Raw genomic sequence first — 1,130,111 nt, forward strand, 5'->3', positions numbered from 1 at the left:
GGAGAAGCTGGATGCTCACAGCTTGGATAAGTGCACTCTGTGCTGGGTTAAAAACCGGTTGGACGGCCGAGCCCAGAGAGTGGTGGTGAACGGAGTCAAATCCAGCTGGCGGTTGGTCACGAGTGGTGTTCCCCAGGGCTCAGTACTGGGGCTGGTCCTGTTCAACATCTTCACTGATGATCTGGATGAGGGGATTGAGTGCACCCCTCAGTAAGTTTGCAGATGACACCAAGTTGGGTGGAAGTGTCGACCTGCTGGAGGGTAGGAAGGCCCTGCAGAGGGACCTGGACAGGCTGGATCGTTGGGCCAGGGCCAACTGTATGAGGTTCACCAAGGCTAAGTGCTGGGTCCTGCACTTGGGTCACAACAACCCCATAAAACGCTACAGGCTTGGGGAGGAGTGGCTGGAGAGCTGCCTGGCAGAAAAGGACCTGGGGGTTGCTGGTTGACAGCTGCCTGAACATGAGCCAGCAGTGTGCTCAGGTGGCTAAGAGGGCCAATAGCATCCTGTATCAGGAATAGTGTGGCCAGCAGGACTAGGAAGGTGATAGTGCCCCTGTACTCGGCACTGGTGAGGCCGCACCTCACCAACTGTGTTCAGTTTTGGGCCCCTCGCTACAAGAAGGACATCGAAGTGCTGGAGCATGTCCAAAGAAGGGCAATGAAGCTGGTGAAGGGTCTGGAGCACAAGTCTTATGAGGAGTGGTTGAGGGAACTGGGGTTGTTTAGTCTGGAGAAGAGGAGGCTGAGGGCAGACCTTATTGCTCTGTACAACTACTTGGAAGGAGGTTGTAGCGAGGGGGTGGACGGTCTCTTCTCCCTAGTAACGAGTGATAGGACGAGAGGAAACGGCCTCAAGCTGCACCAGGGAAGGTTTAGTTTAGACATTAGGAAAAACTTCTTCACCGAAAGGGTGGTCAAGCATTGGAACAGTCTGCCCAGGGAAGTGGTTGAGTCCCCATCCCTGGAGGTATTTAAAGAATGGATAGATGTGGTGCTTGAGGACATGGTATAGATGGACTTGGCAGTGATAGGTTAACGGTTGGTCTCGATGATCTTAAGGGTCTTTTCCAACCTTGACGATTCGACGATTCTATGATTCTATAAGGTTCCATGGTAATTTGCCTCTCTTGTGTACACTTACCCACCAGGAAACAACTTTGATCCCTGGTGCAACCGTATCCATTCTAATGGAATTACACAAAGCATGAATTTGGCCCATGTTATTTAATCATGCAGTAAATGCTATGACTGTTCACCCATCAAATCAACCCAAGTATTATCCCGCAATCCATTCTCTCTTTTTTTAATCCCTTGTCATTTTTTAACGCAATAAAATAAAACTGATATAACACAAACGTGGATTGAATATATACACAACGAGGAAGCTCTTTCTTCTCCTTTATGTTGTTGAAAAATAAATTGCTAAAATTGCAATTTTGGTCATATCATAAATTGTTCTCATTTTCTGTCTTATTTCAAAGCTTGTAATGTTCTGTTCTCTTCTGTTGACTGACTCTAAGAATCCTTGTGCAAAATCCATTCAACTCTGCTGTGATTTTTTCCTGTCCAAAAAATTCAATAAATGAAGTCTGTAACATATTATTTGTTTCAGTGACATATGAAACAATATCGTTTAAACTTTTCATGCCACCTGCTGAACCTGTTTACATCATGCCTGTACTTTTAACACTTTTGTTAAAACTTATTCTTGATGCTTGCAATGCACAAACCAAAGCTCTTTGGTACAAGGAGGTTTAGCTAGTGATGGTGAATCTTAAGAGCTATAGGCTAGTTGCATTGTTTTATTAGATTTCACCATATAAAGTTTATTGCTTTTATTTACTGTTAAAGGTGTTTTGAAAATCAGAATGTCTGTACCACCCTATTTTAAATGGACTTTAGTTATAATAAAGCCCATTTTATGCTGGTAAGAAAGCACAGCTTATAATTTACTGTTTACAGGTTGTCCAGCTAATTTATAATGATGCAAAAAAGAAAGCTAGAAAAAGAGATCTTTTAACTTAGCTAAAACTACGGGTCACATGAAACTAAGTTTCTAATGCTGTCTCTTAATTTAAGGTTTAGCATTTAGTTTTCACATCTAAAAATTGGTTGCTTTTTGTGATGAGATTACACCATTATTAGTGGTGATGTTATAATTGATACAGTCATGTTGTTGTCCCAAAGCAGGGCTCTTCACCCAGTGTGCAAAGAGCCGATTAACACACAGAGTCAAGATATTTATTTATTTCATGTCTGCGCAGAGATGGGTGCTAGGTGGTAACTCCACAAAGTTAGCACACCTTGGCTAACACACAGTTAACATTTATACATTCCAAGCAACAGTTATCAGAACTTTTACAGTTACACTTAGTCACTCTCGTTCCCATTGGTTCTTGTGATGCCTCGTCTCCACTTAAAGTCACAGCGTCCTCCCTTTTTACTGTGCATGTTCCATGAGGAAGGGGCTTTGCTGGTAGGGGGCTTTCCTTACCTGAGGGCGGGTTTTTTTGCTATGTTCATTAGGATAGTTCACTCGTAGTTCAAGTGATTCTCCTTGGTCTTATCAGTGATTTTCTTCCCTTTGCACTTATCTCGGTATTTTCCAGTCTGGCTGTTCTATGGTTCCATCCTATTCCTTCTCCCGGGGCCATGTCTTGTTAACTATCTACAAAGGTTGAGTAAAATCTTTTGTTTTGTTTCCCACATGTCCCACAATGTCCTCGTTTCGACTGGGGTAGAGTTAATTTTCTTCCTAGTAGTTGGTACAATGCTGTGTTTTGGATTTAGGATGAGAATAATGTTGACAACACACTGATGTTTTAGTTGTTGCTAAGTAGTGCTTATACTAAGTCAAGGACTTTTCAGCTTCCTATGCTCTGCCAGGTTCACAAGAAGCTGGGAGGGAGCACAGGCAGGACAGCTGACCCAAACTGGCCAAACGGTTGGCTATTCCATACCATATGACATCATGCTCTGTATATAAATGGGGGGAGTTGGCCGAGGGGGCAGTGATCGCTGTCGGGGACTGGCTGGGTTTTGTTCTTCTCTCTCTTGTTGTTTTCCTTTTCATTACAGTTTATTATTATTATTTTATTTCAGTTATTAAACTGTTATCTCAACCCATGAGTTTTCTTACTTTTGCTCTTCAGATTCTCTCCCCCATCCCACCAGAGCCCTCTTTGGGTGAATAAGCAGCTGTGTGGTGATTAGTTGCCGACTGGGGTTAAACCACAACAAGTCAGTACTCAAAAGAATCTGAAATTAACATCCTTTGAATGCTAATTTCATCTTCCACGAGTTTAAAATTGGCTGAAGATTCCAGATTTTGTCATCAATTTTCTAAGTCTTCTCATAGGATTATAGTCAGCAAATATACAGTAATGATGCACCATTTTATCAAAACTGGCTTTAAGCTTACTGTTTATCAGCCTTGCGTAAATCTGCAACTTATGTTGTCTGGGCCATCAACCAGCATATATCATTCTGATGCTGTTAATTATAAGTGTCATCTGTTGAACAGTTTTAGTATTTAGGTTATTAAAAAATAAAATTAATTATATTTTTTTCATTTAGGGATTTTTATTTTCATTATTAAGTAAGACAATGTATGGGATAAATGGTTCTTAACCACTGGTGGCTGGTACGTGTCTGTGTTCACAAATTAAAAGTAGAAGGATAGTACATGAGTTAAGGAGCTGAAATGATGAACAGGAGTTTTGGTTTCATTGGTTAGTACTTCTAGTGACTGAGCAGCGGTTCATTTCCTTGGTAACTTTGATCACATAATCACGCCTTTGATCACATTATCATGCCTGGGAAAGTCTCTAACATAGGTTGTTGTAACTTTAAAAAAGCAGGGATAATCTACCCAATCCCTTTAAGACTAGAAAGAAAAAAAAGGATTTTTTTTTTCTGCAAACTTGATCAGACTGAGAAAGGAGCAACTTCCAGGAGCAAAGAGAAGTTCATAAGAACTTTAACAAAATTCTCAGAAATGTCCAGGAATGGTAAGGAAATTTAAGCTACAAGAAGTTATATGTGTGATTTTCTTTTAAAGAGAAATATTGTTTGCAGTAATATAACACAGTGTGTTATGCTCATCAGCTGCCACATGTGCCTGGGGAAAGAATTTTAAACTAGATTGGAACTTTATGGAAAATGTATTGAAATAGTTAGACTATTGTGGAAAGAGGAACTCTTGAATGGGCCATTTTTTAAATGAGTCACAGGCAGCATTTGTCTAAGAAATGCTTTAGATAAGCCATGGAAAATGCTGTCGAATTTTACTCAAGACAAGGGTGACTTAAATGCCTAAATCCTACACAGTGGTCCCTTAGAACCTTACTGGATGGTGAGTCTCTGATGTGTTTGCTTTGTGTTTATTGCCAGCTATTACAAAGTTTTGTATCTTTCATTAATGCATAGTTATCCATATTTGTTTGTAGTTTTGAAACTTAGAGGGACAATAAGGAATACATTTCTCTCTAAGAGAAATTCTGACAAGAGATACAGGGAAATATTGCTCTCTGGGATTATGTCGTGATGGTCAAGTAGTTACCTGAAGTTTCAGCAATATTCAGCAGTGTTTTGAGGATTTTTTTGTGGTGGAAGAGGTTGGCTGTTTTTTTCTTTTGCGGGTTTGGAAGCAAAGCTCAGAATTGAATATCAATTGTACTGTTTGCTTAGTGTTTGATCTAGTTCAGACTTAGCCTCACTTCATTCTGGAAAGGAGGTTTGCAGAGTCAGAAGATGAATATTTCTAAAGATATACATCACTCCAGTTCAATCTATTTTGAGGATGAGGTGGGAGAACCCACTCGCTTAATAATAATCTAATTATACATTTGGCTTGACTTGTAAAATGCAAGGACAAAAATACATTGTAAATAAATTTATGAACCTTTTAAAATCCTTGAAAGGCTTCAATGTTTATTTCGACTTATTCTTAAGGTAGTTGAGTCTGAAGCACTCCACCCACTTTCAGTTTTGCATCTTCCTTCCACTCAGATGCTTCCTAAATATAGAACTGCTGGCAGGAATCTGATGGCAAAATGTCCAGTATGTCTTTAAATAAAATGGAGATGTTCTTTGCTTTAACCCTGCCAAGTGGCTGATTGCTGGCAGCTGAAACAAGGGACAGATGGCCATCCAGCTCTATCTGCACCCTATTGAGATGAACAAGTGACAATCTGCAAAATACTGAAAACTAATTTAAACTGGTTTAACCTCAGGAAACCAAAGAGTCTCTTAGGTTTCTTTGGTGATATATAGGCAGATTTTGTGCTTTTTCATGCAGCACTCTTTGGCATAAAGATCTTGGTGCTCTCACAAAAGTGCAGCCATGCCCCAAGCACAAAGACACCAGAACTGACTGTGAAAAAGCTGCAAGGGCATTCTCGTTATTGACATGCAAGTGATACTGAGTGCTGTGCATTGTTTGAAAATTAATCCATCCAAGGGTTCTTCACCAAGCACAGCTTTTTAAAATAGCATGATGCTTTCTCAGCCAGCATATGAAACCAAACCCTGAAAGCTATTGGGCCTTTGTCCTAGGCACCTTAGCAGAAGAGATGGAAACGGAAGACCAAGGGATGACTGAAAGAAACCCCAGCAATATTGGTGAGGCTAGGTAGATCAAAGTTGAACTCAGAATGATTTAACAAACAGATTCTAACAATTATGTTACTCTACCCTTGTTCTGATGCAGGTGGCTCTGGAAAATGCTTGGCAGTAGATCAGGTTTTTTGTATTATTATTCTTTGCTTATTTTGTTGCATTGCAAATTTTTCCAATAGTCTTTTCTTCAAAATTAGACAGAAGATAGTTGAGGCAAAGCATCTTATATGTTCAGCAAGTTCTTTCTTATGTGCATCCTTTCAAGCTATGGTTCCACAGTTATTAATTGAAGGGAATGAGACACGGACTCCGCATATGAGTTCAGGCAAAGACAAGCGAAGACACTTTATTTTTACAATCTATCCCTTTTATAATACGATCTAGTGCTCACGAGCAAGCAAAACCCATTTCATTGGCTACTGTCTTTCGTCCACGCGTCTCTTCAGCGTTACTTATTGGTTCTTCAAGCTGGTGCACGCAAATTCCTCTTTCCTGTATCCAATCTCATCCTTATTTTTCTGCCTCGAAGTTTCACAAACTTGTTTGTAACAAGCCTCAAGGGCACAGCTGCATTCCTGCAAACCTCTAACAAGCCTCAAGGGCACAGCTGCATCTCGTCAAAGTAAAACACAATCTCACTTATTCTTACAATTAATACTAGTTTTCTACATGGTGTATTGCCCAGCAGGATCCATATCAGATGGAGAGATATGACTGTATTTATGTTTAAATAACCAAGGCACATAATAAGGATTTCCTACTGACTTTATGCTTTCAAACTAACTTTATGTTTACATGTAACACAAAATATGCTGGTTTTTTAACAAATCTGAATTAGCAAAGAAAACATACGCAAGTTCTGCACTGGTGACGGGAACATTCTTATTCTGGGGTTAGTACCCCTAAATTTGGAGTCACTGTATCTTTGAACCACGTTCTCAAACTTCCTTTGCCTTTTTGTTAGGAAGAGCAGAGGTCATCTTGACTGGGTAGTGCAGAACAAACTAGAGTGTTCATTTGTCCAACTTTGCCTGAAACTAATTTTGGAAACTTCTAATGAAAATTGAATCCTTAGTGTTTCATCAGCTGTGGTGAGTGGAAGAAAATAAAAGGTTTCCTGAAGGGTATCAAATTATACCCCCTTATGTTAGCGGACTATGTGATAGCTCAAATCTTATAGTACGTTAAGAAGGATCTTGATGAGGTCTCTCAAAAATCAAATGAAGCAACAAATCCCTTAAATTTGGAGACAGATGTAGGCTTACTGTGATTTGTAGCCCTTCATGTCCCCATAATGAGTGTGTCTGGTGGTATACTTTTGTGAAAATAAGAGTGGATGAAAAACAGGCAAAGGAGAAGGCACACGAACAAACTTTTGTTTTTTAACTCTGCAGGGGGACCGAAACCTGCTTGAGATATAGAACCAGAATCAAAAGTTTGGAAAAAAGTTTTAAATCACTGACAACCTCTATGTCAGAAATGAAATACTGATTCTACTTGGATCCATAAGCAATCTGATGCAGACTACATGTATATCAACATATCTAGAGGTTTTACCTTCTTATTAAATATAACTGCCACAGGCAAAAAACACCATTAGCCATACCACTGGTCTGTTTAAATGTGTATGGAGAATTTATCTATTTATACATTGGTTTATCAATAAGATATTAGTACAGAAAAATCTACTTAATACTTGTAGGTTGCACTATGAGAAGTCATTAGCATTGGGAATTTCAATTAGTACAGTTGAACATTTTATAAATACAGTTAAGAACAAGCCCAGTTCATAATCATTGCAGAAAACCGCTTGGAATAAAGATCACTTACGGTTTTCTGAATATAATTTTTCCTTGAACAAACTTGATCATGAGTTGAACTACAACCTGTTGCTGAAAATCATCATTAGCACAAATAAAAACACAGGAAAATACATCTGAATGCAAGAAAAAACATTTTTACTGTAAGGGTGGTTGAGCACTGGAAAAGGTTGTCCAGGGAGGTTCTGGAGTATCAGTCCCTGGAGATATTCAAAACTCGACTGAACACAGTCTTTTGCAACCTCCTGTAGCTGACCCTGCTTGAGCACGGGGCTGGAAAGTGAACTCAAGAGGTCCCTTCCAACCTCAACCATTCTGTGATTAGTAACAAGTAATGGCCTTTTCATTGTTAGTTGCACAACTGAAAAGGAATAATAATTCAGCAAAAGAAATCATATTGGCTGTGAACTCTGACTACCAGGCTTACCCCTTAGCACTACCTGTCCAAGAGAAGGGCAAAAACAAACCAATGGTGGGTATATTTGTGAGTATATGACCTAGGATCCCTTGATTTTCATGCATACATCTGAAACAGATTAATAAGTACAAAAATTTCAGGAAGGATTCCTGTTCCCCAGGCACAACTAGTCTAAAAGTTAAAGACCTTGTCTAAATGGGTCATTGAGACTCTCTAAAATCAGTGAGGAAATGTTTTTAAAGGCAAATTAATACCAATATAGATGGGGAGGAAAATACAGATAGCGTAAATAAGCCTCCAGAGACATTGATCTCTGCCTCCTGTGGAAACAGAAAAGACCAGCTTAAACTATATTATCTTAAAATTTTAATGCTTTTAGATGACAGATGGTATGTTTCTATTCTCTTCCTACCCACCTCTGAAATTCTTGGACTTAGCTGTTTTGTTGTTGTTTGGTTTGGTTTTTTACTGTCTTTTAACTATTAAAAAATCAGAACAGTCCTGTTCATATTCAGGATCTGTATAAATACCAAATTTTTATCAAACCCCTATGAGAGTGTTTTCTCCTTTATGACTTCTATTTTGTCCTAATGAGTTTCTCAATATGATTATATAGTCTACTATTTTTAATGTGCAAAATGCCTGGGTGTATATTAAGGCTGAACTGTTTGAGTACACAAATAGCAGTGGGACAATATTTTATAATCCTTCAGTACTGAAATCTCCCTTGGAAGTTGCTAGCAGAGTGAGTGTTCTAGAGTTTAATATTAGGGACAGGACTTCTAATGCTGCTCATATAAATCTTTTAGGTACACAGGTGGGTACAGGTAAGAAAAGTATTTTTAGTTAAATAATTCTGATAAAGAAAGAAATATCAAAATATTTCATGCCTTCAGTTTGTGTTCATCCAAGCATTAATGTGAAAAAGCAGAATGAAATTATAAAAGTCTTAAGTCTTTCAAGTGTGTCAAGTTAAAGGGTTAGATTTTGACTGGTGTTCAAATTACTTAAATATTGTTTTAAAACTTTCAAATTTGAATGACATGCTTTCTAATTAGAAAGTGTTGGGACTGTAAGTGAAAATCCTGTGAGATGTTTTTACGGTTTTTATTCTTGATACAAACATGTATTTTAGATTTCAAATAACAAATGATGCTTTAAATAGAAATTTCCCTGAAATATTGAGTTTGTGTAATCCAACTATCAGCAACTTTACCATAATTGTCAGCAAAGCTGAAATAGTCATTATTTACATAGCTTTAGGATACACTGGAACTTTATGGGTCCTCTGGCAAATGCTATGATGAGTTAATTGATGATTTGCAAGGAAATGATTCGTGTTAAGCTTTCATTTCACTTATAACAATAACGTAAGAGACTACATTACTATTGCTTCTAAACAATGGATAAATGCCATACCTAGCATTGTGTGCAAGCCTATTCAGAGTAATTAACAGGTGTGAATTGTTGTTTGCTGGGATAAGCCTCCCACTGTGCAGCCCTTTTTTTGGCTGCAGGCTTCTTTCCTGCTGTATTACTGCTTCTAAATGAGTCAATCTCCCTTTAATGTAGGATTTTACATTGTTAATTCTTTGTACACTTGTTTATTTTTAAAGTAGTTGAGGCAATAACAGTGAATCTCTTCAAAAAGCCTGTATTTGCAAGCTTCTGATTACCTTGCACCACTCCAACCTGTTTTGTGTTTCTCTTTTCAGCAGCATCTGATACAATTAAAAGGAACTACTGTAGTAACTTGTAGGAGCATCACTCTGACTCCTTAACTGTAAGACTAAAGCCGGTTCTGAGGCTCAGAGAATCATAAATCTGCTGCACTGGATTCTTTACCCAGAATTATATAAGAAAACTATACAGAGAGTACAGACAAGCTTATGGACTTCTGTATATGTATGTGGGCTCCGCCAGCTCTGAAAAGAAATTTTTAATTTTGGCTTTGAAATTCTCATACATCTTTGCAAATCCCAATTGGGGTCATCTGTAAAGACATAAAAGAAGTCCTGAGTTGTAAAAGTTTGGGGGTTTAGGAAGTCAAATAAAAAAAAAAAAAAAACACAACACAAACTTTTTGCAGCTTTGGCATGAATTACTATTTCTCTATCAATAGACTGTATCTGAATTCCATCCAAGGATTTCTTTATAGAAATCTGTCGTGGTTTAACCCCAGCCTGATACAAAAATTCACGGATGCTTCTCACAGTCCGAATCTCCCCGAGGGGGAAACGGACTATTCAGAGAGTCCCTGAAATAAAACTCAATAGCAACAAAGTTACTATTAAGCAGGTATTCTTTATTGCAGCGCTGGGCAGCACTGGGGATTCTCCACAATAAGTGCTCCACCGATTTGGTAGACTTTCAGAGATAATATACTATAAAGTCCTACATATTCACAGGATTTCCGAGAATTCATTTACATAAACATGAGGTTTCCTGGAACTTATCAATATGTGCAAATATCTGATCCGCATGCGCAGTCGTCTTCCTTGGTGGTCTTTGGGTGGTCGTCGGGGTCTTCAGATGAAGGCTTGTAGTCTTCACTGTGTTCGCTGACTAACCTTTGCTTCAGTTCTGGGACCCTGTCCTTCAAGGCTATTGTTGTCATCCCCTTGCAACTTTCTTATCTTCCGTGCATTTGTTCTCCCAAGGCCCAGTTGTCTGAGATGGGATTATCCTGGAGCCCCCTTATCTTACAACCATTCTAACTACTCTCTAAATCACAAAGGCCTCTCTTTTATTTAGTTAAGTGACTAAGATATTTAAAATATCCTCCTTGCCCTTAGGCTTTAATTCTTTCAGGAGGCATTTTGATGCAGTGGCTTTGTCTGTCTTGGCTTTAACCCTTTCAAGCCAGCAACTAAGTACCACACAGCTGCTCACTCACTGCCCACCCCTCCCACCCACCCCACCTCCCGCCCCGGTGGGGTGGGGGAGAGAATTGGAAGGTTGAAAGTGAGAAAACTCGTGGGTTGAGGTAAGAGCAGTTTAATAATTGAAGTAAAATAAAATAGAATAGTAGTAATAGTAATAGTAGTAGTAGTAGTAGTAGTAGTAGTTGTAGTAGTAATAATAATATAATACAATAATAATATACAAAGCAAGTGATACACTATACCATCACTTACCACCCACCGACCAATGCCCAGCTCATCCCCAAGCAGTGATCACTGTGCCCTGGCCAGCTCCTCCCATTTTATATACTGAGCATGACGTCATATGGTATGGAATACCCCTTTGGCCAGTCTTGGTCAGCTGTCGTGCCTGTGCCCCCTCCCAGCTTCTTGTGCACTTGGCAAAGCATGGGAAGCTGAAAAGTCCTTGACTAGTGTAAGCACTACTTAGCAACAACTAAAACAGCAGTGTATTATCATCAACATTATTCTCATCCTAAATCCAAAACACAGCACTATATCAGCTACTAGAAAGAAAATTAACTCTATCCCAGCTGAAACCAGGACAGTATCCACCCCTTATTCTATACCATATACATCATGCCCAGGTCTTACACTTTCCAAGGCACTTAGTCCTGTTGAACCTCATACAATCGTCCTCGGCCCATCAATCCAGCCTGTCCAGATCCCTCTGTAGAGCCTTCCTACCCTCCGGCAGATTAGCACTGCCAGCCAAGTTGGTGTTATCTGTGTCACAAATGGGTGATTTAGAATTCTTAAGGAATCACCAACAAAGGTATTAGCAAAAGTGGTTTTAATATGATGTTGTAAAATGCAACTTAACAAAGTTCAATGGCAAAGTTCACCCTATTAATTACTGCATGGAAGAATCATACAAAGGAAATGATTCACAGAGAGACTGGGGATGCAAAAAGTTCAGGAAGACCCTCCTATTGAGTCACAAGGTTCAGAGTAGACCCCCTTGCTTTCTAAGCTCCTGATGGAGCTTAGGTCTGGCTAGGTCCAATCTGAATCCCACCCCTTGTGACCAGCTGCCAACTGGATTTAACTCCATTCACCACCACTCTTTGGGCCTGGCCATCCAGCCAGTTTTTTACCCAGCAAAGAGTATGCCCATCCAAGCCATGAGGAACCAGTTTCTCAAGGAGAATGCTGTGGGAAATGGTGTCAAAGACTTTAGTAAAGTCCAGGTAGGCAACATCCATAGCCTTTCCATCATCCACTAAGTGGGTCACCTTGTCACAGAAGGAGTTCAGGTTAGTCAAGCAAGACCTGCCTTTCATAAACTCATGCTGACTGGGCCCGATCACCTGGTTGTCCTGTACGTGCCATGTGACGGCACTCAAGATGATCTGGTCCATAACCTTACCCAGCACCGAGGTCAGACTGACAGGCCTGTAGTTCCCTGGATCCTCCTTCCGACATTTCCTGTAGAAGGGTGTCACATTAGCTAACTTCCAGTCAACTGGGACCTCCCCAGTTGACCAGGACTGCTGATAAATGATGGAAAGTGGTTTGGTGAGCACTTCTGCCAGCTCCCTCAGTACCCTTGGGTAGATCCCATCCGGCCCCATGTGCATGTCTAAGTGGTGTAGCAGGTCACTAACCATTTCCCCTTGGATTATGGGGGCTTTCTTCTGCTCCCTGTCCCCATCTTCCAGCTCAGGGGGCTGGGTACCCCGAGAACAACTGGTCTGACTATTAAAGACTGAGGCAAAGAAGGCATTAAGTACCTCAGGTTTTTCCTCGTTCTTTGTCACTATGTTTCCCTCGACATCCAATAAAGGATGGAGATTCTCCTTCGCCTGCCTTTTGTGGCTAATATGTTTATAGAAACATTTTTTGTTGTCATTTATGGCAGTAGCCAGATTAAGTTCCAGTTGGGCTTTGGCCCTTCTAATTTTCATCCTGCATAACCTCATGACCTCCTTGTAGTCCTGGTGAGTTGCCTGCCCCTTCTTCCAAAGGTCATAAACTCTTCTCTTTTTTCCTGAGTTCCAGCCAAAGTTCTCTGTTCAGCCAGGCCAGTCTTCTCCCCTGCCAGCTCGTCTTTTGGCACATGGGAATGACCTGCTCCTTTGAGATTTCCTTCTGTCCTGGTTTTGGCTGTTGTAGAGTTTATTCTCTTCCTAGTAGCTGGTATAGTGCTGTGCTTTGGATTTAGGATGAGAATAATGTTGACAACACAATGATGGTTTAGTTGTTGCTAAGTAGTGCTTATACTAAGTCAAGGACTTTTCAGCTGCTTATGCTCTGCCAGGTTCACAAGAAGCTGGGAGGGAGCATAGGCAGGACAGCTGACCCAAACTGGCCAAAGGGCTGGCTATTCCATACTATATGACATCATGCTCAGTATATAAACTGGGGAGAGTTGGCCGGGGGGCAGTGATTGCTGCTCAGGGAGGGACTGGGCATCAGTCAGCAGGTGGTGAGCAATTGCATTGTGCATCACTTGTTTTGTATATTCTTTTATCATTATTACTGTTGTTTTTATTATTTTCTCTTCCTCTGCTGTCCTATTAAACTGTCTTTATCTCAACCCATGAGTTTTTCTTTTCTTTTCCAATTCTCTCCCCCATCCCACTTGGGGGTGTGGGGTGGGTGAGGGAGTGGCTGTGTGGTGCTTAGCTGCTGACTAGGGTTAAACCACAACACCTTCTTGAAGAATGTCCAGCCTTCCTGGACTCCTTTGCCCATCAGGACTTCCTCCCAAGGGACTCTGTCAACCAGGCTCCTAAACAGGCCAAAGCCTGCTCTCCAGAAGTCCAAAGCAGCAGTTCTGCTGACCCCCCTCCTTACTTCTCCAAGAATCGAAAACTCTATCATTTCGTGACCGCTGTGCCCAAGATAGCCTCCCACCTTCACATCACCCACCAGGCCTTCTCTGTTCGCAAACAACGGGTCCAGCAGGGCGCCTTCCCTAGTTGGCTCCCTCACCAGCTGCGTCAGGAAGTTATCTTCCACACACTCCAGGAACCTCCTAGACTGTTTCCTCTCTGCTGTATTGTATTTCCAGCAGGCATCTGGTAAGTTGAAGTCCCCCATGAGAACAAGGGTTAGCAATAGTGAGACTTCTCCCAGCTGCTTACAGAATACTGTGTCCACCTCTTCACCCTGGTTGGGTGGTCTATAACAGACACCTACCATGATATCTGCCTTGTGGGCCTTTCCCCTGATTCTTCCCCGTAAACACTCAACCCTATCGTCACCATAGTTAAGCTCTAGACAATCAAAACATTCCCTTACATACAGGCCTATCCCACCGCCTCTCCTTCCTTGTCTCTCCCTTCTGAAGAGCCGTTCATTGCAGCACTGCATTTGTGCGAGTCATCCCACCATGTTTCCATGACAGCAACTAAGTTATAGATTTCCTACTGCATAATGGCTTCCAGATCCTCCTGTTTGTTGCCCATGCTGCATGCACTGGTGTAGATGCACTTCAGTTGGGGTATTGATCCTGCCACCTTTTTGGGGCGAGAAGCCCTAATTCCTATGTGACCATTCTCAGGCACTTCCGTGGTTTCTAACATGTCCATAGCCCTTGCATCTTTGCTGCTGCATGGATCTCCATCCCCTACCTCCACTGAGATGGCAGACCGAAGGACCTCACTAGCACACCATCCCTCAAATATTTTTCTGCCACCCTCAGGCTCAGGCTTATCTCTAGCAAGCCTGGTTTTATCCCTTCCCCCCTTCCAATCTAGTTTAAAGCTCTTTCAGTGACCCCTGCTAACTCCTGTGCAAAGATCCTTTCCCCCTTTGAGACAGGTGTACCCCATCTGTTGCCTGCAGGCCTGGTGTGATGTAAACTGACCCATGATCAAAATACCCAAAATCCTGTGGTTAACACCAGGCTCAGAGCCAGGTATTGATCTGCTGGCTCTTCCTGTGTCTTCCCTCATCAGATGAACCAGTATCTTTCATCAGGTGAACCAGTATCTTTCATCAGGTGAACTAGTATCAGTTCATCAGGTCAACTAGTACCTTTTCCCATGTCTCTCTTTCACATAATTGCTACGTTACAGAATTGTTTAAAATAGTTTTACATTTTCTAATGACATCATAAGAAAACTTAAGATGTCATCTACTTGATTCTGTTTTTTCAGTTAATACAACCAAGATGGCAATTGACTTCAGTTATTATAAAAAGAAGTGCTTTACCATGTTTTATATCTTTTGCCTTCCTTGTTAATATAGGTCTGAGCACTTCTAGAGGTTATATTTCATACATTTATAGACAGAGAAACAGTTAGATAGTCTGATCTCTTGTATAGTGTCAAAAATTTCAACCACAGAGCTGAAAAGCTGGCTTAACTAGGAGAAAATGTTCTGTGTTGTCTTCAAACTTCTTTTCTTCTTTTAATGAGGCCTTGGGACAAGCACTTATCCTTGCACTTTCTGACTGTCTCATTGTGCTGATGACTTTTTCTGCCACCTTAGAAAATCCAGTTTGAAACTTACAAGCACAGATAAGTGATATAGTTTGGGTTTTTCTCCCCTTCAAGCTACTTTAACACCAGTAATTTAATGCGGCTGGAAGCCTGATGTTTTTGCTGATGTGTGGGCAGATCCCAGAGCATCTGCTTTCCAGTGGTACCTCTGGCATTCATGAAATATTGTCTTCTTGATTTTAAAGTGTATGTGGACTTTCTGTACTCTAGTATAGTTAAAAGGCTTATTTCTTTCTCCTTTCTCCACACAAGAACCTATACCACACAAAGAATTAAATTGTTCAGTCATTCTCTGAAAAATGAAAAATGTTGAAGCAAATTAAATGCACTGTACTTTCTCATATATTAAGTATTTTATTTTAGATGTTATTATTTGCCAAGCTATGGAAAACTATAGTCTTTTTATATGGAGAAAGAGCAACTCTGAGTTACTACCACCTTCAGGTTTCCCTTTCTGGAGAGAAAAGTATATTTATGACACATTGTCTTCTTTCATTTTTAATGGAGTACCAAGTATCAGTGGTCATCATACAGTTCAGACATAAATTTACTAGAAGACTATAGTCTGGAGAAAGCACTCAAAGCTCCTTGGCAAGACAGTTAAAATGTTAAGCTAAATGAGGCCAAAAATATTCAATTAGGGTGTTGAATTCCTCTTAAAAGAGAAAATTCTGCCTGCCTAGAAAGAAGCTTTTAGTTTGTTTAGTCAGACTGAAGTGTAATTGTGTTTTTGGACTGTTTAAATATTTGATAATATGGAATCTAATTAAAAAATACGTATGGTATCTCTTTCCTTGCCTCCTCGAGCCCAGAGTTCAGTTTAGTAACTAGCATTATTCTTTAGTTTATTCCTAACTAGATCTCACAGAAATTCATCAATACTTGTCTGAATTCTACAGGGAATTATTTCTTGTATTGTGTTTCAATGCTTAGAAGATTAACACACTGTCTCAACAATTCCACACTTGCATTGGAACAGTTGCATTATGAAGAGAAAAGAGCTGCTTGTTAATTTACACAGTTGAGATCTGTAGCAATCCACTAAGCCTGGAAAACAGAATACAAAAATTCTATCTGCAGAAGTTACCAAAACTTCTACAGCTATTGGGTGCCAATACCTAAACTGCTAGGCTTATCCCTGGCCTTGTGTCTCCTGTTTGGTCATATCCCTGCTCTATAATGCTGCCCCAGAAGTGGGGCCATGCTCTATGGCTGGCTTCTTCTCAGGGGACTGGAGACAGAGATGGATGTTCTCCATCCCTCCTCTCCTGCTGGCAGTGATCCCGCACCTTTCTCCTCTCTTACACGTGACTCTGGTCTGTCTGCTTAAGTTTCCCCTCAGTAGACTAAAAGATAGGCTAATATCATTAATTAAAAGTAGCAAATCTTAATCAATCTATCTCCTACATTCTTGTTCCCTGCAATCTTCAAGCCATCAACCAGTGCTGGAGGCAGAAACTGAAGGGATACTCATCTGACTTAAGGATTTTTGTCATTTCTGGCTTCTGTGTTTTTTAACATAGCTATCAGGTATCATGATGATGAGTTCATTAAAGAAAAAAGGAGAAGAGAAACTATTATCCATTCTACTAAAATCCTTTGACATAAGATAAAAATCTCTACTTTTCATCAAACAGATTTACTAATATTATTGGGCACTGTGATATAAAGTCCTTAGTCATAATACTATAAAGAGCTCAGTGTGTGGCTGATGTTACATATGCATTCCTCACCTTTTTAAATTGATCCTGGTTACTTGTTCTAAATAAGAATACCCAATGCAATGTAGTCACTGTTCCTCTGTGACTTCTGCACGCTCATATCATTTTTGGAGGAAAAGGCCCTCCTTGATATCCACTGAACTGCCTTCATTATAAGTTTAAGAACATACCTTATGCCTTTTGCCATCTTGCTGTAAAGGAAAAGAAAACTTAAATGCATTTTGTGTCTCTTCTTGAATACATATACTCCATAATCAGCTACCCATACTTTCTTCAAGGCCAAATGTTTTGAACTCCTGAAGAGCTTTCATACTGAATAGATTTTCTAATCCCTTGATAAGTTCTGCCTTTTGAAGAATTCGAATATATATATAGAGAGAGACTGACACTGGACAAAGCTTTTGTAGATATGCTTTTACTCAACATAGAGATTATGTACATAGATTTATTACTATATCTCCTTTATTTAGATTTAATTAGCCTCACACTTAATAACAGTTCATATATTTTTCAGACAAAGTTCATGTGTTGATAATTTACAAAAGCTGTATTTTCTGGCTACAAAAAACAGGAAAGAAAGCTGTCAGAAGTATGTTCCCCCCCTTCTTTTCCACTTACTTTACTCTCTCAGCCCCTTACTTTGCCTGTTTATGAATACATATATTATATTCCAAGTACTGCAGAAGAGATTTATCAATAATGGCTGGTATGTTAAAATGATTTAGTCTGGCTTTATCCATGTATTGGTTGGGTTTACCATGAGGAAATATTTTATGAAATTATTTCACTGGCTGAAATTATTTCAGAACAGGTCATCTGTAGTCAAAGCCATACTGAATATTCCAAAATGTTTAGGTAATCAATAATCTACTCAGAATTTTTTTCCAATCTCATGATCTCTTTTCGGTAATTAACATCATTAAGAAAAAATTGCCATGAGAAATACAGAATAGATAGATTTGTTTTCAACAGAACAGAATGCTTTTGTATTTATTTGTGTATTGATAGTAGAGCTGAAAAACATTTTGCTGGTTTTGTGGATTTTGAAAAGGAATATGTTTGTGTGTGTGTGTGTGTGTGTGTGTGTGTTGGGAGAGGGATCCTCTTTGTTACATGTGTAAAAAATATATCCTGCATAACAAAAATACTGCCATAAGGCAAAACTATCCTGCATTTCACTGTCATCATATTACATTATTAACATATACTACTTAATTTTAAATCTCATTCTCAATTTTTTTTTCTCATTTCCTCATCCTGTTTAAATCCCACTACACTCTGGAAGACGGGATAAAAGTTGCTGCCAAATACAGTCATGAAAAGTGAAAAGGGGGAGAGCAATTTTATCTTTCATAAAGAGTCTTTTCCCAATATTTGGTAATGTCCTTTATATCCATCAAGTACTTAACTATTGAGACTCAACACATCTATTGGTGAGTGGTTCATAGCTGAATTTAGAATATGATATTCAGGGAGAGTGGAAATATGCTGGCTGGAATGCATCTCTGTGAAGACTGAAAATCCTTTGGAGAATCTCAGTAAGTTACCATCTTGTTGTCATATTTGTAAATAAACAGAATTATTTTTATAATAATTCAGCAGTGTGTGACATTTATTTTAGCTGGAGATCTAAAGAACAGCTTTAGGGCTGAGCAGTGACTATATAAATATAAACACTGAGACAAACAAGCAGATTTCCTCTCTGTATCATAAGAGCATATGTTGTACCACTGCCAAACTAGCAAGCTTTATATACAAGAGAATGTATTTTTTCTTTTCTTTTCTTTTTTTTTTAAAATAAAGGCACTGACCTTATGAGCCTTTGGCATTCTCTTTTCTTTGATGAAGAGATGTTTCCTATCTGGACTGCACAAAAAAAATAAATAATTGTTTGGCACACCCATTCGTTAGAGTTGTCATGTTGTACTGGGGTAATCAAGTGTCCCATTCCAAGTCAGTTCGATTTATTGGGACAAGCAGAATTATTGATTATAGGAAGAAAAATATAATATTTTCCAGTACTTTGAATGTAAATCACTTTAATTTTAGATGTGTTTCGAATGAAATTTTGGGCTGGAGGAGTTGTTTTTCTGTACTATGGCAGAGATGTGTTCCCCAACAAATTTATACTTCAAACATTGAGTCCTGTAAGCATTACTACTGAATGCTGTGGAAAAACTTTGATGTCAGTTCTGCTGCTGGATCAGTGTATTTTTTAGACCCTGGCAGAGCCAAACTGAGCTTGAGCAAATTCTGACTGAGGCATGACCTATTTCTGCTGTTGGATTGATTTTATGATTACTGTTTATTAAAATATTAATGTAAGTTTTCAGAAGCACAGTTGGCTTTTACTGCAATCCATAGCCATACCAGTGTCTTGAAAAGTGGGTAGAGGAGTGTATGTGTTTGACATAAAGTGAGTGGTGATAAGAAAGAGGGGAAGGTAGTCTAGGTGCCGAGTCTCTCATGAATCAGTACAGAGTATACGTCCTGCAGAGTGGAGGCACTTAGCAAGTTCTTAAAACTCCTAGTCTGGAACACCCCATATGTGTCTCTTATTTAGCTGTAGAATTGCTCCAGGCACATTAGCTTCCCAAGCTTACAGCTACAAATACCTTGTCAAGGCATGTAGATACCTTTATACATTATAATGTCACAAAATGCTAGTCCTATAGGAGAACCCTGAGGGCAACAAAGCTTGACAATAAAATAAAAATGGAAAGACAGCTCTAGAATTGGAAGATCAAAATCAACAGTAATGGACCTGTAGAGCTCAGAATAGAATTGTTTTACTGCTCTTCCTCAATTTTCTCTTTTTCTTCTGAATGCTTACTGGTATATGTCTAATGAAAAACTGTAATACTCAGACATAGTCAATGATGGGAGTCTATATGTGATAGGATGGGCCACTTTCTTAGGCAAGTTTATTGGTTTATTGACTCAGGACTTACTTGGCTTCTTGCATGTGGGCAGTTGATTTTTAGAAAGGCTGAAGAACTATCCTTTAGTCAGATCTAGACGTGTTCTCTAACAAACAGGCTGTCAGATATGAAACAAGATGTTTATCCCAGGCCTACAGACATACATTTCTAAGCAGTATCCTGCAGCCAATCATCTGCTCCATTCCTACATAGATCCTAAGGACAACCCTAAGAGGAATGACTGAGTTGTGATACCAAATAGAAAGATTTAACACATGACCAAATTTCTGTCAGTACCATTTGCTAGAAAGGAGCCAATAACCTGAGAATTTGCAGCAGTCTCCAACCTGTGGTTCAGGAAACTGCTTTTCTGTAGGATTTAGTGAGCTGAGCTCAGAACAGTGAAGCAGTATCTGTACAAAAAATCAATTACAGTGCAACCTTGCTTGCCATGCAGACCATAATTCCTACATACTTATTGGAATAAAAAAATAACAGAAGATTGATTCTCGTGATGTATGACTGAAATTGCTACCATTGTATTTTTTTTGTGATTATAGCACTGATCAAGAATGTAGGACTGCTAGTGTAAGGCAATGAAACTGCATTTTTACATTTACCACATCCAGGTGGCAGCTAAGCTACAGGGCAAAAATATCATCAGCATTAAATCTTCAGAATTTATCGTAGTGACTGGTAAACCAAGTCCTTGCTGCTACCAGAAAATACAGTTTTGAGGAGTCAACTGAACTGCTGTTGTACCTCAAAAATTTGGGGGTTTTATTTGCACTGTTTAAATTGCAGTGTAGCCAAAGCAGAGGCCTGTGACATCTATCAATTATAAGTTCACTAAGCAGGGTATAATTAATATTCATGTGCCTTAAACCTAAATATAAGCATACTAAAGTAGTGTTACTAACAACGGTATATAAGTACTTCATAAGACTGTCATGACATAGCCAGACACAATGGATAAATGTTTTCAGTAAGCATATGAACAACGTGACCACCGTCAAGTGTGAATCATCAAGGACCACATATCAGGTCATATAGTATTCTATACTCCAAATTAATTTAGCATATAACTGTTTTGTAATGAATTAATTTAGTAAATTTTGTTTTAAAATATAATACTCATGTGATGTATCAGTCCTCTACACTTCCATCACAGTGTTATCTAATTCCCTGATACATACATTACCTAACTTATATTTGCTTGCAACAAAAATGTCAAGAGGCATTTTGTTCTCTGCTTCCTGTTTGAGCCACTTAACTACATTAATCAGTTATCCGTATTTTCACACTGGGCCATCAATGTGAACATAACCTAGAGTTGTGCTTTTTGGACTGGCCTTCCCATTTCATTATTAGTGGCATTCATCTTCAGGAATGGCAAATGAATATTTCCTTCCCTTGCAGTAACACAGTTAACTAAAATAATAGGTTCTACCACAGGCAGAAAAGTGCAACAAAAATTGTAGTCTCTTTTCTATCCTGCAGTGTGATGATGATAATAGGAAAGAGAGAAAAAATTGTTAACTAGTAACTCTTCAGTCACAGATTGTCTAGGTCAGGATAGTATTGCTGCCAGATTTCTTTAAGAAAGGCTACCTTTGAGGAAATGAAGAGCTTTTATTCCTGCTAGTGACAACTGAACATGGTAAGGAAGATTACTGTTTCTTGCCTGTTTTTGTTAGCAGCCATGAATGATGACAAAGCATGAAGGCCAATAAATAGGAAAGTGGCTATTTTGTAAACACTAGGGATGTGGAATGCTCTCCCTCTACAGCTGCAACTGTTTGAAAAATGTGTTTAATAAAGCCTCACACATTTTTAAACTGTTTAGTATTTTAAGGCACAACTCAACAGCAAAGGTCCAAATTACTGAGCATAGTGGGAGGTTGTGTGTTCAGCTTCTTAACTAAGTCATCAATCGCTTTAGAAGAGTTGTTGGAAGGCTGTATAAAACTAGAACACACTATGTTTTGTGCCTCTTTGTCTTCATATACAATATATATATGCCTTTGTGTATCTCATTACCTGCTACTGAACAGAATGACCGTCCTGTCAAACATATTTACCATATGCTTCCTTATGACTACAGTTTATTGACACTTTAAACTTAGACTCTGCTAAGTAAGTTTGTTATGCAACATGCAGTAATCTATGTTTTGGAAATGTTGCTTTCCAAGTTCCCAATGTTAAAAAAAACAACCAAACAAAAAAAAATCCCAAACCAACCACCTAATTAGAATAGTGGCAGGCAATTTATTCTTTCTCCTTTGATGTTCCTTACTTATGTCTGACTTTTTAATGCTATGGGCTCTCTGCTCCCAAAACACAGGGTCTCCTCTTCTCCCCATACTGCTTATTATCCTTCTTGTTTCTTCAGGTCGATGTCCCACCAACTTGCAGTCCATTGTCATTATCTTTTCCTTTGTCTGGCAGCTTTTGTCACTTGTATGCCTTCTGTGTGCAAATACACCTGTCTGTCTTTGCCTTTTTGGTGGTCACATTGCTCACAGTTACGTAAAATGCTTATAGATTGCAGCTGGCTGTGCCATCACAGTGTTGTAAAATACCTATATAGGGTTATTAACAACATACACTTATATTTGGGTTCAAGGCTTACTAATACCAATTGCATCTTATGTAATGCACTTAAATGTTATAGGTGTCACAAATCTCAGCTTTGGATGCATTCCTGATGCCTTTTCATTTCAAAAGGTATTTAGATGTCTAATATCTGCTGACATATCTATTTTAAAAACATGTCTCTTGTGTTCAGATTTTCCAATATGATTTATTTTTTTAAGCACTAAATGATGCTACATATTTAGCTAGCTATCCTAGGATTCCTCTGACCTAACTTTAGCTTAGATTAGATGTCTTATTTTCAGATGACTACTCCCTTATGCTTCATCCATAGTCAACAGAAAGAGAGGCACAACAAGAAGTGATTCATCTCTTTCTAAAATAGATGTCTCAAGTAGGTGGGCTTCATCACACCACTTCAACTGAAAAAAAAAGTCTAAATTTGATAAAAAAGGACAGAACCATCCATAAAAGGGAATTTATAAGGTTTTCTACCCTTTCCAGAGAAAACCAAAGTATATATAAAATTAGACTATGTGTTATATCATCCTCTATCATTTGACGTGTGTTAATGCTTGATTTTCATTTTTGCACTGAATAAATCACGTGCTATACTATTGCAAGAAGAAGATGAATCATACTGCTTTTTTAGGACCTATAAAATGGATCCATAATTAACCCTTATGGAAGGTACAGACAACTAGTTTGGTAAAAAGGGAATTACTATTGAACTGATTTGAATTTTACACTAAGGCAGAGACTGAAAAAATTTCATTCATTTGTTGTCTTGCCAGTACCACTGTTACTACTGTTACTGGTATCTTTGATAAACCAAAACATTTATAAAAGGTTCTCACTAAATGAGTATCATGAAATGTCACTAACTTTGCATAGTGGGTGACAGAAAAAGAATATGTTAATTAATATCCAATGTAGCCTAGGACAGATGATTCAGGATGTATCAGGGTGAAAGTATTTATGCTATTACTGTCTTTTAAAACTTGAATAAGAAAAACCTGTAGGTTCTATTATCCTATAATGCAGTTCTGTAGTTTAGCTACTGCATTATGAAACCTGAAGAATTCTAGATTATAGCACATTTCATATTGCATTCAGCTATCAGCATATTTTATCAGAAAGAAAAGCGAGTATCTTCTAATTTTGCTCTCCTGGGGCGATGGTAAAACTTTAGTTATTTAAACAGTTTCTCTTTTCTTTCTCTGTTGTAGAACCTGCTGATTCCAATCCAGGTTCCTGCCTTAAACAGGCTGAGATATCATCTTGAGATACCATCTTTTGAAGCTTATTTCAAGAAAACTGTTACTGTAATTTGAAAGTGCTGTGGTTTTGTTTGTGATACTCTTTTTCAGTTTTCATCTGTAAATCTTGATACTAGGTATAATCCTGTTAGTAATTTTTAATATAATTGACAAATATATTTAATAACTATTTGGTTTTCATAGTATCAGATCTCTTCTGGCATACAAAGGGGATATCAAGTAATGAAAAAATCAGTGTTAACCATGTATTAATCACAAGAATAGGTGTTTTGTTTTTTCCCTTTCATTTTTTTAAGAAAAAAATGTAGTCAGTCCATCAAAAAGTATATTTTAGTAAATCTGAAACTTCATTTGTTTTTACCAGAACTTTTGACAAGAAATCTGACAAATCCTGTCCTTCAGTATTTCTATAGTAACAAATATCTGTCCTATCAGGCTGAGCAACTGAAATATCACACAATTATATTCAGTCTAGGAAAATTTGATATGTTGCCTCAGTTTATCTAAGCCACTGCAGTTTTGGAAACTGAGAAGATTATGATTTGGTTTATTTCTTGCAATGAACAGTTACAATACAGATAAATTTCAGATATGTATGCTAAGTGCCAAGATTAGAAATATTCATGAAATGACAGGTATCACAGATGAAGATTTGGTTACATGACAGATCATGCATTTGAGGAAAAGGGAAAGGAAGAAAGGAAATACTGCCTTCCACCATCAAAGCATAGGTAATGTTGTCGTTCATATGTTACACTGCCTATCTGTCAAGAGGTAGAAATATGAACCAAACTAGACGATCTACTAAAGTTTCTTGCAAACTCATTTTTGATGACTGATCTACTTTAAAATTTTCTTTCTGATCTGTTTATATAATACTTCTCTGTAACTGTTCTACATATCTTCTTTTTTATTCCCTCAGACACTCTAAAGAAGAAAAATTAGTCTATTCAAATAGCAAGTAAAATTACCATCCATTCAAGTTAGAGTGGATTTGAACTTAAGCTAAGCAACAGGATTTTGCCCTTCTTCAGCTGAGAACAAGACACAGTTCAAAAGTTCATTATGAATTTGTTGTATTGATGATGTCCTTGTTCCATGTGTATTTTAAAAGCCAGAAAGACAAAACCTCTGCCAACATAATTCCATCAGAAAATCACTTAAAAGACTTTTTATCCTCCGCCTACACCTCTAAGAGAATTAATCTTTCTTTACCAAAGAGTGCTTGTTCTACTCAGTAATATTATCTTGTCCCCAGGGTAGTCTCTGTCTTTCAGAGCCTGACAGCTTCATCAAAGTTTTCAAACTGGATTTTTTCTCTGTTTCAAAGCAGAATATTTTTGCTAACCTCTAACTGGAATCAGGTCACCAGCAGTTCTCAGCCACTGAGCCCTGGTGCTGATGAAGTTTTCATGCTGATCCTTTCACACCAGTATTTTGTATTGTCCTCATTTTTAAACCATATCCATTACAATAGATGTAGGTGTTTGAGTCAGAATGATCACGTAGGCTTGGGCGGGATAAAAATGACAGTCATTTCATTAAATAATGGTATCTGGAGAATTCACTGTTGCAAATAATGTGCTAATACACAGAAAGATGCTACTGCTACTTTAAGGACCATGTGTGTGTGTGCATATGGAAATCACAACAATATGACTAAGCCTTTCAGTGAACTTTAGCTGCTTATGTTCTATTGCATAGACAAAATATTAAAAGATATAACTGAAGTAAAACTGCAGTTTTTCAAAATCACAGAAATTAGACTCACTTACACACTGTGACTGTTTTGCCTTGCCCAGGTACACTAAGAGAGATCTGGTGCAATTCAAGAAATGTGGTGGGGTTTTTTTATGACTAAAAATCATGCAGGACACCCATGACAGAAATTAACTTGATTCAAACCAGAACCCATAGTCCGGAACTTAGAACTGTTCTTGTCTTGGAGCTTAACTTTACTGGGGTAAAACAGGACAAGAGCAGAAACACCATGTCAGACCATCTACAAGACTGTTCACAATTCCAGACCACATACATGACAGGTGATTTGTGCTAATCAAGCTACACATCATTAAAGAGGCTCAAAACAAACTACTACAGTACAAATCAGACAGTCTTTCATTCACAAAGAGTGTAGTTCTTTGTATTTTTTTTTTACTTCAAACCTCTCCCTTCACAAGTGTTTAAAATCTATTGTTTTCCGTGACATCTGCATGCAATTTAAGTAACATTGACTACACAAATCTGATCACTTTTCATATGACCTTTTTCCATATTGGGCATCATTCTAACAACTTGCATGTGAAAAATACTGAAAAGAAAGTACACACATTTGAAATACAAAACTGTATGCTCAAAATAGGAGGCAAATACTTGAAAATAAATCTTCTGTTCTTGGCATTTGTAATAATGTTCTTCACCTATCAGTCATAATCTATAAATTCAGTCTTGTAATTCCTTTCTTCATTTCCTTCTTTGCCATCATATTAAAGTTCTCATTCTCACCTCCAAAGCTCTGCAGAACATTATGTGGCCTTATATCTCAGGCCTCACTACATCCCTCCTCATTTGTTTGTGCTGCTGTAGTTACTGGTGTAACTACTTCTTAATTTTATTCTCTTATTCTCATTTTCAGGAATTCTGCCATGCAGTCCCATGTATAGAAAACAATTCATAAAATTCAGTCTTCCCACAGAGAAGAACTCTATGTCAAACAGAAGTTTTCTACATATGGAAATATTATAAGAGAAATAAGAAAGAGTATTCTTAATTTTCAACTCCAAGTTGACAAATGTCTCAGGATGTTCACATTTTTTTTATTTTTGTCTTTTAGGCTGAAAATTTTCTTGGCAAAGCCTAGTAATACATACTTTAGAGCACATATGTGCCCATAAGAAGTCAAATTTCCACAGGTGAAAAATAAGGTGTTTTCAGCAAAACGTGAAAGCCAATAATTTTCTGTGTTTTATTAATACAGCATCTGGTGTGCTTGGGTTTTCACCCCAGGGAGAACAGTTATTACACATCAATGACTCATTCTCTGAGGTGACCAACTGTGAAATATAGTTTTAAAAGCAGAGAGCTTTACATTGCATTTTAATGTGGGAAAATATGACCATGTCAGACTGGATGGCTAACGAAGTGTAGAATGGTCACACTTAGGTCATCAGTTCTAATGTAAGACAGCTACTGGTAACTAAGCATAGGTGTTACCAAATGACCACCTGATGGACTGTATAAAACTATTTGCATTTCAACCTAGATGTTAACTGACAGGCGTCTGCTTCACAAAAAAACCTGCCTCTGAGTTTGCCAACAGCTTGCAATTTGTAGTCTCAGAAGAGAGACCAAGGCTGAAAAGAAAAGCCCAGAAAGCATCACAATTTTCTCATCAGCAATGCAGTGCTTCAGTCAGGACTGAAATACAGTTTAGGACTCCAGTGCCCCTTACACACATATTTGATGCAGACACATATTATTTTTGTCTCCGGATCTATAGGTTGGTCCTGATTGCATAACTGATCTTGGTTTTGTAGTGTGGTTACAGGTACAAATCACATGCTGTGGAGTATTCTTATGTTAAACATATCATTTAGGTACCTAAATTAGGAGATTAATCTGCATAGGTAATCTTTGTAGTGAGTAAAAGGGAGAAACTCTTCTGAACTAAAATTCAGAGTAATCAAATCAGTTTCTGGCAGGAACTGACTCTCTTGGCTGCAGAGGGAACCTACCCAGCTTAACAGGCTAATATAGGTTCACTAAATTAAGAGCTTAAAATTAGAGCCTCCTATTTTACATCAGAGCGACTTTTAATTAATAAAGTTTATAGCTAATTTATTTTCATATTTCCTTAGAGCCAGATCCCATTGAATATAAGGACATTCAGTCTGATCACTGTGTGTCAGAAAGACTTTACATTGGTAGCTCTAGACTGTGAGCAGTAGCTTGTATAAAATTGGTACAACTGTCCCTCATGAATGTTTCAGGATTATAGGGGAGTGGAACAGTTGGGATTAAATTGGGTTAAGACTCAACAGGAGGTATCAATTATATTTGCCAACAGTTTCTATTTGTAAGCTGAATAAAGTTGACCAGTTTATTTGAGTTGTGTGCTGTTTAGCTGGCCACAAGTAAGAACTGTCCTTCTCCTCATTCGCAGAGATAATAACCGCTACTTCCCCATAACTGATGTTTGATAATATGCATCACAATACAAAATGCCAATAAATAATAAAACAATTGCTAAGTCACTTTACTTCCTTATTCCTCATCCTTTCCAGCAGATCTCAAGCACCAATCCATCATCTGAATCACCAGGTGGCTTTTTGCTTTGTAACACTAATTCAATAACATGAAATGGGCTCAGTGATCTGTAGCAGTACTTATACTACTCATCTGCAAATACAAATTACCTCATTAGTAACAATGAAATCAAGACTAAACTCAAGTTTTGTATATATTCTGCACCCAGTGCTTTATAATATAGTAGGTTGGTTGATTTTAGTAATTACAAGTAATTTAAACTGACCCTGTGGAAGTTTATATACTTTGGAAAGCTTGTGGAAGTTTACCTACTTTGACAAGTCATTGGTGTATTAGACTCCAGTTTATACCTGACCAAGTTAGCATCATACTAGAGAGCATTAGACTATCAGATCAGACTCAGAAGTAAAAGAAGGGCAGTGCTGCATCCTGCTGGTTCCTGCTTCTCTAAGTCCAGTAGAAAGTGGAGGGCACAGGCACAGGAGGAAGTTATGAGGATGATGTCTGCATGTCATGGATGAGTGGTTGGGTCGCTTAAAGAATCACTGTCAAAGATATTTGCAAATAGTGTGCAATAATGTGCAAATAGTGCAAATAAAAGTGTGATTCAAGAGAGTTCGATGGCAAGGTTCACTCTATTACTTATTAAATGAATGGAATATAAAGAGAAAGAAAGAGGAAATTGAATTAGAAGAAAATACAAGGAAGAAAAGGGGAGCCTTCCTGTTGAGTCATGAGATTCAGAATGGACTCCCTTGCTTTCTAAACTCCTTCTCAGAGAGGAGCCTGGGTGTGGCTGGATCCAATCCTAGTCTCAGACTTGGTCAGCGGTTTATGTCTAACGATTATATATGTCTAGCAGCAGTTTAAGGTTTGTTCACAGTTAAGAGGGAATCACAGGAATTTAGCAATAACTAATCATTGGTTAATTTATCATCTACAAGGTGATTAAATAGGGTTTACTACAATATTTGTATCGATATACACACACACACAAAGCCTAGTCATTTGTCGCGACTTTAGTGAAATACTCACAATATACATATATAAAGGTACCTAGTTAAAATTCCCCTTGAGTTCAGTGAAATACTCACATCAGGTGATTAACTCAGTGGGCGAAGGTTGAGTCTTGAGGGGTGAAACATGCCGGAGATCAGCTCAGGTCCTGTTGTCAGGCCTCTGTATGTAAACTTAAGAGTTTGCAGCTCTGAGAGGCATCCTGCTCAGAGGGAAATTCTCGTGCAGCCCGCTGCAGTCCAGGAAAGCTCAAAGGGTCTCACTTGATACGACTGTTTATAGGGTTGTGAGGTGACTGACTTTAGGCATCAGTAAATTTCTGTTCTATTTTCACAGCCCATGTTGGAAATTACTGAAGTTCTCAAAAATATCAGTGATGCTGGTACAGGTCCTCCCAAGTTACAGCCCAGATAAGATAGGCCCCAAGGCTATCAGGAGGTGATTGATATAGACGAAACATATGTTCCAAGGTTGTCAGGGGTGCGTCCCTGGTTCAGACAGTGCTGCTCCCACCTTAGCCATGTAAGAGTTTCTGATACGGTCAAGGGATGCTTAACTGCCTATCTGGTTACACAAAGGCCAAGTTTTGATGGGAGTTACTGAGATTGTAAAGCAGCTTTGCTTCCTGTGTTCTGCCAGGTGCACAAGAGAAAAGGCGGGGGGGGGGGGGGGGAACGCACCACCACACTGCATGATGATAGGATCTGTTTCTGGTGAAAACTTCTGGACTGCTAGGTACAAACCCTATGTAAAACTTATAGTTTCTTATACATACCGTCCTCTCTGGTAACTCTCTGGAGTTACTCCCTGCAAAAAGACATTGGAAAGAATTAATGTCTTCTCTACTGCTCTTTTATGAACCAGTTTAGCTATCTGTTTCATGAGGAGACCATTTTCAGTACATCTCACCTCTCACAGTCTTCGCACAGTCCTGGGAACCAACAAAGAAAGGGAAGCCCAAACTTTGTGGCTGTACTTAGCTGTGCACACGGTTGCAAGAGGCAAGGTTTGTGTTCATATAGAATTGTTCTCAGAGTTTTATTGACTTTGAGGAAAAAAGAGAGAAATCGCCTGAAGAAACTATGTCAATTGTGTGATCATACAAACACAGCTGATACAGAAGCCTCCTTCAGTAAGGATTAAGATCTTTTCTGCAAGGATATTAGGGTCTTTTTGTGGTTGTACATAACACTCCCTTGGGTATGGAATACAAAGAAAGAGGAATGACCGCAATGAAATAGCCTCTGCATAGAAAAGCACTGTGGGGTGGAAAAAAAATCCTCTTTCCACACAAACTTTTGTGTTGAAATCATATTTTGACTGCTTCATTCATTACATGTTGCACTGTTTCAAGGTTGCTAGGGAAAAATGTACCACCAGAGGATTCTAGTATATCCTTAATATCCCAAGGCAATCTCACATGGTATCATTCATGTTTTTCCTGCAGATGGCATCTGCTGCTGTGGTGTTTTTAATAATTCCCTGAGATGAAATTGGATGACACAATCATACATTCAAACTGTCAGAAGGAGAAAATTCAACACATTTATGATAAGTGGATGAGAACTTTCTTGTGTGTTTTGCTGTCGACATTTGGTTTATTTGATAAAATACATATAGCCATCAGTGGGATTAACTCATGGCATTATTTGCATTGTCCTCCTGTGCCTAAAGCTGTGTCCAATTAAGGAGTTTTGATTTACAGGGCTTTTTACAGGACATTTTATTCCAGTTTCTCAGTCTTCATGTTATTGAAAGTTCAGTTTCAGATTCATTGGAAATATACCTTTAATGCTCTAATACTCTGGAGCTAAGAAATCTGGCAATTTTTGAAGTCAAAGCTCTGGATTTCAGGATTGCTAGCCTACTACAATCATGAGTGTTGGTGAGAGATGAGATTAGATTAGGCTAGGTGGAATAATAGATTCACTGAATTCAGATTAGGTTTATGTTGTAAAAATTTTACATGTCTGTAGTATAAGGATCTCATATTTTTTAATTATAAATAGTGCCATCATTCATCTTACATTGCTATTATGTTATTTGCTTTGCTTTTTTTCCTCTCTTTTCCCCCTGCATTCTGTTGAACAAAGATCTGATCAGTCAACTTGCTTTTATTTATTTTGTGATTATTGTTACAGCTGATACTAAAAGACTCAGTTGTTATTACTGAAGTCGACTCCTTCCTATTCCTAGTTTTATTTTATCCATGACTTATGTCCCAGTTTGGGGAATGGACTATTGTTCTCAACCAATTTGTACATAGCCTTATACAACAGGCCTAGAATTGATTGTGACCCTTAGTATTACTGTGATAGGAATATTAGTATATTTAACATTCGTAGAGCTGTAGAAAAAGCTGATTTTTTTTTCTGGCTTGCTGGCTGAACAAGCCAAACAAACAAAACAAAAAAGGGGGGGAGAGGTTTCAGGTCAAACAATGCAACCTGAGACTGAATGCTTCTTGTTTAACTTTAACCTTCTAAAAAGTGAAATTCTTAGACTAAGCAACATTTGCTCCATCTATAATCAGTGTAAACAGGTTTATTAAGAAGATGATTCATCCAGCTTTTATGAAGACCTATATAAAGATGAAAAATATTTAGAGATAAGTCTCTCACTCTTGCTTCTTATTCAGTAGCTTCAGGGCTAGTGTTAAAAATAAGTGTTCTAGAGATGTAAATAGACCAGATACTGTTTATCTAAACCATATTATTTATTTGGCCAAAGTTAAATGCAATTAATACCACTTTAAATGCCTACCTTAGAGGGTGTGGTCATAATTTAAAAATGTAAATTTCTAAATAAAATACTGTTTAATTTAAAAAACTGAAGTTGAAAAACAGCTTTATTTTCTGGTGAAGCTAATTTGATAAAAAACCTGAATTTATATTATATATGAACTTGATAAAAATTTCACATGAAATTTTGATCCAACTCTAGTGCTTATTATAGTTATTGTGTTATTGCAAGTCTTCATTTTGTTATAGCTGATTAATTGATTCTTTAAAAATGAAATTCTATTGCTCATATATCATTATCCTCACGACACTTGCATAATTGGGTCCAAGTATTTTTATATGTGTGTCAGGCTACTGTAGAAACAAGGATGGTATTTGGAATGAACAATGCATATGTCTAGTATTGTGTTGAATTTTCAAGACAATTTTATCCAGCACTGCTCACAAGTATGTCAGCTATGTGTTGCTGAACAACAAAGCTCTTATTTATGTCTATCTTCTAGCATTATTGACCAGGGAGGACAGAGAGCTTATATGTCTTCAAAAGCATCTGGAGGAAAGTAGTGCTGGTGTCCATCTATGGGCACTTTGAGTTATCAAAGCACTGCATTCTTATTTGAAAGTCCATTTCTACCTATAACAGTAGTTGGACCAGAGGGATTTACGTACAGATCGCTAGCATGGCAATACTTCCAATGTAAGGGCTTTTCAAGCTCTAAGTACAAGATCCAACAGAGCAGACATGGCTTGCCCAAGATCACTAGCACCTCAAATACAAAGTCTTCTGCAAGACTGCTGATACAGGGATGCCCAAAGTAAAAAGGAGAAAGTAAAATCAGCTTTCAAGTGCACAGCCCTATCCTCTGCCATACCCAAGGACGGAAAGAGGTGGCATCATTGCTTTTTTAGTGACATCTACCTCTGCCCCCAAAATAGTAGCATAAAGTCTGGAAGTAAAACATGAAGAGATCAGAAGCAGTACAAATGATAGTGAACAGATGACCACATGGTACTTATGCAATTTTCTCTGTACTTTGTAGTTGTAACCAGTAGCAGCTACCATAATTTGGAGTTCAGCTTGGCCAATCATCTAGACCAGACACAGCAACTTCAAGGCCAACTTAATGTTTTTGGTATTGAAATACAGTAGAGGAAACAGATGGTTTTCTTTAAAGTACTGAATGAACTAGTGCCTGAGCACTTTAAAGATTCCTTTTGCATAAGAACATACTACAATAATAGAGATGGCAAAACTGACAGTACTTAAGGGAAACCTTTAGGATTTGGAAAAAGGCATTTTCCCTTAAGGACATGTGCTTACACATCTAACATTAGTCTTTGAAGGAGAAACAAATCAATGATTACAGTGCTCTGGACTAGTTTCTCATGGAGGCACCAACATAGTTTCTGAGCTTTAGGCACTAGTCTTTCTAGAAAATTACCTCCGTTTTAGTATTTAGGTGGTTAGGACTATCATGAGAGGTGGCTAAGCACTAAGGAACATAACAGCTTAAGCAAATGAGCTTATGACAGCTTCCTCCTCATTACTTTTCTCCTTCCGTGTTGTCAGAGCACAATGTAAACTGCATGAATACAGATAATCGTCCTCTTTCTGCTCCCTGAGGTTACTGGTAGCCAGGGGAACATGAGGACTTTACCACACAAGCACAAAAAAAGAGCAGACAAGTGTCTTGAGAAAATTCTGCGTTAAATGATTCATACCTTGTGAACAGTGGCATTCCTAGTTCACAACAGAAACAGCACACTAATGATATTTTTTATTTTCTTAAAGGTTTGGGATATATACTGAACAGTGACACTATCAGTAGAATCCCGGGAAGGTCATTTGCGTTGGAGCCAATTTAACTGGCTTTCTTAAAGGTGGCTCACTAAAGGTAGGAGGATGTCTGAAGGGGAGGGTTCTCTCATGAGGCCTGAATCACACTGCCAGCAGAATTGCTCTCAGCAGTACCAGGGCTTATGATACAAACCTAAATGTTTATTTAATTTTTATTTTTGTTAACTATGAAAAAAATGCTAAAATAATATTTTTCTAAAGGAAACAAAAATATCACAACATATGAAGTATCTAACTCATAAGATAGAAATTATCATAGTGATAAGGAATAGAGAAGCTAGAAAAACAATATGATAGCAATAATTACATAAGTGTGTATGCACTACAGCAAAGGCATTTGGAGAAATAGTTACTGAATCATAAACATGTGTGATCAGATGTTTCTATAACACATGGTGATCAGCAGTGCATACAGATTTCTTCACAAATTTACTTCTAATAACAGAGGTTGGCTCTAAAGATTGCAGAAGCAAGCAGCTGAGCATTTTATACCATGATAGAGAGAAATTCAGGTAAATGATATAAGGATAAACTGGCCTTGTTATGACCAAAAGTATTTTGGCCAGCTGGTTACTGCCCCATTGGTTAAAAGAACCTCTTATGACATGCTATATCCTGTATGCATTAGGACAAGTTAAATTATCAAAGCATAAATATTTGCTTGGTTTACAGTTCCAAGGTAGCCCTTAAACAAATAAATAGATAAAAATAGTTACAAGCAAAATAAAATGAAAAATAGAGGTTCCTTATGTATGGAAATTGTCATCAACTGTTCTTTAATTTTCATTATTTGGGGTGGTTTGAAGGAAGCAAATGGGAAAAATCTTATGAGCTGTAATTTAAGCACAAAAAGCCATTTTTATATCTGCCTGCATAGTTTGAAAGGAGAAGCTGAAGTATACACTGCTGACCCATACAGGAGCCATAGCAGTAATTTAAAGGAAAGGCAGCATCCTGAATCATGTGGCTATAAATCATGCAAGCCAGTTCAATGTCACTGCATTTTGAGTCTGTCATTGCTCAGGTACATGCTAGAGCAGAATAAAACTGGCAAATTAAACTCACAAGGTCTTCAAAGACTCTCAAAAGCAAATTTGAACAGTTGTTTGGTGCATTTTCTCTTTTTCTTGCCAAGGATGTCTCCTTCCAATTTCTTTAGCTGTACAGCCAGATCCCAGAACACACAATCCAACTTGGTTCCAAAGTAAATGTTGTATTTTCAAAGAAAGAGGTTGATTTCATAGCCTGCAGAAAACTAGTTAAGGAACTGACACTCTTCCTATTATATGTAAGATTCACTATACAGCAAACTTAAAGCCGATTTCAGCTTTCTCTCCAGTACAGGTCAACATCCCATCTTGGTTACTTTGGTGTGATGTTGAAGACAATTACAGTTAAGTTACATTTTATTTAAATTGGTATTTCCAAGATCAGAATTTGATCCTAATGTCTTCTGTGTAGGAATTGTTTGAACAGAAAGACTTCATAAGATGAATGAAAATTCCTACATGAATAAGGACTTCATCGTGTAAATAAGAAGTTTAAGACACAGTCCTCAAACTGTAAACACCCAAACTGGCCTTCCAGAAAAATACATATTTTATAATTAATGACCTTCTTAAATTTAGAGGACTTTTTTCTATCTTTTAATAAAGTAATCTCCAATGCTCTAATGAGTAAAGTATAACAAATGACATTTTGGTTGCCATAGTGACATATTTTTCCTTATATGTTCCCAAGCTGAATGCCTTTTTTTTTTCCACTTGCTTTGTTTTAGCAGGATAAAGGCCACAGCTATAATAAATGCAACTTCACTTTTCTTTATTATAAATAAATGTAAGAAAAAGGATATATGCCCCAATAATAGAATATGTTCTTACTTAATTACTGGTGCCATTATTTTGAAGGCGTAATGTTGCTGACAAACATAGTGGCTCCCTGCTCCACAGAGTAATTAATAGTGTTGTTTATTGTACTATAAGTTTTTCTTTTTTGTCAGACACAATTTGTTAAGTAAATTAGATACTGAAATGCATATGGGCTTAAAAGATAGTGAATAATAAAGTATTAGCAAGGATTTAATGATACTGAAATAGCTGGAGAGAAAAGCAGTATTCTGATGCAAACAGTTTCCATGGTAATGATTTAAAGCTTTCAATACTGAAGAGAAAAAAAATCATAATTTAAAACCTGTATGCTTGTATATATATATATATATATTTAAAACACGGATGCGTCAGGCATACCAGTACTCCATTTCAGACAAAATCTTCCATTTTAGAATTCACTGCAGTCCAAAGCACCATCAGTGGACAGGCATTTCTGTCACAGAAGAGCTGTCACCTCTGCAAGAACCAACGTGCTTTTGCTCCTCAGCAGAGCTGAGATTGTTTTACTAAAGTATTTTATATTTTAAAAAATCCACTGTAAGGATTCATTCTGTCTATATTAAGCCTAACTGCATGTAATCATGTAGCTATAAACAGGTGAATCTTTTCTTCACATGTTTGCTGTCTAAATTTATTAGCCCATCAAACCATGACTGTGAGTCATGTGAAATACTTCTTCATCACTGAAATTTGGTCCTCTTGAGGTACTTCTCAATACAAAACAGATAGAGAACAACTAATAATAAAAAAGGCAAAAATTATATACTTCAGATTCCCAAATTAGGTCTTAAAATTTCTCTTTCAAATAATAGAAAATGAACACTTGCATTGTTATTGTTTTTGAGAATAAGCACCCTCTTGACAAATTTTCTTTCTCATGTATGACAAATTAATTTAAAAGTTTAAAAACAAAGTTTCACTTTATAAATGGTTCTTTCAGTTTATAAGGATTGTAAACAAAATCTTTACACCTTCTCTATCCCCAGTATTGCTTTAATTTTCATGTAAAAAAAAAATTGTTATTTCAGCATTTGGGTAAAAGGAAGTACAGCATGTTAATTTAGAAGATATTGACTATAAAGACTAGTGACCAGGAATATTCTGGCTGAAATTTTGTTTCCCAAAGGCTATATGAAGATATACACTGTTCTTTCAACTAGAGACAGAAAATTCCACCTGATGGCTTCAAAAAAGCACACGTGTTCTCTTGGCTTTTTACAAGTCCCTCTGTTCCTCACACGAAGGGGATGGCAACACTTTATTCCATTACTTTGTGGCTTATCTTTGAAGAAGAAAGCCATCCATAATATTAAGTTTCTCTGGGGAATCTCTAATTATACAGCTGAAAAAGTGGTAATGCTCATTATAATTATATGCTCATACAAATAAGAGAAAGCATCTAAAATCCTTAATTATCTATTTTCTTTTATTGGTAAATTTATTTTTAATCTTTTCTATTAAAAAAAAAAATTATATTGATGAAGTTGTTCTAAGGCTGCCTCAAGACCAACTACCCACGACCACAATAGAATCCTCACAATGGAATAGAAACATCACAAATGAAAAATTAAATTGCTGTTTATAGACCTGGATTAGAATGGGGTTTACATTATGATCTGACCTGAAATCAAATATCTTTATTGAGGTTCTATAGACTGGAGATCAAGGAAAACTATTTTTCCTAAATGATATTTTTCAAATACTTTAAAATGGTAGAAACAGGCAGAACTATGAATACAATTTTGAACAAGTCAATTGTTCATTCATTTTAGTTGATGATAGCTGTATTAGAAATAGGACTAAAAATATAGAAGTGTAGATTTAGGGGTGGGCAGGGGTCCTAACTAATCTCCAAATCAAAAACAGGAGTTCAAATTTGTATTGAAATTATATTTCAGGTTATTGCCAGAGAGATCAGGAGTCAGAAAGACTTAGACTGAGACTCTGTAATTAAAATTTGTCATTGATACAATTATATGATGTTCTTCAGTGTAAATTATCTAGTACCTATATATTACAGAAATGTTATTTTCATATGAAGAATCACCTTTGAGAAAATGAATTATTTAATTAATGTATGACAGCATGAAATCATCTCTTACGCCTTTTTTAAATGGATGAAATGGGTCACGGGGCTTTCTTTTTCATGCAGTTGAATTCCTGAAAGGGACCTTATTGATCAGAGGTTAAAAATCAGAGAGAGAAAAGGACTCTAACATGTTCATCATTTTGTTATGGCAACCTTCCTGCTCTAACCCCACCTGTAATGTCCAGTTTTACTGTTTTTTTGAGTCCTGGCTTAATGAACAAAAGTACATAACAGAAAGAGAGTAAAAAGCATCTGTATTACCTTTTACAGAGATCTCTTGATGATTCTCTAGGATGACTTCTAAGCTTTGTTTGCAAGTATTTACTGCAAGTGCTATCTTGCCACAGTACAGAAATGCTCCATTGTAGATCTGTGTCTTTCATGTATGCTATAAGGTAGTCTCACCCACACAGAATTCAGCCATATAGCCAGATTTGTACAGAAATAATGAAAATAATCAAAAATTGCAGACAAACTCTCTCATAATTGCCAAGGACAAAAGGATACAGCTGTTTTGATGCCTATTTCACATGTAAATGTATGAAGGCATAATCAAAGTACAGGCTTCTTTTTTTAAAATGCCCTTTTTATGTTACAATTTAGAGTGGGACTAGAGAGGTTGTTGGGGAATGAGCTGATTTCTGCCATGAAATTCAGAAGAGAAGATTTGAGCATCTAGATTATTAACAACAAAGTTTCCTTTTGTCTTTCACATATTCTTGTAATTCTGTTCATCTATACCACATACATCTTTTTTGCAATAATGAAATACCTGCAACTGACTGAACCCATCAAATGTCAGGTGTTGCTTTATATTTCAGTCACTCAACTAGGAGGAACGGAAGCAAGCGTGCACGTGTGCTGACTTTATGCAACCACCGTAGCACACTGAGTTAAGTGTGTAAAGCTGGGTTGGGTGACTGTTCCTACCTGATGATCCTTCAAGGCAGCTTAGTGGTAATAAAATGTACCAGAAGCAGATAATTCTGTCTTGGCTCATATAGAAGAAAATCTTTCTCTTTAGGACAGGTTTTTAAGTTTGCCAGCATGAAATGAGACACAATTTTAGTGGAATAAGGATTGAAAAAAGGAAGAAAATGGAGCTGAAAAGTTTGATAAACAAATCAAGATATAAACTTCTTGATGGTATAACTAGACAAGGTATTCTGAATTCAGATAGCAGAGAAACAAAGACCTTAGATGCTTAAAGAATAAGTCTCAAATCTGACACGTCTTTATCAGCCAGACCCTGTCCTGTGTGGAAAGGGAAATGAGCTGTTCTTTCCTCATTCAAGCAGCATATTCAATCCTGCATTGAGATGTGCTCTAGGTCAGGAGGAACCATTAGATCACTTAGTTTCACCATTAGTGATCACTCACTGTACATAATGCAATTTATTAAGTCTAAAATTTTTAATTAAGCCAGATTCTCACTAGACAAAATTTGAAGTAAGCACCCACCTGGAACAGCTGTGACATCATTTCCTGTCTATGTTTGGTTAGTGTTATGTTAAGGAACATACATAGCTATCATCAAAAAGACATGCCAACATGCTATTTTTTCCATTTACCACAATGTTGGCTGTATTTTTTATGACTCGGAGGCTCGTGCTTTTGTATTCTTACTAGACTTTGAGGGAAAAATCAGCAGAAAGAAGCCTGAGGTGTTATCAAGAGGTGATATCCATATGATCGTAAGAAGTTTACTATATTCTATATTTTAGAGAAAGGTTAGAAACTGAAAGCAAAAGCAGCATCAGAATTTTATCAGTCTAATCAAGGGGGAAACTCCTGTCTGACTCTAAGTGAACAATATAATCCTGAGTATACAAGCAAGACAAATCAACTAGACACTCTAGAGAGATTTTCACACCACATCCAAAAACTCATCTACCATGATATTTGATTTCCTTCTCTGATTTGCTGAAGCCAGTGTCTGATGCTTCACACCATGATACAACAATATCATAAATACAACTTTATTTATTTCATCATAGTTGCTATCTCATAGCTCATAGCTACACGGCTCATAGCCACCACTCACAGCTCTCCGATGCAAATCACTATTTCAGTATATACTTGTTCTGCTTGTTCAGGTTTGCTAAAAAAAACAAAAAAAAGACAAAAAAGAAAAGTTAATGTTGAACAACAGAACTTTATGGCAGAGTTTTTATTTTTATTCTGAACCCATTCTGTGTTTATGGTAAATCAAGACATAACCTATCATCTTGTTCCTTTGAACAAGATAAAGTCTGCAAAAAAACCATAAAAAAAAACACCTTATCTTGTATTCCAATTTTAAACTCCACAGAAATGTCATTGTATTCCTGTACTACTGGTGAACTGTGTTTTGATAATAATGACATTATGCCCTAAAAGTTGTTTGAAAAAAAAAATCTAAAAGGACAATGTGTACAAACATCTCAATAGAGTCATGAATTACCTATCCAACTACTTTTCCAGGCTAACCAGCCTGAAGCTGCCCATTTTTTTTAACTGTTAATGGAATGGAAATTAAAGTCCTCTAGTTCTTTTTAACTTCTCCAGTTTTCCAATACTTACTAAATATTAACATTAAAGTTTCATAGAGCTTTTCAGCTAGTTAATTCTAGCTCTTCAGTTACTTATTATTCATGCCTGCAGATTTGAAATTCTTTAAATTTAGTATATGTTGCCAGCTCTTTTGCTATAGATAATTTTCCATGCCCACTTCCTTCCTGTAGGATAGTATCCAATATCCATTTCAGGTATAAAACAGGGATGTATTTGACATTTCTGATTTTCTCAAATTACTGTCCATGGGGTTTTTTAGCCTCAAGTAGCAAAGGCACTGTAACTGTTACAGGACTTTTTCTTAAAATGTTTAAAGATGTAGCCTTACTGTTTCTAATTCCACTGGCATTGAGATTGCACTGAGGCTTTCTCATCATTAAATTATATGCCTTTCCTTTGCCATTTGCCAATCTTTATGCACACACAGAGAAATGGAAAAAAAACTAAGAGGTAAATAGCAAAGACAAATCGTATACATAACCATCCAAGTGATGTACATTTAAATCACTTTCCAGATATCTAATTAGCTAGTAGGGCTCTTTCTCTGGCATAATTTCTGTACATGTTTGCTACACCTGTCACAAGGCAGGTGTACATTTACTTTCCAAATTAAACTGAAATTTTAGAAAGTTAACAGACTGAGCACAGGGCAGAGTTTTCAACTGTAAGTTTGCCAGCCATTTTAAAGATGACAAGAAGGGAATGTAATCAAGGAGACAAACAGAAAGAAAAAGACTGAATCTTAAAAACAATCATTTCTTGAAATGTTTAACACAGGCTGGTGCACACCACCACTATTGATTTAACTATTTTTCTGCTTATTTCAGAAAAAAACTGTTGCTGATTGTAGTTTGTTTTTCTCTTTCACACACACTAGACACACACACACACACACATACATCCATAGGGAGCATACATAGGTCCAATGTGACCTGTATACATATCCATGTACCTTACATGTATATAGGTTATATAATGGAAATGGCTAAAATAAATTTCATAATAATTTTTTTTTCAGTGCTCCAAACTTGAAGGCATCACTAATAAAAATCAAAAGCTATACATTTGTGGGTTTTGGATATTTGTTTTATCTTCCTTAGAGCATACAAAACTGGCCAGAGACTAACTGAAATGCACTGAAAGACAGACTTAAATCTTAACTTTGTATTCTTTTGCTACTTACTAATTTTTCAAGCAATTTCCATCTTCTCTGTTTTATTTCTCTAGTTTCTGCACTGTCTTTGATTACCTAAAAGGAACAGGAGGTAAAAAATGCCTGATGTGAGTAGACACTTGTTGATGTAGCAATTTTTCCATGATTAATCATTGTTTTAATAACATTTAAATGATTGTTCTTTCTATTATTACAATTATTTTTCCATTTTCTTTAATACACTGGTTCTAAAACTGAGATGGCTCTAGGATCACGTTATCATTCTCCCACATACAGTATATTGTTGTAATGATAAATGATCATTCCTTTGGCTTCAGCAGTCGCTCATTATGTTGATTCATTCAACAGGAAAGGACAATTGTCAATGGATTATTTGGTGACAAGCAGTCGTTAAATCACCTTTGGTTAGATATATTGGCTTTAAATATTTATTCCTGTTAAATAATGCATTTCAGGTCAAATTATTCAAACTGCTCTCAATGAATAATGTTATGAATTTAACATCCCTGTTTTGATGAATGAATTATTTGGAAACCAGCCTTGTTTTGCCTATATTTCTTAGATATCTGTAAGTAATCAATAAGTTGACTGGAAGTTGTTCATCAAAACCTCTGAAATACTTCCCTGAATACACATTAAGCAATGTAGTATTCACTGTTTCAGATGTGTTTGGTTACTTAGGTTATGCATCTTTATTTTGGATACTTGGAACAGGTAAATACTGAATGATGAACCTCAAGTATTACATTTCAGGGAGAAATTCTCAGATGAAAGGAGTCATCAAAAAAATCAAAGCTTATAGTTTCACTGTATGTATTTTTCTAGACCTTATCTAAACACTTGTCAGTAACAATTATTATCAAATGAAAGAGAATATCACTGAATTTGGTAGTTTTACTCACAAGTATTCACTCAGCAGTTATTTCCCTACATTGCAACTCAGGGTTTGTTCCTCTAATATTAAAATAAAACTGATTAAGTATGAAGTGTAGGTTTATCTCAAACTTATCCATACTTAGTATTTCTACCAAACCCAAGAGTTTAATTTCTCAATGTTGGAACTTACCCAGGGTCTTTTATAGACACAGGCTTTTAAACATTTTTCTTCTCCTCGTCATAAAGTATACTGGAAGTATATGCTCGTACATTACCACTGGTACATTTGAACTACATGAACATGCTATAAATCCAGATTACTCTGCGCCAAAGTAACTGATTTCAATACTGAAGGTTGCTTCTTATTACAGTTGATTTATTTTAGTATTTCTTCTTTCTTTTCTTGATCATCACTCTGAAATACTCTGTATTTCTTTTCAAAATCTTCTCTTCAAATCTCTTCAAAAGGCCAAGCCTTCACGGGTCAAGAATCTGATTTGAAGGAGCAAAGTTTTATTCTTATGGATCTGAGGACTGATAAAATTTGTCTTCAGGATACACTGTGTTATGTATGTACTAGTAGGTTGCCTGAATTTCTATATATTGGGAAAGCATGAATGGACACTACAGCTATCTAAAAAATTGCAAGATTCAGCAAGACAAAAAGATGGGGATATATAAGTTCTCCATGGCAACTCAAGGACAGAAAATCAAACAGGTTTGGATATGAGATGTTACTGCTACAAAATGGGCATCCTGTCCATTGAAGTTGTACGTGAAACTTCTCAATAGCATCGCAACAGAAGAAGTCACTTATTTTAAAGTCAGTAAGAAAGATTGCTAGGTGCTAAATCACGTAACTTAGAAATTTTTATCAAGTAGTTGTCATACTACTACAGTTGTTTTTCCATGCCTCAGTCCTGCCCTGACAGTGCTGGAGGGCAGGTGTTGAAGTTGAACAGGCGTGGGTGGGAGATATGAACTTAGAATAAGGATAATCTACAATTTTATTGCTTCTTTTTCAGCCTTTAGAAGTTTAGTTCCTTGAAATAAGATTAAAGGTGATAAGAGATTAAAGTGATGCATTGGTGTATCTAAACTCTGGACAAGAAAATATTCTTGTAATTCTTTCTTAGGATATGGATAGCTTTAACAATCTAGGAGAAGAGAGAAAGAAAGATAGATTGTTGTTATCATCTAATTTATATCAGAAATAAGGAGATGAAACTGAAGAGGGAAAACAAATAACAGAAAGGCTAAACGGACAGTATTAAAGACAGGCAAAGTCAGTGGTTCAAAGCATGTTTTCCTAGAACACAGTGATACATATATACAACCTCATTAAAGATGATTTCAGAATCAGATTATGGCTTTCAATGTTGTTGGGGAGACAATTATTGTTAAAAGAACGAATTAGTATCTTACGTTCCCACTTCTGCCTTGTACTGAGTACACCAGGAAAGATCAATATGCTTCTACTTTTCCTGCTAAAAACTGGATCCATTAGAAATAGAGTGTGATAAAGAACTTATTTGCACATTTTAAACAGTGAATAGGTCCTGTGCAAGGTCTTAGGCTGAACAGAAGACCTATATTTTAAATGCAAAACTCATATTTTTTAGCCTGTGCTTGTGCCATGTTGATAATAGTAAGTCCTCTTAGTTTCAGCCAGTGAACATAAAAAATAGCACCTCAGAATGCTTTTTATTAAAATATACATCGGTCTCTTCAGTGTATTTTCCCTAGAACTAGGTTAAGCTGATTTGACTCTCATCCTGCAGGAATCACCTTAATCAATATTCACAATGTCCAAAAAAGGCATTTTGTCAAACAAATTAATCCTCCTTTGATATATAATATCAAAAAACCCAAGAGTAGAGTACGTTGCCAAAGATTCATTTTTTTCAACACCACTATCTTCTTGATCAATTAAGTAAAACAAATCCACAAAAAAGTTTTATTCAAGCATCAGATTTCAAGTAATTTAAAGATGCAAAATAAACTGTATTAAAAAAAATCTTAACTGATTTTCTGCCAATAACATTAGCTGAAGTCATATGTCAAGGAATATTTCTGCCTTTCACAGGCACAAGGTTTATGCGTAATGAAACAAATATAATTGAAGTATATGCAGTACTTTAATTACATGTATCTCAAACACTCAAGGAAGAGCTGTTTTTTGGAAACACACTTAATTCAGTCTAGTCTGCAGCTCTGCCACTTCTACTTCCAACTAGTTCATAAGGCCATCAGCAGTAGAGACTAAGAGTTAATGTGATCCAGCAAAGTATTTTGTGTTATAAACATTACTCTGACATTCTGAAATGGCCTTGATCCAATAACCTAACCTTGTTGTCCAAATTTTCCTTTGGTATTAATGGGACTAATAATATTTGGCTACTTATCTGACAGAATTAATTAGCTAATGTTGCAATTAGTATACCATTATCTTACTGTCAACAGGAGCATGTGGGCTAAAGCACAGCTTGCTTCCATGCTTCCTGAGTTAGTACTGCCAGCAGAGGATGCTTGGCTGTCTACAGAGTCAACTCTGCATACCTCCATACCACACCAGACCATGGCCAATGGAGCCCATATGTATCCCTGAGCTACTTTCAACTGAACAGGCAAATTTATATGATACAGTATACATTTAAACAGGAAGAACTTTCTCTAACTCAATTAAAATAGCATAATCTTCGTAAGTAAAACTATTTCAGCCTGTGGCTACACTACTGGTTCCAGGGTGAGTCTGCTTGAAGTACCCCGCACAGTGCTCTGCTGAATAACACAAAACTCCCCTCTGTCACCTGAAATTTCTTGGGTTTATGCTTTACTGTGGCTGAAACCCATGCAAGTCCTGAGAGAGCCAGAACAATGTATCAGAATCTTCGATACAGGGCTGGAAATGTGTCTAGATCGCAGCTGAAATCAGTGAAAGGAGTCGTTAGTATAATTGTTAGGAAAGGGAGAGTAGATATGGTTTCTATGCACTGGTGGCATCAACTAAAATACCTCCACCCAATGCATCTTACCTTTCTCTTAAGGAATTTCAGATACATAATACAGAAGAAAACACCCATTGTTTAAATTCTCTGTCCCTTTAACCCTTTTTTCCCCATGCCTATCTGTCAGATCTTTCCATACATAACTGAATAACAATATTGCATATTTAATCTAGAAGTCTAGTTGATGGGAATAAAACTCACCCCAAGAAGGGTTTACTTCACCAAATCCCTGTAAACTATTAAATCTTCCAGTTCTCTGAAGCCCTTCAGAACAATAATCAAAGGGAAGCGGGCAGAGACAGGGTATGGGGATGGAAGATCATTTTTTGTTTGTTTGTCTTGTCTTGTTTTTCCTTTACAGTGAGAGATTACTGAGCTGGAAAAAGCTATTAGGACCCAAACAGGTCTGATGCCTCCTACTTACTTTGTGGGGCCATGACTGTATCTCATTCATATTCTAGTGGATTGGCCTTTTGTGGCCTGCTGAAAAGCCATAAAGGCAATGACAGCAAGAATGACTGCATCACAAGTGCACCCTTTCTCATTTCCATCTCTGCTATCCTCTGAGACTGACATTATTAGAAAGTCAAATGCAATGGCTGCAGGGGTTCTTGCTTTTTTTTTTTCTTTCTTTTTTTCCCTTTATTTTTTTTTTTCCTTTTAGATTTTACTTCTTTATTTCATGCCACAATCCAGGCTCACTGCATTCCAGTTCACAGTCCCGCCACTTCCCAGTGGGCCCACATCAATGAAGTCTGCCTCTCTTGTTCTCTGTTTTTTGTTTGAATTCATTTCCTCAAAAGTCAGATGTTTTTGTAATATGGAATTGAAACTTGAGAGATATTTCTCTAATGATTTCATTTACAAAAAGCCATAAGTTAAAAAAAGAAAGTTAAACAAAGAAAACCAGTGAAAAAAAAATCCCTCACTACCCATACATTGAAGTAACCATGATGATGGTTTTTTAAATCTATTTACACCTTAATGCCTTCCTTGAAGTTGGGGCTTAATAGAATTATAACCTTATTAAAGGGCATCACTTGACTCAGGAATATTACTTGACTTTAATGATAACATGCAACTGAAGAGTGTAATTGTGAATAAGTGGACAAAACATGCAAGACAGATTTAACACTAATAGAAACATATGATTAAATGAACAGCTATGATTTGAAGATTTTGAGACAAATCTTATTTTGAACATATGAATATGAAATATTGACCTAGCTCTTTAAGCACCAGACAAGTGTTTGCTAACTTGCTTTCAATAATAGGTATCATAGTAGAAATAGGGAAGAAAAAAGAACAAAGGTAGTGAACAGGCTACTTAGTGACCTTTGCTGACCGACTGGACATAAGCATCTTTTATAAGAAAAGAGTTAAAAAAATTCTAAAGGTATATGTGAAAGAAACAGGCAAAAGACTGATGTGGGCAATTAACATGCAGACAAAAAAAAAAAAGAATCTCTGCACCAGAATGGTAAATGAAGAGCGCTACTGGAAGGATTGTGTTTTATGGGAAGAATTTAAACAGTATATAAAGAGCAAATAAATGGAATGCCATGACATTTACTACACATTGGTCTTTCTGTGCTGCATGGACATTAAAGAGCCTACGGCAATTTCACTGTCAGCAGGATTTGTCCCTGAGTCCTTGACCAAAATTTGTCTTCCTCTCTCTTGCTGTGCTGCATGCTGATTTTTCCTGGTCTGTTTGTTTGCCAACATGTATCACAGAGGTAAATTTCAGTGATGACTGCAGATACACAGCTGTAGGAAAAAATGTTATACAGAAGTTATGAATGAAAAATATTATTATTACTATTATTATGTCATAAACACAGAACTTGGAATTCCAGCTAGCATCACTCAAGTTCTAAGATCCAGTGTTTGCGATTCAGTGTTCTTGTTCTGTTTCTTAAAGTTACAAGCCTAAACCACCCTATTGGGAAACAGCTTCAAACCTTTTCTATTTCTAGGTGCATGGTCAAATTTTCATTGTGCAACAGTTCTGATTTTTCTCCTCTTTAGAAGGTATAACATTAAAAAGAAAAAAAGACATTATTAATTAAAGCTAATAGAACAGCATTGATATATGGCTAATTATATAACTGTTTAGCTAACATAACATAATTGGTAATATATCACCACTGAGCAAAAATTTACTGTGTAAGAGGAATATCTAGCACAAAAATTCTTGACCTACATCAGGTACACATTTGTGCTCAGCGTTATTAAAAAATATAGAACACAATGGATTTCTTTCTTTATGTATCTTCTATGAAGGACTTCAACCATGATCTTTTGATAAATGTGGGACTTATCGCTAGGCTTCCACTTCCCAACTCAGACAGGTGCTTACTAGCAGATAGTAAGAAGAGTTCTCATCAGCTTCCACTCCACACCTCCTCCGCATGTGTTTAGCTCCTTCCTCTTCTGTCAAAAGCATAAAGTGGGCAAGATTCTGGCTTACCCCCTGTACGTTTGACTTTCACAGTGCCCCAGAGTTGACTTTTGTATCTTTGGGGATTTGTGCTAGTGTAGTAAGTAGTATGACTACAGCCTGGAGACACTGAAAAATACAACATCTTCAGTCGGAATTTACCTCTTCTCAAAATTTCAAAAACAGAGCACTCCTGTTTCTAGGGACTCATTATACCATGCCTTTTTGTCCTGAGTTGGTAGCTCCCTGCACAAATACACCTGCATGCACTTAATCCCTCTGCCTAATGTACAAATGTTACAAAGCACTTTAGCACCTGTCAGCATAAAACCACCCACAGCCAAAAGAAATAGCAGCGCATGCAGGGTACTGCAGACAAGTGTGTCTAACTACTGGTGGCCCCTCACACACAGGGAGAGTCTCCAGCAAGTGGTGCTGCTGCATCCAAGCACAAGCAAGGCTGGGTGAGTGGTTCCCTGAGCAAAGGTAGCTTCCAAAACATGCAGCAGCAGCAAAATCCCGATGCTGTTGTTACCATGGAGACAGCCAGAGAGAGACCATGCGCACAAGTGTGTGTGTGTGAGGCAGTAGATCAAGGAAGGAATTGGGAGGAACTTCAGGAACAAGCATTTTCTAGCCTATTTTACATGCAGGGTGACCTCTTTATTCTCCTTCACCCAGTCTTGCTGCAATTCCCCGTCATACAGATGGGTACTGGCAACAGTTCCAACAGTAGCTCTGTACAAAAGGTCAGGCATCTTTTGACTATTATTATTAATGCCTTGTCTTGCAGAGGCACCTGAAAAAGCATGAGTCAAAAGACATGCTGATTGCAGCTGAATTGGACATTACTGTTTACCAAAAGCAATTTTCTGTCCTATTGTTTCACATTATATAATAAATATTTCCGTAACATTTATTTAGCAACTGTATGAGCTCTCAATGAAGCTAAGGATTCCGCAAAGGTCATTGTTACTGAAGGAGACTCAGTAGAAATTCCTTTCTGCACTGTCCTTTCACAGATCATTTCTGTTCTTTATGTGCTGTATTCTGTCCCTGTGACGTCTTTGCCATTACGTTAAATGGATGATCTTTGTATTCAGACCTTATAAAAGGTTAATGGTTATTACTGCTATATGGTACAGGAGGCAGAGGTCAGAATGATAATTCAGATTCATGCCCATACCTATTTATGTAGATATTTGTCTGAATATCAGCTGAGTATCAACTGCTTCCCTCTATCAACCCACCTCAGTCCTGATTTTCCACTCTTGTTCATACACAGGGCCACAATGCCACATGCCTCTTTTACCTGCTAAACCTCCCTTACTCTTGGCTTTATCGTCCTTGATGGAAAGCAGCCAGTATGTCTTCATGGCTGGGCATTGTCTCGCAAACATTTTCCTTCTTACGTTTGTTTAATAGGTCAGATTAAACCAGGATAAGCATGCAAATATCCAAAGGAAAAAAATATCATTCCCACCCCAGTTGTTGATATACTGTTTTCCAAATATGCTAACTTTGAAAGAACTTAAATGCATTTTATATTAGAGAAATACATGGAAAACAGGTATACTTGCTGACTTAGCATGGCATGGCTGTGAATGAAGTTATGCACTACCCAGTCGTGGTGGCTTACGAATTTCTTTTACAAGAATCCTGTTTTCAGTTACTGATACTTTTGCTGATTTTAATAATTTGGGCTGAGAATTTCCATTAAACATTCTGTTATCAGGTGAACTCATCTGGAAACTCATTTCAAATAAGACAATCTGGTGCCTTATGAGCACGTATCTTGTTTTGTCCAGGTAAAACATTATTCCACCTTCCCCACTTTGAACTTGTAGTGTCTTGCTGTAGGGTTGAGAAAGAAGTTTCGGTTTGGTTTTGTTGTTTGGTTGGTTTTTGGGTTTTTTGTTTGTTTGGTTGGTTTGTTTTTAATCAGGGAAGTCTTTTTACATTTAGAAAAATTACAACTACATCTGGAAAGAAAAGTTCTTAATAAAGTGTCAGTTTATCAGGAAAAGTAGTTCTGAAAAGAAACATCAAAGCATTTTAGGAACAATGTTAGCCAGGAGGGAAAAGGAAAGTGAAGGGGAGGGAGAAACAAAAAAGGTAGTGAAGGAAATTCAGAAAGCTGAGACATTTTCCTCTGCTGAGAACACTGACCAACAACTTGAAATGGACTCTCTAGTGTGGTTAAACAGGTAGATTCTGACCCAGTACGGTGCCTGAACATGCTCTAAACTTGGAAAGAACTATCCAGTTTTTAAAACTGTAGTTTGGTAAACTAGATATGTGAAAAGCTTTATATATCCCCAGAATAGATACTTTGTACACAGCCACTCCATCTTTCCAAATAAACTTTAGTCTAAAGCTGGAGGAATACTTTAATATTATTTAGTTGCTCAATCTGGTTGAAATCCCTACTATAATTCGCAGTGGAGAATATCATGTAGGTATTAGGAGGTCAAGGAAGTCCAGGATACCTCTGTGGAAAATACAGGACTGCTGTGTTACCTATAATACCTCAGAACATTTTACCGCTTAAAGAAAAACAAAGGGCTTTCTAATTATTATATAACCCTTATTTTCTATGTGTTATTCTTGATGAATCCTCCTATGATTATTGCTTGAAAAACCTTTAATGTATCTAAACAAACGCCTCTCAGAAATTTCTTCAATAGAAACAGAACTTTATGATGAAAAAAACCTATCCCTTAAAATAGAAAACAGACTGTGAGTCTCTCTGGATGTATTGTCCAGGGATGCATAAAGAATAAATTTGTCTTATATGATCACCTGTTTTTTGATAAGAATAATTTTCCCTTGCGCTGGGTACATGCAGATGCAGTAATTTAAGAACCTTTCCTTGATAGCAGAGATCAATGGATCTCTTTCATCTACCACTAGATGTCATGCACTGATATCTGTCCCAATGGTGTAGGCCAGGATTACAGGCTCGGATATAAAAATATATGAAAATTCTTCCCTTTAAGCTTTTTTCACTTTTTCTTGTCATTTAAAATGTCAATGGTTGCATTATTTCAATTTTGGAAAAGGAAATGCTATGTCAGTGACATTACAGGTAGCAATCACTGTTGGAATGCAAGACATCCAGAAATATCAGGCAAAGGTAATGAAACAGAAATGCACAAGTGTAGTGGGAAAACCTAAATAAAAGGTGAGAAATATGACATCTCCTGAACACTTGATTGCTTATTTTAGCAGACATTTTTGTCATGTTCTCAATGAGAGCCTTATTTAAGAGATATTTAATTGTGGACTTACATTTTTCTAATATTTGAAAATAGTTTGCCGAAAAGTAAACTAAGTATCTGAATTCTTATTACACAACGTCTACAAATGTTTGTTGGTTGTTTTCACACTTGTGTAAGCCAGACATAAATATTATTATTAAAATATTATAACAATTTTTAAAGTAAGTAGAGAGAATCTTAGAGATCAGCTGCGCCATTAACATTTTTCTTTCCCTAAGCAGTGAACTAAGGTATCAATAGCAGGCAAATTCACCTCTGGCATCATTTAGAAGGATGGTTTATCCCATACCCCACCTGCCCGCATTTTATTTTAGGCTGCCTATTTTGGGAAGATATCTCAGATATATAGTACTAGAACTGATAAAAAAATTTCCTTCAAAGCATTTTTTTCCCAGCAGAAAATGATTCATTCAATACATTCTTTTTTTTTTTCTAAAAGTGTCCTTTTTACTGGGAGAAAAACCAATTTTTTTTTCAGTTTCAAGGCAACTTTTTGGCATTAAAGGCCATTTGGATTTTGTTTTTACCAAACAAATGAAAAACAACTATTTTTAAAGAAGAGTTTCTAACAACAAAAAAAATCTGCATCAGAAATAGGCATGAAAAAATAGGTTTTTGCCTGTGTCTCTGCAGAAGCCTTTTGCAATAAATTTTTCTATGCCATTTTATAATGAGGTAAAGTGATTTGCCTCAGTTCATATAATGCATTGGTGACAGAAACATAAGTAGACTCCTAGCATCCAGATTCCCAGTTTTTTGTTTTAACTGACTGTTCCCACTTAAAGAGCTAGCAATATAATCTTAAGGTCCCAGCTCTCCAGTGTCTGTTTGTGATATTGCCTGATAATTCCTCCTCCCAAAGATATATATAACACACAATTTAAAAAACAGACTAGATATGTGGAGAACAACAGAAAACCATGGAAACAAGATGAGGTTAGTGGCAGAAGTCCATGCACTATATATATATTGAACGTTGCAGTTACTTCACTAAGCAACAGCTTAATATATGGTATAAAAATAAATGTTAGAACATTTTAAAATTCTAGATTAGACAAAAGTGACATATAAAAGTACAAAAGCCTAGTACAGTGGAAGTAACAGTACTATCTTCATAAGTCTTTCCTGCTGACACAATTGGGCCTGATGCTGTTTATTAGATTCTCAAGTGGCTCTAAAGGTCATGAAAGCTTCTCTATATAACATGATTATAGTATAATAGAAAAAAATAATTCACTCAATCCCCCAGTTACTGCTTGGTTTAATTGAATTTCAGTACTTATTTCTGCTTAATTAGAAACAAAGTTAAATTTATTTCAATGCCAGGTTGTCGTCGCTGTTTTTTTCAAAACACATTAACAAACAATATGAAGGTTTGCAGATAATATTTATATTTTGCAAGAAAATATGTCTGCCTGTTTTTTGTCACCTGAGAAAATGAAATAATTGTGATTGATGCCCCAGTCCACTCCTGGTGGGTAATGGTGAAAATGGAATGATGTACACTTAAGCTGAACAGAAGTATACTGTGAGTTAGAGAAGACTGTGATTTTAAATGCCATGTTACCGTCTCTCACTATAAAGGAACAGAATTCGTGTCAGTAAAATTGAAGTACTTCATGGCACCGAGTTGAGCCATATGTGTCAGAACTAGTAGGAGAGCTGCTGAAAGGTCAAACGTTCCAAGTATAGAAAAGTTTGACAAGAACCTGACAGAAATCCTTCAGCTGAAAAATCTTCTGTTGGAGAATGTAGATTCCTCAAAATCAAATATTTACGAGAGTTTTCAACATTACCAAAGTTCTGCCAGAGGGTCAGGAAGCCTCCGAAGAAATCTTGCCTGCCAAAATCCTGTCAATACCTGTCTGCTAAACACTCACCCATTTTCTTGGGAGCTGTTTTGGCCAGCTTCTGAGCCAGGTCTGAGGGGAGTGGGGCTGAAGGGCTGGCTATTACCCAAGCTTTAGGCTTAGGAACGCTTCTGTCAAAAATGTCCCTTTCCTTTGTCAAACTTGTGCACTCAAGAGGATCCAGGTCCCTGGCCTCTCTCACTGAAGCCTTCAGATTTGGGAATCAGTACTTACAGTACTTTTCACTGCTTTTAAGGTACTACCTCAGCTTGGGCTATTCTATTCTAGTCTAGTCTACTTTATGCTATGCTATTCCTAAAATGGTACAGGAAGAAGATGGCTTTTTCATGCAAGTGCACAAGTTGGCAAGCACTCAACTGGTTTCCTACAGAAAGTGCTGCCAAAATACTGCTGTCTTTGCTCAACTGTATTTGGCCTGGGCTCTCATATTGCTCTGGTGATACACCTTGATCTTAAGCAGAAACACTATGGTCATTCACTCGTTGATGATCTCATATAAGACAACACAGCTGTGACACATGATATGATATTTAACTTGTCACTATTGTCTTAAATATGCCTAACCAGTCACGTTGTATGGCAGATAGTGAAAGTCTTCCCAAGCAATGTAATTTAAAGATCCTATAGATAAGTTCTTTTGGAACTTTTGAAGAGGTTTACACAAACTGAGTTATATTTAAAAGATAACCAGTAGCTACTATCTGTAATTTAACATTAATCATCCTTGCACTTACCACAGTAGCTTCATTGTGTATGTAGAATAAAATATCTAAGCCTCTTTCTATAAAGAGAGAAAATATTTTTGTTCTTGATCTGTGACTATCTTGAAACTTTTTAATATTTCCCCCCCACTATTTCACTATTTATGATCACCTTTCTATCAGACTCCTTGTGGTCCTAAATGTCTCTCTCCCAAAACAAGAACAGTCTGACAGGCTGTAAGAACATCTGGTGTAGAAAGCAAGTAATAATTTAACATGAAATGACAGGGACGTTTTTCAGTCATGTTTCTGCAAAAAATATACTTCATGACAGTTAATATTTATAGCTACGCTCTTGTGATAATGGTAAAAGGAAATAAAAGTGCTGTAGGCTAGGCTTTCTGCTTATGCAAAAGAGCATGTCAATAGGTTCTCAATGTGCTATGGAGAATCAGAACTGGAGTGTCTTTAACATAATCCTCTCTGGTGAAGCCACAATGGTCTCTTATTAGCATTTAAAAATTGTATTAATCCAAAAATAATCTGTATATATTGAATTATGAACAATATGAATGCTGAAAATTAGTTTTGATCCTAATCATTTTAGGTAGTAACAAGGAATGTTATCCATCTCTCCTTTCATCAAATAAAACAGTTTATAAAGCCATTCTTTAAAAATTACTTTCAATCATTAAATGTTGTATGGTACTAAGGAAAGTCTTAAAAAGTTATGAAGTAGTGTGCTTAGGCCACTACCACTTTTCAGTGAGAAGCAGTTAGATAGTAAGCAAAACTGAAAATATCATGCTTGGAAAAATAACTTAATTTCTATTTTTATGCTAAAGCATTCCATCTGTCCCCTGAAGTGTTAAATATTACCGCAGAGAAAAGACATATTTATTGATTACTTTCTCAATATATGTGACTTTGTTCTTGTGACCTTTGTGAAAACACAGTTTCATTATGCCTTGTGGAAGAGATTTGCTAAAAGTTAACAGGATCATGTAAAATAGACTAAGTGAGCACAGAGAATTAAGGGAATAGGATATTCCAGTAAGCACTGGAGCCTTACTTAACGGGCCTGAGAGTTATTAAGGCTTTGGTCCAATTTCACATACAAAGGCTTCCTTGTTGATTGAATGGCATAATCTATAGGCACAGATAGTGCAATGGCCTCTGAACTGGGGGAAGGAGTAATGTCAACCAGCATGAGGAGCTTTCATGATGTTTTTAGAAGTCACAAAGAAGCAGTGATTGAATTCACACATTTCAAAATTACACAGGGATATGTACCTGATTGCTTGTCTTATCCTGCAGTAAATAGCAGGCGTACTGAATTATCTATGTCTTGTATAATTCAAGGAAGAGTCCTGACATCTACTTCCTTCCAGTCATTCTGTGGGTTGTTGCTTTTTTTCTTTTACCTTTCTAAGTTCCTTCCTTAAATGGATTGACAGCTTTGAACTACCTTCCCAAAGATCTAAAGCAGGCAAAAAGAATCCAAAAAACAGCAGTTTCTCTAATAAACAAAGTCACACACCCCAATCTGTTTAAAGTGCTGCAGAAAGCACCCACAGAGGGCAACTAGAATCAAAGTCACCTTGATAGCAACACTGTTAGAAAGTCGTTTTTTAACTGCCTAAGAGCATATGGTCTCTGAAAACACATGAAGAGACAAACAGTTAATAGCTCTATTCATTTCTCTAACTTCCCTTCCTCCTTAAAATTGTAGCAATGCATACTATAACTGTACACTTTAACCTAAATTTTCAGATGTTATTGCTGCTTTTCTTTACATTCAGCTCACATGGGGTGAAGTCACCTCTGATCTCCGTGCTTCACAGTCTGGCTGTGCTACCTGCCTAACATCTTAAGATGGTGATTAACCTACATGCTCTCCAGAATGCAAGAGAATTCAAAAACTTCCCTCTCATGCTGAGTTCTGACTCTGTCAATCTCTTTCTTGTAGGAACGGCTAGAGGAAACATTTTCCAGATGGAATGAATGCACCACAATCAGCTTGAACTCTGTTTACCTTCTGCTAGGAAACACCTCATGTGTAATGCCTATATTGTTTTGGCTATTTGAGTACAACCTTGAAAAAAAGAGGCCAGGCTATGAACAAAAATTATCATCATAGCTCCATAGAAAATGTCAATTTCCACTACTGAGGATATAACCTAAAAAATAGTCTTCCACGGTACAGAGACAGTACTTTGCATAGAAATATAACTTACTCTTTTTTTACCATAAAAAAACCCAACAACATGATGTGAGGAAAATTGATGGTGTGGATATATATGTTTTTTACTCATGTTGTGATGTGTTAGCTAAGTGACAAGAACTAGGAATTCGCCTGTATGCCCCTAAAAGACAAATATTGAACACTGCCTTCTGTCTGTGACTTTTCCTCACAGCTTCTTTATTTGAGATTAGTCTCTATGCTTGAGTAATTCCTATTGGCACAGTTGCAGGCAAAACACTACTCTCTGCCAAGCTTCTGAATTAATCATTGGTGAGCATAGTACCCCAGGAGTGAGAACCTGGAGGCTTAAAATTAACATGAATCTATTTTTATTTTTTGTAGCTCTGGCACTGAGCAAAGTGCTTTAGAGTATGATCTGTTGCATCAGCTCTGTTTTTAAAAAATAGACAAAATAAACCATTTCTGGTTTTCCTTTCTTTCCTACAGTGTGAGAGCTTTGTTTTTTGTTTGTGTCATTTAGTTGCACCAATTGTTATTTTGCACCATTTTGTATGAACTCTGCTACTTTATGTGACCATCATTGTCAATAGCTGTCTAAAAATAAACACTCCTAAACGAGTTCTGAAGTTTTCTCTCACTTTTATAGACAAATATAACAACAGAAGAAAATGTTGCAGATGAGCACTCAGTCATGCATACTTCTGGTGAAAGACATGGAGGCTAAATAAACCCAGAAGCACCTTTCTTCACTTGGATCTAGCGATTAGCAAGCAAAAAGTTGAGGCAGAAGTTTGATTTGTGCAAAACTTTAGGTTTCAGAAACTGATTATCTTAGAAAAAGAATAAACATCTTAGAATTGCTGATAACCTGGGCTGGAGGAAGGGAGGGTTTAGGGCATCTGCCAGGGATGATTTGAAACACAGACTGCAACTACTAGCTGAGTCAGGAAGAGGTGGGATGAGGCAAAGGATAGCTTTGAATGCAATTGAGTGCTATAATCACCAGTCCATTCTGGAGTAGATCTTGTTTCCAGCTCAATTCTACAAAACATTCCCATGAAAACTTTGGTTCCTTTGCTGAGCATATTCTTTTCCTAGAAAAAATATTCTGAAGACAAATTTCCAGTGAGCTTTATCCAGTATCTTTTTACATTAGGCACTGAGTTGTAAACAGATAACCTGAGTAGTTTAAGGGAAAAAAACCACCTTTCATCCTTTTCATGGATGGAAAATAGATTGAAACTTGTAGCAATAATAAACACCAATGTTGAGACACCTAGTATCTTATTTATATTATATTTTTAATTTGTAATTGGAATAAGAGGAATTGATATGTATAGTCAGGCTATACACCATCCGGCATACACTGCCTCTGAACTGCTGTCAGATGAAACCAGGTAGATTTTATTTCTCCAACTTCTCAATACCTCAGATTCTGTTGACTTTACTGTGTTCAGTATTGCTCCAGACTAATCAGCAACTTACAGAAAAAAAGTTTTATGTCTTTTTTAGTGTTTAAAGTAAGCTCCCTTGCACTTTCTCCGTAAGCTGTATTCTCCAATTATCAACTTATTCTAGTTGGCTTTGCTGGAATGCCCTCTAATTTTTCCAGTGTCATTTATGTGATGAGAGGATCATTATTTGTATAAGAATTACAATCATCTGTCTTATTAAAAGCTCATTCACTTACATATAGTCCATTTCCCATAGGTTTCCATGAAGCTATTAACTATCCCAGCCTTCACTGCTGAAAACAACGTTGTACATGAAAAATGTTCCAAATTTCCCTCCTTGTGTATTCTCAATTGTTCTTCTTTATTCTCTCTAACAGACTCCCTTAACAACTCTGTTGAACATTAGTGGTACCTTTTAAAAAGATTTTGGATACTTCTATCAGTTCTTGCACATAGGGAATGATCATGTTGCATGGACTTCCTAATTACTTCCAAAGATGAAATTGCTACTCCCACTTTCCGACACACGCAAAATAGTATGTCACCTATTACGACATGTGAAGACAATAACAAACTGGCCTGCCAAGGAGTTTTACTGAAGGTGATATTGCATCTGTAGTTCTAAGTCCCAAATTTTAAAAGTATACACTAGCATTGTAATTCATTTTTTCATGTTTCTGTGTACCTGTTGTCAGATAATTACCATATATAAGAACATCACTTATTTTAAAAAAGCATTGTTGGCATTTCATCATTATTAGTCAGAAATAACTTTTTGAAATATAAAGATTTTTGCTACCCTGTTATTCTGTTTTGGAACACTGATATAAAACTTTGTTTTAACATGACCTGCTTCAAAAGGCAGTCCTTACCCCACTGTTAATATAAGAGATAGGCAGACCATGTCCCTTCTGAAAATGTGTAGATGGCAAGATCTTCCTGTCACAAGGTAGGTATAAATATAAGACACAAATGTGAGAAAAGTTTTGTTTAAAATCATACAATAAGGTAGCAAATAAACAACAAGTAAGACACAGAGTATTTCAATAGCATGTTCTCACCATCAGGCACTTCTTGCTTTTGATCCCTTTGCCATATTTTGTTTATATTCTGTAGAAAGAAAACTTACCTTCATTCCATTAGCACCTTGCTCTTTCTTAATTTGTTTTAGTGCTCCTTGATTTTCCTTTTGAGAATTTATTTTCAGTGGAAAGAGCATTTGACCTTTAGGTCATTGGTTCAATTCTGGCCTCTTCTGGTAAAGTTAGGAAAGCACTCAGAAGATGAAAAGTGCTATGTATAACCACTAAGTACTACATTATTAGACAAAATTTGTTATCATCTAATAGTGTTTCAGTTGTTTATAAACTGGTGGCTTCATTTCAGTGGTAAGGAATGAGCCAGATAACAAGAACTATCATGTTAATAGTCCTGATATTGAATTCAACAGCTGAGCAAGCATTATACATTTGAGTACTCTCTTGCTCTTCGGTGTTGATCTTCTGGTGTGGATTGCAGGTGATCTGCACAGTTTCAGTGTGGACACTTTAAAAGAGCATAGTTTACAGCTCTAAGATCTTAATAATTTATATAAGAATGAAATTTACTGGGATTTTTGTGTATGTATGGGGTTTTGTGTTTTAAAAAAGCAAAAGGTAATACTGAAGTTTTTTCAACTTTCCCTCACATTGAAGGAAAGCTTAGCTCATTAAAATAAGGAAATTATTAATAACAAACAATGCAATTACTGTGTTAGAATTATACTCCAAAATCATGATGTCATGAGATTGAAGGTTGATTGGCTAAGGTCAATGGAAAATAATTCCTTACCATTTGGTCTCACCAAAGAAACATCTTTATGCACAATACTAATTTTTTTAACATTTTAAATTATTTGTTTGGTGGGGATGGATGTTATTAAGATCTTAATTCTTCACTAATAGGGGTTTACATAGGTGCTAAATTAAGCAAGATCTACTTGTCTTTTTTGTGCCCCAGTAAATCAAGGGAAATAAATAATACTTCTAATGTAACTCAGGTGATCTGAGGATAAATCCACTGCTGGTTATAAGAACTCAGACACTAATATGATGAACACTGCTCATAAGCTGTTAAATAAAGAAATTAATTTACAATTAATGAGTTGCCAGCTCACTCCCACAACAGTGATTGCTTCTCTTTCTTCAATTTCAGACCCTGCCACAAAACTCTCTCAACTACCCATGTAGCCTAAGCTTTAACTTAACATTTCTCAAAAATGTCAATGAAATTTGTTCTGTTATTGCCATTGCCTGCCATCTCCTATTTATATTAATGTACTATTACCACCAATAGACAAAGTAAACAGCAGTCACGGCTATCTGTTAGGCTGTCTGTGATAGGCATTATTACAGTTGCTCAGCAGCCAAGAAGGCAAGATAATACATAAGTTTCATACAAAGAATGAAAGAGAAAGCACAGTTAGGCAGTTAGAATATTAATAACCAGCTAAGACCCTGGTATGAAAAGTCTGAATCATGAATTGTCCCAAGAGATCAACATCAAAACTTTGGTTTCAAGTTTCAGGTTTGAAATATCTATATATCCTGTATGATTTTTTTTTTCCCTGAAAATTTGGCTTAATTTCACAAAGGGCTTTAGCATTACAACACTACGCTTTTAAGCTCTGTCCCTCCATGGCCTCCTAGGCTCCTTAACTAATCTACAGATGAGTAAACCTGATATCTTTACCATGTAAATTGGTAGAATGCTTTCTAAAAATGAAATTTAAGAGCCACTTGGCTTAAAAATCATATATTGGTGAAGAATCATCATGATTTGTTAAAGAGCAGGCACGTCACACAAATCTAGTGAAATTCATTGAAGGAGTTGATAGGCATACTGGCAAGAGACATCTAGTTGGTGTAGTCTGCTTTGATTTACAAAAAACATTTTGCAAAGTCTTTCACCAAAGCCTCTTAAAGAAATTAAGCTGTCATAGAATAAGAAGGAACATTTTCACATGGATAAAGAAATCTGTAACATAAAGGAAATATGGCATACAGTCAGCCTTTAAAGTGGATGTCTCACATGTGGTTCTGCATTAGTATCTGTGTTGCTTCACATAAGCACAAATGAATCAGAAAAGGAGATGAAATGAGGGAGGTAGCCAAGTTATTCATGGTAACAAATTATTAGAGGTAAGAAAGATGATGGTCTGCAGCAAAGGAGGAGTTCACAAAACTAAGTAACTTGATAATAAAAAGGCAGACAAAATTAAATATGAATAAATGTTGTGATGCATATAAAGAAAAAGATATTCTTACGTTAGTTATATAGAAAAGGGATCTAAACTGATTATTACTATTCATGATTGAGATTTGGATTTATAATAATGAATTCCAAGAAGTGTCAAGTTAATTATCAGTAGTTATTGAGAAAGCAAATAGAAGGCCAGGAACTATTTCAAAAGGAATAGAAATCAAAAGAGGAAGCCTTGTTGTGCCATAGTTAAATCCATGGTACATCTGAATCTTGTATACTTGTTCAGTTCTGGCCTTTCTATTTCAAAAAGAATATGAAAAATGGAAAAGATGCAGAGAAGGCTGGAAGTGGTGTTCAAAGATATGGTATGGCTTTTGTGTGATGAAAAGATAAGTAATTTAATATTTTTCAACCTGGAAAAGAGAAAGATGAGCAGGGAATATGATGAAGGTCTCTAAAATTGGAAGTGGCATGGAAAAAGCAAATAAGAGTCTCTTCCAAAAGAAAAAGTAGAAAGCAAATAAAACTAACATAGGGTTCAAAAAGAACGAACAGAAATACTTCTTAATATAGTACCTGTTTAATCGGTGAAATAGTTTACCAGTGAATGTTTTGAGTGCTGAAACTCTTCAGAGGTTTAAAACAAATAACTGTAAGAAAAAATATCCATCAAGAACTATTGAATACAAAAAATTATTAAATTCAGAAAGTCTCTGAACCTCAAATCGCTGAGGAACTGTTGAGTACTGCAGGAAAGCAGATGGTAACGTCCACTTCTCTAATGCTTACAGGCTGTCCTAGGCACCCATGAGCAGTCACAGCTGCAGACAGAGTGGTTAACCTCTAAATAAGGCAGAAGAATGAATGTTTAACTTCTTGCCCCAAAAATGGTGTAAGAATGGATTCATCCTTAGATGCTTAGTATGGTGCAGGCTAAGATGTTTCTGGGAGCATTCAGAAGCAGATTTTTAGGTGCTCATGGAATTTTACAGGAAAATGAGATGCTGTTGGATTATAGGCACTTCCCAGGGCCACATAGCAGCTAAACTGAGAATTGATCACTATCTCAGGTTTAGGTGCCTAAATCTTTTTGTGGGCATAGCTCAGAATATTGAATTCATAGATTATTTTAAGATATTAGATACCTTGAATAGGGAAGGTATCTATATCAAAGCAAACATTTTAATCCACTTATATTCAGCTTAAGCTCTACCATAGTAGAATGTGACTCTTCCCTCCCCACCCTCCCCACAAATTAGCTCATGTAAGAATTTCCAAAGCAAAGCAAGAATTAGGAAAAAAAGTATTTTTAATTTAAGTTGCTGAAATCCTTGCTATGTTTATGCATTCCTTTTTGGTAAATATGCAGAAAAACATGTAGTAACACAGCCATGAACAGCTTCATTGCTCCCTAGTCCCTTAATAAATGCCCACTATAAATCTTAGCAGCCGATTACGCACATGTGAAATCCATCTATATAGTGGCTTGAGTAGATTTAAAGTCCAAAGATACTACATTGATAGCATCGCTTTGTTGGTTATAAACAAAGATAAAGAAATGTGAGATTCATCATGAGCCATTTCTTATTTTCCAAGTCTCACAAAACAAAGTTCTGATTAGACTGTACTGTAAGCAGCATGTTATTAAAAGTTATCTTTCCATTTTTTTAGGTAAACAATTCATGGTCAATTTGATTTGCCAGTCCACATTTTTTCCCACCATTTCTGGTATTCTTTATTGTGATTTTAACATCAAAAAGTATGGGAAGATACAGCAGTATTCAATTCCAGAGCTTTTAAGCTCACAACATGAACATATCAACTTCCAAAAAATTTTTGCACTGCTGTAGCTCTCAGAGCACACTTTAGACCTTAAGGATTCACCCTTCCTACTCCTTCATTATTTAGATAACTACTACGACCACTGTTAGAAGCAGATGAAGACCTTAGAATTTAGAGGTTTAAGAGGCTTTTCCTCATCACAATTCAATGTTAAAATTTTTATTGATTTTAATGTGAGATGATTGTGCTGCAGACCTTTGAAGAAAAACTGTGTTGTTGTTGGGTTTTACTAGGAATAGCTCTGAGAAAGAAACCAAGCCATACAGCAGAACCCAAATTCGGCTTTCGTTCTTTATGTTTAGAGGCAATCTGTGCATAAAATGGAGTTACTTGGGAACTGGGCATTTGTGTGTGTGGTCTGAGACTCCTGGAAAGGCATATTGTTCAAGTGCTGCTTTTAAGTTCATTTGTTCCAGGGCTTGCTTACATACGTAAATAAAAAAAGTAGTACTAAGTGCTTATGTGAGGAAATTTACCATCATAATTAGACTGGTATCATTACACCACTATAATTCCCGGTGTAGATTTATTTTTAAACTTAATTAATTTGTATTTTTAACTACAGTAATAGTACATTAGTTATATAGTTTAGGGTTTAGATTAATAAATATCTCATGCATGTGGACCCTCAAAACATAGCCAGAATCTGTATTTGTTTTCTTTTGAACCAGGAAGCTGATGTTCAACATCTGAGATTCTGTCATGAGAAATGACAGACAAATGTGACAAATGCCACATTTATGTTAGAGTAAAAGGTTGGTCTTCAAAGAACAGATAGCTATATATTTCTATGTATTTCTGTGTATTATTTCTATGTAATTATACATCATCTGAAAAAGAGATCTTGCTGACATGTATAATTTGGATCTGATACTTGCACTTTGATCCTGTATTCCTAGCCTTCTTTTGTTGAGATTAGGGCAGAAATTGTGTCTTGGAGGAGAAGTGAAAGGCACTATATTAGCCTCCCAGCCAGAGGCCTTGTCCTTCTTTCTATTCCAGTATAATCTGCCAAATCAATGGAAATCACTGATGGTTTAGTTTAAAATTCTTGACTCCAAAGGGAAACAGAGGAGAAAAAGTTCTTATACAGATGGCTTTGGTATCATGATCTGCCAGCCAGGGCAACACATTTGTATGTGAACACTTTCCCACTACTCTTTACCCATAGTTTAACATGACCTATTTGACTTTATTCTGGAGAACAGAAAAGAAGAGCAAATGTCTGTCAACAGTCTTAACAGGGATGCATCAACACAGTACCACTTCAGTTCACTCCTGCAGACCAGAGCTATTACTCCTGCATCCATGTCCCAGCCTTTCACTGACCCAAGCACTACAGAGGTAAGAAGCGCAATCAGACAGGATTAGTGCTTTGGCTGTGCAAACAGGTAGTAAATCCAGGCACAAACCCAATCTCAAACCTGGTCTGAACAAGCAGACTAGTTATATACAGATACCATGTGCCAAATCATTCATCTTGCCCTGAGCTTTGGACAATCTAAAGAGACTTATCAGTCAGAATGAAAACTGCACAATTTTTGGTTTCTGCTTTGCAACACAGCAATTTCAAATGAATTCTACTTTGAGATCTTGCTTTAATTCCAATCTGAAATTCAAGTTAACAGTACAAGGAAGGAATTAACAGAGACAGAAACAAAAAAACTACTTCCTTGAATTATTTTCCCTGCCTAACTCCTTTCTACCAAGAGTATTATCTGGAGTGTCTTCTATGCTGCCTAATGGGAAACATGCTTAAGAATCTCTTGGTGGCCATGTAAAACAATAACTTAGGAAAAGGGAACTTCTACCATTAGTATCCATATGTCTCTTTTGGCACTAATATCATCAGATCTCAATGTTCTTTTATATCATCACAGATGCATCTTATTATTAGTTTTAATTGAACAAATAATGGATCACAGATCAGCAATTTGGTCCTCCAGAGCACTGATAAAAAACCTTTGGGGCTTGGTTGTTCTCTTCCAGCTTCAGCAGTGTGCCTGCTGTCCCTCCATTCCACATCTAACCTGTGTTTCCTTCCTCTATTTTACTTTTTCCACTCCCCTGCCCTAGACAACCATCGCTCTATCCAGCAATGTTGTCCTCTGCTAATCCCCCTGTTGTCTAAGTCCTAGTGCTTTCAGGAATCCCATTTTAAGAAAAATGAGCACAAACCTCATAGCAAAGCTTAAGGGATTTCCATGACTTCTGAAATAGCATTATTTTGAAATTTTGTTTCTGAATGTGATGATGTTCTGATGCAATGTAACAATTTGGCAGTTCTATTTCCCCATGGGTCTGGCTGGAGGAAAAACATGGCTGCAAAAATACGTATTTAAGAGTAACAATGTACTTAGTTTATTTATTAATTTAAAAGGGCAAACAATTATACAACTGTTTGCATTTCAGAGACACTGAAAGCTGTAATCAAATCAAGTCTTGGATTTTTAAAAATAGCATTAATCAGCTCAAAATTTATCTGCAGGTAGGGAAAATGAAACATCATCCTTTTTTGTTTTTTTTTGGTTTTTTTGTGGTTTTTGTTTGCTTCTTTGTTTGTTTTTTTCAGAACATGATGCATTCTTTTCAGTGATAATACACAAAAATTAACATTACAAGTGGCAGCCTGACACCTGATGGAACGTGAGTGGAAGACAGTGATATCCTTTCCAGTGACTTTGAAAGAGACTGCTGTATATTTACTCAATGCCTTTTTTGTAGCAAAGTAAGTCAACTTTATAAATTCCCAGTAATCTTACCCCCAGCTGTTCACTTCTATCCCAGTAGCACTTTATTGCTCCTTCAGCTGTTTTGATACAACAGTTTGCAGAGCCTTAGTATAAACCAGATGACTGAAATCGTGATCAGAATTAAACAAACAAACACACTTCTGGAGGACTTTTTTTAAACCTGGATCATTTCTTAAATCTGCTTTACAACACAATCCCACAAACAGCTATGCTGACACAACCGTATAGGCTGCAAATCATACTGGAGGACCAGAAATAATCAACCAGGCATAAGAACTTTGGTTCCCAAAGCACTTTTTTAAAACAAGCAATTAAATTCTGCATGAACTAAGACTCACAGAAATTAAGTTGGCCTCCCACTGGCAGATCTATCAATGAAACTCCGGAGTCCCCAAATTCCACTTCCCTACTTAACTAAATAATATGTCTGAAAAGAAATGTTGCAAAATTTTTGCTAAAGGGCTTTGCATTAGTACGGACAACAGAGCTCTCCTTTCTACCCTGAGGATTTAGATCTGAATTTAGGTACAGCTTGCAGTGGAACTCTGTACTAAATAAAGTCTGTAATAAATCCTTGTCACAGTATTTTCCCTTCCAAAGAATATATCAGGAAAGAAAAATCCATATTTATGTTTGTTTAAATATGTATCCCACAGCTCAGCACAAATATTGCTTGTTATTGCATTGTTGGCCCACATCACCATTATGAGCTCCAAACTTCAAGCTCAGGGACAGTTTAAATGTGATCTTACCATTTGCATGTTCTGATTGGCATTAACTACACTCAGCCTAAAATTTGCATTATTGTAGGGATGTTTGTTTCTATTTTCCGTAGCGTCTTCATTCTGATTTATGTTCACATTGACCTCATTTTAAATAATTTTTAATTTCCTCATTGATTCTAATTAAGCTGCTGCTAGGTCTTATGAGCTTCATTTAATTAAATTAATAAAGATAACCAAGTCACCAAGCTTGTTTTTCCAAACTCCTACAACTCTAATGGAAAGAAAATCAAAGGCACCTATTTTAAAGTTAAATGCCTGCAGCACATTAGCATTGTGATAAAAGTATCAGAAATCTGGCTAGCCAAATACTTCACAGGTATTTTTGGGGTTTTGACACTTTGCTACATCCCCTCAACATTTAGAATATGACTTTTGCAATGATGCTGTATTAGGAAGGTCATCTGCTCTAAAAGAAAATGTCTTAGCCACACAAGCTGGAGGAACCTTTTTTGTCACCTTCATGGTTTACAATTCATAAGTAAGCATTTCTGTTAGATTTATCTAAGTTTCATACAAGAAGAGAAATCACATAACACTTTAAGGGTTGTAGAAATAATTGCATTTTCTCATGTAATTACATGATTGCAAAGGAAGTGCTCAGGATACAATGATGTGAACTCTGATCCGTGATCCAAGTGCTTTGTTCAGTGAAAGATACCCAGTTTTACCACTGTGTAGTATCTCAGAGTTTGCAGGCATCAGTTCTATGACAAAACTGGAGAACTTTTATCTCATTGTGCTCTGCAGTTCTACTTCTTTGCAGTCAGGACATATTCTACTGGTTTGGAGACAAAAAGACGCTTGCTAAATATACCTTTCTTGGTTACAGAAATCCTACAGTTGGATCTGCATTAATCATTTCTATCAACACAGCAAAAAGTTATTAAATGTTTGCCGTACAAACAAGATTTAATTTCTCCAGCTGGATGCTGCCAACCTCTTTACAGCACACTGCTCTTGTCACAGTGGTTGGGCACAGTTTAAAAATACATTTACTTTAGCCTCAGACTAGCGTGAAGCCTGTTTGCTTGTTTGCTTTTCTTTCACCCTTTCTCTCTCCTAGTATTGTGAAAGGAAGATGCCAGTAGGGAAGACCTTGATGAACCATGTAAAGCCAGGATTGCTAAAAGAGAATTGATAAGACATGATTCATCTTTCCAATCAATTTATTTATGAGAAATAAGGTCCTTTTTTTTTTTTCTTTCCTCTTTTCTGCTTTGAAAGTCTCTTAGACAAATAAATTTTTTAACTGATTGGGCAAAAAATGCTCATTGCCTGCACTTACATCACGTACAGGAGATACTGGGCCATGAAAATAGCTGTGCAAACCAACCCTGGATTTCCACGCAACTTCCTCCCCAAAGCCTCCCCTGACCCCCTTCCAACAAAACTACTGCCTGCATTATAAAGTTGTTATAGACCTAATCATAGCTATCTATTGTGGACAATACCTGAATCTTAAATACAGGAAGACAATAATACCCAACTCTATCTAGTAACACATAGTGTTAACTGTGACAATGGTACTAAGTTTCAGACATTACATTAAATACATTTCTATGAAAACGGAAGACAGGGGAGTTATAGTAAAATTTCTGATGACTTAACAACAGGAAGGCTATCTCAAAATTATGCAGTATAGTAGTTTCTGATACATGTACCATAGTAGTTAGAACTGTTTCTGATATATGTTTTTCTACCATAGGTAGAATCTCATGGAAATCAGTAGGACTATTTTCAGAGTAAGGCAATAAATAAGAATTTTGGAATATTACCTTGTGCTGCAATTAAAAGCTGAGGTAAATTAGTCAGAAAATCAATTATAAGCCCAGAGAGCATGATGAGCAGCTGGAAGCTTTCTCTCACTTCAGAGAGTGACTAAAGACTGATCTATTCATTCTTCTTTTTCTGATCTAGTTCATCTGTACTTGCTTGTTTCCATTAAGTATAATTTTAATCACAAATCATGGTCCAGCTCAGCTGTTCACTGTGTATTCAGCCATACCACCCCAGGCAGTGTTTTCATGAGATATTAAAAATTAAGTAGGGTTGAATTAGGTCATCACGTAGGTGGAATGAAACCCCAAATGATAAAATGGTTATTTAAGAGATTGAGGTTTTTCTTCAGTTACTACGTGTCTGCTTGGAAAATGACACTTAATTTCAGCAGAATATTTGGACATAAATAATGGCATTTCTTTATTAAAAATGACAGAACATTATTTAATTTGAAGAAAAAAAGACAAAAAATTTACATAAATACATGGATTTATATGGCTTTTGTCTTGTCATAAAAATATATCTAGAAAATTAATGTTTTTAAAAAAATCAATTAAAATAGTTTTCGTAATGACTCTGACTCCATGCAACATGTAACTCATGGTTATCCTGGAAGTACCGTATTCGGCTGAGATGTAAAATTGACTGTATACATTATTTCCCTTAATAGACCATAATTTTCTATGGTTTTCATAAAAGAGCAAGTGATTTTTTTAAAGACCATACCAGAAACCAGATGGAGCATGCATGCTTTGTTCCTGAGGTAGCAGCTGTACATTCATTTGAAGAGTCTGTTTCCTATTTCTCTGCTATTCAGGGCAGCAAAACTTTAGTCCACAAGTGACTGCCTTTAAGTGTGGGATTAATAGTGTGGTATGTATACCTGAGAATATATCTCCAGTGACAAATAAAACGGGGCCAGGCACTGTTATCTGGCCCTAAGTCCAAGTGGCACAGACTGTATCTGTGCTTGACAGAAGTTGGTCTTGGGTCTTCTGTGGCTTTAAGTTATTGTTAGTCCTATTTTACTCTTCTAGTCTAGTAGGTGTAGCAATATAAGGGCACTGTTGCTGTGCATTAGAATATTTTTAATTGCAAGAACCTAAGGGTAAGCGCTGCTTGCTATGGGTTGTGGTATGAAGGCTTATAATGTTAGCTGGAGAAAAATTTCCAATAACATTGAATAAAAATGTAAGCAAATTAATAATTAAGGGAGCAAAACTTGCGGTAGTCCTGTTCATGCTATGTGTTCAGAATGCTTTGTCCTCTTAGCCATACAAACGTATTGCCTTGAAGAGCACCATTTCACACAGAGCAAAGCTAAACAGGGAAGACATTAATAAATAGTGAGGAGAATAGCTTGCTAATACTGTGCCCTAGCCTTACTTAAATTTTATGTATCTATCTATAGCTATATCTATATCTCCTGTTAGGTTACATAGGTATATTTCTGGAAAAATACAGTAATTATTTGAAATTAACTAGTTCCCATAAAGACCTTTTAAAATACGACTATCCTGAAGAATTTTAAGGACATACATGAATTTGCACAAAGTCTCACATGGCTCCTCTGAACAGCTGCATTTGAACTACCAAATATTTTTATGGAAGTATTTTTCATCTAGTTGTACATTTGGGCTTATGGCTACAAGCTTTTTTCTATCAAATGTCTCCTCAATACAAATACAAACAAATATCATTTACCATCTTTACAAAATCATTTTCATGCAAATAATTGCTCAGGTGAATAACAGTTGTTGATTTCCGTTAATAATTGCCATGTCTCTAAAGCAAGTTAATGTGCCTGCAACTAGATCGTAGTGCAATGTTTGAATATGAAGTGGAGACAGATCTCAAACCATTAGAATATTTTATGGAAATTAGCCAAAAGTATACTTCCGATCTTAATTATGCTTTTTTCCAGTTACAAAAACATAAATAATATTGGAACTTCTTTTCTGGATTTATAAATGCAATGGCTGTCATCCCAATCTGGCCTATAACCTGAAGGTGAGATTCTTTATTGCATAATGCAGAGTTGCAGAGCTGTAGTACTCAAAGATATTTCAAGGCTGTCTTAACTGGCAATAAGGAATCAACAGATGTCACAGGATCACAACAGTGGGTGTGGTGGCATCTCTTTCAAGATGGCATTATAGACAGTTGTCAGATAAAAGAAGATACGAACAGGAAGACCCTGCAATACTGATGATCCTTAAGTCTCCTGAAGCTATAAAACCTTAGGCTGTACTGTGCAAAATTGTAGGTATCCTGGGAATCAGATGGAAACTGAACCTAGGCTAGATGGGAACCAGTAAAGGTTCAGGATGAGACAACCTGAAGAAGCTTAAAGCCAGTCAGTGCAATTTTTCACCTCAAAGAATATTTTGATTACAGCCAGAGGTCTGAGCCTGTTGATGTCTCCCATCAATAAAAACAAGAATGGATGTTTAAACATCTGCCTGTATGATCTTCCACATGCAAAAGCCAGAAGCCTCTGTAACTACATGTTGACCTAACAAATTAGAAATCATGCATGTAGCTGCCTTTTGAGAAGTATATCTAACACCTGCTTCAGCAGTCATCACTACGCAGTCATAGTACACTGGCACAAACAATGCTGACTAAACCTCCTCAACAGCTATGAAAAGATAAGACACGGTGCGTATTCTAGTCTCTAGTCCTTAAGCTGCTAATGTAATAGTTACAGAACAAATACAAGACATTTTTCCAAAAAATTGTCAAGTTTCACAACAGCTATTTTATCTCTCTGAAATTAAAGCATTAAAAATAGTGATAGCAGTACATTTCCTCATAAGATGATTCAATTTCACTCATATAAACACACAATAAATGCTGTTCCTGCTCCATGGGGCTTAAAATTAAAGCATAAGTAAGTTCAAAGACAGAAGATGAATACCAACACCTAGATGAGAACTGAAGGGAAACATCATGGAAGTAAACAGCTGAAGATACAGCTGTAACATCTACATCTATCTACAACTCCATTTCTAGGACAACTCCATACAAGGTTTTTTGGCACAGTTCAGCAAGTTATGCAAGCATAAGTATCATTCAAAAACTGAAGTTTGTCCAAGAATAACTCAGGGAATATGTCCATACTACAGTCATAAGAGTAGTGCAACACAATAAAGACAGACCTGATTTAACTTTTAAAAGTGTTCTTCTACCTGGAGAGACTGTGACTTCACAGCTCTCACCATAAATCAGAATACCTCAAATACACAAAGGCGTGTTCACTAGCAGTTGCAAGCTGCCTGCTAAAGAAATCTTTGCGTATTTTAACCTACTTTTAGTTTTGTCTTTAGGATTCTAACTTTATTTGAACTCCATAGGGATTGACAGTTGCTACACATCCACTTTCAGTGCCATATTTTCCTGCAAAATAGTTGGAATGTGCTTTTCTTTTAGTTGTAAAACTAAAGTAATATCCTTTCCAGTGATCCCAAAAAAGTGATTTGAATGTGTTGTACACTGTGATAAATTTAGAGCATGTCAGCTTGGAGAGAAAAATAATAAAAGTGTCAAAGAAACACAAAAATCACGGCCTCCAGTCAGGGTGCTATAGGAAAGGATGGGACATCTTAATATCTGATCAACTTCATCGAAGTATTTACCAACCCCCAGTTTTGTACATCTTTAAAATAATTATGAAAACAAACACTAAAGTTATCATATCAGTACAGATATACAGTACTCAGGCAAAAGATACATTGACATCAGCCCAATGAAACCAGTAGCAGGGAAAGAACTGAAGAAAAAAATGTCAAACTCATGAAAAGCAAAGGAAATAGTGTCAGAAAGTTACAGATCAGAAATATATGTGATTCATACTCAAGTTGTCTCTTTTCAGCTTTATTAAAGGCATCAGTCCTTACAATAAGTGGTAAATCACTATTAATTACTTTGATAGCCATGGAAATCATGTTAAGCACAAACAAATGTTTTTGCATCTGGTAAAACTGTCATGCATAATTCCATAAGTATCATACACCAAATAGCATATGACCTGGCAGATGAGGAGAAGATCACAACTCACTGATCAACATGACTACCCTGATACCGTAACAGCAACTAAGCACTGTGTCTTCTCTTTTTAAAGTAAAGCTTTAGTTTTCCCCATTTAATATATATTTCTGTCTGCTAGGGCTTCTGCACTGGTAGGATGTACTTTAATGTGATTTTTTAAGTGAATGGTTTGTAACAGCAATTGTAAACTGACGTCTATAAACTAACTGCAATTTTATGTATGTTATTTTGAAAACAATTTACAAGTATTTATCAAGCTAATAGATAATTTTTATACCTAAATAATAGTGATTCTAAAATATTATTCCTAGTGCAGCCTTTCAAGGTTTTGTGTTAGGAAAAAATTGACCCACAGTTTATGCCTCACACAGATTTGCTAAGGCAGACTATACAGGATAGACCATGTAAGTGTCTGAACATGGTCTTGGCCACTGAAGTTAAAATGGGAGATGAAGATTCTCATGGAATTGGGGGTGGGGTGGGTTACTGCGTTCTCTGCAAACTGATCAGGACAACAGTTTTATCGTATTCAGTAACCCTGGCCACCACTGTGTCAATATTTACCTCTGGCAGGAAATTCTCCAATGGGAATGGCAAAGGTACTTCATTCTCTGTTTTTTTTCCATCCCTACACATCTTATTTAGGCCAGTAAAACCTCACACTGAAAATTTTATCATAGATATAAAAAGCTTACAAATCTTTTTCCACTTTTGCTTAAAGAGAAACTCTACAGTCTGTATGGTATTAACAAAGTACAGTTTGGGTTTTACATTAATTAGTGAACCCTTCAGTGATATTCTGCAATTATGCAATTGTCTGCAAAGGTAATGTTTGTGACTAATGTGCTGGAAAGAATTACAATGACCCTCTTGGAATAATGTGATCTTGATCCTCACCCTCTGTCTTGGGTGCCTGGTGGGGAAGGGACTGAGCTGATCACATCAGTAACACCCTAAAGGAAACAGACTGGAAATACTTTCCAACTCTTGCCACTGGTTTCTTAAAGGCACATTGTGAAATCTTTGAAAAGCCTTCTCAGTCCAGCTATTTCAAAATGAAACAAATAGATGTGGAAGATAGTATCTGGATTTCCCATTCCATTTCCTGTTCTATTATCACTTTCAGCTCTCAGAAAGTATAATCTGTATGTATTTTAGTTTCTGTTCTTTTTCCTGTCACCACAGACTAGAACAGAAGTCAGGACTGAGCCTCCTTCCCTGCCATGTGACTTGACAGAGAAATGCAGCAGCACTTGTGTACAAGGTGTGTGTGTGCTCCTGGGATCACTCAGTCCTGGGAATGCCCCTGATTCATCCTACATAGAGCTGTGGAGCTGGGGGTTGATGAACAACTCACACTGCTCCCCACCAGGTCTGCCTTCTGCCTTCCCAACTCCAATAAATCCTTGCCTTCTCTACTTGCGTGTTTGGTGAGTCTTCCTGATTTTCCTGCCATTACTTGTACAACTTATGTCTTTCTCTATTGCTAGTCCATTCATTGTCTTTCGCACATGTAGGTTTAGTACATTCGAGTGGGAATAGATTTATATATTAATCTGTAATATCATTTTACACCATTTCATTCTGACTAAGCTTTATTTTTATCACTGAAGTTTAGGGTAGTTTGTCACCGTTCTGTCATTATTTCTTTCCTCAAGCTTCTCTTACTGAAAGGAAAGAAAGATGAAAATTATTAATTTATTTAATTATGTCATACATTTTCATTCTTCACTTTGTATTTTACCATTATTTTTTCTGAGCAAGAGAGTGAGTATTTTGTTTGATAAATACTTTTTAGGGTAATTGCATTTTCCTGGATACTTCCCAGGGACTTTCACATCTTTCCTATAGGAAACATGACTGAAGACCTAATTTGTATTTCTTGCAATTAGACTTTTTTTCCCTCTAGATGTCTCATGATTTTAATTTCTTTCTCTTTTTTGAGATCTGTCAGCTAGTACAGCTACAGTAACTTCAGTAACGTAGATGAAGATCATGTAGAACTGGACCTTACCTGTGAAGGTTAAAAAGTGTCCTGGAAAAAATAAACCTGCAGTTTCTTTAGGAAAATATCTGAAAAATTCTAACAGACCTTTCCTTGTTTTTAATGCAATGAACTGCGCTCGTATTTGAGCTTGTTTTTATAAGGCATGAATGATCAGCAGTTCGGATGTTAAAAATCCTCTAAGTATGTAAAACTCCTGCTGGCAAACAAAAAAAGACAATGTGAAGGGCCTGTACTGCTGCCTATCCTGCTGTCATTGTTTTCTTAAGAATTTATTGATAGTCTTGCTTTACTTCTTACTCCTACTGTCAATGTTTCAGTAGCATCCTCCTGCTCATATTTCGCTTTAATACATTTACTTCTATAAGTCAGATAGATACACAGCACAATGGCTCTTTACAGTATTTGTTTTCATGTATGCCTTCATTATGGAGGTCATTTCAGCTGGACCATTAAATAACTTCTAAGCAGCAAGAAAGAGGCAGTATATCCATCACATAGTGAATATGAAGCATTTAATGCAGATCTCAAATTCATCCTTTTCTTCAAATACTAATTTTTATTTATTTCCCCTCCCCAGTGGGCTTAGCAAATAAAATATGATATTCATGCCAGTGTGGATTTATAACACCAGGACGGAGATGAAATAAGAGACCTGAGCATACTGTATTAGCTATTATTCACAAACTATTTCTACTTGCCAGATGTTTGCTGTGAGGCTGAGAATGTGGTACTTCCCCTCTCTCTCAATTTGACCAAAGCTGATAAGTTGCCTCAAGTTCACACATCACTGCAACTGACCAAATTCTGTGACTAAAGAGACTCATTCCTGTTTCCTGGCATACTCACTCTGTGCCTTCCTTCTAAAGAAAGTTTAGTTAATATTCCAAAGGCAGAAACCCAGACTATGTCTTCATAAGCATAGAAATTTTCAAAGGAAAAAAAATTACTCCCTCCTGGGATTTTGATCTTGGTTGTCTTTCTGACATCGTTGCTTTTGAGAATAAAGGAAGATTGGGCATAGGGAGACTTTAATCTCAGTTTAGATTTCTGAGATCCTTTCTTAAGTGAAGCCCTTTCATATTACCAAATTGATTTAATGTCAATATGCTGTCTAAAGTTCAAGTCAGGAAAAAATGATGTCATATTTTTAAACATTTTAGACCTGGTATACTTTCATCTTTACAAATAACAGATTTTTCTGCACCACTCTCTCTCTCTTATCTTCCTCCAAGCCCTCTTTCCCCATAAATCCCTATCAAAGAATTTGACTCATGATAGTTTTCAGCTTTTGCCCACAAATAAACCTACACATGGTCTTATGTGTTATTTTTTGCAGACATAATTGTTTTAAAATATCAAGACCTGATAGCTTTTGGCAAGCTCATATGCTTTTTCCTTTGTGCTACTCATTCTACATATTTAAGCAGCTAAAAAATATAAATAAAATTTACTTTACATATGATACAGTCAAAAGAAGGGAAAGAATTTTAAATTGTTTTAGAGTAATGATAAATAAAATGTGTGGATCATTTGATAATTTTCAATCTGTGAATATGTAAAAAGATGACATTTTGAGTTAAAAATGAAGAAAGATATGTTCATATGTTTTCATTACTCCTCTGTGGGGTTTATTAACATTTCCGGTAAATATTCATACCAGCTGAATCTTGAAAATATCTATCCAACAGCATCCAGAGATGTTCTAATTTTTTTTTTAAAAAGAAAATCCTTAACAGATGCCACAATTAAAGTGAGATATCAGGAAATTTGCCACTGGTAAGGATCCCTTAAGCAAATCGTTTGGCATGAAATGATACAGTTTAGAATTTCTTTTGTCAGTGGAAGCTGAATATCAACTAAGCAAGCTCCATAAAGTAAATCTGTGGATGGATTTTGACCCATCCATCTTCCACTTTCAGGATTTCCACAGAGCAGGGTATAAGTGACCTGAAGACAACATGTGATTTGGGGAAAAGTGTGTGCCAGAAGTGTACATCAATTATTAAACAATCAAAATCCAAAATATAGCTGCCTCGCTGTTTATTACTGTTCGTTCGTACACATGCTTTGGAATACCTCCCTTCAGCTTTAGAATTGCAGATACAGAGAGTAATATGTTGATCTGCTCTACTGATTTCACCTAATAGTTGCAGGAGAATATTCTACAAACCACTCCAAGACTCCTAATGGTAAATATAAGAGAGAGAAATATAAGAGAGCTAAATATAAGTGCAATCTGTTTTTAAATGTTATACATACTTAGATGTTTATAGATATATATCTAGCAAGACCAGAAAAACCTGTTGGGGATTACAGGTGAATAGCGCTGGGTCAGTGAAGAAGATCCTCCCGGCCCTTTATTGAAACTGGCCTGTCTGGGAAGGACAGCGGATAAAGTTGTGGATTAGGAGGGAAAAGCATACTTCCCACAAAAACAGCAGTCATGCTACTGAAAGCGTCAGACTGAATTCCTCTTGTCACCAGCAAATTTGTTGGCAATTGACAATCAGAAGTGGGTTCAGCCATCATGGTTTGCCACTTAACATTACTGTACAGCTCCCATAAGCCAGGATTGCACCATGAAGATAACATTTCCACTGAAAATTTCTTGATCACCTCAATTGTCCCTTGCTTCAGTTCTATTTACTTCCTTTCATGTTTCTGTTTGTGGCAGGAGACTCAGGCATAAAACTTTGAGCACATGCCTTTAGCAAAAATACTGACAACCCAGAAACCTGTCAGGAGAACTTTATTTGATCCCAGAGTCTCAAAAGCCCCTGAGGATATAAAATTCTATGCCTAGGTATTACTGTGTTTGTAACAGTATATACACCTCATGGAGGGGTCAATTTGCACTAGTTCTACTTCTTCCTACCTTGCTTCAGCTTTTTTCTCCTTTTTTACCCTAGAATATGTAGAGATTTAAATCTTACAGTATGGTGTTTAATAGAATATTCTGTTAGGATTGACCTGTTCTGGAGAATAGCTCAGGTTTTGTGGTTTTGTGTTTTAGGGTTTTGTTTGGTTTTTTTTTAAGTTTAATTTTCTGAAATTCACCATAGCTGATCATCATTGCCACTACTGCATTTAGTACTGGTTTACTAGCAGAAAATGTCTAAAACAATTTGTTTGGGGTTTTTTTGAGGGTGTTTTTATGCTCTCCTTCTTCACATTTTGCCTGAGGGAGATAAAGGAAGACACCGGATCTCTGTACTTTCTATGATACTGTTACTTCCACAATAAATCAGAAAAAAGCAGAAGTGCTTTGGATTGATATAGTTGAGGCTCTGTGAAGGACCTTTTTCTCAAGACCATATTCTGTACACAGTGGAATCCATCCTGACTTTGTAGTGGGAAAACTTATGCCTTGAGATTGAATAAGGACCCTAGCTTTTAACAAGGGACTCCCTGTTTCCTGTACTCGCAAGATGGAGGTTGGAGGGATGGGGTTTGGGAGGCTCAGTGAAATAGGCTCAATGAAACTTGTACAGTACCTTCTGGCTGAACATTTTGGAAAAAAAAAAATAAAAGCTCCACAATATCACTTGCAAGCCTTTGTAAGTTCTCGAAGTTTCTCTCACTTTCTGAATATGTCACCTCAGTGCCATGAAGGTGGCTTTCCCCGTCTATTCTGCAAAATAATCCTTCCCCTGAGGAGCTGGCAATCTCCCAGCAAAAACCTGAAGTTCTGTTACTTGGCACTGTGTGAAGACAGAAAGCGTGTCTCTATGATTGGTCCTATCACTGTAAGACAGGAACTATTAAGTGCTAGAATGGATGAAATGCCTGTATCTATCATGATTTTGACATCTTTCCTCATTTTTCCTTCCTATGTAAGAAAATTCTGCATTTTTATACTTGAAAAAAAGAAATGCCTTGAGAGAAAGAAATAACTTTCACTCTTTTTTTATGCCTGTGTTTGTTTTCTCTCAGTTTAGTGCCACACTACAACAATGTGGGGTTAATCAATTATATAGTTTCACTATTCTTAATGATAAAAGGTCTTTCTAGAATCCACCCCTTGGACACTGGGCAATCTGGTTCGTTCCTTTTTTTTTTTGACATTTCCAAACAAAATGCTGTATCATCCTAATAAACAGATTAATTAAGGAGGAGAAAATGGGTAGATTTACCCCAAATGATCTAGTTTTGCCTCTGTGTGTCACGGTTCATTGGCACTCCTCCTTCCTAGAGTGTTTGTACACAGCATTCAGTGGAAACATTGGCTGACAGGAGCACTGGCTGTTGCAACTTTTGTAAGACAATATTACTTTTTAAAATCAGAAATTATTTTAATACATAACAACTTTTGATAACAAAGATTTCATATTTGATGATCTGCATCTGAAAACTACTTCAAATCTTCATGCTTTCAGGCCTGGTCTCATATGATGAACTTCTAGGAAGCATGGGATTATACTATCTTCTGGGACAGTAACATCAAGAGGGTTGCCAGGGCCTAGATCATCTGTAACATCTGCTTGAGCATGGGCTAGTTCAGGGTAGTAGCCTTTCTGCGGGGAGACAACCGAGGAACATCGGTCTTAGTTTCTAGGAGCTTCCAGTATATGCATCTTTCTGCATGTGAGTGTCTGACCAGGTGCTTTCAAGGCTCCTAGTGCTCCTCCAACTCAGAAAGACAGTCTCAGAACTTCCAGAATTCCTCTCCTTCGTAGAAATTCAGCTGGCTTTCTAGGACTTCCTGATTGGGATTTCCAGAATCCTTACCTTATCTTGTCCTTCATCATTTTGGACATCCTAGAAGTATTCTGAAGATTTGTGCAGCACAGGAGGTTTGTGCAGCTCACTGTAAAGTAATGGGAGATTAGAAGTGATATCAGCTCTGATGGTGCTTGACCATTGACTTATTTTGTATTGAAAGAATCAAACACAAACAATATAGTTGTTTTCCTCTACAACACTAGATCATCTATAGTTGTAAACATAGGCGTCCATTGGTATTAGAGATGGAGAAAGAAGGAATATGAGAAAATCCGTATAACTATATTCATCTATTCACATAATACGGCCTCCCAATACTGAAAACTGATCCCAGTCTCTCAGTGCTAACACACATGTAAGTCCGCACTTTCCTTACTGTGTAAGGAAAGGATTAAAAAACTGGCCATGCCATTCAGCATGTTCTCTCTCAAGTTAACTCAAATGTTTACTCAGAGTTTGACTCTATTCCCAGACCAGTAATTTCAATCACTATAAATGCTTCACTCGCTTGATAGGAGGATTATAATCAAGGGATGAAATGAACTGAGGAGATAGACAGAAGTAGATGTGTGCATCTAAACGACAACTCTGCTAAATACAGTTGGTACAAGCCATTTCAAAAAGAAAGCAGGGTTAATGGATGACCTTGTAAGAGCCCTGGAAATATGGGAACACATGATCTGGCAGCAGTTTTACAACACCTAAATAGGTTATGCTCATCCAAGTACTATTTTTAGGTTGTTCTTCTCCTTATTCCAAATGCTTTTTTATGTATTTTTAGTGAAGCTTTCCATCTCCTCATGCTGGAAAATTGCTGATGTTTTCACTCTGCAGAAATTGAGGACATTTCTGCTTTCTATGTCATATGAATCAGCACATCTTCCTCTTAAAAAAAATTCAACACTTTCAGAACAAAGCAGGAATAAATAGTGAACTTGCAATTTTTTTTCTTCTGTTGCTACTTCTTGCTTAGAAAAGGAGAGGAGAAATTAGTCCAAGAATTGTATATAGATCTTCTTTCCAGAGCTCAGGTGGGATTTTTCTTTCTACAGCTTATTCTTCCTCAATTGTTTGCATGTTTGGATTTTGTCCTATTACCGTTTTTGAGATGAATGATCATTTATACAGGGGATCAGTACAGAAAACCCAATCTCGGCTTCTGGATAAAAAACATGAATTTCAGATCCAAAGTTTTTCTGTTAGAAAAGATTAGGAGTTTATTTTGAGCATGCTTTTTCACATGCTTTCAGCATGCTTATTTTCAGCTCACTTTTCTTCACAGCACACATTTTGATACTCTGCCCAGTTTGGTTTAGCATGTCATACATAAAAACGTTCCTTTTCATTTCTTGGTTTTATATATAACTACATAGAATGAAAATAACTATTATTTGCCTATTACTAGTGGAACTTTTGGCTGATTTGGCTTGCTTTGTGAAGCCAGTAACTATCAAAAAATGGGGTGATTTATATTTTTTTCACATATGTATGTCACTATTTATTTGCTAGTAATTACATAAAGCTCACCAATGCGTAATCTGTAAGCGAACAAGGTACTAAGAAGAGCAGAGAACAACTGCAACAAAAAAACTATTTGTGGCTTGCCTTCCTCAATGTTTGGGCAAGAGTCTTACAGGTGATGGACTTCTGGAGAGTTGATGATCAGTACTTTTCTCAAATGTTGCTCCTTTATTGTGTTTCTAACTGGTTATCCAAAACACGAGTCAACAAAATGTCATTATTTCATTTGAAAGGAAGGAATCCTGAGGTTTCAATAGTAAAACCAAGTAAATAAAAGTCTTGGAAAAAACTACAAACCAAATCTATGGAACTTCAGTGGAAAGTGGCATTCATACTTTGATTTTAAAACTTCAGTGACTTACAGAAGGGAACGTGGCAGCTGGGAACTGCACAAGGAGTAAGGCTATACAAGCGCATTGTTGCATCCTGAAACTTACAAAGCTTTAACCCAAAATTCACATCTCCATTGTGAATTCTCTGTTCTTTTTGTCCCATCTTCTGCTCACCAAAGCAGGAAGAGGTTAAGAAGTAGTATGTGTTTATATTTTCACATACATGCACTAATAATTCATGCTCAACCTAACACATTCTGCAGAATGGGGAATTTTTTTATTAAAAAAAGATGGTATGGTGATATGTAGCCACTCTACAATGGCTTCTGAGAGCAGACAAGTAATTTAGCAAGAAGTGTCAAAGAAATTTGTTTTGCCTTACGTGAGAACTTGTTTCAAGAATTCAGATTTCTGGGATTGGCGGCCTAATTTAGGAAAGTCACACAAGAAAAGAGGGAAGAATAGACCTAAAAAAATGCCAACTATATATGTGCTCTGGGTATGAGTTCTGTTCTTTGTCCACCTCAGTTTCCAATTCACAGCAAAAAAACTGTGAAGGCCCTGTAACTTCCATTGTTGTAAGTGTTGTAAGGTTAAATTTAGTGATTTACTGAATACCTCCAGTACCTCCTAGAGGTTTAGTACACCCATTTATATCAGAGATACCACCTGTGTTAGTTTAAGGATCAGCACAAGAACCAGGGCTTGTATTGTATCCAAAGATGGGGACGAGAACTATACCTTATTTGGAAAGTTAGATGCTAGATAATCTGTGGTCCTCCCTGATGGTGGATTGTGTTTCCTCCTGCCCTCCTTGAGCACATGCCAGCACAAAACACTAATGATGCCTGAAAGCAGCTAAGCAGATAACAGCCAGATAGAATTCTCACCAATAGCTCACCAGTCTCCTAATTCTTATAATTTCTCCAGATTTGACTCGTGCTTCATCTACACCATTTAAATCTACAATTAATTCTGTTGACAGTGGGACCATAGCACTGGTGCTCTATGTGCCTTTTTTCTCCCCTGCCAAAACAACATGGCAGAGAAGATATTAGGACTATATTTGATGGAATTGAAGAAAAAGTGAATCTTTGGAAAGAATTTCAATAATGAGAACAGGAACTAGATGTGAGAAATTGTTAAATACATTCCAGACAAAGAGGAATAACCAGTGAGAAGAGAGTGGGCAGAGGACAAGAAGCAGATATCAGACAGTATTCACAGGTGGTGATTAATGTGTATTCAATGTGCTTTTATATTTACAATGAATCTTTACTATAATAGGTACACTAACAAATGTTTTCAAGAGTTTGTGTTAGGGACGTATGAACTCAAGATGTTCATACCGTTAGTGTTACTCAGAACAGTTTGGAGCATGTAACATTCTGTCCAAAACCTTGTAATGGCGAGTACTTTGCATCCTTTATTTTCTAAAGGAAAAGTATTTGTAACACATAATTCACAACCAGTCTCTCAGCTGGTCTCTGATTCAACTCATGGGATCAGCACTCTGTTTTACTCAGGTTTTGCATTGGCATGTTACTTCGATTTTACTTTGTACTATTTAATCTACTGACTTCTCCTGTTTAGTTTAAGCATTTGAGGGCTTGATCCTTTTCTTTTTTTTCTCCGTCCTCCTACTGTAGAAGAAGATTTCAGCTCCTTTCTAGGTCTGTTCTCATTTAGCAGTCATCTTCCAGGAGCAAGGAATACTTTCACATGAATCTTTTGCTTCTTTCACTGTTAGTCACCCTGCACACACATTACCTTGCTGCTGCAAAGGGTCACACATGGTGGTTTATCACATTATATTTTCTCTTTGACCTTTTTCTACTATTCATAAGAATTTAGAGTATCCTTGTTTATATCTTCTGGTGGTTACAGTCAGGTAGTCTCCTTTTAAACTTCCTGTTGAACAGTATGTTTGCCAGTGACAATCCCAGGCTCAAGAGCATTGCTACATAAATTTGTTGTGCCAATTAGTCCCCAAATTTTTAATGGATTTTTTTAGTAGTTATGATACTATTTTCTATGAGGTCATTAGACTGTGGATACCCTGCACTTAGAGTTTTGTATTTAGATAGATACTCTTCTAAAAAACATATAAATGCACAAAACCAAATTATGATAGCTTGTCTACCATTACTATAGTTGGCTTCCCACAGTTCTTATATATGAGACATGTCCTGCAACTGTATTCTTTAATAACGCTATTTCTGTCTAGCGGGATAATAATACAGAGCGAACATACCTTCTTGAGTTTGCTTTTGTTGTTTTATTAACTTCTCTAGTTACTTCAAAAAATATATTTCATGGGCTCAAGCTCTTCATTATTATCTTTCTCTCAAAAAGGATACATCATCTGACATGCCAACTTTGGCTTCCATCCTCTATTTTCTAAAACAATAACAAAGTTTTTCAAGGTTATTTTACTTAAACACCCAGTTTGCATAATATAATAAAAAATTATTTACCCAGTACATAATCAGTTCTCTTTGTCTATGTTCTATTTTTATTTTTCCTCATTATTTTAACTAAGGTATTTAGTATGCTGTCTCATGCACTAGTGTCTTGCTCATATGTCCTGCTTAGTCAGAGGTCCAATTCCACTCGCCAGCTGCCTCTTCAACAATTCCTAGTAGTTACACATTCTTGACAATAATTCCTCTTGCTCTTCTCCTCATGTACTCTTCTTTTCTGGATTTTTTCTTTTCTCTATATATTGTAAAATGTTTTTCCTTCTAATAAGCATATCAGCTTTGTACAAAGGCAGAACATTGTTTAGGCTTCATGAAGAGACAAAAATCTTGTTTGAACATTTTTCTTTGCTCCCCACACTTCTAGGAAGTACAGCCTGTATTCAAGTACTATATTCTCCTCTTACAACCTTCCTTCATGTGTTGAATTTCAAAGGATGGGATTCATTTCACCCAGTCTTGATGTTTACAGTGTAAATCCTTCTATCCAAGACAGTTGCCCAGTCTCTCACTTTAGTCAATGCAGACCTAATAAAGTCAAGTAATCTAAAAAGCAGCTAATCTCATCCTAAGGGAGACACCAAAATTTTATTCAATTAACCTCCCTCTCAGCTATACTGACTGTTCTGCTTTTCTCAACTTTTGTAACATTTCAAAGTTTCTAAGGGAATTTCTTCATAAACAGGAAAAATTATTAATTTGCTAAATGATTGCTCTGTAAGATTGTTCAATACTCCATCCAAAGTGTTCCATCAGCTTGGAAAATTTTGATTGCTATTTTAAGTTTGAGACAGTAAATTCCATAAACCGTTATCTCAGTTGCAGACTTTCAATCACGATCTAGTCTTGAATCTAATAGGAGTCCTCCAGATTAATGGTCTCAAAATTATGAAAAACTTTTCAACAAATCTCCCTCTGTTTTATTCCTCATATGCAGCTGATATATTACAAAGGAGAATCTTTCTGGCAGTGCAGTGTTTCCCAAACTTCTGTGTATCAGTTATCAAACTGGCCTGTTCTTTCTCCTTGGCTATTAAAAAATACTAGTGTTTTCATCCCACAGATATTAACAAGACAGAATGATATACTTCATTTTTTCAGTAGTTTCACTTAACTTCATGAAGTGATACAATTCTTATTTGAATCTTTTCATCTCTTTGTTGTATTTTTAGCAACTTAAGCCTTATGAGCAATTGATGCACTTAATTCAGGAACTTTTATTTGTGTCTGACATGAAACTCTTCTAGTTTTATGCATTTCTCCTACATCTAAGCCTGTAGCTTTGGCTTCTTACTGGAACTGTTTTCCATATAGACAAGACAACACCAGGAAGAACAGAAATGAGAGCCCAAATCAACAGGAAGAACTAGTTTTCAGGATGGACAGAAAATAAGAGACAGCTTACTGCCAGGTTATATTGCAAGTTGCATACAAATAACTTTTCAGATCCAGGCACTGTAGCGTAACTGCCTCAAGAGAGTCTTATTTACTGGGATCCATTTTTACAGGAAATGTTTGGTGCCACAAGTATGATACGTGTTATTAACTTAGAGCTAAAGCATAGGAAGGTAGGTTTATATTTTCCTGCTGCTGATGCTTTCAGCTTGCAGCACAGGAAAAGCCAGATTCATAAAATTGATACTGTTTCTTCTCAAAAACTGATAACTGATGAGCTAGTCCACCTTATTACTTCTATGGAGATTTATGTAAAAAGTAACATAAACTGGTTATTTTAAAAGTTTGAGAAAGTCTCAGGAGAAACTAAGTGGGACCACAGCTAGTAATTTAGCCTATCTGTAGTCAGATCTAAAAAAGAAAATCTGTCCTTTGGGACTACAGAGCTATCGGGCACAGAGGGTCATTCTAGAATTATTTCCCTTTTTAATCTTTGAATGTTCAAAAGACTGCAGTCATTAAAGTTTGTTATTTTCTGCTTCTTTTTGCAAACAGAACTTGGGAGCAAGGTTTCCATTTCAGCTGTAGACCATAAAATCTCCCAACCATTTCTTCCCCTTGCAAGTATAAAACTACTCCCAGTATTAAAACAGAGTTATTTTAAACTTTAAACTATGACTTTAAAAAAGTCTTAAACCCAAATCACACTCTCTAGCAAACAGCCATAAGAATTCCATGGAAACTGCAGAGGAAGAAAAGCCAGAAATTGTTTTGGCTTTAAGTGGTTTGTTTTTAATCAAGCATTTTGTTGTTTTTCACTGGTCTAGAATTCTCTTGAGTCTAGAGCACAATAAATATAAAACATTGAACACTGGAGAATCTTTAAGTGCTCATAAACACAGTAGTTGCAATGTTTTATAAAAAAACCACCCTCAAAAGTATAGGTGTCCTCTCTACAGACCAATAACTAGATGCTAGAATATCTCTTTTGCAGCAATAATATCTTTGGATGGTACTAGACCATTTGCATGTTCAATGAATGAAAAAAAAATTATAAGTAGATAGACTTCAGTACATCTTTTTCACCTTTCAATTTTTATGCAGCAGTTTTTTGAGTGCTGTGTTATTGGTGCCAGTTCTGCAAACTTCGAAGACTGCAGGGGTCAAGTTTGTCATAAAATACAATGTATTCAGAAGCTGGAAACTCAAAGACGTTTCTAAAGTTGTTACATGTACAATGGGCACAGGTTAGCCCTGCTAGAATTTTGGTGTTGCTAGGAAAGCCCAGTGAAGCCTATGTGTAGGCATACAGATGGGCCATTAAATATTTTGCTTTTCTATATGGAACACCTCTGCCAGTAGGTACTCTTATATGTTTCCGTGCAAAATTTGAAATTGCAAAATCACATGTTGACTACTGCTCAGCAGTTTTACAGTAACATGAAAAGTAAATTAGCTTGAACTTATTTCATAAAAGATTGCGGTCTCATCAGATTTCATAAATTAAGTTATGCTAGGTCAGTACTTTGTTAGGAAGAATAGGCATATGCTTCAGGAAAAAAAAGACCTGAAAAAGAATTCAGTTCTCAGCATGACACAGATCTTTTTCATTTGGCCTTAGGCAAGATACAAAAAACTTAGAAAGGTAAAGGTAGATCCTGGTAGCTTTTGATAACTTCTCACTCCCACCCACATTACTCTCCTGTTTCCCTGAAGTGGAGCACAGAAAGCTATGTTAGGCATGTACTTCTCTCTACATTATGCAAGACATCTCAAAACAAAATAAAAAAGCAATAGAATACTGAAAGGAGACACATTTAGAGCTAGCTGAGTAAAAACTGAGAAATGGCCACTTTGGAAAATAAAAACCATCTGATATTCCTCCCCAAACCATTGCCTCCTAAAGCTAAAACCTTTCAAAGATACATGAAAATGATCCTTGATATTTCGAGCACATGCCATAGGCTGAGAGAAAAGCAGAGGAAAGACAATCAAGTACTGATTTTTAGCCCTCATTCCTAGGCTTGATTCTGTATGTCACATCCATGTAAAATTGATTTTTTGCAAAATTTTGCTGACTAATTATTAGAAGCAAAGTCTTCTCCATTTCTAGATAAATTTGTCAACCACATGAGTCCAACAACTTTTTGTTCATCCTCTCTGTTGAATTGTTTGCCCAACAGTGACACTGCTTCAGCAAGAGAGGAAACATTTGCATGCCTTAGATAACAGACTGCCATTGCTGAGCTGTCTTTGAGCATTACCTTGGTTTTGTTAGCACAACAGAGAGTGTAGAGTGACAAACCCCCAAGAAAGAAGAATAGCAGCAAGTTAACACTGCTATCTTTGGGAAAAATCTGTGGGTTTAAGAGAACCGACCAAATCACTGTCAGCACAGGCAAAGCCTCTTGCATTACTTGAATATAATATTCAGAAAACAAACAAACAAATAAAAACCCAACAAACACAGCTACAGGCACAGGCTACTTACCACAACAGTGTATTTCCTTAAGTTCCTCACTGTAAATTGGGCCCCACACAGGGTTATCAGCTGAATGAAGCTTATTACTGTAACTCTGAGGTAGCTAAGAAAGCCCAGTTATTTAAAGACTATGCATTGAATTGCTGAGAAAAATCAACTAAATGCTGAAGGTAATTTCTAAATGAGAAAGGAATAAGAAATGACAGTGATAAGCATATTGTCTTCATGACAGCATCTAATTGCTGACCCTATAATCCTATTGTGCCAAATGACAGCGGATCTTACTGATGAACTTCCTGATTCTGGGGAGCAGAAATGAAATTAAAACCTTGTATCAGACTGCTCTCGGATCAGTGTACTTACTGATCTTGATGGGCTTCATCCTGGAAGATGCTGAGTGCTGCTATGAAGCACGGATTGTGTGCATCTTCCAATGAAGAGCTGAAAGCCTCCAGCATCTTTTCATAGACCCCCAGAACCCTGCAGAATGGATGTTTCTATCCAGGGCTTAGACAACAGTTTTGGGACTAATTACTGTGTATTGTCTCCTTCCTCAGCTTTTAGCATTGATGTCAGCTGTCTATAAACCTTATCAGATCAATTTCAAGCCACACCTTAAAGTGATTTTTTTTTTTTTCTTTTGACTGCTACCTTAAGTTCCTCATGTATATACCACCTGTACATCATATGGCTTATATACCGTGTGATATAAATGCACATACAGGTTAAATCAGCCTTTGTTTATGTGCTCATATATGCTGCTTCTGAAATAGTATGTTATCACACTGTACAATACACTGTACAATAGCACTTAACTGCGTTAATATATATGAATTAGTTAAAAACAGAAAAAAATATCTACAGGGTTAGCAAGTCAACTCATTAAAGTTAAATCTCCCCGAACCTTAATTTAGCCAATGGAAATTAGTGATTCTCACATTCTTAGCCTAAAACTAACTAAAGGTATTAATTAGTGCGAGACGACAATGTCATCTATAGGTTAGTATAGCAGGAAGAAAACAGAAAAGTGAACACTGCTCTTGAGACTGTCTGATTTTATTCTCCAAAGGAGTGTGTTCCTGCGAATAGACAGAAGAACAATGACATCTGTAAGTGACCTGAGATTTTACTAATTATACATTAGCATACATTAGATTATTCAAACTGTCTTCTTTCTTGGCATTTTTGTCAGGACAAAACTCGGTATGTAATGCAACACAGTTCAGTGATTTGTTCATGTGCTTCAGTTTCCCTGGTACATGCATTCCTTTTGCATTTCTTTCCTTGATCTCAAATGGGACAATGAACTGAAATTTTGCAAATACTTGGGAACTAAACATTTGATCAATTCAAATCTCATCAATCTAAATTTTTCATTTTTATGCTTTTAAAATGCTTCACTTTTTTAAATTATTAATTATCATCCTAATGAAAAGCTATTTCAAAAATATGTGGAACTCTTGTTGAAATATGTGGGGTTTGTCTGCTTCAGAACTCTGTCAGAATGTTTTCAGAATAGAAAATTTATCAAAACAGATTCCTGGTTTTGATGAATCTGTGTGTTCCATAAAAAAGGTGATCAAAATATTCCTGAGTGGCTCCACTGTGAAGCTTTATTAATGTTTGATCAGCACTTTGAGAACCTAGCTATAGAAGTGTAAATCGCTCTGAATATGATCATTAAAATCTCACAGCACAACAAGGAGGCAGGAACAAAAGTTAAATAAAAGCAGTGAGGTGACAGTAAAGATGAAATTATGCTAAGTTACTCAAGATTCTTGAAATAGGTTTGTTCACGAGGTAGAAGTTTGACCCATCGTGCTCAGCAGGACAAAAAGAAAATACGGTCAGAATGACTCCAAATCTCAAAATTACAATTTTGACCCATCATACTTCTTCAAGAAACTCTGGTAAACACATGCAATGCAATTTAAAAAGATCAAGCAAGTGTTATAAAAAACATTGTTTCCAATATCAAATAAATGAATGTCTCAAAGAACAGTTAATTGCATATGTGGATTTCACACATAGTTCTCATTAAACTAGAACATGTCTAGTTACTTCATATATACCAGTCATTTGTTGCTCTAGAGAAATTCTTTGTGCCAGGCACTTAAGTAAAGGTTTCCTCATACCAAAGGCATGAAACTAAGCCACTACAGACAGAAAGCATAATACCAAAACTGTAAAACTCTCCCTCACACACAAAAAATCAGATCACAAAGATGTTGCACTTTAAAAACCATAAATACTATAATCCACCTAAGGTTGGCTGTAATTGCTGCTTTGTAGGTGTGCAAAACACTACTAGGATGAGAAACTAAGCACAGGTCCCTTTCATTAGTGGAGGCAGACTGCTGGTAAGAGCTACCAGCATTTCCAGACTAGCAGCCTAGTTCTCCAAGTACCAAAGTCAATTGACTTTTTGTATCTGACATCAGTAAAAAAAGGCTCAAGCTTTGGTCTTAGCTGCACTGAGTGTTTACCATCTCCATGTCAACTTTAATCCACAGCAGAGAGACAGTGCCTTCAAACAACCACAGCTCCTCTGAGGATTAAAATGTGCACTATCTAAATGAAGAGTAGGCAGTAATTTCACCAGTCAGAGGCATGCAGCTTCTTCAGGAATACAACGGTGTCTATTCTAACAGAAGTTATACAAGCAGTGTATTGTATTATATTATATTAGTATACAGACTATTAGGTGGTTTCATCTGGATTGTCAAGGAGATACTGCAGACTGATTTACCTTTCTGCTTGTCCAAATACTTGGAGGATTTGTAATGACCAGAGCAGCCTTTTTTGGCTACTATCTGCGATTTATCCAGCATTTTATTATATGTACAACAAACCACTGGCAAATCAGACTCCCTCTGAGCACTGGTATTCCACTAAATAATAGCACATTTAAAGCTAAATTGGAAACTCATCTCTTGAAAATAACTAGCTTAAAGAATTCCCAGTTCAGTTCATTTATTCTTCATTTTCTGTTTTGCCAAAGAAGAAACACAGCAGGCAAAACGCTAGAGCATTTACTAGCTGACTTTCCTGTAAGAATGACACAGTTTGTCCAGAAATGGCAAGTGCCCCAGTTTATACTGTAGCTGCCAACCCTCTTTAATATTCAGTCTAATGTCTGCATGGTTATCAAAGGCAGACACTTGTTTTTGTTCACTCAGATGAAGAAATATTCCAGCTAAAAGTACAGCCTCTTTCCCCTGTTTGTTTTTTTTTTTTTAAATTCTTCCAAATAAATACATGTTATTTAATAAATAAGTAAAAAGGAAAAAAGAATTAAAAAGCTTTTCTATTTCTTAGACAATGTTAGATTAATAAGCTGCTTCATGTTTTTGACACGACCAAAATGATCCAAACCCATCCTCCAACATTCATTTATTTTCTGTGAAAAATAGGTATCTGCTCCTGATCAAAGACCTGACATTTTGACTAGTGGAGAAAGAAATAAATGAAGATGCAAGTCCACAGGAAAGAACAAAATAGATATGTCATTATCCCCATGCACTAGTAGGATTGAAATTTCCATCTTTTATTCAAATAATATGAAGTCCAATTTTGCAAAAAGGCTATGTCCTGACCAAAAAAAGAAAAAAAGAAAAAAGATGTCTAAAAATCTGACCTCTCCTGAACTCCTTATGTGATTCCTTAACTTTAGTTTCTACACTGTAAAAGGCAAGATTGTTGTTGGCTTCAGTGTTTCAGCACATATTTACCCAGAGAATTCTGCAGTAGCTCTCTTAAAAATGTCTCCATGCAATAAGAATTTCTCAGCTGGTTCCCACTGCCTGTAGTTTTATGCTAGCAATGCACCATTGATTTTGATTGGATAGAAATGTAAATTTGAAAAATGCAGGTATTCCAGCACAACCTCTGTATAGATATTTTTTTAAAAACGGGTAAAATTAAATTATTTAAAATCTGAATATAAAACATTACTTTTGTTTCTGAGATAATTGAGGTAAAACAGTGCATTTTTATTTATTTGTTTAATAATTCATGAGATATTTAGTAAGAAAGAATAACAAAAAATTATTTTGATACTCTACTAAGACAGTACATTAGCTAGATTCTAAATTCTATCCTGAATACATTCTAAAATGTTCGACTTTAATGTTTTTACTGAATTGGAATACAGTGTCTTAATGAAACAAACCTATCTGTGTTCTCTGGAACTCAAAGGGGTTCAGGACCCCAAGAATCTGTAAGATCCAGATATGTTAATTAAAAATTATGAAAAATCAATGAAGTCCATTAATAATTGAAGAAAAGAATGAAACATGTAACAGTCCTGTGTGGTCTTGTCTTTATTGTTCAGGCACCTCCATGATGTGTTATGTTTCTTTCTAGAACTGGATAAATCCCTGTATTGATTTTACTGGTGTTTTAGTGCCTAAAGTTTATAGAAAAGCTAAGAATTAAGAATTATCAGGATCCATTATCTGTAGTCAGTCCTTTTTCCCCCTACTCACATTTTCCTGTGGGGAAACCACTAGGATTGAACTAGGCCTTACGTGTGGACAAATGCTATTCATTTTCAGTAAGAGTCTAGTCTCAATAAAAAGAGAATAACTGAAGATTTAGCCTGTAAAGCTGGTGCTTGTAATCTCTCAGGATTTGATCCAAATGATTAAGACCCTTTGAGGAGTAAATTTATTTTTTCCTGCAGATGATTTATAAAAAAAGAATACTAAGTAGTATTAAGCTGAGAAGAAGCCCCCAAGGTGTTTAAATAGAAACACACCCATCAACGATGATTCTCCATTAGCAAGTACATTTTGAGAACTATTAGACAATTACTTTTTAATTTGTTGAATATGAGCTATTCAGTGCATTTTTCCATCAGCCTTTTGAGTTGAGACTTTCCGTTACGCCAAGTGTTTCCTCTGGAATTGATTCATTTTTACAAAATTTTCATATAACAATGCAAGAGCGGGGGGCAGGCCATTTAGTCTCATTTTATGAGCCTAGTCCTTAATCTTAAATCAACAGCAAGATGAGTCGACTGCAACTAATATTCAGCCAGCCTTGAACCCAACAACACACAGCCCCACAGAGAACTCTTCTTTTACAACTTATTGTTCTTTCTCTCTCTCCCACCCAAATGAAGATGCTTGTCAAAGTTTCATTAATGTATGTCATAACTGAAAAAAAAAATGAAACTTTTATAGAATATTCACTATAACCATAAGCTGGAAAATCAGCTTGTGGTTACAGTGAGTATTCTATAAAACTTTGAAATTATATTGGTTTAATCCAAACCTTTATTCAGTTCTTTCCAGGAATAAGAGAGTTCTTGTCTAAGAGCTGTGTCCATACAGCATTGGACAGGAATGGAAGAGTGGCAAGACTTGTGAGGAAATTGCTTAGGAAATCTCTTGGGAAAATTTAGATGGAAATTAACAATTTACTGTGGATTTAAGAGATGGCAACACGAGAATGAAATTCCAGTGTATGAAGTTTTTCATGTTACAGCTATTCATACCTTCACTTTTTTAAGAGAAATAAGAGTAAGAAAGCAACTTCAAAGTCTGTGTCCCAGACATGGAACATAATTTGTCCTTCTTCAATGAGCCTTATAACAAAGCTGCATATACTACTTACTGTAATTGTGGAAGTGCAAATGGGAACTGGAACTCCTGCTAACTTAGGTTAGTGGAAATTTTATTGCTTGTGATACCCTTTACCGTAAGATAGGAAGCCATTGCTCTCAGTACTTTTGTTTGCTGAAAACTACTTTTGCATGCTCACGGAATTTCATTCAAACATTTGGAGAAGTAGGGCTCATATCATATCTTGAAGCTTGCAACATTCATATTATATAAGAATAACAAAGACAAAATGCAGAGAAATGGACATGTCTTACCAAATATTCAAGAATCCCCTAGAAGATAACAGCAAAAAGAAAAATCTCTGACAAGGCATAAAAAGGTAATCATTCTATTGGATATCTTAGTTTATTGACTGCTTGCTATATCTATCATACTTCAATTCAAGCTGGAAGTTACCAGATTTAAGAGAAACAGGCTTCTTGGGAAGTCTCCTCTATTTAAGAGATGAACTACTGAACCCTTTAGGTGTTTTTTCAGAGGCATCCACATAAGCAGTTGTTTCTTTGCAGAACTGCAGAAAACTAGGGATTGATTGGACCTATTCCAGTCCAAGCTGCAAATACCTGTAGTTGCCAGGAGACATTTTCTCAGCCCTTTCATACTTGGAAATAGCAAAATCAACTCTTTATGGGGATGCACTTATGCTTAAAAAGCACATGATAATCCTACTTCTCTTCCTTTTGAACTCAAACCTCAGGAATACACTGTCAGACAAAGTCAATCCAAACAGAGCAGTGTAAAACTGAGCAGAGTTGCATGGTGCATTGCACAGGCGTCACAAAAGCCATCATACTTTCCTGTGTGGCACACGAGCGGCTTTACCAAATGTTAATAACTGTAGGTTTTTCCTGTCTGATTTGAAGGATGGCTTTTGCTTTCCAGATATAGTCATCCTTCTGATGTTGGGAAAGAAAAAATGGATCCAATTCTGATATCAACTACATGCAAGTAAGAAAAAAATTCCACATAAGTTAAATAATTTTCTTCAGGTTTACACAGCTTTAAGTCATGGGACCCCTTGCAAGTTAGATTTGATCCTCCAAATATCTACACAGATAATTTGTACAAATAAGTTTTCCAGTTGCAAACATTTGAAGTCTTCTTGTTAAAAAAATTGTGTGAATAAGAATTTGTAGAAGGAGGCTATTAAACTACTCACAACTCACTAAGGACTAGACATTTTATAGGAGAGATCTAAGAAATGCTGTGTACTTTGTTTTGGCTGACATCATGACTCTAGGTTTGTATTACCTTTAAAAAAACCCTCTCAACCCAAAACACCAAACACAGAATCCACCTGTTTTTCCGTAACATTAAGACACCTCAATGGTACCCATTTCAGTTCCCCTCTGCTCCTTTTTAAAATTAAAAACACAAAACAAAAAAAGAAAAAAAAATGACAAAGCTGATTCAGAGTCAGCTCAGTGAATGTGTTTCCATTGAACTACATGAGATACTTGCATTGAATTGGTAACCTTTGAGAAAGGAGGGAAGGTAAATACTAATAAGGAATTACTGTACTTGATTTTATGACCTGTTTTGGGTTTCATGTCATGAATTTCTAGTGCTCAGTAAAAATTCCTGAAGAATTCTGTTGTTGTTCAGTTTATAAATCATTGGGTTTTGACCTTATGAGGCAGTTTCAGAGTCTCATCCTATTTTAAATTGACATAATACATTTCACCCTGAAAGATTCCTAAACATTCAATTTGCCCTCAGTGAAATAAAGGCTGATGTAAGGTGGAAAACAGTAATTTCTTTAACTGCTTTAAAGCACATTTTAGGACAAAACATGTAGAAACTCATGATAACCAGCCAAAGCTACAGAGTTTAACCATGTATAACATTGGGGCTAATTCTGTTACCTTTTAAAAATATATAAATAACCTTGTGGGAGAATTCTGATGCTTACTCAAACACCTCCACAATTCCTTCCATTAGCTACCTTTAAAGCATAAGAAAAATTCCCTATAAAAATTACTAACTCTTTGAAAAGCTTCCTCTGCTGTCAGACCCTCATTTCACTACTAGGTTGAAAAGGAGGAAAAAAAACGAAACCGACAAAAGATTGTTACTTCTGCTCACAAAACATACTTAATTGGTCTTGTTCCTCTGCTTGTCACAACCAGTCTGACACACAGATTGCAAGCTTTCTGAAGTAATGATTGTTTATATAACGTTTAACATTAAGAGGAGATGCAGGATGTGGAGGTTGTGCTTCGTTCCTACACCACAATAAACAGTACTACAACCTGGTCAACACCCTTTGTTTTTACAAGGATTTGGTCAGTAGCATTTAGAGTAGAACACAAAGTCTGAAGATTTTGAACTTTATGTCAGGCCATTAATTCAACAAACCCACCGACTAAATGGTTGATATTGTTTCCTGCCGTACCTTGATTTTTCTTGAGAGTGTTGTAGTGAGATACCAACAAAGTCCAGCCTTTGAGGTTCTGAGTGAATATTAGCCTTATGTAAATTGACTGATTATTCTACCAGAAGATTCCTGCTTTATACAGTTTAAATTTTCAAATTTTTGTTAAGGGTGAAAGTTGCAGAACTTCAGTAGTCCTTTCCATTATCCTTGCTAAAGGAAGTAAAAAAATTATTTAAGACCTTGAGAATTCTTATTATTTATGCTTAAAGTTTTGTTATATTTTTCAGTCTCAGACCAAGGCAAACATCTTGTTTGCCTTGGTACATTGCAGTAGTTTTCACTCTGAAAACATTGAACTTCTTTTGCAAATTTATGATTAAGCTTTTGTCATTTCAGTCGTGGTTCAGCTATAATATTGAGCTGACTGGAATTAAAAGTTATAAAAAAATATTTACTACAAAATCCTTCTGTTGCAGGCAATGCCATCTCTTTTCCATCCTTTTCTCCTACATTTACCAGACTAATTCAAAGTCTGCTGCAGTTTTTAAGTCTTCTGAGCTAGTGGTAAAACAATATGTGAATCTGGAAATACTAACAGGATGAAGTGAAAAAGCTAACAGTGGCAAAGAAAACTTTTTCTCTAATGGGGGAATCACAGATCAAAAAAGTAGGTTAAATGCTCTGTTTTCCAAGACAGAAGCAGGTAAGGACTGTACTTATCCTGTTTTAACTTATGTAACACATTGATGATGTGACCCTAAAAACTAACTTATGCCAATCAGCATAGCCATATTATGTACTAAAACTTCACAGCTGTCCAAACTGGAGACACAAAACATAGATTTTTACAGTAGCTACAGATACCTACACTTACTGAAGGTTCCACCAAATCTGTGAGGAGAAGATATGAATAATAATGAGAAGGATAATTTTACATTTTTCTGAGATCTTGGTTATTTCCATTTGATAATTTAATCTAGAGCTTGATGACTAAATTTTGCAGCATTTATGCTCATGAAAAGTAAAAGTAGTTGTATCTTAGATAGCTTCTAGTATTAAGATATCCACCTTACAAAAAAAACCCACTGCTTTATTAGTATACTACTAAGGCCTCTGCCACTGGCTGACAAAATAACATTTGGCAAGAAACTTGTCTCTGCTACACCATTTCTCCCTTTAAAATACATATGAATAATGCTCTTAAAAGAACAGGCTTGAAATGCCCAAATAGTACTTTAAAGGAAATATTTTTTTTTATTGTTTACCAACTCCACTGAAGAAATCCTGCTTTAATATCTAGCTGAACTGTCCCAGCACCTGGAATATCAAAGCTACAGTTTTCTACAAGCTGTATACTGACCCATCGCAGGGCTGGGACAGATGCAAAGTCCAGAATGACCAGCCCTAGGCCAGGCATGTGTGCTAGTTTTGGCTGGGATAGACTTAATTTTCTTCATAGTAGCTAGTATGGGGCTATGTTTTGCATTTGTGCTGAAAACAGTATTGATAATACAGGGATGTTTTCGTTATTGTTGAGCAGTGTTTACACAGAGTCAAGGCCTTTTCTGCTTCTCACACCACCCCACCAGCAAGGAGGCTGGAGGTGCACAAGAAGCTGGGAGGGGACACAGCTGGGACAGCTGACCCCAACTGACCAAAGGGATATTCCATACCATATGACATCATGCTCAGCATATAAAGCTGGGGGAAGAAGGAAAGGGAAGACGTTCAGAGTGATAGCATTTTGTCTTCCCAAGTAACTGTTACACATGATGGAGCCCTGCTTTCCTGGAGATGGCTGAACACCTGCCTGCTGATAGGAAGTAGTGAACGAATTCCTTGTTTTGCTTTGCTTGTGTGCGCAGTTTTTGCTTTACCTATTAAACTGTCTTTATCTCAACCCACAAGTTTCTCATTTTTACCCTTCTGATTCTCTCCCCCATCCCACCAGGGGGGAATGAGTGAGCAGCTGTGTGGTGCTTAGTTGCTGGCTGGGATTAAACCATGACAGCATGCATGGCGGTTCCACACTACAGCCGAGAAAACTGAGGGCCTGCTGAAGTTTTGAAATCAACTTTAGAGCTGCAAAGTGAACAGATTCAGTTGTGTTCTGAAAAATGTTAGTTTGAGTTCATATTGCTGTAACTGAAATCGTGTGTTTTCAGAGAGTTCTCATGAAGAATTTTTAATGCGTTTGGAAAAAAATGTGTAGATACAATTTTTTCATTTGCAAAAAAATACAAAATCTTGATATACTTGTACAATTTTTGACACAAGTCTTCTGGGTCAATGCCAATAAGCAATTCAATGTCCCTATAAAAATGATAATCAATTGACATGGCAAATAGAAAATTGTATTTCAAAAGCAAAATCTCATGACACTGAGCTTTCATGCAACAATTACTTACTGAAACTGAGATAATATTGAGACAGTCCATGTATCTCTCTGCAATCTTATCTCATATTGTAGGACATCTAAATAACAGAACTACCTTCCTTACTGTTCAGTGATGTCAGAAAATTGTTATTTAACAAAGCAAGCTAAGTAACACCTCTTTCTTTCCCAGCAGTCGGAGACTTCTGAATTGTTGATCTCTTCATGTATGCCTCTTGGAGATATATTGGTTATTAAGTTAAAAGATTATTGTATTTCCTCCATATGCAAGCTGGGTCTGATAAAGAGCCCTGTCATGTGAACTTAGTGACTCAAATCTTCACTAGCATTGGGATATCTGTACAGTATTCCTTTGCACAGTATAGCTGTTCCTCCATTTCCAGCATTAAATTCCTTAGTTGGCATTCTAGGCTGATGCAGAATAATTTTGGACCTGTTTTTAGGTAACCTTTTTCATGATTCCTCTTATTCTCCAGAGCTAGTTCTTACAGGCCTTTCCAGAGGCTCCAGTAATACTATCTGTGGAAGAAGCGTATACCTGCACACCATAGTTTCGAATTAAGTGGTGAAAACAAGTTGTATATACACTGTATAACTTCTCTGGATTTGGATTAAATTTTGGATTAAACACCTATTCTACACGTAGGGAAAGCACTCAAGTGTACATCAGCTCTTCTACTTCTGTTACCAAAGGAACTACCTATGTATCAGGGAGAATCTCAGCATTTATACCAATATGTAGACAGTGGGGACAGCTGAAGGACTAGAATACCAAAACAAAGGAACATAGCTCTATGACATATAGCTGCACTAAGGCGTAGCATCTACTAGACTGGGTATTTTTAAAATTTATTTATTAAATCTAGCACAGGAAAAGGATTTACTCAGGACACAGATCTACGTTCCATTGCTTTGGCTGCTTGAAGCCACCAATTCACAGCTCAGGTGGTTGCTCCAAATTTGTAAACTTCCAAGGTGCTCTGAGGCAGAGCATGTGTCCGCTGCTCTCCCAGTTAAAGACATTCATACTATTCATCAGCTCATTCAATATGAATAGCACAAGAAAAGGAGTCTGATTCTATATTTCACCAGATTCATGAGCTCTTGAAAAGAGAAATCCAAGTTTCAATATAATTGCTTGCTCTTTTATATTAATTATTTGGGAATTTGTACCTCTTATCCAAGGGTTCTTCCTGTTACAATAATACATAAATAATACATGCAGAGTGTGTCATCTTCAACAACATCTTCTGCTTCAGATTTCCTTACAACTTATAGTTACAGCTGACTATTGAAAGCTGGAAGACCAAATACTTTCAGAGAGAGAGCAGAATATGGGTTTCTTGGCCTACACATGACTATTCCATGCACACAGTTTCTGCTGTCCTCCATAAAATGATCTGAATAGAAAAGTTCATTACTGGAATTAGCAACTGACTTGCAAACCATAATTAAATCCTATATCCCAGAGAGAGAGAAGTATTTAAGAAATAAGGTTCCTCTTGGTATTTCCTTCTCTTAGTGACTACAATTTTTGCAATTCTTGTGCTTAGATTATCTACTGCAACACACGTGGCTTCATTATTATGACCGTGTACTGAAAAGTAGGTGATATAGTACTTAATGTTGTGAAATACCTTAATAGATCTAATTTTTGAGGTATCAGAGATTATTATTGTCTTCAGAAATACATATTTCTTGTTGTTCTTACTGTTTGAACATCTACATATACAATGTATTGCCAATATAACTCAAAGAATATCTGAACATTTATGCACTGACTATGCATGATTCAGATCAGACCCCAGTGAAACACTAATAATGAGCTACAGCTGCTATCAAAGATGCTATGTAAATGTTCTAATTTTCAATAATATAACATGAAGTATCTTATGCAACAGATATAACCAATAATCCAAAAAGTCCCTTCACAACCATTTTGATGTGGTCCCAGCATATATAGTCCTTATTTTCCAGTGAATTATCTATCTCAAATTGAAATTCATGTCTGTGTAGATAGGTAGCATAAGGCCTATGAACTACTTATTATAACTCATTTACACCCCTAAATTAAAATTTAATTGGAATGTAAATAGTGTATTGGTCTTCTGCTGGTTCCAAGAACAATGGTAAGTCTCACACTTTTAACTAATTAGTAAGTGTACAGGGAGATTTTTCAGGTAATTTGACTAACATTGTTCCCCATTTCTGTCTTCTCATCTGTTACATTTAGTGATCAACAGAAAAAGAAGATCACAAACTCCTGAAGACAGCAATTCAGAAGACAGAAATAAGTTTTTTGTTTAGTACCCTGCCAATGCTGCCATTGTGAACATTAGCAATCAAGAATCATCACTGCCAGAGTCTGCAATGGATTCAGTCCAGGGCTCCAGATCCCAAATCAGGCTGTCATTGATTCTTTGTTAATATATAAATAATTTACTGAAGCACAGCCAGTCAAAACAGAATACCGTTTGTGTGCATGTGAAGGTCTGGCTGTTCCTGCCAAGACTGACTCATGTTTAAGGGGCACAAGGAGAAAGAGGGCTCAAAATGGGTATTTAAGGTCTGATATTTTTGTTGCTTGTAGCTTGTACCAGCATTTCTACCTGTGCAAAATACTGCTCGATTGTTCAGAAAGTTTAACACTTGCTTATATTTACGTAAAAGACAGTACAAATTGTTAAGGAATGGAAGCTCAGGTTCACAGCATGTACCCTGTATATAAAAATAGACCATATAAAAATGATTAGGATACGTGGATGAGCTAAGATTGAGTATTTTTCATTACATTTTCTGTGTTTCATTGAGAAAAAAAATAGGTTTTATAAATTGACTTATACACATTGTTTTTCTTAGCTGCTGTACTAACAGAAATAGAAGAGAGCAGAACAGAACTGCTTTCTGTGATCATCACTTACACATTGGCAAATGCAACTGCTATGCTGTTTATTACATACAGTACTGTAGTGGGCAAAGATGTCTCTCAGGATTAGAGACATATCTGTGATAGCAGCTGTACAAGCATAACAAAGATATAGCCTCTCTCTGTCTGAAGGCTTACCATGTAATTCCTCATCACCATGGAAAAGTTCATCACCTACATTCCTTTATTATACACCCCTAGTGATTACCCTCTTCTTGGAATGCAAATGACTCAAGTTTAGCCAAAACTACTTCCCAGGCAACATAAAATAATCAGAAAAGGTATTTTAATTATTTTAATTATTTTTTTTATCAATAGTTTTTCAGTCTGTACCAAGCAGTGTAATGAAGCAACAATGCACTACTTAACATAGTATTTTCCAACACACATCTTTAACAGTTAACCTTATTGGATACACTGAAAATGGGCTGAAAGACATCGTTTTAAAGTCCTGTGTTATAACTCTACCAGCTTGATCGCAGTGTTTAAGTGCTTTCATAGAAAATTAATTCTCAAAGACACAATTGTACTGTGCAGGAACATTTCATTTTCAGTAGCGGGACAGACATATTTTCTCACTCAGTTGAGACTCAAAACAGAAGACATGAAAACTTTGTAGGTAGTGGAAAATAGGTGGAATTTTCACAATTTTGGATATAGAGGAACAAATCAACCAGTCAGCCATATTTCCAAGTATTTTTCAGTTTGGTGGGCAGAAAACACACTTTTCTTTCTTGATAAATAAAAGGACCACTGAGAAGTCTTTACTATACCTCTTTTAGTAGTTTTCAAACTCTAGTTCTGTAATGAAAACTTCAATTTTACTGTCATCAGATCAATGAAATTAACACTGATTTAATATAGGTATGCATCAAATATTTAAATTAAATGAGAACCCAACCTGAAGAAACCATAGCTGTAGTTAGCACCAGTGCTGCGTGATTTCTTTTCTGTATGAGGATTTTCTCCTTGTTTGCTGTTTTCTTGCTTTGCAATTGCCTTACAGAAATATATTCTTTTGCTTCACTGGCTGACAAAAATACATGTCGTCTTTGACATTTTTTTTCTTTTCCTTCTCTTCGTCCTCTTTTCTTTTAGTGAATTTCAGTTTCCTGGGGTTTAGATTGAAATCTTAATCTTAAAAAGACAACTTTTGATTTCTATATCCTTAGAGTATTTCACTGTACAGGACTTTCCATTAGGATGGCTTTAGGACCAAGGCACTATGTGTCATGTGAAGGATACTGAGGATATGGTCCAAAATGACAATTTTTTTTTTAATGCTTATTGTTGACATTCTTACTTGCAGAATGAGTATAGTTGTACATTGCAAACCACTGTCCCTAGAGGCAGATCGTTACAAACAACCCTTACGTGTGTTTGTAAATCATTAATACTACTGCAGCACTGAGAACATTCTGGATACTGAAGATGATTGTAAGGTTACTGTGAATACTTCAATGACATTAAAAGGTCACAAAGCAAAACTGCATGCTTTTCAGCCATGACCCTGTATGCTGAGAAAAATGCAATTCTGGTAGCAAAGGGGCAGTTGTGCTCCACTGCAGCCTCAGTGGCCTTTCATTAGGGCACAATAGCACAGATGACATACTAGAGACCCAGCAGAGAATGGTCAATAAAACCACTGCTGTATTTCAAGATGCCATCTGTAAATGCCATCAAGATGCCTTCTGTCTAGACTATGCTTTAGGTTAAGCCAGAGGAATTCTAGTTCTGAGTTGTAAAGTGCAAAATCACACATAAAACCTGACATGACTCCTTACGTTACACTGACACAAGTCTTCCTTGTCCCTGCCCTATCAAGTGACCATACTGCAGCTGTTCAGGAAACCTGAAATATGAATGGGATCTGCTTGTCTTGTCAACAAGTACATTGACTCATACTGACATTGATTCATAGCCTTTTCCAAGAACTAAAGAGGCAGAGCAGTTTTGCAATTAGGTGGCTGCAGTATTTACAGTATTGTCTTTATTTTTATCTTGAATCAAGCCCTATTTAATTGTAAATTCAAACTTGTGAAGCTTTCAACCAGCATTATGTATTTTTCTCTCAAGAAAGATGTAACTCTCACATTTAGAATCTCATGCAGGTTCTTCTTTTTAGGAAGAACAATTAATAAGATTATTATTCTTTATCCACCTAATCTTGAGCAAACATTTTATCACACCTCAGTAGTTCATAAAATGTTACAATAACATGGAGATACAAGCATTGATAGACGGGGATATAAGAAAAGAAAATTAATAAAGAATTAGTCGAAAAGTAGTAGGGTTTTACTTCAGTTTAGGCAGTGCACTGAGGATCATAACCAGTAGAAACCAGGAAGATATAGTAAAGGAATAGTATGAAAAGTGTTTTTGAAACTTAGTAGAGTCAAATCAAAGGGCAGAATCTATTAATCCAGAGTCTTTATTTTGAGACTAAAAAAACTGTCAAACCCAGAAGAGCAGATGATACTTTTAAAAGATGCTCTGAGAAAGGCAGACAACTGCTACCTTAGTCCAAAGATTCAGTTCTGCTTCTGTCCTCCGTCTTTAGAATTAAGACTCCCTATCTTGGATGCAGGTAGGGAATGACCTAATGAAAAAAAAGGTATCGTTTACTTTTAGATTTGTTGTAAAGAAACACCTCTTGACACCATATAATGATTTTTCCATCAAGTATCTTCAAACATTCAAATAGAATTCAATTTAATTTTATATGACTGATTATATACCAAGTGAATCCAAGTGTTTTATTAAAAAATGAGTTTTTTTCTGTTTATAACTGAAATGAACTTAATATGAAATTCAAGTGACTCAAAAACAAAACTTGCTAATTTTCTATAACTTGTCCAAATCTGATCACATACAAACAATATACATATTTGTAATGTTGCCATGGTTTTAAGGTAGAAAGTAATGTAATATATTTCATGACCTCTGAGAAACTGGGACAACCTGTATAGGATCGTAAAACATTGGACCTTAATGTAACACAGGGCTCCTGAAGAAGATTTACAGATTAGATTGACTCATTAAACAGTTCTTTATGCAAATAACTCACATTACTCAATCTTTATAAAAATTTAATCTCTGAATAAAACAGAATGTTCCTGAAAAAATACTTTTTTTTCTTTTTTCGCAGAAAAAAAATTTGAACTCCAACATTCAATTCAGGCATATAATGCTGAAAAAGATAGTTTTACTTTGTTTAGCATTACTATTTTAAAAAATAACTTAATAATAACGAATTTGCCATATACTGCTTTTTGAAATGTAACCTTCAATTAATGCATTCTATGATTAAGTGTAACTCATGTACAGTTAGATTGTTTTAGTTTAAAACTATATTAAAAGACATTTTTAGGACATTGTGAAATAACTTTTTGATAAATGAAAAGTGATTGAGAATGTTAGCTATGCAGCCATGAGAGTCAAGTCATAATTATATTTCTTGTGCTTTGCTCTGTTGTACAACATGTGAACTGGACAATTAGGGAGGTGAAAACATTCATTTTCCTTTCTCCTTGCTATATAAAAAGTGGTATTGCCTAAAGTTAGACGTGCCATTAACAGCTTCATATGGTGATTCACTGTCAGTTTTCAAACCATTTGACAGTAATTCATGTCTCTAATGCAGTTTCATTTCTGACTTGAAAATACATGAGCAGACAATAGGTTATTTCTCTTTCATGACTGGTAACAAGCAGCTGTTGAAAACATTTTGCTGTTTTCATGGCTTGAAGGAGGAGTGCTTGCACAGAAAATACATTCGTTTAAAATAAACAATTAAAAAAAAAAATACCAAAACCACACAATCCCTCCCCACCCCTAGCAAACTGTTAATTGCTTTCTTCACTGAAAGAAAGATTTCTATTGTATTGGAAATTCACATAGTTGTTGTAGTACCAAGTAGTACCAAAATGCTGGAAAAATGTAAATTAAGTGATCTAAATGGATGATGTCTGACAAAATTATAGTAACTTATTGTTACTTCTGCATTGGCCATCATATTTTCTAGATTTCTAAATTGTCTCATTTTTAATAACATTTTTGAAGAATTCTGTTCCTACAATCTACACCAGAATATTCTTAAGACCAAATGCAGTTTCAGCCTTCAGGCAAGTGACAACTCATAAAACTTCTTTAACCTGTTCCCACTTCTTTGACTTATTATGGTTCTCCAGGATTGTGTCAGTGGCAAGATGTAGTGGAAATACTACTCATATTTTATAAGAACAGTTTTAAAGTTTGTTTCTTTCCCCGAATTCCTCACCTAGGCCATAAGAAACTCACATCTCTTTTTCCAGCTCCACTGCAAATTCCAAGGCTACACTCTGAAATCTTGCTGGCAGCTGAAAACAGACCAGCAGTGCAATATAGCCAAATCCCCAGTAACTGTAATGCTTCTTCAGCACAAACTTCTCACCATGGGTAAATGTTTCCAGGTGCTTCTGGTAAGCCACTGAGATCGTATTAGAAGGCGCTGATTTCCATTATTCTTTGTAAAGTACTCATCACATAAAGCACTCCCTGTTGGTTTTTTTGCTTTTCTTTTTTTCCCCCAACTAAAAATATTATCTGTATGTTGAAGAAAGTGATAATTACCGTGGTTACTAATGGCCATCACTAGAAGCTTTCTTCCTCTGTTGTTTTCTTCCTTTTTTTTTGTATATGAAAATATAAAACTCTAAATTCCAGTATAATTATTTTAACAATTAAGTCAGTATAGATATAACTCTTTCAAAGCTCTGAGATTAACTTTGTTTGAATACTGTGTTTCTTCAAGCTTAATTTGACACTAAAACAAAGCTTACCACTTACAGAAGTCATACTACGCTCTCAGCAGTTTTACTACTGCTCTGCAAAGATGTACTCAGTGGATTCAGCCTTCCCTTTATTCATATAACAAATGAATTGAACAAATGAACAAATAAATTAAATACACCTTAAATAAGGGGGAGGTTATCAGCCTATTTGGAGTATAGTGAGGGTAGTTCATGTTCAATCCTGACCTATTATGAATGCAATTTGACACACATGGGATAGTCCTCTTGTCTTTCCCAGTCTCCATCCTGCTCTGTTTCCTCTTCTCTGTAAGTTAATTCCTTTCCTGAGGGGAGAATAACCACAGAATAAAAAGGACCTAAACAGGCCATGCAGAAGTCATTTCTAGAAAAAAAGCACTGAGCCTAAATTTAATTGGTTTTGCAGTTCAGAGCTTCTATCTAGGATTTATTAGTACATCATAAGATGGGGAATTCTGTTTTCCAGCTCATTTTGCTTGAAACCTTGACCTCATTTTCTGCATTGTACAGTAAGAGGATTGCATAAACATCTATGACCCTTTGGTCCAATTTAGTCCAATTAAATTTACATAGCACTAAAACATTAGCTTTTAGACTTCAGTTGTCTAGCTAAATTTAACAACTAACACACTTACCAGCTTTTATTATATGAACAGATATCTACCGCCTGCATGTTGATAATACTAATGTAGCAAATTGCACAATCATGATGTGATGCATCACCTTCTTCACATCTTCTGCCCTTTGCGAATACTCCATATGACTTCAAATATGTCTGCCATTTTTTTAAAGCATTTTAAAATCTCTTGCCTCTTTTGCCATACATTAGTCTCCAGATGACCATGGTTCATTACAAACATTAAATACATTACCAGTGACTGTCTAAAGTATGCAAATTTGATATATTATGACTCATCGAGAATAAAAACAGAAGTTTGTAATTCAGTGAAGTATGCAGAGCATTTTATGATTCAAAAGATTAAAAAGAGCCTATAAAAAATGGAAGATCATTATTATCATTTACGCTCACCTACAAGAAGGGCTGGAAGGAGAATCTGAGGAACTACAGGCCTGCCAGTCTGACCTTGGTGCCAAGGAACGTTATGGAGTAGATCACCCTGAGTGCCATCACAGGGCATGTACAGGACAACCAGGTGATCGGCATGGATTTATGAAAGGCATGCCCTGCTTGACTAATCTGATCTCCTTCTATGACAAGATGACCTGCTTAGTGGATGAGGGAAAATCTGTGGATGTTGTGGAGGTTGTAGCAAGGTGGGTGTTGGTCTCTTCTCCCAAGTAGCAAGTGATCGGACAAGAGGAAACAGACTCAAGTTACACTAGGGGATCTTTAGGTTAGATATTAGGAAAAATTTCTTCACCAAAAGGGCTGTCAAGCACTGGAACAGGCTCCTTAGGGAAGTGGTTGAGTCACCATCCCTGGAGGTACTTAAAAAATGTGTAGACGTGAAGCTTAGGGACACGGTTTAGTGGTGGACTTGACAGTGTTAAGTTTACAGTTGGACTTGATGATCTTAAGGGTCTTTTCTAACCTAAGTGATTCTATGATTCTATGATTTGCTCTTTCAATCAGAGAATCCATGCTGTGACTCTGTAGGACTTCAAGACCCAGAAACTAATGTTGTATTCACATAAACACAGAAGCACCTTGAAAAGGTCATTTCTTACCATAGGTTTCATTAGGTTTTGGACTGTAACAGTGAAATCCTGCATCAATGAAAGCTACAGGAAATGACAGTGCAAACCCTGTTACACAACCCTCGAAGGGCAAAACATTTCTTTTTCCATTCATAGGTCATGCACTATCCATGTTTTAGTCCACTAAAAATTAGTAATTAAAGTATATAGCATGTAAAGGTCTTCATATGAGTGTATAATATTTATGTTTCTCTTAATTTTTGCAGAACTAACATTTGGTAGATTGGAGTTTATTCTAAATAAATGCAAACCAAACAATTTCCTATCACCACTCAATGCACTTTAGCCAATTAATAGGAACATTTAATCATAGAAGAAAATTGTGCTGTTTCGTATTCCAAGGGAAGGTGGGGGGGCAGGAATGTAAACCTGTATGTACATCTTAATGCTAGATTTAATTACATTTTGCAGGATTTTAAGCTTTATCTCTATGGTTGAGCAGCATTTCTGGTAAAGATAAAACTCTGCAAATATATCTGTTTCTTAAAAAAGGTATTTATCTAACAACTCAGTGCAAATATCTGTGAAATGCTAAGTTGTCTCAGCTTCCTTCCATGAAAATGAAGGATACTCAGCACCTCCAAGAATCAAGTCTCAAGCTAGTACAATTGATCAGCCATTTCCACTTATATTTCAATGCAATTCTTTAGATAAAATAAAAACAAAATCTTTAAGAAAACATCGAGTTGATCTTCTTTTGCATATATGTATATTAAGTTTTTCAGGTATCCAAAGATACCTGAAAAGACCAGAGTTAATTCATGATATTGCATATAGCTTTCCAAAATACATTTATGCTTATGAAAACAAGAATTACATGGAAAAAGTGGGAAAGCCCAGCATCAGACTTAAGCCCTTTCATATTCAATAATGCATTCATCCAAGTGTCTTATTTTCCAGTGTCATTATAAAAAAACACGAACAACAAAAACAAATATAGGATATAATTACACAGAAAAGAAGACTTGGCAGCAATTTTTATAACCAATAGCCCAAATCTAGGGAGAGCAGAGATTAATATTTAAAATGATCTCAAAGTAGTCTCAGAGTTATTGATTTGATTCCACTACAGCACGTTTCCAGCACTGCTATTCTCTGTGAGTCTTATGGGTGTAACTATTCTGTCCTTCAGGAACTATACTGGTTAAGACAAAAATGACAAAACTGAATACATTTTGTCTTATATTTTTTTAGTATCTTATTGCCCTTTAATACTGCGTAGGAAGGATTTTTTTTTCTGTCATTTGTTACATACTTAAGAAAGAAGGAATGATTGAAAGTGGGTAGCTCTTGACAATTTTCAGGTAGGCTTATTCTTTCATAAGCTGTTCATCCAATATTCTTACATAAACCTGGAACACTTTCTGTTGTCAGGGCATCCCCAAAAATAAAGACAACAATGACTTCATTTTCTCCTGTCAGTTTTCCTACTTATAAGAGAGGATAAAAACTATATTTGCTAGCTAACAATCCTACCACACAAGATGTATGGGAGGATGAACTTGTTGACAAGCTACATTCTGGAAGCTTAGTAAAGATCAAACATCTATTTAAATGTGCAATGCATGTGGATTTCCATAAAACTGTATACATGTCAAAAGTCCTTCGTTAGGTTTTAGAAATAAATGCTCAAAGTTGAGGGTCTTAATCTTAGGTAAACACAAAGGTAGAGACTTATATTTCAGAGCTGCTGAACACCTGTGAAAATCAGGACACCATGAGAATGTGCAAGTCTGCTGCTCTGTGCAGTACTAGTGTACATTCACAAAATGCACAATAGCAGTCAGGACATCGCTGATTATACTGCTGATGGAGAAGATCCTGCTGGAAATCATTACCTTATGTGTCTGATACTTATCCAAAGAGTGGGAGAATGGGTTTAATTCTTTTCTTAGACTGAACATTATCCAGCTCACATATTTTATTTTGTTTGCAGATGCTCTAACCATGAAAGCTTATGCAAGATTCTGTCTTCCCGCTTTAGTTAATACGCTTTCTTATGAAGGATATAAGACTGATCAGGCTAGTTACAGAAAATGCAAGACACCTTATGACTATATTGTCTGTTAAAGACCTACACAAAAGCCCTAATTAGTATTTAAAAATGTTGCAGTGTTACTCAGTGTTTCCGATGGAGTTTTAGATTCCCTTGCCTACACGGTGTATCTAAGAAGTCATGGCCCATGCTCATGTAGAAACATGAAGCATATATACAGTGCAACATCATCAATTTTATGTATTGGAAGTTCTCTGGTTTTTAATGGTTTCTCTCTTATTGTACTCTCTGGTGCCATTTATGGAATTCTTTGCACTGTTTGATGTGTTGTGTGCTACATTTGTAAGTATTAAAGCACACAATACACTTCAGATCAAGGCAAAAACTTGAATATGTCCTTTTTGGAGTCTGGGCTAGGATCTAAGTGAATTGAAATCGTTATCTCCATGTGAAGCCATCTTTAAAAACCTTGATCAGAATTTTATTCAGCTTGTGCGAAAGAAATTGAAAAGGATTTTCAAAGCAATGTAGTGGAAATGCAGTATCCATTCTCCTTAAAAAAAAGGTGAATATCTTCAACAAAGTAGACTAGTCAAACATAAGTCACTATGTAAGGTTTTACAGAACTTTTACAGAAACAATTTCAGTATTTTTCTATGTATGTGCTAAGAAGACTGCATTCATAAACACATACATGTGTATATATTACAATACTTAAAAATCTCACAAAGATTATATGAAGTAGAATACCTTTAGACAGGAAACTAAAAGAGAAATTCTACATTTGAATTACATCCAATGACTATTTCATCCACATATAAATATATTCTAGTTTCCAGATTGTAATGTTTCTTATCAGCATGCCATGATTTTATATTCTTATCCATTATAAAAATTGGCTCAGTCTGTACAATGTTCTCAATGCATTTTATTTTCACATTTGTAATTATAAGTATATCACTGTAATAGTAAGACTGTTCAAGCTGGCTCTGCCAGTGGAGAGCATTTATGGCATACATCCCCACTATGCTAGTCCCCAATAATGAAAACATTTGCCTCTGATTTGCTATTTATATTTTCTACCAACAAAACTCATTCCTCCATCTTGGGAAATACTTCTATTTTAAATGTTCTCATTTGTTCAGAAGATCTACCAAGCAATATCATTTATTATGTTATCTTCCTATCATCACCACTGTCCAATCTCCATTCCACCTTAGCTTACTCAAGAATAATTAATCAATATTTCAAGCAGATTTTATTGAGCAACAGCTATCCACTGGAAAGCTCTAGTTTGTAAATGCTGCAAGCACCTATACAATTGTATCTCCTGATTAGGAAAGATCCCATTTCTGCTGTACCCCATAAGGACATATAAAATGATTCTACTAGCAGCTCAAATTGGTTTTAGTTTAATGACTCCAGAGACCTAGTTTCTCTTGTATGGTCTATACTACCATAAATCACAGGAATCAAATCCCCTTTCTCATTTACCCCACTAGATTATAAAGTTAGTAAATTGGAGTAGCCTGAAATGAGAATTTGACCTGGCTTTTTAAAAACGATTGAAAAGGGGGAAAAATCCAATTAGTTTAGACTCTAATGTAAGCTTTATGAATATCTAGAGAACATTAGAAGAAATAACAATATCTTACACAGCTCATACTCAATACTGAAATATTTTGGTAGTTCCAACTTTTGTTGGATGTGTATCTACTTGTGTCTTAGATGTAAGGGCTCAGATAAATTTTCTTGTTTGAATGCAGGATGAAAAAAAAATTGTTTGTAGGCACATCTTTTCAAAATTAATAGGAACATTATATTTAAAAAAAATTATTTGTATAATATGTGAAGGCTTGAAACCCAGTATCTTACATTCATATTGACTATATTCCCTTAACAAGTAGTCATACATCACAAAACTCTTTTATTACAAAATGCTTTAAAGTTTAGTATGCATATAAACTTTTATCAGACACTACATATCACTGTCAAAGAATTAAGGTTTTGATCTAACGTTCTGTGAAGCCAATGCAGTCTTTACACCCATAATGTACTTGTGGTGGCTATTTGAGTATAAAAGACTGAAAGAAACTCTCTTCCTAAATTGTTTTAAATTTGCTATAAATTAAACAGAAAGTAGCTAATGGAGATTCTTGTGAAAGAGAATGTAATTAACATGTTCTATCAAACTTCAGCTCTTTGAGCTGTTAAAGAAATGGATAAACAGATTTTATCTAAACTCAGTAACAATGTGTATGAGACAAAAAAGAACCATGTAGGCAACATTAAGGCACTTATAGTTCAGAACACGAAAATTAAACATTGAGAATTTGAGGTTTGATTTCATTGTAATAAAAAAAGTTCTTTTGCGTGTTTGTTCTAATATAAGCTTATGAACTGAACGTTTATGGTCTATAGCCTCCTCTGAGGCTGGAAGAAAATATTAGCATGCAAATATAGTTAAAATGACTGCATGTTTTAAGGTTTGCCTGTGCCTCTCCCTCTCTGTGCCTCTCCTTGTCTTTCTCATGTTTAGAAACAATAAAAACATCCACATAGGTGGCCCTATTTGCCTCTTCTCCTTACCACTAAAATAGTTGAATACATTCTTTACAATTTCCACCTAAGTAAATTTTGTCCTAGATTTTCTAGCTTCTTTAAATTGGACTCAACTAAAACTACCTGCATAAAGCCTTCTAGTTAAATTTCTGCGTACTCATTGCAGTAGGCTTGACCCCTGTCTAGTTCCCATTCTTTGTCCTTTCCTAATTCTGCCTGTTCCGTTCTCTTTACAGCTGCTGGATATTCTGCCCCGGCTGCTGTGTACTCTTCTCTGGCTTTCTCTCCGATTCTACTGGAATGCACTAATGTTCATCATCTCTTTTCTGCCTGTGCTGGGTCTTGCTGAGATGAAGTTATGAAGTCCACTTTCTTCACAGCAGCGTGTATGGTACTGTGCTCTGCATTTATGGCTAAAACATGGTTGATAACACACCACTACACTGCTGAGCAGTGCTGGTACGGCAGCAGTGCCTTCTGTTTCTCTCTTCACCACTCCTGCCTCACCAGAGCAAGCAGGCTGGGGGTGGGCATGAAGTTGGGAGAGGACACAGCTGGGAAAGCTGACCCCAACTGACCAAAGGGATATCCCATACCATATGACAATGTGCTCAGCAGTAAAAGCTGGGGGGAAGAAGAAGGAAGGGAGGGACATTCGTGGTTATGGCATTTGTCTTCCCAAGCAGCCATTAAGCATGCTGAGGCCCTGGTTCCCAGGAAGCAGCTGGACATCTGCCTGCTGATGGCAAGTACTGAATGAATTCCTTATTCTTCTTCACTTGCACACACAGCTTTTGCTTTTCTTATTAAACTGTCATTGTCTCAACCCACAAGTCTTTTTGCCTTCCTTCAATTTTCATTTCTTTCCATCTCCCAGGATAGAGGAATGAGCAAAAGGCAGGGTGGCAGTTTAGCTGTTGGCCGGGGTCAACCCACCACATGGTCTATTGTTTTTCCAGTCTGGATTTGTGTCATCTATTGACACAAATTTGTCTTCTGTTTCTATATGAGTTACTTCCAAATGTCTCAGTCTCATCTTTTCTGTCAAAAAAATCTCGACTGTAATTGTAATTTTTCCTCATGGATGTCTATTTGAATACAGCTAAAACAATTCTCTGACTCCTCCCTTCCATGAAACATTACTTATTACCATCTTCCTTGATAGCTGTGAATACCTGTGATATTCTGCCTGTCCCTCAGATACATAAGAACATCATCTTTGACTCTCTATGGTGCTTCATGGATAAGCTATGCCAAAATCCTGAAAATTGTTTTTCTGTAAGAGTAACAAAACATAACCCGTTTTATCCATTACAACATCCATCCAAGTTATTATTACACTTCAGCTACCATCACATCCTTTCTCCGGACAAATTCTGCCTTGACCCAGTTGTATCCATGTTGATGCAAGGACCATTTTCCAAGAAAATTTAGTGGCCACTGTTTAAACAACTACAGTCTAATCTATCCAAAATACATAATTAGACAGATTATCAGAACTATAATAGACGCGCAGTTAAGACCTTCATTCAGCAAAGTACATGTAGTCAAAAAAGTATTTAAGCATATGCTTAACCAGATGGCAAGATAGCATTTAATGAACTACTGAAGCATAAACAGGGCCTAATGAGAGACTATTTTCATGACATTTCTTCAGCTGCCTTTAACGCACATTTTCATAACTAATGAATCAGACAGCTATTATCAGTTATTGTGATTTTCTGGAAAGATTGCAAGATTTTAAAAAATGTCTTGCATCTTCTTCATGGTTTATTGTGGTATGGCAGCACCAAGTACAACTCTAGGCCCATTAAGTTACGTGTTACGTGCGGTGAGATAGATCAAGCAGCCTATTCAGCGTGATGAATACATGGGAGTGCAGCAGATAACTTTGACAGGGAAGCTGGTTTACATAAGATTACTAGAGCTGGTTGAACACTGCAAAACAGTGTCTATGAATATTTATTTAACACTGAATTGCTATTTGGTTCAACCACATTCCTTCTTGTTAAGACCTATTCATGTACATTTGTGCAGGGAAGCTTTAATTCTCATAAATCCTGATGATAGTTGTCCAGTCAGTATATCAGGTCTTATATTCATAGGTGACCAAAAGCATCTGCGTAAGAAAAATTCTCTTTATTAAAAATACTCCATTATCTGTACAACTATAGTATAGTCTATTAAAAATACTCCATTATCTGTACAACTATAGTATATCTAGAAGATGCAGGAAAGAGCCCACAATCTTTAACATTTAAATAGCATTTCTAGAAAAGCATATATGTCACATGTCTAAGTTCCAGATAACAGATGATCTGAATCTCCACTTACTTACAGTTTGACAATACTTCCAGACATGTAGAAGAGCTGTGAAACAGCTTACTATGGAAATAACTTATACCTTAAATTTGTCTTCCTTTTTTACAAGCATAAACTGCTACATCAGCTGAAACTAGTGAATAAGTATGTTCTCAAAGAAGAGCAAAAAAAGTGCTTAATTCATGTTGAATATTCACTATCACTATTTAGTTAGCTCCTATCTGTAAGATATTAGTCTAACCCCTTTTCAGTACCCACCACTTGGTCTTGTCTATTGCAAACCATTATGGAGACACAATACTAGCAATAATGGAAAAAAGCAAGCTCATATATAATGTGACACATGTAGTCTACACTAGGTATATTTCCTGACTACAGTGAATTTCCATTGCTGTTAAATACAATAAAAATTTAAATACAGAAGATACTCAGCACTTTTCTGAATCGAAGGAACAGAAAAGGGAAAGAAATGGATTACCTGTAAAAGTCCTACTTAATCTGATTGTCTCACATTATCTTTGCTTTTCTTTAGATATGTAAATGGGTTAAGACTTGAAAAATCATTTAGAATTAGCAGGAAATGCATCTGTGCCTTGAGAGAAGAATAGGGCCCTACTGTTTATAATTGATCCATTAACAATGCATACAATATTGTGGGCAGATCTTTAATTGCACTAGGTTTTGATGAGAGTCTGTGTCACCATTTCTCACAGTGTTTACGCTTTTTTCTTCAGATGACAATTTTATGGTGTGCTTAGGTGTGTATTATGCACTTGTGGAAGGACATTTCAGGCACAGAATGACATTCTCTTCTATCACATCTGTATTCTTTAAACTAGAATATAGAGGACTTCTACTTCCTATTCTTCCTATTTCTAGGAGCCTGCTCTGCCCTGTCAGGGTATTCACACTTCTGAGGTGGACCCTCAGGGTCCCCATATAATGCATGGAGTGACTTAATTGGGAAAAAAAAACAAACAAACAAACAAAAAAAAAGGATTTCTACAAGCCTGGAAGTCACAGGAACAGTTCCCTAGCACAAAATGCCAATGAGAAGGACAGTGCTTTGCCTCACTTTTTCAATCACTGAGGTACCTTCTGCCAGTTAGTACTCTTGGTCATGTCTTTTTACTGGAGCTAGAAATCTAAGTTATGCCTATATAAAGACTGCGATACTGCTGCTTCCTAAATGGTCAAGTAAGTCAGAGTATTAGCAGACTGAGGGATAAACCTTTACGCTTACTGAGATGTGTTCACTTCCATTGAAACTCTTCCACTTTCTAAAAAATATTTAAATATTCATTGAGCCAAGGAGAATGTAGAAATGACTGCATAGCCAATGAAGCAGCATACTTTGTTGGAAGACTGTCATTGTGCTCCCTGCATCAGTGAATATCTAAGTACAACATAATCCCTGTGCTGTTTGCCTTTTTTTTTTTTCACAGCTGAACTTTTATTACAATTAAAGAACTTTCTTTTTCTCATTTACAACCCAAATGGACCATCCCAGGACTTTTCCATTTATTCCTGGTAAGTACAAAACTCCTCAGGGTTAGTTGCACTACTCAGCAACTTTCCAGAATAAGAAACACAGAACAAGCTATTTCTAAGACAAAACCAATTTTTATTAGTTATTTTTACAGAATAATTTTCCAGATGTTATGAAGACCACAATCCTAGACTAAACACCTATTGCAGAACATCCAAAGGTTCATTCTGAGTCACAAATCAAATATTTATAGTTAAGGTACATTAATTTTCTAAATTGTGTCTGCTAATACAGGTCACATGCAGCTACCATGGCTCTCACATTCTGAAAGAGTAAATACACAGAGAGACAAAAGAGTCCACATTTTAATTTCAGGAAGTCAGCTGAACTAGCAATTAAAAATCAATACTTGAACAACTTTTACATAATTCTTCCTTAATACAAACACCCATTTTACTTAAGAAATAGTTTTGTGTGAGCAGAAATGAGGAAAAGACAGGAGTTTGGCCACATGTTTTCACCTACTGTGTAAGAAACAGAAACATTAACAAATAACCATATATGGGAGAATGTTACCTGCATGTGGTTACACACTGTTCCAGTGGCTGAAACAAGAAAGTAACCTATACTTTCTGAATCTAGTGACTCTTTTAACTTCATACCAGATAGTTAGTTTCTTCCTTAAAAGCCTTATCAAAGTAAGTCCCTTCCTAGCTTAAGAGTGTTAGATGTGGCTTTTCCCAGGATCTTTTAATAGGACAGTTGGTAATGGCAAAGAGGTCTAGCATTCAGCAATGGAGGTTTAATCTTTAATGTCAATATTAAATACGAAAGATAACACCAGATAATCAGATGAGTGACCCAGAACTAGTTGGTTCTACATTACTCTGGAAGATCTGGATGGCTTACAAAGAGCAAGGGTTGTTTCCTCAGGCTTGCAACTTGTATGGCTAGTGAATCTGCTCATGATCACAGTTTCAGGATGACATTTAGTATAAAGTATAAATACACCCATCAATAGTAGTTCCATCCTTTCAAAAATGGTTTATGTCTGAAATAAACCACTTGCTAGCTGTTCAGAACTGCACAGAGGGGAAATGGTCTCTTTTCTATTGTCGAGATGGCTTCAAACCTGAAAAATTACCTATCTCTTCCTGAATACATACTGTGTTCACATGATGAAAAATTTTCTTCCAATAATATCCATGCATGAATTACTCTGAACTTCAGCCATGGCATGCTGTATTTGAAAAGCACAAGGTTTTCTGTTATGCTAGGAAGAAGATCATCGTTGTACAAAGAACTAGCACAAAGCAAAGAACTGAATTCCACTCACAGGTAATAGTGATGATTTCAGGCAGACATCATTACTTATTATTCCCTGTGAAACTTCTGAATCACATTGATTCTAGTGCTTTCTCAGGGTGCACAGAATTATACTCTGCTCTTCTCTAGAGTTACAGACTGACTTCCTTTCCTTTGGTTATTTGCAGCAAAACTTTATTTTAAAAGATAATTTACCCTTTATTTTATCACCTGGAATGAGCATGTACATATTTTATGTGAGGAAAAAAAGAAAGTACAAATATCATCAATCAGTTTTCCAAAGTGATATTCTACTCTGCCCGAGCACAGTAGTAAGTGGCAAAATATTCATTGATTGCAGTGACGTCAGAATTCCCATCCTCTCCCTTCAATTTGTGTGAAGTGAGAATTTTTTCCTTGAAAACATTCAGAAATTCATTTTGTCTTGCTTCAGATAAAGAACCAAAACACATCACTAAAACTTGAGGCAGAGATACATTTTTTCTGGAAAAAAAGTAAAAGTAAAAGTGGAATGACCCTTATGTGACCAATGCTACAGTGATTTGATATTAAAATAGTTTGATCTCAGTGGCAGTTTTGCCTGCTTAAGGCAAGAAGTCTGTAAGATTGTGTTTTGTATCTATTAATCTCCGATCATATATTTTAATTTTGGGCTTAGATATTTTTCTTGTCTCTTTTATTATCTTTTTCTTTCTCAAAGGTTTCCATACATCTATAAAATGAAATACTTGTGTTTGTCATTTCACATAGCCATCAACAAACACCTGAAAGAAGCAGAAATTTTTGTGCATCTTATGTAGACATGTATGATAAAAGGGAAAAGGAGTACTGCCATGGCAATTCAGTGCCTTCAAAATCTACTGTTTGTCCTGTGTGAAGAAACTCATGATTGTTTGACTTCCTGTGAAAGATTTTACAGACTGAAGCAGCAATGATACAGCCTGCTACATTCTGGGCTCCAGACCCAAGAGGGTTATTGTTGGCTGAGATGAGGTTCGAAGATGTTCTTCTCTGCAAAATATTCCAAAGGGGATTATTGTTGGCTGAGATAAACCTGGAAATGCTGTCTACAAAAGACTTATCCAATATGACTTGACAAATGTCTTAAGGTTTCAAATGCTAATAGTCTAAAAACATTGAAATTAATTATTACTGAAGGATGAAATTTCAATTATTTGGGTCATTGATGGGTTTTTGTGACATCTAAGTCATTCAAGAGTAGTGATTCTACAGGAACAAAAATTTTATGACAGGAATATAAAATAATATTCCTGATGAGGAAATATAAAATAACCCTGATAGGAAGATGTATTTAATTCAATGGTGTGTATGACTGATGTTATTGCTTAACAGATGCAGTTTCTGAAACACAAATTGCTGGTAGAATATCAACAAACAAAAAGAATTAAACTGCTTCTCTGTTTCTGAAGAATAACTATGATGTAAAATATTATTAAAGCAGGCAGCTTTTAAGATTTTAATTGCTTTGAGTGGTGTAAGCAATAAATACAAAACACATAAAAAGATCATATACAATGTCTAGTCCACTTGCAGCAGTTATTCCCACAAGATACCAGTAAGCCCAAAATTCAGGCTTTAAGATAATATTAAAGGTTTATATTAGTTGGTAATAAAAATGTTAGAAGAAATGGGGGAGGGCAGGAGAGTGAGACATTGATTTTCAAGGGAACATGTAGAAGTTAAGTGTTTAATTCCCACTAAAATCCAAGCTCCAGGTTTATATATATTTTATACAGATAGACATTAAAACTATGAAAACCCTTAAAAAAATTGGAAATTAAACACCCTTGAAAACAAATGACATTTTGGCATGGTGTACAATGCATGAGTAATCTACAGCATAAGGCCACTTCAAGCATGTATGAAAAAAGAAAGAAGCTGAACCGGAGTTGCCACCTCTGAAACTCCAAGAAAACCAACTAGGGTGAAATAATTTTCATTATTTCTTTTTTTATTTCTTATCAGCTCTATTCACGATTAATAATTTGAGTTGATCTAGAGGGTAGTTTCATCTATTTCTACATTTGTAGATAAGATTTACAAAGATTCATAACTAGGAAAAAGATTCCTATGATTAGGCAGAGAAAATGGACTTGAATTTGTTGCTAAACTGCTCATACTTTGAAGTATAAATTTGTATCCATAATTACATTTTTAGTAATTCATTAACATTCAGATCTGAAACATGGAACCCATTGATATATGATACGAAGGGAGAGACGGAGGGAGGGGACAGGCTGGAAATAGAGTCATATGCAGTCTGGGAAATGTAGCTGGATGACCACTTTGTGACTGGGGGAAGCTTCCTGTATTTTTTTCTTTTTTTTTTTTTTAAACAAAAAGCTCCAGTTGATAGCTCTGCTTTACCTTTTTTTAAGAATCAGCAGATAAATCCCAGATTTTGTAATTATTCTGTTCTTCTTTTGTTGAATGGTATAACTCCTGATGTTGTCAACACAAAGAATAAGTTATGAATGCAGAAAGAATGTACATAAGTTTCGTATTCTGTGGAGAGAAAAAATTAATAAGAAATCTTCTCAACAGAGAGAGAAAAAGGTTAAAAGCTGTTAAAAATGAATCCCAGGAATCAAAACTAAATGAAAATTTTTGGCTCTTTGAAATATGAAGAGCAATTGTGTGGTACTGCTTCACTTGGAAATGAAGGTTTGTTACATCTAAGTGACTGTGGTTTGGGTCAAAATGCAAATGCATTTTAAGAAGACGGAGCAGAAGTTGGAAAACAGCATAAAATTATACATTCTGGGGATCTGAAAGAAAAACAAACAAACAAACATAAATGTAGACTGAGAACAGGCTATTTTGAAACACTTGGAAGCTAAAGAATTGTGTGGATCACTGCTTCACACAGAAGGCAGGTCCAAAAGTAGACTTTAACTAGTTTTGTTCTTGTTGTCACAATTAAGTCCTCAATAATGAAGTTGAAGACTAGGAAGAAATGAAAATCCTTGTGGTCATATTTGATCTAAGATTGAAAATTACTAACAGGTTTATACCTGGACCTTAATGTTGTATAGAAAAATTATGCCTGTAGAGAAGAATTGTGAGGTAAATACTAACATGCAGGAATACTTTTCTAGGAAATTTAGTTAACAAGTCATTCCAACATCATTTTTGCAGAACAGGTACCATTACCTGCTTTCATTTTTTTGCAGTGAAGTTAGCATCAGTGAATTGGTATCCAACAGCTTTAAGCTCTTTGAAAATCCAGTGTAAAAATAGGAATACTGTCCTATTCTCTTTCCCAAATTTATTCTTTGTTTCAGAGAAACAAGCCTTGCAATTAGAATTTTTCAGATGTTTTCTAAGATCACAAAAAAAAGGCAAATTCATGCTAATTTTCACGTTGCTCAATGTATATGTGTTTTTTATATCTGTTTATCAAGATTTGTGACCTCCATCCTGCATTTGTAGCCATTGTGAATATATGAAAATTCACCTGTTGACCCACTTAGAGGATTAGAGCCTATATGAGGATCATCAATGACATTTTCAAGAGGTCTAAAGAAGAGGTGTTCCGTACTAGTGACCTGGAAATGGGCATTTATCCAGTAACACTGTTAAGCACACAATAATGTTTAAGTACAGTAAGTACATTCCACTGCAGTTAATGTAACCATATATAACATAAATAAAATACATGCTTAAATTCCTTGCTGGATCATAAAGTTCAGCTGAAAAAGGATCAATTTCAATATCTTACACTGACCTCCTATCACCATTTCAGTTGCTTCATGGTAATTAGAAATGTTATGTGTTGTCATGAAAAACACGGTCTCTGCAGGCAAGTCTTTTAGGTTTGCCCTCAGTATAAGTAGTATTGTATTTGCATACACCCATTGCCATTTGAGAGAGAAAAATCACATTCTTATGACCCTGAAAAAGGCAAATAAAAAGGATGTAAAAGTTTAGTCGGGATCATCTCCAGTTATAGAGATTATGCTTTTCAACACTTTCAAATTAATTGGAACCATGCTTTAAATCATCCTGTCATCCCTGTAGTATTAATACAGGTTTAGCTACCCAGGGTGCCTTTTTTATTAATGCTTTCAATTTTCCCTTTGATTTGAGGAGCAACACAAATATTTCCTCATTATTCACTGTTCTTTCCATTCCTTAGAAGTTGGAAAATTTATTCCTGTCTTAAGTATCTTTGAAGAGAGATTGTCTTCAACATCAGAAATGAAGCAGCCTAGAAGCACAAGCAAGCTTTGACAAAGGAAATTTTCCTTTTTACTACCTATTTGATAAGCATTTCCTGCAACTTCTGTGTGTTTCACTTTTTTTGGCATACTGTGTGAAGATTATTCCCCCAGTTAAAAATAACATCATGTTCACGTGGCTCACAACTTCTCCTGTGTTATATGTGGTTTGTACTATCATTCATACAGAAAAATGAACAAGTCCTGTTGCCAGCTCAGGAAAGTGTGCTCACTGCTCTTGAGCAAAAACTGAGAGCGCTGTCTTGAAATTATAGAACACTTGAGCCTGAGGAAGAAAAATGCAGAACACTGAAGCCTTGGCTTTACACATATGAGTAGTCTAAATGACTTGTGAGGTTTTGGTGGATTGGTTAATTCTTCCCAGTTTCACTGCTTCTATAATCAGAAGGCTTAGATCTTCTGACATATCACATACCACAAAGCCAATGAGGCTCACCCAATAATTCCTACATGGAGCATAAAATATCAGGCCTTGAGTGAAGAATACAGGTTTACATGCTTTTACTGCAACAGTTAGAAAATATAGACCACACTTCCAGTCTAAACTTACATCACTTAGACTTCACCCTCTAGAGGTGCCATTTCTTGGTATGTTAGAGAGCCATGGATTATTAAATAATTCTTTCTGATCACTTTGACTTTTATTTGAGATAAATAGAAAAGAGCTTCTTAACACTTTCCAGAATGCAAAACTTCCTGTAACTGCTCATCTTGTGCACATCAAAACCAACGCTACATTTTAGTCACAGATACAGCAGTTCATGATGGAATCACAGAAGTGGGACTCCATACAAATAAGCATTTTGGCACATGCCTGAAAGGTTTTTAAAGAAGTATTGAACTAATAAACAAGGCCCGTAATATCTCAAAATGTGTTTTTCTCTCCTATGATAAATTGTACCATGATCTGGAAAGACTTATGAAAACGTAATCTTCAAGTCATTCAAATGTAAATACAAACTCACATGCATACTTGTAGAATGTTAAATTTGGCTTACAGAAATGACCATGGAATTAAAGAGAGGCAAAGTGAATTAATTGTTTAAGTGAGGATGAATGCTTTCAAATACTTCTCTGCTATGTTTGTCCAGCACTAGTCGTTACTACCCAATTTTGATTCAGCAGTAGATTGCACCTTAATGCAGTATTATCCTGTTCAACTCAAATCTTAGTTATGCAGTTTTGCTTCTTTGCTTTGTTACAAAGAAGTATTTGACTATGTCATATAACCTGAATAAAGAAATGCTTTGTTTTATTTTAAATATTGGAGAAGAATGTATAGTAACTCCTCAGTTACACTGTTGCAGATGTGTTGTGTTTTGTTTTGCTCCCCACTTCTACCTTTTAGTCAACAATGCTTCATTTGGAAAAAGCTTGTCTCCCTTTTATATGTGTCATTGCAGTGGAATGAGCCATCAAAACAACCTATATCAGGCTCACTTTTGGGATTTATTTTTATTTATCAAAGTATCTTGTTATTTTAATATACAGTTTACTGGTTTAAGCATCAGTCAGTTTCTGCATATATTCATAATGAAACAAAGATAGCTCAAAAATGCTGACAGGACTAAGGGCAAAATTTAATTTTCCAACAAGTTGAAAATTTTGGGGAAGTTGTGAAATTTCTTTTTGTGGTGAAGACAGAGTAGGAGGAGAGCTGGGGCAGGGGGGTTTGAGCAAAGTGTGAGGGAACAGGGAGGCTATAGGAAGAGCATATGGGAAGGTCTTTTCTCTCTTTTCATATCTTTGTTCTCTTCCCTTCCTTGGTTTTGCTTTCCTCTTGGCCAAGCAGCCCAGCTCCTCTTTTTCTGGCATCCCTTTCTCTTCTTGTACCACTCTGCACAGCACTGATGAAGGGCAGGCAGGAAAAAACTCAGTCAAACTTGCTCCAGCTGAGGGGAAGAGATGGAACAGGACCATAGAGGCAAGAGGTGGTGACCAGCTGCTAGCTCCAGGACACTCGCTCTGGAGCACAGCTCCCTACCACTGCTGGGGCAGGAAGAAGCGGGGACAGAAACTGCAGCTGATGTCAGGGATGGGTCCACCTTTCCTCCCTACTTCTGCTTTCTCTCCTGAGGCAAGAGCAGCACAGCCCCAAGTTTGAAGGCAGTCAGTGGACTAAGCATCCACACTGCTATTCTATTTCCTTACCTCACTTCACCTTACAGTTATACAACACTGGTAAGAAGTGACATTTCTTCCACATGTTCATGCTCTGCAAGGGATGAAGGAACTGTATCAATTTCAAATAATAGTGGATTATACTTTGCATTTGAATGGTACTTTTGGCTTACCAGTGCATATACTATATTGATTTTTATTTATCCCTAAGTAAAATCTGTTGTTGTCACTGTTGGAGGAAGAACATTGGGCTAGATTCACCTTTAGTCTCATCTAATTGAGCATTTATCATGTTCTTATTTTCTTCTCACTAGAATTTTAAAAAATGACAAATTTTCTTGTTAACATTGTAATCAGGGAGAAATGCATATCCTTCAAACATGCTTGTATTACTTAGACAAGTGTCGTGCTCAAAGGTAGGAGGAAACTACAATAAAAAAGAGTAAAATTAGCAATCACAACAAATGATTTATACAAATGCCAACCTATTCCCTCTACCACATTTTAACCATATGATCTGTGTTCCCATGACTAGTTGTAGTCATCTCTGGTCTCTGATGCAGGAACACAATGACTGAAAAAACAGACTAAGTTAAGTAAGAAAGAAGTCAATAGCAAATCTTAAGCTAGAATGAGCACACTTCAAGACATTAGTCCCTAAAAGAACATTTCCTAATCAGCAGTGGTATAACATAGAATCATAGAATCATAGAATCGTTAAGGTTGGAAAAGACACTTAAGATCATTGAGTCCAACCATTAACCTATCACTGCCAAGTCCACCACTAAACCATGGCCTCGAGCACCACATCTACCAACATATAGATTTTATCTGAACCTTTGCCATTTTTCATTATTATTCTCAGGTGTGAACATAAGAACTGGATAAAGTATTCCAATAGCAGTCACGGCAGCAACACACACGAATACAAACTTCTTATACTTACTTTATCTAAACATACGGTTATCACATTAGTCCTTCTGAGCACTGTTTTGGAGGAAAACCTAGGAGTCTCAGTTTAGTGTCTCCTGCCTGGAAAACGCTGTTCACATTCCTGTTCTTTATGAATTCCTTTCTATTCGGTAATAATAAAATGTTTCATTTAGTTATGCCAGCTAACCAAGGATCCAGATGGTTTCATAGCAGTGACCTGTCTTTCTTATTATTACTTCACAAACTTCTGTATCACTTTCAAACTTTATCAGCTATGATTTGGTGCACCTCTTCCAAGTCATGGGTATTAAATAGCATATAGGCCAAGGAGTAATTACTTTGTGTGCTCTCTAGAAATACAGCAACTCTGTGGTATTTTTTTCAGACCTATATCTTTTCTATTTAATGTGTGCTACATTGATTTTGCTTTACTCTTCTCTCTAAATCAAAATGTTGTGAGGCAAAAGATAATACCTTATGGAAATGTAACATTGATCCTGCTGTCTTCTTCAAGCAAACCCATAATCTTCCAAAACAGGATATCTATCTTCTCACTTCATAGTGGGTTAGTATGTATAGCAATCACAAATTTTTCACCCACAACTCTTTTCTATTAATCCTTATGGATTCTATACACTACCTTCCTTTAACTTTTCAATTACTATGTCCAGAAGCAGGCATCTAGTTTCTTCTAGGGTTGGTTCTGACATACTTTCCTCCCAAATACAAAATAGGTATAGTTATTGAATATTTTAGCTTTCTGTATGTTATTACTGACACTTTTCTGTTTCCATTCAGTTCTCTATTATAGTAGAATTATACTATACTAGTGAAAATTCTTTAGTCTTAATGCTTTTTTCAAAGATCTCTCTTTCAGGTTTCTTTTCCTTCCTTTATCCATTTTCTATGATCTAGTTCTTTTCTATTATAATCAATGCTATAAATTTCCTTTTTCTCTTGGTTTGTTATGAATTGTCTTCCATTTCTACTCTTAACCAATATATAGTTTAAAAAATATGAGTGTTGTCAACTTTTTCCTTTTATATAGTGAAGTGGTCTTAATGTGATTCCCAAAAGTCATTTACATTTTCCTCTTCAGTACTTTTTCTCTATATTGTTTAGCTCATAGTTCTTTTCCATAATGAAATCATACCTAATATAAAATTTTCCTATGCCTTGGGCAGCATCTTTTGACTGATGAAGATGTAATCTATAATTTTTAGAAATTCTAGCGATATTTAACTATTGATAAACTTTCTAGCAAGCCTCTCAGACTGAAGTCCCCTATGATAACATAGGTGTTTTATTTTGTTTTTTCTAAACATAACAAGTATGTCTTTAGGGAGCCAATCCTCTTCTTTCATACTCACTCAGAAAGAGGCCTTTTTTATAAAATGTCACCTGACTTTGTTCTCGTCCACTTACATAGACCATTACCACTGATGTTAGTATTCTGGTCATATGAATCACATCATCAAGCTTCATTAATATCAGATTTATCAAATATGTACTCATAAATGAGTAACTTCTCAGGCTTTGGATTACCAAGAATTCCACTGATGAATTATGGTTCCAGTTCATATAATCTCTCTGTACTGAAATTTTGAACTAAATCTTTCATCTTTCACTTTTGCATTTTGTTTCAGTGTCTTCTGTCTCAATAAAGCACTTCAATATGAAACCATAGCTGGTTAAAAAGAAGGCCCTGGGCAGTAATATTGTGCCACTCCTTTTTGACACAGTTTAGACAGTATTTTGCAGTCTTCCTATGTGATAATGGATTTCTCAATGGGCTTGCCCGGTACTCTGAGCCCAGGACTCCCCCTTTCTCTCTGTTGCCCTGAAGCCATATGTCATTATGTCATTTCAAGACTGCCAGTTATATTAATCTTTTTTTTTTTTTTTTTTTTTTTTGCTATGCTGCCTACACAACTCAATACTAAAAGCGTAAAAAGCATTGCTTCCAACTTCTGCACACCAGCATCAGAAACAGTGCTAAGGGGATGTAAGCAGACTCTTAAAACCATATTTTCTTCAGTCCATTTTGTCCAAAAGTATCTTTCCTTGCTTTCATATTTATTTTGAAGCCTAAAGTTTAACCTTTTCACACTGTATTCTATACATTCATACAGGCCAAATCTGCCTGTTAGCAACCTATTTTTACCATTCTGGATTGATTCAACCAAACAGACACTTGCTTAGCAGTTGCACTCTATCCTGTAAAGTTTGTGAAATCAGAATGACAGTTTTCAACCAGAGCAGAAGAGAATTCAATGAACCAATTAAATCATCCTGAGCACAGATATTCATTTTATAAGCTGTTGACTGTGACAATAAGTGGGCACAACGATCATTTTTTATGTACCTTGCCAGGCTAGCTTATGAACTTAATCATAAAGCCTCAAATAATGACACAGTATGTCCTCTTCTTTTTATCTATCCATTTATATATGGTATAATAGCTATCAATGTACTTATATGACAATTAAACCAAATACCTATTTGCCAACCCTATTAAACTTTTAACTAGTCATTTTCCACAGGATGATGGTGGAACCTCTACTGATTGCCTACTTGCTCAATGCTGAATTCTATCACTTCTTTTAGCTAAGTAATATTACAAGGGTTCTGTTCAAGCTCAAGGGATGGAAAATACTCCTGATGCAATAGCACTATTTAAAATGTCAGCTGCAAACGTCTTTGGTGATAATATAGTTCTAACATTCTGTCCTCTGTAGAGCAGTGATCCATGAAAGGGATGACTTGACATCATGACCTGCTTGGAAAAGTGGTGTCTAGATTACTAAGTCATCAACTTTTATTTTTCCTTTATCAGAATTTAGCAATCAATGTCTCCTCTAAATAAAAAATGCTGCCTCTTAAACATTCTTTACCAAATTATGGAAACAGTTTGAGGAGGAAACAAAAGCCTCCAAAGCTGTATAGGAAGAAAACTTACTGAATAGGTATTAAGATATAGACAACATGTACATTAGAGCCCAACATTGGAGTAACGTAGATCAGAATAGAAAATGGTTTCCAGGAGCACGGGACGCTGCTAGCCGTCATTGCCAGAGAAGATATGTACGTCTCATGATACCTGCAAAAAGAAACATGGATTTGGAACAACCCATAATAAATGAATCAAAAAACAAACAAACAAGCAAACAAACAGAAATCACTGCTTTTCTTACTGCCAAGCACAGCACCAACGGTCAAACTTTAACAAGCCAGGCCTTGATCCAGCAAGATCCTTTCAAATTTTGATTAGTTTAAATATGCCTTTTGTTTAACTGGTGTCACCTCTGACTACATTTTTTTTTTTTTATGTTGGAGGACATGATTGTGTGAGCTTAATTGGATTTCTGTGGCTAAAAAGAAATTTCATATAATGGTGAAAAATAGTTTACTTTTTCATATCAGGTCTGTCAACTGCTCTCATTTAGAGAGGATAAAAGGTGAAATAGAACAAGCTCTTCTCATCAGTAAATGACAGTCAGGTTAAGTGACAGGCTGTCAGAGATGACAGGATCCCACAATTCTTCATAACATAAAAATAGAGAATTGTCCATCTTCATCAAATTAGTAGGAAATTTCTCCTGTCCCATTCCTAATGGATTTGTACTTATTCTGCCAAGATAGGGGAATTTTAAAGCAACCCTGGAGAAGAAATTAGAGAAGCTTTCTATAAGTACCCATCGTCAATAAAGAACCACATTATTTTCACTTGCTCTCTCTCTTAAACAAAAACACACAAAAATAAGCACCAAATTACCAATCCATCTAGACAGCTGGATTGTAAGAACTGAAATTCACATCCAATCAATGCAAATATTATTAGGCCTGTGCTCCTTTTTGTCTGTTCCAGCTGACTGGATTGTTGAGTTAGTGCACAGAAAAGCAATGTTCTTTGGTTGGGTTTCAAGGACCATGGATTACCAAGCAACAGAGTCATTAAAACAATTCCTAAGGAGAAAAAATACAATTGACATTAACATTAATCTTGAAAAAAACCCATCAAATTAATTTAGCCAGAGGCACTGACTACCTGTATTTTTAAAAATCATTAGGACTAGTTCTTGGCCTATTTAAAAATCATCCAGAGAAGAAAGAAGACAAGAAAAGAAAATGTATGTGTGAATGATGGAATGCAGAAGAAGACACTCTGTATCTGGTAGAGAGTGAATCTACTATGGAACAGTAATGGGGGCCAAATACAGAGGGAAGGGAAGGGAAAGAATGGCAATTTCAACTCTTCTGCAGAGGGGGACAAAAGTTAAAGACATTTTATAGGACTGAAGGAGAAAACAATTCTACTGTGCATGAAGGAAGGAAATACTGGAGAGGTTTGTATCAGATTGACCATGATCCTATTTTACAGGGTTATCTTTATACAAAAGCCCAGCAACGCCCACAAATACATGTTCAAGAAATCATTTTAGATTTCAAATCTATCATTTGCCCACATATTTTGTTTGATCCTATGAAGGTCTATACAATTTCCTGTTGTCTGTGCTGATGAATTTACCATAGCCCCTTACTTAAGAGCATCACTACTAGGAGTATGTTTAGTGTCAGAAAAATAGAAACTATCCTTATGTCAACCCTTATGTGATCCTGATGGTACAGCCATCATAAGGAATAAGAAACAATTGCTATTTACAATTAAAATGAGAGACATAGACAATCACTGAAAAGAACATTGTTTAAATGGTACCTTTCTCTTCCAGTAAGTTAATAGCCAAGATCATACTGGGGATAATCCAAGGTTTGAAGACAATTTTCTCTTGAATAAAAAGGTAAGAATGCATGTGGCCAGATAGTAAAAACATCTGTGGAAACAAATTATCCACCAATAATCCAATTACTTGTTGCTTGCAGAACTTCAATCTGTTAATTATCTCCATTCATTCTGAGTCACTTCTCCATTACTGAGATTCATTAAAGGTCCATTCAGGTCTCTGAAACTATTTAACATCTTTTGTGTCCAAAAAAGTACAGCATCATCAAGCTTTCAGACCTCAAAGGTAGGGTTATGTCCTTGGATATATTTATGTATTTCACACTGTAGTCAAGTAAGTTGGAACACACTAACCGATCCACCATGTTTTTAACATTTTATCACTATTTAAAAGATTATTTATGTATTTTTATGTTTTCTAATATCAGCTGGGGATTAGCAGCTGTATGAAGCCTGTCTACCTAAATACCTGAAAAAATCAAATCTAGTACCCACATACAATCAGAGCTTTTTGCTTTTATTACATTGGCCCCTCATCATGGTTCAGTACCTATTGAGAACAGTTCCGTTTTCACAATAAATATTTTTTGAGAATGCATATCCACATAACTTTTTAAACGTTTAGATTTGAGTGGAGGCATTCTAACAGACACTTAGGTTGAAAAATGGACTCCTAAGGCTACAATCACCACCAGGACTTAAACACAATGTAAAATTTAGCCATCCTGATGTCCAGAGGAACAGTAGGGTCTTTAATACAACACAGCCATTAGGAGCAACAATTAGGCATAAAAGAAATAAAAAATTAATTCTCCCAAGATAGCAAACTGAGCAGATTTGTAGGAAATATTAAGGTCTGGGAGATGCCCACGTCTGTTGTGTCAAAGGTACTGAGAATCCTCAACTGAGACTAGAAGAAGATGCTATCTCTACTTGGGATTCGCAAGACCCGAAACAAAATTTGTCCTTCTGACTTTGATTAGAGAGACAGAAACAAATGCCCTTCCTTTGTTTAATGTTTAACACAGTCATCAGGAATGAGGAAAATCAGGGTATTTATATAGCTATATATATGTAGTAAATATGTGTATATCATATACGCATTTTATTATCAAAGTATGTATTAATCCTTTTTCTGGGTTTCTGAAGCATATGCAAATCAATGTATCCTTCAAGGTGGCTCTAGTTACTAAATACTGTGAATTATGTGTGGAAACTTGTCACCAATGAATGTATATTAACTCAAAATCGTTCATCTTAAACAGGCAAGCACTGAAAAGAGCCCCTCATCACCCAATTGTTGGCATGGTTTTCCGAGAAGTGTGATGTTATAATCAAATTTCTCTCAGTACAGAAAGACAGATCTGAAATTCATTTGTTCACAACCCACATGACTATTCTAACCACTTGGATGAATATTGCATGAAAAGTTGGGTATTGACTCTTTCATCTTCATCTGTATGTTCTGAAGATACTCTTTTGAGAAGGTAAACTCAGTAAAATCACTGTAATATCTTAGCTCCTCACTGAAGCCAGAAAAACTTCTGCCACATAGACAAGGAGAAACTTTATTCGCAAAGTACTCTGCAATCATGAAAATATCTCTATACATTTTAATAATTAACATCTTCATATACTCTACCATCTATACACCTGGAATTGTGTAGGCAATATAAACTACTCTGCAGTTAGACACTAAGAACAATAGTAATACTGACCTTTTCTAACAAAGTAACTTAGAAAACAATGGTGTAGGCAAAATAGACTTCTTCAGCACTGAATAATTCTGTTACATCAAAGTCTTTAAAAGCCCTGACCCTGATATTCCAGAGATGCTTGCATTTTTTTTTAGCTAACTTATTTCACCTACTCTAGGCTGTATTTGAAATAAAGCAAGCTGAATGGCCATGCTCTGTATCTTACTAAAACATATCACAGTGTGTTACAGGTTAAATGAAGCCAAAATTACTAAGACAAGTTTTGCTTTTAGGACACTGCAGAAATGTGGAATTTCTCTTTTTTGCCAGTTTGCCTGCTTTATCTTAACTGACACCAGGTAAGTGGCTCCGCTATGCCCTCTGTCCTTTGGTGTAATCTTTTACAGAAGGCCCTGTTTACAAATTGTTTTAATAGATTGCTAGATTGTTTTAACAGGTTAAAAGATGTGGAAACTCACTGAACTTCTACTACTTTCAGGAGCTCAGAAGAGAAACATTTCAGTATGAATTTTGACTTTATTAACAAAAAGACATTTAGAAGAAGGTTTCCAGCTATGCATTCAGTACTACATTGCCTGACTTTTCCAAGATCACTATTGAAGGTTTTAGAATTGGTACCTTAGATTCATCAAATATTCATTCTACTAGAGAAATACTATTTTCCCCCTGTTTTCATGTGAATTTAACTATCGAGAAAAGTATTTGTTTGACTGTTTGGAGATTATAGCCTTTTTTCCAATAGACAAGAAGAACGATATGAGTAATAGCAGTTGAAACACCCCGTTCTTAATACTCCTTGTCAGTATTACTGTAGCCAACACAGGACAACATTTGTGACTTCTCCCCACTTCCAGGAGAATAACCAGATTTGCACAGACATCATGGGAACAGAATTTGGCCACCAAATCTTTATGACCAATAAGAGTGGAAGACAAAACATTCAGTATGACTAGCAGACCACAAATTGCATTTGTAGCCTTAAGACTCAAGGGAAAAAACCAACTATAATTACTAAAGAACCAAACTAAAAGAACAACAGACCCCTTCTTCCCCAAATATTCTTCTACTTACAAGCTGAAGAAGTCATTTCATCTGCAACCTTTGGAACATATTTAAAAACCCCATATGCTTCCAGTAGCTGTTTTTACGTCTTCACAGAATTAATTGCTTTTAGTGCGCAAAGGTACTGATTACCTCTGACACTGATTTCCACTAGAACCTGAGAAAACATCCAACTAAATACAGACTCAGCCTTTCCTGTAACGATGTCACATAAAATGCTGGAGAGTTATAAAAAGAATTTAACTACCCTAGAGATACATTCACACTGCATTGACAGCCACAAAGATGCCTTTCTAGGACTCTCTTGTTACAATAAGTTAGAAGACCCAGCTTACGTTTTTCACTCACACTCTGGTTTGACAGATATGATAATGGATCCTATTCCAGTGTTTATGAAAAACCTGTAACATGCCAAGGGTGTCTTACAGCTTTGGTTGCATAACAGGCAGCTACGAGCTGTTAGTGTGAGCTATACAGAATAAACTCTTGTAGTTAGATGGCTTAGTTTAAAAATTAAACTCTACATGTAAGAAGTACTTCCTTAATATTGAGGAACTGCTAATACTAAGATGGAAAAATGTTTAGTGGGGCAAATGCATTATATTGATATGAGAACAATCTTCTAAACTTAGCTCCTTGAAAAGGATGTAATTTCCAATAGCTGATCAAATCAAATCTATTTCAAGATATATTAGTCAGCTTTCTTGGAAGCCTATAATTGTTGAGCCATTAGTTGGGTAATCATTTTCATATGCAAAATCTGATGCTAAATAGTTTGTATTTCTTACTTTTACTTTTTTTCTAAGTCATGCTAGGGTACATGAAATGAAATAAAGCAGTGTATGTGAAACAAAAGGCTTGCTAAAGTTTCAGCTCATTATCTTCAGTGCCAAGAGACCAAAACACAAAGGGTGTGATTTCCAAATGGACATGTGTATATCTATTTAGGAAGAAGGACATGAATTCACAAGGTGGCTGTGTCAGCAAGTAAAACATAGGAAGAAAATCCTATTTATACTTTTCCAGTTCCTCCACAGTGCCAAATTCTGTGAACCATCCACTTCAATGTGCACGGCTAATAGCTGCAGAACAGAGTTCTAATATCAAATTCACTGCAAGTTAAAGGGTGGTAATTAACTCTAAGGTGAGCATAAAAGAAGAGGGCAATACAAGGTGTGTAAGGAGAGTTACTGTCAATAAAAGGCCAATGTGAATTTGTTTAAACTCTATAACCTCAAAGAATGTCAGTTTGAACTTTCTTCATTTGTGTTGTTGTCTTTGATAAATACAGTGAGGAAGCCTGACAGCCTCATACCAAGTTACTGGACTAAAGGTATCCACTAAAGACAGAACAAATGAAAAAAAAAAAAAAAAGCAGAGTAAAAAAATCAGAATAAAGAATTAGGAGTTCCTCAACTTTATGTTAAAAAGTATCTCTGGGTATCAATCAAAAGCTGAATGTTCAGTGTTAAACCCCTGCCAGACCATATTATCCTTGTCAATTTATTACTAAGAACACAGCACCAAAGGCATGCACACATCTACTAGTAAATATTACAAAAGACAAAAGGACTCTGCTATTAACATTATAACTTGTAAACTTACAGGGAAATGGCATATTGGTTAGGCATTTCATAAACTGCTAGACCCATATCAGTGAAAATCATTCATATGTGTGTTCCTAACCTACCGTAGATCAGTAACCTCTGCCTATGTTCAGTTTCAAAGGTCCATGGTCCTTCAAGTTCCACTTCTGAGCATACAGAGAAAGGCTCCAAGCTAAGGAGTTCACACCTAATCCTAGAAAGGTCATTTTTACTTAACAGTTAGCAAATGCTCTATCCTGATCATGTCCAAGAAATGTTTGACTTCGCCAGCACAGGTCAAACTTCTCTCACAGAATGTGTTAAAGCCTGTTCCCAGTTAGCACTTTGCATGCAGAAACATAATTTTGGGAACAACAAAAAAGTTTAAGAATGTAGACAAGATGAGCCATGCCACTTGATACAGGGCCAGCAAACACTTTCTGGACTAAGTTGAAGAGTCTTCAAATATAGAACCTAGTGATTAAGATTTTCTTCTAGAAGACAGATTTTAGCCCCATTAGGCTAAGAGAGTAACTGAATTTTGACCTCTTTTTGTTTGACAATTGTGGCAATAACTATCCTACAATTGGTAAGAATAATTTGTTTCTGGCTATAAAAGGTTCCTGACTGTACACTAGAAGTGGAGTAGCATTTCCCTACAATTGCAAACTCCTCAGCTCTAGGGAGCAAGGAAAAGGGGAGGTAGGATCCTAGACACATCCACCTTTGAATAGTTTCAAAGGGTTATGAGGCATCTTGCTCTAAGTTGAGTTATTATCAGTATATAGAGGCAATTAATTCTCTCCATGTACTGTGCTGAGAGTAGGGACATATTTCTACCCTTGGACTCCAAAATATCCCTAGGAGATAGTAGGCCTGAGTGCCGCTTTACTAAGAGTCTAGTCCAAAGTATTGCAAATGCATTGAATCTTTACTAAATACTGAGTTAGCTTTTAATTTGATTGTGTAGGAATTCACTCATTCAAATTCACTTATTTTGCAGCCAGTATAATTATGCTGTAAAAAAAGGCGTAAAATCCAGTTCTGTTTAATATCTTTGTTGATGATCTGGATGAGGGGATTGAGCGCACCCTCAGTAAATTTGCAGATGACACCAAGCTGGGTGGAAGTGTTGATCTGCCTGAAGGTAGAAAGGTTCTACAGAGGGATCTAGACAGGCTGGATTGATGGCTGAGGCCAACTGTATGAGATTCAACAAGGCTAAGTGCCGGGTCCTGCACTTGGGTCACAATAACCCCAGGCAATGCTACAGCTTTGGGGAGGAGTGGCTGGAGAGCTGCCTGGCTGAAAAAGACCTGGGGGTGTTGACTGACAGCCACCTGAACATGAGCCAGCAGTGTGCTCAGGTGGCCAAGAAGGCCAATGGCATCCTGGCTTGTATCAGGAATAGTGTAGCCAGCAGGACTAGGCAGCTGATAGTGCCCCTGTACTTGGCACTGGTGAGGCTGCACCTCGAGTACTGTGTTCAGTTTTGGGCCCCTCACTACAAGAAAGACATCGAGGTGCTGGAGCATGTCCAGAGAAGGGCAATGAAGTTGGTGAAGGGTCTAGAGCACAAGTCTTATGAGGAGCGGCTGATGGAACTAGGGTTGTTTAGTCTGGAGAAGAGGAGGCTGAGGGGAGACCTTATTGCCCTCTACAACTATCTGAAAGGAGGTTGTAGCGAGGTGGGGGTTGGTCTCTTCTCCCAAGTGACAAGAGGAAATGGCCTCAAGTTGTGCCAGGGGAGATTTAGATTAGATATTAGGAAAAATTTCTTCAAGGAGAGTGGTTAGTCATTGGAACAGACTGCCCAGGGAAGTGGTGCAATCACAGTCCCTGGAAGTATTCAAAAAATGTGTGGATGTGGTGCTTAGGGACATGGTTTAGAGGTGGACCAGGCAGTTAGGTTAACAGGTTGGACTCGATGATCTCAGAGGTCCTTTCCAACCTTAACAATTCTATGATTCTATGATCTATAGATGTAACAGGGGAAAAAGAATAATATACTTTGAGGTTTCAATTAATATTAGTCTAATCTTGGAGAGTAGCAGATATGTATTCATTTTAGATTTATAAAAGGCACATTCTGGACACAGTGACATAATTTACTTAACTGAAAAACAAACTTATCATAAAGACCACCCTAAACCTTGTCCTCTCACTATGTTACCTCTGGTACAGGAAGAAGATGGAAATGATATATAAGATTTACACCATTTATTGAATGTGAGGATTAACATACTCGGGCTTCCTTGCACCAGTAGAAAAGCTAATTCCAGCATTAGTGACTCTAAAGCAGGATCCTTATCAATTTTCACATACTTTCTTGGGATTAACTCATAGATTTATTCTGTCACTATGTAAGAAAGAAGCAAATAAATTATGCTTCAGTGAAATTGGGCTGGCATAAGCAAAACATGAGCTACAGCCAGAACATTCCTTGTTTTCCGCTTACAATTCAAGATTACAGGGCCTCAAACTTTGAAGTCCATGGAATATCTTTCTGCATTATCTGTATCTCTGCATTAGCTGTCTCTAGAGATGCTTATAAATGTGATGTATGAGCTCATAAAGTGACTGTCTCAGATCCTGTGCAGTTTAGGATCAGTGGAAATGTTACATAAAACAGACATAGCAAGAATTCGGCAGTCACCCACCCGCATGTGAATAATTTTTAAAATGAGGTTCAGAGGTGTAAAGTAGAACAAAGTTATTATATCATAGTCTCCAACTTAGCGAGTTCTCTGTCCCTGTAACCTTCAGCTCTCAGACTGCTGAACTGCATGAAGAGCAGTGCTTCTATAAGGCAAAATAAAACCTTTTAATACAAATACAATACATGCAGGTTATTTTAGCGTAACTAAATTTAACACAACAAGGCGTTTTGGCAAACACAGAGCACCAGCTGTCAGCACTGAGAGCTAACATGATTATTCTTTGTTCGGTTAATTATCTAGGTTGGTTCATTGCTATATTGCAGTCTAATTATAGTAGAAGTTATATGATCACTTCTTTCACTGATCATTTGGCTCTATGGATCAAATCTTACTTTGAAAAGCAAAATTCTCTCATTTGTATAAATTTGGAACTTTAGGTTATAGAGATGAGCACTGGGACTAATCTCATTTTCATTCATAATTCTAATGGCAGAAGTTTTTTTTTTTTACTCTTAAGACTATCACTTAGTTTCAGGTAAACAATATTCCGTGTGGTAGAAGTGCAAATTACACCTTAGACTGCCTCTTAGAGCTCTGAATGCTCTGAAATACTTAGGTTCTCAGAAGAGAGAGATTTTTTAATTTCTTTTTTGAGTGAAGGATCTATTTAGCTCCACATACAGCAATCACAAAAGGGAGAGCTTCAAAACACTTGTCTAAGAGTTTGTTCACAACTGGCATCATATGTAACAGGCTCTTCATATTTGATAGGGATCAGAAAGTTTTTACTCAATAGGCTTAAATGTGTTTTTGTGTTATCAATAGGCAACTCAGCCCACACAGCCCGTTCTTCTGTTCCCACTGAGAAGCAACAGAAATTTCATGAGGCACTCTACCAATGAAGCAAGAAAATAGCAAGTGCTACTTCTGAATAAAAAACAAGTTCTCACAAAAGACAAATGTATCCATATACTTTGTGTGGAGAGTCCTGTCATACATGTTGATCACGTGGAACCATTAAACTGAAAGACACAGATTTTTCTTAGATTCTTTAAACTTTAAGTAATTACTTTGCAGCTTCAGATCTCTGCCATTTTTTGTGGATTTCATAACAGTACCAATTATGTTATTTAGTCTGGGAAATACTGGGAATTAAAATAAATGGGAATATACTGTGTTATCACTTTAAAGAAAAGTACTTACAGGGAATTTTCTAAAAGAATCATGAAAATCTGAATGTTCAACAGAAAGGTTACTGCTTGCATCTGTTTTGCACATGCAAAGAAATGCTACTGAGGCATTGTGAAAGCTTGTGTTTGTCCTTAATAATCTAAGAAAAGGCTTTACTCCGTACACTTGTACTGAACTTCTCTCTAATGTGGCACTGCACCACACATCAAGTTTTTATCTCTTCAATTCATAATATAGAAGTCCATTTATAGCACAGAATAATGGGCATATTTTATTTCCAATTAAGATTACTCATCTGTTCACACCCACAAAGATTTCTACTGTGCTTTTAATTTATCATTGCTTACTTTAATGCACTCAGTTTAATCACAGTAGCATCAGGAATCAGATCATTATAACCAGAGCTGTACTGAACTAATTTAATCTTCTTGGGGGAAAAAAAAAAAAGAGTGTGAGAGAACATTTTAGAGTCAAAGTACTTGGGATTTTCTTTTTACATTACTTACCATCTCCCATTTTATTTCAAAACTGCTTAAAATGATGAGGCTGACATACCAGTTTGACTACCCTGACTCCAAAAAAATGTTAAGTCTCCATCCAGAACTGTACAGCATTGAGATAGATATTACAAAGAGAAAGAGTTGATTTGATGTAGTACTAAACAACAACAACAACAAAAAGAATGTAAAGGCAGTGCCCTTTTAAATCTCAGCTCCGGTCTAAAGTTTGTTAAAATTCCTTAGAATGGTCATATTTCATTTCACGCTTTTGCACATTTCAAAAGCACCATAGAAATTTTCCAGTGTCTCTGTATTTCTGCGCAAGAGAGACCCAGATCCAAGGAATACGGAAGATCACAACTGAGGTGTTCTGACAAAGCTGCCTCAGGAGTATAGGAAAGTTATTTTAGAAACTGCTCCAAGCCAAGATCAAAATGCTAAGTTGAAATAGTAGAGAACTACAGATAAGAATTACTACTGCTTGTGAAATACAGGAGAGGGGAAGCAGTGTGAGTCCTGACATTGCAAAAACATCAAGGGTTAGGACTGCAGTGAATCACAGTAACAGCTGAAGGATCCTCTCTCACAAACTTCTGCTACAAAGGCATTTCCAGGACTGAAATGTCATGGTTGAAATATATCATTTTAGAAGTAAACACTATTTAGGGTTAAAACTTTGCTGCTCGTTCAATTAGCTCAAAATCTTTCACTCAAGGAAACAGAGGGCACAGGCTTGTTTTCTTTGTAAGAGTTATTTTGCACCATATAGTAGAGATTTATTCATACTGGCCGCAAATGCCAGAGGCACTTTCAGCTCTCCAATGCAGCTCATCAAAGTTTTTAAAGCTAGTAAATATATTTATTTTTGTCACTAGAAAAAACCATCGTCACTGTTGCATACAGGTAGTTGAACTTATTTTCAAACTGTGTACTTGTAAACTCTAAAAGTTGGCATCAGTATTGTAGTCACTTGGCAAGCTTCCTCATGAAGTAGTTAGTCAGGAAGAACTTCAATAAGCAGAGAAGGAAAAAGTCCTAAAGGTCATTTTCTAAAGTGAATGTTTTAGAATGTGAAAATCCACTAGCCTATGAGTTGCTCTAGTTATTGTCATGAAAAATATCTTAACTGTCTCGAATGTTTCAGGGAAGTCCCAGGCAAGGACCACAGAGCAAGGAAATGCTACTATACTGACACTTGACTCTACCTGTAGCCCCTTCAAACTGCAGCCAGCATAAACAAACACAACCTTCAGGATCTGAGACTAACCAAAGTAAAAATAGCCACTGAAGAACAGAAAGGTCATTGTAAACTGGGATGGGATGATATGTAGGTCTCCAGCAGCAGTAAAACTGTGAAACCTTAATACCAATACCAGCTTTACATATATGCATTTCTGTTAAAGAAAGTCCTAGCAAAGACAGAAAGAAGGTGAAGGACCAACGTGCATCAGCAACACGTCTCAAAGGCACAAAAATAAAATTTCAGGAAGTGTTTCAAGCCAGTAACAAAATCCAGTGTTAGAAGATGAGTTGAATACAGTAAAAGCTACGGTATGCCACAAGATGTAGAAATGTCTAGCTTTAAATACTTTCAGAAGCCAGTGATAAAACAACGTGCACAACACCGCAGCTCATGTCGGAAAATAAGATACAAGTGCACATAAACAATTTTCATTAGAAGGAACTGCACTGTCTTTTTCTTACAGGCTTTGTGGAACTAGTTGCTTGCTATACATAAGCTTGTTGCTGTACTGGCAATGAGGCTTTTCCTATCAAGCCTAGTCAGCCTTCAATACTTATGGTAATGAGTGACTTCGTTCTTTCACTTGTCTCTTCTTCATTTCAAATGCTACTGTATAGGAACTGATATGCTACTTTCTGTAAAGCAACTGTAATTTTCAGCCCAGCTTGAAATATTTTTTCTTGTTCATCTGAAATTGATGAAAATAATCTTATTTTTTTTCTTGCAGGTGCTCTACAAATAGAAATCTATTTACAGGTAAAAGGAATATTGACACACAAATCTGTCACGCCTACAAATATTTATCACCAGTGATATACAAAATACCTACATCAGTCCTCAGATTATTTGTGTACAGATTTTGGAAGATTCCAGGGAATCCTGCACCAGATATGCAAGTGAATGCACTTTCAGATATTTTGTAAAAATATGCCCACCTTTTTAGCAAATGCTTGTTAGAGATTTTTTAGCCTCCTTTCCTAAAAGGAAAGTAGAGCCATCGTGGTCTTTTTGTCTTATATACACTGCAAGGATTGAATAGTATCTTCCTGCACTCCAAGACCATTATTATTCTCACAAAGGAATTGAGACTTGAAGCATTCAGAGATACTGTGGAAAGGGACATCCTATACAAATATCACAGGAAAGACCTGTTCTAGAGAAAAAATAAATGGCATAGGGAAACAAAATATGGTTCACAAAGAGATACCCAAGACTGTAGAAATCAAAGGACTTTAGAAGGAAGAAAAAGAGCTAGAAAATAACAAGAATGTTAGTTGCATGAATTTGAATAATTAAATTTAAGACAATTCAGCACTCTACAGTAAGTAGATCCTTCTAAAATAATTCTGCTTGAGGTTGGAGCACACTGGTAAGCAGAAGGGAGTTATGGGAATCCGGAGGGGGGAAGTTCAATGCTGGATAGTGCTATGAATAAAGAGAACTTGATTCTGCAGAATTGTCAATCTGACCTTTTCACACAACATTAAATTAATTAAATAACAAGACCAAAGCATTTCTCTGCCTAAACTACTCCATTTCCCCCTGAATGTGATAGAATATAATCATGCTCACATATGTAAAAGGCTTCTGTAAAAAGCAAAATCTATTAATCAGTTAATCAGGCCACACTTCAATAAAGCCTTTAACGCTGGGCATCCAGGAGTGTTTCATCAAAAGGCAAATTAGAAACTCAATTAATTATGAATAATTTTAATAAATTATTTATAAACCTGGATTTAAAGGAGCTATACATTTGCCAACATAGCAAATTAACATGGGTATGGGAACACTAAAGCTAGGATGAACTGCTGCTGGAAACACAAATCACAAATAGATGAGACTAAAGATTGTTTTAATCTGTATCTAGAAAAAATTTGAAAGCTACTGAATTTTGAAGATCCTAATAGAAAGCTAGCCCTGCAAGTCAAAGAGGAGGAAGTAAGTATAACATACTAACCATGCAAACTTCCTAGTGGTTACCAGCATGCTAGATACTTTCTAAGTGCCAAAACTTACAATAAGATAAACAAAAATTGGGTTTAATGGATCTGAAAAAGAAAAACTTACGATGAGATTGAAGCTAAGTAGGTCACTTCATCTCTGCAGTGATATGAATACAGACTGAAGTCAGGTACAGGAGTGAAGATCAGAAAATCCCTGCATTTTCCATTCCAGGTACCTAATAACTGGCATATTGGCATACTCAAAATGTGAAGTTGCTGCAGTACCACATTACTGTTCAGGACCAATGCAGAGGTTTTAATGATGCCTACAGAATTAATAACAATTTGTTTTTATGTAAGCATACTGTATTGTCTTTATCGTCATTCAAATAATCAGTTTTAGTCTTTCTATTGCTTAAATAGTTACAGCTTACTAGGAACTTTTTTCAGCTTATATGAAGGCAAAAGAAAATTTGTAAACTGCAATCTCCCTAATTCCCTGAACTACTCAGAGATCTGTGCAATCAAGGCAATAAAATGTCGTACAATATCATTGCTTATATGAGAAAGGAAAGAATTTTATTATGCACAGTACTTGGGTATCATCAACTTTCTGGCTTTTGGTTATGTTGTCTCCCCCAGTAGCATACAGTTTCACTGCTGTCAGCCCTGCTTCTACCCCTAAATGACTCCTCACTCTTTCCAAGAGAGTGAGCACTTACAAACAGCTCTGACACCTTCCCATTGCTCTACTTTGTCTGATAAGCAGGTGAAAGCCTCCCTAGCCACCTGACCAGGCTTTCAGAAAACAGGAAAGGATGACTTAGGAGATGTAACACCATCTTTGTAGAATATAGAATATAGAATGCAGAAGCAAGGGAGGTGAGCAGACAACTTAATATTTAGCCGGATGACCAGGCATAGAGCCCTCTGTGAATACTTCTCATCTAAAAGGTTTTCAAGTGGAAAATTCTTACAACAGTTAATATGAAAATATCAGTCTGTAATCTTCTCTGTACACTGTAGACTCAAGTGAAAAATCATATATTGCCCCATAATTGTTTCATTGTTTCTGGAGAATATTTTCCCCAAATGGACTTTTTTTTTCTGTCTATGCAGTTTTATAGCATGGTATATTACTGTGCTCAACAGAAAGATTTCAAATAATTACCAAAGTAATTTTCTTATTGTAGTAAGTCTGCTACCCCTGGGTTGCATGTGAAACATACTTACCCTTTCAACTTCTATTAATCTGATATATTTTGGTTTTTATTGAGTGCCTTACTAAAGGTAATTAAACTCTACTTTCATCGTTCTTTAGATTTTTATCACCAAAAATTGCTCTTGGAATACAAAGTAAAAAATTGAGTGACTTATAACCACAAATCAGAAATGAGTAGCAAGCTTTGTTGAAACAAACAGCAGTTGTACAATTCATGGTATATTGATGCCAGCCTGTGAGAGAATTGTTGGACTGCTGGAACAATTCAAGGACTCCAGGGTAGGAAGAGAAAAGGCAAAATGCTATAGAGTGTAGAAAGAAAACAGATTTGGGGAAATCAGAAAGCAAGCTACATTTGGAATTTATCTACCAGCTGGAAGAGGCTAAGGAAGAACCTGTCTAAGAAGTCCTGAGGATTTCTATAGCCTCATTTACAGGGCCATTAAAGGTTCAATTTACCTCAGGCAATGCTTCTTTTACTTGGAAATTGGAAAAAGACACTGTTGTTTTAAATTTATCACATTGCTTTGCATTCATCAAAGGTGGTATTACAACTCCTGAGTCCTTTGCACGATACAAATGCCACCATTTTCACAGACTATTTTTCAGAAGCATACATATATTTCTGGTTTGCACCTGAAAGATATGAGGATGCATCATACGAAATGTAAATGCAAAGCTGAGTTTCGTGTAAATGTGAGTCTAGCCCCAAAATCTGTAGTGAGTGGTCATCCACCATTCTATACATTCAAACCTGTAGCTAATGCTCATTATAAGAACCAGACTTCATAACATATATATTATATCAAAACATGAAGACATTCAACAGTATTGCCCAAAACCAAGAGCTAGTCACGTTTGCTCTTTTGAAGGCCAGTTGTGCCAAAGTTTCAACACCTGATAAACTGTGATGAACTAAACATCTCTAATGGAAGATGTAAAAACTCTCTGACCTCTCATCAATCTACTGTGAATTATCTAATTTACTGTTCTTAGCCTGTTCTAGTTCATAAATGACATAATCAGCTGTTGCTAAACTGCAGTTCTAATAAGTCACCAGTGCTTGTGGCAAATTTTGTGCCAGGCTTTACATAATTTTGTGACATTCAGTAGTTTTATTATTTATCATTAGTATTAATTTATTAGTAGCAGTATTTATTCCACCTTAGTCATGTAGTCAGGAGATATTGTTTAAGTCAAAGACAATTACAGGAGCACAAAAGCAGTCCATAGTTTTATATACAGTTCTGTATATAAATGGATGCCTTTCCACCACAAGACTGATCTTAAAGGCCCGTGTTCAGCTGTTGTCTAGAAGCACCCACAATCCTTCGGCCTTTAACTTCCCATCACTGAGGTCCCCAGACACTGAGACCTATACCCATGATAGAACAGTCACCAGAGCCAGCACACTGGAACATGATCATCTGGCAAAATGTTTTCTGAGAATGTTTTCTCATGCACTTTTTAACCCGGCTAACACTCTCCTAAACAACAAGTGGTCGTCACGCTCTTTTGGTCCCTTGTACTGAAGCTGTTCCAAGGATGATTGGGGTAATTAAAATTTCACTGTCCAACTGAGACTCAACAAGTGAGAGCTGATGAATGTGTGGGCCTACACCTGAGGAACAAGGAACTCTCACGGGAGTGCAAAGCTCTGAACTTCTTACTTTGATCAATATTTATTATAAAATAATTTGATAGCTCTTTGAGAAAGGGCTGGAATTTGTCTGCTTTTGCGACCAATACGCTAACTAATAGGCCAGGGAAAACAGCAATACCAAAACACAGATTCACAAGTGCCATGTCTATTTTGTGGGTCTTGGAAGCATACAAACACTAATATCACTTCCCTATTGTTAACAGCTGAACAGATTTTTTTCGTATTGCCTTATGTCTCTGTTGAAGGTTGCCTATCTTCAGCTGAGTGTCTAGCACTCTGCAGTTTGTCTCTTTCAGAAAGTAATCTGCAGGTATTATCTCTATGCAGCAGTAAAGACATCTTTCTCCCATAGCAAATAGCAGTAATGTTGCAACATTACTATTTTCACTACAACAGAAAATAAAATATGACTTAGAAAAATTAAAAATTACATAAGAAAAATTAAAAATTACATATTTTCATTTTTTCATCCATTAGATAGCTGAAATTACTTTGAGGAAGTTTATAGTATTATTCTCTATTGACCCAAATCCATAGATTCATGTCACGAAAGTGATCACAGACTGAAAAATACCTAAAAAATGAGGTGATTCTGCCTGTTTGTTTCTGCTACGGTTTACATTTTTATCTCATACTATAATTGTTAATACCATAAATACATTTTCTTCACACTGAAAATGATAGATTTTAAAAAAAAGGCATTTGAGAATTAGGAGGTGTTAAAAATGTCCAGAAATTATACACAGTGATAATAATACTTCTAGATAGAGGAATAAACAAGCAGCTTGGTCCTGCAATGTATTTCTACTAAATCCAGTAATTTGAAGGATCCCTTTGTCACCCACTGAAATCAGTATTCATTGGTAAAGTTAGCACAATGAAAGAATACTCAAGTGGTCTAAGATCATACTTAATTTGCTTTTTACTTTACTGTAGTGTTAAAGGGAATATTTTTTGTTCACATATGCATATTTACCTGAGCAAACTGGAAAGTAGCTCTTTCCACCATTTACTATAGTGAAGTTTGGCAAATGGTCACATATCCTTATGTCTGCAGAAAATGGGAAATTAAAGTTGTAGAAATCTCTTGAAGTCTTCAAATAAGACTGTAGAAAATATGAACATTTCAAAATTTAAAAAAAAGGTTTTTCTTATTTCAATACTACAGGATTAAGCTGTGGTACTCATTGCCAATGGGAAGTTCTGAGGTCAAGAATATAAGAGGCTGAAGGTTTTTAAGAAAATCAGAGTTATCCTGAATTATAAGAATCAACTCTTAAAAATTTGGAAGGAATATTGAACTTCAGAATAATCTCTGATTTAGAAAATCTCCAACTACTAAAAACAAAGACAAGAATGGATGTGGATAACTTACAGCTTTATCTGAAACATTAGATATTGGACATTATTGGATTTTTTTGACATTACACACACACACACGCACTCACACGAATAGACCTTGGGTCTGGTTCAGCACAGGGAAAAAAAAATAATCTTTCTTTGTTTCTTTTAGCCTGAAATTAAAAAAATTTTTTTACATTCACTTTAAATAGTAGTGGAAGAGAATTTGAGACTATATACAAGCAAAATAGGAACAGAATGACTAGGGCTATTCTATAAAATATATTTTTTTCTTTTCTGTAGTTCAATTTTTTTATACTTTGTGAGACACATATGGTCGCTGCAAACAAGGAAATTGAAATTAGGTATATGTAAAATAATAGGCACTTAAAATAGCTTGTGGAAGGGAAAAAGATAAGAAAGTGATACCAGTTTACTAAAGCAAGAGAGGTGGATTCATGCTTGACTCTTCTTAATTAGTTTCTTTCTAATTCAGTGCAATCTACTTGGATTCTTTTCAAAGTTGTGACTAAAGATGTATCTTGTTATAGACTTGCTTACAAATAAGTCTTCTGATGAGAGGTACACTTTGTTATTGAACTTTTGGCTTAGCTGTCTATAATAAACAGTGATTATTGGTAGGTCAATTTCTGGATGCCTAATCTTTTGAAAGCACTTGAATTTAGAGTTCTGAAATGCCTGTTTATCTCTTCTATAACTTCTGAAACTGGAAACTGAAAAATGTTATTCACTTTAGAAAAGTGTCTGCCCTGAACAGAGACTTCCACATCAGTACTCCATTGTAAAGCTTGAAGATTTCTAATTTAAATTAATTACATTAAACAAGTTGTTTATCATCAGGTAATAATAAAATAAATTCATAACTCTTAACTTATGCAAAATGCTAAAAATATGATTTATAGATACAGAAACACATGTGCAAAATTGAAAGTGAAACTTTAGACATTTTTCTTAGATGCCTAGTAGTTTCTCTGACTTTTTTTAAGCAGAACATGAGAATAGAAGGGTGCTGCTGAAATAAATTGATTTTAGTGGGTTTTTTAAACATCTTGAAATCCAGAGAGAGAAGTTGATAAACAAAACAAGGGGATCATTTAGCCTTTTCATGTTCTATGATTTTTTTTTTTTAATGTGTAGGTGTTTCCTCTTTAGTTCTAGAGTTGCTGATGTCACTGTGAGGAACTGGAAAAAACTGCAAGAAGCAGGCAGTGGACAGACTGAGTCACCCTTGTGTGGCCAGCTGAGCTGCTATCTGTGAATGAAGGATGAGGTTTCTTGATAAAATATATGATCTACAATTTTAGGAAGAGTAACTTCAAAAACACATTTTCCTCCAAATTTCTAGTATGTTGTCATAATTATTTTAATATTAAAACCAGGTGATATTAGGTCTCTTGAAACCACTAATTTTACTCTCCCACATTTTTTTTTTTCAAATCAAGTATAATTAATAGTTCTAAAGCAAAACAGTGTTAAACTCTTGACTCGTATTAAGGTATTAAAGGTATCAAATAATTCATTAACGGTTTGATATTCTTTATTGCTTTATTTCTGAAAAGATTAAAGTAATTTTTTTCATTTTCTACTAGAGATATATTTTCCTTTTCTAGTGTCAGACAAAAAGCGGTGGTCTAACTTGTCATATATCAGCTTACAGATTGGTTTAACTCACATCCCTGCATGTGAGAGAGTTATTGGAATTTACATTCACACTGATATCCAACAGTGGCAATCAGCAGCTTTAACTTCAGATTTCCCTCTATGAATAATATTAGCCATCAACTAATGTCTCTGAACATTAAGCACATTTGCAATGAGTTAGAAACATGCACATACATGCACATACAGACCCACATGCTGAGACAGGGGAAAACATTGTTTAGATAGTTTTAGGAGGCTAAAGGAACAAATTGCAGTTTTCTCCCTTTACAGATTAAGTTGCAAACATCAGATAACTTCTACTGAGCAAGGAGAGCCTCAGAAGGTGCCTTTAAAATGACACATAGAATAGCACTGTGTAGTGGACACCAAAGGCGACAGAAATAATGAATAAACAAACATCCCCAAAAGTCACTCAAAAAAATTGCACTCTGCGCTGGGTTAAAAACTGGCTGGACGGCCGAGCCCAGAGAGTCGTGGTGAATGGAGTCAAATCCAGTTGGCGGCCGGTCACGAGTGGTGTTCCCCAGGGCTCAGTACTGGGGCCGGTCCTGTTCAACATCTTCATTGATGATCTGGATGAGTGAATCGAGTGCACCCTCAGTAAGTTTGCAGATGACACCAAGTTGGGTGGAAGTGTTGATCTGCTGGAGGGTAGGAAGGCTCTGCAGAGGGACCTGAACAGGCTGGACCATTGGGCCAGGGCCAACTGCATGAGATTCACCAAGGCTAAGCGCTGGGTCCTGCACTTGGGTCACAACAACCCCAGGCAACGCTACAGGCTTGGGGAGGAGTGGCTGGAGAGCTGCCTGGCTGAAAAGGACCTGGGGGTTGCTGGTTGACAGCCGCCTGAACATGAGCCAGCAGTGTGCTCAGGTGGCCAAGAGAGCCAATGGCATCCTGGCTTGTATCAGGAATAGTGTAGCCAGCAGGACCAGGGAGGTGATAGTGCCCTTGTACTCAGCACTGGTGAGGCCGCACCTCGAGTACTGTGTTCAGTTTTGGGCCCCTGACTTCAAGAAGGACATCGAGGTGCTGGAACTTGTCCAGAGAAGGGCAACGAAGTTGGTGAAGGGTCTAGAGCACAAGTCTTATGAGGAGTGGTTGAGGGAACTGGGGTTGTTTAGTCTGGAGAAGAGGAGGCTGAGGGGAGACCTTATTGCTCTGTACAACTATCTGAAAGGAGGTTGTAGCGAGGTGGGGGTTGGTCTCTTCTCCCTAGTAACAAGCGATAGGACGAGAGGAAATGGCCTCAATCTGCATCAAGGGAAGTTTAGGTTGGATATTACGAAAAACTTCTTCACCGAAAGGGTAGTCAGGCATTGGAACAGTCTACCCAGGGAAGTGGTTGAGTCTCCATCCCTGGGGGTATTTAAATGATGGATAGATGTGGTGCTCGAGGACATGATATAGTGATGGACTTGGCAGTGATAGGTTAACGGTTGGACTCGATGATCTTAAGGGTCTTTTCCAACCTTAACGATTCTATGATTCTATGATAAATAAATTCTAAGTGTAGGTAATATATGGTGAGCATTAGAATCACACTAGCTGCAATACCAAATTAATAGGTAGTGATGAATAGAAAATCATGCTTGAAGCAATGTACTATGCATTACCACACTCATTGTAAATTCATTGCTCTAGAAAATAATCAGGAAAAAAATTTTTTGGTCTCCAGAGTGGCAGCAAAATATAAGACATTTTGATTTTCTTACTTCTAAGGCACTACTTATAAGCAAAGCAAACAAAGATTAGTAAAACACAGTAGGTACCTCCTTACTCAGACACAACAGATAGCCTAAAGGGTAATGCTGTTGCATCATGTGCTTCAAGGATTTTATTTCCTTTCATTGAACTGTGGAAAGTGTTTATCTTGCTTCTCACAGAAATTCAGTGAGTTCAGTACTTGGCCTTAGAAAGTGCTAGGGACTACAAGGATTAATACAAATGGAAATTACAAGTATACTCTAGTAGTAATACCTGAAATACAGAAGCAGATTTCCTTGGTTCTGCTTTGTCCATGGTACCTTCAAACCAGAGACCTTTCCCTCAAGGCAAAAATTAATACTTGCAATGAATAGTGTCAATAATTCTGTGAAAAGAATAATTCTTTTTTATTCCACACACATTTTATGTGTATGAAAAAAAAATTCCTTCAGAAGGTCATAACTAGTATAAAAATCAATGAACTATACAGCTGGATTTGATTTTGTAGTTTATCACTGAATGTAAGAACACAGGTTCACAGTCTATTCTTTATTTTGCAGGCATAAAGTTCTTGACAATCAACAACAAATTATTGGAGATTGCTCAACTCTTTTAAGAAATATATCAGTTTGTAAGACTAAACTAACTTCAATATTCACTATATCTGAAAGGCAATTGTCTGATTTTTTAAAATTACTAAAAAACCAACTTTCTAATGGGAAATAATTCAATCATTGTACAAGACTCCATTACCATTTCAGGGTAAATCATATCTAATCCTCTGGCTAACTGATATTTTTTCAATTTTTAGTTAACTGAAGTTGACATTTCAATGTGTGTTCCGCCCCACTAGAAGCAAAATAATGAAATTTTCAAGTCATATTAATAGAATGGTAAAAATGAAAGGAGAAGGAAACAGTGGTAAACAGTGGTAAAAAAGTGAGGTAAAGGTGAGGAAGGATCTCTCCAACCAGGCCTATTACACAGCTTGTCTCTCAGGAATTTGATCTTATGGTGCAGATTTTCCAGAAGAAAAAAAAAAAAAAAAAAAAAAAGGAAATGCATATCCAAAAGAAGTGCTTTTGGCTAACAATAACGAAAATTTATGAAAACTAGAACTTTTTGAAATCAGTAGTAAAAAAATCAGCTGAGCTGAACTCCAATCTAGACCTGACTAGTTCAATCCTGATTACTTAATGCCATTTAATTCAAAGAACTTTTACATGATTAATTTTTCACTGATGTAAGGTGTATTGAAATTGAGTAAGTGACTCTGAAACACATTTTGCTCTTGACTATGCTGGTGTAAATCAAGATCAACTTTAGAGGAGTCAGCATCAAATTTATGAAGTTGTTATTGAGAACAGAATCCTTTACATTTGCTGCCATTATTCCCCACTTAATGTTTTGATGTCATTTACATGCAGAGATGAGATCCTAGGAAGATACTAATCACCATCTTTTTATTATTACATATTTAATTACCTTCTCTGAGAGTGCCAGATGAGTATTATGGACAGTATATGGTTAAATTATAATTCTTTATAATGAGACGGAAATGTTTAAGCCCCTAAAGCATTTAATGTCATCTATCATTTATTGTCAAAATACATGACACATTTAAGTTCAATCATATCATTTTCCAGTTTATACATAGCTTTCAGAATCTTTGTGAATTCTGAATTAATCCTTTACTGCTTTGTGAGGCTGCAAGCAATCTGGTACAAAAGTTTATGGAAAAAACATATTCACAAGGAAAGTTCTATAAAGTTCTGCGTAACTCAAGACTGTCCTTATCCTCTAAGGTATGAAGATGGAAAATTGAAGGTCTGTGTGGGGTCATTTAAACTTCGGCTCCTCCTTTGACAGATGACTTCCTTGTGGCTTCTTATTCATAAATAATTTAAGCTCTATCTTTAAATCAGCTACATTGTTTTCTCTGCTTCTCCTTTCCAAACGTGTGGAATCCTCATTCCAACTTCCTTATGGGCTAAATTCACTCCTAGCCAGTTTATCTCCATTTATTCTTGTGCTGAAATTGTCCTTAAGCTTAAACAGCTTCCTTCACCTCTGACGTTTATCTTCTCAGACATTCATAGTGAGCACTCATCTCCCCTCTCAGCCTTAGTTTTATTAGGTTAAACATCATGCTCTTCTAGTCCATAAAACAGGCTCTCTATTCTCTTGATCATTTATTTGTTCTTGTCTTTACCTGCTCTTCTTTGAATTTAGCAGTCATGGACACTTGCTCTGGATTTGTTCTTATTAGTGATTTGTACAGTGGTATCAATACTTCTCTGCTGGTTCTGAAACTACTTTGCCTCCTAAAGTCTGAAATCATATGTGATTTTTCGATACCCCTTCACCTCAACAGGTTACGGTCTTTTCTAACTGCATTCCCCCTTGTTGGAATACACTTTGTGGAACAATGTAATCTGACTATGATTGAAAAGTAATAGGTCTGAAGCTGTATTAGCATGTGTTTAAACAACTTACATAATATATGAAACCGTTAAGCAGCTTCTTTTCAGTACAACAATAATATACCTAAATCAAGTTGTTAAATTATCACTGAGAAAAAACAATGCATGCTCAGCAAATTTGGCACAGCATGCAATGTCCACCCTCAGACAAAACTTAGAGTGGATTTGCTTTATGATTTTTTTATAAAACATTTTATTATATTGCTTTTGTCAGTATTGTTTTAGCACTTCTGTTAGCTACAGTTCTTTGGATCAAAGTACTGCAACACTTTTTAATAATGAACTTATCTTTAAAGGAAGCTTGGGAAATTCATATTGATTTTCATTGCCTCAAGTATTGTTCATGTCAGAAGTTTTTTTATCACTCAAAAATCTATTTAAAACCTTGTGTTAATGTCCTACTGTTTGTGATCTTGTTAGGGCTCTCAGGCTATGCTGGCAAGAGGAGCAGAGTCTGTAGAGCAAAACAGTTGGTGCTGAGGACTCAGCATCCACAGTGACATAACAAATGGGTTTACTTTAGACTTACTAGGCTTACTAGACTTACTAGGCTTGTCCCAGGGATTGAGCATCCATGAGCAGCTGGAGTCACTAGTTTCCTCCTGGAGAACATCTTTTGATTGAATTTACTCTGAAATTGGGACTGACTGAGAGACTGTCTTCAAAATCACATTCATGATCCAAATTGCAATGACAGGGTACACACATACTTAAGCTAAGTCTGTATCGGAGATCTCCGTGTAACAAAGACACTACTTTTAGTTACAGGGTTAGATATACAGCAATGTCCAGATTGCATTGTGCAACAAAGTGATGGATAAGTTGTTATAGAGGAAGTGTAAAACAAGAGAGCTTGACACCTTGCAGCCATGACATTCTACCCTCTAAGAACATATTCTTATCAGTTATCTTCAGTATGGAATGATAAAATATATATCAAAAGCCAAAGAACGAGCACACAGAGTTTATTCACAATAGATTTGAAGCCAAAATTTAATCTGGAATTTTGCCTACCTTCCTAAGGTAAATGAAATTGCGACAGCTAAGGAGTTGGTCCTAACATCTGAGTCAATCATACCTGTAGTGGCTCAGGACTTAGATAACAAAATCCAAATCCTTCCTGAGCAGGAATTGTATGTATCTTTACAATGTCAAGCATGCTATTGGTTTTTAGTGATATAAATGCTTTAGTTTCCAATAAGAATTGTTCCCACCTTACCTGTAGTTTCAAAATATAATATATTAGGATACCTTAGAAAGACAAGCACATACTCCAAAAGAGCACGACATGCTGCAAAATACATTCTACTTTTGGGACAGCTTTAATATTATGCTGTCATACGGGTTAATGGGCAAACAAGAATGACCTCAATGAGCTGCATAGGAAAACCTGCTGTTTCTTCTCCAGAGCACAAGCCCCAGTGAAACCTTGATGATGAATAGTGATTGGCTCTAATAACTATTAGTTAAAGCATCTGCCATATGTACTGCAGAAACGCTTCTTTGACCTTCTTTGAATTGATTAAAGATACTACTGACTCAAACAGCCCAGGATCTATATCCTTTTGACTTACATTTGCAGAAGAAAACAGACATTCCTAGGGAGCTGTAAAGCAGGCAAGCCAGGAGACAGGCTTCCCCTTACAAAGCATTTACTTAATTTAAATTTGGGGTGAAAGTAAGGTTAATTATCACTATGCCAGCATTTTGTTTATGTGTAGCTACACAAACAGATTGTGGTGTTTAATTGCACTATACCCAACTTATTAAAAGATTATATAATAGAGGAACTTGGGAGTTTTCTAACTTTCATAGAATGGTTCTTATCTCAGGAGAGACTGCCTTATGTATAGATTTCATATATACATATTTGCGTGTCTGTATTCACAATGTAGAGGAACTCACCATAATCTTTTTTCACCTTATTTCAGCTTGAACTAAGAACATATGCTGTCTAGTCACTGACTTACTCTCCAGTTCATTTCACCTCCAAAACCTCAGTTTATCTGTCCGTAAACCTGCATTACAAATAGACATCACCTGTCCATAACAACTTAAGGAGCACTTGAAATCTATTTTAGAATCTATGTATTACTACCTATAAAACTCAGTATATACATTTGGGGACATGCTTTTGGGGCAGAAAAGATTTACAAAATTAGACTGATGCATCTACTGTGATAAAAACATAACTGAGTAGTGAAATACCAGTTTTTTACAGCCTATTACATAACTGAGTAGTGAAATACCTATTTTTTACAGCCTATTACAACCAGTTTTAATACCTATTAAGGACAACTGATGAATGTCAGAAAACACAGTGCAAAATATTAAGCAGTCTCCTGCCACATGAAGCCTGAGTACAGGAACAGTGATTATTGCTAGGCTCAAGCAGCTAAAGGCAAGGATATTTTTGATAGTGTTGGCAAAACCAAGTACTTTAAGCCACTGTGTTAATACAGAATCAGTTCACAGACTTCCAATTATACTGCAAATTTTCACTGTTGGTAACTCTCTGATAACTCTCAGGACTGATGGAAAAACGCCAGCTATAAAAGGTATTCCAGCATTTTGTCCAGGGCTTCTGTCCCTCCCAGAAAGACACGGAAATTATGGTAAAACCTTGGAGCTCAATTAACTTAACAGACTCTTACTTGGAGCATGTAAGCAGAATAAGCTGGCAGGGTTTGTTCAGAATATAGCTCTCCATCACATGTCTCCGGTGGTGGCCACTGCCATGTGGGTCCTTCCATGCTACACTGTGCCACCACCTCCTAACTCTGACCACCACAGTGAAACCTGCACATGTAAAAAGGGGCCAGTTCATTCATCACAAATCTGATGAAAACATTAACAAGAAAAAAAGTTTTGGTGCCACTTCTCAAAAGTATTAGACTGTGCCCATTTTATTCTACTTTTTCCCATCAATTATGAAGCAGTCATTATATAAAAAGTTTGGAATGAACTAACTCACCCTGCTTCCCATTTACCTGAGTGTGATACATTTACTTTGGGAGTGGTTGACAAAAAATACATAATTTTGAAGCTATAAAAGAAAATACTGCGGCTTTATTTTAAACACACATTTTACCTTTTCACATTCCTATATACCTGTTTCCTAATTATTTCCTCTCTTCCTGAGTATGAATTTCCTTAAACAATTTACAAGTGTACACTACATTTGATATAATAAACCCTATTAACCTAAGTGGTCTTGTTGAGTATAGATAATATGAAATCTATTGAAATAGAAAAGTCGTGAGAGAAAAGAGAGGAAAAGAGAATTTTTATCAATCAAAGATGCTGAAGATTAGAAGACAAGTCCAGTCCCTATACAGCAGGACCTCTGAATTCACCCAAAGGAGCCTTTGGGCTTTACAGAAACCATTCATAACAAAAAGATGACTGATCACCTGCGTAAGTGTTTGCAAGACTGAACTAATTGCTTGATCTGATCTTTACCATTTATCTTTAGTATCAGTTACCAGTCCTGATCTCATTCTCAGTTCCTACCTAAGTTACCAGTGAAACTTGCATCAACTTCCTCAAGAATGTTTACCATCTGCTTAGAATTTCAGCTCCGCTGACTTAAGGATGGCTGGCCAATAAGACCAAGTTAGTTGAGATATTTTGTGCTTTACTGAGATGTATGCTTGGTCCCTCCCAGCTTCAAGACTGGGCTGGAGGACAGTCATCCCAGGGCAGTGATTTCAGAAGCTTTGGGCTTAGTTACAGCAGCAGCCTGGGGCAATGGTTAGGTTTCTTGATATTTTCAACTGCTTCAGATTAATATTTGTGAAGTGGAAGAAGATAATACTTCTCTGCCACAGACACTATTTAAATGTTGTGATATGTTTGGTTACTATAATGATTAACACCAGGGAGGTAGATAATTTGAAATCAAGGTGCAGGCAGTAGAGTTATTTTTGTTACAGGGTGAACTCAGTACTCTAGAGAACGGTGTCTAGTGTAGACGGACTTCAAAATTCTGACATGAGTGCTTTAAAGGCAGATAAAGAAGGAGCAAATGCATAATGCATTTTAAGAGGTACTTACATGTTAAACAGTGGCAGTGTATTATTCTGAGACAGAGCTTTGAATTTATAAATTCTTTGGATTTATATATTTTTAAAGCTTTTTGATCTTACTTTTTATAATTAAAGCAATGCAGCCTAAATGTATGTAATAGAAAGTGGTAGAACATGCCAACATACCTTTGGGAACATGATTGTGTGCTACTTGCAGTTTTGTTTAGTCTCAGAAAATTAATGGTAACATTGATAAGCAACACTCATCATAAATTCAGGTCAGATAGTGCTTCTTTGCCTCATTCAGAAAGGAAAAATAATTTCAAAGACTTACGTCTCCTGTGCAGTGCTCAGAGGCTGAAATAACACCCAGGGCACCCAGACAGTTGCCAACAGGGTTTCGTCAATGGAACATCAAATTAAGCTTTATTTTAATGCTAATTTACATGTGTACATGAAGTTGTGGTAATAAATGAGTAGTTTCACTGATGCTTTGGTATCTGTAAATAACAAATGGGTTTGTTTCTTGACAGCAGGATTGGTGACATTTTTTTTTTTAATTTATCTTCCTTTAGAATTCGGGTGGAAAAAAATGTATAAATCTCTTATTTGTTTTCAGCTCTGTAAGAAGCAGAGCACATCTTTCAAGATAAATAAATTTTGAATCACAAATGGATTTGACTGGGTAAACTCCAAGGACTTGTAACAAGATACAGAGCATTTCACTCCTATGACATTGGTTTGAAATTAGCGCAGGTGAACAGAGAGCAGGAGTAATTTTCATCTAATGTCTGTTCAGCAGCCTACACAAAATGAGTTGTTGGGGTTTAATGCATGCTTCTCCATGGGGTCACACAGCTGCTTCATAGAAATCAACATTAATCAGTAGTCAGCCTGAATTATGAATATGCACAGACAAACTACAGTAGTATGAAAAGTAATCCACATCAGGAAGGAACTACTCTAATACACAGTAACAGACTCCAAAGGATCTGCTGCTATTCAGGAGAAAAATCTTGATGTCAGTGTTGGTAGTTCTTTGAAATCATCAGCTCAAAGCATGCAGCTCAACAGCAATTAGAAAGGCAAACAGATGTTCAAAGTTACTAGGAAATATACAGAGAAAACAGGAAGAACTGTTGTTTCACTGTATGAATCCATGTTAGATCCACACCTTCTTAAGAATACTGGAGATCTAGAACAGTTCCTAGAAAAGTTCCTGGAAAAGACAAGGGAGCAATGATGATCTGAAGTATGGCACTGATTGAAAACTGTGAAAGATTAATTAGACAATTCTTCAGTTTGGAGGAGGGTCAATGAAGAAGATATATGAAAAATGGTAGTGAAATCATGAATGGCATGAAGAGGGAGAATTGGCATGTTAATTCATTTTTTCCACATAAGAGAAAAACTAGGAGGCATTAAATGAAATTATTAGGCAGCAGGTATAAAATAAACAGATGTACTTTTTCATGCTATACATAGTTAAATTATGGAATACATTGCCACAGGATGTTACAAAATCCAAATGTGTTTAGAAAGTAGTTAGAGAGGTTCATGGAAGTAAGGCCCATCAAGGATAATTAACACAATGCAGTTGCAACCTCTGGTGCTGGAATGCCCAAGATGCTGATTACAAGTAGCTAAGAATATAAGCTTGGGGGAACCATTTTTCTATGCTACCACTATTTTTCTGTTTTCCAACAATATTTTTCTCCCAGGCATCTACTATTAGCTCCACCAAGAGAAGCTACTAGGTTACATAGTATGGCTGTTTCTACAATGGTCTAAAAAGTCCTACTTGCTTATTGGTTTTGTGAATATAATCAAAGCAAACAACCAATTGTTTATTGTGGCAAATGTATTTAAAAAGTATCAAGCATGTGATCAAAATGAGCACAGGAAGCAAGTTATTCTCCAAGGGCAAAATACCACTTAGAGGGTTTTTTTGTTGGTTGGGGGGTGGGCGCTAAATGCAGCTGCTTTTTTATCATTAATTCAAAAGGATTATAACAATTATATCTCTGAATATGGACGCTGAGAAATATTTGGTGAATTTATTAGAATAATAACATCAAATTCAGGGGAAAATCTGTTTAATACTTAAGAAAAAAAGAAAAATAATCTTCAGCATCTTTGTACTTTATACAAGAATTATTACCTTCAAATTTAATTTTCTGAATGCTGGTATTTTATAGAATCCTAAAGAATGTAAGGGCTCATTTCAAATTATGTCCTGTAGCATCCAGTATACTGTAATTTAGAGATGGATCTGAAGTTCTATTCACAGTGAGATTGTCCTGTTCTTGATATAAATTGGAATTGTGTATTACAGCTTTTTTTTCTTACACTACATTTTCAAAATGAGAGTTCTTTCCCATATTTGTTATAGAGGAAGTTGCCATTTTCTGGTTCTGTGGAACTAGCTGTGTACATACACCTTATATATTGCTTCTGTACTTACTTTCCCTGGACTTTTTAGTTTCTCAGTATAAAAAAAAAAAACACCAGTTAATTTTATTTCTTTGTGTGCTCTTGCATGTAAGTCTATCATATATAAGCATCTATCATTTTCTTCTTTTAAATTGACAGGCTGTGTTTTCAAATAGTTTTCAAGCATCTGACATAAAAGTGTCTGCATTTTGCTTGGAAGTAAGCAAATAGTCCACAAAAAGGACATCGTAATAAGGGTTAAGGCAATGGCTGCAGAAGCAACCAGGACCAGTTTTGTAATTCGATCAATTCTCCAGCATCTTCTGCATGAAAGCCATACACATTCATACATATCACCTGCATGTTTGCTCAAAATCTTAACAAATATAACAATTCAGATTGAACTGTCATATCCAGATGAATATTTAACTTTCTATATCCAGAATTTTCACAGGAAAAGAAGAATAAAATACAGCAGTTTTAGAGGAAGACACTAGTAAAAGCAATAGAACTTTCCATTATTGTAATAATCAAATTTGAATGTCTGGATCATTATCGCACATAATGGATGGAAGATATTTTAACTGTTATTTCTTTCTATTTAATTTGAAATACTGTTATGCATCATGAGAAATGATTTTTGAACCTGATCTCTGAACTCATCAGATACTGGGAGCTGTTCATCAAGGCTATTAAAATACTTTTTTTAATATGCGTTCCTGGTTAAATTCTAAGCTAACATGAAGCTTTTAATTCTCCTAGCTGTCAAGAAACAAGGGACCTTAACCGTATTTATGAAAGCCCAGAAAAAGTAGAAGATCAGTACCAAACTGGAGGTTTTTCCCATAACAATGGGAAGGCACTAACAACTGACAAAAACCAGTTTGAGGCTGTTCCCAAAGATCTCTTCCACACTGGTTATTGAAGTCCTAGCTCAAGGGAAGGAGGTAGAAACTTTATGCTGACCCCAAATAGCTTAATGAACAAATACTAACACATTAATGAATAGTTAAACAGTACTGTTCCTTCTAAATCATGTACATAGCTTCAATTAGCTTTCCAAACAGCTACTAAGATTAACTTGTTTCAGAAAATGATAAGCTATACTTTGAAATTTCACACAATCATAAAGGAAAAAGATCCAATCAGCTTGACTACAGTGTGAAACTTAACTTCTACAGAAATGTTCTCTTAAATTCCAGTCACCAGAGGCTGCAGATCTTAGAAAAGAGAATGCAGATATTAATGATGTGAAGATGACAGATAATCCAAACCAACAGATAGCGAGCACTGAGACTATGAAGATTGGACATGAAAGGGCCAAAAAAACCCACAAGGCTGAGTGGAAAGTTTTTTGACTAGGGAATATTCTACAATCATGACTTCCCCCTTTGTGGACATACTATCTATCTCCAGCAAATATATCTATATTTGGCAACAAATCCCATTCTGTAATTACTCGCATTCAATAAAATCATATTTTCACTTTTGATAGGATAAACTTTTCTGGGCCTTCTATTATGATTGTATCTATCTAGCAGACTAGCTGAATAATTCACATAAATAATGCACCTTCTTTTCGCTCTTTTCTTCTTTTAGTGAGACAAAAATCTCACCTCATAGATTTTAAGAAATTATGAAGATAGGAAAATGAAACAAATAAAGACATCAGAGTTCCCCTCAGTATATCCCTCCTTGCTGGGGTGCAAGGACAGTGCAGTTCTGGTTTGGGACCCACTTCTGAAAATGAACAATGCAGCTCAACACCTGCATGTGTGACTATGGAACAGGAAACCAGGTTGCATCAGTATGTAAGCTTTTCTGTATTTCCATGTGTTTTTGCCTTTGGTTAATTAACTTCTCTCTTGAACGTCTGACTAAAGCAAGATAATCGCTACTTTGCAAAGATTAACCCCATTAATTCCAATTAACACATAACAAAGAAGGCTTTTAATGTTTTACAGCAGTAGGAGGATGGCACTGAGGAGGATTAGAGGGGATCACTTGTATCTTTAGTTTATGACATCCCCTTAAATAATTTATAATAACTGTCAAACATTTTATATTGAAGAAGTTGTAAATGTTTAAGCAGTAGGATCCATTACTTGCAGTGGAGAAGAGAAATTTCTCTCATACTGTTTAATATGTGGGAAAAGAGGGAAAAGACAGATAGGGATGAGTTCCTAAGGAAAGCAAAGACTTAAAGATAGTACCTCCAGCATGTGGAGAAGCTGGTCATTCTCCCACTACTGTGAAAGTCAGTAATAACAAGTTATATCTTGTGTTTATAGTAAAGGAAAGCAAGTCAGGACCATATTCAGGCAGCAGCTACATCACCTGTGACAGGCACTGCCCTCAGCCATTATTTCAGGTGTTTTGCATGCACCTTCATCTTCCACTGATAACACTATCACACTACTGCCATACCAGCTCCCTGCTGGGTCAAACTGTCCTATGATAAAAAGATGCTTATAATACAGCTACTCTTATGAATAAAAGACTAAGTCATCCTGATACAACTTTGTAGACATCAGACTAAAGAATTTCCCTAGAAAGCCACACTTGTAATCAAAGGAGTTCATACTGAAATCTGCCTTTGGTTCCTTGTTTATAGAAAATAAACAAAAACCCCAAACAAACATAAAAACATCCCAACCCCCCTTTAAAGCATTCTGAGTTCAATGGAGAAATTATGTTTTTTCTGACTACGGATAATGACTATACTGGCTCAGTTTCTTCTTTGCATTTAACTCTAATTCTCCCAAAGAAAATCTCTGACTAGTGTCAGTGAATTAATAAGTTTTTTCAGAATTAGAACTTCAAGTATGTTATATTTTTCATTTACATTAACAAGTTTATATTTTTTAAATAAAATCAGGATTTTACTTTCAAATTGAAACAATTACATTCTTCCTAGAGCTCAAACCGATTCTTTCAAACTTTTACTTAACTGAGAATAAGGTCCTTCTGTGCTGGGGATCTCTACAACAATAAGGAAGAACCCCTGTCCTGAGGCCTTTGCAACGGACATGAGAAAAGCAGATGTTAAAAAGAAACATTAATATCCTACATTTACAGAATGAGTTTATGAACAGGAAAATTCAATATTTTTTTTTTTCCAAACAGTTCCATAACTGTTTCCCTTTCCCCTTTTTAATGTGTATGCTCAAACACTCATAGGAAAATAATTTTATTGGACATATTTACATCAGAATTTATTTTATATGCAACCACTGATTTACTAGTTTGGGTTTTTTTCCCTTTCAGACACAGAAGTCAGAAATGTTTGAATGGATGAAAGCATACTGAAGTCCTTGGTAAATATATTTAATATTTCTAGCACAGACATAAACTGTAAAAGGAATTTTCTTACTCTGTACAAGATGCTACCTTTAAAAGGCATGAAAAAAATAGATCCTTGCATATTTGATAAGACCCAATTAATCTCCAGTCAAATGCTCTGTTCTGTTCCTCTGCCTTGACACTGTCCCCTTCTGCTGATATTTTATTCTTCTTCTAAAGATCTGAGAATATACTGGGCATAGAAGCTGCCACTCTGGAGAGTTCATGTAAGGAGATGCTAGTGTCAGACCACGAAACACCCACAGTTATTGCATTTCAGTAACTATATTATATTTACAGAGCTACCTAGATAAATACAGCGACTTATATAAAGTCTGCTTTGCTGAACTGACACTGCTGCTGCCATGTATTGACTCAGAGTCCTCCTGCTCCCCCACATCCTTCCTGCTCATTGCTAGGGAACTGGAAGGATTTTGTAAGCTAGTCCAAAACTGGCTTTTGGGTTTGGGCATGAACTTCTGTAATTTGCTAACTAGCAAATACAGAAATCAAAATTCATTAGCTGATGGAAGAATTACATCTTGAGTGTGTTTGTATGTGTGTACACATGCGTTGCTGTCTATGGAAGCAGAGTCTTTTTGTCAGAACAAAGCCATCGTGCCTTTTCCATATATTCCACAGGGTTATCAGATGCAGCCATCTGCTAAAAAATTACATTATCTCCTATCCGAACATTATGTACGTTCTCAGAATTTCAAAAGGCCATTATGAACAATGTGCTATTCAATAGCTGATATGTCAAACATGCTTTAAAGCTTCAGATGTAGTAACAGAACACAGACAAGTACATGTTTCTGTATATATGTTCATCATACTTCATTTAAGAATACCTCAAAGTATTGTGAAAATACAGAATTAATGCATATGTATGTGATTTTTCACTTCTAGCAGAATTCAGCAGCACCTTTGAGAAAAGAAAAACAGAAAATATGTACATGTGTTTAAGGACATCAACCTCCTACAACAAATTTGGTCACAGCATATTTTTGCCTTCATGATAGAGCCACAAAGAGTTACAACGGCAACGTCAAAGTTTATTAATCTCTCTACCACCCTTTCTATAGTTATAGAAAGGGATATTTTACACTAATTCAATTACTCAATTGGAGAAGGTATACATGCATCATGTTCATCATCTTCTTCCTTTCCACATAATTACTCTCTTCAAAACTAATTTCTGACTTCCCTGCTACAGCACCTGCCATTGAACTTTCTAACTCACAACACCTGGGAGTCTGGAGACCGTTGTTCCTGTCCCAGTCTTTCATGCTCTATTTCAGGCTTTTCCTTAAAAAGATATGTTTTCCAAAAGACATATAGCCCAAGGTTACCCCCTTGCTCTCTCCCAGAGAAACATTAGGAAATCACATGACGGTGCAAATTAGACAGCTGCCTGCAAATCACAGAATTTCTAAGAGGTGTGATAGCATAACACTGTTCACTTAGTCACCTGGCTTTCATGACATCCCATCACTTCATCACTAAAACATTTCATAGAATCATAGAATCATAGAATCATAGAATCGCTAAGGTTGGAAAAGACCCTTAAGATTTCTTTATAAGATATTGCCTTTGACTCCATTAAACTTTTTTTCTCTGCTCACTGAGAAGACCAGCAGTGACAGAATTCTTCCAATTCACAAACCTGCACTCAACACGTGGCACAATCAGGAACCAGGAAAAAAAGAAAAAAAAGAATATGATGCTCCTCCTGAGTCCTCTATGTTGTTTGTACCATGCAAATAGTAGTGATGCTAAACAATACGTAAGTGCTATCTAAGTCCCTTGCTCAGGATTACACGTTTGCCTCCTAGCTGTTGAAGATACTATAAGCAGCTAAAATAACATCCCTGCGTAACTGACAACAGCAAACATTTTCAAACCCCAGAAATCTGATCACACATGATTTAACAGAAGAACCTAACATTCAACATATTGTGTTTTAAAAATGGCATGGCATGTATGATTTTATTGACCCTACCATCTTGCAGTCTTCAATGTCTTTAAATTAAAATCAGGAACAGAATTCTGTATTTACCTAAGGAAACAAACAAACAAACAAAAAAAAAACCCTCTGTATTTTCTGGTATTTTCCATCCTTGACTGTCATCTGAATTGTTTCTCTGTGCTTCAGATATGACCCTGAGTAGCCAGTTCTGGGCTGGGAATGATGTAAACTATGCACTGCCTAGATGTAGTTGCCAGGGGGATTGTGATGCAGAGTTCTCTTACCCTGGAGGTGTATAATTGCAGGTACTCAGAATAGACATGAATAGCCTATCCAGCTTTTGATGATGCTCCATGATCTGTTTATTATTTCATAGAAAAGGAGGAACAGAGCAAAATTTAAAATTAAAATGTACAATGGAGAAAGAGTGGATGACTTATCTAGCATCACATATGAGATATTTGGATTAGATCCTCAAGTAGTGCAGCTCCTGTGAGGTCAGTAGACATACTCAACTCAGACATTCTGAGAATCTGCACACAGAAATCTGCATCACTGGCAAAATATCAAATAGAGAGCAACAGCATAACATCTAGAAAGTTCTTGTGCCAAAATGTAAGTGCCTGCTGCTTCTTTGTGTGCAGAACAGCATCCTGGCTTGCATCAGAACTAGTGTGGCCAGCAGGACTAGGGAAGTGATTGTCCCCTTGTATTCAGCACTGGTGAGGCTGCACCTTGAATACTGTGTTCAGTTTTGGGTCCCTCACTACAAGGACATTGAGATGCTGGAGTGTGTCCAAAGAAGGGCAACAATGTTGGTGAAGGGTCTAGAGAACAAGTCATACAAGGAGAAGCTGAGGGAACTGGGGTTGTTTAGTCTGGAGAAGAGGAGGCTGTGGGGAGCCTTATCTCTCTACAACTACCTGAAAAGGTTGTAGCAAGGTGGGGGTCGGTCTTTTTTCCCAGGTAACAGGTGATAGGAGAAGAGGAAACGACCTCAAGTTGCACCAAGGCAGGTTTATGTTGGATATTAGGAAAAACTTCTTCAGTGAAAGGGTAGTCAGGCACTGGAACAGGCTGCCCAGGGAAGTGTTTGAGACCCTGTCCCTGAAGGTATTTAAAAGATGTGTAGATGTAGTGCTTAGGGACATGGTTTAGTGGTGGACTTGGCAGTGCTACGTTAACGATTGGACTTCATGGTCTTAAAGGTCTTTTCCAACGTAAATGATTCTATGATTCGCTGATCATCTGGTATTACCTGTCTGGCTTCAGCACAGACAAACCACGAAGTACGGACAAAACTTCAGCGATCTCCAGGGGAAGGTTTTGCTGAATTGGCAATGATGTGAAGAGCAATGTAAATATGGTGTGAAGAGCAATGTAAGTATGATTTATTTATGCAACACAGTGCTCTGGAGTTTGGGACTTATACCAGCACAGGTGTTTCTAACTCCAGCGCAGAAACTGCATAAACCTGTCAAGGTTTTGAGAAGCACTGTGTCAACAGGGTGATTTCACTTCATCGTAGTTTGAGTTTCCATTTAAAATTTTCCTTTAATCGAAGCAAAACTAATCCAAACAATGCATCACTAACTATTGTTTCCAGAAAATCCATGAAGTAATGTGAATGAATGTAAGCGCCAGCCCAGGTTCTTCCAAAACATATGACGAGAAAGACACTGAATATTATGCAGTTTCTCATTTGGAGCAGCTGAAAAAAAGCCTGCATCTCTTTGAGCACAATCCCTGTGTTACTCCCCTTAACAGATTTCTGGAGTGAAAGTACTAATCATTGTATTTAAACCATACATCATGTGTGATGCATGAACATTGCTACATCCATATACTTAGATGAATATATTCTGGAGGTGGAATTCACCATTATATACTGTAAGATAGCTAAGGGGTAAATTTCACATAAAATACTCTCAAAAGTCACTGGTCTTAAATGATAACATAATTCGTAAAGAACAGAAACTGCCTCCAAGAGTAAGTTTACTAAATCAAAAGAGAGCAGCACTTTATTTGCGTGGTAAAAATTGTAAAACCTACAAAATGGTCAAACCCTACTATAGTCAACAAAAACCTTCCAGCAAGTTCCAGAAAACCACCCACGGTAGCTGCCATAGCTAGGAGTCAAGACTGAAAAATACTGCATACTCAATTACATTTTCTGAAAATGAGAGACAATATTTTGCATTTCACATTAAGGGTTAAGTCTGAATAATATGCTCCTTTAAACTGAAGCCATTTCCTACTAGAATTGTGCAGAAGAAAATAATAGTGTTTGATTTAACAACTTCTGATAGGAAAATCTTGGAAACAGTTCAGTGGATTGTTCCAAGTTGGATACTTATTTGGAACTCATTGGAAGTGACTTTAAATAGTGGTAGAATTTGCCGTCAAAAGTAAATACCCTGGGAAGACAATTTCATATGCCTTTTTTTTACTCTTTTCTGATGTTGGCTCCACTGAAAAACTCTAAGAAAAATTAAATTCCATTGACAACAAAAAAATTAAACCAAAACAAATAAAAAATAAGTAAAACAAGCATGCCAGTAAAAATTCCTGATAAGCTTTAAAAGAGTCAACATGGGATGAATTTTACATGGGGCTTAATGTCTTCTTTTATGATATATGAAAGTGTTAACACATCCCTCAGCATAATTCAGGTCTCTCATCAAGCCATTAAGATATATAAATATTATATCTATTTTGTTGCTTCTCTAATGATATTTGAAGGTACTTGCTATCTCCCAAGAGTATGCTTTTAAAAAGAACAAATATATAAATAAGCCCAAGCTGGTTTTTTTCATTTACACTTAAAAGCTTGAGCTCACTTAGTGATAAAGGCCTACAGATTTGCCCCAAGGGCTTTAGAAGCTTATTAAATGGAAACTGTTGTCCAGTGCACACACAGTGTATGCGAGAGAAGGATGTTGATAAGACTGTATTCGGTTTCATTGAAGACATTTATGAATGCAATTTCTCACACACATCTACATACTCACACTCAGCCTCTTCCCAAAGAGGCTCAATCATCAACCTCAACTCAAATAAACATATATGACAATAAACTTAATCTGTATGAGTGCTCTTCATGGTAGTGCTCTTCATTAAAAGTCTCTAATATTAATAATTTTACTCACAAACTGACAACTGAGAACAAACACCTTATACTTTGAGAAAAGTTTGTAAAGCCCAGTATTCTGAGAGGCAAATTTACGTTGGCAATGAAAATCACCCGATAACTTACCTTCATTATGAAGCCAAACTTCCTAATGTTACCTAATACCTTAATTAAACCAGAAAGTAATATTTTTAGACCCGCTGTTCGAGTTTTAATGAGCTATATACAAGGTACCTCTCTCCTCTCAAGATCCTTGACTTTTGTGTGCCTTTATGCCTCTCCATCTTTCAGTTGCTTGCTTCTTGGAAGAAGTGGGACCACAGACATGATTTCATGCAGTTGGATCTCATCACCTTTGCTATGATTCTACCTGTCTTCTCCCATATCCTAACTTCATACTTCAGAGAATGAAGTTGCAAATTTCATACCATTTAGGAATTCAGTTTTTGCTTGAGTACTTTTTCACCCTAGCTTCTTTTCAAAGTTAGGTTAACAATCTGCCCATACGAACCATCCAAATGCAGCAGTCCTCACAGGGCTTTGTTCCATTTGGTTGTTACTTCCCAATGTTATGTTGTTTACCTGTTTAATGTGTCATAGCCTTATTTGTTCTCATGTACATATCAGAAACTGTACTCTGCAATGAACTTTCTAATTTGGGCAACTCTAATCATAAACGCTTCAAGCTATATTAGCTTCAGGAAACTAAAGATGTATGGGGCAAAAATAAATATATAACTATATATATATATATATATACACACATATATATATGTATAAACAGCCAAACAGGGATTTGAGAGTGGGATGCAGAAAAAAAAAAAGTTGATAACTGTAAGGAAACCAGAAGCTTAGTTGCAGATCAAAGGTGCATGCTGCATGGAACTACTCTCTTTCTCTTCTGTAATTCCTTATTAGTAGGGAATATTTTAAAATGAACAAATCAAAGTATTGGAGACCAAGGTGTAACCTATTTTCTGCAAAGGGTGGGAACTTTAATTTTTAGCTTTGAAAAATCCACCCCACACCTCCTAATAAAATTTATTATATGCCCTTAATACCAATTCTTTTAATTCTTTGCAGATAGCATCACCATGCCAAGTTGAACATTTGTAACCCTCCTATAGACTAAGCAACACCTGTGGAATCACACAACAGCCCTCATCACAGACCTGGTCTGGCACTACTCCCCTTCAAACTCCAGCTGCAAACTCCTTGCAGCACTGGGAGGAAAAGTAAATTGAACACTCTTACAAAGATTAGGGAGAACCCTTTCCAATATGCAAGGCATGCATAACTAATACAGTTCTTATATCTTGCTCTCTGGACTACAAAGTCACCCTAGCTTTATTACTGGAAGTCATTGTACATCCATTACAAAAGAGAAGGTATAACACGTTTATGTATTCAAATAAATGTACAGATTTAATTTACTGGATTTCAATCAGAGGTGAATGTGGCTCTTCACAGCACAATTCAGTTGCAGCATAATTCAACTCTTTTTGGTTACAGACATTCTCTGATGGGTGAGCTACACTCTTTCTTCTATATTGCAACTAGATTGATTCATTGGCAAATATGTGCAATTTAATCGCTTCTATATGGCCTACAGCACAAAAGAGGGTTAATAACCTTAGAAGCTTGAATGCATTCTAAGTGCTGACTATTTATTCAGAAGTGAGATTTCCAGTCTCTTGGGTACTGCCTCACAATTCCTGTTTGCATCCTCAAGTAATTACTATCCAAAATGTCCTTAAAACAAGCTCAATCTATTTCTTTATCTACTCTTTGTGACAGCCATTACATTGAGGAATGCAACATAATTGTGTTATTTCAGGCAATAAAATGGTCATCCCCCACAGAAAAATAATCAAGCAATTTAAAATGTAGTCATGGTTCCCTGAGCAGCCAGATTCTGATTTCAAAAGACCTAACTACATAATCCTGAGTAAATATTGCTTTTTAAGGAAAAATCATCTTGCAAAACAAATATCACTTGGGGGTGGGGGGTGAGGGGGGACGGTATACAGCGAGCATGTTTTTGCGAGCATCTTTTCTGCTCTCTGCGTATAACAGCATGAGAAATTAATAAAGGAAATTCTAGGAATTTTAGGAAACTTCAGAGTTTTGCTTCCCACACACACACACACTTTTCTGTCTCCTTTTCACATATACATACAAGTTTGGTTTGTTTTTGTTTTTTAAATCTAAGACCTCAAGCTGTGGACTTTTTTGTTAATTTACTATGATACCATGAGAAGTATGTGAAACAGTTAATAAACCCTACAGACAAGAAAGCAGTTGGAGAAGGCTGGAAGACAGATGATAGTTATATCAAGAAAATCATGTTCTTCCTAGCATAAAACTTATTTATATAGACTTCACAGCCAGGCCTGAGGCACTGAATCCAAATGAAATTGATTGACATCACATATACCAGCCATCATGTTAGAATCTGCAACTTTATCTACTTAGTATTTAAAGCTCTTTGGTTCAGACTTAACTTAGTCTTCTTAAAAGTGTTTAAGCCAGAGCCAGCTGTAGCAGTAACAGTGATAACACTCGAATCCAAACTATTTTAAATGAAGTATTACTATCATATCAGGTAGCACAATTCTACTGAGTTTTTTAGAACATAGGACCCATAAGAGAAAGGAGGAGGGTGCAGATGTCTTCCTTTGCCTTCACTAATTTCCTTTTGACCATCAAATCTGATTTCCTGTAGGCCTTCACTCTATGGAGAATCATATTTTCCAGCTTCCTAAGATGTGTGCCCCACTCCACTCCAGGACCTGCTCTTCCTCTCCTTCCTCCCTTAGCCACAGGATCTGCCATCTCAGTGTTTCCCACCTGGCACTGTTTCTGCCTCAGGACATGCAGAGCTTCATTTGACCGCATGAACAGCACCTGTGGCTCTAAGTGGAAAGAAAAGGAAAATCGGAACACCATCTATCTGTCTGTTCATCTGTCTGTCCATCTCCACAGAGACATCATTGCCAGAGCCAGCAGCCTTGGTCAAGGGACCCCAGTTCTGATGAGAGAAATGGGGCAGAAGGCAAAACCAGTGTGACCTAGCATCACTGGACCGGGCAACAACCAACGAAACAAAAAAATCAGGATCTCAAACAGTCACTGAACAGCTTTAGTATTGTTAGATATCATGTACCTCAAAACTGTGATTCTATTAAAGTACAAATACATTTTCCAGCACCAAACAATAAACCAGCATGAACAGCATGATTACATCAGATTGGTGCTTAATGAGATCACCTATCCCAGTATGCCGATTGCCTGCAGCACAGTGACAGCTCTCTCCTTTGCATCATACCAACTGTACAACTTGCTCTCAAACGTTTATAATCTATTCTCTGCAGCTGGCTCCAAGCTAAGGCTTTCTCCTCATATTTTACAGTTGTAATGAAGGCCCCTTTTCTCACAGTTCAGTAACAACAGACCTCTGACAACTGCTCAGCCTCCTTCAGGGACTGGGATGTTTTTTCATTAAAAGGCTTTGTTAAATAAAAAAAATAATTATATCAGAATATTCTAAGTCAGCAACCCCCCAAAATCCCCAGAATGCATAACTATAATGAAAATAAGGTTCCCTCAGATATTTCATAAAACTGCATTGAATTTTTCATTTCCCCTTAAAAAGAAATACTGGGAAAGTAAGTCCTTTTCCCCACAGAACTTTGATGTTGTCATTTCTGTCTTAACTTATGTGGTCAATGACAACAACTAAACCATACTTGTTTATATGTTATTTTTCTAGACTATTATTGGTGAAAAAAAAGGTATTTTTTAACCATACAATCCAATTCTCCTAATTTAAGAGTCAGAACACTGACACAAATACTTTGTTAGTGACTCTTAATCTATTCTAAAATTATTTTTCTATGATGAGATTGTGCTGAAATTTTATACTTTGCCTTGGAAAAATAATTTTGAGACCCAGACAAACTTGTGGCACCTCAGGGAACATCACTATTCCCCAGATTTTTCCCTGGATTTGTTGGGGGTTTTTTTGTTGTCTGTTTGTTTGTTTGTTTGTTTTTTTAAGTGAAACAAGGGGCTACAGAATATATGTTTTCTGCCCCCACCCCCAGGAAATTAACAACTGTGTCAATATTAGAAGACAAAAAGTCCAATTTTCCACTGGTATCCACATCAGATTTTTATCATAAGTTGGTCAGAGAGAATAAAGTATTTTACTGTTCTCATACATAAGTTAGCCTCATTATACTTCCTTGACTTTAGAACTATTTGCTAGTAGTAGCAATGTGACAAGGTTAAACATCAGGTAAAAAAATATATTTGAATGCTTAAGCTATGCTGGTTATGTGAGATTTACTCAGTGAGTCTACATCCTAATAATTATTTTTTATTAATTTAAACATTTTTTAAGATTTTAAATACATATACTCTTCATAATCACATATATTCTCCAGTGTTTATATTGCTCTTTTATCCTTAGCCTTTCTATTTTGAAAAAAAAGAAAACATACAGTTTCTTGTTAGCTTTGCTCTTTAGTTCTCATAAACTGGTAGAATGCAGGAATGTTTGGGTTGTTAACATTGGCAAAAGAGTACATCTTTGCATTTGAATGCTAGAGTTAGGAAATATTTGTTTTGCTTCAGTGTTCTTTATTAACTGACAGAACAGCACTGAATTTTAAAAATACTGATTCTACAGTGCTGCTGTTGTTATGTGCTATGTTATGAGACACTGTTGTGGAAGCAGGGTGCTTGAATAAATTTATTATAGAAATGTATTCAACATCGATTAAAGGAGTTGGACACTAGGCATTCAAAGAATTATGTTCAGCCTTGAAGAGTAAAATAGAATAATAAATAAACAATAAAAACAACTTTTTGATCACAAGATTTATCAATGATGACAGCTTAGAGATTTACTGCCAAGAATAAAGACAGAGGCTTGGATAGTAAGCCTTCCAATTGTTTCTTAGAAAAAACATTAATGTTAATGAAACAATAATCATACACTGTAGGACACTTACATATACTAAGGCCCAGAAGGAAGTAAATACAGCATTCACACAGTGAAAGGGAAAAGAAGAAAGATTACTTTCTACCTGTGACACAATGTAATTTAACCGATCTTTGTCCCAGATTGCTCCATTATAAAATACATATCATGTTTCACTAATGGGAACCAAAGGCAGTCTGAACTTTGAGACGAATATAACAAGATGACTCCCCACACTTAGACCAAAGCTAATAAAACTTATTTTAAACACAAAAGCCAGAGACTTTTAAATATATGTATATACACTAAAATTATTAGTTTTCTAAATAGATGAAACCAAACAGAATTGAAACTGGAATTATTTATAAATCAATTTCCCTCCCCTTGTTCACTGTGCACTTAACTCACTGCTAGCTGCAAACTCTGGGACACCTCTGAGTTCCTAGCAAATTTCTTTTTCCACCACAGAAGTGCAAAGCTCAGTGCTACATCCCTGCAGGGTCTCAGTAAGCTTGTTTCTCTTTCCATCCACGGTCTGCAAGAGCCTCCCCTCCCCGAATGTGCCCAGCTGCGTTCTGGGGAAAAGCTCTTCCCCTGGCCACAACTCCTGCCCCAGGTGCTCACTGCACTCACACATTGGAAAGAAACAACTCAGACACCTTTTATTGCAACTTCCCTCCTCTAACAGATGACGAGGAGGGGAATTGCGAATAAGTGTTTGTAAACTGCCTGAAAGACCCTAATGGAAAGATTTGGTGAAGCAGTAAACGATAGCAATTTCTCCTTACCCCTATCAGCATGAATATCCACTCTGTTTACACAGTTAAGTCCTGGTTCTTTAATGTGTTGTTTCATTTCCATAAGGGCTTTCTGCCCTTTAGTTGAATCAATCTTCCTGAAGATGGGACAATTTACAGTCCATATTTAAGATAAGGTTGAAACAGATAAAAGTTGAACGTGCTCCTAAAAGGAAAAAACCCACAATAATCTGCGAAAGCTTACTTACTCAAGAGAAGCCTTTCTCTGGGAGGAAGATGGGAAGCCATTTCCTACAGTTTTCCCCAGGTGAATTTTATCCCCCCCAACTCTGTGTCTCTTCTGATTGTTTCATGCATCTGTGCCTGTACCTTTCCTGCATCCCTTTACTTTCTTTCTAAAGGATGGAAAATCCTATTTGTTTTGCCCTTTCTCCTAAAGCTAAAGTTTGAGAAAGCTACAAGAGAAACAAGGGGTGTGTTGTATTATTTGGTCACATCTGACACCGTATGAATGTGCTGTCACTGGCCACAAACCTGGACAGTGCTGTCACAGATGCGCCACAGGCCCAAAATGTGATGTATCCATCAAGTAAGACCATAAAATCATGTATTTGTTTTACACAGAGATCATGACTTGTTGATCCTTCCATTTGAAATTCTCAAAGAGAAGTGCCAAATGCTTGAGAAACACAAATGAAAAAAAAGCCCAACCTCAGCAAAAAGAGCAACAGCAGTAATGACCAGCATTCATTCTTTTTGTGTTTGTGTTTCCCAACACACTCTGCAAATGGGGAAACTGCTTCAAAAAGTCACATAAAGAGTTTTTTACATAGTGATTACATAGACCAGTGGCAAAACCAGAATTACTACAGAAAGGGACATTCACTTTCTCCCGCTTTGAGATACCTAGAGTACTCTGAATTGCCTGGTGGAGAGCCTTACCTTTTTCCCTGTTTATAAATAAGGAAAGATAGTGTCCTGTTATATAGCAGATCCTCCATACTCACTGCATCGTATGCATGGGGTCAACTCCTACCTCAGGGATATCACGGCCCTGTCCACACCAGAACTTTTACCTTTGATGACCCTTGGTGAAAGCTTTTTGTGTCTTACTTTCCTCTGCCATGCATGTCAGTGGGCAGCTAGCCACCCAACGAGAAGTGTACTGCACCTCCACTGCATCTGCACTGCTTTCTAGAGCAGATCTGCTGAAAAGCATCAGAGCCACAAGACAGTGCATGTATATATCTATATATATCTACATGTGTGTGTGTATACAACAGAGAAAAGAATGGAATTTATATTTGTTTTTAATCTGTTGTGTCTTGATTCATCTATTTCTTCTAATAGTTATTTTCATGGGCTCTTTACACAAACATTATCTGTATTCATATATGTCCTGGAAGCAAAATCACCAGCTTCTTTCTTCTTGCCATTACTTGTGCCATTCCTTGGAAACACCCTGAGAAATGAAATGGAATAAAGAGAATTAATTTTATCAATTAGGATTGCAGAGAAACATGACTATGGGAAGTTTCTGTAAGGGATGGACAGAGAGCAGTTTGTATCTGAACAACAGACATATAGTGACAACTCATTTACTTTTGCATAACTTACCCTCCAAAGACAGACTCTTAGCCATCAAACACTTTGCAGCTGCAGTAAGATAGAGCACTTGATGGAAACTTGAATGAAGATATAGAAAGCTAACCACAAGGAGATGGTGGTATAGAAAGCTAAACCGAGGAGGAAGAGTTATTATATTTATTACCCCATGATGAATATACTGTGGTCTATTTGCAATGTGTCTGATAGAGTTTGTATCTTAGATTAAATGTTCTTATAGAGAACTGCATTTGTCACGGAAGACTGGTCACAAGAGAGCAGATAGGGAAACTGAACACTTCTCATACACTTCTGGTGCACCCTTAAAGTCAAAGCTGCAACAGTGTCGCAGTAAAGCAATGTGAAGGACTTGGTTCTCAGCCCAACAATTCTCTTAGAACTTAACATTTAAAAGAACAAAATAATTTCCCCTACTGAACCATTATAGCAGCACACGTCATATCACAACTTTAAAATTAAACCAGAGTTAATATATACACAAGAGATTAATTACCTCACACCAGTCAGGCTGTTCTGCTGATTTTCTGCAGCCAAACCCCAATTGTCACAGAAGCCTGAAAAGTTTGAGTTTACAGTGTTTTCGTGTTAAGCCTTGAAACAAGTGCTGGACAGTCATACTCTTCCACACTTCCATTTAATAGGAACACTTCATGTTTGTGTGGAGGAAAGACTTTACGGACTGACTCTCAATTAGACTACACAAAGAGTGATACAATCAAATAATGCTATGAAGGTAGTGAATGAGAGCAGATACTGCCATGAAGCTAGGCAGGATGCATAGTGGTGCAATGCAGATTTAAATCCTACAACCATGTATCATGAAGAAAATATATAATTAAAAAAGTCTCAGCTTTTGAGAAAATATGTTGAGTGAAAACTGAAGATACAGAAAAAAGCTGAAATTGTAAATAGAGACGAGAAAAGGTTTTTGATCGGAAACATAATAAAATTCATAGAAAATTTATTTGACCAGTGGAGGGAAAAAGCATATCCAAAACCTAAAAAATCGTGAAAAAAATTGTAAGGAGGACTTCCTTGAGCTTCCTACCCCTTTGTGACAGTAAAGTAGAAGGAAATTAAGAAAACAGTAAGGACATACAAATCTTGCACCTTCACAAACTTCATCATAGAGTCAAGTTTTCTATCTTACCATTTCATTTCCTTAACTTATATTTGTTTCTAGAGGCAAGAAAAAGCAACTTAAAACAAAATGCAAAAGCATACAACCAAATTATCAGGTGTTTCGCAAGGTATCTTTCTTTTTTCCCAAAATTCTAATACCAGTTGTATTAGCCAGCTAAAAATGTTATACTCATTTGAGGGGAGAAAGGGGGAGAACATGTACAAATAAACCTCTTCTTAGTTCCTAATTAAAAATACTGTTTTACTGAAAATAATCCCAGAGGACAGAAATGGAAAGTTCTACTAAATTAAAGATTTGACTACTACCATCCTTGTCCATTTTAATGCTTCTTCCAGATTCATTTTAAGGGACCAATTCTAAAATCAGCAGAGGTTAATGTTTAAATGATATTTACATGCAGAAATTGCCATTTGGGTGCTCCCAGAATGCAAATTTCTACTTTTTCTCTTGGGAAATTATTTTCTACTCAAAGTATGAATAGTTTTTTTCAGAATTCTGACTTAAATATCTTGCCACAGTAATCTCTTAGCGTCTTAGCACAATATCATAACATCCTAAATAGTCCTCTGAGACTGGTTTGACCCATACAAGTCTAAAGACTGTTGCTTTTATAACTTTTAAAATAATCCCTCAGACATTTTCCAATGTGATTTATTTAGAACACATTCATCAGTGTGTTCAAATATTACCCAGCTATACTTGGAAACAAAATGCATGAAATGAGAAGCAAAGGAGAGGAAGAAAGGAGAGAATAGCTTCTCACTCCTTTTCAACTTCCTTGTTCTTTGTGGTATTTTTTTTTTTCTCTCCCTGTAATGCTTAGTTATCTTCTCAGGACTCTTCTCTCCCCTCTATCACTGCATTTTATTTTATTCTTCCTTGCCTGATTCAGCCCTTTATTATTTCATTGTTGTATTAGGTGAGCCAAAGCTTCCCTTTCAGTACAGAATTGATTGCTTCCCCACAGGAGTATCAGAAATCAGCAGGGAGTTGAAAAGATAAACACGTGGAGCCAATGTTTCTCCAGGTAGAAAAAAGAGGTGACAATATTTCCAACAATAATTACTCATATCCATCCTGATGGAAACACATAGACAATAGAATTTATAAGAAAAAAAATTAGCAGAACAAAATAATCTCTGTCATGGAAGTCTTAGCAAAAGCCATGGAACTTGTCAGTTCCTCTGCTTTATTCAGTCTGATAAGGCCTTGATGACTTTGTTGAGTCAAATAGAGAAACTGTTGTTAACCAAATTAAAAAAAAAAAAAATAGCAGAAAACACTGTTTAGGCATTTGCTTTCTAGGAATCTGAGAATATTGTTATTTATTGTCTTTTTTTTTAAGTGTAGTTTTATACAATTTGGAATCCTTTTATACTCTGAATATCCAAAGACATTGATATTTTTTCTTCAGCTCTTTAGAATTTGATCAAATACTTCGTCACAAAGAAAGGTATGTTACAACAGGAAAAAAAAAAGACTATTTCAACCTGAAAGACAGTGAATTAACACATGGCAGGTGATCATCAACCCTAACCTTATATACAATATTTAAAAACATATAAGTGGTTTATGAAACTGCCTTGCAGTATCAAATGGGAACTAGCTGTTTAGGAGGTAATGGACTTAAACACCCAGTACCCAGATCTGTAGAGGCTCTACTTAGTAACACAACACTGACCTGTCTTCTGCCTCATTGACCACTGGAATTCAGTCCCAAGACAGGCCAGAGAGATGGGTGCCTCAGGAAGACAGTTTCAGAAAATGATAGTTGAATAGGACAGGGAAAAGGAAGACCTGCTTGATATCATGTGGGTACTGTCAAAAACTCAGATTTCCACATCCTCACTCAGACAACTGTCCTTTTGAGGAATTAAATGAGCAAATTAAATCAAATTGAATTACAAGTTACAGAATTAAATTAGTCATATGTGTTGGATTAATTCTGCGGTCCACTAACTCTGGTTCTGTTTTACTAGATTCTCTCTCAGGTCATTTATTCCATGTTTCTCTTTTTTATACATTTCTTCTTTTATTCCTTTAATCTCACTTGTAGAATCACTTTCTAAATAACACACATATACAGACACGTGTGCATGCATACCTTTCCAAGATGCAGATTCTTTTTTTTTTTTTTGTAATTTAGTTGTGTTTAACTGAGCTACTGTGAAAGGAACAGAAGTACTTTTCAAGTCAACAGAAATCAAAATTTTTTACTGAAATGAAATACAATTGGAATTTATATTTTAAATTTGATGAAAATATAATCCATGCAAAACCATCTTCTCCAAACTAGGATATGAATCATATATTGCTATTGTAGTAGAGGATCAAACAAATTAAGGAATCTTTCACTGCACAAGCCATTTCAAGTAGATTGAAAAAAGCCTCAGAGAGTATTAAACATGAACCTTCAATGGGTGGAGTTTGGATAACTTAGCAGAGAATTCCCTTGCATGCTCTGTCTGGGAAAATTCCAGAGCTGAAAGCCCAGATTACATCATACATGTACTGCAAAATTTAAGAATAAAACAGAAAACTATGAATGGAGCAGCCAGAATCCTTGCACAAGCCAAATGATACATAGAAAAGTAACTCTAATTTTTGAGTTTTCAAATTATGGTGTTAGAAAAAATGTAAAGATTAGCTGGGATATATGACTCCCACTTTTTACTTTAATCATTACATCTTACTGTTACTTTCAATTCCAATAATGTTCTAATTTCTTCTATTTTTTATTAATTTTTCCTATTTTCACATAACATTTGGTTTTCAAAATTCTCAAAAATGACAGACTTTATTTTCCTCTTTCTTTTTTTACAAAAGATAGACATAAAATCAGCTGATGATGCATCATTTCAGTGTCTCCTCCTCATTCCAAAATTCCATACTTCACTGGAGTTACAGTATAGGAAAGATTTCTCTCTTATGAAAGTCAGTCAGGGTTCTCTGATTCATCCCTTTAGACAGCACTCCTATTAACAGACAGTCTAAGTGTAAGTTATAAATGTATGAAAGCAAGGACTAAAACCAAGACAAATTAAACACAATATTTTGTTTAACAGCTCTCGCCTAAGAAAATCATGACTTATTGAAGTAAATAGTATGTAGCTATTGAAGTACAGATCTCATTTGTCTTAACAGAGTTCTTAATACTGAAAAAACTTTCCCAGACTCCTTCAAACAAGCACGAGCATTTTGTCAAAATATGACTTTGCCATTTCTGTAAAACTTACACTGTAGATCTGTAGATCTTTTTTTATTCAAGTTTCCAATTGCTTAGTGTGCACTAAGCCTTAAAACCTATTTGTGATTAAATGTGATAAACAAACAAACAAAAAATTCCCTCATTTCTAGTCATACACTGCATGTCTGAAGCTGAGCTATTACAGCCTAATTACTTCTGCATCTATGCTTTTAAGTGGGGAGCAGCCAATGAAGTTGTTCCCAACCCAAAGCTCTTCTGCCCTGCTGTGCTCTTACAGACACAAACTACACACAACCACAATGTTTCCATGGGGCACCACTACAGAGTGAGGCTGCAGGGCCAACAGAAATTGCAGATTTACTGAGTAGGTTTCCCAGAATCTCCCGAAGCTCATCCCCTGCTCATGAACCCTTGCCATTTCAGTAGTGATGGCTCTGGGTGTTAGTCTACTACAATACTAATATATAATACCACCTCCATAATAAAATGTCCACCACTACCTTCAGACTACCTGTAGATTGAATTTTAGATGCAAGTTTGAAATGAGATATTTTTTTTTTTGGCAACACCTGCACAAATGAGAAAAAGATGCATTAAATATTTCTGCTAACAAAAACAGAAACCCACATACCAAAGTCTAACTCTTCTTATTATATCTTGAAGAGAAGGATAAATTATTTCTTCATTTACTTTTGATATGAAATTGCAAGGTAGCTGCTAACATTTCCTAGACCTTCACCACCTGGACTTAGAAAAAAAGTGAAAATTTCAAAAATGCTTTACTTAGCTCATGTAAAAAATGGAATATAAACTTTAGAGAAGGGCAAATAAGTTGAAAAGACTTGCCATTCTCCTCACTGAAAAGACTACAGTAATGGTCATATTTGACATATAAAAGCTTAAAACCACTGTTATGAAATATTTTCCCAAGACTATGAAGCTAGTATAACTAAGTACAATGTTAATTTAGTTATCTTTTCTCTAATGCTGTGATCAACCTATAATGTCATCAGTGTTGACAGGGAAGCTTAAAATCATTACAGGTAATATTTAATGCATTAGAATATTTTAGCAAAAAATACAAATACTGTAATAATTTTCATACATTTAGCCCTTGTCAAAGTAAAATAAAATGTCCATTTTGTATGGTGAATTGAATGGAACTCACTTGCTTTGCTTTTCACATGTTATTTCTACATATGGCAGGATTTGTAAAACTTGATGACAATTCCAGAAAGAAAATGGTTTGCACTTTGTATTTGTACAGAACAGCAGGCAAACGTCTTCAAACTCTACCAAATGAATTGAAGAATAATTCATCTTTCTCACGGGCCGACTAGAAAGTGATAGCTCATAATCAAGATCACAATTTTTTTGCACAATTTTTTTACATCACACACAGTCTACAATATGGTCACCTGCAAGAGAAATTTCATTAGAGCTTTCTCTCAGTTGTGCTCTGCCATACAGGAGGCCCGGGCTTCATTCTTAACATTGTAGTCTCTGGAGTAGTAACAGGCTGCACTGGCCTGTGATTTGAGCACCAAAACAAGAGAGCACAGCACTCCTCTCACTTTATTGCAGAGCTCAGTTCATAATTTAAACTGTGATGTCCTTTAACTCTGGTTTTAATTAATCTGCAAAAGTACTGGGTGTTCTATAGAAGTAGGAAGGAGTAAGAAATAATCTCTGTGGTTCCAAGAAGGATAAGGAAGATGCTGGGAAAATCATAACTAATGTGGTTTCAATGTAACACATATATACTCACTCAACCAACCACACCAAAATGCTTTTTCCTTATGCTTATTACGAGCAAGCAGGAATATCTGATTTTTTCTGATTAGCCAGTAAAACTGGTTTAACACTCAGTAAGAATGTATATATTGTTTAAAACAGGCACTAATATTATTTGGTATTACTCCAAAGAGGAATAAAGATTGTCACTGACCCAGAGTGCCACTTGGCAATAGGTATAACTTTTTTTCTTAAAGGCCTTCTATGCATAACCTTTAGGAGTTAGTAAAAACTACCTGTTTATAAAACCATGGTGACCACAAGTGCTTTCACAAATACTGGTTAGAGAGTAGCCATAATTTTTTAACATAAACCTGTTGATTACAGATGGCCTAGATTTAGGTTTCCTGAAAAGAATTTCTTCAGTTTTCAGATACGCATTGGTCATGGACACAATGGTACTAGCCAGACGGGCAAAGTACAAATAGCAATGTGTAATTGCAGTGTTTCTGTACAGATTCTATCACAACACTTAAAAGAAATCACCAATGAAATGCCCTAATGCACTTTGAAGAAATAGGCAAAGCTAGGAATCACAACTGCAACATTTTACATTCAGGTCCGTCTTTGTCCTCTGTTAAAATTCCCTTAGAGTAGATATTATTTTTCATGTAGTACATCAAAGGATAATGTCTTGCCAAATGTTTCTTTGAGATTATTATAGAACTTTGAGTTTCATTCTGTATTATACTTATCAGACTCCTTGCACGGTGTGATTCATCATCACCTACCTCCACTGTGTCCTCTTTAAATCAGGCCTTCTTACTACAATATTCACTTGCAATATTGAGAACTGTGCATCCAACAAGAGAGATTCACTCCCTCAACCTGGCAGAAATTCCGTCTTAAATTTACACAATAGAATTATACTGTTCAGTAGGGCCTTCATCCTGCATGCTGTTGCGTACTAGAAATTTCCAAAGAGATTTTGATAACAACTAAGAACATTATTCACCTGGCACAGGACCCTAAAAACTCAGAATAAGGGTGGTAAAGGAAGAAAATAGGTGAAAAGACATTCAGAGATGTATATATTTTTCCCAGTTAAATAATCTTAAAATACTTCTATTCAGTTGCCAATGCATAAACAAGTTTAATTTGGCAGAACTTCTACTTGGAAGAACACAGTGTCCTGAAGCTGGTTTTCTTATGCAAAGCCTTCCTTTTAGCTTTCAGCGTGCAAGGTATACACCATTCCTATACCAATAAGCTAAATCCAGAGAATGTATATAAAGGAAAATGGTGTACATTTGTTATTGGTAAATGAGTCTGAGTTTAAATTAATGTAAACTGGTTACTCTACAGGGAGTCTCATTGTCACGCAAGTTACAGTAACCTATACTCTCCTCTGATTTGGCTGACTTTGTTCTTTCTACTTTTTTAAACCAAAATTCTTGGACTACTTCCTGCAAGTTACTCTGTTAACAATATTTTGATTTCCTTTTGCACATAGGGATACAGCTCTGATTATAGATATTATAGATAGCTAAGCATATTTCATAGTTATGTCTAGGAGTACCAGAACAACTGAACTGGAAACCACTAGCTTTGATATAAAGATTAATTTTCTCATTGACAGTTATAAATAACAAAAAACAGAACAAACTTTTCAGCTTTGTCTAATAAATTCAGTGATAGCTGAAACTCCTTGCAAAACTTTTCCTGGCATTGTGGAATACATCTTGCAATATAATAGCAACAATTAAAAACATCATTAGAAGGAATGGTCTTGATCTTGCATTAAAAGTCAAACACCCTTGTTTGCCAGTATGCTGCTTACATAAACTAAAATGAAAACTGTTGTTCTTCAGTAATGATCCAAAACGATTTAATTATTCTCTTTAAAGTGATTCTGTTTTGGACCATCACAGTAAAATATTGCAAGAATTTAAGACTTTTAACAAATTGTTGATGTTTAAAGCCACACTAAAAATGAGCTATATCCAAATACAGAAAAAAACCCCAATATTTTATTTATAATCTTAATTTAGCATTTGAACTACAAATTCTGGTTCTAGAATTGTTTAAAAGATCATGGGTTTTATAGGTTTTCACCAAGTAAATTAATTTCTTGGGTTTTGTTTTTTTTTTTTTACTTTTTCTTCCATTTTTTCACAGAATGGTGCTTTCAGTAAATACAGAGCAAATCATTACATGGAAAAAAAAAGTTTTGCTTGTTTGTTTTTTTCACTTGTAAAGTTGATGTTATTATTTCATTCTCTATTGAATAATTTCAAAAATGGCATGAGAAAACAAAAGAAAAAAGAGAAAAAGTGACAAAATAGACCGAATCTCACCACTAGAATTCACCATAAAAATTCCCAAAGTGTAACAGAATTCTTACAAAATTTCCTAGACCAGTTCTTTTAGGGAATCAACATCTCCTATGAAAAATATGGCAAATGGGAATTAGGGTAGGTTGGGGAGGAAAAAGGGAATGAGGAGGGTAAATAAGTGCAGCAAAAACAGGTTCTGAGGAATACACATAATTTTGTCTGCTTTAGATCACAATAGAATTTTTAATAAATAAATTTCTTTTTCTTTGTAAAGACACTTTTTTGAAACAGTAGATTTAGCCCAGTCATTTGTGTCATTTGTTTTATAAACCATCTTTTGTTGTCCCCACCCCCACCCCATAATGTCATAAATGTTTTAGATTTGAGTCTCTTGTACATTGTCTTTTGAGTTCATTCGGATCAATAACGGTTCATGCACTGAACTGTGTATTGAATTTATTGTGTTAACTGTTGTTGTGTGGTTGAAAGGAGACTTATAAGAGTTAAAGTGATTTAGGTGCTCATGCTCTATTGCTGGCATGGGCAAGTGACTCTCTATGGGTGTGTCACCTGTAAGCTCATCATCCACATTAATGATCTCTACAGTCCGTGTTGGAGCATGATGGTTCTGCCGGTGATGCTGTTTCCTCATTTTGTAGAAAATTACCAACATCACAGCAGCCATGAGAGTGATAGCCACAAAACAACCAATTATGATTTTGGTAGTCTTCATAACTTCATCTATTCCCGGGATCCCGTTGTTTGTGTCCGTCACAGGAATGGTGAACATTTTTTCTGTTGATCTTGTGCTCTGTGGAGTGAGTGAGGTTGTCATGTTAGTGGTCTCCCAGTTGGTAACTGGTGTGGGCCCAACCTGCTCTGTGGTCTGTGCCTCATCCTGAGAAGGTTCCACAGTCTCTACTGTGACAGTTGAAAAGTATGTGTAGCCAGGGTTATCCAGGGCAGTCACATTCAGTGTGGCAGAAGCTGTGGTATTCCCAACAGAGTTACTCACCATGCATGTATACAAACCCGTGTCTTGCACAGTTACTTTTGTAAAATTTAATGTGCCATCACTGAGCACAGCAATCCGAACTCTGTATGCCCCATGCGTCATAACAGATCCATTTGGAGTAATCCAGGATACAGAGGTCAGGGAGGTTGATGCCCGGCATTTCATCTCTGCAGCCATGCCTTCTGTGACGTTGAGGTCTGCTGGTGGCTCCACTATGACTGGAGCGTAACATGTGAAGTAATTCAGGTCCAGCTCACCAATGTACCTTCCTTTTAAACTGGGAGGTGTGTGGCAACGGGCGCAGCATGCAGTATTGGAGGGTGCCTTGTCTTTAATCCACCAGCTGAGCCAAAGGATATCACAGTTGCAGTTCCAAGGATTGTGATGCAAGTGGATCCTTTCTAGGCGGAGTGGTGTGAACAGGTCATGAGGCAGCAGTGTCAGATTGTTGTGTGCCAGATTGATCTCTACAAGTGACTGAAGGTTATCAAAAGCATTCCTTTCTATCACTTGAATCTGGGACTGTATCATCCACAATTTCTGAAGATGCATTAACCCTTGGAAAGAACCTGGCCGGATGGCAGTTAGGTGATTCCCAGAAAGATCTAACTCATCCAGTTTTACAAGTGGGGTGAGGTTAGGAATCTCTCGAAGATTGCACATGGCAAGGTTCAAATACCTCAAGTTGGACAGACCTTCAAAGGCACCTTCTGAGATGTATGAAAGCCTTTTCAATTCCCCCAAATCCAACCTCCGGAGAGAAGGGATTCTGTTAAAAGCATAAGAAGGGATGCTCTCAATGGGGTTGTTTCTCAACCACAGTTCCTTCAGTTTTGACAGGTATACAAAAGCCCCATTTGGGATAGTGGTCAAACGATTGTCAAAGAGTTCCAAAGTGTTGAGATTGGCCAGACCATTGAAAGCCCCTATTTCAATTGTTCTGATGTGATTTCTGCTGAGCTGCAGGATTTCTAGGTGCCTCAGATGCTTGAAGCTATTAACTTTAATGATTTGGATCTGATTCTCATGGAGATTGAGTAACCGGGTGTTGGTGGAGATGCCGTCTGGTACGTCTCTCAGATTTTTCCGTACACAAATGACTTTACTGAACTGGTTGCTGCAGGAGCAGACAGAAGGGCAAGTTTGAGCCCTCACTAGACCAGCCACCACAAGAAGCTGAAGAGCCAACAGCACCACAAGCAGGGGGTCAAATAGGGCCCTGTTAAACCTAGGACCTATCATTATCTGCTGTGGATGTAAGGTCATCTTGTTCAACATTCATAATTTATTTGGTGTTGGTCCTTCTGGAGTTTGAATAGCCTGAAAGAAAGAAAGAAGGGAGAAGGAAAACATTAAATTAATCTCAAATATTTAACTGTGCTCTCTAAACAAAGACTTCTCCTTTCAGTCAACTCTACAAAGTTCATGAAACTCTGTAGTGAGAATAGCTATAGAAATTCTAATGTATTGTTTCCTGTACAGCTATGCATGTGAGCTATAATTGGCAATGAGATAAGAAAAAGACAGACACCAACTTTTTCTGCTCATGCCAATGTATAATGCATGTAGCTGGATGGCAGATAAAAAGTTAAACCACAGTTGATACCTAAAAGAAATGTTCTAACTCAAGGGGGAGAGTTGAAAGAAGTGACAAGGGCCTCAAAAGGCAAAAATGAGTAAGGTAGGAATCATCAGAATATTCAAGGTGTTAATCTTCTTGACACATTATAAGACAAGACAACAGATAATATGAAAAGCAAGTGGAGACTCCTGTTTTGTATGGGTGAAAATCTTTGTCTATATAAATGTGATTCCTGCATCAGTTTAACTAGAAGTAAAGCCTTTAATACTGAATGTAGCAGGTCATGCAAATGTCAAGGCAAGATCTTGCCTATTTCAAATTAAAAAAATAAAATACGAAGGAAACATGCTGAGCATCAATTCTTCCCTACCATTAAAGAGCATCATCCAATTTCATGATATTTCCTCCTCAATTCTTTTGTTTGGCACCAGCAGCAGAGAAACACTCATTAGTAAATGTGTGCTGAACACAGAAATAAGAATAGCCATTTAAATGCTGAAAAATATCTCTGTAGCTTCAGCGTTGGCAGTTTCATTGGCACCTCTAAAAAAATCTTACAGATCTCACTGTAAGGGAAAAAAAGACTTTTACACTACAAATTATCATTACCATTGTAAGGATTTCAGTCCTGATTCATTTGTGGTAGTTCTTAAAGCCCCCAGCCCTCAGTTCATTTTCAATCTGCTGCTCAGTGCAAGGTCCCTCTGCTGTAGAGATTAATGAAATTTCCTATAAATCAGCCAAAAGTGAAGTCTTATAAATTACAGCAAGCTTAAAGCATATTTATAACCTAGAGCACCCAGATGCATAATACATATATTCAGTAAAAAAAAACACTGTAAGGCAATAGTTTTCCACTCCAGGCTCCAAATTGTTTCATTTTGTGTAAAAAAGCCATCTTTAAAAAAAAAAATACAGGAAAAAATATATTAACTTGCATATCACAGCAATTCATTTAATGAAATACTTTTTTTCTGATTATATATTCAGACAATGTGTTTTTGAGAATTCATTTCTGCTTTTTTAAAAAACTTGTTATAATGGTTCAGAGCTAGCAAGTGCTCTCACCTCACTTTTAATAATTTACTGCAGAGAAAGCCAATATAATGGTTAAAAACCTGTGAATGGGAATTGGAAAGTCTGGTCTGTATCTATTTGATCAGCTCTGTAAGTGTTATTTATAAAACATCATTTCTTGTTGTGAAAGATTCATGAAACTAATGTGTCTTGCAACCTTGAACAAGTCACTCAACCTCTCTTTCTGTGGCTTACACTTCTGTTGTATGACTCTGGAGAACCCTGTGACTGTAGTGTTAGATGTTACTGCTCGCACCTCTACATCCCTTCCCTCTGCCAACAACTGTACTTCTGAACATCAGCTTCATGGGCTTAGGATAATGTACTAGATTAGATAAGGGGTGGCTGCTGTACACATCTTCCTTACTGCAGGCTTACAAGGTCACTTATCTCTTCAGAGATGCTGAGCACAATATATGGAGAAACACTCTCAAACTAATCACTAAGATTCAAGATCCCTTACATCAAAAATCCAACTGTAGTAAAACTATCTGCAAAAAGCGGGTGAAAAGGACCTGGTTCCCATCTTTCTTACACTGTCATGAAGAAGAATCTGCCCATTGTGGTCAAAAAAATTACATCAATGAGTCTAATATCAATTTCAGGCTCCTTAGTTAAGATCTGTGATCTATGAATTTTGCTGTTGAATAGTAATTAACCACCTTCTGTGATATTTAATGTGATTGTATTAGCATTTTTGTTTGTCACTAGTTGTTTTTTTTTTATTCAATAGATTTGTCTTTTCTTTCCTTACTAATTTTTAAAATTCTTCTAAAACTTATCCCCTAAGGACTTGGACTGAATAATGAATTCCATTAACAAGTAATAAAACAGATACAGAAACACACCAAACCAATTATTTTACCCTTGCACTGGTGCAATGTTATTGTCTTCACTGGAACTGAGATGAGAACTCAGTCTACTACATCCAGCTTCAGAGCTGCCAGTTATCATTGTATAGCTGATGTGGCAGTGGGAGCACATGTGGCTTGTAGAGATACAAGGAATCTTTTCTGTTCTATCTCAGACCCATTCATTATTGAAGGCCAGCTTTGCAAGATGCCATATGGTTTCTCTACCTTTCTTTTTGCTACTTTCCACTCTCATTCCTGTATCCTGGATACCCCGAAGGACCAGGAAAACTATGGGATTTGTAGAACAAGAAAATATAGGGAAAAGAAGAAAGGTCACGAGAAAGCAAGTGCCCTCAACATCAGCCAATGTCTGCATAAACTCCCTTCAGTTGTTTCTTCGACAGCCTCCATAAAGCTGATGATGCCAAACCATGCTGCAAGCTCGCCAAGGCACTTCCCTCCTGTTCCAACTTCTTGCATCTGATGGTATATCTCCCACCATTCCCTTCACCTACTGCTTTATCCAGTAAATCTTCCCTTTCCGTCACTACACTTATGCTCCATGGGTAAAAAAAAAGATAAAAACTTTTTACTTGAATACAGTACTTCATTACAACAAATAAATTATCCAGTTTTGAGACTTATCAGCAAAAATTGTTCAACACAAAATGAAATATTTCCATGTCTCAGCTGCAAAAAGATTTTTAAAAGAAATGCTTTTGTTTTATATTCTTAAAATAAATTCCCTATATTCCTCCCATGTTTGGTTATTGACTTAAACAATGAATCAGTCACACAGAACAGCTCTTTCATTGTGCTGAAGGCCAAAATTGCCTGTGGCTTTTACATTTACCTTTTTCCCCAGTCCTGTGCTAGGGATGTCTCAATCAAACATATGCCTCTGAACTATGATCTATCAAAGACCATCAGGGAATTCTGCAACCCTCAGGTTTCTCAAAATTCAAATCTGTGTATACTTCAAGTACCAGCTTGGTCACTTATTAGCTGCTATGAGCATATAATTTTGAAGATAGGATCACCATTTTGTGAGATGTGGATGGAAAGCTCTAGATACGTTTTCATGTCTTGTTGTGTTTGATTTTTCTGTGTCTAAGCTGTATCTTGTTTAATATATAAATCTATATTGCATTCCTCTGGAACATTTTCTGGGAGGCAGTGAGAGCAAATCTTAGCTTTTGTAGCCACCATTTGATTTAACTTTGGATTTTTCCCTCTTCTTTGGTAATACAGGAAGCAATATGCAGTATTTAGCATAAGACCACACTAACTGGACTTGGTGCTGCTAAAGTACAGGGGAGCTGATGATTCAAAAAAGCCACCATGACCAGCAGAAAATATGCTAGGCAATGCCTTGCAAGTCGTCACTTCCAGCCGATGAGCTTTGCGTGAGCCTAACATACTGCAGTGAGATTCTTAGTGGCAGTAGGAATGTATTAAAAAGGTCCTTTCTTTTATATTGGTGGTTTTCCACAGCTCAGAGCTTAAGTATTTGGGAAGTTTTGGTGCAGTCGTTTCACATCAGGGCAATTTTAAATCATAAATACCCTGGAAATACCCTGGAAAAAATTAGCTGGCACAAAAACACAGTGGAAAATTCATTTAAAGCCTTGAAGAACATTATGGAAATATTTTAATGGGCTTTACATAAAGACCCATCTGGAACTCTGTACTAGAATGATTTGCTATTCAGTATCTGTCTGTTATGCTAGAGACACGTGAAGGTTTAGCTTTATAAATCCACACATGGAACACAGACCATCAACCAGCTTCTTTAGTCTTTGTTGACAACTCTTTGTCTTCTAAGCGATTTTTTTTCCTTTATTTTTCTAGTACCAAAATATCAACTCTATGGTCAATTCAATAACACTAGTGCCCTCTGCTGTATAGATTTAAAATTTAGTTTAAAATGCTAAGAATTTCCTTACTGCACAGTCAGTTCCCCAGACAATTATTAAATGTGTTTCCAAACATGACCTTAAGTTTGTCTGTGGCATTACACTCATTACCAAAGATTATATCATCTGTCATTTTAGTACAGTAATGTATATTCTTTTTATGGCCATGGAAACATACGTATACATATATGGAGAGTTATTTGTTTTGTTTTCTGTTTCCACAGAACTTAAAAAATCTTCTCTCAAATTGACATTTGATATGCATGTTCTCTTCTCTATAGCTTATCTGATACTTACTTAGTCTCGATGTACTACACATTTTGCTTTGAGCAAATAGCATTGCCCTCTTAAGATCTAATGCAGAAGACAAAGCAAGGAATGACAAAGCTAATCTACCTCTGCAGATATGCACAGTGCAGCCTTCCTTAGGGACAGCTTGAAGGATGCAGTAGTTATGTTATTGAAAGGTAACTTTGCCAAACATGTATGCAGAGATGTCTTCCTTATGGGCATTGTAATGGAACCTGCAATTCATTTTTCTATTTTTTTGTAATTAGGTCTTAGGCCTGATGTGCTTTGATCTCTCTTTGTTATTTTACCAGGAGAAACTGACGATAGTCACTCTGATCTCTGAAGGATTTTCCTGTAATGGTGGGCTTTGATTACAAAAGAGAACTTCTACACCATGCCCAAAGATCTGCCTAATGAGGTATGGCAGGTGGCAAAGATATTTTCCCAAGCTCCCGTGACCCTTAGATGGATCACTGGCAGTTTACTTGCTGTTGGCAACTCATGCTTAGCTTTCTGTCTAGTCTGTGGGTCTATAAATAACTGTCTCAGCAGCGGAGCGGTGCAGTGCAAAGGCCATGGCTTTATCCCAATATACGGTTCATGATACAGCATGATCTAACACACTTTGGCTGATGCTGTACATCTGCCATTAAAAAATGAGATGTGATGCTATATCTCACTGCACTGAAAATATAGACAGAATCTATCAGATATCAGGTGATTAAACTACCACAGTAAAATTAAATCATCACAAGTACATCACAGTTAAATCTCAACTAAAACACAGTTAAATCATCACAACTCTCCCTCAGCCATGTGCCAAAAATCTCAGGATGAGGAGCATTCAGATCACTTTTTATAACTTTTTTCAAGTTGACAAATATGTGAATGCATTCAGAAGATGCACCTTTGCTTCACTTTATATAGTGCAGTTATGTATGCTGTACACCACACCCTTTTAGAGAGGTTTTTGAGAGAAAAACCCTTTGGAAAGATATCTGCATTTTTCGTAAACAAGCCACTCTACAGTTGCAAATTAAATGGCAGATTTCCAAACATATGAAGAGGAGCTAGGTGCATCAAGCAGCTAATTATGCTGGGAAGTCTCTTCCAGTAGTATCAGCACCAGAGAACTGAAAATAGTTTCTGTATGGAACACAGCATGGAGTACAGCAATAAAAATAGGTCTAAATCCCAGGATGACCTTATGCAGAACTGAGTCTTTTGACTCTCTTTTCAGGAACTCTGAATGCTCTCAGGGCCTAAGACTGATCCTCTTTTGGCAGCAATGCCAGCAGATGAAGCCAAGGGAATTTCAGTGTAGATACCAGGAGACACACAATCTGTTTTAGCTCCACAAAATACTGAAACACATGAGGGTAAACCCTCATCCCAGAACAGAGACTGAACTGTGGGCAGGGAGCTCCACAGGGGTCAGAAATCCTCTACCAACATCTGCTCTGCAAATGCTCCTGCAGCCTCAGATGCATGTCCCCATATGGCTGTGAAGGGTTGGGCTGATGGAACCACATTGCTAGCAATTCACTCACCATTCCCTCCTGCTCCCCTCTGTGCCTTTTCTGTCCTGAAATTCCTTTCCACCTGGCTGAACCCCCGAGGACTAGAGCTTTCAGTTCAAACACTTTGCATGCCGTACAATGACACCATTCTTTTTCTCTATTGAATGTCTTTGCCACCAACAAAGGAACACATTATGTTCTTAATAGAGCATTACAATAATCATCATGCAAAATCAGTAAACTGGGTTACAGTAGATCTCATATCTTTCTTTTTCTAATCTTATTTTTTATTTTTCTTGTGGATTAGCTCCTGTCTGAGGTGTATGGTTTTTTTTTAAACAGACTGTTTTACAGTGAAAACCCATCACTGCAACTATATAGCAGTGTATCTTTTCCTCCATTCTTAAAAATCAGTTTTCCCTTTTCACTGCCGTAGGACTTTAAAAGTCTCAATAACAGTTCAGGGAACTATTGCAATAATGACTAAAAACCTTGGAGGTTTCAAAGCCCAGCAGCTTTTATCTATTTGGTTTTTATTTTATTTTTAGTTAAATACAGTGGAGGCCAAAGAGGGCTAGATAGGCAGCCCTGCAATGCAAACTGATTACTCATGAGACCAGATAAATCAAAACACTCACAATGCAAATTATTCTCTTTGCATGTTTCACTGTTTCACTCCGGGACATAGTCGGGATTTTCTATGGCCCCTTGAAGCATGTAAGTGTAGGAGGCAGAGTGGATATTGCTGTACCACAGATACTTCCCGGTTCTTTTCTGCAAGCCTTTTAAGACTCAGCTGACTCACTAAGACACTGACCTGAAAGACCTAAATGTGATTGGACACATTCAATCCTCCTGAATCACCACTGATTTCAGGGGAGTTCAATCAAGGATGAGTTTGATCCAGTCTGCCTTTTTCTTCTTTTCTTTCATTTTGTTACACAGAAAACAGCTTTATTTCACACCCCTCATTCTGCAGCATGATTTCATGTTTCCTCTGTCATGTCTTCCTTAAAATATTCTCTTTAACTTCAGGTAACAGAAATGAACATGAAATAGACATTTTAAAAATGAGAATTTTAGTGTGCATTGGTCCAGGCAAAAATATTTGCATTTTAGCTGCAAATTAAGACATTTCACAGTGTTTTACACAACATCAGTCTGGTATATCCCTTTATTTATTTATTGAGAAATAAATATTCTTTTATTCTCAAGAGTCATTTGCACTTTGTATCCTCAGTACAACTCATAACATTTGTTAATTTTATAGGAAAATCATAGGAAACATCAGACAATATGTAATGGATATTTCTTTAGGACATACTTATTTTTATTAAGAGGAATTATTTGGCTTTTTTATTGACCTTTCCCTGGATGTCACTCAAACGGTGAAGAGAACAAAACAGTCCTAATCTTTCTGTTCAGACTGCTCACAGTGGTATGAAAAGGAGCAATCTATGAACTATTCATGATGAACTAACTTAAATTCTTTCATAAAAGCCACCACAAAACAGCTTGGTAGTAGTCCACCCAGAAACATTCTAGAAATTTAATTGGAATTAACTTTTAAAGTGAGTTAATTATATTGCATTAAATCTTTGTGTGGACACTCTTATTTAGAATTTAATTTAAGCTAAATTGAATCAAGGCCACTGTAATTTCAATTAAGAGTGTCTGTAAAAGAATGTAATGTAGTTTAGCTAGTCTTTTTCAAAGTTAATTTGGATTCATTTTCTTGAGACCCCATGTAGACATTAGGAACTTTTGTTCTGTATTGACTTGGCCTCGATTCAAACCAATTACATAAAGGTAAAAAGGTTTTCTACCTCGTCACTTATCCCTTGGGTTATTCAAGTCCCATTTTGGTCTTCTCACTTCACTAGTTCAGTTGATAAAACAGAGTTTCTCTGAACCTTTTTCATTTGTTTCATCTGCTATATTTTTCTGGACAGATATTTATGTAAGGGGAAACAGGCAACTGTACAGAAAAAGTTTTACAATAGCCCTGATAACAAAATTCTCTTCATTACAACAACATGTCACTACATCTCATGTGCCAACCATGATATAAGGGGAAGTCATACAAGCGCCTTCAGGATTTCAGTATCTTATGCCAGAAATACCTCAGTGAGCAACAATTAAACCAAGGTATATCCATAACTACTGAAAGGATGCTTTCTTAATCCCTTTTTGGTTTATTATCAAAGCAAAATCACAGATCCCCATTTGGAAGGCATCTGTGAACCACAACAAAATTAATATAAGAACAACCCTTAATAAAAAATTATATGATGTTCTAAAGCACTGCTCCAAAACAATGCAATTTTCACTCCTGTCACACTGGGGTCATTATTTTGAAACACTATAGTATTTCTTTGTTTTTAGCAGACTAGTAGTAATTTAAGACAACATCTATTTAAAGGTACTAGAACGATACTTCATTTCAAACAAACTAGTTTTGGCCTGGTAGGATATTATCAATTTTTTTACATGGAAGCATTGAATTGTATAAATTAGCATCCTTTTCAATAACATACTACAGGATTTCAAACTAGCATGCAAAAATCTGCAGGTTAGGTATATGAAATATTAAAATGTGTCTTTTAAAAGTTGCAAAGCCAAAAAAGTGCAAGGCTGATGGAATCCAAGATGTTATTCCCAATTCCTTCCAAAATTTTCTCCTTACTAGCAAACTATAAAAACAGATGTAAGAAATATCAGATCAGAACACCACATAGTCTAAGAATGCATATACATATGTAGCCAATATAATGAAAAGCAACAAAAAAAAAATGGCAATTACAGTATATACTTGCCCTTAAGTAAATTTCATCTTAATCTTAGAAAACTGAATTCTAGCTTTTAAAGCCCAAAACATCCTTTCCTAAATTACAATATGTGCATTTGTCTACTGAATGTGCTAATACTGAATATTCTTGTTACCCATAAAAATCATTCTTTGAGCCTTGCTGAGCTCTTGACCTCAGATAATATAAACTAGAAGACAGAAATATTTTAGTCTGATGAACATACAATGAAGCTGTGGATCAATAGTAGTTTCTATACTTTGGCAACAGAGATGCTCTGGTAAAATTTGAAGTAATTTAGAAAGATTTTAAGATTATTCTGAGATTAGCAAATCAGAGGATTGTCCATTTCAGTGGCCTAAAAAAATCGAGTTTTTGCCATAACAAGTGCAGTTTTTCCAAATGAATTTTGTAATATGTAAAACAGAGCAGACTGAGGGATGAAAGGGAATTATATTAAAGCAGCCATGCAAAATCTGCACCAATGTTTTTTGGGGTATGAATTAAAATAATACTAAATACTTCTATGCCATAATGCTGTGTCAAGAAAGGTATTTTCCTTTTTTAAAGTCTGAATTATATGATGTTGAGTTGGAGAAGTGCTTGATAGGTATTTCATAACCTTGATAACTATAGCTGTATTGCTAGTATGCATTATTCTAAAATACCTTCTGGGAGAAACATACCCAGCTAATAACACACTAAAGCACTGAGTCCATTTTGCATCATTGCATTTGTAGTGGCTAACTGAGTCCAAATTACTCCCTCATTCTGTTAATAAACAAAGAGACAAAGAGAAAAAGAGACATGAGATAAAAAGTTAAGGCTGCAAATAGCCTCGAGACTGGTAAATGATGGTTGAACTTCTTGTCCTTGGTAACTATGGAAACCCCTTAAGGTAAGAGTGGAACACAGGCATTTTGTGGTCTGCAATTTACAAGCTGTTTATTTAATTATGAAGGAATATGAAACTGTTAGGGGCAATGCAATTATCATACTGTGATAGTGTTTTGAGAGAAAAAATAGGTACAGAGAAATGTAAGAAGTTAATTTTTTGGAAAATTACTTGTTTTAGGACTTCTGTGAAACTGCAGCACATTGTTTTTTACTGAGATTTGTGATTTTTTTTTTTGCAGAAGGGTGTGAGGAGCCAAAATTAGTAATATGACATTTTGCCATAATATCCCTCAGTAGATTCATAGTAATTATGTCCATTCTATGCCTCATGAACAAAACCAAGGTCAGGGTGTATTTCAATTAAACCCTAAGTGTTACCAAAGTGCAGCACAGCCAGAACAGCAAGCACATTATTACCAGATCTATCACTGCTGGGCTATGAATAGGTCACAGGTGCTCTTGCATACAGTATTTGTACACCTTTAAATATTACAAGTGGGAAAATGTTTTGATTCAATTTAGGATGCAGCTAGTGGAATAAAATCAAGAGTGAAACTATGCGATGATTCAGGGGGACTATAACAGCTACTTACAAGTATTTTCCTGGATCTGAACAACAAACTTTGACCTGATACTTCTGTTGTTGGGAGTTGCATGAATGTAGGGACCCTAGGGCCCTTTGCATACAGTGGGAGTTTTGGCAATAATGCATCCTTGATTGGATCGCCTTAATAAGACTTGAAACATAAACACATCCTTGCAAGGCCTCTGGAAAGGAGATAGGTAATATTGTTCTAGTTTATGGCTGAAGAAACTGAGGCAATAATGGATTAAATCAGTTGGCAAAATTTAGCATGTGTCTATATGATACCTTGCAAACATGAGCTTCACACTCCATGCTGACTAGATGCAATGCATGTTGCTCCAAATGATAGCCTTGTAGTAACAGTTAGCTTGTTGTTGACCCCAAGCTAAGGTGCCTCACAGCGTTCCTCCAGCCTGGCCCTAAAAGCACAAAGAAAGAGTCTGCATCTGAGCGGAGCATGGATGAATCTTGCTCACAGCAGTCCACAAGAGTCCAAGTGGATATGCTATAATGAAAGGTGTCAGCAGCAGAGGCAGGACAGGGACCCAGAACTCCTGAATCACATTTCCACCAGAATGTGGACTTTATGTACGTATTAAAAGGTGTGATCATCAAGTTTTAGAAGACCAACACACCATAGCATTTAAAACTATATTTGATTAAATATTAGAAATTGTTCTGTCCTATTCTACAGATTCCTGTATTACTCTTCTTATCATAGTATTTGTACACCTTCCAGAAATGCATTAAATATCCTAAATTTGTCATTTCATCTGCGTATTCTTTCTCTCATTCCTTCTCCTACAGGACTGTATTCAGATGCTGTTCTGGTTTGGTACATATTATCAAGTACCTGCCGCAAGCTGTTGATACTATAGATGGCAAGTTTGAAGAAATACATTGTGAGTTTGAAATTACAATTTATGATGGTTGCCATGTTATTCCTTCTTGAAACTCATTGGATATCTCATGAGAAGTGTTTGTCTCTTCTACCCAGAGAACCGGTCACAAACACCAATATGGATCACCTGGGACCCAGTCCAATCCTTCCTACAATGGGAATGGGCAGGGACTCCTGGGGACCTACTGTCACCTTTTCCCTGTGAACTGTTCTCAAAGCTTCCTCTTGGCAAGGGTCTCCAATATATGTGCTATGACCTTCTGATCCTTGGCCACAGGAAAGCTTTCATTTAAGCCTCATGTCAGACAGGGTCTTGGCAAGCCCTGAACTGATTTTTAAATATAAATGTTTAAAACAACCTGAAAGAAAATTCCTGCCATAGAACTGTACAAGTGGCAAAATGTGATGTTTCAAATTCATTATCATTTGGGGCTATCCAACTAGGAGGATGTAAATCACTTGAAAAAGAACAACAGTTCACATTCAGGGAACTACCCTCACTAGCTGAAGAAGGAAAGGGAAGAGGATAATAGTTAAGAGGTTCATAACTGTTTCACATGCAACTAGGCAAAGTATCTTCTGGCACCAAGATAACATGAACTTCACCTTTCCCATTTGCAATAACAATATCCTCTCAAGTGATGGTCCTTCTGCCATAAACATCTGTTTCTGATCTGGTAAGGGACTGATAATGTTTCATGGACCACAGTACTTTTGACAGATAGCATGGTCCAAAACCAGTTTCACTCTAAAGTGACTAATTACTAATGTTTTAATTACTAAATTCCAATAATAAGTGCATTTACCCCAAAATATGTTTATATAAAGCATAGTCATAGGGTCATACATGTATTTATAAGACTACATTTGAATTTTACCTTAACAGGTAAAAAGCATCATTTCCCTTGACAGCTTAGTCAAGCACTGGAAGCAAAACCAAAAAGACCTAACAAAGTCTAATTTTATAACTGTGTCATCTACTTTGAACACTGCAAACAAAAATAATTATGTATTTTTATTTTGAACTGTTTTAATTTTATTCAAATGTTAAATTAATTCTGAAGTAACTTGTTAATACTGGAGCATTCTCTTTCTACATGGGCTGAAATGAGGCACTAGCACAATCCCGTATCATCCACCCCAACGTGTTTTCCTGATGTATCCAAAACATAGTGCATATCTTCACAGAATATATGGACTAATTCAAGAATTGATAATTTAGATCTGCCTGGAAAAGTTATCATTAACAAAGAAAGGTTTGAATGAAGCTTGGTGAAAATGAACGGCTCCAAAGGAGTTTGCGAGAAACAGTGGTAAATTATGTGAGTCATTCTTTTTCTGTTCAGACCATCTATAAATCCAAGAATCATAAATTATGAAGATAGAGAAGTTGTTACCTCTCTGAAACTTTACATTGTGATAAGTCTTATAGAGAAAAAGAATAGATTACTTCATATTTTCATGCAGGCATGGTTTTTAATTTGATGAATATACACTTATGCAATGGAATATCTTCTCTATGTAGGCTGCTTACAGCCTGGTTATTGAAATCACTGGCCAAATTCAAAGTATTATTACATCAATATGAAATTCGTATCAGATCCAGGAAAGCTGGCATATACTTCTTTAGCAAATGATAATTTTCACTGAAGTGTTGTTTATCGGCTTCAAGTTAACCAACAGGATACAATGTCCAGTATCAGCAGTGCTGCCTGCTTGTTCAGCTGTTCAGACTCTGAGGTGCTGATACAGTATTCTATGTTCATGAGCCCACCACAGACTTTCATTTTTAACTAGATCCATGAGAGAAAATCATGGATAAAAATTGACTCCTACAGAAACTAATGGGAGTTTTGTCTTTTATTTCAGTGGAGTTAGGACTCCATCTCACATGTCAATAAGAATTTGCTATACAGAGCCAACCGCAGATTTCTTGCTGATGTAAGCACTAGGGGTTTGATGCCATTCTTTTAGAATAGTTTTCAGGGAGATGGAAATTTAATTTTCATTTAATTAAAACTGTCACATAACATAAAAGAAAAAGTAGTAACTGAGACTGCTAAAAAGACAGAGTTCATGTATATGAAAGCATGCTATGAAACAAAAGCAATGTAATATTTTAAAATGTCAAGATATTAACATATTGGATTCTTAAAAGATTCCAAGAAATTACTCTGCTACTTTAAAAATGTATAGCAAGAGAGCGAGGTTCAAAACAAATTTGAAAATTATCTGTCCAAATTAAAATAAGTTTGATAGCTGATGGTATAAATATCACCAAAGATCAAGGATATAAATATGCCTGTTTGCAGTAAAGCTTTCCATTACTATGCTGACTTGTATAGCAATACGAATATATTTATCACAGACAGCAGTGATACCATCTATTATTAAGGATGTTCAACATCTGCCATTGTGAAAGACTGTTTTCAGTTTCTTACAACTTTGTAAAATTTTAACCATTTACAGATGAAATGTTCCATGCCAGGGATAAACCTATAATATAGTCACTGAAAGTTGTACAGAGACACTCAACATAGCTTTAAAGCAGCTGTCATACTTTATGGTAACAAATAGTTACAAAAAAAGGAGAACGTTCCTGATATAAGCCTAAGTACTGAATTCAGGTTGTTTTTTTCATTCTGTACATTGAAAGACACAGGGTTACTATGGGAAAAATATGATCTGGTCATATAGTTAAAGGTAGTATTGAAACAAAGCAGCCAATGAAGCTTGCATGCAAATACATGTGTTTATGCATGCATAGGTATACCTAATGCACTTTGTAAAATATAGTTCAATGCTATTTCTAATAAAACTATTTGTTTCCTATCAGGAAAATATTTTCTGAATTTTTAAATTCTAACTATTTGTCCAACCCGAGTACATCAAAAATACAGTTGAATGACAAAAGTGCTAATGTGTCCAGACCTCTCTGGCTGAGAACTACTTCCTGGATTCTTATCTATACTCTCTACTGCAGAATGATGCATGAGGATAAGTACATTAAATATTTTCAGGCAGTCATTAGCAGGGAGCCATGTAAGCACTTCAAGTGCACAAATACATTGATAACGCAGCCCTCCCATGAAGCATGCCTCTGAAGACTTTTGGCATCATCAGGCACTCTCTTATCAGAATATTTCACGCCAGTTCCATGTGGCTGCTAAGAACAATGATAAATGTAAGTGTTAATGTTGCATTCAAATACCGACACTGTATAGTGTATATATCCTCAGCATTGCTCTGCCTTACAGACCTACATCACATAGTGGACCATTTAGTCTGGAAGATTACATAATTAGAGTAGATTTCGCTATTTGCTTGATATTTCTAGCTATATCCACTTGGTAATAGCTACCAAGCTATTACCAAGTAATTGGCTGTCAACTTCTGGCCTTGATCTGCAACAATGATTTTAAAACCTGGGTTTAAGCATCTTGGGAAAAACGCCTTCATTTCTTTACTCATACTGCTGTCCATATGTTCAACACTTGAGAAAGCTCAGGAAGTGACAAGATATAATAACAACAGCTAGAACTAGCAAAGACTACAGGGAGTTGTGTCTCACATTCTTCACACAGAAGCACAGAGATCTCCTTTACTAGACTTGATTTCTGGACAGGGATCTAAATCTCAGAAGGATTTGATAGAAGACAGGAGAGCTGCTGGGTATCAGAGATAAGGAGCATGCACAGATTTAAGAACTTCCTCTAATACTGCAGCCATAGATCTAAACCTAAGCTATCACTATCAGGGAAGGGATGATGGAAAAAAAAAATTTTATATGTGAGCTCCTCTATGGCTCTGAGGAGGGAAAAAAAAAAGTGATATACATAACACACTCCTGTGGCTTCTTTTCTTTATAATTATTTCCATTCCAGAAGTGTGAAGGCAATCTTTTTCTCTGTAATTCTACAGAAACTGTCTGAATTTAGTCTAGTTCTTAGGTGGGATAGACTGGCATTGCTCTACTCAAGTCAATGAAACCAGAATGATTTTTATTGCAGCTTAAGTTTGTGATCCTTGTTACCCTCTAAACTAGACTGATCCATTCTTGAGAAATATCAGAAGGTTCAGATAGCCAATTGCTATGAAAATGCAGCTTTTATAAAACAGGCTTGAAATGGTAAAGATAAGACAAATGTTTTTGTTTCCACTGTGTAATAAAGATCTCTCTGCTGATTGCTGAAATGTTGAAAGAATGGAATCATACATTAAGAACGGATTTAATTTTAGTTCTTAAAAAATCAACTTTCCTTTATCTAAATAATAAGTTGTCTCCTTTCTTTTTCTCTTTTTTCTTCCTTAGTACCATGAAATATAGGATTGCAATGGTAGCTATGAAATAAAAACAGTAGATGTACCCCACAATGAATGAAGAGAGGTCTTTATCCCCAACCTTTATTATGTGTTATGTCTGGTATACATGGGATTTAGGAGGTTTTACATTGACTAATAGATGGTAAAAGCTTACAGTTATATACTGACTTTTATCTAGAAATTTCCCTGTGAGCTTTAAATCCTACATTGACAAACAGCATATATATATATATATATATATATTTATCAGAATTACCTTATTCTCCACTGAAATCTAGCTATTTCTGGAGAGAAACATAGCAGGTTTTTTATAGTTTACCATGTTATATCAAGAAATACTGAAGACTGCTATCTTCAGCTGAACTCAAAGGCAAACTTGTGGGGTATATATCTATGCTCAAATTTGACGTACAACAACAATTAGGGTATATTTCCCTACTGGTTCAGAAAGTGCATTTTCGAAAGAAGGCTTGACTCCAGGTGGAGTGGTTTTCTCATTCACTTGTATCATGTTAGAGAACAGTATTTCTGTCAGAATAGCACTAGAGCACTGCTGTAGGGTTAACTTGGAAGAACAATCTGCTTTTATGGAATTGCTAAAATAGCTTCTTGTTCAGCAGATACAACAGATCTTTCTCAGGACAGACAGAAAGCTAGATATCCAATATGAGCAGACTAGTACTCCACATCCTTTAGTCAAGAGTAACATATGCATACTGATAATCTATCTATGAGTATTTGCAGAAGCATGTGCTAGATAGTCTCTCTTATGCCTGACATTTGTCTTGAGTGAGCCAGGGCATGAGAGATTATTTGGGAAAGAGAGCCATGAATTATCTTACCTCTTCTTAAAAGTGAATACGAATACTGCAAGAGAGTAGCCATGATTTGGTGGGATCTATAAACATTCAGTATCTGCTGTTTAGACTGCCTTCAGCAACTGCTGCTTCTTTTCTTACTTAAAACAGGTAACAAATTAATATTCAGTGGCAAATACTGGGATTTAAAGTCCCCTCTAGGTAATGACAAGAACAAGAGAGCAAAGCTGTATTAAAATCTTATCATAATTCTTTACAGACGTTTAAGGGGGGAGAGTTTGCTGCTGCTCCACAAAGCAGCCCAGCAATGTGACCTGCAAGACTGCAGTATACTGCAGTCAGCAAAACAGCCTTAATAGTTTCTCCTTAATGTATAAAAGTAGCATAGCAAGACACCTTTCAATTTAATTAAGGGTCTGCCAGGAACTTACAAACTTCATTTTTCCTTCTTAAAGAGTGCTAAATCCTCCTTTTAAAATTTCATTTACCTGCAGTCTAGTGTCCAAGTTGTCAGCAATTTTTTTTTTCCTTAAGTATAGTACAAAATGCTAAGTCATTTCAAAATTATACAGCAGCAGAAAGAACAGATCTTTCTTTTAATGGTTTGGGGTGCTTTTCTTCTCACTAGGATCCCTCACATTTATACTAAGTACTGCTTCATTTTTCAAAATGAAATTTAACAAGCAGTACTTAAGAGTAAGAAAGGCACTTAGTAGACCATATTCAATTGCTCTTCACTGCTATTCTTTATCTCCCAGTTTTTACTGAAAGGCAAAGTACGAACATACTATGGAGTGAGGAATAATTTCATTAGTGATTGCTGAACAGACAATGCAGACACAGCAGAGAGTACCTGACAGTTGATATAGGCCTACTACTGTCCTCTTCTTGAAATTCTGATTCTCAGACTATTGATTCAAGGATTTTGAACATGGGCTTGCTGCACCTTCCTTGCAGACTGCAAGGATTAATGGCTGATTCCATTTGCCACAAAAACACTTTCACTTAATTTCTCTCTATATATTGTGGATGCAAGGTCTATAGCTGGACACAAACTCCAGAGGGATCACTATTGATTAGTTTGGGCATTCAGTCTTTCCTTTCTCTCATACATTAATATGAACTAGCATATCTATCCCAGGGAGTGGCCTTGTGAAGACCTTCTGCCTTATGAAGGTTGTTGGCCATGCCATTCTGCCCATTACATGGTGGCACAATCATCAATAACATGAATAAAATTCAAAGATCCACACTTCATACTTCAACTAAAGTGACCTGATTCTTCAGTCCCCTGGGAATTTTTTTTTTTTTTTTTCAGAACACATGCTGAATTTTGCTATCTTGGAATGTTCTTTCAATGGGAAGTTTCCATTTCAATTCAGTACATGAAGATCAGGTCATTCAACACAAAATTACCGTTATGGGTGCTGAGCCAGTGCTCTATAGCATGAAGAACGCCTGTAGAAAGTCCTGACTATGCTGTAATAGTGTTTACTGTCAAAAATAAAATTCACAGGCCATATCCACAGCTTGTATAAATCAGTGTAGCTTCACTAGCACAGGATCTGGCTCACTGCATCCATTTAGATAGTTTCTCAAACTCCTGATCCCACAGTTTTATCCAAGTGCTGCTGACAGACAACTGAGGGCAAATGGACATACACTTAAGAAAAAAAACAACAACAAAAAAAGATACCACATCTCTTTGTTCATTGTTAATGAACAAGAACAAAGATTAGTCTTTTAATATCTATCTGGTAATTAGTTCATTATATTCTTATGAAAATTATATTTAGTGCAGTATTTCTCAAAAACGTTTGAATTTAATCAACAGCAGGGTCAAAACAATCCCTTACAACTTTTTGTGTCTCTGTTCTTTACAATGACTAATTGATTTCTGTCACAAGAAATAAGCAAAGGGAGGTTTCTAGGAGTTGTGGATGATGGTTATGAGGAATTAAGTGTTTGATACACATGACAGTCTTCTCTCTGGAATGAAGACATTAAAGGGAGCAGAATATAAGTATTTAAATTCCATTTTTTACTCCTCTCCTGATGAATTATGACTTGCCAAAACCATACAAACAAATTCAGGATCAGTACTCAAAGGTCCAAAGTTGAAGCTTGCTTTCTTGCTTTTGTCTAACCAATGTTGTCTTCTCGATAGTATTAAATCCACTTTAGGTTTACTTACATGATCAGGTACTAAATGATCAATTGTTTTGAACTGCATAAATCAAATGAATGTTGACTTTATCTCCCTTATTTGCCCAGTCAGCTCACTCAAGGACAACTCATGTGCCACTGACCAATGAAGTGATTAAGAGGATTTCAAAAGGGAAATTAGGATGATTGCTTCTACATGTTTCTATTACACTGCTGTTTGCCACTTGCCCCTTCAGGCAAATGCCATACCTCTTACCAGTATCACATTCTCTTATGCAATATGCAGAAATCTGGCCTTTTGGTTTAAAGTTACAGATCTATGTTAAACACAAGTTAACAACGTATATTGGAGAAGATCACAGCCTTCCATTATCTTGAAAGTTTGATCTTAATGAGGCCTGATAGCACTTCAATTGAGTTAGAACAAAGTGTATAAAACTATCAATCAGGACTGTATTAGAAAACAGTACCCATAATCTTTGACGGCTGATTTCTTTCTTAGTCACACAAAGACAAGTATGAGCTAATAGAACGTTTCTTGTTACTCAAAGCAGGTGGTTGCAAAATCTGGAAACTGCAGAAAGGCTTTGCCAAGAGATTGCACTTCAAAAATTATTTTATAGCTGATTGAAGACATGAAGTTTATTGTCCAAAATGCATTCAAAAATGCAGTTTTGATATAGTTTACAGTATAACTCAAAATGTCGGAGTAGGAAGAATGTATGAATACAGTATTCATACTTACTTAATAGGGTAGAACTCAAAGTTTTCTGGACCTGAAAATGGCATTTGTCCAAACAAGCCACTCTTTCAGGGATTTTTTTTTCCTATACTTGCCTACATGTAGTATCAGATACCTGTTGTACCTGAGCAATGCTAACGATCTATCTTCACAAGTTAAATATGTTATGGAAAAACAGAATTAAAACTCGGCTTTTGGAAGCAATTTAGGGATTATTTACCCTATCACTTGTTCACTCACAGCAAAGCTGAGTGGTGTGTGCAACATTTGCCATTAGCTGCAACTCTTAGGTGAAGAAAATAGTCCTGTGACACAGCTAATGGAGTTATTCCTGTAATATATGTAGCAGAACTTTTTTGCTGCGATACTGAAGATTATAAATTTACACCCTGCTGCTGAAGGATGCTGGGAGGGGTCATTACTTAGTCTGAGCCAAAGCTGATTTGATCTTGAAACTCAGCAGAGTAGCTTCCTGACTCAAGATCATAGAGTAATACAGTCTGTTTCAACAAACGGTCAGATAAAAAAAAAAAAAAAAAAAAGAGAGAGCTCATCTCAGTTAATTACTACAGCCCTATCTGGCTCATTAGTCCCATTGACTCATGTGGTGTGAAAAAACAACTGAAAAGGTTGCACCCCAGCAAACTAAACATGAAAAATGCTCTTATGTAATTATGAATGAAATAGAATTATTGATTTATGGTTAATTATTTCTTTGATCATCTGCCATATCTATAACTTAAGGGGTAAATAGGTACACAATGCAAAAAACATAGGGCTTGCCAGAAAAAAATAATTTTAAGCCATATTTACTTTTTAAGTTGCCTTCTTTTTATTCTTTTTTTATTATTATGATTTTGTCTTCATCTCCTCCCCCCTTCTAAAACCACTTCCAATAGAATTTACTGAACAATAGCCTGTTATGCAATACACTGAAATGTACACAGTGGTTTTGATGATAATAAACTATTCAGAAGCCTGAAAATGCTTTTTTGCAGAGCCTGGGGATAAAAATCTAAAGAATTTAATTTCTACAGACCTTACAAGAGAGTTTAATCCATCCTACAAGATAACCTCAAACCACTATCTAAAAGAAATCATTTTTAATTAGGTTCTGAGGAGGAAATGCTGGTCCCAGTAAAATCATTAGAAAAACACTTTCTTTCCAAAAGAGGTTCATTATACTGCACATGTTTTTAGAAGAAAAGAAATGCAGTCCTGTTCAATTTTTACAAGATCTCTATTCTTTTCTTCCCTGTTAAAAGCTACATCCTGATCCTCTCTCACTCATATGTATTTTCTTGTGGGTCAGTTACAGATAAGCATAGATACTTGGAGACTTAAAGGACTGAAGCCAGCATACTTCATGATAATCAAATCCTTAATTCCTGAAGCAGGAGTAAGGTATCTACCTAGCTTTGAGGATCTGAGCTAGAGCTACTCTTTGTGGCTTGTTATTGCATTGTTTATTGTCATTTTCCTGGAGTTTTTAAAGTCTTTTTGTATTGGGTTCAGTTGAGTAATATATCGATCACCTATTTCTAAGTTAGAAAGAGAACCATGTTGTGATGTCCTCTATCCCTAATTTAGTCTCATCCTTTTTTAAGTTCTTACTAGTGCTGCACTCCAGATAGAAATAAGAAAAATGATGGACCTGGGAAAGTACTGAATCATAGTGTGCAATCAATGTTTACGCAGAGGGTTTGAAACCATTACCAGTCCTTTGAGACAGTCCTGAGAGACTAGGATTCAACTACTTGAATATTGTGCCATGCAAATGAAACAAAATTGCTTCTGGGGAGAAGTAATGAAATGGGAAGATGAGTGTCTTTGTTACCATTTTCTGTTTCATAGAATAATCGTGCCTTAAAGCTGCTAAGACCAGTTCCTCAGATACTTGTTTGCAGTGTGAGGATCCAGACAAATAATGACATTTACAAATGCTATTTCATCCTGCTAAGGACGTTAGCCCAAATGACTATATATTCTGTTGTTAGTTGAAAGATGAATACATACATGTATAAACATACAAAGCATACATATTTCACAGACACACATGTTTAAAAAAGAGGTAGGGACTGGAATTAAGGTTTCAAAAGAGGAAATTAACTAACTCAGTTGCCTACTGACTCACCCTAACCTAGCCTTGTTTGAGGGTAGTCACATGATCCATTAATTTTAATTCTAATTATGCTCTACTACCAAGCACAAATGCAGGGAACTGTATGTACGTAAGGAGAAATTTCAAAGAGTTTTCCTCTGTGGAACGTCTGCAGTACCTGTTTTTAAATCAGGACCTAAGATTTTGCTTTCACTGAAATGAAGCTAATCTCTGCACAGTGAACCAAAAGAGCATTCTCCTAATTAGTGGTGTCTGTATTGGGCCAGACACAAACATGAGAGAATTCCATTCCAGTCCCCAGCATCAATCAAAATCTCCTTCAAAATATGTCTTGTGGAACTGGCAAATATATCTTCCTATGTGACTAAAAAGTTCACATTTAAAAAAAAAAAGAAGTTGCTAGCTCAATTTTTTAATTACAATAGCTGAAGAAATTTTTGAGTTCTAGTTCATCCTTTGGACTGAACAGCATTGGGAAACAAGTCTACCAACACAGGAACAAAGATCTGTATAGTATACCTAAAATTCACCCTGACTTTTCTAAGATTCAATCACTTGGAAAGTCTTTCTTTGTTGAAGACCTGTTCCTTTTTAAAAAAGAGTTCTTATGACATAATTGATATCCTTATATCCACAAAATGCTATAGGTTCTGGATTTAGTGTTTCATTTGAAAAGATATCCAGCAGTGTATCAAAGATGTACAGCTTACTGTGGCTGGGATTCAGCATGCACTAAGAAGACCTCCTGAAACTCCGCATCATCAAAGATTTCATCTAAAAATCTGGCACCCATGGTTTTGGTCCTTCTGAAACCTTGAAAATCAAATTACATTAAACACAGAACATTTTAGTCTTATTATCACCACCAGCATATACAATTCAATTAAAATTATCACAGCCAATAAAAACCAGCAAAGATCACCGTTTTTAAAATTACATAATCACTAAAACATAGAAATCACTATCGGTTTCTAAGAACACTTGTAGATGGACAGTGCTTTTATAACCCTTTAAAGATATCTTAATATGTACATGCTTATCAGGGTTCCACTATTTCAACAAACTGGCGCTTCAGAGGAGCTTTATCTGAACACACAGTGTTCCATACCAGTGGGCCTGCAATCAGCAATAAAATATAATGAAACAACATTAACAGCACAGTGTGCTAGCTTGAGCAGCATGTAATTCAATGAGTTTTGTCAGTTTGGCCAAGAAAATTCCAACCTGTCTGTAAATTCAGATGGAAAGATAGAAAAGACATTTTTCACCAAGTCTAAAAGTCGCACATCCTCTCTGACTCTCACCATGTTTTTTCCCCAGACCAATTAAAGACAGTCTGTCATTATTACTGAAGTGTTCCTAAGTCCAACTCCGGACACAGAAGGGACTCATGGCTCTATGGTCTATAATAGAAGTAGTTGTGCTTTCATTTCATAGGCACGCAGAGCCAGTAAAACAAACTCTTTTCTTCTGACACATACAATTCTCCAGTTACATTTTTAGATGCTTTCAGCTTCATTTGAAACATCAGGTATTGCTCATTGCTTAAAGCAAGATACTGGACTTCATGGTTGTGTGACCTGATCCAATATGGTAAAACCTCTCCTTGTAGGCATCCGACTGCTGTATCTCTCTATCTAACTTCAGCTGCTGCCTTAGTGATCATGCTGCACACAATAGCGTGTCTTCTGGGGGAAATTTATGGATATGCACTGCAGGCAAAGGAGGCTGGGCAGCTGGGGGCAGAGCAGCCAGGGTGCGGAAACATTGTGGATGGATGGCAGTCCCCGCTGGGCTGTACTGCAGAAAAAAATGAGAGAGCAAGGAAGCTGCTGACAGCCCACACACTGGATGACGGGTTTCTTTCTGAAATGAGGAAAGTAAAACAACACTCAGCAGTGATGAAAAGAAGTAAAAGAGCAGCCCTGAACTATCACTTCTCCCAGCGTTGCAGGGACTGGCTCTGTGCCCAAGGCAAAATTACATCTAAACTCTCACACACAGCTGAGCAGCTGAGAGAGAAATGCTGGAGTGTGCAGGGACTGAGTTAAGTTCCCATTTCTACTTGATCCTAAAAGCAGCTGAAGATTCCAACCTCAGGATTCAGCCTAAATGTTATAAATGTATATTTTTTGCAGTCTTGTGCAGCCAAATGTAGTGTTGTTAAGTGATGCAGGAGTGCCCGTACAGAAGACTTAAAACTCCTTATTCAGGAAAGCTGCAGCTCACAGAAACAGTTTCCCAGTGCTGTGCTCTCACATCTGTGCTCCACTAAAACCAAGGAACCTACATAAGCACTGGTGTCCTCCCCAAAAAGGCAGCTGGTCTCTGCTATTCACCACTAAGAGGTACCACCAGGGGTAGAGGCTTACCTAGATTTAAGTGTGGGCGTCAGGGGGGGTTTGTTGCTATTGTGAACATCTGAAGTGGCTTAAAACCACAACTTTACTGAACTGAATTAGAAGCTACAAAACCCTGCATTTCCAAGCAGGCATTGATATATATGTATAATTAGATGAATTTAAAAGAAAACTCCGTTACTCACAGGTTATTTTATAACTGCCGTCTGTGCAGGAATCATATACTTTCCACTGAAGCACTCTGTACTGCCCACTCTCAGGGATGGGAAAATGGATGAGAATAATCCCAAGGTTGAGCTAGTAAGGCAGTTCCTCAACTGTCTCCCTACATATGAGGGGATATAGGAGTGAAGCTACACATCAGTTAGCTCCCAGACAGATGAATATTTAATTTTTTAAGATTATGAACAATAGATAACATTGCTAGCCATCTAAAGCCATGTTGTTAGCTGTTCTTTATGCTGAGTTAGGGTCACTGTGAGATCAGCTTGTCTGAGAATAATCAACATATTGTACTCAATTCTTGCCAGGGAAAGGAAAGCTGGTTTTGTTTCCTCTCATTTCAAGTTTAATTTTCTCTTCTTAATCTGAGTTTTAAAGGGTCTCACAGAAGTGTCAACTCTGTATTGCTTGATGATAGAATTTCATTAGTTTAAGGTGACATTTTAGGTTTTGTTTTAATCATTTCTGGTGTTATTGCTTCCTGCAGGGAAGGATTCTTTTAAATTGCTAACACATTGCTGTGCACAGTAGAGACCTCCCTTGGCAGGATATGAGAGAGAAATCATGTACTGATAGCTATTCATACCCCAAAAGCGGGAAGAGAGTACAAGGAATAAAGCAGTCAGAGAAATTCTGAGCATGGCCATCCTTTGCAAAAAGAGTAATTAGAAGACAAGACATGTTCTAAAGTTGTTGAGGAAAACCTTTTGGCTTACAGAAGCAATTCCAACTCCTGTGACCGTAGTCCAAAAATAAATCTACGGCATTTCCTTCTGCACCAAACTTAAAAATAAGTATGTATATGCGCATACACAGTGAATACACTGCAACTTTAATTGCATCGGCAATATTCTTTAAATAGAACCAGAAATATTGAGCAAAATATGATACACAAGAATTGTAGAAAACTATAACAAAATTCTCTAGACCACAGCTGTCAAAGTCCGGCTCTATATTTTCTAAGTTACCTAGCATTTCTACAAATGTATACTTACCCTAGTCAGCTGATTTCATTAAAATCAATGCCCAGCTCCCAAATGCTATTCTATTAATTGTTCTAAAGAAAGTTAACCCTTAGAATGCAAGCTCAAGTGCCTGAACACAGCATGCTCAAAATTTATTTTAAAGTTGTGTTTTATTGATGGTGCATATCAATAGGATTTAAGCATTCAAAAATTTAGTAAGATATAGAAATGATTGACAAAATTATATTTGTATCTGCTAATTCCCTTTCTTTTGAGCTCAGACAAAGGCAAACCATTTTTTTTAATCACTTGTTTTCATAAATCACTCTAGAGCTTAAGATCTCAGTTTAAAAATATGGCTTTTTCCTACATAGAAACAAAAATTTATTTTTGTTTATTAGAAAGATCATGAAGAGCGATGTCAATCTTAATAATGAGATTATCAAAGCCATTGGACACGTATTTAAATTTTGCATTGTTTAGATATTTATATTTTCAATTAAAGAAAGGAATATTACAAGAATATACTGTCAACAGAAGATTTAATTTAAACCCAAGAGATTATTTGTCTGTTTTTCACATTTTCTTCTTTATATTTTAACAATTTCCTGCAATGCACAAATAACAGCATTGTGTTGGCACACGAATTGCAGAAACAAAACATGATTGGTGTTTATTCATTGTCCAAGCTGAAGAAATTGCAGAGTGCAAAGAGCACATGCATTAGCTATAAAAATTCTGTCAGCTTTAATAATTTACGTTATTATTAGTAACACTGTGTGAGCAGGCATGTTTCCCAGGATTCTCTATACACAATGCAGAGTCCAAAATTCAAGTCTTTCCTGTGATTAGGTTTTATTATTGCATGAAAAATAACAAAATAGCTTAACATTTAAAATTATGACTGTTTCTATATAGACGTCCTCAAACTTAGCTGCTGGTAGTTTTCCTCCCTCAGGATGCCTTAATCTTTCCTCTTCAACAGAGCTATTCCTACTTCCTTTATATTTAGGTCACGATAATGAGTTACCTGCCTCAGTGAGTCATTGTGCTGCTATTGACAATTCTTATGATTTTATAATGAGATATTATTTTTAAGTGTCAAATTGTATTACCGTCCTGCAGTCAGTCATGATGCTTTCTGTTCTTTGAAATGACTACTGGCCAGATTTCTGTACTGGGATTTGCTGCAGAAGCAGCTACAGTCCATGTGTAAATATCCACTGCTTTTTGCTGTTTTTAATAAAAGAAAGCCAGGCTTCACTGAGAGTTAATGGCCACCTCCTAGATTTGATTTTATGCTTAGTGGGCTGAATAATAAGGCCGGTCAGGAATTTTAAAAGACATTTTTTTTTTTTTTCCACAAAATCCTTGGCAATAAGACATATTTGTCAGGGTTTCCAGTGGAGTGGGAAGCCCAGAAAGCATGTCAGCCCTATTTGGAGACAATATCTAAGACCATCTTTCTGCCCATCTTTCTCAGTGAGGGACCTGGTGGCCCTGGAGCATGTTCCTTTGAAGCTCTGGAATTTTGGCTTAAGCTGGTTCTTCAAGAGTTTCTTATGGCCCATCTTTGCACCAAGGCTTATAAAAGAAGGAATGTTGGTTTCCTCAGCAGCTCAGGAATCTTAATATTTTTTTTCCTTATTTCAGTTTGCTTGAAACAATACCTCAGACTTCCTAGATCACACGGAATTTGTAAAGTTCATGCTGCGATTATTATGTTATTGCTCTTATTTTTTTTTTGTGCAGTACTGAGTTTCATCATCCAGACAGTTTTACTGCATAAAGGGATGGGCACATGTAGGAAGAATGGAACAGTCTGCAGGAAGTTGAGGATAATGCAGATAAATGCATTCCGTAATGCAGGGGAAAAGCTGCGCAGAGAAGGATTGTGAAGTTATAAGGGATAACTCTACAAAAACAATTTTATAGCAGTCAAAAAAGACATTAACATCAGGAATTATTAGGGAAAGAATAGAAAACAAAAACATTGCCATTCCCTTTTTAAATGCTTGACATTCCTACTTCTTGAGCACTGTGCCACATTTTAGAAAGGATATAGTGGAACTGAAGAAAGTTTACAGAACAGTAGCTGAGGTGAAGAAAGACATGGAACAGATTCTACATGGGACATGACAAAATGGACTAGAATTCTGCAAAAGAAATAAAGAAGGGCAAAATAATAGAAGTCTATAAAACAACACATGATATAGGAATTGACCAGTTTTTGCTGCTTCTCTCTGTACAAGCATTAGAAAGTATAAAGTGAATGTATCAGGACACAAAAGGAAATACTTTTTCAGAAAGCATGTAGTTAAACAAATGGATGCTGGACAAGTATTTGGAAGAGCAATCCAATAAGAGTTATTAAATATAAATCTACTTCAGGCTCAGAAATTCATCTGAGCTGAAAACAGTCAGAGACTGAAGAGTCTAGCTAGGGAAGAAGCATGAACAGTTGACCAGCTCTAGCTCTTTGGTGTGTTCATATAATTCCTTCTGGAAACAGAATACCAGTACACACAATCCTGTGGTGATACTGAACCAGCATGACCATCCTTATGTTAAGAGGCATTCATCATGATAAAAGCAGTTACCTGGGTGACCTTGCATCAAAAACTCAGCATTAGCTAACAGAATGAAGAACTATCAAGAATACCACAAAAATAACATCCCAAAGAAGCCTCAAGTTGAAAATACGGGAGAGTAAATCAATAAATTGTCATTATGTTTTTGTTGTTTTCCTATATTCCTTCCTACATATCTACTCTGTGCTACAGGAAAAAGATACTGAACTACATGGATCTATGGTCTGACTTGGAAAGACTATTTTTATCTTCCTTTTGTTAAGAAAGGATGTCAAAAGTGAAAATGTTGATTAGATCAGATAGATTGATCAGATCATGTTGATCAGATCTTCCAAAGGACTAATCTTCCTAAGAAAATACCTCCTAGTGAAATGAAAAAGGAGATAGCACAGTGATATGAGAAGAAAATAGAAAGAGCGAATGTAAAACTGACTTTGTTAGATATGAGGAGGATTACCTTTTTGATTTTGCATTTCTGCATGAATTTGGGACTTAAATCTGAAAACAAGTGCATGCTATAGCACAAAAAGAAAATGGAGAACACATCCCACAGAGTGTGAATAATGTTCAAGACAAAACTCTTAAATACTTAGCGTTAATGATGGTGGAGTCAAGAGAACATAATTAACCCTGTCCTAACTGGATTGGTATCTGCATACCGAGTGGGATGTTTGAATGTTGCTGGTACCAGCTAGTTAAATGAATAATTTCCTTTTAACAAATCCAGTATCTTTTTTTTTTTCAATAAACCCACACCTCAAGAAAACTCTCTTAATTCAAGCAGTGTAGAAAGATTTGTTGAGTCATTGGAGATGTTTTCCAATAACAGAGCAAAATAATATACAATTCTACAGGTTGTCTAGGAGCCTGAAAGAAAAATTCTATCAAGTATCTCCAGTGGAACTCTACCAGACAATACACCATTTACTACTGTAGTACAAACAAAATATCTAAGTAATAATAGGATTCCACATTATTTACCACTAGTGCAGACAGAAATAATTTATTTTCCTGTTGTTGAACAGCTTACGTCCTATCAATGCCACACAGTAAAATAAGAAGACAAATAGAAAACAGTGGATTTCTTTGTCCACAAAACATCTTTCAAAGTTAACCTTCATGACAAGAAAACACAATGAACAGAAATATTTGACATAAGAGTGGTATAGACAAATATATTTGAACACACGCACGCATATGCACCTCTGCATGGTGTGCACACATACAAATCCTGTTTCTCAATCCCACCCCTTCTGGACCAAGTTTTCACCTCTTAAATCACTTTAAACAGATGAAAAAATGTTTCCTTTGATCCTTGCTTATGTATTCGGCCAAAGTTTAGATGCCAGCAGGGGAATTATCTGTGTTTGTATCCTTGATTTAGTGACTGTCATTATTAAAAAATAGACATGTTAATTGCCACTGCAACTTATTTTGCATTAAATACTAATTCTTTACTTATACCCCAGGATTCAACATAGGCGAACATCCTCTAGATTGCCTAACAGTTGAAATTGCAGAACACACATACAGAAGCAAAGCAAAACCTAAAGGTAGGGAGATAAGCCAGCCTCTCAAAATAGCTTACATTTTCATTTTTCTAGTATTTATTTTTCTGGCATGATGTGGCCTTCTCATAATCTCACCAGCCAAGATGAACCTTGACCCATCCTTGTTCCCAGTTCCACTAATCCAACAAGGCTGGGGCAGTTTCTGATTGTCTGAAGGGGAACTTCCACTTATTTCCATCGCAATGTTTCAGAATTTTTCTAGTAAATGCTTTCTAGTAAGTGCTCATGGTTTTTTTTCTTGTTTTTGTTTTTTTTACCTATTCATTAGAGACTTAGGAGCATTTTATGTACCACATAGGCACTAGACAACATTAAATTTCCACTCAGCATTAGCCTAACTCCGGTGCTAGAGAAATCAATGAAGTGGGAGCAAAGACAATTCAACATCAAATGCTTTCAAATATCTCTCTCCTGTTCATTGTAGACCTAAATATAAACAAATGATAACTCAATTGAAAACCTGAGTTTACATCCACTGAACTCTGTGTCTTTATGTTTTAGCATTCAAAATATTTTTAGTTTTATGCCACAGAGTCACATAGGCATTTTTATGCACTTAATTTGTGCACAATCTTAATTACATTGGTTTCTCCTCTTTTCTTTCTAGAGGAGCTGTCACTAAGATTAAAATTGTTGTTCAAAGCACATCTAAGCAAGAAGGTGACTTTAGGGTTCATTATCTAATTGATCACACAACCTGCTAATTAAATGTATCTGGGCCTAATCAAAGTAGAGACATAATGCAGAAATACAGTGAAACTGTCAGCTAGGTGCATGAGACTCAAAAAATCAAGGCGACTGGAGTTCACTATGTTGCTTAATTACATTAGAGCTAAGATTTTCAAAGGAGCCTAAGCAGAGAGAATTGGCTGCGTATCTTATGTTGCCCTGGATATGTAAGACCATAGTTTGGGAGTGCCTGCACTTAGCGATAAGTTCTGTTTCACATGACTGCTCTTGCCAAGCTTGCTCGGCTCCTACAGTTTTGACTCAGCACATATGAGACTACTGTAAAATCTGGGCTGAATTATTTAAGTGAATGGTCTCCTTCATGGTTCCATGGTCAGTCAGACACATAAATCTGGTATATCTCTAGTGTTCAATAAACCCCCTCTTGATTTTATTGTTTAAAAGCAATGAGCTGCAACACGGTATATGCAAAGCTGCCTTATGCTTTCTCCTAACTCTACAACCAGTAGCATTTTCTTTTTCATTAAGGCCTATCCCCATTCTGAAAATACAAACAAGCAGCTGACTAATCTGTATGCATCTGCTGATATCGATGACTCATCTAAAAAGAAAAGAAGATAGGGGTGAAGCTACTGTATTCCCCACATGAATGAACTTTTTCCATACTCAAATGATAAGGCAAAGACAGTGACTGTATCATTTGAGAACAGATTTAACAGTCTATGATTGATAACATGAGTTGGAGCCAGAGGTAATATATGCTTAGGTCTATCTGAACAATAACAGGCTGGTATTACCAATTCAAGACTAATCTATTCAATCAAGGTTAATATATACTTTGCACTCAAATGTTTCTTATGCAAAGGTGAACTACATTATTTTTCATTACAGTTATTACATATATTGCAGTAACATCTGGAAGTCCAAACCATGATGGTAATGCTGAAAGAATCCTACCCCAAAATTGACCTTAAATGTGAGGACAGATGCAAGATGATTTGCTTAATGCCATGCAATAAATCAGGAGCACAACTATGACACAAAGGCACTGGCATCAGTCTTCTGCTCTAACTTGTGGGCAAAACTCCAGTTGTTTAATGATGTGGATAAAAACTCTAAGGCATGGCTCTGCCTGGTGTCATTCCTGGTTAGTGACCAACTGTACATTGCCGCAGTGTAGATTGCCCTGGAGCCCAGCACGGTTTCCCCCTTATTTTATAGAGTGGCATCTCCAAAATGGACGAAATTGGCTACTAATGCTGTTCACACACAGTTTGCCACATATCCACTAATTGGTTGAGTGTTTTCAAACTTCTGATTACTATGAAAGATATGTAGCAATAACCTCCAATAGAGGGAAATATCATCTCTCAGAGAGGTGATTTGCAACCATTTGTCTGGGTACAGTAGAGATCTCCAGTAATAATTCATATGGAAGTATTTCCATAAGTCAAAGTAGGATGGATCTCGCACTGTGCCTCTTAAACAGAAAATTGAAATAGATAATATGGTTTTATAAATTTGAACTAAATAAAAGCAGGTTCCAAAGTAAAGATCTAATGAAACTCACTTCAGTGCAAATAGAATAGGAGGTAAGAATAGGAAGGAAGAAAAAATAAAAGCCTATGTTTTTACACAGACTTTGCAGTCAAGCCAGACCTCAGAGACTCTACCTTTAATTATGTTCTCAGACATGGTAATTGTTCCTTATGGGAAGCATCAGCTGGTTTTAAACCAACTTCCTTCTGAGATTAGTTCAGTATATTTACTACCAGCTCCCCAAACATGACCAACATACTCTGATTTGAATCTCAACCATTGTGGGAATATCTAGCCACTGGATCTGAGTCTCCTGTCAAATTCAGTGGCATTTCATACGCTCCAAAGACTGTTACAGAAACAGAAATTACAACATAACACCTTTATTTGAAAACATTTCAGCATTCAACAAAAATATCCATGGAAAGTTCATGTGTACGTCAGGAAGAAAGTATGCATATATGTGTGCATATGTATATGAACTAAAATGTGAAATTCCAGTTATGTTATCAAAGAAATTTCGTATCTGACTTGCAGTTTCTAGAGGCAGCAGGCCATTAATCATCATTGCTACTCATTTCCCAGCAGTCCTTTCAGTTCTTTAGTTTTACTTTTGAGTTATTTTTATAAGGAAATGAACTGAATGACCTTCTCTAAAGTTAAAGAATAAAAATAAAATATATCTTAACAAGTATGTGTAAAAAAACTTTTAAAAAAATTCTTTCAGCCTTTCTCTAGGTAGTATAAGCTCAGCAAAAAGAAGCATTAGTTCAGAGACAGAAGTTGCCTGTTGTTCCAAAAGTTTAGCACAGCTAGCAATTTCAGAGTCTACTGGATGGAGTCAAGGACACAGATCTGGGGAAGGAGCTTCATCTGGTAAATCTATAAAGCTCCAATTTATTAAGACTGGGAGAAGCTGAGGGGCCTTACCCAGATACAGCCAAAAGACCCTGTGAGAATTTTTCTTTACTGCACAACTAGGGCAGTCAAGGCAAACTTAAGGAATTGGAAGGGCAGGTAAAATAGGCAACAGCAACAACATTAAGAGTCAAGCAATAGTCTTCATCCCATAGAGCCTGAACTACTTCTTTAGCAAGAACAATGGCTTCACTTTCTAATGTTTTCCTATATATAAACAAGACAGAGGAAGCATCGCTGTTTTTCTGTCTTCACCAGTGTGCTCCTTTAGGCAACTGCCAACTTTATTTGTTCCAGGATCCCCTTTTGCAATGTTGGAAATCTCAAGAGCTCATTAGAAAGAAGCCCGAGACAAAATATTTTTTCCTCATTTTGATGACAAGGGATTGCCACTTTGGGGTTTCCTTCTAAAAACCTCGAGGTTTTTAGAATTGCATTTTATATCTTTCTCTCCAGAGGTTTTGCAAGAGAAAGACATTTAAATCCTTGAGTACTCCGTTAATATGCTATTTCCATATTATCTTATGTAGAGTGACAAAGTTTAAAAAAAAAAGTTAGTATAGACACAAGGGTGGCAACTAGCAATGATGAAGGCTGAGCAGTTTTACTGAAGCCAACAGTTTACCAAAAAAAATCATTGCTCACAAAAATTAAAAAGGATTTTTGATTTTACTTTGTCTAGACTGTCCAAAACATGCAGGAAATCAAGGAGGCAGGAACAGAAGACTTATCTCTTGCTCCCACTCTATGCCTTTGCCAGAATGCTACCTTCCTTCCTGTCACAGAAAAAGACGTCCAGCCCCAAAATTCCTGTTTTCTTAGATTTTACAGCAATCAAGTGAGCGCAGGTATTTATTGCATCAACATGGCAGATGACTAGCAGCCTGTCCCTCTTTGTAAATACACAGAAAGAGTACAAATACAGGAGCAAAGCGATCTCCCTTATGCTCTTCTACTGAAATGCTAGCACTGCAGCAAAATATTAACAGTCATATTTTAAAAGATATTGGGGATGTTACAAAGGAAAAAACCAAGAGGAGTTCCTGTAGGGTGGAAATATAACTTGTAGGGTGGAAATATAACTTATAGGGTGGAAATATAACTTATAGGGTGGAAATAATACATCGTGTCTTGAAAATCAGGTACTTGGATGTTCTTTTGAAAGGAGTCATTGCCTCTCTTGTTTCTAGCCAAAGGGGAACTGAAGCAGGGAAAGGTGGGATGCCTTGGCACAGGCACATCAGTGGCAGAGCAGAGAGAAGAATTCAGATCTCTGACTTCCAGCTCACTTTATTTCCTCCACAGCAGATGCATTATCTGTTAAAGAGGGAGTGGATTCATCCAGATCAGTAATTGGTCTTGTCTTAAGCCAGCAACCTGCATTTTACATTTCTTCACAGTTCTAACAAACAGTGCAAGATGCCCAGCCAAATGAGAACACTGTTTTGTCTCATTTCAAAAAGAAAATGATCCTTGCATGATTTGCAGTTACAGTATTAATTATGAAAACATCTATTTACTTACAATTTTTCTAAACCACCCTAAAAGTAAAACCATTTAAATGTTGATTCAGTTTCAGTGCCCAAGTGAACTGCCCCCAAGGAATCCCAGCCAATGAATTGCTTGAAAATGCCCTTGTAAATTAGCAAGCATTGCACAAACACTGCTGCCAAATTCAATCATTTCTGTGTCGTGCTGCATTGTTATCTCCTGCTCACTTAAAGAGCTGAAGTTCATTCTTCTTTAATTCCGTGTAGGCCAGTGAGATGATATGAATGACTTTGTTTAAGTGGCACTGACTCTATTAATATTTAACTACAGAGAATAACAAAAACAGAGCAAAAAGGCTTAGGAATCAGACTACCACTTGCATGGCATTTCCTCATGCTGTCTATTTTTAAAACATCTATTGTATCTTCAATAGTATTTTTCCATTACAAAAAAAACATTTGTATAGTAATTGTGTTTAATGTAGAGCTATCAGAAGAAAGAAATGTAAAAGATCAAGGTTCAGGCTACAGTAAATCTAATGTCTCTCGATCCCCATGGGCAGAATTAACCAGGGCCCAGATTTTCAAAACAGATGCCTATGCCTAGGCCCAGTCATTGGCACCCATTACAGATGTTGCTATATCAGCCCTTTCAGAAGTCAGAGCCTTGACAGATCTTAAAAAAAAAAAAAATCAATCCATTATTTATTCTTTCATTGTTTGCTTCCGAAATTACAGGAAACTGAGAAAAATATTCAAAACTCTAATATCACATATATTCTTTCAACAACAAAGGTAAGAGCAGCATGAGAAACTATTGTGTGAACTTCATGTCAAAAACAGATAATTCTATTCCCACTATAAACCTGCATTACACCTGCAAGCAGCCATTTGTGAGTGCACACTATATAGCTAAAGGATAAAAAGTTAGATTTGAAAACTTATTCCCATCTTTTATAAAATGTTTCTTAAATTGTAGACTTCATGACTTCATAATTATTTTGATCACGATATAAACTTATCTCAGTGATTAATATGATTAAATAAATAAATATTTAAATGCTTGAGGTACTACTATAAGTTAAATATAAATATAGAAAAAAAGCTGTGTTCATATTTTTTTCCTTTTTCAAGATTAGGAGACAGTTTCTAATTCTATAAAAGATATACTACTACAGAGCTGCTCATTACAGCAGGGTTAAAAATGTTAAATCTCAGTGGATGAGTGAGGATTTAAATAAAGTTTGCAAATGCTGTAAAAGAGTGTGAAAGATATGCAGATTAATTCTTACCATCATATTACAAGTATTATTATGTGACAGTCTATTAATGTTTTCCCTATTTTATTCTCTAAACTCAAATAATTCTAATATTTTTCTCAGACATATTACAAACTTTCTGCCTCTTTTGTTCTTTTAGTTTCATAAACTCACAACAATTGGTGATGTCTATACTTATATAGATAAGTAAATGTTCTTTAATTCTGAGCAATCCTTTCTTGACTGATAAATAGAAATGATTAAGCAACAGTTGTGTAGAGAACTATAGTCTCAGTTGGCTGCCTCTCCTACAGCTAATATTTCAGCCTTAATGAACTTAGTCATCTTACATTAGATATAATGGTGCCAGGCAAATTGTGAATGATGCCAGTAACTTGTGCAATTTTCTGAAAAGCCACTTCAGCAGTTAAATTGTCCCACTTCTTTATTCTCGTGATCTTGCTAATGGAATAATTTGAAATTAAGGCAAGCTAAAAGTATAAATAAGATATAAATAAAATGCAGTATTTTGCTATAACACAGGAGGAGGATGCTGTTCCCGAGTTCTGATCTGAGAAGCACTTAATACAGCCATGTTTTTAATTATATATGATATTTACTTACATTGTGAGGCTAGATTCTTGTCACATACAAAACTGGAGTAGATTCTAGTATAGGAAGGAAATTTTGGATAATTTGGATAATTTGCTCAAGAGGTGAACCTCATGAAGTTCAATAAGGCCAAGTGCAAGGTCCTGAACCTGGGTCGGGGCAGCCCCCAGTATCAAAACAGGTCAAGGGAGGTGATTCTGCCCCTCTACTCTGCTCTGGTGAGACCACACCTGGAGTACTGCATCCAGCTCTGGAGTCCCCAGCACAGGAAGGACATGGACCTGTTGGAGCGGGTCCAGAGGAGGGCCACAAAAATGATCAGAGGGATGGAACACCTCTTCTATGAGGAAAGGATGAAAGAGCTGGGGTTATTCAGCCTGGAGAAGAGAAGGCTGCAGGGAGACCTTATTGCGGCCTTTCAATACTTAACGGGGGCTTATAAGAAAGATGGGGACAGATTTTTTAGCAGGGCCTGTTGCGATAGGACAAAGGGTAATGGCTTTAAACTAAAAGAGGGTAGATTTAGACTGGATATAAGGAAGAATTTTTTTATGGTGAGGGGGATGAAACACTGCAACAGGTTTCCCAGAGAGGTGGTAGATGCCCCATCCCTGGAAACATTTAAGGTCAGGTTGGACGGAGCTCTGAGCAACCTGATCTAGTTGAAGATGTCCCTGCTCATTGCAGGGAGGGTTGGACTAGATGACCTTTAAAGATCCCTTCCAACCCAAACTATTCTATGATTCTATGAATTCTTCACTTAAGACATTTAAGTAACCTGTAACATTCAGCAGAACATGAATGATGCCTTCAAATTCAGGAACCTGTTGAAAATCAGATTACATCAGTCTAAAACTACAATTACAATTGGATTTAAATGTTCTTCAGTAGTTCCTGTCACAATTTTGTGTTCTGCACTGTTATATGGTTTCCCTAGATTTAGTTGTTTCAGAGACAATGGCATGCATACAGCACTTGTATGGTATGTTTTTTTTCTCCCCACTAAAAAGCATGAAGCTAAGGTCAAAAAGTAAGTTGGGATTTTGGTACCCTCTTTGAAATATTTCACGGTACCAAAAAGTATTAATAATACTCCACATGTTTTGCCCCATTTAAGACTCTCACTCCAGGAAGGATGCCTTACATGTAAACAGCGTATTTTCACTGCATGCTTCAAAACTGCAGACAAGGTTGAAAGGAAAATAATCTACATTTTTCAAGAGGCTTATTTTATAATTAAGGACTCCAGTGGTTCATATGGAATATGAATAATGAATCTTTAAAGTTCTCTTTGATACATGTATGCAGAAGAAACAATCGTTACTTAGAGGTAGAACTGAGATGTGAAATAACTTAGTTATGACCCACAACATTAAGCAGTATGTGTGGGGAGAATAAAACAAAACAGAAGTCCCAAATCCATATGATATTGGGCTGAAACTCAGGAAATTAAATGAATCTTTTGTCATGAATATTACATATTTATAAAGCACCTTACAAATGAGAACTTCAAAGGATTTTTCAAAGGATTAATTAATTACATCACAATAATCCAATGCATTAAGTATTATGGTGTTCATTTTAAAGACCATTAAACTTAGGCATGGACAGCTTAAGTGACATACCCAAGAGCATACAATATAAAAAGGTGGTAAAAGAAAAACTTGGGCATCTTAGCTCTCTTGAAAACTAAGAGCTGAGACTTCAACTTTCTTTTACGAAGAATACAGTAAGGAAAGATGTATGTTCTATGCACGGAGGAGGGATTTTGACCATCACAGATTTAAATGAAAGTGCAGTAAAGAATCAAAACTCAGTGAGGAGCAATGAGCAGGCTGAGCCTGGAAAACATGGAGAGTAAATAACAAGTTTTATCTGTGAAGTGTGATTTAGTTATTAACTGAGAAAAGAGCCTATTGTGAACTGGAGGTGGCATAGAATCATTACAGGAAATTGCATGCAATATTGGGATTATTTTGACAGTAGACATTTGCTAGATACCCACCTGATCGGAAGAGTCAAAATGAGGTGGAGATGATAATTGAAATGCAGAACAGGCAAATGAAAAGATGACATAGGTTGCAATCAATGGGAGGTTTCAACTACCCAGGCAAGTGCTGGATTCCATTAAATTGGATTGGGAAATGTCACCAGTGCAGCAGCCAGTCAGATTCAGTTTATAGTAGTTTGGCACAGTGGAGAGGTCATGTTTCATTAGGATTAGTCCTGATTCCTTTTAACATAGTTCCTGGAATATCATGCAAGAAGTGATACAGTTCCAATTTTTCACAACTTGTCAGGTTTCTTGTATGCACCACTGTCATATTAAATACTTGTCTACAGCATATATTTTTGCTGTAGCTATGCTTGCAGCAATGTAATTGCATCTCCCACACTGCATATATCACTTAAGCAAGGAGCTAAAATTTTAAAATTCCAGATGTCTAAACCTAGATTATCACAGAGCTCTTTAAGAAACAGTATAGATGCTTATTTTCTTATGCTTGCAGTCTTTCCCGTTCTGTTCAATTCTGGATATTCACCATTGATCACTTGCTGCTTACTGTCCATATAAGCCTGGTCACCATCTGCATAGTTCCTCTTCAGAACCCTACGCTTTCTGAAGACATACATTAAAGCAGACTACCATTAAGCGACCAATACCAAATCAAGTAGTCTCCATACCAGGTTTTTTTCTTTCATCCAAAAGAAAAAAGGTAAAACATAGTGTTTTTAATATTACCTTTTATTTTCTCATCATTTTCCTTAGAAGCTCTAACTCCCTCATGGTCAGCTCTTTGCATGTGAGAATCATGAATAAAGCAGCACTACAGATAAACTTGTCACTTAAGTACACGTTCAGGTGCTTTATGAGCTCAGAGTGTAATAGGCATTATGACAAGAGAGAATGAAATGCATATGGTAGGATTATTTAAAAATAATTTTCTACAATCTTGGTTTCAAAATGCAGCCAATTTTTCCTCTTATATATATATTATGCCAAATATCTGAGCTTTCAGACACATAAAGTTATGGAATGCAGCACTAAGATAGAGGTCTGAATTTTGGAAAGCACTGATCACCCAAAAGCCTCATAACTTGAAACTGAACGTAAGAATACTTCGACCCTCACAGTATCAGATGTTCTTATTACTTGAAGTGGTACAATGAAACTTTTGTGAATGCTCTGGGGCTCGTAAAAATTAGCTAGTTAATGGAACAGCACCTCAAATACTGTGTTCAGTTTTTGGCCCCTCACTTCAAGAAGGACAGTGAGGTGCTGGAGTGTGTCCAAAGAAGGGCAACGAAGCTGGTGAAGGGTCTAGAGCACAAGTCTTATGAGGAGCGGCTGAGGGAACTGGGGTTGTTTAGTCTAGAGAAGAGGAGGCTCAGGGGAGACCTTATCTCTCTCTACAACTACCTGAAAGGAGGTTGTAGCAAGGTGGAAGTCAGTCTCTTCTGCCAAGTGGCAAGTGATAGGACAAGAGGAAATGGGCTCAAGTTGTGCCAGGGGAGATTTAGATTGGATATTAGGAAAAATTTCTTCACTGATAGGGTTGTCAAGCTTTGGAACAGGTCTCCCAGGGAAGCAGTTGAGTCGCCATCCCTGGAAGCATCTAAAAGACGTGTAGATGTGGTGCTCAGGGACACGGTTTAGCAGTGCACTTGGCAGTGCTAGGTTAACAGTTGGACTTGATGATCTTAAAGGTCTTTTCCAACTTAAACGATTCTGTGATTCTATGATTCTATGAACTGTTGTCCAAAGATGTGGGATGTGTTGGAGAGGTACAGTGCCCTGCAGGAGTTGACTTTGGTCTAAGGTTTAATCTTTCTGTCTGATTTTCTTGGGGTTTTCTCCTGTTCCTTCAAAGTTATATCTGAACACCTTCCACATCATATGGATTATAATAGCAGAAATCAATTGTCAAATTCATTTGTTATTTGAACATATTATGTGACTGAACACACTGACAGAAAAGAAATCAGGAAGTAAAACGTAAGAGAAGAAAAATCCCTCCTATTCTCTAGAAAGGTGAAGGCAAATACTGCATGACTGAACCAGCCATTTAACGGCTTATATCAAATCATTGTCATATCACATAAGCATCAAATTTTACCTTGCTACAAACTTGAAAAAAAAATCAGTGAATATACCTCATTTTATTTCATCATACCAACCCCACATTCTGATACTGAAGCTCTGGAAACAGCTTAGAATTTCTGGTGGGAATCATTTATGCAATAACAACAAGAACATTTAGGATGCAGCCAGTTTGAGATCAGCTCCAGAGAGATGCTGAGAAAGAATTTAAGCATGCATTTTAGGTCTATATCCCACAGTGGGTTTGACCCACTGTTCCCCAAATATGTGATGTCTCAGGAAATAAGATTATTTTAATGAGATGGAACAGCTATTTCCCAGGACAATAGTAGTCTAAGAATAACCTGTGTGTGAAGTAAATTTTCAGTGGTTGTTTACCAGTTAATAACTTATAGCACTATATTTAAGTACACTGATGTAAAAATGTATGGACAGCACAAGGCCATGCAGATCTCAAATACTCCAGCCAAATGTAATAATTAATGATTAATTTAGAAGTCTGAGATTAGCAAAATTAATCACACAGTGCAGAAAGAACTCATAAGTAGATAAGAAAAATTATATAGGGAAAGGGGATAAGCCTGCAGTGCCATTAGCTGCTCTCTATGATAGCTCATTAGGTTAGTTTTTACCAAAGGACTCAAACCTAAGTATGTGTGTGTAGTAGCTGAAACATAAAAAGCAAGCAGGAAGCTCCTGCTGGGAACACAGGGAGAAGAGCTCTCAGAATTCTCTGGATGAGGTTAGAGAAATGTTTGGGGATATATTCACCTGTGGAGTTCAATAGCAAAGTAACCATTAAAAAGCCAAAAGCATGGCACCAGCAAGGGAGAAAGACAAAAGGCAAAAATCCTCTACAGCACCAGATGTACTGTGCTAGCAAGAAAAACTACAGCACTGGATCTAATGGTCATTACTGGTATGTTGCTATTGCACTGAGATAGATTAGCAACGTATTAAAAGTGAACACAGGCCCAAAGTGAGGACCAGGGATATTCTGTTGATGACATGCAGAATTATTAAAATAAAGATAGAAAATTTGTCTGTCTATGTATGACTGTAAGGCCATAGAATCATAGAATCATAGAATCGTTAAGGTTGGAAAAGACATTTAAGATCATCGAGTCCAACCATTAACCTAGAACTGCCAAGGCCACCACTAAACCATGTCCTCAAGCACCACGTCTACCCATCTTTTAAGTACTCCAGGGATGGAGAATCAACCTCTTCCCTGGGTAGACTGTTCCAATGCCTGACTACCCTTTCGGTGAAGAAGTTTTTCCTAACATCCAACCTAAACTTCCCCTGGCGCAGACTGAGGCCATTTCCTCTCGTCCTATCGCTTGTTACTAGGGAGAAGAGACCGACCCCCACCTCACTACAACCTCCTGTCAGGTAGTTGTACAGAGCAATAAGGTCTCCCCTCAGCCTCCTCTTCTCCAGACTAAACAACCCCAGTTCCCTCAACCACTCCTCATAAGACTTGTGCTCTAGACCCTTTACCAACTTCGTTGCCCTTCTCTGGACAAGTTCCAGCACCTCGATGTCCTTCTTGAAGTCAGGGGCCCAAAACTGAACACAGTTGGTGAGGTGTGGCCTCACCAGTGCCAAGTACAGGGGCACTATCACTTCCCTAGTCCTGCTGGCCACACTATTCCTGATACAAGCCAGGATGCTGTTGGCCCTCTTGGCCACCTGAGCACACTGCTGGCTCATGTTCAGGTGGCTGTGAGTCAACACCCCCAGGTCCTTTTCAGCCAGGCAGCTCTCCAGCCACTCCTCCCCAAAGCTGTAGCATTGCCTGGGGTTGTTGTGACCCAAGTGCAGGACCCGGCACTTAGCCTTCTTGAATCTCATACAGCTGGCCCCAGCCCAACAAACCAGCCTGTCCAGGTCCCTCTGCAGGGCCTTCCTACCCTCCAGCAGATCAACACTTCCACCCAACGTGGTGTCATCTGCAGACTTACTGAGGGTGCACTCAGTCCCCTCATCCAGATCATTAATGAAGGTATTGAACAGGACCAGCTCCAATACTGAGCCCTGGGGAACACCACTCGTGACCGGCCGCCCACTGGATTTGACTCCATTCACCACCACTCTTTGGGCCTGGCCATCCAGCCAGTTTTTTACCCAGCAAAGAGTATGCCCATCCAAGCCATGAGGAACCAGTTTCTCAAGGAGAATGCTGTGGGTGACAGTGCCAAAGGCTTTACTAAAGTCCAAGTAGACAACATTCACAGCCTTCCCCTCATCCACTAAGGAGGTCACCTTGTCATCTATGACCAGGTTAGTCAAGCAGGACCTCCCTTTCATAAACCCATGCTGGCTGGGTCTGATCCCCAGGTTGTCCTGTACGTGCCATGTGACAGCACTCAAGATGATCTGCTCCATAACCTTCCCCGGCACTGAGGTCAGGCTGACAGGCCTGTAGTTCCCCGGATCCTCCTTCCGACCCTTCTTGTAGAGGCGCGTCACATTAGCTAACTTCCAGTCATCTGGGACCTCCCTGGTTGACCAGGACTGCTGATAAATAATGGAAAGTGGCTTGGCAAGCTCCTCTGACAGCTCCCTCAGTATCCTCGGGTGGATCCCATCTGGGCCCATGGACTTATGAGCATCCAGGTGGAGGAGCAGGTTGGTGACTGCCACCTCTTTGACAACTGGGGCTTCATTCTGCATCCTATCTCCATCTCCCAGCTCAGAGGCCTGAAAACCCCGAGGATGACCAGTCTGACTATTAAAGACTGAGGCAAAGAAGCCATTAAGTACCTCAGCCGCCTTCTCATCCTTCGTGGCAATGTTTCCCTCCACATCCAGCAAAGGAGGGAGATTCTCCCTGTCCCTCCTTTTGTCGCTGATATATTTGTAAAAACATTTTTTGTTATCTTTAACAGCAGTGGCCAGTTTAAGTTCTAGCTGGGCCTTCACCTTTCTAATCTTCTCCCTGCATAACCTCACAACATCCTTGTAGTCCTCCTGAGTTGCCTGCCCCTTCTTCTGAAGGTGGTAGGCTCTCCTTTTTTTCCCGAGTTCCAGCGAAAGCAGAAACTTTCCTGTTGCTGGCCAGTGTAAGTAATAAAGGAAAAAAAAAATGAGAAGAGGAGAAACTATGGTCTTGTTTGTCCACTGATGGGGAAGAATACCTGTGTGTCCTGTTTTTGGCTGAGATAGAGTTAATTTTCTTCTTAGTAGCTGGTATAGTGCTGTGTTTTGGATTTAGTATGAGAATAATGTTGACAACACACTGATGTTTTAGTAGGTGCTAAGTAGTGTTCAAACTAGTCAAGGACTTTTCATCTTCCCATGCTCTGCCACATGCACAAGAAGCTGGGAGGAAGCATAGCCAGGACAGGTTACCCAAGCTGGCCAAGGGGGTATTCCATACCATATGACATCATGCTCATGATATAAACTGGGGGGAGTTGGCCAGGGGGCAGTGATCACTGCTCGGGGACGGGCTGGGCATCAGTCAGCAGGTGGTGAGCAACTGCATTGTGTATCACTTGTTTTGTATATTCTTTTATCATCGTTGTTGTTGTTGTTGTTGTTATTATTATTATTATATCTTCTTCTGCTGTCCTATTAAACTCTCTTTATCTCAACCCACAGATTTTACTTTTTTTTCTCATTCTCTCCCCCATCCCACTGGGGGGTAGAAGGGAGGCTGAGCAAGTGGCTGTATGGTGCTTAGTTGCCAAATGGGGTTAAACTACTACACCATACCTTGTAAGTAACAGGATCACAAACTCTACATTAGAAAGCCAGCCCAACAACTTACTTTCTGCACCTCACATCATCTTCACCAAAAATAAAATCCCTGACAAGTCACAATGCTTACAGTGGAACAGGAGCCAGCTCCTCCTATAGCAACACTGGTTTGGCATAATTTTATAACACACATATCTCTGTCAGTAAAACAGACTGCGAAGATCAACTAGGTAAGAAAGTCCCATCTTTATGTCGTCCCTTGTCATCCCTTGGCCCTGAGGTTCTGTCCAATCTGATCTTACATCCTGGGCTTCCATCTACTGTTTTCTAGTGCCTAGTTAACTTGAACTGCTTAACAAGCTTTATACAGGGCTTCACATTCCTTCCATAAATCTAGTAATATCAATACTGCATGTTGCATTTCTCCTCAGAATGATGGTGTTCCAAAAGAGAAGAGTCATAAGAGAAAAGCATATGACACATTTTATTCACAGAAAGGTGGCATCTGAGACCAGGAAGGGCACTAGATTAGTACTGTTTTCTCTAACTGAGGGTCATAAATCCCCCGGAGGCCATACAAAGTTTAAAAAAGAGAGCTGTCAGTGAGCAACAGCTCAGTCACTGCGGGGCTGGGAAATAAGAGGGACTACTATTACTTACTCCAATTTTTACACTTCCCAGAAAACTCCAAATTACCTTTAATTGCTGGAAACAGTTCAGCTCCTTCAAAATGAAGAAGTCAATAAGCACAGTTGTTTTTCACTCTCCTGTTCTGGAGGGAGCGGTTAATACTGACTGGCGAAGATCACTCCAAAACAGATGAGCTGAAAGGGTCTTTAACTTTCAGAAAGCTGGCTAAATGTAATCATTAAAGTAAAAGATCTAGGGAGAGATGACAAGGAAAATAGACCATTGTTCCACAGCCATTTCTCTTGGCAACGGTGTCTTTCTCAGGAAGCCCTTGCCTCCTGTGTCCCCAGCCACGTGCTTCCAAACCCTGAACACATGTTCGGTTGTGCTGGTATAATTCCACTCACTGCACAGATCTCCAGGGAACCAGGTTATAACTCCCAGGTTAATAACAAGCGTCCCTGTAAAGGCAGAATATTTTTAAAATAGATCAGTAATCTATCTGTTTCATCATGGAACCCCATAAACAGTCGTAGGGGCAAAAAACGGGGAGAGAATCAACTTAAGCAGAATGAGTTACTGAATCACTGTCTCACGATAGTGTGGGAATAGAGCTAGGGGACACAAAGACAAGGACTCATTACTAACTAGAACACCAATCTGGAAAACAGAATAACAGAGGGTGTCAGGAAACCACTGTACATATCTGGGGTAGAGAAGGACAGGGTGACTCAGCAACAAGAGAAACAAAAAAATCACGATTTGATGCAAATGAAGTCAATGAGACATTGGCAGAATTGTTCCCAAGAAGAATGTTTTTCAGTGTTTTCCATGAGGTCTTTAGCAGAACCAAATATGATGAGGCTATTGAAGCTTGCAAGGACAGAACTACGAGACCAAGTGAATACAGAACCATTGATTAAATGCAGAGGGAGGAGAGTAAGAGTACATCAAAGGAGACCAAAAACATCTCTTCAGAGTTGAGGGAGGAAAAATTGGAAAGTTAATCAATTCTCCTTTTAATTTACATAAAAAATACCAAGTTAATACAAACCAAAATGAAAGCCATATTATAAATGCATACCTGTTTCTTTTTGAGAGAAACTGAAGGAGTGTAAAATATACAAATGGCAGCACAAGTCAGGGCATCTGGAGTATTTAGTCCTTAACATCCCTCCTCTTTACACTACCTACTGCCAGGGAAAAAAGGTCTAGGGAAGCACCCTCCCTTCTCAGGTGCACTGCTGAGCTCAACTTGATAGTCTGCTTCCGCTTCATATACAGATCTCCATCTGTTTTTACTGGGAGTTCTGAATACTCACTGACAGAATTTAAACTTCCTAATAATAGCAGGAAAAAAATTGTATATGTATTGCATCTTAAACACATTACTCTCAAAAAAAAGTAAGTTCTTTCAGTTGCAAAGGCAAGCATTCAAAAAATATCCCAGACTTTCTTTGTCTGCAGTTCCTTTTTTAACCCATCCTGTGCAATGAATGAGGCAAGGTATCGATGGACAGTGAATATAAGGGAAGGAATGACTAAAACATGACCATGAGCTTGAAGATAGCATCATAATATTTATGTAGATGTATACAGTACAATCATTCCATCCTTCCCACATTTTACTGGAAATAAAAAAGATTATCTACCATAGCCATTCTTACATACGAACTACATTCATTTTGAAGAGAGAAAAAGAAGGAGGTGAAGAAGTAAGGCAAATTCCTTTTTCAGTGAGGCTTGTCTAAGAAAATGAAGAAAGTAAAAAGTAGAGGTGTTAATGGATTGTGAGTGCACACTTTTATTACAATTGTCATAGCAGTAACACAGTAAAAATAATAAAAATATTCTTAAAATATGAATAAAATCATAAAGCTAAGAAGTTCCAAATTAATTTACTATTGATAAGTTTTACAGCCCTCACAAATTTAGTTTCATTTTAATACTCATTATAATCAATATAGGTATGTATAGAGAAGTATAAGGGTCAAAAGAGTTGTCTACATGTCCTGTTAAAATGTAGCTTCTTACATGCACTAAATTCACAGGCATGACTAGGGAATACGCAGCCTCTTCAAGTGGAGAACATAATATATAATAATGAGACTGAATTTGTCCTTTTCATCTGCAAGGCATTAGAGATAACTGTGGCATTTTTGGTATGACAGTTGTGGCAGGCATGATTCTGAGCACCATACGTCAACGGCTCTGTAACCTCCCTCTGAATTGAAGTGATTTAATTCTTATTTTCCAAATAAATCTTAACTATTACAGCCAACAAATAGGTCTTCTGCATTCTAAGTCAGTCCTTCTTCTCTTTCATTTCAGTTGTTTCCAACACTTCTGACATTTATATTTTATCTGTAGTAATGTGTAAATCATCAAAATACATACATACAATTTAATCAACACTAAAGAAGGTTCTGTCCAAGCTAGTATGAAAATAAAAGAAACAAAAATTTGAGTATATATATCTTCACATAGCTGAAGGACAGGCAACTTATTACTAAGGCAAAGCTCCAACACGCCTCTCAAAAGTCAGAGAGCACCTTTCCATCAGAATTAAGAGGTTTCAGATGAGGCATATTTACAAAAGTGCTTTCTTTTCAGAAAATGTTCATTTTTTTCCTATTTATTTTGTTTGTTCTATGATGACTCCAGAGATCAGGAGTAACAAATGGCTGAAAAACACACCAAAATCTGCTTCTGAGACTAAAAATGGAGGCTATATCCTTCATTATGAAGAAGGTAATAAAATTTTCTGATCTGGATGATCCCTAATTTAGTTTTTACATGTTTCTTGATTATAGCTACTTGTGTCAACATTTTTTTTTGGTGTGCCTAACTTGAAAATACAGGAATGAATAATGTGATACCCTATGAGAACCTAGAATACTGTATCTTTTTTCAGGAAGTCATTTCTAAGCATGATGGAATAAAAAGTCCCTGTTATTTCTTTCTGCAGACAGCATAGCTTACAGTTTTAATTCTGAAATTCTCACTGAATTCCACATTCGGCTCTCCTACAGCAAATTCTTTGTTCACACTTGGCTCAGGAAAATCTGAAACTTTGGCAAGTAAGGTAAGTAATGTCTAATATTCCTCCTTCACCACATCCATAAATTAAGGAAACTGAAGAAAACATTCAGTAAACTGGAATTGAAAATGCATGCCAGTAAGTTCAAGCAAAGCACTCCTAAATAGGAGATTAGGTTTACATTACCCACACATCAGATTAAATCCCATGAAAATCAGGTTTCACTTTTCAGCTTCTAAAACATTATTTATACTGTGTTTTTAATCAGAGAGAAATGGAAATAAAAAGAGAAAAAATACAACTGTTGTAAATGGCTGTACGTTTGGTTTATTCAGATTTTTCTAGCAATCTTCAGCTGTTATTTGAATCTCATCAGCCTGGTAACCGGGCCAGTGGAAAGGTCATTAGAAAAACATTTTTGGTGGCATTCTGTCTGAAACAGAACCACTAGAAGAAAAAAAGCCTAGGAATATTACAGAATAAAATAGTGAGAAAGACAGATTTCCCAAACATGAAGTTAAGGAAAGGTGCAAGCTATCATTTGATCTTGGATTAATATTTAAGAGGTTCTGTAGCTAGCACTGCCTGATCACCTGACTGTGACATAAGACTGTACGGCAGTTACAGCAATGATGTCATTACTTTGACACAAATTCCTAAACCTGGAATACACTTTCTATATTTTTGCTGCTAATCATGTTAATTAGAACTTTGATTTAAGCAAGTGAATAATCATTGTTTTCACTCTGCAGCCATGCAAAATGCATAAAGTTTATATGCAGCTTGAATTTGTTATTGGTAGAATCATGGAAACATAGAATCATAGAATGTCCTGAGTTGGAAGGGACCCACAAGGATCATCAAGGCCAGCTCCTGTCCCTGCATAGGACAACCCCAAAAATCATACCATATGTCTGAGGGCGTTGTCCAAATGCTTTGTGAATGTTGTCAGGCTTGGTGCCATGACTGCCTACTGGGGGAGCTTGTTCCAGTGCTCTATCACCCTTTGGGTGAAGAACCTTTTCCTAATGTCCAACCTAAACCTCCCCTGGCATATCTTCCTGCCGGTAACACAGATCAAACTAATTTGGTGTGTAAGCCTCATTTTTCACTTTTTTCTTTTTGGACCATGACACACTTTTCTTTTTGAAACTCCATTTTTAAACAACCACCTACTCAGTATCAAATTACAATTGCTACTAAAAGAACATTTCTTTTTCATGCTGGTAATTTTAAATTCAACTTTTAGCTGCAGTAAAGGAATGGATTACGGTGGCTCTCAGATCTGTCACTAGTGGATATTTGCCAACATTACCCATTATTGTGAAACTCAGCAACTAGTTGCAATGCTTAATATATACTTAGAAGAGCCCAGGACAGGAGAAATAGGAAGATCTGTTCTTTACAGCTCAAAACATACAGACTGTGCAGTGCCGAAACGTTAGTATTCCTAGCAAAACTAAATAGGGATACTTGTGCAACTGGACAATATTGTCTAGTTTAGCTATTAACCCCTTGCTATAAAAAGTGATACTTTATCTTTAAGAAAGTGTATAGGACTGAAGGCAGGACCATCACTACCTCTCTATATTTAACTCCCATGACTAAAGCAGCTGTTCTCTGTTTAGACATGTTAGGATGAATTTCAATTGTAGTATCTCAGATCCTCAAAGAGCTATAAAGATATGTGATAATGAATTTAAATAGATAATGTGGTGCTTTCTGTGGGGAAAAAGGCTCAGATTTCCAGATCAAAGACAGTAGGAAAGAGGTTCTAACTCCTAACTTTCTTAATGCTTCATCTCTGTGCCTCAGCTTCTTTGTAAAATTGGAGTAATGATCAAACAAGAGGAGCTGCAAAGCTAAACAAATGACCTACTCACCTTCAGTATCTACTGCTTCTAAACATGAAATCCATTTCTGAGTGCAATATTCAGAGAAGCTGAGCACTTTTCTGCTGCTTGGTTATTTAACACATTAGCCAGCGTGCTGCCATTTTCTTTATGACGTACTGTATTTTTAAGTATTGATCAGCAGCTCACTGTGTTCAGAGGCATCTCTTGTTACTTTATGCATCTAAAGGACTTAATGACTGTCAAGTGGTCAAATACTCTTGTAACCAGCCCAGTAAAAAAAAAAAAAAATCATAGCTATAAATCAAGAGGGTTAAATAAAGATATTGCTTCTCTCATTGCAGCATCTGAATGATGCAGAGCTCTCTTTTATTCGGTGCTCCTATAGCTCTTTTTGTAAACTATCATAGGCACTGCCATAATATAACAATGTTAGAAAACTATTGGAAATAATATTATGACAATATATAATAGCCTGCTTGGCCAATATAAAACAATGCTTTAATATATTAGAAATATATTCACAGTTTAGCTTTAGTTCACCTATGTTAGATACTATGTTTTATGTTGTATAAAATCAGCCTTGTTTGTACTGCTCACTTCCTTTATAGAAAAAATGTAGGGATTACCCCCAAAATAATTTTTATTTTACTTTAAGTTGGTTCAAATATCTGTATGACTGAAATGAACAACGACTTACTGGATTAAAGTAATCTTCATCCTGAAGAGGCACAGCATATCCAGGTCTGCCTGGTGATGTGGGCTGCCTCTTTGCCATCTGCTTCTAAGCAGGAAGAACAGAGGACTGCTCTGCCAGAGGGAATTCCCTCCCAAAGGCTGACATTTGGCAGCCACAGTCCCCGCACAGATGCTTAATAGAGCAGTAGGAAGCACTCTCAGCACCTGTGTCTCAAGGTGCAGCTCCTTTTCCACTACCTGCATACATAGTCTTCTGACTTTTTACCTCTAGCAATGAAGACAGCACTACTGTTTCACTGTGATGCATCTTGCTCCCCAACACAAGACAGGCTTAAAAATAAAAAAAAAAAAGCTATACCTATCAAAAATTGAGATTAAGGTTTTACGTAGTGCAAGCAAACAGAGCATTGCAAGCAAAAAATAAAAACCAAGCAAACCCCATAAAATATTGTTCTAATCTATGCTTACATGCAAATTTCTTTCAGTGTGCTTTTGCTCGAAGGCCACATAGTCATGAATTCCGCCCCTTCCCCCCACTTCATGAGGCTCCACAAGAATAACTTCCATCTCCAGCTACTTTGATATAGGTTTAAATGCCCTGGGGAGTTCTAGCTGCAGTCAGACACCTTGTGTATGTAAGCTGTTTTCACTCTGATTTTTTTAATAATCATATTGCCTAATCCAGGCTGTTCATTTGGTAATCTTCAGTTCTTGTTACAGATTTCAATATCGTCATGATAAATATTATATCAGACATTGGATATAAACAAAAGCTGCTATGCATCTGATCTCTGGTATACTAACAACTTCTCACAGAGACCTCACCTACTACAACATGTACAAATGTCACATCAATAAAAAGTGACCTGTTTGATGCATTTGAGAGTAAATTCTTTCCCTCCCCTTTACCCTCCTTTAATACGGTTTCTTTTGTCAGAAGAGGTTTAAAGTAGTTTAGAACTGAATTTTTGTTATCTATCAATTATATGTTGCCAAATCAACAGCTAATCCTTTGCAATTCCCCAAGACATCAAGGGAATTAAGGAAAGAAATGTTACTATTTGATATTCAGATCAGCTTTTCTACCACCAGTTTTATTCTACTGTAGTCAAAGCAAAATTTCCACTAAAGTAAGTGTTAAAAATCTCAGGACAGGATCATGGAACAGTACAGGAACCAGAACATTCAGAGGAAGGTGCCTAAACATTCAGTCTTACTAAGAGTAAATACCCCAAACTGTTCTCTTTCAGTATCAGATGACCAGTTTTCTGTAACCTATCATAACAGAACTTGAGGAATGAAATGGGAAATCAGAAAGAGAAGCATAATTGGTAAGAAATTAAGTAATAATGGAGAAATAACAATAGAAAAAAAAAGTGGCAGGTGAACAAAAACTAACCCTAGAGAGAGAAAGAAAAGAAAGGAGTAAATTGAGACACTGAATCATTGGCATCCTGATGCACTAAAGGGGCCAGCTTTTCTACCAGTTTTTAATGAAGGAGAAATTTCACACAGTAAGTTTAAACAAAAAGAATACAGCACTTTTACCCAGAAAACCTACCAAACATTATATATAGTGTTATCATCTGTGGAGAGAGCAATGTATATGGCATTGAGTAATGCAGGTGAAGGCTACCTGGTAACTCATCTCTTTTGTATTTGATTTTTCAGATCATTTCAGAGATCCAGTGGTCTCTTCTTGTCATGTCACAGTCTTTAGTCTTTTGTGAAACATTGAAGGAATCGCTGCTGAGTTCTCCTGTCTCCATTTGTCTCTTGAGGGTTATTGACTCTGGTTCTGTCTAAAGGTTCTTTCATTTAAGATAAAACCCTAGAGGTCTCTTGGTGAAAAGAAAAAACAAACAAAAAAAAAAAAAAAGAAAGAGACTGAACAGAAGCTTCCCAGTTTTCAGTTATAGATATAAAGAATATAAAAAATAACTTAGTTGAGCATTCCCTTTGCCTGCTACCAATGGGCACTGCCTACACAATTATGCATGCACATGCTTTGTGACTTCAGTCTTGTCAATCGTCAGCTGTGTAGAGCTAGTTGTGCACACTCAGGTCGGTATCTACAGCCACTCAAAATACAAACTTTGTTCTAAACAGGGCTATATGAATTGTTATTAGCTGAAAAGAACTTCTGGTTTGATATGAATATCTCATTTCTTCTGTTCCATTCCAAGATCTGGGACATGTTTCATTCTCAAATGGAGATTTTCATTATGTTTAAAAACATAATTCATTCTGAAGCTATATACCCTTCACTTAATTTGAAAGGTTTGAACTTTTTCATAAATCATGGAACACAACTGGTTTCTTAGTTGTTAGAAAAGGAAAAAACAAAAACAAAAACAAAAAACAAATGCAGCGTTGACTACTATGACTTTACTATAAATACCCTTGAAGGGGCACAGTAATTGCCACAAATATAAAATTTAGAACCTTTCACCTTAAAATAGATCAAAAAAAAGTATTTATCACGTAGAACAGCAAAATGTAGCCACTTGTAAACTAACCAGCCAAAGAAATGCACAGAAAGAGCTCCATTTGCTGAAACAATGTGAAACACTTGTGGTTCCTACCAGAAGCAGAATCTGGTCAGAATTCAAGAATATATACTTAGTACTGATATCAGATCAATATCATTAGACTCCAATGAAGATGAAAGACTCTTACTGAATATATAAGTTATCTTTTACCATCAAGATTTCAAGTTATATTAAAAAGGCATTCTTATCTTCCCCTTCTTTCAGTCAAAATGGCATTTCCAATATTTCACATGAAACACAATTTAAGCCATGAATCAGAGACTGAAACATCAATCTTCCTGCTTCTCATTAAGCGTAGGGCTGGGGAAGTTCAAACATTATTTAGTATGTTGCAGATGAAGATATCACAATGTCATCAGTTTCTTTCCATATTTTCCCTGAAGGGTTGTAACTTCTTTTCCAAGTGTAAAGCCTGGAATCCAAACTGTTCTCTATGGCACTGAGGTAAGATTCATAGAATGATAGAATCATAGAATATCTCAAGTTGGAAGGGATCCATAAGGATCATCAACTCTAACTCCCTGATTCTCACAGGACTACCTAAAACTAAACCATATGGTCTAAGACCATCATCCAGATGCTCCTTGAACTCTGACAGGCTTGGTGCCATAACCACCTGGGGAGTCTGATCCAGTGACCGACCACGCTCTCAGTGAAGAATCTTTTCCTAATGTCCAATCTGAACTTCCCCTGATGCAGCTTCATTCCTTTTCCTCATGTCCTGTCGCTGATCACCAGAGAGAGGAGATCAGCACCTCCCTCTCTGCTGGCCCCTTTCAGGAAGTTGTAGACTGTGATGAGGTCACCCCTCAGCCTTCTCTTCTCCAAGCTGAACAAACCAAGTGACCTCAGCCCCTCCTCTTAAGTCTTGCCTCAAGACCTTTCACCATCTTGGTCGTCCTCCTCTGGACACACTCTAATAGTTTGATGTCCTTCTTATATTGATGTGACCAAAACTTCACACAGTACTCGAGGTGGGGCCACACCAGTGCAGTGTAGAGTGGGACAATCACCTCCCTCGACCGGCTAGCTATGCTGTGCTTGATGCACCTCAGGACACGGCTGGCCCCGTTGGCTTCCAGGGCACACTGCTGACTCATATTCAATTTGCCATCAAATCAAACCCCCAGATCTCTTTTCACAGGGCTGCTCTCCAGCCTCTCATCCCCCAGTTTGTACATATAACCAGGATTACCCCATCCCAGGTGGAGAATATGGCACTTGCCCAGCTCTCTAGTCTATCCAGATCTCGCTGTAAGGCGAGGCTGTAAGGCGAGGCTGTAAGGCGAGGAGTCCGCAGCTCCTCCTAGTTTAGTATCATCAGCAAACTTAATGTACATTCAATTCCTGCATCCAGATCATTTATAAAAACATTAAAGAGCACTGGCCCTAAAACTGAGCCCTGGGGAACCCCACTGGTGACTGGCTGCTATCGTGATGTAACTCCATGTACTATAACTCTTTGAGCCCGACTCATCAGCCAGTCATTCAGTCAATGTATTATGGACTTGTCTAGCTGTGTGTTGGACATTTTATCCAGAAGGATACCGTGAGAGACAGTATCAAAAGCTTTGCTAAAATCTAAAACCACCACATCTACTGTCTTCCCTAGAGGGGTGACCTTGTCATGAAAGGAAATTAAGTGAGTTAAACAGGACTTTCCCCTTGTGAACCTGTGCTGGCTATGACTAATGACTACATTGTCTCTCAAGTGTTTTTCAATAACTCCCAGAATAAACTTCTCAATAATTTTACCAGGCACTGAAGTGAGACTAACAGGCCTGCGATTACCAGGTCCTTCTTTACCCTTCCTAAAAACTGGGACGTTTAGCAGCTTCCATTTGAGTGGGACCTCTCCAGCCTCCCAAGACCATTGAGAAATAATAGAGAGAGGTCCTGCGATAACATCGGCCAGCTCTTTCAGTGCCCTGGGATGAATCCCATTGGGCCCCATAGATTTATGCACATCCAGCTGGAGCAGCAAGTTTAGGGTCGGCTGGCAGTTTATCATCCTTTCAGTCGTGGTCTTCCAACACAGGGCTCCAGGGGTCCCAAGTCCCACCATCGTTGTTAAAGACAGATGCAAAGAAGGCATAAATGTCTCTGCTTTGTCTACATCCCTGTTTGTGAGGTGACCAAACTCATCAAGTAACGGAGCAATGTTATCTCTGATGCTCATTTTGCTGTTAACATATTTTTGTTGCCCTTCACAGCGCTAGCCTGCTTGAACTCTATTGAAGCTTTGGCTGCATGAATTTTCTCCCTACAGTGGCAAACAGCATCTCTGTAGTCCTCCCATGTCACTTGTCCTTGCTTCCAATGTCTATACACTTTCCTTTTCCACCTAAGTTCTAGAAGAAGATCCCGGCTCAGCCAAGCTGGCCTTCTGCCCCAGTTGCTTGACTTCCAACACTTTGGAATTGCCTGCTCTTGCACTCTTAAGAGATGGCTCTTAAAAAGTGACCAGCATTCATGGGCCCCAATACCTTCAAAAGCAGATTCCCAGGGGACCTTACCAACTAGCTCCTTCAGCAGCCCAAAGTCTGCTCTCCCCATATCCAGGGTTGAAGTTTTGCTGGCAGTTTTTCTCCTATCACCAGTGATTTGAAACTTCAGTACTTCATGGTCCCTGTGATCAAGACAGCCACCAATCACCACCTCACCCATGAATCCCTCTCTGTTTACAAACAACAAATCCAGGAGAGAACCTTTCCTAGTTGGCTCCCTTAGTATCTGCACCAAGAAGTTATCTTCAATATGTTTCAGAAATTTCCTGGACCTGTTTGTGTCCACTGTATGATATTCCTAGTTGACATCTGGGAAGTTAAAATCAACCATAAGGACAAGGGCAGTTGATCTAGAGATATCCCTTAATTCCTTGTAGAATAATTCATTGGTGTCGTCGTCATGGCTGGGTGGTTGGTAGTAGACTCCCACAACATCCACTTTATTTGCTTTCCCCTTCATCCTTACCCAGAGGCTCTCAACCATTTGTTGCTAACTGTAAGCACCATACAATTCAACTCCTCCCTTTACATACAGTGCCATCCCCCCACATCGCCTGCCCTGCCTATCCCTCCTGAAGAGCCTATAACCATCCATCACAGCACACCAGTCACAGGAATCATCCCACCAGGTTTTGCTTATGCCAATGATGTTGTAGCTCTGGGACTGGGCCAAAGCTTCTAGCTTCTCTTGTTTATTCCTCATGCTGTACACGTTACTATAAAGACACTTCAAATGTGCTCCAGTGTACTCAGTACATTGTGGAGCACACTGAAGAACCTTGCTAGCACACTGTCCCTCAAACATTGGCATGCCACCCCCAGGTTTATCTCTAGCAAGCTTGGTTTTATCCCTTTCCCTGTTCAAATCTAGTTTAAAGCTCTTTCAATGAGCCCTGCTAACTCTTGTGCAAAGATCCTTTTCCCCCTTTGAGAAAGGATTATTACAAAAGCATCAACAAAGAAACATTACAGAACTTCCATGACAGTCTACCCATTTTATATGTAGAAAAATGCACCCAAGAAGACACCTGAAACACAGCTAGGGACTGATGCCAGATCCTCTGGATCTCAGACCAGTTCCAATCATAAGCAAGCTATTCTTGTCTTTTGTTTACAGTAAATTACATAAAACCAATCGGTGCAATATTTTGTAAAGACTACTGGACCCTCATCAACAAAAAGCCATGTTAACTCATTTCTTCTACATAACAGAAAACCAAATTAGGTCTGGAGAACCTAGGCTGAAGTGATTAGCAACAACTTTGAGTGGAAGAGTCTTGAAAAGCAGATTATAAACTGAAAACTATCACCATTTGTATAAATGCAGGAGGTAAGACCTATGCTTACTCTCCTATATCAAACCTTTCTTCTGTCACAAATGTATTTATAACTTCTCCCAGGTAACAAAGTAGTTTCTATTCTTTCTGGATGGGAAGGCTTTAGACTCTTTACCATAGCTACAGGTTATATAAAGACATAACTCTCAGTAATGTTATATGAGTGCAGATTAGCCTGTTTTCTGGCAGCTGCCAAGCCTGGTGAAGCATGGAAGCAATTTACGGCAGTGGAATCTCTGAATGGTTTTAATTAATGAATGCCAGGGAGCTGGAGGGAGGTCAACAGCAACAAAAAGGAAGGTATTTCCCAGAGATATTTGAAAGCCTAACCTAGTACTCAACCAGCCAAAACATCTATATTCCTGAGCAAAGAAAAAAGCTTTCCTAATTAAATGATGTTTTGTGCTTTTTTGGTGTCTCATGAGATATGGGAATAGATCCTTATGAAAAATTTTGCATCAAAAATCCCATTTTGTTTTCCATCACTGTGATTTTCCATTGTTAATATTCTTACACTCTGAATATATTAAGGCATATTAATAAATGAAAGCAGCAAGTGAGCCTGTCAGATATTTCATAAAGTACCATAGGAAATGATTGGTTTAGGATGAGTGGACAAAATCTGTTTGCTCAGCAAACTTAATTTTAGCTTAGGACCAATAAATGTGTGCATAGCATGGACATACTGAAAGTTAACTGGGCTCAGAAATACACCATATAGCTGAGCTTTTGGGACAGCAGAGAAACTTAATGTTCTGGTACTTCATGGCTCAACTCTACCTCTTAACATAAGGAAGAAGCATTACAGTTATGCCAAGGGATGGCAGATATTTAGTTTTCACATTCTCTTCGTCTTCTGAAATGCTACCAACAAAAATATCCATAGTTAAGGCTTCAGGGGAGAAAGAGAGTCTCCACAAACACAATAGTTAAGCCTGGAAGGTGAGATTGAAATAAACCAACCAAACAAGTTTATGTATAGTTAAAAATAAAGCCATTAACACTCCCTGTGAAACAACATTTTATTATGCTAAATTGTTATATGGCTGATAAGCTGGCATTTGCATGAGTTTTAAGTCCTATAAGGAATTTCATGGAAAGTTACTGTAAACTTGTGATTTGTGTTCTCTAACAGGTCCACAGGAAGACAAGAAAAGCCCTGTAAGATATACCCTCCAAATTCTCCCTCACACAGGAAAGGGAATTGAAACTCAGTGCAATTTAAGAAGCTCTTGAAAGACTTTCAGGAGACTCTGTATGAACACTCAGACAGCATCAAAGATATGTGCTCCCATTCCTTACCAGTTTTCTGCCATGTATTCCAGCCATGATATCCCTGGAGCCTGAAAAGCTGACTGCATGACAATATCCTAGCATGAATTACCTTTTCGGTAGTTTTACCGTCTTGGGAGGTGATGCTTCTCCTCGTTTCCCAAACTAGCCCTGGACCTTCTCATCCTACTAGCCCATTGAAGATTGTTCCACAGAGCTGCCTGGACCCCCCCACAGAATCCACCCTGTGGAAGAAACAAATATTGAGAAACTATGATGCAGCAATTAAATTTTCTAGAGCCATAATTTGAAGACACTGGGAGAGAATAACTAAAGTAGATTAAAACATGCTATAGAGATGTCATTACATTATCTAAGAACGGAGGGGAGTTGTAGGATTATAGTATTCCCTCAATGTACTTGTATGTATAATACAGCTGCTGAAGGCACAGTTAATTTCAAGAAGACTTTAAGACACAAATATAAGGAGAGATTTCAAAGGCAGCAATTAATCAATAATGTGATCACCTAATCTTGCATATGAAAACCTTGCCTGTTGGAAATGCCTGTATTTTTGCATGCTTAGCAGCAATAGGGAGGTGGTGTGTGTTACTGCTATATTTCTGTAATGAGTAGCTTCATCATACACTATACAGGGTATGGTGGTAGAAATTAGGTCTTTCCCAGTCATTAGCAACAGTGAAATACAGACACCTCTTGAGGGCAAGGTATACCTTCCAGCATTGGGAACTTCCTTCATTTAGAGCCTTATATGTACATTGTGGTAAAAAAGAAAATTGGACAAAAGTTAAAAATTAATTATGCTGCTAAATCGTTTTCAAGTTACAGCCTGGATATAATGCACCAAGTTCCTGTTTCAGTCAATGAATAAATAAACATTAGAAATAATAATCATACAGATAATTTTGCACCTTGAAAACACTGATAGGAATGAGATATAAAACAGGCCTTTTATTTCAAATCTTTTAAAAACATTGCTCATTTACTAAAGAAAAACAAATTCTACTGTCTCTTGTTTATGACAAAAAACAATTGAGTAAATGGTGACATCAGATAACCCATAAGTCATTGATTCTGTTTTTCAAAAACCTGCCTGCTTTCTATTCCTTTGGCCTTGGCTGCCTAGCAACCTCCACAGAGCTTACTTAGTCTACACTAATTCTGGAGAGTTTTCATTTACATATTTATTTATGAGAATGTCTATAAGGAGGATACAGAAACAAAGAGCTGTTCATTCCTTCCTTCTAACACTGGACTCCAAACATGTCGCCTCAGTGTCTCAGTGAAGGATACGGTCCTTGGTTTTGCAAAGAGAGGTACCTATCTCCTTGAAATGGCTTGGGAACTGAGCAAATCCCACTTTCCATGAGACAAAAGCTGAGTCTCTGTAGGAAGCTCCTGATGTAAGACGCATAGGATATTTCTTCCCCTCCCAGTTGATTTGATTCTTTGATAAGCTTTTTCACCCTGAAATACTAGGTGTTTATGTAAGTCTCCTGTTTTCATGCCGCCTGGAGCTTTTACTTAAGATAAATCATAGAATCATTTAGGTTGGAAAAACCTTTAAGATCATCAAGTCCAACCGTTAACCTAGCACTGCCAAGGCCACCACTAAACCATGTCCTCAAGCACTACATCTACACGTCTTTTCAACAGCTCCAGGGGATGGCGACTCAACCACTTCCCTGGACAGACTGTTCCAGTGCCTGACTACCCTTTCGGTGAAGGAATTTTTCCTAGTATCCAAACTAAACCTCCCCTGGCACAACTTGAGGCCATTTCCTCTTGTCCTATCACTTGTTACTAGGGAGAAGAGACCGACCCCCACCTCACTACAACCTCCTGTCAGATAGTTGTACAGAGCAATAAGGTCTCCCCTCAGCCTCCTCTTCTCCAGACTAAACAACCCCAGCTCCCTCAGCCGCTCCTTGTAAGACTTGTGCTCTAGACCCTTTGCCAACTTCATTGCCCTCCTTTGGACGCGCTCCAGCACCTCGATGTCCTTCTTGTAGTGAGGGGCCCAAAACTGAACACAGTACTCAAGGCACGGCCTCACCAGTGCCAAGTACAGGGGCACTATCACTTCCCTAGTCCTGCTGGCCACACTATTCCTGATACAAGCCAGGATGCTGTTGGCCCTCTTGGCCACCTGGGCACACTGCTGGCTCATATTCAGGTGGCTATTGACTAACACTCCTAGGTCCTTTTCTGCCAGGCAGCTTTCTAGCCACTCTTCCCCAAGCCTGTAGCATTGCCTGGGGTTGTTGTGACCCAAGTGCAGGACCTGGCACTTAGCCTTGGTGAACCTCATACAGCTGGCCCCAGCCCATCAATCCAGCCTGTCCAGAGCCCTCTGTAGAGCCTTCCTACCCTTCAGCAGATCAACACTCCCGGCCAACGTGGTGTCATCTGCAAACTTACTGAGGGTGCACTCAATCCCCTCGTCCAGATCATTAACGAAGATACTAAACAGGACCGTCCCCAATACTGAGCCCTGGGGAACACCACTTGTGACCAGCTGCAAACTGGATTTAATTCCATTCACCACCACTCTTTGGGCCTGGCCATCCAGCCAGTTTTTTACCCAGCAAAGAGTATGCCCATCCAAGCCATGAGGAACCAGTTTCTCAAGGAGAATGCTGTGGGTGACAGTGCCAAAGGCTTTACTAAAGTCCAGGTAGACAACATTCACAGCCTTCCCCTCATCCACTAAGCAGGTCACCTTGTTATGGAAGGAGATCAGGTTAGTGAAGCAGGACCTGCCTTTCATAAACCCATGCTGACTGGGCCCAATCACCTGGTTGTCCTGTACGTGCCATGTGATGGCGCTCAGGATGATCTGCTCCGTAACCTTGCCCAGCGCCAAGGTCAGGCTGACAGGCCTGTAGTTCCCCAGATCCTCCTTCTGACCCTTCTTGTAGAGGCGCGTCACATTAGCTAACTTCCAGTCATCTGGGACCTCCCCGGTTGACCAGGACTGCTGATAAATGATGGAAAGTGGCTTGGTGAGCACTTCTGCCAGCTCCCTCAGTACCCTTGGGGTGGATCCCATCTGGCCTCATAGACTTGTGCACGTCTAAGTGGTGTAGCAGGTCGCTAACCATTTCCCCTTGGATTATGGGGGCTTTCTTCTGCTCCCTGTCCCCGTCTTCCAGCTCAGGGCGCTGGGTACCCCGAGAACAACTGGTCTGACTATTAAAGACTGAGGCAAAGAAGGCATTAAGTACCTCAGGCTTTTCCTCACCCTTTGTCACTATGTTTCCCCCTGCACACCCACCCCCCCAAGTCCATTTCCCCCCACCCATCCATGAAGACAGAATTTGTGCTACTGTACTTGGTCACCAGCAGTTCCTGCATCATCCAAGCACTGGAGGGAAATGGAGATTAAAACTGATCTCCTGCTGTGTCTGTGACTCAAAGCAGGACAGTTTGGAAGTTATGGATGGGACAACTTATTATAATGAGTAGTTTGAAACTGGATATGGACTGTCTCTCCCTGAACCAGCCATCAGCTTGTCGTGGAAGAGTCTATTTCCTCAGGGTCTTTTTTCTTTTACTATTACTGCAAAATTGAGGATGTCACGGAAAATATCCCTATGCTACATAAAAAAATAGTTGTTTTCTTGCCAATTCTATTCAAACAGCACTTTGCAAATACTTTATGCCGTGATCAACACAGCCTTCTCCTCCAATCAGAAAGCAAAAGAAAAAAAAAAAAAAAAGAGAGAGAAAGAGATAATCAAAGATGTGTCCTGAAGATCCTAACAGACTCTTCTAAATGATGTGGTAAAGGCATGCCAAGTGTTCATAGCTTGCAGTCACATGGCGGTGATATGGTTTTTGTGTCTCACTACTTCTGACTCCTGAACTTATATGGAAAAGTTTCCATTTACTTCTGGATCAAACTGAAGCCTGAAACATAACAAATGAATGTGTCTTGAGACATAGCAATATGCCTTGATCACTTCACTACATTTCTTTCTGATTAAGGTGATCTGTAGCTGTGTTTTGTCATTAAGGAACACACAGGGAATCTGTGACAGAACATGAACCTGAAACCAGATCTCCTAACTTCCACTTTCTGTTTCTTACCACCAGAGCTATATACATAAAGATAAGGTTGTTTTAAACATGACAAGAATTGTAGGATTATGGAAGCATTTGTAAATCTTGGTGTTTACATATACTTAGGCATCAATATTAACTTATCCCAAATTTAATAGTATGAAGTAAATACATTTTTAAAAACATCTCCTTAATATTGTAACAGGAAACAAAAAATATATTGGATGGTATATCGGTGTCCAATGAAATAAAATATAAGCAACAACATGAATGATAGAAAATTATTCAAAAATAGCCTGCTTGTTAAAAGAGCTTCATTTTTCAGGGGTACTTATGAGCAGTGAAATCATCCATGGAAACTGAAACACGCAAAATGATTCATTAAACAGGAGAAAGAAAGTTACTGGGAGTAAACAGAGATCTGGGATTTCTTTTTCTATTCATGGACTCACAATAAACAATTTTCTAAGTTGCTTTACCTCCGTCATTCTACACAATAACATAAGTTTGTAGTTCCCAGCAAATCTCCCAATTTGTACTCCTGAGAGTTATTGTGATACAAATAAATTCCAAGTATAATCCAAAAGTAAGTAGTTGCTTATTGAGAAGCAGTTTCCCCATACATATGTTCATTTTTCACAGAATATGATTATTAAAGCAAAAATTGAATGTGTGGTGTTTCTCTCCCTTGCAAAGTATGATCATGATTTCATACGCTCTTCAATGTTAAGCCAAAGTTTCTGAAAATAAACGTAATGAAGAGTGCCAGAAGCATAGACTCACATGTCTGTTTCTCACTTATTTTTGTGAGAAGTCTGTTTTTAATAACTTCAAGAACATGTAAATAGGCAACAGAAGAGAAAGAATTTTTTTCATGCATTTTTATAAAAAATTGTTTTAATAGGCTTTCCTACAGAAGGAATAAAATGGGAATTGTACCAAAGCAGCTACCAAAGGAAATCTTTTGGAAACAAGTGAAAACTAGAGAAAATGAAGTCTCTTCAGATATACTGAAAAATAAGTTCCAAGCAGTCTCACCCTAAATTTCAAAGACTATAATTAGGTACTAAATCTACTACATTTACACTGGAAAATCTCACCTGCCATGCTTTTATGCTTACAAAAGAAGAGGTATACCAAAAAGACTGATTTTAGTTTTCTGGATATGGACTATAACAAAATGAGATGTTAAAGAAGGTTTGGACAAAGGACGTTAAAAGGAAAATGAATTTTTAGTAAGAAAAAGATGAAAGGAATATTATTGTTAATATAAAAGTATAATCTTTACTTGAATATCTCACCAAGAATTGCAAGAAAACAATCAATAGTCCAATGCTTACCTCCTCATTTCAAGTGCACTGATTTTACTTCAGACTTATGCCAGTAACTGATCAAAATTTGGCCTAAAATCTTTAAATATTTTCTAAAAATTTATTATGGCAATAAGTAACACAAACTCATTGCAGTTATAATCAGGCTTTAGTAGTTGTTCTCACAGCAGTTATTTTGTATAGATTTCAAAGGGACGAAAAAAAGCAGTAAAAGGAAGACTTATTAAAGAAAAAATAAACACAGTAGCATGTGCTACCATGATAAATAGTAAATAAAATAAATAAGGAGAAGAGAATAGAGAGCTACACATTTCCTGCTATTTTTAAAAAATATCACTAACAGGGTAGTATTCAACTGCCAAAAGAAAGGAGGTTATTTTAGATACTCTGTGTTACTACGTATGGCCCTGATTTGCCATGTCAGAAGAGCATAGGTTTCTTGTAGATCCTATGTCTTATCTGCCTTCTCCTGTGGAAGTCTTGGACACCCTAGGACATATGAAATAGCTTTAGATGCTTTTATTTATGAATCCGAATCACTTGCAAGCTGTTAGTAAAAATGTGTGTGAGTCCTGGGTATTTACATGTTAGGTAACGAGTAACGGTAAAGTTAATAAAACAGGAAAATTGCAGTGTGTTATGTCCACATAAGACTTTCAACAGTCCCAGAAGGTACAGAGAGAAAGTGCTATTCCAGACAGCTTCTTAAACAAAGAAAGATATCTTTATACAAATTCTGTACTACCAGTAAATATGAAGAAGTTAAGTTAAATTTCACCTCTGAATAACTGCTGACTCACTGTGCAATAAAACTAACTACTGGTGTTTTCTTGGTGATTTGAAAAGGCGTTCTTGCCGGTTTTCATTCCCTTCAGTTGTTGACATGTTCTGCTATTTCAGAGCTCTATTTTATTTTATATGCTTATCAGAATAGAACTTTTTTACACTAAGGAATTGGCCAAACCTCCATAAACCTTGATTATTTATTGCAAGGTTATAACTACATTTTTTCTTGATCTTTTAGTTTACTAAAATTCTGAGTAAGGATTTCCTCCTCAGGGAAATTCTACATGAGACCTATAATTTCTGTGTATACTGCACTTCTCATTTGTCTTCTTTCAGGAATGCCAGATGGAAACAAAACAAAGAATAGTTGCATATCTGGTATGCTAATATTCTTATACTTCTGTATTTGAGTTAAGCAGGTGGAGATTAGGTAATTCTGCATAGCTATCTCTCCAAAACAAGTTGAGTTAAGGTATAAATATCAATTTCTAAAATCATATTCTCAGCTTTTCTGTGTGATCTGCTACAACAAAGAAATTCACTCATATACTTATATTATTGATTGGAAATGTTTTTGTACATCTAATCAATAAACAAGTTAATCCGTGTTGAACCAATCTTCTAGACTATTTGTCTTATTCAGCCTAACTAATACAAAGCTGTGAGTAATTAATTTGAGAGCAACAATACAGTGTGAAAAACAGGTCTAGTGTCTTTTTAATGTAAGTGTCTGTGTGTGCATTAATAAACACAAAATGTCATTAAAAATATGTTCCCCTGCCAATATTCTCCCCATTTTATGATGTTATATTGACTACTAATAATAGTCTCCAGATACTCACCTGACAAATGGCTGTTTAATTTATTTTTTAATATGAAAGATAAATACATATTTTTGTGCTGTAGACACAAATATAGAGATTGAAGTGAAGAACATTTGATAGTGTCACCTAGCATTTTAATTACAGCAAAAAAAAAAAATTAATGCCAACTTCATCAACGGCTAAATTTAGTGTGGCTGAAATGAAACAGAGAATGGGCCAGAGAGAAAAAAGTGAATCTTAGGTGAAAAACCAACTCATGTTGTCTACAATGCACTAGGACGAGTGCTACTGAATTCTACCAAACTCTAAGTTTTAGACTTAGATTTTCCCTCCCTACTAGGGTATCTGATATAGTTTCAGCTTAGCAATAATTTTAAGGAGTTTTGCCATACCATAATGTAGGATCGTCAGAGGAGTAGACAAGGATCATTATCTCTGCAAAAAAGGAAGATGACAGCCTTAAAAGACCAAGAGCCATAGAAAAATTCAGAAAGCAATTTTGAGTTCCAGAGCCCTGTTTTAATCATAGAAAGACACAAGTTCATTTTTTTTGAGAAGCATCTAAAAATGTTGGGTTTTCTTTTGAAAACTAAAACTAAAATTCTATTAATAATTATATTATTATTAATAATTATTAATTATTATCATAAAGTAAGTCAATTATTCCTACTTTCTATGAAATACTATTCCTCTGCTGGTTTATATGTTACTTATCTCATCATTTTAGGAATTTTTTATCTACTTAATGCCCAGTTCCTAGAGTTTTCGATCATTAATTCAAAGTGAATTTATGAAAATCAAAAACAAAGCACGGAAGCCAACAGCTTGACAGGAGCTACAGGATGACCCTACTCACTAGTTCATGTGGTCAATTCCTGGTCATAATGCATTTCCCAAGTCAGAGAGGTTCCAAATACAGAGCGTTTCAAATATATTAATAATGCAAAAGACCTACACCATTATTTAATCTGTTTTCTGCCCTTTGTACCCTCAAGGTATTGCAAAAAAAGGTAACATCACTTGCTAGTGTTACACATGGAGAGAAAAATCTTCCCTGATGTATCAAAAAGAAATATTTTCAAAGATGCCTGCTTTTCAGCTGATGGATTTCCTTCGGAAGGGTATTATTTGTCTTATGTTAATGAAGAAAATTATTTGTCTTATACTATATATGCATACCTACACATCATTGTTATACCTGGGAGAATAATTCCATGAAAGGGAAGTCTTCTCAGAAATTCACAAGATTGCATAGCAAAGGGATAGCAATGAACTACATTCAATAGGTACTGCAGAGAAATAACTAAATATTCATGCTTTTGCCAACTCAGAATAAACAGTGGAGCCCTATTTATCAAGAATAATACAACTTCAGTTGATAGCTAACTGTTTAACTTAATGAATCATTTGGACATCCAGGGATTATATGATAATAATTTTTCTGCACAAAAGACTCATTATGAAATTAACAGGAGAGGCAAACTAGAACTCAGATAGTTATACTCTGGAAGTAAATATGACTTCACTTATCTGGTGGAACTACTGTGTGGGACATCTGTGGAGTAATTCCAGTTCCACCCAACAGAGGGAGAGATGCTCATACCACAACTGTACATCTCATTATAAAACACACCTATGCAGTCATTATGATGATATGAATCCTTGCTAAATTGATCGAATGATTGCCATAGGGCAACACACAAAAATAGTTTACCTTTAAGACATTATACATATTGTCCAGCAGTCATGCATGAAGCATATTGTTTCCTGAATTTGTAAATTTGTGGCAAAATACACATTTTAAGAAGAATATTAATGAAGTGTTAAGCTGTATTTAGTAATATCAATCTCAGAGAGCAAAATCCTTAGATGTTGGTTTTCAATAAGATTTGTATTGGGTCTAGTAGAACTAAAATCTCATTTTCAACCTATAGTAATTTACTATACTATCAACACATCCTCATATATGATACAAAAAATGCTCTCCTTATGAAATGTTCACAATGTTGAATCCATAGATCATATGAAAGTATACACAACTTGGATTTCAAAGGGAGTTTTATATACTATTTGTTAAATGAGAGCTTGTTGCCTTTAATAAACAAGCAAGTAAGAAAATACAAGAGTGTGCGAAGTAAAAGCACTGATAAGAACATCAACAGTGTGACACTAGCTAGTTGCATGTATTACATCTAAACTAATTTCTAAGTTTATATGAAAAGACGTGAATATAAGGTGGAGACTGACAAGCAGGGATTGATGCATAACTGATACTCCCTGCAACATATTGAGCAGAAATCACTGAAGCTTTTGTTACTGGGAGGTGCAATGCACTGTTACCTGCAAAAGAACACGGAACAATCCTGAAATTGTTATTGAAAACTGAAAAGAAAAAAAAAAATCCACAAAACAATCAGTGTAAAGCCATTAGAGATTATAGATCAAAAGATTTTCATTGAGTGCTATTGCAACAGTGTAGTCTACTGGTATACAGAAAAGCAGTTAAAAATATCAGTTGCTTTCCTGTCCGTAAATTGTTCATAAAAGAATGACGTATATCTCTGCTAATAATGATGTTTTCAACATTTTTCCAAAATTAAATATAACTAAAAATAATGAAAAACTATACATTGACAGATTGATTATGTGTGATTGGTCATGTAGGTGACATAGTACAATGTTGGTGGTTCAGAATGGATGATCCAGCTTTAACAGATGGAAACAGGACAGAAAAGTCTCTGAACATTTTTGGGAAAAGAAACTGGGGCTTTAGACCTGAAAAGAACATCAAAATCCTTTTCTTTCCTCTAAAAAGGACATGATTTGGAAATGACCTCCAATTTAAAATTAGTTCTATTCCCTGAGAAGGGTAAGAAGGGAATAGTTACCACATCTCTACCCAGGATGTTTGCTTTCTTCCTGTTATACTGATTACCATGATGTGAAAAATGTTATCATTTCCAGCTCAACACCACAGTCTTCAAAAATTGCCAAAGGCAGATTCATGCAAAAGAAGTATGCACACAAGCATAATGAAACAAACTGATAGAAAATGGCACAAACATAATGAAAGGCAGAGCTGAAATTTTTGAAAATACTATCTTCACTATCTGCCTAGCTTTATGAGTTCTCATTAAGATATACAGACTCAACTTGTAAATTTTTATCTCTAGAAAATGCAATGCCCTAATATATAGGCATTTTCCGATTGTAAATTTGGAATCAAGTAAAGTTAGCATCTAGTAGGCCTTATAAAGTCTCATAGCAGACTTAAGACATTGCAAGCAGGTTATCTGGTTCAGCCTTTTAGAAACTTTGGAAGCAGAATTTTACCATCCAGAGTATTAATTTATATTTTCTGTGAATGACAGCTGTACCTGAATTTTCTATACATTAATGCCCGCTTTTTTGATTACAAATGAAGAACTGCGATACTTGCAGGAATGTCCTCATTTTTTTCTTCGTATTTTTATTCTACACTTATATTTAGTCTGTCTGCCTTTTTAGATCCAGTGCAATCCATGTGTAATAATCCATGAAAATTCTGATTAAGATAATTAAAAGTCTGCGCTACCAACACATCCTAGGGAACTAAGCTGGTTATTTAAAGGACCAGGAGTGCAAACATTCTTCTTTTGCATGTAGTCTAGTGGTTAAAGTATTTGCAAGGAAATAGGGAAACTCAGTTTGATTCCTGCTTCAGCTTAATGCGCTGAACTTCAGCTCTTCCAGAAAAGAAGTCTATTTGTTAGACTTCATAGGCCTGAAGCAGAGCCACGTTTGCTAGCTATGTAAAACTTCCAGGGCTAGAAGGAAAGAAAGGAGCACACAGGTTGGAGATTCAGCTTTGAAAAGGTAGTACTGGGTTCTGGTTCCTTTATTTATTAATTTATTAATACTTTTGTAACCAGACCATACAAAAGGTACAAGCCCTTCAAGACCAGTAACCCGAAGCTGGTCTGGAAATCAATTCTAGTCTTTACAGTCTACGTTAGATATTGTTCACAAGAGTATTTCAAAGACCTGAAAGTACCTATGGATACTAGATATAAGATATTGATTAGTATCCTGGAATACACCCCAGAAAACAACACTTATGTTCTACTTAAAAGCATACTCAAAGCATGAATACTTTTGAACAGAGTTCAAGAAGACTTTCAAGCTCAATTAAACCTACAGTAGACAAAAACCTTGCTTTTTATTCTTGGTTGCCTAGTCATACGAGAACGATGAAGAGAAGACCTCACTGAGCTCTACCATATCTTCAGTGTTTTTAACCTCCTAAAAAGACTGTTATAAATACTACCTAAATCATTATAGGCTATAAGCTTTATCACTTTTTCAATTCCTGTCTGAACTTTCATAACATTTCCTGTGAAAGGCTATTTTTATCCAAGATTAGGGAAAGTAAAAAAGAAAGAAAAAATAATCACACCTTGTGTGACTGCAGTTGTACAGGACTGTGCTGTACATGAACTCATGGGGCAATCTCTCCATTGAACAGGTAATTGTGCTGTAGACCTGCTTAACTTGTCTGGCAGTGATGAACACAGGACCAGTGGACAGAGTTCAGAACACACGGTATAAAATAAAATCTGGACCATATTTTACTCTTGTATTCAGTAACATAAGAAAATCCACAATAGCTGTACTGAAGTCCTGAGTGCAAAGAACAAGAATAAAATAATGCATCTAGGAACAAAAAGGTATGGAACTTTCCAAACCATTCAAACCACTAATTCAAATGACTATCTACATGCAGCAAAATTTCAGCAAGTTATGCAAGTATTAAAGAAGGAACCTGATTTTTGCTGTAAAAGTATCTCTATAAATGTGAAACTTAAAAACAAAAAACCCCATGATTTTTCCCCTTTCTTCAAATGCTCTCCAGAAATAAAATTTATTCCTTGGCTGAGATCTAGTATAATGAAGCCAAGTTTCAACTTGAGAAGCAGATTTTTGTACCCAAGCAATTAAAAACCCCTAAAAAACACAAACCCAACAAATTATGCTGCTATCAGACTTCAGAAATAGAAGTTCAGAGAAAATCACGTCTGTGACACATCTTTGTCTAAGACTGGTTTCAGTGGTTAAGAGAACATTCAAATTCTCTCAGGAAGAATTTCAGACCTCTTCTTTTCAGATCATTCTCCACATTTTCCCTGATACATTTCCACCAACCTGTGGCCCAGAACTCACAACTGTTGAGTTACAGCAACTCAGCTCCTGACACAATCACATGGAGAGAGGATTCCAACATATCCAGCTCTTCATCTGTTCTCTTGGCAGATGTTACATGTTATTATCTCCAAAGTCTGCATTTTCCTAAATCTATATCATGCAATCCAGTCATGAGGTGAAAACTTATATTCTGCTGACTTGCTAGTTGAGAGAGTAGCTGGAATACTTGAAACACATATCCCTAACCTATGACACAATCCCAATTTTAAATGACATTCAGGATTATTATTTTTTGTCACTGCCAAGAAGTTTAACACAATTTATGAAAGCTTGGAAATGTCAATGTTGTTGCCTTTTTATTCATATTTATTCATTAGAAAATCAACATTAAGCAAAGTAAAGAAAATGGACATCTACTTCTGGAAACCAGTTCTAGAATGAGATAGAGACTTGCAATCCCCTTGATTTCTATGCTGAAAGAATAACAAGTGCAGAGAAAGAATACTGCATTTACAAACATTCATTCAACTCTTCGCTTATCAGCTAAGGTAGTCAAGAGAAATGCCATTATACAAAATTGATGTTTGCTCCAGTAGCAAAGGGAATGAGAACAGAACATTTTATAAACTCCTCCAAGGAACTGATAAGGGATGACTGTAGTTATCTACATCAGAGCTATAGACAAGAAGCTTCTTGCTTCTTGCTAATGCCATAAGCTACCCAATCACTCCATCTCTAATGACACCCATAGGAAAATATTTTGTGGCTAAACCTTTTTCTTTTTTTTTTTTTTCCTTCCTCCTAAATATATGCTGTAAAATATTTTCTAAGGAACCACCAAATAAGTCCATATATTCCTAATTCAATTGATTCCTGACTGCTCACTTCTTTCAAAAGCTTAGAGTTGTTAGTATCTAGAAAATTTATTTTACTTTAGGCAAAAGAGTTCTCTGTTTTTGTAAAAGGAGAATGCAAGTTCTACATCGTATCTTCCTTATGTTCCAGATGATCACAGACAGCAGCACAGCAACAAATGTAACTTTCCTGAGTAGTCACAAATATGCTAAAAAATACAGCATACCTGGACTGTTACCTTGACTGACTTTTTCTACATGTGAATGACATTTTTGGAAATGAAATAATTATTGAGCTAGTCCACGGGCTTATTGCTTTTTTGTATCACACATAAAGGTAACGGTTCCTATTCCTATCCTAAGAAATATGCATAACACAGAAAGATTTTGCTGTACTGCAGACATGGCAGGGTTATTTAAGCAAATGAAAATGTCTCCTTAAAAGCTAGTTTCTTTCTGTGTTCATTTGTATCAGAGAGAAATAGAGTTAATGCTATGGTCTTATGAGTGCTTTGTGCATTCTGACAAACCAAACGAGGTTTGTCAGGAGAGGCGCTAGGCAGCATGGAACTGCTGCAATTTTACATCTCATTGATTACCACAATGGAAATTCCAAACAGTTCTCTGCTTTCCACATGATATCAAAAATACTGTTGCATACCTCAGAAAAATATGCAGGTCCTCCAGTAGAGAGAAAATGAGGAAAAACAACTTTGTTCAGCATTGTTTCCTCATGAATTTGAGTCAGGCCCATCTGACCTTTATGAAGGCTAATAACAAAGCAGTAAGGTGACACGCAATAAAGCATGTCATTCTGTGAGTAGTTCTGCAGTAGGTTACATGGAACAAAAGAGCAGTTCAATGCCCTGAGGCTTTGGGGATAGGCTTATTTTGTGGTAAGTGCATCCTGTATACTGCTGGCATTACACAGAGTATGTGTGAATGGACATGTCACAACAAACAATATTAAGAGAACAAGGACCTAACAAAGGTGGTAAGAAAATTAAGATTTATTATTACTGTCATACTGCCTCAGTCATTGACTGGTTTGATGTGCTGGAGAGGTTTTCTATTAAATGTTCAGGGGACTAATTATTTTTATTGCTATTATACAAAAATCTCAAGTCTTTCCTCTTCCCACATCTTCAGCGACTCGTTTTTGCTGGATCCAGCAGTCCCCATCCACAGAATGTTACCATGTTATAAGGGATGGACTCACATTCTAAGCACAGCAAAACAGCCCCAAAACCACACAGAATAATCTACAGTGACAGCAGTAGAAGTCTATTCTACAGAGATTGCAAGTGACATATGTAGTACCATGTGCTAAGCAAGCTGTGATAGTCACTAACCCTTTGAGGTGCCTAGCAACCTTCAGTAACATTCAGTGGGAAGAGAAGTTTTCAGCACTCTACAGAATTAAATTCCTAATAAAATTGATTACTCAGGATCAATCCTAGCAGCCCTCAATGCTCCCTAAAATCAGGTAGACCAAAGCACACTTAGCACAAAAAGAAGAGCAAGTCCTTAGGTACTTACTGCAATCACAGTGTCAAAACTACTTTAATTTAAAAAGGAAATCTCTGTATTAAAAATAATGTTGGTTTTATAGAAGTTCCACTGGACTGGTCACCAAACTGGGAATCAGAAGATCAAAGTTCTGAATTTCATCATGCCTTTCCGATATTTTAACTGTATTATATCCATATACAAAATACCTATGCCAATTCTATACATATATATACAATTCAAATACATTTTCAAAACATATACCATATAAGCAACTATTAGTGTAACGGGCAAACATAATCAATGGAGTTTGAAAAAATACAAAAATTGAAAACCAAGTTTCAGCAAGTTAATGACATCTGTGTTACTCCCACCAGGAGTATCGAGTCACAGGAAGTTGGATGCAAAAATTAAATTTGGATCACGTAAAACTAGGTCTGCATGACAAAGAAACATGCCAATCAAAAAAAGAAACAAAACTCAAATGACACTCAAATACAACCAAGGAGCCAATAAGAACTAAGCAATTGGATATGTGAAGGTAACTGCTAGTTTGATCAGTAGCAGAATAGAGAAATCTAGGAAAAGATCTCTCTCTGACCCCAAAGGCAGCTTTTGAGAATTTACAAGTGTCTGTTCCCTGCCTGAGAAGGGTATGACAAAAACAAGAGTTCACTTAGAAATGCAGTAAGTAATCTCATCCATCATCTTAAGGACACAAAAATACAAGAATAAATTTGCGTGAAAAATATCCTCTTGCATTTCTTGATCCTGTGATATAAAGCAAGACAAAGACAAAGCAAGTAAGTCTCAGAGAAATACAGTGATGTGCCAAGCCTCCTGATTCCAGTTGAAAAAACAATTTGTTAAAGTTAAGAACAAAAGTAATCTGCTAGCCAAAACCAGCAAGCATTTGCTTTTTCTGCAATAATAAGAATGTCATTCACAATAAACAGTGTGGTGTGCACAATGACATCTGTGACAACTGTTCTCACCTACTGGTTATTGGTCTGCTGAAGAGGCATTAATTCCAACAATAACACTAATGGAATCATTATCATCCTTTGGTTACATATGTATTATGATAGTAATCTATTACCTACTACTTCATGTGGTGATGCTGCTTTATAGAACATACAAAACATGCTTTTCTATTATTTCCTTTATTTTTGTACATGGCACATATATATATATATATAAATTAAACCTTATAATACCAACAGCAAGTTAAAGTTGTGAGACACAGAAGATTTAAAAGGAAAAAAAATATTAATTTTTAAATTTAAATTTATTATGACAGTTTCTAACATTAATAATGAGTTTTAGATTGGCTATTCTTCTCTGTAACTGGTCAAATATACTTATGGCTTCAACTGTTCCAGATGGTCAACAGCTGCCATGAAATATCTGACCTGATGATAATAGTCACTGTAAGTTCCATAAAGGAAACAGTGAAATTTGGGCCATCGTAATTTCATTAATATAGTGCTTACACAGAGCATTGTATTGGAATATCTCAGAATCACAGAATGGCTGAGGCTGGAAGGGACCTCTGGAAGTCATCTGATTCAAATCCCCTGCTCAGGCTCCCAGCTTGAGTGGCCTCTGGCCCTGCACTGATGCATGAGATTGTTCCTTCCCAGGTGCAGGACTTTGCACTTCTCCATGTTGAACTTCATGAAGTTCCTGTCAGCCCATTTCTCCAGCCTTTCAAGGTCGCTCTGGATGGCAGCACAACACTCTGAATATGCATAAGTAATATATTCTTGGGTCACTTGTTTGATACACTGCTAATTTTGTTTCTTCTCTTATTTTTCTGTGAAAGACGAAAAATATTAACACTTTGTCCTTCTTCTTTTGCAATTTACTGGATAGATAATATATATTATGCGATTTTTTTTAGCAGAAACTGAATTTGTTGTTTCTTTCTGGAAAGTATCTATCACATTACATATACTGCTACAAGAAAAAACACTGCAGCTTAGGCCAATTAGTCTCACAATTAATACTCTTCATCTGAACACATAAAATCATGATTATATGAAAAAATGTGATCTAATAAATGAAATATCTGTAATCTTACCTTGGTGCTATACTGCAAGTCCAGGGGTCTAAAGGGCTGAATTATAGTCAAAGGGTTTTTTTGTTTGTTTGTTTTGGTTGGTTGGTTGGGATTATTTTAAAAAGAAATTAACTAAGGTGCTTTTTTTAACTTCTGATTTTGGGTAGCCAGTGATGGAAACTTTATGGCCTGAACTTCAGAGTTACTGAACTCCTAGTGAGTTCAAAGTTATATATCTTCAGCATTTTGTAAATTCAGACTTTGCAGGAATTTAAACTTGATTACTCCTATAACAACACATCCAACACAGACCATTACAAAAATGTAGGGCAATCCACTCCTTTAAAAAAGGATTATATATTTTTAACCAACTTCTAAGAAGTTGCATGATCATAATTAGTGAATATCTATAAAGTATTTCATAAATGGAATACTACAGAACTGCTAAGTTTTATTATGCTGTTACCCATATTATTTTTTACTTAAATTAATCTAAATTAAATAAAGCAGGTACGAAACTTTAAATAACTTTAAAACTTTTAACTTTAAAATAAATATGCATTCCTAATACAGATACACTGAATCTCATGTTGCATTAATGGCAGTCTCACTAAGAAGAAAATATGTAGAAGAAAGTTTTAAAGCTAATTCACAAAAATACAAATTTCTCTCAAATTCAGCAACTTTTTGCCTTCAGGGCAGATGGGGACCAAATAACTGTCCCTTGCCCCTGTTCTTTTCCTCTGACAAGAAATGATTGTCTCTGAGGAGGAGACACCATCAGTCGCCACAGCCTTGATCATGTATGTTTCTTGCACCTGAAGGAATATTGAATTCAAAGCAGTATTGGATGACCAAGAAATTTTACCAGTATACTTCAGACTAACCTAGTCCCCCCATGTACACTACATGAGTCTGATGAATCATGGGTGCAAAATCACCCTAAGTCTAGCAATCTTGTAACCAAAATGATGATGACAAACAGGATATTCAGAGATGGAAGAGTGATAAGAAAAACTTATTTTAGGTGGACAGATTAGTCCAACATGGTGAAATAAAAAGAAGGGATTTTATGAATATCTGAAGATTACAGATCTTGAGGAAGAAAATCTTTATTTAGCATGGTACAGGGAGAATGAAAGTCCAAGAAAATAACAATAGTACAAAATGAAGGTAATAAGCTGAAGAGTAGCAAAACATTTAATGAGACTGAAAACTATCCAACAGGGACATAATTCTGTAAGGCAAGAACATTTGGAAATACAGTAGACAAAGCATGAGACAGCAAGAAACAATTGTATACTGATCACACGGAAGGCTAAATCATCTATATTTGCCTTTTTGGTCTTTGAGATTACTTCTTCTAGTCAATCATTCTGGAGCACCACTAGATTTTAACACCTCTTTCTTTTGTCTTCTTTCTCCCTTCCTCTTCCTTTTAAAAGAGCTATCAAAATAGATGTGACCTCATTTCCCTTCCTTTTCCTTCTGCTTTAAAGGAAGAACTTGTATAATCACTATGTTTACCCTAATGTTTTCATGTTTGATTCTTTATATCTGAAAACCTATTTTAAGCAACATCTGGACACAGTGTTCAACATTCCTCCTTTATAATGCACCTTTCTGTAGCCACATGATTTTTATAAGGTCACCTATCACAATAGTATCTCAGTGACCTTATTAAAAAACAGATGAATGGATGAAGAAAGATTTGGGCTGAAGAAAATGCTAAGTATCATGACTGTTTACCACATCCCTACATCCACATACAGAGTTCATTCACAAAGAGTAGACCAAGGCTCTTCCAAAGTGAGTGAAAAGCCTACAAGTCTGAGAGCATTTTATAGAAAAGATTTAATGCTAACACAGGTCTAAAAAGTAGGATTCAGAAGCTTTTGATGCCAGAAGAAAATAAATAATTACCTCTCCTTATTTAAAAAAAATCAAAACAATTTTGCCTTTACTGGGAAACTGTATTTTAAATACCAGAAATATCTGTTTGTAAATCTTTGTTGAAATGCTCTGTATCTTCTAAAGGGGAAATGTGGTGAATTTCTAGGATTTTTTTAGTCATATTCATATTTTTTTTTTAATACTTTTTTTCAAACACTCTCAAATGTCAAAGGCAAACAGAGGAAAATACAAAGATAGTCACTAGTATCCTAATACTGTATTTTTGTCAATAGCTGTTAATATTTAAATTCTCCCTCTTGAAACTCTTATGAATTGTTTATATTACCATTTTTTTCAATACAAAAATCATTATCTATTTTCAGAGTCTCTTGCAACAAGTGTCTGAAATATAAGATTTTTGTATCTCAGTCCCCTCAGCAATCTTATTATTAAACTCAACCTTAACAAATGGGAACTTCATGTCATTCAGCAAAATGCCAAAGATTTTGGTCCCAAGGAAATAAATGAAAAATCAAATAATATTAAAAATTATTTTCACATTTTATTCAGTTTGCCTAACTTGCATTTTACTTGTGGTCTGTAATAAAATAGTTAATTGGGGGCTACCCAAGAGTCTCTCCTGCCTTTTAGTGGGGCTCATGCAACAGAAACATTTATATATACATAGTCAGTTGTTTAACTGACTTGATGGTGTTTGGTGTGTAAAAGCAGGATCTTTTAAAGGATGTAAATCTGTCCATATTTGTTTCTGCACACACAATAAAATGTGAGGCATAATTTAAGCATTTTTTTTTTAAATTCTCAGGAGCTTTTATCCTCCCTCCCATTTCAACTCCAGGAAAATATTTTTTGATTGATAGTCTGAAAGTATGACTTAAACTTACCTATTTCACTCTCTCTCACACGCACACTTTACTAAATTCATCTTAATTGCTGCATAATCTGATGAAAATCAACAATTGGCAGACTGCACTCAAGACACACTTGAGAATGGAATAGCAGGGTTTTTGCATATTTGGGACTGAGCTGCATAGCATATATGTGGGAAAGAAGATGTGATAGAAAGGGTTTATGGTAATAAGAAAGTAAAAAATAAATGTGTAGTGCTACAAACTCATAGCCAACAGACACTGTGTATCATAGGAACCTGCATGAAGCAGGAACTCTGGAGGGAAGAACTTACAAAAAGTACTCGGAATCGAATCTGTGTATCCCTAAAAAGCTATCTGTACTGAACTAAGTTTGGGAAAAAAAAAATCACACAGAATACTACCAAAGTGTTGCTAGTCCCCACTAAACACCAATCTTGTTTGAATTCTAAGGAGATTTTAGAGTTTGGGTTTGCTTATTTGTAATATAATGAAAGGAAACTTTGAAATTAAAAGTCATTTCAAGCAGAAAAAAACAACTACAATATTTGTATTTCTTGTCGATAAATGTTAAGAAATGTTTCTTAAAAATTTAAACTAATCACAGAATTTGACATGAAATTAGTAAATGTTTTATTCTGCTCTGATCTGTACATTTTTTTCTGTTTGGGGAGGAAGGGAGGGGAAGAAACAGTCAAATAATACTGTCTAGCTGTAGCACTCACCTGATAATGACATTGCAACCAAAGCAGAAGCATTCACTTACTATTTCATTCTGACATACTAGGCTAGATGAGCTATTCTCTCATGTGATAAACTTTGCTGCTGTTTCTTCCAGTGCACCCAGCACATTTCTGAAAAAACTGTAAGTCAAAAGCTTGAAGAAAATACAGTAATCTTTAGAGATGGCAGTTATGTTTCCTAATACTTTCCACATCTAATACAACAACAAAACCTGATGCATCTACAAGACAGAATTTTGTGGAAAGTACACCAAGACAGAACTAATGTGAGAGTTCATATTGAGGGACAGAAACCATACTTTACCTGAAGATGCAAAGAATGGATAAGATAAGGCAGTCTACTGTAGTCAAGTAGAATTTGGTGGTTTTCTTGTCCTGGTAATTCACATAATCCTTACCACCTCTTGGGATATGTATTATGAGATAAGTGAATGATTGCCTCAGAAAACCAAAAGATTTAGCCTAACTTATCTCAAAGGCTTAGTCATTTGTCAGAGACAGTTAAATAAGAAATTATTCCTTTCACCTAGGCTCATGTTAGGGTAATTATAGGGAGCATAATGCACAGTGATATGCCTATTATGTATGGTTCAAGGAGGAATTTTTCTCAAAATGCCATATTTTATTCTAGGAAAAAGGTTTTTTGCTCTCCTTACAGAACATGGAGGACACTTCAAAAAGCTGTTTTGTAATTAACACCAAGTTGGTAGTCTTTTTTTTTTTTTTTTTTTTTTTTAATCAGGTGATCTCAGCATGTTCAGGCAGCCAAAAGCCGGTCCTCAGAGCAAAATACATGAGTGGCAAAACTGGAGTCACAATTCAAACCTAGCCCTGCTCTAGTAGACATAAGGAGCCAAACAAGAACCACAGCAGCAGGGCACCCTGCACTTGGATCCTTCTGCTGTCATGTCCTGGACCTAGGCACTCAACTCCTGCCAAGAGTTGAAGGTATCAATAATAATTGCCATTGATGGTATGCTTACTGTTAGAACAGTCAGTCATATAAAAATACTGAATACATTTATCATACATCCGCAAAACAGAGAAATTATGTGATTCTACTACGAAACATAGAGAAAATACTATATTAAAAAAATCACAGATTTTTTTCTTTAGTGAAAAAGGAAAGTGAACTCTAAACTATTGAATCTAGAAAGAAGCACTCTAAACCCAGAACCGTATCTTCAAATGCTACTACTTATTTCATCTCCTGGAAGAAGAGGATTCTGAGAAACTTAGGGAGTGAATCAACAGAAATATCTGAAAGTTCAGAAAGTGCCAATGTCTGCAACCACCATGGCTCAACACAGGCTGAGATCTGACAGGCTGAGTAGCAGCCCTGAGGGAAAGAACCTGGAGGTCATACTGGATGCCAGGTTGAATACAAGCACTTTCACTGAGCACTGCCCACTGTTACTGCAAGTTTGCCAAACCACATACTGGATCACTAGGAGCACAATGGCCAGCACATTAAGGGAAGTTATTAATTGTCCTTCTCTACCTGGCACCAGTGAGGCTGCACCTAAAATACTGGATAGAGTTTTGGGCCCCACATTTCAAGAAGGATGTGGAGAAACTGAAGAGGGCTCAGAGGAAGGCTACCAAGAGTGTCAGGGTCCAAAGCATGTTTCTAGGAGGAAAGGTTGATGTAGTAGGGCTGGTTTTGTCTGGCAGAGAGGAGGTTAAGGGATGCTCCCCTGCTGGCAGCCTACAGTCATTTAAGGGGATTTACAAAGATGACCACAGCAAGCTCTTTTTCAGGAGTGACAGATCAAAAAAGGGGTAACAGGATATTTTTTTGCAGGATAGTATTTAAGACTGGACATTAGAAGGGTGATGCAGCAGAGGAGCAAGAGGGGCTGTGGAACATCTGTTCTTGAAAGATTTTACAACTAAACTAGACAAAGCAAGGCCTAATTTGATGCAGTGCTGGTGATAGACCCACTTCAGGTGGACAAATTATCTTAACGAATTCCAGTGGTCCTTTCCAAACAATATTTTCCTGATTCTATGAAGTTATAACAATAGAAACACTTGCACAGGCTTATTCACAAATATTTTCTCTTAAATACACAATAAAATAAATTAATAACTGAAAATATGCAAAAAATAAAATAAGCAGAAATGTAACAATTTTAGGTAGTTTGAAGGGTCTTTTTAGGCACTCTGGTTTGAAAAGAAGGTCCAGATATCTTAAAACAAAAAAAAAAGGAGAAAAAAAAAGCTTTTTGTTATCTAAACTTCCAACTTACAGAAACAGAGACAGGGGAAAAAATAATGGGTTAATGCTTTTACATATGCACGGATCTACTTTTATAGGTGTCATAAACTAAATTTTATATGTGATATAATCCAGTATTATGCACAATAATTAGAAGTTAAAAAATAATAACCACTATTTGGAAAGAACAGAATGCTTAGTTCTAAAACCATTTTCATTTGTTTAATAATCTTTCCCAGGGGCCTAAAAGGTGCTGAACAACCACAGCCTCTAATGACTTTGTAATCCAATTTTGCACTTGGCTTATTATAGCAACTTGCATTTCTATTCTATGGCTCAATCCTGCATGGCAGAGAGATCTAGTCCTGATCCAGTAAAGTATCCTGACTCCTGCAGGTCACATCCAGATAACGGAGTCTCTAGGTATTTCCTTTTCAGTAAGGATGATAAAAGAAGTGAGTAGAAGGAAGAGTCTGAACACTGCTTCCTAACACAAAAGTAAGCTGAAAAAGTCTTATGTAAAGAAGGCAGTAAGATGAACAGATTGCAATAAATTGTTTTCCTTATGGATCAAGGCATCATCTGAGTTGGAACTGTAACTAAATCACAATTCCCTTCCTGGGATTCTTCTTGGATATTCCTTCCCCTACTGAAGGAGTTGAACAACTGTTCAGTCTAGCTTTTAATTTACTCCCATCTGTATTGTCAAGTCATGCACAAGAAAATAATTTGAATTTTCAAGCTAGGTTGTTCACATGGGTATGAGTTTTATGGTCATGAACTAATTATGCTTTTTAATACACTTTTTCCCTTATATAAATATATTTAACTTACCATTATCTTAAGTGTATTTTTTGTTTGTTACTCCATTTGTTATTAATTAACAATACGTTTCTAGCCAAATAATGATATATAATATTGACAATACATGTAACAGCAGTACTAGATTTTGCTGCTTTTATACTGCCCTACACAGAAGCAAGCATGAAATGTTTTCCTTTTAGGAAAAGGGCACCATTTAACATTAGTATCTCTGGGTTACTGCATCTTGGTGACTTTGGAACTCCTTCAGTCCATTTCATCTGTTCAACCACTCAGAGCAGTAGTAGAAGCTATGGAAAAAAAATTACAGAAAATGACAACTTTTTCTAAGAATTAACAGTGTATTTAATGCCTTTGGAGAATGAGGGAGGAAAGGGGGAAATGGTTCTTTTAATGTATGAACAATGAGAACAATTATTCAATGACTTTTGAGTTAACTTTCTTGGCCAGCTCTGGGACACAGCAAAAGAAACCCAGCTGTTTCTTGGTTGCATATTTGATATTAAATGGTGTTACATTTTGCTCAGTGCAAAGCAGGGAGTTACTAACACAGCAAGTCAGTTACTATGTATGTTCTCTGTAATACTCTGATCTTAGGAAAATTAAAGTAGATTTTATAAAAGAATCAGGTAAGGAATAAAGATAAAGCACACCATGGAAACACTGTGCATGTCACTTTAATATATTCTTATACTGCAGGACTGGACTTAGGGTACGTGTTGTTTATATATAGATTGGATCTAGCAATAAATGCAATTGCACAGTTAAGCTAAACTACATTTATCAGTTCTATTTAATATGTGTTTGCATAGCCTGTACCACAGGACTGCAAAGTGATCATTCATCTTCTAGTCTATTCAAGCACATTCACATATAATCTAGCAACATAATCCTTGAAAAGGCAAACGTAAATCCAAACTATACTAAATTCTTTTTCATTTGAAAGACAGGTCTGATTAAATACATGATTTACTTTATGTTAGGAGTCAACAGTTTTTATGGTGTTCCAGGAGCTGAAGTCTGTGAGAACTGCAGCTATTGAGATCCTTTGATAAAGGCAGACTATGTATGTAAATGTGTTCAAGTATAGGTTTAGTTGTTTTACCCAAAGAACTGAAGTTTGAGGGCTTCAGTTTATACCCTCTGCTATCACAGATAATGGTGGTAGCTAAGTCCCATGCCTTCTGGAATACTGGCAATAAAGAAACTCAAAAAATAAAGTCTGTAAAATTTAAATTGAGGATTCTTTGTCCCAAGGCATTAATACTGTGTATCTTTGTTCTTTGAAGAGAATTGAACCCAGACCATCACTTTTTGCTTTTAGTCATGGTGCATAACAGCTGTCTCTCATTTGCTCACATCTCATTCACATTTATTCAACAAGAATGAAACTAACTAGGAATAGCAACTTACACTGTTTGGGTAAGTTTATTGGTAGCATGAGGCAAAATACAATGATCTTGAAAAGGAAATTTACATTTTAAAAAATAATATTTTTTTTTAATTTTAGCTCTTTCAAAACATAGCAGATTAGGATTTTTAAAATATGTATATATTTCTACTTATATTTCTGGCACCAGCTTTCTGAGGGATGAGAAATGTTCAATTTAATTTATTTTCCATCTGGTAACAGGAGCTTGCTTCCTTCTAAAGAAGACTGATGTGCTGATCACATTTCAACACAAGAATATATCAATAATTAGGGACAGCATTTTCCATTCACTTCTGTTGTATTTAGGCAATATTTGTTCTGAAGAATGTTCTCGTTTTTCACCCATATTTAGAAAACGTATTGTGTACCATGGTGAGATAGTCTGATTCCTGCCAGATATGAACAAAAAGGCAACACAACGTTAGATAATTTTAGTTATAATGATAACATTCGGTGGAATCACAGTTATGCAATGCTATGTTTTCACAGCATTCTGGAGTTGTGGTAGGATACTAATTTATTGGAATTGCAGCACAACTATTTTCATTTATGGACTTAGAGAGTGAAGGGAAATCTGCCACGCTAAAATTCGAAGCAGTCTTTTAGCTTTCTACTTTCAGTCCACTGTTACACATACACTATTACCGTAATAGTGGAACAACTCTATTATTACGGAAGAGGCAAATCAGATGGATTTGAAAAATTGATGACCAATGTCAGTGATTTTTGGATGAAGAGTAAAGGAAGGGAGTATAGGGTGTAGGAAAGTCATGTCTGAAGCAGATCTGCTTTGTGGAATGCAAACCAAAGCAAAATGCAAAAGAGTACCATCTTGTTCTCTTCATTAACTGGAGTTTATGCAGACATCTCTTAACCTAACACCCACCACAAAAATAAAGAAAAATACAGTATGTTTGGGAGAGAGTGTCAATTATTTTCTTTAAATTCCTAGACAGTCATGGCTCTGATTCATCCAATTTACTGAGTTTAATAAAATATGACCCTGTGGGAGTAGCCTGTTGCAAAATTCACCATAACTATCTTCTGACTGCAATGTGAGAAATTAATTCTGAACATTCTCCTTTATTTGGTTCATTAACTGTTGAGGTATCTCTGTATAACTTCTATCCTTATCACTCCGGCAACATGGAATTTAAGCAATGCTCAAAACTTTGATAAGAAACTCTGAATTAATGTAAACTTTTTCGAGGACTTTTAAAAGAGGGTGAAGTAATGCTAAGGGGAAAAAAAAACAAAAGGAATAACAAACTGAATAATTATGAGATCAATAAACAATTAAGCAATCCACCAAAGCTATTCAAAGCACCTTTCAAAACAAAAAGACAAAGACTCTATGTTAAACACAATTCTTAAAAGATACTTAATGTGCCAAGCAAAGGCAAGCATGCTGGTGATATCAATTTAGGTGTCTTAATTGTGTTGTTACCTCCACAGACAGCTCTAAGGGAAAAAAAGAAACAAAAAAGGAAGGAACCTAGCACTATTTTTTTCCCCTTCCAGACATCCGACTGAATTTCATTTTACTGAATTTACGATTTATAAGCAGTGATTCATGCATGGGAACTAGAAACTCTGGTAGGAACCTTAAATTCAGCCAAAGATCTGCTCTTGATAAGCCTTTCTCAAATAAACAGTTTTCACTCATCAGAATATTTCTAATTCAGTAGGAGACATGCCTTCCTATGAAAACTCATGGCAACTGACAGTGTGGGAAATTGAGACATCACCAAGCCCTTTGGTTGTGCTGGGAGGTTCCTAGGGGCAGGTTGGTCACAGTAAATTCTCCTTAGCTGTGAATTTCACTTTCCTCGTCAGACTCTGAATCTCTTGACCTCTGAGTCACATTTCAAAGTCCACATACTCTCCCAGGCTCTCTGTCTGCTTATTTGCAGAGGAAGGAGCAGATGAGTGTTTGCATAAGTAGAGGGTAGGTTGAAAGGACATGACTGGATATCAAAGAATTCATTACCATTTCAAAAACTATACATAATGCCAGTTGCTGACTATACCTTTCCATATATGTTTGCTATGACTAGATAAGAAAATTCAACATAAGAGAAGCAAAGCAAGTATTGTCATGACTAAATACCTCACACAAAAGTTAAGGTTAGCTGCATCAGGTCCTAGCCCTTAACATAGCCAAAATTCTTACAGCCACTTGCAGATATATATTACACTTGGCAATTAGCTGTCTAGATCTTTGACACTGAATTGGTCCTAACCTTCCACTAAGACAAAGTAAAGAAATCAGTTCCCTGGGTTCAAGGAAAAAAGATATATTCATGGGGCACTATAGAAACCTTTCATCCAGCAGTGGGAAGTGGTTCACCTACTAAATGCACAACAAATTGACACATCAAGAAGTCAAATGGAAGCAACCAAAGTTGTGGATTATGACAAAAAGAACTTTATACCTTTAAAGCTTGTGAACTACTGCAACATTGACAGAGCAGGTAAAATTTCACAGTGTGCAGGGAAAAGAGAGTTCGGGCACTATGCTTTTCAACCATTCCAGTGTATAAATTGAAAATAAATGAATAATAATTTCAGTGTAAAATATGTAGAAAGCCTGAATAGGTTTTACTTGAATACTCCTTATTCACTTGGTTAGAGCTAGAATATCAAAGCAATATTTAAATAAGCTCATGTTTGCAAGTATTTACTCTTAAGAGTAAGAATTAGCAGGCTTGTGATCTTGCTTAACTTTAAGAAAGGTATTGTTTGTTTGTTCAATTCAATTTATGCCCGAGGTAAAATAAGTCAGGAGGAAAAAAATCACTAAGAGACTGAATACAAAATAGTTAGCAGTATCATGAAATTGCTGGCAAATCAGGAAAAAACTTTCTTAAGAATGGAAGGATCAGAAAGACGTTTTTGACCTATGTTTCCAGAATTGTTTCACTAAAGGAATATTTAAGGATAAAAGGTGTATGTGTTCTTTTGTTTTCCTCTCTTACTCTGCACTGAAACAGTTTTATGTAGGTGTTTTATGTATGGCGATACTGATTGCAATAAAAATTGTGCTTACATAATGCCTTTTATTCAAGGACCTTTCATGCAACTGAAAGCTTACATTCACAAAACCTCTTCTTAAATCCCACTCCCACTTCTTAAATTATATTAAACTGGTTTTGATGTCTGAACTCTTACAAATAGAGTCCTGGCTGCATAAATTGTGGAAGGATCTATCTTACAATATGCAAAAGTAATTTCTCTTAAGTTACGGAGAGGTAAAATGGAGCACATAAAGTCTGTGTGATTTGTTTCAGACAATGAGTCAGAGGCCACACAAAGATCAGAGTCAAGGAATCTCTAGTGGTGACCACTACAGTACACAAGACTGTCCAATCTATTATACTGAAGTGTCTCTCCTAATTGCATTTTCCCTTTAAAAGCTATCATTTGAAATGGTAGAGGGGGAAAGATGTGATACAAGATCTGATATTTTTTCTTGCTTTTGGGAGGTGGGGGCTATTTTCATTACCTGTTTTGAAAAAAACTTATTCATTCTTACACCTTTCTCAAACCAGTTACTTCTTTACCTAACTGCCATATAGTCAATGTTGTAATTCTTCTGAGATCTACATGACTAATGTGTGGAGATTTCTATCCCCCTCCTACACAGAGAGATATATGGAAGCAGGTGTTTTGCTAAGTATATACAAATACTATTTCCCTGCTATTTTTCTGTAATGCAACTACCTGTGCAAAGAATCATGTTTTTAATATGTCATAAGGCCAAATGCACTCCAAAACTTTCAAAGGCAATCTACCCTCTTAAACACACATACATACACTTATATGAATACATAGCTTTAGTAGTGTAGTTCGCTACACTTCTATTAGTAGAAGTAGTTCAACTTATTCCAGTGAAATTAATCTGACAGCTCCTCTAGTACATTTTTTCCTCAATATAGAATTTGCTTTAGTTTCAGCGAGGCTTCATTCTGGTCCACAGCTCCATCTGCATAGAAAAGCTGGCAAGAAGATCATTGTATCTTGCAAGCTTCTTAACTTTTCACTAAAAAGAGCTAGAGAAATGCTCAGAAACAGGCAACTGTTATCTTTCCTGCAGTCCTCAGACACCTCTCCCACTTGCCATGATCATCCAATGATAGTCCTAGTCTTCAAGGGACCTCTGGCACCAAAGGTCTCTTTGAAAGCTCTGCACGAGAAAAATTGCTTCTGAATTCTGCTGCCACTGGGAGGGGATGAGCTGTTGACAGACAACATCCATAAAGAACTCTGGTCAAGGAGAGAGGAGCGGTCAAGCCAAAGTTAGTTTTCCTAGTAAACAAACTGAATCCATGCTGGCCTCTGTAGTCATTTGGCTGGTCCCACGGTAGGTCAATAGTTTGAGAAGTGGTTACATGAACCTCTGACAAGGGAATTTGGGGAAGGGCCTGGGAGAGAGAAAAGAGAAAGGGACCATCCCAGACAGTGTCTGCTAGATTTAGGCCTTGTTTTTCCAACTCCCAAATGGTCACCTATTGTAATAACTTAATGGAATGATGATGCAAAATTTTAGTTACACTTAATTAATTTCTTATTTGATTTAAAATGTAAGGAATGAAACATTGCATAAAGTGTGCACAAGAAAATGAGGGATATGTAAGACAAGGGTGCCTCATTAAATTACAAAATGCTGGAGGAGCTGAGAGTACAAATAAAAACATTATAAAAATTATCCCAAATGATCAGTTTCGTAGGATTTCAACAGTAGGGGAAGTTACTGGCTTCTGTGGGAGCTGTAAGGGAGTACTAAGGGACATGTAACCTCCTTCCTTGAAAATCCATGACCACACTATATGGAACATACATACAGAATAATGAGTGAGAATTAAGGTAGGGTATGAATTTTCAAAATGCTGATTACTACACTGACTACCCAGACAGACATTCTTAGTCAGTATTAACAGTGCTTTTATATAATGTAACCTAACATTCAGTAGCTATGCCAGCACTTTCAGTGCAAGCTCAGTGCAGGTTAGCGTGTTATACTCGTGCCATCCACGTTGTTTTCTCCCATAAGCAAGCATGTGAGATCACTTAATTCATTTTTACCATCCCTGTAAAAGTAAGATTATCTATCCAAAGCCAGGGTACAGTAAAGGGTGCAAAAAGGAGCACAATATAGAATAGAATAGCAAGGTCAGAAGTATAACCTTGTCTCTAACCTCATCCTAAGCTTCCTAAAATTAGGAATATTTGAAAGGTCAGCAGGCATGTGGTCCCTGCAGTATTGAAAAGGGGTGACTCCCCTTGCAAAGGATTCAAGTTCCCACTATCCTGTATACAGCCATTTCCATCTATGTTAGGAGAGCATAAAATACTACACTTTTGATTTTGTACTGTCTGAATTCCAACATCACATCATAAATGACAATACAAGCCACAAGGAGAATCAGACCTAGTAAGTCTTAGTTTCCGTTTGGATACACTGACACAGTAACTCTGAACAGCATCTCATGAAGCCACATTACTAGAAGATGTTCTACTATCTTATTCAGTGACAGCCTAAACAGTAAGGAGGAGACAATTAAATTGAGTACCAAAGAATATACCACTGTTTTACATTTTCATTAGCTGCAGTTGATATATACAGCATGGGTGGAGAGCAGTAGGTACGGGAAGGAAGGTTAAAGATGAAAAAAAAAGTATGATTGTTAAAACCTGTCACTTCAAAATATGCCTCTTGCACATGAGTACTGCTGAAGCATCACAGATGGAGAACACACTCTGGAAGCACTAATTAGGTCAAGATCTCCTAAGACTTGCAATTTTGGTGAGTTTTTCAGAAAAAGTGAAAGAAATAAGGACTGGATATCTCAAGACATAGAATCTGTTAACAATTTATAATTGATAGCAATTGAATATAGTTACCTCTGGAGGAATGCCCTTTGCTACATCAGAGAACACTTTCTCACAGTCCATGACCTCTCAGGCTAACTACAGTCAGCTGTAACAATGAAATTGCCCACTACTCCAGGAAGGCTCTTGAATGCAGGAAACACAGTTTACACAAAACATTGACTTGGACTATGAAACACTCTATGAAACTCAAAACTAAACAGAGAAAGTGACCACCAGCCACACCTGTAGGTATGAAATATATATCTTTGTTTCAGATTTCTATCAGTAATTTTTTCAGAAGAGTTTAGAACAAACCATGTCCAAGAAATCAGGTGAAGAGTAACTAGAAATATGAGAAGACAGCCCACTGAGATTGCAACCTACACTACCAAAAGCTATTATGCAGAGATGTAGGGTCAAGCTTACTTCACTCTTTCCTCTTCTCTGTCTTCCCTAAGTCTCAAACTAAGTGCATGCATTAGCAAAAGAAGTAAACAAGAAAAATCAAGTCCACAAATGGAGTTCTTTTATGAAGACAGAAAAATACATTTCTAGTCTAAAATGCTTAACAACCATTCACAGCAAGAATAAATGTGGACAGAGCAATGTTTAGTGGCCTGTAAGCAGAGAGAAAGAGAGAGAAGGATATACCAACTTTGACACCTCTATATTTGGTCCATCTCAGACATGGAATGAAGCCTGGCACCAAGACCATCTATCACAGAAGTTCATACCCAGATTCATATCTGGAAGCCTAAGCTAGGAAAAAGCTCTGAGACAATACATCTTGGCTGGTTTTGATTTAGGTGTTGAACTCCTGTGTCAGCTTAAACAAATGGACTTTTTCAGGCTGGAGGCCCAGGCTGCTGATAAGCCAGTGTTTCAGAGGTACAACAACCCAAAGCTTGCAAATCTCTCCACTATGAAGAGAACTATGAAGGAGGTAGAAGCTTGATCCCACAAATAAGTTAGTGAATAGGCTACTGAGTGGACGGGTAAATATGCACGGTGAGTATTTGTTCACCCTCAGCACTTTTTAAAAATTAATCTCTATAAAACATTTCAGATTTGACAAATTAACAGATTTCAAAACACATTTTTCCAGCTAACCAGATAGAAGTCTGAGGTACTGAGATTGAGTCAGAGTACTGCCACAAAGAAGCAGATAATCCATAAAATTCTTGGGCCTTCTGCTAGCAATCTCCGCATTGAGGCAATGATGGACTGCATAGTGAAATCATTTGGGGTGTTCTGTGCACTGAAAGCTAGACATGTTTGTTGATGATGGGATTGGAAGCTTGGTTATGAATGCCCAGGCTACATTCCTACTACCTGCAGAATCACAGGCTGAGAGTACAAGGACCTCAGAACCATCTACTCTGCCCTTCTGAATATCAAAATATACAAAACACAATAATGCGTACTTCACTACAACAGTCTTCTGCACAGACAACCCACTTGTGTACATGGACTCCAAGACACAGAGAAAATACAGCTTCTCCAAGCAATTTTTTAAATGGTGAATCATTTTCACCAAAAAAATCTACCATTAATTTCTAATCTGAATTTATGAGACTCATGTTCCAGCTGTTGCTTCTTCTTAGAATTTTATTTGCTATATTAGAAACAATTAAACATCTATTTTTTCCCCCATATACTAATCATATCAGTTCTCAAGTTTCTTAATGAATAGACTAAAATTTGAGCATTGAATTTTTCCTTTTTTTCAGCACTGAGTATTTTTGTGTCTCTTTCCTTTCAACATAATTTTCAAGAAGTGGACAAATAGAAATGTAAACAGCATTCCAGTTTTCCCATTGATGTTGTTAAAATCAGTATTCTATTTCTCTGCTTATTTATCCAGTGGTACAACATAGCCTTTTTTAGCACTATCACTGTCGGAGCTCATGTGGAATTTCTTACCTGTTATGATCTCAAATCCTTTTCAGACTTGCTTTCACAGATGAATGTCCCTCATTCTGAAGGTATATCCTGTATCTGTCCTTCTTATACGTAACATTTTGCATCCAGTATCACTCTGCACGCCTGTCTTATTTACCATGCTGCCAATACTTAACTGTTGCAAGGAAAAACTTCTCAATTCATGTGATTTAAATCACATCACTATAACCAACAACATTTAATTAACTGGCACTCACTGTCAGCTCAGGATCAGCACTACAATAGATAAACCACAATACTAGATACTTACAAAATGACACTAAACACCTAAAAACTTCTAAACACCCCTATATGTAATTTATCCCCTAAAGTAATATCACTCAGATATCCTCACAGGCTATGTGCGTTACAAGCACATTCCCACTTCTGGGAGTGCAGGCTCCCCTGCTTGCTCACTCCTCTTCTTAAGACACGGGTGGTCCAGTTCTGGGTGGTCCCATGCTATCCCCTAATGCACAGGCTGGGAAGAAAGCACTCACAGTTCACGCATGCACTCACAAAGTGTGGGTCCCTGCTTGTTGCACCCTGTGCGGTCACTCCACTAGCTGGATCCTCGCTCCTCACAGTACCCAGTGCAGAGGCAGCTTGGTGAGACCAAGCCAAAGGTTGCAACGAAATGGGTCAATGTCTGGCAGTGTCAAGCAAGTTTTTTTTCCTCTGTTTCTCTCACCTGCCCAGCCACTCACACTTAAAAAGTTTCATGCTTCTTTTATCCTTTTTTTCAAGTTTTGTTTCCGAAGGTTTTGGTTTTGGTTTAGTTTTGGGGTTTTTTTTCTGTTTAAACTCTCCTCTTTAGCATTATCAGTTTGAGGAAATGCCCTCTCAGTTAGCTCAGTTACCTTATTCACACACTTTACCCTCACATTCCCATGCTAACAGCCGTTCTTATCCACATCATCTTGCCAACTGTGGGCCCTGCACTTATGTTAAGTGTAGCTTTCTGTCAATGATCTGTCTAGATCACTGATACAAATATTGTAAAAAGAGTTACAATATCTGTATAATACATTCAAACATATTTCCCCACAATACTTCGTTTTTAATATCTGACCAGTACTTCTAAGCTACTTAAGTATCCTATGTAGTTCAAAGTTTAAGTGCACTATATTTTCATGGTAACTTCTGTCTACCAACCTTGCAGTATCATCAGAGTCAAATTGTTTGCTTCATAGAAAATACTTCCCATAATACCATACTATTGCCATTAAACATTTCCCCTGCCTTAATTCTCTATCAGCTGAATCCTGTGTTGGATTTTCTGTTATTTTGCCTAAAATTTATGTCAGATTAAATGGTCAATGATTACAAAGTTCACTGCACTTGTACCATTGGAATGTTTTCTAGATATATGCTCTGGAGTACTCTTTGGAAAAGTATAACATGACTGTTGATTTAAAAATATTTATCCCTAATAGATGTTTTCCAATATCCTTTCACATGCTTTTTATTTTCATGATAAGAATTTTTAATCATGATTTTTCCAGATACAGAATAGAAATATTAATTGAATAATTCTGTCAGTTCTGCAGCAGTACTGCAAATAACCCTTCATAGGATGTCTCCAATAAAAGCAGCAATAAGAACAGCAATAGTCCCTCATTTCTGGTATGTTCTAAGCCCACCACCCAACCTCAACATTTCTCTCCTATCAGATCAATTGTATTCATTTTATACCTTATTTTTAGTAGGGGTTTTTATCTGTTTTCCTCTTTCTTTTACCTACAATATACTAGTTTGTTTTGATTTTGGTTTAATTATTAAATTTGGGCTTCATTTTCCCTTATGTCAAAGACAGACTCATAGTCAAATGTGAACTCTTTTATGATTTGGGTTTTTTTCTGGCAAAACAATATATTCCTAGAAATTGTCCAGTTTATATTCACAGCCTTCTGTTTATATGTTCTCCAATCAATTTTTCTCATAATTTTCCTCAGGTTTAGAAGGTAGGTCTTTCTGAAACAGCATCATTGGCTGCGTTTTATCTTTCATTTGCTATAGGCAATCATCAACTTCATCTTTCTTTGCCACAAAAAAAAAATCTTATCTAGATGATACTTTAATTCAGATGCAATACCTTTTGTGATAGGAAATTATTACCTATATTTCTCTGCAACTTTTAATGACTACTACTGCTGCATGAGATTTTCATACATATCCCCAAAACTGAAATTTCCCATAAAAAATACAATGATTTTTCCACATGTTATAGAAAGTTACTTAAGGACTAAGTCATCCTCTGCTATGGTTTGATTCAGTAGTCTTTAACAGATACCTCCAGGCCTTTACTTAATGTATATAACTCAGTCTTCAGGGCCAGACTATTCAGTGAAATGTACATTACAGAGAGAGGGATATCAACATGAACATTCACTGAAGGTGAGTTTTTTCAACCTCTTTCCAGTTCGAAAGAGAAATCCATTATGGTTTTAATTCCCTGCACTATATACAGTCAAAATTCACATGGGCGTTAAATGCAATAAAACTCTTATTGAAGTAGTAGACTGTGCACTGCATATGAACAACCTGAAAGGCTAATGGGGTGACCATCCTTCCCTTTTAGTAGCTGTGTCATCAACAACCCTAACAAAAATGAACCTCGGTTCTTTAAATGATGTAACAAATATAAAAGCTCGCCTCTGGAAAAACAATGTATAACCACTTGTAGAAGAACCTGCCTGTCCAATAACGGGTCATAAATAGAGAACTGGCAGAGAAAATTCTTGTAAAAACAAACAGCTAAGTAAAAAAACCTTAACATAACATGTATGCCCTTTGGCAAAGAAGCACATGGAATTTAATACATTTTTGCACACTTCATTTGAAACTTGCATGGATTGAGGGAGGGAAAACTATGGTTCCTCAACTTAACCCTTTTCTGTCCTTGTAGATCCTTTTCTGTAGCCTTTAACTATAACATTTTTTGTTAAACTAATCATAACATGTCACAATATTCAGTTATTGATGTAAATAGTCAATGCACAGAGATTACACCATCACTAAATTCTCCTAGCCATGACTGGGAATTCAGCCCTAAAATATGACATTTTACAAAATAGCTGGTTTTGTTAATATAGATCAAAGTTTTGCTGTGGCAGTTGCAAGGGCCAGATTACTTAATTAATCCATCAATTATTACATTACACAGTGATGAAAAAGAAGCATCGATACCTGGAATATCATCAGGGACTGCAAAGGGAATATGGAACATTTAGAAATTTAGAAGTTATTGCATATTAATTCAAAATGGTATGTGGATCACCTTTTTATGTCTGTAAATATAAATATTTACCCTATTTATTTCTGGAACTAAAATAGGTTTTGTACTTCATTTAAGAGAATGAAAAAATAAAACAAAAAAAACCACAGAGCAGGATCAATCCTGCTGAAGTAATTACTAAAGCTCCAATTGAGATTAGTTGGAGCAGAACTGGGTTTATCTTTGCACAACGACAGAAGAGAAAGAAATGTAAAAGGAATGAAACTAGTTGCATGGAAGAGTTACTACAGAACCAACTAGCTCATACATGTTGCAGTGCTGCATTATAACAGAAAAATGGGCTTTAGTAAATACAAATCAAAACAATCCTTTTAATTAATTCTCTGCAAGACACAATTCTCACTTATACCAGTTTACAGAGAGACTGTCATCTCATCCTCTTCCACCGGTCCACTCATAGTTGGGTTTAGAGATTAAAAAGAAAGTAAAATGCTGGTCTACAGCTGATGAAGACCCAATAATGATGAAACTTTATTCCCTAGCTCCCTACTTAAATTCCAGTCAAGACAATGGAATCTGATTGGCTTCAGTAATTTGATGAGTGGGCAGTAGCACAGAGAAGTGAGGCACATGAGAAGTGAGGCGAGTACCTCCCATCCCCATCACTGCTAGCCACCTTTTTTGCTATCTCAAAGATGCGGGGGAAAGTTCAAGATACATGAACAGAATTAGTGCCTGTTAAGGCCTTAAAGCAGTCTTTTGCTTAAGATCATGACTGAGGTACAATGATAAGCAGTGTGAGGAAACCTGCACTGTTATTACTCATGCTGCACTCCCCTCATCCATAAACAGGCTCTTTATATGCTTGGCTTTATTTCCCGTGTAACATGGCACATGAGTGAAGAGATTATTGACATGAAAGTGAAGAAACATTTGTAAGAAAAAAATAAAACTTGCTAGAGATCTGAACTACACTAATACTTTTTGAAAATTACTACCACTGGCTTTCAGGGTCAAGTCTGACCCTTAGAGCAATCATTCTTATATGTATAGTGAAGGAAAATCACCAGCTCCCAGGCCTTCTAGAAGTCAGTTCATACTATACTGTCCATACAAACATGAAAGGAAACCATATCCATATTTCTGAGGATTATTTTAATGCACAGGACTGTATGGAACCCCTAGCTGTCAAATAACTGAAAAGATATCCCTCAAACAGAAAGAGCGTTACTAAATGCTCCAAATTGCAGACAAAAACTCATTCACTGAACTTATCTTGCTATGATACTACTGAGTAAGCTTTATCTAGCTGCATGTGAAAGCACTGTTGCTGGAGTTTTTTGCTTTGTTTTGGGGTTGGTTGGTTTCCTTTTTCATCCTCCTGGTTTCCTGGTTATATTGCTCCCCCACAGTCCTGACATGACAAGTACAAGCTCTGCAGCAAATACTATGTGAGATTTTATTCAGTGGTCTGATGCTGCCTCTCTCCCTTTCACAAGCAGCAAGGGTAAATCTTGTCTCAGCACTGTGAAAACAGAATTTCAAGAGTTCTTACAGTGGTGTTAGTATTTAAATTTACAGAAGCTCCAGTATATACCTGAAATGCATTTTAATCTGCCCAAGGAATAGATTCAGTCCTGGGAAGTTCATTGTTGTTTCTAATTGTCAGTGACTGCTACACTTTGCTTGCCTGCAGCTATCCAATTAACATATCACCACTACACAAAATATTGTAATATGCTTGATGTCCTAACAACAAGAGCCTCACACTCCACTTCTGTACAACAATTTCCTCCTAATTGGGTTTCCAACATATTAGCAAAAGACAGGGAAGAACATGCAAACCAACATATCCGAACAGATAACACACCTTTCAAACACCTTTTCCTATTGCTGTGCAAAGTTCTGTGGAGATACCCCTGGTTGTTGTGTATATCGAGAGAGAGAAAAACAGTGAGAGAGGGAAGAAAAGCTCAACTCCAGAAGTGAAAAACATGTAACTTGTGCCCTGAGATATTGCTATGGCAACATTTAAACAATGAACAGAAAGCCCTGCAGGATTCTGCTCTCGCTTCCTTGGATACCAAATGTAAATCCCGATTCTCTTTCATTGTGTGCATGCACAAGCATCTGATTTTTGCCTTTTCCTCTAACAGATAGCAAAGTATCCAGGCCCCCTACCAGGAACTACACGTTAATTCACTTCCATGTATTGCAGCTTGTGAATATGCAATTAAAACATCACTAGCACACTCATCTCCCCTCGTGTCCCCATTTCTATCTCCCAAGAGAAAAAATGACTGTGATAGTACAGCTAAATAACAGGTACACTTATTTTCTGAATAACATCATTAAATAAACCACTTCAAAATGTCACAAGCCAAGCCCCAATGTCTTCTGCCACTACAGGAAGTGGAGGCAGGATCCTTTCTAAGGGCAGTCCTTGCCCATGCTGCTACACTTGAGCACGCTGCAAGGCTGCCTTCCAGACCACTGTGGCTCCTGCTATTACTAAATCCTTCTCATCTGGGTTGTCCTGTAGGGGCAGCACTTTATAACTGAAAAAGAGGTTTGTTTTACATTATGATTTCATAGAGCAGCTGGCAAGGGCATGGATAGGGATGCAGAATGAGGGCCCCTGCTAATAGTAGCCCAAAGTTCAGTCAGCTTGACTACTCTAGAAATGAGTCGGTGGGTGCTAATTGCATTTCTTCAGAGTAATTTTCCTCCCAGACTGCAAGTGGAACTAATTCCAGCACCCTTCTCTCTCTCCTCGTTCCCTCACTAGCAATCAGAAACAAAGAGATATCTCCAAGCAAAAGTGAAGGCACACTGGCAAGACTGAGATGGAAGCTCTCGCACACTGCTGCTGTGCACAGTGCACTCCTTCAGTGAATATATTGCAACTTCACTCTTGGACAGCTTGGCTTGTGAGTTTTCACCAGCACCAAGCTCTCTCAAAATGTCCTAAAATCCTGTTCTGAGCCCCACTCAAAATCTTCCTGTGTCATATTGCTACAGCAAGAATCTTCATGTCAAACGGGAGACAGTTTTTTAGGTCACAGGCAAATGATTTTAAAGCCTATATGTAGGAAGCTATGGCAGCACCTCAGGAATTCCTTTCTTCTCTTCCAGTCCCACACGATTGCTTGCATTGGCTCACATCTAGAGTATTTTTTTCTTGGGTCTCGCCCAATCTGAAAGTCCATTTTTCACTTGTCAGTGCTACCAGGCTGGGAGATACTGTGACACAAGATTTGCTGCTCCAGCAAACTGAACCTGCTCCTGTTCTAGATCAGTGCAAATAATTCCTGACATGTGAAAAGACATGGACTAGCTACCCCCTTGCATTACTAACCTACATTTTGCCAAGAATACCTGAAGTTTGAGATGCATGATCTCTGACCTTCTGGAGAACAACTAGAACAAATGGAGCAGGACCCTCCAATATAGCTTTCTCTTTCCTTCTGTACAAGCATTTGGTGCTTAAATATAAACATAATGGTTTCCTGTACAGTGCCAAAATCCCAGCTGCCTTGGGTCATTACCAAAAGGATTGTCCATGGTTTGAAGAGGAGACAGCCCGTAGGACCAGCATATGCTGCTGAATGATACACCTATGCTCAGACACATGAGAGGGAAGTAGTAGAGACAGTCAGCTCTTGCTTCTGCTTGAGGAGATTTGTTGCTCCTCATTTAGCTGGATGTTTGGATTGACGTTTTTGGCCATTTATTTTATGATCAGCCCTTTGGCCTGTGGATAAGCCCCAGCTCAAATGCTGAGAAATGCTATACTCATTCCCACTTTGAGATTGAATGAGAAAAACTCTGGGTTGTTCCATGTCTTTTGGCCACTGTATTAAGTGAATGATTCACTGAAGTGTGAAACTGTTGCCTCTTTAGAATCAGACATGCATCCCTAGCTTTTTAATGTTGACAAGGTTTGCCTATTTCAGCCCAAACTGGTGGCTAAATTTTCCCAGTGCTTCTTTATCTCATCAAGAAAATCCTCCTGCTAGTTATTGTACAAAATGAATGAGGCACCTATGGCAGCTTTCTGTTGTCAAAAAACAGAGTTGCTCTATCAAATTTTCTGTTTATGTGTTCACTTGACAGCAATCCAGGGAAAAGCTTGGAGATGACTTTTCCTTAGCCAGCTTCTTTTTCCTTCAGTAATTACTGAGCAGCAGCTTAACATAAATTTAGCTGCTCTATTACTGCAACTGCTGATCTAAGTGTAGCCCACAATAGGGCACAGACTTATAATGATACATGAAGGAATGGAGAATGGAGTTTTGCAGTTATTTTCAGATGCTGACAAACTTATTACCCATTTAGTGTCCCAGCAGGAACATGTGCCCAGAGAAATAAATGAGGCTAAAGCACTTCATACTAAACCGATTTAGCTATACTGAGAAAGATGAGAGTAATTGGAGCCTGCTTCCTTCTTTTTCTAAACACAGCAGTAAAATGGGTCTGATTTGTTCATGTGGCCAAACAAAAAATCCCAGAGATTTCCTTAGGAACAGAATTGCACCCTAAATCTTAATCCTTTACAAGTGGTCAATGTTTAAGAGATATGACCTCCAAACAGAAGCACATGGGACACATTTGAGAGGCAGAAGGTCTCATTTCCATTATGCCAAAAGATTCAGGATGTTTACATGAAGTAACAGTGGTGATATGAGTGAATGGAGAAAGAGGGAAAAAAGGAAGATGCTAATATTTATTTATGTATTTATCCAGGGAAGTTAGAGCTCTGTTTTTTGTTGTTTCACTCAGGAAGCTTGTGAAGAGGGAAACGGCACCAGGAAAAAACGTTAAAATCCGGCTCTACCAACACCTCTCCCATCCCTGCCTTCTCTCCCCTCCTCCAGAATATTGCAGCTAGAGAAAAGTAAAATGAGTGGCAAAGCTAGTTCTGCACCTTGCCTGCCAAAAAATATCCATATCTGTTCAATGGCTCATTTAATTAACTGTTTCTTTCTCTCCTTCTCCACTAGTTTTGGCCTAATACTTTCAGCTGAAGCCTCTACATGTGAAGGCCAAGGTTGAGGAGGGCAGAGGTGAGGGAGGAAGAAGGGGAGAAGGGGGAGAAAGAGAAATAAAACTCCCTATCTGTGAGCTAAGCAGTCATGACAGGAGAGGGGACCAAAGTGGCACTCTTCCCCACAGGAAAACAAGGACTTCTATTTTAAACACCATGTTATCCTCCCTTTATTCCTCACCCCCACACCACATTTCTTCAGGAAGGCAGAGACATTTACTCATCTGTTACACATCATTGCTAATCTGTGAACCCCACCATCTACAAGCCACTTTTTAATTATTTTCATTATCAGCATAATAACAAAAACTTCCTAACAACACAGTATCCTCTCACTGCTTGTCAATCAAAGTAAATCTCCTTCAACTGCCATGAAAATCCTAAGGGAGCCTGAAGGATTCACTACAAAATCACAAAGAATTTCCTAGGAGATCTGGAGGGCACGGGTGGCTAGTATAGCAGTTTCCTAAACTCCCCTTCAATAGAATGTCCTCTCTCTGCCTATTACTGCTTTTTCTTAGCAACAGAGTGCAAAACATGCCATTTCTCTCAGAGCTGCCTCCTCAAAATCCATTAAAACCCCTTGTCCTACACCCCCCGACTCCTGACAAAAGCCATCCTTCCCCTCCCTGCTTGATTATAAAATGTTACTCTTAATACAGCATATTGATCTGCAATGTCAGACTGGATGCCAGCATTGAAATCAGAGAATTTCTCTATTTTAAACACATACTAAATAAATAAATAACTAAACCTCCTCTGTGCATTCAATTCTATGCAATTTGCATCCGTTTGTACAGACTGGGCAATCAGGCAGCTCCCCCCACTCACTGCAGGGGCTTTCTCAAAATATTTCTTTGCTAGTGAACATTTACAAATGCTATAGAGCCATGCAGGCAGGTGTCTGCAACATCCTACCAAGGCTGGAGTTTTACTAACAGGAATATTTGAGCTACTGAGAGAATTCAGTTCTGTCCTCGTTCCTTCCCTTCTCCCTTCCCAACCACCCCCCTCCAGCCATTATCAAAATCCAGTCAGATTCTTCATTCAGGTGGGGGAAAAAGACCACAAAAAGAGGGATAAGGAAGAAAGAAGAGAGGCAATGGGGCATATTTCCTTTTCCGAAAATTAATAAAATGGAAAGTGTACTTACTGTATCCTCAAAGACTATCCAGCTGGAAATCCAAGTGGTTATGAAAAGCCAGGGTGGGGGAGGGGTTAGAAAACTATTTCATTTCAGCAACCAAACCAAAATTAAAAACAAGAAAGAAAATAAAAATAAAGGATATCCAATTGCAATTTCCCAGCAATTTCTGTCCATACAGATGCCAATCCAACCCAACAATGCTGAACTCTCCCCCTCCGGCAATTTTGCTTTCTTCTTCTCTGTCCTTTATTTTTTCTGTGGCTTTCAACTTTTCTGCTTAAAATTGCTGTAGTGGTAACATTGATGCTTGCCTTCACTGGAGAAGAGTGGTTTAAAATAACAGGAAAAAAAACAAAAATCCTTGCAGAGGATGAATGGTTCTTCTCCTTTCTGAAACTTTTCATTCCACTGTGGATCCTTTGCCTAGTTTCCTTTTTCTGAGGTTTTCTGCCTCTCTGGCTCCACTGCTCTCCATTGCTTGCTATTTGTTTTTTCTCTGGAGAGCAGAAAGGGCTGTATTTCTTTTTAAGCAACCCTCCATCTGTATTCTTTTAATGTAATTTTGTTGTGACTGTTAAGATCCAGGTCTTGCCAGGCAATTTTCTTCTTTCCCCTTCTTTGCTGCACTATCAATTATCCAATCCGTGTGTCTCCACATTAGAACAGGGATTCCCATTCTTCTTTTTCTCTATCCCCCACACTCCTTTAGAAAAGAATCGCCTTTTGCATTTAAATTTTTATTTTTGTCTTTCAAAACAATAAACTTTTAGTCTCTCTCCCCCCTCTCCAAAGATCTGATTAGATTTCCAATCACAACCCAGTGCGCAATTGGATTTTTGATTTCAGCAAGAAGCCAGCAATCCACAGCATCAGCACCCTCTCCTTGCTTCAAACTCCACGTTACATCCTTTTGCCTTCCCTCCAACTCCTCTGCATTTTCGTAATCTCACATTAAATGGAATGAAGGAGGGAGGAAGCAGAGAAAAATTCAAGGTTCCCACCAGCTGTCAAGAATAAATCCATCCCCTTGTTATTTTTTAAACACTTGGGACGGGCGTTTTTAACACCCACTCTCCCCTTTGCCCCCCGCACTTCTCAAAATCTTTCTGATGTTAAAACTCCCCCAACGGGGCACAAAAGAAGCCCAGGGAGACGTAATTTGTCCTCTTAGCTGTAAATTTCACAAGCACCCTTTGCTTTTCATTTCAGCTTCCTCTCCTTTTGTCCAGAAGCTATACTGATCCAGCAGCACCGAGACGGATAAACTTCTATTTCTTCTTTGAGGAGAGAGAGGGAAGGAGAGCGAGAGGAAGAAGGATAAAAGCTCTCCAGTCTCTGCCTCTCTTTTCCTCCCTTTCTCTGTTTCAATGCAGGTCTGATCTCATTTCCAACCTCAGCCTGGTGTATTTCAGATCTACGAGTTGGATTTCCCTTCTGCACAGCAGTGAGTTAGGCTCCCATCTTCTTCCACATGCCAGATAGCTTCCCCCTTTTCTTCATTCCTTCCTGCCTCCCTCCCTTCCAAGATGACACATTCCCAAGAGCGCAGCCGCTTCTTTCAGTTTTTAGTTTCATCCCTGAAATGCCTAGCCCTTTGCACAGCCAAAACCCTTCCTCCCTCCCATTAGCTTCAGCGTGAATTCTCCCTGTGTGTGCATGTACGTACGCATGTATGTATATATCCAGTTCCTGACAGCTGCTGTTGTTGCTGCTGGGAGTAGCTCCGCTTTTCTGTCGCTTTGTCTTTTACTCCCCACCTTTCAGTGGCACCCTAGGATTTACAAATGTCCCAGGGCCAGTCTTTCTGGCTACCCTCCTCCTTCTCCCCTTCCGTTCTCTCCCCTCTTTCTCTTTTTTTTCCTTCCTTCTCCCCCCCCCCCCCCCTTTTTTTTTCTCTGCTTGTGATCAGTAAAATACAATTACCCAATTACCTCCCATCATCTTAGCACTGATTGGTCAATTGCATTAACACTTGATGTCAGGGAAAGGGTATGGGAGCTGCTCCGACGTGGCACTGCTGCCACCTGGTTGACAGCCTGGGAACAAAGTCAGGGCTACCTTAAGAAATCTCCAAGTCAGAAAGCAGTAATTGAAAAACAAGGGATCATCTTAAGGAAAGGAATGTCAAAACTCATTTTCTTAAAAGCCTGCCTGATTCTGACGGTTCAACCAGTATTCACAGGTACCAGCCTAGCCGTTGAAGCAGAGGGAATGGCAGTAAAATGAAATGAGGTATAAAGTTGTCTTTGCAAAAGAAGTACAGAACAACCAGTATTCACAGGTACCATCTCTAGCCACAGATGCAGAGGAATGACAATAAAATGAAACGAGGTATAAAGTTATCTTTGCAAAAAATATAACAGTGGAAATAATTTGCATGGAAAGACAATTTGTTTTCTAATTACAAAAATAAATATTTGTTTAAAACTTGTATACACATAAAAGTTACCTAAAACTCCATTTTGGCAGATGTTCCAGGCCAAAAGCCCTATGAAGTGCTTCAAGTTTGCAGTGGGTTTAAGTGATGGCTCCAGTGAGCTGTAAAGTGACAACAATACAACAGTACAATGTCTAGGCTCACCTATCAAATATGCCGCAGTTTGATTAGAATGACTTCTGACTAGGATTTTTGAGGTTTCTAAACTGACTCCCTAATTTGGGCTAGTAAAGTACTGACAAGTTTGTTATGCACTTACCTACTTACCAAGGTATGTTAGAAGTACTTATGTATGTTACCTAAAATGCTCAAAATTGGCCTTATGTCTTGTTTTTTCAGGGACCTAAATTCAACAGAAATTTTACGGAAAAATTTGCATGTATAAAGTTAGATACACTACCCTCTCCAGGATCAAGGGAAACAGAATATGGATGATGTATGTGCCGGCACTTGTCTCTCTCAAAATCAGAAAGAAATTATTTATAGATTTAACTCCTCCACACAACCCCCCAAAAAAGAATGTCAGGCGCTTTCATGGTAATTATAGCAAACTTCTTATATTAAGCAGTAACTCTGAGTTATTCCATGCATGCAATAATATAGCTAGGTCTTTGCTCAGTCCTCTCTCAAATAACCAAGTTATGCTTGGTATCCTTACTTAGCTTTCAACTTCAGTGTGAAACTGGCATATTTGAAAATAAAAGAAAATAAATTTTTAAGTTACATGTCATATTGTAAGTTTTTCTGGAATTATAAAATCCATAAGCTAGCTGAGTTCAGTCAAATAACACTTACTGAATCATTAAAATTAACTTTCAGATTTATTCTACTGACTCAGTGGGCTTTCTGGTGAGAAAGTTCTACCAAATATAAGTTAAGTAACGGGAACCAGGTCCTTAATCACTGTTAGATCATTTAGCATCTGATCTTACTATCGCTGAAATCAACGGCAAACACAAATTACCTACAATGGGTGAAAGACTTAGTGCGTAGTAATAATGAATAACCCAAACATAATGGTCTTTCAAGAATGCTAAGAAAGACTTTGGGGATTTTTGGAGAAGGCTGCAAGTGTGGTAGGAGATGAAGTTGTTGACAAGTAACAATCTTTTTCTCAGTTGGTGAGTTTATTTTGTTACCGTCTGATTCATTGATGCTGCTGGTGTATTTTGGGCCTACAAACGTCTTATGAGAGTCTTTTTCTTTTTACTACTTAAAATCTGAAAAAGCACAAAGTTGTTCCTTTTCCCAGAAGGATAAAAACGTCACAGCCTAATATATGTTTGCTCCACCATTTCTTTAAAAAATGCTTGAACAATTTCCTGCTAATATTTCCTGCTAAGAGTCTGTGAGCAAAAGTGAAGGTTTCTATAACTGAATTAAACAAATATATGGGCATCAAAAACAGAAGACACACAGCTTCTGGGGATCTAATCAGAATCGAAGACACAAGCATCTGCAATAGCTACAGTATCTCTGTGGATACAAACTAATATTTTGCTTTTGATGGAAATTTGCATATTTTGTATTTTTTCATGTCATTCAAATTACATCAAAATACACATTTCTAACAGATGCCAGCACTTAAATAAATGTACATATATACAAGATAATATACTTGCTGGCATAGATGTGAATAAACACAAAATTAGTATCAAGACTGTAATATGCTGTAGGGTATGATATAATCTTCTCTCTTAAAGTTTGTTATTTTTAGTATACCAATTATGCTTTATCACCTAATAAACATACAAGATAGGGTGATTAGCTTCTTAGAACATAACTTTAAAGCAATCTGCTTTGCTATATTTATGAGATGACACTGCATGCTATATGAAAAGGTAAACGTCCTTTTACTAAACAAAATAAAAATTATAATTGTATTATCTGTTTTACAAGCGTGCATGCCACCTATGTGTGAAACCTATTTAAAACAAATATTTTAGTATTATCACAATGTCATTCACTAATCAAATGTTAAAAGGGTATCATTAGCAATGAACGGAATTGTTTGTGTGACGCTTTTCCTGTAGTACATTGTATGTTGTTGCTTCCAAACAATATTGTTTGTATATTTCCGTCAATCTTTTATTTTGCAGGTTTTTTGGGCAAGAAAAACAATTCCCTACGTATCAGTTCACAAGTATTCCACCATGGTAAGCAGATATTCAAAATGAAAACACCATGGAAAACATTGGATGATACACATTATGCAACGTTTTACAAGCAATGACAAGGTGAGACAGAGGAAATAACCTGGGGCCTTCTGTTGAGTTCCTAAACTAGGGAATTGCTATCCTTCAGGCCCATTCCTCACCACTGGGCACACTCAGGTGGACAGCAAGTGTTAAGAGCAGCTGTTACCTGGTCTTCTCCCTGCCTGGGAGCTGCCCTGGCAGTGCTACCATACTGCTTGCAGAATAGTCACTGCTGCTATGGTACAAAATCCCAAACACACAGCAGAGGTCACTGGGTCCTGGTTCCTCTCATGGACCAAGATCATCATGAGTCAAAAGGGTGAACTGTGAAGAAAACTAAACACAGACCGGCAAGGGAACTTTATTTTTCATATAATACGACAAGCTTGCCTTATCCTTGGTATGGGAGGATAACAAAACTCAAATGTATGTACTGGCGAATCTTCACATAACAAACATGGACAACAACAGATTATTATAACACACCTTTTCCTTCTTAACAGATGATGTGAGTTAAAGGACTGAAGTTCTGTGTGTGATTAACACTGGAAGAGACTAGCGGAAAAGACTAGATATTTACAATTGCCAGTCATTTGGTGGAAGAGAAACATGACTAAAGCCTAAGAAGAGAATTCTGACCTGTAGATAAAGGAGTAGAGGAACTTTAAAATTGAACAAGCATAACCAAAGTTTAAGGAAAAGAGTGAAACCAGACCATTTTGCTTATACTAAGTGAAGTGAAAAGCAGTTTCAAGTTGTTCTAAGTCAGTGACAGCTCGGCCTTCCTTTTAAATAATCATGAAGAAATCATAAAGGAAGCTGTGGAACATATTATTCTTTCTATTTTATTAAGCATTGCTGACAAGAAGCTGCTTGCATATGGAGACAGTACTTGAATCTTCTTATAGCTTACTGCTTTCAAAAGGGAACAAAAAAATGCTGACAAACATACTTTTGATTGCATGGATCTAGGATCAAGCTCACTAATCAATTTAGGGATTCAAGAGAGATCCTGAAAATCTCAGACTGTATAAAATGTGTCAAACATAATCTCACAGGGAGACTGTGTTTTTTGCAATGTAATCGAATCTGATGGTACATATTTTCCTGTATATGCGATTTCACTGATTATTGTTCAATTCTTTTAATACAATAAAACACTAAAATCAGGTGCATAACCATCAAAATTAGAAGCTGACTATAATACTGCCTCATTTATTAATATTCACATATTTTTGTTCTGATTTTTACAGTTCTAGTGAGAAATTTTATTTTGTAGATAATTTCTGTTGGGTCACAGAGGCTTGGAAGAAAGAAAATATATCCTCCTTTCAGGAAAATCTGGGTAAAACCACAGCACATGTGATTTTGGCACAGGGAAGTTTAAGTGACTGTTCAATAAACTCATCTCTCCATAATATCATAATATCTATTGTTTTTGGTAAAGGTGGAACTGAATGGTTTTTTCATTAAGTTGTTTACATTTGAAAGGAACCATATTCTCAGAACTTCTGTATGTTCATTGTCCAATCAGATTAACTGGACAAGTTTAGAATTGTTCTACAGTTGTTCTACAAATTTTCGTCTTCAATGTTAACAATCATAGAATCATTAAGGTTGGAAAGGACCTCTGAAATCATCGAGTCCAATCTGTTAACCTGACTGCCTGGTCCACCTCTAAACCATGTCCCTAAGCACCACAGCCACATGTTTTTTGAACACTTCCAGGGACTGTGATTGCACCACTTCCCTGGGCAGTCTGTTCCAATGCCTGAGCACTCTCTCCATGAAGAAACTTTTCCTAATATCTAATCTAAATCTCCCCTGGCACAACTTGAGGCCATTTCCTCTCATCCTGTTGAGAGGAAATGGCCTTTTCCTTCTACCTGGGAGAAGACCAACCCCCACCTTGCTACAACTTCCTTTCAGGTAGTTGTAGAGAGAGATAAGGTCTCCCCTCAGTCTCCTCTTCTTCAAACTAAACAACCCCAGCACCCTCAGCTGCTCCTCGTAAGACCTGTGCTTTAGACCCTTTACCAGCTTTGTTGCCCTGAACTGAACTGAAAAGCAACCTGCTGTCTAGAAAGACTTTCTAGAACTTCTGCTTATGGAACTGAATCCCATATTGTCAGTGTTTCCATTACAACAGAGACAACCAATTCACCAAGCTGAACATGAGCCAGCAACAGAAGGCTAATGGTATCCTGGACTGCACTGGGCAAAGCATTGCCAGGAGGTCGAGGGTGATGATCCTTCCCCTCTACTCAGCACTGGTGAGGCCACACATGGACTACTGTGTCCAGTTCTGGGCTCCACAGTACAAGGGAGACATGGGCACACTGGAGAGAGTCCAACAAAGGGCCATGAAGATGATGGACTGGACCATCTCTCCTATGGGGAAAGGCTGAGAAAACTGGGACTGTTGAGCCTGGAGATGAGAAGGCTCAGGGGGAATCTTAAGGTCTACAAATACATGTAGGGAGGGTGCGAAGAGGATGGAGGCAGGCGCTTCTCAGTGGTGCCCTGTAACAGGACCAGAGGCAATGGGCATAAACTGAAACACAGGAATTTCCCTCTGAATATCATGAAACACTTTTTTACTGTGAGAGTGACCAAGCACTGGCACAGGTTGCCCAGGGAGGCTGTGGAGTCTCCCCCCCGGGAGATATTCTGAAGCCATCTGGACACAGTCCTGGGCAATTGTCTCTAGGTGACCCTGCTTGAGCAGTGGGGTTGGACCAGATGACCTTCAGAAGTCCCTTCCACCCTCAGCCATTCTATGATTCTGTAATTTAATAGCTCATAAAAGTATTTACATAGAAGGAAAGTAAGAAGCCTTACACTGATTTGGTAAAGATATTTTTTCTAATCTGTTATCAGATTCTCATATTCACCTGTGTGCCTAGGAGAATTATGTGCCTAGCATTCAACTCAGAACTCGCAGAGGAGAGTTTTTTCTAAAACAAATGCTGTTTTGAGGAAAAAAAAAATATGGAAAAGACAAACCACTAACAAAAAAAGTTAAACTTGTCCTAACTGCACTCTTGGGACAGTTGTGTTACAATTCTGACTAGGGCCTCTCTATACATATGCACAGCTAGTGTTAGAACATTTATGAAATTATGTTCCTATCAAGAGCTTACTCTTTAGGGTTGGTAATCACTTTTAAATTTATTGCAGCATGACTTTAGGGTACCTAACATTTAATAGAGTTAGAGTGTTAAACCTTAAGAGTATACACATATTCACAAAAGTAACTACATATTAAAAAAAGCAAAAGCTTTCTTTGTACCCAGCAGAAGAATTCTGGTTCCACCTATGTCAATGACAAAATTTCTGCTGACTTAAATAAGAGTACAATTTTACAGAGCATCTTTTTTCTTGTGATTTTAAATTTTAACTTCCTTTCCTAACTCTGTGAGCTCAGCATCTTGAAGATCAACATTAATCTTCACTCTAACTTTTTTGCTACAGTTATTCCCAAAATAATGAAGGACAAGCTTTTTCAGTTTCTGAGTCACAAACAGCTCCTCACAACATGCACATACACAAATGCATTTGTTCAAAAACACTGTTAACTCACATTTGTTTGGTTAGAAATAGACTGTAGATATGTTCCCTGCAATACAGGGCATATTTAATCTCTGCTGTAACAGTAGCCATGTAGCCATTCAGTACTATTTTTTCACATCCTATTCCAATTTTTTTTTTAAACTAATTAGCCCAGATTAGGAAGAAGTGCATGTCAAAACCCCTATTCTATGACAAAATCAAATTGCAAAGTGTGATTTTCATGGGTAGTAACCTAGCAAAGACCAAAAGCAATACTATTATTATCATTAATTATTAATAATATATTAATAATTAATATTAATATATTAATATTAGCAACAATAATTAATAATAATAAAGAAGATTTTGTATTTTTTCTGTTCCAATTTCTAGTTCTTGGCAATGGTCATGTTTTTCAACTTCCTATAAAATGTGAACATTTTTGACTGAAATTAGCTACTGTATTCAACATTAAAAAATCTGACTTACAAAATGGCTTCGAACAAAACTTCAAGTGTTTTCACTCTAAAACAGTCCTGAGAAAAACGGCCCAAATCCTGCCATTTTCCTATGGCACTAATTTCAGGCCTAGAATTCGAATCTAGACAAATTCTCTCCTTTCCAGGACTGAGTGCCACTGACATTAAATTGTTGTAAATTCACTCTATAGGGAGGAATAACTCCTTTGATTTCAATGGAGTGTCTCCAGATTAATGCAGGTGTAGATGAGAATAGAGCACGGTCCTTCATTTTATATTCATGCCCCATCTAATATGTATTTGGTTTTGTAAATCATAGAATCATTTAGGTTGGAAAATGTCAGCAGAGTGAAAAGTAAGGACTGTTTCTTTTAAATTGCATTTTTAAGAATGTAAAATTTAAGAATATAGACAACTAGACTTGGACATGAATGATGCATCACTTTGGAAATAATATCTTTACACTGTCACGGCATTTTTTTTTTCTTCAGTGAATTTTAAATAGCAAGAGTATGATACTCTGACATAGAGATGAATGTATCAGACATCTTAATTTCTTCTCCTGTGGAGTTATTGTGACTGGAAAATACAATTTGCATTTATTGAGCATAAAATCTTAACTACATATGCTTCAAAACATTACTGAGAAACAACCGAGCAGACATATTGTTCTACCTTGTCTTCATGTTTAGCATACCTTTAAAGTGAAATTCTGGTATGGGGCAAAGACCTTCAGTTTAACCTCTGAGCCAAGGAAAGAGTAACATAACAGATTTCTAAATTTTCATAGCAAAAAGGATAATGGCTTTCTTTAGCCATGCAAGATCTCAAAGAAAGTCATAGCTTTCAATAAATTGGGGAGGAAAATAAATGTGTGCAAAGCAATCATTGACAGAGATAATTGCCAAAATGGAGAAAAAAAAAAAAAGTTCATGAAAAATAGCATTAGTCAAGGCAATAACTTTCATTTTCAAGATCTATTTTCAGGTACTTATAATTTTCTAAATAAATTACTTCAACTAAATATCTTCAGCATCTTCTGTACCCAAAATCTAGACATCATTTTTACATATCAGACAAATTTCCATTCAGCCCCTATTGGTCAATATGAAGAAAACTCATGTACTTTTTATAGTGAATTTTATCAGCTCTTTTTGTTTTGTTTTGTTTTGTTTTGTTTTTCTCATAAATCACTAATGGCTTATCATTGGCCACTGGAAAACAACAGATTTTTTTTTTTTTTTTTTAGATTTATCCAAATTCAAATGGATTGAAATACTATAATGCACAGAATAGACATAAGAACCTATTTTCTTACCGTCAGTGCTTGCAGGACTGTGGCCAGTGGTGAGGACATCAAAAGCATTATAGCCAGGACCCACTGGGATTTATTTCAAGTCTTTGCATGATCTCAAGATAGATTATTTGATTTCTCTGCATGCCTGTCACCCTACCTGTAAAATGGATATAATACTGAATGTGTTAAACAGGATGGACTCACCATTAATTGGACTAGGGAGAGTAAAGTTTCACAGCTGTGTTAGTGCACCATGTGACACCATAACCACCATATGATGTGGACTACACAAGGCAAGGCAAATAGGGAAAACATAAGGTAGCAGAAAGGGTAAAACTCCATCCCTCTAAATAATTATCATACTTTTTTGTACCCTAGCAGTCAATACCTGATATTAAATAATTTAAGATCTCTGAATGTGTTGTGATATAAATGTACTTTGACAGACCTTGACTCAAACTAGATGGATGAAAAAGTCAGGGAACAACTTAGGACCTAGCAATGAATGAAGGCAGGAGGCACCGTATTTATACTCACAAGTGCTCTGAAATATGGTATAAGTTAGTTAAAAGACCAGTCTTCACCTTGAGTTCTCTGGATTTTCTCACCCATTGTTCAGCTCTCCCTTCTATCTCCACATTCCCATTAAAATTGTATATCGTTTAAAGAGCATATGAAATGTGAGATGTCTAATCATCTTTCAGTATCATCTTAAAGAGGTAGATGAAAAACTTTAAGACTATAATGAGCCTCTTGAAATTCTTTTGGAATTTACTTGGCTACTGCTACTCCAGAACAGACCAATAGTCTGTCTAGTCCACTATGGTGTCACTTCTAAAGAGAATACAGGATTACTCCATAATAGGTAGTTCCACAACTTTCATTTCATAAAGCAGTATAAGTGGAAGAATAACCCAGATCCATTTGCATTGGATTTTCACTTAAGCCCTGGAAACGTTACAAGGGGAAAATGTAACCCTGTCTTTTGGAGATAATAGGAGGAAACAGGTTTAATACAAATAAACATCTTTGTCCCCATTAGGATAGGATCCTTTGAGAAGTTCTAAAAGGAACTTGTGGTTGAGAACATTTCTCATTCTTTATTGACAGCATGTTAGAAATCCTGATAAGAAGTTAAGAAATCCTGCCAGTCACAACTGGTGAAAATGATGGCAAGAATAATGATTATTTAGAGTGTATATTTATTTGGGTTTTTTTAATCAATGATACTTTAGACTCAGTTTTCCTCACATCTCTCCAAAATTCATTCCCAGTGGGTATGGTACAGTTTTAAATCAAAACTCACCTTACTGAATCAGATCTGATCTTCAAGATCTAAGGAAGAGTTTCTTGTTAAGGGGACTTTTTCCGGTGATGAAGAGGATACAAAACCTGCAAGGAACAAAACATTGTTTTAAGCAGCTGCACATCATGACTATAGGATTGTTTGGGAGCAGGAAAAAAAAAAAACCAACAAAAAACCCAAGAGGTGATACACAGGAGTCTGGATTTGGTCAACACTTGTACTAATTGCTTTTTTGGAGTTTTCAGACCTTCTATTTTCTCTCCTTGCACTTTTCCACTAGCTTAGATTGAAACTGCATTTCCTTACAACTGTATTTGCTTTACACTCCTTTGTGCATGTAGGTGGAAATTGTCATCTTCAACATACTAATAAAAATACCTATCATTTAAGAGATAAGAAGTAGTATTAGCATCAAAGTTTACAGTACTGATAGTATTTGGACAATAAGTAGGAGTAATATTAAGAAAACTTGAATACTAAGCTGAAGTTTTCAAATTTTCTAAAAATTGCTCACAAATACATTTGGTGAAAATCAGGAGGTCAAGGGGTATGGACTTTCATTTAAAATGTTTCAAGTAGGCCTTATTTTCAAAAGCTGGCACACCAATGTTTGTTAAATCCAGCCCCATTTAAAATGCGTTCTCCAAAGATGAGCCAACTAAAATGAATCATCAGTTTTGGAAAACACATTTAATAACTCCATATATGAAGGCATAGATACAGAAGCAGGAATTAACCATCTGTGGTCCTAAAGTACATACAGTACATTTTACTAGAATTCCTTTTCTGGAAGAGAAATTTAAAAGAGAAGAGATATTTAGTTTCAAAGTACAAATTTAATGCAATCTCTCCCAAGAGTAGGGTTACAAAGCTGTTTCAACTTCATATTAAAAACTTTCCCCTGAAATATGATATAGTTTTAAAACAAAAATACTGATAATATCTAACTACTCCTATTTTGATAATTTATTGGGTTTGTTTTGTTTGTTTGTTTGTTTTTTTAATTACTGCCCCTCCCCTCTGTTTTCTTAGGAAAATAAAACCAAAGAAAATATCAATATATCAATTGATATTTATTGATATAAAAAATCAACAAATAAATGGTTCCAAAGTGATTATTTTTACACAAGTATTTTCCCTTAGCATTCTCTTAAGAATTCAAATAATCATTAAAATTGCAGAATTACATTGAAATAGCTGTTTCTTTTCCTGCGTGATTACCACAGATATAAGGATCAAGAATTGGTTTGTTTCTGCCTTTTATACAGATACATATATGTATCTTTGTACATACATGTTTATCATGAGATATGGTAATGCTTAAATGTTGTCACTGGCACTTTTTTATGGTGAAAAACACTGTAAGAATTTTCATAAAAGATCTTTTTAAACATCTGTGACTCAAAATGTAGAGAAAATTTCTCATATTTATTCTAAAATACTGTAGCTTGTAGTTATCACAAACTATATGCTTGTTGAATCTACAGAAGAATACACTGGAATGAGAGGTAGATGCAGACTGGTCCTTGAACTCAACAATCTAGGATTTTCTGCTTGTTTGTAGGCAGAGTGGCATTGGCATTGTTCCCATTAAATTAATGTGTTTAAGATAAGAAGTTCTTATTGTTCACATAAGAACTTGAGCTTGCTGAAATTCTTCAATATAAACTTTTCTGAACATCAAAACATCACTAAACCTGACTTTATTCTACAAACAAAGCCTCTGTGATAGATTTTAAAAGGTATTCAGGTGCTTAAACATGTGGATTGGAACATTCTGTGATTTACAGATTTTGTCTAAGTGTATTAATCACCTAACTCCCATATGTCTCCATCTTTAAAAGCCTTTCAACCAAGAACACTGTTTGGTTACTAATATGACATAAAATAACACATGCTAAATGTTTAAGGTCCATGTGCAACCTTGCAGGGGTAAGGAGTATTTCTTACAGGTAGTCAGCACGATTCATGTCAGCTTAATCATACCAAGATACCGGTGGCTATCCCGTTTTTCAATAGACAATTTCTATTTCTTACTTCCTTTGAACAGAAGAAAATCAGCAGCTTGTCACTATGGTATTAGGTGGGAGGCAGTGTATGGCAGGATTATGAGTCAGTCTTTAAGCCTGCTGGTCAGTAAAAAAAACCAAATGCCAAAACAAACAAAAACTTGTCATAACAACTGGGGTGATTCTATGCAGAGAGAAAATGCATTAGACAATATACACATAGATTCAAATTTATTTCCAGAATATGCCAATATTAAGACAGAGAAAACTTGCTGCAGAAAACTTCAAACACCTGCATCTTATACATTTCTTCTTTAGAAAACTAATTGATGTTTACTCTGGGCTAGTTCTGTATTATACCCATGCCCACCTTTGATTCTGTAAGGTATTTAAGTGGGATATTTATAGGGCAACGATGCTGATGAAGACCTTGTATGCTAAGCTCTAGAATGGCAAGGATTTCTGCTTTGGTTAAATGAGAGCAAGTATATAAATACATCTCAGCCTTTTGACACAAAACTCTGTGGGAGTAGAGGAGTTTGTTAGGCAAGGTGCTAGAAGTGAGCGGGAAGCTCTAACTACTTGCAGCTATGACACATTATTATTCATTGCGTGGTTTGTCACTCAGACTGTCATAATGCACAGCAGAGAGCATGCACATTATCAGTGCTGAGCAACACTGAGAAGGATTGCAGAGGCACAGGTCATTTTGGGGAAATACCTCTGTCACAATCCAGGCACAGGTTTGCTGCTCTTTGTGGAACGGATCTGGCAGCACAAGCTAGGGGATCATCAACTGGTTACTAACAACCAACAAAATTCATTCATTACAAATCAAGCAATATTTGTAAAGGCTTCCTGAGAAGGATTCAGAATGCTGTATGTAAAGTACTCACTAAATATTATTCAACCACATCTATTAGTCTTGGAGAAAGTGATTGGAACAAAGAACAGGTCAAATGCACAAACAGTTGCATGGTTATGGGTGTCAGCACAACACTTTGCACTGAGGAAGAAGGTTAATAAGAGAAGATAGAATCTGCAGGGTCAGAGAAGGCATAAATATAAAAATTTTAAAACACCCAGGAAGAACATAAAGAAATAAGGCAGCAAAGTAAGGAGATCAGTTAGAGGCGTCAGGTTTAAACACATACACAAAACAGAAGAGGAGTCAATTAGACGAAGAAGGCAGTCTGAATTTCTTGAATAAGAAAATCTCAAGTTATGGCTATAAATAATTAAAACCAGGTTTTAAATCTTTGAAAATTAGCTTATATGAAAAAACCCATATATGCGTTATTTCCACTAACATTTGCTTCCTCAAGTATTTGCAGAAAATGAAATCACAATGAGCAAATTCATTTTCCACCCCCCCCCCCCCCATCTTTAAAATGATTGCAATGTTGAGATAACTTCTTCAATTTTTCTGCAATTTTTCTCTGTCTTCTTTCCCCATATACAACAGCATTCTCTGTTTCGGGTTTTTCGTTTGTGTTTTTTTTTATGATTTTATTTTTTTTAAATAAACTTCTGACAGGGAGCTAAGAATAAAAAAGCTCAAAGTCAGGCTTTAGCAGAAGTTCAGAGAAATAATTCTTAAACATAATTATCAGGTCAGGAAACATTATTATAGTGCCATTGCAACAAGCGCCGTGTGAGACCTTCTAGCAGCTGGTATCAGCACTTCCAAACCTTATCTAAACTTCACTCATGCTAATATGCTTCTTTTAGAATATAGTGGATAACAGGATACAAACCACACTGTAACATTCCTTGTTAGAGCAATAGTTTGAGCAATAACAATTGAAATGTATATCATTTCCTGGCAAACTACTAACAGATGAGCTAATGATCATGCCCCGCTATGAATAATATCAGTTTGTTAGTAATATTATAATTATTATAATATAAAAAACCCTGTAAGCTTATTACATTTAAATTAACAAAAAAAAAAAATCAAGATGCATTCATGCAAGTCTTTCCATCACAGTGTGTCTACAATCATCACATAGGAACCATTTTACAGACCACCAAAATGTACCCACCTCATAACTTCTGGTAAATGATTCACAGTAGTACCACACAGAATTTTCACGCCAAGAACAAGATTTGGCATTCCTGTTCAATTTATTTTAAAATTTTAGTAGGCAAAATACAATCATGTAAGTAGAATTCTACTACTGCACTGTCCTTTTTTTATTGTTATACAAAAGACAGTGATATCAAAGGACCTGAACTAAACTTTCTAATTTGATCAGGAATTTAATGGTCTATGTTCCTCATAGTGTGACCTTTTCTTACCTCACTGAATACTTTGAGAACAGTAAGCTAGCAATTTAGGACAATGTGGCTGCTGGCAAAGGTGGTATGGGAAGGTCGGGATGAATATCAAACTGAAAACTAGAAAGCATTTATATATTCATATCTTCATTAACAAATCCATTTCTTCCAACAAGCCCTCTACCATCTATAATTAATTTTTCATAACATTCAGAATTGTTATCCAATGACTTCTAGCAAAATTTGGTATTTAAAAAACCCCATCTTTACACTTTTTATGGAACAAACAAGCAAGATAAAGACAAATAAAGGAGAGAGAAAATATACTATTTGTATGTGATGCTCTGCCTACAGTATTCTGGTTTTGAGGGTTTTTTTTCATTAATGTTTACACGGGACAAATTAAATCACAGAGTCAAAATTTTGGTTGCAATGTAACTCCACAGGTCATCCAGTCCAGTCTCCTGCTCAAAACAGGTCTAATTAGAGCATGTAGCTCAGGAAACGTCCAGTGGAGGCTTGAACATCTACAAGAGCCCACAATCTCTCTGGCCAATCTGTTCTGGTATTTAACCACCCCCACAGTATTCTGTATTTTTTTCCCCTATTATTAATGCGAAGGCTGGGAGCTAACGGTGAGAGAGGAGTGGCTTAGGAACGCCGTCTTTGCTGTCCTTGGTGCTGAATTCGTCGTCGCGAAGATGGCATACAATGTCTATTGAGTGGGAACCTACTACAGGATGTCAGTGGAAAAACCAGCATCAGCTGTTCTAATCTATGCACTAGAAATGTTTCATGAGGAACGAAATATTATACTTTTAAATGTAGAATGAAAATACTGCAAAGGTAACTCTAAAAACAGAAAAGGAGGGATCAAGGAATTAAGAATGAACAGAGAACAGCTGTATCTCCAGTATCCCAGCAACATTAGCTAAGAGAAGTGATGATCATTACGCAAAATTATCAACTGGGCATTGTGGGACATCTAGTTACTTTCTGTGAGTTTTATTGATATTCTGTTGTTCTTTGTGATCCTTTGGTGTCCAGAACATATTCAATATTGAAAATTAAGTTAGAAGGAATAAAATTATCGAACATAGAAAAGTTCATCTCAAATTCCAGTTTTTAAAATACACATAAAGTATGACTCCTACAGTGTAACTATTATTTAAATCTGCCAGAAGCATCTGCATTTTCTATTTCAAACTACATTGGATCATTCCAGATGAAACTGGCTTAATCTGGCCTACATAAATTCACATTGCTATTAGATATGATACATGTTTCTGAATTATTAGAATTCAGGCTAAAAAGAAGTTTCATGAAAGACAAAGATGCAGCAACTTCTTTTTTTAATCAATAAAAATATGTAAATTTTTTTCTAATATACTGATATGTAAGCTAGAATAAGTTTCTTTTTCTTGAGAAAGCAAAAGATTTAATCCAAATAAAATGATAGAAACTATAAGATTTAGTCATAGGTAATTTTAGAATATGAATATACTAAGAAATAGATTTACTGAGGTTATCAAAATATTCTGCTTTCAAATGATACTTGAAAAAATGGAAAAAGTGTAAGATAGTCTGTGGCCAAGCATGGTGCATGTCTATTGAAATGAGAGGCCAAATGTGTCCTAAAGATTAATTCTCAGATATTTCTAGCTATTACTGACCAGTTCCTACTTCACTTGCTCAAGCAAGTATACACAATTACTTCATCAGATTACCTTCATTAGAAAAGCTGAATTATTTGTTCACCTATATAAAATGACTGTCAGCTATACTTCCACCTACTTGTTTTATACATACATACATATATTTGTATACACACACACTTACGTTGTCTGCTCCTTTGTCTGCAGAATAAGAATAATCTTCTGTGCAAATATGGCTTTAAATATTAACCTAGAGAAAACAACTTGGAGATACTGATAAAATTTAACAGGTTTCATATAAGGAAAGAGAAAATGAAATTATCAGAAAACATGAAAACTCTATTAGGGATCAGCATATAAATTGAGGTATTTCCTGACAACTGTCATTCTTGTGCCAAAGTTCAGGCAAGAAATAGAGATGTCTCACTCTGCCAAAGTCTTTCTATGCTGCCTGCCAGCACTATCATAACATTAAGGAAACTGAAACAGAACAAACTGATTAGAAAACTAGAACAAAAGGATACCCAATTGTTTCATTTCTTATTACCTGTTTACAAGAACAACTGTTTATTGTAAAGACCTCCAAAAGGATCTTTCATTTAATGTTGTTTCATATAGGAAATCTATCTGTACAGGATTCAATAAAGGTGACACTAACGGAAAATGCAGCAGAATATACTTTGGGCATGTATGCTTTTTTTTCCATGTATGTAAGACATGACCACAGACCCACGGAAGACTAGCTGTGAGATTGCAGAGCAGTGTTTTGACTTATGCCTACTGGACTGTACATGATTTATACTAAATGGCTTATTTAAAGTATTAGGATGTGTTGTCTTCAGCTCTCAACAGTTAATAAAAACCCTTAATAGAATCACAGTTTTCACGAGGTCTTAAAAAAGCAAGACTGATTACTAATTATTCCCAACAAAAAAAAAATAATTCATAACTCTAAAAGACAGTCCTGTACCTCCTCCAGAACATAGCTGGTAGGAGAAAATAGGCAAGACTAACTTGCATGCATATCATTATAAACTGACCTCTGTTAATCGTTCTTGGCACCTGCATGAGTTAAAGCAAAAAATCAGCTTAATTCACAGCAACAGAAGAAAACTGGGGGGGCGGGGAGGGGGTTGGGGAGAAAACTTTCAAGCTTTAAGAATATGTAACCACAAACTTCTACAAACTGCACAGTAACCTTGATTGTAATTCAATTACCAAAATGTTCAAATCACCTAAGAGAAATAAATGAACTTCCACATCCTCCATTCTAGGTAAACTCAGCAAATACATGAGGCAATTCTTGATTTTTCTTTATGCCCTCAGTAACCATTCTAATGACACTAGAATCTGTTGCTATGTAATGGCACTTTGCAGGAGAAAAAAGGTTGTACACAGACTTTTCCAAACATTTGTATTTGTATGACCTCAAATTGGAAAGTACACATTTTATGCATGCATTTCCTACATTTTCGAGCCTTATCTTAAATTCTGATACATGCAAAACAATTTATCCTTGAATAATTCTCAAATTACTAGAAAAGTACAAGACAAAATGAAGAAATACTAATGCCACGTGAATTTGCCACAAATTCAGAGACTGAAAACAAAACCATTTTATCAACGACACTGTTAAGAGCTATACAATTACTCTGCAACAAGGTCTTAGAGCCACATTGTATTAGAGGAAAATAAACTTCAGTCATTCTCTTTGTTAGTATCGAATCAAACCTTTTGAAGCCTACAGGTCCATGCTTAGTAGCCTTGCACACAGACTAGCCTGTCTACCAGATATGAGAATCCGCAATCTTTACCACATTAATATAAATGAAAGCTGCCCTGTAAAACTTTATGAGCTGAACTGTTGCCATCCCTGGGATGTATATACTTCCCCTGAAACATGTAGGTGAAGTCCTAACTGCTTCTTTACAGCTGTAAAACCAGCACAATTTTACTTGTGGAATCAATCCCAGGAAATCTGTGCTCTGCATGATACCAAAAAACTCTAGTCTACGTCAGATTCTCTTGCAATTTACTATAAGGGAAAGTCTGAAATGTCAATATAGGAAGCATGGCCTATAACAGTCATAAAGCTGTGGTAGCTATCTTAGTAACAAGATGGCTAGGCAGGGAAAAATATTTCCTTCCTTCCTAGGTTCCCCAGAATTTCCCAATGGGAAACTCAAATGTTTCACACACGTGAAAGTTACATGAATTTGCATAACATGAGCTCAAGGGGCTGTAAAAAGGAGCAGAGATAAACCTTCTGTGATCACACTTGCCTCTCCTGCTTTTACTCACATACAAAAGAAGTGTCAACATCCAGCTGTTCTAAATCATGCTTGGTGCCTTCATTGTCTTGGAAAGAACACTTAATTGCTTCATTTAGCCCTTCACTTAATTCAGTATATTACTCTGTACTTCAGCTGCCACTCAAATGAAAAAGATGTGGTGCTGGGGGGAAAACACATTTAAGAATATCTCATAAACGTGCAATTGTTTCCCTCTGTGCAAAACAATAACTTCCCTTTGAATTTAGAAATAGCCACCTTGCCACTAGAATTGGAGAAAAATCTCTGATTTGCACACATCTACTTGTTGGACTGGCCATGTTCTAATGATCTGCATGAAGTAAGTCCCAGGGGAAAAATCAATTCATTTCCCTTGGCAAAAATTTCAGAATATTTAGCTCAGAGTGATTTTGTGACATTCTTGCACTTCGTTCTCATGGACTGGCTCCCACATGACCATAAACAGTTTATTTGCCTCTTGAAAGTGATCGTCATTAGTTTAAGCCAACAGTTTAATTAATTTATCTTATTATAGCTACTGTTTAAGGAAAACAAGTCATTCTTGCAATCTATGGGAAAATCACTGCTGTTTTATATTGTTAGAGTCTGAAGAGAGGCTGTAAAAAGCAAAAATACATTATCATTATTTTCAAGTGAGAGAGGTAGCACAAACCAGTCTGTACACAATTTCAAAACTAAGAAAAGGTTTGTACTTTGAATACCAATACAAAAAGAAACACTAAAATTTAGAAATAAAGTAAGTTTATGAGGTTTGAGTGTAAAAATAGACTTTACCTTGGGTCTAGAACCCACCTATCCCATTTTGTATTTAGAAAATTAGGCCCTTTAGCAGGTAATTTTTTTCAGTATTCTACCTCTCTCACAAGGTAAACTGTCATCCTTATTGATAGGCACTCTAATTTATTCAGAAAGAATTCAGTAATAGTTATTCCACTGTCTTACAGTCCAATACTTCAGTGTCTTTATTAGAAAGTCATTCCCAATACTAAACATAGAAAAATTTGCTACAGTGTAAACCCACTACATACCCTGCCCACAGTCAGCATGGATTACTCTTGTTTCCAACAACTTTTCATGTGCTGAAAACTTTTATTGCTCCCCCATTTCCATCCCTCATTCTTTGTTTCTTTTCAATGTCAGTTGTTTCAGTTCTTTCTGAAATGCCAGTTTTCTACACCTTCTTTCTCCTCATTGCCATCATATCTAATAGGTCACTGAATTTAAAATTCCATTAAAAAACTCATAAATCCTGAACAAAATATAACATATATTTCAGATCAAACAAAATGTGCATTTTGGTCTGAAATTATTTTTTCAAGTTTGGTTTTGGTAGGAAGAGAAGAGAGAAAAATTTATTTTAATTTGACCACAGTATACTTTTCCTTTTTGATTTTGTAGTTAAAGGGATAAGTTGGAAGATAATAATTTTTGTATCTCTGCATTAAAAATGCATGCACTCATGTTTTGTGTCTTTCAAAATGAGGAAACTTTGCACAAACTCAAAGGTGAAAATGTAAACCCTTTCAATAACCTCAATATCTTAATTATTAACAGATACACAATCTGCACTTATAAAATAAGTTATTCATAAAAAATTGGTTTGCTAAGATTGCCATGTACACATTTAAAAACTACTTTTGAAAATGTCAATCAGTTTATAAATGTTTTGTCCACATCCTCAAGTACTTCATGGTTATTTCCTACATCATATTCTGCAATGCTTTGCCACATTCAGCGTTAAGTAACTGTCAAATTATTCCAGCAGCACAGCTATTAGTTTGTTATTCAGATGGTTCTGTCTGTACTTAACATTATGATTTTCCACCTAACTTTTCTTTGTTTGGTTTCCATTCCTTTTTCTCATTTGAAGCAACTGTATTAAACACAGTACTGGGTCTTACAAGGACGAAAGACCACATACCACCCCTTTAATCACACTTGCTTAAATTCATATCCTTGCTTGTATTAATCTTCTGAACAATGTATTCCAGATGTCTTAGTATTTGTAATTTGGATCAGCAATTTAGGAAGGAGAGAAACAAACATAATATATATTATAGCAAAAAGTGAAGATGGGAGAGAAAAATGCCACTGTAATGACTCAGACTGATGATTTTCAACTCTTCATGCTGTGTTTGAAAAGTGACAATGTTGATGCATGACAAGGTACAAATAACCATTACTTGCAACGATGTCTTTGTCATTCCCATAAAAATGCCTGTGTGGGTTTTATTAGGAGAAAAAAAAAAAAAAACCTGTTTGAAAATCTCTTAAAGTATATTGCTGGGTTTAATAAAAGCATTAGTGCTGTGTATCATCCTACACTGCAAGCTTTTTCAGCACTTACAATACATGAATCTTTTAATCCTAAATAGAATGAGGAGCACATACTTTCTAAAACTGAATTTTAATAACTAAAATGTCTGTGGAGAGAAAGTGGAAAATACAAATGGCCTTAACGCAACTAATTACATCATCATTGATCACAAAATATCTAGAAAACATGAACATACTGTTTAGGTCATACTATCTGAATGGGCATATATAGAAAAATGATATATCACATTCAATTGGCATCACATTTATGTTATGATGGTAGCAGTTGAGGAAGCTGCTTCTCTACCTGTACAGGACTGAAATCTAAACTGTTTTCTGTTTTCTGTTTCCATAGAATCATAGAATCATTTAGGTTGGAAAAGACCTTTAAGATCATCAAGTACAATCGTTAACCTAGCACTGCCAAGGCCACCAATAAACCATGTCCCTAAGCACTACATCTGCCTGTCTTTTAAATACCTCCAGGGATGGGGACTCAACCGCTTCCCTGGGCAGCCTGTTCCAATGCCTGACTACCCTTTCAGCAAAGAAATTTTTCCTAGTATCCAAACTAAACCTCCCCTGGAACAACTTGAGGCCATTTCCTCTTGTGCTATCACTTGTTACTTGGCAGAAGAGACCGACACCCACCTCACTACAACCTCCTTTTAGCTAGTTGTAGAGAGCAATAAGGTCTCCCCTCAGCCTCCTTTCCTCTAGGCTAAACAACCCCAGTTCCCTCAGCCGCTCCTCATAAGACTTGTGCTCTAGACACTTCACCAGCTTTGTTGCCCTTCTCTGGCCATGCTCCAGCACCTCAGTGTCTTTCTTGTAGTGAGGGGCCCAAAACTGAACACAGTATTGGAGGAGCAGCCTCACCAGCCTCACCTGTACTTGGCACTTCCCTAGTCCTGCTGGCCACACTATTTCTGATACAAGCCAGGATGCCATTGGCCTTCTTGGCCACCTGGACACACTGCTGGCTCATATTCAGTCAGCTGTTGACCAACAGCCCAAGGTCCTTTTCAGTCAGGCAGCTTTCCAGCCACTCCTCCCCTAGCCTGTAGCGTTGCATGGGCTTGTTGTGACCCAAGTGCAGGACCCAGCACTGAGCCTTGTTGAACCTCATACAGTTGGCCTCGGCCCATCAATCCAGCCTGTCCAGATCCCTCTGTAGGGCCTTCCTACCCTTCAGCAGATCAACACTCCCGGCCAACGTGGTGTCATCTGCAAACTTACTGAGGGTGCACTCAATCCCCTCATCCAGATCATTAACGAAGATACTAAACAGGACCGTCCCCAATACTGAGCCCTGGGGAACACCACTCGTGACCGGCCGCCCACTGGATTTGATTCCATTCACCACCACTCTCAGGGCCTGGCTGTCCAGCCAGTTTTTTACGCAGCACAGAGTATGCCCGTCCAAGCCATGAGCAACCAGTTTCTCAAGGAGAATGCTGTGGGAAATGGTGTCAAAGGCTTTAGTAAAGTCCAAGTAGACAACATGCACAGTCTTTCCATCATCCACTAAGTGGGTCACCTTGTCACAGAAGGAGTTCAGGTTAGTCAAGCAGGACCTGCCTTTCATAAACTCATGCTGACTGGGCCCAATCACCTGGTTGTCCTGTATGTGCCATGTGACGGCACTCAAGATGATCTGGTCCATAACCTTCCCCAGCACCGAGGTCAGGCTGACAGGCCTGTAGTTCCTCGGATCCTCCTTCTGACCCTTCTTGTAGATGGGCATCACGTTTGCTCACCTCCAGTCAACTGGGACCTCCCCGGTTAGCCAGGACTGCTGATAAATGATGGAAAGTGGCTTGGTGAGCACTTCTGCCAGCTCCCTCAGTACCCTTGGGTGGATCCCATCCGGCCTCATAGATGGTGTGTCTACGTGGTGTAGCAGGTCACTAACCATTTCCCCTTGGATTATGGGGGCTTCATTCTGCTCCCTGTCCCTGTCTTCTAGCTCAGGGGGCTCGGTACCCCGAGAACAACTGGTCTGACTATTAAAGACTGAGGCAAAGAAGGCATTAAGTACCTCAGCCTTTTCCTTGTTCTCTGTCAGTATGTTTCCCCCTACATCCAATAAAGGATGGAGACTCTCCTTAGCCTGTCTTTTGTTGCTAATGTATTTGTAGAAACATTTTTTATTGTCTTTTACGGCAGTAGACAGTTTAAGTTCCAGTTCTGCTTTGGCCCTTCTAATTTTCTCCCTGCATAACTTCACAACCTCCTTGTAGTCCTCCTGAGTTGCCTGCCCCTTCTTCCAAATGTTGTAAGCTCTTCTCTTTTTTCCTGAGTTCCAGCCAAAGTTCTCTGTTCAGCCAGGCCAGTCTTCCCTGCTGGCTCGTCTTTCGACACATGGGGACAGCCTGCTCCTGCGCCTTTAAGGTTTCCTTCCTGAAGAATGTCCAGCCTTCCTGGACTCCTTTGCCCTTCACTACTGCCTCCCAAGGGACTCTGTCAACCAAGCTCCTAAACAGGCCAAAGTCTGCTCTCTGAAATCCAGGGTAGCAGTTCTGCTGACTCCCCCCTCCTTACTTCTCCAAGAATCAAAACCTCTATCATTTCATGATCGCTATGCCCAAGATGGCCTCCAACCTTCACATCACCCACCATTCCTTCTCTGTTCACAAACAACAGGTCCTGCATGGCGCCTTTTTGTAGATTTCTTTAAAAAATGAATTAATGAAAACAAATATATCCTTGTAAACTCAGCCATTCTAGGCTGCTCTGGGCAGTTATGAAAAGCTTCTGATATTGGTACTGGCTGAGTGCTTGACACAAAAAGGAAGGAAGGACTATTTCCCAAAAAAGCACAGAGGAAAAGAATTCTGAATATCTTATGTTCTATGCAGTTTTCAAAAGCACTAGTATTTAAATCATTACTTTCAGTACCTGTAATCCTAAAGAATAAATTAACTGCAAAATCATCAAGTTTATCCCAATGACTCTTTTCGAATAATATTTTCAAAACAGAATTTAAAACTTTGGAAAAGCCAACTCATAAATCAAAGGTCAGTCAGGGTATTGAAAGCTGTGGTATTTAAAAAACATAACTTAGCATCCTAGACTTGCATTTGGAAATCCTTCAGTTACCTACTAAATCCCTGATTTCTTGAACTACTTGAATGAATCATTTAGACTTGTTAGGGTTCAGTCTCGTCTCCTGTCAGTGGGAGACTTTCAACTTCAAGTGCAGTTTTGTAAACATATGCTTTAAAGATTTCTGTTTGTTTGGTTAGTATGGTAATTTTAACACGACAGAAGCTTTATAACTAAGGAGGAAAGCTTTTTTTCTGCTATTAGAAAAGTTATTCTAAGTTTTACATTTTCTTGGGTTTTATATACAATTGAACTAATTCACTGCAGAGCTTCAATGCTCTGTGAGTCATAGCTAATTGCAAATGTACATTCACTTTTGGAAGATCTAGTCCAAATACAACCCTCACACAATGAGACACTTACTTATGTTCATAGCAGCTCTGTTTCATATTCAAAAAGATTTCTGTGGAAAATATTCACATTAGATGCACTTCTTCACACCAGAACAAACAAACAAATATCTAAGCAGGAGAATTAATAATCTCAGTGAAAATCACTGAGATTCCAAAGGACTAAAAACATTTGTATGAGAATTTGCTAATTCTCTAATTTTAGGATCCTCTGCTTTTTCTTTTATTTGAACACTAAAGGAATGAAGACAACTGTGTGCTGAATGCAGTATGTATTTCAGTAACTATATAATAAATTCAATCTGAACATGACTCCTACTATAAAAGTTCCTAATTTATCCCTTCAGTACAATACACAGTGTTGTAGAAACCCAACAGAAGGCCTCGCAACCACAAGCCACTTAAGTTCTACCCGAGGATTTAAATAGTCTATAGTTCTTGCATGAATCTTTTGTGCAGAGGACTATTTCATCTGCTGAGGTAAAGAAGACTTCCTATTGATAAATTAGTAGCAGGCTATATGTTGAATCACTCCTATACCCAAATGATGTGCATGTAAATTAAATTAGTATTCTAGTAATTAGTGACTACACCTAGAACATCTGATTAGGCAAGGAGTATTTATGTCTCACAATCAGCTTTCTGAAGCTCCACATCAGTTTTATATTTTCAGTTTTCTGTACAACTCAAGTCACAAAAAGTGTTATTCTCAAATTTTTTCCAATTTCTTAGCAAGACTAGGTAAATGCCTAAGCACCTAACTTTCGGGACATTTTTCTGATATTGCATGTACACTGCTCCTTACCAGAAGTATTGTGTTTCAATTTCACTGAAGTCTAGTGTGGCAAGAATAACCAGCAATAAACTGCAACTAAATCTTGCTATGAAACAATAATCTCCACATAGCATGCAACACTTCAACAACTAAGTCAGAAAGCCAAATTTACCATCTTAAGATGCAATAATCTCACTCTTCAAGCACTTGAAAACCACCCCTAAGTATATAAAATAAGAACAGATAAGTTTGGGGGCAGAAAGATCAAATAAAGAGTTACCGATAAAACTTTATTGTTGTTAACCTATTAACTGTGTAACTTGAGGCATTTTTATCTTCTTTTCTAGTCATAATTAATAAATACTATGTTCCATATCATGCAGTCATTAATATTCAAAGCAGTAGTGCTTATGAAAATAATAGGAGAATTGAAGATGATAATGCTGCATTATTTTAAGAGGAGTTTGAAGGATTTTCAGTATGAAATTGCTGAGATATTCCAGAGGATCTAAATACTGAATTGACAAACCCAGTTGCTTTCGTGGACAGCTATATGAAACATCTTATGTCCACTCCAGTTTTCTTTAGTGAAATATGTTGACATGCTTTCTGTTTTACTAACTAGCTAATAGATGGTAAGAAAAACAGCAAACAGCAATGAACAAGATTCAAGAAACTTCTACATTTACAAAGGAACAAAAGGCATCAAACTTTGGCAAATTTGTAATCAAATGCAGCATCAAGACACAAATTGAAAGATATTCTATTCAATACTCAAAGAAAAAATGAGTCAGCATTAAAATTCAATTCTTGTTTCTGCATCTGCATGCATAAGAATGGATATTAGTCATGCATCATTAAAAGTATAGATGGACAGACCATCATTAAGTAGTTTTGTTAAACTTTGCGAAATCTATCTCAGCAACCATTAATAATAACTAGAAGAAATATTTACTTGAGATCATCGGGTCACAAAGGGCTGAATAAATATGGTGACACGTTCTTGGCATGACTGAGAAATGAGTTTTGGCTTGGTTGAGGTCTCCCATATGTGTCCTGCAAGTCCAGCTAATAAGGCAGGACAATCATTAAACTTGGCCGAATTAATATGACATGAATAGGAGAATCTGCAGATGCAGTGACAGGGATGAAAGTAGGTCACATTCTCACAATTTAAATAGATACAGTTTAGACAGCATTAGTATGAGCCTCGTAAGTCTTATACTAAAACCACAACACAAATCTGTAACATCTATTATGACTGATAATAAATATAAGAATAGAAAAAACAACATAAAAACATCATAGAAATACATAAAAAGAGAAAAAAAATGCTTTCTTTATCTTTAGCTGGCATTCAGGGAATTAAAAACATTTACAGCATACCCCGTCAACAATATGTTTTCTAATATGATCAAGAATAACTGATTTAACAATCATTTTGAGGTCATACCTTTCACTTCAAATGCTGGTGACTGTAACAAAATGGATATCTCTCTCTGTTAGTATATAGAAAACAGTAAAAAATATTGCATCACAGTGAGAATAGAGTAACAATATTTTACAAGAGTATTCAAAAGGCTTATTTTCTTTAAAGCTTTTGGTAGAACACACAACTTAAAAAAAGCAACAAACAACCCACCAAAAAGCTGTTGGTGTAAAGGAGTAAGAGGTCCTTGTCCATTCTTTCCTTTCACCTTCATTCTTTTCTTTGGTCTTTTGAAAAAGACACAAACGTAATGGTGAGTGGACATGGGAAGCAGCAATGACATGATGAAGACAAACAACTGCAATATGAAATGCCTAATGTGAAATGCTGAAATATGAAAAATATTTGTGTTGTTTAAAAAAACATTTTTGTAATACAGAAATGTTCTCAATTTAAATACATGGAAAAACAATGTTTACACAAAATAAACAGCTGTATGTTGTGATTATCATTCAATACCTATATAATATGTGGTCTGACCAGTTCTCAGGTCAAGTTTCCCTTTGAAAGTTTTTGGTACCACAGAAACTGTCTTTTTCTGTGTGTTGTTGTTCACACACCCCCAACCCCAAAATGGAATGCTGTGACAACTAAATAATTTTCAAACTCACGATTATTATGTAGTGTGTTGCAATGAGAAGACATTATTGCAGTAATTAGCATGTTTTCTTTTTAGTGCTTGTTTGATCTGTGTCCTGATATCAGGAGCGCTTACTATTAAAAGGCAGTTTCTGAAACTGCAGTACCTTTTACAAGAAAAGATGTTAAGGTTCATTGTATGGTCACATTGCCATTTTGGGTAGTTACAGTCCACCAAGAACCTGTACTAGTAAAGGCTACCCCACCTTTCTTAGTTTTCTCTTTTTTTTTTTTTTTTTTTTACCCCAACGTCCTTTATAAAACAAATCAGATGATAAAATGTAATGGTGAATATTTGCATTCATTAGAATTTGGCTTTGTTTATTACATCTTCAAGAGACATGTCAGAGCTATCTGTGCACATTATGTGTAATAGGTGAGTAGAGAATTACCATAGGACTCAAATCTTTAGCATACGAGTAACAGAATGGGCTGGGACATACAGCACTGTCTAATTTAATCTAAAGCCACACATATTTCAAATGTCCCACTGTTTTGTTTTGCTTTATTTTTGCACCCATTGGTATTTACTTGCTACTGATTGTGTACACAGGAGCACTGTCAAGCAATGGTCAAAAATACATTAAGGACAGACATGGTAGTCTTGAGCTAGAGGTTCAGAGCTGTTACAAAGAACTTACTGTGGGATTCCAGATATAATTAATTATGTTTCTGAATTTCTCTTTCCTTGTTTGGATCATATAACTAATAGTGTCTAAACTATTTGTTTATTCAATGGATATTTGTTCATTTTTGCAGGGAAGAGGTTTCCTCTATAAGGGGAAAAACAGAATTTCAAATTTTAAAAAAAATCTGATTTTTTTGCAAAAAATGAAAAGCAATTTTGCAAAAGAAATGTTTTAGCAAAACTTTTTGTTTACTTTGGGGAAACGAAAAACAAGGCAGAGAACAACTAGGAGGTAAAATTTAAATCTACGTAATTTTAGAAATAAACATATTAAAAAATTAATTTAGTTATTTCAAAAAATAAAATTTAAATTGAAATTTTTAAATTAAATAAAAGAGATAATTAAAATTCAAACATTTTTAAATAAAAAACCCTTTTTTTATATAAAAAGTATTCATTTTCCCCCCTACTAAATTCTATAGTTGTTTTAAGGGTAGAATAGATTAATTCTCCTGGCATTCCCAAACAAATAGTTATGCTATTTCCAGTGAGGTAGAAGCCCCTTTGCAACACAGTTAGGAAAACAATAAAGATTATTCTTAAAAAGCAAAATGAAATTTTAGAATCTAGAAATAAGGAAAATGTTTCAGCTTTAATGACTATTTAAGAACTACCATTAGAAAGGTATTGAGTATTTTTTTCCTATGTTCATATAATTTCTCAGCAACTTAAAGTATTACTGATTTAGCCAAATACATGTATATATACTAGCTTTTTATAGTTGTTTTTAGCTATCCTTTCAAGACACATGTATAGTTTTGGTCTCCACAACCACAAGTGTTGAAGCAGCAAGACTCTCAAATGTGAAAGAACTGATGCCATAAATCTTGTGTCTTGAAGATCTTAAGATGAAACCACAGAAACAAGTAATATCTTCAAACTCTCCTAGAGGTCAAGAAGCCAACTAAATATTTTATATATTTAAACCACAAGCTTGTTTCCAGTTAAGTTTCAGGAAAAAAAAAAATTAAAACCTTTACTTGGAGAGTTCTGAGAAGTAGACTGACTACATTATACACCCCAATATCAAAAGCTACACAAGTTGAAAGGCATCTGTCTTGGTCATATTTTTATATGATTATTAGTCATGGATTTAAACCAACATCCTCACAGGGAGATTAAACAGCTTAACAACCAGATGCTGTAGAGCAGTATCTGGCATACGTAGAGTTGATAAGGTTACCAACTTTGAAGTGAACAGGAGAGACTGCAAATGTTCCCAATCATTACAATCAAAACAGCAGAATGTATAAGTAAAAAATTTTAGGTGAGTAGTGTGTGGCTTAAAGCAAAAGTAAATACCAGTTGGTACATGGACATTTAGACTATATGGGTTTTTCTGATATCCAGCTATTCTACTTCCAATTATTCAAAATTATACCAGTGTAGTCAGGAAAATAGACTTCTGCAGTCCACTTAGGAAGATTCGTTATTTCTTGTTCCAAAAATCTTGAGAGCTCTCTAGATGGGCCAATAACAAAGCTTTCCAATTTTACTGAGAAGTATTATAAGTATAGGAAGTTAATTCTTCTATTCTTATAGACTGGCTTGATTCAAACAGGGCCAAAAAGATGGCCCAAATTGTTACTGGTGTTAATAAATTTGTCAAAATTATAACATCTAATGGAAAACATTCAATTTTTATGAATTCTAATAAGATCTGCCTGATATAAGGCCTCAGAGATAAGGATCCCCCTAAATTTCCAAGGTCAGTGGTTGCAGGTCATGAACAGGCAAATTACTTCTCAGACACTGTTACATTAATTTTGCAGATAACATAAAAATATTTTCCTTTTCATTGCAAAGTAGCTCCCTGCATGTATCTTTGCTATGGATAAGTGACATGAATAATGTCCTTATCTCCTTCATCAAAATACCACATTTTGTACTCAGTAGTGCAGCCTGTAAAAATACATCCTTCCTCATTTTCAGGAGTAGAAAATTTCAGCAAAACAATGCCAGCTACATTTTGAAAATTTCCAAAGTCTGCTTTTGAAAAATTTCACAGATAGTATCTGGTAAATACTGCTGACTATTTTGTTCAGCTGTGCACAATTTAATTAAAAACAAATCCACAAAAAATATTCCTGGGAGAACATTCCCAATCCCTTTAACAAAATTTCAGGCAACCAAAAACTACCTGCAGGCAAAGACTTATCCATTATTCTATTATTTTCTTACAAGTCACCTGCAGCAATTAGGATGGCACTCATTCTTCCCCTTACAATTGCAACAACACTAGTGCTTTTCTCCCAAGCAATTTACAATATGGACTGGCAGGCCAACAATTATATTTTGACAGATGGAGGTATGTTATATGCATTGCTGCAGTGGTAACAGTACAGAAAAGCCTTTACTAGTAAGCCAGTGGGAGGAAATGCTCCATCTATGCCAGCAAAAAGACAGCATTCTTTATCACCTATATGAAATAGATTAGCATGTTTATCTTACCTCTCAAGGGAAAGATGCCAGTGTCATAGGCAACATCAAGCTTAGAGCACTGGCTAGCATTTTTTGCAGTGAGACAAAAACTGTGACGCCCACAGAGAAAAAGGTTGTAGTTCAACTCCTAGAAGCAGTGCCTCTGGAGACCTCTGACAGGGTTTACTGAATGTCAGATTTTGCTGTTTCTGTCTGCTAGACTTGTGCTGCAGATAGACAGCAGGATTTCAGCATACAGTTTGCCTCTTTCTATCAGCTCCTAAATTCAATTAAAAGTGCCTATGGCACTTCTCTGCTAGGAAACATTTAGCACTGCCACAGATGCTCATTCCGAGAAGAAGTCATTTCAAGGCACCAGAGCGCTTTTTAAAACCTTTGCTGTGTATGCACGAATGCCAGAGACCACAAGTACCTGCACACAGTCACTATCAGAAAAAAGTTACTAATGGCCTCCATACACTGACCTAGAGGAAACAACAGAAACAAAACAATGCCCATGGCTGCTTTTGATTACAATTCTGTTATTTTGACAGCACCTCTAGCCATGTTCACATTTTACATAAGACATGCTTTTCCTCCTAAGTTTTGTTTTTTCCCTATATATACTACAGCAGTGCAAAAGAGAACAGTGCAGCCATATGTTCCACTGTGGCCAGTGAGATCTCCCATGAGCATACAACTAAAACCTATCTGATATGCAATTTCAATTTCAAAGACCCACCTTGTCACTTCATCTACTGACATATAAGCAAATCCATGGTCACATCAACCTATATTTTTTGTGATACTGTAACGACCTCCAATCACTGGAGCATAACAGGGCCATTCGCCTTGCCCACATATCCGCTATGCCTCATTTACCCAGAAGAAAAACAGCATTTTAGGTCATCTACAGATTCCTCATACAAGTTAATTACAACAGCTTTCTGAGTCAGAGCAAGGCAATGAGAACAAAAGTTTGAAATTTAGTTGAAGCTCAAATCTTCACCTTGCGTGAATAATTAGTACATTTTTCAAACATAAATAATACGATTCCAAGGAAGTGCAAATTTTCTTTTGCTGAATATTGTTGTCATTGCCCCATATTATTCTTATGTGAAAACAGCGACTTCAGTTCCTCTCCTAAGTCAAGCACAAACAATATCTTTCTAGTAGGTTCAGTTTTTCTCAGAGCTCCATGTTGAGATGATAGTAGTAAAACTGCAATTCTGATGTATAAATGGAAGCTGTACAAGATTTATTGAAATTCTACCTTCATTTGCACTCAGAGAACTTCATAGGAACTTAATTGTTTTCATATTTCTCATCCTGAAATTATTTTAATTGGCAACAGAAGCTATAATTCAGTCTTTACTTAAAGACAAAGAAATAAAACCTACCGTAAACACTTCATCCCTCAAAACCTAATCAAGAAGTAAAGCCAGAGTAGGACTAGACAGTAGATGTGCAATATACAAACATTCATTTAGTTAACCCATTTGGAGGTGCTTTCCCAGTTACATTCATAACCATCAGTCAGGAAATTATGGAAGATAAAATACTATCGGCCTGTGGCCGTTCAGTAGCTCACATGAAAACAGGTGGTGATCTCAACTTCATGATTTTCAAACATTTTTAAGAGGTATGTGCTATTTAGCTGATTCAGTAAAGAAGCCAGTGACAGGTTGGATCGCAACTCACCCACTGAAGTGATTCCTTCTGACTCAGTTATTTCAGTAGAGAAGGAAGCTTTCTTCAGTTTCTAGTTTGCCAGTCCAATAGGTTTTAAAGTATCTCCTATGATTCATATAAAGAAAGAGGACACAGAGAACAACAAAAGATGCAGAATTGCTTGAAAACACTGAGATTATTGAAAGGCAAAATAGTAGTACATAAACCCCTTTTTTTTCCGTCTTTCTTTCGAGAAAAATGAGTTTATGGTTGGAATTGAATTTAATACAGTTCTAATAGAAAATTCTGACCAACTGTCATATTCAAATAGCATACTGAAAAATCTTACAGAATTTCCAACTATTTTTCTGTAATGGGTAACTGCATAATTCATATTTAAAGGCATGATTAAGAGGATTAAGAAGATAAATGCAATTTCAGACTATGAGACCATCCTAGTCAATAGGTTAATTTTACTTAGAAGACAAATTTGTCCCCAGGTGAAAAGCATTTACTTCTTGCAGTAGTTTTAAGTCAATTCCATTATATCTCTTGGAAAAAAACCACACTGGTAACAAAGTAAGGTTATCAAGTAGAGACAAGTCTTAAAAGATAACTGACTTGGCAGTCTTTCTAATTAGTCTATCCTTCTTCTTTAGGTACATATCTTAGAAGTAAGATGTTCAAGTAGATGAAAGCTACTGTATTTACAACAAGTTCAAGAAGAATCCCAGCAGTCCTCCATCATTTAGTGTGCAATCACCACTTGTGGAAACAACTATTGAAGGCTGTGGCTATACAGAAGGTACCTGGCTATGTTCCTGACTGCACTCAAATGAAACAAGGCAGGGATGTAAATTACTGAAAGTGAATCCACTACTATGTTCTTCCCAGGTGTTATTCTGGTTTCTGTCATAAATCAAAGCTAAAAAGCTTCTCTGATTTTCCAGTGGTTGCCAATAGAAACAATTAGCCACTCCTATCAAGGTGGGTGGCTGAGATGTAATAGGATACTACCAAGAACACTCTTCTTCCTAGAAATATGCTAGCATCAAGAGGAGAAGAAAGAAAGAATTACTTTCTGCTCTGAACACTCATTCTAATGTAAATGCATGACTTTATTTAAAAGAAGGGTGAGGGAAAACTTTTAGACCTGGGGCCTCAGACCTCCAGGTCTTCCTGCAGTTATGCAGGAGGCTCACATTAGAGCTCCAGTTGTTTGTAGTGACAGCACAGACACCTGCTCACACGCTGGGGAATATGGGCCTAAAGAAAAGAGGAATCAGTTAACTCATTTATATCAATGCCTTTCTGCTACCCACTCAGCTTCTGAACACCGCCAGCCACAGAGCTGAGAGGCAGTCTGCTGCTCAGGCTTCCACAACTGCCTGACCTTTCCTCTAAGCATATTAGCCTACAGCAGATCCAGCCTCAGCAGCCTTTTGGGGCCATGGACTTTGTTGAATTTTATCCGACCATCAGTGTTCTGAGCCTAAGGCAAATCCTTCAATGCTGCTCTTCTTATCACAAAGTAATTACCTGGCCTTTCTTCAGGCTGGTTTGAATTAATGGGTGGAACTCACCAAAAAGGTTAAGGAGTCAAAAAGTCAAATTAGAACTTGTTTTCAGTCAGTTTTCCTGACTTCATACCAGATGGAGTCAGCAACTTGAGAAGTCTGACAGGCAACTTGACTGAGTCTATCAATCAGATGGTCAACTGATACCTTTCATGTTTGCCAGAAAGTTTTGGGATAAAAATCAGAAGCATATTCTATTGACATTAAAATACATAGACTAGAGACAGATTTCTGAAATGACACAGTAAAACACTCTGGAGTGGGAGGATTTTTTGCATAAGAACTAGAGACTTTTCTCTCTAAGGAGAGTGGCTGGTGACTATGAACATTAAACAGTTTCATATGGAGCTTTAGTCAGGGGAAGCACTTTGTAAATCAGAAAAGAAGACATTTCTCTGAAGAGGTGATTTATACTCTCTCCAAAAGACAGTATTTGATTAATTAGCTAGAGAAGCATGGAATAAGAAGTCCTGGAATATCTGTATGCTATGCTCTGTCTTGTTCCAAGCACACTTTTGTTCAGATCAAGTTGGATAAACACTGAAATCTGTGACATTTGCAGGTAACAACTCGATTAATTTCTAATAGGTTCAAATTGCTGAGCTACCTGAATTTATTAATTTGAGATGCTGTCATTTGAGATGCTGTCACACGCAATGCAGATCCAATAGGATCCTTCAGCAGCCTTTCATTGAGGGCTGCCCTGCCCTTTCTCTTTACTACACAAGAGGCTTAGAAAGAAGATACACTAAGCCAAATATTGCCAATAATCTTTTTGTTAAATGTACTCCAACTTTCTAACCTTTCCAAATAAGACAATAAGAAACTACATAGTAAAGAATAAGGATGATAAATACTACATTGGATGCTTTGATATTTATCCCATTTCACATGAAATCGATTTAAACTTAAAAATCAGTGACAATCCCTCCTGCCTATCTGTTGATATCTCAAATTCTGAGATGCAGAAAAAGATTAAAATCTCATATTTATCTTCTTGGGGAAAAAAAAAAAACAACTATTCAGACTGTTTGTGTAGAACCTTCTCTGAGAACATTATTTTGGTTAAATTTATAGTAATTTTTGTTATCAGATGAAGACAATGTGAAAATAATTAAAGAAATACATAGCTATTTATTTCATCTCCACCTGTATCTTTTTTGTATCAAGAATTAGTCAAGGCTATTACTTATAATGTATTTTCATTTTTATTTTTCATAATGTGCTCTATGTCAGCTTGATACTCTGACTAAGATTTAAAATGGTATAACAATACTTATATTCGTGACTGAGGGAAGTAGATTCATTTCTGAAAGCAAAAGCCCTCCAGAACAAAACATTCAAACATATACAGTTGCTTTTTTTAATTCCTCCATTATTACATATAGCCCATATGTTGTAATTCACACACAGACTCTGTGTATGTGTGTGTATATATATTCACTACATGTTGTGATGCATATAGTTACCAGCATAATACATCAGTCTCCCATTTGTGCAAAAAGTAACAGATATGACTACTGATGTTAGTACACTAATATTACAGAGTTTACTATTCTCAGATATTCCCTCTTAAGCAGATTTTTTTTAAAATAAGCTATTTCAATGTCATGTTTTTATAAATTAAACCATAGTTCTCTTCCCCCTCCTCTGTAGCATGTACTTTATTGGACTAATTCATGTAGATTGAATAGTGTGTCTGTGCTATATAAGTAAATAATTTTAATTTGGCCATCTGCCCTAGAAAATACTTCAGTATAATATATTTCCAAGGCCATACTCAGGCTTGCACTCAGAGACATCAGGGAAGATATCTAATGGAAGTTTATGAGGGCAGCAGATGTTCATTCCTGCTGTTTGATGCTAGTGACATCTGAAACGTTATAACTAAGAAATCCAAGAATAGAAGAAGTCACAAGAGCAGCATGCAAACTTCCTGCAAGCATGCTACTATTCAGATCATTATTAAAAGAAACTGGTAGGAATTTATGTGCAGGCAATTCTAGGAGCTTCTTCAGTAGTTTACTCCTCTTTGGTATCCCTTCCCTTACTTTGAAGCAGAATTCAGAATTGACGTATTGGTCAGGCTCATTTTAGGAAAGCTAAACACCTGATGCTGTGTAAGGCTTTTGGGGCTGGGAAGTCTCTACATAATCAGAGAGTTCTTGTGATGAAGTGCCTTTAGCTAGAGCACAGGTATTTACTCACCTATTTACTCCTGTTGGACCTAAAATTTACTGAGTAGAATGATTGTTGTTTTCATTCATGTAAAGTTTATTTTTTTTAAATAGTTACACCTATATCTTTATCTCAGATTCAATAGCTGATAGCAGAAAATTTTATGCCTGTTTTGTAGCAAAAATGTAGCATAAAAATATTCAAGTATTTAAATTATTTATAAGCCTAAGTTCTGTTTTCCAAAGTGACAGTGGCACTTATAGACTTAAAACTAATTGATTGACAATGGGGCTCTGTTTTCTACTTATGTAATTAATTTATGATTATGAGACTTAGGCTCCTAAGTCACATAAGAACCAGTAGCAAGTTTCTACTAAAGATTCATGAATAATTAAATTCACAAAGATTAAGTGAACAATTACGTAACCGATACACCAAGGGATGAAAAGTTATTAGTAAGGACTGCTTGTAGTTGTCTCCTGATGCACCTCCATTCTGGTCTCTGGACTATCACTTCCATATAAAACATTCCCAAGTATTAAACTTTCTAGGAATAAATATGATTTTATCATACCAATGGAATTTAAGACTATCTACTATTGATCTTATCGATAGGGCTTTTCTTTGGAGGAGAGAAAGATGATACAGGAATGGCAGTTATCATGATGATTTCAATGAAGTGAAAGGAAGTTCCAGGTTTTGATGAAGGAAACTAGAGATTTAACATCTGCTAAGATCCATACAGATCAAAATATGCAGCCAGAACAGCTATCAACAGGTGAAATCTTTTAGTCACTAGATTTATACAACATACATAAAAAAATCTCACTCCCTTCCATTACTCAGGTGACTGTATATGTAACCTGGGAGGGAAGATGAAAGGGAAAAGACGCCTGCAGCTTTCCAGCTTTCTTTTTTTTGTTAATAGCCATTACTAAATTAAATTCTGCAGTAGTAGATCCTTTCAACTGCCACCACTGGCTTTAGATTAAGTTTTTAGTGACCAGTGGGTAAAAGAAAGAATATAAGGTATTATGTTAAGAATTCAGGCTCCTGCAACAATTAGTATGAAAACATATTCACACGGTATTTGCAAAACTTCCTTCCTTATAGTTCACTTCACAGTACATGTACATATGTACATTTTAAAGGTTACATTAACTCAAAACCAGAGACACAGAAAGAAAAATTTCTTGACTATATTGTTCTAAGGAAACACCAAACTCCCTCCACTGTCCACAGCATTCAATCGGAATATTGTTCTATGAAAAGAGCAAATGAAAAGCACAGCAGAAGCAATTTATTCATTACTTTACTAGAGGTGACAATAATAATTACAGAAGTCAAAATTCTTCTTCTTCTATGTATCCCCCCTTCTATGCATTTACATCTTATTTTCTAGCCAAATACTTTTGTTTTGGTATTTGCAAGTTTTCATTTTTGTTGTTGTTATGACTTATTGTGGGCAATGCAGCAGTAAAACAAAGTGAACAACCAACCTCCAGATAAATATGTGCAAAATCAACCTCATTTCCATGGAGTCAATTCTTTTTCCCTTAGAAATTTTCCACCTTATTTGAGCTCTTATGCTTAGTGTTTTGTACAGCGTGAGTGAATGGGCAAATCATTGCAGCCCAGAAATGTTCTTTCACATACTCCGTTCCTAACTAGATGCCTTAACCTGTATTTATTTTTTTTTTTCAATATGAGTATCAATAATGAGTAAAAACAGAATCTCTACAGAACATCATTCTATCTGTTGTAGCTGTCTATCAGCTCCCTTAACCCTTATTCAGTAATGCATTTTTTGAAAACTGTTTTGCTATATTCTGTAAAATAATGGGGCCACAGACACCGTTAACCAGACATGCCTCCTCATTTTTCTTGAGGAATTATATTCTGATTCCCTGCCCTGACTATTAGACTCCAAATACACACAAATAGCGTTAATGGCATAATAAAGTATCTATCAGCTAAATAAAAGCAGCACTGATAGCAAACAACTAACTTGGCCCAAGAAACTCACTGTCTTAATTCACACATTTGAGCCCTAGTCTTTTAATCTTCTAGGTAAATCCTTAGAGCTGGTTGGTACAATCTCCAAATCAACCCTTTTGAAATTTTATCTGAAAAATGCCATAATGCAACACAACTGCCTTTTGGCTAAACTTCTACTAAACTTCTAACTACAGCATAAGGAGGAACTTACCTCAAAATACCATCTTCCAGGATAAACTATGTGTCTGTGCTTTGGCAATTAGTGACTAAGAATGTAAGTCAAATGAATAGATGGATTAGATAAAACTGTATTAAGGATAAATTAAGTATTGATAAACTTGATAAATCGTGATATTACTCTGGTGTGCCACAACACAGAATGACATATGGCAGAACCAAATGTCATTTAGAATGCTGTAATGTGCTACAGACTCAAATCAGCCTAGTGATATGACAGGAATCCTAAATAACAAAATAAAAATCTGGAAGAGTGGTCTGTAGTAGTGAAAACTTCCAGCTTTTAGTTCTAGTTTAGCCAAATATAAGGCTACAGGAAAAAAAAAAAAACAAACAAAACAACAAACCACAAAAACAAATGCACATCCCAGTAAATCTTTCTTCTTTATACTTATACCAATAAAAAATACTTCGCAATTTAAATGATTGAACACTTGCTAGGAATGGGGCTCAGGACAAATTTCAAAGAAAGACTAGTAACTGACATTCAAATTGTTAATTTCTGCAATTAAGATCAATGTCATTGATTCAGGCAGGAAGACCAGTCATCATGCAATCTCATGTATGAACATACACATAAACAGTAAGAGAAGTTTTCTGCTTTGGATACTATACAGTAACAAGAACATATTACTGAGATTTTAAAATCCTGTACCCCTAAGTACTGTCTTCATCTATTTATAAATCCTATTTTCTAAAACACTGGGTATTTGTATATGAACAATTATCCTTTAAAGAGTTTTTTTCTATAAACAAGTCATAAACCTTTCTTAAATATTTTTCATCTCCAAACAGATATTTAGTCAAAACTGACTTCATACTTTCGAGTTATGTGTATAATTTCTCTACTTCTAGCAGAAAAATAAGTATCATCAGAAACATAGTAGAAGTGGATACAATGGTTCTAGATGTCATCATTAACTTAATAGAGTAACACAACCTTTTAATAAATCATATGCTGTAGTTGTCATACACATTTTCACTTTCATGAGATCAAGGCTATACCTTCTGTCCCAAAATCTACAATCTTCACAAGTTGTCAGGATTTGACAAGGGGCTGATCTAGGAAAGCATCACAAAACAAAAATTAATTATTTGCTCCATGTAAGCACTTGACATCTGGATCTCAGTTGAAACACAACCCTGAAAAATGAAGGAATCTGCATTACAGAGATAATATCAGTTTCCATTTCACACAGAGCAAAGAGTGAGTAGGTGAAAATGCATGTTTAAAAAGAAATAAAAATAAAATATTTTATAAGCTTGACTTCTAAAGCAAAACAGTGGTGGTTAGTGTATTTAATGCTATCTAAATTGGCAGCCCTGAAGACTGATATAATTTTCTTTAGCCAGAATGCAAGCAGAGTGTCTCACAAGCTTTCCAATGAACCATTTACAGAGATGACAGACATTAATTAATTCAAAAGGCCCTAAAAAGCCTGTTAAGAAGAACACTATATTAACAGAATTTGGATTGTATAAGCTATAACAGATCTTTTACATTAGTTCTCCTATTTACACAGTTCTCCCAACAATCGTTTGCAGTCATTTCACTGCATGACCCCAGAGAGTGGTCCAGGCTCTATACTACAGAATGTGACACAAAACCAACCAACCAGGTCCTTATCACTCTAACAGTGGGTAAAAATTCCTTTCTAACCTCAATCACTAACTAGTGATTGCTATAGAATCATAGAATGGTTTGGGTTGGAAGGGACCTTAAAGATCACCTAGTTCCAACTCCCCTGCCATGGGCAGGGACATCTTCCACTAGATCCGGTTTCTCAAAGCCCCATCCAGCCTGGCCTTGAACACTTCCAGGGAATGGGACATCCACAGCTTCTCTGGGCAACCTGTTCCAGTGCCTCACCACCCTCATAGTGAAGAATTTCTTCCTAATATCTAACCTAAATCTACCCTCTTTCAGTTTATAGCCATTACCCTTTTCCCTATCGCTACATGCCCTTGTATAAAGTCCCTCTCCAGCTTTCTTGCAGGCCCCCTTCAGGTACTGGAAGGCTGCTATAATGTCTCCCTGGAGCCTTCTCTTCTCCAGGCTGAACATCCCCAACTCTCTCAGCCTTTCTTCATAGGAGAGGTGCTCCAGCCCTCTGATCATCTTTGTGGCCCTCCTCTGGACTCATTCCAACAGGTCCATGTACTTCTTATGTTGGGGGTCCCATAGCTGAGTGCAGTACTCCAGGTTGGGTCTCATGAGAGCAGAGTAGAGGGGGAGAATTACCTCCCTCGAACTGCTGGTCATGCTTCTTTTGATGCAGCCCAAGATACAATTGGCTTTCTGGGCTGCAAGCACACATTACCGGGTCATTTTGAGTTTCTCATCAACCAACCCCCAAGTCCTCCTCAGGGCTGCTCAATCCATTTTCTGCCTAGCCTGTATTTGTGCTTGGGATCGCCTTGACCCATGTGCAGGACCTTGCACTTGGCCTTGTTGAACTTCATGAGGTTTGCACAGGCCCACCTCTCCAGCCTGTCAAGGTCCCTGTGGATGGCATCCCTTCCCTCCAGCACGTCAACCACACCACGCAGCTTGGTGTCATTGGCAAATTTGCTGAGGGTGGACTCAATCCCACTGTCCATGTCACCAACAAAGATGTTAAACAGCGCCATTCCCAATACCGACCCCTGAGGAACACCACTCATTAGTGCTGACACAACTATATAAATATAAAAAAAATATATAATATATTTTATAATATATAATATATCTATATCCCTGACAACATTGATCTCAGTTTTAACTATCACAAGTAATACTTTTTCCATACGTTTTATTCCAGACTGAGACACTTTTTTAAATTTCAAAGGAAGGAAAACACACTAGCCCCTGTGTTCCTCCCACCCAAGACATCAGGTTAAAAAGCATGTCTGTAGGGATATAATATATTTAATTTGTGCTTAGAACCAAATAAATATCATAAAAACACTGTGAATAGACAATGATCAAGTCTTCTTGAGGATATCAGCAGATCAAACTTTCATCAACTTAGTATGTCATTAGAACATAGGAAAAAATGAAAAAGCTACAACTGCAAAAACGCCCAAACGTGTTAAAAAAAGAGGTTATCAAAATCAGGCTCTGTGAGGTTTCATATGACCTACTTATTGGCCAAGGGATGCTGTGAAGTCTAGAAAGGTTTTTTTAAGAATGGGTTAGATAAATACATGTCAGGAATTAGTTATATTTCATCTTACTTTTGAAGACAGAGATAGCCTAGCTGACCTCTTTAAGTCTCTTTCAACAGAGCTCCACTCATCCTGGATGATTGTTATACCACTCGTAATGGGTTTCCTTGCTGTATAACACAGCAAAAACCTATTTAGTGAGTATCACTGTCTTTTAAAATATTAATTTAAGAAAAATGATGAAGTAGCTAAGGGAATATGTTATTCTAAATCAATGGAAATAAAAATTTTGGATAATCACCATCGAGTTCCATATTTTAGACAAGATTCACATTATATTCAGTCAGTATTTGGCTACTACACATGAAATGTAACATAAGGTTGGCCATTTCCTAGTATACCACTTGTAGTGATGCATAGTGATGCCACAGCAGAAAATAAAAAGTTTCACAGTGTATTTAGCTAACGAAGTAATATGCAACCCTCGTCCATAGCCTTGTTGTCAATTTACACTATTGGTTTTAGGGTAAATTGAATAAGATTCTGGCAAAAGAAGTACAATTTCTTCTGTCTTTTCCATGGGAGTCAACTTGAGATCCAATTGCCATACGTTAATGTGAATATTAAATTAACATTGCTATAGTCACAAAATATCTAATCCTCTTAAAAATATTTCTACAGTCTTTGATATGATACTAAAAATAATTGACCTAGACAAGAAGTGGCATGAGAGACACTATTATTTCCAGCTGAATAACAGACAAAGCTAGTGACAAGCAAATGTGACAACCTATCAGCTATGTATCTCTTTTCTTTTAAGTAGCAGTGCAAAAGAATGGAACAGTTAAAAATAGATATTGGGGAACTAGAATATAGAAAAACATGGAGATCTGCTACCATCCAGCTGGAATCAGTTTCTTCTTACTTGCCTGAGTAATGTGTTTTTAAGGATTCAAGCTGCAAACATGTTGAAGTAATCTGAGGATCATTTGACAATTTGACATATACAGAGAGAAAGAGCTGAAGCAAGAGCAATGTATGTGGCTCCCAGGAGGATAATCCACCTGAGTTATAACATTTTCAAATGCGCTGCATAATGTAAGTATTAACAGGACACAGGTGCCTTTGCTGTTGCATAGAAACAGGTGCACTGAGGCGAAACAAGTTACTTTTTAATAAAGTAATTTCCATTTTAGACAACATAAGGTGGAGATTCTAGAAACAGCTTCCAAATTCTGAAGTGCCTGATGCTGCCCACTAACACACATAAGTCTCCATGCTTTGTAAAAATACACTACCATGTTTGATTAAACATCACAACTGGAGATAGGATAAAACCTTGGTGCCAAAAATGAATCCAGGAAACACTACTATTCAAGCATATCTACTAGGCTAAAGGTCTAGGAAACAAAGAATTATGCCACTGAAAATATAACTGGCATGCAGATTAACCAAATTAAATCAATGTCATAAACAGCAACAGGAAAAAATAATTAGATATGCTATAATAGCATTTTAGCTTGCACTATGACTTAAAATCTAAGTAATTTTGTGAAAAAAATATACTATCTTTTCTGCAGACTGTTGTCATCACATTGCGATACAGTCTCAGGTTTTGATTGTAAAACAATGCTAGAGGAGGCTCAGCTGTACTTGGATAGAAACTTCACAAAAAACATTGAGTATTTCTGAATGCAGTATCAGCAACATACTAGCCAGGTTGGAGTCTTTTATTCAAAGAAACTGTCTAAGCCAGTGTCTAAGCTTGGCACTTAAGACCTCTGATGTACACAACCCTCTCATCTCAGGTTCATCACTAGCCATGTGTAGTTATTGAAATGGCGTGCTTTTTGAGAAAATATGTCTATTAGTAGCTCTAGAGTCTCCAGAACATTATAGTCTGAGGAAACTAACTACATTTTCATCAGGTTCTTCTCTATGTCCTCACTTAAACTATTTTGAAATATTCAGTGCTACGAAACAGTACTCCAACACAGAAATAGTTCATTTAACTGCTAAGCAAATGATAAATAGCTACAATTAGTTGCAGCCTGAGGGGGGCAATGTTTTATGCTGATTACAGATTTGGTACCTTAAATTCAAAAGTATTGGCCCTAATAGCATTTTGGCTGCAGAATATAACTACCTTCTTGTACTAGATTTGATCCATAAAATCCAGTTCTTGGGATATGCTTCTATATTTCTCTATGATCTAAAAGGATCCCCAGTATGTCTCCAGTCCATATGTGTGGAAAGCTTTGTGGGAGCCTCTGAAGGTAAAAGGCTCCATAAAAAAAACATATCCACAGTGTATCAAATAGCATGCCATAAAGGTAAAGGAGAAATGGAGATGACAATGAGGATACAGATGGGTTATTAAAATTGTAATTTTTCATCTGTTATTACAAATCAAGATCTGCATTAACCCCGACCATAAGGGAAAAATATAACAATGCTAAAAAGCACAAGAACCTTCCAGTAATAGCAAAATACCAGATGCAACCTACTTCATGGATTTAAATACCTAGTATGGCTAGCAGAACCATCATTAAGAGAGAGAGGACTTAGGGGACGGCAAATTTCAGGGTAATTTCTCAACATGATTGAAAAAAATCTCTGTATTTGTGAATAAAGAAATAAAGCTAAGTTTTTCTTTGTTAATAGAGTACTTCTTAAAAAAAATTGAAGAGGTAGCTTGAGGTATCTTCAAGACAACTTCAATGACCAAATCCTCAAGCAGGGAACCCTGATAATTATATGAGACCATACTTCATTTTTCCATGTATCAACAGCTTGTTATGATTTCTGAAAAGGTTAGGCAGAAGCTCCTTACTTCAGATAGTGCATCTTTGTTACAATGAATGGACAATTTTATATTAAAGAAACTGGGAGACTCATTTAAGTTTCTAAGTCTGCTATAGACTTCCTGTGTAATTTTGAATTTAATTTCACCATACTTCATCTCCCCATCTGTTTTGAGAATGCTAAGATACTATAATAACGAAGACCACACAAGAAACTAAACATATGTATTGCAACCTTCCTTAGCAACAGAAAACTCAGGGCTTTTTTCTCCTTAGGAAGATTGATAATAATTGATGTGCAATCTCAACATTTTGAGAAGAAATGTTTTTATCAGGCACTTAGTGTGTATCTTGATTAACTGCATATCTACAGTATAAATAATAAATGTCAGAGCCATTAGGTGAGAACTTGTAGCTTTTTTTAGTTCAAAACTCCTACTCCAAAATTGTTAGAGTATTATATATAAAAAAATTAATCTGTGTGTGTATATGGAGAGTCTACACAAATAATTCTCATACATGGAAGAGACTTTTGTAAGAAGTACACTCTCAAGTTACATCCGTCACACTCTTGTATGCCACCTGCAACTAGCAACTTGTTTTGAAAATGTATGTCCTGATGGGATGAAGTTGTTGAGACCACAGAGGTTAATTTGTTGATATTCTTAAAAAAGACTGTTTAATGTTAAGACATTTTAACCAAGATCAATTTGTGTAACTTCTTAATTCAGTCAGTTTTTATATTCTTTGTCCATCACTAGCCTTTTTCTTAATTTTATTCTACACTCATCAGCAAGACAAGGCACTATAAGCACTAACAACTGCCCAGAAAAGAGGACAAAAGAAGGGTGGAGGAGAATGAAGTGAAGGGACCAAGCCATGAAAAGAAATATGATTGTGTCTATCTCTAGTGTAAGTGCTGTAAACTCTGATGCAATGTGTTCATCAGCATGTATTGTTTCTGATACTGTGCAGGTGAATGTAATTTATGCCTACAATAATTTATAAGGTATTTCAACATGTTATACTTCTTCCACACACAGTAATAAATATGTGGAGTATGGTCCGTATTGCCGGCTGTTTATTTTGCAAAAGAGTATTGCTCCCCTTTTGAGAACCTTTGATAATTGGCAACATTTAGAGAAGCAGCCAACATTTTACATTAGAAGTTCCAGTGGGTGCATTATGTGCTGATTGCTTTCTCTGTCAATTCATCTTGTTTGCACAGTAATAGTATAGAAATGAAACTATCACAAATATTCAGCTCACAAAATCAGAAGGAAGATGGACAGCCTATTCTAATCACTGACCTGACAGTATTCAACTGTGATGAACCAGTTCAAAGACTCCCAATGTGACAAAATAATGAGTGGCCCTTTCATAACCATCCTGCTTTTCAGAAATATAATTAATAACACCACCAAAAATCCTAGGATGTGTTAATTGTTGACAGGTATGGTTGCATTTTTGCAACAACTAGTGGTGCAAAATTAGCAGTACACAGCTGTTCATCCTTCCCATGCAGAACAAGTTCCCCTAAGTAATATTGAGCTCCTATAACAAAGCATTCCTTTTATGAAGACCAATGATGTTTTAAGGTTCTAGTTCAGGGATGCAAAGAAAGAATATGCTACCTTAAACTGAAATTAATTTGGAAAACACAGAGACACCAGAATACTGGCACTGATCACACTAGAAGACTTTTGGACAGAAGGTGAAAAAAAAAATCAGTCTACTGAAACTGCAAAGCAAATGTAAATGGGCAGAATATAATTACTAGTTGGAATTTGGACAGCACACTGAGGTTCAGATTATACACTTGATGTGAAAGATGGTACAAGAAGCACAGCATCTTCTCTAGTACAAATGCCTTGGTTTCATAATGACTTGGAGAGAAGAGTTTGTCTACTGAAATACAAATGCAAGTTGCTACACCTTTTTAATTATTTTTATCTCTCGGCAAAAACCGTGGCCCTGCTTCTTGATTTTAGTTATTGCAAGCAACAGGAACAATTGTAGATTTTGACATTTCACAGCCACAGATCTTGCAGTAGTTACTAGCTGAGGGATACAAGCCAAAGATGTACAGCCCTGAAAAAAAAAAAATTACTTTCCACCCTAAAAACTCTAGTTGGAACCCTCTACCTCAAAAACTATTTCCCCAAATTCCTTAAAACCATTATTTTATTTCCTATAAACACATTCTGTATGAAGAAAGATATTTATACACTCTCTTGGGAAGAAATATAAAATGAAATAAACAGTATCACATGTTGGAAAGTGTGAACTGAGCCAAAAGACAACTTAAATATTCCCAGAGTTACCTACTTTTCCTTCCACTTCAGGAATTTACAATGGTCAGCTGCTTTACTACCCTCTCTCATAAATTGAATAATAGGCTCTCTAAAAGCAGGACAATCAATTGATCCAATTATTTATATAAAATATTGTCCTTCCCGCAAAAAGACCAAGACGAACGTGCCTTCTCAGTGTTTTGTATATTTTTTCCATTTGCTTAATTCAGTCTGAATGGAATGAAATCTTTTAGCACATTGCTTCAACAGATGTTACTTAAACCACTAAGAGTGCCTACATACTCAGAGATCTTGGTCTTAGAAAAAGCAGTTTTAAAGCAGGGCAAAGGACATTCATCTTGGTCATTATCATTCTCAGATTCAATCCTGTTGCTCAGTAGGATAGCATTCATGGAAACTACACTCAGCAAAGCCAGCTCTTTGACAGATGGCTCCCTCCCTTCAAGAAGGGCAGGCTTTTTGAGAAACACTTATCTCTTTATTTCTTCTGCATAAGACAGGAGTAGATGAAGGTAGCTCTCCATGGTCTAAACACAAGGGAGGACTTGAACCTTGGTCTTTGAAATAGTTTTATCCACTATATAGGAGACTGTGAACATTTCTGTAGCACAGTGAGCAAGACAAACTGTGTAGGTTTATACTGTGCTTTAGTACAGACAAAGGTATTTCAGGGGAAAAATTATATCCATGTGTTCACTTGGCAGATAATACAACATAATACCATTACTAATGTTAGGCAAATATTAATGCCTTAGGATTTATCAGTGTTCATCCCCAAAACTTTTTTTGTTTTTGTTTTTGTTTTTACCTCTAGGCTCATTTCTGTTTTTCTCTCTGGAAATAGTCTAGCAAATTGGTTTACTAGGAGATGTCTTTCTCAGAAATAACTGGTAGATTGTAAATATTTGCACTAGGAAATTTTCAATTCATCCTCTGTATTTATTAAGAGCAGAAGCTGAAGTCAGAGACTTATAAGGTAGGAGGAGTTCACCTCTCTGCTGTATCAGAAAAGACCAACCTCTTTTAATATTTTAACATTCAAAGACTCACAGTAAGTTGCTGCTTATTGAACTACAGAAGAATTATTACTGTAATTTAAACATCAAATAATAGCAAATAACCAATACATTGTAGAAGACACCAATCTGATTTCAGACCACAAGTGAAAACTTGTTGAAAATAAACTATTATTTACCCACTCAATGTAATCACAATCTACCTGTCTATTATAAGTGTGCAGAGAAAATCACTGAGGCAAAACATAAGTAAGTCCTTTATGAAGAGGTTTACTATTGGGGCTTGTGAAAAAAATATCAATGTTTATTCCAGCAGATTAGGCTGGGTCTTCCAATCATTAATTAATTTGGAGGAAAGTCTGAGTTATGCAGTGATACATGACCTGACTAATTCTTAATCTCCATAAATGTAAAATTCAACCCTTTTCTTCCAAAACTTTGGTAAATATTTAAGATGAAACTCAGTCCAGTTTTATACAGCACTAGAAGAAATCAATTTTTTGAACTAGATGAATCCTGCTATTTTTTTTTACCTTTTATTTTCCTATGTGGGTCTAGTACCCTGTCAGTAACTACATTTCAAAGAGAACAAAAGTACATAGACAAAAGGGAGATTTTTTCCAAGTCTCATGAGTCAAATGTATGATTTTTAAAGATTGTGAGGAAAATTTAAGTGAAGTCAATGTTTATTCCTTGGGATTAACAGTAATGGCATCTAAACCAATTTTCATTCTACTCTACTGTAATAGTGGTCCCAATCTGGCAAAGCATTTAGGTAGATGTGCAGTATCATTACATGAAAAAGACTGCTCATGTTCTTAAAGTTAAGCAAGGGCCCAAATGATTTGTTGGATCAAAGCCAATATCATAAGTATTCTGGTTAATACTTGAGACTAGAGCTGCAGAAAGGCAGAAACTCAAGGCTTTTTATGAGTCTTATGTATAAGCTACCACCTGGAGTTCTCAACCAGTTCATACAATCCCAGTTAAAGTATTCAATAACTATAAAAATATTAGTTCAGCCTATTCATTCAAACAAATACCATGGACAAATTAAGTCAACTAATCAATATTTTTTTTTTTAAAATCCTGAGTAAAGAAGAATAGGGGAAAGGAAGCTTTTTACTGTAGAAGTTATTCAGTCTAAAAACAACTACTTTCTAAATAAATAGGAATTACTCATGTTCTTGGATTACATGCTCTTGTGGGAAATGCATACAGAAGCTGACTGTAGAACGATGCAAGCTTTCTGTCATCAGCATCCTTAGACTTCAGACATTTGGGAAGAATGTGTCCACTTTTCCAGTGATAACAGGAAAGGAGATTATGAGACGAGATGAGACACAGTCTTCAAACTGATGTCTTAAACCAGCTTCCTATAACACCTATAATACTGAAAAATAGTTTAAATGCGTACAAGACTCCAATAGGATTACAACATGCAGGCTCATGTGGTTTATCAGATATTAGGGAAGCTCTGTGTGTAAGACTTTTCAAACCCAAAATATTTCACAAAGCACATGGAAAATAAAAAAAAATAATAATAAAAAAAAAATCTCTTTGTCCAGACAGTATTTTAAAGGACTTAATAAATTCCATTTTTTTCCTCCTATTTGGATGGGAACCATCACTATTACCTAGAAGATAACTATGTTGTATTAGTTAATCCAGATATTGTCCTTATGCTGGCAACATTGAGACATAAAATATTGCAAATGACAAATTTTAGAGTCCTGTCCCTAGACAGATGAAGGGATCAATATTAGTTGGTTCTTCCTTACTCCTGGCAAAGTATGCATGTGGAATAAGAGACACACTGAAGATGATGGATGTTGGGTTAGATTTGTCCTTTTGCTGCTTGTTTGCAAAGGGTTATTTAGACCACCAGCCATCTGAGTTAGTGTATGACTTAATGATTTCTGTATGTCTTTGATACAGAGACTTTCAAAACAGAAATGTCTACTATAGATACAAAGACAGACATCTTTGCAGATTTACCTGATGCTATGAAGATGCTGAGACCAACCATGTACTTCAATCAAGAGTAAACAAAACCAAAACCAAACCACAATCACCACGTAATCTGCACAATTAGATAATTACTGTGATTGCTAAAGACACTGCAACTTTAGTGGAGGCAAACCCCAAGCCTGTCATATTGAGTTTACTGTTTGTCAGCATTTGAAAACAGCCTATCTATTTTCATTTCAACTTACCCTTGAGGTATTTAAATTCCTTTGATTGATTGAGGTGTGCAGCATTCATTTCTGGATTTCTTACAGCTAAATTCATTCTTCAGGAATGAACCATTTCAATGTACTGGATCAAAGGAAGCCTCTACAACTCATCAATTTAAGGAAAACTGGTCATTTATTTTTATTAGATTGCTTCTATTTCTACCAAAATAAATAGCAGTACTAGAGATTCATTGCAAAAAGTATTTGTCCATACTTGCACTAGTCTGGAGGGAGATAGAAGAAAATGGGTGGAGGGCTCGAGGAGTGGGAGAAATTAATTCAATCTCTTGTTATCAGCTAAAAGTACATGCATTATTTACTTTAAGAATAAAATTAAAACAGAACTATTAGGGAGCACTACTTTTATAATTTTACTTTGACATAAGAAAACAATTCCAATGTGCAAACTCAATTAATATAGAGAATCCAGTAACAAAACAGACTAGTTAATTAGTGAGACAAAATAAGAATGATGGTTGTGTTACAGTTCAACAGGGTATTAAAAGATAGGACTGTTCAATTAATGTTTAGGTAGATATGCTGAAGTTTAACCAGTCCCTAGAATTAAAAAATAAAAATAAAAAAAATCATTTTAAGCAAAGGTCGCAATGGATTTATTGCAAACAGTGTTGTTCAGAGAAAAATTTATAGTGCAAAACATGACAACCATTATTCAGTTTAAGGGAGCCGAACTCCAAACAATCACAAAATACCTGAAGATGGAAGGGACCTCTGGAGATCATCTCATCTAACCTCCCTGCTCAAAGCAGGGTCAACCAGAGCAGGTTGCCCAGGACAGACACTCCAAACCTCTTTGGGCAACCTGTTCCACTGTTTGACCACCCTGTCAGTACATTTTTTTTTCTTATGTTTAAATGGTACTTTGCAGAGCTAGAAAGATGCTGTAGGGCAGAAAGAGGAAGAAAAGTGGCCTTGATGGCTTCAAAATCTTCAGAAAATGTAAAGAAATAAGGTTAATTGTTGAGTTTAAATAGTAATCAAATTTGGAATGGAAAACTGACTTTATTGGGGGGACATTTAGAGGAATGGTGTTCAAATAGTCTTATAGCAAGTATAGGAAGGGTTTTGAACCTGGAAGTTGACATAAAGCTTCTGCACAAAAAGTCTGGAGTGTTGAATCCAGATTTGGGCCTTAACTCATTTATGTCCAGTTCCAAAGGATCCAATAAATCAGTTCATCACAATCATGTTCCACTGTCAGGCTATTTGGCAGTCCTACTTACCTACGAGTTTCACTGTTAAACTCTTTTGATATTCGGGCCTGATTGTGCCTGCCTCATAATACAGAACAGCAGAATAGTTGTCTTTATTCAAGTTAGCCAGTGTGAAAGGTCTGACATTTGCTGTTTTCCATATCAACTTTTGATGTCAAGGTGAACAGACCTTGTATATCTTCTATTTCCTAAAAGACGGAATAACTTTTCTTTCTATGCTCTGAAATCTGAAAATAATTCTCTGCGCTATCCACATTGAGTCTGTGACTAACTAGCACATTTCAGGCATTGCAGTTTATATCCTTTAGAGATATTAAGATGGTTATATGCCTCTCCCTTTGATCCTTTTTCCCCAACTCAATTTATTCCACTAAGCTATACACTATATATTTAGCTCATTTAATCTTTACTTGTAAATTAATCCTCTGGCCTCTAATCATTCTTGTTGCTCTTATCCACATCTTAAAAATTTTTATTATCTGCTCCTACCACCTCTGAGATTTTAAGGTCAGATACTGATCAAGTTCAACATATGGGGAAATAGGTCACCAATGTGAAGAAGGACTCTAAAACATTTGCAGAAATGTAGGGGGAGGTTCCCCCTCACCACTAGAGCCATCTGCTTTGAAAATTACACCTAGTAATAAAGACAAAGAAAACCTAACAGAACAATAAGAAGGTAGCATAAAAAATGAACAAATTAGCCATTACCCCTTTATGAAGTCTTTAATTTGTTGTAGAAAATATGGATTGTCATTTGATTTTTATGGTTGCTATGAAAAAGCCACCTGACACATATCAATAAAATCCGCATGAGATTCCTCTCCTCTGTGATCTAGCTTATACTTGCATTCCATTTGCAATCTAGCTTGCATTTATATCTCTTACTGAGTAGAAGTTGCAGAATATCATGAAGAGGGACTGACAATCACAATACATGACCTTTCGAGATGCTTTAAAAACCATAGCAAATTAACATCTATTAGATTGTGAACTTCTCACAAGAGGTGATATATTTAAATACCTATCTAGTACAATTATTGTTAGTAGTTAAAATAATGTTCATATTAGAAGCAAAAAATAATGATCAGCATACCTTGTCATCATCTACTTTTTAAAAATAGATAAGCTGAGTCATAAAGTGCCAAGTGTATTTTTACAAGCCCAAAATGAAACAGATTTGTTCCAATGTACCATGCTGGTACTTTACACCCAAATCCTACACAAATGAGACTTACTACATAGATGAAGATTCATAAAGATATGACAGTCCCTACAAAAACTGTCCTCAGTGTCAGCTGGCTGTGTGCAGGCTGTGACTTCTTGTAAAGTAAAGCAACATCGTAAAGACAAAATAACTAATTTTTTAAAATATGTGAGCTATTAAGAAGCAATACAAGCTTGCCTAATGACATCTTTGAAGTAAGCCAAATTCCAGTAAACAGGCCATACGGCGTAGTTATTAAAGACCAACACTGTTAATTTAGTATAGTACAGACAGAAAGTGAACATTTCAAGGAAATTTTGCAAGACATCATTTACTGGAATATCTCCTCCCTTCAAAATATGCTGAAAGTCATTTTAAAGACTTTGTTAGCTCTTTTAAGGAAGGTTACTCATTATAAAAGACTTCGCAGGATTTTGAAATACTATCTGCTCTAGAAACTGAGAGCCTCTAGCCACAAGCAAGAATAAAGAAAGAATAGATAAATTTGTTCACTTTGACCTGACATTCCCTGGACAATTTCTGAATAAAGTAAATTCAGTTTGAAGCAGAGAGATTGAAAAAACTGCTCAGCTGCCAGTCATAACACTAGCTGAAAATCTTTTTTCCTGCCCATGAAAAATATTTGGTATGAAGATATTGGGTTACAAGGAACAGTCACACAAAGGAACAGAACAATTCTAAAACCAGACAAACTGTTAAGGACACAAAGAAACTCTTAAGAAATCAAGGATGAGAATAACATGGACTCAATTGTCTATTGCTCTGATTTGTACAAAACAATATAAATGAACATGCTTTTATTTGATAGTAATTATTTTTCTGTAATAAATGTGATGAACAAGCCCCAAAAATTTTGATGGGGCTTCCAGAAAATGAGAACTGTGAATTCTTATTGTATTTGAACTAACAAATTCAAAAGAAGAGGATGTTTCATGACACAGCATTTTGATAGGATATTTTAATTATATTTCAGTAATTTTACTTTTGAATCTTTTCCAACTTTCTTGCTGAAATCTTAAATTAATTTTTAAGGTACAGACTTTTACATAATAAATTTATACATTTCCACAATATCTTAAGAAAGAAGCCACAGAAAACTTCAGGGTTAATTTCGAACAGGAAAAAAAATGGCTTTTATAATAAAAAATCCTTTTAAAATAACTTTTAATTTATTAGCTGCTCTAATTTCAGGATAATGTTCCTTTCAATGCATAAAATACTCATCCATCGTCTGTATTTTCTCCCTCAAACATGGTTCTTCCTCACAAAAGAATGCAAGATTAGAAACTGTCTGTATTCCAATTAGTTACTTTTGATTGTTTGTTCAATCTTATACATATCTACCCCTAGTAACGAAAGGGCTGAAACCCAGCACAGGCAGCGAATCCATTTTCATAGTGTACAGAGATAATAATAAATCATCTTAAAGTCCAAGTTTATTAGAAATGACTGAAATACATTACAGGGCAGCAATAACTTCAATGGTTGGTTTGCCAACCAGTGGGGTGGAATTAAAAATGCATTAAAATTTATAGAAAGGAAAGTAAATAGCAGAGAGTTTAGATGGGTTTTGACATAGTTAAATGAAGCATTATCTCTCTTTGTGTGGCTAATAGAATAAAACTCTACAGAATGGGAGAAACATTCTCTTTTGGAAGCTGAAAGCTGAAAAAAATCCATTATTAATTAAATTTAATGCTTATTCCCTCCACTGCAAGTCAGTGATGCATTTCAGAAGAAAAGTGTGATGGAAGGTTCTTCTCTCTGCTTCTCCAGAGCATTAGCTACTTCTTTAGATTTTAACAAATGGATTCTGTTCAACCTTTATAGATACAAGTGTAAAACAAATACACACATTTGCACAGGGAAGATGAATTGACCTACCGCAATAATAACGACATCTCACAACTATATAGCTACCTGACTTGCACAAGTTTCCCAAAACTTGTCAGATTATTGGCCAAAATCTTCTCCACAGCTGTAGGTGCATGAAACAATAAGAATGGAGATGTAGGAAGTACCTGCTTGAGACACACTTCCTGTATAAGAAAAATTTTTAGGAAATTTTGGAGATGGTACTTAATTTTCTAAGGACTCAGTTGTCCCAGAAGGGCAGGGGCTGGCAGTGAAGCTTCACAGCCATGTGGCTGTGGACCTGAACACAGGATTATTAGAGTTCATAGAACCACACATCTTTCCGTTTCTACAGAAAAAGGTAAAAATGCAACCAGAAGGGTACTTTGTCCCTGTCAATGCTTTAGGAAGATACAAAACTCTCTTTCTCTACAGTAAGATGTGGCCTACATCCTAGAGGTGGCATGAGACAACACAACATGTGCCTCAGTTGTGGTAATAGGCATTGAAGAGAACAAGCTATCAAAAAGTACCCTTTTTCCAACTAAGGCTCTAGACATGGCAAAGGCACGTAAAACCCTTTAATTTTCAGGACTGCTCCAGCTATTTCTGGCTACAGTAGTTCTTCATTAGCTTCTAAACTACATAGACATTTCTATCAGAGCAAAATGAGGGAAAAACTACTGCTCTGATCTGGAAGTCTCTTTATACTCACTTTGCATTGGCCAAGCAGACTGCATAAGGAAGAAAGAGGCCACTCATTGTAACCAATGGAAAGAGCAGAATAAAATTACAGGGGCAAAATATAATTAACCAAGTTGACCATGACACAAATGTTACCAACCTGACATATACAGTGTCAGAGTCTTATTTTAGAGCTTTAATACAGAGCATGGCCAAGATCTTCTCTATCTGTATCTCTAGAAGCACAAAATAAAATGTCCTGGAAATATTCCAGGAATATCTTTAGAAATATTCCTAGAAATATCCTTGCCACTTCCAGAAGTCTGGGTCTCCCCGCCCTGTATCTCTTTCAACTATTGTCCAGGTTTTGCCTGCTCAGCTTCACATTCTCATTAGGCCCTTCTTGTTGGTAGAGAAATTATTGTAGCTGACACAGTAAAAGTCATATCAACTAAGATCAGCTTTTACTATTTTATAGACTGACCTCTATCCCAAGTCACGTAGGCCTATGTCATCTTTTGTTTGCCCAACATATAAGTGAGATTCTAGGAAATATCTCTGATTTCAAGCAAGACAACTCCTGAGCTCCCAATGAGAACATTTGTCAAGATCATACCAAATAGTAACTCATTAATTTCCTCACCCAGTTCCAATGCTTTCTTTCGGCAAATAAGTCATTCAGAAAACTCCAGCGTGGAACAAGTTCCTAACTGTATTCTCACTGAAATAAAGGAGATAATATTTGCAGGTACAATCAGTATTTGAATACTGGACTGAAAGACAAGTGCTTTCACCCAAAGAAAAGAAAATGAAAGCTTGTCCTCAATTAAACATTCATGCATGAATGAACAGACATAAGACACATCATTAGCATTAATATATAATGAGAACTGGTGCTATGTATCATTAGAATAAATCCATATTTAGTTTATGAAAATATAAACACAGTATGAAACTACCATCATAGCAGCACCAGAATCTTAAAGACCTGTTTAAGATTTGAAAATTCAAGTTTGGTTTTATTAATTTTACTGCATACACTGCACTACAGATACTATAAGAAAGAAGAAAATACTTAAATATGCCATGTGTAGTCAACCTATAGAACATAATTACTGAAGCTGATTTACAAAGCAGGGATGTTGTAGCCATGCCAGTTACAGTAGTGGTCTCTCATGCTTCAGGAATATAAACTGGTAATCTCTGCTGGTCATAAAGAAGCCTCTTCTTTAGAGCAGCAGTGGGGATTAGAAGTACACAGCTCACAGTGAATTATTTAGATGCTGGAATGTTTGAATCTTACCTTCATCTAAAAAAAAAAAACAAAACCCAAACCCAAACCAAAACCCCAAAACCAAGAAAATACCAAAATGCTCTAAGAATCTGAAACTTTAGTTTTTAAGACGTGATATTGGTATTTGATTGGACAGAAATCTGATGATGGAATATTGCAGGTTTAATAGTCGCACCACTAATTTCCATTCAGGAAAATTTCACGATCTTCTCTTATTTTGTCTTCATTTTTGTTACAGTATTTTATACGGTTAAAAGAATTATGGGTAGGCATCCATAACACAATGATGTTATGGATAATCACCACAAACAGAGCAGGACATATCCATCCTTATTTTTTTTAAAAGCCAAGGTGAAATTTGAGACATGCATATTTCCTGTAACAATATTCTGGTATCTCTAAGAAAGATCACATTCCCACCTACCTTTGCATTCTCTCAATTTCTGCAAGGTTTCCAATAAAAATGAACATTTACCCTTTGATATGAAATACAAGGTCAGACAGATTAAGTGATTGCAAACAGCCATTACTTTCCTGTCATCAGCCCAATTAAGATTTCCAGCTGTCAGTATCTAACGTTGCTGCACCATTAAAAATAAAGGGACATTCAGATGCATTGATCTGTGTCAAAAGAGCTTTATTGGGGGAAAAGAGGGCAGAAATTATAATTGTCTTAAAGTGTCAAATTATGAGATGAAAATGTTAGAAGGAAGAAAGGGAGAGAGAACTCCCCCAGAGTTGCCCAGATGTCAGTTGATGCAAATGGACTAATTGTTGCTGCACCCATTACTCTTCACCTTTGACCAGGCACCCTGTCTTTGATGAAAAAGGTAAGATTTTCCAGAATAACCAAAGAGCTTATATGCTCCACCGAACCTATTGACTACAGGGAGATTTAGAAGGTATCTAGCAGGGGTATATATATTTTTCCAGACAACTATGTTTTCATTTTTGCTTGACACTTTAAAAAAAAAAACATGACAGGTGTAAATTGAGGAATAAAAATGTGTAAATGTATTGGAAGCGTGGAGCATATTACAGAATCAAGCATCATGATGGTAAAATATCTGCATATAATGACATTTGATTAACTTTTTATTTTCTTCTATTTTGGAAGTTTTCCAATCAATTGTAACAAAAATATCTTTTTTTTTTTTTTTTTTTAAATCACATCTGGAAAAATGTATTATTTAGCAAGTACTAATACAATCAGTCTTAAATAAAATGTAGTTACCACTTTACTAACAAAATATTCTTGTCCTTTCTCCTTTACCAGTTTTGCCAGGTTTTTTTGTTTTGTTTCTTTTTTTTAAGTCTTTTAGAGTTTCTTTTTAAAATTTAACAGAGGGAAGAAATTAACTTTTTCTATATTAAGAAAATCTTCAACATAAAATTTTGACTTCAAAAAATAAGTAAATTGTGTTTGAAATGTAGTAACCACCATAAAAATTTAAACAATACCTTCTTGCACATGAAAAATAAATATAAAAAGAGAAAATAATGAACAATGTTCCAGGATCATATATTAGACACCACTGTAACAGCTAAAACAATATACATTATATGTTCCATATATTTTCCGTGTTCAATATATTCTTTGTAATCTGAATGTAACAATAACAAAAGCTCACTCTAGTTCAACTTCATGACAGGGGATCAGTAAAAATTTCAGATCTTCAGTACATAAGGATCATACTACCAAATGTATTTAGTCAGCTAAAACCAGAGAGGAAGCCAGTGAGGCTTATAAAAGATCCAAAACAACTAACACCTCTAAGACCTTGACAAGGTCAGTAGGATTAGTAATTTACTAATATTATTTCCCTGGAGCCCTAAATACCTTTGTATATCTGCCCTGTTGCTTCTGAAAATTTGAAACCTTTGAAAATTGAAATATTAGTTAATTTGTCACCTCCAAAGCGGCAGCTACACAAGAGGGAGAGTCTGCTTGCATAATGTAGTAAAGGTGTGTACACCCTTCATTTCAAGTTCACAGTAGAAGGATAATGCCTGCACTAAGTCATGCAAACGTAGCGAACAGCCATCCTTTTCACCTTCTCTGGGCTTCTCAACTACTAGATCAGATATTCAGCCTGATGACAAACAGTAAATATTTGACTTTCTTATTAAATGATAGATACAAAGGAAAATGGTGTCTGCTTTTATACCGCCACTGAAAGTTTATGTTGTGCTTCTTTCAAGGTCAGATGAGGGCAGTTGGGATAAAATCACTTTTAGATAACAGTAGAGTTTTTTAAATCATGTTGATGGTGTGTATATATATAAAAATATTATTTTATCAAAATACTTCAAGCAATATTGAATTCACTGTGATAAACCCTACATCCTGGATTAGTAGATTTTCTTCTATCAGTATTACATTTATGGTGGGACTTGATGATCTTAAAGGTATTTTCCAACCTAAATGATTCTATGATTCTATGATTATGCTATTATGACAATATATTCTACCCTGGATATATTTTGATTATTCATTTGGAGTAGACAATATGAGTGCTTCTCTCTGCGCCCCCTCAAAATGAGCCAAACAAGCCAAAATGACCTGTCTCAACCTACAGAGAACTTGTTGCAGAGACAGGAACTGAGCTTGAGCCATCCAAATCTCACAAAGCTCCTAGTTCTTACTTCCATTATTGTCCTATGGTTCCTGACCTCAGTAAGCATCCTTGGCCACAGTATGGACATTCACACTGATCATCTTAGGTCAGTGGTGCTACATGAATATAAATTACCATGCATATACAGCAGTAGTAAGCACTCTGCTGTGTAGCGGGTAAACCTGGTATTGTTGCTATTTGTTTTCTGTACTATATCCACTCAGAATTAAAGTTGGCTCATTGTTCTCTGGCCTTGCCTGTTGCCCAACATACTGAACATGCCATTTCAGTTCTCTTGTTTTCCAAGGTGTTATGGAAACAACAGGCAACTGTACTACTGTATTGTAATACATAGTATTCATTTTTTTCCCTTCTGTTAAAGATAAATTTCTATTTAAAACAGCTGAAGCGACACTGGCTGTCTCAGTAGCAGTCTCTCCCCACAATTTCACTCTGAAATAAATGCAAAGAATCAATTGCATGAGGTAGACATCTCCCTTTTATCCAACATACTAAGTATAACAAAAGCTTTCTCATTACCAAATGGAGGTGTATTGTCCTGTAGGTAGTAGAAGGAGTAGTGATACCTTTTAATTGGAAGGAAAAAGTACTCTCATTTTAACCATGAACAAGTTTTTCCTCATTTAATCACTGCTTTAAAGGAGGCAAGAAAAGGATGTTCCTAAAGTTATCTTTATAGATCATTTCAAAATAGCAACTTGGTGGCATAACAATGTTTCAATTTGATATATCTTGCACCGAGTACAAAATACATGCTGCTTTCACTATCTGCAGATAAAACTGTGGATACTCAGCAATTCTGAAAATAAAGCCAGAATTAGTTAAGTACAGACACATACAGTCAGTAAATACTTCTGAAACTTTAAACTTTGGTCTCCCTGGGGAGAAATTCACCCCTATTTGAGAGTGGGCACGGAACTACTGCCCACTTAAATCCTGACTGATTTCTTAGTTGGTGCACTGACTTTGTACTAATGCTCTGTTAAAGAATGACTGTCCATTTTTGTACCTCATTTTATCAATAAAGTAGGTATAATAATTGCTTTCAGGATTACTGTGAAATGTACTTTGTTAAGTCTGAATGACCTTGAGATTCATGTACAGTAGTATCTGTCTAAATGCCAAGTTTAACCCTTTAAAATGAAGACTTAGCTATGGGTGTCCCACAAGCCTTGATTTTGGGTACACTGTCCCACCAGGAAAGAGACTGTGATCTGGAGTCACAAAAAACACTCTTCCCTTTCCTCCTGGATTGGGAGAAAACCTCACTCCATCTGAGCAGCAAAGCCTACATTTCCAAAGCTCTATCCTAAAACATACAGCTGTGTGGTAAGGTAGCAAGGGGTGTTCGTAGTGACTGATAATTATCATGGTGTCCATTACACAGTTACTGATGGTGTAAGTGGGCAAAGCAGAGGAACAGAGCAAGTCTATGTGTATGTAGGGGTATGGCTGGGTAAAGAACAGAGTAAGCAGAGTTGAGCCACAAACTGTTGCTGATTTCTTCATTGTGTTATTATTTTCTATGAACACCCATCCTTCTATCATTGTGCAGTAATTGCATCTTTTCTGTTTTGCAAAAGAAAACCCTACATGCTCAAAACAACCACTTTGAACCCTTTAAGCTTTGAAGCTAGCAGGAGAGTCCATTCTTTGTATGATAGGCTGGCACTGGGTTATTAGTTCATGTTATTATTGCTTGACTAAGGGTCACTGAATTTTAACACCACTGTGGCCTTTTATGGCCTTTTAAAAATGTACAGGGAGATGAGCCTGAGAGCTCAGTGCAGCATTATCAGAGTCTGATTATCTTTTCTTTTTTCTTATAAAAAGCAAAGGTAGATACTCAAAGCAGGAAGCCCTGTTTGTTGTCATGATGAGAGAAGTTGATTAATGTAGTTGCTTATTTATCATGACTAAGATTTTCTACCAGCCTTTTCTTCTTTTTTTTTTTTTTTTTCCCTTTCTCCCCCACCCTCCAGCAGTAAACCATATTGCTCTGCAGTATTTTGGAACAAATTCAGATTTTAGAAGCAAAATAAGGGCTGCTCTGACATAGTCCCCACAACCAGTAACAGAGAATGCAGACAGATCACACATGCAATAAAAAGAGCTAAAGTTATGGAATCTGGCTTCTAGCTATGCCTTATGGATACCAGTTTGAAACTGTAGCATCCATAAAAATAATCCATAGTCTATTAAAAAGGCTAAGCATTGCTGGGCAGGCTAGTTTTATCCCTATCAGAGACTGAATGACCAGTCTTCCAGATGATCATTAATTTAAAAGAATTGACCATTAAGAGTTTCTAATCAGCATAAGCTCCAGGCAGTAGGACCAACTTTAGTTATAGCCAAGACATGAATTTTTACCCATTCAGATAACATTCTACAATTTAACTAAACAGCTTTTGTCACAGCTGACTGCATACTTGACCCTTATGCTCCTCCTGTCCCACACCTTTCTTGATTGTTGTGCACTGGCCCCCCATGATTTGTACAGTTCTGTAGACTGGTGAAGAAGAAGAGCTGAAAATCCATTTGCACTGTCACAGCCAGAACCTGTCAGGGTGCATATAGTGTCCTCCCTTCTCTGGGACCCCCACAATTTAAGTCTGCACTCAGAGTCAGCTAGAAAACTGAGTACTTCAAAATGAGACAGTACTATCATTCAACAATTATTCATGACATAATGAAAGTTAAATTATTCAAAGTAGATATAAAATACTATCAAATTATATTACTATAGATCACGTTGAGTTTTTTTTTTAAATAATGTTTTCATTTCAACTCACTGCAAAGGACTTCACAAAGTGCAGAGCAAGACTTCAATTATTGTTGTATTGGTCCTGAAATAAAGGCAAAAGTTTTGAAAAGTACTCATAGTAATATTGCAGAACAATTACAAGTCAAAAATGAAGAAGAATGTCTCTCATTTGGAAAAATATAGGGAGAAGTACTTAGGAAATAAGAATACAGACTTTAGCCAAATTGGAATTTGGACAGAATTCATACTATAATTTGTAACAACTGAAACACTACAAAAATTGTGTAAAAACATTAATGAACACAAGTGACTCCTACTCCTTACAAAGCCTTGGCTTTAAATCTCATTTAGAATTAATATAATATTTTATTATATATATTATATATTATTATATTATATTATATATAATATAATATTTTATTATATATATTATATATTATTATATTATATTATATATAATACAATATTTTATTATATATATTATATATTATTGTTATATATATTATATATTATTTTTAAAAGCAATTTCAGAAAAACACCAGATAGGTATTTTCTCAGTCATATGGTATCTCAGGTATCAACATGGTTTAACCCTCAAGAAGGTTATGAACCTTTCATAGCTTCTTCTAGGGTAACATGTTGAATTGAATCAGAACTAGATTACTTTTCTCAACTGTCCAAAAAAAAAAAAAAACCCAACCATCAAAATACCTGGAAATCCATAGCCATATGTTGTAAGAAACTGTCCAGCCTCATCAATCACCATGGAGCTTTATTTATGCACAGCTTTAATGAGCAAATCCACTGTAACCATGCATAGACTGGCAGCATATGCTACCCAACTGCTATCCCCTTCATGCCATTATAGAAAGCAGCATGCATACACACATGCAAGCTGTGTCTGATCTGTGGGCAATGTGGGCATCAAGTGATCCTCTATGAAAGCCACAGGATATCCTAAGGAACAAGTTAATCAGGTTTTCAGAAACTGAAACTAAACATTTGTTGCTACCTTTTTCCATCTTTTATGAGGAAGAAGAGGAGAAAGGGATGAAAATCCTAACCCTTAATTTACTCTTTAACCCTCAGTATATAAAGGAGTGTATAAGACACATTGCCTTTATGAAAAGAAAGTTCTTTTCCTTAAATAGATTGTCTTGTGATAAGACAACTTATAGTACTTAGGAAACTGGCTTTACAGTCAACTTACATCATTATTAACTAACCTCAAATTTTCTGACCACTGTTATTTATACGGAAATGTATTTTCCTGGCCAAATAATCCAGGTTCTGCTTCTCTGGCACTGTGAAAACATCTGATTCAAGGACAACACAGAATCAATAACAAGTTCAGCAGTAGCTTTGTCTTACATGTCACCAGATTAAAATGGAAAGATATGGGAAGTCTGCATTTTCAGATTTTGAAGTATAGATCTTCAGTGGAAATATAAATGAACAGAAACTTTCTGGCTAATCACCCATGCAAAAAGAACAAAACAGCAAGAGTGCCATAATTCTTGCTGAACATCTCCTTCACGGTATCTCTCCACACTCTACATCCACTACAGTGGATTAATCCAATTTTTAATTGACATGAAGTCTCCAGGTATGGAATAAGGATATCCAGTTGGGGATTTGATGTCAAATAGGCAGTTTAATTTTGTACTCACATGCTAGCTGTATCAGATACATTTTCCTATATTCCTCCAGCAAGAAATGCTTTCAAAGGTCATCACTATTTTCTTGAAAATGGCAGCACTGGCAGAATGAGCTGTTGACATACTGTGTCCCTCAAGCAGGGGGACAGCTAAGTTAAAACTGAAGCATTGCCTACAAAAACAATATCCCACAAACCAAATTCCAATCCTAGAAACAATCAATTTAATTTAATTCTTAATGTAATCCATTCTCTGGTGCAGGAATGGAAGGGGAAGGGAAAGGAGAAGGATGGAGTACCTTCATCTGAGTCACAGAATCTGGAGGCACTGGGTTTGGGCTCACTAGACTTCAGAAAAGCCGAAGTTGATACGTGTCTTCTGGTGAGGATCTCACTTCTTAGAAGGTGTTCAAAGTCTGATCATGGCTCCAAAGATTTACCAAGTAGCTAGGGAGCTTTGGGAGCAGTTGATAAGCAGGACATAACAATGGTCCTCCTGCTCTGTTACAAGATGTTGTTGGGTTGAACATATATTGGGATAACAAGGCAACAAGGTAATGTTAATTATCAGCCTCCTCTAGGTGTTTTGTTGGGTTTTTTTGCTGTAGCTGAAATTGCTCAAAAGCTGATTCTCACTCATGAACCCATAAGTGCATTATCCCCATGTAATAAGTGTCTTTGGTCTTCACAAGTTTCACAGGAAATCTTTTGGTCCCAGTCTGATGTCACCGGTAAATGGGAGGGTAAACTGTTGTCTAATCACTATTTCCTCACCATTCACGCAGGCAGTAAATTCTGTGTTTAAAAATTCATCAAAAATTTACTGGTTTTGGCTGGGATAGAGTTAATTTTCTTCCTAGTAGCTGGTGTAGTGCTGTGTTTTGGATTTTGGATGAGAATAATGTTGATAACACACTGCTGTTTTAGTTGTTGTTAAGTAGTGCTTAAACTAGTCGAGGACTTTTCAGCTTCTCATGCCCTGCCAGCAAGAAGCTGGGAGGGGGCACAGCCAGGACAGGTGACCCAAGCTGGCCAAGGGGATATTCCATACCATATGACATCATGCTCAGTATATAAAGTGGGGGGAGTTGGCCAGGGGGTAGTGACCACTGCTCGGGAACTGGCTGGGCATCGGTCAGCGGGTGGTGAGCAATTGCATTGTGCATCACTTATTTTGTATATTCTTTTATCATTATCATTATCATTATCATTATCATTATCATTATCATTATCATTATTATTTTCCCTTCCTTTTCTGTCCTATTAAACTGTCTTTATCTCAACCCACAAATTTTACTTTTTTATCCCCCAGTTCTCTCCCCCATCTCCTTGGGGTTGGAGTGAGTGAACAGCCGTGTGGTGTTTAGCTGCCTGCTGGGTTAAACCACAACAAGCTATACATACAACTTGCTTTCAAAAGCTCTTCTCTATGCAATGCCAGTTCTTTCTTCAGATCTGTAACTGAAATAAGAAGTGCACAACTGTACTTGGGGGGTGTTTTTGGTCTCTGCTGGCCAATTAATTTTATCTGCAAATTTAAAGCAATGCAGTGATGAATATTAATAGCACTGTTATTATGTAAAGGCAGTGCTGATATTGATGGATGGCTAAAAGCACGGAATAAAAAGGAGGGATATTCTTTTTCTTCAGTTAATGTAATTTTCCCACTCCCCAATCCCCTTCCCTCACACTGCCTTTCATAATGTGTGACTATTTTTATAAATTTCTCAAGAGGTAGGTACTTACTAAGTCTTTATAAAATTTTCCAGTAGTAGATCAGACGTTTATGCCCATATTCTGTCTTCTTTCACACTGCATGTAGAACTTAAGGAGGAAGATGAGCAATTAGGATTGTGTGTTGTTTTCTGTAGCAGATTTCAAGCATTACGTAAGAGTCTGTTATGAAGTAATGATTACAGATACATTACACTGTATTATTCAATGAACTTCCTAACAGGACATGTTAGATGCATTTTGGTAACAAGCACTTTAACTTTTACTTTAAAAGAAGCCATGATCTATACCTATCCTGATGATCGTGATTTTATATAATCATCAAAACTCCTGTGAACAATAAATTTAAATAAAAATGCATGATCACCTGCCATCCCCCATCTATCTGGGAAACTGTATCTTGTTTTGTTCTGTAGTGCTCTGCATCACAAGTTGTTCCCTCAGAAGCACAGCAAAAGATAAACACGTCAAGTTCTTATGGTTCCAGACATTCCAGGGTCATCTTTAATCCATATAACCCCTGAAGATGTGCTCTGGAATAATTTCAAGCAGATGCAGACCATAACTTTGTATTTCAACATCTCCAAAGAATCACTAACTGAATCTGCTTTGTTATTAGTCATAGGGTAAATGATCAAAATGAATGTGAAAAATGAATAGCAAGCACAGATAGACATCAACCTAAACTGTCATAAGTATTACGACTTTTTCAGCTACCAGGTAGCCTCTCTCCTGGGAAACATGGAAATGGATATAAAATCCAACAGGTACAGACCCTGGTGTCCCTTATCTGAACTATTTTAGCTATCCATCTGTACTTTAAAAGGTGCATTATTTTCTTCCATAGCCACATTTTGAAATAAAGGCAGCTGTAGCTGATCCACTGTGCATCCCCACCCTATAGATTAATATATTCAGAAAGTTTTATTAACCTGGCTTTAGCTTGACCATACTAGTTACAAAGCTTCTTTTTTACTGAGGCACAGGCAAAGCAAGCGTGACTCATCTGCAATATATGAAATAGATATAAAAAGACCCAAAGACAACAGTGAATTTTTACGGTCATCAAAGTCCACACTTTACAGTGGGAGATCAAATCCATACCAATCTTGAAAGATGTCTATCATTTCTAATAACTGAGTCTTCCCATGCACACATAACAGACAATGCAAAATTTCAGTTCTGATGTGTTCAGTAAGTTCAAAGTGATATCCAGGATCTGAATATTAGAAACACTTAGCATGTGAAGCCAGAAATGGCTACTCTATATTTATCTTTAAAAGAAAAAAAACAATAATTTGACCAAATTCTTTAGCCTGCAATTTAACATATATTTTTATTGCAAGCTAGTCTTCCACCCAAAAATGAGATGTTTTTCACATTAAAGAACTAGTTATGTCCCTTGGAATTTTATTTTAAATATATCTTGTTTTCATTGACATAAGTTTGCAGCATAATCATCTTCATTTACACAAATCACCACTGTCATTTCTCAGGGAGTTGTCAGCCTTGTTCAACTTCCCATACTCTGTCACCATGTGTCAAAAAGAAAGCATTATGCCTTATTAAATGACATAACAAATAGAACCTTCATCCCAAACCAAAAGTGGCTAATAACCTCCTGTGGCTTTTCAAAATCCTTTCTATTTTACAGAATCTAAATTTAATTATTTTTACAGCCACTCAGGGAGAAAGTAACTACATTTCTCAATTCTCAGACACAGCAGTATGGTTTAAAAGGATGTTAGTGTAAAAGTGACTCCATACAGGATGACATCTCTGCTTATATGTATCCTAATTAAATTAGTCAGATTTCTGCCAGATACAATGGTCGACTTGAGTGTTTGTTTTGTAATTGGGCTTTAAGTGAGCAAATATTTCAAGTAGTTGATAGCATACCAAGACAGAAGTTTATAAAAGGGAGCAGAAACTCATAAAAATATCTCAGGTAGCATATCTAGATTCCCATTAGAAAACACACGATAATAATTTTCTCCCCGACAGCAATGACCTTGCTAGAAAATTCCGACACATTAACATGACAGCTGAAGGAAAATATCCAAGTTTTGATACCCAGTTTTCTTGCCAGCTCCATAGAACAATCGACTGCAGATACAGTTAATCCACTCATTGCATTGACTCTTCACAAATCTGCCCTTCCCCACATGCACAATATTTATGAAAGGGATTATATGATTTGACTGCTTACAATTGCAGGTGCTGGATTTTGTGACCCACACACTCCAATGGGGAGTTATGCTTTTAAGTGCATAATCTAAATGCAAAAACTTTTGAGCAAGCTTTAAACAGCTGGTAAAATGGGATTTACAAGCAAATCCTTGGGACCCTCCCTGCCTTACATCTCAAAAGTATATAGACACTACTGTTGTGCCAATCAAGTGAGTAAAATCTCAGCTAGGAAAGTAAATTTAGATGCAAAACCATGCCCATGCAGCTACACATACTTAGCTTCTTGAACTAAGTCAGCATTAACTCAGGTTTTTCTGGGGCACTTTCATGCTCATTGAAGCTATGTCCTAAGGTACCAATAAGTTTTAGCAGAAGGAACTTCCTTTCCATTTTGTTCTTGTCCATTTTGTATATATTGCCCTATACATTAAAAAGCAAACAAACATCACATTAGTCTCCTCTGAGAAGTACAGGTACCTCACAAGTTGAAAGCAATAAATACAGCATTTCTTTTCTCTACCAGGTGGCAATCTGACACTTGTCTTTGCAAGGATAAATCCAGAAACTTACCTTTTAGAGTTGCTCGTTGACTTTTGTTTGTTAAGCAAAGTAAAATTTTAAACTGATTTCAGAAAACATATCTTACAGAATAAACTAGACTGGCAATATAATTGGGGCAGCTGGCAAAACTCTTTAATATAAATACATATGATTATTTTAAAAGAAGGGAAGAAGTTGATTTGCCCCCTCTCCAAGCTTTTTAATTTTTCCTCTTTGGCAAGGGTTGTGGGTTGGGTTTTTTTAATTACATCCCAGAGACAAATCCCTCCAGAGTTTGTGAAATTGTTATTGCATTTACATTTTTGCTAAAAGTGCTTTGGCCAACACTTTCCTGGTAACAGGCACTTCTTGTGTAACAATTCAGAAAACAAACTGTAGATCTGAAACCAGAAAGTTTTTCTAAACAAAAGTTTGGACTAGTCTTCATACTTACTCTCCAGTTAGGTGGAGCATGATTTTAAAACTATTTTTATGTCTGAAGAGGCAGACAGGCTTCTATTGGAATTTTGGAAGTCACCTACCTTCTATGCCATATGACAGGGTTACTTTATTTCTGCATAGAACATTTGTTGCTCTTCTCCCACTAACTTTCTTTGTATCTGTCTCATTTGCATTATAGCACTTTCAAGTCACAGCCCTGAAGGTGTCATGTTTAATTTACTTAATGAATATATGATAATTTATGGCTGTCCTGTTGCTTGATGGTGCATAAATGTTCAGCTAGATTCATCATCTTCAATTGGCTTTCAAGGAAAAGATACCCTAAGCTTGCAGATGTTGAGGTAAATGATAGCACTTTGAAGAGCAAAGCATGTCCAAAGGATGGAGACATATGACTTCTGCTTTGTGACCTAATTCTCTAGTTTACGTGAATAAATAGCTTCATAATAACAAAATATTCTGTCTTGTAACTACTAAATCATTTGTAGCATTTTAGTATTTTTGAAGGGAGAGGAGGTTGTTTGTAGTATCTCACAGGACAATGATGAAAAAAATAACTCATATTTAACACAAGACTGATTTTTCTTAATTATTTTGTGCACTGCATCTTTCAATTTCTAAGAAATTCTGCAAATAGTAACCATTTTAAATTTCTGTACTTGGTGATAGAGAAGGCATACCCACTGTGATCTGTATTATGGACATTTTGCTTTACTTCTTTATGTGTATGTATTAGATATAGTCATTAATGTATTTATTTTGATTGACCATAGACAGTTATTCTGGATAAGGTCAAAAAAGTGTAGATGTTTAGCTGAAGTGCTTGAGTCAAGTAGTATGAACCTGAAGTTGCACAAAAAGTCTTGCCAACAGAAACGTTAAGGTACTTCTTATAAACATTTCAACTACCCCATGAAAACATCCTATCCTGATGATTTGTTACTTCTAGTCTCCTGCTCCAGTAACCAAAAACCACAGAACAATATAATAAAAAATATTAAAGGGAAACACGTGAGGCCTTTCAGAGCATTTTTTTTTGAGTTACTATCGTACAAACAGACAAAATTTTTATCAAATACCTTAATCTTCACAGTAAGTGCAGTGCCTCCATTTAGGACTATCCTTATTTTCTCCTGTTTCTCTGCCTACTCCTTAAGCTGTTTGCTTTTGCTGTTGTTTTCTCTTCATTCCTTTGCCTTACTCTCAACTATTATATGCATTATCATAACTTCTGTCAGTATATGGTTCATGTTCTCTCTGCACAATTCTCTGAGGAAGCAAATCGACTGGAGCTTACTCTGGAGCTCAAAGTGTGAAAATAAATGATTTCTGATTCTGAAGTGTTTGGGGTTGTTTGGTTTGGTTTTCTGTGGTTGTTTCTTTGTTTGTTTGTTTTTAAAAAAGGGAAGTCCTACCTTCAGTTACACTGATAAGAACCTTACTATTTGGAACCAGCCTTTCTGCCTCCTTGGTGCCAAATACCCTACATCATCTCCCTCACTCTATATCTTTAACTAAACAGTCAAAGCCAGTAGACTTTTTCTGAAGTACCCTTCCTAAAGCAGAAAGCCACTGAAAGATGAGACATTAAGTACAGGACCACAAAACTCATCTCACTGGCAAAAATTATTTTTATAGAGGTGGTGTGCGATGCCTTATTTTGTTTAGCTGCATTTCACCATTTCACCCTTTGCTTCTTGCTTGTTACATTCACCTTGGTCACTTAAATGGCACTAGTGAACCAGAGGCAAAAATGAACACATAACTAATACTAACACTGTGGCTTGGTCTGGGAAGAATTAAGGACCAAGAGTGTACAGCTGAAGGGTTTTCTGGCATCTCATTTGCAGAAAGCTCCAGCTCTCTGAGCAGCTGGAAGAAATATCACAGCTGTTACAGCCCTGACAATCAGTATGCTCTGCTGAGGATGGCTGCTGTGCAAACGGTCCTTTGTGGCATCCACAAGATACTTCATTGGCCGTAAGTGGCAAACAAACTGCAGTTTGGGAATTCCTGATGCAAAGAGTTGTCCTGCTAATACTGGATAAAGTTGGTTCTAATCCCAGTTTTACAAGCCATACTTCATAATTAAAAATCAATGTAAAGTGCTGTGGGGAAGATCTTAATTTTTTATCCGGACTTGTTTACTTGTCTCCAAATGTGTTGTGAATGACAAAGAACTGTATAAAGTATAATTTTCTTTGCAAAGTTCTTCAATATCACTACTCAGAGAAAGTAAATCTGTAGTATTACTACATCAGCATATTGAAAAGCTGGTACCTTTTCAAACACATATCCCCAAAAAGGTAAGTCAGGAAGCAAAAACCAAAGTGTGTTCCCAATCATAGTGGCAGGTCCCATGATAAACAGGCATGCTGGACACACAGCAATCAGGAACACAATGCACAAATGATTCTTGTGGGTCAAGATATCTTCGCTTTCCAAAGTGATGACAAGTGGACCATAATGAACAGATTCCTCAAGTGGGAAAAACAGAAGCCAAAGGTCAACAAATGAACTACAGAATAAAAGACTTGGATGGTTTCAGAAGTTTAAGCTGGCGAAGGCCTAAAACTATATTTATACAGTTGTTTTCACCTTGAAGAATCAGAGCGCTTCATCATAAAGGTCCCACAGTTATGTGTGTAGAAGTCTTTTTATGGAAAGACAAAGTATAACTCTTTCAAAGACGGAACAATGCAGGGTTTGATGTTTTTGGGGGCTGTTTGGGTGGTGTTGCTTTTTTTTGGGGGGGGGGGGGGGGGAGAGGGCATGAAGGGAATTAGGTTTTTTGTTGTATTTTTTACCATTGCAGTACAACAACAGAAAGGTGCCAGACAAATTTAAGGAGGTAGAATACAATCATCAGGATTCAGAAGTAGGTTGAAATCTGAACTTGATACTAGATTTTGTGAAAAATCTGCTGGTCAAATTCAATCTGTAATGACCATAAACAGTCATTACTTTGTCAGCTGGTAAATCCTCAGAAAGACAAGTAACAGCTATTGAGTCTAAGTTTCTTGCAGTATCTGAAATCAAAGTTCCTTTTGAAATATCTTCAACGATAAAAAAGAACTGTCCCTCTCATATGACAGGACACGTTATAACATTGTTCTTACAACAGGGATTTTTTTTGGTAGAGATTTCTATTTATTTATTTGTTTGTTTGTTTGTTTATTTTAAAAAGTACTAAGACCTGAACATCAAAAATATTTTATTCAAGTGAGCTCTTTTCTGCTTCTGATTGATAGTATCACATTTCTAAGATGAAAAGCAAAAAGTTATGTTTCTTAAATGTTAGATTATAACAAAAGCAATTAATCTTCAACTGGTCCTTATTATTTCTCATTAAAACAGCATCTAAGTTCAATATTAGGTACAATGTATATTGTGGGAGCACAACGGGCATTGTTCAAATCTCCTATTCAGAAAGTGCATTCAAGTAATGAGCTTTTGTAGAATGTCAGTAATCTAAGAACACCCACGTAAATTCCCCAATATTATATGTTATTATATAGAATGTAGACAGAATTATCACACCTAATTAAACATCACAGGTAGAAGAGTTTTGTTAATACCTCATGACAGCCTTTGACTTTTGAAGCTCATTTTCAAACTAGCTATTTATATCAATGAATAAATAAGGTCTGATTCTTCACCTTCATAGCAATTTTATGCCTTTTTTTTTAACCTGTTATAATCACCAGAGTCAGAATGAATGAAATGTATGTGCAAGCCCAGTTACAAACACAAGGTAGTAAAGAATTTGATTTTGGCAGCATTGTATACTCAATTCACGTTCATTTTGCTTGGTATGCATTACAACACAAGATTCAGTGGAAAGCAAAGTTGGATTAAGTGTGACCTAAAACTTACTACTGAGTGAGAAATCCAGAGTCCAGCTCCCAAAGGTACCAGAACTTCTGAATTGCAAGATCAGAAATTTTTCTTGTAGGCAAGAATGAAATGAATAATAACAAGGTTTCAGTAATCATTCTGAAACAGATTAAAAACACCGACTGTGTATAACTTATTACTGTACTGTTCTCATTAGATCATTTAACTGGCACCCTACACTTCTCCGTATGACTTGTGATTTGCTGCTTGCTAGTTTCACCCTTGTGTTAGAGCTCAATACTACACTGATAGAACTCTTTTTTAATTCAAAACAATTGCCACAGACTCAAATACATAAAGGGGAGAGGTTTGGTGTTTTAACCATGTATGTGTAACTGTTACAGGTGACACTTATAGGTCATTCACAGAGGAGGTGTCATTCAATGCCTACTTGGTTTACTCCTGTGACTGGTTTTTGATGCAGTGACCAATAGTCAGACTACCTGTAGATACCCCACTGCATAGATACTTTTTGTTACCTATTAATTTCAAAGAGCTATATCTACTCTGGAAATCATTTCTGCAAGATTTTTCCTGCTAGATCTTTATTTCCTGAAAACTTTCTATTAATAAGTACCACAGGTATTTTATAAACATGTATTTCTAGGACAGCTACACACTGATATTTATATAATCTTACTAGATACACCAGATGGTTTAATTATAAAAGCAAAATTTGCCAGATAAACATTACTGCTAGTTTTATACATGCATTTTCCTGTCAATAACTTGTCTTTCCAAGCTAAACACTTTTGTGTAATAGCTAATTATATTCTGTGAAAAACAAATAATCCTTTAACCCTGCAGCATTTGGGCCATCATTATCTATCAACCACATATGCTAAAGCTGACATTACCAAATATCCTTTTAGACAGCCAAAAGAGAAAAACATACCTTTTTGCTACAGAATAGTGCACATACCATGCACATTATTTGTTATTTATGAAGACCCTCCATTTGTAGGTAACACACTGAAGCAACCAAAACCAGTAAATGATACACGCTCCACAATGCAGGCTACCAACCTAGCACCATTCATTCAGACAAAAGCAGCAGTTAATTTCTTATTAAGCTAGTTACTTCCCACAGTGTGTGGCTGCAGAATTTATCAATTTTGGTTTTGAATAGCCTTTAACTTCTTGATATCTTTTTCTAAGTATAACTTTAAAAGTGACTTGCAATGGATACACAGCACAAGATAAATGGGAAAAATACTATTCAGAAGTACTCGAGCAAGGCTTTTCACTTTGAAAAAGGACCTTACCCTGGAATGTTTACCGTACACAAAGCACGGATGTATTGCTCACATACAAAATGTAAAATCTCATGTGTTTTACTTGAAGGATTAAAAGCTGGCTATGACCTGGCTGGGATTTCAGCCAATGGATATATCTGTTTTGAGTATTTACTGATACTCACAATCTTGATCTCTTTACACACGTCTGACCTCTAACATTCACACATTAAGTGGAAATTAGTGGCTCTACAGGAATGAAAAGCATAATTTTTTTTTTTTAACTTCCCCACAAGCTCTGATATATGGAGCTTAAGTAAAATACAAAAGCAACACCACAGAAGACACAGGTGCTTTGCAAACCACAAAGCTAGTCCAGAGCTGGAGGTTCGTGAAACTTGCCTTAGTTCCTTTATTCCCTACAACCTTTAAGTCCTACTCCCAGAGCATCACAGGCTTTCACCTCTGATTTTATGTACCTGCAAAGCTCTGTCTTTTCCTTTTCCTTAAAAAAAAAAAAAAAAAAAAAAAAAAGAAAAAAAGACCAACACAAGTGGAATACTAGATGTCACAAGTTAACAATTTGAAGTTAAAAAACAGAGAAAAACAACCACTAATTAAAAAATACTTAATATATTTTTTTCAATTTATTGCTGTCAAAATTGAAGCTCAGAAGATTCAGACAGTGAGATATAATGTATCCAACATCACATTGCTTATAGGACTTCTAATAGGCAAGAAACAAATATATGGAGAAGTATCCAGCACAGAAGAGATGAGCACTTTCAAAGTATTTGGGGGAACATTGCTTTCTCAGACACTCTCCCCATGCCATACTTCTTATTGCATTCCCTAGAGCATAGAAGCTACCCAGAAGGTGTTTTTATCTAGTACAGCTGCTTCTAAATCACCCGCACATTCTTCTCAGTTTTCATCTGGCTATTACATGAACACAACCCTTTTTGCATCACCTGCTATAAATATTTATTTCATCCTAGGCACAAAGTAATCTTTAGAACTCCTGTACTGAGGCTTAGCTTGTGCCAAACAAATACCACAACAAAAGGCATGCAGTCTTCATCAGAATCATGATGTCTTTACGTCTGAAGGCAGCAAGTGGTGTGAGTTAATTACAGCTAGCTGAATTATTTGGGTGCCAAATACAGAGAGATTACCTAGCAGTTTTGTTCTGCTTGTGGAAAAAAAACCCCAAACACAAAACAACAACAAACACTGTTTACATTTTACTCCTCCCAACCCACCCCCACTTAAGTACTTTTAAAAGTCTGTTCTTCTCCCTGCCTCATATGCACACTTCAGATGGAATCAGGAACAGGAATGAGAAAGGAACGGAAGACAACCATAAAAGGCACAGAACAAATACACAATGCAAATTTTAAAAAGGCAAAATTTCTGAACTCCAAAAGTGACATCTTTGCAATTACAACACATGTCTGAATATGGTCTAATCATGATTTGGACACTTTGTAACAGTTTTGCTCATTCATGCATTCCAGCAAGGCACACAGGTGTGTTGCTGCAAGTCATTCTGCACAAGTGAGGTTTCACCTGGTAAACAGAATCAAGGAGTAATATCCTTGTTACTGTGCTCACCACACCTCTCTTCCTTTCAGCATGGTCTGCAGCAAAGCATTTCAGTGATGTGCGTCACAGAGTGGCACTGTGCTACAGCTCTGATCCAACATCATGCTTAAACATGTACTTCACTTTAAATACCAGAGACATCACAGAATGCATGAATGCATTGTGTAGGGCAGCCCAGAGTGCAGCCTGAAGGGCCAAGCAGTCACCTGCCAGCATTGCTCACTCAAGGAAAATCCACAGAGCTGATCTGGCATATACCTGTTCATATTTAAAAGAAGAAACAATGGGTATTCCCAATGCTCACCTCAGAGCCAATGCTGTGCATCCTCTAGCACTAAGTTCAGGCTGAAGAAAATGACTGGTTCTTCTCATCAAAGGCCTTCCTTATACTGATTTCTAAAGGAAGACCTATGTCCCCAAACACAAATAATGATCAGGTTTGCAGTAATCTAATTTCAGTCTTAAGTGCAGCCTGCCAGAAAGGACAGATTTTGGTGCTAGGAACTGTCTGGAGTTCAGATTATGCAGTGATGTTGATTTTAGTAGTGTTATTCCTGTATACAACATTATTTATGTTCACAAATTGTATTGTATAAAATGTGTGTTCCAGTCATGCTGCTGAGGTACTATAGGAAATATGCTGTTTTCTTTTTTTTTCCCCTCCAGAACACACTGAACTGAGTAGAATCAGTGTAGTGGTTCTTAGTCATGTAACTGTTTCTTGTGTGCACTGGGAGCAAACATATTGTGTGAATGACATCAGCGCTGCAGAAAGGTTGACAAAATATTACCAGAGACAGACATCTCTTCAAACCTCTCACAGATTCAGATAGACTTCCAATTAACTATTCATGTCTCTGACAAATTTGCACATTGGTAAAACATTCAGCCTACCCTAAATAATTCCTGCCCTTTCAGCTGGAGATAGGACTCTTCTGCCTTTTTTCTGTAAGCTTTGTAGTAACTTTCCACTAAACAACCCTCAGTTTCTCTCCCAGCCTCATCTGCCTTTCAACATTTTTGCACAGCTTTACTTAAAACAGCAAGACTATTTCACCTGCACATTTCTTAGCCAGTCTGTTTTCTTCTAAATGACCTCCTCCCAAACACATAAATTTTGCAGAACAAGGTACTGTTGAAACCAGAGCAAAGAAACAAAGAAAAAAAACCTCTAGAGCATGAATTAAGAATCCCCCTCAATCTACACAATTAGTTCATTAATTACTTTAGTCATCAACAGGGGAAAAAAAATAAAAAAGAAAGTCTTACTTGAGATCTTGTGAGCCCTTCACTGATAAGATCGACTTATGACAATGATTAAACATGCAGATGTGAAAGTGATGGCCATGTGAGCAAGGACTTTATGAGCAGGTGTTACTGTTATCATTATGTACCATGGCATCTTAGACGTAGTATCTTAGCATATCTCACCCAGTGTTTTTGCACCGCAGTCCTATTTCAGCTGCAGTTTATATTGCAATAAAATATCTTCATTTAAAGAAGTGATTGAGAATCACCACATCTGTAGGTACCTCCCAGCGTTGTTTACCAAAGCAGATAAAAAAGCTGTCCCACCTCTAGCTGGAATTCAGACTTTAACTAAATGTTCTGGTACCTACATGAATGTAGTCCGATTTTCAGAGCTGTTAAGCCTTGTTATTTATTGAAATGATGACAGTTCAGTATGGAGAACTTAAAATCTAAATCAAGACATCTGGGGATTCTTGGTCTCACTATAAAATGTGATGTAAATGACTGGAAGCTTGTGAAGAAGTCATGGAATCTTAGATCATTCTGTTTAGTGACTCAGCTGGGGGCTGACAAGGTGGTAGGTAAGCATCTCAGACTATATAAAACATGCTAGAAGAGTCAGTAGGATTCTCATTTTCCAGGGTGTTACAGTCAAAGAACAATGCCAACAATCACCATTTTAGGAAGAACTGCAAAACAAAGGTTGTACCCTCAGATATGAATGATTCACAGACATAGCTGTGGGCTAAAGAGGTTTTTTTCCCCTTTCTATCCAGAACATGAATTGGATCAGTGGGCAGCAATTGATCATAACGCTTTCGTCTTAAAAAAACAAAACAAAACAAAAACAAAAACAAAAACAAAAACAAAAAAAACCAAACCAAACCAACCAAACAAACAAAAACAAAAACGAAACAAAAATTGCTGTTCTGAGCATGAGCATGTGAACTTACTAAATGGCAAGACATTCCTTCTTTGTTCCTGAGGGAATTCTGGGGTAGGTTTGATCATGTGCTGCTGTCTGACCTGGAGTATCTTGCCTTCATACAGAGGCAATATCATCTCTGAGACATCAGACCCAAGAGCATAACACTGTGTTCACACTTCTGTCTTTCACTTCAACCCCCTTCCTCCCACTTACAGCCCTGTTCTAGGCATTGTTTTTCACACATGAATGTCAGCAGCATTTTAAAACTCTTTCTAGAAACACCAACGATTACAAAAATGTGTCTCATTCTTCCCACACAGGAGCTATGAAAATGGAATGAATGTAATACTGATTCTAATAGAGTAAGCCCTCCTGAGAGTCAAGGTACATTGCATCAGTTTGGGCTCAACATCATACTAAGTTCACGTGGTTTTCAATTAATACAAAAGCAATAAGCTTACTTTCGTCTGCCCACAATATGCCACATATACATGTTTGATTTTAAGTGTTTCAGTGGATTCAGAAATCAGAAGCTTGTTGCCATTACTTTCTGTCAACATTTCCAAAGTATTTTAGATTATTTTAGCTTAGGTTCAAAGCAGCAATAATAATATTTTCATTCTCAGTACTAATTCAATGCTTCATGTCAGAGGGTCCAATTCTGATGGCATTAACACTGACGTTCCACTGGTATAGATACATCATTTATAATTTCCAAGTAGAGGTGAGATGAAATGAAGAAACACAACCAAAATAAAACACTACTTAGAAGGAAACTCCAGATTTCACTAATGTATTTATTATTCAAATAATTATGGGTTTACTCCTGTTACATTAGCTCACTGCAAACTATTTTCACAATCCTTGAATAGCATACCATTGATTATGCAATTTTAAAATGTTTACTTGGAGAGAAGTGGTTTTCTTTGTTTGTTTACTTCTATTCTTGAGATACTCAGTTTCATTTAAGAGATCACAAGAGGGTTTTGTTTTTTGTCACCTACTGGGAAACATGAAGTGTCAAAAAATGACTGTTGCTAGAATATCTTTTTTTTATAAATGCAGAATCTTAAAAATTGCAGTTTTTTATAATTTTTATCATGCTTTCACTTGTCCACTTGTTCTCTTTTCTAATATAATTTGAAGCCATTAAATACAAAAATACTATTATGAATCAAAGAATATTATAAACAAAGCTTCTATTTTTTACCTGTCTCCAGTTTAAACACAGTCAGAAGTGCAAAAGATTTTCATGTGGAAAATATTTTTGTTTAAGCTCTTTCAGGCCTTTACATTTCAATAAAATATTGATCATTATTAAATGTTCTGCAAAACATATTGGAGACTACCTAAGTTCTTTTTTCTCTCACTAACATGACCCTTAAATCAAGATAAAAAGTTTTTGTTTTGTAAAATGTAGCTGTATTTACTAGATGCTTTTCTATTGAATTCTTAATAATGTACTTTGATTAGTGCAGTGTTTTTGCTTTTTAAAAAACTTGCTAATGCATTATACATTATGAAACTCTTACCATAGGTGGAAAATCAGAAAGTAAAATCAAGATCATGTACTGCTTTCAAAATACAAAAAGCTAATTAAATTTAAATAATTTACATTGCTGTGGAAACTGGTAGTTTATTGTCTCCTCAAACTCAAAGAACAGAATCACTTCTTCATAATTTGTGTTTGGTTACTTTTAATTTCATAGAATCATAGAATCATAATTTAAAGATTGGCTTAAGAAATTAAGTAAAAAAACTACCTAGTTTTAAAGTGTGAGTACCTTTACACAAAATTACTTGGTCTTATGCAAGTCAGATAAGGTATTTTGCCTTCTGACATAACTTAAATGCTCCAAATCAACTTCTGGATGCACTTCACTGATTCCACAGACTAGATTAGAACTTAAATTTTGATGCTTTGACTCACATTAGAGTCTATTAATTAGATGCCTGAGTAACCTAAAATTGATTGCAAGGATATCCCCCTGAATTTCAATTTCTCTCAATACTGAAGAAATGAAAATAACCGATTTTGTTACCTTTTTTTTTTAAATTTACTGAATAAAAGGGAAAAAAAAGTTAAAACTTTAAAACTTTTTTAAAAAGTCTGAAAAATTACTTTCCCACACATAAAAGCAATTAGCAGTGCATTACATAGGCATTAAGAAAAAATGCATATTAATGAAACAAGGACATTATACTAACAAAAGGAAGCAATAACATATTTAGCCAAGCTTAAAACTAACTCTCTAGACAAAAAATTTTAGTAATTCTGTAGGTAAAGGTATTCAGCATTTAGTGTCACAAAACATGCTTACCTGGCTGATATTGTTCCCCACTGAAGTCAGTATTACTGCTTCTCTACCTCACTGAGGCTAAAAAAATCACTCAAACTCCATTTCAGAAAAGCATTCTGATATTCAATACAAATTCAATATCAGACAAAACCTCCCACGAGTAAATATAAATCTTAATGAAATTCACATCTAATTCATCTGCTATTGGTGGAATAACACTATGATGTGATTAGTGTAAGGACGAGAACAGGTGTTGGGTAGATTGAATTAGAATGCTGAATAGTCCATCAAGTTTATTATATGGATCCATTAGAATTATGCAAGGAAAACCATGGTAGAATAATATGGAGAAAGTCTGCCTTAAGCGAGACGGATTTAGTTCCCAAACAAGAGGTTTTGTCAATTTTTTCCTGGAATTACTTTTTTTATAGACAATGTTCTTTAGACATGGGGGAAAATTACACATGTAGTTTCTCTCTGGCTGCGTGCATGCCTCTCCCTGGCTAAATTACTTGGGGATGTGGGAGGAGAGGGAAATGACATTTTGAATACTATCCTTTTCATTTACTCCAACTACTTCTGTGAATTTTTCTCTTTTTCTTCAGAAAGAAGGAAAGTGCTGAGAGATTTTGTTAGACAGACAGAAAGGAATCACAAATGGATTGTGGGGAAGGAAACCAAAGATTCTGACTCTTCAGCTACTTCACAGCCACCTGTCCAAGAGCGGGGTTGAGCGTGAACACTGAAAATGTGGCCCAGGCAGTGAGGTCCCTAAGGAGCACTGATACAGTCTCATTCAGAGTAAAAGTGAAAAAGCTTCCAAACAAGAGGCTGTTAAACCACAAACACAAAGCAATATGGAATACAATTTACCTGGAAATCCCACAGAAATTTTTGCACGTTGTATTTTTTTCTTTCTTGATTACATGACTTTAAAATAAAGGACAAGTCATATCTGGGAATGGATTTTTGTTTTGTATACAAGTTCCTCATTCCAAATCTTCCTTCTATGCTAAGAATTTCATAAAATGAAGTCAGTTGTCATTAATAATTTAATCACAAAGAATTTACAAAAGCATATAGTAATATTGGGCCTCAGCAGGTTAAAATTATTAAAGGTTAAACTTAATTTCTGCTGAGCTAAAGACACATTCATAGAATCATAGAATCATAGAATGCTTTCGGATGGAAGGGACCTTTAAAGGACATCTAGTGCATCCCCCCTGCAATGAGCAGGGACATCTACAACTAGATCAGGTTGCTCAGAGCCCCATCCAGCCTGTCCTTGAATGTTTCCAAGGATGGGGCATCTACCACCTCTCTGGACAACCTGTTCCAGGGTTTCACTACCCTCATTGTAAAAAAATTCTTCCTTATATCCAGTCTGAATCTACCCTCTTTTAGTTTAAAACCATTACCACTTGTCTTATCACTACTGGCCCTCCTAAAAAGTCTGTCCCCATCTTTCTTATAAGCCCCCTTTGAGTACTGAAAGGCTGCAATAAGGTCACCCTGCAGCTTTCTCTTCTCCAGGCTGAACAGCCCCAGCTCTTTCAGCCTTTCCTCATAAGAGCGGTGCTCCATCCCTCTGATCATTTTTGTGGCCCTTCTCTGGACCTGCTCCAACAGGTCTACGTCCTTCTTGTACTGAGGACCCCAGAGCTGGACGCAGTACTCCAGGTGGGGTCTCACCAGAGCAGAGTACAGGGGCAGAATCACCTCCCTCGACCTGCTGGACGCAATACTCCAGGTGGGGTCTCACCAGAGCAGAGTACAGGGGCAGAATCACCTCCCTCGACCTGCTGGCCGCACTTCTTTTGATGCAGCCCAGGATACGGTTGGCCTTCTGGGCTGCGAGAGCACATTGCTGGCTCATGTCCAGTGTTTTGTCTATCAGTACCCCCAAGTCCTTCTCCTCAGGGCTGCACACAATCCCTTCATCCACCAGCCTGTACTGATACTAGGGATTACCCCGACCCAAGTGCAGGATCCTGCACTTGGCCTTGTTGAACTTCATAAGGTTCACACAGGCCCATTTCTCCAGCCTGTCCAGATCCCTCTGGATGGCATCCCGTCCCTCAGGCGTGTCGACTGCACCACTCAGCTTGGTGTCATCTGCATGGAAGTCCTAGCAATGAGAGATGGCATTTGACAACTAAGGATGTAAAGAGAAAATGCATTTTTTAATCAATTTAGAAATTCATCATTTTTTGTTGTTGTTTCTGCCATTTTTCTTCTTAACCAGGTGCAGTTATTCTTTTTTTACATTTACGAGTTAATAATTTAAAACTGGAAACCTCATTATTTAAGAATGGGAACCAGGCAGGGAAGGTACAGAACAGAGACAGAAATTTTTAATATTTACAAATAAAAATCAAAGAAATTGCTGATGTAGGACTATAGGCTGGGCCTCACAACTTATGGCTTTCTGAGTAGGACTCAGGATTCTGTTTGTTTAATGACATCAAACATACTATTTTGTATTAGAAGTGTGCTTATAAGCATCTTTGATTTAAACAGATTTATTCTTTGCTCAAAGCTATGTCACAAAATTGGATCTTCTTTAATGAGGCATTAGAAGTGAAATTACAGATATTCTATTTACTGTAATTGGAGTTTACTGTTATTTATTCTCCTTCCATCAGTTGTACTTTCCTTCCAACAGGGCTAGGAGCCATATCCTTTACAGGAGACTAGTGTTCTTCTCGCGACAACAAGGTAAGCAATAAATCCCAGAGCTACAGTTTGGCAAGGGAACAAAGATTTTTAACTGATTGGTTTTGACAAACTGAAGAACCACAGTACCTGTTTCAAGCCTCTCCCACCTGGCTTAAATTACTACTGAATCTGAGCTATTCTTTTGAAGACTTTGTTAAACCCTGATTAGAACTCTATGGTAAAAAATTAATGTTTTCAGTTCTGGATGAGAATAATAGTTTGAACAAAAAGCTCTGTTCCCTGGAAAAACCTGTACAAAACCAGAACACCACCATGAAATAAGTTTTGTTCCCCAGTTGACACCATCACGTACAGGACAAGCTCACCATTCTATACCATATCATGCTATTCTGCAAATTATTTCAAGGTCATCTGCACTTTGAAGACTCTTCATTGTTAAAGTGAATTCTACTGAACTGTTGTTGTAGATGTGACAACCATAGTCTTCATTCCTGTATCACAGAGTGAAGAGCTGTGTAACTAACAGCATCCCATAAGTGCCTGCAAGGGCTCATCTCTGAGAGACCTTCCAGAAATTCCACTGATGAAGGTCACCTGCAGACATGTCATGACCATGTCTGTATGTATGCATCGCCATACTTCTGTTTTATGCATGTCTGTACAGGACTTATCAGAAGAAGAGGAAGACAGGGTCTTAGTGGGTGTTAGTTTTTCCATCCACTCTCCCTCAGTTTCCAGCTACCATGGAGGAATCACTCTTATCTCTAGTGCAACATGTCACAATGTCTTCTGTCCAGCCCTTAGAAAGTCTGAGTAACTTGGAGAGATGTGATGGTGCAGCATTGGAAAGGCAAATGGTAACCAGGCTCCAGCAGGCTAAGTAGGGAGCCATAATCTTTCTCTAGATGAAGTCACATTTTTAATTCCATGCTCATTACACAGCTCTTTAGTTAATGATGTATTTTCTACAGTGATCTGGTTCAAATCTAGTTTAATCAAATATATATTAATGAACTGTTATTAGCCAGGACTAAAACTGAACCACAACAGCTTCAGTCACAGATGAACTTGAACTGAAGAATTTTCTTGGTTTGATTCCCTAAAAATGAGTTATTTCATTGCCTGCCTCTAATTAGATCATAAAGCTCACATGGAGAATTTTGGGAGCAATCAGATGTGAATAAAGGATATAGGAATTTATCCATCATCTAGACTCATAATCTGGATGTTCTCTCTAACTCACCCTTCATAGCAGCAAACTGTAGAATGCTCTAATGCATTTCTGAGGAATGGAAGAGCTTTTAAAATGTTTCCACAGAAATGAAGAAAGTAGGTTATCAAGAATTTGTGGCCTCCTGATGAGAACACAGGCATGACATGTCAGGCATGACTATGGTCAAGTCCTGCTCCATCTGAATTGGGGCATAAATTTTCGCCCTAGGGTACTTCAAATCAGGCAGGACAGCATCTCTATCTCATCCCCACCTGAAATCTTTAATTTTGTACCATATATTCATGCTTTCTTGATGGAAGTTTCATTGAAACCAATTCCGTTCCACTGTAGAGTTCAGCTGCAGTGAAAGAGTATTTAGACAGAAATTCTATTGGACAAAAATGTGCTGATTGGCCAAAGCACTCAATCAGGAGTCAGTCATCTTTTTCCATTGCAGTTTACTGAAGATATGGTTGTTTGTACCTGTATAGAACAGTAATGCTCTTATTGAAGCTTTTTCGTTACACCTCTTGATCACTGAATTCTTCCATCCTGATCCCTGGATCTCATGGCAATTAAATATGAACATTCTTTCAAATCTTACTTTCATAACTTTTTGTCATGCTCACCTTTCCATTTTACCTTTATTCTCATCATTTACACAGCATCAAACAAATTCCTTTCTCACATTAGAGCACCTAAAGATCTTTCAACATCTGAAGTTTTCTTGCTATACTCCCCTGATTTCTTTCCCCCAATGATGCTTTGTACATTCATGTTTCCCATAAATAACTTCCAGAACATTTTATATTTATATACACACACATATACATAGTGCCATCTTATCTGTTTAAAAACCTTTTATAACCTGCCTTATCCATAGTCCTGACAGACCACTAACATCTGGCATCAGTTAGGTTAGTAGCACCTGTTGCCATAGAGACCACTGCTATGAGTAATCATGGATTCCCCACGTTACTACTGTAACCTCAACCTTTTGTCTCTTTCCTGTTTGCCTATTTAGTTTCTTCTCATGTTTTATCTAAAGCTCTGACTGGGATTTCTTTTGGGGAGGGAACATCTTTATTCTCTGCCAATCCGGTACCTAGTATAATGAACCCTTTTTTTGAATTTGATTCTTCAATCAATACTTCAGCAGAAATAGTAATAACGATGCTCCTAATTCCATGCTGGTGATGGATGATTGCCTATTTCTGAATCATACTCAGGCACTCATGAAGGTGCCTGCATAGCAATTACAGTCATGAGCACACAAGTCAATAACATGGTCTCAGGAGGGATGACATAACATGCAACAATTCTGCCTGACCACTAGCACCACAAACTTGAAAATGACTACTCAAGGCTGATCTTGGAAGAAGTTTCAGAATCCATTCACAGCTTACACTGCCACTTATTCACTATTTCAGTGGGAAACGGAGAGAAACAATGAGTTATCTTGCCTTAGCTTGTCATGAAAGTAGCTGAGCCCTGGCAGAGTGATCACTAACATCAAACCTAGGACCATATTGCAGACCTTCCTTTAGGGCCAGTCTACATCCCTTGTTTACAGAAATATTTTTCTATTTCCATTGCAAAATTTCTCCAAGAATAATTTAAGGATTTTTTTTGTGTTTGCCCAGGATTTCTACATGTCCAATTTTGTAGCAGAGACTCCTAAGAGACTTCTGGACATCCTGGAGACATCTGCTGTACATGTAGCTATCTAATCCACAATTCATTCATAAGGAATCCAATATTAAGTGGAAATATAGAGTACTATACTTATTTCTGTCTTGGACCTATTCAAGAAAAGAATACTTTTTTTTAACAATCTGGAGTGGCTAAAAGCCATAAGCCAACGAACAAAGATAACAGGTGTCAAATTACATGTTAGTGCAGTGGTTTTGCAGTGTTCAGTGATGCAGACCACACATAAATTCTGCTGAAACAGATACAGAAAGAATCTTTTGACTGTAAACCACAAATCAGAAGTTCTTTCCATATAACCATCAGACACAGAAATGAATGGTTATGCCATTCAATCCATTCCTGCCCCCCAACCCCCCACCAAATACAGTTCCTTATAGGCTATTTTCAAGTGTTTTGTTCAGTTGTAAACTTACATATTTCTGTTATAATAAGATACAGGCAAAGAGAGAGAAACTAAATTGAAGATTCACGTGGAAAAGCACAGCTTAATAACACAAAGTTGTAGATAAATTTTTCTCTGTTGCTTTTAGCAGTGTTTGGCCAAACTCCCATTGATCTCCCAGTTATTATTAGATAAAATATTCATCTGCCTTTTCACCACTCTTACAGCCACAGGCATCACCTTAAATAAGCTGCAATTGAACATGACATGTAATGTCAAGTTCAGCAGTGCTAATGCAATTGTGATTCTCTTTAGAACAACGTGTAGCATGACCCCCTTTCTGATGTATGTGAGCTGTATAACCCTCTTTCCATCCTATTCAATATTCCTGGCCCAGACATTCTCCATAGCTAATACTGAATATTTTTGTTTCCTCCATTTCATCTCCAAAGCAAGCTGTTAGTGCCATTTCCTCAACACTACTTTCTCTTCCTCTAGTGCTTGACAGAAATAGACCCACATCTGCAGTCTCACATGAGAAGCCAACAGTCAGTCAATTTGTTCTTGTGGTCAACGAGTGTTGGTTTGTTTGTTTGTTTGTTTTTTAAATTTATGAGGAGAAATAAAGAAGATTTATGCTCTTCCCCATGAATGCTTCAAAAATTATGAACACACTTTTGTCTGGCAATAGCAGAGAGGGTCCAGACAGTAATTGAGTTACATCAATGCAGGGAAGAGCAAGTAGAAGATTTCACTGAATTGCAACAGCTCTACAACTTCTGTTTCACAAGGACACACAAATAAAACTTTCTGAAAATGCATTTTGTGACAGAGTAAGATATATTTGTATCAAATTATGATCTTATAATCTACTGCACTGCAGGTGGTAACAAGGGGAAAGTGCAAAGCACACTGTAGAAAGACTGTCACAGAAAAGCTGCTTTTGGGTTACCTGGTTTACTCATAGTTCACCATCCTTGAATATCAGTGTCCTGGAACAATTTTTTTTACTATTTATATAATGATGGAGTTCAAAGAAACCCATTAGAGTTCATTAAAAATGAGACTGCCTCTGAGGAGAAAGAGTAGGATCCTATTATTCCCATTTCCAAGAAAGAATTGCAAGACAGAAAACAGGAAAGACAGCCTGAATTTTTTTACAAACTGTCCAAAGAAGGATGAGGTAGAGTCCAGGCAGGTAAGATACCTGTCAGTAATGCTGTTGTTTCATAGTTCAATAAAAGGTGAAAATCTCTCTAGACACACCAGGCTGGTTTGTTGTGACAAGGACAGTGTTCATCTTAATTGTACCTGTAATGGGGACATGATAATAGTTGGGGTGTCTGGTTGCCATTTCTTCATGTAAGGAATACTTCAGATGGTTCTGTTGAAATGAGTATAAAAACCTCAAGAAATTTGGATAGTCATTGTAAATAGTCCTTTGTATAATTTTCTGTTATTCTCGGGATGGATGTCTTGGTAAACATAGTACACAGACATGAGATACAGAAAATGAATTGCTAAAATTATCCACGTGCTCTGGCCAATAGCAACATACGCTCAGAAACCTAATGAAACAATTCTCACTTACAGATGGCAGGAAACGAGTAGCCAGAACTTTCTATAATAGCTTAGACCTTTACAGGGGGATGATTTTAACCCTATTGAAACACCATTTGGGGACTAATCTCTGATTTAGCACTGTGTTTGCCTTTGGAATTAAACAGATTTCACCCTATTCTCTCAGTTTCTGATGTCCCATGAAACAACATAAAGAAATTTGTTCATTCAGTATAATACATTAATTCCACCAGGGACAAAACCTTACTCTTTTGCAACTATTTTCGTGTTTTATATTGTCACCATTCACCACCAAGGACTTTAGACAGAAAAATCAATAGCTACAGAAAAATTCCAACATGGCTATGATGTTGTTTATCCTATTGTAGGTTAAAACTCAGTTTGAAGGGATAATGCAACGAAGTTGAGACAAAAATGGTGTGGGTTTTTTTTTTTTTTTTCCCTTGTCACTGTCAGCAATGCTAGATGGATAACTTAGAATAGAAAGAAAGAGAAACACCTTTTCCTGATTATAATGGCATACTGAATTTGCCTGGACTCCACTGGAAGCCAAATCTCTGACTGAGGATGCCTTCTGCATAGTGGTTCACAGGGGGACCACAGAGAAACCTACAGGGCCAAATGTAGTCTTTGATGAAATGAAGATTAATTACTTTTAGAAATAATGGACATGATGGATATATATGATACTGGGGTCTGAATCTTACCCTGGAGGAAAGGTTAAAACTTCTTAAAAGTCTGAAATAAAGCATAAAAGTTATCATAATTGATGGTGCACCAAAGCTTACATCAAAGCTTACCAGGGAATCAAGTAGGAAGCTTGAAATTCAATACTTTGATTAATGAGGACTCTGACTCTCATGAAAGCTAGGGACAACGACTTGTCCTCTTATTTGTGTTTTCTGTTTTTACCAGCATCTTCCTTGTTTCCTCAATTTAAGCCAACTGTTATTCTTCAAGAAGCTCACTTCTTGTAAACATTCTGTTTTGCCCTTAGTCACGACAAGTTATTGAATATATTCATTGGATAATTTGGTCTAGTTCAGTGAACTAGAGCATATTCCTGAAGGCCACTGGTTTGAAGTAGTTCTTTTCCCACTTTTCCCAATTCTTTGTTTATTCGGTATCTCACAAACTTTTTCTCAAGTCAGTCTGTTTTTAAAAGAACTTCCCCTTTTCTTAAATCTCTTAGCTACAATCTTTCTAACATCATTGCTAAACATACTACCAGTAATTGCATGAATTCTAAAGTTGGGGTTTTTTACAATGGCCTCAAAGTGCTTTATAATATTATTTTCTTTACAAGTTCAATAATAATTTGTGTGTGTGCGTGTACATACACACACAAAACAATGAAAGCTTTCTGTATGATATATGACATGATAGAACTGTTTAAGCAGAGAATTACTACATAATTACAGTAATGTATGTAGTAATCATTGAATAAAGTGTTACATACAACTTAAAAGTCATAGCATGTTTTTTGTAAGCTAATTAGAAACTATGCTGAGCAAAAAAACCAAATGATCTGATGAAGAAAATTATGTTAAAATCCAGGTATCCGTTTAATTGTAGCAAGGGGAGATAATTTTGAACAGGCAGAGCTGTTTTATAGTACAATACATATCTTTCATTTTTTTTTTTTTAAATAAAGCTAAAATAGTGAAATGAACTATTAAAAAATTCTCCCTGAGTGAAGTTATTGTACATCAGACTCTTGAAAATATAAACCTTGAAAATGGCAGGGTGGAGGAGCTTATAATGAAAATAGGGAAAGACTATCAACAATGGTAACTCTAGCAGGAGACTGCAGTTAGACTAGATTTTTTCCCCTCAGTCAATTATAGTCAGCACTGCATTCAGTCAAAAAGTCAAAGCAAATGTACAAGCGATGCCACCATACCATTGATTTCTGCATATTTCCTGGTAAAGGCCAGGAGTCACCACATTCTTTTTAATACCAGGGCAAGTGGGAGAAAGGAAGAGAGTAAATAAATATTTAATCCTTCAACGAGCCACCACCTAGCATTATCTTCACTAGACAACAGCTTTTAGCCACCGCCCCTGGACCCCACTCTCTCCAGCTAAGCGGGGCATCTACCTTCAAAAGTATAGATTTCCTATGTATACACAAAACTATAGTCAGATTCTCATCTAACCTAAACTACTATAGTTTCATATAAGTCAATAGCATTGACATGGTTCCACTAAGGGTAATGAATTTATGTTTCTTCAGACTTTATTTCATGAAATGTTTTCCAAACAAATATGATTTTTTTTCCCAGATAAATCTTGAGGAAAACGTAAGTGCTAAGGCACTACAAAGGTATATACAGGAAAAAAAAGAAGTCTGTTCCTAGTTTTTCACAAAAACAAAACAAAAAATACACCACCACCCCCCCCCAAAAAAAAAAAAAAAACCAAAACCACACCAGAAGAATATTTAAAACCTATGTTGCTGGTGTCAAAAACTTTTCTAGTGTAGGAAGTAATGGACTGCCTACTTTTTAGGATTATGAGATTAGTTATGGTTCCTTCAAATGAATACTTTCAAGTATCTGAGAAGTGAGGAGCATTTGCATTAAATAGTGAAAGAGAAATATTACTAGGTTGGTTTAGGCAGTAAATAAGTAAAGCAGCAGTGCATAACTGTGGTATATGTAATTTCTCTATGTTAGTGTATGAAACATCCAGTATTAGAATAAGTTGTAGCACTGGAACTTAGCAACAAGGAACCATGACACCTGCCCGAAAACTTAGGCTGCAAAATGATCATTCCAGAAGCTATTTTTAAGCAGGCTCAACACTCAAGACACCACCACTTCCCCTCCACCCCCTGAGAGATGGAGAAAATGAGATGTCAGCAATCAACTGAGCCAATACAGATTTGATGCATCATCTGACAGCATTTATGTTAATAACACTTTCTCATCTGACTGTCCAAAGAAATATTCTGTCAAAGCTCCTCATGCAACTGGGACATCTTACTATGGTTGTCTCATCTTCAGATAAGAATCTCCTGACGAAAATTCATACTACAGAAAATGTAGAGTTAAGCTTTCTTGTTTACCAGTGAATTCATTTCTTGAGGAACCTATGATCCAAACTTAAGTCAGAGCAGGATTATTTTTCTAGTATATTTTCAATAGACAGAAGGGAAGCAAATATTCCCAATAGTCACAATGTCAAAAGAGGCTAACATGAGAACAGAATTCCTCTACCCAAAATATTCTATTTTTGCCCAGTGGAGAAAGAAAAAGCAAGATTCCTCATTAAAGTGGTAGAGAAGAACCGGTTTGTTTCTACAGTTTTAAAAAAAAAAATTAAAATAAGTAAAATTGCAGATCAGAGCTACTTAGTATTCCTGCTTTTGGTCCCGTTGGCAAACTGAAAATCAAAATAAAAATGGCCTTCACAGACCTTTTTCACTTTACTTTCTGGAAGTTTCTCATCTTTTCAGAACTTAAATCTAGACAAATTTCTACAGAAAATAATTTCAAAATAGGAACTATTTATAATCTGAATGTGAAAAATACCTCTGGTTTTCAAACATATTTATTTTTTTCAAATAAAAATTAACAGCTGACTTCCATATGAATTCACCTCTTCTCCCAAATTAATATAGTGTCCAACTAAAAAAAAATTACCCAGGTCTTCTCATGTACATCCTCTTTCCTTCTCTTATCATGAATGTACTGCAATATTGAAATTTATTTGAAACAGAAGAAAGTTTTGTAAAGTAGAGTTTATTCATTGCTTAGCTGAAAAGCATATTGTATACAGAAATACCCATAAAGGAAGTTTCCGCTTGTAAATAAGCATCCTTACTCTTGAAGTACTTATTTCCAAAGATAGATTAGACATTTTAACACAGGTTTTAGACCCACTTGACACCTGCACTAAAGGGCACTGAACTTCTTTGTCTATGGAGCAAAGAATTGTGTTGTTAGTAGAGAGCTAGCAGCTACTTCTTGTTTCACTTCATTTTTAGTCTCTGCCTTTGTGTAATAATACTTTTGGGGTATGTACAAGAAAAGGAGACAGTTGGAATATTAATGCAATCTAGCATTTTACAAATAAAACCAATATAAAATGTGCTAAGCGTTAGTGCCCTTACTTAGTGAAAAACAATGCCTACGTTAGAAGTTTGGGCATCATTCAGGAAAGCTGGCATGCTGCATTGTATGAAGTACTCTGCATACATTGAGTACACAGAGTAATACTCAGTCAAGTTGAGCCTCTAGCTCAGTGTCTGAGGCCAAATCTGAAAAAAATTAGTTTTGTGGTTTTCCTGTTCTTTTGTGATCTGCTGCCTGGTATAGTTTCAGAACAACCTGTTAACCTGAAAATCTTTACTCTTCTTTTTGTGTTCAGGTTATATTCTATATAGCTTAGCATTTTGGCTTACCTGTCACTGAGGATTTGGAAGAATTTCTTCCTTATTTCTGACAGCAGAATGTCGAGTCAGTATTTAAACTCACTTGGCCCTAACAATGTGAAATTCCACTATTTAAAATAATGTGTCTATAAGGAACTATCCTCTGGTGGTCTGGAAATTATCTTGAGCAGGTAGCTCTGAGTCACAGTTAACTGTGTTACTCTGGTTCCTTCCCTGGAAACAGCCTTCAAGGAGTTATAGATCAAGTCCACGAGTGTTAATGGGCTCATTCACTGCAGCAGACACTACAGTTAACATGAATCCTGGCTTGCACAAAACTTGCGAAAAAATAAGCTTTCATGTGTTGGGATAAAAAGTGGAAACAAATACCCATAGCTTGTATGACAAAGTGAAAGAAAACAGCTTGCGTTAAAATATCAGATGACGATCACTGTTTGAAAACTGCATTCTTTATTACTATAAATTTCATTAAGTCTAATATGCCAAGTGACATGTACAGCAGCTGTGCCTTGGCCAAGAGCTGAGACCAAGGGAAACGGTGTGGTAAGCCATTGGAAACAGGGCAATGCAAACAGGACCTGAGGGTAATGAGCTGTGATCTGAGCTATGGATCAAAAACTGAGAGAAGAATACCTGAAACAGCTGGAAAGATGTAGCACAAGATCACTGTGGGTGGCTCGTATTGCCAGCCTGACCTAACCCTGGCTATATCCCTTCCTTATTCCACTTAATTCATTGAATGTAGTGTCTTGTTGCTTGATATTACTTTTGCCACCATGAAAGGGTCAAGTAAACTACTTAACAGTGCACAGTATGACTATTTATGCTTTTGTATATGCAAGAGGAGAGAATTATATTTAGACAGTAACTGAAATCATTTTATAATGCTGACAAAATCCATGACTGCCTAGTTGGTATCCATGTTGATAGTGTCAAACTGAAAAGGAAGAAGGTGAATCTAACAGGCTGTGGGAGAGTAAAAATTCAGGGGCATGAGAACCCTCCAAGTTTAGGTTGCTTAATTTCCTAGAAGAGTTCTTCAGTTATTCTTTTGAAAGTAAGAACTGTCAGGGCTATAGCAGTATGCTGAAATCTAATAAGTCTAGTGCTGGGAGAAATAATAATAAAAAAACCCTTTCAGTTCCTGTCCTTTTAATTTTGCATATGTTTGGTAATTTATTTTCATAAATTATTAGATTACAATGCAAAACTTGCAGCATATGAGGACATGCACTCACATGGTTATTGAACACGTAGTGAAGAGGAAAACTTTCAGCTATAATGTTTGGCTAGAGTATACAGCATGTTCCTAAGATGATTTCCTATATAAAAGACCGTGTGACAAATTACAGCTGCCATGTTTCTGAAACAAAGGCATAAATCTGAAAAAATTTATCTCAGGGAGTTTGGAGTGGAGAAGAAGAATAGTAGGGGTGGGAACAAAAGAGGAAAAGGAGAGAATAAACTCTGTGAATGCATAAAAGGATAAGTGATGGGCTTTCTCTGATCAAACGGAACTGATAGGGGATCTGTACCTTTTTTTATTAATTCATTATGTGAACTGAGGGTAAAACTCAATTTCAGCGGCTCGATTTCCCCAGCAGAAGTAATTTTCCTATCTGAAGGATTTTAAATATTCTTAAAAGAATAAAACATTATTTGTAAATTGGACCCAACAATTGCAGGTTGACTCCTGAGGTTGCCTCATGCATCCACATCTGTATATTAATTCATGTATGCTCTTATTAGCAAGTGAGAAGTTATTGATGGCTAGAGGTATCCTGGTCTTCAGTGATAGATTTTCCATTATCTATGATGGCTAGTTTCTTCCTGTGATCAGGGTAGATGGCAGCGTTGTTGCCTGATCTCTGTCTTTACCCAGCCTTTCACATCTGAGGTAAACACCCTTAACGGCTTTTTTGTCAAAGGTTTTTCTCAGTGATTCCCTCTGGAGATGTTTTACTCTGTTTCTGCTTTGATGAACAGTTATTTTTAGTGAGTCTCGGAATCCTGTGTCAGATCCGGATAGTATCCATGTTAATCTCTTTGTTCTAGAAAGTATTTACATAACTTGATGATTAAATCACAAGCATATTCTAGAAAACTCTTAGAATATATATTGAAGTGAGATACTTGGATCAACCAAGGTAGGAGAAAACACTGAATGAACTATTTCACGTGTATGTTATATGGATGTAATACTTTTAGACATTAGGTGTATAAATCAGGAAGAAGTCATGGTGGTAATCTAGTGCTTTTTGTAAGCAGTCAGGACTTTCCACCAAATGGCAAAAATTATTATTATTTTGTGTGTATGTTTGTTTTAGAATTTGCAACAAAAATCTTGTGTGATTGCAGTTGAATGCAATCTGGGAAGTCCAGAGCTGAATGAGATGTTTCTTCTAATGAAGTAACTGAAACTCTTTTCAAGGTAGTATAGTTTAGTCATACCACAATTTCCCTCCAAAGATCAACTTAAAAGGCTGTGAAGACTGACTTCATTAGTCTGGCTTTAACTCTGAATCCGAAGGACCTTTTACTTAGCACTTTAAGAAATACCAAAGGGACCTTTATATTTACAGTTTTTGACAATGCGGTAAGCCTCACAGGCCTTTCTTCCTAAATCAAATAAAATCTGCAGTGCAAACTATGCAAATGTGTTTTGTCATTCTCCTCCCTAAGTTGCCTCTTAGCATTTTATCACAGTGAGCATCATTAGGTTAGAATAGTGGTTTACCCACAAGCACCTGTTGTACATCTAAAATGAAAAGAAAGAAGAGGGGAAAAAACCCCAACCCATGGCCTTGTGCCAGGGAAAATTGTGTCTATTTTCTCCTCAGAGAATGACGTTAGCACTGAAAACTATAAATGTGAAATCACTTAAGATATGCGCCATTAAAAGAGTGTTTCTGCTAACTTCATGTGTGTGGTTTCTGTAGCATATCCTAAATTTTCTTTTTCCAGTTAGATATAAAAGTTAACATCATCAGTACTTGAATTGACTAGAACAGTAATTCATGTAGCTCAGATGGCACTTTTTCCAAATGGAATCTAGGGCTGAGGGGCAGAAATTTCAGAAATATCTTTCTTTGGACTTCATCATTCACTAGCATAGAAATTAGTTGTGGAAAAGGTAATGCCAGGTCCCATCAGTAGGGTCTGAATCTAATTAGCAAAGGAGTAGATGTTACAATCTGTGGATTTTTGATGAATAGATGAAGTGCAATAAGCAGGAAGAATGCGTTACATCCTTTACTGACAACAGATATGTACAGAGTGATTAGTGCCCTCGTCAAGTACCCGGGTAATGGTGTATCTCACTGCCACAGACGCATGATTTTCATCATGAAGAAATCATCTAATTTAAGTGCTTTCCATTTTCCACATTTTAAAAAAAAATTGTTTCGTTTTAACTTTAATCTGTCATCTATGAAGGTGTTAAATCTTTCCATATCGGGACTTGTGTTGCATTTTAAGTTTGTACATAGTTTAACACCGTGTAATTTTGGGGGGATCTAAATCTAACTCAGCTAGAGAAAATGAAGATAATAATGAAGTTACTGACACTACTGAAGCCTTTTTTCAGGTATCATTTTTTTTAATGAGGCCTCATCAGTCTGGCTTCTCCTCAACCAAGAACACTCAGCATTCCATCAGAATCATTACAATTAAGGCAAAATATTGATCCCCTTACCTAGCAGAAGCAATAATCTGTCATTTAGAGACTGTGTCATACCATAGCCAAACAAGCATTGCAGAAATAGGAAGTGGAATAATATAGCCATAGATTAGATTCAGCTCTGAAAATAATGAGAAATACCACCGTAGATGTTGTACAGACTTTCTGCAAAGATAAGCAATGTAAATGTGTATGAGTATCAGGAGAGTTTGCTTAATATATAATGATGTATTATTGAGAATGGAATCGTGTAAATTGAAATGCAAGGAAGGGAAGAAAAGGATAAACTTTAAAGCTGTTGCAGTGGCAGAAGTGGCTGGTGTCTGTAAAATATGTGAGATTAGGGCAGGAGAACAAAGATGGAATGGCGATACTATGGTCTAGAGAACAGCTGAGAGATGAAAAAGCAGTTATCTGTGAAAGAAGAGAAGGAAAAGCACTGGAAGTAAAGGCAAAGCTTATTTGCTCTAGACAGCTTTTGGAAATAGGTACAAAACAGCTACTGAGAGAATAGCATCTGAAAAAAAAAAACCAAACCCAAATACCAAAAAAACAAAACCCAAATCAAAACAAAAAAAAACCTAACCAAAATAAAAATCCCTCATAATTTTCAGGTTTTTATTTCCTCTAGTGAGCAGGGCCAGGCTCCTTCACTCAGCTAGAGAGCAGACAATTACTGTCCTCCAGGGTCCTAGCTTAGCTCTTCGTTGAAGAAAGTGCGCAAGCTGTATGTGTAGACTGTGACCTTGGGGTGGATACAGGTTGACTGCTTGTAAATATGGCTGTGTTTACTTTTCTGTTGGCAGGCAACACAGTAGGTGTTTTGTCTATTCATGTCCTACAAATATTTTTTTCCTACATTTTCTTTTAATTTCCACAGGTAGTTGCCCAAACAAGTCAACCATGAAAGGTGTACCAGTCCAGTGAACAAGCAAAAAGCTTGAGCTAGTAAATGCACAGCCTCAAGCAATGCTCCTGATGCCTTTTTCTTTAGTGGTCTTAGTAGCTTTATGAATCTATGATGGATGCTGTGATACAGGATACTGACAAAACTGTGGGTGTGAGATGCTCAGGCATCTCCAAGACTGCAAAAGAAGTGGTATGTGTTTGTGAGTACACTTGCACTAAAATTCATATTGCCTGCGGAGCATTTTAATGCTTTCATAAGGTGGAGCTGAAACAGTATGGGTCTAACTTTACTTATGATAAAGAGATTATATATATACATGGGTAAGACATGGGTCTCTGGTTGTTTTAATGCCTACAGTTCCGCTCTTGCATAGTGTTTTCTAAAAATCCTGGGGAAAACCTTCATCTATAACAAAAAATATCTATCAAGATTACTGAGAAACCTAAACTGAGAGATAAAAGAAGGAAAGATCATAAAAATAAAGATCTGTAGGTATCCATGCCTGCTTATCCTAGAGCTATTTCCATACTTTCTTTAAAAAACAAAACAAAACACAACAGAATATCACCTATTAAGAAATTGAGATGCTGAGTAAGCAATTACAATTAAAGAAATAATTTAACTATTCAGGATTTCAGAGGTATATGCTCAGTAGTTTATGGACAATTGCACAGATTTGCTGAGACTTTCTTGAAAAAAGGTGTGATTGTGTCCCCACCTTCCCCAAAACATCTTAAGGGAAAAGGAGTTTTGGAACTTATTCTCTACAGCCAGATGATGAGTGACACTTTCTCTGAGACACCCAGCTAGGAACTGTGGAAACTTTTATATGCATATATATATATATACACACACACGTATACAAACCTTCATGTGTGTATGTGTGTTTTTATATGTGTATATATATGTGTGTGTGTATATAGAGAGTCAAACACAGGCATGTTTGACTGGACATCTCTAGAGTCCCTTCCACTCTCAACAATTCTTTGACAGATACAGCTTGAAGATGTGAGAACATTTACTGAATATAGATAACACATTGGAGTATGGTGCTTCAAAAGATGGTGTAGTATTTAGATAATTCTGGAATTGTTGGCTTTTTTTTGTAAGCTCAGGTCATTACTTGGAATCCAACAGTCTCTCCATAGAAAAATGGCCTCATCTCCATGCAAAATATTACTGTACTTAAGCATTGGGACCTTATTCTGGTCTCACATGAAAGAAGTTAGAGTAGCTCCATTAAAATGCGTTGAGTTCCTCTATTGTACACTGACTATAGGACCTCACTGAGATGTGCTGTTTCTGCAAAACTTAGTTACTTTGAGGCACTGAGTACTCAGTTTACAGTGGTTGAGCATCCCTGAAAGTGATGTCAGTACAATTTTATATGCAAATAAATTCCTAAAAGATCTACATATATGTGTTCTTACACTATGCTCTGTTTAGTTTTCTTGTGTTCTCTAATTTTGTAGTAGCCAGTGGAAAATTTTTCATAAGGGTATTACAGGGAATCAGTGCCCAATTAGTTTTATGGGTGTGTGGGGTTTTTTTAAATGTCACCTTTCATTGATAAGAACAAATAACACATAAGAGGAAGGTTTTTTTAAGTGAGGGGAAAACAAGCAAACTAAAACTTTGCTATGTCATATTAATTCAGTCTTAGAAGGCAGGCCTGTGCACTGCAGAACTCAGATAAAAACCAAGTACCATGTGGAAATTAATGGTAGCTTTGCTTTCAAAATACAAAATAATAATATACTAAGAAGTTTATTCAAAAGTGTGGTGGACTCAATAAAAATTATCAACAAATTCATTTGAAGTACTGGCTACTCTGGGAGACTTATTTGCATGTGGTGGTCAGTGTTTTTGTTTTAGCTTCAATATTATTTGTTTACAAGAAGAAAAACAGGTTTTCCAGGATATCATTATTATCCTAGCAAGAAATTTATTTTGTAACTGTTAATTTTTTTCTCATCCAAAGGAAAACTAATATTTCTTATTCATTGTTTTTCTGAAGCACTTTTCTTATGTTTTCTTCTTCCTCATGTTTCTGACTTAGTTGAAATTAATATAGCTAGTTCTGTGTGACCCTACCTTTCAACACAAGGTTCATGCACCCAGAATCTTCTCTTATATCAAAAAGATTTAGCTTGTGCACCTGTTATTGATTTCATCAGTACTGAGGAAAAATATTGTGGTCTGATGCACTTGGAGTTTTTCAGAATTGCTATCAAAAAGATCTTTATTGACTGGCTTTATTCCCCAAATATTCACTAAGTCTAACACAAAGATCAGTGTGGCACTCAGATTGCAGTAGTTTACAAAGAAAGCATGTATCACCTAAGGAAAGTATAGAACACCTGTCATCATGCACTTCTGATGTGTCATCTAAACCATCTAAGTATCTAAACAATACTTGTATGGTTCATGCTGTCATGAAAGCTTTGTGCAACTTGGCTCAGTTCAGTAGTGGCTTGTCTGTGTGTTTCTGATCTATATGAATAGTAGCGTAAGTAGAAAATTCTTGCCATGGTTTTAGAATTAAAATATTCTTAAATATTCAGGTTGTACATGTTATACTTGAAGGCATACTTGCCAAAATGGATAAATGATTTCTGAAGAAGTTTACAAGGAAATTATGACTAAATCAATGATAAGGCTGATTGGGAAGACATGTGGGGATGGCAAAGCTGCTGTTCTTCCCTGGATCTGTCTTGTGCCTCTGGCACAGAGAAAATGAAATGTAAATAGTAAACAGTCTCCAAATGGACCCAGAAGATCTCTGGTATTTTTGTAATCCAGTCTCTGGATTTGGAAAGTTACTGCTCCCATAAACCATAATTTCAAACATTTTACTGAGTTTATGTAAGGACAGTTATTTGTACATGCCTGTCCTTTCGCTAATGAAATCTGAGTGCTCTGCTGAGACAATGGCCTTTTGTATCTGAGCTTTCCCCAAATAAAGCAGGGTAAACTCTCAGAGACCATTTCTGTGCCAGATTAGTGTTGGTTTGTAAATATACTGAGTTGAGAGGAAAAAACCAACAGAAATTAAACTGTTTCAATCTAGTTCAGGCAAATAAATATAGATGTGTTAGTTCCTTCTTTAATTGTCTTAAATGAGCTATCCTATTGGCTGCTCAAAGCCAACAGAATAAGCTAAAACCAAAACAATAGGACAGTTGATGTAACAGAGAAAATTGAGAAAAGTGTGTAAAGGGTTGATTTATAGTTCTGAGGCCTTTGTTTTTTTTCCCCTTCATTTCTTTCATGGGTTCAGCAGCCACGTAGTGAATTGATTTATAATGCAGAATTGTTTCACTTAGTTGTTCTTGGGGTTGCTAAGTTCATAACATGCATGCAGCCTTGGAATAGATATTGTCATTATACTAGGTACTGTGAGATTAAATAGTTTAGAGGTAAAATGGCTTAAAATTAGTGTCAATAGATAATCTGGTTAGATTTTTGAATCCTTTACTTTGAAAATAGGATACACCTGCCATATAAGCCTCATACTACTTTATTCAGAAAGTACACTTTTCTCTTGTCACTGTTCTTCACTGTCACTCGTATGTCATTCAGTCTAGCCATATCTATTTCAGCGACATTTCCATGTTAAGCTAATAAAATTGTTCCTAAATACATCCAGGTAGGCTTTGAATTGAAGAGGTGAAGAACATGGTGAAGAACACACAGCCACAGGTCTCTTAAGTCTGTGGAGCTGAAGTCAGGAACCTGTGTACCTCTGTGAGCTACGTGCTGAAATCCTGTTGGGCTCACTGCTAACATACGTACTCAGTTTCAAATCCACACCTGGCTTTTTTGTCTGTTTTAGAGAGGGAGTTTAGATAAAGCTGATAATCATGGTCCAGATATGACTTTGTTCTAGTTTCCTATATTTATGAAGCGAAACACAGGTCATAGTCTCTGAAGTTATATGTAAAAGGAGCTTAGTACTTCAGTAAGGACCTTGATATTATTGGGTGAAAACTATGTGAGAGAATCAGCTTTTACACAGTGGAAGGTTCTACACAGAAATAACCAGTTTAGAGCTTCTTATTGCCTAGCAAGATCCTTTTCTTGTTTGTATGAACTATTATACTGCCGTGGTTAAGATGCAAGACTTGCCAGATGCGAGTGATGAACTCTTTTCTATCATTGCCCTATTTTGTCTTCATCAGGTATAATGGATTCTGCATTTCAGACAGGATTTGAAACTCAAGCTCAGACTATGTGTTATACATGTTATAATGACTTTTTTCCCCTCAGCTTTACTTGGTTGGTGAGATATTTATCAACTTTCTATTGTATGATGTTGTTACACAGTCACTATGTTTTCATTTAGCGGTAGAAGAAGTCATTGTAACATATATCAAGTGTGAAAAGTATGCTGGATCTCTTTAAAGTGAGAAGAGGTATTAATGTCAAGAGATTATTATAGTCACATTTGTTAACTGGCTTGTAGAACTATGAAAGTTGATTTCAGACATTACTTGTAGCAGTTACATTTTTTTCTGCCTTCCTAGAGAATAAAAATGCTTATTCAACACTGGTATTTTTATCACGTTGACATGACAAGAGGAAGGTAAGCATTGTTTAGTTTCTAAAGTCATGGAGAGACTCAACTAGGTGTCCAACCTAACTAGTGAGATATCGGGACTGCACCTAAGTGTTGTCATTACTGGTTTAATTACATCTGCATGTCCTCAGGTTCACTTAGTCTCAAATTTAGCACCCTGATGATGTCCACTGTTTGTGGTGGAAACAGTTCATAGAATGAGGTTGTGTTCTTCAGCTAAGATCATTCAGCAGGTCTGATTTGGGTCCAGGCTCTACAATTCCCTTGCCCCTTGAATTATGACTATGATAGTCTATAATCAAATAATTTAATCAAGACAAACCTATATTTGTTTAATGCTAAAGTATTATGAAAAGAGTGTATCTTAAACAATTAACTCTTTTCCAAGTTCTTATTTGCCTATGGGTATCTGACCATTTATGTGAGAACCTTAGACTAACCTTCCATACAGACACTTCCAGGCTTCCCTCTCTCTCTGCTTCTCTTCCTGTCAGAGCTCACTGATATCATACCTTGCGGACCCTGGGAAACCTTACTTATTGGGAACGAAGTAACTTTTAAAGTATTTTCATGCTTTGCTCTGCTCTGGTAAAAGACAGCTTTTCCATTCTGTGAATTAATGATTTTAAAACTTAATAGCTTTCTCATTTTTTAAACAACTTCCAAGGTTGGGTGTTCTTGTACAGGAAATCATTCTGTGCCTCTTTTTTTCTCCAAACCCTAGTAAAACTAAGATACAAAGACATAAAAAACCAAATGTACATAATTTTATAATATCTTCTGCTCCCTAGTCCAACCATATATGGTGTTTATAAATTTATTGTATCATTGTATTTAGTATTACATACATACTATCCACTTAAGATACAGGTTCCACACTACTAACACATAGCATCTCTACTGCTCTGTTGCTATATAACAACCTATCATAGTTTGTAACTGTATGTAGTAGGAAGTCATTATTGTAAGAAAGGACATGGCATTTGTGAAAGACCTTTCCTCTTAGGATGAAGGAGTAAAACAGTAGTTAATGTTCCCATTGACCATTTGCCGCTGACTGCTGAAGCAGATAGTCTAGACTCAAGCAACTTGTTGCTCTAATTACTTATAGTTGTATTAATTACTGAGTGTTTCAGCAATCACTGGGAATTTACATGGATTGAAATGGGCTAATTCAGTAACCTTAGAGAAAATTCTTTAGCCTACCTCCTCCTCTCTTTTAAGGCAAAACTCAGATGAGAAGCAAACTGATACACAAAACCTTCATGCTTCCAGCAGCTTGATACTTTATGAAAAAAATGAATCTGGTAAGGGATCCTACTCTATGACTGAGCTAGAGGCTCAACTTGACTCAATATTACTCTGTGTACTCAATGTATGCAGAGTACTTCATACAATGCAGCATGCCAGCTTTCCTGAATGATGCCCAAACTTCTAACGTAGGCATTGTTTTTCACTAAGTAAGGGCACTAACGCTTAGCACATTTTATATTGGTTTTATTTGTAAAATGCTAGATTGCATTAATATTCCAACTGTCTCCTTTTCTTGTACATACCCCAAAAGTATTATTACACAAAGGCAGAGACTAAAAATGAAGTGAAACAAGAAGTAGCTGCTAGCTCTCTACTAACAACACAATTCTTTGCTCCATAGACAAAGAAGTTCAGTGCCCTTTAGTGCAGGTGTCAAGTGGGTCTAAAACCTGTGTTAAAATATCTAATCTATCTTTGGAAATAAGTACTTCAAGAGTAAGGATGCTTATTTACAAGCGGAAACTTCCTTTATGGGTATTTCTGTATACAATATGCTTTTCAGCTAAGCAATGAATAAACTCTACTTTACAAAACTTTCTTCTGTTTCAAATAAATTTCAAAAGCCTAGTCTAGATCTGTCCTTCATTCTGGCAACTCACTTTAATAGAATTTTTATTCTTACCAAAACATTTTGTTAAGAGCCCTTTTCCTCCAATGCTCATTTGAAGTAGGTTTTTGTGCTAACTGAAAATCCATTACTGTTTTTTCACTTGAGACTTGTAGAGGTTTCATTTTGGATGTGAGAGACAATGAAAAGCTGATGCTGATCTTTTTCTTTTTTTTTTTTTTTTAAATCTGTGAAGAACAGACATTAGATGCATTCTCTAATCTCCTTTATTTGGCAAAGGAGAAAAAAAAATGAAGGATTCATAACGTTCAAAAACATGTACTATAAGCCAGGAAGCTAAGTGGCTCTGCAGATCAGAAACTAGAGCTGCAAGTCCCAAAATGCGCTGCATCATTTTACAACTCATGTTCTAATCTTAACATTCTCATTTGTCTTCTGATGATATCGCCTAAGGGAACATTCCAGCTACTAAAAATAAATGTAATAAACTGAAGTGTAATAAACTGACAAAATTGCACCCTTGAGCTTTGGAATTTTATACTCTAGAACCATGCAGTCAACAATTTCAGCTAATATGTTGTGCAATATGCTTTGATCAGCTCAGAGTACCTGCTCTCTCAAACATAGCATAGGCATGATACCATCCTGATAAGCAAACCTAATACTTGAATGATGAACAAACAAATAACCCATTTTGGTTTGCATGTCCAAGCTACTTTCAGATGTGTAGTTTATTTTAATTATTTAAATATTTAACTATCTAATGAAGATCAGTATCTGCGATATTTAGCCTTTAATTTTCAACAAAATGTTTTGCTGATTGTGTCATTGAGTATGTTAAGATTGTCTCACTTAAGTATTGGCTGTATCAGAGGAGCTTCAAAAGCATTTTAGGACAAATAATTTGAAAGAGAAAAAGGAGGGAAAAGAATCATTGTCCTCCTCCCTCTAGAAACATTTTTAAAGCCAAAACATATTGAACTCACACATCATGCAGTCTGAAGAACACCATTATTGCCTCCTCTACAATGCTTTCAACTTCAGGAGACATTGTACCCTAGCATTTAGTGATATTGAAAACCTCCAAGCCATCCTTCCAAACTTATTATTGAACATAACAGAAAGTACAACTGTCTTCATTGTATCAAATTAGAAAGGATTCTCAATTATAATCTCGCCAGTAAGAGTCTTATCTCTTTTGTAAAGATAAGACTGTTAAAAAAACTCAGAATGTGAAAGCATTATAAACAGTTTTGAGATGTACTTGTCTGACCAAGTGGAGACGGCAGCTGTGCACCAGCCAGAACAGCTACTGGACAACTGAGGAATTTTATGCTCTTCTGTCATTTTAGGAAGGTATATACCTTTAACATATATCTTACCACAGATACTATACCATAAATTTATACCACAGATACATTTTTAATCAAAGCCTGCTTTTCTAGCACCAGAAAATTTGACAGTCATTGTAATGGTCAACAACTACAACAGCCATTAGCAAGAGCAATGCCCTTTACTCTTTAAGGCTATGCTATACTGTCTATTAGAAACCGTCTACTGGGAGCAAAGACGACTCAACTAAGTGGATAGTCATATACTGCACTTCCAATAGAAAGGAAGAACAAGATAAGTCCTGTCTGCAGAATACCCAAGGGCCTTACCACAAGAAACACTCTGACAAGAGCAGCAAAATCATATCAAATCCTTCCATCAACCAGGGACGACACTTTCAAGAACTCTTCCCCAAAAATTCACAATGCTTCTACCAGGAGGACAAGTAACCAAAATGTTAGCATTTCTATTACCCACAAGATTTCCCTTGTCCACCTTCCAGATCAGGATTTGGCACTAGCTAACACAGGCCTTATACATAGCAGTGATGATGATGGCAGTCTGTCCAATAACTAGATTCAGGAACTACTTCCTGATGACATTCTCCAATCCTGAATAAGGATTGACTAAACAGCTTGGATATACTTGTGCAAGACAGCAACTTGTGCAAATGGTATTTGGTCCCGGTTATTCTCATGTCTGGCATGGTAAGCCAAATCCTAGCTACATAGCAAAGCATTCCTTAAGATAGTCAGACTCAACACACAGAGAACAGATTCAACACAGAAAGCAGCCAAAAGCATGACAGTAAGCAATGATCTGCCTTTAGTCCATACTTCTCCCTTTGTCTAGTACCTGCAATTTGTCTCCTGCTGGTGACCCAGTGGTCACAAAACACTACATGAAAATTCAGTTCCACAAGAGGAGGTCACTATTTTTAACAAAACTGATATTTTAAAAGACTACTTGCAAGTCAGCTATCAGTTTTGATTTGCAGGCCAGTTTCAAAAGGTAGAATATCTGAGTTCTGTTTTGTTTTCAGTCAAATTCCAAGCTTGCTAATAGAGCCCCACTTAATTTCCGTGGCTATTTTAAGATCTGAAACTTGAGAGGCTTCTCCCACTCTTTCTTTTCTGCTTACATATCATGCAAGGAAGGACATCATTTAAATGTGAAGAATGGTTTCATAATATTCTAAGGAGGCCACAGAAAGATGTCTGTATTTTAAACTCTGTTTCCTTGCTCTCCATTTGACCATCAGGTCACAAAGCATGATGAGCTAGCTTTCAGAGACAGCAGTTCTCCTATCATTCTTCATCACATGCCTGCATCCAGAATAATCATCAGGGCCCAGCAAGGGTTAGCTGCTCCCTAAGTGATGAGAAGACAGGAACCAAGTGCAATAAAAAGGTCAGTGGGGCAAGGGCCCCCCACAGAGAGAGCAGGTCCAGGGACCATGACCAGGTTCAATCAAGAGTACAGATCAGCAGGAAAGTTCATAGCAATAAGGAAGGTCCAAGATGAAGTCAGGAAAACAATCCGCAGGTCAGGACCAGTTAAGGGTAGTCAGGGTGAGATACTGTCCAGAGATCACTGAGCAGGTTCAGAGGAACAAGACAGGTCAAGCCAGGAAGTCAGTCCATGGATTAGGGCCCAGATCAACAGGGTCCATGTCTAGGCACAGACGCAGCTGAGCTAACTAACACTCCTACAGCACAGCTCAGACAGAAACTGAAGACTCAGGGCTGAGCTTAAATGGAGCCCCTGGGCCTATGGGCAGGGATGGAGGCCCCAGGTGAGGCTGGTCAGGGCCATTTGAGCTATTAGTGCACTCAAGACCCTGATATGGATGTTCTTGGCCACCTGTTCATGACTTGGAGATAACCTAACGATCTGCCATAATTATACAGATATTCTGCCAATGCAAAAGAGAACTCCAGTCTAGGTAACCCTCACTGAGAGAGCTTCCCTGGAGTTTTTTGAAACTGCAGTGAAGATACAGATACACTTTTACTTATCTTTACCACTCACATAAGCACACAATCAGGGCAATATTCAATTAAATATAAATTAAGTAGTTTTTTTTAGAAAAGCTTTTTTTTTTTTAAATTTAAAACATAAAGCACCTTTAATTTATAGTGCTAGCTGTGCTAATATAGTACAGAAAACAGGAGCTTAGTAGAATACAGATAAGCATTAGACTTAATAGGCTTAATGAGAACACGTGAAATAGAAAAATTTTTGAGAGATCAAAATCCTCAAGCTCCAAGGCATACATCAACCAGGAAATGAGAGAAGCTAAAAAGTTCATTCTATTATGATCTACTTTACAGAATAGGCACGATCAGAAATGAGCACTTGATCACAGGTTTGATCCAGTGTGATGTCTTGTCTTTATTTATTTACTTTTATTATGGCTTTACTTACATATAAGCTATCAGGACAAATTCTGACCTAAAAATGTGTGTACAGCTCTTTTGATTTTCAACCTTAACCAGAAATTAGTTCATCTAATGCACCTACATACTTCCCTGCATTTGTGTGTATTAAAAGGAAATATTTTATAGAAAATACAAGAGTGCAGAAAAGTTTCTGCCTAAGTTTAGAAATCAAAAAGTATAACAGGGCACAGATAATTCTGTGCATACACAAAACGTTAATGCAATTAAAGATGAAGACTGAGCCTTGAAAATAGAAACAAGAATTCTTGGTTTCTTGTTGGAAGAGACACTTGTAGTATCCTGTAGAGGAAGATATTACAGAACCTTACTGGTCCTTACTGCTTATCCCAGGATTTCTCAAAACATTTTGTGAACCTAATGAAGCCTCACAGAACTTCCTCTGAAATGAAAAAGACATACTGCTCCTCACATGATGGGTAAACCGAGGCACTATGAAGGCACTTGCTTGTGAAAGACAATTGGCTAGAAAAGTTGTACAGTGGTAAGATTTTGCCTTGGATTTAGTATACCTGGATCCAAATTTCTCCTCAATATAGTTACTTAAGTAAAAAAGTGAAAGGTCAGTCAAAGTTCACAGAATCGTTTAGGTTGGAAAAGCCTTTTAAGATCAAGTACAACCATTAACCCAGCACTGCCAAGGCCACCACTAAACCATGTCCCCAAGCACTACATCTACACATCTTTGAAATACCTCCAGGGATGGGGACTCAACCACTGCCCTGGGCAGACTGTTCCAATGCCTGACTACCCTTTCACTGAAGAAGATTTTCCTAATATCCAACCTAAACCTGCCCTGGTGCAACTTGAGCCCAATTCCTCTTGTCCTATCACTTGCTACTTGGCAGAAGAGACCAACCCCCACCTCACTACAACCTTCTTTCAGGTAGTTGTAGAGGGCAATAAGGTCTCCCCTCAGCCTCTTCTTTTCCAGACTAAACAACCCCAGCTCCCTCAGACGCTCCTGGTATGACTTGTCACTAGACCCTTCACCAGCTTCGTTGCCCTTCTCTGGACACATTCCAGCACCTCGATGTCCTTCTTGAAGTCAGGGGCCCAAAACTGAACACAGTATTCGAGGTGCAGCCTCACCGGTGCCAAGCACAGGGGAATGATCACTTCCCTAGTCCTGCTGGCCACACTATTTCTGATACAAGCCAGGATGCTATTGCCCTTCTTGGCCACCTGGGCACACTGCCAGCTCATATTCAGTCAGCTGTTGACCAACAGCCCCAGGTCCTTTTCCACTGGGCAGCTTTCCAGCCACTCTTCCCCAAGCCTGTAGCATTGTATGGGGTTGTTGTGACCCAAGTGCAGGATCAGGCACTTCGCCTTGTTGAACCTCATACAGTTGTCCTCGGCCCATCGATCCAGCCTGTCCAGATCGCTCTGTAGAGCCTGGAGTTCCCATCACATGTGTGCCAGGCACTAGACTTTTCACCAATAAAGCCCAGTGGGCACTGCTGTTGTTTCTGAAAATGCTAAGTATTGTTTCTATCATGTCAGAACTGAGGCCACTCACATTTTTTTCATCACTAAACCTGAAATGCACAGATGAGGTATTTTCTTCAGTGTACCATCTATGAGGCCCAAAATAGTAAGCAAATCCTTACCTAAGAAATACCTACAGAATTAAGGTCAAAAGAAAATGCAGTTGTATTCACCTGTTTCATGCTAAAGTTTGTCCAGAAGAGGAGCTTTGCCTCCTTATTAACCTTTACTTGGCATGTAGAAGGTTTGGATTGGTGCTTCTTCTTCCTCTTGTCTTTTCAGAGAAACCAAAGAGCCCTCTTCAGTTTGTAAAAGGAACAACTTATTTCCAATATGAATTGTTCTCATACTGGATGGCTTTTATAGTTCTCCTCTCATACTTACTGTCATCATAACTATGGATACTCTCCAGATAGTGCATATATATAAACCCTACAGTTCAGATACCTAACTTCATTGCTAGTCTAAGAGTCAGGAATTTCCCTTTGTGCATCTAGCGTTCAGCTTTATTTCCTCATTTGTGCAATAGCATTAGTAACACCTTTCTAGCTCACAGTATAATGAATATGTTAAAGATGTAAAGGGATGCAGATGTTAGAGAAATTAGGGCAGACAATAAATCAGGGTTCGATTAGGATTCTGCAAAGCACATGTAGACTCCCAATGATCAACTTTCTGTAGTAAAGATGAGGGCTGGCGACCGGAAGATCACGTGCTGTACGGAAAGAGTTAAGGGTCGACCCTCCCTTGTCTCCGCCCCTTATAACATGACATGCCTACTGCTGGGGGTATAAAGCCCTGGTCAGCTGGAGATCTGGTGGGATAACTTTGATGTGTACTGTTTGCTACACAGTGGTGACCCTGATGTGATCAGGCAACAGCGATGGAGCTCGTGGAACTCATAAAGGTACTAAAGTCGGTAACGACAAGGGTGCTCAAGAGGGGGTTTGCGGCAAGGCAGTGCCGGCCTGCCGCATGTGGTGCGCTGATGGGGCATGAATCTCCTGGGAATGAAAAGCCAACAAGTTTAGTTTTGGAGGGGACACAGGCTGGCTGGGAAGGAGTGGCCTGTGGGACACAGATGGAACCGTTGTTACTGAGAGCTGAGCCAACGGAGGAAGGGGAGGTGCAGGGAGACTATGGTGCAGTGGGAACAAAGGAGTTGGGAAAGGTGTTCCCGATACAAGTGGGGAGTTTAGAGCGGCCGCCCACAGAACCTTCAGCACCTCCTGCACCGGCGGATCTGCCACTTCCTCAATACCCCTGGGGCGAGTTGCAACAATGTGTGGAAAGGGAGCTGACTGATAGGTTGCTGGATTGGGTCCCGGGGGCCGATGTGGGATCCCAGCAGTATCGCAAACTATGTGAAGGAAGATGGCGGGAAAGAGAAAAAGAAGGCAAAACACCTGAGGACGCCCTGTTGTATCCCAGTGATCGACAAGTGCTGGACACACAGAGAGCGGAGCACAGGACATCGGGGGGGGGGGGTGGTAGGGCTCCCCTAGGGTACCTGAGCCACCAGAGGGAACCCCCATCCCTGGGGCAATGGGAAATCAAACTGGTATTCCCTCACAGTGGAGGGAGCCTGTACATGATTACCCCATGAGCTCTGATACCAGTGAGGGCGAAGGGGGTGACGAGGGATCCTTGATTGTTGCTCATCCGCCCCCGCTTCCGAGACGGACTAACGAGGTTTCAAGGGAACTCGAGGCATTGATCAGCCGATTGAGAGGGGTGGTGGCAAATGCGGAAAGTCTTATGCCAGGGGGAATGCCGAAAGAGAGGGCAAACGGGACGGATTGGCGGATGATTGCAAAAAATTGTGTCTTGGAAGGAATGCGATTACAGGCCCCTCCGATTCAAGCATTTCCTATCCGAGCAGCCCCAGGTGGAGGATATGAGTGGCAACCGTTAGATGCGAAGTTGGTGAAAGAATTGGTCACAACAGTGAAAAGTCATGGATTAAATTCCCCAGAAACCCAAGTCCTACTAGACTGTGTTTTTGCAACGCCGCTTGCACCTTTTGATATCATTCAGTTGATGCGGGCCGTATTGACCCCCTCGATGATGGTATTGTTTAGGGAGGAGTGGAGGAATCGGTGCACCCAAGTTGTTATCGAGGCGCAACAGGCCAACCATCCCATGGCAGGAGTGACTTTAGAGCAGCTGATGGGTGAGGGGCAGTTCGCAACTCCTCAGGCACAGGCTCAGTAAATGCGGGGGCGCAATTTTGCTGCATCTTCGAAAGCTGCCCAGGAAGCGATATGCATCATCGCGGCTCTTGATAAAAGGGAGCCTCCATGGGTCCAAATACGGCAATCGTTAAGTGAGCCCTTCACAAAGTTTTTAGACCGGCTGCAAGTGGCGCTCCAGGTTGCTCGACTTCCTAAGCAGGCTAAGGAGGCGATATTGCTTGACTGTGCACGTACACAAGCAAACCCACAAACTGCAGTGTTGCTAAGACAGTTACCCATAGGGACCACACTTTCACAGATGATTTGTTATGTATGTGCTGGAACAGGAACAGGTGCAAAGTATGCAACTGGTAGTGGCTGCGGTCCATGCGGCCTGCCGCAGCGCACGACTTAGGTGCCATAAGTGTGGGGGGCAAGGACACATGGCGCGACAATGCCCTTCAAAAATAAACACCCCCGGGACAGGGGAAGGAGAGAGAGACCTACGATGCTGGTGCTGCGGGCGACTAGGCCACAGAGCTCGACAGTGCAAAGCGGGGAATCAGCAAAGGAGACCAGGCTGGGGAAACGAGAAGAGGGGATGGCTGAGGGCCATGCCATCCCCACCTGCCCCAGTGATCAGCTCAACAGGCCCGACAACAGCAGCGCAATATATGGCACAGGGAGTCTCTCCTTCCCCGGGACCAGCACAGTCGCCTGCGGTTCCAGTGATGCAATATCCAGCTCAGCTGCCTTGGGGAGATGGGAGCGCGCAATAGAGGAGACTGGGGATAGAGCCTCGCCATATGTGGCACTCACCCTAAACATGACCACACAACCAGAAGTAGATACTATAGTTACCCCATGGCTCCCAGAGTTGGGGGGAACACCACGCCTCGTATTAAGAGCCCTTTTGGATACAGGAGCGGATGTTACAGTAATCCCATCACATCTATGGCCAGATGATTGGCCACTCGAACCGAGAGGTACGCTGCAAGGCGTGGAAGGCATGCAGACCTCGCATCAAAGCAGGAACCCAATGCAAATTATGTTGAAGGGTCCGGAATCCGGACAAGCTAGGGTAGCATGGTGTAACCCCGTCATTGCTGAGTTACCCATTGTCATCTTGGGACGATGTTGCTTGCAGAAGATGAATATAGTGCTGCGTACAAATTTATCATAATGGCCACTGCCTGTGTCCGCCCATTAAAACTCACCTGGTTGACAGATAAACCAGTGTGGGTAGAGCAGTGGCCATTGACAGAGGAAAAGAGGGCAGCTGTTTGACAATTGGTACAACGAGAACTTGACGCAGGACACATCGAACCCTCTACAAGTCCCTGGAACACCCCTATTTTCGTGATAAAGAAAAAATCGGGAGCGTGGCGACTGCTACATGATCCACGCGCAGTTAATGCATGTATACAAGACATGGGTCCGCTACAAGCGGGCCTCCCTTCTCTGGCCATGATTCCACCTGACTATCAAATAGTGGTTATAGATATTAGAGATTGCTTTTTTAGTGTTCCCTTGCATGAAGAAGATAGAGTACGCTTTGCCTTTACTGTTCCTGAGCCTAACAATCAACACCCGTGCGCCAGATATCAATGGAAGGTGTTACCCCAGGGCATGAAAAACTCACCAGTCTTGTGTCAAATTGCTGTAGCTGCTGCGATACGCCCTATTCGAGAAAATTTCCCTACGGTCATCATTTTCCATTACATGGATGACGCGTCCAACCAAGAGGAGTTACTGGAAAAAGCACGCATGCAGCTGATAGTCAGTTTGGAGCGATATGGGTTACACATTGAGCCTCGGAAAACACAGGTAGGGCGTGCAGTAAAGTATTTAGGTACTCAACTGAGGCCACGAAGCGTGACAGCACAATCATTTGAAATTCGGACTACAGTGACAACACTCCATGAGGCGCAAAATTTAATTGGACAACTATTGTGGCTTAGAAACTTTGTTCCAATATCTGAGGCAGAAATGACTACCTTATATCAACTCCTGAAAGGAGGAGATTCCCCCCTAGCTCCAAGGACTCTTTCAAAAAACCATCAGGAGATTCTTAGGACAATTATGGAGAGGGCCCAGCATTGGGGTCTCACTCGATTTACACCTCAACAACCGGTCACTGCCCTGATTTACATGCCCGATACCGCTGGCCATGGTTTACTAATTCAAAATAATGGTGAAAAAGGCTGGCCTTTTGCTTGGTTGTATCAAGGCAAACCAAAGACGGCTTTAATTTCTTGGCCAACATTATTATCCCAGCTTATTCTCCGCTGTCGGAGGCAAACTCAACACTTAACAGGGAAGGACCCGGAGGTCATCGCATTGCCCTGTTCTTTGGCACAGTGGGAGTTGTACTTCCACAAGTGGGGCTCCTGCAAGCGCCGATAGCTGAATTTATGGGTCATATTGAAGGTCTAAGACCACACCCCTGTGGGGAGATAATCCAGGTACTCCATTTTTTGCCAGCTAGTGCCATAGTTGAACAACCCACCGGAGGCCGCACGGTTTTTACCGATGCGTCATCGATTACTGGGAAAGGTGTCGTTACATGGCAGGAGGATGGTCAGTGGACCCACATTAGTTATCAAGATCAAGGGCAATCTGTGCAGTATCTTGAGGCCAAAGCGGTATGGAAGGCTCTCACTCAATGGCCCGAAGAGGCCTTGGATCTAATCACAGACTCTTGCTATGTATATAAGTTACTGAAGAAGTGCCGATGGGCACTTGGGGCAACGTCGGAGATTGCCGGAATGTTGCTCACCGCACTGCAAATGAGAACCGCTCCTGTCTGTCCTATCCATGTTAATAGTCATAGTTCCATACCGAGTTTTCTTTCCGCTGGGAATGAAGTAGCGGACAGCTTAGCAAAGAGCGTACTGGCGGTTGAAGAAACTTCTAACCTAAGGCGAGCTTTCCGCCTGCATGAGCTCCTCCACTGTGGAGCTCGCGGTTTAGCTAGGCTCGCTGGCATTACGTTGCAAGATGCTTGCTCTGTGATTGCTGCTTGTCCTGTGTGTTCCAAAGGTCCCCTCTGGGAGGCAGGGGTAAACCCTCGAGGGTTGCAGCCCAACCAAATATGACAGTCTGATGTTATGATTTATGAACCCTTTAATCCACGTAAGTATCTGCATGTCACAGTTGATACCTGTAGTGGAGTTATTTTAGCAACTATGCATGCTAAACAAAATGCTCTCGCAGTTATTTTACATTGGCAGGACTGTATGGCACAACTTGGCATCCCACAAAAAATTAAAACAGATAATGGAGCGGCATATGTCAGCAAGAAGACAAAGGACTTCTGCGCGCGCTGGGATATTCAGTTGAGTCATGGCATTCCCTATAACAGTATGGGCCAAAGCATTGTAGAACGCACGCACCGCACATTAAGAGAGTTACTCGACCGACTTAGGGAGGGGGAAAAGATAAGCCCAGGAACAGGGGTTCCCCCTCCCCTTGACCCTCCCTTATTTCGGGCACAGGGTCTGTTGATGACGGCACTAATTACCTTAAATCATACCATTCGAGGGAACACCTATAAAACCCAGACTGCAACCCAGGCACATTTCCGGCTCGATGAGAATGAAGGGCCTTACCCTTTGGTTCAAGTACGGGACCTGCAAACCTGTGAATGGGGAGGGCTTTATTCCCTCCGTTGCCCGGGATGTGGGTATGCGTGTGTGCAAACCGAGAAAGGGATGCTAGAATGGGTACCAAGTCGAAATATTCGACCGTATAGACATTAATCAATCTATTGAGTCTTACCTTGACAGGTTACCATTTCCCTATGCATCCTGATGATGTGGGGGAGCAATGCGGGAGCCGCGACGAACTACTGGCTGGACTGGGCAAAATCCATGAACATAACGGATGCGTGTCTGTATAAGTCTTACCATATATCGATTATTTTACACACAGCTTCCCCAGCAAGATCCAGAACTACTGGAGCTAAGGGAGGGGGAAATGTAGTAAAGATAAGGGCTGGCGACCGGAAGATCACGTGCTGTACGGAAAGAGTTAAGGGTCGACCCTCCCTTGTCTCTGCCCCTTATAACATGACACGCCTACTGCTGGGGGTATAAAGCCCGGGTCGTCTGGAGATCTGGCGGGATAACCTTGATGTGTACTGTTTGCTACAACTTTCAACCACTATCTTACTCTCCCCTTTCCACCTACAAAACAGAAAAGCTTATAATTTTCAACTTATAATTTCAGCTTATAATTTCCTGTGTTGACTTCAGCAACAGCCTATATGGTCAGACTTTTAATCAGCTCCTTGACTCATTTCACAATCCAGACCCTTGCAGAAATACCTCATAGTTTCCTGGCACAACTCCCATAAACTGTTGAAATAGATAGTTCTGAAGAACTGGCATTAGATTTTATTTATGTTTCCATACTTGGAGTTAAGCTTTCTCAGAGCTGGCCTCTTAACTATAAGAAACAAGAAGTCTATGTTTCTGCAACGCATTTGCACAAAGCACACCTTAATGGCCTACCAGCCTCCACACTAAACTGACAGTCTTTTTTGCATAAGTAGAGAAGCAGGAAGTGCAAGGAGACAGATGGGTGAGTATTAATTAATGTTTATAAGGCTGGGGAAAAAAAGTAATTTGAAATTTCTAAACCCCACTTCCCAAACAACCTTGTCTTATTTACATTATCATGTAATGCTAGCAGACAGAATGTACTAAATGCATAAGGAGCTACAAGCTTTACATTAAGTATTTCTTGAAAGATAAGCACAGAGAGATGCACAGCTAAGACTATTCCAGTTCAGCTCCTCCAGACATTGGCAGTGGGCAAAAGTAATTTCTGACACAGTAGAAAGCAGTTATAATCAGAAAACTATGTTATTTAGTCTTGCTAGTAGGTGGAGATCCCAACCAAAACTCAACAAAAAATAAAACTGTAATGCTATTACTGAAAATCAGGTTTGATTCCTGATTAGATACCACAAATGTAGCTATGAATAGTAAAGGCTAGGTTGTCAATGAAAAGTCTTATTGTCCATGGTTTCTGAAATGCAAACCACATATCATATACTATTTTTACGGCAAACAGTTACTATTACCGTGAAGCTCTTTCTCACTGCCAGATTAAGCACAGCACAGCAGCTGTGATGCTGGATGTACTCCATACATTACCTCAGAACACAGCTGCTTCAAGATCAGGTACAACCAAATGTTACAACTAGTTCTGAAAACTGGAGTATGTCCCCTCTGAAAATGGCTAGCATGTTATTGCATATATAGTGCCAGAAATGTGGCTGCATTTTCTCTACCAAGTCAGTACATGTGCTGAATGACTACATTAATTATGTCCATATACAGCATCTACTGTGCTAGTATATGCACTAGATATTGGCACACTAATGTTTTGCTGTTATTACTGCATTCTGGTACAATTTTTTTGTAAGCCTTCATTAAATACATACTTATCATACTTCAGTATGAAAAGGGCAGTTTTTACATGATTTGAAGATGATGGCAGTGTAAGCCAGATGAAAGAACAGCCTTGACATGAGAATATATTTTTCACTATTTTCAGGCTTAATTTCCTTTATAGGTAGGAAGAATAGGACCTAAAACTGTATAACTGGATAAAAAAAGTTATGTCACTGATATGCAATAGGATGCTATTTCATTCACATGCAGTAGCAACTCAAGGGACCTGTTCACATGCAGGTGAGTAAAGTCTAAATTTCTATTAATTTTGCTGTGAATTCATTCACAGTGTGCCTGGTAGTAACTCTGAAAAGTTGAGAAAAATATATTAACAGCTGTAGAAACATTTGCTGATAATTTTTCAATTATAATTTTTTGAATATGAACAAAAAATGTTTTCTGTTAATTAGCATACACTAATGTAGCATCTTTCTTGTAGAAAGATCCCAAAATATATACAAATCAGTTCATAAACAGAAGAAAGGCAGCCTCATCTGGGACAAAACACACAAGATCATTAAGGGGCCACAGCACTTCCACTGAGCAGACCTGTCATTGCTTTTAATAAAGGTAGGATCAAGTCTTAAAAAAAAAAAAAAGTAAAAAAAAAGGTAAAAAAGGAAAAAAAGGAAAAAGGAAAAAGGGGAGAAAGAAGGAGAAAGAGAAGGAGGAGAAGAAAAGCTTACACAATATTTTACTTAGGTAGATCCTTAACCTCAGGGAAATTGATAGAATTTTTTTGCAGGTGCAGTAACCATTTAAAAAATTGGACATCTATCTGTATGTCATGATTTCTGCTCTTAACAAAAAATTGCTGAGCAAAAGATTTTAGAAATACCTTCTTAATTAACTTTCTTCCTTTCCTTTTCATTATAACTATCACTTTTTCATTACACTAAAATTGTAACCTCCCTTAAAAAAAGAATAGGGAATTGTTTTATCTTGCAAGAATGTGTAGAGAAATAAAAGTTTGTGTGTGTGTGCATGTATTCATGCCTGATAAATGCACATAACCTTTAGGCTTATACTCAGATTCAATTAGTAAAAAAACAAAAGAGGAAAAAATTTAGACATCAATTCTACTGTTGAAGCACAATAGATTTCCCTAAATCTCAGGAAAGTCTTTACTGAAGTGGAAACTTTATAAAACTTCATCCACCATTTTAGTCAAGGAGCAGATGAGGCAGAGCTCCTAGACAACTGCATGGCTTCCCATTCTAGTGCAACAGCATCTCTTCCCAACACACCTGAGAGAACAAGCTACCCAGAACTGTGCACTCAGGAAACATGGTCCCTGAGAAAACTCACAAAAAGGTTTGGATGTGATTTCTTGCAGGTTCATTGATCTGAAGGTGATTTCATAAAACAGTTTCAATTTCAGTCTACAGAGGTTCCCAACCACAAAATGATGACTGAAGTCTAAATGATGAACCAACAAATGCCACTAGTTTAAACACCCAGCTTTTCCTGAGTTCTAGGCCCATGGATGCTGGTTTACAGTATAAAATTTCAGATAGAAATGATAGTTTAAGGAAAGAGGAACAGATTTTGTAAACATTTTCTAACACTAAGCATCTTTAATCTTTAAAACACATAGGACTTTTACTCATCCAGATAAAATACTAACTTCTTATGTACTATCTCTTGCCTTAGAGATCTCTTACTGCCCTTTAGCTATCTACAGTATTATGGTAGCCATCCTTACTTCATTCACACATCCTCAGATCAAGAAAACTTCTCTAACCTTTGTAGTCTTCGGTTTTAGCTGTATTTAATCCTACTCTCAACACAACTCCTTCCCTCCCTTTTGTTTCTTCAGTTTTTTCTTTTAGCTAGCTCAGCAAACTTTCTCTGTTGGACTTTTAGATTCCTACATCAACAACTCCATCTCTCCATTTTTTGTAAGACTCTATTAACCCTTAAAACAGTAATTCTCTGTGCTTAGGCTGGATAAAAATAGTTGACATACAGCATGCCATTGTTCCATTTAGGCAACAGCTCTCTGGGTTTCAACAGTCTTCAATGGTCCTCCAATCTCCAGATGATTACATAGCCTGTTTTCTGTCTTCTGAATACAAGACATAAGGGGCAAGAATATAGAAAAATAGTAATAGTGGATTGAATACGTAGTCTCAGAGAGAATTCACAGACTGTTCGTGATTGATTCCCAAGTCTGTATCTCAATACAGAAAAAGGACGATGCAGAAAAAAACATTACTATATTTTTTGTACTTTTGCTTTATATACAGAAAAAAGCCAACACAATTAATTTCAGACCTTTGAAAGCTGTTGTACCTACTATAAAGGTTACATGGCAGGGCTCATTTATATTTTATTAAATTTCAAGCCCCTCAGAAGATAATAGCTGAGTTATGTAACCTCCCCGGATGAGCCATTTGGTGTTATAATGGAATCAAATATCACTCCAGGAGCACTAGCAGAGTCAGGTTTTCATGTGAACACTTTCTTCTAATACTATAGAGAAGATAGAGATTTTACACAGTGGGCAGAAAAACCAGGGAGAAGAGTGGAGGTGGTAAAGCAAAAGTGTTAGAGAGAGGAATAAATTCCAAATTGCCATCCATTCACTGGAGTACAAATGCAGCTGACCTAGTATCAGGAAGATACTAGGAAGTGTTTATCTGTCTCAAATAGTATAAATCACACATAAAAGAAGGTTTTGCATATTCCTTAGAAGACACTACAGCCAAATTGATCCCCTAGCAGCTGTAGCACCTGTGAGTATAAATCACAGGATGACCAGTGAGGCTGGGATTTGAAATTGAGCTGAAACAGTTCAGAAAAGAACAGTCTAGGCTGCTCTGAGCTGTATTAATCTGCATGAGTAGCATGGGGGAAGAGGAGGGAGAGAGAATAAAAAAAGATTAAGAATGAAAATAAAATCAAGGCAGAGTGTTACAGAGTTTAACCCCAAAATGCTGGAATTGGGGGTTAATCCAAACCACACAGAGAGGAGCTGCTTTTCCCTCTATATTCCCTGATAATAAACTTAGAAGAAGACTTTGTTTAACAGTAGTGTTACATCATTTATACCAATTGAAACTGGGTGCTTATTTTCAGCCTTCATTCAGATTGCTCGCTATATGATTAACAGAGAAGCTGGAGAATGTGAGCTCATCATTTGAGAAGACAGCGTGGAATGAGAACTCCTGGATCACGTTTCACCATTTATCAGAAGTGCTGGACAATCACATATGTAAATTTATAAAAGAGAACACAAGACATAATTTGAGAGTATCTAGAATTATCCTATAGCCACGTACAGTTTAAGGATTATGTCTGATATCTCTCAGATACATTTGTTAGACAAACACAGGTAAAGTCGAAAAATAAGAGCATACATTGCTAACAGGCTTTTGAAGCCAACTTTATTATCAGCTAGAAAATATTAGAAAGTCCTCAGCTGAAAGCTGCAACAAGAAACAAATAGTTATTTTCTATCAAATGCCCCAAGAGATGCTGAGCCTGCAGATTCCAGTATTGGCATAACTTGGGGGTGGCTTTTAGAACAGATTGCACCATTTGCTTTCTCATTACAAAGGCAATCTAAAGAACCACTGTCATCTAGAAAGAGCAGGAAATTTTGAGTCTTTAAACATTCCACTTTGTTCCAGCCGAGAGGTGAATGCATATTTGAAGGTAAAATAATAAATGTTGTACACACAGCCCTTAGGTACCCTCAAGGAATAAAAGGTTCTATACGAAAGTAAGGGATTATTTTGCTTGTCTGAAATGAGCTAAGATAATGACTGGTCCCATTTAGAAAATGAGATGCGAACAATTGAGAGAGGCTTTGGATCATGTAAGTTCTAATGCTTGTGCTATTATATCCTTTTATGATTGAAGCACTACTGTCTGACGAAGCATTTTCTTCTAAATGACACCACTGAAGGCATTAACGAAGCAGGAGACCTAGTGAGTTAAATGAACATTTTTAACTTTCAAAAGTTATCCTGATTAATATTAATTAGGACACAGAAAGTAGAATAGCTAACACTAAAGAATCTAAAATAACATAATATTTAGTGGTTGTTTATTTGACTGACTGTGAGGCAAAGAAACACCAGGAAAATATCTCTCTGTTTATGCTCAGTTAATTTGCATTATGGCAAATGTTAGTTACTCCTCCATTCCAAACATTGGCTGTCTCAGCCTGCTGTACAGCTAAAGGTGATATATTAACATTAAAATCCATTGTCCCTGCCCTCAGACAAAAAAACAAACAAACAAACAAACAAAAAATCCAAAACCACAACAACACCAAAACCACCACAGCCAAAAGAAAAAAAAAACACCAAAACAACCAAAAAAAGAAAATACTAAAGAAATATGCAAATAGTCTGAATTATTGAATTATGTGTAGATGATGGATCTAAATGTGATCCTCACACAGATATGCACAACCTCTGACAACTAAGCTAAACTGGGGAATTATTATGAAACACAGTTCTTGTGAAACAAAAGGATGTAAAAACATTATCAGAGACTTTGTCACTGGATCTTTCTTTTGCCAATGCCATCTCTGCAATAACTCCCATTTCAACCCTTAATGCAGTAGGATATTTCGTACACTAATATTCATGGCAGCTACAGCAGACTAAGACTTCCTCTCCAGAACCTGATATTTTGATCAGCAGCTTTTCTATAGGCCCTGAAAACCCAGCTGATTACAGCCCCATGTGTGCAGAATACCACAAGAGGATATCAGTAGGATTCTATTGGAGTTTCTTTCCCTTCTCTTCTCTTTGCATGACCATCTGCTACTGATCACTAAAAAGTCAAATTACTTTGGTCTTCTCCAAAGGGACACTTTGATAGATTACATACTTAAATTAGCTTCCCTTCACTCAATTCACTGTCATTCACATCAGCACCATGCTGCTTGTTTGAGGCAAAGGTGCTTTTCCGAATGTCTTTTAGACAGGAAAAACATAGGATTACATATGGTTTCTGTTCATTACTGTGCAACCGCTTTGCTGAAAAATAGGAGACATTATAAAGAAGGTTTTGAAATTGTGCTCAGGGAAGAATAAAAATGGTGTCTGTATGAGAGGAGAGAAACACATGAATGCAAAAAATACTGCTTGAGCTGAAGCTTTATAAGGCTTTTGTATACTTCTGTAAACTTCTCCATCTCAACTATATTAGGAACCAAATAGCTGGTGTGAGGAAACACCCATCTGTACTTAACTGAAACACAGTTGTGGAATTCTCTTAATGATTGTTAAGTGTTGACTCACTGAAACTATTGGTTGGGAGGGTTGGTCCTCAGCAAGCTCTTATTTATTTAAAATTTTTATTATGAAAGGTTTCTAAAGCCTCTGTTCACCAAAAAAAAATTGCTGTTAAGTTTAATTGTAAAAATAAACACAGGATTATTTTAAAATTCAAAATTGAAATAAATAGTTAAAACATGCTTCAGAAAACCTATTCTGAATTTTGTTTGGATTTACAGGTTACAAAAAATTTAGGAAATTTTATTTTTGTCCCAATTTAAAATAAGAAACTATGTTAAAATTTTGAAAATTTTTATAAAATGGAAGAAAAGCATTCTTTAAATGCATCTTGTTTGCCTGGCATTCTTATGAGCACCTGATTAAATTCCTACACAGATTCTTAATTATAATTAACTTTCACTCTCTTAATGGCCACTTGTTTATTTAATGCATTAAATAGAATTTTATCTCCTTGTTTACCAACACTTATTTTATACATATCCTGTGTTGTACGTCATCCAAAGTGCCTCTAAAAATTGAAAACACATATGAATTTGTTAAAGAGTTGACTGAAGTTAATGTGCTCACATTCTAAACCTAACCCAAACAAATTGTCACTTCAAAACTGTGAATGAAAATATTCACCAATAATAAATAACCGAAATCAGTATTTATTTGTCCAACTACCGTAACACCTAATTACCTTTAATAGTAGATGTTACAAAAATACAAACACCTAGGAAACCATAATGCCTGCTACATAGCATTAACAATTTAAGACCACAATAAAACAGAATGGGAGGACACATTCATATACACACATTTGCATATATAATTTTTACTCTTCTATGCACACACACATACATGCTATGTTTTAAATACATTGGATAGATCTGTTGCCATCACTATAAAACTTTTGTATCCCAGGAAAATTCAAATAATCTTATATTCAAATTTAGAGATTATGGTGAGCCAATCAATCACTGTGTCAATACACAGATATCCACCTTATCTTTGTTATATTTCAAAATGTTCTCCCATTATATTTTGAAGATAAAAACTAAACCAGGAATATATTATTTGACTGTTTCTAAATTTTGAGGAGCATCCAATGGAGAGTTCAAACTAAAACCGAAAAATTATTTTACCTATAAAAATTTCTAGACCAGTTCTATATAATAAATGTCAGACATATGAAATAGGGAAATTCTAGAAAATATCAGTATATTTGATTTGTTGTGTGATTAGAGGATAGTCTTTTTTATTTATCTGCTGTTTTCTGAACTTTAGGTTGCACTTAGTGTACATCTGCATATTTTTACTCTACAGTCCTAATTACTAGGTGTTGTTAGCAGATGGGAGACTTACATTCACCCCCATGACTGCGACACTAAGGAAAACCAATAAATACTTCAAGATTTTCAAGACAGAGAGATTTCAGAAGATACAGTATGACTGCCACAAAGCAAATCACTACCCTGACTAGACTAGATTTTTTGCAGCCTTATATCCCTGAAGTATTGAAAAGCAAGCAAAAGCAATACGAGGTCAAAAAAACCTGTACAGAAGACGCTACCGCGCTGTCACCCCCCCACTCCGCACCGCTCGGTATGCCGGTGTTACCCCGCGCTGCCACCTACTGGCCCATCGCGGTCTGTACACTTCAGTACATACACACCTGCTGCTCTTGACATCCTTTACAAACCTACAGTAACCTCCATTTTCGCATTAAACGGGATGGAGATAAACATTCTCCACATTCTAAGCGAGCAATGAAATTAATAAATTGATGGTAAAATCCAAAAGCACTGCAGCCAAAATGATCACTGTCCATTCAGACTGAAGCCCTCCACTCCCCCTACATCTACTCAGCTTGACAAATTGCTTTCTCTGCTTAAGTAACTTACAGATTTAATTTTGGTTGGAACATCCAGTTAACACTCAGGTCCTTCACTCACCTACCAATCTCTTCCTGATTACAACATTACCACTTTTAGTTTGAAGACCAACTTCTCATTTGAAGCTTCTCTGAGTATAAATGTTAGGTCCATTGTCCACTTAAGGCTACTGCAACTCTATCAAAAGCTAAGACATCTTCCAGTTGGGGTACAGTGCAAAGATCTCATACACAGCTTTTATCCCAGGCCATTCTTACTCCTTACATGACCCTACCAGAGCCCCTTGGAGACACATCTAAGTCAAACCAACTGCTGCCTCCCAGATTACAGAACCCTGAGAAATCACAGCCTAAGGTGGATTGTATTTCTTTTGTGAAATAACAATAACCTGCTGCTATGTTATTACCAGCATTTCTGAGTTGCCAGGCATGGGCTTTATCAAGAGCTTCATAATTTCCTACCTGCCTATTATATGGGTCTTTCCCCTTTGAGCAGGAAGAATTCTCAGGGGAAACTCAATTCTGATACACAAATCAGATTGAAAACTATGAACATCTAGACTATGCAATTATAGAAGCACAAGACTTTGCACATAGAAGCATCTGTTACTGTTTGCATATGCAAATTCTAAATAAGAGTCCCACAAGCACAATTATTATCTGCTTTGTCTACTGGGATGAGTGGGTCCTGGGAACACACATGAAGAGACACAGATGTTCTGAAAGTGCAATGTCTTCTCTGAAGCTTTGTCAGTTTTCACCTGGCTTTGTTTATGGTGCTTGAAAGTAAATTTCTTCCTTTCAAGTTGGCCCGTTATACCAGGCTCACACAATTACCATTTTAATTTGTACAAACAAAATGGAGAGAATGTATGTTTTTTTTATCCAGTTGTCTTTCTCCCAGTGAATAATTAATATTGTAGAAACTTTCTTCAGCAGCTTGTTAGTTCACATATACCGAGAAACCAATCCTACACTGGAAAAAGAGGACTTTTTTGACAAAACTGTTTCTCAGTGATTTCTCTAAATCTTTGCTAAGGTGGTTTGGCCATCCCTGTGACACATAGCAAGAGACAGAATTCCACAACTATGATGTGCCACAGAAGGAGAACAGAAGAGGTCAAAGATTACTGTAATACCATACATATTCAATATAAGAATTAAACAAAGGAATTCCTTAAATACAATTTCCATATCACCCTAGAAAATGGACCTATACCCCCCTGGTACAGGGAATGAAGAGAAGCAAAAAAATCCTGCCACAATTTTAAAAAGGAGAAAACAAAAAAAGACAGCCATACTAACTTGAACTGAGGAGACTAAATTTCCATCTTATCTTAAATATAGAGAGAAATTTAAATCTAAAAATATGAGTAAGGTACACAAATGAACTAGTCAGGAGAATTTAATTCCAGTGCACCTTGCTACCATATTGTCTCTCCTTGGGTTTTAGTTCTAGTCATTTAAAAACTGAATTCTGCAACTGCAGAAGACAAAGGAGAGGAGGAAAAAACCTCCCTGGCTTCAGCAAATGACCAGGAAAGCTTTGAAGTTTAACACAAATAAAAGTGGAAATCAGAGGTTGCCAAGACTTCTTTCAATACCCTTTAGATATACTGGAACATCAGATATCAATATGTTCATACTTCTTAGGCCAAGAATTCTTGGATATATTTATACAACCACTTTCAATGGCTTATTTCAAGCTTCACCTTAGAACTGTTTAGATTCTTTGACTCCACTCTACTGAGAAATCATTTTAGAACCTCACTTCACATCTCATTGCAGACCTCCTTCAAATCTACTCTCAATTTATTTATGACCAGTTAATAATAATTTATACGGGTTTAATCTTATCCTCTAACAAAAGTATTTTTCCCCTCCAATATGTTTATAAAATTCTCTTCATCTCCTCTCAATTTCAGCTGGACTACACTACATAGGCCATGTCTTCTCATGTTCTCTGAACTGCACTATAGCTCTCCCTACCCTGAGCATGTTCCAAATCACATTATTTCTTCTTAGAATGGTATCCGATACATCACAGTACATATTGTTTATTAAACAATGGCGCTAATATTCCTCTAAAGTTGGTAATAATACTCAGTACCTTCTAGAACCTCCTTTGGCATTTCCCTGCTACCTAGCACTGCCAGCAGATAGTCATTCTCTAACTGACCAATACATTCAGATTCCTTCCTTCTCCCACCACCTCCTACTGCAAAGTCCCCAGGTTATACCTAAGTTCCTAGCAGAGGTTCCTTCATGCCAGACTTTACTATTGGATTTCAATCTAGAGCAATTATTCAGAACAAGATCACCCCCTGGTTTTCACTGTTGAATGATACAATCAATCTGTGCCTAATGACAGCTCTCACACTTTTGAATACAGCCTTGTCTAAGAAATCATTTATCTTATTTAAAAATATATTGTCATATTTTTGCCTCCAGCTCTGAATCAGAAAAAAAGAAGTGCAAGTTTTATGTTATTACCATTATTTATGTGCTTTTATAACAAGTCATGACCTCTTTCTTATTAGGACTACTTGTGCACCCATATATATGTATTTACATATACTTACATACTTAAAAAGGGTCGACCCACCACATCAACAAACACAATCCTTACAACTTGAAGGTGGAACACAGTATCTTTTGAACAACTTCCCATGAAACTTAAACAGAGTGCCTCTAAATGTTATTTTACAATTGAAATTACTGATGAGGAAAACATGCTTTCTAGCATTAAAATGCATTAGAAATTTAAACAATCAAAAATAAAATTAATAAAATATTTTCTAAACATTATAAAATATAGTTTTCATGTTATTGTGTTTGTAAGCAATGTCTTCTTTGTCCTTTTAAGTATTCGGGGGATTTTTAGGAAGTCATCAAAATATTCTGTATCATTTAGTGAATATTATATCAGCCACAAATTAGAAATGCCAATAAATGTTGTCATAACATTTCCAATAAAAATTAATGCAAACAGTATATCTATGGAAAATGCTGAAACAAAAATAAAATGCCAAAAGCAAGTTCCTTTCAAAAGTGTTATTGAGATTAATGACCTTTTTCAATGAAAAAAATCATTTCAAAAGCATCAGCTCTACAAACTGTTTAACAGAAATACATTTAGAACAACTGTGAACTAATCAATCAGTCTGAGTGCACAGAAAAATTACATGCTACATGATTTTGACAAAGATGATGTCTCTTCATGAACAAAGTAACTCAATGTGCTTAATCCAGCAGATGAGAATGGGAGACTGGCTGCTCTTCAGTCTGGCAAATGTCCAAACAAGGACTATATTCCTATGACATTTATTGAAGAGTCACTGTTAGGAAGTTCTTCATTCAGAAGTACACATGCATAAGAACCAAATTTCCACAATTGTTACATGCATGATCTGAAAAACCTACAGTTATTTTGTACCAGACTTCCAGTGTGCCTCACATCCTCTCCTTACAAATCAGGTTCATAATACATAATTTTTTATTACTCTCAAGAGTCTTATCAAATGGGGTATGATGTTTGAATCAAAGTGGGGTGCTGAACATGTGCCAAGGAAGGCAGCAAAAGAATTACTTTATCATTTTAGGACTTCAGCATTCTATTATGATTGCATTGGCACCTTTCCTAATGTATAAGTGAGTTACATTTGCAGCAGTGCTATACGGAAGGTGTGCTGTACGAACCTTGAATTTTAATGTAAAACATTCTGGATAATTTTCCACACAGTACATGGAAATTAGTGAAATTGATGCACTTGGCTGCCTCTAAATCTGAAAATGCCACAGATCTGCATGAAGAGTTGAGCAATTCTGAAAATGAATGACCATCACAAGTGGACAGAAGACATTCCTAGTAAGTTAGTAACTTCAGGTATAGGAGATGTTTGAATCTGCAGCAAACCTGCAGCTTTTCTTTTCAAAGTCACCTAACACCCAAAGCTCAAGAGAAGAAATACAGGATAAATAAATACAAATACAAGATTTTTCCACCTTCCCTTACTTAATTCACTGTATTTCAACATACTAATCACTGGAATATCAAATCTTGTGGCCAATGGCTTATACTCTCCCTTGCCTCTGTGGGTCTCTGAATGACCTGTTTTAGCTTTGCCCTCTCTTCTTATGGAGACCAGGAGGGCCTGCAGGGGTAAGGGAAAATTAGCACTTCAAAAGTTGTAATACAATTACATGGTTGTAATCACTCTTATTTTACAATCTCCATACTTTTCTTTCTACCTCTCTGCCCTCATCACATTCTTCCTTACTTTGCCTACTAGACTGTCTCACTCCTCTCTATCATATGTTATCATCTATGTCACAAGATATATGATAGCCCTATGAGGCAGAAAATACCATAACACTTAAAATGCATATAGGACCAAACTTTCTATCCTACCACCCTAATTCAGATCACCCTAAAGTTAATAAGAGTTATTAACAGGGCAGTTGATGTAATAAAAGATAATTTGCAAAACCAGAAAGTTATGTAAAACTAAATCTTGTAGGGTTCTGTAATTAAATGATTGCACTGCATCCCAGATCAACAACTTTCCTATTGTTTCAGTCTCCAGTTGCTCTGCCAACACAGCCCCTCTGCCTACACCAGATAGTTCTGCTATGCACATTTCTTTCAAGCTGCCACACCAGCGGTTTTGCAAAACAGTTTATCTGAACAGTTTTCAATGGGCTGCAGCATTTAGGAAATCCATCTTGACAGTAGGCTACATGAAAGTATCACTGGTATTTCAGAGTACAGTTATATGTCCAGAAATGGAAGATCAGCGGAGTACCATGTTTCATCACCCTTAGTTCCCAAGGCAAGGATTTTGACTAGCCACCCCCAAAAACACAACTACATGCATAGCAGAGGTACATCCCTTCTGTAATTCTTTTCATCCTAAACTAAACTTATTCCCGAAAGGTGAATCAACTTGCATAGCTGTTAATGGGTGTGATGCTTGAGCTGCCTTATGGTCTGTTAAGATCCAGCCTGATGGAACAGTCTTATCATTTCACAAGCACATCTTTAAATATTTCATCAGCAAAGGAAAAAAAAATTTGTTGTTGTTTAGGGGTTTTTTTTCTTCTTCTACATGGAAGAACCAGCATTTTAACAAAAGAAGCCAGCAGGAAAAGGATGGTACTGAAATGTTTGTATATGTCTGCATTTAAAAAAAAGAAAATGATAGGTTATCAGCTTGGATATGCCACACTTCATCTGATCATTGCTAGATGTGAGCAATGAAAACAGAGTTAATGTTCCATAGTGAAAGCAGAAGTGACAGTAATGCCCAGGAATGGACTTTTACACAAAGAACTCACTGGAAAAACTCAAATGTCAAGTGTAACAGAAGTTTACATTACTTCAGGTTTTTGACTTTTGCCCCATGCTTCCTTTTTTTTCTATCCATACAAACATACACAGTAACACAATTAACAATATGGTTTTAGCATAGCACTTCACTTTTAGTGATAATCTGTACAGTGAGTCAGCAGGATTCCCAATGTGTGTGAAAACTCCTTGAAGTTGGACAAAATAATTGTTATACTGTCACCTTCATGTGACAGTGTGTGCCCCGAGGACGGACAGATCATAGCACAGGCAAAATTCAATTGGATCTGACAGTTGTTAATGCTACTTGCCTGAACGAGAAAGGGGGTAAGTTCCAAAATAGTTTTTTAGCATTTGCCTACTCCCTACTGGAAGGGAATTGGTATTTAAAGCTTCAGTGGATCCCTGTAGCAAAGATCTTACTCAATTTCCCCAAATGTTTCATAGGCATTACTGATCCCCTCCCATCTGCCCTAATGCATTGTGTTTCTTTACCAGACACATCAACATCTTTTTAAAAAAATGGAGATTGTAAACAACATGGTGGATCATAACACAGAAAATATATCTGGAAGCAAACATGTTTTCAGAATGAAACTAGAAAGAAAAAACAAACAAACAAACAAAAACAAAAAACAAAACCAGGATTCTCCATATGCTGAATTACACGTGTGTACCACACACAACCGTGTAACTGTGGCTAGGTTGCTGGGCTTGCAGACTGTAAGATATAGCAGAATTTAATCCTTTGTTTATAAATTCCTATGACCTATTAGAAATCACGGGCCTGATTTTCAGAGATACCGAGCCTGCTTCTTCCATTTACTTTACCTAGAGATGTGTGTGCTCTGTCAACTCTCCTGGACATCAAAACCCAGTAACTTTACATTATATTAATGGCCAGATTCTCAGCCTTCAAAGGAGCTACACTGATTTATATTGGCTGAGACTATGTCTCTCATGCTGTGTTTCTGAGTACTACAGCCTTTCTGCTTACACTAAAACAGTTAGAAGTAAGCTAAATAAGAAAGAAAGAGATAAGATAGATAAATGAGATAAATTAGACAATAAGAAAAAAATTATGTTATTTTCAAGCTCTGTCTTGATGCAAGACTTTATAAAGTTGGTGAAAAATAAAGTAAAGCAAACCCAGGGTATTACTATATTATAAAGTATCTTGTTCTGGCAAGGACTTCTTTGCAAAGCTCAAACTGTGAATGTGCAGCATGTGTAAATCTTTCTTTCATTTTACAGACAAGAACTAACGTAAAAGGGCTGCCTTCTGACAGATTTCAGGACCTATGACTGTGACATAACCATTAAGTCATTTGTTTATAATGGAACACAACATATAAAATCACTTTTCCTGAAAGATGACTATATTTATTATTGGGGGAAAAAGAAAAAAACAAAAACAAAAACACAATGTTTGATAAATAAATTATTCATCTCTAAATTCTTTTACCTATCAGAGCGTCCCTGTGATACACGGCACTAGCGGCATATTACTGACTTCAATTTGATATGCCTATCTATCTAAGTGCCATCCAAGGACTTGAACCCTTGTTCCTATAAGTATGAACATCCCTGAAGAGATCAGAGGTAGCTCCTTTCCCTGCTCCCATATGTAAGGAGTGGATGGGACTGGAAGCACCTCCCTTTCCAAGGAAAGGGAAAAGAAAAAGCATTGTTTTTGCTTCCAGCTTCCCCATTAACTCAGATATAATCAACTGGCTGATGCCACTGTCTGCACCACACAACCTGAGGGAAGGGATCATTTGGTAGGGATCATTTGGTAGCCACCTAGGAGCAATTCTAGGCAATATTATTTCCTATTATGTATATGTTTGTGAAGAGAGGGGAGGTGCTGTTGAGAATGACACTTTGAGGTCACGTGGGACTCGGGCTGCCTATCTGCAGGGGAGTGAGATTGGGAACCTCTGCCTTGTTCCATTCCAGTCCTTGCCACTCAGTACTCTGATGTGCATGGCACATGTCATGTCAAGATCATGAGGGCTGGCCACCATTGTAAATAAACTGCTGGAAAGTTCAGGGCTGCTGTCTATCACAGGGCTGCTCCCATAGACTCCTTTCCATACTCTCCTGAAGCTAGTGCTGCTGCTGCCTTCATTTGCCTTTGGCAGGCTGCCACTGCCAACTCCTTCTTACTTCCTGGTTTCCAAATGCAGCCTACCTGACCAGACACAAGCTGACTGCATGACATTCAAAGCTTTTGCACTGGACTCCTCTGTTCCTTGATCTAGACACACAGACATGCAGATTGGCAGTGAACAGAATCAGCTAAATCAGCTATACTGTGTCACATAATTTATTACTTGAGTTCATGATACTGAAATACAAGATTTTTGAAGGTTACTGTTCATGTAAATCTTTGTAATATTCAGCCAACGTAACTGAGAAGAATGCTTTCCTGTCTCACAAGGCTCGATTACACATAGCAATTTTTTGCCTTTTGAGTTACTAAGTATCTTTACTAAGATACTTTACCGAGTACTTAGTAGCTTCACTTTTTGGCCTATGAACATTTGTCTCCGAACAACATAGCATGATGTAGAAACAATGAAAATTGTCCTTTTGATATCTACAGAGGTTTTCTGGCATCTGATAACAAGGTGACATGATTGAATGATTGCAAGAGACTATTAGGACATGCAATTTTGATACAATGTACTTTGATCTTAAACTGATAGTTTGGAAAATTCCCCACAGTATCACAAGGGACACTATTCTGTACACATGACCATCTACAAAAGTCATTCCTCCATTTGTAAGAGTTTTAAAACTGCCAAAAAATAAGGCATTGAATTCTGGAAAAAAATAAGGCATAGAATTCTGGAAATACGAAGTTTCAGTTGTGTAGGTTGGAATTCTTAATCCCACTTCGGATTTATTGTTTTTGCTTCTGGAAATGAGATAGATGCAGACACAAAATCCTGTCAAAGCTATGTCAGGAAAAGCTGTTTCTCCTGCACCTCAGAATATGAGTGTGCTTGTGTATTGGTGTAAGATTTGTTTTCATTGGTCAGACATTCACTTATTCCACTAGATTGGTTCTGCACGGGCACAGAGGAGCTGTGTCGGGCGATGACACATGGAGCTCCTCTGTACAAAGAATGCTTTTAGACTGGGTATCTATGTTTCACTGAACAAGAAAGAGAGGATGTAGAGTTCTATGTTTTCCCTCACTTTATATTCCTTATCAGCAGAATAAATCTCACTTTGTTAAGTCTGTAGAACTCTTTCCCCTTAACTGTAAAGAAAGATGATACAGAATTAGAAGTATTCCATGTCTGACTAATCAACTCTGAATTCTCCATCTTTCCTCTGCTAGACCTATTTCTCTCTCTCATCTGTGAAGAGTGAATGAGAGTCTTCAGCCTTCAGAGAGGTACCTGCCTCAACTTGCTGACAGACACATTCTGTATTGCCCAGCTCCTCTAGAAAATGGCTGCTGGTTGTTACAGATTTTAGTTTCCAGTGGCCACTCTTCCCACTAGTTTCTAAAATTATCTTCAAATAGTACCAGTAACCAGTAGCTAGACATCAGAATCCTTTTCCTTTTTCACTATGCAGGTCCTATACTTGCTATTACCCACCACTAATATCTTTACATCACTTAACACCTAGCTTCTAGCCATGTCCAGTCTCTCTTCATTTTCCCATTTAATCTGATTTCACTCCCCTACAGTGCATGCTTATATTCATAAGCATTTAAACTGGCTGAATCAACTCGGCTAATTTCTATTGGGTACCACCTATCTAATTTACCTCACAGCCATAAAATGAAATGATTCTGAATTTTAACTACATAAACAAAAACAAAGCAAAAAAAATCCACAAGCATTAAAATATATTTTCAGTTCAGTAAAATATATTTTCAGTTCAGTAAAATATATTTTCAGTTCAGTTCCTTCAGTGTTCTATAAATAGAAACGTTGGGTTTTTTTCATATGCTATATGAAATTATAAAACTACTTGTTAAGGGGTTTAACAATCTTGTTTCCATGTTAAAGATTTAGAACTAAATTCATCTCAGAAATGACTTAACCATTTTTAGGTCTGCAAAGCTAGCAATTTTGACAACTTGAATCTACAGACTTGAGAGGATATCTATTCTCAGCACAGATATACATATAGCCATGTGAATCTTGCCAGTTGGTCTTTACTGCTGTTTTGGTTGATGATTCATTTATTCTGTAGGTAGAAATAAGTATAGCTAATGAGATCACAGAAACCTTCTGACAGCTTTGATGTGAATACAATCCCTATATTAAGAGCAGTGTGTGGAGGAGTAAAGGGGGGATGTTCTCACTTGTTATTTGAAATAAGTTTGGTGGATCTCAGCACAGTGCATAGCAGACTGATGTTCAGAAAAATCACTGTCAACAGTCAAACTAAAATTGGCACTATTCTTGGCAATAGTAGCAAAAAATAATGATTAAATGGGCACAGTAAGATCAGAAGAGGCCTACAATGCATTTGCTGAAGGGAAAGTGTCCTGGGAAACTTGACGTGAATCCCATCTTTGCAATGAAACCATGGTCAAGCCAATTTTTTTTAATTACAAATAATTTTAGTTTTTAAAATATATGGAGTAAATTTTCAGATGGCTTAAATCTGTGGTGCTCTATTGACTTCAGGAAAGCTATACTAATTTTCAGAAGCTGAAAATTCACCTCCAGTTTTTCAAAACTTCTCACGACATTCCTTAAAAAATACTTGTAGTTACCTACCACCTTAACTTTTTATTTGTTCCTGTATAGCTATGCCAATTGTATGGTGTTTTTCCCTCAGAGCAGGCAATAGGAAGGATTCCACTAAGCAAACTGAGATGGAATTGGGTACTGAATTTTGCTTGGGTCACCTGCAGTGGGATTTATTTCATCTGACTTTAGCTATCTAAAAGTCAGACAACTGGTCTAAACTACTTACCTCGGCAGCCTTTACACTTATTTGGCAAGCACAGGTACCTCTCCAGATGGCCATTAAATCCATCAAAGCCACTATTTCTCTTCTGTCCACAGAGAGTGCCCAGCTATTATGGTGCGGGGTGCTGCTGAGCAATACACATCTCTGTGGAAGGAGCTGTGAAGCTAATGTCATAGGGTTGCTCAGAAGTCCAGTTGCATCTCCAGGCTGAACCCCATCACTTAACAGGGAACTGAGACCCCCTAAGAACCTGTTATCATCTTCCACCTATGAACTACTCCGCTATTGCTAGTTTTCTGAGGTATGTAGTATACATCCTGCAGCTCTCAGCCATATGAAGATTTTGGCACTGTAGGTCACAGGATCAGAAAACTTGTGATCCTTGCTACAGAGTAAGTGAGTTTTTCAAAACATATGTTACGACTATCTTCCACCACAAAATAACACAGCCGCACTACTGCTGCATGGAAGCTCATCCTTATATCTAAAGGCAAAGGAGGCTAAAGGTAGAAAAAAGTGATACACAATTTTATTCTCCACACTCTTCAAAAAAAAAAAAAACAGTAACATCATGGAAATTTTAATGTGATGCAAACCTTTTGTAAATCAAGTAGCATTATAGCAATTTTCCTTCTCAAAGCTGATCACCCTTCCATCTTTTTACAGAGCAGCATTGGAGAAAGGGGAGAAATTACTTTTTCTTGTGTGCAGAATCTAGGAGTTTCTAAAATCATCGTTCATTTTTCTTTATTTGTACACAGGAACAATAAGTCAAAAATACTTTACATCAGCAGCATGACGCTGGGAGGAAGAAACCTTCTAAGCTCTCTCTGAAATGACAGAAATGGGAATATGACTGAAGAAACTTTGGGGAAATTAAACAGACAGACTGATCAGCCCCAGACAAGATGCTACTACACTTGTCTCCCCCTTCCTTACATTTGGATCCACTTTGACAGCATGACATCTAAAAGCCATTACCACAGTCTGCACCATGACAAAACATGCAGTTTTGTTCTCTTCCTCTCATGCTTTGGCTTTTCCTTTAGAACACCCTGATTCCCCACTATTCTAAACATAGGAACCTTTCTCTGTCAAAGAATTGCATAAAAATTCAGTGAAACTTGACTAAACTTGGCCTTGATAGATCTGACCTGCATTTGGGGGGGGGGGGGGGGGTAGGCAAAACTCATGGTTTTAGGGAAGTGTAATGGTCTTAAATCTTGCATTCATGTGACTTGCAAAGATGTGAAAGCATTTAGGAAGTACAGATTGTTTATTAAGCTAAATGTATGGGTTCCATAAAGCCAATCCTTAATTTACATCTCCACAATGTTTACATATCTAACATAAAAGAGCATGCAAATGCAAAAGCTGACAGAAACCATTCCTTTCTTCCTCATGATCGCACCTGCTTGGTACTCTGAAAGGAGCACTAACATTAAAAAACTGGTTCACGTGTACACAGCCCCCGCAGTAATTACACTCAGTTTTGCAGTCACTGAGTGCATTACACTCAGTTTTTTATTTCCTTGTATCACTGGCGGCTAGAGGACTGAAGGCATTCTAATTCAATGAGAGGGCAGTTCCTCAAAGCACTAAAAAGATAATAAAGAATACTGACTTGGCTCCACCTGGAGAATTGCCGTAAGATGCTTGCTTGTCTAATCTGCCTGAGTAATTCCTGAAGTGAAACTCTGCTGGAAGGAAGTATGCTGCTAATTCAACAAAATCCCTTTCAACAATGAATTAACATGCCTCTGGTCAAATCTTATTCTTCATTTTTCCTACTTTTCCCAGTTTAGCTCAAGCTGACTGTGCTTTAACCAGTCTCAAAAACTTCAAAGAATTCAGTGAAACAAGCTATGAGTAGTTGAAGATTACCTCCCTGCCCTGCCTCAGTCTCAGGCGTTTCATGGATTAATGAGGCTAAGCAGCAGAGCACAAAGAATGCTGCAAGGGTGTTCCTTGTAAATCAACAGACCTGGTTTGATTGGGCACAACCTGAAGATAGCACTGCTAGTAAGGTTCTTCCCCTAAAAACAAACAAACAAAAAATACAAATCTACGGATTCTTTGAGCTCACTGTGAATCTGCCAACAAATTTAGCATTACATACCACTTGGTATCAAATCACATTTTCAAAAACATCAGAGCATTTACTCTGAGCCTAACAATCGTTCTTCTCCTTACAAACTGAATTCAAGTTTTAGCTGTTAGAAGTTAGTAAGCTCTAGGTACAGACATTCCCACAAATTAATGTCTCCTAGCATAAAAATAATATTTTAAAGAGCAGAAGAACTAACAAACAAAAAACACCCCATCCCAATCACAAGTAAATAAGAAAATGGAGAAAATGTTAACAAGCCAGAATTATTTCTTCTAAATACACATTTAGAATCAATACCAAAAGAGGAAATATTTTCTTATGGAAAAGAGGAGTTTCACAAACGGCAGACTCCACCTGACCTGGGGAAGTGCCTGCACATCAGGAGTTGAACTAAGTTCACACACTCTCTTCATAAAGCACATACCTCTGGTGTGAAGGACAGATGACATGGAGAAAAAGCACCTGGATGTGGGCGAGTATAGTACTGTGTTTGACAAAACCACAGTTAAATGACTTCCTCTCATTCTTCTCTCCCCCTTGCTATTTTGCTTTTTTATTGTTTAGTTATATAAAGTATGCATTTCACTAGATCTATAGCCTTGTATAATTGCTGGAATAATCTCATGACTGATCTTCCCAGTTATACTGGCAGTATTCCAGAAAAAGCACTATAGTAAACATGGTTTTAGCTTCCCTATTTATTTTTACAAACCTGTTTACAAAGCTAAACTTCTTATGGACCAAATCTGTACAGCTGCAAACATCTGAGAATTTCCTGTTAATGCAATTGCTAAAGAATCATAGACTCATCTAAGGCTATCAACTATTGCTACTACAGTATCCTAATCATACTGAGTTAGAAGTAACTCTCATTTGCCAAGAAATAGAAGGAACCAGATTAATAGTAATACTAAAGTATAATATAGCACTGTATTTTGATAGTAGTGGGAAAGAGAAAATTATATTCTTAGGGTTTCTCAAGTAATCTGGTGACATTGTTTAGACATAACAAGTGTAGTGGATTAAAATCTTACATCTGGAAACAGGACATAGATTAGTGGATAATAAAATATTTCTATAAAGTTACAGTTCAGTATTTTTACAGACATAGAGAACTCACTGAATTTAATTCAGTAATTTGTTATTTTGTTGTTCAATTTGTTGTTGTTATCTATCTGTCTACTAAAAGAACCTGTAATTTTCATGTATACTGATTCCCATAATGCTGAAATTCATCATAAAGCCTGGTCTGAATGGATGGGTGTTATACTAGAATATCAGCAAACTATATAGACAGATTCTATTTTGAAAGGAAAGTATTGATAAGCTTATCTATCATGGAGTCATCAAATTCCCCAAATTAAGACAGTCTGCACAGTTTATGTAAAAATTAGAAATATGAAAATCTCCATCAGCAACAATGAATAATAATACTCATTCTAATTCTGATGACAGCCATGGTAGCAAGTTGTTCCCATAGTGCAGGTTCAGATGAGAGCTGCATCATGCTAGCTTTTTGCAAATACAGATTAACTGGATGGTAAATGCTGAGGAACAAGAACACAACAATATGACAGACAAAGAGCAAGAGGCTACTGATCTAGAGAAGTGTTGATCTTGGTAGAACAGCAGTTTGCACACAATAGAAAACTATTACAGGTACCATGAAAAGAAAAAGCTGTCAAGAGAGATTTTAAAGAAGTCAGTTCTGACGACATTTGTGAGGAACTCATTGCAAGCATAAAGTTTGGTCTGGGAGAAAAAAAATATCCAAGAAGCAACCTCATGCTAACAAAAAAGGTATATTTTCAGAAGTAGTGAATTATAATCGGTAAGGCAGCGGTAAATATTTTCAAGCACAGACAAGCTGATGTCTAACAGAGAGACAGAATACAGTAACTGAATTCCAAACAAAGTTGAGTATGGCAAAACAAAAATTTGCCAGCATTATTATCACATGCATTCTTCAAAATAATTTTTTTTTTTCTGGAAATCTCTGCGTACCACAAACATGAATAGGAGCATTCTTATATTTCTCTATGTAAATGCATGAGCTACACATCAATTAATATGTATATTTCCAAAATCAATTATAATAGAGAAGTAAATAAGCTAATAGGTCAATAAGTGTTAGATTGGCAAAGATGGTAATTGAAAATCTGTATTTATGCATGTAGCGAATAGTTAATGGTCATGTTAACTTCTGCTATACTTTCTTCTGCCTACGTGTCTTAACACTTATCCGGTTGCATCAACAACATGACTTTATTTCCATTCCTGCCTTCTGAACATACTCCTAAAAGCTAAGTGCATGCCAGTTGTAGTCAGAGATAACTTGTTCATAAAAATAACTTTTGCCATATGAACATCCATCATTCAGAACCTGGAGTGATCACCACTACCATTTTTAAAAAAAACAGAATTACTTTTCATAATTCTTTATATGAAATGAAAAGGATAATCTAGAAGGAAAAAGGTAAGCTTCTGGTTACTGGATAGTTCCATCAATCATTTGTTAACACAGAACATTCTTAAACATATGATCATTTAAAATATACATTTCCAGAAATATATTTTATTTATCCATACCACTATCCGTATATGAAAATATAGGAACTGATCTTCTGAAATTCTTAGTGCCTTAGCTTCTACTGACTTTGAATTTGCAGGAAGTCAACAGTGCTGGAAATCATGTCAATGGCTCAAAAGCATAACCTCCTAAAACCAATATATGCTCCTAAAAGAAGCAACCATTGGCTCAAGCTAGGAAGAAGTTCTTTCTCTACTTCACTCACAAGCCCTTATATTCCCTGATCCAAACTGAATCCTTTTTTACAGTTAAAGAAATACATGAGCCTACTGAGGTTTTACTGACCCAATAGGCTCTAAAAAAAAACCCTGATGATTTCTTGGCATTTGCTATCACTTGTGACCTTTATTTTCTGAGAAGGATTATTATTACCTCCTTGCACTGTACATTTCCCTACAGGATATCACCAGCCATATGTCAGCCTTGCTCAGGGGGTTCTCATATGCAGCTCGAACAATTCTTCACGTACATCTAGTGTTCACTGAAAATTATGCACTATTTATTTCTGTAGTAATTCCTACTTTTTTTCAATTAAATGTAGAGTTCTAACATGCAGTTAAGCACACACTAACTTATATAAAATACAGAGACTTGCTGCTATCAGGAATTTAAGAGTGCTTAATTTTCATTAAATCATACATATTAAGCCAGATATGTGAATCAAGACAGTAAAAGATAATATTTTTAAAGACCTTTCTAGCCTTGCAACTACCATTTTGTGTGATGTTCCTATGATAATGCACTTAACCATGAACCTTCGATTTTCACTCCTCCCCTGCACTTTGCTCATTAATTCATCTTCACAGTCTATACTTCTGTCTCGTGAGCTGCTACAGAGCCTCATATTCTTTATTTTATTTCAGTAATCTTCACCCTCTGTCCCATGATGTGGGAAATATTCACTCCGGAATCTCTGTTTTGATATCCTATAATTTTGCAGAGTTGGAAATATGAAGCTTTATGGGAAAAAAAGAGAGAAGAAATAAAAAAGATAAACAGACAAAAGAGAAAAAAGAAGTTATCCATTTCAAGTAAATGAAAGAAATGGGGTATTATTAAGAATTGTAGAAGTTCTTAACTTATATCAGTATATTCAGTAGCTTCAGCAGTACTGATCATTTTCCCAAGCAATGATGTTTGTTTCCGGGAAAATGCAAACTTGAAAGCATTCTTCTGTAACAACAGTGTCATATCCTTCCACAGGGAATTTAAAGTGTAGGAGATTTTCAGTGCAATGTTTGGTCAGCAACATAATGATGTAGCTTCAAGTGGAAACTACCTGTGGTGGCATCAGGAAGGGTGACAAGAAACAGTCATTTGAGTCACAGAGTTGTTTGCTTAGACAGCAAGGCAGTATAGTCCACACCTTGAACTGGAAGTAGAACTGTCCATAAACTCCCTGTGCCTCAGGGAAGACACAATACTCACAGATTTATGCTAAATACTTCAAAGACTCTGTGGAAAATGAGACCAATGGTTCTTATGTATTTCAACTGGATTTGTGCTCAAATTTTCACTTGTGAAAATTTCCTCTTTGAGCACACATTAAAAATAGAATCAGGGTTATATGGAAAATAAGATGGATGAAAAATATTGATACTTACAAAATCTCTGTCGCTATAATTATTTTCTTCCAAAATAATTAATTTTAGTATTTATATAACACCTTTTAATCCAACATATTTTTACATATTGAGAGACATTTCTGTCATCTTCTAGACACAATTCTTATAACTACATTTTTAATTTAAAAGTAATATGAAGTTCAAAATTCAAATACCCTGGAACACTATCAGAATTCCTCTGCTTTCAGGTTTCATTAAAATTCAAATGCAGGACAAGTTTGTAGAGATTTTCAAACCATATTGAGAAACATGGATTCAGTGGCAAATGACATCTCTGGAAAGGAAGAAAACCCATAGGGAAAATTTTAAACTATAAATATATGATGTCTTGTGGACCAGGGTAAAATATTACACTTCTGGCAACACTTCTATTTGCTTGGATCAAGCACTTCAAAGTGTTACTAAGAAAGTGCAAGTTCAAGAGAACATAATCCTGGAAACATTTCAGTGAAATGTGCAAGTAAAAGCAGTGACCTAGCCCCCAGTTAGAAAGCAGCTCCATCTTCTGCAGCTGAAGAGTAAGAAGCAGTTGTCATCAGCTACTGCCTACAAGAGTTTATATTATCTGCCAACTACCTTTACCTGTTGACAGCAGGTCAGTTCCTTGAGGACTAACTCTGAGCACTTCCAGCCAGTTCTTCATCATTCTGGAATAACAGCTTCGTCTTGAATGTCACATAAGGTCACATAAAAACTCCTTAATCCAAAAGGGTTTCAAATATTTTTAAATATATTTGCTCTAGCTTTTTGCTTTTGACATTTGGACTTCTGTGCTTTGCTTTTTTTGCCCTCCCCTATTAGTCTCACAGTAATTAGTCTCTTCCAGCTTCTAAGTCTGAGAAGTTAAAGAGTACTAATAGTCTAACATTGAAGGCTTTAACATTTCTCACCTAAGAACAGAAGCTGTTGCTAAAACAGTCTTTTAAATTTCATTGGTCAGTTAGAAAACCTTTTGCAGGAAGAACAGTTTTCCAAGAAGGACAGGATATATGGATTTATGGTTGCAAGGCCACCATTTCAAAGATTTTTCAAACATCAGTCTTTAAAGCGTAGTACATTTGTGATCAGTCTGATACTTCTGGGGCATGTGAAAGCTTATCTACCATATTTTTTCATTATTATATTGCAGTGGATTTTTTTTGGATTTGATAAAACACCTCTTAGCAGTCTCCAAAACACATGACATTCATCACTGCCCATTAATTTCTAATAGCATATCACAGAATACAGTAACATTCTACTATAAGGCATACTAAAACCTGCTCTTCAGTAAAATGATTTTCTATACATTTGAAAAGTACCAAAAAAACCCAAATTATTCTTTAGAAGAAAATAATGCTCTTCCTTGATTTATACAGATTGCTTTTCTTTGGGGGGAAAAAGATAATTTAGAAAAAAAACCCTGATGTTCTTATAATACCATTATTTCTATTTTTGTCAGTTTTTTGTCTGGAAAGATTTTGTTAAGACCTGGATGGTTGTGGAACTCAGAACTCAAAATAATTCTCACTTAATAGCATACTCACATGTAGGAAAAAAATCTCAGAAAACTCTAGCACAAGGAAAAATATAATTAGAACTGATTCTTCACCACCAAAAGTTTTCAAAATCCACTTAATTATTTGAAAAGTGAAAACGTAAAATGTCCATTCCAGTGCTAGTAGCCATCAGAATTCACTTTTCACAACCATGACTTTACACAGATGCAAAGAAGTGAAAAATCAGACCCACAGTACTGAAAGATCTTCTGTACCCTAAATTTCTCTCATGATTCAGTATTCCTCTGTACAAATACAAAATAAAAGACTGTGCTCACATCAACATACATTGATGTTCTAATAAAAGGCTCCATGCTAGCTTGCCCCCACATCCCTTGCACTGCATGCAGACTTTTCTGAATATTAATGAATAATACTTACGCTTCCTAGATACTATAACCAACTTAAGAATAAAAGGTCATCTATTGCTTTGACTATGTTTAATGTTAGTTGCTGTGATTCTGTTACCTCACATAATTTACAAACTCTGGTAGAGTGCCCTGTCTGCTACAGAGATGCCTGAGGTACTACTCTCCTGACATACTATATTTAGGAGTATATTTCTAATATTAACATGATAAAAAGAAAGGACACTGTGGCTTTTTAAAATTCATTCTATGTTGCTAAATGTTTTCTCTTTTTAGCTTAGAGCTCAACAGTATCCATCCTTGGCTTCATTTAATTGCTTTATGAAGCAGCAAAAGACAGAAAGAAGAAGAAAGCATACAAGAGTTTTCCAAATGCTTTCTTCATTATAGATGCAACAGGCATCTAGATCCAGAATATGCTTTAAGCACAAACATGACTACAAGGCTGACATAGACGAGTCCCAAGAAATCTATTCCCTATAATTTAGTTCTGCTACCAATGGAGAGCCTACAGTTACCAATTTAAAAGTCAGTTTGAGATCTGTCCTAAAAATTGATCACCAATCACCCCTTTAAACACTTTATTCTTATAGAACCATATGTGATTATGTGAAAAGGTACAGACGAACAGCCAAAAAATAAAGTTTGGAAAGAAGAGAACAGCAGACCTTAGTATACACACAATATTAATCAATGAAAGAATGGAAGGAAAGTGATTTTCAGTTTACCTGTCTTCAGTAATTCATGGTAAAATTAATTATCCTTCATGCTGAAGTGTAGTGTATTTATTTTCTCAAATGGTATGCCGTATCCTAGGATATTTCCATATTAACAATCTCCATTACACATTCCTTTTTTCTGGCAACCTGGATGTGTTGGGGGGGAAAAAGATAACATTTTATGGTGTGATGTGTCTCATGCTGACAGAGCACCAGATTATGAAGTGCTTTATAATGAACATATTTAGAAATCTTGTGATTAATTGTGAAATAGAAACACCTCTGAAGTACAAGTACTTAAAATTTCTTAGGCAGGCCATCTAAAACATACAATTTAGAAACACAGAAAATAAAAGAGAATTCATCTGGTTTAACTAGAGGTTATATTCTGTTCTGCTTATCTTCATCCACAATAATATTAATAATAATGTGGAACTTGTTCTTGAGACACCACAGAGTGGGTAGTCTATACTACAGCCATTATCCCATTTACCAGACAAAATATCCACATTCTGTAGTGCCAATTCACACCATGACTCAATGACACAGAAAAATCATCATGCTTTTCTGAACTGCATACATTGAAATGCAGCTCGTTATTTTGTTGTGGGTTAGGGGTTTTTTTCAATGTTTATAGCATTTTATAGCATTTGTCAGGAACTACACATTCACCAATGCCAAATGTACAATGCTAGAGAGCACCTGTGAACTCGGGTATTCTTTGTGCAGAAACTGTCTCTGACACAGTAGACCTACTTCCTGACATGAATTAAAAGTCAGGTATCCCCATGACATACATAAATCTTTCCTACTAACTGCAGATCTGAACAATATTTTCTTTTCTTATTCCCTAGGACAACCTTTTCATCAATCTGCTTCCATTGTGGTTTTATATATGTGTTGCAGTTGTTAACGGCTATTTATGTATTTTATTCATCTGAAACTACTTCATGTTATTCCACTGAAGAACACCAAAATTCTAAGGCAGGTTACTATGTTAACCTACGTTAATTTTGCACATGATGCAGCTGTTCAGATACCTGGAAATGCAATTTCTCTTTTGAAGTAAAAAACATCTGCTAGTAAATATAATGGTGATCCCTAATTAATTAACAGATCACAGATGTATGGTATCTGACAAGTTTATGCCAAAACCCACATACTTCCATAGAAAATATGGTTAATATATGTCACTTGAATTCTAGAAGGCTCATTTCTTCTATGCTTGAAGGCAATGTGTGGAGGAAAACTCAGAGAGAAAAATATGGTAACATTCCTTTATAACTAATACTGAGCTTAATTTGAGATACTGTAATATTTGCAGTTTCTCTGTGAATTTCAGAAATTACAACAGTGCACATCACTAGCCATTGTGTATAATATATCATCAGATAATGCTTCTGAACAACTGAAAATGATGTATCTAGTTAATATGCAGTATGGAAATACAAGGAATGTTTTGATCACATCAGTCATGTTTTCTCCAAACAGTGATTTTCTATCCTGAAGATATATTATCACTGGCTTTTATTAACTTATTGTGATCCAGTGGATTTATTAATTAACTGCAATTAAATTATTCTATTGCCAGCTTCTTGTCTCTGCTGACTGCTTTCTATGTAGAGAAGAAAAAATAGCTTCAGGATCTAGAAAACCAATAAACCGATATTTAACACAACTGGAGGGATCTAATAGTTTCTTACCATCAGAAATAATTTCCATTTGGGCACAGATATTAAAAAAAAACATATTCTTCATCAAATTTATAGAATATATAAATAGAAATATGTCGTGGTTTAGCCCCAGCTGGCAACTAAGCACCACACAGCCGCTTGCTCACTCCCCCCATGCCAGTGGGATGGGGGAGAGAATTGGAAGGGTGAAAATCAGAAAACTCGTGGGTTGAGATAAGAACAGTTTAATAATTGACGCAAAATGAAATAGAATAGTAGTAGTAGTAGTAGTAATAACAATAATAATAATATAATACAATAATAATATACAAAGCAAGTGATACATGATACAATAGCTCACCACCCACCAATTGATGCCCAGCCCCTTCCTGAGCAGCGATCACTGCCCCCCGGCCAACTCCTCCCAGCTTATATACTGAGCATGATGTCATATGGTATGGAATAACCCTTTGGCGAGTCTGCGTCAGCTGTGCTCCCTCCCAGCTTTTTGTGCACCTGGCAGAGCATGGGAAGCTGAAGAGTCCTTGACTGGTGTAAACGTTACTTAGCAACAACTAAAACATCAGTGTGTTATCAACATTATTCTCATCCTAAATCCAAAACACAGCACTATAGCAGCTACTAGGAAGAAAAAATCAACTCTATCCCAGCTGAAACCAGGACAAAATAGAAACATACTTAATCTTATAGAAAAATATATTAATGTAATATATAGGGAATAGAATATAAAAGTAAAAAAGTGTTATTCTTTAAAGCGGGAAAAAAAAACATTATACATACACCTACACCACTGATATATTATTCATCTTCCATCACAAATGAGAATAATCAGGGGACAAAAATAGACACAATAGACAAAAATGCATCAGACACATTCACAGTCACAGATTATACCACAGTTTAACTTACTATTTTATAAAGGAAAGCTACAGAGACTACTGCTGTTCTAAAACTTAATCACCGGGATCATTCCAAGAACACCTCTGTAGAAAGTGATTTTACTTATGTGCTGCATGAAGATTGGAATTTGGCCTAATGTTACCACTAAAATTATGAGAGCCACTCTGCCAAAGGAGAACCGGAGGTACATTTCATCTTACAATAATGCTTTACTAAATTTTAAATGAACCTCAAATTATTACCTGCCATCAGTATCTTATCCTTCACAAGGATGTTATGAACTACCTCTGGCAGCAGTATAGGAATGGATCAGATGGCATTCCAGTCTCCAAATCAGATCATGTACTTTCCCTCTTTGCACAAAGATAGTGAATATTATTCTATAATTACAGAAATAACTGCCACTTGGTATTAAAAGTGTTAAGGTATTGCTTTAATGAAAAACTTTCTTAATCTGTCCTGTCTTTTTGAATATATCACAGAATTAATTAGCACCTAATAATAATCCAGCTTTACCAGTACAATAATTCCTGAAAGTTAGTTGAGGTATTTCAACAACAACAACGAGTTCACGCTCACATATTCACTGTATATACTAGTAACTCCTATCATCGTTCAATTCCTGTTCTGCTTTCAAACACAGTTCAGGAAAAGGATGATGTAATGGTCACCAATGAGACTGGGACACTGACAACTGAGGTTCAGTTTCTAAGTCAGCCACACCTTTAAACTGGGTCACCAAGGGTGGTAATGGGCGTTATGCATAGAAAGGCATTGAGCATATGGATTTTATCTTTCAGCCTATGTTTTCCATCTGTAAAATGGCAATAGTAATTCAGCATATAATTTACTTTATCTTTTTACTTGTAAACAATAGACAGAACTGTTGTACAATGCATATAGCAGTGATAGCAATCTGACACTGATGTTTTCGTAATAAAAGTAATAACAGTAATCTTTTTATAGTTAAACAAGTATTACATTATAATTGCAATTGAGGAACTGCCTGGAGTATAAATACAATGATATATACGATTAATTACTAAACAGTTTTCATTCTATATTTATGAATCACTGACAGAATCTTTGAGGTTGGAAGGGACCTGTGAAGACCATCTAATGCAACCTCCCTGTTTGACCACCCAAACAGTAAAAGTTTGTTGGTTTTTTTTTAATGGAATTTTCTATATTTCAATTTGTGCACATTGCCTCTTGTCTCTCCTGAAGCTAGGTTTAAAAGACATCTATAATATTTTGAGGAAGTGATATTAAAGTGAACATTTAGTTTGCCTGTTTCTCGTACTTCCCCTAACATCACAGAATCCTATTGCCTGATCATGTTCCTACAATACAGCAGCCACTGAAGAGAAGACTGGTCTTTCGTCCACCAGCAGCACAGTATTTTCTTGTTAAAACACCTCCCATATTCTACTGTATTTCAACAACCTGTTGGTGTCTCAAAATTTTAAATTCATTTTTTGACCCTTTAATTTTGAAGTCTGATTGGGCTCTGCTTTCTGGTAGTTTGACAGGATGTATCACTACATTCTATTTTCTGCTTTATAAATGTTATGTCTCAATCTGATGAGCTCATCTTTCCACTGTTTCTACAGCAAAGACTACATGACTGAGTAAGGACAAATGCTCTCATCCATCACCATTTTGTATTTAAATAAAACCTTATTTTCACAGTCCTGATCATCCCTCACAGAAATAACAAGGTCAAATTATTTCACATTACAAATTTTTACAGACAAATTAGAAAAAATCCATGGTATTATTGTTCCCTGATGAGTGGTGACTGAGACTGAATTATTTGGATTTTCCTTCTCCTTGCATATGCATGTCTGTGTATTTGTGAAACAAAATGTATTCTGCAAGCTCAAATCCAGAATTTCCTAAATGACATAAATTTTCAGCACCTTGTGCAGGGCAATTTCCTTGTTTTATGATGCTTCTATGCTGAAAAGAATTGGACTCCTAGATAGATTGGGTCAAAGTACCGCATTGTAGGAGTCTTGGTTGGATTTATACTTGGGACATTTATGGAAATCACTCCATTGTTCCTACTAAGACAATAAATCATGCAACTTGTTGGCATAGTCACAGTTGCAGAATGTGGCATAAAACGTGCACATGTTTCTCTTGCTTATCACCTGGGGGAAAAAAGATTAAAATGTTTCCTATACTGTAATTCTGACATGGACATCTAGTACACTCATTGAAGTAAATTCACTCAGCATTCAACTATAAGATTTTTTTAAAATGTTTTAAATTAAGATTTTTTTTTCTTCCTTAAACAACATTCATGTATTCACACAAAAAAATGCCTTGCATGCATGAACCACTATATAATTTTTAGAGATATAGTTTCCAGCAATGTAAAACTGATTAATTAAAAACAGGTGGATAAACCATTTCTTTACCATGGCATAGGGTATAGGCCAAACTTTAGGCACTTTTTTCAAAGAAGTTTTCTTATTCTGCCATTGCTTTAAACTACCTGATTTCTTTTGAGGGGGTGAGGGTGTAGTTCTCCATTCTCAATGATAATTTCATTTCTCTCCTGTATAAAATCTTGACTACTACTCCATTCCTAACAAAATAAAAAGTAATGTCAGCACAATGGTAGCTAACTTTCACTGCTATGAACCACCCTCTTTCAATTCATTCTCTACTGTCTGGCATTTGGTGGAGTCATTAACACCTGTGCAGAATGAATACTATACAAGTGTACACTGCAGGCAAATCAGAATAGCAGCATTTTATACCTGTTTTACACAGATTACCTATGTTGCAAGGCAGAGTGAGAATTGCTATATTTAACTATGGGGATATCCATTTACAGCCTGGGATGCATTTACTTCCAAAGGACAACAGCAGCAGCAGAGCTGCCCCCTCATCCTTACAGGGGAAGCCACATGGTCCAGACAAATGGAAAGGAGCACCACCAGCTGATTCAGAGTGCCCTCTCCCAGGCAGAAAAGGCTTCCTTAGAGGAAATCCTTCTCACATCATGTTCAAATCTGTCCCTTCAGCTCCTAAATGTAACACAAACAGCTTGAGATGCTATGGCTTTGAGATAGACTGGGAAACAGGACTGTGCAGTGGAGCTTTTTCTGGTTGTAAAGCTTTTAAATGATGTTTTACATATACACTTTGCATGAAATTGCAATGTATAGACTAATCCTATTTTAAGTCTCTCTGTGAACATTCCTAACTTTAAAACTGCATTACATTGATTTAAGTCATTTTAAAGTCATTGTTTTAAGTAATTTTTAAACTAAATCAAAATATGACACTTATTCTGAAATATGAAATTTTACACTGGCGCTTACACTTAAAGAACTGAAGGTATGAGTCATTACTGGGTTTCAGTACAGATTTATACCTGGACCTAAGTCATCTTCATATACTCTGTGACAGATGCTATTCACTTAGGAAAGGCAATATAGATGAATTCCCTTACCACAAAGGGGGAAAGCAACTTCTGGACACAGTGAAAAGACACACCATAACTACACTTTATATACGCAGCAACAGACACTATTTTCCACACTGTGATTTACAAATTTAAATGATTTAATTTTTCAAGACAGGACAATATTTAGCTTTGAATGAAAGCTCAGAATTCATGAACGTAAAGGTGGCTAAACCAGAAAGATTTTATATTTATGTTGCTGAAAAAATAAGCTTTATATTTATTCATTAACAATTGAACAATCTAAGTCACAGAATTTATTTGCATACACGTAGAATTTACAAACATCTAAAAATCTTAGTCCATACCTAATTCATGTAAAAAAGAATTATCCTATTATCATACACAGACAGATATGGATAAATGCTATTTAAATAAGTAACATCCTACAATCAGATTATCCTGAGTTTATAGGAATTGCTATTATATTTTACAAATGTCTTGGAAACAGAATTTGAGCCTCGTAGTAGGATGATATTATAAAAAGTAGTGTATTATCCCTCCCTTAGAGCAATGTGTGCTCAGAATTAAAGACAAGCTGAAACACATTCTGCAATTTCTGAATATAAGACAAGTTCCTATCCCTGAGAAAGTCAAAAGAAATCATGCTATCATTATTACTTAGAAATGACTGAAATGAAAAAAAAAAACAACAAACAAACAACAAGCAAGCAAGCAAAACAAACAAACAAACAAAACCCCTGAAAACCTGTAACCTAAATCTTTAGAGAAGTATATTTTCCTAATTGTCATTTTCAGGTTCACAGATCTAGTATTTTATATTTCCTAGTAAAATCAATCCGTGTGTACTAGAAATAGCATACATCAAGCAAACATCAGTCTAAACCTGTTATGCTCAGTATGGTTGTATTTACTTCATAATATGCAGTTCAGAGTGTGATATCAAGACACTTCTTTCAAATACTACCTTAGGTCATTTCCCACCCTCCAGAAATTCATTTCAATTAAAAGACATTTCTCGTATCATAAAAAACTATTGAACACTTTTGGTGAAAGACCCAAGATATTTTCTTTATCAGTATGTCTTTATTTCAGCAATAGAGCATCCCTGTAGGCTACAGATTAGGTTAAATGGAATAGAAAAGCTTGTTTTTTTCCTGAGAACCTACTGGTTTACTTTTCCTTCCATCTTCTCTACCCAGACCCATCTATGAACAGCAACCCCCCCAAGAGGGTCAAAACACAAATATGAGCTCCTTTAATAAATTTTAAAATAACAAAAAAACAAAGTTACCAGACAAACAAAAATAAAGCAAAAAATAGCACACAGACCATAACAACTGTCACAACTACTACAGTAGTTTCATATAGGAGAGGTGAAAGACTTTATCACTCCTTTCTCCTTGAGTTTCCCCACAGGTGAATTATTATTTCAATGATTTGTCACCTCTTAATCATGATGTTTTCATGACACTGATGAATGGAGGATTACACATAACTGCCCTTGGAAAAATGAACCTGAGAAAAAGATCAGCATAGAGTGCATCGATCCCTGAAGCCGTTAGCAGAAAATGAACACACATTGACCAATGAGCGGAATAATGGCTTTGTTGACAATCTCAGTGAAGTTGAGCCTGTGCAACTAAGTGGACAGAGAGTTAAAAAGATGGAGATATGATGAAAACCATCTCTGCTTTACACAGTCATCCCCCTTCAGTCACATACATGGCCAGATGGCCACAGATCAAGGAATGTATGTCACTTGTGTTCACTTGTGATCACTTTGCCCTTCTGACCACAGCTGATATGAAAACACTTTGTTCATCAGAAAAATGTTTCTACCTTGTCAAATGGTACTATAGCTTATTGTAATAATTAATATTATTACACTCATCTTCACCTCTTAATTAAATTCAGATGAAGTCAGCAAATCCACAGTGGACTTACAGTCCCAATTTATCCTTGTAAATATTGTAAGGTCCCATGAGTATTATATAACTACCAATATGCCAGTTTCACATGACTCTTCTAAATAAATACATTGCATAAGAAGAAAAACAAAAGAAGAATAAATTACAGTCTGAGATAGATGCAAAGCAGCAAAGAGAGAAAGTATTACAAATATATCCAGAGATTAGATGGAATAAAAGACCAAGATTACTTTTTTTCTGTTTCAGTAAACTTAGAGTAGCCTTAAACTTAACCTTGGTAGGGCATCAGAAATTATATCAATTGTATTAAAACATAGCAACTCTGAAAGAAAATAAAAGCAGCCTCTTTTTTTTTTCAGTCATAATAATCAATACTGCAGTGACATGGTCTTTATATCACTGCACCAATGAAAAAACTTGTGTGGAGAGGTGTTCACAACAGTGGAAAGTAAGACAGCCCTGTAGAGGGATAAAAATTTTAACTATACATTGCTGCTTTGAATGGAGTCCATTAATCAGGAGTGCAGGAGATCATTCTACCCTCTTATTTCAGTCTTTATAGGAATTTAAGTAGATTCAGCTGGAAAACATGAACTTCCTTTTGTGATAATTATTATGATTTCTGACTTTGATATAGCAAAAGCCAAGCTCTCTGGAAAAAAAAAAAAAGGGAAAAAAAGGAAGGAAGATCAAAGATCTTTATATAATCTATTAGCACAGGCATATATGTATTTGATTATCGATGAATAACTATGAACGTTACTCAAAAGAAGTGGGAGCAATGCTCCCAAGAGCTGCAGATCTGGGAATTTTCAGAGAAAATTCTGAAGAAAAAAAAATCCAAGATGCAGATACATGAAAAACATAACACAATGCAATGTAGTTTGACTGAAGATACATTATCCATCCCTAAACTGACAGATATTTTTAATAAGAAAACACCTGGGTTTTTTTTTTTCCATGTGTATAAAGTCTGTTTATCTTATCTGTCTTCACTCAGCACCTGAAAAGGGAGAAAAGAAACAGTATGACATTTAATGGTACATCCAAGGTCTTTCACTCACTGACTAAAAAGGTTATATAAAGTTACATAGTTCAATCTTATAAACTGCATATGGAAGGACTAAGGTGAAAAGTTTAATGCTACTAGACAGTTATTGGATAACCAATACAACTTCGCCATAATGTATCAGGTAGTATTATTCCACTTTTAATGCATCTGTACAAAACTTCATTGGACTTCAGCAGATGACCATCCACATGCAAGGAATAATATTAATTCAAGCTGTAGAAGATAACAGGATCATCATCAAAAGAACAGAATCCAATCTTATAAGAGGAATTGGAAAGTGCTTAGCTCATTTACACTAGTAAAATGAAGGTTAAGAGAAGATATCATTAGAGCCTATAAATATATCGGCTGGTTAAAAGCAGAAAGATACAGGGAATTTTTAATATAAAGGACAGCATCATAAAATCAAATGTGCATACCCCAACACATTTAATCATAAAACCAGAAGAAAACTTCTGAACATTAAAATAGTGAATTTTCTGTAATAGCCCTACACTCCTAGAAGTGAGGACAACCATACTTTCTAATCTATATTCAACTAAATTAAGAGAGTTTTGTTTCTTAAGACAGGCTAAATTGATTTTAAGAAAGGGAATACATGATGTCTTACAGAAGGGGAAAACAGTGTCAATAAAGAGTATTACAACAACAACAAATTCATAGTTTTACTTGGTTTTAATCTCTGGTCAGCTGTATTCTCACACAAGGTAGGACTTATTTTGACAGGCCATGTTCAGACACTTATTCTCCATGATTAATTTCCAGAAATACACATTTCTTCAGTTTGAGAATCATTCAGTGACATAAGCCACTTCACAAAATTCTCTTCATGTTCTATTATGATGCTCACAGGATTACCCTTAAAGCACAGTATTCACTTTGGAAATCAAGAATCTTTCTGACACTCATTTCCCCTTCAGAAGGAAAACAATGTTTAGAGATAGTGGTACTTTAGGCACATTAAAATATAAATGGTCTCAAAACAGCCTGAAATACATGAAAAAATGGAGTTCTACAATTATTCCTACTTGTATTGTTATTTATTTCAGTGGCTCCTACTGCTAGTCATTCCTCATCACCCCCAGCTTTACTGATGGAGTTGTTATGGATGGATACAATGATATGCATGCACACTGAGTAGGTGTTGCAATACTCCAGGCATTTTCTTTTACTGATTACCTGACAGTGAAAGTTGAACATGGCAACATATTTTTACTAGATTTTATTCATTGAGGCTTTGTTTTCTCTTTATTTTCTTCTAAATGTTTCAAAATAGCAGTGCAGCTGAACTACATTAGCAATTCCAAGACACAGTAAAAAGGACACGAATATTAATGTTCTCCAGAACAGAAACTTGGTTTGGAAACATATTATTCAGATCTGCACTGAAAGTTCGGTGAACACTAAATACAGACATGCCACAGTGTCAACATTCAAAGACAGCACTTAATGATCTATCCAGCTAAATATTTCTGCTCAAATAAGATTATGAAGGTCATATTAGTAATTTCTCAGAGACAACATGCAGATAGAAACAAGGGTGTCATTTCCTTTCCTTGCAATAGAATTATTTTATGTTCCATCTCAGGGCTTCACTTTATTGACTTTGCAAAAATAAATACCTACCCCTGTCTGAATCCAGTACCCAAAGGAAACAGCACTGTTGATTTATATAATTGCATAATATTTTCAATATATTTCCTTATTCTTACGTGTACTAGCACTCTATTTACTTTCATTTCTCTGCTGCACATCAAGCCTTTTCCATATTTTCATTATCTGTCTACCACAATACCTAGGTGTCTTTCTCTTGACTGGTTCCAGTTAACTTGGAATCTGACAATGTGTATCAGCATATTCTGCTCCCTTTCATGATCAATGATATGAATGATAATTTTAATTAATGGAAATTAACATTTTAGTGATATGTAATTAATATATGTATCACTTTATTGGCCTTTCATTCAGACCATCACCTAGCTAGCCAAAAATCAAGTTTAAAAGAGCTGGATGGATGAATGCCCACCATCCATAACAAAGAGTCTGGAGAATTTATAGACACAGTTGAATTCTCCAGGCTGATAATTTGAACAATTTAACCAACACATTACCAAGTGTATTGAGGAACTGTTTACTAAATTATTTTCAGCTTATGTTTTCCTATCAGTTCAGTTACTGTATAGTATACATGGCAGGATGAACATGTAAACAAGGCAGTGAAGATTGGTCAGTTCTCCAAAGAAACAGGAACAGTTGGTCTGAGGAGTATGTACAGACCTTCCACCAGTTATCCCATTATCAGATACTATTAAGCATCCAATCTAAATCTAAAATCTAAGTACCTCTGCTGTTTGCATATGCTCAGATTTTAATTCATCTGTAGTTATCATATATTCCTGTATGCTGATATGCAATGGAGAATCACCTTTGAAACTGTTACAAAGGATGTGGAAGACTTGTATGTGATTTCAAGATTTGCACATGAAGAAGGTTTGAGAGGTACAATTTTCGGATGTCAAGACATACACACAAGGTACTAAACAGTAAGAGAGATGCATTGAATATATTTTATTCTCCCTTATTGCCCTTTAACACATTACAATGGGGGGGGGGGGGGGGGAAACAACCAACCAATAACAAACTTTTCCACACACTACATCTGTGTACACTCATCTGTGTTTAGCATTTTCAATGCTGACGATATCACTGAGTCAAATATTATGGCTAGATATCTAAACGCTGAATAACTGCATGCCTAAATACATCTGTGTTCATTAAGGCTAAATCAAGGACAATCAACATTCCTGTCTGTGCAGCAAACAAACTGCTACTAGAATTATGGAGAATTTTAGGTCTTCATAAGTTCTGTTTCCATACAGCATTATGGGTTATCAGTTCTTTTGCAGGGCTGGTTTTGAGATATCGGATCAGGTATGGCTTGTGGAACTGAATCAAGAGACTGAGACATGAGTGTGTGTGTCTGAAATTACAATCACACACTCTTGCTATATTTTTTTGTTTTTTGAAATATGAAAGTAATGAGCAGAATTTAAAGTGTTATTACCTAAGCTTGAATCATTACTTTTACATACCTAGAAATATCACTACAAAATGACAGAGAGATAAAAAAAACATAACAAGTGTATTTCCAGTATTACACTGAAACACTTTGGCTACATCTAACGCACTATCTATTTCTTGCACATATCCTTACGTATCACAGAATGACTCACAGAGTTAAAGTAATAATTGTAAAAATATCTGAATTTCATGCTGGATTGACAGCCCTGGAGACTTAAGTTTTCTCTTCATCCACAGAGCAGAAACAGTATAAGTATCTGTCCTACAAGCTCTTTCTCACCACCACCCACTTGGAGAGACTATTGTTAAAGGTAGAAGACTTCTCAATTTTACAGAATGATGCCTACAGTCTTGAGTCATCTATGGCCTCTTTTGCAGGGTTGATAAGCACCTGCATTTCAAACTGACTTTCAAGAAAATTAAGGGCAATTTGAACCTATGGAAAGAGGAGAGGCAGTTCCTTGTTTTACTGAAGTGAGACACCTCAGACTCTAGGAACCTAAATTAGCAATCGTCTTGTAAAAAAATATATCCTTTGTTTCTCAACTGAGATCACAAAACAAAGTCAGTCAAGTAATTGCTATTAGGTACTTAATACTCCAAAACCGGGAAAACATATTGCAAGATTTTGGAAAGCATATTGCAAGAAAAAGAAAATTATTATATTAATTTTGTAACCAAGGGGAAGAAGACTTAAATACCAGCATATATATTTTATCAGTGTTAGTTCAACTAACCAATTACCTATATTGATTATTTAACATGTGGACAATTTCTTACTCACTGTTAAATCAATATGACACTGTGGTACAAAACAGTACTGAGGATTTCAGAGAGATCTAAAGGAATGTAAGAAAATAATAGTAGTGAAAGCAAGTTCAAGCCCAACTTCACTTCAATCGGCTAATGTAACAAAGTCTCACAAATTTTCTGTAATTTTAACAATACAGACTGAAGCTTATCTTAAAGGTTTTTTTCAACCTAAATGATTCTATGATTCCTCTCTTTTGCAACGTGCTAAAATCAAAATATCGTTCAGTTAGGCAAATTATCTGTTATCACTCTGTTAAAATTGTGGACATAATGACATTTTGAAGAAAATATCTTTTCTTTACCTCAAAACCGGGAAGTGCATCACGACTAAAATTTCCCTAGAGAAAATGCTGCCATATTTATCTATTTCAAGATTTAACTTTGATTAATATAAGTATTTCAAAAGCATACATCTATATAGATGCAAAGATATATGGCATCACCTTTTTGTAAAAAGGTCTAATTAAGATTAAAGTTGCTCCTGTGGTAAATGTGAAATTATTTAATTATAATCCAAATAATCTGAATTGAATAGCTTCTATTTCAAAGACTCAGTTGCATGGTGCTAAGAAGCTCATTAAATTCAATTAGCCATAATGTACAGATGTCATGCTTCCTTTCTGAACCGCAGTATTGGAACAAAGTTCTTCAATTATTTCCTTGTAGGGCATTATTAATACCACATACCATACAAAAGAAAAGCTTAGAATAATCTTAAAGTTCTACTTACCTTTTCCCCTGGTTTTAGACATTTTGTCTCAAATAAAAGAAACATTAATGGAAACATGATAATGCCTTAAGTAGATTCGAAACAAAAGTACCTTATGATAAAAAGTAGAATCATGAAATAATTAGTAAAAATCAAAAACTGTCAACAGATATATGAATGCCACCAATACAGCAGAATGTCCCTAGACAACAAAAATTGAATCTAGCATGATTTGCTGGCAAGAGCTGACGTTTTTATGATGACCACTGTACACAAACAGGATTCATTTGATGTTAAAGCATTTTAGCAACCTATATTCACCGTGCCTTATTTAAATCAAACTTTAAATGAGACCCATATACCTCATACCAAACCCCTTTCAGTCTTCCTTTAACAATGATGTCCATATAAGCCTATTGTTACAATGTTCATATGCCTACAGGCAATATGGTTTTACATGTAAAAGTTTGCATTACACTGACAGACAAGCCTGTGACGTCTTGCTCACTTCTAGCTGCTGAACAGAAGCAGTTTCTCTCTTCACAATGGCAGAGACTCTGAAGCAGAAGTGAAAAAGACAGGAGAACGGAATATTAACTTACCTAATTCTGCCATATGTTTGTATTTAAAGTTACGCTTTGCCGCAGAAAAACTTGAGTCAACATTATATGTTGATGCATGGTTTGGTAAGGTCAAAAGAGATCTGACAATACTCAAGATTCTTGTAGATAGTTTACTCAATGGCACCTGTTTGGCACCTCCAAATTGGAAGTTGGCAGTGCACCATCATTCTTCTTGGGACTCCAGATGCCAAGCACAGCTGACTGGGTGTTCTCTGATTGTGCTCAAAAGAGGGTCAACAGGAATGCACAGACTCCCAGGTAGTTTTGCACTGCAGCTTGTCTTCTGGCATTATTGCTCTCTCTTCCCCAACTACATGAAACAGCCCATAGTGTCCTATGAGTTAGACCAAGGAAAAGTTGAGGTGTCTGAGAAAGGACTGATGGACAGAATATTTAATAGAATAGACCAGTATCTGGAATTAAAAAGAAATGCATTAATGGTATAGGAAGAGCTGAGACTCCAGCAGTGTCCTGCCTTCCTGTGCCCTGGGTTCTGAAGAGTATGTTGGAGGGGCTATTACTGGGAAAACATTTCAAGGAAGGTATAACTGAAGAGAAGGGTGACCACTTGAAAATACACAGAAGACTGTTTCGTTGGCACCATTCGTGATCCACAGCTGTGACAGTTGTGACAGTTTCTGGTTTTCCACCCTTTTTTTTTGGGGGGGGGGGGAGCGGGGGGAGTGGTGTTTATTAACTGTTAGGAAGAGAAAGGCTGATCCTCAGGTGAAGAAAATATAAGAATATTAAGAATATTTGCAGGGCAAATGAGACAGAAACTTGTCAACATAGTTCCTTGATTCAGAGGAACTTTTGGCCACAGGGCAAAAAGAATATTCAGTCTCCAGCCCATGATTACACTTCAGGGGAAGGAGAAAGAGGCAGGGATAGGGTGTGCACATAGGAAAAAGTAAGCTTTGGCTTCATCTGAAACATGCTCTTAATTTTTACTGTCATTACTGTTGTGACATTGTCTACTGAATAACTGAATAACCACAGATGTCTAGGCTCTTTAGTTGTATGAGGCAGTCTTCTATCACAGCCCCAATGGTTGATTCATAAATGATAAGCAGAGGGAAGAGCACCACTTGCTGAATCACATATGCCACTAACAGGGAAATTTTAGTTCTCTTTAAAGTGTCATCATCCAATGTCTAACCCTGGGTGTTTTTTGTACAAGCTAGAAAACAAGGCAATACACCATTTATTTCTTTCCAGTACACACATGAAAGTTGATCTTGTTCAGGTCAGGCAATTAAGTCTACAGTATTTTTTAATAACCCTTTTCTTCCTGTTTGTGCCCCAATTCTTCCTGTTAACTGTTTTTGCATGGATGAAAATTCAGATACCATGGATACCAGTATAATTTTTATTTTCTGTTTTAAAAACAGATTTGATGACTTTAAACTTCGTAGAAATACGCATCTGAGGCTTAAGTCTTGGAGTTGCACTTGTCCAACCATATGTTTATAACAGAGGAGTAAAGTTCAGAACTTGCAAACAGAGTTCTCAATATATTAAAAGGAAAGAAAAAAAAAACTGGAGACAGCATACTCCACTTCCACAAATGTTCAGTTGAATGAGCAGTGGAAATTAAGCCTAAAACAAAGACATTTTTGTTTTCACTCTTTCTTTGGCAGAAAGTACAGCAATGTCCCTGAAGACCTTGTTTCTTCTCTATATATCTTTGGATCAGTCCTCTGTGAAACTGTTGACCAAGCACATTATCAATGTAATGTTCATGAGGAGTACTCATTGCTGTACATTAAGGGACTCATGGAGTTCTGGCAGCTGTTTGTTACAAACTTAGGGGAAAATATTTATGGATGGACTCCAAAACCAGAGCTTAAAGCATTTTTTTCCTTTTTTTTTTTTTTTTCATACAGATACACTGGAGTCAGCACATTAGAAGAAAGGGCATTACACTGCGACAAGCAGTGGATGAGAGACTGAAAAAGTTTTGCATCCTCCTACAAACTCTGTTGTTAATCTCACAATCCTCTGTCTTCTTCAATCTCTTCTTTCAGTTCCTGGTACCATTTAAAAGTTGAGAAAGATAGGAAGGGTATCACAAGAAATTTTGAAGAAACACTCAATGGATGAAATGTGTAGAATTGAAAATGAAAGACAAGGAAAAGACTGATCCATTTGGCAACCCTACCACTGCACCTCTTATAGTGCTCTGAATATCAGAAGGGAAAGATGCAAAACAGAATCCTCATGCTTCATCCTAGTCAAAAGCTACTGCAAATCTCTGTTTATGAACATATCGGTCCATTTTCACTGTAACCTAAGTTTATGTCTATGCTACTTTCCTCTGACTCTTCAAGAACCTAAAATGTTCATGGAAACCTGCATCTATAAATTAGGTTAGTACTTGGAACAAAAAGGTCACCTTTTTTCTTGGTCAAATGAGTAACAAAATGTACATACTTTTTAAAAAGATACGCATCACATCTTCTTTGAAGAAGCAGCATTACATACTAAATACATATCAAAATAAAATCACTATTATTAATTAAAATGCAGTTAAGGTGAATAATTGCTAAAAGGTCTCAGGAATGAGCATCTAAAGACTTAAGAGGAAATTTTAGGCCTCCTTAGTTCAACAGTAACACTAGTACTGACGTAATGGAACCAAGACTACTTCAGGTTCAAGCTGTGGATCAGCCCCTAAATGCTTCAGCAAAAAAATCCTCCTCTATCTGTCTCTGGAGGGGTTCAGTTTTCTGTGACCCCACACTAGTTTTGACGCAGCACAGGTGCATAACATTGGCTAGGACTTTTTGGAAACCTGCTATGTTACAGGAAAGAGCTGTGACAAAGTACATAGCCTAAAGCCATGAAAGACGTGAAAGGTAAAACTGCAGACAGAGATAAAATAGAGGAGAAAAGTACTGTCAGCAGCTCAAGGATTCAAGAGAAAAACCAAGGATGTAAAAAAAATATAAAAAACTAAGGGGAAAACCAGAACTGGAACATGGCAATTCAGCAACATCATAGATCATCCCATTCCAAACAGCAGCAGCAGCTGACCCTTCCCTACCTGGTCAGCAAGGACTCACCAAGTGCCTCATCGAGGATGATGAAGCATATTAGTGGTTAGCCTAGTAGATTGCTAGTTCTAGCTACTTTTTCTGTGTCTCAGCCAATAAATTATTGCTTTGTAGTTTTAATTGGAGCATATCCTGCTTGCAGTCTCTTTGTATGTAGCAAAAGTCATCCAGAATGATCCAGAGAGTGTAACACTATTTCCAATGGACCTTTTCCTGTCTTCTTGACACAGATTATACCAGTCTTTCCATGGCACCTCTCAAGTGGTAAACATTTTAATCAGTCATGACATCATAATTTGATTGCAATTTTTTACAGTAACTGGACCATATTTGATGAAAATTTTACCGGAATTTTTGCAGATTAATTAAGTTGTTGCAGTATAAATACCTAAATAAAGTATGCATTTCACGATTTGAGCCAACATAATTGTGTAACACTAAATGTACCTGAATAACAATGTAAAAACTAAGACAACTACCTACTATTCCTTTGTTTATATTGTTTTGGGCTTGAATTACTAGAGAAACACTGTAGAGAAGGAAGAATAAAGATGGATGGTTGCTCTTACTCGAAAACATATAATTTAACAGCAATTTTTAAAAGTGTGAGTCTCCATATTTTGCATGCTGTTTTTCACTTTCACAAAAACTAACAAAAGACATTATGAAAACTCAAATATGAATCACTTATTTGGACAAAATAAATAAGCTATTTAAATGGTCAGTAATTCCCTTCAGCTGTCAGAAGACAAAGGCTTACAATTTTCTTCCATATAATACCTTTTAAATTGTGAGAATGTCATCATGCTCTTTAAAAGGCAGAAGAGAGGGCTGGGGAGAAGCACATAATTCCAGTGCTATATCCTAGTACTGAAATGGATTGCTGCCAACTGTAAACATACTTAATTCATGTCTTGTTATAAGAAAAGATGAAGGCCAGTTGTTAGATACATTATACAGTACCATACAAATGTTATCAGTATTTTATAGTGCTGTCATATTCAGAAAAGTGATAACAGAAAATATGACATTTAATGCAATTGCTCCCGTCCTATCTCCAGTGAACTATCTCAACCATTTTTAACAATAATTTTCTGCTTCTTTGAACTTTGCATAGCAAATATCACTACTGAAGAGTAAAGTATGTTGTACCAAACTTCCTCTCCTGAAATCATCTGCATTATTGTCAGCTAAGTTGTGAAAGCAGTTCTGAAAGCAGAATCTTGGGATGGGGGGTGGCAGAGAGCAGTGAACATTAGAAAAACATAATCTGATAACTCCTACTGAATGCAACTGGTGAAACAAGAATACTTTTACAATATCTAGAACAGAAAATAAGAACTAGATAGCAATTCCTGAATTTTGAACACTTATTTAAAATTTCATTCAAAATATATGAAAAGATCTAACAATATTTCACAGAGATTCCAGCTAACTATTAAGTATTTTCTTTTTTTTTTTTTCCCAGCTCGGAATTATAACCTAAATTAACAATATGTAGGAATCTTCACAGGAGTTTGACCAACTCTACAAATGACAGAAATGAACCCGATTCATCTATGTAGCTGTTGGTCACCATTTAAAACCAACACACAGAAAAAACAAACAAACAAACAAAAAACCCCAAACAACAAAAAGTCAAAGAAGCACTAATGAATTGCCATTGTCTGCTGCTAATGACTATTGACCACAACTACCATTCTTACTGACTTCTAAATGAATCTCCTGTTTAAGGAATGCATGCTTTTTGTGCTGGAGGCTTCAGGTTTTATTAAATATAACAACAGAAAAATCAGAAGCATCCTTGATTATATGATGGAATGTCATAGAAATCACAAGTAAAATAAATATTCTAAAGCATTTAGTACTTTCACAGACACACACACTGCAGGATGATCTGAAAATTCCCTAAAGGAATTTTTACTGAAACCAGTGATTCATTTTCTTAGCCTATATAAATCATTTGGCATGCATAATTTGGAAACTGCAAATCTACTTCCTTTCTGTCAGGATCCAACTATTTCCTGTAATTCTGCTCTAGGAACAATAATTATATTACCATATCTATATATAATGGGTGTCCCAGACTGTATTCTAACAGATATCCTCCCTTTAACATGGAAACCAAAATACTCCACCAGTCAACAAAAGAGGTAGTCTCTTACAAAAATGCTTCATAAGGAAATTTCTGTACTCCATAGGAATTTATTAATTTTTTATCTTGAGGGATTTAGATGTACATACTCTATGGAAAGGCCATTTCACCACCAAAAAATCTTAATCTTGTCATGAATTTAGATTATCAAAATCCAATAAAATAGTTGGGACTTTTTGGCAGATCAGCACTTTTCAGGATCAGGATATCCTGTTAAAGAATATAATATAATATAATATAATATAATATAATATAATATAATATAATATAATATAATATAATATAATATAATATAATACAATATAATATAATATAATATAATATAATATAATATAATATAATATAATATATAAAATTATTATATATTATAATAATATATTATATATAATAATATAATAAATATACTGTTAAAGAAGATTAGAAACTTATTCACGAGTGTGGACAAACACATTCTTTAAAGAGCATGACCATGTTTCTGTGAGCTAAAGCAACCTGATGCTTTTCCAATAACACAATTATTTAATTAAACCAGAATTAATTTTAATTTAATGTTTTTAACTTGAGAGTTGCAGTACTTTCTGTTGGCCACATAAACAATTCAAGTAAATTAGTGCCTATACAGGTTTGGTGTCTACTCTCCAAGACAGAAGTTTGTTCTATTTTTCACTTCTTGGGGTGGGCCTCCAAAATGGACTCTAATAGTAATCAGGAATTCAGAGGAGAGGAAACATATGTAAAATTAATTTAATGAGAACAAGGAGTTTTATACAAAAGAAGTAGTCACAGGAATAAACAAGCAGGAAAAAGTATTTAAGTTCTAGCTGGCATAATTAGCAGCAATGTAAGAGGAGAAAAACATAGATAGCATATTACACAAGGGTGGGGTGGAGAGGCAAAGTTTTCCTAAATGGAAGGAAGGAATACACTGAAAGATTTTATTTCTTTGCTGTTTTTTTATAGTTCTAAACAGGGACTTCCTTCCAAGGTAACAATGAATTTAATTGCAATAAGTGAGACCATACCACATGTTCAGAATTGTGCCATGTCTTTCATTAACTAATATTCTCAAGCAAATATGGTGATGGCAGGCTACTCCCTTCACTCTTTGAAATGTGGAGATTCATTTCAATGCAAACTTGCATCTCACATGAAATTTCTCATTAAGCATATATGATTCATGATTTTGATTATCATTTTAATAATCACCAGCTCTCTGTGTAAATTTGTGTGCCAACAGCACGATAAACTAGCAGTTAGCTATACTAACAATTTTTCTCATTATTTTGAAATCTGTTTCATCATCCTGCATGTGACTTGTGCATTTATACTGCCAGATGGTAATTCACTAACTTTAACAGATGTGAAGATCTTACAAGCTCTAGTTTTTCATTTGATCTTTTCCCTGTCCTTTCTATGAAATAACTTTGCATACATTGTATCCTCTTTTCCATTTATGTTCTCCTGTTTTTCTTGCCTTCATATTTGCCATAGCTCTCTTTTTCAATTTGAATGGAGTGACTTTTCTAGCCTTCTTTAGCAGAGCTCAAATCCAGTAACACTGGAGCATGAGTTCAGTATCTCTCACATCTTGGGGAAGCTGGCATCCTTACTTTGTATAAAGGCTATTGCCTCTTATCAAAACTGCCTTTCTTGCTTAATAATGTCTCAAAAAAAACCCATCCTTGTGAAGAAATAAGAAAATCAGTATGCATCAACAAAAGCTTTACCAGCAGCAAAGTGACTTTTCCTTAATGGACAATGTGTAACTAAAATACATCATTTTATTATAATTGAATGAAAGGGACTTTGTGACTTCCTCAATAGTTCTATTTTATCACATGCAACTCACCACAAAATACTTTCAGAAACCTGCTAAGCTTGATAAGTTGTCTTTTATATTATTTGCTTTAAAATCAATCAAATACCTTGCTAAAATCTTTTTTTGTTGAGTATAGGTAGGGGGGAGAGCAGGAAAAAAAAAAAAAGCAAACCACATACACGACACATACAAGTCAGCAGCAAATAGCATTCTTATTGTTGTCATCCTATGAAAAATACTCACTTGGAAGCAAGCACTGATAAAAGACTGCAGGAAGCCAACTATGCCAAAGTATTCATATATAGTATTTGAAAAGAAACTCACCAGTTTGACATAAGATTGGCAATAGGAAGGAAAAAGAAAAAAAGAAAAAGAAAGAAGGAAAGAAGGAGAGGAGAGGACAGGAGAGGAGACTAACTCCTTTTTAGGAAGGCTGAGTATTTTAATAAAAAGACATACAATGAAGATTAAGGATGGATTTTACAACTATACCAGAAAAGCCAGTGGAGAAATTTGGTTACTAAAGACTGTTTGCCATGCTAGTAGAAAAAGCAAAACCACAAATCCAATGTCTAACTTAAAAAATAATTATTAATTTTTTTCCAGTTAACCTCTGAGTTTCTCAGTTCTGATAAAATGCAAAGAAATATTGAGACTTAAGAAATTGAACCCTGGCTCCATTTCAACCCAAGGCAGAACTTCTACCAAGAAGAAAATTTCTGTCAAGTTTTAAACATTCTGGAGGATCTTAATAAAACTTTCCTCTGCCTCAGAGCATTCGCAATCTGTTTTTTAAATATATACTAAAAATTCTCTTCCAAAATCTCACTTGAAAAATACGATATAGCTACAGAGCATTAAAATGTTTCAATGTTTCTGTAAGTAGAAAGGAAGCCTTCTCAAGATCAAAATTTGTCAATCATTAAAAGTCTTATTTTGTGAGTAGAAACTTTAACTTCCACGTTAAATAATCTGCACAACGTGAACGTCCCCTCTATCTCATTATGTACCTAAGTTCATGAAAACATTAGAGTTATTGGGGATGAATCACTTCTGTTTAGTTGTGACATCAATTAAATAAGGCTGATTGGTGCAACAGCTTCTTTGCTTCAGGTTAAAATGGTTGCAAAACGTACATTCTAAATAAAATTGGCAACATACTCCCCAACAATATCCTTCTCTCTAAATTGGAAGGATATGGATTTGACGGATGGACTGTTCAGTGGATAAGGAATTGGCTGGATGGTCACATCCAGAGGGTAGCAGTCAATGGCTCGATGTCCAGATGGAGAACAGTGAGGAGTGGTGTCCCTCAGGGGTCCGTACTGGGGCCAGTGCTGTTTAATATCTTCATCAATGACATAGACAGCGGGATCGAGTGCACCCTCAGCAAGTTTGCAGATGACGCCAAGCTGAGTGGTGGAGTTGACACCCCTGAGGGACGGGATGCCATCCAGAGGGACCTGGACAAGCTGGAGAGGTGGGCCTGTGTGAAACTCATGAGGTTCAACAAGGACAAGTGCAAGGTCCTGCACTTGGGTTGGGGAAATCTCCAGTGATCAGTACAGGCTGGGGGGTGAAGGGATTGAGAGCAGCCCTGAGGCTATCTCAGGGCTATATCAGTACCCTTGGGCGTACTGATAGACAAAAAGCTGGACATGAGGTGGCAATGTGCGCTGGCAGCCCAGAAGGCCAACCATATCCTGGGCTGCATCAAAAGAAGCGTGGCCAGCAGGTCAAGGGAGGTGACTCTGCCCATCTACTCTGCTCTGGTGAGACCCCACCTGGAGTACTGCGTCCAGCTCTGGGGTCCTCAGCACAGGAAGGACATGGACCTGTTGGAGAGGGTCCAGAGGAGGGCCACAAAAAAGATCAGAGGGATGGAACACCTCTGCTATGAGGAAAGGCTGAGAGAGTTGGGGTTATTCAGCATGGAGAAGAGAAGGCTTCAGGGAGACCTTATTGCAGCCTTTCAGTACTTAAAGGGGGCTTATAAGAAAGATGGGGACAGACTTTTTAGCAGGTCCAATAGCGATAGGACAAGGAGTAATGGTTTTAAACTAAAAGAGGGTAGATTCAGACTGGATATAAGGAAGAAATTTTTTACAAAAGGGTAGTGAAACCCTGGATCAGGTTGCCCAGAGACGTGATAGATGCCCCATCCTTGGAAACATTCAAGGACAGGCTGGATGGGGCTCTGAGCAACCTGATCTAGTTGTAGATGTCCCTGCCAATTGCAGGGGGGACAGACTAGATGGCCTTTAAAGGTATTTTCCATCCCAAAGCATTCTAAGATTCCATGATTCTATGAATACAATTAGAGACATTCACATTAAAGTACTCCTTTTGTTTCAATGTGTAAAACCAATAAATGGAAAAGAAGAAACTGAAGTACTAAAGAAAAGCATATGGTATATTTGTTTGTGACAGAAGCAATGCTTAATTGTATTAGAGAATACGCCTTTCTCCTTTTACTCACTATTACTGCTTCAACACATGCGTAAAATGCCACTGGTTTTGATGAAGAAGCATACTCTCACAAGTGAAATAGTGTAATAATTAATCTAGATCGGAAAAAGACACTTCAGTCTGCAAATATCCACCTCAGGATCCAATCTTCACCATGCAGATTGTTTTCTAGATACCTAAACTTACAGATACAGTTATCTTAACACAGGTATGAACCTAGACTTTTAATTTTAAATCAAAAGAGTTTGAACTGCGGCTTTGGTCAAACAATTGCAAAAAGTCTCTATGGCTGTCTATGTTTCTATTTTCTACCCTAACAACCTCCTCATTACAGATTTCTGCCTCACAAGAGAAGTAATGTGTAGATAAAATTCCTCATCTGCTTCAATGCAAACTAGACACACTGCATGAATGCACTATAGCGTGCTTTAATGTAAAACCACACAAACTACACCAAACTGCTTCTGAGATTAACTGAACAATCTGTCCCATGGTCCAAGAGATGGCAGGACAGAGAGTTGTTAAAAATACAGCTTAAAGCAGGAACATCTTAAACATCCCTGTCAGTTTCTGCAGCAATTATTTGACGATCATCCACTTGTCCTTATAATCTAATAATTTTGGTTGACCATGATACACCATATGATAACCATATACACAGTAAACCAGTTAAAAATTGTATTTGATTTTACAATCAAATGTATTATTTATATATTCACTTTCATTATTATTTATATTATCAAAATAATGATATATAATCATTAATCATATAATTTTACATTATATAATTTAAAAGAATTAATATTAGTTAATAATTAATCTGATATTAATAGGTAATATTTATAGAAATTATATTTCTATATTCACATTCACTTACATCAGTAAACTCAAGTCTCTGAAACAATATTAAAAGATCAAAATAAGACTGCTCACTTTTCTCAAAATGTGAAGCAACTCTGCAAACAATAGGAGAGCATTAGCAAAAAAATGACCTATAAAACATTTAGAGGAAATAGGAACAAAACAAAGTGAAAATAATTTTGCAGATAATGCTTATTGAAACTTAATGATTTACATATGGTGGAGAGATCTGTGTTACCAGCCATTAAAGATGATCTCTGATACATAAGGCAAGAACATCAATCCGTTGATACCACATCCCCTATTGTTAATACTACTTTACATAGCTTTTTCCCTTCAAAACTCTTTTGGCATTACACAATATGTTTTATTACTAACTGAGGGATATAGCCATGCAAGCAAATGCTATGCAACAAACCCTGCTAGTATAATTTCTCTACTTCAGATACAATAATGGTAATATATTAGACATTGTGAGCAGTAAATAGGTTTCATCCTTCAAGGTGAAGCATTGTACTTGTCCTAATGTTTGATATGCAATAATGCAGTTACCAAAGCACATCCACATTATGATTTTCATACTGATACACTTCAACAAACTGCAGTAATGCCACATGACACAACACTGTGTTTGAGCTCCACTTAAAAATCAAGGAAATCAGGTTTTTATTAATTAATTATAATACTTCTTAAAAATAGGTAAAAATATAACATCAGTTAAGAGTAAAATCACTACAATCAATAAACAGGAATTATTTCCAGCAGCCATAAAAAAAATCTATTCTCTCATGAATACACAGTGCATATAGATATAAAATGCAGTATGGTTATATACCAATGTGATATATATCTTCAGTATATAGAGAAAATTATAATGCACAAGAGAGGTAGCCAGGAGTGAGTTATAAGTCTCTTGATAAATGAAGATTAATGTTACAGAGCTACGCTAACATGTATTATAATGATATAACAATAATAATAGTTCCTACTGCTATAGTGTCTTTTATCTGTGGAGCTCAGGGCACTTTACAAGGACTAATTGAAACTCACAACATCCCTGCAAGGTAGGTGCATTTTATTATCTGGGTTCTACAAACTGGAAAATGAAGGCACAAATAATTAAAACAGCTTGCCCTGGGTCACAGAACAAGCCACCAGTTAAACCAGAAATACAACTTTCAACTTTGTCTTTGAGTTCCCAGTTTTAATTCTCCTCCTTTAATCCTATATGCATAACAGTAATATTAATTAAAACTCCTAACAGAACACAGTACTTCTCTCATTGAAATCAATAGCAATACTGCTCATTTCATTGGTGAAAGTTCAACTGTATCACCACACAATTCCAAAACTATGCTAACATTTTAAAATGTAAGATGGCCAGCATGTGCATGTATGTGTACATGCATGGCCTCATGTGTGTGTATGTCGATCTCAAATTTGGATAAATTACTTCTCTGGGGACTCATCATCAGATGTTTGATGATCTCTACATCAAGAGAACAATATAAAATTACAGAATCACAGAATCTCAGAATGGCTGAGGTTGGAAAGAAGGTCTGGAGGTCACCTGGTCCAACCCCCCTGCTCAAGCAGGGCCACCTAGAGCAGGTTGCACAGGACAATCTCCAGATGGCTTCTGGATATCTCCAAGGAGGGAGACTCCACAATCTCCCTGGGCAACCTATTCCAGTGCTCAGTGACCCTCACAGGGAAAAAGTGTTTCCTGATGTTCAGAGAGAACCTCCTGTGTTTCAGTTTGTGCCCATTGCCTCTGGTCCTGTCACTGGGCACCACTGAGAAGAGCCTGGCTCCATCGTCTTTGCACCCTCCCTTCATGTATTTGTGGACATTAATAAGAACCCCCCTGAGCCTTCTCTTCTCTAAGCTAAACAGTCCCAGTTCTCTCAGCCTTTCCCCATAGGAGAGATGGTCCAGTCCCTTCATCATCTTCATGGCCCTTTGTTGAACTCTCTCCAGTCTGTCCATGTCTCTCATACTGGGGAGCCCAGAACTGGACACAGTAGTCCAGGTGTGGCCTCACCAGTGCTAAGTATAGGGCAAAGATGACCTCCGTCGACCTGCTGGCAATATTGTCTAATGGCAGCCCAGAATATCAGTAGCCTTCTTTGCGGCAAGAGCACATTGTTTGCTCATGTTCAACTTGGTGTCCACCTGGACCCCTAGGTCCATTTCTGCAAAGCTGTTTTCCAACTGGTTGGCTACCAGCATCGACTGATGCATTACATGTGCCTCAGATTTCTTCTGAGCAGATCAAGACACTTGCTATGGTGTCAAATTTTTCTTAAGAGACAAATGGATGCATGAAGAATCTAAAACTCAAAACTACAGCTAAAAATTTTTCCATTACTTGCAAAGCCAGAGGATTAGACCCCATATCCAAGGATGAAGGAATTAGGCATATAATACCTACCAATTTTAGCAATAATTAAATGTCCAAATAATTCCAACGATCTGAATGTAAGCTATTTAGACAATATCAAGACAACTCCCATTATTTCCACCAATCGTTAGATTATTCATTCCTCCAGTATTTTACATGATAACAAAACAGCTGTTTACCACATATTAAACAGAAGATTTATTCTGCTTGGTGTACAAAGTGGATTATTATTTTATAGACACTTTGGAAAAATGCTTATAGAAATATTTATTTCAAAGGCTTCTAATGTTTTTATAATACAAACTTGTTTTTGTCTTTTCACAACCATTTTTTCTCCCCATGTTTTCACTGCAAAAATGTTAGACGTTCTTGTTAAAAACTTAAATAAAATAAGAATATTTTCAATAATGTTAAAATACATCACTCATTTTCCAAGATGCAAAATTTATCACTTTGTCAATAAAGCTTCTAGTGCACAAACTAGCCAGGAGTAATACTCTCACAGTTAGCATCTCATATCTGAAATGCTATAATGGGAAGGTGACTGGTTTTGTTCTGTTTCAGTGCAAAGAAAAGCTTTAGCATTAAGAACTACAAGGATTTTAGTCTGTAGTAATGTAAACTAAGGTCACTCACAGAGAGACTTACAGTGTCTTCCCACAGAATATTGAAGTACATTGGAGGGAGAGCAATGGCACAGGTGAAAGAAGTAAGGTCTTAAACTGCAACTAGCTAAGGAAAAACGTATTTGTTTACTTCCCAAATTCTTTCACAGAAGAAAGCCTAAAAGATGGACATTAACAAATCTAAAAATCTTTGCTTCATACTTCAGAGTGTAACAAACTACATTTAAGTTTTCTTGTGAGCTGCTTTTAAAAGCAGGGCTTCAAAGGTTGCCACCACATACATTTTCCACCTACCTACTCTTCTAACAGCTGTCATTTTTTTTCTCTGAAGACACAGAAATGTTCTTCTGAAAAACTGATAGCAGGTTGGATATCTTTACATTTTATTTTTCAGCTAATTTGTTTACCAAAAAAAAAATCCAAAACCAAATTTTAATGAATTCACATTCACCTTCACTTAGTTCCAGATTTGATTAACTTCTTCAAACTTCTTCTTTACGACTGCTTGTAAACAGATATGCCCATTAAATCAGTTAGTCAGCAAGGTCCCTTTTGAAAGAGCAACATGGAAAACATCTTCCCAGGTTTTACTTAACTTTCTGTTCAAAGGGTGGATGCTGAGCCTCAGGGATCAGCTGGTGACATGAAAATCTATCTTCCAAATCATTTGGGTGTTTTTCAGTAATGAGTTCCCACTTCCCTACCCCTGAAAGGCATGGCAAATAGAGTCATAGATCAAAGCAGCTTGTAGCCGAGTGAGTACAGCTGTGGAAGCTAAAATGGCAGTGCTGCTGCATGGTAATGAAAAGGGCCATCACTAAGGGTTTACTCTGGAATTCAAAACTGTCACTTACAATTTGAAACAAGGGATTCATTAGCTTAGTGCACTTTTTATTGTTATTGATTTGCAATCCTTTACTTTCGTTTAATTTCAAACTGTCATTGAATGCTTAACTGTTTTTTACTTCACAGAATAAGCCTTGACGATTTTGCTTTCAAATAATTATTCTCAAACCACATTTTCTTCCTGCATCAGCTTCTGAATGAGTTTCATTAATATAGGCTTCCATTTACCTTAATTATGTTTTTGGCAGATTTGCTTTTAGCCACATCTCACCTTACCACAATAACATTTTGTCACATCCCATGGTTAAGTCAGTGTGGCCCGGAACAATTACTTCTTTCCCTGAAGTAGCGTGTGGGGGTAGGGGACTAAAGTGTGTGGACACATTTATTCATACTTAATTAAAAAAAAAAAAAACAAACAACCCTGCCATTCTCTCATCTAACTTAAGTAAGTTGCAAGGAAACCAGCTACTTTTCCCCTTGTCTGCTAACAGAGGAATTACTCAAAACAATACAATTAAAAGTTGTATTGTGGCAGAGGAATTCCAGAGCTGCAAGCCCAAGTATCAAAACTATACCAATAATCTGAGCCAAATATAAGACTGAATCATATTTACACAGGACCCTACCATAAAGCTGTAACACTGATACTTGCTTCACACCTTTCTTGCCTCAGTGCACTCAGTTCAGTGCGTCCAGTGACGCACTCACATATACACCTAAATTTCAGTATAAAACTAATATAAGGAGGTTATTTGTATAAATCAAATATATCCTTACACACTTCACTGGATCAGGATCAGAGTTCCCTGCAAGACCAAAGCCAATGTCACTAAACATTGGTTCAACAAGGCTAAGTGCCTTGGGTCACAACAAGCCCATGCAATGCTACAGGCTTGGGAAAGAGTGGCTGGAAAGCTGCCTGACAGAAAAGGACCTGGGAGTGTTAGTCAATAGCCACCTGAATATGAGCTGGTGGTGTGCCCAGATGGCCAAGGCCAACAGCATCCTGGCTGATATCAGAAACAGTGTGGCCAGCAGGACTAGGGAAGTGATCGTCCCCCTGTACTTGGCACTGGTGAGACCGCACCTCGAGTACTGTGTTCAGTTTTGGGCCCCTCACTACAAGAAGGACATCGAGGTGCTGGAGCGTGTCCAGAGGAGGGCAACGAAGCTAGTGCAGGGTCTAGAGAACGGGTCATAGGAGGAGTGGCTGAGGGAACTGGGGCTGTTTAGTCTGGAGAAGAGGAGGCTGAGGGAGACCTTATCGCTCTCTACAACTAGCTGAAAGGAGGTTGTAGCGAGGTGGGGGTTGATCTCTTCTCCCAAGTAACAAGCGACAGGATGAGAAGAAATGGCCTTAAATTGTGCCAGGGCAGGTTTAGGTTGGATATTAGGAAAATCTTCTTCAGTGAAAGTGTAGTCAAGCACTGGAACAGGCTGTCCAGGGAAGTGGTTAAGTCTCCATCCCTGGAGGTATTTGAAAGACGGGTAGGTGAGGTGCTTGAGGACATGGTTTAGTGGTGGCCTTGGCAGTGCTAGGTTAATGGTTGTACTTGATGATCTTAAAGGTCTTTTCCAACCTAAATGATTCTATGATTCTATGACTCTAAACCTTAATCTGAGAAATCAATTTAGCAATGCTGGAGATAAGAACTATGCAAAGTTTCATCTCTGCTTCTGAATGGAAATTTTAGGTTTCCCAGATACAAGCCCTGACCATGACACAAGCACATTTATATACATATGTATATAAATATTTATTTGTATGTCTATATATATACACACACCAAAAAAAGGCCTCACATTTCTCAACTAGTATTGCTTTTGCATCCTTTCCCTCCTGTCTGCACATTCTTTCTTTGGCTTTGGCTTTTGCAGCTTCACTAATTTCTTCTGCTCCCTCATGACACAGAGTAGAGAATTAGATGGTTACTTACTGACAAATAGGCACCATTTTAAAGTAAAAATCGCATGATTTTATGAGGCAATATGTGTTGTTTTTCACAGCTTGGTCAAATCAAGTTTAAGTAATTGCATTCTTCTTTTCTAACATTGCCTCACCTGTTGCAAATAGATATTACTCCTTTTCAAAGTTCAATCTGACAAACACTTTCTATTGTACATAAGAACTGTACTTATGAATCAATCTCACAGGTATTGAACATGGTAGAAGTTTATACTGAAGTTTATACACCTTCACTGAGCTATGACCTGTCATTTTAAACAGATACCATGATTCTGTCTTAAGGTTCTTGCATTTTTGCAATATATGAAATTATTCCATTTTTTAATTTTTAATTCATCATTGCCAAACATCCATAGTTAACCAGAACAGTCTGGTTTTGCTTCCTAAGTCCTCTTGTACTGGGTTTCCATAGCTGAAATTACTTGGCTACAGAAATTCCTGCCATAAAAGATGCAAAATGCTTTATCTGCAGCTAACTCAGTTGATCTCCAAATTCTGAAGTCCATGTACTTCCAAGACATCTCTTTATGTTGATAACATAGATGCAACCTGAGACCTGGAAGTATTCAAGGTCAGGTTGGACGGGGCTTTAAGCAACCTTATCTAGTTGAAGATGTCCCTGCTCATTGCAGGGGGTCGGACTAGATGACCTTTAAAGGTCCCTTTGAACGCAAACCATTCTATGATTATGTGATTCTATGAAACTCATTGCAATATCACCTTCAGACTTTAAACACTTCACTGTAGACTTATCCTTCGCCTTAGACACTTAACTGTGGCATGAAAGTTCAGGTTCACTTTATAATCAACAGAAGAGAGATACTCCACCAGAACATCTCAAAATGTGATTTTATAAAATTAATTCTCCCGAAGAAATAGATCATTAAATGTTTCCCTCAAAAAAAGGTAATAATTATTCTTCTGAAGACTACATGACTTTGTTAAAAATAATTCAAAAAAGAAAGTATCATAGAAGCATCTGTTTTTGTCAAATAAGTAGCATTTCTCTGCTGTAATATAACTCATCATTCTACAGTATACTTTTTACTTTCTAGTGGAAAGCAACTTTGAATGATTTTTAGGGCTCGGATGACTGCATTATTCCAATTTCTTTAGCAGCCATGAAAAATAACTCTGTATAAACTCTAGCCAATTTTAGATCTTCAGACCATTCCAAACTATCCCCTCATGTTTTCTTTCTCTGTGCTCTCTCTCACTTCATTGTAATCTGTATTATTACATGAGGAATTACATTTGGGTATAGATATTTTAATGACAGCAGATCAAATACAGTCAGCCATATAAGTTTTCTATTTATTTGTTCTATGGTAAACTAGAATAATCGAGGCAGACGATCTTTCAAGAAAATGTTCCAGTTAGGAGTTTAATCAAGAAAATGTTCCAGTTAGGAGTTAACTAGGAGGACTATTAAATTTTCCAACAGAGTTTTCTCATATGATTCATTTACTAAATTATTTTTTCTGTCTTTCATTTTCAGCATTTCCTTTAAACCTATCTAAACCCCAAACAAAAGGAATCCTAGATTAAAAACAATCACTAGGAATGCAAATTTTATAAACAACTGAGCCAATGAGGTGAAATGCATTATACAAAGAACTAGTTTACAAAAATATGCATATTACTCTCTGACTTACTAAAAAACAAGTGAAGAATAAAATAAAAAATCCTGTCTCAAAGTATATCCTGGTTTTCTTTAAAGTTGGAAATTGATTTCACCCACACCAAAAATGACAAGATAAAGGTACAGTAAAATAAGCAGGATGCCTCAAATCCTCCTGAATTAACTTTTTTCTTGCTTAAGTATCAGTTTAAAACCCCAGACATGGGAAATATTTGGGATCTCACTTTATTAGAAAACTGAAGACATATCAAATGACAAAGCTGGTAAAAATCTCAGGCCTCAATACTTCAGCTCTAATCCAATAGAGTTTTAAAAAATAAGCAAATATTAACTGAGTAATTTTAATATGCTTCTGCATATTAAGGGTGTTAAGGTACCTTTTTCTTTCGTATGGCAAAGATATTTTCATGCACATTCCAGAGCATAAGACCTAGTTTTAAGAAGTTACATGTTTATGTAAAATGGTACAGCTTGGCAATTCATTTGCATTAACTGCTTATCAAACATATCCCTGTTGATACCCTGTAATGGTTTCCAGTGCAGTTTCTTCTGAGTCTCCTCACACTGTCTGCCCTTAATATTGCAAACACATTTCCCAGACACACACTCTCTGCCAGTTACTAAATGGTATTCAGCAAATCTATTGACTGCCTTCCAACATACTCTAGTAAATTAAAAATATTCTTTCCAAAGCCTTAAATACTCAGGTAGTCTTGGGCTTACACAACAACAAGTTTAGCATGGATTGAGGACAGAATTTTTGCACTGGTTTTTAAAATATCATTACTTTCTTCAGTACAAAAATAATAACACCCCACATACATTTATCCTTCCCCCCCAAAATAAGAGAGACTCACATATCTGAACTTTTGATCCTACAGCCAGGGGAAAACTATGAAACACCTTCAAAGACATAGGCAAGAGACTAAAATTCATACCTCCACAAAACATGAAGATCATGGACTCATTAGAGCAGTTCATTTTATGACACAATATAGTTTCTACCCCTTAGCTCACCACTTTATGCGCCCCAGCCTTTTCTACTACACAGAAAAAACCCCCACATTTCCCTAGCAGATTGCCTAAAATCAAGTTAAACTCAGACCACTTGTTTTCAACTTGTATTTAACTTATTACTTGCTGTTAATGCCCAGGCTATTGTGCATTTCACTTCATTTAGACTTGATCCTGTGAAGAAGTTGACACCAGGTGCTCAAGAAGATACGTACAGAACAGAGTTTTAAAAAATATGTCAATAGTTGACATGCGTGCTTTCCATGAAAATTTTACAGATTCCTAAGTGCTGCTTTGGGTACCTAAACAGCTTTTATAATACAGCTATAGTCAACTACGCTATATTCCCTTTTGGTACATGATTTGTCCATATGCATAAGTGTGCCTTCATGGAGTGTATTTGATCATCATGAATCTAATTTCCACAGCTGCAATTATTTGCCTTCCCAAATTACATTAAAATTCATCCATGCAATCTATTTGAATTTGCTGGAATAGGCATTCCAATTATAAAAAAAAGCTTGTTTGTGGGGGAAAAGGGTGTAAAAAGAAGAATATGTTTAATGGGTATATATAGACAGTGAACTCTAGACACCACTGAAAAATATTCTTTTCATCATTCAGGAAATGTCCACTACAAGCATATTGTTTGCTGCAGAGAGGAATAACACAGAACTAACACAGACATACAAGACAACCATTTTGACAATTGCTTATGTTTTCTTGTCCTTACTGAAATGAAGAATTTCAGCATTAGCAAGAAACCAAGCAGCTTACATTTCCTTTGCCTTCCCTTTCTGGTGATAATTCTAGCATGGGAAGGGAAATTTCTCTACATGCCACTGTAACACTTGTGCTGACGAATACAAAGAAAGTAGCAATCACTGGTTTTAAGTCAAATTTACAGCTTGCATGCCTGCTTTACAAAAATATACTAGTTCAATCTGAACTGACCACTCCAGGAAAGACAGTGCATGTTAGGTATAAGAGGGGTACTGGTTTAATATGTTCAGGTTATTTTCTCACATCTGTTTTCAGTTACCTCAGTACTATACAATTTTGTTCCCTAGGTACAGATCTGATAAAGAAAAGAGTTATTTTAAAATGCAGCAATGTCAATGAGAAGGATTCTTAGCCCCTATTAGGGCCTGCTCTTAAGTGGTTTGCACATAAAACAAGCTGGAATGTATTTTAGGATCAGAAACCTCTGCTGTATATCTAATTACTGCTCCTTGCTTGGTCCAGATTGTCTTTATATTTTCTATAGCTACATCCAAAGCTTTTTTAACTAAACCAAGGGACTAGGCTTTGTCTACTTTCTTTAACACATATATCTGCAAATTAATTTGTTTTGAATTCAGGAAGCTGTTTAGAAGTCTCGTTAATTTTCCTAATTCAAAATGTATATAGGATGTGCATATGTTTCTGTCATTCAACAGCGTACAATTAAGTTATAAGTAAAATTATGAGACCTTCATGTTTAACCAAGAGTCATGCTTTCACTTCATCCTCTGCACTAGTGCTTCCAGCCTCCCAGATACATCCATCACCATTTTATGACACAAATACTTTATTTCAAACATTTAGAGAGGTATGCTGTATATATAAACATAAATGAGTAATAATTGGCTCTAGGTAAAAATATTCATATAAATCTCTGTTCAGTGATAGCCAAAAGTTTCACTTAAAAAATGATCTTGGTATTGGGAGAAGTTTTTAATGTTTAAAATATTTTTAAAAATAATACAAAAATATCCAGTCATATAACTTTTAAAACAAAACTAATTTCTTATCCTTGACGTGAAACTATTTTAAAGTATATTTAGTAATTGTTAATAATTTATTAAGTTTATTATTCCAAATTAGTGTGTAAAATTAATGTTGTGTAAAACATTATATTTAGAGTAATTAAGTTTTAGAGTAACTCAAACTATCCATCAGCTTGGGGAAATACAGCACATCATGCAAGAGAAAGAGTACTGTTTGCACAAGTAAGATACCGATCTAAAAACACTTTAAGAGGTGGAAGGCTGTCCTGGTTTTGGCTGGGATAGAGTTAATTTTCTTCCTAGTAGCTAGTATAGTGCTGTGTTTTGGATTTAGTATGAGAATAATGTTGATAACACACTGCTGTTTTAGTTGTTGCTAAGTAGTGTTTATACTAGTCAAGGATTTTCAGCTTCTCGTGCTCCACCAGGTGCACAAGAAGCTGGGAGGAGGCATAGCCAGGACAGCTGACCCAAACTGGCCAAAGGGCTATTCCACACCATATGACATCATGCTCAGTATATAAACTGGGGCAAGTAGGCCAGGGGGTAGCAATCACTGGTTGGGGACGGGTTGGGCATTGGTCAGCAGGTGGTGAGCAATTGCATTGTTCTTCACTTATTTTGTATATTCTTTTATCATTATTATTATTTTCTCTTCCTCTGCTGTCTATTAAGTTGTCATTATCTCAACCCACAGGTTTTACTTTTTTTTCCTGATTCTCTGCCCCATCCTACTGGAGTAAGGAGGGTGAGCAAGTGGCTGTGTGGTGTTCAGTTGCCGACTGGGGTTAAACCACAACAAAGGCTAAATCATATTATTTCACCTGTCAGCTGAGCTCTCTAAATACCATTTTCTGGGAGGGTGATAGATATGTCATCAGCACAACCATTACTTCTTGCTCTGTTTCAAGTCTTCATGCAATTGAGGCATTCGTGTCAAAAAAATCTACTGCTTTTGCAGAAAAAAAAGTCTGAAAGTAAGCATTTCTGATGGGTTAATTCAACCTGACATGACAAATGAAAAATTTTCATGTTCGGAAAACCTAAAATCATTTAGTTATGTTATTTTTCAGCTTGACTACTGAACAAAGAATTAAATTATGTGAATAAATTATCTGCATAGCTCGACATGTTATTAAGTCAAAATGTGACCAAATGTAAAGCATTTTTCAATTGGGTGCAATGAATACATGCGAACAGTTGAATACCATATCATAAAATACTATTTGGGGTCTTTCCACTTGAGCATGCTTCACCAGGAGTTTATTCTTCAAGTGAAGGAGATAGCTACCTGATAACAAATAATCAAATTTGATAGTAAGTAATCAGAATGAACAAACAGACTACTTGCTGCCAGACAGCAAACAAAGCAGGTTTCTATTCTATTATGGTTTCCCCTTTAGGATCTCAAAAGATTACAAGTGTTTTAAGTGTTTGGTGGAAAAGCCACTCCCCTTCAAATTTTGATTAATAAACTAATAGACTAACAAGTTAAAAGTTAGTTGCACTTGCTGCCTTTTGAAAGTAATCCCATGAGAACAAGAACTGAAAAAATAAAAAGACATTTTTGGTTGATTCTGGTCTAGTTTATCAGTCTTTGAAGTACTGAACCTGTAACTCAGGCACAGGAAGAAGTCAACAAACTATTGCTAGACCTCATGACTGTGAAAATAACTTTCCGTATGCAAACTTGATATAAGGGAGTGCTGCAAATAGACGGACTAAAAAAGTCTGTGAAGATACCTCAGAGAAAAGATGTTTTCTCTGTTCATCTCAATGGAGCTGTTCACATCAATGATCACCTCTAGAACATAACAGTCAGTTTTAATAAGTTACTTGAGAAATATGATGTGAAAGTCACAAGTTTATCTTCACACTTCACTGATACTACGAATAAGAACTTTGCAGAATTTCACAGAAGCTCGTTTGCACTTAAAGTATTGCATTATCTGCAACTTCAAATGGTGAAGGTTGTAAAGGCAGCTTTACTTGAGTTGAATAAATTTTCTATAGGAAAGCACCGAGGGAACATAACTGAGTTCAGCTCTATTTCCATAACTGCCTCAGAGTACTTCTGAGAGCAATGTTGCTGAAGATTAACTATCTTGAGAGACTTGCCTTGTCTAACTTACAAAACGACACTACTTCCACACAGAATCTGGCATACTGTCTAAAAACTTCTGTATGTTTCTGATGTGATAAGGGTATTGGCTGGCATTAAAATGCCAGACATTCCAATGTGACTTTCTCTTAATTGTTTTTGGCCACTCAGAGCCCCTAAAACATTCAATCGAATATCAGCAAAAAATGAAATACAAGCAGCATTACAGTTTATAAACTTGCTGTCAACTCAGGCCAATGCATGTATTTTAGCTCTTTTCGATTGAGCACATAGGTCTTCTTTATTAGTAGATGTTCAATATGTCAAATGGAAAAGTTTTATTTTGTTGTTTGGAATGATTGTTGATTTATACATTTGATAATCAACTAAACAATAAGATTAAATCAATAGGAAACTTCAAAAGTACATAGAAGTCTCTCAATTGATTGAGTTAACCAAGGTTTGTGCAGTGTTTTTTTGTGAACAGGACTGCGAAGAAGTAGTTGACGAATATTCATAATATGATCCTCCACAGAACCAGAGCTGCACAGAGCAGAAGAAATAAGGAGTCAGCTAAACCAAATAGGAACTTCTGAAGCTTATCTAAATGCTACACAAAGACAGCCTTGTTTCTTTACAATTATGTAAATTGACTTTACCAAACTGCAGAAATTGTGTTCCCCGTTTCATACTTGGTAAAAACAAAGCAAAACTCCACTTTTTTCTTTGTTAGTTTTCACTTTAACTCAGCTTGAATTACTGTGTTTTTTTTAAAGTTAACTAACAGCTGATCAAGGGGATCTTAAGAAGTGATTTATTAGGGCAATCAAGCAGGACCCTAACTCCTACGTACTCTTTAAATTCCTGAGCATTTAAACGATATAGTGGGTATGTTTCCATATAAGCTATTCAGGCCTGTTTGAAAGTCTAAGAAGAAAAAGAAGAAACATCTCAAGAAACAGGTAAACAAGGAAAGCTCTCTGAAAGCATAATTGGGGAGCATACTTGAAGATATCTAAGATTTCTAAAAGACTGTGTGACTGTTCTTTTTGGAAGTGAAATACTTGATTACACACAGAAAATAAGGCAGGGAAAAACCTCAAAATATCATCTAGTCTGTCTTCACAAGATATGTTTATTCTTAAAACATTCCTGATTGGTATTATTTAATATGCCCTAATAACCTCCAGGAAGTGAGGAACCTTAGTTCAACAACCTTTTCAGATCAACCTAGGTTTTAGACCTCTATCTCTTACTTTGTTTAAAATATTTAAAATTTACCAGTGTGTTTGAAATTCTGATGTTAGGAAGAGAACATGAGAATTAAAATACTTCTCTAATAAATGCAGGCCTTCCTGTAGGAAAATTAATCTTTTTTTCACATTCCCCCCACCCCAAAATATTTCCTTACTGCTAGCACATAAGACAGAAGTGACACTGCTTAGTCCTATCAACAGACTACAAGTTTGAGCATGCAAAACTTCAGTTGTTTAGGGAAGTGTCATGATCAAAACCAAAGCCACCCTGGGCAGGGGTTTCAAGAATCATTCTCTTGGATTTAGGATTCTGAATTTATCTGTGGGGATACTGGAGTCTTCCTTAATTTTGATCCCCCCATACATCTCTGAGGCCTATTGCGATCTGCCAAACCAGGGAGGCAGTCAGTTGTCCTGGCTGACACAATCAGAGCAGTGTGTGCAGATGGCACAGAATATGCTGCAACGAACCATTAACTGTAGTTTACCTCTATAGCTAAGCAATACAGATATTTTACTCTTCTTGTTTCATGCTCTTCTCTTGAAATTGAGATTTCCATGTTAAATTAGTACATTTACTAAGTAGTATAAAATAATCAGGCATTCGAAGAAAACATAGGGGAAAAGGTCTGCAAAGTTTATGGAAGTTTACTTTCTTCCAGTAAACATGTTGGTTTCCTGCCAAAGAATTAAAACTCAACTTTTCAGGAGAGTAAAGAAAAAAATATCATCCTCTAGGCTTTTTTCTGGTCAGAGGAAAGCTTGGAAATATACAGCTTCATAGCTCACTGATGTTAACATTGAAGTTATCATCTCTGAAACACCATCAACAGAAAGAGTAAGAGAGCAAAGACTGAACAAATAAATACGATAATATATCCTGGGTTTTCTTGATGGGTGCATACTTCTCTTAACAACAGGGCTTTTTATCTATGTGGACTTCTGTGTTGGTAGTCAGAAGAAAAGTCAAGACATTCTGATATATTGTTAAGTTGTAAAGTAAAACAGAACAGCAGTACAGAAAGGAAATATTCAGTTCTCTTTGGGAGGTCTGCAGCCTCTTAGCCCTGCCACCTTAAGAAACTGATTCATGCCATTACTGATGTGCTGTCTCTCTATACAAGTTCTATTAGAAAAATGCTTTGAGACTGCTTTCTTAAAATTCATACTGGTACAGAAAGACTCACACTTGCTATCTAATATATCGTTTGTCTTTCATTCAAATGACTATTAATTACATATAATGACCAAATTTACTAATCATTTTGTAGAAAGCAGACTGTTTGAAGAAAGCATGAGTCTTACATCATTAGTAATGCTGACAGCTCCTATTGTTTTAGCACACATTTTGTTATGCTGGGTTTATCTTCAAAGCACTACCCCAAGAATGAATTTATTTTGCAAAATCTTAATTTTCACACTTTTCTTAGTAACCAGATTCAAATGCTACATTTATAGAAGGGAGAAAAAACAAACAAACAAACAAACAAACAAAAACCCCAAACTTGAAAATACCATCCAGCTACTTAGGGATTCAGAAAGGGAAGAGAGGATTTTAGGATCTGATTCAGGGTTTTAAATGCTTGAAATGGTGGGAATGTTCAATTGTGTTAATCCAATTGAGGACAGATTGTCACCAGCTTCTGTATACTCAAATAGAATCTAAAAATTAAAATGTTATCTTATCTCAGGAACAACTTCTTCATTGAAACAGTTTAATATGGCTTTTTCTGACATGTTTAATTACTGAAATATTTTGCCACTATATCCCTAGAATCAGCAGTGGTTTTTGCATAAATTCTCCCAAAGAATATAGTTTATCATAGCTTAGTTTTTAGCAGTGATTTAATTCTTATTACTCTGAGTAAGCTTCATTAAATTAATTGACATAGCTGGAACTGCTCACAGTAGTTAATGTTTGCAGCACTGCAAGAATTAGCTGCACTGAAAGAGTTGAGAACACCACAACTATTTCTGCCTATAGTGAATAAACCTAGTGAGCTATTTGATTTATGATGAATCAATCCAATAAATTAGCTGAAAAGATATAATCAGCATAGCTTTTATAATGACAGTCTATAGACATAAAGCATATAAAGATTTATATTTTCTGAGCTTTGCTAAAGTATATCTATTGGTAACACTTCCATTTTCTTATCTACAAATTACAAGAACTACACAGATACGTTTCTACTCGGAGCCACTACTTAAAAGGAAAGAGGATGGTCTTATGCTTGCAGTACTGTCATGGAACTCCTTCACATCTGTACTCTGTTTCAGACTACTCATGCAACCTTAGGCAAGTGGCTTCATTACATTGGGTCTCAGTTTCCTGAAATCCTGTCCATGTGAAAACACAATTGGCTTCTGCAAGAATTTTGCTGGGTTTGTATGGCTTGAACATAACACAGCAACAGCAACATACCAAAGCTGCTCAATATACAATCATAGAATCATAGAATCATTAAGGTTGGAAAAGACCCGTAAGATCATTGAGTCCAACCATTAACCTTAGCACTGCCAAGGCCACCTCTAAACCATGTCCTCAAGCACCACGTCTACCAGTCTTTCAAATACCTCCAGGGATGGAGACTCAACCACTTCCCGGGACAGCCTGTTCCAATACCCGACCACCCTTTAACTGAAGAAGTTTTTCCTAATATCCAACCTAAACTTCCCCTGACACCACTTGAGGCCATTTCCTCTCATCCTATCCCTTGTTACTTGGGAGGAGATCAACCCCCACCTCACTACAACCTCCTCTCAGCTAGTTGTAGAGAGCAATAAGGTCTCCCCTCAGCCTCCTCTTCTCCAGACTAAACAACCCCAGCTCCCTCAGACACTCCTCATAAGACTTGTGCTCCAGACCCTTCACCAACTTCCTTGCCCTCCTCTGGACACGCTCCAGCACCTTGATGTCCTTCTTGTAGTGAGGGGCCCAAAACTCGAGGTGTGGCCTCACCAGTGCCAAGTACAAGGGCACTATCACCTCCCTGGTCCTGCTGGCCACACTATTCCTGATACAAGCCAGGATGCCATTGGCCCTCTTGTGGCCATTGGCCACACTGCTGGCTCATGTTCAGGCGGCTGTCAGCCAACACCCCCAGGTCCTTTTCAGCCAGGCAGCTCGCCAGTCACTCCTCCCCAAGCCTGTAGCGTTGCATGGGCTTGTTGTGACCCAAGTGCAGGACCTTGCACTGAGCCTTGTTGAGTCTCATACAGTTGGACTCTGCCCAACAATCCAGCCTGTCCAGATCCCTCTGTAGGGCCTTCCTACCTTCAGGCAGATCAACACTTCCACCCAACTTGGTGTCATCTGCAAACTTATTGAAGGTGCACTCAATCCCCTCAATCAGATCATTGATAAAGATATTGAACAGGACCGGCCCCAACACTGAGCCCTGGGGAACACCACTTGTGACCAGAGGCCAACTGGATTTGACTCCATTCACCACCACGCTCTGGGCTTGGCCGTCCAGCCAGTTTTTAACCCAGCACAGAGTGCACTTATCCAAGCTGTGAGCAGCCAGCTTCTCCAGGAGAATTCTGTGGGAGACAGTGTCAAAGGCCTTACCAAAGTCCAAGTAGACAACATTCACAGCCTTCCCCTCATCCACTAAGCGAGTCACCTTGTCATAGAAGGAGACCAGGTTAGCCAAGCAGGACCTGCCTTTCATAAACCCATGCTGGCCGAGCCTGATCCCCCGGTTGTCCTGCACGTGCTGCCTAATGGCACCATGACCTTTCCCGGCACCGAGGTCAGGCTGACAGGCCTGTAGTTCCCCGGATCCTCCTTCCGACCTTTCTTGTAGATGGGTGTCACATTTGCTAATTTCCAGTCATCTGGGACCTCCCCGGTTGACCAGGACTGCTGATAATCAATGGACAGTGGCTTGGCCAGCTCCTCTGCCAGCTCCCTCAGTATCGTTGGGTGGATCCTGTCTGGCCCCATAGACTTGTGGACATCTAGGTGGAGTAGCAGGTCGCTAACTGTTACCTCTTTGATTATTGGGGCTTCATTCTGCTTCCCATCTCTGTCTCACAGCTCTGGAGACTGAATACCCTGAGGATAACTGGTCTGACTACTAAAGACTGAGGCAAAGAAGGCATTAAGTACCTCAGCCTTCTCCTCATCCTCCGTGGCAATGTTTCCCTCCGCATTCTCCCTGGCCCTCCTTTTGTCGCTGATATATTTGTAAAAACATTTTTTGTTATCTTTAACGGCGGTGGCCAGTTTAAGTTCTAGCTGGGCCTTCACCTTTCTAATCTTCTCCCTGCATAACCTCACAACATCCTTGTAGTCCTCCTGAGTTGCCTGCCCCTTCTTCCAAAGGTGGTAGGCTCTCCTTTTTTTCCTGAGTTCCAACCAAAGCTCTCTGTTCAGCCAGGCCGGTCTTCTTCCCCGTCTGCTCGTCTTATGGCACATGGGGACGGCCTGCTCCTCTGCCTTTAAGACTTCCTTCTTGAATAACATCCAGCCTTCCTGGACTCCTTTGCCCTTCAGGACTGCCTCCCAAGGGACTCTGTTAACCAGACTCCTAAACAGGCCAAAGTCTGCCCTTCTAAATTTCAGGGTAGCGGTTTACTGACCCCCTCCTTACTTCTCCAAGAATTGAAAAATATCATTTCATGGTCACTGAGCCCAAGATGGCCTCCGACCACTACATCACCCACCAGGCTGCCTCTGTTTGTAAACAGCAGGTCCAGCGGGGCACTTCCCCTGGTTGGCTTGCTTACCAGCTGTGTCAGGAAGTTATCTTCCACACACTCCAGGAACCTCCTAGACTGTTTCCTCTCTGCTGTGTTGTATTTCCAGCAGAGATCTGGTAAGTTGAAGTCTCCCACAAGAACAAGGGCTAGAGATTGTGAGAATTCAGCCAGCCGCTTGTAGAATACTTCGTCTGTTTCCTCATCCTGGTTGGGTGGTCTATAACAGACTCCCACCAGGATATCTGCCTTGTTAGCCTTCCCTCTGATCTTTACCCATAAGCACTCAACCTTATCATTACCTTTGTTGAGCTCTAGACAATCAAAACACTCTCTAACGTACAAGGCTACCCCACCAGCTCTCCTTCCTTGCCTATCCCTTCTAAAGAGCTCGTAGCCATCCATTGCAGCACTCCAGTTGTGTGAGTCATCCCACCATGTTTCCGTGATGGCGACCACATCATAGTTTTCCTGCCGCGCAATGGCTTCCAGCTCCTCCTGCTTATTGCCCATGCTGTGTGCATTGGTGTAAATGCACTTCAGTTGGGCTATTGATCTCGTCTCCAACACAGGCATGCCACCCCTAGGCTCATCCCTAGCAAGCCTGGTTGTATCCCCTTCCCCCTTTGAATATATACACACTCGAAATATGCAACTGGGTTTTTAAGAGGTCTAAGAAGCTGGTAGTTAAAACATAATAAATGATAAATAATTATAAATAATATAATAAAAGAAATGTACAGGCACTAAGCCCTCTCTACGCAAGTTTTGTCTCAGCTATTTTTGGGAAAACATACTTAACAACATTTTCTTAAATTATCTTTTCATTATGAGGACAAATTTACTAACATTTGGGGCACACACATATGAAGTAGGAAAGAAAGCCACAGAAGTGTCAACCCCTTCACAGATAAGAAGCCAACTTCTCTAAAGAGATTTGCTTTCAGGGTTTAATTTTAATTACCATAAATCTAGGCTTCAGATTTTTCATTAAAATTCACAACTCTGACATATCATTTGTGCATATGGTTTTAAACACAATATGAATATTACTGCCATGGGGTGAGTCAAGCCATGATACGGTCCAAAGTGGTCTGTCTTCCATGAGAACAAATGGGACACAGTCAACCAAAATTCAGAAAATCCCATCTCTGATTTTTCATCAGAGAAATATCCTTGACAATAATCAGTTTCTAAAGAATTGTTGTCCCAACTTGGTGACAATACCCCTGCTATCTGCTACTTTCATTTCGAAGGACCTGTGAGTGACCTCAGCAGGAAATCATCTTTCTTTGTCTGCTAAAACTGTTTTATGTCCTCTGCATATCCCTTTATGTCTCCTTTTTCTTGTTTGACTAATTTATGATCTATCTCCTTCTTAGGCAGCACGAGGCTCATTAAAACTGACTCCTGTTGCCTTGGCTGAGTGTGGCTTCAATGGGAAAGCAACATCTGAGTGCACTGGTTGACCTGAAACTTACTCTTTAACTCCAGACCAATCAGCTATCAGATTACTATCAAAAAGGAGGCACATTGTAAGAAGGGAAAGCATTATCTACACTACTTAATTAGATATGTTTTAATAATGACATGACTTACTGTCTCTCTTTCCACCTGCAAGCACTATAATTAAAGATTCTCTATCAGAACAGTAAGCCGGTTTTGTTCTCTCACCATTTTTAAAAATTGAATACATTTCTGCAGGAATTTGAGACATAAAATATGAACATATGTCAACCTTAATACTTACTATGAAAAATCTGTATTTTTCTTGTCAATGCACAATTAAGCACTTAAATCAGTAAACAACCAACCAACCAAACAAAGGTAGCAACTATTCTAGAAGTTCAGGGTGGCACCTTGGTCTTTTTTACTCTAGTCAGTAGGAACATTTGTTGTGTAGAAGCACTGAAAAATCAACATACTTTTGTTTATTTACCCACATATGGGTACTCAAGGTTCTTAGCATAAAAACTATTTGGACTTCCACAAGTTCTAAATACCTAATGCTTCTTACTTATGTCAATACATATGTGAAAAAAAAAAATTACACACATGATTCAGCAATGGTTTTAGGAATGAATCTGTGTATATTGATTTGTTTGGTTTGATGTAGAACTTGCAAAACAACTAACATAAAAAAACCAACCCTCTAAGTGAATATTAATTTCACTGAAATGGAGGAAAACCCCACTTTTTCATTGTGGAGTGTTTCTATTCCTGAAAATAAATATCAGTGAATAAAAATAAAAAAAAAAAAGTGAAAAGTTGCAAAAATCAAAATGTTTCAATTTTGAAAATGATAAAAGAAATATATCTTCTCAAAATTGATTTAGTTTAACAAATTCAACACAGGTTTGATAAATCCCTAAAATGCCATGTTAGGAGAATAATCTATTCACAAACACACACAAAGCAAAGTGAATGAGCAACCTTATCCCAAAATTGAGAATCTCTGCTGCTATTTATTGTTGATATGCAGGGGACCTCAATTATGTATATGATAGTTTCCAACCAGAGGAAAAGCAGCTCTTTCCCCAAAGAACAGGAATATAAAGATGAAAAACGTAATCACAAGCATAAGCTAGTGAATTCCAATTGTGTATATATATATATATAGATTACACCTTGTGTTTCTTGCCTTCTCCACAGACTAGCTGACAGAGCTAAAACAAAAAACTGATGTCTCTAGTATAGATGGCCAATAACCTGAAGCTCTCATTCCAAACAGGCCTTAGTTTTATTCTTACAGCAGTGTTATTCGAGGAGACTGTCAGTGGGTTTTAAAGAAAAAGGGTTTGAACTTCTTCATATCCATTTACTGACATACTGCATGAATGACAATGATGAGATGAAGCCAACCACAAAAGACAAGATGTGTTACAAAAAGCCCGCAGGCAGGTTGGTACACTACCAGATACTCTCAGCCCATTCCAGGAAACACATACATAAGTCAGTGAGTGAAGTTATTTCAAATGAAGTGATGGAAGAGAGTGTGCCTTAGCAGGCTGCCTCTAAAGGGCTAAGCACAAAAACAGCATTCATAGCAGCAGTCAATGTGCCACTTTAAGTAAAACAGTTCCTGGTAACGGAAAGACTTAATGGATAGTAAGCTTCAACTCTTATATGCAGAATAATTGTTAAGTCTTTCATCACATTTCTGAGCATAAATCCTAATCTTATCAACCAACAGATAATGCAGAATATTCACTGTGGTTAAATAATTCAGACTAAACATAAATCTTCTCAGAAAGGACTGACCCATAAAGATCAGCAACAAAGGGAATATCATGGATCAGAAACTGAACCCAAGTCAAAATCAGTAGCCTCAATGAAAAAAGTAATTACGAAACCTCAATGTATAGACTAGAAATTGTCTGTGAGACAAAGGAAAATGTATTTTTACTCTACCTTGCCCTGTAAAGGCTTCAGCTCAGAATTATCTCTGTAATGGGAAGCCACGCTACTAGAAAGATGTCGATCAGTTTGAGAGAGTCAAGAGAAAAAAGCAAACATTGATCCAGAATCCATACTCTGTAGCAGTAAATGAAAGGAATAGCCATTGTTCAGTTTAGAGAAAACATGACTGAGGAATGTAAAAGACCATTAAAGAGATTAAACTATTCTCAGTAAGCATTCTGGATAGATCAAAAAGAAATATTATGTACTTACCACAAAGACTTCTTTGTGCCAGAGAATTTCTGCAAGTAAGCCCTGGAACACATAGCCTAGTCTGTACCACTAATTTTCTAAAATCTAGTTAGATGATCATGTTTCAGGAGTTACATAGTGCAGGTGTTCTCTTCTAAAGGAGAAGGATAGAGACATGTCCAGAGATGGGCTGGAGGATCTTCTGGTATCCTTTTGTACTTTTTTATGAGTGAGACAGCAATTTTTTCTGCTGTTTAAAATGTTATTTAAAAGGTAATTTTTGTTTGACTATATCTCATTTTCAGCAATCAGTCTCAGAAATCAGTCTCAGACAGAAAGTGAAATTTGGAAAGTTCAGCAGGGCAGATTTTCTCTTCTCATTCTCTGTTCCTCTACTTTGTTAAACAAGGCCCCTCATTTTAATGCAATCATACAACTAATTCTGAAATGTATACCTTTCTTTTAACAACCTATTCCCTTCAGAAAAATAGGGCTTTAAAGTAATGTCTTCACTTCTTCACTCTCTGAAAACAGTGTAAGAAATTCAGGGTTTCTTAATGCATTTCCCAGCTTTATTTCATCTCTGGATTTACTTAGTACAATGCAACAATCCACATTTATGACAAATGAGCAGAAGCATTAAATGCAGCTCTTGCATACAACATCCACTGAGATATACAGGAGATGTGACTGCTTGTATCCTTCCCTTCTAACCTTGCCATTCTCCATTTCTCAGGAAAAAATTCACTTGCATTATTGCACTAGTGCTATCGATTTATATTCGGTAAGATCCCTGCTAAGTATTTGATTGCATTACAAGAGGAAAGAAACGTAGTTTCTTCTACAAGTAATGAATACACTAATACCTGCATAGTAATGAAAAGCAGTAATACTACCTTTCAAAAGTAGTCAGGGTGAAACCCATCCCTATGACCAAACTGTCCCTGAGACAGTTCAGGTGCTGTGTAACAGCTGGATGTTCACATTCTTCTATCTCAGAATAATGTTTTACACAGGGTAAAATGTAGCATACAGCAAAACCAGCACCATTCCAAAGCGGTTCCCTCTCTGAGAGCAACATAACGCTGACCTGTGTACAGCAAAACACACAATAGGAAAGTCCACAGTCAATCCCTCAAGGGATAGCAGAAGCTGCTATGTTAAACAAAGATACCAGTTCAGACTCTGAATGATCCAATCAGTTTTAGAACAGGGAGGGGAAGGGTAATGTCAATTCATATTTGCATTTTGGGTTATTCTAGGGAAGTCCAGACCTCCAAATATATCCAGAAGACAACAGAGAATTGGATTTGCTGTAAAAATGAAAATCAAATCTGAATCTAAAGTCAACCTTCAGCAAAGCTAACAAATGTTGTGATACAGAGCTAGTATAGCCCTTTTTCTTGGTAAAATGTACGGTGTTACCAATACCGCAGGGCAAAGCAGGCACAGCTAAAGTTACATACAGAGTAGCTGGGAATCTCATTTTTTTTTACTGAGGTGCCTCCTGCACTAAAGTGACCCCTTGAAAAGAAAAAAACTGTGATCTTTCCAAATAACTGCAGTTAGGATTCTAAGTAAATGAAAACACCAAATGTCTTACTTACAATTATCTATCTTTTCATTCATCGTCTTTTTTGAACATTAGGTTGTCAGCTACAGGCCCCTGAAGAATATCAATTTCTGTTTAGAGTAGTGACTTGTGGAAACTCACATCTTAGTGTTTGGTCTAGCCTCCTAGCTATGATTTGTTATGAGGGGCCATCCTTCATCATCAAGGTTTCCTATAGTGTGATGAATTAGGATGCACTAGTGGAACAATTACAAAACAGTCACTATTTAGAGAAACCGTGAGAATTCACACACCAGTGTACCGTAACAGGAAAACATGGGTGAAAAGGTGGTCTCATCTTCTTTACCTGTTCGTAAACTCTAAATGATTGTGGTGGGTTGACCCTGGCTGGATGCCAGGTGCCCACCAAGCTGCTCTATCACCTTCCCTCCTCAACTGGACAGGAGAGAGAAAATATAACAGAAGGCTTGTGGGTTGAGATAAGGATGGGGAGATATCATTCACCAGTTACCGTCATGGGCAAAACAGACTCGACTTGGAGAACTTAGCTTAATTTATTGCCAAACAAATCAGAGTCGGATAATGAGAAATAAAAAAACAAATCTTAAAACACCATCCACCCACCCCTCCCTTCTTCCCGGGCTCAACTTCACTCCCAGTTTTCTCTGTGTCCTCCCCTCCAAGAGGTGCAGGGAGACAGGGAATGGGGGTTGTGGTCAGTTCATCACATGTTGTCTCTGCTGCACCTTCCTCCTCAGGGGGAGGGTTCCTCACACTCTTCTCCTGCTCCAGCATGGGGTCCCTCCCATGGAAGACAGTTCTCCACAAACTTATCCAACATGGGTCCTTCCCACGGGCTGCAGTTCTTCACAAACTGCTCCAGCATGGGTCCTTTCCACAGGGTGTAGTCCTTCAGGAACAGACTGCTCCAGTGTGGGTCCCCCAGAGGGTCTCAAGTCCTGCCAGCAAACCTGCTCCAGCCTGGGCTCCTCTCTCCACAGGTTCACAGGTCCTGCCAGGAGCCTACTCCAGCGCGGGCTTCCCACTGGGTCACAGCCTCCTTCAGGTGCATCCACCTACTCCGGCATGAGGTCCTCCATGGGCTGCAGGTAGATATTTGCTCCACCGTTAACCTCCATGGGCTGCAAGGGTCAGCCTGCCTCACCATGGTCTTCACCGTAGGCTGCAGGGGAATTTCTGCTTCGGTGCCTGCAGCATCTCCTCCCCCTCCTTCTTCACTGGCCTTGCTGTCTGCAGAGTTGTTTCTCCCACATATTGTCACTCCTCTCTCTCTGGCTGCTGTTCTGCAGCAGGTTGGGTTTGTTTTCCCCTTCTTAATTACGTTATCCTAGAGGTGCTACCACCATTGCTGATTGGCTCAGCTTTGGCCAGCAGCTCTATCAGACATAGGGGAAGCTTCTAGCAGCTGCTTACAGAAGCCACCCCTGTAGCCCCCCTGCTACCAAAACCTTGCCACACAAATCCAATACAATGATGCTCATCTTTAATCTCTACCAGATTAGCCATTGAGATCATGAAGGAGGTAGCATTTATTTTCCCTAGTGTACACTGTCATTGAGTATGTTCACTGAAAGAAAGAAGAGTAGCAAATAGTTTAACTTACGAAACTTTCAGGGAACCACAACCTTTCTTTGTACTATTATTAGTTCTTAAAACAGGCCTTAGGCCTAGTAGTGTATAATTACTAACATTGTTCAGTGTTGAGCAACATTAAAACCTTCCTACAGTGAATACAGTTCCAGCTAGAGGGCACAAAACGTACTGTATTGGTATGATTCTTTTATGACTATTTGCACTTTCTAAGCAGATATATGTACTATTTGAAGTAATAGGTTCATTTATGGGATACATTTGATTGGAAACTATTGACTTCTGTCACAGAATCCACGAAAATGTCTAACCATAGAATATTTTCATTATACTTAGAAACCACTCTTCCCTTAACACTCACATTACCACAGAGAAACATTAAAACAAGAGTGACAAATGTAGCATGTCAGACTGTGTCTTTCAGTATGCATGCCAACACACTGTCATTCATAACTGAAAGTCAAGCATTGCAAAGAGGGCCTCTTTAGCTGCCATGAAAAGTGCATGTGTCTGTGCCCAGTACAGTCATGTTCATGCTGATGGGCTGTTTCCTATGAAGGTATTCTCAGGGGAGTAAAAGTTGCTTTTATTTCACTGTAGTTAAATGAAGATTCAGTGAACACCTATTTTTAGCACATAAAAAGAAGAAAGTGTTGATTCTGTATGTTATTATTATTCTCTGTTTTGTCTTTGAAACTAAATACACTTGAAAATAGACAAGTTTCATAAAACAAGAAAAGCATATTTTACTACCTTTTCCATGCGTTGTTTTTTTTACCACAGCTTTTCCATGGCTCTGCATTTTTTATCTATGTCTTTCATTTTTAACTTCAAATAGTATTATTTACTGATTTTTGGTGAATAATAACATATACATATCATGGTGCCATTACTGGCAACATCTTAATGCATTTCAAAACATCAGTTCATAACTTCCTGCTGTCATGTTTCTAAGAAGAAAACTTTCTAAGAATAGCAGCAAAACCTTGAACATTTCTTTTCCATCTCTGAGCTAGTCTCCACAGAGCACATAATGCCTCTAAAAGAGACGGTGAAAACTACTAGCATTTCTTAACAATTTTCCCTTCTGATAAATACAAAAAAGATGAGATACTACATTGGACAGGGGTGTCAAAATTCTACTGCTAAGGATGGCATGCACTCGGATGAAAGGGAGATCAGAAACTATTACAAAGACACAAAAAGATGAGAGATATCTGAAAGGGTATTGCCAGCAATGTTAGAAAAGTTTATTAGATTAGAAATTATTATAGAGAAAAAGAACTGTAATGTAATCAAAACCAGGATTCTCAGCATTTTATTGTCACATTCCACACCACTAAAAAAAAAAAAAGAGCATTAAACATTTATTGGACACATGCATTTTTTTTAAAGGGAAGTGAGGATTAGGAAATATGTCAATCTATTTTTTATTTTAATATATGATTTAGTAAATATAGAATCATAGAATCGTTAAGGTTGGAAAAGACCCTTAAGATCATCGAGTCCAACCATTAACCTTAGCACTGCCAAGGCCACCACTAAACCATGTCCTCAAGCACCACATCTACCCTTCTTTTAAATACCTCCAGGGATGGAGACTCAACCACTTCCCGGGACAGCCTGTTCCAATACCCGACCACCCTTTAACTGAAGAAGTTTTTCCTAATATCCAACCTAAACTTCCCCTGGCGCAGCCTGAGGCCATTTCCTCTCATCCTATCCCTTGTTACTTGGGAGAAGAGATCAACCCCCACCTCACTACAACCTCCTCTCAGCTAGCTGTAGAGAGCAATAAGGTCTCCCCTCAGCCTCCTCTTCTCCAGACTAAACAACCCCAGCTCCCTCAGACACTCCTCATAAGACTTGTGCTCCAGACCCTTCACCAGCTTCATTGCCCTCCTCTGGACACGCTCCAGCACCTCGATGTCCTTCTTGTAGTGAGGGGCCCAAAACTGAACACAGTACTCGAGGTGCGGCCTCACCAGTGCCAAGTACAGGGGCACTATCACCTCCCTGGTCCTGCTGGCCACACTATTCCTGATACAAGCCAGGATGCCATTGGCCCTCTTGTGGCCATTGGCCACACTGCTGGCTCATGTTCAGGCGGCTGTCAGCCAACACCCCCAGGTCCTTTTCAGCCAGGCAGCTCGCCAGTCACTCCTCCCCAAGCCTGTAGCGTTGCATGGGCTTGTTGTGACCCAAGTGCAGGACCCAGCACTTAGCCTTGTTGAACCTCATACAGTTGGACTCTGCCCAACAGTCCAGCCTGTCCAGGTCCCTCTGTAGAGCTCTCCTACCCTCCAGCAGATCAACACTTCCACCCAACTTGGTGTCATCTGCAAACTTATTGAAGGTGCACTCAATCCCCTCATCCAGATCGTTGATAAAGATATTAAACAGGACCAGCCCCAACACTGAGCCCTGGGGAACACCACTCGTGACCAGAGGCCAACTGGATTTGACTCCATTCACCACCACGCTCTGGGCTTGGCCATCCAGCCAGTTTTTAACCCAGCACAGAGTGCACTTATCCAAGCTGTGAGCAGCCAGCTTCTCCAGGAGAATTCTGTGGGAGACAGTGTCAAAGGCCTTACCAAAGTCCAAGTAGACAACATCCACAGCCGCCTCCTCATCTACTAAACGGGTCACCTTGTCATAGAAGGAGATCAGGTTAGTCAAGCAGGACCTGCCTTTCATAAACCCATGCTGGCTGAACCTGATCCCCCGGTCGTCCCGCATATGCCGCTTAATGGCATTCAAGATGATCTGCTCCATGACCTTTCCCAGCACCAAGGTCAGGCTGACAGGCCTGTAGTTCCCCAGATCCTCCTTCTGACCCTTCCTGTAGATGGGTGTCACATTTGCTAACTTCCAGTTACATATAAAGGGGTTGAAGATAACAGCTCACAACTAGAGGATTCTTCATAGTTCAACAAAAGATCCATGGCATCTAAGCTGTATATTTTATACATCTTGTATAGAAGGGACTTTTTACTGCAAATTACCTGTTTCAAATGCTTACAGATATCAAAAATCAAAATCTTCTGGTGATATACTCATCAAGAATGCTGTACTCTTGCTTGAAATTCATGGCTTAAAACCCGTTATCTCTCTAAAATCTCCTCCTCCTCCAAGAAGTGGAACCATATCAGTTTCTCCATAAACCTCTCCCACATCTTAATTTTGAGGCAGGCTATGTACTGCTTGGGCTTCTAAACATGCTTTGGCAATTGAGAATATCAAGTTCATGAAGACATATTTTCATAAATACATTAAATCTGTGCTGACTAGTCACCTTTTAATTTTCTGCTTAACTGTATGTCAATATACACAAACTGTAAGTAGATAATTTCTCACATGCTTGTGTAATAATAGGTGGCCCCAGAAGTTAGGACTGTCAGTGATTGTCTGTATTAATGTATGAAAACTGAGATCCTTAAGCAGTGAGATAAATGGAAAAATGGAGGAAGTAGAAGGTTAAGTGATTTGACCAAGGCCAGGTATGATGAAGCAGTGAAGTGAGTTTGATTTATGGCAGAGTCAAAAATGGAAGCTTTGACTTTTCAACTCCCATTTCTGCAAGTTGCCAACCAGCCTAAACTTGCTATTCATCAAGGCTCTGGTGGAAGTTCAGTGTCTTCATTTATCTTTTTCCTAATCTTTCATTTGTTGGGTAAACTGGAGATAATAAGATCAGAAAAAAATTACTATACTACTATATACTATATTATATTATACTACTATAAATTATCTAAAATGAAATAATTACACCAAGTAAAGCCCTATCTTGAATTTTCTCATCAACATCATTCTCTCACATCACAATCTGCTTCATATTGTTATTTGTTTACATTTGCTTCAAATGTAAACAAAGTCCTAAAGTCACGATGTACTTCAGCTGCTGTCTCCACATCCAGTTTTGCAGATTCAGTAAAGCTAAAGAGATCAGTATGCATTTTGTTTCTATAGGATTTATGCAACAAAAACCCAACACTTTAGAGCTGTTTCAAGCTCTAGCTGTTTCTCCTCTCTTCCAGAGCAGAATAATCCCACATTGTTTTGCCAGGGAGAGTGAGGACAGGTAGATTATTGAAGCCACTTAAGGACATCACCAGCTTCTTACAAACAGGATAATTCAACAGAATGGCAGGCATGTACTCCATTGCATCTCTAGTGTGTCCTTTGAGAAACAAGCTGAGATTTCATTTTCTGTCAAAGATGCTTTATTGGAAGAGATAAGTGAGGGAGGTGTTAGGCCATTTGGAGGGTTCAGAAAGCAATATAGCATGTTCAGTCAAAGAAAGAAAACTTGACCCTGCAATGACCCTAATGCTTACTCCAGTCAATGCAATAATTTTTGCCACAATTCACTTGCTAAACTGTCAGGCAGAGCAAAAAAAAGAACAGATTTTCTTAATGTCACTTAGGTGATAGGTCTATCTTGTAATTCCTTTTGACACTAAATCCAACAGATTAAACAGTAGGAAATGACACAGCAGCCAAATTTCAAACACCTGCTGCCCATTTCAGCTGGGTTGCTGAACCCCTCCAGAATCATACATCTGCAACGTATGTAATGTCCAAAGAATCACTGCTAGAGTTTCTGTTTTACCTGATATGCTACAATGTTTGGGTTTTTTTCCCATAAAAGAAAAAAAAAATCTTTAGCAAAATAAGGAATACCAGATACACACTTAAGTGGGACTTTCAGGCGTAATGTGCAAATAGAGCTCAGATCCCTTGTCTCTAAAAAATGATCTTCAAGGTAAATCCCCCCTAGTTGCTAGCAGTATAAGATTTATGAGATGCAGCTAAGCAGTGCCAACTTAGCTTGACAAATTTATGACATATATACCATTCAAAAGAAAACAGTAAAAAAATACTCATATTGTTGCTATGTTTTGCACAGTAGTTAACTTATAGCTAAAATAATAATTTAACTCTCTGCAAAGATGTATTTATAAGTTTGTTAGAAAAATAACTTTCGGATAACAAATTCGAAGAGCTCCAAAGGGAACTAGAATTGAGTATAATGAAGGAAGACAAATAATCAGTACCAAGTTATGATAAGTCTGCAAATCCAGGGGAAAAAATAATTGGAATACTGTCTTTACAATGTTCTTTCATACATACTGCAAGATCTATGATAGAAATCGAATTTTTTGTAAACAATTATAACAGAATCATATCAGATAGATAAAGACTTTTAACAAAAACAGGTAGCCTATTTCTAGATTTTCTTTCCACTATCTGCTAAGTTTAAAATGCAGTTTTCATCTTTAAGTCATATTCTATAATGCATTCACATTCAGCATGCCTCTTGGCAGGTTGGCCAGACTTCTCCTTACACAGCATTTCCTACATTTCAGCTTGAAATCTCATGACCTGTATTTTACACCTTTTCCAATATATATTGCATGCTTTTTCTTTACCCCCAACCCTGTTTTTCAGTCTTCTCTAGTGGCTTAGAGCTCCAATCTGAATATTAGAAGAAACAGTAGTGACTAGAGTAGTGACAGCATAGGACGCAGTAAGATTTTCACTGCTTCAACCTCATATTCTATGTCCTATACTACAAGTATGAAGAAAATATGAGATAAAGCAATAGCTTGTGTGCAATTACATAGAGGAAATGAAAATTTAAAAGCAACACTAGAAAATGCAAAGTTCTATGTATTTTTCATAGAAAAGACAGGGTTTGAGTCTGAAATACAGGATATTTCTTATAATTTTCATTAAAAACCATAGAAAATAGGCTAAGAGAGAGGAAAGAATTGCATATTTTAGCATTTTTTATCTGTCAAGCTACCTCTTAGGAAAATTAACACTACCATAGAATACACAGAGGGAAGGCATAATAATATTTTAGTTTGGTGACTCTAAACTGCCTGATTCTACGTATATGCTCCTCTTTACCTTCTTAAGATGTTATTTTCTTTTTTGAGATGGACACAATGATTTTTTGATTCCATAACTCCATTCACAGGGCATTTCTACAGAATAAGATCACCTGGAAAAAGAAAATGTCATCTCTAAAAAAGTAGATGAAGCCTCTTTTTGGAGAACTGGAGAAAGTGTCATGATCACAAGCACTGATCCTTACTGTGGACTTGACTGGAAAGACACCATTACAGCCCAGGTCTCTGGTGAGCATCAAGGGCAACTTGACAGGCAATAAGGAAGCTGACCAGGGAGGACATTCTAGTAGACCAGCTAGTGCTGAATAAGGAAGAAGTGGTCAGGCTTGTGAAGTCTGATAGGAGCAGTAACCATGAAATTGCAGGTGTTAAGTTATGATAACTTTCAACAGGCTTGAATTGTGTGACAGTCAGACGTGGTGATACACTAAGAAAATGGATGTTAAAATGTTGTGGGTTACTACTAAGACTTTGCATTGGGAGTTTGATGATATTGTAGGTTGGTGTTGGAGATCTGTGTAGGTAGTGTGTGTTCTGCCAGAATCTAGATTACCACTAACATTTTGTTTGTTTACTAAAAGATATAAAAATACAAGATAAATGAGAACAGAGGTATTGTAGGAAGGCTAGCCCCAAATAACTAACCTTGGAATTTTCTCACAAATTCCTTTTGGAAACCCCCTTAGGTATTCAAAGGGGAGAAGAAAAAAACCACAAAACTCCTCACCCAGACCATTAAGGGAATATTCCAGGAAAAAAAATCCTGCACTTGCTGCAAGATGGATGATCAAGATGCACCTGTTACATTTTGCTAAATTTTCATGAACAAACAGAGGACAGAATTGTCAGGTTTTTAAATTTCTTTTTCAGACAAACCAATAGCAGAGTGGTGTGGTTTAACCCCAGCCAGCAACTAAGCTCCACACAGCCATTCGCTAACTCCTGCCTGGTGGGATGGGGGAAAGAATCGAAAGAGTAAAAGTGAAAAAACTTGTGGATTGAGATAAAGATAGTTTAATAGGTAAAGCAAAAGCCCCACATGCAAGTAAAGCAAAACAAGGAATTAATTCACTGCTTCCCATGGCAGACAGGTGTTCAGCCATCTCCAGGAAAACAGGGCTCCATCACGCGTGGTGGTTACTTGGGAAGACAAATGCCATCACTACGAACATCCCCCCCTTCCTTCTTCTTCCCCTAGCTTTATATGCTGAGCATGACATCATGTGATATGGAATACCCCTTTAGCCAGTCTGGGTCAGCTCTCGTAGCTGTGCTCCCTCCCAGCTTCTTGTGCACCTGGCAGAGCATGGGAAGCTGAAAAATCCTTGACTAATATAAACATTACTTAGCAACAACTAAAACATCAGTGTGTTCTCAACATTATTCTCATCTCAAATCCCAAACACAGCACTATAGTGCTAATAAGCAGAAAATTAGCACTTACTAGTGCTAGTAAGAAGAAAATTTACTCTGTCCCAGCTGAAACCAGAATATAGAGAGACAGAATAACAAATAGAAACAAATTACAGAGAGAATGATTCAAAAAATAGCATGTAAAAGATTTATTTTTGCGCAGTAGCAGTGACAGGGTATTTTCATTCCTTGGATTCTTACTTTATACTGAATATTTGGCAATTTTGAAATAAAACTTACTTCTTTACTCAATGATCTGAAAAACAATTGGCTAGGCAAAAGTAGACTGTTAAAATATTGTAGCGTGGACTTTACAATGCTGGAGTACTGGAAAAGGATCACAGATTATTTTCTATTGTAATGAAATGAAGGGCAAAGATGAATCACCAGATGATAAATGGATTAGTATTGCTTCTAATGATGTACATTATATTCAGCTCTATGCGGTTTGCAATTTTTATGGTATTTGGCTTTCAAACAATGATTTCATTCATGTGAAGAATCTACCATGAGCCCATTTAAAATATTTCTTTTGATGTTCAGATTCTAGCAGAGGGGATTTGTATGAGCTGCCAAAGTAAGTCTTGCATTAAGATGCACAGGGTTTTAAGTGCCTTCTGTCATGTAACTGTAGAAAAAAACCCTTCTTATTTCAGGGCTTATGGTTTCTTCTGCAAGTGCACTGATGAGGAAGTGTTTGGAGAAGAGTAAAACTAAACAGTAAGCAAAACAATAAAGATGCTCAGTGGTAATGAGAGTTTGGCTTCTGATACTGAAAGTCCCTCGTCCTTTTCACCATTGCTGGCATTTATGAAATGAATAAAAAAAAAATTAAAAATAAAAACAAAAGTCCTGTTCAAATTTGTATAGAAACTCCAGTAGAATGGCACTGGGAGTTCATGGTATCCATGAATTTTCAGTAATTTTCCACAATATTTGGTATGTAACATATTGGAAAAGAGGTAAACAGGCTTCTCTACAGCCCAGAAATTATGATTCATGGTAGTGGTAAGGCTAAGTTGTATTACAGGCTAAAAAGAGAGACAGCACCAGGTGTGTTTGAATAAATAGATTCCAGGTGGTATAATCTCCAAATATTGGATGCAACACAGAGGATAAATTTTTCATGAACTGCACCCCAGTATACAAGATAATCTAAGAGATGAAACATTTGCACCAAGGTTACAAATACTGAAAAATAAGTGAAATCTCAAGTACATTTTTAGCTGTTATTTCGATTAGCAAAAGCCATTTCAGAATCTCTTGACAAACATAAAGGAAAACATGTGTGCATGAATTCCAAACAGGTCCCCTCTTCCCTGATTCAATTTCTAAATTCTGAAAACTGCTGATTATGAATGGATTTGAATAGCACATAGAGTGTGGGTCACAGTTCAGCTGGAACCCTGAGATTAATGCAAGAAAACAAAGACATAGCTAGCTATAAAGCCCACAAGCATCTTCACTCATTTGTGATTACATATGCACATTTTTGATTACAAAATGCACATATCAGCACTCAGTATGCATTTTTATTGATTTTTTTCCCCCTGATCTCCTGGAAATGTCTAGGTACACAGCGTCTTTTCGAAGCAACAACTTGCAATAAATGAATAGTTTTGAATGCCTGAAAAGTCTTTTTTTCTGTAAATTTGGACTTAGATTCTGTTCTAAATTGGCAGTAACTCTACTGAGTGGAAACTAGCATGGGATCATATTCCATTCTCTCAAACTTCTTGCTAAGCCATATGGACTTTGGGTTCCCTATAGCTCTGAAAAGTGTCTTTCTGTCACCACTCTGGTTTTGCTTGTAGAAATCTATTTTGCACTTATTTCAGTAAATCCCACAACAATATGTTGAGATCTTTTTTTGCTGTTCTTCAGTGCAAAGCATCACAAGAAACTTGGACACAGTCATTCTACCAGTCTCATCACGCTGGGCAGGAACAGCCTTGAGGGACTGCAGCCCATGGGTGACCCATGCTGTGGCAGGGACGCTAGGAAGCAGAACTGCAGGAAAACCTGAAAGAACAAAGAGCATCTGAGAAAAGGGGAAAGAACAAAAGTGTGGGAGAGGAAACCAGGAAAAAGCAAAGAGCATTTGAGAAAAACCATTGTGCACATGATCTTGACATCCTGTGTTGCCTATCACGGTCTAGGAAATGGTCTAGGAGGTTCCTGGAGTGTGTGGAAGATAACTTCCTGACACAGCTGGTGAGTGAGCCAGCTAGGGAAGGCACCCTGCTGGACCTGTTGTTTGTGAAGAGAGAAGGCCTGGTGGGTGACGTGAAGGTTGAAGGCTATCTTGGGCATAGTGATCATGAAAGGACAGAGTTTTTGATTCTTGGAGAAGTAAGGAGAGGGGAGTCAGCAGAACTGCTACCTTGGACTTTCGGAGGGCAGACTTTGGCCTGTTTGGGAGTCTGGTTAACAGAGTCCCTTGGGAGGCAGTCCTGAAGGGCAAAGGAGTCCAGGAAGGCTAGACATTCTTCAAGAAGGAAATTTTACAGGCGCAGGAGCAGGCCATCCCCATGTGCTGAAAGATGAGCAGGCAAGGGAGAAGACTGGCCTGGCTGAACAGAGAGCTTCTGCTGGAACTCAGAAATAAAAGGAGAGTTTACGACCTTTGACAGGCAACTCAGGAGGACTACAAGGATGTCGTGAGGTTGTGCAGGGAGAGTATTAGAAGAGCCAAAGCCCAGCTGGAACTTAAATTGGCTACTGCTGTAAAAGACAATAAAAAAAGTTTCTACAAATATCACAAATTCTGTCTCCCACAGCATTCTCCTGGAGAAGCTGGATGCTCACGGCTTGGATAAGTGCACTCTGTGCTGGGTTAAAAACTGGTTGGACAGCCGGGCCCAGAGAGTGGTGGTAAATGGTGTCAAATCCAGTTGGTGGCCGGTCACGAGTGGTGTTCCCCAGAGCTCAGTATTGGGGACGGTCCTGTTTAGTATCTTCGTTAATGATCTGGATGAGGGGATTGAGTGCACCCTCAGTAAGTTTGCAGATGACACCAAGTTGGGTGGAAGTGTTGATCTGCTGGAGGGCAGGAAGGCCCTACAGAGGGATCTGGACAGGCTGGATTGTTGGGCAGAGTCCAACTGTATGAGGTTCAACAAGGCTAAGTGCCAGGTCCTGCACTTGGGTCACAACAAGCCCATGCAATGCTACAGGCTTGGGGAGGAGTGACTGGAGAGCTGCCTGGCGAGCTGCCTGGCTGAAAAGGACCTGGGGGTGTTGCTTGACAGCCGCCTGAACACGAGCCAGCAGTGTGCTCCGGTGGCCAAGAGGGCCAATGGCATCCTGGCTTGTATCAGGAATAGTGTGGCCAGCAGGACCAGGGAGGTGATAATGCCCCGGTACTCGGCACTGGTGAGGCCGCACCTCGAGTACTGTGTTCAGTTTTGGGCCCCTCACTACAAGAAGGACATCGAGGTGCTGGAGCGTGTCCAGAGGAGGGCAACAAAGCTGGTGAAGGGTCTGGAGCACAAGTCTTATGAGGAGCATGTGAGGGAGCTGGGGCTGTTTAGTCTGGAGAAGAGGAGGCTGAGGGGAGACCTTATTGCTCTCTACAACCAGCTGAAAGGAGGTTGTAGCGAGGTGGGGGTCAGTCTCTTCTCCCTAGTAACAAGGGATAGGACGAGAGGAAACGGCCTCAATCTGCGCCAGGGGAATTTTAGGTTGGATATTAGGACAAACTTCTTCAGTAAAAGGGTGGTCAAGCATTGGAACAGGCTACCCAGGGAAGTGATTGCATCTCCATCCCTAGAGGTATTTAAAGGACGGATAGATGTGGTGGTCGAGGACATGATATGGTGATGGACTTGGCAGTGATAGGTTAACAGTTGGACTCAATGATCTTAAGGGTCTTTTCCAACCTTAACAATTCCATGATTCTATGATTCTGTGATTAGCAACAAAAGGCAGGCTAAGGATAATCTCCATCCTTTATTGGATGTAGGGGGAAACATACTGACAGAGGACAAGGAAAAGGCTGAGGTACTTAATGCCTTCTTTGCCTCAGTCTTTAATAGTCAGACCAGTTGTTCTCGGGGTACTCAGCCCCCTGAGCTAGAAGACAGGGATGGGGAGCAGAATGAACCCCCCCATAATCCAAGAGGAAATGGTTAGTGACCTGCTACACCACGTAGACACACCATCTATGGGGTTGGATGAGATCCACCCAAGGGTACTGAGGGAGCCGGCAGAGGTGCTCACCAAGCCACTTTCCATCATCTGTCAGCAGTCCTGGCTAACTGGGGAGGTCCCAGTTGACTGGAAGTTAGCAAATGTGACACCCATCTACAGGAAGGGTCAGAAGGAGGATCTGGGGAACTACAGGCCTGTCAGCCTGACCTTGGTGCTGGGAAAGGTCATGGAGCAGATCATCTTGAATGCCATTAAGCGGCATATGCGGGACGACCGGGGGACCAGGTTCAGCCAGCATGGGTTTATGAAAGGCAGGTCCTGCTTGACTAACCTGATCTCCTTCTATGCCAAGGTGACCCGCTTAGCGGATAATGGAAAGGCTATGGATGTTGTCTACTTGGACTTTAGTAAGGCCTTTGACACTATTTCCCACAGCATTCTCCTGGACATACTGGCTGCTCATGGCTTGGATGAGTATACTCTATGCTGAGCAAAAAACTGGCTGGATGGCCGAGCCCACAGCGCAGTGGTAAATGGAGTCAAATTCAGTTGGTCTCTGGTCACAAGTGGTGTTCCCCAGGGCTCAGTGTTGGGGCTGGTCCTGTTTAATATCTTTATCAACGATCTGGATGAGGGGATTGAGTGCACCTTCAATAAGTTTGCAGATGACACCAAGTTGGGTGGAAGTGTTGATCTGCCTGAAGGTAGGATGGCTCTACAGAGCAATCTGCACAGGCTGGATCGATGGGCCAAGGCCAACTGTATGAGGTTCAACAAGGCTAAGTGCCCGATCCTGCACTTGGGTCACAACAAGCCCATGCAACGCTACAGGCTTGGGGAGGAGTGGCTGGAGAGCTGCCTCACAGAAAAGGACCTGGGGGTGTTGGTCAACAGCTGACTGAATATGAGCTGGCAGTGTGCCCAGGTGGCCAAGAAGGCTGATACCATCCTGGCTTGCATCAGAAATAATATGGCCAGCAGGACTAGGGAAGTGATCATCCTCCTCAGTACTCAGCACTGGTGAGGCTGCACCTCGAATACTGTGTTCGGTTTTGGGCCCCTCATTACAGGAAGGACATTGAGATGCTGGAATGTGTCCAGAGGAGGGCAATGAAGCTGGTGAAGGGTCTGGAGCACAAGTCTTATGAGGAGTGTCTGAGGGAACTGGGGTTGTTTAGTCTGGAAAAGAAGAGGCTGAGGGGAAGCCTTATTGCTCTCTACAACTAGCTGAAGGGAGGTTGTAGCGAGGTGGGTGTTGATCTCTTCTCCCAAGTAAAAAAAGATATGACAAGAAGAAATGGCCTCAGGCTGCACCAGGGGAAGTTTAGGTTGGATATTAGGAAAATTTTCTTCAGTGAAAGGGTAGTCAGGCATTGGAAGACGCTGTCCAGGGAAGTGGTTGAGTCCCCATCCGTGGAGGTATTTAAAAGACGTTTAGATGTAGTGCTTAGGGACATGGTTTAGTGGTGGTCTTGGCAGTTCTAGGTTAATGGTTGGACTCGATGATCTTAAGGGTCTTTTACAACCTTAATGATTCTGTGATTCTATGATTCTATGAAAGCCTGTACATAAATTATTATTGGATGCTAGGGGTCACTACTGAGGTCACTAAAACATGTCAGACAGAAACACTTTATTGTTTCTGCTTTGTAGTTTCATGAAAAGTGCTGAACTTCCTTCCCACAAAACAGTGAAAAAGACCCTCAAAATTCCAAATTTCCTGAAGTTCCTATGCAAAGTCATACAATGCCACATTAATTCCTCATCTGCCCAAACCTTAAAAAAGAAACAAAAATAGGAGTCAAACCCCCCCAAAATCCAAGTGAATACATTTCATTTCCTTGCTATTCAAACACCTATGTAGTTCTAAAAAAAGTGGCAAGATAATTCTCAGTGTACCACTTCTTCCTCAGGATTTCTGTTTCCTGTAAAGAGTTAAAAAGAAGTAATAATGCTAATAAAAATGCCAACACACATTTTAAGTTTTGTCTCTTTTTTTAGAGGGTAAAATGGTTGAGATATTTACCTATATGGTAAGCAGTCACAAAGTATTTTACATCCTGACAGACCTCAAAGCACTTTACAACTCTATAATAATAGAATCATTCCATTTACTACTGAACTGCAGCCAACTCTGAGACAGAACACAGCAGTGTTTTAACTGCACAGATGAACACTGTCAGCCCTTTAGAATAGTAGGTAGATGTAAATATCTTATCCACTTAAAAACCATAGGGTGCTTTGAGACAGAGTAAAATTAGCCAAAGTTCTAAATAGCAGAGAAACCAGAAATAATATCCCTGTTCTTTGGAGGTGTATTGCTTTTTGTTTTGTTTTGTTTGTTTGTTTTTTAACAATCACTAGGAAACATTACTAGGAAACATAAAAGCAGACGTATCTTTATTCCAAACGAATAGTGGATTTGATCTGAGTTTAAGCAAAATGAATTCCATCTATTGAACTCATACTAGGTTCTCCTTTGAAGACCTGCAGTGAAATCCTGATCCATATTGGACAAACCTAGTGAATTTTTTCTGGTCCCAGCTCAGAAATATTTTACTTTTCCACAGAGCTGCTTAATGCCCCTCAGTGAAGCTTAAGTGATGTATACTCTTGGTATTTAAACGTACAGGGCTCAATCTGTTGCTTAAATATAAACGTCTAATGCTGTTTGACATACTGCAGGATTATGTGAGACATTGTCAGGAGTCTGGCAGATATAACAGGATCTGTGGGAGACTCATGCCCATCTGAAAAGGCAGCTGGAGGCTAGATTTAGGCAACCAAATCAAGCTTCCACTGCAAACTCTTAAAAAGCAGCAAGCTGGTGCTACATACACCATTTCTTTTCTACAATTTCTGCCCATCTTATCTAGTGATACAAATAAATAGGAATTATTATGAACATACCAACATAAAAATTCCTTTTGTTTTTAGAGACTGGAAGGACTTCCTACAAGTGTATCTGTTAAAAGTTACAGATGTCACTGGCAAAGTTCTGGTTAAAAAACATGTACTTGACAAATTAAGTAATCAGAATATTAGTTTGCATTATAATTAGCCAGACATAGTTTTATAATTAGTAGGAATAGATTAATGTTGTACAGATATTTGTCATGTGGCAGATGTTACAAGTATCAGCTGGTAAACTAATCTGGTAAGTACCACTGTTCAAAACTGAGTACAGCAAAACTTAATATGTATTTGACTATAGCCACAAGGACTAATATTTCAATTTAATCATTCTGCAAAGACAGTTGAACATGGATTATAACTAATACAAGAAATACAATTAATATTCTCCTATTTTGTGACAGTTTAAGAGGTTTAAGAGTTAAACGTTGCTAATCTGAAGACAATAAATACTGGAAAAATACTAGCAGTCCATTGTTCAGCTATGCAACCTATGTTCTTAGATTAAATATGGTGAGAAGAATGAAAGACAAAGTAGTCTGGGTTTAATTTAGTTTGCTACATAAGAATCTTCTTTTTTTTTTTTTGTCTTGCTTTTCAATGTCTTAGAAGAGCTGGTTTGTCTGAGTCATTCAACACCTTTTTTCTCCTATTTCTGCCTCTATAAGAAAATAGAGTAACAGAAAGACCAGATGACACAATAAGAAGTTGTTCACACAGACTCACTATACTGTGCATCATATGTATTCTATCTGTAAAAACTTCTTTTACTATGTCACACTTAAGATGCAACATTTTTTAAACAGCTAGAGTGGGTATGAGATACTTTCATACTTCTTTACTGTGCTAGAATAATTCCTAAAATTTAAAATTAGAGATATGAAAAAATAGATTTAGCAATAATCTGTCTTACCTTTGAAATGGATAAATGGATTGGATAAAAGATGACAAAGATGTAGACATCTTCATTCAAAAAGTATGGTAAAATATGCACATAGACATCAATCTTTAGGCAATCAAACTACTTAACCTTAAAACTGTGGGGTTTTTTTTCATTTATGGAAAAGTCCCAGAACAACTGGTTTTCCTCCCATAGGCTGTGTTAATTCACTGTAGTTGTAAAAGAAACTTTTAAAAAGCCTATCTCTTTAAAAGTTATATATGTCTTTAATAAAATTATTGCCCACTATTTTTCTAGTAAGGGATGGAGATATCTTTGATGCAGTTCAATCTGAGCAAGCTACCTAAGATTTTGTGCTTGATTATTAACTTACTCTCAGGTGGACATACAAACAAACAAACAATTATGTATATTTTAAAGGACATGAATGGGTTTGGTCATTTTATACTAGGGTGTTAGCAGTCAAACATGATATTCATTCCCTGTGTAAACTCTTATCGGGTACCTCAGCATCACAGCACCTCAACTGCCCTATTTGAAAATGAAAAGACCAATGATGTTTAGCGACCTTATTATCTTTAGATAATATTTTAAATGCAAAATGTTGCAAATTGATCACAGAGGCAATGCAGTAACTGTGTACTGCTGAGTACAACCTATTATGTTGTTCAATATATCCTGTCCTTGGTTCTAGCAAAAATACGTATAACCAAGTAACCTGAGTACCTGGACTGCTTTTCGTAGAAGGCTGTCTTTAGGGAGAAACACATCACGAACTCAAAAACTCAGAGCAGTGATTTTCACTTTGAGGAATGAATGTTGTATCATGTCCTTTAATACTGAACACAGAAATTCAGGCTAACTTTGATGTGGTGCAGAGAATGAACAGCAGCTAAGCAAGCAAACCAAAACAACAACCTACCATCAAAGACAAGTTTCCTGGTTTGGAGAAAGTTTTAATTAGGAGATATCTCAGTGACATCTCAGTGCTGAAGAAGGAAACCAGCAGAGTGAACAACACAGAGCCCCGTAAAAGGTCCCCAATACCCTGAAAAGTTTTCCAGTGAAGACCTGCTGCTGGAGAGCAGCAGGAGAGATGATTCATCTGCCCATTGGTATCCTTCAGTGCAGCATGCACTGTTCAGTGGGGCCACAAAGCCTCTCTATCCCACTAGGAACTGCATCTGTGTCTGTGCTTTTATCTTCTGCACAAACACAGGCACACACACAATAACTGTTCCAATATTCTGACCCAATTCTAGAAGGACTTTCCTTGCGGATTAAACAGTTTCTAATTAAAACTTAGTGTTGCTTTTTTAATTGCTTATTGCAGTTTGTATTTGGGTTAACATGAGTTCCACTGAAAATATTTTTCCTTTAGAAACTTTTTCTTTTTCCCTAGAAATATTGTATGGCCTATTAGATTATTTGCTCTACAGACTATTTATGCTGTACTGTTGCTCTTTTTTATAAAGGAATTGAATGTTGTGGTTTTATTAATATTAATCGGCAAGGCCTTTCCCTCTCTCTCTACAAAATTAATGCAGGAAAGAAAGCACTACTCCATGTATAAACTGTTTTCAAGGTCTAAATGTGCATTCCAGAATTAGAATAATAAACTTGATTTTTTTACTTTTTTTTTTTTTCAATTTGAACATCTTAAAGCCACAGTAACTTAATAAATTATGCCAGAATTTATATAAAGAATTTAAGTCCAACTCAGCTCTTTTAGCAAAGGCTAAAAAAAAGCTGGCTAAAACATCTTCTAGCATAGTTCTTCTTTCTACACTGGACCATGACTGGCTTTGTAATCATTAACCTTGTTTATTTGATGAGCAATCAAATTAACTAAAAAATTAATTGAAATGCACCAGCCAGCTGCTATGAGTTACATCATAACAGCACTTTACCAGTGATCTTTTGATATCTGTAAATAACTGGCAACACTTACAATGCCAGAAACTGTGATTTTCCTGTTTGAACTCAGATAATGTAAGCTACAAATTCAAATACCAAATGCAAACCACTACAACAGATATATAAATATTGTATACAAACAAGAGACGTGTTTTTAATTTGAATTGGTTTCAAAATTTTGAATGGTTGTGCATAGCACAAATTTGCTAGAGGCAAGGACGTGTGTGTGTGTGTTGTTTAAATCAATAAATAAAGTCCACAACAAAGTCAGATTCAGTGAAAGCCCAAATGTGAAACTTAGTTAAAATTCAGCCCTCAGAAAAACAGTGCAAATTGTCCAACACAGTACAGTAGTATTAGAAGAATACAATCAACACTGAAGAGCTCTAGGCTATCAATCAACTGTTTACCTCTTGGTTTCCTCATTTATATGGAACGAGATATTATAACCATCTGGTGACTGCAGTGCCGCTTAAATAAGAGAAACAGAGGGATGAAGAATACTTCCTCTTAAAATGCAAATAAACTCTGCAGTAAATTGGTTGTGGAGAAGGAGCTAAATTTAGTTTATAAACAAGGTTTCAACGGGTGAAGTTTGAAGTGTGCTGACAGTTTCAAAAAACTTGGATTGCATTTGTATACTCTGCACCTGATCTGCAGATAGAGAAAGGATTATAGTCTTCAGGGTTGTTGATTGATAGCTTTCACCAGCACAAAAGTCATCATAAAAGAAAGGACAATTACAGAACTACTGAACATAAAGAAAGAGAGAAAATTGTAAAGCATACGCATCTGTGGCTGTGGCTGAATGAAACATCGCTTGTTCATGTTGTGAGCACAAGCATAGGCCACCTCCTTTCTCTGCTCCAAGCAGCCTGTTCTGCACACTCCAGTGTTTAAAGAACCTAAACAGTGGGGTTTCTTCTTTTTCAATCTCAGAAGAACTACTATGGAAAGACCTTTGTTTGATATATGACATATGGTAGGTCTATCTTTGATTCTGCCTTCCCAAATTAGCTAAAACCAGTAAAAATTTTAATTCTCAGGTACTGCTGAATTCAAGTACCTTTTCAGCAGATTTCAGATTAGCTGAAGTATGCTCAACATGAGAAAGGCAGAACATGAAATCTTGACCATATAGGATCCTGCTCTCCTACAAAGCCTCCAATATTCACACGGAAATACCAAGGAAGATAGCCATAATACACAGTGTTGGCACTTAAAAATGTCCTTTTCCTCTTTGAAAATTCCAACAATCCAATAGCCCTCAAAAGAGTTATCAATGAAGAACAAAATTAGCTGTAAAAGTTCACCCCATCTGAGGCCTTTTCAAGTGCACTCTGAAGTGAATTATTAACAGATGAAATCTGAATTTCAGCATTTGTAAAATAATTCAGCCGTGTGTAACAACAGGTTCTCTGAGGATTCCTTCAGTTCTGCTTATTAACCTCTGCAAGTAGAAGTAAAGAAAAACATTTCTAGCACTGAGCTGACACAGTTTTTCCCTTTTATATACCTACTTCAGTGGTGACCATATGGTTACAATCCTGTCCTTTTAACCACTTTTTACTCTCCAGTGTTTGTATGTGTTATTGAAAAGCTGCCATACATCACCCCAGAGGAATAGCTATGCTTCAGTTTTGGATAATGGACTTGCTGTAGCATAATAATTTTTTACAGTTATTTACAGTTATATACATATACATAGTTATATACATAGTTAACTTTTTTATATATACATAGTTATATATACAGTTATTTACAATTTTTTTAGAGTTATTTTACAGTTATTTACAGCAAAGTCCTTAAAGACTGACCCCTTCTGAAATACAAGACGTTTACATGGTATCAGCTTGTTACATCCATTTCTGCTATTAATCTCTTTAGTTTAATAATTTTATTTAATGTAAGTGACTTGGACATCAAGAATAAAAGAAAGCTAATAAAATGTGATGCTCCCAGGATGCTCCCTATATGGAATAGAGATTGCTCCACAGGATTCACCACATTCTCTTTTCAAACCATGCCCTGTTGGCTGAACCCACAGAGGACTGTAAGACCATTTATGTTTGCCTACAGTCTGTCTACCAAGAACTTCTCCTGAACTTTGAAAATCATCAACAGATATACTTTTAAGTTGATCCCAACTGTTCTGATATTTTCAATGAGAGCACTCAGCAGAACAACTGTTTTTACTCATGTTTGTAACCTTCCTTTTGCAGTTATCCTAGATAAGACCAGCTGACTGAAGGGAAAAATGAAGAAAAATTCTCTTTTTCTCAGAAAAGTAGACAGACAGCCAGAAGACAAGATTGTGCATATCAAGATGCCAGGGGTTAGAGGAAGAGAGGCAAGTAGACAACAGAAATATACCTGAGAATGCAGAGGACAGTGGATAAAGCTTTTTGCTGCCAAGCAACCACAGTCATAATTATCAGAGGCTGTCAAGCACTGTGTTAAGAATTATTAGATTTCTCCCTTTTTTCAGAAAGTTAGCTCTTTGCTAGCTAGAATATAGAATTCCTTTTTAAAATATTCCACCTAAATGTATTCATGCTTAACTTGTCCATTTATTTATCTGCCAGCACTGTTCTTTAATAGTTTTCTTCCTGCTCTGGCACTTGTGTTTTCATGCATTTAGAGAAAACAAGCACATTCCCCTCTCACTTCTCATTTTTCTACATTAAATATGTCATCATCTTCTAGATCTCCCTCTTAATGGAAGCCACTATTCCTCCTAGTATCGTTGATGTTACTGTTTACTCTAATTTGAAATCATCATGTGAATATGGAACAGATAGAAGAGACCTTAACAGTATAGACATACTACTGAATTTGTATTTTCCTACCTCCACTGGAAATTCCTCCTTCACTGCCCACAATATTTTAAGATTCAATTTGCCCTTGGTGATCCTGTAATCACCTAAGTGCCACTCAATGAAGTGAGAATTTTCAAAATTGCTGCCCTATATATACATCTTGAGATTAGCCAAGAAAACAGGAGTAAAAAAGAAAAGCAAAAAAAAATGTATTAATTCTCCATCAAATATTAAGTAAACAAAGCAGTAGAATTTCTAAACATTTATACCCTTATGAACAATACATGGCCATAAGTAAGTATATAACCTTAATACTGATTTCTTGACAAGGATGGCTGGACTTTGCTGTATATCATGCAATGTATTCATACTTCAGATTGTAATGTTATCTTTGCCTACCTCAACAATAAGTGAATAACAATCTTATAAATGAAAAAGAAATGTTGGATAACAATTACCTGGTATAGCTAATATTCAAAAGATGCCTCTGTAAGAATGGTGGAAACGAGTCCCTAAACCAGGATTCTTTTAAATTGCCCTATAAAAATTGTACAGTACTATGAAGTAAAAGTTTTATTCAGAAAAGATATGAAAGTTGGTCAGCTACTGTAATCTACAGGCAATTTAGGTTGCAAGAGAAAAAGTGCGTGATTCAGGAGTTAGGAAGAGCAATGGGAATCATGAGGTTGCTGCTCTTTGGGTCTATTTTCGCTAAGAGAAAGTATTTTTAAGGGTTTTTAGCTGTTTCCATGAAATGCATTTTAGGGTAGTAAGCACTTCCATAATGAGCAGACATTTGAGTAAGAAGACCACCCAAGCAGCATATCACAAATAGCACAAAGTTCATTTTGTGTCTGTAGAGACAACAAAAGCCAAAAACTGGAAATACATTTATGTAAAATTTCCTCTAATTACAAAACCTCAACCACAGTTAAATGCCTCTGACACAAAGTGGTTGGGAAAGCATGAAGCCATGCTATGCATGTCTCCAGGGCTCCTAATGCCACACCTTTTAAAAAAAAAAAAAAAGTATCCCTTTAAAGGACAAAAACACATCTATTCTCAGTTGAATAATGCAACCATGATGAAAGCAAAGAATACTTATCAGTTGTCATAGAAATTCCTTTCTCAAATTTATTAATAGTGTAGGGTTTTTTTGATCCCTCTAGTTCTTAATTTTATTCTTTTTTTCTTAATTTTATTCTTTTCTTAACAGCATTAAGTCACGTTTTGTATAGAACCATGTGAGTAGCATCAACAGATGAAACTGAAAACAGATTTAAATCCAACCTGACAAGCATTTAGATAGAACCTAAATCTAATCATGTCGAGGCCTGCCAGCATTCAAGTGCCTGATGTGTATCTGGTCTTTACACACATATTGCCATGACAGAGCAGTCACTCCCCTGTACTCCACATGGGAGACGGCAAGAAACAAGGTGTAGGAAACCACTGGGAAGCTGCCAGATCTCTGCCATTATATCAGCAATTTTCCTCTGAATCAACAGAAGGTTTTTAATATGTTCCAGTTTTGCTTGGAAAAGGGAACATGGCATGAGTATTTCTCTGATCAGGTCTTTCAAGTGAAAGACAAAGTGGGGTGATCAAAGAAGGGTGCTCGTGATCTGAAATCGAAAGCAGGGGGAATGCACTTCTTTGACCTGTAAAACAACACAAAACTGCCTTTTAGTGTGCTCCCATTAAAACTAATGGAGCTGAACTGCCAGTGGCTCCATATTGCCATCTTATGTGGGTGGCCACATGGTCTTTCAACTGTAGTATTTGTTTTCAGAGCCACAAAAAAGATGTGAAACATAACACTTCAGACATTACAAACCTTAAATACTAAACACAGCAACTGCTGCAAAAGATTTTTGGGGATTTCGTATACTGTTTTATTCCATGTAAGAAACGTCATTAATGATTAATTCAACTCTAAAAATGGAAAAAGTAATTTGTTACATAAACCTCTATCATTTAGCAGTCCTATATCTCTACAAGTGTTACTGTTTGTTCATATTTTACAAAATACAAAGAAGCACCTACTTAAAAAGAAATTAAAATTCTGGGTGGGCGAGTAACCTATCTACTATTCTGAAAATCAGCCTTAAGAATAAATTTCCTGAGAAACTGAATGATTCAAAGAGGGTAGGCCTCCATTACATGAAGCTGTTGACATGTAACTTTTTAGTATATTTTCTTATGAATGTTACAGTTTCTACAAAAGATACTCTCTTCCCTCTTTTCTGTTTCAAGATTATTATTTAACTAATGGCAACTTATAAAACAAATGCATTGGGTACCCCTAAGTCTCTTGATCTTGGTTGCATTGAAGATTTCTCTATTACTTTTAATAATTTAAACACAAGATCTGTTCATTTTACAGATGTGTTTTTTCCAGCTGGTACATTGAAATAGTGCTTCAAGAAATAGACACTTCTTCAAGCTACCTGGGGCTAACAGGTCTGCAAAAGGGGCATAATTTGCCAACAAATCAAGTTTCTGTTCTCTTACACCAAGCTCTCACTTTCTGAAACTGTTAATTCTGCCTAGACATTAGACATTGGAAAATCACTAGTCAATTTTAAAAACAGTATTTGCCATGGTATATTCTGAAAGGTTTTGTTCAGTTCCATTTTAAAAGAGCTCAGGACAGCAGTCCCATTATATTTCATCTTTCCTAGGGATATTAGTTTGATGGCACCAAAACAGTTTTCACCATCAGGACTTAGGTCTTATTTCCTTCATTCTCAACTCTTAGAATTACTATGATTAATATGAATAGAAACTAAAAGGAGCCCCTCCTCCCAAATAATTACCAAGTAGTTTTGCATTATCTGATTTTATTTAGTATTCTTTGTTTTCTATTCTATCTTGTTTTCCTCACTCTTTTTAGCATTTATTTACAGTTTGTCACAACCAGATGGGACAAATATTTGATGACAGTTTCAAAAGCAGTTAGTGTTAACCTACCTTCAGATGCAAAGGAGGATGCACATAAAGAAGTATCACATGCTCCTTCAGTCAAAAACTCTGCAGAAGGCAGTTTCTATTTTTGAGGATGGTTGTGGACCTAATCCTCCAGTAACAGCAATGGGTATCTTTTTTCCTATATTCAAAGAAGATACAACTGAGTGGCAATAATTTAATCTAAAGAGTCATTGTGGGACTTTTCCCTTTAAAAATTCAGCACTGCTATGGTTTGAACTTGTCTATTACTTTTCATTGACACTACAGAAAACTACTTCATTTCTAACAGTTTTCTGAGAATAGTATTGGTCTTCCTATGGAGTTTTAATCAGTATTCAAGGTTTTGGACCCTGCTCCTTTTAGACTTCATTCTCAATTGCATCATACTGCAAGATCTTTACAACATAACAAACAAAACACAACAGCTTTGAATAGTGCAGTTTATGCAAATTGGAAATTTAAGGTTTTCCAAGACTAACTAAACATCTAGAGCTGTACTGGGCAGTATGTGAATTAACTGAGACAACTGTAAATAGCAGACAAAAAAAAAAAACAAACAACAACAATCTTTGAGAGCTTTGAGAATTCTTAAAGAGATTCAAGACCTCTGACAGTTTGTCTCCAGATTGAAGACTTTTCTTTTCAGAAGAATGGCATGTGTATTGCTTTGTAGCCTTATTTTTCAATTATTTGTATTTAAAATAAGGGGGAAAATAATTTATTTTTCATACGCAGAGAAATTAAAACCATGAAAAAAAATGTTCTTTACTGATATGAACTTAATTAGCAAAGAATGAACAGGGTAGTTCAACAGAATAACATGAGACTGGAAGGGATCTCCTGTGCCATATGGTCCTGTTCTACCCTACCACAGCAAACACGTGTAATCTCTTACCAAAACTGCAAAGCAAGAGGTAAAATATTTACATGTCTTTTGGGTTTGGATTTTGTCATGTCAGTCTTTTTGAAAAGCTATTCCCTTTGGTCTGACAGTTAGAAATGTTCTTTGCTTTGACAGCCTAAACTTATTTAAAGCCAGGATATACTCATTTGTAATTGTGCCAGCATTATTTCTTATCTCTCATCTAGTAATTTACCTCCCATTATGGCTTAGTCCTCCTCGGTCTTTGCTAGAAAAAAAAGCCAAGTTCTTTTAGATTGCTACCATAAATAAGCTTTCCTTCCCTCTATTTACTGTCGTGACTTAACTTCAGGAATTTGACAACTATAGTTAGTTTTTATTGCTCATGATAACCACAGCTGTACAATATTCTAAATATGATCTCATCAATGTCCCATAAAAGTCTTCCTCATACTAGATGGTTCACACTGAGCCAGATCTTTCTCTGTCACAACTGACTAAAAGTTTTAGCAAAAAATATTTGCTGTGACCTTAGTGCAGGACTTGCATTTTATGCTAATGAATTCCATCCCATTTCTGTCTCTCCAGTTTGTAAAATCACTGAATTATTTTTGTATATTAAATCAGTCTTTTGCTGAATAGATGGACTTTTTTTTTAATTTTGTGTCATCATCATATCATTAGCACACTAGCATTTTTATGACAAAGCTATTAATAATGTTAAATATAATTACACTGAAAGACCAATTTTGAGGATCCCAAATAATGACTATTCTCCAGATTTATGCTTCCATTTAACAAAGTCCAGTCTTTGCCCTCCTTAAATTTGTTCTGTTCAATACAAGGTGAACCAAATAATTGCTATTCAGCTGAGGGGTTATATACTATGCCCACCTCTTTAAAAATTATGTTTGCAAAACACCAAAATGAATGACAGAACTGCATAATTTCTGATTTAGTGACTTTTGGAGAACACATCTGTTGATTCTCAGACCTTGGGCTTACCATTATTAGTAACTTTTTTTTCACCAGCCTCTATTTGTGAAGTTAAAGTCTTCTATAAGAACACAATTTCCACTCATACTTAGCTTTCTAATAACTTTCTACATATGCAAGGTAACCAACAATTAACTTTACTGACAATTGCTTTTTTGAGATTACCTTCTCTTCAGTAACATTCTGTTAGGCCTATATTTATACACTCATCATGTATATTAAAGCAAGACATAAAAATGCACAAATCTCTCTAAACTTCTGTGCCCTCTTTCCTTTTAATTTTAAAGCTCTTATAAGACATGCAGACCTCAATCTTAAAGGACTTATACCTAAGTTATATAATAAAGATATTTCAAAGAATATACAATTAATCATACTACTATATAATTTCTCACTTTCCCTTTACTTAGTCTCCTCCTCCAGTAAAAAGAAATATCAGCAAAGCAAGCAATTATTAAAACTGCAAATCATCATCAGATTATATATCACTGATATGTTCCTTTCACCTGATGTTTGATAAATTAAGCAGTGCTGTCTCCAGAAGGAAGCCTATTCTGAGGAATAACACTCAGGAGAATGATCTGGAACTACATTACCAGCTTCAACGGAGAGAAATATACTCCATGATACACTCCTGCTTGTCAGAAGCGATATCTCATTTAGATCTTGAAAATGAGGTGTACTGCTTTTCCTTTTGCAACTCATTTCCAGTTGTGTAATCAAGTACCTTCACAGCACTAAGAATGGTCTCAGTATGGTCCGACAGGCACAAAGAAGTTTCTTTCCCTCGGGGAGCTGCAAATCTACAGTAGAGCAGTATGCAGACACGTTTCCAGACTGCTTGCATCCAAGCCTGTTTTGGGGCTCTCAAGGGCTAACAGTATTTCCTCCCTGACCTTGAAACCACTCAGTTACTCCTGACTGAGAGGTGGTGATGGTAAATTTTGGGTGACAGAGGAACACCCTCCCCAGCAGTCATAGACCAGTGCCTCAGATCATTTGGAGAGTGATGACGACTCTGGAGATACCAATACAGTTCTAGCCTCATCTTTTTACTGCTGCTGTTCTACAATTTTGCCTTTGCCAGTCACTGACAGATAATTCCAAGGCAATATATTTCTCCCAGCTCTGCAAAGCTGTTTAATGAGTGATGAAAGTTGATAATAGAAATAATTGTTATGTATACTGCTCCAAAACTGACAGAAGAAACACCTACAAGCATTATAATCCTATACTGCTTTCCAGAAAATAAAAAGATATATAAGAACTTACAGGTTGTTCAACTGTGCATACCTATCATCTTCCTTTTAGCATAATAATGGTTGTGTATCCCTATAATTAAATATAATTAGGGACCATAAAATTTGCACAGTGATTAACCAAAAACAAGACGATACTCTGTGTTGCCAAGACAAAGACATCCATCACTGAAGTTTCTTCATCTCCTATTTAGAATTTTCCCTCATCTCCTATTTAGAATTTTCCCTCATTCTATTTCTGCTGCCTTCGCCATTACAGTCTATAACTCCAAAATACTAAAAAATCCAAGATTTTGAAAGTGACATGTTAAATCTGAGCTGATCCATTATTTTATCCTTAATATTACAGTGAAATAAGAGTATTTTACAATTATACTCTAACCAAAGAAGCACATCTATCCCTAATTCCTAGGATGTGTTTGATTTATGTCCTGAAATATTAAATGCTATAATTCTTACAGATCGGCTCTTAACTAATGCCATTGTAGACATTCTCAGTATTAACTTTACATGTCTAATCCCTTTCTGAATACCTGACTTCTGTAATTTCTATAATTATATAGATTATTCAGGTTAGCTATGCACAAAATATAATGGTATTTCCTTCTTAATGCTATTTTCTCCATTCAGTTTAACATCCATTACTAACATAGCGCATTTACTTCTTCTGATACACGAGTTTTTGGAGAAGGATGTTTTGGATACCTTGCTTTGAGGAAAAAAACAGACATCCTATCAAGGCTTCTCATATAATGAGAAGGACACTTCCAAATCAGCTTACTATTTAATAAGGAAGAACTAAAAACTCTAAATACCTGTGGAAAGAAATTAAGTAAAATATACTTTACATCTGTAAAGAGATAAAATATATAGCCCAAGGGATAAAAAGAATAGCAAGGGAGAGATTTCAGAAAGCAACAAAAGATGCAAGCACACTTAAATTGTATTGCCACGCTAATTTCTATGTATGTTTGCTGAATGAAACACAATGAAATTTGTAGTTCAATTTTTTTTAAATAACTCTAAAATGTGGATTTCATGTACCTTAAGTTGAAAAATAAAAATGGAATGTCATGAAGTGAGGCTACAAGATCAATAGTCATCATATTTTGTGTTTGTATTGGAGGTTAAAAACCACGACCTACAATCGGCATTCATGTAATCAAACAATAAACAATACTTCCGCTGTATAACATAACCAGAAATATGCAACTGTCCTCATAGGTTTTAATTTGGAAACATATTTGTTTTGTTTTGGCAGAAAGCATTAGGAATTTCTCATTTTCTCTAGAGCTGTTTGGCTTAAATTCAAAGGATTTTTTGGATGCACTGTCATCATGGAAGTGCTTTATTTATATTTTAATTTCCAGCCCCTCTGTGGACAATGCTGCTGGACATTTCATTTCATTCATTCCACTTTTCACTGGAAAAGTGCACACTGCCTGTTTTTCTCTCTATGACTGAGAAAGAACACTATTTAGTGATTTATCTATTATGTTTAAAAGTTTGTTGAACAACTTTCAACTGATGGGTCAGTCAGTATTTTCTATTCCTGGTATTTGTGAGTTTCTATCTACATGTCACTGGCTCCATGGGTCTCGTGGCACTGCACTCTCATTCAAATAGTAAGAGCAGAAAGAATTGTGGTTTCAGTTCAGGAATTATTCATTGACATCCCATGATTACTTTGTTAAAACAGACTTGTTTCTCCTTGGTTTCTAATTTTCATAACAGTACATACTTGAAGGGGTCAGAATCATAGAATCATAGAATCGTTAAGGTTGGAAAAGACCCTTAAGATCATTGAGTCCAACCGTCAGCCTATCACTGCCAAGTCCATCACTATACCATGTCCTTGAGCACCACATCTATCCGTCCTTTAAATACCTCTAGGGATGGAGACTCAACCACTTCCCTGGGCAGCCTGGTCCAATGCTTGACCACCCTTTCGGTGAAGAAGTTCTTCCTGATGTCTAACCTAAACCTCCCCTGGCGCAGATTGAGGCCGTTTCCTCTCGTCCTATCACTCGTTACTTGGGAGAAGAGGCCGACCCCCACCTCGCTACAACCTCCTTTCAGCTGGTTGTAGAGAGCAATAAGGTCTCCCCTCAGCCTCCTCTTCTCCAGACTAAACAACCCCAGTTCCCTCAGACACTCCTCATAAGACTTGTGCTCCAGACCCTTCACCAGCTTCATTGCCCTTCTCTGGACACGCTCCAGCACCTCGATGTCCTTCTTGTAGTGAGGGGCCCAAAACTGAACACAGTACTCGAGGTGCGGCCTCACCAGTGCTGAGTACCGGGGCACTATCACCTCCCTGGTCCTGCTGGCCACACTATTCTTGATACAGGCCAGGATGCCTTTGGCCCTCTTGGCCACCTGAGCACACTGCTGGCTCGTGTTCAGCCGGCTGTCAAGCAACACCCCCAGGTCCTTTTCAGCCAGGCAGCTCGCCAGGCAGCTCTCCAGCCACTCCTCCCCAAGCCTGTAGCGTTCCATGGGCTTGTTGTGACCGAAGTGCAGGACCTTGCACTGAGCCTTGTTGAACCTCATACAGTTGGCCCCAGCCCAACGAACCAGCCTGTCCAGGTCCCTCTGCAGGGCCTTCCTGTCCTCCAACAGATCGACACTAATAAATACCACTGAAAGAAATACCAGTGAAAGAAATTAGCAAGCTGCATTTGCACAAATGAGTACTTTTGGTGCCATGTTTGCCCATTCTGAGGACTGCAAAAAATCAGTGGATTAAGTTACTCAAAATATTTTTAATGGAATAACCCTTTCACTTTGTTCATCTGAAGAAAGGAAAAGAAAATGCTAAATTTATGCTGAAATGGAACAAGTTTGTCATTTTCATTCTTTTTTCAAGATGAAAGATGAAAAGGGTCACTCATTTCACATTGCCATCTCTTGAACTTCTCAAAAATAAAAACAAATGCAGCTGCAGTCCAAGAAGCATAAGCAGTCATCCAAGAAACTGACAGTCTTTTTGGGGAATGAAAAATGATTGTCAGCATGAGAGACAGTGGGTGAAGGGATAAATCCCTTGCTGTTCTTAGTTTGCCTGTCATTATTTACTTCTAAGGTCTGACTAGTTTGGGGATATGTCAAGGGAGCAGCTGTCAGACTGAAGGCAACAGGAAGGGGAAAACAACCTAAATTCCTGTTTGAATTATGACTGATCATAACCTGTACCATGCAATTAGATAAGTATAACAAGCAGACAAAGCAAAAAAGTAGTTGTGCTCTCTCAGTTAAAATATTAGCACTAGTATAAAATAATAATCTAATTTATAGTTGGTCAGAAATGTTCCGCTGCAATGAAGCCTCACTGGAGAATAATGATTTGTTGAATCTCAGGTCTCTTAAACTATGCAACAAACTATAAGAAAAACTTATTTATATTCCTAACGAGTTTGTAGTGGGGCCAAAGAGGAGAGAAGCTGGAGAATTACTTGAAACATACATATCAAGTCTTTGTGCTTCCCTACAATTCTTCATCTCAAAGTATCTAATAAAAAAGTATCAGTAATTACAATCTTCATTTTTAAAGCTGAAGGAAGTGAGGAACGATGAGGATAACAAACATCACAAAACCACTCATGAAATCCACCAGTGAGTTGGGAATGTATTATGCTTTTCTACTTCACAGTCTTAGAGTGGACCATGCCTTTTATTCAGAAATTATTTGTGCCGAAGCTGATCAATTAACGATGTATCTCCTCCTTTAAAGTGGAGCTGAATTCAGTCTATCAACTTATTTGATTTCTGCTGTCTAAAGCTGACCAATTGCTCTTGCATGTTTTTTGGCTCAGGCCTCTGTTATCTAGGATTTTAAACTGCTGGCTAATTCAAATAATGCACGGACCAAGAATTTTGTACTCTAAAATAAACCTGGCATATCAGAAATGTGTTATTTGCACATACATAAAATATATGCAGGCTTTTTAAAAGATAAAATCTTTGAAGCCATGATATATCTGTTGAACATTCTCTTGGTTTTCAGCACAATAATCTTGAAGGGTTTGTATTTCTGTACCACTGAAGAAATTTAAGTAAAGAAGAATTATTCATTTTCAAATATCACAATTTTTTTTTCATTATATTAGCAAAACGTGAACATTTCAAGGATGGAATGAAGACGACTTCTGAAATTAACTGTCAATACCTCATAGCTTTACATAAAAAGCTAAATTAAGAAATTTAAAAGAAATTATAAAAATGTACATAATTATTTACTTGTTCCTGTGTCTTACCACCTACCAGTATTCTAATAGCTATGTTTTGCTGCATCTACCCCTCTCTCTAGAAAGGAGTACACGTCTCTTTCTCTTTTTCTTGTCTCAGAACATTTTATGCAGACTATATTACCAGAATGTCAGACAATTTTTCACCTTTATGAATGCTTGATGTAAAAGTGGTGTAGCTTTGTTGATACACTGCAAAGTGAGTAGGTGCAAAGATAATAGTCTGATTATTCACATAATTTGTTACCAAATTGCTCTTGCATATCGTAAGTATAGCTTGTTATTACCAGAACCATTCTGAGCTTTCAAGGTTTCATTGCAATAAGCCAGTTTTTTTGGTTCCTCCAGGAATTAATTTTGAAAGCACGAATATTGTTGCACTCCTGCCTTGAACATTCAACCACCTTCCCTCAATTATTAACAATACGCAGCCTATAAGATACACTTAAGCAATTTGTTTCTGTTTAACAGATTTTTATATATAAATATTGAGCGTTTTATCCTATAAGTAAAAAAGCAGTATTGTTTTCACTTACTTTCAAGAGCAGTTTGTGGTGTAATTTCAAAGGTTGTCTTACAATTGACCTGCAACAGATTAACACTTGCTTAAAAGTACCAAACAAGGAAAAGAAATATTTAATGTTCAGGCAGTCTGTCAATGATACAACCAACAAACAGCAACTCTCAATACTGTTCTAACCATTAAATACTCTCTTCTCTATCATTTAGTGTTGGTAGCCTAATCAACGTTAAAATAAGTAATACATCAATCAAATGCATCAGGATAAATCACCTGGACTCAGAAAGCCCCCAAATGACAAATTATCTCAGAAAATCTAGCTGTATCTTCCCAGGAATTACAATTTATTAGAAAATGTCCTGAATCTTAGGCTATTATTGATGATGTTATACCTTCTGTGTGTTTCACGGTCCAGTTTAAAAAGTTATCAGGCCTAGTACTGTAAGTTTTCAGAAAGAAAAAGTAATAACAAGTGAGAATATATTTTAAAATATTACACATATTTCCTTGGGAAAACCTGGGAGTGCAAAGCTTTGCACATACACAGTTTGCCAGGAAGACTGGGAAAAGTCTTCTCCCCCAAAATCTGGAAACCACTCAAAAACCAGACAAAGTTAAAACTGTTCTCCTTGGAAATTTTTTTTTTTTTTTTGCTTATTTTTGTAATGAAACTACTCTGATTTGTAAATGGTATCTAGCTTTTACTTTTCTAGTTTGCACATTGTGTTCTCTAATTCTTTGTCATCTTTCAGTGAGACTTTTACTGGTATTACCCCTTTTCATTTTATTCTCCTTGACCTAAAAAGTAACATCAATGAAGTTTGCTGGAATGTTTGTATTCACTAAAAATAGTTGTTCTGATTTGCTCAGAAGCTACACACAAGGCAGCACAGAAGAAAACTCCTCAGGAGGGACAAATCAAGTTTTATAGCTTTTTCCTTACAGTAGCAGACAAGCCTTGCATCTGTCCTGTGAAAATCAAGCTCCCGTTCAATAGCTTCTGCCTGAAAAACAAAAGTTCTCCTATGGGGAGGGCTCTGGAGCCCAGCAAGCCTTACCAGGAAAGAAACACTCAGCTCTTCCTTCAATTTTTCATTTCAAAAGTAACGTTATCCCTCTTGGTAAAAACAAAACATAAGGAAAAACTGCAAAGCACTTGTCATACACTATTTCTTCAGAGCCAGATACTGTGTTCTACAAAAATTTTTTTCTACTATTTCTTTTGTTGCTTTGTTCATCAAGCTTTAATTTGGAGTTTTATTTCCTCTAAGATTTATTTCTGTAAGCTTATTTTTTGGTGAAGGTCCTCTGCACATATCCAGATCCAAAAATCCGAGATGGGACAATCTAATCTCTTAGTACATATAATGATCCTACTATTCCTGTAGCATTTTATGGATGAATTAGTGTGCCAGTTTGTCGATATATTGACAGACACCAATTCTTTCCCTTAAGTATATTCAATTGCTTCTACCATCCTATTTATCAGACTTCTTTGAACCCTTCTGTACCTATGACAGTTAAAGTTCTCCCGGATTCTCAGTCTTTTACAGTTTCAAAATACAATTTTAGACACCGATTCATTAACTTTGACTTTCTGCATATACTACTGCTTTTTTTTTTTTTTTTAATCTAGGAAAGAACCTCCATGTCTCACAGTCCATGAAGTTACCTTGATGCAGGATATTTAAACAGATATGAAGACTCTCTTTAAAAAGGGTTTTCAGCATCTGTTCACATGTTAAAGAATATTACACACATCATTGATGATGCATCTCTCTTCCTATGCTGTACAGAAGTAAATGTTTGGGACAGTTAATACCACTATGCTGCCAGTAGAAGTTAACACATTGGTGGGAGGGCACCCTCAACACAAAATCAGAGGCTCCCATCTGCAGTCCTTCGTGGCCTTAAACCGCCACCTGACTCTGTAAGAGAAATGCCTACAGTAAGCTGAACAAGCCACATTTAACCTCAACAAATGCTGGATATTATGGGGAAACACACATACAGTCGATCACATGTTCAAAAAGAACATGTGACTATTTTTAAAGGTGTGGTTTTTTGTTTTTTTTTTTATTCTATGTGAAGGAATCACCTTCTGTGCTTCAGCAGTGATAATAGGCATATGAAAGCATGCACAGAACCAAACATAGATAAAGATAAATCCTATAATGACATTGTGGCAAGAAGCATAAAGTCTTCTTTGGATAATATCAAGCAAACTGCTAGTGTTTGATAAATAATTATCATCTGGGAAGTATTACACAAACCAGGAACATAGACAAAATGTCAGTAAAAATAACGAGTTAACACTCTGTAAAGCATGTCTTATTTGTTCTGTAAATCTTAAATATTTTTCAGGAAAGTGTTTTTTCTAAAGAGAGTAAAAATATTAGTTCTAAACATCAATTACTCTGTTCAAACAGAGCAAAAGATTACCAAGGCCTTTCCAGTACTGAAATCACAACATATACTGCGAATGAGGAGTAAAGGAGGCGAGGGTAAACAGATTTCATTCTGGCTATGTTGTGTAATACATCTCCATCATCACTGTATCAACCAGAATTTTATCTTTCTGTCTGGTCGACTGCCACTTAATGTCACTGGATAGACTTTTTCTGTCCATTTTATATGTCTATGTACCTTTTGGCTGTATGTATTAGAAGGAGACACTTTTGCACTTTGTTGGCCATTCAGATATCTGTTTGTGAAAATGAAATAGAATTGAAAGAGTCATGTTCAGAATACCATGAGAGAATTTCTATGAGATGAAGGAGGAGTTAATGACATAGAAATTGAGTCAGTATGGTACCAAAGCTATTTTGTATTGTTCCTTAAAGTGCTTTAGGACTTACAAGGACACTAATGACAGGAAAATAGAAAGCATAACACAAGGATTACAAAAATATCACTCTGGCTCACCCAGAATGACATCTTTCTATATCTGTTCTCCTTTTTGCTGCTGATTCATAACATGCATTGAGGAGTAACAAATAAACATTTGCTCTGGCTTGGCAGAAAGTGCATAAAGAGTGCAGGAAGTCGGGGCTTGCTGCTCATACTTCTGATCCCTTTTCAACTTCTCTGGCTGAATGCTTCTATGGAAGTTTGAAAAGTGGCTCCAAATGGTACTAATACAGTGAATAGGAAACAAAATGCTTCTCTTTTACATTTTCTATTTTTTTATCTAGGGAATATAAATTAAGTAGCATTCACCATTTTTATACCACTATTTTTACCAAGTGTTTTACTAGGATATTAGCATTAAAAGATATGTACAGTAATTGGAGCATAAAACATGGGCATTTATCCAAGTTAACAGCTAGTGTCTGAAATAGAAAAAACATCTAAGTACTTTCTAATGGAGATGCATAGAATATGAAGCTTGTGTAAAATCCAATCTTTTGATAAGTGATAGCTTCTGTCTTATAGGACTGTGAAACAGGACTGTTCCCTTAGGAGGAATCACAGGATCCTCAAAAAGCTTTCTTCAACACCCATTTTTCTGAGGTTAGTTAAAATTTTTGACCTTTTTTTTTTTCCAAATCAAACAGACCAAAACTCACAGAAACACAGTCATTTTTATGAGACATTTTTTAAGATCTAAAATGGAATTGAAGGTGAGAAAAAACAAGACATGGATTTAAGAATATCTAATACCTATTGGCTAGCATTACACCTGCATTCAGATGTCCAGCTCCCAGAATTCAGATCAGGATGGTGGAATTCCTATTCTATTCTATTCTATTCTATTCTATTCTATTCTATTCTATTCTATTCTATTCTATTCTATTCTATTCTATCCTATCCTATCCTATCCTATCCTATCCTATCCTATCCTATATCTCTAGTAGTGTTATAATTCTGGGTTTGGTCAGCTCTGTTATTTTACTTAATTCAGCCCTATATGCACAAAAGGGTGCCCCTACCGACTGTGTCCTATGATATAAAAGTGCCTTCTGCCCCTGCGTTAGTATCTGCTCAAAGCTTGCACGCTGATTGAAAAGGACTGCTGCAGATCCATACAGAAAGTGCTACTGAGGTTTTCTGCTCCCGGCTCAGTCAAGGAGGTTTCCAAGAATTACACCTTTAGTGCCTTGAGACAGCTTGTGGCAGCTCTTTAATTCCCTTGTCAAGACCATTTTGATCGTGTTTTGGGGAGCAGAAGTGATCCATTGTCAAGTTCATGGTGTGCAATAGCACAGATATCTAAAGCTACACTGCTGCTCTGATTCATCTCAGATGTCTTTAGGATGACAATAGCTGTATTCTTCACACTGTTTGATAGCATTCACAGCTTACTCTAGTCACAGGTCCCACCATGACTTCAGAGCCATAGCATATGAAGTAGATACCAATGAAGAGTTTCATGCAATCTAAACTTACATAGGGCTGGCAACAGAACTGGACTGACTGTTTAATAAAATGCCTGTTTATTAAAACAATTTATAGCACTTAATTCTTTTGTGCTGAACTGAACATATCGTGAAATTTCAGATATTTCCTATTTTAATATAAATTTGCCTTTCTTTGTATATTTACACAGCATATTTATGGAGATAAATGCAAGAAGATAAGCTAGAGAAATATATGCTTTATTTATCAATCATATGCCTTATTCATTAGCCAACTGTTTGTGATTTACCATGTATTTTTAACTACATCACCTAGTAACGAACCTACTTCACCGGAATTTATTTTAATATTCCCAGTGAAGTTTTAAGCAGCTGCTATTTCTCATAACATGCATTTTTACTAGCTCTTATTTTCCTCTATACTATTCTCATTACAGTGGGAGTCAATGTAAGGAAAGCGTATGGCTTCTTCAGGCAGAAATATGTGGTCATGGCCATAACATGGTTAAAAGTATTGTTTTCTCAAGTTACAAGACATGTTGCCTTAAAAAATAAGAACAAATATATACACACATCTGGACACAGACCACCACAACTGAGAATAAATGAAGAGAGACAGATACTTTTGACTGCAGACAGTATCTATCCAGAGTTATACAAAAGCACAAAATATAATTGAGTGGAGAACAGGAGTGAGTGAGTATGTGTGTGATGGTGAGGATATTGGTAAATTAATATTTCAGAACTCTGAATAAATTTGGAATTCACTTTAGTGAAGAAAGAAATAGACTTAGTTTTATTTTAGCCAAACAGCATTACCCATGCTTAATTACTCTTTCCTTAGATTTTAAGTATTTCCATTTACAGAACTGACAGTTCTCTAACAAAACTGGCAATGAGTTCTAGAATTGAAGTGATACGTCTTCTCTATGACATCGATATTTAGATTATGTAAGACAGACATATAGATAAATCACAGCCCAATATCTTGTATTTGAGGGAAGCAGATCTGCTAGAAAAATAACTGTGCACAGCAAACGTCAAACTATACTATCATATGAAGCTCATATATTTGTCATAATGTTTATGAGAAAAACATTAAGAATAGTTACGATGGTCACAACATAAATGCAGAAAGTAGGCTGGAAATCATTCTCAGGCATAATGCAGTTTTGTAGAGAAGAAAACCATGGCTAAAAATCTTGGTATCCATTCCTCACACCATAGATACAACTTTATCATATCAATTCTGCCCCTTTGCTCAACTAACAAATGCAGGATATACCTCCTAAGAATCACAAGAGTATCTGGTTTTTGTTTTAACAAAGCAGTTTGGAACATTTACCAAGCAGAATTGTAACAGATTGAAACTTCAACAAACACAAGGACTGGCAGGATGTCAGTAAAACAGCAGCAACAACAAAGCACCAAGACAACAGTTGTTTTGATATCAATACTTCAAAACTGGGGAATTTCAAACACCACTTTTGGTACTGGTAAAAAGTGCAACTCTCTTATGCCTCTTTGTTGTACAACGTTCAAAGTATTATAATACTTTCTAGCAAAATTTTCCTTCAAAGCAAGATCATTTCATCACGTATATGGTCTTGGCATACACCTCACCTCCAAAACAAACTGCAGCCTCTCAGGGTAGCACACCATGCCCGGCCAGCTGCTACCTGCATTGAGGGCCAAGCTGGCAACTGCGTGGCAGCAGCCCCGCACCTCTGCCCCAGCCAGGGTGACAGCAACTCTGAAAACGAGTGAACGGCGGCAAGTTCTATAGTCTGCAAGCAAGGAAACTTCTCTCTGTTTAACAGAAAAAGAACCCATAACAAGTATATACAAAAACATAGTATTTTCTTAGTTTTCAGTCACCCGTTAGAGCTTTTAATTCTTTGGTCTAAGAGATCACAGGACAATATAAGAAAAAGAGTCCACAGCTAAATATTCCTTCAAGCTTGTCTGCAAAACCAAGGACACTCCGACTGGGGCAAATTCAAACCTAGAATTATTGTTCTGGTATTTTAACGGACAGTCATGGAGAGTAAAAGTGGATTGGATGTTTTTATTTTTCATCTTCAGAAGGTGGTTATAAGATCTATGTAAATATATCAAAGCTTTAAGGACATTATGAAAAAAGCGTGGCATTTGCCAACATTTAGCGTGTAACTTTAGTAGCTTCAGCTAATTGATCAGTATCAATCATGCCATATCTACCAGACACAACATTTTAAATTTACAGCCAGTGATGCACAGGATAGATTCTTATTTCTGCTCCAAAAGGACCTTCAGTTTGGTGACAAGACAACTTCCGCACTAACTTCACTGTCAGACAGATCTGCAGTCTGATAACTGAAAGCATCCAAATGAGTCAATAGACCTTTCATTTTTGTGAATAGGGTTGTGTTTAATATATAATACATAGTATACATAATACACAGTGTACTAGGTTGCTGAGGATGACAGCATCTAAGAAACATAAATATTTTCATTAATAGTATTAAAGTTAATGTAATTTAAACACATAAATAAATATTGCTGCATCTTCCACTGTGTTTAATATACATGTACGTTTATGACAGCCACACTGAACTGAATGTGGTCTTGATGTAATTTAATCAAAGACTTTTTTTTATTCTTTCACTTCCTGCCCTGGATATGTGGAAGGGGATCAGATATCAAATATTATTAGTTATATTTTGTTGGGAACAACATTAGTGCTTGAAACATTTAAAATTGATTTTTTATGAGCCCAGTACATCAACAGACACATCCAGGTCCTCTTGTAATCTGGCAACCATGTTTTCTTGTCAGGAAATTACAGATGTACCACTGACTAAGTTAACAGAATCATACAGAGAACATGCTTAAAATATCACATTTTTCCATCACATGAATGCTTTTCCTATACCCATACACATAACTAGATTAGATCATGGTGAAGGTACCAGAGCAACAAACTCTTGCGGCCATTAGGTTTCCTGTGTTAAGTTTAAAAGGATCTACTTTAATGGTGGATGAGGAAAAACAACCTGAAAAATTTTTAAGTTCCATCGACATGCTGCTGAAAAATATATATTTTAGGTGACCTACATAAAAGCTTGATAAAGTGGAGTATATTTTCTTTCTAAAACAATACCAGTAGAATACCTCCAAAAGCTTTACATTGTGCCACTGATAATTGCATGCTCCCAGACCAGAATTTGCTTGCAAACTCAGAGTATGAGAATCAGTGGACCAAGAGGCAAAGTATCAGGATCTTTAGTGCCACTCTGCAATAAAGTGAAAGATTTGGGGGGAAAAAAAAAACCACAGAAAAACTTCTTGATTGAAGCAACACAGAGATGATGTCACATGGCATTACAGGCACTTAACTGACAGCACACATTTGAAGAGGCAAGACTGGTTCAATTTTAAACTAGCTCTGCATAACTATTAGTGCCACTCTCTGGGAATAATTATCATGCCATAATAAAATGTGATGATTTTTTTCACAGTCTATACCTTGAAGCACAAAAGAAAAAGCATTTTTCTTCATTCACATACTGTACACAAGATGCCACAATAAATTACATCATGGGCAAAACTTGGAAAACTAAGTGTCCTGGTAGATCACAAGGTAAAAGAGGTTTCTTATCCTGACTTAAGTGTTATCAATCTGTCAAGGAAAATTTGCTTTCCACAAAGGATGGGGTTTCCTGTTTAAACTTAAATATCTGAAGTATGTTGCTTAAGTCTAAAATAGTCACTGTAGACTCTCCTTAAAATTAATGGGAAAAAAATACCCATTTCTATTGGAAAATTCATCATACCTGTCTTAAAAACTCATATAGGAAATACCTTCTAGAGAAGTCAGCTTCTGTCCTCTCATACAGAAGGATACTACATAGTTAAATCTTAGACAGTTTCAGACACCTAAATTAATTAAGATGAATTTAACCCTAAATGCCTTGGAAATCATTAGTCCTGTTGATTCTTTCACATCATAATAATTAGCCCACAATGGCTGTCTCAAGGGTCTAACTGGTAAACTCTCATGCAATAAATCAAGAAAGAGATGAAGGTTTCTTCAATGGGATATTTGCAACTAACAACGTAAATCTCATGTTCTCTTCAGTGATTCCTGACCAAGCTCAGAAGCAAACTACTGCTGTGACTACAGAAGCAAGTGAAGCTGTTCATTTGGCACCCTCCTTGGTAATGCATGATAATAAGCCAATTGGAGAGAAACATTTGTAGTTTTGGGGAAGAAAAAAGAAATTAAAAGTGTTTTATGTAACACATTTAAACATGTAGGAAGAAGCCAGGCTATCTTTGCAAGAAATAGAAAAGTTTCTGTTTGAAATCAAAATACATGAATAAACTTTTATCAGAAAAAACTACAGGGTCAGCAGACAGCAAAGACCTTGCAGCTCCTGCTGTGGTCTCCTCTGCTGAGGAGTCCAAGGTGAGCAGTTACAGTAGTGCAACAAAACCAAGATATTAATAGTGCTGACGAGGTGGAAAAGCTCCCCTTCTTCAGACAGCTTCCTTTAGGTATGTTCTTGAAAAAGAAATGGTAGCACTTCTTGAAAAATGAATTGTTTCTCTCTCAATACTCCACAAAGATCATCACCACATAAATGATTGCAATCTGTAGAATTTATTTTGTGATGAAAATCAAGAATGTTGCCTTGATTATCTTTGATGCGAAAAAACCCAAATCTGAGGGCCCTCTTCAATCTAAAAATATGATGCTATTCTTTTTGATGTTTTTATGAACTTCCTAGAATCCACTGACAGCAATAGATGTTGCCAGTATTCTATGAACATTTTTATTTCATTCTTGAGTGACATTTTAGTGGTTGTAGGTTTTGCTGGAGAATTGATTAGAATTTAGTATTATACAGATACAGCTGATAAAAGCATTAATCAAAGTAGGCCCCACAGAAGCTGTGAACAATAAATGAAGTGTCTACACAAGAATATGATGCAAGATAAACAGTATCAAAATAACAAAAAAAAAATCTCCAAAATAACAGAAAGAAAAGGACATAAAGCAGACATTTATTGAACATAAAGTGACTTAATAGTTTGTGATAGGGACGGAATATACATGTCCAAAAAAGTATGCATGTGTAGTCTGATAAGTTTTGATCACTGTATAAAAAGGGCTGTCAGAAACCATGCATGTTTTCTATTGGTCTCAGGAAGCCTGCATAAGACTGTACTAATGCTCTGTCAACACGCATCATGCACAAGCATCTTGTGTGTTAGATCATGAGAATGTTAGGGCCATACCTTGTAGACACTAAATATGGAGGAGCCATTGCCACCAAGCCCAACCTGTGCTCCTTTATGAAACAAGAACAGTGCTGAAGTTTCCAGACTACAAAGTAATGGATCTCTGACTATAATTCAACAAAATAAACTCATACAAAAGCAACAGGGTTGTTTTCTCTTTCCTCCCCTCTGAAAGGGTGATATTAAAAGGTGATATTAGGTAGCTAAAAATTGTCACAGCCAGACCAAAAGCAGCAGAAGAAACTAAGAAATGTTACTAAATTAGCAGTAATTTCTCAACATCATTGACAATAAAGTCTTTTGTTCTTTAAGCTGGCCATAGAGACCAAAAAGATAACCACAATAGCCGACCAAAAGCCCTCATATATAAGATCAGTGTCTTTCTGTGTATCACAAAAAGTGGCTACTAGAAAGAAGCTTCATAAAGATCTTCAATTGAGATTCTAATAGTACTCACCTATACAGAAGTTCTGCTATGCAGAACACACACAGAAGTGTTTGCCTGGGTACACACACTACAAATTCCTCAGCTTCAGAGAGTAATTGAAACTGATGAAACATCAAAGATTTAAAATTATTTAAGACACCACCCCTTTTGCCCCAAAGGAAAAAGTTTACCTTAGTACTTCAACCCTAGATATTAACAATCATCCCTTATAATTTAAAATCTTTATTAGGTCTTCAAACTCAATGTTCTTACTGTACCTCCCACAGTTTCCTCACAAATTTGCTTAAATAGGAAGAATAATTTCATTCATAACAATAAACTTGGACCAAAAATAGAAGTACAACACTGTGTACACTTACAAGGATGCACCAATACATAGTAGCAAGGGAACATATTATTATTATTATTATTACAAAATGCATGCCTGAAATTGCAAGGATTCAAAAGCATTTTTATTTCAAATCAGTTTTTAAAGAGTATGATTTGTCTATCATGTTATTAGGACCTCTTTAGATGAAAGGAGAAAAATGGATTAATAACAAAGAGCATACTGATTGAAATCTAATTTCTATTATCACAGCTAAATTATATTTTCGCATGCAAGCTGAAGCTGTGTATTTTGTGATACATAGTCCCCTAACATATTGTCAGTCATTTCTCTGCTCTTAGTTAAAGCCATTTTCTGTTGAATTGAAAATAACAGTGCCTCAAGTATCTACGCAGTATAAAATGCTTCCAGTTAGCAGCCAATTCTCTAAGAAGAGAAAGAAATAAATTAATCATTCCCAAACACTGTTTTCAGCCGAAGAATACTATCACATAAAACCCCTTTAATATATACCTGGATTATTACCAGCGCTACACAGATCATTAATTTTTTTTTCCCCCAAATTACACAGCAATAAGACTCCTAACACAGAATTTCTATTCCATGAAATAATGATATTTTGTAAAAACACTGAATTCTCTGAATCAGGAAGAAGCCTAGAAAATGAAACGCATTAAAGACAGTAAGGAAACAAAAAGAAAAAATATCAGGAGCTGCCTCAGGTTCGTGGATCCTCAATGCAGTGTCAGTAATCAAAAATCCCATATGCTGATCCAGAGGGTTGGGGTTGATCTACCCCCAGAAATGAAGCTCCCTGTACAGGATCAGCCTTCTCAAAGCACTCAGAGTTCCAGCTCCAACCCCACCTCCCAGGCCTTTGGGGTTCCTGTTGCAGAGCTACTCCAGGGCCTGCCAGTCCCCCTTAGACCTGGGTTTCCAGGGCTGCCAAACACTCATATTAGACTGCAGGGAATTGGTAATAGGGAACCATTAGTTCGAACAAGGACTACTAGGGTTTGGTATCTCTTCATACTGGAGGAGCCTAGCACCAAAAAAGCATGGCTAGGAGCACAGCCCAATTTCTACCTCCAGGCTTTGTGGCAGACAGCTTTCATTACAGAACTGTGTTTAATTGGCTTCTCACATATTGCAAAAGCACTGGTATAACTAAAAGTTATCAGGTGGGTTGTTGTGATTAAAGACTGAGGACACCTATTTTCATTTCTTCCAACTTGCATTTTCAGATGTGCAAAAAATTTTCTTGAAAAATGAAGACCAGTTCTCATCAGTAGCAGCATCACCCTGTTGCTGCCAGAATACCTTTGATTGCTGAATGTGCTGAAAATCAAACACCCACTGCACATATGCTTAGTTCTCGTTAAGTGCTATACTGAGGCACATATAACTATACTAGTACTCTGTGTAGGGCATTTTTTGCTACCCTTTTATGGAACCAGGGACTAGGAGTCAGTACCTTCCAGAAAGCAGGGAGAAGAACTGGGCATCATAAAATTACAAGGGCTGTAATAGCAGGAAATGTAAATGATGCAATGTCAGATACGGAAAGCTGAAGCTTCTTGCTCAGCTACAGCCAATAGCTACACAGGTAGCTACACAGGTACACCACACCTCCAATTTTTTGACCAGAGGACCACTTTTCCATCTTCTTCTTGTCAGTCTTTCAGCAGAGAACACAGACATGCTGCAGTCCACATTGCACAGCTTTTAGATCCCAGTTTGGGAACCTCTGCTCTACTCTACAATTGAACAGGCAGATTCAAACAACTCTTTCCTTCAATTGATAAGTTATTTACAGAAAGACCATCTTTTATTAAGTAATTTATTATTTAGAGTTGTTAGGAAAGTTCACATGAACAAAGACAAGCTGAATAGCTGTGTGGCAAACCTCACGTTTAGGCTCTCACTAGTCACTCTATATGACACTTCACCTCAGTCAGCTGATATCATTTCTACTCTTGGATTGGAGCTTTTCTAACAACAGTGACAGGAATCATGCTGAAAATACTGAATAATAGGATGCTCAAAATTCTGCTTCTGTGCAAGTGCATTACTATTTGAATGACAGCTATTCAATCCCCAAATACTGGAGCCAATAAAATCATCCCCACAAATGTTTGTGCACAGAAAAGATTGAAACAACATCATGAATAAAGTTGAATCAATTAGCCTTTCAAAAGTCAGATGAATATTCAGAGATTCAACATCAATCTAAAGAACTGGACCTTTATCAGGCAAGAAATGCTTATGGCAATGAAATCAAACATAAACAGAAGACAATTTAAGACTGTCATCCCACTAGCAATATCAGAAACAATATTGTTACTGAACAGCAACAATGCTCAGTACATATTGCTGTGAGAAAGAATAAATGACCTTTTTCACCTTCCCTTGTGTACTAGTGCATTAAGTGTGAGAAGGTCACTAATATTACTTAGTGTCTTCTCAAAACCGAAGATTTTAATCAGAATTTACATTTCTGTCAGCCATTGTGTAGTCTTGTTTTTGCAGTTCCTACTATAAAAGGTCACAATACTGCTATTTTTGGGGAGGCTAACAAATAAAGTAGTTTATCTAGTATCAGGTCATTTTGCTGACCAGGTAGGCCCTGTATAATTTTTCTTCAGAGCTTTGCTTATCAATTACCATTAATCTTGACTTGTGTCGCTATGGATTTTCCTGAGCAAAGGTTATGAATGTGTAGAAGAGTCTGATGGTGATTAATGTGCAGAGTAAAACAAGGGGACAAAAATACCTTCAGAAAGCTATGACCTCAGACACAATCTGTCATAGTATCTTACCTGCTGCTGCAATAACAATAAATCAAGAGACATCTCTAACCAGTGGTTTCTTTGTTAAAATCAAGTCATAATCACTAGCTAATTGAACATGTAATCAGTGTTACAGTAAATGTATTACACTTACACGTTGTTCAGAACACCCAGTAGAACATCAGCCCTTTTGCCTTCAGCATCAATGAATAATCATGATTTCTCGCAATAAAGAAATTCATTTCTGAAAAGACAAAAAAAAAACCCAAACAAAACAAAACATGAGGTTAAATGATTGGCAGGTTTTTTCAGTAGTTGTGCTGTGGTAGTATACAAAAACATAAAATCTCAGCTGGGAAATTTACAGGAACATGCTACCAATTCATCAAAAATCCTGCATAATTAAATCTTTATATGTGAGTGTGAACATGCTATTAACATTTTATAAGAGTCAAGAATATATTTCATATATAGGTAAAAAGTTGCTTGAGCTGCAGGGAGTTCCTTTATTATTTCTGTTTTATTTTGTTCTGCCAGGAACAAAGTTTTTGCTTTTCAGGAAGCATGCATTCCCAGTTTCAACCAAAAAGACCTTTCACAAATACTTGGAAAGAAAATGGAATCTCAGCCAAAAAAATATTGTTCTTATAAAAAAAAAAAATCACATTTTCCTTGAATATTAATGGTAGAAGGATTTGAAGGAAATCCTGTAGATTATATCCCAGAGTGCCTCCCTTTATCGCTTTTCAATATTTATTAATGAGATTACATAAAGAAAAGAAACAGGTAGGCTGAATAATAGACTCTTATAGTGAAATCAATTTAACAGTGGAGTAGACTCTCAAGAAAATGAAGAATCTCTATAGGTAGATATAGTAAAATTTAGGAGATCCAGTTCATTCCTACTGCTCTGACAGAAGCTTAAGAGAGCTTAACATTTCCTTTAGTAGGAAATAAGACTGATTTAAAAAATTTTTGCCTCTTGCACCTGTAAACAAATATCTTCTAGTTAGTGTGGTTAGTAAGTGTTATTTCTTTCTTATTCTAAAATATCAAAACATAGTAAGATTTCCAGTCAGTGTTGTGGAATGTTCCGTGCTCTCAACAGGGAATTTCAAACATTTTTGATAAGTGACTCTATTGCAGATTCCTGAATTATGAATTTAAACCTGGTGACTGTAGGCTTGGGTTTTTTACTTACTCTTTGTGACCCCCTGTGAACCAGGCCTCAAGCCATCCTACAGATGGGAATGCTAAATACTGAGAAAAAAACTACTTGGAAGCTTTTAATAATTTTAAACCTGTCAAGACTGAGAGAAAAATACTACTGGGGGTGAGCTGCAGTGAGAGAATCTGTTAGGTTGTCTAATACGTCTGCTCAGTATCTAAAGCCTCATCAAATACTTACAAAGAAACAAGTGATGGCACACAGGTGCTCACAGAATGAGTGCAGGTAACATGATAGAGCTCTCCAGTTTTGTCAGCCCTTCATGGAACAGTGATTCTGACATGTTGCATTTATCTAGCCATAAAGAAATACAGACTGGCTGTAAGCACATGTGGCCAGGTTTAGCTTGGCTTACAATATTACAAATACAGATATAGAAATGCAACAGTACAATGTAAATGATTAGAAACATCTGAAAAGAATAACCTCCTCCTGGTAATTTTCAGGCACGCATCAGTAATCTGGACTTTTAACAAATCTCACACTTCAAGAATTTTGGAGTTAAGCAAATGAGAACAAATGTTAGAAGCTTAAAAACGTAAAAAATACAGATGTACATCTACAGGCTGATAACAGGGTATGCAAATTATTTGTCATCAGTAGTTCAGTCCTGCCAGATACCTGGAAAACTATTTGCTCTACTCAGAAGGTGCTCAGTGACTCTTATTACTTAGCCAATTAAAAGGGGCTAATTTGTGCTCAGTTCCTTGACAATTGTGCACTGAAGACTAGAAATCGGTGTGATGACAAAGCAAAAGTTTGAAAGCAAAGGCATATATTTGAGAAGCAAATTATAAAGCCAATGTGCTATAGTGGAACTCTTTAATATATCTCATATGTGAAAAGTAAGGCTGGCCAGTTTGTGTTGCCAGAAAGCAATCAGAGTGCCTGCCTAAAAGGTGCAGTCTTAACAGAAGTCATCTTCAGGCCACGGGAAAGAAGACTGTTCTTCCAGAATCTGCTAAAGCAAATTGCCTTTTCTTCACTACCTTAGTCCTACAGAAATATGCATTCCTTTAAATGCGTGGAAAAAGCCAGGTGGCGAGGCAGTAGGTAAAACTTCTTAATATATAAGAAAAAAAAAAAAAAAAGATATAAATACTGCTTAATTCTTCTGTTTACGATATTCTCAATAACCTCGTGCCTGGTTTGATGACTCCCAGTTGTTCAAAAGTCATATATGGGTTCACAGGGAGTAGAGAAAAGCATCATATGAAACACAGTAAAATAATCCTTAAATTTCGAAGCTAGATAACTGTAGCCTTTCCCTCACCAAACTATGTCTCCTATGAAAAAAAAAATTCAAAGATTAATTCATATGCAGCTCACCTCCTCTGACTGTCATAGACATGTCTCCACAGGATCAGGTAAAAGATAATATTCCTGTCAGAATGCAGCAGTTTGATGCAGCCCTGGATGATATAATTAAGTTTTGTTTCATAGACGTATATGTGGCCATATAGTACTAGGACTGCCACCTAAGAGTAGAGGTGTGGTTGGGGCCTGCAGATGACTACACAGAAATCTCTAGCTGCTGGTATCATCTACATATTGTGAATATAGAGTATATGGAAGCATATAGAGTATATGGAAGCAAAGATGACTAGAATAAAAATATTACAAATACGAGACAGAAAAAAATGAGATGAAACCAGAGAAATGTAAAAATTAAAAAAAAAAAAATCCATTTACTGACATTTAAGAAGTCATCAGTATGGAGCATCATAGAATACAGCTCTGAGAAGAGGAAGAGTATAATGGGTTTAGGAAACAAATCTGCAGCAGAAAGATGAAGTCCTTCAAAATTGTCTCATGGCTCATTCTCAAACAGTGACCAAAATCATCACTACTGAACATAAAGAGCTGGAACTGATGTTCTTCGTATGTAAAAACATTTTAAGCCTTAATAAACATTTCTGCAAGTTTGGTACTATGAATTAAAGGTTTAACAGTGGCATTCATAATAGCAATAGTAGAAAAAGTAGTAAGAGAAGAGTGTAAATGAAGGTGAGATAATCTAAAGATTAAAACACATTTAATCAGCATGATGCATTATTGCTGTCATTATTAAATTTTTGTGCTGTTATTGTACCAATATATTTTACACAAACAGTCAAGGCTGTTATAATTGGTGATGTCTACACCACTGAGGGACATCCACTTGAAAAACTGCAGCTAAGAGAAGAACAATGATTGTATGTGGTAAGTCTAGAGACTTAGCAAAACATGTAAGATTTATCCAATAACCATACCCCCAGAGTAATGCCACTTACTTTTCTTTATTAATATCCTACAAATACGGGATTTCAGGAGAATTCAACTAATCATCTAGCACACACACTAATTTTCTGAAACAGAATCAAGGATCTTTAGACAGCCTTCTGCTCACTTGCCCTCTAGTTACTCCTAGAAACTATTAGCAAAAAGCATCCGTGACATTATTTTTCCAATGTTCTGTTATTCTTAATATCATTTTCCCAATGTCTAAGCACCAAATAAAACCAGTAACTTCTTGTCTCACCTACAGTGAGCATGCATACCAGTGATCACAGCCGTCAGTGCAACAACCAACACTAAAATCCTTCAGAGATTTGACCATTTTTTTTCTGCTACCAGAACTTTGATATTTGTCAAAACTTCTCCAGTACCCAGATGTAAACAAAATGCCCCATCCACTGTTAGGTGGAGTGGAAACAGTATGTCATGCATACATTTCTGTTATATTAATTCATTTTTTTATTTTTATTTGCCTCTTCACCAGCAGTATAATGTATCAAATGCATTTACTTTACAGTCCGCTATAAGGCCCAGCTAGGTGCAATGCTGACCCTTTTTGAGCCCTCTGCCCTGCAAGTTCTCCAACATTAACATTTCCTAGTTACTTAGCTATTTCCAGGATATCAGGATACCATAAATACAAAACTTACAGACATCTGTGTTAACTCATTTTCCATTATTCTTGCCTGTATTTATTTTCTTTGTTATTAACTATTAAAAATAGGCTTGTAATTCACTTTTTTGGTGAAGACTAATAGAATGAGGTCACTGAATACTTCATCTTCTCTTCAGACATTTGTTATATGCCCACTTACCCCAACAATATCATACAATATCTTTCATATTTTCTTACATCTAATATTTTTCTAAAGCCTTCCCTTACAAAGTTTTATAACTCTTTTGATAGTTATAATTCACATTTTGCCCCAGCCTTTCCAATTTCATCCTTATATAGACATTGTTTCTATATGTAGCTACAACTTCTTTCTGCTCTTAGTAGAATTTCTGTTTCGATGTTTAGATTCTTAACAACTGAGGCTACCACGTTGTTTATTTACCACACACTATTTTTTCTTTTTTGCCACAAAGGCAACCCATAGCACTACCATGCAAAGTAAATGAACTTTTCTGGATGGCAGAAAGAGCAACTGAGTTGGTGCAAGGCCAATGAATTAGCCCACAACAAAGCCTAAAACGTCATCTGGATTTACAGTGTTCAGTGCTAGTCAGTCCCTTTAAATTAACTTAGAGGAGCATAAAGTAATAGCGTACAGAGGACTAAAACAATGCTTATAATGAGCAAAATAGGAAGAAGATGCAACAACAGAGCTTTCTCTGCTGAAAAAAACAACTGAATTGTGCCTAATTTCAGCAGTGCTGGGGAAACTGAAGGGCCAATTAAGGACTCAGCTTCAGGTTCAATTTTCATCTTGAAAATGGATTAGTGTACCTGGATCTTATATAACATTGCTCTTACATTTAGAATTAATTCTTTACCTTAAAAAAAAATATTAGAATGCCAATACAGCAGTGGCATGGACAACTACTCAATCAAAATACCTCTGGGAATTCAGAACACAGCAACTGTCTAAGAGCAAACACAACAGCAGTACAAAACAATTCAAGCCAGCATTGGCTTTATTCAAACAGAAATTTCAGAAGTTATACAGCTCCACAGAATTAACTGTAAGAGCTCAGATTTTGGTCAATATTTCTACTGCTAAAAAGCCAAACAATAGATAATGTAATTACTACAGGAAATCTCAGCTTTAGTTTTATTTTCATCCAGAAGAGAAGGTGACAGCTTCAAATTCTTTTTCTAAAGGCACTGGTTCAATACAGAGTCATTAGGGAAGAGCAGTGCCCACAATTCACAAGCTTATCTCCTTACATGTTTTGCTTGTTTGTTTGTTTTACAACTGCAGCATAAGGAACAGTTACTGAAGGCTGCTCATAGGAAGTGAATTGAGTAGCACTCTAAGCTTCCAGGTGTGTTATAGAGCTCGTGAGAAATGACTCAAATTACTGCAAAAAGTGCTGCAGCTGCAGGGACAGTTACAACGTTGGGTGGTGTTGTTTGGGGCTTTAATGGTTGCGCTATATCTCACAACTAAATTACAAAGGCTTAGGAATTTTCCTCTCGCAACACCACTGGATAGACTTACACTTTCCTCGTACAACCTCACCCTCTCTTTTCTTCATGAAATAAATGCATTGAATGATGCCAAGTACTGCCCAGACAAGAAATTATTTTTAGTCCGATCAACCTATTTTCAGAACTTATCAACATCATGAAAGACTGCAGAATTTTTTCAGAGCCCAGAACAGTGCTGCTGCCTCCCAGTAAGAGCCATTTCAAGCTGGCACACTGTCTGTTGAGGGAATACTGCAAATAATGTAGGCATTAGCTAATGTTTTCCCCATTTTAGCCAAATGCTTTACAATTCTCTTTTGAACATTATTGCAGTATTTCCCATATTTCAAAAGTGAAGGATCAAAGCTCTGGAGAGAAAAAGAAGGCAAAAAAGAAAATTCTACTTCATTTCTGGCAGTCTGCATGTGCTACTGGGGAAAAAAAAAAATCACAGAAAAAGAGGCCAGGTATTTGTGAATCCTGGTCACACACAGAATTGTGAGCTATTTAAAATCAATGGACTTTAAGGTGCCCTGACAAAAAACACTCAAAATTTACAAGTTAATACACCCAAGATTCACTGCATTTTCCATATCTCCCTCATGAACTTTGTCATGTTACTTAATCTTCCAATTTAGTGACAGAGAAATAAAAGTTTCTGGCGATTACAGATGGTAAATAGGTACACAGCTCAGAAAGAATAAGGTCAGAGCATAAGTTTATATGGGCTTTATATGCTTTCAGGCCTGAAACTGAAGGTCTGCATGTAAAGAAACTAAAGCCAGTTTGGTGGCAATATTTCTACACTCTCAAAAGCAAGTAGAAAGGAGAGCTGCACTGTATCAGTTAAAACAGAATTGAGAAAACAATACATAAATGTTACATTTCATTTCTGAGACTGTCTCATAATTAAAATGTAAGATGTTACTTAATTTCTCTTTGTTGTGTTTGTAAACATGTAATCCAATCATTGGCAATTGCTTAAAATTTTGTGAATGCTGCAAAGTGCTTCTTTTCCAGCAGGTCTTTAAACATTGATTACCTCCTTAATATCAAAATACTTCCATGAAGTTACAAACAGCGTTAAAACAGCAGACAACTTTAAAGCAGTTCAGGCAATGCCACGGCTCAATATCATTCATGTACATTTGTTGGATGGAGTATTTAAAAAATAAGAAACATGACTGTAGGAACTGCAATAAAGTAACAATGTACTGTCAGTTATAATAAAACCAGGAGACAAATCTGAGGCAGCAAGCCATACATTGATTTGTTCTTCAGATCTCATAGGCTTATGGTTACCATGTGACTTACGTTAAACCAAAAGATAAAAACTACAGATTATTTTCAAAAGTTTCTGCCAGGTGCTGAGACAGATGCTTTTCATAATAGTATCTAATAGGCTGTAACATTCATAAAATCAATTATCAAATATCAATTCTAGTTCTGTTGTACAATATTTGCAACCATTTATCTTAATTATACTCATACCCGTGCATATAAGTGCCTGCACATGATGATTATATTCAGAACTTACACATTTGTTTAAGTTAAAATTTATCCTTAAATATAATTGAAATTTTGCTTTTAATTACTGCTTTTAAACTGAATTAAAATCTTAATGTTCAGAATAGAAATGGTCTTATGAATAGGCATAAGAACTTCCTATATCAGTTATGGAAAAAAGAGCCAGAGGAAAGGCGCAGTGTTGTACTGAAATACAGTGTTGTAGTGAAATCCTAAGTGGCTTGATATCAATGAAAGCAGAAAGGGGTTACATTTGAGAATAAATGTTTTCTGCAAACTGTCATAGTTATTTGTAGATGTTTATTTATCTCTATTTAAATATTAATTTAAATTTGTATTTAAATATTTGTGTGTTAGAGGTATTGGCCAAATTCTACCACACTTTTGAGGGTATTTTATATCAGTATTATCAGGAAAGAAACTATCTATCACAAATAAATCAAAAAGCAAATATTAGAATATACACTGAAGTAAATTGAAAATCACGTAGAAAATATCAAGAATTTAAATGACACCTACCACCCTCCTCCAATGAACACTTCAAAATTTTTAATTCCATTGATTAGTTATACAACCTTTCAATACAGAAATAAAACTATGGAGATAATTGAAACTAATCAAAATTTAACAAGTGTTAGCTATGAGCTTGAAAGTGAATTATCTACAGATGAACTGTTATGAAGATTAAATAAACAAATCCTTACTAGAATATTATTATTAAGAAATTATCAACTTGTTAATCAAAAATGAGTTCACATTTGTTGACTTACATATTCAAAAAGAACTAATTATTCATCTGTAGTTTCACAAAACCACACTGTATTATCAGCACATTCATTACAAAGCACTGCATGAAACCTTGTAGCAGCATGTAAGCAGAATCTTGACTAATCCGACAGTCAAACAAATAAAACAATTTGACAAAATGGAATAATATTTATCATTATATTTTTGTGTCATCTTCTTTTAATTTAGAGTTTAAACAGGAATCATTTTATTGCTAACTGATTTTTAGTCACAACAGCTGGAGAAAAACCCATTCTGGAAGCCTCTGCAAAGGAATATGTAAGGAAACTTTGAAAGATGATCAGAAGAAAGGAAACTTAACACAAGCAAGAGGCCATCCCAAGTACCAAAAGAAACAGGAGAGATGGCATGGAGCTGAAACTGAGAGAAACAAAGGAAGGAAATTACATGTGGAATTGAATGGAAGTTGTGGTTTAACCCCAGTAGGCAGCTAAGCACACACAGCTGCTCACTTACTTCTCCCCCTGCAGTGGGATGGGGGAGAGAATTGCAAGGGTAAAACTGAAAACTCATGGGTTGAGAAAAAGACAGCTTAATATGAAAAAAAGTGAAGAGGGGAAAAAAACTCAAACAAACAAGAAAAAAATGTTATGAAAAAACCCCAACCAAACCCAATTGCTCACCACCAGCTGACCAATGCCCAGCCAGTCCCTGAGTAACAGCAGTCCCTGCAAATTTTCTCACCCTCCCAGTTTTTATTGCTAAGCATGATTGTCATATGGTATGGAATATCCCTTTGGTCAGCTGGGGTCAGCTGTCCCAGCTGTGTCCCCTCCCAATGTCTTGTGCATCTCCAGCCTAATCGCTGGTGGGGTGGTGTGAGAAGCAGAAAAGGCCTTGACTCTGTGTAAGCACTGCTTGGCAATAATGAAAACATTCCTGTGTTATCAACACTGTTTTCAGTACAAATCCATACAAGCTACTACGAAGAAAATTAACGCCATCCCATCCGAAACCAGTACAATGGACTTCAGAGGGTAAGAACTAAAAGACCTGAGCACTGAAACAAAAAGGAAGTTAAGAATTGCAAAGAGCTCTGAAGGTGAACTTCAGGTTGTATAAGGCTAGAGACCAGATGGGATTTGAGACAGAAGATGTGAGGTGAATTTAGTCGAACAATAAGGGAAGTGATTTCAGCATATAACCCCTGAGAGACCTACTGGTCATACAGGGAATTAGCTAGCATTACATCAGCAGAATATCAATTGAGATTACTATTTTTACAGGATACAGCTAATCCATGGAGAAGACAACTTGCTGTTTGTTCTGAATTTCTGTCCATACTTCTTGCACATCAAACAGTCTTTCTGCAATTCAGATTCACTTATAAGTCCTCCCACTCTTCCCTCCTGCCCCACTACTACGGCACAATGGTCATTCAGGTTTTAGATTATCCTATCTAAGTCATGATCTTATCCTGAATAAACATAGTCCATTCTCCCATCCTCATTACAAGCTGTTAAAATGGCCTTAGGAATATAATATATATAAAAATATACAGATTTTTATATAAAACTACATTTTTTTCAGGTGCTCTAGTACAAGGGAAATAACTTTTGTACGTGTAGAGCATAAGAATACATTAACAGCACTTACAAACATGTAAATCCACTCTATTCCTAGAAAAATAATGGAGCAAAGAATAAGACTTAAGAAAAAAGCCCCACAACTTCAGTGATCAGCAAAACTACAAACAATGTGTATACTTATTATAAACAGATTCTAAGAGATGATCCTGACTGTTTTTAATGGCATTTAAAAATGAGTGGATGGAAAGAAAGCAAGGTTCTCAGATACCTAGATTTTAGAAAATCATTAACCAATAAAATCTTTATCTCAAAATGAATCAAAATTAGTTTGGATAGCATTAAAGAATAATAATGAAAGCACGGTTTTCAGTAAAGATTTGCTGTAGATTAGTATAATAGAAACTAGAAATAACTTCTTCCATACAGATTTTACTGTTAGGGACCAATCCAACATCCCCATCAAATAGGGATAAAGAACTTCACATGCTTTTTCCACCTGATTTTCATTTACAGGATGAAATAGCACAGACTTCTCTCTCAGTTTCTTTCCTAACAGTAGAAAGAACAAAATGGCCACAGATAAGTATTTTATGTTGGCAAATTCAAAGCCATTTCAGTGAAGAATCTAGGCTAATAATTGTAATATAATTATTGTTAATTGTACGTTCCATTCCTTTGAATTTTTGAGAAGAAAAAAACATTTTCAAGGAAAACTTTTATTTTGAAAAATTGCTCATGTTAAAGATAAATTCTCTGGTCAAAACCAGACAGGCAAATATTCAACATCCCAATTAATTTAAACATTTTTACCTGGGATCTGGGAACAAGTAAAGCAGGGCCTTGAACCTGAAACTCCCACATTAGAAATCAGCAGCATGCTAATGAACTACTGACTTTTCTGCATTTTCTTCCTTGGCTTTCTTTGATTAAGAATGGGGGAAAAAAATGTAAAAACTTTAAAAAAAAATCCACAATACCAAAAAGCATGACTTCGTAGCTGAGACTGACATCAGATGCAAAACTAAATGTGACACTAATAATATACTTTCATCAACCCACATACAGTCTCTCAATATCTGAGAAGAAAATAATGTCCAGAACTTGTAACATCTGTCTTTTTTACCCTCATAGTTCATTTCTGTATTTACAAACATACTCTGAGAACAGAACACAGAGAAAAAACTTTTTTCAAATCTGTTGATCTTCAGTTTCAGTGTCGTATTTTGACAAGTTTACTACAGTATATGTGAATAGAAAAATCAAAAGACCTTTGAATCTAAACAAACTGAACAACATGAATTTTCAGGAGTGTTAAAATATTTGAAAACACTTGGAAATTTAAATTTGGTGTAATTGATTTACTATGAAAATGCAATATTCTATCACGTTTGAAATCTTATTCTATTTGGAGCAGGTTGCTCTGGTTTCAGTTAACTTTACAGGAGAAAGAGAAATGTAGGACTTTATTGCAAGATCTAGTTACAGATATACTCATTTTTTCTGCATTTATACTTTCTAAAAAGGTAATAATCATGTCAAAGTAATTTAATGACCATCACTTTATCTATTTTTTCCCCATGACTAATACTGACAAATCCTGGCGAGCTTTATCTTTTCTGTTTAAACATGCTTATGAAAATATGTAACTCTGGTCCCTCAACCAGGATTATGAATTGTCAGACCAGCTTCTCCAGACATAGAAAACACCTGAAGTTTTATGAATAATGTATGCAAATGAGCAAGGTAAGAGTGGGAGATAGAAAGTTTATGTCATTAGTAAGGGAGAATCTTTCTCCTGGTTCTCACTTCCAAGGCAACATCCATCTCAAGCTGAGACCTTGAAGTGATAAAAATGATACAGACCCAGATAACTATTTCACATCAATCTCTAGGACTTCAATGTTTACTTATATTAAATTTTCCTCTATCCTTTGAGGGAGCTGAGAAAAACTTTCAGACAAAGAAAATACTTTTAAAATACATATAATAAGCATATTTAAAAAGGGGAAAATGAGATGTAGATTCCAGGATTATAATGATGATGAAGAAGGAAGAGCAACTGAAATTAAGGACTCAAATAATGCTGCTAGATTAAAGCAGGAAAGTAGAAATTAACAGGAAATATTTGGTAATTGTTTCAAAATTAAAGAAACATTGAAATCAGAACTGTTTATAATTATTAGTGTTGATTAATTTCTTATGGTGAGTGAAGAGGGGAACCCTGGAAATCAGATCAGTTTGACATACTGACAATTAAAGAAAAAAAGTAAATTAATGAAACAGAGCTCTGATCTCTTTATACCTACTGCATTCAATCCAGAATATCCAAAAGATGAGAAAGGCCTTAAGAATACTTTTAGGAATTTATTATATCTCCACAACAGATATCAGTTTCTCTACCGTGTTTCTTTCCCTTCTTACTGCCTCAAGGGGACAGACGGGAGAAATACTAGTACAAAGAATGGGAATTGCCAGTAAAGACTGTAGAATTAGTGGCAGTTCTGTTTTCTCTGAAGTCAGGCATTGAACCAGTGCAGTTTTGAATATTGGTTTCTTATGACAATAGTTGTTATGAGGAGAGCAGCAAATGTCAGGCCATGAATCCACTTATAATGCAATAATTGAAGCACAAGTAGTCAAACAGACAAATGTTCTAAACTCTGTACGGTTTTAAGGTTACAGTATGCCAGTAATTCTCAGTGCCAACACTGCAAGGGTATGAATTATCTGTTCTTAGGAACATTTTTACAGTGACTAACCTGTATTCCTGGCAGTAGCAACCCACAAGAGAAAACTGTGATTTCCCAAGACACGCTCAGTCAAACTCCTTGAGTAGAAGTAACCAGTGACAAGACCTGGACCTGGAGTTTCCTGGTTCAAAGCTCAGGTACCTCAGCACAAAGGCTTTAAACACATATGTGACTAACTTCCCATGAACACCAGAGCTCCAAATGTGCAGCAACCAGTTGGTAAATACAACACAGTCAACCCCAACACTTTCACTTCCTACCTCATCCTTCAAGATAAACTTTTAATAGCCTACTCAGAAGACCAACGCTCCACTCTTGTCTATCTGTCTCCTGCTCATTACAGAAGTACCATCTCCTCCTATATGAAAACTGAATGATACTGATTTAGATACTGAGAAGAACCAGAAATATGTGCATGAGTGACTTAGGTGCTGTTTGGTCCCAAGGAGGATGGCTGCACTCTTGCACCAACAGGAGAGTGCTGAGAGCCCTGCCTCAATTACTCTTACAACCTTCGCTGAGGCATAGCTGCAAACCTAACCAAGATCAAACCATCAGCTCCTGAATCTCTAGTTTGGGAAGGCTGGTCTTTTGCTAGTTTCTCTCTATTTATGTTTGACACCAACCTTACTGATACTTACTGCCACCCCATGCTGTTGGTTTCCTGTATCCACATTTATATCTATTTGTTGATTATAGAGAGAATATATGACTCACAAATAGCAAACACATTATATAACAACTACTTCAAGTTTCCAGCATTTTTCAATTTCTAATTTCCCATGTTACTCTAAATTTTAGGTCAGAAGACAGCATTGTAGTCAACTGATCTGACTGACCACAAAAATTATCAGAGGGATGGAACTCTCCTATGAAGAAAGTCTGAGAGAGTTGGTGTTGTTCAGCATGGAGAAGAGAAAGCTCTGGGGAGACATTGCAGCCTTTCAGTACTTAAAGGGGGCTTATAAGAAAGATGGGGACAGACTTTTTAGCAGGGCCTGTTGCAATAGGACAAGGGGTAATGGTTTTAAACTAAAAGACTAGAATTTAAGGAAGAAATTTTTTACAATGAGGGTGGTGAAACACTGGAACAGGTTGCCCAGAGAGGTGGTAGATGCCCCATCCCTGGAAACATTCAAGGACAGGTTGGATGGGGCTCTGAGCAACCTGACCCAGTTGGAAGATGTCTCTGCTCATTGCAGGGGGGGTTAGACTAGATGACCTTTAAAGGTCGCTTCCATCCCAAATCATTCTATGATTACATCACAGGGTGCCTCCATGGTCATCACACTTTTCTAAGAATACTTTGTAACAGAATGTATTTCTTTCAAAGGAAAACTCAAAAGTTCAGGATCTCATTTATTACTGCAAAGACACAAATCATAACTTTTATACTTACATACTTAGACCTGAAAACAGGTCTTTCCTAAAGACATATAATTTGAAATTTCAGACAAGCACACAGAAAATTGATGAATGCTTACTCAAATTCAAACTAGTAAAGACTGTATATTGAGCAGGCATTTAAATGTAGAAGTGATCAGGAGAGCAGAACACCCTTGCCTCCTCCTGTCAGACACATTACTTATTTCAGCAACAGAGAGCATAAAACATTGGGAAGGAAGAACTCTCCACAACAGCCAGTGGGACATGGTCACTAGATGCTTTGGAAGGAGATAAGAGCCAAAGAATGTGCCCACGCTTTCAATAGAAATGTGTTTATCTTCTCACACTAAGAATGAGAATACAAGAGAAACTTTTTATTTTTCTTATTTATAGAAATAACTCTTTACAAAGTTGTAATAGAAGCTTGTGGCAAGTATCAGAGACTTTAATAAGAGACCTAAACCCTCATGTTTCAAGACTGGATCTAATCTTTGATTTTTAAGAGCAAGGGAGACAGCCAAGATCTCCATGAAAGTGCACATCACTAACAGCATTTCTTGCATGTTATTTTCAAGAACCTTTACCTGACCACTTTCAAAGCTCTCATGGATGCTCTACTGAATAAACAACCAGGAAGTATTCTGAAGAATCAGGTTTGTGCATTGTAAGTATGCATTAGTCAAAATAAAATTTTTCTGTGATTTTCTACATAAATCTTAAAAATAACTGTATCTTTATATCAGAATATTTTCTTTACCAGGATTTTAAGTTCATTCATCATCATAAACTCCTTAATCAGAACCAGCTTTGGAGCACAAACACTCCATTCTCTTTAGTCAACAGAACTGGGTAGAGAAGCAGCAAATGGAGGTGTTTCATTTTGGGAGGGATTATTTATGAAGAAATCAAGGCAGTACAGCATGTGGCAAAATGGATGGGCTGTATAGCACAGTGTGGAGGTTATTACTCCTGCAAATTGACCAAACTTTTCCAGTATTCAGAGACCCCACATATCAGATGACGACACACTGCTGGCCTCAGCAGAGCAGCAACAAGTAATTCATGACAGAAGATTAAAACCTATATACACAACGTCAACAGACTAATTCAGCTCCTGTGCTACTATTTTTCTGGTCAATGCTGTCTCTAAGAATATGTTTTCTTGTCTGTTGACCAGTGCAGTGATGGGATAAATATAAAAGTTATGAGAAATTTCAGTGTCCTGCAACCTAATAACTCTCACCATTGCTAAGATTTTTCTTGAGTCTGCCTAAATTTATCATTTTTTAATTTGTTTCTATAAAAATACATTAACTGTGTTTTTACTGGAAGCAAGTAAGGCTAGCTTGTTTGAAGGTCAGGAAAAATATTCTTTCAGTTTAATTTTATATGCCCTAGTAACAGTTTGTTAACCAGCTACAGTTCTGATGGTAACTGACAATTCCCACAGAGATGAATTTTCACTTCTGTAGCTCTCTGTGAAACACCTTCTAATGTAAAGATTAATTGGAGCAGAAATAGCTCTGACTATACCATTTTAGTTTTTGTCAAAACTATTTTGTCGGAGTTTGAAAGAATCCCCCAAAAACGCATATGATTTCAAATGAACAGAGTGTTATGGGAACAGTATATATATTATTAAGAAAGTTTTAGAACATGCTATGTCTTTAAGGGAATAAAAAGGATTTCAATCAGAAAAAAGATGAGGACTTCTCTGAAAGTGTAAAGGGGGAAAAACCCATAGTACAAGAAGCAGGAGAAGCAGTGTTTCCAGGATGCTGGTAAATTCTGATGCTTTGAAGATGTCTTGAATAACAAAGACACAGTAGTCCTGGCATACAGAGAGCCACAGAGGGGATTATCTGGCTGAGGGCCAGAACTTGCTGTTGGGTCAGCAGAGAAGAGCAGACAGTCATTGCTGACAGCAAAAACAAAAAAAGAGAAAAACTCAAAGTAATCTGGAATCTGGATTTTGTCAAAGATGATGCAAAAGAAGCTTAATCCAACAAAGAGAGCAGTAGCTGCTGAAAGTAGTTCTGTTTGTTGTATACTGAAAAACGATTGTGTCACCTCCAGGATGCACATTAAACATTTAATCAGTACTGTCTGAAGCCATATTTTTCATTCCACAGCACAGGTCCAAACTACATAATTCAAGGCAACAAATATGTATAGAGAAAGTTTCTACTTATTTTCCTATAATTAACATAGATAAATAATATTTTTTTCTTAAAACCTTAGAGGTTAGATAAGAATTACTCATAAAATTACAGAGCAGAAGCAAGAGATTTTTTTCCTAATAAAAATGCATGACAGTTTCTGAATAGGGGAGAAAAAGCAGTTCAAGAAAGAAGTAGTGGAAGAAAACAGCACCCTGTATATCCTACATCTGTGGAACTCAGTAACACAGTCACTTTTCTGCAAATAGATAAATTTATTAAAAAATTATAGTTGTGGAACTCAACTGCTTTCTCACTCACTTGATAAAAGCTGCTCAGCAGCTCCACTCTGCATCCTACCTGTCTTCTAGATAATTACAACAGTGCAGTTATAAATGTACATTTCTGTTTCCTGTATCAGCCATTTTTCTGTGCAGATTTGAGACAGGGTGAGTCATTTCACTAACACAAACATACTATATAACTTCAAGTTAGTACTACCATGGGTAGGGAGGAGGGAAGTAAACTCTAGCAGAGGGTGTCACTCCAGCACAGGAGTGCCAGCCAATTTCCTTAAATGAGTGCAGACAACTATTTTAAAAAGCAGAATGATCTCACCAAAATGTGTAGATTCAAGGTTGACTTCACAATGTCAACCTACTGAAAATGGAACCAAACAGTATCCAAAAGCACAGCAGTAGCAATTAAATACCAGTACCAGAAAATTATGACTAAATTCTGTTTAAAGACTGTTTTTTTAACTACGGACACTGTTTAAAGGTGAAATACTGTGGCATGTCACAGTGCATAATGATTAAAAAGCAGAGATTTCAAAAAGCTTTATTCTCAACTCTACTATGTATTCACTGTGCACAGTAATTCTCTGTCCTCTAAAGTTAAAGAGAATACAAGAAAGGTTTATTTTTTTAAATCACCCAAGTGAATTAGGAACTTCAATGGTTTTTGAATACAAGAGTATGAAGTCATATAAGCAAACTATGAAATTTAAAAGAGGAAAAAAGAAAAATAAATAGAAAATTGTAACAATTCTCAGAAACTTCATTTTGATGCTTACAAAACTCTTTTTCGAGCAAAATTTAACAAAACTGACTCAGTTTTATTTGAACGTCACTTAGTATTCCAACAGGAAATTGCTCTGTCAAAGAAACATATGAATAAAGAGAAAGGTTTGATCTAGAGAAGGGGGAAAAAAAAAAAAGAAAAAACAACAGAAAAAAATTTCCTTCACAAGTTGCTCAATTCATATTACCTCAGTTTGACTGATTATGAAGTGATCATCTGTAAGGACTGGTCCATCAAGCTTGGTCCTTGAAATCACAGCAGCTAAAAGCATTTCATCTAAATGGATGCACCACTTTATTATTACCCAAACCACAACGTATTGCACAGCATTTTGTAGCAAATTTGTAACACATAGTAACACACAGTATAAACAGGCAAAAAACTCAACAAGCATGACAAGAGCATGAGAGATCAAATTCATGAAAAAGCAGTACTGTCTGTAATATCAAAATTACTCACATGGGGGAAAAATAAGTACCCTTCATTAATTTAACTAAACCTAAAATTAATAAATCATATCTGAGTAAATTGAATTAGAAGATCCAAAAGACTAGACACACCAGAATTATATGCAGCTGTCAAACAAGTTACTCTGAAAGTCAAAGGTGTAAGTCCTTGGCCATTTATCATTCATCTCAATTAAATAATTTTTCTTCTTTTAGAGTTTATGTGAAAATGTCCATCCATCATTATACATTTCTCAGTATTCCTCATATAGATAAGCAGTTGGTGGTTAAAACCAAAGAGGAAATCAAGTTATGTCCTGAAGCCACTGTATGTTTATTTTAAGCTAATTTAGGTTTTATGTTCCTATGTTCTTCAATGCGAAACAAAGGGTGAGTAGAAGAAATGACAAAGACTATTGAGGATATTTTTGTGTCTACCAATTCCAATTTAATAGCACAAATGTTTTCTTTATGTGTAATAGTTGAGTGACTGAAGTTGACATTTTCCAGAGACATGAACTTGCCTATAGCATGAAGAACTGGCAATGTAAAAACATTTTTACAAAAAAGATTAAAGAAAAAAAAAAAAAGCCATGCTCATAGTAAGTCTAAAAGGACAGACAGAGAAGGACAATTACATGACCAATTACAATTCACCAAACTGATGGAATCTGAGACTTATGTCTTTAACTTGCTTAACTTGTTCATTTTCCAATGAGATACAATATATTAATCTATCCAGTTTCAGTAAAGGCTAAACGCATTCTGGTTCCTTTCAGCACTACATCCTTACTGAGTTTTGATAGTTTTATTTATATGAATTGGCAATATAGTAAAGAAAGTTCATTATTAAAAGATTTAACAAATATAGTGAGAAAAAGGTAAAAATTCAGCAAAAACCTAGTATTAATCATATCTATTGTAAACAGACAAGCTTTTTTTTAATCTTCTGTGTTTTACCTTGATTTTCTTTCCTATATTACAAGTTATTCAAAAACTACACATCAAAACAACACAATTGAACTAGATCATGACATCAAGAACAAGAAATTGATATGAAATACAAGGCATACTGAATGGCATCTTACTCAATTCTTATGTTATGATTTTAAGTTAACAGAGTGACCCCAACAGAAAACCTGCAAGTGAAAATTGGATTTAGGGTGTTTTACTGCCTACTTAAAAGTAAAGAGAACCCCCCAAAAAAGAACTGTAATAGTACTGTAATAAAGGGTCAATACATAATTTTAAAAATTTTGGCTCATTTAAATTATGAAAGAAATTGCAACAAAAAGTTTAGGGGCATACATGTATATATATGTATACATAACATAAACATATCTGCCCTAAAGCTTTCCTAAATTATTTTCTGTATAATAATTCTATGCTGTTATCTCATTAGAGCTCTGAAATCCATATTGCACTCAATGGCAGTATGAAGCCATATAAAGTTCCCAAAGCAATCAGTGTCCACTTTGATGTCAATAAACATAACTCAAATGAAATATAACTGAAACTATGTTTGCAACAAAAGTGAAAATGCCTCCATCTTTACATTGCAAGATCACAAATACTAAGACAATTCTGAGAATGAAATTAAAGCAACTTTATTGTTCATTAAGGATTGTTTAGAAAAACCTAGGGTGAAAGAGAGGAAGGAAGGGGGTAGGAGAGAGAGTGGTCTCCACTGTACCATTGCAACAGGAAACCAGATTTACTGACTGATTTTCCATCTCTCCTGTTCCTAAACTAAAAATGTCATGTCAGAGAGGAGAGGGGAGTTTGTGCAGAGCTAGCATGTGCTCTCTCTCCCCTCAGCAGAGTGTGGTTATGCTCCCACAGAGCTGTTTGTTAGTTCAAGCTGCCACTGCAGCCCGAGTCCCACTGAGCACCACATTCACTCACTGTCTCAGTGGACCACCCAGTCCCTTCATAAAGGTGTTACTTGTGTGGTATCAGCATCTTACAGAATCCCACTGAAGCATGTAATACACGTGATACTACATATATGACAGTTACTATGCTAAGGTGCTTGTATAGAGTAAATAAAGAAAATATCAGTTGGAGACATCTGTCAAAGATGGCCATGATTGAAAAAATGAATGCCATAATTCTAATAATCACTCCAAAATCTTAACGGATTAAGACTGATCCTTTTTTTCTGAATAAGGATGCAAACACCTGGTTATGTTTGCAAGATACATCACACAACTCTTCATAATTTGCCCCTGTGCAACAGAATTTATCATGCATTAAGCCAATACATACAGCAGGAGGTTTTTTGTGGGCCTAAGCAACGATTTTCTGCGTAGCTGACAGGTGTGATGCAGAACCTAACAATGCAGTTTCTGGTGAGAAACAAGTCTACACAGCTATTAAGCTCAAACAACTTTCAGCAATTAGTTCTGAAACACTTTTTGTTTTTGGTTTTGGTTTTGGTTTTGGTTTTGGTTTTGGTTTTGGTTTTGGTTTTGGTTTTTTATTTTAACTACATGTTACCATAAAATAAATTATTCCTTTTTATCCCTAGCGCTATGGTTCATTATTTTAATGTTGCAGGTCTGAAATTATTGCTGATATACAGCCTTCAAGAATGCATGCCATGCCCCCACCATCTGCTCAGGGAAGCTTATATGGGCAGTAAGCTCACAGTTTTCCAGATTTACATGTGAGTATAACAAGAGCAATCACTCAGTCACTATTTATCTTCAGATACCTTAAGTGTCCATCCATGGAGATAAGATTTTAGAAGACGGTATTTTCAGATTCTGCTTTATCTAAAAATGCAGAAAGAGAAAATTTCTTGGATGCCAGAGCAGTCACAATGCTTATAGCTAGCAAATGTGAGAATCTGAGTCACTTATAAGGTGTATAAGGCAGATATGGCAGATTTATAAACCCTTTTATGAAGATCTAGCTTTCACATGAATACAGCAAAGGGAAATGTTTCTGATTGAAGACTGGTAGCCCCAATTACTGTGGACAGACATATGGCCCAATGTGGAATTAAAGGACTCTGTTCTTAAGTATTGATACAAGATTCACTGAAATTTAACATTCAAGTACTTGAAATTTTAAACTTGCTAGAGACTTTTACACATGAGCACAGGACAGTTCCAGATCAAATGTGCATTAATCTAAGTAGAAAAAACCAACACCTCTTTTGACATTTTGAGTCAGAGATGATTACTGATAAAACCTTTTTTTTTCTGTTTTTTTCTTTTTTAATATATTAGAAGACAGTATAACAAGGGCAAAGTAAAACTTGATTGCATTTGGGCATCTTAGCTCCAAATCTATAACTTCATTGATGATGATAAGTAGTGATAATATCTAAAGCCAAAAAACACAGCCAGATATCTAGATACTGGCTAGGTATCTGTAAGGCTAGTAAGATCTTTCATACTTAGGACACTAGATTTACAAGAGAAGCAAGATAAAAAAAAAAAATTACAATACGGACTGTGGGATTCATTTATGCCTCAAAAATATGTGGAGGCAACATCATATCAACTTTTTCCAAAATGTGGTATAAATTGATATTTTTATACATGAAATAATACAGCAACAGTCCTAACATCTGGGGTAATTACAGAGATTAAAAAGGGTTTTTTATGACTATCAAATGGTCTAGTCATAGATACAGACATACATGCTTTACTAAAAATCTAGCATAATATATTTATAGTTGTGTACAGGTATAAATCATCATGTTAATTAGCAAGCAGAATACACATGTGTTTTATGACATCTGTAGTGATTAAATAAAAAAAAAAAATTTGTAAATTTGTTGCTGATTGTACCATAGAAGGCCTTTGATGATGTAGGCACAGATATCTTGGTATATGTATGGATAGACATTAATTTTACTGTTTTTGCATTTACAGAGATCAGAGTTTCCCCCTTTTTCTTTTTTTCAACTACAATTCTCTTAAATTGCCACTCAACATGACATTGGAAACACAATCAGTGACCACAGACAGTTCTAAATATGCACATGAAATTTTAATAGTATGAAAGTCAAGAGGGAGTGGGAGAGCTAGTCTTGTGATCAAGTTAAATTTCCAAAACAGTCAATACTTGAACTGTCCCTCCCATCAGAAGAGATTGATAATTTCAAGATATCGAAAACAAAAGTGTGGCTTATTTAAAAGCAATGACTGTAATAATAATAATAATAATAATAATAATAATAATAATAATAATAATAATAATAATAATAATAATAATGTATTAGTCACTTTGACAATTGATATTCTTCAGTAGGAAACTAAATTAGTCCATTTTCTAGTCCTAACACACTACCAGCATTGACTTTTGTTAGGTTTTGCAAAAATTTCTCCCTCACCATACTATGCTTTCTGGAACAGAACAGACAAAAAATACAGTGGAATACAATGCACAGTAAGGATTTTCATTATGTTTTTCTGTACAAAACATTGCTAATTAAATTCAATTTCGAGAAAGTTCCAGTGGAAACCAAAAAGAGTTTTGTGATATCCCTGCATGAACATGCAGATTTCTTGGGGGTGAAGGTCTCAGTTTCATAAGCAAAAGTGCTTTTCTGTTCAATGAAGAATATCCCACAGCTAATGCTTCAGATCTAATTTCTTAACGGTATAGGAGGAGAGGAGAGAAAGTTGGTGTTTTTCACTGGGGCTGGGGGAAGAGTTTTATTGTTGCTATGGTAACAAAGGTATCTTTTTTGCTTTCTTTTGTCATACCCTACAGTTGGCAGGCTTTAAGCTTTCGGACTGGACAATCAAGCTTCCTCTCCTACGCATCAACAACTTGCCATAAAGAAGAGGAAAAAAGGGACTGCAATCACATCAAAATAAATTTGCTTGAAACTAAGTAGATTTTATACTTTTACAAGGCAAACCACAGTAGGTGATTGGTCACAGTAGGATGTGTTTCTGCAGTCTTGAGTAAATAAAAATTGTGATCCAAATAACTTTTAAAGAAAAATTTCTTTAACCTAAGGAAAAAAAAATTGTACCATATGGTAGGATTTCCAGTAGAGAGGAGAGTGAGGTCTTTTATATGTTGTCCCTTTTTATATTCCATTATGAGATCTCCCATGAAATTTGAAGAGAAGAGGCAAACTGCCAAGTCTGTTCTTTCCCCCAGGAAGTCATATGACTTTAGTGAGAAGCAGTGTGTGTCCCCAAAGAACTGGGGTCTGATTCAAAATATCTCCAAATATAGTTATAAGAGGACTTTTACACAAAAGCAGGATGTTAGTTTTTAGTTACTGAAAACACCACATTCTTTTCTTTCCCAATACAAAAAAGACAAGAATAAACTGGAGCAAGTCCAGTGAGAGGCCACCAAGATGGTCACAGCAGGGGTCACTTGCCTTATGAGGAGAAACTGAGGGAGCTGGGCTTGTTCAGCCTAGAGAATAAATGATTTGGGGGACTGGGGAATGGCAGGGGCAGTTCCTACAGGAGGATATCTTCACAGTGGTGCAAGGAAGGAAGTCAAGAAACAACAGAGATAAGCTGAAACAAGAGAGGTTCTGACTTCTCCACCATGAGAACAATCAAGCATCAGATCAGGTTGCCCACAGAAACTGCAGTCTTGGTGTCCTTGGAGGTTTTCAAGACTCAGCTAGGTAAAGCCAAGAGCAACCCCATAGCTGTCCTGGCTTTGAGCAGGAGGCTTGACCTCCACAGGTCCCTTCCAACCTCAACTACCCTATAATGTTTTATATACCTGGAATTATTTTTATATTACATACATTATATTAATATGTGTGTATATGTATGTAAGTTATACAAGATCCATCCCTTTAATGGTTTATCTGAAACAGTCTGAGAGCTTTCATTGTCCCTTTCTGTGATCAGAAGTGGGCACATCTTAAGCTGAGATGAAGGATTCTTTTTGGAGAAAAATTCTTTACGTTTTGGAGGGAGATTCATTACTTCTAGGTTACTGTTCTTCTCTCCTTAAAGAGTGAGTTCTGCGCTACGAATTTGTTCTGCAAAAATGTCATTACACGTTTAGCATGTGTGAGAACACATTCTATTTCAGACTTAAAGAACTGTTAGTTTTCTCTAAATGCAAGCACCACACCTTCAACTGACAGCTACAAGCAAACACAATTTCTTCTCTTCAAAAAATTCTTTTTTTTTTTTTAATAAAAACCTGAAGATCCTTTCTAGTAGATTCTACCAGTTCTTTCAAGCCTACCTTATTTCTGTGAAGTTGGAATCTTCCCACTTTGTATTAGTCCTACTTCAGTTGATTTAAGACAATTTTGAAAACACATTTTTTTTGTATTTACTTTTCTTTGTAGTTATTGGTAATAATTAGAATACCCTGTGTATTACACAGCAGTCTTAATGAGTTCTGCGATATTATCTTCTGAACACCTCTTAAACATTGTTTTAAACAAAAATTTAAGCTGTTGGCAAAAGACTGAAAGAAGAAGCACTCTTTCATGTGCATTGCAAATTAGCAGCTAAGAACACATGTCTACTTGGAAATAATGTAGCAGAGGTATGGAAATCTCACAAGCTTCAGGATGAAGTTATTCTTCCATAAAATCCATGAACCTGAGCCCTAAGCACAGCTTTGTTCCACATTAATATTCTCATTACTTTCACAGACTTACTGAATATTATATGACTTTAAAGGAACCTATTTCAATGTGTAAGTCTCTTTTCATGTTTGAAACTGTGTCCATTGCACTTTACAACTGCAAACTACTAGTGATAGGTTAAGGAAGATTTCAGTGATAAAATGGGCCTATGTAGGAAGGAGTTGTTTGTTAGAATTCACATGCAGAAACATGGGACCAAGTCTTATAATAGCCCAGAAACCACATTGGTTACTCCATAGATCATCTTGATTGCTTCTCTTTCAAGACTGAAAAAATGTGACAGCTCGTTTGAATCAGATGCTATGCAAAAAAAATCCTATTTTTGAATTAAGAATACATTTTTTAAATGTGCTTAAATTTGATTATGATAACTGCTTTTATTAAATACCATTCTGAAAATATCAAGAATATATTTAGATAAACATTGGCATCAGCACACATTATTACTATAAAGCAAAAAACTTCAAAAAAACCCATCCTAGGAGGAAAATCATTATTGCCCTACACTTAATGCTAGCTTGCCTAAATCAGTCATTAAACTGCCTAAACAAACCTACTCTTCTGTTCTAGCTGTTGAAATTACTTTGGCCCTTCTGTTGCATTGGGGTAATCAATGTGATGACAAACAACTATTTTTTCTGCTACCATATAGGATTCACAAAATACAATATAATCATATCTTTTATTGGTGGCTGTATGTGCCATGCTTCTAAATGTAATCAAGGTAAACCAGGCACCTACCTGGATATTGGCTTTTTTCATCTCCTCACAGCAGTAATAGTTGAACAGAGCAGTAAGACATTGCCAGCACCTCTCCATCTTATTTTATGTTTTATTTGTTAAAGGAGACTGGAGTTTCAAAATCTATCAAAACAAATCAGTTTGGTGGCTGCAATTCAGACCTCATTCAGGTAGCAACTGTGTCAATAAAACCACCCAAATTCAGAAATGTGGTATTTTCCTTAGGAGACTGCATTACAGTAAACAGAAGAAGCAGGTCTCTACTCTCCCGCTGAGGTTTCTTCACTTCACATCATTATAACACATCAATAAAACTGTCTGAGCACCTGCCTCTTGTTATGGGCTTATAAATCTCACAGTATTACCAACCACTCCAACTTCATTTTAGCAAAGGTCTGTTACTGATTAAACGTTCTGTGTTTCAAAGAGTTGCATCTTCAGTTGAAGATGTAAGGAAACAGCAAGGCTAACAAATCAGGTACTGAAAAGGATTAGACAGTTCTCAGTGCTCTTGAAAGTGCTACTTTCCACTCAGTTAGGTTACTGATATCCTCTAAATATATTAATTACCATAACTGGGAGGCTGGAATCAGTGGGTCTTACTGTCTCCCATGCAAACCCTTGAGAACTTCAAGTGTACACCACTAGTAAAGAAAGAAAAAACTCTACTGTGCCATGATATATTGCATGTGTCTTATTTCTAGCCTCAATTCATTTCATATTTGGATTGTGAGGCCACACTTGCAACTTTTTGATAAAGAACAATCTATGTGCAATCTCTTCCTTACAAACATACTTGAAAACTATTATTGATGATGTCTTAATCATCACTTTGATAAATTCAGCAGACTGAAGTCTTTCACTGGTAATGGTTCCCAGATTACAGGTCATTCTTGAAGTGCTTCTCTGAATTAATCTCAAAATGTTTTACATTCTCATAAAAGCATATCTAATCTGGACATTAATACATATAACAATTACACTTATTTTGTACAGAAAAGCAATATCACCTTCAGAATCTTATTTGATGTTTGCCTTCTAACCCAAAAATTTTCAATGCAATAAAAAGCTCATGAGAAACCAGCACGAGATCCCATGAGGTAAAACATGAAGCAAAATACCTTTAACTATTTAAATATTTCTTGCAAAAATCAAGAATTCAGATATCAAAATGTTTTATATTTCGTGCTTCATCTAATGTTGGAACATACAAAACTCATTTAACCATTCACTCCTCCAACAATTTGTGATTCTCTCTACCAAGGATTGTCTAATTCTACTTACACTGTCAATTAACAAAAGTACATGATGTACATTATTTTCTTCTCTATTAAGTTATCTTTTTGTTTAAATTTGGCAGACTTTAAAATGTCATGTCAGACATTTGCTATTAAAATTTCACTTGTACTTTACACAAGTACAGTGCTGTTGCCTGCCTGTTTTTCATATATTAAATATGAAGTGTGGAAGAAATGTAGAGATAGTCTCTCAAATAATGTTGTTAAATGGCTTGCATTAAATTCTAGTATTTCCTCAGCAATTACTGCATGTAATAATACACAGAGTTTTATCTTGACCCTATTTCATTGAAGGTATGAGCGTTTCTTTTCTTCAATTACCTTTGCTATTTGGGGTTTGTATTCAGCAATGAAGTTCCACTTAAATACCATTCACTAGACCGCTCCCCCCCCGGGTTAAATTTTTTGAATTTCATACAGAATATCAGACACATGTACTCTTAATTACCTCTGCCTTCACAGAATGTGTGTTGATGGCTTGATTACAATTGTTTCTCCCTTTAAAGCCTTTCTCTGATGAGGTCCCTTATGTAAAACTGTATGTAATTTACAAATGTCTCTGCAATACAAATATCTACTGAATTTCAATTCTGACCTAGCTTGACTTGCCACATTAACTGAATTAAAGTAGTTTCCTGGAAGGACAGTGTTTATTGTTGAGATGACCTAACCAAATGCTAGCTTGGCAGGTATCCATAGTCAATATGGAGCCATATAGAAATCTGGGGTGGAAAAGCAATCAGATTGAAATTTGCTTCCCAGTTCCTTTTGAAATTAGGCTACTTTGACTTTTAAAGCCCCATTTTGAAACATTCATAATACAACCCACACAAAGTTTTGGGAGATATTCTGTCATTTAGGAGCCTGTATCTGAAAATTTCCTCTAAAGGTACTGAATTCATCTGGTGAACGTAAAAAAAATCCTGCAGATATTGCCAGGGACTTCTCTAAGAAAATAAAATGTGCCTATAAAGCAAACAGTAGTGGTGTAAGGGGTGACACAATCAGCTTTGGGGTTTTTATTCCTCTCAGGAAAAGGTACAGGGCTTAGGTGAAAGCAGATGCATCCTTAAGACAATGTGTGCTTTTGCAGAGGAGGGTCCAGAAAGGGTCTGACTCCTTTGACCACAGGATAGTGTTTCATGAAAACATAATACAGCCCAGATAGATTAAAAAATATTTCGCTTACCAAATTACAAGCCTCCTCATGACTGAGGGGAGACAGTAACAGAAACCCATAGAGAGACAGAAAAATTATGACTGACCCTAAAAATTTAGGAAGAAGTGGAATTGTCACAGCAAGGAACAAAGGAAGGACAATGAGTCTGCATGCCAAGCAACTAAGCCAATTGCATACTAATCCAAATATTATAAAGGTGTTCAGATCTCTAGCAGGACCTAGTTGCCTAGTATAAATTACAAAACTAAAAAGATTAGGTGAACAGAGAGAACTGGGCCATGTGATAATTAAGAAATTTAATTAAACAGCTGGCTATTAGGAAAAGACTACTATGTGAGACTGCTAAGCAACATATACCGTGTCCTATGACAATTTTCTGATGCTTGACATCTTATTTTATGACAATATTTCTACCTAGCACTGGGGTGGAATCAGAGGAGGGCAAACATGGTTTCTACACTTAGGAACAAAAGAAAGCTGAGGAGTTTCAGATTTTTAACTAATTTCAGTTCTCAGAAAAATACTGAAAAAAAAAATAAAACAATGAAATGAGTAACAGCTAGTGATTTCTTTCTATGACAAGATAAAAGGTTTTATAGGTTTCATGTACTACCATTTGAGTTCAGGGTTTTGACACTGCCTCATCTGATATGCTCATAAACAGGGGAGAAAACACAGTCTAGATGAAAATAGATTAGCACAGAGGCAAAGCTGCTTAGAGAACAATTCTCAGAAAGTTATTACCAATGCCATTTCATCAAGATGAAACCATACATCTACTGAAGTTCCCTATTGATTCAGGCCTACTCAGTATTTTCATTAATGACGAGGAAGCTGAAAGATACAACGTGACAGCCAGTTGGAAGGACAAGCCTAGAACTGAAAGCTATCTTGACAATGTGGAATCATGCTTTGAAAAACCAAACTGAACCAAACCAAATTACCCTTAAGCATGGACAATATGCTGAATCTAGGATCAGTAACACGCTACACAAATACAGTGTGGAAAAAGGGTTTCACAGAAAAAGATTTGGAAGTTTTTATGGTTCAGGAGCTAAACATAATTTTATGCTGTTATAAAAGCAGCAAATTCTATTTGGAATGTATCTGTTAATACACAGCCCATAAAAGGTAGGAAATTATCCTCTCCTGTACTTACCAAGGATAAAGACTCACACAGAATATTGTGTCAAATTTCAGGCTTTTCAATAAAGATGAAGGTCAGCTGCAGATAGTCCAGAGGAGACAGGAAAAAATACAAATGGAATATGACTTGTGAAAAGGGGAGGAGGAGAGAAAACCAGAAAAGAGTAAGAGAAGGTTATGATAAGTTTCCAAATACCTAAAGAGCCGCTGCAAATGGGATAGCATGAATTGATTTTCCATGCCTAGGGATTACACGACCAATAGTAACAGATTTAAAGTGCATCAAAAGGAAGAACCAAGTTAGTCCTAAAGAAAAAAAAAACTAACTATGTGGAAAATAATACAGTAAAATATAATATGGAAATTGTGATGCCTCTGTCCCTGGAATTAGTCCCTTCAGAGGGACTTTGGCATGCCATTGACATGGGCTGACAGAGACTTAATGAAGTTTGACAAGGGTAAATGCAAAGTCCTGCTGCTGGGATGGAGTAACCCATGCCAACTGCACACGGGGCTGCATTACCGAAGTGACAGCCAGCAGATTGAGTAAAGTGATTATTTCCCTCTACAGCAGTTGTGAGACTCAACTGTCGTCTATGTGTACTTCTTGTATAAGACACAAAGTTCAAGACAGACATTGATGTACTGAAGTGAGACCAATATGATTTAAAGCCTGGAGCACACGGTGTGCAAGGAGAGGCTGAAAACTGGGGTTGTTCATTCTTCAGAAGAGAAAGCTCATGTGCCATCTTACCTGCACTGCCTAACAAGAAGATGTCAAGAACAGAGAGAGCACCAGACCCTCCTCAGCAGTGCAGGTGACAGGTGAAAGAAAATAACACAACCTGCAACAAGAGTAATCTGCTTAGGTGCAAGGGAGAAAAAATTCACCATGAGGGCTGTCAAATATTGCAGCTGGTTGCCCAGAGACATTACGGTATCTCCATTGCTGGAGGTATTAAAAACCTGGGTGAACAAAGCCCTCAACAACCTGATGCAAGCCAGCCGTACACTGAGTAGCAGCTACACTAAATGACCTCCGCAGGTTCCTGCCAGGTTATTCCATGGATTCTAGTCCTCCTGAGAAAGGATTTATCAGAAATGATATAAGCATACTTGATCGTATCCGATGTCACAAGGATGACTACGTTACCTTGAGCAATCCTGTCAGCTCTATAATTCTAGAATTTTCTACCTTGCAGGGGTATTTTGAGAATATATCTGTTGACAACAGAAGATATATCAGCAGACGATTTCACAGAATGGCAGAATAGTTGAAGCTGGAAGGGACCTCTGAAGATCATCCAAGTCCAGTCCCTATCTCAAAACACAGTCAACTAGAGCAGTTTACTCAGGACCATGTGTATCTGAGTCCTTAGTATCTGGAATATGTCCAAGGATGGAGATAATATCAAAAACAGAAGAGTGCTGGTAACCAGTTTAGCTTCCTGTTTTGCGAGTTTAGGTCTCACATGGTAAGTCAAGTTTGCACAACACATATTCCTACCAGATCCACAGACATTTGAAGATGCTGTGTAAAAGTGTCACTGGAATAATGAACCTACCTATAAACCAGGAAAACGCTTGCAACTGCCTTGACTCATTTTTATTTTCTTATTTTTACCATCATCATCATCATCATCACTTACAATAATAATGCAGGGAATTTGCTATCTTTCCTCAACACAGCTGGAAAATTTATCTCAATTTTGCCTTATACCACCCCTTTCCTATGTATTCTGCATGCAGTTATTTGTCATAAACAAATAAATTAGCCTTAACTGTTATGAGCACACAGACTGCTTTTAATTAGAGGTGGCACCTTCAGACCCTGTTCACTCAGCAGCAGGAGGACAGGAAAATATTTCTGTTATTGAACTCCTTGACACTGTCTTGCTTGGGGATATTTATTTTAATAAACACAAGGTCATTATGCTGGCGTGAGGACACCACAGGTTCTCCCTAAGTGTTACTCTCTGATTACATGTTATCCATCTTGCTATTGTATCTCTGGCTGAATTTTGTCAGCCTCAACTGAGCAGCTCCTGTTAAAATTAGAAAAAACCTCAAGGCAGGCAAGTCTCATAAACAGAAGACTGTGATTCTGGACAATTAGCAGACAGCTCCATATGCAGTAACAGCTCCAGATACCTTTGTGCTGCTTGCGCTATCAAGTACCCGTCACCTCACAGTAAGCTGCAAGAATTGCATCTATGTCTGCATACTAAGGACAAGGTTGCTGACATCTCACCTTTTTTATTTTGTGTGCAGAATAGAATGTAGTGATGGAAGTATTGGTCATTAAGAAGCTGTTTTAAAAGCTAGAAATGTTAGAAGAATATTCTGTCTGAATCTAGAATGAACAATTACATACTCTGTTAAACACTTCTCTTTTAGTAGACTAATTATACTGTCAGACCAGCCAATGCCACTCAGTTTTATGAATGTTTTGGTCCACTGCTGCTGCCACAAAGCACCAATTTGCCACAGTGCAGAACAACAAAAGCAATATGATGAAAACTTATGCACGGTCCTAAAAAAATCTTGTAAAAAAGGATCAGTATACCTCCAGTGAGAACAGTCTCATTGTTACTTCTTTTCTATGCCAATGAATGGAGAACTAAACGTTCTTAAAAATATCTGAGAGATGGTACATCCTCTGTAAGTGGTGAAACAACCAAATAGTCTTATTAAACATTTGGAATGAAAAAGGAAGAAAATAAAAAGATCACTGAGTGGGGAGGAGAAAACTCAGGTCTTCAATTCCATTAACACATCACTTACTAGAGATCGAGCTTTTCCTGAATTTAAATATAGAGACCACACATTATCATTCTGTATGTTGGAAAATATAAAGGAAACCTTGTTATCAGCTTGGTGGATTGAATTCTGCTGACCTAACAGATACAGGCAGTGACTGCCTTCATCTGTGTATTGTATGCCACAAAGCACAATATTGCTGATCGGTAAATAATAACGTGCAAGAAGAATACTGGGGATAGGGGGGTAATCGTTTTTTTATGGCTCTAACCTAAGGAAAGTTTGGAGAAGGAATTATTTCAAGCTGAAAAAAAACTATAATGCAACATATGTCTCACGTCTTGTTTTATTTTCACTTACTAACGTAGTGATTTAAAACAACTGATAGAAAAGAATGAATTGTTTTTCTATGAACTCTTTTTTTCTTCTTTTTTAAAGACTTCAATTATTAATCAGAGTATTTTTTCTAAAATCAGCATGAAGATTCTAATGTTCATACCGAAGACGTATACCTTAGAAACTTGCATCTATGACCTACTGTTGCATTTGGGAAATCATGTATACATTATGTGTCTGTCTTCTCAGGCTCAGAGAATGGTAAAAACCTTCTCAATAGTCATGGTAATTTATAAGAATGGAAATACATTTGTGCTTCCTTCAAAAATGGACAAAAATATGGCTGCTGCCAAAAGTGATTAATCTTCCTGCTAACTCTGCCATTTATAACAAAACCTGTAATTCAAGAAACATTTTTAATTATCATTCACTTTGAGACTCTCAACCACTATGGTAATACATTATATTTTCTTTGTTAGCAACGATCTCCAGAAACCTGTTTCTTAAACATTTTCTAGCTCTTTAGTTTCCTCAAGATAAATAACTTCCTCTGTACTTTTGGTGAAGACAGGCAGCCAAGCTCTCATTTTCAAATCCCATCATTTTTCCTATATACTCTATTCAAAAACTGAGGCCTTCTATACCTGAAAGATTTGATGAAAATGGACAATTCAGTCACAGAAAGAATTTCTCAGAGCTCCACGCTGAAAAGTTGCTTATACAAACAGGTTTCAATGCATTTCTTTCAATACTGAGCAAGACCATTTAACTATGCTTGCCAGAGTACTTTGCAGTGCCGAAAGCATCACCCAGAGCAAATGCAATCCTGTGTCATGTTTGCCATCAACTATTACTTCCACCTGGTATGTCTGGTACACTGATTTAGGTTCCTTTCTAAACATAAAGCACCTTAGGTACAAATGGTCCTCTCAGTAACCCCAACCACACAAATTGCTTCACAGTTTGCCTTTTAAAAATCTTATTTACCTGTGTTGCAAATTTTCCTCTTTCTGTTTCTGATAATATCCATTATTAAACATCTCTTCTGACTCACTCTTATACCACACATAAGGCACAATTGTGTTAGCTTTCTGTGTCTTTTTGTGCCAATTTTGCATGCGCTCTATTTCCACTACATGTTATTATGCACATCCAGATACATTCAATGCATTGTCTTTGCAGTTCCCACAGGTGATTCAACTGTTCTGTAAAACAGATGCTAGAAGACATAATAATAATAATAATACAAATAAGAATAAAGAGGAGGAAGTGTTGATGTTAAAGCTGAGTTTTTAGATGTAAACATATCTCTTCCTTGGTTTGCGATAGGCTTTACTACAGATCATTGCTACACACATGTTGAACCTGTCTGGATACAGATATCCTTCTTGCAGACATGCTGCTTGACATCTGAAATTTCCACAGATGTATTTGTCCTTCAGCAAGGAAGTGTCCTATTTTGAGTTCTGATTACTCTTTGTGGGGAGGGAAGTAGAGGAGGGAAGGAGGGAAGGAAAGCATTATTAACTCATAAGTTATAAGTTATAACTCAATATCTTCATAAGTGATCTGGATAACAGGATCAAGCGTAGCCTGATGAAGTTCGCAGACGACACCAAACTGAGTGGGGAAGTAGACACTCTGGAAGGAAGAGCCACCCTGCAGGAAGATCTGGATAAGCTGGAAGAGTGGGCTAACAGAAACCTTATGAAGTTTAACAAGAAAGACAAGTGTAAGGTCTTGCACCTGGGAAAACCTAATGCAGGAGTGCAGCTCAGACTGGGATCCACCTGGTTAGAGAGCAGCTCTGTGGAAAGGGACCTGGGGGTGCCGGTGAACAGGAAGCTCAATATGAGTGAACAGTGTGCTGCTGCGGCCAAGAAGGCCAATAGGATGCTGGGTTGCATCAAAAAGGGCATCACCAGCAGAGATAAAGAAGTCATTATCCCACTCTACTGAGCACTTGGCAGGCCACACCTGGAATACTGTGTACAGTTCTGGTCCCCACTATACAAAAAAGATGTGGACAGGCTGGAGGGGGTCCAGAGAAGGGCCACCAAGATGATCAAAGGTCTGGGAAGCCTGCCATATGAGGATAAGCTGAGAGAGTTGGGTTTGTTCAGCCTTGAGAAAAGGAGGCTTAGAGGTGATCTCATCACCATGTACCAGTACTTAAAGGGGAGCTACAAAGAAGATGGAGACTCCCTTTTTACAAGGAGTCACATGGTGAGGACAAGGGGTAACAGGTACAAGTTACTCCCAGGGAGATTCCGACTGGACACGAGAGGTAAATTTTTCACAATGAGAACAGTCAATCATTGGAATAATCTCCCCAGGGAAGTGGTTGACTCTGCGACAGTGAACATGTTTAAGACTCAGCTGGACAGGGTGCTGGGCCATCTCGTCTAGATTGTGCTAGAAAGGTTGGACCAGATGATCCTTGAGGTCCCTTCCAACCTGGTATTCTATGATGCTATGAACTCTTCATGAACTGCTGTACTACAAAAAGACAAATCAGAAACTTAAAATAATCAGAATTATAAATTAGAATGAAACATTAAACTCTTCAATGTCTGTTCTTATAAACTGTTCAGGAAAACACTGTAGAGTACATTTTTTCAATGTATTAATAACCTACTTAATATTTGCAAAACTACTTAATATTTGCAAAATAGAGAAAAAGAGCTTGCTTAATGTTTAGACCACAAGCTTCAACTGTAGGATTCAAATCTGACAATTCCATTGTTGAAGTGCATCTCCCTTTGCACTGAAAATCTCCATCTCAAAAAGAAGTGTAATACTGTCTTTTGTCCATCCTCCTCCTATTGTATAGTATCACTCAGTCGCGACTAATGTCCATGCTTAGTCACTGATATCATGCCTTTGCTTTGAGCAGATTTGCCACAGGGATTAATTTAAGTAAATTTGGAAAAGGCTTTACTATCATCAAGCACAAGGTGCTGCATAAAGGGTGGGAGGGGAGCACCTACTGTTTAATACAAGCTAGAGATTGAATAAAGAAATCCTCTGAGTAATCACATATTCCTGAATACTGCTGTGCATTTTCATGTAATAGCTCCAAAAGTAATTATTACGTAGCTAACTCAGTGATTTGGAAAACATAACATGCAGTTATTTTGTAATTGCATGTTATTTTTTCATATCAACCTTGTCACTTCAAGAGGCCTTAAAATATAATGAAAAGATCAGAAATCCTGTGATTAAGCTGAAGAGAGGCTTGTGCTTTCAAAATTCGGTATTCAGCTACATCATTTAATAGCTCTTGAGAAAATTTTAGCTTAAAAGACATTTAATAATAAGTATTTAATCAATCAGCAAAATGAACAGTTCCCATTTCTTTTATAAGGTATGTTATTACATTCAGGCATAAATAACCACCTCTTTTGGAGTTGCTCTATCAGCACACTGTAAAGGGCAATGCAATAAACAAAAAATCAACCTGGAGGTATTCTGCCAGTGGGGCAGCTGAAGTACCAATCCATTCATAAAATCAAGGAAGGAAGGCTTGAGCAAACTGCCTATTCTTTATGCCATTCATAGCTCTTCCACAGAAAAGATGAGCAGAAAATTATTTGCAGACACAATGCACACTGCAAAAAGTAGCTCAAAATTAGGACCTCACTGAAAAATCTGGATGATACATACATGCTCTTATAAACATAAAAGAGATTTATCTTGTGATTCTAATCCAGACACTTTTTCTAAGTTATGCCTAGCAATGTGCAATCATACTAAAGTCTACACTAATGAAGTAGAACAACTATGTTAATTTTGAATGACACTATCCAGGACATGAGAAACTCTAGCCAAAGAAATGTGGCATGGGGATGGAATTCACTTCCCTTGCTCCCAGACACACAACTTCCTCAGTAAGATCTACCCCCAGGCATCTCTACTGTAACCCAAAACCAAATCAGTAACCAAAAAATAGTGTTTTCAACCCATTGTGGTATTTTTCCATTAATTATCAGCAGTGTTGAAATGTAAGGCTTTCAGCACCGAAGTACAGACCTTTGGAAAACACTAAATAAATTTGAACCACAAGACACTAATGCATTAACACATAATCTAAGTACTATACAACATTGTTTAAATGTGTTTGCTTAATATTATCTGGAGAATTTTTTTTTTTTGTCTAAAATATGGACAGCAGAGGAACAGTGTGAATTTCATTTTATTTCTACTATTGCACTCTTTTCAACTCACAGGATAGGCAGGAGAGGCAAGGACCTCAGTATTGTTGCCATGTAAATGTTACAGAGCAATTCACCTGCTATCAGTGATCTACCATTCTTGGTCCTTCTAAGTCTCTTCCAGAGTGCTGTCATGTAGAAGTGACCTCTTCAGGCCCACAGAGCAGCTGTCAAAAGGTCTGTGGATTTCACACAGACAGGCTGTTATCTGTCTGAGACAGAGCAGAAAATGTACTTGGGTAGCAGTAATACCCTGGCTAGCATCCCCTGGAAAAACTCTCTTGATGACAGCAGAAACATCATGGTTTTTCAATGAACCAGACAGGCAAAGGGTGAACGCCACAAACATTTTGCAACTGCACTTAACATCCTGTGTCTTCTTGTGAATTACTAAGACAGTGAACCTTCAGACTGCTATAAAGGCACGTTTCTGTTCCTGTGAAGCATCCTGAAAGATGGAAATATACGTGCAGATGTGCTAGCATGTTTTCACTCACTATGTGAGGAAACTGACTCCTACATAGGACTGTAGATATTGGGATCTTTCAGCTTCCCTGGAATTAGCAGACTTGGCTCAAAATATAAATTGAATGTCACCTCCTCATTATGGGTAGAATAACTGCATTTTGTTACACAGGTAGAAATATGCTAAGACACTATTAGATTAGATGTTATTTACTTTACATGTGGTATGTGAAAGCTTCCTAATAGCTTATTAATTGTTTACGAAGTTAATGAACTATTTTGCTTTCCTTTGTTTCATATTTTCTCATAGAATTATTGAAACAAATTGAAGTAAACATCCTTATGCAGGTCTAAAAATAAGATTGATATAAAGATATTCTGTAAAGCCACCAAGTAAATCTGAACATAAATCCTTTATCTCTTTTGTCCTCAATACAGTTAGTTTCCCAGTGAACACAGCTAATTCTGAAATTATCTTCTCAAAGCTCAGAATTATACTACGTGTACAGTATGGGTTACAAAAATATATGGAATGGAATAAAAATATACTAATTGCATGTTAAAATTTAATAACGTATGCCATCATTACTTCTTTTAAAAATAAATAAGCCATTGAACCTGTGGAGTGGCAAGGAAAAATCTCTGTCAGTATTATGTCCTTAAGACTGGATCAATAAAGAAAAACTTGAGGTACTTCTACCCATGTAGCAGTTCCTCACACTGAGAATCTAGATCTTCACACCTACCACATAATTCCTTTTATTAACCTCTAACAGTCTAGTCTAAAGGCCTGGAAATCAATACAAATCTCTAGCAAAGAAAAGATAACTTGTTTTTTGGCACACTCTATTCATGAGTATTCATGCAACACCAGACCTTAGACACATAAACATATTAAAAAGACTAAACTTCCTTGAAACCACTGTGAATTTGGCTTTTATATATATTCAATTATTAACTCTAATTACATTCCTGTCTTAAAATGCTCTTTGGGGAGACCTTCCTCTGTTTATCAGCATTTGCGAAAGTAACTGAAAACACCATGTGGCTGTTTATTTGTAATGCATTTGAGGCAACAGGGCCTGTCTCTTTGATGAAGCATGCTTTTAACTGTTGCTAAACTTCACTTTTGCTTACACTTCACACCAAGCTGCATTCTACGTTTTAAAAGCATCTAGCTGACGTACTTTTTACAACAACCAGCTATTAAAATTAAACAAACAAACAAACAAAAAATCTTCATACTACATCTCCAAAGGAAGGTAGCAAAGAATATGTGACCCAAAAAGGAGACCAAGGCAAAAGAAACTTGCATTTCCAGGTTTTGACCTGTAGAGATCCAAGGCAGAACTGAAATAGCTTCTTATGATGGAGTGTGGACTATTCTTTTTGAAATGCTTTTCTTCACCTCATCACTTCTGCATCAAAATGTGGATGCCTAATATTCAAGCTAAGATGTTTACTGGAGCATCTGTACAAGCTATTAAATTTTTATAACCTTAAAATTCACTTGACAGGACAACAAGGAGTTCTTCAAGATTCAGATCAATAAAGACATCACTATCATCTAATAGCAGGTGACAATTGTGTGTAAATGTTATTAGAGAATCCCACAGAAAACTGTAAACACAGTCAGATTTTTAAAATTTTGAGAGTCCTGATAGCATCTTTTGTGTTGAATTCTAAGAATCTCAGCAAGAAAGAAGGAAGGCAATGATCTACTTTAAAGGCCAGAGAAGAGTGGGGGAAAACGCACATTTAATGACCTTAACTTTTATATTAATAACTCATTAATTCTATTTTAAACCTATGAATAAGCAGCATCTTCAATTTAAACAAGGTCTTATTTCAAAACTGTTTCCCCAAGATAATCTTGGTGCTCAAGATTCAAGCTGCTTGTAGGTTTAAAAAATAATAAATAATTTATTATACAGCTTTAGATTTATTGTGTTCTTTCCACAGCTGTTGGCCGAAAAAACTATCAAGGGCAGAAATAAGAAACTGAGTATTTACTGAGTACCAGGTAGCCTGTATCTATATGCCCATTCAATTTCCACTATTCAGCTTCTGAAGGTTAATTTACTAGCCATCATTTTTAAATTAATATCTGTAATAGAAAGTAAAAGCGCAAAGCAATTAGACCCTTTAAAAGATTTCAAATTCCTGTAGCTACTGCAGAAGGAGTAGAGGAATGTAAGAAAAGACTATAAACCAAGAGTCTCATTACTCCTACTGGGGACTGTAGATTGCTAATTTCTCTTAAAAGTCCAGCAGCTATATAAAATAACTAGCACCTAACATTCTCAGTTTGAAGATTCCGTCCAACTGAAGGTATGGAGAACTTCTGGCTATCTTGCTCAATGTATTTTTTCAGATCTAATGATTGCTAAAATGAACATTAATGCATGAACCAAGGTTCAAGTAGTAACATCTCCAGGTAGCCAGAAAAATAACTCTGTCAGGTCTGAATGTCACTGTTAAGGATACTAGCATGTTGACTCCCAAAATAAAACAGTGGATAAGAAGCCTTTTTAATCCTCTTTTTTTTTTTTTATTTTCTCTCTCTCTCTTTCTTTTTTTTTAAAAAAGCTTTCTGCTGAATGCATGGAAATGTGACTGTGGATTTCCACTTGCATACCACAGAATCCATGGCTCTCACAAGTCGGTTTGTGATTTCCCAATGTCCCATTCGATGCCCAGCACACCTCTGAGCTCCTTACACTGATAAGCAAGTGGGAAATAAGCCTGTATCCAGAGAAAGACTAAGTCAGAATTTAGATCTGCTAACCCTACTAGTGGGAATATTTCTATTTCCTTGGCATGACTGAGATTTACTAGTCCTGATTGATTTCAAAAATGCATAATTTATCTCAAATAGAGGGAAAAAATATTACAGATTTGTCTAATTCAGGCATTTAGAAGTTGAGTCAGACCTTAAAACACCTTGAAATTAAGTAGCTGAAGCAAAGGGAGAGGTAAGGTATAGTAACTCTTCAGTCAGCTTCACCTTCATCTTGTGAAATAAGAACCTCACACACATATGAAAGTTGAATGAGAGATCTGATCCTATTGGTATGAAATAACAAATCTACCACCCAAACCGAACGGCCATTAGTTAGAAGTGAGATGACAGTGCTCATAACCTTCTTGCCAGCCCCCCCTAACAGGAGCCAGCTAATGAACTCAAAGTTAAAATGCCATATAACAGTGGCAGAGGACACTTCACTGTGAATAAAAAACCCAGTGAATCAATGAGGACATGTGAAATGCACAATATAAAAACATAAAGACATTATCCATGGAGAAGCAGACAAGCCTGAGCTTCAACTCATGCTCTGTCAGTAACTGACCTTCACTATCTGAAATGTTACTGATACTAATTACCAAGGCTACAAAACAATCTTTATGGTGTAAGGAAATACCATTCTCAGTTTACAGTTGGAAAACTGAGGCACAACAGGTTAGACTCTGGCTATAGTAATATCAGTATGTATGTACTTGTCCTGGTTTCAGCTGGGTTAGAGTTAATTTTCTTAGTAGCTGGTATAGTGCTGTGTTTTGGATTTAGTATGAGAATAATGTTGATAACACACTGCTGTTTTAGTTGTTGCTAAGTAGTGCTCAAACTAGTCAAGGACTTTTCAGGTTCCCATGCTCTGCCAGTTGCACAAGAAGCTGGGAGGGAGAACAGCCAGGACAGCTGACCCAAACTGGCCAAAGGGCTATTCCATACCATATGACATCATGCTCAGTATATAAAATGGGAGGAGTTGGCCAGGGCACAGTGATCACTGCTCGGGGACGGGCTGGGCATCGGTCAGTGGGTGGTAAGCAATTGCATTGTGTATCACTTGTTTTGTATATTCTTTTATCATTATTATTATTTTCTCTTCCTTTGCTGTCCTATAAACTGTCTTTTTCTCAACCCATGGGTTTTACTTTTTTTTTTCTGATTCTCTTCCCCATCCCACCGGGGCGGTGGGGAGGCTGAGGGAGTGGCTGTGTGGTACTTAGTTGCCAACTGGGGTTAAACCATGACAGTTCTATAGAAATCAAATTAAATCATTAATACATGCTCTTAAACTTGAAATTAATAAAGCTACAGAGAAGAGTTCCTGCTGTCTGTGGAAGAGGAAAGTTCATACATTTAAAAGATGCCATGTAAAGAAGTGACCTATTTTATTTGACTTATTTACGAGGAGCAAGGTAAAGAGGAAAGAGGAAATATTCTGTAGCAAGAGGTATGAATCACTGCAAGGACAAAAGGACACCCACGGTGCTACGGACAACTTGAATGAAGGGAGCCCAGATGGATTTGAAGTAAATACAAGTTCATTTCTGGCTACCTAAGCTTACTTATTGATAGCAAGGCATACAGGAGTGAGCAAGCCTACTGCTCATCCATCATTCACCTTTCTCCATTTCATTATAGACAGAAAATATATTTACAATATGTCAAGCTGAAATAGCTCTTTGCATGAGTCAGAGAGGAAAAACCATAAAAGATCAGCCAGGAGGAAATGAAAAATCATGTAAGACTGGTGAAGTGTTTGTTTCTTCCAGTCTGGAAAAGGAAAATTCCTCATTTTGCAGAAAACCAAGTCAACAAAAAAGAATATAAAATTTCTTACTTCCTGATTATCGTTGAAAAGTAAGATAATTTTTCTAACTCTATCCCTCCCTATTAGCTGTCCAAGAGGATCGACATACAGACAAAATGGCTATGTTCTAGAATATATCTTTTCTTTTTTTCCTTCCTTGACTTTCATTTTCTCTAGTATTGTTATGGTCTACTTACACTGAAGACATTGAGGATGAGACATAGAGGAAGATGTTCCCATTTAACAAATCCAGTCTTAATACTGTTTAATACATTTACTTATATTTATTATATTTATATTTTAATATATTATTTATTATATTTTATATTTTAATATATTTACTTATATTTATTTACTTATATTTATTTTATATTTAGTGCAGGTCATCCTTTATTCTGTCTAGAGGCTGAGGCACGTAAAGGCTGTGTCTACACTGCCTGCTAAATGCACTCAAATATCCTGGTATCCTGGGGTGCATTAGGAAGAGTGTGGCCAGCAGGTTGAGGGAGGTTATTCTCCTCCTGTACTCTGCCCTGGTTAGGCTACATCTGGAGTACTAGCTGTTAAGGTTTGAATGCCATTGAAGTATCTTGCTGCTCTTTTCCTGCCCACACACTACTACCTCCTTCTTATGGAAAATCAACAGCACACTAGTCTCCTTTTGCAATCCAGATGTGGCCAGGATGGAGACAAATTCAGTCATCTCCCCATTGCTGAAGACATGTTCCACAGTCGTCAGATGATAAAATGAACCTGAAGAAATCTTGTCCTTACTTTATCACTCAATCTTCTGCTTCAATAAAAGGATTGTCAAACAAAAGGGAAAAACAAAGCATCAAGTATTTAATAACTCTGAAGTATTTAATAAATAGCATAAATTAAAAAAAACAGAAAAATACTCAAAATCAGGAAATTAACTGTTTTGAGGGTGATGAGAGAATGCAAGAAAGTTGAAGAGTAAAACTCTCTATGCAATACAACTACTTCACGGACAGCAGCAGCTCATACTTCCTCTAACATTGTTGCTCCCAGTAAGTGACCCTGCCTCGGAGACAGCTACTGTAATTACTCATATAACTTCACCAGGAATACCCCTACTGCTATATGTATCAACAGAGCAGACCAAATGATCACATAAGTGATCAACTAATGAAGGGTATATAAAGAAATTTAATTTTTAAAAAATATTCCCAACTCGACAGTTTTGTTATCTATTTAATTCTATTGCCATATTTTACACATACAAGGTATAATGTTCCACATACTTTCTTTAGGGGGTCATCCTTCGTTTTAAGGCACATAAAATAATTAGATCTCCCCATCAATACAAATGTTTTTGTTCCAATGCCTTAAACAACCTTAATCAAACACTAATTTTTACTACCTGTCAGGAGGGTGTCTGCACCCAGCCCTTCCCTATCCGTCCCATACTTAAAGGAAGGGAATATATATGGAAGCAAAGCATGTATAGTTGGTTTAAAGTACAGTCAGGTTGACTTAACAATCAAACCAATCCTTTTAATAGCTGAATACTGGAGCATTTGAGGTCTGGGTAAGCAGATCTACCTGTTTTCCCATCCTAAGAAACAGAAGATTTAAAAAACAAAAACAAAAACAAACCACCAAAAATCAGTCTCTGCTGATAATGTCATATTTTTTGGTTTTTCTGAAAGGAAAAAAGAGAGAATATTTACTCCAGAATAGGCAACAGTCCAGTGATTAGAGTACTAATTAAAGTATGAGTACCACAACAACGGTATCCTTTTCTTAAACTGTCCTCTCCATGTATTACTCATGTTAAAAAAAAAAAAAAAAATCCCCCAAATAAACCGTAAGTCTCTACCAACCTATATCCCAAAAAATTAGTGCAAAGTTCACATACTATGAAACATCCCAACTCATAGCTGTGTGCTGCCTTCTGCTTAGAAGAAAAACCAGAGAAGACAGTGGGGAAACACTGTACAAAAAAGAAAGGATTTTTCATGCTTTTCTGCCTGAGGAAGTGTGTGACAGATGCTAATCACTACTGCTTAAGGCACATGGATATTGCAGTGACATACATAGTGGAAGACTGCAGATTAGGACAGAATATTCTATCAGAGGGATAAGGTCAAGTTTCTGAATTGGTCATCAAAACCCCAAACTCTCAAATTAAATTCAGAAACAGTGAAAATACAATTGAACACAAAGATATCTTAGGAAACAAAAGAAATGTTTCTGCATGCTTTGGAATTTTACATTAAGATTTTACACAGAAATATCGTCTTTCTTCATCCTTTGCTTAAAGAAAAAAAATATAACTTTATTATTTGTATCCTAACATTGATATTTTCATTTCTTAGATGACAAGGTTTGTTATCGCTAAGATCTTGTAAGATTTTCCTTCCTATTTCCAGTGAGTGGATCAGAGGAAGACAATAGCAATACAACTGGAAAGAAGAGATTGCTGTATTTTTTTTTTAGACACACACAAACACACAGAGTATCAATCAAGAAAACTACATCTCTGAAGAATCTAAACCAAAGGAAGAAACAACATTATTTGCATGCAGAAAGACAGTTCCCCAAAATATTCTTCTTCCACAAGGACTTGATCCCATGCTCAGTAAAACTGAAAATGCAGAGCACACAACTGTTCTGAAGGGAAGGGATCCTGACTGATACTTGTAGTCACAAGAAGACGACCTAGAAGAGGAAGAATAAGTTAGGAAGATCAAGTACTAGACACCTATAAGCTGGTACTGACCATGTGGGACACAAGGACTCAGCCATCTGTCATTTTTTTTGAGGGAGGCTGAAAGGACTGGGAAGAACACACCAGTGAACCTGTGGCATACATGCCTACACATAAGCCAGGTTAAGACACAAGCCACAAGTTTTAGAAGTGTGTTGCAGTTCAGTAAATGACCCGCTCACAATCATTCTTATTACCATGAAAAGTAATTTTACTTAATGAGTGGAGCAATATTTTAATATTTCAGATTAATCTGAGGAAATAAGAGGAAGTCATCCAATTTTCCCTACTTCATTTTTTTTTCCTAACCTCAGCCACATTTGATCCAAGATGATTTTTATGCAAAGGGAAAAAAAATAAGATTGCATTAATTTTAATTTGCAATGCCTGATGTGTTCAGGGAAAAGTTATTTAGTACAAATTATATGCATGTCTGAGAACAGCACTTTCCTATAAGAACTGGTTAAAACTAACAAGACAGTTTTCCATCAGAAAATTCAGCATTTTGCAGGAATGCATTGTTGTGTGCAGAATTTCATACAGAGCAATGTCAACATTAATTACTACACATTCCCATTTAATTTCAATATTAATCCTTAATATCTCCTTTGTTTTGAACTACGACATTATAGATACTATTTGAACTGTACGCACTAACATCTTTTGGTATTACAAAAAAAAAATCTTTAAGAAACAAAAATTTCAGCTTTTCATCTCAACTTGTAAATGAAACAAAACAATGCCAATTTGTTGGGATTACCATTGGAAAGATAATTCAAAGTGGTTTGTAATTTTAAAGGGCTGTTTGTGGAAAAATATATTACACATTGAGAAACCTAAGAAAATTATGATTTTGAGCATATACCAATGTAAAATATGGGTGTCTCAGTACTTCTGTAGCCACTAATAAACCCTTTGCAGCTTCAGTGGTGGTCTGTATCAAAAAGAAGCAATGCCGAGATGTGATCACTAAGAAATGTTATGAACTGTACTGCAAGATGGCTTTGTTTTTACTTATGTTATTTATATATTCTTGGCATATATCGCTCATTATTTTCATATTTAAAAGTCATAGTCTTTTATGTATACAAGTGTTCATTGTTGAAGTTTTTTCTTATAAGAAACTTATACTTGGATTTTCAGGAAGACAGTTAGGAGAGCATATTTACATTGCCTAACATTAGATAGTGAAGTTAGGAGACTAGTCTCCCTTGGGTCCCTGTGTAGTCCACAGTGAGAAAGATTATTTTTCAGAGAACAACTCAGACCTCTTCCACCAGGTTTCTGTTCACAGTCACCTGCTGAAAGATTCTCTTTATCCTCTTTAGGTATAGGAGACTTCTCAGAGACTAGACTAACATACCTTTGAGAACGGAACATTCTCACCTAAACCAAAGAAGTGCAAATACCCTTTCCTTTCTCCCAGTTTAAATGATGTTCAAATTCCTACTCATAAAAGAAAAAGACGGGTACAAGAACTGGAAGCCAAGGCTCAGGAGACAGACATTTGTAATAGAGCTAAGAAACCCTCATCTAGTCTAAAAGGATCAGGAGGTCACTACCAAGTCATATTTCCAAATTTGTCATTGATTAGCTATCACATGGAAACAACTCTTTTAAACTCTCGGAACCTGATTTCAGACATGCCAAAAGAACTTATTTTGGTTTGTTTCTCCATCTGTAAATGGATAGCTTTGGGTTAAGGTTATATCCATCACTGCAACATACATATGAAAGGATAGAAGTACACCCAGGTGGCATTCACACTAATTGCTTAATAATTGTAAAGCACCTTCAGGATATGAAGTACGCATTAAGTATTGCAAGCTCTTACCTCTTTTTAAAGGAAAGTTACTAGTGTTTGCAAAAGCAAAAATAACTCTATGTAATTAAACGACCAAGACCCCTGCTAACTCTGCAGCATACAAGCCTGTACACCAGTCAGAATCCAGCACACTCAGGACCAATTCTGCTGAGCTGTCCTCATTACAACAGGGTAAAAAAAAAGATGTTTTCTTTATGTTCTCTCGATAATTACATTTGATCTGCCTCACTGAGGATCTCCTGCTAGCAATGAAAAGTATGAAGTGTTTCAATGGGTCAATCTCTAGCTGTTTTATTTTCATTTCAAACATAACAGAGACTTCCTTTTTAAACTTCCAAAGCAATAACCAGTGCAGTTACCCCTCTTAAGCCTGTTCAGTAACAATGAGCCAATTATGTATCAACTGCAAGATCAGCTACCAATTAATCCTAATTTACCAATGAGCACAAAGTAAAATATGCTTTTCCTAAGACTTCAGATGTTCTGTGACCATTATTATACCCAGAAGAGCTTTAAAGGTTCATCAAAGTTAGCACAACGATTCTGGTTTTTTTCCTCTTGCTCAATCTGCAGTATACCTCCACTTCAAAAACTGGTTGACTGAAAAGATTAAGGCCTATCTTTAAAAATAAATGTAAAAATAGATTCTTAACATGAGATATATGGGCTTAAAACAACATCCACTAACTTCAGCAAGCATTGTGACTGGTTCGTAGCTCTGAAAATCAGAATAAATTGTCACTGAAAGCACAATACTTTCAAATACACAATTTATCTAAGCAATTTTTCATACATTAAAAACTCTACATGTTAACAAACATCTTCAGTTAACAGTCCATCTTCAGCTCACACATTGGGACTGACTTGGAGGAAAGCAACCCGAGTTTGCGAAGACCTGGAATTTGTTCCACAGGTGATTTCTAATATTATTATGCAACTCTGCTATGCAACAAACCACAAATACTGCAAAAACAAAAAAAGTAGTATAAAAAATAAACCTAGAATACAACATAAATTTGAACAAAAATCTATTTCTGAAACAAAAAGCTTTTGTTCCATTTCATTCCATTTTAATCCCTCAGAGAAATTTTATGGGTATTAACACATTTCAAACCAAAACATTTTTAGTAAAAAATTAGAAAAAAATCCTACAAAACCATTGAGAAGACTTATGAATTGCATTTCCTCATACTGCATGAAGACATATAATAGAGTTTATAAAGACTGTGATGCCCAAATCCTCCTGACAAGGAATGAACAAAAGGGAACTTTTCCACCAGCTTCAACAGAGCACTGTCAAGTACTTACTATTAAAATCTGGGGAGATTAAGTGGAAAAGAGACATTCACAGAAGAGGATGGGTTCATCTCACATTTCTTACTTTTCAGGCACCAAGTTTTAGACCATAGAACAATAAGCATAGTTGCTTTTACACAAGTGGGATGGCAAAATAAGTCCCAAGACAGTACATGAATTATTTGAAACTACAAATTTAAAGTGAAAATAGATAAACCTAACATTTCAATATTCTGACTGAGCTCCCTGTTGAGAGACTGCTGGAATCCTCCCAGCAGGGATCTTGTAGCTGAAGACAGGCAAGTTCATTGCAAGGTAAAACATAAAACGTGAGCAGAGAAGACAATGAGCAAGATTTTCCACAGCACGTTCAAAGGAAGGTAAGACAAACTGATTAATAAGGTCATTTCATTACTTCCTGTAATAATTAGTGAGAGCTCAGACAGCCTATTTAAACAATATATAAACAATTATTTCATAGCCTTTTAATACAACTTCCAGCTTAATATGACCCAGCCTACTTGAATCCTTGCCTGTTCACTGTCTTCTCTAGACAGTTCCAGGAACTGAGACTTAGCTTAGATTCCAGTGATCATATATTAGCAGTTGGATGAGCGTCACTGAGTGCACACAGTATCCAAGAGCACTGACATAAATCAAAGCTTCTCTACCAGCATTCACCACTTAAGACTCATCTTGTATGCTTACAAGTGAAGCCTGGCTTTGATAAGTGGTAAGGTAATAAATCTTCCCAGAGCAAATTTTGCGTAAGTAGCTATGCACAGAATACTACTTCTTTGTTCCCCCACCACAGTCAGAGGCAGATTGCAAGGCATAGTAAAAACACCTCTACCCACCAAGTCTTTCGCATCACATCAGCAAAGAAAGTTCCCACTATCACAAGCACATATTTGCGCTTGGGAAAAGCTTAGTGTTGACTGGTACCAAAGGCATTAGTAAATGCACCATTTTTCCAACATGGTTTTCAATTACTCTGATGAGCAATTAAGATGCTAATTAAAAAAACAATCCAAAACTCAGTACTCAGAAGGTTATGAAATAATAAGCTCTTGTACACTCACTGCATTGGAAGCATTAAGAAGAAGGTCACAATGCAGCTGGAGCAGAAAGGTGTAAAAGAGAGGAACTGTATTATGCTTGGGGTTAGTTGTTTATTTATTAACGAGAAAAAGATACTTTAAATACATCTGGCAATGTGTTTCCTAAGTGCTGGGTTAGACCAAAAGTTTATATAAACAGTACCTTCGCAGATACTGGCTTCAGGCAGAATTAATTACTTACATAGGACAGGAAAAAAAGCACATTTACTCTGGTGTCAACTTGAGAAGTTCAGAGTTCACCAGTTAAGTTCTAAAATAATCAAGAAGTTGTTTTAGTAATCAGGAGATTTTTTTAAATGCCTAAAGTTTGGGCTTACTTGCTTTCAGCTATCAAGCTCATGTCTGCAACCAACAGAATTAGAAACTTGCTTTTATTTCAACTTCCTCTTGTGATTCTCATGCAACTGTAGAAATTTAGAACTTGGCATCTGAAGAAACGTCCTAAATATTGTGAGTCACAAAAAAAAGTAATGAGAGCTAGTAGCACTGCCTCCATCATTACATGCCAATTAAGTTCTGTTCTGGAAGATGAAGTGGCACATAGTACTGATGTAAAAGGAAACCAAAGCACTAAACAAAATTCACAAAAATTCTTTTCCTGTTATTCATGCTCAAAAGAACGATAACCCGTGCTTTGAGTTAAATTCTCTACAGGCTAGAGTACATCCAGCTGTACAAAAGAATCACTCCTTGCCCTCCCACCTGGGAAGGCCCCGGAGTAACCCTAGAATTCCCATGTACTGTACCGTCAGTGGTGAGAGAGAAGCCAATTCCTGCTTTCATGTAACTCATTCTCATATGAATAGGATTCAGCCTGTTCCTCCGAAGCTAGTTAGTGAGACCTTCTGCATTTACCAAGTCATGTTTTCCATCATAGGTATAAATATTTACTACCAAATTTTTAAAAAAATGCTGTCAAGTTGCATTTAATGCAGCACAGGAGACTAAAATCCTTGTTGCAATGAACTGACTCTATCATGGATGCTACAACAAAGTAATTTGCCCTTAAACAATCTCAGTGATACTCATAGAATGCATTATCATTAAAAGAAAAACCAAGCAGTAGTTGTTAGTACTTCCAAAAAGCCGCTGTGATTCACTAAAAACAAACAAAAATGTTTCTTAAAAAACACAGGTTCTTGTCATCCACTCAATAGCTGTCCTGCATTCTGTAGGAGGTCTTGATTTATGTGACTGGTATCTATATTTCTGAGGGTAAAGATGGAGATCTTTTGCATTGTTGGAAAGAACTGCATGGGTTCTCCTATGAAACAATATTAATTTGCTTTTCTGTCTTATAATACCATATATATGGAATCACTCAGAATAAACTGCCCATGTCTTACATCTCAGTTTAACCGACTGTAAAAAAAAAAAAAAAGAAAAAAGAAAAAAAGAGTAGCAAAGTTACTATCAGAGGAACCAAACAGCAGAAGACAGAAGAAAAACCTTCATGCCACAGAACATAACTCAGATTTTATCTCAGAAGTTAAATCCTTATTCTAGCAATATAGCTACTGAAACTGCACTGGGCTGTAGGGCTACACAGACCCAGATACAAGGCCAGAAAGATGAGTTCATAAGTAGTCTCACTGAAGTAAGCCATATACTAGCTTACAAAATCAGTGTCTAATCTAACTCCACTGTCTAGAGTATGTTAGTAAAAAAATACAGAAATTCTTTGCTATGCAGACTGAAAACCATAGTAAGTTATTACTGAACAGTCTATTTTTTCTATTAATAACATTAATCAAAAAAACCCCAAAATTAAAATTCAAATCCTTGAATTACGCTTTCCATTTCAGTATATTACTAAGACTTTTTCTGATTAATAGATCTCCAGGGCTATACATGACAGCTGTTAAGAAGACCTGTTAATGCTTCAGGAAAGAAATAAACCTATATTCTCCATTGAAAACTGCCAGGTGAAATTTGATCCACTATCTATAATTACCACAATTGGATTTTGGCCAAGATATTATGCACATTAACACTCCAAATTACGATATAGATCAAATTAACATTTAAAAGAAACATTACTATAACCATGCCGTTAATTTTATTTGGATACATCTTCTGAAAAAAAGATACTTTGTAATATTATTAAAAATATTTTATTTAGCACTGAAATGTTCAAATGAGTAGTATCAGCAAAAAAAAAAATGTGGCTGCACTCAGTTTTAGGGAAAAAAAGTCCCTAAGGTGTTAGCTTGCTTCTTTATTTCATTATAAATCCCCTTAAGTCTGCTAATCCCGCTTCATGTCTCCAGCATCATTTACATTTTGTATGCTAATTTCCCAGCAGGTTCTGGCTGTTCCAGGTATTTGCCTTAGCAGAGCGTCAGAGGATTCTTGCTTTCTTTCTATGCCACAAATCCCTGTAAAGCCACCTAAATAGTGTTGTGGTACCTCTAGTAAGTTAGACCACACTTCTTAGCTGACAAAGTGAAAGTAGTCTTACCCTAATACAAGAGAACCAAATAGAAAAGGTTATATTATTAGCATATTTAAGGAAAGTTGATGGTTTCACCAACTTTGACAGTGTGACTTCCTAATACTAATGCCATTAGTCAATAAAGAGCAGGGAACAAAGTCACTGAAGGAACTGATCAGCATTCAAATTTTTAATTTTCATTACACATATTCAGGAATGAGGGCCACAAAGATGATCAAAGCACTGGAGCACCTCCCCTATGAGCACAGGCTGAGAGAGTTGGGGTTGTTCAGCCCAGAGAAGAGAAGGCTCCAGGAAGAACTTACAGCGGCCTTCCAGTACTTAAAGGAAGCCTACAGGAAAGATGGCAAGGGACTATTTGTCAGGGAGTGTGGTGATAGGACAAGGGGTAATGGTTTTAAACTGAAAGAGGGTAGATTTAGATTAGATATTAGGAAGAAATTGTTTACTGTGAGGGTGGTGAGACACTGGAACAGGTTGCCCCGAGAAGTTGTGGATGTCCCATTCCCTGGAAGTGTTCAAGGCCAGGTTGGATGAGGCTTTGAGCAACCGGATCTAGTGGAAGGTATCCCTGCCCATGGCAGGGGGGTTAGAACTAGATGATCTTTAAGGTTCCTTTCAACCCAAACCCTTCTATGATTCTATGACATTTTACAAGACAACAATCATTTGTGACAGTGGCGAGAATACTGAATATGAACTGCTTAACAGTACTAAGAACTGAATTGACCCAACTCCTACTCAAGCCAAATTTCATATAGCCTGAGTTAAACAAGTAACTCTATCAATAGCTTTCAGCAGTATAAAACCTAAAAAACAGCCATGAGCAGTTTGTATTTCTATACAGTCAATGGCAGTTTCTCCCTGAATGCACAGTTGGTTAACTACAGTTTATTTAGGTTTCCATTAAATATGATAAAAATATTAAGCTACTTCTCCTGTGATCAACAGTTGGTTTAAGGGTACTGAAAATGCTTTCCTCCTTTCTCTAGTTTTCTCTAGCTTTTCTTTCTACTAATTTGTAGGAACAAGCAAGAGGAGCTAGATGCCTTGGCCCAGTCCCAGAGATATGACATCATAGGCATAAGCAAAACCTTGTGGGATGAGTCCTGTGACTAGTGTGCCATGATGGATGGTTACAAGCTCTTCAGGAGGGATAGGCAGGGCAGGTGAGGTGGAGGAGTGGCATTGTATGTAGTGGAGGGGCTGGACTGCATGGAGCTAGCAGTTGGCGATGGCACAGTTGAGAGCCTCTGGGTAAGGATTAAGGGACAGACAAATAAAGTGGATGTCGTTGTGGAAGTCTACTAGAGGCCACCCAGCCAGGATGACAACACGGATGAGTTATTCTTTAAGGAATTAAGGGATGTCATCTGCCCTTGTCCTTATGGAGGACTTCAACTTGCCAGATGTCAACTGGGAATACCACACAGCTAGTACAACCAGGTCCAGAAGATTCTTACAGCATCTGGATGATACCTTCTTGATACAAGTACTAAGAGAACTGACCAGGAAAGGTGCCTTCCTCGACTTGCTGCTTACTAACAGAGAGGGTCTTGTGGGTGAAGTGGCGATTGGTGGCTGCCTTGGCCACAGCAACCACGAAGCAGTCAAGTTTAAAATGTATGGTAACAGGAGGAAAACTGCCAGCAGGACCTCAACTCTGGATATGAGGAGAGCTGACTTCAGGCTGCCCAGGGAGCTACTTAGGTCCTCTGGGAAAAAGTTTTTGAAGGTGCTGGGGTCCATCATTGCTGGTCACTTTTTAAGTGACCACCTCCTAAGAGCACAGGACCAGGCAATTCCAGAATGTCAGAAGTCAAGCAGGCGAGGTAGAAGGCCGGCTTGGCTGAGTAGGGATCTTATGCTAGAACTAAGACAAAAAAAGAAAATGTATGACCAGTGGAATCAAGGTCAGGTGACATGGGAAGACTACAGGGATTCTGTTCGTCACTGTAGGGAGGAAATACGCGTGGCCAAAGCTCGACTGGAGCTGAAGCTGGCCAGTACTGTGAAGGACAATAAAAAGGGCTTTTTTAAATATACAAATACCAAAAGGCAGGCGAGAAATAACATTGGCCCATTACTTGACGAGCATGGTCACCTCACAAACAGGGATATAGACAAAGCAGAGACGTTTAATGCTTTCTTTGTCTCGGTCTTCAACACTGATGATGGGCTCTGGGACCCCCAGAGCCCTGGGCTAGAGAACCATGACTGCAAGAATGACAAACTCCCAACCAACTCCGAACTCGTGCGGGATTTGCTGCTCCAGATGGATCCCTATAAGTCAATGGGGCCCATCCGAGGGTACTGAAAGAACTGGCTGATGTCATAGCGAGACCTCTTTCTATGATTTCTATGATTTTTCAATGCTTCTGGGAATCTGAGGAGGTCCCAGTTGACTGGAAGCTGGCAAATGTTGTCCCAGTCTTCAAGAAGGGCAACAGGGATGACCCTGGTGACTATAGGCCTGTCACTCTCAACCCCGGTGCCTGGCAAAATCATGGAGAAGATTATTCTGGGAGGTACTGAAAAACACCTGAAAGACAATGTAGTCATTAGTCCAAGCAAGCACAGATTCACAAGGGTAAAGTCCTGCTTGACAAACTTGATTTCCTTCTATGACAAGATTACCCACCTAGATGACCAAGGGAAGCCAGTCAATGTAATCTTTTTGGACTTCAGTAAAGCTTTCAATACTGTCTCTCACAGTATCCTCCTGGACAAAATGTCCAGCATACAGCTGGATAAACACAAAATGCAATGGGTATGCAGTTGGCTGATGGGTCAGGCTCAAAGGGTTATAGTAAATGGAGTTACATTGGGCTGGCGACCAGTCACTAGCGGGGTTCCGCAGGGATCCATCTTGAGGCCAGTGCTCTTCAATATCTTCATAAACGACTTGGATGCAGGACTTGAAGGTTTGTTAGCAAAGTTTGCCAATGACACAAAACTGGGAGGAGCCGTTGACACTCTTGAGGGCAGAGAGGCCCTGCACAGAGATTTGGACAAATTAGAGAGCTGGGCGATCACCAACTGTATGAAATTTAACAAGGGCAAGTGCCAGATTTTGCACCTGGGACATGGCAACCCTGGATGGGGAACGAGAGGCTGCAGAGCAGCCCCGTGGAGTAGGATCCAGGGGTTCTGGCCAACGGCAAGTTGAACATGAGCCAACAGTGTGCCCTGGCAGCCAAGAGGGCCAACTGTGTCCTGGGGTGCATCAAGCACTGTATTACTAGGCGGTTGAGGGAGGTGATTGTTCCACTCTACTCTGCACTTGTGTGGCCTCATCTTGAGTACTGTGTCTAGTTTTGGGCTCCACATTACAAAAAGGATACAAAGCTACTAGAGAGTGTCCAGAGGAGAGCCACAAAGATGGTAAAGGGTTTAGAGGGGAAGCCGTACGAGGAGCGGCTGAAGACACTTGGTCTGTTCAGCCTGGAGAAGAGGAGACTGAGGGGAGACCTCATCACGGTCTATAGCTTCCTCACAAGGGAAGGAGGAGGGGCAGGCACTGATCTCTTCTCCCTGATGACCAATGATAAGACCCGAGGGAACAGCAGGAAGATATGCCAGGGGAGGTTTAGGTTGGATATTAGGAAAAGGTTCTTCACCCAAAGGGTAGTGGAGCACTGGAACAAGCTCTCCCGGGAGGTGGTCATGGTGCCAAGCCTGACAACATTCAAGAAGCATTTGGACAAAACCCTCAGACTTATGGTATTATTTTTGGCATTGTCCTATGCAAGGACAGGAGTTGGACTTGATGATCCTTGTGGGTCCCTTCCAACTCAGGATGTTCTATGATTCTATGATTAATTTGGCGTTAGTTGTCCCTCTTAATTATCATCACAATAGCAAATAAAACTGTTAATATGTAGATTCTGTGAAGTGCATCCCTCAATCTATGCCCACAGTTTCAAGAACACTTCGTCTGAAACAGGACAATATAATAAGAACAATTTGGGGAAAAAAAAGGCACAAATAGAAAGAGTAGTTATGGAATCCATAAATGTGAAAGAACTGAAAGGTTTTCAAAACAGACTATAAAAAAGCAGATCATATCGGAGAAGAGGAACAGACAGGGCTTTTTCCCCTTTCAACATGTTAAACTGAGTAACTGCTTTCTCATAAAGATAGGCTTAAATTGACTTTTCTGCAGTCTGCTACTAATATTTTTTGACTTGCTTTGTGTTACAGTAAAGAACGCATTTCTGATATAGCTGATAGTATTGAGTTTAGACATAGACCACTATCCACACTCCAAGCCATATCTATATGGTCTATATTGCTGAACTCCAGAGGTCTGATGCTCAGGTTTGAAGTCTACAGTTGTTATTTGGATGACTGCTACATTTTGGGTTTTCTTTGTTTTTCTTTTCTTTTCTTTTCTTTCCTTTCCTTTCCTTTCCTTTCCTTTCCTTTCCTTTCCTTTCCTTTCCTTTCCTTTCCTTTCCTTTCCTTTCCTTTCCTTTCCTTTCCTTTCCTTTCCTTTCCTTTCCTTTCCTTTCCTTTCCTTTCCTTTCCTTTCCTTTCCTTTCCTTTCCTTTCCTTTCCTTTCCTTTTCCTTTCCTTTTCCTTTCCTTTTCTTTTCTTTTTTCTTTCTTTTCTCTCTTCTTTTTTTTTTTTTCTCTTATTATCAACATCCCAAAAGTTCTGCTGAGATATCATGAACATAAAATGAGGGCTTGTGTATTTTTTTTTTTTTTAAAGTAGGAGAGGAGTCACTGCAGAGGAGTCATGACCCATCCACCTCCAGAGACAGAAAAAGAGAATAAACTAGTTGGAAGTGAAAAGCAAAAAAGAAGGAACCATGACAGCATGGTTTCAGTAAGTTAGCTTTCCTGCTTTCTTTTTGCTAGAGAAAAATAACTCCTGCAAATACAACACAGGCACCTCTATCTGCTGAGGCTTTAGATACTCCAGCTGATTGCTGTTCTTACTCAAAATTGCTTCATTCAAGGAACGTATAATTTGTGACTCCTTTTCTTCATGTGCCTTTTTTCTTCATTGTGTTCCTTTGTTTTTCTCTTCCACCCCTTCCCCAGCATTTTCTTTTCCATTCCCTCCTAACATTCTCTTCAATATTGTTCTGTTTCTTTTGTCGATATTGTTATACTGGATTCTGTGAGCCAGACTGCAGTTCTACAGCCAAAATATTTTGGTTAATAGTATAAAAGACAGATGGCAGAGTTTGAATTGTTCTAGTAGTGATGGTCTTTTACTAAGAGTCAGTACATGGAGGAAGGAAAAGGTTGCCAAAACCATCTCCCAAAAACTTTGAAGTATGTAGAAACACTAGGAAATCCCAGAAAGCATTAGGAAACTCCCTTGTAGAAACATTCAAAGATGCAGATAAAGTACTTGAAGTTGCGTGTGCATGAAAAGAAGGCAATAATTTAAGACCTGTCTCCATTAGAGTTGTTGTCAATAATTCCAGAATCCACTGTTCCTTTTCCATAAGAGAATGTTCTGGTAAAATCTATTCTTTGTTTACAGCTTGTAGGCCATTCCTACATGGTTTTACTTCTTTATTACCATTTTCTGATGAAGTGGACAAGGAAGGAATGCAAGACTAGCTGTGTTTTTCAGGACATAAATAAAAACATGCAAAGCTCAAGGGCAGAAAGATTTGAAAGTTAACCTTCTCCCCAAAATGTTTGCAGGAACAACAGCTTGTACAGGACAGCCTGACAAATTGCTTTTCTTCATATTTTTATTCTCTTAAATATTCCTTTTCTCCAAAGTTTGAAACTATGAAGGCAGACAAAAATGAGAAAAAGAACCACATGGTATCACCATAAGGAGAGTAGGTGGAAATATTAAAATGGAGACATTCATTTTATAATGTGTATTTCCTCACTGCACCTCCCAGATGCACCCTTCCATCTTTTCACTCTAATATTTCTGTGCAGTCACCCACCTAATTTGTTTTTGTGTTTTTCAGTGTATAAATGAAGCCTCCAGTTTGCTAATGGAGAATACAATGTACCAGAAATTGCATGCTGACACATATTTCATAATTTAATGTGAATCTGCACATAAAAAATAGTAAACTTTGCTGCCGCCTCTTTTAGAACTTCCCAAGCTTTAAAAAGAAACAAAAGGAAAAAAAAAATCAATCTTCTGCTAATTGGCATGGATTGGAAATTTTCTGTGAGCCATGACACAATTACTTATAAACTGCACGTAGTGGGGTTTGAACCTTTGCATTGCAATGAGCTTCTGCCACCTGTTTCAGACTCTTCTCTACAGAGCACATTGGAAGCCAGCAGCTCCAATGAAAACAGAAGGGAAAAAAAAAAAAAAAAAGGCGTACCAAGGGAATAAAGGGAAAGGATTAGCACCAAGTTTTCTGTTTGATCCAGTGCTTTTCTTCCCTCCTATTTTCCAGGGTGGGGTGGCATGCAAATATCCAGTTAAAGACATGATTGAGAGTTCATAGTCATTTTTGTGACTTAGCACATGGGTCTAGGTCTAACAGAAGAGGAAGGAACTCCCTCACTTTGCATTTTGGTAGCAAGGTGGAAGCTCACTTCTTGACTAATCCCAGATTCACAATTTCAACATGGAACATCTCAACAGAAGTAACAGAAGATCATGTCACATGTCTGCATATGGTTTCCTCTCCACAAGCCAATGGTCTGTACAGGTCTCCACAGAGGGCCGCTATGCACAAACTCATCTTGTTATCAGAAGTATTCTTTCTAAATTAAACCTATTTTAATTTTAACAGTAGACTTCTGCTACTCGATCACATTTGCCAGTTTCAGTTAACATCTGAAAATCTTATCTATTCACATTCCTCACCTTTAAAATGGTCTAATATCCCATTAGCTTTTGCACACATAAATTTAACATTTTTTAAAAACCAATTTCACTTAATTTTAGGCTGCCAGGATGCTAGTCTGAGACTCAGGAGACAAAAGTGCAAGACTGCTTCAAATGCAAGTGCAATCTCACTAAGACATTCACCTTTAACATTACTATCTATCAAAATAGTAGGAATATGGATAGAAGATGCAGATGAAAAGAACTTTTCAAAAGTGTCAATTAACATGGCTACCGCAGGACACCGTTTTTTATGCTTTTCCAGGCTGCCTATAAAATATGCATAGTTACTACCATAGTGGTGAGTTTGTTTAGATCCCATTTCCCTAGTTTGCCTCTGAAAGTCATGTGCTTTTGTTTCCATTTTTTGTGCAATTATTGATTTTTCTCAAAAGACAGCTGATGATACCATATTGATCTCTATTTCCTATCTTTACTCCATAGCAGAGGAGGAATAATTTATCATTTTGCCTTTAACAGCATGTCTCTGAAAACTGCCATATCACCAATCAGCCATTATACCTTAAGTTAGTTTTCCGAGAGGCCTATGGAAGCAGTGCTCTCTGTTATACATCTTAGTGCTGTCAGAAGAAGGTGGCAGGGGGGTGGAAATCTCTTCTCATTTCTAAATCCATCAGATATTCTACCAAATCTTGCATTTATCATATGCCAGATGAAGTAAATTAACAGATTTAGTAAACAATGAACTGATAAGTAAATATAACTCTCATTCTCTTAACAGATGTATATTAAATGAGAGCAGCAGGGAGAAGAAAAGGTAAGAGAGGGAAGGTAAGGTAAAAGGAGATCAAATGCAGTATTCTGTATGTTTATTCTTGGTATACCTTAGCACTACAGGGACTTGTGTAAATCCACTACATGTAAAATACAAACTCAGCTGTTAAAGTAAGTCTTAGTCCAAAACATGAGTTCTTGCATCTTGTCACTGTGTAGGACCCCCTCGGTGGAGGGACTGTCTTATACACACTTCTCCCATTCGTAACTCCATTGACTTTCTCCTCTCCTCCTCAGGAGTAATCTTCCCTACCACTTATCTACTTATCCACCACTGGTAAAAGAACTGTGCACCTCCAGTTTTTTTTTACTTTTACATTTAAACTGGAATACTTAAAGAATTTCATATGATAAGAACTTAAATAAGTGAAAAATATAACAGCTGGAAATCAGAACAAGAGTTAACTCTACATCACCACATTCATCATTCATGAGATAAAAAAGTTTTCAGTCATCTATTCAAAAATAGTAATAAATGATGTACAGACCATCCATACCTCAAGCAGCAAATAACAAATAACTGAAGCAAATAAATTGCTCATTTTCAATGGTTCATTTAATGTCATTGGTTGAAAATTGTTTGCTAAAAATAGCAGATATTTATGAATGAATATGAGAATCACAGAAATCAGGATGTATTAAAAAGTAAGGAAAAGAAGAGGCTGCATTTGTAATTAATACAAATTAATGGCTGGAGAGCTGTCTGGCGGAAAAGAACCTGGGGGTGTTGGTTGACAGCCGCCTGAACATGAGCCAGCAGTGTGCCCAGGTGGCCAAGAGGGCCAATGGCATCCTGGCCTGTATCAAGAATAGTGTGGCCAGCAGGACCAGGGAGGTGATAGTGCCCCTGTACTCGGCACTGGTGAGGCCGCACCTCGAGTACTGTGTTCAGTTTTGGGCCCCTCACTACAAGAAGGACATCGAGGTGCTGGAGCGTGTCCAGAGAAGGGCAACGAAGTTGGTGAAGGGTTTAGAGCACAAGTCTTATGAGGAGTGTCTGAGGGAACTGGGGTTGTTTAGTCTGGAGAAGAGGAGGCTGAGGGGAGACATTATTGCTCTGTACAACTACCTGAAAGGAGGTTCTAGTGAGGTGGAGGTCGGCCTCTTCTCCCTAGTAACAAGCGATAAGACAAGAGGAAACGGCCTCAAGCTGTGCCAGGGGAAGTTTAGGTTGGATATTAGGAAGAACTTCTTCACCGAAAGGGTGGTCAAGCATTGGACCAGGCTGCCCAGGGAAGTGGTTGAGTCTCCATCCCTGGAGGTATTTAAAGAACGGATAGATACGGTGCTTGAAGACATGGTATAGATGGACTTGGCAGTGATAGGCTGATGGCTGGACTCGATGATCTTAAGGGTCTTTTCCAACCTTGACGATTCTATGATTCTATGATTCTAATAGCATTGGTAATGAATAGTTTAACTAGTCTGACCTGTCATGCATTTTATTCCAAGCGACCAGACTTGCTGAGTCTGAAATTATCTGAAATGATGACTCCATGCCTTGCAGTACAAAAGGAAAACAGATCAGGAAGCAACAACAGCTTTTACACAGCATGCAGAAAGTTCTAGTGTTTTCAACCATCTAATATGAAAGGTATGCAGAGGCTGATGGGTCTCAGTCCTGTCATGGTCCATGTTACACTTTATTTTGTGCAAAGTGACTTTTCCATTCCTTAGTTCACACAGGAAGTATAGCTAAAGAAAAGTGGTGTTGCTCTAAACCTGATGTTAGTGCTGCATGTTGTTTTCTTGAGCTTTAAAAGCAAACCAACTGCACATTGGATCAAAAAATTCCTTCTGGAAAAGCCTCAATTTTTTGGTCAGTACTCCTCAGTTTCTAAACAGGCAGATCTCAGCAGACACCTGATGAAACTTCTGACGTTCTTCTCTCCTGTCCTGCTTTCAAAGTGCTGGGCACTTCAAAGAAAGTTTTCTCACAGTGTGATGGAGATACCAAAAGCATGATGCTAAACAAGAGACAAATAAAAAGAGGAAAATAAGGAAGAAAAATAGCTTTTTAAACAATCCACATGTGTATTTTCACAAACTAGAATCAAATACTTCTAGGTCTGAGGCAAAAAACTATAAGTAAAACGTGGTACTTTGTTAGACATGGCAATTTGTTAGAGGAGCTCCCAAATCCAAGATACTAAAGGCTATTGTGTGTGAACGTGAAGTGCTAAAGAATGGGCTCAGCACATATGCTGAAGAGAAACTAATTTTCTCATTTTAAGAATAAAATGTAACATTGTAGAAATAGAAGTAAGCTGACATTTTATTTATATTTTCTACCGTGCCATAAGAAAAGAATGTAAGATTTGTCATACTGGTTCAGCCCAAAGGCTCCAGCCCAGTTCAGACAGCAGACAAAAGCTGGTCTCATCAGAATGAATACAAGTCGTTAGCAATCACATGTCATACTTCCCCTACTGTCTCCCAACCTCTAGCCATTCGTAGCTCAGACACATTTGTAGATACTAAAGATTTAGTTGACTAGGGGAATATAAAATATCCAAGATATGGTCAAACTCTGGATTTATACAGTGACACAGTGAGTTGTCTGTTTTCTAATAATTCCTAACAGTTAGTTTGTTTTTCAGTTTCTTTTGATTTGCTACCAGGTACTGAACTTATACTATAGAAAGTCCCATAAAAGTATCACTTCACAAGTCTTGCCTCTGCCTACTAAAAATCATCTCAGCATTCATCATTTCATATACAACTTTAAAATGAACCTTTCCCATGTCAAAAATTTTACCTTTACCTATTTTATTATGCAGCTAACCAAGTTGCATAAGATCCTCCTCCAATTCTTCAAATTAACTTTAGTATTTCCATTTACAGCCATCAGCAAGCTTTCTTACCCCACTACTTGCACATTGGTACATATGCTGGATAGCCCAGGTCCCAGCAGAAATGTCTTTGGAACTCCACTGGTGACTTAGGGAACCGATCATTTGTTCCTGCCCCATGTTTCCCATGTTTAAATCACTGATATCCCCATTCAAGGACTTCCCTTCTTATTCCCCTGCTCCTTGCTTCCTTAAGGGCTTTCTCTCAAGCCTTTAGAAGATGGAGCTAATCAACCACACTGCTCTTCCTTCAGATGATTCCAATATGTCTGTACAGCGTGATTCACTTCACAGAAGTTATGCTGACCATTCCTCAGTGTATTTATCCACAAGGCCTTTTATTTTTGACACAGACTCTAGTAACTTGCTGTGTACAATTCTCCAGATCTTCCTGGAGCCCTCTTAGGAACTTATATTTTGCATCTCATAGCCTTCAAGTACCTAGGCAGCAGGAAGCAAGAGCACACAAACCACATTTATTGGTTATGTATAGTGTAGTTTGGCTATTTCATCCTTGCTTTCCTTCTGAGTTCTTTTCTAGCCCTGGCCTGTTCATTTCATCTCTTCATTGCACAGCCTCTACCGCTGACAATGTTTAGTCTCTGAAATGACATTTCAGAGCATTCATCCAGTTTAAGCCCTCAAAAGCTGTCATTAGCACGGGAAGACCAAGCAAGTAAATAAAGCATGTCTTGCAGTAACCCCATTTTTAGATTGCTTTATCCTAAGCATTTTGCACCAATCACTTCATGCCCTGAAACATGAACAAAAGCTTATCCACAAGGACCATGTTATCAGTAATTGGTGTTTCTCTTTTCAGCTTAACATGCCAAAGTTCTTCGATTATATTTTGTATAGACTATCACTGTTGCTAATGAAGCCAAAAACAGATCCTACAGACCATCAGTCTCAGCTAACTTTTATGGATGGGACCTTAAAAAAAAACAAAAAATGTTTTGGTCTGTATCACTTCCATAATACTTTAAGGTATTTATTTTAGTTTGAATAAAAGATTTTACTATTGAATATAATAATTTAGTTTTAATGTACTTTAGATTTAACATTTAATATATTTTCAAATGTATGACACAGGCTCACATATGCATTGTTCAGAACTGGAAAAAAAAACTAATCACAAGAGAGGTCTCAGACACCTGAGAAGGTATCTCAGCAGTCTGGATAGTTTTCTGAATAGGTGTTGTAACTCTATTCTATGGGAATTTTGGGCACAGAATATAAAAACTGATCTTCTTGAATTTAAATTCCTTTGAGTTGGATGCAGAAACGGTGTTCCAACATACACTGAATAGCCTGTTATTCTTCAAAGGACTGATAAATGCGCAGATTCATAATTATACCCGTTCTTTTTTAGAGCACATTTCCATAGCAGCAATAGAACAGACCTTACCAATAAGGAAGCTAATCTAAATCATTAGTAGAACTGGCAAAATAGCTTTGCAGACATGAAAAGTCAAGAATTTACATGGACAAAATAACTCATGGTAAGCCAGTTCTTTGTTACTACTCAGATTCCTTTAAGTCCATTGGATGTCAGCTGCATAATCCACATGCATTTTTTCCCCTCCTTACCCTGCTGATTTTCTGTTGTCTCTTGACATTCAAAGTACAGCACTGAATAAATGCAGTCTTACACATTATTAGCCTGGCACCTTCTTGTAAAAAACACATTTTGGCAAAAATAGTAGACTTTCCAGAATTCAACTCCTCCTACTCAGTAGCAGAATAAATACTTTATATTAATCCTTAATGTAATAGAATCTCTCCCTACATTTTTTTTTTAAGCCTTGGAGCCAGGACTTGTTTTTCACATTGAAAATAAAATGCTGACCCAAGAGAGGAGACCATAGATTTCTCATTGTGGGAAAGGAGGAAATCAAGGAACAGAAAGGAGCATAATTTAACAAGCTAGATGACTAAATCCATCCTTAAAATAGCTCTACTGAAAGCAAAGGGGCTATTTCCAGCAAGGATTAATTCAAGCCAGAAATATCAGTTATTGGATTGCATTAGCAAACAGAGCTTTACAGCAGGGAAAATTGTTTGGATCCATAGCAGTGAACAGAAATGAAGTAGATGTCTTTCAAGGCCATTGCCTCAGCCTTCTGTGATGAACTTGGGACATATTATGTCTGCAGTGTCCCTGCTGGAGTGACTCCCATCACCTGCCTGGATAAACAAAGCCAGGGAAAGGACTAAGTGTACTATAAAGAGATTAAGTGGTGGAATTAAGAGAGACAGCAGGGAAAAATTGAGGAGAACTAGCTAGACAATCTGAGAGCCAGAAGATCAGATAATAACTCAGGCAAATACATTGCTTTTCTCTCCAGTTACACAAGGATGTGGTGAGAAACAGATGAGTTGCAACATTCGAGGAAGAATAGGGAAAGTGTTCAAACACTTTTTCCATGGTAAAACCAAAATGGTTGGGATCGAAATAATGGAGCATGTAGGGAAAATCAATGCTTTTAAAAATGGTCCTGAGCTTGACTTACTAACTCTGTCACAAAAGATCTCCTTAAGGGAACTTCGTATTCTGCACCAGAAAGTGAGGGAATCAGCAGCTGTAAAATTGCAGGCACTACTAGTGCCAGTAAGTGCTGGAATGCTGCTGCTCTCAGAATACTCTCTGCTGCCATTAGGTTTATAAACATTGACAATTGGGGAGATTTTGATTATTTGTCTTCAGAAAGTATCGCTCAATTAGAAAAAAAGGGGCAATGTGTTCTTGTGTTCAGGATTCACCCCGGTACTGCCAACGCTCCCAATTTCCTCTTCCTAAAATAAAAAATAATATGGTTGCAGACTAAACAGCATTAAAGACTGGGGGAAAATATGATGAAACAAGATGTAAGGCATGATCTCTTTCTGGAAATTTTGTATAGTATAAGTGACAAGACAAAGGAACACTCAAATAAGTTATCCTCATTTTTTTTATCTGTAGGGAAGAAGATAAATCCTTAAAATAAGCTACACAGCTGTATTTGGAGAGAGAACTAAGGTGTGGGTACATTTATGACTTGATCATCAGGCTAAGTGTTTACTGTTGAAGTTTTGCCTTGTGAGGAAATGGCAATTCAGTCTGCTGGCTCAACTTCTCAGTATATAAGGAAGACAATTCAAAACTTTTCAAGGAGCATGAGAAAGCTTGTAGCCAAGGATCTACTCTTAAAGTAAGAATAATATATACTCGTGTAAAAACATAGCTTCAAAGCTACCTGGAAAAGAATATTCTTTAAAAAAAAATCACAAAAACTAAGTATGTGTTAAGTAGCTCTTCACTACAATGTCCAACAGTTATTACAACGCTTCTATGAGTATATAAAGTTCAACTACATAGTGGGGATATATATTGAATAAATCCCCTGGTAATACTACATTGAGAAAAATTATTTATCATTACCATTTTTAAGGACACAATAACGCTTGTTACACATAACAAAGATGTATACAGACTCTAAATTGTCAACCTTGTAAGCATATAGGCATTAGATAGTGATTTGAGCAGAACAAAATCTCAAAGAAATGTATACATAGAGGAAGGGTAACTCAATAGCCACAAAATCCTACCTATACTGAAATCAGAATAAGATCTAATTATTTTGGAAATCAACTCTTCAATTGAGAACGAGAGCTAATCAAAACAGACAATTACTGTTTGATATAAATCTAAAAACTCACAAATAAAAGAGACTTTGCATCACTAAAGGATAAAATCGTAGAAGATAGAAGAGAACTGTTTCTAATAACACTTAATCTATCTAGAAAAGGCAGGTGGGAAGAAGTCCTAAATAGCCTTGAAAGTATTCTACTTTTATTTAGTATTGAATGTTCCTTTCTATGTAGTTTTTGACCGCACCAGAAAAAATACTTTAAAAATAAAATAATTAGCATTTGAAACGGTTCCTGTTTTCTAGACCTGCACTGGTATCCGTGGCTTTATGCTGCGTATTGTCTGCCCAATTTGTAAACTCAGTATGAAATATACTACTAATATACCTATATAATGCTAATCATAACAGCTGCTTATAAAGTATTGACAAAATGCAGGTATTGAGCATAAAATTGCCTTTACATACAATTTGGTGTGCAACTATCATTCTCCAGTGCATGCAACATTTTTCTGTTTCATAGTTCTTGAATCAAACAATTGTAAAGACATGCATCTTGCTACAACTCTCAGTTCTGCTTTTACTGAAACCTTCTCTGGAAAGTATCTCTAAGAACGCTGTAATATTAAACCAGGTCAACCCCACTACATTCACACAAGGTGACACTTGCTGTAAATGAGGAAACAAAGGCACACAAAGACTTTTAAATTTAGGCTTATCAATTTACACACCACATTAAACATTTAGGCATCTTACAGGCTAAATCACCAGAAATGCAGCTATATGGCTTTATTTAAAAATCAGCTCTATGTTTGTACACTTACGTACATTATGTCATACCATGGCTCATAGTCTGCTGCTTTGAATCAGGCCAGGTTGCATGTTGTGACCTAATGAAGTGGTCAAGTAGAGGACTGAGGAGAAACTCATGAGAGTACCTGTATTTTCTGACCTCCCAGATCAGTTTTCTTACATAACCTCATTCAGATTTTGTACGGGCAGCCTCCAGTAATCATTCTTTTCTGTATATTTATTCTAAGCAGACCACTTAGCACAGGGATGGCAGTTCCCACCAAATACGTGAACCTAGTGAGGGCTTTCAGCTCTTACTGCAGGATGGTGTTTCCTGGTCACATACAGGGGATCAGGACATGAAAGTAGTCCTGTACGTAACTGGGAGTTACTCATAACTGGATTCAGCCACTTACAGCCACTGGGTAATTTAAGGTGCTCTGGTTCAGGAGGAGTAGGAAAATGAACTATTGCAGCTAGTATTCTGACTACACTGTAGGACTTTACCCTAAAAAAACATGCTGCTTATTTAGTGTCTAAAGCAGAGGAATAAGCCAACAATAATGGTTGTTACTAATTAGATTTTTAAAGAGGTCACTGGGAATTTCTAGCTAAAAATTACTGTGCCAAACTCCAAAGAACTGGCCATATTTTAACTGCTTGACTGTGTGGCTGAAGCAGATAGAAATAGAGTTAAAATGTGGCATAATTATTCGGCTGTGTTACTAGCTACTACTCAATGTTAATTATGCATTAAAAGCTAAGACTGTTATTTATGACTCTTCAGGGCAATATTTATTTATAATGTGTACTCAGGCTTTCTGACAGAAGGCTGCCTTATACATGCTCCATGATTCAGGGATAGGAAAGAGGTCCCCAGATTTAATTTTATATGTATACCAAACTTCTTCCTGTATGGTAAATATAAGCAGCCACTTAAACTCATTTTTGAATCTAAAAGATGATCAACCACCAATTAAAAGAGCAAGTTGACATGTAAATCTGCTACGCAACTGACACCAACTTTGAACACTCCTAAGAAAACAGTATGTATGAAATACCTCCAACACCTTCCCCCTCACTGAATTTCACAGAAAGTGACATGAAGCTCCGCAATGAAATCATGCAGCCATCAGTCAACACATCTTTTTGCAAGGTGATTTCACAAAAAGACAGGGCTTTAACAAAAACAGAACTGCCAAGTTTGATTTTTTTTTACCAAGAATTTATTCCAGATCACTGTGCGCCACAACTAACCAGTAGCTAAATTTCTTTATCCTGGATCTGGGAAACTCCCTTGAATGTAAAACCATAAGTTTTGCCACAGTGGCCACCTGTAAAGTGCATTCTGCAAAGATCTGCTTTCCAGCACACTGTGACACAGTAACAGACAGCAATACCAATTAACTAGCGTGAATTCTATATAATGCTTGTTCTTGTGTAGTAAGGTCAGAAAGAAGCATAATGGCATAGTACGAGGCAAGGTCTGTTGGCTATTGTTGAAATCATATTTAATACAATAGCATTCCAGGGGGCTCTTTGGGGGAAACAGCAGAGAAGGGGAGAATTTAAAGATTGCAAAGACTAACAGATGTGAACATTTGAGAGCATATATGTTCAATGCCATATTCAAGGGCACTGCATCAAAACTATTAATGCATAGTAATCCAGAAGCAGACAAATTTGGCACAGGAAATATGTGGGCAGGAATTAGTTATAATACAATTGTAAACTGACAAGAATTGTGTACATAACTAAATTACTATACATCCATTCAAGACAAGATAGGTCATAAGAAATTTAGAATAAATACAAATTATACCAGAAATAGCCCTTTAGATTTGTTCTGCACATGAAGGGAATAGGGTTAAACCACAATTCAAATGGTTTCAGACTTATGCAGGCCACTACTTTTGAACTTAACAAAACCAATAAATAGTCTGACAAAAGACAACAAGCCCCTGTTTCTTTTTTGCCATAAACCCATCCAACTTAGAACTGAAAGAGTCCTGATTTTCAACCAGTTCTCAGTTACAAGCGCTCCTGGTCACTTCTCCATTATTCAACCATGCTTATCTTTTTGCATATGTCTACTCCTACAAGACATATACATTTGAAGGAATAGCTACTGCTATTTGTGAAGTTCCTGACACAAAATTAGTAGAGAGAAGGACAGCACATACCTCCTTCCCTTTTCTTTAACACAAGACTTTGCACTTTAACTCTCCTAAAATCTGTTCTCATATCACACCTCTACCTCTGGCTGCCTTTCACAGTCAGGATGGGTTAATGACCTGTCAAAGGGCAATGCACTCCACTGTTCCAGTACTCCAGGCTTTACTGAAAGAGTACACAGATTTGGGTTTGCTAAGGTTATTCTGGAAGGACAGGGAGAAAATTATTCTTTTTCTTCTTTTTTTTCCCTCATGCTGCTGCTTGCGTGAGTAATATAACCCTTGCCACTATCTTATTGCGAAACCTTCTCAGCAGACCTCTCTTAACTTCTCTTTTTTACAAAGAGAGGCAAAATGACTGTGATGGGACAGCTGAGACAGGATTCTTCTGTTTCCTCATGCCAAAGTATAAATTGTAAGGACTCAAACTGAGCAGCTTGCAATACTGAGGGAAAGTATATTACTGCATCAAACCCCATCATAAAGTAAGCAGATTAGAAATGCTGGAGTATAAACTAACTTGAAATCGTTGCTGGTTATCGCGCTGCCCACAGGATTTTAGAGGCAGATCAAATGGAACTGCCATCCTTGCAGTCTCCAAAACCTCTACCTGTAATAATTTTCCTCTCATGAAGATTAGCAGGTTTTGGCTAATAACATTTTAAACATCCCTGCAGAATCACAGCCTCTCTATCACACTCCAACCTGCATTTACTGCATATATGTCCTCTTTTTCATGTTTAGATGAAAAACTCCATTTGCTTGGTTTTTTTTTTTCAATCACTCCATGCACAGATTTACAGGAAAGATTTCAATGTCATTTCCATACTACATACCATCTCCAAATGACATATTGTGAATTTGCAAAAGATAAGGAAATAAACAATTTGACTCTGAATATGAGCTGTTATGATAAATGCAACCTGCATATCCAATTAAGAGCCCAGTTTTGAAAAGGTGCTGCAAATGCAATTCTCATTAGGTGTGGCTGGAACTTTGAATGTTCAGCCTCATCAGCCAAACTCGAAGATGTTTAAAAGAAAGGTCACTAAAATGTCAATAGAAATGTGCTATCCAAGTTGCTGATCTTCACAGAGCTGGGTAACAGTCAGTACCACACACACCATTGACATCAGGTAATGTATGAATAAAAATGTCATTCCAAAAAGCCTTCAAAATTTAGCTTTTTTAAAGTAGGCTTCCAAACCCAAAGCATGTATCTTAAGGAACTGAATTATTTTTCCACTTTGGAAGATGTAAAACATGCAAAGCATTAAGATTAAAATACTTCTGCATTTGGATTGTGTCTCCCCACTCTTTTGGATGACAAATGTTTCCAAAAGGAACAAAATATTACCCTACCACTAGCCCTATAGAACTTTTATGGTAGCCATAATATATCAATCACTACATTAATATGACCACAGATCTATGCAATTTACAACTCTGCTTCACCAGACATTCAAATTCTAATTCACAAACATAGGTGAATTTAATCCCACCCCTTAGCTAATCACAGAATAATAGATCTCTTAGGTTGGAAAAGATCTTTAAGATCATCAAGTACAACCGTTAACCTAGCACTGTCAAGGCCACCACTAAACCATGTCCTCAAGGACTACATCTACATGTCTTTTAAATACCTCCAGGGATGGAGACTCAACCACTTCCCTGGACAGCCTGACTACCCTTTCAGTAAAGAAATTTTTCCTAATATCCAACCTAAACCTGCCCTGGAGCAACTTGAAGCCATTTCTTCTTGTCCTATCACTTGCTACTTGGGAGAAGAGACCAACACCCACCTCGCTACAACCTCCTTTCAGGTAGCTGTAGAGAGCGATAAGGTCTCCCCTCAGCCTCCTCTTCTCCAGACTAAACAACCCCAGCTCCCTCAGCCACTCCTCATAAGACTTGTTCTCTAGACCCTTCACCAGCTTTGTTGTCCTTCTCTGGACACACTCGAGCATCTCAATGTCCTTCTTGAAGTGAGGGGCTCAAAACTGAACACAGTATTCAAAGTGCGGTCTCACCAGTGCCAAGTACAGGGGGATGATCACCTTCCTAGTCCTGCTGGCCACACTATTTCTGATGCAAGCCAGGATGCTATTGGCCTTCTTGGCCACCTGGGCACACTGCTGGCTCATATTCAGACGGCTGTTGGCCAACACCGCCAGGTCCTTTTCTGCTGGGCAGCCTTCCAGCCACTCTTCCCCAAGCCTGTAGCGTTGCATGGGGTTGTTGTGACCCAAGCGCAGGACCCAGCCTGCCCAGATCCCTCCGTAGAGTCTTCCTACCCTCCAGCAGATCAACACTCCCAGCCAACTTGGTGCCACCTACAAACTTATTGAGGGTGCACTTGATAGCCTCGTCCAGATCATTGATAAATGAACAGAACTGGCCCCGATACTGAGCCCTGGGGAACACCACTCGTGACCGGCCGCCAACTGGATTTAACTCCATTCACCACAAGTCTTTGGGCCTGGCTATCCAGCCAGCTTCTTACCCAGCAAAGAGTACACTTGTCCAAGCCATGAGCTTTCTGAGCACAATAACAGTCCTCTCTTTTCTAATTCTTATTATTAGCTGTCAGGAAACTAAAACATTCAGCTGTCAAACAAGTTTTAGAGAATAAGCAGAAACAATTAAGGGGAATGTTGTAATGGTCAGCCAGAACTGAGTAGTTCCAACTGCAAGCAATTGCTCAGGTGCTTTAGCAGATATCTGCTATGATAACAGGAATGTAGTTTCTCTCCTATTTTCTCTGACTTAATTTTCTGGGTTTGTAGCTATTTTTAATTTTTGGATATGAAGAAAGACATTAAATTTTTAGCTTTCTGACATGAGGAAATATACTCAATGGTTAAAAGAATATGAAAACACCTGATAATGGTCTAGAAATCAATGCAGAATATTCCAGGAATGTAACAGAGGAAGACTGGGTAAAGTAACTTTCTGTGAAAGAGACAAAGGTTTACAATTATCTCCAAAAGACATGATAAAAATGAACATCAAGATGCTGAAGGAACCTGAAATGTTTCTCAAGGGATCATGGCTGGGGGCCTTAGACTGATTAAAACTGTGTTAACATAGCATATAACAAAGAATATTTCCAATATAAACAAGATCCTCAGAACCAAAGGGAAAAGATACAGTCCACTGACAAAAGGTATATTTCCTTTTCCTGAACAGAAGGAAACCAACTGTTTGTAAACACATTCTCTGTAAAGGAAAGTTAGTCAAGAGAGCAGCAACAGGAGGAAAAGGGAGTATCTTAATAGCAGAACAATACAGTTTACAGCACAGGGCTTACACCAACTTTTTTTTCTGTTGTAATTCAGAAACATATTAACACACACAGTATTTTAATGTTAACAGAGGTAGAAAAGCTTTTTAGAGCTGGCTTGCTTAATATTCTCTCCCAATGTCTCACTGTCAGCTGTCTTCCCTTGGTATCTTATTAAATTTATTCAGTTATTAAATTAATAGCAAAAACAGCAATACAGAAATATAAACTATTCTTAATTCTTTTTCATCTAATGCATGACTCACCTTAAACCCATTTCAACACACAGTAGCCCTCTCATTCATACTGTGATTCTGTTCCTCATTGCAACATATAGTTTCTCTACAAAACTCAAATATTAGCTTGCAAAATGCTGACTTCAATGCTGCAGAACCCTTCCAGGCCCCATCCCAGACCCCTTAAGCCCTAGATCCTGGTACTGACATACAGTATCTCCACCAAATCTGTCCTACAAAACTAGATTCTAGTACTGGCCTTGAAATGCTGTGAATTATGTCAAAGTATGAGGGTTTGGTTTGCTCATTAGTGTCCTTGAAATTCAGGTAAACTGATGAACTTAAGAAGGCAGTGCCAAAAGAAAACTTCATTTGAATTAAATTTCTATAGGGACAGTGAGAGAAGAGTGTATTAGGCCACTCAGCTAGTCAGGCCCATCCTTAATTTTTTTTCCTCCTGAATTGCCACACTTGTCTAAACAATGATATTTGTCTATAGCAGGATAATTTGTATTCTCTGAAGTCCTCCTGATGGTCTTTCTACTTTTTTTTTCTTTTTAAAGTACAAAGTTGGTAATTATCTCTTGACAAAGAACCAGTTTTCCAAAGCAGATGCACAGGTTAGATGGACTTCAGAAATACAAACAGGCAAGAATAGACTGAATTTCTGTCATAACAATGGTGGTTATGATTATAACAGGAACAGACTTTTTCCTAAACACAGTCATTACCATATTTAATGACTGGCTAGGTAGGTCACAAATGATTCTGCTTTGTCCTACCTAGTGCATTAACTAACAATCCAGTCATTAATTCCTGGTAATGACCATGTTTTTGAGGATTATTGCTGCAGAAATCTTCTCTCATAAAATATATGTAGCAGTTAGCCATATCTCTACACTTTTGATATGAAAAGATGTTTACACCGTGAAACTAATAACACCTCCCTTTTACCAAACCTTACAGAGGGAAAGAACATAGACCCCATGAGATACGATGCCATTAGCATCTCCTCACACACATGCTGCCTTTTTCATTCCATGCACGTACATAGATTCATCATCTCGGGTCAACAACAAATTTCAGCTGACGCAGGTAAGCATTTATGCTTAGGTATCTGAAAAACAAGTGAAAACCACTGATTTCTTCTTTTTTCATTATTATTTTTTAATAATAAAATAAGCTATCTTAGGTTGTTAACAGAGGGAGAACAAGAACGTTCAGGAATGTTTCTGGGCTCAGCGTGTGTCAAATAGTAGAAAATTAATCTCTCCAAGGGCATAAGGTAAACCACAGAGACTGAAATTCACACACCACATTCACTGCAGTTTTTCTGTCCTTGAACTTTGCTACTTGATAGTAAAAATGTTAACCACAGGCACTGTTTCTAGAGGAAGACTCATTACAAGAGCAATCAAAAGTACTTACAGGTCCTTTGTGACAGGATAGGATACTGAGCCACAGTTTTCATCAAGCTGCCTGGGTCAAAGAATCCAATAGTTTTGGATGGTCAGAAGAAGGTGTAATGTTCAGTTTTCTATGCTGTCTCGTCCCATGCCCTCAAAGGAATTAATGAGTGGTTTGTGGTTGGTTTTTTGTTTGGTTGGTTTTATAAAAAACTTATTGGGAAGTGGGCGGGGGAAAGAGACAGAGAGACCCTATAGGGTCTTGCATCAAAGTCTGACTTGCAACAATGAAGAAACTGAAGTCCTGAAAATTCTTCAGATAATAATGACAAGACAGAGCTTATTCTGAAGAACAATCCCTAAATGTAATCCAAATAAACAAAATGAAAACAACGGGCCGCATACTACAGACAAAATACAATCCAAAAGCAGATAGGCTGCATGAGATGTTTACCTCTCCATGAGAGTTAAAAAAGCTGTACATACCTTCTGGGTGAACAGCTAAGCAGTCAGATAGCTCATGTGTCCTGGCCAGCAAATAGGTGCTGACAGGGAAGCCAGATGGCATCCATCTAGTCCAAGCAGCTGGCTGCCTCTTAGCTGGCCACCCCATGGTGCTTCTATCCCTGCAGTTGTTATGTTGGCCTGCAAGTTAGTTGCACTATTGCATCTCTGAGCCTTGCCTTGTTTAGGGAGGTGTCAATGGCAGACAGCATGTTGAGGGAAAAGGAAAAAGAAATGGGAGTCTGGGGAGACACCACTTGACACAGGGAACAAGATAAGAAGAACGGAGAGGGGGATGTACTACAGGAGAAAGGTAAAGCCTGTAACCTAGATCAGCTAGAGTATGTAACAGCTCACCTCTTCATTTGGGTTGGAATCTTTGACAACAAAAGAAGCTATATTGATGTTACAGCTCTTAATGGCTGCACCAAGTACATTTAAAGTATGAGGACACTTGACAAGGGAACAGGTAATTCTCTCTCCTGTTCTTTCCCTGAAACTGCGAAAACTAAAGCTGTCATTCCTAAGCAGTCAAAAAACCAAGATTTTTAAAAGGTTTCCCAGTATCAGATCAGGACACAAACCCATTTTTTTTTCCCAGTTCACACAGTTGTAGTCTCAGTGGGGAACCAAATGATTAGATGATCTTGGAAACTAACTTAAGGCATTGTGACTGGTACAAAATGTACTCTGGTGGTTTGTGAGAAAAAATATGAGAAACAGATACTGGATAGGGAAATCTTATCCTGTCTACTGTTTCATCTCTGTAAGATCACAGGCAACTGTAGCCATGGCATTCACTTTTTGAACATTTGATCATGAAATCCTCAAAATAGTCTTTATGTTCATTTTTAGTATTTTTGATATTAACTATTATTTCTTATCTTAAAAAAAACTACCTCGTTTCCCGTGCACACAGTAAAAGCAAACTTGTAACACTGCTTGCTGGTCTCCCACAAGGGTAAGTCAACACAGATCACCACCTCTACCATTTGAGCTAATAATACACACCTGCAGTAGACAACTATCTTCTGTGAGGAAAGTCAGCCCTACTGCCTCTGAAAGAGGTTTTCTGGTTTAACTTAGAATATTCAATGCCATACAACACAGCCACATGAACAATCACTTCTGTCAACTCAGCTGAGAAACTACTGAGCAACCGCTAGAGAAAACATCACAAAACTACACTGAGAAATAACACTGGCATTTGCTTGCTTAAGTGACTATCACAAGAGCAAAGTAAGATCAAGAACATAGTACTTCCTTTTGACCCTCAAATGGTAATGTCAGGCACTTTTTGGAGTTGAGATCTAGCTAAACTATCACATAGATATAAACACAGTACCCTGACAATAATGGGTTTGAAAATGCCAGTTTCTGCCCTGAGTTCAGCAGACTCATATTTGTCCTGCAGCCTGGATACCTTTTCTTTTCCACTTGCTGGAAAGACACAGCCTGTGTTTCAACTGTTTTTCATGTGAAGAACTTGAAACTAGACTACAGTAAAATTTCTGTTCTTCATTATAACTGCTTTTCCAAATCAGTCATTTCATACTGCCTGAGCTATTCTCACTTAAAGACATCAAAAGTTTGGCAGTACTTTTAGCGTTTTACCCATTTCAGTTCGTACAGTAGGTATTGACTCAACAGTGATGTTATGCCTCATTGGTCTACGTTGCAGGAGTAATGGTTTTGATCATGGCAGACCTGCTTAGTTCTCCCATTAAGGATTTGCCTCAGCCCTACGTACTCTTGTGACTCAGTTTATTGTCTTCACATCTGAGTTGTTCTGGTTTAACCCTACTGGGCAAGAGTATTTCCACTGACCTGATGTAGCACCTCTTATATTCTTCTCTGCACATAACAGCTCTACAAATGCACAGCTTAATACTTCGGTTTACTTTTTTTCTTAAAGCTAGTCTTCCAAAGAATCTGTACCTTCTTATGCTGTGTGCACAAAGCACAAAGATTACAGATTTCATCAAGATTTAATCACTTGAACAGTAACACAAAAACCAGAAAAGACTTTCACAAACAGCAATATTAAATTTCACCCACGAATAATTATCTGAAACACTGTGATTCTGCTTTTAATAGCTTGCCTTTGTACTAAATTGCTCTCAAACCCTTTCACACTGGCAATGCTGCTATGATTTCAGTTTCATTAAAACTCCAGCCCAGCCAACCCTTTTTGGTTGTGGGAGGTTGTGTCAGGATGGGAAAAAAAAGGAGTGAAGTACTTTAGTGGCATATGTGACAACCACTTCAAAGCCATAAATCCTACGAAAGTACCTCAGAGAATTACGACCAGTCAAGACTTTAATCATCAGCAAAAGCTAGTTGAGAGAATAAGGAGGGTCCTAAGGGTAATAGCTGTAAAATGAAAGTGTCCACTGAGTGCATTTTTTTCATTACAAACAATTGAGCCATTTCTCAACCTTGTTTATCTTTAGCTTTTGCTGTTAGACCAGAGGGAGAGTAAGGGATATTATACCCATCTTCCTCCAGTGAAGTAGAAAGAAAAATGCCAGAAATGCTTTGAGACAAATAATGCTGCTTTCACAGATCTGGTTATGTGCCCTTTTTGGGGGCAGGCTCTCAGGCTGAGTTTCAACACTTGGTCCCTTGAACATCTAGCATCTGGCTGAAATCCAGGCTCTGTTCTTAGCCCAGGATACACAGCATACTTTGGATATCCTAGTACGCGTTTCTGAGTACTGAGATACGTCATCCCATTATTCACATTATCCCCAACAATCATATTGTCCCTTGAGCCTTGAGCTGATGCTTGATTCTGTCTTTTGGCTTAAATGCACCCCATCCCAGAAGACTAGGGAGATGTGACAGACACATAATGACAATTTCATCTGAAATAACTGAGCGGTATTTGGTTTCCTCTTTTTTTCCCTGCCAGTTTTTGGATAATAAATACCTTTATATTTATTCTCTAACTTATGCAAAAGTAAAACAGCTGATATTGTAAAATCTGCATCTTTAGCAAAATGATCAGAACCACAAATGCTAGTAGTTTTCATAAACCAAGAGACTAAATTTTTCATTTAACTTTGTTGACTATTAGTTTTCATTTATAACTTGTATTAATGTCTAGAAGACCAATTCAACACAACTCAATTCATTTAAACTCTGTCCATTTATTGATTATAAATATAAAAGACCAGAATTGATGAACAATCTGAAAGTGTGTATTACCAACATTTTGTGTGTTACAGTTTAACGGCAATTGAAAAGATCAGTATACAGCATATAGCCTACAGTTACACTGTAGCTGTATTTCTGGGTTGTTTTTAATCCCACCTACTTATCTTAGAAACATGAAATGCAAAGCATAAAACATAAAATAATATTATTATATTTGTGTGAAATTCTTACTCAAATTTAAAAAAAAAAATCAATACATGATAAACTCTTGCTGGCTGAAGATAAAACTCCTTTTTGTGTTTTAAGTAAATTGCAAAGTCAAAGGCCAGTATAAGTTTAAATTACTCTTTTGACAGAAGAACTCAAACATGACAAGTGATTCAAATATTAATAAAGAAGAAACGTTCATATGTACATTAAAATAGATACCTAAGTAAGCATCCCTGCTTAACATAAAATAGCCTATGAATATCTATAATTTTTCAACCATCTTGGCTCACTACTGTTGTGTGAAGTTGTTGGAAAGTGCACACTTACATCAGATTCCAGCTTAAGTTATTTTTCCACACTTCAGTGACTTAGGACACGAATGGAGTTGGTATTCAGCATCTTTAAGGAACTAAAATCATTGTAGAAACTACTGTCTATCAAATTTCACCAAAACAATCCAGCTGTCATTGGGAAAAATGTGGAATCTATTATTGTATCTTCCATTTCACCATAATTCAAGAAAAACCTATTTATATTTTTCCCCTTAGGAACCAATAGGGGACTCAATAAAATGAATTATGTCACTTTCATCTGTAAGGAAAGAATAAGGTAAAACTTTTCTATATGCTGAAATTCTTCAAGACAAAAGAAGTCCACCTTATTGGGGGGGGGGGGGGGGGGGGAATTAGATATTACTAATGAACCAAAAAGTCAGTTGGAAAATGGAAACAGACTGGTTCAACTTCAACATTTGGTTTTGATTTCTTTTCCCCAATTTTTAACTTTCTTCTAGTATAAATTTAATTGAACTATGGCATATAAGATCATGCATTTTTAAAAGTATGAAATAGTGAAAACAGGATGTTTGCATAACAAATCATTTCAGTATAATAAATTTTTTTATTTTATTGATTGAAAAATTCTTCATGAGAGCTGATTATAATCCTATGTCTTCTAAAAATATTGTTTGGAGTAATAGGAAGTGTTCATTTACTGCTATAAATACAGTTAGCAGTTACTTTTGGAGGAATGAAGGGGGTATGTACCTCATTCCCAGTGGAGGTATAAGCTTCTCAGCACCACTGAAGAATAAGACAGGAAGCAGAAAGAAAGATCACTTATACCGATTTTTTTTTTTTAACCAAAACTTTCTAGTCCATCAGCAACTGGTCACTGGAGGAAGCTCCTCCTTCCCTCACCATCCAGTTGCTCATTCCTATTCTCCCTCTGCAAAGCTTTCCATTTCTTCAGGTGTGGCAAGTGATCAGTTTACAGGATTACAAGCTATTAGGACATAGAAAACCATGTGGTGGAAACCTCACCTGCAGCAGGATACGAAAGAGTAGCTGAAAAAGGAGCAGGGGAGCTGTAGGAATACTTTAAATTATAATGAAAGATAAACCAGCTATATTTGGTTAAACTGGTGGTTCATAAGCCCCCTACCATTTAACAGCCCATTCAAAATTAGCCACTGAGCAATCATCTTGCACAGAGACAACCTTTTTCAGATTAAGAAAATCTGAAGAGTCACATCTCCCAAGAAGAAAGAAAATATCAGTAATTTTTTAAGAGCCTCAATTGTATTATGTCTCAGAGGCTCTCCACTTCCTTGTGCTCTCTTTCCAGCACAGGAAACACTATAAACACTATTAACCCTAAGGGTTAGGGTTAGGGGTTAGGGTTAGGTTAGTTAAACACTAAAGACAAACTAAAGATCATACTATTGCAGTCCATAGAATATTATGCAACATGCACCAGCAGCATAAATGCATACAAAGTAATTTAGATTTAGGAAATAATTTGGGAAGGGCTTGAGAAGTGGTTTTTCAGGTATGATGTTCTCAGTAAGAGAAACATCTCACAACCACCCTGGTTTTGACATGTGATAGAAATCTTCAGGGATCGTCCCTCTGAGATCATATTCTACCATCTAGCAAGACTTCAAAAGTATCTAGGTCCCATACAACACTCTAGCCACTCCCCATACACCTCAGTTGGCCCAACAACTGTAAATATTTTATCATAGGGCTTTATATCCTGGCCTATTTCTTCAGGTAATTTAGAACATTAAGAACATTTAAGAACATGGCAGTAAAAAACTTATAATAAACGTTTTTCCCTCACTCTAGCACTGTTGAAGTCTGACTGTTTCAGGGCAGAATACTGGATCTTCTTCCTGTCTCCCTGCCAAATAGAGGATTTCCTCATTTTAAAAGGTCTGTTTCTTTCCTGCTACTGGGCAAACTATCAAAAATTATTGACAAATCCCACAGGCTACCAAATCTTCCCTTGGTAGCACTAATTTGCTTGTTTCATTCCCTGTATATTTATCTTTGATTTCAAAGATTTAATTCCTGATTAGCATTCAGTGTAAAGTACCTACAACTGCTGGCCCATCAGGCTGCTCAGTTGGCCACATGTCCCATTAAAGAGCTCAGCCTCAAGCAGTGCACTTGCAGCTCCCTTTTATGTGCCAGTTAGGGAAGCCACATGTAACCCTGCCCATTGCAGAAACATGCAGGGAAATGTTACCATAAACTAGAGTGTGGCGGGGAAGAGTCCGAATCCAAACTTTGTCCTCCAGCAATTAGTCTCAGAAAGAGCAAATCAAACCTTCCGGGCTTATGTGTTCTCAAGAAATTTGGATATGATTTTTAGCCAATGATTCTTGTGGGCCTGAGAATTCATCTTTATGAGAGTAGGAAAAGCACTCAGCATGCTACAGGAGAGAGAATTCAATGGAAACATTCAAGATACACACCATTCACATGACAGAGGGAGGATTTCCTTTGAACAATGATGTGACCTTCATATTATTCATGTTATTATTCATATATAAATAGCAGCAGAAAATTTCCTTCCAAAACCAAAATGTTGATGTACACATAATGGCTATTTAAGGAACAGTATAAAACTGCTACGCAACTGTTTACATATCCAGCATGTTCCCTTGTGCCTCAACTGAAGGGTACACGTTAAACCAAGCTGATGGATTTATTTATTTCTGTAGTGCAAGGTACCTATCAAACATTCAGATGGCAAGATTCACAGGTCATTCCCTATGGGACAAAAAAAGTTACTGTAGTATAAAAGAAAGCTTATCATTATGAATGATGTTTTATTCCTTATTTCTTGTTTACTTTTTCGCTTCTCTCTCTATGTCCAAAATAGTGCCAGATGTTACTGCTGTAGCAAATTATGATCAAAAACAAGCTGCATAAAAAGAAATTTGAAAACAGACTTTTTTTTCCCTCCATTTCTTGATGACTGGGGTGATATTTTTAGGCAGGCTGAAGAATCCATAAGGTTGTGTGCAAAATGAAGAAATAAAATGTGATGCTGCTGTAACCAGAGGGTCATGTCACTGTCTTGTAGCAAGAAGAGACTGAAATGCTTGTCTCTGTCTACCGCTTGGTCATATAGACTAATAAGGATCTCAAGGGGCAATCATAGCAAGCAGCACCCTAGATATAGCCTGGCTGTCAGCTGATGGACATGCATGAAAGCAGGCAGAAGGCCCCTTTCTGGTGCCCCAGATTTATCTTGCCTGCAGGGCAAAACTAAGAGAAAACTCAGTCTTGTGATAATCACAGAATGAGCTCAGAAAAAGACCTTCAGTTTCTGTAACTGTTCACTTAACGTGAAGCAATAGCACAATATTACACAAAACCATCAAGAAATAGACCATTTTCTGTCAATAGGACTATATAATTGAGTTTTAAAGTAAAGGGAATCTGAACCTCAAAGGAAAAAGAAATTCATCTAAATGTTGAGGGCTTGCAAGAAGCCCCTCCTTAGAGTGCCCTCCTCTCTCACCACAAAGTTGCATCAGTGAAAACTGTGGAAACTTTGAAACTATAGATGAGGATCAAGCTAGTGCTCAAAAACGCTGAATACACTTCCCCACAGCCTTGAATGACTTTTTACAAGGAACTTCATTATCTGCATGGCTGCTATGATAATGCTTCCCTAACTCACAAACATCCATAGAACAAAAAAGCGTTAGAGGCTCAGAAATATTTATTCACTAAGTCTTTGAATGGAGTCCCAGTTTATAATCTAAAACAGACCAAATGGAAGGCAGGTTCACTCCTTTTTATAAAGTCAGATACAGGTGCACAAAACGATTATGGCATACATTTCATTCCTAACATCTATTTTCCAGAGGCTCTCCTCTACTCAAGATGGACAGTTTCGAAAGCAAACAAATTCCCCCCTAAAAGGAAAGAAAAAAGTGATGTTAAATTATTCACTAAATTACATATGATCTAGATTGAATTGGCTTTCCTTGGTGAGGCAAGGGAAACAAAACTAAATAAAAAAGAATCCATTAAAGGAAGAAAAGCCTCGATCAATGCAAAATCACTTGGCAGATGTGAATACAGGTTTTATTGCTATTGAAGGGGGTGGAAGGGAGAGAAGGGTATTTCTGTTTTCCTTTTTTTTTTTTTTTTTTTAAATCCGCTACCACTGCTCAAAGACATGACAGCCTAATAACATCTGCCTAGTATCGGATTGTAAGTTTACATTACACAGCATGTGTTCTGTCATTATTGCACTGTATGGTAGGATAATGGCTTTACTACACAGTGCCAGAGGTAGAAGATGCTTCTTAAAATCATTTAGGAATCAACATTGCAGAAGATAACATGATTTTTTTTTTTTTTTACTATTATTACTTACCAGGATGCAAATTCAAAATTATTATTATTTAATAAGAGAACCTACAGCTTGCATATTTCCCTGTTTCCCTGCCATGCCTCTCTAGCAGCATCCTGATCCAGGAACATTTGGTAATGGATCAGTGCAACAAGCTGCCTGCTTCAAAAATACAACATATCAGTGTCTTCAGAAGGCATTAAAGTTAAGGGAAATAAATACAGGTCGAAGCTCATATCCATTATCTAGAATTGGGTCACATATTACTCCTCAGGTTTCAAAGAGAAGCCATTTTCGGTTATGATGAGAAAACTGTGTGAAATAAATTCCAACTCAAAGACTAGAACAGAGTGAATAAAACCAGGACACATGTGAAGGATTAAAAAAAGTACCTGAAATAGGGAGAAAAAGACTCATTTGTTTTTAGGAAGAAAACTTGCCATTACAGTGCCAAACGTTTAGATTATGTGAGATACTACTGAAAATTCTGATTTAATATCTGATTTCTCCTAATGAAAAAACATAATATTGAGGAAGGAAGAAAATATGAATGCATTCCTACAAAATTATTATTTATCATCTATTCTCTAACCAAAAGCTGTACTGAGCACTGCAGAACTGAATGATGAAACACACATCTACTTTAAGTATTGATTACTTATAAGAAAAGAACATCATTGTCAATTCAGAAAGCATATCGATGCCATAGTTGCAACATGATTCTAAATTTAGGCAAGTCCAACAATTATTAGGCATTGATATGCCTCGGAACAGGAGAAATATACATCCTAACACCCCAAATTCTAAATGAGGGGGCAAGTACAAGAGAGAGGAGCACTGAAAGCATCCAGGTTTCGGCACAATCTTCATGCAGTTCTACCCATCCCCTGGGCTCTCATGAACACTTTCGGACACAGAATACTAGGCCAGATTGCCCATTGCTCTTCTGGCCCAGAGGAGCATTTGCTATCACTCCCCCGTAACTAACTTTTACCTTCTTGATAAGCAACTGCAAAAAAATATTGCAGCCACAGGATGGAGACAATATGTAACTGTTCTGGTTTGCACTAGGATAGAGTTAATTTTCTTCCTAGTAGCTAGTATAGTACTGTGGTTTGGATTTAGGATGAGAATAACACTGATAACACACACTGATGGCTTAGTTACTGCTGAGCAGGGCTTACACAGAGTCAAGGCCTTTTCTGCTTCTCACACCACCCCACCAGTGAGTAGGTTGGGAGTAAACAAGAACTTGGGAGGGGACACAGCCGGGACAGCTGACCCCAACTGACCAAAGGGACATTCCATACCATATGATGTCATGCTCAGTACATAAACTAGATGAAAAGCTGTTTTGTATATTCTTTTATCATTATTATTACTTTCCCTTTCTTTTCTGTCCTATTAAATTGTCTTTATCTCAACGCATAAGGTTTACCTTTTTTTTTTTTCCCCTGATTCCCTCCCACAACCGACTGGGGGGTAGTGAGAGAATTGCTGTATGGTGTTTAGCTGACTGCTGGGTTAAACCACAGCAGTACCTTTAAGAAAAAGTTGCCTGGCTTCCGTGATGCAATGGAACTTGTCTTGTCTGACCTGTTCATGGCTTTGAGCTAATAAGATGCCTTCTGTAGGTACTGTACTTCCCTCATGCACTTCCCCATCAGAAACACTGGTGCTTACAGAAGAGAGAAGGGAGAAACGATTCCTCATTTAGCCTTCCTCAGGTGTGCTGTAAATTTACTTTCAACTGCCTACCCATGCCATCTGCTTGAAATCCCAAGATGTGACCATTCTGTGCAGCTGGAAACTACTCGGTCACGAAGGAAGGTGACGACATTCACCTCTCTACAGTGGATTATCATAAAGTCTAGTATAAGATTTGTATCAAATCCCAGTCAAATCTTGAAAAACATCACCAAAATATGATTACATGTCTTCCTAACATTTAACCACAGTATGAGTTTTCAATACTGTATTTGATAGTACTTTTCATAAATTTCTTAGCTTAATGTCATTAAAAAAATCGAGTTCATTTGAATAGCTTACTTTCAGGAAAATGTAAAATAAAGATGACTAGCAAAATTATACTATTCGTTATTATACAGGGCTTTGTCACTAAGAACATGCTTTGGTATTCTCTTTTCTGAAATTATCACTATTAGCAAACCTCAGACAGCAGCTCTCGTTTAATTTGTAATATCCAGCTTGGTTCTAGACATCATATGGTTTAAAGGGCACATACTAGAAATTACATGTAGTTGATTAAGGCTGACTAAAATCAAGTTAATGTTTTGATAAAACCAAATATGTCATCGTTGTTCTGCACCAGGCTTGGCTCTGCATTTTCATCCCTGTAATATCAGAATAATAGAGAGCATTAATCATTCAGGAGAAAAAATGCCCAAAACTTCTGGAAGGGAAGAAACAGCTAGAAATATTGTGCTGAAGATGGAAACATTCAGGGTCTATTGGCTCCGGAATTTAGATCCCTTCAAAACAAGCAAGCATGTCAAGAAGTGTAATGCTTTTAATACTACATAGAATATGGTGTGTGCAAGGTATGATGAATTACTGTGAATTAATACTACTATTTTCAAGGTAAGAGCTAACTATATTAGGAATTTATCACAGAATGCAAAACGCAACACTGCTGTAACCCTCCCTACTTAATCTTTTGCCTGCTTTCCTGAGCCACCTGCCTTTTCCTTTTCATAGGTAGTAAAGCCAAAAGGAAGTATTTGAAGTTTCATTAGAAAAAACATGCAAAAAAGTGGCTGTATGGGGTTCAGTCCATTTGTCTTGTAAGAATGAAGGGTTAAGCTTATAAGGAGTTCAAGCTTATCTATCTAATACAAAAAGCCTCCAACTTCAGCCAACCATCCAATAAAAAACAATATGGATATGCTGATGCATGCCAGTGAATTACTAATAACTGAGAACTCAACGTATGTGGTTCAAGACTTCGGGATTTAGAGCATTAACCAATAACTGGAAAGTTTCCCATAACTTATCAAATGAACACGAACAAGCTCCTCTTGTCTAAGAAAAGTGGGTGGGTAGTGTGGGTATAGCATAACACTAAGCTCCTAGAAAGAGATAATGCACATTATGTTACTACCTCCCTTTCTTTTGATCCTGTTAGTTTCAGGGCTTCCAGAATCAGTAATTTCTGTTAATAGTCTATGTGCTCTCACTGAATTGAAATTAGTACTGCCATCAAATCAACTAGTATTATTCCAGCATAATGTTGTGTTCCCACACTCAGTGCTATTGATCTGCTATTTAGATTAGAAGCAACCAGAGAAGAAACCAGTTTTGTCCTGTTCACTCAACACGTGGTAGAGCTGGTTTGCAACTACTGCAATCTCACAGCTGACACATGCAGGTTAGGAAAGTTCAACTGAATTCCAGCCACTTACTGATATTTCTTAATATAGATTAGTAACCTCTTAAGCAAATATTCATAGGAATGTACTTTAAAAAGAATTTCTGAAATGATCTGATAGTAAAAAAAGTGCAAAAAGTTGAGGGAATGAGAGGCTGCATGAGAGCAGAATTGTACTGAATTTGCCAACAGAGAAACAAATAATTTCTGGGATTCTGGTGTGCTACCATTTTTCTAATAAAAATAAACTAGAAAAACTGTCAGTATAGTAGAACTCTCTGCCAGCAGAGATGAACAAATAATGCTAATTACAAACAAGTCTTCATTTTAATTTAAAACATCAACCCTCTGTTCACATTCCCTACATTTCTTTCCAGTTGGGTATTCTGCTGAATGAGTTTATTCCTGAAAACATTTGCCAAAATTATGTCTGAACACATTTAATTAAAGTTTGTAAAGTGCTCTAAGATCTATAAGCAGAGAGATGCTATGGAGGTAAAGTATTGTCTCAGATCTGCAAAAATAAGAACTCACCTATTCATCAACTGAATGAGATTTCTCTCATTGATTTCAATGGGCTTTGAATAAGGTCTAATTTCCCACAAGTGTTATATTTTGCTTAGAAGTCACATGCTGAAGTAAATACTACTCCACTATATATCTACCACTAGTTGAATTACAGTGTCAGCTGAGGAATGTCTCCTTTTGTACATGGATTTAAAGATCTCTGTTATTTTCATACGCAAATCAAAGTTCATCTTCGAAGTATTAATACTTCATTCAAGCTTAAGGCTTTTTCTGTTATCTTAACAGAGATAACTGATTTTCTTACTTCCTTTCACAGAAAGAATTCAGTACGATAATGAATTCCCAAAGAATGTCCCTGCCAAAGTTAGAATTATTGGAAAATCATTGCAGAGATGGCTTCTTTTTCTGAAATACATTGTTACAATTTAGAGTTCAGTGGGCCTTTCTAAATGCACGTAGAAAATGTGACATGGCCTAAATTGACAGCATCAAGGGCTAATAGAGAGAACTGCAGCCAAAAAAAGAGCATGCAATTTACACTCTTAAGCTGACTGGACTCACTTCTCTGGAATTACAAATCTCAACTGCTACTAAATTGTTAAGTGCTAAAGAAGCCATGTGCTGGGACTGATCTTCCCACTGTTCATTTTGATTTGAACTTCATGGTATTTGAAGAACATAATCTGCTTATAAATTAAGAAGGTATTATTTTTTTCTTTCCTCGTTTCTCAGGGGGCAAGGAGCCTTTCAGATAGCTGTGTTTATACCCCCTGGCAAGAATCCTCACAAAGACATCTGTACTTTTACCCTGAATTTCTGCCTCATACATGGCTTCCCTGACCTCCTATTTCAAACCTGCTGCCTTTGTTGTTCAGCCTTAATTATCAAACTGTCACCATGTCCCGTCCCTTCCCCCAAGCCCTCCATCTGTGACTGCACATAAAATTTTCATTTCCTTCTCATGTGCTTCCTAGTCATTCATCCTCCCATTTAACTCCCATTTATGAACTCTACCTCTGTATTGCCTTTAATACCATCCCATTTCTGTACTTGATTTGCTTACCTTCACATTTCATGAAGGACTAAATACATTATTAACTGTCTTGGTGACTATAAAAACTGTCTTTTGAAATAGTTTTTCAACAATGAGGTAAAAAAATTGCAAAATACTATACACAAGAAAAAGAAGAGAGGGACTGATTATAAAATAGAGCTACAGTGCTATAAGCTTTAAAAGTCTATGAATGTTTTGAGATTTTTAAACCACTTGCACTAATTCAACATGAAATTTTGATGAACATGAAAGGTGCTCAATGTCTTTTAAATGCATTACTACCTGTCCTCTGCGTACATTAAAATAATGTTCTGCCCTTCAGTCCTGAGTATATGTAAAATGTATATTCAGCTACAGAATTTCCTTCCTCTTTCACTGTGGTAGTTCAGAGAATCTGCTTTATAAACATATGTACTTAGTGTGCTGCCCCTCCCCTGCACACTGCATGGGCTCCTACTAGGTATGAAAAGATAACATAGATGCAAATGAGGGTGGTAATCAGTGACACAAAGTCTAGTTCAAGGCAAGTAACTATCAGTGTACCCCAGGGGTCAGCACTGGGTCCAATACTGTTCAACATCTTCATTAATGATCTGGATGATGGGACAACATGTAACCCCAGCAAGTCTGCTGATGACACAAAGCTGGGAGGAGTGATTGATACACCAGACGGTTGTGCTGCCATCCAGACGGACCTCAAAAGCCTGGAGAAAATGGCTGACAGGAATTCCATGCCGTTCAATGAAGGTAAGTGCAAAGTCCTGCATCTGTGGAGGAAAAGAACCCATGCACCAGTGCAGGACTGGGGGGCAACCAGCTGGAAAACAGCTTGGCAGAAATGGACCTAGGTGTCTGGGTGGACACCAAGTTGAACACAAGCCAGCAATGTGCCCCTTTCCACGAAGAAGGCTAATGCTGTCCTGGGCTGCATCAGGCAAAGTATTGTCAGCAGGTCAAGAGAGGTGGTCCTTCCCCTCTTCTCAGCACTGGTGAGGCCACACCTGGAGTACTGTGTCCTCAGTATAAGAGAGACATGGACACACTAGAGAGTCCAACAAATGGCCATGAAGATGATGAAGGGACTGGACCATCTCTCCTATGAGGAAAAGCTGAGAGAACTGGGACTGTTTAGCCCGGAGAAGAGAAGGCTCGGGGGGGGATCTTATCAAGGTACATAAATAGCTGAAGGGAGAACGCAAAGAGGACAGAGCCAGGCCTTTTATGGTGGTGCCCAGTAAGAGGACCAGAGGCAATGGGCACAAATTGAAATACAGGAGGTTCTGTCTGAACATCAGGAAACACTTTTTCACTGTGAGGGTGACCAAGCACTGGCACAGGTTTCCCAAGGAGGTGGTGGGAGTCTCACTTCTTGGAGATATTCAAAAAAGTTGTCTGGACACGGTCCTGGGCAACTGGCTATAGCTGGCCCTGCTTGAGCAGGGGAGTTGGACAAGATGATCTCCAGAGGTCACTTCCAACTTCAACCGTTCTGTGATTCTGTGAAATGTTATTATTTAGATCTGAAATTAAAAGGTGGTTTAAACCCCATATTTTACACAGAAAGCACCATTAAAAATTGATGCTATTTGCCTTCATACCAAATGATTTAATCCCCCATCACATACATAATGGTATAATCCTACATTTAAACCTAAATTAATTTGTTCATTTGTTTTGTGCTCTTAAACAGTCATCAGGGAGGTGCGAAATCATTGGAGGTTTAGTGCTCAGTAGGCAAGACCCTTTATCAGAAGGGTTTACCCTCTTAAGTGATTATAATTGGAAATTTTATTATAAGACTCAACACAGAATATTACCTTACAATGCATATCCTAAAGTCTCTGGGAACTGAGATCACATTTATACACCTGGATCAGAGAATAACTGTATTCTGTGTGTGGGAGAGGTCTGAATTAAAAAAAGTCCAATGTAATTCTTCACTGAAAAGAAAATAAAACATAGTAAATTACTTTTTTAATTGGAAATTGCACAAATAGAAAATTGCGTGGTGGTGGCATTTTGTTTGTTTTATTAAGTGAAGAAATATGAAGAGTACATTTGCTGGGATACAGAGACACGTTCATATTCTGTCTTTACCGAGGTAAAACCATTACTATGCAGACCGTGGCATTAAACAGACAAAATTGGTTCACCAACATGACCAGATTAGTAGATTACTTACTAGATTAGTAAATTGGCCACCACCAAAAAAAAAAAAAAAAAGTGAGGAAAACTTATTCCAGAAAAGTGGGGTAAACTCAAAACATTTCAGAAACAGGGTATTTCAACAAAATTTCATTTCTCCACCTAATATGTACCACACAATTTCTAATCTTGCACTGACATTCCAATCAAGATTTTGAATCTTTTTGTACAACCTTCAGCAATTCCATGATTTATTATATCAAAGACTGTTCATCTTAACCACTCAAATGAAAACAAAAATACAAAAGAGTTCAACTTTTTTTTTAGTATCTTGCAAAGTATTTTCCCCTGAAGAAAACCATAATTACATATTCACTTATCCACTTAATGATCCACAATGATTTTTCACTTGGTATATATAGTACTCATAAATCAAATCTCCACAGAAAATCCTCAAGTATAAGCATAATGTAGTGGGCAGATCACAAGATACATAGTTCTTAGGATAGTGCTGAATTGGGAGGCAGGAGGTCATCTGTGCCCTTAAGTACCTGTTTGCACATATTAATGTGAGAACATATTCTTTTTAATATGTAAATTGCACTGGGAACATAGCTTAGTAGACTCCTTTGAACACACATTTCAATGTCAAGAAACTGATAAAAGTGTTATACATTTTTGAAGCATCTCTGGCACTTGGCATAATGATATGGACTCCATTCATAAGATTTAATAAAGGTGTAACTTTACAGAAGTACAAAGAAGAACAAGGCACATAGCCAAGAACTGAATTTCTGTCTCAGATCCAAAAATAAAAATGTCCTTTCATTTTTTTAATTACATCTACATCTTTGTTGACAGGAGAACAGCATGACCTCACCTTTGAGAATAAGACCAGGAAAAGGGAGAAAAGGGAAATTAATTCCTATAAAAGAAAGGAAGGCCCATCTCACAATCTTAGCCAGTATCTCCTGAAAACTTGAATGTCTGTTGTGATTACCCTCTTACCTATCTTCCATGACAGACAAGAAAAGGAAAATACCCAATAACATCAGGGAAGTCTATTGCATTCTTCAAAGATCTTGTCCACATTCTGACAAGACAGTTGTGGTTTCCTCTTCAATTCAATGAAAACTGCCATGGTATTCACTCTGAACTGCTTTAATATTTACCTGGTCTTCACAGACCAGATTCTTCTGAAGGTTGAGGCTAAGTATCAAGTGATGATCTACATATTTACCATTCAAATTTTTGATCTGTACATAGCTTTCCAGAGCATAGATCATTAGGGAAGCACTAGAGTATTGGCTGCTTTGTTAAATGCTTCAGATTCAGTCTTCGTTAGCATTGTTGAGCCAAGGCTAAGAAGGGTATGTAGAGCACGGCAACTTGGCCAAACATAGGGACTAAAAGCTACTGAGCACAAGATGAACAGTTACTGACTGAACTGCTTCCAGTGGTGAATACGTATAAGATTTAACCATGAGGATGACTGACTTCTCGAACTGGTTCTGAAAATAGCACTATTTTATGTCCTAAAGTTCACAGTCATGTACACAGCACACCCACTGAAGCTCTGACTTTCCAGAGGAATAACAGATACTATTCAGTACAGAATATATACCAGTTACTGCAAGTGCTACCGAGTGAAAGAAATAATGAAGCAAAATTATAAAGTGTAGCTACTAATCTACCATTTATTACATTTTAATGGATGCAAAAATTCTGAAGACAGCAAAACGACTAGTAGCAACAATATATTTGTAACATACTACCCATCTACAGATGCACACAAACAAAAAGGGAAAAGCAGTCTTCTCCATTGCAGGCTATCAAGGGAATGCAAACTGCAAATATCCAGTTGTAACAGATGCCAGGCCTCATGAATATATAAATTTTCACTCCTGAACAGATATTTTGAACAGCCAGTGGCAGTGTGCACATTTCAATAAATATCTGCACGCTCCAAAACCAAGAACATTTCTTATTTGTAAGAGGACCACTACATTAGGAAGATTATTACAAGAAAATACTCAAGGGAGAATTCAAGCTTTCCTTTGTAATTAAATTTTATTTGAAACTGAAACAAAAGACTTCCTGAAAGAGAGACTTCTAAAGCTCTCAGAATAGTTTTCTCTCCTAATAGTCATACAAGATTTAGCAAACATTTATAACATTTGACTGTGCTCAAAAGCAGAGAACTAGCTTGGTTCTTCCTTTCCAGAAAAAAAAAAAAAAAGGGGGTTTTTTTTGAGTTTAATAGGACAAACAAAAGCAAAAACCACTCTCCATGTTAGAAATGGTGTGGACTTTTGCTCTCACTCACATGAACTACCATACTACCATTTTTCCTCCATTCAGCCACCTGCAAGAAGTTCTTAAAGAAAAGGTCAAATTTCTTCTTTGGGTATTATCAATATGAGGCTGAGAGCAAAATAACAGTGATATAATACGTCAAACTTCTCTTTATTCTACACAGCAGTTTTCATGAACCTGTTCTCAGAAGATATTCTTTCTAAGAATACTGTTTCCATGAACTCATAATTATTCATGTGTAACATGGAAATTCAGAAAATTCTCACAAAATCCTGACATTCCAAATTCTTTTCCCCAAATGTATCATACATCGCTCTGCATTTGTTTTTGAGGGGTGAAAAGTATTTCTAGAATTTCTGATTTTTTCCCATGATTTTCAATCCACAAATATTTGAAAGCTTGTTCCAAAGCAAGACTTAAAAATTCTTTTCATGCCTGCAATAACGCCGCACAAAGGAAAACCGACAGAGGAGGAACAATCAGATGAAAGAGATGAAAAGAAGAAAGCTCTGACCCAACGGGAAAGAGATAGAGGGACCTTTCTCAAACTTAAGGAGAAAATGTGAAAAAGTAGAAAGATTAATCTAATGGAGAGGAAGCAAACATGATTTAAGCCTCAGTACTTGAACTTGAGCCAGATGTGAGAGAGTAAACTGCTAAAAGACAGTAAAAAGAAAGAACTAGCTATAGTTACCATTTCACTTCTGAAGACTGCATCAGAGAATTACAAGTGGTTTAAATGAGAAATGATCAGATGGAGAATAATTTGTGAATCCTTCTGTCTGTTGTAATATGATGACCTAGTTAAGAAGAAATATGAAAAATGTGATACCAAGGACTTTTCTTCTAATCTTCTGTTAAGGTCTACCCAAAGTGAAAGATTTTTTTTTTTTATTCACACTATAAAGTCAGCAGAAAAAAAGTTATCTGAGAAACAAAGGAAAAGCAGTGAGAGACAAAATAATTTCTCATTAGCAGATGAAACCTCAATTAAACAAAATTAACATTACAAAGCAAGACAGTTAATCATATATCAATATTCTCAAGGAGAAAAGAGAAATTGCTTTAAAACAAATATTTTGGGTGCAAACAGTCTCAACGCAAGCACAAAACTTGGAACAAAAACGTCAATTGTGAAATTACATTCCAAGATGGCATATGAACAGCCGTCAGGAGACCTAGCTGGATAGATAACAAGGATTAGATTCACAGTCCAATCATGATATGAAAAAAAAAAAAAATCTGACACTCAGTGAAGCCACTATTCCAAGACCTTTCTGGATTCACCTGGCACCTTTGAAATTTTCACCCTAAAAGTTTCCATTCCCTGCTGAGAGAGAATGCATTAATCCCATCTGTGCAATATGTACATGCACATAAGTATGCACATGGGAATGCACAGATATGCACACGGGAAATCACACGCTAGAGCTACCCAGCTGCCATCCTAACCAATGCTCCCCAAAAACCACACAAATACCCAAGGCACTTTACATATTCCTGTGAGAGACTCTGAAGTTCAACAACTCCTGTAAAATAAAGCAGGCAGACAAATAATAAGTAAAGATAATTTCTACCATCGCTACCACAACAACAAGTGAAAAGAAACTTTTCAAAGTAAAAAATTAGAAAAAAATATTCACTGAAACCTAAATTTGAATGTGCAATTCAAACACTTAGAATTGACCATATACAATCTAGAAGAGTTCCTATAGGAGCCAAGACCTAATCTACATCCTTAAAAAACTTTAAGTTACTAAAGTTAAAGAGCAAACCTTTCCTTGTAAATCACCAGCTACTCCCAGATGGGGAATATGATTACTGTAACCAAAAGTATTTTATTATCAGTTTCCAGTGCAATTTGAAGTAAGCGTAAGATTTTCCTAAGAAGAAAAATTACCTCACACAGGAAAAATACTTAGGGAAATGAAGTTCACTGTAAAAAGGGACAGCATGCAAATGAAGAGAGACTAGTGAGTACTTTGGGATTTGACTTGAAATTGCTTGCAGCTAAAATAAATGAACAAGCCTGTTAGGAGACAAAATTCTTCTGAATCTGAAGAAACAACAGAGAATAGAAAATCAAGAAAGGAAGAATAAGGAGTTTAAAGACATATGGGAGCCTTTCTTTTCCTATTCCTCTCTCCTCCCAGCCACACACTGAAAGAACGCTCTTACCATTTCAGCAGAAGAAACCAAAGCAAGACAAAATTTTCGACACAGATTGCAGAAGCACTCAGGAAAATGGGCAGTTTCAGTACACCCTCCTTACTGTTTCTCTAGCTGCAAAAAGGAGTGGCAAAAGTGAAGAAACTGCTCTGAAAACAATGGCAAATTTTTGTTGTGATGGAGGAACACAGACATAAAAATACATCCTGACATCAAAGCTCAAAACCTAATTTAAGTAATAAATGTTTAATCTAAAATTTGCATTATTTTCCCCCAACCAAAAAAAGTTCTAGAGTTAGCATTTAAAATGAATCACTTGGATTTACTGCAAAGTACAGCAGACCTTTGACTTAATTAGTCCCCATAAACACACAACCCTTTTGAGTTCATGTGATTTTTGTCAACATAGATTCTAAACCGCATGAACGCAGAAAACAGCTTTAAATTTTAAGCCAATCTTGACTGATCCAGAAATATATGATAGAAGCTTGAAGCAAGTGTCTGAGAGGCATTACTGGCTACATGCATCTCACCATGTCAGACTACATCGGGATTTATTCCTTTCAGGGCCTTTTCAAAAAAAATCCTGGATTGCTTTTCTTTTTAAGTTTCCAATTTTAATTTCAGTATTTAGCTTTATTTTTGCTAATGCAATTCAATACTGATGCAACTGATATTAGTTACAGAAAAACAAGAGAAAAGCTAACTCTGCTCTAGTTATAGTCCTAAGCAGCGGAACACAGATGCATGTGCCATTTTTCTTACCAAGATGTGAATCTCTTTGCAGCAGCATTTTCTTATGCTGATATCTGAAGCCTGTTAATCAGAATGCATGAATGGCTGTTCAAGTGAAAATATTTTTTTGAATTGATATACCAACATACATATAACCAAATGGGCACAGACAGGCATGCACACATATATGCATTCAAACACATATTGAGAATCATTCTGCTCTTCAGAACAGCATTTCTTGCACAGAAGAAAAGAAATAGCATCTTTTCCACATATGGGGGAAGAAATGCAAAAATAAGAAGGAAACTCACTCGGTAGGCATAAAAGCAAAAGCCAGGATTAAAATGTAGGTATCTACAATCTCACAACAGTCCAACAGGTTAATTTACCAGTGTTGCTCCAACTTCTGAGCTTTTTTTTCTCCCTATAGCTTTAGGTTATATCATACACCTGTACAACAGATGGCAAAGCCTTGGGCCACTGCCTTAAAGCCTTAGTGCAGGGAGCTACAGCCTTCCCCAGACATCTATATAATTAGCAAGAGAATTTCCACCAAAAACCTAGGAACCAATTGTGCAATTGCCTGAAAAAGTGCATTTTTAGTATGTTTTCAGCAGAAGATGAAGGGAAAACTGTAGATTCACTGATCATTTTAGAAAAATTTGGGATACTTTATCAGTGACGCATTTTCCGTGGATACTTTGGCAAGAATAACTTCACAAGGAAAAACAATTAGCAGCAAATGATATGAGATGAACACAGGCAGCTCCAGGTCACACAACGGATAAGAAAAGAATCTAGTAAAGAAAAACAGGAAATCTTATATTGGTCTCAATCAATTTTAATTAGTCATCTTTTAATATATCTCTATTGATTTGGGATTTCAGCTCATTCATGTAATTTGTAATGATTCCAATTTACTTAGAAAGGAAACTAGATATTTATATATCACTTTCCATCTTCACAATGTTATCCACAGAATAGGCCTATCCTTTTACAGGGTTTCACTTGGCAAGGCAGCTACATTTAAGCAACAGCTCTATCCCAGCCTTCTACGGTGCTACCTATTAATTCTGGAGCACATTATGTCTAAAAGTCAAAAAATGCTTGCAGGTTGACAACGTTATGCTTCTACACTTATAACAAGGGAAAGGGTAGAACAATAAAAAGCTTTTCAAAAAGCAACATACGTAGACCGGGATTTGCTCACATATGGTATTTACCAGGAGATCACTCAGTGAAATGTAATAAAACCAACATGTCCATTTTTATTTGTATCTCTTGTGAGGTTAAAAGATTACTTACTCCATTACATCCTCAAAGACCTTTTCAAAGGATAAAGTATTTGTGGGAACACAGTTACGTTCTGAAAAGAATCTAACAGTGCTATTAAAAAGCCAGTATCTATGATATTGAGCATTTTAAATCAATGTTTTTTAGCATAAAAAATAAACTTTTATCCCAAAATTACACTGACTGTTTTTCATTGCAAAAACAACAATTTTGCTTATTCTATTTTCCTCTTCCTTCTTAAGTTTCTGCTTTCTTAGTTTATTGTTCTATATCACATGCAAAACAGGAAAAGAGAGGCCAGATGAAACAAAACTGCAGCAATGGAAAAAGGAGCAAACATACCAGAAAAGCTCTCTATTTTTTTACTTCCTTTCTCATTAAGAGAAAATTCATGGAAAACTGGAGCGAAACAAAGTTCAATTCATAATGCGTAGCTCAAAATACTACTTCTGTAAGCATTACTGTGGGCCATAGCAGCAAGTAAAATCAGTTCAAACTGTGCTGAGGAACCAGTTGGAATTAAACAAGGGTCAGAAAAGCTGTACTATGTTTTCCATTATTTTAATCCTTAATATTTAAAAGAATACTTATCTTTTTTCGTCAGTGTTGCTTACAACTAGAGACAGACCACCAGGCAAGACTTATCACATTATTAACAACTGAAATAGCTGAAATGGGAGCCTTTGAAATCAGTGATAGAGACCTCCTAAAAGGTCTATAAGAAAGAAACTTCAAATTAATTGATCAGCACATTCAATTATTTTTTTTAGAATGTCTCAGAATTCAGGACTTTGTATAACAACATGATAACACCCAGGCAAGGAGGAAGAAAAGCTCGAAGCAAACATACACAGAAGTTTCCTTTAAATCAGACATCGGATACAGGCAGAAAAAATTGTGTAGGGCAAAACGGAGTATAGAAAAGATACAGGCTTTCTCCTATGAACTGTGTTTTCTCACATAACCAGGCACGCTGAAGTCCCCAAAACTGATCACAAGTAAGGTTTTGCTTTATTATTTGCACAAATAATTACCCAATTACTATTCAACTTTACCTATGTCCTAGGAATACAGTATCCTGACATTGCCTTTGAAATAAAATGTTCTACGGGAATGTACCATCTACCTCACATATACAACCTGTATTGAATATAATCAAGGCTATCCAAATAAATTTGGTATTAAAAAACAATCTGCTGAATGACTCAACAAACTGGGGGAAGGTGAAGAGTTGTCTGAGTCACAGATAGAATTCAACATTGTGCAGGCAGATTTTCTGTTTTATTAACTAGAACTGTGTAGGAATTAATGATCTGAATGAACCCTGTCTTCATGAAATGAACTCAAATGTCTTCCTAAAGTGAGAACGTACACACATCTGTCAAAAGGTAATCATGACAGTATGTGTACTGCATATATGCATGTATGCGTAGGTTGCCTATATTCTGGCAATTAACAAAAAAAATTCAAAAGCTATAAACAAGGATTCATGGGGTGGAAGAACCAGCTGTGTATTCACATTTGCATGAGATACATTGAACCAGAAGAAATAACAGGAAGACAGTGTACAAAAAACCCCCTTATTTTTCTAAAAATTTAATTGAGGGGGGAGGGCATGTCCATAACAAGGTGCTTGCTATCACTTTGGCATCACTGGATTAAAGCAGGTAGAGAGGAAGAAAGATGTTTCGTTTCACTGAAAAGTTACAATTCAAGCTACATTTTTAAAATAGTAAATGCTATATTCTTCACTGATATGATTTCAATGACCTCAAGGGTTTAAGAAATCTTGTGGCTAAGTGCCGGAATTATTTTTCTGTGCTAATTGAGAAGACGTTAAGAATGAGCCTGCTTAATTCTGAAGTGAACAAATACGAAGTCTATACAGCTACATGTAGGGATCTCCACTCCCCCCCCTAAAATCTTTCTTTCAGAGAAAAGTCATAATAAAAATTATTTGATGGTTTTAATGATTTAAACAATTGTATCCCTTAAAAATTAGAGTTCTAAACCTGAAGTTGATGTCAAATCCATGATTTATTGATGATAGCATCTAGAGGACTGCTGCAGCTTCCTCATCAAATCCGAATGATAAACTGCCCTTCTTGCCCAAAACTACATTTCTAGTATAGCAGTTATCCATACTGCAACCATAGCAAGGATACTACAATTTGAAATGGAAAGCTGGAGGAGCAAGGTAAGAAGACCCATTGCCAGCAAGAAGAAAGTCTTCCAATTAAGATGCTGGACTGAGTCTCAGAAAGCTTACTTCATACATATGCCACAGGATTTCCCCTCCCCGCCCGCTGCCGCCATGTTCAGCACTTGCTCTGTGTCTGTTCCTGACCAGAAAAGTAGAACCAGTAATCTTTCTCTCATTAAAGCATAGATGTCTCTAGCTCCACAAGTAACACACTTCTTTTTGGAAAGAGTCAAAAATAAAATGGGATTCTTCAGTATAGTCATAACCTCCTCTAGTGGCTCAATGCATCAGAGAAATGGTACTTCTTTTAGCAAAATGTAGCCTAGTACCACCCAAAACAATCCTTCAGTTCTCCTCACAAGGAAAAGAAAACATAGGATTAAAACCTAACAATATTTCACACTTAATTGCACAGTAATTGCCGCAATGATTGACAGTAAGCAACCATAATAAAGGACACATCAGCTGGAACATGCAAAGCTACCTACATTTTTCCAGATTCCTTAACAGGTTAATTTTGACTCTGTTGACTTCAATTATATTACAGTCTATCAAAGTTTATTATTACTTGACATTTGCCTAAAATACCAGCAACGTTTGATATAAAACCTCTATCACCTCTGACAGACCTATGAGAAAGTAAACATCTTGTTTGACCTGTGTATGACAAAGGGTACAAGAAAAAAAATAAAAAAAAAAAAAAAAGTGATTATGTTAAAATATGTTACTAAATATTACTCACATTATCATAATGTCCTGTAACTTCTAATTTCAAAGGAAAATCAATATAAAATCAACAGAAATCAAGAGACAGGTAGAAAAAATTATTAAAGATACAAAAATACAATTTAAAAGTATGAATGAAAGAGAGATTCTTTCTTCCAAGTAGAAGATTAATAATGGGGAGTTGCAGTAGCATCCTTCCTCCTTCTCTTCTCCCCCTAAACAAATCACCCTTGCACTGGCAATAGATCTATTCCAAGTTGATTAGGAGATCCTTTAAATAGGATAAATACTACCCTGAACAGTCCTGCCATCCTGATGGGAGTTGTGCCAACAGTGGCCATTTTGGTAAATAAAGCAGCAGAGAAAGGGGGTAAGGAAGCATGTAAATGGTCCTGGTTTTGGCTGGGATAGAGGTTTTTTTTCTTTCCTAGTAGCTGGTATAGTGCTGTGTTTTGGATTTAGGTTGAGAATAATGCTGATAACACACTGATGTTTTAGTTGTTACTAAGCAGTGCTTACACTAGTCAAGACCTTTTCAGCTTCTCATGCCCTACCATTGAGAATCTGGGAGGGGGCGCAGAAAGAACAGCTGACCCCAGATGGTCAAAGGGCTATTCCATACCATACGACATCATGCTCAGTACATACACTGGGGGGAGTTGGCCGGGGGCAGCGACTGCTGCTCGGGAACTGTCTGGGCACCAGTCAGTGGGTGGTGAACAATTGCATTATGCATAACTTATTTTATATATTCTTTTATCATCATCATCACCATCGTTATTTTTTTTTCCCTTCCTCTTCTGTCCTATTAAACTGTCTTTATCTCAACCCATGAATTTTACTTCCCCACCCGCAGTTCTCTCCCTCATCACACTGCCTGCCAGGTTAAACCACAACAGCCCTTTGGTGCCCAATGTGGGGCATGAAGAGTTCAAGGTAATGAGAGATCTGACCAGAGCATATTAAAACAAATTTATCATAAGCATTCATTATATTAGTTTAATAGTTGCTGGTCACAATGTTGATTTATTTGCTCTCAGAATTGCTGTAATTGCTCTCAGAGTTGTGTTATGTAACACCTTACTTGCCATATGCACTCCTTGTTGTGCTGTTTATTACCTCTGGGAGATGGATTAAAGTTACCGCTTTGCTGTACTGTGTAACACTGGCTTACAGTATGATAAAATTATTGGTCATGACATTGTACTCAGCACTACCATCATCCCCGTACTTTGGGAGTCATCTCTCAGAAACTATTCATAATTACACTCTTCATCTCTTCTCCTTGGAGAACCAATCTGTGGGGGACACAGGGGGCGACACCTTCCCCCGCTCCTTCACCTTCCCTTTCTCCTTCAGGCTAGTTACAACAGGTCTTGAGAATTTTGAATATCCTTGGGATGTTCAAACCAGCATAGCCCTGTTGTTATGTCTCCTGAATGTGGTTCAGGTCTTGCTTAGGGTTAAACAACTATTTAAGAATACCATCCAGAGATCTGCCCTAAGACAGGCACTGCAGCTACTCCAACCCCTGTGACAGGCACTGTGGCTACTCCAACCCGCGCGACAGACTGCAGCTACTCCAACCCATGCAACAGGCACTGCTGCTGAACCAGTGAACCAACCTGTTCCGGTATCAGTTGCCTCTACACACAAGAAGAAATACAGAATAAAATCAACTTATTTAGTCAGGGATGAAGATGAACCAGGGCCATCATGAGAACAGGAGGAGGAAGAGGCAGAACTCATAAATGAGATGGTAACCACCCAACCCCTGTCCCTGAGTGAGCTGTGAGACATGCAAAAAGATTTCAGCTGTTGTCCAGGTGAGCACATTGTCACATGGTTGCTCTGATACTGGGATAACAGGGCCAGTAGCCTGGAATTAGCGGGTAGGGAAGCCAAGCAGCTGGGATCCCTTTCTAGGGAACAGGGCATTGACAAGGCGATTGGAAAAGGGGTAAAAGCCCTCAGCCTCTGGAGCTGACTCCTGTCAGGCGTGAAAGAAAGGTATCCCTTCAAGAAAGATGTTATATGTCACCCAGGCAAGTGGACCACCATGGAGAGAGGTGTCCAGTACCTGAGGGAATTAGCCATGCTGGAGGTGATTCATGATGACCTTGACAACAAGCAGTTATCCAAGGACCCAGATGAAGTCAAGTGCACATGACCCATGTGACAGAAATTTGTACAGACTACACCATCGTCACATGCAAACTCATTGGCAGTAATGACCTGGAAAGACAGAGAGGGACAAACGGTGGATTAATTGGCTTGCCAATTCTGGCAATAAGAAGAAAGTCTCTCTTCCTCCCTATGGGCCTGCGTCTCAGCTGTGGAAAAACTGTCTAAAAAACTGTCCCTGGAGTTCCAGCACTCAAAGAGGATATGTCCTACTCTCCACCTGTACGGACCAGTATCTCAGCCATTACGAGTAAGCGTTCCTCTGCTCAAGAGAGAGGATATAGGGGGTACACATCATGGGCCACCACATGATCTTACCTGCGTGACCACAGAGAGAATATGAGGAAGCAGGATGGAAAACCCACCCCCACCCTAGAGGCGTGAGTATGTGAGTTGCAAGGAAAAACAATCACAAAAGGCAGTTCTTCTAGGAAAATTGCTGCTCCAGTTTCGAGGGGACAATTCCCCAGAAAGAGCAGAAGAGCTGATTTTACTTCCAGTCTTAATAAATGGACTTCTGATTTGCATTTACAAGAAGGGGCCCTGCTGGACAACCGGGTTTACTGGACTGTGTGGATTCAATGGCCTGGCACATCAGACCCACAGAAGTATAAGGCTCTAGTGGACACCAGTGCACAGTGTACCCTAATGCCATCAAGCTATACTGGGGCAGAACCCATCTGTATTTCTGGAGTGACAGGGGGATCCCAACAGCTAATTGTTTTGGAGAGTGAAGTGAACCTAATTGGGAACGAATGGCAGAAGCACCCCATTGTGACTGGCCCAGAGGCTCCATGCGTCCTTGGCATAGATTACCTCAGGAGAGGGTATTTCAAGGACCCAAAAGGGTACTGGCTTTTGGTATAGCTGCCTTGGAGATGGAGGAAATTAAACAGCTGCCCACCTTGCCCGGTCTCTTGGAGGACCCTTCTGTTGTGGGGTGGCTGAGGGTCGAAGAACAACAGGTGCCAATTGCTACAATAATGGTGCACTGACAGCAATATCGCACCAACCAAGACTCACTGATTCCCATCCATAAGCTGATTCATCAACTGGACAGCCAAGGAGTGACCAGCAAGACTTGCTCACCCTTTAACAGTCCCATACGGCCAGTGCGATAGTCTAATGAAGGGTGGAGACTAACAGTAGACTATCGGGGCCTGAATGAAGTCACGCCGCCGCTAAGTGCTGCCATGCCAGACATGCTAGAACTTCCATACGAATTGCAGTCAAAGGCAGTCAAGTGGTGTGCCACAACTGATATTACTAATGCATTTTTCTCATTCCCCTTGGCAGCAGAGTGCAGGCCACAGTTTGCTGTCACTTGGAGGGGTGTTCAGTACACCTGGAATCCAGTATACCTGCCCCAGTGGTGGAAACACAGCCCTACCATTTACCATGGACTGAGCCAGACTGCACTGGAACAGGATGAAGCTCCAGAACACCTGCAATACATTGGTGACATCATTGTGTGGGGCAACACAGCAGAAGAAGTTTTTGAGGAAGGGAAGAAAATAGTTCAAATCCTTCTGAAGGTTAGTTTTGCCATAAAACAAAGGTCAAGGGACATGCACAGGAGATCCAGTTCTTAGGAATAAAATGGCAAGAGGGACGTCATCAGATCCCAATGCAGGTGATCAACAAAATAACACCTATGTCTCCACCAACCAGCAAAAAGGAAACACAAGCTTTCCTAGGCATTGTGGGCTTTTGGAGAATGCATATTCCAAATTACAGTCTGATTGTAAGCCCTGTCTATCAAGTGACCCAGAAGAAGAACAATTTCAAATGGGGCCCTGACCAACGACAAGCCTTTGAACAAATTAAATGGGAGACAGTTCATGCAGTAGCCCATGGGCCAGTCCAGGCAGGACAAGATATAAAAAATGTGCTCTACACTGCAGACGGAGAATGGCCCTACCTGGAGCCTCTGGTAGAAAGCATCAGGGGAGACTCAAGGTCGACCCCTAGGGTTTTGGAGTCAGGAATACAGAGGATCTGAGGCCTGCTATATTCCAAAGGAACAAGAGATATTGGCAGCATATGAAGGGGTCCAAGCTGCTTCGGAAGTGGTTGGTACTGAAGCACAGCTCCTCCTGGCACCCCAACTGATGGTGCTGGGTTGGATGCTCAAAGGTAGGATCCCCTGTACACATCACGTAACTGATGCTACACGGAGTAAGTGGGTCGCACTAATCACACAACAGGCTCAAATAGGAAACCCTAGTCACCCAGGAATCTTGGAAGTCATCATGGACTGGCCAGAAGGCAAAGATTTCAGAATATTGCCAGAGGAGGAAGTGACGCATGCTTAAGAGTCCCCACTGCCAGAAAATGAGAAACAATGTGCTCTGTTCCCAGATGGATCTCTGTTGTCTTATGGGAAAGCAACAGAGGTGGAAGGCTGCTGTATGGACTCCTACAAGACAAATTGCAGGAACTGCTGAAGGAGAAGGTGAATCAAGTCAGTTTGCAGAAGGCAAACAGCTAGCTTTAGACATTGCTAACCGAGAAAAGTGGCCAGTGCTCTATCTCTATACGGACTCATGGATGGAGGCAAATGCCCTGTGGGGCTGGTTACAGCAATGGAAGCAGAGCAACTGGCAGCACAGAGGCAAACCCGTCCGGGCTGCCACATTGTGGCAAGATATTGCTGCCCAGGTAGAGAACCTGGTTGTAAAAGTACATCACGGAGATGCTCACATACCCAAGAGTTGGGCCACTGAAGAACATCAAAACAACCAGCAGGTGCATCAGGCTGCTAAGTTTGAAGTGGCTCAGGTGGATCTGGACTGGCAACATAAGGGTGAATTATTTCTAGCTCAGTGGGCCCATGACACCTCAGGCCACCAAGGAAGATATGCAACATATAGACCAGCTTGTGATCGAGGGGTGGATTTAACCATGGACACTGCTGCACAGGTTATCCATGAATGTGAAACATGCGCTGCAATCAAGCAAGCTAGGCAGTTAAGGACTCTGGTATGGAGGATGATGGCTGAAATAGAATTATGGGGAGGCCTGGCAGATTAATATATCACACTCCCACAAACACACCAAGGCAAGCACCACATGTTTACAATGATGGAAGGAACCACTGGATGTCTGGAAACATATCCTGTGCCCCATGCCACTACCCAGAACACTATCCTGGGCCTTGAAAAACAAGTCCTGTGGCAACATGGCACCCCAGAAAGAATTGAGTCAGAAAACAGAACTCATTGCTGAAACAACCTCACAGATGCCTGGGCCAAACAGCACGGCATTGAGTGGGTATATCACATCCCCTATCATGCACCAGCCTCCAGGAAAGTCGACTGATACAATGGACTGTTAAAAACTACACTGAGAGCAATGGGTGCTGGGACATTCATACATTGAGATACACATTCAGAAAAAGCCACCTGATGAGTCAACACTAGGGTATCTGCCAATCGAGCTGGCCCTGCCCAATCAAAACTTTTACGTACTGCAGAAGGAGATAAAGTCCCTGTAGCGCATGTAAAAAATATACTGGGGAAGACAGTCTGGGTTACGCCTACTTCGGGTAAAGGCAAACCCAGCCATGGGATTGCTTTTGCTCAAGAACTTGGGTGCACTTGGTGAGTAATGCGGGAGGATGGGGAATTCCAATGTGTACCTCAAGGGGATTTGATTTGGGGTGAGAATAGCCAATGATTTGAATTGTATGATGTTAACTGGTGTATAATACTGTATTTCATCACTACTATGGTCGCTATATGCCATATCAAAGGTATTACAGTAAGAATCACCCAGATTAATAAAGAATGAAGTTTGATGAAACCGAGCAAAGTGCAGCGATGATAGAACCGGACAAGTGCAGCAGTGATGGAACCAGAACTGGCTTCAGCATGCAACAATCCAACACCACACACCATCTCTCCTGCCCTGAAGGACTGTTATGACAGATGGATCCCAAAGTCATGGACTAAATGAACTCAACGGACATTTTAGAGAGACAGCCCATACACTAAGGGAATGGTATATAGAGAGAAATATATCAAAATACAGGAAAAGTGGTGGTGATTAATGGGGATGTATTGGAAAGTGTGAGACCTGGGCACAACATAGATGGTATAGAATAAGGGGTGGATACTGTCCTGGTTTCGGCTGGGAAAGAGTTAATTTTCTGGTATATACTACTGGTATAGTACTGTGGTCCAAATTTAGGATGAGAATAACACTGATAACACACACTGATGGTTTAATTACTGCTGAGCAGTGTTTACACAGAGTCAAGGCCTTTTTCTGCTTCTCACACCACCCCACCAGTGAGTATGTTAGGAGTATGCAAGAACTTGGGAGGGGACATGGCTGGGACAGCTGACCCCAGCTGACTAAAGGGATATTCCATGTCATATGATGTCATGCTCAGTATATAAACTAGATGAAAAGCTGGCCAGGGGTCCGTTGCTTGGGAAGTGGCTGGGCATCAGTCAGCAGATGGTGAGCAATTGCATTGTGCGTCACCTGTTTTGTATATTCTTTTATCGTTATTATTATTTTCCCTTTCTTTTCTGTCCTATTAAATTGTCTTTATCTCAACCCATAAGTTTTAACTTTTTTTTTTTTTTTTCCCCTGATTCCCTCCCACAACTGACTGGGGGCTAGTGACAGAATGGCTGTGTGGTGCTTAGCTGCCTGCCAGTTAAACCACAACAATACTACCCTGAACAGTCCTGCCACCCCGACCAGAGTTGTGCCAACAGTGGCAATTTTGGTAAATAAATCAGCAGAGGAAGGCGGTAGGGAAGCATGTAAATGGGTACTACTTCTACTCCTTTATGGGTATAGCAATATGAGTGCGCGCACACACGTGCTGTAAGTTCATCAGATAGTATAATTTTCTTTCTTAGTACAGAAAGATGAGATGTCATATTAAACCATAGAAATCATTAGCATTTTGTAGTAGCATTTTTTAAAATTGTGAGCATTGAACAAGTAATATTAATAAAAATCAGGATAAAAAAATGTCACGTGAATATGCATCCATCTTTCTTTAGGGCAAAAGTTACTATTCCTGTGGGAGAAGTAAGCCAGTCCTATGGTTCTTTTACTCTTGCACCTCAAAGAAGGAGAAATGCATTGTAAGAAAAGCTTTGATGAAGCTTCATTGCAGAATGAACAAACCAATCCTTCATGCTCCACAGGTGGCATGTTAATCACCTGCTGCAAGCTAAGAGTAGCTCTGATATAGGTTCCTACAGGGAGCACACTACCAAGCAACGACAGCTCTATATGTTATGCTATGCTATAGCATCGCTCATGGGTTGCTCCAAGGCACATTTTCAACATGCAAAAATGCAACTATTTCTCTTGATGAGGCTGGTTTACAAAAAGTGAAACAGAAAAACAATAAAGGCAGAACAAAGGATGAATGAGAGCAATTATTACTGAGCAAAAAATGATGACTCAGATTAGCTTGTTGATAAATGACAAAAGCTTGATAGCTGAACTCACTGTGTCTTCACTTTGTTTAGTGAATTTGTAGTTGTTCAGGGGCTGTTCAGCTCAAATCAATTTGTTAGGAAATGAACTTTAATTATTTGTTTCAAATCAATGCAACTTTTAAGCTGATTCTAACAACTTTCCAGCATACTACAGAGAAAAAGGTGAAAATCTCTGTACTGCTAATACGCCTACTCACTCTCAAATCACAAATATACAGAGAGATTAAAAAACCCACATTTTTAAAAGTCACCAAATAATTTCACTCCATGTGAGACACTAGGATATGTGAGAGAAGTACACAGACATCAACAAATACAAGATATCATTAATAGGAACAAATACGTTTTCGAGTTCAGGACCAAGCATAAGTTGTCAAAGTCCATACCTGCCAACAACAGGGACCAGTTAGAAAGCTTTAGAGAAGCAGGCCTTAAAAGGGTAACTCCAACAGTTCCACCAAGATACAAGGTAGTATCCACTCCAAAAGATATCCCTGACCTCCTTAACACAAATTACTTGATAATAGGTGAGACCTGCAACAGATGCTGAGAGGAAGTTGTAAACACCAAAAGCACATCAAATCACATAATAGCATAGCATAAAATATGGATTATTTTTTTTTTTATCATCTGAGTACAAGGATTGAAAACTCGTGACAATTTATGTGCGCTAGCCCAGGAGGCTCTTAAGGCTCAATTTGTAAACCCAGCATTTTTCCGTTAATTCGTAAACCCATCATATTTCTGCTAGTTTCAGAAACTCTGGACCCACTTATATCCACCAAGGATGTGTCCTACAGAACATCTGTCTTTCACTTTGTCCTCTGTTTCACCAAAACCTCCTACTTGTAACAACTCTAAAACTTCATCTCTGAAGTAACACTTAACTGGCTGAAGAACAGCAACCTTGGCACTGAATACTGCAGTGGCTGCAAATAAGTTCAGTTGAAATATATAAAAGACTAAGCAAGTTTTTCCTGTGCTTCTTGGCACCAATGAAAAATTAGTTCATAGTTCTCTTCCTGAGAATATGAATAATCAAAGCTAAAGCACATAAGGACTGAAAATCGTAGAATCATAGAATCATAGAATCATTAAGGTTAATGACCCTTAAGATCATCAAGCACAACCGTTAACCTAGCACTGCCAAGGCCACCACTAAACCATGCCCTCAAGCACCACGTCTACCCTTCTTTTAAATACCTCCAGGGATGGAGACTCAACCACTTCCCTGGGCAGACTGTTCCAATGCTTGACCACCCTTTAACTGAAGAAGTTTTTCCTAATATCCAACCTAAACTTCCCCTGGTGCAGATTGAGGCCATTTCCCCTCATTCTATCGCTTGTTACTTGGGAGAAGAGACTGACCCCCACCTCGCTACAACCTCCTTTCAGGTAGTTGTAGAGAGCAATAAGGTCTCCCCTCAGCCTCCTCTTCTCCAGACTAAACAACCCCAGCTCCCTCAGCCGCTCCTCATAAGACTTGTGCTCTAAACCCTTCACCAACTTCGTTGCCCTTCTCTGGACACACTCCAGCACCTCGATGTCCTTCTTGTAGTGAGGGGCCCAAAACTGAACACAGTACTCGAGGTGCGGCCTCACCAGTGCCAAGTACAAGGGCACTATCACCTCCCTGGTCCTGCTGGCCACACTATTCCTGATACAAGCCAGGATGCCATTGGCCCTCTTGTGGCCATTGGCCACACTGCTGGCTCATGTTCAGGCGGCTGTCAGCCAACACCCCCAGGTCCTTTTCAGCCAGGCAGCTCTCCAGTCACTCCTCCCCAAGCCTGTAGCGTTGCATGGGCTTGTTGTGACCCAAGTGCAGGACCTTGCACTGAGCCTTGTTGAGTCTCATACAGTTGGACTCTGCCCAACAATCCAGCCTGTCCAGATCCCTCTGTAGGGCCTTCCTACCTTCAGGCAGATCAACACTTCCACCCAACTTGGTGTCATCTGCAAACTTATTGAAGGTGCACTCAATCCCCTCAATCAGATCATTGATAAAGATATTAAACAGGACCGGCCCCAACACTGAGCCCTGGGGAACACCACTTGTGACCAGAGGCCAACTGGATTTGACTCCATTCACCACCACGCTCTGGGCTTGGCCGTCCAGCCAGTTTTTAACCCAGCACAGAGTGCACTTATCCAAGCTGTGAGCAGCCAGCTTCTCCAGGAGAATGCTGTGGGAGACAGTGTCAAAGGCCTTACTAAAGTCCAAGTAGACAACATTCACAGCCTTCCCCTTATCCACTAAGCGAGTCACCTTGTCATAGAAGGAGACCAGGTTAGTCAAGCAGGACCTGCCTTTCATAAACCCATGCTGGCTGAGCCTGATCCCCCGGTTGTCCCGCACGTGCCACCTAATAGCACTCAAGATGATCTGTTCCATGATCTTTCCTGGCACCGAGGTCAGGCTGACAGGCCTGTAGTTCCCCAGATCCTCCTTCCGACCCTTCTTGTAGAGGGGCGTCACGTTTGCTAGCTTCCAGTCATCTGGGACCTCCCAGGTTGACCAGGACTGCTGATAAATAATGGAAAGTGGCTTGGCCAGCTCCTCTGCCAGCTCCCTCAGTATCCTCGGGTGGATCCCGTCTGGCCCCATGGACTTGTGAGCATCCAGGCGGAGAAGCAGGTCGGTACTGCCACCTCTTTGACAACTGGGGCTTCATTGTGCATCCTGTCTCCATCTCCCAGCTCAGGGGCCTGAAAACCCCGAGGATGACCAGTCTGACTATTAAAGACTGAGGCAAAGAAGGCATTAAGTACCTCAGCCTTCTCCTCATCCTTTCTGGCAATGTTTCCCTCCGCATCTAACAAAGGAGGGAGATTCTCCCTGGCCCTCCTTTTGTTGCTGATATATTTGTAAAAACATTTTTTGTTATCTTTAATGGCACCAAAATATCCCCTCAATTTAACCTCTCTTCAAGTTCTTAATATAAATAAGTTTGCATAAAGAATATACCACCGCACAGCTACTAGACTTTTCATGAGGCCTCCACACATCACAGTGAAGGAAAAAAAAAAAAGAAATCTAGCGTGAAGGAAGTAGCAATAATCCTTGCTTTACCTTTCTTTCACATTCAACTTCCAATAACAGTAACCTACCCACTACAAAACCTCTTCTAAATTCAATCTGAAAAATATCTCTCCTCATCTCCAATCCAGCCTCTGTCATTTCCTCCATCTCATAATACAGTTATTCTACATGATTCATAACTGTCCTGTGATTATTTCAACATCTATGGGAACCGAGCTGCACTGAGAAACAGTCCACAGAGGTCCTGTTTTCTGCTGCCTACTATTTACTTAGACATTTTGTCTTTCACAAAATTGGGATTGCCCAAACAAGTAGAATCTGAACCTTTAAGTAGTTTTGAAAAAAGCAGTCCATCTCTTGCCTCTATCCACGCAGAGTCGCTACTCTTTCTACCCTACTCCTTTCCCTGCACACACAAAGCAAAATGTGTTTTGAAAGATTTGTTCTTGTCAGATACCACTGTGTTGTCTTTGTCCACTGTTGAAAAAGAAAGCATACTAAGTTTTGGCTATAAGTCTCCTGCTCTGTCTGTTTTTACGAGATTAGTACATAGCACACAACACATATCAATGTGCAAGTGTTTTGTGCCTCAGAAACTAATAGTGCTTTAAAAGTATTCATTAGATTTTATGCTACCCTGGAGAAGAATTTCACATTTCACAGATGGAGGAATCAAGAATGAATGATCGAGTCACTTGTCTGAAGTAATTTAGTGGCAAATTCAAGAACAGAACCCAAGTCCCCTACTATATTTATTAGGCTATATGCTTCCGTATCAACAGTTAGTATCAACAGAAACTCCTTTTGCAACTTTTCCTGTTTAATGAATCTTTCTGATTAAGCCTGATACTAAGATGTCCCATTACAGAGAGAAAAAATTATTTCTTCTGTGCTAATGAACTGCAATCTTGACCTGAAATGACAGTAGTCCACTAACAGTCAGGGGTTTGGATTGCTTGCCATCTGTTCATTCATGTATAATTTCAAAGGGAAAATCATCCACTAAGCTAAATGAACAATTTTGTGATTTGAACTTTGTGGGTCATTTATCTCTGAAGGTTTAAGATAATTTGGCTATAGTAACTACCACATTTTTATTATCAAATGCACAGTACAAGGAAAATTTGTTTTGCATACAGAGTTTCAAATCCTGAGAACCACAAGGACTTTTCTAGATGCTAAATATCTGCAGCTCCCACTGATTTCATAGGAGCAGTGAGTGGGCAACATCTTTTGACTTTTTAGAAAGATAAAGATAATAGCCTCAAATCAAGTAACAGTCTGGTAAGCCAGTGATCTGCTCCTCAAATCATAATGAGGTCTCTACTATATATTTTTCAGAATTTTACTTGCCCACTTATTTATTCCTTTTATTACCTGATTCTGGGCCATTGTCTTTTTGCTATAGGCACTATTAAGAGAGGTTTAAAAACAAGAAAACAAACTATAAATATATTTTACTTGCTCTACTCTTTGGTATTCTGTTCTTCTATTCTTGCTCCCTGAGTTAACAGAAGTAACTTTTTTGAAGGTAAGAAATAAAAGGCCAACTATTTGAAGAAGTTTTCTGGAAAAGGACACTGCTTGTGAGTATTCAAATGGTATAGATTCTGACTTTATGCTTAATGGAGCTCCAAAACATAATTGGAATGGTTAGAGAGCAGTAGGATGTTATCATTCTCCTGGAACCTGCCATCATTCTCCTGGAACCTGCCATCATTAGCAGGTGATAGTATTACACATTTATTGATACTTTTTGGCTTATCAATACACTTTTGAATAAGAGATGCAGGAGTGGTACTTATTCAGTAACAACTACAATTTGAAAAGGAGTTACTGACAAAGGGAAATTTAGACACAGCCTAATCTTGGGAAAAAGTTTTTGTGGCATTCAGTTGTATTTCTCTAGAATTAAGTATTCTTTAGATTAAAAGGTCTGAAAAAAAGATAGTAACACCATAAGAGTAATTCTAACACTAATATTTTTATTTACCTGTAGGAAATTGAAATACAGGAGTCATAAACCAAGGATTCAATCTTGAACTGATCAACACAGAACCAGTTAAGATGCTTCATTTTGTTCCATTTCAAAATTTAGCTCCAGAAATTAAATGGCAGTCAAGAATTCAGCAGAGCCAGAGAAATCGAATTATTGTGTTGGAGGAAGATGTTAAGTAAAAGTATATGGAATTATAACTGGTCAAGGAATTCAGTGGAACTTCCAGGAATGGGGTAGGGGTAAAAGGGTAGGAATTTATACTTTTAATAGGTTTGACAATCAGTTTTTACAGTTGGGCTGGATGGCCCAGGGCATGCTGGATTTAGATCTTTTTCAGACTCACTTGTGTGAAGCTGTACTTTTAGTATCTGAATATCAGGACTCTGCTTAGTAACTTTAGATACCGAGCTAAGCTTAGCTATTTTGAGGAAGGTAACGACCTAAGCAACACCATGGAAACTGGTTCCATAGTTGGTATTTTAGTACAGTAACACTGAAGCATGTCACAGAGTAAACAACCTCTCTCTCATATCGCTTTTGGAAATAGCCCAGGCACAGAGTTCAATCATGCTGCCCATAGGATGAAATTCAGACATGCCTAGATTTGGTGGTTTAATTCAGAACCGACTCTGTTCACAAAATCAGATACTATATGGAAAAAAAAATTGGAAATCAATGGGCAATCAAGGTAAAATGGAAAGGGCATGCAGGCATCTTTATTTCACTGAGAGAATAAAGGGACATCTTGCTTAATAGTGTTTCTGTTTTCCCTTTACCTTAGGAGTTCAAGTCTAGAAGCTCGCTGCCCCAATTTATTTCCACGGTATTATTATAGCCTAACACCTTTGATCATTAAAAAGCATTTATCACTATAAATTGTGAAGTGATGCAAAATGAAGCAATGATCCATTTCCAACTTGATAACCAGAATGGCTGGAAGAAATAATGATGGTCAGACTGCTGTTCAAATGCTTATGAATCTCTAATGATCAAAGGAGTGTGTTATTCCCTTTAACTGGGCTACCCAGCCTTCTCTTTGGGTAGTTAGGGATGAACACCCAAGAGCATTTTGGATTCAGTTATAAAATGTAAAGCAGCAAAACCATGAAGTTGCTACTTAACCCCACTGTTCATAACCCGCTTCTGTTACCTCCCTGCTTTTCTTTGAGAAACAGAACAAAAGCACAAGTACATTTTTTCAGTGCTTCGTTACTTAAATTTATTTATAAAATTGAAATGTGGTTGTCAGAGTTCATACATCCAAATGGAGAAAAGCAGAGTAAGTTTCTTTATTCAGAGAAAGAAACGTGTTGAAATATAAATTCAAATTCTGACACACCTCCCTGAATTGAAAGTACTGTGGAGAAACTGCTCATTCCTTCACATACAGTGTTTCTTTTTACTGTGATACTGTAAATGTCCTTTACTCCTAAGGGTGACATTTAAGTTATGAGCTTTCCCTCATCCTCACCTATTTCCGCTTCCTTCTTTCACTCTGTCAAACCAGCAACCAGATCCATTTATAAATCAAATAAATGAACTGTTACACTGTTATATAACTATTTTCATTTTAATTAAAGTTTTTTTAAAAAAATTAAACACACTGGGTATATTATAAGGTACAACAAGGACAAACTGTGGGATAAGCGTGCACTTTCTGTACTTCTTATGTATGTACACAAGTGTAGGTTATTCTCCCTATACTTGTTCTAATTCTAATTAAGCCTTGTCATAATCACTGCTTCCTAATCATTCTTTTTCTGTCCAAGCTTTCTAAGCAGAACAGTTCATTCAAGTGATACCCATCTGATCCTCCTAGAAGCTATGCTAAGATACACGGAGGACAGGGAGGTGATTCGAGACAGCCAGCATGGCTTCACCAAGGGCAAGTCCTGCCTGACCAACCTAATGGCCTTCTATGATGGAGTGACTACATCAGTGGACAAGGGAAGAGCCATGCATGTCATCTATCTGGACTTCTGTAAGGCCTTTGACACGGTCCCCCACAACATCCTTTTCTCTAAATTGGAGAGATATGGATTTGATGGGCAGACTGCTCGGTGGATGAGGAATTGGTTGGATGGTCGCATCCAGAGGATAGTGGTCAACAGGTCAATGTCCAGATGGAGTTCAGTGACAAGTCATGTCCCTCAGGGGTCTGTTCTGGGGCCAGTACTGTTTAATATCTTCATCAACGATAGAAACAGGAGGATCGAGTGCACCGTCAGCAAGTTTGCAGATGACACCAAGCTGAGTGGTGTGGTTGACACGCTTGAGGGATGGGAGGCCATCCAGAGGGACCTGGACAAGCTTGAGAAGTGGGCCTGTGTGAACCTCATGAGGTTCAACAAGGCCAAGTGCAAGGTCCTGCACCTGGGTCCCAGCAATCCCTGGTATCAGTACAGGCTGGGGGAATGAACGGATTGAGAGCAGCCCTGAGGAGAAGGATTTGGGGGTACTGATAGATGAAAAGCTGGATGTGAGCCAGCAATGTGTGCTCGCAGCCCAGAAGGCCAACCATATCCTGGGCTGCATCAAAAGAAGCATGGCCAGCAGGTCGAGGGAGGTGACTCTGCCCCTCTACTCTGCTCTGGTGAGACCCCACCTGGAGTACTGTGTCCAGCTCTGGAGCCCTCAGCACAGGAAAGACATAGACAGATGTCCCTGCCAATTGCAGGGGGATTGGACTAGATGACCTTTAGAGGTCCCTTCCAACCCAAACTATTCTGTGATTCTATTCTATGATCTGTCTCAGGCCTGAATGAAGGTTTTTTTGTTTGGATTTCTTTTTAAAATGAGCCTTGCAGCTAACACCTGCCATTTGCAAAAATGCCCTCTCAAATCCAAAAGAATAGTAAGACTCTTCCTTTCACAGAAAGTCAATGTTTACTTGTCTTTTTGTTGCCCCACTCCCCCTTTTTTTTTTTTTTTTTAAACATGAGCAATACTGGATTCTAAATTTATAAAGCTACATGAAGGCATAGCCCATCATATTTCTGTCATTTGCATCTTTTATCTACATTTCATCTGAAGCTATGGAGCATTAACATCTACATTAATATGCAATTAATATAAAGCTATTGCCAAGTAAACAGGATTTCTGGCAACTCAACGGCACGTTTGCTGCTGCACATTCTTTTCTCAATATCCAAATAGTTTCCACTTATGGAAATATCTTTTGACTTCAGTATACTGGAGGTTTTTCCTCTCCGTTTTTCTTTTAAGTCCACACTGCACCCATTACCACCTGCGATGTGTTTCCTTAGAGCATGAAGCTCTACTGAAATCCAGGTGCTGTTGTAAAGAGTGAACAGAGAAACTTCAAAAGCACATTCAGGAAGCCTTACACTGGCATCTATCCAAAATACCTTTCTCAGGGTACCATCCTGCAGGAAGGCTGCCACTGGTAATTGTGCTAGCAAAATGAGAAACGTAATATCTGTAATTCCTAGAAAGGTATGTATATGCTTTTGTGTTTGTACTAACAGGCAATACACCAGGGAAGGGTGGGGGTTTTTTGTCAAGGACACACCACAACTCATCCTTTCTTTTCACAAAGCTCACACATTACATTCCATATCAGTTGATAGCATGTTCAGCCAGGTTAATGATATGAACTGCTTCCCAGAATGAGGCTCATAAAACTATCAGGCAATTAAAACAGAACTGCCTATCTTGACTAGGGACTACCACATGGTCAGTGTAGACAGTATTCTTCTTGGTACAAGAAATCGCTATACAATTCATTGGTCTCTGACAGGGGACTGCAACTGGGGTAAGCTAAAGGGCACCCTTCTGAAATAAGGGATTGAAGAAACTGGTGAAATCAGTTTTCACTCTGGATACAGTACTCTTATGAGGTCAAGGGCATCATACAGTAAGTTTTCACTAGTCTTAACTTGTGAAAAGAAGGTAAGAGAAAGATATCAAACCGGAAGACAGCATTCACATAAAATCGCTTCAGAAAACGCTTATTCCACCTACTGAGATACCAAGATGAGGAGACTGTAGCATTTTCTTGCTTGATTTTTAAGTTATTTCTAAGTTAAAGATGTTTTTCACATTGTCCCCTTCCCCCCCCCCTCAAAAAAAAAACCCATATTTTAATAACCATGCTCTCTGTCAAGGAACCTTATGGACATTCCACCTAATATGAATTTTCTGTCAAGTCATGGGTGCTCTTCAGGCCATATTATGAAGGCATTGGCAAAAAATCTTCCTGAAGCAGCAAATATTTAGCCATCTTCTAGCTTCTAATGTAGGATATTATGATAATATACTAATGCACATGAAACAGGAATATAATTTGCTTGACTGAAAGAACTCCAAAATAATTTTCAAAGTCAAGTTATTGAGGCAACTTGAAAATAAAAAGGTTAACCTGTTTCATTTAAGCTTCTGTATGTGATATTTGTGTCTTCCCCATTTACATCTCTAGGTTCCCTCATCCTATTTAAACCTAATTTTGGAAAGTGTCTATAGGGACTTCCTCTTGAGTGTCTGAGCCTCCTTATTCCCATGGATAAGTTTCACCCAATTTTGCATTGGGATAAATCTATATGATTTGTTGTATATTGAGATCGTATGCAGCTATGCATCTCCATAGCAATATTTGCAAACAGAAAGAAGATTCTTCTCAAATGGTACCAGTGATAGTTTTAGCAAATATTTGCCAAACTAAAGTATTAACCCTGATGGATGAAAACCAGAATGAATTAAGAGTAATTCATTAGCTGCCAGGCAGAGTTTAGATGGTCTTGCTTATCAGCACATCAATGTCTGTAAGCTTGCTGCAGGTCTAATCCAATTCTTTAAACAGTCTATTATCCCATCCATCCCAAAAAGACAATAAGAATTCCTCATCAGGTTGAAAAATTGGCCTGAGGCCTTCCTGTGTGAAGAACGAGATAGTTTTGAAAACAACCAGACAGTACTTCAATCAAAATTCTTCAAAAACCAGGCTAGTAGATATGGTGGACATGCCCACTACATTTCAATAGAAAAACAACTTTGTTATGAATATTTCAGGCAAAATGTGGCAATTATTCTTGCAGATGGTTTTGCACACACTTTACATTTACGAAAAAAAATAACTTTAAGGATTGTAAGCATTAGAAAATCAAAACTGTTTCACATGCACAGTTTTTATAGGATAATGTATTTCTACTACGCTTTATACTATATTTATCCTACTTTCTGTATGTACAGAAAAGTTTATACTGTTTTCTTTAAATACATTCTCTGTCAATGAAAAAGTGCTAGGAATGGAGAATGAATTTTTCATGAGAAAATGTGGCTGAGGCCATGACAGGGTCAAACTCTTCCCCGTGAGCTCTGCCAGAGTGCCTTAATGTTTTCCTCGAAGCTCTACCCGCTGGAGTCAAATTGTGGAGAAATATTCAAACTCTCTTCCTCAAATGTTCTTTCCTGATGAATATTGAGAAAGTTCTAGTTGTCTGTGCAGGAACAGAACCAAACATCTTTAAATGCTCTACAAAAGCTATCAAACAATCATTTCTATTGTTATTTTTTCAGTGGTAGATATGTTCTGAAAGCCTCAATTAAAAAAAGTTCCACTACCCTAACAAGTAGTTAATTTTGTTAAAAGCATCTGAAGGAAAAAATCGTAAAGCTTTTATCTAAATTGGCAGAGTTTTTTTTCAGTGCCAAAGATCCACAGCAGATATTTAGATATGTCAGAAGAAAAGAGATAAAAGTATTTTACTTCAGGCTAGAGGATAGCTTACATTTTTTTCCCCCTAATGTATGTTTTTGAAATAGATTTGAACTCAAGCCTGCCTTCTAGCTGGACCTATTCAAGATTTATCTTAGTTATTAAAGACACTGCAATTACTACAGACTATCTGATGACTTCTGAGATGAATGAGGGGCTTTAGACCTGATCATAACATGCAAATACATTCCCCACTAGTGATTTTAGCAGTGCACACAAGGACTCCATTTACTACTGACCTGGGGCACCAGTTCCTTCCCAGATCAGCACAAAACATCTCCGTGTGGCATAGATAGAGGGCACTTTCCAGCTATGCTTCTGAACAATCTTTTCCTGTTCCAAGCTTCGAATAAGGTTTCCACCCTCATCCTGCTTAGTTTGCTAGACGCTTAAAACTTTTTTGTCCAAAGTTTTGCATCCTTCTATTCTTTTAGCTCTTGTGATTCTGAATTCCTGTTCTCCTTTTGTATTCTTCTATTCTTTCCTTCAGCTAGCTGTCACTCACATCTCCAGTGTTCACTGGGATTTTTGTAGATGCTTTAACTGTAAGGAACAACAATTGTTATCTACCTCTCTATTTCAAATTTGACTTCTCTCCAAAATGAAGTCTTGGCCTGTCTGTTCAATGTGTGGAAGTATGACCCACCCATGAAGCTCAACACAACTAAAGCAGTGTTTCTAATTTATTTTCTTTCCTAACCATTATCCTAAGCCTCTACTCCCAGTCCTTCATATTACCAGACCTATCTCCAAAGGTAGAAGCAGACACTATGAAGATACGACTACTACGCAGATACGAGGCCAGCTATCTGTCACATAACCAGTAGCACATCCTACCACATGCTTAATATCCTTCGTCATCTTTCCTCTTACTGCCTCATGTTTCACGTGCTATGAAGAGGTTTGTTTCCCTACTTTATTTGACCAATTTTATCACATTTGCAACTGTGCCTATTGATCATTTTTGCCATGCTATCCTTCCCCCTTTTGGGGAGTACTCGTCAGAAACACTCCTAACATCGCTTCATTAGTGAGCTTAACATTCCTGTTTAAAAATCCACTCTGACATCTAGCAGTTTGTTTTGCATAAAGGAAATGCATTGATAGCAGGGCACTGTGTGCTTATAGCACACCTAATGGACAGAACAACAGCAATCCATACTTACTTTGCATTTCATCACAAGCATATATATTTGTACTATAAAATCTTGATATTAAGAACAAACTGATTTTGTCTGTAATTTCACAGAGTCTAGAGTAAAGGTCATGACTCATGAGATTCCTGAATTTGTTGGCAAAAATTATTCTAACAAAATAATAGTCCCAGAATGAAGATCTGCCATTTTTTAGGTGATTGCATTTGATAACTCTGAGTCTGTGCAAGATAGATATATCCAAAACAGAAAAATAAATTTAAAGCTATGATATAATAAAATAATTATATCCTTTCATTAGATTTGAATCAGGGTTTGAGCCTCATTATTCCTGTATTCACTGAATTCTCAAATCCTTAGTTTCTAAAAGTTAATTTCCAGCTATGTAATTGGCCCCTTTAGACATATACGGAAGACAGATTAGATATTTCATGGAATAATATATTTTGAGTTTACTATTTTAAAGGTTATTAAAAGATTTCCTGTACCTGATAAAAATAATTGTATGCTATTATTTTGTCTCTAATATAACAAGACGTTGGGTTTTACATAATCAAAATATTCAGTTTTAATTTATTAATTTCATTTTTCTTTAAACCCTTTGCAGATTACATTGCCCCTCACTTTACTCAAGTAAGCACTGAGCTGTAAGAGGTGGCACTGTTAAATTATTTCTGCCTGCTTACTGGCCTTCATAAGTACACTAACCTAGCCATGTATGCTACATATCACATGTACCTTCAGCTTTTGACCCTAATGGTCAAGTAGCTGAAACTCTGTTATAGTCTTTTCATTCTGGCATTTCCTTTATTCTTAAGGACATAAGATTCATGGTAAGTTTAGAAAATGAAGCTCTGATCCAGATCCAAAGAAATTTTTTGCTAAACTACATTTATAGGTAGTTGAAAAATCCAGTTGTAAGTAGGGTTTTATCAGTTTATGAAATATCAGTAACATTTGCCATCATCTGAAATCTGCATTTTCTGCCTCCTTCCCACAGCAGATGTTTTGCTCGTCTTCCTCATGATTTACACTCTAGAGATCCCACACCACATTTAAATTAGTGGCTTAGTGTCCTTCCCATCTCAAAACATTAAACTGCCTTTGCTTTCCTGCCAAAATGGGTGAAATTCAAGGATCACATCTAGGCTGTTACTTGTGTTGAGTGGTAGTTTTTTCCTCAAGTAGTTTCATTTATTAATCAAGAACAGCAGCATTATTATTTGCGAGTAACTTTTTCTTATTTGCAATTTAATTGTGAAATTCTTGAAGGATAAGGCAAAAGCAATGCAAAAATCACAAGACTCTAGGTGAAAGCAAATAGCACATGAACAAAGGCTCGGGAAAGACACTTAAAATATGTGATCCCATTTACAAGGAGGTTTAGACCCATTATAATCCTGTCCAGGTCTTGCAGCCCTGAGAGATTCTGCTCACCTTTCCCTGAGCGAAAGCAGCAATTCAGTCAATGAGACCAGTCTGCTTGACTGCAGCCCGCACTACATGTTCCACATGTCTTCTCAGCTCTGACGGCAGGTCCAAAACCTGTCCTGTGAAAGTCCATCCTGTGACTGACACAATGATGAAAGACTCCAGAACATAATTTTCAAAACCATGTCTTACTTTATCATTAACTGTGCATTACAAAGTGCACAGAAATTCTGACTTTTTTTTTTTCTACTTATCAGTGCTTGTGGAGCTGTTGCGAAGCACTTAACCATTCTGGCTCAGCACCATCCTTTCAGTATCTGTTTTCTCTCATGTTCATTTAGTATTCTTTTGCTTCTAGCTTCATCCTTAGAAAAGGTGAACTCATTTCAGACTGCCAGGAGCCAAGCGAAAGGCTCTTAGCTAAACAGCCTTCCAACCAGTAAAGACAAGTGACTCCTTTTAAACAATTAAGGGTAAAGTATCAGCTTAATGTGTCCATTCACAAAATATTACACCAGAAAACCTCTTCTATCACACACACACAATTTTACATTCAAAAAGTGGCATTGTCTTGCTTATCATGCATGTATTCAAATTTTGGAGTTATCAAATAATAATAATGCAAACCACAGAAAACACAGCAGGGGAACAGAGCAGAAAAAAAGAAAATGGAAAATTATTAATAGCTTTATTCCAGGTGCCAGCATGTTTCACAATTCCATTGATTTCAGAAGGACTTTTGAAAATTCAGCACTTCAAAAAAGGCAATAAAATACTTAGTGGTAATTGAAAACAAGTCTACCTCTGTCTGGACAACATAGACGGATTCCTAATCTGCTCCTAAACTCAATCTTTTTAAAGTAGAACATACACTTCCTGTAAATTTATGCAAGGAAAGGATGCCTTGTAGAAAGAAATGTAAGGACACATCAAATAATTTTGCTTATATTTCTGGCTGTGCTGTGGACTGAGTGCACAACCTTTTGTAAATTCTATAAACATCAATTTTCAAAGCTTTGACTTGAGGATACACAGCTCCAGTTGCACACGACAAAAGTTATGATGCTCAAAAATTCTGAATCCTTGACTCTCTTTTATTCTTAATAATATCTGACACAGCCCAGCAATAAACGATGTAGGAAAGCTTTAAGGTAAATAAATTCTGAATTGCACAGAAATATACAAAGCCCGGTGATGTTATATTACTACTAATTTAATCCCAAAACAAATTACCTCAGCAAGTGAAATAATCATCATCTCAGAACTATTGCAGGCAGAAGAAAGGAATGAAAGTATTAAACTAATCATTGTGCTTCAGTGTCTGTGCTTATACACTGCTTGGATACTATAAGAGGATCTTGGAAAAATATTGTTTACCCACTGTCATTCCACCACATTGCATTCTTCCAAGAATAACAAACATAGATCTGGCTACACTTAAACTGTATTGCTGGCATAGGGGTAAGGAGGAGCACTGACAGTAACTGCATTCAACTGAATTCTGAATTCAGCATCAGAAAAGCACATGCTGCTTATTTGACGTTGATATCAGTATCTAGAAGAGGGAAAGAGGAAGGGCAAAAATACTGGCTTTTTAGGAGACAATTCTCTGACATTGAAGTGTATATTCAGAGTCAATGGGAATAAAGTTAGTCATGAGCAATGATGAAGCAGAAAAGAGAAACAGAGGAGAGAAAATAAGGAGGAAGAGGACGACTTTTGGAAGTAAGCTAATTACAGAAGTTGTATAGATTAAAACTTCTGTCATTAATACACAAACGGTGCAGTATAGAAAAGTTAAGCCTGTTCAGCACAAGCTGCAGCAATTGTAAATGCCAACTGTAAATAAATATGCCTTGCTTTCATTTTTTTGTATAAGAGGTTTCCTATTTGTTGCATGATAATTATAGGTACTAGGTTGGCAGCATTAAGAAGTTTGTTAACCCATGGCAGGCACAGCCTGGATGATGGCATAACAATCTGGAATGTCAGAAGACAGTGTGCTACATACTCCTGCAATTTAAACCACTGTGAGGTATCTCATGTTCAATACTGTTACAACTGATTTCCATAAATAGATGCAATTCCTCTATCTTCAGTTTGATTTGTGAAGAAATTCTGACATGAAAATTTGAAATTTTTTTTTAATCCTCTCCGCAGCAGAAACATGGATTTCCTCCCTGTCCTCCTTTTTTAATTCTCATATCACCCTGCATGCTAGAGATTTTCTGATAAGCAGCACATCTATTAAAAGCAATTCTTGGAGAAAAAGTTAATCTTAATTAAATTTATAAATATTCAATTCAAAATTCAATTAAATTAAGATTTTGAGATAAAAAGGGAACATTTCAAATACTGATTATCGTCTTGTATATAAAAGAGGGTTTGAGACACCATAATATTTTGCATTAGGAGATTTTTTTTTTAAATCATATATTTCATTCATAACAGGACTTTTTTGAAAATTACCTAAATCAAAAGGAAAAATAGTTAAATTCGGTAGTTAAAAATATTTTTAGAAAATGAGTTGGCACTACAGGTCTCAATTCATGTGTGAGGGTGGAACTGTTTTGGCTGATCCTGAAACTGTCTTTTTCCTTCCATTATTTTTCAGTTCTGCCATCAAACTGAACGTATTTCTTTCTTCCTCTTCTATGATATTGTGCTGATCTTTTCCAAACTGCAGCAGGGTGAACTACCAAGAGAATATTTATTTGAGCAAGCTGTTAGGCAAAGAGAGGAAAGCAGCAAAAAGCAAATAAGCAATCACTCTCCTGACACCTGTGGTCCCCAAAATGAAATAATGGCACAGACACAACAGATTTACTTTCTGTTATCCCTGCCCAGGGACTTCTGATACTTAACATTTCAGATCAGTATTTTTTAAAGGTAGTAATTATCTCTCTCAGATATCGATGGGAATTCTACACCTAAACAAGTTTTAAAATCTGCCTCTGTTGTATCTAAATGTGGGTGCAGATGCCCTTTATTTCCGTTTCGGATTTCCTGGTCAGGAAGTGAGTGGTCCCACCACATTTTGTGTGCAGATCTCCTATTAGGAAGAGTTTTAACAGGCTTGATATATCTCCAATTAATTGAAATCACTGTGCACACATGGTAGAGTTGATTTGTATACATACACATTCAGAAATTATTTTCAGAAAGAGTAGCAGACTATTATAAATGAAACCTGGGTATCTGGTAGTGCTGCTTATAAGGAATCACACCTTTAGAAGGATTTGTTAAGAATCATCCAGAACGATTGTGGTAGACATGTTCTACAACACCAGTTAATTAGAACCAAAGTCATACCCTTTGGTTGTTCTCCTTACTGAGCCATCGTACCAAGAGCAAAATAAGTTAAAGGACTGCCTGAAAGAAGGGCTGGAGTAGTTACCGGTCCCGCCATACAATAAAGCTTCTGTATGATCAGGGCAGAACACGAAGCATTAGTGCTCGCTGTATCTGCAGGCACTGTGTGGCTGCAAGAAACCCATGTCTACTGTTTCACGATAAACAGTATTAAAGCCAGGTAAAAGGGACTGTGAAACCAAATTATCAGTTTTTCATGTAAAAAGGAGCAAAGGAAACATGGGGTTTATATGAGAGAACAAAAAAAAATGAAAAGTTTGTAAATGATCTAAGGCTGAGGACCAATCTTGCTGTTTTCAAAGGCTGAGATAAGCATAACATACTAGGTTGTAACTGCAATCTGAGAGTAAAAACTCAGAAAGAAACTGTGGAAAAATCCAGAATAAGCTATCAACAAAGCAATAGGAATCTTCTAAAGAGAGAAAGTCACTCAATTCCAACTGTAACTTACATGGGATAGATTACAATCTGTCATGACACAGAATTCAAAATGATGCAAGAAAAAGACCTAGACAGAAAATTTGTGAAGCCCAGAAGTCAAAGTCCATGCAAACAGCACATGGAACTACACATGCTGTGACAATGCCAACAAAAACAATGCTTTTCTGTACTGTGCAGGCAACCCACTCACCTTGTTCTTTATAAATATTATTCTCACCCCCATCACTTAGACATAAGAGCCCTAATCCAGCATGTGTCATCAACCCTCTTTTCATTGATCTTCCAAGAAATATCTACCTCCTCCTCTAAATCTGTTCTCTCATCTCTATCTCAGTGTTGTCAACAGTCATACACAAAAACATACCTTATCTACTTCATCACTCTCAATCATTTTATGGTAAATAAGCTGTGTTTAATTTTCTGTTGAATTGCATCTTTTCCAGTCATTTCTACTAACACAATTCCCCACAAATGGGAAATTTCTCATATCATGTTTGCCTTGGTAGTTGTAACTGCACAAGAACCAATAGCCTATTAGCCAAATGCACAAGTGAAAAATTCATTGTTTATTGTGTTTAAGGTTAAAACTATGCAACCAAGGTGTATTTTGTAATACGTCGTTATCATACCTGTCACCTTTATAACAACCCATTTCACAACTAAAGTGAGACCTATTTCAGAAGTGAGACCTCAGCTCCAGCGTACGCTCAAAAACATTGAGTGAAGTCATAGAAACTAATCAACTTGACAGAGCAGGCAGAAATTCACAATTTGAAAAATACTGTGCTACAGCTTGGAAACATGGAAACTCCAACTCGAGTAACTAACCATGTTTTTAAGAAAAAAAAAAAAAAAACAACCATATTGTGCATATCTTGGACAGAAAGGTGACCTAAAACCTGGGGGGTGGGAGGGTGGGATACAGATGGGAAGAGCTCCCCACCCCCAGCAAGGGTATAACACATCACTGAATGCTTCCTGGACATGAAAAATCCCTTTTCTGTAGCTCTGCACAAATGCCTTCTCCACTTCACTCCATGAGAGATGTAGATCTCAAAGTGAAGCATTTTTACTTAAAATTTTTTTATATAAAAACATTGTTTTAAAAAATTCTACCAGAGTGTGGTTTTTCAAGCTGTTTATCCCCATGATAAAATAACCTTGCAATCGCAGGGGACAGAGCAAGATGTCCTAAAAACCGTAATATTCTTCTACCCAACAATCTACTGAACAGGGCACACATTTTTGTGAAGTTTGTGAGCTTCTCTTAAGCATCCCTTGCCCCCATCCCCAAGAGAGCTTTAATTCATAAGAAGAATTAAGCTACTATGAAACACTTCCTTTCTCTCTTTATTTCAATTTATTTACTTAAAAAAAAAAAATGACTATGTTTTTTCCATCAGGCTTTTTATGCCACTATCAAAGTATTAAAACAAACAGTATCCTCCAAAAGCATTGCAAGATCATGAGTTGAAGAGAGGTAAGATTAGAGATGACAATCCCTCCCCTCAGCCCCCACTGCCACTTCTATTGCAATAGCCTGGTACAAGTACTATGTTCTACAGTGTTGCTTTAGTTTCTGAATATATACACTAAGGAAAATTGAAATAATAAAAGTCATAAATTTATATCAATCAGTCTAGGCATGTTAAAAAAATAGAACTCAACACATGAAATCATACAATAAGTTCATATAAATACAGTTCAAGTAAAGTCATCATCAGAACCCCTTTGTAATTAGAATTCTTCAAAACAGTCTAATGCCTTCTATGGTACACTTCTAATGAAAAATAAGAGGTATTGTATAAGAAAGTCTTTGAAACTAAGAGAGAGGGAAACATAAATAAGCCATACTTCCTACATGCCAGAATCAAAAATAAATGTATGTTTTCTCTGCTTGCATTCATTTTCATACCTTACCACTCCCAGGTGTCCTAAATTTTAAGTTACAGAAAACACTGTTTCTCCACTTTTCCTCCTGCTACTCAGTTGTTATTGCCCTACTCCAGCAGCTCTTATTTTAGTAAAAACAAATGAGATTGTCAGTTTCCAGGTTGAGATCTTTTACTCCTACTATTTCCTTGCCAAATTCCATATGAAAATCAGATACACTAACTCTGTTTGAAAGATTGACTTCTAAACCAAAACCGAGAAAAAAACAGCAAATTTTCTAGTATGTATTAAGATCTTAATAAGGAGCATGTTATTGTTGTTTTTCTAGACTTGGTGAAACAATTCAGTAAATCGCTAAAATCCCAACACTCTCAATGAGGGCCACGTGTCTACAGGGCAAGTCCGTGGACCACACAAAGCACAACAGGTTTAGCAGGGACAACACAAGACCCCTGGTTCTAAACATTATGTGATACACAAAAGCGTGTCATATAGGCAGCATGATATATATGTGACACCAGTCGTCACATCACACTAGAAACAATATTATGATCATTCAACCTATTCCAGATCAACCACACAAAGAGAGAAGCAAACTCCTAATAATTGGCTTTACATGCAATCATCCTTAGATGTTTGCAAAGCATAGCCTATGATGAAACTCATTAATTCCATTCAATGAAGACATGCTTTGTGAAACAAAACCACACCAATGTCAGAAAATCCCCAAGAAAGAGACCGTTACAATGCAGCTTCTAACACTCTTCTCTAAGTAAATAACTAGCAAAACATAAATCTCTGAAGGGATGAACACCGTGGCTCAGAGAAATATGAATGTCTTCTCAGACTTCATTCAGACTGTGCAAACCCCTTGTACTTAAATGGTTTGCTCCAGAGTGAACTGCAACACAGACAAGGTGTCTAGCAAAAAGTTTATGCTTTAGTAAAGCAAACAAGATCTTTCATTTTCTTTGTCTACTATTCATTAGATTTTAGTAGCAAGTAAATTACAGTGAACGCTTTCCAAATTCAGAGGACTTCCACCGATCATCGAGTCCTGAAAGACAGAAATGAAAGAAAAAGGAAATCCTCTCTCTTAAAAGATTTATGGGGTGGGGTTTTTTTCCAAACTGAAATCTAGTTTAGAGCACATGCCTAAAGGCAGTCGCATTGCTCAGTTGAATATAACAGCCTGTAGTAGTTAGTAAAGAGAATTAGCAGCTTGAGGCATGTCAGGATACTGCCCATCCCATATTACACATCAGTACCAGTAAATTAGAGTTAGCTAAAAATAACTTTTCTAACCAAAGATAGACTCTGTTAGCAATAAATTCTGCCTAACTCATTTCTGCCCACAGCTGGAGAGCCGCCCAAATCAGAGCAGCGAAATAATCTGTATTTTTATTTATTTTAATTTTTTTTTAATAAAGGATCATGCCAGTATTCTGAAGGTGAAGGGCAAATTATTGGCAGAGGGGAGTAGCTAGGAATGAGCAGGGAGTAGCTGGTTGGAGAAAGCAGCATCGAGTGAAGGTTTGATTGGTTGAAGAGGATCCATGCAAACATCAACCATCATCCAACATGTCTGAATAAACTGTAACAAGACACTGACAGTCACTGGGCCTGAACTGAATATATCAGGATTTCTTTACTACAAATGCAATGCTTGTTTTTTGTCCATTTTAGAAATATTACGGAATCATGGAATGGTTTGGGTTGGAAGGGACCTTTAAACATCATCTAGTCCAACCCCCCCTGAAACCCAGCAGCAAGAAAAGTCTGGTACTGCCTCTCTAAAGAGAGGACACCGTGGTCAACTCAACGACTTGAATCAGCATTATGTAAAACAAACCCAGGAAAATATAAATTATTTATTACACATTTTTCCATTTCCTGAGTTGTTTGTCTGTTTGTTTTTTTTTTTTTTAAACGGTTGAAACTGGATTTATATACATCATTTATCTTACTCTATAAAACTTGCTTCCAGCTTGTTAGGATAAACCACAAGCAGCCAGAATATGAGATAATGGGGACTTTCCAATGACTGACAGCTAAAAAATCAGTTAATAGAATATTAGTTAAGTGAACCATTGCTCAGTCTATCTGTTCATTCATTAAGCTAAGATAAAACATATTGGTAAGCAGCTTTCTTTCCTCCTATTAACTCATAGGATAGTGGTACAATATTTAACTCTTCATTAGCCCAATACTGTATTTTTGTCATAGAATCTACAGTATAAACTAAATTTTCCACTCTACATGCTTGTGTTTTTCTTCTTTAAAGAAAGTTAAATTCTGTGGTGGAAAAATTCTAGACAGCAGCCTTAATACTAGAAAAAAAATTAAGCTTAAATTAATTGTGGATTTCAGAGCTTAAGGTACCTAAAAAACATTTGAGGTTCATAATAATGAGGAGTATTAAATCTACTATAGTAGCAGCTACTAAGAAGTTTAAAATGCTAGGCCAAGTATTTACCTGTCCAAAAAGGGATGTTATTATTTTTAAAAATTCTTTTTAAAAATCTTTGTCACATTACAATACCATTAATTACCACCCACTTGTGCAGATATTCTTCATTACACTAGAAAATGGATTAACCATTCTTGTCCAACATTAGTAACCCGTTTAAAGGAAGATGAACACAAATCCCATGTTATCATCTTAATGGAGAACACAAACTATATGGATGTATGGTGAACTGTCAATACACATCTTTATTAAGAAGATACTCTCTTTATATGAGAAGGAACAAATAAATAACAGCTTAAGATGTTATCAACTGCAATCCCATACACTCCACATGCACCCCTGGCAGTGAGGGAGGGGGAATAAATGTTTTGCTCTAAGGTGAAATTTCAAAAAGGGAACAGCCCTTAACAACTATTAATCAGATGGTGTAAAAATAGCCTAAGTGAAGCAAACACTATTCACATTACCAACCTAAATTTCAAGTTACAGAATCATATCGAAGGGATATTTATTTTTATTAATGAGAATGCTCCAACAACAGGCAAGACTGACAGAAACCAAAGCCCAGGCTGGCAGACAGCCGGCGATCCAGACAGGCGCCCAGTCACCAAGCTACTCAAGGGGCTGTTCTTTTGTCTTAATATTTTGAGATATTGTTGGAACTAAAAGTAGCCTTAAATGGTGGTAATGGCCAATTTCTTGAGCATTTTTCTTTCATTATTAGATCTCGCGTTTCCATCCTACCAGAATTATAATGTACTATATGAGGCTGTTTCTGCAGCTACATACTTGTTCTATATCAAAAAAGTACTGTGCAGATCTTGTTTTTAAGGCGTTACCATTATTGGAATGAAAATATTTTAAAGCCTTGGCCTCTCCCATGTTTTCTTTTCCATCCAGATCTAACCCTTCTTTCCTTATCTCCAAGATATCATCAACATGCATTGCTATGTGTTTAGCACATTCCAAGCACGACCCTCTCCAAGCTGCCTGCATCTCTCTACTGCACTGCCAACAAGGGGATATACTACTCCATGAGGCCCCATCCTCATCACTGCAAGATGGAGTCAAACCACCTCATAATTCTTCCTTAAACACAAACAGATTTGACTATCCTGCAACAGCAAAATATTTCTCATTTATCTATAGTATCTTGTCTCCTGTAACTCCTAAGGTACTTCTCCTAAATGCTGCATTGCCTAATCACTTCTTACATATTTTGTACCTATGGATGTGTTTCCTTTACATGCAGCACTTACCACTTATCTTCCCACAATTTAGTATTTTTTCTTTTTAGGTCATTTCTCCCCATAAATGTTAAGAAAATGTTACATTCTAATCCTGTCTTTCCTAAGCATCCAATATTCCTCCCAAGATGATCTCACGTACAAGTATATTCATTATTACTTCACACACGTTATTAATGAAAATACTGAATCAAAGGAATGAGAAACTTTTCTGCTTCTTTAATTACCCATAATATATTTTTCACCACCATGTTGACTAGGCACAAAGAATACAGATTAGGGTCTCACTGTGCTAAACACTATGCAACAAACAGTGCCTGGAATAAAGCATTTAGTATAGGTATACACCAAGACAACAAATGGACACAGACCAACAGCCAAAAAAAAAGAAATCTTTGAAAGTGTATTTTAAATTTTTTGTATCTCAGCACATCACTGGTCTGAGATAACAAAATTCACACGTACAGAACAAACTCAAAAGAAGCTATTGTGTGAACTTGCAGCATATCTGTTACCACACTGCATTGGCCTACATGCGCTCATTTTTTTTGTGAAAAACTTCTAAGAAAATCTGCCTCACATTTGTAAATGGAGAATTCAGGTGAGAGACTGAGACCAGCAGTTATGTAACAGTTAGATAGCACACACTAAAATAAAAGCATATTTTGTGTGATGGAAGGCACAACTCTGCTAACATGGATACAGGTGAGTTTTTTGAGGCACAAACATCACACTGATTGACAAATACCGCATAACGTGCTATCCTGTAAGTGGGCTATATACTCCTTCATCTCTGGTCAATTCAAACTTGCCATAGTAAGGTTGTTGTTTATGATACCTGAAACATCTGACAAAAATTTGCACACATCATGATGATGATATTTATATATACACTCTAGTAATACTTCCATTTCCAGTACAGAAACTGCTAGTGTATGGAAGACTAGCATAAATCAGCTTCAGAACAGTGAGAAATGATTCACAGTACCTAAGTTATTTCAGCTATGTACAAGCCTGGGACAAAATTGGGTTTAATAGATTCAAAAGACAGAATCTACTTCATCACCTCTGAAGCATATAGTATAGGGTGCAAAGAAAGCTTTTTTCCTTTTGTAAAAACAAAAAAAATCCTATCAGTAGTTCATTGCTACTTGACAATTAAAGCCTATGGTCACAATGCTTAGCATTATGTGTTGGGGTTTTGTTTCTTGGTTTTTTGTTTTGTTTCTTGTTTTGTTTTTGTTTTAGTATTCCCAATGCTGGATCAATGTGAAGAATGAAAACACCCAGAACAACAGAATGGTTGAGGTTGGAAGTCACCTCTGGAGATCATCTGAATTCAACCCCCCTGCTCAAGCAGGGCCACTTAGAGCAGGTTGTCCAGAATCACGTCCAGGTGGTTTCCAGTAACTCCAAGCAGACTCTACAGTCTCTCTGGGAAGAGCATTCAGGGATCAATCACCTCGCAGTTCGAAGATTTTTCTTGTGCAAAATGAGAAATTGCAGTATTTCAAATTTGTGCCCATTTCCTCTTGCCCTTTCACTGGCACCACCTACAAGAGTCTGATTCATCTGCTTTGTTCCCTCCCATCAAGTATTGATACATATTGGTGAGATCCCCCTATTAAGGAACTGTTAAGAAATGTGACAATTTTGCGAGTGAGTGCAGGAGTGAAGTGCAGGAAGAACACTGTGCAGCAGGCTTAATAAAAAAATAAATAGTTGCCCTCATACTGATTTTGTATTCTCAATTCCCATAACGATTTCCATATTACAAAACTAATTGCAATAAACAGAAAGTTTATTATTTGACATTGTGTCCAGTGCTTATGAAACCAAATTCTTCTTGCAAGGGTCTTTCTGTATAAAAAGCTGCATTATGTTTAGGGTTTTTTTTGTTGTTGTTGTTTTTTAAATTTGCCTCATTTGAGCTTTATATGAAAGAAACATTGGAAGAGGATAAAAAAACATCATATGTTTTTTCCCTATATTAGCAAGCACGCCCACAAGAAGAAATTTAAAGACGTTTTCCTAAGCAGGTCCATGTGACTTGAGGATCTCTGAATCAGATCTCTATCATCTGAAATGAAAGAGGAAATGTTCGGCAACTGTGCTGTTTTAGGTTGTGTGGCACCAATCCCTTCTCACCCAGCAATGTGCACATCTGGCTTCTTGCGAAGGTTCCTGATACACTGGGCGGGCACATAGCAATTACAGCCTGCAAAATTAGGTACTAAAATACATAAAGGAGATTCCGTTCCTTCATTCAGAACCTTTGATAAGAGCTCATGCTTCAAGAGATGATCCCAGCATGACACCTAGTGGCAGCAGCATATTTAACCCCGTCAGTGCCTTTTAGGCAGATTACTGTTTCGAAGAGATTCACACCTATTTTTAAGTTTGTTCTAGCTTACCTGCAACATCTTGGATGCACTGAAGTAGTAAAAGCATGAGTATTCTCAAAACCAGGGAACTGCTTTGTTTTCTCCACTTTTAGCCAGAATTAGCTGAGACATATCAGGAGCCTATCTAAAACACTAATATCTGAGTGACAGTCGAATATCCCGTTACTATTTATTTCTTCATAACCTTTTTTTATTCCGTTTCTGATCACACTCTCAGGAACAGTAATTACTCAACTAAATGATCTTAATGAGGCTATAAATCTCTCTTCATGATGAGGATTAATAGTACATACAGACTTTCTAAATACTGCTTTGTTTCTATAACTTGAAATGAGATCTACAAAAATATTTAGGCATCTAATTCCCACTGTCTCACTAAGTCAGAAGATCCTGACATGCAGCCTGAAACATAGCACACTAATATATGTATATAAACTATAATTTATATAGACAGGTGTTATAGGTGTTACCTCTAGCATAATAGGTGTTAGAGAGAGTATTGATAACAGACAGATTATACACACACACATACACACACACTCAAGATTGTAACCTTCTAATCAACACTAATAATATTACCTTTTATGGCCCAACATCTGCTTTGTTTCCTCCTAACTGGTACTTTGATATCCATTTTTAATCCTCTCATAGAAAAATAACTTATAGAATTAACATGGTGGTGTTCATCTCTAAGATTAGTATAAATTCAGTATGTCCACTAATGATAAGAAGGCAAAGAAACTTCTTACCCCAAAATTGCAGGCCATTATTATTTGACATGCAGTAACAATTGTGTTGCCTGTAATAGAAGCAGTATTGTTCCCATCAGCTATATGGATCAGCAAAAGGCTATTGCAAACACATCATTTCTGTTTTCTTCAAATAAAATGAAAAAAGCAACAACAATCATAGCAGCACTAAAGCAAGACTCATTAATTTCATCAAATTTCCAGGTGAGAAAAGGATTTCATAATATCACACTCTCTACAGCAGGCCAGGACTCAACATAAAAAACAATTTCAAACTACACATTCTCAAATTTGGGGAAATACATTCTTAGATTGCAGTTATGTCCTTGAGGCTCAAGGTTCCTTATTAGTATATGCAAATATGATTACAAAGAAAAAAATAAACTAGAAATATTCCTTAAAAACAGCACTTTGCTATTTTCTTCTTCATTAGTCTATACCAACCCCCCAAACACTAAATCAACAAAATAGACCAAGTGACCTGTTTTTTTTTTTGTTTTGAAGGGTTTTTTTGTTTTCTTAGAACACTAGAATTGCAGATCCCTTAAAAATATCTGCTAGGCTTCACAATTGTTTGCATCAGCTTTATTTATCCTAATTTGTGGCTTTCCTGTGCAGCAGTAATAGCTTCAGAGGAACCCTGTGCCTCCCCAGACTGGTTGCATTCTGGAGTTAATATGGCTTCACTGCCTAAGAATTGAAGGAGAGAGTCCCCTTTCAGGGCTCCTCCTCCAAGGATGCACACCCTTCTATAATCTTCGAGAAAGGCTTAAAAAAAAGAAAAGCAGGAACACAGTCAATTTGCTAATAGTCTGGTGATGTACAAAACCAGAAAACATTTGATATTACAAAGCCTTTTCAGTCTGACAAAGAAAGGCATAAAAAAACCCTCAATAGCTGGAAGTAGTAGCAAAATTCAAACCTTAAGGAACAATGCAAATTGATGGTAGCAGTAAGTGAAACTACACTGAGATACATTACTGGGGAAATAACAAATCCTTCACAGCATCAAGTCTTTAAAGCAAAGTTGGCTCTCTTTCTAAATAAGATGCTGCAACTGTTAGGCTTACAAGACACAATCATGAAGAAATTCTATAAACTGGTAAGAGGATATATATTAAAAAGGTTTTTTCATCATGAGAGAAATGAGATTCTAGAACAGACTTCCAGCAGGAGTACTAAGGCGTTCTTTCTTTAAAAAAAAAAAAAAATTGATACATATATGAAAATTATTTTCAAGCAAGCTTATTATATAAGAGCACGAATTGATCTTTGTGACTCCAGAGGTCCCCTTCTTATCATATACCATTGGTTTTAAATTTACTCATCTCCATTTCTTGAGATATTACAAAACAGTAATTATTAGGAAGGAATAATTTTGCTATTGTTATGGATATTGAAAAAATTCCTTGAGGCTCAAACAAGTATCAAAACCCCCAGTGTGAAATACTTTGCCCAAGCAGCATCTGCTTTGAAAGCATACAGACTATCTAAAAAAAAAAAATTTGCAGGAAATAAGGGAAGACGGAAACATAAGCCAAGAGTAGCAATGAAAATCTTTTGCTTCAGGTCACATATTAAGAATATGAGAACAGCTTTGTGTATCCTATGCCCTATCTCTGAACAGTGGCCAAAGACTGATGTCTGAAGAAAAAAAAAAAAAAAACAAAAAAAAAAAAAACAAAAACTTGAGTGAGATCTTCCCCTGAACACTCTTTGCCTCCAATACAGAAAAGAGAAGTTAGGAACAGAACCCAAACCTTCTAATTTTTGATCCAATGCTTCAAAAACAAGATCTGCACAGTGCACAATATTTTTTCAATATAGAACAAGTACATATCTGTAGCAACAGTCTCATATAGAACATTTTAATTCTGGTAAGACAGAAATGCTGAAATGGGATAATTACTGAAAATATAACCTTCAAGAAATTGGTTATTACCATCATTTAAGACTATTTTTAGTTCATTATTTGAGCTGGTTAACTCTCTAATAAACTCACTTAATTTCCTTAATTGGCTATTTTTAAATTATAATTTTAGCAAACTACTGAGTTGGCAAAGAGAGATCTGTTCAGATCAATTCCTTTTATTTGAAGTTACTGCCAAGTGATTTTACCATCTGGACATTTACCTCTCTATCAAATGACTCACCACCACCAAAATACTTAATTAGTATCACATTAAGAGTTGCTTGAAAAAAAATAAATAAGAAAAAACAAGTCAATTTTTCACAAGTCCCTAAGCAAGATATGAGCTGTTAAGTCCCATTTTCAGAAGGCACTGTTCATCTAATTTACTTTAAGTGAAGCTTAAAAGTATAGGCACTTATCTTAAGTATGGTAGCTTAATGAACTACCACCTTCGAGATGTGCCACAGTAACTAATAAAACTCATGTTCTTAAAACAGACCAACAGATTTCTCTCCAACCTATCTGGACTCATAACAGACTTTTTGAAGACTCCATTAGTCTCCCTCACCCATCAGCCAGCAAGTAACCAGAACTTACCAGCTTCACAACTCAGCCAGTTAAACACAACAGGAAAATATTTTAACTGCTTCAGATACCTAATACACCATATTACTTGCTTATTTAAGCTAAAATGACTGACTTTCAGTTCAGTGCATAAAGAGCCGTCCTAAGTGATGTCCTGCTGACTGTGATTCTGGGGTGCAGCATCTACCAGAATTTCAGAAGAGACAGTGTGGGGCTCTAATATCACCTGCTCCAGCCGTGGAAAAGTGAACCTATACCTAGAACAACTGGCTTCCCCCAGCACTGGCAAAACTTCTTCAATTAAGTAACATATCAAAATGTATTCTAGGTGGCAAAGTATATTATCTTTCATTTCCAACCTAAAAACTGGGTAAGAAGAAAATTAATTTTATTTACAGTTACATACTTTACAGATACCATCTAAGGGCAAGAGTAAAAAATGGTTTAAGAAAGAACTGAATGAATTATTTCAGTATACAGAATAAATATAAGGATATAATGCAGTTCAGTTTTCATGCTTCAGAGCAGAAATTAAACATGGAGTTCAGAAAGAAATTTTCCCAAGATCATTAACTACCTAGTTTGAGGTAGTTTGTACATTTTGAAAAATACCAATTATTATAGTTGCCCCCAGACAAAATAGGTAGACGTGCTACTAGTCTGACAAGATATGGCAGCTCCTAGATATGCTCCTAGTTTAAGTCTAGCTGAGTGACGGTAAATCAAGGGGACTTGCCAGCTTTTTTTGTATGCCTTGCCTGGGGCAGGGAGGAAGCTGTTACTGATGAGGGTTTGTTGAGGGAAGCTTGTTGTTTCCATCAAATTTTGCTGTAACCACTGTTGCTACCTTAGTTAGAGCTTCAAGTAGATGGAAACTGCCAATCTCATTTACGAGTGACTTTTCCAGACCACAGAGAAGGACACTGTCAGTGCAGTGACAAAGGAAGATTGAATTGTTACAGCCACAGTAACACCAGCTTCAAGATAAAGGGGTCATCACTGAATCCCACTGAGGTACCTTTGTACAAGTACATGTTACCACACAGTAAATGCAGGTCTGGATCATCTGGATGTGACATTGTATAAGCCATCTATTCAAGTTCTGCATGATCTACACTGTCTAGCTGTTACCAGTAATAACCAAGCTTTGCAAATACTGTTAAAAGCCAGACTGGTATTTTCTGTATTTATAGACAATAACAGTGAAATTACTTTACCATTTTTTTTCAAACATTTTCATTACTCAGGTAAGGCACTGAGACAACATTAAAGACAAAAGCTTAATAAAAGTAATTATTAATAATGAGATATAAAAATTTTAAAGGCAGCCTTCTGATCCATGTAATATAGTAGTCATTAATAGATAGGGTTGCAATAATTATCTCAATTTATTATCATCTTTAATGAGATTATTTTTCTGACTTGAGATAACATAAATTAAAATACTCAAAATGTGAATGGTCTCTGTTTCACTATGGTCATCTGCTCAGAGCAGGAGGTTTACTAAGTTTGTATAGCATATACTGTGAAGATATGTTAGTGTAAAACCTTTGTTAAAAAGTTCAGATATGACAATGACAAATTAGAGAATTAGAGTGAGTGTGAATGAGACACTTTGGCTAGTTGTGAACTTTAATCTGAAATCTCATTATCTCTTTGTTTTTATTATCTATTTGAAATAGATAATATTATATATTTTAAACCCAGAACTGGAATGACCTCAGAGCTGTAGAGATTATAAACTCAGAGTTCAGGGACAATATGTTGAAATCACTGGCGTATCACACCCTTAGCAGTCCTCACTGAGGAGCTGACTGCCCAGACCTGAGATCCTGGGCTATGGTGAGTCTCTCCATGTTTCCAGTGCTGCTGGACACCTAGACCCTGAGGACCCAGAGCCAGGGCTGCCAGGCCTGCCAGGGGATGCGCCACACAGACAGGAGCCAGGATGCCTACTCATGGCCTAATTCTGAGGTCTCTGAGAGCACCCACCTGTGGGTCAGAGGGACAGGTCCCACATCACAAAAACTTTGATAACAAGGAATAAGAAAAAACACATCAGATTACATCAAGGGATCTCCTTTATGGTTTTCTCACCACTTTTCAATGTCCTAGTGTCAATCAGGAAGCTTAAAAGCCTTGAAAGACCATATTTGGATTTCCAGGCTAAATAGAGTCCTGGCTCCCCAACAAAATGAAGAATTTCTTTGTTTGGGATTGAGTGCTTCCCTTTGACCCAGAAACACTGAAGTCTGGAACATTCCAGAGTCCGAATCAGTCCAGGCAGCAAGGCTGTCTGCACCTTCTGACCCCACCGTTTACCAGGTGGGAAGCAAATCAATACAACTCTCATGGCATATTTTTAATCACAAATTCAACAAAATTATTGTATTTCTATGAAACATGAATACAAGAATCCATAACTTATTGCTAAAAACCTTAACAGTGGAAAATTCATAAACAACTCAATAGCTAACCCTATTAAAAACCAGCATTCAGAAAAGATGAACAGAATGACAATGAAAATTGGAGAGAAATTCCCAATTCAACTGAATAGGAACAAAAAGAATTTGGACAGGATACCCTTGCAGGAGAAGCAAAAGGACTCATCCAGTTCCTGTCACTGCCTCAGGAATAAAAAGCTCTGGGGCCAAGTTGCAGCAATCCTCAGAGCTGGCAAAGGAACTGAAAGTACCCCAGGCCTAACACGGGGGGACCTGGAAGCTACAGGGTTGAGTCTAGAAGCAAAACACAACCTCACAGCCTGTACACAGAAGCTACTTTGAGAGAAGGTGAACTAATTTTACTAGAAAGAAAAGGAAACTGAGAATCCAAGAAGAGAAATGTCTTGGTGTTTTGAAGACACAAAGGGACTCTACTGTGAAAATATTTAATTGCTATGGTCCCTGCACTTGGATAAGGGGAAATACTAGAGGGAAGACTAAATATTAAAAGTGTCACACCACCTGAAAATGTCAGCCAGGACTGTACTTTGAGTTTAATTTCAGCCTTCCTGCACCATGCCTCACTGAGTGCCCATACTTTCTGTGCTTAAAATCAGTCTGAAAGAACCATTTAACATCAGTGTCTAAACCAATAAGATCCAGATTAAAATTCAGATGATAATTTCATCCAAATAGATTTGGTTCACACCACCATTCAATATTATACTATTGAATTTATTCTCTTTCTCTGTTTTCTTTCCTGACAAGTATCTGCAAGTCTGGATTCCAGTCAGAACCGTGTGGGTTTTCATATAGGATTCATCACTATAGTAACTGAGCAGAAATCATCATGTGTGAGCGGTTTTCTGTTTCCCTTTTTTTTCTTTATTTTCCTTTTAAACTGACTGTGAAGTGGGACATAGAGAGATGGTTGAGATTCTCAGCAGCTTCCACAGAATTCCAGTGACATTTGGGTTTATAAACCCTCCAGAAACCATCAGAAATCCCTGCGTAAATAGAATCATACAGGAAGTCTCTACAGTGCTTTAAGCCCATGACTACAATAGGAGTAAATGCTGTTCCTAATAATTTTATTAATAGGAAGCACAGAGTAGATGAAGGGTTGTACTCAGGGGTTTTCTAGGCTCATGTTCCAGATGAAAATGTGGATGATTTTGAGGTAAGTCACAAAACATATCAAGGACCATGGATCATTGGTTAAACAGGTTATAAAAAGCCCGAGACCAACAATTTGAATAAAAGCCAGAGATAAACATTGCCTGTCCTTTGTAATTATTTTGAGAAAATATTTTAAGCAAAACAGTAGATTTTTAAATTTTTTTTCCCCTCACAAAAATATTCCTAAATGTCATGGTCCTCAAAGCATATACATAACTAAACCACTGAAAATAGTATTCAAGAAAAGGCATTAACTGAAAGATCATATTTCTATGTGCATATGTGTGTGTGTGCACATGTGTGTCTGTATGAGTATAAATTTATAATAAAAGATCCACAAAGGTCTCAGGCTGTTCTGCAAAGATCAGCTGAAAGCAATTGCCTAAGTTTGTCTTAAAATTACAACAGAAAACTTTTATTTAGTGTTTGTGTTTATCCCTCAAATCAGCAGTGTTCCTTATTTGGATTCTATTGTTCTTCAAACAACTATGGATGTAAAAATCCAATAAAATTATTGTGCAATATACAATATAACGAACATATCTCTCGCTTCGCTTGCTAATCTTCCTAATGACGTACATTGCACTGAAGCAGGTATCAGAAGCATGCTGCAGTCAGACACAGATTTCTAACTGCAGTATGCAGCTCTAAGAACATTTGACATAATGTGGTCCAAGAACTGAATGACCAAAACTACGTTTAGCAAACAAACTCCCCAAGTCTGAATCATTCAAATCTATTTTAAAATGAAAAATAGCATGAATGAAATGAGTGTCTGGTGATCAAAATTCAGTCAACAACTATATCAGCTAACATCATGCATACACAGGTGTAGAGAAATGGCATTTGAACAATCATAACAGGTAAGTTTCATCTTGAATCAAAATGAAATTGAATCTGCTCATATAGTCATTAAACACAAAGGTTTAAAATGCAAATGTCACAAATTGGTTAATCCCATTAATCCTATTATTTAGTTTCCACCCTTTACTAATTAGAATGCTTTCCTCCCACAACCTTATCAGCACAGAAAAAAATAGAGTAGAAAGACCTGTACATTTATTTATTCAGGCAAGTAAAACTGAAACAAGATGACTGCATTAGTAGAAAGAATCAGAAATACAGATAGAGCTGTTCAGGTTTGGTTAACCTAGTCCAGTCCTTTACCAAGCAACAAAATATTTTAAGAATCTCATTACTATTGGCTCATTTATAATGAAACTACTTTGCCAAATCTGGTTACTTCAAGTAAGCAGCTATCCACATCCTGAAAAAAATCCTCATACGCAACACTACATCCTGCTTACAGGAATGAAATCTCAACTGGGATGACAAGATACAGTAACAACAAGACATACACCAGTCTAACAAAGTGGAAGCATGGCAGTAAAGCTACAGTGCCATTTGTTCACAGCCTACAGATCTGCATTTAAGGAGTTGCTGTAGAAATGTAGAGATAGTGTCATTCTATGTTCTACTCAAGTACTTTTCTCTCAGTTCTCATGAATTTTTACAAACAGCATCAAATATTTTTAATACTCAAGCTAGCAACAAAAAATATTGTACCAAAATACTATTTATGGTCAGTTCCATCTTGTGAATTATAAAATAAATGAGAGGGAAATGAGGGAAAACTGCACTGTGATTGATTTAAGTTGAGGATGAAATGTGCATTCAGTCTAGTCCAACTTCCTGTCTGTCACCAATTTGCCTTTACACTAAGATCATTAATTTGCATTTAATGAAAGTTTAACTTGTATTTGGCTAAGGCATATTTTCTAAAAGTGATATAAATTACATCAAAAGATGAGAAAATACACCTTCCATGACAGTTTATTCCAGCAGTTAATCACGTTAAAAGAACCCATTTCTAATTTAAATTTGGCTGGCCTCAGCTTTCTAGGATAATTATCTCCTTTTATCTCCTTATAAAAGGAGAAAGCAGTTCCTCCCTTTCCCAGCTTGATTAGAAAGCCCTACAGTATTTTGTAACAAGACATTTCTAACTAGAGGGTAGTTCAGGAATAGTTTCTCCCCTCCCGATGAAAATTTCTGACAATCAACATACCAATTCCGATAACCAGAAAAAAATATACAAATGATGAAAAATGAATGAAATGATGAGAAGAATGAAGAATGATGAAAGACTGAAAATACACCAAAAATCACATAGGAAATACTTCTCCAGCTGGCCAAGATGAAAAATTACTAACTAAAAGAACTCTTCTTGGAATGAGCAGATGTAGGGGAAACTTATCATCTATAGGTTACATGAGATGAGCTCAGTCCTAAAAAATGCCCCTTAAGAGAGTATTTGGAAAGGAAAAAATAAGCAGCACATGAGTAAGTAGTTTCAGACCACATGAGGACAGGAAGACAGAGTAACCACCCCTTCCCTATGAAGAAAACCATATACTTGAAATGTCTTGCGAGGAACTGCTGAAAAACGCAGAATTAAGAGCCTGCATTCAGTTCCCCAAAGGCAGCAATTGGCTAAGATGACACTGGCTGATTAAAATGGATTCTCTATTTTATGCATAGAGGTGCTACAGGAAGAGTAGACTGGGGTATAAGACTAATGAGGCAGAACAGCTATGGCTATGAAACAACTGTAAGGCTGAATTATCACCCCAAGGACCAACCCATAAGGATGCAGAGTTCTGTCACACACAAAAAATCTGTGTTCTGTCAGATAAGTTTACCACCTTGTATTTGTGGAATATATACCACCATTATTTGTGGAATTAAAAACAAACAAAAAGCTTATTTTCTACAGTAGCATCTTGGGAAAACAAACTTTACTCAGCATCAGGATATATAACAAGAAGAAACTAATGAAAGCATTGACTCCATTAACCACCATACTCTTGTTGTAAATAAGAGAATTGCACAAGAAAATCTCTCTCTCAAATACAGAAAATGTCAGATTAACACCACCATCCCCCCAAAGACAACACATAACTAATGAGAATAGATCTAATTTATGTCCAGTGACAGCTGTCTTACAAGCAGATTTACTGATTCTCAATAACATTTTTCAAACTAGTTTCCGTAGCAACTGCCACCTCATACTCCTGTCCCTAAGGCACAAAACATCTAATAAAATAATAATAATAGCAACAATAACAACAACAATACCGTCTACTTCCACAACATCTATCAGAAGAGTAGGTTAGATTTCTGCTGGGAAACAAGGTTGATTCTTACAGTGGGGACTCAATCTATTGCAAACACATTATAATGTATTTTTTATTATTTATTTTGTTTTGTGAGATGCAAAACACAAGTACACAGTCCTCTAGAAAATTAAATCAGAGTGAACTGTCCTTTCATTCAAACCATTTACTGCCATGGCAGTAATGAATTGCAAGAAGGAAAGCAGAGAAATATATAAAAGAGAAAAAGGAAACACAGCAAGAACAATCAAATAAGCTATAATTTTCACTTGTTGGTCAGGTTCTGTCCATTAGGAATTGATTTAGGCAGTCCTCCTGACAGGTGTTGAAAGAACTGAGAAAACCTATTAACTTTTCAAGTAAGTGATGCCCACTATCAAGATCAGTGACATCTATTCTTTCTTTGGCAGCAGTGATAAAGGAGTGCAGTATTTTCTGGCTCTCAGAAAATTCCAGGAGAGTTGTAAAAACAGTTTCTTTGCTACAACTACTTCAACAGAGCATAAGATTTTAACCAAGTAGTACATCTGTTATAAAGCCTAGCTGAAACACCACTGTATGATACCATAATAGTACCTTATACTCATATAACCTCTCTCTGTTCCCTCATGGATTATGCATGACCCATATATGCTTCATGACAACTGTAAAACTGCTGAAAGCCTATGCAAGTCTTCTCTCACAGTACATGGATTAAACACAGATTAACGGATGTCTTATAATGTACCTATTAGTGGGCAGATATTCTGGAGTTATTCCAAATAGAGTCTGATATGGAATTATTCAGTGCAGTTCTATTTAATAATTGAAAATTGATAAGTGAACCAAAGACAAAAAAAAATATTTTCAGGTACAGTCTCAGGACAGCATACACACCAACAGGATAGTAATAATGAGAATAGGTACTTTTACACAGAGATTTGAATATCAAAATTCAGCAAACTCCCCCATGCACACACACTTTTTAATACAACCTAGCATAACACAATGGGTTCAAATATTTGATAAGAAGTATAGTTTGCCTTGAAGTTGCAGACTCAGAGACATTTAGGGCCAACACATACCTTTACCTACTACAAATTAAGCCAAGAAAAGTTACTAAGATTCTGGAGTATGTAAAAGGAGACTATTAAATGTGGAAGTGATCTTAGTAATACACTGTACTGGTGTTTCGACCAGTACTGCTGGTATTAAACCTCCCAGAAAAATGAATAAGTTCCGAATGTAAAACAACCACCAAAAAATTACTTGGTGACTGAAAAACAAGTCTTATAATGCAATGATAGAGCCCATTTGATCCAACAGCAAGCTGAGAAGTGGTTTCAGGTCTCTGTAGACAGACCTATGCATGAAAAACAGTCATATGGAGGTTTTCTGTTCTTACTAGCAAAGCACAACTGAAAAATTAAGTCTTGAAACAAAGCACAATTTCCTAGGAATAAGGAAGCTAACACTGAAATGGTCTGAGGTGAAGGAAGATACTTCCACCATTTTCTGTCCCCAGACTCTAGGGACTTAACTATCACGCTGTGAATATGCTTTCTGGGAACACTTCGCATTTGTTTTTGAGACATAAAAATGCTTAGGCAGAGTAGTAACTTCCATGACTGTGATCGATGAATCTATTAATTTCCTTGTTTATTTGTCTTTACAATTATGTGCATTGTCCTGGCCATGCTCACGACACCAGCTTTGTGTTCTGGTATCATTAGCTTTTCCACAATTCATTTGAGACTTGTATCTTCGAGTGCAACCCAGCTCTGAACTGAACGTAATCATTCAGTTACGTATCCCAATATTAAGTTTATCATCGGATTTTGTAAGATGACACCAGCAGGAATTTTTTTGTTGTTGTTCTTGGTTTTTTTCCCTTTGTCTCATTTTGGAATATGAATTGTCAGTTAATCAACATGCTGTCATGGCAAAGCCTTGCATAACGGTGATACCACGTTCTCTCCTGTTCTTTGCTTGTCTCACAAAACAGGTTAGTTATACTGTAACATGATAGTCCTCAGAAAACTAAAGCTATTGACTTCTGCATAGGATTATCTGGACAAAATTTAATAGCCTATAACAAAGTAAAATTAAAAGGCCAACTTATCCCTTCCTGCTTTAAACTATACAACTTCTTTGAAATACTGCACAGTTAAAATAGTACAGTGTGTGTGATGCAAATCCTTAACTTCTAACTTTCCACACATTTCTAAACACGCAGCTCAGACAACACTAAGACTAAAATATAGCATTGTAAATTCTCTGCAAAGAAAGCCTCGCTTCTTAATCAGGGGCAGAGAAGAAAACTAGAAAATCAAAGAGAGCAGTGGTGAAGGGTGGCAGCGAGGGAGGTGCAATCTGAGGGAGTAATCTGGCAAGCCCAGAGCAGCACCCCTCTATGTGATTCCCTGCACACTGTGCTCCTTTAAATATTCAAAGGATCAAATTTGCACATGCAGCCAAGGAAGCAACAATAACCAAGCACTACAGTGATCCTGTTCCTTGGGAAAGCGTGAGCATGTCTAAAGCATAACGCTTCAGATGGCAGACTGACTGCGTCAGCGTATTGCTTACTTTTAGGACACAGTTGCATTTTGTTTCAACAGGATGCAACTATCGGTTTCTGACACTTGGTGAGTGCCACCCCAGCAGGCTAAGTCTAGGTGACATCTCCAGCACAAGCACTTTCACAGAGCAGTAGATACTGTGCTGAGGTTCTGCATGTCCTATTCTTTCTCCATCCCTAACAACAATATATACAGATATTTACACACAGAGACACACAATACACACAGAGACCCACCATATATATGAACTGCACTTTAACATACGCTTTTGTGGGTATTAAGGATTCTCCTGATGTTGCAGATTTTACCTCACTGAGACTGCACTGGTTCCCCATGTTACATCTACGCAAGCTTAATACTGCCGTCGCTGCAGTCTGAGAAAGTTTTTAAGTTACTGATCTTTTCTTTTTCTCCCCAGTCTCTCTCCCCTAATTACTGTGTGGGAAAGAAAAGGACAAGGGTCAGAGATGATAAGAAACAGGTTGTTTAAAGATTGACTTTCCAGACATTCTCCAGTCTCTTTGTACAAGAGCACCAGCAGTGCCTGGATGCTTGTCTGTTCTTTCTCTACCACCGATATGTTACAAAACCTTGGGTAAGTCATTTACATCCCTGCAACTTCTGTTCTATCATCTCCAAAACTCAATACTAAAGTTTACATTAATGTTAATATTAAATGCTAATGCTAAATTCATGCTAACATTAGTGCTTATATTAAAGCTAATATTAACACATTCCTAATAAGCATTTGCAGGTCTATTGTGAAGATATTTTACTTAATAATGATTAAGGCACAACAAAACTTCTCTCTAACGTAAAGCCAGTTTGCAACAAGTGACAATATACCCCTTTTGTATATTTCTTCTGCTTGAACAGCTTATTTCCTTAGTAAGATAAACTTCACAGTGCTATTTTTTTATAGTTCAGATACAGTAAGAGGACAGTAAAATTCCAACAGGCAGTAGTGCCATTTTATTACATTTTAACACTAAAGCAGTAAACAGTTCCAAGATCACTGTTATTATTACTTCTTGAATAGATTAATTATCTCAGCTCTCCCATCAGCTATGGCAGAAGTTTATTGCTTTGTTGTTTCTTTTTTTAAAGGAAGAAAGTTAGAAAAACTGTTCTTATGCAGTCATGAGAGAGATGGATTTTATTTAAATCTCCTGCAGAAGGAAATCCAAGTAAGAGGGGAGACTAGTGGCAGTTCTGTGTGTCATTTCAGCTGGAAGAGATGCATAGCTGCTATGCGCAGCTACAGATCTTTGCAGTGCGTATTATCCTAATTGAACTAAGCGTCTATCCAAGCTAGCTGCGCCATGCTGCCTAGCCGTGTGTGAGGCTTGCTCCTGGCAGGAGAGAAAGTGCTCTCACTCTCCAGCTCAGCAGGCTGTGAGGGCACCACTGCTGCAGAGTGAGCTGGGGGAAAGCAGGGGGGAGAGGAGGAAGAGCAAAATTCCAGCTGCACTTGCTCACATAAGAGCTCCCTGTTCAACAGCCTTGGAAACAGCCACAGCACCAAGTTCAGAGGAAGCCTGCACAGTGCCAAGTTGGCACCTGCTGGGGAGGAAAGGAAGCTGCTGGGGAAAAAAACTAGAAAGAAATAAAGAGTGGAGAAGAGGCACTAGAAAGAAGTTAAATATTTAAAATAAGTATGGAAAATGGACATTAAGTGCTGCTTTTGCCCTAAGACTACAGTTTGGCAGGAAAACCTAGGTTAAAATAGCTGAGAGAAACACAGCCAATACTGTCTCAGGTATTGGTCTTGCTAAAGTATACAAGCTGGGTAAAACACAACTTAGTGAACTGCTACACAAGGCAGACGGAAGGTTAAATTAAATTACAGGAAGCCATGCCAAAGATGCAGAACATGGTGTTCTCCACCACATAAAAGAAAGTAATTTCACTGGCAGATTTATCTTTTGGTTATAGGTATACAACAGAATTAAAACTTTTCCTATTTATTAAAAAGTTCACAGAGTTTAAGATGTCTTCCCTAGTGCCCTAAACAAATTCAAGCACTGTAATTGCAATTTGCCTGCCAAAAATTCACCAGTGATTACATAGGTGTAGACTACTACTGCTCCTGCAGTCTCTGAGGTAGCTCATATTATGAGAACCCTATCACAATGCTTTTTACTCTGGTAGCCAAAAGCTTTATATTTATAATCATTAAAATTAAATGTGCATGAGCATTACAGCACTCGCATACCTCCACATACTCACACATATTTAAAAAAAGATGCTTTAACAACTACTTTTTTCAAAAATTACTTGAGCTAATTAAATGCCACACATTTCCTAAATAATGTAAATACCAAACCACAATTATCAAAATTAACCACCTGTAATGAAACAACTCTAGGACAGAATAGGAAAAAAGAGTATATTAACGGGGTCAGCAGAAAATCCTGGTGTCAAGGTATGCCTCTAAAAATGTTGGCAACCACTAACAAAGCAAATTTAAGAACATTTGAAGCTGTATTCTAAGCATTTGGCCATCATTATCATTTAGCCAGCATGATCATTTGCAGATTTTGCTAATTTGATCTACAGTTCTTTTGAGCACTAATCCCAACCTTGAAGCAAAAGAGAAACTTCTGATCTTTGGTGGGTACAGCCACAAAATACCATTTTTAAGTAGGAAATAAAATGTGTCCCTTTGGTCATTTTATTCTGTCCCACAAGATGTCTTTTCAATTATTTTGCTGGAATTTCCTAAATATTCTCTCTACTTGGAGGCTTATATCTGCTTGTTACCACTATGAACAAAAGAGCTAACAGAGATTAATGTAAAAAATCAACCTACGTAACAGAAAATTTCTCTGAGGAGTTATTTAAAGACAGTATGAATCCTGATATTACTTATTTTGAGATGAGACCATAACAGGCATTAAATGTCCCTGCAACAGAGATGCTTATGGTGACTGTGTACTTCCTACTGCCCCATTGGCACCTGCAGGTTAAGATGAAGAAAAACTGCATTTAGCTGGAGGTGGTGAAGGCCAGGTGGCACAATGTCCAGCGGCTGGTGTTAGCTACCAGAGAGCACAGTGACTCTAGATAGAGCAGTGCCATGTGAATGTACTACGTATATTCAGTGCAACATTTTAAGTGGAACATAAAGTAGATCTCTTCATAGAACTCCTTTATTTTTTTCATTTGATGACGACACTGGGGACAGGAAGATAAGGGACACTTGTGTCACACTTTTTTTTTTTTTTTTAATAAAATGAAACAAAAAAAGAGATTCACCTCAAAAGAAGAAAGCGAAAGGTCAGCATTTAACTCTTTGCTGAATTCGATCCAAATTCACTGTTTTGCTCACAGAAGTATTTTTCATCAAATTTTATACATTTTCCCCAGCATTAAAAGCAGTTAATTTCTAGACTTGTGCTGGAATGTATTGTTCTGTCCGTCTAGTTGGAGTCAGAGCTCTGCGTCATTATATCAATTACACGCTGTTAAGCCTATGTTCTGCAGACATTCTTGAACAGTACATGGGATAAGAAACAGCAAAAAGGAGAAAGATTTAGATAAGGTTTGCTTTATACAAGCTCAGGCAGTATCACTAATTGTAATTTTAAAAATAGCAAAAAATATTTTTATAGGTTTTATTGGCAATTTAACCTCAGACTGAATTTTTAAAACCTCAAAAAATACATTAAAAAAAAAGAACTAATATGCAGCTATGCCCGGTTTGAAGATAACAGCTGTTAAGGAATTTGAAGAAATAACATAGGAAATTTAGGGGAATAAGAAAGACAAGGATAATATTAAATATGAGAAAATAACTCAAAATTATATAAGACTATATTGAGTAAATACTATTGAGTAAATACCAATTTACTTAAAATGATCTGTTAGCTTACTTTAATTAAAATGTTTGGTAGTTGCTGCTCCTGCTGTAGCTTGTGTGCAAACAATTTGATACAAATTAATAACTGAAATGTGGCTTTTATTAATCTCAGACCATTCACTTAGGAGGCCCGTTTCTAATTTGTTGTTATAAACAAGATGATTGTTTCCCACCACCCACAAGACTATCTTGTCCTCCGAGGTTCTGAAGTTTCTCTCTCCAAAATTTTTTCCTGTAGCTGAGATCACTTATAGGAAAATTTAATGGAAATTAATACATGTCTTTGGAAGGCTATTATTTCAAACAAACTATATTTTTAATTGAATTATCTTTTATGGAAAAATTGCATAATAGTTTTAGTTTAATCACTTTTTAAACAGCTGAGTTGGGCTTCTTTTCAAATAGCTTATTCAATGAGCTCTAGAACTACACAAGTAAAATCATACTATCCCTAACTTCCTGATCATCATGTTAAAAAAAAATTAAATTATGGGTATATTTAGATTTACATTTGCAGAAATGGACAATTGTATGTACACATTTTGATTTTCAGGAAACTTGATTGAAGTTTGCTCTCATTAATTGGGGCATAACTGATTCTAAAATTTTAAAAAATTCTTCTGTCCATTTAAGAAACTGAGACTGTTGTACCCTGTGCAGATGCAGCCCTACCTATACGCTTTATCCACACCAATTCCGGATGCACTTTACTATTCACTGATCCACTTGGAAAATAATTTTTTTTTACCAAGTTATTTTTTTGTAACACATTAGTTCCCTGATCTAATTCACTATGTAGTCAAAACAAGCAATTACACTAGCATAAAAGGACAGTAAAGAGGAGTGAAAAACAGGGGATGGGGACTAGGAAAGGGATCATAGAAGCAGACAGCATCATCAAGTTGAACATAACTGTTGACTGAGTATGCAGAAATCAATCAACTGAAGTATTAGCTACTTTGAGCATTCAGCTTAATTTTCTCATCATGTGAGACACGTTATATCAGTGAAACAGGGTCACCATAGAAAAATCACCTAATGAATCATTAGCATAATCTAGTTTAGAAAAAACTTTTGCCCAGGTAAAAAAAAAAAAAAATCTACATGGCTTTTCATGAGAAAAGGGGCTATATCATAGCAAAAGATTAGGGAGTATAAATACAGTAGTGAAATGGCTGCTGCAGAGGTGGATGAACTAGTGGGAGAGGAGAAAGCAGAAGTGGAATTTGGTATTGTTCTCATCTCCCAAGCAATCCTGTAATTTCATAGCAACAGTGTAAACCAGTACTTTGAAATGGTGGGAGGAAAGGTCCCTTAGTTTTGTAGAAGGAAAGGAGGTGGGAGGAAGGGACACTCCCTTCATTCAGGATCCCAGAATTGCTTTGTAGGAAATGCACAATTCAAATTACTTGCATTTGAAGGTCAAACTTGGTGCCATCCATAAGCACAGGGAAACTCAGGTTGTTCATTAAAACCTTCCATTGCTTTCAACTACAAAAAAGTCAGAATTAATATATCTACTAAATTAAACCTGACATGGTTTAAAATGGGAGCCAATCTGTTTTCAGTTCTGAAATCATTCATTGCTCCTATTTTATTAAACCAAAAGACAGAACAAGCTTGAAATGCTTTAACTTAGTTAAAGCCTGATTTTATGATGCAAATGTCAATCTTCACAGTTCAGTAAGTTGTTTTAAATCATATACGACTTGTCTACATTACCTCAGCTGGCAGGCTTTTTTATAGTTCTTTTTTCGGTATGTATCAGGGTCTCTGCTTCCACCACCCACAGCCACACTGATCGAAACATTATCTGAAGTTATGCACATTTGCTTCACAAGAAGCTCCTACTCTGCAGGTTGACACCCAGTAACCATCGTATTTGGAGCAGCTCACAGGAGACATCCTGCACAACCCTCATGGAGAACATTTTACTCCACAAACATCAGAGATACATACATACATACCAGGTACAACCAAGTACCTACACTTTAAGTCATTATATGCCAACTGCTCCATGTGTTTGTTTCCCATCTGGGAACTAAGGCACCATGAATTACAGCACCTTCTTCCCCCTTCTCTTCATTGTATGAGGTTTTTTTCCTTCAGCTATAGATTAACTTGTCTGATTTTTCACTGGCTCAAAACAAGCAAGCTAATAAATTAGTCAAGGTTAGGAAAAAAAAAATCTTTTTAAATTACTAGGAGAATACATATAAACAAAGAAGAAATAAATTATTTGAAGGTAGCGAGTCATATAAACCAAATACTGCTTTTCAGCGACACTGTCACAGGAACCAAGAGTCACAAAAACTTTGGCCAGGCATACAACTCCAGGTATTGGTAAGGGAAATGAAAAAAACTTCCCCATTAAAATGTGGATAATCGCTGTGAGAATGTATTTAAAGTAACTCCTAATTAAGAGGAGCTTTCAGTTTCAGCCACACCAGAGCACTTTAACCCTTGCAACATACAGAGATACATTGTTCAGTAACAGAAGAGTTAAATTTAATTCATTCTTCTTTTGCTTGAAAGACAAGCAGAAGGATTTAACTTTGTTATAACACAAGTAGTAAAAGAGAAGACTATACTAAATAAGGTTAGCATGAAGCAGGACTCAATGCCTTAGCTATGCCATAACCCAGCATAAGTAAGCAGTGGATAGATTATTTTAAATCACACCACACAAATAAACAATTTCTTTAAAGAGGCAGTTTATAAAAACTAGAAATGTTTGCTGTCCATCTTGGATAGTTGTCAAGTATAATTAACTATCAGCCACATATAAAGCAAAAAGTAACATCTTTCTTGTGTTCAAGCTAAGCATTGAAGTGTAAGGTAAATGGCTGATACTGATACGTGCAGTTCTGAAACGGAAAAACATTTTCAAAATAGATGTGCATAAGCAACAGGAGAGAAAAGAAGTTCCCAGTGTTGCACTGCTGCAGAAAGATTCCCGTTTTCCTTTCCCACTTTAGGTGGTCACAAGTCTACTTTGTCTTGCCTGAGTCCCCTCAGAAAGACTGTGTAAATTATAAAGTACTGCTAACATACAAAAATAATCAGGATACACTACAGATTAGACTAAACTGTATGACTGCCACATGTGCACAGCTTTTCCATGAGAAATTGAAGGGAAACATGCAAGGAATTGTTTTCGTAGAACTCAGAGACTATTTTGGACAGAAAACTTTCAGATTGCAGTTCCCTCCTAGTCTATTTATTTATTGTGAGTTTGCAGGTTTGGAAAATTATCCATAACAATCACCTCCTCAAATACCCTGTGGAGTGGAGCTATCTGTCATTACATGCAACTAAAGATGGAGTACAGATGGGCAATAACTTTATTATAATGGAGAAAAAATATTAAATAAATTCTATAATAGCATTATTAAATAAATAACCTTACAAGTATTTTAAACATGAGTATTGCAAGAAAATAAAAATTATATGACTACCAAGAGAGCACAATTTTCCATTGTGTCTTCCCATTTGAATGGCCTTTTCTTGTATGCAGAGAGCACAGTTACTATCAACACCCATCATGAGACAATTCACTACAAACTATTAATAACCAGGGATGGTTGTTTCAGTAAGGACAGGTGGGTCTACTTCCATCAAAGCTTTTACTCCTTCAACTCTTTCTATCTTTTATTTCCCACCTGCACTGAGCATGCACAATACAGACATTAGCACCAAGCACAGCCCTGCAGTGATACCAGAGGAGGCGGCACAGGTGGGAGCTGAACATACACTGCATCTGTGCAGCAGCCCTTGCACAGGGGATCCCCACCAGCAAAACCGGATTACAGCTGCCACTGCCAACTATATCCAATTTCCATAAGGGTGCAGACTCAAACCTGTTAACAAAATTCTTCACCTGGGTGAACTTAACCCTAGTTTTACCAAGCATTTACATTTCAAACACATGATGCGGCCACATTTCCACACCTAAACAATTGCTCCAAACCCATTCTTTCTTTTTCTAACTTACAGCCATCCAACCATAAAAAGAAATGCAACTGAAGTGCTACATTTAATCTGAAAGTTTCTCACCTCAAAACATCAGCTAAGATTTCCAAATAACTGTAAAGCATGTTTATTACTTTTGAAGGTACCTTAAAAAGCCCACAGAAGTGATGTATAATCAGCATGGTGCCAGGATTACTTGTTACCGGTTTTTACATTCTGAGGATATTAATGCTCTAAAAATTATCCAGAAAGCCTAACAATTGACAAACAAGTAGGTAAAAAGGCATAATTCCTATCCTTTGAGAAAATCCAGCATTTCAAATTACATTTTCATTTTCCATCAAGATTACCATTTACTTACAAACGGAACATTTAAGAAGAATGCCACAAACGCCAAGACAAAGATCTTTGGATCATAAATGAGTTTAGCATTCCCAAGCAACACCACCTGTGTCAGCCTGATTTCAGACTATATGAAGTCTGCTTGAGTCACTGTAGTGCACCATGACTTATTCCCCTCTGCCGGCCATCCTGCCTTTGAGCTGTATCTCCTATTATATGACAAAGTGGTTCATCCAAAGGTTAAACTGGCACACACAGTTCTGGATGTAGTCCAGTCAGAGTCTAGTCCATGCGCATATTCCTTTAAGGCATCATAACAGTTTAGTGCAAACAAATCTGTGAACCAACCCAGCTGATTCAATTAAATTTGAATGTTATGATTCAGGTCTACTGTACCTATAATTGCTTTCACTTTTTCTCAATGGAGGGGAGAAAGAAGGGGAAAGCAAGTTTACTATGCTATTTCTAACGTATATGGAAACAGAACATATCAAATCATCTACTGAACCTTTCAGCTAGAAAAGCTAGTAAGCAATTCAACACCTCCATTCAATAATTTAACATTTTCATTCAATATTTGGGAAGCCATAGATATTCTAACAAGAAACCTGTGCAGCATCTGATGCCCAAGTATGCTGAGATCAAAGCTGGATCCCTTCTGAAACATGTATTTTAGTCAAAATACACGTGATCAGGCAAGTGGGTAAACTGAATAACATGCAGACATTCAAATTAGGTGAATTGCTGCCTAAGTTTTTGGACATCCTATTTTTTTGCTCCTGGAGAATATGATCAGTTTAGAGTTTCTAAAGTAGATCTTTTATCTTATGCATACAATTGAATATTTGTTTGGAAGTAGATCAGTGGAGGGTAGCTCAAATTGAACACCTCAGTAGTGTCATTGGAAAGCGTCCCCAACTTCAACAAGGAAAAAGTTGATCAATGATATTTAAATGCCAAGCAATATATATATATTGCCAAGCATATAATATAATGTTGTCATTAATCCTGAAATTTTTAAGCCACGGGTTTTAATTTCTCCAAATCCCTCTAAGCAGATAAAACAGCTTAAGCCTCATTTTTACCATGAAAGCAATAGATTAAATAATACATGCGAAATTTTATTCTAACAGCTATATAGTAGCTAAAAATCTCATCAAGGTGCAGAAAGTTACATCAATGATACCCTACTAGAAAAGCACTAGGATGGATAATACAATAAATGTTGGAGTGAAGCAAAAAGCACAGACTTTTTAGAGCTAAGTCTACTACTAAGCAGCCTGGTATGTTTAAAGTAGTCTTCTCTCTACCATGGCTAACTGAAATTACTGCTTTTCTTACACTGATGATGAAATAACAAATACAGCATTATAACAGGGGAAGATAATATGGAAGCCCATAGTGAACTGCATTTCTGCAGAACAGTCATAATTCATTTCAACATGGAGTTCTATAAAACAAGCACAGTAATAAGAGAAATGTAAAGTTTATCAGGATAGTTTGTGACAATTTTAACACTTCACATGTTTCCCTGCAAAGATTTTACTCTAGCTGTTCATCACGTAGCCCTAACAGACACTGCAAAGAAATTTTGGCCAACATTTGCACAGGAAAAACACATTGTGATTCTGAAGAACTTCCAACATTCCCTCTGGGATGTGCCCACCATGTGTACTCCATCACCAGCTTTCTGCTTTGACTGCTTTTTATCCCATTATGTTAACATACAGTACACTACTCTTTAGGGGCCCTTTTTAAACTGTTTGCTAATGATAAGTACTGGCTTCCCATAGCACAGGAAGTGGGAGACACCAAGGTCAGCCAGTTCTTGTTATGCCACTACCTAATGTGTACTAAACAGAGTTTGGCTGGAACAGAAAATTGCTAATCACTGCTATTGAGTTTGTAAACGTATTCATTACAGACAAAATCTAAGCTCTTGTGAACTCATTTGCTGTATATTCCCAGCTCCTCCTGATATACTGTTTCTTTCCTTCAATGGCATCTTTCATAAACAAAGTGTTGTATTTATATATATGCCACAGAGCTACGGGTCAACTGAAATATAGTTCCACCATCAATATCTGAAGCATAGGCTACAGAATTATATGTGGCAATGTTTCACTGCATTATGTCATAGCAAACATAAAAGGGACAATAGAGATATTTCTTAAAGAAGATTTTATCTCCCAAGAAAGCTCATGCCCAACCAGTGAAAAGGGAGCATTGGAAGAAAGCAATCTGACAGCCACTGAGTCTGCATAACAAACATGCCAGTGCACTTGAGACACTACTGTGAAAATCTTTATGACATTTATAAGGAAGGTTTTTAAATACACACCAAAAAACATCTAGCTGCTGTTTATTGGCAAATTTATTAGACGTGCTCATTGGTAGCAAGCGATAATTTAAAACATCCAAAATAGCTCACCCAAAAATAACTCCCACAATCCACTAAATATTCTGCATTAGTATCAACCCATGAAGGTAACGTTACAGACAAAATACCTATTCTGTCAAAAGGATGGTTTATGGTTGATAAAGACTACTGTAAGAGTTATCTGCTCTAAAGATTACAACCGATTTTCAAAGACATGCCAGATAGCATGATGTAACTACAGCATCATGGTTCAGATGTGTCTGTGAAGAGGTTGATAAAGGAGGAAGGAAGGGACTTAGGAGTCTGTAAAAACACAGAAAACAAAACAAGGCATAGGAGAACAAGAATATTCACTTGCAGGAGACATAAGCATCTTGGCAGTAGGCCAGCTAAAATATTTAAAACACCTTGGGCATAAACCTGAGCTGAACTTCTTTAGCCAGGCTAAAGGGAAGCTGAGAGGAAATTTAATACCAACCTACAACTATTTGAATAGGAGTTAGAACTGATGTCAGAGATGCTTCTCTCCATACTGCATGATGCTACAACAATAATCTGTTGTCACCGCTCACAGCTCAGAAGGTTCTGATTAGACATTAGTGAAAAGTTAATCAGGAGGGTGGGGTAGCCCAGGGACAGCTGCTGAAACCTCCATCCTCTGAAATTTTCAGGATTCAGCATGGCAATAGCACTGGCTTAGACTAGATTGTGAGACCCCTTTTAACAAAAGTTCTAAGATGCTACAAAAAAGCAGGAAGAGTTGGAATGGCAGAAAGCAAATAATATAGCTTATATATATATGTGCGATGGTATTAAAATATAAATATAAAATTATAAAGACATTTTCTGCAGATGTAGGTAAGGTAGACCAGTGACTTGGTATGACAAACTGTAGAAAGGTTTAGGATAAGTCTGTTTAATATATACTTGCTGTTTTCAGCAAAATCTAGTTAGACATTCTTAAAATTAATAAACTGAGTGCTCTTGAACTAGTCTCTAGTTTTAGTACTTGATTTACTGATACCAGAAAGAGAAATTAGTTTAAAGAAACAAAACCCTTCTTCGACTTTCTGCTTCACCACATATATGAAATTAAATAACTCTCCCATCCTATTTTCATAAATATCATTTTTTTCCCCCTGACACTAAGATGTCAGTCCACAAGCAGAACCTGCAAAGAAAATCTAAAGCATGAACTGAAAGAAAGCGTGGGGAGGAGTGGCTGGCGAGCTGCCTGGCTGAAAAGGACCTGGGGGTGTTGCTTGACAGCCACCTGAACATGAGCCAGCAGTGTGCTCAGGTGTATCAGGAATAGTGTATCAGGAATAGTGTGGCCAGCAGAACCAAGGAGGTGATAGTGGCCCTGTACTCGGCATTGGTGAGGCCGCACCTCGAGTACTGTGTTCAGTTTTGGGCCCCTCACTACAAGAAGGACATCAAGGTGCTGGAGCACGTCCAGAGAAGGGCAACAAAGTTGGTGAAGGGTCTAGAGAACAAGTCTTACGAGGAGCAGCTGAGGGAGCTGGGGTTGTTTAATCTGGAGAAGAGGAGGCCGAGGGGAGACCTTATTGCTCTCTACAACTACCTGAAAGGAGGTTGTAGCGAGGTGGGGGTCAGTCTCTTCTCCCTAGTAACAAGGGATAGGACGAGTGGAAATGGCCTCAAGCTGTGCCAGGGGAGGTTTAGGTTGGATATTGGGAAAATTTTTTTCAGTGAAAGGGTAGTCAGATACTGGAACAGTCTGCCCAGGGAAGTGGTTGAGTCTCCATCCCTGGAGGTATTTAAAAGACGTGTAGACATGGTGCTTAGGGACATGGTTTGGCAGTGCTAGGTTAACGGTTGGACTCAATGATCTTAAAGGTCTTTTCCAACCTTAACGACTCTATGATTCTATGAAAGCTGTGGAATAGTATTATGACAAACATGCTCCTGCTTATCAATAATGAAATGAAAGGGGGAAAATTACAGTGAAAGTGTTCTAATTTTGAAGGACACCATGAAATATCTGTTGTGATAATAATAATGACCTAACATCAGTATTGACCTAAGATAGTCAATTTCATTGAGTTTAATGACTCATTATGCATAGTTAATAGCCCAGAGCTTTGCTCTAAGCAATCAGATCTAATAGACAGAAGCATTCTACCTGTCAGTTAGTGTTCAGAACTTATTTGCTGCTGACTTTCTGAAGTTTATTTTTAAAATTCAGCTTTAATTGCTAAGTATCCTTCATCAGACACCCCAATCCCAAAATAAATGCCAACTGAACAGGACTCTGGAAGACCACTAAGCCCAAATAACTTATTTTGCAGAAACACTTCAAAACTATTCAGAGAGACTAGCTTTATCTTAGCAACTCTTATGAGGTATACAAAAAATAATTTAAAATTAGTGTCTTTTGCTATCAGTGACCAGCTTAAGTCAAATGTTAATTCCTAGATGCAGTCTTCAGAAGAAATAAAAACAGCCTTAAAGACTGTAAACTTAAATACTATAAACTACATCAATGAAATCCAATGAAATCCTCATTTTATTACTTTGCAATTTGCAAATGATATTTTTAATACTAGAAACACATCTGATTTTTATGAAATATCATTTACATTTCTTTTTTTTTTACTCAAACTGTTTATCCCCTGTTAAGGCATTCAATTTTTAAACCGGTTCTTTCAGAATGATGTTCACATTTAAACAATGGTTTCTAACCTACAAAGTATGCATTTGTAGCCCATGTAGAAATACCAAAGCTGTTTTATTGTAGCTAGTTTCGGTACCAGTGACAAAGTAGCCACAGAGCAGTTGGTTCAACACACACTGCTGTCTCACTAGGACCCCAGTCATACTTGGAGCTCTGTTCTGTGCCTGACTGTAACCCTCAGCCCTGGCCCAACTGTGTGATGCAAAGTCTATTTAGTGCATAACAAATGTGTGACCTTGGCTCAGTTTTGCTGAAAAAGTTATTTAAAGATGTGAGGAAGTGCATGAGCTAAGACCATGAAAGACTGAAAAAGTCAAAGCAAAGAAGTGTAATTTTTGATACAGGGATCCTTATCAGCTTAAAGATTTGATAGTAAAAATATTGACATAAAAAGCTAAGAATAAAAAAAAAAAAAAGATAATTGAAAGATGATGGAAGATCGGCCTGTTTCAAAGAAAAATAAAGGCTGATTTCCTCACCTCGAGGAGGACTGCTGGCCAGCAGAGGCTTATCAGCTGTCCCATCAGGGTCATCAAATCTAATAATGCTACCTATTTATTGTTCATATTAGCCAATACATATTTGCAGACATTTTATATATCCCTATCCATTTCCCAGTGGTAAAAAGTATCTAAACAAGACTGATATGAACAGGAAGGAGGTTACACCAGAATACACAGACATTTTAAAGGCCACATGGATGCACCTGTATGAGCTGCAATGGCTGGTTGTCCTCCACATGACATACATTAATACCATCCTCAGTACAAAATAGCTTTACAAAATTATTCTATTAGGCATCCAAACAAAAGATCGTAGTGAGAAAATATGAAAGATAAATATTATAGTAAGAAAATTATTTAAACTGAATCTTTTAAACTCTTCAACAGCTAAATACTGAAGTCCTTAAGTTTAAAGCATGACATTTCTCATTGTGCATTTTCTCATTTAAAGTGTGATTAACAAGATTTGAGCATTTGACCTCTGGAAGACCGTTGACATTTCCTCACTCTCAGTATTCATGCAATAAATAAAGGCCATGATACCAGGTGCATGTACACAAAATTAAAAAACTATCATGTGTAGAGTGAAATTCAAATACAATTCAGGCATAAAAGCAAGTAAGGTCTTAATATGAATAGCTTTATACTTGGAATTGTTAATATCTACTTCCAGATATATCTATTAATTCACATTTTATGCAGCAGTATTTGGAAGGATTCAGTTCAAAGAGAAAAGAAAGAGGCCATGGGTAAGGAGGCTGGAGTTCTGCTCGAGTGCTCCAGGTCTCTGCACGTTTGCTGGGAACAGCTGAGAACAACTTCTTCAGAAGGGTTTCAGAAGCTCCAGGGGCTTAAACCTTATCACAAGCAAACTACTTTGCAGGTCACATCTTCCCACCCTCTTCGAACTAGGCCACTCAGAAAACATCAGCATCCAACAGATCAGAGACCATTATGTTTTAACTATTTGTCCCACAAAATGGTAAAATTCTCCTTTTTGTACTCTTTTCACCTAATCCTAGATGTCAGTTCACAGGTACCCCATACCATTCTCTAATGCTGATTGTTAGTAAATATCATTACCTTTTTATCAAGTCTACATATACAATAATATTAGTTTAATGTTCTTGAAAACTCCTGAATAGGCAGAGTTCAGGCTTACTCTTCACGGAGTTGAGCTGAGTTACAGAAAGAACAGAACTGTAATCACAACCTGTTCATACAATAACATCTGGCCATTTTGTTGGTAGTCTTATTTACCTCTAGCACTTCAACAGTTCTTCCATATAATAAAAATTCATTACCATAGACTCTCTAATTCACAAATCTAAGAATAATTTAGGAATATCGATTAGATCTTAAAATATGAATACAATGCAATTGCTCCAAGTCATTACTCCATTCCGTAAGTTAATTCATGATGCAACAAATATGGATCTACCAGAAGTAACTAAGCACTTTATAAGCATATGACAAAGTCAACATTCACTGAATGCGTATGGTTTTCTGAGAACAAGCTGAGAGCAGTTAAGTATAGCTCTTTAAATTCATACAGTAAGTCAGGACAGCTGCTGCTTCTCAGCTGTGGTAATCATAGGCAACTGCTTTTTGTAAGCTTTTCAAAACCAAAAACTTTCTTTGTGTTCTGCTTCTTTAATGCCGGCATTCTCAATTTACAGATGCTAATTTTGCCTTTGACTTCTCAGCAAAAGTATGCCTTAGACAGGAAGGAGAAAAATATAAAGTGTCTGGCTGCTGGTAATGGAATAGTTTTGTATGTAAGCTGACTTACACTTTAGATAGCCTTAGACCAATTGCTAAGCAGGAGTCATAGAATCATAGAATGCTTTGGGATGGAAGGAACCTTTAAAGGTCATCTAGTCCATCCCCCTTGCAATTGGCAGGGACATCTACAACTAGATCAGGTTGCTCAGAGCCCCATCCAGCCTGTATACGTGAACGTTTCCAAGGATGGGGCATCTACCACCTCTCTGGGAAACCCATTCCAGGGTTTCACCACCCTCATCATGAAAAATTTCTTCCCTATATCTAGTCTAAATCTACCCTCTTTTAGTTTAAAACCATTACTCCTTGTCCTATCGCAACAGGCCCTGCTAAAAAGTCTGTCCCCATCTTTCTTATAAGCCCCCTTTAAGTACTGAAAGGCTGCAATAAGGTCTCCCCACAGCCTTCTCTTCTCCAGGCTCAACAACCCCAGCTCTTTCAGCCTTCCCTCATAAGAGAGGTGCTCCATCCCTCCGATCTTTTTTGTGGCCCTCCTCTGGACTCTCTCCAACAGGTCCATGTCCTTCCTGTACTGAGGACCCCAGAGCTGGACACAATACTCCAGGTGGGGTCTCACCAGAGCAGAGTAGAGGGGCAGAATCACCTCCCTTGACCTGCTGGCCACGCTTCTTTTGATGCAGTCCAGGATACGGTTGGCTTTCTGGGCCACAAGAGAACATTGCCAGCTCATGTCCAGCTTTTCATCTATCAGTACCCCCAAGTCCTTCTCCTCAGGGCTGCACACAATCCCTTCATCCCCCAGCCTGTATTGATACCAGGGATTGCTGGGACCCAGGTGCAGGACCTTGCACTTGTCCTTGTTGAACCTCATGAGGTTCACACAGGCCCACTTCTCAAGCTTGTCCAGGTCCCTCTGGATGGCCTCCCATCCCTCAGGTGTGTCAACCACACCACTCAGCTTGGTGTCATCTGCAAACGTGCTGAGGGTGCACTTGATCCCACTACATCATTGATGAAGATATTGAACAGCACTGGCCCCAGTACGGACCCCTGAGGGACACCACTCGTCACTGTTCTCCATCTGGACATCAAGCCATTTTCCACTAATGTCCAGGTACTGTGTCCTTGAAATTATACGTAGCAAACCATTCATCTGTGGAAATTAAAGGCTAGAGATAACAGTCATATCTAGAAAACGGGAGAAGCTAAATTCCCAAAAAGTACTTCTTAATGTACTATATTGCATATTTGGTGAATTAGGAACAGAAGAGAGAAAAATCCTCCATATTCTTCTGTTAAAAATAGGCAAATTCTTGCCTACCAAATATGAAACCTGCTCAAATACATCCCCTAAGCTCAAAATGAACATTTTGTTAAGTACCATCCACTGGGTTTATAAATAGTCTATAAACCTAAGCATGTATTTATCCCAGAATATTAAACCTGTAAAAACAACCACTGGAGATGAAAAAATAAAATGCTAGAAAGGAGGAACGGACATTTTGAAAGGCATTTTGAAAAGGCAGGACATCCTGCAAAGTCATTCCAGTCTTGCAGTTCTGCTATCAGGGCTCTCGACTTCAGACTCCCTTTAATTTTCATTCCTATTCTTCTTCCACAGAGAAACACTTTCCTTATTTACAGATTTATAGGTTCAGCCTATACAATTCTTCTGTGCAAAGTTATCTATATATTACAAAATGTTATATTAAGAGAAAAGTTGTTTGCTTTTATATCCAGTTACCAATACTAATCCCTGAAATTAGAGCCTATCTTTAAAATTCAGCAATATCATTAAGAACATATTTAATGGCTAAAGTTACAAACATAAACACGAAGTACAGAAACGCTGATACCTGGCACAGCAGGAGTATACCAATGATCTTTATCAATTTATGAAAAGTTCTGCCTATTTGTGAGAACAGGGATATTTACCTTTCTCATTGAAATTGAAAATTTATACATGGTTGACATCAGGGAGCCTTTTTTTCCTTGAGACATAAGCAACACATTAACTGAAAACAAATCTCATAGTCAGCTCATTCAAACCAATCACTTTTGTCAGTAACAGTAATGATGTTTACTCAATTACCTGGCCAACAGAGCAAAGAATCAGTGCTGAACATTAAATTGCAAAGACCACTGACAATGGGAATTTGAAAGGAGAAATGGGCATTTATTTCTGTGAAATGAAAGAGAAAACAGTCATTTCTGTCTGATGCAGGACCAGGGTGGAAGATGACACCAACTGTTGTGTTCAAACTACATAAAGAGAAACAGCAAAAGACGGATGATGTTCCACTCCAACCCCATGGCCCTGCCCAGCCATCCCATGGCTGTATCTGACTCCAGTTCCCCTCACCAAGCCTGATCTTGACCCCCACCTATGGGCCAACATCCCAGCCTGACTGTGGCCTGTCCCATGCAGGTGCCTGATGCCCCAGGACTGGGGCTGCCCCCAGCCAGCCCCTCAGCCCTGCTGCCTGGCAGGGACCCTACTCCCTGGACAGGCCCTGGCTGGCAAGACCCCCACCCCCAGGGAGCCCCCAGCCTTACTGTGCCCTGGCAGTAAGTTTCAAAGGAGAGGAAAAAAAAAAAAAAAAAAGTATCTCATAAAATATCTTCCAGTAAGCAATTTCCTCCTAAGATCAACTCAGATGATCTGACTGATATTCAGATACACTCAAAGCACTAGAAATCTCACAGCTAATTCTTGCACTGAGGATGTTAAACAAGTTCCCCCAACCTTCAACTCAAAAATAGGCTTTTTGCAAAAAGTTTCCTCAAGTGGAGAAGGGTCTTTTAGTAAGATTTTTCTCGGCTTATTCTAAACTAGCACCCTAAAAACATTCATCACCTATCACTCTGCTGAAAACAAAATAAATAGAAAAAAATAGCAGTCCATTAGCCTTAAGTAGCTTGTGACGATGTTTGTGTTTCACATGGATAAATTTAATTGGCGCTGTGGGTGGCAGAGCTCCATTACTCTCCGCCTTCATCCTTTGTAAAAATTACACAACTGCAATATGAACCATATCCTTTAAATGGTGTTCTACATTTCTGTTCACAAAACACGGTCATATGGTCTGAGGTGCTCATTCTAAAAAATGGGTAAAACCATAGAGAGTATAAGTAAAGTCAACCTATGTAGTTGTAACCTACACAAAGTCTGGAGCCAACTCTAGTACCCATCGGACATCTTGGGAATTTTATGCTGCTTGTTACTTCTTTAAATTTAAAGAGTTTCTGAAAGTTGAGAGCATTTGTAGAAAATAAAAATAGCCTTTTTTGGCACAATGCTTTGCATTTTATATCAGCATGAAAAGTCATTATTTTCTCTATTTGCTTTTCTCTAAGCAGCTACATTCACTGAAGAAGCATTAACCAAGCATATTCTATCCACAAAGGCAAAAAAAATCTGTCTACAGTAGGTACTGCTTACACTTGTAGTGACACTGTGTGTGGCACCTTTTATTCCTCCCATGAAAGAATTTCATACAGAACCTCCCTATCTGCTTTATATTGTTAGTGATTCTAATTATAGATACAAAACTTAGCTCTCTATCATAGGCCACAAGGAAAGAGAGTTCTGTTTCTCTGAAATTTCAGCCAGAACAAGTCTGGAGTTTTTTAACTGGATGTAACATGGGCTTAAACTTGCTCTCAAAAGCCACTGCATGTGCCTTCTGCTGGCTTGTATATAAAAGCTGACCTAGAGGTATATTCACACTCCTCTCAGATTGTGCTATATGAATGTGCAATTCAAACATGCTCAGAAAAGCTACAGTATCTTTTAAGGGGAAAGATATTTCTATAAAGCTTGAACAATAGCTGCATTCATGTGCATCTCCTACATTACATAAAAAAATAAACTAAGTAGAAAGTGGGCCTACTGCCCCCAGTCCTACTGATGAATCCTTGGCCAGTGAAGGAATAGAAACTCTTTAAGCAAGGGGGAAAAGCTCTACAGGACTTCAGCCAGAAAAAGGCTTTAACAGGAATGATCAATTGGCTATGGCACAGAACACAGAGAAACACATCATCATAAGACATTCCTCTAACGGGATATGGGTCTTTATTTATATTTTATCATCTCTTGAATAAGCAGTAGGGTTGTTTGTGGTTTGTTTGTTTTATATACATGCACACACCCACACCTATATATATATGTGTATTTATAAAGTAAGCGTAACAAATTGAGCCAAAGACCAAAGCCCATTGAAGAAACCACCAAATGCCACAAATTCAGTTCTATTTTCAACCTTAAACTTTCGTGTGTCTAACACACACATTTCTTGACTGTTACATGAAAACCAAGTTTGGTCTTCCTGAATTCACAATGGTAGGATTGACTACCTTTGATCAGAATTGAATTTGCCATTAAGTCTCCCTTTCTTTTTTCCCTACTAGTATACACATAAGAACATAAAAATAAATGACAAAAAGCCTTAAGCAAGACAAAAGGCCCTGCAACACCACTCATTAGTAAGTTAATTCTAGTTATTTTCAGAATAAATATTTTATCTAATATTTGATATTGCAGGGATTTCCAGTACTGTCCCACTGTCTGAGCAGTGCTGGAGCTAACTCCACAGTATTTGTCATTCTTAAACAACTTTAACAGATTGGTCAGCTCAGGAGTTTAAAATTTCAAGACACCCAAAAACATCTGCTCTGAAAGTTTACTTGGTTTGTAGGGGCTTACTCATACTTATCCTCAAATGCAACATGGATATTCCAGTTAATGAATTCAAACAGTGAAAGTTATCAAGACAATAACTGTAAGATCTCATTAAATTTATTTACTCAGTCTTAACAGTCATAATTTCACAGATCCTAGATTTCATTGGTTGAGATTTTTGTTTACTTGACTATCTTGAGAAACTACTCTCCCTCACCCCAGAAAATTGACTACAGTGATAGCATACTAAGTCAACAGGGTTTTACTCTACCGAACACAGCAATCTCCAGCAGTGGCTGCACACTTGCCCAAGGAAAAAACAAGTTCAGTGAATGCATAGATCATATTTCCAGCCAATACTCTCCCAACTTCCAACTGTTTTCACCTGAGACAGTTCCTGAAATGAATGTGATGCCAACATATTAAGTAGCCTTCATTTAAGTATCTTCCATGAACTCACCCAATCTACTACTAAATTTTATTATATTATTATGAGCTCATAAACCAGATGAGACTGACTAGAGACAAAGGAGACCAATGAGCTAATCTGACAGCAACCATGCAGAGTGTTTGCCTTGGAACGGAAATGCAGATGTTGGAAACTGATCTAATCCTAGTCATTTTTCAGTTTTTTTAAAGATGCCTCTTTTCATGAAGGTCAGAAGAGCTTTTTTGAACTATCCTTGGGCCTCTATCTTCCAGACTGAAAATAGCAACAGTATTGTTTCCCCATTACTGATCATTAGTTATCAGATGCGATAGTAGAAAACGCACAAGAAATGTCCACAGATAAACAAAACCTGACTCAACTCCCTGAAGATCTGGGTAGTAAGCGTCAGCATAACTTATTTGCCAGGTAAGTTATTAACATTTTGCAGCCTTTTTGCTTGCATACTAATAAATGCACCCTGCTAAATCCACAATATTTGGAAACTATAAAGCGGGACAATACAAAACAAGGAGAAAAGTTACACCTTTCAATAACATTTGAACACAGTCTGAAAACATTTTTTGAGAGACATCTTTTTAAATAATTACATCCTTCTCATAAAAATAAGGACTCCCCCAGGAGACAGCACACAAGCCTTATCTTTCACATGGAGTAAAGAACATATTCTATAACCTTACACTTTATTCCTGGTTTACCTGGATTCTGCAGTCCTTCCTCTGCTTTCTGCTCCCTGTCCGTAAAGTAGAACAGAAAATTCATTACATAGGTTTAAGATAATTTATTCAACCTCAAAAGAGGGATCCAGTATAAAAGGAAGCACTACTGACCAACTGCAGAATCCACTAGTCTAGTTGGCACTAAGTGGCTAGTGGCAATAATGTATACGAGTCCCAACCCCACTGCTGAAGACCTGTGCCTTCTCCTCACCATAATTCAGTTTGTTTGCCTTAAGGAGAAATCAGAAAAGGTACAAGAAATTTGTAAATATGCTTTCTGGGGGGAAAAAAAAAAAATCTTCAATTTGATACAGTGATTTGAATATACCATGGTTGTTCTTCAGTCTGTGCAAATAATAAAGGATTACATTAAGACCAAAGACATGTAAAAAAACTGTTCCTGAACATACTAGCTGGGCATAGCATATACTGCTCAATAAAGCAATATCCAAGGTAAATGTAATGCTCTAGTTGAGTGAATTAAACAGTTAAAAAAAATTCAGTCACAGGGATGGAGAGGAAGAAATCTATTCAATGCCCTTGTTTCTGACCCATTAATGGTTAGGTCATGGTTGAATTTACTTCTAAGGCTCAGTGTTTTTCATTCATGAGATCAACATAAATGACACAGAGCTGACCTAAATCAAGGTTTTTCTCATTCAGTACTTTAGTTGTGTATCTTCACATTGTCATTTCACAGCATGTGGAAATGCTGAATGCTGACCCTGTTTGCTTTTTACATGTAATATAATATTCAAAATGTTTTCTTTTGTTATATTTTAAATTTCGGTACCTATGATTCAGAGTTCAATTTCAACATTATCGGAGTAGCTTTCCTACAGCTATGGGATCTCTCTACATTTTTAATATAAGCTATTCATAAGCACTTTTATAATTAGGGAAAATGTTCCAAGAAGCTAATAAGAGCAAAGAAGACACATTATCACATATCTTGATCTGACATTACACAACAAAGCATCATTAAGAAAAGAGAACAAGACAGGAAAAGAAAGATCAAAGTGACAATAGCAAGATGATTCTCAAAGACAGCAATGCTCATGCAAACCTGTTCTCAACTGTTAACTTTTTTTCTTTAGCCTTCCTTCTATTGACAAACCATCAGAACCAAGTTTTTAGAAATGCATGATTGTAATAAATAAATTTAACATCAAGTTTTAAGCTTCAGGGTGCACTAGGCAGGACACAATGAGTCACAGCAGTAGAGCAAAAGCAGAGAAAACGTAAAATGGAATCAGAGCTAGACTAAGGGAAAGGAGAATAAGGATAAGAGTTTGAATTCATTCTAATGATAAAATTACTGAGCTAGACACATAACTTGGTCTTTATTGCACTATAGTCTACAAATTTCTACACAAAGCTGAACTGTACCAGACATATCTAAAAGAAAAATACTGGAAACAGTGCAATTTACTGCCAGAGGGGCACTATTGGAACAAATATTGGAACAAATTAGGCTCTAGAGAACAAGTCTTACAAGAAACGGCTGAAGGAGCTGGGGTTGTTTAGTCTGGACAAGAAGAGGCTGAAGGGAGACCTTATTGCTCTCTACAACTACCTGAAAGAAGGTTGTAGCGAGGTGGGGGTCGGTCTCTTCTCCCTAGTAACAAGTGATAGAACGAGACGAAACAGCTTCAAGTTGCACCAGGGCAGGTTTGGGTTGGATATTAGGAAAATCTTCTTCACCAAAAGGGTAGTCAGGCACTGGAACAGTCTGCCCAGGGAAGTGGTTGAGTCTCCATCCCTGGAGGTATTTAAAAGAAGGGTAGACGTGGTGCTTAGGGACATGGTTTAGTGGTGGACTTGGCAGTGCTAGGTTAATGGTTGCACTCGATGATCTTAAGGGTCTTTTCCAACCTTAATGATTCTATGAAAAGAAGTTAAAGATCAGAATTAGACAGTTGTATTTCTAAGTATTCTCATGGTTTTAATACACCAGTCTGGGAATAAACCAAAAGGCCCCCACAAAGTGGTAAAACTTAAATCTCCAATGTTGCAGAGCATTAACGGACGGACTGAAGTGCATGTAGACTGCCCCCTCCTTTAAGTCATCAGGTCTTAAGTAGAAATTGGATAGTAAACTTCTCCTAGCATTACACACACAGTCCTCTCTGATTCACTACTTCCATTCATCTCACTGGTCTCTAATTTATAAAGATGCAGACAAAGTATAAATATTCACATCAGATCTGGAAAAAGACCATGCGGCTTTCCTTCTTAGTTAGGAAAGGATCAAATGTGAAATACTGCCACAGTCAAGTTTTGAAAATTATACACTTGACATGTCAGAGAAGACTAAAATAAAGAATAGCGTGTTTAAATCCTGGAAATGAACTGCATGACTTCTACAGAAACACAGGAGGAGAAAACCACTTCAATATATACCCTTAAAAATCTTACGCTTAGTGGTCTCTTCTCCCACAGGAAAGGTAAATGTTATTACTAATCTTAACGGCTGCTAAACCCTTCACAGGATCAGTTCCTAGGAAGTTACAAATTCATATGTGGTAAGACAGTTGGAGATATATATATTGTTCATCATTATTCTACAGAAGAAGACAATGTCAATAAGTGTGGTTATTAAGCTTTGATAAACTGGATAGCTAATAAATATTTGACTTTAGAAAATGCTGTTAGAAGGCATCTAATGTTAGAGGGGAAGATGTCATCAAAAATCTTACAGATACATCTTGAGCTTTTCAATGGAGGTCCCATTTATGCAGATGCTTGAAATGTAAATATAGGGAAAATACAATGATCAGAATTCAGTGTTTTCACGCTAACCTGGATTTGATAGCATTAAAATTTTAAATACAAAGTCTTTCCTCTAGCCTGGCCTGAGAATTGGAAAAGAGCCTTATTCAAATCATAACTATAGTTATCGCCCACTCTAAACAAAATTAGATTGAGTTGCCTAAACTTAACTTTTCCTGAAAATTCTCTTTTGTCTGGACTCCAGAACTTCAGATTTTCAAGATCCTCTTTGGTTCTCTACCTCATACTAATGACCAGCATTCACACACAGTACTCAAATTCATGACTGGTGCAGTCAGTTTCACTGACTAGAAAAAAATATCGTTTGGGATTTCTTTGGTTGGTTGGTTGTGGGGTTTTGGTTGTTTTTTAAGTATAGCAAGAAACAATTTTAAAACTTGGTTAAAGAAAGCATTCTAGATATTTTCCATGAAGTTATTACACAGCTCTGGCAAATTTACCATCAAGCCTGTTGGATCAGGAATCAAACCCAAGGATTCACCCAAGAACATTGCATCACCTACACCAAATGAAAGAACCAGTAGGAAGACTTGATTAAACGCACTCACTCAACGTACAATCTTGAGAATCAACCACAATAACATCTAGAAACCAACTCATGTGAGAAGCAGCCTTGTGTCTGGCTTATCCAAATATCCTAAATCATTCTTGGCACCTTATCAAACAATCACTTTCATTGAGAAACGTATATAAAAACTCAAATCTCTCTATTGCAGAACAAATGCTTTCTTAAAGCCTTCCACAGTTAGAAGCAGTGTGCCTAATGAGGCACTATACATTAAACTAGCTCCCAGTAAAGAAGCGTTTGACAGAAATCAGGACTTTGGAAACAAAAACTCGGAAGAAATTTTCTGGCTTCCTTATGCTACCTCCCATCACTAAGACAGCAGGTAATGGCCACTCAGAAATCTTTCAGAAATAGATTTACACTCAAACATTTGTTTTCTTTCTGTAGTTTAAAGACATTGCAAAAATAAGTGCATAAAACAAATGGCAGGATTATGTTTCTGTTAATGATTTACTTTTGTTTCTTCATTAGATAAAAAACTTTCCCCCCTTCCCTTTCAGATCTATTGAGATATTTCACATTCTTGTTCCACTCCACTCAGTTTCATCACTCAAAAGATTGTTCTTTATTCAATTTACGTGATTTTCAGACTGCTTCCTTCTTGTGATTACTGTTCCAAGCCTTTAGCTGGTGGCTTACGAGAGCAACATGTCTTGTAACTGAAAAAACTCTATAGCAAGAAAGCTTTTTAGAATTAAACTCAAAAGCACAATGGATGATAAATTTATTGAAAGCAGGGTCTCTTATATTAGCATATTTTAGTCTGTATTACAAAAACAAGTGAAATCTGTGGGGTTTTTCCATTAGACTTTCCATTAGGCTCTTCAGAGGCTGAACAAGCCCAGTTCTCTCAGCTTATCCTCATATGGCAGGCTTCCCAGACCTTTGATCATCTTGGTGACCCTTCTCTGGACCCCCTCCAGCCTGTCCACATCTTTTTTGTATAGTGGGGACCAGAACTGTACACAGTATTCCAGGTGTGGCCTGCCAAGTGCTCAGTAGAGTGGGATAATGACTTCTTTATCTCTGCTGGTGATGCCCTTTTTGATGCAACCCAGCATCCTATTGGCCTTCTTGGCCGCAGCAGCACACTGTTCACTCATATTGAGCTTCCTGTTCACCGGCACCCCCAGGTCCCTTTCTACAGAGCTGCTCTCTAACCAGGTGGATCCCAGTCTGAGCTGCACTCCTGCATTAGGTTTTCCCAGGTGCAAGACCTTACACTTGTCTTTCTTGTTAAACTTCATAAGGTTTCTGTTAGCCCACTCTTCCAGCTTATCCAGATCTTCCTGCAGGGTGGCTCTTCCTTCCAGAGTGTCTACTTCCCCACTCAGTTTGGTGTCGTCTGCGAACTTCATCAGGCTACACTTGATCCTGTTACCCAGATCACTTATGAAGATATTGAATAGCGTTGGGCCCAATATCGATCTGTGGGGGACCCCACTTGTGACGGGTTGCCAGTTTGAAAAAGAGCTATTTAAAACCACCCTTTGCATGCGGCCTGTCAGCCAATTCTTCACCCACTGCACAGACCACTTGTCTAGGCCATAACGCATCAATTTCTCCAGCAGGCGGCCGTGGGGAACCGTATCAAAAGCCTTGGAGAAGTCCAGGTAGACAACGTCCACCGCTCGCCCCATGTCAACCGAGCAGGTCACTTTATCATAGAAGGCCACCAGATTTGTCAGGCATGATGTGCCATTAGGGAAGCCATGTTGGCTTTTCCCAATCACGTGCTTCATTTGACTTGTGATGGCCCCCAGGAGGATTCGTTCCATAACTTTCCCGGGGACTGAAGTAAGACTGATGGGCCTGTAGTTACCCAGATCCTCCCTTGAGCCCTTCTTGTAGATAGGGGTAACGCTCGCCTTCCTCCAGTCCTCTGGGACATCCCCCGATCTCCACGACTTCTCAAAGATTATGGAGAGTGGGCCTGCAATGACATCAGCCAGCTCTCGCAACAACCTCGGGTGGATTGCATCAGGGCTCATCGATTTGTAGGGGTCAAGCTCCTGTAATAATTCACATACTAACTCCTCCTTCACTGATGGTGGGTCTAGGTTTAGATCATCCTGGATTTTCATTCCCAATGCCTGGGACCCAACAGTGTTGGTAAAGACAGAGGTGAAGAAAGTGTTAAGAACCTCTGCCTTTTCAGCATTGTTGGTGACTGATTCACCTCTGCTGTTTAACAGCGGGCCTATGTTTTCCTTCTGTTTCTGCTTGCAACCGACATACCTGAAGAACCCTTTCTTGTGATTTTTGACATCCCTGGCCAGTTCCAATTCAAGGTGAGCTTTTGCTTTTCTAACTGCATCTCTGCACATTCTGGCAATGCCCTCGTAGTTCTCAGTGGATAATCTTCCACTTCTCCATCTCTGGTATGCATCTCTCTTGGTTTTAAGCAGACCCAGGAGCTCGTGGTTGAGCCAAGGGGGCCTCTTGCTCCACTTACTTCCCTTTCTTTTATAGGGGATAAACTGGTTTTGTGCTTCCAAGAGAGCATTCTTGAAGAACTCCCAGCAGTCACTAGCTCCTTTATCCTCCATGGAAGCTTCCCATGGAATCCCTCCCAGCTGAGCTCTAAGTAAGCTGAAGTTTGCTCTTCTAAAATCTAGAACCCTTGTCTTGGTGCTGACCTTCAGTACGCTGAGCTGGATCCCAAACTCCACGTAATTGTGATCACTGCAGCCAAGGTTATTACTGACCGAGATATTACAAAGCAGGTTTTCTTGGTTTGTGAATAGCAGGTCCAGCAGTGCCTCGTTCCTGGTTGGCACATCTAATATTTGTAAGAGGAAACAGTCCTCTACGCATTCCAGGAACTTGATGGATGACATGCGAGCTGCTGTATTGTTCTTCCAGCAAATGTCTGGGTAGTCAAAGTCACCCACGTGAACCAGGTTCTGTTGACCAGAAGCTTGCCTTAGTGTCCCAAATATTGCTTCATTTGCTTTATCGTCGTGGTCTGGAGGTTGGTAGCAGATGCTCACTGTAAGGTTCTGCTTGGAGACAGTCCCCCTGATTTTAACCCAGAGACATTCAATAGAGCACTCACAATCGCCATAGTTGACTTCAATACATGCGAGGTTTTCCTTAATATAGAGTGGGACTCCTCCACCTCTTTTTCCCTGCCTGTCTTTTTTGCAAAACAGCCTATAACCGTCCATTGTGATTCCACAGTCATGTGAGTTGTCCCACCATGTCTCAGTTACTCTTATGATATCATAACCTTCTGACTGGGCACAGAACTCCGGTTCCTCCTGTTTTTTTCCCAGACTGTGTGCATTTGTATACATACACTTGAGGTGGTTGCTCCTCTGGTACGCATCTTGGGAGACAGCTAAGGAACATTTTTTGCTGCTCTGGTTGTCCTTACTTACTCCCCAGTTGGATGTTATGGCATGAGCATTTCTGTTTTGGACCCCACCCCCCGAGTCCTTCAGTTTAAAGCCCGCATGAAGTCTACCTGTACCCTAAGGCAACAGGAAAATAATAATATGGGCTGTCACACAGGAACAGAACATCTGAGAAATCAGTGAGGTCTAACAACCTTTACTTGTGGTCCACACTGAAGTCCAACATTTGAATAATCCTGCAACCAGTGCTCAGTGAGTTTATATTTCTGAAATACAGTATCATACCATCCTCTCAGTAAAGCAAAAACAACTGAAAATGCAAAGTGTCTCAGAACTAGGTATTATCAGAATCAAATATACTTTTCAAGTAAAATCAATTGATAATAGCCACAGAATAAAAAGCTCTTTAAATCTTTATGACTTATCCTCCCATTCCTGGGGAGTTTAAAACCTGGTGAATCTTTTAGCTTTGTCATCATTTTATTTAGATTAATATCCAAGTTTATTTTATTCTTCATAGCAGATGTTATTCTGAGAATAAAAAAAACAAGGACAGTGACACGTACCCCAGGCATTTATCATTTGTGCCAAACAAGGAAAAACCCACAGCCTTCCTGCTCAGTTTTTGTTTTAACACATACTCTCCTCTCACGAATGCAGAGATACCTACAGCCACATAGTCTTGGATGAACTGCTAGCTGCCCAATTCAAACCTGCCTTGCCTTAGAGTCAGCAAGGAGGAAGCAGCAAAATGACAAAGTTATACTTGCTCTCGTAGCAGCCTGTTGCCCATCCAAAGCACACAAGATGTGCTTTAGGGAAGGTCAGATCTACTTCAGATGTGCAGATTCATTACATTTCACATCAGCAACAGCTCAGTCACAGGGGTCATCTTTCCCTTCCCTTAGAGTAATCTCAGTGGTCTGTGCAGAGAAAGAGATTGAATTCCAATACCAAGTTAAAGTTATAAGCCTAAGAGTGAGTATTTATGGCCCTATCACTGTAACCTGCTTTCCCACTTTGGCCAAGTCAGCACAAATTTATCTGTTCAGTCAATTAAATATTTGAGGCAGCTATTTCTCCTCCCACGCATGGTAGTATAATTCCTGTTGCAAAAAGCCCCTCATTTTTGTATATTACTCAAAATAGTTTAGTAACGCAAATTAGACTAGACAAAAACCCCATTCAACAAGCAGATCACTTGTTAATGAAAGTCACATGAGGCCTCCATTGGTCCAGTGCATGATTTTAAAAAAAAAAAAAAAAAAAAAAAAAATCACACCACAAAAAAACCCACACCAGCCACAAACAGAAGATATGTTCATATTGGAATGATTAAGTTTAGACTCAAAGAAAAATTAACATACTCTATTCACTTTTAGTATCAGTACTTTTTTCTGTTATATGTAATATATTTTGTAAAATGCTTCTGCTATTCATCACATGAATGTTATCACCTAACATACCTCTCCTCCACCTTTTTTAATACTAGAAGCTATACAGTGTTTCATTTTTCATTTGCTTGTGTGTGTGTCAAAGGCACACAAATAAAACACACAAAAGAACAACATGATTCATAGGTATTCATGGTGGTACGTGCTCTGTAATTTATCCTAATAAAATTATTACAGCACAGAATAGAATTAACAAGGTTGAGGGTAATTGAGCTGATATGTCATTGTATACTAATTTTAAAAGGGTTTTTAAAACAGTGAATAGCTGATTCAAAAGGTTCATATTTGAATCTTCTACAAGAGAGACAAATAACTGAACATCTTCAAGGGGTTTGTTTTGAAGTTGTTGCGCTTGAGAGAGATGGGGGTCTCCCTCTGTTTTTAAAGACAGGCAGTATCATCAGATAGGTTTAGTTTTCCGGTCACAGAAGCACAAACTACTGCTGGTTCCAAAACCAACTCTTTGGCTTAACCTCTTTGATTCAGTCTTCCTGTCTGTAAACCAAAGATGAAACTGAACATCAGCTTCTTATAAGTATTCTGTAATCAGCGCGTATTTGCAAAGCACTGTGAATATGAAAAGCATAATTATGTAATTACTATGTATTATGATGCTAAGAAATATTCCCAGTTGTATGCCACCTACAATATCCTGGCTTTTGGGATTTTAAGAACTATCAATAGGGAATGAGTTTTCAAACAGTTACATGGAACCCGATAACACAAGAGTAGCTTCTTTTTCTTCCCTCTTCTCCTCCTCCTTTCTAGAATATACAGTCTTACATTCTGCTTTTCCAGTCTGATTTCTCAGCACTTAGCCAGAGGAGCTACTGCCAGGATGAGTGGTTTGTGTCTAATGTTGGTCAGCAGGGACAAGAAAATTTTAAGTCTGGCAGCTGTTGCAAGACTACAAAGCAACTGTGTTTCAGCTCTTGTACGCTAGTAAATATTTGTACACTCACTAGCTCTTCATAGAAAGTTAGCTTACTTCTAGATTTATACACCAGGAATAGTAAGAACTTAATTTATTTTTATTTGGAAAAATGAGAAAGAATTTTACTTTTGTGGCATGTTCCATTATTGATTTGAGAGCATCCATCAAATCCAAAGCATCAGTTAAATATCTCTTTTAAAAATAATATTAAAACAGAATACCATTCAAAGTATTTTAATACTGTTTGTGGAAGGCTAATGTGCAAATGGATGCAGCAGCTTAAGTGAATATTATAGTGGAATCATTTGTGCAACACTAAGAATGGTGGTCAAACTTAAGACAAGAAATTTATGTTCTTGCTTCATAGAAGACTGTCACATAAAAGTCATCCCACTGCTACATTCAAAATCCTGGCCAGAAAACCCACAGAAAAGGAAGTCACTCTATTTCTCTATCAGGACTAATTTTGATAAAACTTTATCATAGTCTGTGCAAACCATATTGGTTCTATCCCTGGTCAGTTCCTCACAGCTTTCCAATAACTCTAATGTGGGTTTGTGAACTTAAACACAAAAACTCATTCATTTCTTTTACAACATCAATGCTACAACCACTGTCTTCAAATTCTGTACCAAATACCAAAAGCTGCCTAGAGAGTTCCATTATTTTATTACCATAACTTTGATTTTATCTTTCTGTGAGAAAATCCAGTAAACAAAAGAAAATGAAAGAGAATTAATTTAAGAATACATGTCCCAAGAACAAACTGCAATGCAGGCTGCTGAAACAGACTAAACGTGTTTGTCCTTTGGCTTTAACAAGAGTAACTACGCTCGTAATTTCCCAATAATTTGATGTTTAAACATGTTCAGAAAGAGCCAATCAAACAAGGGTTTATCCTCAAGGAGAACTGCTGCTCTGCTGAAGAAATTAAGCAAATCAAAGCTTTCAACGGCAGATGCATTTTTGAGGCTGCAAAGCAAGGGCAGCTCACACCCTCCCACCTCCTCACGCACAGGGAGAGGTGTGGGAGGTTGACATTGCAGAAAAATCCTGAGATTTAACTAAAAATTAAAGCCATCAGATTCTGTTTGCAAACTGAAAGTATCTTGTTAAAAAGCATGACACGTCCAAGGCTTTATGAAAACATTTTCTTGCATTTGCAGGGAGAAGTCAAGTTATCTCAGATTCCCCTCTACTGAATGAACCAAGTCATTAAACTGACATTTGCATTGAAAGGCTTTTCACAGGGCTTTCTGTCAGGCCTTTCAAACAGGAATTAAATGAATGAGGGCCAGCTTACAAATGATGCATTGTTGAATGTATGTGGGAGCAAACAGCCACCATTGTGAGTGCAGGTGGGAAAGAAAAATGAATAGACAAGGAAGCTCACGGAGATGAGGAATCTCATTATTGATGGACTATATTCATGTCTTTAATGAAGTTTACCCAATAAAAGACGGATTTTTCCCCTGATCCTCCTCTTTAAAAAATACATTGAAAAATATACAATGGTGAAACATCTCAAAAGATTATATATGCTTCTCTTTCGTCATTATACTACTAATTAAGATCTAGAAAGACTCTTCCTTCAAGTATCTCAAAACATTCAAGTATTTCACAACTCAACTCAATCTCTTACAGAAATACCCTCATGGCCTTTCATTCAGATGAGGAAACTGAGGCATAACTTACCAATAGCATGCAAGAAGAATGACTTAAAACCTAGTATTTAACTCCAGTCCTTTAACTACAGAATTACACATCAGTCTTCATTTTATCTTCTCTATGCAACAACGTGCCCTGATGCCAAACGTTTAAACAAACAAGAACAAAACCAGAAGCAACAGATGCTTCAATGACATGGAAAATATTATCTCCCTGTCACAGTCTTTTTCTCTGTAAATAGTCTTAGATAGTCTTCTGCCATATTCTTCACAGCTGCTTCATCAGTTTTCTCTTCTGTTGTCTGGTGGCAGCTTTTATCCACATTTTCCTCACTGAAAAGGCATTTCAAGTCTCATTGGAAAGCATTTCTTTGCCATTCTGTTGTCCTCCTCCTGCTTTTGTTTTGCAATGGAACACACTTAAGCAGTATTTTTGCACTGTTGTTTCTGTATCATCTACTATTACAGTCTCTCACCATTTAATTTTGCAAGCCTATGTGTGTTACTTTTTACAATGAAAATGTTTAATTCTACTAATTTTCAATTTACAAACTGTATCTCTCTTTCCTAAGAATATCATTACCTTCGCTTAATTCTTAAAAACTGTTTATTTTACTCTTTAACCTCCAAGTCACCAGAGCTCTTAACTACTTTATAGTTTTCCTCCAGGTTAATAACATTAAACAGTGTGAGATCAGGAACTGATCCCCAATCAGCTGTAGTAGAAATACATCCACAAAAAGCTTTTGAGATGATTGTGCCTTTCTAATGGAGTCAACAAGCACAGTGTTGGGTTCTTTTATTGTTCTATTTAAAAAGTAATAAAAGCAATACCCTAAAATGTCTTACAAAAGTCTAAGGACATGTTTCTGTCATGCAATACATGTAATACTAAGTCACCTGGGCTACTGCCATCTTAGCACCGAAAGCACCATCATTGCTGCATCAGCACACAAAGACAATAAACCTTGCAAGGAGAGCTGAACACTTTATAGAACTTTTACTTTCACAAGAAGAACAAACTAATCCTTGAAATCAAAGGTCTAACCCAAAACTGAAGTCAGGAAGGGAGCATAGGCTGTGAATCCAAGACTCACCCACCTAGGGTGTCCAAAGAACCAGGATTCAGACATATCTCTCCATACCTTGCACACCTTTTAACTTGGTGTTAATTATGAATCTCATTTGCTGCTAATCATCATGCATTCCAGAGAGATTATGCAAGTCTCATCTGGGACTAACGAGTGAATACAAGATTTTGAACCTAAAAATGTTCAAAGTTAAAGCACTATCAGATACACTTGGAATTTAGTTAAAAATAAAAAGCTAGCTTGACAATGCAGGTTTTGGGTTTTGTTTTTGTTTTTTTTTTTTAATTTTACTCATTAGAAATAATAATATTACTTTTTACACTTAACACAAAGTGTTAGGTTGGACATTCATCCACTCTTTGTTCTTTTTAAATATTGATACAACACTATCAACCTTCTTCTGGAATTTCCCTAATGCCCCAAGATTTATGATATACCAATGATGATTCACCCAGATAAGTTTTAAAATAGCTGCAAGAAGTTCAGTCCAAATATCTGGAACCCAAAGTTAAAAACATTTTGCTTCAACAAATACACTACCTACTAGGAAACTGGAAAATAATTCATTGTCAGTTAACTATATAAATCGGGACTTTTCCAAAACAAAAATAAGACATATTCATCTTCCTGAATTATTGGTAGTACCACTGGTTCCATGTTGTTAGATTTATACCTTCTTGTATTCCCTTTTGTCCCTAAGACATACAAACTTACTTACAAAAATATGTAATATATTTTATAATACATGTAATTTAAACACAATTTCTATACATCATCCTTCTGTTTATTACCCTGAGATACCTCTTTGTGTCATTTTATATCATCATCTGTAGTTCCTAAAAAAAAAGTACAAGTACTTTAAGACTTTTTTTTTTTTTTAAGTTTCATTTTCTCTTTAAACTATGTTTTGACCCACTGAGCATGCTTTTTAAGATCATAATTATAAAACATTCTGAAAAGAGTTCCCAAGCATCAGTTAGTCTTCTCTCCAAATACCCTCTCTTAGTTCAGGAATCTCATTGGTTTTCAACTGTACCTGGCTGCATTGAAAACCTAACATGGTTTCTATTGGATTGGAGTTTTCTTTTTGCGCCTAAGTCATAATCCTATTATATCATATACTTTTTAGTTCTGTCATATTTATGCCCAATATAAGACTCCCTACATTACATGTAAGGTTTCTGAACATGGAATTTGTACTCTATAGAAGTGCTGAAGTTGTTTGGGCTCAGGGGGCAGGGGACACCACACACCACTGGCAGCATTACATATCCAGCGTATACAATTCAAGCTGAAACCATCTATGCTAAAGCATTTTTCTCCCATCATTTTATAGATGGCAAAGAATTGAATATTCCATTTTCTTGTGTGATTTGGGAATTCATAGGAGAATAATATTGCATTTACATTTTATATCATGAACGTGCAAGTATTCTAGATCGTTTACTCCTAGTTACCAGAAATTTGGAAATAAATAACATTATTTTACATGAGTGCAACTTCATTTCTTTTTCACCCACTTAGTCATTCTTAATAAGGTCATAAATATTTATTGTAACATTTCAATTCCAGGGACTGAAAGAGCCATATTTTAGTTACCACTTTGTCAAGTTTAAATTTGGAAATGAGCAATTTCAATTAATCTTAAAAATAGTAAGAAGAATAATTAAGCTCCTAACGCTGAGTTTGGCTATTACATGATTTCTTTTCATATTCTGGCAGCCTGATCATTGCTTTTCTCCATTTTGACTCTGTGCTAAATAAAACATGTATCTGCCCCATTCCATACCTCCTCAGCACTTCAATCATGAGTTTAAAGAGATTCTGATATATCTAGAAGACTCATTTCTTTGAATACAATTTTCCTCTATGCTGGGCAAAAATCACAAGTTATACAGCACCGTCCTTTCATTGAAGATGAACAAACATACATTAGCGCCCTGTGTGCACTTGCTTAGTCACTGGTTCACATTAAGTATGATCCTCTATTCGCTGAACAGAAGAGAGATCCAGAATATTTGGGACAATTTTCTCCTGTTTCCTCTAGGGTCTCTGAAGTGACCCATTTCTCCAGAAACATTTTCTTTTAGTTTTGTATCACCATCCATTAAATCTCACCTACAAGTCATAGGGAGTCCCCATTCTTTGAGCAAGCTATGTTTCACATCCATCAGATAACAATTTTGCCTGTTGTCTTTCACTGTCTTGGAAAAGGTTTCTTTCATTCACCTGAATATAAAATTTCAGGTGAGGATTATCTGTCTTCTGGGCATATATACTCATATGATAGGTGTGAAATTGGAAGACTGTATACAATACTATTATATGGCACATTAATTATTAACCTGTATTCCTGAAAAAAAAAAAAAACCTGCCACCACCCACTACACCTCTTCCTCACAAAAATAACAAGAAATATGGCACAAATTGCAAATCAGAAGTCATGATCTTTATTTATGCTGCAACTGTACTGAGCACAGACCTGCACCTAAACAAGCCTCTCAAACTTTTCTTCCAAAAATCCTTCAGCCTGCTTCCCTGGAAATCCTGTTGGCTAGCTTCATTCATCCAGAAGCTGCTTGGTTGTTAAGCTTTGCACTCAGCCCTCCTCCATAGCGTCAGAACTTTTTTTTTTTTTTTCCTTTTAAAAACTGTTTAAAAACAACCACTTCAGTACCCCTAGTTTCAGCCAACACTGCTGGCATCAAGATGCAAACAGTACTGTTTTGTCTGTATTCTTCAAGGACAGTAAGTCTTCAGCAAGGTCCAACTTCAGAGTTAATACTTAACACTTTGTAAATCAGATGTAGTATTTTCATATCCAAATCAATATCTGATAAAAATTCACTGGAAAAATCATAAAACTAAGTTTCATGAAAACAAATCAGACCTTTAAAGCTCTTCAGTTCTAAGCTTATAAATAGCCCTGTTTTGCTTGCTATTGAAATAGTATGTATTTCAAACAGACATGACTCATGGATTGTATTATGCTCCTCCAGCTCATGCACACACACACACCCCCCACAGTTGACTATCACCTAACAAAGCCTGCATCTCAAAATAAATACAGGAGTGGGATGCAAGTTGTCTTTAAAAATGGGTTCATAATTACCTTAGGCCAACTAAACAGTAGGTTTAGTAGGTTAGTACTCATGTGCAGACTAAACACTTCGAATGCAGAGACATGCAAGTTCAGTTTGCTGCAAATGGTTCATGGGGTTACTCTGCTATTGGATTAGCAAATTAGTCTGATTATTTGTGCAGCCACATAAACTAAAAATAAAAACACACACACACCAAAATTTACACAAAAGCAACAGTAGAAACAGCTAGAAGGAAAAAGGAGAGCCCACTCTTCAGCTGCATGTCAGTCTTAAATGTGCAATCGCTGTAGTTTGTCACTTTAAGCCGACATAAAACCTGTCAAGTAGCCATCAACCTTTCACCATGTGCTTCTGCCCTACCAATTCCTGTGCATCTTTCAGACTCTGGAACAAATCCACCGGAGAGTTAACCAAGCAAAACAAACTGTTTTACCTGCCACGTCTGTTCCCTAATCTTGTTCAACAAGTGGACACACAGCTCCCCTTACTCGATAGCAGAAGGGCTCACAAAGATACATCCATTTACCACTTACTGATTCTCCTTCCCTTCTTCTTTACCGCATGAACACAGAAAAACTCCAAGACAGCACTGAAAAGCTCCAGCATCAAGCCATCCTGGTGATTCCTATGGGGAGCCACTACATTGGTAAGGATTATATTTGTCTTTTGAAACGGATGATTTTAGTGTTATAAACACTGTGGTTCATTATAGTTTCCATGACCCTTCCTTATAGTTAACCTTGGTTACATTTACACTATACAGGATCTATCATTGCTTTTGGTAGTAAAGCCTACTGTTACTCAGGGTAATAGAAGGCTACTTTGATAACTGAAAAACAGCAGTCACCATGTATAAAATTTTTCCATCACATTTTTTTTCCCATTTGTTTTAAACGTTGTTTCAGAATTTGCCTTTGTGAGTATACAAAGTGAGATAAGGATCATTCCAGCCAAAATAACAAGCCACTTCAGAGGACGAAAATAGAGCCAGACACCAGTATTGTGCATGAAAGCACAGAGTAAGTTGAGTTCTCCTAAATACTTTTTATCATCATTATTGAGTTAGACTTCAGAAAAAAATTATCCAGCCCTTTATTTTGTTGGGTTTTTTTTTTTTCTATTTTGAACCAAAGATCCACAGTCATAAGCAAATACAACATATCTCTTTATGCCTGATTGACAAAATTCAAAACATTTTAATAGCCAAACTAATAATTGAAAAAAATAACCCTTTTTAAATGAGCTATTTGCTCTGAACTTTGAATCACTGGCAAATAAGAATCAAAGCAACACAGCTGATCCTCTAAGTTCTTCAACACAGCATTTAACTTCACTACCACAAGCACACCACTTGATATCACTGGAACCAATCAATTGCAAATTCAGTCATAACAATTTTGTTGAGAATGAAGTTATCTGCAACATTAAACTGTTGTGCTAGAAGTGGTAAGTTTCTTGCTAATGGAAACAGCCACGTTACTAGCACTCGCAAACAACAGTAATGCTGAGACTTATTTGCATGTACTAAAAGATGGCAAAGCAGTCAACAGTTTTTGACCTGTTTAGTTTTTTCAAGTTTCTTAAACATGGAGCTTAAGTTGAGCCATTTGTGACTCATTCGGAAATATCAAAAAATCAGCATTATGCTCAAACTATTTCTTTTCTGCTTAAATTACTACATTTAAAAGGGCAAGTCCCTGTTGTAAGAAGAAATCTACATTAGAATACTTTAACACTTTACTATGATTCTCTGCAGTGCTTACTGTTGACTAAGCAGAGGAGACAATGTACAGAAGGACCTGGGAAATTACTACATTACACCATTTCACCGAGGGGAAGAGAAGGTAATTTCATCATACAGGGTCATCTGTCTCATTAACACTACTGTTTTTCTGGTTTTATTCCATCTGGAGCACAGTAATTCCTGTTCGTTTCCTATTCTGCAGCATATTACCAATGACTACATTATGTTGTTAGACATATGCAGGTGGCTCTCACTGGCACCAGTAGACACAAGCTTTCATCTGAGGGAAGCATCAATTCTGATGAACAGTAAATAAACAACATTCTTTGTTCTTAATTTAACAAACAGGTGTGGCTCCCATCAGCATTCAGGAAGACCTACCTTGCAAAACGTAAGTAGAATAGATTTCAAAAAAAGAATACAGACAAGCTTGCACTTCTTTACATACAGAAACAAGTAGGAAAGCAAAGCAATCACTAGGACTGATGCTTCCAGCCTCAGCAAGAGTCTCAACTGATGCAAACTGCAGTAAGTCCAACTAAGCCAAAGCAATTATTTGCCCAATGCAGCGACAAAAGCTTACTCCAGCTGTTAATATGACCAGTACTTCAAAAAAAAAAAAAAAAAAAAATTATCCAAAGCACACTTAAAGGAGTATTTTTGTAATTTTTTATCAATGGAGAAACAGATCACAGGATTAAACGATAAAGCTACACTGGCATTGGCAAAAACTCAGATCCACCAGCATGGCTGAGGAAGAAAGATGAACCAAAATGAAAAAGTAGTGTGTCAGGATTTGCATATCTATGAGTACATAGACATGGGGTGGTCAGGTGAGCTACAGGGTAACTGACTTGGTAGAGGCTGAAGTTCCTGCTGCCTTTAAGAAACCAATTGTTGATCTGCAAGCACTTTATTAGCTTTTTGATTAATCCCCCCCATGTATCTATCAAAAAAGCTTCCCATATCTAACCAATTACCGTATCACAGAGACATAGCCTAAACACAGAACGCAGCCTGACACACGGAAAAATTCCTTAAAAACTTTCAGTACATAACCAACTGGTGAGTTGCCCATCTGTTGAAGTTGGATGGGACAGGCACTGGACTACAGAAGAGCACTGCACTCTGTGCAGGAGAGATTAAGCAGGTTATCAAGGTGGAGGCATATTATAGCAAAGACTTTGAAAGAGGATGTTAACCTAGGTTTGGAACATTTGCCATCTTTAAGTGCTTGACACCTGGGAGAGGAACGCAGTTTGCCATTCGGATTTTTTTTTTCCAGCTCTGGTAAAAGCAAACTCTTCTTTACTTCCCAGGGTGGAGGCTTGCATTTCTTAACAGCAGAAGACCAGATTTCATTAGTGTCACTTGTGTTATTATGACTGTAACTGCACAAGGATTTGTAAATATGGGGTTTAAATGCTCCTGAAAAACAAAGACTTTCCTTTTGTATGTGCTGTTCAAGTTATTTACTAAATCTTGCTTAAGCTCTTATACAGATAACATTCAAGACTTGCAAAGGACAAACTGAAAATCTGACCAGCTTATATTTTGCATATCAATAGTCAGAAGCCTATACTCAAATTTCATAGATATCTACATACACACACAGTATGACATCACAACATACAGATTACACAGTCAATCATGATAGTTAGCAAGGGCAATAAATCCATTGCCTACAGCAGCCTTGTCAGTGTGCAGATCCCAAGGACTATTTATGACTCCAGAGGCCAAGAGCAGAAGGAGATAAAGTAGACTGAGCATTTAATCAGGTCAAAAACAACAGACCTCATTAAATTCCACACACATGACCACCTTTTCCTCTCCCAGCTCCTTGCTTATTCTTTTTCATGAAAGTGTATTATGGGTGAATACTGTATGTTCACTTCATTGTATATGCACCAATCATTTTATTTTTTAAAAGTTGAGCTAATCTTTACAAATTTTTCCAACAAAACAGCAGTTGCATTACAGAAGATGCTCGTCCCTGGCATGTCTCAAACCAAAACCCTACCAAACCACACCTTAACACCCCATATACGTTCCTATCCACCACTTGCTGGAAGAATGGCACTTGGATATACTCAGAAGTGATGGGTAGATGCACTCCATTACTATATCATGTGCAGATTAGAGAAGATAACCTCCTATTATTGCAAATTTATTGTCTAGACTGTGACAACAACAGCAGGATCCATCTCAACTTCCACATTGAAATTAAGAGAATCTCTGTCCTAATTTTTGGTCCTCCATAACAGCAGACCCAGCAAGTCCTGTCCATCCCAACTCTAGCATACAAATAAATTTTACTAAATGCAAAATGCAGCATGTACCTCATCCCTATTTAGTTATCTGTGCTCCATTTTTAGTAGCAGTTGCAAGCAAATGGATCCAGATGAAGAGTGATGTGTACCATTTCCCCTCCCCCTATTCACAAATTATTTCCCATTTTCCCAAGGAAAAGGAAATAGGGGGGGGGAGAGATGGGAGGTTACAATAACAGCCTATTAAATTAAAACACAGCTTCTGTATAACACTTGGTACCATCACCACAAACATGCAGGTTTCTCATTGATTCTAAGAAAAAGCGAGGAGGATGCTGAACATAAACTTGCAGCAAGCAAGCAATGCATCAGAGGAACAAGGTCATACTCCTTTTCATCAAAGCAGAAGATTTTCTTTCTGGACTATAGGTTTTCTGTCTTCTTTTAAATTACCTTTTTTGTTTTTCCCCCAACACTCTTCCCTGTCCCAATAAATACAAGCAGAAGAAATCCATTCTGCAAACCTTCCCTCACCCAAACTTCTCTACAGGACAGTTCCCTGCCCTTCTCTCCCTCTCCTAAACATTCATGCCATTGATTTGGCCTCTTCTATTTTAAGGTCTCTAGTAGAGACTGATACAGCAGTGGGTTTCTATTTTATATTAACCATCTAGAAAAAGAGAACAGTTAAGATTTTAAAATGACTGTTCCAATCACTTAACATTATCACCCTAAGAACTGCCATAGTAACTAACCAGCCTTCCAAATAGGTCAGCAATAGAAAAAAATATGTGAGAAACAGGGAAGAAAAGAGAAAGAAAAAATACTTTGATACAATTGAACACTCTCAGGAAGATTAACTTCTCTGTAGTATGAAGTAGGTCTAAAACACTAACATCTACCTTAGGGAGTTGGCTTAAACATACAGATCTGAATAGCAAACACCGAAGTCCTCTCCTGGTTTGACTGCCATATGCAGGAGCTATCCTTCTCCTACCCAGACTTTCGCTGGGTACCTTTTTTGTACTTACGCAAAATAGGGAAACCAGACCTTGCATCCTATTTATCAAGCTGCTGAGATAAATGAGAAAAGACAGTCAAGTGATGACCTGGAAGCAGTGTCAACAGCTACCTTTTGTCCTGTGCTATTTATGAAAGGAACAGATAGTAGCAATAAGAGTATTTTTCTGTCCTCACTGGAGGAACATAACTGATGAGAAGTCAACGAGCAACACGCAAGGGTTCATAATATGCTTTAAACAGTAAATCAAGCATTATCATTACAATCCATTCTTCCCATTAATTCAAAGGCCAATATAAAGTTTTAATAAAAAATAATTAAAAAAATATAAAAAAGGAATGTTCTTAGATGTCACAGTCTCCACTAATAAATTTGTTGATTAAAACCTCTGTTGGTTTCACTGCTATTAGTTCTGTAGTCCAGTGAGCCAGCTGGACTCTGCTCTGACTCATGCAGCTTCATATCTAATTAAGTTTCATATATAGAATCAAACTCTTCCAGTGGTTATAACCTTGCAGAAGACAGTCATTGACTTGTAAAAATCTTTTTACTGGTATGTGTGATAAAGAAAAATACCTACTTTTACTGTCACTTTTCAAAGCAAATATGCACTGCTAGGTCATTCAACACAGTCATTCTGTGATATGGAATTATTCCTTAATATTGCTATATAGCTTCCATTCTCTTTCCCAGATATTTCTTTTGGCAGCATAGTTGGCCTGTGCTTTATATATTCAGCAGCTATTATGCTGATAATTGAAGAGTTAATGCAAGCCATTAATGGAAAAGGTAAAAGTGCACTCATTTTCTGAAATGCTGTGAAAAGGTCCTAGTTCACCAGAAACAAAAAGGCAACAATTTATGTATGTTTGCACCATAATTTTTTTTTACAACTCAGCATTCACTTACATTCCTGAACCCAGTATTGGAAAACTAGTTTTAAATTCTAAATGGAAATTTTCATTGTCCACTTGTGACCACAAGCAAGCTATAAATATATTACTGGTGAAAAAAGTCTATTACTTTTTTTTCAAATAAGTGAGTGATAATGTTAACACTACCCATAATATCACGACCTTTGCTAACTTTTTAATCCTCATTCCTGAATTTCTTAAGTAGAAAGCAGTACAAAAATAATCGGTGGCTAACTGTGCACATTATTTTATGTAAAAAGAAATTAGTTCAAGTATACCGTACCATAGAAGGAGAAAGAAAAGGGGGAGGTGACAAGAAATTGTAAATAGCCAAATATATCTTATATTTTTTTACTAAATTTTCTTAATATATCCACAATCCCTGGTGTGCTGTTATTTTCAGTACTGCATGGGAAAAGCAAATTATGAAAAACTCCAGAGTTCTCAAGTTTCTAGAATTATCAATATTTTTTTAAAAAAGAGGCTCACCACAGCATGTAACTCAAAGCCAGTTCTAAAATCTATTTGTCCTCAAGGAGATTGTTAACTGAAGTCAACTATTAAAGAATTTGATTTTTAATAATCAGTTGCAGCAGTGTAAAAAAACTGGGAAGAGTAATTCCTAAATTTTGATCCTTCCAATGCCGTTGCTGATGTAGCTTTACACAAACAAAACATTTCACTTCTTTGAGTTTCACCATCTTCAAAACGAAGGTGCCTACACTAAAGCAGAACTGTTGTGAAGACAAATTAATCTACAAAGAGCTTCAGAGATCTTATGTTTGCATAGCTCTTGACATGTCTTGCCAGATTAATCTTATCATCCTTTCCTAAATATAAATAACTGTCAAATCAAAAAACTCTATGAATATTTGAAATCATTTTGATAAGGGATAGGTTGCCTTATTTTTTTTTTTTTTAATTCCCTCCAGAATATTAGCTGAACATCAAATATAATTTGTGGTAATAAAAGGACCTAATATCTCAAAATCATATACTTAACATATTAACAGCGTAATCCTTTTAGATCCCAGGCTATACATAGACGTTAAAGTCATCTGCTAATTAACCACAGATTAATGACAACACACAAATCTGACTGAGCTGAAAGACCAGCCAATATAGTCACACACTCCTTATCACCTTTCTGCAGTCAGTTCCAAGTGACACAGACTCTAAGATACAGAAAGGTTTAATGTAAAAGCTATATCTTATAAAACTGACACATATACAAGTGAAAATACTACATCCAAATGTATTTATAATTTATTTTTGAAAAGTTTTAGATTACCATGACATGATATATCTTCATGCAAGGAGTATGAACTGAATCAGGAAACAGCAATTCATATTCTGGGTTTTATGGATTTGGGGCTTTATTATTATTATTGCCATTATACATAATTTTCTCTGAAGGTAAGATGTCCCTTCTGTGGTCTTAATAAATTCCTACTGTTTGATGCAGACTAATGAGACACAGTACCCACTTTAATACTTCAAATAAGAAGCTACATCTTATGGTTTAAGTTGATAAGAAATAGCCAGAGGCACTAGAAATGTTCTTACAAGTACAACAGAGCTGTTTGTCAAGGACCAATTTACCTTGCTTCCCTCACGTCTCTGCAGAAGCCACTCTTGTTTCACTATTTTTCTGTTTTAGTTTTATTCCAGGGTCTTCATTCTCTACAAGGCAGGATATTAGAAAAATATCTTTTTTGTATGTTTATTTAAACTATGAATACTAGTAGCAATTTATTTTTTAAATTAAATACAATGTTGAACAAACCTCCTTATTTAAAAAAAATCATATACTATGACAGCAAATATTAAAAAGCATACCACAGTACAGGTATTAGGGAGAGAGATGTGTATACTGGGAAATATTAGTAATAGATTAGCTACAGAAATGAAGTGAGATGATCTAACTAGATGATAGTGACTACGAAGATCTATATTTAATGACGTAGCTGCTTTGAAGATAATTCAGCCATGTACTGATACAGTTTAAACTTTCAGAAATCACTTCTACGATAGAGTTGCTGGCATCAAGACTAGTCCAGAAATACTCTTGGCACACAGGGCTCTCGGGAGAGCACTGTGTACAGCCCAGCCTGCTCCAAGAGCTACACAGCTCCTTCTAAGCATCCAGGAACAAAACAGGTTGAAGTGTCCAACAGCTGGAGCTTGGGAAATTGGCTTAGCTAGATCAGAAGCTAGAAGTACAGGATGATTCTGCATTTGGAAGGAGACCTGGGCATTGTCAAGGGAAAAGGAGATGAGACTACTGTGTGTACACGTTTCAAGACACATGTGCGCCGAGAAGGTGGGAAGCATTACTCACGCTGCCAGAACAGGGTCCATCGGAAGCACCAGCCATGACATCCTCCAACCATGATGTCCTGGGAGTGAGGTCAGATTCCTCACCAGCTAGTGACATTACAACAGCCAGAAAACACTGACACTCAGTTTTAATCCAGTATAACAAAGTTTATTCCTACTTAACCAAGTGAACAAAGTAGCTGACAAGGTGAGGCTGAAGAAATTCCTCCAAAGCTGTTACAGGCCAATACAAGAATTACCAATAGTGGGTGTATTTCAAGAAGGGAGGAGCTGTTGAAGTTGCAGTCCTGTGGGGTTGAATCAAGTTTTATGCAGACATGCTGCATTAGCCATTGCTGTTGGGGAATCTCCATTTTAGAAACCATAGTATGATATTGTTCATATTTCATACCATTTTGGATGTTAACAGGTCAGTTACCCATATGATAGCAGCAGCGACCACTTACATAAGCTACTGGTGAGAGAAGAGATGGTAAGATTAGTTACTTGACTATGTCTTCATATATTGACATCCTTATTTCTAAATTAAAGAGAGAAGGATTTGAAGGGTGGACTATTCGATGGATAAGAAATTGGCCAGATGGACACATCCAGAGAGTTGCAGTCAATGGCTCTATGTCCAGGTGGAGACCGGTGATGAGTCATGTCCCTCAGGGCTCTGTCTTTGGACCAGTGTTTTTCAATATCTTTATCAATGACATAGTGCTATAGAGTGCACTCTCAGCAAGTTTGTGGATGACACGAAGCAGAGTGGTGCAGCTGACACACCTCAAGGACGGGATGCCATCCAGGGGGACCTGGACAAGCTTGAGAAGTGGGCCTATATGAACCAAATAAGGTTCAACAAGTCCAAGTGCAAGGTCCTGCACCTGGGTCGAGGCAATCCCCGACACGAGTACAGACTGGGAGAAGAATTCATTGAGAGCAACCACACAGAGGAGGACTTGGCAGTCCTGGTGGATGAAAAGCTGGATATGAGCCAGCAATGTGCACTAGCAGCCCAGAAAGCCAACTGTGTCCTGGGCTGCATCAGAAGAGGTGTGGCCAGCAGGTCAAGGGAGGTGATTCTCCCCCTCTACTCTGCCCTCATGAGACCCCACCTAGAGTACTGCATCCAGCTCTGGAGCCCTCAGCACAAGAAAGATGTGGACCTTTTAGAACAGATCCAGAGGAGGGCCACTAAGATGATCAGAGAGCTGGAGCATCTCTCCTATAAGACAGGCTGAAGGAGTTGGGGTTGTTCAGCCTGGAGAAGAGAAGGTTCTAGCAAAACCTTACAGCGACCTTCCAATACTTAAAGGGGGCTTATATAAGAGGGGGAGAGACTCTTTATAAGGGCAGATAGCAATAGGACAAGAGGGAACAGTTTCAAACTGAAAGAGGGGAAATTTAGATTAGATGTTAGGAAAAAATTCTTTACTCAGAGGGTGGTGAGGCACCAGTTGCCCAGACAGGCTGCGGACACCCTGTCCCCAGCAGTGTTCAAGGCCAGGTTGGACGGGGCCCTGAGTAACCTGGTCTAGTGGGTGACGTCCCTGCCCATGGCAGGGGGGCTGGAGTTAGGTCATCTTTAAGTTCCCTTCCAACCCAAGCCATTCTATGATTCTATTATATTAAAAATCATTTGATAAACTTTTTTTAAGAAGGTGACAGTATTCCCCTAATGAAGGCAATAGTATTCTCCTAATGAAGGCATCTTGAGAATTTCTGACAGTCAGGTCCTAAATATGAGTCAATATACCAAATGAGGAATCCCACAATGCTCTGTCAGATCTGTTTACACCACCAAGTGAGACAGAAGAATAAATAAGCAACTTTGACATCTGTGTGACAAAGAAACATAAGCACTTCAGAAGACTGTCTTCACCAGCAGAGAACCATTGGTGCTTCTGAAGCAGAGAGACCTGTTGCACTCAAAGTAAAATCATACTCAGCAAGACATAATTAATATTCACATGCCTTAAACACAGGCACAAGTAAACTAAAATAGCACAACCAGCAAAAGCAGATAAGTTCTGTGTGACATTGTTACACCACTAATCGCATAACCAGCAACAAGCATTTCTAACCCAGCTAAATATAAACAACATGAATTGCAAATAAGTAAATAGAAAATTATGATGGAGTTGCACAAATAGGACAGAGTAAGACGTGCAAGTAGTAAAATCTGCGTGGTAACAAAGGATGTCAAACAGATAGGAAAGACGTTCTGCTGGACTATTTTGGATTCATCATACAAACAGGAAAGATGCTTGATGAAACTAGCAAATAAAACCATACTCTTACTTTGGGAAGAGGAAGATAAGATACCAATAATGAACAAGAAAGGATGGGATGAAAGACAACATGACACTGGCTTCCATTCAACCCTCCCTCTTTCAAAAGAGCACCTATGCAAGATCATCTCCACCTTCAAATAAGACCATCAAGGACTTGCAGCTATCAGTGCCAGCAAAGTGGCATCACCTCTACTGCACTGTATTCTCGCAGCTGAATTAGGATAGATTGTTATGGACTAACTGTGTGAATATGTAGTGATAACAGTTAAGAGGTAGCCAGTGGCAATGTGTATCGTTAATGAACATCAATTAAAGGAAGTGCTGTTTCCAAGGTTGAAACTGATCTATTTGTTTTCCTAACCATTCCCACTGAACCACTATGACTCCATGACACACACATGTATATTCTCGGCACTAAAACTGTCTTAAAGCATAAATATTAGCTCCTGATAAAGTTTGAACTTCTTGATAAAGAAACTCAAACAGCAACAAAAAAAAGCATCAAACTGAATGACAAATAATCAAGTGAGCAAAAAGAGTCAAGAAATAACTTATTCTGCATGGAAAAATATTCGTCTTTATTTATGCTCCAAAATGCTCCAGCAGAAGGGAAAAGTACACACTCTATCGCCTGACAGATGTTAAAATCCACGGTCAGGCTGTGACATATCCAGATTGAAAGTGCTGCTTTGCCTCAATCAGAGCACAGATTGCTCGGATTCTCTCAGAAATCCAAGACAATAAACTACCCAATGGACTATGAAAATGAACTTTGTATTCCTCTCAAAGCTGCTGACAAAGATGAAAGTAAAAACAATAGGTCTCCATTAAAACTTTTTACTTAACCAAAAAGGTTTATAGATAAAGTTCATACAATCTCTAAATGAAAGCAGAAGCATTAGGTACTGACTACTAAAGAAAGTGGGAACTGATTCATAATGGTTTCTCAATGCTGTTGGATAGAGAGAAAAAGTTTCAGACCAGTTACAGGATGTTTTCCTAAACTGAAGCTTTCCTCATCTGAAGCCTGTGTAGTACATTTAGCATGCTTGATACTTAGTGTATATTCTATAAGTAGTTATATACTGAAAAAGTGATAGTTAGGTGGCCAGTTTACTCAACTTTTTTTTTTTTTTTTTTTTTAATTTAGGAGTTAGAATTTAACAATCCCTTATGACAATTTCAGAAATTAAGTAACTCAAATGTTACAAACCCTTTTTTATCCTTCCCACATACAATAATGAGTTTCCAAATAATAGTCCAAAAGAGAATTAGTATTGTAAAGGAATACAGTGATAATTACTGCTGAAAATAGAGCAAATTTTCTTGGAAAGGATGAAACTGCTTAGAAATGTACTGTTGCTGTTAAGAACTTTTTTTGCTATGAACTGCATTTTATGAACTGACCTGGCCTAATCCTGCTGAGCAGTAGGACGTGACAGAACAGCCCAAGCAGATTGCCAAACCACCTCTCACTGCAGTGAAGGAGCTGACCTGAATCCCAATATAAGGATAACTAAGGCAGAGGAGCTGCATCCACACACAAAGACAACTTATGACCCTAAACTTATTAACCCACATTAAACAGACTGGAAGACCGAGGGATTTTTTTTTTTCCTTTCTTCTATGAATTTTGCAAGGACAAGACACTTCTGGCCCCTTTTTAGTAAATATTTTTCCAAGGCCAAAACATCACTAACACAGTGAACACATCAAGCCACTGGGACTGTCAACATCCACACGCATCTATTACCAAGTACAATTTGGAGGGAAACCAATAGGCAGACATGGGTGAAGAAAGAAACCTTGTGCGCTTCAATGAATATTCATTACATCCTCTAATTTATTATCATGTTTACAGCCAAAACTGCAGAGCAAATTACATTCTACATAAGGTCCCGATGGGGTTTTCATTTCCACAGCTTGGACTGGTACCAAAATAAAGCACATTAGAGAGAAATTGCAATGAGAGTCATTAATGTTTAATGGACTGCTAAGAGCAGTGCTCCTCATGACAAAGAGGCAGGACAGGGGAGAGATGGGAAGGATAATTCAGAACTTTGCTCCACAAAATCCTTTTCATTAAGCAAACTGAGTCCAAACAAATATGTCAGATAGTTTTCTAAAACAAACAAACAAACAACAAACCACCCCACACAAAAAAAAACCCCACCCCACACAAAAAAAAAACCCACCCCACACAAAAAAAAAAACCCACCCCACACAAAAAAAAAAACCAAAACTCACACACAACAAAGAACAACAGAATAACCACCCAATATCAAGTAGAAATAAGCAGCTAAAATTGGTCCCAGGAAATAACAGACAGCGCAAAGGAGAAATTAACTTCTTACAGAAGCAGAGCAGAATTTGAAACTGCTCATGTATAGAGAAAAAGTATCATATGGAGAAAACCCAAAATAATCAGTGGTTGGCGAGCATAGACAAGTCAGTGAACATGATAATTCTGAAATTTCCGTTTCCTAGCACAGGAAAAGCTTCAAACTGCCACTACAAGGGGATGGAATTGAAACACAGGGAAAAACAAGCGTCCAGCAGCAGGCAGAACTTTTACAGCACTAACACAAATTGCATAAACTTATAACTTTTTTTTTTTACTGATTCAAGTAGGACGGCAAAAGCAGCACAGTCAGTGCTACAGGGATAACAATTAGGGATAGTCACACTGGCCTAGATTAATTTTCAAAACTGAAAGCAGATACAGTGGCTCACTTGCTTAAATCAGCATTTTGTACCCTTCCTGCTCACCGCGGCAGTGAGGAAATCCCCAACTACTATTCCTCCAACACTTGGTAAAGTGGTAAGTCATGTAAATACAGTTGCATTTTCAGATTGCAACTACAGCTCCAGCGTAGCCTCTGAGCACTGACCAAGGACTATTGACCATCACCTCCTGGACAACCTCCTTTTCTGTAGAAAAACTATGTGCCTTTTCCCCTATTCCATTACTCCTGTACTGGCATTTTAAACAACTTGATCATTCTGACTGCCTGACTGTCTGCCTGGGCAGACAGACTCAGGCACGTTGGTTTGATACCTTGATTAATTCAATCTTCCAATTAATGTTTCCATAGTTAATTCAAGTGACTTTTGAGATACCGTTGCCGGTTTTCATCCACAGTTTCTTATCTCTTCCCATCTACTTTGCACCTCTCTGTGGAAAGAATGAGATTGGAGCTGTAGGTCCTTATCTGCCTGCTGGACATACTTCTCTCCCACTCTGTCACCTTGTACAGGGGGAAGATTATTCCCAGTAGAGTAGGTGTACGGCTAGAAAAACTGAGGTTTCATCCTGCCATGAATATCACCTATTTTAGCCTATCTCAAACTTCCTGTCTGAAAGCCTTCACAAACCCAGCCCTGTTTCTCAGGGGATTGCATAGATCTCAGAGTTAAAGATTGGGAACAGAAGACATTCTAAATTGAGACAGTCTAAATGGCAATTAATGTGTTTCTTAAGCAAAAATATCTTCTAGCATGGCACAGATCAGAATTCACATCACATTTGTCTTATTTTTTTAATATCTTCTCTAGGATGTAGTTTTCCAAACTGTTAGGAAGCTTTCACAGCTGGTACAGCTACCAGTAGAACTAACAAAGATAGCTACAAAATAAATACACACAGGTCACTACAAATTAAGCAACGTAAGTCCCTGTCTTTTTTTGTCATACATTTTCCTGATCATACAATAAAACCCTAAGTTGTATGAAAGAATGTTAACCATTAAAAACAATTGTTCCATTAACCTTCGTATTGAATGTCCCAAAGCATCATTACTCTATTTTGTACTTGAAGTATTCTTCCAGAAGGGATTTCATCTCACAAATGTATTTAAAGTCCGACCTCTCTTCAGTAAAAATAACAAAATAAATCCAAAAACAACATGTTGGAGTTTTTTATTCACATGACAGAAGTGTGTTTTGCTTTTGAAAAGAATTACTTTTGCCAGAAAACAACAAATAGCAAAACAAATGTTGTAACATCACTTGAAGTAATTCAGTTTTAGATTTAGAAAAAACACTTGGTGGAATCAGGAGTAAAAGTCTTACTAACTCTCATCACAGAGGTACTAACAGAGACAACTTTATCAGGTCCCCAAATTGCTGGCTTTAGATTTTCATATTACTGTGGCCTTGCACTGAACCCCAGTCTTTATTATCAACTTAGGAGCCATAAGGACCCTTTACTGTGGCCACTGTTAATATGAAACTGTCTCTCAAGTCAACCTATCCTTTTTGACCCAAGTCCCAGAAGTCAAAATGATTCTTTGACCAGAGGAACTGATACAGACCAAAGTCTGAAAGGGCTGCTCTAACTCAGAAGTGGCAACAACAGAAAAATAAAATACCAGTTTCAAATGCTAAGAAAGGAGTTTCTCTCCAGAAGAACTGAAGGGGAAAAAAAAAAAAAAAAAAAAAAGAGTGATTTTGCCAACCAGGAATGCATTAGCATAAACAGGCAAGAGGTGACAGACAAAAATAGTTCCTTCCCAAGCAGAGGAAACTAAACTCCCCAGGTTCCCTGGGGTTTACAGACCCCAGACAATAGCACTACATGTGCTCATTCTGAGTCAGAAAACTTTTCTGCTTTACAAACTTTAAAAGGCACATAGTATGGAGACAATTAAAAGATACCAGAGACTCAAACCTGTGACTCCCCTAAATCATGAGCTGAAAAACAGGTACTCACTGGAGATATTCTCCTGGAGAGAAACAGGTGGCAGCAGACAGACAGCAGGCAGCATAGGCATCAGCATTCAGCTTGTGCTTCCCACACCCAATCAAAAAATATGAATAATTCAGGAAAATGAGAAAATTCAAGACAGCGGATTAGACCATTCATCTTCAACCTTGTAATTATCTGTCCTTCTGACTAATAATTTTTGGGAAGCGGAAAGAGATGGTGAATAAGTACACCCAGCTCCTCAGCCAGCCTCACATACTGAGACACAAAGTAACTAACTTAAATCCAGGGGAACATCTTTGTGTGAATGCAAAGTTGTGATGAAGATATGTTGGACTTGGCAGAAGAGGTGTCAGATGTAGTTATTGGATATGATTAGAATTGATTATTAGAGCAAGTTACACGGAACATGACCACTTTTAGAAATAAATTAGTTTCTCATTTTAAAAAATATCAATATGTCAAATTCTCAGATACTAATTGATCAGCAGTACCTTTAATAGACAGAAAAATAACCCTTCAGAGTGAGGGCCTCATTTTACATTCACTTGAGATAGGTTTAGTGCACACGAGGAATGTTTTGTGTATAAGATGTTGTTCCTGGATGAACAACAGATTCTTGGGAGAGCTAGACAAATCTAGGTCAAGGTTAAGATTTGGAAAAGTGTTTGAAAATGGGTATGGAATAGAGATTCTTTCCAGCTCCACACTTAACTGTGACTGAAGACAGTCTTATGTGGCCTGACTGCTGATATACAGGGGAACAAACTGTAACTAGGATTTGATATTGAATCACAGATAGCTACACAGGGAAGGCTAATGGTGTTTGACCCCAGATGAGTAGATGTGGAGGACAAACTGTGATTAACATCCAAAGTCAGACCTGACAGCAACTATTACAGAGTGGATTACACAGAAACATAACGTAATATTACCAGGCATCTCCCTCAATCAACCTCTCTCCCAAACAGAGTGATCAACACTAATCCCATTGCCATGCTATTATATTAGTAGACTCATAAACTTTCTATTCCCCCATGCCATTTAAACGTACAAAGCCGATGGCTCCTGGCCATTTAGAACATCAAAATGATAGGGACAGAGTTCAGACTTTCCTGAACATTGCTAAACATCCTAAACATTACATCTGTTGGAAAAATCTTAACTAACAGTATATCCCTCAACACATGCAGCTAAGAAACCACAGTCTTCTCCACAGATGGCAGCAACGGACACCCTGAGCTAGCACATCCTTTTGCATCAACATGACAATCTACATTATAATCACTATTTTTACACCACACATGCTTAAGCAAGCAAAATGATTACAGCCACATCACTCAATTGGCTAAATCCAAAGCAGAATTTATGCAAACAAGTGTTGTCTAAGAGAAAATTTAATCCAAATGGAAGTTTTATTATTTTGTCTGATCATATGCCAAAAGATGCTGCAAGATCTTTGTAAAGAATACGAAAAACGTTCTGTAGCTAATATTATCTAATAAGAACTTGAACGAAGTGTACCCAGTTTCTAAATGCAAAACATCCATAGCTCACAGACACTTCTTTTACTGTTTTTTTTCTCTTTTGTTTTGTTTTTAACCATAAGATTACCCTTTCAGTAATATTTAAGTATACTACAGAAGCAGCATTTACTGAGATCACTATTTTTTTCCTTGTTTTTGTTTAGTTGTCTAGGCCACAATTAAGAGTAAATAGACTTAGAGACTGGAATTCTTTTTTCAACTTTTCTGATTTGTTTTGGCTTTTGAAAACACCCAGTGAAAATCACCAAATTATTTTTAAAATTACTTTTGTAATGTATTTTTGAAAGAAAATAGGGGGGTTAACACCAAAACATTAGTGGGTGCCATACTAGACATTTATGTTTACATCTTTAAGAAACCAGTTGCAAGACACTGGTTGGTCTGCATATAAAAATCAGTTTAGAATCCAACTCGTTTAACTTCATTAGGCTAGACAAATTTTCAAAGGTACTTTAAGTAATCAATTTCTGGAAATATCTACTGCCAAAAATATGATTCACCATACCCTAAAATTAGTTGTGTAAAAAAATCTAGATAGTGTGAATCATTTGACAGAAGTAATCTTTTCCTATTCCTATAGAGTCAAGGTAGGGAAGAGGGATGGCATTACAGCTTAGGCCAAATGCTAAACTTTGAGGTAGATACATTTAGATGGCACAAGTCATGCCCCATACAGTAATGATTTCAGTACTGATTGGCAGTTTCCATCTTCAGGTCTTCTGTATCACAACTACCATGTTATAGATGTGTAATATTATACCTCTTCGCAGTGTTATAGTTAAGTCATATAACCAAGGCTCACTTCAAACCTGCTATTGGAACCTAACTGGAGTAAACAGCTTAAGCAACTGGCACTTGTTTCAAAAAGATTTATTCCTAACCACATTTAAGAAAAACGGTGAGAGGCATTAACACATTCTTTCCCATAAGTACTTTACAAAAACCACTGTGATGCAGTACCAGCTGTGCCGAATACACACGTAAATCAGTCCTTTACAGTGTAGTTGCTATATAACATCATCACCAGGAACAAGAACCTCTTTGTCACAGCAATTTATCAGCTTCATAGCAGGAGCTGGCAGACCCCTCCTTCCCAGAACAGTAAAGCCCAGAGCCCAAACTGCTGCAAGCGCACAAGCACCTGCCTCAGCTGGGCTCTCCAGGGCAGGCTCAGCCCTCGCTCAGGCTGAGTGTCAGTTTGCCAAATGGATCCTGACAGCTTGCCAGAGGGGAGGATGCTTACATGCTCACTTACATGCAGTCTCTTTTCCTGCATCTGCAAAACCTGCAGCTAGCCTAACATCTCCGGCTGCTCATACCTCTACTCCTCTCACCAGCGCTTGGGCACCCAGAGGGCATCTACCACATCTGAACAACACATTTAATCAGAGAAAACTCAGTTCAAATTACTTCAAACAGAAAGGCATCCAAAACTCATTGACTTCCAACAGATATTGGGTCCTTATTATGAAAAGGAAAAAGAGCTAGGAGTTACAGGAGTCCTCTACCCATATTTCCATGCAGTCACATCCTCAGAGCAAGCACCCTTGGGAACTTATACCACCTTTACTGTTATTTTTAGAGCCTACAATAATCAGATATCCTTAAATCCCTAAAAAAAGGCTAAATAACCTTCAAACAAAATCCTGCAAGTACTGTATGTTGTCCAAAACTAAGCTCCTCTCCTTAGTTTCCCTTTATTTATTATAAGGGAACTTCCATTCCTTTCTCACTGCTACAGTTCTGGATTTCACAGCCATTCACTATGTTCCCCAGAACAGAAAGCAAGTTTCCCCCCCACCCCCCGCCCCAATTACAGTTTCCATAAGCACTGCCATATTTTCTCACCAGCAGTATAACATAGGAAAGAAGTAGGAGATACTGTTTCACAGATGAAGAGGAGCGAGTACCATAAAGATCTGCTATTCTAATTTGTGATATTGGTACATCTTTACAGTTTTAAATCCTTAAAGATTCAACAAATGAATGGCAGGACACAGATCAGAGAAGATTTTTGTACTGTGAGCATTTAGTTCATTCAGACCATTGTGAATGTTGACCCACTTTCACTTCCCATGTGTATGGTTTAGCTAGGAGAGAGTTCATTTTCTTCATAGTAACTAGTATGGGGCTATGTGTTGCATTTGTGCTGAAAACAGTGTTGATAATACAGGGATGTTTTCATTATTGCTGAGCAGTGCTTACACAGAGTCAAAGCCTTTTCTGCTTCTCACACCATCCTGCTAATGAATAGGCTGGGGGTGCACAAGAAGTTGGGAGGGGACACAGCTGGAACAGCTGACCCCAGCTGACCAAAGGGATACCCCATACCATATGACATCATGCCCAGCATACAAAGCTGGGGGGAAGAAGAAGGAAGGGTGGGACATATGGAGTGATGGCATTTGTCTTCCCCAGTAACCATTATGTGTGATGGAGCCTTGCTTTCCTGGAGATGGCTGAACGTGCCTGGCCATGGGAAGTAGTGAATGAATTCCTTGCTTTGCTTTGCTTGTGTGCACAGCTTTTGCTTTAGCTATTAAACTGTCTTTTATCTCAACCTGTGAGTTTTCTCACTTTTGCCCTTCTGATGCTCTCCCTCATCCCACCAGGGGAGAGTGAGTGAGCAGCTGTGCAGTGCTTAGTTGCCAGCTGGGGTTAAACCACAACACCATGTCACAGGAGAGCGAGTTTGCTGCTGATGCAGGCAGCTAAGACTTGACCTCTGCAGCTGGCACTCTGGGAGTTTTCTCTGCCTTTAACACTACAGAAGATAATTTAATAAAAATCATAGAATCGTTAAGGTTGAAAGGACCTCTGACATCATCAAGTCCAACCGTTAACTTAACTGCCTGGTCCACCTCCAAACCATGTCCTCAAGCACTACATCCACACATTTTTTGAATACTTGCAGGGAGTGTGATTGTACCACTTCCCTGGGCAGTCTGTTCCAGTGCCTAACCACTCTCTCCACAAAGAAATTTTTCCTAATATCTAATCTAAATCTCCCCTGGCACAACTTGAAGCCATTTCCTCTTGTCCTATCCCTTGTTACTTGGGAGAAGAGACTGACCCCCACCTTGCTACAACCTCCTTTCAGGTACATGTAGAGAGCAATAAGGTCTCCCCTCAGCCTCCTCCAAACTGAACAAACCCAGTTCCCTCAGCCGCTACTCATAAGACTTGTGCTCTAGACTCTTCACCAGCTTTGTTGCCTTTCTTTGGACATGCTCCAGCACCTCAATTTCTATTAGGTTGCATTGATAAGGCCAAAAGGCTTGTGTGGAAAGACTTTTCTCAGCTGCTGAAGCATGGATGGGTATAAATATTTATGAGGGTAGAGAAGCATATCAAAATCTAGTGGAGCTGTGAGCATGTATGGCCTTTCAGACATCCTATGAGACAAGCTTAAACCATACTGTTTACAATAAATCAACATAGGTTGTGTTATGTTTCTCAACTCAATAGGTACAGAAAGGTACAAGAACTGGTATGATTTCACTTTTGTGCAATGAAAGTGTTAGAAAAAGTTAATATTACTTACATAAGCATGCACATCCTTACTGGAAGGTTTAAAATACAAGTAACTAGAGACCGTTGCCCCAAGGCATAAGTCATTTGTTTCAGTGGGGTTGAAAATTGTGCTGCAGTTATCTTTGTGTTCTTTATACAAAAGGTCCACCAGCTGGTGCTTGAAAACTATACAAAAGCAGTCCCAATTTAAGAATAACTGTGTTTAGGGGGGATTTTGTTATTTCATGGTATCCTGAATACCTCGCTAAGGAAGACACTATTAGCATAGTGGTTTTCAGCCAGAAATTCCCCGAGCTTGGCAAAATATTTAAACTGGAACACAAAGAGATTTCACCCATGCACTCAATATGACCACTTCTAAGAAGAAAACTTTAAAATATTTATGACGCACAAGTACTCAAGATTAAACGGAAATTAAAAAAAAAATCATTTAAAAGGTACTACATGGAAAAATTCAAAGTGAAAGAATGAAGTTATTCAAGATCAAAATTCAATCATTGACTTTCTAAAATAAAAAGGGGTGTCACGTACAATAAAGAACTCTTTTTAGTAATTAAAAAAAAAGAAAGAAAATAGTTTCAGATCAAATTAATTTTTTCTAAATATGAAATGAAACATAGTTTAACCTTTAAAAAGTTTAAGATCTTCCAGTGTTTCTAAGGAGAGTTAAAAAAAAATCCGGATGTTTCATATAAAAAAAGAACACTGAAATAAGATGTTGTGAAAAGTTCTTTTTTGTTTTAAAGTAACTATTTAACAAAACCAGCAGAAGCATTTATGTACTAAAATGGGATGTTCAACAGCAGCACATTTTTGTCATGTTTGCTCTACTTTCTGAAGTAGAAACCACATGCACTTAAGACTACTTTGAAGATGTTGGTCCAGTATTAGCTCAGAAGAAATGCTTTAGTACCATTAACCTCAAAACAGAGGTTCCCTATAAATAAATTCATTTAAATGTTCTACTTAAAGTTAGAACATGCTTTTGCAGACTCTGCTTGCACTGCCTCCAGCCTCATCCACAGGCACAATATCCTCTTTACTTCCCCATTTTCCCTTTTTACCTATTACCAGACTCTCACATGTACAGAAGAGTAATCTTAACATCTTGCCACCTCCTGTCCATATTAATTTTCCAGTATCTCTTTGATTCATCAATTCGCCTTCCCATTAGAAGAAAAAAATCTCCATCTGCAAGCCCCCTTCCTGCTGCACAATACCTTCTGCTTCCCTCAACCCCATCAGTTTAATAAAGTTTAGTACCAGAGTAACACCACATTGTTCAACCCTCTGAAGCATTCTGAGGAACAAGTCTTGTATGAAAAATACCTTATACGGTATTTTACACTAACTTTACCAGTTCCTGCTTAGCTTCCAAGAATTCATGGAAATAGTACACAGTACTGTGGCTGCTGAAGTCAAACTATTCTTTCAAAAAAGATTATTCCATTTGACTCCCTCCCCCTAAATGTTTTTGATTCACAAGCAGTATCACTTCCATGGGATTACTACATAGATGCAGAGTAGCTGCTTCCTTAACCTTGCTAGCTCAGCTGGTTTTATGAGTTTTTCTGGTGCTGATACCCTAACAGAATACAGCAACCACCAGTGATTATCCACCTCAAATTATATGTAAATCCAGCTCTACTTTCACGCAAAGATTAGAAGCAGATGGTCTTGGGGGATTATTCTACCCATTGACCAGAGTATTAGAGAGTATACCAGCAAACAATTGCTATCTTAAACTCACCTATGTAAGCTAGGCTGATATTAAGGTTCTCCACTATGGTTTAATAGCACTGTATCAATGTTTAAAAGATTCAAAACACATAGTTAGGGAGGGAAAATAATTGTCAGGATTTTTCCCTCAAAGTTACAGCCATATATCTAATTAAGAAGAAAGTAGTAAATTAAAATTGCACAAAAGAAACACTGAAAAACAGTAGGAAAAGTGTTGTGGGATAAAAGGAAACATACACTTCAATTCAGCAATTGGGAATTTAAAGTAAAAAGAAAACAGAAGTGAAAAATCAGATCATTGCCACTTAAAGAAAAATCCAAAGCATTACACAGCATGTAGAAAAACACCTTCCATTCACACATTACAAAAGCAGATGTGAAGTAATCATTAGATCAAGTACTCCAAGTCAGATAGAGACACTACTAAGGTTGTCTGTTCAAATCTAACTCACTCCTAGTGATCATCGTATTTGTTGCTACAGGAGTCAGTAACCTACAGCTTTGGTGCCAAAAGCTGCACCTGCACTGGCAGGTACTACTGCCAAGTAAGAGCTACAGCCCAGTAAGAGCAACTCAGCATTCGGATGGTACATGTGCCAAAGACGTACTTCTGACTAGCCCCAGTCTGATCCCATGAACTGAGAGCTCATTCAGGGCTAGAACACAGGAGATGTGCTCACCTCGGGTAGGCTCATCTAAAAGTCAGGTTTTGTGCTCCATGACCAATCTATGAGATAAGCCAAAGCAAGGCAGGTGATAACGACTCGGGCATCAATATCAAAAGCACACTCCTGGTGTACATCAGCTCACTAGCGTAAACAAATCCTTTGCAGAAGACATGTATACGTAGCCAGCTTATGCAGGGCTAAAAGTCAGAGCGCATCATGAAACGGATGCTTTCCGGAGCCACTGGCTTGCATATAAAAATTATTGGAAGTATTTCACATTCCTCATCCACTGTGGAATATCAAATTACACAGGTATGGCCTGCTTTAGGAATAAATGAATAACTAAAGCTGACTCAGCAGTGCCAATGAATGTAGTGACCATCTCCACTGTAAGACTGACTTTATAAGGTTAGTTTTCCATGTTTATTTTTTCCCATGGAAAAATTTCATCAAGTCAACAATATGACCAGGAAACTTTTTATCATCTAAGTATTTTTTTTCTAGAAGGCTATGTCCCAATTTTCTGTTCTTCGTTACACACCTTAAAGTCCATTATTCCATTTTCCAGAAGGTACTGCACTACTCAGTGCACACAGCCCCGTGGCTTATCAGTGAATGCCACAGATTACAGTCTTCCAAATTTTTCACTTATTGTCATGTCTCACAAAAGCTGGAATTTCACATTTATACAGAGCTGACCTTCAGAATTACTGGGGCCACTAACATCATCTCTGATTTTATAAGCATACAGTCTCTTTTTCCTCTCCCCTTCCCCCCATGCTTCCTTCATTGCTTCTTATTTTTCTTCATTCAGAAGGCAGTATCACACATGCTACAAAAAAAATTGAAATTCAAATGAAAAGCATAAGGAAAGAGGATCAATGAAAGGATCTTCAAAGCCTTCCAAAAAGAAGGGAGAAAATTCTCAGCATTTCTGTTGTTGATTATTAATGTTCAAAGAAGCAAATGAAAAATTATCTAGGTCAAAGAAAAAGGTTATATTGAAGAGGCAATAGAAAAGGTAAAAAAGAACATGAGCAATAACTTAGGTAACTGAATCTGAATTTGTTTTCTCTGGTTGCCCTGAACCCAGTGTTATTTAGGGAAACCAGGAACACAGCAGTTGCAATGCAATGACTAGAATAATGCCTGGCAATAATGATATTAAATCCATGTTGTTCTAATTATTCTCAGTGTGTAATCTGGTTCTCTCCTCAGTCTTGCTGTCTAAAGCAGCTGGGCTTCCTTCATTCCAGCAGAGTAGAGCATGAAGACAGAAGTTACCTTTCATTTCTCTTTCTCATTCACTGGGTCACTGAACAGGAGGATACCTTTGGGTACAAAGGGAGGAAAGTCGTCACAAGGCAAGTACTTTACCTCCTGTGAGTCTAAAAAACTCTTTTGAAGCATTATCTGCAGCATTGGGTCACAATGAACACAGCAATGATACACAGCAAAAGCTTAGCAAGGAAATAAGACAGCTTGACTAGTGAACAGAGAAGACTGAAGTCACCAAGGCAAGAAAACTGATGCATTAATGGATTTAACAAAATAGTCTGTGACAGAGCACTCTTACAGGTTCATATCAGTTCAATACACAGAAAACAAAAAACATTATATCCGGATGCCTGTCTCTAGTAACTCCCAAGCTTTGATCAAAGCTTCCCCTCCCAGAAATATAAAAATGGTTATACATTTTGTGATGGATGGTCTTCTGCCTAGCATGTTATACTTCCATCAATACTCAAGTTTTTCTTCAGATTTACTTGTATATTCATCCCACTCATTTTCATAAAAACTCTATTAACGAGTACCTTTGATCTCTCTAATCTTCTAAATTCAATTAATACCAGTGATGACCAACTGAAAGACTGAGAAGTAGAGACATGCAGACACGGGAAGGAAGTTCGTGTGCCTACCCAAGGAAACCAGGCTTAAGAAAAATTATAATGGATTTTATTTTAAAGAGTTCATTGAAATAAAGTTGAACCACATTATGTTTTAGCAATCCAAATCTGACTATAGCTTAGTGGCAGCAAAGGTCCATGAAAATACAAGGAGAAGACAGAGCAATCCATTCCTTGCTCCACTTTTCTCATAAAGAAAAACAACCTGAGGGAGGGGAACCACCAAAACCCACAAACAAGAAAGAAAAATGTTTGAGGAACTGTAATTCTTTCAGTGATTTTTTTTGGTGGGAATGGAACTCAGAAAAAGATACATGGAGAAAAAAAAATTCAGGGGAAGGTGATGGAAAAAAAGAGCTTCTGATGACTATTTTTGGCACACAAGTCAATGCTGTGCTTAGCATGTTGTTGATGGTGCAAGATACATCCGATTTTAACAAAGAAAGTATATGGAATTCCAATTAGCTATATCATGAATAGAAAGGGATTTGGTGAAAACGCTAAGGAAGTATAAAGGTCCATAAAGAGAACTCCTTACTTCAAAAAAAATGGCTTGCATATATTACAGCGTAAACCACCACCCCCAAGCCCATATGAAGGCTGCATTTGTTTTACCGTTACAACTTTCCTCCAAAAATGTACACAAGACTTTCCAATTCATACATTAGTTTGCATTACTTGCCCTCCCCCCTCCAAAGAATTAAAATAAAATCTATAGAAACTTTAAAATTAGAAGGGGCTAGAGCTCCTGAGCTGAGCACCTCAGCTGGACTTGCATGCTTTCCAACTTCCAGTAATTTTATTTTCTGAAGTTAACTTCTCCATTAATAAAAAAATGCATTTTGCTGCAAATATTTGTACTTAATTCAATATATATTCCCTATATCTACTACCAATAAATCCCCGGTTTATCACTTAAATCTACAATTTCACTTGGTTCTGCCTAAAGAATATTTAGGCTACATCCTCTCCCTGAACTAGAAAGCATATCCATACAGCCTCCCATGATTGCCCAATATAATAGTTTGTTCAAGACAATAACAACTGCTACAGCAGTATGGATCCATTTCTATTTCAGTTTGATACAATTATTTAAGTGGTCTAAGTATTTTTGAAGGTATTGCCTTCAGCTTCCAGGCTACTGCAGAGGCCCACACAGGTACTTATCCTCTTAGACATCTTTAAAAAAAAAGCAGGCAGTTTTTAATTCCTATAAAGCAGTGACGGCATTTCAAGAGAGGCAAGATAGTAAATGTATCCTCTTCATATAAACAGAATACATTTAGTAAGTAATTGCAGCTCCCCTGGCACAAGTTGCTCCCAGCTGGTTGTCCATGGAGCTCTTTCCTGCAAACTACCTCCAAGCATTACTCTAAAGAGAAAAAAAAAAAAAAATCTGAGGAACGAAGATTCCTCCACCATAAATCTATTTGGTAGTCTACAGTCTGTTCCACTGTTTCGTACATTGATCAGGTTCAGATCAGGGTTAGTACATTAGGGAAAGTATTTCAGACAGGATGTCTTAGCTATTTTTGTGTGCTGCTATCAAACCACACACCGTTAAACATACAATTCTAGCACCTGAGCTTAATATAAGCCTAATATTTTAAGCAAACAAATTGAACAAGGATGCCACTTCTTTGGCTGAACCCATCTTCCCCAAACAACAGCTGGAGCAGAGGTTGTCTGTGGGAGAGATGCCACTTACAAATCCAGCACTAATATCTATGCATATAATCTGGAACACCATATTAGTATTACTGACACTAAATAAGTACCATGACCAATCAAATTGCAGCTGCTTTGCTTTTTTTTTTTTGCAATTTGCTTTTTTGTCCCCCCACATTGGGTAGCTGCAGACACTTCCCATCGCATACTATCTCACGGTTTCCCCAAGTGAAGAGTGTGATTGGGGTTTTTGAAGTCTGACTGGGCAGGAAAGCTACTTCTCAGTACTTGTTACAACATCATCATCCTGACGGAAACATTGTAAACAGATTCCACTAAGAATTTTTCTGGCTAGGGTCATGGAGAAATTGTAATTTCATCCTACTCTTGTGTACATACTTGTGTACATACTTGCACTTTCCTTTCAGGTTAGATATCAGGATAATGCAGAGCAACAGAATAAGTCCACAAGAATTCTGATTCAATAAAGGCTATTGTCTAACACTAACCTCTCAACTAAATGATCATAACTAAAGAGATTCACACTGGCTTTCATCAAAGTTGATACAGAAAAATCACAGCATGCCAGATAAATCATTGTTCTAGAAGTTAAAAATAAATACCTTTTCAGTTTGGTTCAGAGTTAAACCAAGTATGATTAAGGAAAAGCACATACAGAGAACATGCCACCACTATGGGCTAATGAATCTTAAGTTTCATGTCCCAGCTCCAGGAAAGTTAAAGAAACATTTAAAAAAAACCCAGATAATTACAGTCCTATGTGATCTTTGCTTCTTAAGCTCTAGCATTGCCTTCGCAACTCATTTATGGACTGTAAGTTCAAATAATTTATTAAATGTAAATAGCATTTGCCTTCATCTGTGTTAATATCTATGCTAACTTTTTATTCATACAATCATATGCAGAATATATTCAACTACTCACTACAATGAGCAAATAAAATATTCTAAAATCTCAATTGACTGTATATATTACTGCATCTTTCATAATGATCAATACACAGCATTTGCTCATTAACAGACACAGCAAACAAGTTTCAGAACACAATCCTGTAATTGTGATTCTACAGAAGAGATCTAGATATAGGTAAAAAGATGTTAAAAGCTGACAGGATTTACAGACAGTTCCCTTTAATAAAGCATTCAGTAGAAAGAATGTGTGTTTTTCTGGCATGTTTAGGTACAGTAAACATAAATATTGGGTGGCTAAAGTGCCTTTGGACAGATGCTTTTATGAACGATGTTACCCACCTAACTTCACTGAGACTTTTACAAAGTAAAAGTACAAAGAATTACTATCTTAGTAGGAAAAAAAAAAATCAATAAAAATTTAGTGACAGATAACTGGAGCAGGGGAACAACAGTGAAACAATTAGCACACAAACACAGACTGAAAAGTTTACTTACTTTTCCCTAACAATTACCCATGTTGAAGTAATACTGTTCGGGATGTTGAACCCTGATCAGATGTGCTGTAATCATGTATGCAGAGGGACAATTAATTGAAAACTCTAATTTGCTACAGTACAACAGTTAACACTAAGTGTTATTGTTAACATCTCTAATTGTGCTAGCCACTGACATGAATACTTTAGTCAGCTAAAATATATTTTAAAAATTAGCATAAGTGTCATACATTATGTTCATAACCAGAAACACTTCAATGTAGGCCCATATACTACTTAGTTATGCAAATGTGCAGCAATAATAAGCAGTGAAGCTTGCTTGCTTTTCTGTGTGCCCAAGAACTGAAGCATTTTGAAACTGCATTTTCTAAACATGTTACTAGGGAGCTATACAGAATTTCCATTTTTAGATTCCTCAAGGCTGTACACCTAAGTTGCCTAATAATGATTTTCTTCACAGAGTAACATGTAGAAAAATCTCATCTTCCTATTCTGTCAGACCTCATTTAGTACTCTGATCTTTTGTGTTCTCTCTGAATTTCCCAGTCCTGCCCAGCTGTGAGTAAAATAGTGAAAATCCCTTCTAAATAGTCAGAGGTAATAGAAAACACTTGACAATTATGGCAGAAAAAGTAATATACCAGGAAAGAATGAGAAAAGGTTATAGTAATCCTGCATAGAATTCCTTGCTATTTAAGACAGTTTTGTTTTGCGCTGTACATTCGTGTTCTTCCCCAGGTTAGGGTTTTTTCTTTGGTTGCCGTATATGTGTGTAGTTTAAACCTATTTGCACAGTACTGAAGTACTGAGACTGGCAATATCCATGTACAAAAGCACCAAAGACACACTGCCATCCTTTATTTGTCTTGGATGTATTGTTAATCATTTCACAAAAAAAAAAAAAAAGATGAAAATACAGCACCCACGGGTATCAAAAAGTGACACTTGAGAACAAGGTGTAATCTGCCATTATAATGTTTGGCACGCAAATATCACCACATTCTAAAAAAAGCAAGATGTAAGTTACCAAAATATTTCAGAGGAATCTAACAATTAGCACATCTCTACTAAGAGTACTACATCGTCTTTACAATATTCCTTTGGACAAGAAATATTCTTCCATAAGCAGAGAAAAATAATTGGGGGAGAGAGGACAATCAAAGATATCAGTTATTCTAATGAAAGTGATAGTCTTCTTGCAAATATAAGCCATTCTGATGACTTTCTTACAACCGCCTAGTTTCTTCCCTCTATGTAATTTGTGCCCAGTGCTAAAAACCAAGTAAGACTAAATAAAACTTGTTCCTGCTCAAAGATCTACTATCACAATCAGCAGTCTTAACAGAGAAGTCTACCATATTTTTCCTTCCCAACACTGAACTAATTAATTCAGTCCCAGAGAGCCTTTCCAGAACAATTTGTAGATAAAGTGGGTGAATTCAGAAGCTTGAGCTACTATTGCTTTTGCAGATCAGGTTCTGCAAAAAGAGCAAAGAATTCAAGATTCAGAATTTTCAGCATTTCCAGCACAACTAACTTTTCGCCAAAGAGAAAAGAGGAAAAAATCCCAAGAGACAAATGAGAATACTTTCTCTAAAAAAATCCCAAAGAAACAAACAGATGTAACAGCCACCCTACTCATAAGCGAAACCAACTCTGCCACTGGCAGAAAAAAAACACAATATTAAATAACTAGCTGAAAGCATACTGCTAACTCTGGAAAGCAAATAAATAAGTATTCATACATTTCATATTCAAGAAAATGTTATCACAGATTTATACTGCTGACACAGTCCATTTTCAGTCATTTCAACACCTATAATGCACACGGCTGAAATTCATAGAATTCCTCAGTGCATACTTATCCAGTACCCTGGAGACTGCAGTCCTAGCAAACAACTAGTACACACTCCTGTTGTGTGCTAAATTCATTATAGGGAATAATGGAGCACAATATTGCTTTAATTCTGTCGCCTTAGGCCACTCATGTCATAAACCATAGGAGTTGTGTCACCAATGCCTGAAATGGAATTGAAGCCATGATTTATGCATATTTTAAGACTGCAAAAGTAACACATTTCAGGAGCCTTTCTTTTCACTTTATAATCTTTCAGAGAACACTGCAGTTCTAAGGTATCCCAGTATGTTCTCTAGTATGTTTTCTTCAGTATTTTTATGTTCAAGATGGTCCTTTTTGTCAGGTCATGACACAACAGTTAAAGAGATACAGATCAGCCAAATAACATTAGACAAAAATCTTGTACATAATACAGGCAATCACCACCAAAACTACTGATGTGCAAGACGTGGCTGTTGACCCAGGCTTCACCTGATCCGAGAGCAACAGGGCCTTTAGATTAAAGCAGAGACGGGCTGCAGAGCTGAAGGTGTCCCATGACTAAACAAGGAAAATAAGCCAGTGGTCTCACATTTCTTACCAAAAAGAGCACCCTGCCCAAAAGGCATTTCACGTAAAAGGTTAATGCCACACTTCCATGTCTTTGTAAGGAAATTATAACATTGCTTCCTTCATATACATTGCCTCCCTGAGGAATTTTAATGATAACTAAGTAATACTGGCTCTGTGAGGAAAATATCTTCCTAAACCAAGTGGTCAGCAGTTAGCACATATTTGAAAACAAAAAAATTGGTATATCACAGCTTGCTCATAGTTCTATCATCATTATAAAATCCGTGGACTTGGGGATAAAGTTATTCTTTAAGGAAATGTACTTTCTCCAATCAAATTCTGTTGCAGTTTCTTGTGTCTTAGTATCAAAGCTATTTCATCCTCTTGTACTGCTTTTAGAGATTGCCTTAAAAGCCCACAAAAACAAAGTCACAACACAATTAAAAAAAAAGTATAAATCTCAATTTTCTCTAGCTTTCCAATTTTGAGATGAATTGGCTTAGTTTCATTTATTCCATTTGGGGGGAGGGGGAAAGAAACAACATACTTCTTTCCTACCCATTTTCTTTATTTTCTTTTTGCTGTTGTTAGGAAAAGGTTCAGAGAGAAGAAAACATGAGATCAAACTTTTTACGTTTCAACAGGAAATAAAATTAATTTCTCCATAACAGTTGCTTGAAAATGCTATTTTTCCACTGTCCTCATTAAATAAGCATGTTACCCCTACTTGTCCAAAAGCAGAAATCAGTACATCCAGATGATATAGTCTATATTATTTGTTTTACTTTTCTTCATCTTGTAGTATCTTATGATCCCTTACGAGCTCAGTGCTCTCGTTACCTTTATTCTTCCCTATTTAAGAGGCTCATCACAATTCCCCCATAACAGCCTTGATGCTGCATCCCCGAAGAAGTCAATGGAAGCTTTTCCACTAAGACCGGAGAAAAATCCAGGGGTGTTTTTATTGCTTTCCAACCTTTTCTCCCTAGCCCCCTTCTCTGTTCTTTTATCTCGGAAATGAAGAAAGAAAAAGAACAAAAAAAACCCAAGCAAATATTGTACATATCCTCAGCTGACACAGCAACAGCATATTCTAGTATATTCTCAATTCCTTTCTTATTAAAAGGCTATTGTCAAGTGGCATTTTTTTTAAATAATTTTGACCACAGATGAGCACTAAGCAAATATTTGCACTAAGCCAATAACAACGAAGCCCAAGACTCTGTGTCACAGAATAGCAGCATTTAATTTAGAACCCATCAATGGGTTTGAGCATTTCAAACTGCTCTTTCTAAAGTTCATTAACTTGCACTTCTCTGTATTGGATTAGCTTTGTAACAAATTCATAAAGCTCTTTAAAAACCACTTTGAACTTAAAACTGTTAGGTTTGAGGCTTTTTTTGTTATTCTTCAAATCTTTGCCACTTCAGATGCCTTTTGTCACTTATGTTCTTTCTTCCATTTTCCTCATTCAGAATGATCTTAAAATAACAGGGAGTTTGGTTTTGCTTTCTTATTTTGGGGGGGGGGGGGGGGTTACTGAAAAAAAAAGTTTCAGTTATCAATTTTTTTCCTATTTGCAAAGATTTAGAAGTGAGAAAAATAATTAGAAATAACAACTCCTATTAAGCATATTCAACAGTGTGCCTCACTATATTATACAACTCTGAGACAAGATGCTGCCATCAGCTTTTTTTTTGTTTATGGAAAACTGATCATTTCCAAACATTATTCTGCCTCTCAACCAGCTTCTAATCAACAATCTTATCCTTCAATATGCAAGTAATTCACTTCCCCTAATAAGCCTTTATAGAAAGCATATTGTAAAGAAGTTTAGTCCAAAGTATAACCCCCAATTCTGTTTTCTTTAGCGTGTTGATTCTGATAGAAACATTATAATGGGCTTGCTAAAATATTTTTCTTGACACAAACCACATTGCATTAAATCAATGTGATCTAAATCAAGCAACAGCCTCTTTACATTCCCCAAAGGTTTACAAAAGTTGATGGTGGTAAGCAAATGTAACAGTGCTCTCTGAGCAACAAAGAAATCATGCTTTGTTTTTCCATTTTACTAAGGAAAACTTCTACAAACTTTGCTGACCTGAAGCACAGAAATGCAGCTGTACACAGAAGTCATCTTTTAACATTTAGAGATAAAGAATCACACTGACAAAAAAAAAAAAAAAGACTAAGAGACAGAAAACAGCAAGAACTGTGAAATCTTTACAAAGGTAAGAACAGAAGATAGTCTGAAATTGTCTACAGAAACTTTAACCAATACTTTCAACACTAACACCTCAGAGGCTTTATAAACCCATAGACTAAAACAACCTAGAGGTTCTAACACAGATCATATGAAGACCTGACAAAAACAATGAGCTGGTGTATGATGGACAAGACTGATGCCACAGCAGCTCTTGCTCCAAAATTTGATTTGACCAGCAAGCTACAAATTCTTCAGCATGCTGAAGGAATATACAGCAGTCTGATAAAGCAATGCCTTTGCAACATCTGGTTACGATATACAATGCCACAAACAGATGCTATTTTGAGGTTCATGTAGCTTTATCTAACTTGATTGAAACTTCTGTGCACTTCTGCACTTTGAATTTTATGTGCAATGAAACAGAATTGTATGGAGTGAGCCAGCATCAAGTCTACCTGAGGCTCACTTAGGTCTTGATCAGAAGACAGGCCTGCAAACATGTGCTCATATGTACACACACTTCATACTCAAGTGGAATTAAACTGACTATATACAAAAGTAAATTTCATTCTCAAAGTCTCAGAAGGGAAATAGCAGAAGTGAAGCTTTTAATATTAATCTTGTGATGCCTAGAAGCAGGAAAAGAAAAATTCAATGTGCGCTCTGACCTCCTGCAATTTCTGACACAATTACGTTTGAGAGATGTTAGATAAACTCTGGTAAGCAATTCTGATTGTTGGAGAAAGGAAAACACAAAGGTACAGCCATCTCAGCAAGAGGCCACCTGTGAGATTTGTGGCACCAGATTCAGATTAGGGTCCTTGTTTTGCCTAACTGAGGCCAGCAGCTTTTATCTGCCAAATCACTCTGCAGCAGGCAAAACACAGACCTGAATCTGAAGCTCCCACACTCTACAGCAATACCCTAATCCCACATGGAGAGCAAGAGAAAGACAAACATTTCATGGCAAGTTTGGGTTTTGTTCTAAATTGCTGTATCTTAGATTTTCTGTTGGTCAGCTCTATGCAATACCAGCATTCAGTTATCTACGCAAAAGCATAGATTTGATTCTTTGTTAAGGTACCAATGTTAATGTATGTAGGGATTTCCCTACATGCATGCTGCATATGGGGGTGTGTACTGGAACAAGCACATGAAAATTATAGTACATTGTAAATGAAAAAGAAAAATTGCCTTTAGGGTGACAGGCTATCCTTCAAGAAGAAAAGCCAAATAATTTATGGCTGCAGAGGTACTATAAGGCTCATATTTTAGCAGACAAAATTCCTCTAGATAATATAGCTGAGGCCCCGCAGGAAGGATCTATTAATCTTTTGTGTACTTCACTATTGTTTGTTGAGCCAAAAGAAGGTGACATAAAACTTCAATGCCATTTTCTCACTCAGTGTTTTTTTACTCAAAGATTTGAGGGGCTCCACTGATCAGATACAGCATTTAAAGACTGGAAGAACAGATGGCTGACATGTAGTGAACAATTTTTACATCAAGCAAATCTTCACTCTTTGATACAAACTATGCAGAACGATGCTCTTTTTAAAGCATCCCACAGGGCAGATAATAGTGAAGGATGAGAGACAAACAAATGAGCTCTCTATTGGCACCCAAAAAATTGTTGTCTACTCCACCACTAGCCATAAAGGCTGAGCTTGAAAGTGTGTATCACCAAATACAAAAGGCAGATTTCCATCTCCAAGTTGGGTCAAACAGAACAACACTGGCAGGCAGTAACTGGTGGAAACAGCACAATATCTCCTCTTCCTTGAAAAACTCACTTGTCTAGATGTGTTGATATCCTTACAGATGGAAAAGCTAAAGGAGGCCACACATCTTGCCCAAAACAAGGCAAGTCTCTATTCTCAAATTAAGTAATGATGTTTTTGTTCCAGGTCTTCACACAATTAAAAGGTCTGCAGAATGCTATGAGATTCACATTAGCCACAGAAGTTAGTGTTGTATTTGCATCAGCCTTCATGAATTGTGAGAAATCACTTAAGTATTGGAGCTTAAGACTAAAAATATTGTGCAAGATGAGTATTGTTAATTTTCCTCCTCCAAAAATTATCACTATGTCTTTCTCCAAAACTTCATGAAGACTTCACAGTGGCATCAGTCCTGCCCCTTTGTGTAGAAGAATAAACAGAGCAAAACAAGATTCTTCTTCTGCACAAAATGTCATCAGCTTTCATATCTGCAGCTATCAAAAAAAATAGAGAGACCCATAAAATCTTGTCTCTATATTGGTCTCTGTTTATTGCTTTTTGAAGTGTTTGAAAAAAGCCAGTATTCAAAAATGGCTTATTTTACTGAAAATAAACCAGCACTTTCTTAAAACAAAACACTTTGAGCTCCCTATCTGCTGCCTTCCAGACTCTAAATGCTGTGGGGCCTTTCTACTAGGACACTGATATGACACAGCCCATGGGAAACTGTTCTTCAGCAGTTTGAATCCAGATCTGTCTCCATCTCCAGATGTGAAGGTGGCTGCAAATTTTAGAAGCAACCAAGTGAGCCATTTTTGAATACTTTCCAATTTTCCAGAAAGTCACACTGCAGTAAGTGCATAGGAAGCACTGCACTAACAGCACAATTCATAATAAAGGTAACTCAAGATTTAAAAGCAGCTACGGCCAGAACAACCTCTCTCTACCACATGTAGAGGAAGACCTGCTGACACTTTTTGAGTGTTTAACTATGGAAACCATATTCTTAAAGTGAGGAGAAATGGATATGCTGACTACAGCCCTGGATGACTGGAAAGCAGTTTTCTTTGCCGAGATGAGAAATTCACTTCATAATCATTGTGCTGTACTGAGCGTCTGGCCTTATAGTAACTCTACAGTGCCCAGTGTACTAAATAGAGTTTTTAAAAATAAACATTATATATATAAATAAATAGAAGTTCTACAAGCTTTGCAGTCTCAAAACAACAACAACAAAAAAAAACCCAACCAAACACACCCCTACTCTTATTCCTAAAATTTAAAATCAGTTAGGCCTTAAAAAGAACAATTTATTCACAACGCAACAGTGGCTGAATATTTTTAAACAGAGGCTACTTCACATCAATTTTACATTCATTATGTTTCTGGTTGTTAAAGGACTAAGTATCATACAACTATTTGTGTTTCTTGGAGGAAGAAATTTGAGAATGTACCTACCCATTGGGAAGCAGCAAAAGAGAAAAATACAACAAGTGACCGGTCTATTTTACTTCCCACACAGACATATAGATTACTATGACAAAGCCAAGGAAACAGGTTTGAATGATTCACAAAGATTCTTTTTCTGCAAGGCAAATTTCACAGAGATTCTTTTCCTGCAAGGCAAATGTCTTCATGGTATTGCTGCGTCAACAAAAAATGGGAAGGAAACAAAAGACAAATAAATGTATAATAACCATTCAGGCAAAATATGCCAGGCAGTGACAAATAATTGATTAAATACAAACTGGATAGCTTTGGTTGTTGGCAGAAACTTGAAGGCATTTTTGTTTTTAAACAGGGAACCAGTGGCAGCATTGTGTGAATACAAGAGTTAACTAGCATAGGAGACTTTTAGGATTTGTCTGTCAGTATTTGGGTTTGCTACACTCACCACTTCCCTTGACCTCCAGTGTATTTATTTGACCTGTAAAAGAGGATCAAACAGTGCATTGCCAAAATGGAAACGACAACTGTCTGAGCTCTTAACCTATTGTAAAAACCTCTCCTTCGAAGCTAAACTATGAATACACATACAGCACTTCTGCAGCAGTGATAAAAGATTCCTGATGCATCATGAAGATGAAAAATGATTCTCAGTGAAGAGGGAAATTGCCAGAGGTGTCAGAAGACATGTTGCAGTGACGTAAACAGTGACACAGACATTAATTTCAATAATCTGACAGTGAAACAGTGCATACCTGAGCTATCTAATTTTTTATGATCTTCCTTCTTTCACAACAAGATTTTGTCCTTTGGGCTCTTCAAAAGCTGTATCTTCATCTTTCCGTAAGCTCCCCTCCTCCAAAGGAAAGCACCTAGACATTTCAGTCCAGCAGGGAGCTTTTCATTAATTATATTAAATAGTGTGATGATCTGGAAAGGTCATACCAGCCTTTCAGCATGCTCTCTCTCCCAGCTAAGTACTTTTCAGCCACAATTGATTACTTTGTCTTTTAGGTTTGCATGATTTGGTCAAGCAGCAGCGCATGTGACATCAATAACATTATAGATATTGTGATAAGCCACATCCCAACCTGGTGCAGCTTCCATCCCACATTCTGTGGTGCTAAATTGCAATAGAGGTTGAAGCCTTTAGAGTGACACCCTAGAAAAAAAAAAAAAAAAGATGGTACTGGGGAGAACTAGCACAATAGTTAGTATTCCCATGACCCGATGATGTCATGTAACATAAAGAGTGCCCCTCAGTGAGGGCCAACTGCTCTCTAAGTTCCTTTTATTAAGTGCTTTATAGCCTTGTTGCTGTATGCTGTGTTACATCCATTAAAATAAACCGAGTTACTAAAAGAGGTAGTCAAAAGAGTTTCTTGGAAGTGTGCTTTGCTCATCTGCTTCAAAAGGAAAGATTCCCACATGAAAGATATTCACATGCTGATTTGTGAAGAAAGCAACGTGCATGCTCTAGCATACATGCTCACCTCTTACAGTGCTATGCAAGAACAGTGAAATCTACTTTCAAATTACTGTAGCTATTCCAATGTATGCTCTATGCATTTTATCAGATCCACATCTACTAGAGACTGGTTCTCAATATATGCTACTCATACATTATTACTCGTGACAACAGCTCTGTACCTGGTACCACACCAAAAGTCTCCCTGTCATAAATTTGCCCACGACAATTGCCCATTTGCCCATGACATTTCCCCATATCAAAGACATAGTAAACTACTGACTTTGGGAAAAAAGGGTGCAGGGTTGTCTGCATACAGGGACAGTCAAAGGCTTAGCTTTCCTGCACTGTCAGTTCAGCAGGGGACACAGACAGATGGTCACCTTGTGCTGAGGCAGCTCAGAAAATGCTTTTTCAAGTAAAAATATAAATGAGTCGTTAAAGTCTGAAATATTCCACTGGCACCAGTTCAACTGCCTCTTAGTCAAGAGTTTTTTGTACAATAAATAAATTTGCAAAAGTGCTAAGATAAAAAAAACAAACCCAGTCAGCTCCTTCTGCCCCAATTTCTCTCATCATTACAATACACTCTTGGAACTTCCAACTTCATGGAAATGCAAGTTCTTCATCGATGAACTATGCAAGAGGAAGGAAATACATGTGGGTATTGATATAACAGAAAAATCTCTTGCAGCACATACGGGATGGCAAGGTACAGAGACAGTGCTCTTTACTCTTCCGCAGTTGAAGAGAGAATAGTTGAATTACACCTGTAGTGAGGTTTTATATACAGCCTTAATCAACTCTACATACAGCATCAACACCACAGAAAAGAACACGTGACTTCTGAGCCCTTGGTTACAGGATGACAATAAGCAACCTGGATACACGGATACAAATCCCACTTAAGGTTACATTTGTCCTTTGCTGCAGACTCTGCCAATCTGCTATGTCCTGCTTCAGGCTTGGTAAAACACAACACACTTATATCCTGCCTGTTTAATACCCGACATAAATCAAATCACTAATTGTCACTGGAGCTGTTTATTTCTACAAGGGCTTTGCACCACTGGCCTACACCAGATTGCAAAACTGTTCTTTGCTCTGCGTAGTGTAAAGCCACCAGCAAGGGGCAGGGGGTGGTGGGTATTGAACTAGCAGAATGTATTTCAGACCAAAACAATGATCAGACACCTCAGAACTGCAAGAGATTCCGTAAAAGCATCAGCATAAAGCAAGAAGCGAGTAAGAGACAAGGTACTTCAGCTGAAGCAGGGGGAAAACCACAGAGGAGATGTGGTAGCTGGCAACACCCCACAGTACTGCTGGCATTCGTGATTCACATCCTCATCTTTACCGTGAATATTCCAGCCTGGCCACAACAACATTTCACAAGCATTTACCCCAGAAGATACCCACTTTGAGAGTAACCAAGTCAGAAGTTTTACCATGGATCTCAGTAAGATTACAAAAATTAGCATAAAAAGTAAGTGCTCACAGATTGTCAGATTATAGAGGAAAACTTTCCGATTTTGCACTATTACAAACTTGACCTGAAGGCAAAAGGAAAACAAGCCTTGGGAAGCAACTTATTTACTCCCATTGTTCTTCAGTTGCACAAGTTCCCTCACGACGAAGACATTTCTTTACAATTATACAAGAAAACTGAGGGGGACAAGGGAAAAGCCCTGCTGAGGACTTACTGCAAGTGTGACACAAAACAGCAGCCACAAGTCTAAAGTGGTAAAGGCAGCATGCCAAAAAAAAAAAAAAGTCAGCGAACAGCATCAAGAAAAGCTCGCGATGCCGTACCAGCCGCCAGTTAGCATTCACCGTGGTGCAGCTGCTGGAGCTGCTCTGTCTGTCTCGTTCCTTGCTGGGTATAAAGAGGGAAGAAAGAGCTGTTTGTTTCCCCCACGTCACCACTAGGGACTCCAGAGCTCTTCTCAGGCTCCCAACAGCATCCTGACAGTTGACAGCCCTGGAAAGGGCCCTGCTGCGGAGGAGTGCCGTTGCACAGCCGGAGGAGCGCTGCCGCGGGGCACCCGCTTCGGCGGGAGCTGCGAGCAGCATCGAAAGGCAGACAGCACCGTTCTGCTTTTGCAAGCAGAATAGCAAGGCGGAAAAGGTTTTGTCTCGGTTAATTAGCACAATAAGGAGCCACTGCGGAACTTGCTCTTTCATAGACTCTCCATCCCTTTGCATTCAAAGAGCATCTTCCCAGGGAGCTGATTGCTAGATCACGTCAGGCGATGCAGTTTTAATGTGTCTCTTGGAAAGGTGTGCAAAGGACTATAAATAAAGAATCCGACTCCTAAAATAGATATTTTGCCTACATCATGTTTAATATACTAAGCACCCTTCACATGCTGTATTTTTTTATCCATGTGTCTGAACAATCTGGCTCCCATCTCAGACATGAAAGCACAGGATCTTGCAGGGAGAAATCGTCTTTGTCCTACATTTGCACAGCATATAGCACAATAGGATTACATTCTTTAGAGCCTAAGAACTAATGTAACAAAATAACAAGTAGAAAACCAGTAACACGTGATATATGAAACGGACAACTGAACAGCAACAGAACAAAAATAAGGATTCAGGAGAGGGAAAAGGAACACTTTCAATTATATTTTTAAAATTCAAACCAAAAAGTCTGGAGGAAACATTTCTATAAGCTAGGATTCACATCAGAAAAAAATCCACAGCTGTATGATAATCAGAAATAAAATTTTTTAAAAAAAGAGAAGTGGGACACGCAAAGTAGACACTATGACAAAATATTTTGTACTATAGTTGTGCACCAAGGTCTCTAAGCACTTCACAACAGCAAACGTTTCTCTAGACAGACAAAGACTGGTGAACGCTACATTCCCAGACCCAGCTTTACAGAAATAAGTTTGGGGTTGGTTTTTTGGTTGTTTTTTTCTTGGGGGGTGTTTTGTGGGTTTTTTTTTTTCTCTTGGGGGGAGGGGTTCTGACAAAAACCTACTCACAAGTCAGTGAGTAACACTCAGAAATTTCAGTTTCTAGCCCCAAGCCAAGACCATTGGACAGCATTTCTCCCCCCAGCCTAGATAAAAGGCTCAAAGTTTCAACACTGACTTGATTCATCTTATAGAGAGATCATCTAGCTGGTGTAACTGCCTAGGAAGGGAAGATGATCAAGATGCAACTACATTATGGAAACTTCATAAATCTAAGCAAGTAAGTGCTGCAAGCAGCTAAACACATATGGCAGATGAAACTGAATAGAGCGCTTGGAGAAATAATCAAGGATATTGCTTAGCTCCAGATGCTCGTGCAAGGCTTGAGGTTTTCAAGAACTGACATGACTCCCACCTTGTCCCATCTCTGTTCCCCAACTTGGTCACTCAGGACTCAGACTCTGACTCCAGCCACAGGAAAACATTTCTGTCCTACATCCTCCTGCCCAGTCACTTCCTAGGTCAACAGCTATACCATGGTTCTTGTCTACAGAGCAAAGAAGTAAGGGGTGCGGTGGGAGGACACACCTGTAGGTGAAAGCAGAGCAAAGCAGCATAAGGAGGTATCTGCTGAATCTAAAATGGTAAGTATGTAAAGATAGCTGAGAGCATGCTTATGCACAGTATTCTTTGATTCATTTCCCCCTCTCAAGCAACTTTAGCCGTTTTCTTCTGATAATGACAGTGCCATCTGCTCTTATCACTTATCTGGTATCCCTACCTTTTGGGTATGGGAACTTATCCCTACTCACATGAAGTATCATCAAATCCATTATGCTCTGTTTATGAAAACATACTTGGCGGCTGGAGGGAAGATCACATGATTATAAGGAAAATTACTTCAGATAGCAAACCACAAGATACTAGGAAGAAATTAAACCCTAAATTCTTCACATGAAGAACCCTAAGTTCTTCACATGATTGAGGAAAGAGGCAGCTGCAAAGGACAGTCAAGTTCCAGAAGCCTGCAATCTCCCCAGAAACAGCCCTAAGTGAAACCAAACCCCCAGGTTTCCCAGCAATAGTCTGGTAGAATACACAAAACTGCACTGGACCTGGGAGCATCAATCTCTGGCAGAATTTGCCATGCTCTAATTAAAGGACCATAATCTGTGAAATCATCAGGCACACGCTGATGGGAAAAAGGATGAGTGTGTTGGTGCATGGATGAGGGCACTGACAGCATTATCAGTTGTATTTACAATATTCAAGCTCTACAGGCAACTTCTCATTGACAGCTCACTAGCTTCATGTAAAGGACAAATTTGCTTAGGGAGTCTGTGTAGTCCTCATCATTGGAGGTCTTTAAAAAGAAATTAGACATCTGCCAAAAATGAAATGAGTATAGCTGATCTTTCTGTGGACAGACATATGGACAGACACCATTCTGACATCCTTCCAAACCCACAGCTATATGCGGCTGTCCTTTGATCGGCCTACTTTTTAGCCTCAAAGTAGGTTGGTCTCTCCCTCCATAAGCTCCATTTCACCAGAAATCATTCCCAAAATGAATATAAACCCTGATAATATGAGACATCGCTGAATAGGTAAGTAGACAGGAATCATTAAAAGCACACCCTGAAGCTTTGTGTATTTCATGTTTATGAATCATCCCCCTCCCCCAAACTGGATATCTTTATTTCAGAGACAGAAAGCCAACAATGGTATTCAGGGTCAGTTCACACAATTTCTTCAAAAGAGGAGCTGTGAAGTGGGAACTAAGGCCCACTGGAAGCTAGCAAGCTAACAGAAAGGTGGATGATCTTATCATTATCAGACATATGGTGTGATTTTTGGGGTTGTCCTATGCAGGGACAGGAGTTGGACTCGATGATCCTTGTGGGTCCCTTCCAACTCAGGACATTCTATTTCCCAGCTATGTCAGTGAACAACTGGAGTGTCTCATGATCACAAGCAATACTTTGTCGAAAACTATAGATATCTAAAGCAAGGAAGGGAAGGGTGTAAAGCTAAAATATGACAACTGAATTTAAACAATGCCAGAAGGAGCAAAGGCCTGAATTTTTAAAAGCTCAATTCTGTTTCATGTGTCCAAATAAAGGCCAGATTATGAAGTCAACTACTATGCATGCAAGCCTTTTGAAACAAATATAGCTATTAATGCCACAATAAGAATTAGTGAATGTGGAGAACTTTGAAAAGTGACTTCTGCTTGCTTATGCAAAAAGGGCACACAAGGTCTAAGAAAATCCAGCTTTGAGATATCTTGATAATTGCTTTCAAGTCTAAAAGGCTCAAATATGTCACACAGTTTCAAGCTCAGTACAGCTGTTCTGATCACACTTAACTAGCAATATTAATCAGCTAAACATTATTTCATAATTCTTGGCAATGATGTATATAAATGCCCAAACAGCAAATTACACAGTTATTGGTGCTTCTAAATTCATGTATTGAAACTCATTTGCAATCAGCTTCCTCTAAACTTCAAGAGAAATTTAAGGAAAGTAGATATTTCTCCCTATGCCACAAACTGAAAGGATGACCAGTGCAAAGACACTTCTACAAATGCAATGCTCTCTCAAAAACATAGGGAAGAGAGCTTTGCATTTGTAGTATCTATTTAGCTACATCACAATTTCTAGCTTTAGTGCCATCATACACATGAAATACATAGGTAAGACATATTGCCCCATTCTGTCGGGTACATTCAATACTGAGAGTCAGCTGGCCAAACGTGTGCTTTCTTTTCCTAACATATGGCCCAATTACCACTTCAGCTACTACGCAGCAATCTTTTTATCAATTAACACAAATAGTCACTAGAGCCTGGGCTCAAGTACCTATTTGATTACATATCTTCCCAGAGCTCTCTGCATAATAAAGTAAAAGATACTCAATCTAGCACAGGAATCTCGTTTCTTAAACATCCTATGCCTGGCTAACTAAAACATTAGAAAACACATGACAATTCTGTTATGCCCAGTAAGCTGCCTTTGCTTCCATTTTTCTTTGCAGAATAGCCATCACTAGGAACTCAACTGATGAAAGAGATCCTAGGTAAAAACTAAAGGACTATAAGATTCAGCAATGCAACTTGTGGGTCAGGTCGCTTGTATTACAAATACTGCACATTTGTAACTCCAAAACTCAATTTATTTTGCCTAGGCCCCTGGAACTTCTTACTCACTCTTAGCAGCTTCCAGTACCTTCAGTAAGGTGATACTGCTGCCTCAGCTTGTTTGCATAGCCACACCTGTGCTCTCTTTTCTTACCAAAGAAGAAAGGCTTTATAGTTACTGAATTTCCATAGAGTATACAGTAAAGTGAAACCAAGTCTGAAAGTCTTCAGCAAAACTTAAGAGTCATGCTTCAACTGCAAGGTTCCTGTCTCTATCTGTTGCTTGTCATTATGAACCTAAACACTCACAAATTGTACAATACAAATGAAGAGGCAGTTCTTTGCTGCCCCCCAACCAAAGGACCTACAGATAGCCTCTAATGCATTTAATTAGTCAATATCTGTAAGCACTTTGAAGATAACAAGCAACATAACGTGCCAAGTACTACACTGTGTAACCAGCAGCTCAAACTCATGTTGCCAAAGTACAGCAATAAGGTTGTCCTTTTAAACCTGTTCATAATAATTATGGCTGTTAACAACAGATATTGTTCAGCTGAATGAACATGATGAGCCTTCAGCAAACAGCTCTCATCAATCTGACATTCTTACAAACGTCCCTTGCTAAATGTCAAGTGAGATTTCTAGAGGGAAAGAAAAGTGCCTTCCCAGAAAAGTACAAAGTTTATGCAGATAAGAAAAGAAAGTGAGGCAGAAGTAGAAGCAAATAACCTTTCAAAAAACCTCTAAAATTACTGCCAACTACACAAACTATTAGTAAGGTCCCAGTTCTAAGCAGGAGAAAGGATGATTTACAGTGCTGCAAACTGCATCTTTTGGACACTGATATTATTCTCTTTACAGCTAAAGAAAAAACTGAGAAGATATTGTTCTAGTCCTAGAGTTATATGGAAGTAGCTTGCCATGTGATGACCTATTTCTTCATTCTTAAACATCCTAAACAAAACAAAACAAAAAAAAAGATAAATACCTGAACTTGTGGCATAAAGGTAAACCATGGCACAATTCATTATAAGTTTATTTTATATACACAATTTAAATATGCAGAAGGATTTTTCTGAAGGGGCATTTATAATATTCAGTTAATTGAAACACTCAGTGTTGCACTGGACTTCTAGCTCACAGAATAGCCCATATGTTCAAGATGCTTACCCTTATGAAAACATAATGAATGGTGAGCATTAGCTTAGTAGCAAGAAGCTCTTACAGCATTACCCCAAAACTAACATACCAGAATTGCCAATATCTCAATACTATTTTTTTTGTCTGGAAAGCGAACATTTACTGGTTTTTATTATGAGGATGCTGAAAGAAACATTCTTAAATGGTTACAAAAATGGTTACAAAGTGCTTTAAAGAGATAAATCTCTAGCATGCCTTACCATGAGCACCCATCTTCCCCCTTTCCCATGTGTTCATTAGAATTAAGATCATTTCCATTGTGTTAATGCATCTCATTACCAGTAACAGATGTATTACGGTCCTCAATGCATGCGGTTTTGATTTGCACCATGGCCTTTCATATACATATAAAGTCCTGGCATCAGCTGCTATTTAAGCAGCTGCCACAAGGAGTAATGTGTTTTCAGAAAAGCAAAGGCTGGTGGTTCTCAAAGAAATTTGAGAGAAGTTGAAAGAAATCCAGAAGAAAAATAGTCCTGTTTCTATAAGGCTTTTCAAGACAGTCCTGAAAGACTTCAAGGACTATTCTCTCTCTCTCTCAGTTTACAAAACTTCACGGACACTTCCATTGTACAGGTACTTTTTAAATGAGGGACAAGAAAGAGAACACATTGTATTTCCAGGTTGATTCAAAAATTAATCATGGTTACACTAAAATAAGTAGAATAGTGGGGTTTTTTTCATACTGCTAGATTCATAAGTATGAATGACTTAGAAAGTCACTTAGTCCATCTGTAAATCAAGCCACTTAATTTCCTACTGCAGGAGTAGTTCTATATGGCAGGCAAGAATAATAAAGGTATCATACTTCAAGAGCCAGGTTGATTAACAGAAAAAATTAAGATAATTATTCAAATTCAGTCACATACTCTGTTATACTGCTAGTGAGGTACACTATAGATATGTCATCGTTTTCCAAATCATTAGAGACTGGACATGATCGGATTCCTGATAGAGACTTACGCTTTGTTTTTATAGTCAAAACTTCAAAATTGAGGTAAAGACAACTTCAATATTTTACAGCTGTGGAACCTGCACAAAGTTTAGCCCTTTGCCATAGCACTTTGGTGAAGAGCTTTCATTTAGGATAGAACTGAAGATTTCAGGTCTTCCAACTTTAAGACCTTATGACTGAAGAACCACCTTAAAAACATGACCCAGGTAAAAGTAATGTGATTATACACACCGAAATCTACGTGAATCATGAAACAAGTGTTCTGAACACGTGATGTTTGTCTCAATGGGATTTTACTCTGATTCCTAAGGATAACTAACCCTACTAGCTATTCTAGCGTAAGCAGGCAGCTAGTTTCTCTCTCTCAAGGGGAAATATTAATTGTGCATCTATAAAGTAAACAAGACACTGTTTTGAAAAGCAGTTTGTAGATCTAAAGTACTGTCATTTACTTTCTGACACTCCACACTGGCCAAATCCATCCTGGCAAAAGAACTCTACGGTGGAGCAAACAGTTCAGAAAAAATTAGAGGGAAAAAAAAAGGGGGAGGGGGAGGATGTGGAGCATCTGCGTTCTTCCATCTAGGAAAGAGAAATTTTCATAATTTTAAAACATTTTCAGTGTCCTGAGGTGTGAATAACCATTATTCATTATAGTTGCAAGACTGTTTTAGTCTCCTTCATGGAACCAAGTACCTTAAACAGTGACCTCTGCACCCCTAACACAGATGGGGGCAGAGATGGCTTACTGACTATTCATGTTAGTCAGCCCAGTAACACACAAGATCAGAGGGAGTGATCAAAACTCATACACCACAAACAAAAGACTCCTGACTCTTTCTGTAAAGATTAAGGCCTTCTTTTTTGACTCATCAGTGTCTGAAATAAGCTTATTGTTCTGCTGCTCAATTTCTTCCCTACTCAGTGAACTGATTCAGCAAAGTCAAGTTACTTTCATCAACATCTCCTCCTAACGGAGTATTTAATACCCTGAACTTTAGCTAGCTTTTTAGGTCAAAAGTGGGTAACAACGAAATTAAAATGTCTTTATTAAAGAAGTTATTGTTATGAGAAAAAGGGAGGGGGGGATTAAGAGAGGTAATGAACACATTTTGCCCTATTTTTATTGGATTGATGTACTTGCCCGTAAGCATATTAAGCCACATCAATACACGCAGCTAATGAAATAATTAGTTGTTAGAACCACCAGCTTATGTTTGCTTAGAGGAACTCTGCTTTAATGAGGTAAGCAAGGCAGAGTTAGGAGGATCTCGGTAGGAGCCGAGTCCTGCCCGGCTGCGGGAAGGGCCTGCCCCGGCGCCCGCCAGGGCGTACAGCCCCACAGCAGCCCCTAGTGCCCAGCGGCGAGCACGGCACCTGCGCCGGCACCCACCTCCGCATCCCCCTCGGGCCTTCTTACCCACTCCATTCCCTTTTGAAGTTGCAATTAGGTGAGAGAAATCATGCTGAACAGGTGCTTCACGAGTCCTGCTGGGGACTTAGTGTTCCCAAGGCTTATGATGCACCATGATAAATTGAGTTTAGAAATCACGCTTCTTTAAGAGCTATGCATAAAGCAGTTCCAGGTCACCAGGAAAACAAACTGATTTTTAAACTGTCTACTTTCAATCATGATAAAACTCAGTAAGAGGTCCAGAAAAAACAGCAAAGGGAAAAGCTTGAAAGATTTAAAGCACTGAAATGCTGTCTTTTAATGCTTGGCTCCAGATACAATCTTGCAAAAAGACTGGCCAGAGGAAACACCACTCAAATCTGCTCCTATAGAAGTTGTTACTGTAGTTACATTTACGCAGAGGATGGTAGAGGCTATCTTGAAGGATTCAGTGCTTCCTCATTCTCATTTAGAAAAAAATTTTTATTTTAAAACTTTGTAGAGGAAGAATATATATATACTACTGAATGTATATACTCTGTTTCAGTTTTGTCTCTATCATGTCTGAGAATTGAAAACTTTAACCCCTCCCCATAGTTTTCTCACCTCCACGTTTAAGTTCTTAATGCATTAATTTCCAAACACAAAGTCAAAGCCACCATCTTTATGAACCTTCCCTCCCCATTTCACACACTCACAAACAACCTCTTCCGATTACACTGTTGCAATATTCATTTTACCTCATGTAGATGAAGCCTTAAATATAGAAATAATGTTAAGAGCAAGTTTACTTAACATTTTAAACCTATCCTCTGTACCACAACAGAAGTAATGGGGTAAAAAGTTATACTGTTGTTCTGTGCTTCAACTCTAGATAAAAATCCTAAATGTAAATACATTTGCTCTGTAAGGAATATGCATGGGGGGGGGGGAATCTACTTTTTAATCATAGTTTTCTATTTTTGGATCCTCACATCAAGTTCAATAGAAAACTACATCCCAAACATTAAATGCTATAGGATAGTTCAACAAGTCCTACAGGAAAGTGCTATGTTAATGTTTTCTTATATTCCATAAATTTAAGAGTAATCACCATGTAGTCCTATTACTTTTCAATGGAAGCCTACAATCTACATATCCATTAAATTCCATATGGATCTTCTTCAAGGGGCAGAGGTTCCTCTAAGCCTGTGACTGTAGATTCATGCACCATAGCCTTACCTTCTTTAAAACTCTTGCTACAGGGGTTATTTTACCAAATACTGCAAGTAGATCCTTTGCTGGGATCTGCTGGCTGGACTGCTGTAGGGTCTCTAAGCCCCAGTGCTGCTGCAAGGTCCGACTATTTTGAGTTTTACCTGTCAGTGTCCTCAGAGATCAGTGTCAGTACTCTGGTTTCCCTACGCAGCCACAGAGCAATCAAAGCAGCACAACACCTGCATGGGTTTTGTAACATTCATATATATTATTCAAACTGATCCCACAGTTCTGCTTTTGTTTCTACCCTTGAGGGAAACACAATCAACCTTGCAATTCCAAGCACGATTTGTAACATGATGTATCAGCATAAGCTGCGGTACAGACTACGGCTAGAGCTTCACACCCAGTGTGAACCAGGGGCTACGCAAAACAATGGAAAGCAAGACATCACCTCCAATACAGCAAGTCGGAACTTAATGGTTGATTTAGTGACTCAATTCTTGCTTAATGCTTCTCAAATTATTCTTGGACTAGCTGGTGTGGAAGAGAATGAGTCAGAAGTTGCTTGCATATTTCATCTCCATCCTTACCAGCATAGGGCAAGCAAGCAAAGAAAAAGAATGAATTAACTGTGGCAATGTTTAGAAACAAAACCAAAACTAACCTTGCTAATAGTCTAGTTCCTCCTTATACCCTAAAATGACACAACGACTGTCCACTATCTTGACATGGTGACCTACCTTTATTCCTTTATTGCTGCAACATGAATGGCAGTTGCATCAGTTCTAGCCAGGGCTTGGTGCAGGTAGTTCAGAGGCAGGCATCTCCAAAGTGACCTATTTCTCTGTCATCTCTGTCCTGCACTACTGAAGTATAATTTTAAACCTATTTGGCCACTGAAGATAACACAGAAGGCAGCAGCAAGGCAACACCAGCATTCTGATGCTCACTCCTGCCTGTGGAGGAGTAGCTCAATAGAATAATTTGGGCTTTAAAGGTCACAGGTAGCAAAAGATCATGTATCTGAACCACAGCCTTGACCCTCTACTGCGTTGCATTGATTGTGCATCCTGTTTTGTTCCAGTTCTGCCAAGTTAAATAGTATGATATCAGAAGGGAGGTATTGTCTCACGAAATGACTGAATTTTAACAGCCATTCAACAATAAATTAAAAAAAAAAATTATTACTGCTTGCCGAGTGCCTGCATGTAGAGATTGAAAGCCCAAGTAAGTAAAAGCATTTCTTCATCTTATGAAACTCAGGGCATTGTATGTATAATGAAATGCCATTAAAGATATTTGTTACTGTAATACGGAGAAAGCAAGTTAATCAGAAATAGCACAAGTGTCAGGAGTACACAAGGTGGTGGCAGGGAAGCTTCCCATTTCTGTCCTGAGGGGTAGTAGTCATGCACTGGGGGAGCAATTTACCAGCTTAATGCAATAGCTCAATAACAATTTTAGTAGACTATACAGTATATAAATCTATACATTCTTTACCCTACAGGAGAACAGGTCATAGAGAAAGCAAAAGCAAGACAGATCACAGTATCTGCGTATGGTTATAGTAGATCAAATATAAGACTTTTTCTAACCGCTGCTACCTGAAATTTCGTAATGTCAGCTGAAACAGAATAAGCACCCGCTCGCTCCAAAAGGGCCAGAGCACTACCCTTGATTTAAAGGAAGTGCATATTGCCTATTCTACTGTGGCTTAGTATGTCTAATGAGTAAGGTAACAAGAGTATTGATTAGGTGTATTATTTTCTTTCGTTGGAGACAAGTCTACATAAACAATGTAGAGTCAGCAAAGACTTCCCATCTGGGGCAAAAGCAAGGGCAACACACATTAGTGTCATTTCATATCACGCACACATCAACTCCTTCTCAATATTAACCTCAAGTCATAAAAATAAAATTGAAAACTCTGGGGGGAGAGGGAGGCAGGGAAAGGAAAACATTAGAGTTCAAGTAGCAGACCTTAAGATACGATGTTAAAAACAAACAAACAAACAAACAAACAAAACCAACCACACAACTCCACACCATAGTTTTACACTAAAAATGTTTTGGGCAGATCTACTCGTGTAGCTGTGATAGCTAATGCCATTGGAAAAAGCAAAAAGCTATTTAAGAGGTATTACCTCCTAACAAGGTATTTTCCATAAAAAGTAGGAGCATATTCATCATTTCTTTTAGAAACTGAAACAATTAAAGCATTTCCCTTCCTTTGTAATATTAAAAATTCAAACAAAGTATTACACTAACAGAGGGCAATTTCCAGTCACATTACTAACGATAGTACAAAGCCTGTGTAACCTTAAATTCTTAATGTTTTCTAGTGTCTGCTTTATCCTACTAAAATCAAATGCAACATCAGGGCCTTTTGTGGAAGACATGCTCTTCTTCCTTCAGTGACCTTTCCTCCACTGCTTCTTGTAGTGCTTACCACTAGGCTTAAATAATTAAACATGCCTAAGCCTGAAGTTATTGCAGAAATGCACCTACATTCGAAAAGTACTATTTAGACAATAATTTGTAGAACAACAACTGGAGGCCAGATGCTTATTCTCATAAACTGACATCCTTACTGGAACTACCTACTCACTTCCATTGCCTGAGGGCCTGGACAAGATCAGAAAAGCAGCCTTTAGTACACCAGTTACAGTTAAACAACATGAAAAGAAAGAGACAATTATCAGCAACATTCAGAAGTAGAAGAATTTAAGTGTTAAAAGCTCAGGCATGGTTTCTGACAAAAAAGGAGAGCACTCTCATTGTACAACAGACATTTAACCTGGACAAAATAACCTTAGGAAATAATAACTTCTGTTACATTTGGAAATATGTGGTATTTTCTCAAATATTCATAGATTTAGAAAAATCATGATTTTCCAAAATGCACTTTCACCTCCCTCCTGTTATATTTAACACAAAAAACTCACTTCCACTGGCAAAGTAAATGTTTACGAATATCATAGTAGCTTTATCCATTGTTACTTCCTCTGCATCCTCAAGACCATCACTTTAACATTTTGCTCCTGAAGTTTCCCTCCCCATACCCAAAAGCATAAAGAGAAAAGTGGTGGTGGGGAAGCATATTTTGTGCTGACGACACCAGAAAGACTTCAAATTGGCTCATCCCTAACCAGAGACAAGGAGGTAGGTTTATGTCAGACAGATAAGAGATGATGAAATAACTTAGGCTACTCCACTGCTAGACCTCAAAAGCTTTCATTAAATTCCAGATAGAATCATCACTGAAGAGTTCATGATTCACAGCAAAGCTTTGATTTCAAATGGGAAATTACATTACATGAAAATTAGTATTTTGGACAGACCTTTTACTAAGTTTCCCTTGTCTTTCTACATTCTGTAAACATGTCTAGTAGAACATACACATTCCATATGTTAAATGAGATGTTTCATAAATAGCCTTGAAGCTAATACTCTTGGAAAGTTTCACACAATTCTTCACAAGACGGAATCTTCTAACCTAACACATCCCATACAGGAAAACACTGTAATTAACACCACTTGCCTGTGGCAAATTATTCCCCGTGAGAGGAAAAAAGTTCACATGTAGGTAGAAACGCAGAGATGCATCTCTCTAAAAACAGGAGAAATCTAAAGCACTAATCCCCGACTTTTGACAATTCATGTATTAGAAAGTGTTATCCCAAGCCTGCATACTACAGAACGGAGTTGAGTTGATGTATCTGAAGACAGGTGTGGAACTTCTCTATTCATCTAAATGAAAAGAAAGATCTTGCATCTCCGCCTACTTCAGAAAAAGAATATAATAAGAATTAACGCAGATTAACAGACTCGTTTAGGCAGCTTAAGACCCTTAAGCACACATTCCCAAGCCAAGTATTTATAATAAGAAGTCTCCTAGTTACCTCTCTCAACTGTCACTGTTTTCGGTATTGCATAAAGCTGCTTAAACTATAAAGCTGATTGTCAAGGGAATCCCAGTGTGAAGGGATCTTTTGTGGTTTGAAAAGGTCGTGACTTCTGTAAGAGGAGGGCATCAGGTTACTGCAGCAAGCCCTGAATATCAATGACAAAGGAGGAAAAGGAAAACTAACAAGTCAGACTATACTGTCTCTCCCTTACTATTCAGCTATATCGCATGGTAGTTGCAGGGCACGACAGAGCCAAGAAAGACTATGGCAATCCTTGCTCCCCTGAGGCCACTTTGTTCTCCAGTAAATAGCACAGATACACTGCTGCAGGCCACAGGAAAACAAGAGGTGCCTCTGAGCAGCGCTGCTATGCGCAGCTTGCTCCACTGCAAGCATCCACTGAAATCTCAGAGGCAAAACACCCACGTGGATCAGGCATGATATGAAACGAAGCAGAGAAAGAAAATGCATGGTATTTACTGCCTGACAACCAGGTTACTTTAATCCAGCCATACATTAATTCAGCCAAATTCCTTTGCATATTCTAGAGCTGATAATATAAAGCCATTCACAATTTTTTTTAGTCATTAAAAATCTTCAAAGCTTACACAGTTTTGACTTACATTTTTCACAGGAAGACATGTGGGTGATTACATAAAAATTGCCACATAGTCAAATATTCTAAGGTCTATCTCACAAACTCCAGAAATCGTAATACTTGGTTTTTCAGAAATGAATTAAAATACCTACCCATTCAGTTAAATTACTTCATACTTCCTTTATGATACAAATTTTCAATGCATCAGTCATTTTATTTGAATGTTATCTCTGGATACTTAAGCTCTTGCATACCTACATATTAAGTTACCTCTTCTGCATGCTTCAGTTTGCTTCAGACTTCCTGAATTCAGTTGATCCAAATGTTAACTATTGTGAACCCATCACTCCCATAATTCTCCCAACAATCCCATCTAAACTCAAGTTTAGCACATACCCATATAAACTTCTAACCATACAAAGTGTCTTGTTTTCCTGGGCCTACACCCTTCTCCAGTTCACACACTCCTTTCGCCCAAACGTGGTCTAAACTATGTGTCTCATCCATTTGTTCTCAGAGTTAGATTGCACTTCCACCCGAGAAGAATGATTGCACAGTTGAACAGATAAACAACATGACTAATATTTACAACCCTGTTGCAATACAATAATTGAAGAGTCCGCAGTGATGCAGTATTCCCAGGAACATATCATAGAATCGTTAAGGTTGGAAAAGACCCTTAAGATCATCGAGTCCAACCGTTAACCTATCACTGCCAAGTCCATCACTATACCATGTCCTCGAGCACCACATCTATCCGTTCTTTAAATACCTCCAGGGATGGAGACTCAACCACTTCCCTGGGCAGCCTGTTCCAATGCTTGACCACCCTTTCAGTGAAGACGTTTTTCCTGATGTCTAACCTAAACCTCCCGTGGCGCAGATTGAGGCCACTTCCTCTCGTCCTATCACTTGTTACTAGTGAGAAGAGACTCACCCCCACCTCTCTGCAACCTCCTTTCAGATAGTTGTAGAGAGCAGCAAGGTCTCCCCTCAGCCTCCTCTTCTCCAGACTAAACAACCCCAGCTCCCTCAGCCTCTCCTCATAAGACTTGTGCTCCAGACCCTTCACCAACTTCATTGCCCTCCTCTGGGCACACATATATTCCTTTGCTTACGGAACTGTAGTCCAAATTGCCTAAAGTCCAAGGCTTAAGTTTTCAAAGCTTTTTCAAGAGAGATCCAAATCCCTTACGGAGTTTTGATAATGCCACTCCTGTTAATAGCCTTGCTGTATCTACCCTTGTTCAAAATAAAAATGCAGACTTTGGACTTGAGTAAGTGGCATTTCTGAAGCATATGCTTGAGATGCTTAAAAGAACATTCTACAACCTGGTTTTCCCCACCCAAACTGCTAAAATACACTTTCACTGCATGCAAAAGTAAAATTTGCTTCCATGTGCAGTCGGTACAATGCAATCCCTGCTTGTATCCTTACAAGAATATGAAACTACTTTTGTCTTCGGGGTAATCTCTGCACTATTTTTCCTTCCTACTTTGAGTTCACCCATTCCACTCTATTCTCTCAAGTTTTTACTATTGAATCTTCTGCTTTCCAGAAGGTGGCTGCTCTTGCAGGTTTTAAGTAAACTGTACGTAGATCATTTAGCTTCGAAGTGCCTCATTTTCTTCCTGAAATAAGTGAGGATATAGTGAAGATTTATAGGTTTACATGAAATGCACAGTTATTACAGTGTGTAGCTCCAGAGAAAAGCCTATAAATAAAACCAGTTTGAAACAAATGCAGCCTCAATATGAGAGCCTCTGTAGAAAGGCCTAATCTCAGAACATTCACCTTCTCTTTGTCCTTTCAACTAGAAGCTGCATGATGCTTTCAACAATGCTTAACTGATGAATAGTAAAGGGGTGGGGGGAAATCACACAGGCAAAGAAGTGCCATCCCTAGCTTTACCTAATAATACCTAAATGTCCTATTGGTTTAATAACTGGTGATCCACCATGTACATAATGCAGAAGTCTTGCTTTTCTTTCTCATTTGCCAATTTCTTTCTGGGACAGCAGAAAAGACAGTAAAGATTATATACTAGTAGACAAATTAAAAAAAGAAAGTGAAGATTATATGAAAAACATGCCCACTGCTCAGTAGCCCCATGTTACACTGGTAAAATTTTCTTCTACAACTAAGCAATAGGAAGGGGAGGACTCTTTTGCTCCCACAGGGAGTTAAATCAAATTAAGCAAACATTTGCAAAAAAAAAAAAAAGAAAAGTTACTGGCCTCCCACCTCACTTGTCTGTATCTTTACCTCATACCATATTTCAGAGGAGCTAAACAGAGAAGGATATAACCCTTTTCTTACTCTTGTAAACAGGATGAACAGGACTGGAACTGACAGTCTCAAATTACTCGTACGTGCTGGACTTCATGAGCACTTGACATAAATTTAACCTACCAAAACAACATCCTAAATTAATTGAAGGGGTTAAAATAATGGGCTTCATGGAAAACTCTCCCTGCCACAGGTTGCAAGCTCAAAGCTATGTCAAAAATGCAGCAACAGAAGCCCTTCATATTTTCAGTCATGAGCCTCATTTAAGTATGCTTTTGTTTTATGCTGATGTTTCTGCTAGCCTTTGCAATGCACAAAGTACACACAGAATACCTACCATTGATGGCCAGTTGAGTAAAGAAACTTTGGCAAGTTAAAAAATAGTTGTTGTCCATACAAAAAGTTTCTTCAGTACACACTGGGAAGACACCTAGATTCCTTGCTACCATTCTGCCTCTGCAGTATATGTTCTGAGAAAGAAAGCCTCCGGTTTCTGAAAAAATCTCTGCCCACTACCCTCCTCCAGGATCAATAGGATCCTACCTTACGTAACGACTCTAACTTTGGCAGCAAGAGCTGTTACATAGCAGCATCTTGCAGATTTTAAGAATACAGATATGGTAAGTTTCCTCCTCAGCAGTATGAAATAGCTGTAGAAAACTCAGCATACCACTTGGGCATTTGAATCAACTTTGAGAATGTCACCATCACTACCTTACCAACCTGAACAGTAACAGCCTCTAGAAGCAAATACCTGCATATGTATACCATGCTCTCAACACTCCTCTTTTGGACCACTCCTGAAAACTACAGTGTCTAAGTCAACATTTTCTCTTTTTTTTTTTTGTTGTTATAAAATGCAACAAAAATACATGATCTTTTGCATGAATTTCATCAAAACATAAGGAACTCTTACTACTAAAGGATGCCTTCTTGGCTACCTCAGTGTGTGAAAGGCCAAATAACAGATAGCACCACAAAGGCTGTCTTCCCTAAACAACTGGAATAACTGTCCTTTTGAAAAGCCAAGAAATTAAACAATCTCCCAAACAAACTTAATGTTCACACTTCCAACTGGGAGTACTGAAAGCAGAAAATTAATTGGTTTTAATCTGCTGCTTAAGAGTTTTGAGTTTATCTATCATGTTTGTTTGCCAGCCCAGGAACTGGAATTTTGGGTTCTGAGTCTCCTTCATTGCTCAACTTTATTCTTTGACACAGAATGAAAAGAAGGAAGGAGAGCAATGGGGGGGGGGGGGGGGGAAGTAATTTATTGCAATCAACTAACTTGTCAACCGAAAGGATATATTTGTAACTTCAGTTTTTTCTTAAGTGGCTAAAAGCAGTAAATTTTACTTACTATTAATTCTCTTGAAGTAAGAGATTTAAGAACACTAACTCTACCCACAGGAATTTCCAGTGATCATACAATTTGGCCGTTAGACCATTGGCCCATTGTACCATTAGAGAAGGACACATTCATAAGCAGTGTGTGTTTACTGATAAACTGCTCTTTTCTGGCTCCGTATTTCAAAGCCAGGCCCAGTGTCATCACATTAGTGTAAGATAATATTGCAGACCAAGACAATGAGTCAGCAATCAAAACGATGTGTTCTGCCATCCCACAGGGCTTGTTCTTTTGGTTCCAGTCCTGGAGTTGCTGGTACATCTCCTCTCTCCCATCCTCCCCTTGCTTGCATGCCACTGCAGAGCTCCAAGATTGACTCACCAGTTCTCTGCCCAGCTTGTTTCAGAAGGAAGGAGGAACTCATGTGTAAAGTACCCTGGGTCTTAGAAACACAGAAACATGTGCTGGAGAATCTTAGTGCCTGGTTGGCTGACTTCAGCAATGAGAAAAGGAAGCTACTCAATTAACTGGAACTAAGTGAAAAAGAAATTTCAGTTTTCTTTATCTTCCATTTATTCTTAACACAATATTTAGATAATTCAGCTCACGAGAATCTCATTGTACCCATATTCCTGATGAAAGACACCACCTGTGATACACTCACTGCAAGACCCTTGCAGGCCTTCCCTTCGTATTTCAGCAAGATGTAAAATGCATAGTGGATTGAGCTCATACAAGCACCCAAACAGTACAGAGAAGAAAGCATTTTCCACATTAGGTGAGACTGAAGGCATATGGGGCATTACACCATGAAATGCAATTAAAATGGAAGGGCCCCTAAAATGAAACACTTGACATTCTTTTCACAGTTCTTTTTAACTGAACATTTAAAAAAAAAAAAAAAACACACATAGTCCAACTGGTGCTAAAGCCTGTTCCTACAATAAACCTGCTAGCACTGAGTATTATCCATTTCCATTCTTGCCATAAGAATAGCAGTGGTATTAGAAACCCAAACTGATCCCATGATATAACATGTTATGTTATATAAAATATTGTGTACATTATAAGACATACAAACAAAAACAAAAAATAGCAAATATGACAGTATAATTAGGAAGTCAGAATTTAAATCCAGGCAAAGTTCTAATGAAAATCTACTAAACCAATAAAAATACTTAGGTAGGGTTGGGGCTGGGGGGGCAGGGAAGAAGCATGAGTTGTCCTCTTCAGTGAATCTGTTAAAATGTAAAATAACCACCATTTGCTTTAGTCTGCAGTATATACTGAGATAACACTACATGCAAAAAAATCCACACTAGCCTCACTTCTGTAGGACTGATGATCAGAGATAGATAATTAATAACATCTGGACACCATATCAAGAGAGCAGTGACATCTTTTCTTTTCCAGCATACAGGTGACTACCCTCCCACTCAGTTTAGGGCATGCAGCACTACTAAATTATATCCTACACATCAGAATACATAGAAATACTAGTGAAGCAAACGTGTCATCTTTTTCCCCAGAATATGAAAGTTGTTTCATCTCCAGGCAGAACATTTCCCCCCTGCTTTCATCCAGTCAACATCTCTGCTTTGATGGTCTCATTACATACTTCAATTCTAAAACCAGGGTAAGGGTCTAAAAATTTTAAGTTGTCATTTCTCCACCCCCCCCCTTTTTTTTTTGAGCCCTCATTACACACAGACTGTTCCCCATAGTTAAAAGAGAGCATAGCTCAGTGCCTGATGAAACAGATGCATGTGCTACATGCGATGGGGCTTGAGGAAAGTACAATGAGAGAAAACTATAGCAAACCGCATCCTGCCCAGAAAGAGATTTGTCATAATCATATAGAGTAAAGGCATATGCAACACAGAACATCACTTCCAGAAAACGAGGGGAAACACACCTATAACCAGTTCTCCTTTCTTCCTTAATCCCTCTTTAAAGCTATTATGCAAAACCAGTGGGAAATAGAGGGACTGACTGACAGGATGCAGTAACACAAAGTGATTTGATTACTCTGAAGCAGAGCCTTTTCATTAAGTTTTTAGCTTTACAACACAGGATCTATTACAAGAAGGGTCATTATACTTCTTTGTACCAAGTGGATCAAAGGTCCATCCTATTTGATGTGTTCTTGTATTTATAAATCTTAGGTAAGTCCCTTTTTCTTTACATACATTACATATGTATACATACAAATACAAGCCCCTCAACATCTGGTTATTCAGTAGAGCTGTATTTTGATCCATGTCTCTTTACACTAAATAACCACCTATGCAGTCTTTCAGATAGGTACCATATCCTTCAATATTAGTCATTCATATTCATATAATTGAGAAGAGGTGAGTACCTAGCAATTCCATTTGAAGAACCAAGCATCTTTGAAATGTATTTACAGATGGTTTTCTCACCTCCTTGGGAATGCTAAGTACTATCAGTGCAGCAATAAAAAAAAGCTCAACTACAAGAGCTCCGATTCTATTGCAATGCAATGGTATTTTATTTCTATTATTTAATAGAAAGATGGGAAAGGCTACAACAGTCATACTGTTCCTGCAGAAACTGCAGGGGGGGGCAGGGGGGAAGGATAAGTGCCAGGTTTAAACACAGAGTAGCACCACAGCCGTATGACTGATAGATCTCCAGAAATACTGGAGTGCCATGAACCATGCTGGATGAGACATTTACTTTGGTCACCTGAGCACTTGGTAGCACCTCCATCCCAAAAATTAAGGGCCTACAAGAACTCATTTGTGATTGGCACTCTGTTCCATATGAATTATTACTGTTTCGCCCTACATATTTAATAAATTCTGTAGCTGAAATAAAAAGAAAGCAGCAGCATTCAAAAGGTTAATGAGAAGCAAACAGATGAACTTCATGTAAGTGATGCACAAATCTTCAATTTCCATTCTGCTACCATCTACTTCCGCTAACAGCAGAAGCGGCTTTTTACTTACATATTCATCATTCCAGAGCTGACTGAAATGCAGAGAAAAAAAACTAGACAAGATTTATGAGAATATGGAGACTTCTATTGAAGATATTGTATGAGCTATGTTTCTTGCCATTCTAGATACTTTACAAATATTTCAGCTGGTTTAATAAAAAGAATTCTCTCCCTAGAAATTCTAATACCTTTGAAATGAAAAGAGCTTTCTAGTGCTATTTAACTAACGTTTTCCAGCACTACAGATCATTATTATGCAAGCATTTTTACTGTGCAATTGGCAGGGGGAGAAGAAGGAAAAAAACCCCCCACACAGAAAAGGAAGTAAAAAGGGGATACAAATTACAAGCACAGACTTCACAAACACCACGCTCCATATGCACCCAGTACTCATGTTTTAGCTTTTTTCCCCAGCTCAGACAAGCAAGCAGGAAACAAACAAGGAAACAGAAGGGGTAGACAAACCCCTGGACTTACCTTTTGTACAGTCCCTCGGTAAACTTCTCAGAAAGAAATTTAAATTCCTCCAGCTGGATTTGATTCTTTTTGCTTTTCTCTTTCTTGAGTCAAACAGAAGCAAAAGAATTAGTTTTCAGAGGTTCCATTTACTGCTTTTCTATCCCCAGCAAAACGCGTCCAGGAGACTATGCCAAAAGTAAGCCCAGAACTCAAAGGCAATTGGAAAAGGGAGCGTAGGGGGTTGCTGAAGGACCAGATTGTGAAATTCAGTAGCTTGAGCACAGAAATATCCTACTGTACAATATACCTGGCTTCTTGCTTACCAAAAAAATGTAGTGCAAACTGTCAGTAGTAGCCTCCAATAGCTGCTGCGTGTGCTGCAGATGGTACGTCTCACTGTTACCTTCCCAGATGGGTAGATGATTCAGAGAACAGCAAAACCAGGGGGTCGCCTCCAAACCAGGTGGATTGCCAGCCACTCATTCACTCAGTCCAATTAATCAAGACAAGAACAGCTCAGTCACCAGAGGTATCTCCTTCCAGGGTGCACAGGATTATGGCAAGGTTATTAATCTTGCTTTGCTGCATCCCCCCCACCCCCTACATTCAGCAGCCTGCACCGAGATGATTGCCAGCTCTGTCTCTGTCCCTGTTCTACTGCATTTTGCTCAGCCCTCTGTTGCTGCAAGTGAAACACAGAGGAGGGAGGAATACTAATAAGGTGGTTAGCTACAGTTTCTTTAAGGCATTCTACATACTGTGTGCGAGTGTACGTACATGCACATGCATGTGTGTGTGCATTTTCCATGGGGAGATCTGGATTTCTTTGCAGCTGAAATAGGACCTGTTTCTACATGAAAGTGTGAATTAATCTGGATTATCACTTAATGAATATCAGAGCCAGCAACTGTATTTTACTTCGGATAAGAGGAGGGTACTAAATGGTCTAGAAGATTAGTACAGCAGTAGTGGTTACAGGGGGGAGGGAGTGGAGGGTAGTGTAGAAACCACTACACCCAGAAGAGCATGTTAGGTTAGAAATTTGTTCCAAAGCAACTCATTTTAGCACTATTTTAGAAGTCATTCTTATATCCTGTACCAGTCAGGATTTTAAAATCAGCACTGTGTTATCCATCTCTAGATTAGACAGCAATATGCAGAGTCAAGTAAATATTTTTAGAAAAGAAAAGATTTCTGGCAGGAAAAGAGAAATTTAAGAAGTCAGCTGAGGCAGACATCCAGCACTGCATTTATGAAGGTGCTTTAAATTCCCTCCTGTACTGAGAATTGTTCTACTGAAACCTTTCACTTGTGAAATGAGTTTAGAGTTCTCAATCCAGCAGCCAAAACAGATTTTCCATGTATTGTCTAAGTAGCTGACCTGCATTGGCGCGTGAACCCAGGTATTCTGTTGTGGCAAGTGTAAGTCCTAGCTGTAATTGACTCCCAGGAAATATGAAAGCAGTCATATTGCCTTTGCTTTCCCATAGGTAATTCAGACCTATGCATCAGGTTCAGGATGCAATGCTGTCTCACTTGGCATGCATAATTCCAGCTTCCTGCAGCAGATGACACTTTGAGACTCCTTCAGGAACGTAAAAGCAAAAATAAACCATTCTTCAGAAGAAGCTTGGGGATTACTACAGTAAGTTATAACGATGTGGGACTGGTAAGGAACCAGTTCATAGGCCTGAGTAACCAAATATACTTGATAGAGCTCCCTATTGAATGAGCTACGTGAAATGAGCTTGGTGCTTTGTATAACAAAGAGCTAGCAACTAAACTGTGATTGAACAAGCTCAGAGATAGAAATGTCTGCGTAGTTTTAGATAGCCAATCCATAGGCTAGCTGACAAGGAAGCCTGGATGCACTGACCATGGCAGTATTACTGTTACTTTAGCACAGAGGACTGCAATCTAATACGGCACTGTCGCCACAATATTTAATACTAACACTGAGTAAAAGCCTTCTACTGGTAAGTAAACCTTGCAGTTTTGACAGCCAGTGAACTTACAAAACCACACAGCACAAAAAGCCTGGATGTCCATGGTATCTGGAAAGAGAAATATAGGGTGCTGTAGGGAACGGTTTACAGAAGATGGAAGACCAGCCCTGTTCCACTAATCACATGTCACTTGGGCTTTTATTCACTTTTTCAGCTTAACTTTCTTATAAATCATTTTAGATTTAAATTATAATGTAAGTCCACAGAACTAACAGAATACATTGTGAAGAGTAACTGATTTTTTTCTTCTTTGCTGCAATTATTTCTCTTCTCTGCAACCCATCCTTTTCCCAACACTGCATAGCACCTTGCTGTTTTCTTGACTTATGGAGCTTAAACAGAAAGACATTCTCATTCACCCATGAACATAACTGAGCCTATCCACACAGGAACATGAGCAGCCATAGTAGCTTGGACTGAAGGTCCATCTAGCCAAAATTTTGCCTCTGTTGGTCACTGTCAGAGACAACAATAAGATCTAGGGAAGTAAATAGTGATATTTCCCAAGTACGCTGTCCCAGCCTTTAATTATCTCTGCCATAAAGACTTGCAAGGTCAGAGACAGGAATGCTCTGCACACTTCAGTATGCCACTCACAGCTTCATTATCTTCTGTCATACCCTGGACTAGTTTCTTCACACTGAGAAGCCCTGATGTATTTAGCTGTCCTTCATATTGACTTTGCTCTGTTCACTGGAACACTCTTGTCATAAACCTTTTCCACCTTGTGCAGTGTCCAAAATGCCACAGGCATGTCATGAGCTTATAGTGCGACGTTGACACTTTCTGTTTTGAGAACATGTCATCCCAGAACGCATGCTAAGGAAGCTAACAGTTCATATTCTACTTTCTAAGACTGTGGTGTGAGTAATTTGGCTACTCTCAGAATCTTGATTTTATCAGTGACATAACATTTATAGCTTTTAACTAGTCAGCTAAGCTTTCACAAGACAGACCTCATGTCTAGCCCAAAGTTCACCATGGATAGTCTTTTCCACCAACATAAAGTTGTTTTTCTAGGTGCGTTCGGAATCCCTTGAGTACATAAAAAAAGGTTACACCAAAGATAGTTCAACCAATTCACACATCTAATGTTTACAATCCATGGGACTGGAACAACAGCAAAAAGAATTAAACTGACTTGCATTCTCATACCTATTTCCATGACAGATTACACGTTAAATAGGAAAAAAAAAGATTGAGTTGTGCAAGAATAAGTTATTGTTAATAGTATCTTCCAAGTATTGCTCATCATAATCCTAAAGGTGCAGGCAAGGACCTCTGTCCTACCTCATCTGTCCTTACCTCTGTGTTAAAAACATACTACCTGCTGATTAGTTTCATGTTAATCAAAAGGCAGAATCATCCTTTGCGCTTCCAAGGGTTGTTTGGTTTTTGGTTTTTCCCCCCTGGGGGCAGCAAGTGTAACGCTTTGGACAAAATATCTCATCATTCCCCTGTCTACTTACAAGCATCTTTGTTCATATTCCCACATGATGCTTAAAATCATGATTTTATGATGATAAAAGATATACCACTCCCTGCCCTCCAAAAAAAAAAAAAACAAACACACCAACCCTAAACCGCACTTCAACTCCCTCTCACTCTGGCCCTCACCTAACTTAGCTGAACTTGATGACCTGTCAGTTAATATCACACCTCTGAAAACTTCTGAAATTCTTATTTCTCAATAAAGGCCTCAGTAGAGAAACTACTGAACCAGCATGCATGCACACACACAAAACCTCCAAAGTCCCTCGAAGTTTTTTGCAGTGTTTCACTTGGTTTATATTATGTTAACCTGTTTTGATTTTATGAACCCCAAGTCCATATGCTATTTGTCAGCCCAGCCTCCTTGCTGCTTCTTAATTTTCAGGGGCTTTTTTAAGGAAAGTCATATTTAAGACTACAATTTCCACACTGAGAAAGCTATTAGCAAGACCACAGCAGGGGTGAAAGATGATCCAGGAGGCTCATATAAACAGTCTAAGGCTGCCACTGGGTACCTAAAACCAGGCAGCTCTGGCTGATGAAGTTTGAGGAGTTACTACTGCCAGCTGTCTACAGTACCCAGATGAACACCCCTAGTAGCAATCATCAGAAGCAAATACATACCAGTTTCTCAGCCACCACTTTCCTCAGCCCAGTCCTAACTTAAAGCCAGGATCAATGGATGGTATAAATTTATATGCTGGCCTACAAACTGCAGGGACTGTGAAGCAGCACACGTTGGCTTCTGCTGTCTCTGTTAGAGGGCAGTGGCAACTCTTCCTACGGAAGCCCAGCACCACTGCCACTGTTTGACTGAGGCACCTTCAGAGCTGACCTGTACAATACTAAGAGGTTTATTGAAAAGCGATCACAGTACTTTCTCCCAGGAGTTGTGAAGCCTGCTTGTAACCACAAAGATTGCCAGGAGACAAACAGTGAATGAAAGTGGAAAAGCAGACAAGCAAGAGAACATTATCTGGAGGGAGAAAAATTAATATTGGCAAAATCCTGAAATGTTTGCGAAGTTTACATTCAAGGCAAACGGTAAACAGATTTCTACCTGTGCTGTGTATTTTGTAGAAAGCATAGGGTGAGGATCTATCTATTCTGGTTGCAATAGGCATATGAATAATAGCAATAATTATTTCATCCTGAACCTCTCTTCTCCAGAGAGAGAATACAAGAGCGTAACTACAGCAAACAGATTCTTCATGTTCTTTACATCTTAAAACTCACAGTCATCATCTAGTGAGCAACACAAGCAAGTTCCTCAGAGTTTGAGAAACACACTAAAGATAGGCATGTCATATAGTGGCAGTCTTCTTTAAAACCAACTTCTTTGGCAAATTGAGCAGTTTTCATTGCGGATGTTTTTAGTTACAATAGAGACTTACCATCAGATTCCAGCCTTCTGCCTAAAAATTTACTCTAATTCAGTGCCTCAAGCCTGTGATTTCAAATTAATCCTGCAATGCTGAAATATAAATTGTAATCACCGTGATTTTGTGCTGTTTGGCTGGTATTATTTGAAGACAGATTTTTCAAACCTTATACCTGACTTAGGCAGAAAACCCAATTTGATCAAAAGTCAGAAGTTAAAAAAAAAAGTACGTTTCCTTACCTTTTTCTTTGGGAAAGAGGGGGGGGGAAAGGTTTAAAGCCTTATTTTGAAAGCGTCAAAAAGAAAGCTTACAGCTTGTCATCAAAAAAAACAACCCCCCAAAACAATCGGAAAACCATGCCCACAGACTTGAAACCACATTAATCCTACATTAATGTTATATTCTAATATATACCTGTTCCCTTACCACCACCCCAAAAGAAATTATATTTTTTCCTCCATGGTCAAGAGACAGGAGAAAATACTTGAAAGACAGGGACATTGCCTGTTTGCCCTGCCTTTCCTCTTAACAAGGCACCCACTCACAGCTACCACTGCAAGCAGAATACTCCAATATACAGATCCTCAGCTTGAGCTAATATGACCATTCTTCTTGTATTTGCTTGCATTTATCTGTGATAGTTATTATCTCTCTTCCTCTCTGCAGAGACATGGGTTGCAAAAATTAAAGGCTGCGGTACATGTCTTCTCAGAACTCTCACACCACTGAGCACTTACTAAAAACAGCTGGATTGTTGAAGTATACAGGCAGCATTAAACACTGCATCACTGTTTAAGAAACAAGATGAAAGTTACTAAACTAAAACTAAATACCTTGGATTGATTTATCCTATACTGAAGAAGCACTGATAGCAAAAAAATTGGGGTATTACACTATTACATTTCAGTTCCCTAGAAGATTTTTCTTTTCTAAGCAGTGAGGAGATTTTAATTTGTTTGGGATTTTTTTTGTTGTCGTTGGTTGTTTTCTTTTTTTTTAGGTTGGTCATGAATCTCTTCATGACCTTTAACTTAACATACATTTATGTAAAATAAATTAAGAAAACAAAGAAAAATCGGAAGCTGTGATTACTACATATATTTTAAACCAATATTTCAAGTCTCAGATGCTTTAATTCTCCAGGAGCTTTGACTATCCTCTCTGTACCCCTTGTGCCCATCAGCAGTTTATTATTTACAATGACTCAAGTTTTACTGACTGCAATTAAGAATGCCTGAGGATAGTTTCATCAATATTCCTGCTCTTGAAAGACTGCCATTTTCCTTCCAGCCCCAACTCCAGGTTTCCTTTCAAGTCTCACTTCTGTACAGAGGAATTCAGCAAACCAGCTTGATACTCAGTAGTGGGATATGCATTGCTAAAGGAGGAAGAATATCAGGATGAGGGTAAAATTAGCTTCATTTTAAGAAAAAGGTGTGCTTTCTATGTTTATCTGAACACTCCGCAGGTTGAATCTAGCTGACTACCAAGATAATCGGGAGAGGTCAAAATGTCTTCTCATATGTTTATGACTGTGCAGTATTTTGGAAAGTTGTTTTAGAATATTTACAAAGTTGCAAGCAGACACACCAATCACTAAGATTTCCTTGCATGCAAAAACAACCTATAGCAAATAAAAACAAGGGAAACAATTAAAAAACGCTAATTTCAAGATTCACAAGACAGACAAAAAGACCTGAGTCTTTTTGAGTTTTGCCTATATTCAGAAGAGTTCTGTGACAGCAAGCCTGCTCCGTCACATATCAAAGTCATATTGAAATATGGTATTTTAATACTTTCTAGTTTAACCCAAGCTAGGCCTGAAATAAGATATTTAACTTCACAATGGAGAAAAAGGCTTGTGAGAGCCTAAGAGATCTGCAGCTACTGCAGAATTTGCAAAATAAAAGCTACTTTAGGCTTAAAACAGAGAGGTGGCTATGCTAATACATCTATTGGGAGAGAAATTAATCAAACCTTGTACACAACTGCACCTGCAAGACTCTAAGTGTTGGTGTGCTCCATGAAGAAGGAAGTTGACACACTAATGGGGAAAACCTAAAGAAGAAAATTAATTACATGTTTAGCCTGATCAAGAAATTAGATTTGATTGTTACCTTGGCAGTTACCTCATGAAATTCATAAATAGAAGATATCTATTATGCCCATATCAACCAAGTTCACCTCTCAGTTACTGCTCTCTAGTGTATGCTCACTGCTTGCAGTCTAATTTTAAAAGTCTGAGCAATAGAATCTCCATTACTTTTCACAGGAGGCTGTTCCAGAGCCTAATAGATTTCAAAGTTAATGCTGTAAAAAGCCACTGCATGAACACCGAGTTCTATTACCTTGAAAATGCATATGCTGATAGAGGCTGTTACAGGCCTAGACAACTTATTTTCCTGTTAAACATTTTTTTCTCAGCCATTACATCCATTTCCCTCATGTGCAATGAAACATTTTCTATACAAGAATTTCCTTTACTCTTCTTACTAACACCTACATATCACCACGGGCAACAGACAACAAAAGATTAGCTTTTCTTGTGCTAAATTTTAAGCTTACAGATGACAGAAAAGAGAAGATTGTCTCAGACTTCAAGCTAAGGCTGGTGCACTCAAATTAGTGCAGCACTTCCAAGTACATGCTTTAGCAATAATAATTTTAATAACATTATGATACCTACAGATGCATCTTTCTTATTGGTCTCAGAAAAAATAGAATTTAACTATCCTTAAAGACAGCAGTCCTTTCACTTGTGGTCATCTATCTACATGCAAGCTTGTCCTTTCATTCTTGCTTGATAGTCACTGTTAAAAAGAGTTGATACCTCAGGGCACTATTCATTTGTTCTATTTTAGGCATCTACATTTGGGAGGAGACCAGACCCTCCAAGGCTCAGGAGTGTTTCAGTGAACAGCTCAGACATAGATACCTTTCTACAGGTGCTTACATTTGGTCTTAGCAGATTGTTAACAAGGGTTAATCTGCAGTCATTGTAGAGGAAATATCCTGCCATATACATTGTATTACAAATAGATAAGCTCCCTCTATAGACTGAGAAGTCTGACAACTGTTGGTGGGAACCATGAGAAAAGAATATTTCTTGAAAGTTTAATCCTAGAGAACAGTGTTTAAAAAAGTTAATTACCTGTTCTTGTTAATGATACCTCCGTGTTGTCAGTCCTAGAGCAGGAACATGATGTCTTCCACTGCTTGACAATTTTTGGTCTATACTTACTTGGCCTGGATGATCCAGAGATAAAGGTTTCCCTGTACTGCAATCAATACACAGACTCACATCCCATTTCCACCTCAGGCACCTGCGTGCCCTGGAGTCTGCTGCAATTACTGAAAGCACAGTTAAGAGAACCTCAAGAGGTTCACCAAATATATTTTGGAGATTTAATGAAAACTGATGAAATTGGATATGAGCTACCTCTATTAGCTGCCATTGTGGTGAGCTTGTTCTTTCTGCCATGGGTGAGAGAAAGAAAGAAAAGAGAGCGGGGGTAGGAAGGAAGAAGCTGTTACAGAAAAACTGCTCTACAGATTCTGGGAAAGAAGAGTAATGACATCTTTGAATGAACACAAAATACACCAGAGAGTATTGATTGTAGTGGTAGGGTAGGACAGAAAAATCAAAAGGGAAAATGGGGGGGAGGGAGAGATGGGGAAGCACATAGCAAATCAGCAAGTTTGAAAACTTGTGACTAAAAGTGAAACCCCAAAAAAACCAAATCCCATTTTCACGTGAACAGAAAGCTAAAGGATTAAGCAAGAAACAAAGCTCAACTAATGATTTTGAAAGTTACAGTACAAGAGAGGAAGGAAACATCTTAGAGAAAACTTTTAGTTATTATTTATTTTAGTTATTCTAACATCCTTGTTAGAATAACTCAAAATAATCCAATAAAAACTTGCCTACTTCCTTAGCATACCACTCCATATAATAACGTTCATCAAAAACAAATCACATCCATTCTAAGGCTCACTGGCATTCACTGGTTGCCCAGTTGCTACCACTGAGAGTTTGTTACAGTACTTTGATTCAAAAACAAATAAATACAAGCTACTCACAATTTAACTTGAACTGCAAATAATTTGCAAATATTTGGGAGAAAATATTTGCTAAGTTGTCTTGACTAATTCAGGAGCAAGAAGAGAAAACCTTCTTAAATTTAAACGATTTAGATCCATTAGATAGAAACAGAAGACTGGCAGAAAACATAGGTCTTGGAGGCATATGTACCATGGAAACAAAATAACCATAGACTAACTTCTAAGCAGGAGCTGAAAGTTATTTTACATAATAAAGAAGTTTCCATTAAGAATTGTTACATAAAATTAAGGTAAATAAAAGTTTAGATTGTAAAGCACAAAACACGTATGATAATTAGATAATTTTCAGCTTTGGAAATGTCATTCAGAAGAAATAGTGTAAGCCCTAGCATAGGTCTCACTTTAAATGAGACTGGATGAAGTAATAGTACAATAGCAAATAATCTTGGACTGAGAGTGAGAGGCATTTGGTAACCTAATGAAGGAGATATTTTTCCATCAGTAGCTTCCATGATCCAACAGAGAAAACCCAAACAGCAAATGGCATTCTTCATAAAGACATGCATACAGAAGGAAAACAAGGATTTTGTTGCCACATGGGGTATTAGAAAGACTAACAAGAAAGCGTTGTTCACTTCTATTTGCCTTTTCAGAAGGACTACATGCCAAACTATTAAGGTGGGGTTGGTTATACTATGCATAATCAGGGTTACTTGATTACACTATTCACTCTAAGCACAACCAAGGAACCCTAAAAATAATTTCTCAGTGACAGTTTAGAATTTTACAGAACTGTAGCACTTTTGGATTACACATCTCCTGTCAAGTAGCTCCTTCAAGCTAAATGTTTCAAGAAAAATTAATTCAGAAACTTCAGAAAGCAAAACCTACAGTAAAAACACTTTGATTTGCTAAGGACAGAGTTACAGCTAATCCACTACATTTTTCTAGCATACTTGGACTTTGGAATAAGTTTCTTAATTTAGCAGGCAGCTCTCCCCAACATCAGAAAATTTCTGTCATCCATATTTTGAAAGCATTGTGAACTTGTAAAACATGCGAAGCCTAAATGCACTCAGTTCACACCCATTCAACAGAGTTACTATGAGTTGGCAGCTGGGCTACCAAAGACTATAGGTCACACTAGCTAGGAGCAATCCACAGGCTGAAATAAGGGGGCAGGGGCAAGAGAACCAAAATTTGCAGGAAAATAAAACTGAATTTGCACTAAGTGCCAAGAGGGAAAGAGACAGTGAATGTCACAGAAGTTCAAGGGACTAGGGTACTCCTCTAAAAATTAGAAGCAGCAGACAAAAGCTCCTCACAGTGAGAAAGAGCCCAGGTCCCCTACTGCCCACATGCTTAACCCAGCCAGTATCCTCATACAGAAAGGACACACATTTTCCCACTTGGTATTTCTTCACAGTTATTTTTGGATACTGCATTACAGCAAATATTCTTAAACAGTCTTTGAACATAGAATATTTATCCTCAGAAGAGGCCTCCCCACAGAGTGAAGGTTCCCTGAGTTTAGAAATTTAAGACTCCTAAAGAAGAGGATCTTATACACCCTTTTTTTTTTTTTTTTTTTCCTCATTTCAATACATCATCCCATAATCAGTATTTCCCATTAGCTGGCTAAAAGCAACTTAAATACAACATGACACATGCATTCCTCACCAGTCCTGCATTCAGGCTCCCCATGTACTTCCTACTTTTATCAAAAAGTACCTTCCCCAGAACCAGAAGCCTTTCTTCCCTCAAACCCCAGGAAGCATGTAACCCTACTACTAGGCCTGAATAAGACACAGCTCCACAAAAACAGTAGGGAAAAGAAAACAAAACAACCTCTCTCCATTACCTCAAACCTGTTGGACTACCACAAGCTCCTAACACTTCTCATACCCTCTAAGGCTGCATCTGAAATGCTGCACATGCCCCCACCCAGCTGGGCACTGATTGCCATAAGTACCCCCCAAACACCTGTGCTCCCCCAGCCTGACACTGATCCTTCACAGCTGCCAGCAGTCAGGGTGCGTCAGAGCTTGTGCCAGAGCATGAAATCCAAAATCCTGGGCCGCTTGCATCGTGGCTTTAATTTTTTAATCTGAAATGTTCTGAACTTCTGTCCCATATGTAAAATGGGGATCATATTACCACTTTATTAAAGAAGAACAGAGGAAAATAACAGTGGAATATTAATATTCATGAAGCTCTCAGATGGTCTAAGGATAGACCCCATGGAAAAGCCTATTGTGTAATAATTCTATTCCCAGGAAAGCGCTTGAAGCATTTGCAGTAAATAAGGCACAAGGTCAGGCACAGCAAAAACAAAAGTTTAACAGCATATTGAATAAGCATAAATCATGCAGTCACCAGCATAAAAACAAGCAAAGGTTGTTCCTACAATTCCAGCTAGGCCACACAGAAACCTCTAAGTGTCTGGGCATCTCTGGGGTGTTAGAGCTACTCAAAGTTATGTCACTTGTGGCCTAATGGGCACACTTTCTATGCCTGCTGCTTCCACCTATTATGTGGCCTTAGGAAGTCATCCAAACTTTCTTGTGCTTCAATTATGCATTAATATGTGTTAATAGCTAATGTTACCTGGTCCTAATGAGGCATTCTTAGGACTTATTTGTATTTCTGTTCTTTTAGGAAATCAATGTTTGAATGATCATCTTCTCACTACTGACCTTAAGGGGTTTCCTATGAAACTTCCGTGTTTCTGCTATCTGTTTACACACAAACCTGAACTGGTTTCCTGTAAGTGGTGTTTGCTGCTGTTAAGCAAGCTGTAATGCTAAGCTGGTATAAGCTTTTCTTTTGGTCTCTAACATTTACTGATATAAAATTATATTTATCAACTACTCCTGTGAACCTATATATGAGCACCTTCATTGCCACATAGCTGGAGCCACATAAAATTAAGTCTGTGACTACATTGGCTTGATTATTATCCTAAAAATATGAACACCTGGACTGAGGTACTCAGAGCAGCAAGTCACCGAGGGCTTAGACTTGGGGTTTTACCATGTTTTAATGAGTTACTGAGTACAGCTGAGCAGAAATATTTTAACCCATTGCAAATAAAAGGTGAAATACCTCAGCCTAAATCTCTTCTAGTGAGAGTTAAACTATAATAATTTATTTTTCATCCATTGTCCTCTGCTAAGCCATAATAGAGCTGTGTATACCTGAGTTCTGTATCTCAGCTGCATGCACAACACCAAGGGCAAATTGTCTTTGAAAAGACATCGTATTAGTTCAAGAATTCTCTTCAGAAAAAGTTTCATAATCAAAATGTCACTGTAGAAATCAGTGTAATTTAGTAAAACTTAGCGCTGTTAGTGGGTTTTATACAGATAATGAGGGAAGGAACATGTTTAATTTTACAGATGAAATGACTTCACTGAAGACTAACCCTGAATGCAAAGGTATTAGCATTTCTTTTGGTGGTCTGTAACCCAAGTAAGGGTGTTTATTCATTGTCACATGTTGCAAAATGAAGACAAAATCTTTGCATAATTCCCTAGAAGTAGGATAACAAGTGGGCAGGGGGAGGGCAAGGGAAAAAAAAAAGGCGCTATACGCTCAGTTGATAAAATTCAAGTTCAGAAAGATTGTATTTCTCATTAATAAGAGAAATATGCTTGTCATTTCACAGAAGAAAAATACTGGTTATATATGTTTAACCTCAGGCTTTTAAAAGAGCTATTTTAGCAAGCTGTTGCCTCACACATACTGACCTTGATCCTAACGTCTCCAAGCTCTTTATGAGTAATCAACAGGCTGAACTCTAAATGAGAGTTAGGTGACAGATTAATTTCCCCAGTATATAAAAAAAAAACAGCCCTCAAAAAGAAAAGTTGCTATTGTTCAACCAAGCCCAATAATGGCTATATCTTAATTGGAAAAAAAAATCTCCCATGTATTCCCAGATGCAGCGAACTTGTTGGAATTGTACATGGTGCAGACTTTACTCCAAAGTTAACTAATCAAAATCAGCTTTGTCCCCACGTATCCTCTCATCTACCTAAACTGACTACAATGAATAAATATCTTATATCACTTTGTCTTCATTAGGATTTCAGTTTTATGTCCAAATTTACTTTTGCAATGGACAATGCAGCCGAAGTAGAAGTTTTGGAAATGAAATGAGGAAGAACTAAAGGGATCCAAATCTTCCGAGTAAACATTGTCATCTGAGCCGCAGCTATGACTTCCACCATTCTCACTCTCAAAAAAAATGAAATGAGATCTCTAACAACAGATTATTTTACTGTCACGACCTGTATCCACCCAAGAGGTGGGACTTCCCACTACACACCTCTCCTAAATGGCTTTCCAAGCACTGATGCAAAAAGAATCTTACTATTAGCAAGTCACTGGAACTTTTTGGTGCTGTATCTACGCATTGTGTGAAGAGCTCTCACACCAATTCAAAGCCACCAAACTTTCTGTCTCAGGTACAATAGAGTCAGCTTTTAGGACACAACATTATCGCTTTTTAATGTTTTTGTATGCTGTTGTTTAGCTACCCTATGACATTTTGTAGTGGGGAGTTAATTTCCTAATTAAATTTTCTGAAATTCTACCAGATGGCTGCAAAAAAAAAAAGCTATGAAAAAGATGTCAGTTCCTGTTAAAGTTTAGAAGACTGTATTGGGCCTGAACTGGTTTAAGTAGCAGGAGCTGCAGTGGTGCCTGGTGTGGGAGGAGGGCATGAACTGCCTCGGGCCGGGTCATGACCAATTCCAGACGTCTCCAATACTGGTGTAAGCAACTCATCAAGCTCCAAAACCTCAGCGGTGGGTGACCAATGCTGGGGCAGGGACACCACCAAGGGACTGCAGCTGTGGGTGACCTGAGGAGCAGCAGAGGGAAACAGTTCTGTGCTGACCCCAGCCCCTAGCACCACCTGTCACCTCCCCAAAGGAATTGGGGTGGACTGGGTGTAACAGGTGGCAAAAACTGAGGGAAGCTGAGCCCAGGAAGTGGGGAGGAGAGGCATTTGACTTAAGCTGAGCCCAAGGAAGGTGAGGGAAAAGTCTTTTCTTCAAGGTTTATTTCATTGTAGGTGTTTTCCTTCTTTCTGAATACTCAAATCAGCAATTAGAAATTTATGTTAGTTGGCAATAAGATACAGTAAAAATTCTTCAAGTTGATTCTGTTTTGCTTATGACAGAACTCATAACACTGTGTGTACCTCACTACCAATCCATACTAACCTGTCTGCAGTGTGGTTTTTGCTATTGTTGTGGTTTAACCCCAGCCAGCAACTAAACACCACACAGCCGCTCGCTCACTCCCCCCCCACCAGTGGCATGGGGCAGAGAATCAGAAGGGTAAAAGGGAGAAAACTCATGGGTTGAGATAAAGACAGTTTAATAATTGAAATAAAGTAAAATAAAATAGAATAGTCATAGTAGTAATAATAATATAGTGATACAATAATAATATACAAAGCAAGTGATAACTGTACAACTGCTTATCACCCGCCGACCGATACCCAGCATATCCCCGAGTAGCGATCGCTGTCCCCCAGCTGACTCCCCCTGTTTATATACTGAGCGTGATGTCACATGCTATGGAATAGCCCTTTGGCCAGTCCGGTCAACTGTCCTGGCTGTGCTCCCTCCCAGCTTCTTGTGCACCCGGCAGAGCATGGGAAGCTAAAAAGTCCTTCACTAGTGTAAGCACTACTTAACAACAACTAAAACATCAGTGTGTTATCAATACTATTTTCATCCTAATGCAGCACTATACCAGCTTCTAGGAAGAAAATTAACTCTATCCCAGCTGAAACCAGGACAACTATGTTAATTAGGATAGTTCACTCATGGTTCAAGTGATTCTCACTTCGGCTTTATCAGCAGCCTTGTTTTCCCATCTTTATCTTGGTATTTCCTTGCTAGACTGTTTTGTGGTGTCCTCCTGTTTCTTCTCTCAGGCCAAGTCTTGTTAACTGTTTACAGAGGTTGATTAACATCCTCTGCCTTAATATCGTTTGTCTTATTTCTCGCATCTCCAACACACCTCGCTGTGGATCGGCCACCCAGATCACAGTTCACACAGTGTATTGACTAAATCAATCATACAGACAATATATTCTCTAAAAAAGAAACACTGAGGTAGTTCTTTTCCAAAAAGCTCAAGTATTGCATTTTTTAAACCTGCTATTTAAATTACTTTTTAAAAGACTGTTTTTCTTAGTGCTATTTAGAAAGGCATATTTTCCCTAAACAAACTCATCCTTGATCCCTGATTAATTCACAATTGATGGCATTTCTGAAATTAGTGAACACCTACAATTCAATAGCCTCATTGAGCTATTCCAGGTTTAGAAGAGGGAGCTGATTTCTCATCTGTCACTCATCATCACCATTAAATTCTGTTTAAGTATCTTCATTGATTCCACATCTGGAATTTTGCATACTAAGTAAATTTTATTATAAAATCAGGTTCTGCTCTCCAGTGTAACTGTGAGAAGATAACACCTAAGAGGCAAGGAAACCATTTTAGCTGTAGACTTACTTCAGTAATAAAATTCAAACTCTCACAGGCTTCCTGGGGGATTACTGTTTAGATCAAGTGTGTTTTGGCAGACTTATACATTTAATCACCCCCAAAGAACCAAACTCTCCCTTAAAATACACTTCTCCCTGCTATCTCGAGCCAGAACTAACAGACAAAAAGAAAATTCCAGAAAGATTTATTTTCAGTCTGGACTTATGGAATACTAGAATACAGTATAGAGGGATTTGTATTACTGAAAGAGACAAAGATATATAGATAGTAATGAAAATGGATCTTTAATGTACATTACCCCAAGAAAGTATTTTGTTTCCCTACCTAGTCAAGAAGACTGTATATGTACACTGTACAGAAATCAACTGAAAATGTATAAAATACAGTGCTGTTCTGTAAACATCTTGAAAATATTATCGTAATTGTGTCTTGAAAAGAGACAGATGTTGGTAACTGAAAATGGCTAGTGAAGAACTGGGACCTGGTGAGCTTGAATAACTTAACTGAGTTGCAGAGTACTTTGCAGGGCATTCAAGAAACAAGCTTGAATTTTCTAAGGTCCAATTCCTTGCTTATGTACAAAACCATCCATGTTGTAGTTTCACTCTGTTGCAATGCTATCAGCAGCATATCATCTGTTTGCAGAGACAGACCTACCTTATCAAAGGTTTTCAGGCATGTACCTTCTAATCAGTTGCCTAACTCTCAATGAAATTAATAGGATATAAACACCTAAGGAGTATAAGGTACTTTACCTACAGCCCACTCCCTAAAGAATCCAAGTACAAAGAACAGTCATTATAATTATCAGTCAGATGACAAATGCCCAGGTAATAAATATGTGGTCTTGTGAAATGTAAGTGAAGTCCTTCAAGTACACTTTCTTCATGTGAGTGAAGAAAATGCACATATGTAGCAGTAAAGCCTGGCCACAGTTATAAAGACTTTCCTCTTTAATCTAGGGTTGAAAGCAACTCAATTTAACACTGCAATAGCAACCAGTTATCTCGAGGCTCTCCTATGCCTGCCAGCATATCACCTAGTGATACTAGATTTTAGAAGGATCCTTTGGTCTGACCAAGGACAGCTAATTTTGAGTTTTTTCAGTGTTCAGTCTTGGTATTTTCTTTCAGTATTTGATACTCCAATCTGCATGGGGATTCCTATCCACTTGAGGCTCTATACATTAGTGTGAAAAGACCTAGGATCCAAAGGAGAGTTTGCTTAATGTGGACTTCAGCAGTGACAGACATCTAGGGCATGAGATGTCCAGAAGAACTTGACTGAGTCACTCTAAGATATATTGCCTTGTTTTTCATTATTATCACAGCTAACACTGAACTGTTGTGGTTAACTTAGATTAAGTTCCAAGTCATCTTAAAAAAGATCACAGCATTCAGCCTTACACTGCATTTTTTGCCAATGTTTTCCATGAATCTCTGTAACATCCACCTTTCCAGATACCAAATGATATTTTTGTCTCTCTATTGCTCCCATGTCGAAAGCTCCTCATTTGCAAATGGCAAGCTCTCTACAAGGCAGCAGACTCAAGTTTGGCAAATTGTCATCCTTCAGGTTATCCCCCACCTTCTGACACGAAGATCTTACCTTCATCAGAGAGCTTTCAATTCCCTCCTTACTTACAGGACATAGAAGTGCTTATATTCCTCCCAACAACAGGTTTTCATCTTCTTTATGCTCACAATAGATTTCAGCTTTCTTCCCTCAAGCCCTGCCAATTCTCCTAATTATCTTTCGGTGGTGCTAAGAGCTCCTGCATCTATCACTCCCAGTCACTGCCATAGTTCAGCCTTGCTGCATCAGCTATCTACCCTCCAAACAGCTTACAGCACTTCCTTGGGGAACCACTTCTCACAGTCAAGTGCATTACTAAATAACCCTCTCTCTTCTTTTTCTAAGCAACTCCTGCATGCCGCTTCCAGCTGTCTTCCTCGCTCTTCATAGTCCTGGTACTACACAATTGATTTCTAAAGGTGGTACACCCCTCATACAGTTGGGGTATCAAATACTGCATATACCATTTTACAAATCTTGATAATTTCAAGATATGTTTCTCTGTTCTTCCTTTTCAGTGTGGATTTCTACTTGCTGCACAAATTCTGTTGTGCCTTGTAACCAGTATTGTGGGTTTGATTTTTAAAAAGTCATGGTACCTTTATGAAAACTACAGGTGGATTTGAAACACCCTGTTTACACTCCTCTGCTACCACTAGCCTGTTAATTTGATGCAGTATTCAGACTTAAGCATTTGCCTTACAGTGACAGGTAAAGCTACCTGTATGCCTTTAATGTATACACTCTGCAAACGATTAAGGGAAGACATGTAAACAGTCCCAGCAAATCTCTGGAATAACTCGTGTACATAAAGTTACTCATGGATGTAATGATTTGTAGAAAGAAGACCATATCTTATAGATTAGGACCATTTCATAGAATGCTGGAACTGTTTTGAGCCACGGGATGTTAACCTATATCAATACATTATTGTTTTTTAAAGAGTTGAAAAGAGAAGGAAATTACTGTAAATCAAATAAAATGTTTCTGAAGGCCATTATTTTAAACTTATTTGACCACTGAATCAGATAACTCTGACAGGATGCTGAGTAGAAAGCTTCTTCAGGCTGTTGTTAATGTTTCACAGATATTTCCAAGTATATTGTTTTAAATTATCCAACATAGTTCCTCCAAGAGAAACAGTGATTTTTCTTCTTCAAGTTGGTCAATAAAAAATGATGAGTTTCATTTAGTGGAAGAGTTGGAGTCTTTGCTATTTCTCTTGTATTCCTCTTTTTATTTTGCTTTCTTGCTCACTCTTACACATGTATGAATACATACATGAATACATACAACCAGAAGACCGACAGGTTAACTTTGTTCTATCCTGCTGCATTTAGCAGCTGTAGTACAGAATACTCTCAGTACTCTTCCCATACCAGAATTATTTGCTGATTTCTGCATAGTACTTATAAGTCTTAAAATGATTGCTATTAATGACTGGCAACATTTGTCTGAGGTACATGCCTTAGGACTAAAAATATTTTTCAGTTCTATTCCCAGTATTATTAATTCAGCATGTATAACTTCTTAAGGTATCTCTTCTACTTTTAACTTTTCCCAACCATATTTTACTCCACTGGGTTGCTAATAGTGTTAATTCTTTAAGCCTTGATGCATAGCACAGGGAAGTCTGTGGAAAGATTCCCATCAACTTCAGTGTATATTCAGTAGACACTTAATACTTTTTTTAAAGTGCTTTGTGATCCTTTAGTTGACAGGTGACATTTAAACAAAAAAAATGTTATAAATTTATTTGTTTTCCCTTACTTTGTTATTGATGTTTCATGCTATATATCAAAGAACGAACTCATAAAACAAAGGAAAACAAATTAAAAAAAAAAGCAAGCACAAGACTAGAATCTATTGTTTTCTCTATATATGTCAGCATTAAATCACAGAGGAAATATAGCAATTAGATTAGCAAAGGATAGATCTTGTTTTTTTACACACCAAACATTTTGATAGCTTGAGAGTTTGCTTTGCATTATCCATGAACTATTCTAATATTTACTTAAATATTAAGTAAATATTTAGCTAGCTCAGAATAATTTTTCTTATATCATAATTAGAAAATACTGGGAAAATATTGGGGGAAAAGCATACTGTCTTACATGGTAAGACGTAGCCTGAGATGCATAATTCCCAAAACAGTCATTCTTAGGACTTCATTATATGGCATTTGGAATGGTGAAACTGACACACTGATACATATAGCCAGGAATAATTTATATATATGAGTTATTTAAAATCAATATTTTCATATCATCATCACACACAACCTAGTGGCAGGGACCTGAGAGGTTCCAAGCCCATTGGTAGAAAGTGGGAGTCACAGATGAAGTGATCAGGGCAATCAAAGCCTATGGATGCCCTCAGAGCCCTGGTGCTCAGCGCTCTCATCAGAGAGGCAAGAATCAGAGTCTTCAATCCATCCCATATGAAAGGGATGGTGGAATTGTTCCAACAACAGGAAAGAAATAGCTTGTGACCTGGGATATATTTTCCACGTATGCTCAACTGTGTTTATAGCGTGTATAGGCATATCTGAGCTACTCTAAAGCTAGTTATGAAAAGGGAGTGAGGAGACAAAATCTGCTGATGATCGTAAATAATTCACATAAACTGGCTTCTGCAAGCAGAACAGGCATAGCAGCGTGCAGCTTAGCTTGGGCTAAGAGCCCAGGCATTAACTCAGCTTGGATAATTTTACAGCAAGCACTGATTTCTCAGCTTCCACAGCTAAAGTGGCCATCAGTACCAAAGCAAGCATGCTTAGTGCTAACGCAGGATTATCAGTGCTGAATGACATTCACAGGAGTACACAATCATTTGTGATTCTTTCTTAATCCAGGACCAGGAAGTTTTTCTTACTGTTTATTTTGTTGGCTCAGGTTATCCCTCACTCCCTAATGTTTTGGGGCTTCTTGGCCATTTCCAAGCCATCTTCTCCTTGTGTATTCTAAAAAATGAAGTCCATGACCAATGGTGGGTGAGTGCTGAACATTCTCTTACAGCTCATAACTGCCCTCAAACTTTTCTCTCTAGCTGTGAGATTTTTGTAGTTGGGAGACATTCTTTCTTTTTTTCCTGGAGAAACTACTACTATAGGTTTTATAAACACCAAAGCTCCATGTATTCTCAGTGGTGAATATTTCTTCTAAGAGCAGAAGCTTTCATTAAAAAAAAAAGAAACTACATTAATTCTATTCCACACTGAGAAAAATATCATTACTGTTTGATAGACAAAACAGTAAAAATTCAGATTTTGTGATCTTTTTCCTTTGGAGAAAATGTCTGTTTAGCACTGTATATTTCATTGATGCAGTCCTGTTTATTTGCAGAGACCATGAAGGAAACAAACAAGAGGCAACTTATTTGCTCCCTCTTTCAAAGCAGGAGCATTCAGGAGTTCTTTTACTTTCCCACTTGACCTTTTCTGGGCCAGATTACCATCCTTTCTCTTACTCTCTCCATGACTCTCTGCTCCATTTTCTGTTTACTTCACCCAATGACTGGTACTCACAGAATCACCAAGGAGCATCAAAACTCTCCTTTTATGTGCAGTTTATTATACAGATAATAAGTACAGCTATTCTTGATATTCTTATATAAGCTTTTTGTCTATGCACACATGAAGATGCCACAAAGCTCTTGGGTTTTCAGTTTTCAAGAGCGCTAAACCTGTGTCCAACTCAATTTATTGTTCATTAAATCTGCCTAGAAGGCAGGTGTTTTTCTAGCTCTTAAAATTTTCCAGTTCTTGTGTAGGCTCTTGACTGGGTGACAAATGTGGGCCTATTCCGAAAACCTAGATGCTGAAGGAAGAATTAAGTGTTCACTGTTAGTTAATTCTATCTACTAGAATTTCTCCTCACTACTTACAGTTTATAATTTACTTGCCTTGAGTAGCTTTTCCTATTATGCAGTGTCTCTGACATTAGATTACTTCTACAAAATGTTTCCTGACATATTATTCAATGCTTAACCTTATAATAATTGTGTTTCTTTTTAACTTTCTCTTAACATCACTTACCATTTTTTTATGCCTAGCACCTATTGCTGCATGATAATTTTCTCTGAAGTATGTCTGTTCTTTGCCTTCCTGCCAAAATTATATTCTGCTGCCAGTTCCCTGGAAGCACAGTGTTAATACAAATCTTGCAATGTTCCTCTAGGCATGGAGCAGATCCCATTTTAAGTTTTTACCAGTAGTCCATTCTCCTTTAAAAAAAGCTTTTTCTTTTTTTTTAAACTACCACCTACAATTTTTTAGACTAGTTCTAAATAACTATAGGAGCAGATAAGATTGCAGAGCACTACAGAGACAGGAAAAGGCAGACAGAAACATTTTGGGGATTTAACAGAAAATTTTCTCAAAGTAATGTTGTGAGTTTGGAACACTGAAAAGGCAAATTAGTAGAAAAGATGTTAAGTTTGAATTTGGGGGGGGGAATTTGTTTTTTCAAAAGTTTCACTCTGTCACTGATTTTCATAAGTCTACAATGTGATTAGGGCATCCATGGAGCATTATTCATTATCAAGACTCTGGATTAGAACTCTGGTCCAATTTAAAAAAAAAAAAAAAAAAGATGAAATTTTAACTTTAGGTTTGCATGAGGTTAAAATGTTTACTTCTAGACACAGGCAAGCTAAAATACTTTGAAAATTCAAGGAGATGATAGACATTAATTTCAGCATAACCTCTACATAATACAGTAATTGGAAATTCACTTTGCATGTAAAGATTTCTCTTGTATTACTTATCATTTTAAGCTATTAAGGAATATGTGTCCTGTAAAAGATGATATACAGAACCAAATGCTATTATTGTAGTATTATTTTATATAATCTCCAGCTGAACAAGTATTTCTGATGTTCAGTCTACGTCCTAACTCTTTAAAATCTTGGCATGAAGTAAGAACAGATCCTTATCTGCTCTTTTCTGGAAACTCTTTAATTATTTGCAACCTTTAATTGGGTTTATCACATTTCTCTTATTGTAACTCTTTGTGAAAACTTATAACAGGAAAAAAAATGCTGTATTTTCAAAATGGATCCGTATGTGCACTTACTACAGCCAAATACATAAATTTCTACCTAGTCTTTTCAAAGATGAAGGTCAGGGATATCATCTTATAATTGGAGGTGATAAAGAGGACTCTCATTAAAACAACCTAGGAGTGTTCATTCTTTCATGTCACTATTACTCATGAGATGGTAAGATGTCTACTTCATGTATTTTTGAAGTATCTACAGCCACCTGAGGTGGCTATCATAACTTGTATACCTTCTTATTGCAGAGATACTGCTTTGTTTGACTTCTTGTCTTGTTTTGCGAAGATTGACAGGTGCCTGAGTGTTACAGACCAGCCACAAGACTGAGAAGGAGCTGTCCCTGTGGCTCAGTGCAAGGATTTGGGGCTCAACGCAAGGATTTGGAGACTGTGAGTATGGTAAGAGCCTCCTCTGAGGTTCTTCTTCCTCAATTAGGACAGTTGTTGGAAGCCAGTTAGCTTAGTAAATGATTGTTGCTTAACCTCAGGTCAATGCTATCTTCACTTTGTCTTAAGATAGGATGAATACCCAGTGGACTGTTCTCAAAAGGAAACTGCTGATGAATAGTGAAAGAAATAGATAGGAGGGCAGCATCCCTCTACCTCCTCCCCTTGCCATGTTCTGGGCCTGACCTTGCTGCTGACTTGTTTTGTTACAATGAAGATGTCAGTAACACTTTCCATTGAATTTATTAATTAGAAGATAAAGACTTCTGTACACTCTTCTATAGGTCATTGGAATAACTTAACAGAAATACAAATGTTCTGTCCTTGTGTTGTGGTTTAACCCCAGCCGGCAACTAAGCACCACACAGCCACTTGCTCACTCCCCCCTGTTGGGATGGGGGAGAGAATCAGAAGGGTAAAAGTGAGAAAACTCGTGAGTTGAGATAAAGACAGTTTAATAGGTAAAGCAAAAGCTGTTCATGCAAGCAAAGCAAAACAAGGAATTCATTCACTGCTTCCCATTGGCAGTCAGGTGTTCAGCCATCTCCAGGAAAACAGGGCTCCATCATGTGTAACAGTTACTTGGGAAGACAAAATACCATCACTCTGAACATCCCCCCCTTCCTTCTTCTTCCCCCAGCCTTATGTGCTGAGCATGACGTCATATGGTACAGAATATCCCTTTGGTCAGTTGGGGTCAGCTGTCCCAGCTGTCTTCCTTCCCAGCTTCTTGTGCACCTCTAGCCTACTTGCTGGTGGGATTGTGTGAGAAGCAGAAAAGACCTTGACTCTGCGTAAGCACTGCTCAGCAATAATGAAAACTTCCCTGTATTATCAATACTGTTTTCAGCACAAATGCAAAACATAGCCCCATACAAGCTACTATGAAGAAAATTAATTCTATCCCAGTCAAAACCAGCACATCTCATTACATGCCATAGGCCTTTTTTGATTTGGAATAATTAGTTTTCAAAGCAATTTTATAACTGGACATACATAAGGAATAAGCACGGCTAACACAAAACAAAATGCATGAGACAGGGGCTCACAAGAGGAAGAAAACCTTTGCTTCCAGGACAGTTGAGGGGACAAGTATCTGCTACAAAATAGTTTTGTAGCATCTGCAGTTCTACAGATTCCCACCAGAGGGGGAAAGAAGCTACACCATGGCAAGACATTTGCATATAAAATCTAGTGCGGTGTGCTGTTAATGGGGGAGGAAAGCGTTGGTTAGAATAAAAATTCAGGCCAGAGGCATAAAATTCCTGCATTTGCATTTTTCCATATATAATTGGGCTTAGCTGAAAGGAAAATATTATAACATTGGTCAAGTATACACAGAACTGAGGACGTGGCATATATGTATGATACGAACATGAAATAAGCATTTTAAAGCTACTGGCAGAAATTAATTGCTTATGATTACAACACATGACAACGGCCACTGGTAAGAAAAAAAGAAGGGTAATTGTCATAGGTGACTCCCTTCTGAGGGGAACAGAGGGCCCGATATGCCGACCAGATCCATCCCATAGGGAAGTCTGCTGCCTCCCTGGGGCAAGGATGAGAGACATTACTAGGAAGCTCCCTAGGCTGGTAAAATCATCCGATAATTATCCACTATTGGTTGTTCAGGTTGACAGTGATGAGGTAGCTGATAGAGGCACAAAGACAATCAAAAGGAACTTTAGAGAACTGGCGCGATTACTTGAAGGATCAGGAGCACAGGTAGTGTTTTCCTCCATCCTGTCAGTAGCCATGAGGAATACGGAAAGGAACAGGAAGACCCACCTCATCAGCACATGGCTCAGAGGCTGGTGCCAGTGGTGGAATTTGGGGTTTTTTAATCATGGGGCAGTTTACATGGCACCAGGCCTGCTGGAGACAGATGGAGTTCACCTGTTACAAAGGGGGAAAAGGATTCTGGCTCAGGAGTTAGCAGGCCTCATTGAGAGAGCTTTAAACTAGATTCGAAGGGGGAAGGGGATAAAACCAGGCTTGCTAGGGATGAGCCTAGGGGTGGCATGCCTGTGTTGGAGAAGAGATCAATAGCCCAACTGAAGTGCATTTACACCAATGCATGCAGCATGGGCAACAAACAGGAGGGGCTGGAAGCCATTGCGTGGCAGGAAAACTATGATGTGGTCGCCATCACGGAAACATGGTGGGATGACTCACACAACTGGAGTGCTGCAAGGGATGGCTACGAGCTCTTTAGAAAGGATAGGCAAGGAAGGAGAGCTGGTGGGGTAGCCTTGTACGTTAGAGAGTGTTTTGATTGTCTAGAGCTCAACGACAGTAATGATAATGTTGAGTGCTTACGGGTAAAGATCAGGGGGAAGGCTAACAAGGCAGATATCCTGGTGGGAGTCTGTTATAGACCACCCAACCAGGATGAGGAAACAGCTGAAGTATTCTACCAGCAGTTGGCTGAAGTCTCAATCCCTAGCCCTTGTTCTCGTGGGAGACTTCAACTTACCAAATATCTGCTGGAAAAACAACACAGCAGAGAGAAAGCAGTCTTGGAGGTTCCTGGAGTGTGTGGAAGATAACTTCCTGATGCAGCTGGTAAGCAAGCCAACCAGGGGAGATGCCCCACTGGACCTGCTGTTTACGAACAGAGAGGGTCTGGTGGGTGACGTGGTGGTCAGAGGCTGTCTTGGGCACAGTGTCCATGAAATGATTCAATTTTTTTTTCAATTCTTGGAGAAGTAAGGAGGGGGGTCAGCAAAACCACTACCCTGAAATTTAGAAGGGCAGACTTTGGCCTGTTTAGGAGTCTGGTTAACAGAGTCCTTTGGGAGGCAGTCCTGAAGGGCAAAGGAGTCCAGGAAGGCTGGATGTTATTCAAGGAGGAAGTCTCAAAGGCGCAGGAGCAGGCCGTCCCCATGTGCCATAAGACGAGCAAGCAGGGGAGAAGACCAGCCTGGCTGAACAGAGAGCTTTGGTTGGAACTCAGGAAAAAAAGGAGAGCTTACCACCTTTGGAAGAAGGGGCGGGTGACTCAGGAGACTACAAGGATGTTGTGAGGTTATGCAGGGAGAAGATTAGAAAGGTGAAGGCCCAGCTAGAACTTAAACTGGCCACCGCCGTTAAAGATAACAAAAAATGTTTTTACAAATATATCAGCGACAAAAGGAGGGCCAGGGAGAATGCGGAGGGAAACATTGCCACGAAGGATGAGGAGAAGGCTGAGGTACTTAATGCCTTCTTTGCCTCAGTCTTTAGTAGTCAGACCAGTTATCCTCAGGGTATTCAGTCTCCAGAGCTGTGAGACAGAGATGGGAAGCAGAATGAAGCCCCAATAATCAAAGAGGTAACAGTTAGCGATCTGCTACTCCACCTAGATGTCCACAAATCTATGGGGCCAGACAGGATCCACCCAACGATACTGAGGGAGCTGGCAGAGGAGCTGGCCAAGCCACTCTCCGTCATTTACCAGCAGTCCCGGTCAACTGGGGAGGTCCTAGATGACTGGAAGTTAGCAAATGTGACACCCATCTACAAGAAGGGTCAGAAGGAGGATCTGGGGAACTACAGGCCTGTCAGCCTGACCTCGGTGCCAGGAAAGATCATGGAACAGATCATCTTGAGTGCCATCACGCGGCACGTGCAGGACAATTGGGTGATCAGGCTCAGCCAGCATGGGTTTATGAAAGGCAGGTCCTGCTTGACTAACCTGGTCTCTTTCTATGACAAGGTGACCCACTTAGTGGATGAGGGGGCGGCTGTGGATGTTGTCTACCTGGACTTTGGTAAGGCCTTTGACACTGTCTCCCACAGCATTCTCCTGGAGAAACTGACTGCTCATGGCTTGGATAAGTGCGCTTTCTGCTGGATTAAAAACTGGCTGAATGGCTGAGCCCAGAGAGTGGTTGTGAACGGAGTCAAATCCAGTTGGCCTCTGGTCACAAGTGGTGTTCCTCCGGACTCAGTATTGGGGCCGGTCCTGTTTAATATCTTTATCAACGATCTGGACGAGGGGATTGAGTGCACCCTCAGTAAGTTTGCAGATGACACCAAGTTGGGTGGAAGTGTTGATCTGCTGGAGGGTAGGAGAGCTCTACAGAGGGATCTGGACAGGCTGGATCAATGGGCTGAGGCCAACTATATGAGATTCAACAAGGCTAAGTGCCAGGTCCTGCACTTGGGTCACAACAACCCCATGCAATGCTACAGGCTTGGGGAGGAGTGGCTGGAGAGCTGCCCAGTGGAAAAGGACCTGGGCGTGTTGGCTGACAGCTGCCTGAACATGAGCCAGCAGTGTGCTCAGGTGGCCCAGAAGGCCAATGGCATCCTGGCTTGTATCAGGAATAGTGTGGCCAGCAGGACCAGGGAGGTGATAGTGCCCTTGTACTTGGCACTGGTGAGGCCGCACCTCGAATACTGTGTTCAGTTTTGGGCCCCTCTCTACAAGAAGGACATCGAGGTGCTGGAGCATGTCCAAAGAAGGGCATTGAAGTTGGTGAAGGGTCTAGAGCACAAGTCTTATGAGGAGCGGCTGAGGGAGCTGGGGTTGTTTAGTCTGGAGAAGAGGAGGCTGAGGGGAGACCTTATTGCTCTCTACAACTACCTGAAAGGAGGTTGTAGTGAGGTGGGGGTCAGTCTCTTCTCCCTAGTAACAAGCGATAGAATGAGGGAAAATGGCCTCAAGCTGTGCCGGGGGAAGTTTAGGTTGGATATTAGGAAAAACTTCTTCACCAAAAGGGTAGTCGGACATTGGAACAGGCTGTCCAGGGAAGTGGTTGAGTCTCCATCCCTGGAGGTATTTGAAAGACTGGTAGACGTGGTGCTTGAGGACATGGTTTAGTGGTGGCCTTGGCAGTGCTAGGTTAACGGTTGGACTTGATCATCTTAAGGGTCTTTTCCAAACTTAATGATTCTAGATTCTATGAGTACTGAACAGGCACCTAGCTCTACTGAGTTATGCACAAGTACTTTACCCATGTATGCATTTTACCCTGACAGTATGCTTCCAAATTTTTTTTGTCCCTTTTCAAATTAAAATTCTCTTGCACCACGTATATGAACTTATTAGTCTTAGACTACAGTCTTTCTTTACCCCAATTAAATCATAATATCCATTGCTTTCATAGCTGCATTCCTTTAATGTTCAAGATAAATAAAATGTTCTTTAATTTTTAAGTAAATATATTTACTATTTTCATCTTTTCTTTTTGCTCAATCACAGTTACATTCTGTGTTTTCTCTATGCCACAGTTTAACTCAGAATATGAAATATTGTGGCAAAATTTCCACTGTTCCTTTCCCACTCCCTGAATAAGCACAAAAGATTATTCCAAACACAATTGAACTGATACTTGATGCAATATTTGTGTTTCAGAAATCAGAACCTGATAAGACTGTCTTTAAAAAGCCATGAACTATGTGCTCTCACATAAGCTCTTCTAAACACATATGGGTTAATGCATTCAAATCCTGACCTGTGACAAGATTAAAAACATCATATTCACATTCAGTGTGACCTGAAGGCTTGAAATCAGATGGCTTCAATAGAAAATGTATCATGTTTCTTAGGTATCAAGACATCCTGTATCCTCTATACTAAAGAAAATGTTTCATTTTTGATAACCAGGTAATACCCATCTGAACACCTGAAGAAATTCTTGTTTCTGTATCTGGTCTCCTGGAAAACCTTAAACACATACATGCACATGGCACTGCACAGCCTGAAAAGTCAGCTGCTTTTAATGTTTTCAGCAGGGTTCACTCCAGGGACCCTGAAAGGTAAATTGGCTCCCCATTCCTTTCCAGCACTCCTCCTATTCTTCAAGCAAGTTCAAGACCTCATACTGATAAAAAGCAATTGTCACATATGGTAACACCTATTGTCTTACCGACATCCAGATGAGGACACTAACTTTTACATGGTGAAGTAAGTGCCTAAAACAAAACAAGAGGAAGAGAGAATAACATCTACCCTCTTCTAAGTTGAAAAAAAAAAAGAAAATATGTAGGGAAGAAGCAGTTTATTCTTAAAAATACTGATCAGTTAGCAGGCAAAATACAGCTTTGTCTCCCTCCTAGTCTAAGAAAACCTCATCTAATTTTTTGATGGAGTCTCTTTCTTCAGTTTATACTTAGTACTTGTATCTGGGGATTTAATCACAAGATTCTTCCTTTCTTAGGCAAGTAGCTGGGATATAGTCTTGTGATACCAGTTCTTATCTAGCTCAGCAGGTCTGATTATGTCTGTGCCCTACAAACCTGTTCCCTTCAGGACCCTGCAATAGCAGTCAATGGCTAAATTGTCCCTGCCCTACGTAAAATATTTTTTGCTTAGAACAAAAACATTTCTGGGGAAAAAGAGATAAACTCTACAATAGACTGTCTAGACTGTGAAAAGTACCATCCTTTGGATATGAGTAGTCCCAAATTCTTTAGACTTTCTCTGCAGAATTTCACTGTGTCAGCATGTTTTTCAGACAGTATGTAATATCTCACCTCATTCCATAAGGCTTTTGGCTCTTTAGCATTCAACTGAGAGATGTTCCCAGACTTGGAAAGCAAACCAGCAGTGGCATTTTCACTGGAGATTGGAAGGTAGCTGTGGCCATTCTGACTTCCCATAGCCTCTCAAAATGCCAGGTCAATAAACAGTCATAGGAGATCAAATATACAGTACCTTCCATCTCTGATGCAGTCACACAAAGCCAACAACGTTCATAAAAATTGCTGCTTCTCAGTATTCTCAACATTAGTACATATAGCTCTGCTTCTGTCATACAGGGACTAACTATAAGAGGGATGGAGATAACCACAGCACATGGAATTCTGTTTATTAGGTATGAGATATGAGATCTTACCCAGAGTGGCTGATAAAAACACAAATACACAAAACCATGAGTATATATGCATATTCCATTGCCTCTAGGCAGAGCCTTTGGTGTGCATCAGGTGGCTCCGTTAGCTTCAGTTAATTTGGATCTCTCAGTAGAGCAGAGATCATAAGGAACAAATGTATCTTCTAGTAATATCTAAAACAAGCAAACAGGAAAGATTCTGATTGTACCAATCTGCTTGCACCCAAATAGTAAGTTATCCTGCCACTGTCCTTTCTAGTAACTCATTTTACCATTCATTTCCATGGTATGGATATAGCAGGATAAGCCTAGCATCTCACAGTATCATACTGGAAATCTCGGTAGGTTTGCATCCCTCTCCACATTCTCATATCTTTAAGTGCTAAGATATCCTTTGCCAACCTGCTCACTGATCATTTGGCATATGAAAGCATCTCAACTTTTCACTGGATAACTTCTCTGTCATCAGGCTGGCTTACTTGTGAAAAGAGAAATCTAAGTCCTCACTTACAAGGGTATAGAGCAGGTCTGAATGCATAATCTATCACAGGTAAATGGAGAAAGGTAAGCCCCAGCAATGTAGTAAAAGTTATACTTCACCTCCCTAAAGCCTGTATCCATTATTAGGAATACTGGGTGTACAGAATTAATATGATCCTGTCAGCTGCTTTTGTCTCTGTCCTATGAAAACAACACACTAGCAGCTCTGTTCACCTTCACATGGGTCTTAGAACAGTATGGTCAGGAGTTATAGCACCTTCCCTCCTCAGGGCTGTAGCTTTCCACCTCCTGGTATCTGTGGCTTCACTACAGAAAGCCATGAAAGGCCTTTGTGATTGTGTTGCAGATATTGTGCAGCCTGATAGGAGGAACATCATCAAGCAGCATGTCTATAAACACCCACATGGGTGCTCAAGTAGCTATTTCTCCTTGTAACACTGAGGGGTCTTGGGAGACTGATGAGGTAGGGCAGTGTGTATATGTGCTAGAAAACTCCTTTTAATGGGGCCCAAAAAGCAAGTCATACAGTTTGACCAAATCTGTTTCTCCTCAGGTGCAGTGCAGACATTCCAAAGGTGAACTAAAAGCTATGGTGGACACATCTGTAAATTGAATTTGAAAAGAATTTCCAAAGACAGTATACATGCAGCTGTATTGCCTAAATTTAGCTGTTTAGCTTCAGCCTCCCATGTCTGAGTATTTTCAATGTTATTACACTTTAGTAATACTTAGATGTGACTAGAATTGGAGAAAAATAGAGTGGCAGGATTTGACCCAGTAGATATACTGAACAGATCTGATTAAGATAATAAGCAAACTTAGCCTCTGAGGGTTTAAAAATTCAAACAGCTTTCACTTTCATTGACATCTAGCCTGTCTGACTCCAGTTGGGAAGAGGTGATGAAATAATACTGAAAAGACCTAGTTTCTTCCCTCTCAGTAGTTTTAACTTAAACCATGCATCTAGAATTGCACTAAAATTCATTACTCTTCACATAATCTTTAAAGAAATAGGCTATTTCACAGTTTTTAATTGCAGGAAAGTTAAGATTTTGGAATGTATTTTTGTTTATTACAATTAAGTAACATTATTTCAACCCTTCAAAAAAAAGCACCCAATACTGTGCTGTGAAAGAAAGGTTCTTCTCCCAGAGGGTCACTGTCTCTGACCTTCAAGGCTGAGGATGGCTTTCACCTTTTGAGACAAGACAACACCATGCTGCATTGAGTTCAAAGATGTTCTTAATAACTCAACATGGCTCTCTAGCGATCCAAAGTCCACCAGTCTGGAGGACAATTTATGTTCACCAAAACCAAATAATCTCTAGTCTTTTCAGAGCTTTTCATCTCAGTGCTCAGAAAAATAAGAAAAACAGTTTAACTGAAACATAATGAGACAGACTGTAACAGTCTGGAGCATAAGCAGTGTCTTTACAATGGATCATTGCTCGCTGTCTTTCAGCACATAATCTCTACTGTAAATGGGACCAGCTACCAACCAAGAGCAATTAGTGGAATACAGTATGCAAATATTGGTAATACCTATTTCTTGCTATAAAGCATCTAGCAAATGTAACATTTTTCTCTAGCTAAACCCTGCAAGTGAAACAAATGTTCTTATGCCAGTGTTCATACAACAGTTCCAAATAGTATTAGCTTAGAATTGTAATAAAACACATTATCCTTCACCATAATTTTTAAAGAAATAGGATTTTTTAAATGAAATAATTTAATAACAGTATATTAAGATTTTTAAAATATGTTTTTCTTTGGTGGAATTAAATAGAATGTTTTCATCCTTTAAAATGAAGTGCACAATAAAACCCTTATTTTTAGGACCACCAACTGTGATCATGCTAACAGCAATGGAATTGATGAAATAGAATACATAATTTTAATTCATGGGTCTACCTCTTGTTCTTCAATTTCGCTGTTGCAGTTACATTGTTAAGTGGATAAAACCTTTTTTTTTTTTTCATAATGGATACTGCCGTGACATTTGTTTCATGGATAACGAGCCCTACAGTGTCCTTTTTTGACACTTTTAGCTACACCAGTGCTGGAAACAACCTGCAAAGAGATTTAGTAACATATGCAGCATAACTATTTACTGGGAAGAATTTCAGATTGTATTTTTGTGTGCTTTTCCAATTGTTTATCAGGTTTATATACATATAGAAAGACCAATTAACTTAGACACTACGAGTCCTTGAGTATACCCTATATAAATATAATAAATGAATTCAGTAAGCAAATACCTCTGTGAAATAAGTTATTCGACCGTTTTGGCAGACAGCTTGTCCTTTATCCAATGCTTCAGTGGAAAGCAGAATAAAATGCAACTGGAGTAGCCTTGTAGCATAACATATGTAAATCTTTCTGAGCTATTTGGTGGCAATTTAAATGCCCTTAAGCATGCAGACTGATGGTCTTGGTAATTGTTTTACCAGTCATTTGGGAGTCTTCTAATCATTCCTTAAATTTTGCATCAGTAACACCTGTACTCTCATCACCTCTCACTTCTGTGCCGCTTTTGGGACTGTGGGCAGAACTAACTGCTGATGTAACTCCAAAGTTCACTGCAAAGAACACATGCACATACAGCATTTGGTTGAGCGGAGATGTTATCTACATGTGAACAATGAATATTAACAAGTCACTTCCTGCCGTGCAGATTTAGGTAGAGTTGCTTTGAACTGTTAAAGAAATGCCAGTATTTTCTGTATGTGATTTATATATCCATTAAGTAAATCTGAATTGCACTTGGGGAATACATATTTGGATGAAAGGAGATACAGAAATTGAGCTGACGCAGTGAATCTAAGTACAAATTAATTCATTTATCACGAGACAGATATCTTAGCAGGTGGGTGTTTTCTGATATCCCACTCAGCCTCCTTTCACATTTTGCCATTGTTAGAAGAGACAAGATAAATCCCAGAAACTTTATCAGTTACCAAACTTTCTTTTCTTTTCATGTGAACAAGAAAGAAGAAAATAAAAATGATTGAGAATCAATTGTTCTTGTAAAGCTCTTAAGAATGGTCTGCAGTCTTCCAGCAGTTTTATTCGGCTATATGAGCATCAGCCAACTATGGCCCTTTTGTTATTAATTAGATTTAATTCATTTTCAATATGTCTTCATTTATACATTGAAAATTGTAGAAATCAGCACCACTATACACTCACCCCTTTTCTCATAGATTAGTCACACTCAAACAAAAACTATCTTCACCACTGTCAGGTCTGGAATCACCTTAGACGGAATGTCCCCAGTAGCTCATTGACTTCAGCAAAACTGTCACCAACTACAAAAACCAGATCTAACCTTCTGTCAGGGAAAGCTTTATAGGCTTGTGTCTGTGGCATCCATTAAAAGATGTTGCAGTACTCACAGTTTGGAGAAGTGGCTGTAGCAGATCAGCATAAAGGTTCATCTAGCCTGGTATCCTGCCACGAGAGATGACCATAAGTGAGTGCCTGCCTAGAGGTCACACAGTGGTAATTCTCTGATATACTTTCCCAGCTCCAGGGGTTTGTGCCGTAGAGTTATCCTGAACCAAAAATGTTGTCCCTGTAGTTAATAACCCCCTTGTGGATCTATTTTCCATTCTAAATTGTCTAATTGCTTTTTGACACTATGTAAATGTTTAAGCATCCACAGTGCCCTGTTGCAAGGAATGCTTCAGCTTAATTATGCATTGTGTGAACACAGAAAGTCTGATCTGCAAAGGGCAAACTTAGCTCCTAAGAGACGTCACAGTTAGCCTGGCCTTTGGAAAGGATTTAGGATGAATTTGCTGTGATGGGCTCTTTATGATTAGAAATGCCATTTTGTACATTATCTGGGACTAGATATCTGTAAAGAAGTTCCTGAAATGAGAGTTATAGGATGTAGATACGCTCCTACATTGGAATTAGGTGCCTCCTTAACAGACAGTCTGGGTGAAGGGATGAGCCACCAAGAGCAGGGGGTGCCTGGGACTGAATGGAGAGCAAAGCATGAGAAGCAGAACTTGAGCTGGCAATGTTATGTGTAAAAACTGAAACTGAGGTTGGCTCACATTCTGGACTGGTATTTATCATCTGTGAGCTGGAGTAAAAGCTACCAGCATGCAAACTATAATGGGAACAAACCTTGTATTTGCTGTTATTCATGGAAGTTTGTCACTTTTTTCTTTTTTTTTTTTTTTTTTTTTACTGAAAAGACTACGTTAGATACTGAGGCTTTGCCTCATAGAAGAGCTAGAAATAATGATCTCATATAAATGGATTAATGTAATAAATTTTAAAATGAAAAGGATTAAGCTCTTGCTAAATTATTTAGGTCTGCTTATGAATATACATGCAAGTATAGACAGCTTTTTCTTTTATTTTTTACTTGAAGATTGGTTGTCTCTTAAGAAAAAGAAAGAAAAAAACCCATATCAAACAAGGATGAAATTGAAATCCTTCTCCCTTATTTAACTGAGCCTTCACTCTGTAAACAAATGTGACCCCGGTTTTGTGTCAGTGGCATTAAAGAAGCTGATTTCTGCATTCAGCCCTGGACATTTTTTCATTTGAGTTACAGGAAATGAGATGGGAACCTCTCCTCAGATAAAAATATAATTCCACTGTGATTCAAACACATTGTGAAGATGACTGGATTTCCACACAGACAAAGCTGTGAGCCACCATTAGATCACTAGTATATATATAAATGCTAGTCATGCTGAGACAGTGACAGGTGCATATATTAATACATCCCAAGCTCATAGTTAATATCTGAATCTGAAGAATTTCAGGCTGAGTGATGCATAAATATATTACAAGAAAGACAGGAGGGCAGTGACAACTGAAATTATAATTGTAAATGGCTTCTTTCTAACTCCATGCTTCAACCACTCAAAAACCTCAAATACTCACTCTAGTGACTGAAATATTCCTAATTTTAGCATCTTCAACATGATACTAGAAATATCTAAGCAGTAACATTTCAGCCATCTCCTTTGAATAGGAGAATGAGAAATAATGAATGCAACTTAGCCATTATAAAAAGATTATTTCAATGATCTTCTGAGCAGTTTAAATGGTGAAGCATCAGTAATTGTGAAGGTGAAATACAAAGAAATAACCTTCACTGAATATGCATTCATGTGTTCTAATTCACATCCATACAATGCAAAACAAACTGAAAATTGTCTTACACGGCACACAAAAAAATCAATACGGTACAACCTGACATCTGCTGACAAAAAAGTTCCATTTTAACCAGCATCTTGTATGTTGATTTATGGCACTTTCCGTATCATAAATCACAACATGTGGTAGGCAATATTATTTTGGTACCAGATAAAGATGTCAAAGAACCTCCTACACTGGCATTGTTATATGTTATTTCAGAAATATAACTTACATCTCATACTGAATCTGACACAGAGCAAGAGAAGTTCTGAGATAATATTTACTTTATACTCTAAGAGATGAGAAGGGTTGGATTCTCTTGCTACAACCAATCAACCATCCATGCAGTCTTACCTGAAGACAGGTAAGCTACTGAGCTAGACTGATAACCGGATCAGCTTCATTCATTTACCATGCATGGAAAGCAAGCGGTCCAGAAGCAAGTCGTCCAAATACTCAGTGTTCATTTCGACAAATAAATTGTGTCCATTTGTTGATCTGACAGGATATGAAAATTACAAATATTTTCATGTAGTGACTGAAAATAAGACGCAACTATCCTTGTTTAACAAATACTATCTAAACTTCAGCAGGTAGAGTTTTAGAAATCCTAAGAAGTCCTGCAAGAAATTTTATGAAGACTTGAAGCCTAAGAATTTTTCAGTTTTCCTCATCTCATTTCTCCTGTGTAAGTGGAACTAAAAGACTTCAAGTCTCCGATAAAACTGCCAAAGTCTGACCAGTTATTCTAGTCCAGCTTCAATGTGTGGTATTTCCTGTTCTAAATCCCATCCTCCTGAAACCAACTTTATACTGGGATATTTTGGCTTACCATACCATCATACTATGGGCATAGGAGAAGGGAAAGCTTTAGCACATCAGCCAACCAAGTGGAATACATGCTCCCCTGTATAATTGTTTCAAAATTTGTTACTCAAACTGAAAATACGAATGTTGTCTTAAACATTCAGCCAACATATTACTTGGTGCTAAGGAATTTATGCATTTTTAGACAGCTCTTTTCATAGCACAATTCCTTTTAATTATGTCATAATGTAACATGTCCTAATATTATTGATACTTCATGGAACAGTGCAAAAGCAATGTAAAAAATAAACACCTTTTTGCTTTTACTTGAGGTAGGCCTTTCCCACTTACAATATACATCTAGACCTCTGCCACATGTAAGACTTGTCGTACAGGTTTTTTCTTAAAGTTGCAGGATCAGGTGTATCATGCTATGATAGTGAAACTATGGGTTTCCACCTATGGTATCAGATTCCCAATGTTATTCTCCCTACATGAGGAATACATTTACAGCTGATGAAAATGTAGAGGAATTTTAACAAATAAACAGAGTCCTAAGCATTCACATTTTGCTGAAAGTTCATCTTCTTATGTCACCATCACTGATACAAGTTGAGATCGTCAAGCCAAAGTCTATCCAGTGAAAGGATAGGAGCAGCACAGTGTTGAATTTCTTTTACACCTCAGCAGAATATTCAATACTTCTTCAATTTGTGACTGTCCCATGTTTTGTGCATGGTGCGAGAATAAGAGACAAGAATCGTAAATTGAAACAGGGGAAATTCCAACCAGATGTAAGGGGAAAAAAGAAATCACTGTGAGGATATAACGCAATCTCCGTCTTGGAGGTCTCCAAGACCTGAATGGACAAAACCTTAAGCAACCTGGTTTACAACCAGTATTGATCCTGTGCTGAGCAGCAGGCTTGACTAGAGACCTCAGGAGGTCCCTTCCAACCCAAAGGAGTGCCAGATTCTGTGAACCTGTTTGATGCTCATCATTTTAAATACAGGGGAAAAAAAGTATTCACTTCACTTTCTCTTTTTAAATACTATAAGAACACGATAGAAATATATGTAACAGTAGCTGATTTGTACTCAGAAGAGAAATTCTTCTTGTCAATGGATCAAGAAAAGGGTGTCAAGATTGGCTCTCTTGAAATCAATGGCTTAAATTCCTATGAGTAATGTTGGAGTTAGGATTTCATTTCATCTGTTACTTTGATAAGCACTCACCATAGAAGTGCAAGCTGTTCATATCCAAATACTAAACACCAGTATGCATCAAAAGAGTGCCAAAACTAAGCTACCAAACTTTAAAGGAAATAGGTACTTATCCATAGCACTGACTTTGGAGCCGTGGGGAAAACAAAGAACGAACTCTGTTTCGTCACTAAAACTTTAGATACCTCAGTTTGGAAATGTTTGTCTTATCCTGAGATTCAATTTATGAATCTGCAAAATAAGCATATTATGAAGGCTATAGAAGGAATTGTCGGACAGTGATGTTATGCTACATTATAAGACTCTCACCTTGACAGTATTTTTACTCTTCACATCGTATATGTGCTTTTAGAGTGCAACTTCTTGATAAGGAAGATGCTGAAGAGAGAGAAGGACTGACCTTTTCCTAACTCTCCTATTAGAGTACACTATGGGAATAAGTTTTTTTCTGGAAAACTGAATACAGGAATTCAGTCTGAAACTACAAAATAATTATCTGCTTTTTGATGGCCACCTCCTTTAAAATAAAATACATTTAGAAATTCTTTATACTGTATGTCAGCAACTTGTCATCCAAATAGAAACTGACCTGCAAATGTTTCAAGCTGAAAACTAGGAATTTTTCTGCAATTATGTTTGTGGTTATCTCAGTATAAATTTCAGTTTGATTGCATTTGAAATTCCTTCAGATATATATTCTGTGTGCATCAGGTCCTCATGCTTTGCTATAACAAATATTATGAAAAAGACATTTGAAGCCTGAATAATTACATTTTATATGAAAGAACATGTAAATGAGATTTTCATAAGCTCATTTTAAAAGCAACAGTTTGCATACATTATGCTGGATGGCAGTCTGACTCATTCAAGAAAGAAGAATAACATGTCTTATACAAGTAGCTATAATTAAACAACTATATGAATTTTTGAATTGGGTACATTTAACAAGAGGTAAGCCATCATTCATTACCAATTCAGTTTATAAGTTTCATTGACATTTTCTATTATTATTTACCTATTTTTCAAAATTATCTGGTGAATATTATTTGCAATTATGAGAACATCAGTGAGCAAATTATTTGCCAGCATGAAAAACATGTAAAAACTTCTTCAGATAAACATGTTTAGGCATTTCATTATCTCTTAAAAAAATCCATGAAAAGGAAGAGGGCAATCATTCTTTAGTTATTAAATTAATTTTATTATACAGCTGTTGGAAGGAAAATTATATGAAGAGGCTACAAAAAATAATATTCTGTATGGGCAATGCTGTTTCATGTAAAAAACTATTTCACAAGAATGTGCAAATTCTGGCAACATTACAAAACATTTTCTTAAAAAAATTCAATAATGCTTTCTTTAAAAATTCAGTATTGAATTCAGTATTCTTTCATTTTATGCTGACTTCTCATTTGTTTATATTATTTGCTGTGTTATGTCTACACTACTGAAACAAAACACTTCAATATTTGATGTTTTATCTTTTTTTAAGAAAATATATGTCTATGAAACATTTTGAAATGTCAGCTTTTCCACTTGGTTGACAATGAAAATTATTTTCAAAATGTGAGACCCTCCAGACAAGTACAATTTCTGTTTTCCTACCAAAGCTAGCAATGAAACCCAGTGTTCACAACAGTTTAAGAAAGACGCTAATTTTTTTTCTGCTCATCTTTCCATGCTCTCATGACCAGAAACTCATCAGTGGCTCCACATGAGTAAAAATCCCTTCAGCCAACAGTAAATATTTCCAAATCAGGAGAAACCATGAGGCTGGGCAAGTGTCTATACATCATCTTCTCCACTGCACACACAAATAGTTTTACATGACTGATTTCCTCAGTATCCTCAAGACTGAACATATGATTTTTCGGAACAAAAGGAAGTCTTCCAACATATAGATAAAGATGATAGCCTTAATGAAAATCAAGCCAGTAACATGCTCATGTAAACTAAGATGGCAAAGTCAGATGATCTTTTGAGAAAAAAGAGAAAAAACTGTTAGTATGATTATCTCTGGTTACCTTGGTCTTGAAAATCAGATACACAGCTGGTATGTAACACTGATAAGGTTGTGACCTGTTTGGCAAATGTAAGACCATTCCCTTTATTCAAAGGAAAGAGTGCCAATAATACTTCTCATAAATACTTCGCTACCCACTTGCAAGAAACTATTTTAGGATGTATTAGAAGATTTTGTTAGAAAAGATCAAGAACCTACACTTAAAAGTCCTGCTAACAAAGTAGAACTCAAGTGAGAAATGTATGAGAAAATCTCTCATTTGAATTCAGTTGTTTCAGACTGAAATGAAATGTCTTTTTTCCAGACTAAATTAATATATATGATTCTTTGCCATATATATTATGTGTGTCATAATTTTTCCAAAACTCCTTTCCCTCTTTTCTTTCCTAACTGTTGACTGTTCTCTAAGTTCCATGGGCTCTCTAGTTTCATGAACAGGGAAAGCGTCAACATTAGGGTTAAATGGTATTATGCCATGTATTTGAAATAACAAAGAGCATACAAATAGCTGTTTGTTGGCTGTATGGACTAATGACCGGAATAGCATGGACGCAGTCTGTTAATGGAACTTCAAGAATAAAGAGCTAGACAATAAAACATTATTAAGACAAAGAACTGTCACAGGTGGTTTAGAATGTTTTTGGAGATTTTGGGGGAAAGGAAAAAGAAATGACTGTTATGACTACTTCATTGACAAATAATGTATTTATTTATTTTGATATGATGAATATATTACAAATAACTGACACTTTAGAGGTATTACTAATGTATTTGTGAAAAAGTAAGCATAAATTTACAATACTGAATAATGACAAATATACCTACTATTAAAGACAGAACTATGTTACCATCTCAGACACATACTTTTTGTCTAATGACATATTCCTGAAAATATAAGAATAAAAATGTGAAAGAAAAGGAAATTATATCCCTGACTTTCAGACAGAAAGAAATGTTTATATAGATGGCATGCAGAAACTTTTGTTTCTAGAGAAAAAGTTTTGAAAAAGTACGTGATATCCTGGTGGATAGACATTATAGTGGAGCTAGTTCAAAATAAAATTAAGCATAAAAAGGAAGTAGTTATTTCTGCCTGTTGAATGTGCATATATATATATATTTATATGGAAATAAATATATATACTTGCGTGTGTATATATATACACATACACATATATACTTGGAAATAAAGTAGTATCATGTTCAATATTTTTGGTAGTAACAAATATTTTGAAGGACTGTAATGCAGCATAAGTAATATGGTCAGAATTTCCTTGAAAAATCTTTTAACTGTATATTCCAAGAGAAAAGTATCTCAAAACTTTTTCTTTCATTTTGCACCAGCATTTCTAATTTTACCTCACCAAGATCTTGTAAACATATTTTTTTCCTCTTTGCTTTTTTTCTGGAACCCGTCAGACCTCTAATCATTTTTTTATGTATTTCATTCCTATTTTTGCCACCAGAATACTGCATATCAGCTGTCAAGTCTGTCTTCCTTGAAAGTGTTTACACTGTGTCTTATTGGCAATGCCAGGAATATTATTAAAAAATAGAAGAAAGTAATAAATTCAGTAAAATAATTCATTTGCTGCTTTTTAGATTTAAAAATAATCTCCTAACAAAACTTGATTTCTGAAACTACATCAGTTGTTTTAGCGGTTTGCTCATGTACCCTATGGATTTTGCCATTCCACAGCCTTAGACTAATAATTGTTTACTATTTGGGTGTAGACAATTTTTGATACCAAGTTATGCACCATATATAAAAAAAGGGACGGCAAAGAACTTATTTCTCAAGTTATGGCAGCCTTGCACAAAATACCGAAACCTAGGGTCCAACAACAGCTGAAGAGAGTTTCTGAGAATCTATAGGTTTTCCTGTGAATCCTGCACTTTTCCTGCCACTTTCACCTCCAGGTTATACTAAACAGACAAGGTAACAATGTTTCCAGGCTCCATTGCTGTCCAAAATTCATACTTGGTAAGAAAATGTGCTATTTGGTGGAATTCAGGCCTTTTGTGATAATTAGAAGGCATGTTTGCCTCAGAAGAGGAGTGAATAATTTGGCCTCTAATGCTTAGTAGGACAATTTATGCCTCGTGTGTAAAAATAACACAGTTATAGACTGAATTAATGACTTTTTGAGGTTTTTTTTCACTCATTTACTTCTCTTTCCTAAATTTTCTTCCCTTTCTCCTAATTTTTAGGTACCATGATAGTTCAAGCCTATTCTAAATCAAATGAGAGTATCATGCTCTCTTTCTCTAGCCCATGGATTCAGTTATGTGTCCTCTCTTGTTTCAGCAATGTTGCCTGTCTAATCATGAACGAGTCATTTCACAGAGATAGACTGACAGAAAACGAACTCCGCAAAGAGAAAACAGGAGTGTCTGACCATGGGAGACACAGGAGGACAGCACTGCCATGCCAGCTTGGCTTGGAGCGTGTTGCTCTGGAAACACAAGTGAAGGTTGGAGGTATTTTTGCTAATACACATAAACATTTTAAAGGAATTGTAATCTGTCAAAAGAAAACTTAACTTTTTTTTTTAATTAAAAAAGCTTTATCCAAACTTTATCCCAAGTAAAAGGGGAGATTAAAAAGTTGTGCTTCATTCCGTATTCATATATTTCACTTTCGCTTTTTCTTTTTACCCACTGTGAATACAATAATCTATGCAGGAGTTATGACGATAGAAAGTTCTGAGTATCTTTTTGAAGAATTAACTGCAATCTATTGAAGTTGCTCACAAAATTAAGTAGAGTACACTATTTAGAGAAGTTTACTCTGTTTTTCAAGTTCTCTCAGTAACTACCCAATCTTAGTTATTTAATATTACTGCCAAAAAAATCCTGAAAACAACTCGATACGTAGCTTAGTCATAGAGCATTCCTTCTGTATGATAACCACTTAGAAGCAATGATAAAAGACTTTTTCCTCATTTTTATCGGCAGATAACTGATATGGAGGAAATGGTGAATGACAACAATGAAAAGTGTAGTAAAGATAAGGGCTGGCGACCGGAAGATCACGTGCTGTACGGAAAGAGTTAAGGGTCGACCCTCCCTTGTCTCTGCCCCTTATAACATGACACACCTACTGCTGGGGGTATAAAGCCCGGGTCGTCCGGAGATCTGGTGGGATAACTTTGATGTGTAGTGTTTGCTACACGGTGGTGACCCCGACGTGATCAGGCAACAGCAATGGAGCTCACGGAACTCATAAAGGTACTAAAGTCGGTAACGACAAGGGTGCTTAAGAGGGGGTTTGCGGCAAGGCGGCACCGGCCTGCCGCACGTGGTGTGCTGATGGGGCATGAATCTCCTGGGAACGAAAAGCCAACAAGTTCAGTTTCGGAGGGGACACAGGCTGGCTGGGAAGGAGTGGGCTGTGGGACACAGACGGAACCGTTGTTACTGGGGGCTGAGCCAACAGAGGAAGGGGAGGTGCAGGGAGACTATGGTGCAGCGGGAACAAAGGAGTCGGGAAAGGTGTTCCTGATACAAGTGGGGAGTTTAGAGCGGCCGCCCACGGAACCTTCGGCACCTCCTGAACCTGCGGGTCTGCCACTTCCTCAATACCCCTGGGGCGAGTTGCAACAATGTGTGGAAAGGGAGCTGACTGATAGGTTGCTGGATTGGGTCCCGGGGGCCGATGTGGGATCCCAGCAGTATCGCAAACTACGTGAAGGAAGATGGCGGGAAGGAGAAGAGGAAGGCAAAACACCTGAGGACGCCCTGTTGTATCCCAGTGATCGACGAGTGCTGGACACACAGAGAGCGGAGCGCAGGACATCGGGGGGGGGGGTGGTAGGGCTCCCCCGGCACTGCCAGTGATACCTGAGCCACCAGAGGGAACCCCCATCCCTGGGGCAATGGGAAATCAAACTGGTATTCCCTCACAGTGGAGGGAGCCTGTACACGATTACCCCATGAGCTCTGATACCAGTGAGGGCGAAGGTGGTGACGAGGGATCCTCGATTGTTGCTCGTCCGCCCCCGCTTCCGAGACGGACTAACGAGGTTTCAAGGGAACTCGAGGCATTGATCAGCCGATTGAGAGGGGTGGTGGCAAATGCGGAAAGTCTTATGCCAGGGGGAATGCCGAAAGAGAGGGCAAATGGGACGGATTGGCGGATGATTGCAAAAAATTGTGTCTTGGAAGGAGTGCGATTCCAGGCCCCTCCGATTCAAGCATTTCCTATCCGAGCAGCGCCAGGTAGAGGGCAACCGTTAGATGCGAAGTTGGTGAAAGAATTGGTCATAACGGTGAAAAGTCATGGATTAAATTCCCCATAAACCCAAGTCCTACTAGACTGTGTTTTTGCAACGCCGCTTGCACCTTTTCATATCATTCAGTTGATGCGGGCCGCGTTGACCCCCTCGATGATGGTATTGTTTAGGGAGGAGTGGAGGAATCGGTGCACCCAAGTTGTTATCGAGGCGCAACAGGCCAACCATCCCATGGCAGGAGTGACTTTAGAGCAGTTGATGGGTGAAGGGCAGTTTGCAACTCCTCAGGCACAGGCTCAGCGAATGTGGGGGCGCGATTTTGCTGCATCTTCAAAAGCTGCCCAGGAAGCAATATGCATCATCGCGGCTCTTGATAAAAGGGAGCCTCCATGGGTCCAAATACGGCAATCGTTAAGTGAGCCCTTCACAAAGTTTTTAGACCGACTGCAAGCGGCGCTCCAGGTTGCTCGACTTCCTGAGCAGGCTAAGGAGGCGATATTGCTTGACTGTGCACATACACAAGCAAACCCACAAACTGCAGTGTTGCTAAGACAGTTACCCATACGGACCACGCCTTCACAGATGATTCGTTACGTGCTGGAACAGGAACAGGTGCAAAGTATGCAACCGGTAGTGGCTGCAGTCCATGCGGCCTGCCGCAGCGCACGACTTACGTGCCATAAGTGTGGGGGGCAAGGACACATGGCGCGACAATGCCCTTCAAAAATAAACACCCCCGGAACAGGGTAAGGAGAGAGAGACCTACGATGCTGGCGCTGCGGGCGACTAGGCCACAGAGCTCGACAGTGCAAAGCGGGGAATCAGCAAAGGAGACCGGGCTGGGGAAACGAGAAGAGGGGATGGCTGAGGGCCGTGCCATCCTCACCTGCCCCAGTGATCAGCTCAACAGGCCCGACGACAGCAGTGCAATGTATGGCACAGGGAGTCTCTCCTTCCCCGGGACCAGCACAGTCGCCTGCGGTTCCAATGATGCAATATCCAACTCAGCTGCCTTGGGGAGATGGGAGCGCGCAATAGAGGAGGCTGGGGATAGAGCCTCGCCGTATGTGGCACTCACCCTAAACATGACCACACAACCAGAAGTAGATATTATAGTTACCCCATGGCTCCCAGAGTTGGGGGGAACACCACGCCTCATATTAAGAGCCCTTTTGGATACAGGAGCGGATGTTACAGTAATCCCATCACATCTATGGCCAGATGATTGGCCACTCGAACCGAGAGGTTCGCTGCAAGGCGTGGGAGGCATGCAGACCTCGCATCAAAGCAGGAACCCAATGCAAATTATGTTGAAGGGTCCGGAATCCGGACAAGCTAGGGTAGCATGGTGTAACCCCGTCATTGCTGAGTTACCCATTGTCATCTTGGGACGATGTTGCTTGCAGAAGATGAATATAGTGCTGTGTACAAATTTATCATAATGGCCACTCATAATGGCCACTGCCTGTGTCCGCCCATTAAAACTCACCTGGTTGACAGATAAACCAGTGTGGGTAGAGCAGTGGCCATTGACAGAGGAAAAGAGGGCGGCTGTTCGACAATTGGTACAACGAGAACTTGACGCAGGACACATCGAACCCTCTACAAGTCCCTGGAACACTCCTATTTTCGTGATAAAGAAAAAATCGGGAGCATTGGCGACTGCTACATGATCCACGCGCAGTTAATGCATGTATACAAGACATGGGTCCGCTACAAGCGGGCCTCCCTTCTCTGGCCATGATTCCACCTGACTATCAAATAGTGGTTATAGATATTAGAGATTGCTTTTTTAGTGTTCCCTTGCATGAAGAAGATAAGAGTATGCTTTGCCTTTACTGTTCCTGAGCCTAACAATCAACACCCGTGCGCCAGATATCAATGGAAGGTGTTACCCCAGGGCATGAAAAACTCACCAGTCTTGTGTCAAATTGCTGTAGCTGCTGCGATACGCCCTATTTGAGAAAATTTCCCTACGGTCATCATTTTCCATTACATGGATGACGTGTTATTGGCATCCAACCAAGAGGAGTTACTGGAAAAGGCACGCGTGCAGCTGATAGTCAGTTTGGAGTGACACGGGTTACACATTGAGCCTCGGAAAACACAGGTAGGGCGTGCAGTAAAGTATTTAGGTACTCAACTGAGGCCACGAAGCGTGACAGCACAATCATTTGAAATTCGGACTACAGTGACAACGCTCCATGAGGCGCAAAATTTAATTGGACAACTATTGTGGCTTAGAAACTTTATTCCAATATCTGAGGCAGAAATGACTACCTTATATCAACTCCTGAAAGGAGGAGATTCCCCCCTAGCTCCAAGGACTCTTTCAAAAAACCATCAGGAGATTCTTAGGACAATTATGGAGAGGGCCCAGCATTGGGGTCTCGCTCGATTTACACCTCAACAACCGGTCACTGCCCTGATTTACATGCCCGATACCGCTGGCCATGGTTTACTAATTCAAAATAATGGTGAAAAAGGCTGGCCTTTTGCTTGGTTGTATCAAGGCAAACCAAAGACGGCTTTAATTTCTTGGCCAACATTATTATCCCAGCTTATTCTCCGCTGTCGGAGGCAAACTCAACACTTAACAGGGAAGGACCCGGAGGTCATCACATTGCCCTGTTCTTTGGCACAGTGGGAGCTGGTACTTCCACAAGTAGGGCTTCTGCAAGCAGCGATAGCTGAATTTACGGGTCGTATTGAAGGTCTAAGACCACACCCCTGTGGGGAGATAATCCAGGTACTCCATTTTTTGCCAGCTAGTGCCATAGTTGAACAACCCACCGGAGGCCGCACGGTTTTTACCGATGCGTCATTGATTACTGGGAAAGCTGTCATTACATGGCAGGAGGATGGTCAGTGGACCCACATTAGTTATCAAGATCAAGGGCAATCCGTGCAGTATCTTGAGGCCAAAGCGGTATGGATGGCTCTCACTCAATGGCCCGAAGAGGCCTTGGATCTAATCACAGACTCTTGCTATGTATATAAGTTACTGAAGAAGTGCCGATGGGCACTTGGGGCAACGTCGGAGATTGCCGGAATGTTGCTCACCGCACTGCAAATGAGAACCGCTCCTGTCTGTCCTATCCATGTTAATAGTCATTGTTCCATACTGAGTTTTCTTTCTGCTGGGAATGAAATAGCGGACAGCTTAGCAAAGAGCGTACTGGCGGTTGAAGAAACTTCTAACCTAAGGCGAGCTTTCCGCCTGCATGAGCTGCTCCACTGTGGAGCTTGCGGTTTAGCTAGGCTCGCTGGCATTACGTTGCAAGATGCTCGCTCTGTGATTGCTGCTTGTCCTGTGTGTTCCAAAGGTCCCCTCTGGGAGGCAGGGGTAAACCCTCAAGGGTTGCAGCCCAACCAAATATGGCAGTCTGATGTTACGATTTATGAACCCTTTAATCCACGTAAGTATCTGCATGTCACAGTTGATACCTGCAGTGGAGTTATTTTAGCGACTATGCATGCTAAACAAAATGCTCTTGCAGTTATTTTACATTGGCAGGACTGTATGGCGCAACTTGGCATCCCACAAAAAATTAAAACAGATAATGGAGCGGCATGTGTCAGCAAGAAGACAAAGGACTTTTGCGCGCGCTGGGATATTCAGTTGAGTCATGGCATTCCCTATAACAGTACGGGCCAAAGCATTGTAGAACGCGTGCACCGCACATTAAGAGAGTTACTCGACCGACTTAGGGAGGGGGAAAAGATAAGCCCAGGAACAGGGGTTCCCCCTCCCCTTGACCCTCCCTTATTTCGGGCACAGGGTCTGTTGATGACGGCACTAATTACCTTAAATCATACCATTCGAGGGAACACCTATAAAACCCAGACTGCAACCCAGGCACATTTCCGGCTCGATGAGAATGAAGGGCCTTACCCTTTGGTTCAAGTACGGGACCTGCAAACCTGTGAATGGGGGGGGCCTTATTCCCTCCGTTGCCCGGGATGTGGGTATGCATGTGTGCAAACCGAGAAAGGGACGCTAGGATGGGTACCAAGTCGAAATATTCGACCGTATAGACATTAATCAGTCTATTGAGTCTTACCTTGACAGGTTACCATTTCCCTATGCATCCTGATCATGTGGGGGAGTAATGCGGGAGCCGCGACGAACTACTGGCTGGACTGGGCAAAATCCATGAACGTAACGGATGCGTGTCTGTATAAGTCTTACCATATATCGATTATTTTACATGCAGCTTCCCCAGCAAGATCCAGAACTACTGGAGCTAAGGGAGGGGGAAATGTAGTAAAGATAAGGGCTGGCGACTGGAAGATCACGTGCTGTACAGAAAGAGTTAAGGGTCGACCCTCCCTTGTCTCTGCCCCTTATAACATGACACGCCTACTGCTGGGGGTATAAAGCCCGGATTGGCTGGAGATCTGGCGGGATAACCTTGGTGTGTAGTGTTTGCTACAGGAAAGAAAGTATTTGTAGCTAGGAGAGGTTGAAGAGAAAAGGATGCTGTCTATTCAGAAGGATTTTTCATGTCATTCTCTGTATTTTCTTAAGAAAATTACCATAAAAGCACAACTAAAGTCAGAGAAAGACCATGCTTTTTGTGGAGAGGAGGGAGGAGTTTGCGTCACATGATCATAAACGACAGTATCTTGGGATTGAGATCTCAGTAAGTACTCAGTAAAAGATCTATAGTCATCTAATAAACATTAAAAATGTTTGCCAAGGCTACTTGATTAAAAAATACTGCTATAATCTATCAACAAACATATGTTATCTAGAATAAAGACTACCTAAAAGATCTTGAAAAACAGTTCTCAGTATGATACTCATATTCAAGAAGGGAGTTTCTCCTTGGCTCAATCATGGATTGACACTATGCGTCTACGATGCTCTTGCTTTTAACATTTCTGTCAATGACATGAGGGAAAGCATGAAATCGCTAATGAAAATTGCAAGTCGGAAAAAAAACACAGGAAATACTAAGTAATAATAAGGACTGAGTAATTTGCTTGAATTACTGAGTTAAACATTCTAAAGACATTGTTCTAATGCAGTCAAAACTAAAGTTATATATTATTTCAGCAAAAAAAAAAAAAAAAGAAAACAAACCAGCAAAGGCAGCCAAATGCATAGAATGAGAACCTCATCTTAAAAATCAGATAAACATAAAAAGAGCATAGCAGACTAACAACTCAAGGTGAGCTTCTAGTATGCAGTTTTGTCCAATGGGCTATTACGGTCCCTGGATAGATGAACAGGTTGTAGTGGGCACATGATTGTATGTGACTGACGGGATGAAAACCAGAAAATGATATGTTCAGCCTCTCACATATTTAGAAGATCTTAAAAAAAAAAAGGTGGAGAAAAGAACCTCAGAAATGACATAAGGACTAGAGAAATGGTTTACAGTGAGAAATTTTAAAAAATCAATGTTTATCTTGTTGAAACAAAGCTGAAGAGATGACTTGATGATAGTGTAGAAGTACTTTTTGATTAGTGACAGAATTAAAGCACCTTTCTACCCATCTTTTTTTCATTCAGTCACTAATACGTAGTACATCCTCCACACTTGCAGTCACTTGCACAGCCTTGACAATCACCCCTGCTAATAATCTACAGGTCAGTTATAAAAAATTGTTGAAGAATCAAGAAGAGAAATGTTTCTCATTTGGGTATTCCTTTATCACTAAACTGTTAATGATGCTGTTCCTTGGCCTCGGAAAAAGTACGCAGGCTGACAGTTTGAGGTAGACAGGGATAGTTTCAATGACAACCTGGAAAGGGTAAGGAATTAATGGCATATGGGTAAAACTAATTTGTATTTCTATTTTTAAAATTGTCCATTAGAATGTGTCGAAAAACTGTTTAATTAATAGCAACACAGTGATCAAGATTTAAAATCACTTACAGCAAACGACTAAAAATGCCAGTTTCTCATTGTCATAAGCAGCCATTTCAGAACTACTGTAAACTATTCTGTTTCAGATCAATTTAAATTTGTAACTGCACAAGCCTAATAGTTGGCATTCATGCTGATGCTAATACCTGTATAGTTACTCAGCAGTTCTAAGCTGGTACTGAAATGTGGAAGCTTTTTTTGAGGCCTTCTTTGTGGTTTTTTGAGTTGCTGATACATAACTAAAAAACTATGGTAGAATTAATATTCAGTGAAGACTTGCTAGACAAACAGATACTTTATTCTATACTTCACTATAATTTCTCTGAATCCTGCCTATAAATCGGATGGGTTTGCTTAGGAGATTTTAGAGCTATGTGTAGATTTTTGAAAACACCATCTGTCTCATGTTCAGTTTGAAACATAGTTTCTTAAAGTGTGTAGGCTAAATTATCTGCTGTTTTGCCATTTGTAATATGCCTCTGCACAGAATGTATAAGATTTTGCCAGGGGTAGAACAGCTGTATTTTATATCTACTTTCCATTTGCTCTTTGCGAATTAGTTTAATTGTTCAAGGTGTAAAGCAGTAGAGAACTAAACTATATGTGGCCTAACTAGGAATCCTAGTGGAATTAATTTGTGTACCTCAGTGTTTCCTCCAGTACTCCCCCAAGATGTACTTCTGCAGTGAAAACTTGTGTAGCTGACTGTTTCAAAGAATGGAACAGTTGTGACATTTTAGTATCTGGCTTGCCTGTGCTCTCATTACAGTAAGCAGCAACATTTCTGTTCATTTGGTGAAACACAGAAACAAAGGGAGTGGATTGCATCCGTTTCCCACATAGCCAGGAGCTCTGACCCCAGTGCGAAGCAACACCATGTTTCAGAGTAATGTTCAAGAGACCTTGGAAGAAGCAGTTACAGAATTTCTGTTCATTCATATTGGCTTATGTTGCAAATCATTACAAAAATGTAGAGCTTGTCAACAACTTTTTATTCCATACCTCTAGTTCTGTAATTCTGAACTTCTCATTTTTTCAATACAGGTAGAAAAATGATCACATGGAAGATCAGAGCAGCAGACTGCAGCCTTTTAAAAACAAATGCAGAATGTGCCTGTTGCATTCTGATTTCATTCAGAAAACTGCAATCCACAAAACATAAGCTTTCAATAAGATCCTTAGTACAAGACTGGGTACAGATGGGCAGTAATAAGAAAGTAGCTCCCAAGTTGGTAGTGAAATCACCTCAGCATAATCTAGGCCATAATGTGATAAGCACCTTTCAGAGATATTTTAAATAGGAGCTGGGTGAGACCCAACAATGCCAGGCAGAGGTAATTTATGACTTGACTGAAAGATCTTGCAAGAGAGGAATGAATTTTCTTCACACAGATAACCCAGAGCTTCACCTCCTAAAGAACAAAAATATTTGAAAAAAAAAAGGGAAAAGCCTTCAAGCTCCCTGTAATTTGTACCCTACTCCTTTACATCACTTTATCCACCTAACAAGTGCTAACATGCTTGAGGCAGAGGGGTTGTGTGAAGCACCAATTAGCGATTTCACTGTTAAAGGTAGCACCTAGTGGAAGAAATATGGCTGTTGGTACTTAGCCAATGAATTCACTGGACTTTGGCAGCATTAGCAAAATTATAAAGAGGGGCTGTCATCCGAAATGATATCAGTGGTGATAAGCCAAAAATGTGAAGGGAGCAAAAAAAAACTGAAATAAAAAGAGACATTTCAACTGCAATAATTAACCACCATTCTTTTATTAGAGAAAAATGGGCACAGCAAAATAACAGTTATGTAGATCACTCTTAACAAAAGCTGAAGTAGCTGGTTGGAACAAGCTCCATTTAAATTTAAGGGTAAATCAGTAATGAATAGAGAGACATGAGATAATCCACGACAGCTTGATTTAGATAACTATCCCAAACTTTGCCTGAATGTCTCAGCATCTTGGGTAAATTGGCATGGGATTCTCATAACTGCAAGATTTCTCCTAAGAGGTGGTATTTATCTGCTCTAGTATTCACAGCAGCCCTTCAGAGATAATTTTGATAGGACTGTTGTACATGTTTTGGACAGTAAAGATCCAATTCTTACTTCATACTGTTGCAAGTGACAAGTAACCTTCTTGAGTCTGCCCAAGTTTTACTGATGTCAAACTTGCAGGAGAACAGATTGGACACCAGGAAATAAAAGAAAATACACAATCAAAGAGTAAGTATCTGGTAACATCGGAATGTTCATTGCTGATCTAGAACTAAATCAGATACAGTTCTGCAAAGTACTTCTGTTAAATAACTTTTTTCAGTGATGTGTAACATCCCGTAAGCAGATGTTCTGTGAACTAATGCCATGTTACGAAGATTTATTTCTAAATGTATATTTCAATTTATTAAAAAAAAAAAAAAGGTCCTTCTACGTGAATTTATTTTGCAGTTAGACTCCATTTAACATCATACTGCCAACAACTGCCTGCAAAGGAAGTGAACCTAAATTTATAACTGCAACCCCCTGCAATAACAACATAAACACAAGGGTAACATCCAACCTATTACCTTAGGAAGACTATAAACAAAAGCTTATCACAGATAATCTGCCACAGTCAGAAGACTGAATGAATGAACAGATGGGCTTTCCACAGCTCCACAGAGGTTAGCACAGTCTGAAGCTGTTTCAGGGATTTGGGAAGGCTGGCTACTGGCTACTTACCACAAAATCTCACATGGAAAGCATTCAGGCAGAGAGGAGAAATGTCGGATTGCCTATGATCACCTGAACACTGGTGAATAACTGACATGGACATACACAGAGCTGGCCCTTAAGCTTACAATAGGGCATTAAGGTTTGTTGCTGAAATAGAGTTTCTGTTAAGATAAACTTCTGTTGTAATATCACCTGTTTCTTCATCCAACTGTTGCACTTCTGTTATCCTTGAAATGTAATTATCACTCTCACCACAGTGTTTATTCACAAACTTTGGAAAATTGAGAGCTATCCCTTTAAAGGGAGCTTTCATCCCATGGATCCCATGTGTGAAGGTGAGCACGACTGAAATACTGAAAATCAGTTTTCCCTTTGCCAGCACTGTCTGGAGCTGGATGAGGCATGATATTCCCTGGAAAGTCTTTGGCATTAACGGAAAACTGAGAATTTTGACATTTAACCTTGAGTCACACCCCTACACACCTGAATGCTTTCAGTAGCACGCTGTTGGAGAAAATTTCATTTGGACTTGTTCATTAGGCATGTTTTCTACTAGGACTGGTCCACTGACACAGAAGAGTCAGAGATTGCTTTAACGATATCTTATGTGTCAGGCAATCATATAGTAAAGGGAAGAATCAAGCCCACAAGCCAATGTATATTTAATTTTAAAATATACCTCCAGTAGGGCATGCAGAGACTTACATAAAGAAAAAACAAAAAGGGAATAATTTTGAAAATACTGGCCCACATATTAAATATAAGGTCACACAGCAAATCAATAGCAAATGCACGCAGGCAAAACTCTTGTTTCTCATAACTTGTTCACTCCACTTGACAATGATCCAGCTCTGGGTGACACAAACCATAAGCCCTTCAGAGGCTGAAATGCAAATTCAGTTCAGATGCCAGAAATTATATATATATATATATGATGATCTCTCTCCTAGTTAAGACTTTCCCTGATCTTAGAGACAGAAAGGTCTGTAAGCTTATTATTCCCCAAGGAAGAATAACCTCCCAGTAATTTGGTTACAGCATAACAGTGTGTGATCAAATTTAGAAAAGGAAAAAACAACTTATCATATTTTTTTAAATGCATTTGTGAAAGGTCTTCATTCCCCTGCCTCCAAAAGATTCCTATCTGACCCTTTCATACTGTGGTCAAGAATTTCTGATGGATTATGACACTTAAATAAAGAAGAAGCTTGCCTTAGGCAGAATTATGAAATTCTGCATGCTCAGTTGTCTTTTGGCTTCTTACAGATTCCCAAAAAATAAAGCTGGAAGAAGATCCAGAACTGTAGTCCACTGTGTCCATTATCAGTCAGAAAGAAGACTGCCTGCAGACTATTTTTCACGGGTCTGTTACACCGCCAAGCTAAATGATAACTTACATGATGGTAACGCTATAAAATTTTTGCAGGTATAAACCATTCAGTGTTTGAATAAACTGGCCGTCTAAATCATTGTCTCCCCATCCTTTAGGAGAGTAAAATCCCTGCCTCAGAGCTGAAAAAGATCTTCTACTGGCTTAAGCCAGCAACAATCTCTGTTTCCTTTAGTCTTTCTTCATTGTACAGTCCTGTCTATAGGAGTTTCCTTGCCAAGAAGAGTCAAATAAAAGAAACCCACCAAATATCAAGACCTCAAACCTTACACTTCCTGCTGATCATTTATCTTTCTTCCATAGGAGGGAAGTGCTGGCAGCCTCTAGTGTTTTCTTCATGGAATTTATAACTATCATTTCTAGGACTTTGAACTGCACAGGGATCAATACAGTTATAGGCAAGAAAAATGTTCAGTCCCCAAACTGGAAATCCCACACAGTTAATGGAAGATGCTTTTTACAACTAAAATAAAGACAGGGACGAAACCCATTTATATCACACACATTCCCGTACTATGGTTTTGAGTAAGATGTAATATAGAAATTGTGGGGGGAAAAAGACTGTATTATTTCAATGCCACCTTCTAATTTCATTGTGTTATATTGAAATATTTAAGTATATTTAAACTATTATAATAATCTTCCACATTCTGTAACAAAGTGTAAGATTCATAGAATCATAGAATCATAGCACCATTAAGGTTGGAAAGGATCTCTGCGATCATCGAGTCCAACTGTTAACCTAACTGCCTGGTCCACCTCTAAACCATGTCCCTAAGCACCACATCCACACATTTTTTAAATACTTCCAGGGAGTGTGCTTGTACCACTTCCCTGGGCAGTCTGTTCCAGTGCCTAACAACTCTCTCCGTGAAGAAATTTTTCCTAATATCTAATCTAAACCTACCCTGGCACAACTTGAGCCCAATTCCTCTTGTCCTATCACTTGTTACTTGGGAGAAGAGACCGACCCCCACCTCGCTACAACCTCCTTTCAGCTAGTTGTAGACAGCGATAAGGTCTGCCCTCAGCCTCCTACATTTTTTAAAAATACATCCTTTTTTGCTATTAATGGAATTACACTTCTCACAATATATATAAAGGCAAAATAAATGCCAAACAGTGCAAAGCCCTACAGCTCTGTCTTCTTGCTAGTGAAGTGATCAGTTATGAACTGATAGAAAGCATGTCTCTCTTTAAAACTACATGAAAAAAAAAAAATACCAGCTGTAACACATAAAAGATTTCAAATAATTTTCAGGTCCTATACTGGCTCTGGGTTCCACTGAAAATCTCCTTAACTATATTTTCAGTTATTTTGATCCATGATGACTGTCATAAATAGACCCAGAAAAGTCATTTTCAGATGAAACTGTTTCTCTTGATGTGATTAATCTTTAAGATGGGTCTCTGTAAGTGCAAAGCTTTCAAGTTACCAGAATTTTCTACAGCACACAATCTACTCTACATTTCCAAAGATTTCTTTATTTTAAATTCTTTTTTCCTTCTGCCTAGCTGGTTATGTCTTCTTCACTAAAAGCTACTTAAAAGTCAAACTTAAAAGTGCCAAAGTTCTGTCTTTTTAGTGACTCTTTTTCTTTCTGATATACCATATCAACAACACATTGGGAACAATTCAGATTGTTTTGGAACACAGAAATCATTTTGTCATTAAGGAGTTAACACCTTTCTAGGTTTTATTAGAAATTAAAAAAAGAGTAAAAAAATTTTTACCTAAACCCAAGATTTGGTCCTGGAGAATTCAAGAATGTCTTTTTAATGTCATTGCTTATGTTAATTATATTGTAGTCACACAATTTTTTTCTGGTTTCTATAATTCTAACATAAATAAATTAATTATAGAGATTTGCATAGGTAACGTAATCTTAATTACAATGTGTTTAGAAACATGCTGGTAGATATTTCACATTTATAACAATTAGCAAATTTATCTTCATTGAAGACCTCCCCAGACCTAGCACTTTCATCGTCTGCTTACCACTGAATCACATTTCCTCCTGAATTTCACCCTGCTCTATCCAGTCCCACACTGTCTCTCAGCAACACCAATGTCCTGGTTTCAGCTGGGATAGAGTTCATTTTCTTCTTAGCAGCTGGTATAGTGCTGTGTTTTGGATTGAGCATGAGAATAATGTTGATAACACACTGATGGTTTAGTTGTTGCTGAGCAGTGCTTACACAGACTCAAGGACTTTTCAGCTTCTCATACTGCCCTGCCAGTGAGGATGCTGGACATGCACAAGAAACTGGGAGGGGACACAAACAAGACAGCTGACCCGAACGCCAAAGGGATATTTCATGCCACATGGTGTAATGCTGAACAAAAAAACCGGGGGGAGTTGGCCAGGGGGGCATGGTCGCTGCTCAGGAACTGGCTGGGCATCAGTCAGCAGGTGGTGAGCAACTGCATTGTGCATCACTTGGTTTGTATATTCTTTTATCATTATTATTATTATTTTCTCTTCCTTTTCTGTCCTATTAAATTGTCTTTATCTCAATCCAAGAGTGTTATCATTTTTCTGATTCTCTCCCCCATCCCACTGGGAGGGAATGAGTGAACGGTGTTTTGCTGCCTGACAGGATAAACCACAACAGCCAAGCAGCATTTCTCAGCCCAGAAACCCTCCCTTTCAGGGATCTGAATTTAAAGAAAAGCAGGGCTCTGATTCAATAAAGCCAACATCAGGCAGAACTACAGAAAAGTGGTGATATTTACACTCTGTCTCTACCCTTCACTTTTAATGAGGAAATGCTTCCAGGGTAAAGCCTGTGACAAGCCTTTGTGGACACCTACGAAGTAGGAGTTATTTTCACTTGTCTCATATGACAGATGAGAAGGTGTTACTCCTTCCCATGGCAGGGCACCCACTGTTAATTGTCTAGTTTGTTAGGATGCAGCCGAAGGCTACATTCTTTTCTAAAAGAAAACTTCCTTCTACTCAAGCCTCCATTTTCCACCAAGTCTTTCCATAACGAAGCGCCCTCCATCACTCCTGTCAGCCCTGGTACTCTGCTACAGGACACAGGGGACCCCTTGCTTTGTTGCACAAACAACTTGGGGACTGCTTTTTCAATGATTAATCCAAAACCTTGCTGCCTGTCCCGTTTGAAATTTACACGCAGTATCATGGAAAAGCATGGTTTAAATGTGCAGAGAAATATCCTCCTTCTCCCAAAAATACATCCATGGAAAATGCATACGTCAGTAATCTCAGCAATGTGTATACAAGGGAAAAAGGAAGATCTGCTTTTGGGAGGAGGAAATCTACCCAGGAGATGCATAGGTGCTCCCTACTCCCCTTGAGTGTGGATGAGCCAGAAGGGGAGAGGATATCTCTGAATTTCAATAAATACTTTATTGTCTGCACTGTTATACCTCCTCTGAGGGGGACGAAGGGGACATCTATGATCTATCAAGGTTCCCTCCTCTGGTGCCTTGTCCAACACCAATATCTGCATGTGTTTAACTGAGAAGCATGGGGAAATAAAGGTATTTCAGGAATTATGGTTTACCGGAGGCTGAATGAAAGCATATGGTACCCACATGAATGACCCTTACAGCCTGTAAGTTCTTACAATATGTATTTTTGGGTAGTCAAACTGTTTCAAGCTGTTCCCCATATTTGAGAAAAGAATGACCTGAAAAATTTCTTTTAGTGAGGTTGGGAAGTCCTGCATTATTTGAAGGGAGGGAAAAGAGTTCCAAGCCTTGAATAATAAGCTTGAAAGGGAAATAATACAGAAAAACCTTCACTTTTTCTTTTGTTACCTCAAGTTATTTTTTGTTTATTTATTAAAAACTAATAAACAGAACTTTTTATATTTTCCAAAATTTTTGCATAACTAGCCAGAGATCTATAATCTTAAATTATAAGCAATAGATACTACAGTTGTTACCTGATCCACTCAGGTAATGACTTATTCTCTTCTTAGTCTCCTCAAGTAAATTCAATTCCCTGACCTGGGCTTCAGCCTCCAGGTTTGCCCCAGCAATTAGGGAGCTATAACAATCAAAGACTTTTCATTTTCAAAACTGGTTTCACTTAGTTAGTCATTACCAGTCAAGTTAGAAACCCTTTTAGAGAGAGAAACGGCAGACCTTTTGCTGCTAGGCTGACTGTCCACTTGCAGAGAAGAAAGAAGTATCTCATCTCCTTATACTCCTCAGGTGGTAAGTTACCACTGACAGGATGTGAAGAGATGAATCTCTCCTTCCCTGATCTTTGGCTTTATTCAGGATACAGACTAAGAAGAAGAGGTACAGCACAACCTCCGTAAATCATACATGAGTCCCTTAAAAAAAGTCAAGTAACCCAATGTGAAGGGGGTAAAAACTGGGGGGATGGAGAGGGGTCCTGCTGATTCCTCAGGGGACTGGGCTAAGCGGTGACAAGGTTATGGTGACACAGCACAGCATGTACGTATGTACTTTCACTTTAGAAATATAAGTCATTGTGGATGTGTGAGGCAGGCCTGGTATAAGTGATGTGTTTCTCTCCAAAATGATCTGTTTAATTTTTAAACTCAGGTCTGAGAGCTTCTTTTTTCCCCATAACTGCTTGTGTTCACATAACCAATCTTTAAATAAAACTTATTGTTAACGTTAAACGTCTAGAGGGTTATTTAAGTCATTAAATTCTGTACAAAATTTTAATCAATTTCTAAATAATGAATCAACTCTGGGTGCTCTTAATAATCTTGGTGTAACACATTTCAATCCAGAAGCACTACACAGTATTTATCTTTAACGAATAATAAATGAGACATTGGTATTGACTGAACAAATGATTAAATATTCCATCAGTAAAAGAACATGGAAATAGTTTTTAATTATTAATAAGCTACAGATTTTGCTTGTTAGGTGCTGGCATCTTTTTACATGAATAACTTCTTTTCTTAGCTGTTATCATAGGGCAGATGAATAAAAAAGACAGTTAAGGCTAATATTGGACACAGCACAGAAAGGTTCTACCATCTGTCTCTGAGAAAGAAGAGTTGTTTCACAAGATACTAGGGGACTTACAGCCTTTCTCTTTCAGTGGGGTCTTCAGTTCTGAAATTGTGCTCTAATATATATTTATAGTTGTCAGAAAAAAACAGACACTGGGAGCCATGAAAACTTATGATCAGCTGGCCAGCCTGAGAGAAAATTTGAGCTCCTAGGTTACTTCCGCAGCTTTTGCACTGGCTGCAGTTCTTCTGGTTCCCTAGAGAGTTTTTCACTGCAAGATTTCACGACAAGTCCTGAAATTGCCTGAAGCAAGGCTGCCACCAAAAATGCCCCTGACCAAGGTTTTTTCCTGTACTGGCTACCCTGAGGCCTATAAAGTCACCTGTGAGCTACTGAAGTAGAACAATATGGTCTTTGGCTGTATCTACACCAATGGACCTTTTCGCACTAGCCCATCTTTCTGGTCTCCCAAAGCCATACTATGGCACCACCAAGTCCAAAATCCACACTGGCGCTAGTAGAGTCCCTCCTCTCCTCCCAAAGAACGGTTTTTGCATTTAGGCCACAAAAAAAGCCATTGCATGCTCTAGCCAGGACCAACAGCTCCAGCTGTGGATGATCAAAGACACACCACTGTTACCTGTGCCACAAGACACAGCTGTCCCTCAATGCAGGCGGATCCATAATGGTCCATGGCAAATCTTCATTTACAGTAAAGAAAAATTTTGTATGTGGCAATATGGTCTATTCATAACCTGCTGTCACTTTCACTCAGTTATAACAAGTAATGAATACTTTACATTTGTTCCTTTATATCATGCTACAGAGTGTCATGTAGCACAATCTGAGTTGTGTAAAAAATCACCATCTGAAATGAGATTATTCTGACACCCCCAGTCTATCGCAACCTTTTTTTGTTCAGCTGTAACTGATAAGAGCACTGTAACTGGTAACTGCCCAGTGTACTGGAGAGTAGTCTTAAAGTATATTTATGGTCAGAAAACAAATCTATACAAAGCAGCTGCTCATCTATGCACATACTTGCTAGAGTACCTTTGAATTGTCTTCTTTGTGACTGAACAAGTTTCCTCCCTTTAGCTTTGAAGGACACAACCACTAAGCTAGAATTAACTGGATCTTATTTTACCTCGTGAATTATTGAAATTTCTATCCAAGTCTCAAACACAAAATCTTTATTAGAACTAGTGAAACTGGTTTCTTTTTCTTCTAGAAAAGAGATTTTTGTTTAAAAAGAGAACATGAATCATCATTAACATGAATATGTCGATTTGACTGGCATTTTCTTAAGGAAAAGTGAAAAAGGCTTCTTCATAAGGGAAATTGCTTCATTCTAATCTTTTTGGAACAGGATATTTGTCTTTTTTTTTTGATATTGACATGACCTTTCATTTTAAAGTTTATATTAATAGAAGTAAAAAGAAAAACTTTATCATGAAAAATTTCTGTCAAACTGAAATATTTTATTTACAGCACTGTTCCTTACAATTAGTAATTGGAGACAGGTTACTAAGACAAAATAACTGTATCACATATTTTCAGCACTCTGTTCTAGGTATAATTGCAGTCTGAAAGGTCTCACCCACCATTCCTTGAACACCAAAAGCCTGAGAGCACTACAAAGCATGCAAGGAACGCAGGCAATATTGTCACAGGGATCACACATCAGAAAACTTGGTTCTGTTCCCAGGTCTGTCATAGTCTCTGAGCCTGACTATAGGGAGGACAGATGACTTCCTTGTGCCTACAGTTCCACAAATTCAACATGGAATTACTGATATTACTCTACTTTTAAGAAATATTTTTACTTTATACAGAGGCCAGGCTTAAATTCTAGTAAGTCTACTGTAAATTTTACCAAATTAGATGCATTAAACTTCCTGTTATTTTACCAAGTGAGATTTAGTGAAGCATCCACAATTAAGCACTATACCAAAAGGCATGATACTTATTCTTTGAGGATTTGTGCTGAAAAAACTGTGAGCTATGGCAGATGACATTCCAGAATTTACTTGTAATTATACAGAATAGAGGTAAAAGGAAGAAGGTTGTCACATCTCAGAAACCCTAGTAGTTGTTTGGGAATTTTGTGTAGCAGAGGCTACAGAGACTGGGAAAAGCTACACAGAAAGATGTATAAAAAATGAACCTTCCCATCCATTTTCATTCTTCTTGCATTTTTCATAAAACTCGGTCCACAGAACTTGTACCAGAAAAATGGATTAATGAAACTTGAGTCTCAGCTCATTTTTAAGGATTTATTTTTCTGTATTTGTGTAACTGTAGAACTGGAAAGGCTGGAGAACTGAACGGAAACTCTTCTTTGATGTGTCAGTCACAGAAGTGGTGGGCCAGTGAGCTTCCAGACTGATTCTTCCCACAGTTCCAGATCAAATGGGACCAGTTCAAAAGTCAGGAGGAGTTATTCCTTTATGTATGTAGAAGATGAAGGCCACAAGAGCTACCTCTCCTTACTTGTCTCTCTTTACCTCTCCAAGTTTATAGAGTACCCGACAGACATTGGGGCAGGCTTGATGGAGGGAAATGTCATCCTGATGACAAATGATTCAGCAAATCTCGTTGTTTTCCTTGGCAAAGCGAAATTCCACCAGCCCTTTTACAGAGTTTTATGCTAGGAAGGAACTCAGTCAAACAAAATGGAACTTCCATTTTCTGCTCAGGGCAAACAAAGTAAAGAAGATCTTAACATCTCTTGCAGAACTGTATTGGAGCTGCATGTCTAATAAATATTACAAACTTTCCTGTTGTGTCTACTGGAACTACATATGGGCCTGAAGAAGCACAAGGAACAATTCTGATGTAGGTGATGTTTTTGTGGCCAGTCTTGTGCTTGCTCCACAATCTTTCAGCAGCTATAACATAGCAGAAATAATATGGAAAGACTGGAATAAAAAGGTTTGAATGCATTAATCAGGCAGAAGTGAGTTAAATCATTAAATATGTCAGAATGTTTCCTTTGATAAGCTTTTCTGAAGATGGGAATTAGGAAACAGAGGACTAGAAAGATAATACTATTTTGGCAACATTGATTTCTCAGATCTAGAACGTACATTTCCACTACACTGAGTGTATCAGTCAATGATTCTGCAAAAGGCAGCAGGTTATGTATATGGCTATACCTAATACTTAAAAAGCTAGAAAAGACACTACTTCCATAAAGTTTTGCTCCCCAGATTTTATCTTTGCACACTGGGTGTTTCTAAATTTGGAAAATATAGCCTGAGAAACATATTTCCACAGCCTGATTAAATGTTTGTAGTGATCCAGTTCTCTCCTAATAGCATTCATGGTCTTTTGGTTTGGCTAGGCTTTTGAGAAACAAGGTGATTTTATTGCTATTTTACTCATGATTTGCAGTTTCAGCTTGAAAAAAATAAATTAGCACAATTTCAAGTTTGCTAACAAGCACAATAGTTTGAGTGAAGAGTTATTCCTCTACACAAAGTGTCTGTTTCAGAAATTACATTTTATTGCATGATAACATTCTGGATTAGTTCTATTTCTCAAATAAAATGTTGGAAGGTGTTCTGTCAGGTGACCCTGAGGTCAAAGAAAAAATTTTGACATTGGTCTAACATATTTTAAATATTTTAGAGCTGCTTTGTTTAAAATAATAAAAAAGATAAGCTGTCAAACTCTTCTGCTCTTGAGAAAATTAAAAATAAAAAAACAAAGCTGGAGTACAAGAAAGGCAATGTCTAGGAAATTACATAAATTGCAATAGGGTCATAAAGGATTTTTAAGAGATAGATATAAAGCTGATGAAAGGAGAAATTTTTTAAACATGATGCATAATTAACCTGTGGAACTTGCTGCCACAGGATATAATTGAGTTTAAGAGCTTAAATGAAATTAATAAGGAATTATACATTTACACGGATAATGAGAACTTAGACATGATAAAAATTTACTAGTATATAAACCTTCATACTTAAGGGCAGAAGTTAACTGCTAACAGGTAGAAATCTGAATGCCTCTAGCAAAGTTCTATGACAATTAAATATATTCTGATTTAAACCTAGGTTTTTATATTATTCATTCTAAGGGTACACTACACTGAGTTCCCTTTGTATTCATCTGCACTTTTGTTCTGCTGCCTGTACTGTTTATTTCCAAGCAGTGGTAAACGTTTAGTTGTCCTAGTTTCTCCTAATATCCCCCTTGGTATGGAGAGAAAGAGAGAGCTCATTTTAATATATTCATTCAAATCCAATTTGAAGCACTTTTGGAGTCCCTGCTGTATCATTACACTGATATCTAAATCTAATGTACACTTGAGAAAGGAGTTGTCAGGAGCTGATAACAGCAGTGGGCAAGATGGAGCAGTAATGTGGCCAGACACAGAAGACAGAAGAATTGGGAAGCAACAAAGATGACATGGAAATGCAGTACCAAGAGGACAAGGGGAGCTAAGAGAGTGAGGAAAAAATTAGTGGATACTGGGGAAAAAGGAAAGCTATGTGAAGCTCTGGGGTCATGGATATCTCAAAGGCTACCTTAGACTGAATGAAAGAAGATGGGAATAACTGCAAAGAAAAATTGGACCAGGGACAATATGAAAAATTTGAAAGCTGTTAGTCCCACAAAAAATTATGATTTTTATGAGAACATTAGTACAGCTGCACAGACCAGACACTACCCTTGTTTTGTCAAGGGATATAGCTTGCATGATGCATTCATTAACAGGCTTTTAGCTGTTTTGCTAAAATAAAGTAGTGAATAAATACATTTGTTTGCCCTGAAAAGAATTCAGAACCTACATAACATACAAAGAGGTGCTTTGTCAAGTCAAGTCACACCTTGATGGATCTGGAGAAGCAGAAGACATTTTCTTTGTGTCCAGATCCTAGAATATGTCTGTGCTCTGTGAATGAGACAGAATTGTACATCACGTAGTGATGGTCCTTGGAAGCCTTGAAGATTAAATTTTAGATTAGTCTTCTCTGGAGACATGGCAAATATTAAGTACTACATTGTTAAAGTTCATATTGCTAGTATGACCACTGCATATGGTCTTCTAGGAATCTTACTTTGTAAAGAATTTTGTAAACAAACCCAAATCTGTTTTATTTCTATGTAACACACAAATTTTTAAGCCAGTTTAATGAGAGGAGGACAAAGACCTCACTTATGAGTTTTTGACAGGAAATACTGCATGACTATAAAGCAATGGACTTGGAATGAAAGGAAGACTCCGAACACTTTATTGGAGAAACAAGGACTGCAACCTTGGTGAATGCAACAGAACCCAGGGTTGGGTAGGGGTGTCTTCAGAGGGAGTTACTGGGTGCCTGAAACATGTGTCTGTGAGACAGCTTCATTACAGGGAAAAAACACATCCTGTGGAGGTTTAGAAACTGTGAGTATTGAAAAAATGTCTGCAATTCAGAATGTTAGTATTTAAAGATGTTATCTACATTTATCACATTTGTCACTTGCCATTAATTTAAATTCCCTTTATGCATCTGTTCAGGAAATAATTAGGATTTTATGCTGCAGTAAATATGCTTGTTCATCCATTAGTGCAAAGCAGAAGATTAATTGCATTACAATGGGAATCAGGACTACTGTATTCAGAGCTACAGTGACAATGGTGACAGCTGCGCTGCCCACAGTACTTTGCTCCAGTAAGCTTCAAAACCAAGTTTGGATGAGAAAATAATTAAACTCCTGACAAGGTAGGGTTATCCCTGTTCTTGTATGTGTAACCAGACAGACAACAACCAGAACAACAAAAGATCATGCTAAAACTAACAAAATCATATTGTTCCAAAAGTTCTGTTAATCAGTCAATCAGCTATTTTTATACACATAGGTTTATATACACAGATGCATACTCTGTAGGAATTATTACATTTTATATAAAACTAACGTGAGGTCTCTTTAAATACTTGTGGAAAATTCCAAAATGTACTAAGACATCGTAAGGCTACATTAATATGGCAATAAAGCTCTAGAAAGCTGAAAAAATCTTAACTGCCACTAACTGAAAATGACATTGCAAAATTAGAGCCAAGACCAAAGATAATGAGTTGGACAAAAGAGAGGTAGGCAGCAGAAAAACACAGTAAAACTTGCCCCATGTCATTGCGTCTGGCGCAAGACAAAGAAACAGTGGGGTGATGGACCTCCACACTGCTCTTCAGTCCTAAGGCATTTATGAATGGCCAAAATTGTCCTTGTTATAGAAACTGAAGAAACATGAGATTACTCCTTTTCCCCACATTAAACATCAATAACTTATGCAAAAGTGTCCCCTAAATGACGGGCTTTGTGATGGCATTTTTTGTGGGTATTGACTAAACCTGCTGATAGATGCGGTAAAAACATTTAATCCGAACATACCAATTTAGAAGAGCAAACTTCAGCTCACTCAGAGCTCAGCTGGGAGGGATTCCATGGGAAGCTTCAATGGAGGATAAAGGAGCTAGTGACTGCTGGGAGTTCTTCAGCACTCTTCCTCCTCAGTTCTTCTTCTTTCTCATAGAAGCACAAAACCAGTTTATCCCCTATAAAAGAAAGGGAAGTAAGTGGAGCAAGAGGCCCCCTTGGCTCAACCACGAGCTCCTGGGTCTGCTTAAAACCAAGAGAGATGCATACCAGAGATGGAGAAGTGGAAGATTATCCACTGAGAACTACGAGGGCATTGCCAGAATGTGCAGAGATGCAGTTAGAAAAGCAAAAGCTCACCTTGAATTGGAACTGGCCAGGGATGTCAAAAATCACAAGAAAGGGTTCTTCAGGTATGTCGGTTGCAAGCAGAAACAGAAGGAAAACATAGGCCCGCTGTTAAACAGCAGAGGTGAATCAGTCACCAACAATGCTGAAAAGGCAGAGGTTCTCAACACTTTCTTCACCTCTGTCTTTACCAACACTGTTGGGTCCCAGGCATTGGGAATGAAAATCCAGGATGATCTAAACCTAGACCCACCATCAGTGAAGGAGGAGTTAGTATGTGAATTATTACAGAAGCTGGATCCCTACAAATCGATGAGCCCTGATGCCATCCACCCGAGGTTGTTGCGAGAGCTGGCTGATGTCATTGCAGGCCCACTCTCCATAAGCTTTGAGAAGTCGTGGAGATCGGGGGATGTCCCAGAGGACTGGAGGAAGGCGAGCGTTACCCCTATCTACAAGAAGGGCTCAAGGGAGGATCTGGGTAACTACAGGCCCATCAGTCTTACTTCAGTCCCCGGGAAAGTTATGGAACGAATCCTCCTGGGGGCCATCACAAGTCAAATGAAGCACGTGATTGGGAAAAGCCAACATGGCTTCCCTAATGGCACATCATGCCTGACAAATCTGGTGGCCTTCTATGATAAAGTGACCTGCTCGGTTGACATGGGGCGAGCGGTGGACGTTGTCTACCTGGACTTCTCCAAGGCTTTTGATACGGTTCCCCACGGCCGCCTGCTGGAGAAATTGATGCGTTATGGCCTAGACAAGTGGTCTGTGCAGTGGGTGAAGAATTGGCTGACAGGCCGCATGCAAAGGGTGGTTTTAAATAGCTCTTTTTCAAACTGGCAACCCGTCACAAGTGGGGTCCCCCACGGATCGATATTGGGCCCAACGCTATTCAATATCTTCATAAGTGATCTGGGTAACAGGATCAAGTGTAGCCTGATGAAGTTCGCAGACGACACCAAACTGAGTGGGGAAGTAGACACTCTGGAAGGAAGAGCCACCCTGCAGGAAGATCTGGATAAGCTGGAAGAGTGGGCTAACAGAAACCTTATGAAGTTTAACAAGAAAGACAAGTGTAAGGTCTTGCACCTGGGAAAACCTAATGCAGGAGTGCAGCTCAGACTGGGATCCACCTGGTTAGAGAGCAGCTCTGTGGAAAGGGACCTGGGGGGTGCCGGTGAACAGGAAGCTCAATATGAGTGAACAGTGTGCTGCTGCGGCCAAGAAGGCCAATAGGATGCTGGGTTGCATCAAAAAGGGCATCACCAGCAGAGATAAAGAAGTCATTATCCCACTCTACTGAGCACTTGGCAGGCCACACCTGGAATACTGTGTACAGTTCTGGTCCCCACTATACAAAAAAGATGTGGACAGGCTGGAGGGGGTCCAGAGAAGGGCCACCAAGATGATCAAAGGTCTGGGAAGCCTGCCATATGAGGATAAGCTGAGAGAACTGGGCTTGTTCAGCCTTGAGAAAAGGAGGCTTAGAGGTGATCTCATCACCATGTACCAGTACTTAAAGGGGAGCTACAAAGAAGATAGAGACTCCCTTTTTACAAGGAGTCACATGGTGAGGACAAGGGGTAACAGGTACAAGTTACTCCCAGGGAGATTCCGACTGGACACGAGAGGTAAATTTTTCACAATGAGAACAGTCAATCATTGGAATAATCTCCCCAGGGAAGTGGTTGACTCTGCTAGACTGGACACTTTTAAGACTCAGCTGGACAGTGTGCTGGGACATCTTGTCTAGACTGTGCTCTTGCCTAGAAAGGTTGGACCAGATGGTCCTTGAGGTCCCTTCCAACCTGGTGTTCTATCATTCTATGATTCTATGAATCATTTGTGATTAGCCAGGATTTTTGTGCAATTAAAAACCCGGTCTGTATCTGGATGTTTCATATCATTCTAGTGCATTATATCCAATAGGGTATTGATGAGGTGAGTTTTAGCTTACCAAAAGCTAGGATTTTTAGGGATATTTTGTGATATTCATTATAAGTTAAAATCAAATATAAATTGGCAAGATTCTTACAGTCTTGGCAACTAGAAATCAGCTGTTAGACTCAAAGTGCATTTAGTCTTTGGTGGCTGCTCAGTAATTATGGTTCTATTGCCCTGACTAAAGATAAAGCATTTTTACGGCCACCATATTTGCTTGAATAATTTTTTGCAGCCAGTGCAAAATCTTCTTTGTTTAAATTTGTTGGTTGACTCACTTTGTGGCATGTAGCTGGGCCCAAAAGCAAAGAAGGTACTGTTCAAATTCAAAACTAGCCATATACCTTGCTTTTAAAGTGCATGAATGCTTAAGAAATGAGTGCAACTGTCAATGGGATGTTCAAATTATTTCATGTCTAACATTTCTGTGGAGTTTTTTTAAGGATGATCAATGTTTGACACATTTATCTGTGCTGCAGAGTTAGTGCAATTATCAGAGACCAAAAAAAAAAAAAAATAATGTAATATGTAAAAAGTGCCCTGAATTGACCTAGTCCATTTGATTTTGGTGTGGTATACTAAGTCTAAACAATAAAAATTTACTTCATGTGAATAAAAGACACTAGATATAGATCTGTATGAAGCACCTGCACAGCAGAATGTGAATAATGTGATCCTACCAATCATTTTTCACACCTTGAATAGAGCAAAACAGTTTACAAAAGAAGTCACTGAAGAATAACTGATTTGCTATCAGGGCAAATAGGTTGGAAACAGATCTTGACTTTCATGATTAAGACTAGTATTACAGATACCCACTGAACTGCTGGGTAACAAGATCTGCCCCAAAAGGGCATCTGACCATTCCAGATTGCATACTAAGTTATTTTGCATTCCTGTGCTGTAGTCACTCATTCATTCTGTAAACTATGTTTTGCAATAGCTCAACTTCAATAACTGTTATCAGAAAAATGGATTTTCTTTTCCAGGGTGTGTTGAAGTGTTTAAATCTCTTTGGTCAATCTCTGTGTTATTATTCAGGATGCTAATATTGGCTGATCCTTCTCTATTTGATTATCTTTATAAGTCATCTCTCTCCCCGTCTCCTGAGGAATGAAATTAGGAATGCCTTTTTCTCCCCCTATAACTATTTATGAGCATCACAGATAGATTTCTTCAGGGCTTAAACAGAAGCAATCATACATTTGCAGCCATATGCAGCACCCCCCACCCCAAATTTCTGTTATTATGTGTAACTTCTTATACTGTTGCTGAAGCAGTCATATAAAAAGGAGGGGGAGGAGATAGTTTCTATCCACTTATAATACAGTGTGCTTTTATATTGTAAATAGAGTTATCTAATGGATCAGTACTCTACCGATGGGTTAATAGAGGACAGCAATTGCTTTGCTGCTGGCATGGGATGTGCTTTGTGGGATGATGCAGATTGAAGCAGTATCAGAAGCAAATACTACGGTTGCACACATGAAGTTAAGTAAGTACTCAGCACTTTACACCCCCTTGCCCCTCCACCCCATCTTGCCAGAGTATTGCTGTGAGCTAATAACAAATGCCCACGAATTGTGGATCTAGTGACTGGAAACACTGCACTTAATTCCAGTGCATTAGGTTTGACTGTAAGTAACTATTTCCAGGTCAAATCCAGAACTCTTATATGTCATGAAGAAATGGATAAGATGACAAGCCCCGGAGTTGTGACCATATGGAGACAGGTAGAAGAAGCAGCAAAAGGGAATGTTCCTTTTGCACTACATTATTCTGATGCTTTTTCTCAGTATGAAGATTCACTATAATACAGACAAATCAGATTTGCATGATTAGTTTTCTTTATGATTCTTAGGGCTTAAAATTACAAACCTTTTATTGATTTTTAAGGTCAATAAAACACGATTTTATCATTTGAATCAGACCTCCTGTCTAACAGACCACTGAATTCCATCCAGTCACTCCTGATTGCAGCCCAATAATTTGGGTCTTTATTGAAGAGGTGAAGAATGGACAATTTTCCTAAGTAATGTTTTGCAATGGTTCATTGCCCTCACAGCTAAAGATGCAGGCCATATCTCCAATTTTAATTCTTAAAATTATAGACATAATTTCTTGTTACACGTGTCTGGACTATACCGTAGACCTTCTTCAAGATCTAGTATTTTCCTGTCAGTGAAGATGCTCTGCAATTATTGATCACCTCTCAGTTTTTTCCCTAATAATATAAACAAATGAGCTCTTTTACTCTCTCACTATTCCTTTCATTCTTCAAGTTCTATATTTTCTTCACTCCTTCCAACTGCCTCTCTTTTAAAAAAGTATGTTTAATATTACTTTCATGAGTGATAAGCACAGTAGTAAAATAATTTATTTTCTTCTAGTAATTACTCTTTCTTACGTATCCAAAGTTTATGTTTTCCTTTTGTGCAATAACCTTACAGTAAGAAACTTCCAAGAGTTCAAACAAGTTTGAATTGCTGATTTTGGCCACTAGTAATATGAACAGTTGTAGGTATTAAACGCATTGTCACAACCTCCATCACATATTAAACTCTTCTGAGTGTGTTGAAAAGGACCAAAAATAACTTGACAGAGAGAGAGAGAGAATATTGGCTAAAATGCTATAATAACACTTCTCCTAAACTGTGTTTTTTATGAGTAACCAGCAGGATATCTGGCACTGGTCAAACCATCTTTGAAGATTTCTGCTGGGGAAACTGCAAAAAATGAGATAAATGTAATGCAGAACAGGGGTTTTGCTGGAAAATACTCTTGTTTCACAAATCTATATGTGATCCTGATAGGAAAATTCTCTCCAAAATTGCTTTCTGAAAAGCTAACTGATAAAGCATAGAAGAGCATCTGACTTCTCTTTTTTTTTTATTATTCCATTATCACCACAGAGAGTATTTGCCACTAATGGAAATAAAGGCTGGTATGTCCAGCCGCAGCCTATGATTCCCACAGACAAATAGTTGTAGGTAGGAGTTGTTGATAACATCCACAAAATAAAATATATACACACTGCTAAGAGTGTGTAGGTCATGGTTTTTATTGTAATGTTTTGTTCATTTGTTTGAGCAAAGTCATTAATAAATATGTCTCCGAATAAGATTGTGTGACTTCAATGAATTATGGAAGAGGGACTGAGCTTGTTGGAAGTGTTATGAACAACTTAGTAATCTTTAACTGGTTGACAGATATGCACTTAGACAGGACAGAGGCCATCTGACCTTCATTTTATTTTTTTATATCTTCCTCATCTCTTCCTTTTACTTTATTTTCTGCTCCCTAGTTATTGTTCAGAGTTCTGCCCACTTTCATGATGTAAGGTTATTTATCAATATGTATGGGAATTTCACCTGCCAAGCTAACTCCTGTCTCTGGACTACACGAAAAGCTTAACTGAACAGTGGAACAATGCCTCCAGTCACTCTTCTAGCCAGCTCTCTTGAATGAGGCATTTGTAGTGTCCAATGTAGTCTGAACTGACAAGAAGAAATTATAATTTACCATTTGACTGACAGAACAAAAATGCAGCATCTAGTCTTTGAGTTTTGTCTTGTCCCCATCTTCTATCCCATGACTTCCATATGTACAGTTCAGCATCTGGTCTAATGAGATTACTTTTGCATTGTTGAATTCAAGATCAGACTTTGATGAACAACCTTTACATAGGGAAACATCTATTGCTGTTATGTAAAACCTTGCTGATCATGAAAGAATTTCAGGATCTACACAGCTCATACACTTTAAATTATGCTCAGGTATGCAGTTTTGGTTAACTTGATTCCAAAGAGTTGCCATTTACCTCGGGTCTTGAAGTCCATAATTGCAGACCCCACATTACAACACTGCTTTTACCTACTGCCTTATACTACAGCAGAAAGTTCTACCATTAAATACCACAGAAACAGTTCTGAAAAAGAATTCTTCTGACGTAGACACAAAGTCATTTTTTCTAATTGTCTACACAACTCACACAATATTAGTGCTAATTTCAGATGTGTTTGCAACCCCATTTATTAAAGGCAGAAGTTCTCTCCCTCTGTAGATTGGTGTTATATATTCTGTTTCAGTGGCTCTCTGTGCCAAGAAGAGAGAAGAACAGCATTAGGGAATATTTATCTCCTGCCTCCATTGCCTTGTATTCTGGCAGGGCACTTCTGTATTAGTCAAGGCCAAGACAGTCTGCAATCTCACACGTAATTCTGATATTCTGATGGACTGTAACACTGCAGGAAATGTTACATTACCGATAATGGTTCCTGTAAAAGTTTATTTGAGGATTTTCAGTTTCAAATATCAAAACATATTATATTAAAGTTAGGTGTCATTTTCTGTATCATATTCAGAGCCACTAGATGGTGGTATGCACGAGACCTGAGGAAAAGTACACAAAGGGACTGATTAATGTGTTCCTCCGCTGTCTGAACAGGAACTTTTTCATTCCTCACTTTCCAGTCTTCTGGCTAACATTTTTCCTGTCAGATGTTTATTTAGAAGGTTGATGATGACAATTATAAATCTCAGTTGAGGTTTTTCCCAGCTTATTGAATGGGTTTGAATGACAATAAGATCTCATTTTGAGATAAATCTGAAAAGCCAAGAAGATGATGAAAAGTTAGAGAAGACTTACATGCATGAAATGAAAAAAATAAGAAAAAATTATGTGCAGCTTGGCTTATGATATCTGCGAAAACTTTAATAAGTGTCATTAGATGTAAATGTTTTCTACAATTTTAATATTAAAAACTGTCTATTAAATACAGATGACCCAGCGATGAACCTTGTTTAATTACTAGGGTAGGACCAATATAGTCAACAGCATTTTAGGAATTCATGTTTACAACCTTCTTGGATACCAGGTTTAACTCATCTGTTTCTTCATACTAGGTTAACAGGCAGGCAAAGCTATATCTAACTGGCTAATATGTCTATCATCTGGGACATGGATTTTGGTCATCCCTCCCCGCCCCCAGTCTGAGTTATAAGGGAGATGTGTAAAATGAAAATCCTTTTCCACCAACACCCCATTGGAGTTTAAGACATTCACATAGCAAATCAATGGTAGAATAAGAAATTGCAGGACTCTGAATCCTCAGCTATCACTGCTACATAGTGATGTTATGTTTCTTCAGTCCTTATATTTGTCCTCTCCTGCCCCCTATTTTTCCTTGTTCCATCTTTGTTTCTGTCAACCTTCATCTAGCTGATTTGGATCTGCTACTTGGCTCTGCCAACCCATGTAACAATTCTATACAGCTCAGTAAGAGATAATAAGTTAGAAGTCTGAGCTGCAAAGGAAAGCTTTATGCTACCACAGCAATATAAGAAAACAGAGATCCATAGTGTGAGGCACTTTTGATTTCAGAGAGCTATAACACAAATAAGATGATGAGAAAAATAAAATAAATCATCATTCTATTTTTAGAAAATGCAATGATAGAAAATCGGTAATACATTGAAGCCCATTTAGACCAATGCCTTGTAGTAGTAAACCTGTTAAAGAATGTGTCATTTATGCGACTATTTTTTATTATTATTTTCAATCTCAGATGAATTATTTCAAATGAACAAGATACAAATCAATTATTGCAAATGCATTTTAAAAATGAGGAGCAGACCTTAATGGGAATGAAAAGCTTTTATAATAACATAATGATGTTTAAGACTCTTAACATATTCCTCACTAGTTCTAGGAGAAAAAGCATGTTTGCCATTCAGCCACAAAACATAACTTGACTGTATGTGACACAGTACCTGCTCATTAGAAAATGGAAGGTAGAAGCAAGCTCAACATGGGGAGAAAGAAAACAGTTTAGTGATGCTGTTGCAGCATAAGTGATGAACTCACACCTTTGCTACTGGTATTTTCTTTAATTCTATGGGATAGATTTCTTTGCCCAGCCCTCCATCTTAATGACATGCACTGCCTAGCTATGTTACTGTATTTTGACAGCTATTGACTTGTAGGAAACTGCAATGCAGCGTTGTAGCAACAGGGTAGCAAAGCTCAATAAGCTATATTGTAGAGGGAGAGGATAATTTCATTTTGAAACAAAACTGATTTCACTAACTACCATTCACACATTTATACCCACATGCTTCCAGCACTACACATGTGCATCCAAATAGCCTGTCCATCAATCATGAAACCAAGAAGATTGTATCCAAGTAATCTGTACAGCATTTTTTGTGATAGAAAGAAAACAAGGGATGTCAGCTAGTAAGACTTTACAATCTCTCCTGCTTTTTTTAGGTTGATTACTCCCTAATTAGGGAGTGATTAGTCTCTCCATCCTGTCCACTGCTGTGAGTCATCAGTGTTTACTCCTTCTCTTTTCTCTCCCCTCTGCCAGGATCTTGACCTGCTAATGTTGGTATCATCAACACCTGCTATTCTCATTAGCTCCTCCCTGCCACCATTTTCTTCAGAGCCTTCCACACCCAGATTTTTTTTTTCCATTCTCCATTCATATTTATCCTAACGCTTGTATTACAACTGTCCACAGAGCACAGCCAACTATTAGGAGGCTGAAAGAAAACAGTGACAAAGAACAGCAATAACACACTGCGATGTTAAGGCTGATGGAAAATTCTTCTTAACGGACATTGATTCACCCTAAACTTCATTGAGAATAACTGTTTTATTTAGATGAATCAGAAAACTAGGACACAGTGAGGCATATTGTGGAGAGTTACTAGGTTTGGTGCAACCTCTTGCAATCTCAAGAGTGCGACCTCTTACAGTCTCAAGATGGGAGTTGATTGTGCTCTTACCACTCATACAATAAGTATAGGTAACTACAGTGAAATGGTGTAAAAAACGTTTTTTAAAATAAATGTATTTGTTCTTACAGTTTCAGTGTATAATCCCTTTACCATAAGCCCTCTGTAGTTTTATATGAATGCAGTTTAAAATAGTATCATAACAAGACTTCCCATTTCTTTTCAGATTTACTTAATGGGCAAAAAGGAGTTGGATATTCAACGAATAGTTGTCTTCCCCTTACATTGTTCCTCTGTGTGAAGCCTTATTCCACACACAAATATGACAAGCATTCACTGTTTTCCTGTCCTGTAAATGCCTACTGAATTCATAGTTGTTTCAAATGACATAAAAATATGGTTTCTGGTTATCTTTTCTGTTTGAAGTGTCAAAATATACCATGAGGAGCAAAAATGAATCTACTCTTCCTCTTCTCCTCCATCATGCTTGACATCACATGATTAACCCACTGTATAATGAAAACAAAGCATCAGCCAGGACATATCAATCAGCTCTATTTCCAGTACAGGAATATTATACATAGTAGACTAGTAATCTCAGACCTTTAACCAGCTACCATGCTTCCCTTGTTCAAAACAAATGATGACATATCTGTAATGCCAGTTGGGAACAGCATGACATTGTGTATTTAATACTAAAAGACAAGTAGTGTTGTTCAGCAGTCAAAATGGGGAAACTGGGACTGGGTTTAGAGAGATTTGTTACCTGACAAATTTCTTCTGTACCTGTGAAATAGAGAGAGTAGATCTTTTAGTTTTTATTATGGGAAAATGTGGATAAAGCAGTGTATATATTTTGCATTTTGGTGATGACTAGACTCAGATGACAGGTGGTTTCACACTCTGTATTGGTTTATAGGAGCATACAAATATAGATAAAGGTGTAAGGAAAAAAAAGGTCATGTTCTTCAACTGAGTGTGAACCAAGGGGGAAAGAGTGAAACTCTTAAGTATATACTGGGACAAATCATGGGGAAAATTACAGCTCTAATGAATTACAGAAGTTAGAGTTGGGAGTTAGCTTGAATGGTTAATAAATAAAAAGATAATTTCTAGGATAAGGATGCACTCATCCTCAAAGCATTGATTCTGTTGGCCCACACAGAAAGCTGAAATATCAGCAAAGCTCAAAGTGTACATTTTGAAGGCTTTTGCAAAACACTTTGTCATCATCTCTGCTTCCTCATCTCAATTAATGGCACAGAGGGATGGCATGAATTATTAAATTGTAACTTGGGTTACTAAGTAATCGTGTTGTGCTTTTTTTGTTTTTATCTCATTTTGTAAATGTTTCCCTAGAGTCCTTATTTGGGGGCTGTATTTTTGAAAGACTTTTACGCTCAGTCAAGCTGTAGAAAGCATTTTAATTAAACATAAATCACCTTTCCTCGTATGTATTTGTATCAGCTGTATGAACAAAGATCTCTGTGTATCAAAACAAGTATAGAAAAAGCATAATAAAATAGTAAGGCTTGTCCACCTAGCATTCTCTGATAAGGTGCTACTCCAGTGCCTCTTCAGTGGAAATCTGTAAAAGTCTGATTGGCTCCTCAAAAGTGTTCACTACCTGCCAAGGTCACAAGGGTAGGAGAACACTTGCAATAGCAAATGGGCAGCAGTTGAAAACAATGAGCCAACAATTCAGGAACAATAGGAAGCAAAGGAGCTGCTAGAGATGGAATTAATATGAATTATTGAAGTCAACCAGGATGCTACCTGTGCAGTACACAGTGGACAGGACAAGACTTTTTGTAAGCTCAAGCTCCAGGAAATCTTGAAAGCACTTGTAGAAATGAGAAATCAACAAATAGGTTACATCACCTTATAAATAAAGAATTGCTTCCTATAGTTTTGCTTCTGCTACTTTATCCTGGCTACTTGTCAATGTCTGATATAGGTCCATCACTGCCACATGGGACTATTCCACAGTCTAACAAAATTTCACTATTATACTGTATTTTTTGATGAAATACACCCTAATTTTTCTTCCTTTTATGTTCAACCTAGTAGTTCAAGCTAATATTCCTGTGTTGATCCCTATTGATACTCAGTGTTTATCTTTACCTTTATCCAAATTATATATTCATTTTTGTTCTTTTGCATTGAAAATTTTTCAGGCAGCAGACTGTTTCTGGTGTTACGAAGATACGGACACCAAAAGATGCAACCTATCAGTTAGCATCTGTCAGAAATTAAACATCTTTGTAACACGCAGCAATAGTAATGGCCCAGATTTCACAGCAAAAAGATTTGCTCTCCTTGAGGGTGCACATTCTTTTCCACATAGTATGTGCTACCCTTTCTAGCTTACCAAAACAACACCAGCCTTTAATTTTGCCTTTAGTTTTCAGATAAACACCACAGATTTTGTAACTACAGCATTTAATTCCTATTCAATGTGATATGGATGACTTACAGAAAGTCATGAGACAAACACACTGGAAAAATTTTTACTTTCTTGACATTAGGACTGGCAGTTACAATAGGTGTCCCTTTTAAACCTCTTTTGTCCTTCCTGGAATTTTTGCACAAGTTACAGAATGCAGACAGCTAAACTAAATTGCAATCATTGCTCCCAAACGACTGAGGTTCAAAGAGATTTAAAAATGTGTTGGTTAAATGCATTTTCAAATTTTATCATCCCTTGAGAATGAAAGATGTCATGAAAATAACTCAATACATCATGAAATCACATCTGCCACCTACACCACAGCCCATCAATAAAGTAATAACAATTACTCAGGTAATTTAGATAACAGCTTGACTGTATCTCAATTGTCAACAGTGTTCATATCTCACCTGTAAGTGGAAAAAAAGACTCGTTAACTTATTCCTATTATTTTATTAATTTACTTGAAAGAAAAAATATTGTTTGTTCCTCCTTCAGAGATTTATTTTCTTCTGATTTTATTTCTCAACATTTATATTTAGGCACAGTCAGCTTCCCTCTTCCTTTAAATCTGCCTGATCTGTCTATATATTTTCTTTACTTGGGTCTCTCCCATTTTCCATAAAGGATCTATACTGCAACTCAGAACTTAGCAGGGCTCACCTTCTGTTCTGTTGCTCAGGGAACTGAAAGCTTTTGACAGTGGGACACGTGTTTCTATGTCTGAAGCATTTCTCTTTAAACTTCAGCTTGTTATTTCTCATTATTGCTCTCAAATTCTGCTGATTTGAGACACAAAAGAGAAATTCCAGATGTATTAAAGAAGATCTATTCTTACCATAAAAAAGATGTAATATCTCTTCTGTTTCTCTCTGTGAAACAGAAAGGAAGGGTAAGAAAGAACATTCTCCTTAAGGGACTGATGGGGGGGGGGGGGGGGGAGGAAGGCAGGAAGAAAAGGGGAAAAAAGAAAAATAAAGAGAAATATAGTTAAGAATTTATATAGGATCCCCAGCAATCAAATTCAGTGAAGTCACCCAAGATTTACTTGAATGTGAGTTTTCACTGAATAAATATGAAATTCATTATGTTTGGCTTCTTAAACAAATAAAAGAAGTCAATATTTTCCTGTAATTTATTGTTATTTATTTTAATTAGAGCATAAACCTTTTATAAAGATACTTGAAAAAATGAGATCTAGCTGAGAACTAGTCTGGTTTTGCAGCAAATTAATTGCTGGCTTTGTTTGGTCACAGTTTTTTGATGCCTGTTAAGAAGACCAGTTATCTCATTGAAGAGAAAATTAAGAAAATAAAACGAGAATGTGAGAGCCATTAGTTAGACAGTTTTTTCGATGACTGAAGCACAGATAAAAGGGTAAGGAGATCTGGTTTTATGCTTGGCTGAGCTAACAGTTTCCCGTAAGCCCTGGAAAATATAATTTAAAGAAGCTTTCTATTTCTTGGGCATTATGAGATTAAGTTCATCAGGGATTGTAATGCCTTTTGAGATCATCTGATTTATAACTTTATAAAAGTGAAAAGTATAATTAGAACTTTCAATGACTTTTAAAGTGAAAACAAAACACCCTTTCTCATGCCAAGCCTCTTGTATTTTTTGACTTCTATGAATTTGAAACGCTCAGTGTTACGGCTGTAGCCTCACCAGACACTTGCAGGATTAGATCCAACCTCATTGTACTTTAATGGGAATACCTCTTTTTTACATGGTTCACAGCTCCCTACGTTATATGTGCTGACATTTCTCATCAGTTAGCAGATATTGCTTGAAGTGAGGCTGTTCATCCAATGATTCCATTGGATGTAAAACATGAGAAAAATAATATCTGCTATAATTACAATAATACTCATGTAGCTTGCTCTCAGGCAAACAGTAGATGTGTTTCTCCCTTCTCTAAAATATCTGGCTCATATTTCTGCCTCCAAATACAAGATAAGATTTTAAACATAACTTTATATAGCATCTCTGTGGCTTCTGTAAGTATACTGGCTTCTATTGAAAGAAAAATCACCTTGAACTGCAACTACAGCTCCAATTCAGAAGCAGTCTTGCTCAAAGCATTCCACCCTGTGAAATGCAGTGCATTGAGTAATTATGCTGAGAAAAATTACTGGAAAAGCTTTACTTAACCTTTTATTCATACGGTCAATTGCAGCCAAGTTCTCCAGTTTTGCTAATCCCTCAAGTTCTGCTTACATAGTGCATTCATATGCTTGGGATAATGCCTCTGTGATCTGAAAGTATGCCATCCCTGATGTGTACAAGCATGCAAGTGTATTCTGGCTTCTTGTTCTAAACATCTTGGCAAGATCATGAATGTTAATATTGCATGAACAATTGTAGACTTGGAGGCTGATGACCATTACAGGGCAAAACCAGGTGGAGTAGGAAAAAGCCTTTATGCACATAGCAGGTCATAAATAATAAATTACTACAAAAATCATAGGAATACTTCGTACAACATCAATGCCTCTTATTCTTCCTTCTCCCAATTCAACAAGCTGACATGCCAAAAAAAGTCACTTAAGCTTTGCAAAGCCATCGAAGTCCACTCTGCACTCCCCCACAAGTAAAGAATTATCCTTATTACAATCATTTTTATATCTGGAGAGACTGAAGAGTCTCTGCTCTAACAATGTGCCATTCCCTAACCAGGTTTCCTCTTATGCTTCTGTAAGAAGTTATAGGATACTGCAAAACATAATAGTGAGTATTAGTCAAATTCTGAAAGTTTCTACTTGTTTAAGCATTACAAGAGTATTTATTTACAAAAAATATTTAATTTTGCATAGAAAATTTATACAGCATGTGCAGCTCACTTAAAGCATTATCTCCATTTGAACTACCCAAAGCCAGGGCAAGTGATGCTGTCCCCAACTCAAATGTGTAGTTCTTGTTAATCACCAGATGAGATATAAATTTTTGATTTACCTTTATCCATAATTTTCCGTATATATGCTCCCTAAAAAAACAACCTCAGCTTCTCCAGAAATTGTAATATCTGAAAATTTCTTGGGTTTATATACACAAAATAATCAAACCAATTATAGAAGCATTGTCTGTTTAGCAATTCTTGACATTTGAGAATGTTGTTGACTTTAAGAATCCTTTGCGATGTTTGAATGTAGAGTAGAGCAGTTGCCACACAATAATTGCCACAGCTAATTGCCCTAGAGGACGACTTCTAAGAAGAGGAATGGGTTAAAATACTGCTTTGGGTTCTTCATTTAAACCTAGAGCCAAATGGCCGTTCACAAACTGAATGAGGCAATAACCTGAGGTAAACACCTTTCCAGAAATAACCGAACATCTACTGGCCTTGTGCCACTGATCAGATGAATCATGTGAAAGACAGCTCTTGAAAGAAACTGCAGGAGAGTGAGAGAGGGAGGGGAATGCAGACATAGGCACCTTGACAGATTTAGGGAAGTACTGTAGTAATTGTGCTGTGCAACTGCCAGGACTCTGACAAAAAGGCATTTTTGCTCAGGACCATTTCTTCTCTGTCCAAATGACAAATAAATGCTGCTTTGTGTAAAAATATATTATGCCCAGATGATATCCAAATGTCTGTGAAGGCTTTGGGTCTCTTTGCAGAGCCTGGAGGGATCACCAAATTAAGGAGCTCAGGTCTACCCATAGAGTCAAAGAAGTTGGGATGGCATGTCCTTACACAGGGGCAATAAAAAGTTATAGCTGAACTGGGTTAACTTGTGGAGATGATGAACAGTTTGTGAATAGAACAAAACACTCAGAGGTGCAAATCTGTGACAGTCTGCAATATGGAGGAGAAAATATTTAGCTCAGGTTTGCCTTTGACTTCAGGATCATTCTTGGATCCTACAGGTGAGCTTCTCAGAAAGCCTGATAATAAATTTAGAACAGCTTCACCTCAGGGTATTCTTTGTCTGGACACGCTGACCTTTTACAGAGTGAAGGTGGACATTAATTTCATCATTATGGCATGGCAAGGAGAGTCATAAAGGAAATCAGTGCCAGTCAGGAAAAAAATGCATTATTACTTAGCCACAGTTCTATTCCTGTGTTTCAGTTATCAGTTCTTGTTAGCAGTTTAAGATGTAAGATTTCTTTCTCATCACACACTGAAAATTTGGAATTCATGAGCCTGAATCTGTATTAACTTAAAAAAAACAGTGCACTCCCCTGGTGGTAGGAAAAACAATGCAGACTGATAATTTCAGTGTAGGTATCTATGATTTAGGATCATGGATTTAAGGATGGGCAGCCACCAAAACCAAAATGAACATCCCAGTTATTCTTCCACTTCTGTCAGGAATATTAACACATGACACCTCTCTCTCTACAAATTTAGTTAGGTCTGTAAGGAACGGATATGCACACAGTACCAAATGGGAAAGAATAAGACTGACTGAAGGATTTTCCATCTCTTTAGTCCTTGCCTTTCTTCCATTTTTGATGTATTGCTAATGTGGGAACACAGATCCTGAGATCCTGTGAAAGATGAGCTGATCTTATGTTGACAGTACTCTGGCTCTGAGTGGGTTGTCGGTTGATTAACTGACCTCTAGAGGCTCCTTTTGACAAGTATTTCCCTGATCCTGTGCTGCAATTCTATTTTTGTCATTGACTGTCCAGGATGTTTTTTCTTATCAAAATTATAAGTAAGCAGGCATGGCCTCCAATATATGCATTTAATGGAACTAAATTAATACAATTGTTGCAAAAGGAAGATCATAAACAAAAAACTCAGGAATGTGTTTTCTTTTCCCACTTCTTGAAATAATTCACCTATTTCTTTCTGTTCTGTTTAAAGTTGTGTCAGCTGGGAAGTTCTGGGCAAAAGGACTGGAAGAAATAGCTCATCAGTGTCAGCTAATCATCACCACATGACTGGCCAACAGCAAAAGAGTGCTGGCAAGTGGCCACTTATAAGATGAAAAGAGGAAATAAGGGAACTTCAGCTGAGATGCAGAATCTCATCAGTGGTTATCTTGAAAAACTGATTAAGGCTTAGTTGTAGCAAGGCTTCTCTAAATGTTTTTAAAAGGATATACATAGTCCAAATATTTCCTATAAGCTTTTAGAAAGCTGAGGTTAAGTGTTTGTTCTGGAGTCCAGAAACACCAGGGTGGGTACAGATGTCTATTTAGTTTGCTTTACCATTGAGCTCCCTGATGATGGGCTCACTCAGAGGTCATCCTTGATGGATCTGTTAGCTGAGGATGTGTTAGAGGATAAATCCTCATCTAAATCCTCTAAAATGACTGGGATCAGAATATTCCTTTTTTCTTGCAGAATGGAGTTCTTGAAGGTCAGAGATGGGTGTGTTAGAACAGGTCTGATTTTGTCACAAGTTGCTGTTTTAGCTCTTGTCATGTCTGACGAAGCTACACTTAGAACAGCTTTAGTCCTGAAACAAAACAATTTCTTTCTTTGTTTACTTCAGTGTATCCTTCATTTTTTGGAGTCAATGGTTCTGAGTTTAAAATCTGATAGGCCCATTTATGAAGTTTAGCTGTCATGAGTATGGCCCATGTTTATCCTCAGAATTATTACAGGTGGTTCCTGTATATATCATTACATATGTCCTACTAAACGGTACCTGGGGGAAAACTAATCACTGTAGTCTGTTCTGGGTACGTAGGTCCATTCACAGTTTCTGAGGTGTATTGTTGTTGAGCTAGAGGAATGCAAGAGAGCAGAGTAAGAGGAAATGTCCTACTCACATTTGGTTACTGAGTATATCATCTTTCATTCCACTTTTAATACACTAATTCAGAATATGCTGAGGGGGTTAAATGGAAAAAAAAAACCCAAAACCTTAACGTTGGAGAAGAAGCATACATGATTAAAGTTAGTGACAATATTTCTGTTTATTTTGATACTTAATCATGAGCTTCTGTCTGAGATTATTCCTTGGATTCACTGGATAACACCTGGAAATAAGTTTTATGGTGTTGTGTTTTTTTTCTTTTTTCTTAAATAAGGAAATTAATAGTTACAGTACATGACTAATAAGACTAAAATAATGATTAATACATTGTAAGTGTTCTTGAAAACATCAGGTAAAAAAAATGCTTCTCAATAGCCATAAAAAGCACTCAAAAATTTGAAGAGGTTTTTCCTGTAACTAATTCCCATCTATTTAAACTGCATTTGAGTGTATGAACATACCACTGTGAGGCAGATATTCTCTCTATTATTCTATTAAAGGATAAGGCAGAAGGAGAGAACTTCAGACATAGCAACACTTTCAAAAGCAGTCAGAAAGTGTAAACGTTTCAGATTTGGGAAATTTTATTTGAGACATCTTTATGCCTAGTTTTACCATGATCCTAAGATCCTGCAATCCTTAATACTTTAAATCTTCTCTTAGCTATTTCTTGCCATTTCCCTGTAAGTAAGGTTATGTGAACTGAAGTGCTTGAAAAGTCCCCCAAGTACCTCTTCTGGGGGAAGACTTCTACAAAATAATGATTTTGCATATGAATCTCTGGGTCAGGTCTTTTTCCACCCTTGCAAAATGCCCTTTGGTATTTCCCAAGAAGATTTAGATTGTCCTTAGACCACAGCCTGTGGTCTGGATTTAGTGAGATAGACTCTCACACCCACTTATTCTCAAAGATGCTAAAGAAAATGAAGATTAAGGTGAAGGTTAACTACACTGTTTTTTTAAGAACAACATTACAAAGGATGCAGTACAGTGCAGTGACCTATACATCCTTCCCTTCAGTAGAGTCAGTCTGTAACATCCCTGAAGCAGTAGAACACAGAATTTTTGGCTACTATGTGGTGCCATGAAAAGAAAGTACAACATAAATTGCAAATACAGGAACATGAAGTGTTACATGCTGCAGTTTCAAAGGTTTTCTTGTGTTTATGCACTTACAAGGCTCTTATCATACTACTATCCATAACACAGAAGTGAAAAGCAACTGAATTATCTGTGAAGTTATTTAAATTTATACAAGAAATTACAACAGATAACAGTATGGCCATACCTTCATTATTCCATGTTTTGCTAATAGTTCTTACAGCTCTAAGAATATGTGTGACAGCCATTTTGCAAATTTTGCTAACATAGGACCCCTAATTCAGGAATTTCTGCTACTTTAGAGGTTTTTGGTTTGGCTTGGTTTTTTGCTATTCAGATTATCTCCCACTTTGCATGATATCCAGAGGTTTTGCCAGGTCCCATTGATATCTACAAAAATGTTTACATCAAAAAAAGAGCCTAGTTAAGTTGAAGAGTTTCCATGTTAGCCTTTCACATCTCTTTCCCTATTCTGTTAGATGCACTTATTGTGTGTGGTGCCTTGTGATCAGTCTCTGGAGAGGTTTTAATTTCCCCAGCTCCCAGGAGTGGCCAGAGAGCCCTGGTGTGACAGCGTGACTCACCAGTGCCCAGTAGCAGGGTGCACTGTGGTGAAGTAGCTGCCACAGCTGTGCAAAAAAGTGATGAGAGAAGCAGTAGCAATTCTGTACTTCTGTCTGCCTTCGAGAGGAGGTCTCTGCAAGTGTGAAGTGCATTAGCTGACTGTGGATGTTTTCTTATTTCTTTCATGTTAAGGAAGTGATGATGCTGTTGAATAAAGGGTAAGATGAAAGTCCCGAGCACATTGTTCTTAGGAGAAATAGCTTAAGTCTTTCGTCTCTCTATCCCACAGGGTTTAGCTAGCAGGGTTTTACATGGCTTCACAAACATGACTGAATTTATTTCTGTATGAGAAATATCCAAACTGAGCAAAAATCAAGGGGATAAAAATATCTTTTTTAAAGCTATGCAGCAAGGTTTGATCCTGAAACTTTAATTTATACATATGCATGCATACATATATATAAATATATATATGCACACTTGTACACACGTGAAAAAAAGCTCAAAATGGCTCTAGGTTTATTAATGAAGTCTGGGAGGTTGAGTCCCCTTCTCTATTCACTTGAGTATTTGCTGTGCATGTCTACAGCAAGAAAACTTTTTTGATACATTGAGGAGTCAAAACGAGCAACAGGAATCTTACAGGGAAGCACAAACTCCTGCGTGGTTCAGAGCTTCACATAAGTTGTAGAAATCCACATTCCAAGTTGGAAAAACACATAAGTTGTAAAAATGCACATTCCAAGTTGGAAATACAATTCTGTAACTTGGCTTGTAGCTTTGCAAAGACAAACTTTTACTTTTTTTCTTTCCAAGCAGAGGTTTCAGCTGAGATCAAAAAGCTGCCATATTAACACCAAGTTTCAGAGCTTTTTGAAAGTTTGTTGTCCAGATTTGCAATTTCCCATCCAAATTTGCTACACATCGGAATTTGTAGGTGCTTATCCAGCTCCATAGCATCCATCAGCTTATGTAACTGTTATGAATGTTTTGGATGTCTTAAAAGTGGCAGACCAATCCTTTGCATAACCATATTTTGCAGAAAATTAATTATATTATTTGGTTTGTGGCAATTTTTTAATTGCAAATTAATTAGCTCCATCTGGTCTATAATTTTCCACTTAGCAGGTAATAACTTCTGAAGCATCTGTTGCTTCTGAGACAGATAAGACAGTATTGAGGATGGTAGTTCTTATCCCTCACAGTTATCTGGTTAAACAGTGGTGATTTTTTGAGACTTAGTTTTTTTTTTAAATGAAATCTTCTAAATGTCTTCATTTGCCATAAGTGCTTCTGGCTCATTACTTGCTGCTCTACTTGCTGCTGATTAATGCAAGAAATTCTTAAAGCTGGAGATGTTTGATTGTTTTATTTTTAATTTAAAATTGACTGACTGATAAACATGCTTTATATGCGATTTTCCTATTGATGAAGAATCTTTCCTACTGTACCTGGTGTTAAGGTACAGTTGAGGGGCAAAAAACCTCTGTATTTCCTAAACATAAATATCCTCATCCACAAACAAAAAAAAAAAAAGTTAAATTTTACAGCAATGTCTCATCAAGGACTTGGTAGATCTTCTGAAGAATAGGCAAACTTTTGTGGAAAGAAAGTAGGTTTCTCCTTTGGCTTTAGTAATGTACATATCCTCAACTCTCTGAGACAAATTCAGACTTTCAGTGATCAAGTCTGTCAATTCTTCCCAAAATCACATCTTGGATTTTCTGTGTTTATAGACATATGTTGCTTTTACATCTCTTGTAACTGGTATTGAGAACCATGCTCTAGTAAAATGGTTGCTGTTAGGATATATATGGCAATGCATCCTTTTGACTGGAAATTTCGTAACATGTTATGACTCCATATTTGTTGTAGGCAAATGTGGCCACTGATGGAGATTCATTTTATAGGTTTAGATGCAGATTTTTGCAGAGATGTTTAGGAGTTCTCTCCAAAGCACACTAAAACTTGAATTTATGGAGGCATATTTTCTACAAGTCTGGCAAATATCCCTACTTTACACTGTCACATCTATTTCTTAACCCTGGTTTGATCATGTTTTCAAATATAACACAAACTATTTAATCCTAACAAGTGTTCCTATTCACAAAGCTGATTTTTGTTTTTGAGGTCTGTGACATGAGAGTCAATTGGTTCACCTGATTGCTTCTCTTTTGCAAAGAAAATAACTTTCCCAAAATGCCATTCTTGCCAAGATGAAAGTGTTCTTTCTGTTTTTTGAATGTCAGTAGCTGGCATTATCTGGGCTCTAATGAAATATATCATAACACTCCAGTGCCTCTCCAGTGCCTTTGACATACAACAACAGAGGGATTAATTTATGTCTCTGTTCATTGTGCAGTATTAAGAATCTTGGGAAGCCAGACTGACAATTTAAGTGTCAAATAACCAAGTTTCCTATTTACGCGTGTACAAGACTTAGTTACAGATGTACACTGGTGCACTGCAATAAAATGTGCCACCAGGAAAATTCAGACTTTTCTTTATTTCTCTGCCAAATTCCTTTACAGGTGACTTGATTTCTGCCTTTACCATAAAGTTCTCTTCTGACGCCTTATCAGAACAGTAGTCAGAAGCAAAACTGTATCTAATCTCACATATTTGAACTGGATCCACAATAGAGACAAAAGTGTGTTGAATCCAAATACCCATACCAGAAACCCCTTTGTCTCAATTGGCATTACTTGGTTCCTCTAACATTCATCAGTATGATCTAGGATTCATAACGCATTAAATTCCTTTCACATCTTGAGAAGTAGTTTCTGCCTCCGCGAGGCAAGGCATTTTGGAGAAACTCATGCTTTAGTTTCTCATGCTGTTTGCTTTGACCTTATTAATACTCCTGAAGTAGTTACAGTTCAGCACAGCCAGACTGTAGCCCATGTCAGCTCCTCAGTTTAGCAACATTTTAAAGCAAATCTGGACATTTTTCTCTAATATGCACCACTGCTTTTTCCATCAAAAACCTTGAGCTTCGGTAAGATTGCTGACCTAGAGCTAGTTTGCAGTGAGCTGGATGATGTCTGTATTCAATACTGCCACCTTCAGCATGAAAATAGCTCTGCTCAGGTATTTGTGATTTTTTCTTTGAGCAGCTTGACTCTTGCAAAAATGATGCAAACTCCGACCAGTACTGAGAGCTGATGAAAAATCTCCTTTTTCCCATTTGGTCAAAAACCTGCAGCAAGAAAATCGACACTCTGTTTCTTGTCTCATATGTATTTAATCAACTGGTTGTTGAAATATGTCACACTTCTTGTGAGAAATAATGCTTTATGAGAAAAGACTGCATAAATGTCACAGAACAAATTATTTCCCTTAAGTAATACAATTTCTTTTGTCAGCACTGTCTATGCACAGCTGAGCAACTGATTTTCAGAAAAAACACATGTGAAATCAGAATCCAAACAGAATCATGAACATTAAAGTATGAAGCAATTTATGCAAAACTGTAAGAGTGATTTTTTTCCTGATATATATATAAAAAAAAAAGGCAACAAAAAGCCACACCTCACTTCAGTCGGGCCAGGAAACATTAAATTAGCTAAACAGGGATTTGACTGAAAACATGTCAGCTGGCAACTTTCCTGTCCAGGCAATTACTTTGAAGGAATAGCATCTTGGAGGTCAAAACTGAAACTGCACATGATGTCAAACAACTGTAGGAGTCCCTTAGTTTTACTGAAAGTGATACGTGGAACAATACACACTCAGGTAATTCTACAATGCTCTCCAACCCACTCCCATTTCCCTACTGCCTAGGCAGATAAAAGTGGGTTCATTAAAGACCATTTCCTAATCATAAGAATTACCTACCTGAAGTATGGTGGAAGTAGCATAAGAAAAGCCCACAGAACACATTTAAGCAAGGTATTTGGATACAATGTTTGTAGACTTGCTAAAAGCTGAAAAAGAGCTTAAAATTGTTGAATAAGCACTTTTTCAAGTCAACTAATTGTAACTAGAACAGGCAGAAAAACTAGTCTTTGTGAATCATTTGCAAACAACAATCTGAAATGGGAACAATCAGCATTTTTGCCGAGGCAAGAAAAATGTTTAGTTCCTTTAGAAATATTCATAAACAAGATTTTGCCAGGGGAAAACCAATAGTCATAATTTCTGTGGCAATGTAAATGTGGGAAGTACCTGAAATGAAAGGAAATTTGAAGTTTGCCCCTCAGGAGATAACTGACTAATGTGTCTAAAAAAAACCCACTACTGTTTTTATCTGAGGTATACTGTTTATAAAGACAATGTCTCTTTCAGTTATTTTGATCTGTTTTTTTAATTTTTAAAGATGACTCTGTTTTGCACATGTCTTCTTTGATAAATCACATTATCTCATGTTTGTAAGCCTTGCTCTTCCTTCCCCAACTGGCTGCTTTATTGACTTCTTTTATTTTTGTTGCATGATGTGTGAAAACAGGCTACAGCCTGTCCTTGGAAGCACAACCAGCTCCTTGGGATTCACTGAGATTTTATCACCTTTCTGAACAAAAAACATCCTTCCAGCTGCACTTGCAAACATGGGTTTTGGGTGCTGTTCTATTGACTAAAGGTATATAATTTGCTCTAAAAATAGAGCATGTAGGTAAAAGTGAATAAAAACAGGGCTTCCTAAACAACAATTTTATTTATTTATTTTCTCTCTGTAGAAGCAAGAGGCCTGGCTTTTTACTAGACTGAAATAGGACAATAGGAGTGCAGATCTTTTAGTTTCCATTGATGAGCTCAACTACCAGGGAAGTTACCAGTAAACTTGATTACTGGAACATCTTTTCATTCGATTTAAATCTCCACTTCTATTCCCAGTTAATATTTTTACTGCCTTTACCAACGTTCTTTTCCTTCACCTTTGGACCCTGCAAAGGCTCCAGTCTCTCCTTGGGAGAGTTTTCATTGTTAACAGAGAGATAACCTTAGATACTCAAGGAAAATCCTTCCTTTGAAGTACACTATCGTCAGCTCCCTTAATACCTCTGGCTGAATGACTGAGCAGTTTGTCATGTCTCATCTAATGATTATGCACACTCTGAACACACAGTAACACTGTACTGGGCTCTTAAGCAATTACAAAAACACAACTAGCAGGCATGTCTTGCATTTCAGGTTGTGATATTCAGTGGAGCTTAGAGGCTCATGTACCCATAACTGATTACTTTCTGGTGTATATTGGATGTCTAAAGTGTCCTGAGGAATGCTGGGGGCTGCCAGGCTGGAAGGTGAGGTAGCTGGGTGACATATTCAGGGTGCAGTTCAGCATGCACCCTCTGAGATGAAGGTAAATGACTCCAGTTATTACATGAAGAACGCTGTTGCCATGGAGAACAAATATAGGTTCAAGACATAGTTAATAGCTAGAAACCTGAAACTTTACAACCAATCGACTGTGTGAGATCAGGATCTCTTTAAAGTACAAATACATTTTAAATAGAAATGAGCACCATGGCTGGTGGATTTTCTGCTACTAACCAGTTCTCAAAATGCTACAAACCCTAAGGTAGGTTGTAAGACTGCACTCCATAAATACTGAAAAGGTTTATTGTGCATGTTTTGGAGTTCAATAAAGTAACTGTAGCTCTGATTAAAGGCCAGATTCCTACAGAACCTGAGAACATCTCAGCAGAGGTAGACTGTACTATGCAAGTCTACTTAAAGCCCATGGCAAAATCCAGAGTTCATCCTCTGAGTTTATAAGACAGTCATAAAGTGAGTGTCTGCCTTGAAACAGTACATAACTTTGAAGACAAAGACACCTTGAAACAGTCTGAGACACATATCCATCCAAAGAATTTCCCTGGTCACAGAAATGCTTTGTTCCTGGAAAACTGGCAGAGGTGACAAAGCTGTTTCTTATGCCAGTTACCCCCAAGATTAGAAGAGATGGTCAGCAGAATGCTTCTGTACTTTGATTTTCTGCATGAAAAGGTCATTTTCTGCATGAAAAGGTCTTTTTCTGGAATTTAGGCTCTCAGCAAAAGACAAGTGCTGGCTGCCTGGTCTTCAGGGTATTTGGAGCTAGGATTATCTCACAACAGTCACCATCCTGCCTCCTATCCGGTTAGAGCAAAGGATCAAGGAGCTTTAGCTTCAGAGGTCATTTCAGATGGAATAGGCAAGGGGCAGGAGATGCAGGATAAAACAGTAGGCATAAGGAGCAGCTGTTTGAGCATCATGGACAGAGCAGATGTGGTAGTCCAAAGAGACAGAGTGGATGAATAGGAAAAGATCTTGTGAGTGAAGGCAAAACAACAACAACTCTTATTCAGAAAAAAAAGAAGAGTTTGATACAGGGGAAAAGGAGTTAAGGGAAGAATACAAAGAGACTAAAAAATTTTATCTTAGAACCTGTATATTGGAAAGATTGGTGTCACTGGTATTTATGTCAAGGAAACAAGCAAGTGAGTAGATGATAGTAAGCTAGGATAAAAGATGAAGACAATCTGGCAAGACAGTGCAACTTCTCCATCATCACAAAAATTTAATCTATACACATTCTTCTTTCTTAGGTCTTCCACATAAGAAGTATACTAAATTTGCTTCACTTCTGATGAAAATGCTCTTTGCTGTCAACAAAGGCAGTTTTACATTTCCCCTTTCCAAACGTGGAGAACATTTATTGACTCTCCAGTACAGAACAGAACATGTCACTAAAAAGAACCACCATTGTTTCCAAGATGAAAGTCTCTCCCATTTAGTTATTTGCTTATTGGGGGATGGGGAGGGAGAGCACATTTCAAGAACTAAAGAAAACTGCAGGTTTCTTTGAAATCTGCTTTCATTCATCCAACATTAAGATTGCGTGCAAGTGAGTCACAAATAAAAAGCTGCTCTGAAAATTCCCAGAACCCAAAGGTGACTTAAAGAAACCGACATTCAACAAGGACAAAACAACCCAGTTGTCCCCTTTGATCACTCTAGCCAGCTGCCCTAGGCGAGTCTGGAGCTGCCACAAAGCTGCCTGGAGATCTCAGCCAATATGCCAGATGTCACCCAGAGACAGAAAAGAGAAGACAGACGGGGGGAAGAGAAACTTTCAAGCTGAATTTTTGAGGCTGACATTCTACAGAGGAGCATCGCAGGGTATAAAACTCATCATCTTTGCCTATAGGAACAGAAAGTGAAGGAAGGAGACAGGGACAAAGCATTCAGAGAGACAGCTGAGAGCCTCAAGAGAAAGACAATTTCTGCAAATAGCTCCTTAATGTTTGGCTTATGTCTAGGTCAGGAGGGCAACCGTAAAATGTTACCTTGTTACCATCTGCAGTCATCAAAGAAGTTATAAGGGAGTATTTGGACCCATTCACAATAGCCCTGCTCCCTTCCTGTGCAAGATTTACTGTTTTTTTTAACTCTCATTTTATTTTCTCCTTCCTGCACCATTTATTTAATTTCAATGTCACTGCATTTATTCTCCACGAGCTACTTTCCACACTAATTAATTCCTCATATCCCACTGCCCGGTCGCTAGAACCACAGTGTTTTTAGTTGGGAAACAAAACTAGATAATTATGAAAAAGATGACATTACCTATGAAATACAAAAGAAAAAATGCCTCTAATATGCATGCCTGGGAGACAGATAGACTCAGAAGAGCTGTCACTTTCCCATCCTCTTTCCATAACTCCTTCTTCAGAAAAAGTTTTTATAGCATGTGTCATGATCCTAGAGCAAAAGCAAACTCAAATGTCATGGCTGAAAATGACATTTCAAAGAACTAACACTTGCACTGGAACAATTTCTAGCATCCCTAATCTGTTTGATTCAACATTTAGGATAATCTATGTCTAGAAACTGATGTCAAAGATTGCTAAGTGTAACTACAGATGACAGCTGTATTCAGAACACTACAATTTCCTATGCTTTATGGCCGAGATAATGTGAAACATGCGGTGTCTCCCCTCCCTACCAAGACCAACCAGAAGGTCCAGGAACTGGTTTTGCAGGTGGGGTATAAAGGGGATAAAAGGGGCAAGTCAAGACCCTTTACAGTGAGAACAGTCTTCATGCAGGAAGTTCTACAGTTCAGCACTACAAAAATCTCCTGTCAATTAAGATGTTATCACAGCTGTCAAACTGACCCTTGGCAGCCCTAGAATTGGAGGGAATCAAGACTATATCTGTTTCTTTCTCTGGTCTCTACACTAGAATATCCCCTTGATTCTCCCTGTATTCAATCCTTGAAATGCAGCAATCCTGGACTCCTAAATGCTACGTGGTAGTTTTACACTCAAGAAACCGAGAGTTGTGAAATACCTCCACTGTTTTTAAAAATTCTTCTATCCCAATAAGGGACTAAGTGGGATTCAGCTTCTGATAAATCCCACTTAGAAAAGTAGAAAAATATTAGATCTTTGCCAGTCCTATATAGCATCTTTTGTTATACAATTATCAAAAATTTCATGTTTCCACCACCATGGATTCGCCAAGACAAAGTTTCTGTTTTCTAATTTTAGGATATCACATTTGTACATGATAAGTTATTGCACAGGAGAAGATATATTTGTCTATCTGGATAAAGCCTTTACCAGTGAAGAAGCTTCAGAAAACTTTTGTTAAAGGTATAAACTTTTATCCCACTTTACTACTTGGCATGTTGGGTTACTTTGCTCTGTCTTATCCTTGCATGTTATTTTAACAGGACAGCAACAACAGCAGCAGCCACAGCAATGTCTCTTTCAGGAGCAGACTCTTGCTGGCATATTATGTCATCTCAGTGAGTGGGCTATTAGGCTGGCTCATTGTGAAGTGGTGGTACTGCGTATGAGTATGTGTTACTTGCTAATTTCCCCACTTGGGACTCCAACAATGAACAAGAACTCAGATTTCCCTCTCTGAACCCCAAAGGCACTGTGTGGATGATGCAGTGTTTAAAAGGACCCTGGTGGTGCTAATTGCTAATCCCACTAGATTTTCTCATTGAACTTGCTACAACGGATTTTATACTGATGCTTCATAATTAAAGACAGAACAGGAGAAATCATCTTTTGTCTCCAACCCCTGTCTGACTCTGTTCCATCCACCAAATTGTCATTTTGGTTTAATGGCTTTAGTCTGTGTTTTCATGCTAGCATAAAACAGTGTGTTGCTTGGGTTACATTTTTAAAAAAGTGATGTGACCTACAAAAATGGTCCAATTTCTTCTTACAAAGGATTACGCCAATAGCCTGATGTGACTGGCAATTCATATTGCTAGCCTTATTGCTAAATGGCTAGAGCAAAAGTGAGTCTGTTCCTGGAGTTCCTGTTCCTGTTCACTGGAGTCTGCAAGAAGGGATTTATAAAGGGCAGATAAAAGAAGGAGGGGAAGCAAAGCAGAAAGAGAGTAAACTCCTCACTTCTGCAATATTATCGCTTTTCTTAAACAAAAATTCAACTTTAATTGTGCTGACAGCCCCCTCACGTCCTTCTGAGACTCTGCCTCTAAATTCCTCCTACTGCTCTCAGCTTTTTGCTTTTCTATACCTTTTCACTTAGTGGTGCTTCATCAGCTAGCTGTAACTGTTGAATCTAAAATACATGCAAGCTTCAGCAGAAACTTGAATTTCTGATGTGGAAGCAGAACTTGTTGTGGGCAACACGTGCTCAAACAGGCCAACTTATGTGAGCACTGCTTTCAGGTCACAGATGCAGACTTTCAACAGGCCTGACTTAGACTGAAGCCCACATGGAGTTCCCAAGTTATCAGCTCCTACTCACAGCAAAGGTATATAAATACTGCAAGTATTGATGACTGCGTGGAAAGTGAGAGAAAGTTAGAAATGTAGTTGTAAGAGTTCTGTCCTGGAGTCATCAAATCTTGTTAAAATAGGCTTTCTGGGATTCACTGTGTCAATTTAAATTGAGAAGTGCCCTCCTTCTCTTCTTTGTTATACTATCCATTCTACAGGCACAGATGTGTAGTCACATCTTGTAACAGATACTTCCAGCAAGATTTCCCTATTGTGAACATGGTTTTGGTTTTCCCGTGAAGAACCACAGTAGCTGTACCAGACTATGTCATTTGTAGCACAATTTACCAGAATAATCTTCAAGGAGGAAAATTCATTTCCACACAGAGAAAAGCTGTCCTAGGCATGACCATAGTACAGGCAAAACGTAATTGATGATTGTGGTGAGAGCACCATGACCGGTCAAGTTCACCAATCTTGACATGATCCACATTTGTGTTGTTTGTTTTTTACATTTAATTACACTCATATCAAGAGGGTGTATGTGAACAGTAGAAGGAATTTGGCTACAGTTCCCTGTAAGGAAGTTTATGGCAGTCTCTTGACTTTGGGGAAATTGTGATGGAATATACTTTGAGCTATAATATCTTCATTAGAGACAGTCACATGTAGAACAAATGTGTCTGTACTCCATAGCTTTTGTGAAGCCCTTTTGTGTGAAGTGGATGGAATGACAATACAGATATCAGCTTTCAGATAGTCCTTAATCCAAACTGTTCCTTACAGCCCCTTCTCATTTCTTAATTTTTTATTCTACTTAACCGCCTTCTGTTGTCATTTCCTACCACTCTGTCAAAAACCTAAGAGTGGCACAGCACTATGTCTTCTTTTCTCCCACTCTTTCTCAGTAATCACTCCCTATGTGGTGATTTTCCAGTGCAGGTGGAAAATCAGCTGAGCATTTTGGAGGAGTGAAGTATATGTGAGACACTCTTCTAATGACACACTCCACCAAGCCAGCTCCATTCCGTCACAGTTGATGTATGAGCTCATACGAGAAAACTAACAGTCAGTTTAAACTTTTTTCCTGAATCTGCAGGTTTTTTTCTAAAAGGTAATTTTAAACTAAGAGAGATTGAGAACTCATCTTTATTTTACACTGCCTCCTTTCAGCTGCCAGGACTATGTTGCAGACCATCTAATAACTATTTGATTTCTTGCTGAAAGAAATGTGATAATAAATTGATCTTTCCCATTTATACACAATCTTCCATCTTGATAGGAAGCCAAAGTACACTGAAAAAAAAATATGGGGACTTCATTTTGGACTTGTGGGAGCCTGGCACTTCAGAAAATTAAACATGCACCTCTCCCTCATGTTCTCAGAGAAAATCTCCCTGTAGCAGACAATGAAAAACAGAGCTGGAGAGAGTGAGTGGGTGAAACATATGGCTGCATCCACTAATGCAATGCAGCCATTTAATATGGCAGGCAGAAAACAGCAGCTGTTTAATTTCTTGCAACCACTCTGAACAACTGATTAGGACAGGAAGTGACTAAGACTAGCACATCTGGCCAAATGCAAGAAGATTTATGTGAAAAGAATATAATTACCCAACAGTTTGCCCAGATGAGGTTCTAACACTGCTACTTGTGTACAAAATCCCTTATTGTCTTTAAAGCTTTTGTATAGCAAGAATGTTGGTGTTGCTTTTCATTGACAATCCTGTAAAATGTAAGTGATAGTTTATATGATGCTTGAGGTTCTCCTTTCAGTGAAAAACTGATCATTGCTAAAAATGGGGAACAGCAATGGCTAAGGCAATTGGAGGAATTTACTGAAAAGTCATCTGCATTACACAGATGTTACCAGCTTGACAAATTGATATTTCAACCACTATATGCATGCAAAGATAACTAGGTCACTGTTTAATTCACTAGTAAAGGAAAGTATTTCATAAGTCATATATGCTACAGGTAACTACTAGCATTTGTAATGGTTAGCATAATATTACGTAGCACAGTTTATTTTGAACAGTTTTACTTCCCTGTAAAAGAAATGACATGACAAAAAGTTTAAGTCTTTTCTTGGAGAATTTTGTACACCTGGAATTGTCTGTTTGATCATTCAGTGCAATTTTTGATACAGAGCTGCGAGCACCAGTAACTAGACAAATATGGGACTCCAAAGTCTGAATTGAAATGACAGTTGCAAAAATTAAACTGTCTCCATCATTCATATAATTTCCCACTTAGTTTCTTATCTCCTCTCTTTGCTAATGGGTACTATTACCTGAAAAAAAAAAATTAAAGTCTGACATATGAAAGAGTCTTAAATTTACCAATCATCTTTCACATGCTGACTACCTGCCTCTTTGCAGGCTCTGCTTCATTTATTGACCATATGTTCACATACATACACTATATATATTTTTATATATAATACCTTCTTTTGAAAGCTATTGCTGACACTAAGAAACATATAATGCAAAATATTTTTGTGCTGTAGTTGATATTTAAGATTTATCATGAGATTGAGTACTAAAAGTAGGAAGAATACAAAACCCACACAATTAGAACTAAATTACCTTAAATTTTTGAACAAGGATCATTCCTTCTTAATATGAATAGGATTCATATTTGCAGTTAGAATTAACAGAATGAAAATTTCATACTTCTCAACTGTGAGACTTGATATCAGATCAGGGACATGAAAAGATTATTTTCACCTGCTCGTTCTTCTAGTCTAGAGGCAGCTGCCAGCTCAGGTAACAGGACATGGAACCGTGTCTCAAGGGACTGTTCATACTGTTGTGCTGTGTGGTTTCTTGTTATCCTCCCTAAATATTCTGAAACAAATATTCTGCTGATCATTCTCTGAGACAGGATCCTGGTCTAGCCCAGTGTGGCAGTCTATACTCTTCTGAAGGATTTGACATTAGTTAGTGCAGAGATGGAAATAGCAGGGACCATTAGTTTATCTGACAATACCTACATTATTACCATGGAGGGTGTGAGAGCAAAACAAAAGAAATTGCTTTTGTATAAAGGACACTATAACATTCAGTTTACAGCACTGTCTGTTAGTAAAAGACAGCCTGAAATTACATGTAGAAAGCACTACGAAATAATCCTATTTGTTATTCTACTAATAGTGTTTTTCTCCAAAGTGTTTCCTCATTGAAATAACCTTATGAGATACATCTGCCTTTCACAAAAATGTATTTCTGAACATTTTTTCTGCTTTGGTTTGCTTTTAAAGCCCCAAGGGATGAGGCTTCTGCTTCTTCCCTTCACAGTCTAGAATGCTTCCCTTTTAGGAAAATTCTGTAACTATTCAGCTTAGATTTTTCTTTTCTCAATCTGTTATCTGCACTTAGACACCCAGACATTTGTAACTCATTTTCTTTGTTGTTTTTTATACTCTTGAAATACTTGCAGACTGCTGTCTTACAACATATCACAATTTAGTTGGGAGTTTATATATATTGAGCAACTATCTCCTTTCCTCTCTCTTATTGGGACTGAGATGTCAACAAATTATAAACATTTCTCTCTCCATGGGAGGGAGAATAACTACAGTTCAAAGGCTAATTTAAAAAGAAAAAAAGAATTCATTTCTCAATTAATTTTTAAAGTCTTAGAATCATAATTAGTTAAGGTGTTTAAACAGGCATACCTGACAGAAAAACACTTCAAGACTCAGAAAGGAACATCAGAAGCAAAAAAGGAAAAACATCTGGGGGCTTTTTCACAGACAAGAGAAGTTCAGCAGCAACATAAGATGTTTAGCTTGGTATTCATGTTTTAAACCTAGATTTATAAAAAATATTTGTCATGCACAGTATATCAGGTAATTCACATCAATACAACATCAACATCTTTTTGTATCTTTTCTTTTGCAATCTGTATCCCCCAAATATTTAGAGTTAAAAGAAACAGTGAGGGAGTTAAACAATAGATAATGGCAGAGGAACTGTGAGTTTAAAGGCAAGCCATGGAGAATAAAATGGCCAGACCCTCAGCTGTCATCAGTTGACAGCCTCCAACTGAAGTCACTGAGAACTTATCCTTATTTATTTTCAGCTGTGATTAGAAAAAATGAAAGTTGATGGAAAATTGTTGAAAAACAAGAATAAAAAGTGATTATATACCTTAGTAATGAGCAAGGCAGAACAGGCAGAACTGAAAAGATTCTTGTATGATGCACAACAAAGTCATATGGAAGATCCCAGATGAAACCAAATACAACTGAAAAGAGAAACAGGCAGAAATATCATGCTAATATTTTCTTTTTCTTTTTACAAGCTCCTTCTGAATGAAGACATTATTAGATGAGCCAATTCAGCAAGAAATAAAATTGAAATGTCAAATTATCATCAACTTGTCCACAGCTGTTGAGTACACATGTCCTCAGTAACTTTTTATATATATACATCACATGCAAACATGCTCACACCTGATGGCTTAGCTAGTGTAAGAAACATGAGAAGCACAGAGTGCTTTATATTACATCCAAACTGTCTTTGCTGATCTCACCAGAAAGTGAGTTCTTGGACTGAGGCTGGTTGGCACAGCCTGGCTTGTTCTCACAGTGCAAGTAGATTGCCCATATCCATACAGCGTTACACTCAGCCCTGGAGACTCTGGGCCCCATAAGGCATCCTGATGGCCTTGAGGCAGAATGATTACCATCTGCGTGTTTGTGTGTGCTTCCATTGTCAAGCGCCAGAAACAAAAAGAAGGCTTAGTTGCAGCCATCAGAGTGGTATTTTTAAAACATGCTGAGGCTGTGTGTTGTGTGCAAGTGTTCTGGGATGACACCAGAAGACTGTCCTACATAGGGGTAGGTAAAGTCACTATAATCCATGTTCATACAATCTATCTGGACTTGATGCTGAAGAAAACAGTCCTGTGAGTTACGCATACTTTTCTCAAGCAGGAGCCAAGCTGGGTCCCTCCAGAAGGAACCTGGGAGCAATCTGGTATATGTGCAGAAGAGACAATATGGACACCAAGGCTCTGGACTGAGAAGGGAGGAGAAATACATTGACAGCACAAACACGCTCTGTCTACTTTACACTGGGCTCATCACTGTACCGTCTGAGTTAAACATTAATTCTAAAGCAAGCTAAATACCAACACCCCATTGCCTATACCCAGCTTGCAGTTTCATTCATTCAGTTTTTAGCCTCATGGTTCACAGGCAGACAGACCATTGCACACACGTACTAAAATAAGCCTGATCTGTTTTCTATTTTTCTACTACTCAGGAAAGGCTTTTTAAAAACAAACAAAAAGAACCACTTCACTTTGGGTGATATTTTCAAATGAATGCAATAGTCATGAAGAAGTGCCTTTAAAACTAATGCTCTAACATCACCATGGCCATCTTGCCATAACTCAACTGTTACTGTTTCTCAGCATACAGAATTTTCCTACTCACCTGGTGTCTGAATGAATTTGTCATGAGACATTGAAGAAGAATCATTAATGTTCAGTGGAGCAAAAAGACAACAGTTTGTAGTTACAAAACAAAAGCCTTCCACTAATGAACTGGAATCCCAAACACCTCCAGAGTACCCAAAACAGTTCCTGGGAGAAATAAGTATCAACTGAAAAGCCAGGATATATGGCCACTTAGCTAGGCTGGAGTCTGAGACACTTCAGTTGGGCAGCCTGAGGATACTTTGCTATCTTTTTCCACTACCTTGAGGCTTCTTTCAATAAGCAATTGATTTCAGTTTTTAAGTCTGTCAGCACATAGTTCCTTTCGCTAGTAATAAAGTGTGCATGGTGATTTTTAAACTATTCTCGGAAAGAGTCTGGGAGCTCACAGGCCTAAGTGTCTCTTTATCAAATGAAAACAGAATCCTGACATTATAAGTTATATCTTTACAGTGTCAGGTGGGGTCTTTATTAGTACCAGAGAAAGTCATTTATACAAACCAGTTTGAAAACACTTATCTCTGTCCTTTACTGCTGGTAAAACAGCAAACAAGCTGTTAATTTATATGCCTTGTAACTGTACCACATAAATACAGGATATATTTATGTATTACATAAATATTTTTTTCCTTAAAGTGAGTATCCTTTTTCTTTCTTTAATCTGTTATCCTCATTACACAAAATAATTCATTAGGAGAAGGGTTCCAAGCTTTATTCATACTCGGAGAGATGATGATTACAGTTAAATAAGGTTGATAGCAATGGCAGCAGGTAATACTTCTTAAGTGAGAAATTCACAGAGGGCAATCCTGGAGCCTTGTATGGCTCTGCTGAAACCCTTTATGCTAAACAAGGCCATGCAGTGTCTTACTTCAAATTTCAGCTATGATTAAACCTTGTGCATTTCTGTAAAGAATCCTCTGACTAAAATAACCATACCAGGTATGAGGAGACTTTGATTTTCTTTCTTTTACTAATGCTCCATTAACCTCCAGCATCTGTTCTCTCTATGCACAGTCAGCAGCTCCACTAATCTTCTCCTCTTCTCTTCTCTTCTCTTCTCTTCTCTTCTCTTCTCTTCTCTTCTCTTCTCTTCTCTTCTCTTCTCTTCTCTTCTCTTCTCTTCTCTTCTCTTCTCTTCTCTTCTCTTCTCACAGGAGCAGTCATCTTTAATAAAGTTGTTCTCCTCTCTCCAACTCTCTCTCTCTATGCAACACCACCATTCTGGTCTATTAGTGCATGCTATGCCACCGGGAATCAGTAGTGCTCCCTAGGCACTGATTTTGCTTTGTTTCAGCACTTCTCAACCCTAAAGCAGTGCACTCACAGGTCCATTAGACACTTTTTATGTGAACTGATGCCTCCAGTACTGTGTGTGAAAAGCTTTAGCAATCTTGAGGTACAGCCTAAGGCCGTGGTCACAGATATTTGGCCAAATTTGTCAATAAGTTGTAGTAGAAGCTAGAGACTTAGAAGCTCTTAAAGTACTTTGTCTCCTAACTTGCATATTTTTTTCCTGATGGTTCCTAGACTGCTGATGAAGCTATGTAAAAGTATTACTTCTGCATTACTTCTTATTACTACTGCTACCTAAATTGTTTTTCTTTGGAGCTGAAGGCAAGAATTAGTTCACAGCACCACAGTGCACTGTAAGAGGAATTGAAGGACATAATACAGTATGTACATTAGCAAATCTCACAGACATACAGCATTCTGTGTGAGAAAAAAGAGGCCTGACTGGGCTATTTTGCTTGCTATAGTGTTGCTATCTCTAGATCTGTATACTGTGTTGATGGCTTTAATTGTCTGTACTACTGTATTGATGACTGTACTACTAATACTATAGTTTCTTTATTTCTATTCATGAAACTAAACAGCACCCATTGAAGACACACTCTTGAATGTTGCATCTTCCTCAGTTCAGAGGTAGCCCATTCCTCAGGGACAGAAACACAAACCACTCTGAAGAAGAACTTCCTACTTTCTGGTAAAATTTAACATCATGTGTTTGCTGTTCTGCCCTCATAAACTTCCATAAACAACATTAATGTTATCTAATGCCTATGACAATTTAGGATTGTTTTTTAATACGTCATCTAATATCACTGAGGGGTATACAGTCCTGTAAAGGCTTTCCTACAACTCTATTCATTCCAGTGCCTTTTTTTCTCAATGTTTTATACAAACATCTTCAGTTACGTTTTTCTGATGGCTCTTAGCTCTAAACTGGATTTCTGCAACCGTTTACCATAGATATATCCAATTCCCTGTACTCTGTGGATGATTCAGAGAGAAGATGAGATACCAGCGTAGGATTTTCTGAAGAGGTAATAAAAGACAAATTAATCTGTCAGATGAAAATAACTTTTTGTTATCAGCATGTCTCTGAACTGATAGATTAAATGTATGCTGAATTCTGAATAGAAAACATGTGGTGTGATTAACGGCCACAGCGGTGCTCTGTGCTATGTTCAGTACCCCTAATATTTCTAAAGGACTTTAATAACCCTAGGCAGCCCTGAGTTCAAATCTGAGATCCAAACTTTGCTGTCCTTTGAGATCCATATGCCAACCAGACTTATATTCTTACAAAGTCTGCTCTGTTTATAAGAGGTTGAAAAAAGTATGTGTGATCTTGTAGGTAAAGCACAGTACTCTCAGTCTGGACACCTGGATTTTATTTCTGTTTCCACTACAAAATTCCTGGATTACCTAATGCAAATAATTTCTACGTTCTAATTTCCTAATGGTTAAAATAAGAATATCGCAACTCAATTTAATAGATGTCTTGTGAGAAACTGTATTACTACACATGCTGTATGTGGTTGTTATATGGGGCAGTAGTGACTGTGGTTGGATTCAGCCTCACTCCAGGTGCACACTGAGGACGAGGCTTTGGCCAGCCTGTCAGCACCCAGTTGTTGGGCAAGAAAGGTCAGAGCAGCTTGCTGTGATGCTGGAGACATCACTTCAGGGTGGGCTGTTGCCTAGAAACACTCACATGCCTTAACTACTGTGTGAGATCAACATGCTTATCCAGCTTAGGGCAGACCTTAGAACAGCCTTAACTGCTATATGGATAATTCACCTAAAGCTAGCTGCTTAACACTAAAACAAGGACCAGTTCAAAATATACCTTGTAGTTTTAATATAAACTTAGCATTAAATCAGCAGATTCACAAACTGAAGATGCAACTGGGAGTCTTTTTCAAGCAAAAGACAGGATGGTGAACAGCAGCAGTATATGTGAAGACCAGCAATAAGCCAGCAGGTGTTTAGCAGCTGATGAACCAGTTCAAGTGTAACCACTGGTGTGGATGGAGGATGAATAAGATTTTTGATGTGTCTTCAGTACTTGATACAGTACTGCCATTTTTTTAAATTCAGCTGTCTCTGAACTCCTTCCTTTTAAAGCTGTGGAAATATTTCTGTGGGAAGAAGTTGATATTATTCAAAACAGGCTTAACGGAGGGATGCTATTTTGCCAGATGGGGGACTCGTACTGCTGTGACTTGCTGACATCCTTACCAGGCCTGCACTGCACATAGCCAGTGGACAGCATCAATGTAAATCTGGACTACGCTTTCCACGATAAGTGCTGTAGTGGTTTTGTTGATCTCTACAGATTACTCTTTATGCCCGTGGTGCTGAAGGAGCCAGAGGAAAGTAACTCCCAGGCATGCATTGCACACTTGAAAAAAGTAAGGCTATGAGGAGTTTCTAAATGAATTTTGTGACAGTTTCCAAATTAGTAAAATATGATTCTAAATTCTGTTCTACATAATTGGGGTACTCTAATAAATTGATATTCTTCATAGTTGTTCACTATTTACTTAACATTCAACCACCATCTATATGAAGTGCATAGTAAAGCACATTTGATACAAAGTGCTGATTATTGGTAGCCACTGGTTATTGAAACCAAATAAAGCTCACTCTGCACAAATTTCACTTCTCTTTTTCCTCTCCTCCTCAGTCTCCCCACAATTATAACTAGCTGTTATGTGACCAGGTGCCCATGTCTTGTCACACCAGTGCCTGAAATGTAGATTGACAAGCAGCATCAGCTTATGCATGGCTTGTAGCTCAACATGTAGATAAAACAGCCAATAGCCACAGCCAAAGCACAGGTTGGAAAAGACAGAGTTTGTTCTTTAGTCCTAAACTGTAACTTAGATGATAGGAGTCCAAGAGACAGCAATTAGCTTCCTTCTACACATATCTGAAGGCTGCCTGCCCATCCTGAGCACAGGGCTGCTCTCGCCATTCACTCCCCACACCTGATGTGACCACCGCCACAGACCCCCTCTTGGGCACATGGCCATTTTAGCTGAGATGTGCCAGGAAATCCTTGCAATTGCAGCTGAAAAATGGTAACGTCCATGGTCCACCTTTGGGCACTGAGAGAGAAGGCAGGGAATTGAGTTTCACAGCCTTGCCAAAAAAACTCCAGGGATGGTCTTGGTGTTATACTGAACCACCACTTTTTTTAGGATTTATTAAGGCTTTTCCATGGTGGGAAAAGTTCAGTCAGAAAATTACTGTTTGATACTGCTTTTCAGGAAGAGCTGTGAAAATAATTGATTTTTTTAGTTCAGCAGCCAAACTTAAAAAAACCCACACCTTTTGATCTGAACACAATGTAGCTTGTTTTCTTTTCTTATTTTCACTTAGACAGCTTCTGCCCTCCCTGCTGTTAGGAAGTCCACACAATTTAAAATGAAAATGTTTTATCTTTAGCGTTGGCAAAACAACCAAAAATCCAAACACTTCCTATTTTGTGACTTTATCCTTCATTACCATTATTTGGTAATCAGATGAAATGACATGGGGAACTTATTTTGACATTGCAAATAGTCTGGGGATGCTGATTCCAGCAAGTTTGCTATTAGCCAAAAAAAAGAAAAAAATAAGATAAAACAAACCCCCAAATCACTTAGCTCTTTTTAGAGTAGATTCTGTGAAATGCCTCTGCTGTACAGTGGAGAAAAAGAAAGAAGCTACGAAGAAGTATCAGGGACAAGCCTATTTGTCTATCCTGTGTGCACTTATCAAAATACTGATTGTATGCTCCAGATATGCATCCTTTTCCTTCACAAGAAAGCAAGTTCTGAAGACACAGAATAGATCTGAATAATCAGGGAAAAGTATATGTGTGATGGGAAAGATGGAGGGGGGGAATAAACCAGCTTTTTAAAGTTTTCTCTATCCCATCTCTGTAGCATTTTTAGGTCAGAATAAAAGTCAGAAGGAAAATCTCACAGTGCTTTTAATAGTTTTCCCCAGCAACCAGCTTGTTTTCAAGGAACTAGGCAAAGCAAAACCAGTGATGAAAACTGGCTCCAGCAGTCTAACATATTATGGTTTCTTTATCTTTTTCAGAATGAAGGAATGGAAAAGGCACTAACAGGAATGTCCTGCTTTCCCTTCCCAGTTCTTGGAAGTGGCTCTGCTCTTCCAACTGTAATAGTCAGTGTTTTCTGCCTGTCACTTATGGAGAATACTCTGACACGAGGCTCTTGTCAGTGATGTTTAGGGAATGGAATTGACCAAGTGTCATTGTACTTGCTGTGGGATCGGAGTGTGCAATGAAGATCAGAAGCAATGATGAGCTATGATCTAGCACCATGACTGAATACCAAGGGTCTAATTCTGCTTTTGCCTTAAATTATCCTATTAAAATCATTTAAGCTGATGAGTGTATAATACCACTAACACTTTCATAAGTACTACAGACTTTGTCAGTTATAAGATAATGATCGTCTTATGACAGATTTCTTATGAAAGAAAATCAGCCAGCCCTTCTGAATTTATGTAAAGAAAAAAGTCAACAGTTTTCTCAACTGACTTTTTTTTCTGTGAAAAAAGTACATTTCCATTATATGACAAACTTTAAGATGCCCTTTGAGGAAAATACACATCTTTTTATCCTTTTCAGCAATATTGCCTGTGGTGAAAATTTTTATTTTGGAAAGCTGGAACAGTAAGCCCAGCAAATCCATGTGATGGATTCTTCAGAATCTTTTCTCCTTGAGAAAGAGCAGCTTTCCAGAATATGAAAATTACTCTGTTGATTAACACCCTTTATTTCAAAATATCTTTTTATTGCTAAGTCACCACATAACTCATTAATTACTCTGTTATCATGAAAAAAATAAAATTATTTCTGGCAATCAAGCTCTTTCCTCATGCCCTGAAAACAGCTGTCCTAACTGAGTAATGCACAGATGACAGGTGAAGAAGCAGAATTTGGGAAAAAAGGCTGTTTTCATCATTTTCCATAAGAGATTTCTGTTCTTTTTTTTAGGTTCCTTAGAAATTAAGTGAGTGGCTGGACTTTGGGAGGTTATAAATATCTTCTAGGAAGAACTGCTTATTCAAGCAAATAACTAATATTCTTCAGAATAAACAACTGAATTTTTTTATTGATTGTGCATTTATTAGGAAAATGACATGGGGAACATTCATTGCCAAACCCAGAAACATTCTGTAGCACACAGCATGGAAAAACTACTGTCCAGCAAACATGGTGATCCAACATAATGTAACACAGAAATTAGAGAACGAGTCTGTAATTCAGCTATACATGGATCCAAAGGCAAATCACTTAAATCACTTGCCTGCTGCTTCATTTCCCAGTGTATGACTAAAAATAACTATTTTTGATTGTAAGAGGATTACCATTTGTAGGCATTACTACTAGTAATCATTAAAAAGCCCACTAAAAGTTTCCAATAACATTGCCATTACCATTCTTCAAATCAAGGAAACAGCTTTTACAAGAGGTTTTTAAAGAAGCTTCAAAAATTGAGGGATTGAGAACAGATATAAAAATTAGAAGACATGACAGAAGAGAGAGATCTGATCCCATTTTTTTTAGTGCATCTGATTCCTGGGTTTCGCTGCCTTTCCAGGGATCTGAACTTTGCCATGTAACCTTCTAGGAACACTCTAAGATGCCTTTTTATTATGATGTCTCTGCCTGCTTGCAAAATATGGATATTTTGACCTTTTAGTTCCAAATCCAAATAAAAAATAGTAAAATAAATTCCTCCTGGAGAGACCCAAAATGAATTTTTTTCAGTATAGTTGATAAAATGTTTCACTTTCATTCTGTTTTAAAACTGACAAAACATAAGTTTTAAAAAGTTGCTTTTGAATATTTTTATAAAAACATTTATAGAAATCATATAGACTTTTCCTAACATTTTTCCACTTGAAAGGTCTTTTAGTGATGAATTAGTATTTGGATAAATAAATTATTCTTTTTCCTTTCCCTGATCTTCAGCTGGTAAAAAATTATCTAATTAGAGTAAGGTCAGCTTATACTTGCAGAGGGTGTCTCTAAACAGTTTAGCCCACAGATCTTTCCAGAGTCCTTTTAAATGTAGCTACAAGCATGCCTGTGATGCTTACATCAGGAAGGAAATACAGGCACTTCGGCTTCTCAAAGCATGAGAAGAACAGTTTCTTCTCAAAGTGTACTCCTGGACTACTTCTTCTAGAGAGAGTGGGGAAAAAGGAAACACAAAAATTTGTTTAACTATTTCACATTTAATTGCAAACAATGTGATTTGAGTTTTGGTTGACTGTTCAGACACGTTCCTGTTTCCCAAAGCCCCTCATCCATTCACAGCAGATTAACCACTGGCCTTGATCCACATGGGGCCCTCTAAAGTCAGTGTCAGGCTCTCTGTTGACTGCAGTGGGTTTTCTTATATATCCTTGTAAGAAGCTGGTGTGTTAGAATCTTTGAAGGCTGCTATTCTTTGCAAGACAAAATATGAACGTCACCACAAGAACAACCTCCCTCATTTCTAAAATGAGAAACTGACAATATATACTTCAAAAGATGACTGCTGGTAAGGCATCTAAGAATGGGCATAAAGTCAGAGAAGATTTTGTTTTCACTCCTTTTATTTATTCTTGAGGGGACAGAAAGAAATCCTGCAGCCTTTGAAAAGATCAGGGGAGAGTGATGGATCAAGATTGAGGTAATACTTCCTGCATTTGAAAAACAATGCCTGAACAGTTCTCTGGAGGATGTATTGTAAATTCTCAAAATTAAGCACTTTTTTGAAGAATGATCTTAAAAGTTTATCTTCATCTTTCTTTCTTCTCATAATCTTTTGTCTACTTTTCACACTTTTACTGAATCCTGAAGGCTTACCATATATATTCAGCTCACAGGAAATCTCATTATCTTTCAATGGTAGGTATCGCATCCCATTGTTGTGCCAGCAACACAGGCTGCTTCTGCAAGATTCTGTATAGTATGTTATTTCCTACTGCTGGATGTACATGAATCATTCAAACAGGAGAGTATAGCAGTTCCTCCTGTGGCCTATTTATTTACAGAAGTCAAAGTTTTGTATACCAGCAACACAGCATATTATGTGCCTGGGAAAAATCTTGGCAGAAGTGAAGAATTACAAAAAGCATCCAAAACGGGGAAGCTTCTGTTCAGCACTTTGAAATGTGAACTCTCTGTGATCTATTCAATTCAATTTGTTCTAAGACTGAAATGCTTTCAAATGAAAAAAACTGTAAATGGAGCTCCAATCACCATAAGTGGCAGCAGAGAATCATTAAGAATGACAAGTGGAGTATTTTTATAGTATATGTAGAGAATTCTTGAACATACACAATACTTTTCAGCCTTCTTTATCCCCCATAGAACTGCCAAGTCTTGCTGATGAGATTGCATGCTTTGCTATTGCTTCCCTAGCGCAGTACTTGGAATGAAAAGGAAACAGTTTGAAGCTTTTTCTTCTGCTCTGGGTCCTGAATGGAGCAGCAGCAGAGCTGCATCTACCAGCCAGTGACCAAACACTAAAAATGCACTTAACTGGAGTTTCTCATCTGCTCAGTAAGTGGGCCACATATGTCAGTACTATTATCACAATTAGACTAAGGCACAGTTCATTGGGATCTTCACAGAATAACTAACTAGATAGATAGGCAGCAATGTGTGAGCTCCAGTGGACCTTGGAGTTGTGCATTGAACTACAGTACTGTGCAATAACAGACTATGCATTAAGGTAACACACTATGACCTGATGTAACACAAGGAAACTGGGAAAGTTGCAGTAAAATGTACAACAGCCAAAAACCAGACTTTAATAATATGAAATGAGCTGTAGGACTGCTAGGCAGTAACACTTGGAAAGGTGTTCACAGCACATCATTGTAGTTTACTATTGTAAATTCAGGTAAAAAGTTAGGCGAGTGAGGTACAGTCAAAAAAAAAAAAAAAGAAAAAGAAAAAAGAAAAAGAGAGCATCTGTTAGCATAACATCTCTCATAATTTGCTGATCTGTGTAACATTCTGTAGATGGCAGTGTGGGTAAATCATCTCTGAATTCATAATATTGCAGTGCTTGGCTTCTTTGCGTATATAAGACAGCAACAACTAAGCTAGCACAGACAGACTTTGACAGTAAGGAAACACAGGGCATTTTTGGAAACGGAAATCAGCTGAAAATTCATATGGCGAAAACCTCCTGGGACATATTTACTTCCTAAACTGCAGCTAGGTTAGATCCCGGTTCTCACTTCCCCTTTTATGTATCATGACAAATCTAATTTTGAGTGGTCCGATACACCTAATATTAATACTTGTACTTATATAATGGCTTATAGTGCTGCACAAGGCATGTAGGGAATAACTGTAGAATGACTTCAGATAGCTTCTGCTCCCTTTCCACTGTTTGGGATCAAATCCAATGCACAGCTCTGGAGCTAAAAGTCTCTTTACATTTCTGATCTTTGGAATTTTCAGCCCCGGTTTATGGCTGGAGATCAGGTCCTCTCTTAGCTGCTGATCTGGGATTTCCAGACACATACATGGAATTCATAGCCATACAGTTGGTGTGCCAGCCTAGCCCTGACCAGTTTCAGTAGAAAAAAAACCAACTAGTTTTTGTTAGGTTTCTTTTCAGAACTGTCCCCAGATCCTAAAGTGATGCTCCATACCACTTTCATTGCTGTACTGGGATTAAAAATGACATGACAAAATGAAAAAGCCTGATGCATACTATATTTCCATCAGAAGTCTGAAGTGAATGCTTTAAAGCCCTTTTTGCAATGTACCTATATGTCTTAGTAAACCTAGGAGTTTTGAAATGTTTAGAGCCATTTAAACCTATAACCAAAATATGTATGTGAGACGGAGAACAAAGGCTCTTTCTCAATTTCTTTCCTCTGCCGAATACGAATCCTCATATAATTTGGGAACAGTTCTGTTGGTCTTAATCTTTAAAGATTACGATAATCACAGGTCAGTTCTGGGGTCCAGACCAGGAGCCCAGGGCCAAGCAGTGGCCCAGCTGCAAGGCAGCAGGAATGGGAGCTCCAGCACTAGAGCCTCAGCCTAAAGCAGCTCCTGTGGGACAAGCCTCCCCTGGCCCAGACCTCCCCACAGTGCTGCCGGGGGTGCCTCACCCCAAGACCACCAGGGGGAAGGGAGCAGCTCTGGCCTGCACTGGCCCTGGGCCCCGCAGCCAGACCCCCAAGAGAGGAAGGATGTGCTCAGTGCCTTGCCCCTCCAGGTGCATTTCTGGCAAAAGTCAATCCTATATAATTTAACCCTTACTTTTGAAGGTGAACAAGTGAAGAATGTGTTGGTTCGAATTCTTTGTTTAGTCCTTCCTCCAGCAAGCAGGATGCTAAAGATTTGCATCCAAGTTTTTATTTGAACTTTGAATGGTTCAAAAATGAATGAGTCATGTTTGGCTCCTTGCTTCCTAGTTTGGCTCATCCTTGCTTTGCTTTAGATGAATGCTGACCTGACGCTGCTTTATCAATGAGAACAGTGATTCTGCTCCACCAAGCTAGCATTGATGGAACTCAGTGTAAAACATCCACTTTTGTGACATAAACACAGGCCATCAAATCCTTTTAAAGGGGAACTCATTCATAACATGCAGAATGTGTGCCTGAAATGAATTCATCTATAATATTTAGTGATGATGATTGATTTCTACCCAGAGGTAGGAGACGATCCATTGTAGTATCTCCATCCTATTCATGTCAAATTGTCAGGCAGAATAAAACTGAGAACTTTCAGTGCTTGAAAGATAGAAATACTTTTCATTGCCAGCATGCCATTTTCTTTTCTTTGCAAATTCTTTGTTAAAATGGGCAAGTTCATGTACTTAAAATAAAAAGGTGAGCTGGGGATTTTGAGCTTTAGCAAGTGGAATAGCTACTAGTATTGGTATATCCTACCTATGAAAGTAGGATGCAGGTTCCCCAAAAAGAGATTTAACCTGAGACATGAGGCTTCCTGAGACATGAACCTGAGACTTCCTCATCTTGTGAAAAATATTAAGGTGACAGCACAATCCAAACTTCAGCTTTCCATTTCAATTTAAAGTTGGCATATTCATCAACCCGATGCACCTTATGCATTGATCCCTCACTGATATTCATTCAAGGAAATTACACGTTTCATGAAACTCAGTCCAGATCCACCAACACTTCATGTGGTACTTGCTTTTCCCACACAAAATCTGCACCCAAAGTTGACCTCAGTTACAGGGCAGTCTTGGGAGGTCAGACTTGCTGCTTTTGTGGGGAATGGACACAGCTTTCCCTTGTACTAGTATTGTCTTTAAATTTAGCTGCTATGTTTCTACTGTTTACTGAGTTAAAAGTCACAAATATCACAGGCATTTTTTATCGTTGTTGTTTTATTTTTGTGCTAAGTATTCATCTAATCCAATAAACAGAAAAATGAAGTGCAGAGAACCTTTTTCTTAAAACTTTGCCTCAAGTTATTTATTACTCTTTAATATCCAGCAGGAAAGGTTTTTAAGTATCTTTAGGTATAACTCACAGAACACACCAAGCCTACTCAGTAGAATATTTTAAAATACAGAAAAGTGGACGTATTTATATAACCATCCTTTCTTTCTCGACATTCATTATATGAAATATTTGTCAGAAAGAGCATTCCTTCTCCCATATGATTTACCCATAAATCACCTACCTGTTGTTCCTCCAGCAAATTTCCTAGTCCTATCCTACAAAAATTTTTAGTTTATCTTTAAAAAATTTTCTCTGATTTATCTAGATATTTATTTGGTTACTGGATTTCTAGTTGCTCACGCCTTCATATCTCCCTGACCACAGAGAGTTTTGCATAGGGAAAGTACCAGAGTGGAGACTTGCTGTAGAGAGGGCCTGCTAACACATTTGATTGGTTATGTCATGAAATAGTGTCCCCTCCTCTCACTTCAGCTCATACCAGACTAGTCAGAGGCATATTTGTACTCTCACTGCTTTGATTTCAGCTGAGGTTGCCTCACACAGTTAATGATAGACAAAATTCAAAGTAGTTTTGCTCTTCAGCACACAGCTGTTCAGAGGTAAGCTGTGTGATGATATGAATCCCTAATATTGGGAGAGGGTTTAGATAAAATGTTCTTATGTTTGTGATGCCTCTGTTCATTTAAAAAGAAGTATAAATTAGAAATACAATTAATTTTGCAGGATTGTGCTCAGGACTTAACTCAGAAGGAAAACATTGTAGACATTTTAGTAAACTATTTTTGTCTTATGTCCTGACAGTCAAGATCTGTATCTCTGTACTTAGCTCAGCATTTGTGTTTGCTTATCTTTAACTGACACTCTGCTCACCACCCATGGAGCTGGCTCCTGGTAAGTATTTTTTCAAGAATTAAACCAGGTGTTTTTTCTATATTCAGATAAGTTTTTTAGTCTTGGTGTCTTTCATTTTCTAATAGCCATCTGCTCATGTTACTTCCTGATGAAGTTCCTGGGTCAATCATAAATACAACAAACATTTTTTTTTAGAAAGACCCAAAGTATATAATATACTTGTATATTGCCAGTGCAATAAGATTTGCACACAACTTCTCTTCATTTCCTGTACAGAAAGGAATTTTAATGACACCTGCTAAGGCTCTCTGCCAGAGTTAATCAATACTAAATATACAAATATAAAAGAGAAGCAGGCCCTAAAATTTTCAGTTAACATTATGTGACTGTGCAAGGCAAACAGAAAACTCCCTGTTTTAAATCTGAAAGTTAAGGTCTGACTATTCTGGTTTTTAAGGCCTGTGGATCATGTCCCATGAGTTCTCCAGATTCCCACTGAAAACATAAAATTAATGTTAGTTTTGATGAGATAAATAATATCTTTGGAAAGTAATATTATGATTTTTTTTTGCCAAGATAAACAACAGAATTTATCTGAGCAAAACTTCCTATCTTCCAATGGCATTCCTTTTAATTCAAACATTTGTGCCAGCTACCTTGAAGTTTTTATTGACTTTGAGAAGGACAGTTGCGGGAATACAAGTCTTACTGCCTTTTATTAGGTTTACCTGTATTTCATGGTGTTTTTTTAGCATAGTTACTGAAAGATCAGTTGTAATTAAAATAATTATGCACACACAGAATGCACGTATTTTAAAAACAGAATTTTTTTCTTCACAGAAAAGATTTTATTGCCTTTTGAAACACGGCAATGATAGGATATATAAAACTAAACCTGCAGTTTCAAGTTGCAAATATGCCTAACTGAAGTTTATTTCTAGTTATTTACTCTAACAGTTTTGTGTTAGTTTAGGTGCCTTTTCTTATTTAAGTTTGAAGAAAGCTGGTTTGTTTGTTTGTTTGTTTTTCTCATATGATTGAAAGTGTCTAACAAATTATGTATTAAATTTTTATGATGGCAGTAAAAATTTGAGTCCTACTTATATTTCTCCTGATTGACTTACACCACAAATATAGCAGAGATGCATCTTCATATCAGTTATCTGCATACTCTGTCTTCATAAGTTTTTTCATTAGTATGTGAATACTCTCCCCAGCTAAGTTGAAATCCATTCTAAACTGACTTCTGTTAACAAGTAGTTCCCCTCCTTTCTTTTATACTCTGCACATAGTTCTTTCATATTGACAAAGACTTTATGATTGATTTTGATAAACCATTAAATCAAGAACATTCATAGAGCATAGCCTTGTGATAAAATCAATAGATTTACTCAGCAGGACTTCAGATTTTTAATCAGGAAGCAGGTTCTCTATAAACTTGTAAACAAGTGAAAAATCAGTGCATCAGTCTTGCATACAAACTGGAAATCAGTTCTAAAATATAATCACTTGTCTTGTAGAGTCTTGCATTGTTTTGGAAGAATCTGGGAATCCATCTAAGTACTACTAGTGACCAGAAGAGTCAAGGCTCAGGACCAGCCTGACCTGACTTTCACACATCAAAGAGGGAATAGATGACTAATGTTCAAACACTCCAGCAAATGACTGAATGACTTGCTCTTCTGTGGTAAAGCTAGGATAAACTCCACAATACTTTTCACATAGGAAAAAATCTTTTTCTTCCAAGATGATGTCAGCTAAGCCATACTGAACAATTTAATTTCTCACCCACAGCAAGATATATTTGTTAAGTATTATAAAAGACATATGTTCCACACAGCCATTTCCTCTGGTTCAATCTTCTGTTACCTTTTAGTCCAGAATGATAACAAGTTATTTACATCAACTAGAAGAAATATACCTATTACCCATATACAGTATACCTATTACCCATGCAGGGCTGACCCTTCCTGAGTTAGGCTTACTTGCAATTTATATCATGCTTTGGTTTTGTTTCACAAATAACATCTTCCATCAAACTGACAAGTCCTTTTCTTTAACTTGCTTCGATAATACCCCACCTCTTAAATATGTTTTCATTAGCAAAGACATGGGTGAGGCAGAAAGGGCTTCTATGTGGGCAGAAGACACTTTCATTTTCTGTAGCTATTCTTGAATGTTTTTATTTGTGTTTTTTACATCACTTCAGCATAATGCATCTTATTATGACTGACAGGTCTGTAATGGGATTTTTTGCTATTGTCATCAGGTTTCAGAAAAAACAGAGGCAAGTTTTACCAGTTTTGACCTGTAAGCATTTGTCAACATTGGACTTACTTAGAAATAATTGTATCTTTCAGCTACTGGTTTGTTGCCAGACATAAGTAACAATGGCAATCACAACCCTGTAATCGGTCCATTTTGGATTGTTCACTTTTCTGAAATTATTTTCTCTGTTTAGATCTTTAGTGAAATTCCTGTTTATCTGGCTCGAGACCAGAGATATAATTTCCACTTAGACAAGGAGTATGGTGTGAGGATTTTTTTTAACTACCTCCAGGCTTTGCTTACTTTTTGATTCCATGGAGATGATCTGCCTTCTAGCTTATCATGTCTTCAAGCAAAAAACAATGTATTAAGTATTATATGAAGGTATTTTTAAATTTTAGATCAAATTAATAGAGCTAACAAAGCAGTGAAAAAACAACAAAACCCATTTCTGTTGGACCAAAAGGATGATTAATATCTTATGTTTGGAAGATTAAAAAGACTTAGATGTTTGTCTAAGTTTTTTTGGTTGGAGTTTTCTACCAAAAACTCCCAGTAATATATATTGCTTGCTCGTATTTTTTACAAATCAGAAGGTTTTGGTTTTGGTCATGAAAAATGCTTTGGAAATTTGGGTTGGTTAAGATTAGAATTAATCTGAATATCACCATAATATTACAATATTACAGTAATATTACAATAATATTATTGTTCACTGTGTTGAAAAAAGTTGATCGATTTGGACCAGTTTCCAAGGAAAAAGCATTTGTATAGGAAGAAAATCCTTTTCTGAATAACATGTGGTAGTGGCCTTTAGCAATTTCAGCATGTTAGCTAAGGACCAAAAGACAGAATCAGAGAAGAAATTACTTTCACCAGTGGAGGCATTCTCTCCCAGGCAGGTTGAAGCTATGATGGGAAAGAAAGGGATATTCATAGAGCTGCCATTTATGATTAAACAGAGGAGTTGTTAAACAGAGTACTTTAGTTTCAGATCTATCATTTTTGGTAATGCTGCTTGAAGCTAAATGATTTTTCAAATTAAGTTAAAAATCCCAAGAGCATGTTTTGTTATGACTACAGTATCCAGGTGCTTGATGATTGCCCCACACTGCTGCAAAAACAAACTCAGATGAGAAAAGCCCACTTCCATATCTCCATTGTGTGTTCTGTCTGCCAGGTTGTATTCCAATCAACGTTGCCCTTTGCTTTAAACAGTGTAATTAAAAGTTAATTACCTGACAAATAGTAAGTGATATAGAATAGTAATACACCAAATGGGAAAGCCCTATATCCAATTTTTAGGAAGCTGTTAACCCCATTAGATAATCATCAGCAGCAAATAAGCAAACAAGTGATCGACCAAGTGCTTCATCTAAAAAGGCAAAAGGTCTGGAATGAATGGAAGAGCCAGTGCTTTATACTGCTCCATTTCCAAATGTAAAAAAAATAAAAATAAAAAAACAAACCACACAGAAAGGTTGATTTCAGACACTATCAAAATACTGCTTTTTGCAGACTACAGAGAAAAAGCTAGTTGACATACACTGCACTGAAGAATGCCATGGTAAATGCACAAGCAGTAGCCTGTATTACCATACAGAACATTTCAGGAGAGTAGATGTGAAATCAGCTGGGAAAGAGCTGAGTATACAATGTATTTCCAAAAAGACGAAAATATCAGCATTTTTGCATTTTTGTCAAAAGTGATAAGAAAAAAAAAAAAAAAAGACCAACTTCTTTTCTTTTAAACAACCACAAGAGAAAGATAAAGCAAAGAAGAGAGCAGGCACACCTCATACTACCTTATTTAGTTTCTTCCATCAGAAGACAGATAGACAATATTAGCTAGTTAGCAGCTTCACAAATGAAGTTGCTACTTGTTCATTAATACCTGAAAATACCTGAGTGAGCAATGTGATGCCACTCACAAATTTTGGGCGATGTTTAACTATAGCAATGTCTTTGACATGAGTTGTAAACATATATGAGCATGATGCTATTGTATATGCTTTACAGAGCTATAACCCTTGGTTTTGGATTAGATTTTGCTAGGTAGGGATACAGCAAATGAATACACAAGCATTTGAGAAGCTTTGCATGTAAAAGAAACAAGATTTCTTAGCATCAACTATTTGGTCAATGTTTTATAACTCAGGCTACTCTAGTACTCTGAAAAGTGAATCACTACCTGTCATCAAGACCTGATGTTGTACTATATTAGGCTGAAAAGCTGTCCAGACCCTGTTACAGAGTTAACGGAGGGGAAGTACAACTGCAACCCGCCCTCCCTTTCTCCCCCAGTAAATCTATATTTACTATTGTGTACCAGTCTGCATGTTCATTTTCAGACACTAATGACTTCTGAAACAAAGCTAGGGTTTTGCATACAGTCGATACTTGTACTTTTGTTTTAGGGGAAACCAAATCTTTTTAAAGAAACCTTGACTCACCTCAAAATTCACTAGCCAATTCCTTGGATGGGTATATTTACCTGAGAGGGTATGACTTTGGAAATATGTTCAATTTTTTAGGTGTATGTTGTAATGTAAATGGTTTGTATATGCTTGTTCTTACAAAAATATGTTCATATAAATGGTTCTTCCTTACTTTTTCCAATGACTAAATACATCATCCCCACAAAGACTTTGTTTAGGCAACTTTATATGCACAGGGCAGACTTCAATATGGCTGACACAGACAGTGGAAGATTCCTTCAACTTAAAGAACACATCGGGTAATACAGCATAGGTATAACCATAGGATCCAAAAGCTTTCTCTCATAGTCATTAGATTAGAAAAGTCACAGATTTTTAAGTAAACAGGAATATTAAGGTTGCCAGTCTCCTGTCCCGGTTTCGGCTGGGATAAACAAACAAACAAAAAAGCACCAGTACATGTGTCCTTCCCATCCCATCTCATTCCCAGTTCATTCCAATTAAAATTTATTTCTGGAGAAACTTGCTGAACTGGTAGCTTCAGCTGGCTGTATTTAAAACCTCAAAGATGAATCAGATGCTATGAACTAATTTAATAAATGAGTATAGAAGATAAAACCTCAGTTCACGGTACATTTCTAGTATTTTGAAAGTCACAGTTAAACAAGCAGCATGTGGGCTTATCTGGGGGAAGCCACAATTAAAATTCAGTGTTAACACTGTTAAATGACAAGTGTTTGTCTCCTGCATTTTTCTTACAACTCAAAAGTTTTTACAGCTCATGTAAAATTCAATTAAACATCAAAACCAAAATATCATACATAAACAAGCGTAGAAGAAAGGGATAAGGTTTACAAGTGTAGGGTCTAATACTGATGTCTGTTACACTAGTTTTCCAATACTGATTTTTTTAAAAAATTATGAGATGAGAAATCATAACACATTTCTTTCATCTGATCATCTATCTCTTCCTAGATCAATCATCCTCAAAATCCCATGTTCAAAAATTATTTCAAATTTAATACTTTGATATTTCCAGAATTCATTCATTCATTTATTTTAAGTTGGAAGGAGGATTCAGACTTACAGAAACTTAAAAAAAACACAAAGGCAGAATCCTGTGTTCATATTCAGTGATCCCATATGGAAAAAAAACCTAGGAGAAATCTGCCTTTGATATGTGATTTACATGAAAAAAAAAAGATAAAGCCTAGATTCGGAACACCATGAGAGTTTTAAGAACAGTTTTTATAACCTGATTCTTCCTCTGCTTACACTCAAACAATGTTTATCCCACAGTCTTTCCTAACCGGTTCATCTAATAGGAAAATGCCGAAATACCTCTGTTGCTTATTCTTTATAGCTTCTTCCTTTCTTGACAATTGTATGGTGCCTGTCACTGTATTTGAGTTTCTGTAATGTTTGGTAGAGCTGAGTGTTAACACTTTGAGGAAACCGCACGGCATTAGAATGTATACTTCTACTTAAAGCAACTACCTATTGTGCAAAACAGAATCAATGATGTAAACCTTTTGCTCTGGAGAAAAGCCATCCTGACAGGTCATGTTGTATTTTGAAATCACTTATTTAAAATACTTTGATACTCTGTTATGTCATATGATGGTGCAAAGATCCTAAAATATTTTGCTCAAGAGGAACGGATTTTTTTTTTTTTTAACAGAAAAATGTAAAATATACAGATTTAACTTTCACACATGATGAAGTGTGACTCTGAAAGGGATATGTCTGTTGTGGAATGGAATTTCATCCCCTTACAGTTTTTATCTCATGAGTGCTGGATCTAAGGTATGTTATTTTAATGTGTGTTGTACCTTCTGGCTGGTTAGGTTTTTTTTAAAGTTCAGAACTATACATTTTTCTGTTGGTGACATACTAAACTTAATTCCCTAGAAGAAATCATTGTTCACTTAGTTGCCTTGTATACATACACATATATAAGTTTTTGCTTTTTTGCTTTAGAGAGACAAAGTATATTAGAGAAGGATGAGTTCATACCCCTATAGGAGGTAACTATTTGGCTTTGGTATTAATTCTGATTAGTAACACATGGAGTTAGTTCATATTAGACAGCAATTTGCTAGCTACCCTGACAAACAAGAAAAAATTGGATAAACCAACTATTTCAGTGCTTTCCCCATGGTTTGCAACATTTGGTTCTCATTTACTAGGCCATCAAGCTCAATTAGAATCCTTCATAACAACCTGTCAGTCAATCTCCTGAAGCCCTCGTATCTGTCACAGCAGCCTCCTCAGTGTCTTTTCAGTCTCTTCCCTAAGATACGTGAGTGGGTTTCAAAGCATTAGTGTTCATATTTACTGATGCTAATGTTTTCTTCTTCTACATTACCCTCAGTATTACTTGTTGGCTTCTTTATCCTGAAGTCCAGCTATGTTCTCTCTGGTATTTGGTGAACTTTGCCTCAGTTATTAGAATCAGCAGGAAAGGTGTTAGTGGAAGTGTTCCATGAAAAAAAAAGTCAGTGTCTTCTTTATCTAGTATATGAATTATGAAACCTAAACCTGGTACTCTGGCAAGAACCAGTCTAACTACAGTTGATTCACAAACAAATAAAAGATCCTGAAATTAAGAGCAGTGCTGCACTTAAATTCAGAAGTGCATCTCTACAGTTGGACTCTATACTGGACTGATACCATTTTGTACACATACACGCAGGTGGCAATGAAATAAGGCAGAGGAATCCAACATAATGAAGTGTGAAAAATGTCATATCCAAAAAAAGGTGGTAGCTAGAGGAAGAGATTGCCTAAAGAAATGGGATAACTTTTTTGAAGTACAGTTAATTCATCTAATTTCGCTTTATAAAAAATGACATTTTTAACATATACAGCTTCAAAACACAGCAATAAAAGTGATAACTGAAGAGTAATTGTGCAAGTACAGTGTCAGCAATGCCAAAACTTGGGCAAGTGCCAGATTTTGCACCTGGGACATGGCAACCCTGGACATACATACAGATTGGGGAATGAGAGGCTGGAGAGCAGCCCCGTGGAGTGGGATCCGGGGGTTCTGGCCAACGGCAAGATGAACATGAGCCAACAGTGTGCCCTGGCAGCCAAGAGGGCAGCCATGTCCTGGGGTGCATCAAGCACTGTATTGCTAGCCAGTCAAGGGAGGTGATTGTCCCACTCTAGTCTGCACTGGTGTGGCCTCGTCTTAAGTACTGTGTCCAGTTTGGGGCTCCACAGTACAAAAAGGATACAAAGCCACTAGAGAGTGTCCAGAGGAGAGCCACAAAGATGGTGAAGGGTTTAGAGAGGAAGCCATACAAGGAGTGGCTGAAGACACTTGGTCTGTTCAGCCTGGAGAAGAGGAGACTGAGGGGAGACCTCATCACAGTCTACAGCTTCCCCACAAGGGAAGGAGGAGGGGCAGGTGCTCATCTCTTCTCCCTGATGAGCAATGATAGGACCCGAGGGAACAGCAGGAAGATATGCCAGGGGAGGTGTCCCGATCCAATGTCGGGGGAGGTTTTGATACGATCCCGAGGACGAGATTAAGACGCAAACGAGGTCAAATGCCATACAACCTTTTGACTTTATTTTGGTGAACGAAGGGGTGAGGACCGCGTAGGAAGATGGGGGTGGGGGGGGGGGTGGTGGAAGAAAGAGAGAAAAGGAGAGAAAAAAGAGAGAAAGAAAGAGCGTGCTCAGGCGGGTGAGAAGTGAGCCACGTAGGGGAACTAGCTACCGCCACTCCGAGTCCAGCGTTGTCCCGTTGATCAAAAGTCCAGTCGGTCCAGTCTCTGTGTCCGCAGAAGCAGCTTCCAAGGAGGTGCGCAGGGTAGGACGAGAAGAGAAAGAGGACCTCAAAAGGTGCATGCGGTCCTTTTATAGGGCCACTCCCAAGGAGTGACTGCCGCCCACTAACTCGTTCTGCTGCCCGCACAGCCCTGGTCTCGGTTCTTTGGGGTGGTCCACCAACAGGGCCGTATTTCCTCCCAAAATCCATTAACTCCTGAGCCACCTCCCCCCATGTCCATACTTTCTTTCCGAGGCACCGGTAATCAGGGGTCATTATCCCCTCCCGAGCGGCTGCAATCCTTTCTCCCCCGGGGGTGTTATAAATCCGCCCTTGCAATTGGATTCCAAAGGGTTTCAGGGAGTCCGGCAGTCCCCGTATCAGGGAAGTCATTCTCTCCGGGTCTACAGGCATTAACATTGGCGAGCCCAGGTGGGGCTTGAGCTCCCGGTCACACATCATCTGAAGGCACACCACCTTTTGCACACTCTCTACTAATTGATCTACCGTGCCCATTAGAGCTAAGGGGTCTCCCCTTTCCAGGGGGCTCAACCCCCCGCCCAGTACGCGGCTCTCTGGGTCAATGACCATGGGGCTCGGAGATCACCCATAGTTAAAAACACACCCGGACCCCAATACCCTTCCGCCTCCTTTTCTGACAGCAAGATCCCATCCCCGCCCCCCGCCCCCCCCCCCCCCGACAAAGACACTTTGCACACGCATTCAGTCTCCGATTCCTTTGTATTCCTCGCAAAGTCCTTTCTCAGCTTTGCCAATTCAGTTGCTGTAGACGGGACCTCTTTAGTAATAACTTGGGGACGATTATCATCACCCTCGTCCTCATACACATACTCCGTTTTAACCAGCGGGTACATGTGGGGAAGGCTCTCCACGGCCTCTTTGGCTTTACGCAAATCGCCCTGGGGGTAAATCTGCCGTATCCCCTTCTCCGCGGGCGTTGTTTCTGCCCCCGGCAGTGTATCCGCTTCTGTTAGAAGTTGATTTTTCAACTCATTTTTTAGCATTGCGTTTTGGCGCCTCTCCTCCTCCAATTGTTCCTGCAGGGTTTTTATTACCGTCTGCAGGGAGTTCACCAACGTGTCTGTCCAACAGGACCTCTGCTTTTTCTCCTCCACCGCGGCGGCTAAACTCGCTCCCAACACCGCACGAACTATAGCCTTTCCTTTCCCCCTCTTAACCTTAGCCTCCTTCTGCAATATACTTATTCTATCCACCACACTCTGTAACTGAAACCAGTGCTCCCATGCCCAGTCTTGTCCCTGGGGCGAAGGGCGAGACCGGTGCACCTCCAAGAGGCCATACAATTTCTTTGTCCCTTCATCCAGCAAAAGCACATGGTCACAAACATCGACTGCCTTTTGGGCGGCCATCACTTACAAAGGGGATATCGTCCTGAGAGGATCACACTTCAGTATCCAAGTTCCCCCTATACGCTCCCAGGAGGCCGAACCGTACACTAATACGTAAGTTATGCACAAAGAGGAACCAACATTCACTCCCTCCTCACGCTTCGTTCGTCTCCGGCTGCTTCCCTCGCAGGAGAGCAGAACCACGGATCAGAACTGCGCACTCGCTTCGTACTTGCTCGTACGTCTCGTTCACCCACAATCACACAGCACCCCACAACAAGGTAGTACGGCACCCTCGTCTCAGGGGATCCTGTCCGTGACGCCAATTAAATGTCCCGATCCAATGTCGGGGGAGGTTTCGATACGATCCCAAGGACGAGATTAAGACGCAAACGAGGTCAAATGCCGTACAACCTTTTGGACTTTATTTTGGTGAATGAAGGGGTGAGGACCGCGTAGGAAGATGGGGGGGGGGGGGGAGGAAAGAAAGAGAGAAAAGGAGAGAAAAAAGAGAGAAAGGAAGAGCATGCTCAGGCAGGTGAGAAGTGAGCCACGTAGGGGAACTAGCTACCGCCACTCCGTTGTCCTGTCGATCAAAGGTCCAGTCTCTGTGTCCGCAGGAGCAGCTTCCAAGGAGGTGCGCGGGGTAGGACGAGAAGAGAAAGAGGACCTCAAAAGGTGCACGCGGTCCTTTTATAGGGCCTTGCACATGCGCAGAACTGCGTACATGCAGTTTGTGCTTCTGCTTTACGCGCCCTGGTGTCTGCGCAGGCGTGCATGCAGTCCATCACCCCGCCTTTCACGTCCTGGCCTCTGCCTTTCGCGTCCTGGCCTCTGCGCAGGCGTGCGTGTAGTTCGTGGTCCCGCCTTTCATGTCCTGGCCTCTGCATGGGCATCCTGTGGTGGTTTCGTCGGGGGCTGGATGTCGAAACCAGAAGATGGCGGTAGAACGGCAATGTCGAGACAATTCTGGTTCCATAACAGTCCCCGCCAGGAGGTTTAGGTTGAATATTAGGAAAAGGTTCTTCACCCAGAGGGTGGTGGAGCACTGGAACAGGCTCCCGAGGAGGTAGTCACAGCGCCAAGCCTGACAACATTTAAGAAGCATTTGGACAACACCCTCAGACATATGGTGTGAATTTTGGGGTTGTCCTATGCATGGACAGGAGTTGGACTCTATGATTCTTGTGGGTCCCTTCCAACTCAGGACATTCTATGATTCTGTGTATCTTACTTTAAAATACATTATTGATGCAAACAAACTGGAAAATACCAACCTACAGGAAGTGAACAGAATTATATAGACAGTGTAAGACATATAAGATACTGATTAAATTGGTAAGGCTACCTGGAGTTTTATGAATAAAAAGAATATTAATTCACAGAAATATTACTGAATACTTCAGGGATAATTAAATACTTCACGGGTGACTGAAATCTGTACTGGTGTACCAACTCGAAGATGACAAAACTGGAAAAATATGGAAAAAAGGAATGAAACCACTGTGACATAAGGCATCAGTGGGAAACACTATAGGCAAAATATAATGAAGCGTAATTGTTGGAGAAGAATGGGAAACTATGAAGCAGGCAAATAATAAGAGTTGCAGGAAGTAAAAAAAAAAAATAATCTTAGTTTAAGATTTTATTCCAGCACCTTAAAAGGAAATTAAGCAGAAACTTTTGGTTCTGTCAAAAAATCTTAAGACATACATAGAGATGCAACAATACTGCAAGCAAAGTAGTTAGAAAATGAGAAGACTTTTTTTCAGAGAGCTGGAGCATAAGGATGAGAAAAATATAGTGACAAATGAATAACATGTGACTGATTTTTTGGAAAGAACTGTGATAAAAAGGCACCATGGATTGACAAAAATGAAGTTTGAGTCTAGTATGAAGCTCAGTGAAGCAACTGGAAATGTACATGGAGATATATGAGCAAGACTGAGAAAAATACCTAACTGGAAAGCATGAGAAAGTAACAGAATTCAGCATTATTGATTAAAGTTTTTAGCAAGCTTACATGCTCATCTCAGCATAAGTTGACAAAAATGGTAGAATATGTGCCTGACTGGATGGTAGATGTTAATTAAAAGAGCATGGGAAAGAAAGCAACTGATAAAACCCCAAGACTTACTTGCCTATGATTTGGAAGCTCTTTGTGGAATTATTAATGCAACAGGCATTATTTAAAAAACATGAAAGACAGTATAGGAATTAAATATTTACTGCCTCTGGAATTGTGACTGTAATCCCTACTGGTCCCATATTGGTTGGAGAAAGAAGCAGGAACCAAGAGTCACAGTCTTGGTCAGGAGTGGAAGGAAGCAGCAAGACACCATTCTTACAGGCACAGCATGAGTGGTATTAGAAGCCACACTAAGGCCCTGCAAGCCAAGCAATCAATGTATATCAAGTCCAAGAAGCAAAGCAGGAGCAGAATGGAAAGCCAATGGGTCAGAATGCTGAAAAACCCAAACAGAAGGATCCAAGAATGGAAGCAATTGCACAATACTAATTATTTGTGTTATGCTAGGATCTTCTGATGGGAATACTGCACTGGCACTGCATAAATTGAAAATTCATTCTGTTATAAGATAATTGCTCCTTCACTAAAGAACCTTTACAGTGATCTCTAAAATACTGAGGAAGATAAGAACTTTCTAAGCTTACTCTTAGGTGAAGATGGACTTGCATTAGAGGTTCTGCCACAGATTTCCTCTTCCCTCAGATCCTGGTTGATGGAAAGAAGCAGTAATAACATCACTTTAGATAACAATAATAGAAATAATAACCTTTCAGGCAATATAAAAGAACTCAGAAAAAAATTCCACCCCGGGCATCAAAACTGCTGTTGTAGACACCCTCCATTCAGACCACCCAAGAGTCCCATTCACTAGTATAATAAATAATGCCAACTACCTTCTGTGAAGAATGCAGTATACTCTAAGGAGGGGTCCCAGCTTATGTTTTCTGTCTGGCATCATCACAAGACAGTGGAGGCTGTACAGCATACAGCTTGGGTTCCCTCCAGGGAATTTGAAATGGGATGCCCCAGGACCAGCCAGGAGGACACTTTTGCAAATATTAATACAAGTTGGCTGATAATTTGACTTTGAGCATGTTCTGAGACAGCAATGCAGATATAACCAAAAAGACTGAGTTAGAACCCAGTCTTCTCTGTTTCTGATCATCTCAGATCCTCCTTATAGGAAGATCCAGTCCTTTTTGTGTTAGCTTATAGCTGCTCCACAGTGAACTAAGTTACTTTTATTTTAACTCACTTCCTCAGATACCTCTAGCTTTCAGAAGAGAAGTTTTTATCTTCCTTTGCTTAGTTCTGCTACCTTCCAGTCTTGCATGATTTTAAATGAGAGGAAAGAAAAGAGGCAAGCTTTCCAGGATATCCTTGGACAAGATCGATGGCTCTGCACTTTTTTACTCATACCAGCCTACCTATCATTGCTGAATAAACAAGCACTAGAGATATATATAATCAAAAGGTGCCTGAGTACCACTTGGAGTTTAAGCTGCTTGCTTAGAAAGACAAATCCAATTCCACTTGGATGTGCTGACTGACGTTAAGCTGTCTTTTGCAACATTTGCAAACTTAATTATCTAACCTTGGAAGTTCTGCCTTAAGGAAATGCAGAAAATCACAGCAGTTACACTGGAACCATCCAAAGCATCCTCTGATGACCAAAAGGCCTTAAATTGCTTTCTGTTGTACAGTCTGAAGTCATCTCTTTTTTTCCTTTCTGGTCAGTGTCGCAGTTGTGACCAAATCTTACAGCTATCTTACAACTTGTGACAGAACTCCATGTATTGCATCTTAGACTTTATCTAGAACTATGTAATTAAATTTTTCTAACCTTCTGTCAATTCTGATTGTTTTTCTTCATACAGCATAAAGTCTCCCTTTACCAGGGAATTCTGCCAAATCTGAAAAGGGAAAAACTATTTTGGACCATTTAGTTACATTTAGATCCTTCACTCAGTTATTTCCTGTTATTCCTTATATAAAATGGATAAAATCTCTACATGTAGGCTTCCATAAAAGTGACATGAAGAGCTTGACAAAAATCAAGATGAATTTGCAAGCTATTTCAGTGTTGTTAAAACTCCCCAAAACATTTAGGCCCAATACCTCTCCTTAATTTTATTCTTAGAGTGATTCTCATCACACGTCCAAGGTAAGCATATATAGCTTCTGCATACCAGTATGGTTTTGATCTTATGGTTAGTGCCCGTATGAAACTGTCTGCTTTCCTCCAAAGCTGGATGCTATTTTGTATTTGGGAATGCTGTACACTTCTCCAGGAGCAACACAGGACTCCACATTCGCTCACAGAGATTTTACTTTCACCATTGTTTCACTAGTAATCCTTAGTCTGAAATAAATTTGATCTGTTTGAAAGCACTGGTGGAAAGCACAGCAATCTACCAATGTAGATTAGAATAAGACATAATAAAAGGGGGCTAGGAGCAGTATGTATGATTCATTGATGCACTGAACATTAAAACACCGATTAAGTTCAAACTCTTTGAGTCATGACTGCAGGTGGCTTTCATTGGTAAATCTTGGTCTTCCTTCTTTTCTCAGTTAACATGCTTCTCTTTCTCCTACTTTACTGAGTCATTCAGGAAGACAGAGGAAGGAAAACTCTAACTGTTTTAATTCAAGGTGTACAAAAAGGAGTCAGAACACTTACTTAGGAACTATTCTCAGTTTAAATCAATTCTATTGTATATTTTTGGACAAGTCACTTATGCCATTTCTAGTATATGGAAGTCTCTACTTTTTTATATTTAACCTGAGACATCTTGAAGTGAATTTTTTGGAACTTGCCTAAATTCTCTTGCAGTTGCCAATGTTTTACATTTCTGAAAATCATGAAGGTCTGTAGAGTCCAAAAGAGTTCCACCCAAATGAACAGTCACATAATCTCTGTATAGGTTTTCTCTAACAATTTAAACAAGGAAAACAAAAAAAATGTTTCTACAAATATATTAGCAACAAAAGGAGAGCTAAGGAGAATCTCCATCCTTCATTGGATGTGGGGGGAAACATACTGACAGAGGACAAGGAAAAGGCTGAGGTACTTAATGCCTTCTTTGCCTCAGTCTTTAATAGTCAGACCAGTTGTTCTTGGGGTACCCAGCCCCCTGAGCTAGAAGATGGGGATGGGGAGCAGAATGAAATCCCCATAATCCAAGGGGAAATGGTTAGTGACCTGCTACACCACTTAGACACGCACAAGTCTATGGGGCCGGATGGGATCCACCCAAGGGTACTGAGGGAGCTGGCAGAGGTGCTCACCAAGCCACTTTCCCATCATCTGTCAGCAGTCCTGGCTAACCAGGGAGGTCCCAGTTGATTGGATGTTAGCAAATGTGACACCCATCTACAAGAAGGGCTGGAAGGAGGATCCGGGGAACTACAGGCCTGACCTTGGTGCCAAGAAAGGTTATGGAGCAAATCATCCTGACTGCCATCATGCAGCACATACAGGACAACCAGGGGATCAGGCCTAGTCAGCATGGGTTTATGAAAGGCAGGTCCTACTTGACTAACCTGATCTCCTTCTATGACAAGACGACTTGCTTAGTGGATGAGGGAAAGGCTGTGGATGTTATCTACTTGGACTTTAGTAAGGCCTTTGACACTATCTCCCACAGCATTCTCCTGGAGAAGCTGGCTGCCCATGGCTTGGACGAGCATACTCTTTGCTGGGTAAAATACTAGCTGGATGGCCAGGCCCAAAGAGTTGTGGTGAATGGAGTTAAATCCAGTTGGCAACCGGGCACGAGTGGTATTCCCTAGGGCTCAGTATTGGGGACAGTTCTGTTCAGTATCTTCATTGATGATCTGGATGAGGGAATCAAGTGCACCCTCAGTAAGTTTGCAGATGACACCAAGTTGGGTGGAAGTGTTGATCTGCTGGAGGGTAGGAAGGGTCTACAGAGGGATCTGGACAGGCTGGATCAATGGGCTGAGGCCAACTGTATGAGGTTCAACAAGGCTAAGTGTCAGGTCCTGCACTTGGGTCACAACAAGCCCATGCAATGCTATAGGCTTGGGGAAGAGTGGCTGGAAAGCTGCCCAGCAGAAAAGGACCTGAGGGTTCTGGTTGACAGCCAGCTGAATATGAGCCAGCAGTGTGCCCAGGTGGCCAAGAAGGCCAATAGCATCCTGGCTTGCATCAGAAATAGCGTGGCCAGCAGGACTAGGGAAGTGATTGTCCCCCTGTACCCAGCACTGGTGAGGCTGCACCTTGAGTACTGTGTTCACTTTTGGGCCCCTCACTACAAGAAGGACACTGAGGTGCTGGAGTGTGTCCAGAGAAGGGCAACGAAGCTGGTAAAGGATCTAGAGAACAAGTCACATGAGGAACGGCTGAGGGAACTGGAGTTGTTTAGTCTGGAGAAGAGAAGGCTGAGGGGAGACCTTATCGCTGTCTACAACTAGCTGAAAGGAGGTTGTAGCGAGGTGGGGGTCAGTCTCTTTTCCCAAGTAACAAGTGATGGGACAAGAGGAAATGGCTTCAAGTTGCACCAGGGCAGGTTTAGGTTGGATATTAGGAACAATTTCTTCACCAAAAGGGTAGTCAGGCACTGGAACAGGCTGCCGAGAGTCCCCATCCCTGGAGGTATTTAAAAGACGTGTAGATGTGGTGCTTGAGGACATGGTTTAGTGGTGGACTTGGCAGTGCTAGGTTAATGGTTGGACTTGATGATCTTAAACGTCTTTTCCAACCTAAACAATTCTATGATTCTATGATTTTGTCCTGGATTTGCACAGTTGTAAGAGTTATGAATTGTCCTGGTTTCAGCTGGGATAGAGTTAGTTTTCTTAGTAGCTGGTAGAGTGCTGTGTTTTGGATTTAGGATGAGAATAATGTTGATAACGCACTGATGTTTTGGTTCTTGCTGAGCAGAGTTTACACTAGTCAAGGACTTTTCAGCTTCCCATGCTCTGCCAGGTGCATAAGAAGCTGGGAGGGAGCATAGCTAGGGCAGCTGACCCACACTGGCCAAAGGGCTATTCCATACCATATGACGTCATGCTCAGTATATAAGCTGGGGGAAGAAGAGGGAAGGGGGGGACGTTTGGAGTGATGGCGCTTGTCTTCCCAAGTAACCGTTACGCGTGATGGAGCCCTGCTTTCCTGGAGATGGCTGAACACCTGACTGCCCATGGGAAGCAGTGAATGAATTCCTTGCTTTGCTTTGCTTGCGCGCGTGGCTTTTGCTTTACCTATTAAACTGTCTTTATCTCAACCCATGAGTTTTCTCACTTTTACTCTTCCGATTCTCTCCCCCATCCCACCAGGGGGGAGTGAGCGAGTGGCTGTGTGGTGCTTAGTTGCTGGCTGGGGTTAAACCACGACAGAATAAATGACTAAACTTCCATAAAACTTTTATGTGGGAGGTGTTTTATAAAAATTTAGTACTGTACAAATACATATCTGTTTTCTTCAGTAGCTAGTGAAAGGGGTGATCATAAAGCATTAACATTCATCTAAGCTGCAGATAAACAATAAAGCATCCTAATTATTTACTCAAATATGGTAAGGCAGTACTCCATGGAATGGTTTTGATAAATTTTCTTAGCAATGAGTTATTTACTTTATATAGAAATTATTCACACTTTAATAAGATGGTAATTATTTTCATGAAGAAGTTAGGTTGCTACAGAGCAATTACTTCGTACAAACAATCTTACTTGCAAAAAAGATACATCGTTATTTCTGCGAACTCCTCTGTAGAACAAGGTTAATAATTGCTTTATCTATAGTGATCCATGGAAACATGAAAATTAATGATTTTATATTCTGATATTTACTTAGAAAAACTCTATGAAATTGCAATGTCATTGCAAAAATTACAAGATATTTTTGCTCTGCAACAGAATCTGAAATCAGCTTTACCCAAAGACCACTTACTGTTTCTGTTTAATATTGGATAGGAAGAATCAAAGCATCACAAAAATTTTTTGTTCTTTTTTTACAAAAGCATTTGACTCACATTCTCGATGTAATTTGACACTTTTAACATGCTTCATGTTGCAATTATGTCAGCACTTTTATCATAACAAATGCTTACCAATAGATTGGAGACAGCTCTCCAAGTTTTAGGAAACCAGCTGCCAGGTGCAGAGTGTGTGGTTCTGACTGATAATCAAGTCCCTACATTTCCCCAAGCCAGACGCAGGCCACAATAAACAGGTGGAGCAGGTGGCCACCAGAGAGAGGGAAATTTGGGACTTGTTTTGAAAGGTGTCCTGGAACGCTGCTGTGAAATTCTTCTGGGACACCTAACAGAAAGGGTCTGTTTTGTCAGTTCCCAGAAGTTGTGTGTGCACATGTGCATGCACATACCTAAGACGGAATGGTAAACTGCAAGAAGGGAACTTGACTGACATTTCACTTCGGAAAGCTAACATGTGGCGCTTGTGCTATGATGGCTGTTGGCTATGATAGCAGGCTTTGAGAACTCTAGGATGTCTCTTAAAGGGCTGTCATTACTAGAATAATTGTAATTACTGGCACACACAACAAAGCCTTCAGAAAAGAAGCAGAAAAATCTAAGTGTTTTGCTGAAGGCAAATCTACTGAAAGATGATGACAGGTCTTGGGCAGCTGTGGAGAAACTTGCTACAGATGAATATGGCTACAATGCCTTTATCTGCTTGGGAGCTTTTTTGTGTTTTTTGTTTTTTTTTTTACAACAATGCTTTTTATTTACATAAATTCTGCATTTTTAGATGAAAGAACAGTTAGCCAAAGGATAAAATGTACTATTCCATTTTTACCTTCTCTGTTTTACAGACTGGGAACCTGAAGCACAAGGGACTAAAAGTGAAATTCTCAAAGATACCTAACTGGCATGTCTACAGCATGAGCTGAGGATCAAACAGAGACACTACATTGGTGCCAAATGAGCTGGCTCAAAAACACTCTGCTAGGAGACACAGCTAATTAACATAGAGCTATATTGCTTCAAGGATGCAGGACAGTTTCTCTGATCCCGTGTTGTGGCTTGTTTCATGCTGCCTGTCCCACAGATAATTCAGGTGACCCTAGTACAGCACTGCATTGTGTTATGTGGACCTATATCAGGATAAGTCTTTTGAGGCTAAGTTGAACAACAACAGAAAAAATTAAGTCAGAAACCTCTGTGCAAAAGGAAGCGAGGCTTTCAGTTCTCCAGGAAAATTTGTGACTTTTTGGTGGTTTTTACAGTGTCCCTTTAAATGTTATTTGAAATGCACTGAATTTTAGGCCTAAGTCATTAAGGAACTTCAGATTATTTAACGCTTATAAAAAACTATTACCCAAATGAGAAAAGAAACCACATAATGTTATTGCCTCACAAAATGGAATGGAAAATGGAAAAACTTCTTTAATATTCACAAATAATGATAGTTAGCAGTTCTCTGACCAAACCCTTATGTGAAAACCTTTATCCTTATGTGCAGCTCCCTCAGTATACACTCACAGATTCAGACACATGATTAAGTAGCATTAGAAAACCATCAATCCTAAGCATGTAATCACAATGTGCACATTCTCTCTGTGATGCATCTTATTGGAGGTTTTATTGTACTGCAATTGGCTTTGCCTAGATACATCTAGATGTACATACATTTGCAGCAATACTATTTTCCTCAGGGCTTCCAAATGTCTAAAAAAAGGTGTTTGACAAGTCATGTGTGCAAAAAAGAATAGGAGGGAGCATATGCTCTCTTGTAAATAATTCATGGATTTTTTTCCTTCTGTTCTTCAGCTAATTTGGAGTTGTTTGGAGAATTTTTCCCCATATTTAAAATGTACAAATGCCTTGCAAATCATCTCAGATGTTACAGTACCTGGAATCATGCCAAAGTATCACAAGCTAAAGTTCATCTGCTTGCTGATTCAATAATCTTGGGATATAGCAGATAGGAAATCAAGAATTACACATAATAGTCTTTTGGCATTTTGACTTGCTCAGGGATATCAGCTAATGGGCTGAGATGTTAAATTCCATAGTGTACAGAGTCTGTGATGTGGTGGATAAAGTTAGAAACAGCTAATTATTGAAGGAGATCATATTGAGAGCTCACAGTCACTAATTTGTCATGGCAAGAGCTCAAGGGATCCTCTACATTTGCTTCTTGCACTTGCTGCCCAGCACATAAATCCATCAGTCCCTATCAAGGACTAAAAGTCAAGGAAAGAGCAAAATGTTTCAAAAAAGGTGCTAAGCCACTATGTGGATTTTGTTTTGAACATTCCACATATGACGACTTTGACTACTGAAAAGCTGCAGCTTACTAAAGACCCAATTTTGCCTAGAAAGTTATTTTAGTTACCTCAGAGCAGTAGTTACCAGAGAAACAAAATAAGAATGAGTATTCTCATCGCCAATACTTTAAAAACTTATTGTGAATTGTTCCTAGACACAAGAATGATTTATCTTAATGTAAAGACTTAAAGGAAGCTACCAAATAACAAAAAAAAAACCCTCTGAAGCTTATCACATGCCATGGAACATGAATATTGATGACATGCAGCTGTGCAGCTCTGGCACTTGTGGTTGCTTCCAGGACTGTTTGGACAATGCTACATAAGAGGCAGGATGCAAGTGGGTGTAGTGGAACAGTAGTGGAAGCCTATAGTTTATAGTTGTGGTTATTACCATTTAACACTGAAAAGTACCATGTTAAGCTCCGAAAAACAAGAAAACACCCTAAGAACTTACAGTTGAAGTTCTAAATGCATATAAGAATGCATTCAAGGTATTTTACATGAATGCTTACATCAGACCAACAGTTGAAACAGACTAGTTTTGAAACACAGAAAAATTTAGATCGCAAAGGATGTGTGGAGGCCACGTGGTCTCCAGTTAGCTCAGATAACAGAAAAAGCTAATATAGATTCCCTAGACATTCTTAAAACCAAACACCATCTGGTGCCCTTACCCATTGCTTTTGTTGCCATCATCAGCTTATTAATCAAGTTAGGTGTTACAGCTGCTATAAGAACTACCTGTATGTTACAGCTATACAGACTGTTCTTCAGCTTATTCTGAAGTGTTGTGCAGGGCAAATGTATGCATTGCCAAACACTGCAATGAAGCAGCTCAACCTCAATGGACGGTGTTATTTGTGAAGGAACCTGTGCATGTTGTGGATCTGCATACAACACATGGAACAGTAGATCTACAGGGGAAAAAATGCTGACTTGACTTAGTTTTGAAAATTTGGAACACTTCATTTGCTGCACTGGGCTTTTAATATCTTAGAGGCGGAACTCAAAGCAGCACCAAAGGTTTTAAACATATCCAGGAATCTTTTGGTTTTAGGAGTGCTAATGTGGATCACACTTCTCATCCTAAATATTCCCCCAACAAATAAATTAATACAAAATTATAAAAGTTGTGGTAGCACAAAAACATTATTACCCAGTACCAGTTAGCTTGTCTTTTAGTTACTAACTACTTAATTTTTGGCTAGTAATATAGAAACTTTGTGTTCAGAGTACAAATTTGCAGAGATAAATTATAATATGGCGCTCCCAAAGGAGTTTAACCGCTTATTTAAGTGTACATATCATTTAGTAGCTCAGGAGGAGCAAGTGACAAATATTCTCGTTTTATCTCCTGCCAAAATTTCATCTGTACTAGGAAAATCAACCATATATGCAGTAAATGGAATTTGCAGAACCTCAAACATATACAACCTGGCTTTTATCAGAAATAGTGTGGTCAGCAGGACTAGGGAAGTGATTGTCCCCCTGTACTCAGCACTGGTGAGGCCGCATCTCAAATACTCTGTTCAGTTTTGAGCCCCTCACTTCAAGAAGGACATCGAGGTGCTGGAGCATATGCAAATAAGAGCAACGAAGCTGGTGAAGAGTCTAGAGAACAAGTCTTATGAGGCATGGCTGAGGGAACTGGGGTTATTTAGCCTAGAGAAAAGGAGGCTGAGGGGAGACCTTATTGCTCTCCTGAAAGGAGGTTATAGCAATGTGGGTGTCGGTCTCTTTTCCCAAGTAAAAAGTGATAGGACAAGAGGAAATGACCTCAAGTTGTGCCAGGGGAGGTTTAGATTGGATATTAGGAAAAATTTCTTCACTGAAAGGGTTATCAAGCATTGGAACAGGCTGCTGAGGGAAGTGGTTGAGTCCCCCATCCCTGGAGGTATTTAAAAGATGTGTAGATGTGGCACTTAGGGACATGGTCTCATGGTGGACTTGGCAGTGTTAGGTTTATGGTTGGACTTGATGATCTTGAATGTCTTTTCCAACCTAAACAATTCTATGAATTGCTGGAGATTTTTTTTTTTTTAAGAAAAACGTAAGATTAATGCAAATTCAAGAATGAAAATGTGAAGCATAAGAATCAGAAGAGAAATCCATTGTACAGAGCAGTGGAAGAAATGAAAAAGCATAGAAAGCATTGTGTATTTTAATTGGGAAGAACAGGAGTGAAGCTGGCTGCTGCTACAAGCAGTAAACAAACTGGTAGAGTCCCCAAAGCTCAAAGTTGCATGTAAGGAAGAGCTTCCTCATCCCAGAAAGAAAATTTCAGGCCATGCAATTGAATTAAGAAATTAATGAAAAAGCAAATACGTTTTCAGGAATTCGACAGAGCTCCAATAGGAAGAAATGCTTAATTGAACAAAGGATGACTCTGTATCTCAGCTCCTTAAGCAGTTACTGTGTTCAGCTTACTTGGTCACTGTGAGTTAGCACTATCTGTGCTGGCCCCAGGGTCTGTGAAGGCTCTGCAAACTCAGAAGCAGAGCTGCACTTGGCATAGTGAAAAGACAGGTCTTCAACTGAGAGGGAAAAAGTAGTAAGAGATATAAAACCCAAAGTATAAATATTAATAGCACAACATCAGGTCTGAATTTTTCTGCATACCCTGCAAGAATTTCACTACTGAGCTTGGATCTGAAGTGTAGCTGCTGACCAAGTCTTCATGAGCTGGAAAAATTTTGCATCCACTGGGAAAACAAGCAAGATCCATCCTGCTTGAATAGCATGGTCAGCATGGCATGAAGGCCACCATGGTGCTGTCATTTTGCTATAGCAGAAACAACATGAGAAATATAGGTGATTATGAGTCACAATGGTAAGTTTAAACCCTGATCCCTCCAAAACACATAACCTAACTCTGCATAATGTGTATACTTTGGTTTTGCCTATTTGATTAATGAGGAAAGTGACACTTATTTGCCTAATACATAGGGCCACTGAGACTGAAGGGTAAAGTTGAGAGACTTTATTTCAACATATTTTGCCTTTTAAAGTAGTGTCCAAGGGGAGACTATTCCAACTAATTAGTCTTCCACTCCCTGAGCTCTGGTGAAAATGAGACTGCCTTGTCTCATTACCTCTGCTTCAGCCCTCAGAGCCACCTCAAGGTGGTTATGACTACTCTACAATACATCACGAGAAATGGTTCCATGCCCTTATGGGGCTCCAAATGATGGTGATAAAAGCCATGTTAGAACACAGTCATACATTGAGATGCCTAAGGTAGCTGTCCCTGCTCTGTCAAAAGGAGAGTGAGAAGGCAATAAACTAACAACTACCAAAGAGTTTTGTTTCTCTGATGTTCGGCAGCTTTAGGGCACATTAATTGTTGTCTTTAGATTTCCCCAGATGCTGGCTTACCATTCTAATTAACCTGCCCTAACTTTTAATGACAGTGTCATATGACAGAATCTAAACGGTAGTTATGCAGTTTTCAGCTTGCCCAAAACCTTGGGGGTGGGTATAAAAAGACAAGGTTTTTCATCTCTTGATGGCTCCATTTCTCTCCCTAGCAAGATGATTTAAATTACAGTCCATTATACCATAAGCAGCATTGTTCCAGGGCTCAGAATACCTTTCCTGGAGCACCAATAAGAAAGGCTTGCTGCACCCATCCACCAGCTGCTGGCAGTCAGAGTCATTCCTCTTTCAAACATTAGAATCTCCACTGTTCTTATCTGATTCCTCTTGGACTGAATTTCATTGATTTTGTTCAGTTCCTGGCTCTACACTTTGTACGTCCACATGTTTAAATGATATGCCAAAAAGTTTCCAGCAGGTTATGGAACTGTGCAACCTTACAGAGCTTTCAATAAGCTTTTGTTCTGTAAAGAAACTCCAAGATAAATGTAGAAAGAGAAGACAGTAAGGATAAAATTTCGACTCGCTACAAGATAAATACACAATAAAGCTGTTTGATATCCACTAGGCTTCTTATCAACTCGATTAGTAGATGGCTTATATCCTTGCTCCTCTTTTACTTTGAAATGATAGGATTTCTCAAAGTTAAATATTAAAAAAAAAAATCTGGCTTTTTCTCTCCTTGACATTTCTGGTCAAGGACTTCCTTTATAGATAGATGCTCCAGCACTCCAGACCTATTCACTTATGCTCCATGGAAAAGGCAACAACAAAGCGGACAGTTGTTTGTACTCATTGTATCATTAAATTTTACTGTACATATTAGGATTCTTTCAAGATGCCAATATCCTGGATCAGGGTCTGTGCAACAGGGAGGTCACAAGCTGTTTTATTGGCAGCTGTGCTCAGATCCTCTTTAGTGAGAACATAGAAAAGAACACAATTTCTTCAACTTATGCATAAATCCTATTAGCATGGTCAGTTGGCCACACTGATATTAAATCAGTGATTAAGCATGACAAAACAGTGACAATAACTGTTTTGTCAAAGCAGTCCTTTTAATGGTAGAAAGATGCTATATCCATGGCCTGTATTTTGTTAAAGGAGAATGGCATTTGTTAAGGACAACCTGACATAAGACCAGATAATACAAAATTACTCTGCTACATTTTTATTAGCTTCTTGTAAAGCCAGTAGAAAAAGTTGCATGCCCACATAAGTCTTTCATTGATGAAAATAAAATATAGGTTACAATGGAAAGAAATGTTTAAGTGCCTAGAATAGCTGCACATGTCATCTTAATCAGTTCAGAGAAGATCATTTCATTGAAGGAGCTCACTTTGCATATATGGAGCTAACATAAGAACTTGCCAGCTATTTCATACTTAGTTTATGCTTATTCATTCCTGTGACCATGGCAGCCCTTGGGCTTCTCTAACAGTTAGACTCTGGCACACAGCAGTACTGGAATTAGAGCTGTGAAACAGTGCTAAAAGCACCTATTTGCATGTCTTGACTTACCATAGTCCCAAGTTCTGGCCCATTCTGTAGTGAAATGGGGTTAACTTCCAGTATGAGAAAAGTTCTCATGTGTTTTAACTTCCAAATGCAATACATTGAAGATGGCTGCAACTGAGAGACATTTACAAAACTGATCTTCTATCAGTTTATGAACCATGCTGTGTTTAAACCATCCACACTTGCAAGCTTTTTTTTGTCATGTTTGCATAGATATGACAGAATTTACAAAATCCATTTATACACCATTTGTCCTGCAATGTGGTCTTTACACCTTGTTTTGACTGACAGTTCAAAAAAAATGTACATCATTGTAGAACAAGAGAAGGAAAATCTTTTCATGAAATGAATGAATAACATGACCTAGTTTCTAAGTGTATAAAAATGGGGAGATTAATATCCTCCTACCTTCCTGAGGTGTTCTCAGGATTTATAAATCAAGAATGTGTTACAGAAATGTCAAATATTATTTGGGATGCTGCAATCTAGATAAAGCCACCCTGGTAGTTATATATACCTGCAGGCTAACTTTTATGTTTCTTTATCTGAAAGTTTCTGAGATTCCAGTATCTGAAACCAAAAATCTGTTGACATATAACTTCTACAAAGCCAGTGAGCCCCTTCAGAAGTTAATGAGATATTCTTGAAGATTTTCTTTAGCAAATGCAAGGCTCTGTTACTTTAAAAAGTAGCTTTTTCTTTTTAAACCTCTGGAACTGACATATGTGAGGTAAAAACACAGTAAAGACAATAAACTTCAGTTTTCCCAGAAAGTAAAATCACCAAGGTCAATACCTAGATAGGACCAAAAAAGAATATATCTATATTAACAGAAAAGATAAGCTCTAAGCCTCTTATTTGACAAAATTTTACACTGGGGAGTAGTACCATTGAAAATACCTTCATCATGACCTTGAAGAGTCAATACTTGTATTATTTGGAGCTGTTGTCTATCTGTTCAGCTATGTACATCCAGAGGCTAATGCCCAGAAGTCATGGGTGCATACAAAATATCTATTTAAAAATCTAGCTCATTTTAGCTACAGAAAATCCAGAAAGGCCAAATGCAATGATTAGTATTTAAAACAATCCTTTTTATGGCTGGAGATCAACTTAGTTGTAATAGAAAGCAACTTGAGAAAAAAAAAAAACTTACTTTGAGCTAATTACTGCCGTTATCATTAAATCTTCCAAGGAAATATTGACAGGTTTGAGTAGTCTTCACATACCTGTCAAATGAGGTCCTTTACTTACATATGCTTTTCCCTTGAAAAATTTTAGGGCATTTGTAAGCCCTGGCTTGTTATTAAAATATACTGATAGAATCTGTGTAGTCCCTAGTTTCCTTTTCAGGTAATTCATTAACTACATGCAAGTCTCCTGAAATCCTCACAGACCAAAGGCCTTGGAGAATTCATTTAACTATTATGCATATTTTAGTTTCCTAATCTATTGACCAGCAAAGTAGCATTAATTTGCCTCTGAAGTCTTCTGTTGACTTGATTCACACCTGCCTTGTAACGTCTGAATAAAAGGGCCTTTTTTTTTTTATGAAGAGAATATCATCAATCTTCTAAAGAGCAGAACTAAGTTCTTCTGAGATCTACCTTTTTATTTTCTGTACCAGCACCCACTTAGAGAACTATTTTTAACTCTTCCAGGATTGATCTAGTAGTAATCTCCTTAGTGCACCTTAATTCAGAGAACTTTCTGACTGTGTCCAAAGGGCTAAATCAAAACCAAAGGCTCAGCTGTACCTTGGCATCATCGAAGTACAAACAAAACCCAAATCCTATCTTTAGTCCTCAGCATGTTTAACCTGTTTTCCTTTCCTTCCCCCTTAAACCTTCCAGGCCTTGCAAAATCAGCTAGGAATACTGCTAGAAGAAAAGGAAGAGAGGAGAAAAGCTTTGTTCCCTCCCTCTTGGCCCAAAGAGTTTGATCATTTTTAAAGTTTAAAAAATAAAAGCTCCCCAATTCTTGATGTCATTCCTGCTAGCAGCTCTAATGCTTCTTTCATCTAATACTGTATTGTTAGTTATCAGTCTTCAGTGTGGCACCTCAAAGGGTGAGTCTAATAGTTTCACTTTATAGCATCCTTTCAAAGACTAAAAGGGTAATAGCACAGGTATTTTATGAAGACTTATTAGGCAACTGGCAACAGATAGCAGTAGAACAATTAGCTACATTCATCAAGATCACCTGAACAAGGAACAGCGTGTCAGACACATTTGTATCCACATCAAAAGAGAATATAAATCTCAATATGTAAGTTTAGAAGACTTGTTAGACTTTCATGCCTTGACAGTGTTATATTTTCCTTTCATTCTACACTGTGATGAGTTGCTGGCATGGAGTTATTTCTTTCAGTTCTGGAACCTAGCCAGGTTTGTTTGCAGTCAGGTGTCTCCCAGCCTAATAATAGTAGAAAAGAGATTCACTACAATAAGGTAGTGATCTAGCAATGGGGAAGAAACACAAGTACACCGAAGAGAAACAGTTGCAATCAGGACCTGACAGAGCTGGGATCACTTAAGAAATTCTGTTATTTATGAATCTTGCGGGTCTTCAGATTTTCATCCCTTTCTGAAACACAATGGTTAGGAATAGAAAATCAGTGTCAGGATTTCCAAGCTATAGCTCGCCCTGTAGCAACTAAAAACTTAATCACTTTTGCATCACACCCAATTAAAGGTAGACTAATAAATGGAAATACATTTAATGGTAGTGGCAATTTTTTTAAGGGTACCTGCACATGCTGATGTGAGACACTGAGGTAAGGAAGTATTAGGCAATCTATGTTGAAACTCTTGTTTATCAAAGACTTCCCGTAAGACTGAGCAAACCACTTTGAACTTCAGTTGCCTGTCTGCAAAGTGACGACATTGAAGGCTGGTGAGAAATGAGAAAACCCAGTATTCTAGTTGCGATCACGTCAGTAAAACACTCCTATGGTCATCCAGAATAAGTTTTAGAATGGTAGGCTTAAGTTATTTTTCCCAAATATGTCAGATTCATCACAGTTCTTTAATGTCCTGAAACAAATACTAAAAACACCTTTGAAGTAAACTTACATATTAATAGGTCTGTAGTACTTACTGACAGACTAATAATACATCTACCTTGTCAACTCTGACTAATAGTTACCATGAAAAGCTTATTAAACTCATGACACCTTCCATCATATTTGCCTCTGAAACAGCAGTGTAGTAAGTATTAAAATTATGAAGATGAAACTGGCTATTCCAAAATAGCTCATCACCTTAGTAACCTCACTAGGAAAACCATTTTAATAAGGAGGATTATTTTCACAACTCAGTAGCTGGAAAGCAGCACCAAAGCATTGTTTCTAATAGTATTTATTTTATAAGGTAGCTAGGCAAGCTTAAATTAGGATGCTTAACTATCCCAGTGATTTTAGCATGATTTGTACTAAAATATGTAAACATGTTAAAATTCTATCTCACTAGCTTTTTTTAGCAGTATTGAATATTCACAACTACCAATTCAAGTGGCAATTACTTGTCACTGACTTACACAGGTCACATTGGAAACCAGTGTCAGAAATGAGAAAACAGGTCAAAGATCGCTAATCTCACCATAGTCCAGTGATATTCCATATAACAGAGTAAACATTACATGCTACACAAGTAAATGAAGGGCACAAGTATCTTCCTTATCAAAAGGGAGAAATAGCTGCACAAGAAATATCAATCTGAAATAAACAAAGCACCATGGAGCCATTAATGTGTGCCATTTACTTTAATTAGTAGGTAGCTATCTGCTGTTCTAACAGAAAAGACACTTCAACAAAATAGAATGAACCTGCATGACTCCCTTGACAAATGCAGAGCAGAATAACTTTCTTATTAAAAAGGATATAAAGATCAGCACAAAGAAGGCAAAGACAAAAAGCCTAAGAAATGCACCTTCAACAAAATGTTCAAGTAAACTACAAGGTGGATACTGTACAAATATAATAATTTGAGAATACAGTTTCCCTGCATCAACAGCTCCAGAAGAATCACAGCTGGGAAGTGCTTGCTAATATTGCAGCAGGTGACATCCCTTTCATTAAATATTTTTAAGCTGGTTTTTAATTTTTTAAACAGAAAAGAATTCTGTTAAAAGAAAAAGTGTTTTACTTGTTAAGAACTTTGAGTAATTGTACTGGGGATGTAATTTAATACTCTAAGAATTCTAAGTTTATTATCTTTATTCTCAGTATCTTTCCTTATGATATTGTCATACTGGAAACATCATACTGCTTGGGAAAGTACAGCTACATGTATGTACTAAACAGCTCCAGTTCTAGAAGGCAGAGAGTAGCCACAGCTCACTGACTTCATTTCAGTATGGAACTTGTAAGGCACACCAGTTCTAAGACTTTGGCCTTGCCTTTTCTGCCTACACCATCATATCATGAGAAGTGCTTACTCACTTGCTTTTTGAACTTCACACTGTAAAAGTAGATGCATTACTTGCACATTCTGTTTTTAGTCTTTGCTCTTCCCAGTCTTGGAGTCAAGTAAGAACTCCAGTGCTTCAGTTTACATTTCTGTAGGGAATGTTAATATTCTTTTCTCTTTTTTCTTATTTGGATATCTTTTAACCCATAAACATTTACAACAATACTAATTACTTCTCTTGTTATCCACGGTAGATTCTGTTAGTGCTTGGAGTAAAACAATGAAATCAGGACTGTTATCTCCCTGCAGTGAGTAGTGCAAATGTTCAAATTTCAATGAGATGGTATAGTCATCTCTTTGACATAGGCTTTTGAACTTCATCCAGGAATTACAAAGGGGAGAGATGAGCAGAGAGGTTGAGGGGAGCAGTCCGTGGAGTCACTGGGGAAGCTCTTTACTGAGTTACATGATTTACTTATACTACACATAGGTATCCCTGTCAGTAGGATCAGAGAGCTCTTAGACAATACCTGCGAAAACTCTGTCAGGAAAAGCTAAAAAAAAAAAAAAAACCAAAACAAGAAAAAAGTTGGCTTTCAGGTTGACTCATGCAATTTTCCAAGTCTTAATCAAGACTGAAAAACTGAGTAGATCTACTGGAACAGAAAACAAATAAGTGCAATTACATTTCTTCTTTTAGGATGAGGGAGAAGTTCCTACCTAGTTTCAGAGTAAATAAGAGAATGTAATGATGTTTTAGTGGCAAAATGCCTCCAAAAGTGTTATCACAGTAGGGATGGTTGGGGAGGAATCAATTAACTTAATCTGACTTTAATTAATTCTATAACGAACATATAATTTCACCATCCTGCAGTACAGAATATATTAATTATGAGTACAAGAACAAAACCAATAAAATTAAAGCAAAATTAGAACTCTAATTTCCATTCCTTCAAGTGCTAAATGGAGAAGGAAAAATAAGGCAGTAGCTCACAGCTTTCTAGCTGGTGCCTGATTAAAAAGAAACCATACAAAAATCCTGACATAATTAGTTAAGCATACAGCACATTAATTTTTCTAATTTAAACCTTTTCTAGTTGCTTTGGGTTTTTTTTGGACACAGATTTCATTATCTAAAAAAAATCTCACCTTTCAGCCTTTGCTGAAAATTTCAGTCTTGCTTCAAGGCAAACAAAGTAATGAGATGCAAAGGGCCTGTATACATGCAGAGAAACTGAAGAGGAGATATTACAGGATGAAAATATTTTAGAAGTGTTTATGAGTTTGGTACAGTCTAAAAGGCCAGAGAATAGACTTGGCTAATTGAATTTTCTCATGAGTCTTCCGGATCTAGAGAAAATAGCCTTGAAGCATCTTATTCTTATTGAATTTCTCAAGCCCAGATTGTTAACAAAGATCAAAAATAGGCACTTTTTCCAGACAACCGGTGTGACCAGTTACATCAGTCTCTTGTATTAAGATGACATCTGTCCAGATGTCATAGTATACTTCCTCCTTCACCCACCCATTGCCTATGGTTAACAACAAACTTTTTTCTCTGCTTCTTCCCCTTTAGATATAAACAAGGATGCCTAACTTCTGGACAATGTAGTAAGCATGGATTCTGTTGGAAAAAAAACCTGATTCTGCTGTGCAGCTCTATGAATAATTTCGCACAGATGGTATTTCCTGTATAAATGCATTGTGTTATTACTTAACTAATAAATGTCACCTGAAATATCATCAAGGAAGCAGAAAACCTTTCTTGCACAAAGTCATCTGTCAGCCTGCGCAATATTGTGACAAAGCTCTGGTCACCTAAGTAGTAGCTACTCAAATCTCTGCAGTAACAACTAGGACAGAAATGAACTTCCCAAAACTAGTTTACCCATAGCAATGCTAACACCTGCCACATCATAACTGTTTTTTCCCCAGCATAATTCTCCTCTTTCACAACTCCCCACAAGTAAAGAGACCCTCTCCTAATTTTCAGTGAAGCTGATTTATGATAGGCAGCACCTCACTCCATTTCAGGAAAAAGGAAATACATACACACTTGCCAGTTTGCCCCAACTTTCAGTAGTGGATAACTGAATTACTTTTCTCACATGTCCATTAATCTCACATGTGTGACCTTGCAATCTACAGGAAGATTAAAAAGGTGTTTATGCTAGCAATAGTGCTGAAAAATATTAAAAACCACTGAAATAAGTTAAATAAGAAGTTATATAAACACTCATCACAAGCTCTTATTTCATGAAGGTGACAAGTCTGTTTGGAACTTTCACTTCACCATTATGGAAATGACAGGAATACACCTTTCCTCAGAGTTACACTGCTTTGCTTTTGACCTAAGGAAATCATGCTTTCGAGAATTACAGATGACTTGATAGCACTTTGCCTCTTCTGTACCTGGAGAATGGAAAAGAGAAAGAAGGAAAAAATAGAAAGTATGCATGAAAGCAAAAGAAGCAGAACTTGCTAGCAAAACTCTGAAATCAGGAGGTAAGACAAATAGACTAATGTATCTGCAAGACTTGTCTTGCTAGTGTGCAAAGATTTGATTCTCTTTGCTGGGTTGTGGTAAGCGAGGAGGTGAGAGCTATGCTTGTTTTTTTGGAACAGTCACCACACAACAGCAGACACTCCTGTCACCTAGTAAGGGATATACTGAATCCAAGTGACACAGCTGACAAAAAGAGTTATGTAGCTCCATGAGCTTGTGTACTTTATTGCTTACATTAGCTCCTGGGAAAGGGAAAAAGGGATATCTTTGGGCTGTAAATCTTCACTGACACTCCTCATGACATTGTCCCCTTCTACTAGGGAAAGTGAAGGTGACATGCAGTACCTGCCTATCATGAGTATGGCCACCATGAGATGTTTCTGATGCTCAGCTGTCTGACAGCTCTCATAGCAGACAGCCAGAATCCAAGCATGGACTGAAGAGAATGAAATTGCCACCTTCTCAGAGACAAGTTTTACTTCTCGTTATCCACATGCCTGTAGGAAGTCTAAGGGAAAAGTTTTATTCTTTGCAGATTCATACTAAAACAAAGGGCTTGGACTGAAAAAAAACATCAAAGCGTAAAACTCATTGTCCTTCTCTTTGATCTTTATCAAATCTGTAAACACCGCTGACAAAATCTTACAAACTAGCTCTATTCAATTTGCCTTGCAGTGGCAGATCTAACAGCTGCCAAGCCACAACACTGCCTCCCACCAATTGTCATGCTGTCAATGACTATGTGTCAGAAGGTGTAAGTTAGGATGATTTATCTATAATGGGGACATCAGGAAGGCATCCAGTTACTAATGTGATGAGTGTTATGGCTAGATCGGGCAAGTTAGCAGGGATACAAATACCGCTGGTTTTAAGCCTGCTGAGTCAGAATTAATGGGCTGCATTTAGATGGTTTGGACTTTGTCTGCTTTCCTTTGGTATTCCTGCAGTCTGATGCCATCATTCCCAGCTGACTGCAAAACTGATGCAGATCAAAAAAACCAACAAGAATTAAGTACAAAGAGCACATTTCAACATTAACAAGTTTCTGAGCATTACCTGTCACTAAACAGTGTCTCTGATGGCACAGAAAATACTTTTGCCTCTATATCCACATCTGACAGACCATCATAGTTCTATTTGTGATCTCAAGTGTCCTGTTAGAATTACTTAGTTTAGAATGACTCAAACTGAGTAACTGTGGTATTAGCCAAACTCCTTTTCACAGCTACCAAGGTCAGCATCCTCCTGTTATTTTGTAGGTCTGGAGGGAATAAGACTTTCTCTTCCTTGCTTAAGAAAAAGCCTCAAGACATGTCTTGCTTCTTATGATGCACCCTTTTACTGGTGAGACCTAGAAAAGCAGGAAATTAAACGAGGGCTAAAACTGTGTAGCCTTGTTACGTCATGTGAGATGGGATTGCTTTAAAATGATTGGCCTCTCGCACATCCCTGTTAGCAATTTTGTTATTTCCACTTCAGGGCTGTTTGACTACTGTGTTACTAATGCCATTAGCTCTGCTGCTGGAGCATACTGTCATGCGTGCCATAAAGTTTCATACACATACGGCAGTACAAGCTTGACAATTTAACATCTGCTCAATTTAAAGCATATTTACAAGAGATTACACAACCCAGGAGAGTTTATCCATCTTTCTTTCAGAGATTAGTTTTGCTAGGCAAAGACAAGAATAAATGTATCCTATGCATTGGGAAAGGCTGCCACTTGTTTCAACAGGTCAACATAGAGTTAGTTCCTGACAGCCTGTCTGCTTAAGCTATGGCTGTATAAGGCTGCTGAAAACAAACCAGCTAGCTACTATCTATATGCAACGCAGAGTGCTCATCTAGAAGATACAGTATCAAAGTAAAAACAGCTTTGTATTTCTACTTATCATAGTAGACTGCAATAATAGTAAGACCTCCTAGTTCTGTTTAGTGCTGTTCAAAGTAACCTGTAAAGTCACTCCCATTGTTCCTCACTACAGTGTTGAAACTGAGGCACAGAAAGGTCATCTTTAGTAGGATTATCGATACAAACAAGAATAGATTATCACCTTAGACCCAGTGAACTACCATAGCTATTCAGCATTACTTTTCCAGTACTCAGTGTACATTGGTTGGCTAACCTCAGGCTTCAAAGTTCAAAGAATATCAGAATACGAACATCAGGACAGTTATCTAAAACATGGACAAACTTTGTGGTTTCAGGAAAAATTGTGTTACTTCCCAAGAATAACAGAATTCCTTCTGCAATGCCTGGTATTCATACCAGCTGCAAGTCTATCCGAACTGTTTCCGAATGCTAGCAGAAAAGGGCATTGAGAGTACTTTCATTACCACTATTTTGTATGATTTGTTTCATATGAGCTGTATTTCAGACAATTTTAAATTATATAGACAGAGTGTTAAAATAATCAGATGAAACATGTTAAAAAGAAACAATCTGCAAAGCAACATAATTGTTCACATCATGCTTACACAGCTCCTATTAATGAAGTGCACAACCACCTCAAAGATGTTAATGAACTCTGCAATTTCATTACAAGATAAAGAAATATTATCATCCCTATTTTACAGACATGATTCCACACCAGAAAGATTAGATACTTGCATATGTTTATCCAGGACATTTGAGGCAGATCAAGTAATGGCTCACCTAAAGACTCTGTGCTATGCTTAGAGAGGAGTTTTAGAAATACAAATCAGGGATCACAAAACAGGTTTCCACAGCACACTAACCTCCCATAACTGACGTCCACATTGTGTTCTCTGGATGTGGCCTCTCTTGTTTCCACTCCTTCCAGCTTTCTAAGTACATTCTCATAGAAATTAATGGCCTCAACATACTTCTTGCACTGGAGTGGAAAAGGAGATCCTGAATGAAGCTAGCAATAGCATTCTGTACATATGAAAGTCTGGAGAGCTAGGATTTTGAAGATGAAAGGAAGATTCAGTAAGGAAGGCAAGAGGGAGTAAAGGGAATGAAAGTGCTCACAGTGCAAACTCCAAACACAGGACAAATAAAAAGAAAAAGAGGTAAAATAAGGTAAAAATGCAATACATATGTGATTTTCTTAAACCAGTTTGCTTGTCTCAGTGACTAACATTACCTGCCTGCCAACAATGATGGGTGGGTGTTTGCAAGTTGAGTTAAACTTGTGTTTCACCATTTTTTGTTTCAATGCTTTACATAACAAAATTTTGACATGATAACAAGGCTAAGATGAGCAGTACACAGTATTCCTTTGCTCCCTTCATACTAGCTCAATTGAGTTCTTCCCAAGAGACAGTCATATACAGCATGTCATTATACCTCTCACCACAGCTTGGAGCACTCAGTCATTTTCAGGAAAATCCTTACCATGGAGTACACAGAGCTAAGTATGCTTTGTGCTTGATCTGAGATTTGGGATAATACAGAACATATTCCAGGCATGCTTTCAACAGACTCACCCAGGTTCTGCTTTGTACAATTACTGCATGTATATTTTATGTACATATAGATATATAGTGGTGAATAATTCAAAGAGCAGGATACACTTACTACAAAGGAGACATGATGTGCTCATTTGATCTGCTTTGGTAAAATTATTTTCCATCACAAAATTTTCCGCAATGATGTGCATTTTAATTATTTAATACTATGCAGAGATCAGCATGTATTTTGCTTTGAAAAATACTTAATTATATCCATTTAAAATGATGATGCAAAAGCCAAAATTGTTTACATTAGGTTTAACATGGCCTAGGAAGTTTCTGCAAAAGTTAATACTTTTCAGGCATCCTGTATACACTATATACTCTATGCATTTTTAAGTGCAAGCCCAGTTACAAAACCCAGTCCATAAAAATAACATTATGAAGCTCTACTTCCCCAGTGATTCTGCGTAGATTTTGGCTGAATTTAGAAGCCAGAAGATGCACACAGACATGTACACATACACAGACACTATAACTATCTGTGCTGCAAATTCTATATAATCACTTGGTTCTTTCTTCTTCTATCATCCCTTCCCCCTTCAGCAAAGTAACAGCAAAATGGAACCCTATTTTGCTGATAATTCATGAAACAGGAGGTGAAACAGCTGAGTCTCTAACCTGAAATTAAGATTCAGTGTCTTTGATATCAATATTTGATACATTAATTGTTGCCTCTATTCAGTAATCTGATGGGACTTTTAAGGACAGCTAAAGACAGAGAGCTTATAAGGTATGCATACAGATATGAATTCTTTCTGGTTGCATTTCCAGTTGGCTAGTGTGAGCTATCTCTAGTCCAGAAGCCATATACAGCCATATTATCAGAACACTGTGGCCAGAATATGCATTTCCTCTGCTGTATTCTAACAGGGTACTTAAAAATTGTAAATAAGATATATTTCTTCAGACACTGTACTACATATGACTCCTGGATGAGAGTTAGGTTACACCTACTCACTTTGACTTTTGAGCAGAACAAACCAATGCAAGTGTGTTTGTCAATATAAATCTGCACAGAGTTTCATAGGACCAAATGAAAAGAATCCATTGTATTCCTTTAATCTAACTGCATAACACAGACAATAGAGTTTTAGTAAGTGTTTGCTACATCGTTCCCATATCTTCTAATTTTGTGATAATGAGTCTTTCTAGGATGCTATCCACTTTTAGTCTAAAGAAAAAATGAGGAATATTTCCTGCATGGTTACTTCCCAAGTAAAATTTTAACACCATACCACATATGACTAAAAGCCTAAAGCCTTAGGTCCTTTATTCTTGTATTGGTGAGATTAAAAGCACTTCTATCAGAAATGGGTCTCATATAGGTACTTATGTCCTGCATTCAACTCACCACTTATGCCTTAGCGTGTGTTTACTAGCAGCAGGTGATTATCAACAGGCACTGAAGATAAATGGTCACTACCAGCAATCAAGAGAATAATCCCTATGCCTAAGTGAAACAAAAGTTACAAGTGCTTTTGAGAGCAGTTATCATACAAGGCATTCTGTTTGACCAGATTCTCCACCATCACAGTAAAGATTAGATCCATATTGCACCTCGTCTTTGACAGAATTTGACAAGCAGCCTTGACTGCTCATGTGATCCCTGGCATCTGCAAGTCTTCCACTGTACCTTTTATGTCTTAACCTGTGCCACCTAAGCACAAACCCTTCCTTTCTTTCTAGTTACTGCAAAGTCAGTAAAAGTGTGCAATCATACTTTCACAGTATGATCTTGTTCTGAAGTCATTAGAGGTGTCAGCACACACAAAATCTTAGAACACAGTGCAGCTGAATGAAATAGCTACAGACTCACTACAGTCGGACCCCTCAGCCCAGTACACTCATTAACAGCACCCTTGAAAATTACCAAGTGCTTAGAAATAACCTAGAAGCTAAACATGAAAAGTGTTATTGAAGAACATATCACTTTTCCTAAACATAGGAAGACATTGTTCCAAAATTTACAGTTTCTATTGTTATCTGATTTTAAAAGACCACAGAGAGAAAAACCTTAAAGTTTTCCACAACCAAAAAATTTCTATGGTTGGGAAGGTTCCTTGATATGCAGGTTAGATCTTTATCCTAAATCTCTGTTACTGCTAGCCAAACCTCATTAAACCGCAATAGATAATTCTTCATCTACTTTGGTGGACACAGTGTTTGTACATAGCTTATCTTTTAACCAGTCCATTTTTTATAGTCTCCTTTTATCTTTCTTCCTCAATCTTATGCTATCATTCCACATTTTCTATAAAACACTGACAGAAGAGGCCATAAATTAAAAGTATTTCCATTGATGCAGTTGGTGTGTGGTTCAGGTGCAAGATTTTCCTTAGCAAATATAAAAGAACTACTCTCTTCTGTCACTATAACCCATTTTCCAGCCAAGACTTCTGAAATTATTATTCTTTACTGAAGAGCACATGGTAAAGGGTATCAAGAAAAGAAGTTCTTTATGTGATGCTTCTCCTTTGCCTCATAATTAATTCCACAGGGCTCTCATCTTTCATTGAAACTAATGTCCCAAACAAATATGAAGCCTTTATGCTTGGCTTGAAAAACAAAAACAAAAAAAAATCAGCATTTTGCTTTGTTCTTCAAAAAGAAAACAGAGAGACAACACATTTCTGAAAATTGACACTCGCTGTCAACCACCATTCTTGTGAGGCAAGATCGAAACAATACAACTAGATATATGTACTTGAGCTACAAATGGGGTTTGTATATCCAGGCACTATATAAATAGAGAAAGTAATCACTAAGTAGCAGAATGTCATATTAAACCTTGGAAGTCATTACAGTTTATCCCTTCTCCTCCAGAAAATATGTATTGTCTCCGAAACATTAAAATATCAAGTGCTGTTGGAACACATTTGTTTCTCTCTGAGAGGAGTACTGTAAAATCAACATAACCAAACCAATAGGTTAAGGAAACAAAAAAAGCTACCAAATGAAAATGGCTGTCTAAAGCCTTGGTTCGCGCTTCTGCTCCTTCCTCAGCCACTGTGCATTGCCCTCTGCAAGCCACTCGACAGGCCCCCTACCAGCACAAGCCCTCAGCCGCTCCTGCCCAATGAGCACAGGGCCACCCTGGGACCAGGACCTGGGACAGGACCCGGCCCCTCCCGGCAGCACCACAGCCCTCACTGCTCACCAGCCTCTGCCCTAAGAGAGATGGTAGTGTCCTGGGCCAAGGTTGAAAGGGGTTGCAGGGTTGTGGGTAGGGTGCGGGTCCCAGGTGGGGCCACTGAGGGCCATTAGTACCCCCAGGGCCCTGACACCTTCCTTAGTTTGTTTCTACCCCAGCCAGCTCTCCTGTTCAGTAGGTAATTATACTCAAACAGCCTCAGAACCATGGACAAAAACAGCTCAATAACTTTCATTATTCCATTCCACTTCAAAAAGTTGCTGTCATTAATTAACAAAACAAAAATTATCACTATAATGTTGTACACTAATAAACACTAAGGTAAAATTCCTTTCTTCATGCTGCTGTTTCTTATAGTATTAGACATTTTCATTTCATTTCTCCCTCCAAGCATATATAATTCAGCTGCTTCTGCTGGAAGAGGCTGGAAATCATCCAGCAAAGAGCAAAATTATTCCACAAGTAGGGAAAGACCAAGTAGGTCAAAAGCAGTTGGAGAGGATCGCACTAGCTCTTGGCCAAAAAGAAAAAAAAAAAGGGTAAGAAAAGGGTTCAAAACCCAGACCTTAATTTTCCTGCTATAATCTGCCTGAGCTGTGACTTGCTTCAGCTTTTCATCATCTTTCTGGTGGGCTGAGGACCTTAAATGTCTTCTTAGCTCTACATTTAATATTACAGGTGAAGAAAATAAAGTGTACGAGGAAAAAATGACTGAACAAAGTTAATTAATGTCTATTCTTTGATTGCTCTGCATGTCTTAAGACATTTGTAGATTATGAAGTCATCTATCATTAAAACTCTCCGTGTGAATGAAAATTATGGCAGAAAGTTACTTCATATGACTTCTGTTGCCTGTGACTGCATTATAGATTTCTTAAGGCTGCTAGTGCTAGTGTATAATAACAGAAAGACACTTCTAGAAAGACTACATAGGATATAGTCAGCTGCTCTCTCAGTAAACCTGTTGGAGAACATATATCCTTTATTTATGCCTCATAAAGCTGCACAGAATTTATTTTGTAGAAATGTGGTAATTATGTTTGGTAAATCCTGGTGGTGAGGTCAGTCCTTTCACAATTTGACAATGCACACACTGTGCAACACTCTGCATCTCTGTATCACAAGCTATGATAACAGCTGGAAAACTGGTCAAAGATCAACACTCCATTTCCAGGCCAGTAATGAGGCCTCTGTCCTGGCCTTGTATAATGTGGCTGGAAATATAATTGTATATGTAGTAATTTCAAGAGCCTCAAATTATGCAGAAAATTGGAAAGATTCCAGTCAGCTGGAATAGCAAACGTAGTGGGAGTGGAAAATGATACCTCAGACTCTCACAATGCGACAGGGTCGATTTTCATATTTCATTTTTCATTTATGCAGGTGAAGCAAATGTTGCCCTGTGGGAACTGTGTAGTTAAATAAGGTATGTTCAGTAAAATTTTTAAGAGTACCAGATGGAGAAGGACCAGAAGGTATCAGTCACTCAACAGCATCACAGAATGAGGACATAGCTTGTTCTAAACTGCCCCTTTAACAGTTTTATTCCTAAGGTGACTCAGGCAACTCCACAGAAAATGAGAGGATGGAAGCTTTTTTCTAATATGCTTATTTTGTCAGGCAACAGGCTGCCACTTTAAAATTCAAGAAAAACGTGGCAGGTTTTGGGGGTTTTTTTTGTTTTTTTTTTTATTTTAACAGGATGTGAAGAGGAAACAAGGCAGCCAAGAAGGAAAGAAGAATTTGATGCCCAATGAAAGAAACAGCTGATGGGTCAGAAAACCATTTCATACCTGAGGCTTCCATCCCTGTAAGAGAAAAATCAGGCATTGGACATGAACACATCAGCTGACAAACACAGGTAGGGAGTATCAGATTAATTTTTTCCCAGGCTACGTCACCAAATTGGCACGTCTGTGCACAAGAAAGAAACTCTTGAGAGAACGGGCAAAAGAAGACAGCAGGAACAATTAATTTTTAAAGACCTATTTACCATTGGCAACAAAAAAGCAACAAGTACAGGTAGTTTGGCTATGGAAGAACTCACAGCTACAGTACATTTCTTTCTAGTGAGAGGTAATGGAGAAGGATAATTAAACCTCAAAGGCATTTTTTTGTCTTGTGCAATTTTTCTTTGAGTAGAAAGCAAGCTTTGAGGCTGCCGCAAGACACTTTTAGGTTTCCTATAATCACAAATGCAAAGACAACAAATGAAGACACTCCATTGATCTGCTCCTCTGTTTTATGAGAGAAGGCACCTTAGTATTCACTGGGGACAAAGCACTGACAAGAAAGAAAAGGAGAAGGAGAAGGAGAAGGAGAAGGAGAAGGAGAAGGAGAAGGAGAAGGAGAAGGAGAAGGAGAAGGAGAAGGAGAAGGAGAAGGGAAGGGAAGGGAAGGGAAGGGAAGGGAAGGGAAGGGAAGGGAAGGGAAGGGAAGGGAAGGGAAGGGAAGGGAAGGGAAGGGAAGGGAAGGGAAGGGAAGGGAAGGGAAGGGAAGGGAAGGGAAGGGAAGGGAAGGGAAGGGAAGGGAAGGGAAGGGAAGGGAAGGGAAGGGAAGGGAAGGGAAGGGAAGGGAAGGGAAGGGAAGGGAAGGGAAGGGAAGGGAAGGGAAGGGAAGGGAAGGGAAGGGAAGGGAAGGGAAGGGAAGGGAAGGGAAGGGAAGGGAAGGGAAGGGAAGGGAAAAGGAAAGAAAAAGCTGCCTTTTCTATACTTAATGGAATAAGAGAGAATATTTTCAGGAAATGCAGGGTTTTATTTTAAATCATCAGCTGAAGCAGCCTGTCTTGCCTGTGAATATGTGTATTTGCATGAATAACAGCTGCTTGCTAGCTTTCGTGTGGGGAAAAATTCCTAGGGGTGTTCATACAAAGTGATGCAAAAGAGCTAAACCAGAAGCCAAGTAAGTTATGTGTAAATTATTTTTTAAATGCTGTAAATGCTTGGTTCTGAAGTCAACAGCAGTACAACAGAAGTATTTGCCTTTATAATGTTAATTTCCATCCATTTGGGATGATCACCATACCTCACAGTTTAAGGGGCCTTCCAAGGAGCTAAGGTAAATTGACTTTCACAATGTTTAAGTCTCACATCGTAATAACCTTTCTTGTTACACAGACTTCCTTCTATATCCAAGAATCACATAACCAGTTAGGGAGGCACACACACTTCTTTCCTGGAGGGCGGCAACTGTTAAACTGCACATAACCTCACACGGTTTTACCTCGGCAGATATTTTCTACAACTGATATAAAAATTGGCCCCATTTAGGCCAATGCAGTGTTGTAGCATTGTGGCCTTTGAGGGTAGAAATTTCATACTCTGAGTCACTCCAAGTACATGACAGTCTTTCTAGCTACAGATTTGCTGTGGGTGCTTCATGGCAAGGCACTCTGGGATCATGCCTCACACACTTCCCAAATTTTTATTAGAAGAGGACCCAGAAATATGCTACTTACTCTCCTCTTTCATTGTGCCCTGATTTCTATGAAAGGAATTCCAGGGCCAGAGACTGCACAGACAAGTGGGAGACAGAGGTCACAGACTGCAAAGCCTTGCACAGAATGCCCTTGCACACAAAATAATTGCAGTCCTTAGTAATTTTAACATGCCTTGAATCAGGTCCTTTCTTTGAGAACACCTTTGGACATGAATCTTGTCCTTTTTCCTTTAACAGGTGCTTGAACATTTCTGAAAATGGTGATAAATAATATTGGTCTTGAGGTCAAGACAAATGACAGATTTTAAAAGGTCTCTGTCTTTGCAGTACAAAAAGGGGTTTTATACAAAATATTTTTGATTTTGCCTTCAGAAAGAGCTGGATGTATTCAGAATTTCAGGAAAGTAGGCTTTATATTATTTGAATGATAAGTCATGAGTTTTGAAGTACTTTTCATGGATATCTTCAGGGGTTTAGTATAATTATACACAGTTAGAAAAGAATCTGTGGGACAGTATTCTTCATTTGTGATTCTCTTGTAACCTTTAAGCTATATTTTTTGCTTTTGTTACAGTCAAATGAATACAGTAATTATTTAATTTTACCTTTAATTCCCTTGCATTTTTTGTTTGTTTGTTTGTTTGTTTGTTTGTTTGTTTATTTTCTCCAGGAACAGTTTACCAACTTTTGGAAGTACAGAGATAGCCTGGGGGTTCTTTCAGCTGTGCACAGCCCCAACATCAAAAGGATATTATCATGGAATAAAGTTGTCAGGAAGCAAATGCTATTTAGGAACTCTTTGGTCCTATAATGCTGTAATGATAAGAAACATGCACTGTGGCATATTGTGCTGAATAATAAACATTCCTTACCTACCCACTTTAAAAGTGCAAGGAGCTGAGGCTGCTGGTTATCATTAGAAAGGAAAAAGATATTTTGCCCTTTCTTCTTGGAAATGCACTGAAAACCTTCCTATTAATTATTTCTGTGGTAGAGGAAAGAGTGGAAAGTTCTGAGAATATCTACATTATGCACATGAAATATAGTTTGCCCATTTTAATTAAATAAGTTCTAAATATAACCCACTTTAATTCCAGGAACTAATTAAAAATGTAATTAGTTAGCATTGCTGTGTGACATCATTAAGTAAATTGTTCATGTAAAAGTGCAAAAAGCCCTATAGGAAACTTGGTGTGTTTCGTGGGATCCTTCTATGATGTTAATGATGAACAATACAATGGTGTTCTGCATGCAAATAAACATACCCACTGGAGGACTTTTGGCATTTTCAGGATGGTATTGCCTATATAAAAAGTTACAACAATTTAAGGTATGGGGGTAATAAAGCCCTTGAGTTATCTTGATAAAAGTCTCAATTCTTCTAGTATGTCTTTTTTTTTCCAGTTTAACTTGCATTACTTTGGGAGCACCCTAAACTAAATCAAACCAAAGTGCCTATACAGAAGATAAAACTAGCTATGAATGACTTACTGATACTACAGTAGAGTCATGATTCTGAGTGCGTACAATAAGAAATTACACTAAAGTTAATACTTCCTGATGTCATGACACCAGTCACCACATCACACATGCAAGATTGTAGCTCTAATAGAAGTCCCGTGCTATGGTCTCATAAACCTTTTATGATTTTGCCAGTTCCTGATCTTTCCCTTACCTGTGTTTCTGTCCTGAGCTATCATCCGCTTAATACCTCTACTCTAGCAGTGCTTCTCTCCCTGCCCAGAAAACAGCTGGTGGATTTGAAGAGGGTAATGGTTTGATGAAGGACCTGAGCTGGAGGATGGAGAAGGAGGCATTGCAAAGCTGCCTTGCACTGAGGTTGGATGGAGCTCCCCACACACAGTTCTCAGTCCAGCAGACAAAAACCTGTCAAGGCATTGTTTAATTTTCTAGCTGCAATTATGCCAGTTTAACATCTCATAAATACAAAACCTGGCTTCAGTTGCTGCCAGTATCCATTTTTTTCTGTTGCTCTTTTCTCGTTTGCCTTTTTACCTTTGTCCAAAGACAGCACCATAGAGCAAGAATTCCTTATTAACATTACTCATACAAATTCATTTTTCTACAAACATGATATGAAAGCAACAGAACACAGATAAATAAGAATTCAGTAGGGTGTGTATATACACCCACTCCCACGTAAAATGAAGATATGTTCATTGTGCTTTGTGGTGGCTTTTTCTGCTCAGAGATTATACAAGCATTTGTACAAGCAGTAATCCCACAGTCAATGCAATCTCCTGCTTCTGTACATTGTCATATGCACAACTTGGAAATTAATGTTACTTCGGTTTAATTACACAAATGTATGTGGAAGTGAGCTCAAGAGTAGAAGGCACATGAATATATGAATCCATTTGAAAATATGAATGAAAATTCATGGGAAATTTATATACATTATTGGCTCAGCTCTGTTCAGCACAGAAGTCATTCTTGAATACTTTTAATCACTGTTTTGTGAAGAGAATTATTTTTCTTACTAAAATAATACCCTGCTTGATATCCTGTCCTATTTTACACTTTCTTTTGCATTTATTTAGATAATAAATATGAGGCAAACTAGAGAGAATTCTAATAACAACTGTAATTTGGGGGAGACAGGAAAGATGATTTTTCTGAAGAAAGTTTATTACAACAACAGGGCCAAATTCTGAGTTCTAGTGCTGCTTGATGTTAGACATCCTAGTTAAATAGAGAGAATATTATTTGAAGTAGTCAGCTGAAAGTACTTCTAAATGAATTTGTATGAAGCCCTTCAGCTGGCTATTATGCTGAATGTCTTCCTGGTTATATTGGGATGCTGGGAATGACATGTCAGAAGCATTTGACAGAAGGGAATATAACTTCAAAGTGTTCCCCCCAAAAATATTACAATTCATGGGATGAAACTGAGTGAAGAGAACTTTAGGAACATTATTGAGAAAATCATCATAACTGTGTAAGTGTAAAGAAGAGTCTCCCAGAGGAAAGATGGGTGGTTCATCATTTGGGTGCCCAGCATAGATGAAAAAAAAACATTGGAATTCTCTTAAAGGGATGGGGAATAGAATAAAACTAAGAATAGAAATAAAAGTAGAGAAAACTAAGAACATTGCACAGACAAAAAATAACCAAGAAACAAGTATTCCTAAGGAAAACCATCATTGCTTCGATTTATGCTGTTTGAAAGCAAATGTAAGGTATTTGATTCCTGAATGGACATGAGCAGATGACCTCAAGAGGTTCCTTCCAATGTAAATGATTCTGTGATTCTGTGACTTTAATCCTTCTCTGTGGACATGCATTTCACTTCAGAGATTCAGTAGGACACACCACTGTATCATGGAGAATAAGTTATATTATGATCATTTCGTCACATGGAGAATTAAACACTGACATATATCTCTTTCTAACTGCTCATGCATGAAAGAAGACTATAAACAGTCACTAATGAATTAAAATGGGAACGTAGGTGAATCTTAAGCAATACTTAAATTTATTACAGAAGTTAAAGTCACAGTAGCTCATTTTATTCTCCCTCATTTCTAGGGGTAAATATATGGATGAAGCATAGGAAGTTCCTGATTTAGGGTTATTGCCCATCTTTGTAAGTACTCAAGCTATGTTTTGGCATGACATTTGAGATGGTCTTTGTCAAAGCCCTGAGTGCATCAACAGGATCTAATTGCCCTGACCAGCCTGTACCTGCATTCTTCTTCAGTATTCCTGTGCAACTTTTCCCCTCTCCCACCACAATCTTTGGAGTCTGCCCTGCTACAGTGTACCTTGAACCAGGCTTCTGCAGAAACAGCTAAGCTGTGAGAAAAAACTGAGAGAAGCCCCACCTTGAGCTTCCATCTGTGCACCTTACACCCTTTGGCTCCAAAGCAGCATCTGAGCTCATCCCCTGACCCCTGGTCCTTGCCTGAGCTACGCTGTAGGTATGCCATGCCTGGCCATGTACCTTGCCAGTCCTGGCCTTGCTTTGTTGACCTGACTCCCTGGCTTGACCTTGGACCCCTATGGGATGGTCCCCTTGTCAGGGAGGTCCCTGCACTGCCTCGCTGTCAGCTGGCCTTCCCTTGTGGGGGAGCACCCTTGCTGCTGCCTTGGTAGTTTTGTGTTGAAAGCAGAAAAGGCAAAAGAAATCTAGGATTTCGACACCTGTCTGTTAAAAAGGTACGTTTCCGTAACAGTTAAGTTTCATTACAGTTAATGTCAATGTTGTCCAAATTCAGGTGCTTCAATTCCAAAATTTTTGGCCAATAATGTCAAAAGAAGGGAGATGATTGCTTTTTCCATTCCTGTTCTAGACTAATAGCCTATATTCTTACTAGCTAAACAGATGGTGTTTTATGTTTTCAGAAGTTCTAGTCAGGGGCTAAATTAACTCTTGTTCATGGAAAGTAAGTACAGAACTTTAATGTCCACAGAATCACAAAGGAATCATGTAAGTGGAATGCATGTCATCATCACTGCTATTAAAGAACTATGCAGAAGGTTCACAGATTCATCTACTTTTTCAGGAAACCTGAAGTCATTTCTTCTTAGTTTGATCGACTATTTTAATTATGTATTACTCTGAGCAGTTTTATTGTTTTTAATGTATTTTAACTGCATGGTTGTGAGGTAATTAGAAGGTTTTGTTGAACAGCACCATAAAATTAAATGCATTCTTATTAAACTGTTACCTCTAGTACTATCTACTGAAAGCTTGATGGGATATTTTCATTAATCTCCCTGTAGGTTTCCAGTTGACAATGAATCACAGTGCTGTTTCCTCAGTTAAAAGATGCCTGCAAACTTCCACTGTTTGGCAGTAGATATTATTGTGGTTATCACATTCATCTGAATAAACCACCAGCTTTAGAAAATAACAATACGTTGTTGCATCACCTCTTTCATGCCATATATTAAGAACATCACTCATGGTGTTTCTCTCTCACTAATCAATTCTCGAGTTTAATTGTCATAAGGGTTTTTTTTTTCCTGTAAAAAAAGTCACAATAGGCATACTGTAGGCAGAATCAGGAACTGAGTTTGATGATCATCATCCCTATATGGTTTAAAAGCGTTAAGAAAAAAAAAACACCTTTATAGGTGTATTTTTTCTGACACGTCTCTAAGTAAAAGTTTAATGCATGAAACACACAGATATATTTCAGTGTTTAGAAATACTTCCCAAATATGAGGAACTTCCAATTTTATCTTCTGACATACAAAAGAGGGGCTTTGGTTAAGAACAGTAAATAATTTTTCTTTTGAGATAAACTATCTTCCAGGAAGAAAACCTTTACACAATTTCTCTGTTGGTGTTTCTTCCTGCCATCCTTTCAGCAAGACAAAGTTTGCTTTCTCCCAAGGAAATAGCTATGAGATTGATCCACCACACATCTTGCAGTTCCTTACAGGTAGATCCTGTCAATATGTGTACAAGTCTCTTGCCTTTCTGTGTTCTGTTTCCACAGCTGCTTATGTTTGCTCCCTTTGAAGCATTTGGTCTGTTCTAGATATCTTTTCACATTGATTCTTCTTACATTGCAAATGACCGCAAGAGCTGGGTGAAGTGCAGAACATTTGGTGGTCCGTTTTGTTTCAAATCAGCATTTGAAAGAAAAGTTCTCCTGTAACGTCTTGCCTACATATCATTATAATGCAGACAACATAGCACTACTACAGTTTCTTGGCACCTGTGGGCTAGATAAACGGTATTCATATGCTACTCCTAAGTAAAAAGTTACACACTTGCTAAAGAGAAAAATATATTTCACGTCTTTAATTACACACAATTAAGATAACAAATGCAAATGTGCAGACTTTTGTGATACTAGGGAAAGACAAATTAAGAAAATGTTATATGAAATTGTCTGTTCTGTTTCTGGACAGATTTTTAATTGGATTGGTTCCATAAAGTACATCCTCAGATGCATGAACACACTATCTGCTTTCCTACAGTCACTTGTTGAGGAAGAGTCAGATTTGTCCTCTGAAGCTCTCTTGGAGCAAAGATAGAAGGCATTTGAACCTGATGTACCTCCTACATGGTACACAATACACCATGTGGGTAAATAAATCCCAAACAGTATGATGTAACCCATTTGACTAATAAAAATAAAATCAGATAATGGCAAGGGAAATAGACCTACTAGAAAAGAAGCTGATCCAGGTTTTCTGGGTGTAACACTAACTAGATAACAAGGTCTCTCAAGCCTGGTAAATCATAGCATAGTCTGGAATTCTTACTGGTGGTCACAGGGTAACTGTATAATGATTCATTAAATTGTAATGTTTTCAGATCTAATAATTCCTCCTGACCTGTTGTCCTCTCCCCTCTGCTGTGTGTAAGGATCCTGTTACCATGTCTCTTCTGGAAGAGTGAGTCTCTAGATATTAGCATATGAAAGCACACTCTGATTGATTCTACCTGTTGCAGGGATATTAAATTGCTTTATTAAGGGGAGGGATTTATGGATTTGGCCAAGTTTAGCTGCTTTGCTGCATATATCTGACACAGAGGTGATCACCCTCACCCTCCTCTTCCTTCCTTTGCTTCAGTGCAAGATGGATGGAAATGATATAGAAAAGGATGTGATAACTCCTCAGATGAAAGCAAAAAGATTCCCAGGGACCACTGAATAATGAAACTTGAACATACAAAGATTCACTTTGTTCCTTGCAATAGTGCTAGAAGTCATTCAATGAGACTTAGTTTTTATAGTAAGAAACCTTGCTATGCAACAAATCATCAGTTATGCTCACTAGAATATACAGATATTTTCATAACTTTTATAGAAGCTATATGGCCTCTGAACCCTCTGTACTTTTTGGTTTGAACCTTTCTGATGCACGTTAAGCAAACATTATGCTTAACCTAAGCAGGGTATTTAGTTTGTTTCTTTCCTTAGAGGACCAAAACACTGAAACTTATCTGTATCGAGGAAATCTGATCCCCATGTTGTCAGACTGAATCTGAACCTGAATTCATCCTCAAATATTCATACATGTAGTGCAATGGTCTCACTCATGATGTCGTACAAATAGTATTTAGCTCAGCTCTAGGATATCAGGTTCAAAAAGTTTAAATAAAAGCAGGATTATTATAGATATAGTTTTAGAAATGAAGAAACTGAAACAAAAAGAGGTGTGATCACCTATCCAGGTGGTGAAAGTAGAACTCAAGTTTCCTAAGCAGAGCCAGTTGAATGGTTGTCTGCCCTGCAAGAAAATTCTACCTTCTAGGAAAGAAAGCTGTCTATGTTTTGAAGGAATAGAAGGAATTTTTAAAATTTCCAACTACAGAGAAATAAAATTCAAAACAAAATGATAGAAATATTGCACCAGAAACTTCACTTTTAAACAAAAAAGGAGTGTGGGAACCCAAAGTCCAAGGCCTTCAATCTCAACTGTACCTTCCAGTGCTTCTAATTTCCAAGCTACTCCCCGTAGCTGATGGGGAGTAAAAGGAGTAGAAACCCTGCAACGAGTCCTGAAATAGTAGCTGGGTTACAAATGAGCTAGAATATTTCAAAATCTTGAGGTCATCAGATCCAGAGTGATGCACATCCTAGCTGCCCATTCCAAGATATAGCTCAGATCCCAAAGGCAGAAAATCTGATAAAAACTTGATAACCTGCAGAGCCTCATCTCAGGCAGACCTCTAACCACTTTCAGGTGCTTTGCCAAAGACCCTGGAACCCTGGCCCATACCTAGAGCTTAAGTTTTGCAGATGACCATGTGAGCCACAGACAACAGAATCCCAGCTGCAGCAGAAACCAGACTCCCATGCAAACTTGCGGGAAACTAAACAGTGCTTTTTCAGTGAACCTTTCTCTTTTTGACAAATCAAAATTTCTGATTAAAATGCATTTGTCATAAAGGAACTAACTATCTTTACTTTTGATTCCTAGTTCTTTAGATACTGTACCATCACTTACATGATCTCAGATGTGAAGACTAAGAGCGTTTAGTAGTTTTTGAATATAGACTTCATTAAGGAGAGTCTAAATATAGTAACTTGTACTTGCATAGTATCATTAAAACTGCCTTGGTGGCAAAATATCTGCTACATGTGAAAAAGTCTTAATTAAAATTAAGAACTTTGAGGCAGAAAAAGTGTTAATCACCTGAGAGAAATTTATTGTACAGTATATATGCCTAGGCATTAACCTAATATGATTTCTTGACCTTCCATATTTCTGTAGGAATTTTTGGAATGTCCTTAATATGTAACTATGTCAGTCAAAGTTTTGTTCTATTTACTTCAGTAACACTTGAGGATTGCTGAGAGTCAAATTTAATCTAAAAAAAAACGTACAAATTTTTACTCTTGTGTCAGCAGTCAACTCTAACTACATATTACCATAGAACGTTCTCAGTGCAGTAATCTGTGGTACCAGGAGCTATATTTCAGAGTGAGATAAAAAAAATTATCAAACACTATTTTGATTTTTACTACTGAAATAATGACTACATAGATCCTGCCCTCAATTTTTACCAAGGAGTTGTGCTGTTTTCAGACATACTTGAGGTAGGCAGCCTAAAGTTTGAGAGAACATGTTGCAAAATTGTATTCAAACTACATGAAGTGAGGACAGTATCAGCTAAAGAGAAGGAGTCATATGATTTATAACTGGAGTTAAGCCTGACCTGAAAATAAGCGAGAGAGTGGAGGACAGAAGTAAACACGCTCAGGTCCCTTGTGATCTTTAACAGACTAATGGCATATTTGCCTGCTCTGTTGTTGATACTTAACTCAGCATTTTGTACAGCATCTTGGAGTCTCTTTTCTATTAAATATATATAAAAAAAAATTTACTTTCTAGTCATCAGTAACCAGATGGCACAAACAATGTATCCTTGACAAGGATTATAACATCTGATATCACCTGCAGCAGGATGGTGGCTTCATGCATGTGTAAAACTCTGGAAAAGAACAATGACTTCCTCTCAGCTGGTGTTTCAAATGTTCTTTGCAGGACTACACAATTCAAAAGTGCTTCTTAGCATTTTTATGCTCTAAAGAAGATTAGGGAAAGCTATTTACATTTACAACATGAAGCTTTTTAGATTATTATTATTATTGTCTGCAGTCTCTAGCTGCAGCTAAAGAATGGCATAAAGTGTGTGCATCACGCCATTTAGACTTGATGAGTCCCTATAGTCTTTTAAAAAATATTCACCCATCAAGGGTGGGAAGCAGCGAGAAGCAAAGACCAGGAAGACAGATCTTTGAAAAGTTACTGGGATGGAAGGGTAGAGTTATGGAACTGGACTCTGTGGAATAAAAGCATCTGTTCACTTCTTACGTTCATACCTTGTTTAACAACCTTAATTAATATATTTTAAAAAAAAGAAAATTCAGTCCTTTGTCCTATTGGCAAAATCAGTCATATGTTTTTCTGAATTTGGTACTGGTCTCAAAATGACTTTCAGGTACAGATACTCTCTAAAATGGATCTTTAAGTCTTACTTCTTGGTATCACAAATATTATATGAGACAGCTATGAGCTTTGGAAGTGTTGTTCATTGTGCTGCATTTTTTGCTAAACTTTTTGACAATTTATCAGATCGCATTCTTATTTTATTGTTGTAATTTTTTTCCTGCTTTGTTTGCAATTTCATTTTAAAAGGACTTTTTGCTTCTGTTTGTTAGTTTGCTATGTATTCTGAAAGAGAACTCTGCTCAAACCCAAACGCACAGAACTTCAGGGAGGTTCAAATCCACAGCTAAACTTTGAGGCTTATTTCTCTCTCTGTCTCCCCACCTACCTCCTTTCCTTCCGTCCTTCACCTAATACTGCTTATCATAATAAGTATGGCAGAAAAACAGTCTGGGGTGGGGGAGAGCATTGGCAAGGCCTTGGCCATCTTAAAGGGTAGTACAAGCAGCACACTATGTAAGTAAGTCTACTAAAATTGAAGGAGCACTGTATAGAGACAAAGGGGTTCACAGAGGCACAAGAGACCGCCAGGAGCAGAGACTTTCTTGCTGAAAATTACCTGAAATGGAGAATCAGCACGATTGAAACGGTGAGGCATGTTCAGAAATCATCAGATAGGCTTAAAAGTTGGAACTAAAACTTTTTTTGATGTGTTGTCTCTTGATTTCAGATGTTTAGAAGTCAACCATGCCTTGCCATCCACCCATGCCATTCACACTATTCTTTAAAATCAAGAGAGCGAATAAGCTCTTTTTCTTTTTAGCAAATACTAAGTTTTCCTTTTAAATTATTAAATTATCATATATTCAGTTTACTGAACTTCCCAGAGCCGAAACATTAATATCATAATAAACAGTAAAGATCACAATAAAATGGTGAGAGTTGAGAGTATTGAAATTATTTTGACTCAGAAGTCTCTGTTCTGATTTGGATTGGAAGATTATGGAGCTGGGATAGAAGTCCTTGATTTTAATTTTTTTTTTTTTTTCCTGGTGATAGAAGCTCACTGAAAAAAAAATCCTGTCACTGATAGTTTTCCAGATGGGAAATATAACAGTTCATACTTATTTTTAATTCATAGTAGAAAGGAATGGTGCCTAAAGTTGATAAGCAGTAAATGACATACTCAAAAATATTTTTCTCTTCATCTGCATCTTTTTCAGCATTAACAATAGTAGTGTAGTAGTATTTGATTTTTTTTTTTCTTTTGCTAACCAGAAGTCTTTCTGTACTATGATGGTGTCGTGGTTTAACCCCAGCCAGCAACTAAGCACCACACAGCCGCTCGCTCACTCCCCCCTGGTGGGATGGGGGAGAGAATCGGAAGAGTAAAAGTGAGAAAACTCATGGGCTGAGATAAAGACAGTTTAATGGGTAAAGCAAAAGCCGCACGCACAAGCAAAGCAAAGCAAGGAATTCATTCACTGCTTCCCATCGGCAGGCAGGTGTTCAGCCATCCTCAGGAAAGCAGGGCTCCATCATGCGTAACGGTTACTTGGGAAGACAAACGCCATCACGCCGAACGTCCCCCGCTTCCCTCTTCTTCCCCCAGCTTATATACTGAGCATGACATCATATGGTATGGAATAGCCCTTTGGCCAGTGTGGGTCAGCTGCCCTAGCTATGCTCCCTCCCAGCTTCTTATGCACCTGGCAGAGCACAAGAAGCTGAAAAGTCCTTGACTAGTGTAAACTCTGCTCAGCAAGAACCAAAACATCAGTGCGTTATCAACATTATTCTCATCCTAAATCCAAAACACAGCGCTCTACTAGCTACTAAGAAGAAAACTAACTCTATCCCAGCTGAAACCAGGACAGATGGTTAGGAAACAGATTCAGAATGCACATATCCAGATTCAAGTCCATTCTGCACCTGGTCCACAGTGGCCTCAGATGAAAATCTTTGTACTGACTGTAAAGGAATAGGAGCCTTGGCTTCCTGCTGTATATGTCAATGCCTTAGCTAGTAGATGACATACAGATCTACCTCTTTTTGACAATATAAAACTAAGACTTTGGTTCTGAATAGAAATGTTAGCATAATCGTGCTTTTTGCAAACATTCTCAAAAGCCTTCTCTTCAGGTCTGCTGTGGAACAAAGAAAATAAAAATTGAAGACATCATTGTCACAAAATGGAATTGTCAGCTTTGGTTAGCAGATGCATATTTCATCTCCTTATTCCCTTCATTAGTAGTTCTTAGTAGCAGTATATAATGAGCCACTATTCATATGGCACTTTGGAAAGTGTATAAATGTTATCTTTTATGGGAATAAAAAGAGTTTCTGAGTCCAGTTGAAAATGAACATGCTATTGTAATGAAAAAAGACTTCAGTAGTGGGGACATAATGACTGTAAGTCTGGAGCAAATTTATCATTATGAAAAAATGTACCCACTTTTCCCAATAATTCTCTTTCATTAAGACAATCTTTGGCATAATGCTGTTTTACCTTGGCAAATCTACCTAGGTTTCCCACCTTCACAAATCTTGTTCCTCCGAGACAGCTCTGTAATGAGAGTGAAGTGTTTTTATTATTGCTTTTGTTAATCATGCTTCCTGCATCCTGCAAAGTGCTTCTTATTCTAAACTGTGCCAGAATTATTGGGGAATTAATCAATACTTGTTACCAATCATGATCACAGCTGTTAATCACAGTTGTAATTACCAATTGATTAATTAGTGCAGCCCTGTTCAAACATCAGGAGTCATTAAATTTCCAGTACACGTAACTTTAAATTCAGCCCAATATCCACAAAGCTCTACAATTACATTTCAACCTACCATAATTTATTACACATTGCTTTTTATTAATAACTTTTATTTATTATAGTATTTTCCAGTAACCCAAACTGGATTCCTAGTCTATATATAGTTTCTCATTGCATACCTACTCTAAATATAATAATTCATTATAATTCCTAATAATAAATGATGATAAGGTCAATGAAAACCTAACCTGTACATGTTTAGGGACCTTGCTTTGAATTATCCTTTCAGTGTGATAAATGCTTTAGCTAAAGAACAACATTTGGATGTATTCCAGAGGCTGATACACTGAAGTTATTTACTTTCTTCTGCTAGAGAATGCAATTTATAATAGAAAAACAGTATTTCATTCTATTAACTTAGGTACTGGCTTATTTTTACTGGACAGTGCATACCATCTAACTGCTAATTCATTGACCTTTTTTCTCTATAGTTCCAAGTAAAAGAATCTGAATCCATTGCTTGACATTTTAACAGATTGAAAGGAACTAAGTTACCAGTTTCAAGATTTTCTTATGCCTTCTTATTACTTAGTAGATTTATAAAAAAAATCCTGGTAAAACCACCAGTCCACCTTCTGCTCTCACTGCTCCATTAAAATCACTTTTATCAAAATTCAAAGGTCAATCATAAGGCCTTGTTTCATCTGCCTCTATTTTGACACATACTGTTACTATGCTTTACTCCTTTCCTCCTTTGAAGCTAATTTTGACTGTGTCACATTGCCTTTGTTACAAGGAAGGACATAATGACACAGCTTCTGTCAGACAATCCGTTCCTTATTCCATCTTTCTCCTGTGACTTGTGTAATTGGTCTATGCAGACAGCAGATTACTATGGCCCTTGCGTGAGCTCAGTCACTGTGAGAAGCAAAGTTAAGACTTCACTGATCCCTCCACTGGCCCCTGTCAGTCTGGATTTCCTTTATACAGACTCTAGAGGGTTCATGTGGGACCTGCTATGTCCATATATAACCATACAGTCTTTCTATAAACTGTCATTTAGTTTTCATGGCACCACCTGAATTAGATTATGTTTCTTCAGTTTCTCACTGACTTAGAGTTTGACTTTGAATAAGACCTTTAAGGTCTGATATTGTAAGTTCTTATTCAAGTGACTAGTCCTTTAGTTCTGTGCAGCCACTGTATTAGACATTATTTGGTGTCAGCAAAACAGGAATCATCTGCATTTGAGTGACTCAAAATAATTCATGAAAACTATTTAAAATCTGTAACGAGCTGCTGCAGCCCATGTGGAGCTCCTGAAACAGGATGGTCAGTAGGCCTCTGTGTTTGATTCTCTTACCTGGGAAACTTTGATCCCAGTCATTGCCAATCTCTAGTTCACCTCTCCCCACACTAGCTCTTTGGCACAGTGGTTTTGTATGATACCCTGTCAGGAAGTCAAATACTGCTGCCTTGTGCTGTTGGCTCTGCTAACACAGCTGAGGCCCCAAAAGCTTCCATATTGCAAACATGCCTCTTCCTGGAGCACCATACATGAGGAATTTGGGTTGGGGTTAACACTTCAGAGACCTCAAAGTCTCAGGACCCTGAACACATCCCTCTTCTCCTCAGAGTTTAGCTTCGAGGACTCAGGGCCAACACAGAGACTAGGCAGCTAGTGGCCTTGAAAGAAAAAACTAGAAGATGCCTCAGCCAAGGCTGACCCCCCATTCCCCTGAGAGCTGCTTAAGCTGAAGCTCTCACCTTGGCCTCTGGGCAGCAGGGCCTCTGCTTGGCCTGTGCCCCCCATTTGGGCGCCAGACTTCCTGGCCTGAGATCAGAACTGCCTCATCACTGCAGACTTGCCAGGTGATCAGGGCTCCCAGATGGCCCTGGCTACCATCAGCAGTTGCTCTGCTCTTGGTGCTCTGGCAGGGAGGGAGGGCACCCTGTGCCACCACACTGCCACTCTCCGTTCACCCCACAGGGGCCCCTGCCCTTGCTGCTCCCTGACAGTGAAAGTGTTTTCATTTTCATTGATTTCAAACATACACTGTTCTTCATTTGAGACAGTACAAACCCCAGGTGGCTGTAAGAATACTAAACACAATCTCACTACTTCATTTACCTCATAACTTGGGTTTATCTTTGGATTTTGGAATACAGCTTTATTTGGCAGGATGTGCTGACCCCACTGCTTTTCTGCCAATGACATCACTCTACTCTGCAGCCATCTTTTCTTTCTCCTCTACCCATCCTCCTCTCACCTTTATAATCACCAGTTCCTTTCTGTCATCAGAGGCAATCAGTGATCTTTTACCTGATTACCATGTCCCGATAACATTTAGACATGATAAACTGATACACCACTGGTCATGATCATCTCTTTCTGAAAGAATGCAGTATTTGAATGTACCACCACAGGTTGCACATCTCATATTTTATTATCCCCAAGCAAAGCACTAGGATTTTTCCTATCAGTTCCTATGACTTTTCAGTGTCAGAAAAGAATATTGGTGAAAACTATTCCAATGTTTAAAATAGTGTACAATGCCACCAATCCTGCCCAGCGATCAAATGAAAATAATACCCTGCACATACACGTATCTGCCTGCCCTATTCACCATGAGAAATCCAAAAAGGCTCAGCTAATAGGTAAGTGCACAATATTCTCATGGAATATATTGCTGTAACAAATTTTAAAATCTATTTAATAGAGCCACAAAAAAAACTAATTTCACTTTTTACTTCATATGCTATATATTTTCGATATGCTAAATACTATTTCACCATCTAATGAACATCACTATGAAATAAATTTAGTTTATACATATTAGTAATACTTAAGTATTTTAGCTAGAGAAAATACTTCTGTATTTTAGGTTGATTTAAAGATATTTAACTGTAGCCAGACTATCTTTCTATATGCATCTGCTCATATAAAGATATACCTACTAACTGAGACATTGTACCACTATTTCAGAGCTAGGGAATTTTTTTTTTATTGCAGATGTAGTTACATTATCACACAGCATGTTTTTCCTCTTACCTTTCAACTGGATAAAGCATAGGAGTAAAAATAGAAAGTATTGAAAATGTAATGGCTGGATCTCTTGGATTTCCTGATAGTGTTACACATTACATCCATATTAAAAGCAAATAGCCTTAGCATGGAGAATGGTGTCTTACAAAGAATACCTAATGAATTAAGGGCTGTTAGCCAGGTGCTGAACAGCTCTGCAATATCTCTGTGAGTTCTGAAGCTGGGTTATGTCTGCTTTTCTCACTGGATCTCTATTGCTGCCACTGATATTCGTTCTAAGTGCTGTCATTACAGCTTGCAACTTGCTAAGCCATGCAAATTTCAGTGCTCCTGGGAGCAGAATAATAAAGGTTATGCATTGTTAAAAGTGTTGCTGATTCAACTCCCATTTCCCTCAGTACAATTTTATAGTGGATGTCCATTCAGCCTCACAGGGACAAATAAAAGGGGGTGTTTTTAAGCAATATCCATCTAAAGGATGAGGTGTCATGGTCTCTTGGCAAGTGACTACTTCTATGGCAGAACAGTTTGATTTGCAACTGTTATAAAACAGTTATTTCTGACCCTAAAGCATAGCAGAATTAATCACGGTAGTAAGCAGTTTCGAGCAACTAATTTATGTTGTGATACTTTAGTTGGCATAAGAAAGAAGAGATTTGTCAAAATGTACTAACCCAGCTCCCCCAAACCCTACTTTATTTTCTAATTCAACAGTAAAAATCTTCTTGCTTTGTTATGACAGAGACAAAGTATAATCAAGGGAAGGTGTGTCTTACTTAATCTATATATACTTGCGCTTAAGGCCATATTTCAGTTCCAAAGAGTGTTAGCTGACAGGCCAAACATGTTGTGCAGTCTTTCAGGAAAAGAAAACAAATTTTTTTTGTTTGTTTTCACAAGAACTGCAAGTTATAGAATGATGGCCTTTTGGCAAGGATAGAGAAGACTTTCAAGGCTAACTGTGTATTAAATGAAGCACCCTGTCTTTTACCTGCTGCTTACTTTGTCTTTTGTCACCAGTAGGTGGAGGTACTAGTGACTCAAGACAGCTTTTTTTCATCATTCTCAGGTTGGCAACCCCCTTGAATTGTTAAGTAAGAATGAAATGTCATTGACAAGAATGCACAATTCAAGTGTGTGTGCTTTACAATGGATTATCAGAGAACATTTAATCCTGAAGGGCAGAGCAGAAGAATAGATATTAGGTTCTAGCAAAATTTTCAGCAACTCACTTTCCCCAGTCCTGATGGCATTTCACAGTTCCCATAGTAGTTGCTACCCACAAGTTGAGAAAATTAACCTGAGCTGTACTAAGACATCATCAGGCTGAATCTGTGAGTGTTGTTTAATAGGACTTTATTTGTCTGGAAGTTTCCACTCTGCATCTTAAGCTAAGCTTCTGTTTTGTGTTACATGTCATCAAATTCTGCATACATAACTGAAATATCTGAGCCCCTCTATTTAAAATGCTCAGTGTGACACTAACCTTGAGTTTGCATGGATCATTATCTATTGTCTATATCTCCATTTGGTACCCATCTGACAGATGAGGAAAGAAGAAGAGTATTCAGGACAGTGAAATGAACATTTATGTCTATAAGGTCACACCCATAAGACTAGATAGCTGAAAATGTGAGATGGGAAAAATGAGTCAGTTCCTATTTACTTTGTTACTATTTCAATTCTCCTTTTGTCCTCTATATGCTAACTATCCCTCTCCCTTCTCTATTTTGCCACAAGCCTAGAAGCACTGTGCTTCTGGGCCTTACCTGCTCCTCACAGTACTATGTTGTGTATGATATCAGTTCTAAGAAGCAAAGTGACACTCACTGCACATACATCATCAAGAGATCTCAAGGCACCATGCAATTTTTGCCAGTGAACAAAGCATCATAAACTTCAGTTTATGAACCAAGCCTCTCTGTTGGTCTTGGTTGATGTCTGCCTAGTGGAGTAAGTTATGGGAGGGGAAAACCACCTTTCTCATTTTCCTGCTTAATAGCGATTTTGCTTCAGAGCAGTGGAATATCAATAAAAAGCAAAGCTATTTTACCACTGTCATTTACCAGAGCATGACACTTTATGCTTTACTAATCTGTATGACTCAGTTTTGACAGAGCTCATCAGCTCTGTTTTATAAACAAGATGGACAATATCACATATTTTATACAAGAGAATAGAGGATCCAAATTCCAAATTCTTGACTACAGTTAGCGGAACAAAAATGCCATCATTAATAGATAAAAATTAGGGCACAGTCTTTGTCTCCATTTGAGAACACATAGTCCAAGTGATGCATGTCCAGATTTAACATACATCTGAGCGTATTAATTTCACATCAATTCCAAATAATTAATAGGATCTGTGAAAATGAGGCAAAAGGTCACCTCTCTGGCAGCTGAGCTGTGACAGTCAGTATCTAGTTTCATAAACGTGGGAACTGATGACTTCCCAAGGCTATCTTCAACCCATTAGGTATTCTTATGTATATTTTAAAATTTAATTTAATTTTTCATATGCTATATTTTTAGTATTGTCCATTACTACAAACAGGAGGATGTAAACAGAATGAGAAAGAAATGTTTTAGAACTAAAGTTTCATAAACTGATATCAGAGGAGATTTCTCATGTCAGATTTTTAAATCAGAGAGGCTGGGGAAGATTTGCATGCAAGTGTCTGCAATTTTAGAACATGTTGTTTGGCTGCCCCAAAGTGAGGAGAGGAAGTTTTTATTAAGTCTGTTTCAGTGTCACAGAGTACATGTAACAGTCCTATAAAAGTAAAAGACATAGAGTGGTTAGACTTGGAATAAATGCTGGAATATATACTTAATATAATTATGCTTGACAACTGCTGCAATATCTGTACTGACAGAGCTCTGGGTCCATGAAGATGTGCTTAGTATTCACACTATTGTAATTTATCTCACAGGAATAAAAATTGTACTGCTTGATTCCTGGAGGGTGACTTCCAGTAGAACAGTGATCTTCAGAAGTAGAAAAATCAGACAAATGCAATCAGTGTACCATAAGCATAACTTCTTAGAGACTGTTCAAAGAAATAGACCAAACGACTCCCATAAAACCCCCACGAGGACTGAATCATTACCAGGTAAGCAAACCAAGACATAATTCTGTTATGTTCCCCTAGTAAGGTCTGCAGACAAGTTCAGACCTTCTTAGGAACCTTCCTAACACAGACTCTCTAAGGCATGGTGAGAGAGCTCAGTGGATGCATTTTTTCTCAATCTAATGGTAAAAACTGTTTCCAAGCCACAGGTATGGAAAACTGAGCATTATGTGTGCCCTGGTATACTGCCATACTATCCTCAGGAAGGATTCCCTATCACATGGCTCTGTACAGCTGCTTTCTGACAGAAGACACCTGAGCAGAGCAGAGAGGACAGATATTCTGTATAGGTTTTAACTTACAGAAAGCTAAAAAGAATACGGTGGAATATCTATAACCATCTTACCAAACTACTCCAAGAGTCTGTGTAATTTGTGTGTACAAACCCCCCCTTTTTTCGTTCCTTCATGGCACGTGAAGGAATAAAGGTTGGAATTACTTGTACAAAGTGCTCTTGCTTCTCAGCAGCTTCTGCTCTCTTCTCTGTGCACATGTTGTCATGCCAAAGCATGGCCAATTAATAATACTTTTGGGAGAGGGGGAGTGGACTTTTCCAGCTTGCTGAAATGAAGTGTTTTCCATAAAAAATTGGCAAGTACAGCCCTCCTAAGATTCATCTGGCACCTAAAGGCTTGTAATAGCTATCAAAGCAGACTGTTGCAAATGTGTAAGGGACATGGCATTATTAAATGAGACTGAAGAAGCCAATGACCTATGTGATTCTATGCATGACATAGCTGTCAAGACCTTGCCTTTCTTAGAGTTTTTTCTAGCTACGCCATGAAACTCCCTGTGGAAGAACTCAGTACTGCCACAGAGATTATACTTGCTGCAACAAAAAAGGAGGCAAAGTAGAATTTGGGAGGCAAGTATATTACTAAAGTGTTTTCTTTTAAAATCCCAAAGCACTGGAAAGCTAGTTTCTGCAACAGATGCAATCAACATTTATTAGTATCAAGTTAAATCTGAACTCTATCAAGCAATAACAAACTTCTGTGAGGACTCAATACCTCCCAGTGAAAACAAAGTATTGGCAATATATCTCTGTATCAGTGCAGGAAATGGATTATTGTTCCAATATTTATTTCCCACTAGTTGGGACAAAATTTTCTTATGCCTCTATGCAGCTGTACTGACAAGAGGAATATAATTTCAGTATATTCATTTACACAGTTTTGACCAGGCAACAACTTCCATTCCCTGTTGTCTTGGTTGTGCCTTCTGTAAGTGCCACTGGCACTGAAGAAGCCTGAACAGCTGAATGTTATACCTGATAAAACAAATGGGAGTAAAGGAAGAAATGCGAGTCTCATATTTCACTCTCTTCCTGCAGTACAGTTGACTTGCAGACAGTGGAGGAAACTAAGGGAACTGCAACCTCCCTCACCTGTATTTTCCAGGATTATCTGGTGGTACAAAGTAATTTGTGACCTTTGTGGTTCACAGCCTCTCTTGTGACAGGTCCATGAAATTTCCTGGGTAATGCTGAGTAATGCTATCTCTACAGGCCACTACTGTACAGTACCTAAAAGAGCCTATGCCGTTCAGTTGAGCTGCATTTTGCTCTTCTTTGGGTACTCCACGGAAATGTAACAGGATGACAGTCTACTAACATTCCAGTGAACAATGACATCTGCAAGAGAGGAGTGACTTGATTTCAGCCATGGAACCTGAAATGATCCTTTTCTCATGCCAGATGAAAATAAAAATAGTAAGAGAATTTATTGAAAAAGAAAAAGAATAGACAGTACGTTACAAGATTTTATCAGGACATGGACACCAGAAAAGAAAAAAAAGCCATGTTTAACCTTCTTCAAAGTTGAAGTATAAAATATCTCTTCCTCTTTCCTTGTATCCAGTTGACAAGCTATAGCTAAAATAGCTTGCAGAGCCTGTCTTCAGGAAGTGTTATCTGCAGATGCATGGCAGCTCATGAACTTCCACTCTTGTTTGAGATTTGCTGGTTCGATCTTTCAAAATCAGTAGTGATGATGACTATGGTGTCACTGACTCCCAAATCTGATTTTGAGGCAGCCTGTGACATATTGCTTCATCAGGGACTCATAAGAAACCTCCTTCCTATGCATGCTGCTCAGCAAAGTGCTACAATCTGACCCACTAGAAAAGCCCATCATACTTGCAGCTTCCTTATCACATGAACATGCTTTCTGGAGCTTTGCTGTTAAGTGCTGCCCAGGTCATTCCCTGACAAATTGCCATTCTGTACAAACAGCAATCCCTGATAACAAGAAGCAAACTATTAATGCTTCTTCTGTTATTTACTGTCACACAATTAATCACAATGAAAATTCCTTTGGCATTGTTCATGTTCAGTAACATATTTACTCCTATGGGAGAAAGCTTGGTGACACTTACTACTAACACAATGTGGATTTTTTAAGGTTCACCCCAAATTGCATCTCAGAGATAGTCTGCCTATTTAAGGGCAAGTGCTAATCCAATTTTCAAAAGTAGCCTCTCATTCTTGCTTGTCTATTGTAAAAAACCTCAAGCCAAATGAACAGAAGTGCTCAACACTCAGAGATGCAAAACGTTTTTCCCTACTAATGTCATCCTGATATCTCAGTTTGCTCACCTGTAGAACAGGCATAATGAGTTGTCAGGTGTACTGTGGTCAGTGGGGATTGATGAGCTATCTGAATCATAGAATCATAGAATTGTTTAGGTTGGAAAAGACCTTTAAGGTCATCAAATCCAACCGTTCTATTACTTACCTTGCTCTTCCTCAGTTTGCTAGCATCCATCTCCTGCACCACATCCAAGAGCCCCCAAAACACACCAACACCCATCATACTCAAGAGGCCAGTTGAGAGAGGAAGCCGTCTTGGGTGAACATGTGTATTTTCCCCCAAAACCTAATTTTTATTGCTGCATAAGCAATAAAGTCACAGCAACCTCAGCACCCCCCAGCAGCAAACCGATGGTGGTGAGCAGCCCCCATCACACGCTGCTCAGGAAACAATTTTACACCAGCTTGGTCATGCTTAATTTACCTCCTGTTCTTTCTATTCCCCTTTTGTTTCACACCCCAGTTAACACCAGTTTCCACCAGTGTCATGTCATCTCCTCAGAGAAGGCCTTCTACACTAGTATCAGCTTTTCCCCACGAAGCAGAAGAACCAGATTTTGTTTTCCTCTCCATTTCTCTTCCAAGAAATGTTCTCCTGTTGTGTTTGTTGTTCCACGGCACTGTTCACTGACATCTAGCTTACCTGAAAGAAATGACAAGCCAATAAGGCTAGGCAAGTCACCTAGGGCATATTCTGTGTCTTTACATAATTCTTTGTATCTGCATGCACATATACTTAGCAGTTAGATCCTCTGCTGCTTAAAGAAGATGAAGGTACGTGGCTCTTTTTATATACAGGGCTCCCTGCAATTCCATATTAGTCAATGAAAAGGTTATAACTGAATGATAAAATAGCAGCAGTCATTGCTCGAATTATTTATAAGTCATTCATTCATCTTTATGTACAGGGCTGTCAGGTTTTTTCCCCTCACATAGAAGGAAAGAAAAAACAAGATTTGGTGCTTGTTCTTCCAAAGAACTGTGCAAAGATTAACTAAAAACAGATGAAAAATAATGACAGAAGGAAAAGGCCACACAAAATTAAGATTTAACGCAGCTTTAAATATAGCTCATTGCTAAGAAAGTATAAGAAGATTAGAAAGAAATTTGCACTAAGGCCCTCAATATGTTATCACTTACTCTCCTACAATGTGAGTGTAAATGTATATGAGAAATACTATTGTTCTTATCTGGTGGCGTTATGCTCTCCCTTTGCATTGGTGTGAAGTAGCACAGAATTAGACAATATTGAATCCAGGGTATTGAAGATAACACTCTGAAATATATGGTGAGTGAAAACATTATTTTTAAGAGAGAGAAAACTGAGCTGAATATCCTTCTATTTCTTTAACACCCAGAAAACAGAATGAGTCCATATCAGGAAAGGTACTTTGTACCTCGTTTCCCTGTTGTTTTCCAAAGAGAACTCAAACTCAAGAAGAGCTTGTAAGCAACTTTTTTTTTTTAAAAAAAAAAAGTCCAAAATTCATGAAAGAATCACTGACAATTAAGCACCACAACTCAAGCGTCCCTCTCCATAGGCAGGTCAGAGAAGTATGCAGGCTGCCACAGTTGGCAGAGAGCCCCCTGTCATGTTTTTTTCTCTTTTTTGTGAAAGAATTTCTGGCACCACCTTGGTACTGATGGAATTATTGTCACAATTCCATGTGTTCAATTTCTTCAATGATTCTTTTTCTTTGGACAAAAGACAAGATGGAATCTGGAGCATCACCTCATCAATAAAACTATTTCAATAACATGCCGTAACTAATCTTCAGATTCACAACTCTTGAATTTTGAAAATCTGGATCTAACTTTAAGTCCAGCTGGCTGCTCAGGCCATCATCTGTTGAGAAAAAATGTCTGGAGACAGAAGCTTGGCTGTCAGAGTGGCTTTCTTTGTTATATGTTTAGCAACACTGTGAAAAATTCACAGCTTCACTCAATGTCTCAGTCCCAAACAGAATATCCCCAGGGAAGCTGCTGAGTTTGTTAATATTGTAGCATTGACAAAGACATATAAACCTTTTTTATTCACTTCTATTTTTGGCAACTAACTTAGATCTCCATCTTCCAACCCTATGAAACATGCCTTCAAATATACTAGTGAATATTTTTTTAAAAAGTCACTGATTTCAAAGAATTTTATTTCTGAGAGTCAAATGAAACAGCGCAGAGCATGTCACAAAACTGAGACACCAGAATTGCTATTTTCAGAAATTTGGCTAAAGATGCATGTTCTATGTTCACAAGAAATCTGACACTGTTTAATGCAACTGTTGAAATAACCTGACCTAAATAGAACAGTAGAGCAGGAGAGTCAGCAAACTTATAGTTGCACAAGACTCAGTCAGGCAAATGCCTGGAGCACATCTATTATTAAACAAGGAAAGGTAGAACCATTCTACCATGTTCTGACTGTTCAGACACATGCTACAAGTGTTACAAGGCCCATTGCAAATTACTTTTTCTACATTCATATAATCTCCTATTATCTCTGCTCAGTCACTGTGAGGCAGCCTAATCTATTCCTCACCATATAGACCTTTTTATTCTAACTACTAAATAGCATTTCCCATTTGGATTCTGATATCCAGAAACAGGCTCATTCGTTTAAAGACAGTTTCTACATACCCTACTAAAAATGACATTTTGCAGCCAGGGAATTTAAACACTTTCCCAGTCTGGAAGATTAACCCATTGGTTGTGTGTGTGTATGTACTTATGTATACATATAATTGTTATTTAAGGCAATGGCATAAGGGACAATCACGAAGTATTGCAGAGAATGTATGATTAGTTGTCATGATAATGACTTTAAGACTCTTTTTACTGCTGAATTACTAGTAAAAATCCATTTATGAGCCCTAAGTTGCAAAGCACTTACACAGCTGCTTAACATCAAGCAGTTATGTATTCAGTGGGACTGGTCTAGAACTAAGCTAGTTTTACATTAGTATTAGATAGTGGCTAGTTAGTGATGACTACCACATTTTTCCCTCTTATAAGGCTGTAAGAATACTGTGAGGACACCTGGAAAATTGTCTGTCAAAAAAAAGTCCAATTATCATTTGTAGTAATGAGGTGAATGAATATAGAGACTGTCTTGTTTCTTATTACCACACTTATTATGAACTGGGACCTATTGAAAACTTCTTTTGAACTTGCAGTTGTTAGTTAATTTGTCCTTGTGCATCATCTCTCATCGACATCCAACTTTGCACCTCATTTTCAAACATGTCTGAAGCCTATTTGGGTACTCCCATATCAGCACATAGCACATTACATGGATATACACCTGTAGACTTATGAACAAGATAGTAAGGTGATAATACATAAATGATTATTTCTTCAGGTCAGAACTGATATTTGTTATAAATATAAGTAATGGCCAGTTTTCCATAACAATGATGATTTCATGGAAAATGTAGGCCTCCACAGCATAACATTTCCAGCAAAATTTGCAAACTGCTCACTTCTCTATCAGGAAAAGCAAACAAAAATGTTTATTTTGAGGTCAGTCTACCTTCAGACTCTGTATTGGCCTAAGTAGTCACAATGCCTCTGGGGAATGTCTCTATTTCTGATCCCATGTCTGTACCCCACTGAAGGAGGACTTCCAGTTAGATTAACACAGCAAGTCAGATAGCTTAATGTTACGGGAAGACGGGAGATATCAATATTATCATTTCAAAATATGTACAAAACATTTTGTTTCACAAGAAATTCTGGTATTTCAGTATTTCAGCTTGATTTTTGATGAAAACAAATGTGGAAATAGCAAAATTTCCCATGGGAGAGAGAGATAATTTTTAATTTTATTTCTTAGCTCTTCTTAAAAAACATGAACTGAAGGGAACACTTGGAAAAGTGATTTTGAAATAAGTTCTGTGCTGGCTGGAAAATGAGCACGTACTCCAATACTGGGCACACTCAGCCTGTAACTCATAGGTTATATGAGTTATATGAGGTTATAGGAGGTCAACTAGGTCTACTTACCTGTCCCTCCACTTGCTTTTGAATGCCATTTTTCTTGAGATGGTGTCTGGCAGCAGACTTTAAGCTAGATAAATTATTCTGATGGTGACAGCGGGCTCCTGGCTGCCTTTTCCATCATTCTGAGCTGCATTGCTCATGTGCTACACACTTTCAAGTGCTCAGATAAGTCTCTGGGAAAAAATGGTGGCCAAGAACAGGACACTTGTCACTGCCAGAACCATGAACCCATGAGAAGCTCCTGCTGCTTTTGCTCCAAATTGCCTGTGGGTCAGAGAACAGCTGGAAGTGCAAACCACCCCCGTTGGAGGAAGATACCAGTCGTCTTTTTTCCTAGGGCAGCAACATGGCTATTTGTGCTCCAGCCTTAGCCTCTTAAGCCTAATATTTTGGTCAAACCGAGCGCTCAAGAGATTTAACTCAAAAAATTTACTGCACATATTGCAAGATGAGGCTTTGTGCAGTTAAAATGAGTAGCAGAACGTGGGAATGTTAAGGCTTCATTAATGGAACTATATAGTATTTTTCAGCAAATAAATCTATTTCCAGATAACTGAAGACAAAAGGGAAGCTATTTATGAGTTTCTAATTCTGTCCATTTTTACAAGAAATTAAAAGTCCAATCAACTGCATTACAAACACACTGTTGGTAAAAGGTGTGTGTCTTGCCGATGGCACCTTGCCATCAGATACATCCCTGAATCCAGGAGTGCGAACCTTTTCAAGCAAGAAGTCAGCAGATGTTGTAGCAAAATGTCATCTAGTATCAGATGTCAATTAGGGCTGGGGACATGGGAATACTTCTCTCATATTCCAGCAGTGGTTTTCCTGACAAAAAACTTGGAAAAAGGAAGTGATGAGATACACCTTTCCACTTTTTTGCATGCAGTCTTGCTTAGATGTTATTAAAAGTACCGTAAGTTCACCACTAGAAGCTAAATCATTAATTTCAAGCTGTTATTTGGTCTTCCCAGACAGATCTTACGTATGCAGAACTGTTTAGTTTGAGAGATAGGCTCTTAATGATTGGTATGGGCCTTCAATTACATTGGCCATAAACCATTTTGTAATAGTAACAGAGCAAATAGAAGCTGCTTCTTGCTTTTATGAATAAAATTTCTTTCAAGATTTTAATAGTAGATCAACTCCCCAAGTGTGCATAGCCTTTATTTTGATTTCTTTTTCATTAGTAGAGAGTGAAAGAACTGAGGTACTCTACCAAGAAGAAAGATTTTTTGAGCAAATGTTCTACTTGTGTAGGGAAGCTGATTTGCAGAAAGCAACGATCCACCTAAAACTCCTCCAGTTTGAAACTACTCTTAAAATATTTATCATCAAAGAAAGTGAAGAATGCTTTGTTTTTAACTATATTTCAATCTTTCATTAGTTTTCCAGCTTTACATGATTTTATGCTAATAATATCTACCAGATGTGAAAATACTCTACTTCCTCTACAAGGGATTTTCTTCCGACATTTTGGGACTTGTTTGTAAACTCGAGCACAAAAGAGAAGCAGGTTGACAAAATGATAAAAATAAACAATGACAACACTCAAATGGCTATCTTCAGGGCATCAGTTACCAGTTCTCAGGGATGAAGGGAGTAAGTACATGCCATTGCACAGGTCAGATTGATCAGACTCAGGCACACTGCATTGTCAGGCTTACTTTCTGAGGCTTTAGCATGCAGTCCAGAGGCACACTGGCCTTGACCTTTATTAACAAATGAAAGGAGGCATGTTCTGGTAAAACATAGAACAAAATTATATAAAAAACTACCAAGTTGCTGTTCCAAAAACAGGAGAAGGGAAGCCTGATGGGAGATAGATAAAATTGTGCTTCAGTTTAGAGGTGAACTTCTGCTGAATTGGTTGTGTGAAGGAAAAAAAGGAGCTACCTTCATTTTTCTCAAAATTATCTTCCTGTAAGAAAGATGGAATTATTTTTGAAAGCCACAAGGGGAGATAGCCACTTTTCACAGTGCTACCGTGATAAGTTCATTAGAATACCTGTTCTTATGAGCACTGGACAGTGACACAGCTGACTTGCTTTATTTCAGAGCAGCACAATGTCACAAAATGTTAATGCAGCATCATGACAGGCATCTGATTTTTATTTGGCATGTGCTGTAACATGAATCACAGTATTCCTGTTGGATTCCTCAGAGTTGAACATGAGAGTTTCAGACACTGATTCATGCTCTTACCTGAAAGCATTGCAACCGCAATTTCATGTCATCTTGAGTCCCAAGAGGGATGGAGATTCAGCAAAAGCACAGAAGCTCCAGTCAAAACACTGCAGAAAGAAATAGCAAAGAACAAAAAACTGGAAAAAGGCAAGCAGCAGTCATGTCTCCCAGGGCTTACAAAGATAGAGTCAAGGACTTTTATGCTTCTCAAAACACTTGCCTTTCATTCAGGTGAAGAAAATCCAAGCAATCAAAGGAAAAGTTATCAGTGTAAAAATTACTCCATGGCACATTTTTTAAAAAATGTAAAAAAGAAAATGTTTTCTTTCCTTTCGTAAATGCAATGTTCAAAAATAGTTTGAAACAGCTGGTTCAAGTGGAAATGAATAATTTTGCCTAGGTCACAAAGTGACAGTAAATGTTTGCTGCATGCATACATAAAGGAAAGATCAGAAACATACTTTAGAACATAGCAGAAAAATTTATCTGCCTCATAGACTTATAAATATTTGAATTGAGCATTTGTGACTGAGAAAGCAGTCTGAAATCTCAATTTCCTGTTATTTCCTCCAGTAATTGTGGAGTTTTGATGTTTACCTCCACAAGGAAGTAAATCTGTTAAGAGTTTTATCCTTATATGAAAAGTATATACATTTACTGGGCAGAAGAGAGGAATCAGAGTTTGGATTTTATCCTGAACTCGTTAAGGTAAGAAATTTTGGTAATTCAGGAGACAGAACTGTGAGACAATATCTACAAATGTGGAGTGCTTTAGTATCTGAAGTGTCATTGTGTTGTTCTCATATACCATGAATACTTTAAACTGCTTACCTATCCCCATAACAAAAGTGAATAGAAGAGAGACAGCGACAGAAAGGCAGGGAGGCAGGAAGGAAACAGATACTATATATACTAATGGCAATGGGAAGTGATCTAATGTATGGGGTGCTTATCTGAATGAACTATCAGTGCTCAGAATTAAATAGTTTATTAATTTCCATGACAAATTGAGAGTTGCAGTCTTCACCACAGTGATTTATAATATATTCAGGTTAAGAAATCAATTGTATCATACACACAATACAACCCATGAAATTATAAATACAGTTGTGCAAATACTGGATAGATGAGTAGGGTTTTTTCTCTATTGCTGATAGCTTTTCTGCATAGAGCAATCTGATTCTGAGTTAGAAGTTCATTTTGAAGATATGTGAGGTGCTAGGCTTGTATTTTCTTAAATGAAAATGAGAAGAGGCGGACTATAGAAATATATAAACAAATGGTCTTATAGAGTTCATTTTGCTATAACAGCTATTTATAAAATGTAAAAGGAAGTAAGACTCGTCTGATGTTTTCTGTTACCACTGAACTTATGAGGATTAAATTATTCCTTTAGTTGAACATAAGATCCTTCTGCATTTTAACCTCATCCTCTTACTTTGAATTTGCATTTTCCAAAGTTCTAACACAGAGGTAATTGCTTGTCACTGCTGAGTAGAGTATCATACAGAAACAAAAAATGGGTCCCTCAAGCTTTAGCAATTTCAGCTCTTCACTCTTCAGGCACTGTGATGAGCTACCACTGATAAACTACAGTAGCATTCCTAGTGTAGTGATCCTTTCTAAACAAAACCTACAAACAGAAGCTTTGAAACTTACATTTGGGTACACTTCAACTCATTTATCTCTAGCCTTATTAACAATAGGCTCCAATCTCTGTTAATTGTCTTGGTTTCATCTATAGTCTGTAGTAAGCCAAGAACTACTCTCTTTTAGGTTATAGAGGGAGAGTGGATGTCTAGATACCTCATAACAACTAAGTGAAAAAAAATACTACCCTTAACCCCTTGTCTCCCTTTCTCTTTGTTATTGCAGTGTTCACACTTTCATTCACACTTTTACGGCAGTATATCCTATGATCAAGGGTTACTGCCTATAGGACAGCTGTGTAATGGTCCTTGCCCAAGACACTTTACAAGCCAAGTATCAGATAAAGGACAGCAGGGAAAATAACAGTACTGTGATTGGACAATTTAATAATTATTTGTTAGGTTTCAAAGTCAGCACCCTGCTGAGGCATCTATATTTCTTTGGGCACTTGCACAGAGAGAAAGACATTGCTGCAGCAGGTTGTAACAGGCTTACAAAAAGAAGTTTTTCTTTTGCAGTCTGTGGCCTTCAGATTTCATTGTTGTAATCAAACAACCAAAAGCAACCCTGAATATTAGATTCTGCACCATAAGACATCCTCCAAAACCAACCAGTTCATCAGGCTGCCTTTCATCAGCTTATTTTGATGAACACAGACAGATTTAAAAAAAAGAAAAAAAGGAAAGTGCTTTGATCTTTCAGAATGTAAGGCAGTAGAGAAATCAAAGTGTACTCAACACAAATATTTACAGCTGGGATTTGGGGATTTTTGAGAGGTAACAGCACTGGTATGATAGTAATACAGGTTGCCAGATCTCATGATTTAGATCACAAATGAATACATTATAATTTATTTTCCCTTTGCTGAAACACTGAATATTGTTCAGTGACAGAGACTTAATACCTGACTGGAAAACATGTAATGCATTAAAATGTCTTTACGGTAACCACATTACATATCCAATCTGAAATGCATACGATAGAAGACTTCAGCAAAATCTTTGGCAATGCTGAAAACTTCTGCAGTTGTCCAAACCTGCAGCTATTCACAGCACCATGTTAATTAGTAATGCTCTGAGCAGGATAAATCTATGCTACAGATGAACATGGCTGCTGAAATCTTTGACTGCAGAAGGTCCCATATTTCTCCTGTTGCAAATGATAATTTTCTTGCCACATTCTCCAGAAGGAAAAGTCATGCACTGTTGTGCTTGAAAAGCGATTAACAAGGTTCTTCAAAAATCTTGCAAAGCTATAAATACAACTGTAGAGTTAGAAAGTGCTAGCACCAATGACGAAACACTGAGATGATCAGGAGGCCATTTTTCTTCACATTCACATGTTTTAATAAGGGGTTCAAAGAAACAGATGAGTTTCTCTTTATTTCTCTTTTTTTGACTTACACATTTTGATCCCATTTTGAAATTATGCTAAAATGTAGCAAGAATCAAGACAGTGAAAATAATAATCTTTTTTTCTATCCACAAAAACTGCAATTTTGTGTTCTAATCATACAATTGAAAATGCAGACATCTTGATCTTGATCTTGATTATGAGTTCAGGCACTTATGGGCCCTGCTCACAGAATTCTCTCCTTATTCTACTTTTATTCTGGTCATACAACATGATAAAAAAGGTCAAAAAAGATATTCAACTTATCTAAGTACTTGTTGCACAAACCACCTCTGGAAAATCAGGTACTTGTGAAAGAGATCAGTCCTCTAGTTTGGAACCGGAGAGGAGCAGAAGTAATTCTCTACTAATTCTATTCTTCCCCATCATTAAAGGGATAGAGTGTCTCAACAAAGCATGTAGCAGAATCCATCAAAACATCTACTGAACAGAATAAAAATAATTAACCCACTTTTTTTCCAACTGGTCAGCAAATAGAAACTGATTTTCTGCAGAAACTTTCATACCTTCTGGTGTACCAGAGTTGATTAGGGGGCAAGAAGGGAAGTTAAAATCTAAATGGTCTACATGCCTCCAATGGATCAACAGTACAAAAAAAAGCAGTATAATTTACCTTTGTGTAAATGACATTGAACAAACATAGTTTCTTAGTATAAAAACTTTTTAACAGTATACTGTAAAAATAATTAGTTGAAATGCCAGCTGCCATGAAACACATAATGCCTTCCAGTCTTCCTGCTACTGTTTGCACTGGTTATTCTCTCTGGGTATTTTACCAACTCCGATATTTTACAAACTGGAGAACTACACTTTCTGGGGTTCTAGTTTAGTTTTATTGCACATGATTAATTTTAGAATGGATGTTCTGATACAGGACTGAGCAATGTGTTAAATAGAAGATTTATACTATTTCCAAGCAAAATTTTCAGGTGAGTTACCCCCAATTTTTTTAATTTCAAATTGAGATTTGGAAATATGTATTTGTCAGTATTTTTCTCTGTTTTCTTGTTCCTGCCCCACTGGGATGCATTTGACTCACTTGAATTTTTCAGACTACAAGGATTACAACTTTTTTATATTTGTATACATCACTGAAGTTTTTAGGGAGGTGCTAAATATTCCTTTGCAATGAACTAAAATTTCATATGACAGAGCTAAATGCATTTTAGCACAGAAACCCTGATTAAATCCTAACTCTAACATTGGCCTTTGGTAAGGCTATCTGAATGGGCTGACAGTAGTCATGCAGCTGTTGTTTTCACCAGTAGAACAGATTCTTCTGGGGATGGATTAGAAATGGTAAGAGATGAATCTGTCCTAAAAGTAGACCATTTCGTTTCTAGTGTGTATTCAGCCCATAGAAAGACAGTCAGTCTTCTCTATCCTCTTTATCTCCATCAGGCTTCTCTTTCCCTGTTTTTGGAACAGCAGCTTTGTGTTTATAGATTTATAATAGCCCAATAACTCAAGGAAGCACAGTAACTTCCTCTTAGTGGAAAGGGAACTTCAGCATAATCTAGTAATGGGCTTATCTGCACAGGCAGTCTATGAAAGAAAGAGGATCTGAACCCCATCTGAAGATCCCAAACCAGCAACCAGACCACTGTCAGCCTCTTTCACAATGCCCCTTTCATTTCAAAGCAAGATCTTCTAAAAAACTCATACTAGTAGGTGGTAGCAATGCTGAAGAAATGCATAAAAACTGCCAGAGCAAAACATTTTACACAGTATTTGTTGTATAATTATAATTGAATAACATTCACTGATTAGCAAAGCAGACTCATATTACGCACCATTCAATTTGAATACAGTAGGTTAGCTCTAGTTTACTTGTATTGGCAGCTGTCAGGTGTTGCTAATAAAGCCTGCTTTCTTTTCTCCCCATTCGAAATACATCTCCGAAGCTTTACTATGGTTTTCTTTTTCTTTTTACAAAGCTCCTAACAGTGAAGGTATTTAGTGGGAACTAGCAGCTTGCTCTCAAGAGAGCTGGTCAGCCTTCCTCTATTTGTACGTTTCATTTACATCCATGTTGGCACATTTTAAAACTACAGACAGAAAAAAAATCAGCATTTTGCTTTAAAGTGGAGCTACAAGAAGAAATTATTGCACATTGGTTTACCTATAATCTTTCTACTTGGGATTTTTCTTTTTTTTAATGAGAGAAAATAAACAAAAGATATTGCAACATATTTCAAACTGGAAGCTTTTAAAAAAGCATCATTATCTTTTTTTCTCTCCAGTCATAGGAGCAGAACAGCCCACAGGTGCTGTGTAGGGTATTTTGCAGCCTCATTTATTTAGAAATTAATCTCACCTGGCAAAGTAAAAACTATTTGCTATTCCCAGCAGTGATGACCTAAAAAGTCAGCATTAAACAGTATTTGTTACACATTGTATAATGTAATCAGGCCTCTTTATTGATGCCGGCTGCTGAGAAGGGCAGAAAGGTTCTCCCAGAGAAAGTAGTGGAAACTCCATTTCAGCAAATCACTTAAGCAGATGCTTATTTAAATATGTGTTTCAATTTAAGCAGGTGCTTATATTCCATCAAAGTAAACTGATCTCAAAAATGTACCTCAGTGCTGTGCTAAAGCTGGGTTAGCACCCTGATTAAAGCCTAAATTCAGAAACACTTCACTTCTGGCTTTTCTTTCAAGATCTTTGAGAATTTCAGAGCCCCTACTTATGTGTTAACATATCTGCAATGAATGAGTACATTTTCTTCCTCGATATGAAATCTTATTGGCTGATGAAGAAAATATAGTTTAACATTTAAAAAGATAAATCAGAAGTAAAGTCTTATCTCTTCCACATTAAAAAATGCTAAGTCAAAAATGAGCTTTCATTCCTCTAGCAAGGTGAATAACCATGCTTGTAACAAAGACCAGTTGTGCAGAAATGTACCATTCACACAGGTACTCACAGCACCACTGAGTTACAGCTGAGCCTGAAAATAGACGTTCTCCCTTCTTGGGACCAGTAAAGGCCCCTCAAACTTTTCATAAGAGCATGCGTCTGAGTCACAGCACACTGCCCAGATGTCACTGTTAGTAACCACATTCAGCCTGATAAAATAGCCCATTTCTCTTCAGTCATTTCAATCTAGAAAAATAGCTTATTTATGTATTTTCCTAACCTCTGTGCTGGCTCAGAGTTACCACATTTCTATGATGAATGAAGAACAACTGTTTACTGAATTCCCGGTTCTAAATGTGTCAGATAATTGATGGGAGTTATCCCTGAGTGGTAATGGTACAATTAATACTGGTAAAAAGTATAACAATATGTGTAGTAAGCCATGCCTCTGTTACAAAGAGGTTTGTATGTTTACATGTGAGTTTTGTATATTTACATGTGAGTAACTGGGTAAAGGAAAATGACGTTTATGAAAGAAATGCAAAGATGGAGGAAGTAAAAAGAAATACCATTACAAAGTACAATGTTTTGAACATTTTTTATCAATAAGTAAATATTTGTGGGTTTGGAGATGTGGTTTGCACACTTGGTTTTATTCCTGATGTCCCAGTGATTTTTTTCTGTTTGAGTAATTTAACCTCCAGAAATTGATGTGGGCTTCTAGATAAAGACTACAGGATCATCAGACATGTAGATGATAAAAAAGCTGTAGTCCTTCTGTCCTGGACCTTCTTCATCAAGGATTTACATATACCCAGAAAGACCAAATTTCTAATTTGTAGAGTATTTGGGGATTTTGGGAGATAAAAGGCACCATTCAAATGTTAGCTATTACCATTACAGAAGGCAATCTTTACTATCACAGTATGGATAAGTGCTATAATTAGTGCCAGATAGTGTTGCTACTGTTATTCATCTATATTACTGACAGTTCTGAAATTATCTTGAGGGGAAAAGCAGAAATTATTTGAGAACCTATTCCTGATTCTGATCCCTAATTAACTGAGTGTATAATCCCTTAGAGACATATACTCTTTTACCTGAAATACTACAGTAGTTACTGTTAGCATGAATGCCAGTATATTGTTCTTTATGTGCAGTGGGAGACTGAATATGACATTGTAGAATTTTATACTTTTACTTTCCTTGGAACTTCCAGGTTCAACCTGCTAATACCTGATCCACAAATGTTTTTCTGATCTGCTGAGCAAGGTGTGTTCATTTATGTAGCAGTCACAATTACTTCAACACAATTGAGAGGCTTGAATACATTTAAGAACGTTTCACAAACTCAGTTTACTTTTTCATCTCTGTTTTGGAAACACTGGTGTATATGGCTTTTGTACTTGAATATTAAACTTGGCATTACAATGTTTATTCATGTGCAAGCAATGTCAGTTTACAACATACAATTTATTTTAATACCAGAAATGCTCACACTGCCCAAGGAAAATTTCACTTGTCCAGCACTAAAGAACTGAAAAACTCAGTATGACATAGGCAACCAGCAACAGAACCACATCAAAGTCAGCATAACTGGCAACTTATGGATTTAACATATATGTAGAGAACATTCAACACATTTTGTCTAACGTGATTCATGAGAAGGGTGCCTAATTCAGCAAATAAATTATTTACTGTGAAAAAGGCTCTTACAGTTGATTATTTTTGATAACACATAAGAATAAAATCCAGTGGATGCCTTCCTTTCTCTTGGCCCTATAGCATTAACAGCAGATAAACTATTTTGTCAGCAGCTCAGCACTAGATATTTATGATTTTTAAGAAATGGCTTTTTTTGAATGCTCACCTTTATAATTTCTGTACTTGAAGACTTAACTAGCTTCTCAAACTGATATGAGTTAGGGCTGAGATATTCATAGCATTGCAAGGGATGCAGATATATCCTTTCTCTTAAAATGAACCAGCGTACTTGTGAAGATATTGTTTATATATCCTGAGGGTTTCCATATTGACTTTTTGGTGCAACGTGAGAATCAGTATTCTTCATATCATGCATTGTACTGTAATGACAGCACAGATCTCAGCCAAAGGAAAATATCAGTTGAATATTTCCTATGAAATATGTGATTATTTCCTGTTGAACTCTTGACAAATCATTTAAATGGCTTTGATACTTATCATACAATATTTTAAGATATCATAATTTATTTTAATTTTATGAAAAACTGAAAATACAAATGTACGTGTGGCTTATTTCAGTGAAGTTTTAAAAAAAACATACTTTATCAGTAATATGTTTAACATACCAGATATTGACAGACAGTTGGTATTGATGGATATAAATATTGATGATATTTATGGAAGCTGGGGAAGTTGTCTAAGTCCATCATAACCTACTGAGCTATCTTTACAACTCGAAGAATTGTTGCTTTCAAACTCGTTATTATTTTGTCAAGTTTGGTTTTTATTGTGCCAGATGATATGATTCCCTGTTTTCTCATGAGAGATTTTTTTCCACATAAAGAAATCTCTGTTGTCAAGGCTTTAGACCACATATCCATACAGAACACCCAAATTTTAACCATCACATTTAACACTTCTGTGACTGAAATAGAGATTTGCCCTTTGTCATTTAAAAGCACTATGGAAATTTGCCTATATTTTTTAGACTTCTGTCATAGATTAGACTTTCCTGGCTCTATGAACTTTTTGCTGGCTTGCTTGGATTTGTGCTTCTGCAGATTCCCTAGAACAATTTACTTAACTTATAACTCTGTATTTAGGTAATGACTTAATATCCAAAAATCATATCCTCTTTTCCAAATCATTTACTTCAGCATGACTCTGATGGTATACATATATTGAAGGTAGGGGTCTTATGGTGCCATAGACTTGTAGATAAACACATTCCTGCCATGTTATATGGTACATACGTATGTGCAGCCCAAAATACATCAGAAATCTATCCGTATTGCATTGTAAAATAATTTTCAACAGGCTCTTCTATCACACTTTACAGTTTAAGGTTCCTGCTTCACAGGCTTTTCTCTCCAATTGAAGCCACATTTTTGGATGCCTTTCATATACATGTTTGTATTTATGTATGTCTCAGGAATTCTTAAACTTCAGTTAATTATGCAGTGAAGACAGCAAAATTGTAGCACACACATTTTCCCAGATTGATTCTAAATTAAATTTCTGTTCTTATTCCTAGTCTTTTCAGGTGCCTTAATAGCCTTCCAGAGTGTTTGCAAGTTTATGAAGTCAGCAGCAGCAGCAAATTTCATTAATAACAATGTTACCCCTTTGGTTCAGATTATTAATGAGGATGTTTAATAAGAACAGGCACAAGATCCTGCCCTACCCTATTATTAATAATATCAATATATTTATATAATACTTGGAAACTACTCTACTTTTTTATGACATACTATATCTTCTCTATTAGACTGCTGTTCTTCTGTTGTGCAGCAAGCAATCCAATTTGGTAATGCATATTTTGATTTGTGCTAACACTCCTATAAACTAATCTTACTAATACGCTTTACATTTATTTATGTCATAAATCAAGCCACCCTGCATTCTTGTGTTCTTACTTTTCTGCAACATATATTCATGTTGCATTGCTTCCATATCATGAGTGGAGATTCATTTTGGGTTGACTTTACTGCTGGTTTGGCAAAATTGTATTTTTTGCAATGTACTGTAAACATTTTCTTTCATGACATATCCATTATGACAAATGATAAAACACTTTGCTATGAAGTGTATCTCATTTTTTTCAACCACACTTTATTTCAGTTTTATTACATGTAGCATGCTCTGTAACACTGTACCACTTTCAAGTATCCAGTAAGTTCTGTAACAGCCAATCTAATAGCCATATAGACAGCGAAAGATTATTTTCTGTGCATTTAATGTTGCACCTTCAGTTTATGTCAGAGCTCTGTGTGATTCTCAGAACAATTAAATATGCTTCATTTTCATCATTAGCATGGAAGTAAACTGAAGCTCAAAGATATTACCTGATGTGCCAAGAATCCTGTAGTAAGCTGGTAACAAATCTGTTAAAACAATTCAGAAATCCTCCCAAATACACGCTGTATCTTCAGATCATAAAATCCCTTAGATGTTTAGTCTGTTACAATGTTACTGCGGTTATTAATATTCATCCAACTGAACCTCTTGTCTGTATATGACACATTTAAGCATGTTGTACTAAAATATTCTAATTAGTCATTATGATTAGATGTTTTTCATTTTACAAGTATTTCTTTTGTGCAGTTATTATACCCACTTGCTCAATAACAAGAAGTTCTTCGTATTTACCTATGGAGGCTACGATTTACCAGGAGGTATAGCTATAGTTAATGTGCTCTGTCTACCCATGTGATTTATACTGTAGCACCGATGCGAGCAAAAAGGAAGTAAGAAAGGCCAAAGGAATACATTTACTTTTGTCATTCTGCATAGTTGATTTCAGCCATCATTTGAAAGAAGTTTATTCTCTCTGTCTCTCTGTATTCGTAATACTGAGCGCTATGTGTGTGGTAGTGCTTATGTGATGCAGCAAAGGTCACAGGATTGCTTCTACTTTTGAGGTGCTGGACTTACCCGCTCATCCAAAAAGGCTCAAAAACAGATAAAAATAGTGCTGCTGGATAGCAGACATGTTAAGGAAATGTTTCCAAAAGCGGCTAGCAAGCTTTGACTATGAGCATGCTGTTCCCACTCAGCATCTCAGCACTATGAGCGTGACCTCTTCCCACTGCTCTACCAAGAGCTGTGCCTGTCGTGGGAAGCTCTGCCAGCTCACTCAATGGGTGGTTCAGGATCAACATGTGTCTTACCAGAACTAAAGAGTTCAATCAGCTATTCACTTGAAGGATGACATGCTGCTAGCTATTTACTTGCAGAGTGCTGAAACATTTGGAGATGACTGTGAGGATATATCACTCCTTTAAAGCTCCGAAGAGTGTAACTAACTGTCACACACCGCAAAATCTGAATGCCCCATATAGGCTGAGAGACCACCTTGGCATGAGTACTAGACAGATTTACTTGTCCATGCTAGAGAACAGAGTTAAATATTTTGTTGCAACTTTGTGTGTGGTAAACTGTAATGGCAACCAGGTAAAAATGTGTTTAAGTAACACCATTAGATTCATACCTACTACATCTGGCTTAAAATCTATCAATAACAATCAACATTTCAAATTAGAAGGCCTTATACTATTCACAGAGTTAAATATTTATGGAGTTCAGTATTAGTTTTACTAAGGAACTATAGGGCATTTTCTTTATTGAGTCTGAAATATCTGAAATCTCTACTTATCAGAGATTTAAAAAATAATAGCCCTCCATATCAGTCTCTCAAAAAATCAATACCCTACATATAAGAAAACTTAAGCTCATGTGCCACAAAAAAACACATGGAAGTATTATGCATAACATTGATTGAATATTCCCTTGCTTCATTATAGCATATTAATGTTAAAAGTGATTAGTTTAACTTCCACATACTGAATATTCATTAAGTGGTTCTAATCCATGTGGGAAATATAGAAATCAGTATGATTTAGTGATCCAACAGAAATTTCATCTTCTAACGTATAAAATCAGAATAGCTGATAAGAGTTGTATTACAGAAGACACTGCACTTGCAGAAAAAGAGGCCTTAGACGTTTCTAAGATTATATGTGCCAACAGGAGAGATTTTCTCCCTTATTACTCCTCTGCAACGAATACCAAACTCAGTTCATTCCCCATCATTTCCCTATCACAAAAATGGAAATTAATCAGTACCTTTTCTTTATAATCTTGAATCTTGACCTTTTGAAAATAAAAACAAGATACAGCTTTCCAAAACCAAAATCTGGCTGATTTCAAAACATCCTAAACCTGTTACTAAAGCAACTCAAAACAGAGAAAAAGATCAAAAAATGCCATGTAACACTTTAAAGGTTGGCTGAAAGGGCAACCATTCCTCCCTCTCTATGGGAACCACTAACATTGACAATGCTTTTGTTCTTTTCAGGATCAAGGCTTTGCTTTCTCTGAGATTTTCAAATAGTTTGTGAAGTGACTACAGAGTGAACTACTCTCCCAGTTTCTTTTTCTAGGGTTGTTTTCTTGATATAACGTGTGCTGCAGGTTCAGTTTCATGGCTGAGTGGGATCAGTGAACACCAGCCTTCTGAGAGGGGCTTTAGGAACATCCCACAAACTGAGTGGCAGATGGGAAAACAGTTTCTGGCAGCACTGGCTTTCTAATTACTGCAAGAAGAACCCAGCATCATGCCTCCGCCCCAAGCAGCTGTACTTTAATTTACAATGGAAAAAATCCAATCATCAAATCTGTCTTTTCCCTCTCTTCACTTAATCCTTTCTTGTTTTATTTTTTAATGTGATCATATTATTTATTTGGTTTAATATTTTAAACTAAGTTTTTCATTTTTTTTTTAAGGACTGACTGCCAAGAATTTCTGTATGATGGAATTACTTAGACATAAGCCACTGCCAAGAACTTCCCTTAAGTATGATGGGATTATTTAGGGAAAAAACTGTTGTCACGTTCCATCATCAAGATTTGGGATTCCAGGGGCAGGCCAAACTGTTCAAGCTGTAAAGTCAGAAGTGTTCCAGGGAAGGCTCAAAATGAGGGCAACAAGCAAGAAACTGATGTTTCAGGGTAGTCAGAATGTAAAAGTGCCTACTCTCTAGGTAGAAAGCATCAAGCTTCCCAATTTCTCATTTCAGATGTAAATTAATGTACATATAAAAGGAATCGGAAGGCTGAGGTCTATGGCAAATAGACATGCTGATGATTCCTTTCCCCAGTTCTAACAACCACCAGAGCTCCTGTTATCTTCATTTGATTTCTTTTATACATATCATCCAGTCAAATAAGACAATTATGCTCACAGTGTCACCATGCATCCCAGAACATTTCTTGCAAAAGAAATGGGCCTTACCATTTTCACGTTAACTGTGTGTACTACTACCCTCTTCAGGATGGAAGACTGCTTAACTATGTTTTACGGGCTTCCCATGGTTACCAGCTAATAATACATATATTTGTGCTTTTGGAAAAAACACATGAGAGTTTCCTTTAGTTACTGCAGCAAAATGTTGAGGTGTTATGCGTAAAGTGACAACCAGAACAACACCAATTTTCTTAGTTTATTACATTGCAGAAGTAAGACTTGTTATGTAGATTTAATGTCTTCATCAGTTATTACATTCTGCATGGATTCGCAAAAGGCCACGTTCTAAGTGCAGGTTGACTGTGTAAACAAGCCCAGCAGACTTGTTGATGTAAATGCTCACATAAAAGTTAAAACCCATTTTCTGTTAGAAAAAGTGACAATTTACATCTCAACACAGTCTCAAGAAGCTTTATTAGTTCACAAGAAGGCAGCTCACAACACATCTGCTTTGTCCTCACAAAATCTATTTTCTCCTAGAAAAGTGGGCTCAAAGTGAAAAAAAGAAAAGTATGGTGGTAAATCAGTTTTCTGCCTTTGCCCTACAAAACAGCCTGCAGTTTAACTTTTAATTAGCTAGATGGCATTTGTATACATTTTCTATCACCTTTTATTTTTCAGACATAGAACTACAGAACTTTTAAGACAGTAGAGAAAGCAGCCAGAAGATCCCTGTTACCCACATCCTCAGCAGAATAAATCTACTGGCTTCCATTCTACTTTCCTAGCCCTTCCACCAAACTGATTGCTCTTAAAATACAATATTTCATCAAAAACTGTTGATCTACACCGGTTTTGGACTTAGACGGACAACAACAACTCTCAGTGTTTAAGATCTTAATCTATCTAGGGCTTGAATGGCTTCTTTTACTGCAATACCTAGGCAGTTCAAAAATAAAGGTTCATCCATTCTGACAGATATATATATATATTAAACAGAACTAGACAAGCAGTGACAGGAAGATAGTATTTCAAATATTAATTTTTTAATAAGCAGTTTATATTAACAGAACAAAAAGCATTTTTAGAGTGAGAATTTTTTATTTTAGAGATAGAGATTTTATTTAAACTTGTGATTAACTTTGGATCACTTCATCCATTATTATTGTCCTATTTTACAAAATGGAAATTGACTTAATGAAAGACAAAGCCAGGATACAATTAAAATCTACAACAAAGCTGAAATTTTAAGTCCTGAAATATAGAGTGAAGCATAGGCTAAAAACAGAGTTAAGTATCCAAACAAATCTTGTGCTAAATCACAGCTCATGGGCTAATTTCAAGTCAGTAAAAGCAATAAGAGAGCTGATTTTTCACCATCGTTCCTAAATCCTTATCTGTTCCTCTCTATGTCACATAAATTGCTAATGGAAATGGCCAAGAGACAGATCTACATTTTTTCCCCAGAGAAATGTGTTTCCTAACAGGGAGCATCATAAGAACTGCAGGGAAGCATGTTCTAAGTAACTGGAAGTTAAGACAACTCATATTCTGGCATAAACAGAATTTTGCTGTACCAGAACCCATTAGGAAATTATTTTGTCTAATATTAATTCAATTTCATAAAGCGGTGGTTGATGTCAACAACATTGCCTTTGTTGTTAAAGCATAACTAAAAGTAATGTATTTGCAAAACACATTCCGACAAGACAGTACAAAATAATTATTGTTATTTATTGTACCATAACAGCCTTCCAGCTATAAGAAATAAGGATTAATACTGCATTATAAATTTTTTCAAACTCTTTGCTTGATGAACTTTCTTAACAGTGTCAATGGGCTTTTAATCTTAAAGGTAGTTTAAGAAATAAACATCTCGTGACAATGATCTGCCTGCATGAGACAGTAATTTTTCTCTGCTCAAACTCGGTATTTTGCATTATTTGAAACTTCTCAAGAGAAGTCAGTGGCAACAGGCCTGGGCTCATCTTATCAGTTCTGTAAATGTTTGGGGTGTGTGATGGCTGTTTAGTTTCATAGAGAGTGAAACAAAGTTAAATATTAAAGAAAATAAACAGCATGGTTGTCTGTTTTAGCTCTGGCTCCTATATGGTCTAGACATAAAAATTTACAGACCCTGAATCTAAGATTCATGAATGATGGAATAATATTTTCCTGAGAGCTCCTAAACACAGCATACTACCCCATTCTCATGACACGGACCACTCATCACTGGTGAGGAAAAGGTAAAAGTATGTTAGCGTGTATCTGTTAACATCTGTTATATGTGAAAGAATAAAATATACAGCTTATATCAATTCTGACCAATCTTTTACGAGATACCACTCCACCACTCATTCAGCATATGACGTTAGATGCAGCACATACTGTACATAAGGTGTTATAACAGGTGAAAAGGACATTTACAGAGACATTATCATCTCATGAGTCTGACTCAGAGAAGCATCTTATATTGCCCTCCAAGGAAGCTAAAAGTAACAAACATTTGTTGTGGTTTAACCCCAGCCAGCAACTAAGTACCACACAGCCGCTCGCTCACTCCCCCTGCCCTGCAATGGGATGGGGGAGAGAACTGGAAGGGTGAAAGTCAGAAAACTCGTGGGTTGAGATAAGAACAGTTTAATAATTGAAGTAAAATAAAATAGAATAGTAGTAGTAGTAGTAGTAGTAGTAGTAATAATAATAATAACAATAATAATAATAATAATAATAATAATAATAATATACAATAATAATATAGAAAGCAAGTGATACACTATACAATTGCTCACCACCTGCCATCCGATGCCCAGCCCATCCCCAGGCAGTGATTGCTGCCCGCCAGCCAACTCCCCCCAGTTTGTATACTGAGCATGACCTTATACAGTACGGAACAGCCCTTTGGCCAGTCTGGGTCAGCTGTCCTGGCTGTGCCCCCTCCCAGCTTCCTGTGCACAGGGCAGAGCATGGGAAGCTAAAAAGACCTTGACTGGTGTAAGCACTACTTAGCAACAACTAAAACATCAGTGTGTTATTAACATTATTCTCATACAAAATCCAAAACACAGCACTATACCAGCTACTAGAAAGAAAATTAACTCTATCCCAGCTGAAACCGGGACAGCATTATACACAATCAGGTACAGAAATGCCCCCAGCAACATACAACATAATAAATGGCAGCATCTGAGGTACATGAAATTCATATTTGACAAGCAGTAGATTTACATAGAACTGTGAATCACATAGACTTCCAACTGGCAATTACTGACTGTTATGTCTCTCCCTCTGTGTCACAGATATCTATCACAAAGCCTGATAAGACAGTAGGAAGACTAAGGAAAATAGTGGTGCTGAATCCACAAATGATACTATGGACCATAGATAACTATACTCAAAACCTCAGAACAGAGGGATAGTCTAAACCAAGTATTACCCAAACTAGAGTAATTCTAATTTTGCAAAGCAGTAACCATGCTTTAAACTCAATGGGCAGACTCACTGACCTCTAAAACAAACAGCATGTTTGGGGGGGGCGGGGATTGGACCTGCTTCAAGACCAATATGTGGTCTTTCTAAAAAGTCACCAAGCCAAAATGCAATTGAAACTGTCACGCAGCAAGACAGTCATATGTATCATATATATGAAATGCTACATTGGAATTTCAAAACTGCAAGTCAGCTGACACCTTAAGAAAAAAAAAAAAAGGTAAACCTGAGTATTAGTCAAAATCATTAATCATATCCACATCACTGGAAAGACATTTTCAGATAAGCATAAGAATACTACTTTCTTGCGGGCAGTGAGCAAATGAAAAAAGCCACAGTGCAACAAAAGATTCTAAATTAGGACAGAACTAGCTGCAACAAGTTTTGAAGCTTCATCTGTAGCAAATACCAATTAAAATATCCGTCCTTCCCCCCACCTCCCCTTGACTGGCACACAGTCATATGCACACTCCAGCAGACCTGTGACAATACTAATGCATACAGAAGGCCATTTTTAGGAGAACATCCATGCAGCAGAGTTTGGCGTTTTCAGCTGAGAGAAGTCTCAAAAAATTCTGAAGTTCACAGGTTGGGAAGAGACTGGGGGCAAAGAAATAATTGTATTGTTTGGAACTTCCTCTTTGGTGTGCAAGTCAGTTTAGATTTAGAACACTTTGACAGAGGTATGGCATGGATAGGTTCTGGAGTGCTGTGAATGTCTTAGAGTTGTGTTGATCATAGAATACAAAAGGCCATCAGTTACCTGTGCATAGCACAGAGATGTTGAAAGACATTGCATATGTGTAGAAAGGATGAGAGAAAAAGGTAGAGTCAACTTTTTTTATTCCGACAAGACACCAAGGCCCTCCTGTCCTCTCATGGGAATGATGAACCCTGATAGGAAGAGGTGGGGAGTAAGGATTTTTTTGTTTTGTTTTAAGTGTGTGTGCAGGAAAAAGGAAAAGTTACAAGGAATAATGGAAATTTCTTAACCTCACATAAAAATATCACATAAGAAGCCTTTCATGACGGATGCTTGCAAAAGCATGAAAATAAATTTTTTTCAGCAATGGTTTCCTGGTGACTTTAAGGTTTCCATTGGCCTCTTAATAGGCCATATTAAGTCTTAGATGGCAAAAGCTACTGGAACGGAGTCTTTCCTTAAACTATCTTACACAATTAGTCTACCTGAGACGTTACATATATTCCTAGTAGTTCACAGCCTGGGAAGCAAAATACATGTTTTTTTCTCTAGGCATTTTTCCATCTTTCATTACCCTGTTGCTTTTTCATTTTATATCAGGTAATCCCTTGTGAATAAATGCTTTGGAATCTATTTCTTTATTCAAATCGCTGCTCTGTAATGTTACTCTAGTTAGGAAACATTTGTGACAAGGAAAGAGAAAGAGTAGCTGAGAATAACTTCAGATTAAATATCAGACAATGATATAAAAATAAATTATACTCAAGTCAAACTGGGGTAGATCTCTAGGAAATCTAATAACTTCTTTTGAAGTTATTGCCTGTTGGAAGAGCAAAATATTTAAGGCAGTAAATGTGTATTTACAAGTGTCCACTATTCTAAAGAATTGGAAGTGCATACTATATATTAGAAGTCAGAACAAGAAAAAAGACAAACAAAACTCTGAAGTCAGCCTTACAGAAATATTATTTACTAAGCACAGCACACAGAACTTCAGAAATAACTCATCTAAGGTTTCCTATAGAATCTTAAATTCAATATTCATAAATATATGCACCCAGGTATCAGCTTTAATTACCAAATCTCAAACTGTTTTGTGGGAATTTGATCCATACCCTGAGCCATCCCCAATGAATAAGATTCATGGTGAATTCTCCTTTCTATCTTTTTTTTCCAGTGTATGGAACCACTGTTTTCATTAGAAACTGCGCAGTAATTAAGGACTGCATATAAATCCAAACCAATATCACTGTCATATTTACAAAATCATCCCTGTGAACCAATACCATGGAATTCATAATTTGTATATCCTTTATATACATGTTGGTGCAAAGACTATCTCTAATAAAAATTATAGGTCTATGCATAAGCATAAAATTACATATATGAAAGTTTTATCTTATTAGTCAACTTTTAAAAATAAGATTAATCTTTAAAATAGCAATATGGATACCTCTGGCTTCAAGGCTATTGACAAATCATCTTTATTTCAGCTGGTACCTGGAAAATATAGAGGCTTTAGTGTGCAATCCCTCAGCCGTTGTCAAAAAGTAGTTACTGTTGAAGCAGACTGTCATACCTTGTTGTGATTAGGCCAAAAAAAAAAAAAAATTTAACTGAAGAACTTCCACCATCTGATACTAGCAGAACATACTACTGATGTATGTTTTGTTTTCCTGCTCAGTCCCCATGAATATCATTGTTCAGCATTTTCATGATGCTATAACTTCATAAATTTGCTAAAGGAAAGGAGGTGTATTCTTGGTGAGAAATGATTGACCAACATTTATTTGCTGAAGCAACTCAGTTTTGTTTTGCACAGTCATGCAAAGGTCCTCGCTGAATATTACTTATAGACAAACAGGAATAGAATAATCTCTTGAAAAAGGAATCCTTTATTGTTTCCCAAGATTTGTAAATGATACCTCATTATAGCGACATCCTAATGGGTGCTCTGATGAAGTTTCCCTTGAGGCTGATGTAGCATGAGGTTGCTTAATGAATGTAAAACTTTTTGTTTCTAACAAGTGTGAAAATCACTTCAATTCATCTTTCTGTAAATTGCAGTACATCTGTGGTGCAGCTGTTTATTACATCACAATATATGTTGAAATTTAGTATCAAATATGACGACAGAAGTAGTTTCAAGTGAAATTAGAGAGAAGAGGAAATACTACTTAGAATTAACTTTCCTCTTTTCCCAAGACATAGGTCTGCTCTGTACTATTCATGAAAATGCAGCCAAAGCATCTTTATGATCACAGTGGTTGGGCTTCTGGTTGTTCATTAGGTGGTATTGTTATTGACCACATGTTGTTTATCTAGTTTAATGCTCGCTCAGAAAGAGGATCACTATATTTACCAGAATAAACTTCTCTGGATTTTTCTATCAGCTGTTGACTACACTCTGTTCTTCAGATCTATAACTATTTTTTCTACTTTGAATACAGTCAAATAGTCCCACGTAAAATGCTAAGCAGACTGTTTAAAGATCGATCGAAACCTTACACTCTTTGAAAATAATCGTACCTATAATGAAGCAGCCTGTGCAATTTAAAATGCAAGAATTTCCAGCTGCAGTTATGCTTCTTCTTGGATTGATAATAGAAACTCTATCAAGATCTCTATTGTGTTATCCTCTTGCTCCTTTCTTTGTCTCTGCTGAATTCCCACAATAACACTCACTCACTCCTACAATGTTTATTTTTAGGTATAATTAAAAACCCTACCCAAAGTCAAAACAGATATGTATAGAATTAAACAATATTAGAGGATAGGAAAGAAAGGTTGGAGGTGTACAATTCATAATTCTACAGTGCTTTAAAGCTTACCTAACTCAGCATGAATGTTTCAAAAGGTGAAACCTTTCTTTTTTATTGTCTTTAAACAACACAAAATGTGATCAATATCATCACTGATTGCCTCACCTGACATCTATTTCACTGGCACTTGCCTGTAGGGGTGGCAGCAGTGGAAAGGAGTTTTCCATTTGCATTTCACTTTGTAATAGACATTAAGCTGACATTGTTTCTGCTTCCTATTTGTTGGTGCTATATTACTGCAAATAAGAAACATTAAACCTGCTCTCTCTTCTTAGAGGAACAAATTGCTAAGCACTCAGAAGCTTTTTGTTATTTAGCTTTTCAAAGTGTTTTGTAAATACATCAAACTTAAGAGGAAAAAATAATACAGATTTTTGGCACTTGTTAGGCCACAAAGACCGGCTATCAAAGCCAATGTATTGCAATATTTCATTCTGTTGTGTGAGCACTGATGAATGGCACTGCTAGGAAAGGATATTATTCATATTACAATGTTAATATCTAGCTGACATCATTCTACATTTAGTACTTCATTTGCAAAGGCCAAGATTTATCCCCGAAACCTGTCCCAAATTCTCCAACCAAAATTGTTTGAAATCTGCCTCCATTTTCCCAGCACTATCTGCAGGACTCTACAGTTGTTACCAAGCAAAATGTGGAGGACTGCACAAGTGGGAAAAGTGATAGGTATTGCTTCTGCTAATGTCTGATAATAAAATTGCAAAGCAGAAAACAACTTTCACAGGTCCTCTAATTCATTCACCGATGGAATAATCAGAGTGCCTATATCATTCTTCTTAAGTGCTTTTCTAACCTGTTCTTGATAGCACCTGATGAGGAAGACTCCATGGTCTCTCCAGACCATTTGTTGCAGTTATGGCTTTCCTTGGACTTAGAAAAAAATTATCATCTACTTTGAAATATTTGCTACAGTTTAAGCTCATTACTTCTTGTTGTGGAGAACAGATTATTCTTTTCCTCTGTAGCAATTCCTGACAGTAATATCTTTACTCTTTCTTTTTTTCTTCTAGACTATCTCAGGACTTGCACTTTACATGAGGTCTTATTTTCTAGATCTTTGATCATTCTTATTGCTCTCTCCTTGACAGGAATACAGGTGTACCTGTCTATATTCATTAACTTTCTCACAGTCCCTAATTTATGCAAATCATTTGCACTGTAGTCCCTTTCCCAATTTACCTGTAGTTCTTCCCAGGATTTGGTGTCACTTAAAAGTTCATTAAGCAACCTATGATAGCATCATTTATGAAATAATTAAAGACTAGCAAATCCAGGAAAGCCTGCCAAAACAATTCCACTCAATATGTTCTTCTATTTTAAAAGTAAACACTGATAACTACTGTCTTTAATATGGTATATACGAAACAAAAATACGTTTCTTTCAGAGCAAGTCAACACTCAGAGGCTCTAATCAGACTACAAATACTACTAAAAGATAATTGTTCTGGAAAATGAAGATTAGGGGATAAGAAAGGTGAACAAGATAGTAGAAAAAAGGTGGACTAAGACAGAATGTACACAGGAAAATAGAATTGTGTGATAATAAACTTAAAACTAGTTCCTTAACAGTGTTTGACAAGTGCCCTCACTTTCCTTAAAATCTTTTCTAAAAATCAACTTGAGCAAAACCTCAAATTTGCTACATCAATGTTATCTAATAGCAACTAGATGATGAGGTTTTCAGATTCCATTTTGCTTTCACATTAATTTGCTTTGACATTAATTTTTGCATGGCCCCTATTAGACATGGCATAGAGATAAATCATTTTATGCAGAACTATCTCCTATCTTTCCTAAGAAACAGTTTCTGATTTCAAATAATACTCTGCATCATTATATTTTATATATATGTTTTTTATATATATATAAATATATATATATATAAAATAACTCCTTAAAATAGCTCTTTTTCCTTGCTGTCTGTAAAACATCTGGCACTCCTCTGGTGCTATATACAATGAGGAGAGAAGGAAGGTACTCCCAGATGGCAGAACAAGTTAATGAAGAAATTCAGCACCTTACATTGCTAAATAATATTAAGGATAGAACATAACATTTTGTTTTTTTATCTGAACCACTTCATTACTGATTTAGCCCCAGTATCTCCTAATATTAGAGTAGCACTTATTTTGTATAGGACTTTTTCACAAATGATTTTGCAGCTATGAACTTCAAGCATCTTCAATGAACAGAAAAGGCAAACACCATGGACCATTTGCTTAAAGAGATCATTTTTAACTGCTGCGGTCTAAAATAATTTGTAGAATGCTTAGCATTAGCTTATGTTAGTATGCAAAATTTATCAAAATAAGACATGATCTGATTGTCATAGCATGAAGCAGATACTAGATAGACATAATTATCTATTATAATTAGAGATATCTTGGACATTTCTCTGAGACAATGAAAGGAAAGTCACAAGATACTATCCTCCCTTCAACTAAATGGAAGAGAAATTCTTGTCAATTTACTTGTCACCCATGCTCCACCAATTTGCAGATTGGAATCCCTAATTTTCTGAATATTTATATCCCATACTTACAACTGCATTGATACCAGACTCTATAATTGTATAGGGCTATGTATAAATATTGATTTATACAGAAAATGGTTTCAGATGAAGTACGTAGATCTTCCTCTACCTCTGCATGCATTTCGCAATAACTTTCAAAGCTACCCCTCAGTGTATAGCTATGAAATAGAAAAGTTTATTTCTGATTTGTGGTGGTATTTCTGATTTGTTGGTGCAAGAAAACAAAAGGCATCATCTCTCACCTCCCTGAAAGCACTGGGTAAACAGTTTTGCATGTCACAGCTTGGTTTGTGAATATGAAAATCTTGAAATAGGAGTCCTACTAACAGAAGCTGAGAAAGAGCAACTTTGTGCACTGCAATTTCATGGTTGTTGCAACATGGAACTGCGTGGCTGGAGTATTTGGACCAAAGTTGCTCCAAATAGCATAGACAGAAATAAGATTTTGAGTCTGTTTCTATAGAATAATCCCTGTTTACAACAAGTACTTAGTTTATTTCATCTACATCATCTCTTAAGTGTAAGATTCTGCAAAGAATTCTATACAATTGTGGTCTTTGAACATTATCTTAGCAGATAGGTAGTAGGTGATTTAAGCATATGCAAATCCAATTCCTGTGGTTTTAAGAGATTCTCCAGAATTAGGCTGATTCCTTACTTGGATTGTTTTGTTTAGGATTCTAATTACCCATTAGGTAATGAAGGAGCTTAAATCTTGTGGAGACTGGTAAATTTAGATGTCTCTTCTTTTAAAATAGACACACTTCTGCCCATATCCTTATGCAAACATATTCAAGAATATGAAAATCCAGACAGAAGGACTTTGCTTGAACACTGGGTAAAAGCTGAGTGTGACTGAAACATTATCTCTGGATGAGAAGGGGAAGGAGCACATAGAAACAAAGAATATTTCAATCCAGTCTGAACCATGTATATGACCTTACAGGGAAGATGATAAAAAAAAAACAACAAACGAACAAAAAAAAAAAAGTAAGAAACAATAAAACAAAACGAACCTGGGAATGGATTTTAGGTCAAGATGCTGACTGACATTTTGGTGCTGTAAACCAAGGGAACTACTCATGACTTTTTAGTTCCTCTTCTGCTAAATAGCAGTTGAACCCAAGATACCCAGCTCTGAATTACTCTCTAAAGTGGAAAGATCAAGAACATCCCATGATAACTATCTCAGCCTAAGATTAGTTAAAGACTACTTCATAACTGAAATTCACTGGACTTCATTATAAACATCCATTAAGGAATGCACAGTACTTCTGGTATGCAAAGTATAAGGAGAAGAAATTTAAAGAGGAAAAACATACGTGGGGAAGGGTCACTGCTGGGGGCTACAAGCATATGAGTAATAAAAGTGGAGGAAAAGCTCAGTATTAGGAATACTAATACTCAGATAGCAGGCAATCTGCTAAGGTCAGACAAATATGTCTGCCTAGACTGACAGTAGAGACAAGGATGGCCAGACCTTGGACTGACAGATGAAGATGAGCTAATGCAGCTTAAGAATTCTTATTTGTCCAAGCTCGAGTCTTCTGTCAGTGTATGTTTTCATTTACTCAGTGAGCCATCAGTGACAGCGGCATTACTGGATGCAATTTAACACAGTCGTACAGCTCACCTTTGATCTTAATAAATGGAAGGAAACTTCAAGCTATAGGATCTTTTTATATCAAAAGTAACATAAATAATCAAGGACTGTTTTTTCTGTAAGCTACTTGATTACCTTTCAATACAGATAATACAGCTGCCCTGCAAAATTATCTCAGAAGCTGTTCAATTTACTTGCTACAACATATATGTCAAATACTGAATGTTCATGAGCAACAATTATAAATAAATTGCAGCTAGCAAAAGTTTTTCAGTAGCCCGATGACTGAAATCAGTTGGCAAATTGGTTTCTACTGAAAAGACAAAAGTTTATGTTTGAAAGATCAGCTTGATATTTTACTTTATTCTGCTGAAAAACAGGTATTTAATGTTACATGATCACGAAGTCAGCTGAGTCATATCTGCTAGACCACACTGGCTCTATAGGCAACTCAATACAAAATGAGTTGATGGGTTGCAGTGTATTTTGGCAGCAATGGCGGCATACAAAACCCATTGTCACTGTCTCTGTGAAATGGCTTTTCAGTATGTTTTCATCAGAGAGACAATGAACGTAAACCACAATCCAGGAATTGACAGGAAAAATCTACAAACCACACTCTCAGTGCTCACAAGTGTTGTGAGCAACACATAGGTTTTTTCCCTTCTATTCCTCTCCAAAACAAATGTTGTACTTTTATTGTATGAGTTAACAGCTGAACTGCTAGGTGGCAGAAGAAATTGTTACCCAAAACATCATTACAGAATAAATCAAACCTCAGCACACTTCATACATGATATCGCTGTTGTATTACTAATGTCCATGGCATGTGTGAAGTAATGCCACTGATGCTGAAACAGTTTTTATACTTTGCCTTGTTTTGTCAGAAGCACTTTAAGAATGAACATTTTCAATGACAATGCTTATGAAAAGCAGAGGTTTCTATACAGGTATTAAAATATACGCTTAGAGAAACAGCTAACAAAATGCTAACAAATAGCAAAAGATCAGCTGAAGCAGGACACGTGTGTAACCTGTCGAAAATAAATCACACAATATCTTAAAAATACATCTTAAATGGAATATAAAACACCGGAGTAGATGTCTTATAGAATCTTATATTTACAACGGATCTTGGAGAATTAAGAATATTGATTTGTGTACTGTCTTCTTTCATATTAACAATGCATCTCAGCATTTCTGCTACAATGACATACTGTGAGTAGTATAACAGTTTTGCTTACCTTGCCATTAGGCTTCAGAATTAACATCTCAGTTATATCACAGCAGCCATTCACAAAGTCACAAAATCCTTAAGCTATTTGCAGAAGCTCAGAAGGGCAATGAAATTAAATAAAGGATGAATTTTTGCAATGGTAAGTCTTTGGTTTTTAAATTCCCATGTAGCTAACAAAGTGACTATTTTTAAAACAAGTGACCAAATGTAACATCACTGGACATGTTCCTTGTATTCTGGAGAAGTGCAGTGCTTTGATTTTTCAAATCATAGTATTTTTAGGGAGGAAAGTCTAACAAAGCAGAGCATTTAACTAGATCATTTTGTGCCAGATGTTTCTACATTGTGAATATTCATGCAGTTCTGGTATCTCATCTTAAAAATGTTATTGTAAAACCGAAGATGATATAGAAGAGGATAAGAAGAATAATTCAGGTAGGAAAGAGCTACCATATGAGGAATGACTAAATAAAACCTTTCAATTTGGAAAAGAGACAGCTAGGATGGGCTATGTCCTAGATGCCTGCATATCATAAAAGGAAAGCAGAAAAAGAAGGCAGCAGCATAGGAACTAGAGGGCTCTCAGGGACATAGTCAGGAAACAGTACTACTGACAAGAAAGACAAGTACTTTCTTGTGTGGTACATATTAATCCATGGAACTCATTGCACTAGGTTCCTATGTTCACAGAAATATATGTGAGCTAAAAATGGGATTAGAGAAATTTACTGAGGATAGCTCCCTCAGTAGCTCTTGGACATTATAGTGCAGATTCAACTTCTGCTAAAAAGTCTCATAACAATTCCATAACAATTAACCCCTGGAAGCTGTCCAGATGTACAAGGGAAATGATCTCTCCACATAGGTCCTGATCTAATGCACCTTTCAAAGCATTTCCATAGCCACAGTGTCAGCCTAATCAGTATAGCATTTCTTTGGTTCCATGGCACATGAAGTGAGAGGATTGCCCATTTTGTCATGCAAGCTGGTGACTTGCTAGGAGTTCATATTTACTCTACTGAGTTCTTGGAATTTCATCAACTTTATCACCTTTTCATGATTTTCAAACAATAAATTCATATAGGTTTTTTTCTAACTGTCATATAATTAGAACCTTAATGCCTTCACATATATTTCAGTCTACAGTTTTGCTGAGTATTTCCTAGCTAAAAATAAAATAGGATCTATAAATAAATCTCTAATTGTTAAACAGTGTAAATATTAAAAATATACTTCAGATGCAAAAGAAATTAGGTCAGATTAAATACAGGGTGTAGACCTGTTTTGCTGGAGAAAGGCATTTTCACATGGTTATTCTTCTAACCAGAATGGCTTTTGAAAATGCCCATTTACAATATGTCTGTATTTAAAATTAACCCGTCATCATCATCTTGAAAAGTTAGTGAGCATACTAGCTCTGTTTAACATGTTCTTTTTGACATGACACTTAAACTAGGATAGTATCATACAAGGCTTCTGGTTTCACCATAATAAAATCCTTTATGAATTCAGAGGGTGTCTCGGTTGGTTTAACTGTCATATTAGTGCTTTTCTTTTTGGTCATACTTGCATCTTCTGTAACTTTTTTTTTCCAAATGTATTCATATTCTTGCAGTCTCATTGCACTACTTCCATTTGTATCGTGTAGAAGCAGAAATGTTCCAGGTCAGCTTGTTAACAGCCTTCATATCTGGAGGCTATTGTCATATACATGTTCCTAAAATACTTGAGAGTTTGTTGCTTAGCTAAGGATAGAAAAATAACTGGTATAATGTTTTTCTTTTCTTCAAAGAAAACTGACTTCATTTACCAAGTGAACAGCAGGGTTGAAGCCAAAATATGAACTAAATGTCCTGATTCCATCCTTTCCTCATTTCATGTTAAGACTGCAAAACATACAGGGCTCCTTGGGGCAAGAGCCATGTCTCTGTTTATTCTGTAAAATTCTTAGTACAGGAGGAACTTAAAAAATATTTCCAAGCTACACTTCTTCTCAAGCATTTCCTTCATTGTGTTTACATGGACATTTTAAAACTATTTAATTGTATTGTTCTTGGACATTTTCAGTAATTCATGTAGCAAAGAAACAGATGCACACAAATGCAGTGAGAGCCTGGGACAGAGAAACACTTGAACCTATGTAAAAAGAAGTGCCTTGAATTTTCAGAAGCCTCACTTTTCCCAGTATGGTTAGACAACCATACAACATTAAAGCGGAAACAGCTTTAGGCATTAAGCAACTGAAAACACATGCTTAGGATGGCAAATAACAAGACTGTAAAATAAATTCCAGGTCCTACGGGATGCTGACAGGGAGCATTGCTGTGTAGCAGGAGCCTGCCTTAGGCAATTGTGACCAAAAACCACGCTCAGTCAATCCTGGGCAAGGTCTGCAAAACTCCTTCTCTGTCTGAGTCCTTAGAGTAGCAAAATCTACTTTTGCATGTACTGCTGGGATGTGTTGTCCTCAGTTTGCATAAGAAACAAATGATGTTATAGACCTGCATATTCACAGTTTCCCTTGACAGCAATCTTGCATAAACTTATGGAACTCATATAATGTGGAACATGGTGAATTTCTTAAGAATCACTTGTCTTCTGGAACTGGAATGATTAATCTCCTAACTCTGACATAGCCTTCTTCAACAACCTTGCTTGACTTCTTCTGTATCAGTTTTACTCACACAAACAGATGTTATTTCTGCTTGTCCACAAAAAAACAGGACTCAACAATCTTAAGAAAACCTTTTCCTGTGTAACAGTCCGAGATTACAAAGACAAAAAGAATTGGAAAAGCATCCAAAACTTTTTGGTGCTTATCTTGCATAGATCACTCAATTTCTGTATCACTGAATTCAAATTGCTTTTGTTTCTTTGAGCTGCACTGGAATGTGTATAGATATAGATGATAAAGCATCAAGCAGGGAATGATAGGTGATGCAAATTCTACGGCTACAGCTGTAGCTATTGGAAATATTAACTGCCCAATTCAGTTCTTACAGGAGGCAACAAAACTTTTTTCTTTTATAGTGGCCACAAGTGGAAAACAGGTATCACAAAGCTATCATAGCTACATCATAGCTATTACTTCCTGTCCTTCAGTAAAAGAAAAACAGCTGGAAAGTGCCGACATGTTAAGAGACCCTGGTGATTTGTAAACCCTTGACACAAGTCACCTTTTTAAAAATATGATAGTAAACTTTAGACAATATACAACAGGAAAGAACAAGAGAAAGTTCCTTGATAAGTGCCAGCTGACTTCTATTCTCCAAGCAGCACATATGAACCAGAAACCCCTCCCTGTTCTCTATAGGTAGGATGTAGTGTCTTACATTTCCTAATTGACCACACAGTTCTTACAGTTTCAGTGAATTGTTTGGCATAAAAGCGTATTTTAAACAGGGCAAGACCATTTATAGTGAAGTGGAAGAATCTTTCATCGATCTTTTGCAAAACATGGTGTCAGTTTTAGAAGTCCAGCAGAGGAAGAAGCTTTTTGTGTGTACGTCTGTCTTTCTCCACTTTTTATCTGCTTTCAAAGGTAACAAGACTCACATTACAGGAATTTGTAAGAATCTTTAAAAATAACTGTCAAATATGTGAGTTCTTTCTATATTCGGTTACAATGCTTGAGGGCAAGTTTTACAAGTTTCATAGACTTGACCTACCTGTTAACACCGTTTGTTCCCTACTGTTTCAGAGCTATACAAGCATCGTATGGAAACTGCTGCATCTGCTTCCTTAAACCTTGTGGTGGCACACAGTGATTATATCATTCAGGTGGAAGAAATGAAGAATCCAGTAGCATTTGATTTTTTTATCATTTTGAAGTAAATAAAAGGAAAAAGAGATCAAAAAAGGTTCAATTATACACTTTGTGAAAAACAAAAAAAACCTAAGCAATAATATTAATTTGAAGGCCTGCTTTTAATGCTTGTGTTGTTCGCATCTGAAGTGGAAAAAAATCTTACATGTGTAGGATTTTTATCTGTAGCAACTGATTTTTGCAATTTTTTACTTGAAATGGTTCTTATAGACAGAATATAGATAGCAATAAAATTTGAGAGGTATTTTAAGCAAAAAGGTTTAAATACCATAATAGTATGTCCACAGTCCTCAGGAAAATAAGTCATGTGCCATTGTTGTAAAAAAAGCTTGCTTCTTAGTTAGCATATGGGCATCTCCTACTTCCTAGTTCCATAAATATCTTAAAAAGCAAAGAACTACTTTTAACTTCAATTCAGTAAGAACTGAGGTATAAGATCTTTTTCAAGATTGTATTGGGTTTATGCGGCAAAGTTTTGGCAGCAGGGGTGCAGGGGGGCTGCAGGAACAGCTTCTGTGAGAAGACACCAGGAGCTGCCCCTGTGTTGAACAGAGCCAGTTCCCCCATTTGGGTCCCCAGAGCTGAGCCCATCAGAGATGCTAGCGGCACCTCTGTGATAACATATTTAAGAAAGGGTAAAAAATGCTGCACAGCACCTGTGAGAGAGAGAAGAGTGAGAAAAATGTGAGAGAAACAGCCCTGCAGACACCAAGGTGAAGGAGGAGGAGGAGGTGCACCAGGTGCTGGAGCAGAGATTCCCCTGCAGCCTATGGGGAAGACCATGGTGACACAGGTTGTCCCCCTGCAGCCCATGGAGGTTGATGATGGAGCAGATATCCACCTGCAGCCCATGGAGGATGCCACACTGCAGCAGGTGGACATGCCCTGAATGAAGCTGCAGACTCTGGAAAGCCCATGCCATAGCAGGCTTCTGGCATGAACTGCAGCCCATGGAGACGAGCCCACACAGGAGGAGGTTTTCTGGCAGTAACTGTGATCCCTGGGGGACCCATGCTGGAGCAGTCCATTCCTGATGGACTGAAGCCTATGGAAAGGACCCATGCTGGAACAATTCTTGAAGAAGGATCCACATTGGAGCAGTTCATGAAGGACTGTGTCCTGTGGGAGGAACCCCATCCTGGACCAGGGGAAGAGCATGAGAAGGAAAGAGAGGCAGAGACAAAGTGTTATGAACTGACCACAGCCCCCATTCCCCATGCCCCTGTGCTGTTCAGCGTGGGAGGAGGTAGAAAAGTCAGGAATGAAGGAGTGAAGTCGAGCCTAGGAAGAAGGACAGGGGAAAGTGGTTTTAGTTTGGTCTTTGTTTCTCACTATCCTACTATATTTTAAAATGCCAATAAATTAAATTAATTTTCCCCAAGTCGAGTCTGTTTTGCCTGTGATGGTAACTGGTAATTGATCTGGCTTTATTGTGATTCACAAGCTTATTCATCTTATTTTCTCCCTGTCCTATTGCAGGAGAGTGAGAGAGTGGCTTGGTGGGTGTCTGGCATCCAGCCAAGGTTAACCCACCACAAAGACAGAAAATTTAACTTAGTTTTCCCAAATTAGAATTTGGTGCTGTAAAAACTGGTCCTACTTCCATTTTTGTTTAGGCTCCTTCATCCCTCATCTGTCTCCCATTTATTACCACTGCTTACATTTATTTAGTCTAAATAGACTATGCTCAGACCATGGGCTTATTCCATCCATCCCATGCCTTTTCTGCTGTAGCCTCGGAGAAGACAGAAAATGACTATTAAAGCAGCACATTACACTGACAGACAAATAAATACTTGTCATTGTAACAGTGCATAGCTAGCAACAGCCTTTGCACTGCTGTTCCCTTTGACTCAATCCCCATTTTATCCACACTGCTCATGAAAAAGATCTAAAAAATGATGTCTAGACCCAGCCATGAGAAAGATTTAACAGCACGCCTGAAAGGAACAGTTTCTGCTTAACAAGAGTCTTCTCTGTCAGTGAGTTGTAATCCTCAGTAGGCTGCTGCAGAAAATCAAGGAAGGAATTACAAAACCCTGCGTATTTAGGAAATCACCTTTACTGTTTAGCTCAGGAATGTTTGTAAGATGATAAAATTAAAAAGATCCCAAGATGAGCAGCAGCAATGATAAGCTGCTGCAAAAACTGACACAAGTGTTGACAAATCTCACATTCCTATCAGAAGTCTCGCAATGGTCTTTAAGACAGACTCTGCAATAAAGTGATGAAATAAGTATCCTAGATTTCTTTTTAAGATCCAGAGTAATTATCTAGTTCAAAAAAGAAAGGAAAAAATGTTATTTTATTTTCCAAAATCAATATAATTTTAAATTGATATTGTAATTTTTGAATATTGTTATAGAAAGTACTGGATCTTGGATGAGGAAATGGTGAAAAAATGAGTTATTTGATTTGACAAGATACTAAAGGAAATTCAAATCAGCATATAACTTGAAGCCCATTGTCATAAGAAAAGAGTAGCTCATAAGCTGGATGCAGTCAATAATACCTAGTCCAAACATCTTAAGGAAAAAAATCAACAACAGTGGTATCTGTGAGGTTCTAACACAAGTGGAAAGCTGATTTCCTGGCACAAATTTAACTTGATAGATTTCTTTCCCCCATGCTTCATACCCCATCTGGTCACTGGATAACCATTCTGTTTCTCATTTCTTTACTTCTGTGTTTTGTACAATGCTTCCTTAAAATCAGCTACTATTGAATGAGCTCTTAGTTTTTTCCTCAATATGGTAATTGCTTTTGTCCTAACTCCTTAATTTATGTTTCAATTAATCTCTTCTGAGTACTTGCATTCCTTCTAGTCCCATGTATTTACCATTCTAGGCTTTGGCAGCTAATTGTAACCACAATCATGTTTATTGTTACTGGCGATAAGAAAAAGTGATTGACAATTATTGAATCAAGCCAGCAAGTGGAAGGAGTCCCAAACTGCTAAGTGGGACACAGCATGTAAGAAATCTAACCTCTCACACTGACTGATGCAACACTGAAAAAAGTCTTTTCTACAATTATACTTTTCTCTGCTAGGAAGAACACTAAACATAAGTAGGGAGTGATGAGGATAGCTCATCACTGATGCCCTCCTGTCATTTGTGTATATAGCAGATACCTATCATTTCAGCTCTTACTCTAGCAACTTGAAAACTCAATGCCTTTATGTAAAATTGGTTTTAAAGTACAGCCTTACTAGTTCCATTTTTCTCCAAATTGTACACTGCTTCTGTATAGATAGTGCAGAAGGTTTTCTTTATATTCCCACCATTTTTTGTACAAAAAACACAAAGTACGATTTGAAGAAACTAGTTAATTCCCAAAGCTAAATGGTTTTTGAAAGCCAAATAAATCCTTTAGAGGTGGATCAGCAACAAGGATTTAGAAGTTAAATCTTGACTAGTTATCATAACGGGAACGATTTAATGATTCTTCCTAGTATAAACATCACCAAAGTCCTCAGTGAAGGGCAAATAGATAAGGCTCTTTTTGCAGCCTGCCAATGCTATGCTGAAAACAGAAGTGTATGACATATACTATAGAGTATTTCCATTATTGCTATTGCAGAGTGACTAGGCGAGCAGCAATTCTATAGAAAACAATCTAAGGATTACACTGGTTCAGAAGTGGGATATGGGCCAACAAGATCATGCTGCTGCAAAGAATAATAATCATACTAGGCAGTATATACAGAAATATTATGTTACATGTATGAAGTAATGATTTGAACCCTCTCTACCCTTGTAAAGCTGCCCTTTCCAAGAGTCCTGTCTAGTTTTGCAGATTTTAAGAAGGAAGCAGACATGTGGAGAAAACAAAGGTCAGTGAAAATAATCAGAGATACAGTAGTGAATTCTGTGATAAGAGAAACAGAATATGAGCCTATCACAGATTGTAAGGAGGCTGTACATAAACTAACTGTAAAACATCAAGGGAGACTATGTCAGTGCTAGATGTTTTAATGGTAAGGATAGTGAGCACTAGTTTAGTCTCCTTGGAGACCATGAGAGATTTTAAAGAACAAGTCAAAGAATTTCTGTCAGGAGTGATATAGGCCCTGCCTTCTGACAATGAGGAGAGACAATGACTTCCAAGGTGCTTGCCATCTCTTTTATATGATTTCGCTAATTTTCATAGAATGAGTTGTTAATATATTAATGCATTCACTTATTAACTTATTTACTACACTGGTTTCCTCTATATTCTAAAGAACATATTGGGTCACTGCAGCACTGCTTACTTTGTTCCCAATGGCTGCAAATGCACACTAGTATTTCTCTCTCTTAGACATATAAATTCAGTCTTGAAGAAGAGCTGATCCGGTTCTACTTCTAGAGCTCTGCCTCTAACTTGTAAAATCAATGAGTGGTGTGTTAACAAGCCTCTTTTAACTGGGAATTAGCCTTCTTTAGTCTCTATTCATCTGCACTAATTCTCCCTTTTTCATTTGCACATCTTGAGGATTCAGTGCCTAAATGTGTTACTGTTTCTTCAGCCAAAGTGGCTTCTCATGCCAGACAAGTGTTGGTATATTAATACTCTTCTTCTGATAAATGTTAAGCCACACTCGGCTGAACTTCCCAAATGTTTGGTGAACCAACTGAAGTGCAGCTGTGAACTTTGAAAAAAAAAAATGTAGTCAGCTTCTAAGAATGCCCAGGAGAGGATAAATTTATTACTAATAGACTGACTGCAATTAAAATTCTTTGATATATCTCTCTGTACTTTTGACCAAATAGTTCACAGTTTCAGGAGAATATCAGTAGTACTAAAAAGGTTTGACCACCTCAACCCAGTCTGCATCCTCAGGCCATTGATCCTTTCAATATCGGCAAGCCTGTCTATTACTGTGAGATATTAATATTCTGTCAGCTATCACATTCATGAACAAAATTGCTGGAATAATGAGGAAAGAAGTCCAAATAAGGAAAGAAATACAAAACCGGATTTTCTATGAATCTGGATAGCTCAATGTTTTAGTACTTCATGGAGATTTTACAGGTCAAGATTAGTGGGCAGACTGACGTGGGTGCAGTTGTAGTGGGTATATGCTATAGACCTCCTAATCAGGAAAAATGAACAAAAAAAATATAAATGCCTTTTAAAAAGTTCTCCAGCTCAGGATTTTTTTGTGAGTCATCAAAATATTGACTGTTTCTCCTGGCAGTTCCCACTGGAGATCTGGACAATAGCCAGCTGAATCAAAAATTAAATTTAGTCAATTTAATTTAAGCACTCAGCATGCATATATGAAAAGGAAATCATGCTTAACCAACATGATAGCCTTCTACAATAAGGTGACTAGGTTGCTGGATGAGGGGAGAGTAGTGGATGTTGTTTATCTCCACAGATCTTTTGCACATAAAGCATCAAATTTCAAGGAATATTCTCTGTTCATTAAGCATCTTATTGCACCTTAGCAGAAAACAAGGTTTCCCACTCATGTATTTTTCTCTGCAAGCTCCAAAAATATTTCTTGAAACAAAAATAGTTTTAAAAAGCTGATTCGTATTTCATTGTTTATATCATGCCAGGATGAGTAAAGCAGATGTTCAGGGAGACAAAACTGGCCAAATACACTGTCTATACTGTTTCACTTTTGGACAAGTTTGTAAGACTACTGAAATTTGATTCAAAGTGAAGCAGGAAGTTTAAACACATTAAAAATCTCCCTACTTCAAATTTAATCCTGGTTCAAGTAAAATGGGAAGCATTTCAATTTATAATGGATTTTGTGAGCAATGGCCCACATCTTCATTTATTTTTTAACATTATTCAGAATTTTAGTGGTTACATTTCTTGACAGAGTTCTTTTAAAGATTCATGTATTTTAGTGCACTGAGAATTCTGCAGCTAAATCAGTGTCCTGCCTTGAATACTCAAAAATTAGTAAATGGGTTATATATTACAAGAATGTATTGGTAATTTTTAGAGAGGAGCTGGTATAGTAATCTGTATTTCTGTGCTACGTGATGTCCTTCTAGGTAACATGCCTCTGCTAATATATTCAAAACCATACAAGTAGCCAAGGCTGCTGCTGTCAGAGATATTTTCAATAGTTTACATGAAATAAACTAGTTCCTCAGGCATTCTCATAAAAATTTCTACCAAAAGTGACATCCTTATGAATGTGCAGCACTACTACTACTTAAAGCAGATCCCTGGAGGCTGAAAGTTGAGAGGAATGGTGATGCAGTTCAAATGAAGCCTTCAGTAATTCTGCCTGTTCTGTGCTGTTCAGCAAAGGAGTACTTAGAGCTCCGAGTCTTTAAGGTCGTCAGTTTGGCACCTTCAAGGCAGAAGCAAAAAGAGTTGTCTTATGTACATAAGAAGACACAACTGTAACGTCCTGTAGGTATGGTAAGTGTTCTCAGTACCTTTCAGAGTTTTAAAATCTTTATAAAATATATTAAAAATTTCACTTGCATTATTTCAAGTAAGGAGGAGATCAATATCACCTGACACACAAAGTTACTTGGTACCATCTCAGTGTCTTTGAGGCTTATTGGGTGCCCAAGAACATATACACATATGACCTACTACCATCACTTGATGCACTTTAATATCATCTTATTGAATGCATCATCTTAGTTTAGGACTTAATAACTGTAGAATTATGTTTGGTTCTTATCTGGCAGAGACTTTGTTTCCCTTGTAAGAGCTTTTGTAATAACAAAAAGTGCTAGGCATTACAGACTGCGCTTTGAAAGCAGATAATTATTTGATCTCATTTGCAGTGTTTTTTGCAAGAGACTGATAAAAATTTAACACAAGTGCCACATGATGTTATTGACTTGCTTTCCAAGAGATAATGTCCATTACTTTTATTTTATTTAAAAGGAATCAGAATTATAGCTTCAGGCAGGCATTGTGTAGGCAAGGAGTTAAGCACATTTTTCTCTCAAGAACACTAGCAATGAATTCTCACATGGTCCATTAGAACTCCTTGCCTGTAAACATGTTGCAAAAGTCATCTTACTGCATCTGAACTACAACCTGCAGCCTTATCTGTTATTTTGGTTCTGCATTCCCTCCACAGCTTGACTACTGCTCTTCAGACTTAATTGTCAGCATGCCTTGACATATCACAGCCATTTCTGAGAGCAGGCTGGTTATTCCCTTGAACAGATAACAGGGCATTGAAAGGATGGATCAAAGATAATTTTCAGTAAAAGAAAGGAAACTACTGCCAGCATTTCACTGACTAGTTTTGGAGGTGGTGGTTATAAGACCTTCAGGCTTGGCCTCAGAAAATATCAGACCATAGAAATATCTATGACACAATAAGCAGAAATTATCTAAGCATCTCCATTGTCACACTAAAGTACAAAAGAAAGACTGCGTGTGCATGCACATGAGGAAGTAAACTGGTAGGACTTACACTTGTGGAGCAAAAAGGAAAGCCAGCTCTTATAAAGTAGAAGAGTAGTGTTGTTTGCTTCCAAGCAAATCTGTTGGAGGCATGAGCAAAGAAGGATCTATCATTTAAAGTGATACTTGTCTACTCCTTCTTTAAGTACTACATTAATCCTTATGTGGTTGATGCTGTTCTGCCTGGGATGCAAAGAATCACTGACCTACCTAGGGACTCCTGCTTAGTAAAGATCACATGCCTTTTTCATTACTACATGTATGTTACTACATGTATATTTACTAATGTAAGGCTACTAGTAAAATAGGAGTAAGACTACAGTAAATTTTCTCTGCAGTTTGAATTTTACACAAGTTTCTTTCTCTCCTTGTCTGAAATTATGATGCAACATTGCTGTGCTATTTAAACAACTAAATAACAGCCATAGTACATACTAGAAATGGTTACATTTCCATAAGAACTAATATCAGTTATTCACACCATGTGGTTTCCTAATATTGTCTTCTGGGGTTTTAGCAGACACTATACATCCAAAGGTTAGCAGCAATCTAATCTAGTAACAATGCTACAAAGAAAGCCTCATGATTGTTAACGAACAGTTTCTTTCAAAACTCTTTTTACTCCTTGATTAACATTTATTCACATAAACACTGCAGCAGTATTTCATGTCATGTAAATAAAGTATCATACAAGGTTCATAATATGTGTCTAGAATAGCAATTCAGGCTGTTGGATTTCTGATCATCAGTTTAAAAAGCTTCATATAAAACTTGGGGGTTTTCTCATTCTAGTGGCAGATTAAATCAGAGTGGAGTTATAATCTCTCTAAATTATTTCCCAAATTATTAAAAAATAATTGAAAAAAAAAGATTAAAACCACCAAAAATAATGCACCTCTAAGTCTATAGCCAAGCATCAGTCTGCTCTGTAATTGCTCTCTGCCATTTTTGCAGTTGCTGCAGACCAAGTCAAAAGTAGCTGGCCACAAAGGGCAAATCACAGGGAGACCTGATGCCGTTAGTAATTGGAGGTGATGACTAGTGTGAATGGCAGAGACATTAAACTGTACTAAGTTGTCCCAATCCAAAGTTGAGGGAGGTTTTGATACGATCCCAAGGACGAGATTAAGACGCAAACGAGGTCAAATGGCGTACAACCTTTTGACTTTATTTTGGTGAACGAAGGGGTGAAGACCAGGTGGGGGGGGGGGGGGGGGCGGGGAAGAGACAGAGAGAGAAAAGAGGAGAAAAAAGAGAGAAAGAGCGTGCTCAGGCAGGTGAGAAGAGAGCCACGTAGGGGAACTAGCTACCGCCACTCCGAGTCCGGCGTTGTCCCGTCGATCAAAGGTCCAGTCGGTCCAGTCTCTGTGTCCGCAGGAGCAGCTCCCAAGGAGGTACGTGGGGTAGGACGAGAAGAGAAAGAGAGAGGACCTGAAAAGGAGCACGCGGTCTTTTTATAGGGCCATGCACATGCGCACATGCGCAGAATGGGTCTGCGTACATGCAGTTTGCGCTTCTGCTTTTCGCGCCTTGGTGTCTGCGCAGGCGTAGGTGCAGTCCATGGCCCCGCCTTTCGCGTCCTGGTCGCTGCACGGGCGTCCTGTGGTGGTTTCGTCAGGGGCTAGATGTCGAAACCAGAAGATGGCGGTAGAACGGCAATGTCGAGACAATTCTGGTTCCATAACAGTCCTCGACATAAGTCATTAAGGACAGACATACAGACACTGAAATTTGGGCAATGTGGGAAAAAAAAAAACAAGCAAAGCCCAAGTGATACTAAAAATATTTTCAGCTATAGCATCTGTATGTGAAGACCACCCAGTGAGTAAAAACCTGGCAGGTAAGTAATCAGTACATTGGAATTCTCCTCATCATTTCAAGTGCTTTCTTCTCCCATCCCCATTATTTTCCAAAATGTTTTCTTTTTACATGCTTCATTTACTTACTTCCTTTCTTTTGACTTGTGAACTGGTGTGAAGTGTGAGATTGACAGATAGAGTGACTGAAGTCCATATTAGTCTTTCCACAGCATGGGCAGCGACTGAAGAAAATTTCTCCTTGCTACTGCCTGCCAGTCTGTTCCATCTGTGTTGCAGACAAATAAAATCTCTTAGAAAGTGAGAAAGTTTCACTCCATTGGTCAATCTAATCCTTTCAACCACAGCTAAGGAAGGCAGAGTATTTACTGTAAATACATATTTTCTGGATTCAGTTAGAATAAAAACTATATATCAAGAGAGATATCAAGGTGATAGATGTGGTCAATGCAGAATGAGACTAAATGTATGCAGGCAACTGCAAACCCTGTAAATTAAAAAGTGATCTTCAGCCTTGTCATGAATGTAGTGCAAAACACTCTGTGTGCCTTTGGAGCATGGCAAGATATTCTGTGATGAGCAATCCTTATTAATATTGGTAGACTGTTCATCCTGTAATGTTTTGGTGCAGGTTGGTGAATGTGAACTATATAAAAATTAAGATCCCTTACTTTTTTGATTTTTTTTTAACTTATAGAAGATCCCACATTAGTGGCTATTACCTGAACACATTAAAAGACAGAACTACAATAGCAGTTTATGTGATTGTATGAAACTCTAGCTATCATCTGCGATATACACAAACTATAATAGCATGAACACTTCCAGAGAATCTCTTTGAGGTCTTCTGGGAAAAGAGTTGCTTCTCTAAAGCAGAATACCCAGATTTATAGCTTTTATCAGTGAAAAATAACACTGTAAAATCATTCAGAGTATAAACATGGTGCTCATCTAAATTACAGATAGCTGGGAAGACTTTGTGAGTCGCAAAATCAACACATTCACAACACATAGAATATATCTGGTTTTGCCTTCTTTTTGCACCTTAAAGACTGTGAAATACACGATCTCTTGAGAAGGTATCAATAGCTGATAGTTTCGAAGTCATGAAGATAAACATCAGGAAGATAATATATACTAGAAGATTTAGAGAAATATATTTTTCCGTGGCTAGGCCTTTAGAAGATATGCAAACAAGAAAGGAATCCCGATGTATGACACCTCAGGGATGAACTCTGTATTGGGAGTTTCCTAGGAGAAACTGCCTCAGCCACTGGAATCTTTATTTGAAAAACCTTTTTTCCTTTGACCTGATATTGAGCTCCCTCTCCCACACACACCAACCTTTGCAATAAGCAATGTAGACACACTGATATCTGTCCAAAGAAACCTCCTCCCAAGTGACATAGAAAGCTCAAAACAACACCTGACATTCTAGGTAAGATTATTAGATGCAAGCTATATGCATCATTTAAAAACATTAACATAAAATCAATAGCTCTAGGAGATAATTACAGTTTTCACCATGACCTTGTCCCTCATGGTACTTCATCCTCAAGGGTTATTAAGGCATAAGAAGGATAATTTTGCTTAGTGATGCTGCATGAAATTTAACTGACATACAGATATTGAAAGACTCCCTCTCCTCCATTTTGAAAACCTAAAGGTCCTTAGAAACCTGACAGTGTGATTGTGATTACAAATAGCTTCAACTTGTAGTAAGCAATATTTAGGAAACCTTTCTAACTATAACAGTAGTGAAGCACTAGAATGAAGAGCTTACCAGAAGGACTAGACAGGATGTGAAATTTCCCTTGCTAGCTACCTTTAAGAATAAATTTGACTGTTGTTTATAACCCACCATGGGATAGTGCAGGTTTATCTACTCTACATTGTTCAAGATGGCTGAACTGAATGACATCCTGAAGTCCCTTCCAGCCCTATCTTTGAACAATTTATCTTTAATAAATAAATAGATTTCTGTAATCACCTAATCCAACTCTACTTTAGTTCTCTCACTATGATCCCAGTGTGCATCCAAAATGCATGAAAATCAAAAGCTGTTCTTTTTTAGCTGCCAGATCTATAAACTTCCCTTATGATATAAAATGCAGGCATTTTCCTTTATTCCTGGACACTAACACTGGCAATAAAACTTCTGAATTTGGATCTTAGCTGAGACTTGATGATCGTTTATTTATTGTTTGAATTCAAAAGTTCTCACTGACATGGCTTTCTAAGGCCCTCTACTCAGAACAGCTGGGCTATAACTAAGGTTTAATATATAGGGCTAAGATCTGCATGTCTATTTCTAGTCCTAAAACTAGGACAGACTCACACTGTGTCCTTGAGAATGTCACTTAAGCTTTCTCAGTTCCTCAGTTACCCCAGACAATATAATTGACTGTTTCTTTAGGGACATGGTTTAGTGGTGGGCTTAGCAGTGCTAGGTTAACAGTTGGACTAGATGATCTTAAAGGTCTTTTCCAACCTAAATGATTCTATGATTCTGTGAGTCTATGATTCTATTTCATGGACATAATAGAGCACACTGTTGACAGGAAGAACAGAACTTTTTCAGGAGTATCTGAGCTCTCACAGAGGATTTGTTCTTACCAGACTTCTAGCATAAGTTTGTCAATTTAAGGCACTTGAAAAGTTTAAGGAACTCAAGAGCTTTCCCAAAGTATAGCTACTATGAGACATCTAGAACTTTAGAACAAACTGGCCAGGATTGATACAAATTTAAAGAGGAAATGTTTGAATGCCATTGGAAATTTAAAATTATAAAAATGGAATAAATTTTGAACAGGAAAATGTAGGCAATATTGGACTCAAAAGAAGGAATATTTAAAGACCATGGCCGTCCCTCTACATCTGCACTTGTGAATCAGTTGAGGTGGGATGAAGCAGCTTGAGCTGCAAGAAATTAAGGACATAATAACCATTCCATTACTGCTACACCATAGCATTTTTACAGGAGCATCATCTAAGAGTTACCCACTGATGGATAAAACTGACCAAGACTTGTTCAAGGGGGTAGTCTTAGAAAGGAGGAAGAGAAGAACCCTTCAGTGTTGGTGTATAGAGGCCAAAAGAAAAAGAAAAAAAGGAAAAAAAAAATTGCATAGATCAATTCTGGTTCTTACAGTTCTCCTGAGATGAAAGCCCTGGAGGCAGAGCACTGGTGTGTTCCCCAGAGCATAAGTCTGTGACTGCAGTAGACGATGACTGCAGAAATGTTTTCCAGAAAAATTTCTCATTCTTCTTTTAACTGACCTTTAGGTCTTTCTGTCAACGTGGACTGACTCCACAAGCTCTCAGAGGGAAGAAGTAGAAGTTGGGCTGGAAAATATGAGGTTCAAATTAGGACAACATAATAAAAAAGATGCAATAGTGTACCGGATTTCAATTTCCAGCAGGTATGATGGCATTGTTTTAGAGATCCTCCAAAATTGTTTAGCAGCATTTAAATTAAAACTTAGTCCTAAACAACAAAGAGTATAAGGCTAGCTACTAGCTCTTGTTATTTAATACAGGCTGACACCAGTGAGTCTGATTTCCCTGCCCTGCTCTGTCTTTGCAATGAGGCTTAATAAACACTGACAGCAATTACACCGAAATAAGATTTTAAACAGGCCCAATTCAATCTTCAGAATGGATAAGATGCTTAATAAATATGTCACAACCCTTACAGAGAAGGCTGATTCTGAAATATGGCCTGTCTCAGGTGAAAGCTATGACACTCTAGATACTTTCAACACTGTGACATAAGAGATTCTTGTCTGAAATTCTCTCCCTTGCCTGGACCCAAAATGTAGCCATTCTGGTTCATGAGAGCTACAATATGAGCTGATATGTCCTCTGCTGGGAGCTGCAGTCTCTTTATGCTCCCTGTGGATTCCCCCATTTCCAGGAAATTCACAATCGGCTAATTGCCTTTCTAGACACTTTTTACCACCAGAGACACTGATCTCATACAGGATCTAGGGAAACTTTCATGGGAAAGAGGGAAAGTACTTCAATTTTCTTGACTGCGATTTTTTTAATACTCAGATGTTATACCTATTTTGTTACTAGTCTTTTAAATTGGATGCTTTGTCACAGTGGGGATACTTATAATAATCTTAAAAAAACTATTTCTATCGTTCACCAGAAACACTGTTTGTATACACTTCTACTGAATTCCTCTTATCTACATCTTAGAGAATTTTAATTAGGTACACAGTTGTGCACTCATTCTCTGAATATCTTTCTTTTATATAAAATATTATGAGTAATATAGAAAAAAGCTTTAAATGCTAATCCTTAAGTACATTTGATGGCTAGCAGGAAACATACAAACTGAGGAGAGTGGGATATACTAAAGCCTGGAGAACTGTTGGAGGCTAAAGTATCATTAAGCAGTATGCACTATAATACAGATATTAAGTAATAAACCTGTCTGACCTTCAATTTACTGATAATTCAATCTGACAGGAATATTCTGGTATGGCTGGCAAGGTGACAGTGATTTATTTTAGGGACAAAACCTGAACTCCTGATTCAGGGCTGTATTGAGTTTAAGTTTTATATTATCAAACAAAGGGAGTAGGGAGGAGTAAGAACTCACTTTTACAGGTTAACTAAGACATAGCTAACATTGCTTAAAAACATGAATTATAGAAGTAATTTAAAAAAACAGTGGGAGGCTTATTACTTGAATGCTCAAGCAACTCCAGTAACAAAAATTGATAGTAAAGATAAAATAGCAACTAAACAAAGAAACTGGAAGTAATGAGGAATGTCAGAAATAGGAGAAATTTTCCACAGGAAAGAGGCTGAAATCAAGAAATCTTCATTCAGGAAAGCAGAAGAGTAAGAAATGCTAGCACTAAATCTGAACAAATACCCACAAAAGTTATTGGCAAACTTTCTGTAAGTCCTATGTCTGTGAGTGTATAAATTGCTTTCCCTGAGATTTCAATGTTTGAGTGACTAATTTTGCTGAACGCTTATCAAACGAATTAGACTTCCTAGCAGGTAGACAAATTTCACTGAAGAAAAGAAGCTATTCCTTATGTAGTGTACATCCAAACAAGAAAGAAAATCCAGTGAAATCTGTTCAGTGGAAATATTTGCAAGGAGAAGTGATCTGTTTGAAGGTAACATTTAGAATAAGTTTAATATTTTTTATTCTATATTTTCTGAAAATTATTTTAAATTTCTAAGGTAGAATTCTTCAAATATCTTTCACTTGTAACAAAATGTTTCTTGTAACAAAATTTTTAAATGTAATTAATAAGAGAGAGAAGTTCTGATGTGTGACTACATCTGTTTTTCAGGGCCTAATTTCATACTCTTGATTTCATTAAATCCCTCTGTAACTTCTGACTGCAGTGGTGTTTTTCTTGTCTTACATCTGTTAACTGGGAGGAAAGCAAAGTTCTGTATGGGACTGAAACTGTGTGTCAATGTACACAGATTTCATAAAACTTAAGTAATATCCACACAGATGCATGCATATGTGTGTGTGTATATATACCTATCTCATATAGTTTTGCATTACTTCTGTATACATTTCATTGTTCCATGCTGTCCCTTTACTGCATCAGCAAGAGTTAGGCATATGTGTACCTGAATTTTCCCAGTGTTATTTGCCCAGATCCCTGTCCAGAACTGAATAAAGCGCCTCAGTATGTATAGCTTTTATGGCGCCAGTAGACGTCTCACTGGCATGTATTTTGGGACAGTCCCTCCACACAGCCTCTCCTAATGATCTAAATGCCTGAAACCAAGCAGCCAAGGGGATTTGTGTAGTATGTTAAACCTTTAATACAAGCCGAATGCTGTGTCAGCACCAATTCTAGTTACTCTCTTTGGTGCTATTAGATACACACGGTGAGACTTCATTCCCATCATGTTTATAGTTTCAGCATTGCCTAAGGGGATTATAAAAACTAGTCGTGCCTGTGTAATTCTTGTGGCATTGCTAAAAGAATAGCCCTGAACTCTGAGAATGATGTCTGGATGTAAAGCAATAATGGGCTATCATTCATTCCTTTCTTCTCTGGCTACATTAAGTAACACTTTGGTATTTAGGCATAATTCATAATATGTAGATGCTGAGTGAGAAAGAAAGAGGGAAGTTCACTCGATGTGACTGTAAATTCAAACACAAAGATAAGAACACAAAAATTACCATCCTACCCCCTGCTCTTCCCTGATTTGAAATTTGTTGAAATTGTCAAACTTCAAAAACTGCATAGCCTCTCTCAGAGGTGGTAGCCACTGTGAGGTGGGCAGATTAATTTCTGAGCATGAAGGTGTCATGTATTTTTCATTGAGATAGAAAAAGAAGATCCAATGAGAGTTTAGGATGACTTGGAAATGGCAAGGTGGTACAGGATTTTCTACTGCTTTTTCAGTTTCACAGTGTAGCTCTTCAATAACTGCCATTGACACAAGGTACTATTTAACATGAATGATGATATCACTGTTTATACTGTAACATAGAAACAACGCCATTTAGGGGCATTTAAACAATCCAGCTGACCATTTAATTTTTTGTCATAAGAGATGGAGCATAATGTTAATAAAACAGCAAAAGGAATGGTCTAGTAACTGGAGCGGATGTCTTCTGACTTTGAAGACATCTACTTTGAGACTTTACCAAAGACTTTGTGGTTGTATCTAGTGGTGATTATATGTCATAGTTGGTACACTAGTCACCAAATTACTCTTGAAGTCCCTTGCACACTTGTGTTTCCTTCCAGTGGAAACCCACAGCTCCCATGACAGCAGGTAGATCCAAGTGGTGGTCAGTAGAATGAACACTTAACTGGACCCCCTGGTCCTGACTCTGATACATTCCCAGATCCACTAGTTTAGATTTAATTCAACCTTCCAACACCTCATTTCCCTGTCCCCATTTCTCTGTCTCAAATGTAAGAATAACAATTCTGTTCTCCTTTGTGCTGGAGTGGTAAGGATACATTTGTTAAGACTGACAAAATAATGAGCAGTGGGCCCTTCTTTACCTAAATCAGAATAAATGAATAACGGTATATTAGGTAAGTATAGCCCGAAGACATGTATTTTATCTTCTTGTATATTTAATATGGTCAGCTGCTTTCTTAGGAATGACTTCTTTGGTTAGCCATGACTGACTTCTCTTTACTGTCCTGATTCAGGAAACAACATAAACACATCCTTATTTTAATTACATACTCAAACATGCTTCACCTAAAGCATACACTTAAGCCTATCAATTTTTTAGCAAAGCACTGAAACATCACCTGTACTGCAAAGCTAATGACTAAAAACCAATTGGCTTTTGGTGTCAGGGCATTGCAAAAGCCAGCTGCTCCCTGACAGACAGTGAGCCAGGGACCACAGAGGATCCCTGGGCTGGCAGGGTAAGGGCCTCACCAGCCAGGGCCCAGCCCCACAGTACCTGTGCAAGGTGAGCAAGGCAGACCCAGAGACTGTGGCCAGGTTCAACCAGGAGTCCAGATCATCAGGCAAGTTCACAGTGACGAGGATGGGCCAAAGCTAGACCAGGATGTCAGCCCACAGGTGGGGTCAGGATCATGCCTGGTGAGGGAAAGCCATGTCGGACACAGCCCCAGCATGGCCAGGCAGGGCCATGACGGTGAGGATGGGCTGAGACCAGGCTAGGATGTGAGCCTACAGGTCGGGCACATCTCAGCAGGGCCCGTGGCTAGGCAGGGCAGGGCTGTGGTGGAGCTGGAGATCCTCAGTCCTATGGCATCACTCGGACAGGGACTGATGGCCCTGAGCTGAGTTGAAATGGGACTCCTGGTCCCATGATCAGGGGTTGGGGGAGGCTGCAGGGCCAGTATGGGCTGTTATTGCCCTCAAGGCCCTGACATTAGGTTACACAGCATGAGAAGTCCCTATCCTGTCATTGCATTGTGAAAATTAAAGAAAACCCTAATAGCTAGACAGGATTTAAAAAAAATATATAAAGCAACAGCTTATTTTTTTAAATTAAAGCCTAGTAAATGTTTTGACATCTCTTTCTGATTTTCTCTATTTGGAAAACAGTAATTACAGAGATATTTTTAAATTTGTGCAATATGACATGGAAAATTTGAGGGTACCTTCTTTATGATTATGGCTTTTGAGTGAGGGAAATCAGCAATTAGTTCCAACGATTTTCTATTAGTATATAACTTTGCTATATGGGCAAAATACATACTTACACAATACCTAGTGATTTACAGCCTTAATCATTATATTGATAGCTAAAGATTACCAAAGGATAACCATTATGACTAGTTTATTTCACCCCAGTGTACAGTTAGAACTTGAGGACTTTTCATACATAGGACATGTAAGGTAATGTTTTACTTCAGTTTAACACTTGTGATTTTTAAAAAAATATTTACATTGAAATATAACTGAAACAGCTGTCAGTGGATCTTAGATATTACAGTATTCTCCTTTAAAAAAAAACTTTTTTTTTATTCCTTGACACTGTAGATGAAAGAGTTGTGTCTAGATCTAGTACCTTTTAAGACAAAAAAAGACTATTCTCACTAGGTGCCCTATTAGTGACTATTTTGCATTCTAATGAATCTGTGGCCACCTAGGATTTCATAGCTGTCACTCTGCAGCACTTCATGGTCATCTGGAACTTCATTAACAAGAATAGGAACCAGACCCCTGTGCTCTAAAACCACAAATACTTGTCACTGAATATAAAGAAACAACATTATTACTGTTACAAGTATAGAAGCAAAAAAACAATGACAAATCTGAGGAGTTCTGAGTGCATCTAATCATGGCTAGTGAGTACCTACACTAGCTGGTCTCCTTATTGAATAAAATAGAATTGTATATACTAAGGGTAATATTGTAACAGACAGAGTTTGAGATCTTAAGATGTCATTTAAGAGGAGGCTTTGTCTTGCTTTTAGTAATCCTAAGGCCTACAAAAAGGATTTGAATGGATTTTATTAAACACATTTACACCTTTCAGCCCAAATCTATACTATTGCATAGTCAGGACATGTGATTTAAATCCTCTGACAGAGGGAATCAACCATGGCAAAGAATCTTGATTTACTGTTATGTGGCTCAGCAGGACACCCCCAAAAAATCACTGACCGTCAGAAAACTTCAAACTTCAAACTATCAAATACAGATTTGTTTTGCAAAACAGTTTTGGAATGTTCAGTCAGACCTGTGGTAAGCAATTATTGATTTAAATTAAAACAGAAAAGTTTACATGCAAATCAAAACTAAATTAGGTAGATGTTCATAAATAACTTACTTTCTTCTCTATTCATAAAAAAGGTGATCAGAAAGTGAGAAAGAAAAAAGAATGAGAAAAAGATGTAAGACATTATACTTGCTTTCAAAGTAACACCTTGGAAGAGATGAAAAGTCCTACCTTCTTTTACCATTTACTATGTATTTTCTGTACAAGCCACACTTACGCCCACTTCTACATAACTTAACAAAACCCTCAGAATGGAGGAGTGGTGCTCACTCCGAGTGACTGTGTGTACAAAACAGGCATGAAAAGGCAAAATTGATGAATAGAGGAGGTGGCAGATTTTGGATGGATGGATGTTGTGAGTTCGTGTGAAAAAAACCCACAACTAGCCTCTTTGTGCCTATACATGAATTCATATTTCCTATATGTAGGAGAAAGAGAATAAAACAGGAAGTCCTTTGGATTATCAGAAGTATTCTCCAAATTGTACTCCATTTATTTAGGGAAGAGTAAGACCCATTAATCTATTTTTCTTGAACAGTTTTATCTGTTCTGATCCTGAACAGTCATGTTTATTTTCTGTGCAATATGGATTGTACAACTTGACCTAGTCACAGTGTATCTAAAACCAGAGTCTAAATGAATGCTATCACATTCACTAACCCACCTTGTGAATGAGGAATGGATTCTACATCTCTTTATTTAATTTTTTTTTTCCTGCACTTTGGTCGCAACAACCCCATGCAACGCTACAGGCTTGGGGAAGAGTGGCTGGAAAGTTGCCCAGCAGAAAAGGACCTGGGGGTGCTGGTCGACAACTGGCTGAATATGAGCCAGCAGTGTGCCCAGGTGGCCAAGAAGGCCAATAGCATCCTGGCTTGCATCAGAAATAGTGTGGCCAGCAGGACCAAGGAAGTGATCGTCCCTCTGTACTCGGCACTGGTGAGGCCACACTTCGAATACTGTGTTCAGTTTTGTGCCCGTCACGACAAGAAGGACACCGAGGTGCTGAAGTGTGTCCAGAGAAGGGCAACGAAGCTGGTGAAGGGTCTAGAGCACAAGTCTTATGAGGAGTGGCTGATGGAACTGGGATTGTTTAGCCTGGAGAATGGAAGCTCAGGGGAGACTTTATTGCTCTCTGCAACCACCTGAAAGGAGGTTGTAGCGAGGTGGGGGTCGGTCTCTTCTCTCAAGTAACAAGCGATAGGACTAGAGGAAATGGCTTCAGGTTGCATCAGGGGAAGTTTAGATTGGATATTAGGAAAAACTTCTTCACCGAAAGGGTAGTCAGGCACTGGAACAGGCTGCCCAGGGAAGTGGTTGAGTGTCCATCCCTGGAGGTATTTAAAAGACGTGTAGATGTGGTGCTTAGGGACATGGTTTAGTGGTGGACTTCGCAGTGCTAAGTTTATGGTTGGACTTGATGATCTTAAAGGTCTTTTCCAATCTAAACTATTCTATGATTTCTTAAGAGTGTCATTGTCCCAAAAGGGAGTGTTTCCACTTCTGCCTACAGCTCAAAATTGTAGATGCTTATCATGGTTTCTTGGTCTTCTGAACTAACAGTCCTGAACAGTGGATCCTCTGTACAAAACCCAGAATCACTACAAGCTTTTCTCCTAAGCAGTTACTTATGAAATGTCATGGTCTAAAAATACCACCTCTGCAGGGTATAGAATTAGTTGATTTTTATAAGGTATTTCCATCCCCAGTCTTTTGCCTGACAATGGTAAAGTGGGTAACAATCAGTTTTAGTTACCCTGGTGTGGTCTGAAAGTCATTTATTGCCTTAGAAACTGGTTTCAAAACTATCAAATTATGTCCTAAAGGAACCATCTGGGGTAATCTTTCTGATTCTTTCTGATCTGTGCTGAATTAAACTGATGATCAAGCAGAAACCTGCTTCACACTCCTGACTGCAGATATAAAGGAACAGGATTAACTTTATTTTATTGATTTTTTTATTTCTGGAGTATGTCAGATTTTCACACAGATGTGATAAATTAATGTTGTGTCTAATCACAGGTATGGTGGCATCTAGATATATGCCCACTCAACCTAAAATTTCCCATGATTGCATAGAATAAGTTAAAGGAAAGTCTGTCTTTCTTTTCTATTTTCCTACTGTTTATATCACTAATTGATAATATATGTAAGGTTCTCTTCCCCTAGAGGAGATACTAAAAAGCAGATAACCAGTGTTATCAAACATGAATTTTAATGCAACACCTTAGCACTGAGCTTATATGCTGTTGTATTAATTACATCAATAAGCAGGACGTCTCAGAGTCAAACATTTTATACTTTGGGGAATTTTGTTTTGAAGCACACTATCTTTGGTACACGTTTTTAGTTTGCTTGTTTTGGGGTTTTTTCTGGACAAAAAGTTATCATCTGTTCTTTAGCCTGTATGCTGATATTGTAAGAATCAGCATTTTTAAAAAAAGTCCATGAAAACATGGGTCCCAAGGTATGTCTGATTTCTTGCAAGAAAAAACACCAAAAAGTAGAGAATCCAATGATAAATTGACAAGAAAATATTTGTATCTATTCATTTATTAAAAAAAAAATAAAAACCCAAAGATCTCTCCAGATATTTACACTGTGATTTGCATTTTGTCATGTAGTATATTTTTTACAATATAAAGATTTAAAATTGTTCTATACTACATTTTTTAACACACCCATGATTATAGAGTCTTAATTAGATCCTCCATTTTTGTAACACTGAAAGGTATTAAATACAAAATCATTGTGCTACAACACTAGATGATAGATGACAGGACACCTTAAGAGGCTTTTCAAACCGAAGCGTTATCCGGACAAGACAAATGGGTGTATTTGCACTTACAGACTAGGAGATGCACGAAAGAATCATAATGCAACATAATTATACCTTTGTCCATAGTAGCTTTGCAAATGCCTTTCATTCCTGACTGTCATTGCCCTCTGTTATTCTGCACCATGGTTCCCAGGCAGCTGTGTACCCTATTGTTAACTTACTTGATTTACTTTCAAAGCAAAAGCTGTCATTCATACTGAACTCTGCACAGCAAAGGATAGCAGTAGGAAATGTCACAAAATTCATTTCCTCTAATGACCTAAGTATGTATCCAAATATGAAAGACTACTGCATTTGATTTGCTCCTCAGGTATTTTTAGTTGCTTTTTTCTTCCACCAAACGGGCTAAATAATCACATCTCTGACCATTCATTCTGACAGGTCTTTAATAAATGCATACATATGAGGGAACAAATGACAGATAAGAGATTTAAGAAAATATTTTTGAAGGAATACTATTTATTTTATAGTCTTTGAAGATCATCTGACAGCAATCCACAATGCATGGCAGGCCTTACTAGCAGCAGAATGAACAGAACAAAGTGGTCCTGAAAATATGACTGGAAAAGAACAACTGTAAACTTATGAAGGTTGACCTTTAGCCAGTAGATGCAGTCCTGGTGGTAAAGAAGAGTTAATTACAGATCTTTAGAAGGAACTGAGTAAAAATGGTTCATACATTTCTTCACAGAAGTATGTAAATACATTTGTAATTATAATGACAGGTAAAGAAACTTGAGAGCTTTGATTATCCAGAAAAGAAACAACAAAAAAGTCTCTTAAAAAGCATGCCTTCATAAAGAACGGATCATATTTCAGCAGGACTAAGATGTGTGGAACAGTAGATAGTACAATACAGAAGCTGATTCTCAGTTCTTGCCCATGAATGGCAACGTTCTTAATAGCTGTCTTTCTGAATAGCCTTATTTTGTATCTGCTTCTCCTTATGTTAGGTTATAAATCAAATATGATACATGCAAGAATCTCCCATCTCCTCTCCCCCAGAGTCTTAGCATTCTTCTTGTTCTATCAGAGAATGTGTGTTTGTTTGTTGTTTTTTTTAATATAGAAACACAACATTCCGTGATAGTCAACCTACTGGACAGCAAAACCTCTAGGAATTTGTATAAGGATTTATTGTCTCCATACTGAAGATTCTGAGTATTACCTGAGAAACTAAAGAAGGTAAAACAATTGAACTCCCTTTGCTTACAACACATAAGGTGAAAGAAGACAGGCTGGATTCAAAAGCAATCAGTCGTCCCATTGTCACCTTGACCCTTCCATCTATAGTTTTTACTAAGACCTGCAAACTGTTTCAGCTCTGCATTGCTGTCAACAATGAGCTCCTTAAAGGGAGGCAGGGAGACTGAAGAAACACATTTTTAAAAAAATTAGGAACAGCTTATTCCTATAACCAGTAATTCATCAGCTTTCAGTCTCTGTTTCCACACACAGATGCACCCTGCAGTCATTCTCAGTTGGTGATAGATTGTGATTTGGAAGCATATTGTTTGCCAGCCTTTAAGTTTAAGTCCCTAATAACAACAGCTTTTAATTCCTGACTTATTACAAGTGGCAGTATTGGTCATTGGGTTTAGACCCCTTAGCACTGCTGCAAGATTTGCTGAGTGAGCTGTGGTTTTATTCTGCTTACTAGGTGTCTCTTAAGTCATCAGCCAGATACTTCCTGGCACTGTTCCCTCAACAGGGCTAATGAATCATGGCAGTTCATCTCAAATTGCCCAGCTCAAACATTTAAATGTCCACCACAATCTACCAATGAACCCATCTGACTGCCATTGGGGATCAGTGAGAGAAACTTATTAATACACATAAGATTTGGCAGCATGTCAGGCTTAATCTATCACAACAGCTGAGATAATACACTTGTGCCTTCCCCTCCCCTGTCCTGTGGTGAGAGAAGAGAGCACCAGCAGTGTAATATCACCAGGAGTGCAGTGGTGCCATCCAGCTTTGCTGCATCTCACTCTGTATTCATCTAATTCCTTATGTGGTATTCTGAAGAGTACTCATTTCTTTCAGCAGAGAAGTTCTAAGCTTTGCAAGAAGTGAAATAAACTTTTAAAAAAGTATCTTTCATAACTATTTAGGAAATCCATAGCATTCTGATTAATAAACACAATACTCATCTGATTCCCTCTTCTATACTAAAACCATGATAGAACAACATGAGCTAGTAAAAAGCCTTTAGCTCTATTTGCTAATGCATTTTTTTTTCAGTCAGAGATTCTAAGTATTACCACGATGAAGTAGCTGAAGGACAAAATGGAATGCCTAATATGTAGCTCTAGGTGGCTATATTTTTTCCCCCAAAAGCCTCTAAAGGCAATTTAGGATAAAGACCTTTTCATGTTGGAAGAACATTAGTATGTCTTTGGTGCTATCTATATATAGATATATATATATTCTATACCATGAACTATTACTAACAATTGAAGACACATGCTTTATTTCCAATCCAAATGGAAAAATCCGTTTTCTCAGAAGAAACCACTGTGACCAAATGAAATTCCCTTTTTTTTCCTTACAGTAGGGGTAATACCCAGTAGAGAGAAACTTTTTGATAACAGAAATGTCTCTGGACACACGTAATGGGAAAGCAGGCATGTTACAGCTCATTTACTTATAGCAGTTATGTGTTAAATTGCAGATGAACTAACATAGAAAATAATTCTTTGAAAAAGGCAGCAGTGAAAGGATTTGGAAATCTATCCCAACAGAATTGCTCTTTGAGTTAATATTTTATGGCTCAGTATTAAAATAATTATCCACATTATTGATCTTGCCTATGTGGTATGGGCATCCAAACAGCACCAAATACTGTTCTTAGTCTTCTCTAGAAGACTAAAACTTGGAGTGGATTTCTTTAACACGTTATTCACAGAAGGGTTATGAAGAGGATTTCTTCAATTAGCTTGCAATTCATTTTCCCTTATGTCGGCAACAGCACAAAAGCTGGAAAAACATTGTCAAAATGAGAAAACTATTGTGTAAGATTTGTTTGCCATTATCAGCCCCTTCTTTCAGTCATTCCTTCAACTAAGTCACAAGTTTTATATTCAGAGATAGAAGAGAGATTTTGAGGCTTTCAACTTGGATGTGAAAGTCATAGCATTTGCCCATGTCACATAGTGCATGACTAGGCTACATCAGTTGCCTTAGTGTGCAATGATAGTGTGCTTTTGAAGTAAATCCCTCACTTAACCCAGTTTATCTTGTATTGGTTCCATTTGCAGAGAAATTCTGATACATGTTAAATAGATTCTTTTGGGAGGGAACTAAACCAGAATCTCTGGTTTGAGTCTGCACCAAACATTCTCCAGCCCTTCCCAGGGACAGCAGGGTCACAATCAAAGACAGGTCTTTTGGATAGTTTCAATCCATATGCATGTTGAGGACGACTGATCCAGCAGAAAAGAATAGATCTAGTCCTGAGTAAGATCCCCAGACTGTCTGTATTGTTGGTGTAGGGGCCTCAACACCATTTTTCGTCTGCGATTTTCTGCTACTGAACCAAATTACTAGCTAGTATAGATCTTATCACTGAGAGTTACTTATTTGTAACTCATAATAAAGTATAGTGAACAGCTGCTGTCATCTCAGATGTCAGAAAAGCACTCATTTTCATCCATAGTTCCAGCTGCTCTGAAGGAAAGTTATCTTTCTCCCACAGAAGAAGGGTAGCTCTATGAGGAGGGCAAAGGTAACAGTTATGAAAGAATTCTCAGCCTAGACTCATATTTGCAACCATTTGAAATCTTATTTCAAAACACGGGAAACTTCACTGCCTTACTGAGCTTTAGAATTAATTTATATCCTTTTCTTTTACTTTTTCCGTCTCATTTCTCTTAGTTATCCCCAGATTGCATTATTTTCTCAAATGGCAGGACCCTCCTGCCTCTTTCTTCTTGGTGGGTAAAGGTGTCCTTTTCCCCGCTCACCCTAAGTGTGATCCTACAGAAGTCTCGTTATAGTTCAATGAATGCATTAACTGAAATATTTACACACTACCTTGAAGCATCAATGATCTAACAATTTTTGCCCCTAACCTAGTCCAAGAGACAGTACCTTCCCAAATGTGCATTAACATTATTCAGCTTCTTTTCTTGTAACAGAATTGGTCTGATTTCACATCGCATCAACACTGACAGTCATTGCAACTGGATGTGCCCTATAGGAGAGGCAGGAAAATCTGAATTAAGTAAGTATTCCACCCAAACTAAGCATATATATCATATACATACACTTGTATGTACACATCTGTGTATATATATATCCTTCCCAATAGGAATAATTATTTGTTAATCAGAATAGGATCCCATGGATTATTTGCTTCTTGTTATTATAAATAAATCTGCGTATTATCAACTCTTGGTTCTAGGTAGGGTATTCAAAACCCTTCGTATAGGTGGTAGGTCAATTTATGCCCAGATCTTGTCAGAAACCCAGACATTTCTACAGCTCCTTTAAAAATTTGGTGGTCTACTTCATATAAAATTGTTAGTTTGCCTTTTCTACTAAAGCTACTGTATCATATGATGTTATCAACAAGATTTTTAATGTCTGACTTCTTCTCTATCTGCAGTTTCTTGCTCTATAAACTGTGGTACCTCTTGTCCTTTCCGGGTACTGGGCCCAGCACGGGTTCTGATTCTTCTTACTGCTATAGGACTGCAGTGTTCACTCTGGGACTGCCCCTCTCTTTTCCAGATCCATAAGTAAGCCCTTATATAGCTCACTGCAGCTACAATTCCAGCATTACATCAGAATTGGTACACTCACCGGTGAAAGTTACGAGCCACAACTACTCATATATTCATACATGCAGAACAAACACAGCCATGATTTTCAGAAACATGAGTGATAAAAGGTACCTTAAAAAAAAAATAAGGCCTTCTGTGGTCTCAGCCTGTTATGTATGAAGTGATAAGGAGAACAAGGTCATGCTGGTATTCACTTAATTCTAGTACTTACATATCTCACTCATACTGGCTGATTACCATTCTGACAGAACGCTCCTACCTCTCCAGGCAAGAGGGACTCTATTGCATATCTTAACAATGAAAGCTCAAAAACTTTTAATTCAATTCTCCACTGAAGCCAGTATCAGATAAAAATTTGAATAATGTATGTGCCTTTAATCCATGGCCCCATTGCTCCTCCAGTCCTGTGTCTACCTTGCTCTTGTTTCCTGTAGCATTTTGAATCAGAATGGATTATGCATAAGGGATCTTCACACAGTACAAGCTATTTGAGAATTTAAACAAAGTCCTCTAGCTTAATTAGCCTTCTCCTGAGGTGATAAATGCCATCTTTTGACGTTGCAAAGAAGGTTTATGACCATGTTAATAACTGACATTTAAACATAAATTTCCTGAGTTGCAGTGGTAAACATACCATTTCCCTGACTTCACTAATATAACTAAGTGTTAACTCACATTACAGACCCTGCAGGAAAGGTTATGAGAGTAATAGCAGCTTTGCTGCGTTTGCATACCCAAGACACACAGATAACGACTGCGAGTATTAAAGCTTGTTACAGCTTCTTCGAGACTCTAAAAGGGAAAAATCCTTAACTGATAGAACACCTAAGAAATTCTTAACACTGCTGCTCTGCTTGGGATGGAGATCTATCATGAGAAAGCAATTTTAAAAGCAGAGGGCAGATGAATAATTCAGTAGAAAAGATGTCAGTAACTGAACAGGCAATGGGAGAACTACTGCTTTTTTGTTATCATTAGAGAGGAATGAACAGAGGTCACATCAGCCCTACAAAAAATAATAAACAATTTTAGATAAATTAAAATGGGAGTCCTTTTGACATAGCATCAGAATACAACAAGGACAATATATTTTATAATGACAAAATAAAAATCTTTTTTTTTTATGACAGTTATCCTGTGGAGATATGAGCTACAAAAATTGTTGAGACAAAAGGTTAACAGGCCTAAAAATATATATCAATCAGATTTACACAGCAATTGTTACAGATCTACACGCATGTGTATAGTGGTGTTGTCCAAAAAAAGCTGGGTTCTTTTACCCGGTGTGCAAAAAGCCGAACACCACACAGAGTTGAGATATTTGTTTATTTCATGTCTGCACAGAGATGGGTGCTAGGTGGTAACTCCACAAAGCTAGCACACCTTGGTTAACATACAGTGACATTTTATACATTCTGAGTAGCTGTTACCAGTATTTTCACAATTCCACTTATTCATCCTTGCTTCTATTGGTTCTCACAAGCCTTGTCTCCACATAAAGGTACCGTGTGTTTTAAATTTGCAGAGCATGCTCAGTGGGTAAGGGTCTTTGCTTGGGCCGGGGTCTTCATTGCTGGAGGTGTGGTTTTGACTATGTTAATTAAGATAGTTCACTCATGGTTCAAGTGATTCTCACTTCGGCTTTATCACGAGCCTTGCTTTCTCGTGCTTATCTTGCTATTTCCTTGCTAGAAGGTTTTGTGGTGTCCTCCTGTTTCTTCTCTCAGGCCAGGTCTTGTTAACAGTTTACAGAGGTTGATTAAGGTCCTCTACCTTAACACCCTTTGTCTTATTTCTTGCATATCTCCAACAGTGGGATGAGGGAAGGAGAAGAGAATGGTATTAATGGAATACTCATCATGATTTTGACCACTGCGTTCTGTTCCTTTATCTCATTTTTCAAATATTCTGCGGTCTGAAGTGGGGTGTTGTTTTGTTTAGGCATTGTAGCCTTTTGGAATACAGAACACGTTTTCTTAATGTAGAATTTCACAACAGACTTGTCTTACAGAAGAAATAGGACAGAAATATTTCCCATAGTTCTCCCTTGTAGCTTTACTTCTGATTCTGCCGCCTCTGACCTTTTCCAGATAGTTTGTCCTCCATCTTTGGGAATATATCTTTCTAGTATTTAGGGGTGAGATGGGCCTGCAGAAAGAGAATATATTACTAATTCTAGGAGAAATGAAAAACATTCTGGTGATATTACTGCTGCCAAAATCCTTTAACAAATGTAAGTGTTATTTTCACTTTTCCAAGGAATATTTAATGAGCATCAAATATTCACAGAGGATAGATAATATTTAAATGACATCTTTAAATTATTAAAAATGTGCAACTCTCTGATAGTGATTACTACATTAAGGCCTACAATACATTTTCATTAGGCACAAATTGTCTCCAAGGTGATATCAAGAAAAAAAGATTTCAGAACTCTCTGTGCTATTTGTAAGGAAGTTCACATCCAAGCCTCTGTCTTCAGGATGAAAAATTAGTGTTCAGGTCAGTAGTAGGTAAGATGATAGATAAAATCAATAAACTGCTAAGATAAAGAAAGTAAAGGTCCACTCAGGCCATCATTCACCCCGGCCTATGTTCCATTTGGCTAGTCTTGATGTTAGCCCCTTCTTCTGTAATTAAACAGCAGGTATTCTCATTCTCGATCATGATTCCATTCCAACAGGCCAAATATCATCTGGACACGAGACCACAGGCAATGGTACAGGAAATCTAATAGAGACTGTGTATTTATATAATGTTTTAAGATGATGTTAAGATAATACAATTCTATATAAGGTATCTTTGTGATAAAGCATAACGCTGTGGATTTTTTGTAGAAAAATATGTTGGAAACTGCTCCAATGACAAGCATATTAATTTTCCTCTTGTTTTTCACTTCTTTCCGTCAAATTGGTGCTTTGAATAGCTCTGGAATGTTATTGTGTGCACTGGGGAAAGAACTGCCATGTTTCCAAGCACATGCAAAGTGCTTAAAGGTACAGCTACAAAAATTGGAAGTCTAGGGGATGTAAGCTGCAGTACAGAGTAATACAAGCATTCTTGTTTATGGTATATAAATCTCAATAATTAATACTAACTACTGAAGGATGCCATTGTAAATGACATAAATACTGTGAATTAATAAGAATCATGAATAAATGCAATGAAAGTTAATACTTCAAAGAAATGAGTTTTTCATTTCATTTGAAAATTGGAGTTAGTCTCAGTTTATATTTCTTCCTGTATTACCAGGTTTACTGCTATTTTAGTAAAAAAAAAAAAAAAAAGAAAGTAAGAAGAAATCCCAATTGGGGTAAAATCATCTCTACTAAAGTTATGGTTGAGAACTAAGAAGAAAATTTGATTATTAAAATAACAGATTAGCAAAACTAAAACAGATTTAAAAAATGCCAACTTCTCAAATACCCAATAAATGCCTTCTCTATATTGAAGCTAAAGTTTCTAACAAGCTTCCTACAAAGTTCAGTTTTCTTTTTTCTGTTTCTTTCTTATAAATCTAAAATAGAGGAAGCACTGAGCTTCATGACAGCTAATCCTGACTTTGTCTTGCTTAACCAGTGCTCATTCAAATTATTCTAGCTCCTCCTCTATCATGTCTGTGTGTTGCTAAAGTAAGGATAGAAATCTTTGACATTTTTAAACATTAATTTTTAATGGGAGAATAGAATGTCAGGTCTACTCAACTAATTTTATCTGCTTCATTTAAGAAAGAAGTTCTGAATGAATTCAGACTAGGAGATTTAGTTAACTGTTATATTAATTGTTGGGGCACACAAAAGAGATAATCTGGCTATCTTAGAAGTGTTTACTTGGCTGAGTAAGCCAAAATTCATAAGGCAATGAGAAGAAGGGACAGTGTCCAAAATGCCATGTCAAAGAAAGAGTTGATTTTGCTATTACTGGAGATACTGAGAAAACTCCTCCTGACAGGACTGAGCCATAGAAAATCATTTAGTCAGCCTTTTTGTTTTAATGTTTTTATGTCCAGCTGTCAGGGACACAGAGGGGGACAACACATAGCAAGGCCAGAGCCCTTGCCCAGGAATATTCCATCTTTCTTCTAACATTGCGGGAGAGAACAGCAAGCACCTGTAAGCACCTTGATAAGTACTTGTTTACTACAAGTGTCTGAGAGTGTAAGAGTGGAAACAGAACAGGTGGGGAAAATTGTCCAGAGTAGTCTCTTAAGTGTATACCCCACTAACAAGTTTTATTTTACCAAGCACATGCAAGTCATTTTGCAACACTTTTCGCCTGCTTCTAGTAACTTACCTGAGATGATACAGAGGTGGCCAATCACTTTGGAAAAGCAACAGTGGTTTTTTACTCCCTCAGAGAATAGAAGTGTGAGAGGGGAGAAAGTAAAGGTGAGGTAGCAAAAAGAAAGAGAATAGCTGATGGTTTCAAGAGACCAGAGTAAGCAGCTTCCTGTTTGTGTACACTGTACAATTACATTAGTAGCAGATGATCTATGATACTACAAAGACTTTAGAACCACATTAAAAAAAAAAACAACAAAAAAAACCCACCTAAAAATAATGACATTTTATTCTTTAGTTTCTCTACTTGCCCATGGGTTTTGTTCTGTATTTCCAGTCTCTTCCTAATAGGGTAAATACTTGAGGAACTAAGCATTAAGGAGAGCAATAATGACTGAGAGATTTACCTTAATATCAGGAAGGTTAGCTGTGGAATACCAAATGTTACAATGTCACTAGACTACCTACAATATCCTGCATTTATAGAGCCACTTGAATATGTAGAAGTGAGACAGATGGTATTTTCAGTCCCTGTGTACCAAGGAGTTATTCCTTTTTATTGAAGAGGTCCTGATCTACCTTCTTGCATTCCAGGCCACAGGAGAAGCTTCACAAGAGGAGCACAGATGTATGGTTGTCACACTAAGTCAAACATAGTCAAAGAATCTGCTACTGTGAGGACTTCAATCAGAACAATCAATCAGACATACAATCATACATGACTAAAATAGAGGTTTCCTGTCCCAAAATAAAGTCTTTCCTTCATGTACATGTATTTCCCTGCTATAATGCTTAATTCAGATGTAAACATACAGTGTCAGCCTTCTACCAAGCACAAGCTGCTAAGTGATGAATCTCAGTGAAAAGGTTGAGTGAATGCTGAGATATCCAGGCTTCCCCTCTGATGGAAGAGGAAGTTTCTGATTTTAGAGCTCAGCTATTACCAGCTTTAACAATTGCATGTTTATTTTGCAATGCCCTAGGCAAATTATAGTGTGTATTGATTTTTTTAGCATCGAGTCTTGTTGTGTGCTGAGGCTGTTGTGGTACTGTGGACTTAGAATTTCAACCTCACAAAGACAATAAAATGGCAAATTTTGTGGTTTTCTTTAATATGCATTAAGTGTCTTTGAGCCAATGGTTTACTTGCAAAATTGCCAGGAGGTTGATAAATGCTCACAATGGTCTACACAGACTAGTACAATGTTGTATACTGAGAGATTTGTAATGCAGAGAGCGGAAAAAGGTAAGGGCAAACAGATTCCTAGACAGGGAAACTATTGAATGTTTATAGCCAAAGACAGAATACATATAGTCAGGGGAGAAGGAATGTTGAATTTCTCTGTCATCACCCTTCTACAAATATCAGCTAATAAAAAACTACACTAATCAGTCTGGTCCATGCAGTGGGACAGAAACCTCTTCATGTCTGGGATAATCATCAAAAGTACTATCCCCGTAGTGCCAGGAGGAGGGTTATTGTTCTGTCATTAACCTCCAGTAGAGATAGCTGGAGAACTACCAGTTATAGAGAATATTTTCTCATCAGCAGGTGTTAAGTCAGCATTCTGTAGACTACATGAATTAGACCAAGAACCATAGCTTGCTTGAACAAGCATTCAAAGCCTGAGTTATGCAGCTCCATCATCATATGGCTATTTTCATTCTACATTGTTTTGCAGTATAAGATAGACTTCTAGCAGAATAAATCCATCCTGGAGACTCTCCAGGGACAGAAAATCATCTGGGAAAATAAGATATGGAAGTACTGGCTGCTCATACCGTCCAGTCCACATGGGTGCTAGAGCCAGCTGGCACAGGCAAGAAAATTGAACAAGTCTGCCAAAAAACAATTCTGCAGCTGAGATGCTAAAATGCACCCTCTGTTGGGAGGCATAAGGAAAAAGGAAGCTTGTTTTTTGCCCTGCTTATCAAGCAGGGCTAATCATGCCGAATGTATAACTTCATACTTTCACAGATACTTTCCCTCTTACCTAAACCACAAGCCAGTTCTAGCCACAGATAAGAGTTAAAAAGCAATACTTGCCTCTATCAGTTTGCTTACTTTTTTGGAGATTATCTGTGGCAGGGGTGCTATTTTAGCTTCGATGTTTCTGAAGAATGTATTTGATTACCCTTGGGATATGGCATTTTCTATTTCAAAAGATCCCAGATTCTGCTGCAGCAATCTTATCTCTAAATTGTGCTGCTTAGCTCAAACATTGGAAATTGGGAAAATTTCATATTTCTACACAGTGCCCAAATGCGGGTGAAAAAGGAGGCTTTTGCTGTTTTACTGGTGGTACAAATGCTTTTGACCCATCTCTTGTTCATTGACCTCACCTCATAAATGATTGCAGAGAAAAATGTAACCTAAAATGACTGCATAACTTTTGAGTATAACGGAGACATGGAATGGATTTCTCTAATTCTTCTCGGCACTGGTGAGGCCGCACCTCAAATACTGTGTTCAGTTTTGGGCCCCTCACCGCAAGAAGGACATTGAGCTGTCGGAGCATGTCCAAAGAAGGGCAATGAAGGTGGCGAAGGGTCTGGAGAACAGGTCATACAAGGAGCTGCTGAGGGAGCTGGGGTTGTTTAGTTTGGAGAAGAGGAGGCTGAGAAGAGACCTTGTTGCTCTCTACAACTGCCTGAAAGGAGGTTGTAGCGAGGTGGGTGTCAGTCTCTTCTCCCAAGTAACAAGTGATAGCACAAGAGGAAATGGGCTCAAGTTGTGCCAGGGGAGATTTAGATTAGATATTAGGAAAAATTTCTTCACGGAGAGAGTGGTTAGGCATTGGAACAGACTGCTCAGGGAAGTGGTACAATCAATCACAGTCCCTTGAAGTATTCAAAAAAATGTGTGGATGTGGTGCTTAGGGACATGGTTTAGAGGTGGACCAGGCAGTTAGGTTAACAGGTTGGACTCAATGATCTCAGAGGTATGATTCTATGATGCTGCATATACCCACGCATCTAATTAAATCGCTTGAACAGCTCCCTCAGGCATAATGTGAAGAACAGTGGTGATACTCTGCACCTATAGGTCAAGTCTGCTGACCTCTGCTCATCTTTTTTGTATTTCTGTTCATATTCTTATTACTGGCAAGCTGCTAAAGCCAGAATCATCTGTTATGACATCAGAGAATGTGTATGCCTCTGACATGGCCATTATAGACTGTTATAATACAGATCCCAGAAGATCTTAACACCTTTGGCAGCATGGTTTAGAGTGAAAACATTAAAGTTTATCATCCAGTCTATTACTGTCAAACTCTGCCTCTAGCTATGCAAGTACCAGGACAGTTCAGCAGCATTTACATCAGGCGATTTTGTGAGGTCTTTGTGTGTGTCCTCAAGCAATGCAGAATGTAAAGAAAGGTTGATGATGCTAAGGGGTATCTGTGCGTGTTTGTACAATATGAAAGAAATTAAGTAAGATCAAGTACACACACTGGTATTTTCTCAAAGAAAATCTCCTTTTTAAAGAAACTTTCTAAAAATAAGGGATGTACATTAGATTTTAGCTCAGACACTAGATAATCAGCAGGACTAGCTTCTCTACTCCTTTCGAATGTCTTAGCTCTTTAACACTTGTTGTTTTCATTGATAAATTTGCATTGATGCTGCAAACACTGAAAAAAAAGATGCCCTTTACATAGACAGCTTACAACTTAAATATGAAACTAAATATCATTACAAAATTGTCATCACCCACTGAGTGGAAGCCCAAGGAGTAGAGAGACTCTTCCTTTACTTTCATGTATCTGTTTTTCTCCCTTATTCTCCTACTCGCAGTAAACTAAGACCCAGTGACAGAGAGAAATACTTAACTTCAGAGATGTAGTAAAATGATTTGACAAGAGTCCTAACCTAGCTGCTAAATGTCCTTCTCTGCTCTTCATAAAATACTTCACATTTAAAACAAATAGATGTTACGTGTCATTGCCTTTGGATTTCGCAATAGGTGGAAAGGTAAGAGATCACCACTGTCGGGTCAAAAAAGCTGTTCTTCTGAATAGCAGATGTAGTCCCCAAAATATGTAGTTACCTGCCTGAGAAGTAACATTCAAATATCCAACAGGAATTAGTGTACTCTTTAAATAATTGCAACGGTTTGATTTCTTGTGCTGCAGAAAAACCATCTTGTCCTTACTCCCATCTGCAGTGCAGGTATGCAGACAATGAGAAAATCAAATTATCATTGATATTAATACTACCCCTTTATCCTAATTTCTAGCTGCATATCAAATATCTAATAGAAACACATCTGCAAATGCTCTGCTGTTCCAGCTTTGTTCATATCTTGAGACAGACAGGTACTTATCAGAGAAAACTTCCTGAGAGATTTTGTGGCTGCTGAGAGAAAGGATCATACCCCTGCATTAATCCTGACATCTGAATTTTAGCTTGTTATTTCACTGGAAAATATAAAAACCTCTGCCTTTGGCTCCATTATAAATATCATTGTTTTTCACAGGTCACACTGTTGATCTTGAGTAAAGTATACGCTCTGTGTTCATATCTGAGACATGTAATGAACTGACTTGCATTCTGTGAGGGGCAAGGTCACAGGGATGTTTAGTTGATAAATGTTCTGTTTTGATGCTTTGGGTTCTTAACTCTGGTGCTTTGTCTCTAATCCACTTTTGAATCAGGGCTGCTGGGGGAAAATGCTGATATCTGTGTGCTAAGAAGGTCAGACAAATGGATTAGCATAAGAAAAAATATCAGTAATCTGTTGATTTTTCCATTTCCTAATTTATCATGTAACAGGGGAAATATTACAACTAATCTTTTAACGAGTCTGAAAATGCAAGTAGCTGAGATGAAACACTCAGAGGGGCTATCACATACTCTTTTTTTTTTCCCCCAGGAAGTGTTTAATGATTACATTTGGTGCAACTTTGTGTTTGGTGGATCAGGTCCTGCATATTTGGACAAGCACATTCGTTAAGAAATCTTTACAGCCAAATTCCTGACTGACAATTTTCCACTCTCTCCATTTTAAAGCACTTTGGTACCGTAGTTCTTCTGACTGCTTCTGTGTGCTGGCAATTACCCTGATTAAAAACCCATTTGAGAGCTTCTAAGGTGACAGCTTAAAACTTTAATTCTCCCTGTGATTTGCAAGAAGGAATGCACACTGTTCTCAAAACACATGAGCAGTTATTTAATAATGTGGCCAGCCCAAGTATCAAAATATAAGAATGCAAAGGAAGGAACTTACTTGCACTTTCCAAATATTTCTGACAAAAAGTGAATGTTTAATGTCAGTAAAAAAAATTCACAGTTGTCACCTTCACAGTAGCAAAATGATGAGTAGAAACAAAAAACTGAGACACAGACCCTGAAGTTCCTGTATTCTTTTTATCTTTGCCACCTGAATGATGTTAGAACACAGAATGACAAGAAACATCAAATTATATTTATGTTGTTCAAATTCTGACAGGCTTAGACCTGCAGGAGCCACTTCTGTACATTAGAATAGACCAGAGGTTTGCTATAATTTTATGGTAGTTTTATAGTCATTTAAAGGCTGTCTGGAAGGTAGGATTTCTATAGACCACATACTATGAAAATATTCCCTCCTACCTCTGTCATCTCTGAGCCCAGTCTCGGTCTTGCCTCTCAGTATGCACCACTCTGGGGTGCTTGAATTCTCCTGTAGTAAGGAAATCTCTAACACCCTCATCTGCCCCTTCAGTTTCTGATTGCCTAAAGGTAGCATATGCTGCTAAAATGATAAAAGGAAAATATCTTCCATTGCTTAATTACTGAGGATATGCCAAGGTTATCTATTTATACTGGGTGTTGAAATCAAGCTGGGAAACTTGAAAGAAAGAGTGACAACTAAGTAACTTATCTGAAGCAGGATGAAGTGCATCTTGGGAGGCTTATTTTTTTCTGATGTGTCTCCACCAGTTGAATCACTTTCTTTTGTGCTTTTTCAAATGGATTATAATATTTAGAGAACAATCTTACGCTAATTAGGGAATAAACTGCATAATAAAAAGAGATGTTAAATTAGAGGAAGAAAAAAAAAAAATGCAATGTTACAGTACCATAGGAATATCACGGAGTACTGGAAAGCTAAGAAAGATGACAACCCATCAACTAGATTTTCTTCCTTACCTTTTCTTCATGTCTTTTTTTTTACAGAACAAGAGATTGAAATAAATCAGGTTATCTACCCAAATGGAGTACACAGGTCAGCTTTGAGAAGATTCTATTCCATTAGGTAGCCAACCCAAATTTGCAGACAGTAGAGACCAATAAATAAGATATGAATAAATAATGTTTCTACACCTAAGCTGGTACAGATTCTTATTTTCCTGTAATCCTACTTATCTCTGTCTCATTCAGAGAAAGCAGAACAAACAGCATCTTTAACTTTGTCTGCTCTCATATACATGATTACATCAAAATATGAGTTTGAACAGCATTTATAATAAAAGCAAAGATTTCAAGTATTCCATTCATATACTAATTCCTGGATTTACTGATACTCTGATCACTTTTCATACTACACTTCTGATCTGCTGAGATTCTGGCCTAATCTTGAACACCTATTAAGTGGTTAGGTTCTTTTTTGTGTGTAACGCTGTTTTGTCTAAATAGCTCACCTGTCTATAACAATTCATAGGTTTAGGATTAGCAGACTCAGAATGGAACACTGGCAATAATGCATTATGGACAGCAGTTGGCATGAAAGCCAAAATAAGTTCTTTTTGAAAGGAGGTTCCTGTCCTTCCTTGCTAGCCTGAATTAAATGTTATTAACCATCATGTTTATTTGAGTCGTTTCATTAATTGATCCCACTTGGAGTTTTCAGGTAGGCAATATATTTGTGATAGTCATTTCCTGACACAACTTCTTTTCTAGTCATGAAGAGGACTGCTATAGCACTTGGAGATGAAATTCATTCTCTTGGTGTAAATTCATTCTCTTTACATTCCAACAGGAAAAATAAACAGAGAAGTAGCCTTCTATATAAGGATGAAAGAAGGGAGAAGAAGGGAAGGGCAATTCGCCAAACCAGTGACTAATAAGAAACATGTCAGCAGCATTTTAGAAGACTGATGTCTCTTCTAAAAAAATCACATTTTCTAAAAGCAAATGTATCAGAAAACTGCACTTCAGGAAAGGAAGCACTCCTTTCACTAGGTACATAGGGAACATGTTACCTTTAATATGTTTATATAAGTCAATCCTCAGAAAGATGAACTTCTGTCATTTGTGCTATCTGCAGTCCTCTAAAAAGTAATTTCTTGCTATGATTAACAATTCAAATTTAAAGTACTGAAGGTTTATTAGACATACAGTAAAAGTTTGTGTTAGCATAGGGTTCTATCATGTCCAGCTATAGTGATCCATATAAAGGGTATCTCTGTGGACCTCCATCAGAAAATTACTTTGTGTATAAAAATCAGTTGTACCTTATTAAATGTTATCTAAATGCTGTAGAGCAATAGGAGAGACAATTTTCCCTGCCAGTTCCACTGTGGTCATCTCCAAAATAATATTTAACAAATAATAGCCATAGAAGCTCACATTCAACAAGAATGAAAAAGGAACTATGGAAACTCCAAGGCAAGTTTGTACAAATCTTATTTCTCACCTTGAAAAAAATTTTTGCATGGCAAAATGGAGAAGAAAATCTCATTCTTAGCTGCTGGTAAGAGAAAAGGGGTATTATATTTTTCATTTAGGATGCAGTTACATGCAAATAAATCTAATTTCAGAGATAATCTCTAGGTTTTTCCATATTTACTGTTTCTCAGATTCTCTCTCTTTCAAATACACAGACAAACACATAGACGAAGTTGCTAAACAGTTTCCAGAAAAACCACAAGAACAAATGAAGATGGGAAACACAGGGTAAAAGAATGAAAGGGATAATCCAGACAGATACACAATTAACCACATGACCTTACAGAGTTTAGGTCACCTCTTCAAGGATACTACTAAGCCAAATAGTACACTTCCTGTCTTTATGTACTAGACTTTGTGTCTTCAAAACCCTAACTATAAATGCCAGCCTTAACGATACTCCCTAAAGGACAGGTAGGTTTGAAAAAGAACTGTCCCCTGAGATGTCTTCCCTCTGAGCAGTAGTTGGGAGTTATTGGGTTAGACTCAGCCAATGGGCACTGGGTTAGGATTAGGACAAGGCTTGGGAAGGAGACAAAGTCTGGTGCTGCAGTTGCAGTAAGGTTGCAGGAAGGCTCTCAAGGGAAAGTGTGTGTTGAAAATGAAATGACAGATGAGAATTTGTTTCTCTGGGCCATGGGCTTGTCACCATCCTGATAATTACCATAAAACTAGGGCCTGGCTTTGACTGAATCTATCTCAAGGACCCACAGCCATGGAAAAAGGGCTCAGGGGACAATTTTTTGGCAGCCTATGAATTCCCATTGAAGTCGATTTACAACCTGACTACAACTGCAGCTGTACACTTTGTCTTGCTGCCAACCCTAAATGTAGATATAACATTTGCCTGAATGAAATCAAGGCCCCTCAGCCACAGCCCAGAGGAAAAGGTTCTCCAGGGGTTACTCATTTGGCATCCTGTTTCTCTTGTTAGCCCCTTATGTTTAACTAAGGGGTCGCAAAAATCTTTAGTCAGAAATTTAAGTTTTATTCTTTAAACTCACCCAAATTTATTCCAGCTATTCTGACACTTTTCAAGTCCATCAGAAACCTAGAGTCTGAAAATGACATTGAAAATGCTGTTTAATCTTATTTTTCTAAAATAAATATAAACCAGAAGTCTCAGAAGATGTAAGGTCCTCAGAGAATGTATTCAGCTAAAACAAATAAAAACAACAGAGGGATCTCAAAAAATAATTCCTAAATGCAATTTCATCCACCTTACAACCCTCACCCTCCTTAACTCTTCTGTTGTTTACTATAATTACATAATTTCTTTGAGGGATGATGGAAAAACAGTCTGATCAAGGAGTTTCCTTCCCTCGTATCTTCTTCCCTCCTCAGGCAAAAGGGCTGGTTATCTTCTTGATCAGAATGTGGATATTTATTATTTGTAGCATACAATGCCTCCTGTCAGTAGATGACAAGAGTTACAAAATCATATTAATGGAAGGATTTGAGGTACAGAAGCATACACTTACATGTACATGTACAATCAGGCAGTAAATAGTGAAGTGGAAGACAATATAAAGCTTTGGTCAAGTCTCAAGTATGCAGCCACTATCAGATGCAGGGCTACAGCTAATTATGCTCAAAGTAAGTTTTATTCAGGTTACACGCAATCAATAAACAAGCTTTTTTCTTCCCTACAGATCACACCCATTTTTACAAACAACTTCGCAAATATTCAATAACAGATGAGTTTTCTTTTCTTTAATCTCTTGGTCCATACTATCTATCTGATATTTAGTCTTTGTACCTAAATCAACAGTAATTGTGGTAGCATGAGAAATTTTTGCCCCATTGATTTCCCATAGCACTGAAATGTCATATTAGCTCAAGGTGAGGAAGCTGACAGGATAAGAATAATAATCAGAATAATAATGGAGGGATTATACACCCAATTGCACATAAGAGGTTGAAATTTTATCTTTGAGTTCTTGTGATATAACTTTGTGAGCAAAACAAAAATGGTTGTTAACATCAAAGACACAATATCAAATCATCCGTTTATTGACAAAATCAACAGCCTTAAACATGTTAGTGTATGAAATAAGTAGGAACAAAGCAAACGATTGTTTACTAATATCAGCTGAATCTCCTAATGCTTTGCATGGTATTTTTCTTACAGTGCTGCTATTCCTCCTTCTTAGAGACCATTGCAGGGGGGTGGGTGGGATAGGGAAGCAGTGTGTCTTAATATTTCACAGAGAAGAATATCCTGAATCAGACCATATATCTGTCATGCCTATGACCTGCCTTTGACAGTGTCTAAAATGAAAGGTAAAAGCTTCCATATTTATAATACATCTATTAACAATGGAGTGCTTCTTTGGGAGGTAACTCCAGTTTTATATTTATAGTTTAAAGCATGAGTTTGGCAATGTAAAAGCAATCTTTTTTCCTGGTTATAAAGAATGTGCCCTTGCTATCATGTTAACTCATAGTCAAGCTTGCACAGAAGTCTGTATTATCCAATTATTTACACTGCAATATTAGCTTGAAAAGTGGCTTAAATTTAGGAGAGCCCAGACATAGGGCTCTGTCAAAAGAGACCGTCAAAATCCAAACTCCTGAAACATACTAGGCAAACACTAGCCAACAGCCTCCATCTTGACTGGTAGGACAGTGGCCACATGCTGCTGCTCTTATAGTGAGGGCAACATTTGGCAGAGCTTAAAGTTCTAATATGAAAGTTTTCCAACAGATGAGTCAAAGTGGACAGTCACAAGTCGGATAGTTTTAATACACCTGAACTCAAAAAAGTTCAAAAGCACAAAACAGAAAACAGTTGCATTATACTGTAATTGTGCCTAGTTTGAAGACAGAGGATTTATGAACTTAAAGTCAAAGCACTTTAATCAGACAGCATGTACAGGGTGAAAATTTCTACCGCTTATTTAAAAATGAGTTTCAGTATTTCTTCATTACATTACTAACTACTGCAGTGACTTGTGCCAACAATTTTCTTGATTGCTCATTGAGGTTAATTTAAGTAATTCTCTATGTGAATTAATCTAAATATCCAAACGTAACATCATAAATATGGGGAACTACTGGGACAAACCAAAACATCTTCTAATTATGTGTCCTGTCTTCCATGAGGCCAACAAAGATGCTTAGAGAGAAGTGTAAGAACAGGACAATCAGAGTGTTTTTTCCTATACTATGCACACAGTATTCAAGAAGTAGTTAAACCATGTTTTGTTCTCTATTTCTTTTCCAATAATTTCTAACATTTGATTGCTTTTTCACAGTTGCTAAATACTAACCTGATGCTTTTATGGAGCTGTGAGTCATAACCCCATGATCTCTACTCCTGAGTGGTAATGGTCAGCTCTGAACCAATCATTTTACATATGAAGATAACTCTTATTTTTGTTTGATGTTATTTGATATATATCTACATTAAACCTATTTTTTTATTTTATTACCCACTGAGTTTTATAAAGTCTGTCAGTCTGTGAAGGTGGTCCTCATTTATACTATTCTGAAAATCTAGTGTCATGAGCAAACTTAGTCACCTTACTATTCATTCTCCTTTTCCAGGTCATTTGCATGTGTGTGGAAAATACAGTTGGTCCTCTTTAAACCAGCATTCTTTGAACAAAACAATCCACAGTATTCTGGCAAGAGCATAACATCAGAGCAAGAAGAGAAGGAATGCTTTGAATATTCTTCCAGAATCCAGCAGTTTACCATTTGGGGACTTTTGCAACTAGAGAAGGAGATTTTGTATTTAAAAGTTCCAGATGGATTTTTCTTCCATTAATTTGTTTACTTTCCAAATCCATCTACATTTTCACCATCCACAGCCCTCCTTAACAAGCCCAGGGTGCAATCACTTACCCACCTTGGAGACAAAAGGGGAAAAAAAAAATTAAAAATTGATCAAATTTTGCCCTTCTGTCTGTGAGCAAAGAATATCCTTGTTGCTGTTGTTTTTGCCCTTGCCACTTTAAATGATGCATTAAAATAATAAATCCTTCATAGTTTTCCCTAGTGCAAATCCAAACTGGTTTTTGGAGAGTTAAATTAAACCACTATCTATGGTGTCTTGTTCCAGTGGAAAGTACTTGTTTCAATACTTTGTGTTTTGATATGTTTCAGAATGAGGAGAATAGCCCTTGTTATAGTAGAATTTGACACCACATAGACAATAACTGATTGTAAGAGACTTAGCTAGTCAATATTCAACTCCAGCACATGTATTAGGTTAATATGAAAGAGCATGGCACATCATAGGCATATATATGTGGGTATAACCACTGTAATAAGGAATTTCAGACCAATAAGAAAACCACAGAAATTCAGAAAAAGCAGACTAAAACCCAACATTTTTCTTTCAGCTTCTAGTGGCTTCAAGACTGATCAAAATAAAATGCAAATGACTGTAAATACTAGGGTATATAAGAGGTAAAAATAGTCACACCTGACTTGAGAAATTAAAGAAAAGTTAAAAAACCCACATGAGTTCACATGCTTTAACACTGTAGCTGAATTCTGCATGATTTGATTTCTGATTCTATGTTCAAGTGATTCTGTCATGCTTTCTGTAATTATTATTTATTGCCACTGTGTCAGAAAAAAAATATTGAGCACTTTTTGTGAACTTTGTTGGTTGATTACATTTTACTATGAATGATATCTTCCAAGTAAAAGAACTGGGTGTGATTGTCCTGAAATTATCTACTGTAGACAGTAGAGACAAAAAGGGGCCTTAGGAACCCTTGAGATGTGCTCTGTTCTTAGGCATCCTGGAGTATTCACTTAGTAAAAGGGAAATAGATGAGAAATAGTACTGAAATGGGCTCAGTTGACTTTGGTGACATGCACACTAATGGCTCTGAGAGTGGACAGCAGGGCAGGCTACTTAATCTTCAGCGTCAGAAAGCAATTAAATCTGCTAATTACCAAATTATTTGTGCAAATGCTCAAAGGCAAGCAAAAGCAGTAATGATTAACCATTTTGCAAAGAATTTCTTCTGTCTCTCCAACTGTTTCTGGGTATTCCCAAAAGATAACATTTTCACACAGGAGCAACTTCAGCTGACTTAAAGTCACACTAAATAACAATGATAGCCTTTACTTTCTGCTTAGAGATGGCAGATTTAGTGATCCCCAAGTGTCAGGCTGCGAGACTGGACACTGTGCTTAACACAGTCATAGCCTCTATGGTAAGGAAATTTAGATCGGTTAATTTATCATAGGAACTACCACTGGGGAACAGAGAAGTAAAGCAAATTCTAGAGTCTTGCTTGTCAAAGGTCCGAGGATTGGGGAAAAAAGGGTTGAAAAAAAATTTCCTGGTCTAACTGTTAAAATAAACTTGAGATATTGCAAGAGCACAGGACTCTATAGTGTCAGACTAAATGTGTTTTTCCACCTTCAAAGAGGAGATGATTTTTGCCAGAAAGTTTTTCCATATTCTATACCAAGAAAACTAAAGAAGAACAAAAATACTCCTTAGGAGTCTTTTCTGACATATTTCCCTGAGCTCTAAGAATCCAAAAGCTGCTGAATCGAACACGTGAAGAGGTTATTGTAAAAGTCCAGTGCACAAGAAAAAAACCCAAATTAAGTAAATGAAAGTTAATATGTAAGTGTCAATAAATGGTTAATGCAACACCACCAGAACAAACTTAGCTGCGTTCTTTCCAAATAATGCTGTTCCCTAGCATATTTATTATCCTCTAATACATCACACCAGCATGCTGCTGGAATGAGGTAGAGAAAGGTCTGCCCTAGGAACATTTGATGAGCGCTTAATTAGCTCCTACTTTGCTCTGGAGCATCCATGTAGTCAGTGACATTACATAAAGAAAGGGCACAAAGAAACACAACTGAGGAATAGTCCCTGCATATGTGTCAGCCTGCCACTTGGCTCGCAGATGCCCTTGAAGCCTATGCCTTTTTGGGTTAAAATGAAGTAAAATAATATTTTCTAATTTTTACCAAATTTTTCCAATTTTTTCACAACTAGAAGCAGTAATAAGTTTTTCAACAATTAAGGGTCAAACCAGTTTAAATAATCTTGCAAGTAAAGAATGCTAAACTACTGTGGTTTGACTTCCATATTTAAATTTGTCTCCTGAATTCCTTGTGTCTGGTGGTTCAGCAAGTGTTGGCAGTTCAGAGTCTACTGGACTTTCTGAGTCATGGTATGCAGATGAGTGAAACTTCACCGTTTGAAGCATAATTTTAAAAGAAATCCTTCGTTATCTCTACTGAGAAATATCCTGTCTGTTTCAGCACTTTTTTTGTTTGTTTCACAATTTTTGGAACGGTGTTTTTCAACATTCTCTGCAGATTTACTGGATGAAGAAAAAGACTCATTTTTCATGACATTTAAGCCTCTATCACTCACTGGGGTCCACTGCAGCTGGGACCCAGCACACATCTGGTCTCTGCAGCATGTCTTTGTCATGGAGTTTGAAACACAGAGTAAATTCAAGGGTATATGTTATCTCTGGTGTTTCAAAGATACATAGATATGTATTACACTTATTAGTATGCATCATTAATCCTTTGAGACAAGATGGTAAAAACTAGAATATCTTTTATGGGAATATGTGCTTCCTTTTCTTCTGCCTGTCCCCTTTTGCTTCTTCAGGTTTTTTTCAAAGTTTGTGGCAGGGAGAGGGAAAGAGTATGTTGACTCTAAAATGGATCTTCAAAGGATTTAAAGGTGCTTGTGGTCATAAAGATTGCATGAAAAATACCACTTCATGACACTGTTTATTGATTTTTAATGTAAGTGCTTGGTTGCTTTTCCAAAAATATGGCTACAATCATCACTGCTAGGAGCACATATATATGAAATGAATCATGTATGTGAAGCTAATAGCATGCACTATCTGATAGTGCTTTACTGACTATTTCATAATCTTGGTGGTGTTAGGAAAATAATGGGGTTGTGCCATTCCAAAGAGTGATACCTTATTACACAATCAAGCAACACATTAAAGAAAGCTAGGAAACTCTGGAATACAATATTACTATCAAAAATAATTGCTGAAAACTGAATTTTCATTTAACCTTTTAAATTTAACATGCCTTGAGGATTCAATGGATTTCCTTAAATAGACAAGTTTATGACAGGAGATACACAATTTGCAAGTGGGCCATCACAGGAACAATCGCTATAGAATATTTAATAACTCTTAACATTTCCTCTCTTCATATATCAGTGATCATTACTTTTAAGTTCTGTTAAGCCTGTCAAGACACATGCAGCTAATTTTGGGACTGCCTTACTTGATCACTTATTTTTCTAAATAGGCAAATTTTGAACTTCTTGACTTCCTCAAGTTCTCACTTGATAAATAACTGTTTTTACTAATTCATATGGACTACTGTTGTAGCAAGATAATATTCAGTGACAGGAGTTAATAAATGGTCTCTAAATAAGAAATAACTAATACCATATCTGGAATAAATAACAGGTGGATTGTCATCACTAGCACCTTAAGAGTTCACCTGTGGCTTTACCATTTTTGTGTAATAAAGTTAAGATTTTTGCATCTTTCATATATTCATCCACCTATATGTGATAGTGACTCCTTTTTCTACACTTGCTGAACCACTTCCAGAATTTCCACCCTAGTTTCCCTGTTTTTCAAAAGGTACTTTAAAATGTCTCTAGGTTTCACAGAAGATATGAGAATTAGCTAGTATTTGAAAAGTATCAGGATACAAAATTCTTGGATACAATGTTGGGCTATCTTGCTTCTGCACTGAAACACAGAGATGCATTGACACAGTTCTCTGTAGATTTTTTAAGAATCAGAAATGCAAGGAGCAAAAGTGCTTTTCCAAAAAAACCTCAGCCCTCTAGCTTCTGAGACTCTAACGTCACTTATGATGTTCCTGCAAAAACTGTTAGCATGATCAGTGGATTGAAAACTTCTAAAATTGGCTGGAAATATCAGATAATCCTGTTCCCAGGTTAATGGAAAATGGAAGCACTGAAGAGATTGTCCAGACTGAATTCAATGATGGCCTTTCATAGTAAGAGAGAGGATCCTCAGCAACAGACTGCATTTCTCAAAAAGACAGAAAGAAAATGGATTGTCATTCTCTGAATGCTTAGAAGATAAAGAAATTCAGTATATTTGAAATTAGTTCCTAAAAGTATTTTGCCCTATTAGCCAATAGAACTCCATAGAACTTTTTGTTGCTACACAGTTGGGTGCCATAATAACATATATTGTCTTTCAGTTTAGTATGTGCTTTTTCTTTCAATGTGGAATAATATGGGACAGCAGTTGGCTCATTTTATCTGGGCTGTCCTGCAGTTGCCTTCTGAGTCTCGTTTTATTGGCTAGGCAGAGAAGATGCCATTTGAAACTTTAATTGCCAGAGAGGGTTGTGAAATATTCACTGAGATTTACTGCTTTCCCTTTGTGCTGTACCTTCACAGCAAAGTGACCCTGGTGGCTGGGAAGCATATTGTATAAATGGGAATTTAATGAGGGCTTGGAGACTATGAGGTCTCCAAAGAACACTTCATTTTGAAATTTTCTTGTTATGGAGTATTTTATGAAAAAATCCTACCAGGAATTCTAATGAAGATAACCTGGATCTTTAGCCAGAGACATTGGCAAAAATGGAACAAAATTCTTACGTAATACTTTAGATTCTGGTAAACTACAGATCCATAAAATCAAATCTTGCAGTTCAACTGAACTGATGAAGAGAGGAAAAAAGATCTCTATTTGTAAGATGTAAACAGGCCTGCATATTTTTCAAGTTGTTGGCAAGATACTTAATCACAGTATTCATGATTCACACTAAGAATAATAGTTCAGAACATAGCAAGTATGTTGATAGCTTTCCTGTTTTGAAGAACACCTGCAGAATGCATAATAGATATATTACATATTTTAATACACAGATTTTTTTAATTCAAATTCTGCTGATAATCTACTGCAGTCTCTGCAAGACTTAAACTGCCTCATTCATTTTATTGCTTGTTAACTTTGAAACATAAAAATGACCATTTATATATCAGTATTAGGTATTTCACTACTCATCATTTTTAGGAAGAACTTGCTTTAGTATTCTCAGGTCCAGTCTTGTACTGATTCCACAGTTTAGTGAGGTGTTAAACTCCTGTGCTCCTTTTAAAACAACTCCTGTTTTGGGTTAACCCCAGTAGGCAGCTAAGCACCACACAGCTACTTGCTCACTCCCCACAGTGGGATGGGGAAGAGAATCAGAAGGGTAAAAGTGAGAAAACTTGTGGGTTGAGATAAGGACAGTTTAATAGGTAAAGCAGAAGCTGCACAAGTAAGCAAAGCAAAATCAGGGATTCATTCATTACTTCCCATCAGCAGACGGATGTTTAGCCATTTCCAAGAAAGCAGGGTTTCATCAATGTGTAACAGTTACTTGGGAAGACAAATGCTGTAACTCTGAATGTCCCTTCCTCCTTCTTTCCCCTGGCTTTTATTGCTGAGAATGACATCATATGATATGGGATAACCCTTTGGTCTGCTGGGGTCAGCTATCCTGGCTGTGTCCCCTCCCAACTTCTTGTGCACACCCAGCCTACTCGTTGGTGGGGTGATATGCGAAGCAGAAAAGGCCTTGACTCTGTGCAAGTACTGCTCAGCAATAGCTAAAACGCTGGTATGTTATGAACACTGTTTTCATCACAAATTCAAACATAGCCCCATACAAGCTACTCCATCCCATACATTAACTCCATCCCAGCCCAAACCAGTACAGGTCCCCACTCTACTGAGGTGTTAAACTTCTGTGCTCCTTTTAAAACATCTTCATTTTTCTTCCTTTCTATCTGACCATTCTGGAGATGCTCTTTTTTGTTATCAAGACAAACAGCATCAGCATTAATAAAAAAAAGGATAATTAAGAAAAATGAATAAATCAGAAAAAAATGGATAAGTAAGATAAATAAAATGGATATAAGAATAGATAAATAAGAACTGTGCTGCTAACATAATGCTTCAATAGTTTTGGGACAAGAACATATGCCAAACAAATATCTTTTTTTAATCCAAGCAAGCTTTTCTAAACTAAACCAACTGGATTTTCCAGTATAAAATCAATAGACTTTTGAAATGGAGATGGGGAGGGCTACGTGAGGTTTTGCAAATTAAGGGAATGGTGTTATACTAAGTTAATATATATGCATATATACCCTGAATATAGTAAAGCTTGTAATAGCACTGTCACTCATAGCATACAATCATTAATGTCACAAAAACTACTTTGAAAACTCTGTGAGAGACTGAAATGCAGAACATAATTTGTAAGGTTAAATGATGAAGTTATATCCAAATTGGAATATACTGTATATGAAAACAAGATAATTGTTACAAACAGGTTTTTGGCCTTTGACACTGTTAGTGACCAAGACCTGAGAGAACAGGTGTCCCTTTCAGCTGCTGACAAATCCTCAGACTAAGTCAGGTCACTTCAATAGTCCTTTCACTTTGTTCTTGAGATGGTGATGACTGAGGATTCAAGCAAGTTTCTCCAGAGGTGAGAACCTAATAGGGCCCAGAAGATCGGACTTCTGCCAGCAAAATGAAAGTGTGCCATGTTAAAAAAAAATAAAAAAAATAGCTGCTGTCCCTGTCTCTGTAAGATACTGAACAACAGACACTCACAGGTAAGACCAGTGAGTGCCTAGACACTTCCGTCTAAAAATGAAATCCTTTGCTGGACTAGATGTATAAAATTTAAACTGGCAGATTCAACAACAGAACAATCATCGTTTCATAAGGGCAGCTACTAGTGAAGAAAATAAATGACTTTTCAAAAATGTCATTGCATGGAGTGACAAAACAGAGTTTGTTCCCCCCTACTCCCTCTTGCAATCTCAGAATCAACACGCAGAAGCACCAGGAAACAAGCCTTCTGGTCTTACACATTCCTTAGTAAAGTAGCAATTACACACCCCCTCCCAAGAAACCTTCTCATGTTTTTCCTTCTTTCACCCTTGTAGTTCCCTTTTTCTTGCATCTCTGTGATTTCACAGGGTAGCACAAAAATCTCCCTTTCCCCAGAAAATCTAGGAAGATGCCACACAGGGTGGCTTTTCCCAGCAGCCTGGAGGCTGCTCAGTCATGACTGGGGGGAGACAGCTGGCCATGGTGGCACCCCAGCAGAGAGAGGGGGCAGGCGTCTGTGCTCCCAGTGGTGCCATGGGGCAGACAGGAGCCAACCTATACTCATGCACTAAGGTGGGCCAAGGATTCAGGTAGAAAAAAGCCAAGAGCCTTATCCAACACCACTGCTCCACAGAAGCGTCATTTCCTCAACAAGTCAGGAGCTCCTGCCTGGCACAGAAGAGGTGCGACAGGCTCACAAGGTAGCTAGGAACAGCCCCAGATGGACCACCCACCAGCCTGCTCATACCTGGAAGGTGTGTGGCACACAAGGGGCAGGAACCAGTACCAGCTGCCCCTCACAAGCCCATCCACAGTAGCCTGTCTTCTCCAGCCCTCTCTTGCCACAGTCTCCACCTGGTATGAGGCTGGTTCCTAAGGACTTTGCATGTCCAGTGTTTGGGGCAGCACACCTCAGCAGTTGTTAGAAGCTCCCTTGTGAGTCTCCTCCATGTTGCCCCGAGGCTATGGCCACTCAGGAACAGCTCCAGTGGGCTGCCGCCCACAGGGAGGAAAGGTGGGGGCAGCTGCAAGCAGCAAGGGGGTAGGCTCGGAAGAAAAGAGCCACCACCTGGACGCTGCTGGCAAGGGTGTCAGTTGTGTGGCTGTTGGGGCTACGTAGAAAATGTGGTGCATGAGGGAGGCAGGTGGCACAGCTCTTGGGGTTCACGTGGCAGGGCAAGGTCCATACAGGGCACCATTACGCGGTTGGTGCTCACAGTGCACATGGCAGCTCTGGGCTCTACTCCTAGCCTGGCTAGGAGATGCTTAGGGCACCTTGGGATTCTGGGTGTTGCAGCACAAGGGGCTGGTTTCTGGTTCCTGCACAAAGGAAAAAAGGTAAGTGATGGTTTTTGGAGATTCCCTGCTGTAGGGGACCATGCACCCGCAGGCTCCACCTTATGTCTCAGCAGGTTTGCTGTTTGCTAGGGACCAGGATCAGGGAAGTTGCAGAAATACTAGTGAGGCTTGGCAAATCTTGTTACCTTTGCTGCTCTTTTGTGTGGGTACCAGCAATGCTGCCAGGGTTAACTTGAAGTCCATCTAGAGTGACTGCAGAGCTCTAAGAGTGAGGTGAAGAGCAGGTGGCCTGGTGGTGCTCTTAAGAATCTTGGTGAGGGGAAAAGTTCAAATGGAAGTAGGCATATCCAGTGGGTCAACATCAGGCTGCACAGCTGGTGTTGCAGGCAGACTCTTCAAGGAGCAAGGACTACTCAGTAGCCAATTTAGTGAGCAAACAGGCTTACTAACCTAGTGAGGAGGACTTCAAACTAGATAAACCAGGGAATGGTTACCATAACATGAAGAGGAGTAAGGGAACAAGGGACAGAGCAGCTCTGTCTTGGGGGACAGCAGAACAGGCAGACTTTCACACATCCCTTGTAAAAGCAGCATGATTCAGGACTGATTTCAAACAGCTGTATGCTAATGTTCATAGCTTATGGAACAAACAAGGAACTGGCAGTCTGGCACAGCTGCTGACCTGTGACCTCACTGGGATTACCCTCAGGAATCAATACTGTGACTGTCATCGTTAATGATCTGGATGATGGGATGGACTGTATTTTCAGCAAGTTTGTGGGTCACAGCAAGTTGGAGGGAGCAGCTGCTATTCAGAGTGACATGGGCAAGCTGAAAAAATGGACTGACAGGAACTTCAAAAAGTTCATCAAAAGCAAATCCAAAGTCCTGCTGCTGGGGAGAAATAACCCTGCACAGAAACTGTGCAGTCTGGGACTGACTGTCTGAAACAGCTCTGAAGAAAAGGACATAAGTGTTCCCGCAGACAGCAAACTGAATGAGAGCCAGCAGTGCACCCTGGCAGCAAAGAAAACCAGGAAGTCCACAGAAGTGATCCTTCTACTCAGCAATTGAGAAGACCATGCCTGGAGTTCTGCGTCCAAGTTTGGGCTCCTTGAGCCACAGTGCAACATAGTGTGTCTCCACACATAACCAGCAACTGCATTCTTCATTTGTTCTTCAAAGGTATTTTTGAAAGAGAAAGCTGAATCATTGATGTCCTATATCTAAGACTGACCTTGGTTGTAGGAGGACAAGGCTGACCCAGTGGCAGACCTGACAGGATGGTAATACTTGTTACACAGGGAATGCAGCAGTGGCAGCTGGAGGTGCAGTCTGCCTCCAGGACCTCTGAGCAGAGTTTGGCTCCATACAGCTGTTTTCGAAGCTTGATGGTGCAGGCATGTGGCACATGAGGGCAGACAGATGGTTAGTGCGGCATGCTGAAGGATGTTTGGATTAAGTAGAATCACAGAATGCTTTGGGATGGAAGGGACCTTTAAATGTCATCTAGCCCAACCCCCCTGCAATTGTCAGGGACATCTACAACTAGATCAGGTTTCTCAGAGCCCCATCCAGTCTGTCCTTGAATGTTTCCAAGGATGGGGCATCTACTGGCATACTACTACATCTCTGGGCAACTCATTCCAGGGTTTCACTACCCTCATTGTAAAAAAATTCTTCCTTATGTCTAGTCTGAATCTAACCCCTTTTAGTTTAAAACCATTACCCTTTGTCCTATCGCTATTGGCCCTGCTAAAAAGTCTGTCCCCATCTTTCTTATAAGCCCCCTTTAAGTACTGAAAGGCTGCAATAAGGTGTCCCCGCAGCCTTCTCTTCTCCAGGCTGAACAAGCCCAACTCTTTCAGCCTTTCCTCACAGCAGAGGTGTTCCATCCCTCTGATCATTTTTGTGATGCTCCTCTGGACCCTCTCCAACAGGTCCATGTCCTTCTTGTACTGAGGACCCCAGAGCTGGATGCAGTATTCCAGGTGGGGTCTCACCAGAGCAGAGTAGAGGGGCAGAATCACCTCCCTCAAGGTAGGCACAGTAGCTTCCAGAATATGTTCTCAGTCAGCAATACTCCAAGTGCTATGCAGTGTAGATGTAGCAAATTGGTTTCAGAAGGGCCTAGCCATGAATGGAGTGGATGCCTGCTGCTCCAGATTAATTGGCTGGAGCCAATTAATTCCCTGAAGTAGATCACGAGAGTATAGATATAGCCTAAAGGACGCAAAAATGTCTCATTTAGCTATGGCCCAGGCTGAGATTGATTATTCATTTGTGTCACGTAGAAATTAAAATGACCATTTTGAAATTTCACATTATTTTTCTATGTTGTTATGATGTTGTTATACTATGTGTATATGGTTATTTTAATTTTTTTTTTCATTGCTTCTTTAAATCTTATAGAAATGTCTTTAGATTTTTTGGAAAAGCATACTTTCATCCAAACTCTAGATTGGGTCTAAACATTTTTCATCCTTTTTTCCATTTTGGGTAAAAATATATTAGATTCAATGTTAAAAAAAGTCAGCCTGACCTGAATTCTCCTGTCCCAGTATATCAGCGGTTACTGTCAAAATGATGATCAAAGCTTTTAATAACCTCACATTAAATTTCAGTGATATGTTTAATCCAGACTGAAATTAAAATTAATTTTGGATTACATACTATCATTTTCAGAAATAAATCAATTTTATTTGGGGGCTTTATTTCATGTCCCTAAATGTCACGTGAAGAAGCAAGAAACATAATCTGTATAATCCATGATTTTATTCACTGAGAAGAATTAACATATTTAATACTCATCTCAATATTTAGTAAATATTTACTAAATTTTACTAAATAAATTTAGTAAAAATAGACTACTACTACTACAATGGTAAGAAGGGAAAGGAAAGGTAGACTTGGAAGTTTCCCCGACCAACGATAATATCTTGAGATTATTCTCTTAAGAAAGCACCATCAGAGCAGTCATAAGTGACCAGTTCAAATTTAATAAAAGGAACCCTGAATGATTTTTTGCAATATGTAGTGTAATCATTTGCATTCATTTAGATAAAATGCCTTTTTGACCCTGGGGAAATAGCTCAAGAGAGACAGACTCTCACTGAATAGGGTTTTTTACTGAGACTTTTTGTCCTCATCACCTGGGCTTGAGAGATCAATGCAGCAGCTCCTGGTTAGGTAGTTGTAGTTGAAGAAAAAAGATGTACATTATCAATGCCATTGTTCTATTTTCTTTGGAATTATTTTAATCAATTCAGTGCATCTGATAAGTGTGGGGTAAGAGACCTGGAGAATGTCATGTCCTTAGTTTGACTGAAAAATTTCTACTAAGGAACTTGTTTCAATGGTAGATTCTGTTTTTTCAACTGGTTGAAAGTTACCTGCTTTTATAAAAAAAAGATTTCTTTTCTTTTTATTTTTACTGAGAAAACATTAAAAAAGCCAAAAGCTGCAGGGGAAAAAAAGATTTTTAATTTGCAAGTGTGTGAGTAAAAAAATCATTTTTTATTTCCAGAAAATTATAAATATTTCTTTTTCAGATTTCCAGGTTTTATAAAAAAATTAAAAAAGAGATATTGTCATATAAATTAAAAAACTCTGTGTTTTTTCCATTTTGTATAAGAGAACCGAAGATAATTGGCTAGATGTTGAAACATACCAATTGGAAACCACTACTGGAAACCTTTATTATCTTTAAAGATTGTTAGCCTAATTTAAACTCCAAATGCTGTATATCAGATAAAAGAAATCTTTATAAACAATTATTTTTCAGAATCCAATCACTGAAGTACAGCATTGGAATTAAGAGATACAAATGAGGCAAAGGTCACCCAGAATTGGTTCTTCAGACTAGCTTTGTCACTCTGGGTAAATAACCAGTGTAGATTTATCTGAGAATGAAGAATAATTCTATTTTAGAGCATTCTTTGGGATCTTTGGATGATCAGGGAACTTTACAGTTCTACTTTTATTTAGCTTTGTAAGTGTGCATCAGAATATTGGCTCAATACATAGGCTTTATGTCCAAGTTAGAAACAATGCTCAAGGATTTATATATTATTAGCAGTATCAAACGAACTTTCTTTTTTTCCTATATCTTGAAAGATAAGAGGGTATATAAATCAAACTGGTCACGTATTACTCAATGTTATCAGCAATGTCTTACGTTAGCTGGAAAACATACTACATTCAACCAGATTGCAGAATCATGTGAATAAAGCAAGACTAAATTACATACAATGAAGGTATTTTGACTGAAAGACTGGGAAAACTATGTATTTTCAGGACAATGAATCAGCATCAGAATCATAAAATTTCAGTATAAAGAGTCGTTGCAGCCCTCGTCAATTTTAATTAATTCAGTCAGAGAATAAAATTCATGCATAATAACTTGTATATTATATATGTAAGATAAGAACTAGTTGAAATTGTCAAAAAGGATAGAATAGGGAAAATAACATTGAACAACTTAGTTCAATTTTCCCAGGCAAACTGTAGCAACAGATTCACCCCACCACTCCTGGTCTCCATATTGCTGCCATCCGCATTATGCCACACACACTTTATCTCAAAGTCTTTACCTTGTTAGTTTTTTAAGATTTTGAGTATTTATACATGGTGTTCATTTTTACTAATGAATTCTTTATATGTCAATATCTTAATAAGATTTTTTCTCTATGTGAAAAAACATGAATTCCGTTCTATGCTTTTTGTTCTTTCTTCCTCTTCCCCCCTTGCAGGTAAATAAAACATTGACTATGTAAAACATGGTAGTCTTGGCACTGGGAATATTTGTATTAACTGGCTGTGGCAACCTGAAATGCATTAGCTAAAGTAATAATCATGTGCTATTGTATTAAATTTGACAGATAGATTTCTGGCTCTAGATTTTCTTTAACAGACTATAATTTCAAAAGGAACTCAGCTATTTTTCATGGGTACATGTTCTTTTGACTGTAATAAAATCAAATGTGGGGAATGAATTTCTGGTTCTCTTTGGTGTCATGAGTATATGGTGACTATTTAATATCACTTAGAATCAGACTCTGAAGCATTAAACTAGCAACAAAATATATATTATGCCATCTATTTCCATATTCTATTCCAAATGCAGTAACAGTTTTTTGGAGAAGGACTAATTTACAAGTTCTATACATTTGGAAGGGGTTTTTTCCTCTTTATTCTGCCATAGGTAGCTGAACATATGGCATAATATTAATTTTCAAAATTGCATCTATCCATCTTTCTTTGCAGTAATATATGATCAATGAAGTAGAACCAGTTGCCTGTTCTATGACAGCTATGATCCAAACATTTATCCAAATTATAAGACTATTTTATGATGGAGTCCTGAGCTTTCCTGCCCCAAACTGAAGCATCCTTCCAAAAGCTATGAGTCTTTTAAGACATCCATCATGTTGAATTTCAAGGTAAGAGCTAAATTCACTAGGTAAATCACATTTTTAACATCCTGGACTACCATCTTTCTTGAAATGAATGAGGTTTTTGTCATACCTCAAAAAAACAGAACTGAAAATTGAGCCCATTTTGGGGTTTTGGATTGAAAAGTAAATACTACTGAGGAACTTGATTTTATTTTCAAGAATTTTAAAGGATCCTTTCACCATTAGCCGCACAAAGCAGGTTATGATTTAAGATTAGATTTCTGGCCTCCCTTAGTCTATTGTTGACCTTAAAAATGTCCTTTGGTCTACAACAGACATACTATACCCAGCTGATTGAGAAGTAATACTCTGGCATGGCCTTTGAAACATGCGAACATCAGCAGATGAGAATGTAATATGAGAATTACATGAGAATTTATGTAATACATTGAGATTTAGGATGGTTAGACTGCGCACTTCAAAAACAAAGACCTTGCTTATTAAAAGTCTTTATTCTTAAATAAGTTTCTTAGCACAGAGCTTTCGAATTAAATAGATAGTACATTTTATGGATTTTTTTGTTAAGATACTTTGTAAGTTCTGCTTTAGAAATTAAAATAGTCATGCTTTCTGCTGCTTGCATGTAAAGACTTTTTTTTTCCATGATTCATTTTTATCATCCATGCAGTGCCTTTTAGAGAGCACAGGCTTCACAGATTTTCTGACAGGGATGATATTCAGCCCACTAAGGAGCTTTTCTATTCAAGGAGTTTATTTAAAACTAGAAGAAGTAAAGTTTCAGGAATAAAAAGATGCTTTGCAATTTGATTTGCTTCCCTGCTTCAGTCTGTCCTCTAAATTTGGAATGTCTTGAGCTTTCTCTGTGACTGTCAAATGCTATAGGATAGTACATAGAAAAGCTAATGTAACTGTAGCTCCTCTTCAGTTCTTGCTCAAACGGGATCCTTCTATGAGTGTACATCATAATGGTTCACCTCTATCAGGGCTTTAGATATCAATTTGTCTGTGAAATCTCCTGTAATTTAGAAACTAGCATATGGATTTCTATTTCACTTCAAATACTACATCTGGGTAGAACTGTATGGGAAACATACATATATGCATATATGTACACATACAAGGATACATTCTGGCAAATAAATCCACTGAGACTTTAATGACATTTAGTTCAATCCTAGTTTCTCCCTATCTCTCTGGAGAAGGAATTAAAACATATGGTTATATATTCTCAGTTGTGTAAAAAGATTGAACTTCTATTTCCTTTTTATTAATTTATAAGAGCTTCTAGTATGCCCAGTACTACTTACAAAAATATAAAGACCACTCTTCTAAAATTCTTGTGATCTGGAAACACACAATGAAGGTAACCCACAGAAGAAGACAAAAAGAAAGGGAACAATACTGGAATGGTTTTATTTCATTTCATATGTAAAGAATTGGTTGGGAAAGCAAGTTAACCAATATAGATAAAGAGTTCATGTAGCTGAAAGACGAACTGAAACCATTCTCCAGTTTGACTCAGATATGATCCAAGGAGAATAGTTCTTACAAAGAGTTTTCAGACTGTATTGCATATGTAAAAGATGAGGGAAAGACAAGGGAAACATGTAGGAACTCTGTAGATGGCATTACACAGAAGAAATGTCACTGAGGCAAAAAACATTAAATGATGTAGTGGCTTCCATTTTTACTGAAGTGCAAAGATAGGAGAAGGCTTAATTGGAGCAGAGTGCATAATAGAGGTAGGGACATTGAATCTTGATATTGCTGCTAATGGAGAGTCCCTGGAGGTGTTGGCCCAGAAAAGGTATGGTATTGCAAGTTATGGGAGGAAAATCAGTGAAGGGGGATTTTGTGTTTTGTACTTTTGCTGTACTTTTATGACAGTAACCCCTATAAAGCTTTCATCAAAAAACACATCTATGGTTCTCATAGCTTAACTACAGATACAAATAAAATAGTTGAAAATGTTTCCTAAAAACACCCACACAATATTTTCCTTCTATATTATAGGTTTCTTAAAATCTCTCTGATTTTAAAAATTGTTTTGCTATCTTATACAAATTTTTACTACAGTTTTTCTATGCATTTAGCAAAACCCCATTTTAAAGATTAAAATGTACTTCACAATAAGCAAACCATTCCAACACAAACATTTTTGGAGACATTTGTTCCCCAAAGTTTTACTCTATTGCCACTCAGCATGAAACATGTATTGATTCTGGCCTCAGGAACTGCATTCTATTCTTCCACCATTTTAGCAGGTGATAAATCAAAAGTGACACAGCAAAAGTGAACAAGAAGTGGGACTCTAGGGAGAGAGGTAAGGTAGTCCCTTCCAGCTGGCTGGAAAAGAGCTTTCAAACAACTAAATCTTAGACTTAAGAAAGTTATTCAGTGTTCAGAAGTTTACAAGGTTGATGTTTTCCAGTTGTCATATCTTCTTAAGAAAAGGGTTTTTTTATGAAAAGTGTGAGTGTTCTTTTCCATGATTTACTTATTTCTGTTGATAGTCTTTCCACTGCCTCTTTGAACAGCTTCTTTTCAGTATCTACACATTTTTATCACAGTGCAGTAATAAAGATATGGAAATTACTTCTTAAATTAGACTAACTTTTTCCTCTGTCTCCTACTGGACTTCTAATGACTTGTCCATCAGAGGACTGTCCCAAGTTGCCTTTTTTATCCCTGGGCAAACAGGAGAAGAGGTAAATAAGTGTCTGCAAGCCTTAGCTTATTTTGAAGAATAAAAGCAATGATTTATTTACTTCAAAACCACTTGTATTTGCTCTGAGAATTAAAAGAAATAGAAGGCAAGCACCAAGTTTGCTTGTGCTAGTTAATCAGATAATCACATGAGCTGCATAGTACAATGGCCTAGAACAGAACAGAAAAGGCAGTAGGAAAGGGAGAGAAAATGTATTTGAAAATTATTAAATATAATTTCTCTTCATCTGCCATCCATGGTATGTATTTTCTTGGCCAGTAATCCATATATTTCAAGTCATTACTACGTTGAGCAGTTGACTGAAGGGGCTGTGCTGGGAGGCTGCTCCTGCTGTTTTAATCAATATAACATATGAAAACAAGCAAGAAGCCCAGCACATCCTTGAACAGCTGATGCGCTGTTTATCTTAGGTCCTGCTATGAAACTAAAATAAAGTCAATCAGAATCTGTGAACTGCTGTGGCTTTACAAGAGGGCAAGGTAAGAAATTCTGTATTGCCTCCTAGCTGCTGAGCTCCAAGGCATGGTAAGTTTGAAAAGAGGCATTCCCTTTGCCACTGAAACAATTCTGTGAGAGTAGACTGGGAAAAGAGACTGCATACTCACAGTGGGAGATGGCTTCTTAAGGAGAAGGCATGGCCTATGCCAAGCAGATGGAATCTAATACTTGTGCCCTTTTTGTCCTTTCTTTACCTTTCTCCTTTCTTATTCTGATTTTGAAGTGGCTCAGTTGCCGCTGCTATCTCAAGAACTTCATTTTCTTCAGTTTTTCTTTCTCATTTGTCTCATATGTATTCTTCTCCAGGCCATCTGTGCTGTGTCACAAACCTTCCTGTAATATCCTACCTCCAAATACAACCATTTGCTTTCCTCCAATCTTTCATCTTCTGTTCTCACCGGTTTATGTCTTTTCTCCAGCATCCCCATAGTTCAGTGTCACAATTAACCATGTCTTTGAGTGTCTTCTTCCTTTTTGAAGGTTCCATTCATAAGTTTCAGGTCTTTAGTTTTCTATGGAAGGAACTTCGACTTAACTTTCTCTAGATGGGATTTTCCATTGCAGACCCCCAGAAGACTTGAGCTCATTTCAACTTGCGCAAAGGGCTAATGCGTGCTTTTCAAGGTAATGAAAAGACTACTTCATAGCTGAACAAGTTTCATAAAGCGAAGCAGTGCTTATCTAGAATAAAGGTGTGTTAAAGTCCCCATCTGCTTACCTTAACCCTTCTACACAGGGACCTTGCCAAAGCTAAAATACTTTAGGCCTTCTCTAAGGACCTGTATTTTGGGGGCATAATCTTTGGCCTATCAGTTTTCAAATATCTTCCAAGTCAAGGATGTTATTTTAAGTCATTCATTAAAGAACTTCAGTGACTGTTAGTTAGCCTGTGTACTTCCCTCCAAGTGTCCCAGAGTAAGTAAAATTTCAAAGTACTTCTCATCTACATTTTTTTACTTCTGAACTTTAACTTAATTATTTCCCATTCTCTTCAGTTCTTCCAGGAAGCAGTGCTTATTTTACCCATTTTACCAAAAATACAATTCTAGTAAGTCCAAAATCAAGTTATATCCTTTAAAATATTAATACAGTTGTCTTTGAGTTTTCTGTAGCCATTTTTATATACAGTTTCTGACTTTGCATTCAACTGAAGTTGTTTGTTCCACAGAATCCCTCCTGGCAAGCTATCTTCTTTGCATTTATTCTCCTAAATCTTTGGCTTTTAATGCAGTAATTTCTTACTACTTCTTACTAGTGTGTTTCTGGGACTGTGCTTCCTCTGACATACTTCACACAATATTGTTTTAATTACCTATGTAGCTTAAGAGTTTGTGGCCTGCCTTTCCCTTTTGTCTTCTCTCTCATAATTCCCAAGTCCAATTTCCTACTTTTTTTCCTATTAACTTTTATCTCCAGGGGACTATGTACACCTCATGACACCTTTGGTTATATTTTCAAATTTACCACTCTTTTATTCTATCTGTGCTTAATCCTACATATCCATCTAACTAATTAACCCTCATGGGCTTTCTGCCATTAGCAGTTATTAAATTAGTGTATAATGGGCTCCTTTCTTTTTTACTTACATATTTTAAAGAGACCCGGTGGAAGTCCATAACATGAAGAGACTAAATATCTTTGTTAGAGGTTGTTTTCAGTGATCTGTTTTGTGATTGGTAGGGATTAGTAGAAAAAGTTTAAAGGAATTTTAAGATTGAGGAGTTTCTTGTCTGTGAAAAACAGAAAAGCTTCTTCCTTCTCTGATCTCCACTGTGATTAGAAAGAGACCACATTAAATATTCATTTCCTTCAGGTTCCTAGATTATTAAGGGATTAGACCTCTTTCAAATAATTTTTGCTGTCAAAAGCACAGCGTACTTAATGTAAGTGAATGACTGTCTTTGCATGTTGCTACCATCATTGACTATAGGCAAGAGAAGGAGGATTCAGGATTTCGTAAAGTTCTATTTTTCTTAAATATTTTTTCTTGTCAAAGATTTATACACTTACTCCTGCTTTTGAACAGAGTATTTTATATTATACCTTTATAATTAACACTGGTGAACAAAGCATTGCCCCCGAACTCAAGAGAAAAGGCTTCTCTTCTTGGATCTGCCACTTGCTATTATTGCCATTCTTGAAAATTGTGGGAATTCATTTCACAAGTCTGTGCCTCAGTTTCCTCAAAAGAAAAATAGGGCAGTTCTTTTGGAAAATAGTTTGCATTCTACTGATTAAGAGTACTTGGTGTTATTTGTGTTTTATTTTAAAAGAACATATTATTTATTAATTATATCACCGAAAGTAAAGCTTTACTCATGACTAGAAAGCAGCTGCTAATTAAATGAAGGAGGATAACTGTGCAACAGTACATAGTAACGCCATGAATACTTCAAACTAGCAATTGAACTAGAAATTAGAATTTCAGAGGGAACTTAGGGAGACAAAATATAATTACTTGTTTGTAGTTTACCTTTCTAATTATGGTTAACAAAGCACACCCGACTTCCTAATCTATGAGAAGATTTTGACTTGGGAACAGAGGAGAAATGCTAGCAGCTGCAGTTGTGCTGTACTAGTATCAGTAGTTCTATTCAAACAGTGGAGAGAGATTTTTTAAGCAAAGCACCATATAGAGTTTACTGATAATAACAGAACATTACTCTGCAATGGGTGGGCCAGACTTCCTGAAGAAACCCTTGACAGCTTTGTACTGTTACTTCTTAGATCTGGCATGAACCCATGCACATTGCAAGAGGGCTCATATCCAACTGTAAGCTCCAAGATCTGACTTCTCTGCCATGGGAGAAATTCTTTCAGCTTTTCTGTGTTGCTTTTTTTTTTCATGGAATAGTAGAAGGAATTAATACCAAATGAATAAAATTTTTATCTCCTGAAGCATATAACTTAGCTAGGGGTCAGTAGCTGACTCTTTTACTACTACTATGCATCTGGAATTTCCAGACATATCCTTTCATTCTGCTTTGCATTTTTGTGAAAGGAAGAAGAGAAGATTCATCATTTCTCTGAGATGTCTCCATGCCAGGCAGATAAGCCAAGGCAGAGCTTTGACTAAGTTACTTGTCCTTCAGAAATCAAAGTACAAATCTACTGTGAATGCACTGAACCAACAGTCAGCACATTGTGATCTGGGCTGTTGGTCTTACTATGCTGTTGTGGTTTAACCCCAGCCAGCAACTAAGCACCACACAGCTGCTCACTCACTCCTCCACAGTGGGAAGGGGGAGAGAACTGGAAGAGCAGAAGTAAGAAAACTTGTGGGTTGAGATAAAGACAGTTTAATAGGTAAAGTAAAAACTGTGCATGCAAGCAAAGCAACAAGGAATCCATTCACTACTTCCCATCTGCAGGCAGGTGTGCATCCATCTCCAGGAAAGCAGGGCTCCATCACACATAATGGTTACTTGGGAAGACAAAAGCCATCACTCCAAATGTCTCCCCCTCCCTTCTTCTTCCCCCAGCTTTATATGCTGAGCATGATGTCATATGGTACGGAATATCCCTTTGGTCAGTTGGGGTCAGCTGTCCCAGCTGTGTCCCCTCCCAACTTCTTGCGCACATCCAGCCTACTTGCCGGTGGGGTGATGCGAGAAGCAGAAAAGGCCTTGATTCTGTGTAAGCACTGCTCAGCAATAACAAAAACACCTCTGTATTATCAACACTGTTTTCAGCACAAATCCAAAACATAGCATCATACCAGCTACTATGAAGAAAACTAACTATCCCAGCCAAAACCAGCACATATGCAAATAGTACACATCATGTCCACCTATCTGTCTGCTCTGAAATTTTAAGACAGAAACATAGAGCCCCAGTCTTCTAAACTGTGGCAAGGTCCTAAAAAGGCTCTCAGGAAGGGGATTCTCTTTCTGTTGTCTATAGAAGGAGATTAATTGGCTTTACTAAGTAAATCAGGTTGCAAGAGTGTGTCCCTGAATCTTAAATTTATGAGATCTTTTTTCTTCAACTGCTATGTAATTATATAATGGATACAATTTTTTATATCAGTAATTGCAGCTAATTCGTGTAACAGGGAGGTTAACTACAGAAATGAATTCTTCGTCATTATCCCATGAGTTTCATACTCAGTACATGGCAGTGTCATTATTCTGAACTAACATGTTTTGTTACTTGTACTGACTACACATTCCTGTAGTCATAAGGTTAATTGCCTGGTTTACAATTTTTAACATCACTGTAATTGCAGAGTAATTACACAGTGTTCAGTAGACTAACAATAAATTTTACAGGTAACAAAAATAGAAGTTTAGTATAATGGAAGTCTCATAAAATTGGCTGTTCTAAAGAAATAACTACAATGTTAGAATAGTAATTTAGGACTTGAGATGGAGTATTTTTCAAATCCAGCCCACTCCCTTATTTTCTTAAAGACCCAAATCTTGTCATACATATATTATCCTCAAGTCATATTTAGAACTCTTTTTCAAGACAAAGTTGGCTTTTTTGGGGGCATCTGTTGTAAAGTTACATGGAAAGAGTACCGCCCAGTCTCTTTCTAATAACTGTTGCCTGGGGAGCCTTGTTCACTTCAAACCAAAAGAGACTAGTGTACCGACTGGAATACAGATGACACAATTTATTCCTTGACAGAAGTAAAGCAAAGCTGACCTAGAAATTTCCTGACTTAGGAATTGTATCCAGCTCTTCTTACATAAAGGAAGGCAGATGTAATACAAAGAACTTTCCTTAAGGAAGAAGAATTAGGCATAAAAGGAGTGGAATATAAGGGGGGCATTAGGATCCCTCACAAAGCTATCATTACATACCAGCTATTGGTTTCCTTTTTAAAATTAACACAAATAGCATTTCGTTAAAGAGAGATTCACAGTCCCCCTAACCTCATATTATGCCATTGATCTGCAGCTTCTCAGGTGAGTTTCCAGTACTCCAGTATCATTCACCTGTGTATTTATTTGTGCTCTCTGTGTTTGTGCATATTTGGCAGCTGCTAAATGGGTTTGGCACTTTTACCCACAAGCACTGGAGGAAAGTTGAACCCTTGGTTAATTGGCATAATGACAATAACAAGAGTGCTGCTTTTGTGAAGGAAACAGATAGTTTGACTTAAAGACCATTAAAGCCTTGAGTGAGCTGGGGCCCATCCTCCTCTATATTCATTATTTAGATAGTAAGTTGCCAATGACTATTGCCTTTAGCATAAGAAGGAAAAGCAGAGAAGAAACTACCTGTGCTGCAGAAAGGAAGTGTTTTAATGGAGTTTGAGGAAGTAGTAGACCAATCTGGACAGTAGAATCACTAGTGATTACAGAAACAAATGGTGTCAATTAAAGTGGCATGTCAACCTTCTTTAATTCCAATGCAGTATCAATATGCTAACTACCAAATACTTTATCCTGAGGAATGACCCTGATGGATCATAAAACCTTTGTCTTCCTGGCATCATTTTTCTATACAAAGCCCTCCAGCTAAAGACAGGAACATTCTCACAGATGCATAAGGCACACATTAACAGAGAGACAGATTTCATCCATTACTAGATGAATCTTCTTTCCAAAGCTGGTTGCAACTGTGTGGTGTGGTTGTTTATTTACTATACATAAAAGCAGCAAACTTTTACAGGTTTTGTAGCTCTTTTTTGGAAAGGCAATCTTTCAGAAGAATCAGGAAGAATTTCAATAGTTCTTTCACACTAAGAAAACAGATAGATTGATCAATTTTCTCTAATTCTGAAGCTACTTGAACATGGTGGATGGGGTAGCTTGATTTCAAATTGTAAAGCTTGTGTTCCACCTAGTAGAATTAAGTGATTGGATGGGAAATGAACACAAAGGAGAAGATGTAGAGGTAAAAACCAAGCATCTAAAGAAATAAAATGTGGAAAATCAATTTGAAGTAGGAGATAATGCAGAAAAGAAATCTAAATAATAAATAGAGTGGATGGTATGCATAAGTCAGTCTATACTTTTAGGTGTAACAAAAAAATATCAAAATCAGGACAAAACTGCTTATGTAACTAATACATAGTCAACCCATGCAAGCTCTACCTTCTCTGTGAGGATTAAACATGTCCTAATATCCCTTTAACCAGAAGAATGCAGCAATAGAAGGAGTCTCTAACACTGAAACCTTTTATAAATCTGCTTAAATATGCTTGTTTGCAGTGTCCTGGGCTGCTACCCAGTCTTCCTGGCTTCCTACGAAATCCTGCAGATATGTATAAAACACTCTGGGTCAACTTCTTATCTCACTTCCAGTGACTGCTGCAAAATCAGGTAGACATCTGCCGTAAATGGAAGAGTCCCTTGGCAGAGGGACATTCTTTCATGGCTTAAAGCCACAATAACCAAAATAATGCCAGAACAAAGAAGAGTAACCTTTCATTTTTAACACATGCCACGTCATTTGGCTTCTATAGGTATCAGAATCAATTCAGGTACAAAAATAGGCGTCATAGTACTGTTTCCTTCCCTACTTTCCTTTTTGGCATAATAGCCCACTGTAAAATTTCTGACCAACTATTAATTAAGAGTCTGATTCTGCACAAGTGACATTTTAAACTGATGACAAGACATCTGAGAGCAGATTTCAGAATGAGGAATGAAACTGCAGGATTAGATAGATTTTTTAAAAAAATACTTGTGAAGAAACAATAAAGGTATAATAGCAGTGTAAGAAGGAATCACATCTAAAATGAGAGTCGCACAAGATAGCGATCACAGCACTAGGGAGCCCCACAGATTAGACTCTTTTCCTTCCACTCTGTCCCATAGCTAAAAATACACTGAAGCTAACAAGGAGGAAAATTGAGTAAGGATTGCATAAAGGAGACATGGAGACTGAGAGACAGAACAAAACTATTGAGATTTGACCAAAGAGAATGAATTAAAGACCTATAAAAGGACAGTGAAAAGTAGATCAGTAGTAGTAACCCTTGCAGATGACTTTTTGAAAATGAAGAGTAGAGAATGTGACAACAATCCAGTTGGTAAAGAGAAGGAGTATGGATTCTTAGAATAAATTATTTTCTCTGCTTGCCACAACTTCAGTTGTACAGCTCCAAATATAAGAATCTGCTGCTAAAATCCAGTTTCTACATTTAGAAGTCATGTCAAAATAGACACCCTCCTGCTTGACAGGCACTTTTCTCCCCTCCAGTCTTACCCTGTTCTGCCATTCCTTTTCTGCAACCCATCTGTGAAAAAAAATAAATCTGTTTTTTATAATTTGTGTTTTACTTATGGCAGAGGCACTTACCATGATGCTTTTTGGGTATATTTTTAAGAAATTATAATGCTTCACTAAGTAAACATATATATAGATGCGGCAAATATACTTTACACAAATATCTCGAGCACTATTTTCATTTTAGAAACTAAAAAGAGAAAATAGTAACCACTGCTGTTCCATTATTGTGATTATTTTATAATGAATAGAGTGGGGCTGAATCATCATTTTGGAGCCATCTTTAACACTCCTGTGGGGACAGACAGAACTAGATTTTCAGCTCCTTTGTCTTTCCACAATCCTACAATTAGTTTTTCTTTTCCTGATATAATTTAATATACTTTGAGATCACAGTGTTTTCAGTATAGCTGGTCGTAGTTTTGACTCAGATGATATATTTATTTCTTTTGCTAGAAACAGAAGTTACTGATCTAGAGCTTCTTACATAATTTTTAGTGGGACAGAAAGAGGGCCAGACCAGTTAAACAACAGTTTTGTTGTTCAGGCATTCAGTCACAATAGTGAGACCTGTTAAAGTCCCAGTTTGCAAATCTTGAACTCTTCTCCCCTCCCATGTGTATGACTCAGAGTAGTGAGTCAGTTTCTTGCCCCAGTAAGTGCTAAATTATTGAGCACCACTGAAACAGCCCCAACAGGAGAGACTGAGAAAAATAAACATTTGTCTCCTTAAACCAAAAGGTCTGAGTCAGACGTGCAGCACTTGGGTTTCAAGGTCCTGCTTTGAATTCCTTAACCAGCATTCCCGCAGTGCTGCAGCCACTGGGCTGTTAGTAGGCTAGTCTTTCTGTATTTTCTGTATTTTCTTTCTGTATTTTCTGTATTTTCCCACTCTTTTGTACACAGATGAGGTTTTGTGCATTAGAATGAAACAGATCTCAAATTTCCAAAATTTTTTCACAAAACATAATTCTCCTGCTCTGGCCAGCCCTATCTTCCAGATTGTTACGGCTAACAGAGACCATTACATTCTCAAGGCTGATATAGGACAACAGAAGGGAGAAACATGAAGCCAGCATAGGCTGTATGGATGTGGCTTTAGGAGCCTGTTGGGAACTTGCAGTGGGAATAAAGTCTGGTATAAAGTATACCTTTATCAACCTTCTGTAAATTCGTCCTTCCCAAAATGTGACTAACTTGTCACCTGAAGTGACTGAATATGTCCTGATCATAGACATCCTTGAGGAAACCAACCAGCCATCAGACTGGGATGCACAAAGGTATGTCTTCTAGCAGTTTTGGATAGGAGTGGTTAGGGGCTGAAGCTATCATCCAGTAAGAGACTGAAGCAGTTGGTGCCAGATGCTTCAGCTCTGGTGCCAGCTAATGCCCCGACGTTTATTTTCGTAGCTTCCATCTGGATATCCACGTGTAAAATACTGGGATCTCATTCACCATTGAGGTGATATCAGAGGACCAAGGATCTTTCCAAGATAGTCCCTGACATGTTCTGTGTCAATGCCAAATGAAAGGTATTCTAAAAAAGGCAGGATAAATAAGTGAGTAGTACAGACTTTTGTCCCGTAACATTCTCTAAAATTTTCCCTCAGGCCTCTTTCTGAGCTTGTAGCTTAGCAGTGTGAATACAAAGGAACTTTAGTCATGAATGTGTATAATCAAAATGCTATATAGACATTGACATAGATTTTGGTGGAAGCTCAGAATTGTTCCAGGTACCTATTTGAGTAGACGGATAGTGTGGATAAATCAAAGACAAACTAGGAACATTTTTGTCTTTTCACAGCCTGTTAATGCACTGCCATTAAGCACAACCAAGAGGAAGTTCTATGAAGGTTAATGGGATACATTAGGGTATGGGCTTCACACCTTCCTTGAACCAGTTGACTAGCCACACTAGTGGGTGTCACATACACTGCATACATACACATACGCACACAATGTATCTTTTTATCATTGAGAAAACTAGTTCTGCAGACACAGACACTGCCCTCAGAGATGAGTGCTTGGCTGTTTAAAGCACTTCGTGGGTATATGACTTGGGTGTCTCCTTTTACTGGATGTTACGTAAGAAGGATAATTTTGTGTCCCATGTTCTGCTCGGATAACAATCTGTTTCACACTGAACATGCTTAGTTCCCCTTGTAAGTAACAACTTTGCTTATTCATTGTCCAGACTGACTTTGAATTAAGATCTATATTTGGCTCTGCAATCCTATTAGCATTTCTCTAAGCCAGTCAGTTCACATCACTGCATTAAGATGGTTGCATATGTCCATTCCAAGCCATCTCTAATGAATACCTTCCTATTACTTCCAGTGATACCATTTGCCTCTGTGGACTACGGAAAATGAGCCTTCACTAAAAGCTGATTTAAAAAAAAAAAACATTCCCTCAATTCAAAACCTTAAAGGCTTCCAACAGCAGGGCTGTAGTTTCCCTAAAATCCTAATTATAGTGAATTAAATGACTAAAATGCTACTAATTACTTTTTAATTTCAAGAGAGATGTTTACAAAGCACAGTATAATGAGTAATACAGTACTTCAAATGATTACTAATGTTGCCATTTTGTCTGACTTAATCTCAATTAGTATAAATCACAATGTCATCATTGCTAATTGCCATTCCTTTTCAGCAAAATGCTAATTTCTCTTTACAATCACACAATTGCTGTTTGTTTTTCCCTTAAATTATTCCATTTAAGAGGCCTTGATAAGAGGAGTGTTCAGAATATTTTATTTTCTAGAACTCAAGAAGAGGAAGCCATGGACTAAGGCTTTTTGGGTTTATTTTCAGTAGTTTTAAGTTCATTTTTTCCTATAATAAAAAAAAAGCTTTCATCTCTCAAATGAATCATCAAGCAAGTTGCAAATTCCTGTCAAACTGTACTTTCAAAGGATTTTCTTGTTTTACTGTCAGAAATTGTCTTTATTACCCATATCTGAAAGGAAGTTTTGAGGTTTTTCATGAAGTAAAAGACTGCTGTACACTCAACTGTAGCTGTGTTGTTACAAGGTTCTCACTGTACCTGTGAAAAGTTAAATAACAGCAGAGAAAGTTAACATGATTTGTCCAAGGTCAGAGAATGTAAAAAGGGAGTGGCAGAGCTGAAATCATGCATGGAGCTCCTTATCCTACTTGTGCACTAAGTAGTAGTCTGTGCTCCTGCCCTCTAAAAGGCTCACAGAAGTGGATGTCAAATGCTTGGGTCCTTTAAGCAGGATATGCATTACAATGCCAATGTATTTCTATCCTGGTGTTATATAAATGAACAGGGACAGGACACAGGACTTCAGTGCTGCTGTCTTCACCATTGTTAACTGAGATCAACTCCAAACGTTGAGCCATCAGAAATTACTAAATCTCCATTTGTGTGCAGTGTCAGCTTGCTTAAGGCATTGGTCTCTCTCTTCAAAACCCCTGGTGGGATCAGGCTCAGCCATGTCATGGCACTTCCTCTTGTTTCTCTCTCTGTATCATTAGGGGAATATTTTGATCAGCAAAGCCTATTAAACTGAATGGGGCTGGAAAGAGGCACTAGCGAGTGCCAGAATATGCTATTGTCTACTGTAAAATATCTTCCTGCTTTTAAAGCAAGATTAATACTCCAGGACCTAGCCCACTTTGCTGTCATTAAGTCCTTTCTCTTTCCATAGCCCAGCCATATTATTTCTGCTGCTTGGAATAGACACTTAGAGATAAGCAATAGTCATAATTTTTAAGGCACAGTACAGGTCACAACTCCTGTAACTCTGTCTTCCAGGAATGAGCAAAGGATTCATTTTTTATTTACTCCATACTTACGTTTTAGGTAGAAAACATATCAGTGAAAATGCAAGTAGTATTTTTTCCAAACAGAAACTAAGTTACATGTCATTAATTCAGTAGTTGCATTTTAAGTATCGCCTGATGATACTTCTTCTAGACTCTGCTTCTAGACTCTGCTTGCATAGGTATTGCTAATATCGTTGCAAGAAGTTTACTAGTTCAAAGTTCTGGCTTGAGAGGAATGACAGGTCTGGAAAGCAGATTGCCCTTATGGCATCTTTAAGCATTCATTTCCCAGTCAGCCCAAAGAGGAAAACGAAGGGATGAAAAGCACTTTAGTTATCTCTTTGTTTACCAACTGTTGAATAAAGCCCTAAATCACCAGAGCTGGTAGGATTTCCAAGGCAAATGATGAGAATTTGAATATGGTTTCCAGATAGGAGTGCATTTGTTTGCCTTATTATTCCAGATACAGCTTAGCTAGCTGCCTTCAAAACATAGTCACGCAGGGTTCCTACTTTGTAAAAAAGATATTGAGAGTCAAAAACCAGTATAGCTAGCTGATCCTTAGGTGTGAGGGGAAAACACGACTCCAGATTAAGTTAGCATAAGTACTCCTGCACCTATGAAAACCAAATGGGCAAAATTTAAGAAGGTATTCCCCAGTATTTTAAGTAGATACTTCAGAGAAATTCCAATCTCAGATATACAGTTTACACAATTCCTGCATACTCCCAATGGTGCTCACTACACAACACTCACACAGATACACTGTCAGCAGTTTTTTGGACCTGTGTGAGCTCATGTGGAAATACCATGAAGTTAATCAGAGTTTTGCCACTCTCTTCAGTTTAAGCAGGCTGGGACCCAAAGGGAGTTGTAGTTGATCTACCTAGCAATATTCTGTGCATTAAGCAGCCTTTATCTCTCATGTAGAACTTCCTTTAAACTTTGTGAGTCACTGCAAAGGCAGAAAGCTTTATTTTTTCCCAGTCCTCATTATAATGCAGTCAAATTGCCGTTCAAAATTTTTTTATATGCTGGTGGCTGAAATTTACTTTTCATACCAGTATAGGCAATACCAAGAGGACTATGCCACTGTTGATGTAAAGGGGATTAAAAAAATTGCTGTGTCTAATCATTTTGCATTTTTCAAGCTTGCACAATAAATAGACTAATCAATCTTCTAAGAAAACATGCCCCAGAAAGAACAGTTGCATTACAGAGTAAATAACACAGGTTTTATTAGCCTTGTATTCTAGTTACTTATCACCTATCTGTAGCAAATACTTGAAGGACACAAGCACAGCAACAGAGGTGACTAGTCACCCTCTTGAGATTCTTTGCCTAAATTGTTCTGTTAGATTTTTTTTCTCATGTATTTTCACAATTTTGGGGGGTAAATGCACATCAAGGGATTAGAGGGAGAGCTGCATATTTTTTTTTTATTATTATTTTGCAAAAATGCTTCCTTCTCTTCCTGTTTTATTTTAAGCTTAAACCAAGTATGTAAACCTGGTGTGTTCCTATGACAGGCAATACTACCTGGCTGTGTAACTATTAGCAAAATAATCTTTTTTGTCTTTCTATTTTCCCACTGTATCTGTCACTGGAAAAGCTAAGTGTCATACAAAATTCAATTTTTAAGTTACATTTCTGTTTTCATTTAAATAAAGAACTGGAATTGCTGGATTGCTGTGGGGTAAATATCATAGACTCTTTGGTCCCTGCAATAAAAAGCCTGTTATATTTGTATATATCTGAACTTTTTACGTTGACATACTTCGTGGCACTAAGTCATTTAACTAAGACACTAGATTTTTCATATAAAATGAGATATCACAACACTGAACCTCAGATGAAAAATGTAGAATTTAAATGTTCTCCAAGTAAATGGTACTCAGCACAGGGGTTCTGTTGCTATTGAATACTAAAATGAAAGAGTCTTTTGTGAAGGTTAATCAGGACTAAGATCTGTATTCTTCTAAATTGTGAGTTTGTTTTTAATCTGGGTATAGTGTTTATGTTGAGCTCCAGTGTAAGACATTCACCTATAAGACTGTTTTTTAGAAATGCTTGGAGACTTTGGAAGAATTAATGGCTTTATGAGATACTGAAACATCCCTTCGGAAAGCAAAGAAGGAGCAAGTAACCACTGAATATCTGCAAAAGGAACCTGGTTCCCTGGAAAAAACAGGGGAAACCTTTGTGAAACCAAACTCACTATGAATTAACGAAATGCAATTATCCCACAAGTCTTTAACTAGAATACTTTCTATCTATGCAGGAACAGGAACAGAAAGCAAATCCATCAGATTTAGGAGGCATGCAGAATCTTAAGAACAAAGTATTACTTTCTATGAACTGTGCTCCTGTCTCAGTGATCCTGAAGACCTCAATACTGTACCTGTGAGAATTTCAGTATAGACAGTATCTTCAGTTAATAAAGACAGCAAATCTGTCAAATATAGTCATTACATGGTTGTCTATGATAACAAGAATTAGATGTGATGAGTGAAGAAGTCTGTCCTTTTTTTATGTTCCTAAATAGCAGATATTGCCTCTTCCAGAGAATTCCCTGAAGGTCAGCCTGCCCTTGCAAATTTCCAGGACTGGTATGTGACCTAGAAAGTCCCATTAGAACCCTTCATTTTGCCAGTTTTATAGTAATGAACACTAAGAAGGAAAATTTCATAATTACAGTGTGATGAAAATTAAAGACTTGTAGAAATTCTGTTTGGCATTGACCTCTGAGAGGTTATATAGTCCAACTACCCATCTAAAGCAGGACTATTTTTAACACTAGATCAGGCTAGCCATGGCTTTGTCTATCAGGGTCTTGAAAATCTCAAAGATGGAGATTCCATAGCCTCTCTGTGTAATTCCTCCCAGTGCAATCTATCTTCCTGGTGATTTTTTTTTCTTCCAATGTCCAGCCTGAACATACCAAGACACAATTGGTGGCTTTTGCTCCTTTTTATACTGGCTTTAATGAGAAAAGCTGGGCTTCATTATCTTTGTAACTACTGCACAGATAGTTATATGTTGCTATTAGATTGTACCTTAGCTTCCTCTTCATCAAACTAAATAAACAGTTTTTCTCAACCTTTCCTCATAAGTTATGTGCTCTAGTCCCCTGCTCATCTTCTCAGCCTTCCACTGGAACCTCTCCAGTGTCTCCACACTCCTCCTGAAGTGGAGGGCCAAAACTAGCCACAGTATTTCAGGTGTGGCATCACCAATGTTGAGTGGAGGGGGCTAATACTTTCCCCTGGTCTGCCTGCCACGCTTTTCCTATATATTATGGGCATATAGCCCCTAATAGTCCTCTATAGTCCCCTAATCCCCTGTAGTCCCCTCATCCCCCATAGTCTAATATGTGGTTTCCTTTACTCACAGTGAGACTGCTGTGTCAGTTGATATTTAACCTTACGTCCACCATCAGCCCCAGGTTCTTTTCAGCAGGGTTGCTATTCAGCCAGGTGGTTCCCAGCCCACAGTGATGCAGGGGGTTACCCTGAATACAGAATTTTGCACTTTTCCTTGCTGAACTTCAAGACATTTCTATTGGCACAATCCACAAGTTTTACAATGAATTATGGATTGATTCTCTGCTTGTTATGTCAGTTATTTCCCCTACCAGCTGGTAGCTCATTACTTTTGGCATTCCTCAGGGGTCAGTACTGGAGCTGATAGTGTTTATCATCTTTTTTACTCATATTGATGATGAGGTGGGTGTACCTTCAGCAAGTCCATGAATTGTGGACAGCTGTTGATACAGTGGAGTATGCAACTGCTATTCAGAGACCTCAACAGACTGGAGACATGGGCTGACAGGAGCCATATGAAGTTCAAAAAAGGCAAACGCAAAGTCCTGTACCTCAGATGTAATAACCTCAAGCAACAAGACAGGCTACATGCCAAGTTGCTAGAAAGCAGCTGTGCAGAAATGGGCAGGGGGGTCCTCGTGAATAACAAGTTGAGCATGAGTTAGGAGTGACTTAGACAAAGAAGGCCAGCCACATACCAAGCAGTGTTAGCAAGACTGTAGTTTGAGGGAAGTGATTATTTCCTTCTAGCACATGTGAGACCACACTTGCAGCACTGTGTCCAGTTTTTCTCCATATTTAGCGGATGCTATGTGCACAGGGATTTTCCATATCACATGAGACTAACTGTTACAGTCTGTTGAAGCAATGGGAGAATTAATAAGGCAGAACATCCAGATCAGCCTGCTAAACACATTTACACCCACTTTAACCCTGACTCTCTCTCTGGTGCTGATTTCCCAAAAAAGCAGAAAGATCCCTCTAGATAGAGCCAAGGGCTTGGTTTTGACATTGAATAACACGTTGTCAAGATGAATCTATTACTGTTACTGGAAATTGCTCCTCAGTCAATATTAGGAGACATCAGTGTCATATCTCATCAGACAGTGTAGTTTCAGAAGGAGAGGGAGACTCAGATGTTACATTTCAAACCTTTATTTTAGTTCTGTCCCTCAGTGGGTGCCAGTGTTGATTTCTAAAAAGACACAAATGTTTTGCATTCTGTTTTCTAGCCTAGATAATAGTTGAGCCTTGAAGAATATTTTGCAATCCATTCTGACAAAACAAGGCAGATGATCACATAAGTTCCCATCTCTTGTAGGGTCTGTTAACTAGGTGAACACAAAGACAGTATCATTATTTCAACTACCAGAACTGAAAATTCACTCATAGGAAACAGGAAAAATGATCACTGGCACTCTTTAGCAGCAAAACTCTCCTGCTCTGCAGCACTTCAGCCTTTCCTATTGCAGCTTTGATTTTTATTCCAGCAAACAGTAGTTTTTTTAAGACTGCTGGTTGAATTGGAAGGAGTATCACAATCACAAATATGACATACTTACAGAGTGACTCTTTTATTATTTCATGGTTCTTATTGGCTTTTTTGCTTGTTCGTTTCTTTGTTTTCTTGCTGTGATAAAGGGATGGTATAAATGAAATGAAATCTTATGCAGGTACAACTGAATGGATAACAAAGACTCTTGATTTGCTTCTTCATTTTCCCAGTCACTAGAACCTAACAGTGGATAAGCTTGACATATTATGAAAAGATCTAAATTCTTTAATAAACTCTTGGAATATATAATTTCTTGTACGTTATCAGGTCACTGAACTATCAAATCTGATGTTTCTGTCTTCACCAATAGCAATAATTACTATTTTATGTTCTAATGCGAGGTCATTTTGCTTCACCTGACTAACTACTCCTTACCTCTTTACCTGTAAATATACACTGATACATAAGATTTTATCACCCTGTTTTAGGTGTTCTGGTTGTAAATGCCAGAATTATTAATGTCTGTAAAATCAGTGAGTTCCCTTTAAAATATAAAAACAGTAGAAGAATTAAAGAATTGCTGCGTTGGATTTGAAGCATCTTTCGTTTACTCAGGCCTCTTATCCCCAGCACCTACCATCCCTAGATGTTTCTAACACTGTTGCCATAAATTATGCAAGTCCAAATAGCTGTGAGACAACTTGCTCACTGTGAAGTTCTTGTTCTAATCTCAGTAATAGGAGACTTCCTTAACAGCTATGGTTCCATGAATTATTTCTTCCTTCCAAAAATCTTTTTTAGTAATATAGTTAGGTGGACTGAAGATATTCTCAGCAGTGGTAAAACTGAGTGCCACTCTTCCATGTAGCATTAATACTTCTAAAGGTCTGTACAGTAATTAGATGAAAAAAAACCTTTGTTATCTGAAGGTAACTACTATAGTTTCTGAGATATACTTTGCCCAGAACAGGGGGTTAGCAACATATTTCTCAAACAGTGTGCTAGAGTTTTATGGCTGTCACTAAAATGTCAACCATTGATCCAGTGGTAATATTATCTGACATTCAATTACAGTGGATCAATGCTGGCTTTTTAACAATAACCTTTGTAACATGCTGGGCAGCACTGGAAATATATCTTGCTCCACATACCTTGTACCAATTGACAGCAGTGGTACTGTTAACATATACAAATGGGAAAAGAACAAACCATGAAAGAATCAACTTCGAAATATTTAAGAAACTTGGAGCACTAAACTCTGTCCCAAAGGAATGAAGGCAAAAAAAGTTATATTAAGTAGAGTTTGAGAAATTCTCTAACATTTTCCCAAATATTTTCCTTCCCATACATATATTCACTCACTCATTGAAAGATCCTGATTTCTAAATGGAAAAACACTCATTGATTTCAGAGAATCCTTGATGTTACACTGAAATTAGTTTTTCTAGCAGTTCCCTCAGAAGAAGCCTGATTACTCCAAGTAACACAGTCCAGTATTTCCAGGCCTTTATTTGCAAGTTTTTTCCTTTTTTCGTCTGACCAGAAAAATGCATCACAGCACGAAGACTTATGTTCAGTTTCTGTTGCAGCGTTCATAACTGATGACAGATAAATTAATTCTTTTCCGTCAAAGAGGAATAGTAACAGGTTTTTTTTCCCCAGTCTATTATTTTAACCTGTGGTTTTGGGCACAGACTGTATGTTACCAATGGCCAGTTCTGGGAACAAAGTCCTTATCTCAACTCCCAGGTATTTAAGTAGCATTGTGATGCAGAAAAAGAAATTAAAAATTCTCCCCGTTTTAAAGGGAACTTCACACAGGTTTAAAACAGTAATACCAGAGAAGATTGTTTTTTCCTAATTTGTGGTTTTTCACAAAGCCTTTATGGGTCTATTAATTTTGTTATTTATTTTTATATGGGAAAGTTTTCTGAAGTACATAAATAAGCTGGGAAAATGTACTGTTCTTTGCTATTCTCCATGTCCAGATGCACTTATTCTTGCATAGCTAAGGAAGATAGGAAATAGGAAAATTAGAAGAATGAGAAGCATTTGTCATGACAACCTCCCATACATTTTGGATTATTTAATTGTGGAATTAAAAGGTGTGAGTATTAAAATGTCTTATTTTGTGTATGTGTGTGTACATATATGTATTTAAAAGCCATACTATACTTTCCAAGACAAGGCTGAAATTGTTCAATACTCAGAGCCTTCTTCTCCATTAACTATTACTCTTTGTGATTAATACTGACATAATGTTGTTATAGAAATAGTAACGCAACTCCATAGTCTTTTTTTGCAATAATCTTTAGATCCCACAGAGGAAAATGATTAAAAGCCTTCCAAACCTTTTCAAATCAGGGATCACTCTTTCTATCACCTTCTATGGCTGTTAAAATAAAAACCACCAAAACAATGCTATTCTATTTGTCTTAAATGACTGAAAAATAAAAAATAGTAGTTCAATATATCTCTCAAGCTGTATAGCTGTAGCTGAGCATCCCTATAGTACCCGAGATATATTAAAGACAATCTAAAATGAGGACTAGGTTAATATCGATGGTGGCAGGCAGGTATCATTAGGAACAAAGGCGATAGGACTTATGGATAGTATGTCAGCCTTTGCGTGTGTGCAGAAATGTCTCCACCTCTTTTTCACTGGTCTTTCTATCATTCGTCGTCAGAATAAGATGCTACCCTCTGACTCTAAGCATCTCCACAAATCAGGACGCAGTGGTCAGTAAGTGTCTGTACACACTTACCCACACACAAAGTTTAACAGAGCTGCAGGGTGACAGCTCCTCACGGGCATTTACTGCAACTGCAGGTGACGTGTTTGTGCAGGCTCAGGTTAGGGCTCTATATTTACAAAGAGTACCCGTGTCAGTGTATCACTTGGAAATAATTCTGTCTCTCACTGAAATGGTGTAGTAAATAAGAAAAGTAAAAGTGAACAACCCAGTGAATACAGGGATTTTCAGGAAATCTGTTTCGTACAAATTTAGTGGTAGACTGAGGCAAACTAGGGCAAATTACCCTTAGTCTGTCATTCAAGTAGGCCTTCATTTCCAGCGAGGAGGTGTGAAAGGCTTTTCTTCTTCTGTCAGTGCAGTATCTAGCCTTTCTACTGAGTGTAGTCATCAATACAGCTTTAAAATTGTCTTACTTGGCAAAGGAATATCCAAGGGCTACCTGCAAATCAATGATAAATTCATATCTTCTCATTTCACCTGATTAAAGGGAATAAAAAAGAAGGTGCAGAGAGTTTTCAAAGGCCTCCTTTGGGTTCTGTTCGTCTCTGTGACCATAATCTGGATTCCAGGATGATTTAAAGATGCTTTCAAGTCCCCAGCCACAGAAGTCACGACTGAAAGGCCATGGAAGCTTGGGCTGCCCCGCCCATATCTGTCACATCCTGCATATCTGGAGGGTGGGAAGTTTGAACCTCTTCCTTTCCTCAGGCTTCAGGGAACTCCACCTCGTCTTTCCCCACAGACTCTCACAGTATGCAGAAAGCAACTTTGGATAGCAAAATACTGCAGAGCTACATGAGCATGTCTGAGCCCCCTCCTGCCCAAAGGAAGAAAGATAAGCCTCTGAATCTAAGGGAAAAGATCCCCTAGGGATCTTGATCTTAAATCATGCAGGGTGCTCTTTGTCAAGAAGTTATGAATTAACCTCTTCACTCCTTCAAGCACTCTAGTGAAGAGGAAACCCTTAACTTGGTGACAAATCAGTGTGTGCTGTATGACATTGAAGGAAGCCTGGCTATTGCAGTATAATTAATAACTTCAGAATATAGTCTTGATAGAAGCAAATACTAAATAACTGACATGTATGACGAGATAATTCTCTCACTAGATTTAGACAGCTGAAATTCCACAAATGGACTTTACTGGTATAAAAATGGTTGGAATTGGGCCCAGCATTGCTCCTCTCATAAGTAAGCTCACCAGAAGAGTAAAGTTAGGAATTTGACAATGAAGTCCAGGATAATCAGCACTCACATTCTAACATTAATCTGCCATTTAAATCTACCTAGATAATTTCTTTTTTTTTTTTTTTTTTACTGCACAAGTGAATAGGATGGTTATATCTCTAAATGTCTAGTCTGAGACATATGGCCTCAGCCAAGGTGAAATTTAATTCAAGCATCATGCATCACTGACACTGCTCAGAGAATGCAGTGGTACTCAGTGTATGAAAAAGAGGAGCAGAACAAGTTCTCCACTGTTAGCTAATTCCCTAAATCATTGTTACAAAAAAGAAAAGAGCTGTGCCCTGGAGATTCCTGTAACCTTTAACAAACATGCTAAACACAAGAAAATTACTTCAAAGTAGTCACACTTAGGACTGTTGTTTGCTTCTAGGTTCTAGCTATATGTAAGAATGTTAATCTAATTAGCAGTTTGATTTTCCCCTTTGCCCCCTGGGAAAGTGTTCATTAGGGAGAAAAGTCATCTTAAATTGTTAATTTCTGGATAAAATTTGCACTTGTGCTACTTGTAGATGGAGTATTATCTTCTGCTTTAAGAAGTCAAACTTGAAATGGAAAAATCAAAGTTTGCTGTCAGAGAACTCTTAGATGAACTTGGTCAAATCATTAAGCTTTTTTTGTAGAAGACACTGAGACAGAAACATCTTCTTTACTTGAAATTTAAGCTCTTCTTAGAGGGTATTGGTTTTAAAACTTCATACAGGATTTGTACAGTGCTCGGACCAGTGACTACTGTGCTACAAATGTATATCAGGCGTAGGTCCATAAAAGAAAGATGTTGTAAATACTTAGTGGAAGCTTCTCCATTAATTCTGTAGAAAAACTGTAGACTAGAAAGAATGTTGAGAGGAAAAGAGACATATGCACCCACATCTCAGACTAATATGCACTGTTCCAACAAGATATATTTAGAACAGCTTTCTCTAGCATCTGAGTCACCACTTATTTTCCCTGTCATTTTCACAATGAAAGGAGAATGATGCTTTCTCCAGGCATAGCGGATAAAGGTGATGCCATTTGTAAAAGGCAGTGTAAGACCAACAGTAATTACTCATCCATTGTGCCTATCTATTCAGCCTTCTTCCCAAATACGTTTTGTTTCAGAACAAAGACATAAACAATCCTGTATGTATGTCTTAAATCAGATCTTCTTTATCCAAAACATACAGAGTGTAAACTTCCTCTGGCCATTGGTAGGATATCTTGGGGATTTCCAAAAGCAGCTTAAAAAGAGAAATTGCATGCATATTTCATTTTATTCACAGCACTTAATCAGGAGCTTTACTGAGGTGCATTTTTTCTGTGGTTCCCTTGGGCCGAGAGGTGTGTTTCTGAGGATACTAATGAACGTCTGACTGTATCTTCTTCCTCAGATGTTCATAAATTATTTTCTCCTGCTAGTTAAAACTGTGTGTTCTTTATTATAGAAACACATGGAGAATTCAAACCTACTATAGCAAATGACAAGGTCCTAATTTTTTCCTTGGAATGAAACATTAGGAGATCTGAACTTCAGCCACTGCCCCATACATATTAGCTGTAACTTGAGTGATAAGTTATTTCACTCAAAAAACTCAGCTTGCCAATCAAAATATAGTAAGTGGGGTCAAGGAGAGAAAGAGAAGATACCAATGTGAGACCTGAGTTCATCAGAAGTTATGTTTATAGCTGATTTTTTTTTGCCTCATTTGCTTATTCTATAAAATGAAGATATTAATACTTATTGACCTTATGGGATGTTGTAAACTTCTAAATTTGAAGAAAGTGTGAAGTACTAGATCAAATTACTAATTAACACATTTTTTAATTTAAATATGAATATCTAGTTCCTTGTAGAACGCACAAACAAATGTAGTTCGGTAATTCTCATCTACAAAATTTCTGTGGAGTTGCTAACAATTTATCTAACAAAGTTTACTTGCTAATGAGCATCAAGGTATTTGTATTTAAATTTCAAGATGTGTTTCTGCTACTAAATGAGAAATTTTTGATGTCTGATTTAATGAAAATGAATCAGTCAGGCAGATATGTCCAGGATAATAGGAGCACTGCAATTACAAAGCCTGTGCAGAAATATGGGGTTTTTTAACAACTTAATCCGGACATTCCTTCCTTAGCTTATATTTCCAATTACACTACATTGTTGTTGATATATGCCATGTATTCAAGCTTTATTTCAGTTAATTCTTGCCAAAGAAACTTAGCAGCCAGCAGAATTGCCAATTTTGCTATTAAAGGAACGGTATTTTTACCATCATTTTCTACAAGTTTTGATGGAAGTTTGATCTTACACCTGCAAGTACAGACTACTTGCTTAAGATGTCCACTTTTATGAGGCTGAAGAAAGGCCTGAAGTTCAGGAAGAAATGTGACCTTGTGATTATAAGGAGAAGGGCTGAGGTTTAGGGGACAGGATTTCATACCATTTATTTAGTAGAATTGTGTGTACAAAAAAGGAGAACATATTTGCAAAAATTTACCTGATTGATAGTTTTTTCCCACTAGATTTCATTGAAATATTGATGTATTTTCAATGTGGAAAAAAATCAGCCAACGGTATTGCACTGGTTGATTGTCAGTGACTGTTAACCTCTACAGGTAATTAGATACATATTATAGTTAAACACATCAAACTGGGAAGAAAGTGCTAAGAAAACTCTAATAGAATCAATGGCATTTTCCTCAGACACACACACTGGAGTAGTTTTAGGCACAATTCAGTCACTTGTAGTTGCATCTTACAAATGAAGAAAACCACTGCTCATTTATATTATTCCTGAATATGATTTGTTCTGCTTTTCAGTAAATAGAGTTTGTTTAATCTTAGAAAATTGTAAGTAGTGAATTCAGCCATTTTGGCATTCCTTTACTTTGATATAAGGCATGTCAGGCTTTGCTGGCAGAGGACAGGCTGCAACCACTTTTTAGAATACAAGGCTAAAGACTATGGTTTGATGACATTTTTGCACAAACAGTAAAATGAAGTTCCGATCCCCTAGAAATTGCAAAATTCAGGTTAACTTTTGTGAATATTTTCAGCTCAAATAAATGGGGAAAATATGTTAAGAATGTAGAAATACTCCTTTATTTTTAGGATTGTTGAAATGCTTTGATGGGCATTTGACAATAAAACTTTTCAACAATTCTTTTGTTGCAAAAAGAATTTTAAAAATTATTTAAAATACAAACACACAAAATATTTTGTTTTCTATAAGGGAAATGTCAGGAAGGTGACCCGAAGAGATTTTTCTGCTTTACTGGGGGGGGGAGGCGGGAGGTATCCCCAAATATTTCCATTCTCTGCATTTTTCTTTGGATTCAACATGAAGTGAATATTTTTCTGAGATTTTCAATTTGTCTCTTGTATGAAGTGCCATATTGGCTGGCCAGTACAGTATTCTCCTCCTGTGTTTGGAAGGGCCCTGTAAGAACACAGCCAAAGCTGATGCTCCAAAGACAAAGTACCATACCTCCACAGTACCATTTCACCTAGAGCTGCTTTTTAACATATCTGAGACAAAAAAAATCACAGCGCTTGCATTTCAGTTTCAGCTGCCCTTGGATTCCGTTCTCAAACTTTTCTTCACAATCACAAAAACTAGTCAGTGTTGTACTGTGTTTTAGTACAGAAGAGGCAGTTAAGCATTTCTTTGATGCAATCTATGTAAATTCTTAATATGTGATAAAAAGTCCCACGTACCTGAATACAACATAAATAAAAGAATTGCTCTTACCTCTTTTAATACTAAGAAACACACACTCGGTATTTTCCAACCTGTGGCTTTTACTGCTCTCTCTTTATTGGTGTTTCCTCTTGCATTTCTAGCATACCGAGACACTTTTGGATACCTCTATATTTACCATAGTCATGTTTGTTACATTAGGCTAAAAGTTAGGATGTTAGTTTTACTGTTTTCAGCAATTTCTGAAAATTTAAAATTTGCCTCATTTTAGAACAAATAAAAGTCTGTCTTCTGACCACTAATTTCCATTAATAATTAGCCATGTTATTTGTCGAGGACTGTTATGGAACCAGAATTGTCTCGACACTGCCGTTCTACCGCCATCTTCCGGCTTTGACATCCAGCCCCCGACGAAACCACCACAGGACGCCCGTGCAGAGACCAGGACACGAAAGGCGGGGCCATGGACTGCACGCACGCCTGCGCAGACACCAGGGCGCGTAAAGCAGAAGCGCAAACTGCATGTACGCAGATCTGCGCATGTGCATGGCCCTATAAAAGGGCCGTGTGCGCCTTTTGATGTCCCGGTCTCTTCTCTCTTTCTCTTCTCGTCCTACCCCACGCACCTCCTTGGAAGCTGCTCCTGCGGACACAGAGGCTGGACCGACTGGACCTTTGATCGACGGGACAACGCCGGACTCGGAGTGGTGGTAGCTAGTTCCCCTACGTGGCTCGCTTCTCACCTGACTGAGCACGCTCTTTCTCTCTTTTTCTCTTTTCTCTCTTTCTCCCCCCCACCTCCCCCAACTCCCTACCCGGTCCTCACCCCTTCGTTCACCAAAATAAAGTCCAAAAGGTTGTACGGCATTTGACCTCGTTTGCGTCTTAATCTCGTCCTTGGGATCGTATCAAAACCTCCCCCGACATTGGATCGGGACATTTAATTGGCGTCACGGACAGGATCCCCTGAGACGAGGGTGCCGTACTACCTTGTTGTGGGGTGCTGCGTGATTCTGGGTGAACGAGACGTACGAGCAAGTATGAAGCGAGTGCGCAGTTCTGATTCGCGGTTCTGCTCTCCCGCGAGGGAAGCAGCCGGAGACGAACGAAGCGTGAGGAGGGAGTGAATGTTGGTTCTTCTTTGTGCATAACTTATGTATTAGTGTACGGTCTGGCCTCCTGGGAGCGTATAGGGGGAACTTGGATACTGAAGTGTGATCCTCTCAGGACGATATCCCCTTTGTAAGTGACGGCCGCCCGAAAGGCAGTCGATGTTTGTGACCATGTGCTTTCGCTGGATGAAGGGACAAAGAAATTGTATGGCCTCTTGGAGGTGCACCGGTCTCGCCCCTCACCCCAGGGACAAGACTGGGCATGGGAGCACTGGTTTCAGTTACAGAGTGTGGTGGATAGAATAAGTATATTGCAGAAGGAGGCTAAGGTTAAGAGGGGGAAAGGAAAGGCTATAGTTCGTGCGTTGTTGGGAGCGAGTTTAGCCGCCGCCGTGGAGGAGAAAAAGCAGAGGTCCTGTTGGACAGACACATTGGTGAACTCCCTGCAGACGGTAATAAAAATCCTGCAGGAACAATTGGAGGAGGAGAGGCGCCAAAACGCAATGCTAAAAAATGAGTTGAAAAATCAACTTCTAACGGAAGCGGATACACTGCCGGGGGCAGAAACAACGCCCGCGGAGAAGGGGATACGGCAGATTTACCCCCAGGGCGATTTGCGTAAAGCCAAAGAGGCCGTGGAGAGCCTTCCCCACATGTACCCGCTGGTCAAAACGGAGTATGTGTATGAGGACGAGGGTGATGATAATCGTCCCCAAGTTATTACTAAAGAGGTCCCGTTTACAGCAACTGAATTGGCAAAGCTGAGAAAGGACTTTGCGAGGAATACAAAGGAATCGGAGAATGAATGCGTGTGCAAAGTGTCTTTGTCGGGGCTGGGGGGGGTGGGATCTTGCTGTCAGAAAAGGAGGCGGAAGGGTATTGGGGTCCGGGTGTGTTTTTAACTATGGGTGATCTCCGAGCCCCATGGTCATTGACCCAGAGAGCCGCGTACTGGGCGGGGGGTTGAGCCCCCTGGAAAGGGGAGACCCCTTAGCTCTAACGGGCACGGTAGATGAATTAGTAGAGAGTGTGCAAAAGGTGGTGTGCCTTCAGATGATGAATGACCGGGAGCTCAAGCCCCACCTGGGCTCGCCAATGTTAATGCCTGTAGACCCGGAGAGTCCCCTGATACGAGGACTGCCCGACTCTCTGAAACCCCTTGGAATCCAATTGCAAGGGCGGATTTGTAACACCCCCCGGGGAGATAGGATTGCAGCCGCTCGGGAGGGGATAACGACCCCTGATTACCGGCGGCTAGGGAAGGAAGTATGGACACGGGGGGAGGTGGCGCAGGAGTTAATGGATTTTGGGAGGAAATACGGCCCTGTTGGTGGACCACCTCACAGAACCGAGACCAGGGCTGTGCGGGTGGCAGAACGAGTTAGTGGGCGGCAGTCACCCCTTGGGAGTGGCCGGGACCCGACTGGGAAAGGAAAGCCCCTGAGCCGACAGGGACTGTGGTAGTTGGGGCTCCAGAAAGGCGTTCCTCGAGATTTAATGGACGGGCTCCCAACCAAGAAATTGGACCAGCTCGTGCGGAGATGGGCAGAGCAAGGGGCCATCTCGAGGCCAACTCCTAGCACCCCACCCCTGATAAACTTTGGGGAGAAACCAGCCGGGGGGAGAAAAGGCGGCGGAGAACGAAAACCTCCGCCCCCTGAAGGTGAGGGGGAGGGCGGATGTTCATAAGACAGCTCACCTGCAATGCAAAGGGAGACATGCTGCTCAGGGTAGCGGTGGGACCAAAGAAAAGACCGGTAATCTTTTTAATCGACACAGGAGCACAAATTACTGCACAGAACAGAACAGAAGCGGAACGATGCGGTATCTCGGTACCCTCTAGAAACCTGGTTGTTTTAAAAGCTCCAGGAAAAACACAATCTGTACCTATGACCCCAGTGTCGCTATGGTTACCAGGGGAGGATGGCCCTGTTAATACTATGGTGGCCATAGGATCCTTTCAAATGAATCTCTTGGGCATAGACGTTTTAAAGGGCAGACAGTAGCGCGACGCCCAGGGAAACTTGTGTTCTTTCGGCGTCCTGCAGATCAGGCGGTTGGCCGAAGCCCCCGGCGCAGGGGTGCGCCTGTTGCAAATGGCGCCTGCCCTCCCCCCTTCCAAACTGACAAACGTGAAACCCTACCCGCTATGGGAGCCAGGGACGGAATCGTGCCAGTGCTGGAGGACTTAAAGGGGCAGGGGATTATAGTTCCCACCCACTCCCCCTTTAACTCCCCGGTATAGCCGGTCCGAAAACCAAACAGCAAGTGGAGGTTGACAGTAGATTACCGGAGGCCGAATGCCAACACAGGCCCATAAACAGCTGCTGTACCGAACATTGCCGAGCTTATAGCTGCCATTCAAGAGCAAACACACTCTATTATGGCAACTATTGACGTTAAAGACATGTTCTTTATGGTCCTCCTGCAGCCGCAGGACCCGGACCACTTTGCCTTTACCTGGGGGTGGCAACAGTACACCTTTACACGGCTCCCTCAGGGATACAAGCACTCCCCCACCTTAGCCCACCACGCTCTAGCACAGGAGCTGGAAGCAATTCCCATAAGGGCGGGGGTGAAGATTTACCAACACATAGCAAAATTCACGCTAAATGGACTGTTTCTTCCTTCTGACCCGAGAAGCAAGTTTGCTTCTACTTTTGTGTTTCAGGAGGGAGCCGCCGATCCGGACACACACCACCTGAAGATCAGTATGCGCATGTTATTCGTGGTTATACTAGTTTGGGAATGTACCTATAAAAGCAGCGGAGGACTAATTCCTTCACCCTCCCCCGACCTGTTTGATCCCTTTAAGGACAATGAATCGGTATTATTAGCCAAAGCTGTAAGCCGAGCTTTTAATTTAAGTCATTGCTGGGTTTGCGGGGGACCTCTGGGGCTGTCAAGTTGGCCTTGAGCGTCCCCACCCCTCACCCCAGCCCAAATTGTGAGTAATTATAGTGAGACTATTTGGGGTGATAGTGGAATGTGGCCAATTCAATTTCCTGCTGTGGGGCAATATTGTTTAAATCTTATGCCAAAGGGAGGGGTCTGTGTGAGAGAAAGCAAGTGCCAATGGACACTTACAAACAAGTTGGCAAATGCAAATAGGAGTATCTCCATATGGGTGTGGCTTGATAATGCTGGACGCAGTCGAGGGTTCAAAGGGTACTGGGTAAATAAAAACAAAATGTTAATTCTCCAGCAATCTAGGGACCACGTCTACAACCAAACCTGCAAATGGAAAAACAACTCCAGGGCCTGGTATTGCACCGGTCGGATGAATAATAACCCAATCGTCTTTTTTAGCCCCATGGACAATGATAAAACAATGTATTTCCAGTTCCCTGAGGATGTAGCGGGACCATTTGCTAACGGGGCCATAGCTACAAGGGGCCATTATTGGATTCGTGGACATACTGCCTATAAACGACTGCCAGCGCATTGGTCAGGGGTCTGTTATGTAGGAATTATCCGGCCTTTATTCTTCCTTCTTCCACAAACGGGTGGCTCTCAGTTGGGGATAAGATTGTACGATAATCTGGAAGATGGAAGGATTGCCCGCCGCAAGCGAGCTGTTGAGGTGAACATAGGCGGAACACAAAAATGGGGGGAAAATGAGTGGCCTCCTGAAAGAATAATCCAACATTATGGGCCTGCCACCTGGAACCCCAATGAACCGATATCAGGGGTGAGGGAGCCAATCTATAATTTGAACTGTATAATCCGATCACAAGCGGTTTTAGAAATTGTTACCAATAAAACCGCCAATGCTATAGATCTTTTAACTCAACAGTCTCAACAAATGCACACGGCAATCCTTCAACACTGTATGGTTTTAGATTATTTACTGGCTGAAGAAGGAGGCGTACGTGGGAAATTAAATGTCTCTAACTGTTGTTTAGAAATAGACGATGTAGGCGAAATAGTCCTCCAATTAACCAAAGACATTAGAAAAATAGCCCACGTCCCTGTCCAGACCTGGAACAGTTGGAATGGTAATTTATGGTCCTGGCTGCCAGGGGCGCCCTGGGTGAAACAGTTGCTGTTGTATTTGTTATGTGCGTTTGCTACTTTAATGTTCTTACCCTGTATAATACCCTGTTTTGTTCAGCTAATATGACATGTGGTATCTAATATGCAGTTTGTACCTACATGGCGTAAAACGAATCTGTACCATTCGCTGGGTAGAACCCACCACAATAACCATTGTTCAGACCTCCAAAAAAAAAAAAAAGCATATTCCTACCCATGTCATACTCACCGGTTGTTCTGTACTTGTTATAATGGTGAACTACTTTGCCCAATGGATTTCTCAGGGTTGTTCTATAAAGCTTGTTAAACTTAGAAAGGTTAAGGAAAAAGTGTTTACATTGGACAATGTTCCCGTTTGTTTGCAACTGAGCATGCTCTTACCATGTCCCATGTCACCTTTCTCCTCCACACCTCCCCTTTTTCTCTGCTTCTGTCTCCACCTCTGCTCTGTTCTCTCTCTCTCTTCCCCTTCCCACCTCTCCTACCACTGTGAAGACTGCAATGTCGAGCCACGGGGTGGTGTCGAGGACTGTTATGGAACCAGAATTGTCTCGACATTGCCGTTCTACCGCCATCTTCTGGCTTCGACATCCAGCCCCCGACGAAACCATCACAGGACGCCCATGCAGAGACCAGGACACGAAAGGCGGGACCATGAACTGCAACGCACGCCTGCGCAGAGACCAGGGCACGAAAAGTGGAGGCTAGGATGTGAAAGGCGGGGCCATGAACTGCACGCACGCCTGCACAGACACCAGGGCGCGTAAAGCAGAAGCGCAAACTGCATGCGTCTTAATCTCATCCTTGGGATCGTATCGAAACCTCCCCCGACTTTGGATTGGGACATTAGTATAAATATTTTCTAGAAAAACAAACAAGTAGATAAAATATTATATTTAAAATGGATAGACAACCCTTTATAAGGAGAGCTGATATGGAGCTATGTCTTCTTATTTAAGGAGAGTTGATCTGAAACTATTTCCTCTTATGTATTCTGAAAGTTTTTTTGCTAACTTTCAAGCTGCAATATCCAATAGCAAAACTAATTTTCCGTTGAAAACTGCTTTAAACCAAAAATAGCTTAAGCAATAAATCAACAGATTCTGGAGTTGTTGGATATTTTGTTTTTCTTAAGTTTTTTTGAATGAAAATCTGAGGCAGGCATCAGTCAGCAATACAATACTTAATGTAAAAGTTTTACCAGCAAGTCTTTCACCAAGTATAAGTTTAATGGTTACACTGTTGATAAACTCTATTTTTGAGAGCAAAACATGAATATGTTCATTGAAAAAGGTCAAAAGGCTGCAAGCAAGCCCTGAAGGCAGATTTCCTTCATTGCATCCTTTTGTTTTAATAACCAAATTTAATTTAATAACCAGTAATAAATCTCCTGAAGAAGAATTCCCCTAGTATTTTAGGGAGATTAGGTGAAAACGGAAAGAAACTAAATTTGCATCTCACCTCTGAAACTCTTGAACTGCTTCCAGATACAAGCAGGAAGTTCATGACTTGTTCTTACCTCTTCTCAAGACCATGCCAGAATCTGAAGTGCAACACCAATAAACACTAGGAGCTCCTGAGCCAGAACTTCTTCCGTCCTTAATAATGCTGAAAGGAAAACAATGTATGTAATTAAGATGAAAAGTCAGGGAGAGGAAGAGAGAAAAAGAAGCACGTACAACCCCAGTGTATAGCTTCTCAAGGACACATGGGACTGTTCACTTCATCTGGGGAAATCTATAGATTTTGAATCTGAGCTGTAAAATACTATACTACTAGCTCAGTTTATCACTTGTTCCTTTCCGCTCATGTTTGCAATGCATTGGTTTTATTATCTTGGATTATAGTGCATTCTAATCACTATATCTTTTATTACGAGCTTTTCCTCTTTCAAGAATTTCTATACAACTTAAAGAGGACCAACATGAGGGAATGTGATTTAGATGCCCTAATGTACCATTTCTGTTCTTCTAATAGTAAAGTACTAAGAGCTGAGGTAGAACTTCAGAAAAGAGAAGTATTTGAGAGAACAGCTTTGTCTGTCTTTGAGTGAGTCTTTTGGTTTCTGTGAGCTGTTAGATGTTGTTCCAAGCCCCTTTCCCTGCAGGATACAAGGCTAAGAAGGATTACTCAATCATCAAAACCCCACTGGCTCAGATTATGACACAGAATCCTCTAAACTCACTGGGGAAGTAGATGTGTGTCTTCTGGGGTGCTTCAGGCCAAGTTTTTGTCTCTTTTGGTATTTCAGTTAGCATAACCGCTTTCAAAGGTGAGCCCTACAAACAGAGGGGCAGTAGAAATATGAAATATGCTGCCAGAAGCTGATTTACCCAGAAGTCAGAAATTATAGTTAGGTTAATTTCATGATGAAATATAAATGCCACAGATTTATTTTCTCATATAGGAATCTCTGTGCCACAGAGTCTTTTTCACAGTCAAGAAGCAGAGTGATGGGCTCTTCTTTGCATAAGAAGAAGTAGCATTGTTCAGTGATTTGCATGAAACTCAAGATTTTTGTTTCTCCAGTTGTAAAACCAGAGATAATCATACTTATTAATCAAATAGGATTCTATTGACCATTAACATTTTCAAAGTGATATTTTTCAAAAAAGGGAAAAAGTATCATTATTTTTTAAATTGCTGATTTCACAGATGTTGATTTCTGCTTTAATGCAATTTGTGATAATTTCAACTACTGTCTTTTTGGATAAAATGCTGCAACATCGGATAAAATTCCGCAACAGAATTAGCATTGTTTTTAAAAGAGACAGTCCTATGATTCTCTTAGTTATTAGTGGGAAAATACATTACCGTTGGTAACATGCAATGCTTTCTGATACAGTTCTTATGATTACTTATGTCAGGCCAGAAATTGCCCTTATTTTATATAATAATGTCATCTGGAAGTTTCTAGCTGCCTTATGATTTGAATCACTCAGCATTCATACTGGTACTTCAAGGTACTAGAACATGTACAGGCCAGTGATAAACAAAGCCTGATTTAATATATGTGAGTACTGATTAAAAAAAAATAAACTTTGGAAAAGGTACATCTCATTCAGAGGGTGTAAGGTAGAAGCACAAATCAGATATTTGTCCTTGAAGTTTGGGATCAAGCCAGAAATTACACATGCAAACCTGAACCATAGTTCCATGAGCACATCTGTTCTCACCTTTCACATCACAACACCTGTCCATCAGTTTTGTAAACTAGTGAATTGCAAAAGAGCAACCAGAGCATTTGTAAACTGTGCAAGAGATCTGACAGTTTTCTTGCCCTTTGCTTTGCATCTAGTCAGACATTCAAACCTAAAAAGCACATTGTTGGTAATCGGTCTGTGATGAATGAGGCCATTAACTGACTTATTAAATGCTATTGACACAGCATGTTTGGGTTTTCTGCCTGCAATACAGTCCCCACCTCCTGCATATATGTAAACTAATGTTATATCAAATGTAATTGAACAATCGTAGCTGAAACTGAATAGCAGAACTGTAGTGTGTGTTCAGGCCATGAAGGCATCTTCCATTATGGTAGACATTTTCCAGGCTACACAGGAAGGACTGATCCCAGAAAACTTACAGTTTTGTCTTAAGGTAAAGATTCATCTCTCTGGCATGGGTGAAAATGGCTGGTATTGTGTTACCATCCATCACACTTCTTTTATCTCTGCATGTATGCATTTTTGTTGTGAGACAATCAAGCCACCTTTCTTTTCCAAGGGTAAATAAGTATCAAGAACTGGCAGACCTCAAAAGCATTAATCAAGAAAAAAGGCAGCATCATGGATTTAGCTATATAACTGATGTCTTTATCCTTGTTTTTTGCTCCACATCCTTACACCTATAGAACCTGTCTTTCGCAGAAATGGGCACTCACTATGTGTGTTTTAACAGGCAGTGACCTGTCTGGAACACTGCAGTACAGTTTGTCCTGAAGAAAGGTATTTCAGATTAACAGTGTTTCTTTATACTCCATGAAATTATACTGGAGATGGGTAGGGTGCAGTGTGTACCTCTGAAGAATTTCAGTGGAGAGAAGAGGAGGTGGCAGGGTACCCGATGCTTTGCAAAGTAGCAAGGAACCTGTAGGGTATACAAAGTCTTTTGTTAGTGCTGTATAGCCAAGTGAGATATATGCCTACAATAAGAAGGCCTGAGGCCCCAATTCAGTGTTAGAATAAAGAGATTTTTGATAGTTATTATTTCATGTTTCACCTGAATAGCTGGGTTTAACTTTTTGGCTGTCAATAGTTACTGCCACTACACAGCTAGTACCATTCAGTTTTCCTTTAGATTTGTCAAATCAAATGTTAAAGAAACAGAAATGTGGAATGTAAGACTAGATCTCTAGACACACAATAAGAAGAGGCATTTTTTTAGTGGAGACATCAACTGATTGTATTTCAAGATGAATGTAAAGGTTTCTTTCCTGCTCAATAGTGATTTCAAATTTCTTTCTTCTTCCTACAGTAATTGTTGCCCAATCACTAGACCCTCTAATATTACCATGATCATTAATGGAGATGAAGAAAGAAAAAGTTCAGTAATTCCAGGTTAGTTGTTGGCTATGTTTCCCTACAATCTTTGTGAATTTCATAAAAATGCCACACAATCCCTATGCCTCAACTCGATTCCATTTAGCATCTCCAAACAACATTTGATTGCTTAAGTTTTGTTCTGATCCTCCATGTATTGCATCCCAGTGCAGGACTGTTGCTGACAAAACAGTATCCTCTGCATTGTCCAGTTTGGCTGTAAATAACTAAATCAATGTGACCTTCAGCAAAATCTCCTAGATTATTATTCTGTAGCCTTTATTGCCAATATGAAGCACTTCCTGTTTATCAGAACTCTTCACAAAAAGGAATTCACTAATTGAACAGGTGGCTCTTTATTTCAGAGGTGGGGAATCTGAGATAGTTCCTGATACAAGATAACACGGAAAGTAACTTCTGGAATATTGCTAAGAAATTTAATATACTGTTACAGTCATGCTCAGGCTGCCAGGTCTTGCCAGAACATATACTGTGCAAAATCCCATTTTTCTCCTTGGCTGCTATGCCACTCTGCAACTTAATATCCATTTTATTATTCTTAGCCTCTAACTCAGTTATGGCAGAACGACTTTCCAAAGCTCTGATCTCTCAAAGACCTCAGGCCCAGCCTACAAACATACACATTTGTTTAATTTTTAATCAATAGCCCCACTGCAGGTATGGAGAATCAGGGCATGTTTAACATTACATTTCAAAGAACCTGGTAGGATAAAAATGGATTAATATCCTTAGTGCTACTAGATATTATAAATTTCAAGCTGCACTCCTCGGGACATAAACCTATCTTTAGCTAGCCCTGGATTAGAAAAGAACTTTGCACTATGCATGTACTACAGCGTACAGTGCTTGAACAAGTATCCTGCGTCTTTCTCTGATGCATCTGTTACTGATCACTGCTGAAAAGGAGAGAGAAAAACTGGAATCTTGTCTAAATCAGCATTCCAGCTCCTATGCTGCTACTGACTTCAGTGGCAAAGGATATTTTGAGTAGGTTTTACAGTTCAATTCTAAACAATCACTCTGGCCATGAAGAAAGGCAAAAGTAGTTTCAGAGAGACCCACTGCCCTTCAGGACTTAGCTGGACAGGCTTTTTAGGGCAATGAGAAATAAACACTATTTCCTAGTTTTCCTAAAGAGCTATAAAAGACATTTCATTTCAGATTCTGGTTTCTTCTTCCATTTTCTTTGGTACCTCATTAAATATAATTTTTAAAGGCAGCTCCGTAGATCAGACATTAGAAGAGCCTTACTAATCTCATCTCTTTCTTTTATGAATATTTTTCATTTCTATCCTCCTTTTCCTTCCTAACACACTTGTCAAAAGCCATTTTAACTCGTACACATAGACACAACATTTTGGTTATTTCCCTACAAGCAGTAACAACTCCACAGTGTTCTCCTTTCCCCTCTTTTTTCCCCTTTTCCAAACATTTCTAATGCTTCCTTTACCAAGCCACGTTGGTAGCTTTTCACCCTGGCCTTTAGAGCTGAGCAAGTAATTTGCAATGATTAATACACTCAAAGCTTTTTTCCACTTGGGCATTACCTGCAAGAAGATCTTGATCCGAATTGTATTAGATACTTGAACACTTTTGATATCTTTTAAATTTTGTTAATCTCTGGTTGATCACAAATACTTGCGCTGCCTACTTTGTGACAGATTGAAAAAAGTCAGGTAGCACTGGTTGCTTCACATGATTTTATATGTCAAAACTGGAAGTCACAGATGTGGAAAAAGTGGACTAAAATATGGTTGAAAATACTGATTTGCAAACTTCAACATATTCACAGGTATATGTTTCTCTCAGTCACTCTAGTCTTTCCACACTCTTGTTTGTTGGAACTTTGGCATATGGTAGCTTTCGGCACAATACTTTCTTTTGATACGTAAGTCTCTCTCCACAGGTATGCATCTGAATCCTTCTACCAGTCATCCTTGTTCAATCTGTTTCTGATGGATTTGGAGAGCAATAACATTGCAGGAGCCCAGACAACATTTTTCACGGGCTACATCAAAGCAATTTCCAAACGGACAGTTACAGTGAGCTGTTATATTTCCTCTGTTCTCAAGGACTGAGGCCAGCGCACAAAAAGTCAAGAGAGAAATAACAATGGTAGCAAAGTACCACTGCACAATTATTGAGTTCTTGATTAACCTAAAAATATTTAGGTTTAGGCTCTCTTTTTGAATAAAGAACCCTGGCATTTATTCACCTTTCAAAAATGCTTAAAGCCCAAAGTCTAAGATATTTTGGTATGAATATTCTGTTTCAAGAATCTGAACTTTGTCCATATTTCACTAATGAAGTTTCTTCATTTACAGCACTTGCTGCTTGAGAGTGTAAGCAATAAAGCATCTGGAAAGCCAGTAAGAATGTAAAGAAACCATTGAAGTCTTTCTTATAAAGGGAGAAATTTTGATCAGGGAAATGTAGTCTTTCCATCTGGGAAATGTAGTTGATCAACATCGCTCAATGACTGTTTTTATCACTGGGACTTGAACCAGCATTCTGCCTGCAGCTTTTAAGATTTAATTCTACTTGAAAATCAGGTTTTCTAGTCCAGTCTGGTGACTAAATCCGGGGAAAGAAGATGAGAAGAAACAAAATGGAGAGGTGAGGAGTCTGTGTCCTAGTCCCTGTTGTGCTACAGAGCTGCTGTGTGACCTTGGACAAGACACTTAACATCCATGCCTTATTGCTTCCATTGCCAAATTAGACAAGGCTGACCTGCCTTTGAGGGGGCTGTGATCTTCAATTTTTTAACATCTCGGTACAGAACCATTCAAAACTGCAAAATAGAGGCTTTCGTTGTTGTAAATGAAAAATTGAGACTTCAGCTCAGTAAAAATTAAAAATCAGCACTTTCTTCTCGTGGCCCTAGGGATGATGACGTAGATCCACTTGAGTAAGTGCAGGAAGGCTCTGAGGGATGGGAAGACTAACAAATCACAGCATAAATGAATGAACAGAAACATCCAGCACAAGTTTTCCTAGCTGTCCTCACCTCCACTACTTTGATTAATAGGGAACAATGAAATAAACAGTGCTGGAGGACAAACCAAGTAGCGAAGAATTGTAACTGACAATTTGCTGCTAAAATGCATAGTCCCTTGCAAAATCTATTGATTAATGGAGTCTTTCTACTAGCATAAAAAAATACACACACAGCAGAGGGAAACAAATTCGAGTAAATACTCTCATTAGGGAACTCAGCACCACGCAGCATTTAATCTCTGCTATTCAATAACAGCAGCACACACAAGTAACTTTTCTCTTTTGTTATTACTCACACGGAGCTATTAATCATCAGACAACAAACAAAAGATCAAAAGGAGAGAGGAGAAGGGATGAGCCTGTTTCTCCCTTGATGCAGCTACTGAAGAAGGCAGTGAACCCAGGGAGGGGCGCAAAGCAGCCTCCCAGCTCTGGCGGAGTGGGGATCGCTGGGGGTGCGTGCACTGAGGTGCACTTTTCTTGCGGCAGTGATACAGGGTACCATCAGCAGGACCCTGAAGTCACCTTCCGTTGCCAGGCAAAGTTTTTAGTACAACACTGCCATCTATTGCCTAAAGTTCCAGATTTGAAGGAGGTTGGATATTACAAGGTAGTCTGTCTTGTAAGATAGTCCTACATCTGAAACCATATGCAGCACCCCACTAGCCAAACGCTGCAGAAGTTACAGCCTTAGACTTATCCTCTGACCTTCCAGCCCAAGCATGTTATCAGGACAGGTTGCTGGCTCAAGGCTGTGTAATGAAAGATAAGCTGACCAGGCTGGACATTTGCAGATCAGGCAATATGAAAGAGGAGAGGTGCTCTAACTGTTCTGTTCTGATTAAACCCTTCTGAATTAGCCTGCATTAGCCTTCTGCGTACCCCACTGAACTGGAGATTTATTCAGAAGATGTACAATGGTGGAACCTGAAAAGCTGACTTCAAATGGTTACTGTATTAGAGCAATACTAAATAATCCAAAGGTCAAAGGAGAGAGAGGAGTTCTTGTACAAATTACTCTTATTAACAGAACATTAAATCACTCTAAAGCAATACTTTAGGTGAGTGTAAATGCAGGCAAATAGTTTTCTAAAATAGGCTGTTTCCAAAGTTCACCCACTGCTTGATATTCAGCCTGGAATGCACATTTCTTAATTCATTATCACACACCATTATACAGATAGATAAACATAGATATGTAGAAATAAAACTCAGAGTTTAGGCCATCCTTTTTGGATCTGTAACTCTCACGGTGTTGTTCCTTGTCCTGGTTTCAGCTGGGATAGAGTTAATTTTTTTCTTAGTAGCTGGTATAGTCCTGTGTTTTGGATTTAGTATGAGAATAATGTTGATAACACACTGATGTTTTAGTTGTTGCTAAGTAGTGCTCACACCAGTCAAGGACTTTTCAGCTTCCCATGCTCTGCCCGGTGCACCAGAAGCTGGGAAGGGGCACAGTCAGGACAGCTGACCCAGACTGGCCAAAGGGCTATGCCATACCATATGATGTCATGCTCAGTATATAAACTGGGGCGAGCTGGCCGGGGGGGAAGCGATCGCTGCTCGGGAACGGGCTGGGCATCATCGGTGGGTGGTGAGCAATTGTGTCGTGTATCACTTGCTTTGTATATTATTATTGTATTATATTACTACTACTACTACTACTACTATTCTATTTCATTTTACTTCAATTATTAAACTGTTCTTATCTCAACCCACGAGTTTTTCTGACTTTCACCCTTCCAATTTTCTCCCCACCCCACCGGGGGGGAGTAAGCAAGCGGCTGTGTGGTGCATAGTTGCTGGCTGGGGTTAAACCACGACACTCCTGGAGAGAGAAAAGGATCATGGGGCTGGTCAAGAAACACAGACCCAGATGCAGTTCGATGAATCCTTTAAGTTTCAGTTTTGAAATAGAATAAGTTGTGTGCTTAGCTCTCCCAGGGAAACAAATTGAATTAGGTCTGTATGAGAGAGAGAATATAGAGAATTAGACTTGCTGTATTAGCAAGGAGTAGACCAGGACACAAAAATGGGTACAAAAAGGCCAGTTCCAGAAAGTGTAAAAAATTCAATTGAAATCTCCCCATTTTCCTCCTTTCTTAAACTACATGCAGTGCTGTCCTACCAAAGTGATTAAAACTACTACATTAGATTTTACTATTTTGGAAGGTTTCGTCTTGAAATGGGCTTGTTTAAATCTCTCTCGTGAGCTGCACTAGCTACCCACATGAGCTCAGTCCTACGAGAAAACACATGAACTCTGGGGCAAAGGTCCTAGGGTTACAGACAATTGATAGGGAAGATATTCTAGGCCACTTGAAGTCATACTTAAGCTCTCTGGGAATTCTGGAAATACACTAGAGAATTGTCAGTAAGATAACTTGCAAAAAAGTGTCACCCCAATGTTTTCATGATGAAGTAACTCTGATCACAACCAACTCCACATCTCCTGTAGGCTCCCCCAGCTCACCTACCTCTTGGCCATTCTGTCACATTTCACAGCTGCCATGTTGTCTGAATGGGAAGTTAACAACTTGGTGTGATTTCTAAAAAAAGAAAGGAATATATTTGAATTTTTCTCCTAGATTTTGTATGTGAGAAGTCTTTTATGATTCATCTTCCTCCCAAAAAACCATTTTGTTTCCTTGATTGTAATTCTGTTACAAGGGCCTTTCCTGATTTATATTGCATGCCTACCATTTTTGTCTTTTAATTTTATTGTTTAAAAAAAAAAGGAGGAGGACGGTAGAGGACCAATAAAAGGAAAAACACCAAAGAAAAAGTGAAAAGAATTGATGGAAACAGGCATTTGGTAATGACACTAAATAATTGAAGACAAAACTCAGAATACTTTGATGAAATGTTTAAAGTAGCTGCAATCTTGATGACGGATAAACTTTTTTGTAACCTAGGTCAACAAAATTTAATGTGAATTTCAGTTTCTTGCAGCAAGGCCAAGGATACTAGCAAAGTGTCTCTATAGGCTCCATTATTACTAGCACAGTGGGGATTTACATATTATTAATAAATGTTTGTGATTGAAACTTCTGTATTCTATTACATATGGGGATTTCCTTCACCAATGATACCATAATGCCTTTGTTTGGATCTATTAAGCTTTGATCTTTAGTATTCATCCAGAATTCTTGTGACACCAGCTGATATTCGGTGTGCAGGACCCAGCTGACTCTGCAGATGAGCTGTGTTTTTTAAGACAATGTCACTACTCTCCCACTTGTCCTCCCAGAAAGGAAGGGTTCTAACAGAGCTTTCACTAATGAACATACATGGACTATGTCATCTCTAAAGGAGCTGTTGTGAAAAATAAGAGTGCATTCAAGTAAAATAAGATTTTACAGTCTAGCCCAATCAATATTTCCCCAGATATAGAGGTTTATATTTAAACACTTCAACCATAAAATTACTCATTGACTTGCCTAGTAAGAAAAGCCTTTTCAGATTTGCCTGGATATGTCTTACTGTTTCCAGGTATTCACTCCAACAGCTTCTTCCTATCTGAAGGTGAAGGAAGGAAAGAAAAAAGGTACAGAAAAATTTAGGTAATGTAAAGCACAAAGAAAGACCTCTTGTAACGTTTTTAAAAGTTAGAATGCTTACATGATTAAACCATATGGGGAATAAAGGGGAGGTTCCAGAGGCTTCCAGTGGCTGTTGATTTTGTGAAGGGGACACGTATCTCATCCAAATGCTGCTTCCCAAGTCATCTAAGAGGATAATTCCCTTCCTGTTGTCTTCCACCACCCACCAAAAGAAATTTTCATTAGAGTCAAGCCACGGATCTTACACGAAACATAAGAAATTTTTGCCTGTTGTTCCAGGTGTCTGTCTGTGAGCCTGACTGATTTTCTTCAGCCTAAATTGGCTTTGAAGTGGAGTCATGTTTGACTTCAGCATTAACTGAAAGCAGGACAACGCAACCTGCCACTTAACTGCTCTTTAACTTTTGTTTGGTTACATTACAGGAATACTTAAAGCTAGACTAATGGTGCAGCTGGTGCAATAGCTTGTTCTTGACCATAGAAAATGGAAGATAGCAGGGAAAGAGTACAAGGACAGAAATTTATTTATGACACCATTAATGTATTTTCAACATCTAGTGTTCATTGATGTCAGGACACAGCAAGGATCAGCTGCTGCACAAGGGTAGGAAGCTGGGAACATGATACCACAGCCAGCAGGTCAAGGACCTCACCAGCCAGGACCCAGCCCCACAGCACCCAAGCAAGAGAGAGCCAGGGACAGCAGCCAGATTCAACCAGGAGTCCAGCAGGCACATCCAACAGTGTGGAGACAGGTCCAAGGCCAACTCAGAAAGTCAGCCCACAGTTCAGGTGCAATGAGAGTAACCACGATCAGACTCAGTCCAGTGATCACCATGCAGGTCCACAGTGACAAGGCCAGGCTGACAAGGACAAATCACAAGCAAGATGATACTAAACTAGGCACATCTAGGGCTAAACTGAAGACGAACACTCCTCCATCATAGTTCAGGCAAGGTCTGAACGCCCCAGGCTGAGCTTAAGTAGAGCCCCTGGGTCCAAGCGCTGGGAGGGGGTATGGGAGAAGCCCCAGGTGAGGCTGATTTCTCTTATTAAGGTCCATTAGTGCCCTCAGGGCCCTGATGGTTGGCTTGAATACTTTTTGAGCCAATGCAGGAGACTTTATTTTTAATAGTCCCTAGGGAATTTTTCTTCCATAGAGTTGTCCAGTTGTTTTTTGATACATTGCAAGCTTACATGGGCCCAAATCATACTATCATCTTCAATTTATAAAACTAGATGAGCACCTGGCTGAAAAGCCTAACGTTGGCTCTTTCATCTCTGAAAAAATGAAAATTCAGGTTGATTTTTATCAAGTTGCTACAAGAAAAAATAATCAGAGCATTGATGTTCAGGTTTCAGTATTAAACATTATTTTTTCAATTTTAAGTTGATATTTTTAATTCAAATTTGTTTCTATTCCAAAAGAGCTTTTTTTTTTTTTCTGATGCTTTGGAAGCTCAAAACCAAATATATTTAAACATTTCAGTTTTCCATGAAATTCTGGAAAATGTGCTTAGCATTTTGACCAGAGGTATCGTTTCCTAATTTTTAAAACTTTCAGATAGCTAAAAGGAATAATTTAGTTACAGAGATTCAGCTGTTTGCAACACTTCTTGTATTTCTATAGGAATCTGGGAATCTGGTTAACTGCAGCTGCAACCTTTGCAAGTTCAGAACTTGCCTAAAAGCTGTCTGCATCTTCAGACAATTGCTTATCATTAGGTGCAGTAAGCACTGAAATGAAGATCGATACTCCTTCCTTTTAACATTGTGATGCTAGATACTATTGGTTTCCCATAGAGGAAAACTGAACTTTGCAGCCCAGGTGACAATAATATCCCATGGCCCCAAGTGTTAACTGGACTTTAGGACGGATGTCAGAGGTTGTTTACATCAACAGCATGGAAGAAGTTCTGCCAAACTCCACAACAGTGTCTTTAAGAAGCTGTAGTCCTAGTTCATACTGTAAGGATGTCAGTCTGTCTGTAAACAAAATACTATCAGAAAAAGAACACTAAAGTGGATAGACATGAATCAGCACAACTAACTCTATGACAGCTTCTGCCTCACAAGAAAAAATATCAGATGGGGCATATTCATAGCCTCTACTCCTAATGCTTCTATGGCAAGTCTGGCAGCTGGTCATGTAGCATTCATTTCTTCCAAGTCAGCTCGATCTCACATCCTGGCAGTTTTGATCTGTAGCCTCCTAGATTAATACAGCACAAACAACTTCAATTATCACAGTTCACATCAAAAGATTTTAGAATAAGGATATTTGAGTCAAACTGTACCACTGAGAGAGAGAGAGGCACACAGTGCCATCAGAGTGTGGTATTTGGAAGTCTCCCAAAAATCACAACAGATGACTAAAAAACATAACAAATTTAATTTTTAAAGATGTTCAGCCTGGTAAGGTATCAATTTATGCTTCTTATTCTCCTTAAATATTCTAGCTGTCAGTCAATAGAAAAACTGTAGACTTTTTGTTGCAAATTCAAACAGAAAAGAAGAATTTTTTTAAAAAAATACATGTGGAACAAAGCTCTATTCCAGTAAAAATACATGTTCTGTGAAATAGGAAAGCTCATTTTGCAAAGATAACTTCAAAGTTCATCGGAAACTAGTGAGAAAAGATCTGCACCCAGAGGATAACTATCTGCAAAACAGTATGTCTCCTTTAATTATATACTTTTAAAATTCTGCTTGAAATAATAATAATTCTGGAAATCTTGAGAATATTTCCCATTACCAACATTTTTCAATATGTAGAACAGCAAAACAACAAAAGATTACCGATTGATTTCTAGTGTTCTAGAAGTCACTTTCTAGCTCAAATAGAATCCAATACATAGCGTTAGGAGCAAGGCCTGTTGAAACGACTGCAAGCTGTGAACTTTCACCTAGATATACTGATCATATGCTGAACTTCTACATAGGTACATGAAGGAAGGCCCTGAAACCAGTGCAAGCCAGAAAGATAAGGTAGTCACAACCATCAGCAGAAGCTGCATCTATTAAGATAAGAAAAGGAATGTCCTGTCTGGAGACAGAGAAAGGATCCAATGAGGAACAAGAAGACCCCACACCTAAATATTAATATTAGGCCGAACCATCATGTAAGGGGAGGGGAACTTAAATAGTAAGGGTATAATTGCCCAGGGATTTCTTTGTTTGGGGTCCTTCTCCGGAGGCACCCAGCTCGAGCTCTTCTTCACCGCTGTACCACTCAATAAATTCACCTGGCATATGTTGTGTTGGAGACTCTGCTTCAGGGAAACCTAGAGTCAAGCCTGAGGGGAGAGGAAGTGCCCAAGGGTGAGCGTGTGTGTGAATGAGAAGTCGAAAAGGGGCACTCGTCAGCTCAGTGGAGATGCCCGCTGCAACGAGACTCCGGTCCTAGCAGTTAAAGTCTTGGGTGATATGTCTGTGACTCCCTGAATGGTGTGTGAATGTTCGGGCAGCAGCTTCTCCTTTGACACTAGGATTAAATTGTGAACTCTGTAATACAGGAGATCATTGTGTAAATGGAGGCAACAGAAAAATGACTGGGCTATGTAACTCATAGTAAATCCAGCTAATCTTAGAGAATTAAATACATTTTGTTATGTGTTTGGTTTTTCTTATTGAGTAGCTCCACATAAATTCAGTGGAATGTGTGATATAACTAATGTGATAAGGGCCAAGGCAGCAGCATAGCAAAAAACAAATGACAAAAATGGAGCATTAAAGAGATGCTGTGTGTGAAGTCTGTCTGAAACTGTTTCATGTAAGTAACATCACATTGAAGCTAGCATCCAACATCAACAAACAACACAACTGAGCCACTGTTAGGTACAAAAAGTTGCAGAATGTATGCTAAGAAAAACACATCGGTATACACATAACTAGCCTATCGGTCCCTTGAACCCCACCTGCAGAGATTCAAGCCTGTTCCAGTTTCTGCTACTAAACTGTGTCTGTATTTCAATCTGCAGAGGCTCAGATGTCTATGAAGACTGACTACTGGTTCAGTCTCAATGAACTGACCAGAACAGGAGCTGTCATGTATGGGGTGGAAGTATCTGTCAAGATAGCTTTTTACGTCAAGCTCCTAAGTGCTATATTACACACACTTAATTCATAGCCTTGAAGTGGATCCCTGAATGTGAAATGTCAAAGGTGAAAGAAAGGTGTTTATCTGGGCTTCTGCAAGAGTACTGATCTGCATGGAGAACATTCCTTTTTTACCAGACAGGTACTCTCCCAATGGGATCTACACCTGTCATATGACCTGCACTGTCTTAACTATTGCTGTTTTTCCTTTGCCCAATGCACTTTTCCACTCCTGAAGGAAAAGAAACCAAGCTCCAATTCCCTTTAGGATACTGAAATTTCAAATAGGAAGAGAAGCACAATGGCCATTGTGTGAAAGTGCTGCAATATGTTACGATAGTGCTAAAGTACATCCACCTAGTTTACCAGGATAATCTATATAGTTCCCAACAGGAGTAACAAGGAATACAGAATGTTTATAGAGTGACATTTTATGAGCTAAGACACTTACTAATTTAGAAGATATTACTTTCTACTGCATCCATGGGAACTACATCATGATGGGACAATCAAGAGGCATTTTCAATGCAGTGTACAAAAAAATATCTCTAATGTTGCTTTTAAATGAAGTTGAAAGAAAAGGGGACTGAACTTTCTCCTGCCTTCCGTGGAAATACTACAGACAGAGGTCATCAGCAATGAAGCTAGTCTATTACATATAGCACTTTTCAAAGGTGTATACAATAGCCTGGATTGTAGTCTGTTTTGCTTTACAGCAAAAGGGAATTAGAACTTCTTACTAAGTATTCAGGGGCAAAATTATGGCTAACTCAAGCACCTCAGCACACTTGGTTCCATGACATTCCAGTTCTCTGCACATGTCCACCACTTGCGCTCCTGTCATAAATGGCAAAGTTTACACATTTTTCAAACACTGATAATCCAAGCTCTTGGTAGCATTTGATGTGCTACTGTAACTGCTGCACTGGGGCAGAACATAAAAAGCATGGCTATAAGTGCTTGCCCAGAAATGCCAATGTTTCTCCAGGGGGTCATAGCAGATAAGAACCATTAAATGTGTGCCTTCAGAAGCACTAGACTTAAACAGAAGCATCAGACCTCCTCTGTCTACCTGATCAGCATGCAGCAGATGGGCTCTTTTCTGTCTCATTCTATTTCTGGCTCTCTCAGATATATGGCAAAAGGTCTACAGCCATCAATACATTAGGTCATCTCCTGTCACTTATCAGACAGGAGAGGCCATGAGAGTTTTCTTACTTCTTCTATGCTTTGCAGAATCTATCACTTGGTCACATTTCCTTTATAATCCAGATGTCAGGTCTGTTTTTTTTATAGAGAATTATATCTCTGCTACTTTAACAAGACTCTAATCTCTGCAGTGTTTGTTATGTTGTCAACAATGCATCTCTGCTGAGCATGGTTTGCAGAAGAACTGGCAACCATGTAACATAGGGTCCTAATTCAACTCTGCTGTGCAGTACAGCACCCATTATTTTTTCAGGCTATTCCTTTCTTGTCTGTTAAGTGGAAGTAATCTTAACTCATAAGGCATATGACTATGGACTATTTTCATATTGAAACTTCATATTATTTTCCTATTCAGAAAAGAATCTTTAGGCAGGAAAGCATCTTCAAAATGGTAAGAGAACACCTCACATCAGTGACTGACAAACTGTGTAAGAAAGCCAGAAATAAACCGTAATAGCCTTTCTTCTTCCACATCATAAAAACTCTGGCATCCTTCATTTTGCTATTCAGTTCAGGAAGTTTTTATCCTTGAAGAGAAGCCAGCTCACACTTCAGCTCCTAGCTCATTATAGGGAGCTGGATGGTTGCTGAGATCCAGAACTGAAAGGGTAGCTTCTACTTATAGGAATGCAACTGCCATGTGTGTTTTAGGATGTGAACTGCTTTATAACCTCAGATTAGCAGCCTAGCTTTCTGCTAGTTAAAGGCCACAGGTACCTGGGAAAAGTTAGGAGGAAGACTGGAAGCTTAAGAGTTAAAACAATGGCCCTTTCAGGAAGCCTTTACTTTATCCACTTTGCCCAGCTGTGATTCTGAGGGCTGAAGGATATGTCAAGCAAATAGGCTAGGGGTTTTTCTCCTGTCTACCTATGCTACCTAGGAGCTTTTCTGCTTGTGTCACACATTTACCAAGAAATCCATTTCTTTTTCTTTTGCTCCTCTCAGTAATGGGGTTTGAACTAGGATATAGTCATGCTACACCAATGTCTTAGATCTTTCTTCAGTGAGTGCTAGAACTATTAGTTTTCTTTTGGGCTAAATTACCTCAGTCTAGCAATTAATTGCACTGGGACCATTTATACATGTTGGATTTATTACCTATGGTTATGTGGTTGGATCATTTTTCTGCATGCTGAAATGAAGCATAATTGGGCTATTTTTCATAACAAATGGAGTGTGCCTGTACATAAGGAGGTTGGCGTACATCAGGTTTTGCCTCACTATTTTTAATAGCTCCAGCAGAGAAGGGTTTTCACTTCTCTGCTGGGGTCTTTCCGGACTAATGTTTCCCTGTTAGTTTAATGTCACAGAAGTTGGTCTCTGTCATATTTTTATGAGTGATAAAGTGTAAGTCCTGGTCATTTTTGCTCTGCTTTTTTTGAAACAAGGTGAACAAACAAAGTCCAGAATGAAGTATCACTACAAGTATTTGAATTTTCTATACTAATGAGACACTAGTGGCCCAGAGCAGCGAGTTGCTTGTGAGAACAGCAGGGTTTATTTTATTTTAACACAAAATGGGAATGTAATGCTTGGAAGGCATTCCAGCCTGGCAGTCCTTTATTGGCAGTCCTGCAATCTATTAATGCCTGATTTAAAGTGGACATCTCCAGCAAAAAGGGAATTAATGCATCATGGTCTATGAATAAATGCAGTATAGCAAGACTACTGGTTTAATACTATCAATGAAATGGTTACCTGACCTGTGATGCCTGAGTTTTTTCTTTGCTTATTATGTGGTATAGGTCACAGGCATGCTCCAGCAGAAAAAAAACATTTAGAACACTTCATGAAAATCAATCATACTCTTCCTTTTTGAGCATCTGCTTTTGTTTGGGTTATGTTTTGCTGGTGACTCTTTGAATCACTGCTAAGGAAGAGCCAAACACACAGGGAGAACATCACGCACTGTATTTATTCCTTTATGCCTTTACTCTCAAATAAGCTACTGGGTAGAGACAAGAGACACAGCAGGGTAGTAGCAATCAAATCTGCTTTCCAGCATATATCCTATGCTAGGCATCTGGTAAGGAACACAGATATTCATTTTACATACTGTCTGTGTTGGACCTTCAGGTTAGGTGTATGTCTTCATGAAAAATGAGTGTTTACTATAACACAAAATGAGACTGTCACACTTTGTAATCCCGTCCCCTTCTCCATGTAGTCCCGTGTTATATGTGTGCATGTGTCCATGCACATGCCTCTGTGTGTGTGTGTGTGTGTGTGTGTGTGCGCTCGCACTTGTGTGCATGTGTTGCAGTGTGTTTAGAATCTTCATACAGTGGAATTACCTGGTAGGTTTTATCTTGGTCAGTTATGCCTTTCATTCGGACTGATTTCTTTTATTCTGGTAAGCATGAAGCACAAAGACAACTCCCACATTTCTCTAACTCTGCAGTTCTGAAAGTCTGGTATTGGGGAAGCCTCAAGGGGATCAAAAGTGTGCAAAAACTTACAGTGAAGTCATATTTCATGTGAATGACTCTTTGGCACGAATTTCAGGTCACTAACTTCCTTTCCAAAATATCCCCCTGTGCGTGGTGCTCACAGTATAGGCTCTATGGCATACCTCTTAAGAGTTTGGATTCCATAGAATAAATACCCTTCCACAGAATAACTAGGCCTTGACATCAGTGCATTTTAGTAATTTGCACAACAGAGCACTTTGTTGAGCACTGAGAAAGGAAAATAATGTATTTCTTATTTCATTTATTTATTTGGATTTATATCAACACTAGTTTTAAAGCAAAGATCTAGAGCTCAAAGCAATGTTGTCATCTATTAGAAATGTGTGCACTAATGTGAACAAAACTCAATACATCGTCTTCCAAAAATGGTCTGAATGAAATCAAAGTCTAATTGACCCCAGTGTTATCAACTGGCATACATACAAACACTGGCTTGTATCATAATTGTTTTTGTTACTGTATGTGCATAGACCTGATCCAAAATCAGGGCTTTACTCCATTTGTATAATGCTCCCACAGGGAAGCGACTATGCTATTGTATAAATTCACTGTAAGTAATTGAGTTCTGTTAGAATCTGAGAAGACAGAGAAAAAAGTACAGCTTTCATACAAAAAAAAAAGGTTAGACAAGACTATTCAGCTAGAGAAAGAGATGAGTAATAGGGAAATATAATGTAAGTCTATTAAATCATGAAAGGGAGAAGTTAAAAGATAAGAATTATTTATCTTTCCTATAAAGAAAAAACTGGAGGGGACCCAATGAAATTATCAGGCAGGAAGTTTAAAACAGATAGAAGGCAGTACTGTTTCTAACAACATGTACTAACATATACTGTTTTTTTCTTTCTCAGGCCATAGTGGAAGCCAAAAGCAGGCATGTTTCCAAAAAGGGGTCACAGAACTGTGTTGAGGGTAAGTCAAATGGCAAAAAACCACACAGGTCAGGATACAGACTCTGGCACTCGGAGTCTTTGGATTATTGACTGTCAGAAGCTGGAAGGATGTACCATGGAAAGTGCATCAGACCAGTTGCTTACTGGAGCAGTCCAACATGGATATCAAATCTTATAAACTCAGTCTGTATCCCAGTCACCCCTTGCTGTGTCAGATTTACATTTGGAGGAGCATATATTTCAAGGAAAAGGTACTGGGGCAAAAGAGCATCAAGGTTCAGTCAACGAAGGATAAACTTCTCTAAGGAGTGTTTGTGTATGTTCTCCTATCACTGTTTTTGTTGCAGCCACTCTAAAAAAAAATAACAGCTGTAGATGGTCAAATAATTGGCCTTAGTTGCATAGGCAAATGATATGGAGGGAAATAGAGACACAAGGAAGGAAAATGACTTCTCCAGCCGGTATGTCAGTGGCAAAACTAGACAAACAATTGTTTGGTTTTTTTCTTCCATTTCCTAGTCTGTTACCTCCCTTTACCTTCTCCTTTTGCTGTACCTTAGTGGCATCTACTGCATGGCAGAAAAGATGGGTTGCAGCTTGTCCTGAAGATCAATGGATTGGTAGCTGATAGTCAGGATGCCTCCCTGAGGACTCATTGATGGAAGATCCTTTAAAACAAGGGTGCTTTAGCATGTTTGCTGATTGCAGCTGTGACATTATTGCAAAGTCCTTCTGGTCTTCAGATTTGAAGCCACAGGAGTCTTTATAGGTCGAAACCAATCATTTGTATTGCACTTGGAAAACAGTACCATGTTTCAGCTCAGTGCCTCCTGCTCTGCCTCTTATCTGATTTATGCTTTATTTCCATGTACAATGTATTGCAGTAATCCAATTCCCAAGTAACTCAGGCATGGATGGTAGCAGCAGTGTCCTAGCATCTGAAAGAACTGCTTGCAGTCTACCAGCCAGGAGCAAATGCACAAGAAAGTAATTTTGGCATAAGAAGATCTAAGTGCAGCTAAGGATTTTACAGCCCTTCATCTTCAGTCCTATGTCAGATAAAGAAAATATTGCACACAACACTAATGAGCTGAGGGATTGCTAAAATCAGACAAAAGCACTACACTGATAATTTACTTCCCTAACAATGCAATGAATGCATGACTGGGAAACACAGCCCTTTAATCAGGTTAACAATTGCATATTTCAAGTGTTATTGAAACTTGATTTTTAAAAATTTTTTCTCCCTTATCTAAAACAATTAAAGTTGTAATTAATTGTACTGAGAACAAACTTAAGAGATATATAACTTCCCAGAGTTAGATTACCTCTTTCCACTAATGCTGTCTAATAAACAGGTTTCAGGAACATTAGTTAACATTAGAAATGCTTTCAAAATTAATCTAGCCCCAAATTAGTTTGTTCCAGCTGATCGGGTTTAATAATAGTTAAATATGCACAGTATGCTTATTTTTGCCTTGCATTTTTTAGTGGAAACAGTTCATAGAAAACATCTTAAAAAGTTATTCTTTTACAAGAAAAACAACTTTGCATTCTTAAAGATGAGATCCATTCTTACATCAGTTTACACTTCACTGACTTTAACAATGCTTCACCTTATTTTCACCAGTCTAAGGGAGCCCTGAACCAGGCCTTAAATTTGTATTCATTTATACAAATGCATAGCTAATTCTGACATAGACTAACAGAATCTTGCACACCAACCATCATATATTTCTCACAGACAGTTTCTTGCTCTTGCATTTTTATTACAAGCCCTGCAATTTTGGGTGTTTTTTTCTTGAAATCCCAGTTTACAGAGTTATATTATTTTACAAGAAATTCAACTTCCAGGGTTTGAGGTTTTTTTGGTTTGTTTTCTTTTTTTTTTTTTTTTTTCAGAAATTAAGCTTCAAGTTCTGAGGGCTGCTAGGAGACATTTGGAAAGGTTAATCTGAAAAGATCAAACACTAGAAGTCAAATAATATAAAGATCCCAAGGGATATTACTTTTAAAATCTCATGATTTTTAAACCAGTTTTATGGGATTAAATTGCAGCAGGGGAGACTGAGGTTAAACATTAAGAAAACCTTCTGCTGTAAGGATAGTTAAGTAGTATGACAGTTTGTCTAGAGAGCTTGTGGATTCTCCACCAGTGGAGGTTTTTAAGAGCAAACTGGACAGGTTTCTACCCAGGAATGTTTAAGCTCTCATTGATTCTGCCTTAAGAGGTGGAGTAGTAATATGAGGTCACGTAGTGAGGTCATCTTTTGCCCCATTTTCAAGAGTAATGATTTCTGTAGCCTGGTGTACCATTTTGAACACGTTGGGTTAACAATGATAAATGCAAAATTGCTTCATCTAAACCACAGGGAATCACTGATTGTAATGAATTTTTTATCAATATAGCTTAGAAAAATCTTTATAAAATTAAATGTTAGTAGAAAAAAAAGAATCGATCCATTTAAAAAAGTTGGGTTTTTTCCCCAAGTCCTTTCTGTGGGTTCTAAGGAATCTCTATTCAGGTTATATCTATAAAGACTCTTAAACTATATTTTATCAGCCCCAAGTAATCCCAATGGACAGGTTTTTGTTTCATTTTTCTATTATCTTCTAAATTTCTTATTTTGTTCTTATCTTACTATGATTGTATTTCTAGCATGCTCATATTTTTTAAATTTTCTTGTATCATTTACAAGTTGTCTTGCACAGTGGCCCAGCTGACACGTAAGGTGGCAGCTTTCTTATATGAAAATAAGACAAGGTTACCTTGTTAGCAACGGGAAAAATCAGGTCAATAAATACTTTGGCAATGTCTTTTGAGCTAATTTGCTATGTGTGGACTCTCTTAGCTGTTAGCAAAGAATGAATGCAGTGCATAGCATGTATATGTGCCCTTGATATAAGAAATCCTTAGAAATAACTAGCACTGTGAGAGAGAACAGAAAGGTCTAGAGGAGTCAGGATATTGTTTCCTGCCCCGCAGTCTAAAATCAGAGCACACAGCTGAAAGCCTTGAAATGCAGCAGATACTCCAGTAGACATCCCAGTATCTACTTCTCTCTCATGTATCTAATATGATATGCAGAAAAGCTACATGAGGAGCATTTTGTTCCAGCTGATAAATCAAGAATTTAGACGGAGGAAAATGTCAGTAGCATGGTTCCTTGCGTAACACTGAATCTGTACCATTTTGCACTCATTGTGGATATCAAATGAGGCAAAGGTCCTACATAGAAAAAAATATATATCAAAGATTCTGCTATAATGCATACCTATATTACAAAGAAAAGCTGAATTAAAGTCTTTCCAAGTCAATCAAGTATTATTTAGCTTTTCCATGCTTCATGTTATAGCCTAAATAATATTGCTCTGAAGGCTTTTTCAAGAAAAGAAAAATACGCACAACTCTTAACATTCTCCCGCCAACACTGCCAATAGGATTTTACTATCAGTCTTCAAAACAGACCTTTGCCCTTGGAGCTTGTTTATTATTTATTTAAGTGGGAGGAGTCATTCTATTTACGTATTTATTATTTCTTAATTGACAGAAAGTTATTTGCAGTTGGTCTAGCATGCCTGAGGGAGCACGGTGAAACCATCTTATCTTTCTGCATCACAAAAATTGAGGGATTCCTAGACTTCATGTTGTGTGCTCTGTAGGCAGAAGAAACCATCATGACCCAAGAAGTGGTTAGAAGAATTCTTAGAGATGGTCTTCTGAGGCCTGGTGCTGACTCCAAGCACTGCCAGTCAGTTCTGTTCTTTCTGTGCTGCTAATACAATTGCCTCAGCAGATCCTATGAATTTCTAATGCAGTGCTGTGCTGCACAAGTTTATGGTAGAAACAAATAAACAAAAAAGGCAAGTCAAACTGCAAATGCAAGGTGGTCTGTCTCAGCCTTAAATAATAGAAAAGTTGCATATCTCAGCTTTTAAATAAAAGGGATGTTATAACCAATTTCTTGCACTTGTCCTATTCCTACCTTAAGAGTCCCAAACCAGGCACTGAAGAATCCAAAAGCATCTGTTTTATAATGTGGGTATGATCATACTATTGATTCAATTGCGATTTGTCAGTTCAGGTCAAGAAGAGTGTTTCCTGGTACTCCATTTACTAAAGAGTGGAGTCAAGTACAGACACTTCAGTCATTCAGCATAAAATATGTTCTTTGTTTTAGTTTTACTATTATTTCTTGCATCCAAACCAGTGTCCCCCAACTACCCCCAATCTGCCATGCACACATATCCATCCCTCCAGCTCTATTTTATTGTGAAGAAATAGGCAATGCATATTTTTGCACCAACTCTATAGTTCAATGTTTGCTATTAATAAAAGTATCTGGCTACCTCAGGAACTCTTACACACTTTTTATTCTTAGAGGGTGAAAAAGTTACTGAAAATCAATAGAACTACTTTTTCTTTTGCAATATCAAAGTTAATGCTGTTCAGTGGAAAAGACTCAGCCTTTCAGAAATGTCTTTCTCAACATCTCTCTTCTGAAACTTCACACACCTTATTGAGAATTGTAAAAAGTCAGGCTAAATATAAATACAGAAATATGTAACATTCTTAGGAAGGGTTATAAAAATGAATCAAAGCAATATGCCTCTGGTTCCTCCAGCAAATACACCAAAATGCAGTAGGCATCTTCCTAGTAAAAGTGTAATTTGCTAAATACACAAAAGAAGACAAAGAGCCAAAACTTGCTGCCGGTTAAGCCCATCTAAATCTGAAGTAACCATTTTGTCATCCCAAACCCTCTACGTCAGATCTATACTGGTGTAATTGAGAGGAGATACTTGGCTCAAAAGATAGATTAAACAGTTCCTGTGCCTCCCTCTGATTTTGAATGGAAACAAAGACCATAGTTTAAAACTCTCTCTCTCTCTACAGTGTAAATCTCAACTGGTGCCACTGAAGTCAGTGGATTTACTGTGAACCTGTATAACCCATAAATTTCACTTCCTCATCTCCGAATACATGTAACATAAGCATAAGCCTAATTACTTTTCAGGAGAAGGAGGGGAATCTATTTCTGAGTATTTTATTTCATTTTAAGGCAAAATAGAAGAATTAGTTCCCTGTAAATAAATCTTTGTAACATTCTAATTGTTGATTAGCCTTAATGGGGGTGGATTACGAGTGTGGATAGAGTAGAAGAGCCAAGAGCTGATGCAGAGCTGAAATAAGGCATCAAGGCAAAAGCAAGGCTTAAGCAGTGACTAGAGCAAGGAAGGAAGTTCAGAAAAAGCAAAAAACAGGAAGGATCCTCGAGCAGGTATCCTGCTGCACCCGGAGCTGAAAGATAAAAGACAAGAGGGTCCACCTCCAAAAGGTCAAACAAGCCGCTTTCAGGGCCATCCCTCTGATGTAATGATATTGTGGGAATGACGATGGCTATTGCTCATAGACATTGCTCATCTCCATAATGCCACTGTGACCCTCATTTCTCACCATCTCACTCATCACCATGAGTGATGATGTCATTGGTCAACTCCAGGCAGAGAAGTATGCAATAGCGCTTTTTTTTTTTTTTAAGAGGCCTTAATGTCATCTACTATTGGTGGCCTGATTCCAATCCAAATCTCTACAAAAATACCAAATTATCAATAATCAGTGTTTTATATTGCTGTTGGTGTGTATGTGCAGGGTCAGGTTGGAATGCAAGCTCAAGTCCGCTCTCTGTTTCAGTTCTAGAATTGTCTGAAGGTAATAGAATAGCATTAACATCTTCTTTGCTGAAGTGATTGATTAATAATGGTAGCTGAGTGCACATAGTGATTTATTTGACAAACCAATTAATCATCCAGGTATTGTAGCACAGAATTAGGAGCACAGACTTCAGAGAAGGGTCAAAGTTAGAGGTCAGGAAGGCATTTAGCAACCATAGGAGAAGATTAAGAATCCAAGATGTGAAAAGGAAAAGAATATCATTAAATATTTGAGCAGTGTGAAATAGCTTCTAATATTTTTCTTCTAAATTCTAATTTAATTTTGAGAGCTTTCAGAGCTTCAAGGAGCAGGAGGACTCTGCAGCATAATGATCTCTCACCCTTTGTTTTTGTTTAGAGGAGCACCTTGTGTCTACCTCTTTCTCACAGCACAACATAGTTTGTATAATATTGGGAATAATACCTTTAAGTTGTGTAGCCCCAAACACAAAAGTTTGAAGAATGGCTGTAGGAACCCAAGTACTAATATCCAAAAGCAGTTAAAGCTGATATCTTTCAGGCATTTTATACCAAGCACTGCATTGTGTCTGAAGCAAAAAAATTGTAAAGAGAATTATACTGAATGGAAAAACAGAGCTGTTGAAATTTTTAGAGCTGAATCTATCTGGAATACAGTGGCAAGAGTCAAACCTGTATCAAGAAGCAATGAGGTTTTGGAAGACCATTAGCAGGTTGTATGATTTCTGACACTAACAAGTTCACTTAGTATGTGAATTTTTTTCCTGTTGCTCCATGATCATGAGGAGTATTTAAGGAGTATTTATTTCAGTATTTATTTACTCCTTTATTTAAGGAGTATTGATTTCATAAAAATTAAGCCTGTAAGAGGTTTTGAACCTAAAGACACACCCAATATGTAGCCAGAAACAAGATGGTGCTGAAAGAACCCAGCAGTAGGAAAATAAAATTAAAACTTAGGTCATACAGGGGCCAGCTTACCCCTGTTAAGCAATAAACACACAGCATAGAGTTCAGTTGTGTGCAGTTGAGGAGGAGTTAGAGGTCAGCTTCCAGGGAATAAAGAAGTTTTCAATGGAATAAAGAATAAAGCTAGAAGAGCACAACCAATCTACAGTTTGTGTCCTGAATTTCCTTTGCTTGAAAGTTGAGGGTCAAGAGAAACTAAATAGGTTTCTTGACTTGTAAATAGAGGAACCACCACAGAAGACACATTTGATTAATGCAAAGGAAGAAACTAACAGAATGCTTTGCTAGTGCAGAGACCCAAAAGCATTGAATAAAGATGTAGAAAAGAAAATATGTTTCAATAACCAAACAAGGATGAAAATTTGGACCATATGGCTGATGCCAAACAACTATCTGAAATAGATGCATTAGCCTGTGCCCTTACACCATCAGCGTACATGTTCAGAATATTTAACACTCCTTTAGGGACTTACTGACGACTGTTGTTTGGATTTGTTTTGGGCCATGAACTGTTTCTTTGGAATATAAAACATTTTTTATGGTACTGAGATTAAAAAGATTTAGTGACATTTTTATCCAGGAGAAACCCAACATCTAGACACACCAGCCAGGTCTTGGGGGAGAGGGAGGGCTGTTTCGTTAAAGACTAAAAAAACCAAACAACCCCAAACCAGAGAAAAGTCTAGGAAAAAGTATACCTTGGAGTTAATACCGAGAGCTGCACAGACAAATCCTGATAATTTTGAGGTCATCATCAATACCGTCCTTACAAACAAGAAAAAGAAACAGAGGTGAGAAATTCATACTTAACTAAAAATAACCATGTGAAAAGATGCCAGTTTGCACAGTAATTTGCACACCAACAGGTCAGGTTAAAAATTTTCAGGAAATAATGTAGGCTATTAGCACAGATCGGCTGGTCATTTCCCAAATCAAAGCTCCAGTCCTAGATGATATGTTACTTTGGTCATGATACATTACTTATTGGAGCAAACTAATGAAAAAAGGATCTTGCAGGTCATTGAGGGACTAAGAATCTTAAAAAAGGTACAGAAACTTTTTATTAATAATAGCACTAAAGATACTGGCTTGGCATGATACAAATGCCAAAAATACAGCAGAAAAGCTACACTGGTCTCAAATGAAAAAATTGCTCCCTGAAGCAAAGTAGGCATAGATTTGTTTCTGTCAACTACAAAACTTGGTACTCATTCTAGATCATTTTTCTTACTTCCCCAAGAGACTGCAACTAGGTAATATTATATACAGGCATTTGTTCAAATCTGGGGGTTTTGCTAGACGTTATGCACCTGATATTGGGAGCTATTTAGAGGCATATATAATTCAGGAAGTTTTCAGTGAAGTTTTCACCAATAGACTGGGAGTGATATAAATAGCAATAAAAAGACAGAAGTCAGATTTCTTTAGGAACCTACAGAACAGAATCAATAAAACCTGGTTTATCACCCGCACTACTGGAAATTTGTAATTCTAGAATTCTAGAAATCTCAGGATTTTTGGAAGTAGACAACTCAGGAGGGACAAGACAAAAAATTCAGTATGGATTTAGTATGGAAGCCACTAACCAACAACATACACACTAGATACAAAGATCTAGTTCAGTAAACCACAGGATACTGCAGGTTGGAAGGCAGAATTACTGTATTTTTGCCTTGTTCTTGTGCACTTTCTTAGCAATTTCCCGCTGGCTGCTTTCAGAGAAAGGACAGTGGCTATACAGTTCTTTGCTATATATTCTTTGTTCTATCCTGATATGGAATTTCCTATGCAGTGGACGCCCAAGATAACATAAAGTGGTGGTGTTGTATGATGTTTCCCCATTGTCTTTGGAGATTCTCTCTCTGGATAGACCCATAATGAAAAGGAAAAAAAGACAGGTTATCCAGTCTCTGGAGGGGAGGGAGAAAACGGATACAAAGCGGGCTGTTTTGTTGAGAATTCCTTAATGAAGCAAGACCCACAAAAAGCAATGGCAGCCCAGGTTCAAAACATACAAACATATGAACATATTCTTCATATATATGAAGAATTTGTTTTACTGATTCTTGAAACAATAATACAAATATTTCAAAGGATCTGCATAAATCTAAGCAGCAGTTTAATCAATAATTTACATAAATATTTGTAACATAAATTATTTCTATTAAATATTAAGTTTTGACTGAGAAGGGAGAATGTGGTTAGGCTATACCACAGAAGTGAAGCAGTGACTATTCACATTAAAGGGTTAATTCACTAAGAGGCACCCCCTTTTCAGCCCTTACAGCCACTGTATCCCCAGTGTCTTCCGGGTGCCCAGCCTAAGGAGCCAGCTGGGATCTCCCTGACCACAACATTGCTCATGGCTCAGACTATTGGTGCTGGCATTGCAGAAGGGCATTCTGCACTCGCTCAGGCAACACACAGTCTCTGCAGATGGTCTGACTTGACTGTCAGTCACATGATATTGTTGCCAAGTCAGGCTGTGACACTGACGTGGCTCTGACTCTCTGACAGCCCATGCAGACTGACGCAGACTGTGTTGTAGTTCAAAGTTTTTCATACCAGCCCGTGCCACCAACAGTGCCTGAAACTTGTCCCCTGCCCTCCAGATGAAAAATCTGGAGAAATCATAGATCCACCCACAGAAGATGTGGGGCAGAGGCAGAAGGGCACCTATTTCTAGAAATGTGACAGCTCTCTTTGCTTGGGGTTTCTGAAACAAACCTTGGTTTGCGCTCCTGCTGTGATGAAACTTGTTTCCAGCAGACAGCAACTTAATGTAAAACTAGTAAGAATAAAGTGAGGATTTTGACAAGGTGTCATTAGAAAGATTTTTCCAAACACACAGGGAGGCTCTTAGAGCTTTTTCAGTATAATTCCTAATATGACAGGGACTAAAGCTGAACTCTTGGTCATTCATTTTAAATTTAAACCTTTCTGGGTCACTATGCTAAAACCATTCAAGGTAATTATTAATGCAGAAGTCAAAGAAGGAATCAATGCAATTTAATTTGAACAGCCGGGTTGTAAAATTAAGCATTAATTCTGAGAGGTGGACAGCATTGCACTGTCCTCTGGTGAACATTGCACATGTCACATTGTGGATGAGGCCATAATAAAGAAGTCATAGCAATGACTGCCCAGTGGGATTTTCTTTTACAAAAAGTAGAACATGTTATAAATACTCATCTTACTTTTCCAAGTAATTGGAGATGAATTTGTCATGTTGAAAACATAAACTGATGTTATAAACATAGTTTTAATAAACTGGTACACACTTCACAAACTGCTTTAAGATGCCAGACTGAACTGACTTACAGCACATCAGGTACTTTGGAACATAATTCCAATTTTCCAGTCACCACTGTTTTGTATTGTCTGTGTTATTACAGCTCTGTGAAGTTTAGCTAGAAGTAAGAGACTTAGGTATTTCAGTGGATAGCATTAACATAGTGGTTATGTGAAATACACATATATTCACCTTTTGCCTCAGGGTATAAACGTCAACTGTGTGAATTACCCTTTTTCATGGAACATGTTTAATTTTTGCACAGCAGTTCCCATCTGATGATAATACCAGTTTCAGGGGGACTTGTCCTCTGCTTGATGCAGTGAAGTCCTTCTTTTCTCACTGTCATCCTCAGGAGACAGGGCTATAACAGACATAGGCTTTCTCCTTTGCAGGAATCTGAGAAACAAGTTGTGGTTTCTTTTTTCCATCCTAGGACCTGGAGGTGGAACTTTCACTGCTCTCTTCCTCTTGTAGACACTAGTGCTTCTCTCTGGCTGCAATCATGAGCAAACCAGTATGTTATGTGGAAGACACAGATGCAATTTTCCTTGAGCTCACACACACTTAGGAATGCTGAAGAAATCCTACAAATATGTGAATATATTTAATGCACTGACCTATCAAGAGTACAGCTGAAGATGAAAAGATGGTTTAGACTTAGAGACAAATGATACTGTGACCTTTCTGCCAACACCACCAAGAAGAAGGTCAGCTTTTGTTTCAGTAGTAGGGAGCTTGTGCTATGACTGTCTGTCCAACAGGAACGGGACTATGAATGTATTCTTTCTTATTTCCAATTCTTCTAACACATGATATGGAACAATTTCCAGATGGAAATTGTCTTTCACTTAGCAGGGCTAGAGAGAGAAAAAAAGGGTAGTAAGGAGGCAATTCTGCTGATAAAACTGTTGACCTAAGTTAAATACTTCATAGTTAGAGAAATCAAATGAAAAATAATAAGCTCAATAGTCTTCCAGAATATGATACCCTGTCTTCAACTGAGACTAATGTTGAAAACATATGGGAGACTCCCAATTACTAATTCAGTGAACCCAACCTGAGTATCAAAACGACACAGAAATAATGTAGTATTTGAGACCCACTGAAGTCTTACTCATATACAATATTATGCATAATGAACCATCTAAAAGTGAAGAAAGGATTAATGTTTTATAATAAAGTAATTGCAAAATTATATAAAATAAAAAAGACCATTATGAAAGTCATCAACAATTTAAATGCTATTATAAGCATTTTTTTGTGTGAAGGTCATTGTAACTTCAAGGTACTAATTTTTTTTTTTGCCATCTTTGCCACGAGAAGAAAAGTAAGCAAAATGAGACTCAGCTTTTACTCAAAATAGACCTGGAAGCTTCCAAGAGCAAATTAATTCCCCAGAAACAGGATTTTTATTGAATGGTGAAACATGATATTCATGTAATCTCATTTATGCCAAACTACACTTTCATCTAAGTCAAATCCCTTGATTTGAGATTTGTTGTATGCATCCAGACAGTGATGACACTGTTAAAATGGATAAAAGATTCCATTGCATGTTCTTCAAATGTCTGCTTACTCTAGAAAACAGCAAATACAGTTTGGAATTTAGAAAATTACAGATGCATTTACCTATCTTTTTTTTTTTTTAATTCTTTTTAATCTCTGCTTTTCAGAAAACATAGGGGGCTCTGAATGCATCATATACATCACAATGAACAGGTAGTTCAGAAACGCACAGCATTATGATGCTGTGGATGAGGGCAGGTTTTCAGGCACGATGACCATGTACAGCATCCTCTTAGGGATGGTGGAAAAAAGTCCACGAGGAGAAGCTTGTTATATAAGGTGCCCAGATGGGCCTGATCCCCACATTTTCCAATGGAGTTCACTGTTATATTAATTATGCCACAAGGGCTAAACTGCTTTGTCTAAGAAATATGTGCACACACGTACACTTGGTGCACCTATTTCAGATCCAGTGTTGATTATTACTTGCCATTGAAGTAATTGGCTCATAAAAGCAATAATGTCCAAAATGTGTAAGCATGAAATCATACGTATTTACTGCAGAAATGACATCTGAACTAACTCAAGATTTTACTAATATGCTTAAAGTATCTGTTGGGCATGGATCCAACCTTGGTAATACTATTAAGCAGTGCCATTTTGGCCACAGCTTAAGACGTTAAGAGTCTGCATGTAGTGTTACCAGTGATCTATCTCTGGACCTATCTCCAAACTCTATCACTGATTCTGCATCATAGCATCTGAGAGGTACTTACTTGTCTGTGACCCCCTGCTCAGTTAAATGGATTGAAGCTGATGGTGCAGAATATTCCCTGTCCTTTCAAGGCTGGATTATTACCTGGGAATTACAAATCAGGACTGTGGGATGCAGCCTGTTCTGATTCAGTTTGTTGAGGAACAAAACAAAACAGTACCAAACCTGAGACAAGTGTATGTAGAGCATAGTATCTTCATCAATGTAATATCTTAATCAATTTAATATCTTCATCAATGACATAGCAGGATCGAGTGCACCCTCAGCAAGTCTGCAGACAACACCAAGCTGAGTGGTGCAGTTGACACACCTGAGGGATTGGAGGCCATCCAGAGGGACCTGGACAAGCTGGAGAGGTGGGCCCATGTGAACCTCATGAGGTTCAACAAGGCCAAGTGCAAGGTCCTGCCCCTGGGTCAGGGCAATCCCTGGTATCAATACAGGCTGGGGGATGAAGGGATTGAGAGCAGCTCTGCCAAGAAGGACTTGGAGGTATTGGTGGATGAAAAGCTGGACATGAGCTGGCAATGTGCGCCTGCAGCCCAGAAAGCCAGACATACCCTGGACTGCATCAAAAGAAGCATGGCCAGCAGGTTGAGGGAGGTGATTCTGCCCCTCTGCTCTGGTGAGACCCCACCTGGAGTACTGCATCCAGCTCTGAAGCCCTTAGCACAGGAAAGACATGGACCTGTCAAAGCGGGTCCAGAGGAGCGCCACAAAAATGATGGAACACCTCTCCTAAAAGGAAAGGCTGAGACAGCTGGGCTTGTTCAGCCTGGAGAAGAGAAGGCTCCAGGGAAACCTTATTGCAGCCTTTCAGTACTTAAAGGGGGCTTATAAGAAAGATGGGGACAGACTTTTTAGTAGGGCCTGTTGCGATAGGACAAGGGGTAATTGTTTTAAACTAAAAGAGGGTAGATTTAGACTACATATAAGGAAGAATTTTTTTATGGTGAGGATGGTGAAACCCTGGAATAGGTTTCCCAGAGAGATGGTAGATGCCTCATCCCTGGAAACATTCAAGGACAGGTTGGACGGGGCTCTGATCAACCTGATCTAGTTGATGTCCCTGCTCATTGCAGGGAGGGGTTGGACTAGTGACCTTTAAAGGTCCCTTCCAACCCAAACTATTCTATGATTCTATGATTCTATAAATATTACCCACACTGAAAATTTTAATGCAGGATCCCCCTTAAATTTGGTGTGGATTTCAACATTCTTTTTGATTTTTTAAGGTCTTTACTGAAGCAGCTTTATATTAATTGACTCAGTTCCTTCTCATTTGTTACCAGTAGACCATTCATATGTAAATCCGTCATTTATACAGCAGGTTGGAAGACATCATTTCCATTTCATAGGAAATTCCAACAGTTCCATTTTTATCTAATTCAGTGTCAGGACTAAAAGCCAACAGTTCAAAAACACTTGTAATAAAATTGAAATCATTCAATCATACTTCATTACTTTGTTGAAACATTTTAAGAGAAAATAAGTACAATACACAATTTAACATAATGCATTATATACATTATAAAATTAAGATAAATATTTTAATATAATTTAAAAGTCTAGAGGAATAATATGTAAACTATGAAGTTAAAACTAAGCTCTGCACATTACTTTTACCTAAATTTTTTAAAACTATTTTAGTAGTGTAAAACCAGAATGAAATCTGAAGAAATTATCTTCTACTTTCTCATTCAAAAATATTAAAAAATCTATTTGTTTCCAAAAATGTTTTGAATTTAATAAGATGGCATTTTCAAAGAAAACTAGTTTCCTTTTTTTAATCATTTCTTATGTAATTTGACCCAATTATTCTCCTGAAAAAGCAAGACCCTTCAAAATCTGGAAATGTTCCTCTACTATTTAAGATGTTCCTCTTCTTGGCCCATGACTGTAATGAGCCAAAGTGTAGATATACAACACAAGGACTGGTATAGTCTCAGTACTAACTAATGAGCCTTTGGTCTATACACCAGATGATGCCCCAGGGTTGGTTACATACTGTGGCCATATTTCCTTACAGCAGCTCACAAGGTTAGGATATCCTTACATGAGGTTTCAAAAGCCAGTCAGAAGGTACCTGGTATTAATGTGCAATATGGCACACCTATTCAGCTCTCTCAGCTTTCACTGAGGTACCTGCAGCTCTATGCATTCTTGTGCACATCTCTAAGCGTGCATATATACAAACAGTATAGGCAGATAACAAACTAGAAGAAATGTATCATTTTTTCAACCACAGATAAGTATTTGGTCCTGTCAGCAGAGACTGTAACTGAAGGTAAACAACAGTTCTATAGAATATTCAATTTATCCTACAACATTTCAGTAAAAATAACAAAGATCTTTTTTGCTATAAATAATACAGATTACTCTTTCAGAATTTCATAACTTCAGCAATGCTGTCAGAAGTATGTAAGGCAAAGTGCCCTGTAATATCAGTATTTCATATGTCACATTGACACCCTCCACAGCTTTTTCTTTAGGCTTCAGTGGTTAGAGTGAAGATGGGCCAAGTGGCATTAACTAGCTCGAGTGCTTTACTGCCAGCTCTCATTCTGGACGAGCTGGTTCAGGGACAGCCTGAATCTCTCTCTCTATGATATAACATTGCACAGCAGCCAACCCTCATCTCCGGCTGTTGTGAATACTGGACGGAACAAAATAATTCATACTTGATTTTGAAGAAGTTATTTAAGAGCAACTTTTAATTAGCAACTAATCACAGGGCTCTGGAGCAAAAGGGCTCACGTCTACCAAACAGACTCCAAATAGTCACATTAGAATGGGTGAGAAATGGGATTTCATGTTCATACTTTCCTCACCTCTTCGCTGAATGATAGTTATAGGATGACCAAGGCACAATGCCTTTGCGCACTTACATTCCTAATACTGTAGAGTATTGTAACACGTCTCCCTAGCAACACAGGCTACTGAAAGCACATCAAATTTGTCCTCTGCTCAGTAAAATTGCTTACTATAAAATACTGAATTGAGTTCAAGGTCATGGCTTCCCCTAAAAGCAATCAATTGTCTGGGCCTGGCATACCTGAAGTTTGAGCAGGGATGACAGCTTGGACCTTGAACACTTTCCAGTGATGGGAAAGTTCATATGTGCAGATGCAACTGTCTTAGAAATCAGTGTAAAGCCACTATTGAGCTCTCCCAGGAACAAATGGCCATCGCAACTCTCACTGATTCCAGCCCAAATGCAAGGTTTAATTCTTTGATTTGTCTTCTCTAATGTATTTATCTTCTCTAACAGATATATTAAAGAAAAGTAATGCACCATTCAAAATAAGACATTCCAGGCTTCTTTATACAGAAGGAGGGCAAAGGGACAAGCTATGTATTACAAACAGCAATTTATTGCCTAATGCTCTTAATTGATTAGTTCAAGTGATATCGAAGGCCACTTCCAGGGGAGCTGATCCACATGAACTTCCCCACCTTTCTCAGGCTGCTTGGGCGTACTCTTGGGTTAGACAGAAAGAAGTAGAAGGCTCAAGACAAAGTGCAAGTGTGAAAAAATGCTTCAGTTAATCAGAAAGGTAGATTGTTAACACAGCACTCCCACATGCTCTGTAACTGTATGCAGCAGCAGCAGCTGTTTGCTCTGTGCTTAAAAGGAACAGCTCTTCTGACAACATAAATTCCATTAAAGAATTTCAGTTATTTATAAAGGTGATTAGATTGTAGTAATTTATTCTAGTTTTTTTCCTAAGAGAACCTAAAAGGTTGTTACCGTTTCTCATAAAGCACTTTTACTCCTAATAATCAATATCGATTTTACTATATCATAACATTGCTAAGATTTATTTTCTTGTTTTATGTGGGATTTAGGTATTAACATCATTTAAAAGAAATGAGATAGAGTGCTCTGCTTCAAAATTTCACATTAAAAATAATTAGCTTTTCCTCTTATTTCCAGATAATACAGAAGCATCTACACTGAACTAGAGTTTTTATATTTAATACATTTCTTCTGTTCTTCTGAGCTGAAGAGTTTAAATAAATAAGGCGATAACAGGGCCTTTCTTTTGGCAACATACACCAAATCTTCCTCTCACCTCAGTGGGAATCTAGCTGAGGTGAGATTTAGGTCTCTCAGAAATTTGAGGAGATACACAGTTCATTTCCAGTGTGTTATCAAGTGTTAATCTAAACCAGTTACATAATTCAAGTAATAAAGCTTTGACAAAAAACATTTTCTCTGTGAGAACCCTTATGCATTCCATCCCATATAATTAAGAAACTTATTTTTCTTTGTTGAGCCTAGATGTTTGTTAGCTCAGTTCTGTGCCATAGCTCCCACTTACATTTATCTGCCTCAGACAGTTTCTACCAGAGTCTGCACCAAAAAAAAACGTGGAGCAGAGCCTCCTCCAGAGTACTTTGCAGGCTTTTCTGTTCTGTGCTCTGCAGGGATATATTTTACATATCAGAAATGTGATGGCAAAGAAAGAGAAGCATTTTTCAAAAAGAAATTCAGCCTTTTACTTTCCATGCATTCCAGGGCACGTGATTTTTCCACACAAACAGATTTCTTTTTAAAACAAGAATTAAAGGAAATTTTGTGCCCTGTTCTCTGCAACTAGCTGATCTGATCCATATTTACTGCAGAGACATCAGAAGCAATCAGACTGAAAGAAGCAGAGATTTATTTTTCTGTCTTGGAAGAAGTGGCGAGTGCTTCAGTGTGACTAGTCTTTGGGGATTTTTAAAGCTATATACTAGCACAAAATTAACTTACTTCTATATTGTGAACGGGTAGGTACGCCAGGCCAAAACCCAGTATTGCAATTCAACCCACTTTACACCTTTATTTTATAAATTATCTGAAAAGTATCTCCAAAATAAATAAATTATAATGATGTCAGATTTATACTACAATGCCTTCATATGGATTTCCAAAGCACTTTCAAACCATATGTCCGGAAATTACTTTAACAAGTACTAGAAAACAGCCATTTCAGGTGTGGTATATGTATGATATTAAACAGTAAAGACAGTACTAGATATCAAGTTAAGACAAGGAGTGCAAAATAATACTAAGTACTTTTACACAGCATAAAACAATGGGGTCTAGATCTGAGGTGAGGCCCATAAGGCACTCTTACAGTCATAATAAATAGCAACAATGTTAAAACATCCTCTTTCAAAATTGTAGGAAGAATGAAAAAATGTATAAGAACTTTCTCGTCATGAAATTATATGATAGATTTTACAAGAATTCCCTTTTTAATCACATTTCAGAGTACATAGTAAAGGTACTACGTAATAGAAGCAGGCTGATGATCTTGAAACACTCCTGACTATAAGCCAAAATGTTAGTGAAGCACCAAAGTACTTGGAAACATGATCTTCCAGGTCATTTCCAATCGAAGCACTAACAGGCCTGATCCTTATTTGCAGAGAACTCAAGTTCATATTGCATGTCTTCCTGGTTGTTTTGTCAAGGGAGAGAAGGGTGTGCTATCACAAGGACTTCAGTAATTAAAGAGAAATTAAATCAGAATCCTTTCAGTCTGTTCATATTCTGAATTTTGCAGGAACAGGAGGACCTCATCCAAATTTTTTTCAATATGGTATAAATATATCCACTCATTTCACTGAGGCTTAGATAATGTCTAAAGTAAGTGGGAGTAGGTTGTACTTATCTCAAATGTAGAATTTGCTTTATGACAGCAAATTACCTTCTCAGAATAGAATTCTAAACTGCAAATGAACATCAAATGCCAAATTGCCATGGATTTTTCAGGTAAATTCCCATATATTCTATAGGAAGGCATCACAGAGGAAGTCTCATAAGGGAATCATAACTCAACATACATTATCCTCCTGGCAGCTTTGCAGCCGAGCTTTGCTCTAGGATCTTCTGGTGTTCTTTCCAGGGGAGACAATAGAATAGAGGCTACATTTGCAGTTCTTTGTAGATGATCCTTAATGCAAAAGGTTTCTGAACTGTCTGAATCACCAGTTTACCCTATTCTCACTAGAGTTTATGGGCCAAAATTTATTATCGTTCCCTTGTAAGTCATTATAAAGTCAACGGAAAGTACACAGAAAATTACCAAAGCAAAACTCCAGTACTTTAGCAAACAAGAGGACAGGATGTTTATTCAATTGATACAAAGCCAAATAGGCCAACTCACTATTTAGAACTATGGCTTAAAATAATCTGTTGTATTTCCAACTGGAGGACTTAACTGTCTACAACCCTGCTATTCCTCTCTATAACATGCTTTTGATAGCTATTAATAATTTATTAATTGTTAAGGAATTATGCAAAAATGGGCCTCTCACAGAATTCAACCTCCTACTCAACATACTATTCTGTACAGTCCCCTTATAATTATCAGCCAAATAATTAAGTTCTAGCTATCTAGCTAATGTAGCTAGCTATTTCTAATGTGACAGTATCTCAGGAAAAAGAATGGTACCAATCTGCAGTAAGTTTATCTTCTGGCTACCCACTAGACTGTGGGTCTGCAACATAATCACTTGTCTTTTCAACGCTAACCTCACTGTAGCAAGTGTTCTCACTTCGTCTATGTTCTGTAATGTTCCAACCATGCTATTGATTTGCAATAAATAATAGTTGCAAGAGCACACCTCATGGTACTTCTACAGACCCTAATTCATAGCACACTTTTTACCAGGCCTGTATGGTGACATTTTTTATGGCTTGTATGGGTCATCACAGAATTCCCAGCATCAACAGTGCATTTCATAGATCGTCCTTTGAAATTATCTGCCAATCACATTGCAGGTAATGAAGATAGCCCATCACTGAAAAAATGCCACTGAGCAATAGACATATTTTTATTTCTATTTATTCATCCTTCCAAGGAAAACTGTTCTCATCTACAGAGGACCCAGGACATTCAGCAATAGCTCCAGTATAGTAGTACCTCAGATCTGTGATTTTCTATCTTTCTTTTCTTGTACTTTGCTTTTTACCTGAACTGGTACTTTCCAAAATACTAGTCTTTCTTAGTTTAGGCTGTAGTAGTGGTAAAACAAGCAGGGAATGTGATAATGGCAGCTGACTGTAAACGCTAACAAACTCCCCAATGGGTCTGCTGTTTTGCTCTGTCTGCTACAACTTACAGTTCTACAAGTTAGTAAAGGAACAGAACTCAACTATGAAACCTATACCCTGTTCCAACAAGGGCAGTATTGTTTTTCTAGGGCTGTATATCCTCTATGTTTCTAAACAGAGAAGCCCTATACATAGGCCCAGTACATAAATTAGTCAGGGTAATTGTTTTCCTCCAAAAGCCACCATAGCACCCATTGACACAAAGGGATATTTACTATATAGAAAATGAGCCCTTTGCTAAGGTGCTTGTATATGAAGTTAGAAACCTCAGTGTACATACCATTTCTGGTCTAATAACTGAATTGATCTAATAATTTTTTGTGCTAAATTAGCTATTGAATCAGAATTTTTTTTTTTTTTTTCGGGGGGGGAAGTTCTATTTCTAATTTATTCACAATTTCTGTTGCTGCTTTTGCTATATCCACGCATTCACCAAATCACTAATTCCAGCTCCCACATCTGTTCAAAAACATTTACCTTCTGAATAGTCACTTTTTGTAGGTTTTGGTGAAACTCATGACAAATGGCAGGCAATGGCACAAGACCTGGGAGAAATATTTCAATCCTAATTTGCTTATAAATTCATAATGCTTTGGGGATCCATGAAAATTTTTGCTAGTGAAAAGCAATTTGTCCGAATGGTGAAGGGTATAACATATAATCTGACCCAATGAATAGCAGCTGAGAAAACTTGTCACATTTATCTTGGACAATGTTTGTGATTCATCCTGCCTGTCTAGGCACTATGAAGACACTGAATAAAATAATTTATTTTCTTTCTATTTGGACAATGCGAATTTTGCCCCAGAGGTGGTGAAAACTTCCCACAGCTTTTGCAAGTTGAAAAGTGTTTGACCCAGATGGATGAACTGGAAGGCACAGCTGGAATTATTGTTCCTTCTTGCTTTTGTGTTGATACAGTGGTGGGGCTCTGACTCCTACATGTCAAGGAAAGAACACATTAGTTCTTTACTCTCTTGAGATTTACTTACGTTGTCCCAATTTTCAAGAAAGTTAAAAAGGAAGATCCTGATAATATCAGGCCTGTCAGTCTCACTTCAGTGCCTGGTAAAATTACGGAGAAGGATATTCTGGGAGTTATTGAAAAACACTTGAGAGACAATGCAGTTATTGGTCATAGCCATCACAGGTTCATAAGGGAAAAGTCCTGCCTAAGTAACTTAATTTCCTTTTATGACAAGGTCATCCAGGTCATGAAGCGTAGCAAGTAGATGTGGGTTGTTTTGATTTTAGCAAAGCTTTTGATACCGTCTCTCACAGTATCCTTCTGGACAAAATGTCCAGCATACAGCTAGACAAGTCCATAATGCGTTGGGTGAACAATTGGCTGACAGGTGGGGCTCAAAGAGTTATAGTAAATGGGGTCACATCAGGGTGGCAGCCAGTCACCAGTGGGGTTCCCTAAGGCTCAGTTTTACGGCCAGCGCTCTTTAATGTTTTTATAAATTATCTGGATGCATGAGTCAACTGTACATGAAGTAAGTTTGCCAATGATACTAAACTAGGAGGAGCTGCAGACTCCCTTGAGTGTAGAGAGGCCTTACAGAGAGATCTGGATAGACTAGAGAGCTGGGCAATTACCAACCATATGAAATTTAACAAGACCAAGTGCCATATTCTCCACCTGGGACAGGGTAATCCTGGTTATACATGCAAATTGGGGGATGAGAGGCTGGAGAGCAGCCCTGAGGAAAGAGATCTGTGGGTCTGGGTTAATGGCAGGTTGAATGTGAGTCAACAGTGTGCCCTGGCAGCCAAAAGGGCCAACTGTGTCCTGGGGTGCATCAAGCACAGCATAGCTAGCCGGTCAAGGGAGGTGATTGCCCCACTCTACACTGCACTGGTGCGGCCCCATCTCACTGAAACTGTGTGCAGTTTCTGGCGCCTTGATATAAGAAGGGCATCAAACTATTAGAGTGTGTCCAGAGGAGGGCAACCAAGATGATGAAAGGTCTCGAGGGTAAGACTTATGAGGAGGGGCTGAGGTCACTTGCCTTGTTCAGCTTGGAGAAGGGAAGGCTGAGGGGTGACCTCATTGCAGTCTACAACTTACTCAAGGGGGGCAGCAGAGGGGGATGTGCTGGAACACCTCTCTTATGAGGAAAGGCTGAAAGAGCTGGGGTTATTCAGCCTAGAGAAGACAAGGCTCTGGGGAGACCTTATTGCGGCCTTTCAATACTTAAAGGGGGCTTATAAGAAAGACGGGGACAGACTTTTTAGCAGGGCCGATAGCGATAGCGCAAGGGGTAATGGTTTTAAACTAAAAGAAGGTAGATTCAGACTAGACATAAGGAAGAAATTTTTTACAATGAGGGTAGTGAAACCCTGGAACAGGCTTCCCAGAGAGGTGGTAGATGCCCCATCCTTGGAAACATTCAAGGACAGGCTGGATGAGGCTCTGAGCAACCTGATCTAGTTGTAGATGTCCCTGCCAATTGCAGCGGGGATGGACTAGATGACCGTTAGAGGTCCCTTTCATCCCAGGGCATTCTGTGTGTGTGTGATTCTGTGTGATCTCTCTCTGGTGACCAGCGACAGGACACGAGGAAATGGAATGAAGCTGCACCAGGGGAAGTTCAGATTAAACATTAGGAAAAGGTTCTTCACTGAAAGGGTGGTCAGACACTGGAACAGGCTCCCCAGGGAAGTGGTCATGGCACCAAGCCTGTCAAGAGTTCAAGGAGCATCCAGACGATGCTCGTAGTCATATGGTTTAGTTTTAGGTAGTCCTGTGACGAGCAGGGAGTTGGACTCGATGATCCTTATGGGTCCCTTCCAACTTGAGATATTCTATGATTCTACGATTCTTCTTCTGGAATTTGATCAAGCAGTTGTCATCCAAGAAGTCTAGATTAGAAGGATTTAAACAATATAAATATAGGAAATTTGTTTAGCGAGGAAATGTGTATTTATCAGTGTGTGTGGGCAGAGAATTGCTCAAAACCTTCAGCTGCACTTGCTTGCTCTTTTCATCTTCTATAGAATAAAATACAAATGAGCCTCCAAATACAGATGAATATGCAGGAGGTGGAGGCAGGAGAATTTAGACTAATACTTATAGCTGCTTGATGGAAATAACACTTGTAGCTTCTTTGTGCCATTCACGTTGCATTTTAAGCCCCTGAAATCTCCATCCACCAGTTCTGGTAAGCAGCAAGCACTGCCTTATGAATACCTGAATGGAGACCATTTTGTAGGCCTTGGGACAATAGCACACCACATTTGTCACAATATGCAAGGAAGCTAGCACAAAACATGTTAGTAGAAGCATGTTAGTCATGTAAGTCACATAGGCATAGCTGTACAGCTAGTTAGCATGTGTGAATGAATTCCTCTGCTACTCTTCCAGTCAATTCTGGACAGCAAACACAATTTATCTCTATGCAAAATAATGATAGCAGGTGCAGTAAGAGTCTAAAATGGTAAAATCAACATTCCTTAAAAACACAAGAAAGTACATGAAAGTGTAACTAGGTTAGATAACTAGGAATGAGTACAAAAGAATCTCATCAGCTTCTAAAAAACTGGACCTCTAGTGTTAACCAGTTGGTTGTTCCTGGAAGGCTTGACTCTAAAAGATGTCAAGTGGTCTAATATCATTTTGATACAGACTATTTCCCCCCCCAAAATGTTAAATTCGTGTCAGCATGTAACTCTTGTACTCTGACCTATTTAACATTCTTCAGAGATTTTCAAGCACCCCCTCTGCAGTGATTTGTGAGATGATCCCTTATTTTCTTGTCTCCAAGTACAATTATAAATTTGAAAGTAATCGTATAGCAAACTATACCTAGAAACTCAATAAAAAGAAAGGATCTTAGATTCTGTTTTCACGGTTAATGTGAGAGATTATTATGCTCCTCCAACTATCCTCTAATAGGCAGGAAAAAACACAGTTTTTATTGCATAAATGTATTCATATGAAAAAAACAAATGATATCTGAGACACATTAGCTGGTTGGTTATTGTTTAGTATTTCTCATCACAGCCTAAGGATTAAACTATGACAGAGTAAATTTACCAGCAGGAAATTTTCCTTTTACTCTTGAACATGGAGACCTGAAAGAAGTGAGAATGAACTTCAGAGAATTAAATTATAAAAAGCAATGATAAGGCCATAAATCTTTGTCTCGATCTAAGCCATATGTAGACATTTTTTCATGTCATTTTTTCTACACAGGTTGAGTTAAGCCTCACTGAAGGAAGAGGAATGCAAAACAAAATGAAAAATACAGTAAAGTAGGGTCTTTGTTGGCCTTGCATCAGAGACATGCTCTTCTTTTAATGTGTTAGCAATTGCTATTGTGCCCACAGACTGGAACACTTGTGGGTTAAACAAGATATTGAGCAGTGGAATTGATTTTTAAAAAAGGTAACAAGAGCCTTTTGCTTTGTAGATGCATTTTTTTTTTAATCAGGCCTATGCTGTCTGTGGCCAGAGTGGTCACCATCTGACAGCTTTATAGATGAACACCAGTGAAAAGGCTGGTGATTTGACCATGCCACAAATCTAGTATGATGCATCTGTCATTCTCTGGCTTCCTATATGTGGATTACAGGTAAGACTCTATGCCAAAAGTGGGGTTGGGAATGAAATGGTTTCTCACATTAGCTGCAATTCTCCCTCAGACTGATAGAGAGAAATATGAGGAAAACAGTTTGGTCTTGATTTAACTGAATAAATCCATGTTGATGGAAGGATGTTTTTTAATAGCCCTCCATGTTGTACAAAGAGAAGTGAATTGTTCTCTGGTAGCAGAAGAAACAACTCCATCCAACAGTGGTCTGGTGCTGGTTTTGTTTTCCATTAAGGATATGACTGAGGAGTAAACAGTGTTCATCTCAGTAGAGGTGTACTGTACATTGGAACAAAATAATCCCATCTGTCTACATTTTACAAACCATTTCCCTCATCTATTCCAAAAGAATTTTATATTTGTATTTTCTAAATGTCCAAATTTTTATTAAACTCCTTATGGACAACCTGGCAAATTGAACGTTGCATAAAATCCACATGACAATAGTCAGGCAAAAACCTCAAAACACAAGATTATTTTAATTTTTTTAAAAAATAACTTTTTTGACTAGCTTTGTTATTTACTGAGGAACAAAATACTACCAGGTTATGCTCCCCTTTTGTTTAATCCTCTGATAAAACTAATTTGGAACAAAAATAGTGTTCACAGGTTAGATCAACTCAGATGAAGTTGCTACACTACTGCAATATCTATGTCTTCCATTAGAACTCACTTCTGCTGCCTGGGAAGCAGAAGTGGGTGAGAAGACACAAATTACAGCAGAGGTTACAAACTATTTCCAGTCTAGTCTTGGAAGAATCTCTCTCCTTCTTTCCTTGATGAACAGTCCAGCCCTTGTGAGTGCTGTAGATGCATGCAGAAGGCATGCATTTAAAAATGGTGCAAGTTTGGCAGTTTTATAAAAATCTATCATTTCAGAACTAGTACAATATCTGAGGAGCAGGCATAATTCTTTTTGTTTAAGAGAGTTCAAGCAGCATAATGCGGGCAACTCTAGGGACTAGTCTTACCATAAGATCATGGAAAGCTATAGGACAAATATTGAAGGAAAACTAATTAAGACCATGGAAAATGGAATAAAATGCACCACTGATTCACTAAAGCTAGCTCATTTCAAACTATTTCCATAGCTCTTTTTTGGTAAGACCTCTGATTTTGATCATTGCAATCTTGTAATAAGCTTGCAAAGTGTGCATTTGCCACAGTTCACCCCACCAAAAAAAACACTAGACTTCTGTGTTACAAGGAAGAGACATTAGTATTCATTTCCCATTCAGATAAACCTTCCCACCTCCCCTGTCATCATGTTTCCCCCACACTCTCCTTTTAAGTCTGGTTGTGCAGGATTTCGTCTGGGTTTAAAATGGCATTTTCTCTAGTAACAGAGGTAGCAATGATTGGTAAACATTGAATTATAAAGAGTTCTTCTCTGGCTTTTAAAATAATTAAAGAAAAGGCTGTTCATACAGTGAAGTGGTGAATACAATATATGTTACATAGATCATCTGAAAAGTGGAGGCAATGCATTGTCAGACAAAAGAAATAATATTACAAGTAAATGTGCAAATTTCTTTCCTAAAATAGTGAGGAACATGGAACAACGGACTGGGCAGTTTACAAGAATCTGCTCCCATGTGTATCTTTAGCCTAAAAGAAGGATACAGTGGTAGTTATTTTCAAGTTCTGTATAAGCTCACTTAAAGCCTGTGGTGGCTGACAGCAAACCAAACTAGTTTAAACAAATCTTTTAGTATCAATAACTAATTACATCCTTGTTCTGCCTCAGTAACACAGATTGATAGTTCCATTATAGTGTTTAATTAGAATTGTTTTTAATTTATCCTTAAGAAATGGTCTAATTGGTGAAGGAACAGATGTTGCAGGTCACATGGCACCAGGATGACTGTGCTTGTGCAAAATGGCCTACTGAGCTGTGAATGCCTCCTGGAATCCTTTTCAAAGAGAGAGAGGGGAGTCCACAACGTGTCTGGTTTTATTTGGTTTTTTAGCAATTTTTCAGATGTTACCTGCAAAATCTGTGAAGCACAGTCTCCTGCTGAGATGAACTCCACGTGGCTCCTAAGCAAAAAAAGTCTCAAACAGTAGAGCTGATAGCACCTCTTTGTATCAAGATCAGGTTTTGTGTCTCAACTACAGCATTTTGCTGCTGACAAAAGGCAAACATATCAACCAGGAGGAAGAGCCACTAATTATATATTTTGTCATAATTTCTTTGGCAGGTGGTAAATACAACAGATTCAGGACAGCACAGGCAAAGAGTACTCTATTTAGGCCTCTCTTCATGCAGTGTTGCTTTCTCTCCTAAGCATGTGACAGGCAAAGAATTCTACCTTTCTTTTATATATATATCATGTTCTGTTAACACTGACTCATGAGAGAGACACAGCACTATATATTTGACAGAACTCATGGCTTGCAAGTATATTTCAGGAAGATGAAATGACATTTACGTTTGGAATTGCCTTTACACCAAAGCCCTAACCTTCTGAATGCTGAGGTTGAATGCTGAATTGCTCAACAGAGCGTTGAACCTGTCTAAATTGAACTAAACAGGAATGAAATCTTTACATTTTTTAATTTCAAATCAGGAAGACCTAGAATTTCAAAGCAACATAAAAATCCTCCGGATTATGTTCCCACAGAGGAAACAACTATGGAAAGCTTTAGCACATAGGAAAAACGGTCATTTGGCACTTATAGCTTCTATCTATTTTATAATCATTTTTATTAAAAGCAAAATGTAATTAGAAAACTATTACTTGATAATGATAAGAGAAGCAGCATAAAATGAAATGTTTAAAAGACAGGACAGTTCTGACTCAAGTATCACAGTAGTGAAAGCTCAGATTTATATTGTCACTGTCATCCCAAAAGATACTAATTGCTCACTACAAAGTAAATGATGTATGTAGGGGCCTGAACTAACTACTGAACAAACACTGTTGAAAAGCAGCTACTGCAGGGTGCAATGCAGCAACTATTGAGCAGTGTCTGCCAATCAACCATTCTGAAAAGGGGAAAAAAACAGAATTCTGAATACAGCAGAAACATTGGGAGAGTTTACATCAACCAGTGTTAATTACTCTGGCAATTGCAGAAAACAGCATTACACCATGATCTCAAAAGCAGAAGAGGCATGTCTCATTCAAAAATATTCCAGGCGCTATCAGTTAGAATGGGTGTTTGATCTAATATATATGGTGCTTTTTTCTCTACATACATCCCACTGTTATTCCACCAACCTCCTGGTTGTTGAATTTGTTGGTGGCAGAGTGGGAGACTAAATGTCCCTGAGATCTGTTCATTGCTGCCTAAGACCTCACCATGCGCTCTCACATGGTGTAAGCAAGTCTCTCCCAGCACCCTAATCCTGACTGGGAAACATGCACTCAATGTTGGGTTTTTGCCAAAAGGTGAACTGATTTGCCAGGATCCTCCTGCAGTTCTAAAAACTATGTGAGGGGTTTTCACTCCTCACAGACAGGTAAATTGCCCCTGAACCTAATCTGCAAATGCTGTTATATCGCAAATGATCCTTCATGAATTGGAATGACTTATTAATATCCCTCTAATTATGAACTGTTTCATATATTAATAATATTTGCATATTTAACTGAAGCATGACGTTCAACAGCAAGAAATGAAGCAGAAATCAAACACATAGGCTGGTATCTCTGGCACCTATCTTACAAATACGTACAAGACCATCCATTTGCTGTATAGATGCTATTAGATGACATTTTCAGAACTGAGGCTTTAATCTCCCACTGAACTCAGTGAAAGCTTAGCCCAATTAAGACCCAAACAATATCTGTAGTAGTACTTCAGTATTTAGTCCAATTATCTGCATGAAACAGAAAAGCACCATATTTTTTTTCTCATTCTAAGTGTTCTAATGAAGCTGGAATTAAAATTCTCATTTTCAGCTAGGAAATGCAAAGTTTACCCATAAGGACAATTATTTATTAGAAGTATTTAAATGTATTTTGAGATTACTGAAAGCAAATGTATTTGACATCTACTAAGCCAGTATATGCCATCTCAGAGATTTCATAAAATAAAGTTTCCTGGAGAGGACAGAACAATGGAGATCCTTACCTTAATGCACATAAATCTTCCACCTCATAACCTGTGGCTGACTCTCACTTGCAGTATATAATGACGTGTATGCTTCCTCATTAAAAAGTGATACACTTCAGGTTTTTTAAGATGTTTAACTCTATCTCTGTTTAGCATGACCATAATACCACAACCTTCTATTAGCAGGGGATGTGTCTTTTAATAACTCCAGATTTACAGAAGCTGCTCGTGGTACAAGAGGTGGAAATAGTAGATAAATGCTTTTTTCCAGGAAATAAAGAAGACTAGATGAGTGGGTCATGGGGTTCACCATAGCAGCTACACAATAATCAAGGACTTTATTGATGAACAAAAAGAGCGTTGCTGGAATTTTCTGCATTTTTTGCTAGCCAGTGTGAGCCAATTGTACTGGAGACCCAGGGTCAATACGAGTATCAGGTTGATACAAGTACCCAGGCAGATATGAATGTTGACCAATCTGATAGATTTGACAGGTGTAGGAAACAGCACAGAATGGTAGCAACTCAGCCTGAAAAAGCTATTTCGTGACATCTTTCACTCAGAAAAATATATATCGTCTCAGTAAGGGGTAGTACCAATACTGCCAAAAAGATTAATGCAAGTGCAGAGAGCCCTGTGTACTATCCATTGTAGTATTTATCCATGAATAGCTGAGTGTCTTAGTTGAAGAAATACATCTCTGGCTGGCACTCTGATGAACAGAGAAAAGTGAAATTAAAATGCTGTTTTGTCACACAAAGAATTGTCACAATTAACTAGCAAATCTTTTTACTGAAGTACTGTGCTCTCAGTTTTGATCTCAAATGCTCGTACATTACTTTCATTGACTTAGCAACTGGAAGTAGTCCTGACAGTTGATGATGTTCTTTGTCTAGATTATTTACATCAAATATCTAATGCTAAATGTAGCGTAACATGCATAGAAGTCATTCCTGTCAAAGTTTGTATATCTTCAGTATAGGGAGGGTCCTGACTCCTTGACTTATAAGTTTGTCTCTTTTCTCTCTGAATTCTACAGTGAACCTCATATGTCCTGTCCTTTTTCTACAGTTGGCTTCATTGCAGAGCAATGCATTTCACACATTTATACCTCCACATTACAAAAATAAGATGATAATGAATATTCCTGTCATTGTAACTGTCACTTAGAAAGTATCATGTAATTATTTGTAGATCAGTAATGTAGTGGCAACCTCCTAATCTGCTCCTGGTAACTGTCTCTTTTGCTGCAGGAATGGGCTGTATCTCTAACTCTTTCTCTGATCGTTAGACAACTATTTTCCCCCCTTTCATATACCTTTGCATGTAATAGGAGCAACACATTTCTCCTTATGGCTGTGCTAAGGAAGACTGCGACGGTGCAATGAAGAAAACCATCTGTTAAGCTGGTTTGTGCTTGGATGACTACCCTTTTCCAGCTGTCTAGCTTCAACAGCAGCTTGAGGTGTACAGAATATTGTTTGCGTGCATGTTTGGAGATGGGGGAGTGTATATCTTAGCGAAATTTAGTTTCACAGAAACAATGCTTCCTGCTTCATCTGCAGAGCACCAGGCAGGTAGATTATGGTTTAGTGAATTACGCCCAAGGGCTGTCTCTAACCTTCAAATGTGCTACCATATTATTTCTTTTTCAGACAGTTTAATACAGTTTCTGATCATTAATATGATTTTTAATATCTGACAATGCAAAAGGGTAATAATGTTGTGGGGCTAAGAAAGCAGAAAAGAATAAAATAGCCACCATCATCGGTGATTCACTGCTGGCATGTCATCTCTAGAAAATATATTTTATTGCCCCGGTATGTTTGCACAGCTCAGGGAAAGAATCAGTCATTCAGCTCTCAGACCTGTAAAAATTATTTTAATTCCATTTCTATTTGTTCCCACTCTTACTCCTTCTCTGACCAGATACTATCTGTGACCACCAGGTCCCACTCAGCCTCACATTTGCAGACATCTCTCACCAGCTGCAAGCTTTCCTCAGGCGTGTGGCTGACAGCTACAGAACATGCCTGGGGTGATTGGGGCTGAGGGGCAGTGACTGATAACAAACCAGCTCGATGCTTTTCTCAGGAGCTTCAAAAGAGTGACTCAAAACCATCTTGCTGGGGATATTTCTTGATTGCTTTGTAATTCTCTTCCTAATTTGCCCTGTGTTTCCTTTTTCATTTTAGATTTTTACTGAGATTTAAATACATACTTGTGGGTCTTAAGTCATCACACTGATTTCCAGAGATGGGGATCTCTGCCTTCTGTTCTCCCAAGTCCTGTCTGATTTACATGTAGTGGAAATTGGTACAGGGGTCCTGTGGCTAGCACAGACCACCATCTAATGCTATATAACCATGTCACCATGGCATTACACCTTCGCAAATAAAATTCGGCTGATACAGGCAGAACTGGTTAGCCTACACGCAATGCCACATTTATGCACCCAAGCTGCTTTCAGGATTGAAGACAACATCTGTATGGGACTGTAATATTCTCCATGTGCAGTTTATTTGGTGTGTTTTTTGAAAAGCAATGTACCATATGTAATTAGGGGCTAGTTATATACTTAAAATAGTTTCTATCAGTTTGCTTGGTAGAGTCATCTGGTTTACCAGTCTTCCCTGAAAACCTTTAAACTCAGTGTAGCTAAGAAATCCATGATTTTAATTGTGGTAGAAAGGCCTTCTAAGAAGAAGATCTCCATGAATGTCTGCTGTGTAGCAGCAACTCACAGCCCTCTCCAATATGCAACCCTATAAGACTCAGCCTCTGCCTTCTGACGCATTCTGCCCCAGTCTCAACTGTCATGGCACTAGTCAATATACAAAATCACTTTCCTACAGACCTGGATCCTGCATGCAGCTTGCAGAGTTAGGCCTACAAACTCTAGCTCACTTGATTGTCTCAGTCATTTCACCTCACACTGCTTTCCTGTTTGGTGGTAATAAATTAGATAATTATTACAAGCAAGAGGATTAGGAAGATAATTAACAAATGAGGTTGTTGAAGGATTTATTGTTCTGGCCTGATCCTTCACTAGTTTCCCTGAGAAAAAGCATCATCTATCTCACATTTGCCAGCAATTAGCTTTGTCTTTATTGCATTGTAAATACTGCTTTAATTACTGCACTATTTAGCTCAGGAGATGAGATTCAATTGAAGTAACTTAAATGGGATTCTTGTGCTACCAAGTTTTTTCTTCCCTTAGTTCATTTTATTCTTAACTCCTTTTAAGATAAACACACAACAAAGATTGGCAAAGACATCTGGATGTGTTTTCATGATTAAAACCTTAAGTAGGGCTTCTCTAAGGGGGGATGAACTTAGTTGTTAGACAAAAAATACACTTGTTGAGGGGATTGCCATAATGGACCTGTGCTGGGATACAGCCTTTTTCTATTATTCCACTAGCCTAAAAAGACAAGTGCTCAGCCACAGAACACTAGCAGAAAATTTCCTTGGCTTACAGCAACTCCTACTGCTCTATATGCTTTGTACCACCCTCTGTGTCTCTATCCATCCAAACTCAATGACAAGATGTAATTTCAGTCTAGTAGATGTCACCAATATGAAATTCAGATGAGCTTTTGCTGTGTTTCATCCATAGACAAGGCTAAGCAAAGGCAAGGTTAAGCAAAGCAAGACAGCGCAGGAGAGAAGTGCTGATGTTACTCGCTCCCAGCTCAGCCTTTTGTTGATGCAGAATTCACATGGGAACCCAACTCTGGAGCAACACAAAATGTCAGAGTATGTGCTCTCCTGACACTGTGAAATATAAACTCCCCAACAGTTCTAACCCCCTGTATCATACAGGATATAGTGATAGACACATCTGCCCTAATTCATCTGTCCCTGCTTCTGATTAAGCTTACCAAAAGCTGTCTGACTAAAAAAGAATGGTTGTATGCCCACCATAAGAACTGTTAGGGTCTGAGCCTGTTCTGTTGTTAGAGTAATGCTGCTTTCTCTTGCCTCTCTGTGCAGGAATTAAAATAATTTTAAGAGTGCCAGGAAGCGTGTCTACTTATCTGATGCTCAAAGAGAGACAGACAAAAACACTCCACTTCTCTTTTTCTGGCCTTGTCAACAGATGGGAACTATACAGTTTTAGCTTCAGGAGATACTTCCTACTGGAGATATCTATTAGGTTCTGATTATCTTCAAGAAGAAATGTGTGGAAACTCATTACTTCAGTTGTTTAAAACTCGACTAGAGAAAGCCCTGAATTTGCCATCATGGAGGACACCAGCAGGAAAAGTCCTTCAGCTCCTACTGAGTTCGTATTGTTGAGTCATGAGGGGCCAGTTGTGTTTAGTGTTTACAGTGGTCCAGAAGTATTAATCAGCAATTTTTCTCTAGAGCCTAGAAATGACAATGATTTGGAAACATGGGAAGAAGTAATTGATATTGGATTGGAATTGTAGCCAGGTTTTGTATAACACTTTAAATAATTACTCTGATTATTTTCCTTAACGAAGGCCTCTTTTTTTCAGATATTTGTCTTAGACACAGCATGGCATGCTAACTCTGTTCTCTTAAAAGATCAAAGTTTACAAATTAAGTAGGATCAGTTAATAGGAAACTTGAAAACATTAGGAAGATTGTGGCAGAATAATTTATAGTTGCATTTTTGTATTATGTCAACCCTGCCTGTGAAACTATGCAGGCTACTTAATACTTTTCCTTAAAAAAGAAAGAAGAGGATGTTACCAAACTGTGCAAATTAAATTCCAATAACTATTTGCATTCTGCCCACTACTTTCTACTGCAGATGACAGTACGCCTTCACTTCTAGTCCTTAACTGCTGTGACTTTTGTTCTTTACACAACAATCTGAAGGAACTACTCTAGTCAGTACTAAGTCTATTTACTAAAAATGTGTGAATGAGACCTGAAAAGCACTGTTTTCACTCTAACTGGCTCTGATGGCTCTTAGAGTAAAGAGCATACTAAACACCACTGAGGGGGCCCCAAATTCCTCATTGTTGAAAGAGGATACCCCCTGTATACCCACATACTCCACTACAAAGCATCTGCGGAGTTCTTTTATGGGGGTGACTATGCTTCAGGGCCACAGAAGTGGCCCTCATTTATAGCAAATCCATTTAATTATTTTGGGAACTTCAGATGAAAGCCACTATATAAAATTGTGGCCCTATCATGAAAGATAAATGAGTCTTCTTATAAACCAGGCCTGCCAGACTGAATATATTTGACTGAATGCTTCATAAGGATACTGTGCCACAGTTCGGGTAGGAAACATCTATGATTTAATCCTCCCAACCTCCATCAGAGGCTTTGTGCCACATACTCTATATTACCCCTATGCCCCCATTCCTCTTCCATGAAATGCATTTACCATCCCAGCAACAGAAGGCTGGAGGTGGATAAAAAATGTGTCTGCACAGCTAGGAGTGCTCTGATGCCATTGTCATGTGGGCATAAACTCAAGGAACATATGTAGAGGCAGCTGCTCGCAGTTGTGAAGGCATGTGAAAAATATGGGACTGTTGAAAAACTTTGATAGATTTTATAACTGGGGAACTATATATTTTTATTGTATATTATACCAACCCACAAAAAGTGATGCTTTCCTTTAGTACATTTATTCATTGCTCGTTTACAACAGAGTAATTCCATCATGCAACAAACTGGAAGGTTTATGCTTAGTCTCTTCACCGAGAGTTATAAGTTTGTTGCACTAAATCTGTCTGACAGAGAAACCAGACAGTAACAAGGACTGGGGGCATTACAGAGAAGGCTGAAAGGAGCTCTGTCTTATGGTGAATTCCTGGCCATATTTCAGTTCCCTACACATAGCTTCTTAAAGGAACTAGGGAAAACTTTTTTTTGGTGTCTGGAGTTGGGATCCTAGAGTGGATTGTTTAAGGGAAGGCTAGAAACCAAGTTTGAAGTTCTCCTCTGAAACAGTGAGTTTCAGTGAGTACACATCTAGTCCTCCTGGATTATCTTCCCAATACCATCCTGATCTTTACCTTTGTTCAGAGAAGATGCATATAGCCTGCAGATCTTCAGATGAATGTCTTCCTCATTTAGTAGATAAGATTGCTGCCTTTGAATGAGAGTTAAAGTTAGACAAAGTGGCTGTTACAGCAGAGAAGACAAGATATAGAATATTGCTGAATTTACCACACTTTGGACCTTTCGCTTTTAAAGCAATCCAGGAGCTTTAACTGAAGAAAGGCAGAGGTAACCAAAGTAAAGGACTAGCAAAGGAGAAACTACACACAAGAACAAACAACTGTACACAGAAACTCTGCAAAACTTTCTTGAAAGGACAAGGATTATATATTTTTGAGTCAACCTTACATTGTAATGCCACTGGCCATACCCTGGAAATTTGACTATTAAGTTTAGCGTGGGTAGCATAAAGCCCTCAATGCATAAGCATGCCGCTGCAGACTAGATATCACTTACCCATACCTTGTGAGAGGCCATGAGAAAGACACCCAATTTTGGCAGTCTCTTGATGTGCAAAATGAGTAAACAAAGTGAAATTGCTACCTTGTAGAGATACTGGAAGGATCATCTAGCTAACATGATCAAAGTGCTTTTAAAGTGTATGCACTTTCATTACAAACTAATTGAACCCTTCTAGAGAGAGGGAAAATAGGATGTAATTATTATTTCTATGTCTGTCACTCATGTTCTAATTTGTTAATTGGCATAAAATACCAGATGGAGAAACTGAGCAGTCTGATGGGAAGGGTTAGCTTTGCAATAGCTGTATGCAATACTCTGTTTTTAGTGACAAAGCAGATGAGAGCCCAGGCAGAGAAAGATACGATCATAGGAATCCTAGGAATTTATGGCAATGGGTCTCCATCAGATTGTTACAGTAGTAGCATCATCAGGATGTGCTCCCCTTAAAATCACTGGTGCAATTAGTATGGATTAACTTGACCCATAAGACTGATAGTTTGTAGAACCTGGAACAGTTTCTTTGTACACAAGTGGACAGGTGCAAATCTCCGCTTTTGACATAAAATTTTACTTATTACAAAGTTTATGTGTGCATGCAAATACAGGTAATAGTCTTAAAACAGAAGGAATAGTCACTAAGAGAAGTCCTATCCATGGTGTGGTTTAAAAAACTAGCAAGCAAATCTTCCCTACTAACACTGTTATCTTCTCCCACCTGTAACAGTACAAAATAGCATAAATAGATGGACACAAAAAATTACCTTCTGATTATTGATTTGGAATTCAGACCAGATTAAGTCAAAAGGACAGCGGATATCATCTTAAATATTTCTGGTGAACTATGCAAAGTGTTTAGACAGTCTCAATCTAATCTCAAGCCACCGTCACTGGTAGTTGCATAAGACACAGAAAAAGAATAAGCAATATATATCACTTCTAATAAAAACATTCAAGGGAAAGTTAATCGTTAGTAATGTACAGTGCAATTTTATGCCATATTCTCCTGTGGATAATTAGAGGTCTTCAGTCGCTGAGAATAAAATTCCCAGCACTTTTATCAATGTTAAAAGTCCTTTGGCTCCTTTTTCAAAAAGTACTCTATGAGACTATGATAGAAATTATGTTAGTTTTCCTTCTCATCCTTCTTCCTCCAGATCCTATCACCCAGAACTAACCTGAAAGATTGACAGACTTTTCTTATCAGTGTTATGTTTTACCTGGTTCTTTGCCGTCTTTAAATCAGAAAAACATGTGGCACATTTATCCACTGCTGCTGATATACTTCTGATTTTCTAATCTTTCTCTCTTCCTCTTTCTTGCTATCAAAATGCTACCAATTAATTTATGTCCCAAAAGCACCTTGAAGATGTAAAACCCAGTATAAGTACTAAGTATTTGGAGCACAGCAGAGTCAGTCCAGTTAGGCATTCAACAGTATCATTGCAAGTATGCTGCTGAAATGGAGGTTGCAAGTGCCTTATCGCCATACACTCCAAGCAGGTTAATGCCAAGTTTCTGTTGTCCAGAGTCCTCTTAATTCAACATCTACTACTTTTGGTGAAATCCCTACTTGTCTCCAAAGCCAGGAGCCTGTTGTCATCTTTACCACATGGTCAGCTTCTCAAATTCCCCACATTTCTAACTACACAGAGGAAAAATCCTGGCTTTTCATAAAATTGAGAATATGAACAATTGTGAACAATTCTGTAGTAGCTGTGCTTGGCAGCTGATGAGGGTATGTCCTGTCCTGATCAGAACAGACAGCAGGAGGGCTAGGTTTTCTTGAGTCTAGTACTACTTGCCAGGGAGCAGCAAGGGCTAGCTGCTTATGGAAAGGGGGTCAAGGCAGGAGCCGAGGTGAGCCCCGCGCAGGTTGTGCAATCACCAAGCGGTATTGTCCTGCAGGGGCTGAATCAGGCAGAGATAAGGCCCTGCGACAGCCCCAGGCATGGCAAGGGGACGAGGCCTTGCTTTCTCTGGGCAGTCCTGACAAAGGCTACAGGGGACAGAGCTGTGGCGTGAGGCTGAGGGGCCCAGACAGAACTGGAAACAGGCACCTCCATAGCGCAGCCTGGAGAAGGGCTGAAGGTCCAGGCCTGACGGGAATTAGAGCTCCTGGTCCTGTGGGCAGCAGATGAGGGATGTGGTGAGGCTGTTCAGGGATGTTAAGGCCTGTGAGTATCCTTGGGGACCTGACATCAGTGCTGCCCTTACCTCACCTTAAAACTTGGGAAAATCACTGATGCTTTCAAAAGTATCCACTGACTCTGAGGAAACAAATTTAAGGATTGTGCAGTTTTGCATGAGTGCTCAAACATCTGCGTTATTCACCTGGCTCTCATCACGATACTAAGCTCTAGGGAAAATTTACAATACTGTCAAAATGTATTACTTACTGTATCTGTATGTTTTATAGGTCAAACCATTGTCTCTGTTTTACAGGTAGAATTTCAAGGTTCAGGCAGACTGCTGGCATGTCTGCACGGTGCAATGGAGTGTGAAACATCCCTCCTTGAGATAGCAATGTTCATGGCTGCTTCAGAACCAGAAGCAGTACAGTTTCAGCACAGCCTCTGAACAAATAAGCCATAATGATGAAAGACTGAACTTACAAGGTCTGGCACAGCAATGTCAAATGTGGCCAGGCTGCTTTCAGATCTCATGATTCTCTGCTCCTTACTATGCAATGCCACGCAAGTGCATCAGCTTGGAACGTCCATGCTGTACTTGACTGCATGTTGCAGGCGTGCCCCAAGTGATTCACCCACAAGCATTAAGGGAGTTGATGGCAGAACAGGAAACGGTTTTTGGAAACGGATTTCCTCCTACAGCCCTGGTTAATGCTAAATGGAAGACCACCTCCTGGAGTCACTGAGAGACCATGGGAATAGCTGCAGAAAAGCAGATGTTTTAGAGGTGGACAAGAGGTGAAGCATGTTTTAAGAACAATTGTATAGATCCTCCTGTTTGGTTTGAAACACAGAAACATCCCTTAGCTCTCACTCCGATAAAAAAGGAAAGAGAAGAGTCTATATCTCCTTCACAGAGCTTACCAACAGCATTACAGCTTGTGCTGCAGTCTCAGCATTTTTTCTCAGTTTATTTTATTAACTGAAAGAAATTATAAGAATAATCTGCATAGAGTAAAAAGCAGTTGAGCTTTCTGCTCTGCACAGTGTGGTAGCTAAATTTCAGAGTTAACTCAATTCCAATAGGATCTGTTCTGCTGTTTTGCAGACTTTCCCTTTCTCTTTCCCCTTTCCCTTTCTCTTTCCCTTTCCCTTTAAGGGGCCATATAAAGCAATTCTTGAAAATGTTTCCATGATTGCATTATAGCAATCAGAAGTGCTGAGGGAGATACAATAACAAACAATGCACCATCATCAACAGCCACAATGTAAAACGACTCATTTGCTCTCAAATTGGTTGACTATTAGAGCTTTGTTTAAATTCAGTTCTATCTGGGACTTGGAAAACATTACTCCTGCTTTTTCATTCAACATGCAGCAACACACAAAGCCTGCCCTCTGTCCTCCTCCATCAAATGTTTGTCCTTTACATTAAACCTCTTCTAAATAAATTAAATTAGTGGAAGAAAAATCTAGGAATAAGCAATATTAACTCTAAGACAGGTGGCAAGAGGAAAGGGGTGCAACTGTGTGGTTTTGGCCTTTTAATATCTCTACCTTGATTCTAACAATAAGTGAAAAGACACTGCAGGAAATAATAGGATGGGGCATTCAAAATATAAATTGGCAGTTTGATGAAGATGTGTACAGATAGTGCATAACTTCCCATAGCATTTAACTATTTTTCTCCCCAAATATCATATTTTCATGTTAAGGGGTTTTTTTTTTTCCCCAAAAAGGTAGAAAAAATAATTAGCTATGGAATTTTAAAAAATCTTAGATTAGAATTTGGCTTATACAGGTTCTTCTGTAAGATGCCTTATAAAGAAAGTTTATATCTGCATGCAATAGGCAGAATAGTTTATTTCATATGAAATACCGAAATTTAGAAACTGGAAAGAATGTTTTTACTGGAGAGTATACAATAGAAAATGGGCCTATCTTACTGAGTCAGCTTTTAACTTCGGGTGCAGAATTTGAGACACAAATCGATGGTTTCCTGAGTAGGTCCATCTCCCATTGACTCCAGGGGGAGCTCTGAGTGCTCAGCAGCTTTGTGAGTCTCGGTGATCAGAATGCCTTGAAGTGATTTCTGAAACTAAGAAATCAAAAAGTAGGAGTAAACTTTGACATGATGAATATTGAGTTCTTGGCAGTAGTTTCCTCAGCTGCAAAGAAGAGATGTATTTACTTGCCTGTCCTTTAGGACCTGGTGCAAGTTTTACTTGTGATAGATTTACACTGGTGTGTTTGAGACTCACTGAATGCATTGCTTTACTTAGCATAAAGTACTTTGTATACAGCACCAAATCATCTTGGAAAGGAATAAAATGAGCTAATGATCTCTTTTTTTTCATGTTATTTTTACAGACTGTAGGGCAGTGACATTGTGCAGCATTCATAATATGCATTTCAGTAGAGTTATTTTGTCCTGAAGGACATAAACAAAGAAAAAGCCCCTGAGTTAGGTTTAGCCTTTAGTATGAGGACTCTGTTCTTGTTGGGTAAATTACAAACCTAAGAAGCCTAAGGCCTTGAGCATAAAACAGCAGTCTTCCATTTCTAGAAGAATTTTTCATTAGCATCTTCCCCCAATATTTTAATCTATTACTAGACTTCAGAGTACCGTGATGTGATGAATCGTTTTGTAATGAAATGCATGTCATCTGACTGTTCTTTGATTTGTATTGGAAGCCTGTCAGTGTTAACATAAAATGCCCAGGTCAATAAATTGCTATAAGTCAGCATTAAATCTATGACAGTCAATGAATTTACACCCAAAGAACAAAATCAGTAGTTGCCCGCTATATTAAAAAAAGGCTTTGCTTTCCTTAGATTATTAGCAATTCAAATACTGCTTATAATATATATTATCTATATAATATATGTTTATGCAAAGTGGAAATCTCAGTTTTCACTTATCTTGCATGTTTTAGTGCCTGAATTGGATTGACTTTCAGGAATTGATAAAATGAAAGTAATATAATGGCAAAAAGATTCCCAAGCATTCATTGCTGAGATTTTGTTTTTGAACACACTATACAAAAATCTGAATTTGGAGCCAAAGTCCCTTGCAGGTTCCAGATGGTGTGACATTTAGCCTTACTGTGTTCCCCAACTGTGCTCACTGAAACTGAAGGCATGGATCTAGAAACAACACTGTTTATAGTACAGTACAGTAGCAAAAATAGGAATAAATGTCATTTAGTTTTAAACGGTGTGGCAATTTTTTAACAGAATTTTACTTGGCTCACGGTCTGTTTTATTCTCTGTTTCATGCTTTTTCTGAAAAGTAGTCTGAGAGTGTATTCAACTGCTGCAATGCAAGATGCATCACTTTTAATTCTGCTAAAGGCTTGTTTTTACAATAAGAATCCCTAGAGCTCATCTTCTGAGCTTTGTTTGAATGTAGTTTTATATGTCCTCAGAGCAAAACATTGCAAATGGAATGACATAGTTGTGATTAATATGCTGTGTATAAGGGTGTCTGAAATAAAATGTCAAGAGTTTTCAGATTTGCCTCTGCAAGAGAATCCGAAATGCACTGGTTAGTGACTGCAGAGGTATTTTAAGATCAGACAGGGTTTGTTTTCGGGGTTTGTTTGTTTTTTAAGAAAGACAGAACATTTCCTGAGTACTAAAAAATAGTTATAGCAGCTTAGATAATCTGATAGCATAATAGTGGATAGCAAAATATTGGAAAATAGTTATAGCAGCAAGTTAATCTGATAGCATACATAATGGCACAAGCTGTTCATTGTAGGATACAAGAGTCCTTCCTCTACTGATAGCTTTTCAAAACTAGTTCTTGTAGCTCAGCAGGTGTGTTGTCCTTATATCATGATATCTTGGCATCTTCTAAAACAGGAGCAGAGTCAAAAATAAAAATGTGCATTTTCCATGTAACCAACCCTAGCAATTCGTGTCTATAGCTGCTAGTGTTCTGCATGCAATTCCTGCAAGGCTGTCCTGTGTATAAAGAATGCCTACTAGAGACTCCGGCCATTTCACATAGCCAGAACATGGGTGTAGAAAAATACTACCTATACATGCCTGTGTCTGGGACATGCCAGCACTATGGAAAATTCTGGCACTGTCAAATACATAGAACAGTGGCAGGTAAAAGACCAATGAACTGGAATTTAAATGTCTGCACTCCTTTTAAGCAGAGTACTGATGAGGAGGTAGAGGGAAAGAGGGAGTAGTGCTGGCGTCACAGTGGTTTTGTTCAGGAGAACATTTCAGCAATACTTCAGCCAACAGAAAAGAAACTGAAATTATGGCGGACTAGAATTACACACTTTCTATATTTCTGTTACTTGCAAGTCACCAGCCATTAGACTTTTCAAATTCAGATTTTTCTATTTATTATTCAATTTATTTTTAACACACTTTTCTGAAAGTCACAAGAGGTATCTGAGGTTAGAGCTTTTCTGGACACATAGCTACATTAAATAGCCATTCCATTAACTAATCTGAGGAGCTAGCATTCCTAAAAGACGCACCTCAAGGAGATATCTCTTCATTACACTGAGTGGCTGTGTACTCTGTTGTTCTACGCATTGTTCTATACTGACAATTTCTCCATTGACTTTAGCAAGAGCCTAGGATTACTGTTTTAGATTAGACACTGCAATGTAGAAATTTGCACTTAGCTTTGTTAAATTGCATTCTGTTATTTCAAACCATTCCCCCAGTATGTCAGGAAAGTTTTGAATTCTCATCCTATCATCATCATGCAGTATTATGTACAAATTTAATTAAGAATTTTCTCTACTTAGTCATTCAAGTATAACATGCTAGACAAGACTACATTGACACACTACTTCCTACCGTTTTGACAGAAAACATCAATAATGACTGTCAGGGCACTGAGGGCACTAATAGGCTTAAAAGCACTAATCAGAGAGACCAGCCTCACCTGGGGCCTTCCCACATCCGCTCCTGCCCATGCACCCAGGAGCTCTATTTAAGCTCAGCCTGGGGCCTTTAGGCCTTGTTTGAGCTATGGTGGAGGGTTGTTAGTCTCTAGCTAAGGTACAGCTGTGCCTGTCAAAGCATCCTGCTGTTTTTCACCTGTGGCCTGACTTTTTAGCCCTGCTTTATCACTGTGGACCTGCATGGTGATCACCGGACTGAGTCTGATTCTGGTCACCCTCATTGGACCCAACCTGTGGGCTGGCTTCCTGGCTTGGCCTTGGACCTGTCTCCACACTGTGGATGTGCCTGCTTGGACTCATGGTTGAACCTGGCTGCTGCCCCTCGTGCTCTTTTGCTTGGATGCTGTGGGGCTGGGTCCTGGCTGGTGAGGTCCTTGACCTGCTGGCTGTGGTATTGTGCTTTCCCTTGGGGAACAGTTGATTCTAGTGATAATTCTCCAGCTATGTTTTTCTAATTGGGTGTATACTCATACAACAGTTCACTATGGAAAATATTTCTGTAGACTATTTAAGAGCCCTATAGGATGGTCAGAGCTACCACTGAAGTCTAGCTGTGTAAACTCTGGTACTTCTCTCTTACCCTTAAAGGCTATTATCTTGTCAGAGAATGTACATAAGCAGATGAGGTTTAATGTATTCATGACATGCTTACTAGTGGTCAGTCATATCCTGACTAAAATTCCAATGTTCATAAATACTGTTTTTTGATTATTCATTCAAGTACTTTAGGAACTTGAGAGTAAGCTGCTGGCTGTATCCCAAGGCTTTCCTTTTCCTTTCTTAAAGATGTGTCCTTTCTAGGCTTCTGATGCCTTATCTGTCTTGCATGAATTATCAAAGATAATGGTTAAAAATCTGAGGTTGTTTCAGCCTACTCCAAGTTATTTAGTGTAAAATTCAACCAGATGAGCCAACTTAAGCTTCTGAAGAGAAAAAAGCAAAACACCAAACATGAAATTCTATTGCCTATATATTACCTTTCATTTAGCTCTCACTCTGAGGTGGTACAGACCCACATTGAGTCTCTTGAAGTCCATTGTTCTATTCTGTTTTCCATCCTTCCCTTGTAGCTGGCAAATGCTATCACCTTATCTTTTTCACTTAGTCTTATTCCCACCTTCACATATCCCTTCCTTTATCAATAGTGATCAGAACAGTTTAAGAACTTGTTGAATCACTTCTATGGCAGAAAGGGATATTTTTATTGCTTTGTCCAGCTAACTGAGGTGTTCTGAATAGTCCTGGGGAGAAGTCTGTTATTAACTTGGGGTAAACATCTATCTCCATCCCCTGTCCTGCCGTTTTTCTTTCCGAGCATATATCTGTGTATTTGAAATTCCTTGTTATCATATAGTCTTGTGCTATAGATGACCTGTTACGTACTCACAAAAGGTCTCATATATAATACTATCTTGGTTTATTGATCTATAGGATCCCACTGTGGCAAAGACCTTTTGTTTTCATCTCCTAAAGACTTTTATCATGTCTCAAGTAAGCATCCTTGACATACAAGGCAAAACTCTCCTTTTCTGTATCCACCCCTTACTAATCAGTCATTATCTTTGCATTAATATTGCAGCCTGCCGATTATTCTGTCAAATACCTTCTTTCTAAAGGAAGTGGTAACATTGGTCATATCTTAAGAATACAAGTTCTTCTTTGTCCCTGTTATATCTTTCGAAGACATCTTTGACTGAGTCATAATTTCTCCTGCTGTTTTATGATCTGTTATCTGCAACTGCATCCCTCTTTCTCAGTCTCCTCCAAACACAGATTTTAAATTTCTGTCAAGGTCGTTTGTGGTGATCTGTCACAAACTTTTTCCCATATTACTTTAGAGACCTTTTTAGTTGATCAACTATTCTTTTTTTAATCCAGATTCAGTCTGCCTATTTCAAATTTTTCTCTATGTGTAATGGAATTTAGATTTAAAACATGCCTATGGGGAAGGTATCTACTTAATGCCATTTACATCCTGAGAAACAAAGGATGATTTACTTCAGGTTTCACTGGGATCTGGCTTTACTTTTGGTTACAGCAGTTGAGTACTAATGAAACCCTATAGGAGCATATTTTGATTCTGAATTGTGATAGTGGTAAATTGTGAATAAGTGTTGAAATAAACAGATTTGATTTGCACCCACAGAATGCACTGCATAAAATACTACATTGATTTCAACAGGCTAGCTTCATAATGATGCCAGGAAACAGGAGATCAAATATGGAAGAGAAAGCTTGTGGTGCTGACAATATAGCCTAGACCTCTTGAAACATAACCTCTTTCTAAATACAGATCTTCCTTTAATGAAAAGATGTAAGGTGAGGCAATTCTTTTTACTCAAATAGAACTAAAGACATTTTATGGTTTTTTTTAAATATGTATACATATATGTGCACTGTATGGAAAGCGTTTGGCCCCTTACTGTTTTAAACTTAGCTAGCTTTCCTTCATCTGAATGCATAGTCCTTTACTTCTCAAAGGGTTTCTGCTTAATAGGTCTTATTTACTGTCCTTTTGAAGAAGAGTAGGATAATGGTATCCCAAAGGTGTTATGTAAGGAAATCAGGAAGCAGCCTTCATGTTAGATAGAACTACAGAGACAATTATTCACATTCATCAAAATCACCATGAAGCACACTGAGGTATGCAATAGAGAAAATTTATATTCATGGTGGTGAAAGATGTATAAACCCTGCTAAATGCAAAGCTTCATTCCATTTCTTCTGTTTTTTTCCTTTAAAAAAGTAGACTGCTCCTAGCTGATGTATTTTTCCTGCACGATGAAAACAAAAGGTTCTTTTTCTTCCCTCCAATCATGTTTCCCCCCAAGGAATTAGGTTTGGGGTTGTTCTTTCTCTATAAGAATAGAACAATGACTGTAAACGTAATTCACTCTAGGGATTCTTCAGCCACTGAAGAAACAACTTGCCAACTGTCAAAGGCAGAAATGAAATGGATTTATTTGCATTGTCAAAGAGCCTGATATAAAAGGAAAGGAACAGTAACATAACATGCAGATCTATTTTATGGCATTAAGTAGGTTCTTTTACTTCTTAGTCTAAGTTCATCATAAATAAGAATCCGTTTCCAAGCAGCATTAGTAATCAAAGGGCAGAGAAAGTCTGAGCAGGAAACATAGCAGAATTTTGCCCATAAATTGTTTGAAGGGAATTCTGAAAGAACGACCAATATAAAAGAAATAGACTTCTTCCAATTGTTTGAGAATGTCAAAGTGCTTTATAAACTGCTTCGTAGCAACACACCATAAAATGAAGATGTAGGCTTTATCTTTGAAGAAACAGATTAGTATTAGCTGTCAAATGAAACGAATTGCATAGTCTTACTATAGTTCAAAGCATGAGTTTAGAGGGACTGCCTTTCTGAGAAAAGTTTGTAGACTTTGCTCTGTACCTGCATCTCTTCCTGTTTCTTTTCTGTAAAGTACAACACAGAACATGTCTATTTATAAAATAAGTTTGCCATTTCTGTAGATATTTGATAATACAGGAAACGATATACCTGTGGGCCTCTTAATTCATTAAATTCCTGGCCTACATGTCATTAATACCATTGTGTAAAAGTTGCAGCTGATAACTGCACTCACATTTGTTAAGTATCCAAAAGCAATAGAACCGTATTGAGGGAGAGAGGGGGAAAAAGGTTTTCCTTGTGCCATTCTTCTTGCTGGAGATAAGGAAAGCAAGCTAGTTCAGTTATTAGAGCCTCTAGTCAGTGGCCGTGTGGGAAACAAGTGTATTTTGGCTTGCTTTGCTTTTGTAGTATATGACTTTGAAAGCCATGCTGACTGCGTTTACTGAAGTATCTTTCTCTACTGTCACTTGTTAAAGGGCCTTCTGACCATTTCCTTGTGTTTCTCTAGACAGCACCAAAAGCATAATCTGATGCCACATCATTTTTCCAGTCATGTCTGCAAAACTTAATTCACCATGACATGGAACTTATTCATTGGACAAAGCTGCTTAAGGCAGGGTAGATCATTCACTTTTGTTAATTCTCATCTGAGAATTTCACACTTGTAGTTTTTAATCTTACATAGATATCAGATCAAAATTATGATCTGCTCTGAGAAGCCACTAGTACCCATATTTCCAACATCTTCAGGATAGTAATCCTCACTTTGGTTGGGAATCCACCGAAAAAGGATTGTGCTGTCCTGCAGACTATAAAGAATGCTGATAGCAAAATGTAACTATCTTTCAGTAATTCCTGGCTCCTGGATCAGGGCTTGTTTTTCTTCATTAGGATTGTCCAGTAAATTTCAGCAGATGTACGAGTTAAAATAAATAGCACACCGACAGTGCAAAATTTGCTGTAAATCTCTTAATTAGAAGCACAAAAGTTGATGCCTCTCTCAGAAAAGGATAGGAAAAAAGCATTGATGTCTCCAAATAATATCGAGCCCATCTTCCTTCCAGTTCAGAACAGTAGCCCCATCCCAAGATTGAATCCAAACACTATCCTTGGAGAAGCCATCTTCCTATGGGTGTAATCTCTATAGAACATCATCGGAGTGTGGACTTTAATGAGTATCCAATCTGATATATGGAAAAAATGCAGATTAGTGGCAATCCAGTAACACGACAGTAGGGTTAGCTTTGCAAATGTTTAGGTATTTTTCAGTTACAGGTTGTGCAAGGTGAAAGTGAATCAGAAAACCAATTTAGTGAATGCATGAATAGCACATTAAGGATAGTAAAACTGTAGAAACTTACATAAGAGGTTGAGACCTAATAATTGATTCAGAAAGCAAAAAGTGGACACTACAGAAAAAATCATTACTTTGTTTTCTTGCTTCTGTGTCATGTGAGATTTATTAGCCCTCTCTACCATCACTGCAGGTTTCCTCCTTTTTTTCTTCATGTTGTCCCTTCAGTTTAAGTCTGTGGACCATGCTTCAGGTGAACATTTATTGCTGGAAGTCAGCAAATTATGGCAGCTGCTCTGACAGTCTGTCAGCTCATGTCTGTCATTTCAATTTACAGTGAGGATATAGTGCAAGAGTTAGGTTTAGAATGGAATAAAAAGTGATTGTATTTTCCCTGAAGGAAATGTACCCACAGCTTCTCTAACAGCTAGGTTCTTTGCACTGATAAAAGCCTTTGGAAGTAATTACACATAGGACACAGTCCACAGCATTTTACTTTCATGTGCTATAAATAAGCTGGGATCAATTGTAAGTCATAATAAAAAAGGCAGCATGTATTAATTTCACATAGTATAATATATTTCAGGAGATGTGCAAGCTGATAACAAACTCATTGGTCTGTAGGGGTGAAAAGCTGCTTGCAACAGTGACTCATGATTCATACAATATCCTAGGAAGTGGTATTCTCTATGCATATATCAAAGGAGCTTCCCTTACAGTTTCTCTCTTCATAGAAATTGCTGGGTTTAATTGTGCATCTTTGGAAAGAAATCCTGACCTTTATTTCCAGCAGCCTCATGAAATAATCCTCCCTCTTACTCAGTAGCCCATCGAATCTCAGTAATAAGTCCCAACTGCTAGATAACTGATTCAGTCCACAAATGCTCAAGTACCTGATGCAGAAAAGCAAGGCTCTTCATTCTTGCCTTTTACAGATGAGGAGGCAGAGGCCCAGAGAAATTAAATACCACCAGACCTCATCAGCAAGTAATTCAAAAGGCCAAATGAATATTCTAAGCCTAAATTAAGGAAGACTGAAATGGGATTTTGTTTTAAACTAGCTATGTCTTTTGCTGAAGAGTACTGCTTCAGCATGTGAAAGCTGCACTGAAGGTCACATAGATTTCACAGCTTCCTAAATGTATGCATGTATATATGCATGCATGCATGCATACACATGGGGACACACACAACACCCCTTATTTATATGATGACCTCCAAGTTGAATCATGGTCTATATTTAAAGCAGCTGTAAACAGTTATCCTGAGGTTATCAAGCCACGCTGATAAGATTAATAACTAAAATGTTAGGGATGGGGGAGAGAATTCTGGCTCATTTAATCTTGAAGTTCATTCAAGGTGATTTGAAAAAATCCCTAGGGAAGTAGAAACAGAAACTGCCATAAGTCTCTATCTAGGGAAACTCAAGGCTATGCTTCATTAAGATAGGATAGCAGTGTAAGGAAGGGGAAGGGTTTGTAAAGGATGAAGAGCCTGAGGTCCAAATTAGAAAAGAGGATTAATCAACAATATGTCTTTGTATTTACACAATGCTTCTCATTGGTCTCATGTCTGAGAAATGCACACCCTTGTCCCTGGATTCAGATTGAATTACCTTCAGTTGAGTGTTCATTCCTTCCCCTAGCCCTGGGCTAACTGCTGTAGATCCCTCCCTGTACACAGGTTTGAAATCACAGTTCACCAGTGCCACCTACTCAGTTATCAAAACGGGACATAAAATCTTCCTCACTGTTTTCACTGGACACATGAAGTAAAGTTTTCCCCTGCAAACCTCTGCCCTGCCAGATTGCTCTCACAAGGAAGTTACCTCCTCAGGCATAGCAAAGTAGTTTTTCAGTGACTAAACTATGAGGGTCACTCTCAGAAAAGATCAGATAGATCACAAATGTTGACCTGACTGAACTGCAATGTGTTTTTTGGACTGTGATCTTTTACAAATCACCCCCAGAGCTGCTTAGCAGTGGAAAAAGAGCAAGAGAGGAAGCAACTGTCTTTATGCCAATGCACTGTGACTGAAATTGTCACAGGACCAGTGTCCTGTTATCACTTCAAAAGTTGGTAAGACAGCCTCTTTGCAGTGGAAGTAATGCACAGAAGCCTTGCTTGTAGCTTTATTACCTCTAATACATATGCATTTTCAAATCTCAGTTAAAAGGGCATCCTTTCTACTTTAATTATAATCTCTTAATTCTTCCTTCTACACATATTCTAAACTGTGTGATTTTAGTTCATCATTCAGGATTAATTGTACAGGACCAAGTAAGGCTATTGACAGTGGTGAATCCAGTAAGAAACAAAGTGTTTAGGAAACAAGGAAAGGCACGAAAAGGCTTCAGAAAACAGGAACTGTGAGAGTGAATAGTTTCATATCAGCATGCATGTGAAGATGGAAAAGGTCGGAGAGGACTTTATACTTGCTGTATTGAGGAACAGTGAAATATTAAATTCCGGAGAGTATTTGTGGATGTAGTAAGGGGTAAAAATACTTTGTATCATACAACCACAGGTATTTATATGTCAATAAAAGCATTATTTTCCTACAACATAGCTTCACGCAGTACTTCCTTCTTATTAACTGGTTGCCCAGATACTCCCGAAGACATTTGTTGGGTTTTCCTATAGCTGCTAAAATCTGTATCAACTGGGGGAAGTGACTCCCTTCAGTAATGGAGGCTGAAATTTTCAAAGAAGGATATATAATTGCAAGGACCTCACTCATGGTTTAGGCAGTAAACTTGATGGGTTTTTAAGGACAATGAGACATCCTTTCAAAAGAAAATAAATACCATCTTACCATGTTTGAAAAAGCATTAGAATGTGGGTTTGTCTCTCATTTCTCTGTCTAAGGAACTGGTCCCTTTAGGTGTCCATCAAACTGGCTGAAAAATATCAAGGTGCATCGTCTGAGTCAGTGTTAGGTTGTGCCTGGCTCGACTTCGAAAAGCTCCAGACGCGGACAGCCCGAGAGCAGCGAGGGCGGTGGCGGGCTCAGGTCCCGGCGCAGCCGTGCTCTCCCCCGGGCCGGCCTCTGCGGGGACAGAGCCGGGGCCCTGCGGCCGCCGCGGGAACTGCCGGGGAACGGGCCGGGACCCCGGCAGGGGCCGGAGGAGCCGGGCCCGGAGCCAGGGCAGCCGCCGGGGGCCGGGGGAGGCGACTGGGAGCGAGGCTGGAGCCGGGGCCCCACACCGAGCCCAAGCTTGGGCAGGGTGTGGGGATTCTCCTCCACATGAACGCAACTGGTAAGCCAAGCATCCTTAGCAAGCGTCACTTCAGGTATTTATTCAGTTTACCAAAATCCTACCTACCTTCAGTTCATGCACGTTCTGGGTTACTTCAAGAGAAATGCAGCCCTTTGCAGAAGGCCAGAAGAAGGTCTGGGACCCCGCTCTGGGAATGTCAGGTGTGCATAGGCTTTATGCCAGCTCCAAACACAAGGCTGAATTTCACCTCCCTCTCCAAAGCTGTAAAGCAATGTTTTTGTACATTCTTATTGTTACCTCCCACTTCAGTGACGGGTAACATTATTCCTTTTATATAGTGTGAAAAGTTGCTTAGTATATTTAAGAATTTTTGGATGAAAGGCATTTTATCTATATAAGATGATCACTGTTTTCCCTGCTCAGCTTTCACAGAACCATAGAATCACAGAATGCTTTGGGAGGGAAGGGACCTTTAAAGGTCATCGAGTCCATCCCCCCTGCAATTGGCAGGGACATCTTCAACTAGATCAGGTTGCTCAGAGGCCCATCCAGCCTGTCCTTGAATGTTTCCAAGGATGGGGCATCAACCACCTCTCTGGGAAGCCTGTTCCAGGGTTTCACCACCCTCATCGTAAAAAATTTTCTCCTTGAGTTTACTCTGAATCTACCCTCCTTTAGTTTAAAACCATTATCCCTTGCTCTGTCACAGCAGACCTTGCTAAAAAGTCTGTCCCCATCTTTCTTGTAGGCCCCCTTTAAGTATTCAAAGGCTGCAATAAGGTCTCCCCGCAGACTTCTCTTCTCCACGCTGAACAACTCCAGCTGTTTCAGCCTTTCCTCATAGTAGAGGCGTTCCAGCCCTCTGATCATTTTTGTGGTGCTCCTCTGGACCCGCTCCAACAGGTCCTTGTCTTTCCTGTGCTGAGGGCTCCAGAGCTGGACTGTCATCGTTTAATCCCAGCTAGCAACTAACTACCACGCAGCCGCTCACTCACTCCCCCCTTGGTGGGATGGGAGAGAGAATCAAAAGGGTAAAAGGGAGAAAACTCATGGGTTGAGATAAGAACAGTTTAATAACTGAAGTAAAAGAAAATAGAGCAGTTAAATAGGTAAACAGAAGTTGCGCATGCAAACAAAGCAAAACAAGGAATTAATTTGCTACTTCCCATCGGCAGGCAGGTGTTCAGCCATCCCCAGGAAAGCAGGGCTCCATCACGCGTAACGGTTGCTTGGGAAGACAAACGCCATCACGCCAAATGTCCTCCCATTCCTTCTTCTTCCCCCAGCTTATATACTGAGCATGATGTCATATGGTATGGAATAGCCCTTGGGCCAGTCTGGGTCAGCCCCCCTGGATGTGCTCCCTCCCAGCTCCCCTTGCACCCGGCAGAGCATGGGAAGCTGAAAAGTCCTTGACCAGTGTAAGCACTACTTAGCAACCATTTAGCAACAGCTTAGCACCACTTAGCAAAAACCTAAACATCAGTGTATCAACACCATTCTCATCCCAAACCCAAAACACAACACTATACCAGCTACTAAGAAGAAAACCAACTCTATCCCAGCTGAAACCAGGACATGGACACAGTACTTCAGGTGGGGTCTCACCAGAGCAGAGGGGCAGAATCACCTCCCTCAACCTGCTGGCCATGCTTCTTTTGATGCAGTCCAGGATATGGTTGGCTTTCTGGGCTGCCAGCACGCATTGCCGGCTCATGTCCAGCTTTTCATCTGTCAGTACCCCCAAGACCTTCTTGGCAGAGCTGCTCTCAATCCCTTCATCCCCCAGCCTGTATTGATACCAGGGATTGCCCTGACCCAGGGGCAGGACCTTGCACTTGGCCTTGTTGAACCTCATGAGGTTCACATGGGCCCACCTCTCCAGCTTGTCCAGGTCCCTCTGGATGGCCTCCAATCCCTCAGGTGTGTCAACTGCACCACTCAGCTTGGTGTTGTCTGCAGACTTGCTGAGGGTGCACTCGATCCCGCTATGTCATTGATGAAGTTATTAAACAACACTGGCCCCAGTACGGACCCCTGAGGGACACCACTCGTCACTGATCTCCATCTGGACATTGAGCCATTGACCACTACCCTCTGGATGCAACCATCCAGCCAGGTTGCTGTCCACCGAACAGTCCGCCCATCAAATCCATCTCCTTCCAATTTAGAGAGAAGGATATTGTGGGGGACCGTGTCAAAGGCCTTACAGAAGTCCAGATAGATGACATCCATGGCTCTTCCCTTGTCCACTGATGTAGTCACTCCATCATAGAAGGCTACTAGGTTGGTCAGGCAGGACTTGCCCTTGGTGAAACCATGCTGGCTGTCTCGAATCACCTCCTTGTCCTCCATGTGCCTTAGCATAGCTTCTAGGAGGATCTGTTCCATGATCTTCCCAGGCACAGAGGTAAGGCTGACAGGTTGGGAGTTCCCAGGGTCCTTTCAAGTTTTTACAGCTTTTTGTGACTATTTTAGAGGCTCAGTCTAAGTTTGAGGGAGTTCATACTTCTACCACCTAGCTCACCAGAAATAAGAGCATAAGGAATCATTGCTGCTGCAGTTTTTTAATTGGCAGATTATCAGACAATACTATGTTGCTTCATTGCTGCTATAATATCATTAATTTCAAAGCAGATATGTTGGCATGAAACTGGATTAGTACATTGGTGAATCAGGTGCAGAAACTGTAGGTCCCTTAGCTGTAGGGAAAAGTAATTAAACTTAATAGGAGTTATGGCTTCTAAATGGAGATAGATAGCATTTTCAATAAGAATGGATTGTAGTGATTCAGTAGCAAGGCTTTCAACTATAGTCAACTATTGCTTTAGCTATATTGATTTTTTTGTAATTTACAAGTTTCCATTTTTCTTAATATTTTGTTATGCTTCCTAACTCACTAGAAAACTTTTCTGCAGTATTGTTAATATTGAAATTGGATCAACACAGGGAGTCCCAGCTACCTACAGAGAGTTCCGAAATCAGCCTGTTGCAAGTGTATCTTCATTCCATATTTCCCCATTTATCAGAGTTTCAAAAATATAAACAAAATATTAATAAAAGTTTTTGCACCAAGTATGCTTGTTCATAGAAATGGCAGTACACACTTCAATATGTCAAAGAATTTGTATGTGGGACAGTACTTTGATTCAGAGGAGCATTTAATCATGTGATTGACCTTTAATTTCAAGGATCTAAACACAAGTTAAGCATGTGCTTGCTTTCCTCTCCTGAGTGGAGAAACAGGGCCTCAGCAAGAAGCCAATGGCAACAAGATTCAGTGACCTTTGATGAAAATGAAGAACAGGTTTTTTTGTGTCCAGCAGCTCTTCCCCTCTTCTCCCCAATAAACTAAGGAAGTCCTTTTGTTTATTTAAAAAAACAAACAAACAAAAACAAAACACACAAAAAAAACCGAATGAAGGCTTAATTAAAGTTCATTGAATAATCATCTCCCTGAGTAGCCAGGCATATAGTTAAAGATGGTGCAGTCTAGGAAGACTGGACCAAGTGACCCTGGACAGAGCTGAAAGAAGAAAAAATGAGATGGAGTTCCTTTTTCTATTCATAAGGAAACTTTGCCTTCATTGTCTCTTGTCAGTTGTTAAATCGTCACTGGGTGGCACTCACTTGAAAATTCATTGATTTGTACAAATAAATGAACAGTAACAATTAATTACACACTCCATGAGCACAACTCAGTGGGAAGGCAGAAGCTGTGCAGACTTGCACAGCTCCCCACACACCACCCCTGCTGTGTGATCAGGATCCTTATAAACATGCCAGGCAATCTTTGGTGATTCCTGCTAGCTATTTTTCCTTACTCTTTCGATCATGAACATAGAGCCTGGCTCAGTTCAGTGGAGCCATCCGGCAGCCTGAATGCATGTAGCTTTTGGGGAAACTTTTTTTACTGGTGCCATTATATATGCCTCATAGGAAATTACTGCATTTTATATTTTCTGTATAAATCAGAGGACCTGATGGTAGCTATGGATGGTAGCTACATGTTCATCAGGGGACCTAATGGCAAGCTCTATTCAGATCTCTAAAGTGTAGCTCTCAGCTGCTACATGAAAGAAATTGAAAAGGTTAGGTCAGGCATTTAGACAAAAAATTTCAAAGCTGTTGACATACTTCATCAACCCTCAGACTCAAAGGACAGTGTCTGCTTTCCGTCTAGGTAATTTTTAAAGAGAGACCAGACCTGTGACCTGTATGGTCAATCTGAAGGGCTTGCAGATATGATGAAAGATATAGGTGGCAAGTTTCTACAAGATGCTGCAGATTCATTGAAACAGTTTGAGAGCTAAGAATTAGGCATGGAAAGGACATGTCATACACAACTCTTTGGCGAAAGGCCTGAGGGAGCTCCACTGCTTTCTCTGCTGCTGACTCCACAGCATCAGAAAGACTAGATGAGAAGGTCTTAATGAGAGGCCAGACTCAACAAAAGCAGGGTGTCAGGATAATTTTATGTATCAAAAAGGCTGGCCTTTTTGATATATAAAAGAGCAGAAGTTATAGGTTAGGGAGAAGCTAGCTGGGGTCAGAGGCTTATGAAGACAACAGGAGTAGTGGGTGCCAACACTTGACTTCTTGCCCTTACCATTAGGCACTTGCGTTTGTATCTAGATGCACGAGCTAGTTCCTAGGTGAGCCCTTTTTGAAATCGCAAGGTGAACCTATCTTTTCAGCCTGGCTGCACTACTTAGAGGCACAGTTGGTCTGATTGAGTTTTGGGAACTGCGGCTTTATTTAAAGCAGTGATGAATATTCTGATGATCTTCCCAGTATTCCAAGCTGAACACTCAGAATCATGAGCTGCAACTCATCTCTTTAATTCTAATTATATTCCGTACCTAAATTAGGGAACCTATAGCATAACATTATTTCAAGCACTTTGCTTCACGATTTAAGTTCAGTGACAGGGGTCAATTACTGTAGCATATCTTCTTGTTTGTTGGACATGGAATTCATCTTTTACCCGAGCCTGTCAAAAGTAGTATGAAAAAATAAAGTGCAGTAACCGGCTGAAGTCTACAGAACTCTGCCTTCTGAATGGTGGTATTTTCCCATCTGATGAATGATTTTGTTTGTATTCAGTTCATTCTTTGTTATCTCAGATATCTTTTCCCTGCAGTGTTTGTTGTGCTTAAGGCACAAGCGGAATGTTCATGAAAATGTTCAGCTATAACTCTATTCAGTCAATAGAGGTGTTTTTCCTTCCCATTACCTACCACAGCGCTGACATTTTATTGCTTGCTGAGATAGGAGACAACAAGGGGGAAAATTGAGTCATTTTAATCCCATATCTAAAAATAAAACCCCCAAGAACACTTTGCAAAAGAACAAGTAATTGCTGCAGAATTCACAAGCTCTGTTGTTCATTGAAGGGAGAATATTCTGGAGATGAAATATTTGGAACTGAATAACTGTGATGTTACAGGTCTGTTGAAATTCTAAGACTTATATATGTCCTTTCTTTCAATGGATGTCTTTACCTGATGTCAGTTAGATAGGTATATAAATGTATTGTGACGTTTTTAAGTGCTTTTATCATTGTAGTTGTACAAAGCTTCACATATATTAACAAGTCTATCTTTCTAGCAACCTGAAAGGTGGGGAAATGTCTCCCATTACAAATAGGATGAAGGGGTGGTAGATTAAACAACTTGGTCAAGGTCACACAGCAAGTTTGTGGCAAAAACCCAGATGAACCCAGATTTCTTTATCACTGTCCTGGTTTCAGCTGGGATAGAGTTAATTTTCGTCTTGGTAGCCGGTATGGGGCTGTGTTTTGGGTTTAGGATGAGAACAATGTCGATGATACACTGATGCTTTGGTTCTTGCTAAGTAGTGCTTAGTGTTGCTAAATAGGTGCTAAGTGGTGCTCACACTGGTCAAGGATTTTTCAGCTTCCCCTGCTCTGCCAGGTGCATAAGAAGCTGGGAGGGAGCATAGCCAGGGGGGCTGACCCAGACTGGCCCAAGGGCTATTCCATACCATGTGACGTCATGCTCAGTATATAAGCTGGGGGAGGAAGAAGGAAGGGGAGGACATTTGGCGTGATGGCGTTTGTCTTCCCAAGCAACCGTTACACGTGATGGAGCCCTGCTTTCCTGGGGATGGCTGAACACCTGCCTGCCGATGGGAAGTAGTGAATGAATTCCTTGTTTTGCTTTGCTTGCGTGCACGGTTTTTGCTTTGCCTATTTAACTGTTCTGATTTATTTTACTTCAGTTATTAAACTGTTCTTATCTCAGCCCACGAGTTTTCTCCCTTTTACCCTTCTGATTCTCTCCCCCATCTCACTGGTGGGGAGTGAGCGAGTGGCTGCGTGGTGCTTAGTTGCTGGCTGGGGTTAAACCATGACACACTCAAAGAACAAAAATAATCTTTTCTCCATAAAATGAGACAAATTTATGAACGTGACCAAGCCTGAAGCCATAAGTATGCAAGGCAAAGATCATTGTGCTCTGAAATCCACAGACTTCTACTACACTTCTAGGCAGCCTTACCATGTTTTGAAAAGAAAGCTGTAAAGGCATATGTTCTGCAGCCACCAGTTGCCATGGTGAGTAAGGAAAAAAGGTTGTCTTACTGCTTCTAAAAATATGTTTGCAGTGGGCTGGGAGAAATCCAGAATAGTAGAAAAGCAGAGACAAAGAAAATGGCTGTTAACTATTATTGGTGTAAACCTTAGGGCCTCCTCAGAAATATCAAGCTATTAGAAGTTAAAAATACTAAGCTTCTCTTCTATATTCAGACTTTATTGGGAATACAGCATCTGAAAGCCAGTTTTGTTTTTTAATTTTAGTCAGATTTATGCTGACCCTGTCAAAGTTAGAAACAGTCTTGGGGTGTCTCTAAAGTCTGGGAGCTGTTAGCAGCCCTGTTCAAAGCCTTATGTAAATGGGAGGTTGCTGGATAAGAGGTGGGTTAAAGAGCTGTGCAATGAAAACCATTTGAAGTGCACGAGTTTATTAACCTTACAAAACCTAGGATTTTGCTGTACAGTCTTGAGCACCATCTACCGGACCTTTATTTGCTGACTCATTATTGCTTATGTGCCAAACTGAGGACAGTATCAGGACTATTTCTGTTTGAGACTTTGCCCTGCCATCAAGGTGTCCCTTAAATCAGGCAGGTGAACAAGTGCGTGCTGAAGAGCTACTTTTGCTGCACTGGCAAGATGCAAGCAGTATCTTCTCTCTTGAGTCAGTGAGGTGAAACAAAGTAGCATGCTGGAATCCAGGATCTGCCCCACAATGTAGTAATGAGCTCTTCATGGGCTCTTAATTCTGAACTTGTCTATTCTCTTTAGT

At 37.6% G+C, this 1,130,111-nt stretch overlaps 2 protein-coding genes and 1 long non-coding RNA gene across 19 annotated transcripts; 1 reads left to right on the plus strand and 2 right to left on the minus strand.

Annotated features, from left to right (window-relative positions):
• Positions 1 to 175,266: 175,266 nt before the first annotated feature.
• LRRC4C (leucine rich repeat containing 4C) lies at positions 175,267 to 757,429 on the minus strand. Of its 15 annotated transcripts, none has more exons than XM_087745988.1 (8): positions 756,874 to 757,429; positions 518,642 to 518,731; positions 424,604 to 424,741; positions 293,560 to 293,645; positions 292,275 to 292,410; positions 240,522 to 240,654; positions 205,203 to 205,305; positions 175,267 to 183,210 (listed from the first exon to the last, which is right to left on the minus strand). In XM_087745988.1, exon 8 carries the CDS (start codon positions 183,166 to 183,168, stop codon positions 181,252 to 181,254), a length of 1,917 nt encoding a protein of 638 aa, XP_087602114.1. In that variant the 5' UTR covers positions 183,169 to 183,210; positions 205,203 to 205,305; positions 240,522 to 240,654; positions 292,275 to 292,410; positions 293,560 to 293,645; positions 424,604 to 424,741; positions 518,642 to 518,731; positions 756,874 to 757,429; the 3' UTR covers positions 175,267 to 181,251. The 15 variants fall into 15 exon arrangements, 14 of the variants coding, with proteins under 14 accessions (XP_087602114.1, XP_087602109.1, XP_087602108.1 ...); XM_087745983.1 differs by lacking the exon at positions 205,203 to 205,305 and adding an exon at positions 338,426 to 338,503; XM_087745982.1 differs by lacking the exon at positions 205,203 to 205,305.
• LOC148057123 (uncharacterized) lies at positions 661,648 to 729,849 on the plus strand. 3 transcript variants are annotated; one of them, XR_015701895.1, is made up of 6 exons: positions 661,648 to 661,727; positions 698,025 to 698,099; positions 698,359 to 698,472; positions 699,210 to 699,297; positions 699,546 to 699,588; positions 729,706 to 729,849. It is a non-coding gene; the product is annotated as an uncharacterized LOC148057123 (long non-coding RNA). The 3 variants fall into 3 exon arrangements; XR_015701894.1 differs by lacking the exon at positions 729,706 to 729,849 and adding an exon at positions 721,434 to 721,545; XR_015701893.1 differs by lacking the exon at positions 729,706 to 729,849 and adding an exon at positions 705,419 to 708,410.
• Positions 757,430 to 874,194: 116,765 nt separating the features above from the next.
• LOC148057124 (uncharacterized) lies at positions 874,195 to 878,016 on the minus strand. Its single transcript, XM_087746670.1, is given in 3 exon segments — positions 874,195 to 874,341; positions 876,575 to 877,185; positions 877,188 to 878,016. Coding segments are annotated over 3 exon segments (1,587 nt in total).
• Between the last annotated feature and the right edge of the window lie 252,095 nt (positions 878,017 to 1,130,111).

Source organism: Nipponia nippon, unplaced genomic scaffold (genome assembly GCF_047370975.1).
Source record: "Nipponia nippon isolate SJK-2023a ecotype South Korea unplaced genomic scaffold, ASM4737097v1 scaffold_10, whole genome shotgun sequence".
Taxonomy (NCBI): Eukaryota; Metazoa; Chordata; class Aves; order Pelecaniformes; family Threskiornithidae; genus Nipponia; species Nipponia nippon.

Coding starts and splice junctions, on each gene's coding strand:
- LRRC4C (XM_087745991.1), bottom strand. CDS start 183,168: ATGTTGAACAAGATGACCTTACATCCACAGCAGATAATGATAGGTCCT.